The 1,027,573-nt window shown below is 40.8% G+C and overlaps 3 protein-coding genes, 2 long non-coding RNA genes and 1 pseudogene across 8 annotated transcripts; 2 read left to right on the forward strand and 4 right to left on the reverse strand.

The window, feature by feature from the left end:
• Positions 1 to 90,228: 90,228 nt before the first annotated feature.
• NELL1 (neural EGFL like 1) lies at positions 90,229 to 907,914 on the reverse strand. Of its 2 annotated transcripts, XM_072793771.1 has the most exons (20): positions 907,756 to 907,914; positions 899,521 to 899,649; positions 828,711 to 828,861; positions 784,094 to 784,264; positions 751,658 to 751,754; positions 728,909 to 728,981; positions 728,218 to 728,300; positions 721,181 to 721,315; positions 720,132 to 720,234; positions 710,823 to 710,896; positions 704,595 to 704,694; positions 689,490 to 689,618; positions 522,027 to 522,152; positions 414,499 to 414,621; positions 294,924 to 295,019; positions 131,972 to 132,112; positions 109,150 to 109,343; positions 95,125 to 95,301; positions 92,210 to 92,434; positions 90,229 to 90,721 (listed from the first exon to the last, which is right to left on the reverse strand). In XM_072793771.1, the coding sequence occupies exons 1-20, from the start codon at positions 907,808 to 907,810 to the stop codon at positions 90,671 to 90,673; spliced, it is 2,433 nt and encodes an 810-aa protein (XP_072649872.1). In that variant the 5' UTR covers positions 907,811 to 907,914; the 3' UTR covers positions 90,229 to 90,670. The 2 variants fall into 2 exon arrangements, with proteins under 2 accessions (XP_072649872.1, XP_072649873.1); XM_072793772.1 differs by lacking the exon at positions 131,972 to 132,112.
• Positions 369,598 to 370,961, reverse strand: LOC140614666 (isocitrate dehydrogenase [NAD] subunit gamma, mitochondrial-like). The gene has a single exon (XM_072793773.1). It carries the CDS (start codon positions 370,882 to 370,884, stop codon positions 369,715 to 369,717), a length of 1,170 nt encoding a protein of 389 aa, XP_072649874.1. The 5' UTR covers positions 370,885 to 370,961; the 3' UTR covers positions 369,598 to 369,714.
• Positions 854,331 to 855,217, forward strand: LOC140614668 (inorganic pyrophosphatase-like; annotated as a pseudogene).
• An 11,623-nt stretch (positions 907,915 to 919,537) lies between the features above and the next one.
• SLC6A5 (solute carrier family 6 member 5) lies at positions 919,538 to 975,426 on the reverse strand. Its single transcript, XM_072793774.1, has 15 exons — positions 975,004 to 975,426; positions 971,756 to 971,894; positions 969,022 to 969,153; positions 968,504 to 968,677; positions 959,525 to 959,666; positions 956,563 to 956,695; positions 949,471 to 949,605; positions 946,990 to 947,093; positions 944,231 to 944,355; positions 939,176 to 939,288; positions 938,295 to 938,426; positions 937,244 to 937,343; positions 930,561 to 930,661; positions 926,462 to 926,629; positions 919,538 to 924,207 (listed from the first exon to the last, which is right to left on the reverse strand). The coding sequence occupies exons 1-15, from the start codon at positions 975,424 to 975,426 to the stop codon at positions 924,052 to 924,054; spliced, it is 2,277 nt and encodes a 758-aa protein (XP_072649875.1). The 3' UTR covers positions 919,538 to 924,051.
• Positions 975,427 to 989,451: 14,025 nt separating this feature from the next.
• Positions 989,452 to 1,010,644, reverse strand: LOC140614670 (uncharacterized). Of its 3 annotated transcripts, none has more exons than XR_012015464.1 (4): positions 1,002,876 to 1,003,691; positions 1,002,169 to 1,002,359; positions 991,598 to 991,717; positions 989,452 to 989,690 (listed from the first exon to the last, which is right to left on the reverse strand). It is a non-coding gene; the product is annotated as an uncharacterized lncRNA (long non-coding RNA). The 3 variants fall into 3 exon arrangements; XR_012015463.1 differs by lacking the exon at positions 989,452 to 989,690 and adding an exon at positions 1,010,465 to 1,010,644 and having other exon boundaries at positions 989,698 to 991,717; positions 1,002,876 to 1,003,092; XR_012015462.1 differs by lacking the exon at positions 989,452 to 989,690 and having other exon boundaries at positions 989,698 to 991,717.
• On the forward strand, positions 997,853 to 1,010,534 carry LOC140614671 (uncharacterized). Its single transcript, XR_012015465.1, has 4 exons — positions 997,853 to 997,999; positions 1,005,366 to 1,005,495; positions 1,005,988 to 1,006,057; positions 1,010,052 to 1,010,534. It is a non-coding gene; the product is annotated as an uncharacterized lncRNA (long non-coding RNA).
• Positions 1,010,645 to 1,027,573: the final 16,929 nt, after the last annotated feature.

The following is a 1,027,573-nucleotide window of genomic DNA, read 5'->3' on the forward strand; positions in this document are numbered from 1 at the left end:
AAAAGTAACCAAGAGGGACACCTGGGTGGCTCAGCAGTTTGAGCATCTGCCTCCAGCTCAGTGTGTGATCCTGGGGTCCTGGGATCAAGTCCCACATTGGGTTCCCCATGGGTAGTCTGCTTATCCCTCTGCTCTGTCTCTGCCTCTCTCCATGTCTCTCATGAATAAATAAATAAAATATTAAAAAAAAAGAAAGGTAATCAAGAAAGAGATGATTTGGTTGCAGGTTGGCTACAGACTGATATTAAGGAAGAATCTTTTCAGGCCCTGTTAAGTATAATGAAGAGAGGGGCCCCTGGGGTGGCTCAGTGGCTGAGCATCTGCCTTTGGCTCGGGTCATTATTCCAAGGTCCTGGGATCAAGTCCCACATCCGGCTCCCTTCGAGGAGCCTGCTTCTCCCTCTGCCTGTGTCTCTGCCTCTCTCTGTGTCTCTCATGAATAAATAAATAAAATCTTAAAAAAAAAATCAAAGAATAATGAAAAGAAAGAAATCCCATCCTTAACAAAGAGGAAAGTGTAGGTTAGACAATGCCTATGTGGTTGGCATCGGGAAGAAGGTGAAAGGTCAAGTATTTCAATAAGGATGTGGGAGCAGAATTTAGAACAGGACAAGAGTCAAGGATGATTATTTTCACAATATTCTATTTCTCCAGATCCTTTAAATCAACTTACCCCCTTTCCTTTTGTTTATTAAGATGTTAGTTACACACAATAAAATTCACTAATTAAGAACTTCTGCTCTTCAAAATATTCTCTTAAGAAAATGATAATATCAGCCAAGTCTTGAAAAAGATATTTGAAAATCACTATCTGATAGAGGACTGATATTCAGAATATATAAAGAACCCCCAAAACTCAGTAATTAAGAAACCAATGACCCAACTAAAAATGGTCAAAAATTTGAAAAAGCACTTCTTCAAAGATGTTATGAAAAGCAAATAATGAAAAGGTATCCATCATCACTTAGTCATTATGGAAATGTAAAACAAACAAACAACACAATTTAGAAATGAACAGAGGACTTAGACGTTTCTCCAAATAAGATATCAAATGGCCAATAAGCACATGAAAATCTGCTTGGCATTACTAATTATTAGGGAAATACAAATCAAAACTATAGTGAGGTACTACCTAATATCAATTAGGATGGCTACTATCAACAAAATAAAAATAAAAACCCAAACAAAAAATGATGAATGTTGGCGAGATTATAGAGAAATTGGAACTCCTGTGCACTATTGGTAGAAATACAAAGAGATACAGCCTCTCAGGAAAATGGTATAGTGATTAGACAGAAAATTAAAAATAAAATTACTGTATAATCCAGCAATTCCACTTCTGGGTAGATACTCAAAAGAATTGAAAGCAGGATCTTAAAGAAATATTTGTACAATCAGGTTCAAAGCAGCATTATTCCCGAGCTAAAACTCAAGCACCTCAATGATCTGTTGACAGGAAAATGGATGAACAAAATGTGGTATGTACACACAATGGAATATGATTCTGCTTTAAAAAAGAAAGAAACTGTAGTGCCTGGCTGGTTCAGTCAGTTAAGCCTTCAACTCTTGATTTTTGTTTTGTTTTGTTTTAAGATTTTACTTATTTATTCATGAGAGACACAGAGAGAGAGAGGCAGAGACACAGGCAGAGAGAGAAGCAGGCTCCCTGTGGGGAGCCGGATGTGGGATTTGATCCTGGGACTCCAAGATCACGACCTGAGCCAAAGGCAGATGCTGCTGAGCCTAAGGCTCAACTGCTGAGCCACCCGACTCTTGATTTTGGCTTGGGTCATGATTTTAGGATTGTGAGATGGCTCCCCATGTTGGGCTCTAAGCTGAGCATAGAGCAGGCTTAAGATTCTCTCTCTCCCTTTCTCTCTGCCCTTTCCCTCCTCATGCACCTGCTCATGGTCTCTCTCTGGAAAAGAAAGAAAGAAAGAAAGAAAAGAAAGAAAGAAAGAAAAAGAAAGAAAGAAAGAAAGAAAGAAAGAAAGAAAGAAAGAAAGAAAGAAAAGAAAGAAAGAAAGAAAAGAAAAAAGAAAGAAAAGAAAAAAGAAAGAAAGAAAAAAAAAGAAAGAAAGAAAGAAGAAAGAAAGAAAGAAAGAAAGAAAGAAAGAAAGAAAGAAAGAAGAAAGAAAGAAAAGAAAGAAAGAAAAGAAAAAAGAAAGAAAGAAAAGAAAAAAGAAAGAAGAAAGAAAGAAAAGAAAAAAGAAAGAAGAAAGAAAGAAAAGAAAAAAGAAAGAAAGAAAGAAAAAGAAAGAAAGAAAGAAAGAAAAAGAAAGAGAAAGAAAGAAAGAAAGAAAGAAAGAAAGAAAGAAAGAAAGAAAGAAAGAAAGAGAAAGAAAGAAGAAGAAAGGAAGGAAGGAAGGAAGGAAGGAAGGAAAGAAAGAAAGAAAGAAAGAAAGAAAGAAAGAAAGAAAGAGAGAAAGAAAGAGAAAAAAAAGAAGAGAAAAAAGAGAAACCGATATATACCACAATATGAATTAAACTTGAGGACATTATGTAAGGGAAATAAGTCAGTCACAAAAAGACAAATACTGTATGACTCCACTTATATGCGGTACTTCGAGTTGTCGAAGTCCTGGAGTTAGAAAGTAAAATAGTAGTCATCAGAGGCTGCAGGGAAGAGGGAGTGGGGAGTTTTATTTAATATATATAGAATCGCAGTTTTACAAGATGAAAATCATTTGAGGATGGATGTGTCAATGATAACACATTATGAGTATATATAGTATCACCATAGTGTGCGTGTAAAGATTGTTAAGATGGTAAATTTTATGTTTATATATTTTACCACAATAGAAGAATTGTCTAAAATTTTTTAAACTAAACAAACCACGCATTAACAAGGATGTAGACCAGTTGGAATTACACAGTGCTGGTGGGGATGTGGTACTTCATAAGAACTATGAAAAACTAGATATTTCTTAAAAGCTTAAGTATACACCTATCATATGACACGTCTTTTCCACTTTTAGGTGTACTTATAAGGCATGAAAATGTACATAATACCCGTTTCAGCTTTATTTGTGATACTGAAAGCAATTCAAATACCCACTAACAAATGAAAGAGTAAACAAGTTGTGAGAAATCACAAGATGTTAAGAAATATGTCTACGATTTACCACTGTTCTTGAGTGATGCAGTAGGGATTTGAACCATTGTCTGTCTGATATTCAGACCTGTGCTTGTTCACCTTGCAGGCTGCTTGACCGCCAAGCATGTAGCACCTCCATGAATATTAACAATTATTCCTATTGCTATTATATGCCCATTGCTATTATCATTTCCTATTGAATGAAATGGTGGTTCCATACTTATTTTAAGGTTTTTACATTACTTCTCATTAGTTTGTCTTGATATTGCCATACAGAAATGTTAAAGTATCTTTGGTTATGGTCATAAAGATGAATTCTCTACGATGTATTTGAGGAATATGAAATAAAATTCAATATGCCAGTATTAATTTCTTCTCAGTTGTAAAATATATTCTGATTTTGTTCTGGCAGGGGTATATCCTCACCTGTCTATAGCAGTTAAGAATAGTAAGTCAAAGATTGTTAGGCTAATAATATTTAAATCGTAACTGTTTGGAGTCTTTAAAAAATAATAAATGGCTGGTGGGCACCTCGGTGGCTCAGTCAGTTAAGCCTCTTGATTTTGGCTCAGGTCACGATCTCAGAGTCATGAGATCAAGCCCCACATTGAGGGGGGGCAGGTGGCCCATGCCCAGCAGGAAGTCTGCTTGAAATTCTCTCCCTCTCCCTCTGCCCTTCCCCACACTTACATACTCTCTCCTCTTCTCTGAAATAAATAAATAAAATCTTAAAAAAAATAGATGGCTGTTAATTCATTGTGATGAATAGACAAAGTATTAGAGATACTGAATTTTATAAATTGGGTAATGTGATGAGACAAATTTCCAAAGGCAAGGATACTTGTGTTAACATGAGGCTATACACCACAGCCTTGACCGTGATGGGAATACAGATGCATTAGAATCTCCAGTATTATATTCCTCTCAAGAAGGCAGCAGCTTGATTGTGAAGATGGACACATTTATTTTTTGCTGACTTAGGTCTATTAACTTTTACTTGGTCTCATCATATGTGCCTAACACCAGTGAGAAAAACTGCAAATGTTTTTTTTTTTTTTAATTTTTATATTTTTTTTTTGCAAATGTTTTTAATCTCATTTCTCCTGCAAGAGAATAAATTGTGTTAAGACAAACAAAAAAAGCTGTGGGATCAGATGACCAGATGAGATATACAACTACCAGGAATGAATTGGAGAGCACAGTTTGGACCAATTAAATTTTTCGTGGTAGAGAATACAGACTTTATTAAAGAGTACTGACTGCATTTGAATCCATATCCTAGCGTATACTGGCATTGTAGGCCTAGGAAAGTTAACCTTTTATGCCTTCATTTTCTAAGTTATAAAATGATGCCAATAATTTTCCCTATATATAGAGTTTCTTTGCCCTTTATAAAACATGAATTCATTTAATCCTGATACTGCTTATAAAGTACTTAGAGTAGTGCCTGGCACAAATTTGATGCTCAATATATAGCATCATTCTTGTTTCCTGATTCTAATGGCACAGGCTCATTTAAGGAAATTTAGGAACTACATTCAGTTGTAAAGAAAGTTGTAAAGAAAGAATTTTACTTCCATCAATTCAAAAGAAACCATTTGAAATATTTAGGCATAGTTCTCGTAATCTTTGCTTTTTATTGGTAAAAGTAGAGCTCGTACATGTTACACAATTTTTCCTGCTTTGTGTCTTTTAAAATTCTAACTAAACATTTGATTTGCAGATAATTGCAGAGTCACATGCAGTGGTAACAAGTAATACAAAGATTTCTCATATACCCTTTACACAATTTCCCCAAATGGAAAGATACGTCACAAAACTACAGTAAAACGTCACAACCAGGATATTGACATTGATGTAATCAAGATAGAGAACAGTTCTAATGCCACAGAGATCTCCACATCCTGGCCTTTTACAGCCATACCCACCATTCTCCTACCCACCATGGTCCACCTACCCTCTCTATTTGCTCCTGACAACCGTTGGTCTATTCTTCATTTCTGCAATTTTGTCATTTCAAAACATAACATCTGTGGGATAAGCAAGCATAGCATGTAACCTATGGGAATTGGATTTTTTACTCAGCATGATTTTCTGAAGATGCATCTACATTGTTGCTTTTTTAAAATACTTGATATAGGGACGCCTGGGTGGCTTAGCAGTTGAGCGTCTGCCTTTGGCTTAGGGTGTGATCCTGGAATCTGGGATCGAGTCCCACATCAGGCTTCCTGCATGGAGCCTGCTTCTCCCTCTTCCCATGTCTCTGTCTCCTTCTCGCTCTGTGTCTCTCATGAATAGATAAATAAAATATTTTAAAAACATAAATAAATACCTGATATCTTTTTTACTGCTGTGTAGTATTCCATGGCATGGATGAACTGGAGCTTGTTTAAGCTTTCACTTGTGGAGGACATCTGGGTTGTTTCCAGGTTGGCCTATGATGAATAAATCTGCAATCAACATTTGTATACCTGTTTTTGTGTGAACCTAAGATTACATTTCACCAAAATAAATGCCCAGAAGTACATGTGATGGCTTGTATGTTGGCTATATGTTTAGTTTTAAGAAGCTGCCAGACTGCTTTTTCAGAAAGGTTGTACCATTTTATATTCCCATCAGAAATCTGTGAATCTATGAATATATAGGATTCTGGACCAGGGAATTTCCCCTGAGGTTTTTAAAGATTATGAGTACAATTTTCTTAATAATTATGAGGCATTATTAGATACATAATTAGATGATTAGAAGTCCAATCATTATCTGGGAGACTGGAAAAATACAATTTAAAATGTATAGCTGGTGAGAAAAATAGAAGGCAAAGACAGGGAAAAAAGAGGTTTGCCTTTCATGCAGAAGGAAATAAATTCTCCCCCCCTCCTCAGAACACTACATAAAACTAGGATTATATTGTTCTCGTTATTACTTTGTTCTTTCCTGGGCTGATTGCTTTCCCTTTATGTGAGTCCTTATTTACGCCTCTTAATAAGTATTTATAGTTTTCGACATATAATTCATACATGTTTCATAATACTGTAATTGTATTCCTCTGTGTTGTTATTAGAATTATTATTTTTACTAGTTCTATTAATTTTCTGTTGCTACTGTTTAGTAAAGGATTTGGTTTTTGTTTTTGGGTGTAGATCTTATTTTTGTCAAGGTATTAAACAATCCTATCATTTTTCTCCCTGTTGGCTTTATTGAGTTTTATAAGAAGACAATTAAATCTCCTGAAAGTAATAATAATTCTGTCTGTTTTGGAAAAGTTAAAAGAAAAAAAAGATAATTTTATTGCTTCTTCATTGTTTTTTATCTTACTTCACTTTTTAAAACCTCTCACAAGGTTAAGTAAAATAGATCTCCTTTGTGATTTTACTGGAAGTGCCTCTAGCACTTAATTATTAAGCAAGAGATTGATAGGTGAAGGAAAACGATCTTTGTCCTACCTTGTAAGTTGGTTCATAACCCTGCTGGGAATTCCCAGGTGTAATCCGAAACTGGCCCCAGTACTCAAAAAGCAGGGAGACACTGAAGAAATGGGCCACCCCAGGTTGGTATGTGGCAATAGTTAATGATAGCAAAGGGAACTTCCAGAGGAGTCTTCTTTTTGGCAGCAAGCAGCAAGATAAATGGATCCCCACACAAGTCAACCAAATCTTAAAAGTTTATAAAGAGGCCCTACCTGGGCTCAGTCCCTCATACCATGCAGATGTTCTCAACACCACATCACCATGTCAAGGCCATGTCCTTGGAGCAGTCTCTGGGAACTGGAAAGGCCAGCAGAATTCACTCTCCAAAGACATGGGCGGGGGTGAGAGGCCTCCTTGTGGCTCAGTGAGTTCATGGTTCAATCAGGGGTCACATCTTTTGATGATGTTTCCCAATGGAAGTATCTGCTAAAGACGGAGATCTGCCTTGTATTTTTGAAAATAGCAAGAGTATATTTCTATTTATCGACTGATTGAATCTTTATATGTTGAAGATAAAGAATCCCCCAAGTCCAATAAAAATTGATTAAATTGATGTTAGATGGACCCCCCCAATTTTTCCTATATAAACACCATCTGAAGACATTCCCAAAACTATGAAGAAAAATGTGTGGGACTCCACAATTCTATACCTAGCTAAATGACTTTTGATACATTTAGCAATGTCCTCTAAAGTATATCAGATACTTTCTCAGTATGTATATTTAATTTTTTTTTCTTAACTTTGCAATTTTATGAAATAAGTCTATTTTAGTGTAACACTGTTTTGTTGAAACTTCAGAGAAGGTTCTTTGAACTGCGGACTCCTTTCATCTTTCTGGAATTTCCCCCTGTTTATGTATCCTTACATATTGCAATTGGCCTTGTAGTGGCTTATAGTGAACTAGAAGCTGAATTCATTTCTGGTATAGGAGTCTGCTAAAATCGTTCGCCCACTAGATTCAGATCAAAAAGGAATAGTCAATTATTAATATGGGGAGCCAGTAGCTGCAGGAGCAGAATAGCATCAATAATTCTCAAAGAGGGCCCTAACACCTAGCTCTATGCTCTGCTTAGTGCATGTTTGTACCAGAAGCAAAACTCAGGTGTTCTCCATACAGCTGGCTGTTGGAGCAGAAAAGCAGGGATGGGTAACACATTAATGAAAGAGCATGACAGTGTTCCCATTAAGCTCTATTTTCTCAAATAGGCAGCAGGTTAGATCTGTTTTACTTTGATTCCTCTCTAGGTACCTAGTCACCATGTGGGGAACTTTGAGAGTATCCACAGTCATATTATCTCCACAATGAGGGAGTTTGTGATCAGTTAGAAAAGAAATAATTTGCAATAATATAACACAACAAAAATAAATATCATAGTGATGATTAACGGTTGCTGATCTTAAGTGTTGTAGTTTTCTGAAATAATTGATCCATGTGGGAAAGTTATTACAGATGGGACAGATTAACTGGGATTTAAGAGTGTTTTTCATATTAGGGAGGTGATATAGGATAGAGCAAGAGTTTAAGGGTGAGATTCAGAGACAAAGACTGAATCCTTGCTCTTGCACTTGCTAGCTCTAGGACACCGTGCAAGTGATTGGACTGAGTCTTTATGTCTCTACAAAATGTATATGTTGAATTCCTACACCCAAATATGATGGAGATGGGGGCCTTTGAGAGTTGATTAGGGCATGAGGGAGGAGCCGTCATGGATGGAATCAGTGCCCTTTTATTTATTTTATTTATTTATTTTATTTTTTTTTAGTGCCCTTTTAAAAGAGATCCCGGAGACCTTTAGATGTTGCTAACTTTCAGCTGCAAATTACAGACAAATTTCAGTCATGAGGGGCAGCAGTTCCCAGAGACAAGCTGATTTCTGCTCTTATTCCACACTACGTGGTAGCAATTATTATTCAAATGGTTATTCAGCTAGTGAGCACAGGTAGACTTAGAATAACTCTGCTTCTATTAAAATGATAGATATAGCAAAGCTGTATGATATGAACAACAACTGGAAACTCAGTTATTGATGAACAAATTAAGAAATAATCCGTAGTGTATTCCCATCAATTGTTTCATTTCCCACCAATTTCATTCCCATCAATATCTGATATTTTCTAATACTCGATACTGGAAGCATTAAATATTTATGCCTAATTCATTATTCACTCATTTTCTTATTCATACATTTATTAAGCAACTGGCTATTGGGTAATTACTATATTCCAGGCAAGTTCTAGGGAATGGGACAAAGCAATGGAAAAAATAGATGAAAGTCCCTGCTTTTATGAGAATTACATTTATGTCCTTCCTTCCTCCATATTTTTCTTATCTTCTTTATTTAAAAATCATGAAGTTACAAAAATGAAAACAATTAAACTAGATACAATAGGAATAGGAACAAAAATGTCTGCTTTAAGTTAGAGAATAGGAGAACACACCAAACCTTCACTCCTGTCAAAACAAGAAAAGCCAGCAAAACAACAACAACAATAACAACAAAAAACAAACAAAAAAACCCAAAAAAAACCCACAAACATTTCTATGGGCTAGTTAAGACTGGTAGATGCAAAGAAGCTTGTTGATTTAAATTTACATGAGAAAAAGGCCTTTAATAGGTGTGTAGGAAGTTGTTCAGCATCCATACTGGTGACAGTGAATGCCTGAGTTGGGTACAGTTCAGCAGATGAGTGGGCGTGCCACAGGGAAACTAAGCATTAAATTATGGTGTGGGCTAGTGGCATGGACTTGCTCCCTGAAGAAGCCCAAACACAAAAATTGGCTGCTCAGCTCAACAAATTTTCCCTCTACTACATGCCTTGCAAAATTTTGTTGAGAAAGTGGGAGAGGAAAGGGAACTGGAAATTAGCAGGCAATCAAGTGCTTTAGCATATAATTCTAGTGCTCAGAGTCAGACCACCTGTCAGAATTAGATTCAAAGGAAACCAAAATTATCTAAAACTGAAGCCTCTTCCCCCTCTTCAGTGCTAGCAAGATGACAAGGGCATGCATTACTAATAACATAGGAGGTAAGGGTTGAGATAAACATAGATGGATTCAATATCATTATAACAGTGGCCCAGCCCAGCATAAACTCAACTCCAGGAGAAACCAAGATGAACAGCCTCTTGCCCTAACTGCCGAGAATAAAGGCTTACAATCTCTATGAATGAAACTAGATAGGGGCACTTGGGTGGCTCAGTCAGTTAAACATCTGCCTTTGGCTCAGGTCATGATCTCAGGGTCCTGGGATAGAGCCCTGAGTCAGGCTCCCTGCTTAGCATGAAGTCTGCTCTCCCTCTTCTTCTGTTGCTCCCCCTGCTTGTTCTCTCTCTTTCTCCCTTTCTGTCAAATAAGAGACAGAGAGAGAGAGAGAGAGAGAGAGAGAGAGAGGCAGAGACATAGGCAGAGGGAGAAGCAAGCTCTCTGTGGGGAACCTGATGTGGGTCTCGTTTGCAGGACCCTAGGATCATGACCTGAGCCCGAGGCAGTTGCTCAACCACTGAGCCACCCAGGTGCCCTGAATAAAATATTTTTTAAAAAAAATAAATAAACTAGATAAAAGAAAACCAAACAAAATTTGATATTTCACATGGTCTTAATGAACAATATCCAGACGGCAATAAAAATTGAGACACAAAGAGACTCAAGAAAATTTTTACCTATGCTCAAAAGAAACACAGTCAATAGAAATTGGAACTTAACTATCCAACAACAGAAAAATAAATAAACAGATTGTAGTGTATTCTTACAAATGAATACTAGTAGTACTGAAAGGAACAGATGATGATACATGTAACATTGACACACCTCAAAAACGTGTTGAGCCAAAGAAGCCAAACACAGAACACATACTTTATTTTTCCATTCATATAAACTTTGAGGATAGGCCAACATATTCTTTAGTGCTTGGAAGGAAATAGTGGCTACTTGTTTGGGTAGAGGAGGGCGGATTGACTAAAATGTGACATAAAAGAGCTTTCTGGGGTAGGGGACGTGGACGGCACAGTCTATTAAGCATCTGACTCTTGGTTTCTACTCAAGTCATGGTTTCAGGGTTGTGCAATTGAGTCCCACATCGGGCTCCATGCTCAGCGTGAAGTCTGCTTGAGACTCTCTCTCCTTCCCTCCCCTTCTGCCGTCCCACCTTCTCTCTCAAATAAATAAATGAATCTTTTTTAAAAAGAGCTTTCAGGGATGATGGAGATAGTATATATCTTGCTTGGGATGCGGGATTTGTCAAAATTTACTGAAATGTACACTTAACAGAAGTTCATTGCACTGTTTTCACATGTTACTTCCATTTAAAAATTGAAAAATAAATAATATAGATAAAAATACAATTAAAAAAATCAGTAACCAGTAAAAGTAAAGTAGATTTATAAGAAAGATCACACTGAGGGGGTCAGAGGAATAGAATTCAGACTGGCTTTGTCTCATCCAATTACGAGGGTTAGGTTGCAAGCTATTATGAAAGTTATACTTCATATCTGTCAATTCCTACTTAGGATATTCTATTGGAACTTGCAGAACGAAAAAGCAGCACACTCTTGTCAGCTTATTGGCCTACTCATGGGTCTGCTCTGATTCTGAGGAATCTCTTCCCATTCCTAAGTTTATAGGGTGGCCTCCCCTCTGTATGGCCTTTCTCCTGTGCTCTATGGACGCTCCAATCATTTTTCCAAGGATCTCCCCCTTGTCTTACATGTGACACATTTTTCCTTTTATAAGCTTTAACTATTTTCAGGAATGTACTTTAAAAAAATTTAATAAAAAAAAAGTTAATGATATAAACACTTCAATAGACTTTCTTCAGTCTAGTTTTTTTTTTTTTAAAAAAAAGATCTTATTAATTCATTCAAGAGGAACACAGAAAGAGGGACAGAGACACAGGCAGAGGGAGAAGCAGGCTCCCCACAGGGAGCCTGATGTGGGACTCGATCCTGGGCCTCCAGGATCACACTCTGGGCTGAAGGGAGGCGCTAAACCATTGAGCCACTGAGGGATCCCCTTCAGTCTAGTTTCTAATAGGAATTCAAAGAGGTACAATCTACAGGGTGATTGAAACCAAGAAAGAGTTTGAACAAATGCAGGTAAAGAACAGAAGGAAGTCTCTGCTAACCCAATTTTCCTCCAATGTTAGAGGTGAGTGAAGTAACTAACATTGATAGAGCACTTTTGGGTACCCACAGCCCTGCTGTTATTTTAATATTGAAGTGGCTGTGGTCCTTAGAGGCAAATAATAGAATCCATTCTGTTCAGGTTAAAGAGAAGTGAATCTTGTAGGGAATAAAATTTATTCCTGAAAATTCATAAAATTTCATAAAATTATTGGAAGGTTTAGGGAAACAAACTCAAGTCTAAACTTTCAAGAACCACCTTCCAGAATGAGGGAGCTGCTGCTTTCTCCAATTCAATCCAGCCACACTTCCTCTATGACCTCTCACAGTGTCCTGAACCCAGCCTGTTTCCCCCTAAAACAGTTCAGCTGTTCAAAACAGCCTGTTTCCCCCTGAAACAGTTCAGCTCTGAAAAAAAAAAAAATCTGGGATGGAAGTATGTTATTGGCAGAAACTAGACCCCCTGCTTGCATCTCAGCCATGAGTAGCCTAGGAGTTTAGCCTTTTTATTTATTTTTTATTTTTTTATTTTTTTAGTGTAACATTCGGTTGTGAGAATGTATAATATGGCAAAGTACTAAAATCTAGAAAGGGTGTTCAAAAGGCTTGGGAAGATAGATGTCTACAACAAATACATGCTCTTATTTCATGCTTGCAAGATGCTTTTTTCATCACCATTTTTCTAAAGATAAAGAAACAGTAGTTCTGAGAATCTAAGTAATATGCCCCAAAGCACAGAGCTAGAAATGGATGGATGGAATCTTATTCCATCCATCTGTTGAACTCATCTGTTTCTTACAAAAGTTTGTCCTTTTTGTGTTGTCTTCCAGTGTATAGAAACTCTACCTGGACACAAGCCAGTGAGAAGAGTCTGAACATCTCATTCTGGTCTTAAACAGTGACATTTCTTTTAGTCTTTATCTACTGGTTATTTTTTTAACCTAATAATTAAAGGAAGAAACGAGGTGATGAATGCTAGGGACATTGCTTGCATTTCAAAGGTGAGAGCTCTACCAACTCAAAAGAGCCTAGATGGGTAGATTTTCAAGTCCAAATTGGTGTCAGTTAGGGCCATTTCATTTATCTTCACTTTTGAAGGTTGGAAAGATTTTATTTCTGTAGTGAGCGAAGGAACATTTATTTGCTAGACACATAACTGGACATAGTTCACAATAATGGTACATTGTAATAAAAATCACCTTGCTACATGATTAGTATTTCTGAATTATGCCCAGTTTTAACTCCAGTGCTTTTTTTTTTTTTTTTCTAGTAACTAATAAGTCTTTGTCCAGATCTAGAATAAGGCTCTGATTACTAAGGGCTCTTCTTTAATACAAGTTCTTGGGAAGGGGCACCTGGATGGCTCAGTGGGTTAAGCATCTGCCTTCAGCTCAGGACATGGTCCTGGGGTCCTGGGATTGGGCCCCCAGTCAGGATCCCTGCTCAGTGGAGAGCCTTCTCTCTCTCTCCCTCTGTTCCCCACACTCATGCTCACATGCTCTCTCTCTCTAAATAATTAATTTAAAAATTATAAAAAATACAAGTTTTTTGTACCCTAACAATATTCTGTTACCCAGAGAATATTACTGTTTTCTATATTGATAGAATAAAAACATCTGCTCAAAGTCTTTACTCAGAAACTCAAGTGGGTTCTTGAGTAAGATGCATGCATTAAAGAACTTACTGATTTTCTTAGAAACAAAAAACAAAAACAAAAACTCTAACTTTTCAGCAGAGTTTGGCATCAGATAACTTGATATTAGATATATTATAATATAGGGGATCACTGGGTGGCTCAGTGGTTCAGTGCCTGCCTTCAACCCAGGGTGTGATCCTGGAGTCCTGGGATCGAGTCCCACATCGGGCTCCCGGTGCATGGAGCCTGCTTCTCCCTCTGCCTGTGTCTCTGCCTCTCTCTCTCTCTCTCTCTCTGTGTGTCTCTCATGAATAAATAAATAAAATCTTTAAAATAAAAAAAAGATATATTAGAATATAGAAAAAAAAAACCCTAGCCACCCTAGAGAATAGAGCAGACCTTTCAACTTAGGGATAATCTTTGCCTTTTCTCTATTTGATGCTGCAAATGATGTTTAGAAAGAAAAAAAAAAAAAACTAGATTTAAGTGAGAAGGCATAGTTGAGTTCATAGTTATAAGACTAATGTGTATTTGAATAAATTGCTCAGAATGATGAGGTGGCCTCATCTTATAAATGAGCAGGATAAAAGTAGTCTCACTGTGAAGCTGGGCCAAAAGTGATCATGCCTGTGAAAGTAATTTCACGTGCTCCTGAATTTTTCTTCTTTTCTACGTCATCAGTTATTCCTACTCTACTAAATCTTGAGAGAAAGAGGAGGAGGAGGAAGAGAAGGAAGGAAGGGAAGGAAGAGGGGAACAGAGGGAGGGAGGGAGGGAGGCAAAAGGGGGGAAGGGAGAGAGAGAGAAGGAAGGACCCCACATTTCTCATCATCTAACATTCCTCACTGGGATCCAGTACCCTGACCTATTTGCTGTTTTGAACACATTGAGTAAGATCCTCTTCTCAAAATGATGTAGTAGTTATTACATCTTCCTGAAAGGCTTTTTCTCTCTATAATCTTTTTGACTGACTTTTTTTTTTAAAACCAAATTTGGGTCTCTGCTCAAATATTTCCTAAGCTCCATGACGCATGAGCTATTAAAATTTTTTCATTACCATATCCCCTAGTAGCTCAAACAACATGTGGCACATAGTTAATAAGAACTTTTTGAATAAATGATGGTATTTAATTAACAAAATTAATAGATTTAAAATTCTTTAAGTTTTCAATAGCATATTAGTTAATGCCTTGGCAAATTCTGTGTCTGTACTAGTGGTAATTTCTTTACTTATCTCTTTATCAACTTGATAATGAATACACACATTGTACTTATAAAAATGTCAATTTGACTCCTAGCATGGGGCTTCCTGTAAAATCATGCAGCAGAAAATTTTTTCTACAATTTTCCAATATTTATCCTGGCCTCTTTATAATTAAAACTCGACTAACCAGTGTCCCATTCCTTCCCTGATTTGCTAAATTAATTAATTAATTAATCTATCCAAGGTATTAATAGAGAATTAATGTTCTCTCTCTTAGGTAACTGGCTTGCATTTGAAGTAGCAGTGCCTTTGCTCACTTGCTCCTTTGTCCAGTAGTTCCCAACTTTGCTACAAAGTAGAAACACCTGGAGAATTTAAATAATTCCCCATGCTCAGGTTGCACCTCATACCAATTAAATCAGGATGGCTGAGGGCAGTAGCCAAGTGCCAGTATTTATTTTAATCCCCAGGCAATCCTACTGTAAAGTTTGAGAACCATTCCCTTAAATTCTATGAGTGGGAGTTTCTAGCACCAGAGATAAATTAATGATTTGTGTCTTTGTTTTCTCCTAGAAAGGTATGTACACTTCAGGGCGCCTGGGTGGCTCAGTTGGGTAAGCATGTGCCTTCAGCTAAGGTCATCTGAGGGTCCTGGGATCCAGCCCTGCATCTGGGCTCCCTGCTCAAGAGAGAGTCTGCTGCTCTCCCTCCCTTAGGCCCTCCTCCAACTCAGGTGCTCGGTCTCTCAAATAAATAAATAAAAATAAATAAATACATACATACATACATACATAAATCTTAAAAAAGAAAAAGAAAGGCGAACACTTTAACATATTCTAGGTTCTCAAATAGGAGCTAGTCTTCCTCTTCTCCCTGGAAAGCAGAGCATATGCACAGCACATACTTGCATATCACTAAAATGAGAACTTATGGCATATCTGTAGGCTCCTTCGTGCCTTTGGGTCTCAGTTCCATTGGTCCCTCTGAATGGAGCATCCTCTTACAGTCTATCTCTGTTGATCCCCAACTTTCTCGTGCCTTCTTTCCCTCTCAGAATTGAGCTTACTGCAGTTGATGCTCCCATTACTCCTCCTCTTGCCCCTCATTCATCACAGTCTGGTGTCCCTCACAAACTTGGATAAGTCACTTAGTTTGGGCTGTGCTTTAATCATCTGTTAAATGAGGGGGTTGGGACTTCAATTCTTACCTCTGTTCTGGCTTTAAGTTGCTTCGAGTTCTAGTATCCTGCCCACTCCCCTAGGAAAAACAGCCTCTGTCATCACCATCATGTATCCTGAGTGTCACAACACACCAGTTTTCGACTGACAATTGCTTTCTGGGTTCTGAGTTGTCTAGAATGGAACAACTCCGTATATACATCTTTCTTTTTTGAAAAATAGCCACAGTAATTGTGATAATATCTGAGATATGTGTATATATGTATATATACACGTGTGTGTACCTACACATATGTAAAATCCACACATATAAATCCATATCTCCTAGGTATTCACTTGGCAAGTCCTGTGTATGTATATATGTGTATACAGACAGCATACACACAATCTGTGCATTATACACATACATATATACACACGTATCTTTTATATACCACTTGACAATTCAAACAGCATTTTTGCATTTTTTTTTTCATTTTACTCAACAACACACAAGAGAGGTGGGCAGGTAAGCGTTACACCATCTTGAACTAAAAAAGGTCAAGTGATTTCCACAAGACCTCATATCATTAACATGACCAGGTTTTTTTCTGGAAAGGATGTCTTTTGCTTTCTACAGAGTTCCACCAGAACTCATTCTTAATTTTATAAAAGGGTAAATAAGACATCCACTGACTGTGAGCCACGTTACTCCCTATTGTTTGTTGTTTTTCCTCAGAAAGGGGAATTTAAAACCAAAGGCAATGGCAAGATTTGGGAGCTCTGCTTGTGTGCGACTTGCTAGGAGAAACTAAAGGCACACACTTTTTGTGTGACCTCCACTTACTGATGAATATCTGAGCCAAGGGAAAGTGTCCTTCAGTTTTCTCTGACAAATCAAGCATATCTGACACTAACTGTTCTTCTCTGTCAGACATTTCATAGCTTTGTGCCTCAGAAATCCAAATTCCTGTCATCCCTCAACTGTCTCCCAGCAGGGTACTTTGTTTTCAAGTTAACAGTAATGTAGATGTTTCCTAAAAGGAGGATGGGTAGTTACTGCTAAGGGGAGTATGTAGAAGAGGACATGACTCCTTGAGAAATCTCCTATTATATTGCCATTGGATTCTAACCTTTATAAAGTGACCTCATATGCATGACCCCATTTAACAAAGAAGGAAACAGGGCTCCAACTGTGCACAGTCATAAGATCTGAGATAGAGTCAGGACATTTGTCTGTGCTTTCTGGTAGCTAATCCAATTGAGGACAGAATGATGCATTGCCCATCTCACTCCATTCTAATGATGAAGAGGAATTTTTTCACAGACTGCTCTCTTCTGGGCTTAAAACTCAGTTTTTCCAAGCAAGGATTTGTGTACATCCAAGCACAACCAAAAAAAAAAAAAAAAAAAAAAAGTGCCCAAATCAAGAAACTTTGGGGTTACTAGTGGTTTTGTAGAATCTTAACTGCCATGTTAAAACTTTTCTTATTTTTCTTTTTTAAGCATTTATTTGGCAACCACTAAATTTAGGCTTTGTTTAAATGTTGATTGTTATTATAGAGGACGAGTAGGAAGGTCCCTGTGAGTGTAAAGGAGTATAATGGAGCCAAAAAAAGAGAAAAGGAGTATAAGGGAGCCTTGTGGTGATGGAACAGTTCTGTATCTTCATTGTGGTGATGGTTACACAAATCTACACTTGTGATGAAATTGTACAGAATTTCAGAACTAAACTCACACACATGCACGTATACACATACACACAGTATGGCATGTAAAACTGGTGAAATCTGAATAAAGTCTGTAGATTATAGCAATATCCCTTTCCTGGTTCGTTATTGTACTGTATTATACAAGGTAGCATCACTGGGGGAAATTGGGTGAAGAGTACATAGAAAGTTCCTATATGTTTTTTTTTTTTTTTTTTTTTACAATTTCCTGTAAATCTATAGTTATTTAAAAAAATTTAAAGATTATGTTTATTTATTCATGAGAGATACAGAGAGAGAGGTAGAGACATGGGCAGAGGGAGAAGCAGGCTCCCTGTGGGGAGCCGATGCAGGACTTGATCCCAGGACCCCAGGATCACACCCTGGGCTGAAGGCAGATGCTTAGCCACTTAGCCACCCAGGCCTCCCTCAAAATTTGAAAACATTTTATTTTTACTTTTTAAAAAATAGACTCCGTGTGGAGACCCAACTTGGAGCTGGAACTCATAAACCTGAGATCAAGACCTGAGCTGAGATCAAAAGCTGACTCAACCAACTGAGCCACTCAGGCAACCCTAAAACACATTTTAAATATAGATGATGAATTAGAACTTACAATTTTAAAAAAAGGAAACTGGATTGTTCTATAGAAGTGAACTTTTGGTAGTGCAAATTTCAAGTTAAGTCATGATAGATCTCAGTGATGTCTTCCTGTCATTAGGAGAATGAAGTTGATTAGTAGGGGATGGAGTTTTCTGGTTGAAGACTACTCTGAATGTTTTTCTGGCCTTCCCAAATGGTATAGAGTTGCAGAACCAAAGCATATGGGTTTCAAACCCAAGCGCTGCTGCTTACTAGATATGCAACTTCAAGGGGTTTATCTTGCTTCCTTGCACTTCAATTTACTCATCCATAAAATGGGTTTATATATATATATATATATATATATATATATATATATATATATATACTCTTTCTTTATATATATAAACTCTTTCTCATAGAGTTGCTTTATGGCATAAATAATTATATTGCAATGTATAAGTAAACCAAATCAACACATTGTACACCTTAAACTTATAAAATGTTATATGTCAGTTGTATCTCAATAAAAATGTTATGTGAATTACTTGAAAGAATTCTATATATTTACTTATTTTAAAATTTTCAAAAATATTTTATTTATTTATTTGAGAGAGGGAGAGAGTGAGAGAGAGAGGTCATGAGCAGGGGTGTAGGGCAGAGGGAGAGGAATAGTTCCCACTGAGCAGGGAGCCCAGTGCAGGACTCCATTCCAGGACCCTGGGATCATGACCTGAGCTAAAGGCAGATGCTTAACCGACTGAACCACCCAGGTGCCCAAGAATTTTATATATATATAAAATTATTATATATATATATACATATATATATAATCTTTCATTAAACACTAAATATATATGTGTGTGTGTGTGTGTGTAGATACTAGCCCTGGATTCCAGAAATCTGTTATTGAATCTTCCCTATGCTATTTACCTATTAGTACAGCAACCTTAGATGCAGTTTCATGACATATTTATGGTTCAGTATCTTTATATGTATAATGAAGACAATGAGATCTACTTACCACATCCGGTGAAATTTAAATGCTTCATCATGTGAAACAATGAATGTGAATATGCTTTGTCCCTACTGAATGGTTCCTTTATATTGAGACTTCCTTAGTCACTTTCACTCAAACAAGTTCTCCCAAGTATAACAGCATAGGTGTCCACATTACTCTGTGTGGAGACCCTCTAAATTTGTTTTCTTTAGAAGTGGCCTTAAAGAACTTTCCTAATGACAAATGTCTTATTGGTAACTGGCTAGCTTGACTCAAGAGAAATTATCCTCTGGAATCCCCTAATTCTGTAGAATAGATATTTTATAAACTCCTTTAATATTCATTACAAATAAGTCAGATAATGCTTGTTTCCATTTTACACACTGGAACACTGACTTCCAGATAAGCTAAGTTACTCATAATTGCACAGCTGAAAAATGGTAGATTTGTGTTCTCATCAATCTGGCTGCAAATCCTGTCAACTTTTCACTGTTTTATAAAGTAGAGATTATATAGCTTGTACCAGAGGCCCATCTTCACTCAAATTATTCCAAATCAAATAAAAATAACCTGACCATAATGGTTCCTGCAAAGATTACAAATACTAAAATTAAAGAACAGAATATTTTAAAAAATCTTGTACATGTTTAAAATTAAAATAAGAAACCAAAATGAAATTATAGCATGAATTTTAGAAGAATCATGTAAGCAGGCAGTACCCTAACCAAATGATCAAATTAACATTATCAATTATATGATATCAGTATCATGTATCTTCTGATATAAACTGGGACCACAGTATCAGTTCTCTGGTATTCCTGTCAAAATTGTACAACCTTGACCTAATCATGAGAAAACATCAGACAAATCCAATTTGAGGACATTCTATAAAACAACTGACCGGTACTTTTCAAAAGTGTCAGATCATGAAAGAGAAGAAAGACTGACAAACTGTCACAGGTTGGAGAAGACTAAAAATACGTTAAAACTAAATGCAATGTGAAATCCTGGATTGGATCCTAGAACATAAAAAGGATGATAAAGGAACAGTTAAATAAAATTTGAACAAGGTCTCTATGTTAGTTTAGAGTGCTGTACCAATATTCATTTCCTAGTTTTAACAATTGTCCTGTGGCAATATATGATATTAGCATCAGGGGAAGCTGGAGAAGGGTATATGAGAATTCTCTGTGGTAACTTCATGACTTTTCTTAAATCCTAATTTTTTTTTCTTAAATGTACCCTTTAGGGAAAAGATATTTGTAACTCTCATAATAATATCTGCAAAATATCAGATGATGGTTAGATGGATAGAAGAATGGAAATGTGACACAGGCATAGCAAAATGTCGACAATAGCATCTGAGTATGTGGGTGTTCACTACAAAATTCTCTCATTTTGTAGAAGTTTAAGGATTTTTATAATAAAATGTCGAAAAAATAAATAAATAAATAAATAAACAAATAAATAAATAAAATGTTGAAAAAATAAAAAGACAATTTAAGTAAGACATTAGTTTAAAAGTTTAAATACAGTTTTAATAAGTAAAAAATAAAAGTTTAAATAAGGAATTAGATATACCTGAAGAGTTAAATACATGAAAATTATTTTATATCATGAAAGATAGATTAATAGACATGGAGAGTAGAGTAAATCTAATAGGTATCTAATTAGAATTCTGGAAGAAGATATAATTGGGTACAAGTAATACTTGAGGAGATTATAGATGAGTATTTTCCATTGGGATGAATGCTGATGATGGAAACAAATTCAAACTCCATCTGAAGTAGGATAAAGACCAGTAAATCCCTCATAGGATTAAACAAAGAAAGACAGAAAAGAAAAACCATTACATATGTTCGTGAAGCTCTGGAAAGCCAAAGAAAATGGGTAGGTCTTAAAAAATAACCAGAGATTAAAAAAAAAATAACTCTAACAGATCAAAATAAAACAAAAACTTGATCACTTTCAAAGGACAAACATAGAGTATGAGCTGATTTTTCAACAGTAAGAGTAGAGGCCAGGAAATATTTTCAATATGTTGAGAGAAAATAGCTAACAACACATTTTTTTTCTTCAGTAAAAATGTATTTCAAGAGTCAGAACAAACTACTTTCCAGTTAGAGAAAAACAGAAGGCATCTGTTCTGGTTAATTATTGCTGCATAATAAATTATCCCAAAACATAGTGACTTAAAACAATCATTTGATTATATCACAGTTTTTGTAGGTCAAGAATCTGATGAGCTAGAGTGACTATTCTGCTCTTCGTGACACAAAATGGAATCATGTGGTGATATTTACCTTGTAACTGGGCATGTCTGAAGGGTCCAGATGTCTTCCCTTGCATTCCTGGTGCTTTTGGGGTGCAGGAAGATCTGGAAAATTGAGCTCAGCCAGACCACATTCCTCTCTATGTAGTCCTCCATCCTGTACATGTGGACTTTCTGGCAGTAGGCATACTTCCTCCATGTCAATGCAGGGCTCTTAGAGACCATTACAGAAGGTTATAGTTTTCACAAATGCCCAGGACTGGCATGCTATCACTTTTACCACAATCTACTGAACAGCACTGTCACAGACCAGCCCAGATCCAAGTGAGAAAAATTAACTCCACTTCTCCACAGAAGTATGAAAGAATCTGCCGTCATCTTTATTCCATCACAGACTTTAGGCAGAAACAACTTGATTCTAAATGGAAAGTCAGAGCTGTAAAAAGGAATTATGAACAAAGAAACTGATAATATCTGTGTAAATCTAAATAAACACATACAATAAAAACAATAATAGTGATATTATGCATGTAAAAAGAAAAAAGGAGAGAAAACTAAATTATCTAACAGAAAGAGTATATAAATAGGGAGAGTATGAAAAGAATTAAAATAGTCTTTGTATTAGTCAAAGAAAGAAAAAGATGCTAATTGATTGTAGGCTTTCATAAGAGAAGTGCCTATGCTAAAACTTCAGGGTAACTCAGGTTGTATAGCTCTCAATTAATAAAAGAAAAGACAAGGATTGAGAAAATATCTAATTCTATTACAAATAAAGGAAGAAAAAACATAAATTGGCAAAGATAAGACAAATATAAAGCAGAAAATAAAATGGAAGACAATAACTATTTCAGCAGTTACAATAAACGTAAATGGACTAATTTATGTTACTTTAAAAATCTGATTCTACATTGTTCATAAGAAATACAACTAAAGTATACTAATAAAAATAAAATATACATATAATTTAAATTCCCTGTAATAGCAGCATACAGTTAGAAAATATAATTTACAAAATATAATTTACAAAAACATACACTTATAAAATATAATTCATAAATTTATATAATTTATAGTTAGAAAATATAATTTATGCAACTAACAATAAATATATAGTCTTTAAGAATAAGCCTAATATAAGATATGTGAACTATTTATAGGAGAACACTATAAATTTCTAGCTAAAGAATTTTTAAAAATCTAAATAATTTGAGAGCTTTGCCATATTCTTAAAATGAAAGCCAAAATATTGTAAAAGTTTATAAATTCAATGGAAGTCCAATAAAAATCCCAAAGGGTTTATTCTCATTTGATTGTATTAACTTCTCAGGTGATCCTAAAATTTAAAATACAGATCAAAGGGCCAGGAAAAATCAAAAGACCTCTTGGAAATGAAAGAAAGGTTTCTGGTTCAGAACACTAACACAACCAAATATCACAACTTATAAAACTTTACTAATTATGATGATATGATACTGGCACAAAGATAGGCAAAACCACTATCAATGGAGCCCAACAGCTGTACATGGAAACTTGATTTTTAATTGGCAAGAACCAAAAGACAACAGCACAGCTCCTTGTGCTCTGGCTTTAAGAGATCAACATGCTTTGGATGCAATAGTCCTTCTCAGGCCTTTACATCACTATTGGCTGGACCAAAGACGGGGCCAGGGAATTTTGTGTGCTCCTCAAAAGACCTTCCTACACTGCTCGTCAATACTCATACCCTCAGCATCAGCCAGGAACCAGCAAGTAAAACAGAAGCCATCCTAGATGTTTAAAAACAGGAACAATTTAATATAAGGATGTGCTGCCAAAGATGTTAGAAGGATCAGAGGAGTCTAATTCTGAAGTAGTGATTCATGCACACATGCAGACACACATACACCAAAAACAAAAACAAAGCCTGCTTGTCCCGAAAGATTGTTCATCATAGTAAATGGCATCTAATTACCCAGCAGCTCAGGCCACAATCCTCAGAATCATTGTGCTTCCTCTTTCTTTGAAATCTCACATCCAGTCCATCGATAAAAATCCTGTTGGTTCTGCCTTCAAAATTTACCCAGAATCCAGCTAATTCTTACCACATCCTCCTGCTACCTCCCTGTTTGTCTTCAAACAGTACCTCCCTCCTGCTGCCTCTGCCCACTGACAGTGTATTCGCAGCACAGCAGCCAGACATTAGTAGAGAGCAGTGCTTTCCACTGGTACTCCTGCTCTTTCTCCAGTGTGTGGTAAAATTGTACTGCTCTGCCCCCTTGAAGCCTAAATGGTCATATCATTTACATTGGCCAATGAGATGAGAATGGAAATGATGTGTAACTTCTACACATCACATATGAATGGGAACTGGTGGCTGGTACCTGCTTGACTAGTGTCTTTTTCTCACTGTCATGGAAACCAGCAGCACCCAGAGCGGTAGTTACTCTACCAGTCTGGGTCCCGAAATGAGAGGAACATGGACCATAGTACCTGGATGAATTGCAATGAATATAACATGGGCAAGAATTAAACATCCATTATTTGAGGCCACTGAGACTCTTAGGTTATTTATTACCAAACTACAATATTTCTGACTGATACTCATTGATAGACACAATGATCTGATCACTGATTGATATCATGAATCTTTCAAAAATGGAATTCAGAGCATGTCATACTTCAGAGGCTTCCTGTCTTATAAATTTGGTCCCATGTTCCCTCTATGAACCCATTTTCTATCCTCTCCTTGCTTATGTTCTCCAGACAGACTAATCTGAACATAACAGGCATACTTCTACCTCTGGAGTTGTACACTTGCTCTTTTCTATATCTGAGAAAACACCTCCCAACCTCAGATATTTACAAAATGTGTTCCTTCACTTTCTTCAAATCTTTCCTCTAATGCTAGCTTCTTAGTAAAATCCTTCCTGATAATCTTATCAAAAAACCCCTCCAGGTCCACATTTCCTATTCTCTTTTCTATTTTCTTTATAGCATCAATTGCCATCAAAAAAGTAAGTTTTACTTTTGTTTGCATATTTGTTATTAGCTGTTATCTCTCTCCTCAACTGAAGTGAAGGCCCCTTCCAAGTAGGCATTTTAATCTAATTTGTTTTCTCTCGATCCCTAATCCGTATGGTGGTGCCAGGAACATATTAACCACTCAATGAACGTGAACTGAGCGAATGAGTATCAGAGCTGGCATCGGAGGTAAGGAAAGAAGTACAAGCTGATAACAAATGATGCTAGGGCAAGTGATTGTGTATAGTAAACCAAAAATGAAACTGGACTCAAACACCATACTACATCCAAAATCAGTTACAACCAGTCACAAACATTCAATTTGAAACACAAAGGTGTTCAATTTTAGAAGTCTCTGCAAGACACATTTTATGTGCCGGGAAGGATTTCATAAATCACAAACAAAAGGACAGAGCATAAAGAAATTATTGAAAGATTTACCTACCATAAAATTAGGAACTTCTGTTCATCACGTATCATAGAATAAAAAGATAAGGGAAAAATAGGAAGAAAGTTTCATTATATAAAAAGAGAAACTAATAAGATGGACAATTCAATAGGATAATAGTGAATAATACATTTCACTGAAGGAGAAATATGCAATAAAAGATCAATAAACATGCAGAAATGTGCTCCTTTTTATAAGTAGTCAGGTAGATGCAAATCAAACCACTGTACCATTCTGTTTTGTGTCCTCCAGATGCACAAAACTGTCAATGCCTGACAATATCAAGCCTTGGTGAAACTGTGGAAGCCCTGAAAGGGTGTATAAACACTTCAAAGAATAGTTTGGCAACATCTAGTAAAGTTGAAGATGTAAATTGCCCTATGAGCCCACACATCTATGAATATGTTACATAAATGCATGAATATATTATGAATATACATCAATTCTTATATGCACCCAGTAATATATGCAGGAATGGTCATATATAAGAATATTCATAGCAGAATTGCAAAAGAACAGGAACCATGCAAATGTCCTTTGACTGGAAAGTGATAAATAAATTGTGGCATGTTCATACAACTGAATCATACAGAGTAATGAAAATAAATCAATTATAGCTATAAATATCAATAGAGATAAGCATTGCAAATATGCTATGGAGGAAAACATATAAAACATATAAATCACCAAAAATCCACACCATATGATTCCAAAACACCTAAAGCAAACAATACTTTGCATCAACCTAAAATTGAATACAGTGGTTGTGGTTATTTTTTTAAAGATTTTAATTATTTATTTTGGGAGAGAGAGAATGCATACGAACGAGGAGCAGGTACAGAGGCAGAGACAGAGAGAAAATCTCAAGCAGACTCCGCTCTCAGCGCTCAACGTGGAGCCCAACTCCAGGCTTGATCTCACCACCCTGAGATCATGACCTGAGCCAAAATCAAGAGTCAGTCGCTTAATCAGCTAAGCCAACCCAGGTGGTCTGGTTATGGTTACTTCTGAGGGCGGATATAGAATTAAATCTGGAGAAGCAGACAAGAAATTTCAGTGGAACTTCCCCCCCCTTAAAACAGATGGTTAGAATATAGGTTTTCTTTGTTATTTCTTTTAATTTACATATACTTTATAAAAATTATTTCAGATCTACTCAAGATGTAAGGAAAACATTTTTAAAATGTCTTTGCACTTTAATGTCCATGCATTTGAAAATGCACCTTATAGAGAATGCTGTATTTATTTGCTACGATAACAAACAGGAAAGCTTTTGATTATCCCATGGTTTCCTATCTCTTCGGGCAGCCTGAAACTGTGCCATTCAGCATTATAAACTGCAAGTAAAGGCCTTCTGAGAAAGGCAACAAATCAGAAATGCAAAACGCCATTGCTGATTAATTTATGAAAACGAAGTTTTCGGTCTACAAGAACCAGGGGCAAAACAAAACAATAACTCACCAGGGGCCCACGAGCCCTGAAGTGTGGCGCTTGGTCATGTGTAACTATTTATCACTCTAGGTCTCAAATCTGAATGATATCAATCATGCTGCTTGCCAGCGCACCAACTGAATATAAATTGGCCTTTCTGGGCATCAATAGGCCTCGTTCAGCCAAGTGATTTGATAGTTCTTTTATTTTAAAACATTTAGGATGGATTATAGAATGAAAGCACACACTTTGGAGCAGTTTAGAAAAATCAATTCAAGCTACACTTAAGGACAAAGAAAAATCCTTCTGTCCTTTCTGGTGACATATCTTACTGGATAGAATTGTCCCATGGAGATGCAAATACTTGTACAAGGTAAATTTCGACAAGCGATGTGATTGTTAGTACACGCATCATCACAATATTTGCATGCTGTGAACCTCCACATTTTCTCCAGTGATGCAGAGAGTGCTCAAAACCATTTGTGGAACACTCATTGGGGAATAGGTTCCCAAACCTTGAATGAATTTTTACAGTGGAGGAGTGTATTTCTTTGATTTTTAGAAAATGCCAAAAATCTTTCGGAATCAAAGTTAGTGAACAAAAGGACTTTTCAAGGGCAAGGGATTCTCCATTTAGCTTATGCACAAGAGGCAGCTTTGTGGAGAAACGAGTTTTATACATGGATGGTTAATAACGTGTCACTGATGCCAATTCCCCGTGACAGGGTAGATGTAGCAGAAAATCCAGACTTCAGGTTCAGGTCTCCTAGGCAATCCTGCCTCTGCCACTTACCGGGTCTGGGACGACTGACAAGTTACTGAACTCTTCAAATCTCAACTAACCTTCTGAAGCGAGGATAAATACAGCTACCTTGAAGGGTTGTTATGACAGTTACAAAAGCATACACATGGCTTCTAATACGTAGTAGTATTTAATAAATGGCAAATAAAAGTCAAATGAAAACAGTAGTAGTAAATCAAATTCTGAATTCTTGAAGTTAGGCGATACTGAATAGCAGTTAAGTATATGAGCTTCAGTCAGATTTGCCTGAATTTAAACCACAGGTTCTCTCCTAGATAGGTAACTTCCATAATTTTCAAAAAACTATTTTTAACACTGGCAGGACCCTGAAAATGGGATTCTATGCATATTTGTTGATTTATCAAAAAAATCATGTAGACATTTAGTATTAAAATGGAATCCTAGTAAATTCAAGTCAAGTAGAAATTTTAAACTTTTAGGGCTTATCGTATTCATAAATGAGATAAATGACTTAAAGCAGATTGGCCTGGAAGGCCTAGGTGTGGACATACAGGTCTTCCTCTTTAGCTTCCCAAGACCATGCAGAGTAAAAGTAAAAAAGGGTGTACTCCGGATCAGGACAGCCTGGGGATGGATTTACCCCTGCCGCCTTTACCGGGCAAGGGGAAGGTAAACTTGGGCAAGGTGCTTAAATTCTCCATGGGTCTCCTTACCCTCAAGAGTGCACCTGGGGTTGGAAGTCTAAGGCTTATAGGATTTTGAAATTAACCATCAGGGAAATGAACACAAAATTACAATAGAAAATTGGGGGCCTGATTCTGAAATTTAAGCTTCATTAACTCCAGGGTAAATTTGCCTCTGCAACTTTACAGATCAAATATATGTAAAATGTTTTGAACACTGTCCAGAGCATCACTACTAAGTAAGTGTTTGTTGTTATCTCGATCCCACAAAGATATCTCTAGACTCCCTATCCCATAAAGAAATCTTCCAAGTAGAAAAGAGGAAATAGGTCTGTGTTTCCTTACCAACCACCGCTATACACTTCAGACTGTTGTGGAGTGCTAAAATGCCTAGCTATGCCCAAGACAGTACTGATTATGGGTGGGTGCTGAAGATGTAGAAAACAGGAGCCTACAAGGATAAGAGAAGATCCCAGGGGCAAGCACCATTGCTGAAGGGTCTTCCTTTTCTTACTTGAGGTCATCATGTTTGGTGGGAAGGTGGGGAGAGTAGTGTGCATTTCCGAGGCAGAGGCCATGCCATGCTCAAGAAAGTCAACGTCTTCAGCTCCATCCTGCGTTCCCCCCTTACTCCCCACCTCACCTACACCCTTCACGGTTAACCTCCACACCTAAGGAACAAATCTGACCAAAAAGCTTGTTCCACAATGTTCTGATTATCATTAATTTCATATTCTCTTCTATTGCATGCATTTTATTTACATAGAGGCAATAGGAGGTGATGATTAATACATAAGGGACTCCTTGCAGCATGTTTAACAAAACTCAAGAAGAAAGCGAACTTCTGTCTGGAGGCTAGGTACAGCACTTAGGGTTGTACGTTTGATTATTTTTTTTCTAGCTAGAAATATTTTTTACTGCCTTCATGTGTTTATTTATTTTGAGGCTAAAAAGTAAGAACTATCCAATTTGCCACCATCAGCTTTCAACTACAGAATCTATAACTTCATGGATATATTCTGTTTTTGAGATTCTCCATGTTTATTGGCATTTTTTTTCTACTAAGAAATGACATTCTCTACTAAATATAAATCTAAAGCATAGAACAGGTACCAGACTGATTTCCTGGATGACCTCTGAAAGCATCTTTTCCATATAAGAAATGAAGCTCCTTCTCCTGAATAGCAGGCTTGTCCTATCTAATCAAAGAAAATCTACTCTCAAATGTGACATTCTTGGAATGGTCATGGTTATAAATCTGGTTTCTTCAATTAGATCCTGGTAGAAATGAAGGCAGATTCTTATTGCATCTTTGCAAATAACTGCATATTATGGAAAGTAAAGGGATTTAATAAAGACACAGGTAGGTTTGCAGACAAGGTCAATCAAATGTACCTGATTTTCTACAGAATCACTATCTTAAATTTCTTTTGATAATTAATTTGGTTATAACATACATTAAAATCCCTATTAGGATATTTTTCCCAAATTCTGCGGATCACTTGAAATATGTTCAAGGAATTTCCTTTGGGTTGTACGTATATATCCAGCTGTATGGAGGTATAAAGATAAGTGAAGATGAATGAAATGGGTTTTTCCTAAAGCCTATTTTAAAACAGAGCCTTATAACAACACCAACAATATGCAAAAATAACAATGCGATTACATTTTTTCATTAGTTCAATTCAATCCTATGAAATTAATGCTGATTTGAGAATCTACATTGTAATACTAAATCCAGTACAAAAATGCCAATGAAAATAGCATAGAGTGAAGTAATCAGTGTTAAAGAATTATTAAATCCTTTTATTGTTTAGAACTATAGAAAAGACAATGACTCAGACTTTGTAAAATTCTGTAGAGAGGATAACATTTCAAGGATAACTGAAATCTATTTGGGAACCAGAGATAAAGTTGTAAGAGAGAGAGAAAAAAAAATGAAATGAAGAGAAGTACCATTAATGAAAGAGAAGGCAATAAGGAAAGAAACTGCAGTGAAAAAACATGCAAAAAAAGATCCCGTGGGAACCATGACTTAGAGATCAAGAAGCATGGAGCATAGAATGAGAAAGCTTAACACAAATCTATTTGTGATCCCAGAAGAAAAAAAAAAAAAAAAAACAGGAAAAAATCCAGATATGTGAGTAGAGATAATAAACATAACTGCCCTAACTTTTCCTATACTTTTCCTAACTTTTCCTATACAGTGTAGATTTGTGGAATATTTCATGTCAGAAAATTCTACTGGACAGCACTGTGTCTGCTCAGACACAGGGGCAGTGTGCCTCGAAAGGTTGAGACAAGAATGTTCACAGTAAAAGATCAAATGAACGTGTAAGCAAATAACCTGAATATCCATCTACAGAAGGGAACATCCACTGTGGCTGATTCAAAGAGTATAAATAAGAGTGAAAAGAAAAGATTAGCAGCTACAAATATCAGCATGAGAGATCCCATGATACGCAGTTAAAAAGTAGATTGCAAATAGTATATACAGCACAATACAATTTATATAGAGACAGAACCCATACAAAATTAGCCAGTGCATTGTTTTGACCTCTATCAGGGGAATAATTAACACAAAATTCGAAATAGCTTCTATCTCTGGTAAGAATAGGATGATCAAAAAGGAAAATTAAGTCAGAAGGGAGCCCTCTTAATATAAATCATTCTTTTTCTTCTGCTGCCTTGTATGTACAAGGTACCCTATGCGTATATTGTCAATAGTTTTTACATATAAACTATTTCATTATAAAATAATGATATTTATGTCCTTTAGTAATTAGGCCCTGAGTATATCTCCTATATCTCCTTTAACTTTGATGCGATTATTTTCAGATAGATAGCACAATTAAAATCTTTTAGAGTAATTCTATATTTCTAGGGTTTTTTAAAAATCAGAGTAAGAGTTGAAACTTATCAAATGATTTTTAATAATCCATTGGCATGTTTTTACTTTTTGACCTATTTACATTATTTAGATTCCAAAACAATAAATCTTATTTGCAACTCATTAGTGAATCCTATTTTCTTTTTGGTACATTATTCTCTTGATGTACTGTTGGATTTGATCTACTAGCATTTTATTTTGAATGCTCATAAGTCTCTTTGATCCATGGTTTCCTTTTATGTGCCATCTTTGTAATGTTTTGAAATCAGTTGTACTTGCTTCATGATGTGAATTGGGCGGATTTACATCTTTTATATTTCTGGAAAAAAATAGGTTTATATGGCAGAGAAATTGACTGTTACAAATTTGAAAGACTCCAAAATAAAACTATCTGACCTCAAAAGACTTTTAGAATAATTCTTAGATAATCTTTAAAATATTCTGCATGAGTATTCATATATTCAACTTTTAAACTTTATTCTATTTTGTTAATTTCTATTAATAAACAGAAAAAAATCCATTTTGTTAGGATTTCCACACTTACAAGTACACACAGGATATAATTTTACATGCTTTTTTTTTTGCATGATTTGTCTCCCTGAGATTTCTTTTTAATAATTTGTTCCCGCTCTTTCTTTCCTTTCTTTCTTTTCTTTGCCAGAAGTGTATATATTTTAATAATTTCTCCAAAGATCTAGATCTTTTAGATCTTTTAATGATCAAGATCTAGAAGGAAAGAAAAATATGGCACATATTCTCATCATTCTTAAGTGTAAGTATTTTTATTACTCCATTTTATATATCTTGGAGAGAGTCACACATCCAGCAAGTGGTGAAGCTAAGATTCAGTTCTGACTCCTACTGACTCTAAGTCCAGGCAACTAAGCTTGGAGGGAATGGTCCTGTTCCTACTCTAAAGAGGCTCTGTCAGGCCTTAGGTTGGCTACCTGATGCTCATGTGGATCACCCTGGATCTAGACAACTTCATACAGCTGTGCCTGACCTTTTTCAAGTGCTCCTAAGGAAGATGTAAGTCTTTAGTGGTTTCTCTCAGTGTATCTCCAGCCTGAGTCTCTACTAGCAACTCACCTCTACTGGCACCATTTTGTCTTTTACTGTTTTGAGTCTGCTTCAATTTGATATCCCTAATAAACCATTTATCTCTATATTGTCATGGAACCTGTATTGGATCAATTCATTATTATTTATTTTCTGTAGCAGAGAATTTCTTTCTTGGGGGAAACAAAATGAAAGTATCAGTCCTTCAAATTACTTTGGAGAAAACCAAAGCTTGGAGTGAGAAAGTTGCTACAGTTAACTGAATAAATGCACCTATTCCAAACTCTGTCATTACCCACCCACCTTCCCATCATCTTCCCCATGAACACATTCACACCAAAAGATTCTAAGGCTCTGTGGTAACACAAATTAAAAGAGGAAAATTTGACAAGATTTTATTGGCTTGTTTGTTTCCTCAGTAAAAGTTAGATAATGTGATAGACTAAACCTGTCAGAAAGAAGTTTCTGTAAAGAGTTTTTCAAGCATTAAAATTATGGTAAATGTCAATATCCCATATGTAAGGTGCTTAATCCCCCAACCAAAATTTAAACCTTTAAACAAGGGCTGCTTATTTGGCTTCCAGTTCTGCTAGACAGTTCTGGGGTGCTCATGGCTTTCATCCGGTCTTACTCATGCATCTATGGTCAAATGTGGATGGTTGGTTATTAGCTGGTCCTAAATAGCTTCATCCACACATGTGACAGTTGACTTGCTCTCCACTGGGGTCCTGGGTGTAACTGGGTCACATGTCACACATCTTTCACTATCTAGCCAGCTGCCCATGCTTGTTTATGAGGTGGTTTAGGGCTTCAAGAGCACCAAGAGGATAAGTTTAAATGCGAAAATGTCAAGTCTCAACTTGCATCATATTTACCACTGATCCGTTGGCTTAAGGTGGCCAAACCAGATCTAGTATATTTGTGGCTTCTATAAGGGCAGTGATTCTAGTTGGGGTAAACACTAGAGGTTGCTATTGCCACAAAGTATCATATATTCCAACCAATCTCCATTTTTCCTCCTATCAGCATAACAATAACCATTTCTGGGGCTGAGAGTAATGAGAACATTATCAAAGGGGTTTATAATCCTATACTTTCATATGGCCACTGATTCTCCTTAGCTCCATATAGGAAACAAAACAAATTCTAAAGTTCCAGAATCTAAATCGGAATGATATATGCTCTTCGTATATTTCAACTCATCCGTTTCTCAGACATCTAATTGGATTTTATATTTGGACCCATGTTCGTTTAACAGAAATTTTAAATCAGGGATGCCGAATAAGTACATGTGAATAATTAGGAAGTAAACACACTCCCCCCAGAGTAAGTTTATTGATGGAAAGTCACTGAGATAGGAGCCATAGCAGACAAAATGTTTTTCTGCTTGCCATTGCATTTAAGGGCAGCCTATATAGGAGGTAGTGAGTCTTTAAAAAGTATCAGCCCCTTCTATGACATAAGTAAGCCTGCAGCCCAAGTCCATCTCAGCACTATATCAACATTGATTGCCTAAGGTCAGTGGTTCTCAAACTTTTTGGTCTCTAGACCCTTTTAAACACTTAAAAACTATTGAAAATGTATATTTATGTGGGTTCTATATGTTGATATTTACTATACAAGAAATAATTAAAACTGATAAATTTTCAAAGACTTATATTAATGTATTTTAAAACAATGAGCCCTTTTCATATTAACATTAACAAATAAAACTTTGGGATCCCTGGGTGGCGCAGCGGTTTGGCGCCTGCCTTTGGCCCAGGGTGCGATCCTGGAGACCCGGGATCAAATCCCACATCAGGCTCCCGGTGCATGGAGCCTGCTTCTCTCTCTGCCTGTGTCTCTGCCTCTCTCTCTCTCTCTCTCTCTGTGACTATCATAAATAAATAAAAATTTTTAAAAAATTTTTTAAAAAATTAAAAAATAAAACTTTTAGTGAAAGACTCTAATTTAAAAAAATAGCAAGAAAAATATTAGTGGCATTATTTTTTTTAATTTTTGAAAATGTGTTTATTAATTTATTTAGCAACTGTCTTTAATGTTTGACCTATTAGAAGACCCTGATTCTTGTATTTGCTTCTGAATTCAATGCATTGTGATAGCACATGTCAGGCAGTTCCTGGAAAACTCTACTGTGCACTTATGAGAGGGTGGAACTCACGAGGGCAAATAACATCTGAGGATTATTATGAAAATAATGTTAATGGTGCAAACCCACGGAGAGAATTTTAGGGTACCCAGGGATTGAGTATATACTTTGAGACTCTGAAGGAGCTCTGCAAAAGACTAAGTTCTATTCTGGCATGAAGCCTGCCTAGAATCAGTCTTTGATAAATTAATCCTGAAGGATAAAAAGGGGGGGATAGCCATTATGCAGATGTTTGACTTTTCAACATCAACCATCCCTAAAGATTTGGTCAAATTATTATTTAACATAGTACTGGAAATCTTAGCCTCAGCAATCAGACAAAAAGAAATAAAAAGTCATCCAAATTGGCAAGGAAGAAGTCAGACTTTCACTATTTGCAGATGACATGATACTCTATATGGAAAACCCAGAAGACTCAACCAAAAAATTACTAGAACTAATACGTGAATTCAGCAAAGATGCAGGATATAAAATCAATGGGTAGAAATATGTTACATTTCTATATACCAACAACAAAGGAGCAGAAAAAGAAATGGAGGAATCGATCTCATTTGCAACTGCATTAGAAATATTAAGATACTTAAGGAATAAACCTAACCAAGGAGGTAAAAGATCTATACTCTGAAAACTATAGCTCATTTATAAAAGAAATTGAAGAAGACACAAAGAAATGGAAAACATTCTATACTCATGGATTGGAAGAACAACATTGTTAAAATGTCTATACTATCCAAAGTAATCCATACATTTCATGCAATCCTTATTGAAATACCACCAGCATTTTTCACAGAGCTAGAACAAACAATCACAAAATGTGTACGGGAGCACAAAAGACCCCAAATAACAGAAGCAATTCTGGAAAAGTAAAACAAAACTGGAGGCATCATGGTAGTGCATTTCAAGCTATATTACAAAGCTGTGATCATCAAGACAGTATGGTACTGGCCTAGAAACAGACACATAGATCAATGGGACAGAATAGAGAACCCAGAAATGGACCCAGACCAATCTTTGACAAAGCAGGGGAGACTATCCAATGGGAAAAAGTCTCTTCAACAACTGGTGTTGGGAAAACTGGACAGCAACATGCAGAAGAATGAAACCAGACTTTTTTTTTTTTTTTTTTTTTTTACCCCATCCACAAAAATCAATTCAACATGGATGAAAGACCTAAGTGTAAGATAGGGAACCATCAAAATCCTAGAGAACGCAGGCAGCAACCTCTTTGACTTTGGCCATAGCAACTTCTTACTAGACATATTGCTGGAGGCAAGGGAAATAAACAAAGCTGGAAAGTCAAGGAAATAACAAAACTAAAAGGCAGCCTACAAAATGGGAGAAGATATTTGCAAATGACACATCTAATAAAAGGTTAAATATCCAAGTTTATAGAAAACCTATCAAACTCAACACCCAAAAAAACCAAATAATCCAGTTAAGAAATGGGCAAAAGACATGAATAGACACTTTTTCAAAGAAGACATCCAGATAGCTAACACACATGAAAAGATACTCAATATCATTCAACATCAGGGAAATACAAATCAAAACCATGATAAGGTACCACCATCATGGTATCTCATCATGGTTTATTTAGTCAGAATGGCTAAAATTAATACCACAAGAAACAACAGGTATTGGTGAGAATGTGGAGAAAGGGGAATCCTCTTGCACTATTGGTTGGAATGCAAACTGATACAGACATTCTAGAGAACAGTGTGGCATTTCCTCAAAAATTTAAAAATAGATCTACACTATGCTCAAGCAATTGTGCTCCTAGGTATTTACCCAAAGGAGACAAAAATGCAGATTCAAAGGGGTACATGCACCCCAATGTTTATAGCAGCATTACCAGCAATAGCCAAACTATGGAGTCAGCCCAAAAGTTCACTGATTGATAAAAGGATAAAGAAAATGTGACATATATATAGAATTTTAAAAATGCAATCTTGTCATTTGCAACAACATGGGTAGAGCTAGAGTGTATTACACTAAGTGAAATGTCAGTCAGAGAAAGACAAATATTACTATGATCTCATTTATATGTGGAATTTAAGAAAACAGATGAACATATGGGAGAGGAAAAAAGAAAAAAAGGAGAGAGGAAAACAAGTCATAAGAGATGCTTGATGACAGAGAACCACCTGAGGGTTGATGGAGGGGAGATGGGCTGGATGGGATGAGTATTAAGAAGGGCACTTGTAATGAGCACTGGGTGTTGTATTAAGTGAGGAATCACTGAATTCAAGTCCAGAAATCAATATTGCACTGTATGTCCAGTAATGAAAACTTAAAATTAATTAATTAAAATCTAGTAGGAAAAAGACTAATAGAGATGGGAACAGGGAGATTGTGGAAGATTTGAGAGTTTTAAAAAATAATCCATTTAAAATTTTACATAATTAGTGATCTCTAGTTATTAATATTATTCTTCAAAAGTTTCCCAGAATCCCACAGTCATGCAGTGCCATAGGCAGAATGAGAACTTTGATTTCCTGATCCGCTAACCAGGTGCTCTTTCATTTATTTCATTTTCACTTTCCTGTAAAGGGAGTCACACCACAACAATCAAATTCAGGAGCTTTGCTGGGGCTAATCCTTGTTTTAATATAAAATCGGGATAACTGTGTGTACTGGAGAGGGAAACTTTGCAAATAGAATGGCATTGCTTTTGAGACCATCAGAAGCTCTCTCTTTCTGAGTCTCAGATTTCTCTTATGTGGGATGTAGATGATAATAGTAAATGCTTAAAATTGTTGCAGAGAAAGTACTGACCACAGTGGTCATATTCACTGAAGGTGCTTGAGAAAGTTTAGTTTCTTCCCAACCCTAAAAGCTATATATTACCACGCCTGAACATCCTGCATGCTACAGCCAAACTCTTTATGCAGCTTTGCCTTTAGAATCGATTACCTACGAAGACGTAAAAGCCAGAACCACCAGGAAAGCAAAACTGGACTGCATAGATCCAAAACACAAACTCCATAAAGTTGGAAGGAATTCAGAGATTTTTCAGAAAACCCTCTATTCTTCAGTCTAATGAGCCTAATGAGTGAGTTGGGGGTTTGTTAACAGAGCAAGAATTTCTTATAGATGGCCAGAGGAAAGGAAATACATGTTCAGCCAAAATGGTTGAAAGTATTGTGAATTTCCTACAAAGTAGGCCGCCTAAATCTCTATGAAGTCAGAGGAATCCCCTCCACTCACTCCCCATTTTAACCTATGTTTATAGGTCAAGCATACTTTATATACTTTACTTATTATCATTTTGCATAACAGATGATTGGATTAACTGGAAAAGTTTACAGGAAAGATAGAGAAGCAGGCAACAGTAAAGAGAAGCGTGCTAATGTTCTAGAACACCTACCTTCTGCTACGCACTTAAAAACAAGAGCTATCCAACAAAGTTCATTAAGAATTCTGTAAAGGAGGTTGTATTGTTCACATTTCACAGACGTGAAAGTAAAAGTCAGAGATGTTAAGTAATTTGCCTGAGGCCCATAGTCTGTCTATCTGAATCAAATTCTTATGCTTATTCCATCTCACATCTTTGCTTCTGGGTATGATAGGTACTTGCAAATCATTGAAGGGTAGTCATGATGAAAGGAGGAATTTGACTGATCTGTTGGCCTTAAGGGATAAAACCAAAAGCATTTAAGTTTCAACTTATTGAGATAGATTTCTGCCAAATATAAAAAAGAACTATGTTATAGAATAGTGGAAAACAGCAGGACAGTTTGGGAGGTAAGCATAAAGCACTGAATTGTCAATTGGCAATGGAGATGTAAATTGACATCTTCTGACAATGATTTAGGAGGAAATAAATGGGATAATATAAATTTTGAAATACTTCCTAGAGATTTTATTTCTAAAAAGCACCACGTTTTCTATGAAATATGTGCTAACTCCTCCCTCATGCATGCACTATCCTCTCTCTTCCTTCTGGGTTCTTTGAGCAAAACTAGGAATCACACTTAAGAAATAGAGGTTGTCAGAGCACCCGGATGGCTCAGTTTGTTAAACTAATCCAACTCTTGGTTTTAGTTCAGGTCACGATCTCTAGGTCATGATGTACAGGTCAGAAGATTGAACCCCACATGGGGCTCTGAGCTCAGTGGGGAGTCTGTTTCCCTCTCCTTTTCCCTTTGCCCTCCCCCACTCATACAGACACACACACTCCACACACTCTCTCTTTGAAATGGATAAATCAATCTTTTTTTTTTTTTTTTTAAGAAATAGAAATTGTCTAGTTCCAGACTACGGGTCTAAACATAAAAAGAATTAAGGAAGGAAGGAGTGATATTATTTCTGAGGCGTAATTGGTCTCAAAGGGTAAAACCAACCGTGATGAAATCTGTAAATTGTTATTATTTCTGTCAAATGGGTTGGACTATTTTAAGTAGCTTCGTTGAGATGTAATTCATATATCATACAATTTACCTATAGAAAGGGTACAATTCAAGGTGTTTTAGTGTATTCACGGAAATGTATATTCATTATCATGATCAATTTTATAATATTTTTATTACCTCAGAAACCCCCACCCTAGCCTCCACCCACCAATCCCATCACTACCCAAGTCCTAGGCAACTACTTACTACTAGTCTGCCTGCTGTTTCTTAAGATTTGCCTATTTTGGACATGTCATTGCAGTAGAATCATAAAATATGTGGTCCTTTGTGGCTGGTTTCTTTCACTTAGTATGATATTTTCAAGGTTTGTCTGATGTGATAGTATGTATCAGTACTTCATTTCTTTTTTATTAAAAATTGCATTCTACCAAAAAAAAAAAATTGCATTCTATATGTAGATGTGAATGGGTACTGAGTTTTGTCAAATACTTTTTCTGTGTTTATGGAGGTGATCACGAGGTTTCTGTACTTTATCTTATGGATGTGGTGTGTCACATTAATTTATTTTGAGATATTAAACCAACCTTGCATTACTAAGCTAGACTCCCACATAGCCATTGATAATCCCTGTTTCTATAGGGTTGGGTTCAACTACCTAATATTTTGTCAGGGGTCTTGCATCTACATTAATAAGAGTGGCCTTTAAGTAAACATTTTGTCACCAAAGAAAATTCTAGGTAGGAAATCACTATGTCAATATCTTTGGCATATATTTTAAACTGATTCAGGTATATAAATGGACTTTGCTTAGTCAGTCAGTCACTCCTTAAAGTAAGTCCTCGAAAATGTTTTAGGAGTGGCTTTTTCTAAGATGATAATCTAAATAACACTACAACCCCATGACTTGTGTTCTAGGTTTTATTAGAAGGTATAATTAGCCCTGCAGAGACATAATGGGCTATAATCATCCGGTGACAACAGAGGCAGAGGAGGATAATAATTAGGAGCTCAAATCCTCAGACTAAAACATCTAGATTTGAATCCTGGGGTTTATAACTATTAGCCACATGACCCTGGGATATTCACTCAATCTTTGACTGTTTAGTTTCCTCACCTGTACTATGGGAGTTATAATAAAACTCAACTCAGTGTTGTTAAAAGGATTAAATAAAGTATTTAAAACAGTTTCTTATATATACTGAAAACTTAATAAATGTTAGTGCATATTATGAAATAAACCAAATCACTCAGACTATTCACAATCACTTGGAGCCCCAATAATCTAGGAGACACGCAGCATCCAAGTGCACATAACAGAATCATAGTTTATTCTTAAAGCATCCCTAGAGACAAGCAAGTTCAATCCTATCATAATAAATGAGAAACTGAGGCCTAGAAAGAGGAATTGTCTTTCTAAATTCACAAAAATGCTCCATAAAGCTGGGCAAAAATTTCATGATTTCTGATTCTTCTGGATTCAACTTATTAACAACTTATTAACTTGTTTATATTTGTGGATTCTAACCACGTATCTTTAAGCCAGATTAACCTATCCAATCTTGGTATTGTCACTCACAAATTGAGACATACTAGAGTCACCTAAATAGTGCTCATGGAAATTACTCAGCACTCTCCTACCTTGACAGTTTAAGATACTGAAGGAGAATGTGTGCTTTTGTATGAAATCAATCTAGATAAGAATTCTAGGTTTGCTGCTTAAGAGCTGCATGAGCTTTTGGCAAATTCTTAAGCTTCTCGAATTCCCGATATCCTCAGCTGTATCTTGGACCTAATATGTAGCTCATAAATTTCCTCAGAGGATTAACATATGCAAATACATGTAAGAACATAATGACTGGCATGAAAAAATTGTTTTTCTTTTTTCTTTTGCTATTTTTAATCTATCCTTACATGTGTATGGGGTGTTTTGTTTGTTTCATAGTCCTATAGTCCTACTTTGACAATCCCAGTAGGTTTTCTAGACTCAGTGCTTGCTATTGGTATATCCCCTCTCAACTTCCCTTAAAAATTTTGGAGCACTCTCAGTTTTTCTGCTGTTTTTACTCTGGCTCTTCTAACCTCTGAGATAATCCATTTCTTGAGATGATCCACTGACTAGTGCTTGAAACTAAGCACTCCCAGCCATTTGGAAAATAATGACAATGTCATAGAGAAAGTAAGTCACCAGTCTCATAATCAAGCACTTTTTTCCCCCTCTACTAAGTCTAGCAAACCAAAGATAACCATAAATTTGGTAGTCTCCCCTCATGTTCTTAATGAAGTGCTTCTTCACAACGCTTTTGCTTCCATGGTCATCTTGTAAAATTAAATTGAATTTTACTCCTTTCCTCCAATCAGTGATAGTGCAGATGGTCTGTTTAATTCCAATTATTTTTTTTCCAGGGATATGCTCCAGTTAGATCTCAGCTGTGTCCCATGTAATTAAAAGCACCTTTCCCCTTTTCATGCCTCTTTTCTGAAAAACTGCCTTGATCATGATCTGGCTAAATGCATCTGTACCTGCATTGCATGAAGAGGTGATGTGATGTCATTTTTCAAGCACATAGAGTTGATCGCTCAGGCCTTCCTTTCTTAGCTCTGATTATTGGAACAGGGGAGGATGTGCTGGAGAAGGAGGTTAATTTTTATATCTCGCTCAAAAACAACACCCCAGTAAGACCATCTCTAATTCAAAACCAGTGACTATTCCTGGGTGAGTCAATACAGAAAACTTCAAAGATCAGTTGGGATTAAAAAAATAAAGACCTTCATTTTGCCAGGTCAGTTCTCCCACAAAGTAACTGCCAGACATAACCTTGTAAAAGCAAAGAGAAACATTAATGAGCAAGCCTGAAGCCCACATGGTACTGATTGGGGTGTTTCTTTGTGGTCTCCAACCTAATTGCACACATCTGGCTTGCTACCAGCTCCCACAAGCCTCTATGAATTAAATAAAGATGATGGTTTAGTTTAATCATAAATAACAAAAAATGCAAGTAACTGAGGAAAGATCCTTGATGGTGATGGAGGTAAAATCACCAAAGAAGCTGGAAAGACTGAGTAATAAGTAAGTGTTTTAAGAGACCTGAACATTTATCTTGTGAAATTTAAAATTTGGCTGAATATGCATTGACTTCCTTCACTAGAGAGAGAAAACCCACAAAAGGGAAGAAATGATTGGTTCAAACATTAAATAAAACTTAAGGATAGCTAATTAATTAACTAATTAATGAATTAGAGATGGATAGCAGGGCTGCAGGGAAGGGCAGAGGAGGAGGGAGAGAAAATCCTAAGCAGGCTTTATCACCAGTGCAGAGCCTGATGTGGAGCTCGATCTTGCAACCACGAGATCATGACCTAAGCTGAAATCAAGAGTCGGATGCTTAACTGACTAAGCCATGCAGGCGCCCCCCAAATTAAGGACATTTTATATTTGGGGATATTTTCTCCTTGGCTTAGAGTAGACAGCAGTTCACACTTCATCATGGGACAATCTAGAAAGTGGAACGGCTTTGCCTCTACCACTGTGACTATGGTCATGGTCCTTGAAACCTCTGAGAGTGACTTGTCTCACCTGTTAACTGGGCATAAACCACTTTCCATCTTAAGTGGTTACTTTGAAAACATGTATAAATTACCTAGCAATTCTTCAACAAATATTTGTTTCCTCCCTTTCATCCACCTCCTTTGGGACCAATCTTCTCCAAACTACATGTTTCTATAGAACAACTTGTTAGAAGTTAATTCCATGTTCTTCCCTTCATTCATGGCCAAAGTACTATTGAGCCTTACTAAGAACCAAGTCATGTGCTCAGGGTAATGACTAAAATAGAATATTCTGTGTTCTTTGACGTTCACCTGATAGTAGACAGACATAGTGGTAGACATGTAACCAATTTTTCTTTAAATCATCATTCATCTAATAAGTATTTATTATAGTACCTGCTATAAATTGACTGATTTCAATGTTCCTCTAAGCACTGAAAATAGAACAGTGATCGAGTCACCCAAAAAGCCTGCCTTGATGGAGTTTAAATCCTGGCAAGGAGGCAGGGAAAAAAATCAAATCATATACTGAAGATGGTAGATGCCAGGGAGAGAGATGAAGCAGGGAAGGGGAATAGGGAGGCTAGTGAGCAAGGGTTGGAATTTTTAATAGTCAAGAAAAGCCTCCTTGATATGTTGACAGAAGCAGACTTAAAGGAGGCGAGGGGACATGTCATGTTGACATCTGGGGAAAAGCATCCCAGGTGGAGGGATTAGCCTATGTAAGGACCTTGAATAGAAATGTCCCTGAAGTATCTTATGAATAGGAGAAGTTCAGTGTAGCTATAGAGCACAATAAATGGGGGTGGAGGGGAGGAATAATAGGACAAGACCCCAAGCGGTAAACAGAAGCCACTTCATGTACAGTTGAAGACCATTGTTGGGAGTTTGGCTCTTCCTCTAAGTGAAATTGAAAACCATTGAAGAGTTTTTAGCAGAAAAGTGACTGCCATGGATTTTAAAGGGCTCATTCTGGCCATTGAGTGGCCAACAGACTGTAAACAAACCAGAATAAAAGCACAGATAGCAGTTTGGAGGCTGGCACATGAATTCTGTGTGGTGGCTTAAAGAGAGTCCCTACTGGGAGGCATTGCCAGGATCTGGGTAATCTTTACAGGGTGAATCTAGAGGGCTGCCCAGTGGAATGAATGCAGAGAGTGGGAGAGTAATCAAGGAAGAATCTGCCTGTGTTGGTCCAAGCGACTTTAGACATGGGTTTGTCCTTTACTTAAATGGGGAAGACTCAGGTAAAAGTGGAAAAAGAGGTAGAAGACAGAGAGGGGCTCTCACAAGCTCAGTTTTGGCAGGAAATATTGAGCAAATCACAGTGATAGATATAGGACATAGGAGGGTGCAAAAGAGAAGTACTTATTTCTGAGACAAAGATACCAAACTTAAGCTGAATAGTTGTCTTCATGAAAGTTATCAAAAACAAAAACAAAAACAAAAAACAAAAACCTCACTCTTCATTTTGGATTTAATCAAGTGCCCTCTTTTTATGAGTACCTTACCTCCTAGCCAATCCGACTTCCGTACTGTATTCCTGTATTCAAGGTTGTTTTCATAAAACCATCCTATGTCTTCTCGTTTCCTGAATTCCTACAGACCCATCCTTCACTTCACAGGCTTAGAACACACAATCCAGGACTTGATTTGAATATTTTTTTGCTGATATCTATCTTCCTAGACTCTTCTCTCGTGGTTTCTAACTTAAAATTCCTTGAGAACAAGAACTCGTATGCACCATCCTTTCTACCTTCTCGATGTCCCCTTGTACTCTTCTTGTCAATGGCTTTGTTTCACACCAGGCTGCTAACATGTGTCACAAATTAAAAGAGAGTCAGGTAAGGCACACCTTTCTCAGATTCCCTCTCTCAGCCTCATGTTTCTCCCACCCAGGCTATGTGGCTGCTTACTGGCTGCACAGTAGCCACATCATTCAGTCATCCAAGGCCAACCAGCTGTGGATCAGTCTCCGAGGGCTCCCGCATGCCACATGACAGCATGTGGCACCTGGCTGTCACTGACCATCCAGCTAGATGATGCAACCCTGAAATCTGGGGCAAATAGCTCCCTAAAAGGAGAATTTCAACTTGTAGGAGATGGGAGGTGAAATGAATCTAGTGAGAAAAATTCTCTATCCTTCCCCTCCTCTACTGGACTCTTATGAGGTTTCTCGGCATAACACTCCAGAAATAATTCCAAGTAATTAAAAGAAGGCACTAGCCAAGAGTCCAGCTGATTTTCTTGGACTACTAAAATATAATGTGCCAGTACATTTCAGGTCCTGAAGAACTCTTCCATTCCAAACTTCTTTAACCTCATATAACCCAAGATTTTCCAAACTTGTAGGACCACTGGGCTGTGGAAAGGACTCTTTGTCATACAACATCTAATATCATCCTGGAGCACACACTTTGGGAAATTGTGTTTTAAGTTACCCTAAAGAGTCACAGTCTAGACATGTGTCTCTTATCTTTAATAACCCTCCTTGCTTCAGTCTGGCCCACAGCAGCTGGGCAGGAGATGGAAGGGTGGGCAATGGACAATTGGATCAGCCTAAGGCACTATGGCTTCCCAGGGCATGAGTCCTGCAATGTGTCTGCTGAAGCCAAGTGCGTCAAGGCAACACTGGTAGGAGAATAAGGATACATTTTTAGAGCTTATTTGCACGCTTCTGTCAGAGAGTCACTGTGTGTATGGGCATCATTCAGAGAGTGGTCATGAAATTCCTGAGGAAGAACAAGGATCCTGACTGTGTATTAGAAGCCTTCTATATTTTTTCCCCTCCAACCACTGTGAGCAGATGCATAAGGAAGGGTTGATGGCACCTCTGACTTTTGTCCCACATAACATCCAGTGTGGATCACTTCTCACACTGCTCCTTACCCCAGCTGACAATCTGCAGCTCCCACCTGCGGTATGGAAACATGAACACGGGGGATCTCCTGTCACAAAAAACATAGGAAACTCATTTCCACCAGACCCTCAATTCACCCCGAAACCATTGGTGTGTTCCACAAGAACCATGACTTGTAGGAGAAACAGTCATCCCTGGGGAAGTAGTTCTCATTTAATCCATCACAAACACTCTTTGTCACCTTTAGGGGATTTCCTCACTTGACATTTGGTTGCTGACTGGAAGCACAGAGGTAATTTCCTGTACCTCAGAATTTGGATAAAAGATTACATTTCCTTCCTCAGTCCTTCATCGGGTTACCATGAACAGCTTTTAAGGACATGTTAAGCCTTCTGACCACAGTGGGATGAAGGGTATGCGATTGGTCGCATAACGCCAAGAGAGTAGAACAGGTTCCACCATAGAATGTTCTCAAATCAATAAAGTATTCATGTGGAAAAATAGAAACCTCAAGATCCTGCTTCCCTGAGACGCAAATCTCATGAATATCCTCTTGTGTGCTTAGTCCAGTTCTTTACATCCTTAGGACAGTGACAGCAGCGGTGTCGTAACATCTCCCAAGACCTCGCTCTGGGCCAGGCACCGACTCAAAACTCCAAACAGTCCCCCAACTCCCTGTTTGCAGAACGACTCCTCAGTAGTTGGTTGGGGCTGCTCTGCACACAGCTCTGAATAGGACAACTGTGGATGAAGCAGACACCAGCATGTGTTTGTCAGGTACCGGCTGCCAATCTGGGTCACGGGCCAGAGCCCTCACAATTGTACAATAATTAGCCTCTCCGTGTTTCACTTAAATAGGCCCTTTCCCTCAGCGTGTTAAGCATTATTTCATATTCTATTATCGGCGTCTGTTTGCATTTGGTGCAGTTGTTTCATTATTAATGTAAAGGAGCAATTCCGAATTTCATGATTAATTTTAATGTAGATCTTCTTGCTGTAAATAATTGATGAGAGAGATGATCAGAGTAGGACCAAAGCAGGAGCTGATACTCTCTCTGTCAACTCTCATCTTCTGGGCTGCATTCATTTTCAAATCCCCCTTGAGAACCTTCATTTGGTTGCAGAGGCTTTGTGTTCCCTAACTTCTTGTCACTTAGTGCTTTGGTGATACGGCTACAAATCCTATGATGGCTTCATAAAGAAAATAAAACACGATTTTCCCAATTTTTCTCCAACTGTTTATAGGAAGAAAACCTGAGGCAGCAGAAATAAAGTTATTTGTATCCTCCCGGGGTGCTGAGACCAGTGGCAAATGAGTTAGGGGAAATCCAAGGAAACAAAACCAAGTTCCATCGGTACATCACATTACACAGTGCTTTTAAAGTGAAAGACGAGGTGCCCAGGCTCATAGCTCAGGAATTGTAGGATATCTCTTTCACGCTTCCTTCCTTCCTGGGCTGTCCTCCCTTCTCTGTTGAACTGGTAATCGCTGGCATGCGTTCTTCGCCTAGAATGTCTGGTGTGGGCTCCAAGCATTGCTAGAGAAGAGATTGCCAGCCTCTTGTTGCTACTGGGTGCAACATCCTTCACATGCACACTTGCATTGTTCTGACCAAAGGTGGAAGTGGGTTAGAAGCCGGAAACGATATGCTCCTTACTCAACACATAGGAATGACCTACGAGGTATGTGAAAGTCACCTTCGACAGCCTCCTCTGGGCTTCTCAGTACACGTGTTTGTGCCACTTGCCACTGTATCTGGTCTCAGCCTCGTTAGGGCTTTCTGGTTCTCGTTCTTGGATGTTAGCCCTGGTTGGCTGTCTTTCCTCGTCCAACTTACAATGTAGGGGCCTCCTTTGACTCTGACTTCAGATCTATTTGCAACAATGAATTCCCTCCAACTTCTGCCCTTGTCTCTTTATTCATCTGGACCTACTCATATTATTTGTGACAAGTCCAGCCTCAGGCCAAAATCTGATGTGTGATCCTCTAGGCCTGACCACGGACAATTACAAGGCTTTGCCTGGCTGGCCTCATAAGAGTGTTGCCCTCCCCATACCACACTTGGTACATGGCCAGTGCATTGCAGTTTTCAGGAAGGGGTGGCAGTTGAGGACTTAGCTTGCTGGTCCCACTAGGCCCTCCAATGGAGGCCTCTGAACAGAGGTGTCTTGGCCAAGAACGCAGCCATGCATCTGAGCTCAGCTGGCCTGGAGAGGACACATCCTTGACCACAACCCCCTCCAGAAAGCTGTGTGCCAAGTCAGCCATGAAGTGTTTAGGCTCTTCTCATTTGGCCCACTAGGCAAAACCTTCTAGTGTCTCTGGTCAGCCCTGAAGGGTCACACATAGAATTTTGGCCTTCACCTGGACCCTCGACTCCACACCTTGATGCTTTGGGGGGGCCCAGGTGAAAAGCATGGGATACTTACTTCATTGTAGATTGTAGCACACTGAACGTTGAGGGTATTGGTCTGTTGATTCAAAGGATCTGCCCTTGGAATAGGATTTTTAACCGAGGCCAGGTTCTGGCCAAAAGGACAGCTTTTTTATATTCTTGAATCTTTTCATATCAGTGGTAGTCAACACATGTAAAGCAAGTCTAGGATGGTGTCTGAATTTCCATGGGTCATCTTCTCATGGAGCTAGGTGGCAACTAGTTGTATATCTAGTTGCTCGGGGGTGGAAAATACTTCAGTCACCAGGTTTAGCCGATGCGAATGATCTGTTTGATAAGTGCAGGGGCTTTTCTGACAAGTATCCGCATAGGTTAACAAAAAGCCTATTAAGGAATGAAACCTATGTTTATCCAAATGTCTCATCCCCACAGGGCAGGGCTTGTTTTGTATGCCAAGACTTTTAAGTACCTGACCAAATGACCAGTCCATTAGGCATAGAGAAGTCGGGTAGGACCCCATTCTTCACATGCTCTGCTAAGATGAGTCTCATGGCAGCATTTTCCCATCAGGAGCTGGGGACAAAGGTAAGCCAAGAATGCATGTGGATGGTGCATCCACAGAAACAAAATATTAGGAGTGGGAGCCATGACAATGGAGGTTGTAAGGACCTGAAGGAACCCACCCATAGCTGCCCTAGGCAAGGGTCCTGGTGGTGGCCTCAGATCCAAAACCCAAGAGCATGATCTACTCCCCCCTCAGCTTAGAGCCAGGGGATGCAGGAATCACACAGGAATCACAGGGCCATCTGTGCCCCTGTAGGCCAATAGCCCAAGGATTTCAGCGCTCCTCCACTTCCCATTGAACTCTGACCTTGGCAGAGTACCTCTGGTTCACCCTGGGGACAGACGGTCCCCAGCCTAACCCCTAGTCTTTGTTTGTTTGTGAAAGCTGAGGGTTCTGAGTAAGGGTTGTCAGGGCCCTCTGACTCATCTCCAGGCCCATTAAGTAGAGTACAGGGAATAGGTCTTGTGTCAGTCACAGAGGCCTTCATGTGCAGACCCTAGGTGCCTGCCTGTAGGGCTCCTCATGTCCCGGTTAGTATCTGGCCATGAATTACCTGGGGGAAGGGTGCAGTGGGAGCAGAGAATCAGGTGGACCAGTAGGCTCTGGGTAGGCAGGCAAGCAGCTGTTCCCCACTGGGACTCCTGGAAGCACTGTAGAATGGGCCAGTTTGGGCATAGTCATGGCTTCCATGGGGGGATGGTGGCACCCAGAAGCCAATGGCTAGAAGGCACACATGCCCTACCCACAAAAGGCACTGTGTGGCTGTGGGCCCGGAAGCCCCGTTGTCACACTTACATTGCCTTCTTTCTGCTGATCAAACTTTGAGATGAAAGGTTCTAGAAGCCTCTCGAGAAGCCTTCTCTTCATGACACCATGGAGCCTGAGTGATTGCAGCATGGGCCTGTCCAGCCACTGGGAAATGGCTATCTTGGTGGCAACCTCTATTAGGAAAGTCCAAAGCAGGGGATCTGTGGGTAAAGGACCCACAAGATACCACACTCCCTCCCTGAGCTGAACAAGATCACCACTTTTAACATGCAAACTAACCAGATTTCTGAGGTCTATTTTGGCCACTAAGCAAGCCCCACTGAGGCACCACATTCTTTTTCAATGAAGGCATGAGTCTCAACAACCTTTTGTACTATGAGCATTATCGGCACCAGAGAACTTCTTAGAGCTAATAATAGTTATGAGGCACAAGTTAGCTCAGGGATTTCTTAGCTTTATTGGATTTCTAATTTGACCCACTGGGTGAGCTTAGCCAGGGTATGTGGAGCTAAACTGAAGGACCAGTGGTCCGCTGTAAACAACCTGCCAGCACTCTTCTCCACCCAGACTCAGTGCTTCCCCACTCCTCGCCCTTCCCTTCCCTTCTCCAAACCCCCCAAGTCTATGAAAAGTCGCGCACCTTGTTACATTGTCCTCAGGAGGAAGACAGGCCCCTCACACACCTCCCCTACCAGCCGTGCTGCCTCTCATCAGACCCTCCTGGTGTGTGCTGTTCCGTGGCATGGTGAGAAGGAGAAGTAGGAAAAGTGCTCTGGGCTGGTAGAGAGGTGGGTGTGAAAAATGAGACATGAAAGAATGTGGCATTTTATAAAATGGAAATCTATGTTTTATAAAGGTCTTGTTCCCCTTCATATGTTTGTATATGCAGCTGGAATAGAGGATTCAAGGGAGAAAGGAGGGGGAGGTGACTATGAAGGGGTGGGTGAGTTCACCTCAGGAAACATTCTACTGTGATCGAGATGTCAGTGTGGCCTTTCAAACCACAGAGCTTCAGGAAAAGCCTCCAAATTATAGGTACAAAATATTTTAAAATATACTATCTAATTTCATCCTTATAACCTTCCTGTAAGGATCATAGTGTACAGATAGTATAATACATTTTTATAACAAGGGAAAATTAGAGGTCCCAGAAATGTGTGGCCCGCCTGACCTGCTCACAGCCACATAGCTAGTAAATGTTAAATCCGGAGTCCGGCCCAAGTCCCCACAGTTAGGAGCCACTATCTATCCACTGTCTCCTATTACGTTCCTCTTCCTAAGTCTGATACCGGTTTGGGGAGGTCTCTCTGACTTTGAGGGCATGGTAAAAGGCAGTTTTTTCTAAATCCTAGAAAGCAACTCTACAAGTCTCTTATTAAAATTAGGGATTCTGTTCTGATGAGGATGGGAAGATAGGCTTAAACTCAAAGGATCTGCTGTCCCATTTTACTTCCATTGCCACCTTTGGTTACATTCTCTATGGGTCCTCCTTTATCCCAATAGTTCCCATTGGACTATTAGGAATAATGGCCGCACCAGTTATTTCTGATTACCTAAGCACTGCTTCCTTCTCTTCTCTTGCCCAAGTAAAATTATTTAATCTCTCTGGGCCCACAAGAGTAATTACATTTAGTAACCTTTTATTAGAGGCTCATTGGTTCTTTACAAATTCAACTGGATGTACTTATAAAGGAGGCGGAGCAGTTGAGAAGGCAATGACCTTCAGATTTTTTTGGCCATGACCTATAGTAAGAAAAATATCTTAAGGGCACCTGGGTGACTCAGTGGTTGCGCATCTGCCTTTGGCTCAGGTCATGATCTCGGGGTCCTGGGATCAAGTCCTACATTGGGTTCCCCACATGGAGCCCGCTTCTCCCTCTGCCTGTGTCTCTGCCTCTCTCTGCGTGTCTTTCATGAATAAATAAATAAAATCTTTTTTAAAAAAGAGAGAAATATGTTAAATCATAATCCACTGTATGCACACACCAATACTATTCAGAGAAATCGCAGAAAAATAAAAATAATTAAAAAATAAAAAATAAAAATAATGATGAGTGCTTACTATGTGTCAGGTGACATGCTAAGTGCTTTATATACACCAATTTCTTAAATTTTCTCAATACCATTATTAACTGTAATGTTAACTGAGGCATGGAGAGGTCAGGTAAGTTATACAAGGTCTTGCAGTTGGCCAAGGGTGGATCCAGCATCAGAACTCAAACTCTGGCTCCAGAGTCTGTGCTCCCAGACATTACATGATGTTGCTACACACACACACACACACACACACACACACACACGTTGTATAGAAGACCACTGTGTGTGATGCACTTGTATATTTTCTATTTTGCATTGTGTAACGCAAGTTGAGATGCACAAAATTAATTTCATAAGCACCCAGGTCACCTGTATGACACACAGAAGTAGATAGAGCCCCTGGTATTGCACAGTGCAGTGTAGTGACCCTGACGCTAATGGGCGGACACCTGAAGCTTGTACAACTCTGGCCCAGTATCTAAGGGCTTCCAAATCAGACTGAGCTCACCTATACTATCGATTTAGCTGTGTCTTAACTCTGTCATCTTAACAGTCATATTTAAGCTGCAACTTTCATGAGTATTTATCCCACAGGTTTAATAAGAGAATTAAATCATTTAATTAATTCATTCACTTAATTAAATTCTTTCATTTAATTAAAAACCTAGCAGAAAACCCCAGCTATATCCATTCTCAAAAATGGAGGGGATGCTGTTTTGTTTATGATTTTTGGCATGGTCTTAATTTGATTCAATACAACAGGGAATTTTGATATTAGACTTGGTCAAAGATTGAAGGAGCTACCTCAGGATCTTCACCTGCAGGTTTGAAGCAGAAACTGTAATCACAGGGCGAAGCTGTTTTACTAGGGAGTCATGCATTAGATGAGGTTGGATTTGAACTAGAGACTCTGAAGATACCAGTGAGTGAGGGATGCACCAGAACTAGCCCCATATCCCCTGGCTCTTCAGCCAATAGGTAAGCTCTTTCGTATCCTGAGGTGTCATGCCCCCCTCAATGCCAGCATCTGTGGCAAGTGAATGAACTTGACTCATGAGAAAATGCTGAGAGGTGAGCTATTCTTAGACTTGATCGTGTTCCAAGGGCAAGCTTAACCACTATTTAGCTGATGAACCTAGACAAGTCCCTTAGCAAATCTCAGACTCAGTTTTCTCATATGTAAAATAAGATTTGTCTAGTCTCCACAGAGCTTTTGTGGGAGTTTACAGATAATAATTATTACAGACAAGGAAGCTGAGATGGTTAATTAGTTTTCCGAGAATGGAGAGCTAGTAAAATCACAGCTCTCTATTTTAGAAATATTTATTGAATAGCTGTTATGTGTAAGGAGTGGTGTTTTATTTTATTATTTTATAGAGTATTTATTTATTTATCTGAGAGAGGGAGAGGGGGAAGCAGACTCCTGCGACTTGGAGCTTGGTCCTAGGACCCTGGGATCATGACCGGAGCCAAAGGCAGAAGCTTAACCCAGGTTAAGTGATTTTAAAAGATCGCGCATAATGCTAACTAAATAGTAGTCACTTAATACAGTTTCTTTTCTTTCCCTTCTTTGTCACAAACATCTCAACTCAACTATGGTTCAAAGCCCCTGGGTGGTGGGCCACCAGGTGATTTACCAGGTGGCAGATTTCTCAATCTCCTGTTCTGGACTGAGTTTATATTGGAAAGTGCCTGAGGCCTCCAACTGGAGACTCCTCTTTTTTTTTTAAAAAAAAAAAAAAAAAAAAAAAGATTTTATTTATTTATCCACGAAAGACACAGAGAGAGAGAGGCAGAGACATAGGCAGAGGGAGAAGCAGGCTCCAGGCAAGGAGCTCGATGTGGGACTGGATCCTGAGACCTCGGGATCACTCCCTGAGCCAGGGGCAGGTGCACAACCGCTGAGCCACCCAGGCGTCCCTGGAGACTTCTCTTGAGTCATCATTCCATTTAGTAAAAAGATAAACAAAAGAAAGGAAATTGTGGTTCAATGTGAACTTTATATAAAATAATACTGCAGCATTTTCCTAAAGCAACTGTCAGAATCTTTTCATTAATCTAGATGGCAAATTTTCATAATTTAAGAAGCTCCCACTCTAGGATATCTTTTCCCTTTTTGAAAGTGCATATCTCCAAACAAAGAATGATGGAACTTGTGAAAATTAAACCTCTCACAAAATTTTATGGAAGAGAATGTTTGCCACATCAGCTTATTTTATAGAGCAAAACACTGGAATAATTTGCATGTCCAACAATTAGAGATTAATTAAATCGTGGGATGTGTTATGTTTCTGGTACATTCAAGATAATCAGTAAATATTCATTGAGTGAATATATAAATATTTAGAGGTACTCCTCATGTCTGAATTATGAAAATTTATGAGTTATGAAAATATGAAATTATCTGAAATTGGAATTTACTATATATTACATGTATTACATAATGTATATGCAATATAATAATATATGGCCATGTATAGGTCCAGATGTTTGGATAATGAGTGCTTTCTATATCTTCTTTGGACTCTTCAGATTTTCAACAATGAATTTTTACATGGGATATAAAGAAAAGTAGCATTTTTTTTTTTTTAAAGAAGGTGAACTTATAAAAATCCATAAGTCCACCAAAACCTATAACCTCACTGGCAGTTTGGTTCAGTATTTTAGAAATCATTAAAAAAGGTTAACCTAAAAAAATAAATAAACAGGGTTAACTTCTCATTATTTCATATAATATATTTACACATATATTTTTGGACTTTTTAAAAAGCATAGTGTTTGGCCATCTTGGATACATTTTTGACATTCTATATCACTCTTCACTGCCTTAAACTAGCTATGTGTCCCTCTTTTACCTTACTTGTCTGCCCCCTATAGTCGTGACCCCTATTGGACCTCAGTTAAGTACTCTGAGATTTAAGAAAGCGGAATTATATACTCAAATCCTGTAGTCTTCATCTACAGGCATGCAAAGGAACTTATTGTTCTAGCTCACACAAATGTTTTCAACCCAAATCATTAAATACTCTGACTGCCTACCATGACCCAGGAAGTGCACCAGGCAATGCTGCTCCAACAGTGTATAAATGAGGACCTCTGCCTCTGAGAGACTTAAGAGCTAATGCAAGATATATATAATTTCACTTTAATGTGGTAAGTGAATATAATCAGCATACACAGGATGCTATGTGATGCAAACACAGCAGAAGCCCAGAGGAAGGAATTCAAAACAAGCTTTCTGGAGGAAAAGATGCTGGAGTTGAATCCCAAATAATCATAAATAACCCAATGACAATAAGTGGGTTGAATGCAAAATGAAAACATTTTGCAAAAAATGAGGCATTCACAATGTAATCCTGGGCACATACGACCATCCCAAGACAGGGATGTGGTTCAGGAAAAACAAACAAAACTTTGAGAGAGTATTGACCGTTAATGTTTTATTCCAATTGAATGTGAGGTGTCAGGACTGGCCACAGAAGCTCAGAAGAAACAAACAAAATGTTCCAGAAAGCCACAAGGTGCCCAACGGGGCTTTGTGAGGTGGAAGATGGGGTGTTGTCTTCACAAAGCCAAGTCGTCCGACGTAGATGTCACACAAGGATGCTAGTTCTGCTGCCACCCTGTGGTCCCTGCCCAGCTGCTTGTTGAGGGCTGCAAGGTCACCAGCAGTGGGCTGTGTAATTGTAACCCCCCCATTTCACATGGTTGAGGATCACTCTACGAGGCCATGCACCCTCTGGACAGACACTATGCAGCTTTGACTTACACCGCTTTCACCCCAACACATAGAAGAGTACCTTGCGTGGAGTTAGGTTCCATGCAGAATAGTAAATATTTGTTAAATAATAGACGAGGGAACAAATGAATTAAAAATCTGAGACCAAACAATAATAACTGACAGACTATCAAGCACAATGTTTCTCAGTAGAATGGAATAGTAGTTCCAATGAATATTAATACATGCTGGCTAAGAAAGCAACAGAGAGGCAGGGAGAGGGATGGAGGGAGGGAGAATTTTAACTAGTTTTGAGGTGAAAAGTGGGCTTAAACAAATTTCAGTATATTTTTTCATTGTAAGAAATACTGAAAATCCAAATTATGCATTATGTAGTGTTTTCCAGACTTATTAAACCAACCCCCTCTGACTTTAAGAGTAGATTAAGGGGACACTGGCCCACAAAACAGAACTGATTGACATTGGCAGAGCATAACATAATTGACAGAGTCTGGTCCTCTGGATTAGTGCTTCTCAATCAACTAAAATTTTTGTTAAGATGAAGGTTCTGGTTAAGTAGGTCTGCAAGAGACCTAAGATTCTGCATGTCTAACAAGCTCCTTAGTGATGCTAATGCCATTATGTTCAAGAAATCAATCTGTCCTCTGAATAGTCTAAGGGAAAAGAAAGAAGAGAATCAAGCATCTCTCCTGTTTTCTGACCTGACCAACTGGGCAGTGTTGGTGCATTCACGGAGATGGAAAATCCTGACTGAGGAATCAGTGTGAGGACAGAAATGGATTTTTATTTTCAACACATTGATTTTGAGCATTAGGTACTCAAGGGAAACGTGGTGGTGGTGGCTGGATCTACAACTCACTGGGACCAGGACCGAAGGTGTGAATTCAGGAGTGAATGGCATTGAGATAATATTAAACCATGGGGCTGATTGATATTATCTATGAATAGATAGATCAAGAAGGGGTTTGAAAATTAAGGGATCTGACTTTTGAGGGTTAAAAGAAGAGGTGGTCTCAACGAAGAATAAGAATGGATAAATGAGGTGGAGGGAAAGCAAGGATATTAAGGGGTCCTGAAATCCAAGAGATGAAAGCGTTTTAAACAAAGAGTGATCAATGGTGAAAAATACTGCTGAAGATAATGGATCCTTGCACTTGGCAAGATTGAAAATGCCATTATTAGTTATCTATTAGTTATCTATTGCTTAGTTATCTATTACTACATAACAAAGTACCCTGAAACCTAATAGCTTAAAACAATAAATATTATTTTTACACAGTTTCTGGAGCTCAGGAGTCTAACAGTTCAGCTGGCTGGTTCTGGCTTACGGTCTCCTATGAGGCTGCTGGGGCCTTAGTCCTCTGAAAGTTCTTGGCAGAGGATCTGCTCTCCTGTTCACTTATGTGGACATTGGCAGGCCTTCGTCCCTTGCTACCTGTTGGCCTGAATCTTGAGTTCCTCACCATGCGGATTGCTTTCCATATGGGCTGCCCAAATGTCCTCACGAGATAGTTGGCTCCTCCCAGAGTGAGTGAGAGAAACAGAGAACACACATGGCCAACATGAAAGCCTCTACCACCCAATCTCAGAAGTGACGCACCATAACTTCTTCTATGTGTTGTCTGTCAAAGGGACCAAAGTTGGGACAATGCAGAAGGATGTATAGACACAACCCAAATAGTAGTATGTGGGAGTCATGGAGGACCACTTCGGAGGCTGGCTGCCACAGTGACTTTTCCAGACCTATTCAGTGCTATGTTGGGGCAACTAGAGTGCCAGCAATAGAAAGTAAAAGAAGTAGAGACAAATAATATGGATAAAGCTCTTATGATGTTCAACGGAAGACGGGAGCCCAATAATGGAGTGGTGACTGAAAGAAGATGTAGAATCAAAAAAGATTTATATTGTTTTCCTCTTTCTTGAGCATCCTCAGTAGGATTTATCCAGTAGAGCAAGTTTTAGAGGTTTGAAGTTAGAGGAACAAAACACTTGCTTCAGAAAGTATTGGATCAGTTGCCAGCAGAGGTGGGTTCTAGCCCTTGGACTGTCACTAGCTAAATAGCCTTGGGCAAATTACTTTACTTCTTGGAACTCCGCTAAATGATGAAATGTAAATGATAATGCACCTGCTTCAAAGGCTCTTAAAAGGCTAAATTGATATGATGTAGGTGAAAGTGTTTCATGAGCTGGGACAGAGCTCTCCTGATGTGAAGGAAACCAGCAGCTACTCACCCCTTAGTTTTTACCAGTAGTCACTTCCCAAAGAGAAATTTGGCTTTGTCCAAAGGAGCTCCCTCTGCATGGAAGAGCTGTGTGTTGATCATCTAAGTTTTAAATTTAAAAAAAAAAAAACAGTTGTAGTTCATGGTTTTTTATTCATCTTGCAATGGAACTACATATGCTTCCAGAATCTTTTACGGAGAAAAAATTCAGACCCACCATGGCTCGATTTCCAAAATGTAGCTAAAGAGCACGATTCACGGGCCACTGACCAAAGGCTCTGCAGTTCATTTACTCTCAATCATTGCTGAAAACATGTTAGACTCGTCTGAGATACTATAGAAAAATACCTTTTTGTGGGATTCAGTTGCAGAGGCTGTGATTTAATTTATCTGGGATGGCGTGTGTTCAGTGGTGTTTTCTTAAGGTGCCTCACATGTTTCTAATGTGCAGTCAGGGCAGGAATCACTGTTCGAAGTTGTGTATTATCTACCTCTGCTCTGAGCTGGGTCCCCAGAGTCTCACTCCTTTGCTGCATCATATCATTCAACTTCAAATTCTCTCTGGGAAATTTTAAGGGGTTTTAATGCGCTCATAATTGCAATGATGGCTGCGAGCCTACACTGAGAGTCATTACGTGAAACAGTTCTTTTAGAGAAAAGATTTTGCTCATTATATTACAAGGGATCCTTTATTTAAAAAAATGGGGGGAAATGTGTTCTTTTGATACCAGGTAAAAAACTTGCTTTTCTGAAGCCGCTGGTTCATTTTCTGTCTTTTGACCATTCTGAACCACATGGACAGCAATGTTCCTCTCTGCCCACTGGTTGCTGGAAAGCTTGAAGACAACTTTGCTCTACATCCAATGTAAGAGGCAAACCATTACTGTATTAAACTCAGTTTTCATCCCAACTGGATTTCCTACCCGTCATTTTTTTCTGCCTCAATTTTCTTCTCTAAAGTCTCTGCTTCTCGAAAACGTATGTGCTATTCTGTCTCAAATCTTTCTGAGAACAAGGTGGCCTATGTTCAAATCAATTGATAGACTAAAAATAATTTAAATGGAAGGTTCTATTCTTTAGGTTATAAGCTAAAATATGATTGGATGTTCTTCTTTTCATGAAGATGATCCATCCTCCAATTTCAGAAGGAAATTTGGATGGCTTAAGTGTTTTTAAAGTCTTCAGTCTCTAGTCACTTTGAAAGCACAAGCATAGCAGCTTTGTAGAACAAAGGGCAACGATGTAACTCAGAGACAGTCTATGAGAGGCCAACAGACTCTTCCTTGACCTCATCTTTCTTTTACATCCTTCCCAAGGAAGTTTTGTCCTTTGAAAGTGTGTTCTACATGTTGAAAAGGACAGAATATTTTCCACAAGAAATAAGCCTAGTAGAGATACAAATCTCTCTTTCTCTCTCTTTGATGAGCACTTAATACATCTGCTGTCTCTTTCTGCTCAGGGGAATTTTCTTTCAGAAGTGAATTTTAAAATCGAGTTCTAATCCAATTGAGTCAGACTATCTGGAAGGAAGACCTTGGGTTAAGTCTGTTCCATATTAATGTGAAGAAATAACTGGCTCACCACCAGATTTCCAAGCAAAGTAGCCAACATGGGAGCATTGAGCTGCTTTCAGATAATTTAATGATCCTGTGTGTGTGTGTGTGTGTGTGTGGTGGGGTGGCTAGTGGAGGATTACGCTAGCATTTTCAATATCCCACCAGCTTTTTAATTCATGTCACTGAAATGACCTACAGTCCCAGTGTAAACCAAATGACATCGTAATCCAGGAAGCTTTAATGCCTGTGTTTATGTAACATGTCTCTGAGGTATGCTGAGTTAAATCTCAGGAGTTTTAAGAAAAGCAAATCACAGCCTCATGCCTTAGAAATCTTCCAGAATTAAGAAAAAAAAATTCTCACTTTGCATTCTATTTTGGCCAAATAGAAGGCTGCCTGGCTTGGTGAATGAGCAGGGAACCTCTTACCATGTATCATCTAACTAGTACCTGCCAAGAAAGCTGTGTTCACCTTTTTCTAATTGCCAACCTTTCCTTGTTTCCCTCTGCTTTTGCTCCCCCCGGGTGTCCTCAGTCAGGTGTCAAGTGCAGGATTCCAGGTGCTCTCTACCACTGCTCTATGTGATGTGTGATGAACACCCAGAGGGCTGCCAAGGTCTTCTGGGGAGTGTGGGGGGCTGCCCGAGGGTCTCAGGAGCTGCCAGATGCAAGGAGCAACCAAGACACCCTAACTGAAAATTGCATCCTCTCTCTTGTTAATGCTTTGACTCTAAATCAGGAAAGCCAAATTTCTTTTCATATTAATATTAAAAGAGCACCCATAAATCCATCTCTTTTTTTTATATCTGTCCTATTAGGGTTATGAATATCAAGTGTTTTTTTGTTAATCATTTACCATTTTTTTAAAAAAAAGATTTTATTTATTTATTCATGAGAGACAGAGAGACAGAGAGAGAGAGAGAGAGAGAGAGAGAGAGGCAGAAACACAGGCAGAGGGAGAAGCAGGCTCCATGCAGGGAGCCCGACATGGGACTCGATCCTGGGTCTCTAGGATCACGCCCTGGGCTGAAGGCAGGCGCTAAACTGTTGAACCACCAGGGATTCCCCAATCATCTACCATTTGATAGTCCACTTTCCACTTTGCCTGTTTGAATACCTAATATTTCCACACTTTCCTATGTGTTATTCGATTCTAATTTTTCAATTTAAGTTTGAAAATGCACAATTTTTGTAGAATTCTAACCAAATGCTAATTCTATCCATTTTTATAGGCAATGAGCATTCCTACTGGTCACAATTCTGTTTTGAAAAATGACCAGGGAAATAATCAGTAAATACATTAAGTTGATAAGGAACTGATAAGTATTGTTGATTTCATGATGCTATTTATTGGTCCTCTGCAAAAAAAAAAAAAAGTTTGTTTCTACTTACAAAAGAAAGGAAATATATAAACAAAGTAAAAAAACACTTATCTGAAACTAAGTAGCTGAATTTTGATTGCTTAAACAATGACCTATAATTCTATGTTTTTCAGACTGTTCTCCATTTGAAATATGATGCATATTTTTCCCATTTTTTTCTCAGTTAATTTGAGTGGCATTCAAGTACCAAGGTGCTGGCCACCTTTTCCAAATGGAAAGGTGATTGGTCATAGAAAGACTTTGTAGTCAAGTGACATTGGAGCTACATCCTGAATGAAAGAAAGCTAGTCATACAAAGACTTGGGTAATGTGCATCCCAGTGGATGGTTAACCACTATAACACAGGCCCTTAGGTGATGGAGTTTCCTCCTGTGAGGGTCAGAAGGAGGACTACAGGTTTATAAGCAAAGGGCGATAGGTGATAGGTAGGTAGAAAAGAAAAGGTTTCTTTTCTTTTGGAAAGAGACAAGGGACAGTGGAGAAGTAAAACCCATGGGATGAGGTCTGGGTTTTATTCCACGAGCCAAGGAAAACCATATGCAGGTAAAATTTTCTAACACATCCCTCAGATAAACTCTATTATCTAGGGTCCCAACAGAAGGCAGAAGTATTCAGTAGGCATATTGTCGCCATTTGGTGCAGGCAACAGTTTGATTGTGATACCACTGCGTGCCATGCATTACTAGCATTCAATTTGCCCCTGGCAAGGTGTCTAACTCTGCATTCAAACTCAAGGACATTTCCAAACCTATCTGCGATGTCATCTTGGATGGTGTGGGTTTTGGTACCGAGTGCTATAGCTCTAAGAGGAGAAATAAATCATACTGGCACTTTTCATGGAAAGAATTTGCTATAAAGATGGTCAACTAGATATTCAGCCAACGAGGTGACGAAAAGGATAAAAGAAGATCGTTGTAAAGACTGCAGGAAGCAGCTGCACTGATTGGAGTGAAGGGCGACTGCAAGAAGTTGGACTTATTAAAGTGGAGTGGAAACTCTGAGAACTGTTGCTGGGTTGTGCCGGGAGAGCAAGTTGATTCTTCTCACTCTTGAAAAGCTATGGGGGTACCAAGGGTCCCCATCATAAAGCAAAGCTCAGAAGATGCTGAAAGACAGAGGCAGATCAGCTGCCCCAGGAACATAACGCAGGGCAAATCGGTACAGCAGATGAGAGATACTCACCATGGTCCCCCACCCCCTAAGCCGAGCACCAAGAACTCTCTCCCCAAATTAATTGACCACCCTCCTTTTAAAGCTTCCCTAAGGGTTCCACATTGACCCCTTCAATTCATGTCATTCTGCTTATGCTGAGCCTTCTCCCAGCCCTAGGGCACACAGGTTGTCTGAGAAGGCCTGGCTGGTCACTGGCCTCAGAATGTCCCTAGGACCAAAACATGGCCTTTCCCTTCTCACTGCTCTCATCCCCTCTGCTCATCAGTTTATTAGATTAGCACTGTTGCACTGACTGCGAACCAGAAAACACTTGATTTAGCCTCAGGAGGTCATTTCAGGTAACTAACTCAAATATCTAACACCTGATTCTTCATCTTTGGAGAAGATTTCATAATCTACTTCTCCTTTTATGGGGCCTGGGAGCTACTGGGAATTTTAGTTATGGCCTAGGCAAATTTTCATGCCTATCGGTGCATATGTTATCATTAGCACAGCGTGCTCTGTCTTTGGTCTACACTCAATATCATCACAAGAGTCTATGTGTTTCTGAACCTGGACTGGCTTTCTCTTGAGAAGTCCAAAGTCTCAAGTACAAAGGTCCTTGAGAAACTTCTCAGAAGTTCTTGGGGCGTTAAGCATGAGCCGGTTATCAGCTCACAAACCTGCTCTCCCCATGTACAGCTTTCTAGGAGGAGGCAGGAAAAGGAAGAAGCAAAGAGATCAGAATATAAAATTTTCTTTTTCTTTTCTCTTCTTTTTAAAAAAATATTTATTTAAATTCAATTTGCCAGCATATAGTATAACACCCAGTGCTCATCTCATCTAGTGCTCTCTAGTGCCCAGAATATAAAATTTTCTAAGAAAAGAAACTCTGAGGTAGGCAATATTTTCCAAAAGAAAAGCGTGTATTGGGTTATCCTTAAAATTATCCAGAAAAGAAGTGTAGAACCAGAAATTCTGGTCTAACTGTCCAAATCACTCATACCCTTTCACCTACATTGTGCCACCTCCCCTGCAGGAACATCACATTGTGGACACTTGTCTTGGGTCTGACTTCCTTCATAGCTCAACTCTCTAGGGGAAAACCAGCCCAGATAAAAGTACTTGGCTATATGTGATGACTTAATATGCCACACATTTCCCTTTTTTTTTTTAAGATTTTATTTATTTATTCATGAAAGACACAGAGAAAGAGAGATAGAGGCAGAGACACAGGCAGAGGGAGAAGCAGGCTCTATGCAGGGAGCCCGATGTGGGATTCGGTCCCGGGACTCCAGGATCATGCCCCAGGCCAAAGGCAGGCGCTAAACCACCGAGGCCCCCTAGGGATCCCCCACACATTTCCCTTTTATGTTTTTTTCTTTTTTTCTTTTAAGCCACAACGAAGATTGCAGTGGAAATGACTTTCGTCTATGAGTTCTTTAAAGCTGAGATGTTGCTAAAGTCTTAATTTGTAGGAGGCCTAATTGCAATCCAAACCCTGGGTTGTGCTTAGAGAGACATCTGGACCAACAATGAGTGTTACTTGCAAGGATGCACCAGCTTCTGTTGATTTTTCATGCTGCTCACAGGTAAAGTCTATATTCAATTTGCAAGCTTTCTCTCAGCTCTGTGTTGATAAGGAGGCTTGTGATTTAATCTAACAGGGTAAGCAAAAGGTCTTCACGCCACAGATTAGAAATACAGCTTCCTTAAAGGAATGGGGAACTCAAGAGATAACCACCCTGAAATCTCCCTCTGCACAAGGTGTGCAAAACAGCAGTAGGCTTGCAGATGGAGCTCAGCCTAAAGCTTTAGGTAAGCAAGCTTACCTTTTCCATGTTTTCAAAAGGAAATCATTAAAAAGGAGGTGATGCAATAATAAAAAGGCTTCACTTTGGTTTGTAGTTATTTTGCACCCATTTTCTTTGTCTCTTTTTCAAAACCTCCCTGGATAATAGAGATTATTACAGTCAGACGCTTCGCTCTGGAAAATCGCTCTTAAAGGCTAACTAGAAAACTTCAAGCTCGGGAATCAAGAAACACCGTTTCTCGTGTTTTGTGAGTATCCTTTTCTTTTTATCTTTGTTTTGAAAAATATAATTTTGTTTGATTTTCATGAAAACCCTAGAAGGGGATGAAGAGAATATCATCCTCATTTAGAGATTTAAAAAAAAAATGAAATTCACAGGTTATGATTAGATCAGAGATTAAGTGGCAAAGCTAAACTTTTGTCCAGAAGCCCTGGCCCGTGCTTTTCCCTTTATTAAGCTGCTGAAGGTGAACATCATTAGTTATCATCAAGGACATCATTACATCAATAGCTACAAGGAACCAAGAACTCACGGGGCAAAGTATTATTAAATACTCCTTTTATACAGACATATTTAATCTTCGCTAAAAACCACATGTGATGCTGCTTGGTTACAAGGTACATAAAAACCCCTCAAGAAAACTAACTGAATGTAACAATGTGGAACCTGAACCAGAAAGTCCTTGAAGTGGATAACTTATCTTTACCATAGAGCAGTAGTAAGGGTCAGAGTTTGGCATCAGATGCACCAGGGGTTGGATCACAGGTCAAGTGTCTACTCAATGTTTAACAACCCGGGGCCACTTGTTTCACCCACTTGAGCTCTCCTTTCCGCTCATCTGTAAGATGGACAAAGTACATCGCATTGCTTTGTTTTATGTATACTTGGTTCAAGCTAAGATCTGTGTTTCCCAAGATCCTCTTCACTATGTGGTTCCAGGTTACGGTTTGCCAAAAGAAGAACTTGCTTGGGATCAGGAATATGAAGTAAAGCAGAAGTCCTTACTTTTAGTAGATCACCACGATCAGACATGGTCGAGGATGAGTGTGGAGATGGAGATGTTTGGCAGTTTCAGCTTGTCCTTTCTCTCTTCCATTCCACATAGAACTCATTTTCCTAGTTACTGGCCCTGCTGACCAACAGTAGCTGCAGGCCTACAACCAGGTGCTTGGCTATGGACTCACAAAAGCAATAGCTGCACAGGCATCGGCGTCGCGTAGAGCTATCCCATTGCAGCCTGACTGGTGGCCCAAAGTGCTGGGCTTCGTGCACTGAACTGCAAGCTCTGGTGTGTCCATTTATACCAGTCCTTCAGGCTGACTGGTCGGTGCTGGTTTCTTGGTCTCCTCTTCCAGACTTTCATTCCCTTGGCTCCTCTCCTCGTTGTGTAAGGTCTAATTCATGTAACAACTGCCGCAATTCCTTAGGATTTATAATGACTTTGTTTTCCTGTCTTAGCTTTTAGTAACGGAAAGATCTCGATGTTTCCATTATATAAAGACTGAATAAGCCTGTATAATAAAACTTGGTATAAAGTAAAGGCACAATAGATGGTACTTGTGATCATTGTTATCTAAATGTTGTGTGAACTTCAACTCATGATGCTTTTCCTTCTCTTTGTGCTTCTGCTCTGTTATGCTCCCTATAGCAACTGTCTTCTTTATAACTTCAGTTTGTACCTGGGGATATATTTCCATTTAGGCCTTCTTCAATTTCTTTCATCAACGTGCTATGATTTTCAGTTATCTTATGCAGAGTAAGTCATTACTTACTCCATAGAATCTGTTTGAACAACAGTTAAAAACCATTGAGAGAGAAAGAATGACTCCAAAAAACAAAGAAACTCATAAACCAAGCATGGCCCCAAGAACCACAAGACAAGATTGATTAGAATGTTGTAACCATGGATATTGTTGACTTGTTTCCAAATTCAAGTGGAAAGTATACACTATTTTTTTTTTCATTAATGTGCTATTAGCTTTAGGTGTTTTCCCCATAGGTATTCTTTATCAGATTAAAGAACTTCACATGTAGTTCCAATTTAATTTACAGAGAGATGTTAAAAATATCCTGAATAGATGCTGAATTTTATTTTTAAAAGCTTTTTTTGCAGGTGCCTAAGTGACTCAGTCAGTAAGCGTCTGCCTTCGGCTCATGTCAGGATACCAGAGTTTTGGGATCAAGCCCCAAGTTGGGCTCCCTGCTCAGCGAGGAGTCTGCTTCTCCCCCCTCCCTTTGCCCTCCACCCTACTCATGCAGTCTCTCTCTCTCTCTCTCTCTCTCTCTCTCTCAAATGCATAAATAAAATCTTAAAAAAAAAAACTTATTTTGTATATATTGAAATGACCATATTTTTTTTCTCCTCAATTTTTTTTCTGTTAAAGTAGGGAATTCCACTGAGTGATTTTCAAATATTAATCCAATCTTGCATTCTGAGAATAAACCACACTTAGTCATAATATACTTGTCTTTTTATATATGCTGGGTTTTCATATGTAATCTTTTAAAATTAGAACTTCTCAAGATGAATGCTTATTGATTTTTCATTTATTATTCTTTTCTAATATGCACTTATGCAGTTCCCACTAAGTACTGCTTTAAACTGATACATCATATTTTCATTGTTTTATAATCATTTCAAAATATTTTGTAATTTTCTATTTGGTCTCCTCTTTCATCTATTGGTAATTTAGAAGTATTTTACTTCAATTGTAAAGATTTGGCGATTTTCTTCTTATTTTTCTGTTATTGATTTCTAGTTTAATTCCACTATGGTCAGAGAATATATTCTATGATTTTATCCTTAATTTTTTGTAAGCCTTCATTTGTGTCACAGCATTTAGTCTATTTTGGTAAATATTAGTGATACAGATTATTGGTACCTGAAGTTTATCACAATAAGTTTCAATAATGACTTACTGATTTCAGATTATCGTGATCTTTAATTAAGTTCCTAAGTAGAAGACCAGTAAAAACAAGTTTATAACTCTGGCTTACAAGATGAGTGTTTTATACTATGAGTTAGAACAGGTCTCTTAATTTTAGCTATTTCTTTGTTGTGGGTGGCTGTCCTGGGCATTTAGCAGCATTGTTGGCATCTATCCACTAGGTGCTACTACCAGTCCTCTGTCCCTCAATGGGACAACCAAATGTCTCCAAACATTGTTAAATGTCCCCTGAGGGGCAAAATCACCTCCTCTTGTGAATGACTGATCTACATAAAGAAACACGTTTTTATGAAACCAATGTACCTAGATAGATATATTTTTGTTATAAAATAGTTTGGGTTTTATTGTAAGGGCATGGCTGCATGTCCAACAATAATTACTATTTCTGGCTGAAAACATGTACACTAGTACTTACATGACGGAGCAAAGTAATAAACCAAAATAATTTAAGTAAAAACCTTTTTTTCTGTCATGAACAAGCTCTAGAATTCAAGATAATGTAAATATCAGTAAGGAATACCCATTGATCTCCAAGTGAAAATAAATGCTATAAAACAATTCTCCAGAGAAAGAGAGAGTTGACTTCATGGAAACCAAACATTAAAATAAACCGGAATATGCAGGGTTTTTCTCTACTTCAGATTTGCCTGCAGATTTGGTCCTTTTTAAACAAACCCCCATGGTGAGTTTATTAAAATTAAAAGCTTGACTGTACCAGTATATATTTGGTTATAAGAAATAGAGCGATTTCTTAATTGCGAAGTACCACTTGTATCATCTTGGGAATATGTCTGAAGCCTTCCTCACTGAGGTACTGTATTAGAAAAGAGATCATTTCTATTTTCAAAATGTCAACTAGATGGTGCGCAACATACAATGATGCTCCAATAGCTATGAAACTTCAAACAAATGCAAGTAATCCTAATGTGTCATGGGTGGGAATCATGTGACACACGCTATTCTATGCTCTATGCCTAGGCAGACATCACAAACCAATATGGCACTGCTTTCCCAGGGAGCCTACATGAGTCCTCAGCATCCTTTTTAATAGAAGATTCCAGGAAGCTACCACCATTAGATCAGAACAAGAAAACTGGGTTATCTCTGCATCTCCATATATGGCCTTTAGATTCTTCTCCTCATACTCCACTTCATCTCATTTATTCAGTGATCTTCAAGAGGAATAAAGGAGAAAGGGCATCTGTTAACTCTCTAAAATAACGCAGATTCTCTGCTTGAGGATACAAGATGGACCACCAGGTTCGTGTGACAGTTTGAGAACCCTGTTCTGGACAGTGGTATAGCTACCACAGCTGGAGAGCAAATGGATTTCTGAATATACGTACACTTTTCTGGTGAGAGGCTATAGTATTTCCCCATATTTAAAGTAACCCTCCTCGCAATGTGAGTTGTGGATGCCAAGCATGGGAACACCTGTTTGTCTTGGCAGAAATTGATTGTGTTGCACAGTCTCACACAGAATCATCCAGCTCATAAATAGATTCAACGGCAGAATGTATGGAAACTCAGAGCATATCCAAGAGGAAAAGAGAAAATGGTGGAGGAGTGACTCAGAGATGAATACATCCAGGTAGCCTCCCCCGACAGAATGCCAAGTGCATGACAGAAAAGGGTAGAAAGAAAGCCTTGATTAAAGAAGAAAGACAAAGCAAAAACCCAACTTTTGCTCCAAATCAACACACATGTCTTCATTCAAGAATCATTTTAAAGCTGCATTTCTGTATCCTAATACTCTTTTCTCTTATTTTACTAGGGATACTTTTCCTTTTTTTAAGAAATACAAGCCCAGAAACCAGCATATATTTTGTCCTGGAAATGACAAATTGTTAAGAGCCCCCGAGTACATCTTTAGCATTGTGAGGTGAAAACCCATTCTGCATTATTCCAAAATAACTGCAGCAGCTAAGAATTGAGGAAGTAACGCCTTAAACGCCTGGAAAATAAACGGGGAGAATTGTGAATTTTTTTAATGTGGAGTTTTTAGCCTGAGCTCAAGTTATAAATATCAGCAAATGTTCTATCGTGCTTTGTTGCACGCCTCTAGTGCAATTTGTTCAGTGCTTCGAGATATGAGACAGCCATATATTTTACTCTCACTGCTAGTAGCCAATTTGCAAGAAAGCAAGTAATATAAAAATGGCTATTTACTCTGTTACAAGTGGTACAGTCCATTATCACTCTCCACTGATGTCGTTACAAGGATAGCAAATCAATAATCAGTTCTCATTCCCTAACTGGGTAAACCATCTGCTTCTGTTATCATAAACCAGGCTCGATTTTTGAATGCAACCTTTAGTGCTGTGCTGGAAGCTGATTCATTTGATAAAACCACAGACATCACCAGGGGAAAATTATTCCTTAATTACCTTTCTCCAAAATTTAAATGGTTAAGTGCTAAGGAATTTCTTTGCAAAGAGGAGAAACCAAAACGACAAGGCATTGTAAATGCCATCAGCAGAGGACTTTGGCTACATGGTCAAATTACGGAGTCCATCTTGCACAGCTTTTTCTTTTCTTTTTTTTTTTTTTTTGCACAGCTTTTTCTGAATTAAGATGGCTCAAGTAAACATTAGCTTTATGTTTGTGAAGCCTCGGTTGGGCATTTTTTTTTCACAGCCTGTGGGATATTGTTTCTGGAGCAGACATTGAGATCAAGTACACACAATCCTGAAAACTAAGACAGAAATTGTATAGATTGCTGGTTAAAAAAAAAAAAAAAGTAATAAGAATAATAATGGCTCAAGCCCAAGAGTATGAAATAATTTCTTTGTTTTGCATAACTCAGTTTAATTGGTGATTCTTAGCCTAATTCCACCCAATACAGAAAGTGTCAACGCGTAACTTCCAAGTAGATGCACTACAATTCTATATTTTCTCAGTCAATTCACATTTTAAATCCTGTCATTCCCTCTCCCCAAACCCAGTCTACCCTTTGTTCTTGCCAGCGTTCATTACTGAATTCTGAGTGTCATCAATTACAAATGTGGAGGGGGGGCATCTGTGTTTGGATCTAATATTAGTATTGTTTTATGTTTTTAAGCATCCTTTTGGATGGTTGTTATAGCTTGTCTTGAGTGTGTTCTTTCAGGCAGGCGGTGCACAAAGATGGGGCATCAGAGGCATGAGGTGAGCCACTCTTTGTGATTTCTTGTCAAGCTCCCTTTATGTTTCAGGTTCTCCTTCTGGCTTGTGGACTCTTCCTCCAGCTTCTTCTGACCCCTTTCCATAGGCAGGGGGAGAATCCATTTCTGTTTGTGTCACTCTGGGACTGTGAGTGGATCCAGGGCAGAGCAAACATTCACTGTGCCCCCATCATCCATCTCTCTATTGTTTCCATATGAGCAGGACACGAGAGACCTTGAGAAAGCTTCTGACTGCCAGAGTGCCAGGCAGGACCAGGGAGGGAAGCACAGGGATTCACACTGAGATTCTTCACACTGAGATTCACAGGATGTTGTCGGAGTACAGAGAGACCAGCAACCAGCTAGCTCATTTCTTATCCAATCCATTCTCCGCTTCAGGTCATGGAATCTATCTAGAACCGTCTGAGATAATAGACGTCAGAAAAGGGAACCAAGACTAAGTCTTTGTGCTCACGTCTAATTTCGAATATTTTCTGATTTGTAACTGCTTAGGGATTTTGATAGTGGAATTCAGTAGTTTGGAATATTTATTCTGTTTCCTACACTAATAATCCTTATACGATAGGTGCCCTGGTTGCATGAAGGTTGCAGGCTTTTTTAATGCTTAGACTCCTGCCTCAGACAAAGCTTTAATTGGTCATTTCTCTGTGACATCTCAGGAGAAGGGCTAGTTGTATATTAATTACAGCCTTTATGATACTCAACTAGGAAAAAGTAATTGTTTTTTTTTTTCAACTTTGTCCCTTATCAGATTATAATTATCTCAAGGGCAAGGATGCAGCTTTTTCCCTTTGTTTTTTGTTTTTTTGTTTTGTTTTGTTTTGTTTTTTTTTTTGGAGGGATGAGATACAATCTTAATTTTTTTTAATTTTTAGACTTTTTTTAATTGAAGTTCGATTTGCCAACATATAGTATAACACCCAGTGCTCATCCCATCAAATGCTCTCCTCAGTGCTTTATTTAAAATAAAACATGCCCTGAAACATTCCTAACATATAAGTGAATAGTTAATGAATGAATTAAATAGTTTAATGATGTAAGCATACCAGAGACCCTAATATCTCAAGTTACCTTCCTGATTACAAACACCTTCCTCACTTTATAGGCATTCTATCTTAATTTTAAAGATAATTTCACTTAATGAAATAGATATGTATATACACACATACAATAATTTTAGGTTTGCATATTTAGAATTTTATGTAGATGGAATCAGCCTGTAGGTTTCATTTTGTGTCTTGCTTCTTTTGTTCAACCTTATGTTCTTAAGCTATGTTGTTATGTGCAGCTGCATTCGTTTATTTATTCTGATGTATAGAATTTCATTTTATACAGGTATACCACTTTTTTTTTTTTTTTTATCCACACTAGTGTGGATTTCTAGTTTGAGGGCATTTTGAATACTGTTGTGAACATTCTAATCATAAGTTTCTTTAAGGTAAATATCTGACATTGAAATTCCTGGGTCATAGACTATATGGATCATTAATACTAAAAGACAACACCAACTTTTTAAAAAATTGTAAAAATTTAGATTTCCAACAGTTGTATACGACTGCTTCCATAACCCTAAATATCAATTTATCAGATTTTATAATTTTTGTCCATCTAAGAAGAGGTGTAGCTATCATTCTTGGTGACTTTAATTTGCAATTTCCTGACTCTAAATGAGACTGAACCCCCGTTTTACATGCTATTGGTCTTGCCTAATCTTTGGATTAACCCTCATTCAAGTCTATTGCTAATTTTTCTTTTGGGTGTCTTTTTCTTAATGGATCATAAAATGTCTATAAATTTTGAATACAGACCCTTTTATTGATTATGATGTTGCAAATATCTCCTCCCTTACTTGCCTTTACACATTGTTAAAGTGATTTATAATGAAGAAAAAGATTTAGTTTTAATATGACCAAGTGTATTCTTTTTTTTTCTTTCTGCTTAGTGCTTCTTATAGCTTATCTCCCAAATCATGACAATCTCAAATGCTCACATTTGGATCTTTGATCTGGAATTTGTTTTGTGTATGATGTAAAGGAGTGAATCAATTTTTTATATGAATATAAAATTTGTAAAATAATAAAAATAAAAAATCCAATTCCTTCAGCACTATTTTTTTTTTTTTGAAAAATCTATCTCTTCTCCATTGCTTTGCAATGTCACTTTTGTGAAAATTTGAATCCATATGCATGTGGGTCTCCCTTTAGGCTTGTTACACTCTTCTATTGGTTTGTTTGTCAGTATCACACGGTCTTAATTACTATTGCTTTATAATAAATAACAACATATGATGGAACAAGTCTTTTACCTTATTATTTTCTTCAGGCATATCTTATTTATAGTTTGTCACTAAATATCCGTAAAATGTTAGAATTATCTTGCCAAAACAGATATTGGGATTTTGAGTGGAATAATATTGATTCCTTATACCAGTTAGGGCAAAATGATAACTTTAATGACTCTTCATATCCTTGAACATATTACGTCTCACACTTTGTTTACTCTTTCCAGTAATATTTTATTATTCTCTTAGAGGGATTTCAAAACTTTTGTTAGGCTATATTGGATATTTCATAGATTTTGATGGTGCTATATTAAGTTTTTAGTTGTTTTTTGTTTAGCCTATTCTTGGCTAGAATGTGGTATTAAAATTTATTGTTCTATTTTGATTTCATAGCCAACAACTTTGCATAATTCTCTTGTTTAATAATTTAAACTATATACTAATAATTTATCTATAATAAGTTATAAAAACTTGTTTAATAATTTGCCTCTTCCAATTATTCATCTGTAGATTCTTCTGGGCTTTCCATGAATACAATCTTAATTAAAATTATGATAATTTAGTATGCATTATTTTCTAATTCCTATATTTTTGTATCATTTTCTTCCTAGTTTAATGCTAAAATTACAAATATGAAGCTAAATAGAAGTGGTAATGTGGACATCATTGTCCTATTCCTGGTCCCAAAGGGAGAATTTTTAATATTTCACCATATAATATGATGTTTACAGTATTTCATTTGTAGATGTGCTTTGGCAGATCAATAAAATTTTCCTTTATTCTTAGTTTTGTGCTTTCTTTTAATATGAACGGATCTTGGATATTATCAAGCATTTTTTCTGCCTCTATTGAGTTTTTGAGATATGTGTCTTCTCCTTTAATCTGTAAATAAGATGAATTATACCAATTTATTTGCTATAGTTAAGTCAGTTTTCATTCTTGAGCTATTAATCTTGGTTGAAATATATGGTGTTCACCAGCCTGGAAGCTTCTGAGCCCTGTATTATTGGGATTTTAATAGAGTCTTCCTTATATAGGCATGATCAATTATTTTTTTTAAATATATATTTTATTTATTTATGATAGTCACAGAGAGAGAGAGAGAGGCAGAGACACAGGCAGAGGGAGAAGCAGGCTCCATGCAGGGAGCCCGACGTGGGACTCGATCCCGGATCTCCAGGATCACGCCCTGGGCCAAAGGCAGGCGCCAAACCGCTGTGCCACCCAGGGATCCCGGCATGATCAATTATTAACTCTATTTCCAGCCCCCTCTGGAGGATGGGGAATGGGGCTGAAAATTGGAGGCTTCTAATCATGGCTTGGTCTTTCTGGGGATCATCCCCCATCCAGGAAACTTTCAGGAGCCCATCCAGAAAGGATTCTCCTAGTGCTCTTATCATTTGGAAATTTACAGGAGTTTTAGGAGTCTTGTGTTATTGTTGGTTTACAACCTTAGGAGTTCCCTGGGTAAAATCTGAAACCGGTCCTGTATAAGGAGAGACCAAAGAAAGATACAGACCACTCCAGATTGGTAGGTGGCAGGCTTAATAAGCAAGGAAATATAATATAATATAAATATAATATAGGCAGCTTGTCTTGGGCAGTCCCAAGATGAGTAGATGTCTGCAACTGCCCATCAGAATTTTTAAAGTTTATGTAGAGGACTTAATGTGGTTCAATCATGTGTACTGTCCAAATGGCCTCAAGAACACCTTAATTTCTCAAGGCTATATCCTTGAAACAGCTTTTGGTGTGAGGATGGTGGACGGAGAATACATTCGTGGGAAAGCAGAGGCAATGAAGAGCCTCCAATTGCCTGGGTCCAGCTCAATTTACTTAGTCAATTGCAAGGATTTCAGGAGCTCTGTGGCAGGAACTGGGGGCAGAGACCAATACATATTTTCTATTATCTCACAATGATTTTGTCCTTTTTTTTTGTAATATCCTTGTTGGGTTTTATTGTTAATATTATGCTAGTCTCACACATTTTCCATTTTTTAATAGTTTACATATAATTAAAATTATTCCTTCCTTGAATGCTTGGGAGGATTTCTTAATGAAACCAAGTAGGTTTAGAGTTAATTTTTGTGAAGTATTTGAGAAGTATTTGAGCATGAATTTGCATTTTTAAAAGGATATAAAGTATGTAGGTTATCTACTTCCTTTGTCAGTTTTCATAAATAATATTTGTTAGTTCCTAAGTGTTGTAACATCCTCTCTCACTTTTTTATTTTAGACTGCAGCATCTCTTATGATTGTCACTTTTTTTTTTTTTCTGATGATAATTATATATATGTGCTTTTTTTTTTTTTTTTTTTTCTTTTCTCCTCCCTTCCACCTTGGTAGATCTCATCAGAGGTTTGGCAGTCTTACCAGCCTTTTAAATAATTATTGGCTGTGTTGATGCTTTTTATTAAATGTTTTCCTTATTTTTGTTTATTTTCAGTTTTTTAATATTATCATTTCCCTCCTTTTAATTTTCACAATCATACTTTGATATTTTCTTTCTAACTTCATGAGATGGGTTCTTAGCTTCCTAAATTTAATCTTTCTTCTTTAGAATGTACATAAATGTAGTTAAAACTTCCCCTCTACTTAACTATTTTATGTTATGAATCTTAACATGCAGTATTCTATTAAGTTTAAAATAATTCTAATATGAATTATGATATCCATTCTGATAAATATGATGTTCCTGCTATTAAGAAATAGTTCTTAATTTACAAACACACAGTGATGTTTTTAAAATGGATTTGTAGCCTAATTACATGGTGTTCAGATAATATATCACATGTAAATCCAATCTTTAAAATTTGTTGAGACTTAAATGATGAACCAACAACATAAGGTCAGTTTTTGTAAATATTTTGTATATGCTTGAAAGGAATTGTGTTTTAATGTTTTAGAGTACAATGCTTCTATATAATTCTTTTAGATCAATTTGTTTCTATCCCAAGCCTTTTATATTTGCTGCATCTGCTTTGAAGTCTCTTTCACTGTACATTTGCATGGCTAACTACTTCATTCCACTCAGATCTATGCTTACAGATCATCTCCTTAGAGCGATCTTTCCTCACTATCCTGTGTTGTTTTTTTTTTAAAGCACTTATATCTACCTGGCATTATATGTTTATTTGCTTATTATCAATCTCCCTAACTGTAATATAAACACCTTGAGGCAAGGACTTCTCCCTCTTATTTACTGTGATGTCTCCAACGCTTGCAAAGTATCACATACCAAATGCTCAGTAAGTATGTTTTGAATGATTAAGCAAATGAATTAAAGATATTGCCCACAAAAGAACTCAGTATGTGTATCTTTCTCTGTGTCTCTCTGTCTACATATCTATATATCTATATATCTATATATGCTTTACCTCACTGTTTTCCTTCAATATATTTGGCAGTTCCCACATAGGCAACAGGTAGGTTTAAAGCACAGGAAATAGAGAATAAGATCCCGGTCATAGAACATATCTAAAGCATGTACTCAATAAATATTTGCTGTATGAATGAAATAAAATTTATAATAAAGAAGAATGAAATGAGAGGAAAAGAAAGGAAGAGAGAGTAAGTTGTAAATTAAACAAAGGAACACACTGACAGACAATACATTACTCTTGATGTTCTTTTGTTTTGTTTTGTTTTGTTTTTTTTGGTGGAAGCACCTGGCTTTTTTTGCCCTTTTGCCTGCTACCTCTCAAGAGAAAAGGAATTATTAATATGATTAGTCATTTAAGGAAAAAAAACTGAATGCTGCAAAGCTCAGTCCTTTCCTTCCTTCTTGCATTTTGGCATTGGTCTCCTTGCAGACAGTGTACATCCTACCCTGCTTCTTCATGAATTAAATTTCACAAGAGAAGCTCTACATGTGTAGGAGATTTGCTGTTGTCCAATGCCACATGGGCAAGTCTATTTAATTCTGGGAATTAATTTTATGAGCCACTACTACTATACACCCAGGTTAGATTCTCCAAACAATTCTATCTGAAATAATCTAACATTTTACAATCTTTTGTCTCTTTTCTATTGCTCATTTGCCTCTAAAGTCAGGCAGAAAACAGTCTTTTAATAAGTATTTAGACTGTCTAGAGTGTATTTTTGCTGTTATGTATTATCACTAGTAAGGTATAGTTTTCAAGCAAGACTTTCACAATGACTGAAACTATGGATGTCTATAAAAACAAAGCCAGGCTGAGAAAGCTGAGGGAGGAAAAGAAAACAGGTTCCTGTTTCAGAAATTCCGCCAATTTTGGGTACCTATCTGGCTCAGTAGGTTAAGCATCTGACTCTTGATTTTGGCTCAGGTCATGATCTCAGGGTCCTAAGATCAAACCCCACATTAGACTCTGATGCTCAGTGTGGAATCTGCTTGAGATTCTCTCCCTCCCCTTCCCTCTTCTCCTTCTGCTTGCTTGCTCTCTCTCTCTCAAATAAATAAATCTTAAAAAACATGCAGCCAATTTGCTATGTAAGCTTTTCCCCATTCCATTATTCAACTATGTCAAACATCTTCAAGCTGTCTATGCAGGCAAAATGAAATGTAGAGATGTAGCAATTACTCATCTAGCAAGTTTAGACATAAAGGGAAAAAGACAACACACTAAGATTGTAACAGGGATTTATTGGAGCAAATTATTCTTTGAGTTCTAAGTTATCCTTAGAAATAGTCTCTATTTCTAAGTATTGTATCTTTTTTTTTTCTTCTTTCCTACATGATGCATCCTTCATAGAGACTTCTGACCATGGATTGGAAAAGACTCTAGTGAACTCAGAGCCGTTCAAGACATGCTCGTCTATGGTAGTTTGGATGAACACAGCTAAAAATGAAAGGCCTTGAAAGTCAAATGAGGAAGGATAGCATCAAGTGGTGGTCCAGGGCAATGCCACACTAATAAGGAAGTTTGATAGGAGGGCTACTCAGCTTTGGGCTTTTTGAGTCAGAAATTTTAGCAACAACACCAGGGACAATCAAAAGTGTAAAGGTAGCTAAATAACAAATTTGGGGGAGAGAGAGAGAGAATCTAAGTCTTAGCCACCCTGCAATCTCTTAAGTACTGTAGAGAATGTTCAAGAAGGTGTTCATGCCCAGTGTGTCAGCATACTGTCAATCCTGCAATAGCAGGTGCCTGCTCTCACTCAGGCACTATACTTTTCTTTTCACATATATGCACAGATGAAATGTTGCATGAGCTGCCATTTTGTTTAATATAGCAAAATATAAATCCGTTCTGGCATGAATAGTGATGCCTTTTGGGACCCTGCTTCAGACATTGTGGGGGAAGAAGTTAATGATACAAGCTATCAAACTGTAGCATTGAAAGTAAGACCTAACTTCCTTAGGTCATAAATTGCAATAAACATACCATTTTCTTATCTCTTTCTAACTTCTATCAGTGCCAGAGATTACAGGCTGCCATCCAAGGGAAAGACGACCCTGTTTCTTTCCAGAGCATATGTATCCGTATTGTGTGTCACCAACCCCATCTTTGATGAATAAATGCCAAATGTTTACTATTTGTGGGCAGGCAATATCCGTGGTTCCTGGAGAAAACTGGGAAGATAGGCACCTGGAACAAACTGGCCCATTGGCTCTTTGGGAAACCAAACATTTGCTGATTTGTTCTCACACTCCTCTCCAGTCCTTCCCCTGTTGCATTACACTTCCCAAACCTCCTTCATCGGTAGGCTGGATGAAAGGGAGGCATCGGAAGACTACAAGGTAGGAGGAGGTGAGAAGCCAGATTTCTCTCTTGTCTCCGCCTTGAGCAACGTCCTCTGTAACTCTAACTCTTTGTAGTTCCTGTTCCAACACAGCAGTCCCCATCTGTGCCAGTTGGCTCTGGTTCTGTTTCCTACACTCTACTAACATTATGTCCTCTTGTTATCCTTCCAAAAGCTTCCAGATGCTGCTCATCTCCGACTTGCCTTCCTCTGTTTAGCCTCAGAGCTCTTCCAACACATGTGTAATGAATCCCCTGTATTAAATTCCCTCTGCTTGAGATATCTAAAGTGGTTCCTGTTTTGTTTTTCTGTCTCTGGACCCTGACTGAAACATTCAGCCATCAGAGAAAGAAACGACAAAGTGAGGTTGGGTAACATGGTGGAAAAATAATCTAGGTGAACAGAAGAAACAAAATTTGAAGTTTATTTTCTAGTGTACGAGGAGGAAAAGCATGACAAGCCCAGTTAGTTAAAATTTAACTCCTCTAGTGGATTTATCCCAAATCTACCCCTTAGGAACTCTGCAACCTTAAAGGCAAATTATTTAATCCCACTCTGCTTCAGTTTCCTCATTAGAAAATGGTGTTAAAGATAGTAGTGCTGCCATAGGTTTATTGTGAAAATTAAGGAAATTACCAGGAATGCAAGTTCATAGCAAGGTATTCATAAATGCTAGTTAGAATAAGCCCTTTTACCTTTTTAGTGTCTTGGTGACACTTAGGAGTTCCTTGGTTATTTTTGGTTTAAGCTACAAATATATGTTAAAATTATCTCAAGTAAAAATAGTATCTTCTTAAGTATCTATTAGTATCTTCTTAATACATGAATAGAAAATTAAAGAATAAATAAACAAATGTATGCCTGAAAGTGACACATTAAAGAGAGAGTAAGTACAGACATTCCCTGTCTTCAGAGACAATCTTAGGAGTGCAATGGACTCTTTTCCTCAGAATGAAGACTGGAGAGGAGATGATCTGCACCCTGGTTACTCACACTTTCCTTGATTATTTAACTTTTCACTCCACTTTTCTCTTGCTCTTTCATTTAGTCAAAAACACACTTTTTTTTTTCTTTTTCTTAAGAGGGAGAGTCGGGGAGAGGGCAAAGGGAGTGAGAGAATCTTAAGCAGGCTCTATGCCCAGTGCAGAGCCTGACGTGGGGCTCTGTCTCACAACCTTGAGATCGTGACCTAAGCCAAAACTGAGAGTCTGATGCTCAGCCAAATTTGCCACTGGGGCAGCCCCCCTCCACTTTTTTTTTAATAGGAGAGAAGGGTGAGGTGAAAACACACTTGCTAACGTCACAGACAATACTCTACTAGAGCTTTTACAGCCTCAGAACCTCAAAGTAGCAAGGACATAAGGACAGAAGCCAAGGTAAGAACAATGTGTTGTAGAGGACTATAACCAGAGAGGTTCTCGATCTTTTTTTTCTGGGATCACCTGTTCTCTGCTTCCATAATGTTGCTTTTTCTCCACGTATGCTTGACTTATTCTGTATTTTTCTTGGCTCCTTTATTTCAAAAAAACCAGAAACAAAATTCTAGAGTACTTAACACTTCCATGCCAGGTGCTAATGGTCCAGGAAGTTGTCCAAGGACAACTTAGGACAACACCAGGACCTTACCTGAAAAGTCAACACTGAAGTATTTTCCCCACTTTTAACTTCAAATTGGATTATCAAATCATTTTCCTTGCTCTGCTCGTTGTCTGTTTCGTATGTTCACTTACAAACCCTCCAAAACTTGGCTCTGATACTCCCTTCAAATGTCCTTCTTAGCATTTTCCCCTATATTCCATTTCACGATTATGTCCCAGCAGAATGGAACCACATATGGATGCCACCAAATCGCTCTCCCATGTATTGTCTTATGTTTTTCTCATTTTCTGGAACATTTTTCTATTACAGTATTCCTTTGGATATTTTCATCTCAACTCAGTCCTTTTGAAAACTTCTCTGACAATGTATTACCCCCAAAAGGATGAGTCAGGTGTTCCTCCTTTCTACTCCCTCAGCATCTTATGGTGGCCTCAATCACAGCCCTCAGCACACTGTTTTTAAAGTCATAGTCTGTAACCCCTTATAAATTTTAAGCTTCTTCAGAAATAAGGGCCAGTATTCTTTCATTCTCTTCCTTCTCTGATGGACACACAGTTGGCACATAACAAATACTTTTGGCTAAAAAGTAGGTGAAGATATTCATTAGAAAAAATGTTAGGGGATCCCTGGGTGGCTCAGAGGTTTGGCACCTGTCTTTGGCCGAGGGCGTGATCCTGGAGTCCTGGGATCGAGTCCCACATTGGGCTCCTGGCATGGAGCCTGCTTCTCCCTCTGCCTGTGTCTCTGCCTCTGTGTGTGTGTGTGTGTGTGTGTGTGTGTGTGTGTTTCCTTCATGAATAAATAAATAAAATCTTTAAAAATTTTAGCTCTGGAGTTTCAATCTATAATTTTTCCCCTGTAATGAAAATAATTTAAGTACTTACTTTTGTTGTCTCTTCCTTAAATTATCTAAATAATTGTATCAGGAGACGATAATTGCAGCATCTCATGCCTGCTTTTTCAATAATACTTGAATTACTTACTTCCCCTAAAGATAGTATGACACCTACACCTTATCTGATTCTATCCCTGGGAAGGAGTAGTCATTTGCTGACTCTGCCTTATGACAATAAGTTTTAAAATCTGGGAAAGGAAATGACTTGCCTCTTTCAGCAGGTGGGGCTCATTGGCACCTTTTAGCAAGGCTTCATTCAGAACTCCTGGGTTTTTTTTTGCTTTTGTTTTATTGAAAGAGTGTACGCAAACAAGCAGGGAGAGGGGCAGAGGAATAGAGAAAGAGAAAAAGAGAAAGAAAGAGAAAGAAGAGAAAGAGAAAGAGAAAGAGAAGAAAGAGAAAGAAGAAAGAAAGAGAAAGAGAAAGAAGAGAAAGAGAAAGAAAGAGAAAGAGAAAGAAAGAAAAAGAGAATCTTAAGCATGCTCTAGCTCATCAGGGCTCAATCTCATGACCCTGAGGTCATGACCTGAGAGGAAATCAAGAGTCAGAGGCTAACCTACTGAGCCACCCAGGCACCCCCTGGGTTTGGTTTTGAACAATCTCCATGGAATATAGTCGTGAGCACTCCGTGAACACTGGATGATCCGGCTTGCCTGGACAAATGCTGCAGAGACCACCCCACAGCCCTCACGAACATGAACATATACGTGGCAGAAACTGGGAGATTGGTTGAAGCCACCCAAACAGGGAAAATTTGAATCAACTCCAAGTCTTCCCTGTAGTTTAAAAGCTCTTTTTGTCCTCTGTTATTTGAAAAGTGCCACCAAGCATATCATTTCTTTAGAAATTCCTTCCATTGCTTAACCGTGCAGAGGCATAGGGTACTCCGCACGTACTTTTCAAGTAAAATGTTTCTCTCCTTGTGGATTTTCCCGGGGAAACAATACCCAGCCTTTTCAGCTGCATGTTTATCAGATCAAATGACTTCACATTACCTGAATGCTCTTCACCATTAGCTTTTGGTCCTTCGGCCAGTAGGTAATCATTTCCAATCATTACCTACTTGCTTGTAATCGCCTATCTACAACACACCCCTTTATCATCGTTCCCCTTCTCCATTCAGCCTGACAGCAGACTTCAAGTGCAGAGCAGCTGTAAGATTTACCTCGGCTTGTTAGCAGTTTGTCATCCTTTTAGGATTTTTTTTCTCCCTCAAAGCACCTTCAGATGTTTAAGTTACTCATTCGTATCCGTGGAGGGGAAAAAAAGCAAACTGGATCAGTGGTGTATTTTCTCAATGTCTCATCAATATGGCTAAGATGTTTTCAACTCTCAAGCATCTCAATTACGGGCCAGCAATTTATGCAGTTGCCTAAGACAATGACGTATGGGAGGGCAGGGCCTCAGATGGCATCAATAGGAGAAAAAGCATCCAAGGAGAGTCTCCAAATAGTATGTATTGTGCATTGAAATACTTGAAAGTTGATGGACTTCATAAAACCCCTCAAGGTGTGTGGTATTAATCTCCTTTTTTGATAAACAAGGATGCTGTTTTTTAGACCCGTAACTTGTTCACACTTGACGGGACCAAGGAGTGGAAAACCTGGGATTCAAACCCAGGTCTCTCTGGCTCTAGGACATGTGCTTTCTCCACCTTACCTTGTGTCTTCCAGGGACAGTTCGTTTTCATTCTTCTGTTTGCCATTTTGTTCCCCACTCTCTGTTGCACAGGTGGCTTCATTCAAATGACTCACTACGGCATCAAAATCATGTGACCTCATCCCCATGCTCCAAACCATGCAACACACCTGGTCAAGTGTCAGCAAACAGTCAAGGCTCGACTGGTCTTTCTTTCTGCATTTTCTGTTGTTGATTCCCCGACCTCCTGCACACCTGCTGACTGCATTCCCCACCCTCCTGCACACCTACTGACTCCTGCTCCCCTGCCCCCGATTATACCACCAGATCTTCAGGAATGCTGTATTTGTCTAGTTGCAACTGTGCTGTGACACTATCCAGCTTCTTAGAGCTCCTTGAAGAATAACTTGGCTACTCTTCGTGTTAAACATTAGCAAAATGAATTCCCAGCTTTAGGAACTATTTTATCCAGCAATGTTTCCTTCAACAGTGTAATGCTATGTATCATACCCTTTTGTCTGAAAGTGACCTCTTTTTTTCCTTGAATGCCTGTATGTTGCTGTTTTCATTCCTGTTTTCCCAAATAACACTGTGCAAGATAGGAGTTAAAAAAAATAACATTCGATACCTAGCATAAGTTTAAGTTCATAAATGATTGAAGGGAAAAGTGAAAAACAGAGACAGTTGTTTTTTGTTTGTTTTAACAATGAAGAGCGTTCTTTGAATCAAAACATATGCATGTGCTCAGGGGGACATTCTCAAGACACCAGAATTCCCATTGTTTTTAGGTTTGGGGCTCTGAAGCTTGATCCAAATACCCTGATTTATTAGCATTTAAGCCGCTTCATGCTGTTTCCTACTTATGCTATTGTGCATTGCATGGGCAGTTCTTAAAGGCCAGTTGAGCCTTTCTCTTGGTCTGAGTTCCTCAGTTTTACTCTTCAATTTTGAATTTTCACAATATATCATTTTTTTCACACTCCAACAGTGGGCAATTTTACTAGTTTTGCCCGTTGTAGAGTGAGAGTGATTTCTCATCTTTTTTTTCTTAGATTGCTATGTAAAGTGACTAGAAAGATAAATCTCCCCACTGAAAGGCAGTGTGATTGAACCATCTAGATCCAGACTAGAAGGGCAGATGATGAACAGGCGTCTGCCATGGACTGGACAGCTGGATGCATTTCACAGCTCACAATGCAACCCTACTCATGAGAACAAATGAAGAGTCACAGGTCTGCAGGAAAGCAGCAGCAGGATGGTTGCAGACAGCTGAATGTAATTACCCACCTCACTCAGAAAGTGGAAGTGAAAATTAACAGCTGATGAATCATGGAGCTGGGGGGCTCTTCCAGCATATACTATTTCACTCGATGCAGCATAACAAGGGCCTGCTGAGATTTACAGTCAAACGGTGGTCCTATTAGAACCAGAGTGGATCTCAGGTCCTGTGCAACCCAGTCCAAATCACTCGGCCTGACATGAAAGACCCTTCTAATACTTACCCTCAATGCCCACTCTCTTCCAGCCTACTTCATTTTCTTGTCCCTGTTCTGGGAAAAAGCCTTCCTGTTCCTAATCCTTCAAGACCATTTCAAGTCTTCCTCTCTAAGTATTTCCCAGCTACTCCATATAGCATTAGCTTCAGAAGCCCAGAACCTCCACTCACAGCTGTGTGTTATAAGACATGTTCATGTAAAACGTGGATCACTATCCCCAGCTTTTGGGAGTAGTTTAAGTATGAGATAAGACAACGTTGTTTAACGCTTAGTATCATCCTTGTCAGATTGTAAATTAATCCATTAATTGCACATTAATTCTGTATTACTCCTCTTCTCTCAGCTCCAAAAATAGAGCCTGATAGGTTGTCCATTAAACATTTGATGAGTAATTAAAATGGATTTGTTAGTGTACTTCCTGAGCACAAAATGTCCACATTTTTTTTCAAAATGCCCAGACTGGATTCGTTCAAACGACCTTTGAATGAAATGGAGGGAAGAATGTGTGATACACTGTAGTAAGTTAACAAACACCACCTGCACAATCAAGAGCTGTTATCTTGCTGGGCAAAGGGAGATATCTGTAACAAATCCTCAGGCTTAAAGACCATTACTCTAAAGCTTTATCTGGAACACTGTCAAGTGAGAGAGAGAAACCTGAAATTGACTTTCACAGAATTCATGAAGCTTTTATGGTCTGCTTGAAATTCCAGATAAATATCTGATGGACTATTTTTTGTTGTATGGTTAGAAGACTCTCCATCTCCAACCAAAGTTCTTTTTAAAAAGAGAAATGAGCATGCCGCTGAACTTTGTATTTCTGAATTTTTGCAATGTTGGTTATGGGACTGTGAATGGACACCATATACTATCCAAGCACTGTTGACCAGAGTCAAGTATCAATGAAGTCATTCACTTCATTTTCATAATTGTGTCCTTGATTCTATCATTTTTTTGCCCTGAAACCTTAATTTTCTCTAGAAAATAATTTCTGGAATGTGTAAGTTCCAGCCTATTGGTCTTTTGTACACTGTAGATGAAAGGGCTTCTTGTGTAAATAGGAGTGAGACTTAGACAGACATGGATTTACTCTGTTGCATAAGAAAGGGGGAAACACAGTCTTCAATAAATATAAGGGCTAAATCAAGATTTTTTTTTGGATTTTTTTGAACAAAGTGGAATAACTGAATGGTGGTTCCCAAAAAGATATGTCTACACCCTAAGCCCCAGAACATGTGAATGTTATCTTCTTTGGGAAAAGGGTTTTGCAAATGTAATTAAGGATCTTTTTAAAAATTTTCATTTATTTATTCATGACAGACACACAGAGAGAGAGGCAGAGACACAGGCAGAGGGAGCAGGCTCCCTGCAGAGAGCCCAATGTGGGACTCGATCCCTGTACCCCAGGATCACTCCCCTAGCCGAAGGCAGACATGCTTAACCACTGAGCCACCCAGGTGTCTCTAATTAAGGGTCTTGAGATAAGATCTCCTGTCTTATTGTCAATTGGATCCTAAATCCATTGACAAAAAATCTCTATTAGAGACACATGGAATAGAGATAGAGAAGAGGAGGCAGCAATGTGACCATGGTAGCAGAGGATGGAGCATTGCAGCCACTTGTGGTCTTTTCCAAAAGACTAAATGGAAAAGACAGAGGAGTCTCCTCTAGAGTCTCTGCTGCCACTTTCAGACTTCTGGCCTTCAAAACTGTGAGAAAATAAATTCTCGTTTCTTAAGACACTAGGTTTGTGATAATTTGTTACAGCAGCCACAGGAGACTAATACCCAAGGCTAGTTTTAATTCTGATACTCTCGCAATATGCAGTCCCTTTTCACTCACTTCAGTTACAAAGACTTTTAAGTCTGCTATATTTATATTTACTGTGTGCATATTTCTGATCTGCTGAATATCAGAGAGATATGACAAACATTTCTTTCTCAGATACATTGTCCAAATGCCCTGCCATTGCTAATGAGAAGGCATTCTGGGTTTCCCTTTATCTCTGCAGAGACACTCCAAGATGCTGCCAGCAGTTCATATGCTCTCTGTTGTCTCTGCCTACCTGGGCTTCTCTGCTTTGCTCTGTTTTGTCTGGTTGTGAATCAGTGAAGTTGGAACAGAAAGAACAGGGTCCAGGTGTCTTGTTCTTCCACCAAGCTTCCACAACACTTAATCATCATCAGTACACTTGTGTGAATGAATCCATATTTGTTGCCTGGGAAATGAACAGTTTTGATAAAAAAAAATAATACATTTTGATTTTAAACCTTTCAAATGAGTACTCTATACAAACACATCATTTGTTTCAGAAATGGAAATACTGAAGATTACTGATGATGCCTTCTGAAAGGTAGGATGCTCAAGTTCCACCGATTTAGAAAGTGTTCTAGTTCCAGTAGAATTGAACTAATGAATAGAAATGTCAATACACGTACTTTGCAGAAGCAGCTACAGAACATACTGAGGAATTCCAGGGTTTAGATACCAATAGATTCCACATGATTTAAGTGAATGATAAATGGGAGGTTGAGGTGAGGGTAAAGAGAAAAGCAACTGTTTCACTGGCCTATAAATCTTCAAGCAGTAGTTAACTCAAGGGTTTCCTGTGGCTCTAAACCAGAGGTCTGTGACAAATTGATTCCATGAGCCACATCAATCCCCCTACATGTTTTGCTTGGCCTGAATTCATCAGGCTTTTAAACTTGGATTCAGAGTTTAAGATTCAGGGCACCTGGGTGGCTCAGTCGGTTGGGCATCTGCCTTCGGCTCAGGGGCATGATCCCAGGGTCCTGGGATTGAGTCCCGAGTCAGGCTCCCCACTGAGCTCTTCCTCTCCCTCTGCCCTTCCCCTCCTATTTGTGCTTGCTCTCTCTTTTGCATGCTCTCTCAAAAAAATAAAATCTTTAAAAAAAAAATTCAAGACTCATCACATATTAAAATCCAAATTTATGGCTTCTCTTGAAAAATTGAAAAGCTTGGAAATACTGAGTCCATATCATCAACTGGCAACAATTGGCTCACAATCTACTGAGACCTATGAGATGCACAATTTATGTTACTGCAGTTTTTGTGACTCCCTCCAACTGACCCTGGGTACTTTACATTGTACCTAGTAATAGTTGGTGTTTAAAAATCTGTTTAAAATCTGTCACTCTAATTTCTAGTTTAGTGATTCATTCCTTTAATGTCATTTTCAAATTTTACATGTGGAATTATCTAAAAAAAAAAATTCTTCTCTGGTCTACAATAGAAGTGTGAAAGCTCTGTTCACAAATATGATTGAAGGCAATCCTTCACCATTCGTAAACATCCCAGAATGTAGTACCCCAGATTTTTGTTCTATTTTCTTTAAAATGTCACTTCTCAAGTTGTGTAGTGTTTGATGCTTTTGATCAAAAGAATAGATTTTTATTTTGCATTTAAAACACGCATTCCCACTTCCCACCCTTAAATTCATTTGGTTCTTTATTAATTAAAACAGTAGCACTAGAATACTACAGAAGTGTGGAAATCTTATGAGACTGGCATAGCAACACCAATAACCAGATAAATTTGTATTTCTATATGTTTAAATATATCTATTTGGGTTCTCAGTTCCTAAGATATTAATTTGCCTTTTCAATAATATTTTTAAAAAAATTTAATAACATAATATTGAAAAATTGCTGCAAATTACAGACACATTATTTTTCTGGTAAATCATTTCTTCCCCAAAGCTTGGCATTACGTGGTGGAGGCTATCTTGGAGAGTTGACTACTACATTCTAGTGTTGTGGTTATAGTGGTAGTGTTGGTTGTTATGTTCTCAGATTATCAAACAGAGTCTCTTCTTCCTCAGTGTTCCATTACCCCTGTTTGAAGCTACAACACAATGACATTACAGTTATGAACCACAGAACTGATTATGATTCCAATATGCAAGAACCAAGAAATCAAGAGAATAGAGCAGAGGCATCAAACTGACTTAAAGATCTAATTATTTATTTATAAGTGTTCTTTGAATTTATTTCTGAACACGTCATGCATGCCCTAGATTGCATTATCACAGTCTAGATTGTAAACTTCTAAGGGAAAAGATAATGTTGTCATGTCTTTAACTAGGTATACAACAGGAGTTTCATGTTTCTTGAATGGTAATTAAATATAGGTGGATAGCTGAAAAAAACTTCTTGTATAAATATGTGAGTGGATAAGAAGGTGAATAACAAATAATTCTTTGATAATTTCCCATAGATCTCAAAATGAAAATGTGACTCTAGCCTTCATGTGAATGTGGCCTGTAACATCCAGCTACAGCCTACCTGCCCAACCTCGTATCATTTTCTTCTTCACTTCCTGGCCTCTGGTTCTACTCACAACCTTCAACACACCAAGCCTCTTTCCACCTTGCAGTCCTTTGCACTTATTTCTGGAGTTATTCCCCCAACACTTTGCATGTATGGCTCCTTCATATTCTCCAGATCTCAGCTGGCCTATCACTCCCTTAGAGAGTTCTTCCTAGATCACCTCACTAAAGTGGGCTTCTGCAGTTCCTCTCCTTTCTTCTTCCTGGTTCTGATGTAGTCTGTGGTCACGTTGCTCACTTATAGATTTTCTGGTTTATTGTCAGTCTTTTCTACATGAGTCCACAAATGCTATGAAGATAGAGACCAATTTTATCTATTAACTTTTGTATTTGCAGACTGCCACAGTCACTGAATTAATGAAAAAATAAATGCGTGAATAATGATATCAGAAACCAGACTACATGCAAGATTGCCTTTCAGTGCCAGATTTCATTCTGAGGGGTGCATGTATGTGTTCTTAACCTCAAGAATATGAATCACTGTATTTTTAAATTTTGCTATAGAGCATGAGATTGGGTGATTGGGTATATGGTTTGTTGCTATTGTGGATTTAGATATGCTGAAGCTTTTAATCTGAGTATTTCTCAGTTCCTAGTATCAGAATTTCATAAAGCACTACCATAATCAGGAGGGAAATGGAACACAGAGACAATGACAGATACTGAAGCTCATCCAGGATTGTGTCTCAATGTCATCCATTTAGAAAGAGTAAGAAAAGCTCACTTGAAATTTTTTTTTTTTAAGCTCACTTGAAATTGATGTATGGGAAAACATTTGGAATCATTAGCTGGATGATGGGAAATGTGGGAAAACCAGTGTGTACTGGGTGGTTGTTCTAGGTCTGTCACTAATTAGGAACTCTGGGCAAGTCACTGCTTCCTCTCTGAGTGTTGGTTTCATTTGTGGAAGTAAATATGAGAGATTAGGTCAATGACTTTCAAGCTGTGTTCTGTTGAAGTTGTGAGCTATGGTGTAGCACATGTGAAGGGGTTCTCAATGTCTGCTCCAATCAGAGAAACTGCTTTTACAAAATTGTTATATTGGAGCACTGAATATATTTTGATTTTTCCGAAAAGTCTTACTGCTTAAGAACATTTGGATGCCATTAGGGTGGACTGTTTCCACTATAAGTGATAACTCTTTGATATCTAAAAGATTATTAATTCAATTTTTAAAATTGAAGACACACTCTAGGCAAGACACTCTTTTGTGTGCTAGAAGATGAAAATTGTGCATACCCTCATCTATAATCTATTGTAAACACATACAATGTCTACTAAAAGTCCACGACAGTGACATAAGCACAGAACTATAAAGCTCAGAAGAGGGGAAGTTCTGGGGATATGTATATATGTGTATGTATATACAAGTATATATATATACATACAACATATGAATATATATTAACATATATGCATTATAGGTTACACATAATAATTATATATTGATCTTCTACTTACATATAAAACATTACATATAATACATATGCACATATATATTTCATATGCAACCTAGAAGGAAAGAATGAGGTAAAGTTTGTGTTTAACAGATGTGTCTAGTTCATACATAGAACTTTCATCTCCACTCATATTCTACTTTTCTGAATCACAATGTTCTTATACTACAGGTAGTTGGAAGGTAAGTACATAATTGCTTATGAATTCCTCATTGTTTCCTAGCAGACTGTGTGTTAGCTTCCTTACACCTGTGGTGGTACAGGCAATGGTTATGGTCTTTAAGGACTGCTTTGTTTCATTCAATGGACATCCATTTTACACTGCAAATCATGGCATGAGACTTAAGTAAATTCCATCAAAAGATTAGCACATTTAAAAAAAAGTATAACAAGTTTTTCAATTTCTAGATCAGGAAGTTATTTCTGACCGTTATTTCAGTTGAATCTCCTAATGGATTTGAAGATTCTCAACACCTCCTAAAGGCTCACATAATGGTGATCTTTAAAGACAACGTTGTTCATCTTTATTTCCCCAGTAGAGCTTAGCAGAGTATCTTATGTATAAAGCACTCCATTTTTAAATAAGAAAATGTTATCAATTACCATATAAAATAGAAGAAAATGCCTTTTCTATTGGAGCTGGCAGTAGTGTAAATTGTGCTGCTAAATATCAATAACATTTTATCGTCAAGTTAGCACAGATTATATTTACCTATCAGATCTAAAATGAAAAGAAGATACTGATTTTTATGATTGTAGTTGTAAAAAACCAGGATTTCAGGATGAGCCATCACTGCTAATGGCCTTGCAATAAAGAATGAACATATACAAATTCAAAGAAAATGATTAAAGTTTGAAAATTCAGTTGGAAAAAATGGAAACATTCTAAAATACACACCAGTGTTCAGTTGTCTTCTATATAAGAAATTGGTGAACTTTTTCTGTAGAGGGCAAGATGGTAATATTTTTGGTTTTGTGAGCCACATGGTTTCTGCTGGAACTACTCAGTTCTACCACTTTGTCTCTTTGGTATTAGAGGACATATTAATGAATGTGTTCCAGTAAAATAGACAATGGGCCAGATTTGTCCCAGGGATCAGAGTTTGCCAACACTGACCAACATGGCTACGAATGATTCTTGTAAATGTCTCTTTCTTTCCGATGAAAATTTAAAGATATTTTTAATGCTGGGTCATAAAGATTTTTTTCAAAAGAATAATTTTCAAATTCTCCATCCCAAGATCACATTTAAGGAGTTGAAATAAAGTAGAGATATATTCTAATTTACCACACTTAGCAGTAGCCGTCAAATCTAGTATTTAAACTACTATTGACATATTCAGCACATGAAGTTAATTTCATGTGGTAAAGTTTGTCTTCACAACAATATCTGATAATATTGAATATAATCTCTGGCAAATACCAATGAGTAACGGCAATCTGAGCTTATAATTTTTAATTAATTTGGGGGATTTAAAATATTATTTTTAGCACAACTGACTTGACATCTTTTTCAGTGCTGGGAAAGTGAACAAAATTTCATGAACCACACTCGATTCAGAATAATGAATTCAAGAGCCTTAGGTAGGGGATCCCTGGGTGGCACAGCGGTTTGGCGCCTGCCTTTGGCCCAGGGCCCGATCCTGGGGGCCCGGGATTGGGTCCCGCGTCGGGCTCCCGGTGCATGGAGCCTGCTCTCCCTCTGCCTGTGTCTCTGCCTCTCTCTCTCTCTCTCTCTCTCTGTGTGACTATCATAAATAAATAAAAATAATTAAAAAAAAGAGCCTTAGGTATTACAAACTACTAAGATGTGACTTACCTGAAACTACAACCTAAGTTTGAATTCTCAGCTCAGATAAAATGTTATTTACACATTTTGTTTTGTATCACTCAATAACTGCTAACTTTTGAAAATATGGTAGTGTCTCAAATGAAAACTTTCACTATTCTAAAGTCATTAATGAGCATAGAAATAACTTTTCCTAGCAGGGCATCCTCTAACCATCTGAGCGGTTGTGTGGTCTAGAGGAAAATGCACTGGGGAGGCATCAGGAGACCTGGTTACCAGTCCCAACACTCCATAAAATCAACTAGATCTGAACAAATTGGTTGCCTAGAACACATTAATTTACTCTTCTGTAATGTAGGAAGAATACCATTCACCTGTGCTAGGAGGTTAACTTGTGTTAGTCGGTATGCAAGTCCCTTGGAAGTTATCAATTACCATATAAAACAAATGCAAAGATTCTTTCTCTTTCAATGCCTGGAAAGGTGGTAAGCACTGCTGCTTCTAAATTGTGACTTACACATTTCTTCTCCCTTCCCTTATATTCCCCAAATGAATGAGAACATACACTGTTTGTCCTTCTCCGATTGACTTACTTCACTCAGCATAAGCTTTTGTGTGCAAAAGGGAGGAGAAAGCTATTCTAAAAATAATTATATAATAATCTTTGTGGTCTTTCCTCTCTTCAATATATCATAATTTCTTTTACCTTAAGCTGAATGAGTGAGGTTCTAAGTGTGTTCAACAGTTTGAAATGCAAGTATGATGCAGCGAGACTCAACATACATATATTCATCAAAACATTTCACAGGGATCTGAATACTAAGTATACAGTGGATGGGACAAAATCACAACAGGCAACTTTATTTGTAGAATTTGATCCAAAACTCAAGAAAAAAAAATAAATTAAAAGAGTGGATTCGCTATCATGTTAGTACACAAAATAAAACAAGAAATACATCAACGTTTACCATGAGATCATTTAAATGTATTCGCAAATGATTTGATAAGGGAAACATGATTTACAACACGAGAAACTTCTTTTAACAACCATAGACTTAAATGCAGTGCACTGTAGGTCACCTAGACTAGGTTAGCAAGAATGAACAAAGTGATAGGTCCAAGAGGTAACCCCCACACACCTTCCTCAGACGGGACTTTGGTAATTGTGGTAAAAAACAAAAACAAAAACAAAAGAAACACCAACTCCTGTTCTTCACCATGCTGGATGGTCATTTCGTCCATTTTTCTCCCGCAATGATGAGTCTATTTTAAGTACTTCAGTTATTATGAAGACACTCCAAATCCACAGAACAGCAGACGCTTCCATTCTGTGCATCAAGACATAAGTGTTAGCCAAATGAGACAGGATATAAATCAATCAGCAGTGTGCATCTTCATATTCAATATGACCATACCTATGTTTTGACTCCACGAATGCTACTGAAAAATGAAGAAAAAGGCTAGAGGAGGAGTGGAAAGGAAGGAAGGACATATGAAATCCTTTTGAGTCCCTCCTGCTAGCTCCTGCTGGCAGCGCAATTTTATATATCTGAGCTCAAGCCAGGTTTGGGACTCCTCTATAGTTCCAGGTTGTTTATACAACTGATTCACTGGGATTATTCTAAATAAAATTGTTTCCAAAAATAAATCCCTCAAAGATAATTTGCCATTAACAAAGCGAATCAGAAGTACCACAAGGACCTGAAGGCAATTCCGAAATGGGTCTCAGAAAGGTTTGCATATTAGGAATCCAGTCTGTCATGGGAACTATGAAAGGAACAGTACATATTTAGATATATAAATGGTTGGAGATTCATTAAAAATCAAGGAATGCATTAATGTAAATATACCTTTGTAATCCCCCTAAACGAATCTCAGACCTGACCTCAAAGAAATACTACTAAATAACACAGTCTCCACATCCCCCGGTCATTTTGTTTGCTGGGGCTGAAGGTATGCACAGGACCATGGCTCTTTTGCTATGTAAAGTTTGATATCAGCCTTTTTCTATTGGAGCTGAATCTTAAGATGGTACTTTCCAGAAAACAGAAAAGAATCCAGCTTTATCACAGCCATAAAAACAGCCATTGGTAACCTTGCCCTGATGTCTGAAACTGAATCAGGATTTGATAGGACCAAATAGACTAATATTTTAAATGTGCTTAATCATGGGCATCTTGCACAGGTGTTTTGGCAGAGATTGGACACTGCCTACCCCCTGCTTCAAGCCGGCTGTAGTCACAGCTCTTCGCAAGCGTTGCAGGCAGGAAGGGGTCAGTTTTTAATTTCAAAGACATGTGAGGATCCCTCATGGGAACTCCTCCAAAAAGACAGAAAAATAATCACAATTAATTAAATCCTGCAGCAAGAACTTCAGGTTTCCGCATTAGGCACTGTGATAATTAAACAAACCAAACAACGTCATAGAACACTTTTTTTTCTAACACTGACAGTTTCATGAAAGAGCTTATAAAATTTTCCAGGATGAAAAGAGATCCCTTTTCTTTCTTTTCTTTTTACTATGCAGGTCAAAATAGCTTAAATTGGCCATAATTGGTCCTGGTGTCAATTGTTAAAATTCTGTAGTTCAAAGGCAAGAGAAGGGACGATTTTGTTCCATGTTCATTTGGAGTTTGCCTCTAAACCCGGAGCAGCTATGATCCATTCAGGCATATTAACCTCCTGCGAGAAGTAAAATGCCTGCCTGTGTTTTCACCTGCCCCTCAGAATCTGTGCATGCGGAAACATCAGGAATGGGCCTCCTGCAGGTACTGACAACTGTTCAAGGCCTGATTGTTCTCAGGACCTCCAATTACCTTGCATTTGCAGGTTGTGCAGGGAGATCCAGCCATTGTCCACACTGAGCCGCTAAGCCTTGAAATGCCATAGCTGTCCAGGCAGGTTTTTCTGATGTCGTAGGCGATGTTATCAGCTAGGCAGGGGTCACTCACGCAGCGGGGACAACACTCCCCTTCCAAGATGGCTGTGTACTCACAGCTCAAATTGGGGCAAGTGAGGGGCCAGCAGTCTACCTCTCCTTCCTGTAGAGAGAAAGCCAAAAATGGCTCATCCTTGTTCTTATGCACAATTTTGTGCCCAAAGTCCCGAGGGGGGACACGGTAATTCTCATCACTGTCCTTACTGAATGTTTTTACTTCCACCTTTATGGGGAGAATATGCTTCCTCCTTGGAGAGCTACTGCAGCTATCACCTCCTCCCGGGTGTTTTTGCTGACTGTCTACTGCAGCCCTAAAAAGGGGCAAGTCTTGTCTCTACGCGCCAATGGCAGCCCATAATTATTTTTATCTTCATACTTATGATCCTTATCATCATTATCAGTACAATTCCAGATTAAGTTTTGAGGCTTTAGGTTTTGGGCTTGTTTCTTTATCTCCCTGGTGCTTAGCATGGTTTTGGTCAAAAAATGCTAATCGAATGAGCAAATAAGTGAAGAGGTGATAAGGTGCTGGTTAGTGTTTAAACATTTTTTTTTTTAATTTTTATTTATTTATGATAGTTACACAGAGAGAGAGAGAGAGAGGCGCAGAGACACAGGCAGAGGGAGAAGCAGGCTCCATGCACCGGGAGCCCGACGTGGGATTCGATCCCGGGTCTCCAGGATCGCGCCCTGGGCCAAAGGCAGGCGCCAAACTGCTGCGCCACCCAGGGATCCCTGGTTAGTGTTTAAAGAGGAATTAATTTCTCTTAAGACCAAAGGGGAACGTGAGGCACTATAATATTTCAACCACATCATAAACTGAGCTCCTAGGATCAGACTTAAAATTGAGATTGGGCGATATCAAGAGAACTATTTTAGAATGATTTTGAGTATGACATGTAGCTAGTGACATCACTAACATGTAGCAAGGTGTCACAGTTCAGATGGAGCCTCTGTGGGTTTCAGAATCTGGCAATTGTGGCACCATTGAGCTGCCTATAACTATTTCTTTTTTTTTTTTTTATAACTTTCTCTATGCAGCCTCTTTTGTTATCATGACAATTCTTTATAATTTACGCAAACTCACATCTAATTACTTGGTCAGCTTCACAAAACAATGGCCTTTGATGACAGACTATGTCTATCATGCTCACCACTTCATCATCCAGAGTCTAGCACATGCAAACTCTTGATAAATAGTCACTAAATATGACCCACATTATACTCAAATAATGATTAAGCTATGTGTTCACCATCTTCAGTTTTCTCAGGAAATATTAATCTTAGGGGTTGGGGATGGGAGTGGAAACACTTATTCTATGAAAATTTCATGTCTGAAATTAATCCCAATTCTTCTAGGTGCCTGATGACTGGCTTCTTGAAAAAGAAATGCAATTTTCCAGACTTATGTGGAAACAAATTTTATAATTGTATTGGCTTTATTTGCCCTTGGGTGGAGCTTGAAAGAAAATGGCTTTGATTTGAATATATCTGGGTTATACTCTTAAGTATCAGGAATGATTCAAAAGAATGTATTCTATTAAGATGATCTGCACATTCACCGGGAGACTTTAGAAAATCCGATAGAAATTTACAGTTCAATTTTTCTAAAGGCTTGTCTTCATACAGTATCCATAGACTAAATTAGGTAATTTCAACAAATGTTAAACTATCAAAAACAGCTAACTGGTTCTATTACAAGTTGACTTGGCTGTGACTTGATTCCAATAGTTACAACTTCCTCACAGATGAACCATCGTATTCACTATGATTATGTTTCCCAATAGTCTTTGCATCCTTTGAAAGCTTTGTTTGTGGTCTAATCTGAAACAAAAAGAACCAGGTCCAGAAATTAAGTTTTTTCCTCTGGACATTCTCAAATCTGATTATGCCATTAGTATTTCTATGTTAAGATCCAGAGTTACCTTCCTTTTTTTCAATATGAAGGTTTGGCACTCAAAACAGATTTTTCTATCTCGGAGATGTTACCAATAGTGACTATTGTGCCCTAAGTACTTCCTATGCACCAAATAGTATATTTGTGCTTCATATATATTCTCTCATCTTCACAGCAGAACTACAAAATAGGTATTCCACTGTGTGCAATGAAGGAAAGAATGATCGGTGCAATTTGAGGACCTGCTCAAATTAATAACACAGAGCTAAGACTGAATAACACGGAAGTAAGACTGAGTTCTTGGCGTCTCTCATTCAATCCCTGATATTTCTGCTATGTTCTGTTATTTTTCATATTGAAGCTTTCAATAGTTAGGTTCCAAGAGATCAAAGATTTGGCTCTAATAGAACTACAAGTCTCAGTCAAGGCTTTGAAGGCTATCGTGCAGGGATTTTTCTTGATCTGGATTTGCCAACAAGGAGCAGTTGTAAACTAACCTAAGTTGGGCCAGATCTGACCCATAAACATTCTTTTTGTCTTGTATATTGCTTTTTGCTTCATGTTTAAAAAAATTTTTAATTCCAGTAGAGTTAACATACACTACTATATTAGATTCAGGTGTACAATATTCAACTATTCCCTACATCACCTAGAGCTCATCACAAGTGCACTCCTGAATCCCCACTGCCTATATCACCCCTCCCCTCCCCTCTTTGTATACTATTTTAAAATAGTAGAATCTGAAGGTCTTTAAGCAGAGCATTTGCCCCTTAGTAGCCACAGGACTCAAGCTCCCCGAAGAGGATTGCAAATAGCAGGAAACTAAACCCCATAGGCAACAGTTTGCAACCTTTCCAGAGAAAAGGGACAACATCCCATCAGGGAAGCTGACATACCAGACACCGGCACTGCTGGCAGCTATGAGTCCAATTGTCTCCGCTTCGATAGAGCTTGTGTCCATTTTGATCTAAACATTGACTTGTGACCCTGGTGTCACACTCTGGGCAACAGAAAAGGTCAACGCTTGGGTTCTGGCAATCACAAGCTGTCCGTCGGCAGAGTATCTTTCCATCCTGTTTGGAAATGAGGTTAAGGAGGTTACATCATTAGGGAAACGAGGCAGCGGCACTACGAAAAGCAAACCTTATAAACACTTTACAGAGCACATAGGAAAGATTTCTTAGGTCAAAGTACTCCCCTGGCCACCTTTCATTTTGTTCAAAACAGATGCACGTGCGTGCACGCACACACACCCTGTCTTTCCCTGACCTTGCCTGCAGAGCAGCCCAAGTGAAAATGAAGAAATATCTCCAAGTTTAAAAATGTCAGCATGTTCTTTGAAATTCTTCCTAAATGTTTCCAAAAAATCACATTTCTAAGCAAAATGACAATTCAACTCAGCAGTTAAAAATGCATATACACTCAAGAACCTGTTTGAGGGGAAAAACATGCTACTTGTATTTTTATTTTTCCCAGTTCACAATGATATGATGAGATGCATTCAGATGCATTCATTGAATTTTACCTCTGTCTCAACTCTGGGAGGAAATCTGACTATACCCTTTTTACAGAAGAATGAACTGAGGCCCAGAGATGCTCACTGATTTACCCCGCATGGAATCAGCGATCTCTAAGGAGCACGTCGGGACTTCTGGTTTCAAAACAATTCTTTTTCTGCAAGACAGGCTTTAAGGTGCTTATTACAAGGGGCTCTGATCACGTGCCACTTTCCACCTTGAGGCAGTTGCCCAAATAATAGGCACCGAACAATTTCTGGAGTAATGGCCCTGAACACTCATACTCATAAAGACGTGAACTTCAATAGCGCTCAAACGGTAAGACTGCACATTTGCAGCATGTCCCCATTATACAGCTGTTGCTCACGGTAATTTATCACCTTAGACAATAAAGATGCTGAAAATGTAAGGTAAGACCTGTGGCCACCATCTACGGTAATAACTGCTGTGGTGAATATTTACAAAACCAAAGACTCTCGGAGCCAGTGGTACCTAAAGGGCACATGAGCAAGCCTTCTGGACCTACCCTTGAACCTTCTCTAGAGCAACCATAGTCAAGTCTTCAAGCCCATGCTTGAAGCTGTTGAGTCTCAAGGAAACCACCATGATGGAAGGCATTCGAAGTATGTATCTCTGTTCATGTCTGAATGTTAAAAACTGGACTTCTTGTTGCCTTTACCCATTGATCTTTGTTCACACTCTTGCTAGTCACACAACTCCCAATCCCTTGTGTCACATTTTCAACTCTTCTTGTTCTTGGAAGACAGGATTTACGCCTCCACTGAATCATCTCATCTCTAGATCAAACATCTCTAGTTCTTTTTTTTTTTTTAACCAGTCCCACTAGTTTTGAGTCCTTTCACTGTTATCTTTGCCTTATCTTCAACAGTTTTAAGTATTTCCAATAGTACTAATATTAATAATAATAGTAATAATCCACCATCATTTAACACTTATTTGGGGCCATACTTTGTATTAAGCCTTTTATATGCATTAGCACATTTAATCTTGATAATTCTATGGAGTATGATTCATACTCCATTCCTCAAATGAGGGATCTGAGTAAAAGAACTAAATATAATTTTTAGTAAAAATCTACCAACATAGTGAATTAGGACTCATGGTAAAAATCTGACCAACATAGTGAATTAGGACTCACAGTCATCTTGCTTTAAGCACTGTACTTTCTTTAATGCAGCCTGATTTCAATATTTACTTCCCCACTTACTATGGTTCTGTCATGGTGTTGATTTATATTGAGCTTAATGAAGACTAAAACCTCATAAGCCCTAGCCCCATCCTCTGCACTTAGTTATTTGGGGCTGGCAACTGTAAAACCTGATGTTTATCCTTACTGTACTTCACCTTGTTAGATCCATTTCATCTCTCTTGCCTGTCACAATATTTTCTAAATGTTGTTTCTGTCACCCACCACAGTTTGTCCTCCTTCACAGCTTAGCGACATCTGCAAACTTGATGGACATGCCCGCAGGGTCTTTACCTACTTCATTGATTACAATGTTGAATAGGACAGGGCTTGCTGAGACAAGTTTACTGTCAGCCAAAGCCGAAATCTTTAAATGCTTTACATTTTTATAGAGAATGGAAAGGAGACATGCTGGCTACATATATAATAACATAACAGGTTGAAAAATGCTTTTCTCTATTGCTGTAAGAAATGACAGTAAATCATAATTTTCCAAATATCAAGGGAGGAAAGACTATACAAACACATACACACTCAAGTTAAGTGAGCTGAGTCAGAGATTAGGCTGGATGAAGAACTGTCCAGATTCTAGGAATCTTCCAACTATAGGCCTTTATTTTAACTCGCTAACATATTTTGCTTGTGTAATCATTGCCCAGAATGACTCCCTAGTGATTTATTTTAGTCAAGAGGTTCAAGAAAGGTAATGGTAGCTATAACATAGAACTATTTGGTCAGCTCAACTACTGAGGTCACAATATCACTCCCCCAAGTATAGAAGGACTGGGCCTCAGTAACCCACACAGCTATGTCCACAAACCATATCAAACAGGGACAGATTCTTTCAGAAGAGGCTACTGTACTGCAGGCAATGAGGCCCAAACAGAATGTCAGGTTTCTCTCCGCAAGTGGGGATTAAAAGAATGAATAAGAATAAGTGGATAGCCTCCAGGGTTAGTATAAAATAAAGCAATTTCATATCTCATCAATTATGTGAAAATGCCAAATAGGGCTTCTTAGTTTCTAACATATTTTAGAACAATGGCTATATTCATTTTGCCTTTCAAATTACAGAGTAACTGTCAAGAAAATCATTTTTAATAATGAAAATGTCACAGGTGGCTCCATTAATTCAGTGAGAATGCCATTACAAAACCTCAACTCACAGAATACAATCACACTAGAATCCAAACTTGGCAAGAAAATGGAGCTCAAGGATGGTGAGCAATCCTTCTCATGGTCGATCTCTGGGCTCATTCCCAAAGCTTGACCTCTATCCCAGCTGAGGTGGCCAGAACAAGCCCAACTTAAAAGCCAAAGATATATTTTCCCACCCTTCTGCCATAGAAGCTAAATGCTTTTATGCAGCTTATTAGTGCAAGTTCAGCTGTAAACAATTAATAACCATTATAATATTTAAATTGCTCCTGAATTTTAAGAAGGACATAAACCTCCCCAGCAAATAAAAATGAATTCTTATTATGCCACGCAAAGTCACAGATTTTATACTATAAATTATACAGTTCATTACTGAATAGTTGACACATTAATTTATTTACTCCAGATTGCATAATATCATTTATTTTTTTGCCACAGTCTTGAAACTTTTATTTATTTATTTTTATTTATTTATTTATTTATTATTTTTTAGTCTTGAAGCTTTTAAATCAAGAAGGTGGACTTAGGTAAGATTATTTTTGTAAATTGCATAATAATATAACCTGGGGTTTGGCAAACTGATGCCTATAGGCCAAATTCAGCCAGTTGGCGATTTCTGTAAATAAAGTTATATTAGAACACAGCTTCCCTCATTGTCTGTGGCTGTTTTCACAGTCTAATGGCAGAGTTCAGTAATGAGACAGAGACCTTACAGTGTGCAAAGCCTGTCTGGCCCTTTACAGAAAATATGTTTTGATCTCTGGTATGAAGGGTAGAGTTAGGAGTGGTACTCTGGACCCACCCATCTGTTCTATCTTCTCACATACAAATTTATTGCGGCGTGCTATGCAATCTTCTTTACAAAATATTAACTCTGCCTTCAGGTTACATCCCACAACTAGTCCATAAGCCCTATTAGCACCTCTCTCATAAAAACTTTAAGAGTCATTGAATCCAACTGTCTCATTTTAATCAAGAGGAAATCAGGTCCAGAGAGGGGAAAGGACTTTTCTATACAGCAAATTAATGACAAGATAGGAACCAGACTTTACTCTGGACTTCCTATAAAACACTGAGTCTCCAATACGCTGCCTCCTTGTATCATGAGGAGGCTGAAGGGTAGGATAAAAGGACTTCACACAAACTGAAATCAGAATTCAGGGGCGACAGTTCTCAAAGCATGGTCCTCTGGCCAGCAGCATTATAATCTCCTGGGAAATAGTTAGAAACTCAAATTGCTCTTACCCAACCTATTGAACCAGAAAGTCTAGGGGTAGAGTCGGTGATCCAAGTTTCACAAGCCCTCCAAGAAGATTCTGGTGCAAGGGAATGTTTGAGGATCTCTGATGGAGAAACAAAGTAACCCAGTCCATCAGGGAATTAGCATGGCATATAACCCTCCAGGTTCCACAATGAAAGGCAGGGTTTGGAACTGCAAAGTTTGGAAGTATGAAGTCGGGGAATAGAAAAGAAGACCCTATTCCTTGAAAGGACCCCTAGGGTTTTGAGGGCAAACCAAACTTGTCATTTTGTTCATCTTTTAAAGAAAAGGAAACACAATATTGTTGGTTAGGTTTAGGAAGCAAAGCATTTTTATGAGTAAATACAGAAATTTCACCTCTACCCTGACCCCAGGCACAAGCTGACATATCCCTGTTCTTTTCACTCTGTGAGTGAGTGCCACATGGAGAACACCAGGGTTATTTTATTGTTAGCTCCAGGCAGATAGAGCTTTCTTCCTGCTTGAAGGAACTACTTAGGCTTCCCTACCAAGGCCAACTTCCTTAGTTTGTGGGCAAAGGTTTATATGAGGCCAGGACAACTGGCCAGCATTCCAGACAATCTCTTTACTTTATCCTCCTTTATCCTCTTCTATGTTGCCAGAGCAATTTTACTCTGACTTTTTGATGATTCAGGGCAGTGGTGGTGGTGGTGGGGGTCAGGGGGGTATTGGTTATTTACAGTATCCATTTCCCTATCCACCTCTATCATTCCCAGAAAAACTCAAGACCTGGTATTGCTTGAGTCCTCAGTACCGCATTTAGTTTCAGGATGAATGCTATTCACTTTCCGATTAAGAAAATGAACAAACAAAACAAAACAATGCTGCAGGAAGCACAGAAATGAAATCTGCCCTTCATAGTTTGTTCTTTCACTGCCACTGGATTTTCCAGTTACTAATAGTAGTCACCGTAGGTAAAGGTGCAGGGGCAAATACAGTGTGCATTTATCCAGTGTGGCTCTTTCTCTTGTCAATGGCACCTGAAATCTTTAGCCCAAGAAAATGGGGCAGGTAAGTCTTAAACATGCCACTCTGGAGCTTCTTTTCTGCCCATAGAACGAGAGTACACATTGCCTCAGAGGTCAAGTGTCTGACATCATTCATCAGGACGTATCACTTAATTTCTGTGTTATCTTTCATGTGACCTTACCTCTCTATCCCTCCTTCATTTTTTTTCTATCCCTCCTTCAGATTCTCATCTTTACTCTTCCAAAACTTTCCTTCACCATAAGTGGAACCTGTCCATTTAGTTTTGGTCTCCCCAGTCGTTCTATCGTACTGTAGATCACCCCTTGATTGGGCCACACCAATCCTAAACAAAAAGTCATGATACTCTACAGCCCACAAATTAAGTCTAAATTCCACTGTCTGGCTGTGTCCCTAGCCTTTTTTTTTTTTTTTCCCTAGCCTTTATCTCCAGGCTTATCATCAGCTATCACCTTCCCATATTTTTCTTTTTTTTCTTTTTTTCTGATATTCTAAACTCAACATTTACTTTACATTTTCCTTAACAGAACATATGTAATGTTTCTGCATCTCTGTTCTTGCTCTTCCTTCTGTTTGGGGTTCACTTTCCTCACATCTCCATTTGGCTAAATTTCTCAACCTTGAAGTCCTTATTCAAAGATCACCTCTTTTGTGACATCTTTCCTTAATCCTTTCTGTATCTTCCTAGAATAGGGTATACTTCCCCTATGTTCCTATAACAAATTGTTCATGACTCTACCAGGGCATGACAGGAGATTGTGTATCCATTTGCCTATGCAGTTCCATAACCAACAATCTAAATATGTTCACACTAAAATGCTGCAGTTTCCTAGAAGCTAATAAACCTGAGATCTCTCTATCTTCTCATGTTGCACAGCTAGAAAAAAAAGATGTCTTCCTAAAGCCCTTGACAAATTTATGAATGGAAGAGCCACAGATGGGTATCTGTGAAAAGAAACTGGGTTGTAACTAAGATTTAGGGGTTAAGTCCAGAGAGAGAACCGTTTTTCACTTTGGGTATCTGTAGTCTGGGTAATGCTAAAAGGACATGGGTTCCAAGCAATTCAGCAATCTTTCTGTGCCTAATCAACTAAGTGGCCTAAAGGTGCATAAAATCACGGTCACTGTCAAGGAAGCATATGGCATCTAAACAGAAGCCCAAATCCATTTTTGCTGGCCTGGTTGTATTGTTGAACTCCATTAAATTGTGGACATGTTTCAAGACCTCTTTTTCAATTGGCACAAAACACTAGCAGCTAACCTGGTGTATTCACTCTCAAGGGTGGGGGGGTGATAACTTTGACTCTTTTTTTGGGTCAGTGATAACTCATGGAGCGACAGCTATCTACGAGGTTCTGAACTGAGTACCTCGATATCTTTATCCTAGTTCACTCTCACAGCAAATGTGTCTGTAGGTGTTAACCCAGTTTTACCGATAAAAACATGGTTCAGAAATGTAAAATATCTTGCAGAGTTCACAGAACCACACCCAGCAGAGCAGTAGGGCTGGGAATCCGTTTTCTTAAATGGAGACCTGGACATTTTGTCATGGAAAGCTCAGATTCACTTTTACTGCCACCATCTACTTGTGTGAAACTTGAGTTTCTCTTTCTTCTGTAAAGGGATAATTATAATTATTTCATGAAGTTGTTGTCAGAGGATGAGGGGATGCTTATAGTGCCAGACATGTAAGAAATGTTGGCTCATTTCTACTTCCACCCTTATGACTGGAGGAAGATCTTGGGGCAGAGGAAGGGATTGTCCCGAAGTATCTATACAGAATTACCCAATGACATTGTTCCCCCTACCCTCTCTTCCACACCAGAACTCTTCATTTCCATGTGTCCTTTATAAATCAAATTAAGACATTTCTAAATACCATCAGAACTTCAGATAATATGTGGCTAAGTTACAGGAGCAACTATGGTAGGCTATACAATGTACCAGCACTCAATAGTACCTATTTAAATGCACTTTTTCATAGACCTCTTAATTATTTATCAGAGGTGTTTGATCTGCTTCTTGTCATGGTAAGGCTGGCCTGAAATTAAAAATAGAACCAAAAACTAGGGAAAGACTTTGACAAGAATTTCACTCTAACTCTATCATTTTTTCCTATTATTTATCAAACCTTTCTGTTGAATATATTTTCTATATAAAGTTAAAATTTCCATGCTGTATATCAAAAAGACAACACAATAAGATGATGAGATAAAAAGCAATAAATAATCAGCATAGATGTTTAATTGTTTTCTTTTTTTTTTTCATTTTTCTTTTTAAAAAGATTTTATTTATTTATCCATGAGAGAGACACAGAGAGAGGCAGAGACATAAGCAGAGGGAGAAGCAAGCTCCCTGTGGGGAGCCTGATGCACGACTCGAAACTAGGACTCCAGGATCAAGCCCTGAGCCGAAGGCAGATGCTCAGTCACTGAGCCACCCAGGTGCCCCCATGTTTAACTTTTTCATGTAAAATTTTTGTTTCAAGAAAACTTTAAGAAAAGTTCCTACTGTTAGGTATATAAAATTAATGAACTCAAAAGACTAATGCTGGTGTACTCAGCCCTATAGTGATAGTCAGACATCTTGAAGCTTACATTTTTAAGTAAGTGTTAGAATGGTTGAAAACCTTGTGGAAAAATGAAATTTAGGGCAGCGCCATTGGCACAGCGGTTTAGCGCCGCCTTCAGCCCAGGATGTGATCCTGGAGACCTGGGATCGAGTCCCACGTTGGGCTCCCTGCATGGAGCCTGCTTCTCCCTCTGCCTGTGTCTCTGCCTTTCTCTCTCTCTGTCATGAATAAATAAATGAACCTTTAAAAAAAATGAAATTTGTTGTATAATCCAGGTCACTTTTAAATCATTTCAATATTTAGACCTTCAAATATGAAATTGACCCAAGTTATCAGTCTTTGTATTGTACAGAATTTGAAAGAATAATTTTTATATGATGACATACTAATCTTATCTCAGTGTACAGTATGCAAAGAAATGTATACATAATACTTACTGCAAAGTAAATGTAGAAATACCAGCTGCTGGCAAGAAAGAAAAGAGAAAATCCTGGAAAGGATTTGAAAGATCTATATGAATAATGGTATTAAACCACAAACTAAAACATTTTGGAAAGAGAGAAACAGAAATACTCAGGGCATAAATGTCACTAGCAGGTATTTTCACACTTATAGAATCTTAGAGCCAGAAAGAACTTCTGAAAGCATCTAGCCAATCTTCTCATTGTACAGCCGAGGGAAAGGCTCTGACGCTAAGTCATCTGCTCAAGGTCACATAGCCAATTACTAACAATGCCAGGAATAGAATCCAGGTCTTCTTGTTCTTGGTAGAATGCCTGGAAATTGAAAATTCCAAGGGGTTCAAGGGAAGGGAACAAAAACCCAGGAATAAGAGTTTAAGGTGAGAAAGGTTGATTTCTGGCTTTGTCAACTTTTAAATTCAATTTTCTTCTAAGTCTAAATGAGGGAGATGATACTCCATCTTCCAAGTATAATAGAGGAATCATATAGAAGAATATTTATTTTGAAACGATTTAAAGAGGCTTATGGTCCTCAGTTAATATAAGCCCTGGGTCAAAATATGAAGATAAAAGGATTTTAATTTAGTGGCTTAAAAAAAAAAAAAAAAACACCAAAAGCACCCTAGGGATAAATGCACCAATTTCACCTTTAGCATGCCAGTCAGTACACATTTATAGTCTCCACTGAAGAATAATCGTGAAGTATCACAAAGCAGCTATTAATCTCTTTATGATATGACAACCCTGGCTGTGTATGAGACTGAGTGGTTTCTGACTTCTTGCTGGTATAGATTTTTCTCTTCATAGCCGTAAACTTTTTTGATTTTTTCTTTTAACAGATATTCCATCAATTAGAGCATACAATGTAAGAAGAATTTGTGAGTTCTTAAGCCCACAGGCTTTCCCACACCATAGCCTGCAAATAATTGTTCCACTGTCTTTCGGCATCTTGAACTTTGAAGGAAAGTTGGAAGCCAACCTGAAATTTCCCATGATATGCTGACCTTCTCTTGCCCTAATCCTGATGGCTTTAAACCTATTGGGTTTGTTATAGTATGTGAATCCTTTTGGTGTACAGATCACAGTCATTCTTCTATCTATAAAATTGTTTTGTTCCATTTGCTGTGTTCTCTTAGGAACACCCACTGCGTGTTACATTGCTACTGCCAGATTCCATATCCATCATGTACTTATGTTTCTTCTACACCTTTCCCCATCAAAATTGATGGGTTTTCTCCCCTCCATGGCAGCAGTACAGGTTTGATTCGATGAAGCTTCTTAGGTAGTCTTCATATTGCATAGCTTTTCCCTTCAACTCATTCTCCAAGAGTCACTTTCCTTCTCTTTTTCTTGTTTAATGATCTTGCCTCTTTGCCTATCTTGTTTGAGCTCTTGCTTTACTTTGAGGGACTAGAGAAGTTTTATCTAAATGTTTCTTCAGTTGTGTGATCTAATTTTGTTCAAGTGTGATTCTTAACCTTTACTCTCCACCCCCATTTTTGTAGTATCTATGCCTAAATCCCATATTAGTTTTTTTTTCCATCATTGAATGAAAGTGGCTCTATCTGAACCTGCCTGAGAATTTCATGATGCCATTATCCTGCCTTCACCCTTTTTTCCTGATAACCTAAGCATTGTTTTTTATTTATTTATTTATTTTCTGTCAAAGTTCAATTTGCTAACATAGATAGTTGACATACAATGTTATATTGGTTTCACATATACAATATATTGATTTGACAATATATTGATTTGTATATATTACTCAATATACACAATACCACAATACCATTATCCAATACTACAATAGTCTAGTCACCATGCAATATTATTGACTGTATTCCCTATGCTGCACTTTTCATCTCCATCTTATTTATTTTATAACTGGAAGTTTACACCTCTGAATCTCCTATATCTATTTCACCCACGTACCCAACTCCCTTTCTTTCAGCAACCATTAGTTTGTTCTCTGTATTTATGAGTATGTTTCTTCTTTTTTTCTTCTTTTGTTCATTTGTTTTTTAGATTCCACGAGTTAAATCAATGGTGTTTATCTTTCTCTGACTTAGGGTAATATTCTCTAGGTCCATTCATGTTGTTGTAAATGGCAAGATTCCATTATCTTTAATGGCTGATTAATATTTCATTATTCCATATGCGCATATGTATATCACATCTTCTTTACCTATTCATCTATTGGTGGACACTTGCCTATTGTAAATGATGTGGCAATAAACACAGGAATGTGTGTATCTTTCTGAATTAGTGTTTTTACTTTCTTTGGGTTAATACCCAGCAGTAGAATTATAAGATTATATGGTATTTCTATTTTTTAATTTTTGAAGACCCTCCACACTGTTTTCCATAGTGGTTGTACGAATTGTACTTTCCCACCAATAGTACATAACGGTTCCCTTTCCTTCACATCCTTGTCAACACTTGTCACTTCTTAGCTTTTTGATACTGCCCATTCTGACTAGTATGAGGTGATATCTCATTGTGGTTTTGATTTGCATTTCCCTAGTGATTAGTGACTGAGCATCTTTTTATGTGCCTGTTGGCCATTTGTAGGTCTTATTTGGAAAAATGTCTTTTCAGGTCTCTGGCCATTTGGATATATATATATATATATATATATATATATATTTGGTATTTAGTCTCAATTACTTATATATTTTGGATATTAGCCCTTTATCAGATATATTATTTGCAAATATCTTTTCCCATTATGTAGGCTGCCTTTTCATTTTATTACTGGTTTCCTTTGCTGTGCCAAAGCCTGCTATTTTGTTAGAAATAACCATAATCCCAGTGGTTTGTTTTTACTTTTGTTTCCCTTAGCCTGAGGAGACATGTCTGGGAAGATGTTACTAAGGCTGATGGCAAAGAAATTATTACCTATGTTTTCTATTAGGAATTTTATGTCTTCAGGCTTCCTCTTTAGTTCTTTAATCCATTTTGAGTTTATTTTTATGTATAAGATAGTTAGATATAAGAAAGTGATCCAATTTTATTCTTTTGCATGTAGCTGCCCAGTGTTTTCAATACCATAAATCAAAGAGACTCTCTTTTCACTATTATATATCTTTGCCTCTTTTTTTGTAGATTAGTTGACCACTTAAGTATGGATTTATTTCTGGATTCTCTGTTCTATTCCACTGACCTATGTCTATTCTTGTGCCAGTACCATACTGTTTTGATCAATATAGCTTTATGGTATATCTGAAATCTGGGATTGTGATTACTCCAGCCTTGTTCTTTCTCAAGATTGCCTTGTGGTTCTGTACATTTTTTTGTGGTTTCATATACATTTTAGGATTATTTATTCTAATTTTATGAAAAATACTATTAGTACTTTGATAGGGATTGTGTTGATCTGTAGACTGTTTGACTCTCCTTCTTTTAACAGTAAGCTTTTACCCTTTGCTGGCTTGTGTAATTCTGCTATTATATGATTTGGTTTTATTTGAATTTGAAACAAGAGTATGGTTAAAGACCCAGGATTTATGTCCCAACCTTGATTTTACTTCTTAGCCTCTAAGTTGATGTCATTATAGTCCATTTGGATGCTTAAGTGCTGAAACTATTTCTTGTGAAATTGGAATAAAACACTTTCAGATGCAAATAATGAAAGAAAAAAGCAGGGTCACATAAAAGTTCATTTTTTGGGGAATTGCCTACGGAATTTGACTTAGGGTTTTTAATTTAGCTCCTAAATCCGGGCCCTCCTCTCCCTCCACAAGATCTGTAAGCTATGCTACTAATGAGCAATGAATGCAATTGAAAAAGAAACCAACAAAAGATTTATGTAAAGAAATCTTCCTGTAGTTTATTCATTAAGGGGTGGGGTAGTAATGGAGGTGAGTTATGTGAACAGTATAGGATTACAAGAATTATTCATCTTTTGTGGCAATTTCAGTCTAATTCTAATGATTTTGGAGAGATTTTAGGAGTCAAAATAAATCAACTTACACCACTTAGATTATTAACACAATTAATTAAAATACTATGGAAAGTTTTAGTGATTGGTAAGTTCCTTCCCATGGGTGTAAATAAAACAAAAACTGAAAAATAAATTTTGGTTTCATACACTAGTGAGGACTCAACTAAAATCTTTTGTTTATTCCAGGGACTGGGGATCCATAAAGACTTAAAAAGGATTTGGGGTCAGGTTGTGATCATCCTAAGTTTGAGAAAAAACAATATTTTCTGGAAAAGAACTAATAAAGGAATTCATTCTTGTTTATCTGGCTGAATGGAGACTTAGTTGTCTCCACAAATCTCTCTCAACTATTTTAAACCAGAATAACCTTTTCCTTCTCTAAAAACTTTACCCTTTGAGTCAGTGCCCCACATGGTCATTAATACAGTACTAAGTTTAGAGTTTGAGCTCAGTCAAGTTGGATTGACTGCTTAATTAGTTTAAAATATATCAACAGGTATCCATCTGTAGAGTGTTACAGGACATGTGGCCAGATAAGAAAACTATGAAATTTGGGGTAAGCCAGTAGATTTCAAGTTCCAGGTTGGATATTTATATCATGTGATATTTTGGGCACATTACTTGCCCTAAAACTTAAAACTTTATCTTTCGAAGTTGTGTTATAAGCATTAAGTGTGATGTGCTGTTTTTAAATCAGGATGCTTGGAACATAGGAGGTATTCAGTAAATGGGGTCACTGGACCTATATTTGGATGTGTGGAACTAGATGCACGCATAGGGTAAAAAATGCACTTCATGGGGTAATGATCTCAACACTTGGTTTAGCTTTCCTAAATAGGTGCCCCTGGTCTTTTGGCAGTGTGGCAGACTTGAAGGCAGATGAGCGAATTGAATGACTTTCCAACTCTGTTCCTGAATTTATCAGGATACCAGCTCCTTAAAGAGGCTGCTAAACAAGTCACTTCTCATGGTTCCCATGCCCATAAAGCACAAGATTAAAAAGTCCCATCCCAACAGACATAAAAATACAATGCAAGAGCTACAGTAAAGAAACATCAAAGGAAAACGAATAGGCAAGATCAACAAAAGAAGAAATAAAGCACAAGGAAATCAAACATTTTAATAGGCCCATTTTGCAAAGCATAAAGCAAAACTGGGTGATGACAAAATTTTATTTTTATAAACATTAAACTCACTTTTCCAAACAACTTGATGTAAGGAATAGCCAGCCTAGCAATGAGAACGAAAATGAAGACATCATTTACCAGAAGGCCTCATACTATCATTACCATTTATTCAGAATAGAGGTCTCCCTGTCTCTGACTACCGGAAGAAGGAAAGTCTGTGAGCCTTGCTTTTCTGGGTGATGTCACCACAAAAATAAGCGAGTTCATGTAGGTGATCATTTCAGGCAAAGAGTAGTTTTAGTCAGCAAGTTTGTATAAGTGTGGGATGAGGGCTCATTAAGCTCTCACTCAACCAGCCTGAAAGACACTGCAGGCTCTTGGTGGGAGGACTAACACTGGCTTCTCTGCCCCACTCCCCCCTGTGCTCTGCAGTCTCCTCTCAACTCTACACCTCACTTCTCACTAACAGCATGATCAATTCAAAATAAGTTTGCCTGCCATTCAGCATCATCATTAGCTGTCCCAGGGATTGGAACAGGGGGAGTCTTTACAGAGACTGCAGGAGGCCCAGAAGTCAACACCTGGTAGAAAAAGGAGGGGTGGAAGAGAAGAGAGCGAAGGAAGGAAAAGAAGAGTCACAATTCCTACTGCCCTCTACTAGCCTCACCTTGCAGGAGCACACAGAACACCTGTCTTCTTTCAGGGTCCACACCTGTCCATTGCGCTTCAGTCCTCCCTCATGGGGGCAGTCACCAGAGCAGGAGGGCCCCGAGGGACAGAGGCAGTCAAAGCCCCCTGCCAGGTTGATGCAAGCAGAATCATTCCAGCAGGTATGCGTTCTTAAGGCACATTCATCAATGTCTGCAATAAAGAAGGCGCAGAGCTTTAGAATCTAGCCAAGATTGTTAATAGAAAATAGTGATCATTTACAAAAGCATTGATTTACATTGCTGAGCATTTAGCTTGTGCCAGGTACCGTGCCAAGATGTTCACACGCATTACCTCATTTGCTCTGCAAAGCAAAGATGTATAGGAGCATCTTTTCTTATCTCTATTTTGCACATAATGGAGCCGAGGGTTACAGAAGTGAAATAACATACGTACTGTCATATAGCTAATTACTATAGGGACTCCAATTACTAAATTATCCAGTAGCAGCCCTAAGCTAGTTTTAGGATATTCTCAAGAACTACACCATCCAGAGGCTATAAATAGTGCTAATTCATTAACAGTGTGGATACACCCTATGGAGAGCTGGCTCTTTTAGTAAAGGTGTGAACAGATCAGCCACTGAGTAGGAACAAGTGGGCAATTAGGACAACCCTGAACCAATTAGACTGCCTCAAGATCCTTAGGCCAAGGGTGAAAGAAGAGGAAATTATTCTTGGTGGGTGCCTTGCCTAATCAAATCCTCTCCATACTAATGGCCAAAAGCATTTTTTTTCTCACAAAAAAAAACAGAACAAAACAAAACCCATCTTTGGGCTATTGCAGGCATGGCATTCATGTTGATGGAAGACACATATATTTTGCTGGTTTTGAATGATAGCTAAATATGGAAGGAAAGCATAAATCCAGTCAGCCTACCCTGATGTTCAAAGCTAGACTGACCTTAACAACATCTCAAACTCATAGCTGTCCAGTCCTGGTTGGAGCCTTTTCTAAGCGGGCCATCTATTACCTCAAAAGGCAGTCAATTCTATCACTGAATAACTCTTTAAGAAATGTCTTCCTTAAATGGAAATGAAATATTTTTCTGGTAACTTCTACTTATTGGTGCTAGCTCTGAGAGCACTCCAGAAAAGTCTACTTGATTTTTCTTACTTATGACAATCTTTACTCTATTTAAAGATATTGGTCATTTGTCTGAGTCTTGTGCTCCACTGATTAATTTACCACCATGTCCTTCAACTATCCTTCAGATGATAACATTATGCCAATAAATTTTTACCAAGTCTTCTATGCACAAGGTTTTTTTGCACACTAGGTATTACAAATGTTGACGATGACATGTAAGACACTGTCTCCTTCTGAAGGTGAGTAATAAGAAGGAACACAGAAGTATGTGTAGATAACTACTGGTAGACCTCTGATTGGAGGGTTTTTTTTAATAATATTTATTTGAGCGAGAGAGAAACAGGGGGGAGGGGCAGAGACAAAGAGGGGAGAGAATCCCAAGCAGACTCTATGCGAGCATGGAAGCTGTCACAGGGTTCCATCCCATGACCCCAAGATGATGACCCAACCTGAAACCAAGAGTCAGACACTCAACCAACTGCACCACCCAGGAGCCCCATGATTGGGAGGTTTAACTCCTATAGTAAGTTAGAATAAGAACAGTATAAATTAACTTACTCTACATCTAAATTTCATGTTAAATATGTACAATGTTGTAGGTATTTGGTTAAGGGTTACAGTCTTAAAGAAAAAATGTAAGTGGCATTTTCTTTTAAAATACTCAAAGCAATAAAGTGTTTAAAGGCATAATATCAATTTATTGCTAGTATCTGTACTTACATATTGTTTCAAAGTTTTTCAAAGCTTCCCCATGAGTTATGCCATGTAACTGCAAGATGGAAATAGTTATTCTCATTTACAAAAGATGAAAGTGAGGCACAGAGATGAATAAATGGTCATACTTCTACTACCATGTTAGAGCAAGGGATGTACCCTGGGCCTAACACATACACTAGAGTTTTTTTGTTTTTTTTTCTGTGCCAACTCAAGGTCTCTAAAGTCAGAATACAAGAATGTTGTGTGGTTTTATCTGCTTTCAACTATTTACCCTCTAGATATCGCAACTCATTTTCAAGGATAAGATCTTATATGGATCCTCTTTAGTTGAAATCCTGTGAATGATATAATTACTCAAAATTTGCTAGAATTTTGAAACTATTGTAACTTAAAAATAATGAGAAATAAATGACCTATCTTCCCTTACTAACTGCACGCACTGTTTCTGGATTCACAACAGAGGTACAAAGTAGAAAATGTTACAGAGTTCATGCAATATTTCTGGAAGCTAACTTATTCCAAGATTTATTTTTTGTGTTTGTCCCATCAAATGTAGTCTCAGTCAAGACATTTAATGATTTCTCTTTTGAAAACCGTGGAAATGAACCCAGATTATAATACCTAGATTCCAAATTAACTATAATCTGACTTCAGTTATGTCTTCACTGTTCCCACTGTTCCTCACGGGGCCCCTGCTATTCTCAACATATTTGATCATATGGTGCTCCTACCTAGAAACCTTCCTCATCTCCCCAGTCTTTTTCCTCTAACTCTTCCCAGTTAAAGGTAGCATTGAATGTGGGAATCAGGTGATCCCTGTTTAAAACCATGCTCTTTCAATTAATTGAGTGCTTACTATGTAAAAGGCATTTTACACATCTCTGTAGGTCTTTGGTCACATTATTTAGCCTGACACTTATTTATCTCCTTTTTAAAATCATAACCAACTAATCCATTGTTATTTATTTATTTATTTATTTATTTATTTATTTATTTATTTATGAACATGTGCATGCACACGCGAAGGGGGAATGAGGGAGGCAGGGGGCATGGCGGAGATGGAGGAGGAGGGGAGTCGGAGGGGGAGGGGGTGGCAGAGGGTGAGGGAGAGGAAGAATCTTAAGCAGCCTCCACAAGCTCAGCATGGAGCCCGGCATGGGGCTCAGTCTCATGCCCCTGAAAACATGACCTGAGCCAAAATTAAGAGTCAGGTACTTAACTGACTGAGCCACCCAGGCACTCTAATTTATGATCTTTTCAAATAAAACTGTACATAAGATTCAAATATTTGTTTCTTGACTTAAAGAATGTTTATAGCAAACATTCATCTCCTTGAACTCCCAGTACAGTGACAATGTTGGTAGTACATCCTATCTTGGAAAAATATTAAAATGATATGTTTGCATTATTCTTATTCCTCGGTTTTTGCTTAAAATGACAAAATATTTGGTCTTACACTTCTCTCATCATATTTACAATCTAGTTTGGATATCTAGGAGATACAGATAGAGCGTAAATTGATAAACTGATGGCTCATCACACATGTAATCATAAGAAATAAAATTCAGATTTCCCTGAACTCTATATTAGCCTATCTCTTCATACTTGTTCCCAACTATTGCATTAGCCTCCTATTCAGTCTCCCTGACTCCAACCATTTCTCACTCTAATCCTCTGATTTTTGATTGTGGACTCAACAGAAATAATTGAGGAACCTTAAAAATTACTGCCCAGGCTCACCACCACTAAAGACTGATTTAATTAGTGTAAAGTAGGATCCAGACATCTGGGCTCTGTTCAGCCAGATGAGAATCATTGCTCTAAATACCTTTCACAGGGGAGTGGCGTTCTAAAAAGCAAATTTGTCCATGTCACTCTTCTGCTTACCACCTGTCAGTGGTTCTATGACATCTATAATAGAAGATCTAAATTCCTAACCTATCATATAAGCCCTGATCTAACATTTCAATTGTTAGCTTTTATCTCCTCCCTTTTTTGTTCAAAAGCAATGGCTTATCCACAAACAGTCCATGTTGTTTCCTCTGTGTGTGCCGTGCATATGCCTTTTCTAGAGTATTCCATACCTACTCTATTTTTTCTTAGCCTGTATGGAAGGGGTTGCACACAAATTAATTAATTGATAAGGTAAGCATTTAACTTCCTCTGTTGTCTTCATTCCTGTGCAGTCTTCAAAATCAAGTATCATCATTTTTCATTCTGCAAAACAGTCACTATCGACTCGGTACTTTATCCACAATGCTACCCAGGCATTTATTTCTTAGGAGTTACATATTTAATATATGCATCTCCATAGATAGATAGCGACCTCATTGAGAGTGAGGACTAAATCTTTTTTTCTTTTTCTCTTCTCAGTGCCAACAGAATGCACCGTGGTTGTAACAATGTGTTGATTTAACTTACTTAAATCCAGGAAGTTTATAAACCATTATTATTATAAAGTCTATTTTACTAAAATTTGGTCTCGTGGGTATTCAGTAAGCATAAGACATAACTGCAACCTTCCCCTTCCGAGAACACATTGTATCATTGAGTTTTCATCTGGAAAAGCCCATAAGACTGGTTCAAAGTACAAGAAATATAGCAAAATAGTAACTACACTAAAATAGGAAGGCAACCTTCCTTCCTCCCTCTCTATTCTAGCTTCCTGTGAAATGCTTGAGAACAAGGACAGAGAAGGCCCATTAACAAAGCACTTCAGAAAGAAGAGTACTTTCAAGATTCCAACCAGTAGTGACAAAAGAATCTTTAACGTATGGTCTTCTCTAAAATCATCTCTAAATTGGCAGTTTATGGCCAACTATAATCTGCTTTTTTAACATTTGACTATTTTTTCATTTACAAAGTTGCAAGCATTTTGGCAGTGTTTTCCCCTCATGAATTAAGACACCTGAGCATAAAGATGAACATACCTAGTGTGTGCAATTAAAACAGGGGACTAAACCTGGATTTGCTATTGCTGCTCCCAAATGAAAGGATTTCACAGTTGAACATAGAACCATATTGCCTACAGAGTTCCATGTGATTGCTTTACTTATGACACAGAAATCTAATTCTGCTTCCATGCAATTTAACAGATTTATGGAAAGCCAGATGTTAGCAATTATGGAAACCGACATCATTCATATTCTTGGTAATACAGACCTGTTTGCTCTGCACAAAGCCAACTTAATCTATTATACATATCCCAAGGCATCCAGAGGGAAGAGGCACCCTATTTACATATTGCAACTGTTGTTCTCTGCTGAGGAAACACAAAGACATTCACCCAAGATACTCACCCAAATCATCTGACAGGCCTCCATTGACAAAGAGGCAATGAAACAAAAATCAGGCAAAATATCCCACACTCAAATCTATAATCATTAAAGCGTACTTGCTTTTTCTTATTGTAAGTAATGGCTTTCTGTGATTTCCTTGTGTTTCTCCTTGTAAATTCATTATTTAAATGCTCCATGCTCAGATGAGAATTTCCGCAATAAAATTCTATGGCTGAGCTTACATTAGAACTAATTTTCTTGCATTGACATTCTCACAATTTCTGAAAGCTGTTATTATTGTACTCAATTTTGCTTTAAAAAAAGTCTGGTTGGGCCTAGTCAATCTGCTTTGTTCTTTAATTTGAGGTTCTTAGGTTATTTGGGCATGTAAGAAAACAGAATCCAGAAATGTTTATATCAGCAGCAATCAAACCAATCCCAACCTAGCCTCAAACAATTTTCCTATCCTTCGAGAAAAATGGCTCTGCGGAAATTTTAATAGCATAACAGCTGTAATGGTGGTACCTGCCTCAGGAGCTAAAAGTTCTGCAGGTTGATTTCAGAGATCAAGGTAAACATTTTTGTCAGGGGTTTGGTAGCAGTTAGGTCAAAGGAGGGAATTTTTTCATTACCCCATATTCCACTTTCTTGAATAACTTTCATAACACATCTAGTCTTACTTCCAAACTCAAAACAGGTGATGTGTCAGAAAACAAAATTTAACCTGGGGTTTGAATATCCAGCTGTGTGTGTTCTGACTTGGAAATCATTACCAGACATTAGTTGTTTGGAAATGAGAACAGAACTTGGGGGTTTATTAATGATAGACAAGATAGGGTGCAGATGCCTCTCCCACAGCTAAAGCAATATTGCTTTTTACAGTGACACGGAGAAACTTACAGGGAAAAATATGCACACTGCACATCAGCAAAATAAATGAAAGAAATAAGAAATCTGAGGTCTGAAGTAGCTTGCAAAATACAAGGCAAATGAAATTGTAACCTGCACAGAAAGTTTCAGGTCCAGAATAAGAGAGGTGATAGCCATGTTCTAGGGCATGCTAGTCATCCTGTACTTGGATACCATGTTCCCTTTAGAACACAGACTATTAAAGATGGGGTTGACACACACAGGACCCATCAGAAAGAGATCCATCATCTGGGACTTAAACTCATCTCACTTTAATGAAACATGAGGTGTTCAGCCTGAAAAGGTAAAGACTAAAAGAAAAGTGAGTGGTGGCTTAGTCTATTTGAGATGCTATGATGTATCTCTTAGGAAGAAGTTCCAACGTCCTTCCAGGGTCAGCTCTTCTTTATTCCAGCCTCCACTCAGTCTTGAGTCAGAAGAAACCCTTTCCTATAATGTTTCTCTTACTGCTCAGTGTGTAATTTTTATTACTCATCAGTGGGTCTTCCCCTTTTCTTTTGATTGAGTAGACCCTATTTTTAAGCAAAGGAAAGAGAAAAAGAAAACAGCTTGTTTGGGCTCACCCTTTCCTTACCTATTTCCCGGAGCCAGGTCTTATTTCTCCAGTATCTACCACTAGCAGACACCTCCATTTACGCTTCTTCCTCCTCTCCTAAATATTTGCAAACTTCCACAGAACCCTCTCTTCAAAGTCTAAATCCTGAAGTTTCTCATGACCCTTCGTTTACAAAACCATCCTCCTTCAATCAATATTTGTTATAATATTTGTCATTTCAGTCTAAGCGTTCTCTTCTTGACCCTGGTGGGATATGATACTGCCCTATTCATCCTTTTACCTCTTCATTCACCCAATTGCTAATCACCAATCATCAATTTACTAAGTACACATATGTTTATTGAGCATCTACTCTGTCCTAGACATAGTGCAAGAGACTGGGGATAAAATAGGAAAAGAGTAGAGTCATGGTCCTACAAGTAAGGACTTTGTAGACTTACTCAATTTTTGAAGTTATTAACATTTCCTAAGGTTCCACCTCTGGTCCTTGGCTCTCTTTCTCCTCAGTGGAAGCAGTAGAACATACCAACTAAAAGCCTAAGCTTTGGAATCCAGCAGCTGTGGGTGCCAGTTAATGTGACCGGTTCTTCCAGTTTCCCTGGGACTGAGGGAGTCCCTGAGATCGGGGACTTTCAATGCTACCACCAGGAAAGTTCTAGGAAAATGGGGACAAATGAGTCACCTGAGCCCCAGTCCCATCCCTACACCTATTGTTTGTATGACTTTGGTAAATTTACTTCACATCGTCGAACCTCGGTCCGAAATTGAAAAATGTGGGAAAGAAAATACTTCCTGGGATAACCTGATAATTTCAGTAAGCATGGAATACAATGCTTATCATGTAGTGATTTCTCAAAAATTATTAGCTGTTATTGTTGTTCTTACTGTTTCTATATTTTTTTCTCTCATAGTATTCATCTCATCTCATGGGTTCCCCTGTCCCATTTTTTCAGGATATACTCAAATCCACACCACCAGTGTGGATTTAAGCTGACATCTTCATCTGTTTACCACAGATTTGCACTTGAAATCTAAATTCTCACACAAATTCTCATGGACTTGAACAGTACATTGGCCAAACAAACCCAGAAATGCTAACATGCTAAGCTCTCTCTCTAAGCCCTAATCAGTAAATCTGGTGTTAAGGCTAAGTGAATAATATTAAAAGGGGGCAGCCCCAGTTACCCAGCGGTTTAGCGCCGCCCTCAGCCCAGGGTGTGATCCTGGAGACCCAGGATCGAGTCCCACATCGGGCTCCCTGCATGGAGCCTGCTTCTCCCTCTGCCTCTCTCTCTCTCTCTCGCTCATGAATAAATAAATAAAATCTTTAAAAAAATAATATTAAAAGAATATAGTTTCTTGACACTCCATGGACTTGCCCTGGACACAGATCAACTTGATAGGCTGCACAAATTTAGGTGTTCTGCAGATGGAGAAAACAACTCATCTAGATAAGAAAACAAGAGGAGAATAAAAGCAGAATGACTTTATGGTTTACTTTCTGCCATGAATAACTCATGCCTCTTTAACGAGTGTCTAAATCTGTTTAAAATCAATATGATTTGGTGTCTCCTGGGTGGCCTAGTCAGTTAAGTGTCTGCCCAGGTCCTAGAATCTAGACACAGTAGAGCTTCTCTGCTCAGCAGGAAGTCTGGTTCTCCCTTGCCCTCTGCCTCTCCCCCTGATTGTGGATGCATGTGGTGCTCTCTTTCAAATAAATAATAAATAAATAAATAAATAAATAAATAAATAAATAAATAAATAAATAAAATAAAAAAAAATCATATAATTCTGACCAGTGGAGAAAATAAAAAATCTATATTGAAAAACTTACTATCCAAAGGGAATTTTACTGCACAGAGAAGCTACAGTTTTGATGCCAACAACCCTAGATTTATGTTTTTATATATCTGCTTATAGGTGAGATGGTGGGTTATGTTAGAGCTGCGTCTGCATCCCTGAGTAGAACTGTTATGTTTTTACAAGTTGCTAAATGTTTAACACTGGGCCACATACCTGCTGTTGTTATATTCATTTTATTGTATAATAAAGCTTCACCCTCAACTGAAAAGAATTACCCTCTTGCACTTTAATTTTTTAATCTCCTTATGTTACCTCACATGCAGAGCTGCGAACGTACATTTCTATCTTCCTTATTCATTCACTCAGAAGGAATATTCTGGTCTTATTTATCTTTGTGTCTCCCACAGCAACTTTATAGTGTCTTTTTCCTGCTATGAGTTGCATGCACATGTGTTAATTTTGAATCTGGTTGAGTTGGCTCCTTGTCCTTTAGGGACTTCCGTTTTCTCTTTGGTAAAGTATAGGAATTGTATAAGATTTTTTCTAAAGGCTTGTCCATTTCCAGTTTGTATGAATACTTTTTACCTTTGTAGGACTGAGTTTGTAATTCCAGTGTTAAAATATAAATGATACTAGATGGAGAACAGGATAGAGGAGAGTGGAAGAACCCAGCTTCAGAATGACAAAGAGATTTTTTTGAATTAAACAGTTTTTTTCCAGAGTCAATATTTATTGAAACATCTCTTGTCTCTCTCAATGAGTGTTTACAAGCAGGTATCACAGAGAGAAAATAATGAAGAGAGAGATATAGTTTTTCTACCTGCATTGAAGCCTTGGAAAATGAAAATGTAGTCCCTGGTGGCAAATATACATGGGGAATCCAGGTGGGATGAAAACCAAAACTAACTATCTTGACAAATCATTCTTTTAAACAAGTTGTCAGATGAGAAATAATTTCTTCTCTCTTCTAAGCCAACAGATGGTCTTAGGCACAGAGAGTTTACAAAGTAATTTCATTTACTTCTAGAAATATCCTCCAACTTACATAGAAATCAAAGGTCAAAAAAAAAATTCTCAGTGTACAAATCTAAAACCAGATCTCGATCTAAAAAACAAGAGGGTCAGATTATAATATACAGCCCTTAAGAATTCAGAGACCTTCCATGCCTATTATTTGTCTCCTTCAACCACTCTGTATTTGGGTCCCTAACTTCAAGAAACTTGTCAAAGTTCTTCCCCAAACATTTTTCCAGTGGAAAATAGAGTTAGGGCATTGATGAAGGATAATAATTTGGACAATTGTGCCTTATCTATTGAGAGAACTAAACAAGCTATAAATAAATCTTAATGTCATCTTACGGTGTCTTTTCTTAGATGTTCTCTTCTCTTGGATCTTCTTCCACTCTTCATATTTAATCAACTAAATTAGTAAAAATAGATCTGGGGCTGTCTTCTATTTTGAGAGTATATGCTCTGGAAAGATCTAGAAGGTATTTGTGGAGTCAAGGGAAAATGCAAGGAATAGAAGACTTCAGTCCACTGCTCTAGGCTTTTAGGAGACAAGTTCTGTTTATTTTGAATTTTTTTTCTTTCTGTGTTTTTTTACTCCAAGGGAGGTAAAACTATAAAGACTTTAACTAGGTTGGTTTCTAAGGAAAAGCAAAGGAGGCCACTGACAAAGATTCTTTCTTGGAGCAAACTCTGGTCAGGCTCCTCTGAGCCCTCCGCTTGATGAGTCCTCAACCTTGGCATAAACACTGCAGAGTCTCAGCACAAATGATTTTGTCTACCCTATCCCACCACGTCAAAACATTTGAACAAACACTAGAAGAGCTTCTACATGCAAGACCACATCCCTAAGATCATGGCTCAAGCCCCCTTAAGTTCCTGCATGGGAAGGCTCAAGGCTGCCAAAAAAACTTACTGTTTCAGCCAACGCCTATATATATATAGGGTTGGCTATATGTAGCTAACCCTATATAGCAATTTCCACAAATAAATATTCAACATTGAGACACTGATATTATGAAATAAGATTCACAACTTTTACCTCCTTACCTTAGAACATAAGACCCTTTGTAATCTGGTTTGCACTTCCATTTACAGGGCTCCCTTCTTGTTGCTCCCTACCCATAACACACTCATACGATATGAACTACTTTATCTGCCCTGGAAATTTCACCAACCCTTGGACACATTTAGATCTCTTTCAAGACTGCTCCAATCCAACTGCTGTTCCTGCTTGGAATCCTACCTTAATATCTATTTTCCTGGAAAAGAAACCCTTCTAATCCTGTAGACCCAATGAAAAAAAAATCATAATTTCTGTGAAAGATTCCTATGTACATTGCCATCCCCACATGCCCCAAGAAGAAGTTAGTAAAATTTTTCCTTAGAGTCTTATTTTTATTTACTGTATATCTAACCACAACTCAATCTCCCCCAATTCTAGCCCCCTCCTCTTTCTCCATTTCAGACTGGAAGGATATTCCTACCAGGAATGTGTGCCTAAGACTTAGCACATGGACTAGCACAGATCAGACCCTCTCAACAAATGCTCACCCAACAAGTGAGTGATGATTTTTATGTTGACAGTGCTTTGTTTGGTTTGAGTACAATCATTTAAAATTCTCTGCTCATAAACCCAGAGGTAAACATTTCCCAGCAGCACGAGTAACCTCAAACTAAAACAAACAATTCAAGATTTACTTCAAAGAAGTTGTAGATGCTGATCTCTGAATTGCTGCATAGACATGATCTTTGGCTCTAAGACTTTCAAGACAGAAATTTCTATAATGAAACACTTGTTTCCACTGAGTTTTAAGAGGCAGAAAGCTGGGGCGCCTGGGTGGCTCAGTGGTTGTGCGTCTGCCTTTGGCTTGGGGCATGATCCCGCAGTTCCGGGATCGAGTCCCACATCAGGCTCCCTGTATGGAGCCTGCTTCTCCCTTTGCCTGTGTCTCTGCCTCTCTCTCTGTGTCTCGAATGAATGAATAAATGAATGAATAAATGAATGAATAAATAAATAAATAAATAAATCTTAAAAAAAAAAAGAGGCAGGAAGCTGACACCTGTAAGTAATTCAATACCATAAAGTGCTCAGACACCGAGAAAGGCAGGTGAACATTGCCAGAGATCACACTGCAGATCCTCAGGTGAAAAACATCAAAAAGCTAAATCAAGCTGGTAACTGGAAACACCAAAGCTGGATCCTGGTATTTCAATGGTGGTTTTTACATTGTTGGGGTCAGATCTGAGACCCCAGTGAAATCTGTGGTTCCACTTCCTCCAAAAGATGCATATAACCACATATACATGAAGCTGCTTTCAGTTTAATGGCATTCCAGAGCCTCTGAAGGCTTCCAATGAAACCTCCAAGGCAGCAATTCTCAAACATGAGTGGGCATCACAATCACCTAAATGAGGCTCATTAAAACACAGATCACCAGCACAATCTCCAGATTTGCTGACTCAGTAGGTTTGGGGGGTGGGGAGGGTAGAGTGTTTTCCTTTCCAGTGACTTCCCAGGTGATGCTGATGGTGCTGATCAAGCTTCTAGAACCACTGCCCTAAGCTACACAGAATTGAGTTCACAGACAGTAATGTTAGGAAACTCTGTTTTAGGAATGCCACGCTCATTTTGTTGTCACCCAGTTGGTACTGTCAACTGTTCAGGAAGTAAAACAGCAACAATAATGACAACACAATAAACCAAGCCATTTCAAGCTTAAGAAAAGTTTCTGCATGTTGCAAGCTTCGAGATCCTGTGCAGGAGGAAATCAAAGAGCCTCTATTGTTACTTGATCTTTCAAAACAAACAAACAAAAAAAAACAAAAAAAAAACACAAAAAAAAGGCCAAGTTCGCAATGACAGAGAGGACTTCAAGGAAACCACAACTGCACTGCAAAGCACAGTTAGGGAGACCCAGCAGCCTTCTTCCTAACGGCGACTCCTCCTCTATCAGCCCAGGTGAGGCTCTACCCCCACCCAGGCCGTCCTCACAGCTCCCATCCCTGCTTGTTTCTTCTTCCCAGAACTCCCACGGGGCCTACTCATGCACTGCAGAATTGTCCTCCAAGTCCTCTTTAAATCCCCACAGTCTAAGGAAGCACCTTACTCACGGTAAGCAGTCTACCTACTGCTTTTGAGCTGTTATGGCCCCAGACATCACATTACCAAGTCTTCATTTACCACACTATAAAAGAAAGCAATCTTATCTTCTACATTATTTAAAAAAAAAACTCATGAAGTTAGGCAAGCAATATGAAAAGCAGACAAAATATCCTTTCCAAAGAGAAATACACTTATCAAAAAATATAAAGACTGGACCATTTAGCTTAAGGACAAACCAGCAATACCCCAATAAGCCTGTAGGAGATCACTCAGAGCACAGTAGAGTTGAATGATTTACATGTTTAATGACCACAGTAAAAAAAGAAAGACACAAAGTCTTTACAACAAAACTCAATATCAGTATAAAAATTATAAAAATTACAGGTACTTCAAGGCCAAGTAATGTGGTCAATAACCTTTTGTTGTAGAACTTGAAAAAAAAAAAGTCCTCTTTTGAGCAGTTCATTATTCACTCATCCTGAATAAATGACATTTTCTAGAAATTCCTAGAGTAGGCTATTTTCATCCTTGAGTTTTCAGTTAGTATATTCTACAGAGTGCCAAATCCACAAGATGCCTGGGAGAAAAAAAAAAAAGGGTTTATTTATTTTATTAAAAAAAAAAGGTTTTAAAGTCTAATAAATTCAGGACACTAACAATGTAACGCAAAGGCTCTGACAAGTCCTGCAGTTAACACACCAGGTTAATTATACATAATTCAGAATTTCCCAAATATATTTGCTAATAAAACACTTCTTTGAAAAATATCCCATCATTAGTGTCTAGATCTAGACTTTGCTAAATGTTCTGCTTGAAGTCTTGCCCCAGTTGGGTTTTAACCACTGATGCCAACTGTTGGGGGTGCGGGGATGCTTCAATTAGTCAAAAATCCCTTTGTTATTTGTCTCCGTTTGCCAGGTAAAATCCAGAGCCCCATAAAAAATATAGGGCCTACTATATTTTCATACTCCTTAGTTCAGTGCAGCGCTCAGGCCTCAGCTGCTGAACAGAGTGTGAGCCAGCTTGTTCATCTGTGCCACTACAGCTCTTCGGGGAGACCTGCCATTTTGACTCACAAGCTTTTGATCCCCCTGACTACAACTGGACATCACATAGCAAAATTATAAGTGCCCATAGCCTTGGGGCCAGCTCTCAGCAAAGGAGCATGCTGATGCAAGTAGGTTATGGTCTCAGACGGCCACCATACTCCCTATCTTTTGTTGAGATATATGGTGATCCCTGGAATACACTAACATGGAGGAAAATCTCAGTGTCTTCTGCACACACATATAAAATAGACTAAATTTAAAAATCAGGGACTTGGCATATCTGTGAGCATACAATGAAGTGGAAGATGGTGTGATTATCTGAATAATCATGACTCAATCTAAGCCTTTCATAAGTTATCTTCAATTAATTCACAACCGGCTGAGGCAATCGAGAGAGTAGAAAGAACATGGGCCATTTCTCACACGTGGCCGTGCTACTTGATGCATTTCCCCTCATCTGCTACCCATGTCACCAAGGGTTTTGAAGGGTCAAATGGCACACGGTTGGCATTTGATAAATAAAAAATGGCTTTTACATTACCATTTGTGGAGCAAGACTTTTAGCAGGCCATAAGGAATATTTTGTTGCTTGATATTTCAAAAATACTAATACATGGACACAGTTCTTAGAAAAGATGTTAACACTTTCTGGAAAAGGACATCTACCAATAAATAGCTGTGTGACCTTGAACACCTCTATGTGCCTCAGTTTGTCTATTATGCAGAGATTATAACCATATTTACCTGTTGGAGTTGTTTTGAGGATGAAATGAGTTAGTGAACATAAAGCTCTTAGAAAATTACCTAGAACATGAAGTAATCAAGTAATCTTAGCTACTAATAATATAATCAAAATCTTCCCGTCCTTCAAGTATAATCATCCCCGTGTGGTTGGGATTGAGAAGACTGTTCTCTGATTCCCTCTGATCACTCTCTTCCCTAATTACCTATTTTATAGCATTGAACATATTATTTTGTGGTTAATTATAACCTGTTTCCGAATGCTATTGGTTGTTTTATGTATGTTGATTTTTTAAAAATATTTTATTTATTTATTCATGAGAGAAACACAGAGACAGAAACCCAGGCAGAGGAAGAAGCAGGATCCATGCAGGGAGCCTGATGTGGGACTCGATTTCGGGACTCTGGGATCATGACCTGAACCAAAGGCAGACGCTCAACTGCTGAGCCACCCAGGTGTCCCTTGTATATTGATTTTTATCTCCAACTTGGTGTTTTAAAGTCCTTATTGGATGCAAGGAAATAGTCCCTAAGACGTGGATCCTCTGCATCAACCCCTTTTAGTGCTAAGACCACCACAGGCTAATTTTTATGGATAGAAAACTTATATGCTTATAGAGGGAGTTTTTGTTTGTTTAAGCAGCTTTCTAATTTTCCTCCTTTTCCCTTTTGCCCATATGATCTTCACGTGGACTAGAATTGAGGTCCCTGGATTCCTCATCCACTAATCACTGCTTTAAAGCACAAGGCCATAGTTGTTTTATCTGCTCTATGGCTGATTGCAGCCATTAGGAAGGTATTTGAACATTGTCACTGAAAAGATACTAAACAGGGCCAAGGTAGAGAAATTTCCTGAAGTGACTCGTTTTAGTTTTAAACTAAAGTGGAGCCAGTACCTAGGCCTATTGTGTCAGCCCAGATAGGCTGAGGTGACCAGTGAACCTTGGGTTTATACCTGAGTTTGGGCAATGAACTCTATTCTGACATCATTTGGTAAAGTATTTATCACCAAAACTGAGGAGGTGCTTTTGCCTCCCCTGAGAAGTCCCGAGAATATACTCAATTTATCTTATGTGCTGATCAGCTCTAGTCCTTGGTATGTACGTATGCATGCATGGCTGGTTGGTGGGTCGGACTTGAAAGGTGAGCAGGAAGTTTCCTGAGGGTCTGAAGGGACTCATTTTGCACCTTATTTAACATCTGCAACTGTGTGTTACAGTCCACTGTAACGCCATTCTCAGAGACCCGGAATATCACATCTATTAGACGTTGGCAAATGTTCTTAAGCTCTCCCTTCTGGGTCCTGACTGTGCCAGTCCTTTTTCGTGCACACTCCTACCCAGGTGCTAAGACTGGTCTGCCCATCTGAGACATCTTAGTGACATGTGTCAGTTGCATGGCATGCAACTGAGGTCCTCTGAGTCCCCAAACCACACTCCAATATACTTCATACCGTTTCTAGTTAGAAGCATAAAGCAATTTAAAGAGCTCTATGGCCAGGTGGCATCTGCCTTTGGGAAGCCTCTTCAATAATAGAGAATCTATTTCTTGGCTGAAAACCAAAACTGAAGTTTCTGAAGTTCTCCGGCAACAAATACCAGTTTTGAAGTCAGTGAGATCTCACTAAATATTATCAAGAGCTGTTTAGCTGAAAATACTTTCTGTATGGGGGTGGGGAGCAGGCTCTTTTTTGTTTGCAAAGAGAGAAAATCCATCGAGCGTCCCAAGATTGGTGTGTGCCTCTGCCTTACACACCAAGACACAGCCCATGAGTCCACTGCATAAAATAATTCCCCAGGGCTCTCGATTCAGACAGAACATAACAACTGTCCATCTGGATCTCACTCATTCTCACTCTCTTTTTGTCCTGTCTCCTTGACTCCTGCTTAAAACACTTCCTTCAAATACAGGCTCATAGCTGGCTTCTTCCTTTCCAGAAACACTGCAGTGTTCACATATTAAAAGCAGGAGCTTTGGGATCAAACAGACCTGCATCGTGGTCTCAGCATCATTTCTCAGCTGTGGAATTTGGAGCACGTTATCTTCATCCTGGGACCTTATTTTCCTTGTCCTTAACATGGGGATAATAAGAGGCTTTCCCTCCCATGGCGGTTGTGAGAAATGAATTAGGGGAAGCCTGAAATTCCCCGGCACAGGGTCTGGCCCACAGTGCGGGCGTTCAGTTCATGATAATGGCCAACAGCTACCGAGCACTTGATACGCAAGTGCTGAATGTTTTTCTCCCCATGTTAGCTTATTTAATCTTTGCAATTACTCCACAGCAATTTATGAGGATGGCACTTCGGTACATTGCTTAGAGCAGTGTCTGGCACCAAGTAAGCTCTCAATAAATGTTAGCTCTTATTAGTATTACTGTTGCTGTCTTCATTTGACAGGTAAGGGATTTGAGGTGAAATGAGGTTAAATGTTGACTATTATTATCTACTACTTGCCAGGATATTTGCATATTAGAACACTCATCTTACAAAAAATCCCACCAGCAGGTATTCCTTGAATCATTGTATGCTTAGGGAACTAAGGCCTAGAGAGGTTAAATATCTGGCCAAATGCCACTCATCCAGAAAGGGGCTGAGTGGGGATCCAATTCAAGGCCTATATGCACTTGAAACCTGCCTCCCCCTGTGTCACACTGTCACCCACCAAGCCTTTGTAACTCTTTCCCCTCTGGGAGCATCTCCAGGTCCCAGCTCTCTTTATCTCCACTCCTAGGAGAACCAGGCGCCGGGCAGTGACAGCACCATTCTTAAAGCGTTTCAAACAGTCCTGACCTATCAATTAAAAGTGAAATCTTCCTAAGAGACTCCCACAGAACCTTTCCTGGCTGTTACATGTTGCTTTGCAAGTTGATGACAGTTGCAGCAGCTGTCCGGACAAGTAAATCCTTGTTGGGTTGTTTCCAGGGATCAGAGGGCAGACTCCAGGGCCCGGGGACCTGCCTCCCAAAGCCAAGTCCTGTGGAGGCAGCAGTAATAGAGGCCGAGGAGCCATGCTCCAGAAGAATAGCCATGTGTCATCCGTCAGTGTACCTTTGTCAACAAAATGAGTTTTACTGGGATCTGAAAATTCTGTTCAATAAACAACAATGACAAGCATTTGGTTGATACGATTTAATTCAGCATAAATCTATAAAGGATATCAAAATGCCTCAACTGTATGGTAGGCTCTAAAGGACTGATGAAGAAGACAAGCCTGATTTGGCAAGTTCCACAGGGAAGTGGCAAATAAAAGGCTATGGGGTGCATAAAAAGGAGGTTGTTGTTATTATTATTATTAATTACATTATTATTGCTAGAGAAAAATCTATGACAGTTTTCTTTCTATGTTAATTCAGTATTCTTTCTAATTCTTTGGAGACATTAAAAAAAAAAAAAAAAAACAAATGACCTCTGGTTAAGTCCCATAAGAGGTCAACTGAGTCAGAATCTCCAGGGGGTGCTGCTGGCCCATCATATATCATAAGTATTTTGAAAAAGCTACTCAGGTGAATCTACTGTGAAACCCATTTGAGATTCACTGGTTTAGGAAGCAGGACTTCATCAAGATGTTGACAACTGGAGTGTGGACAGGGGATGGTCAGGGAAAAAGCATACAAGTAAAGGACTAAAGAGAGTTCACGGTTTGTGAAGAATGGGGGAAGGATCTGAGCAGGCTTGTCGATCCATGTGCAGTAGCAGAGGGAACAGAGTAAAATAAAATTTTCTTTTTTTTTTTTTTTTACATTTTTAAAATTTAAATTCAATTTGCCGACATATAGTATAACACCCAGTGCTCATCCTATCAAGTGCCCTCCTCATTGCCCATCACCCAGTTATCCCATCCCCCTCCTCCCATTCTGCAACCCTTTGCTTCTCAGAGTTAGGAGTCTCTCATGGTTTGTCTCCCTCTCTATCGGAGACAGATGGAGATCAAGGGAGTTTGAATCTCCTTTTTCAAAAAATGTAAACTCCTGCTCTTAACATATGCCATTGTTTATTAATTATACATTAATCCTCATTTCTAGGTGACCCAGATACCTATGTCTAGATAAAAAAAGTGATTGCTCAAAACTTGTTATAATTGAGAATCACTGACTCAAACTACTGCATCTGAACACATAGTGCCCTGTACCCTATGGCAACAACTCTAGGTAATCACTGTCATGCCTGTCTGCAAATACCAGTTGGCAAAATTTTGTGTGCACAGCTCTTCTGGAATTATAAAAATACACAAGCATATGAGAAAGAGGCAGACAGACAATCTGTTAAACTTCTCAGTAATGCTGCTACTGTCTGCCTCTACTGTACCTAATACTAGTCATTTCTTCAATAATACGATCTTCTTTAGGAGAAAGAGGCAAATTTTAAACATTTTTCTCATGAATTAGTAAATCTTGCACGCATGCCATTTTTTAGGACATCAGTAACATTCGATGCTTACAGCAATTGATGAAGTCAATAGAGCGGGTGTTATTATCCTCATGTAACAAAAACTGGCATGGAGTGGCATGTAACTTTATCAAGATGTTGACAACTGGGAGTGTGGACAGAGTTGGTCCTCAACCACCATATTTTGGGGATTCCATTCCCACTATTATTTTGGGAGAAAGCATAGCTGAGTACATTTTTCTAAACCATTTTTTAAATGGTTTTAAAGATTGTTTTAGATGCTATTTCTTTATATGTAAGTGTTAGTAGATGATGTTATTTAGGGCTCACTCTGATGTGATAATTTTCAGTACCATTGAAGGTGCATTTTTATGATTCAGAATACTTCAGGTCACAAATCCTTCAAGAAGAGAAATCTTATCTGTTTCATAACCATATTCCCAGAAAACTTACAGTGCTGGTGTGATGGCTGTTCTCAATCATTTTTTTCTGAAATAAAGATGCACATGATTTTGTGATATTTAACATCTTATAATGATCATCCACACAACTAGTTATGTCAAACCAAACAGAAAATAAATCAGAGCTGATATGGTTTTGATTATCTAGTCCTTCAAACATTTGACATATATGCACTAAATGCCCCACTTGTGCCCATGTTGCTCTAGGGGCTAGAGGTACAGTGGCAAAACATAAACAAGTCTCTGTCCTCAATTTGTATCCTTGTAGGTGGAGACAATTACACACACAGATACATTTAGTGAAATGAGAATTTAAAAATGCTACAAAAGTCATAAAAGATGGTGGTATAATGAGGTCACCAGACAAGGACTACTTCAGATAAAATGGTCAGAGAGTGACAATTTGAGCTGAGAATTATAAAGAAAGAAGATAGTCACGTAACAAGACAGGCATTGGGTGTTCCAGACGGAATAGCAAAGGCAAAAGCTCTGAAATGGGGTGTGTTCATTATCATGTTCAAGGCATGAAAAGATTAAAAAGGCTAACATTTATAGGCATGAAGTCCCAGAGGTAGGTAGAGGCAATACTACTTAAAGCCTTGAAGGCCACATGAATAAGTTAGAATTTTAATTTATATTCAGTGGGAAGGTATTAGAAGGTTGTAATAAGAAAGTGACACAACTTGACATATGTATCTATTACACCATGAAATATTCTGAACTAAGAGTGTTCTCAACTACCAAAGAAAAACTGAATAATGGCCAGATTTCTATCCTTATTAAGACCCACTCACAAATATATTTCCAAAAGTGGAAGTGGAAGGGTATGCAGATTCATAATTACCCTATTAAAATGCCACTAAAAAAAAAAACACTGTATTATCCTGCCAAAGTGTCCAATTTGCTTATAGTTTCCCTGTGCAGACCAGGGATCAGTTCATGAAGAAAGTACTTCCTCAGGAAGGGCAGGAGATTTGATCTCCCCAGGCACACCACTCAGCATGGCAGAGAAAAATCGGCAGGTGAAATGACCATGACGTCTGTCATCTGAATAGGGACATTTATGGGAATGACCGGGTGCTATGGATCATTACATCAGAACAACAGCGTAAACGGGAACTGCACCTGGTACCTAAGATTTAGAGTCACCCTTGACTTAGGCTTGAATCTCCACTTGTATCAACCCAATTATGTGTCTGGGAACAAAGTGTCACCCTTTCTGACACTGAATTTCCTTATCAAGCATATGAAGTGGTTGCATTTTTCTCAATGACTGAACACGAACTACCAAAGGGTCTTCCTGGAGAGACAGAAGAATAGAGTCCACTCCACACTCACAGTCTAGTTGGAGAGCAAGTAAAACTGTACAGTGGGTAATAGCTCCTATGAAAACATTAAAAAAAAAAAAAAAGCGCCTCATGGGGGCCTGGTGGCATAGGAACTGAAATTAGGAAAAAGAACAGAAACTCCCATGTGAGTCAACATGATCAAGGACAAGAAAGGGTCATCTTGGATTCAGAGTTCTGTTCCACTGCAGCCAGAGGGGACAGCACGGGCAAAGGCATCTAAGTGTGCAAGACCATGGTAGGTCCGGGCAGTTATCAAATTGGTTTAACCAGGTGATTTCTAAGGTCCTTTATGCAATCGATAGGGAGTCCCCCATTTAGTGAGGTCAAATACAGTGTTTAAAAGTGAGATTTTGGGACACCTGGGTGGCTCAGCGGTTGAGCGTCTGCCTTTGACCCAGGTGTGATCCTGGAGTCCCAGGATCGAGTCCCACGTTGGGCTCCCTGCATGGCGCCTGCTTCTCCCTCTGCCTGTGTCTCTGCCTCTCTCTCTCTGTGCCTCTCATGAATAAATAAATAAAATCTTAAAAAAAAAATAAAAAAATAAAAGTGAGATTTTAATTTTTCGTGTCAAATGTAATACCACATAATGCCAATATCCCATCTTTCCATCTCCATTCCTCAATCACCACTGCCATTCTATCCATTCCTTTTCATGTAACATCTGTTACAGTGAATTGTACACACATAGAAGGTCTTAACCATGTGTAAGGGAAGTATCTGAAGAGCCGGGATAACTGTAAACCTGTCCCTAAGGTCATAAGTCATTGGTTTAAGAATAAAAGAGGGGCCCCTTGGTTGGCTCAGTCAGTTAAGTGTCCAACTCTTGGTTTCCACTCAGGTCATGATCTCAGGGTCATGAGATCCAGCCCCGTGTTGGGCTGTGAGCTTAGTCGGCTTGAGATTCTCTCCCTCTGCCCAACCTTCCTGCCCATGCACGCTCTTGCTCTCTCTCTCTCTCAAATAAATAAACAAAACAAAAAGAATAAAAGAAACATAGGTAGAGCCTGGGGCAGAGTGCTGAAATATGCAGGAACACTGAAGATAATGATAACTAACATTTACTGAACATTTAACAAGTGTCAATTCAACTGATTCTCACAAGGCTCAGATGACCTAAATAGTAACATTTCCATTTTACAGATGAGATAACTGAGCTATGGACTGGGTAAGATCTCGCCACAGGGAACCTACTTAGAAATGACAGGGCTGGACTTTGCCTGCAGGGAGTTTGGCTCCAGGATCCATGTTTTTAACAACTATACTGCACACCTCTCAACAGCAGTGTCAGACTGTGGTGGGCGATTCATGCTGTGTGCCCATTGTTCCCTAATTCATCTTTATTCTAAAACAACCTCAGAGGAGCAGTTGGAAAAACACTAGGTGGATCTCAGTAGCAACCTTCAAAAAAAAAAAAAAAAAAAAAATGATGTGCAATGAGCAGACAATGAATTTTCAAAATCACATTCTCATTTTCTAATTCAGCAGTCTGAATGCAAGGTCAGAAGGCTTGCCCTCTAAATCTGTCTAAATCCTCATGAAGAATTTAGTTGAGTTCACAGGACATGATGTAGATGAATTGGCCAAGGTTCTCATGGAAACAATTACGGGTTTGATCAGTTCTTTGGATTTTATGAAAGTTGTAGGGTCTTGACAATAAAAAATAACTCCATCTGCTAGCTTCCTCTGTTTGGCATGAACAGAAGCTCAAGTAGAACAGTGATTAAAGGAGACCTTGGAAGGATGATGGTGGTAATAACAATAAGGTTAATGCAGTTGTATTATGTTTGCGCAACAATGTAAGGCTTACGATCTTTAAATGTGGGCATCCCATTTAATCCTAGCAACACCTATATATTATTATTCCATTTTCACTCTTTTACAGACAAAGACCCCAGAAAGGTGTAGTGCCTTTTTGGGTACAGGAGCTGGGATGTAGACTAAACATTCTCAGTCCATCAGTATTTCTTCTTCCCCCATTTCCCTTACTTCTGTTTCTTAAACTTAAACATTTCAACAAGCCACCATGGTTTTACTTAAAAAAAAAAAAAAAAAAAAAACTAAAAGCCATAGCACACAGACCCAGGCTTTGATACTCTGACTGCCCCAGTTTCTGTCTAAAAATCATAAAACCCCATGCTGCATAATTCCTGGCCTAATCCTCGAATTGTTGAGGGAGGAAATTTGAAAACTGATGAGTTTAAAGAGTGAGGGGTCATATTTTAACATTGGGAGCTGAACAGAGTGCCTAAGCAGGGTGTCCCTCCTGCAAAGGTCCAGAGGGATGGAGGGCATGGCTAAAAGCTGCTTACCAATACAGGACTCCCCGGACAGTGAATAGGTCCCATCGTCATGGAAACCGCTTCTGCACTCACAGTGGTACCACCCTGGCAGGTTAACGCAGCGGGAATGGTTGTGGCACTCAATGATTCCCTCTGTGCATTCATCAATATCTGCCTCAGAGAAAAACACAAGCCCACCAGGACATTAATTTCTTTTGACACTAACCTTTCAGTAAACACCTAAAACATGCTCGTGTCAACATATCGGTCAAAAGTGGTTAGTCACCTGAAATGAAAGTTACAGGAAGAACCAATTCCCATTTTTTTCCAGAATCCATACATATTGAAAGCTATGGATGTGTTCTCATCTACTGAATAAAAAATAAAAGATGAAGGCATCCTAACTACAAACGTTGTGTTGGCTTTTACATAACCAAGAAGTAAATTGAGGATGTTTGGCACCCTTTTGGTATTGAGTATATATATATAGCTTTTCTCAGATTCACTGTTTCCAAAATAGTCATTCCAGATAATATTTGCTGTTCTTTGAAAATATCTATGAATGAACAGGCTCAGGAAATTATGGGTTAAATAGCGTTGAACTGAGTTTTTTTACACTAGATTATTAAAGAGACTTATCAATCATATTCATATACCCTGCAAAGCTTAGAGAGGAGAATAATAGGAACCGTTTCCCAAATTTATTTGGTTGAGAACTAGATGAGTCTTGTGAGATTGTTTTGGGGAGCATAGTTGGGGAACCACTGTTCTAATTCTTTTAAAGCTTGAGGACTTGATTTATGATAGTCAATCAGAGATCCTCATTCTTCAGTCATTCCTGAGGAAAGGACATATTCTGGGCTTTGTTTGCTCTAGGATCTGACTTTTTAACATAAGCAAATGCCTAGATCATGCACAGATTCTCTAGCCCAAAGGCTTGGCCCTGAACTGAGGGAGTTGACACCACTGCAGAAAGACAGGCTGTCAACTGTGATGCCAGAGTCAACTCATTCTTTTTTTTTTTTTTTTAATTTTTTTTAAAATTTATTTATGATAGTCACAGAGAGAGAGAGAGAGAGAGAGGCAGAGACATAGGCAGAGGGAGAAGCAGGCTCCATGCATCGGGAGCCCGACGTGGGATTCGATCCCGGGTCTCCAGGATCGCGCCCTGGGCCAAAGGCAGGCGCCAAACCGCTGCGCCACCCAGGGATCCCGAGTCAACTCATTCTTATAGGATCTCTCCATGTAATTATTTCTTGGAATACAGCCATTGTTTGCTAGCAATCTTTTACTAGTTTGCTGGGAAATATCTGAACTATGGCAGTCTTCTATAGATAGAAATCTAATTAAAATTGGGATATAAAACATAATGAATAAAACACGTTTTGGAGTCTTTTTCAGCAGTGCCCTGCTGTAGGCACTGGCTCAGGGGCAATCAGCTACCAGTTGTTCTATTACCTTGACATGTCCTAAGGTGTGCACAGGGCTGTGAATTTAGTTTGCAACCTGTCAGTCTCACTCATGGCATTCGAGCTAAGTAAAGAGAGAAAAGGTATAGCTCTGTACACTGGGCAAATTCAGCTTTTTTTTTTTTTTGGAGGAGGGAGGGGGAAACTGTCACCTTCTTCCTTTATGAATTATTATCATTCAGTCCATATAATTCTTTGACACATAGAGTCTCTTAGGGTTTAATTTTTAAATTTTAATTCCAGTATACTTAATATACAACATTATATTAGTTTCAGATGCACAATTGATTCAACAACTTTATACGTGACTCAGTGCTCAGCAGGATAAAATTACTATTTAATCCCTATCACCTATTTAACGTATCACCCCCCCCCCCATCCTCTCTAAAAACCATCAGTTTATTCTCTATAGTTAAGAATATTTTTCTTGGTGTGTCTTATTTTTTTGCTTGCTCATTTGTTATGTTTCTTAAATTCCACATATGAGTGAAATCATATGGTATTTGTCTTTGACTTATTTTGCTTAGCATTATATTCTCTAAATCAATCCACATCACTGCAAATGGCAAGATTTCATTCTTTTATGGCTGAGTAATATTCCATTGTGTATGTGATCTATCTATCTATCTATCTATCTATCTATACACATCACATCTTCTTTGTCCACTCATCCATCAATGTATGCTTGAGCTATTTCCAACATTTGACTATGGTAAATAATGCTGCAATAAACATAGGGGTGTATGTATTCCTCCAAATTTGTGCTTTTGTGTTTTGGGGGTAAATATCCAGTAGCGTGGTCTTATATGTGATCTATTCTGGAGAATATTCCATGTGTACTTTAAAAGAATGTGCATTCTCTTGTTTCAGGATGGAATGTTCTGAATATATCTGTTAAGCTGCTCTGTCCCAGCGTGCCATTCAAAGCTACTGCTTCCTTGTTGGTTTTCTGTTTGGATGATCTGTCCATGAGTGTAGTGGGGTGTTAAAGTCCATTACTATTATTGTGTTCCCACTGATTACTTCCTTTATGTTTGTTATTAGCTGCTTTATGTATTTGGGTGCCTCCATGTTGGATGTTTAAATATTTACAATTAATTATCTTCTTGTTGGACTGTCCCTTTTATTATTATATAGTATTCTTTGTCACTTGCTAAAGTCTTTGTTTTAGAGTCTCTTTTTGTCTAAGTATTGCTACTCCTGTTTTCTTTTGCCATCCATTTGTATAATAAATGTTTCTCCATCTCCTCACTTTCAATCTGCAGGTATCTTTCTTTAGTTTGTTTGTCTGAGAAACTCTTTATCTTTCCTTCTCCTCCAATTGATCGCCTTCCTGGACAGAGTATTTTTGGCTGCAGATTTTTCCCTTTCCGCACTTTGAATATATCTCTTCTGGCCTACAAAGTTTCTGCCGAAAAATCAGCTGAAAGCCTTATGGGATTTCCCTGATATGTAACTGTTTTCTCTTACTACTTTTAAATTTTGTTCTTCATCACCACTTTTTGCAATTTTAATTATCATGTGTCTTGCTGGGGCCCTCTATGGGCTGATTTGTTTGGGTGGGTATCCCTGTGCATCCTGGATATCTGTTTCCTTCCCCAGATTTGGGAAGTTGTCAGCTATTATTTCTTCAAGTAAATTTTCTGCCTTCTTTATCTCTCTTCTTCCTCTGGGATCCCTAACATGCAAATGTCATTTCACTTGATGGAGTCACTGAGTTTCCTTAAGGTTGTTCTCAGTTTGCATATTTTTTTCCCTCTCATTTGCTCAGCTTGAATATATTACTGTCTTACAGATCATTAATTAATTCTTTTGATTCCTCTAGCCTGCTATTTATTCCATCAAGTGTACTTTTAAATTTAATTTATTGTGTTCTTCATCTCTGGCTGGTTCTTTTTTTTATCTGTTAAATGTCTCAATGATGTCTTCCACTCTTTTCTCAAGTCCAGTGAGTATCCTTATGCTCATTACTTTAAATTCATTACCAGGTATATTACTTATCTGTTTCACTTAGGTCTCTTGCTGTGGTTTGGACCGATTATTTTATTTGGGATATATTCCTCTGTCTTCTCATTTTGTCTAATTCCCTGTATCTGTTTTTATGTTAGGAAAGCCAGCTACATCTCTTTTCTTGAAAGTAACAGACTTATGAAGAAGAGGTCCTATAGTGCCCTGCAGTGCAGTGTACCTTGTTCCTCAGGACCGGGTGTTTCATGGGTGTCTCCTATGTGTGTTGTGTATGCCTTGCTGTAGAACTGGTCTCTTTTTCCTTCAGTCATCTGCAGAGGCTCTCTTTTGCTGTTGTGGGCAGTGTTTTGTCCCTGCTAGGCGGGGCACGTTTTAACAAAGTGTGCACTGGTTGGCTTGTGAAATGCAACCTCACATCACTGCCTCCAGAACTGAAGCCCTGCAAAAGATGCTGGTCAGGAGGTGGGATACTGGTGAGGACTGCTGTGGTCTTCTGGGTGCTTCAGTGCTGGGACTAAAAAAAAGGTTTAGTGGAAAGGGTGGATCCACCTAAGTGTGGGGGCAGGTCTTGGTGTAAGCATGTAGGGTAGTCAATGTGGGTGCCATCATGGTTCCTGCAGTGGTCCTGTGTTTATGCTTTAGCATTTTATGCTTTTAGCATTCCCCCCCATCCCAAGGGAGGGAAAGAGTATGTGCCCTCCTTGGTTCCTGGAGGGGTCTCCCTGTGATCCCTGCCTCCTTGGAACAAGCTCTGAGATGAGTAAATCACTCTTCCTCCAGTTTGCTCCTCTTGCTACTTCTATGCTATATCTCTGCTGGGTATTTGTTGTTCTGTCTCTTTAAGTGTGCAGACTCAGTTTCCTAAAGACCTCTGGGCTATCCCAGAGTGGAGCCTGCTGATTTTTAAAATTCCAGGCTTTAAGTCCCACTTGTTTTAAGAACTCAGGAAATTCAGCCCCCCTCCCTGCCAAAGCCCAATGTCCTCCCCATATGGGCTCCCTGGTGTGGCGGTCTGTTTCTTATCCTTCTCAAAGACCCAGGCTTCCTCTGGATCACAGATAGCTAAGGTCCATTTTGCTCTCAAACAGTATCTCCATGCCTTCTACCTTGTTCCATGTGGCCTATTCTCTACCTTTGGTTGTTATGTTTGGTCTGCCAGTCTTCAGGTCATTTTTTTTTGTTGTTGTTTATTTTTGCTGATGTGGGTGTTATTTCATTGTATTCACAGAACAAGGTGAGCTTAGAGTCCTCTTACTCAGCTATTTTCCCAGACTCCAGTCCCATTCCTTAGGTTTCTAAATATACAGTAAGCCCACAGGACCCAGTGGCACCTTTAGCAATTGCAGTCAGATTGTCTGTGCATGTATTATAAATCTCCAGAAAATGAATTTTAAACAGCTGTATTATAATTTCTGAAATTTTACAGATGTGTGATTTTGTGAGACAGACCTTAGATCACTTAAAATTTCAAAAATTGAAATAGAGAGGTGACTTGAGGCTATGTCTCACAGACAGAAGGAGCTAGCCCTAGCTTATGGAGCCAGTTTAGGATTTTTTTTTTTTTTTCGGATTTTTTAAAATACAGGTCAATAGGAGAAACAAGTATAATGAGAAGACTGGTTTTCAAAGATAGTTTCTCCATATGAGGCTGAAAGACAACTCTCTGCAATGGAGCAGCAACAAATTCTACCTAAGACATTGATTTCCAAAGGTCTTGGAAAGTGGCCATGATCCCCACACATCTTGCCACATCTGGACTACCAACAGTATTCAGGTAACAAGCATCCAACTGCAGTCAGTATTTTGAGAAATCAGAACTACACAAGAAAAATCTTCTCAGATAAACCAAAATAATCACATGTCCTGTGTTTACACCTGCTGCCCATTTCCTTCTCAAAACCATACGAGTTTGGAGGATAAATTATCTGAACATCTTTCAAATAATTCCTCCAGCCCTCAATTCAGTGCTTTCTAAGAGGAGGAGTGGTGAATCACATGCAAATATTTTTAAAACTCACATATATATTTCTTAAGATTTTATTTATTTATTCACGAGAGATGCAGAGAGAGAGAGAGAGAGGCAGAGACACAGGCAGAGGGAGAAGCAGGCTCCATGCAGGGAGCCCAACGTGCAACGGTCCTGGGTCCCCAGGATCACGCCCTGGGCCAAAGGTGGTGCTAAACCGCTGAGCCACCGAGGCTGCCCTCACATATATTTTTATTCCCAAAATTATAGTAAGAGAGACCATTAAAGGCTTCTATGATTCAGCAGGACAGAAGTTATCTGCATGGGAAACCGTGAGAGCAAAGACAACCAGAGAGTTACAGGTCTACAACTGCTCCCAGAGACACCAGGGAATCCCTGGCTTGCAACGAAAATGAGAAAAGTCGTAGAGATGTCCCTTGCCTGGGAGATGAACTGCCCATAGCAGATTCGGGCAATTCACTGGTAATAACCATGACTCCTCACATACCAGCACTTGGTAACAGGCTGCACATTTTGGTTCTGTAAGGTCTACAACTGAAGCCAAAATTTTCATTTTATATGCAACCAAACTACACTTGAGAGGTGCTCATATTTTCATTTTGTTCATAAAACCAGCCATTTCTTCTATATAGTCACAGTAGTATTAAAAGCAACCGCCACAAACCCAAATACAGAAAACACTTAGGTTTTTCAGTGGCACTTTGGGGGAACATTAAAAATTATAAATGGGTCATGGCTGCCTTTGTCCTCAGAGATTTGTCTCTCCCAGACAGCACTTGCCACAGGCAAACAAACATGACAGATGCCTTGGGAACAGGGTCTCTGTGAGTTCACTATGGAATCCAATGCTCCCTCAATGAATTCTGATGAATTACAGTAAGCCTGTGTCGGGGAAGGTCATTGAGAGGACATAACTGCTGGTTGACCAGAGAGCCGGATCCAGGCAATCAGAGGCTCCTCAGTCTCCTCCCTGTCCTTGGAATATCATTCTTCCCACTGTTCCCACAGGGAGAGTTGTTTTCAAGGATGCAGCCTTGAGAAAGCAATGTGCTGTTGAGACCATCTGGATAGTGTATATGACTGAACCCAGTGAAGGTCTCTACATAAACTTTTAAGATTCTGGCAGATGGGTGTGGAGACCTACTCATCTTGCAGCTGCTCAAGAAAAGGCTTGTTTGTTAAATTCCTTTGTGTATTAAACTTGCCACCTATTAATCTGCACTGGTTTGCCTTCTTCTTCTGCCTCTTCCTGCCCTGCATGTACAGGGGCCACTTTGTAAACCAAAAGCCCGACTGCATCACACAATGTGTTACCCATTCCAAAGGAAACAAACAAAAAACATATATCATTTTTATTTCCTATAACAAGCCCTAGAATTTCTTTAAATCTCCGTTTAACCCAGCACAGATCTGAAAATGTGTCAGAGAAACAACAGATGATGGGGGATTATGGAGAGGGCAACCTACAGCATTTTTTTTCCTGTATCAGTGTCAAGTGTCTACTACTAATAGCTCACATTATAGCCTGGGTCACACAGGTAACAAGTGGCAAAAGCAGGTTCAGAACAAGCTAAAACCTGTATCTTTCAGTACTCTATCATATCATCTTGTTGGCAAATGAAGAAAGGAAGATTTACACAAATATATAGCATTTATTCAATTGTCTAATATTTGTTGAGCTGAAAATATGATGTGCTAAAAAAACTATTTGTGTTCTGGCAGATGCAGAAGTAAAGATATAATTTCTGAAATCCAAGTACTCATGATCAAGAGGAGGATGTGTACAGAAGCATCCTTTAAATCCCAGCCAGTACCACCTTCTGCAACTCCCCTAGATGCACAGGTCCTTCCCCTCTCCTAGTGGCTCAATATATATGTACACATCTATTTCAGCACATGTCTTGCTCTATCACAGTAATTCCCCCTTTATGTCCTTCACTCAAATGCAAATTTCCCCAAGAATAGAGACATCTATTCTTAGGTTTATATTTCTAGTGATAGTAAGTGAATATGAAGCAATATGAAGGTATCCAATACAAGTCTGTGAAAATGAAAGAATGCACAAATAAATGACAATGGACTGAATGAAAGGAACAACGAAAAAGTGCTGTAACAGAGATTCAAAATACGAGATATCCTGCTGTTTGCAAATCACAAAGATACAATATCGCTTCACAAAACTAAATAAAACGGGATTAATCTTTACACAATGTGTTATTTACCTTGAAAAGACAACATGTAGCTTCTATTTAATACTTTGTTTCCATGTCTAATCTTCAGAGATTTTATTTTATTTTTTTATTTTATTTTTTTTAATTTTTATTTATGATAGTCACGGAGAGAGAGAGAGGCAGAGACACAGGCAGAGGGAGAAGCAGGCTCCATGCACCGAGAGCCCGATGTGGGACTCGATCCCGGGTCTCCAGGATCGCACCCTGGGCCAAAGGCAGGTGCTAACCTGCTGCGCCACCCAGGGATCCCCTAATCTTCAGAGATTTTAAAGGAAGAACAGGCAACAAAAAAGGATCATAGCTCTCCACCTACCTTCAATGGACAATCCTAACTGTACCTTACGATATTTTTTATCACAATGAAAACCAGGTGACTACCAAAGGGTTTTCCTCAGGTATGTTCTATGGAACACATTAGACCTATTTTGAAAGTGCAAGGAATTTACTATCAAAAGGCATTTGCAAACAAATCCTTGGATTCTTGCAAAATTCTTGTCTCTTGAGTTAGATGAATCTCTTCCTTCATCTGATCTCTTCTGTCTCAGATACGGTATTTGAAAATTTATAAAATCAACAAAGTTTATCTCAAGGTTCATTTTCAAGGTGATACTATTGTATATCATATTAATGAGTTATAGTTCACGGTGAAGTAGAGACTCCAGATGCAGTTGGATTTTATGTTTTTGTTTAGTTTTGTTTAGAGAGACAGAAGACAGACAGACAGCATACATGAGTGGGAAGGGCCAGGAGTGAGAGAGAGAATCTTAAGTAGGCTCCACACCTAGTGCAGAGCCTGGCATGGGTGTTGAACTCAGGACCCAGAGATCATGACCTAACCTGCAACAAGAGTCAGATGCTTAACTAACTGAGCCACTCAGGTGCCCTAGGTATTATCTTTTCTAAGGATTTGTAGAGTGAGGAATTGGAGTCTTGAGAAAAACTTTGATACTTTTTCACTGGACAAAAGTTTATTGAGCATACATATATCAAATGCTGTATCATACTCTGTGATACAGAGATGAAAAGAAAGTGTGAAAAAAAAAAAAAAGAAAAAGAAAAGAAAGTGTGCCTGTGCTCCAGGTACTTGCAGTCTATCAGGGCAAACTGGAATGTCAAAACGTAACCATGATTAACAGAATATGGACCTTGGAGACAAACATAACTTCAAATTCCTGTTTACTAACACACATTGTAGAGATTTTTTTCCAAATCCTTGTTTTCTCATCTGTAGATGTTGGGAAAATAAAAATCATACTTTATTATAGGATTAATGAACAAAAGACTCATCAGTAAAATCTGTTATATTTCTCCTGTTGTACAGAATACTAACTTTTAACTCTATATACTTCTAAAAAACAGAAAACAGTGGATGGAATTAAAGTGTATTCTGCTAAGCAAAATCTGTCAGTCAGAGAAAGACAAATACCATATGACTTCACTCATGTGTGGAATTGAAGAAATAAAACAGATGAACATATTAGAAGGTAAAAAAGTGAGAGAGAGGGAAGCAAACCATAAGAGACTCCTAATGATAGAGAACAAACAAGGTTGATGGAGGGAGGTGGGTGGGGGACAGCCTAAATGGATAATGGATATTAAGGAGAGCACTTGTTATGAAGAGCACTAGGTGTTATGTGTAAGTGATGAATCACTAAATTCTATTCCTGAAAACAACATTACACTATATATTAAGTAACTAGATTTTAAATAAAAATAGGGGAAAAAAACAGAAAACAATATTAATCAAGAAACTGGTTAGGACACAGAGGGGATCTTTGGATCTTTAAAATGATTCATGTGGATTTTGAGATAATTGTCACATTGTGAAACACTCAGGAACAGAATCTATGAGTCTATAATATACATCACCTAAAAAAATGGGTTCTTTATCTCTAAAAAGTCACATGAATTTAAGTGCAATCAGTAACATCAAGTACCAAAAACATAATAAACACACACCTGATTATTATTAAATTTTTCCTGAATTCCAAGATTGCATTGAACATAAGGCATGCATCAGAATATTTAAGGGAAAATAAAAAGATAAATTAGTGCAACCAAGAGACTTTGTGATAGAAACAAGCTAGCTCTTTCAAGTCCCCTTCTCCTTGGGCTGCCAAGGGTGTGTCCTGAGCACACCTCCTTTGCAGATAAGTGAACTCATGTGACTGAGTTCTAGCTTTAGAGCTAGAAATAATGTAATTTCAAGATAGCCTACAAAAATGTCTCATATGAACCTCCATGCCATTTCTATGTGCCCATTAGGAGCTACCATACAGGGAAATCTTAGAAGCCACATGTTTAAAATGGTAGAGCCTGCATGACTATGTAGAGTGGCGCCCTTTCTGAAACTGAGATGGACTGTTCATACGAGCAGAAATACATTTCTGTTTTATTGAGGAACCACAGTTTGAGGCTACTTTATTACTACAGCCAAAATTTCCTAATTGTTTTGATAGACCCCTTTACATACTAAGGGGAAAGACTGCAGAAGTCAGAAGTCACGAAGACATAATCTCTAAAAATAAAAACTAGCAAACAAAAACACCTCAGCACCAATCACAGATCATAGACCGCCAAAGAGAAGTTGGAGTCAGACAAAGTTTTGTAGTCAGATCCACTTGAGTTTGAATCTTGGCTCTGTTCATTCCTAGTCATGGGACTCTGAGCAAATTATTTGTCTTTTTTCAACTTTAGTTCCCCTGGTTTTCAAATGAAGATGGTTTTGCCTAGTTCATAATGTTGCTTAAAGGACTGGATGATATCAATGTAAAGAGCTAGGCAGCTGTTTATTAGGCCTGCAATAATTAACATTCTCTAATTTCTAATTTCCATGTGGTCATAGAGGGGCTGTATGTCCATGCCAAGACAGTTCAGGCCTCAATTCTTGTAGGTAAAATGAAAGGACTGTGTCATAGCCTACTTCAGAGCTCTTCCAGGTTTAACACCCCAGAAGACAGGAGAACTGGGCTTTGAATTTAGGCCTTCACCTGCTACTAACCAACTAACTGGTTGCTATAAGTTTTAAGCAACCTCAGTTTCTTCATTAGCCAAATTAAAAACTGCATGTTTTCTGTATGTATAAAGAAAGCTCCAATAAGGTATGAATCAACCTGTAAGTCAATTAACTGCTACACAAAATATATGGTGATATCATTCTTCCTGCTTCTTCTTTGTACATGCTGATTGCCATCTAGCTTCAGTCCATTAAACTTAAAGGTATAACTATTAATAATGGTGTCACTGACATTGGTGATATGGCTCTCTGCCCTCTGTAAATCTTCTTTACTGACTCACCACAAGAGAATCAACCTCTTCTGGTTGAATCCTTCAAATTTTATCTGTGAAGTTTTCTTTTCTGGCAACAAGTCATTCCCAAATCCCTCCATAATGAGCCAATCTACTTGCAACTCTTCTCTCTAGTCCAGAGGCTCTCCGGTCCACATCTCTAAACTGACCTCTAACACAAGTTTGTACACACATTCACTATTAGCTAAACACATTAGCTAAACTTAGAGGTCTCTCTTCAAACTCACCCTGCCCAAAGTGTTTCACAACATGTGTCTTTCTATATTGCAAACTCATTTTCCTCCCCCAGCACAATACCATCCTAGCTCTTATTCCTCATAATCAAAGAATAAAAGATCAAAGTTCTTATGGCTTATAAAGTGACATGATCTGCCTGCTATTATCTCTTTGAATTTATCAAACACTGTTCCTTTTGCTTACCCAGAACAGCTACATTGACTTCCTAGCAGTTCCTCAGACACATCTGGCCCACTCCTGCCTTTGCACATGTTCATCGACACTGTTCCTTCTGTGCCTACAACGATCTCTCAGACAGCTCCACTACTTAATTTCTCAACTTCCAAGTCTTTGCTCAAATAGCCATCTTCTCAGCAAGCCCCTACCTGCTCCTGTAACTAAAATGACAACCATACTTGCTCTCACCCCAGCTCAAATATTCCTCATTATCTTGCTGTTTTTTTTTCCTCCTTTGCACTTACTGTCAACTAACTATTTTGTATTTTACATGGATATCTTATTTGTTTTCTGTGTGTAAGTCTCATTGGGTAACATGAAGACAGAACTGGACCTGGGACTCAGTGGGCACAAGATGAATACCTGCTAGATGTGAGAAAGACAAGAGAAAAGGAAAGAGGATGCACCAGAAATTCTTTCTTTGACCTGTTTTAAAAATCTGTTTTGCATCCACTGTCTACATCTGTTGCCAAATCCATGTACCAATTTCTTATGTTCTTAGACTTGAATGAGTGCAATGTGTCCTGCAGGGTCTTTCAGTCACTGTCCTCTCCAATTCAGAGAAATATTAGGCTAATGCTCCCCAAACTAATGACTCAGCAAAACTTGATTAACATCACTAGCTATTTTGGCATTTAATAGCTCCTTGAGCTTAGGTAAGTCACATTCCAACTCCATACATTAATTCCTTAATTTTTATGATAAGCAAAGATTAAATAAGTCAGTGTTTTTCAAGCAGAACTGTAGAGAACACAAGTTTCCCATGAAGGTTCTCTTAAGCAGACCAGCTGAATCTCTAGATAGTCCTACCTTGAGTGATCACTGAGGAGCTATACATTTCTGTAGCATACATATATTAAAGTTTCATTACTTGTGAACACTAATGGTTTAAAAGAAAAAAAAATTGAACAAGATCATATTAACTTCCGGCCTGAAATTTCTATGATTTTGTGATTTTATTATATTCCTTTCCTCTAGTAATTATAAATGATCATTACTGTAAAAGCCTCCCACCAGAAATTCAAAGCATAAATAATCTGACCTCACCTTACCTACCAATTTGCATTTATTTCTCAGAGTTTTTTAGCACTAAACTTTTGCACACTACAGGCTGGTTGCCTCAGAATCGACTTACTCTATACACAATTTCATCTCATGTTTCCCACCCTGTAAGTGATTTTTTAAAAAGTTAAAATCCAAGCACAAACATTAGACAAAGAAGTCCACTTTCTTTTCTCTGAACTCCTAAGTGTTTAAAGATTTTACCTTCCTGTTTAACCCTTATATTTATTCTATTTTAGAATATTCTGTTTCTTGCTATAGTTTCTCTCCCTACCAAATAAAATGGTTAAACTTCTACCTGTTAATACTTTTCAGTCTCAAGCACTCTGACAAATGCTTTATATTCACTACTTTATTTGATCCTCTGAATAGTTCTGACATAATTTGAACCTTAATTTAATAGAAAATGGAGGCTTAGATGTTTAAATAATATTCTCATAGTAAAGTATCTGGCAAGTAGCTGAGTGGGAATTTAAACCAATGACTATTCTACACAAAAATACATACTATTAGCCATTATTCCATATAGCCTCTGCATCATTTAAAGGAAGAAGCAGCTTCTCTCTCTCTCTCTCTCTCTTTCTGGCTTCTCAACAACAGAAATTTATCTCTCACAGCTCTGGGCTGGAATTCCTGAGATGAAGGTGCCAGTATGTTTGAGTTCTCATAAGAACCTTCTTCTGGGTTGCAGGCTGTTAACTTCTCATGGTATCCTCACCAAATGCTTCTCTTTTATCATCACCATGGCTAAGTACCATTTAAGGCCTACAGCTGACTTAACTCATTGTTAACAAAAGATGTGCCAGTGAAAAAATTGAGTGGAGATTTCACCAATGATACTACAGAGGAGGCAATATTTGGATTCTGAATCTAACCAATTGAACTGTCTTCTATAATGAAAGTAAACACCTTTAGAGGAAAATTATACCTCTCCTAAGAAGGAAAATAATACCCAATAACCAATAAAAATATTATACACTAAAGAAATAAGAAAATGTGATCCAAGCCAAGGAGAAAAAGCAGGTAATAGAAACCAACTCCAATATCACCCAGTATACAGAACTTTAAAAAAATTATTAGTGTGTCCAAGGACTGAAAAAAAAAACCAGTGTTGAAGACTGAACAGACTTTTATTTTAACAAAGATGGGGTTCTGTAAGGTGTCATATCCAAGTATTCAGCAGAGTATGGATCATAAAATAATAGTGATGAAATTACCCAAATCTGGGGAAAGACTACCAGAAGGGCAAGAGAAATAGTATCTGGTGCTCACACGAGGAGAGAAGAGTGAATACTTTGATAAGCTAGACTAGAAATTCTAATTCATTGGAAAATGCTAGATAGAGTACACTAAAGGGTCTCACTTTAGTAGTGCAGAATAATTAGCCCTATATTAAACACTGATCTGGTCCCAACAAAAATCTTTAAAAATCCAAAAGGATCTAATTGTGTATAAATATCTTAACTGTGTCCAAGAAAAAAAAGCATAGGAATATTTATAGGAATACCAAAATATCCATCATTCAACAAGGTCAAATCAACATTGACTAGAATCCAATAAAAAATTACTGACATGAATGGAAACAAGAAAATCTAACTCAAAATGAAGAAGAAAATACATCATTTGTAACACAAAATTGACCCAGATGTTAGAATCAAAAGACAGCATGTGTATTTATATGTTTAAAAAACCAGAGACCTAAAAAAATAAATAAATAAAAAATAAAAACCAGAGGCCTGAAGAATGTGTGTATATGTACACATATGTTCTATAAGTAGGATATTATATAATATATATGCTATATATATATTACATATTTACATATATATAATACACACACAGAGAACTTCAAATCAAGCTATTAGAGATACAATGAATGAGATGAGAAAGTTTTTTTTTTTTTTTTTTTTTTTTGAGATGAGAAAGTTGTTGGGGCTTGTGGCACTTGAGATATTATAGAAGAAATGATTAGTGAACTTCAGGACAGAAACAGAAACTATCCAGTATGAATACAAATGAAAAAAAAAAAAAAGGAAAAGGAAATCAATGAGCTATGGGGGAAAATAAGTGGCTTAATATATGTGTTATTGGAATCCTTGAATAAGGAGCAGGAAGACAGGAAAAAAAAAGCTGAGGAACTATTTGCCAAAAATACCCTAAATATGTTGAAAACTATAAGCACACAGACCTAAGAAGCTTAGTGAGCCCCAAGTGCAAGAAATACGAAGAAAAAAGCATGAAGGCACATCATAATAAAACTTCCCCTAAACAGTGATAAAGTTAAAAAAATAAAAAAAATCTTAAAAGCAACAGAGAAAGAAAGACATGCTAGGAACAAAGATAAGAATGTCAGCAGATTTCTTTGGTAAAATAATGCCAGGGCAAAAAGCTGAACATTAAGGTAATAAAAGAAAAAAAAAAAAACACACACACACACACAAAACCTGTCAACTGAAGATTCTATACCTGGCAAAAAAAAAAAAAAAAAAAAAAAAAAAAAGATTCAAAAACAAGGTAAAATAAACCTTTCAGATGGATAAAAGCTGAATGAAATCATCATCTGCCTTTCTGCACTACATGAAATGTTAAAGGGAATTCTTTAAGCCGAAGAAAAGTGGTAAGAGACAAAAATACAAATGTACATGAAAGAGTGAAAAATACTGGAAATACTGAAAATTATTTTCTCCTTAATTATTTTTACTTAAAATTTTATTTTTACTTAAGAATTTTAATTTTAAGTTGTTTTCTTATTATTTAAACCTCTTTAAGGGAATTTTGGCTGTTTATGCAAAAACAATACATTTTAGAGTTTAAAACTCAAAATAAAACTTACGACAACAATATCAAGAAGGCCAACTGGGAAAAAATGGAAGTATACTACCATAAGTTTCTTATATTATACATGAGGTAGACATTTATAGTAAGTTAAAGATATATACTATAAACACAAAAGCCACCAGTAAAATAACAAAAGATTTATAAGTAATAAGGAAACAATGGAGACAAAATGGAATCCTAAAAATTATAGCAAAAAAAAAATTTAAAAAGTAGAAAGGGAACAAAGAACAGATGGGACAAATAGAGAACAAATAGCAAGATGACAGACTTTAACTGTATTAATAATCACGCTAAGTGTAAATGGCTATACATCCAAAATTCTATATGCAGTAAAATGATTACTTTAAAAAATATAAAGATATTTTCAGATAAACTAAAACAGTGAATCACAGAAAGCTGACTGGTACTACAAGAAATACTGAAAGACACCCTTAAGGCTGAAGGAGAAAGAAACTAGATGGTATCTCAGATCCTGTGGAATAATGAAGCACATTACCAACAACAAATTGATATAAAAGTATAAAAAAAGATATGAATTTTCCTTTTTTTCCTTCTCTAAAAATACAAATGACTTTATTTTATTAAGATTTTATGTATTTATTCATGAGAGAGACAGAGAGGGAGGCAGGCTCCCCATGGGGAGCCCAATGCAGAACTCAATCCCAGGACCCCAGGATCACTACCTGAACCAAAGGCAGATGCTCAACCACTGAGCCACCCAGGTGCCCCTACAAATGAATTTATTTTTTTTAAGATTTTATTTTTTTATTTATTCACGAGAGAGACAGAGACATAGGCAGAGGTAGAAGCAGGCTCCATGCAGGAAGCCCGATGTGGGACTTGATCCTAGGACTCTGGGATACTCCCTGAGCCAAAGGCAGATGCTCAACCACTGAGCCACCCAGGCATCCCTACAAATGACTTTAAATAAAGCATTATAACACTACCATAGAATCTACAATGTATATGGATATAACAAATGACAATAGCGAAAGCAACAGGTGAGTGATAAATAAAACTATCCTGAAGTATTACAACATTATTAAGTATTTTGTGAAAAATGGAACTATATTAATCTACTACATTAGTAACTCAAAGGAGATGAATAATTTAAAGATGCTTACAAGATTCCTGGGAGAATCACTAAAAATAATAAAAGAAAAAACCTAATAAAATAAAATCACTTGATTCACCCCCTAAAAATCATAAATAAGAGGAAGAGAAAAATAAAAAGGGAATGAGACAAACAGAAAAGAAACTGCAAACTGGTAAACCCAAATCCAATCATATCAATATTTGTATTAAATGTATGTAGGCTTCCAGAGAAGATGGCAGAGTAGGAGGATCCCAAACTCACCTCATTCCAAGAACATAAGTAGATAACACCCACATCAGTGTGAATAACCAAGAAAACAACTTGAAGACTGAGAAAAGTCTCTCCACAGCTAAAAGTAGAGTAGAAGCCACCTCAAAGAGGGTAGGAAGGATGCAGACATGTTCAGGAGCTAAGCAGACCCACAGAACCATCCACGGAAGGGAGGGACATGGAGAGTATGGAGAGGGGAAAGGAACACACCCTCACACCAGGCACCTCAGGCTTGGGGAAGGTGAATCCCTATGATATTTGACTTTGAAAACCAGAGGGGCCAAATTTCACAGGTTCTTACAATCAGCAGGGCTTGACACATGGAACTTGAAAACTTAGCTGTCTTGGCTTTAGACGGCAGGGAGGGTAAGGGAAAAGGAATAGTTGCGCTTAAAGACACAGCCCAACAAAAAGTCCCACTGAGACATGGTATAAAAGCAGCAGTTTGAAAAATGCCTAGATTTATTCACTAATCTCAGACCCTGTATTAGAGGAGCTGGGATCTTTGGGAGACTTCTCCAAAAAAAAAAAAAAAAGTGAAGATAGGTGCCACGAGCCTCCCTCACCCCCTAGCCTCAGTATATGGACACCTGTGGGAACCATGGCAGCACCAATACTCTCCACCTAGTTTGTTAATAGTATGCTTTGCCCCCATGCTCTCCTGCGATCTGCACCATCCAATCAGGCTGGCCTCAGCAGGAATTTTCCAGGACAGCTAAGATCCCCTCCCACACTGGACAAATATGGAACTTGCTGGCACTATGCAGCCCATCTTCACCAGCCCTGGGATGAAGTTTTCTTTTTTCTCTCTCTGTTTTAAGATTTTATTTATTTGAGAGAAAGAGAGAACATGCAAGAGAGAGCATAAGCAGGGAAGGGGGGGGTGAGGGAGAAGCAGACTCTCCACTGAGCAGGGAGCCTGATGCAGGTCTCAATCCCGACCATGGGATCATTACCTGAGCCAAAGGCAGATGCCTAGCCACCTGAGCTACCCAAGTGCCCCAGGAATTTTCTAAAGTGGTTCCAGTTCCCCTCCCACAATAGAACTATGCAAACCTGGCTAACATCATGTGCCCTGCCCCTACATTCTCCTGGGGACTTGTCCCCTTCTGTACGCCCTTGGCTAGAGCACATCTAAACCAGTGCCTCAAGCATGATGGTGTGTGAGCAGCCCTGACAGGGTCCAGCACCACTCCCAAGTGCATTCTGCCCAAAGGAGGGGAAAATAAACACATACACTAGTCCAATTGCAGTGCCAGGAAAATGAGGGGCACATCAAAGAAAGCTTTTAAGGGGAAAACACAGGGAATCTGCCCTTGCAGTTCAGTGCTACTGCATCTCTGGTAAATACCTGGTCTGAATCAACTCAAGCTCAAGGCAGCCACAGACTGGCTCACTAAGAACACTGGGATCAAGCACTGCTCACAAAAGGCAAAGAAAGACATTGCAGATGACTGGACTGGAGGCAAAAGTGGCCCAGTCACAGCAGGAACGTGCATGCAACACTCCAGGCAACACTCTTGAAGTGCCAGATTCTGTTGAACATGGAAGACTGCATTGTGGGGGACTACAGAACATCTTCTTCATAAGGCCATTACCTTCAATACAAGAGGCATAGCTGACTTTTCTAAGGCACAGAAATAGACCCAAAGAGATAGAGGAATATGTCCCAAATGAAAGAAGAGTACAAAACCACAGCAAGATACCTAAATAAAATAGAGATGCGTAATATGCCTGACAGAGAATTTTATGTATGGGTCATAAAGATACTCAGAAAAGAGTGGAAGACTTGAGTGAGACCCTCAAAAAAGAGATAGAAAACATAAAAACGAACCAGAGATGAGGAACACAAAAACTGAAATTAAAAATAGAGGGATACCTGCATGGCTCAGCAGTTGAGCATCTGCCTTTGGCTCAGAGCGTGATCCCAGAGTCCCAGGATTGAGTCCTGCATCGAGCCTGGTTCTTCTTTAGCCTATGTCTCTGCCTCTCTCCCGGTATCTCTCGTGAATAAATAAATAAAATCTTTAAAAAAGTAAGATCATTTTCTTACACTATACATAAAAATAAACTCAAAATGGATTAAAGATCTAATTATGGGACCTGAAACCATAAAAATTATAGAGGAGAGCACAGGCAGGAATTGCTCTGACACCACATTTTTCTATATAGGTCTCTTGAAGCAAGGGAAACAAAAGCAACAATAACAAAAATAAACTATTGGAGGGCACCTGGGTGGTGCTGGTAAAAGTTTCTGAAACTTTTAGTTTCAGCTCAGGCTATGATCTTAGGGTTTTGAGATCAAGCCCTGCATCAGGCTCTGTAGTCAGCATGGAATCTGCTTGAGATTCTTTCCACCTCTCCATTTGCCCCTTCCCCCTACTTGTGCTCTCTCTAAACATAAATAACTGTTTTTTAAAAAATAATAACTCTTTTTTAAAACCCCACAAAACTGGGCAGCCCGAGTGGGTCAGTGGTTTAGTACCACCTTTAGCCCAGGACCTGATCCTGGAGACTTGGGATTTAGTCCCATGTCAGGCTCCCTGCATGGAGCCTGCTTCTCTTTCTGCCTGTGTCTCTGCCTCTCTCTCTCTCTCTCTCTGTCTCTTGTGAATAAATAAAATCTTTTTTAAAAAAAGAAAAAAACCCACAGAACAGTGGGACAACATAAAAATAAAAAGTTTCTACATGGTAAAGGAAACAACAAAAATACAACCTACTGAATGTTAGAAGGTATTTGCAAATGACATATCTGATAAAGGGTTATAAATAAAATTTATTTTTGGCATATCCGAAAATAAAAAGAACTGCTGTAATTGAACACTAAAAAACTCAATAATTCTACTATAAAATGGGCAGAAGACATGAATAGACATTTCTCCAAAGAAGACATCCAGATAGCAAACAGATTTATGAAAAGATGGTCAACATCACTCATAATCAGCAAAATTCAAATCAAAACCACAATGAAATATCACTTTACGCCTGTCAGAATGGCTAAAATCAACAACACAAGAAATAAGTGGTGAGGATATGGAGAAAAAGGAAGCCTCTTGCACTATTGGTGGGAATGCAAACTGGTGCAGCCACTGTGAAAAAGTTTGAAAGTTCCTCAAAAATTAAAAATAGGATTACCATATAATCCAGTAATCACACTACTAGGCATTTACCAAAAGAATATGAAAACACGAATTCAAAGAGATATATGCACTCCTATGTTTATTGTAGATTATTTTTAAGTAGGTTTTCTGATGCGGGGCCTTAACTCATGACCCTGAGATCAAGACCTGAGCTGAGATCAAGAGTTGGACGCTTCACCTGCTGAGCCACCCACATGCCCCAGAGCATTATTTATAATAGCTGGATTATGCAAACAGCCTAAGTGCCCATTAATGTATGAATGGATAAAGAAGATGTGAAGTGTGTGTGTGTAGTGGAATATTTCTTAGCCATAAAAAAGAATGAAATCTTGCCATTTGCAACATGGATGGAACTATAGAGTTTAATGCTAAGTCAAATAAGTCAGACAAAGACAAACACAATTTTACTCATATATGGAATTTAAGAAACAGCAGAAAAAAAAAAAAAAAAAGACAACCAAGAAATAGACTTTTAACTATAGAGAATCAATTGATGGTTACCAGAGAGAAGCTGGGTGGGTAGGGGATGGGCGAAACAGGTGAAGGGGATTAAAAGTACACTTATTTTGATGAGCACTGAGTAATATATAGAATGACTGAAACAGTATATCATACACCTAAACCAATATAACACTTAAATACACAAAAGAACAAACACTTAAAATGCAAGTATAGAAAAAGATATACCATGCAGACATCAATGATGGAAAGTTTGGAATAGCTATATATAGTTTTTCAACTTTATTGAGTTATAACTGACAAAATTATAATACACTTGAAGTATGTAACATGATGATTTGAATATATATAGACTGTGTAAAAGAATGGATTAGCTGTATTTACATTACAAAATGTCTTCAAGATAAGGAAAATTAGCAAAGATAACAAAGACATTTCACAAGGGTCAATTCATTAGATAGATATGCCAATATTAAAAGTTCTTAACAGCAAAACTCTAAAATACATAAAACAAGACTAAATATCTAAAGGAAAAAATACATAAATCCAGAGATTTTAACATCCCTATTTCAGTAATTGATAGAATAATCAAACAGGAAAAAAAATCAGTAAGAATATACATCTACAGAGCCCTCACTGATATTCAACACTATACCCAATGACTGCAGCATACATATTTTTTGCAAATACACATGGAATGTTGACCAAGACATAACATAAATGTTGTTTGATAAAACAATCTCAAAAATTTCAAAAGACTGAAATCCTACAGTGTCCTCTGACCACTGACATTACATTAGAAATCAAATAACAATGAAATATCCAGAAAAGGTGAAACTATGTAGAACTTACACCACTTCCAGAAGCCCATAAATTAAAAAAGACATTGCAAGGAAAACACGAAATACTGTGAATTGAATTTTAAAAATACAGCAGGTTAAAATTGGTAGGAATCAGCCAAATAATGTCTAGAAACAAATGTGTGTCTGCAATGCTTATATTAGAAAAAAATAAAAGTTTAAAACCAATGATCTAACTTTCCACTGTAGAAGACAAGTACAAGACAGGCAAATCAGTTTTACACGGTATCTGGTTCTGCCCACAGGCCTAGAGTAGGTGGGGAAGGGTAGTGACAACAAGAACATCTTAAAGACTATTAAACTAGGAAGGGTAGTTTTTAACACAACCTCAGGCAGAAAAGCCAAATGCAAATTTTTGATGCTAAGAACAAGAGAAAACACAAAAATACGGTTCTACACATCCCAACCAAAGGAAGAGTCATGGGCAAGGACTGGAGAGATAATGGTGAAATTGGGACCCAGGAGAATGGAAAGTAGGTCAACATGGGGTGCGAGGCACAGGTACAGGAAAGAGGTGCAGAAATGAGAATTCGAAGAGTCAGTCGTGCTGAAACACCTTTGGACTTTGGACCATTAGCCTGCAAGTTATCCTTGAACCCTGCTTAAGACCCCTTCCCCAGAAACAAATTCACTGTCTCACAAAATGGACAAGTCCAGCAGCTCTAGGATATATGGAATCTAGATATAACCAAGCAACACAATCAGGACTTAGATTCCCCTTTCCTCTCACAACAAGCACTGTCAAAAATCTAGGATTTGAGCTTCATTGGTCTCAAGCTGGTCCCTTACTAAGTCTTGAAGTAATTACTGCGTCCATGTCCACATCACCAGCCCCTTCCTGGAGCAAGATGTAAAATCGGCTCCAACTGAGGTATTCTGAACCAAGAACTGAGTTTGATTGAGTATGTTACATTTGCATCACACTGAATGGATATACTGGCTCCCACAATCATGCTCTTCAGGACGATCTTAAAGCTTCCCTCTGGAATGTTCCTCAGAATAAAAGCACACCTTCAATTCTCTATTCTCCTCTTGGTATCAGGTCAGAGTTCTTGATATCTGTGCCCATTGTTATTAAGAAGGTAAGTAAAGCCTTCAATGTCATTCTCTGAACTAAGTATAAAAGAAACCTCTTTGAGGACTTTTGGGGGCAGAGTACATTTCACACCCTTGAGGGTCATATGACGCATTCTGGGAATTCTCTGGTTATCATTTCATTCCATCATTACCACTTATTGAAACTTCGTTGAATAACTAGTAATGGTGTTAACTACTCTTAAATGTTTTAAAACTCTTCTATCAAATTTACCTCCAGCAAGCATTTGTGACTGACTCATGGTCAGCCATCCTCCCAACCCCTGTGCAATCAGTCATCCATTTCTATTGATTTGGTACCTGGTTTCCTCTGTGGACTCCTCAGAGTTGTATTTCTCAGACTTTTTTGCTGACCGGCTTTTGGCTAGGTGAGGCTGATTAGAGGTACTGGTGACTTGGGCGGCAGGATTGGAGGGTGGGGAGGAAGGGAAGAAGGAGGTAGGGAGGAAGGGAGGAAGAGAGGAGCAGAACATTTTTTCCTTATATGATTTACCTTGGTGGCATTTCAGAGAACACCTATACCGCTTCAGCCTGAGCAGCACTTCTGGTTCCCTGGGATGCTCATTTCTACGTTACTCCTATTCCCCTCAATCGGTCATTAAGCTCTTCTAAAACTTTTGCAAAAAAATTTGCTCTATTACATTATCTCCACAGAACTATCTATATCTAATTGTGACTGATAGACCACCCTCCATTCCTTTTCAATGCTGGAACTTGGACTTGTTAAAAACAAAACAAAACAAAACCCCAAAAAAACAAAAACCCACAAAACTTTGACTTGTTTAAAGAGTAGCAATTCCTTAACCTCAGAAGAAAGTAGGCCCATATCCCAGTCCTAGGGTTTGAATCACTCTTGATCTAAATAAGGGGTCCCAAGAGTGATCCTTGGACCAGCAGCATGAACATCAGCAGGGAACACAGTGGAAATGAAGACACAATGAGGCTCAATCCAGGATTAATGAACCCAATGTTCTGGCAGTAGAGTCCAGTCATTTCTATTTTAACAAGCTGGCCAGAATCATCCTAAAGTCTGTACTTTGACATCAATAGGTCTACAATAATAATGGTATCCTTCTCCCTTTCCCAGTGACCTAGAGAGATCTGGGCATGTGATCAAATTCTGGCCAATGAGAAGTCAAGTCAGCTGGGGATGGAAATGAGAATGAAGTTGCCTTTCATGGTAAAATAACAACATTTCTGATATACTTATTTTATTTAGCAAGCTGGATGGAAGACTTGAGAAGTGGAGGTATAGCCACCTCTGTACCATGGAGAAAATCCAATAAAATAATGGATATACCAAACTAGTCTTCTGGTAATATCAAACTGCTGAGACAACCGTGGGCCTACATATTGCCAGACTCCTTATCATGAGATCTAAATAACAATTTTCTTATTAAGTCACAATTATCTGAGTTGTCTGTGATTTGCAGTCAAAAACAATTCTAACCCACAGAAAATTCTATTTTGCAGATCAGAAAATCTCCAAATCAGGATCCCTGAGTGGATCAGCAGTTGAGCGCCTGCCTTTGGCCCAGGGCATGATCCTGGAGACCCAGGATCGAGTCCCACGTCCAGCTCCCTGCATGGAGCCTGCTTCTCCCTCTGCCTGTGTCTCTGCCTCTCTCTCTCATTCTCTCTCTCTCTCTCTATCATGAATAAATGAATAAAATCTTTAAAAAAAATCTCCAAATGGAGAGAATAATTTCCATAAGGCAACAGATCTAGTACATATTATGGTAGGATTCAAACTTTTTTTTTTTTTTTTTTTTTCGGATTCCAAAATTCCAATAGGCTACTCTGCCTTTTAATAGGCCCCACTGTCATCAAACTTCATGCCTGGTGTGATCAAGGAACTGAAATAGCTGTTTTACTTTTTGCTCTCCTGCCATTATATCTAATTTTGAGTATCTTTATGGACTTAAGAATCCTTGGTTAAGACAGTAGTAAAGTCACCTTGAACAATTCTGTTTTCCTGCCTTTAAGCAGGAGGAACACAAGTTGGTCGTTAATTTATTCTTGCAAGATGTTAAACCTATCTCTTTAAGGACAGGTCCATGCTTTTTGAGTATTCCAATAGCCTACATTATTTATAATGGAGGTATTTATGCAGACATGATAAATAAGATAATTTAGCTCCAAAATAAACAGAGGCTTCAGCCCTCAGTGAAAAGTGAAGAACTTAAATCAGTCCTTTAGAAAGCTTCACTGTATTTCTCTCACCATCTGATTCAAGCCAGAGAAAATTCTTTTATGCTGTGTAATGGCAGACAAACAACCATCATAATGAAAAAGTTATTGGCGGTGGGGAAGCCTTTGTCAAATCAAATTCAGTTTTATAATTTGTGTTTCTGAAAGGGAGACAAGAAATTCAGAAGAGAACATTCAAACCCACACTTAGACTGAAGGGCCTGGGGCCAAAAGTACTTACGCTGCTTTGGCGGGTCATAGTTCCACAGCATCCTGGATACATTTGGTTTGAAAATATCCTTGCAGGACTGATCCTACTATCTAAGGACCCAGAGCCACTACTAGCCCCCACTTGAGTCAACTTGATTGATAATCTATGACTTGGGAAGCTCAAAGCCAGAACCAAATAACTACAAGTGGAATCAAAGAAAATGAATCATTTCTGTTTGAATAAACAATCACTCAATTTGAGAAACTCTTTAGGTATCCAGAGAAGACAGGCTACTGAGAAAGTAGATTACACGGGATGAGGATTACTCAGAAATGAATTAGAGGCTAGTGGAATTGCCTATGCTTGCCATATATCCCTTTCCAATGCCTACAGAAAAACAACAGTTCCTTTTAATTCTGTGGGTTAGTCGTTGTAATATTGGTGATAATGAAGAATTTCTAAATTCCATGTGCTTAGAAATTATTGAAATTATTGAAATCAGAAAATTATTGAATCAGAGAGGAACTAAGGAATGGGATTTTTATATGCTACCATACATATTCAAGGTCATACACTCCAAAAATCAGAAGATTCAAGCAGGCAATCTAAGTAAATGATGTAGCCCAGGCATACTGTAAACTGTTGAGAGCACATGCCCCCCCCCCCCCCCCCCCAACGGGGAGTGCTTATTGCTTAACTCTAGGAAATGTCACCATATTATTCCATGTTGGAATCCCAGCAAAAGTGCTCCTTTATCATTCATCCCTGGTTAAGTCTGGATGTAAGGTTGGTTTTCTTGTTTTTTTAAAGCACCAGTTGGATCAACAGTGGACAGAATAAATGAAACATGTTTTCATCAAACTTGAGTTTTCAGTTTGCAAACTCTGAGTCCAATGACCATCCTTTTACTTTTAGGAAAACTGAGTACCGATGAGAGACAGGTATCTAAGTTCTCTTAGCTGATTAGACAAATCCCTAACAGCATGAATCAGTTCAATGGTTGTTTAAAGAGTAGCAATGCCAAATTGCTAGACATAATTATGTGTGTGCATGCACACACACTCACACACACACATACACACTTATCACCTGACACATGTCGAGAGACTTTGCTATATTCTGAATATTTAAAAAAAAAAAAAAAAAAAAAAAGGAGAAGGCAGCCCCGGTTGCCCAGTGGTTTGCCTTCAGCCCGGGGTGTGATCCCGGAGACCCGGGATCGAGTCCTGCATCGGGCTCCCTGCATGGGACCTGCTTCTCCCTCTGCCTGTGTCTCTGCCTCTCTCTCTCTCTCTCTGTGTGTCTGTCATGAATAAATAAAAATAATTTTTTTTTTAAAAGGGAGAAAATGAACATGTCTTCAATTTCTAGTCAATGCTCAGGCACCATGTTTTAGTCCCCGTGGAAACCCTGAGAAGCACAATTTACTCTCCCTTCTCCCCATTTTACAGATGAAAAACCCAGGAATGTAATCACTTATCCAAGGCCACACAATACTACATGAGAGAGCTAGGGTGCAAGCGTAAGTCTATTTAATGCCAAATACTTTGGGCCTCCTACTAATGCAATGTGGCCTCTTTTCCTACCTTCTTCTATGAATACATAATAACCACACATGGTCTCTTCTCTTGAGGGCTTCACAGTGTGTTGGTGGAGACACATATAGAAAAAAAAAAAAACTTCTCTGAGGGAAACTCAGTACCAACCACATTGAGAAACTATGGCATTTGTGGGGACACATCCAGAGCCAGGTCCTCAGGAAGCTACTTAACCCAGCTCAGCAGAGCTTCACTTTCTCACCTTCCCAATCTGCAGTGAACCAAGTAGAGGGGCCAACCTATGCCCTGCTATCTCTAGAAAATGTCCGGGCTTCAAACCCAGACCATGAAGTATCTAAGAGAGTCTTTTTTGATATGAAATGCTGTACCTTGTAGATTTGGCAATAAAGAGCCCTTAGGGCTTGTGCAGCACAGAACCACATTCAATGTGCTGTCACATACAGTATCTTGTTTGATCCACACACTACGACAGCCACAGTGAGGTGGGCACTTTAGAATCCAGACTGTCCCTTCAAACATAAGGAAACAGAGGCTCAGAGAGTGCTCACAGTGGAGAAGCCCTGCATCCTAGCTCTATGTTCTTTGTAGCCTAATAGGCTAACCATACAGACATTTGGGGAGAGAAAAGAAAGAAGTTAGTGGCAGGAAACAAGAGGAAGTTTTCCCCAGAAGGAAAAAATTAACAGCTGCAGGGGAACTGGACTCCTACTGGTGATATTTCTATAGGCTCCCTCCTTATCATCTAAGCTTTCACTATTCTTGGATCTTATCTCTTTTAGCAATCTTCACTAAGCTACTTCCACTGGCCCTACCCTTTTCCATGTCCTGTGGCTAAAGGCTATTTCAGAAGGAAGTAGAAACATGGCAGGCACAGAAGTCCACAGATTGTTTATATCGAGGGCCATGTGAAGGTCAGTCCTGTAAAAATGATGTAAATATCTAAGGTATGATTTAAAAAGAATCTGAAAAGAAAAATTATTAAATGATTTCAATTTCCATTAAGATTGCCCAGGAAGAGTCAAGTCATCCTTCAGAGCATTTTATCATTTTTGTGACTTTACCTTCAGTCCTGTCAACCTTCAAGCTACAGGAAACCCTTTTTCTAAGGATTCAATCACCGACTGCAGTCACCACAATCTTTAGTACCACCTTCATCACTTAACTCCTTGTTTCTCAATAATGATATTGACAAAGGAAGAAATAAATTGGAAACCAATTCTCAACAAAATGAACACTGTTTTCCAATTCCTAAGGCAGGGCTTTCCTGTCACTAACAAAACTGCATAACTCTCTATACCAGATCTACTCCTATGGTCTTACAACAGACGACTCGAACAGCCAGCCACGGGACAAAAAACAGCCCACACACATTGTATAGTTTTGCCTGGCAAAATATAATTATATATAAAATTAATTATATAAAATATAATTATATTTAACAACTGAACCAGTGCCAATATTAAGAACCTGTGGTTTTCACATCAATCCTCATATAAGCATTTTTAAATACCAAACACATACAAACATTAAAATTAAAAATCATAAGGCAAAATATTTTAAATAATGATTTAAATTAGCAATGTTAATTACACTGTTACTAATCAATTTCAAAAAATGTTTGCCCTAATGTAGTATTTTTAGTATTTGCAAAATGATGGAGAATATTTAGTTGATTCTGAAAACCTTTGTTTCAATCTTTTTCGTAAAGATTTTACTTATTTATTTTTTAGAGAAAGAAAGAGAAAAAGAGTTGTGAGTAGGGGGATAGGCAGAGGGAGAAGGAGAGAATCTCAAGCAGACTCTGTACTGACTGTCAGCTGGACACAGGGCTCAATCTCACAACCCTGAGCCAACACCAAGAGCCGGATGCTTAACTGACTGAGCCACCTCAGGTGATCTTTCTTTTTAATCTTGTTCTATTTTATATACTAACTTTCTATTTTATATACTACCCTTTACTGAAGGATGCTGCCAGGTCAGTTGCTTCAATTAAATCACCATTAAAGATTAGTAAAGTATTGTTTTTATTTTACAAAATAAAAAACTAATGTAACTAGAAACTCTAATATTTCAATACCAAGAGGTTCACCAAGGGGTTCATGTGGCCAATCCTTGGATACAGGCCTGATGACTCAGGACAGAGGGGAAATCCCCCATCACACTTCTTTTATACTTACTATAATCAGGGCAACTCAGACACTAAGACACATGTTCTAGAGTCAGTTGGAACCAAGCTTGAACTCCATTTCTGTCTTATTATGGTTGAAAAACCAGGTATTACCTGCTTCAGTCCATGGGTCTGACAGAAGGAAAATGATGACTTTATCACTGGGATATTTCAATAAGATGATACCTGTAGATTCATTGCTGAATTTAGAGCCCGTGTTCAATATCAGCTTTTATTTTTTTAAGTCTTATTATTTCCATTGTATTTTCACTTGGTTAATAACACAATTATCTCTAACAGACTCACTCAGTCTTGGGCATCTCTTTGTAAAAGTTCGACACTTTTTACTTCCTCTTTATCTGTTTATGATATGTATATATATATTTTTAGAAATTAAAAAAGATGACTTTCTTTCAGTGGAATAATAAGAAATCAAGTGGTCATAATATAGCAAACCTTTTTTTTTTTTTTCAGCTATCTAGCCAATACCCCCCTCCAACACACACACACACACACACACACACACGTTCACCAAGAAATGACTCTGCAAAAGCAAAAGATCACCTTAATACTATTCTGGGGAAAATGATAATGCCCTTACTAGTTAATAAATTTGAATAGTTTGCATAGTAAAGCTTCTCTCCTCCTTACTCAAACATTACTTCACAGACATTAATTTTTCCTGTGGTGTTGACTACAATTCATTGAGTAAAATGAGAGGAAGGAAAGAGAATTACAAGTCAGAACCTAATTGAACAGCAGGGATTGACTGATTGGCATTGGCAAGTACCTCTGTTGTGGCAGCATCAGCAGGGCTGCCTGGGGTCCCAGACCTCAGCTGCCTATGGCTTAATGCTTGAGAATAAATCTGGTATCCAATCATCTTGAATGCCACTTGTCATTAACCCCACTTTCTAACCCCAAAATGACCAACTAGGTGGACTACAAATGGTTTATATTTGTTGCAGGGATTTTTTAAATTTCATGACACATGAGCTTATATTCTCAGGTGGTTTGGGTTTGAATACACAGAAATGTTCTTCCTGTATGGTTTGGATTCATCCTTATCTTCCTCATCTTTAAAACAGACATAATAATTCTTGCCTTACAGACCTTCTGTGACTATGAAGGGAGACCTGTACTACTATCTGTAGTCAGTGAATAAAAATGTTTCTTTCACCTCTTTGCTACCAGGGCACAAAGATGAATACAACTTTTTCAGTAGGAGTTCACATTCTCTGAAGGCTACAAGTACATATATAATTAAACTAGTAGACAATATTGTAATATAGTTACAAATCAAATGCAGTAAGTACCAAACCAAAGCTCCAATGTCATCCTACCAGTAAAATACTGGGATAACATACTCTCTGATAACATGATTTCAAATATAATGTTATTTCTGAGTGGCAATTGGTGCTCATTCTCTGACTAGACTTTATTTTTTAAAACATTTTATTTATTTATTTAGATAGAGAGCACGAGCAAGAGGAGAGGCAGAGTGAGAAAGAGCATCTCAACCAGACCCCATGCTAAGCACAGAGCCTGATGCAGGGATCAATCTCATCACTCTGAGACCATGATCTGAGCCGAAATCAAGAGCCAGAGGTTTAACCAACTGAGCCACCCAGGCATCCCTGACTTATCTTTATTTTCAAAGAAATGTGGAATAAAATACTTATCTTTTTAGGAGGTGGAAAGAGAAGGCAAGGCCAGTAGTACATGAGAATTTGCTCTGCTTTGGGAATGAAAAATAGATCCCATGTACCCACTATTCTCTTAGCTCCATCTTCTGGGATCATCAACTATCATCAATGAACAACAACTCACTAGGACATTTCTGAAATAGCTGCCATGTTCCAGTCAAGACAAGGAACTAGAAGCATTTTCAATGTAACATTGAGTCCTGAGAACAATTGCCACCAGATGGCACCAAATAGCAGCCAGGTTTGAATAAATTTAAGTCCTAGAGCTGGCTCACCTGGGCAGGCTAGTATTTTAAGGACACTGTCTCTAATGCATGGGTTTTATTTTATTTGGATTTTAATAGAAGCTTTGAACTGTATTAGAATTCCCTATAAGGCTTGAACCCTCCTTACCCTTCTTTTCAACCTATTCCATTGTCCACTTAGCCCAGTGCACTGTGGATACCCTACTCTCCTCCAGTCCATCATCTGGAGAATGGAGATTTTGTTCTAGTGGTCTCATCTTCCTAGAACACTGTAATAAACACAACCATTTCCTTCTGTTATTTAGGTCTCAGCTCAAATGCCACCATCTCAAAGAATCCTTCCTTGACAACCATTTATAAAGTAGCTTCAGTAGTAGACTGAAGAGAGCTTCAGTCTCTCCTATTCTATGACTGTGCTTTCTTTACTTCATAGCATTTGTCAGCATCTTGTGATCTGGTATATACATTTGTGTATTGTCTCTCTTTATGCACTAGAATATAAGCTCACAAAAGCATGGACTCCTCTTCCATGTTTGCCACCATGCCCCACAGCCTTCCAGATGGTTGTTGGTAACGATGGCAAGCTCAATGGATGGCTGCTTTGGGTCATTGCCTGGGGCCTGCTGGCTCTTGCTCAGTAAGCCAGGTAGTAACTCCAGAGGGAAATTACAAATAAGAGATCTGTAGGAACTATGGTGGGTTGGAGGACTTAAGCAAGAGATTATTCCAGTAAACACATTTGCTTGAGTATACTGGGGATAACATCTTAATAATAACAGTGATAACAGCAGCAAGAGCTAGCACACACGAAGTGCTTATTCTGCCAAACACTTTACAGGTATTAGCTTACTTAACGATCTGATGATATAAATATGATTATTACCCCTATTTTAGAGACGAGGAGTTATGGGACTTGCTCAAGATTATCCAGCTAAGAAATGAAGGAAGTGAGATATAAACCATGAGAGTCTGTTTCCATTCTCTTAACTAAAACTACTGTTTCAAATCAAATCATGGAAGTGGCAAACATACATAAAAGTCGCTCTTAAAAAGAATAGCTAAGGAGGTCTTAGCTAGGAAAGATGGGTACAGCCGATGAGACACAGAGATGCAGGGCAGGTCACAAAATAGAGAGGGAGATCACATGCAGGGTGGTTAAAAGAACAATAAATGATGAAGAAAGAGGGGTTGAAATGAATAAATAACTCTTGAGAGGGTTCAAAAGCATGGATGGGGAAAAAGTACACACACACCCAGGTAGATCTTTTCGTACCCCAGGAATTCATACCACACTTTAAACCTGTTCTGCTAGCATAGATCATGGCATTTTGGCAGATTTGGGAAAGAACAAATGAACTGCAATTTGTCTCCTGAAATTGTATTAAGGGTTAGCCCCCCAACGAGTGTTTATATGTTAGCAGAACCAGAGAACTGCGACAGGGGCAAGATTGACATCAAGAAAAAAAGATTACACTGAGCTTTCCTACATGCGTCTACATAATTCAAGTAAAGGGCAGAAATGGGAATTTTCTCAGGTGTGCTTAAGAAAATGTTTTACAAATTCCATAGAGAACATCTAACTTGTATTTGGATTCTGTGCTCCACTGCAGCATGGTTATTTATGGTGTTTATTGAATACAAGCATTATTCTCTGCCCCCTCTGCACATTTATAAACAGTTTCTAAAAGGCATCCATTATGGCTTATGATCCATAATTGGAAACAAGATGTGAGCAGTTGTGCATTCACCGACCTTACAGAATCACGTAAAGTCATCTTGGCCCCATTCCTCGAGGGCTGGAGAGGTCTTGTCACTTAACACAAGTGCCTCAGATGTTAATTAGGCCTCAGTCCCTGAACTTTTCAATGACACTTTCAGTTCATGGGTTATCTCTGAGTAGATGCATTCACTGCCATTTCTAACAGATCAAACCCAAGTATTAATAATATGCACTGCAGTAGTAATCCACAGAAGTTTTGGAATTAATTTTAATCACCAGGAAGGCAATGAGAAAACTACTACTCTTTTTTTTAACTCCCTTTTATATCTATATATAGATATAGATATATAGATATGTAGATGCCTGTCACTTTTATGAAGTGTCACTTTTATGAAGTGAACCAAAATTATAAAATACAATAAAAGCACCAATATCCCAGTGCTCAGTTAAAAAAGTTACTAATACAGTTGAAGACCCCTCCATAAAGCTACCTGATTACATCTTCTAGAATTAACCAACATTCTGATTGCAGTTTTATCATTGCCGTGTACTTCTTTATGAATGAATCCCTGAACATACAGTGTTCTAAATGATGCAAATGGTATCAGGTTGACACATATTTTTATAAATTCCCTTTATCACTCAACATTATTTTGACATTTACTGATGTTGAGAGGAACAAGCCTAATTTGTTCACTTTCATCCTTTCTTTGATGGAAATTTAGTCCCCAGATCTTTGCAATCATAATCAATGAAGTTATGGAGATTCTTCTTTTGGGTTCTTGTGTACATGTCCCAGAGTTTCTCAAATATATTGCTGTTAGTGGGACTGTTGGGTCGGAAAGTATGTGCACAGACACCTTTACCAGACTACTAAACAATTCTCCAAAGTACTAAAAAATTTATATAAATATATGCTCCAGCAAAAGTGTGTACTTTTTCCATTGCTTCTTGCCAACACCTTGGTATTGTCAGAAGTTTTTTTATTACAGTGGGTGTATCACAGTATTTCACTGTGGTTTTATTTAGATTTCCTTGATTACCAGTGAAATGGAACATCTTTCCATATGTTTATGGATTTTTCTTGTTTCTGTATATTTATAATTTTGTCCATCTTGTTTTCTTTTTATATAGATTTGAAAAAGTTATTTATATATTCTACATATTACCTTTGTTGGTTTATATATTTTGCGAATATCTTGTCTCTAATTATGTAATTTATAATTTTACGTTCTTTTAAATATTTATTTGAGAGAGAGAGACTACATGCACTATGGTGGGGAGTGGCAGGGGGAGAGGGAGAGAGACAATCCAAAGCAGACTCCCCACTGAGCACAGAGCCCAAAGCAGGACTCAATGTTAGGAACCTAAGGATCATGACCTGAGCTGAAATCAACAGTGAGACCCTTAACCAGCCACCCAGGTGCCCCTATTTTCACTTTTCTGAGAGGATGATTTCTTTGATGAACAGAAGGTAATTATGTTAAAGTAAAATGACTTCCAATCTCATTTTTTAAAAATATCTTATTTATTTATTCATGAGAGACACAGAGAGAGAGGCAGAGACACAGGCAGAGGGAGAGGCCGGCTCCCTGTGGGGACCTGATTTGGGACTCGATCCCAGGACCCCAGGATCACAACCTGAGCCAAAGGCAGACACTCAACCACTGAGCCACCTAGGTGCCCCTCAATCTTTTCCTTTGTTGTGATTTTTAAATAGGTTGTTTCTATTGATTCACCATTAAATGTGACACTTGCTATAGGTTTTTAGATTCTGTATCTCATTTGCTAAGATTTTTTTTTTCTTTAACAAGTGAATGAATTTTATTGAAAGCTTTTTTCTCTTTGAGGTGATTCTACATATTTCTTTCCTTGCATCATGTAATGGAATTAATTATATTGATATATTTAAGTACTGTTAAATTATCCTGAATTTCTAGGATAAAGACAATCTGTTCATGAGATTTGAAAAAATAATTTCAGGTTGTTTTATTTACATTTGTTCCGAAGAGAATTTTAAAACATAAGTGATATGAAACTGTGGTTTTCCTTTATTAAATTGGTGAATAGTTTGTAATAACTTTATGCTATCCATAGTAAGTGAAATTGGGAAGTATTTCCCTTTTGTTATTCACTGGATTATCTTGTAAAGATCAGCATTATATGCTTCCTGGATATTTAACTGGACTTGATGTATCTTATCTGTTATTGGGTTTTGCGTATCTATGCATATGGCTAGGTGAACATAGATTGTTAACTAATAGAAAATTTTAGCTGTTATATATTTACTCATTTAAAAAAATGTCCGAGATGCCTGGGTGGCTCAGCGGTTGAAAGTGCCTGCCTTCAGCCCAGGGTGTGATCCTGGAGACCCGGGATCGAGTCCCACGTTGGGCCCCCTGCATGGAGACTGCTCCTCCCTCTGCTTGTGTCTCTGCCTCTCTCTCTCTGTTCTCTCGTGAATAAATAAAATCTTTTAAAAAAATGTCCTGAGTCATTTGGCAAATTATATTTTTCCATTAATATGTGTATTTCATGAAAGTTTTCAAATTATAAAATTATTATTTTTAAAGAAATATTTGTCATATCTATATGTAAGTCTCAGTTTTTATTTCTAATAATGATTATTTTTGTACCCTGCCTCTATTGTCTTTAATTAGTGCCACTAGGATTTGGTTTATAAAATAAATCCTTTCAAAAAAAATAACTTTATATTAGCTTTGATAATGTAGATATTTTCATTTTATTTATTTTTGCTATCATCTTTATTTTCCCCCCCTTGATTCACTCTGCTTTGTTTTGTGGTTCTTTTTGTTAACTTCATAAGTTGTATGCCTTTATCATTAATTTTAGCCTTTCTCTCACAAAAGAGTGGAGGTACTTTAAAAAGCCACATCAGCTGTATTCAACAAATTTAATTACCTATTACAATTCCTGAAATATCTTTTGGGATCCAAAACTTTATTATCTGAAGCCCTTGTACATGTTATCTGTTATTGTTTTTCTGACTCCCATTCATATTAGTTAGAGAGTTTTAATGGCAGATTGTGTTCAATGGAGCTATATCTGTGAGAACCTGGTGGGACCGGAGTTGGTGGTGAGTTTCTCCAGAAAGAACGAGCTTCTGTTGCTGCCAGATGTCCCCAGAGGACAAGTCTTAATAAAACAAAACAAAAACGCACCCCCAAACCCCCAAAACCTTTAGCCTAATCTTTAAAATTTGGTTTCTCCCAGATTACGTGTAACATAAATCCAAACTTGTTTATTTTCTGGAATATGCTTTTTATATGAGGGGAAGATAGTCAATAAAGAAGAAAAAAATTGGGAAAATGAACATGCATTTTGTTCAGGATGTCCCAGGCACTTAACTTGATGGAAAGAACTCAACAGCTTTGAGTCAATTCTGACTTTGCTTCTTCCAAAATGTGACCTTGAACAAGTTTCTTACACTAATTAAAATGTGAGTGTCACTGTGTCTAAAAGTATGGAGAACATATTATATTGACAGAGTGAAGATTAAACATATACAGTATGAACCCACCTAACAAAGTGCCCAGAAAGTAATGTGTTCTCCATATATGATAGCCCTCTCTTGTTCTTCCATTTCTTCCTTGGGTAAGACAGAATGATAGTACAGCCACTAAAAGGGCCCCAGGTCTACGGTCTCTCTGGCCATGATTCTAAAAATCATGGCATTTATTCAACAAATATTTATTAACTATCTCCTACATACTAAGCACTGACAAACAGGGTTACAAAGTAGAAAACATCTGAATGAGTCTAATACCTTTCTCTAGGGTTAGAATTTAATAGACTCAGATTGGTAGATGTTTTGAGATAATAATGCTTACTATCCTATATGCTTTGAATATATTATCTTCCTTAATTTCTCCATCAATTGCCTTATCTGCCTGATTTTCCATATGATGAAATGAACATCTCAAATCATACAGTGAGAAAACATCAAAGCTGGCTTAAAGCTCAAGCCATTTTATTCCAGATCCTACTTCAAAAGTCTTAAAAGGTAGCTTCTACTAAGAGTATAAAGTCATTATATGGTATTATTCTCTTAAGGGCCTTAGAACCTATTAGGCCAGAAAGTCACAAACACATCATCCCAACCATGCTTGAGCACCATGATTGGTGCAAAGGTGGACCTATGAATTGTTGGGTCAGGTAGGGGCGATACCAAGCTGAACATCAGCTGAACTCTGCAGTTCTGGATCACCATTATCAGGCTACTTCTAGTTTTCTGAGAACATCAGAATAAACTCATAAATTAGAAAATGACAGTCAAATTGACAAATATTTATTTCTCAAGTTTTAATTTAAATTCCAGGTAGTTAACACACAGTGTAATATTAGTTTCGGGTGAATTAAATGACTTATATCATTACTTATATCCAACGTCTTATATCCAACACACGTCTTGGACCCTCATCTTGTCCTGAGGGGCTTGGTGGTCAAGAGCTCATTTTTATGTTTACAGGGGGCTGGGGGGACTGAGGTTGGTCTGTGAGTCTGAGAATCACACTCTGATGGCCACCTGCAGGGAGCCTTCTGCCACCAGCCCCTCCTCAGACTGCTCAGGTGGAGGCAGAGCAGAGCCACCCACTGCCTTGTCTCCGAGTCCAGCTGTGGCTGCGGTGGCTCCTGGTGCTAACAGAACAAAGTCCCACCCCTGGGCCTGCCTGGTCCTCTCCCCGGTGCCATAGGGAGTCCCCTTAGCTCCTCCTGAGCCTGCTTGGGTCTGGCCTCATCTCAGACCCCTGCTTAGAACAGGGGATGTGGCCAGCATGCTCCTTCCCTCTACCTGTTAGTACATTTTCTTGAAAGAATAAAATTCCCTTTTTCCTTAAAAAAAAGTTACTTATATCCAACTTATATCCAACACCCAGTGCTCATCAAAAACGAGTGCCCTCCTTCATGCCCATCATCTGTTTAACCCATCTCCCTTCCACCTCTCCTCCAGCAACCTCCAGTTTATTCTCTATAGCTAAGAATCTGTTTTCTGGTTTGCCTCTTTTTCCCCCTTATGTTCATCTGTTTCTTATATTCTACATTTAAGTGAAATCATATGGTATTTGTCATTCTCTGACTGACTTGATTCACCTAGCATAATACATTCTGGCTCCATCCAAGTCCTTGCAAATGCTAAGATTTCATTCTTTATCATGGGGTAACATTCCTGCGTGTGTGTGTGTGTGTGTGTGTGTGTGTGTGTGTGTGTTTGTGTACCACATCTTTACCTGATGGACATTTGGGCCTTTTCCGTAACTAGGCTATTGTTGATAATGCCTGATGTTGGCCTGCTTTTGTTGCTTTTGATGGGAGTTCTCTGTGCCTTCTGGCTTTGGAAGTCTGTTTCCTTCCCCAGACTAGCAAAGTTTTCATCTATAATTTCCTCAAATAAACCTCCTGCACTGCACCCTTCTCTCACTTCTTTTGCTTCTGGGACTCCTATGATGTGATTGTTACTATTTTTTTTGGAGTCGTTAGGCTCCCTAAGTCTAATGTCATGATCCAAGATTTTTCTTGCCTTCTTTTTTTCAGCTTCATTATTTTCCAAAATTCTATCTTCTACATCACACATTCATTCCTCTGCTTCTTCCTTCCTTGTGGTCATTATATCCAGTAGGCTTTGCATCTCATTTATCACTTTTTCAATCACTTTTTCATTTCAGCCTGATTGGTTTTAATTTTTTTCATCTCTGCAGTAAGAGTATCCCTGAGGTCTTCTAGGCTTATCTCAGGCCCAGTGAGTATCCTTATGATAGTTGCTTTAAGTTCTGGATCAGGCATATTACTTACATCTGTTTCAATTAGATCCCTGGCCATGATCTTCTCTTGTTCTTTCTTTTGAGATGAATTCCTCCATCTGGGCATTTTGTCTAGGTCTCTGCCTTCTTGTGTGTGTTAGGAAAGCCTGTTAGGTTTCCTGCTTCCAAGAGTAATGTCTTTATGAAGAAGAGGTCATATAATGCCCAGGGCCTGGCACTTTAGGAAGTATGTCTGGCGTTTGCTGTATGCACTCTGCTGTTGTTAGGGCTGTTCTATTCTTCAGGCCAGTCCTCTGTAGAGCTTCTCTGTGCCTGCAGTGGGGAGTGTTTGGATGTTGGCCAGAGCACTAGATGTGCTCTGGTCTGCTTGTTAAAAGAGACATGATGCTATTTCCCCTAAAGCTTCAGCAGAACTCTATGGTCAGTAGAGTCAGAGCATGCTGGGTCTTGTGCTGGTCTGGGGTAAGGACCCACTGCACTGGTTCTCAGGCACACTTGCCCAAGAAAAGCAGTACCAGCAGAGCGCAGGGTGCTGGGGCTTGGTAGGGCAGTTTCGGCAGCCAGTGTCGGCAGTGTGCTGTTTACTGTAGTTTATGGTGAGGAGCAGAAGAGGGAAATGGCACCAGACAGCAACTTATCCCTGGAGAGGAGAGTTTTTGGTTGCTTTTGTCAGGGAAGACTTCCTGGAACAGTAAGTAATTTCCCCTTTGTGTGCCCAGGGTGTTTTTCAGATTACTGTTTTCACACTGTCTGTGTCTGGGTTGCTTGCCAGTCTGTAGCAGCACAGTACATTTTGGGCTCTATCCCAGGCAGGCCAGCTGAGGTTTAAAACTCTAAACTTTAGGGACCTTGTATGAAGGGGACCTGTGCTGATCTTCTGGGGTAGGGTCTTGCAATGCCAGGACTGAGCATTTGACCCAGAAGCACAGTCAAAACCACAGCACAGGAGCACGGGGGTTAAAGCAAAGCATACTGAAGAGCCAATATCCAGGTAAGCCACACTCAGCAGGTGTCTGTGCACCTATGCTGAGGGACAGGTGAAGGAAATGTCACCCCCTGGCTCTTTAGTTCCCAGAGAGGCAATGCTCCTCTTTCAGATGTGCTCCAAGAAGAGGGAACCCTCTTCCAGTTTGTCTTCAGCTATCCTCAGATTGTGCCACCGGCCCTGGTGGTTACCTGCCTGTCTTCTCTACAGGAGCACTGCAGCACCCTCAGGGCTCTATATGAGCCATGCCACGGACCTCTAAAACTCCAATCTTTGAGCCCTGTTGTTGCAGAAATGCCTGAAAATCAGCCCTTCTCATTTTCCCAGTCAATGGCTTTGGGGAAGTGTTTTCCTTGTGCAATCCCCTGTATACTCTCCTCTCTCTCTCTCTCTTTCTCTCTCTCTCTGTCTCACCTTTCTCCACCATCAGGGCTTCTTCCACAGAACCTGTGATCCATTTCTCCCCCAAACCATGTCTCCACACCTCCTACCTTCCATGATGTGGCCTCTTCTCTCCCTCTAATTGTACAGATTGTTGTCACTCCTCAGATTAATTTCTCAGGTTATCAGAATGATTTGATATTTATTTATCTAGCTATGTTAGAGGGACAAAGTAAGCCTAGGGTCCTCCTACTACTCTGTCATCTTAGCTCCTTGACAATTCTTTAAAGTATAAGAATCCAACCCACTTTGAGTGCTTATCTTTCTAAAAAGTCATTAAGGTAGTACACCTCATTTGCAAAAATGTATTTTTCACATATACATCAGCATGAGTTTTTAAACCAGTGTTCAGCCTGTCTTATCATATTAAGATATTTGTATTGTGAGACTGGTGTGCTGGTGGCCCTGCATTGATCAGGTGGTTTTGGAATTTTGGTGTATGCACCTAAGTGAAAATTTAGGATTCCACCCTCTAGTCAATCATTCATTTACTGAAAGGCTACTAGGACTAAGAACAAGGTACAGAACCCAGAGAGAGAAAAGCCATGGTCCCCACTCTTAAGATTTCATAGTCTGGTGGAGGAGAAATAGACAATTACATTAGTATTCTAGAAATTAAAGTAGAGGGGGCGATTCAAGTTATTTTAGAAGGGTATCTACTGGTGGGTAGGGGTGGAGAATTAGAGAGATTGCACAGGTGAGAAATCTAAGCTGAGCCTTCAAGGCAAATAGAATTTTACCTGATGGAGATAAAAGAGCACGAGAGACCCAGGAAATACCATGTGAAAAAGATTCTGGATGCAGGGAAAAAAAAGCAGTGTTCAGGAAGCACTGTAGTATGCAGGGCTTAAGGAAGAGGGAGAGAGAGAGAGAGTTGATAAGACAGGATGGGATTCCTCTACAAAAGACCACAATTGAAGTTCCCCTGGAGTTTAGTTACCATTAATCCTACACTCAGTGGAAAATCATTGCATCAGGAGCATGACAATCACATTTCTATGGTGAAAAAATCACTTTGGAGACATGGGTTAGCAAAGATTGGAGGAGGACTGGTTGGAAATGGGAAAATCATTTTGGAGGCCTTACAACAGAGGTAGACCTCATATAAGGTGACATCCCAAGGCCAGTATGACAAAGGAGTTTTAGCTCATTCATCAAGACACTTATTGATAATTTTAGGAAACCATTTAGTATAGAAAATTTTAACTCTGAATATCACCATATTGAAATAATAATAAAAAAAGAAAGAATCAAAGGAAGAGATACCAAGGGTGGTAGCCAAAGAGACTGCAGAAAGGAGGGATTTAAGAGTGGAATCAATAGGACCTGGTGGCAGGCAGGGGAGAGACAAGAATGAGAAACTGAACGTGACTCTGGAATCTCTGCTTCAAGCTAGAGAGTAGCTAAGTTTAAAATAATAAACATTCATTCAAATTAAAATTACAGTAGTTTATCCCCTTTCTGGAAGCCAGAGGAAATGCAGAATAATAATCGAATGCATACGACTAGGATAAAGATAGGAAGAGAAAGAATCAGCGATTTTGAAAACCAACTTTCCCACAGCCTAGTATAGGTACATTGTGATAAGCACCAAGTTAATTAAGACGAGCATTACAAAGGCACCTGCAAGTTTATTCAATTATGCACAAACATTGGAGTCAAATGGTAGAAACTGTGTAAATACAGGAAGGTAAATAGGTCTGTGATCAAAAGATACGAAGTTCCAGCTCCTGCCCCACTGTTTACTCACCTCTCGGAGTTTCTGCCTCTGCGTCCAAGAACCTGAAATAATCCCTATATGGTGCTGAGGTGAAGATCAACTATGATAATGGATGTGAATGCACATATCAACTACAAAGCCCTTGACAAATGTGAGTTATTATTATGATGGTATTATCACAATAAAGTTAAATGCACTTAGGAAAAACCACCCTAGCTTCCAATTTCCCAGTCAAAATATCTACTGGACACTTAGGTGCCAGTCAGCTGTGTTAAGCCCTGGAGGACAAACAAGGTCCCAGCTGTCACACAGCTCTCATGGAGCCAGCATTCTCACAGTGAGAAAGAAAAAAGCCACAGGTTATTTACTAATTCAGTGTGGCTTTGGCAAGAGAAAAATCTCTGCTGAATATTCAGCTCAGTAGTTCCTGGATCTAGCACCAGGCAAGGGACACAATACAGGTCTCTTGGTAATGTCATAGTGTTCATTAGAATACCAATGCTGGAATTAAGGGGAAATATGGAGGTGAAGTGGGTTCCAGGATTAATTACTGGATGTCAAAAAACAAAACAAAACAAAAGACCCAAGAAGCACATCCATGAAAGAGAATCCAAAATTAAGAACTAGATTGGGCAGGTGAAGTACCTGCATATGGAAAGTCTAAGGAATTGAAGCAATCTGAATTAGGTATTATTTGCAGAATCTGCTTTTTAAATGACTGTATTTACACTCAGTTATTCAAGCTGAAAATATAAATTAATCTATTACTTAAGACCCCTTCAGAAAGGAACTGGGTAGAAAAAGGGATTGACTCCAGCCTTGTAATAAGCACACTATGGGGACCTTTCTTCTAACTCTCCAGACATATATAGAGTTGTCCTCTGGGCTGCAAATGTCAAACTCATGTCAAGGCATCCTCCTGTGCTATCTAGAGTAGTGCTGTCTAACTAAAATACAATATGAGCTAGACGTGAAATTTCTAATTTCTAGAAATCGCATTTAAAAAGTTAAAGTTTATTACAATTTAACATGTTTCATCCAATATACCGAAAATACTATTATCTTAATACAAAATCAATATGAAACATTTATTCATGAGTCACTAGAAATACCATAAGCCAACAGTTACCCATTAACAATGACAATCATCTTAACGTGATGCAATACAGTGAGATGTAGTCGAATAAGCATAATAAAGTAGTGCTAAAGGAAAAATATTTTACACTGCATCAGTTTTAAAACTTTAAACAAATGAATTAAAATTAAAAATCAACTTGCTCAGTTGCACCAGCCATATTTTGAATGGTAGGGTAGTGGCTACCATTTCGGACAGCACAGGTCTAGAGTTGAGCAGGAATATTCAAACTTCAAGGAACCTTAAAGATCATCAGATTTGGTCTCTCTATTTTACATATGCTTATGATGAAGGAAGGAGACTGCATCAAATATGTTCTATCACTGTTCCTTAAAATAATCCTAAGGAGGATTCTCACAAATGAGGAAATTGAGGCTCATACAGATATGAGGACTTGCCCAAGACACACAGCAAAAGTATGATAGAACAAGACACACCCAGAATTCTTGATTATTTCTTTTACTGAAAAACACACTCCCTTATTTGATTATAAGACTGGTCTTAAATCCCACATCCGGACTGATATGTGGTTGATAGAGGGATTTTAATATATTCTGAGAAGATGGCAGAAACCTGAGCCTCTCTTCATACTCATTCCCCTTTCTTCAATTTCCAATTTATCATTCAAGATATGCCATGTGTGTTCTTTCTTTGGGAACAAAGAACAGAAAAGGAAGTACTCTATGAACATAAATAGCAGCCAGATTTCCAACGACCTGCTAGAGGAGGAAAACCGAGCACATTTGCTATCTCAGTTTTGTTACTTCCTTGCATAGTCACACTGTGGGTATGTAGCCAGAAAGGATAACTGTGATGTATCTGCTTGCCAAAAGGATCCTCAACCTTCAGTGTCTGAGAGGCAGGAAGACAGTGAAGAACAAGGTATTAAGAGGCAATAGACACATTTTTGGCAGAACTTCCTTCAAAACAAAATCAAAAAGATTCTGATGAATCAGGCTGCAGAAACACCAAGAGTGCTTAACTTCCCCAAGTCCCTGTGGTAAATGTTGATGATAATAGAATTGCCTGAGCCTGGTGGAGAAAGCCCCAACAATCAGGGTGAGATAAAATGCAGTAATCAGTTTTTAAAGCAAAAACTTCTTGCTTCTTGCAGTATTTTTTTCAAAGATTTATTTATTTGTTTGAGAGAGAAAGAGAGTGCTCAGACTTCCCACTGAACATGGAGCCTGATGTAGGGCCCAATCCCAGGACCCCACGATCATGATGTGAACCAAAATCAGGAGTTGGCTGCTCAAACAAGTGATCCACCCAGACACTCCTCTGCAGTATTTTACAATGAAAAGATTATGGGTTTTAAGGACAGAAGATCTTACTAGAATCTTGCCACTTCCTTGTCATGTGGCTGCTCTATTCTTCAGTTTTCTCATCTAATCAAATGCCAGACAATTCAAAGAAGTCCCTCAATCAAGACTAGTTGCTTATCTACAGTAGCATCCTCCTATAGTATACTGATAATTCTTATTCACTTTTCCATTCTTTGTGAATTTTGATCGTACCACCTCCTACTTCCATAATTGATAATATTATCAATAATAAATCAATATGGCAGCACCTGTAGGAAATCAGTGAATGTAAATCAGAGGCCACCAGGATCTGCCTTCCATGGATTCAGCGAGTTCTGTTCCTGGGAGAGTGGCAGGGAACACATATAAGAAGAGAGGATTTCAAAGCTATGGTCACTGTTGCCCAAAGACAGAAGGGCAAGAGTGTTAATGAGCTTTGTGCAGGGCTGATGTTTGAAAAGATTAAATTTTGGGGACTCGGTAGAAAAGTACAAAATATTAGCAAAGGGAGAGGTGCAGTAAGAGGAGCTATAACACATAAATACATTAGTCCCCACACACCATTTGTAAATGTTTTACTCTACTTACTCCATTTACCCCATCACAAACAGATCATTACTCAGGTGAATGCTTAACTAAGGCCACAGAGCAGAGATCCTGACCTACTTCAAAACATCATTGGCTGAAAAGTAATAAGCTGTAACACTTTTTTGTTATTCATGACAGATGTATAGTAATTATAGCAGATGGGATAAATCAATTTAAATCCCAATAATGCACATATTATTGCCCACAGTCGATTACACATTCTTTTGTCCAGTTCACTGTTAACGACTCAAATAACAGGGTTTCCTGCTATTTTGTCTCACAGCATAATCAGATGAGATATGCAGATGAAATTAAATAGCTGTCACAATGTTCTCCATATTAATAAATACAAAGAAAAAGCAATGTAACTTGCTACAATGTAACTTGTTACTGTGAGGTTCTACAGACAGTATCTAAGGAGTGTGAGCCAACCTTTACCTAATGCTTGGTCACACAAGAGACAATCACTGCAGCTGTATGCCTTTACAAAATCATACATCTTCAATGGCTTTCTAGTTGACTAAGAATGAATATGATGGGAAGAGGTGCCTGAGTGGCTCAGTCAGTTAAGCATCTGATTCTTGGGCTCAGCTCAGGCCTTGATCTCAGGGTTGTGAGTTCAAGCCCTGCATCTGACTCCATGCCTGGGTCCACTTAAAAAAAAAAAAAGAATGAAAATGATAGGGAAATAGAACAAGTATTTATTAAATTGCTAAGCCTATAGAGACAAGAAATTTCTAACCATGGAAAAGTTTTGAGATAATCATCATCAGTAAAACACCCGCCTACACACACACCATACATACACACATTTGAAGACCTAAACATTGCATATTTGCAACATCATATTTAGTTTCAGGGACTTTAAAATATTATTCCATGACAATATTCATAGGTGGTAAATAGTATAAAACATATCCTTTACCAAGATCAGGACAATTAGTAACAAAAATTAGCCATCTATAATAGGTAAAATATTTTAACATTCTGTACAATAGAATTTGACACAGGAGAGATAAACAATACTGAATTAAAAGTCAGAAAATACGAGTTTGAGTTCTGTATTATACTTAAGATTTGTAAATATGATATTGGATCTCAGTCTCTCTCCTCTAATGGAGAAAATAAATGCTTTCTTTGCAGAGTATGAATAAAGTTCAAATGAGATATCTGAAAACATCTTGTAAACAAACTACAAAAAGTTTATGAACAGAATACTGCATCTAAACCTTCCAATAATACTGTATGAAGATTAGTATTTTATCACTGTTAATAAGTATAAATTATAACAGAGGTGACCCAGACAAATCCTATACTAGGACTAGAGCAGCGGTTCTGGGTACTAGAAATAAAAAGAAGGTATAAATAATTGCTACCCAAATATACGTACATTTCAATGACAAGGCAAAGTGTTGGAAATTGCAGTTCTGATTGATTACAAATATTATAGGGAAATAAAATATTAAAACCATAAAGGGCAAATCATAAAGGAGGGATCCCTAAATACAAGCTATTATCTTGCATGAAGAGCAAACATGTTAGAGGGACATAATAATTAGATACCATATACTGCTTTAGCACTTGGTGAGAAAGGAGAAATAATCTAAGGCTATTTATAAAACTTATCATTTCTAGAAGTATTTTTGGATCAGATGGTATACTCTAAAGTAGCATAAGTAGGAATTCTGATGAGAGGTGAAAACCCAAATTCTATACGGTTTTGAAACTACTATGTTCTTACTAAGTAGTCATAGTTTCTCAGGCTAATTATCTGGGAAGTAGATGCCACAAAAAGGATTACTGATTAACTTTTTTCAGATCAAAGTAATATATTATCATTACATAAAATTTGGAATGAAATATTCTAGAAAGATAAAGACCTGAACACATCCTTTTGCCCTCTTCTCTCAACTCCAACCCAACCAACCATGTCTTTTTCTCCTGAAGAATGCAAGGCTGGTTATGGCAACTAGTCAGGTCCTTCTAGATGTTAGCAAGCTATGCTAGGATCTAGAGTCCCAGCTTAAATTGTGGACATATGATTTCCCAACATGGGTTTGAAATGTAATTAGGCTGGTGCTGGATAGCTCTGGGACAATGACGAAAACAATGATTTCTGTGGTATTCAAAGATCCTTAGACCCATAGGAAGAAGGACTTTATTATACTCATGCCAATAATCTAACCCTGAAGCACCTGCTAACTCCATGTCCTTGAGAATCATGAGAAGCTAAGTTGGAGGCTTGAATCCTCTCATTTCAAGACCAAGAGAAATAGAGTTGACCAACACAAAGAATCTTCTTGCCAATGCTTCCATAGTTAACTTACAACTTGCCATAACTCACATCTGTGGCAATGGGAGTAGAGCTAGCCAACCCAATAATGGGACTTGGATTCTCTATGAAAAAACTAAGAAGAAACTTTCAAAGTAAAGTAAGTGGGACATGCCTGCTACCACATAACCTATATTTTTTTCAAAATTATAATAAAGAAAACAATGTATTATTGTTATACGAAGAGAAAATGGATCAATGAAGCAAAAAGACCAATGAATATGGAAACTCTGGAAACAGACATTAATATGTATGAATGTTATTATAATGAAGCAGCATCAGAGTATAAGTGCACTAGTCAAGTACATGGGACAACTGGCTTTTCTTATAGAGCAACAACAATAAATAGATCTCTACTTCCAGACCAAACATAAACTCTAAATATTAAAGACCTCAATAACAAATGTAAAATTGTTTAATATTCAGGGAAAAAAGAAGATAATGCTCTCATGAACCATGTATGAAAGGGATTCTGAAATATGATGTCAACACAAATCTTAATTAAAAGAAAATGATAAGGGACGCCTGGGTAGCTCAGTGGTTGAGTGTCTGCTTGGCTCAGAGGATGATCCTGGAGTCCTGGGATTGAGTTCCACATCGGGGTCCCTGCATGGAGCCTGCTTCTCCCTCTGCCTGTGCCTCTGCCTCTTTCTCCATGTCTCTCATGAATAAATAAATAAAATCTTAAAAAAATAACGATAAAACAAGATATTTCACAGACTATGAAATTTGCAAGGATAACTTAAAACTAAGAATTAGTATCTACTGTGCAATTAAAAATCCTATAAACCTACATAAAAATATTAATGACACAATAGAAATATGGACAGAAAATATGTAGTTGAATTAAACAGAATGGCCAATATTAATGAAAAGATATTTTTGATGAATACTAGAAAAATGGAAAATAATATCTACTTAGAATAGAATATTATATATCAATTAAAAGATATCATTAGAAATACATGTATCTATATATATATATATATATTTTAAGAATGGTGAATGAAAACTGTAGGTAGAAAAAACCCTAGAAGATGGTAGGGAAGTAGGAGGACCCTACATTTGTTTCGTATCACAGACACAACTAGGTAACTATCAAATCATCCTAAATATCCCAGAAATCAACCTGAAAACTGACAGAACAAATACCCCAATTAAAGGGAGAGAAGAGGACACATCAAAAAGGTAGAAAGTCCTGATACATGTTTTTAAGGAGAAATGGATCATGGGAGCTTTGAAGGGGAGGGAGCTATGGTCATGGAGAAGGGCAAGAGAGAGAGGAGCACACAGGGAAAACATAAGAACAATCCCCAAAGACACTGGGTCAGAAAATGAGAGGGGCTAAACTTCATGAGTTTTGGCGACCAGTGAGGCAAAAAGCCTGGAGTTTTATAGGTCAGAAGGCCTGGATGGGATAAAGCTCAGAGGGCACTGTACTGCTCCTGGAGAGAAGGCAAATGAACAACACAGGGGCAGACAGCATGGAAATAGTGATTTGAGGAATGCCTGGTGCACACAAGGACATTATCCACTCTTCTTGGAGGATGTCCTTGAGAGGCAGCCTTCACAGAAACATTCCTCCTAGAACAAAGGAGATGGTTGGCACCATTTCCCTCCCCTGTCCCTCAACATAAGCACAAGGCTACCTGCTAGAAGCAGTACAACACCTAACCTGGACGCCTAACTTGCTTATACCAAGATGTACTCCTTGCAGTCAGGCTGGCAAGTCCTTCTCAGTCAAGCTTGTCCTCAGTCCCAGTGAGGCTGTCCCCTATCCCAGAAAACCAATACAAACCCTTCTGAATCAGAGAGTTCTGTAGAGCCTCAGTTCTGATGGAATTGGTATCAGATCTCATTTCACAAGCAGACCAGAGCACAACTAGTTACAACTGACCACATTCAGGCCAGGGACCAAACAATGCCAAGAGCAGACAAGGAGAGCCTCTATAGACAACTGAGCTAAAGAGCAGAGCAGCCAAACCACAAGAGGAGAGTGTATGCAGCACACACTGGAGATAGTTCCTGAAGCACTAGGCCCTGGACACTACATGACCTCTTTTTCACAAAGCCATTACTCTCAGGATCAGGAGACCTAAGTGGCTTTCCTAACACAGAGAAGAAGGTGGAGACTTAGACAAAATACCAAGACAAAGGAATTTATCCCAAATGAAAGAACAAGTTAAGGCCATGGCCAGAGATCTAAGTGAAACAGACATAAGTAACATGCCTGAAGTAACATGAAGAATTTAAAACAACAATCATAAGAATACTCATTGGGCTTGAGAAGACATCAGTGAGACCCTGACCACAGAGATAAAAGAGTTAAAAAAGAATCAATCAGAGATGAGGAATATAATACATGAGATTAGAAACAGGCTTGATGCAATGAACAGCATGATGGAAGAAGCAGCAGCAGTTTAGTGACCTAGAAAACAAAATAATGGAAAATAATGAAGCAGAGTAAGAGAAAGAAGAATTTTGCAACATGAGAATAAATGTAGGGAACTCAATGACTCCATCAAATATAATAACCTTTGTACTATAGGAGTCCCAAAAGAATAGAGAAAAAAGGAGCAGAAAATTTATCTCAAGAAATAATAGCAGAAAAGATCCCCAGTCTGGGGAAGGAAACAGACATCCAGATCCAAGAGGCACAGAGAATTCCCATCAAAAGCAACAAAAGCAGGCCAACGTCAAGACATACCCTAATGAAATAAGCAAAATATAAAGAAAAAAAATCCTAAAAGCAGCAAGATAAAAGTTTTTAACTTACAAGGGAAGACAAGTAAAGTTAGCAGCAGATTTATCCACAGAAACTTCGCAGGCCAGAAGACAGTGGCAGGATATATTCAGTGTATGAATGGGAAAAATCTGCAGCCAAGAATATTCTATCCAGCAAGGCTATCATTCAGAACAGAAGGAGAGATAAAGATTTTCCCAGACAAACAAAAACTATAGGAGTTCTTGAACACTAAACCCGCCCTCCAAGAAATATTAAAGGAGACTCTGACTGGGAAAGAAAGACCAAAAGTGGCAAAGACAAGAAAGGATCAGAGAAACTCTCCATTAACAACAGTAAAACAAGTAATAAAATGGCAGCAAATACATATATATATATATATATATATATATATATATATATATATATATATAATTGCATTAAAAATAAATGGACTAAATGCTCCAATCAAAAGACATTGGGTATCATAATGGATAAGAAACAAAACAAAACAAACCCTATAACACAAAAACAAACAAAAACATGATCCATCTATATGCTGCCTACAAGAGACTCATTTGAGACTAAAAGATACCTGCAGATTTAAAGTGAGGGGATGCATAAGCCTTTATTACACATATGAATGTCAATAAAGAGCTGGAATAGCAATACTTATATCAGATAAGCTAGGCTTTAAAACAAAGACTATAACAAGAGACAAAGGTATAATATAATTATAAAAGGGACCATTCAACAAGACGAAAGAACAATTGCAAATATTTATGCACCCAACCTGGAAGGACAGATATATGTAAAACAATTAATAAACACATAAAGGAACTAGTTGATAACAATACAATAATACAATAAAGGAACTAGCTGATAATGATACAATACTTTAATAACCCACTTACATCAATGGACAGGTCATCTAAGCAGAAAATCAACAAGGAAACAATGGCTTTGAATGACACACTGGACCACACAGACTTACCAGCCATATTGAGAACACCCCATCCTAAAGCAGAATACACATTCTTTTCAAGTGCACATGGAACATTTTCCAGAATAGACCACACATTAAGTCACAAAATAAGCCTCAACAAATAGAAAAAGACTGAAATCACACCATGCACCTGTTTTGACCACAAGCTATGAAACTTGAAGACAACCACAAGAATAAAATTGGAAAGATCACAAATGTTCTTAGGAAAATAACAACAACAACAAAAAACACATGGAGGTTAAACAACATGCTACTATACAATAAATGGGTCAAGTAGGAAATTTAAAAATACATGGAAACAAATGAAAGTGAAAATACAATAGTCCAAAACTTTTGGAATGCAGCAAAAGTGGTCCTAGGAGGGACTTTTTTAGCAATATCCTACCTCAAGAAGCAAGAAAAATCTCAAACAACGAATCTTACATCAAAAGACCTAGAAAAACAAAGGAAGCCTAGAGACAGCAGAAGGAAGGAAATGATAAAGATCAGAAAAATATAAATGATATAGAAACTAAAAACAATAGAGCAGATCAAAGAAACCAGGAACCAGTTCTTTGAAAAAAATAACAAAATTGATAAATCTCTAGCCAGACTTATCAAAAAGAAAATAGAAAGGACTGAAATGAATAAAACTACAAATGAGAGGAGAAATAACAACACCACAGAGATGCAAAGAATTCTAAGTTTTTCATATTATGAAAAACTATATGCCAACAAATTGAACAACCTGGAAGAAAGAGATAAATTTCTAAAAACATATAAACTACCAAAACTGAAACAGGAAGAAATAGAAAACTTGAGTCAACTTATAACCAGCAAAGAAACTGAATTTGTAACAAAAAGAATGCCAACAAACAGAAGTCCAGGGCCAGATGGCGCACAGGGGACTTTACCAAACATTTAGAGAATAGTTAATATCTATTTTTCTCCAATTGTTCCAAAAAATAGAAAAGGAAGAAAAGCTTCCAAATTCATTCCATAAAGCCAGTGTTACTCTGATACCAAAACCAGATAAAGACACCTCTAAAAAAGAGAACCACAGGCCAATATTCTTGATGAACATAGATGCAGAAACTCTCAATAAAATACAAACAAAATGAATCCAACAATATATTAAAAAAAAATTCACCATCATCAAGTGAGTTTTATTCCTGGGCTGCAAGGGTGGTTCAATATCTGCAAATCAATCAACATGTTATACCAGATTAATAAAAGAAAGAGTAAGAACCATACAATCCTCTCAATAGATTCAGAAAAAGCATTTGACAGAGGATAACTTCCATACTTGATTAAAAAAAAAAAAAACCCTCAAGAAAGTAGGTAAAGAGGGAACTTATCCCATCATACTAAAGGCCATATAGAAGAAACCCATAAAGAAACGCATAACTAAGATTCAATGGGGAAAAAACAGTGTTAAATAACAGTGATGAGAAATGGAAAGACATTCCATGCCCATGGATTGGAAGAACAAATACTGTTAAAATGTCTATACCATCCAAAGCAATCTACACATTTAATGCACTCCCTATCAAACTACCACCAGCATTTCTTTCAGAGGTAGAACAATCCTAAAATTTGTATGGAACCATGAAAGACTCAAATGGCCAAAGCAACTTGAAAAAGAAGAGTAAAGCTGGAGGTATCACAATCCTGGATTTCAATTTCTATCACAAAGCTATAGTGATTAAGATGATATGGTATTGGCACAAAAGCAGACACAATGGAGAAGAGAAAACCCAAAAATGGACCCACAACTGTATGGTCAGTTAATCTTTGACAAAGCAGGAAGGAATATCCAATAGAAAAAAAAAAAAAAAAAGATGGTCTCTTTCAACAAATGGCGCTGGGAAAACTAGGCAGCAATGTGTAAAAGCATGAAACTGGACCACTTTTTTACACAATAAACAAAAATAAATTCAAAATGGATAAAAGAACTAAGCATGTGACCTGAAACTATCAAAATCCTAGAGGAGAACACAGGCAATGACCTGTTTGACATCAGCTGTTTTCTAGATATGCCTCCTTAGGCAAGGGACACTAAAGCAAAAGTGAACTTTTGGGATTTCACCAAGATAAAAAGCTTCTGCACAGCAAAGGGAACAATCAACAAGAATAAAAGGCAACCTCTGGAATGGAAGAAGGTATCTGCAAATGATATATGTGATCAAGGGTCAGCATGCAAAATATATAAAGAACTTATCACACTCAATACCCAATATACATACTCAAAAACATACAATCCAATTAAAAACAGGCAGAAGACATGATAGACTTTTTTCCGAAGAAGGCATCCAGAGGGCCAAGAGACAATGAGTGACAATATCACTCATCAGGGAAATACAAATCAAAACTACAATGAGATATCACCTCACACCCGTCAGAAAGGCTAAAATAACAACACGACAAACAATAGGCGTTGACAAGGATGTGGAGGAAGCAAAATGGTGCAGCCATTCTGGAGAACAGTATGGGGATTCCTCAAGAAGTTAAAAATAGCACAACCCTAAAATTCAGGATTACAGTACTAGGTATTTACCCAAAGGATACAAGAGCACTAATTCAAAGGGATGCATGCATCCTTATATTTACAGCAGCATTATCTACAGTAGCCCCAATAGCCCAAGTGTCCATTGACTGGTGAATGGATACAGAATGGATATATATACAATGGAAAAGGATGAAATCTTGTCATTTGCAAAGACTTGGATGGAGCCAGAGAGTATTATGCTAAGTGAAGTCAGTCAAAGAAAGACAAATACCAGATGATTTCACTCATATGTGGAATTTAAGAAAGAAAGCAAATGAGCAAAGGAAGAAAGAGGGGGGGGTGGGGAAACCGAGAAACAGAACCTTAACTACAGAGAACTGCTGGTTCCTGGAGGGGACGTGTTAGGGGGATGGATGAAATAGGTGATGGAGAAGTGCACTTATCATGGGGTGCCTGGGTGGCTCAGTCAAGTGAGCATCACACTCTTGATTTTGATTCAGGTCATGGGATCAAGCCCTACATTGGGTTCCATGCTGGGCCTGAAGCCTGCTTGAAATTCTCTCCCTCTCCCTCTGCCTCTGCCCCTCCTCCACTGCTCATGGGTGCTTGCTCTCTCTCTAAAAGATAAAAAGAAAAACAAAAGAAGTGCACTTGTCATGATGAGTGCCAGGTGATATATGGAATCATGGAATTACTATTGTACCTCTGAGACTAATATTATACTGTATGTTAACTAACTGGAATTTAAAGAAAAAACTTGAAAAAGAAAAAAAAAATTGTAGTTAAGTATATTAGACTTCTTGTAGATTAAATACAAAAAATATATTCTTTTATGATAATATACATACATATGTATATTAAAGTAATAAAAATGTAAGGAAGAAGAATATCACTTTTAGATGGTAAATTATTTCTAGGGAGAAAACTATAGAGGGAATGAGATTAAGAAGGAATACAGGAATACCTGGGGTGCTCAGTCGGTGTATGTAGATATATATGCATACGTGTTTACAAACATAGGTATATAAACAACAAACTTACAGCAATATAATCTTAAAGTGTATATTTATAACCATGTATATTAGGTGGTTATGTGGGAAGGAGGTCCAGCTACAGGAAGAAGTGAAAAAAAGAAGGGAAAAAAAAAAGAGAAATAAGAAAAAAAGTACTTCAAAAAAGTTGCCCAGCATAAGCCAGCATCATAAATACCTTCTTAAAAAAAAGTATATAGCACATATCTATATGGAAAAAATGATCATGGTTTTCAGAGTGCGGGGAGATGAATTTTATTTTTCTCCTTAGGTGCTTATGTTTGAGTTTGTTGTATCAGCAACTGTTTTCTTCATTGTTGCTGTTTTAGGAAAAAAAGGTAGGAGGACCATTCACGTCATGGAAAAAAAAAAAAAAACGTGGAAAGCTTGGACATTTATACAACAAAAAAAGCAGCAGGAGGGAAATCACCCTTAAAATTGACTACTCCAGCCAACTACTATTAACATTTGTATGCATTCTTTTATAATGAGGGGAGCCACACATACCACTTCATACTTTTGTTTTGTTATATAACATTATATCAAAAGATATGATAATCATACAGGATTTCATTATTTGGGAATCCTAGTTTACATCATTATACCTAATGCTAAAAACAAACAAACAAACAAAAAAACAAACAAACAAAAAAACCCCCACCACCACCACCTAGTTACTTTTCTTTATTCTCTTTTGATTAATGACTAGAAGCACAAGGCACATTTTCCATATAAATACTAGATTACATTTTATCCTGTTTCCCTAGGGAATCACCTTGCAAACAGAATCCTGACTCCAAAGGTGTGAAGATATTTTAAAATCTTGATACTTATTGCAGAACTGCCTTTCTAGACATTTTACCTAGTAGCTAAACCAGTTGGTTAATGACTGCCCAAAGCAACACCTCTACTCTCCCTTCTGACTACTTAAATCTTTGTACTTGAGAGATTCAGACCCACATTTAAGTGGATGACCACAAATAACCCTGGGTAACAATTCATTGGGTTAGGTTGTTGAAGGTGCACATGGTAGGGAGCATATATTGGCATGTGTCTCAAACAAGAAATTTTTGCTTTCTGTTTTTGGGAATATGGGGTAATGGCACAGAAAACATTGGCTTGCCCTGGAAGCAACCCTGCTGACCACACTCTCACTAAAGTGATTTGGCCTCTAACTAATTAAACAAGTGGAGTTCTTTTACACTAACAAAAGGCTAATTTGATCTTATTTTCAAAGGCATGTGAATCTGGCTGTCACCTGGGCCACCAATACAGAGCAGCTGTCCTACAGGTACTCAGTAGAATTGCTGAACATAGCCCTGGAAAGGCAGTGGCCGGCCTTCTCTTAGTCTCTATACAGACTATAGAAGCCAAATAGGAATCCTAATTAAGCCAACCACCATTCATCAAATGGGATCTAGAAATCCAGGAGTATACTGAGGCGAATTTTCTGATGTTTAAAAGTCATATGACAATTTTGCTTTGTTCTGTTTTCATTGAAACTCTAATCCTTTGAAACTACCATGTTCCTGAGGTTAAAAAGTCAGCACACACTCTTGCAGTGGAAAACTGCAACTTAGCAATATTTTTCACAGAAGAGGTATTTGATTCTTAAGTAACTGTTCTTCTAACTAGTAACTGACCCAATGGACAAGCTGGGCCACATTTTAAGGAAACCATGAGAACAAGGAGGAGTGGAAAGAACTCTTTCTCTGCTTCCTCTCACTGCCATAATTTTGATGATTATTTTAGGAAAGAATGCTCCAAATCTGTCTTAGCTGTATGCAGACTTCTTTCACCATTTTTAATATTGTACTAATTAGTTTAAACGTTCAATATTCAGATATTTATCTGTTAAATGTTCATTCATCCTTTAAGATTCGCCAGATATTAACCATCCATATTATTATGGTCTATAGACTTTTGTGGCCCTAGTAGAAATTCAGATATCTCCCTGGCATGCAAAATTAGATAATGTCATACTTTCAACTTGCTGCTCTTGGCTCCAGAACATGAGATGTTTACAATTTTTTGTTGGAAATGGCATGAAAGTCAAGAAGTATATAAAACTCCGTAAAAGATGGATACCCCAAAGCCTTCCTTCCTTGTACAGATTTAAAAGCAGCAGTTATTTTTTTATCATCTATATGAGAGATGAGTTAAAATGTTAGAGTGTAAAAAACAAAAGTTAAAGAGCACCTTGAACCTGCTGGTGTCCCTTACCTGTGGAGAGTCCGTGTTAAGAGGCTAAGAAAATATTCCAATGTACTCTAAATATACTACACTTTTGTTCTTTTCAGGATGGTTCTGGAACTTTTAAGAGTCACCAGTTGTTGAGATAAGGACTATAACACACACTAGCTACGTGCCCACGAATTCCCTCATTCTGTCTTTGCATTCAGCTAGAATAAATATGCACAAACCTGATTGCACCTTACAAAAAAATAGCAGCGCCCATGCACCCATACCCAGAGATGTGGATTTCAATAGTCTAGTTTGAGTCTCTGGCTTCAGAGTTTATTTTCATGCTCCCCCAGGAAATTCTAATGTACAACCATGGTTGAGATCCACTGAGCTCGAACACTGGAAAGTAAGCAACCTGCCCTCACGGAGTTCATAATTTGGTCAAAGCAGAAGTTACCCAGTTGCCATTTGTCCCCCTACTACCATCATCACAATAATCTGTGTAGAGAAAGCTAGCATTTGCCATGTTAGCTTATGTCATGTGCATCAACCCTAAGGGTAGCATAGTATCTGCATTTTTCAAAAGAGATGAGGAAAAGCTCTTTAGCAGACACTTTCCACACATTGACTGTGAGTCAGGCATTGTTTTGGGCATCAAGGGCTTAGCCCGGATTAAGAGGCAAGATCACAGTCTGTAGATAGATGTCATGAGATTATCTAACGTCCATGAAGCGGAACATTCTAAAAAATATCCAGCCACCAGCCATCCAGTTTCTGCCTCTGACAAGTACAAAGAGAAGGGAGTTTTCTCCTTGACTCCAGCCTCAATATCTACTATTGTGAGCAAGAGGAATCTATTTCATCTGCTTGTGCTCTTAGGAGATATCCAGCAGGTCTTGGGAGAATAATAGGGATGTGTTTCCACTTTAATGCAACCCTTCCATTACTCTTTTGGTTACTAACATCAATCATGCTCGGAGACCATTATTAAGTCATGCTGCAATCTTCACCTGCCCAGATTAAAGAACCCATCTCCTCTAACCTTTTCCTCAGAGCAATGACCTTATGGACCTTTCATCATTTTCACTGTTCTTTTCTGAGCTCTCTCCCATAGTCATTAAGTCCTGTATGAATAGAAATGATGAATAATGCACATATGCCCTTTATGAAGGGGTCTTTGTAGCTGGCCTTATAGCCTCTTGAATCAAGACAGACTTCACCTGTAAGGCACTCACATTAGAAGAACACGATTTAATATTTTGTACAGTTTGGTTCTGATTTAAACACCATTTATTGAGCACTTACTATGTGCTAGGCAGTAACTTAGGGGTCTTTCACATGTCATCTCACTGAATATTTACAATGGTCTTTGGAGGAAGGCATTGTAAATTCCACTTTTATTGAGGAATAAACTAAGGCTAGAAGAAGTAAAGGGACAGGTAGATATGTCCAAGATCACTGAGCAAGAGCCAGAAAAGCAGCTATGAAGAAGAAGTAAAAGGCAGCAAGCCACAACAATTAAAAAAAAAAAATCCTTTTAAGGGATATTTCCCCTAACTATTTGTACCACTCTACTCATCTTAGGAGGGAAATATTAAGGAAAATACTAAAACAAAACCATCTGAGGGGAACTGAATGCTGTAGTGTTATAACTGGCTGACTGCTTAGTTCCCTCCTCTCCAGTGGTGTCGGTAAGGCACGTGTATAATACTAATGAGCAATTTGTGGAGGTGAAGAACAGACCCCTTCCCACTACACACACAGGGGAGCTTTAATCAGCCATCCACTGCAGAGCAGTCCAGTTAAATTCCCAGGAGCCAGAGAGGTTTGAAGGCTACTTTAACTCAGAGAAGGAGTAACCACCCAGGATATTTTGCTGGAGAAGTGTGACAATTTAGCATGTCTGTGGCTGACATCATCAAGCCAAACAGAGTCAAATAGCTTTACTTACAAACAAGTCCGCCAGGTTGTGTGACAAGTTCTTCCCTGACAGTGAAACTGTCCTACTTCTCTACTCTATTTCACTAGGTCCTGCTGCTACAACCTCCTACTTGGCTGATTCGCCTTTTTTTTGAATGGGAAAAGGAAGGTCATTTGTAGGAACAGCAGCCTTGAGGTCTTCTTGGTAACAGAATGGTTAAAATAAAACTAGCACTGGGCTTAAGGCAGCTTAAACGTTTGCTGACCTCAAAGCTAATAGTAAAACCTTCAGGAAAACTTGTATTTCAGAAAGGGAAGGATTTTTGCCATTGCACCAGAATCAATTATTAGTCATTTGTTGTCTTCCAAAGTCTCCCATTATGTCCCTAATCAAATCTGGGAGGCAGAAAAAAATTTACTGAATTTTACACAAGAGGTTTCCAGACCAGTTCAATTGTTCAAAAATGAGTTCTGCTCACTTCTGCACCAGGGTGAAGGAAACAACAAGAAGACAGCCAGGAGAGGAAGACTGGCAGAGAGTCATAGAGAACACAGCACACAAGGAAAAGTTGAAGGACCTAGAACCATTTTCCCTGGAGAAAAAAAGACTTAGGAATGCAGGGATAGGTGATAATATTAAAATAGAAGGAGAATTAGAATTTGATCATCTTTTTATCAGTCAATCCCTATGATATCAATATATTATCATAAAAGAAGATGTTGAAAAGGCTTCAGTCTGATTAACAATCCTTAGAGAAGTGATGCTCCCTTTGTTTTATCCTTCTGCTTTCCGGTGTGTCTTCCCGATGGCCCACAAAAAGGCACAGATTGAACAGCCCCAAATCACACAGTAAGTTACCCTTTATTAATTTCTCTTTTCATCTTTCTGGTAACAAGGAGTAGGGCTCAATTTCTAACACTTCCTAATAATTCTCGTTAACAGAGAAAAAGGCTCATAGCCATAGGAATTGATAGAGCATAGCGAGAATTAATAAAATTGTTTCACATCTATAGTATGTATGTATTTTTCCCTAATGACCTTCTGTTTAAGGCAAGTGAAGATGGGTTTACATTTCTGGTCGTGATAAAAAAAAAAGTATCCTTGTTATGTAAATCAAAGTATAAAATTAATTTGAAAAATTACTAGTAATTAATTGTACAGGAACAACTCACATGCTGTCACAGATGTAGCAACAATATCAAGGTCTTATTTAGATATACTGAGATTCAAAAATGCTTGAATAGTTGGTAAGACAACTTCTCTTGGGAGTGACAACCTTTAAGCAGTGAGTGGCTTGGTAGCTGGTAGGATACTCTGTGTAGTAATTCCCATATTGGTTATTGGATGGAGGCCAGAACTCACTGACTTCTGATGTATCTTCAACCTTGAGCTGTTATAATTCTTTGCTATACTTTCTTGAACCTCTATGACTCAGATTTTGCCATGCTAGCGAATGAACTCAACATTTCTTAATGGATCAAAACAACGACAATAAAACATTTGTTTCTTACACATATTACATGAAAGCTGCAAGTCAGTTCATGCTTTTTCAGGTTTACTGCAAATCTGCTCCACATCTTCCCATTCTAAACATCAGGACAAGAGAGCAGCCCCTTTGTACAACATGCTTCTTCTAGTAGCTGGGAGCTTCTGCTTGGGTGCAGCCTACACCCTATTCACTCACATACTAATGGCCAAAGCAAGTCACAAGGCCAGTCTTGCCGATGGTGTCTACAGGAGGCACTGAAAGTGATGTAACAAAGGATGCACATGTATATTCCTCAGAGTGGAAAGGAAACAGATAGCTGTGAACATCAGTATAATTTACCAAAGAACCATTCAGGTTGGGGATATGCAAAAAATAATTAAAGTTTTCCCAGCAGGGAGCAACTTCAGACATCAATATTTCCAATTAAAATGACACTGAGATATGTCTCTGTCATGTCTTCACATAATTAAAAAATATTGATAAAATAAATAGAAGAGCTTCAAAGGAAGTTGGTTATGACAAATGTTAACATGAGGCAAAGGAAAACCTTAGGGCATTGAGATAGATTTTGCTTTTAGCTTTTTTTCCCCTTTTGTTTTTCTCATATGTAGGCTATAAGGCATTTGGTCATATCAGAAAGAACACGGAGACCCACTACAGGGATATACGTGACACTGAAAGAATTCCTTTCCTTTTTTTTTTTTTTTTTTTTTTTTTTTAAGAATTCCTTTCCATTCTGGGTCTCTAAGATGCCTTCCAGCTCAGATATGTATTGAACTGAGATAACAGATGTGAAGAAAAACTTTGCCAAGTAGGGAATTAATGTTAGCAGCAGCTAAAGTTAATACACTCGGTGTATTAATTAATGATTACTGTATATGGTAAAATCTCTGCAATTATTCTACAGAAGATGACAGCCATAGGCTGAGATGACCACTCTTGGCAGAAGATACAGGAAATGCAAAAACCTCAAGGAAGCAACAAAATTATTATAGTCAATGAAGAAAGTTGACGTGATTCAAGCAATTTAAGCCATGGAGATAGTGATAGGAGATGAGAAAGAACCAAGAGGTAAACAGAGGCTAGATTGTGCAGATCTCACAGGCTTAGGTTGAGATTACATTTTAATGTGAGAGGAATGATAAGCCACAAGGCAGTTTTGTAAAGGAGAAATATCCTACAAATAGTACATGGTACATAGTGTTATTTAAGAAATACTTAAGAATTTAAGAAATATTTGCCTTCCTTATTCCCTCATAGTAAAATAAGACATCCTTTTAGAATACCTGGACACTACGAATCATGAGGCTCTTGGAACAGAGATTTGTGAAGCTTTTAAGGAATATTTTCTTAATATTTAGTAGAAAGAGCAGATTTCTAAACCTAGTTTGACTCAAACTACAGGGTATCCCTATTTGACTCAAACTACAGATACAGGGTATGCAAACCTTGTATCTCCCCCCATACACATGCACAAACATCTGTCGGCTAAATAATTGAACTCATTACATGCAAATTATCATGCTCACAAAAAACAGATCCTGCTCTGGGTTTACTGTGCCCAATAACATTTGACAAAGGGAATGCCAGGTTAGCTATGAGGATAGAGCTCTCTCTAATCTGAGGGAATATTCAAAATATTCCTTCCATCCCTAAAACAACAACAGATACCTGATAATCTAAGTCTATATGTATAAAATTGAGTTCACATCACAGAAACTCCTATTAAAATATGATAAGTAAATGAACGATCTAGAAGACCAGAGATATTTTAGTGTGGACAAATCAATAGATTAGGTAGTTGATCACTTAGAAGGTCCTGAATATTCATCCAAAACAGAACAAATGACTTTGATCTGGGAAAATGAATGGAAAAGAGTCTGAAGAGGTTAGGGTTTAAGAAATGCAGGCCTAGAGGCCCAGAGGCATGGGGCAGGGATGGGGAAAATGATGGAAACATGAGATTTCTGTCATTCCTTCCACCTGGAATGTTGGCCCCATCCAAACACTATCTTTTTTTTTTTTTTTTTTTTTTTTAATGAGTCCTGTTCAAATGCTGCCACAGTCATAAAGATTCCCTGATTCCCAATAGGAAGAATTCTCATCTGAACTTCTATATCCATACATATGCCTCTCTATGGCACTGAGCACTTCCCACTTTGGATTGTAATCACAATCTGCCCTGTATGTTTTGCCTCCCCTAGTATTATAAGAACTATTTGAAGCTAAGACTAAATTTGATTAATGTTTGTGTCTCTATTCTCTGTATCTGGGAGCTTTGCACAGCATTTTGTCCATTGTAGACATCTACTGGCTGGTAATAACATGGATGATTTAAATGGAAGGGAGGGAGGGAGGGTAGAGGGAGGAAGAAGGAAGAAAGAAGGAATTGTTAGAAACATTTCCTATTTGACTGTTTTTTCTTGGATGCTTCTCTCCCCTCAGCAGCTATCAACACCGCAGATTTTTCAGATTGTTCAAAAATATCAAAGCTTTGTCATTTTTTTTCCCTAGGAAGTGATCCCTAATTTTTAATAACAACCCACCTGACTTGACTCAAATATCACACTGATCCTTCTCATTCTTTCAGTATTATGTGATAACAAGACAAGTAAACAAGTAGAAGAGGTTTTATTTTCCAAAAAGCATCTCAGAATATGCTCTCAATAGTTAGCTGCAAACTTGGCAGTGAAAAAGGCCAAGGCATGATTTATGACCCAATAACAATTGAAAGAGTAATGTGCTTAGTGGCATGAGTTAAAGTAATTTTGTAATGCTCCAAATCTTTAAAGTTCAACAATGTAGGTTAAGGGAAAGCAAGTTGTACCTGATAAGCAGACAGTGTCTCAGGTATCTGGAAATACAATCAAACTAATGGTGAACTGAGCTGGAGGAAGAAGAGGGTTTGCTAATCAGGGAAAAGAGTGAGCTGAATGTTTCAGGAGACTGGAAGTGTTGCTGATCAGTGAGCCATAGCTGGGCAGAGAAGTTTTGGACACAAAACAAAATGAAACAAAACAAACCAGAGAGTGAGCCTTGTGTCTTGCTTCTGGGATCTTAGATAGCTCAAAGGCCATCAGGAAGAAAATATCAGTCTTATTCCCTACTGACTCTAGTGCTAAAGTTAGTCCTGAAATTCAACTCAATTGAATGCCATAGTCTCTGGGACCAGGCTAAAATAAGTGATTTAAACCTTGTTTCTTTTCTATTTGTTGACCAGAGTCAAAATGGACTTTTCATATGAAATAAAAAAATAAATTTTTGATATTTCAATTACAGCTTTAAATACTCAATTAGGAGCCAAAAATCTTGGTTTTTCACATATGCATATGTATCAACATGCCTATAAGTGTGTATTCAGTGAAGTAATGAAGAGCATGAGCCTGGGAATCCAAGAGAATTGGTTTAGTATCTTAGGTTTGCCTCTTAATAGCCATCGACCTGGAACAAAATCCTAAGCTCTCCAAGCCTCATTTTCTCTTTTTCTTTATAATGAGAATAATGATGACACCTTCTTCATTGAATTGTTGTGATTATTAAATGTTACAAGAAATGTAAAGTGCTTATCATGGCAAGCAAACAATAAATGGCAGCTATCATATTGATAGATTCACTTAATCTTTGAAATTATTTTCAGTTCTTTAAAGTCTACCATTTAAGGGAAATATCTTGTTTCTGCCATTTATTTGCCAACATTTCTAGCTCACCAGCTAGGAAAGCAACGTGGATTTTGGATCAGAAAGACTTGAGAATAAATCATAAAGAAATACAGACCTAAATAGTTTTATTAAAGTGCATTCTAGCGGTCAAGATTGAAAAAGTGGTAAGCCTGATAATTTTATCCTAAGGCTCAATTTTATTCATCTTCCCCTTCCTAAAACTTCTGAATTCATTTCCAAACCTGTAATTTTTTTCAAATATAGAGAAAAAGACCATTGAAAAGAGAGAGATACACAATGTGATTGATGTATAGAGCTATTTTTAGGGACCTGCAAAGAATGACAAATGACAGCAAATGCAAAGCAGTAAATCTGGGAAGAATTTCTCTGAAAGCTTTTGTAGTTTTAAACAGATGCGCTCTGTTTTAGAAGGTTTGGTTCTGATCTTTTCTAAATATAAAGATGAGGACTACTGACAATATTTAGAAGTGACCATTATGTACATCTGCTTTAGTGTGCCAGGTGCTGACAAAATTAGAATGAGGAAGGCATGAAGAGTTCACAGTCTCTACAGGGGAGAAACACTTACATGAATGTCAGGGCAGTGTGGTAAGTCCTGGTCATGAAGATGCACAGACTGCCAGGTTAGGACAGGCACTGCCATTGACCTAGAGTTAGCAGGGAAATGTACTAGAAGGGGTAACAGTGGGGCTAAATCTGCAAGGAGCAGGGCAATAAGAAAGTACATATTAGGCAATTTAAAATGGTGAAGACAAAAATACAAAACGAGGTACATGGGAGACCCATATGTGTGATTAAAATACATCATTAAAGGCAAGACAAAAGAGAACACTGGAGAAGTGGCCAAACCAAAAAACCTAAGATTTCACTTTAAGGACAGTGGATTTTACCCTTTTGAGCTTAGACAAAAGGAACCATTGAGGCTTTAATCTGGAGAGTGATATGATCATATTTGAATTTTAGATGCATTTTTTTTTAGACACAGTAGTTGAGGTTACTTTATATAAGCTTTGGTCATGCTGTGCACATTTTTTTCACCTCAATTCTCCATCTGTAAAATGGGAGTGAAAAGAGTTCTTATCTAGTAACATAGTGGTGAGAGTTAAATGAGTTCATGTAGAAAACTACACATGCAAGTACCTGGCATAGAGTAATCCCTCAGTAAGTGTTAGTTGTTTGCCTTTTATAGATGAGGGCTGAACTCCATTAGTCAAATTCTACTCTTTGTTAAGCTCTTCAGATGAACTTAAAGAAGGGCTGACACATGTCATCAGTGATAATGCTTGCATTCGAAAATACCCATTGCCTGTCCCAATCTTATTTAAAAAGGGGAGAAATCTGGGCATCTTCAAATGTACAAACAACTGTTTAATTTCTTTTTAAATGGTGCAGTGGAACTTCTACTTTCACAATGCCTTTGAATTCAAGTTGCTGAAACCCAACACCGTCCAGTCCCTTAGTGCACCGTACGTAGATACCCCATTATCATCAGTGTTCGATTTGTACCAAAAAAAGTCCCGGACCCTGAGCAGCTTGAAATCAGGTTCGATATCTCTGCATCCCTAAGCCTATAAAAATGTGTGGCATACAGACAGTCCTCAACTCTCGTTAGTTTAATGAGTAAAGATAATTCACATTTTAATTAAAATGCAAGCGAAGGGGAATGGGAAATGAAGCCCATTTTTCTAGGTTCTGCCCCAAACTACAAAGAGCTCTGGCAAAGGTTACAGTGAGCAGAATGGGGTTAGCAGGAATCTCACGGATTCCTTTTGAAATTATAGAATTTTCAAGCTGGATGAAAACGCAAGGGCCATTTTCTAATCGAGGCTGCAAGGCTTTCTGTTTAAGTGAGGGGAGGGTACAAGGCTCTTTTGCAAAACCTTTCTGTGCAAGTGGAGTTTATTCAATACATTTTTATTGACTCTACTAAAAAAAAAAACAAAATGTACTGTAATTACACAGAATCTGGTCTTCTGGTTGTAGAGGAGCAAATTTTACCAGTCCAAGATACATCTCTGGCATATTACTAATTCTGAGCTGGTTATTTTTAAGAAACTGCAGAGGCAAGAGGAGCTCAAAAACTGAGAAGTTACCCTTTTGTAAGAGATATTTCCACATATAAGGGAAATCTCCATTTGTGAGGGTGTCTCCCTTAGTGTCAGTGTCAGGAAGAGGGGAATGACTTTTCATCTCTAGAAACTGTTATCAACAGAGAAGACAAGTACTTAAATCTTAAAGTTGTTACTTTATCCTGGTTTAAGCTGCTTTTCATGGTAACCTCCCTTAACTGACTTTCCACCCCTAATGTCTTTAGCTGGAGATGGTATGTAAGGTGATGACTTGGGTCATTTCGGTGAGTCACTCAATTTTCTTGGGTCTCTCCCAAATGTATGCAGAGGTACACAGGTGATTAAATTTTTGTTTCATTTTTTTTCTTCCTATTATTTTATGTCATGTGAATTTGATCCTTAGACCAACTAGGAAAACCCTGAAGGCATTAAAAAGAAAAGGATTGGTCCAAAGTAGAGTTACCTGCCCCCGGGACAGCAAACCAATACTAACTGCAGTTTCCACCTTACCAGGAGTAAAATTTTAAACCAATCAGTTGGGAATCTTCTGGTCAGCACCAATGAGGTGATCTGTCAAGTGGGCCATCTGCATCCCCACCTCCCCTATAAAGACGATGAGGTAATCTGCGTATTAAGACTTCCTGCCTTTTCCTTAAGGGAGGGTAATCTTGTCTAAAACAACCTTTTTTTTTTTTTTTTTCTTTTGCTACTAACTCCTGGCCTACCCTCTTTACCATAAGAATCTTCCATTTTGTATAACTCCTTGGAGCATCCACTTGCTAGATGGGATGCTTTCCCATTCATTAATCACTTAGTAAATCCACTTAGATCTCAGATTTACTTAGTTTAGATTTTTTAACAAAAGGTACACAAAAATATTTTCCTCCCCAACATACTTGTTCTATGCTAAGTAGAATAAGCTAGATACAAAAAGACAAATACTACATGGTCTCACTTATATGAGGAATCTAAAAATTTCAAACTTGTAGAATTCAGAGAAGTTGGTTGCCAAGAGTCGGAGAATGGGGGAAATGAAGAAAACATTGGTCAAAGTATACAAACTTTCAGTTATAAGATAAATAGTTCCAGAGGTCTATTAAAAGCAAAAAAAAGTTAGTTCTGGATGTGTTTTGATAGGAAGTAAGGAGACCCCTAAAAATTCTACATAGTTTTATCTATAATTTGATTGACCTGTACTCCTATTTCTATTAGGATAGAGATCTTTGACAGTCCTGGTAAGTTCTGAAAATGTCTGTTTTTCTTGCTCATGAATGAATGGAATCTAGCTTAAAAGCCCAGAATTCCCAACAGAAAAATATCTTGCATCTGAAAGCAGAGAAGTGCTATTTCAGATCCGACCTGTCTGTTCACTGTCTTTCTAGGCAGATGCCTCAGGAGAAATTGGGTGGTTCTGTAAGTTCAGCATGCCTATTTTGTTCTCCAGACATGTTTTCAGATAAAAATAAAATCACTTCCATTAAAAGAACCAGTCTCTGGGTGGGCATCTAATTTCTCTACCTTTCCTGCAGAGCATCATAGTTCCTGGGTCTATATTACCCTCACCCCCAGGTATACCTTTCTGGTCTAGAAAGGGGGCTCTTAAATGTTAATCTTGGTCTTTTACGTAGTGCTATAGAATCTATCCAACCCACTTCATCTTTTTCTCAGGTAGTTTTTTGTTATTGAATTGACGAATATAAACTCACCACTCTTAGAAGCATATTGAGATTGGGTATAGACAATTCATACTTTACCTGAAATGCAACTACCTAAAAATCTTGTTATTGGCAAATTATTGACCCCGAGGAATACTATGAACAAAGAGCATCACTACATAAGTTTAGGGAAAGAAATCACAAGAAATAAAATGGATATTTATATTACTAATAGTGATTTGTAGTTAAGAATCAAGGATAACAGTAATTGAAAGCCATCACCAACTTAAAAACCCTTGTAATATGGTGTTAAAGCATCATTCTGAAATCAACGTGTTAATAAATGCTTGACCATTCTACCCTAAGAGTACTCTGGCTAACCTGACTTACGAGCCAGTTTTGCAGAAGTTGATAGACTGCTGGTAAGACTAGCTAAGACCTGGAAAGAATTCTTGCAGTTGCACTTAAGGAACCAAGAATAAAGGAAAGTGAAGACATAAGTTGAGACCTTCCCCTATTTGTCATACTGGCACCACCATCTGTTGTACATACAGCTATGTACAAGTATGTTATTGGGGGTGCCTGTGCACAAACAGTGGTGTCTTTCCTCTTACCTCAGCTCCCAAAGTCCAGTCACCTAAATCCACCCTCAAAACCCCATCTCTCGGATCCCTGGGTGGCGCAGCGGTTTGGCGCCTGCCTTTGGCCCAGGGCACAATCCTGGAGACCCGGGATCGAATCCCACATCGGACTCCCGGTGCATGGAGCCTGCTTCTCCCTCTGCCTGTGTCTCTGCCTCTTTCTCTCTCTCTCTCTCTCTCTCTCTGTGACTATCATAAATATAAAACAAAACAAAACAAAAAAAACCTCTCTCTCTAAAATCCTATAGATAGGAGGCTCCCCTATTCTTGGGGAGACAGATTTGAGAAATTTCCTATCTCCTTGTTTGGTGCCATGCAATGAAATCCTTCCTTCTCTGTTGCAAAACCAGTGGGAGTGTCTGGCTTACTGTGAGCAGTAGGCAATGAACCCTTATCTGGTAATGGTTCCCTCAAATTCTGAGAACTGTGTCTGTGTGACTTGAGAAGTGTTTCAACACAGCCAGGGGGTAGCCAGATTATCTCAGTGGAATGATGAACTATCTCTTGAAAAAACTTGAGAAATGTCAGGTTTTACCATATAGTAATCATTAGTAATCATTAATAATAATAATAATAATAATAATAATAATAATAATAAATCTTTTCACTTGTTAATTGCCATGCCATCGAGAACAATTCCATTGTTCTTGGTTTCTTCTTAGTCTATTAGGGAGCTTCCCAGTAAGACTTAAGAGAGAGAGAGAGCAAGAAGGAGCAAGAGCAAGTATGCACACATCTCTGTCCTGGAATTATTTTCCAATTGTGTTTACTGGAGGTTTAAAGGTTTTATATAAACTTAAGAGAAAACAAAGTGGACGAGAGAAAACTCTTGTTATCAGCTTTACTCAGAACAAATCTGATTTCATTAGATAGAAAATCAAGTTCCAGATTCTTCTCATTCATCAGCTGCAGTGCTTCTCCATATGATCATATCCAATGTACCCTGTTCCTAAAAAGCATTTTGTAATGCTTTCTTTACTACCCTGAAAAGAAATTTCAAAATAATTTAAACGACCAATACATTCTGCAAAAAAAAGTCAACATAAACATTAGATTTAAGATACAAAAAGAAAGTAATTCATAATACATAATATGCAAAAGGCTGGAAATGGCTACCCGAGAAAATGTAATTAAGCAGTTAGATGCCTACTCCTGCCAAGTTCATATTTAAGTGAAACAAGACAACATTCAATTGATTTAGTTTTAACTTTTCTTCCAGTTGATATTTTTTAGAAGATATAAATATGTATATTCATATATGTGTCATAATGACTAGGAATGCTTGGATAGGATTATCGAAGATAAAGTTAGAGTATTTACTTCGTGCCAGGTACTGCTCTAAGCACATTACATTATTGACTCAAATAATTCTCACATCAGAAAGAGAGAGAGAGAGAGAGAGAGAGAGAGATTTTTACTGTCTCCAAGTTACAGCTAAAGGAGACAAGACTGGTTAAGTACTCAGCCAAAGTCACACATAGCTAGTACGTATAGCATCTGGGATTCAAAGCCAGGCAGGCTGGCTCCAGAAATCTTGATTTTAAGCCTTCTGTTAGTCTTTTGGTAAGGAACTTTTGGTGAAGCTCTTAAAAAACAAACAAACAAACAAACAAACAAACAACAACAAAAAACCCAAAACACTCGTCCCTCAATTAGCCCAGGTGTTGCATCTCTGGAAAATGCAGTGTATATTTAAACTGTATAATAAATACTACCTGCCATGTGCAAAATTGGTTTGGATTTTAGGCTCAGATACTTTACAAACTGCTTTTTCATCTACAGGAATGTCTGGGGAAATATTCACACTGTAGGGGATGAGTTTTGGCACCCCAAGATATACCTCTTTGGCGCACTGCTTATTCTAAACTGGCTATTTTTGAGAAACTGCAGATACAAATAAACTCTCAGAATTGAGAAGTTGCCTATTTGAAGAGACATTTACATTACATATAAGGGAAATCTCCATTTGTAAGGATGTTTCCCTCACTACCAGAGAGGATGACTATAAATCTCTACAAACTGTTATCAGTAGAGAAGGCATGGACTTAAATCTGCATAAAAACTTTACCCTTGTTTATTGTGCTTTTTCCTGCTAACTAGTCATAAGTGACTCCCCACCCACATCATCTTCTGTCTTTAGCTGGAGATGATATTTAAGGTGATAACTTCGGATGCGTTGGTGAGTTACTCAGTTTTCCTGGGTCTCACCCATGTATGAAATAGTTATACATGTTATTAAGCTTTTGTTTGATTTTCTCCTGTTAATCTGTCTCATGTCAATTTGATTCTTAGAGCAGTTAGAAGAACTTTGAAAATTTTTTCCTCCTCATGTAGAATATTGGGATAAGTCTTCAATGTCTAAAGCCATCCTCCACATTGCAGGACATCTGACATCCCTGGATCTTACCCACTAAATAACAATGGTATTTATCACTATGAAAACCAAAATTATCACCACAGATTTCTAAAACTGCTCCCCACAGCAGGTTCTTCTCCTGTTGATTATTAATATCCACACTCGTTGTCTCCTGGAGCCTCGGAGGACAACTTATTCTCTCCCCAAATTCAACCGGAGTAGCTCTGTTTTTATCCATTTTATGCACTGGAGTTCTAGGCAAGCTTTGGCCTGGATAAATAAAATCTTTTTGCTACTTACAAAAATAAAAGTTTTAAAATACTGCTCCAGACCAGGACTCATTGCTCATGTCTTTTCAGTGGGAATAAAATAAACACTTGTCTTTACCAACTGTTCCAGTCTTCTCCAGATGAACACAATGCTAATGCTTCAGCCAACAAAGTTGGGGTGACAAGCTGCAGGCACAGCTAGAGAACTCAGCCTCTGAGGCTGCTTGCTGTGTTTCTCTCTTGACTGATATCCGCTGAACCTGTGTGTGGCTCCACACTTGTGAACCCATGAGGACTTCAGCTAGTTGGGTGCCACACCTGGTCCAATGGATCTCAGTAGTCCTATGTAATGATGGGAGTCTGCTATGCCACTAGGGTTTCATCTGGAGGGCACAGCATTGGGCTGGAAGCAAAAATAAACTTGTTATTGCTAAGAGTCCTAGACCAGGGATCAAGAGACAGTCCTTGGCCACTAATTAGTTTTGTGGCCTTGAGCAAATTATTCCACCTCTCTGGGTTTTAATCTTTTCATGTGTAAAATAAAACTGGATTTCAAGGTTCCCAGAGCTCTTTTCATCTCTGACCCTCTCCACTTCTCTGATCTTCATACCCAGCTGTGGGTAGAAAGGTAGTGTGTACAGCTCCAAGGCAAGGTCAGTTGTACAGTTAGCAGAACATGTGCAAGAAATACTTTTCTCGGGCTAAGGGTTGCATTTTATACATGCAAGTAAACTACTAGGATTACTTTGACCTCTTTAAAGCATCAGCAGGAGATGGTAGTTCATGGGAACAGAGAGAATGGTATGAACAATAGCGGTGATAACAATGCTTCAAGGAAGATATGTTTTAGAATGAGCTTTTTCCGGGATTTTATTGCCTACTTGTCCAATGCATCTTCCTTCCTCTTTTCCTTTTAATACCAGAAAATAACTTGTCTTTGAGGCAGTCCAAAGAATTAAAGAAATAAAGTGAACGAACGAGGCTCAAGGAAGAAGAAGAAAAAAAAACTGAAGCAGGAGAGAATTTTGTAAGGTGATGATTGAAATGTCAAGTGTTGCTTCTCAGAAAGAAAATGAAAATGCTGTAATAAATTCTGGACAGATGTCAAATGCTATTTTCAGGAGACAGGAGAACTTCATAGCAAATTAGAGGCTGAATTTCAGGGAATCATTAGCATGTTGCATATTAGAAACAGGTCAAGGCTTGGAGTAGGAAGCTTCAAATTGAGTGCCATCTTAATCACTTTGTAATTGGATGACTTTGAGCAAATTACATATACGTTTGGGGGTCTCAGTTTCTTCATTGACAAGCATTAATATTGATCATATTTTCTTAATTTAAGTAAAGATTTTCTCCATTTACCTGAGAGAGAGAAAGAGAGGGAGAAAGAGAGAAAGCACACAAGCAGGGGAGGGGTAGAGGGAGAGAGAAGCAGACTCCCCACTGAGCTGAGAGCCCTGATACAGGGCTTGATCCCAGCACCCTAGGATCATGACCTGAGCCAAAGGTAGACACTTAACTGACTGAGCCAACCAGGCACTCTGATCATATTTTCCATTGTTACGTGCTGATATTTTGTATCAGTAGAACACTTCTCAAAATTTACTTCTTTGTAAAAGTTTGAAATTTTGAAATAAATAGAAGCAGAGCTACTCTAGGGCCCTTGCTACTTTCTGGTGGCAACTCCCAAGGTGGCTTCTAGATCACGTCTTCAAGAACCTTAGGAATGTTTAAAAACCATCAGATTATATCACCCTAAGGTCTATTCTATTCTAAATCATTCTTTTATACATTTAACAAACATTTACTGCGAGCCTCACCCATGCCACACAGTGGTAGGCACTGAGTGTACAACATAATCATGACATCATACCTGTCCTTCCAGAATTTTGTCCAATACTTACCAAATTGGCTTCCAATTATTACTTGCTTTTTCATGCAGGGTGCCTTCAGGGAAAGCCTGAAGCTGTGAATGAAAGTATCCTTAGGTAATTATAGTTCTTCGTATAAATTATTAAATTGGTATATGCAGCTAGCTTCACAGGATCTCATCACTAAGAGCAGGCACTAACAAATACTGAATTTCAGACTCTGCAAGTCTGCAAAGAAGAAAGAGCTCAGACTGTGGTGAATTCACTAAAGTAAACGCCCCTTTGCAAGGTCCCACAGCAGCTAGAGTCAACACCCAGGTTCAATAATCCTCTATTATAATTGGCTTATTAGTTCCCACATTTTGTAGTGAATATTTTCAGAGACAGCAAAGCCCCTGACTAATTTGCAGACAGCTAAGATGCATCCTGTGAAGTCTAATGATCAAGGTGTACAGTAAAGTTACGGAATGTCTTTGGGTATCGGAGAAGAATGACTACAAGTTCATGAGCCTGGTACTCTCCTGAGCCTCCAAAATTGGCTCTGAACTGTTATTCTGAGATTTATGTTTTGAGCCATGGAAATATCCCTAAAATAAACTAGGACCAAAGCAGATTGTGCTAATGGATAATAGTCATCAAATGTGGCAATTTAAGCATATAGCAAAAATTCTTTCATACTTTCTAGCAAGAGGTGGGAGATTTTATCTACTCTTGATACTAGGAAGGCTATGATTACTAGAAGTAGAACAGAAGTGGAGTATGAACAGAAGTGAATTTATATGGTGTCCAAATCTAGGTCGTTAAAGCTACTCAGCTTCTACTCTGTTTACTAAAATCTTGAATTTGGATCCCTGCACACCACAGAAGAAACCCAACTACCTGGAGGGCACCATGCTGTGAGGAAGTCCGAGTCACATGAAGATGCCATGTGTAACTGTGCTGGTCAACAGTCTCAGCTGAGCCCAGCCTTTAAATCATCCCAGCCCAGGTTCCAGACATTTGAGAAATGAAACGTTCAAATCGTTCCAAACTCAGCCATTCAAGTCACATCCAGTCTTTAGAGTTTTTCCAGCTGAGGTCCCAGACATCATGAAATAGGGACAAGGCACTCTTGCTCTCATCTGACTTTTTTAATCAAGGAGTCAGGAGAAGAATTAAAATGTCTCTGTTTTATAGTGCTAAGTGGTGGGGTGATTGTTATGCAGCAATAGGATGATTAAAATAACAGATGAAGCTCTCAGTGACAGGTATAGTTCTTATCCCTTCGCTTAAGAATGCAGAAAAGAAATCATTCTTGAGTAGAGTCTACCAAACTAAAGAGACAGAACACAACTGATGTGGAAATAAGGAACCTTTGCAAAATTCCCCCAAGACTCAGATATTCAGACTCTGAGGACGAGAAAGCATAACTTTAGGTTAAAAAAAGTCCTAAACTATAAAAGGAGAAAGTCCCACATTGGTCCATACTGCTCGTAACCCTCATTAATGAAGTAGGCTGATATGGATAGGGCTCTAGTTCAATATAGCTGAAAATTAATTTGCCAAAAATCAATTTATTAAAAAATCAAGCTACCGAATGACCAGTTCTCCAAAACCCATAAATACCTTATACTAGGTTTTAGACAGCTTACTGCTCTCATTGTGCTACAAAGAAGAAGTAGAACCAACAATCACCCAAATGACAGAACAGGTTTTCCCCTTTTGGCACATTGTTAATCCACTTTCACTTCTGGACAGAGATTCAGCACCATGCTTTGGAAGGGCAGGCAGGAAAGAGATTTCTAGAACTGGACCCTATAGTGCAATTAAGGTCATTCTAGAGAATTTCTAAGCATATTTACTGTTGGTGAATATGTCAAAGAACCCATTTGAATTTATGATGAATTCCAGGCACACTTTTTTCTGCAGTAGTTCCTTGCCTCATTCAGTCCAGCTTAAATGGTATTCAAATTGCTATTCCATTCAGGGACAGGCACTTTGTTACAACAAGAGTTTTTACCTTCAGCAATTTCAGAGACTATTTCTATGGGGATAGAAAGGAGAAGCAACACTTAACTCTCAAAACTGTGTCGAGTTTGGGTCTCAAGAATATGCATACTAGCCTATATTAACAGATACAGACAGCTTCTTGGGAAAAAAATGAGGTAAGCAAATAAGGCCCCCTTAACTCTGAGAAGTCCCCACTGTTGACTGAGAATCCAGCTTCTGATAGTATGTACGTGATGGACAAAGGATCAAGAAGAAATCTATATATGAAAAAAGGTAAACCAAGCCTGGAGGAAGATGGAGTGATAGATTCCACAGCAGGTCCTCCTCGTGTCCAAATGTCTTGCTCCAAACCATACAACTCTCCCTTGATGGTGAATCAAATCTATTTCTTTGACCATCATATGGTTCTCATATCCCAGGAAAGTAACTTTCTCAAGACCAGAGAGAATGCCAGGTCTTAAAGGGAAAAAAAAAAAAAAAAACCTATTCATTTTAACCATTCTTCCTTAAATTCATAAAACCACTAGCCCAGCTAAAATAGGGCATTGCACTTAATAGCTGGGCTAAGCCTAGGAGCAAGCACTGCTTACTGGAAGCCACCATGTAGTAAGCAGATTCTTTTACATAAAATAATTCTAAAAATCCAAATGGAGTCTAGCAATGCCTGCTGCCTTCCTACTCATATTTATTTGACTCAGTATGATTTTCTTTTATTTAATTCTGATTGTATGAACCTATACATTGAAGAGTTCCATGGCCTTATTTAATAAAATTCTTCCATTTGAACCAAGATGTCCATCCTATTATTGCTCTTTTAAACTCAGCAGGCTAACCCACACACAAGACTGTGAGTGACAGAAAAAAGCAAGCCACCAATAGCATCCAGCAGCCTAGAAAAAATATCCCACATTTTTCTCAGTTTATTCCCAGCTCATGCTTTTGCCAGATCTGGCTCTGTTTCTGTGGTTTCCTACATTATCCCTAGCTTTCACCTTTGGGAATATACCACTCCATGGGGCTCTCCCTCTATTTTCTCGGTCTTTCCCTGACCCACACTAGGTGGTTAAATCCCAAATTAGCATTGTGATTACAGAAGCTGTTGGTCTTCAAATCTTCCATTGCTTTGTGGTTTTTAATTTTTTTTTTCACCACTTCTAAGTTTTGTTGTTATCTTAGGCAAGATGCTTAAACTCTCCATGCCTCTGCCTTCTCACTTTCAAAATAATACTGACCTCTGAAGAATGTTGTATGAATTAAGACTTTAGAGTTAAAAGTCCAAAGATGGAACCCAGCTCATAGAGGTCACCTAATAAACTTTAATCTGCTGGGGTGCCTGGATGGCTCAATTGGTTGAGTGTCCTACTCTTGATCTCAGGGTTATGAGTTTAAGCCCCACACTGGGCTCTAGGCTAGATGTGGAGTCTACTTAAAAAACAAAACATATCAATCTGCTGCTAATTCCAACGCATCAATGAGAGCGGATTGAAACCTTCTTTCAATGTCCTAAAGTGTTCTAAGAAACTTTGGTTCCTTGAGAGATTAATAGCTTTTATGAAGAGAAAGGTCTAGCATTAAACATGTTGGGAAATACTACATTAAATAGTTAAACTGACTTACGTTCAGGACTACCTAGACTTTTTATTAAAAAAATAGGTTGTCCTTGATCCTCAATGTAGATATTTAAGAATTTAAAAAAGAAATTGAATTGTCACTAGGGGTCGGAGTGGGGCCGGGTAACTGTATACTGGATACTGATAACCTCTAGGGCTGTTTCATATTCACATTTCCTATGTTAACTTTAGTTTCTGAGAACTTGCCTGGTGCCAGGAATTGTGCAGTATTTACTCAACTACATTTTTTCATTTATTTTTCATATCAACTTTGTGAAAATAAGAATTATTCTCACTTTACAGATGAGGAAACTGAGGCTTAAGGAAGACAGATACCATCTGCTAATAAGTGATTAAGGCTGTATTCAAACCCAAGACATCGGGATCCCTGGGTGGTGCAGCGGTTTGGCGCCTGCCTTTGGCCCAGGGCGCGATCCTGGAGACCCGGGATCGAATCCCACGTCGGGCTCCCGGTGCATGGAGCCTGCTTCTCCTTCTGCCTGTGTCTCTGCCTCTCTCTCTCTCTCTCTCTCTCTGTGTGACTATCATAAATAAATAAAAATTAAAAAAAAAAAAAAAAACCCAAGACATCTGCCTCTAACCCTGTCGTCATTCACTGAAAGACTTGACTTCCCATGTCCCTGAATGCTTCTCTTAATAATTTAGAGTGTTTGTTCTCTGAAATAATTAGTGAGCTATGAGTTGTTTCTGTGTTTCAGAAGTGATTGTTATCAATCATGGAATTATTAACAACACTTCCCATCTGCCTCTAGTTTCCAGCTAAGAATGTTAATTAAAACACAAATCCATCCAAGAATTTTGGGAATTTATGACTGAAGATGTTTACCAATGATTCTGATAAAAAGGCCCAGCATGTGTTCACTCAATAATACAGATATTGATTTCACATTTCACTACACGTCGATAATTCTTCCTTCAGAAAATTCTATTACCTCAATGACAATGTGAGGGAGCTGTGGGTGTTTTCCTCTCGGAGTAATTCATCTAGTTCACCTGTATGTGCCTCAGGACTAATATATATTATCATATTTTTATATGCATCCTACTGACATAAAAACCATGGAAGAGAGGTTATACCACCTCAAAGGCTCTCACCAAGTTGTTGGAGCAGAAAAATAGAATCAGGCTCATGATTCAGGCTTTTAGCATCTAGAAGTATGCCTCTACATCAGTGAGGGTTAAGACACTGGAGAAAATATCCAAATTCATGCCCAATCATGTAAAAAAGACTTCTACTTAAGGGTAGATTCACCCAAGCTGCTCTATCATACCTAATTCCTTCTGGAAAAAGCTCTGTAGCTATCTCCAATCAACAATCCTTCTGGGAATTGAGTTTAAAGTCCAGCTAACCATTTTCAAGAACTGAAGCAGAATCTGGCATGCTTACCATCCTTAGTCACTGGACAGTACCTGAGTCCTTAGAAGGTATGTGATTAGAATTAACAAGCTTCTTGTGATTCACATCCGTCTATCATTCTGTGCATTTTCCCATTATGTTCTTTCACCTGTTTCTGGTCTTTACAAATACATTACCTTATGCTCCTTGGAAACTCTGTTCCAAGGTCAACAAGTTCCCATCTCACCATATCCTCAGCTTTTCACAACCCCTCTACCTCCTGGTGTGGATCCATTAAATTTTATATTCATTCATCTACAGGGTGAGAATGATCTGGCATTCAGCATTAATTGTGCATCAGGCAATGTTCTAAGCATGGGGCTATAACGTGCTTCTCTAGGAAAATCCCTCTCATCCATGACTCCAATGCTAATAAAGTCCAGAGTCATTCTCCTAGTGTGCTTTGCTGCTCCTAGATCTTTGTTTCATTGGTCCTCATGTAAACCTCCCTCATCCACTGAAGTTCATGTCATTCCACTTGCCTATCTCTGCTCTACCTCACATTTCTATCATCTAGAGATTCTCTGGTGACTCTATTTCATCTACTAAGCACTTCATACATACTTCACAGTCTTTTATCTCTGCTCCTGATTTGTATCATCATAAAACTGGTTTAATTATTTCATTTTTTCCCATAGAATTTTGGATGGCTCACCTAAACATATAAATTCAAAGTCCTCAACCTTCTTGTTGCCAACAGATTATATCAGCTTGTCACTTAAGCCCTTTTCACTACATCCCTAATCCCCCCTCAAGTCCTGTAGTCCCTTCCACCACCCTTCTTTTTACACCGTTTCCTCACCCATTTGTAAAAACTCTAAGCTTAGATCCCATTTAGCTTCATTTATTGTCAACACCCTCAAAATGTTCAAATCCTACTTTTTCTTTGACTCTCCTTACTGAGTCATAACTTTCAATTAATCTGACCTTCTCTCCTCTTTTACACCACCAAGTCATGCAACTTCATTTGCAGAAACTAACATAATTCTGTGAACTGATGGCACTCCAAAGGAGAGATCTTAAAGACCCTTGGTACCATTCAGCCATTTTTTTTTCTTGTTGTCTCAGCTCAGCATGCTTCGATTTCCCCAGTGAGTATTAAATGTTTTAAGTCTCTCCTTATTAAGGTTGACCACTCTTCTCTGCAGAAGGGTGGGGACTGCGCTGTGATGATGAAAAGAACTGGGAATGAATCCTAGCTCAACCATGTTCTAGTATGTGCTACTTCTTACTTTCTCCATGGCTTGGTTTGCTTATCTTTAGTAGTAGTTCCTACTGTGAATATTAAAACATGTAACACATGACATGACATGACACAAAATTAGCCCTCAATATAGGTTATTGATCATGGGAGGTAGTAATGATGATATTGGAAAAGGATTTGCCCTTCATTTAATGAGGGTTAAAAAGGCTTTTCATTCCCTTCCCCACATCCAGAAATATCCTTTTATTTCTTCCATTTAGGTAGAGATACCTCTCTACCTAAATCAATCTTTAAGGTCACTGTTGTAGTCTAGTCTTCTTAAGTCTATGCCGAAACACTACTTAACTATCTAGTTTTTCCTACTCATTTCTATATTATCTCTTTCAAATGTTTTATTTTTATTTTCAACATATGAATTATTCTATATTCAGGGTTTTTTTTGTTTCTATTTTTTCATCAACAGTGTATTGCAAGAGCATTTTGCACAATAATTTTAAAGTCACTGAAAATAGGATATTCAATGGTTGTTTAATACTCTACAAAAAACACTATAATTTATATAACTATGCCTCCTTTGTTGCGCATAAAGATTGTTTCCATGTTTCATTATTATAAATGATGCTATGATTATTATCCTTGTATATAAGTCTTTATCTAAGTCTCTGATTCTACCCACAGCATGGAATTCTATAAGCAGGCTTTCGGGGTCGAAAATTGTATTTTTAAGGCTCTTTACACACATTATCAAATTGCTTTTCAGAAAGATTATACCAATTTATACACCCACCAGCTGTGTATGAAAAAGATGGTCTCAACATACCCACACTGTCATTAAGAATATTTCCTGCTAAATTTTCAACATCTCCCTTTCCACTAGTTCTTACAACAGAGGCTAAAAATATAGTTAAGTGTTTTACTTCCTAAAAATAATAATTTCCTACACAGTATCTCTCATTGGGTACCATCTTCTTCCCTTTGCAGCCAGGTTTCCCAGGGAGTGATTAGTTTTCAGCCTTGGTCTCTCTATTACTTCATCTTCCTACTGTCATCTTAATTGAACCCTCATTTCTCCTTGTCATAAGTGTTACCACTGACCTCTTAACTACCTAGTCCAGCAGAATCTTCTGTCATTTATTACACAATAAATTTAAGCATCTAACACGATTTTTTTTCACTTTCCTTTGCTTCTGACTCAAATTTCTTCTGTTTTTGCTCATTTCTCCCTAACGATTCTTTCCCTCTTGCAGGTAATCTATTCCTCTTGATTATTTAATTAACACTAACAGCTTTGGCAATAACCTGTAGCTCATAAGTTCTTAAACATTATGTTTAGTCCAACTTCTCTCACAAACTATACCAAGAACAGTATGTTCAAATATCTATTGTTTTTCTTTAAGTTGATATCCCTGAGAACTTAAGGTTTGAAACTCTGAAATTAAATTCAGCTTTCCTCTCCAAACTTACTACTTGTATATTGACTGTTTTCATGGAGAGAACTCACGCCCATGCCTATGTTTGGGAAAGTAATCTGGAAGAAATGAATTTACCTCACTATTCTTAACCAATAATCAATAAATGGAATTTTACAGAATAATGTTCAATCCTATCATTCAATCTTGTCTACAACACATTTATCTCCATTACACTCTGGGCTCTTCATATTTTATTTTTTTTCTTTGTGATGGAGCACAAGCACCTGATTCATGTATCTATTACTTTTCCATTTTTATCCCCTTGATGTTCTACCCATACAACATACAACACATCAATCTACCTAGCTAAGAACTACTCACTTTTCAGAATCAGGACCACAGAAAATTCCTTAATCAAAACTTTCCACATGCTCAGCTAGAACTGGCCCATTCTTCCTTTGTTCTTGAAATCCAACACTTACATATCTCTTCTTATTCAGTCTTGGAACACTTCCTTAAATTTATTTATTTACATATTTTTTCCCTCTGCTACACTACCATCCCCTAAGGGAAGCACCATTTGCTTGTCTTTGAAACCTTACTGAGGGGATTTTTCAAATGGTTACAGAATTTACCGTGGCCTTATGAAGTCAAATATATTAGGTTAAAATAAATTGTATTTTAAAAAGAATCACCTTTTCAAAGAAAAACTTTGTCTGGTTTCAGAGTCTTACAGAAAACAGGGGTGTATCTTCCTCTGTAGTGCATACATATTTCTGTTAAAATTGCTACCGTGCTGATTTTGTATTCTTGACTGCAGTCTTTAAACATTTCTTCCACAAACTCTGGCTTATTTTATGCTTTGGTTTACACAGTTCTCTTGCTACTTGAGGACGCACCTAGGTTCTTAATTATCTTTTTGTTTCTATAAAGTGTAGTTTAAAAGATTTCCAGTGAATATTTGTCATAGAGGTTATTGTCAAAAATGACAACATAGGATCAATATGAAGAAAATATTATCAAAATCTACTGAGAGAATAATTTTGCTCTAGTCCAAAATGAAATGCACTCCTGTTAAACAACAACTAAAAAATATTTTATACCAAGTAACTCACACTACAGAGAGCAGACAGGGCAGGGATTCCTAAGAGAAAAAAGAGAAAGTCATGTGATTTTCCTTAGCATTCTGTGAGTATTCAGGCCATAGTACAGAGAGAAAGAATATAAACCAAACAGAAGGTTAGGCACTGTAGATGATAAATCAGCAAAACTGAAGACACAGTAATAAAGTCTACCACAATGAAGTAAAGAAAGAGCAAAAAAATGAACAGACTCCAAGTGATCTCTAGGACAATATCAAGCAGTCTAACAGATAATTGGAGTCCAGGTAAAAAGAGGTGAAAGGAATTCAGAAAATAACTTACTGGAAGAAACAATGGTTTAATTATAGCCATATTTTTTTCCAAAGTTGATGAAAACCATAACATTACATATCTAAAAACTCAACAAATCCCAACAGAAGGACATTAAAAACACTTAACAGCAAAACCCACCAAAGCACATGTTAATCAAATGGACAAAAGCAAAGGATTAAAAAAATCTTAAAAAGCAACCAGATTAACATACACACAATTATATGAGAGAGAAAAATGATAAGGATGATCATACATTTTTCTTCAAAAAACATTCAAACCTGAAAGACAAGATAATTTTTTTAAGTATTGAAAGGAAAAACTGTCAACCTATAATTCTACATTCAGTGAAATATCTTTCAATAATGAAGATATAAAAAGGCATTTTCAGGTAAACAAAAGCTGGGGAAATTCATCACCAACCAACTTATAGAACAATGAATGTTTAAGGAGATTCTTCACACAGAAGGAATTTGAATCTAAAAGATAAAAGATTAAAAAGCTCTGGTAGTGGTAAACATATGAATCAATATGAAAGACAGTTTTTTTCTCATTTTTAACTTTGAAAATATAAGTTACCTTTAAAAACTTAATATTTGTATATTTTGGAGTTTACAACATATGTAGAAATAAAATGTATGATAAAAATAGCACAGAGGAAAGAAAGGAGAAAATAGAGGTTTATTATTATATAAATTGTAAAAGAACCTGTAATAACTTCTTACACTATATGTGAAGCAAGTTAATACTATTTGATGGTAGACTGTGATAAGTTAAAGATATGTACTATAAGTCCTGAAGCACCATTTAAAAAATAAAGAGTTACAGCTAACAAAATAATATTGAGGACAACATGGAATCATAAAAAGAAACCTAAAGAAGGTGGGCAAAGTAGGAGGAAGGTTATGAAGAATCAATGCTATAAATAAAATACAGATAGCAGTATGGATTAAATAACAATTATAGATTATACCCAGCCATAAAAATTATTGCATTAAATGCAAGTAGCCTAAGTAGTCCAGTTAAAGGCAGAGAATGTGAGACTGGATAAAAAAGCAAGACCTGATTATATGCTCAAAGTCAGCCATTGAAATGTAAAGACACAGATATAGCCAGATCTACCATGCATATAGTAATTAAAAGAAAGCCAGAGTAACTATCTATAGTCTCTCCAATAATGATGCAACAAGTAGACAAATTAGTAATGACACAGAAGACTTAACACTATCAACTAACCTGTCCTACTTGACATCTATAAAATCCTCCACCCCAAATTCCTTTGAAGTCCCTATGGAACATTTAGTAAGTTAGACTATATTCTGGACTATTAAATAATTCTCAATAAATTAAAAAATATTTAAGTCACATAATTAATGTTCTAGGACAAAACCAGAATCAAAATGGAAGTAAATAATAGAAATGTATTTGGATTATTCCCAAATATTTGGATATTCAACACCCACACATACCCACATCCACCCATTCATGGATCAAAAAGAAAGTCACTGGTTAAACTACAAGAGTTTGAAATAAATGAAAATTAGGGATGCTTGGGTGGCTCAGTTGGTTGAGCAACTGCCTCTTGATTTTGGCTCCGCTCTTTATCTTAGAGTTTTGAGATTGAGCCTCATATTGGGCTCTGCGCTCAGTGTGGAGTCTGCTTGTCCTTCCCTCTCTGCTCCTCTCCCCACTCATGCTTGCTCACTCTTGCTCTCTCTTAAGTAAATAAATAAAATCCTTAAAAAAAAAGAAAATTAAATGATGGAAATGTATGGAATTTCAATAAAGCAATGATTCAAGGTAAATTTAATGCACTGAATAGCCATTTATGAAAAGAAAGATGTCAAATCAATGATTTAAGTTTCCATCCTAAGAAGCTTTAAAAAAGATTATACTCAGATTAACAGAAGGAAGGAAATAATAAAGAGTAGCAACCAGTAATGGAAGAAATTGATAACCAACAGAGAAAAATCAATAATTTCAAAATCTGATTCTTTGAAAAGGTCAATAAAATCAATAAACAGAGTTACAAAGAGATAAGAAAGGAAAAATTACAACTACAAAGTTTAGAGAGGTCAAATCAATAATCAGGTGATATTATAAACAGCCACAAATCAAACAACTTGGATAAAATGAATAAATCCTTGAAAGACACCAACTACCAAGGTCATTCAAGAAAAAAAAAATAGATAACTTTCAATTCTGGCCAAAATAGGGTAATAGGGTCTAGGTTTACCCACTTGCTAGAACCAAAATATCCAGGCAAAAATACATGAAATAACTATTTTCTAGACATTAGAGATCATATACTAAGTGACAATAAATGTCTTCTGCATTGAGATTTTTCATCTTTCAAATAAAGGAACTTCTTATCTCAGATATATTGTGAAGAACATATTATGAGGGTTTATATGTGCAAATCTCTAGTGTGACAGAAACATCAATAAATATTTTTTAACTTCCTCACTTCTGTTTTTTCCTGGCTGGCAATAATTAACTTCCACGTGCCAAAATAATTCTAAGAATATTATGTGTATTACTATGAAAACTTTCCTCAGAATATTTCATGTACAAAAATAGTTTGTAATGAAATTAAGTACCACATTTAGACAATGTTGTCCTTCTCTTACACACACATACATGTATGTGTGTAAGCATGTACACATACACACACAAACCACACAAAACAAATAATTAAGAAACTTCTTAAAAGGATTTATGTCTTAGGGGATAAAAAGCCATCTCCCTAAAGTATTTGTTGGCTCCAAACATTTAGCACCTGTCAGGCTGAGTTAAAATACATGTCATTCTCTTTTAGCCCACCAAATATCACTTAACATGAATTCCTGATCCGATTTTTCCAGAATCATTTACATCTCTTTGTGGGGACTGGACATACATGGAGTTACTAGGTTGATAGTCTGAATGAAGGCTCTGAAGAAGAGCCTCCTTCTAATGTGGCCCACAGTTATTTTATAATAATATATTTGGATAACTGTCTTTAGGAAAAACATAGGCTTTAGAATCAGTATCCTCAAACTAAATCCCACTTCTAACACTTTCTAGTTTTTAATTCCTGAAACAGTCAGTCTCAGCCTTAATTTTATAATCAGTAAAATGACATATCAACCTGGCTAATGTTGTTCAAAGAATTAAAGCGGAAGATACAAATAAAATGTTTAGTATATGCATGGCAAAAAAATATTCCTTCTATTCATTTCCTACCATTTATTTCTAAAATCATGTATGTATTTAATAAAATATATGCATTTCAGTAATCAATCTCTTCTAAATAAGAGAATAAGGGAAGATCATTGTAACAAGAATGATAAAAAAGGACTGTTCAAAATATTTTATTAGCAAGGGGAAAATCCAACAGGAAGATGTAACAATTATAAATATTCATGCATCCAATATGGAAATACTCAGATAAAAAAACTAATCCATACTAATACAATAACACTAGAGAATTTTAACACCCTACTTACACGGATGGAAAAATTATCCAAATAAAAAACCAACAAGGAAACAGTGGCTCTGAATGACACACTGCACCAGATGATTTTATAGAGATATTTAGAACATTCAATTCTAAAAAGCAAAATACACATTCTTTTCAAGTTTACATGGACCATCCTTCAGAATAGATCACTTATTAGGCATCAAGACTAGTCTCAACAAATTAAAAAAGATCAAAGTCATACCATGCATCTTCTCTGACCACAATGCTATGAAACTAGAGCTCAAACACAAGAAAAAATCTGAATAAAATATAAATACATTTGAGGTTAAATAATAGGCTACTAAATAATGAATGACTCAACCAAAAAAAAAAGAAGTAATCAAAAAGTACATGGAAACAAATGAAGAGGAAAACACAATGATCCAAAGCTTTTGCAATGCAGCAAAAGGAGTTCTAAGAGGAAAGTTTATATCAATACAGGCCTACCTTGAGAAGCAAGAAAAACCTCAGACAAGTTAACCTTGTGCATAAAGGCTAGAAAAAGAACAAAGAAAACACTAAACCAGCAGGAGGATGGAAATAACAAAGATCACAGCAGAAATAAATGATAGAAAACAAAACAAAACAAAAAGAAATGGATACATTTCTGGAAACATATAACCTACCAAAACTGAAGTTCAGGATCAGATAGCTTCATGGATGAATTCTACCAAATATTTATTTAATATTTTCAAAGATTTTATTTATTTATTTGATTAGAGATCATGTCAGTGGGGGAGGGGTGGAGTGACAGGGAGAGAGAATCTCAAGTAGACTGCCAACTGATCATGGAGCCCAATGCAGGGCTCAGTCTCACCACCTGGAGATCATAATCTGATCCAAAATCAAAAGTCAGATGCTTAGCCAAGTGAGCCACCGAGGTGGCCCTCTACCAAATAGTAAAGGAAAAGTTAATACCTATTCTTCCCAAGCTATTCTAAAAAATATAAAGGAAAAACTCCCAAATTCATTCTATGAGGCCAGGATCACCCTGATACCCAAACAAGATAAACACACACACACACATACACACACACACACACACACACACACACACATCAAGCCACTATCTCTGATGAAATCCTCAACAAAATACTAGCAAACCAAATCCAACTATATATACATTAAAAAAAAAATCATTCATCACAATCAAGTGGATGCATTCCCAGTAGGCAAAGGTAGTTCAATATTCGTAAATCAATCAACACGGTGTGTCTTATAAGAGAAGGGATAAACCCATATAGTCAGTTCAATAGATACAGAAAAAGCATTTGACAAAATACAACATCCATTCATGATAAAAAAAAAAAACTTCAACAAAATAGGTTTAGAGGGAACATACCTCACCACAAACTAAATATGAAAAACCATTAACATCATACTCAATGGGGGAAAACAGAGAGTTTTTCCTCTAAGTCAGGAACAAAGCAAGGATGTCCACTCTCACCACTTTTAGTCAAAATAGTACTGCAAGTCCTAGCTGCAGCAATTAGATAACAAAAATAAATAAAATACATCAAGGTTGGTAAGGAGAAATAAAACTTTAACTATTTGCAGATGACATGACACTATATACAAAAAACCCATAAGATTCCACCAAAAAACTACTAGAACTGATAAATGCATTCAGGGAAGTCCCAGGATGTAAAAATCAATGTGCAGAAATCTGTTGCATTTCTATACAACAATAATGAAGCAGTAGAAAGAGAAATTAAGAAAACCATCTCATTTACAATTACACTAAAGCCAGTAAGATACCTAGGCATAAACCTAACCAAAGAGGTGAAGGAACTGAACTCTACAAACTACAAAACACTAATAAAAGAAACTGAAAATGACACAAAGAAATGGAAGGACATTCTGGGCTCATGGATTAGAAAAATCAATATTGTTAAAATATCTATACTACTGAAAGTAATCTACAGATTTAATGCAATCCCTATCAAAATGCCACCAGCATTTTTTACAGAACTAGAACAAAGAATCTTAAAATTTATATGAAACCACAAAAAAAAATAAATAAAGTAATTTTGAAAAAAAAAAAGCATAGCTGGAAGCATCACAATTCTAGACTTCAAGTTATACTACAAAGCTGTAATATGCATGCCAGTATGGTACCAGCACAAAAATAGACACTAGAACAAAGCAGTGCTGCACTGATACAAAAGTAAAGTAGGTCAATGAAATAGAATAGAAAACCCAGGAGTAAACTTATCAATTAGTCAATTGATTTTCAAATCAAATGATCAATTAGTCTTCAACAAGGCAGGAAATAATATCCAGTGAGCAAAAGAATGTCTTCAAAAAATAGTGTTGGAAAAATTGGTCATCTACATGCAAAAGAATGAAACTGGACCACTCCTTCACACCATACAGAAAAATAAGCTCAAAATCAATTAAACACCTAAATGTGAGACATGAAACCATAAAAATTCTAGAGAAGAACACAGGCAGTAATTTCTCTGATATCAGCCATACCAACATTTTCCTACATATGCCTCTTTAGGCAAGAGAAACAAAAGTAAAAATAAACTAATGGGATGATGTCAAAATAAAAAGCTTCTGCACAGTGAAGGAACCAAACAATAAAAGAAAAAGGCAACATATGGGAGAAGGTAATTGCAAATGGCATCTCTTATAAGAGGTTAGTATCCAAAGCATATAAAGAACTCATAAAATTCAACACCCAAAAAACAAAGAATCCAAAGAAAAAATGGGCAGAAGACATGACCAGACATTTCTCCAAAGACAACATCTAGATGGCCAACAGATATATGAAAAGACTCTCACCACCACATCACTCATCATTAGGAAAATACAAATCAAAACTACAATGAGACGTCACCTCACAACTATCAGAATAGCTAAACTTAACAACACAAGAAACAGCTAGTGTTGGAGAGGATGTGGAGAAAAAGGAACCCTCATGCATTGTTGGTAGGACTGCAAATGGGTATGTATGCTGTGGAAAACAGCCTGGAGTTTCCTCAAAACATTAAAAATAGAACTATTCTATCACTCAGTAATCATACTAATAGGTATTTACCACCAAAAAATCAGGGACACTAATTCAAAGGGATATATGCATCCATATGTTTATTGCAGCATTATTTACAATAGCTAAATTATGGAAGCAGCCTAAGTGTCCATCAATAGATAAATTAATAAAAAAGTGGTATATACACATATATACATAGACACATATAGATACACACAGATATACACACATACACATATAAACACAATGGAATATTATTCAGCCAAAAAAGAACAAAATCTTGCCATTTGTAAGGACATGGGTGGAGCTAGAGAGTATAATGCTTAGTGAAACAAGTGGGTCAGAGAAAGGCAAATACCATATGTTTTCAGTCATATGTGGATTTCAAGAAACAGAACAAATAAGCAATGGAAAAAGACAGGGACAAACAAGAAAGACTCTTAAGTATAGAGAAAAGATGGTTACCAGAGGAGATGGGGTGGGGAGAGATGGGTGAAATCAGTGAAGGCGATTAAGGGATGTACTTGTGATATGAGCACTGGGTGATGTGTGGAATAGCTGAATCACTATACTGTACAATTGAAATTAATGCAGCACTATATGTTAACGATATTGGAATTAAAAATATTTTATTAGCATTAAGAAATGTAAAAGGGACATCGCTGCTATAAACATCGGGGTGCAGGTGTCTCGGCCTTCCACTGCATCTGTGTCTTCAGGGTAAATCCCCAACAGTGCAATTGCTGGGCTATAGGGAAGATCTATTTTCAACTCTTTGAGGAACCTCCACACAGTTTTCCAGAGTGGCTGCACCAGGTCACATTCCCACCAACAGTGCAAGAAGGTTCCCCTTTCTCCGCATCCTCTCCAGCATTTGTGGTTTCCTGCCTTGTTAATTTTCACCATTCTCACTGGTGTGAGGTGGGATCTCATTGTGGTTTGGATTTGTTATTTCCCTGATGGCCAGTGATGCGAAGCATTTTCTCATGTGCTCATTGGCCACGTGTATGTCTTCTTTGGAGAAATTTCTGTTCATGTCATTTGCCCATTTCATGATTGGATTGTTTCTTTGTTGTTGAGGTTTTTTGTTTGTTTGTTTGTTTTGTTTTGTTTTTTGCTTGCTGTTGAGTTTAATAAGTTCTTTGTAGATCTTGGATATGGGCACTGAGGGGGGCACTTGATGGGATGAGCACTGGGTGTTATACTATATGTTGACAAATCGAACTCCAATAAAAAAATACACAAAAAAAATAAATGTAAAAGGAGCCCACATTGTGTACAGTCGCTCTTCCTTTTCTGGGGTCCAAATTTTGCTTTCTTCCAGTGAGTTAATATATAGCCTTTCTTCCAAAATCATCATGTAATCTTAAAATGAATATGATAATGTTTCAGGATAGAATCTATGTCTCCAGTGGCTTGGTGCAATAATAACTTTTTCTATTTTTCAATTATACTTTCAAAGTTTTTAGGATATCTAAGATATGACTCCACCGTTTCTAATTTTCATCCAGATTGTAACTAGTATCATCAGGTGACATATCAATTATAGCAGATTATTCCTCAATAGCAAAATGATATTTATAGCTGTAGAAAGAAATATGAATGTTCAAATTGTGATGCATTTTCAAAATACACTCTAGCAGACTAGATCTGGAAGTATTTTTCTTTTAAATTAGCAATGTTTTGTTGTTCTTTGTTTTCTTCTTTAAGAATATGCAAAAAATTCATTGGACGTCCCCCACATTTATCCCTCAGGGTGGTTAGAATAAAATAAATTATAATGAAAAAGGAAGGACACAGATGGCTCACTTCTTTTTGAGCTATGCTATCAGATCAAAAGAGTCTCTACATTTTTGGATGGGTATTTTATTTTTCAAAAATTAAATGAACAATAATAGATTTCTATTTTTTCTGACCTCCCAGTAGCTACAGATGCATCATAACTATCCATTTTCATTAGTGTCAACAGGTCACCAACAAAGCAAATTGGAAATGTGTTTGAAAGCTTTTTTAAAAAATGAAATAATTCTGAAAAAGAAGAAAAAATATGGAAGGTTCACTCTACCTTATCCCAAGCCTTATTATTAAGCTACAATGATACATTCATGTGGTGCTGGTTTCAAGACAGACAAATAGATCAATGAAAAAGAACAGAGTCAAGAAACAGGCTCACTTATATGTGGCCAAATCACTTTTGACAAGGGTGCAAAGGCAATTCAATTGAGAAAGTTTAGCATTTTCAACAAATGATGGTGAAAGAATTAATATACACATGCAAAAAAAAAAAAAAAAAAAAGAAAACTCTGACCCGTACCTTTCCTCATTTACCAAAAATTAACTCAAAATGTATCATATGCTTAGATATAAAACCTGAAAATTAAAATTTCTACAGAAAACATTGAAGAATATCTTTGTGACAATGGGTTAATCAAACATTACTTAGATGAAACACCAAAAGCACAATCTATGAAAGAATAAATTGGAGTTCATCAAAAATATAAACTTTTTAAAAAGATTTTATTTATTTATTCATGAGAGACACAAAGAGAGAGGGGCAGAGACATAGGCAGAGGGAGAAGTAGGCTCCATGCAAGGGGCCTGATGTGGGACTCGATCCAGGGACTCCGGGATCATACCCTGAGCTGAAGGCAGACATTCAACCATTGAGCCACCCAGGCATCCCATGAACTTAATCTCAAAAAAACTGAGAAGACAATCCATACACTGTAGAAAGTATTTATAAGGTATGTATCAGATAAAGGAATTTATCCACATGTGTAAGGACCTCTCAAAACTCAAATTTTAAAAAAGCTCTATTTAAAAAAATGAATAGAAGAGTTCAACAGAAACTTCACAACATATATGAATAACAAAAAAAGATACAAAAAAAGAGTGAAATTCATCAGACAAAAATAGTACATATTGTATGATTTTATTGATAGAAAACTCTAAAATGTAGTAAGGGAAAGAAGATGCATGATTATTGGTTGGAGGAGAGGCAGAGAAAAATGGAATTGAAAGTTACAGATGAGGAAACTTTAGGGTTGATATCCTTTTACCGCCCTCATTGTGGTAATGGTTGTACAGGTGCATAAAACTATATAAGAACCTACCCTATAGTACATTTGAAATAGCTGGGTTTTTTTCTATGCCAATTAAACCTCAATAAAGTGTTAAAAATAATACATACACATGTATGTGTGTATATTTGGTGAACTTTGTAAATATATTTAGTAAATAATATGCAACACTTAAAGTAGTAATTACAAATAAATTATAATAACATGATTTTAAGAAGGATTAGCAGGTTAAAGCAGAAAATAGACACACTGGGTAACATAAAATGTGAATAAAATGCAAAGAAAAGATAAGGAAATATAATAAACCATAGTATGAAAATTTCTAAGATCAATAAAATGGATTTATCATAAATATGTTTTCAATCTAATTTTAATTGTAATATTAGAAAAGACTTGAGTCTTTGGATAATGAAATTATCCAATGTTGGTAGGGTGTTGAAGTAGGCATTCTTTTATCCAGCTGCTGAGAGTATTAATAAATATTACTAAGAACAATTTGGCTATGTGTAATAAGATCCTTCAATTTGTGCATACCAGGGAATAATTCCAGAAATTTTATCCAAGAATCAGGTAAAAAAATGTACAAAGATGAAGAACATAAATGGCAATTCTTCTTAAGATAGTAAGCCATCAAATATTTCTTTGCTGTTCCCTGTAGATCTATTGTCTAAAAATACATTCATTACATTCTGTTAAGGGGGAAAAGTTTAAAATTCTTTATAGCATGATCTCATTTTTAATTTTGAAATGTGCCAAAACAAATGTGCCATCACTTTACATGTGTCAGGAGATTGCTGAGATAAGTGTGTATGTGTACATATGGAGAGAAAATGTAATTGGATGTATGAAATGTTAGGTTATCTCTGGTTAGAAAGACAAAGACTGATTATTATTTTTCCTTTTATGATTTGATATGATCCAGGTGTTTTACAATAAAACTGCAGAACTTTTTATAATCAGGAAAAAAACCCCTTATTTCCATTTTAAGTGACATAAACAACCCCCTCCTCCATTTCAACTATAAAGAAAAAAAGACAAAAGATCCTTCAATTTCATGCCTATCATGTTTTGCTTCTCACCAGGAGGTCTTTATGTGAACAACTGCACTCATTCAATAGCACAAACACTGAAAATTATTCATAAAGCACTAGCCATCCTAGTAGTTTATAATTAATGCACAAAAAGGAAGGGTAGAACAAAAACAACAAGAAAGCAAAAAAGCAGAAGACAACAAATGATTCTTAGAAAGAATAGTAAAGCTAATTGTGGCCAATTTCTACTTCAGGGTCTTAAATTATTTGTGTTTTCATCCATATTCACTGTTTACACGCTGGCGCCACCACTCACGTAAGCAAACTCTCCAGTGCAGTGCTGAGATGTCATTGTCAGGTGGTGCTTCAGCTCCAAAGCTGCTTTAGAGCCTGGCTTCTTTCAATCTTGTGCTAAGCACAGACTTGTACAAAATAACTCTAAGGACAAAAGATGCTTCTGTTGAACCTATCAGAGTTCCATGTGCATAATATGTGCTCAATTAATATATGTGAAATAACTCAACATACTTAATATTTGAAAGACTATATCTAAATGCCCCAAGGACTGAGAGTGCTTGATATAGGTGGGCTACATTGAACAATAGAATTTATCAATTAAAATTCATTTAATCCGGTTTCCTTCCTATGGATTGATCATTTACTATCTTCAAGTATTTGCTGAGTGCCCCTGCTCTAAGGAGTTTATGGTGCTAAGTGTTAGAGAATAGTGATAAAAATGAACAGGAACAATGCAATTATTAAGCTTATTCTCTATTGTTGGGTACAAAAAACCAGGAACTACTTAGGGTTAATAAAGAACTGACTCACAGGATTCCAGAAGTAGGACTGTGAATCATAACCCTAGGCAATTGGAATAGGCTTCTTAAAATAGATTCATCTAAATTGACACCTGAAGAATGAATAGGCATTACCCAAATACAGAGGATGACTGGGTGAATGCTGAAGTCATTAAAAAAATCATTCTATTTTTTATTTTAGAAAATGAAATAAAAGTAAGTATTTTCTGATGCCTTAGGATCAGAGCAAAGAGATTCCTGATGAACTTTTATTATAAGGACCTGTAGACAGATATTCCTATTTTGTTAGTTATTTTAATTAAATCATTTCTCTTCATTTAAAAAAAAATATCTATTTAGGGAATGATAAAAGCAACAGAAAAATTTCCATATATAGCATGAATTTAGAATCTTGTTAATCAAGTTTTCACTGTGTATTCGACGAAGAAACAAAGTCAAATTAATTTACTGCAGGACTACTTATTTAGCCAAAGCATTAAAAAACATCTTGTTGAAGATGTACCACATACTGGTGCCAAATTTATTAAATTAAATAAGGAAAGAGAACTGACATTTATAAAGAAACACAAGTGCCAAATAATTAACATACCTAATTTCAATTTTCATAGTTGCTGTGATAAGCAGGTATCCCTATTTCCATTTTATTTATTTTTTATCTTATTTAAATTTAATTAACATATAGTATCTCATTAGTTTCAGATGTAGAGTTCAGTTTTTCATCAATTGCATAAAATACCAGTACTCATCACATCACTCAGTTATCTCATCCCCATTTTAAAGCTGAAAAACCATGGTGTGAGAGTTAGAATTTAAATACAGATCTCTCTCAAGGAGGGGCTTGGGAATTGGTAGAGTAGGAGGGCTCTGAGCTCCCCTTATCTCATATTTTCAACTAGTTACCATCCACATCCAAGTCAACAAACCAGAGAGAGAGTGTGATCGGAACACTGGTAGAACAAAATTCACAACTAAATATTGAGAAGAAATTGCATTTGAAAAGTTGGGGATGTCAGAAAGGCTGAGGGAAACTGACTGATGGAGGGAGGGAGCTGCATGGGTGGAGAAGACAGAGAAATGGGCCCTAACACTACGGAGCAAACATGATGAAGACTAAGCCCCATAATGTACGGCTTTAAAAACCAGAGGGCTGAATTCTATGAGTTTATAAAACCACTAGGACCTGGAGCCTAGAGCTTTAAAAATCAGCTGACTCAGCCCCAGGCAAGCTGAAGAGGGTGAATGATAGCTGGGTCTTTGCCCATAAAGAGGCAACAGAATAAGAGCAGTTACATAGCACCAGGGCAAAGAAAAGACAGATCTGTTGATACTGATTTTGGAGTGTGTTGGCAGACTTCTCCAAATATGAGGGAGATGGAAGGCACCATTTACCTCTCTCAACCCCTATCCAGTATAAACACAGAACTACCTGCAGGAGGTGGGGTTGCAAATACACTTGCTATCTAAACCACTAACAGTGCCCCATGCCCACAAGTTCTCCTGAAAACTTGCCTGCTCCAAGGCTGTTAGCCTCAGCCTTGGGTTGAGGGAAAATTTTTCTAAACCCATATATGTTCCATAGAAGCTGCTGAGCACACACAGTATACATCTGCCATGCTGTGCCCAGTCATGCATCCCTAGCTACTGCTTCATGCATCCCTAGCTACTACTGTGCTCCATGCATTGCTGCCAGATTCATAGCCATTGCTGCATACTGCAGGTAGCTGCCATGCTGGGCTCAGCTGCCACACCAACCCCAGCCACTGTCCTGTGGTGAATCCAGCCATGCCCAGCCTTGAGTCCCTGGCTGCCTTGGCATGCAGGCCACAACCACTGCAATGTCTTGGGGGGATCTGGCATAGGACAAATAGCATAGGACAAATGTTACTAATACTGTTGCCCTACTCTCACATTCCCCAGAGGGCATGCCCCTTCAGAGGTGGCCTGCCTGGGTCCCACTAATAGCGCAGAGAACAAGCACAACCCACAACAGGCAGAGAGTGAGTGTAAATGCACTGAAAGGAATAGTGACTCAGACACAACAGCAAGGTGTAACCAACATACATACGGTACTCTCCTGAAGTGCCAGTTTCTTGTGAACAAGGGACACTATGCTGCAGGAAACTCCTGGAAATCTTCTTTATAAAGTCACTACTTTTAAGAGCAGAAGACACAGCAGACTATCTTAACACAGAGAGGCAGACAAAATGAGATAACAGAATTTTATCCTAAATGAAAGAATAGGACAAGGCCACAGCCAGAGATCTAAGCAAAACAAATATAAGTAACATGCCTGATAAAGAATCTAAAGCAATGATCATGAGGGTACTCACTGCATTTGAGAAAAGAGTGGAACACATGAGCGAGATGCTTAACACAGACCTAAGAATAACACAGCAGAGATAAAGGACACAATAAATGAAATGAGAAACATGCTTGATGGCATGAATAGCAGGTTGGAAGAAGCAGAGGACTGAACTAGTGACCTAGAAGACAGAGTAATGTAAAGTAAGATATAAATGAAAAAAAAAAAGATAGAGAAAAGAATAATGCAGAGTGAGAATAGACTCAATAACTCTATCACATGTATTAACATTTGTATTATAGGAGTCTCAGAAGAAGAGAGAGAAAAAGGGGCAGAGGTTTACTTGAAGAAATAATAGCTGAAAACTTCTCTAACCTGGGGAAACAGACATCCAGATTCAGGAGGCGCAGAGAATGCCCAAAGATCATTAAAAGTAGACAGACACCAAGACATAGTGTAATTAAAGTGGCAAAATATAGTGATTAAGAAAAAAGTTTTAAAGCAGCAAGACAAAAGAAGTTAGTAACATACAAAGGAAAACCCGTAAGGTTAGCTGGAGAGTTTTCAGCAGAAACTTGGCAAAACAGAAGGGAGTGACGTGATGTATTCAAAGGGCTGAATGGGAAAAAATCTGAAGCCAAGAATACTCTACCCAGCAAGGCTGTCATTCAGAATAGAAGGAGAGATACAGAGTTTCCCAGAAAAACAAAAACTAAAGGGGGTTATGATCACTAAGCCAGGTCTACAAGAAATATTAAAGGGATATTGTTGAGTGGAAAGGAGAGACCAGAAAGGACTGGATGAAGGTAGGAAACACAAAAGCAGTAAAAACAAGTATTTCTCTAAAAAAAATCAGTTAAGGAACTCACAAAAAAGATATAAAATATAATAACCTACACCATGGGGAGGAGAGGTGAATGGTTTATAGCTTAAATGATCACCATCTTAATATAGATTGCTATATGCAGAAGAGATTTTATACAAATCTAATGGTAGCCATGTATCGAAACCCACTAATAAGTATACAAGGAATAAAGAGAAAGAAATCCAAATATAACACTAAAGAAAATTAGCAAACCTTGAAAGAGAGAAAGACAAGAAAGAATCAAAGAAAATCTTCAGACACAATCAGAAAACAAATAACAAAATGATAATTATTAAGTATCAATAATTACTTTGAATGTAAGTGGACTAAATGCTCAAATGAAAAAACAGGGTAATAGAATGGACAAAAAAGACAAAAACAAAAGCAAACAACAAAAAACCCAAACAAGATCCCTTTACATGCTGCCTCCAACAGATCCATTTTACAACTAAAGACACCTGTAGATTGAAAGTGAGAACATGGAGAAATATCTAGCATGCAAATAGATGTAAAAAGAGAGCCAGAGTAGTGATACTTATATTGGACAAAATGGACCTTAAAATGACTGTAATAAGAGACAAAGAAGAATATCTTATTCATAATAAAAGGGACAATCCAACAAGAAGATAGAACAATTGTAAATATTCATATACCCAACATGGGAGCACCCAAATACATAAATGGTTAATAACAAACATAAAGGAACTAATCCTAGTAATACTAGAATAGTAGTAACTTACACATCCTGCTTATATCAATGGACAGATTATCTGAACAGAAAATCAACAAGGAAACAATAGCTTTGAATGACACACTAGAAAGGATGGATTCAACAGATATATTCAGAATATTCCATCCTGAAACAGCAAAATACACATTTGTTTCAAGCGCACATGGAACACTCTCCAGAACAGATCACATATTACCCCATGGAAAAAAGCTCAACAAATTAAAGAAGACTGAAATTATACTGTGCATATTTTGTGACCACTATGGTATGAAACTAGAAATTAGCCATAAGAAAAAAGTCTGGAAAGACCACAAATACAGTGAGGTTAAATAACAAGCTATTAAACAATGAATGGGTCAATCAGGAAATTCAAGAAGAAATAAAGTACATGGAAATAAATGAAAATGAAAACACTACAGTCCAAAATCTCTAAGATACAGCTAATGCAATTTGAAGAGTTAGGTTTATAGCAATACAGGCTAACCTTAAGAAGAAAAATCTCAAACAATGTAACCTTGCACCTAAATGAGCTACAAAAAGAACGAACGAACCAAACCTAAAACCAGTAGCAGGAAGGAAATAATAAAAATTAGAGCAGAAATAAATGTATAGAAATGTATAGAAACACAAAACGAAACACAAAAAGAACAAAACAGATCAATGAAGTCAGATTCTTTTAAAAAAATTGAATTGATAAACCTCTAGCTAGACTTAAGAAAAAAAGAGAAGAGAGAAATAAAATCACAAATGACAGAAGAGAATAAGAACCAACACCTTAGAAAAACAAAAAATCACAAGAGAATTTCATGAAAAACTACATGCCGAGAATTAGATCAACTAAAGAAATGGATAAATTTCTAGAAACATATGAACTACCTAAACTGAAACAGGAAGAAATAGAAAATTGGGACAGACTGATAACCAAAAAAGAAACTGAATCAGTAATCAAAAAACTCCCAATAAATGAAAGTCCAGGATCATATGGCTTTATAGATAAATTCTAACCAAACATTTAAAGACAGAAATGGAAGGAACATTTCCAAATTCCATGTATAAGGCCAGCAAAGCCTTCATACTAAAAACAGATAAAGACACCACTAAAAAAAAGACAACACAGGCCAATATCCCTGATGAACATAGGTGCAAAAATTCTCAACAAACTACTAGCAAACTGAATCCAACAATACATTAAAAACAATACATTTATTCCTGGGATGAGAGGGTGATTCATATTTGTAAATCAATCAATGTGAAACATCACACTGACAACGAGAAAGGAGTTGACAAAATACATCCACTCATGATAAAAAGAAAGCCTCAACAAAGTAGGTTTAGCGGGAATATATCTCAACATACTAAAGATTTTCTATGAAAATCTCACAGCCAAAATCATACTCAGTGGTGAAAAACAGCTTTTTCCCTAAGGTCAGGAAGAAGACAAGGATATCCACTTGTCTACCCTCACCACATTTATTCAACGTGGTACCGGAAGTTCTAGTCACAGCAATTAGACAACAAAAGAAATAAAAGGCATCTAAACTGGTAAGGAAAAAGTAAAAGGTTCACTATTTGCATATGACATGATATTATATATCTAGAAAACTTGGAAGATTCCACCAAAAAAATCCTACTAGAATTGATAAATGAATTAAGTCAGGTTGAAGGATATAAAATCAATTTTCAGAAATCTGTTGTGTTTCCATACACTAATAATGAAGTAGCAGAAATAGAAATGAAGAAAACAACCCTATTTACAATTGTGTCAAAAATAATAAAATACCTAGGAATAAACTTCATCAAGGGGGTAAAAAGACTGGTCCTCTGAAAATTATAAAACACTGATGAAAGAAATGGAATACGACACCAAAGAAATGGGAAGATACTCTATTCTCAAGGATAGAAGAACAAATATGGTTAAAATGTCCCTATTACTCGGAGCAATCTACATTAAATGCAATCCCTATCAATATACCACCGGCATTTTTCACAGAACTGGAACAAACAAGCTTAAAATTTGTATGGAACTACAAAAGATTCCCAATAACCAAAGCAATCTTGAAAAAGAAAAGCAAAGCTGGAGGCATCACAATTCCTGACTTTAATTTATATTACAAACCTGTGGTGATCAAAACAGTATGGTACTGGCACAAAAAGAGACATACATATCAATGGAACAGAAAGGAAAATCCATAAATTAACCCTCAATTATATTGTCAATCTTAAACAAAGTAGGAAATAATATCAGTGGGAAAAAGATAGAACTTTCAATAATGGTGTTAGGAAACCTGGAAAGCTATCTGCAAAAGAATGAAACTGGAGCACTTTCTAACACCAAACACAAAAGTAAACTCAAAATTGATTAAAGACCTAAATGTGTGACCTGAAGCAATAAAAATCCTAACAGAAAGCACAGGCAATAACTCCTTTGACATTGGCTATAAAGACTTCTTTCTTGATATATCTAGAGGCAGGGGAAACAAAAGCAAAAATAACTTATTGGGATGATATCAAAATAAAAATCTTCTGTACAGTGAAGGAATTAATTGACAAAACTAAAAGGCAACCTGCCAAATATGAGAAAATCTTTACAGACGACATATTTGATAAAAGGTTAGTATCCAAAATAGAGAACGTATAAAGGGGTGCCTGAGTGGCTCAGTCAGTTAAGTGTTTGACTCTTGGTTTTGATGCAGGTCATGGTCTCATGGGTCCTGAGATTAAGCCCCACATCATGCTTTGCACTCAGTGGGGCATCTGCTTGAAGATTCTCTCCCTCAGTCCCTTTCTCCACACATGCGCATGTGCTGCCTCTCTCCCACAAATAAATAAATGTTTTTTAAAAAAGGACTTCTAAAACTCAGCACCAAAACATAAAGAATCCAATTAAAAAATAGGCAGAACACACGAACAGACATTTCTCCAAAGACGACATACAGATGGCCAACAGACACATGAAAAGATGCTCATCATCACTTACCGTCACAGAGATGCAAATCAAAACCTCACCTCTCTCAAATGGCTAAAATCAACAACACAAGAAACAGGTGCTAGCAAGGATTTGGAGAAAAAGCAACCCTCAAGCACTGCTGGTAGAAATGCAAACTGGTGAAGCCGCTATGGAAAATAGTATGGTGGTTGCTCAAAAAGTTAAATATAGAACTATCTTATGATCCAGCAATTGTACTACTGGGTATTTGCTAAAAAAAAAAAATACAAGAATAATAATTCAAAGGGACATATGCACCCCTATGTTTATTGCAGCATTATTTACAACAGCCAAGCTATGGAAGAAGCCCAAGTGTCCAATGATTGATCAATAGATACAAAAGAAGTCAAGCATTTGTGTACAGACATGTGTACACACATACACACACACACACATATATATATAATTATATATATATATATATATATATATATATATATATATATATATATATATACACATATATAATTAAGCCATAAAAGGAATGAAATCTTGGCATTTATAACACGGATGGAGCTAGAGAGTCTAATGCTTAGTGAAATAAGTCAGAAAAACACAAATACTGTATGATCTCACTCATATGTGGAATTGAAGAAATAAAACAAACGAGCAAAGGGAAAAAAAGAGAGAAATCAAAAAACAGACTATTACAGAGAACAATCTGATGGTTACCAGAAGGAAGAGAGGCGTTCGGGGGTGGGGATGGGTTAAATAGGTCGTGGCAATTTAGGACTGCACCTGTCATAATGAGGGCAGGGTGATTTCTGGAAATGTTGAATCGCTATATTGTACACCCAAAACTAATAAACACTGTAGGTTAACAGGAATTAAAATGCAAAAAGAAAAAATATCAGATCTGTCTCATGCTCAAAGCTACATCATCACACAGCCTTTAATGATTGTGAATATAAGCACAGAATAGTATGAAATACAAAGAATTATAAAGCATGATTCTAACTCCAGAGGACTGTGTGTTACAGCTGTGAGGATAAAACACACCACAGTTAATCTAGAACATGATAAAGTATGCCGGGGGACAAATGAGTGGTAAATAGACACACGTGGCCCAGAATGAGAGCAGCTATGGTGTTTCAGCGTTGTCCTAGAAAACAGCATAAATAGGAATTTCAAACTATGCAATTTTCTGAAAGGCATAACAGGAAGGACACGTGAGACAGAAAAAAACAAAGGGAACCAAAGTTTGACTTGGGAAAGCAAAAGTGGTTTAGAAATCATCCTAATAAGCAAGATGTGGGAGGCAAGATGAGGGAGATTTAGGAATGAGGGAGTTCCAAACATTTGCAAAGACACAGCAGGCTCTGTAGAATCTGAAGTATAGATAATACCTATCATTCCTTCTTTTCACAAATTTCACCGATATTTAACAATGCACTCAGGTAACTGGTTACGAGAGGTTAAAATCCTGTAACCTAATTCTGGTTGATAAACAATAAATGTAAGCTGCAGACTTTTCTGAGGAAGGGAAGCAGTCATGTGACTTCAATGCTCTGTAGAAACTACACTCACTACAACGGGTGTGTTCATGTCTTTTGTTTTTCCCAAATTCCAGGGCTTTTTTTTTTTTTTTTTTCCCTCCTCACTGTCCCTGACTGTGCAGCACTGGATGCTGCTTGTCACTGCCTTCTTGACACACAAATCTTCAGCTTCCAAGATGCTTTAACAGTGAATTCATATACATTTTCATGTCTACTGTGTTCTACGCCCTAATAACATTCTTTCCAAGATCTACAGAGAGAAATTTTTCTTTATTCTTATCATGATTCTGCTTAAAAAAAAAATAAAGGCTCCTTAAAGGCAAACAATAGGTCTCATTTTTTTTCCTCAAGAAAGCTCAGTTTTGTGCCCTAAATAGGTATTAGTCACCAAATTGTGAGGCAGCTTAGCAACGTGATTTAACAGATTGACAAAATGAGTAGTGTGCATTGCTAGAAACGGCCGTAAGTGAGCGGTCTTAGGAAATTCCAGAAAGAGGATAAAACACTAGTAAAATCTAGTAAAATGCTTACTTCCTTGAAGTAATGGGTGAAATGGGTGAAATCTGAATGGGTAAAAATGGAAAACTGAATGGATGAAAACCATAGGGAAGTCATACCCAACACCTAAAACATTGAAGCCCAAACATGGTTGATGCCGGAAGGTTCTTCTTTCTTGGTTAAATCCAACAAGGTCAAATATTAGCAAGAAATAATCCCTTAAGGTAGGAACCCAGGCTCATCAATTCATTTATGATGCTTTTTCTTAGTTAACACTGATCAAGCGACCACAATAACAATTTGGCCCTTACTGCTCCCCCTCTTCATCAGCTCTGCCTGCCTCTGCTGGTGCCACTTGACTCTTACCTGTACACATGGTACCAATCAGTGATCAGAAATAAACCTGCTTCTCCACAATTAGAGGCTAGATATTAAATACTTCCATTCAGATCCTCTGTACATATTTTAATTACAAAATTTTTTTTGGTATTCAGTTGTGTAAGGTCTTTAATATATTTTTCATATTAACCACTTCTCAAATACATCAATTGCAAATAAATATATTTTCTATTCAGGAGGTTGTCTTTGTTTTATCGATGGCTTTCTTTGCTGTGGAAAAGCCTTTTATTTTGATGTAGTCCCAACAGTTTATTTTTTGCTTCTGTTCCTCTCGTCTTACCAGACATAGCTAGAAAAATGTTGCTACAGCCAATGCCAGAGAAATTAAGGTCTGCACTCTCTTCTAGGATATTTAGAGTTTCAATGTCTCACATGTAGGTCTTTGGTAGGTTTTATTTTTGTGTATGGTGTCAGAAAGTGGTCCATCTTCATTTTATGGAGGTAGCTGTCCAGTGTTCCCAGCTCCATTCTTTGAAGAGACTATCTTTTCTCCATTGTATATTCTTGGCTCCTTTGTCATAGATTCGTTGGCTGTATAGTTGTGGGTTTAACTCTGGATTTTATGTACTGTTTCATTAATCTATAGGTCTGTTTTTGTGCCAGTTCCATATTGTTTTGATTATCACAGCTTTGCAGCATATCTTGAAATCTGAGATTGTGATGCCTCCAGCTCTCCTTTGCTCTTTCAAGATTGTTTTGGCTATTTGGGGTCTTCTGTGGTTCCATATAAATTTTAGTACTAACTGTTCTGGTCCTATGAAAATCCCTATTTTGATAGGGATTGCACTGAATCTGTAGATTGCCTTGGGCAGTATGGACATTTTAACAATATTAATTCTTCCAATCCATATGCACAGTATCTTTCCATTTGTTTGTGTCCTTTTTAATTTCTTTCATCAGTTTTTATTGTTTTCAGAACACAGGTCTTTCACTTCTTTAAGTTTATTCCTAGGTATCTTATTCTTTTTGTGCAATTGTAAATGGTGTGCGTGGCCTTTTAAAAAAAAAATTCTGCTACTTTTAGTGTGTAGAGATGTTACCAATTTCGGGGTACTAATTTTGTATCCTGCCACTTTACTGAATTTGTTTACTACTTCTAATAGTTGTTCAGTGGAGCCTTTAGGATTTTCTAAGTATAGCATCATGTCCTCTGTGAACAGTGATGGTTCAATTTCTTTACCAATATCAATGCCCCTTCTTTATCTTTTCTGGTTGTTGTGGCTAGGACCTTCACTAATATGTAGAATAAAAGTGGCAAGAGTAAACATTATTGTTCTTGACCTTAGAGGGAAAGTTGTTTTTCACCATTGATGGTGGTCTTAGCTACGGGTTTTTCACATATGGCCTTTATTTTATGTTGAGGTATGGTTGCTCTAACCCTGCTCTTGGGCCTTGCCTCTTCTTCTATTTATGGCCTAGATTAAAGTATGTCTTATTCTTTTCCCAATATTTTATAATATCCAGGGTTGGACTCTATCTTCAGAAATAAACCAAAAGTTCCTTTCGTGCCCTCCTACCTATATAAATATCCACTGACTTTCTTCCTCCATGACATGGAGGCATCTTAGGTCTAATTGTTTTCCAGTAGACATCTCTAGCTTAGATTCCTGCTTGTGAATTATTCCCATGGCTTCAAACACCCACCTTTACCATTTGAGCCATACTGACACCTCCTTTCATTACTTCAAGTTTAGTCTGTGTCCCACCTAAACCCAAAACTGGGCCTATAGGACTGCCTCTGGATTTCAGTCTCTCCTAGGGTGGCCTCCCATGAACCAACCTCACAAGTGTATGATATGATGAATTGAAAATGCTTATTTGACTTTCTTTGGATCCAGTCATCATCATGGGTGTTACCAACATAAAATTTAGCAGAAAAAGTAAAAAGGAGAATTAATTCATATCCACCTTGTATGTAACCTTATTGAGGCACAGAAAGGGGTTTGTGCTATTTAATTTTAAAGGGATGCATTGATGCATTATAAAAGATATATTCCTCATTATGTTTAATTATGTGGGAGGCAGGTAAAAGAGATAAGAAAAAGAAATTATGTTTTTAACCAAATAATGATTGTATATTGCTGAAATTGTCTCTATTTTTAATATAGAGCATTTAGTGAATCCAGTGAATTATGAGAAGTTATACATTTTGAGTTCAAATAAAAATCATTTTTTAATTTGCTTCTAATAATGGCAAGATTGTTTTATGCACAAACAATAATAAGGATACAGTCTCTTCTCCTTCCAGAGGCTTTCATTTAATTGTTTTCCTTTCTTTTCTTTGTACATAAATACACATATCAAGGATAGGACAAAATCAGCCAATCACACAGCAAAAGCAATTAAGTACATTTTTAAAGTTGTGACTTTTGGTCACAAGTACAAATTTCTCAAATAAAACAAAACATATTTTTTTTAGTACTTTTACTTGAATCTCTTAAGAAAGAGAATATTGAAGATTATTCCTAAGATGTGAAGAAAGAGTGTGATTGCGGAATGCTCAAAGAAGTATTTGAAACAAGCTTTGGGAAAGAGTTTTGGAGCCTAATCCTAAAACAGTGAATGATGTCAGCAATTAGATCCTCTTTAATGAGTTATGACAGACTAATGGGGAATACAGAACCTTACAGAAAATACAGGGCTACAGGACATGGAAAATAAAAAAGGGATTTTATAACAAGAGCTAAGCCTTATCAATTTAAAAAAAAGTAACAGAACAAAATTAGTTACCTTTTTCTTTCTTCTTCTTTTTTTGCCTTCCCACATTTCCACATTTTTACTATGTGGAAAAAGGTATTGTATAGAAGGTGACTTATTCTCATAGTGACAGTGAGTTTTTCTGTTTTCTGGTAACCTTACCAATCATTCTGTAAAATATTTCATTATCCTGGCATGCTCATTACCATATTACATGTTGTGAAGGATAAAAACATTTCCTGCCTGTGAGAAACACCATCTAGTTTGGCTAATAAAAGATATGTCCAAAATACACAAACATCTAGTTTGGGTGATAAAAGCTATGTCCGAGATGACCAAAAAATACACAAACAACACTCATGGGTTGGGCAGGTGCTCCTACAAGATTTACTAAAGTCTTTTCAGCACCATCTGGTGGGAAAATGAGAGAAGCTGGTGGGCCTCTAGGTTTCCTCTCAAATTGGGAAGTCACTTATCTGGTCTAGATGGTCAAAGTGATGACACAATGTTCACCTTAATTTGAGGCTAATCTAATACTAGAAGCGAAAGGGCATTTGTGGGGTGAGGCATAGAAAACATGACAAAGTCAAAGGAGCAGATAATCTAAGCAAGGCTACATACCTATGGTAGAATGACTGAAATATCAGAGCAAGTCAAAATTAATTCCTGGCAGTCTGAGGAATGAAGTAGAAAAGTTGGCAAGAGCCACAGAAAGTTGTAGAAGGCTGACAACTTTCACCAGATATCTGCCCTGGCTCTAATATTTAGGGGATAGTGCTTTCCCCCTGAACTTAAAGAATTTCACATAAATTCATTCAGTGATCACGATAGAGACCAAACTAATATCCCTATTAAGTCTTATACTGTCATGAATACAGAGCAAATAAACAAATAAGTCCCAAATATTCCCCACTCTCAGGTAACAGTGAACTATTGCTTCTTACCAATTATGGCTTATCTCTGCTCAACTTCTTTTTTAAAAAGATTTTATTTATTTATTCATGACAGAGAGAGAGAGAGAGAGAGAGAGAGAGAGAGAGGCAGAGACACAGGCAGAGGGAGAAGCAGGCCTCATGCAGGGAGCCTGAGGTGGGACTTGATCCGGGGTCTCTAGGATCACACCCAGGGCTGAAGGTGGCGCTAAACTGCTGGGCCACCAGGGCTGCCCTCTGCTCAATTTCTAGTAATTTCATGGATAAAGATTATTAAGGTACCCCAATCATGCACTTACCCCTTCCTCATTTAAGTACTCAACCCAGAGTAGACACCTTACCTTCTTCCTTGGAACCTTCCCAAATCATCTCACACAAACCCAAATCACATAAAAACCAGACCATGAAAGTTTCTTGAAATAACTACCGTTTCCAGTTATATCCAAGATCTCTTGCTGCAGCAAGTAATAAATCCAACTTTACTTGACTATGGGTGTATCCTGGTGTCCTTTAGGTAGTGGGCAGTGACAACTGTCAGGATTTGAGCTGAGTAATGCAAGGTTTAAAGCTGAGAGTCAGGAAGCTAATGGGTCTAAGAAGCAACAATAGACAAGTATTTTCACTCCAGGTTCCTCAAAGAAATGTAACTATAAGAACTCTTATCATCAGTGTATAACCTCATCTTGTTTTACATTTTTCTTACCTATCTTTAGGGACAACATGAAAGAATTTACCTTCACAGTAGTTGAAATCTACCAAAGAGGGCAATGAAAAAATCAAAGAATCATTCAGTAGGCAGCCAAAATGTTTGCTATTATGTTCTATAAAACATACACAAAAGAGTAAGAAGGCTGGATGGTCCTTACACTCAAATTTATAGTACACTTAAGCCAAAACTAAAATAGTTTCCATTTTATTTTTGAGAGTTTACTATATGCTAGACACCATTCTAAGCACTTTACACAGGATCTTACTGCTCCATAAAATAGCCCTACAAAGATGATGCAAGAATTTTCCCAATTTCATAGATGAGAACATTGAGGAGCAGAGCAGTAAAGAAAAACAGCCCAGAGTCACACATCCAACGAATAAAGGTAAGTTCAAGGCAAAAATCCAAGCAGTTCAGATTCAAGCCCACATTCAAAAATGCTTAGCTTTTCTCCTGTTGAAAGAAAACTGACAGTACAGGACAGAACATGGTTATGCATGAAAGTGTGTAGAAGTAGATTGAACTAAAAGACAAAGGGAGAAGAAGGGAGAAAAAGGGAGAAGGGGCAGCACAATGATGATGGCCACTCAGAACCCAGGATGCCCCATTGGTGCTAACATAGAAGGAAATATCTCTCAACTATGGCAAAATTTCAGATCACAGCTGGGATAAATGGATAATTTTCTGATAATAGACCCCTTACTACTCCAACCTTACTATGGTAAATCTGTATTAAATCTTTAAATCCTAACTCCTGCCGTGGAGACATAGTACAGGTATAAGAACTGTTTTTAAGAATCTTGTATTCAGGAGATCCCTGGGTGGCTCAGTGGTTTAGCGCCTGCCTTCAGCTCAGGGCGTGATCCTGGAGACCCGGGATGGAGTCCCACGTTGGGCACCCTGCATGGAGCCTGCTTCTCTCTCTGCCTGTGTCTCTGCCCCCCTCTCTCTGTGTGTCTCTCATGAATAAATAAATAAAATATTAAAAAAAAAGAATCTTGTATTCAGGGGTGCGTCCATGGCTCAGTTGGTTAAGCGTCTGCCTCCAGCTCAGGTCATGATCCAAAAGTTCTGAGATCCAGCCGTGCTTTGGGATCTCTGCTCAGTGGGGAGCCTGCTTCTCCCTCTCATCCCTGCTTTTGCTATCTTGGTGTCTCTCTCTCTCTCTCTGATAAATAAATAAATAAATAAATAAATAAATAAATAAATAAATAATAAATAAATAAATCTTTAAAAAAGAATCTTGTATTCATATCTTTAACAAAGATTTATTGAATTCCTACTACATACTAGACATCAGGCAAGATACTTGAGACACATCAGTAACAAAACACATCAGATCTGTTGTAGTGGAATGTACGCTCAGCAGGATCTATCCTGTGAATGATAATTACAATAAATAATTATGCAATAGTTACAGAGTTTGGGAAAGTAAACGGATTTTGGAAAAAGAAATAGAGAATAGGTCGTGGGCAATGGGAGTGCAAAGGGTGATGCAGGGGATACCCTGCAGTATTAAATAGTCAGGATGGACCTCTCTGAGAATGTAAGACAGAAGCATAAATTTGAAGGAAGTAGAGGAATTCAGCCAAGGAGATATTGGCAGGAAGAAAGCAGGTATATCAAACATCCCCCTGAATCAATAGCACCATTAAATTAATATGTAGTTTGCTCCCTAAGTTGAAAGAATTCAATTGGATGTGTATTATATTTAGAAGTCACTCAAAGATTTTTAAAATATGCATATAGCTTGTCCCTAATCATTTGCTTCTGGTTTCAAAATTCATGGAAGACCTACTATACTCCGTAGTATAGCATATAGTGTATCTAAAGGATAAAGAAATGAATAAGACTTGTTGCTCTGATTGAGGAGGAATAACTCTGAGATCCCTAGTGTGACAACTGAGGAAACAGAAACATCAAAATGCTGCAGGGGCCTGAGAAATGGTGAGACAGGCACACTCCTGAAGTTAGGCAAGATTCCTGTGGGCTTGTGCTGCAGGTTGAGGTGTTTTCTAATATGCCTCTTCTAACTTTCTGAAATTCAGGAAGCCTAAGTGGTGATCCTGTTTCATCCCATGGTTCATGTTCTATGATCTAAAAAAAAAAAAAAAAAAAAAAAAAAAAGCACTGCACTCTGTCTCAGAAGACTCTGGTTCTTTTACAGGGGATTGATTGAATGCATATCTGAGTGGTGACAAAGCATTGTATCAAAAAAGGTTCCCCTAAGGCCAGTTTTAATGTTCAAATAGCTTTAAGAATTAAGTAAAATAACATATTAAAGATTAGTTGTAGATTTTAGACTAAATGACTAAAAAGTCCTGTCTTCCAATGTGCACAAAGTTAAAAAAAAAAAAAAAAAAAGATGCTCACAAGAATTAAAAACGTTCTCATTCAGAAAATATTCCAAAATATATATATGATATATAGATAAATCATGTAGGAAGTATCTTTAGCCAAAATAAGTACAACTTTAAAATGCACCCAAAATGTCAAAATATAGGGGAAAAAACAAAGGGACACAAGAATGATCAAAAAGGTTGGCTTTCAAGTAAGCTTTTCACTGGAAAGATAGGTCAAGTATGTCAATAGATTATTTTAGCAGGCAGTGAATCTAGGCAGGAGTTATGTTTAGTTGTGATACTAATAGCTTAATATCTTTTGTTTTCCATGCACTTGCTTCACGGATTCATGTTCTCTCCCAGTAAGGACTAAGGGAGCCTGATACCTGTGAAAATGGATGAAAGTGAGCACGTCCCAAGCCCTGCACACAAGTTTTGCCTCTTTTATCTCATCTTCACAACTCACTAAGATAGACAGATATTACTCTTATCATTTCACAGATCAACAGATCAAGGGATTAAGGCAGATAAGCACCAGGATCCTCTCTTGCCTCTAAAGAGATGGTGCCCTGAGGTTTTTAGGGTTCTCAGCAAAGATGCTCTCTGAAATCTTGTGAAACCACATCCCAAAACGACCAAGTAGCTTGATTTATCTTGCAGACAGATAAGAGACCATCCTGCTCATTGCCTTTTCTAACCAGTAAACACACAAAGGTTTTGTCATTAATCCAGTCGACAAGGGAAAACGCATCATAATATATTTTCCTCTTCAAAAGTGACTTCCAAATTATGCGGCATTTGAATTTCAAAGCCGATGCAGCTCAGAATGTACAGGTTTGGAATAGCACGCTTTTTTGGAATAGCAAGGCATACTTTTGCTTGTGTTGCATTGAAGTTGTGTTTACAGCCAAGACAGGATTGAAGCCTCTTTGCCTGACATGGTTTCCATGCTCATAATAGATTAGCTTCCACATTCATACGCTGGTTTTAAAAAAAGTCAAAACTTTCCCCTTTATCAGTTGAAAAGCTAAAAAAGGAAACTTAGATTCAAGCTCTTTTGGAAAATCAGCTTAGACATTTGAATCATCTTACATTCCTCCCAACTTGTCAGTGTTAGGTTAATATTTAAGCCCATGAGCTTTATATAATTGTCTTAAAGATGTTTTAAAACATTTTTGACTTTTCAGTTTAATATTAAGTGTTTTAAAATCACTATTTCAGTGAACAAAGCAATCAAAGTATTAAACCAATTTCTTTCTTCTTGCATGAGCAAATTAAAAATACTTCCTGTGAATGTAAAAGTGGAACTCACGTTAGCTTTAAAATGTCTGTGTCATTAGGAGTTATTGAACCAGAGGATCAAATGAACTGGTCTGGGATCCAAGGCCTCAAGTGTTGGCTGTGAATCAGACACAGCAATCCGGAGACTTATCATTGGAAGTGACCATGAGGCTATTACTCCCCACACAAATTCTAGCAGCAATGGTAACAGGTCTACACACCAGATGGGAGTGTTTATAGATCTTTCATAGGTCATCACAGACCACAAAAGTCATTTTATGGTGCTGCCTTTTCACAGGTTCTAGAACTCCTAGATGATGAGGCACCTGCTTTAACTGGTGCTGGGGCCACACTTTATCATTTGTGGATTAGATGAATTTTTCTTTTCTTCCTTCCTTCAGCATTTCCCACAGAGGGCACCACATCTCTCCTAAATAGTAATAGGTCAGCTATGAAGGGTGGTCCTTACAATTTCTGTAAGAAAGCACAGGCTTTCTAAGTAAAAATCCTATAAAAAAAAGAGATGTCTTGTTGACGTTTTCAAGTAAAGCAGGATAGTGATTGCTTTCCCATCCGAAACATTCTATCAGAGAAAACCCAATGGGAAGGTTGGAGGGAAGTAAAAGAAATAAACAGTCTTGGAATGTTTATCAATCAGTAAGTGAATCCAAATCCTTCACCCAGATTTAAAATAATGAGTTCATCAGGAACTCTTCTTCAAAGACTTAAATGGGCTGATAATGACAGCAGAAAATTATTTATACTAATGATTATTCTCCATAAAAGACCATAACTCAGGCTTTACTGGAGACTCCAGGAAAATGGAGGAGAAAAGACATTAGCTCTGCATGTTCTTCTACCACACATTATAATGCTAAGGCCTCTATTAGTTCTCCTTTCCTTTTCCTTCAAGTAAGTTCTGTTCAAGTAAGTCTGTTCACTGAAAATCTATATTATTTTTTTGGAAGGCAACAGTTTCTATCTTTGAATATAAGTACATGTATACCAGGCTTTTTTCTACCTAGCTTTAGCACTAGCTACTTACTTGAGAGCACAAACCAGGTCAGATTCATTAGTATAACCTCCGCTCACCCATATTTGGCTTCTTCTGATTCTTCTTCACCTCTTTACCAGACCTTACTTGAACAGTTCTTCCATTATGGCATAAAATCAATTTACTGTAATAAAACCCCTACTATCATAATACTTATAATAGCTCATTTTTTTCCCTAATGAAACCCTGGGATTAGACATCTGGAATATATCTAAACCTAGCCACAACCGGAAGTTAAGTCCAGACAGTTTTTGCTGAACCCATCAGAGTCCTGGCCAACCTACAGACCCGGGTGAGTCAGAAAAATAAATGTTTTTATTGTAAGCCCTTAGGTTTTGGAATTGTTTATCACATAGAATTACTGCAACAGTAATTGACAAATATACTCACAGAAGTTAACAAGGTTTTATGAAGATGGGATTTGCATCTAGGTCTTCAAATCTAAGTCCAGGACACCATTTACACTATCTTGGCATCCAGGGATATGGGAAGCCTAGTCACAAGAGCATGGGAGAACTAAATTTCTTTAGAAGTTATTATTTAGGGATGCCTGGGTGACTCAGCGGTTGAACGTCTGCCTTTGGCTCAGGTTGTGATCCTGGGTCCAGGAATCGAGTCCCAAATCAGGCTCCCTGTGAGGAGTCTGTTTCTCTCTCTGCCTATGTTTCGGCCTCTCTCTCTGTCTCTCTCATGAATAAATAAATAAATAAATCTTTAAAAAAAGTTATTATATAATTGCTCTAGTAGACTGAAGTAATTGCAATCAACATAGTTCATATCACTGTCAACACTTGGCAACTGTTGTGAGAAGTACATCACAATTGCACAGGGAAGTCTACTCCCAATAGAAGGCAGTATAGTACCGTGTTTAGTGACAGACATCACCCCAGGGATTCGATTGCTGAATCAGCCTGCGGAAGACAGTACAAAGGGACTTTGTTAAAAGTGTGCGTAACTGTATAGTGAACATTAAGACTTTGCAGGTGTAAACCGTGCATGTGCCTATCCAGAGATACGCAATTTGTGCCAGCACTCTCTCGTCAAGAATATTTCAAACATCTACTTTCCATGAACGGCTCTAAAAGTATCTTCTTTTCTCATATTAATCTGTGATTTATGATGCTCATAAAATTGTAATAATGATTATGCATTCATTCATTTTTTTTCAGCCAGAATTTCATTTATTCAACCATTATATATTGTATGCCAGGGATTTTACTAGATTCCGGGATAAATGATGAATGAGATGGAATTGAGCCTACGTAGATCATATGGCAACTGCACACCACTAGAGTGGTTCTGTGAATGCAGAGCTCAGGGAGGAGAGCAGCCAACAGTCTCACACACAGGCATTTAACATTACAATGAAAGAAGTCCCATGGAAAACTAAATTTCAATGAAGAGCAGAATTCTTGACAAAGGAGAAATGGAATTATTGAAAAAAAGAAGGAAAAAGGAGAAAGTGACCAAAAGGTTTTCTCCTCTCCAATCTCACTGTATTTCTAGTCCTACATAATACATAAACAGTGTTTAAAAGCATCAACTCTTTCCTGTTTCTGACTCTCAGCCCCCAAAGGCAAGCATATTCTCTTTTAGCTATGTGTTCTGGTGTTCACTTCCACAGTTATGGATAGCTTGTGTTTCATGCTCATTTCTCGCTTTTTCTAATTCTTAACATTGTCATTTAACGTCCTATTTAGAAGATGAAGACGCCTTTTTGTTTTCTGCTACTTGCATGCCCTCACATAGTTTATCACAAATTTTATCTGCCAAAATTTAGTGCTTATAACTATATACACATTGTTTATGGCTGACACAAGCTAATTTTATAATTATTTATCCCTTCCTATAAAATTTCTCTCCTGTGTGGTTACTCACTTTGCCAAATTCCATGGTTTCCATCCCATTTTTTTTTAGATTTATTTATTTATGATAGACATACAGAGAGAGAAAGAGAGAGGCAGAGACACAGGAGGAGGGAGAAGCAGGCTCCATGCCAGGAGCCCGACGTGGGACTCGATCCTGGGACTCCGGGATCATGCCCTGGGCCAAAGGCAGGCGCCAAACCGCTGAGCCACCCAGGGATCCCCTCCATCCCATTTTAGAGAGCACATCTCTAGTAGCTTTGTAAGAAAGAAGGCATGAGCCACTTTTGAGAATTGGCTTTAATATGGAGCCAATATATCTTTACAATTAATATTCTCTCTTGTAAGGACCTCCTGATTACTTAGTTCATCCTGATAATCCAGGATAATCTCCCCATCTCAAAGTCCTTAATTTAGCAACATCTGCAAAATCCCTTGTGCTATAGAAAATAACATATTCACAGGTTTGGGGAATTAGGACATGGACATTTTTGGGGGGAACATTAGTCTACAACACTTCTCATTACTGACTTGATATTTAGCTGGGTATACAGTTGCGGACTCCAACTTCCCTCAAGATTCTGAACACCTTCTTGTATTGTCTTCTACTTTCTGATACTAATGGTGGGAAGTCAATGCCATTCTGATTCTATATCCTTCACACATGACCTGCTTTCTTTTCTTTTCTAGAAGCATTTAGAATCTTCTCTTTTTTCTTATTTAAAAATTTTACAATGGTATGATTTTTAAAAATTGTACCTAGATATTTAACGAGTTCTTCATGTATGGGAATTCATGTCCTTGCTTTGTGGGTAATTTTAGTCATTAAATCTTCATTGATGTTCTTCTCTTTTCTGCCTTCTCTTTCTGTAACTTCCATTATCCAGAATTAACCTTCGGAATATGTCCTCTAATTTTCTTATTTTTGCCCCCCTTTTTTCCTTTCCTGTTTTTTCCTTTTGGCTTTTATTTTCTCTTCTTGAGATATCTTCAAATTGATCTTCCAATTAGTCTAATGAACTTTGGTATTTCTATCATTTTTATAATTTCTAGAACTTCTTTCTTATTCTTTGAATGTTTCATTTTATACCATGGTATTGTTTCATAAGTGCAATTTTTTTCCGTCTTTCTACAAATATCATAGATTTTCCTTGGACATTTTTTTTCTGTTCACACATATTCTCTGTGGATTTATTTTATCCATTTTGATGGTTTTATTTCTGCCTTTCATTTTTTTTAGGCTTTTCTGGCTACTTTGTTATAAGATATTCAAATTCTAGTATGCCTCAGGGTCTTTTATTTTGAAGTAGTCATTGTTTTCAGAGAGCAATCATTGTCATTCCCTTGTGAAGTAAATGTCAACACTGCCAAGTAGGGGGAAGGAATTAGGGATGCTGCAGTTTTAGAGATTTCCTTACACTTACTTTCTTTGATTTTCCTTACACATCCTCACCCTGCCTTTTGCTGTACCTTGTGCTTCCATGTCTGTAGGTTTTCTGGTACAATTTCCCACATAAGCAAATCTTTAGGCTTCAAAGATGAAGCCTCTGTTTGCAAAAGGGTAGGAAAGGGACCTGGAAGTCTAATTGCTCCTTAAACAGTTTTCATCCAATCCTCCTCTGTTTATCCGCACACTTGACCTTCATCTTCAGCGTAGCATATGGTGCCAATTCCTAAGTGTTTCCAAATTTCTTTGTAAGTAACTATGCAAATACTTAAGTTTCATTTTTTTCTGTGATCTATCAGTTTATTTGTCCATATACCCTGTATCCTCCATTCTTAGCCACTCCAATCCTCTCTCCTTTTTCTTATCCCTTTACTGTCATTTATATAATTCTGTTTCTTTCCCAGGGGTATGAAAAGATATGCAGATACAAATGCTAATGTTTAATCAACAATGTTTAACTTGAATCCTCTTGCATTGAGTTTAACATTAAATGAGTAGGTCAATATTGCAGGCATACCTTCGTTTTACAGAAAAGAATGAGACTCAAAGAGCTCTGAGATATGATCTGTATATGATGAAAGCTAAATTTCTCATAGACTGAATGAATTAATCTCTTTATCGGCTTCCAAAGCTATATGTTTGCTATCCCCTATGTGAACTCCTACTCACATATTTTCCTTTCCATTCATCAAGTTGCCAATGTAGGTATTTTTCCTCAAAGGACTGAATAAGATTATATTCCATAGTCATATTATAAATATGTGTATCAAGCCAATAGCTTTGATGAGAACTTCTCTTCCTTGGGACCAGCAATACAAAATAGTTGGAGAAGAGTGGCAGGTTCCTCAGAGAATTGCAGTGTATACCTTTGATGACAATACTGCAAAAATTTATGAGAAAAGTTGAATTCGTGACTGATTGGGACTCTATTTCTATGACCCATCAAAAGCTCTTCGATCTGCAATTTAGCAGTTTCTCTCTACTAATACTCAGGTTAACATTTAATTGGCTCAGTGTTATACAAAAAAAGTGATGGTTTCTATGACAACTGATGGAGAAACTTACTGGCAGGATTTTTTTCAGTTTTGTGTGGCAATTTTAGAACTCTTAAAATGGCCTCAACAGTATTATAAAAACTCATTTTGGGCTTTGCTTTCATAGAGACCCCTTTCTACGACTACCTCTTACCTTTATCAAGATACGCTGCCTCTGTTTTATGTGTTAGTACAACCAGCCCTTAAGTACAAGTGGACTTGGTCAAAAGCATTTAAGTATAGTGAAGTGTAACCAACAGAACATTATATTGACCAGTATCCCCAATCTTCTTCTTCCTTTATCCAGACTTCCCAGAACAGGCAAATGTGAGAAGGGATTACTAAGAGAAAAGTGTGGAGGAATACCCCCCTCTCTGCTCTTGGGAAATATATCAGTTATCTCAGGGTAGGCATGCTGTAGTAATAAACAATCCTAGTATCTCTGTTTTTTACAGAGATTAGTTTCCATTCATTTTACACATTTGTGGAGGTTGGCTGCAGCTCTGCTCTAATCCTCTTCACTCTGGAATTCAGACAGAACCAACAACCTATATTTTGGATTATGCCATCCTCATGGCACAGATAGATTAGCCATGCAATGGATTTTAAAGCTTTCTATCAGAGGTGACACAAATGGCTCTCAGTTATATTCCATTGACCAAAGCAAGTCATATGGCTAACATGTCATGAGAGTAGGGAGTTTAATTCTCTGATAAGGAGAAATCTAATAAAGAATGGTTTAGAAAAGCCTAGAAGGAAAGCTCTCCCCTCACCCCCTCCAAAAAAAGAGAAGGAACAAATTTTGAACTAAAAATATAATTTACTACAGAGAATAAGATACCTTTTTTTTTTTTTTTTCTTTGCAGCCCTGGGCCCTCACTGATTTTCTGGCTTAAAAGATCTCTTATTTGATGCAAAGACACTGTCTTTCCTCTAATAAGACAAAGAGATTTGGGTCTCTGATCTCAACTTATAGACTTAAGTAACAAATAGTCTCCAAGCTGCTTAATTATATAATTAGTATCCCTGCCGTCTACTAAATTCCTTGAAAGAAACTGATGGGTTTCTTACTCATCCTTGTATCCATGATCTCAAACCCAGTTCTTGCTGTAAATAAGTATTCATTGGACTGAAATGAATGGCATTACCAGAGAAGACATAAGTTATAGCACATCTTCATTCATCTGTTCATTCACTCACTTACTTATTCATTCATTCTTATAAACCTCATTTATCTAAAAGCCACTGAAAATCTACTATACATAAATAAAGCACACAGAATTTGCCTTTATGGAGCAAATAGACTAGGGGAATCAAATTCTTTTATTTTCTTTAAATGTCTCAAAGAGATTTTACAGTTCTTGTGAACAGATGTACTGCTTATATTTATCATGGAAGGATACCCTTAAGTGAGGGATAGCAGGAAATAGAGACTAAAAACTCAACGGAAAAGATAAATGAAACTAAGAACTTATTTTTTTATAAAAACAAAATTGAAAAAAAACTTTAGCTAGACTCACCAAGAAAAAGAGGGCTCAAATAAAATCAGACATGAAAGAGAAGTTACAACTGATACCACAGAAATACAAGTGATCATAAGAGAATACTAGTAACAATTAAATGCCAACAAGTTGGACAACCTAGAAGAAATGAATACATTTCCAAAAATATACTATCTTCTAAGACTGAATCATGAAAAAATACAAAATTTTAGACCAATTACTAGTTAGGAGATTTAATCAGTATCAAAAACCTCCCAACAAGCAAAAGACCATGACCAGATGGCCTCAGTGGTGAATGCTACTAAACAATCAAAGAATATTTAATATCTTATCCTTCTCAAACTCTTCCAAAAATTGAAAAGGAGGAAATACTTCCAAAGTCATCTCATTAAACATTTACTTTATTTCAGAGAGAGAATGGGTGAGCAAGCAGGGGGAGGGAGAGGGAGAAGAGAGAGAGAATCTCAAGCAAACTCCCCATTGAGCATAGAGCCCAACAGATATGGGGCTGGATCTCACAACCTGGAGGTCATAACCTGAGCAAAAATCAAGAGTTGGACACTTAGCTGACTGAGCCACTCAGGAGGCTCCAAATTCATTTAAAAAGGCCAGCATTACCCTGATACCAAGCCAGAAAAGGACAACACAAAAATAAGAAAATTACAGGTCAACAGCCCTGATGAGTACAGATACAAAAATCCTCAGCACAATATTAGCAAACCAAACTCAACAATATGTTAAAAGGATCACACACTATGATCAAGTGGGATTTATTACAGGGATGCAAGAGTGGTTCAACATCTGCAAATAAGTCATGTGGTAGACATTTACAAATCAAGAATAAAAGTCACAGGATCATCTAAACAGATCCAGAATAGCATTTGACAAAATTCAACATCCATTTATGATAAAAGATCTTGGGGCACCGGGGTGGCTCAGGGTTTGAGTGTCTCCCTTTGGCTCAGGTCGTGATCCCTGAGTCCTGGGATCAAGTCCCACATTGGGATCCCTGCTTCTTCCTCTGCCTGTGTCTCTGCATCTCTCTGTGTCTCTCATGAACAAATAAAATCTTTTAAAAAATCTCTCAACAAAGTAGGTATAGAGGTAATGTATTTCAGCATGAAAAAGGCCATATGTGACACACCCACAGGTAACATCAAATTCAATGGTAAAATGCTGAAAGCTCTTCACTGAAGATCAGGAACAAGACAAGGATGCCCACCCTCGCCACTTTTATTCAACACATCTATTGGAAGTCCAAGCCAGAGCAATTAGGCAAGGAAAAGAAATAAAAGGCAAGTTGGAAAGGAAGAAGTAAAACAGTTACTATTCACAGATGACATGATATAGAAAACCCTAAAGATTCTACCAACAAACTGTTAGAATTAATAAATGACTTCGATACAATTACAAGGTATAAAGTCAATATATAAAAATCTGTGCATTTCTATTTACTAACAATAAACTGTTAAAAAGAGATATTATCTAGTAATAAATTTAACCAAGGAAGTGGAGGACCTGTACAGTGAAAGTTATAAGATACTGATGACAGAAACTGAAGAAGATAGAATTAAATGAGAATTTATCTCATGCTTACGAACTAGGAGAATACCATTAAAATGTCTATATTACCAAAAGCCATTTACAGATTTGATGTAATCCTTATAAAAATCCCCATGGTATTTTTCACACATATACAACAAACAATCCTAAAATTGGTAGGGAAACACAAAACAATCATGTAATTCTGAGAAAGAACAATGAAGCTGAAGGCATCATGTCCTTAATTACAAAGTGATCATAACCAAAACTGGATGGTACTGGCATAAAAACAGACACATAAATTAATATAAAAGAATAGAGAGCCCAGAAATAAACCCACATATATACGGTTACTTAAGAATATACAATGGGGAAAGGAAAATCTTTTCAATGTATGCTGTTGGAAAAACTGAACAGCCACATGCAAAAGAGTAAAACTGGACCACTGTGTTACATCACACACAAAAATTAACTCAAAATGAATTAGGGACTCAAATATAAGACTCAAAGACCTATAATTCCTGGAAGAAAACACAGGCAGGAAGCTCGCTGATAATCATTCTTGGTGATGATTTTTTAGATCTGACTCTAAAAGCAAAGGCAACAAAAGCAAAAAATAAAAAAGTGGAACTACAGCAACCTAAAAAACTTCTGTATAGCAAAGGAAAACATCAACAGAATGAAAAGGCAACCTCCTGAATCAGAGAAAGTATTTGCACATTCTATTTTTGAAAAGGAGTTAATATTCCCAATACATAAATCATAAAGCTCAATAGCAAAACAAAAAAGATAACAGAACCCCCCAAAATCAATTAAAAATGAGCAGAGGATATGAATAGACTTTTAAAAAGGTGACATAGATGACCAACAGGCACATGAAAAGATGCTCACCATCACTCATCATCAGGGAAATGGAAACCAAGACCACAATGAGATATCATCTCACACCTGTCAGAATGGCTAAAATGAAAAACACAAGAAACAACAAGTATTGGTGAGGATGTGAGAAAAATGGAACCCTGGAGCATTGTTGCTAGGGATGCAAACTGTGCAGCCACTGTGGAAACAGTATGAAGCTTCTTCAAAATAGTTAAATAGAACTTCCCTGTGATTCAGTAATCATACCCCTGGGTATTTACTAAAAGCAAACAAACAAACAAAAAACAAAAACACAAATTTAAAGGGATAAATGCAACCCTACAATTATTGCAGCACTATTTGCAATAGCCCAATTATGGAAGCAGCTTAGGTGTCCATTGATAGATGAATGGATAAAGATGCGGTATATAACTAAAATGGAATATTACTCAGCCATAAAATGAATGAAATCTTGCCATTTGCAGCAACACAGATAGAGCTAGAAAGTATAATGCTAGCACAAGAAGTCAGAGAAAGACAAATACCATGTGATCTCACTCATACATGGAATTTAAGAAACAAAACAAATGAACAAAGGGAAAAAGAGACAAACCAAGGAACTGATGGTTACCAGAGGGGAGGTGGGTGGGGGGATGAGTAAAGTAAGTGAAGGGAGTTAAGGGTACATTTACTATGATGAGCAGTAAAAAAAATGTATAGAATTGTTGAATCACGCTATTATACACCTGGAATTAATATAACACTGTAAATTAACTATACTGGAATTAAAAAAAATTGGGCCTGATGATGGTAAGAAATCAGATATGACAGGTAGCATCAGGTCAGATGATGAGGGTGAGGAGAAGGGAGTTACCCTTCACAACCATCTAATCCTGGAGATAACCAATCAATCTTCCCCAAACTATCCACTCTCTTTTGTTCCTCTTTAAATGCTGAATATATGACCCTCCTGTGATATAGCCACTCACTCATAACAACTCTAATAGGTACATCACAGGCGATTTGCTAGCAAAAAACCCTGCAGATTCATATTTGGGAGATGAGCAAATTATCATATTTTGGTTTGGGAAGCTCCTTAAACAAGAATTCTGAGTTTTTATTTGCTTTATTATTTTTTGTAAAGATTTATTTATTCTTTGAGAGAGAGAGAGAGAGAGCAAGAGAGAGAGCACCTGTGCAAGCAGAGGGAGGGGCAAAAGTGAGAGGGGTGGATAGGGAGAAAGGGAGACAGAGATAGAGGGAGAGAAAGAGAGTATCTCAAGCTGACTCTATGCTCAGGGTGGAGTCCAATACCAGGCTCTCTCTCTGACAACTCCGAGATCATGACTTAAGCCAAAATTAAGAGTCAGATGCCCAACTGACTGAGCCACTCAGGCCCCTCCAGAATTTTTAAAAGTCAAGAAGGTCTCTGATATAAAAATCACCAAATATATGAGATATATACGAAACTTCAAGTCATGAATGGGAACGTCTCGAAGTAATTTGTGAGTAAATGTCACAAAACAGGTTCTAAATGCAGCGACTTATTAATGTGCATCTGGCACACCACATTGTTAAAATAAATACTGTAATAATTATTATAAAGGGAAGGAGCAGGAGGAGGGGGAAAAAGAAGAAGGAGGAAAAAGGAGGGAAAAGGCGGGGGGAGGAGGAAGAGGAGACAAACAACAGCAACAAGAACAAGCAGCAGCAGAAACAGCAACTACTCCCACTGCTCTGAGTTCTCTACACATATTAACTTATTCCATAGTAAGAGGCAGTGTCAGACCGTTTAGGTGCATGAACTCAGGAGCCATGCTGTCTGGGTTTCCGTCCCCACTCTGTCACTAACCAGCTTGGACAGATTATATAATTTCTTCCTGCATTATTTTCCACATTCATGAAAACAGATAAGCTCATAATTTTTGTGAAGATTATTAGATGGGCTAAAGAAATCACCCACATGGGGTATTGGACAGGTTTAAATTACTAAAATGCACTTTAGATAATTTTTGTCCCGATTCAACTAAATATTAAAGGAAAACAAAGTGCCTAGCATTTACTCTACATGTGTTCCAGCCAGCGAAGATCAGTGAGGCTGCCCACAAGTGGCCTGCAGTGCCATGCTGGTAGGATCATTTGTCACCACCCCCTGGTTTACATGTAGGACTCTGAAGATCCAATTCCCATTGTATAGTTTTTGCATCTGAGCAGCTGTGGGAGATCTTGTTTCCAAAAATCACCACGCTAACATCTTCCAGTTTGAGTGAATGGGGAAGTGGGAAGATAGAACATCCATTTATCTTTCGGTCACCTGAATTTTCTTCAAAGAATTCTGGGCTTGCTGTATGACATTTGGAAAAGATATCTGTAATCAAAGGTCAATTTTATCTTTTTTTCCTCTTCATTTTCCTTTGCAAATTACCAACTAAGGCACAGCGGGAGTATAGGCACAGAGGCTAAATGACTTTTGAAGGGAAAATGAAAGTCCACACAGGCCAACATTTATGAAGACAGCCACCTCACTAATTACTAGGGAGGTAGCCCTACTCCAAGGTTAGAAGCATTAAACTGTCTCCATCTAAGGTAATATTCCCTTTTAGCCTATCGCCCTGCTATGAGCAACCAATTTTTTAAGCTTTCTGAACTTCTTCCCAAGCCTGAACAAGGTGGATCAACTACAGTCAAGGAGTGGGCAGAAAAACAAAACAAAACGAAAAACAACAATAACAAAAAAACAAAACAAAAAACCCATACAATAATCTTTGTTCTCAATGGAGAATCAGCATTTGGAAACATCTTACCTAGAGTTTTGTTTTCTCTCTGAAGAAAGATATTTGCTTCCTGGGGTGCTGCAGCAGCAGGAGGGCTCCAGGAGACCAAAACATGACATAGCTCAGTCTTTGTAAGAAACATAATTTCTTTGGAGGGACATGATCGAAAGATGGTGTACCAAGAAGCTTCCCTACATCCCCTGCCACCTCCTCTGGAGGACTGTGGAAACCCAGGGAATAGAATCTAAATAGTGACAAGTGAAACATCATTTGGCATGGGTCTCCGAGTCCCAAATACGTGGCTTCTATGTCCGTTTTCAAGTATTAGTGCCAGGGAATGGAAAAAACTCCAACCCTTGCCCTTTTGCTTAACCTTCTTTTAGTAAGACAAATGAAAGGCAAACGTTAGGCAAGAACACTCTTGTGCAAAGTAAGGGATTAAAGACTCCAGCCGGGGTGCTATGCTCATTTGTTGCTACAAGGAAGGACATCATAGTGACGCAGTTATTACCTGAGACCATTCCTGTAAAAATAAAAGGAGATCAGGAGAAAAGGAAAGGAATGAGAAACCAAACACACACAAGCAACAGAGATCAATAAACCTAGCATTTTTAATCTGGACGCACACAGATTTGAGAAGACGAGAAACTTACCAACTTCAAAAAAAAAAAAAAAATCACGATGGCCTGGTGTTATCAAACTTATCCTGAGAAATTAAATCCTTTTTAAGTCTGAGAAAGTGGCACTTACTCCACCTTGGTCAAGTCACTGGTTTCTCTCCAGGGCAACTCCCTTCGAGGCAGCCACAGGCGGTGCTCCTCTGAGCAAAGCTGGCAGCAAAGGCACATTTAGCCATCTTCTCTGATGGCTCTGCTCTTCCTTTCCATCAAGGCGCTGAGAGCAAGGACAAGGGAAGGTGGAGGCAATGATGCTGCATGTGTGCTTTCAGGGATGAGTTTCTCAGATGAGTTCAGTTTCTTTAGTCAAAGCTCGAACTCACTCTAGTTTCAGATAGAACAGCCCTAAAGAAGTGAAGGGCATTTACCTGCCATGGTTAACTGGTTAATTCAGGAAGTAAGGAAGTACTTGGGGGATTATCTTGGTCCTCTGGTTTTCTTCATTTTCTGCTGATATCCTTCTTCGGGAGCACTAAAAAATTCTTTAAAGTCTCACCCTGAGCTTCAAGAAGGGGAAGTGGGAGATGAAAACTATCCTAGCAAATGTGGTCATTGGTCAGAAGCTCAGGGTGGAGGAGAGAGTCCTGTATTGAGACAGGTTGAAACTGTCCCAGAATTATCTGTAGAGTCCCTTTAACCAAAGAAACCCATATTAAGAAATTTGATGAAAGGGCCTATTTTATAATAGCCTTATTTCCACTCTGTAAAACGTCCTTTAAAGTGCAAAGAGTGCAGTGAAAGGAAAGCAAAGCAATAAAAAGAAAAGATTAACATATTCATGAAAGATCAGGAGATTTCTTATTAAAACAGAAAGAGCTTAGAAGAAGGGGAGGGTTTATTGGGCATAATAGAAACCAAATTGTACCTGGTTTGTCCTTTGCTATATCAGTGATTCTTAGGCTGTGATCCATGGATGCCTGTGGGATGGACTTCAGCGGCTCACTAAAGTCCTTACTCATTTTCAAACTTGTTCGGGGTACATATAAAAATATTTCTGGGGAGATTATTCACAGGTCCCATCAACTTCCCAAAGTGGGATATGTGTGTGAGAGAAAGAGACAGAGAAAATCAAAAAGGGTAAAAAATCCAAATACCCTGCAGACTCTGTTCCCACCAGTTCTTTCTTCCTTGACTCAACCTCTCCCCTACTTCTCTTTCATAAACATATTCAAATTAGCTCCATTTCCAGACACCCTTAACCAGACCCAGTGGCATAGATCTCTCATGCATCTTTCACCTGCTGCAAGCTCATTAAACATATAATTGGTCTCTGTGGACACTAATCATGGTCGCTCAAGTTCATGAATTTCTTTCTCCCTAATCTCTAATTCCGGGTAGGTCTGTGTTGTAAGGCTTCAGAAAGACCAGTCTGTCATTAAATGGAGGGCCGTAAAGATTTTACTACCGTCGTGTGCAGCAAAAGCCTTGATCATGCTATTATTGCCTCTCTAGCAGGAATATAAAGCAAAATGCTGTTTACATGCCCCCACTGAGGCTCCTTGCTTCCTGACAGCTGATGAAGTATGTCCTGCATTTTACATCTGGAAAGATGGATTCAAATTTTGACAGGTCATAGGAGGAAATAAATGTTGCTATCTTGCCACAGCCTCAAAAAAATATTTTTCCACATCAGAGCTTTGCCATTCCACAAAGATGACACACAACTAATGTTTGAGGACGAAAGGTGACAAGGCCGTTGAGATGCCTGGGAACAGGTATGCACACAAATATAGTCCAAAATATGGAGAGAGCCTAAGCCAGATGCTGGAAGACCTGGCTTCCTATTTATTTTAGTCTCCTTATTAATCCAATGGGAGGCTGAGGCAAAACGCCAAAGCTCTCCGGGACATAAAGTAAGATGGGGAAATAGAGAAGGGTTAAAGATTTATTCAAGCTCATCTTTCCAAAGTCAAACTTTCTCTTCAAATTTACACTGGGATCAGTGCTGAAACCTCGTTTACTGTATCTCACTCCCACCCCCACCCTCCCCCAGCAATCCCTGTTATTTATTCATAATATAATTTCAAGACCACTGTAATAGGTGGTTCAGCCAGAGTTGACATCCTGGGTTATAGTTTATCTTACATCACATCTCTGAGAATTCTGGATGACTCAGCAGTCCTCAACAGCTGTCACGTAGGGATACTGATCCTTACAGCTGTGACAGCAAGCCGCTGAAGGGACTGAGGTACCCTCTGAATTGGCAATTGGAGTTTTATTAGATTTAATAAAGTTTCTCAGGCATTTTGTTACTATATACTTTTTTTTTCTTTTTTAATTAGCCAAAGTATGGGATTACTTAGAATGCTACATTCCTTACACATGGGGAGGTAAGAGAGTGTATCAGAGACCAGGATCACTGTCTGGGATGTCTGCAGAACTAGAGGTTACAGATTTTTTTGGTGACCTCTTTAATTTTGCACCTCAACTTAGCTTCAGTGCTGCTATGGACCACAAATCATCTTTTTAATTAAGATTTTATTTACTTATCTGTTTGTTAGAGAGAAAAAGAGAGAGAGAACATGTGAGTGGGGAGAGGGGCAGAGGGAAGGGGAGAGAGGAGAGTCTCAAGCAGATTCCACTCTGAGTACAGAGCCCAACGTAGGCCTTGATCTCATTACCCCGAGACCATGACCTGAGCCCAAATCAAGAGTTAGATGCTTAACTGGCTGAGTCACTGGCCCATTTGTGTGGCTGGTGCTCCCACAAATCATTTTTTAATGCACGTCTCCACTAAAGCATTTTTATTGTTCCTCCATCCCAACTAGGGTTGATTATTAGTTCTTGTCAGACACATATTGATAAGGAGGACAGCACAGTAAGCAAACACTCCTCAAGATTATGGTTTTGTTCAACAAAGGAATTCCCGAGAAATGTAAAGGAAGCAAAGCCCACAAACAGGTTTAGAAAACCTCCATGAAACCAGTGTCCTCTGCTCACTCACTTATGGATGATGTCGCCCTCTCTCTCCCTCTATCCATGGCAGGATACTAACACTTTCCTCTTCTCGAAAGCCTACTGCATGGCAGATATTATTCTAGGCACTTTCCCTGAATCGCATTTAATTCTTTCAAGTTGTAAATTAGATATTCTATTCACTTCCAGATGAAGAAAATGAGAAGCAGAAAGTTCTATACCTCCCTTGAGGTTATGATACGAATTCATGAGGGAATCAATGTTTTAATTTGGGTAATCTGACCCCCAAACTGGTACTGTCTCTATCACATCTGGTATATTAAGAGAAGCAAAATGGCCAGGCTATATTCTTTTCAGAAAATATCACCTTATATGCCATCTGCTGGGGAGGTGGGAATGAAATTCTGGGTTTATATTAAGCTAATTCTCTCCACAACTAAATTGCTGTTTATTGGCCACCAGCGCATAGTGTCTCTAATTCCGCCGTCATTCAGCACACACCGTATGCTTCAGTGCAGTGGGGGAGCTTGCCAAGCACGCTATACCACAGGGACTTCATGGTAGACAAACTTGTATCAAATATTCTCTCCACTGAGATAAGGAAGACGCAAATCATTTTCGTGATCAAACAGCATGAAGCTTTTAAATAGGTAGAGATTACATATTACATCTTATTGCTGAAAATCTCAATAAAGATACCATAAACAGAAATCTACACATATAACAAATCACACTTAACTGTGACGGGTATCTGATTTATGCTAGGTCATAAATTATTGAATCATGTGAATATAGTGCTGGAATGGAGCCCAGACCAGGAAATGTTAAAAAAGAAAAAATAGAGAAAGAAATCTCCTTTCTTTTCCCTACCCCACTCCATCTCTCAGTTTTAAAGTAAAACCTGATGGAACCTGAAATTTACTCAGGATGTATTCCCTCCGTTGGCAACTTACTTTCCCAAATACCTAGAGACTTCTCCATTTACCGTAGAATGGAAATGAAATGAATTACGCAAGTAGTGAATACTCAATGCACCATAGACATTAATCATCATGTTCTCTCCAACAGGTTTGTTTTCTTGTATCTACATGATGGAACAATGAAAAGGGGAAGTCAGTTGACATTTCCACTGTATCACAAGGAAAAACAGAGTTCCACATAAAAAAAGGGGGGAAAACATTGTAATGCATAAAGTAGTTAAGAACAGTGATAAAGTAAGCTCATTTTGTTTTTTTAAACATTCATCTGAAATATGTAACTTATAATAGTTACTTTTAATATAAATGGAATCTTAATAGAATAATCTTATGTCCTAGATTTTTAAATGTAAAATCCATTTGAATGGTGTCTTTTCCTGATGTCATTCATTCTTTCTTGGATTCTTTCTTTAGTTATGTGCTTGTTGTCTGTGTGTGTATGAGGGAGTGACATACATCATATTCTTCCAAATGTCGAGTTATGACCTGTAAGAAGGGGACAGATTATATTTAGGCCAGTGTCTGCTCACTTAAGATAAAAATCTGACCAGTTGTATTGCAAATGAATGTCATGTCAAAGTAATGACCTTCTAATCTGCAGATTGGAAATCAATTCTCACATTAAAACATGTGGTTAGATTTTTTTTTAATAGGCTTGCTGCCTTTTTTTAATGATCTAGCATCTGTATCTCTATAAGTAGGACTAGTGAAAAAATTGCAGCAAAAGGAGTCAAAGCCCTGGAATGTTGGTATTCTTCCTTTTTCAGCCTAAAACAGTGCCCTGACCAAAGAAAATGGAGAATTGAGACATAGGTAGTCCTCAGCAAAGGCTCTGGAATGCTTTCTACAGCTGTGCTGAGTCCAAGGTCAAGTACCAAGCATGAAGAGAAGCAGGAGGTATGATAATGTGGATACCAGGCCAGTTTCATTTGGCACAAGGATTCCAATTGGTTGGTAGTGTCTTCCTTGACTATTATGTTAGAGGGATTCTAAGGTAGCCCCAGTAAAGAGAACTTCAGTGAACTCATGCTGCCTGTCATGAACACAGTAATCCTACACATGCCAAGTACTTGCCATCCCTATATTTGCAACTAAAAACTCTGTATCACAAGGAAAGGAAGGGGAATTACACTAAAAGCATATAAGAGACATTCTAAGGTTTCTAAGGGAAAGAATGAGTAGTCACACTCAACTGGAAGAATCAAATACTATGGAGGAGAGGGCATTTCAAATGGCTTACAGAAAGTTAAAGAGAAGGAAAAGTCTTTTGGGTAGAGGAACAGAAACAAAACACAGAAGTAGCAATGTCCGAAGGCTATCTGGAGAAATAATGAAAAGTTTTGTTTAGAAGGAAGGCAAGGTAACATAAGAGGGATGAGGGATGGGGTAGGAGAGTTAATTTGGGGAGATCGTGGATAAGGCACTAACATAGTAAAAAAGTATTATTATCAGTCTCAACAGGTAGTAGGGATCCACAGAAGAACTCCAGGGTAGAGTAATATAATTATAGTTGGGCTTTGGAATAATGAATCTGGCAAACAATTCATCACAGAATAAATTTGATGAAGATCTTTATAGAAAATAGACCTGCCCACTACACCACTGTGAACTATGGGTATTAATATGAATGCTGAACAAAAGATAGAATATTTTAAGACACAATTCAGAGAACTTACTGGATGCTATGATGTAAAATAAGTACTTTTTATAAAGATTTAGCATTTGGGCCTGATAAAAAGCACAAAAATAAGGACATAACTTTAGTGAGATGGCTTATTGTCTAATTCTTGTGTCAGACAGTTTTTATATGACCTTGAACAAGATGTTTGTTTTCTCTAAACCTCATTCCCTCATCTGTACAAAGAGAATGCTCCTTATCACATAAAGGTGTTTTGAGATTGAGAAATTAATTAAGGTAAAGCACTATGTAGTGCCATAACTGGAAGAGTAATCACTAAATAATCTGCTTCTTGTGGTAATAGAAAATTCAGGGAAAGGAATGCCTTGCTTAGGAAGAATTTGGTTGCCAGGGACAAAACTACACTTAAATAAATTCAAGAGAAAGCATGATTAAATAAAAACATAGAGAACTTCCAGAACCCAATGATATCAAGTATTGCTGACCTTCCTAGGAACTAGGCAATCAATAAATTTACTCTTCCTTTTCTCCGTCTTCTCTTTTCTCCTGCTGTTGATTGCCTGCCACTTACAAAGCTCTTACTTCTGCGTCTCTGAAGTTTGTTTTCCTAGCATCCATTCTGTTTCTTTTTTTTTTTTTAAGATTTTTATTTATTTATTCATGTGAGACACACAGAATGAGAGGCAGAGACACAGGCAGAGGGAAAAGCAGGCTCCATGCAGGGAGCCCCATGCCGGACTCGATCCCAAGACTCCAGGATCATGCCCTGAGCTGAAGGCAGGTGCTGAACTGCTGAGCCACCCAGCGATCCCCCAACAATTCTGTTTCTATCTGCATATGTATGACCTTAAAATTCACATGGACAGTGCACTTACTGACTCATTCTCTACATCCTGTTTTGAAATCCCCAGAAGACAAAATCCAGTTGGCTCAACACGTGTTCAGTGTCCATCTTGGCTTGGTAATCATCTTCTTGGGTCTCAGGATTTAATTCGGTTACGGGTCCACCATTCCTAGCTGTGGCAAGGGGCAGGCTTACTAAAAATGGGAGCGAGTGGAAGAATAAATGGTAACTTTGAGCAGAAAGAAATAATTCAGGACGAGGAAAGATGGTATGTCCATTTTTGACCAGGTCAAGGGTCTTTCAACACATTAAGAAACCAATTTCAGAGCAGCATGTGGACCTAGAGTCTGGAAAGGATTAGGTCCAGGAATATAGATCGGTGAGTCAGCTGCTTAGGAGGTGATAATTGATGCTGCAGAAGAGCTCATGAAAATCCTAGGCAACGAAAGAGTACCTGAAGAGAATAGTTTGTTCCGGCCAACTTTCTTATGGCCCAGAATCTGAGTTCTTACATTATCTTCACTGGAAACATTTCCACTGACCTCGATTACCTCAGGCCACACACCTTTGTGTTTTGTTAGTACAGAACACAATGACAGGTCTGAAATAACAAATACAGCATGTGCACACACACACACACACACACACACACACAACACACACACGTGAGAATCCTGTTTCTTTTTATAACAGTAAAAACAAAACTACAAAACATACTATCAAAAACCAAGATATTCCTATATTCTTTGCAAAATTAGATGGGGCCATGCATTTTGGTCATTCTTGGGATGCTAAATAAGTCAAGTGATCATAAAAATTCCTGATGGCAATGCCAAAAACAAGCCAAGCAGCAAGGCGGTTTGTCTGACCAAAGAGGAGCTTGGTGGACCCAGAGGGTCTAGGGGTAGAACCACATAGCCATAAGAAGCCATATTAAAAGTACCCTACAGATCATGAGACTCAAGGTCTTCACAGATTTTTTATTGCAAGACCTTTCTTCAAATGCAAGGTCTCTTGCCATGCCCTAACCTAAGAGATGAAAGGTATGACACCTTTGGCTGAACAGGGAATGGAGGGCCTAGAATAAGCTATTTGGCTCCCATCCCACCACAAGTGCGTAGTAAGGCAAATGTGCTAAAACCCTGAAGTTTCACCAAGAAACAGAATTTAAGGACAAAAAAAAAAAAAGAGTTTAAGGACAATGACAGTGACTGATCCCCTCCAGGCCACTAAGAAAAGTCTTCCAGACTAAAACTCAGGAGATAGAGGTACAGATCCAAGCAGTAGTGCTGAGCTTCAGGAAGTGAACGTTGGATTTAAAAAAAAAAAAAATCTTTTAATTCCAGTACTAAGCCTTATCAGCTTCATGATGAATGTCTAATCCTCATCATTATCTATTTTACATGAAATAGAGATTTGTGATGACTCAGTAGTAAGAAGCGTCATTCTACAGTGCCTGGCATCACAGCAGTCTACTTGCTTCTTGAATCGTCATAATACCTTTGGTCTCAAATTTGCCTATAAAATTAGAAATCAGGACTATGTGAACCCCAATCAGAATTTCTAGGGGTTTATAAAGCAGAATTGGACAAGATAAGTCAGAAAATCCTATCTTACCATAATTGTTCCAGTAGGGGCCACATGCTCAAAAATTCCCAATAAAGCCTTTGAACTGAACTATTCTGTCCCCTTACTTCTATATGAAAGCAACTAATCAAAGAACAGCAATGGCTAAGTCAGTCTCATGTCCATTCTGAGCATGTGCCCTACTGTGGCTCAAGTAGAAGAAAATAGGAGTATAAATTAATATACATGGAAGGAAAACGTGTTAAGATATTGTTTACAATCTCTTCCTTGGATTTCTCCCTTCACTCCTTCTAAGAGAAGCCAGGCTCTTTCTAGAGTCCAGGCCTGAGAAAATAACTTGCAGGTCACCTGCCCTTTGTGAAAATTGAGGTTTAGCAATGAGATTAAACAAATGCACCACCGGGGAGAAGCCCAGAGCTTTTGATTGCACAGGTGGGAGTAGGAAGGAGAGGTCTCTTCTACAATACTGACAAATAGATGGAAGATGATGTGTTCCACAGGTGATGGAAGCCTACGTTCACACTCACTCTCAGCACCCTACAAAAAAAGAAACGAGCTAGAATTGATGGAGATAGCCTGAATGATGTGCCTGGGGAGATAGGGTTCTAAACACTGGGCTCCCAGCTTTGAAAAGATTCCTATGTTTTGTGCCCAAATAGACACTGGTTGTTCTGGCATGTCCGATGTCGACTCCCTGTCCTGATAACATTCTTGACTTTCCATTGTGGACTTCTCCCTCCCTCAGTCAATGACTCATGCAGAATGATTGATCAGCAGCATCTCACCTGAACGTCGCAACGAAGGCCAATTAAGGACACATTTGTTAGAAGAGCTAAAGAACTCTTTTATATCCACTAGGATGACCAGAAAGTGAGGATGGGTTCCTGGGGAGCCAGGCAGCATACATTTCACCATGCTGATAATGACATTGGCCCAGAGGAAAACAGATGCGAGAAAGAAAGACTCTTAACATTGTTTGAGCACCTTTATCTATCAACAGCCCAGCACTGCCCAGTGTAGACAATATGACATGCTCAAATGCTTTTTGGGGTCTATGAGAACCCAGCATCTTCATAGAACTCTGGAAAGGAATCCTCTTTAATAAATTCCCACCATTCTATGAAATGAGGGCTCAGGCTAGGTTATGATATAAGATAATAAAAATAGAGTATGTGGCTTTTCCTATATACCTATGGAGAACAATCAAACACCCCCTTCAGCAGCAAAGAATGTCTTCCACAGGAGGTCAGCTACCTCTTACTTGATTCCATCAGTGGCTTCCCTGTAGGTGTTGATAACTGAGCCAGTGGTCAATTCTTCTGGCATCAGCCAATATCAATAGGGCTAGCTAGTGCTTAGCTGCTCTCACCCGCATGATTATCCAATTACAAGACAGTTGCATTGGTCAGCTCTATCTCAGGGTGACTGCAGAGGTGAACGGGGAGGGTTTAGCAACTTCAATAGACTTTACATGCTGCAGATGAAGGACCTTTCTTCAGGTGCCTTCTTAGGTTAAAAAACTGTAGTTCAACTACTCCTCACATCACGGGAGATAAAGCTTATTTACTCTTTAGTAGAGTGGCAGAGACCAAAATACCAAGGGCATCTTGTAGATTAAAGGTGGATTAATAAAAAAAAAAGAAAAGAATGGATATTTCCATCAAGCATTACAGTACTCTGTAGCTCACCAGTTAACCTTCTTAATTCTGCTTTTCTCCTTTAATGGCCATACTTGGCAACCTGGTAATGAAGTGTGGCTACATTACAGGAAAATCTAGGTACCCAAGCCGTATCTGACACAGCATAAATTTGTGACACTGTCTCAGATTTCACCATTAGAACACTGGCATTTCATTCCACATCTGTAATCTCTATCAAATGCAAATGTTGTGGGTGGATCTCTTGCCTAAAATCTCCAATACTTTACTACGGATGATAGTATAAGGGTCCTTTCTTCCCCAAATAGGAGAAGAATGAGGAAAACAGGGTGCTGAAAATATGGATAGAGATCAAAAAACGAACTCTTCTGAAATGTAGTTGTCCAACTCACCTGCGTCGGATTTTCAGTATGGTTGACATCAAGAGAGAAACCAAGCATGACAGTGGCGACTGCTTGACAACTGGAAGGACTAAAAGCCAAGGTGAATTACAGAAGCCTACATCTGTGTAAATATTTAAAGCTGAGATCAGATTTGCATTTCTTTTCTAACATTTAAGTGGTAAACTCCTCCCCTGTTTAAAAATTAAATCAAAGAGGGATGGAAACTGTATTTAAGAATATGCTATTTGGGGCTGTCTGGGTGGCTCAGTAGGTTGAGTGGCCGACTCTTGATTTCAGCTCAGGTCATGATCTCAGGGTCCTGGGATTGGGAGTCCTCCTCAGGCTCTGCTCAATGCAGATTCTGTTTGTCCCTCTCCCTCCCACTCTGTTCCTCCCTCACCTCTCAGGCACATGCTCATACTCGCTAAAATAAATAAAACCTTTTAAAACATGCTATTTTGAAGGCACATTTCTACAACTACATTGCTATATTTATCCCTTACTACAAAGTCGTGAGGTAGAGGCTGTTATTCTATTTTATACTTTAAATTCAGAGGAATCATATGAGTTTGCAAATATCACAGTTACACCCAGGTGGAGACAGGATGCACGCCCCGGATGCCTGCTGTGAAACTCACTCTCCTTCCCCTTCAGCCTGTGTTAAGGTCAAGGGTGCTCTGTGTCCTATGAATGGGTTAAATCAAATGCTAGGGAGCCTGTCTTGCTTTCTCTGACCAAACAGGCTACACTCCCTTTCCTTAAGTGTAAGTGGCACACATTGCCACCTGCCAGCTCCGGTCTAACAGGTCCTGTTGGTACAGTTCTGACTTTATGAATTTCACCTGCCTCCAGAAGGAACCCAGAATAATTTCTTAGGTTAATCTTCACTTTCTGGTGAGTGTCCCCACAGGGAACATTATGTAACTTACCTAAATTGCTGATGTGAGTAAGGATGCAGGACAAATACCTAATGTATAAGTGTGACAGGCTTTCATAGTCCTCACCTGGGCTCTAGCTTGGCAGGTAAGTATTTGCTTAATTTGTCAAGAATTTGGGGGAAAAAAAGTATCTGTTTTATATTTTTCAAAGTAATAAAGCCTTCCCAATTGCCCTTTTCAATTATCTGGCTTTTTTTTTTTTTTTTTTTCCTAATGACCCTGGACAGCTTTATGGTTTGCAAGTGACTTACACTGGTTAAAACATTTATTTTTCTTCTCAAGGAGCTCTGGCTGAAGATTCTATATCGTTCATCCAATAAAAATCTTTTACGTTTTCACTGGAAAGACACTCTGTATGTTCTATTAAGATTGCTTTATAGCAAGTGATATTTCAGCTTCAACAGCCAATGTTACAGAAAGGATTGTATAATTTGAAGTAGAAAGAAAGGAACAGAGACTAAATGTGGTGCTTTTCTTTGCCATATTCTTTCTATAGCTCTGTGACATTCAAAGACACACTGTGAAATTTGTCATTGCTGCCATCACCGGTGTCTGAAATGTGTTATTTTCTGTTTGACTGACACAGGCCCTTTCAAAGTCACTATCTTTCTCCCTCTTCCTCTTCCCCCACCTCCTTCCCTCCCTCTCATCTCTCTTCTTAACATTCTCTGTCTTCCTATGACTTCTACGGCTAGTGCTTTAACCCACAGTGATGTGGATAGGGACCATGAACCACAAAACGGTGGACAGATGGAGAGAGAAGAGCTGAAACCGGCACAATCATAGGGGAAGATAGATGCTAACGGGTGACATATTAATGAAACCAAAAATCTCATGTTTTCCTGTATTCGTGGCCTACATGAGTCCTAAGTACATGCTCGCTGAACTTTCTAGTGGGATCTGATTTGGGCCAAGCACCAATGAAAGTTGCTCTCAATTCAAGAAATGGAGACACATGCAGAGGGCATCGCTTGTTTATCAACTTTAAGAGATAACAGGAAATTGGCTGAAGGGCTGCAAATATATCAGTGGCAGACTTAGGAACCCAAATGAACTTGGCAGCCCAGAGTTATGTGTCAAGTGCAAAAGGGGAAGTCATATGGGGAAAAAGTTTAAGATTAGTCACTCAGCGGCTGGGAAGCTGTACGTTACATGGAAGGGACCAACAGCTGAATTATAAGGAGGCAGATTTCACCTGAAAATAGGAATGACCATAAAAATTTGATGAAATGTGCAGCTTCAGTGGGAGTGAGCTCCTTTCACAGACAACAAACAACGACCACCACCACCACACACTAGAAGGAATTCATAAGGAAACAAGCTCTGGGTGGAGAGTGGGAGATGCGGTAGGTGTTGAAGAAGAGAGGATCTGATGTTAATCTCTCATCTTGATGTTCTAGAAAGGATTCTGTGACCCAAACTAGAGTTTTATTAACGTTGACATTCTTCAAGAAACGTGAAAATTAGGAGAAAACAGAAACGCAGAACCAGAAACTATTTTAAAGTAGCATATAATCACGGAGTAGCCACTAGGAATGTGTACAGTAATAATCTTTCATATGTGCACAGATATTCCATCCGTGAAATTCTTTTTTTTTAATTTAATTTATTTATTCATGAGACACACAGAGGGGGAGAGAGAGAGAGGCAGAGACACAGGCAGAGGGAGAAGCAGGCTCCATGCAGGGAGCCGGACGTGGGACTCGATCCCAGGTCTCCAGGATCACGCCCTGGGCCGAAGGCAGGCGCTAAACTGCTGAGCCAACCAGGCTGTCCCCATCTGTGAAATTCTAAACTAGGTGGCAAGGCTACGTTGAAGAAGCTATTAGAAAGAAACTGACTTGACCAGGGTAAGGAGACCTGTCATGTTCTTTCTTTACCACCAGCACCTCTATGACCTTCCTTACCAGCATCCCCCCTCTCTTCCCTCAGCAGCATTTCCTCCCATCAGCAGCAGAGCTTTCACACATGACAGACGTTAGCACAGTAACTGGCAGCAAAACACAGGCCCTGGAGCTCGTTTGCCTCATCTTGAATCCTGGATCTGTCACATTCCACCATCACCCGGGGTTAAATTACTTATCATCTCTCTGTCGCATTCCCTCCTGCCTCATCTATAAAACAGGGAAATCTCTTGTCTGCAGTTTGATGCTCACATTAGCAAATACATGGGAAAACCCTTAAACATGCATCTGGTGGACAGTTAGTGCTCAATAAATGTTAGCTATGATTTTCACTTATCCTTCAAAAATTCATTTAGCCATTGTTATCCTAATGTCATGGGTGAGGAAACTAAAACACAAAGTAGTTGTGAGACTTGCCCAGTGACATACAATGGTAAGGGTTGAAATAAGAATCCAAAGTCATAAAAAAATAAATTAATAAATAAAAAATAAAATTAAATTTAAAAAAAAATTTTTTAAAAAGAATCCAAAGTCGTGTCTAGCCTTACCGAAAACGAATGCTCTTCTTACCCGCTTACTTGAGGTTCTACTATAAAACAATAACTGAATACCATCAAAATGAGACTGTCAACAACACACACAGCTTGACAAAATGCCTAGTTACTAATAATGAAACCAAACACACAACTGTTTCTTAGCGACCCTCCAATCATGAAGTATTTGTCCACTTGGAATCATGCAGCTGACCTGAAATGGATACGCTTCATATTCCATTACCATCCCTAATGCTTCATCTTCCTTGGGCCTTTCCTGCTAATTTCAGGAGAAGCCTCTGCAAATATAGCTGGTTACACCTGCTGAGGTCATCCAAGTTTGTTTTTTCTTCAAAAGAGACATGACTGTTATTCCTACTGACATACAAATCATTATTATAATGACCATTCTGAGTAGCATTTCTAACCACTACTGAATATCTGGATTGTTTGAGAGTTATTAGTTCCAATCAGTGCTATGAAAATCATTGACTGTGTGTTCTCCACTTAAAGTGTAAGGAAGCAGAAGAAAAGAGAAATGGAAAAATGAGCATATAAGCTAAGAATGGAATAGGAATAAACTTTTTAATCAAGCAAATATTAATAAGAGTAAAATCAAAAGTAGATTTTAAACACCATACGAAGCAACTTAGAATTCAGTTCAGGGGCCATTTCTTGAGCATCTACTCTGTATCAGACACTGTAAGGGTCATGGGTAAAACGAATTTATTCTCTGTTGTAATGAAGCCTTGTGCTCCTTCCACCTGCCTTCCTTACATTGGACCTCTCTGAAGCTATACAATGATCCCTGCCTTTGCCTGAGGCCAGTCTCCTGTGATCTTCCTGCTGATTCTAATTTTCTCCAACATCATTTGGTGGCACCTCTTAGATCTTCTGTCACCAAGGTAAGTATGTCTAGTCCCATAGCTCCAGAAACTTCCCATAAAGGTGAACTCATGCACATTTATAAGTCATCCAACATGAGAGCAGAGATAGGGCGCAAATCACCCAAGGCTTTTAAATTGCTAGAAAATATGACAGATGTCATAGTTTTAATGAACATTTAAAGAAACAGAGATGCTCAGGGGACACAGTTTGGAGCCATGTTCAGAGACTGGTGACTGGAACTACAGTATAAAGTTATAAAGCCCACCTATGGGTATTTCAATGGAAGACAGTGAGTAAGCCAAGTCTATTTTCATTAGCATTATTATAAATCACTTCTGTAAAAAAGTAGGTTATGATATCATTAATATAAAAACAAGATATAGCCTAATATCTACAATACGGGCTAACTTGCTAACTACACAAAGATTTTTAAAGTTTTTTTAAGATTTTTTTTTTTTAATTCATGAGAGACACAGAGAGAGATAGAGGCAGAGACACAGGCAGAGGGAGAAGCAGCCTTCTTGCAAGGAACCCAATGTAGGACTCGATCCCAGGACCCCGGGATCACACCCTGAGCCGAAGGTAGATGCTCAACCACTGAGCCACCAAGGTGCCCCATTTTTAAAGTTTATAAAGAATTTTATAATTCTTATATAAATATAACTTTAACATTTAATATGTATAATTTTATTTTAAGTTTCTTTATTGGTAACCTCTACACCCAATATGGGGCTCGAACTTACAAACCCAAGATCAAGAGCTGCATGCTCTTCTGAGTGAGATAGGCAGATGCCCCTAATATGCATGAATTTAGATAATTTAAATTTAGAATTTAGAGCACATATGGCAGTAAAATACTACTTATATAAGATTCAGTGTAAATGGACATTTAATTATATAATTTATATGTTTTACAGGTCCTAACATGATAAAATATGCATATTTTTAAAATTAAATTTTTTTTACAGTGCATACAATTATGCAAAGTGAAAGGAAATAGAGTTTCATGAGTATTTCCCCCCTTGGTATAAAGATGATAAATAATTTTAATTTTGTCCTTTTTTACATTTCCATATTTTCCCATATTTCCAATGAAAATGGATCACTTTTTTAACTCATGAGAATCAATGGATTCTTTTAAGATATATGAAAAATGAAGGCATTCATGCCTAATGCTATGAGCCATCTCTTCATTTGTTTTACACTGATATATTAATGTTTAAAAGAATTATAATTTATGCACTTAACACAAAAAAAATGAGCCCAATATTTCCTGTGGCCTTTATAACACTCACATATATGTGCATGTATATGTGTATAGACACATATTTCTTACACATATATATTATATAATTATGTGAGGTTCCTGTGCATGTGTGTATATATATATAAACACATATACATATATAATTACATGAGGTCATGTGTGTATATACCTATATACACACACATGTGCACATGTATTTTTTCATGCCCTATGGCTGTGGAATAGAAAATAATTTTCTATATTAGAAGTAATATATCAAAACTCACTTCAAACATTATAATTAACGAAAGAAACTCATGCCACAGTATTGTTCGATGAAGAACAAAACAAGCATGTCCTATTTCTGCCGCTATTTAACATCATTCTAATCTTAAAATCAACAAGGTAAAGATAGAAACCACAACAGAAAAGTGGGCAAATTAAATTATTAATTCTATTAAATTAATAGAAAAGTGGGCAAATAGGTAATTTAAAGAAGAGGTCATCTGAAGGCTAAAGAAGTGTAGGCATCAAGACAGTGTGGTACTGGCACAAAAACAGACACATAGATCAGTGGAACAGAATAGAGAATCCAGAAGTGGACCCTGAACTTTATGGGCAACTAATATTCGATAAAGGAGGAAAGACTATCCATTGGAAGAAAGACAGTCTCTTCAATAAATGGTGCTGGGAAAATTGGACATCCACATGCAGAAGAATGAAACTAGACCACTCTCTTTCACCATACACAAAGATAAACTCAAAATGGATGAAAGATCTAAATGTGAGACAAGATTCCATCAAAATCCTAGAGAAGAACACAGGCAACACCCTTTTTGAACTCGGCCATAGTAACTTCTTGCAAGATACATCCACGAAGGCAAAAGAAACAAAAGCAAAAATGAACTATTGGGACTTCATCAAGATAAGAAGCTTTTGCACAGCAAAGGATACAGTCAACAAAACTCAAAGACAACCTACAGAATGGGAGAAGATATTTGCAAATGACATATCAGATAAAGGGCTAGTTTCCAAGATCTATAAAGAACTTATTAAACTCAACACCAAAGAAACAAACAATCCAATCATGAAATGGGCAAAAGACATGAACAGAAATCTCACAGAGGAAGACATAGACATGGCCAACATGCATATGAGAAAATGCTCTGCATCACTTGCCATCAGGGAAATACAAATCAAAACCACAATGAGATACCACCTCACACCAGTGAGAATGGGGAAAATTAACAAGGCAGGAAACCACAAATGTTGGAGAGGATGCGGAGAAAAGGGAACCCTCCTACACTGTTGGTGGGAATGTGAACTGGTGCAGCCACTCTGGAAAACTGTGTGGAGGTTCCTCAAACAGTTAAAAATATACCTGCCCTACGACCCAGCAATTGCACTGTTGGGGATTTACCCCAAAGATACAAATGCAATGAAACGCCGGGACACCTGCACCCCGATGTTTCTAGCAGCAATGGCCACGATAGCCAAACTGTGGAAGGAGCCTCGGTGTCCAACGAAAGATGAATGGATAAAGAAGATGTGGTTTATGTATACAATGGAATATTACTCAGCTATTAGAAATGACAAATACCCACCATTTGCTTCAACGTGGATGGAACTGGAGGGTATTATGCTGAGTGAAGTAAGTCAGTCGGAGAAGGACAAACATTATATGTTCTCATTCATTTGGGGAATATAAATAATAGTGAAAGGGAAAATAAGGGAAGGGAGAAGAAATGTGTGGGAAATATCAGAAAGGGAGACAGAATGTAAAGACTGCTAACTCTGGGAAACGAACTGGGGGTGGTGGAAGGGGAGGAGGGCGGGGGGTGGGAGTGAATGGGTGACGGGCACTGGGTGTTATTCTGTATGTTAGTAAATTGAACACCAATAAAAAAAAAAAAAAGAAAAAAAAAAAAAATAAAGAAGTGTAGGAAGAGATACTCAAACTCATTAGTACTTTGTAAAGCAAAAACTAAAAGAAAAAAAAGATCAATCATTTTCATACATCAGATCGGCAAACAGAAACCTGGATGATGCTATGCATACACTGGCAGATTCCTGCACTGCCAAGAGAAGTGTGGTCTGATGCAGCTGTTCTGGAAACAGTACTTCATCAAGTAAAGTTTACACATGCATTTTAACCCATCGGTCCCTTTTTTGATCTATATTCCAGGGAGATTTTCACACAGGTCCAAGAGGGGGCAGTTAAGAGGCCATTGATAGTATCAGTGGTTGCAGTTGAGAGGGTATATGGCCATCTGGGTTTTATTTTGGAGGGAAAGATAAGAGAACATGATGGAAGCACAAGACAGGGACTACACAAAAGATCATTGCCAGTCAAAGTGACCTTCAAGCAAACAGGGCAATCAATCTAAATTTTTCCATTTAAACGAAAGTGCTGAGTTTTTAAAAAGGAATCATGGTAAAATATATAACATCATACAACTTCAATACATCGCAAATCAAAATGCAAAGAACAGAAATGCACATTAAAGGAACACATATGAGGAAAGAGACTGATCTGGTACATTAAATGGTTGTCTGTGTGGTGGAATGAGGAGTGAGAAGAGGGAGCAGTGAGAGAAGAAATTAAATAGATACACAAGAGAGAGAACTTGGAATAATAGCATGATGGTGTGCAGCAGCCGAGACGATGGACACATCCTCCTGCATCTGGGCTTAACACAAGTATGATCCCACCTACCTTTCACTCTAGATTGCTCAGCTTTCCCCAGATGTTTCTGTAATTTTACATTACAAAATTTTGTTTGTGCCATCCTGTACGGCATGCCACTTCTCTACTTTCAGTTGCATATGTCCGAATCATTTTTTAGGGTTCTATCAAACACTTGTCATTCATGACAATTTCCTTGATCTTTTCTCCACTCTGCCTAAACAGAAGTACTCCTAAAGTCCCCCAGAGCTCTTCAAGGCTCTTATACAGAGTTTATCCTTTTAGAATCAGGCATTAATAATTATTTATGTGCTTCTCTTATCTCCGATCGTAGCTCATGATCTGGATTTATTTTAAGCCATTTTTGTACATAGAAAGCAGTTGGTAACCTTTTATGAACACAAGCCTGTTCTGCAATTCACAAGTGGCCCTAATTGTCTGGTTTTTTGTTTGTCTGTAGTCCTTTCTTTAGAAGTCCTTTGGGTTACTGGGATAAAATTAGCTTCTGCTCTTTTATCTAGCATTCTGAAGCCAATTTTTACTTACTAAAGGAATCACAGCTTATTTTTTAATGTTTTATATATGAATGAGTTAGGTAATTCTATAAAAGTGATTTTTGGTTACTGGTATTAAAAGTTGCTTTAGAAAACACTTGCATCACACACTTGATTCCTACAAGTTTAGTTTTTCTCTGTAGGAAAAAAGTAACACTTCAGGTGATGAACAAGTTCATGGGATACAGCTTACTGAGTTACTGATGCTTTGATGACAAGTATCACAACAAAAATTCATTTACACAATGAAGGAGCCTTCATCACCAGGTATGTGCCAGTGAAAACTGCTCCTGCCAAAACATGCAACTACATGTCCCTAGAATTGAAGAAGTTACTGAAAAGACATTTAAAGTCTGTATAAATTGACCTAGTCTCTCTAGATGAGATGTTATCTCAGCTAGTGGGTTTTTTTTTTCCCCTCCTAATCAATAAATTCTCATACTTGGTTGATTTTGAGAATTGATGTTTCTTTTTTTACTATTTTTTCAGACTCCTTCATCTTTGAGCCTTCGATTCTGGTGTTATTTTCAGAGAGGCCAATGTAATTTCTACTGGTGTCAAAAAGTAGAATTATGCTCTTATTATTTCATGCTTTTCAAGGTTCTACATTGTAACATGACTTGTGATATTTCCCATAAAGTGTTAAATAATGGAGGAATTACTATTACTAGAACAATAGAAGAGATTCCACTGTATCATGGAAACATGGTCCACAATCTCTGATGCCATTTTAGTGGGGGAAATGAGGTGTAGAAACTAAACGAGTCATTTCAGTCAATGGTAGAAGGATTTCTTTGGTCTCTTTCCCCAGGGACCAAAACAGGGTTTTCTTTGGCAAAATGTAGATTCAAAAGTTAGAAAGGTCTTGTTATCAGCTTGCTAAAGTCTTTCATAATCTGCTTGATCTGTCCCAGAATAGATACTTGACTTTCCTAAATGTGATTAGGTTTCAAGTCAAACTATCTCACTTTTATTACAAACATAGAATTCTTCTCAACTGGAGATATTCTCCAGGATTGATGAATTTTGAGTCATTCAGAAGAGATGGAAGACATGAAGAGGCTAGCGCAGTCATCATAGACACCTCTTCTCAGTGTTCATCTGGATTTCCCCTCTTACCTTGTTCACTTTCCAGTAAAGCTGCCCACATTTTATCCTCTCACTTCTCTATTACTTAGTGGTTTGCAGCACACTTTTTATGAGGAGTTCTCCCAGTCTGAGTGCTTCCAAATAAAACTATGAAGCTTATCTTAATTCTCTCCAATCCACTTAATTCCCCTCATATTTAACTCCACTAAGTCTGTTCATCATCAGCTCTACACAAACCCATATCATTTGGTCCTAGTTGGTGGCCTATATGACAGAAACTACTAATTCTTATTCCTTCTAGGTAGAGAAACTTGTAGCTGGAGGATAGAGACTTTCCATGTATTTCCTTAAATTTCTAGAATATCTGAATATTAAATATTATCTCCTGAAAACAAATATTTAAATTTTAAAACGTGGTAATTCTTAGGCATTTACTCTGGGTGACAGCAGTCAGGGATGGCATTATCAAACTATATAATTCCTGCTACATGTTAATGAGTTGATGTGTTTTTCTTCCCAAGACACATAATCACTTAACACAGATACAAAACACTCCTCCCTTATGAAGGAAATTGCAGAGTGAATTCTGCTCACATACTTTATATGCAATAGCAGCTCTGTCGATAAGAGCTGAAGAAAACTGTTTCTCTCCAAGACAAGCACCTAAAACTCTAAAGAATAGACAAATACATATACATGAGTTCTGCATATATTATTTATGCTTATATTCTCTGAGAGATGATGTAGCACAGTTGAAAAAAAAAGAAAGACCACATACAGATCTTAGAAGCAGGCAGCCCTTGGATTGAATACCAGTTTCCCTGTGCTTATTAGCACTTAGCCTTAGATGATTTTCTTATATTTTCTAGGCTTCAGTTTTCATGATTGTACATTAAGGATGAAAATAATGTCTAATCTTGTAGAAGGAGTGTGAGAATTAAAGGAATTCATTAACTAAGGTGCACAGTCCTCAATCAGTAGTTGACATCTTGCCCACAAATAGAGGACTTCCATTCTAATGGCCCCGGTTGAGTTCTATTCTATTGACTGTACCATTAAAATTCAACAGGCTTTCCCAACATCCAGACCTAGAAGGCTCCCTACTGTGGGTGGTACTACTAGGATAGGGCATAAAAGTATCTGTCAGTCTTCCCAAACTTCCACTATATCAGTATAATCTACTGCTACATAGTCCCCTCCCAACAGTGCCTCCTGAATCCCCCCATTCTTCCCATCATTTCTCAATAGCAACCTCATTAATCCACTGCAGTGTATTTGTGAGATTCTAATCCATGTATCTTATGAAAATGTAAGTATATTTGAGGTTAGAGCAACTCTTGTTTTTAATGTCAACCTTCTGGTGCCTAAATGTTTTGTGATTAGACAACAAGTACATCAAAAAGTGTACTTTATTCTTAAAAATCAATTTATTTCTAGAGTCACAAAGCTCTGCTCTTGCCTAAATAATTTTCTCACTAGCCCTACAATTTCTCTTAGCTTTACTATTTTTTACTCAGCATTGTTTGCAATTTAACTCCTATTTTTTCATTGAACAAAGTGTATTCAATTGTAATTATCCTCCCCAAATTTAATTCTGCTCTTCTGTGCCCAAAGCTATCAAAGCTTTTGACCCATAGGTCTTTCTGTATTATTTCTCAGTTCTCCCTGGTATTTGGAACTTCCACTAAGGACCATCTGTAGATTTAATTAATTGTTGAATCTTTCTTCTTCCAGATCATTAATGAAGTTGTTAAATAAGTCTGAGCCCAGTGCTCGTCTCTGTGGTATCTTGATGGTCCTTCAACCCCAATTATGTACTACATTTCCCTTTACCATTTCCTCTTATTTACATCCCCTTGGTCATTTCCCAAGCCATTGAAAGGCTCACTTCCAAATCACTTGAAATTGTATTTCAAATGAAATTTCATGTGAAATAGCTCTTGATTTTTTAAAACCTGACTTAACTATCCTTAGAGGAACAGCAATTTATAGTCCCAATTTCCCAAAACATCCTGCCAATTTAAAGGAATAATTCAAATATTTAACATTTAAATAATACCCTATCAGTCTTTGAAATTAAATTTATAGTCTACTTCCAAAGGAGAAATATCTATCCTTTCAGGAAGCCTCTTCTGATTTTTTTTTGGTGGGGGGAGAGCAGCTGTTATGGGATACTTATAAATTGTATTTCTTCCCCCAATCTTGTTTATTCTAAAAGAGAAATATATTTTATAGCATTTTCTATCACAGCCCTTTATAATACTATTATTGTATATACATTTTCATATTGGCCAGGGTCCCTTATGACTTTTCATCTACAGGTAAGACACAATTTTAGAACTGAGGGGCTACCTTCCAATTAAAGACACTAGATTCAATATTCACATTTACCTCTACTGTCTCCATCAAACACTAATAAAATAATATTAGAGAAATTATGAAGGTCATAAACCCTCAAAGACAAAGCACATTGGAAGAGAGACAAAGGAGACATAATTTTGGAAGCTGGAAAGGGATGAATAAGTGTTAATTCACTCAGAAGACATGGGAAAAATGACTCATAGCTTGCAGTGGCAGAAACAAAGAAGCAACTTGACTTGTACCACCAAACACAGAAATTGGAAGCATCAGCTATCTCTGGAAGTTCTGGCAAACTGTGAGGCAAAGGGGAAAATTAATTGGAAATTACATAGGCAGTTCGATTCCTCAGAGCCACTCCCTAACTCTATCCAGACTGCTGTCCTCCTCCTGCCCCATCAAAAACTAGAGTTTTCTTTCCAGTGGAGGGTACCATAAAAGCTGGAAGACAGCTGAGAGCAACGATAAAATGAGGCCAATGACAGGCTGCCCCAATATGGGCCACTCTGACATAAAAAGTATGCTATGTTAAAAAGCAATCAAAACCCAGAAGATTCAAGAAAAGCTCTTTCCCTCCTCCTCCTCAACTGCCTAAAATGAGTTTAGATAGAGGACCAGCTCCTGGAAGAGCACCATCCCCATAGGTAACTGCATTATGATATGAAGTAGGCATGGTAGACAGGCAAGAGCCCAGCAAGGCCTGTTTGATCACAGTTTTCTCTTTGTTTTTAAGTGGCCCAGCAAACATTTGTTTATCAAACATTTATAATTTTTCATATTCTCATGAATTGCATTCCTTTCCTCTCAAGTCCCAAACTTCTACTCCCTACCTTTCCTTAGTTCAGAATGACCTATATACTTCATGTTGCCTTCCTTGATGCCTTTGGAATCTCATGTCTGTTGGATTGCCTGTTTTTGTGATATTAAATTTGATTTTCTCCTATTAGTCAGTCTCATATTGATCTCTTAGTCCAGCTAAAAGGACCTTGAAGGGCACTCTCTCCTGACACTAAGAAAAAGGGGATTGATTAAGTGAAAATTTACAGAATGATTTTTGAAAACCCTTTGCCTTGCCCTCCCCATCTGTCTCTCAGAATGCTAGCAATGAAGTACAATTTCTCCAGAAATTTAATTCCTTCCATTAGATTGGAAGAATTTTCTCTAGAAAATTGGAATGGCTAAAAAAGAATGAGTCTAAAATCATTTACATCCATACCCTGCATAGGTAAATTGAGGTTTCCACCAATGTTTTAATGTCTCACTCACAAAAGTGAGCATATAGCTAAGGGTACTGGATGTGTGAAAAAGAACTAGCATAGGGAAAAGAAATCACCTTAGAGAAAACGCAATATTTTCTTTAAAAACTTTAAAAATTGTGGCTGTCTGCTGAAAAATATCAAAGAAGATTACTGTCTACAAGAATTGAAAACAATATAAAAAGATGATTCAGGAAACAGTAATAAAACAGGATAGCAGAAATGAATAACAATAACTTTGGAAGATAAAGTTGATGAAATGATGTAATCTTTCTGCCTCCCCAACAAAGAAAAGTGAAATAAAAGGAGAAACAGATGAAAAAGGAAGCAAAAGTAATCAAACAATTAGTCCAATTTAAGGGTCTAAGCCCCAAATAATAGGAGTTCCAGAAATAAAGAACAAAGACAATTCAGGGGAGTAAAATATGAAAGATTTTTTTTTTAATCCCAGAAATAAAACCAGAAATTTTCAAATTGAAAGGATCTTCAAAGCCCTCAGTGCACTGGTTTCATAATAGGACCTCACAAAAATTTTTAACACCAAGAATAAAGAGTCCAGAATTTTTCAGAAAAAGAAAAATCAGAAGTCATTTAAATAGTCAGTGGCACTGCACTTCTCAAAAGCTACACTGAAAAAATAAGACAACAGAGTTACTCCTACGATGTTCTAAAGAAAACTTTTTAATCTAGAATTCTAAACCCATTCAAACTATCAACTAAGTACAAAGGTAGAGAAGAAACATCTTCTGACATGTGATATTTGAAACATTAGAACAATTTATCTTCCACACACTCTTTCTCAAGAATCCAATGCAATATCTATCCTATATAAATTAGATTGTAATCCAAAAAAGAGAAATAGACAAGATTCAGGGGAGACTCAACAAGAAAGAGATGATGTTGAGTGTAGATCCAAGAAAACAGCTCTGATAGAAACCAAAAGAGCTAATAGTACAGAACGGAGGAGGTCAGAAGGCTTTGGAAAAACTTCCTTCGACTTAAAGTTATAAAATATAAAATAAATTTCAATGTATTGGGAAGATAACATTATTCAAAGAAAATTTGGGATTAAATCAATGCTGAGTGAATGAAAAAATGGGTGAAAAAACAGTAACAAAATGAGATAATAATTAAATCCAGATAAAGAAAGCATTTGTGTAGTACAAAAGAACTAGTGTTGACTAACTATGAAGCTCCCATATAAATGTCATTTATAGAGACATAATAAGGTAAACACTGAACACTGACCTAATCATAATTGAAGAAGAGGAAAATGGGAAGTGCCTCTGTGTCTATCTGTGCATGTACTGCAGGCAGGAAATTGAGAAATAAATGAATCTTTTGTCTTCCATGGTGGTCAACAGGTAATGTTTAAAACTGAGAAATCAAGAAATAGTAACATAAATGTATGATTATTAGAGATATGGGGAAGAAAATGAAGTACTCTGGAGAGGAGGAATGGAGTAGAAGAACCAGAGCAGAGTTTCTGTTTTTTTCATAAGCAGCCATGTAGATACATTCAACTTTTAAAACTATGTGCATCAGAAAATACCAGACAGTGCAATAAAATAGCAAAAGACTTGACTAGGTACTTCATAAATCAGCAAAATCAAATGCACAATAAGCACGCAACACATGTTCAACTCTATGAGTCATCAGAAAAGTGCAAATTAAAACCATAACAGTCCCACAATAGCGGGATGGCTGAAATAAAAAAGATAGTACATAAGTCCTCATGCAGTTATGGTGGAATTAGAATTCCTACTTATTGCTACTGGTAATATAAATAGTACAACCACCTTGGGAAACAGTTTGGTAGTATCCATTAAAACTGAACCTAAGTATACCCAGCAATTCTGTTCCTAGATATATACATATATGGAAATATTTGGATATGGTCACCCAAAGACATGTGGAAGAATATTTATTGTAGCAAAATACGCAAATTATAAAGAGCTCAAATGTCCAAGAATAGAATGGATGCATACATTTTGGCATATCCATAAAACGGAATACTATTCTGGAAGAATTAAAAAACTATAGCTATGAACAACAGTATGGGTAAATCTTGCAAATCAAACATCCAACTAAAGAAGTCAAACAAGAGAGACCATATAGTTTGATTCCCTTCATATGACATTCAAAAAATGGGCAGAACTAGTCTATGGTATTAGAAGTCAAGACAACGGCTCCTCTTGGTGGGGCCTTGGAATAGGACAGGAGACAAGGTTTCTGGGATACAAATAATCTTGTATTTTTTAATCTTGGTTCTAGTTTCAGCTTATTAAAACTGAGTTATATATTTACGTTTTGTGTGTTTTTTCTACCTACATAGTATATTTAAATAAAAGCTTATTAACTTTCTGTGTGTTTTCCAGACTTTCTGCCTTTCCCTCTTCCTGAACTTCTAGGATTATTTCAGGGCTTTGAGATAACCCTTAAACAAGAGGGAATAGAATGTGACATTTACCAAAGGTTTTACTAGATGATAATTCTGCTATATATTACAGAAACCAGGGGCACCTAGGCAGCTCAGTTGTTTAAGTGTGTCCAAATCTTGGCTTCAGCTCAGATCATGAGCTTAAAGTCATCAGACCGAGCCATGTATTGGGTCCCACACTCAGTGGAGAGTCTGCTTGAGGTTCCCTCTCTCTCCTTCTCCCTCTGCCCCTCTCCCATGCTCACCCTCCCTCTCCTCTCTCAAATAAATAAAATCTTAAAAAAAAAACACTGCAGAAACTGAACAGAGGAAGAGAGAGTGAGTTAAACAACGAAATCATTTTTTTTAGAAATTCCTTCAACAATGCAGAGAACTTGGAACTTATTAGAACAACAGAAACTACCTATCGTGCTGTAGAAAGCTAATTCCAATCTCAAACCTAGAAGTTGTGGCTTCCTTTTTTCTTAAATGAGGATAATAGTAGTATCTATCTTATAATCTAAGCAATTATAATAGTGGGTGGCACATAATCATTTGAAGTATATTTAGCCACAGGTATGTTCATAGACTGAGGAATAGGGAAAAGGTTTCTCTCAGATGCCCAGTTCTTGTATGTTAATAACTATCAAAACATTAGATAGTTCATGTCATGAAAACCTATTTACTTGACATTAAAATAAGTTTTCTCCTTGGTAAAAAAAAATGAGGGCTGTTATAAAAAGATCCGCAGGCATAAATGAAACAAGACTTCAGATCTCATAGAATCCTTATCTACAAGCATCTGTTCAGAGGTCTTGTTTCCTTCTGATTGTTAAAATTTCACTTCCCTGGGGATGTTATACCAACTTTACCATGTGAAAGGTATTTTATTTTAGAATAATATTTAATTATCAATCTCTGTTGGAGTGGCATTACTGAGAGACTCACATTGCTTTTATCACTTCAAGTTTAAAGATTGGAGGGGGGACTGAAAGCCCCCTATTGGAATACCAGCTCAATGTTTATACTCTCTGAACTTGAAAAACTCATTCGAACCTTCCTGAACATGTTTCTTTTAAGAGGGAAATGATGCTTATTTCACGATAGTTTCCTGAGATGCTCTAGAAAGGAAATGGCTTTGACAGATTCAGTGACTATGAAGAGTTGTTAAGTAGTACCTACAACTGAGGAGATTGCTCTCAAATACAGAGGTTCCCAGGAGAGTCTGTACACCACCGATTCTTTACCACCTACTAATTTATTATCTGCTTTTTAAAAGCAGACTTTCTCTAGTCCCTAGAACGTTGAGACATTCTTGCATCTCAGGAAGTTATAGAACTTGGTCAATGGCATATGAAGAGTGGCTGAGGTTGTCCATCTTGAAAGGTTACACTGTGCACCATTGTCATGGTGTAAGAATGCTCTACGGGTATAGCAGTATTACAGTAACCTCCTTCTGGCACTTTTAAGATTAAACTTCCATGTTAATGAATTGGGACAAGAGAAATGAACACTCCTATGAGGGAGAGACCAAGGGTGGCATGACAGAATAATGAAGGAAATTTATAAGGCATGGAATTTTAAACCACCAGAGAAGTCAAGTCCCAGATGTCCTCCTCATTACCTTTACAAACTTGAGCAATTTCCTTAATCTCCTAGCTCTGTTCCCTCATCTGTAAAACCAAGATGCAAATACATTCTTTATGCACTTGTTATGAGATGAATATAGAGATGACATAGGTCCTAGAAGCATGCATCAAGGATTATAAAGACCTGTCCTATGAGAAATAGAGTATGCCTATCCCATTCTAAAGAACAGAGTATCAACTAAAGTGCTACAAGGAAAGTTAGCCTCTCAAACATCCACGTGATACAGATGGTATACAGAGGAATCACAGTGGCACACTCAGAATTCAGAGTTCAACTAAGAAAAACAACACACAAGAGATGCACTCTGGCAAACTGTCAAAGCCCTTTTAATCAGCTTTGTCTTTTGAAAGGACTGCAAACAACAGTGTGTAAAAGCCTGGGCTTTGAGGCAAAAAGAACTGCTCAAATCACAGCTCTGACACTTGTTAGGCCCTATAATCTCGGGCATATTACTCGGCAGTTCTTAGTCTCAATTTACTCAATAAATGAGGATAATCACTCATTTATTCACTAAGTATCTTTTGAGTGCATGCTTAGCGTCAGGCACTCTTCTGAGAGCTGTAGCCACACAGCAAACATTGACTAAAGTCTCTACTATCAGGGTAGGCAGCATTCCAGTGGTGGGGAAGACACAATAAACAAGACAGATAAGTGATATATTCAATGTCTTAAGTGGTGACAAGTATTGGTGGGGAGGGGGCAGAGAATGGAGATATTATCATTTGGGGCAAACTTGGGGTCTGCAATGTTAGTTTAAGTTTTTATTTAAATGATTTCTACCCCTAAAGTGGGGCTCAAATTCATGACCGCAATATCAAGAGTTGCACACTCTTCTGATTGAGCCAGCCAGGAGGGGCTGCAAGTTTAACAGACTGGTAGGCAAGGCCACATTGACAAATGTTATTTGAGTAGAGACCTGAAGCAGGTAAAGAAATGAGTTGTGTATATAAAGAACATTCCAGAAAGAGAGAACACCCAATGCAAAGGTCCTGAGGTATGCTTATAGGCTTGAAAAATGGCAAGTAGGAACAGTGTAGTTATCTGATGAAATTAGATTAGCAGTATGGGGTAAGAAGATGGTGATAAGCCACTGGCTTCTGGGTTATGAGGTTTAGATAACATAATACATGCCAAACACTTAGCACGAGATCTAGCCTAAGCATTAAATAGTAAGTATGTAGTTTAAACATTCCTACACCATTCTGACTCCAATCTTCCGAGACTGGAGAAATACTACAAGAGACACTGAGAAAAATTACGTAGAGATGCCTTCAAAATGCTAATGCACGGAGTTTACAGGGAATGTACAAGTGACTATGGCATTTCCACATATCTGAAGACCAAGCATCTGGAAAAATGAAAGCTTGCCATTGGTAGCTTGACATCACTTTTACTCAAAGAGAGTGCCATGATAATTTGCTGACAGTAAATCAGAGAGTGCTTAAAAGTGCAGTTTGTGGAATGGGGAAGTGGCAGATAGAGAGTCAGTGAGACTACTGAAAGGAAGCTGGGGCTTGTGCCAAGGGCACTGAAGAACATTTAAGATTTTTCAGCACAGAATTAACTTCATTGTATTTGTATTTTATAGGGTTGCATTGGCTGCAATGCACAAAGAATATTTTTTTGAAAGGGAGGAACTGGTCTTGGCATCTATAGATTTGCTTCTAGTCATTCCAGGCAAAAATCATTCCAGTAATTTAGATTAGGTGGTAGAATGGAGAAAAAAAAATAGATTGCAGTGATTCAATGGGAAAGTGAGGGTGAGGGAGAAATTAAGGATAACTCTGCTACATACAACCTAAAAATATCAGCGATGAAGGTGTGTGATTGTCAGCAATAATTTTCTCATTCTTCCCAATATACAGCATGATGACAGAGTTGTGTCTTTGGAGATGATCACGAAAACTAAGAGATCTTTATTATCTATTGATTCAAAAAATGTTTTGGCCAACTGTGGTGTGCAGGCACTGTTCTGGGTACCAACGGTACAGTTTCAATAAGAAAAAAGCCTCCCCCCCCCCCCATGCAGTTTAAATCCTGGGTAAGCAGATCATATTAAAAAAAAAGACATTATCATGTCAGAGAGTGAAAAAGGCTCTGAAAACAGTCAGTGACCAAGAGGAGGATGTGTATTATCTTTTCAAGGTTTTATTTACTTATTTGAGAGAGAGAGTAGAGTAAGGAAAAGGGAAGGGGCAGAGGGACAAGCACACTCCCTGCTGAGCCAAGAGACTGATGCAGGGCTGGATCCCAGGACTCTGGGATCATGACCTGAGCCCAAGTCAGATGCTTAACCAACTGAGCCACCCAAGCGTCCAAGAACATGAATTATTTTAGTTAGGGATGAAGGTCTCTCTGAGGAGATAACTCTTGAACAAATACTTACATGACACAAGGGAGCTGAAAATTCTAAGCAAACAAAGAATAAGGGAAACATGAATAGTGTGTTCTCAGAAAATCAAGGAGACCATTGTGACTGGAAAAGATGGCATACAGTGAGGGGAGCACACTGAATGAAGGCGGCGGCAGATAGGTAACAAGGAGGGGGACTGGAGGTTGCAGTCTCACAGGCTATTGTAATGACTTTGCATGAAAATAGGGAGCCATGGAGGATTTGGGACACAAGATTAACTAGGTCTAAATTATTGAATAATGTTCCCTTGATTACTTTGTTGAGAGGAGACTATCATTGCACCCCAGTGGAAATTAAGTCAAGTTTTTACATTCATCTAGATTAGAGATGATGATGTCATGTCCAAGAGAGATAGTGATAGAGATGTGTAATTTGGATTCTAGAAAAATTTTGGACGCCCAGCAAAGATTAAGATATGCAATGAAAAAGAAAAGTCAAGGACAATGTCAAGATCTTGATCCAGGGCACGTGAAAGGATAGATCCTGCCATCAACTGGAAGACCAAGGAGGAAGACCACAGGAGGTGGGCGTAATGTGAGAGGAAGAAGGATCAGAGGTATTTTAGGATATTGGAGACTCTCAATAACCACTCTATTATTTAAAATTAATATCCTATACCTGTGATCGACATCTAAGTCTGTGTGTTGCCAGCAGAGCGAACATTCCAAACAAAAGCTCAGGGATTGGTAAAAATGAATAAATGAATGATGCATTTCAGTGGCCAGAAGTAGTTTAGGGCCGGTAGGAATGTAAGATGTATGTGGAGGAGGAGGAGGAGATAAAGCTAGAGAGGCAGGCAGAGACCAGCCATGGAGGTCTTGATCCATCCTGCCATGGAATTTGCCTTTGTCTCATAAGCACTGAGAAGGTACTGAAAGGTTTCCTTAGCAAGGCATTCCTTAACTACATAAAATCACGATAGGAAAACCTTTCAGTACCTCCTCGGTGCTTCTAAGATAAAGTGTCCCCTCTCACGGACTCAATCTACTTTAGGTAAAAGTGTGGCCGCCCACAGATAACTTTAAGGCCTCTGTTAAACTGGAGAATGCTCTAAAATCACATTAGCCCACCAAGCCAGAAACTGCTCATCTCTTCTACCATTACCAGAACGAACGCATACATTTTGATGTTTGATTTATCATATTTTGGACCCGAGTGAACATTTTCAGGCAACTACCTTTTCTAATCAGTAGATTCTATTAGGAGAGAGTGATGCAAATCACAAGAGTTATATTCCCTCTCAGTCAGTCTATTGGCTTCAATTAGTCTTTTTCCACATGATCTATATAGCGCAGTATGTGTTCTGGGATACAAAGAATTCTTAGATACTAGTTACTAGGCAAAGTTTGTAATTTCTTGGTTCCAGTTGGTCATATTTTCACAGGCACTTGGCCTTCCTTTCTGGTTAGCAACTGTGCTTCAAGTTCCAGTGGTGTTTGTATTCCCCAGGGCATAGGATTAAAAATAAACATGTGAACCAAACTCCTGACTTTTCACAGTTCAATAGGGTGAGCATTCCTGGTGGGGAGCAAGAATTTTTTTTTAAGATTTCACTTATTCATTCATGAGAGAGAAAGAGAGAGAGAGGCAGAGACACAGGCAGAGGGAAAAGCAGGCTCCCTGCAGGGAGCCCGATGTGGGACTCGATCCTGGGACCCCAGGATCACTCCCTGGGCCAAAGATGGTGCTAAACTGCTGAGCCACCCAGGTGTCCCCAAGAACTTCTTATCATACTTATCAAGTAGTCAGGAATTATTTTCTGCTTTACTAACTAGACAAGGTAATACCTAATGGCTTTCGTTTATTTGATGGGAAAGGCCAATTACCAAGATTGGCTCCTTTCACTTTGCTTGCTAGAAAGGCATGCTGACAAAGCTACTGAAAATACACAAAATTTTTGTCCTAATGGTGTTTCTTTCCTCCATCCTCAACATGATGTGCTTTGACTTAGGTGTCGTTTAAATGAGACTTCAAACGGAGTTATTACAACTCATGGTTTACAGAATGAAAAGACTGGACCATGTGAAATTTAAGGTCCTTCCCTGTACTCATTTATTCAGTTATCAAGTACTTAATGAACTCCACTGTAGTAAGATATTTAAATTGGATTTTTCCCATGTCAGAGATCTGGCAGGTGATAATGTATTAAGGATTCCTGCATCCCAAAGCTGAGCACTTGGTTATTTTATGACACTTTCAAAAATCAGTTGCTTAGATTAACCATTAACCACTTTCCAGCTTTGTAATCAAAGGTCTAGAAATTCAGCAAGGCATGTTCACAAGGCCAAAAGTAAGGATTTTGTTAGAGAAAACTGTTTGGTATGTTGACTGTTCTAGGTGATGTTTTTGGGGGGTGGGGGAGGGAGGGGGAGAGAGAGAGAGAGAGAGAGAGAGAGAGAGAGAGAGAGACTTTCCTCTGAAAACTCATCTAAGGGTGACAGACTTGAAGGACACCCAGAAATGTCCTCCAGATTGTGAAGGACTGAGCAACTCGTATTTGATTCATAACTCAGAAATCTACAGGTTAAGGCCTGCATCTGCAACTGCCTCAGCCACTTGGCAGAGCAAATACAAACAAACAAACAAACAAAAAAAAACACATTAAGAGAGGGCTGCAGTGGGGTTGATGGAGGGGAAGAGTATCTGCTTTGCAGGGATCCTACAGAAGAGCACCAGGGCTTCCACCTAACCCCATGTGAATCTTACAGGGCAAAGGAGCCACAAGAGAGGAGGGGCCCTTCACAAGCTTAGAGCTACAGAAGGACGAAAGGATTGTCCACGTCAATGGAACTTCATTTGGAAGTTCCCTAGCGAGTGAGGGCCATCCCCAAAGCAGCTCATGAAGTAAGGACCAGCAACTGCACATCTCCCATCCAGAAGGCCTCGATGCTGAAAGTCCACTGTACCGGTTATGTGAGGCCTTATCCTCTTGCCTATAAAAAGTCTCACCCTGTAAGATTCAGGACACCTATGAATTGTATAATAAGGTATTGAAAGGAAAAAAAAAATACTGTCCACACCTTCTCACTGCAGACTTCTCAGATTGGGGCAGGCTGATTGCGGACAGTAAAAAGCTTTTACTTCACATGAATACAATATTGACTTAATTGCTCAGCTGAGACGCTTTTTGGTCCTGAAAGCTCCCAAATAACACAAGGACCTGATAAGCCATAGTGAGATCAACATCTTCCTGGCATATTTTTCTGTGTATAGTGTATGTGTGTCTGTGCATAAAAACTGCACTCATACTGAACATGCCATTTTTACTTTGTAATGTCTAGTGCAAAATGAGTGTTTACCAGATATCGGGAAATTTCAATACTATTCTCCAATGGGGCAGTACTCTTCTAATTCCCGTTTTGTTTTGTTTTGTTTTGTTCTTTTAATCAAGAAACTGAGGCATAAAAGATTGAGGTAACTTTCCAAGGTGATAGAGCAAGAATTTATATTCTTAACTGTACACTCTTATCTACCATCTCATTCAATAGTCATCTTCCATAGGTTTTACAGGTTCCATATAATCGTTACCTATAATTTATTTCACTAATTCTCTATTGTTATAAATCTAGGTTGCTTCCATTGTACTATTATTTAAAATGCCATCCTTTCAACATTTTAAGTGTATCCTTAAGCCCCATTCATGCGTCTATCTCTGATTATTCTCTCAGGGAAGTTTGATGATTGAGTTTGTACCACATTAAGGTTTTTCTAAAATGATTACTCCCATGTTATACGGAAAAGTTGATGTTGCCCCCATCATAAAGCTAGTCAAGTGTGGAATTTGGGAAGAGCCTCCTGGTTTCATGGTGCCAAACTTAGAACCAGTATGTTTTTCTATGTGAATTAGAGGAATCAAGAAAGGGGTAAGGAAATATTTGTAGAAAGAATAGTGGGTAGCCCTTTTGGTGAGGTCTCATATCTGTCTACGTACAAAGCAACGTATGCTATCAATCATAGAGTGAGAACTTGGTGTTAAGTCTTCAATTTCAACTCCAACAAATGGGAAGGAAAATATCATTCCCAAGAATCATGTCTAGGTTATACATGCCACTATTTCAGGTGAATTAACTCACTCTTTCCCCAGAACAAAAATCTGGTGCATAGATTAATATTAACTTGGTACAGAATTGTATAAAATGTTTATGGGACCAGAGAGAAAATGAATTGGCCAAGGTGATATGAATAGAAATACTACATTTGAATGGTACAGTTCGAGGCCCTAAGAGCCGGCCAAAAGACTAGAGACCTTGATAATAGCAGATGATCATAAGGCATAGCTCCACCATTTACCTGCTGAGTGCCCTTGGGGAATTAGCCTATGTTCTCTGAGTCTCAATTTTATCACCTGGTAAATTGAGGATAGAATTAATGATAGATACCATTTTGAGATACCTACTGGATGCCAGGCAGTCTAACAAGTGATTTAATGAGATGATTTCATTTAATCTCATCATAATATCATGAAATAAATAATACCGACAGCCCATTTTTAATGGCTATCAAGCTTAGAAACATTATATATATCTGATCCCATAGCATAGGTTCTGAAACCCCACCTTAAAATGAGCTAGTGTGGCTTCAGAGATTGTGCTCTTAACCCCTATTTTGTTTACTCTCTTCCTGCCTTAGGCACAATAAAGATGCTAAAAGGAATGTGTAAAAACAATGCACATGATGAAGTAGGAGATTACAGTTCATTTGTCATAGGAGAACATAATTTATTTGGTCTTCTTGAGAATCTATTTTGTTTCACTGCCCCTGGACATAGGTAATGCAATGAAGAGGCAACAGATGATTGGACGGTGTATGAACTTTGGATTCATCCATACACGGATTAGAATCCCCACGTCACTAGTGACGGGCTGAAGCACATGCAAACATGTTCTCATAGATGTTCAAAAGGGTGAAGCTAGCTGCCTCATAAGAAGTAAGCAATGTAAACTTCTGGGGAGTTATAACAGATGGGTAGTAGGCTCATGAAAGCTTCACTTCACAAAAGGTAAATAATTCATGAGGCACACACAGTATCAGAACTCAGGCCTCTGTCCCTCAGTCCAGTCCTCTTCACTACTTCTGGCTGCATCCCTAATTTACTGTCCAGGTCCCTGCATGTTGGACCTTTGGCCCAATGTCTCCATCATAGTTGAAAGAAGAAGAAAAGTTGAGTGGGTGGAATTAAAGACAGGAAGGTGGTACCGTGTAAGTACTCCAGATGAATAATCTCAGCGTTGGTGGGTCTGGGCTTGTCTTTTCCTCCACTGCAATCCCTCTCCTCTGCTATTCTCTATTTCTGGAAATATCCAGAGTGGGGAATAGCTCCTCAAACAAATTCACACTTGTCTGACTTTAATGAAATTTTAATAGAGCATCTATATGCATTCTTTTTTGGTCAACGTACAGAAACCTCAAATCCTCATATTTCCCTTTTAAATGATGCCACAGAAGCCCTGCCTACTCCAGCACCTATTGGCTGCACAAGGGCAGTCACAGGAGCTTCCATTTACTGAGCCCACACCATGGGCCAGACCACCAGAGAAAGCTCCTGCTGAGAAAAGGTAAAATACATGTCCTAGCTTCCACGATTTTGAAAAGGCACATTTGCACTTATCCTCTTCCCACATGCCCTCCCCACAGTCCTGTGATAGCTGGAGAGGAAAAAGAAGTATTCTGTTCTCCATTTACAGAATGGAACTAATAGCCACCTTCTTAAAAGCTCTTAAAATTTTTCCCTGAAATAAGGGTGGGCAAAGAAAATGCTTATAGATGAATGCCAGTATAGTGCTCTCAAAGTCAGAGCAATATTTAAAATGTGGAAGATCACAGAAGTCTTTGTTTCTAACCATTCTTTTTACCTGGTGGATGGATCACATACTCAGACCAAACTTCCCCTGTTTATATATCTGCAAGTCCCTGAAATACAGGGAAAAGAACAGAATAAATTATCCAGCAAAGTCATTTCCCTTTAAGGAAAAATTAAAAGGTTCCCCTTTACCTGAGAAAAATGAAGTCCTTTTTGTGATGCTTTATGCTCTCTGTAGTAACGGGTTTTTAAAACGTTTAAAATAAACACAAATAATACTGTTTTAGAAAATCCAGATAACCAAAATAAGAAAACAATAGCTACTGGAAATTATTTTGCAAATGGATAACACTGTCAAACTTTTTTGCTTTATTGATTTCCCCGAATATTCTTGATTAGGTTCTTAATATGATTTGGAAACACTTGCAGATTGTGTAAGTTCAATGGTTATGTGAGTTAAATGAATATTTACAACAAAACGAACCCATTTCTGAAGTTATGTGAGAAAAAGTCAAGGTCTGTGTTTTTATAATATCAGTGTATCTTTTCCCAGTTTTTTTTTTTTTTTACATTAGATTATGGCCCCGCCTAATGTTTGACAAGTACTGCCCAACCCCGCCTGATTCACAAGACCTTGGTTATGAGTGCCTGCATTTATACAATTTGGAATTCATGGAATATGCAAATAGGGAAATGCAGGAAAATTAGCTGTCTTGTCTTGTATCACCACAAAGAACATTTATATTTATATCCCACCCAAAACTCCTACCCAAAGTGACTGCCTGGTAGTGTCAGAGAGAAATCATTTTAGAGAAAATGCCATTTAAAATGTGTGTACCTAACTTTTATACTATGAGACATCATCTTATTATATATATTGAAAACTTTCTTCTACAAAAAAAAAAAGGAAAGAATAGGGGCACCTGGGTGGCTCAGTGGGTTAAATGTCTGACTTGATTTCAGCTCAGGTCATGATTCTCAGGGTCCTGAGATGAAGCTCCATGCTGCGCTCTGGGCGTGGAGCCTGCTTAAGATTCCCTCCCTCTGCCTTCCCCCTGCTTGTGTGCACGCTCTCCTCCTCTCAAAATAAATTACATGAAAGAAAGAAAGAATAGAGAGAGAAAGAAAGAATAAAGGGTTTTCTTTTCCTTCAGGAGAACACAATGATTAGGGTCACATGCTCCTTGGTCAGTGTTGAAGCATTCATGTGTTCACACTGGCACTGGGAGAAAGTGGACAAAGAACTGGCCCAGCCCCCATAGCAGCCTGGCTCCTAGGTGCCTCACATAGCACATGATGGGTGGGTATCAGCCAGTCTCTGGCTTTTAGATCTCAAGAATGTCCTAACTTTCAGCAAAAAATGCTTGGAATTTTTATATTATCAACTAACACTGATATATTTACCTAAGATATACGTGTTTTTGTGCATATATACACATGGATACATATACATGTGTATATACACACACACCATTTTTGTAAAATACTTTTTAAAATGCTGCATTTAAACTCAGTGTTGTCAATAGGAGTTAATTCTGCCTCCCTGAGAGTATTTGGCAATGTCAAGAGATATTTCTGCTTGTCATGACTGGGGATGGCACAGCTAATGGTATTTAGCGCATAGAGAGTCCAGTGATGTCACTAAACATCCTACAATGACGAGACAGTCCTCCCAAAGAATTATCTCAGTCCACAAGGTCAGTACTGTCAAGGTTAAGAAACCATCAACCAGACATAGTTTGACACCTTGTATATAATCTCTACTTGTTCTTGCTTGCAAATTTGCTTAATGCCAAGTAGAAATCTTAATCTTACTCAGTTCTCAGAAGATGGTGTTCTGATTTATGCTGGGTAACCTATTTAGTTATATTGTATCAATATAGTATATTGATTTCACATTTGGAAAGTCTCTGGGAGGACTTTGTGTTGTGTTCCATTTTGTTTTGTTTGGGCTACATTCTGCTAGTGTGCCATGATGTCCTGTTAGCTTCCGTAGGTTAGTAAGAAAGCTTTCTCTCGCAGCCCTTTCTATCCTAAAAGTAGCAAAACTACTCTTCTGATTCTTTACTCATCTCTTTCATCACACACATCACAATGTTTACGGTGAGGCCAAGTCAAAGGTAAGGGCACAGAGAAAGGCCAATATAATGCACTGTCCAGAAGCCAAGAGAGGTTAAATCTTGCTTATTCTGCGTGAGATTATGAAACGTTTACATTTATTAAAATCTCCTCAATCTAAAATAAAGGCAGAGTTGTTCATCTTTGTGTTACACCAAAAACAGGTGAGTGTTTTTACCTTCATTAAATTCTAGATAGGTATTTGCTTCAGAGTATAAATGTGCTTATACTCCAAAAGGCTGAATATCACAATGGATAAAACCAATAGCCAATAGTCATGGAAACATTTTAAGATTAAACATAAGTGAATTCTGTATAGCTCAAATGAGAACATCTAATTAGCCTTGAAATCGAAAGAAACCAAATAAAAGATTTAGTCTAATCACCCCGTGAGATATTCATAATGCCTTTACATTTTCCCCTTGTACCAAGTCTAAAGGCATCCAACATCACTATTCAATGGAAAAGAGAATTATTGAATGGTTATTACTAATGGTCAACATGACAAAATAATTTAAATAAGATACGGCATACATAGCTTTTCAGTATTTGCCCTACAATTCATCTACATCCCTTGCACACAACTGATTGGAAAATGTGTACTTTACTCACAAAAAAAAATCTTGCAGAATTCGAATACTGGCCAGTATCAAATGGAACAGCTTTGCTACTGATGGGAGATAGTATCACATGTGGAGAAACCTTGTTTTTTTTGTTTTTTTTTTTTTTTAACCTTAAAATAACTGTGCACGTATTCAAGAAAATGCATTTCCCAGTCTCAAATTCAGCAGTTGTATTTATGACATTTACATAGGAACCCATGTCCTATCAATCCTTGTTTTATTTTTCTCTCTGGTCTTGATTTTCTCCTTTATCTCTATTCTTCATGCTCCACATTACGGACCAGAGTGTAAGCACTGATTCAACCAACCACTTATTGAGTAGAGAAAAGGCCAGAGGTCAAACTAACAAGCCATCAGAAACCATAATTAATTTTTCCTGAGCTGCCAAAGACTCGGACCCTAGTGTAAGATCAATGTTCTCCCCTAATCCTTTAAAAGGTAAAAAGAGTCAGAACTTTACAAATGTTCTGATTAAGCATCTCCATAACAATATACCAACAACTGGTTTATCACAGACAACCTGAGGTGCTTGGTGAAAGTACAGATTTGTGGACCCTCCTCCCCAGACCTCCTGATTCACCAGGAATGGAGCAGAAGCCCAGGAATCTGGGTATTATACAGGAAGGCCGTGTATTATCCTTGAGTAATGTACGCAAGGGTTTATAACACAGGCTTTGTGTGATGCAACTTATATTTTCAGTTCTGATACTGGCTCTGCAGCATTGCAGAAGTTCCTTAACCTGACTAAAAGCATTAGTTTGCCATCTATAAAATGGGAGTAATGAGGTCAATCTCTCATTTGTTGTTAATATTAAAGCATTCATGTACAAGGCCTAAGACAGAATTAGTACATGATCAATCGTATACCATAGTAGTAGCCACCATTTTCAGCATCATCATCACCTTTCTGTCCCCATTAATCTTTGTATACTTATTTTTGGGAAACACAGCAGTTCTAGAGGAAATAAGGTGAAACCTTTAGCTTTTTCTTTTTTTTTTTTTTTTTTCATTTTAGAAGACCTAGTCAAAATCAAATGTACTGCAATAAAGGCATGTGTGTTAAGTTACCATTAAGTTTCTTTGCTTTTTGGCAAGAATATTTCAGCTGCATGTGGTAACATTCTCATGCTGCTCTGAAGCAGAACCCGGCCCCTTATCCTAAAGGATAAGCCTTTAATAATTAGATATTATTTAATAATGTGACGATTTGTTGATAGTATCACAAAATATGGCAACAAAGGCACACACACTGTTGATTTCCTTTTTGAATAATTTATGTAGATTTTGGCAGGTTTCTTAAAGGATCAGGCTGCCTTGTAAATGTACAGGCAGCACAACGTAATATGTTGGACAATTTGGGGTATAACAGGCTCAATAAAACAATGAGACCTTTAAACATGAGAGAACAAGGAGCTTTGCTTAGATCTCTGGCATTAGATGAAGACATCTTCCCCCTCATCAAATAATAGGAGTAATGATGACAACATTGCATTTCCATCTTTCTATGCTATTCTGTGATAAGTGTCAAGTGTGACATGCCCTTCTGAGAAAAATACAGGACAATGGTTTTACCCTAATAAAAATTCATGGACAAATATACTGAAATATTCAAGTTTATATGGCACAGACCTCTTGCTTGCATTGATTACAAACACTGGCACACTAACACTGAACGTCAAATTTCACTTAGACAAAGGTGGGAGGATTTCTTCCGTTAATAACAGAGCTGGATTTCACCAAATAGTACCAAGTGTAAACACGACATTTACTGCAAATAGAAAGGGGTCATAATGGAATCTTACCAATGCTAACCGGCTTATATTATCAGGCCCGTGAATGATAATGTTTGTAATAAACCAATATTACAATAAAATTCCAAGTACAGCCATAAACCTGCTGCTGGAGTTATTTAACATGCTTTTACACAAGGAGCATGTGGTCCTAACTTAGATTCCTTTGATGCAGCAGGTTGTTAAGGCTCCAGTGGTTGCATGTGATGTTACCCAATAGGTGATAAGTGGGGCAGGTCAGTTCCTCAGGCTTTGTCTCCAGCAGTGAAAACGCACACTGCACGCTACGGCGGAGAAAAGAGTGGACCTGGCTAAATTAGACACGCTGGAGGGAGGGCAAGTGAAGTCGCATTTTCAAAGGGAAGATGCCTATTATGCAGTAATCAAAAGGTGCCCAGTTTGGGAGAGGGACGTCCACCATCAACACATGGCATATCAAGTCAACCCACAGGACTACACCTAGAGAAAGAGACCCATTCTCTGAAAGTTGGTCTCCACCCCCCTACCCACCCCCCCCCAAAAAAAAATAACAAAGCAGGCAAGGTTACCTTTCTCACAGTGGCTTCCTGTGAATCCAGAGGGACAGACGCACTTGTTAGGAGACACACAGCTTCCACCATACCTGCAGCCCTCTTGACAGAATGCTGTCACCAAAAAGAAAAAAAAAAAAAAGATTTCTCTCAGATGTCAATAAGGAAACTCGTGAACAGTGTGAACACAACCAATTCTTTCTTTGTTGCACTGGATAATACATACCCGTGGTAAAAGTTTAAAAGTTTTGGCATACCAAAAGAAATAAATGTAGTGACACCTATTTCACTGGTTTACATGAGATCATTTGAAATAACAGATATAAAGTATTGAGCACAGGGCTGGCATGTGCTAAGTAGTGGTTAGTATGAGCAGCTAGTGCTCTTGCTGATACACTATTGATATATTTTAAGTCAAATAGGATAAATTGAGTAACTAGAAAGGATAAGGTAGGCTGTAAAGGCAAAGGCATTTTAAACACTATTTTGCAACTACTCTTAAAACATCTTTTTTACAATAAAAACATTTTTAGGGGCACCTGGGTGGCTCAGTGGTTGAGCATCTGCCTTTGGCTCAGGGCATGACCCCGCGGTCCTGGGATCGAGTCCCGCATAGGGCTCCCTGCATGGAGCCTTTTTCTCCCTCTGCCTGTGTCTCTGCCTCTGTCTCTCATGAATAAATAAGTAAAATCTTAAAAAAAAAAAAACATTTTTACATTACTTTACAAGATTTTGGCAGTCAATATATAATTATTTTAAGTATTTATTTATTTGTTTGTTTATTTATTTATTTATTTATTTAGAAAGCACGAGCAGGAGGAGGGGCACAGGGAGAGGCAGAGAGAATCTCAAGCAGACTCTACACTGAGCATAAGCTGGACAAAGGGCTTGATCCCATGACCCTGAGACCATGACCTGGGCCCAAACCAAGAGCTGGACACTTAACTGACTGAGCGACCCAGGCCTTCCAGGTAGTTGATATAATTTTTGATAAGGCATATTTAACTAAGCATTTACTTCTGAATATTTAAGATGTTTCCAACAATTCTTTAATAAAACAAATCCTTGTCCTTATAAGCTAAAATGCTTAGCATACCTCAAACTATTCCTTTAGGGGAAATGCTGCAAAGTGAAAATGGAGTCTCAAAGGGTATGGATTTCGATAAGACTTCAAAAATTTATCCCAACCCCAGCTCAGTGCTACCTTGCTAGCCTCTGAAACAAGGTTAATTTCCCATATTACCTATTAGCACAGTGTAGCTCTGGGAATCTCTCCTTTGCAGTCTTAACTACCATTGTTTATTTATCTATAGTTGATTACCATCTTCCATTTTATCCATTGGACTGTAAGACCCAACAGGACAAGTAACTGTGATTGTTCTTGTTCCCCATTGTAGCATAGTTTCAGAATCTAAGCACACAGTAGATGCTTCAAAATAGTTGAACAAATACGCCTGTATTTTGCAGATTATTCTCATTGGAAAACTCTTGTTCTAACAATTCTTCAACATTTCCACGTGGAATAAATTATCAAGCCTTGCAGGATAACCAATAATTTAGTCTACCAAAACTGCAAAATTTCCCATTAATGAAGATGATTGCAACTTGTTACCGCAGAGTGTGTTTTTTTCACGTGAGAGCTAGCTGAGCACATGTCTTAAATTGCAGGTAGAAAAATGTCACACTGGAAAGATGCCATGGTTCTATTTTGCCATCGTCACATAAGTAATATATGTTTAACTTTAAAAAGCTACGGAACATCTTTGGATAGACGAACACTAGTTCAGGTACACAGAACTTCTCACGATATTTGTCATTCTCCACATCATTTAATATCCCCTGGATAATTAAACATTCTGTAGCTTAGTAATTAACTGTGAGATCCTTTGCATCTGCCAGAGAACAGGTATTATATACCTTGCTATTCAAATACCATTTCCCGTTTTCCAGCGTCTTACTACCCGAGACTATGCAAAAAACATTTAGACAACATCTGTCTTGCTGTGTTCATCACAAGCCAATATGTATATAAGTACAGGCATACAGATGTATACAAAAGCTTTTGCCCCCAAAATCACACATCTGTGCTCTGATAAGTGCCATTTCCAGTAAGGTATCTAACATATAGCTCTGCATCAAAGCTGGAAACAAAAAAATAATGTTTTGCAAGCTGAAAATGACAGATGGAATGCTGGTCAGGAAACGTTTCAAGTGACCCCAAAATAAGACAGGGGTTTGGAAGCAAGAAGCTCAGCTTGGGTTTCTTTAGTGAAACAAATAGCACTTGATCCAGAACTGTGTGCACATAAGCACACACACGTATACACACAAAGCAGCAGACTCATAATATCTGTGTGTTCCTGATTTACTCAACTCTGAAAAAGAAATGATAGAGATTTTGTGAAGAAAGCATGAGATGTTTGTGATGTTCTAAGAATGCAGATGTCATAATAAATATGGTGCTACGAGGATGAAATGAGTTAATATCCAAAAGGGCCTATAAATAGTGTGTGGCACATAGTATTAAAGGAGTATCTTGTTTTTTAAACAAGTATCTTATTAAATAAAATTGTTGAAAGCAATAATGTTATAGCTGTGAAGCATGGGCCAAGAACAAATTGTCTAAGACCCAACAATATAAACAAGGTGTTCAGCTTCATCAAGAGAGGTGAAAGGCATCCCTTGTTATTTATGCTTTCATTTCTAAAAATAGTAGAAGTGGCCCTTATCATGATATTATTAGGTAGGTGTTACTGTTTCTTTTACCAAAAAGGTGAAACTGGGGCTTAAAAATGAAGTACAGGTAGCGATACAGGTAGCAAAGTAGTAGAGCCAAGATTCAAGCAAAGTCTTCTTTGGCTACAAAGTCTTGCCTTTTCTTTCTCTCTCTTTCTTTTTCTTTCTTTCTTTCTTTCTTTCTTTCTTTCTTTCTTTCTTTCTTCTTTCTTTCTTTCCTTCCTTCCTTCCTTCCTTCCTTCCTTCCTTTCTTTCTTTCTTTCTTTCTTTCTTTCTTTCTTTCTTTCTTTCTTCAAGATTTTATTTATTTATTCATGAGAGACACACACAGAGAGAGAGAGGCAGAGACACAGACAGAGGGAGATGCAGGGAGCGTGGTGTGGGACTCGATCCTGGATCTCCAGGATCACGCCCTGGACTGAAGGCGGCACTAAACCGCTGAGCCACCCGGGTTGCCCTTGCCTTTTCTTTATAGGTTATAGTGCAGGTTAATCTGCAATCTGGTATTCCCATGGGCAGCTTTCTTCTTTTCTTGAGGGTAGCTCCATAAGCGTTAAGGAAATATAAGTTGAAAGAAAAAATATATGTCCAAATTGCGCATGAGGCATGAAAGGAGGGGGGCAGGGAGCTGCTCAAGTTCCTGTATGTCTTATCTAATCTCCATTTTTGACTGAGTTACAATTGACCAAATCCAGGCACGTGTGATTTTTAAATGGAATTTATCTGGAAGAAAAAAGAAATACATTGCCTACTTGAACCTCAGACTATGACAGAGTAATTTAAAAAAAACGAAACACAAAAGCAAATAAAGAAGGAGCATGCCATCCAAAATTGTAACTACGTGAAATCAAGATCAATGAAAGTTTTGTTTGAATACCTTATAAGACACCAAAATCCACTAGTATCCTACATGAAAGGTTGTAAGTAGATTATTTATATCTGGTTCTTCTTGATCAACCATCAACCTAGCATTTCAAAGAAAACAATTCTGATACTCCGAGGACCTACAGTTTTGTGCAGCATTACTTAGTTGACGGCATAACCGAAACAAGAAGCCAAGTCACCGTCACACTTTTTCCAGTTTATGAGAAGATAGGATGAGAGAACTGCATGGCTCAAATCCTTGTTCTATATTCTTACCTGTGTCATGTAGAGCAAATTAGTTCACTCCTGTGATCCTCAGTTTTCTCAAGAACAGAGCAATGATGATGATAACACCCATGCCGTTTAGGTTAAATTAGATTACCAAGGTAAACCACCCAGCACAGGGCACTGCAGGTGTAATGTGCTCAAGAACTGGATTTGACTATTATTTATCACCAGGATCCTATTTTACCAAATAACAATACTATTATGCACCAGTTTTTGTGCTAGATTCTGGAGATGTGGCAATGAATGAGACAGAAAATATCCCTATGCAATGGAGCTTATTCTTCAATGAGGGCTCAATGTCACTCCTCCCTTGACTTGATAAGCTTAGTAATATCATGTGGTTTGCAAGGGAACTTGGAATCATAGCTCCTTTGTAGACTCAGAAAAACTCAGGCATCATGGGCATGTTGCTCTTTTGTCAACCACTTTCCTAATTCCTAAGCATGGCTTGAATAGCTTGCAAATATACAATGAAATTATAAACCTGAATCTGTCATCACAGTGTCATTTGTTATTAATGCACTACCCCGGGGGAGATGTTGCACTGGATCAACTCTGAAACGGTATTATTCTGTTTTTGAAAAGACTCTCTGCAACGTGCAAGAAAATAAACTCACAAAACTCAAAATTGAAGGAGCATTTATCCACAGAAAGAGTACTTGTTTTGTATTAAAAAATTCTCAGCTTGTGAAACAAAACTTGGGCATTAAGGGTAACAGAATGAGAATGTGGGTTTGCAGATGCCAGTTTGTAGACTCCCAGTATCATCAGCATGTGTTCAATGTGACAAACACAGTTTTACACTAATAAGAAAGGGACAACCATTCAAAGTTCTAAACATGTTGCAGGATACTCTTAAAGTTTTATGGGCACATATTTAGTTTCTAGGGATACCCAGTATCCTGCCAAAATATAAGAAAACCTACGAGTGTCAGTACCATTTGATAAGAGAAAACCCTTCTCTTCTCTCCTGGTTTCCTTGAGGAAGCATTTTTCTTAAGTTTATTTCTTATCTCTCTTTGCTAATTTTGCTCATTCTACCTGTAGAGGTAGAAGCATTACGTTCTTTTACCCAAATTGGTAAATTTGGGAATACCCTGTACCAGGATGATGATTCTCAGGTAGGAGAAGCAGGAGACTAGGCTAGGGAGCACCATACATTTAAAAGTACATAACTGTGACATTTCTAGCTTTCTTTTGGATAATTACTCACTAGATGTGAATCGCATTATTTAAAAATAACCACCAAGGTATCTAAATCAATGATAGCTGATCCTCATGGACTAATGATTACAGGGTGTCATGAATCAGATTATAATTGATTACGTGTACCTAAAATCCAAAAGGGGGAGGAAATATTTAAAACCTATCCATGTTCAGCAAAACTCCATGGCCACCCTGCATCTCTCTTAGAAGTAAGCTGCCTTCAGTTGGAATCAACTTTCCTTACCTCCTGGAGGACACCTTCCTCCCTGGGATGTGGCTGGTGAGTCGACTTTATTCTGTGTTCATTCATAGCAAACTAGCTTGTCTTGCAGACTTAAACTCAGTTCTTCATCTTAGTTCTGTCAATAACGAAGAGGATATCACCTCCATGTTTGCTTTTCGGTTTTTTCCTCACTTCTTTCAGAACATGGTATGTATCAAAGACCTCCTCAAACATTTTTGGTTGTCATAAGATGGCAGGTGAGGTCAGTTTGTTTAGGGCATTTGGTGGGTAGAAGACAGGGATGTTGCTAAACACCTTATAATGCATAGGTTGACCCTGCATAACAAAGAACTATCTGGCCCCAAATGTCAATAGTGTTGAGACTGAGAAGCTCTCTTCCAACTTTACACAATTTAAGTCTATTAGGTCTCTCCTGGAACAAAATTCTGTTATCTTAACTATTTTTCCCATTATTCCCCTCCCAATCTCTCCTCTCAAAAAACAGTTTAAAATACAGAGGAAAAGTAAGAGTAAAATCATTCAGGTAGCTAGTCTGATATATAAAACCAAACATCCCAATGTCTCTAACTCTCAATTTTCCTATCATTCTCATCTCAAGCACACAGTATATTGCATACGTTAATATTTAATCATTGGCCCAAATCACCTTCACCCTTCTTACCATCTGTGTGTGTATCCACAATCCCAACAGTCTTTTGCACTCCCCTTTTCAACAGTAATAACATTAAAAATAGAAATGGTGAATTCCGTTGTTGGAAGACCTATTATGTACCTTATAGACAATATTCCATCTCATCTTACCAATAGCAGCACTGTGCATTAGTCATGCTATCCTCATTGTCAGATGAGAAAGCTGGCTTAGAGAAGCTGCAGGTCACAGTGCTATGACGTGGTACCCTAGGTTTTGAGTCCCATGTCAACCACCTCCCTAAGTTATCTCTCTTAGAGCTTGCCCACCTACCATGCACAGATAACATGCTGGGTGCTGAGAAGTCTACAACTAAGTGAGAGACAGTCTCTATCCCCAGGAAGTTCACAACAGGGTGACAGGGAGGGAGTGGCACATATAAATCAAGCATAATGAAACATGATAAATGCTACTATAGCAGTATGAAGAAAGTGCTGAGAGAACATGGAAGAGGACATAATAAATTGTGCCTGGTGGACTTGGGGCAGAGCTGGCATTTGAGTTGGGTCTGGAAGAATGAATGGGATTTTTGCCAAATAGAGAAGCACGGGAAAGACGACAGTTCAGGTCAAGGTTTGTCCTGTGGAAAATTACTGAACGGAAGATGAAAATGAGCCAGTGTTTATAACTCACGTCAAGGTTAGAGACTGAACATTAGAAGAGAATGCAGTAAGCCAAGCAGGCAAGCAGGAGCATTTTAGAATCTGTGACTCATCTTCTCCGTCTTCACATCTCCCATCCACTTCCGAGATCTGTGAGGGATCTTTCTTTTTTTGTGGGGGATCTTCAGGCACAGTAATATCTGCATAAAGACTTTTCTTTTGTTCTGTCCATCATTCTAGTTATTTGCTTTAAGATAACGCTGTGCTAATTATTTTTTACTACACTAAATAGTAAGAAATAAGTTTTATATTGGAAATTGTCATGTACACATAACCAGTAATAGATGATTGACTCGGTCTGTATAATGTAATTCTAGATTTTCTACTGTATTGCCTTGCATTTCATTGCCGTGTATTGTACTCCATTCTCTATCATTTATAAAATACAACTATGATCCAATGACTTGCTTCCCCAGCCCACTAAGCCTGCAATTTAAACTGTGCCCTTATTTCATACATCCTCGGTAATCATTGTATTCTTCTAGTCCATAGCATCGCGTGACGGTGTGTGGGGGCACAGTCACTTTTAGATTAGTCTTAAGATTTTAGTCTTAGCTCTAGAAACACTGGTAGAAGAAAATGTCCATACATGTCACTACTTTCTGTGGATATAGTCACAACAGAGGCCCTGCAGTCTGGAAAGTCAAAATATTCACTAGATGGACCTTTATAGAAAATCTGTTACAGAGGATAAACTAGATGGGAATGGCACAGGTTGAGTGAAGAGACAGTGCATCCTTTTACATTGTTTTTTTTTTTTTGTTTTTTTTTTTTTTTTTGCGGGGGGGGTGGGGAAGGGCATGCCATAGATATGCGTCTCTAACTGGACTGTAAGATTAAGGGGCCAGGGTTATATTTTTCACAATTCTGCTTTCCTCTATATCATCTGGAACTCTGGTGATACTAAACCTCTACTTTTTTGGCAAATTAATCACATAGAGATTTTGGCAAAATAATTATATAGAAAAAATCATGTTTGAAAAGACAGTTTTGTATCATGAACTGTATCATGAGATTTGAGATAAAAATTTGACAAAGTCAGATCAATTCAGTTTTAAAAATGTATCAAACATTTGCTGTGTATTCAGACACTAGATACTCTTAAGTTATGATCCCTGTTCTCTAGAACCTCAGATTCTATTACACTGGTTCTCCCTGAGGGCAATCCTCCCCTCCCCAGGGGATATTTGGCAATATCTGGAGACCTTTTCAGTTGTCACAAATGGAGAAGAGTGACTAGGGGGTGTACCAGTGGGCAGAGACCAGAGATGCTGCTGCTGAACATCCTGCATGCACAAGACAGCCTCAGAGAAAGAAATTATCCAGCTCAAAATGTCAACGGTGCCAAAGTCTAGAAAAGGTAGAGAACCCTTTATTTAGTCATTCAACAAATACTTACTGAACATCCTCTGTACCAAAGATTATTCTGAGAACCAGGGATTACAAAGAACAGATAAAAATATTCCAATTTATGGGTCTATAATCTAGTGGGAGAAGATACAAAACAACAAAATAGATGTATAAGTGACACAGTAAATTAGATGATAAGCTGTGTAGCAATAAATAGAAGAGAACAAGGGAGTGGGGGCTGTGCCAGCCTTTAATAAGGCTGCAATTAAATAGGGGGATAGTGAAGCCCTCACCAAGCAGGTGATATACAAGTAAGACCCAAGTGGAAGAAGAAAGAGTGAGCCAACAAGCAGAAAAGTGTTCCAAGCAGAGGTTACAGCAAGTGCAAAAGCCCTAAGGTATAGAGTGTACAGATCGTGCTGTGTTTTGCAGATCCTAGCAATAATGTCTACACGAACTCAAAGGAGGCAGAGAGAAGGAAAGGATAGCTTCTTCCTAGAAGGTCAAAAAAGACAAACAGCTGATGCCTGAGCTGGATCAGAAAAATAGTGAATAATCAGGCAGGTTGGGGCCAAGGACAGTCAAGTCAGGGGTGGGGAGGAACAGCACATATGAAGGAACAGCACAGCTCCAGAAGCATAGAGCCCTAGTGGTAGAGCCAAAGAAGGACTGAGCTTGTTGGAAGACATGCCATGAGGAAGGAGAAGCAGTGACTGGAGCTGGTATTCTACTAACCCAAGCTTTGGGTTGTTTCACTGAAGAACCACTTCTACTCTGCTTTCCTCATCAGGTACCCACACTCTTAGAAAGGATTTAGGACTGCCAATATTGTCTTTCCTGCAATTCCTTTCATTTATAATAAGACGGGTGGCTTTTCCCAAGGAAGTCACAGTCATAATGTTGAACATGAACAGGTTTCACGAGTTTAAAGTCTCTGAGACATAGAACTGGAGGAAACATAAAAGGAAGAGCAATTCGACAGAACATCTCTAAAAACCTGGGAATGAAGAATATTTGGTTCTGATTTTGTGCACATCGGGGTCAATCATTGACACATTCCCCGATCAACATGGGTGTCTGGGTAATTCTTCTGCAGAGCCTACAGCTTGGTGAGTGGTTAAGATTCTGGAAATGGATCTAGATTCCAGTCACAGTTCCAGCCCTTACTAGCTGATTGATTCCCACCCCTCAACTTTGGTGAGATACAACTGACATAAAACATCGTATAAGTTTAAGGTGAAAAATGTGTTGACTTACTACATTTATATATTACAAAAGGATTACTGCCATGATCTTATTTTGAAAATTGCTTAATCTCCTTAATTAAGCATCAAATTCCTTATCTGTATAGTTAAGGCAATGAGTGAACCTACTGCATACGGTTACTCCCGGATTAAGGAGTGCATGTAAAGTACCTGTCACGGTGCCCACGAACAGTAAATGCTCTATAATGGTTAGTTCCTCTTAAAACTGTCAGTCTCTTTCTCTCTAGGTTAATTACCATAGTGAAGCAATTTCTTCCCAAATGTGAAAACTCTTTGTTTTACTGGCATAAAAACTTGATGCCAGGGTTTGAGAGTTTGTTGAGGACTAGAATCAATAGCAAGAAAAAATAATGAGGGATTAAGACAAAAACCTAAGAAGAGGATCAGAGTAAGAGTTGGTGTTCGAATGTCAAAAAGCAAAATTCAGGAATTGAGTCAAGGACTCCCTACGATGTAAAGACTAAGGCAACAGTCAAATTACATCTTTGCCACAAAAACTCTTTCAAAGCAATTTGAAATTTGGTGTTCAGCATTTACAGGAGCGCTAAGAAAAAGGAGCATGCAAGTGCTATCTGTGAAAAGCAGCTGAGGAGAAGGCCCGGGTGAGGGGGGTCAGAAGGTTTCCCGCTGCACTGCCATACTGGAGCTAAGACAGATATTACCCCAGGAGGTCACAGTCTGGAGATTTTTAAGAAATAAATTCCAGCAAGCTCTCCCAGGGAGAAGCATTCTGTGATTTTATATATCCACATGGAATGAGATGTTAAATCTTGAGTGAGATATGAATCCAGGCTGCAGTGACAGTAGCTGGGTCATTTGGGCGGACCAGAGTTCCTGAGAGGGCTTTTCCATTTCCCACCTCCATCTTGAAATCGGAGCAATTTCTCAGATTCGTAAAGCATTTTGTGCTTTTGTTGAAAAAGTGCTCCACAAGAATCCTAAAGGGCAGTTTGTAATGGTACCTTCATTCTGTAATGAATGGGGACAAGGAGAGAAGTTAGATGACTTGCCCAAGAAAAGGCTAACTATTAGGCAGAGATTGGAGAATTCCAGGCTCTGGCATTCTGACACAACGTCAGGTGCCTAAGAAGTGATGCCGACTTCTCCCAGTGCGAGAAAGCTTGTTTGGGTTTTTTTAAGGAGCGGTGGGGGGTGAGGTGAGGAGAGAGGGTGGAAACAAGGGCGAAGGGAAAGATGAAAGGAGAAAAAGAAGAGAGGAAGAACAACTGTCTTAGTGATCAAACATTACAGCAAACACTGCTCTTCCCATCTCCACTCTTTCTAATACCAAACACACACACACACACACACACACACACACACACACACACACACACACCTAGACTGTCAGATGACATGCTCTGGGAACATGGGCTGTCTGGGTGCAAATCTTGGGTCTTTTTCTAGCTGGGTAACCTAGAGCTTATCAAAAAAATCTGTAAACATCATTTTCCTCATGACAAAATGGGAAATTAAAACAGCACCTTCTTCATATGATTGTTGTGAGGCATAAAAGTTATTGTAGGTCAAGCACTTAGAGCCACCAAGTGCTCAACGGATATTAATAATTATTGGAGTTATCATCATTGGTTATATACATATATACACAGATGGGAAACCCATCTAGGGAAAAAGACACTGTCATGGGAAACTAAAGGTAAATGAACCCCTAACCCACAGGGTTATCGGGCTGTGGTTTGTATTTTGTGGAAGGGGTACTATATTTCAGTTCCACGCTTCCAGGTCCCAAGCAAGAAATTCAAAATTAGAATTATTAATTATCATGTGGGAGAAGGCAAAGCATTCCAAAGAGCTCTACCTACCAGGGGATTCAAAAACATACATTTGACCTTTCTTTGGCTGCCTTCAAAGTCGAAACCCAGGGTCCTCTTAGGTGAGCCTGTCTGATTAATGGCTAGTCTCATGCTGCACATACCCGCCGGGCCTCAGTCTTCGCCAGGGCCCGGTTATCTGTCTTTCTAGATGTTTAGCTATATCTCACCTACAACATGAGCTGCCCTCATTCCTGAGCTAATGTTAGTTTTGAAATATCTAGGCTCAAGTCCTTCAAAATGTATTTCGAATTTATAGCAGCTCAGTGAAGGTAAAAGAGCACAGGCCCTGGAGTTGGAGAAACCTGGATTCAATCACTAGCTGTGTGACCTTCAGCAACTGACTCACCTTCTCTGAGCCTCCATTTGCCCACGTGTGAGATGAAGACAAGACCACCTCTTCTTCAAGTTGGGGCGAAGGTGACAGGGTAAATACGACAGCAAGTGGCACAGAGCCTGTGCGTTGCCTCCCTCTACAGAATGCTCCCTTGCCACTTGTCCCCAGCAGCCTTATCCCCCCAGGTGCTGTTCCCCAAACATACTGGGCTCACTTGTGCATCCATCCGGTGCACCCATGTGATACTGAACACGCAGGGATTAGGCAAGCTGCCACTCCTGTTTCCCCAGGGGGCTATAGAGGAGTTTTCATCATGTCCATCTTGGCCCAGCTCAGACTTTCAACTGGAAGGGAATCCTTTCACGGAGAGAACTTTAAAATCTCTCTCCCCTATCCACAGTGTGCAGGAATGCTGAATCTGCTCAGTTACTACAGTCTCAGCAGATAAACAACAGTTTGAGAGTCCCCAGGTTGGAGTGACGGAACAAGGGCATCTCACGGCCCCTGCCGGTGTGCGTGGCGCAAACTTCACAGGAGAGCAGCAAAGCTTCCCATCGAAATCAGTCCGTAACATCTGGGCCTTAACTGTTCTTCCTTAAGAATGAGTAAGAAGGAAGAAACTCAAGTGAAAAAAGCCTGTAAGGGACCATAACACCACTACACAGGTCCCAACATGGATCAAATCTACTATCAAGGCCACAGTGATCAGGAATCATGCCTCATTTTTCATTGGTTTATTTGTTTGTTTGATTTATTTATTTATTTATTTATTTATTTATTTATTTATTAATTATTTGGTGGGAAGGATTGTGAGATGATTAATATTAGAACCCACTGCAGGCCTTAGTAATTTCATTTTTATAATGCTACACTTAAAGTTTATTTTAATAGAGCACGGGTTTAGCAGTTCTCAATGTTATCATTTTTTTATCAAGTTCTCAGTTAAAATTATAAAAAAATTATTCATCTGGTCATTCAAAAATGATCAGTTGAGATTCAACAATGCACCAAGTACTCTGTTAGGCAGTTCACACAGAACAATGGTCAGAGCAGATAATGCTCCTCATCTCAAGAAGCTTATCTTTTAGGGGAGAGAAAGAAAACACTACACGAAAGTACAAAACGTCAGATGACAGTAAGTGCTATGGCGATAACCAAAGTAAGAAAGATAAGCAGTACTAGGGAAGGGGTTACTATTTACACTTAGGGTAGTCATGAGGCCTAATGGACTGACATTTAGACAGACACATAGAGGGAGAGAGAGCGCGCAGGCCAGACAGATATTGGGGGTGATCAGTATTTTGGGCAAAGAGACCAGCTTAGTGCTAAGGTCCTGACATAGGATCGTACTTAGTGTGTCCAGGAATCGCAAGGAGGCCAAGCGAGTCAGCAGCTGAATCCCAGATCACGACAGAAAGCTCAAGGAATGTCAGATCTAGGGTCGTTAGGATATTTAAGGACTCTTTTTTTTTTCACTCTGAATGAAATGAAGAGCCACTGGAACATTTTATGCTCAAGAGTGTCATATGTCATTTAGGCTTTAACCTGATCTAACTGCTGTGTTGAGGAAAACACACCACGGGGTTGGACAAGCGGTGGCAACAGCAGACAGGCTGGTTAGAAAGCTATTACAACCCAGATGTGAAATGGATGGTCCCCTCGACAAATGTGCGAGAAGTGCAGGTGCTAAGGTGTGAGAGAAGTCAACGACCCCTCCGATAATCTGTGACCCAAGTAGATTCTGCAGAGCAAAGGCAAGATCTTTGCCCAGAGGAGACCAAACTGGGTAAGCAGCATGTCTTCACCCCTTCTTAAAGAATTTCGCCCAGAATTAGGGAAGGTTTCTCTCTGGCAAGAACATGAACTATATTTATATGTATTTTCTCTGCCTAGAATTCTTTTCCCCATTAATAAAATGTTAACTCCTAGTTGGCCTCCGAATCTCAGCCAAAATGTCTCCTGAACCGGGGATCATTTTGTAATAGAAGTCTGTCTCCCACCCCATCTAGGCTAGATGCCTGTATTAGTTTCCTAGGGCTGCCATACCAAATTACCACTGACCTGGTGAGTTCCAACAAGCACAAAAAATTATCTTTCCCAGTGTGAAATCAAGATGTTGGCAGGATTAGTTTCTTCTGAAGACTCTGAGGGAGAATATGTTCCATGCACCTCCTGAGCTCCTGTTGGCTGCCAGAAATTCTGGGTGATAGCTTCCTAAGTCCCATATCTGCTTCATCTTTGTAAGCCTTTCCCCATGGGGAAGGGAATCACATCTCTCTCATATAATGACACCAATCACTGGATTTAGAGCCCATGCTAAATCCAGCATGGTATCACCTCGAGATCCTTCACTAGATCTGCAAAGATCCTATTTCCAAAGGTCACACTCACACATACTACAGGTGAGGACTACAGGTGAGGGGCCACTGTTATACTCATTATAGGTCTTCTCCTTGATTCCTCCTGAGTACCGTTGGCACATTTCATCATAGCACTGACCATACTGTCGTCTAACTGCCTTCTTGCTAATCTGTTTGTCCTAATAGATTTGAGTGTCTCAAGCAAATAGACCATGTCTTTCATCTCTCTGTCTCTAGTTTCAAGCATGATTCCTGGTACATAATACATACTCAATTGCTCCTTATTGAATAAATTACAAGTCTTAGAAGTAGACATCTGAAACCAGCAAAAGATTTAGCTGAGTATCGCCAGGAAGTTTAAACTTGCTATTATCACTGAAGACACTCAAGTGTTTGCATCTAATGTTGGGCTTTTATAAATGCTTTGGCTTCTGTTCTTCAACAGAATGGAATACAGGGAAAATGGGATTATACACCTACACATTGAGCAATGGAGAAGAAGAATTTTTTTTTTTTACAAAAATGTATTTATTTATTTGAGAGAGAGAGAAAGAGCACATATAAGTCAGGGAGGGGCAAATGGAGAGAGAGAGAGAGTGAGAGAGAAGTAGGCTCCCTGCTGAGTAAGAGGTCTATGAGGGCTCCATTCCAGGACTCTGGAATCATATCCTGAGCCGAAGGCAGACACCTAACCAACTGAGCCATCCAAGTGCCCTGAAAAGAATTCTTAACCATAAGAATAGAGGCATTTATTTAATATTAGTTGCTTTCAAACTTTTAAATAAAATCTACCTCAATAGTTAAACCATTTCCTTCTTTTTAAAAAATATTTTATCTATTTATTTGAGAGAAAGAGAGAGAGAAAAATCACAAGCAAGGGAGAGGGGAGAGTAGCAGAGGGAAAGGGAGAGCAGATTCCCTGCTGAGCAGGGAGTCCAATATGGGGCTCCATCCCAGGATCCTGAGATCATGACCCGAGCCAAAGACAGAGGCTAAACTGACTGAGCCACCCAGATGCCCCATCCTTCTTCTTTCATTAGCCACTCATCATGCTATCACTTGCCCCTTGCTATTTTCCAAGAGTGGAATCAGGAATGTTTAACATCTAGAATGAAATCTTATCCCAGAGTCATACTCAAGAAATTACTGGAGTGGGAAAATAGTCTCAAAGCAGTAAGCATGAGAGAAAAGATAGACAGAAATTATTGGAGATAATTAGATAATCTCTAATAATTTGAGATTATTAACTCAAAGTGTGTTTTGATTATGTCTCAACTTAGGAAAAAGGAATTGATGATCACTAGATAGAAAAGCGGTGAAATTGAGAAGTAGGAGACAGGAAAAAAAAGGGGAAGGGATAGAAGCAGAGACTGGCTACACAACAGAAGCCATGCCAAAGGTGAGAAGCAGAGTGCTGGGGGCTGAAGACATTTCTCAAGATGAAGATGAGAACACACAGAGAGAAGATAGAGAGGATCCAGTCTCAGAATAGGAGTCCCCTAAGCTCATGAGAGCAAGTCTTGAGATATTTGAGATATTTGAGCAATGTCTTGAGAAATGACTGCAGATATGTCTCACTATCCATGAGACTTATGAAATCCTATGGCTACAAAGAGGCAGCAAGTAAAAGGATGGTCTTATTTCAAAGCCACATCAAAAATGTTAATGATTATCATCTAGAAGATTGTGAAACCTAATGAAAGGCCAAATCAATTCCCATTCACTGTATGGCTTTCGTAGAGTATTACTGTGATCAGTAATACCAGATGGAGTGATACTGAGGACACACTGACCATGTAGGGGCTCAGACTGATGCTCACTACGATAGAGCATCAAGCTTAACTGTGATACAATAATTTACTTAGACCTACCCTATAGCATTACAAGCAGGAAACACAAAAAGGTACCTCTGCCAAAGACAATCATCTAACACAAACATTCCCAAACTCAAAGGATCAAAATCAGTCTATAATTTTAGATTACAGTTAAATGAAAGGGGAAATATTTTCCTAAGTAAATACAATAGAGTAAGTTCTATTTTTTCCCCCCCAAAAGAATTTCAGAGTGAGACAAAGCAGTGTAGATAAAAACAACAATAACCAGAACACTATGCAATGTCAAAACCATTTTCTAGGGGCCCCAGCAACCTCTTTTCCTAATGTAGTACATTCACTGAGCAGTTTTTCATGCTGATAAAACTGAGGTTGATGCTGCTAATACTTGCTGAACAGACTTAGGTAGGTGCTGGTGAGTTACATTTCCCTGCAACTCTACAGACAGCAGATAGGTTAACTATTCTCAGATGTGATGATGCTGCCAACTTCCATTAAAAAAAAACAAAAACAAAAAAAAACAAAAAAACAAAAAAAAAACCAGACACACACACATTAATGAGGGGTGAATTTCACCAGTTGGAGTCCTCTGTGGCATCACACATAGAACTTCTGCTTTCAAAGCAAAAAGAATGTGTTCCTCCTGCTGTGTTCTTTCAACATTCATTAATAAGAGTTGTGGGTCTAAACGAGTGTCACCCTCCATCATTACACACACACACACGCACACACACACAAAATCATTATGTCCTTGTGTTCTCTCCTCCCCATTTCATTGCTACTTGGTCAGACACATATCATTTCCTTTTTTTTTTTTTTTTTTTTTAAAGATTTTATTTATTTATTCATGATAGTCACAGAGAGAGAGAGAAAGAGAGAGAGAGAGGCAGAGACACAGGCAGAGGGAGAAGCAGGCTCCATGCACCGGGAGCCCGATGTGGGATTCGATCCCGGGCCTCCAGGATCGCGCCCTGGGCCAAAGGCAGGCGCCAAACCGCTGCGCCACCCAGGGATCCCCCACATATCATTTCCAAGTACCTCACTCCTCTCCCTGAGGACTTATGAAGATTCATTATCATCCACAGAAGCCTTCCTTGGAAGACTTACGATGAAGCCATCATAATCTGACTCCATCCTGACTTTCCTCAAGTTTTCTTTCCAGTATTTCTCAATATATTTTACCTAATTCACCATAAACAAAATTCTCCCCTGGAATACTTCAGTATTTCACATGATTCTCCACCCTGTAATGCCCTACCCTCACTTAACAATTCATCCTTCAAGACCCAGTTCAAATGGCATCCTTTATATAGGGACTTTCTCAGCATAGATACTTCTTCTATCTTGCTACCCTGAATCTTTGCTATAATCATAGCCCTTCGTAAAAGTATTGCATATTTACTATATCCAGGTGGTGCCTTCATCATTTAAAACTATTTATATATTTTAATCCCACCCATAAAGCTATAAGGTAGGTGTATTATCTTGACTTTATAAATAAGGAAACAGAGGCTTAAAGAGGACAAATACCTTTCAAATTTATGTGGCCCATGAGTGGTGAAGCACTGCTTTGAAATGACTCACATTGTTTTGAAATGACTACTTTACATGTAATTTATTACTACCCATGCTTACAAAGAAACAAGAGCCCTGAAAATCCTCATTTCTGTATTTCTCCCTGTGCCCAGAACAGGGCCTGCTATACAGTAGATAAGTGGACAGCATGTATTTAATGACTGGAAGGATGACAAGTACAAAGGACGTTCTTTTCTCTAATCTGTACTACCTTGTTTTTGTATTTCCTTTTATGTCCAAAGTCTTTATCATACTGAAGAAACAGAACTTAAGTTTGGGAAATAGCTTGATCATGTTTCTCCCTCCTAAAGTTACCTTAATGATTCCATCCAAGGAAAAGTAACTTATTATAAACAGAAAAGCAACTCCCAAAGATATTTCTATGCAACGTGCACAGCAATACTTCACTCTGTCTCTGAGCTTCCAGCCATTTCTGGTCATTTTCGTACTCCATGCTCAGCCACATCCCTGTTGTCTCTACCTGTTTAGGTTAAATCCTTGTCCTCCACTCTCTTTCTAACTCTTAAGAGTTTAACCTTTTTTTGAGCCAATTATCTCAAGTATAACCTGGATACTCCTGCTAGACACGTCTTATTCCATAGGCTCCAAATACCACCACTGATAATGTAAAGCACTTGGTAAGGAGGTAATAATTCTGTATATAATAATATGTATATAATAATAACTCTGGCTCCCAGAACTCTGCCTGGAAAAATCTGTGCTTAGCTCAATTTAGAGGTCCTTTTTTAAAAAATTAATTAAAAGATTTATTTATTTATTTATTTATTTATTTATTTATTTGAGAGAGAGAGAGAGAGCAAGAGCGAGCACATCAAGCAGACTTCTCGCTGAGGGTGGAGGCCGACTGGGGACTCAATCTCACAAAACTGAAATCATGACCTGAGTCAAAATTAAGAGTTAGGTGATCAACTAACTGAGCCACCCAGGCAGGTACATCAAGTTTATTTGAGTGAGTGAGTAAGTGAGTGAGTGAGTGAGTGAGTGAAAGAGAGAGAGAGTGCGTGCACACATATTCCTGTAGAGAAGGGGCTGAGGGAGAAAGAAAGTCAAGCCAACTCCATACAGACTCTACTGAACCTGACACAGGGCTGGATCTCACCACCTTGAGGTCATGACCTGAGTCAAAAGCAGGAGTCAAGCACTCAACCAATTGAGCCACGTAGGTGCCCCTCAACTCAAAACTCCTGAGAAGAGAAATTAAATGGATGGAAATTTCTTGTTAGCAGTAATGACTCAGTGCTTAAGCATGTCCAGAATTCTGTTAAAAGTTAAAACTGAGTACCTTCAGGGAAATAGCACCTCTGGTGAATATCTTATGATTCTATTCCTTAAACAAGCCAAGTTCTTTCCCCACTTCACAGTCTTTTCATTTGTTGTTCCCTTTGCCCAGAATATTATTCTTCAAGTTGTTCAGGTGGTTTATAGCCTTAATTCATTCTGACCTCCAATCAAATGCCACCTCTTCAGAGATCTCTTCCACAAATGGAATCTATAATGGGCCCACTGCCATTCTATGCCTTCACCCTGCTTTATGTTTCTTCATAGCACTTGTTTCCCCAAACCATCATAGTGTCTATGGCAGTAGTGGCAGCAGCACTGGTGCCATTTATAGACACTTAATCTTGACCAAATCATGTACTAAACCCTTTGCATGAATTGGGTATATAATCTCCACAACTAGCTTAATTTAATGGTTGGTTATTTCTATTACGTACAATGTTGCAGACAAGGAAACAAAGAGAGAAGCAATTTACATCCAAATCTGCCAATGAGTAAATGGCTTGTGAGTGGGATATGGAAGGATAAATAGTAGTTTTTAAGGTGAATAAGATGGCGCAAGGCATTTTAATGCATGCAGTGAATTTTTTTAACCTATTCATCATCCATTCTCCATTTAAAGTAGCATCATTTGTTATTTTAAGTTCCAAAATCCCTCTTATCCCTGCTTTTAGTTCTTGTGGCTTGGGAGGAGTTCACGGCATGTTCTAAGAATGGACAGATATATTAAGCCAATTCAAAAAGAATATTTTCTTTATGCTACTGTGGGGTTGGGGATGGTAGGAAGTATTCTCATTTCAATGGAATTGCTTAACCGACGTCTAAAACCACCGATGGTCATCTTCCCTTTCACCTGAGAGCTGCCTGAGGAAAAAAAAAAATCTAACAGAAAAATTCTGACTGAAGGAATGGGGAGAAAGAGAGTGATTTTCCTCATATTAATTAGGAAACCTTAAGTCCAGCAATGCCTTTTCTATCCCTGCATCGTTAGTTTAATGAGCCAATAAATTCCCTGCATGCTTGGGCCAGTTCGAGTTGGGTTAGTATTACCTCTAATTGATACATTTCTTACGAATACAGCAAAAAACAGGCTTCCATGTATTGGGAACTTCAACTAATTCAGTACTGTTGGAAATTCAAGTCCTAAGAAAAAAGTGACAGGAGATGAGACTGGAGGCCAAAGCTGACCGTGAGCTTAAGTGGATAAAAACTGATGTGATATCAAGGCACCTGTGACTGCTATTGCTGGTTGCAGAGACCTTCCTGATAAGGTTTAAAATGTCACGAACAGTTCAGAGCACACCCAACAGCCACGCTGAAGAAACTGCTCTGAAACATGAAGAATTCACTGGGAGAAGACATCTTTTTGAGGAAGGTAATTTAGAGCAGCCCCCAAACCCACACTGCCCCAGATGTCATGTAGCATTGCTACTGCACACTACAGTAGACAGGAAATGGTTCAGTAGTGTGAAATATGATGGCTTTGAATAAAACCAGGACCCGTGGCCAGAAGGTATAGGTTCGTGTCCTTGGAATCTCTTCTTGATCATATAACCAACTGTGTGGCCTTAGAAAAGTCACTTAGAACTTTTGAAATGAAGGGAATGACCGCCACCCTACCCCCGCACCTCCCGTCAACTTAACAGAGTTTCAGAGAGGTCCAAATAAAATATGAATGTGCAAAGGCTTTGGAAACTGTAAAGTTCTATGCAAGTCTGTTACTGTTAATGTTGTCAGGAGATCAGGGATTGAGTGTAAGCTTTGACATTCATTTTTCTCTGTGATTCTGATCAAGTCATTGAGCTCTTGGGATCTCATTTTACTTCTTTTTAAGAAGAAATTGAAACTCAATGGTATTGAGATGTTCCTTCCAACCATGACATAATTTCAGTAATTCTCCAAGTCTGTAGTTCCCCCTTCGTGAAAAGAAGCAAATTGCCCAAATTAACAAAGTGGCAAATAGGGATTTTCCAGAAGGCAAAAGCTAAGCTACTTCTGAAGTCAGAGCCCAATCTCAGGTAAGTACCATGGCCAGCAGCACCTATAGCTACAACACTAAGAAGCGAAATTCCCAGTGTTAATTCTGAGCAACAGATGAGTTAAATTTGCATCGACTATTTGGTTTAATAAAGCAGTTAGTTCATTGTGGATTCTTTGAGAAATACTTCCATAAAAATTGTTAAAATTAAACTTCTGGCACTTAACAAATTAAATTACAAAGAAAATTCACTTACAGTTGACACATCATTCCCTGGAGAAGCAGAGTAACTGAGGTGTTCATAACACAACAACTATCATTACATAGCATTTTCACAGCCAAAAATTGTTTTGAAATTCACTGAAACACTGTGAGGAGGCAATCAGGCATTACCCCCATTGTAAAGGTAGGAAAACTGATGCTCCTGATACAACCTTACATCAAAACACATAGTACGTGGACTAGGTGGACATTTTAATGTTGGGTCTTTTGACTTCCAAGTCTCTATTAGGCTATATTCCCTCATGGCAGCCACTGTACCAGGGTTACCATTAGATACCATGGTTTTTCATTTTATGTTATGCATACAGAAGAGACTTTAGTTTTTAAATAGGGGGTAAAAACAAAAAAACAAAAACTGACAAACAAAAAGCTGTTACAAGAGGTCTAAATCAGCCAAGTGCCATTCTGCAGAGCTCACATGAGTTTTCTGTCCGGGTTTACACAACCAAATACACATCATGCAATACTATTGTTTCTACACCAAATTTCAGGCCCAATGCCCACATGTGTGATTGATGGAACTCAATTAATACTGCTCTCTGCTGCCTGATTTCTTAGTGACACCAAGTTATCTCAGCATGTTACAGCTGCCCTGAAATCTCTTCACCAGCTCCTGCTACAATTGGGTATTGATTGAAAAATTCTATTACTGTACTTAGTTACATGGCTTTCAATAAACAGGTCACAGACAGCACTGTGGCTGGTTCAAGGAGAGCTCAAAGACCAGAGGGCAGTGGGATACCTAGAAAATTAGCAAGAAGCTATAGATGCTCAGGCTGACTACACGTATCTCCTTATTGGCACGTGACCTGGTTATTTAGTAAATACTGACTTGCCTCTGGTCCCCAGATGAGGCAAACCTGCTGGCTACAAAATTGAAAATATTTAACAGCAGCCAGATTGTACTTCAAATTAAAATGAGAATAAGGACTTGGCATGGGATGGTTTGGAGGTGCTAACACTCCCAGTTGAATTAACATTGAGCATGCTCTTTAACCTAGGCACTGGGGATGCTGAGCCACATAAGACAGGATTCTCATTATCCAAAGTTGGCAAATTATAACCCACAAGCCAAATCTGGCCTGCTATCTATTTTGGGGAATAACATGTTATGGGAACACAGTCAAGGTCACTTATGTATTGTCTTTAGCTGTTCTGCTGCAACATCAGAGCTGAATTGCTATGACGGAGACCACATGCCCACAAAGCTAAAGTATTTATGACCTGGCTTTTTACAGAGAAACCTTGCTGACCCCTGAGCACTGAAGTCTATCTCAGTGGGAGAAACAGGTACTATTGGATGATTTGAATATAATATCCTAAATTCCTGACAGAGCATAAGATGATAATTAACCCTTAAGGAAGAGCACCTAGGCCCTCCATAGGCTGCCAGGAGGTTCCTAACAGCATGAGCAGTTTCTGAAAGAATGGACAGAGTTGGTTCACTAAGAAAGAGAGAGCCAAGGCACAAGCAGAAGCACCGTGCGATGAAAATTGCAAAACTGTAGAACAAGATCATGCCAATGCGTGGAAATGCAATCTACATAGGAGCCACTGAACTATGAGTCTCAAGAGGAAGGCAGGAACTTGGTCAGAGAGAGTCTTATATGGTATCCTGGGGGTCTGGGATTTATCTATAAGAAATACTAGGCTATGGAAAGGATTATATAAGAGGATAGTCAAAATTAGTATTTTGGATTGATCTCTTTTGGAGCAAAAAGGCAATAACATGGATGGGTCTAGAGAGTATAATGCTAAGCAAAATAAGTCTGTCAGAGAAAGACAAATACCATAGGATTTCACTCATATGTGGAATTTAAGAAACAAAACAAATGAACAAAGGAAAAAGGAGAGAAACTAAAAAATAGACTCTTTACTATGTAGGACTGGTGGTCACCAGAGGGGATGTGGTTGGGGGAAATGGATGAAGCAGGTGATGGGGATTAAAGAGCACACCTGGGAATCCCTGAGTGGCTCAGCGGTTTAGCGCCCGCCTTTGGCCCAGGGCGTGATCCTGGAGTCCCAGGATCGAATCCCACGTTGGGCTCCCTGCATGGAGCCTGCTTCTCCCTCTGCCTGTGTCTCTGCCTCTCTCTCTGTGTGTATCTCTCATGAATAGATAAAATCTTAAAAATAAATAAATAAAGAGCACACCTACCATGATGAGTACTGGGTAATGTAGAACATTGTATATTGTATACCCAACACTAATACAACACTGTATATTAACTATATTGAAATTTAAAAAAAATAACGAAACAAAAGAGCATGAATTGGAAAAGAAAATTGCAAGCCACTTTGGAGGTAATTCAATGATCCAAATGACAGATATCTGGGGTCTAGGCTCTGCTCTCAGTGAAGTTTCCATTCAATAATATTAAAAGAGAGAGACTCGAGAAGAGAAAAATGAGTATTTTCCTTAAAAAGGATTCTAACCAAAAACATAGCCAGTGTCTCTGGTGGACTTTAAGCACCGAATCTAAGCCTGAGCATAGAAGATCACTGGGGGGATGCCTAGGTGGCTGAGCAGTTGTGCGTCTGCCTTTGGCTCAGAGAGTGATCCCTGTGCAGAGATCGAATCCCGTATCAGGCTCCCTGCAGGGAGCCTGTTTCCCCCTCTGCCTGTGTCTCGCCTCTCTCTGTGTGTCTCTCATGAATAAAATCTTTAAAAAAAAAAAAAAAAAGGGAAAAAGAAAATCACTCAGATGCCTGTTTGGTGGATGCTGAATATAATAAGGAGGAGACAACTAAAAATGTGCTCTGTGCCAGACACAGTGCCATATATACTCTTATTTGACTCCATAGTTGTAAATAAATAAATAACAAATGAAATTATACCCATTTATTTTAATTTTTAAAATTATACCCATTTTATTTTATTTTATTTTTGCTTTTGTTTTTATTTTTTTATTTATTTATTTTTTTTATTGGTGTTCAATTTACTAACATACAGAATAACACCCAGTGCCCGTCACCCATTCACTCCCACCCCCCGCCCTCCTCCCCTTCTACCACCTCTAGTTCGTTTCCCAGAGTTAGCAGTCTTTACGTTCTGTCTCCCTTTCTGATATTTCCCACACAGTCTCCCTTGAGATCATATAAATAAAGTCCCTAGTAGGGACCCTGAGACATGATTAGTGCTCAACAGAATTTTGGTGCCTCCTTTATAAGAACACCCTGAGACATTATCATTACTGAACACAACCAGAAGTGAAGGCTTTCTCATTTCTTAGATGATTTTATATACCTCCTTTTACCTAAGCCTTTTGTTAGGTATTCAGGATTCAGTGGAGACAAGTCAGAACAAGCTTTGGCATCACAGTGGGTACGATCCATGATATTGCTGGACATAACACCCTTATTGTAGCGGGAGTATAGTTTGGAAGCAAAAGTCAGAGATTTTGAGTAAATTCCATATTCTGATCATATATACACAAACTCACATGTCCCCCTAACTCTGGAGATATTTGGAAAGAATGAACAAAATAAGATCTCAATTGGTTTATTCTTTAAAAAAAAAAAGATAATCTTAAATATACAAAGTTCTTTATTTGAGACGGTAAACTCCTTGTGAAGTTGGTCGTTCTCTGCTTCAAACCCACATGGATTATTATGCTGTCAGGTGTTAATCAAACAAGGAAGCCATTAGACTGAGGTGACATCAATCAATGTACAAGCAGACTATGTAAGCATGTGAAAACCTGAGCCAGAGTCAATTCCTGTAAACATTTTAGGATTAAGAAATTCGAACTTAACCAATCACAAACATCCAAGTAGGCTTTTCCAAATAAGGCAAGCACTTAAGCTATAGCCAATCTAATAATTTTCTTGTTTTGCTTCCATGTGTGCTCTACCAAAGCCTCCCCCCCCTTAGTTCCTGCCAGCAGAGTGTTACTCCGTTCAAACTGATATCTGCTCAAATAAACTCTCATTAATCTTAATGCACCTCAGTTTCTCTCTTAAGACAAGGGAGTAGGTTCCAAGAGCTAGTTGGTTTGGCATTTAGCGTAGAGTGATACACAAATAAGCACTTAATAAATACCTTTTGATGGGGATAACGGAGTGGTCTGGGGAATAGTTTCAGCTCCTGGCCATGTGTACTTAGCTAGAGAAATGATCTTTCCTTATCCTCCAGTATCAGTTCTCTCCCAATTAATACCATTCATCACACCTACTCCAGACTCCCACAGTCATAAGCTCTAATTACTTTGTCTGAATTATCAACGTGGGGTCTTGTTTAAAAATGCCTGAGCTTCCTTTTAGGGTAAGATTTCCCTTTGCCTGTCACAAAAACACTTGTGAAAATTCAAAAACAGGTACAGAATACACTAAATACGAATTTGGGCTTTTTTGGTGATGCTAGGAAGCCACACAGATGAACAAGGTTCCCCATAGCCAAGAGTTTATTTTGCAGTTCTAGAAGCTTATGATGTGACTATCCCTTTCCTGATCTCTGTCACAATACAGACGTGTAATATGCAACATTCTAGCTACCTGATTCCTAGTGTTTTACAAATTGGACCGATCTTGCTTAAAATCATGAGCTTTTCCAAGAAAAGGACATATCCTATCTCTTCTCTATCACTCAGGTCCCAATCCGGGGATAACTACATACATAGTAAAATCAAAATAGGAATCAAAGTTATATTAGCTTAAGTTTATGGGAAAAAACAGCATGGGATGATTTGGAATGGTTCTAACAAGGAGTTGGTACAACTGCATGAAAGCAAAAAAAGCACGAGAGTAAGTGAGAAATGAGGTAGAGAACTAAGTATGTTGGTCTTCCAGCACTGCAATAAAGAAGTAGGAAAAACTGGGATGGCTTAAACAACAAAATTCTACTGTTTCACAGTTCTGGAGTCTACAAATTCAAGATCAGTGTGTTGGCAGTTCAGGGACCATGAAGAAGAATCTGTTTCATTCCTTTTTCCTAGCTTATGATGGTTTCTTGGCGACTTTGGCATTTGTGGGCTTGTAAAAGTGTCAAACTCTGCCTTCATCTTCACATGGTATTCTCTGTGTGTGTATTCAAGCTTCCCATTTTTATAGGGACACAATCATATCAGATGAGGGGGCCCACTCTACTCCTTTATCATTTTATTTTAAATAATTATATCTGCAATGAAGTCATGGTCTGAGATACTGGGGTTAGGACTTCATCATGAATTTTGGGGGAATGCAATTCAACCCATAGCAATAGCTGTGATATTATGGTATAACAAAAGATATATATTTGGCCTTCATCTACAGTTCCTGGCACATAATTCCTAACCCCTTGTAATTTCCTATATAGTTATAGGAGCATCTTTTTTTTTTTTTAATTTTTCCCAGCTCCAGAGCATAAACATGAAATTGGTGTCATTTGTTATTCCTAACAAAATTCTCTTCAACCACACCTGAGTTTATGCTAATGAGGTGACTTTAAAAAGCCCTAAGGATGGTAACCTCACGATCAGGTGCATGGAACTTTCAGTCCTGCCCTATTCCACCCCACCCCACCTCTAGGGAGGTGAGAGGAGCTGAAGATTGAGTTCAATCACCAATGGCCAATGACTTAATCAACCATGCCTACATGAAGCTTCCATAAAAGCCCAAAAAGGACAGGGTTTGAAGAGCTTTCAGGTTGGTGAACATGTTAAAGTCCAGGAAGAGTAGAGCTCAGAGAAGGCATGGAAGCTTTTCACCTTTTCCTACATACTTTGCCCTGTCCAGCTCTTCCATCTGACTCTTCTTGAGTTGTACTCTTTTATCATGAACCAATTATCTAGTAAGTAAACCATTTTTCTGAGTTCTGTGAGTCACTCTAGCAAATTAACCCAACCTGAGGATGGGATCATGGGAACCTCTGATTTAATCACAGGGGACAACCTAGACTTGTAATTGGCTTCTGAAATTGTGGTCAGGAGGGCAGTCTTTTGGGACTGACTGAACTCTTAACCTGGGGAATCTGGCACTATCTGCAGATGGATACTGTCAGACATCCAGCTGGTGTTGTAGAACTGCTTGGTATGGGGACACCCCACACACATACATTTGGTAACCAGAAATGTCAGGAGCATAGTGAGAGTCATGGAGAAACATGAGAGTCTTCATTTACAGTAGGTAAAGCCAAAGAACATTGTGCACAATAATCTGATCGTATCTTCCCAAGAAAATACCAAAGGTTTCTTGGTGATGTGGGACGGGTCAGAAAAGCCATAAAGAATCTCTGCATCTTAGAATAGTCTATGTGATAGGGATAAAAGAAAACAATTCATGGTTAATCCTATAATTCCTGTCTTCCTTTTAGTCAAAGTTTGCTCTAAGGAACAGTGTTTAGTAATTCTAGTTGATGTTACCCTGTCCCTGTGGAGTTAACGGGGAAGAGCTTCCATGGGTCTAGTTAGGTTAGACTTGGACATGGGAGCTGCCGTCGGTGCTCTCAGAGCCAAAAATAGAGGCGGTCCCAAAGCTGGCACTTGCCCCTGAATAGGTCAGAGAATCACTAAATTATGGCTGGTGTCTGGAATTTAAAGGCTGTGAGAATGATAGGAGTCATTGCCCAGCTATTTAAGCCAGGGGGCATGGCAAGCAAGGCACAGAGAACAGATGGGCCTAGAGTGCCAGGGGAGGAATATAAACCAGGACCGATAAACATGTATTTAAAAACACAGCAAAACATAATTATCAGCACTGGCACCAATATGATGAAAACTAATGTACTGATATGGAGAATTAGAAATGAGTGAGTATATTCATTTCCTAGGGCTGACATAAATTACCACAAACCTGGTGGCTTGAGAAAACAGACATATATTCTCTCACAGTCCTGTAGGCCAGAAGTTTGAAATCAGGGTGTTGGCAAGGCCATACTCTCTCCAAAGGCTCTAGGGACAAATTCTTCCTTGCCTGCTCCAGCTTCTGGTGGTGGACAGCAAACCTCAGCATTGTGGGGCTTGTAGATGCGTAACTCAAATCCCTGTCCCTGTCTTCACATTACCAAATTGCTTTGTATCCCTGTCTTTCCAGTTTTCCTCTTCAATTGTATTGGATTTGGGTCACCCTAATAATCTCATCTTACCTGGATTACATCTGCAAAGACTCAATTTCCAAATAAGGTAGCATTCACAGGTACTGGGGGTTCAGAGCTTCAACAATATTTGGGGATGGGGCACAATTCAATCCGTAACACATTTATTTATTTTTTTATTTTTTTTATTTTATTTTTTTTTTTTATTTATGATAGTCACAGAGAGAGAGAGAGAGAGAGAGAGGCAGAGACACAGACAGAGGGAGAAGCAGGCTCCATGCACTGGGAGCCCGATGTGGGATTCGATCCCGGGTCTCCAGGATCGCGCCCTAGGCCGAAGGCAGGCGCCAAACCGCTGCGCCACCTAGGGATCCCCCGTAACACATTTAAATCCATCTAAAAATGGATTTATTCCTGATTACTTGCTCGATCTCAGGAATGTCTTTCAATCTCTTCAGACTGGAAATTCCACCATAAAATGAGGTTAGTAGCTCTTTAATATTTTAGAGCTGGACCTCTTCCCCTTCTCCATAAAATGCATAAAGCCAAATACATACAAAAGTTTTTCAGGGAGTTCAAAGGCCTCTTAAAGCCCATCCCTGGACCCCTGAGACTAACCTCTGTCCCAAATGATCAAGATCTCTTCAAACTTTGCCAATTTACAGCTTTATTATTTATTTTGATACTTTATTAACATTTCATTCAAGTTTTATGAGCTTTACCAAGTCCTACTGCAGGAATAGGTCTCTTTAGACGTTGAAAAAGAAAGGAAATGCTTCCTTCCTCCCTGCAAGACTATCAATGCCAGCATTTCAAGGGATAAATGATGCTGTATATTTTCTGAGAAGTTGGAGTATCTTTGTTCCTATAAGCTTGGGGTAAAGTTTCATGAAACAGAAGAGCAGTCAATGTGTGCATCTACCCCCAGAAGCTGTGAGGCAAATAACCTCAGAAGCTTTGATAGATCTGGACCTTGTACCTACTCCTGGACCACATAATCTCACACATTTTAGGCTTTGCTCACAACCCCATGTCCAACCAGCAAAGTCTGAAAACCTCGGACACAATGTAGGCACCTATTTAAAGTGTGCTTGATGGGTGATGTTTTAGGTTTTTGCCAATGTCCTTCAATTGCAATGGCTATTTCTAAAGCAGGAAGATTACATTTATTTTACTTCCTTCACACGTGATCTAACAAAGTGCTCTGTTCAGCGTTTAGTAAATGCTACTGGGTATAGAACAATGCCCAAAGCACATTATCTGTTGGAATTGTATGACATGCATTTTTTAAAAATACTGCATTGTCTGCCTATCACATCTCTCTTACAAGACTGTTAACAACTGGAGGTTAGGAGTCATGTTTAGTTTTTGTATATACCTCAATTCAGAAACCACCTGGCACAGAGTAGCTACACTGGGACAAGGGTGAGGCAAGAAAAATATGTGAGGCATAGAACTAAGGAGGCACTCACTCTTAGAATCATGCAAGTGCCCTGCATAATAAGTATATAATTTGTTTAATTATGTCTGAAGAGGAAACCAGGAAAGGTGAAGGTATATCAGCATTAGAAAGAAAGCAGGATGAAAAGACTGAAAAATGGGAGGGAAAAAAGTACGATAGCATAAGGCAGAAAAGGAAGAAACCGTGGTTAATTGTAAGTACGTAAGAAGATCTGGTGATCTTCTGTATTTCTCAGTCTCCATTTCAGTTGGCCGGGATCATGCGACTAGTGCTAGCCAATGAGTTGTGAGCAGAAGTGACATGTGTCATAATAGAGTTAGGGTATCTTGTCTACCCCACCTTTCTGCTATCACAATGATCTTGGAAGCCCTGTGGGACATATGACTTAATAATAAGACAGATGAAGGTGACTCAATGCACATCAGACTTTATGAGAATAAGAAACTTTTGGGGATCCCTGGGTAGCTCAGCAATTTGGGGCCTGCCTTCGTCCCAGGGCATGATCCCGGAGTCCCAGGATCGAGTCCCACATCAGGCTTCCTGGATGGAGCCCGCTTCTCCCTCTTCCTGTGCCTCTGCCCCTCTCTGTTTCTCATGAATAAATAAATAAAATCTTAAAAAAATAAACTTTTGTAACATAAGCTACTGAGATGGTGTGGTTTACTATTGGAATAGGATAGTCTTTCTATCCTGATTAATACAATGACACATCAAATGTAATGAACAGAGTTTATGGATTTTTCACATTATCTTTGATCATAGGAGAAAAAAAAGATCTAGAGAACAACCTTTTACTGTATTATGATATCAATTATATAGATTGATAGTACTCCCTGGCTCCATCCATTTCAGGTCCTGTTTTAGGAAATATTGTGCTCGATGCCCCCAAGCCAAGTACCCTGAAAGCCGACATTTCATTGAGAAGATCCTATATGCCTCATCTCAGATTGGTGAAGACTTCTCTGCTTTCAAACAACTAACAGGAGAGTCCTTTCTCACAATATTGTCTAACAATCACATGTTTAACTGAGAATACTTGCTGAGTTTTCACATACAAAACTGGTCTCGTATTTTGACCTACTTAACTATTTAAGATTCACTCTATCAGAATCTCAATAAGATCTTCAAAAGGAATATCTTTTATTTCCTGTGATTTTTTGTAATTTAACTTGTTCTTGCTATAATCCTAATCCTTGAATGTAAATGTAATAACCTCAGTAATTTGAAGTTTTAAAGGACCACTTGAATATAGGAAAGGAAAGCAGGCAATACAATTTTTTAAAAGCTTAAATAGGAAGTATTTTATTTTCATACCTGTTTAATGTATGTATCCATCATGTGTACAAGTAAGAGACTCAGTAAGTGTAGTGTGAAAACCAACAGAGTAGAATCTAGTTGACCTAAATTGTAGTGTTATCTCTGCCTGTTATAAATATTGTAATCTTGAACCAATCACTTAAACGTTTGTTTGTTTTTAAAGAATTTTGGAAGAACCAAGCATGACTGAAAAGCAAGGTAGCAAGATCCTAAATTCTGAATTACATAGTCCTGAGGATGGGACTTTGCTTCCCATTTATGGATTCTCACTTAGACCTAAGTCACTGGCCTCTACAAACTGCAAGTGGCTCAGGTGTACAAACGGGGGTAAGTTTACTCCATATAGTAAGATTCAATAAGATAATATATGTAAGAGGGTTTGACACGGAGCCTGGTTGTTGGTTAATACCAAAAAAAAAAAAAAGAAAAATGTGTTTCTCTAAGTGCTACACAGGTATGGAGTGTTACTACTACTCATATATACATACAAAGGTTCTAGTTAATATTCAAGGGCAAGTTTATGCCATATTAGAGGAAGTTTGCAAGAAACCTAGCATCACAATTACAATTTTGATAATAAAGATCATTGCTAGGGCAGCCCCAGTGGCGCAGCGGTTTAGCGCTGCCTGCAGCCCAGGGCGTGATCCTGTAGACCCGGGATCGAGTCCCACGTTGGGCTCCTTGCATGGAGCCTGCTTCTCCCTCTGCCTGTGTCTCTGCCTCTCTCTTTCTCTCGCTCTGTATCTTCATGAGTAAATAAAGTTAAAAAAAAAAAAAGATCATTGCTAAAGAATGTTGAAATGTTTGTAATATATTAGATAATGCGCATTAGCTACTGTTACAAAATGGCAGTTGATTTTGCATGGATTTACAGGTAAAGAAGACTTGGGATACACTGTAGTAAGACCTAATATACAAACAGAACTGAAGCAAGCTTTGCTCAAAAGTGGAAGACTTTTGAGTCTATCACTTCTGCCTTTGGACTTAATTAGGATTAGACATAGAAACTTATTTGATTAAAACAATATGTCTAAGTTCACATAATTAATACCTATGAATCTTAGTTTTCTCCTATGCAAAATGTGGAAATTAGTAGTATCTAATTTGCTGACACTGGGGACCATCGAAAAGAAAAAAAAGCTAAAGCACTTAGTAGAGGATGGACTCCACACAATAAACACTGGCCAGGAATCCTAGAAGTTATCACTATAGTAGTGAGGGGGTTAAGACTGTACTCGCTGGAACCAGGCTTAGTGGGTGCTCAATTTTAACATATTGCTTGTCTTTGTATCTGTGTCTTTACCTAAAAATTGGGGATAATTATATGCACTCCATAGTGTTCATATAAGAATTAAATGAACTACCACACATAAAATGTTGAGAACAGTATCTGACTTACAGTCAAGAAGCAATGTGGGGACTATGATATCATTAGGGCAGGTTAAAATTCAATTCAAAGAAAACCAGCTTATATGCTATTTCTCAAAAGGGAAAAATAAAAACTTTCACTTCTCCCTCCCATTGGGGAATGAAGAAAAGGTAGATGGAAATAAGGAGGAAATGGAAGGAGGAGGTAAGAGCTCATCTAGAAAACTCCTGTGGATGGCTCCTTCTGTAAGTTGGGCTATAGATGCAGTAAAGCTGGTACTCATGTTGGCAGCTGGAATGACTAGGTCAACAAAATACTCAAAAGCTGCCACCACTGCCCAGCAATTCTTGGTAACTATAAGAAAAATGCTTTGTCATCTACAAAGCAGAATACAAATATTATCTTTGGTATTATTGCCAGCCAACACCATGCCTGTAGGATATTTTTCATTTGTTTTTCCGACAGATATTTATTTACTGCTTTCCCACTGTGTGCCAGCCACTATCCTAGGGCTTTGAGAATGCAGCAGTGAACAAATACTACAATCTTGCAGTCATGCAACTTATAGTCTAGGGAGGAGATGGACATGATAAAAAGATACACAAAGAAATACAAAACTGCAAATCCATAAACCTCTATGAAGGAAAGGAGATGGGCTTGTACAGTGTTTAAGAGCATCAGCTGTGGATCCTGGGTTCAAATCTTGCCCCCCCCCACACACACACACTTATAAATGGTATAACTTTGAGTTGATAACCTCTCTACACTTAAGAAAGTCTTCTATAAATGGAGATAATGAATTACTTCATAGGGTGGTAATTAGGAAAATCCAATGAAATTACTCATGTAAGTAAAGGAATTATTGTCTATCATACAGCAAGTGCTCAGAATATTAGTTATTATTTCAATTGCAGGAGTTCTATGAAAATGTTTTGTTCACTTTGTTAAACAAATACATCCAGATGGCAGATAATATGCATATATAACACACACACACCACACACAAGACACACACACACACAACATCTTAAGATCATCAATCAATTGCTCTTCTAATTTGTTAAGTGCATTTGTCATCATATACAAAACATAATGCCTTGACCAAATTTTCACTTTCTAAACTGGATGTTTTGTAGAAATGGATTCAAGTTTTTAGGGAAGAAAAGGACCCAGTATGCCATCAGCTTTATTTGACTGTCTTCAGGCAGGCAGCTTCCCAGCTGTCCTGACAGTGGGGATCTATCCATTTCTGAAAGATCTCCTGGGAAGGGGACATTTTAATCTCCATTGGCAGATAGCAAATAAATGGTATTGAAAATTTCACACCCAGATGAAGGGTGATGCTTAATCCAAAGTGATTTATGGCTTGAGTCACATGGTTATTATCGACAATTCCTTGATTAGATCTTTGGCATTTTCCCCAGTCATAGTTTTTTTTTTTTTTTTTCTTAGTTTAAGTAAAACGCAATCAGAAAAAGTCAGACACTAAGACAGTTAAGGGGAAAGTGAAGGGGGAAAAAAGAGCAGGAAGAAGAGAGAGAGAGAAATGAAGGAAAGATTTGATAACTGAATTCATTTGGATTCTTTTTCTCCTTTTCTAGTTCTTGGTGTAACTATATTTAGACGTATCTATAAAAATGTTTGAATTGAAACCTTAGGATAGGCTTATAGTATAATGAATAAAATTCAGAACATTTTTAAGTGTTTCTGGCATTTTAAGTAACATTAAAAATTTGCCTTTTGTATTTGGTTATTAATATTATGAGGGTTTTTTAAAGACTATTCATTTGAGAGTGAGTGAGCAAGTATGCACAAGCTGGGGGGAGGGGTAGAGGGAGAAGCAGACTCCTCGCCAAGCAGGGAGCCCGATGTAGAATTTGATCCTAGACTCTAGGATAATGACCTGAGCTGAAGGCAGATGTTTAACCTACTGAGCTACCTAGGTACTCCAATATTATGAGTTGTAAAACATAATAAATGTTGTCTTGTTTTCTAATGAGTTTGATTCCTATTTAGGGGCCTTTCCAAACAGCTTAGTATGTCCATAGAGGATATAACGCCTCTGATTCTATTAAATAAAAACAGATTTTTTCAAACCCATGAAACAGTGGAGAGTCAAAATGAACATGTTTGCTAATTCTTCTGTAGGAGCTAAGTATTTTACTTGTTCTTTTCTCTTCCTCAGTCTGTGCCCTCAATATCTGCTCTCAGTCTCCTTCTGTCCAGCTACCTCTGCAGATACAGCCCAGCATAATGATGAACAAACCAGCTGCTGTCACAGAATCTACACAATTTACTAACCACTACACTCACCAGAACATCATATGAAAACTAATTAAATGGTTAAATCCTTTCTCAGAGGAGACACATAGATGGCCAAATGAAAACATAAAGTACTGCTAAGCATGACTGCATGTATTCCATTCATGTTTTTGAACTCTATGAGAATACAATGCAAAAGGAGACAAGTGGAATTAGAGATAGGTGGAAATGGAGGGTGGGGGAGTCACAAACTCTTTAAGAGAAGAGTGACCATTAATATTCCCTGGGTAGAGATACAACACCCAGCAGACTATATTATGCATTTCATACTTTGCCTAATCAGGGGTCAGCAGACTATAGCCTGCCACCTATTTTTGTAAGACCCATGTGACATAAAGATGGTTTTTCATTTTTATTTTATTTTTTGGATGGTATTTCATTTTAAAATGTAAAATATAAAATGACTTGGCTATTTGGGAAGAACAATTACTAAGTGTATTTATTGGCCTGCAAATCCTGAAATATTTGTTCTCTGTCCCTTTGCAGAAAAAGCTTGCAAACCACTGGCCTGCACTATTTATTACCCATGACACCTTGCATTTCTCCTTTGTAGCATTCACTATACACTCACTTATAAATTGTCTATCTATCCCTCTAGACAACACATTCCCTGAGGGTAGGAACAAGGACAAGTTCTGTGATTTTTACACAGCTCTGTCCCCAGCACCAAACACACCACCAAACACAAAGAAAACATTCAATAAATATTTGATTAAAAAGTTAATAAAAGCATGAACTCTGATGCACATGCAAGACTTTCCCTGGCCCTACAGATTACATGTCCTAACAGCAAAGCAGAAATCAAAGAGAAGAAGGAACCTGCCTAAAATCATACAGCAAAAGAGTGGGGATAAAGGATTTGCAATTCAGAGATTCATGCCCTTACTGCAGTGCCTTTTCACTGTAAGATTCCTTTGAGCAAAGGAGGAAAGAGCCAATTTTGCCTAATATGGTTTACACATGTATCTATGGAGAACAGACAAAGCAGATTGAGCACTTACTGAGATAGGCAAAGTCATGCAAACACTGCCAGCTATCCCTTTACTTCCCACTTTCCACCTCCTTCCTTATCCAATGCTTCTATGCCCAGTGAATCTCTGTACAAAGGCCAAGAACTGAATTATATGGCAACTCATGGAAACAGGAAGTAGAAAGAGATGGATAAAGGGGAGCCACCTAGTGATGCTGAATGTATGCATATATAACACATGGAAGCAAGCTCAAAAGCACATAATTCATACTATTCTGTTTATTATAAAGAAAGCAAAGGTCAAACCCATACTCTCTCATCCTTGGCCAATCACATCACTCAAACTGCATCACTATCTTTTTATAATTCTGAATTTCATTACTGCAATCACAACAGTAATAGTGGCCACAGTGGTGATAAGTCAGGAACTGGTTTACCTATATTGTTTGATGTCACCTTAAACATAACCTAGACAGAATGGAATTAAAGTTCACAAAGGTGGTATAAGTGTTAGAGCCAGAATTCAAACATAAGTCTTTTCTGATTACAAGCCTGGGCATTGTAACCAGGACTTTAAATTAGAGCTATCCACTTTGGCTGCTGCTTTGTTCCTTAGTGCTTATCCTAGTCTTCAAGTCCTCATTTCCATTTTTATTGATTTTACGCATTTTATCTTTTAAAAAGAAGCTTACGGTATGATCTGTCTTAATCTCATATTACCCAAGAATGACCTTAAATCTATGACAGAGGATATGCATGAACTCTAAAATAATTGATAACATTTAACTACTTTCCAGTGTTATTTAATTTTTTATACAACACTTTTTCTACAAATGACATGAATGAAATTGTAATAAAAGATATACAAAACCATCTTATAACAATACCCAAAGTTAGCTCAGTAGAACTAGAAATAAAATGAAGCCCCTCAAAAAAAAAAAAACAAAAACAAAAAACATGAAAGAAACTCTAGGCAAATGTTTAATCTCTGGTTATAAGAAATTACAAAAAAAAAAAACAATAGATTCAGTTATGTGAAGATTAAAATATGAAGATCCTAAAACAGCACAAAATAATTTAAAGGTAAATGGCATAAAACGAAAATGACAGATAATCTCACAAAGGTTAAGTTTTTGGATTTTTAAAGTGCTTGCTTAAATAAATAAGAAAAATACTAAGTTAAACAATAATGGACAGGATGACTTATTGTGATGAAAGTTGAGATGACATCAGGTCATCCCTTCTACCATAAGTAATTGCACCTGCATAAAACATGCAAAACACCTATTTCCAGATTTCACATAATGAGAAGCATAGGAGATGATGCCTCATAGAAGGAAAACAACTAAGGCAATTCCTAGTATTGCCTCAATTTTCTGCCTAGAGGTACCTTAAAGACAATGGTGTAGGACAAGAAAACTCAAGCAGAGCACAGAACCCTTCCTGGGGTTATGGGGTAAAGATCAGAGTTTAAGTAGAGGGGACTGGAATTTGAGGGCAGAGTGCCCCAGAGGAAAAAATTGAATAGAGGAAGTTTTGGAAATCTGCACTGGAGACCCTTGAATCCTTTAATACTCCAAGTAGACAGCCAAAGAAGAACTTATTGTAACCTGAAGAATTTATTGCAGTTTAATAGAGTTGTAAGACATTCAATTTCTTACCAGTAAAATTTGAGAGACTTTGTTGAATACTCAGAGTATTAAGTAGAGTCCCCCAAAAGACCAACCTTAGAAATAGGGTTGATTGACTCCTAGGGTAGAGGCCACAAAAAAAGTTTGCTGATCTCTTTATTGCACATAAGGAGGTATCAGCCTCCTTTTTATTGCTTACCATCAAAATTTCCATTTGTCTTGCAAGTACCCTAAAGTTTGAAAATTTCCACACTTTTTTCTAAATGAAATTGTTCCATTAGGGAGTGCTTTGGTGTTCCCTCTTCCTGTGACCTGTTGAGGTGATTTTTAAGATTAGTTTGAGTGAATCTAGTATAACCTCTACCCTTCAGGGAAAATTGGCTTCACTAAAAGTGCTTAAATACATAAAAAAGCAAACAACAACAAAAACAACAACAAAATTTAAAAAAAAAAAAAAAAAAAAAAAAAAAAAAAAAAAAGCTCAACAGATTCCAAATAGGGACAAAGAAATACGTAGAAAGAAAATACAAAGAAATTCATACCAGTCAGATCACAGAAAAAAGGTTGAAAGAAGACCACAAAGAAAAGATTTGGACAGCAAAGGAAAACGGTTCATCATGTATAAGGGGGAAAAGAATCTCTATAAGATTAACAGCTAACATCTCCTCAGAAACAACTGAGATCAGAGGACATTGAAATGACATACTTAAAATGCTAAAAGAATAAAAGTTTCAAACAATCTTTTATCCAATAAAAATATTTCCTAAATAGACATTTTTCCAAAGAAGATATATAAAAGACCAACAGGTACATTAAAAGGTGATCCACATCACTAGCTATTAGGGAAATGCAAATTAAAATCACAATGAGATATTGTCTCATACCTGTTAGAATGACCATCACCAAAAGAGAACAAATGTTGACACAAATGTGAAGAAAAAGGAATCCTCATGTACTCTAGGTGAGGTTGCAAATTGGTACAGCCACTATAGAAAACAGTATGCAGATTCCTCAAAGCACTAAAAATAGAACTACTATATGATCCAGGAATTCCACTGCCATGACCATACCCAAAGGAAATAAAAATAGTAATACTAACTTGAAAAGATATCTGCAAACTCATGTTCATAGTAGCACTATTTACAATAACCAAAACATCGAAACAACTTAAGGGTTCATCAACAGATGAGCGGATAAAGTAGTTGTGAGATACACACATATACATATACACAGTGTAATTTTATTCAGCCATAAAAACGAGGAAACCCTAGTATTTGCAACAACATGGATGGATCTTGAAAGCACCGTACCAAGTGAAATACGTTAGAGAAAGACAAATATGATATGGACTCATTTATATGTGTAATCTAAAGAACTCCACCAAACTCATAGAAAGGGAGATTAGATTTGAGGTTACAAGAGGTAGGGGTTGAGGGAAGGGGGCCATGAGGGCAGGCAATCAAAATGTGCAAAGTTCCAGTTAGAAAATGAGTACTAGGAATGTATGTAATGTATAACATCAACACTGCCACTCACATTGCTGTGTGATATTTAGGAAAGTAAGAAAACATCTTATAGCAATGAAGAAAAATAAATATATTCCCAGATTTAAACAAACAAACAAACAGACTGCATTTGTTGCTAGCCAACTCATTGTCAGGAACTATTAAAGTGGATTCTTCAGTTTAAAAGCAAGTGACCCCAAATGAAATTCTTATCCACATAAAAAAATAACAGTGGAATTCTTACTCACATAAAATATTGTATACTTATGTAATTATAGTATGTATGCATATTCTCTTTTTTTTTTCGCTTAAGACCCAACTGTATAAAACAGTGTGTGTGGAATTGTATAATCAGGCCTATACAGTATGTAACTATAACGTATTTGACATTAACCACACAAAGTGAGTGGGAGCAAAGTTATATTAGTGAAGAGTAATTACATTTGATGGTAATTCTCTCAGGAATAGAGAGAAAGAAAATATGGCAAATGCTATAGCAAACCTTTATATAATAGCTCCTTCTATATAAAATTGTTTTCTTCTCTCAGTTATTTTAAAAGATAAAAAATTATATAAAGAAATAATTATAACAGTGCTTTGTTGGGTTGACATATATGTAATAGGTATAACAATAATGGCACAAAAAGGAGGAGGGAATAGAACTATGTATAAGTAACATTTCTACATTTCACTGCAATTAAATGTATATGAATCTGACATAGAATCTCTAAAGATGCATATGTAAGTCTTAGATCAACCACTAGAAAGTAACTCAAAACATCTACTAAGTCATTAAAATGCTACACTAGAAATTTTTCACTTAATTCAAAAGAAAGCATTAACATGAAACAGAGTTTTAAAAAAGGACACAGACTTACAGAAAATGAAAAGTAAAATGGCAGACCTGAATCCAACTACAAAAATGTTAAGCATGAGTAGATTCAACTTCCTGTCAAATGACAAAAGTTTTGTTTTTTAAAAGCACGAAACAAAAAAACAAGCCAGATGACAAAGGAATTGTGTATAATTGTATACCCAGCAAAAAATACCCTTCAAAACAGCTTCACACCAAAAAACAAACAACCCTCCCCAAAACCAAATAACATGATTAAAAAATGGGCAGAATGTCTGAAGATATATTTTTCCACAAAAGACATACTGATGGTCAACAGGTATTTGAAAAGATGCAAATCACAACCATAATGAGATATCACCTCACACCTGTCATAATGACTAGTATCAAAAAGACACGAAACAAGTGCTGGTGAGGATGTGAAGAAAAGGGAACCCTCATGCACTGTTGGGAATGTAAATTGGTGCAGCCACTGTGGAAAATGGTATGGAATTTGCTCAAAAAATTAAACACAGAAATACTACAGTATCCAAGAATTCTACTTCTAGGTATTTACCTAAAGAAAATGAAAACAGTATTTTGAAAAGATATATACATATGCTCTTATGTTTACTACAGCATTATTTACAATAACCTCAATATGGAAGTAATCTTGTCCATCAATAGATAAATGGATAAAGAAAATGTGATACACACACACACACACACACACACACACACACACATTTGGGCCACCATGGATAGACCTGGAGGGTATTATGTTAAGTGAAATAAGTCAAAAAAGACAATACTTTACTATTATTGTCATAGAATTTCACTTATATTTGGAATCTAAAAAACAAAGCAAACCAAAAATAGCAGAAGCAGACTCATAAAAATATTCTTCAACCATGTAAGTAAAATAATGAATTTTTCAGGTTGGCAAAAACTGAGACTTCACCAGCAGAGCTGCACTCTATTAAAAGACATTCTTCGTGAAGAAGAAATATACAAAATGGAAAATTGATTCTAAAAAAATAAAATAAAAATTTTCAGGGCTGGTAAACATGTGGGTGAATATAGAAAATATTTTAATTTTTAGTTTTTTCAAGTAAATTGATAATTTAAAACAAATAACAACACTGTATTTCAGAGTTTATAACATGGATAGGTGTAAAATGTTTAATAATATGTTGAGGGTGGAACTGAAGTATATACTCTTTAGAAGATTTTTTTTAAAGATTTTATTTATTTATTTATTCATGAGAAACACATAGAGAGAGGCAGAGACATAGGCAGAGGGAGAAGCAGGCTCCCGGTGGGGAGCCCAATGTGGGACTCCATCCCAGACTCCAGGATTACGACCTGAGCCAAAGGCAGACGCTCAACCGCTGAGCCACCCAGGCATTCCCACGCTTTAGAAGATATTAAGTATGAACTAGAAGAGTAGTATCTGAAGTTTATCTATGGTAAGTTAAAGATGCCCACTGCAAATGACAGTGCAACCAATAATATATATATATCTGTATATAAAGTATTCTATCCATTTGAAAAGGCAGCAGGAAAGGAGTAGAAGAGTGAACAGAACAAATAGAAAACAAATAGCAAGACTCTAGATTTCAACCTGGAAAGAGACTTAACACGAGTGTTAATTCCAGCTTCACTCCTCATAGCCAAAAAGCCCCCACTGGAAACAGCCCAAATATCCATCGGTGGAGAACTAGAAAAACAAATTCTGGTATATCCATGGAATAAATACAATTAAATGTTCATGTAATAAAATGGGATAACTATTGATACACTGAACCACATGGGTAAACCTCAAAAACATTATCCTGAGCTAATGAGGCTTGTTACAGAAGAGTTATACGCTCTATAGGTCCATTTATATAAAGTTCCAGGGCAGGAAAGACTTGTGAAAGCAACCACTGTTGTCCGGGTGCAGTCAGTGACTGAAAAGGGGCACAGGGAAATTTGTGGTAGGACAGGCACATTTTACGGCTTGACAGTGATGGGATTAAACAAGTGTTGGCGTTTTTCATAGGCTGAAAAATACATTTAGGATCCTTGTACTTAACTGTATGCAAATGCTACCTCAACCTAAAAATGTTTTTAAAACACACACAAAAGTTTAACAAAAGAAAACATGCAAAAGATCAATAGACAAACGGGAAAACATATCAATTTCATGAGTCATCAAAAGGATTGCTTTAAATAATGGGCCATTAATTTCTTAATCCTCTAATTGGTGACAAATTCAGGAGAAAATATCCCATGCTGAAAAACGTGGTAATACAGCCATACTCATGCAACACTGGTGAGAAATTAAATTGGTTTAGCTGTTGTGGAAAGCCCTGATCAAATTATTCTACTTCCAAGTATCTATTCAGAGGAAATACATCAGAGATGCAGACAAAGATTAACATAAATAGGTATCATCAGAAGCATTATTTATAACTGAGTAACACTGGAAACAACCTAAATGCTTAATAAATTCCAAGAGGAAAAAGTCAGAAAACAGAATTATACATTTATTATGACAAAACATGATATACAGAAAGAAAGCAGGAGTCAGACTAGAAAGGAAATAACAGTATTACATTCTCTGAATGATGAAATTACAGCTAGATCTATATTTTTTTGTATTTTCCAAGTTTTCTCAAAGATTTTTATTTCCCCTAGAAGGAAAAGAAACTATTTAAGATGACACTCAGAAAGGCTGATAAAATCAGAGTCAACTTATAAAAATAGAATGCAAGGATGCTACAAAAAAAAGGTAAAGAAGGGAACATGATTTGCAAATTCTGGACAGACAAGGGAAAAAAAAGGGAAATATGATACATTATTCTCTTTTAACCTAAAGAGAAAAAAATGCATTTCTCAGTGAAGATTGAATGTTTCCAAGACCTAGTTCTTGTCTTCTTATTATAACCTCTGGCTTTCACCCATTTCCCCCCCTCCCACTTGCCTACTGTGTTGTCCCTTTTATTACTTGTGTTGGAACCTCGAGGTACCTACTAAATGTCAATGTTAACTGAAAAACTTTCATCTGTTTTAAGGAAGTTGCCACGCAGGCTTCTCTGGTAAGCAAGTATTTCTACGAGCACCACATGACCTGAAGAACAGGTGGAAAAAATAGAAGTAAATGTAAGATCCCTTGTAGGAAGCCAATAGTATTACTCTTGAAAATGGAGACTGAAGCTTCTTTGACATTTTCATTAATTTTTGAAACACTTAACACGATTCTCCATGCAGGGCCCAAAGGGATATAAGAGAAAATAAAATAGAATCAAATGCTCTTTTGTCTGAATCCCAACTCTGCCATTGACTGGCTAAGTGAATTGGACATAGCTCTTCAGTTGTGAAGCCTGGGATCCTCACCTAAAAAACAGGGGTAATAATGACTATTTCATAGGGTTGTGGTAAAGGTCAAGGAACACAGTGTTAGCAGTTTCCGGCACCATGACTGGCCACAGAGGCAGGTAATTAATGTTAATTTCCTAAATAAAATTTGAATCTTTCCTTTTAGGAACTTACAACCTAGCAGAAGACGTGAATATTGACATAAGAAAAGACCATTCAAGGCAAAAAGTGGTGTAAGAGCAAGTTCTTTCAGAATCGAGGAGAAGAGCGATTATTTTCATTTTGGAGTTAAGGGGTGGACAGTAAACACCTAATAGGATCCACATATTGCTTACTGAACCCTGACTCTATGAGGCAATATTTTAGTTCTAAGATACAGTGGGGAACCTATAGGCTACTAGACAGTGTCAGATAATAAACATTTATACAGACAAATAAGAAAATTTCAGGTGGTAAAAAGGTAAAAAGTAAAATGAAAGAATAATATAGCAGAGAGATGGGAAGGCAGCCCAATGAGCGGGTCAGTAAAGGCTATTTAGAGGCGACATTTTAACTGAGATGCAAACAGGAGAGTCTCCATGGAGCCATGCCAGAGGTAAAAGAGGCACCACCGGAAGTAAAGTACCCTGGCTAGAGTAGAAAACCCACAAAACTAAATGTCTCAGTGTATTTAAAGGTGTTTCCAAGGCCCCTAAGAATGAGAGTGAAAATAAAATGGCATCCATGATGATGAGAAACAGAAGAGACAACCAGAAAAGGAATATTCCACAAGGTTTGCCTAATGGACAACTTCCTTCTCGCCTGACCTTTCTTGTTGATCCATAAGGAGGTTCTGTGAGAAAACAGAGCGAGCGAGCAGCCAGAGAGCTTTGAACACGTGGTTCTACTGCATCGGGTCATCTGGGCACTGTCTGAGACCCCCTGGTTTTCATAGCCCTCAGCCTCGGGTTACAAATCCATTAAGTTGGCACAATAGTTTCTCTATCAAGCCAAATAACCTGTTAGTAAAAGAGCCATTCGCAAGGTGCCACTGCTTGACTGTGTTGTTATATCCTGTCAAAATATGGGTGATTATTTTTTTCTCTCTCTCCAGTTAAGCTCCGTGCATTAGAGAATTTTAAAGAGCTCCTTGATGACTGAGTGAAGCAGTTTTATTTCAGGTTGAATTGGCCTATCATTTCTTCACGTAACAGTGGCTTGTGCTTCTATCCTAAGGGGGCACTTTTGATTCACTTAAAGGACAGCAGAGGGTCTAATGCATCACGGAGGAAGAGCAGGAAATTGGGAAAGATTGCCTGCCTAGCCGAAGAGGGAGGAACAACCATCCCAGAGGGCAATGGGGTATTTGCTCAGCAGTCCAAGGAATAAATATATATGTTTTTTAATCTTCCAAAGCCAGTGGAAGGGAGACATGGATTGAACTTGAGAAACTCTCCTCAGCAGCCTGGTTTTATGGAACCAGGGGTAATGGGATAATGACATCAATTATGAAATGAATGTATTAGATCATGGTCAATATTTCTACAAAAATAAATAGAATAAAATAGAATGGAATAGAATACAATAGATTAAGGGTATGTCACATAGGTAATAGCATTTTTATGAAAACTTTTTCTGCTATGTCTATGTGTGTATGCTTGCATACCGTCACAACGTAAAATGTGTTTCTTATTATTGGTAATAGTAAAAAAAAAAAAATATTCAAAGCCACTGTTGCAGGAGACATCTCATCCTGAAGCAGACCAATGGATATATGGTCTCCAAGCCTAGGACATACACATACTTCACTCACAAAGTCAGAGCATTTGAGCTAGAAGGTACCAAGGATACCATCTAAACATGGTATTTTACAGATGGGGAAACTGAAGAAATAAAATTATTTTCCCAGGATGATAAGTGGTTAAAGACATGAAACAAGTTCTATTTAACTGACAGTCTGGTGATCTTTAAAGTCATAGCTTAATCTTGGAAAGAAATTGTTTGGAATCAGAGATCCATACATTTTCCTCTCACTGCAAAGGAGAGGAGTTTTCCTAGACTCTAGGAACACAGAATCCATCATTCCATGGGATTTCCCGTGTCCATACATCTCCTAGAAAGTGACTACAGTCTGACTCATTTGGGATGCATCTGTTCCTTTCAATCTTTCATGTCTTCCACCACAGACTACCTCAAAGATGAGATCTCAGGGTTAGGTGTTTAGAAACAATAGGTTTAAGAATTCAGAGCTCAGGTGTCACTGTCACACAGACCTGGGTTCAAATCCTTCGGGACAATAAGCACCATGAATATGGTGTCATATCCTCCCTGAATATGATCTTTGCTGGGTCCTCAGCGCTTTACACCACGTGTGGGACAGTGCAGTGCCTCATGCAGATTTGAGGGAAGAAACAAGGGAAAGGAGCCCGGAGTCTGCCACTTAGTAGCCATGTGACCTGGATAAGTGACTCCACTACACGGACCCTTGTCATTCTCATCTCTAAAATGGAAATCCAGGGTTAGAGAGTCAACGGAGAGAAGAGAGATCCAGAACTGAGCACAGTTCCCAGACTACAGCAACAGTAATTGGCAGCAGTTATAACTAGCTTTCTTTTATTTCTCCATCAGTGCTTGGTGACTTTTAACTCAGTAGAACCCCACCTCCTTTTCAAGATAACAAATACATAAGAGATTAGAAGCAAAACTCTATCGTGCTGCTAGCTGGCCTCCTTCTTGTACCCAGCAGTGGCCCCTGAATCACCTCTGAGGAATCCCAGGGTTGATCTGAATTCTGCATGAAGATTACTCCCCTGAGCCATGACCTTTCCCTCTTCTGGCAGGATTACTGCTGAGGCTGTTATGGATAGCTGAGGCCAGGCAGGACACGAAGCCCTGCCATGAGCACCTGTCAGGGCCACATAATTACACATCTCCCTGGAGACAGCATCCCATTGCTCACGTACAGCACCGACGATGCATTCTCAGAGCCAGGGAGCTTCGGAGTAACAAGAGCAAGTCCTGTAAAGGAAGACAACAGGCGAAGGAGGAGCTCTAAAACAAACCCCAGAACCTGCAGGAATTAATGGCAGAGTCATGCGCAAATCTACTAAATTTCTGGAATTTATTAATGGCCCCACATCTAACAGCTTCCTCCAGGCACACATTTGCATATGGAAATGTGCAATGCTTTTTATCCATTCTCGTTTCTTTCTTAATGTTAAATTAACTGGGCCAATAAACCACAGGAAGTATTACTTGAAATCTGACTTCAATCACTATTAACATAAAATATTTAAGTGTGCATGGAAAGTGTATTTCAGAGGGCTTGTCCTGGAGACTGCAAGTAGCAAGGAAAGTCGCAATTTCCTGTCAGGTAAGGGGAGGTGTTTCATGCTGTTCTTCAGCTGCCAATGGGACCAAATGGAAGCGAATATGGGAGCCTTCCACTCTGCTAGGAAGAGTCAGGGACACCAAGGGAGCCATTAAGAGTCCTGGCTTTGCTGGGATAAAACCCTGCAGCTTGGGCCACTCTCTTCTGTGCTCCTTTGTCTGTCTGATGGGAACTATACCATCTACTTTTCAGGGACACCGTGAGGACAAGATAAGGTATGAAAAAGTACGCAGAGTTCCTTGCCAGCACAGCATCATATTCACACAAATATTTTCAGTGTTTATTCTGTACTTCATCACCATCTCAGGGAAGCTGCTAGTGCCTCTCAGACTATCAGGGTGATGGAGGTGCATAATGTTAGGTTGTCAGTGTTTTAGTGAAGGATCAGGGCTTCCAACTCTTGCCACGCTCTCTCGAACTGTTTGCCGAAGCAGTTCAGCATTAGATTTCCAGAGGGTAAATGAAAATAATTATCATAATTGTTATAAATAATGCCAATGACATCGGCTCATATTCAAATATATTTACCTTAAACAGGACCTTGAGCCAATGCTGTGAATAAAAGCATGACTGCTGTCAGCTGCAGGAGAGGGAAGGGCACGTCATCCTGCCCCAGTTTGGCAATAGGGCTCTGGCAGGAGGAGAGCTATTTGCAGTGAGTTAGGAGATGTGGGGCCCAGGGATTTACTAGACAGCATCTTTTCAGGGGCTTTTGAGGTATATCCCAAGCCCCGACAGCCTCTCCCTCCCATTAGACTTCATACTCTAGGGTCCTATTCTCTCTGCTTCCTGGTAAATTTTATCAACCAGCTTAAATAAGAACTATTCTAGGGACGTCTGGATGGCTCAGTGGTTGAGCGCCTGCCTTAGGCCCAGGGCGTGATCCTGGGGTCCCAGGATCGAGTCCCACGTCAGGCTCCCTGCATGGAGCCTGCTTCTCCCTCTGCCTGTGTCTCTGCCTCCCTCTCTCTCTGTCTCTCATGAATAAATAAATAAAATCTTGGGAAAAAAAAAAGAACTAAAGTGCCATGGAGGCAAGGACTGGGTCTCACACACCTGAAGGTCCTTAGCACAGATGTCTGGCACATGCCAATCAGCCAAGTACTTATTCCATGACCAATATATGCCAACCACATATTAGCCACTGGGTATACAAAAATAAAATAAAATAAAATAAAATAAAATAAAATAAAATAAAATAAAATAAATAAAATAAAATAAAATAAAATAAAATAAAATAAAATAAAATAAAATAAAATAAAATAAGAGACAACCCCAGCTCTCACGAGGTTTGCAATCTACAGCGGTTCATAAGGTTAACAAATTTAAGCTCCTAGTGCTTTCATGAGACAAACCTTCTGAATTATTATGCCAATTATTATTAGTAAATATTGCTGAGACCTCACTATTAGTAGAGAACCAAAATTCAAAGCTGAATGAGGCTCTGTGTTAAAGAAGCTAATTTCATTAATCATAGTACCATGCATTCAAATAATGATGAAAAAACAACACAATATTCCAAGCTCATTTTAAGTATTCTCATTTAATCTAAAGAACAGCCTGATAAAGTAATCCCAATTCTACTTGACAGACGAACCAATGGAGGCACAAAGAAGTCAGCCATTTGCCATGGTCTGTTAGGCTGCTCGTAAGAGCTGGAGACAGGATTTGAAGGCCAGAGCCTAGAGTCTGAATCTATGGCAGGTACGCTTGCCTCTTGTGTTTCCCTTCTAACAGAAACAGAGTACAGTAGGAGCAAAAAGGAAGAACAACTCTTACCGGGAAAATGAATCCATCCTTTATGCCTGTGTCCATTTAATGAACCTTTATGGAGTACCTATTATGTGCTGGGTGTTTGGAACGCAAAGATGCATTGGATGCATGCGGCTGTGGAGCTTACACACTGGTGAGGGAGAAGAATACACCAATGAGCTGATGATATGAAAAGACAACTATCATGGAAGATAACTTCCTTCCTGGGAGAGAGATCATGCCAGTCGGGACTTCAAGGATGGATAAGACATTTATGATGTGATAATGGCCTTGTTTCAAATAAATTACAAAGGTAGTTGCTTCAAGAAAGATGGATAGGCCCCTGGAAATTATTTTCTAGGAAGAGAGGAGCTATTCTGTGCCCTTCAAACACATAACTTCTGAGGAGAGCTGACTGTGGTAGTCATCCTAAAGGATTGCCTCCCTGACCCCAAAGAGCAGATGGTGCCTACTGGATTTAAGAACATGGATTTCACACTGCCCTATCTCTGTGTGCCAATGTCAGGTTTGACTTGATTTATGTTTCCCCTAATTTTGTAAGGAATTCTCTCTATGGTACAAGAGAAAAAAAAACACGCTGTGCTATAGAATCCAGTCAAGGTCAGGGAAACAAATGAATATCCTTATAGGCTGTAGAGAGGAACAAGAACTTTCAAGTTTTAAATTGTTCACAATTGACATATACCCCATGAATCCTCCAGGATTATTAGATATCTTCTGGAAATAACAGCTTTGATGTGAAATCATATGGAGCCTCTACCTCCTACCTCATAAGAAATATATATTTTTAGAATTCAGGCAACACACATGGTTTCTGTTTGGAGATATGAGGGATTTTTACTTTATTTAACTTACACGGTTACAGAATAACTAATATTAGAAGTCTAAGAGGAAGCTTATAATCAAATAATCTAGTCTGTTGGCTTTCTAGCCTATTAAGTGGATGTCCAGAGATCAGATCCTCTTGTTTGAGTTGCTCGATCCAGAAACATGAAGTCAAATTACACTTGCGTTCAGAAAATAAGGGCTTTAACTTTGTGTTTTTGCTCTTATTTCTTCTGCCTGAAATTCATTCCCTCCCCCATTCCCCTCACTTCCCGTGGCCAAACTTACCTATCTTCCAAGTAAATGCCTGATGACCTGAGGGAAATACGAAATACTCTCTGTGACAGCCGGCAGTGTGCCTGCCACCTAACAGGCATAGCCTGGGTGCCACAGAGAGACAAAATAGCTAAAGGGAAATCCCTGCAACTCTTTGATGGCAGTGTTAATTAAACCACTCTGACAAGAAGAAGCATTTTGGCATATATATCAAAAGCCACAGGCTTGTGTCTAAAATTTGAGTCAATAATCCCATCTTGATGAATATATCCTAAGGAAAAAAATCTAAGACAATGAGACGACGATGCAGCTTTATGTATCAAGATGACCATGACAGCATTATTTATAATTGGAAGAAAAAAGTAAACCCTAGTAATAGTTCTTAACTTCAGTAAGAGAATGGTTAAGTATATTTTAACTCATGTAATCAATGGGGTATTACATAGTGATTTATAATTATGCTCTCAAAGAGACCTCGTAGTAGCATTTAGTGGCAAGAACATGAATACTAGTTTCAACCTTAGCTTTACTCCTTGTTAGCTGTGTGGTATCAGGCAAGTTTCCATAAACATAGAAGTATAAATATTATGATTGTTATCATCAATGCCATTATTTATGCTAATCTAGGAAAATTAAATGCTTATACTACATGGGCTATATTGACAAGAATAAAGCACTGTATAGCTAAATAATGATATTGCTATTATGATCATGATCAGAACTAAGAACTAAAGAAACTAAAGAACTAAAGAAACCATTCTATCAACATATAATTTATGTGTCCCCACCCTAGTTTTTATGCTCATGAAATGTTTTCATTACTGCCTGAGGGCCCCTGACTTTCTGGTTCTCCCCCAGTTCTACCTGCAGAAGGAAGCCATATCCATAACCACAGGCTCTGAGCAGAAGTGGCCACCCGCACATTGATGTCCAGTAAGTGGCAGCTGCCAGTACTTTTCCTGAAAATAATCCAGCAGGAATGCTACTTGCCGGCAGCCTAAGACTTTCTCCCAGTTCACATCTAATCCATCTTTTATGGGATAATACTCCATTTAGTAAATTAGGAGATAATTTAGTCCACAGGATTAAAGAAGGGAGCTCTGGGTACTGTAGAGATGCAAAAGAGTGGGGGCACCTGACCATGGTGAGTCTAGATGAAATCAACTTGAGATTTCTCATCAAGACAGAGAAGTAGATCATGTGCTCTCTCCCCCCATGGCTGGATATCCTCAGGTGTGACAGTAAACACAAAATAAAGATTGGAAGGAAATATATCAACACGTAAGCAGTGGTCATCCTTAAACATGGCACTATGCTATGAGTGATTTTTTTTTTCCTCCTTCCTTTTATTCTTTAGTATTTTCAAAACTTGTGTAACTGGACATACACAAATCTTCATATTAGGGAAAAATAAACTTTAGGCGTGTAAAAACACAAGTCTCTTTCAAGTGCTTTGAAAATTCAGATGGCGTAATGTCAAGTAAAAGTCATAACCTGACATCTTTTTCACATTAGAAATTTTCCAAAAGAAGTTCCCTATGTATCAGATTTAAAAATTGGAGATTTAGTAGTAGGAACTGAGAGGATTAGGCCTGTGAATGACACAAAGGGAAGAGAAAGCTAGCATATCGGGGATCTTACTAGATGCCAACATATTTTTGATGAACTCAGGTTCAGAAAATGTCCCATATGTGTACTGAGAAACATCAGATCCTTTAGAATGTGAAGCAAACTTAATGCATCTATGTGGTAAGAGGATGATAGTTAAAAAGTCATTGTACTTGTAACTTAATATTGCCTTTTAAGTCTGTCTATAAAAGAAAAAAAGTTTTTAGAAACTATCTAAAGCAATTCTTTTAAACTGGCTCAAACTTTTGAAACTGGCTCAGAAGTTTGAAAGTGCTACCATATATTTAGAAGGGAAAAATTATTCCATCATTAAAAACACTGGAGAGAAACGTTGTTTATTATATCCCGTTTTGAGAGTGACTTATTCTGTTGGAGAAAAATTAAAAGGTTCTGAAAATTCTCCAAAAATGTGCCAACCATTTTAGATAGGATGTCCTAAGACCTTTAAAAATATCCATGATTTATAAATGTTTTTAATGATATACTTGAGCTTACCTAAGGCAGTGACATCTGAATAATTTTAGTGACCACCATTAGACCTTTAATAAATATATTTTAACGTTTAAGTAGAGTCACAAAGAGAGACAGCCTGGCTGGTCTATTATTTCCAATCCTTCACCAAGTTCTGTTTGTTCTTGGACCCAAACACTTCTTGAGTTTATGTACTGCTCTCTATCATCATCACCTCCATAGCAGTCTGAATTCCCATCGTATCTTGCCTAGATCACTGAGCCAAGCAAGATCATGCAGCAAAGAACATGGACTCTGGTTCCAACCTGGTTCTCTATTGACTAGTTGTGTGACTACTTATTATAATAATATGTTTTAAGCATATTGTATGTTATATAATAATAATTATATAGTCACACAACTAGTATGACAACTCATATTTTAAAAAAAACTATAAAATATTTCTCTTATCCATCCCTGGCTGCTATACCTATCCATATTTGCATTGCACACAAGTGTGTATAGTTGAGCCGATTTCAGGTACTAGCTGAGAGCTCTCTGGCTCCATCAACTGCACCCTCCTCCTGAGCCATCCATCCGTCAGCCAGGAATCTTTCCAAACACAAATATAAAATGTCACCTCCCTTTCTTAACCACTTTAAGGATTAAGGCTAAATTTTACATTTACAAGGTTCCTATCCCCTTCCCTATTTTCATCTAACATCATATCCCCTGCTTTCTGTGCTCCAGTCATGCTGCGCCTTCTTTCAGCTCCTCAAACACTAGCTTCCTGAGAGCAGGGACCACATCTCAGTTTGCTCATCATTTTATTCCAACACCCTGTGGAGTACCTAGAAAATGTTCCTATTGATAGTAACAGCTAACATTTATTGAGCCTTTACTGTGCCTCAGATATCAACCTAAAGTGCTTTATTTCTATTATCGCACCCAATGATATGGCATCAATTCTATTGCTATCCACATTTCACAGATGGGAAATGAAGGCTGACAAAGCCAAAAAAACTTACTCCAGGTTGCAAGGTCAGTAACAGGGCATATCTGAACCTGGGAAAGAGGACTCTAGTGAGTATATGGTCTCAGACACTATGAGAAATGTTTCAAAAATGTTTATTGAAGGATTAATGAATAATTGTTTTCACAGTGCTGAATGGTTTGATTCTCAAATACAAAAGATCCAAATTAGTATATTAGCAAAATAAGAATGTTCTCCCATCAGTGGCCTTTGGAAATGCTTGACAATAGCCAAAGTCAAAAAGGTTAAAACAAGACTCTTAATGTAGAAGGTTAAGGTTATCTTCCCGTTAGGAGATTCAACTGATCACATATACTCTGGGTTTTCCTAACTCTTTCATTGAATTTGACTGGTTCTTCAAAGAAGGTATCACAACTCATTCACTTCTGTTAATCATGAATGACAGCTGACATCGGGCCTGTTCTATTATAAGTACTCAGGGACAGGTAGTCATATTGTCAGACTCCATTTCCAGTTGGAGAAGATTTTAAGAATCTGAACAATAAAAAGGAAATGGAATAAATTCGGAAGGTCTTGGGAACTGGCTGACAAATATTCTAACTGGAAAAAAAAATCAAATGGATGTAAAAACATGAACAGTTTCTGGTTCATTCATCTTAGAGAAGAGGAGGCTGGGGAGGAGAACTCCTAATATGAGAGGCTGTGTATGAAAAGGAAGGATATCCTCTGATCTTTGCTTCCCCAGAGAGGTTAGAGGTTAAGCTTACTTAAATGCAATGGTATTTGGGTTTTAAAAAACTGTAGTGCCAAGGATGCCTGGGTGGCTCAGTTAGTTAAGCATCCAACTCTTGGTTTCATCTCAGGTCACGATCTCAGAGTCATGAAATCATGCCCCACATCAGGCTTTCCACTCAGAGTGGAGTCTGCTTGAGATTCTCTCTTTCCTTCTATCCCTCTCCCCACTCACTCTCATGCTCTCTCCAAAATAAAAATAATTTTAAAAAACTGCAGTGCCTGACCTCGTATTTTGATAAATTATAAAATATTTCTCTTACCCACCCTTGCCTTTCATTGCTATCCATACCTGCACTGCACGCAAACACGCATATAGTTGAGATCATTTTGTGTACAGGGTTAAGAGCATGAACTTGTATGTTGCTCAGACATCACCTACATTCTGACTTTTGCCACTCTGAGGACAGTTTACTTCAATCTTCTGAGCTTCTGAATCCTAATATGTGAAAAGGGAATACTTGTACCTTCTTCCTAGAATTGAGAAGGAAATGGGAAAATGTAAGGTACTGAGCCCACTGTCTGGCCTACAATAAGGGTTTGGGTAATGGTAGCTGCTACTTTATCATCATCTGTGCTATTATTCCATTATGTTTTCTGGGGGAGTTAGTTTTTTTTTGAGGGGATAGGTATTACCAACAAGCTGTACAAAGCAGTCATTCCGAAAACAGAGATAGAAAAAGCTATCATATAAAACATCCTTTCTAAAAGAACTGTCCCACATTGGAATAGTCACTGCCAAATACAAGCTAAGAACATGGACATTCCAGTCAGACTCCCTAGGTTCATGTCCAAACTCAAACTCTTACTAGCTGTGTGGACAGAACAAGTTTTTTGACCTTCCTGTGTCTTGTTCATCTATAAAATAGGGTAGTAATGGTACTTATCCTCTTGGTTTGTGATGATTCAATGAGACAATATGAAAACTGTCTAGAACACAGAAGGTGCTCAGCAAATCCTGTGACGTTTGTGTGTGTGTGTTTTGGGGGGAGGGTATCAGAAGAGGTATTCAACCTCTTTTTTATGCAAAATTTTGGGACTATACATCATACAGGATACGTTCAGAATGCTTTGAGGGTAGCTCCAATATTTGTACTGAAAATTAATCTAAGCATTTATAGTCCTGATCCACTTTAGAGGTTCTTAAAAAAGATCCCAGCTACACAGGGACATACATGTTAATATTTGTGTAAAAGAAGATTTTTAAAAAGCATTTGATTTCACAGTAATTTTTTTAACCAAAAGAAAGTAATTCCTAAAATGAATTTTCCCTCAAGGCCCCAAATAAACATATGCAAGCCTGAAGGACAGTATGCATAAAAGAATGTACATCTTTTCTCATGAATGGAAAATACACATTTGTACAAAGGTAATTAAAAACTGCCTATCAATACAGGCCAACTAAATAAACTTCTAAAGAAGTATATTGCCCATGGATTTATGTGCCTTTTTGCTCCAATATAATTTTATAACCTTTAGTTTACAAAAATTGACTAAAAAAATATTTAGTACATTGCTTTGCAATGCAACATTTAATTTTATAGCATGGATAATGCATTTCTTTTTACAAATGTATCAGTTCCCTGATAGCATCAATAAGCTGCTTCAGAGTCATTAGACACTATGTGAGAGATGAGTAAAGCTACAGATCTTGTTACTGAAAACACACAGATTGATTTTCAGCTCATAAAGCTACTACATGGGTTACTTGCCCAGTGTCTGAAGCCCATATACTGAAGTTGAAGAGGAAAGCTGAGTCAATTCGAGTGACAGATTGTATACAAATTAAACCTTTCAATGGCTTCTGAGCATCATTAGATAGAGATGAAACTGCCTAGCATGTGCCCAGTGCTCTGCAGGTTCTAGCCCTGTTACCTCATCAGCTTCTTTCCTCCTCTCTAACATGCAAAGTCCTTCCTGCCTCTGAACCTGCACATAGGCTATAACGCCCATTTTCTGCCTGGCCACCACCCTTCCAACCACCGCCCTGTTAAATTCCTATAAAATGACATTAATCTATCAGAAGATCAAAAGGGACATCAGCTAATAACTACACCTAATTCAACCTATGATTAATTTCCCCATGATAGCCTTTGTTGACCTAAGAACTAGGTCATATTGACAAGTCACACATTCTCCTGATACCCTTCATTACTTCACAGCAAGTATCACAACTGTCATTAATTATTTGATTTGATCTATGTCTTCCCAATAGATTATAAAGACCAGGAGGACAAGAACTAAACTTGTTTTTGCTTTGTTTCAGATCCACTGCCTATGATAATGCCTGACATATAGTAGCCACTCAAGGAATATTTGCTAAGTCTGTATTATTCCTGACATAACACTAAATGTGAAAGTATTAATATAATTATCAGCCCATCTGGACATACTCAGTGAGAGTCAATCCAAATATTAGTTATTATGATGAGCATAAAAGAAAGGGCACACATTTAAGGGCTGGGTAGATCTGGTTTCAAATATCAACCCTATAACTTGCTTGTTTTATATACCTTAAACGAGTATATTATTCCTCTGAACCTCATTTTTGCCATCTATTTAGATTTTTTTTAAGACTTTATTTTTAAGTATTCTTTATATCCCACATGGGGCTTGAACTCATGACCACAAGGACCAAGAGTTGCATACTCTACTGACTGAGCCAACCCAGTGCCTCTAAATTAGGTTCAATACCAGTTTTTCTCTCATAGTTCTTGTAAACTTTTTTAATGCATATAAGGCACTTATTATAGCCCTTTATATGTTATAAACATTAAGTAGAACTGCCTTTATATTAACGGTAAGAAATTATGGCTTCTACCTCTAACCTGTCTAAAATAACTATGTCATTAAGATCATAAACAACACGAGAATAATGATTGGAATGAGGAGAAAGTTGGTCTATAAAGACTAAACAATAACATCTTTTTCCTAAAAATTTATCCAACTGGGTAGGTAGGGCTAATGATGAATTCTTCTTGATGAAATATTTGTTTTCAAATCAGTTCTTTCCACTGAGGTACAACTTAAATAATGAAAAACAGGAAGGTCAGACATTTTAAAAGTCATTGTATAAGGAATGACAGAAAGTGTCACTCATTTAGAAGTGTTTATATTTAGGGGTGCCTGGGTGGCTCAGTGGTTGAGCATCTGCGTTTGGCTCAGGTCATGATCCTGGGGTCCTGGGATCGAGTCTCGCATCAGGCTCCCCCCAGGCAGCCTGCTTCTCCCTCTGCCTGTGTCTCTACCTCTCTCTCTGTGTCTCTCATGAATAAATAAAATCTTTTTTAAAAAATAAGTGTTTATTTTTATATTCAGAGCATTATTTAGGCCTTAAAAGGCAGTACAGGATGATAGAACGCGCTTTGGAGTTTGACCTAGAATCAAAGAGGGTCATACCCCTTGCTTACTGGGTCACCTTGAAAACATGACCCCAAGTTTCTGGGTTCAGATGATTCTTCACCAAAATAAGGATAATACACTTAGCTCCACAAAACTGAGGTAAAGCTTAAATAAAAGAGTATCCTAGGTGTCTAACATGGTGTGTGGTCAATGTTCTAGAAAATGGTAGTTACTCAGGCCTACCCAAAAGTAAAACTCTACCTAGAACTTTTGCTTTCTTCAAGGCATTTTAAAGTCTTCTTGCTCCCAAACTCTCTTCTTTTCAATGAAATTCCTATAATGTGATATCAACCCCATGGGATGATCAAAAGGAACATGTTTGACATACAGTGCATAAGCAGTTCAAGAAGGAAATTAAACCATTTACTGTGTGCATAATTAGAAATAATGTCAGCAGCTTATGATACTATCACAAAATAATGTCAGAAGAAAATCATTTCCCACTGCTAAATACACTTCAAAGTAAAGTTGAAGGACTGATAGTGAGGTGGGGCAGAGAGAGAGAAAATGAAAATAGAATTGTAGAGAGATGAAAGAAAAAAGAAGATCTTGACATTTCCTTCAAAAATAACTTTCTTCCAGGGTGCCTAGGTGGCTTCGTCGGTTAAGCACTCAACTCTTAATTTGGCCTCAGGTCATGATCTCTGAGTTGTGAGATGGAGCTCTGAGTCAGGCTCTGTGCTGGGCTTGGAGCACGCTCAAGATTCTCCATTTCCCTCTCCACCCTTCTTGCTCCCTCTCAAAAAAACAAAACAAAAACAAAAAACCTTTCTTGCTAGAAGACACAGTAATCTTGGAAATGGGACCATGGCTCTATGATAAGAGAATAAAACATTTATTGATTATTCCTTATAGAGATACTCCATGCTGCTGTCTCCATAGTTCCATACGTATGCACTCTTTAGACATATTTTTCAAAGGCTAACAAGGAAATGCAGTTTTTTACAGGCTATAGTCCTCCTGATGACTTCCTATCAGCCTTCTCTAAGGGAGGATTTAGGGAGGCTTAACTTGCCCTCATTCTCAGGAGTTTGCTTTCTTTGGTGCATTAACTCAGAAAAATAGATTTTTTGAATTTGGTTGGTTTCCTTTAATGCAAGGGCTATTTATTCATCAACATTGTTATTTTCAATAACTCCCTACACCATGATACACTATAGCTTCCTTCACCTGTGCTATCTCCTTAAGCTTTACAACCATCTCATGAGATGTTTACCATTTTATTCCTTTTTTTTTTATGCATGAAGATACTAAGACTTGAGTAGCTGAGTCACTTTCTCAAAGTCTCTCTCAGTGGAAAGTGAAAAAGGCAAGGTTCCAACTTGGATCTGTCAGATTCTGTACAACCCACGCTATTTCATACATATGCTTGATAGTGCTTCGTGTTTGGTTTCACATAAACTTTTTGTTTAGCTTGCTTCTATCTATGACAAAAAAAGCCCTGAATCCTTCAGAGGTAAAATGAGCATAGATGACCATACTCACTTACTAATTAAAAAAATAATAATACAAGGTTTACTTGTTTCCATCACTCACCAAATACAATTGCTCTTCAGAGCAACTCAATTGTCTGCCTCAGCCAGGCTGTTGAACTATGGGCTAATCTGCTTATTGAAGCAGAGGTTCTGATGGACCTCTGTTCTCCAAGACTATAAAAAGCCTTTGACTTTTCATTTGGAATGAAAGCTAGGGAGATGTGGGGATCCCTGGGTGGCTCAGCGGTTTGGCGCCTGCCTTTGGCCCAGGGCACGATCCTGGAGTCCCGGGATTGAGTCCCATGTCGGGGTCCCGGTGTGGAGCCTGCTTCTCTCTCCTCCTGTGTCTCTGCTCTCTCTCTCTCTCTATGCATATCATAAATAAATAAATAAATAAATAAATAAATAAATAAATAAATAAATAAATAATCTTAAAAAAAAAAAGCTAGGGAGATGTGTCCCTATGCTTTATCATAGCACAGATTATAGAACCAGTGGCTCTATGCTGGGATGGGTTTTGGGGGATGTGCTTAGATCTGTCATTATTGCGGTTGGATGTTCAGCACAGACAGACTAGAAAGAAATCATGCCTCGTTGAGTTCAAACCAATTATACCTTTATTGTGAGCCACTGCTCTTTGGTGAGCTATAATCTGAATTGAGTTTTGTCTTTTGAAAACACACATGCATGTGTGCATATATGTATGTATTTAGGCCTAGCTGCACATCCTGGGTTAAATAACTGAAATATTTTCATCCACAGCAGATAGGTATAGTCCTATTAAAGTTACACAGATACTAGCATTTTTTAAATTATAATTACCGGAAGAGCCATCAATGTTGACAGCCATGGCACCTGCCAGGAGAAAATAGGATATCTGGATGCAGGGTCTCCAAGCCCTATTCCAGCAGAGCAATAACAGAGTCAGAGTGCCTATTTTTTTAGTGCAAATATTTTTTTAAAAATATTTAAATAAAAAATTTTTTAAAAATTTTAAAAAATAAAAATAAATAAATAAAAATATTTAAATAAATTATATAATAGGAAATCATACAAAAAGGTACACTATTAATTCAACACCCTAATTCTTCACAGAACCAATCTGTAGCAAAAGAAACTAATTCCCACTCGTGGCATGGGACAAGATTAAAGAACTCAATCAGCTTTTATGCCTGCTGACCTTGGCTCCTAGTGTCCCTAAATGTTATCAGGTCTCAGGGTCATGGTGCCAAAGTTAGGAGATATCATTGCTAATAAAAAATTTCCACACTCAGGTAGAAATAAAACTATTCCCTTCTTTCATCTCAAGCATAGTCACCTTGCACTCATTATTTCAGATAGTCTCCTATAATCTCCTTATCTCTAGATTTGGCATGAAGCCAATTGCAAAGGACAACCTATGAAAGATGAGGGAACAAATGCCCTCATTTATTAAATTAAGTCTATGATAGTTTTCATCTGGCAAAGGGTCACTGAAAGGAGAGAATCCAGGCTGTTAATTTCAAGGGGAAGATTGCTCTCAGAACATCCCACTAGAAAGAAGATAAAAACACTGACATGCTGCAATTAGTCTATGTGGAGAAACACCATGTTTCCTGAACTTTCCATCATCACAAGAATTTGGAAAGAATCAAAAAGGAGGTGCCTGTGAACTCATTGGCAAGTTATGAACTAGTTTATGCTTTGATTTTCAGCTCTACTTCCTCACATGATTTATTGGGTGCACCTTTATTCCACCAGATGTTTCACTAAATTGATCCACACGTACAGATGAAATGACCCATCGTGTCAGAAGATTGACCAACTGTTCCAATGAATTGATTAATTGTTCCAGTAGAGTGGCAATTTAGCTTGACTAAAACACTTGGCTTTCGCATATGCAGAATTCTGAGTGTGCTATCCAAATGAAAAACACTAGGCTCCAACAGACAAAAGGTCCAAGGGCATAAGCAGGCATTCCAGAGAAGAGGAAACAATTGGCTAATAAACATAATCTCAACCTCATCAGCAATGAAAAACAATAAAAAACTTAATACCAATTTTCACTAGCCACGTTGGCAGACAGACTGATGAAAAAATAATTCATATCCTTTGACTTAGTAATTCCACTGTGAGTATGGTCTCTTCAGGGAACAACCCTTAACATGGAAAACACAATGTGCAATAAGAAGTTTATTGCATTAGTTAGATTATGACAATTTAAAAGCTGAAATGTCCAAAAGTGTGTAAAAGGCTAAGACTATTGTAAATGCTCAAAATAGAATAATATGCAGCTATTTTCTTAAAATGTTTATGAAATATTTATAATAAATGTAATATGTACACAAAATCTACATTCTGTACACCAAGCAGTATATATGGTTTGGTAGCTTCTGTTCACCACATGGCTTTGTAACACTCATTGGCCCTGCGATTTATCATGTTTTTTCATGTCTTTTGGAAGCGTCCTTTTGATAAACACATTGCTGCATTTTACGTGCTAGAATGGCAATTATGATTAATTTGGATGCATTTATGCTTGTCACCCATCAGGCATCGAATGATTCTCTAAGTACCCCTAGAATCTATGTGCTTCTCAAGTCTTTTACAGTGTAACAATCCTTTAAATAGCAGATTTTTACTGCTAAATTAAATTTAAAATTCAATTACCATAAATAAGGAATAACACATCTGCATCTGCACATTTTTCTCACTGAGCTCAGAGTTTCACAACATCATTTCTTATTTTCTTGATGGCTGTTGTCATTTTTCAGGAAAGACTGACCATACATGTAGGCAGAGAGTAAAATGTTAATTCCAAATACAATTAAGCCTTAAAGGTTATTTCTTAGAACCAACCACCACAGCCTGGGAATTTCAGTGTCCTAACAAGTCTTGGTGGTCAAACTGGCTTTCAGCAAACATATAAGATCTGAACTGTTTTTATGTAACACTGAAGACCCTCTCCATTGTGCAATGCACCCACTGTCCGTTCCTCTTCCCTGAGTGCTTCCTCACATAAGTGAAACTGCTTAAAAGACCCAGATACCCAATATCTTATTGTCCTTTCTTACACCATGTTCTTCATTGTGAAATGCCTCCTCCTATCTTACACAACAACATGCCTTAAGGAAAAAATCACACCATATATTTATTGGGGCTTCCTATGTGTCAGGAAGCTTTTAAGTCACTTGGGATACAACTTTTTAATTTATATGTATATTTTTTATTGGAGTTCGATTTGCCAACATATAGTATAACACCCAGTGCTCATCCCATTAGGTGTTCCCATCAGTGCCCGTCACCCAGTCACTCCGCCCACCTCCCCTTCCACTACCCCTTGTTCGTTTCCCAGAGTTAGGAGTCTCTCATGTTTTATGACCCCCTCTGATATTTCCCACTTATTGTCTCTCCTTTACCCTATAATCCCTTTTACATCTTTACACAAACTTAAACAAAGATCCCTGCCCTCACTGGCAAATTGCATCCTACAGCAGGGAAGACAGACAATGAAGAATGACTGAATAGATGATATAGACTATCAGAAGGGGATAAATGCTAATTAAGAAAAAGAAAGAAAAAGCAGAACAGGGTATAGGAGATCAGGAGTACAAAAGATACAATGTAAGTTGTACAGAAAATGTAGGTTCTAAATTAGCATAGAAATATGGGCTACAAATGTCTTTTATAGAAAGGAGGTACATTTTTTTCAGGCAAGAGAAGTCAGTTTGTCCACGATCATACAGCTAGTTCGTTCAGTCCTAAGGACTAGATCTCAGCTCTCTTAGAGGCTATTCCAAGGCTCTTCCATTGCTATTTCTGTGCTACATGGAGGTAAAGGGAACGGACTTGAGAATCAAAAGGACAAGGATTCAAGCCCTGGCTCTGTCTCTTGGACAAGTTACTTTAGTCTTTTGCCTAAAACTTTCCTATCTAGAAAATGAAGATAATTCTAGTACCTACAATCACAAACATGTACAAAGATTAAAGGAAATGATACACAGAGTCATGTAAAAAAGTGTCTGAAATATTATAAGCACATGTTGAATAGTATTGTAGCTTTGTTTTTAAATGTCATTAGAATGCCAAATACCTGTACGGTAAGAATGAACAGTAGGTTCTAGATTCAACATTAACATTAAATAAGCATCTATTAAGTGCAAAAGTTCCTGTTGCTTAGACATCTGCCATACACATGATGAGTAGACTGGGACTTTTCATGCCAGTGGCTGTTATTTTTTTTTTATATAGAAAGCTGATACCTAGAAGGTTTTACTGGAGAAAAAAAATATCAATACTGTTTAGTGACCTAAACCAGTCAGAGATCAAACAAAGTTGGAGGTCATGGTGGCAGATGAAATTCTCCTTCTTCAAACTCTGAATTGACCTGGACATTAGTTCATCTTTGAGAAAAATTGACTTTTCACAATGCCCTCTAATTTTCTCAAAGAATAAATGCTTCAATTTCCTCCATAATACAGAAAATCATAGCAAGCCAGAGAACAGTATCCATTTTACTGGAAGAACATCTTTCTGAAATTTACCCAGGCCTTCAAGAAGAGCAATTTGAAATATATCTTAAAATATATTTTCTACCCACAAATATACACCTGTGTTTTTTCAGCTACTCATCTGGCAGCATAATGGTTTCTCCTAGACCTGAAGCACCTTGAGGGAAGGACCCATGTCTTATCTAGTTCTTCTTTATCCATAGTTCCCAGCACAGTGTTCCACTCAGCAGGAACGCAACTGATGTCTAGCCAACACACGAATCAATACAGATCTGACGTCCTAGCTTATCCTCAATTGCTGAGAAAAGTGTTGATATACCACAAAACAGGAGATCATCCTGTACATTTCTGTAAAAAGGCAGAAGCTAGGATAACAACGTCACAGATACTGGCAGATCCTGATGAACCCACCCCCCATGCAGAGTCTCTTTCCACTACAATTTTGCTCTGAGGTAATGATATCAAATGTAGTATCAACAGTTTGACAAGTATTTGCATGTTGGGGCTCATCTTCCTGGAATGCTTCCCCTTGGAACCCAACCACCATGTGGTAAGAAAGCCCATCTAGCCTAACGATAGTTTGAGATGTCACAACAGGGAGAACAGAGACACTCCAGTCAATTAGCACTGATTGCCAGCCGTGGGAATGAGGTTATCTTGGATGTTCCGGACTCTGAGGAGCTCCAAATCTGAACATAGCCTCATGCATGATCCCAGCCAACACCGCAGGGAATAGAACCACTCACAGAGCCCAGATGACTCTCAAACTCAGTAACCCATTTGTGGTCTTTCCTGTTTTTAACTTTATCCAATTAGTCACTGATATAAGTTCAAATTTATAAAATTGGCATTAATATGATTCCTTTTTTGACTTATCATCAGACTCAGCCTTCTGAAGCAATTTGTCTCAAAAAGTAGTGTCACCCGCTACCTAATGCACTGTAATTTGGGACTGCACAAGAGACCAAACAGTATATGAATTCCCATGCTAAGCTCAGTCCTTTGCCTCCTCTCTCCATCCAGACACTCCATTTCTCCAGATTTAGAGGCGGAAATTAGTGACCAGCCTTTTTGCCACTGTGTGAAGAGGCCTTGGTAGTCTGTGGTGCTAGAACCCCAGCTGCCTTTGTCTCTGAGCTCAAAAGATTTGGGGCCATGGCCACTTCCTTTTTACCCTAAGCTGGTGGAGCCCTGGTGAGACAGTATATATTTCCACTGAGAACTGCTTTCTAGTCTATGTGAAGCCAGACCTGCCTTCTACACACACACTTGTCTGGATCCCAAAACACTTTGGAACCAGACTTAGACCTTTCCGCCTAGGAGCCATCACCATGAGCCAGGAGGAGTCAGTCAGCCTTAGGACAATAGGGCACTACAAAACACTAGGACAGCTACCCACCAGATCCACCCAGCTCTGGGCATACCCCTGAAGTCAGAGACCTATGGTGGTGGGGACTTTCAGAATGATGCTGCCCGCCCTCCCTCTCCTTCCCCACCTAGATACATGCTACTTTTGAACCATGAGCCACAACCATATGGCCTTAGGGAAGGAAGCTGAGGGGTCAGCCTGGGAACTTGTCTCTCCATTTAGTCCCTAATAAGACAATAAATGTTTTTAGAGGCTTTCAAAAAAAAAAAAAAAAGCAAACAAACAAACAAACAAAAAAAGATCATTGTTTAAAAACAGAACACTTCTGGTTGCTTCAATGTATAATAAGAGATCACTGAAACATATAAAAAGATCACATGCTTAAGATTTGGACAAACACGGGTCCTAGATCCCCTCTGCCACTTTCCAGTTCTCAGATCTTTTAGCCTATTGCAGACTCTATTAGTATTTCAGTTTCTTTGTCTCTGTTGTAGAAAGACACCTTCCTCAGAGAACTGTGAAATTAAATAAAATAACACCATAGCTAGCAAACACCTCCCAAATTTAGCTGCCTTGTAAGCATTACTAAGGTAATATAAATAATATGGGTTTCATTTCTTTGTGGTGCTGATGCAAATCTCATCTGGTAGTCCAGCCCAAGCTGTCTGTTACATCACAATTTCTTACCTTCTCTTTAGTCTCTACCAGATTCACACACCATGTGTTAGAAATGGAAAAGCCTCCGATTGGACTAGCCTCCTGACTGCCCTCCTGGCCTCCATTCTTGTCGCCTTCACCATCGTCCCTCATCCACTCTGCAGTCAAAATGACCTATCCAAAGTCCTAAGCCATTTCCCATCCCTCTCCAGCTTTAAATCTATCTATGGTCTAACACTAAAATCTGAATCAACCCCAAGACCTTCATCTGGCCCAGAGTCCTATATGGATCTGTCACTGTATTACTTTCCCACAGCACGGCCTTCCCGTCCCCTCTGCTATGTCCTCTCCAGCTAGGCCAGCCATCTTCAAACATCCCAAGCTCATCCTGACTCAGGATTCTGCCTTCCTCATTCCTTCTACTTGTACAAGAAGTTTTTATGTCTCCCTCGCACTATTCGTAGGCCAAATCAGATACCAAGTCAGAGGAATTTCTATCAGTTAAAGTAACGCCTACCCACAGTCTTTCTATCCCTAATTGCTTCTGGTCACAACATCTACATTATATTTTGTTTTCCTTTCTTCCCACCTCTTAGAACATAATATTCATTGCTTCTGTGTTTGCATGTTCTTGAAAAACAAGTCACATGAACAACACATGTCTTGTTCATTACTTGAGTCCCTTTGCCTACAGCAAAGGTTCACAAATTACAGCCCAGAGGCTTGTTTCTTTATGGCATGTGAGCAAAAAAATGGCTTTAATATTTTTCATGATTGAAAAAAATCAAAAGAAAAACAGTACTACATGACATGTGAAAATTATGTCAAATTTAAATTACAGTCAGTGTCCATAAATAACATCTTCTTAGAACACAGCCATGTTTATTGTCTATAGCTCCCACTGCTTTAAAATGGTAGAACTCAAGAGGTGCCACAGAGAGCAGATGGCCCACCAAAGCTGAAAATATTCACTATTTGACCCTATGCACACACACACATACACACACACACACACACACACACACACACACAGTTGACCATAGCCTAGAGTAGGGTATAACCAATCTATGTGGGTCCAAGGAATTTTTTTAACAGGAAAACATATCCAGCAGGGAAATTTCCCAGGACCCAGGCAACATCTGACTGAGAATACCTGTCCCCTTGAAAAGCCAGTTAAAGACAAGTTTCTGACAAGGTCCTTGGAAGTCTTCCAGATTGTTTCCTCTTCTCCAAATGCACTGCATTTCTGTGAGGAGCAGAATGGAACGTCTGCATTCTCATCAAGTGTTCTAATTGATCCACACACAGTGAAAAGCTAAATGAACAGGAATGGAGATGTTTGGAAAAATTAAACACAGATTTCTTAATAAAGCTGAAAATAGCTTAATAAAGCTGAAAATAGGCTCCTGGCATCCCAAGGCGTGTTTATTTCTGTTTAAATAGATGACTTCCCATAGACTGTTATCAGCTCAGTGGGGATCCTAGGAGAGAAGTACTTTCCTCCTCCTGTGCATTTTAAGCTCTTTTCAGATGAAATTCAGCCAGAGACTATAAAAAGCATCTGTCAATCTGGATGAAAACAATAACCATGGTCAAGTAGTGCTAATACTCTGAGCTGCCCATTTCTTGAGTGCTCTAACAGACACCAAATAGGTTCATAGGAAAGGATGGAGTGATTGACAATCCTTTTTGCAGAAAGATGGCTTCCTGGAAGATGAAGATGAAAGTATCAGGTGGATGAGTGACAGGGTCATTCTCATTAGGAAAGCAGCTGTCACTGCAGTATGCTTAGTGACTTGAATCCAGCAGCAGGGTGAATGTTTTGGCCATGGGTAAGTGTGGGTGGCACATGTCTTGCTACCAACACAGATGAGTGGTTCCTAGAACTATGACAGACCCCAGGCAGAGGCTGGGACAACCAGGGGAATAGGGAGTGGCTGAAGGAAGGATGACAGGGAAGGGTCAACAGATAAGATTTCAAGTGAATGCCAAGACCCTTTTCAGAGGAAGTAAGAGATCAAGATTGTATCAGAGCAGGGGGTTCACTCTGGACCTCAGCACCACAGAAGGAAAGAGGATCTGTTTCTAGAGATCTACTTCACTATCAAGGAGGCATCTGAGGGGGGATGAAACAAGAAATGTGCCAGAAAGAACAAAATGATGAAACACGCTCACAAACACAAACAAGAGAAAGGCTCTCAAGAGGCAGTAACTGGGCTGTGAAGTAGTTTAATAATAAACCTTCCTATTCACAAGAATTAGAGCCAGCTGCCGTGAGGGGTCTAATCAGGTTAACTAATCGATGTAAAGAGTTTATCCTTCCAAAAAAAAATCACTTCAGAGAAAAATCAGATGTTCACCTAAATGCTGAAAACCCTACCTTTGGGTAATCAGGGCAAGTTTTTGTAGGTAAAATGAATTCAATAATTATATACAAAATGAGAAATGATGAAGACAAAGTAAAAGCTTTAAATATCAGATAATAGGCAGGTGATGGCTAATGAGGACAGCGCTGAAGCTGTCTCTCTGTGCTTACCCATATGTGTCATTCTCCTCCTTCCTCCTTCCCTCCCCACACTCCCCTCACCCACACCTGGAGTCACAACTTACTCTGGGGAGCTTTCTGAGGTCTCCTCTTGCGTGTTCTCACAGCACTCTGCCTATGCCACTATTGCCATACTCATCACACTCCATTATAATCGCCTGATGATTACTGATTTTCAGCCCTAAAGGAGAGGACACGGATTCTCGAAGCCACGTCCTTAGAGGCTCACATAGTGCCCGGCCAAAAGCAAGAACTCCGTGGTGGACAAACAACATTGCGGAACAAGCGAATAAGAGAAAGAACAAATGAATGAAGTCACTAAGTAAACAAGTATCTTGCTGCTGGCGAGAATAAAATTGGGATCAAAATAACCTAATTCCATCACAGCGTGAATACTTTGAATTGGATTAATCACAGAGACTTTTCTTACCCTGGAGAAAATGAGTTCTTTATAAATCAGGCTTTTCAAACATCTCTTTCTGATGCTTTGCAGAGAGTTGATTTTTGGCATCATACCTTTTCAAAGGAATCACATCTTTTATCAAGCTGAAAGATGAAAACTATATGAAGTATCTTAGGTGTGATCTAGCCACAGCCTTAAATAGTTAAATATAATTTCATTTGAAATTCCTTTGCATTTCTTTCCAAGTACTACTTGCATACCCAGAAATCTCTACTTCTTCCTTTGCTATTATACATTTCTGTACAATAACTTCAAAATCTTATTTCCCACAGAACATTCCCTTTAAGAGATAGGGTAAATGCCTGAATAGGAAGCAACCCCAAATATAAGGAGAGTGATTCCTTTTTTTTTATTGATAATAAGATCTATAAAAGAAAGAAAGAAAAATCTTATAGGCAAAGTTAAATAACTTTGAGGACCATATTAAATAGACATCTATGTATAATGTTTGATTGATGGATTCAGTTATTATGCATAGTTGTGTTAAATACATTACTTAATAGGCTACATTAAATAGAGCAATTCAGAAATATTACCCTTTCTTCTACCATGATATAAAGTAATTTCATTTAACCTCTTCCCATGCATCTTGACTTCAAGGTCTTCCCCAATACAGTCATTTTTCAAGTTCTCTAAAAGTTTCCAAACCTATCATCATCCCATCTGTCTAAGTTGTTTGAGATAAAGCACTTTTTTAAATCTATGTTTGATCTTTCTGTGGAAATTTTGAGTGAGGTCACAAGAATCCAATTGTATAATGTTAGGACTACTTGCTTTCCCATTTGTCTAAGAGGTAAATGTGATCTCTACATGGTGATCAAAAACTGAACTGTGTTATTAAATGCTTTTTAAAAGGCATATATATAATAACACTCAATACTTGAGATTATGAGAACACACTACCAGGAATACAGGCTGGTTTGTTGAGGGAATTTTTTTTTTTTTTTGCCCCTGTTTAAACTTTATTCTCCAGATAAATTTTATAAAAATCCTCCACTGGCATAGCTCATGCCATGTTTTTTTTTTCCTCCTCCAAATAGCTTATTGTTCAAAACAAAAGAACTGAGAGAGTACCTGGTAATATGATAACATTTATAAGGACTTAAATTTAAGGCAATTCTTTATTCTGAGGTATAGAAAACAGGGAAAATACCTTGTACATGGACCTATAGGATATCCTCTTTTGTCGCAAAATTCATTCATTTACATCTATTTTACAAGAAGTAGATTTGGCACAAAGTGTAGCAAACCAGATGTGTAGGCTGATTAGAGCTCAGTCTAGAGTCTTCCTCTGTAGATACTGCTTTTACATTCATGTTACATTGGTTTTAAGCATTTGCAACATTGGTAACAAGACATTCGAATTTTATTAATTGCTTTTGTAAAGAGCCATTTTTTCCCATTTTAAATATATCTACTTCCGTTTTTCTTTGTTTCTTGGAGCTATCACAAATGCAATATATGTAACTTCCCATATCAATGTAAGCAAATTCATTTTGGTTTTTTTTTGTTTTTATTTTAAGATCTTATTTACGTATTCATTAGAGACAGAGAGGCAGAGACAGGCAACAGAAGCAGGCTCCTCTCAGGGAGCCCAATGCGGGACTCGATCCTGGGACCCCAGGATCATGCCCTGAGCCAAAGGTGGATGCTCAACCTCCTGAGCCACCCAGGTGTCCCGCAAATTAATTTTAATACAAAGAACACTTTAGCACTTGAGTTCCCATGTTGTTCAAATTGTAAGGGAAACTCCAAGGACCAAGTGCCTCCCTCCAAAAAATGTCTAGCTCTATAAATCAGCTTCCCGCAGAAAAATTTTCCATATTCCCAACTGAGCCTATGGTAATACTATTTTTTCCAACTTCTGTAATGATCCGTAACTGGATAAATTTCTTTGAAACTCTCCTATTTGCAAAATATAGCATTCTCTTTTTGTTTCCACTTCATATCGTTACTTTAGATATTCTCTTGTTTCCACAGCACATCATTTCTCTTCTAAGTTTTTGTCTCTGTCATTACTACAGAGAAGTTGAGTATTTATCAATTTTTGAAAAGCACCTCTCTTCAATATTTGACACTTGCTTCAGGCACCAGATAGTTTCATTTACCTGGATGTTCTGTCTTTCTTATCCTGGGCTAATATGCAAAACAAGTGAGCTCTCTAAAAATTTCTTTAAGTCTGTGAACTATGGGATTAGTTTCACAAGGAAAACATTGATCTATTGCTGAAACCTAATCCACTTCCAGAAAGAGTATGAAAAATTCACACTGTCCACATCCTCATGATGACTTAAACACTTGGCTTCTAGATCCACACCGTTAGGGTTGGAACTGAAGCTTCACCTTCTGTTGGTTTTGTGACCTTAAGTTTCTTAACCTCCCTGTACCTCAATTTTCTCATCTATAAAATGAGGATTACAATAATCATCATCTAACTGGGTTGACATGAAAATTAAACACAATACAAAGCATGTAGAATAATGTATGGCATTACTACAAAAATTGTAATAGCTATAATCATTACCTTCAATCCAATTTGGTATATGTTTAATTAGTACCTATTATATGCAAGGCAGTATTCAAGATCCAGAACACTGGCTAAAATATGTTCCCTACCCTCAAGAAGCATACAATTTATTAAGGCCCGAGTCAAATAAATGAACAATTAATACAAGACAAAATGTGAAATGAAAGAGTTCAAAAGTCCATTAAAAGGTTTGTGTGAGTTCAGAAAGAATAAAGGGAGTATAGTTGGATGGAGGTAATGAGAAATGTTTCCATAAAAGAGTTGCTAATTGAACTTTGCCTTGAATAATAGGTAGACTTGTAATAGAGACTAAATTGGAAATGTCTTTAGATGAGGGAAACAGCATAACGTGGGAGGAAAAAGGAATATTTAGGTGAGTGAAGAATACACATTGGCTAGAACATATGGACTAACTAGGAAAATCCAGACCCCTAGGAATCAAAAGACAGCATGGGCTAAAATTTCGGAGGACCTTGAATACATTCCAAATTGAGGGAACACATGAAGGAGTTTGAACACACTAGAGGCAATCTAAACACTGCATTACGAAGATTTATCTGGGGATGGCTGGGTGGCTCAGCAGTTGGGCATCTTGCCTTTGGTTCAGGGCATGATACCCTGGGTACTGGGATGGAGTCCCACATCCGGCTCCCTGCATGGAGTCTGCTTCTCCCTCTGCCTATATCTCTGCTTCCCTCTCTGTGTCTCTCATGAATAAATAAAGTCTTTAAAAAAACAGATTTATCTGATGTCAATGTGGAAATGGAGGAATGAAGGGAAAGAATGTAAAGGTGAAGAATCCAGTTTTTCCTTTTCTGTTTCTTTGTAGTTTGAGCAGCTTATGGTAAAACAAAATACAAAAAAAATGGAATTAATAAAGCAAAAAAATTAAAACCAAGTAATGTAATAGTAGAAGAAGAGAACCTTTCATAGACAAAAAAATGCTCATGGCTTAATTTTGGTGCTTCCTAACAGCCAACGTAATGAGGGAATCTCTCATTGGATCATATACCTCACGTTACCTGGTAGAAAGGCACATATTCATGGTAAATTCAGATTTCCTAATCCTTAGTTCTGAGATCAGTCTTCTCTGTTGACCTTATAAGCAGATTCATTATTTTCTCCCAAATTCAGAACTGTCCCCTGACAAGATTTTGCATACCAGACCTTGAGGAAAGCTGAAGTAAGAATATTAAAGCATCCGTCTATAAAAGCAAGTCTAGGTAGTTGGTGGTGGGGACAGTTAATTATGGAGTGATACAGTGTAGTTGTCCAACTTTATATTGACCTTTATTGATATCAGAATTTGAGATTACACAACAAATAGTCCTCAACCAAGCATACTGATGAGAAGAAGTATCATCTGGTCACTCTACAGACTCATGAAAAATAATTACTTGTTTTAAGCCACTAAGTTTTGAAGTGATTTCTTACCCAGCTATAGACAACCAAAGTAACCTCACTGAATTTTTATAACAAGCTTATGAAGGAGAGTATCTACCCTTATTTGGCAGAGAAGCAAACTGGAGATCACAGAGAGCAAGCAACTTGTCCACTGTCACAGAGTTCCTACGTGGAGGAACGGAAATGACTGTCAGCTACACACCCTGAACGATCTATAAGGTCATTAACTAAAATAGAGCCATAATGAGGATGAGTTAATTTAAAGAAAAATCAGACAACTTATACTATTCTTTATGACATCAGGACTTTAAATGAAGCAGAGAAAAGTGATAAAGACTGAGAAAAAAATTATCCAATAAATGTACAGAAAATCTTCTCAGCAAACAGGCAACCTGCCAACCACCTGTTTTACTGCCTTGAGGGCATTAGTGTTCTTTTGAAGGGAGCAGTCTTGTAAAGAAAGGTTCATGGAATGCAGTCAAACAGGAATATTTTTGCAATAGAGTAGTTTTTCCAGTTCTCTACACCTGCCTGCAAATTTAGGCCATTCTACATTTTGTTTTTGTTTTTGTTTTTTCATCTTTTTACCTTTCTTCCTATCTTTCTTCCATTAATATTGAGAATGAGCATAGTCTTCCTGACCCAGGTTCTGAGGTTATAGTGGTAAACAACTCCATCATTCCTGTAGCCAAGGAACACACTGTATAGTGAGGCTGATGGGAAGGAAAGCACGTGATAATAACCAGAGAGATGCACACTAGGTAGGAATATACAGGGACCTCTGGGAGAACTGGGAGAGCTATTCCTCACAATCTCAACAGGGAATGGGAAGAGAGTTAGCCAAGGAAGCTTCCCAAACATGGAAATGATTAAGTTTAATATTTTAAGATGAAAAGATCATCTCCTGAAGGGGAGACTAACCAAGACCATACACAAAGACCGGATCTAGAAGGGACATATGGCTCTTTACCAATGAATTGTCTGCACTCTTTGGAGCTCCACATTCTGTTGTTACTAGGGTGAAGAGAAGGGATGGAAATCATAAACCTGGAGAAGAATAGAGATCTCAGAATATGGGAGGTCTCTCTTGCTATGCTCAGTTGACCTTCTTTCTTTTCTTTTAAAGATATTGTTTATTTATTCATGAGAGACCCAGAGAGAGAGGTAGAGACACAGGCAGAGGGAGGAGAAGCAGGCTCCATGCAAGGAGCCCTATATGGGACTCAGTCCCAGGACCCTAGGGTCACACCCAGAGCTGATGACAGACACTCAGCCGCTGAGCCACCTAGGCATCCTGTCAGTTGACCTTCTCTTAAGGCCAAAGGGAAGCTGCTGAATGTGAGATTTTAAATAGGGAAATGACATGATCCTATTTTCCTTCGGGACAGATTTATTGAGGGCATTTCAGAAAATAGATTTAAGGGAGCTAAACTATAGGCAGGACACAAGTTAGAAATAACAGAAATTGGTAAATTACTAATGATGCAAAAGGGTAATGAGAAAGGAGCGGTCAGAGACTAAGAAGATAGGTAACTGGATTCAAGAAATAAAAAAGGAGAGAAACAAGGAGACTTGTTGGATAAGCAGGTGTGATTTGTTCCCCTTGCTGAATGTGAGTTATAAACCCATGATGTTAATTAAGCAACTTATCCAGTAAGTTCTATTGACAGTAATTAACTAATATAATTTGCTGGGCTCTCTTCAGAATTATCTTTTAGAATGGTATATAATGGATAATAATGAGCAATTTCTAAACACAGCAAGCATTTATCATGTGACAGATATAGTACTATCAGTTCTGTGTGTTCTCACTCAGCCTTCCCAATGACCCTATGAGGTAGGTACAGTGATTATCTCACTTTCTATTTAAGAACTATGAGGCAGTGCTATGCTGGTCATTCATTTTTGGGGTGATTCAGTAACTATATATTGTTTTGTCTGTATCAGGCACTATGTTAGAGGCTACACAGGACAGGGAAATAGATTATAGGCATTTGCCCTAGAAAGGCTCATCACTAAGGAGGAAAAATCTAACACTGATAAATGGAATATTCCAGGATAGTGTAATACATGCCATCACAGCAGTCTGGATGAAGAACTATGGGAAGACCACCTTTGACATGGAGGGAAACTGCAACTCAAATGTTCCTATTGGCATAAACTCTCATTGTCAAGAGTTACAGTGTGCATGAATTCAGTTGTGCCATGAACAAATTCCCCTAGTCATGAGAGAAAGAGGTACAGAGAGAAAGAGGTACAGAGGTACAGGTACAGTGTGTTAAGGTAGTATGGGGTTGTGTGGTGATGGAAGTGGGAGGACTTCAAACCAAAATCCATCCCTTGCTCCACTTGTGAAACCATGTGTGTGGTGCAGGTCTAGATCTGCCCAGAGCAAGGCCCCATGCAAGCCACGGGCAGCCCTGGCCAACGACATGTCTAATGTCCACTACAAGAATACCACAATATTTTATAACTTATGCCTGCTAGTCTTGCTCTTAAAGAAATACTTCTAGATGGGTAAATATAGTCACTTCCTCCTCAAACTAAATCCCCTAAAACTAGCTTTTGGTTTTCCAAATCCTAACCCTGATTTCATTCATAATGAGCAGCCTTTAGAAACCATGAGGAATTTTTCAAGTCTAAAAGTCCACAGTCTCTGACTTGTCATTCACAAATCACAACAGCATCCAAAGATTAAAGCTGAGACATAAAACTTACCCAAATAGTTTTAAGGATTCAGTGTTTCTCCATCTCACTTTTATCTGCAGGCCATTCTTACAAATAAAACCACTGAACGTTTGAACAATCATTCTTTTTATTTCCCACTTGAGTAATGTCTGAGCCCTAATAAAATTATCATTTTTGTTTGTATATTTCCCAACCATGACCTTAAAAATACTGTAAATAAAATATACTGTAATAAAATAACAGTAAACACTTAAATTACTTCAGTGCTTCTCGTTTTCTTATGCACACCCTTTCCTAAAAAGGAGATTAAGAGAAAGCAAACCATTACGGACTGTGAAGCAGTCAACATGGAGCTTCCAGACCATGGTTACCTCTGCAGAGTGGAGAACTATGGGCCCTATATCTGTTAACTGGGAATTTGAACTCTAGACTCCTTCCCAACTGGAAAGAATTTCAGAATGCCCTTTCCAGGAGAGCTGCGGTGCTCAGGGATGTCCTGGTGTGAAAAATTACACCAGTGAAAATTCTTTCAGAATATACACACAAGCATGGGAAACGATGAGATATGTAGGAGGGAGTAGAAGTACTTGGTACTAGCTCAGCTTTATGGTACCTTATTTATTATTAAGGCAACAATGTATATTTTGTAGGCAAATTTTATTGCACTAATTAACTCATTAACAACCTCTAGAGAGAAGCCAGACTTCTCTGCAGGCTGATTTGCTGAATTTTAATGACCCAGATAAAGAGAAAATCAGCGTTCCAGGTTCTGAGAAAAGCCCCAGGACTCTACAAACAGCTCTGATTTATTCAGTGTATCATATCACAGGGACATGTGAGCTGTGGATTACAATAGAGAATAATTCCTCAGTACACACACAATACAATAGATTTGACTAATTTAAACAAGTGATGCTTATGGCATTTTAGCTTAATAGACATTTTAACTTAATAGAAAAAAAATCAGATTTACTTCTCCCATCTCTTCAGAGTTGAAGCAGAAGATAGTTTATTCCAGAATCCACATTAGCCGAGCTGGCTGGAGTTTCTGAGAAGGGTAAGGTAAAGAGTGGGAGGGATTTGGGGGGATAGCTCAGCCTATTTAATGGACAGTATTGATGTGGTCGATTATATTATGAATGAAGTCCAATGTGGTACTCTGGCCTCCAATGTCTGGAGTATGGACATTTTTGTTCTCCATAGATGCCAAGACTGCAGCGCGAATGGAGGTGGCATAGGAGTGGAGCTGGAGGTAGTCCAGCATAATACAGCTTGCTAGCAGCATGGCCGTAGGGTTGGCTATATTCTTATTGGCTAAATTTCTGGCCGATTGCCTTGAAGCTGTTTCAAACACTGCGTGTGTATGGCCATAGTTCGCACCAGGCACAAGGCCTGCTCCCCCAACCAATCCTGTGCAGATACTGTTGACAATGTTGCCATAAAGATTGGGCATCACCATTACATCAAACTGCTGAGGCCGGGATACTAGCTGCATGGTGGTGTTATCCACAATCATGCCCTCGAAGGTGAGCTGAGGGTAGTGGGAGGCCACTTCCCTGCAACACTGCAGGAAGAGCCCATCTCCCAGTTTCATGATGTTAGCCTTGTGCACGACCGTCACTTTCTTGCGCTCCATCTCCTGGGCCAGCTGGAAGGCATATTGGGCAATGCGGAAAGACTTGGCCTTGGTAATAATCTTTAGGCTCTCAATCACTCCTGTCACACTCTCGTGCTCCAGGTTGCTGTATTCACCCTCTGTGTTTTCCCGAACAACTAAGATGTCTACATCCTTGTGCTGGGTCTCCACGCCTGGCAGACTTTTAAAATGGATGACATTGGCATAGAGATCTAGGGTGGTGCGAAACATGTTGTTGCGGCATTTGTGAGATGGTGGCAGGTTGTGGTCGGTTTCAAGGTTGCCCTTCAAAGCCACGCGGTTTCGACGGACTGCCATGATGGCATTGTGAATGTCCTCTTCACAAGAAGTGCAGTTAACGACCACCTCCTCAAAGTCTACAGGCACACACGCATGTCTGAACACAGTCTTGACATGCAGCATGAGTTCAGGCCCAATGCCATCCCCAGGAATCATAGTCACAGTGTGTCGCCCACCATACTTGGCTGATGGAGGAATACTGGACTTAAAAGAGAAGCTCCTTGGGGAGGTCTCATGGCCACATAAAATCTCCCAAGAACGGCAGAGGTTACAAGGCCGCAACATGGACTTCACGCAGCAACTTGCAGCTGTCAGTATCTTCAGTGCCATGATCATTAAGTAGAGAGTAATTTATGGAAAAGTATACATTCTTCCTCTTGTTTTTACCTGGCTTCTTTTGGTAGAATTCTAGATCCATAATCTTGCGTAGGTCACAACTGCCTCTCCTTCCTTCTATTCTTTTTTGACATTCTACTGCAGTGAGAGAGACAGTGCTAGCCGAGAAGAGATGTGATGTATCATACAAGAAAATGTATTTATTCAATGTGCTTAAGCTCTGCGTGATATACTTTTCAAAAATTGGCTTTATATCTTTGAGCAGTTTTAGGTTCATGAAAATTGAATGCCTGGTACAGAAATTTCACAGACAGCACCTATATCCCAAAATCCTCCCCAAAATACTGCACCAGAGTATATTTGTTACAACTGATGAACCCTCATTGACACAACATTTTCACCCAAAGCCCATAGTTTATTTTTTATTTTATTTTTTTAGATTTTTATTTATTTATTCATGAGACACATAGAGAGAGAGGAAGAGACACAGGCAGAGGGAGAAGCAGGCTCCATGCAGGGAGCCCGATGTGGGACTCAATCCTGGGACTCCAGGATTACACCCTGGGCTGAAGGCAGGTGCTAAACCACTGAGCCATTCAGGGATCCCCAAAGCCCACAGTTTAAATCAGAGTTCACTCCTGGTGTAGTACTTTCTGAGTTTGGACAAATATATAATGGGGTATACACACCACTAGAGTATCATACAGTGTAGTTTCACAGCCCTAAAATCTGCTCTGCTTTGCCTACATATCACTCCCTCTGCCCTAGCCCCTGGGAACCACTGACCTTTTCAGTTTTTCCATAGCTCTGCATTTCCCAGGATGTCATAAAATTGAAATCACACTGTAGGTAGTAGCCTCTTCAGATTGGCTTCACTGATTTAGTAACATGCATTTACATGACTTAGTAACATGTCTTTTTGGACTGATATCTCATTTCTTTTTAGCACAGAATAATATTCCATTGTCTGAATGTTCCACGGTTTATATATTCGCCTACTGAAGGACATCTTGGTTGTTTCCAGGTTTTGGTAATTATAAATAAAGCTGCTATAGACATACATGTACAGGTTTTGTGTGGATGGAAGTTTGCTTATTCAAGTAAGTAACAAGGAGCGTAACTTCTGGATCCTATGGCAAAAGTATGATTAGTTTTGCCAGAAACTGTTTCACTGCCCTCTAAAGTGGTTGTACCATTTTGCATTCCCACCAGCGGTTAATGAAAATTCCCAGGGTTCTACAACCATAGAATCTGTCAGTGTTTCAGATTTGAGTGATACGCATAGGCGTTTATTGGTATCTCATCTTAATTTGCATTTCCCTGAGGACATATAATGTTGAGTGTCTTTCTCATATGCTTATTTGCCAGCTTCTTTGATCTGACTAGTTTTTAGTCCCTTTTTTAATTGGGTGGTTTGTTTTCCTATTGTTGAGTTTTAAGAGTTCTTTCTATATTTTGGATAATAGTCTTTTATCAGATATGCCTTTTGCAAATGATTTCCCCAATCTGTGGTTTGTCTTCTCATTCTCTTGACATCATATTTTCTAGAGCAGAAGTCTTTAATGAAGTCTATCTCATTAATTATTTCTTTCATGGATCCTGCCTTTGGTGTTCTATCTAAAAAGTCATCGCCATACCCAAGGTCATCTAGATTTTCTCCATTATATTCTAGGCGTTTTATAGTTTTGTATATTACCTATAAGGCTATGATCCATTTTGATTTAATTTTAGTGATGGATTTAAAGTCTGTGTCTAGATTAATTTTTTGCATGTGCATATCCAGTTGTTCCAGCACCCTCTATTAAAAACTATCTTTGTTCTATTATTTTGCTTTTTGCTCCTTTGCCAAAGTTGACTATTTGTATGGGTCCATTTCTGGGCTCCCTATTTATTCTCTTCCATTGCTTTATTCATCCGTTCTGTCAATAACACTATCTTGATTACTGTAGCTTTTTTAGTAAGTCTTAAAGTTGAAGACTGTCAGTTTTCCAGTTTTTCTCTTCTCCTTAAACATTGTGTTGGCTCTGTGGGTTGCCTCTTCATATACACTTTGGAAACAGTTTGTTGATATCCACAAAATAACTTTGAGATTTTGATTGATTTTGGATTGAATCTATACATCAAGCTAGGAATACAAGATACCTTGACAACATTAAGCATCCTATGCATGAATAGAAAGAAAGCATCTCCATTTATTTAGGTCTTCCTTTGAGTTTATTCATCAGAGTTTTATAGTTTTCTTCATATAGATGTTGCACATATTTTTATTTATACCTAAGTATTTCATTTTAGGGGATACTAGCATAAATGATAGTGAAGTTTTAAATTCCACTTATTCATTACTTGTATATAGGAAAACAGCTGACTCTTCTGCATTAACTTTATATCCTGCAATCTTGTTACAATCACTTATTAGATACAGTAGTTTCTCCTGATTCTTTTGTATTTTCTACATAGATAATCTTGTTATCTGCAAACAACAGTTTTATTTCTTCTCTTTTAATTTGTATACCTTTAATTTCCTTTCCTGTTTTACTGTATTGGCTAGGAATTCTAGTATAATATTGAAAAGGAGTGATAAAAAGAGACTTCCTTGCCTTGTACTTGATCTTTGTGGAAAAGCTTTGTCTTTATCAAAGTATGATGTTAGCTGCGGGTTGCATGTAGATATTCTTTGTCAAGTTAATGAAGTTGTCCTCTATTCCTAGTTTACTTAGAGCTTTTATCATGAAAGGGTGTTGAATTTTTTTCAAATGCTTTCCTGCATCTACTGGCATGATCATGTGATATGTGATTTTTCTTTTTTCAGCCTATTCAAGTGATGGATTATATTAATTGATTTTTGATTGTTGTACCAGCACTGCATACCTAGGATAAATCTCAATTATGGTGTATAATTCTTTTATACACTGTTAGAGTCAATTTGCTAATATTTCTGAATATTTTTGCATATATGTTTATGAGAGACTGGTCTGTCATTTTCTGTTCTTATAAGTACTTTGTATGATTTTATTAGTAGGATGGTGTTGATCTTCTAAAATAAGTTAGAGGTGTTTTCTCTGCATCCTCTGGAATATCCTGTAGAGAATTGGTATACTTTATTTCCTAAATTGGCATAATATCTTTCTTAAATGTGAACCCATTTGGGCCTGGTGATTTGTTTTGGAAGATTATTGATTCAATTTTAAAACAGTTGACTTTTAAAAGTTTTTTAAAACAGTCTACCTCAGGAAACTAGAAAGAGATGACCAAGTCTAAAGTAAGCAGAAAAAAATATTAAGATTGGAGTAACAATCTATGAAATTGAAAATAGAAGAAATCAGTAAAACTCAAAATAGGCTTTTTGCAAAGATCAATAAAATTGATAAGCCTTTAGAGAGGCTAAGAAAAAAGAGAAAGGTTACAAATTACTAATATCAGAAATGAAAAAGGGACATTACTACAGATCCTATGGACATTAAAAAGGATAATAAAGGAATTTTATGTTTATGCCCACAAATTTGATAACCTAGATGAAATCAGACAATTCTTTGAAATACATAATTTGTCACAATTCACATAATAAGAAGCAGACTATCTGAATAAACCTTTTAAAGGTGTGAATGAAGAAGGAAGGAAGCCCTGAGGATGGGATTATAAAGTGGATAGTGGGATCCCTGGGTGGCGCAGCGGTTTGGCGCCTGCCTTTGGCCCAGGGCGCGACCCTGGAGACCCGGGATCGAGTCCCACTTCGGGCTCCCGGTGCATGGGGCCTGCTTCTCCCTCTGCCTGTGTCTCTGCCTCATTCTCTCTCTCTCTGTGACTATCACAAATAAATAAAAATTAAAAAAAAATATTTAAAATGGATAGTGGTTGAGATTTTAATAGCCAGGCTGATCCACAAATGTAATGGACAAGTGAAAAAGTTTTTAACCTCAGTGGAATAAAAGATATATGTTGTACAGGTAAAAGAATAATAAGAGTGCCATGGCTTTACATATTCAAGGGGCAAGAGTTCAGTGAAGTCTAAGTGTAATGCTAAGGGAGTATTCAGGTTTAAGTCAGGGAGAGAGATAATATGACTTACATTTAAAAAAAAATATCCTTTGGAGGATTAACAGTAAGGTGGCTTGCCTGGTGGCAGGAAAGCCAACTGACAGTCTATCACTGTTGTTGTTCTCAAAAAATGATCCGCAGCCCAGCAGCAGCAGGTTTATGACAAACTGGTTAGAAACGAAACTTTTTCGGACTATCCTTAGACTTATTAAATCAGGAAGTCTGGAGTTGAAACCCAATAATCTACGTTTTAATGATTCTTATACATACTTAAGTTTGAGAATCACTGGGCTATGAAATGGTCTCAAGAAGAAATGATGACCAGTTAAAGGCAGTGAGCAAGGAGAGAAATACTTTCAGAGATATTGGAGATAAAAACTGGACTAGTGACCTGGGAGACACTGAATATTATCCTTAATGTCTTTAACAGACTGGGTGAATGATATCATTTATAAAAATGTGCAACACTAGAAAAAGAGTAGTTGAGTGAGGGGAATAGGATAGAACGTGACTCAGTTTCAGATATGACATGCTTGGGGAGCCTGTAGCACCATCCACATAAAGATGCCCAGTGAGTGGTTTAATAAAGGAGTCTGCGGCTCCAGAGAAAAGATTTTGGGTGATTACAGAAACTCAGAAGTTATCAACATATGGGAGAGAGTATATGATATAGCCTTGAACAGAGGTTTTCAACCTTTTTTCTGCTAGGAGAGATGATGAATGGCATTCATATGAGACACACTCCCAGGAGTATATTCAGATTTTAATAAAAACCCAACACATACACATATGAACAAAAGTAGTTGACCAAATAAAGCAAAGTACTCCCAAGCTATTTTCATAGGTCATATTTTCAAAAGGATTTTAATAGTAAATGATTAGTAAAATTATCTATTTGGTAATGTCAAAACGTCATTTTTTGAAAAAAAAATACAATGAATCTAACATAAAAACGATGTAAAACTATATTTTAAAAATCTAATTCAGATCTCTACAAGTAATAAAAGTACATACTAATAAAGGAAAATAACATTTTATAATAAAAAGTAGCACACAATATTTATATTTATTCATGATGTTAATATAAGTGATATTGCACATCATTTAGCTAATCACATTGCCTTTTATTTGGAATTTGTAACTAGAACATATTCTCATTTCTATGCTATGCAGCGAGAGATGCATATGAATGTCTTCTTTAGCTCCCTCCATTATTAAAAATGTATCCACGGGTAAAATCAAGGAAACGAACTGTAAATAACAAACTATAAATCCCCAGTTTACAAATATCCTCTCAAAATTGCTATAACTATCAATGACATATCAGTAACCATAGGTCATATTTTCAGCAAATATAAAATAGGCTATGAATTATAAGCAATTCACTTCCAGCTAATGCAAATTCCACCTTTCCCTACACAAGCAAGTGCACACTATTGAAACGCAAATGAGTTAGTGTGACATCCTTATAATGGTAACTCTGAGGTGAGTCCATTTTAAAAAGTAAATCATTTATATGTGCTTGTTACTTAATGCTTTATGAATAAGGGAGTGATTTTGACACATGTCATGATTGATTCTGACACTGTAATGTGTCACACAACTGAGGTCAAGAAGTACTAGGCTAGCAAGATGATTGTAGAGAGAGCACAGAAAAATGATGTGGACAAAACTAGAGACCATTAATATTTAAACTGCTAGAGAGAAAAAAAAAAAAAAAAAAAAAAAAAAATAAACTGCTAGAGAGGACTGGAGAAGTGATCTGGGATGGAAGAGGAGAATAGTAATAGAAGAATGTCACAGAAGCCAAGGGAAGTGAAATATGCAAGGAATGAGTGATCAACAGTGTCAATATCTTGTTGACAGAGTAAGTAAAACTAGAAGTGGCAATGATGGAGTCATTGACAACCACCGTTAGGCTGCACAGATTACTGATTGAGAGCATAGGCTCCAGAGCCAAACTGCCAATCATATAAGACCTTTTAGTTTTTGCAATATTCATGACCCCTTTTGGAACTTATATTCTAGTGAGAGTAGACAACAAAAAATACATGGCAGATAGATAAGCAAGCAACACATAAGTGGATCTTTAAATGTCAGAGGAAATGTTATGAAACAAATATAAAACCTGTTGCCTTCAAGGAGCTTACATTCTAGGCAGAGTTAAACAAAATATATTGAGTATTGAGATGGGTGTGGGGAGTTCACATTATTCATGAGGTATTTTGGTTTTGTCTGAAACAGTGAAGTTTATAGTCTAGTCATGAAATTGATGCTTATGAGACAACACCACCCTTTCTTAGAAGATAGGTAAAGACTTGAGATTACAAGTAAATTAGAAACATCTTTTACCTTCCCTTCTAACTAAACTTCACAGCCACATGAACACATCTATTAAATATTTTTCTGTTACCTAGGGCCTTGATTATGCCACTCTAAATTCCTTCTCCCTAGATAGGGGGTTTGCAGTCTTCCTAGAACTATTTACAAGTGTCATTACTATGTTTTCCTTCAACTGCTATGCATTTCAGAGGCTATCCTTTTAATCAGGATACGGTAAAAATCTCTTTGGGCTAATGCTGATTGGATGCACAAGTCAATGAAGTCCTCTCTGTTACATCTATCTCAATTTTTAGTTCAAACCAGACACAGACCACCTAACTGTTGACACCAGCTCAGGCAACCATACACTATCGGTTTTCTCAAAAAATCCCACTTTCAATTAGCCCTAAATCATAGCTCCTCTAAAGCACATTCTATACTTGTTAAAACCATGTGACCCAATTTTTTTCAATAGGGTTATCATAATAACTACAGAATCTGGATATTAGAGGAGGCTTTCTGGTGCCGGCTAGATTAGCCAACTGGTTTATCCATGGTCAATATTACAAAGTAGGTTTAATTATGCAAATCAAAAATGTTCTCAAATGGATTCCCTCCATTTCCTGCCTGCAAATGCCCTCCCTAAATTCAAGATGGAAAATGGCCTCTACTAGGTACCATATCCAAGACTGTGTCTTAAGTAATACTTTATCTCAATCTGAAAAATGCAATGAGTTAGGGGTTATTCTCATCGTGCTATAAATAAGGAAAGTGATATGCCAGAAGGATTAATAATTCCTGTTAAATCAGAGGGAGATTCAAACTCACCCTTCTTCCACCTAAGCTACTTCATGCTGCTTTTCTCTGTGCTTTTTGTCCCCATGTGTCCCCTTCTCCTTCTGTTGCTCACTCCCATCCCTGAGAAGGGAAGGAAGAGTCTCATACTAAAAACTCAATCACTGGGGCAGCCCGGGAGGCTCAGTGGTTTAGCACTGCCTTCAGCCCAGGGCCTGATCCTGAGGACCCGGATTGAGTCCCATGTCGGGCTCCCTATGTGGAGTCTGCTTCTCCCTCTGCCTGTGTCTCTGCCTCTCTCTCTCTGTGTCTCTCATGAATAAATAAATAAAATCTTAAAAAAAATAAAAATAAAAACTCAATCACCAAGATAGACTTTCAGGTATCTAACAGATAAATTAAAAATTATATAAAATTAAAAATACCCACAAATTTACAAGATTATTGGTTAAATGCACACACATTGGCTCCTTCTTGAAATCCAATGAAGGTATTTAAGTTTTTGAGTTTTTAATATTGTATACCTGTAAGAGCAATAAGAATGATAGAAGAGAGGAAAAATTTAGGAAGCTGGAAAGCAAACGAGGAGTGATGATTGACTTTTTAGATTTGAAACAGTTGAATCCCACTCGGTGAGAAAAGCCAAGAAACAATTTATCTTTCATCAGAGAACCCAAAACGCTCAGAAACTGGCAAGAGCAACAGGTCAAGGTGAGTTGAAAGTTTCCTTAAGAAGTAGGTAGATACCCAGATCGTCTTCCCTCTCCTTCTTTACATGACTGCCACTCTACCAATTTAGGGAGAACATAGAACATGCTCTACACTGAGGAACACCATTCACAACCGAGTACAAGTGCAAGCTCTATAGTGAACTCAGGGGAAAGAAGTGAAAATGTATAGAGTTAACAGAATGTTGAAATCTGTGCTTAGCCTCCCTGGGCAGGAGCTTTGAAGAGTATTTTCTAAGAAAACCACCTAAAAATAAAATAAAGATAATGACAATCAAGTGTTTACAAAAGAACGGCCCAGATCACCTTATATTGAATTCCACTGTCAACCACTACATCCCTATTTGCACAGAACTTTCAATTAGTGTCTTTTTTCCCCACTCATAAGTAGGAGTGAAAAGCCAGGCTCAAATCATGTGGGGGAAGCTTCTAGTATAAAAGACAGAAGCCAAAGCAAATCAATAAACAGAAACAATGAGGAAGATACAAGGACTCGATTAAGAGAACACTTCAAATAAACCATCATTAATGTCTTCAGAAAAAGAACAGTACTGCATTCATGAAACAAAAACAATACGCTATGGGAAAAAAAAGCATAGAAAAAGTGGTCTTAAAAAAAAAGAAAAAGTGGTCTTGAAGTACAAAAAAATACAACAGAAATGAAAAGCTCAGCAAAAGGGTGGAATACAAAGCAGCGAAAATCCTCAGACATCAGATGAAAATGATAAATACATGGAAATCGGAAGGAAAATAAGACAACTGTATACCTAAGGAATCCAGCAGCAAAACAACAGGTGAGCAAGAAAGAGACCAAAGAAGTAGGGGTGAGAGTATAGACAAGTCAGAAAAGACAACTCAAGGAGACTTGAAAGCTTTGAATACCTAGACTGAAAAGGTCCACTGAGTGCCCAGCAGAATGAAGGAAAACTGTACACACCTATCATCAAGAAATTTAAAGCAAGATTTCAAAACAAAGGATAAAAAATAAGAAAGGAATTAGATTTCTCAAATTCCATAATGGAACCTAGAAGACAATGGAGAAACTTCCCCAAAATCCTGAGGCCAAAAAAAAAAAAAAAAAAAGTTACAACTTAAAATGCAATGCTTTTTCAAAGTATCAGGCAAGGATGGAGGTAAAATTATTTACTAGACATATACCTTTTGCTTATTATATGCCAGGCAGTTTTCCAACCAAATTTTAAAGTATCAACTCATTTAACAACAGAAAGTTTTCAGAGAAGCGAGATCTCAAAACTTTTTCTCCCATGTACCCTTTCTCATGTAATTAATGGAAAATGTGTTCCATCAAATCAGAGCAGTAAACCAAGAAAGAGTGCACATGATTTGGAGGAACAGGGGTTACCACTCCATGGAGATGCAAAGGGGATCTCCAGAATCATGGTGAAGGGAGATTCCCAGGACATGAGCTATGGGGCAAGCCTAGAAATCAACCAACCTTTGGGAGAAATTTATCTAAGAACATGAAAGTGTTAATGCCTTTAGGAATATTTATGAAACTGGTTAAGAGTTTGGGGATAAATTATGATAAATCTATAATAAATTAAGCAATAAAAATCTATGACCTCAATGACTGTTAATGACAGGGGAACAAAGATCTGTGCAACAAAGGAAACCAAGTACATTTGTTAATAATTCATCAGTAGCATGCACATACTCACCGTTACACAAACACAGTAATACTGATCTAATGAAAAGATGTATTATAAGGTATATGAAAGACAGCCAAATACCCATCCTATATGGTGAGAAGTCCATAAAAACTGTCAAAATTCGAATTATGAAGAAGTAGCAAAGAAACATGCTACCTAGAGATATGGATGAAAACACCAAAGGAATCTGTTAAAAGCACTGAAAGTGGTTGCCTCTAGGGACAGGAAGTTGGGAAGTCTTTCAAGGGGATTAATCATCTTTGAAAAGCCTTCTAGAACCATTTGGCTCTTTAAGCCAAACATATGTATACATTTCACAGAAATACAAATTGAGTTCTTAATGTCCATTAGATTTTTTTTTTCATTGAGGCAGCGAAGTATGAGGGTTAAAAATTAGCAGATTACTTGGGTTGTAATCATGGCTCTTTGATTTATATCTATTTGACCTTGGGAAAATTGCTTTTCAAAAAATCTCTCTGCCTCAGTTTCCTCTTTCATAAGTAAGGGTCATAATACTTTCTTCAAAGAGTTTTGTGAGGATTAAATACAGGCAATTTGAACAGTGCCTAGCTCAAAGCATGTTTATAATCATTTTTTTTTATCTGTGCAAATACAGTATTTGAGGGCATTCTATCAGTCTAAATAATAAAAGAAATAAAACCAAAAGAGTATATCATTTCATTCCAACTCCATATTACACTTATTGGCCCCAAATTATAATTTTAAAAATTCTAAGAACCTGAATTAACATTCTAAATGGCAAGTGATTAGGCAACCTCTTGATAACTGCATACAATTGATTATTATGGTCACTTCTTCAATGTCTATTCAATAAGGTATAGAAGGTTCTTTAATATTACATCCACTTAAAGAATATTTACATCCCTTAATATTCAAATCTTCTCTACTTAGCAACTTGAGAAATTGATGGAAAGTATTAATATATCTTCTAGGGGAATATGAGTTAACTTTCATTTATAATTCTCCATTTACCAAAGAGAAATTATTTTAAAATCTGTCTTAATAGTTTGCGAGCACTGACTAATCTTTTAGTATTTTTAGGGCCAATATAAGTGTGAGTTAAAAGTCATTCATCTAAAGTATGTCGAGAAAAAGGGATGGGATCCTCACAATAGCCCTCAAGACAGAATATCATTTTCCCTAATGTAGATGAGGACTCTATCTCCTGCATATTTATTAATCTGTTGCATTACCAGCTAGAAGACAGACAATTCTCCAGGAACTTAAAATATTTCTTTTCACCAAGCTGCAGTTTGGCATGAGATGTCAAAGATGAGAATGTGCATATGTAAGTGGTCGATGGAAGAGGAATGTTTTATATGGTTTTTGTCCCAAACTGCCAGATACTGTTAAAAATGAAATATATGTTTTTTTTTTAAATGGTGGTTTTTCTAGGAGAATTATTATTATTTTTTAAAGATTTTATTTATTCATCCATGAGAATGCACAGAGGGGAGAGAGAGAGAGAGGCAGAGAGAGAAGCAGGCTCCATGCCCCGGGAGCCCGACGTGGGATTCGATCCCGGGTCTCCAGGATCGTGCCCTGGGCCAAAGGCAGGCGCCAAACCGCTGCGCCACCCAGGGATCCCGAAATATATGTTTAAAAAACCAAACAATCCAATTTAAAAAATGGGCAGAGATCTGAATAGATATTTTTCCAAAGAAGACATAAAGGTGGTCTATAGCACAGGAAAAGATGTCCAACATCATTCATCTTCAGAAAAATGTAAATCACACCCAGAATGAGAAATTATCCCACATCTGTTAGAATGCCTAGTATTGAAAAGAAGAGAAATAACAAGTGTTAGTGAGGATGTGAAGAAATGAAAACCCTTGCACACTGTTGGGAGGAAGGTAAACTGTGGAAAATAGTACAGAACTTCCTCAAAATTTTTTAAGAAAAGGACTACCATACAATCCAGCAATTCCACTACTGGGTATTTATCCAAAGAAAACAAAAACACTAACTCAAAAAGATACATGCATCCCTAAATTCACTTAAGTATTATTTACAATAACCAAGACATGGAAGTAACCTAAGTGTCCATCAACAGATGAACGAAGACCACACACATACAGAAACAGTCATTAACACAGAGAAGAGGGGAGAAGTATGGGGGGTATGGGCAAAACAGATGAAAGACATTAAAAAGTGAAGACTTTGAGTTATAAGCCAAAGGGATATAAAGTACAGTGTAAGGAATGCAGTCAATAATATTGTGTTAACTTTCTATGATGCCAGGTGGTAATTAAACGTATCATTTCATAATGTATATAAATGTTAAATAACTACTTATGCATCTGAAACTAATATAATGTTGCATGTCAACTATACTTTGACTTAAAAAAAATGAAATACTCCAGAACGCTCCACATATTTGAATATCCCTGGTGCCAGCCACATAATCCTGGGTTCCTCCAGCCACATAAAGGGACCCCAGATGAAGACATTCTCATGATACTAGAGCAGCCTCATGGACAGTAATCTGTTTCCTGAGGCAGCCTACGATACTGCTCATCAAATATAATTACAAGCAAAAGAATAGAAATCTATCACTTGTCTAGTACCTTGTTAACATGCCCCTAGTGAGCCAATGTGAAATGAATGTGGTAGAGTAGTCCACTTGAAAAAAACAAAAAACAAAAAACAAGGAGACATTGAAAATGGTGCTCATCAAGATCTGGGTGTCAGAAAGAATACTGTGATAAAACTAAGCAACTATTTCTACATGAATATATAACATGCCAGGTTTTCTAAAATCAAGTTTGGTCACAGGTGATAGTGTTTTCTAATTACTTGTAGACTACTCGGGTACTGCTTGATAAAAAACATTTTGGGGAGTTGTATGTCAGCTCTTAATCTACATAAAGTTCATGGAGAGAAGAGTCAGATTATGCATTTGAAAATTAAGAAGAGCATTTTAGTTTCATCTCATCTGGAGAAATCCCAGTTCCTCATCTCTAGCATTTAATTCAATCATGGCAGTTAGAGAGCATCGAGAAAAAAAGTTCCACTCACGGGGGAGTAATATTTGTGCATTTACTATCATGAGCATAACAGGGGATACAGACAATTTGGAGGGAGGGAGGGAGAGAGGGAGGAAGGGAGGAAAGAAGGAAATAAATAATTGGGAGAAATGCTGTAGACTGTAGGTGATTCCTTCTGCCCTTCACTTCAAAGACTTTTTTTGCCATTAAATGAGACTTTGAGGTGGAGGATGGAAACTGGTTATTGCCTAAAGCAGTCTCCATTATTCCTTTATGCTCTAATAGCATTGGTATTTTACTGAATGCAGTTTTAATGTTGAAAGAAACAATATTTATATCTGGTTGTCTTCATTATGGCTCCAAAACACAGTACTTTCATCTGGTACGTGACTAAAGAAACTTCAGTCTCTTCTAATTCTGCAGGAAGACCTGGCTGTGTTGGATTCACTGAATTTAACAGCTCTTCCTTATGTCCATTTTAATAAATAGTTCTTTCCTTTTGGCTCTTACCAAAAGCCTAGGGAGCATCAATCTTGACACCCCATTATCTCTCAAACAATCTATCAATAAATCCTTTTGGATCTAACTTCAAAATATTGCCCAAGTTAACTGCTTTCCACACCTCCAGTGCTACAACCACAGCCCGCCATCATCTCCCACATGAACTATTGCAATAGTCTCATATCTGGTCCCCCTGCTTCTACTTTTGCTTCCTGGTGGTCTAAAAAGCTCACCGAATCAGAAGTAATCCTTTTAAAAAGTCAAATCTAATCACTTCACTATCCTTTCTAGAAAAACTCTAATGACCTCTCTTTATAAATAGAGTAAAATCCAAAGCATATAACTTACCAGAACTTGCAAGTACCTGGTGATCTGGCCCTCCGTGCTCTGAATGTATCTGCTATCATTCTTGATCACTTGCTCCAGCCACCTAGGTTTACTTGCAGTTCCTTCAGCACCTCCGCCCTCTGGGATTTCACACTAGCTGTTCCCTCTGCCTGAAACAGTCCTCTCACAATGTCTATGTCCTGCTTTATTTTTTCTTCTTAGTATCCATAGCTAAGTTGCAAACAGACCATATAATTATTTGCTTATTTGTACTGCCTAACTCTCCAGCTTCAAGGAATATGCTTAGTTTCCTGCTATACCCACCCATATTTAGAACAAATTTCATCACTCAAAAAGGAACTGATGACTGAATGAACTGAAAAACTATGCTGAGCTGTACTTCATAAGAAGTTTAAAGGATTTGATGGTAATTTTGATCATACATAAATCGCATCACAGAATTTATTGCCTACATATGGCCCCATTCTAAAGCATATGATCAGAATAACTCATTTAATTTAAATACCAATATGCCAAGCAGGGAGCATTTCCTTGCTGATGTAGGCTGGGTTGCCAAGAGCTATGCAAGCTAAATTCTGGAAGATAAATCATTTCTGAGAAAACAAAAAAAATAATAATGGTCTTTTAACTACAGTACTATAGAGAAACCCCTACCTGGTATTTTGTATCTTTTTTTTCTCTGTAAAATACCAGTGTGACCATGTCACTCTTCTGCTCTATAAGGACTGAAGTCCAAACCCCTTAGTAGAGCATTTAAGGCTTCCTGGATACCAGCCCAGCCTATCCACTGGACCCTTCCTGGAATTGTTTCTATTTTCTGTTTTCCACTAACCTTGTGACCCAAGACCATCACATTATACTCCACTCCCCAAAAAGACCATGAACAATTGTACCTCCATGACTTTGCTCATGCTATTCCCCTGCCTAAAATGTCTACCCCTTACATCCATTGGGCAAACCCCTCTTTGTCCCTTAAAATTCAAATAAAATGCTATCACTCCTATAAAACCTTCCTTGACTTCCTATTATATCAAGTACACTTGCTTTGTAAGGATGACTCCTTTAAAACACAATAGAATTGTGAAGTTAACAAAAATTTATCCATCATAGATTATAGCATCCTCAAGCACGGGGATGACACCTTATTCATTTGAACCTCCAAACTGTAGTGCAGTAGTTAGTGTATAAAACATACTCAATAAAGCTGTTAAGAGTGTTTAATCTTTTCTCCCCTGCTTCAACAGGCACAGTATGTTCTTTATTCAAGACCAGATTTAGTTTAGGTTCAAGTTTCTCTCATTTCAGGGATATTCTCTTCTTACTCCCCTGACTGTCGGCCTACATTCGATTTTGTGACTCTACTCCTCTGACTTCTCAATTTTCTAAGCTTGGACCAAACTCTGGGTTTTCTGGTTGTTCCCATTAGTAATAATTGTGCATAACATTTTCTGACCCTCTAACTCTGCCCATGCTTTAGAAGCTTTCGCATTTGATCCCTATGCAACCCAAGAGGTAACAAAATCAATTCACAAAGGGTAATTGTGATGGTTCATTTTATGTGTCAACTTGACTGGACCAGTAGGTGCTCAGATAAATGGTCAAACATTATTCTGGTATTTCTGTAAAGATGTGTCCAATTGATATTAATGTTTAAATTAATAGACTGAGTAAAGCAGATTGCAGATGATAATGCTGGTGGGCCTTATTCAACCAGTAAAGACCTGTGTAAAAGAAAAGGCTGACCCTCCCCCTCAAGTAAGAAAGAATTCTCCTGACTCACAACCTTCACACTGGATCACTGGTTCTTCCTGACGGGTAGCTTTGAAACTAAAACATCATTAGCTCTTCCTGATTCTAAACAGCTTTCAGCCTTTGGGCTTCAACTAGGAGATTGGTTCCATAGATTTTAGACATGGCCAGTCCTCATAATCATGTGAGCCAATTCCTTACAATAAATCTCTTTTTATATGTATGTGTCCCCTCCTGGTTCTCGGGAGAACTCTAATACAGTAAGGAACTTTACCAAGAGCACATTGCCAATATACTACAGAAAAAGAAATTCAACAAAGTTCCATTTCCGAAGTCTACACTTGAATAAACACCACCCATGGGATATTATTAAGAAACACATTTCATTCTTCCTCCAACTCTAAAGATTCTTCTCTCGCCCCTGGATGAAATCTTTGTCGAGTCCCATAACTTTCTCCCTTAATCCTAGATAAAAGAAAGTCCCGTGAACAACTGTCCAGCACCAGACATTAATGAAGACTCCAAAAACTGCTTCAGCATCTAGTCACTGCTGGGATCTGCTGTGGTTGGGCACTTACAGTGGAAGAAAGGAGCATAGTCCCTTCTTTTTCCCCACCTATGCATCTCCCTTTTTCCCAGGTGGCTTTTTTTTTGGGGGGGGGGTTCTCCTGCCAGGATCAGGTTGACAGAAGATACTAAGAGAAGAGGGCTTGTATTTGGTGGCAGGTATAGTTACCATTTAGGGTAGGGGTCTCTAGTTGCCTGCACAGAATTATGGACTATCTCAGGGGTACTACCCTCCTACCACTGCCATGGATGGGGACTGTCTTTCAAGTGGCCAATATAGCTTCAACTCCTGTCTTTCTTCTAATTCCCTTACACTCTCACTGTTCCATTGCCATTTCCCTGCAACTTTCTTAGAAAAAAAAAAAAAAAGAAAAAAAAAAAGAAAAGAAAAGAAAAGAAAAGAAAAAAGACTTAAAATGGTTCCAGTCTAGCATATTGGCTATTGGGAGACATCCAATGCCTCTTTCAGCTTCTTTTCAAAGAGTGCTGTTATTTTCCATCACAGCTGTAAGCTCAAATTTGCTTCGACTCCAAAGTATTTCACCAGCTTGTCATTTCAGCACTCTAGGTTTCCTTAGGTGGAACTCAGATTCTAGTTTATTGTGTAACCAAACTTTAGAACACACATACCAGGCTCTCCAAGCGCCTAGTAACAGGGCTCCCAGGCTTGATAAAAGAGATGGTGCAAGCACACCTGGAAGTAAAGAGGCTCCCAGGACAGATTTCTCCAAAAAAAATTTCTCCTCAAGAAATCCTATCACTACTCTTTTAAACTTTCCATATCCTTAAAGTGGATGAGGAATTCAAGAATCCTAAACTGGCTCTATAATGTCTACTTAGAAGTATCCACTTAGTGGTCTGGCATCTCACTTTGAAATTGTACACTGTTTATCTTGGGGTCACACTGGAAAATGAAGAGTCTCATTCTAATATCTTCTTGTAGTAGACACTCTTGGTCCCTTCCTCATGTCTTCTTGGGCCTCACCACTTTGTCAAATACCTGTTTTGATTTCCTACATCCAGTATCTACACCTCTGAGCCTGAGAGGAAGCTGGCAGTAAACCAATGCTGGAAATTAATTTTTCCTGGAGCAGTCATCCACTGATGACTCACCCCTGGGTGAGATAAACCTAGAGGACAGTTTCCCACTGGGAATGAGCTCCTGCTATCCACAATTGCAACTCAGGTCTCTTAAATGAAGCACCCAATGGTGGCCATCTTCCCTTTTCTGTCTGACTCTCCCAATCCTCTATCAGTGTTTCCTGTGCTTACCTCCTAAATAGAAACCCAAGAACTCAAATCTTTTTATCGTGGTCTGCTCTTGGGGGAGGCCAAACTCAGAAACTCTTGTACTCTTAATCATTCTGCTGTTCCCTCATTATTTTGATACACCAGGTCCCTCCTTACCACCCACAGCCCAAAGTAAGAGCCTTTAGGAAAAGTAGTCACTGATGAGAGCTGTTAATTACCCACTGTGGTGGCCACGGGTTCCATGGTCTAACAAAGTGAGAGCACTTTCCGGTCACTGACAGTTTGATAGCATGATACACCTGATCCCAGGAAGCCAGGCCGAGACCTGCTCTCTCTTTTGGGCTGATCAAGCAGTCAAAGCATCATGATGCTTTACACTACTTGTGACCTCGGGAGGCCAAAGTGAAGAGTGATGTTGCCTTTGAAAGAAAAATGCCAACGTTATTAGATCCAACAGCATATCTGTCTTCCAGATCTTAACTGTCACCACTAAGGGCAACCCAGTGGGATTCATTTCCTACCTAGCTTCAAACTCAGAACAGCAGCTCTTCACTTCTGTTAACTTCATAGTAAATCCACCCCATGTAGCAGTAATGTGTTCAAGCCAAGTCATATCAGTTTGTATCTACCTTTAATTTTCAGCAAAAGCTATGTAATTTCATGGAGATTATTCAGTAGAGGTAAAAATAATATGGCATAGGTATGAAGCGAAGAAGCCTTGGAAAATAAATGTAAATGGGTAATACTGAATATTAACTCATTAAGAGCTCTTTATGTCCTGAACATGGTGGTAGGCCAGATATAAGAAAGAAAATAAGCTCTGTCTGCCTTTGAGGGAATCACAGCTTGATATGAAGACAGCTCCATAAAGAGAAGCTATGATGAATGTGCTAGGTGTTGGTACAGACTTAAGAATTTCTTGCAATGGAAGCAGAAATGGAAGGACTATGTTTGAGGGATAGGGGAATTGGAAAAGTCCTTTGTGAAAAAGTAAAGCTTGAGTTGATTCTTAAAAGAAGAGGGAAATTTTTTCGACAATTAAAACCTAGAGAAAATTCCAAGCAGAAATAGCCACCATGCAAAAGCTTAAAATTAAAGAGAGCATGCAGTGATTCTCATTAGAAGTGGAGGTAACAAAGGTCAATAACGAATCTGAACAGGTAGGCACAAGCAAATAAAACCTTTTATTTTTTAAAGATTTTATTTGAGAGAGAGGGAGGGAGTGCAAGCCAGCAACCATAAGCAGGGGGAGGGGGCAGAGGGAGAGGGAGAAGCAGACTCCCTGCTACACAGGGAGCCCAATAGGGGGATCAATCCCAGGACTCTGGGACCATGACCTGAGCCAAAGGCAGATGCTTAACTAACTGAGCCACCCAGGCGCCCCAGTAAATAAAACCTTTTAAGAAAGAATTGTGTGTGTTTTAGATTTCATTGTGCTGGCATATTTCTGTGAACATACTTAAAAATAGAATAAAATCTACAATCAGGAAACACAATAATCAGATTGTTTCAGGAAACGAAAGGGGACAGGAGACCCAGATTGATTACTACACAAATGGATAAGAGGCAACTTCTTTAACAAAACATCTTCATTTCCAGTTTCCTACCTACACTGAGCTTCTTTCCTCCCCCCACCCCAGATGTTTGCCTGGATGTAATCTTGTCAAATTGCAATCCAATTCTCCCTCCAAATCTATTTCGGAAAAGACATTTTACTAAGAAACTCTGAGTTTAGTTGTTAGCTCTGTAGTAGATGATCCAAGCAGAAAAGCCTATTTCCCTTATAACACATCCTGGGGGCTTCCTAAGGAGAGCTGCTCTGTTTTTCAACCACTAAAAAAGCAAGGCAATTACTTTTCCTGGGAAACAAAGTCTGAAAAGCACAGGTTATCAACCAACTTAATAAAGCCAACGTGTCAGATTTAGAAGTTTAGTTTCTGCGAACAGGTAAGATGAACCCCTGCTAACCACAGTGGGGAAAATATTGGCACTCCAAATCACTGTTCCAAGGCCAATCTACCCACTGCTAAAGATATTCACTAGGCTCTATTAAAAGCCACAAGACCACCCACGGGTCCCTTACTCTCTTTGTTCTTCATTTGCAGATTGCATTCCTCCCCCCGCCCCCTCCAATTAGCTAATCCCCATCCAGCACGTCTGTCATTTCAGGCCATGACCATTCTCTTCCACTCTTTCCCATGTCAAAGAAAGGTGAAGGGATATGTTTCTGGAAGGCAAGGCAATGAGTATCCAAAGGCTGCAAGGCCTGCTCATCAGCTCTCAGACATCACTGAGCTACGTACAATCGCACTGTATCTTCCCACCCCACCCGCGTGCCCCCAGTAGCCATCTCAGCACAGCTGGGCTCTTCCAGAAATGGTTGTGAAATGTACCGTGAAAAGAAGGGAAGGTGAAACTCCACTTAAAGGCGAAGAAGCAGCTTACTAACCAGAGAGCACAGTTCAGCTTGTTGGTCTTTTCATAAGTGATCATCAGCGTGTCTGTCACCTGTATAGCCAACAAGTTAGCAATAAAGACAAGCTTGTCCAGACACTATTGGAAATGGCTGGGTGGGGGGCAAAGATGAATATCCAGGCAGTTCAAAAGACTTCAGCTCCCATGGGCATGGGCATGCTCTCTTGCTATCCAAACTCCAAGCTCCCTTTTCACTCAGCCCATTCCCTCCACACAAAGTCATCTTTCTACAAACCAAGCAAGCATTACTTTAACATTCACCTTACTCAAGATGCTTAATGTATGCATTTGTTTGCTAGGCACTAAATTTTTTTAAGCCAGCTATTAATTCATTCTGATGGTGCAATTTCCATAATGTAATTCCTCAGATAGCAAGGAAATGGCTTTTTTTCCATTGTTACTTTTTCTCCAGGTACCATTATGTCCCATTTAGTCTTGCAATTAGTCTTATATTTAATATAGGCTGACTTCACAGAGACATGTTTCTCACTTCCACTGCCTAATGCATGAAAAGAAATTCTTGGCACAGACCTGTGGCCTACAATTCTCATACAACTTTGGTAGTTGAACGACCAAGATGAAGAGGGAGTGGCTCCATACACATTCTACACTCTGTCTTGCAACTGGTCCACATTGCTCCACTTAAACAGACCTCTCTCTGCCCCATGTCACCCTCCTCTGCAAACCTCTGACCCGTCTACTCATCCTTATTTGTTAGCTTAAAAATAACTTTTTCAAACCTTCCCAGGCCTCTGATACCCAAGCTCAGATCAAGACTTTGTTTTGACCCTTACCATCCCTGATTTTAACCATCTGACATATTCTTGGATGACCAAGTAGTAGAAGGTGAATAATAAGATGATCATATGTTCTATCACAGTTTGTCTAAAAGGGTACTCTCTTGCCAGTGAAATCATTAAAAAACTCCCTCTTTCATTCTCAGAAATGTCACAAAGCTGGTGTTATAGTACACACCCGCCTTTATAATCAAATGCTGGAAAAGTATATTCTGTATTTAATGAATCTGCATTGAAGTCTGAGCTCAAGCATGTCTTTGTTGTGTGGCCTTGAGCAAGTTACTTCCTCTGTTTAAACTCAGTTTCATCATCTATAAAGCAGGGTCTAAGACAATATCTCCCTCAAGGATTATCTGAGAAATAACAGAGTGAAAATTACTTTGATAACAGGCAAATCGCTATGCAAATCATGCTTCTCACTCCATCACTATTGCTGTATATATGTAGCTGTGTATAGAAATAGTTGAGAAACAAAGTCAAGGAAAATATCACATAATAATGAAAAGATTTCCCAGAATTAGAAACTTAGGTTCTTAGCTTCATTTTATTATTAAGAGATTTTAGGCATGGCCTTTTCCCAGGACATTGTGACCTATAAATAGAAGAAAAGATCCCTAAGCGAGCTTCCAGCTGTAAAATGCCTTGATTATCCATCAGTGAGGTATCTCATACTGTTTCTAGGTTAATGTTGGTTCAACGAGATACTTAATTTACTTAAAAGGTATTCTTTTTAAAAAAAGATTTATTTTGGATCCCTGGGTGGCGCAGCGGTTTGGCACCTGCCTTTGGCCCAGGGCGCGATCCTGGAGATCCGGGATCGAATCCCACATCGGGCTCCCGGTGCATGGAGCCTGCTTCTCCCTCTGCATCTCTCTCTCTCTCTCTCTCTCTCTGTGACTATCATAAATAAATAAAAATTTAAAAAAAATTAAAAAAAAAAAGATTTATTTTAGAAAGAGAGAGAGAGCGCGCACACATAAGTAGGTAGAGGGACAATAGGATAGTGAAGCAGAGTCTAAGCTGAACGTGGAGCCCAATGTGGGGCTCAGTCTCACCACCCTGATATCATGACCTCAGCTAAAATCAGAAGTTGGAGGTTTAACTAACTGAGCCACCCAGATGTCCCTAAAATGATGTGCTTTTAATAAAATTACTCAGAGATAAATACTTTTGAGTACAGATTAGGATATTCTAACTGTTATCAATTGTACACTCTAAGTTCAGGAACTACGCACTTGGTGATATTACTGATCAAGAAGTGAGTGCTGAGAGGCCGTGGAATACAAAACTAAGTTTAAGTGATCACTAGCTACCTTCAAAAAGATTAAAAATCTAAAACCCAAGGCTTTCATATCATTCTTCCTACCTTCCTAATTATTTCAAGTATTTTCCTTCTCTTGCTAGCTCTACAAGCAGACTGAACACCTAAGAGCAAACACCTAAGAGCCATACTTATTTTTTCAAGAAATGAGAAGCTTCTATTTAAGCTCCATTTCTGATTAATTCCTAAATTGTCCATTAATTACAGAAGCAGCAGCTGACTAATTTTGCATTAAGTTCAATATGGGATAATCAACGCATACCTGGGTACATTTTGAGGTTCAGTCTGATGTCTTAAAACATATAACATGCCAGAGTTTTCCCTTAGTTGCATCAGCTTTGAAAACACATTTGTTGCACGGTCACAGGATAAGTGAGGGCTAACTGGGTCACAAACTGACCTCCACTTTTACTCCACAGATCAACCCTAAGGCTGAAGGCACACATGTCCTCCGAATGAGTATTAGGGAGGCAAGAGGGACTAGATTCCACAAACCTTGTTCAGTGTTCCTCCTTGGTCCATGTTCTGAAGGGTCTCTCACATACCAGAGAAAAGAAAATGGACTTTGAAGTCAGATGAACCTGGGTTCAAATCCTACTTCTGCCATTTGCTAACAGTATGATTAAGTCGGTAACCTAGGCCTCTGCTGCCTTATTTGTAAAAAGGGATAATAGGTGTCTTTTGAGGCTTTGATAAGGATTAAATGCAAGTGTGTAAACATCTGGACAGAGTCTTACACTAAAATACACTATACATACATGTTCATTAATGTTTGCGTGTCCATTTGCATTCAATGGATACAGCCCTGTCCATAAATCCTATTCTTGTCCTTGATCCTCTGATATATGGAAGCCTTATTCTTGAGCTTGTTCCTGAACAACATCCGAGGAGCTAGCCATCAAATACTCAAAACAGGCCATCCTCATGCCAAAATTCGACTTGGGATCCATTCCATTATCTAGAATTTCCCTGTCTTAGTCTATTCAGGTTATCGTGACAAAGTATCACAGACTGGCTGATTTAACAACAACAGAAATTTCTTTCTTATGGCTCTGGATGTTTGCAAATACTAGAACAAGTTGCCAGTATGGTCACATCCTTCCTGATTCAGAGCCAGCCTCTCCTCACTGTGTCCTCGAAGTGTGGAAGAGGCTAATGATTTCTCCGGAGCCTCTTGCATAAGACATTAACCCCATCTGTGAGGGTTCCATCCTAATGCCATCACCTCTGGGGTGTATGATTCCAACATATAAAATTTGAGGGGGACACAAATATTCAGACCGTCGCACTCCCTCACACCACTGCCAAAAGTTTGCCTAGACTATGATCGCTAATTGTTGGCTCTCTACACTCCGTGCCCACCACAACAGACACTCATTAGTGGCACTAGTCTTCTATTTCTCTACTCTCTGATCATCTGTCCCTAAATATCCCCAGCAGGTGGATTTTGTGCTGTCCTGTCCCATCAATGTTGTCAGTCTCTGCTCCTGCTGAGTGCCAATAGGTTATTGATTCCAAAATGTCTTTAATTCTATGTGCTAAGGACTTGGCTAAGGAAAAGCAGGTTTGTTAATAATGTACAGATTATATATTTATATGCTTTTCTTTTCATGCTACCAAAGGACAACTGTATATTTGCATGATGCTCTATGTAAATATATATACTCTGATGATTTTAAGAGAATCTTCTTCTATATGTGGGGAATTACCTCAACTCTTCCTTTTAGTTCAGAAAGTCTATGAATAATCTCTCTGTACATGACCCAGACCGTAACACTCTCCATCATATACTGTATTACAAGTATTTTAAATAATGTAGGTATGCTTTTTTTAAAGAGTGTGCTCACTGGTAATTAAACAGATCTAAATAATTAGCTTCTTCCTGATGTTTCCATGCGTAATGCTTCAGTGCATCTCATAAGCCTCCATTTATTAGGTTCATTAATGCTCCAGATATGTAGACATTTACATCTGGGACTAGACTTCAAAGTCCTCATTTAGGGATGCAGAACTGAGGACCAAAGAGGAAAGGAGAATGGCCCAAGATTAGTGTGTGGGTTGTGGCCAGGCTAGGACCAAAATCCAGCCCACAGAGTTTGCAAATCCAGGAGCTTTCCGATCAGAGTGCCAGGAATAGGAAACGATGTGCTGAGGTATGATCCCCTCAGCCTAGCCTGGTGATCTCTAGCAGTGAGCAGCCTCATCTATTTATGCCTATCAAATATTTTCATTTCTATGCATATGATATAAAAAATAAGGACTTACTGTTTTAACTCCTCTCCCTCCATATTTATAAGCTGCAATGTCAAAAATAGAGTGTTTTGCTCAAGATAATACAACTTATGGAATGATCTGAATTAGAGTCATTGGTTTAATCTTACCCAAAGGGTACCTCTTTTGAGTTTATTTGTGTTTTAATTCCCATCAGCCAGAGACAAAATATGACAACTTTCCCCTACCAATCTGGGCAATTAGGCTGTAGGCCTTCAAATCCAGCTGGCAGCTGATAAGGAATCAAAATAGCACCATGCTACAGGAGAGGAAAATTATATATAAATATATTTTTTTTGAAATTTATTTACTTATTTATTTTGGAAATGATATTTTTAATTCCAAAAGCCAGGGGCAAGGAAGAACCCTGCAAGTTCTGAGGATGGTGTGAATGATGCAAAGTGGTGACTGTTTTATTGACCCAATCCCAAAGGCTCCAGAGCAGAGTGGCGAGGAGGAAGGCATCTATAAAACCTCATGTATGTATTTATACGATAATTAACATTTTTGGTGAATAAGAAAAAAAATTTTAAAAAAACATTTTATTTATTTATTCATGAGAGAGGCAGAGACACAGGCAGAGGGGGAAGCAGGCTCCCTGTGGGGAGCCCGATTTAGGACATGATCCTAGGACTCCAGGATCACACCCTGAGCCAAAGGCAGATGGCTCCACTACTGAGTCACCCAGTTGTCCCAAGAAAAAAACTTATTTGAGAATATGGAGACTAATTCATGCCTGAGGGAAAGAAATGTACAAGCTTGTAGTCAAATCTGCTAGTTATTCTTCCATTTAAAATACTGTATTCCCTTTGGCTTAGTAATTAGAACCTTGACCACCCTGATTCATATAATCTTTACTCCACTTCTATCTTATTCTCATAGAAATACAAAGATTTGGGGCACCTGGGCTCAGTCAGTTGAACGTCTGACTCTGGATCTCAGCTCAGGTCTTGATCTCAGGGACCTGAGTCCAAGTCTTACACTGGGCTCCATGCCATGCCGGGTATGGAGCCTACTTTAAAAAGAAATACAAAGATCTTTCCTTTTGGAACATTAATAATTCATACTGCTTTCTTCACAAAGACAAGTTACCGTATCAGAAGTTAGCACTTTGTCAGAAAACAACAGAAAAACCAACTAAGCAGAATTAATCAAGATTAGGGGCAGTCTTACTTCAATCATGGCTGGGTATTTAGAAGCTCCAATAATATTTTCAGGATCAAGTACAACTTTCTCCCCACAGAATTCTCTTTTGGTTTCATTCTAAGACAGCTTCTCCCATGTGGTCCCCAAATGGCCATAACAGCTCCTGGTCATACCCTTCCAGATTCCTCCCCTGGTAGAGAAGGGTGCCAATGTAAGCAAAGGGAGGGCAGGGGGGTGGGGAGTATGTGAATAATTGGTTCTGCTTAAGTTACTTGTCAAACTCTGAACTATCCCTGTGGCCAGGAAAACGTACTGCTCTAAGTATCTCAGAAAAAGGGGATGGGTTCCAATGCTAGGGCCATATGGACTAAAAGAGAGGAGAGGTGGGTTCCAGGAGGAAATTGAGGCCAAGAGGTAAAAGAATGCTGGGTGGCAACAATAGGCATCCAATTCTCTATTCTGGCTGTCCTCGTTTTCTGTCACTTATCTATAAGCCAGTTTCTGCAGCTATGATGCTCCTGACTCCACCTCGAGAACCACCACTGGGAAAATAAATGAATCTAACGAGACTCCATACTCCTCTGACGCACACTCCAAAAACATCATCTTTCCCTGTATCCGTCCGTCTCAGCTCAAACTCAATGTCAGATCTTCTGCTTCCTTTCTCCCACAGATCCTGGCTATGACTTCTAGAGCTTCTACTGATGGGAAACATATTTCCCTAAATCCTCATCCTCTTCAGAGAACGCCTCCTCCATTATCCAGCAATAATCAGGTCTTTTGTTCATGTCCCAAAGGCCATCTCCCTTATTACTCTTTCAAGAGAAGTGTATTATTCCCACACGACCTATGCTCCATGGAAAGTGTTTGCATCCTCCAAGCTTGTACCCACACACATGACAACGCCAGGGTTACAAGAAACGCTTTTTCGCTGTCTAACCTCATTCCCTGGCCCAGACTACACAGCTAATAGCCTCAATCATCCTTTCTAAGCTGCCTCATGTACATAATGAGGACATAATTCTACTTTCTTCAATGAAAGCTGATATGACTGGAATGAGATAACTTGTCATAAGGTTCTTAGTACAATGCTTGGCTCACAGGTGTCACATCAATACTAGCTGTTACTACTGTCACAGGGGTCGGCTAGAGGGTGGATGGTCATACTTTTTTATAGTATTACATTTCATATTGCTTCAAAATTCTTGAGTAAAAGAAAATACAATTTATATGAAATAGAATTACTTGTATATGGTAATAAACCGTTCACTATTCTGCTGACCAAAGACACAACCAAACAGAAACCAAACGTAAACTACTAGTTAGTGCTTTGAGCAAAATCCTCACTTACTGACTTTTTTAGTTTTCTCAGAAGAGAGTAACACCCATTTCACATATGACATAAAGACTTAAAAGTGAATTTCAAAGCAAAAAGAAATAAATACGTCAGGAGTTCCTACTATGTGTCAAATACTCAATATAAGTTGTTTCACTTAAATCTCACAGCTATTATTATTATTGGTCATTTTCCTCAATAAACATTTACTAAATAGTGCCTACATGTTAAGCTTTAAGGACACAAAGATGATAAAGCATGCTGCTGTCTGAGGGAAATAGATTAAACAAATTAGCAATTATAGTCAATGTGATAATAGCAGGACAGAGTGCTAGGCAGAGAACAAAGCAGGGGCAAAGGTAGATTGTTTGAGAGAGCTAAAAACTTAACTGCATTTTGATGGACAAGCAAAAGCCAAGTAAAAATGAAGGGAAAGCTATTTCATTCAAATGAGGACAAAACAACTAAGAACATACTATGCACAAGATCTTTAACTCTCAGGTCAGAAAAATTAAAGTAACTTCCAAGCTCATGGAATTGCAAAGTGCCGAAGACCAGTTCTGAACACAGTTGATTGAATTCAAAACCCCATACACTTAACCATTAAGCTATTTCATAAGTAAGATGACTTGGGGCCCTGTAAGTGGTCTGACTAAAGTACATGTTTTTATTGCAATGGGAGTGGCAGGAAATGAGGCTGGAGGTAGGTGGGTACTAAATCCAGAAAGGCCAATGTACCATGCTAAGAAGTAAAAGATCCCATCCTGAAGGTCAAATAGATACATGGGACAATTTCAACAGAGAGTCACAGGCTAGATAAGTAGATAACTACTCAATAGTATTCACTATTCTGCTCTAAGCACTTATACCTCATCTAACCACGGAGATAGGCCCTAGAAGTAGACATGATTATCATCTCTACCTGTAAAGTGAGGCATAGATTGGTAAGTAACTACCTCAAGATGGCACAACTAGCTAAGAAGAAGAGCCAGGCTTCCAACCGAGCAGTCTAGCTATAGAGGCTAGGCTCTTCACCATTCTGCCCTCCCGCCTAGGTCAACCACGTAAAATCACTTCGGTTCTGAATGTGTACTGGATGGACTAGAAAGCAACCAGGCAGGAAAAGGCAAGGATGGAAATACCTACTGTGAGGTTAGCATCCTATCCTCCACATTCCTTAGGCAAGCCATCAAATTCAGAGAAGAGATGTTTCCCTAGACAATACCGATGTGTCAGTTTTCATTTCGGGTTTTTTTTTTAATATTTTATTTATTCATGAGAAACACACAGAGAGAGAGAGAGGCAGGGAGACACAGAGAGAGAGAGAGGCAGGCTCCATGCAGGGAGCCCAACGTGGGACTCAATCCTGGGTCTCCAGGATCAGGCCCTGGGCTAAAGTTAGCGCTAAACCGCTGAGCCACCCGGGCTGCCCTCAGTTTTCATTTCAAATGCCAGATTCTAAAGTCCTTGTGTTTACAAAGTTTGGAACTTCCTCTTGCTAATTTCAGTAATACTACTGCAAATTATCTGCGTCAAATACAACCAAGTTTTCTTCACTGTAAATTCGGAATTCATGCGTGATAGCGCTAAGTGACATGGTTACACACGTATCAGAAAATTATCCACAAGTTGTTATGCTTCCCAATCCTTGGGACTTGCAGAGCTTTTCTCTGGCTAATGGCTGTAAAGAGAGACTTCAGAACACGTCACTAGTTAAAGTTGATAACCACCATCATCACAGTACACAGGGCATTAGGAAATGCATTATGTCTGCACTTTTATGAATTTTTTTTTAATTTTTATTTATTTATGACAGTTACAGAGAGAGAGAGAGGCAGAGACACAGGCAGAGGGAGAAGCAGGCTCCATGCACCGGGAGCCCGATGTGGGATTCGATCCCGGGTCTCCAGGATCACGCCCTGGGCCAAAGGCAGGCGCCAAACCGCTGCGCCACCCAGGGATCCCTATGAATTGTTTTTAATATAAAATTGATCATGAAACACAACAAAGGTAAATGCTGTAGACTTGTTTTCTTTTTCTTCTACTCTCTTATTTTAGTATCTTTTGAGCTTTGATGAATGTTACCCATTTCTATTCAATACATGACTTTATGGTGAAATTCCATCCTGAGACAGGAAATGATGTACTGTAGAAGGAATCAGATATCCTCAACCCCTGGTATAAGAATTCCAGCCATCTGTCTGCTTAATAAACAGTTTTACAATCAACTGAAAGTCAAAATTGCCTTTCAATGTAAGAAAATCATGGAAAATGCCATTTCCTACTTTCAGGCTGCCATATTGTCTCTCCAGAGATTTCCTGTGTGCTTAAGGCTGCAGATTAAAGAGTGGTGCATAGTAATTTCTTATTAATTGAATCCTACCCTGAGGTTTTATAGTTGCTGATGTAGCCCCTAGCCACAGGTGATGGCTGAGCACTTGAAATCTCTGATCTGGGATGTGTCAGACCTATTTTTGTCTTTCCTTTGTTACGGCAGCTTTTTAGAAATTTAAAGTAACATACGTGTTTGACGTTGTATTCAACTGGACAATGCTATTCTAGAGCCATAACACCTACTGATTTTAGAAGACATACCTGTGAATATGCAGGTTCTGCTTGGTTTTGTTAAAAAGAAAGCAAAATTTTTTCCAAGACATTAATTACACTTCAGTTTTCTTCTCCTTGATGTAGTCTTCAAAGGAGATACTAAAGTGAATACACCAACTATCTGTGTAAAACTCCACAAATCAGCTTTCGACAATCCAGGACGGTGAATCCAAACCATTTTCCAATCTCATCTGGACACAGCTCCAGAAACAGGCTATGCTTTAGAGGGCTATTTAGAGTTCCTCTGTCATCTATATAGTCACTTATACAAGTTAAATAAGCATTTTATGAAATTTTAATATTCTACCTATAAGAAACTATTTTTTCCTAATATAAATTTAAAAGTATGAGCCAGATTTGAATAAATCCTTGAGTTTTTGCGTTATTCCTGCCCAGTATCTTTCAGGATATACCACATTGAAAAACAGTATTATCCACAAATGAATAAGGTGATACAAGAACACAGTGCAAGAGAACGGACACATGATTTTTCTCTCTTAAGTTTAAAAAATGGAAAACATCAATTTTGGAAGAACTCATCACTAACAAAAAGAGAACTGTCCTAGCAACATGTGGGAATCAGTTATTTAAGGAGTAGAATTATGAGAGGTCCAGGATTCAGGTGGAGAGTTACTTTACTGTGTCACTGATGGTTCAACTCAAGAGACACTTAATGATTCTGAATGTTTTGCACTGCTTTCAAGTGACCCATAAAGCGGTTTCCCAATTTCTCTTAAAACTGGTAGGAATTGGAAGCTTAGATAAAAAAAAAAAAATAAATAAATAAATAAAACTGAACTAATTTGATTGAAGCCAGATAGAAGTGGTAATAACATGGTTGGAAAGAATGCACTCGCTCAACTGGAAAAAATTTTTAAGCCCTGGATACTCTCAGTCTTTCTTACGTGAAGGCCTACAAATGATCTTCACAGTGCATGAGCCAGAATCCATTTCGGAACTACACAGAGGTTTATTTCCTACAAATAATAATGCAGCCAATTTTATTCACTTAGAATTTTATTTACAACACTATAGCAGAGAATACTTGTGCTCACCAACAGCTGTGTCCTCCCCATCTCCTTCCCAGGAACAGAGATAAACTGTTCTACTGCGTATGGCCATGGACCAAATTCTGCCCAATGCCATGAAGGCCAAAGTTATACGCATCACCTTCAAGTCTGGCCCATAAAAAACTCCCATGTATAACATCTTTCTCCCCAACTGCCGATGGTGTGGGAGGATTCTGACAGCTAGGAAGGGGTTACAACCACAACATAGAAGGTGAGGGGGTTCCCAGCCTACTAGGTAGACCATCTACCCCCCACTCGCCACCCACTCTCTGAGCAATGATGGAAGTAATAAGAATTTATTGTTTTGGACTTGCTAAAATTTGAGGGCTTGTCTATCATAGCAGGTATCACTGCTTCCCTCCTTATATAAGTAATCTCATGTGTTTTGGCCATTTTGCACCACAGTCTTCCCACTTAGGGGCAGAGAGTGAGAAGAAATTTCCAAGTGTAATTCATTATGTCTAACAACAAATAGGTAAATGAGTAGCAAGAGGTCACATGACTGATTCAGTATCCACAGGACGCTATATAAACCAGATGCCCTGGCAAATAAACATCTAGGTATAAATGAAAAGACAAAGCAAACGCAATAGTAACAGATACTGAATTCAGTGTGGCTGAGTTGGAAGATACCTGTATTTTAAGGAGTAAGCTGCGAGCAATTATCAACACAGCTAAGGCACCCTGCCATGGGGGTTTTTAACTTTATTCTAGCATGCATGAGGCTGAGATGCAGAAATACATCATTGTGCTGGGATAGAACGAGACAGAAACACAAAACCGGTAAGTGTGAACCACAACACACTGTACTGGTCAGTAGTAGTTAAGCATTCCACCAATATCCTGTCATGAGCCTCAAGTCCTGTTGACATTTACACATTATATGATGTTTTCCCATTTGTCCTTTGTGTCTTTAATAAAAATTTGAGTCAAGAGCAGTCTCTAAGGTAATATTAAAGTATCTGTGCCAGGCAGGCCCAGTAGCAGTACTTGGCCTAGGCTCCTGACTATTTAGCTCTCATAACACAATCATCATTAAAAGACACCAGATCCGGGCAGCCCGGGTGGCTGAGCAGTTTAGTGACACCTTCAGCCCAGGACGTGATCCTGGGGTCCTGGGATCGAGTACCACATCAGGCTCCCTGCATGGGGTCTGCTTCTCCCTCTGCCTGTGTCTCTGCCTCTCTCTCTCTGTGTCTCTCATGAATAAATAAATAAATAAAATCTTAAAAAAAAAAAAAAAAAGAGAGAGAGAGAGAGACCAGATCCATTTAGGCTAAACTTGCCTTAAAATATAGCACCCAACCAGGTACCATAGGTCTTTTGTTTCCATGCAATAGATATTCTTTGCACATATTCTGAGTTAATTTAGGCATGTCAAGTATAGCTGGCATCACTCTCCCATAGTACCAGTTGTTAAATATTATGAATATTTTACATATAATTGCTCTCCCAAACAGATCATAATCCAGAAGATGGCCTAGAGGCTGATATGATATCTTCAATAATGGGCCTAAAGAAACATTAGGAAACCTCTCCTGGTCCACGGAGAATTGTTCCTTAGGAAAGAAAGATCGTGTTATCTTGATTTTCTGAACAGAAAGTCAATGTTCAGTAGCCTATTTTCAAATAAGATTTTATATATTTATATGGCTTTGCTAATCTCATGAGTCATTACAGATGTGACAATTATGGTTAACAAACATCAATGCAACTCACCCAAGTACAGCCTCAAGATGCACTCAAAAGAATCAGCACTTGCCTAAGTGTCAGATTTCCACTTCCTCTGAGATACAGGTTGGTTTAACATGTTTCCTTTAAGCCCCCAGGGATGTAGTTACTGTCTGCCAGCTTCAAAGGGAAGCACTGGACTTTGGTAAGTGAAAGAAAGTGCCTTAAGTGCATCCAAGAGACTCTTTTGGCCCAGTAGAAATGCATTTGAAACAAAAGAATATTAAATCCCAGGACAAGAATATATCAAGTCTGCCTTGTTAAGCCAAACTACACAACCAACATATTGTATCCTATGCCAGCCAAGTCCCCTTCCCTGGCCCCAGTCTTGCTAACATGCTGTATTGGTTTTAAGACTGCAATTCAGCTTCTGGTAGGCCTGCAGTTCTTTATCAAAAGCGGATCAACAGGACATCTCTTGATAACTTATGACACAGTTGGTTTCATTTTCCAGTTTCAGTCACATTTTTCAAATGAAATATTATTGAAACTTTAAGCATAATAATCTCCTCTAGGCATATACACATTTTTTTTTCTCTCTTAGAATTAAAACAGTGTTAAAAAGCGCACTCCCGGGCAGCCCTGATAGTGCAGCGGTTTAGCACCGCCTGCAGTCCGGGGTGTGATCCTGGAGACCCAGGATCGAGTCTCACATCGGGCTCCCTGCGCGGAGCCTGCTTCTCCCTCTATCTGTGTCTCTGCCTCTCTCTCTCTCTCTGAATAAAAAATAAATAAAAATCTTAAAAAAAAAAGTGCACTCCCCTGCTTTAGGACTATAACAGATACACCCACTTCTAAATTTAGTACAAGTGGTTGTTGGTAAGCATTTTTAGGGCAGTGAGTCTGCCAAAAAGGTTTGAAGTTATTTTAATACTGTTTAACAGGGGCGCCTGGGTGGCTCAGGTGGTTAAGCATCTGCCTTCATCTCAGGTCATGATCCCAGGGTACTGGTATCAAGCCCTGCATCAGCTCCCTGCTCAGAGGGGAGTCTGCTTCTCCCTCTCCCTCTGCCCATCCCCCCCCACCTTGTTCATGCTTGCTGTGTCACTCTCTCAAATAAATAAATAAAATCTTTAAAAAAAAATACTGTTTAACACTGCAGCTGATACTCAAATCCTCTCGTTGACATTACTACCAATCTACTTTTTCTACTAGTAATACTGCATTTAAAATAGGTGAGCCTTTCTGGGGGAGGAGTAGCAAAGATGGAGAGTCTTTAGCATGTTATTTTCTTTAGTCCTCAGGAGGGAATGATGATGGAATGACTGTTTTAAATTTCTTTGTTTCTGTACCCAAGTAATAGCTATTTCCCTTATGAGGAGGGGGGTCTCCTTGGCAAGTGACAAACTGATTCACACGTGCCACAGAGATGATAGCTTCAACAGGATACAAACCATCGATTCTCTCAGACCTTCTGTATCAGGCATAGAGAGACTTCCAGAACTTTCCATCTCTATGTAATCAGTAAAGCAAAAATCTGACCAGGTATCTGTATCATCTCTCCAGCTTCTGTCCTTACCCAAAACTGTATGAGAGGCAAACCTTGAAGTAGGGCCTATTGCTCCCAGAGAGCCCAAGATAAAGCCAACACTATGATTCCCATATTGTCTTATGTCAGTTTTTTTTTCTTATGTCAGTTTTAAATGGATTTGAACCTATAGGAATGGAGAAAAAAAAAATGGTGACACTCCAAATGTTCAATAGGTAGTGGTAGAATAATATTCCATTTTTATGAAACAACACAATCCAAAGTTTGTCAAGGGTTCACAGTTATAGGACCAACAGAATAACTGATCCTATGCTGTTTGGGGCCCCATAATGGAATACTGATGAGACTCACAGATGTTTCCCATGGGTCACGGGGGAGCCAATACACAGTATGAAAAGACACTGACCTACTCAACAATGTATGCCAAGATACTATCCAAGTCTCTTAGAACATGAAGGGCACAGTTCTGTGTTTAGTAACTTGTCATGTTCCCCATGTTGCCCTGACTGCCCATTATAAGTGTTTTCTAGGTCTAAACCTTGAGCCAGGTAGGACTTCTGAGTAAATAAGTGAATGAGTCTAGATAGAAGCCATTTAAGGAAGAATTTGAAATAGATGCAGGGGGAAAAAAGAGGCAAACATGCAAAAAAGATACCACACTTGGGCTGCCTATTGCCTCTTAATTAGGATAAAGGATTTCATCATTTTTGGTATAATTAGGTTAAATATCCATAAGGCATTTGGTATTGGTGGAGTATTCAGTATCAATAGGAATGAAACCTAAAATTGAATAAACAAATTTTCTATATACAGCAGCTAATGTCATAGAACTTAAGTAACAGGCTCATCAATGATTTTATAAAATATTAATTATATAATAATGTACTTTACAGTCTTAATTTTTCTTTGATCATCTGGTGGTCAAGATTCAGAGTAATTAATACACAAGTCTACATGAGAAGAGTTGATTTGTGTCAGAAGAATAGACAATTCCCATTTTACATCAATATGTATTTACTGAGCACCCAGGAAGCACAAGATCTGACACATAAGCAGCTAAATTTAACAAGGCATAACCCATTAAATACAATAAGCAGCAATGAGAGGAGAAACAGTATATTTTGACTGGGAAGATGAAGGAAAAATGGGATTTGAGTGGGACTAAGAAGGGTAACCAGGATTTCAACTGGAAGAGAAAGAGGATGGAAAAGTCTCTCCAGTATAATAAATGACCCCAGGGAAAGGGAAGGGAGCAGGAGTTCCCTGGCCTATTAAGAGAATGGTTAGCTAATTCTCAAGTGTGACCGGTCAGGTAATGGGCAGAGCTATGTGAGAGATGAGGCTCAAAATACCCAGATAGGGCCAAGCTGTCACAGAACCTTGAGTGCCTTCAAGAGTGCAGACTTTCTTTATTCAATATAAAATAGTTTCTTTAGTAGAAAACCGTGTCATCATCCTGTAGCTCGCGCTTCCAGTTAATGGATATTTAATCATGGTGTTATGGTTCAGCATGTTCCTAATAAACTATTTCTTAACCCTGAGTATTAAAATTTGTTTCCCTGTGTTACGAACACTTTGTGATAACTGGCTGACCATAACTGAAAGGGATTTTGTTATCTACATCCACACTAGTCTTGTCTTTATGATTTATGGTCAAATCATAAAGTTAGCAAATAGTCCTAAAAAACTTGAAGGTTACATTTCTTACAGTCATCTGACCTAGTCCAATTATTTCAATATGGTTCTTTAAAAAAAAAAAATCTTAACCATACCAAAGGGACAGACTCCCTTATCATCTTCTTTACATGCAAAATTTTAAGTGGCTCTCACCACTACAACAGTCCACATTCATCGCAAAGATTCTTCCTATTTACAGTCTGATCCTGAGCTTCTCCAAACCTACCTGCTTCCTGATTTTATAAATGAATCAGGTGCAGGGTCGAATTTCAAATCCCTCCTTGAAATGTTAGCAAATTGTCCTGTAACCAGAAGTACACACTTAGAAATATATTCACAACCGTTATCTATTTATCAATACAAATGTGTTTTTACAAACGGACCTGGCTCTAAATGGGTCAGACCATGCCATATTGTCAATCTTGCCTCTCATCATTCTCTCCAACTTTTCTCCTGTACATCTAAAGGCAGAATTTTAGACTGGGGCCTTCCTGCATTCTTCCTCATTACATTACCCACTTTCAAAACCACATCTGCAGTGCTGTGAGTACTCTTGCCAAAGGCTTTCCTATTCCCCTTGCATTTGCTTCAAAATCCCTAAGCATCTTCTCTGATTCACAGCCTGGCAGTTTATCAACTGTATTATCTCCAGTGGTATTGTAGTAAAAACAGCTTACTTTTCTCTCCTGCCTCTCCCTCTCCTCTCTTCCCATAGCACCTCCAAGTCTCCGAAAGCAACTTTGTGCATCTAAGATACCTATATCACTTATTTTACTCAGAATTTCACTTACATCTTTAGCAGGCTGTCACGTTAATGTTTCTGTCTCCATCAAACCCTCTCTGGGCTTCTGTTACTGACTTTCTGGGGTTTTCTTGTACAATTTATCCAGCCTCCCATGAACCAGAATTTTTGGGAAGCGGTACTTCTGCAAATGCACCTCTATGGAAACACGCTCATAATAAATGACTTCAGAGAACTGCAGGATTCTGAGGTGCCTCAGAATAAACATGCAGCTATGTCCCAGGAACTTCGACAGTGAAATGAATTTCATTGTAAGGATTTTCTGGAAAGTCAGTCATTCTATTAGCAAAGCAGACTCCACACTAAAGTCCACTTGCATATCTATCTTTGGGAGCCTCAGCTGGGGACAAGGTTTGAGTGGCCTAAGTGCCTCGGTGTCCTATGCAGAGTTGCTTTGTTGCAAAACCTTCTAGGTACACAAGTGTATGCTCTATTAGAAAGGAATCTTAGGGCACCTGGGTGGCTCAGTCAATTAAGCATCTGCCTTTGGCTCAGGTCATGATACAAAGATCCTGGGATCAAGTCCCAAATCGGCCTCTCTGCTTGGCCAGGAGTCTACTACTCCTTCTCCCTCTACCCCTACCTCCTGCTCATGTGCTAATTAATTAATGTATTAATTAATTCTTTAAAAATTAAAAGGAGGGATCCCTGGGTGGTGCAGCGGTTTGGCGCCTGCCTTTGGCCCAGGGCGCGATCCTGGGGACCCGGGATCGAGTCCCACATCGGGATCCCGGTGCATGGAGCCTGCTTCTCCCTCTGCCTGTGTCTCTGCCTCTCTCTCTCTCTCTCTGTAACTATCATAAATAAATAAAAATTAAAAAAAATAAAAATTAAAAAAAAATAAAAATTAAAAAGAATATTAATGTATTCATTAATTAGGAAACTTCCAAGAACTATATAGTAAGCTCTGTGCTAAATGTTGGTTAAACCTAGGTAGGCAGCCATAGCCTACAGGAAGCAGGCAAGGAAACTGTCAGCTGTAGCATGGGACGACCGGGACTGGAGCAGTGTTTGGGGAGTGTCTTGGAGCACAGAGGACTGTAGTGTTCACCCAGCCCTCTCTGAGATCAGAGTAGGGCTTCTTGGACTTTAAATGTAAGAAAAAAAAAAAAAAGAAGGTACATTGTCATAAACTGCAAACTCATTAAAGAGCCCCCTCATTGTGGTTTGAAAATAAACACTGGAAAGATGAGTTAATATATTGCTCTAGACATAAAAAAAAAAAAAAAAAAAAAAACCACACACACACTGAGGGGACATGCAGAGGGTGATATCACCATTTCCTGAAATGCTGGAGGATTTTGAGCAAGGGCATCATACTAGGTTTGGAACAGATCCTAGATCCCAAGACCTACATTGCAGAGAATTGCAGCTGGGGAACAGATAGTGAGATGATGAGTCAAGAAAACCCCTGGCTAACTCCTTAACTCTGATTTTTCACTTAAAGAATTCAGAATTAAAAAAAATAAAAAAAAAAAAAACAGCTCCCTGCACATCTTTCATCTAAGAAAGAGATGAAACTAGAGACACAAACATTTTGCCACTTCTTAATAGAAGTTGTTGGTGGATTTGGGGGGATGGGGTAGTTTCTTTTCTATTTATCTGATTTCCTCAAGAAAGGTTTCCCCTTGGCCCACCTCTCATTCTTCCCTGACTGCTGGTGAGCGAGAGAGAGGATCTGGACAGCGAGAGCGAGAGAGGATCTGGACAGCTCCTTCCTCACTTATACACTAGGGATCAGGAGAGACACAGGAAACACCCATTCTGGGCTGTTCCTATTGCCCTCCAGGGGGCAGAGGCAGCCCTATGTGGAGAAGCTCCAGGGGTAGCCTTGGTTCACTGTGAATAGGTGTACAAGTCTAATTTGGGGGCTCAATATTATGAACACTATTGTCAGGGATCCCTGGGTGGCTCAGGGGTTGAGTGTCTGCCTTTTGCTCAGGGCGTGATCCCAGGACCCGAAGACTGAGTCCCACATCGGGCTCCCTGCATGGAGCCTGGTTCTCCCCTTTGCCTAGGTCTCTGCCTCTCTCTCTGTGTCTCTCATGAATAAATAAATAAAATATTTTTTAAAAAAATGAATACTATTGCCAAATATATAACCCATGTTCTCTGGTACCATTTTTATCAGTCCTCATATCGACATTTTGGTTTCCACTGCTTATTTGTCTCTCAACTGGTTCTGAATGCAGGTGGGGGAAAATGGTATTATTTTTAGGCTCTTCTCAAACCACAACAGTGATCATAAAAAATCAACATATTGGTCCCTAAGAGATCATCTCCGGCAGCCTGATAAGGCCAAGTTTCTTAACCTACAAAACAGAAGATCTGATCCTCAACCACATGGACAAAACACAAAGCCCGTGTGGAGGAGACAGAAATAGGGATTCAATCCACAGAAAAGCAGCAGGGAGACGAGAGAGAGTACTATCAGCATTCCAGCTTCTGGAGAAATGTATTCCTAAATTCCAACCACCTTTTTTAGGTTAGATGACACACATGGAAAGAGAAAGTTAGCAGACATGTCCAACCTCACCAGCGTACAACCAGCTCAGAAGGACCCTTCACTTGGGGATTAATGCTCTGTGGTCACCATCTGAACATTCTTAATAATTTCATCTTTGAATTTTGTCTTTTAAATGAGGTCTAAATGGGACACCAGAGCATGTACTGGGGCTTTGGAACCTTAGCTAATGTGTGGTCCCACCTCCCATGCACCCCCACCCCACCCTAGGATGAGTTCTCAGTTCTCCATTCTTCTGACCCCTGGGCCCTCACAGCCTCTCTCTTTTCCACTCAGCAACAATTGCCTGTCCCCAGCAGGGTCCTGTGTACAGATATAGGAAGGGCTGGGGTTGAGAATGTATGCTCTGGGTTTTCCTGGTAATGTATGGCTATGTCATCCTCACCCCAAGCTGGCAGCACTTGGGTGGATTCCACAGGCGATCCAGGGAACTGGTAAGGAGACTACAGTCCCTTGGTTTGCCCATCTGTTGTGTATTGGGGTGCAGGGCTCAAGAGAAGGGGAGATACCTGGCTCAACTTCTCTGCCCCAGCCAGGTCACACTGCACTGGTCTGGGCCCACGGCAGTCAGTGGGCCAAGTGCACGTGCCAATTTAGTGGATGGACCTGGTTCCTCTGGGTATTTGCACGCACTCTAAGAGTATCCCCACAGCCAAGGGAAAATGACTTTATTTTTTAATTAATTAAATTTTTTTTGGGGGGGGGAGAGGAGAGGAGAGGGATAAAGATTGAAAAGGAGAGCAAATCCCAAGCAGACTTCATGCTCAGCGCAAAGCCTGTCACGGGGCTCAATCTCAGGACCCTGAGATCATGACCTGAGCCAAAACCAGTCAAGCACTTAACCAACTGAGCCACCCAGGCACCCTGGGGGTGAATTTAAATAACAAATAAAAAAAACACTACAGGGAGGCATGGGTGGCTTAATGGTTAAGACTCTGCCTTTGGCTCAGGGCATAATCCTGGAGTTCCAAGATTGAGTCCCACATTGGGCTTCCTGTATGGAACCTGTTTCTCCCTCTGCCTATGACTCTACTTCTGTGTCTCTCATGAGTAAATAAATAAAATCTTAAAAAAAAAAAAAAAAAACACTACAAAAGGTTGAGAGAGAGATCACGAAAGAAAGGCAAAAGCTTTATATTTTATTTTTCTCTGGGCTCTGACAATTACATAGCCAGGCTTGCCAGCAGATTTTTCCTACTTGCAACCAACGGAGTCCTAATTAAAACACAATAATGCCTTTCGCGTGCTCTGTGTTTTGAATAATTCTTTTTAAGCCTTTTTCACATAATGCCATTTTGTAAATAGCTACACTGGGTGGGAAGCATCTGTTCAAATCTTTTCCCCATACTAAATGGTGAGCCCTCCAGTGACCTTGTCTTATTTGCCTTTTGCTCTTTTGGTGCCCAGAACTATGCTCCAGACACAGAACTCCCCCTTAATGTATGTTTGTAAAAGAATGTCAATATTATTAGTCATTAAGATGTTGTAAAGGATCATCATATCTTATCCAGCCCTAGAAGACAAACAAGAGGGAAGGCCCTGTCAGTTACCTACTACCTGGCAGCTGCCCAAAGCCCACCTCAGGTCCAGGTTAATGTGGGAGTAGGAACGCAGATAAACACTCCCATAGACAACCTCGACTTGCATGTCAGATTGTGCAAGTCAGATCTGAAACAGTGTGCTAGTGTGTTGTCCATTTAACCTCAAATTTTTAGCAACATATCTTATATAGTTTCAAAAGTTTTTAGTCTGTTTATCAAAAATATGGGCAAATTAAAAAATTATCGATTGCCATTGTACCATCTCTTCCCTTTTTGATTTCTTTACAATCTCTAGTTAGAAGAAAAACAGACCTTAAAAAAAAAAAAAAAAAAAAAAAAGACAGTTAAATGCTGAATAGCCAGGGAGCAGGGAGGAAAAGGAAGAAGGAGAAAGAGAAGAAAAATGGAAAAGATAAAGGAAGGGGTCTAAAGACAGTAGCACTAATCAGGTTAAATTAAATTGGATTTAGCTATGTTTTGTTCAAGATTTACCTGTGAGCTAGAACAATGCTATCAACCTCCCAGGGGTACGGCGGGAACTAATGAAGTAACATATGTGGACATACTCAGCAAGCCATCTTGCACATATTGTGTGACGGTTGAAGCTGAACAGGTATTTACCATCCACATGAAAAAACAAAAAACAAAACAAAACAAAACAAAACAAATACCCACTTTCCCTGGACATTGGCCACCAGGAAAGCCCATGTGAAAGAACTCACACCAATTAGGATTATTTGAGAAATTGCTGCCTTGTGTTTTGCCTGTGAATAGTAGTGTTAATGGTGTTTATTTCTAAGCAGATGTATTCAATTCTATGAACAATACAATGTCTTAGAAGAGCTTTTATACATTAAAAAAAAATAGTTCAAGTTGTCTAGTTATCCCTGTCCAACTCCTTCTATAAATGCTTAGTTACAGGTGGAAAAGTCAACTATGAAATATATGCCCTGAAACTGAGACACAAATTTCAGTACTTCAGTCAGAGGGCTGAGGTTCAAGCCTACTCATCAACTGCCTCCTCCTCCTCCCTCATTGTACCACTACTAATACTGTTTGTACATTTTATAGCATTTGATATTTTAAAACACATTGATATGTATCTATACACACATATATATGCAAAGAATTGAAATATATATCAATGCAAAGAACTGATGTATACACATACACACAAAAAAATACACACATTCTTTTAAGAATTCTTTGCAATCATACAGTTGGAAAAATGCGGTGCTGATGTTAACCTAATTTTACTATGTAAAAATACAGAAGTTACAACTCACTAGCAAGGAAATCTTGTCTAACCCCAAACTCTGTAACCTCATGGTCCAGTTCTTCAACTACACTGCACTTCTGCCCAGGTAACTTTTATAAAACATGAGGTTCTCCCTATCTTATTGAAGTCTGCCCAAGTGACCATGAAAACCACTTTAAAGAAAATTATTGTCCTTGATTCATAACTTTCAGGGGAAGATGTATTTTCAGAGCCTGTGGACACCAGGAACATTATTTGAACTCATATTTTTATAATGAGACTTTCAAATTCCACAAAGGTGAGCCACTAATCACAATGGCAGGAGAGGGTTTGGCAAACACAAACTCACTGAACTAGTGCAATTAATATTATTTTATGAGGTAACATAATTCTGGGGAAAAAAAAAAAAGTATTGAAGTCAAATCCCTATGTGCTCCTCAGACTTACAGCATTAGCATGCAAACATCAGCAGTGGGCTTGATAATCCATGGAATTATATTAATATTTATGTATTTTTGTTTTACTTGGACGTATCTTAGCCTTCTTTTAAAAGCTGAGCACTAGCATTTTTATTTGTCTCAAGGAACTTAAAAACACACACACAATTACGATATGTGTAAATTCCCATTGTGAAAGATGCAAACATTGAATTCATTGAAGTCCATGTTCTTTGTCGCACACAGACGACCTCATAAACAATAAAATGAACAGTTTCCGTGTTTCAAGTCTCCATGCATACAGATATTTATAAATAATAAATCAGATACGTGATGACGAGATAGGTATTGTCCTGTAGGGTTTTCTCAAAAATATGTTTCGGAAATCCTTCAAAGTGTGTGTATGCACACGCATATGTACATATATACACTTAGAGTTTTAAAGCACTGCATTCTATATCACAAAATGATATGTGAAATAAATCATTCCATTACCAACATATTTTGATGGTTTCTGGCTTTCAGTGAATATGAGCAATGTAGTAAAACACCACTGTACATGCATATTCCCCCCTCATGAGCATGTGCATTTCCTAGAATACATTTCAAAAGGCAAAATCAGTGGCATCAAAAGAATCCCTATATTACTCTTCGGATTTAAAAGTTCAAAGATTTTCTCAAATTGTAATTAAAAAGTTTCACTAATTTATACTGTCATGTAAACAAATAATCAACAAATTTGTTTATCCCAACCTCACCAACAGAGAATATGATCAATTTTTTTTAAAGATTTATTCATTTATTTGAGAGAGAGTGAGAGTGAGCAAGTGCAGTGGGGAGAGGTAGAGGGAGACAGAGAATCTCAAGCAGAATCAATCCTGAACATGAAGCTCAACTTGGGGCTCTATTCCATGACCCCAATATCATGACCTGAGCCAAAAACCAAGAGCTGGACATTTAACTGACTGAGTCACCCAGGTACATGAAGAAGAAAGTCAATTTTTACAAATTCTCCCCTATCTAATCCAGGAACATGGGTCCTTGGTCATTGCCCATTATTTCTCTCTCTTCATCGGCTTGTCATCTCCACAGAAGAATACTGATAACATGCTGGGTGTCCTTGGGCAAGTTACTTAACCCTTCTTGGTCTTAGTTTTGTCACCTCTAAAACGGGGATGATAATTATAATAATACCCACCCTGAAGGACTATTCCCTGTTTTTTCATCCATTTTGCCTCTTTTTCTATGTAATGTCCCTTTCCTTTTGGTTAGTTCAGTAAGTTAACACGTATTTAATGAGCGCCTACAGTGTGCCAAGCATCATTCTAATTTCTGGGGACAGAAGGGAGTCAAAACCCAAGTGGTCTCTCTCAAAGTGCTGACAGCCCAGAAGCAAATACAGAAACGTACGTGACAACGATCTGTCATGTTGTGTTAGTGAGGAAAAAATAAAGTAGGGTATGAGGCTAAGACCTAACAGAGGTGCTGTGTTAGAGCTGGCCAAAGTTTCTGTGGTGAGGGGACACTTGCGTAGAGGTGTAGAGGAAGTAGGCATCCAGGCTGAGGCGTCAGCAAGCACAAAGCCCTGGGATGGAATGTGGTTGGCGTGTTTGGGAATGTTGGTTGTAGAAGGAACAAGGGGGAGAGAAAAGAGGGCTGCCAGCTGAGAGGAGCCAGACACCAGCTTCTGAATGCTCTCATAAGCCATAAGGAGCAATTTTGATTTTATGCTAAATGCAGATGGAAGCCAAGGCACTGACTCTCAATTGCTGACCTGCGCCCCCCACACAGAGAGACTCGAAGCTTCCTACCCACACGGATACCTCAAGTATGGCCATGGGCAGGGCCCACTTGCCCTCTGAGCAAATCTCACAGGGAACAAAAACCCACATCAGCAGTCACAGTGTCCCTCACAAACTCAGACCCAGAGGCAAAGCTCAACAGAGCCATAGAGCTGTGCAGCCACACCCCTGACCCAAATGTGTACCTTCTGCATCCAATCCAAAACGGAGATTTACGGCATTTTTCTTCTCTGATGCACAGCACCCTCAGCAGAGGACAGACCAGGAATGGAACCCTGGCCATGCTCAGCTACCACAGTGGTGACAAGGGTCTGCAACATGAGTGCCAGGAGCCCAGGCAGGGACAGCAAGCCTACCTCTGCAGATGGTTCCATTCCCCACGTAGCCTGGTTTGCAGGTGCAGCTGTGTCCCCGGACGGTGTTGGTGCAGATGGCATTCTCATCACAATTGTGTTGCCCGCTGCCACACTCATCATGCTCTGTTTGCAGGGGGAGAAAGAGAGAAAGACATCTTAAGTTGGCATCACAAGTGTTGGGAAAGTAAGTTGGGACTCGCCAAATAAGAATGACAGTGACTACCAGGTACGAGGATCTTATGATGCACCTGGCAGTTTCTGTGCCTGGTATGGTTGAAAATCTCAACAACTCTAAAAGATGGAGGTCATTATCCTCGCTTTGCATATAAAGAAATTAAAGAAATCATAGAAGTGAGTGTCTCACGCAAGTTACATGACTTTCATGTAAGTCTTGCATGTAAGTCTGCATGTAAGCCCTGCTCTAAGGGCACTGCTTTTTCCATGCCTTGCAAATTTCTGTAGAGGTTCCAAGGCTCCAAGACAACATTTCTCACCTGGAGACAATTTTGTTTCTCCTCCCCACCAGAAATATTTGACAATGTCTGACGATATCCTTGGTTATCATGGCTTGGGACACAGGTGCTACTGGAATCTAGTGGATACAGGCCAGGGATGCTGCTAAGCGTCTTACAGTGCACAGGAAAGCCCTGCACAAGGAAACATTAACAGCATGAAACACCAACAGTGCCTAGGCTGGGAAACCTTCCTCTGACGTTGAAGAAGGAAAAAGAAACAATTCTACATGTGAGATTCCAGGGTTTCTTTAAAACTGAAGAGGAAGGCGCAGCTTATATTACCTGGCAAAGAAGCATTTACTAACAAGGAATTTCAAAGGAATTTCATTGGTCACAGGACATGCTGGCAAGCATGGGGTTGTGCCAAGTCCAAAAGGGAATTACCCTTAGGATCTCTCCTCAAGGGCCTTCCGTGGGGCCCTGAACTCTAGTTTTCCACGTAGCCCAAGGCCCAAGTTCACAGGGGGGTCAGCATTCAACCCCTGGGTTGACACCTGCTGGGTAGTTACATGGTTGTATATTTTCAAATAGCTGAGGCTTCCTTAACCCACAAGATGCTGGGGGATATAGATCCAACACTTTATAAAATGGATGGAGAGATTCCAAGTTAGAAATCAAGATTTCGCAGATAATACTACTTTCCTGTCATAATCAAGAAATTTAAACAGTCCTCTAAATGGCTACTCTGTAAAACAAATATCAGATGTTTAAGTCTTAAATTTTAAAAAGAAAATTCAAATAGGTTTATTCAAGTCACGAAACGTTATAAAACAGGAGTTGAAGTCCCAGCTAGAAACGTCCCCAAAATCACACAAACTGAACACTAAAAATTCAATGTAGTTTCTAAAGTGTACTGTTAGATCAATGTAGCAATCAATTGAAATATCATCTATCTTCTTTAATTTTTATTATAAATTTTCTAGCAGAGACCCAGTATGAGAAAGTTTAAGTTCTAGAAAGTAGAGCTGTTTTAGTCACTCATGTGCAATCAAAGTACAGCAAACACAAGCATATGATTCTTGATTTAACACTTGAGAGTTTTCAAAAATTAAATAAAAATTCATTTGGCCTTAAGACCAAACCACAGTCAGTGAGACATGTGCACAGGTTGGCAAGTAGGGAGAAGAGAAGATTTATAAAGACTCACTTCCAGTCTGTGCTAATGTCATCTCCAGCACACTCCAGAACTAGTATAACCTGTAGATGTCCGATCACGTTTACAGACCCACAAGGCACCTAGTATACACAGGTACCATAGCAGAGGATGTCGGGCACACAAAAATGTCTGAGTACAGACTTCGACACCCAAGTTTTCAAACCTAAATTCATTTAATAATTATTAGAGTCTGCACTGGGAATACAAAGGTGAGTAGAGAAGGTCTCTGTTCACATGACCATTTTAATAGGGGCCACCAGATGTCAATATGCAACTAAGTGGAACACAAGGGAGAAGTGATAAGAGTTATAAGGAGGCGACCTTATATATTTTATCATACAAACAGAATACATTTTATAGTGAAAGGGTTCTGCCAAAAATTACACTGGAATAACAGGCAGGACTCAATACCATATGCAACCTGGCACGTGTGGTCCTCCTAGACCGGAGGAATAAAGATAAAATGAAATAGCAGTCCATTGGAGGAAAGCAATTTCTGCTAAGAGGGAGAAAGGTCTTCTTACAAAAGGTAGTATTTGAACTGGTCTTTAAACAATGGTCATGGTTTTCTCAGTCAGAACTGCCCAGCAAGGGCACTACAGGTAAAAGAAAGGTATGGTTTTATGCAACATTCCAAACATCTGGTCCACCTGCACCTACCTGATAATTCTTTTTTTCTTTGTTTAGGTATAATTGATAAAACTAAGTTATTTAAAGTGTTGCTTTTTCATACGCACACATCGTGGAAGGCTTTCCCTCATCAAGTTAATTAACACATCCATCCTACTTGGTCTTATCTGCCAATTCTTTTTGAAGAAAACTTCTTCTCTGATGAGGTGGCCTGCAAAGTGGGAGTTCATTTCTACCTCTCTCCAGTTGTCATTTTGTTTCCATGACTCAATATAGCGTCTCCCAACGTAACTGGAATATCTGTGCCCCTGCCTGGCTTCAGACACCACGTCCTGCCCATATTTTTGGCATGAAAGCCTTGCATATCTGCTCTCCATACCATGTAAATTTCACCATCTTGGAACTTTTACCAAATTTGGCATCTTTACCTCCTCGGAGGCAATCACATACATGGTGATATTCGCGAGCTTTATTATTAAATTCCCACTGCAGATTTGACCTATGTTGGACAGAAACAACCAAAGAAGAAACGGTCTCCTAAAATCATCAAATTCCCTCCCAGCTGTTGGGGATTCTGCAAAGGGGGGCAGGACTAGCACTTGGAGAGGTGGCATGACACAGACTCTACAACGATGCAGCCTGAGTTAGATGACCCTGGGTTTGCCACTTATATCAGCTATGTGAACTTGAGGAAGTCATTTGGCCAATCTGCATCTTAGCTTCCTAAGGTGTAAAATGTGAATAATAATAGAACCTAGCTCCTGAGATTGTCATCAGGATTCCATTCATTACTATAGGTAAAATGCTTATAGCACACAGCAACTAGTACACGTTCTACCGTTGTAAGCTATTATTGTTATTACTATTACCACCACCACTGCAATTATTTGTGAGCAAACCTAATTGTTGGATAGTAGTTAAAATTGGTTAAGAAAACATTCTCTTGCCTTTATAGGCTGGTAGTCCAGGAAGAAAGGCTATGAACAGATAGGCTTTTGAAGACGATTAAATTAGAGCATCTCCTTGAAGACCCAAACACGTCTACATTTAATTACGGTCCCAAGAAACGAGGCTATAGATTGGAAAGGTGAAGGATGTGTGTGCACAATTGATGTATGACCTGAGTTTGATTACAGTATATTTGGAGTATCCAACCTCTCAAGATGGAAAATGATGATTGTGGTGCCATGCTGTTTCTCCACTGATGATAATAATTACTGGTATGCTGGCTAATACTTATTGGGCACTCACGAAGCACTGTCATTATCATATAGGTTCTTCCTCCTCCTGCTTCTCTTCCTTTTCTTTCTACAGAATGGCTCAGAAAGACTCTAACACTGTAATCAAATGTAATCAATAGCCATTATCAATTAACACCCTGTTTTCCTTAGTGGACTAATCAGGACCTGAACAAGCTACCTAAACAGTCATTTCAGCTGCAAATGCTCCATGTCTGGGGTCTGGTTGGCTTGTGGCTTTCCTTTGTCCAAAGTAATCTCTTACCTAGTTTATGGAGTTGTTACAATGACCCCACTGGGGGATGTCAAGCACATCTCATCAATCACATGTTATAGATGAAGAAACTGGGGTTTGAAGCTTGTAACAGGTCAAAGTACATAGATAATAAGTTGTATGTCTGGAACTCCACTCCCATGCATCCCATCTCTTTTCCTGCATTCTTTCCACACCTCCATTTTACTGTATGATCCAAAGGAATTTCTAAAGTGTTGGCCATAGTGTAAGTACGTTTTTACTGTTTAGAGGAGAATCATCATAGATTTATAGGAAGTTGTGAAAGTAGTACAAAGAGTCCCTTATGCTTCACCCAGCTTCCTTCAATAGTGCCATCTTAAATAGCTGTAGTACAATATGAAAGCCATTGATATATTGTTAACTAGTCTAGAAAGAAACCTTATTCAGTTTACACCATGTTTAAAATATACATCCATTGTGGTAGGGGGTGGGGGTATATGTACGTAAGTGTATAGTTCTAAGCAGTATTATCCTGTGTATAAGTTCAGGTAACCACCACCACATTCATGCTAGGTCTTTTTGTTTATACCTATTCACCACTTCCCCAGACCCACATACCCCCAGTCCCTGTCCCTTGTCAGCTACTAACATTCTCTCATCTCCATAGGCTTGTCATTTAGAGAATGTAGTAGAAATAGAATTATACATATGGTAAGTAAATTTTGAGACTGACTTTTTTCACTAGACAAAATGCCCTTGGGTTCCAATCAGGTTGTCGTACGTGTCCCTAGTCCATTGCTTTTTGTTGTTCCGAAGTATTCCCTTGTATAAATGCATCACAGTTTGTTCAACATACACACACTGAAGGACACTTGGATCGTCTCCTATATTTTGCCATTATGAAAAAGTGTCTATGAACATCTATGTGCAAGTTTTTATGTGAACATGTTTTTCATTACTCTGGAATAAATATGCAAGAGTATAAGTACAAGGTCATATGATAAATGCTGTACCACTTTATATACCAATCAGCAGCGTATAAGTTATCAAGTTTCTCCACATAATGGTCAGCATTTGATATTGCCACTTTCAAAATTTTAGCCATTCCATTGTGTGTGTAATTGATACTGCACTGTCTTTTTAATTTGCATTTTGCCAATACTATTGATGCTTAACATCTTTCCACACACTCATTTTCCATCTTAGGCTTGTCTTTGGTGAAATATCTGTTCATGTCCTTTCCCTGCTTATAACTAGGTTTTTATTTTACTGTTGAGTTTTGAGAATTTTTCATATGTTCTAGATATTAGACCTTTATTATGTGGTTTATAAATATCTTCTCACAGACTATACCTTGTATTTTCATCTTCTTATTGGTCTTTGACATGCAAAAGGTTTTATTTTTGATGAAATTCAATTTATTTTTTTATTTTATGAATAGTGCTTTCAACATCTGAGAACTCTTTAACCCTAGGGCTTAAAGATTTTCTCCTATTTTTTTTTTACAGTTTTACGTTTTAAGTCCATAACTCATTTTGAGCTAATTTTTACATATGATGTGAAATTTTGGTTGAGCTCTTTTTCTTGGCCTATGCTTGTTTAATTGCTACAGTGCCAAATGTTGAGAAGGTTGCTTTTTCCTCCATTAATTTGATTTTGTACCTTTGTCAAAAACCAACTGGTTATATACATGTTGATCTATTTCTAGATTCTTTATTCTGTTTCAATGATCTATGAGTCTATTCCTCTGTGAATACCATACTGTCTTGATTACTGGAAATATATAGAACACCTTAGTATCAGATATAGTGATGTCCCCCACTTTATTATTCCTTTGTCAACTGGTTTATTCTAGTTTCTCTGTCATTCTACATAAATTTTAAATTATGCTTGTTCATTTCCATAAAGTATTGTTGAGATTTTAAGAGATTGTGTTAAACTTACAGATCAGTTTGTGGAGAATTGACATTTTTATCACACCAAATCTGTCAATCCATGAACATAGTGTATCTACTATTTACTTATTCTTTGATTTCTTTCATTATTGTTTTGTAATTATCAGAATACAGAACCTGAACATTTTGTTAGATTTATAACTAGCATTTCATTTTGCCTTGAAGCAACTGTATATGATACTATTATTTTGGTTTCTACGTGTTGGTTGCAATTATATAGGAATATAATTGATTTGTGTGTGTTGATATCATTGCCTATGACCTTGCAGAACTCATTTGTTTCTTCTATATTTTTTTGTAAATTCTTTACAATTTTCTACATAGACAATCATGTTGTCTATAAATGGAAATGGTTTTACTTCTTTCTTTCTGATCTCTATACTTTTTATTTCCTTTCGTTTTCATATTGTGCTAAGACCTCTAGTACTATGTTGCACAAAAGTGGTGAGAATGAACATCATTGGTTATCAATCTAAGAGAGAAAGCATTCACTCTATTATTAAATATAACGTTAGTTCTATTTCATAATACCTTGTAAATACTGGGTGGAGGTTCAGCTCCCTGGTGAGCTCCACTGACAATGAGTTTGGGAAGGGTAGAGTGTCTATTAGCCTTTTCTTGCACTGCCCTGTTCAGTCTCTAAGCTGCTGGGTGGGAGTGGAGGTCCAGGTTCATGCTCAACACCACTGACATTATACAGGGAGGGAATCAGCAGGTTCTCTTTACCAAGCAAGTTTCCCATTGCCAGATGGCTATGGTAGAGTGGGTATTTTCAAAAAGGTTTTCTGCTTGTTCTGTTAATCCCCCTTTTCCCTAGAAGAGGTAGAGTTGATTTTTCTTAAAGTTTTTATGGTATGTGCCTATTGGTGGTTTGGGGTTGCAGTCTTCTTGAACTAGGATGTATGAGATGCAAAAAATAAAAAAATAAAAATAAATAAAATGGAGCTCCTTGTGAGCTCCTCAAGTCATAAAGTTCTGGTAGTTTCACTTTCCTTTCCCCTTTCAGAGTCTTCTTGGATATTTACTGTGTTATGTGTCCAAAGGTTTTCTTTATGTTATAGGAGAAAGGACCTGGGAGAAATGGTGCTAGTCCATCTTGGTCAGAATCAAAAGTCTCCCATATATTCAATTTTTAAGAAATTAGTCACTTTCCTCCTCTGCTTCTTCTCTAAATAGCACTAATATCTGGCATTTTTCATGAGTAGCATTCATTGAGCATGTAACTATGAGCCAGACTCTGCTCTAATGTGTTACAGCATTCATATGAGCTAAGATTATCATTTTTTTTCTATATGAAAAAGTGGGAACAGAGGGGTAGTAGCCCAAGGTTATAAAGTGGTAGATTCAAACCAAGACAGTCACTGTCAAAGCATGACAGAAGAATTAGATATGTCATTGTTAGTCAGTCTTGAAATTCCTTTCTCCTTTAATCCTTTATAATAAATCCATCACTAAGTCTTGATTTTTCTAAGTGTCTCTCAAATTCATTCCTATATCCCAATTTCTGCCACCACCCTTATCCAAACCACCATTGTCTCACCCACATCTAAGCTGCTATCGATTAAGTTAGTGCTATAGCTTCTCAATGGATCCGCCCACATTTATATTGCCCACTTTTAATACTTTTAATTTATTCTTGATACTATATTTAGAGCAACCTCTTAGGAATTCAGATCTGATCATGTTACCATCCCTGCTAACATTTTCCAACCTGTTACTTCCCTTTAGTCTCAAAATGCTACGATGTGTAATAACAATGTCCTGGTCCTAGCACGGTTTCACCTCCACCTAACTGCCTCATACTATTTTTGTTCCATTTTTTTTCACTCTTGCCCACTCTGCTCAACCCCATTGCCTTTATCTCCTTTCCTCAGGTCACAGGCACTTTCACATGCTCTTCCCACTTGGCCCAGTTAACGCTGGCTTATCTTTGTTATCTCAACTCAGTCGTCACCTCAGAAAAAGAACACTTGATTTCCTTGACAGGTAAGGTTCCCTTGTAACCTGCTCATATAACACTCAGCACTTCTCCTCCGTTGGGCTAATCACAGTTACAATTTCATGTTTACTAGTGTATTAGCATTTTTACTAATATCTGCCTTTTCTACTATAGCATACATTGCTTGGGGATGTATCTCAAAGGTATCTTTCTTTACTTTAGATCCAGCCTCTAGTAGAACTTCTGAAACTTAGTATGTGCCTAATACACATATTTATAAAAGGAAAGAAAAGAGAAAGTGAGAGAGAGTGGGTGGGGAGGGAGGGAAAAAGGACAGAGAGTATGATTGCCTTTGGCACCAAAAGTTGCAGAGAGGTCAAGGAGAAATAAGGTAAGAAAAACGTAATAGAATCAGGCAGTTGAGGGCAACTTAAAAGAGCTCAAAAATGAAATACAACTGGTACTGATATGTTGATGTATTTATCACACTGACTGTGGGAGGAGAAGAAAATGATGTGGCTTCAGGAGCTCTCTTTGAGGCAGGCCATTTCTTCCATCAAGAATTGCTAAGGATTGTGAGAAAAACCGAAGCCTTGTAAGAAAATATCTGCAAATAATTTATCTGACAAGTGCCTTGAATCAAGCATATATAAAGAACCTTTACAACTCAATAAAAAGATAACCCAATTAGAAAATGGGGAAAGCATTTAAATAAACATTTCTCCAAAGAAGATATACAAATGGGTAATAAGCACATGAAAAGATGCTCAGCATCATCAGAAATTATGGAAATCTAAAGCAAAAAACACAGTAAGATACCACTTCACATACACTAGAATCAAAAAGACGAGTGATGATAAGAATGTAGGGAAATTGGATCCCTTCTACACTGCTGAGAATGTAAAACATTTCAGCCACTTTGGAAATTACTTTGATAGTTCTACAAACTATTAAACATAGAGTTACCAAATGTTCCAGCAATTCTACTCCAAGGTATATATCCAAGAGAAATGAAAACATATGCCCACACAAATACCTTCACACAAATGTTCATATAAATATTACTCGTAACAGCCAGATGGTAGAAACAACTCAAACATTGATCAACTGAAGAATCCATAAAGAAAATGTTGTACATCCATACAATATTATTATTGTATATTATTTTACAGTATTCAGCAATAAAACAGCAGGAAGTACTGCTATGTACTACAACATGCATCAGGCATGAACCACAAAAACACTTTGCTAAGAAATTAGTCACAGGAGACCATGTGTTGTATAATCTCTTTTACATGAAATGTCCACAGTAGGCAAATCTATAGAGACAGAAAATAGATGAGTGTTTACCTAGGACTAAGCTTGAGGAAATGGAGAATGAGGGTGAATGGGCACCAGTTTTCTCCCTGGGATGATAACAATGCTCTAAAATCGGATTATAATAATGGTTGCACAACTCTGAAAAGTATACTTCAAGCCACGGAACTGTACACTCTAAGGAGGTAAACTTCATGCTACAGAAAGTGTGTCTCAATAAAGTTGTTAAATATTATTAACATTTATCTCTCTATGCTTTAGGATGAGGATGTAAAGGACTCATCAGAAATCAGTCTCAGATGAAATTTTCTTTTGTGAATGGGTATAAGAAATGTTAACTGTTTAGCTAATACCCTATGAATATGCCATATTACTTTAACTGAAAATACTATTTTATAGTAATATTTTGTGGGGAATAAAGTACTTATGTATAAAATGTATACATCAATTACAAGATGATCCTAACTTTCCCAAATGTGAAATACGAAAATCTATGCTTTAGGCCCAAGGATACATGTTATTTATAATCTAAAATGGCGCTTGAATTCAAGAAACATTTTTCTAACTCAAAATAAATATGATTCCAAGTTTCCCATTTTCCAGAATGGATAACTAAATCTCATTCATTGGTTACTTTCCACTCCACTTTGTACTCAGCAGGATCACACTATGGTCCTCGGGATTTTAGACAAAAGTTAATGAGTACACTGAGTTGCACACTGGTTATTACCATAACCTATAAACAGGCAGCTTGAAGTCCTACTGATTCCCTGCTAAGCTCAGGGGCTAAGATCTTTGCCAAGAGTGGGTACCTGATATCAGGGACCTGAATCTAACCACACCACAAATCCATTCTCCTTGGTGGAACTGACCCCACTCTGAGAGACACCACTTTAAGAACTTACAGGTCTCCATCTTCTCTCTCCTGGGTGTAGCAACTTTAGCGTAGACCCCTTTGACTTCCTCATATGCCAAACCCTATAATCTCAGCTCCTTCTGTGTAATTTGTTGTCTTTGAAAGTGTGTATTAACTCTGTCCATCAGCAAAGAGGCATTGGGTCTTCAGAACTGGAAACAGTCCATCACTCAAAGCCCTGAGTAGGGTTATAAGCAAAATGGGCAGGAAGATTATAGAGAAAAGGTGGGACTAAGGAGTGAAAGGAAACTAGTTCCCATCCTTTTCAATTCTCCCATAGCAGTAAGAAACAAAACAAAGTAGTAACTCAAGTACTTTTCTACTTGGATGTATAGTATTATATATTAAATATGGCCAAGTTATATATAATGTACATTACTCATTTTTATGTATTTATACAAACATAGAAAGTCTATAAAATGTATGTTAAACTATTACCAGTAGTTTACACTTGGGAGAGGGTGAATAGAGGAAAATGGGAGGCATTTATACTATTTATTTTATTCACTTTATACTTCTGAATTTTTCTTTTTACAACACATATTTTTCATTACTAAATAATAGTGGGTTTTTTTTTAATGAATGAATAAAATAGTTTCAGATTCATCCAAGTTTGTACAGAAAAAGCAAAGTTTAAAAAAAAAAAAAAAGAAAAAGAAAAGTTTTGGGGGCTGACCAATCCAGAAGCAAACCCTAGAGAGACTGGGCCAACAGTCCATATTCTAGTTTCTGTGTTTACAATATGTGAACATCATGACTAACTTGTAGAAAACTTGGTTTAGTCAGTTTCCTCACATCTGAACAGATTCTCCTACAGAAGAGATGTTCAAGAAATGTTTATATAATGAATGCTCATGAAAATGAACTTTGTAAATTAAACCATCTGCTATCATTTTGGGCACATGGTAGGTACTCCAAAATGGCAGAAGTGATCACCAGCATCGTGATCATTATCAACATCATCACAGCGTGACGCTGGCCTACATTTTCCATGAACTCTTCCTCAGTGGGAAAACTTTACTAGGAGCTTTGTTATTCTCCTCTATGTCCCAGAGGCCCTGAATCCAAGTCCAGCTTTGTCACTTGCCCACTCTGTGATCTAAGCGAGTATACTTAATGTCCATGAACCTCAGTTTCATCACCCAAAAAGGGAGACAATAAGACGTGTCACACAACTGTTGGAAAGATTAGCAGAGAAAGCATGGAAAAAAAGTGTCTAGCAGCACATCAACCAACGAATATGGATTCAGTAAATGTTAATTTTTCTCCACAGGGATAATTTAGAAATGGATCATTAAACTACAAAATTAATAGAGAACTTAACTGTGGTCCAACGTCTCTGGGCTTGTTTTAAAATACCTAGTCCAGTAAGAATATCCAACATGAAGATAAAATAAGCAAAACTGTTGTTTGACTTTGGTCATGTAAGCATCCCCAAAACAATCCTTTTTCTGAGGCCCTTTCTCTCTCCACTGTGAGGAAGATGGCTTGTAAATATTTTTGGTTCTATAACTACCCAAAAGAACTCTGAAGAAAACTGTCTAAATGTAAAACACAGCAAGAAAAACAGTGCTGCATTATTGCTTATCTTTATCATAGAAGTTTGCCTGTTGCCTGTTCCTTCCAGGAGTCTTGCTTTGAATACGTTATTCTTTCTCTTTCTGAAGCAAGGGGATGGTACAGAAAAACAAAAGAAACTTGAAAGAGAGAAAGGCTGGCAAAAGGGAAAGTCTCTTTTCCTCACTTTTCATCAGTGATTGTGACTCCTCGTAAAGGTGCTCCGCATCTCAATTAAATTACTAGCTCCCAAAGAAAAAGAGGCTGGAATTAAAGGAAACACAGATCCTTGAAAACGTGCTAGTCCTTCTCCCCTGATTTCCAACATGCTTCTCCAATTCTTATCCTTCATACCCAACTGGAGGGAGTTGAATACTGTCCTCCCTCCACAGAATGTATGTCCGTGGGAATCTCAGAATGTGACCTCATTTAGGAATTTTGCAGATATAATTAGTTAAGGTGAGGCTATACATGGTTAAAGTGAGCCCTAAATTCAATAACTGGTGTCTTTATAAAAAGAGGTGACACATCAAAATACACAAAGAGAAGGTCACGTGAAGACACAGGCAGAGATTGGAATTATGCAACCACAAGTCAAAGAACACGAGAAATCACCAGAAGGTAGAAGAGGCAAGGAAGGAGAACCCTTCCTTGCCATTGGAGAGAGCATGACCTTACAGACTCCTTGATTTGGGATTCTGATTTCCAAAATCATAAGAAAAAGATTTCATTGTGTTAAGCTACCCAGTGTGGCATTTTCTTATAGCAGTGCTAGAAAACTAATATTTCAACATTACATATAATTTTTCACATCCTAAGTTGCTAAAAGGACGCTGATGGGCCTAATGCCCTTCCCTGTTATCTAGAAAAGAGACACTACAGTATCGAGGGGAAGGAAACATACAAGTCCATAATGAAGTCATTTGACTGTGCTTAAGGGGGGTAAACATAAGAGCGAGGGACAGACAGCACCCACAAGCAGCTGCTCCAAGATACCGGTCATTTTCTTAACCCTTCTGAGACTCAATTTACCCATCTTTACAGCAGACATTATACTACCTGCCTGGCTGTGGATCAGTATTAAAATTATGATTAGAAATGTTGTTCAGGGCCCACTATATAGCAGATACTCAATAGCAGATACTTTTTAAAAAAATTAAATAGGCTAAGACTAGGAAAATTATGATACTTAAAAATTTTTGCTAGGCCAACTACCAAAGGAAATGCCACCTTGGAAATATTAAGTATATATTTATTGAGATTAAAAGGGGCTTATAATAGGTCTCTGCTATCCATCTTTCTGATGAGTATTCCTAGGAAGCTGTATTAACAAGAAAACCCCTGGAGGATAAGGAAACCCTAAGCATTATCAGCCTCATCACCTGCATTAGGGGTACAATTTCTTGACCATATCATAAGTGGTTGACTTATTTCTTCTTTGTTGCAGGCAGAGTCAACTCATCATAAAGGATGTAATGCCAGATACTTCCCCTCTGCCCTCTTTACACATAAGAGCATGCAGGTTAGTATGCTGAGAGGTTTTTATGATTTATTTCTCCTCTGAGTAAAGAAGATGACTAAAAAGAGGGAAAAGAAAGGGAATATGGGAAAGAAGAGAAACAGATCATGCAAACTTTGTGGCCCTCTCCCTGCCCTTGGTTGCCTTTTCCCCTCCAGTTCAGATGTTCAAATACAGATTTAAAAAGTAGCTTTAACATCAGGTAATTATTTAGGACCTCTTAAGTGGTAGGCACAGGTTACAAAGGCAAAGACATACTGGTCCTGCTTCCATAAAGTCTACAATCTAGAAACAAAGCAGGCCCTTCTGATCCCAGATAATATGTGCTAGACATAGAAATACACAACAGTGGAACACAATCCAGGCAAGAGTCAAGGAGGCCTCCCTGGAGGAAGTGACATATATTTAAAAGGCTGAATGGGAACTAGCCAGGCAAATGAGGCTGGGGGTCAACTTTGAAAATAAATACAAACAAACACAGTTCAAGCTCCAAAGCAACACCAGAACTCACACAGTGAGTCATTTCAGCAAGGTGATAGGTCTACAAAAATTGCTCCAATTGAACAGTGGAATAGAAACACAAGACAGAGCAAATAACCCTGTTTATACATGTAATGTATATGCTGTAGGACAGTGTTGCTTCCCACAGAATAATGAAGTTGCCTCATAGAAGTCTGATGTGCCTCCCTTACAGTGGTCAACTTCCAGTGTTAACAGGTAGTATGAAATATCATTTTCTTCTTTGTAGAAGAATTTCCAAGAATATCCAAAACATGCTATTTGCAATGTAACCTCACTATTCTCCAGCAAGAGGTCCAGTCTAATTACCTTCTTTTTGAATCTGGACTGCCCTTAAAAACATGTCTCTAACCAAGGGGACGCAGCATAAACTATGTAACACAATTTCCAAGGCTAAGTCGGAAGTCAGCCTCTGTTATCTGGATGCCCCACCCCAAGACATTATCTCTTAGAACCCGGCTGAAGACACATGGCCAGACATGTGTACATGGTCCAGTTCAATGGGTCCATATGAGCCCAGCTTTCAAAGACTATTGACCTAAACCCTAGACACGTGAGGCAAGAAGCCTTCAGAAGATTCCATTTCTCAGCTATCTGAGTCTCCTCAGCCACTGATGTCTTCCTGGGCAAGGCCCGGATATCAAGGGAACACAAGCCATCTCTACTGGCCCTGTTTGGATTACTGACCCACAGAATTTAAGAACAAGGTAAAATGGAGGTTTCACACCAAGTTTGAGTTAACCACTTCTCCAACAATAGGTAACCCAGGACTGTATCCTTGGCTCTGCAACCGAGGAAGGATATGTAACAGAAACTCAATGACATTTTGTGGAATTGGGCTGAAATGAAAGCAAAGCACATGGAAAGGCTATGTTTGCTCCTCTGCAATAGACTTCCATCCTCAAAGAGAGCTGTATGAAAGAATGACACCGCCCCCCCAACCGTCAGTTGTCGCACACAGTTTTTACTCTGCAAAGTCTTCAGTTACCACTTAGCATAGATGGACCCTAAAATGAACCCAAAGATTGCTGCACAGTTCACAGTTCTGCAGCAATCAAAATGTATTTTCATCAACATCAAATAAATAATGGCCTTGGGCTCGTCAATGCGTACATGGATAGCACTGCCGAAAACTGTCACTATATTCTACGTTCAGTTCCTTGGGTTAATGATGTCTAAGAATGTATGAATATACAAGGAGGAAGAAAATCATGCCAACAGAACCAGGTTTTCCTAGAGAATTTAAAGGAGGACAGAAGCATAGACAAGTTCAGAGATAAGCTTTTATGTTCCCTAGAGGAGGAAAAATACAGTAATTGGAAATCTGAGCTCTGGACACACACAATATCAGGTTCAAGTCTCAGCTTTGCTACTTAATGACTGTGTGATTTCTCACACTCTTTTCCTTTCGTAAAAATGGCTGCATAAAGATTAAATGAGATAAAATGTATGCGATATTATTCATATTTATATGATATTTATCACGCACCTGCTATGTGTTTGTACTATTCAAAGCCACAGCAAACAAAATGGTGACTATGGAGATCACATTCGAATGGGGGAAGACAACCCACAAATAAATATACAAGAAATATGTATATAATTTGGAGTGGTGATAATTTATCTGAGGAAAAAAAAGCAGAGTAAGGGATGGGGAGTGATAGGGGTGTTAAATCACATAGGTTTCTCTAATGACACATAAATTAAGGAGATCTTACAATGATCCTGGGCAACAGCACTCAAGGCAGAGAGAAAACCAATATAAAGAGTTCAGATGGGGGAAGCAAGAGGCAGGACGATGGGGTGGCAGGAACGAAGTGAGGCAATGGGATGATGGTGGGAAATCAGGTCTTCTGGGGAGCCATGGGCCAAATCAGGTAGGTCCTTCTGAGCTGTCAGGACTGTATAGTCTAAGTGTGCTAGAAGCCTCGAGTAGGCTCCCCATCACCTTCTACATGAACTGCTTAGCACAGCACCTGGCCTATTGTAGCATAAGCTTGTTAAGTGACTATTCGGTCAAGTTATTCTGGAGTAACGTTAAGGCAGCAGAACAACAGAAACACATCCCTCCGCAACTGCAGCGAGTCAACCCCTCACTCAAAGCAAATAATGAGGCCAGAGAGCTTAAGATCTGCAGGCTCGGGATCCCTGGGTGGCGCAGCGGTTTGGCGCCTGCCTTTGGCCCAGGGCGCGATCCTGGAGATCCGGGATCGAATCCCACATCAGGCTCCCGGTGCATGGAGCCTGCTTCTCTCTCTGCCTCTCTCTCTCGCTCTCTCTGTGACTATCATAAATGAATAAAAAATTAAAAAAAAAAAAAAAAGATCTGCAGGCTCCAAGTGAAGCCTCCATAGTTCTGTTTAGATATGCAAGATATAGAAACAAGGAGATGAGACAAAGCCTGAAGGGATGTCGGGCATTCTGCTCTCACACAGACTGTGTTACTCATTCTTCACGAAAATCCCAAATTGGAAGGCAGCAACACTTTGTGCAGGACAATATTATTATCTGCTCATGACTGAGTTGCCAAACAGTAGGCTAGTTGAGGCTATGACACACCTTGTTTTCAGCCCTGACATGAGAATCTCGTGCTTCTCCATCCGATACTGGCAACCACTAGCCACAGGGGGCTATCGAGCTCTTCAAATCCAGCTAGTCTGAATTGATCTGTGCTCTGAGTGTAAAACACACACTAGATTTCAAGACTTAGTTCCATAAATAAGAATATAAAGTAGGTCAATAATTGTGTATCAATCACACATTGAAATAGTAACATTTTAGACATAGTGCATTACATTAAAGATGTTAAATTTAATTCACTTGTTTCATATTATTTTCTTAATGTGGCTACCAGAACACTTAAACATGTGGCTAGCATTATATGTCAACTGGGTTCCTATGTATCAGGGGCTGCCTAAATGTGGTTAGGAGATAGATAAAGGAACAGGAATAGCTCTAAGAAGATTTCTGCATTCTTCACCAGGGATGACAAACGGGGTTTGTCTTGAAAGCCGGGTCTGATTGTCTGACTGTGGTTGCCTGCAATGCTGCATGAGAGAGCACTCAGGATTCTAGCTAAGAAGATTTCTGGGGTTAATTTATAATATTTGCCACAGGTACGGGAGGAGAATGTGACAGCCCATGTAAAATGTAATTATGTCTTGTATGAGAATAACAATACCAATAATTTGAGAATGTATTTTGCACTGAGCATGTGCTGAACATTTACTCTTGCTGGATATTCTCCACCCATGAGTTTATTCTATTTTTCATAACAACATCGAAGGATACTAATCACCATCCCTGTCTTACCTATCTGAAAGTGATATTCAGAGGATTAGTTACCTAGGCTATTAAAAAAAAAAAAAAAAGTTGAAGATTTGAACCCAGGACAGCCGCCCTCCAAAGCTCCCCTCTCTAAGCACAACTTGCCAGGATTAAGCTCTACCTTCTGAGACCACAGCGCCCTAGGATGCTGGGCTGCCAGCGTCAATCTCTGAATTCTACTTGCTTCCTAAAGGTTGGTGCCTGACTTATCCCTCGGTGTGCACCTGTGCTGACCCACCTTTCGGATATAACGATACGGCAGAGTGTACTCTCAAGCCCTTTCTCTACCTTAGCAGATCGATCTAGACCAGTCAGCATGCGTTGGAATATGGAGGACTTATTCAAACACAGATTGCTGAATCCTACCCCTAAAAAATTTCTGATTCGATTGGTTTTGGGGTAGGGCCCAAGGATTTGGATTCTCCTGAGTGATGCTGATACCACTGGTCCAGGAATACCACTTATAGAATTATATGTCTGATCCAGCTTCCAGATCTTCTTGGTCACATATGACATTACCATCTCTGGGGGCATTCTTAAAATGAACCAATGTCCAGCCCTAGATGAGACCACACTGAATGAGAATCTTTATTGTGGGGTTCAGGCACACTATTTTTAAAATTTCCCCCAGGATAAACATGAGGGTTGAAAACCACTGAGATATCTGTTCATCCTATTTAATACTCCTTTCTAGTTTTTTCCAGAGGATAAAATTGAGAAAAGATAACCAAGCCCATTCCAGTTAAGGAGCCAAGCCCTATGGATTCACTGCAGACAGGTTCAACATCAGGGCTCAGCTCCAGCCTGGGAGTTAATGATCGGGTGCCAGCAGGTCCAGAGGCCACGAGAAGGTACAGCAGCAGGAGACAGAGCCCCTAGAAATGCCACCCAGTAACTGGCAGTCTGTCCTATAGAGATATTTTAATAGTTATTAAAGGTCACTAGGTATTTAGTCTCTGTCCTTTGCTTCATAGCTGGAGAATCTTCCAATGTGAAGGACACTGACTTTATAACTATCATCTGGCTCAACAGGAATGAAATTAGATGGAATGGAAATGATCCACATCTATGAGGCTCCCCAAAGAGGAAACCTAGTGCAGCAAGCATCTAATCCTTATAAAATCTACAAAGCTAAGAATTTCAAGTATAAACATAATGAGATTTTTTTTTCATAAAAGTAGGACAAATCCTGAGAATCTAAAAATCTGATATTGACTTCTCCCTTTGCAGTGCCAAAAGGGAAAGCAGCCAACAGTCTCTAAAACCTTTCCTTTATCTCTGTCACTCAAAAGAAAAAAAAAATCAGGAACATCAAATGAAATGACTTCTTATCTGTGAACTTTTCTGGAGGTTGGTAACTTTGCAGAAACACAACTCAAAACTCCCCGTCATTTCTTGGACACAAAGTTCCTACAACACTTCTATTTTAGACTTAGTCACAGGAGGATTCTTTTTCCTCTATAAAGACACTTTCCTCTCTTTTTAAAATGCCCTTTATTGGCTTGTGGCTGTGCTAAGCATGCTAGTAGCTGTAAAATGCAATATTGTCAAATATTTATTGACTTAATTTTTCAAGACTTCTGAAACAAAACGTCTTTATATGCTGCTCTCTCTGCAATGTCTGCAATCGGACACAATCCTTAAAAAGTTCTTGAAAGATTACCCAATTCCCACCCATTTGCCATATAATATCAAGAGATGCTTTCCTTCTTTATTCATGATTGATGTGTGATTATTAAATTTCAAATTTAAGTTTTTCCCATTTAAGTTCTGAACAGCAGAACACTCAAACATAAGTTTTTCTAACCTCCAACATCTTTACAAAGGATTTCTATTCTTATATAAGGTAAATCATCTATTTGACACAGTAAAAAATACTCAATGAACTTATCCAATCTTAACTTTTGGATTTTCACTTATTTGTACTAAAATAACCAGATTTTCCCCCTGTCTTTCATGTTGAAAGAAGAACTGACAAGAAATAAACTGTCAGGGAAAGCCTTAGAGTCATTCATTTTAACTGTTTAAATATTATAAATGACTACCATTCCTCAGCAGATAAATAGTTTAAAAACAATGACTGTCGTTAATGACTACACGATTTCCACTTTGTTCTTTCTCTTGGGACTGAAAAATGGGTAAGCACATTTTGTGTTAAGTTTGCCCTCAGATGGAGTTGAAACAGCTCAAATGCGAGTTCTGACATGACCACGGTTGACCATCTAGGAAAGTGTGTCCCCGCCCTCTCTTCTTCAGCATTCTCTTTGTTTCTGATAAGCTTCTGGTGTAGAGTCTAAAAAAACTTCTGCTTCATAAATTCTCCACAGGAAAAATCCATTTTTTGAATTCTCACACTCCAGAATGTATCCTTTAATGGTACCAATGAGTCATCTCCAAAGTATGAAAACAATATACACGTAACAGGACATACTGCTATGTTTGTGAAAGCAGAAATACCAACAACCAATGATAATAGCCTCACATCCACTTTTGATTACACACCCACTGCACACACACACACACTTGATGGAGTCCTGACCTCAATAAAGGAATATTTTAAAAAGCAAACAAGATGAGTAAAGTCTTCATTTTATCTGCCCCAATTTACCTTTCAATAGTCAAAATCAAAATTGGCCAAAAATATTTGGGCTACGCTTAATCAGTAGCGAACAGTGCATCAAGAACTTTGCCATCCCACTTACTGAAAATTAATATACCTTTTCAAACACTCAAAATGTTGTTAGGGAGGTATGATAATTATATCCTGGTCAAATACGTGATGCTTCCACTATATCCTCAGTCAAAGTAAATAAATACAATTGTGCTTACCCTCAGACATCAGAAGCAGAGGTTGCAATTAAAAGATAACACCCATCTCTGGGATTTAGAGTAAAGAACTATAATTATTACCACAAAAGTAGGAAATAGGCAATGCTATAAATACAGAACTAAAAGGAAAAACATCTAACTCAGTACCAATCACTGGAATTAACATCATCTATTACTCTAACACTATCTGCTATAATCGAATGGTTGTTTCATGTGTATTTTTGCCTCTTCTTTATGTATCTTCACATACAATCTAATAAAACCATTTGAAATATGTAAGTTACACTATAACAAAAACTTATGCATGAATAGCACTTTAATTAAAAATAGAAAATAATATTTGATTCTCACACTGATTCTGGAAGAAAGGCAGGCAATTACTATAGTCAGTATTTTGCCTAAGACAGTGGGCAAAGTCTCTTGACTTCCAGTCCAGAGAAGGAGTCTTCCCAAGAGTAAGCAGAGTGCCCTGCACAGGCACTTTCATCTTACACCCACCAAAGGAGGAAAGTACTGTCAGAATCATCATCCTACAAGATGAGAAACTGGAGCACAGAGAGGTGAGGGCACTGTTACAGTTTCCTACTCTGGCTGCCACAAATTACCAGAAACTTAGTGGCTTGAAACAATGCCAATTTATGATCTTTCAGCTCTGTAGGCCAAAAATCCAACATGGGTCTCACTGAGCTAAAATGAGGGTGTCTGCAGGGTTGCATTCCCCTTGGGGGCAGCGGGGGAAGCTCCAGATGAGGATATTTCCCTGCCTTGTCCAACTTCTAGAGGCTGCCCATATTCCTTGGCTCACAGTCCCATTCATGCATCTTCAAAACCAGCAATGTCGAGCTAATTCCTTCTCACGCTACCATCTGTCTCATTTTTGCCTCCCTCTTCCACTCCTCTCTTCTAATCATAAAGACCCTTGTGATTACAACTGGAGCTACCCACATAATTTAGGATAATGAGGTCATCTCAAAATCATCTGATTAGCAACCTTAATTCCACCAGCAACCTTTATTTTCCTTTGCTTTTTAATCTCCTTTATTCACATGTCCTAGGGATTCGAACGAGGATACCTCACAGGGACTACTATTCCGCCTACCTCACTGATACATACCTAAGAAGTAGTACAGGCATGATTTGAACATAGACATAGCTACCCAGGCTCTCAAACCACTCTATTATATTGCTAACCTTAGAACACGCCCAATGTGATATGCAAAGGTTTCCTTGTCATGCAGTCAGGAAGTGCCATCCCCACTACATTTACTTCCTGAATTGCAGAGGTTTTGTAATCTGAGACAATGCAACAAATAAGAGTTAATGACTGTGCTATATCTCTTCCTCCAGTCTCTGAGAACACTTGAGGAATAGTTGCATTTTTTCCAATGCCAAATGAGGAAACATACTCATTAGAGATTAATAAGGGTCTCACCAGGCTTGGCATTTTCTGACTACTGATCCAAAACTGCCCCCCCCCCGCCCCCAACAAGCATGCGGTATTTAGTTGTCAGAATAAGGTATTTATGCCTGCAATTGTACTTCAGAATGGGAACTGGACATAGTCCCCTTCAGACACTAGAGGATTCTCTCAAGGTTTCTAAGCTGAAGGACCATGGACCCTCCATCTTTCTCTGTGCAGATGTGATTCACACTAGGGGGCAGCACAACAATCTACCTACTATGATTGCACACCAGAAGCTGTGTCTGGGTGGCTGAGGCCTCTATGATGCTGTTGGCTGTGCATGCTCACTACCCTTTGCTCAATATTTCTTAAAGCAAAGTCAACTTGCTGCTGAGCAAACCAGTCATGTCTTGTGGATTTGATTGACAAAACAAACTGGAAATAAGACCTGTCTTGTTCAACCGATGACTGAGCATATTTCCACAATGCACACAACACAAGAGCCATTCCTGGGACTCTAGTTTCAACACTGCTAAATATGACAAGCTAACATCTATATTAAATGCAAATGACAACAGAAAGTCTTCTTTTTCTTATAATATTACATTTTGTGCAACTAAAGAATATATAACTAGAAGACTCTATAACCAAGGCAAACTTATTAATAATTAAATATATCCGTATCCCAAGTAATAAGTATTTCTTGTAATGCCAGAAGCTTCCAAATAAAAAACTGAAAATACACGATAGAAGACCAAAGATTTTAAGGTAATCTGCTTCCACTGAAATTAAGGTGTCACTAGTAAATTATGATAACCTGATGGACTGAGCAGACATTCTATTATATATGATGATAATTATATGTGCATATGACACACATACAGGCTAGAATTCATTGCAACCACAGTATCATATCTTTCTTATTTTTATATTTAGTGTAGTACATTGCCAAGGAGAACATTCAATGCCTGTTAAATCAAGATACTATATTTAGGAATCTTAATAGATGCTGCAGCTACCAAGTAAACATAAAATAAGTAAATCTAGGAAGAAGCAACTGGAACAATGATGTTCTAATCTTTGAAAGCAATTTAACATTATCCAGGCAGATTAAGGATGCACACAGCAAGAGATCTATCCTGGTGTATTAATTCCAGCATTATCTATCATTACCAAAAGCAGTCAACAGGAAAAAAGGGAAAGTAAATTGTGGACTATTCATACAATGGGTTACTATATAGCAATTAAAATGAATTAAACCTACATATGTGAACATGGATCAAAAGACATTACACTGAGTGACAAAAACAAATGGTGATTGTATATATATGACATAATAACACTCCCAAAAAGTTAAAAAACATTCCCAACAATACTACATTTTGTTTATAGATATACAAACAGACAATAATAGTATAATAACAGGGGGGCAGCCCTGGGTGGCTCCGCGGTTTAGCGCCGCCTTCAGCCCAGGGTGTGATCCTGGAGACCCGGGATTGAGTCCCACATCGGGCTCCCCACGTGGAGCCTGCTTCTCCCTCTGCCTGTGTCTCTGCCTCTCTCTCTCTCTCTCTCTCTGTGTCTCTCATGAATAAATAAATAAAATCTTTAAAATAATGATAATAATAATAATAATAATAATAGTATAATAACATGCATGGAAATGATAGGTATCAAACTCAAGAGAAAAAAAGACACAGAATGATATCCAAGGAGGATATACAGGCACTCTAATGCTAGGTATGACTTTTCTTACAGAAGGTGCATACGGCATGAGAGCAATTATTAAGATTTGAAAAGTTAGATGGTTGGTAAAAGATTATTTATTATATCATACTCTATATTTTTCTCTATGTTTGTAATAGTTTATGGTATCACAAAAAGATTATGCTGAAATAGACCCTAGAAATATTCAGTATCAAATGGCCAAGATCACACAGTCCGAGGCCACAGACCAGGTAAGAGAAGACTCTGAAACTTAAATCTAGTTCAGTTTGCACATGTGTTCTCTAGCCACTGTGCCTCACAGTATATTATGCTTTGCTTGCATCTTTGGTTCTTTTTAGTTAAATGAAAAAAATTTAATTTTTAATTAAAAGGAAAAAAAATCCTGTTCACTAGTTCCTTCAGTTCTGTGTAACAGTCTCTGTAACCTTCAGGGGTATAAATCTCAAGACGGCAAATGTAAGTAAAGGTGAGGAAAAAAAAAGTCACAGGGCCATCTGAAAGTCTTTACATGCCTGGGCTGTAAGGAATCATTTCGCCAAAATTGCCAACACATAAACCTTCTATGGGAGCCAAACACATTTTCAGAGTTGTGGAGAAAGGGCTGGGGTGCAGTTATTCTTAATGGAGATGACAACCATCTGTCTCAGCCCTTAAATGTCAGCCTGAATTTCTACCCGAATCATGAAAAGTGTCCCAGCCCCAGATGTAGCGACGAAGGAGGAAATTCTGTTCACCTCTTTCCCAAAATGATACTTATTGTGAAAAAGAACAGAAGCAATAAACAGGGTCATATTTACCCTTAGATTCCTTCTGATTTTACTTTTACCTTGGGGTCCCTTCCCTTAGGGGATGGCACAACTCCTTCCTTAATTTCTAGAGCAGGAGTCCATTCTACAAGAAAGGGGGAAAGATCGACATTTATTGAGCCCTTCTGCAAGGTGTTCCCTTACTACTTTAGCCTCATGATCACCTTTTCAGACAGGTATCATTGACCTCATTATATAGGCAGGAAATCGAGGTTCCAAAGGTCAGATAACACATCTAAGTTGAATTTAGTAAGGTACCAGAAATCTACCTACAATCCATGACTTTCCTACTCCACAGGCTTCTAAAAAGCCCATCTTTATGCACTCTCTCAGATCCTCTGTTTTTTTCATTTGAAAACTGAGTAGATTAGAGTATCTGAGCTTGAACACTTTTATTTTTAAGAGAGAGAGCAAGTGTGAGCAGGGAAGGGAGCAGGGCAGAGAGAGAGAATCCTAAGCAAGCCCCATGCTGAACGCAGAGCCCGACATAGGACCGGATCTTCAACTCTGTGATCCCAACCCGAGCTGAAATCAAGAGTCAGATGCCTGACTGACTGAGCCATCCAGGCACCCCTAATCTTGAGCACTCTATAGGACTCTGATTTTAGTAACCCTGGGGCAGATACAAAGCTACGAATCATGTAGGCAACTCAGAGAGAAGAGGTTAGAATACAGCCTATGACAGTAAGAGAGTCCGTACCCTTATCAGAGGTACCCTGTGAAGTTTAATGAGGGGAAAACATTTAAAATTAAAGCACTCATTGCTTAATAGTCTAGTCAATCTACTTTTTGAAATAGGCCAGGTTCTCACAGCTGAATTTATCATCTTAAGTGTTAGTTTGACTTTAGGCCCCCTGAGCAAAGAAACCTTCCCAATCACACATCATCTCCTTAGTGGGCCTCTCACCACCATCCTGCATCTTTTTCTAACCAGCCACTTCCATGATCACAAGGAAAACTGGTTGATCTTCCTGACTTCCATGTTTCAGACATGTTGACACTTTTCTGCTCATGCTCTCACATTCCTTCGAGAAAGTCATGTCACTTTTTTCCCCTCAAACACCAGTTCTAGGGTTGCCTCTTCTATAAAGTCTCCCTCGACTAACCCCAATACAATCCAAGGATTTCCATGATTTCAGATTTTTCTGGTCTTTCTGATGCAAGAGGAAGAAAAAAAATGGGACCTTGAAATTTATCTCTACCATGTGGCAGACATGCTGCCAAAGCTTTAATAATCTTGTTAAGCTAGGTGTTATTTTTCCTATTTCACTGAAAACCCAACTGAAACTCAGCAACACTAGAGTGACTTGTCTAGGGTCATACATTTGGAAAAGTAGAATTGACAACCAAATAAACATGGGTCTAAACCCCAAACCAAAGGGTTTCTGCCAAGAAACCCACCAAGAACAGATTGGTGGGGGGAAGAGGAGGATATATTGGGAGTGCATAGAAAATGCCAATTTTTGACTTTTTCCCTTCTACCAAGTAGTGTCAAATAACACCATTGTTTATTCGTGCTCCTCTGTTTCTAAAATGCTAGTTCTCCCCAGGGCCGGCAAAGCTTATAATGCTGGATGCCCAAATGATATAAAAATGAAACTTATTATCCTCCAATAAATAACATTAGTGTTGACTAAGGATATTGAACATAAAACCAAACACATTATCCTCTCCTTGAAACCAATCATACTACATCAGCACGCAAACACTGTGCAGCTCTGGTTGCTGCAGCTCAATAAAGACTTAACAAGACTTGGAGAAGGTCCAGGGACAAGCAATTAAAACATCACAGGAGATGGGAAAAGGCTGTCTTAGGAGAGCAAACTAAAATCAATCAAGACCCTTAAGTTTACCAAGACAAAATCTGAGAACTGATGGATTCAGAGTCTGTAAAAACATGTTGGGATAGACAGTATGAGCATGCACATGCTGCCATTGACATTTGGGATTCTTTGACCATCCAGTATGTATTTCCCCTTCCTACTGGTACCTCAGGTTCCTTATGGGGAGCTTCATGTCCTTCACCACTACTGTGTATTCTGTGGTAGAAAGGTAATTCCAGGAATTCCCCTCCTACAATAGGCTCTGAAGGAACTGGGCCTTCCTTTCAGTATGCTATCTAATGCATGGAAAAGTCAGGTGATCTAACCTCAGGCAAGCTGACTCCTCCTTCCCTTTGTGAATTTTGAGAGATGAGAGCAGAAAAAGTGGTTGGGTTTTTCCACCTATTCATTCTTACTATGGAACAATTCCTTCCTCCTATATCCTGGCCATTAGGAATCTCCCTGATTCCAATCTTTCTATGTGATTTTCTCCATCCTAATCTAGGAGCTCCTTTTGCTTTGCAATAAGTCTCTTTTGTTTAAGTTAGAGTCAGTTTCAGATACATCTAAAAAACATATTCAACAAAGCCTGGATATGGCACTGTAAAGGCAACCCCTTTTTCATGAACAATAAACAGTAAGTAAGTAGGTTAAACACTAGAGGGGAAGGAACCAGTGCATGCAAGATACTGCACTAGGATGTTTATACTGACTATCATCCTTAAATCTCAGGGCAACTTTCTGAGGTGGGAAGTAGGGATTCAATTTCACAGACTGAAACCGAAGTTCAGGAAGGTTGAGTAGCTTTGCCCAGAATACGTTAAAAAAAAAATAGTGTAAATTGAAACTCCTAAATTTGGACATCAAGAGAGAAAACATTCTTTTATATCACCTCTGGGTATTCCTGTCAGACTTAAGCCCTCAGGAGGGATGGATAGATGATCTATAAGATGATAGACCACTGGTCTGACTCAAGAGAAGACAATTCATATCTGATTATCTGTTAAAGCACAAGTAACAACTGGTGCTAATCCTAAAATAGAATAAAATTTGTATCTGAGGTTTCCATTTGAAGATGTGACACATGTTTACTTCATACTGCATATAGCTTTTTAAAAATATTATATTTAGAAGAGTGAAAAAATTCACAAGTCACTACACAACTAAATGACTTTGAAATTTCAACAATGAGAACAGAAGGCACAAATCTACATCATTTAAACATGATTCTGCTTCAATCAAAACCTACTCAACAGCAGGACTGGCAACCTTCACTTTAGTAAAATATATCAAATCATTTTGTAAAATAAAAGAAAAAGACTAGTACTTTTTTGGGGATGGTGCATGTTTTTCAGAGACACTGGCATAAATCTTGAAAACGTGAGGTTCTCTTCTCAGCTGACTCATTTGAAATAACACACATTACCACATCAAGTAAAACAAGACAAGGGATGAGGCTGAAGAATAAGGGGGGTAGGAGGGAAGTTAGGATGTTGATTACCACCAACAACCTCTTTACTTCACAAAATGAAAACTTAAGACCGATGAAGCCAACTGACCTATCTAAGCTCACAAAGCAGTTCCTGGACAGCTTGGGCTCATGCTCAGCATCCTGGTTTAGGATGGTGCCTCTATGCCACATTTCCCACACTAAATGCAGATACACATTATGGGCCAAAACGTAAAAAACACATAGAACATTAGTCATTCCATCTGTGATTCCAAAAAAAAAAAAAAAAAATAGAGAAAAAGAATCACAGTAATGGAAATGCAGCTGTTTCGCTTTCTGAATAAAGGAGTCATTTCTTTTTACCTTCCCCTACACTCATTTGTTGTTATTATTCAAAGACATAATTGATTTCCTAATCCTATTCAACTTGGCACCACAAACCCGATTCCAAACACATTATTAAAATGAAAGAATACCTATTGGGTCAGTGTTGTTCGCACTACTGGCATCCATTATCCTTTGACAAGTAACAGGGGAGATCAGAATACTACCATCCAACTGGGAAACATCCCAGAAATACAAATGAAAATTTTAACCTGCCTTTTCACAGGCCATGACTCTGCTGATGGAATGCCATCAAGCAGATCGATGCGTCTATTTCCTTAATTAATGATCATCTCACCAGGGGAGAGAGAGAGTGGATATTGTTTAAATCTTTGTAAATTTATCTGCAAACACAGAAGCTCTCTTGAGCATTCATAAGGATATAACACACCCATATCCTGAATAATAGACTCATGCACAAGGTTTATTTATTCAATTGACCTTATGAACAGATGTTCTGAAACCTATAAAAATGATTTTCAGACTTCCAGGGAATATGGAGGAGTAGCAGGATACTAAGCTCACCCTGTACCATGGTTAAACCTAGTTAAAACCGATGTTGATGTAAATAACCCAGAAAATGACCTGAAGACTGACAGAACAGACTTCTCACAGTTCAATGTAGAGAATAAGCTAGAACAAAAATGGTAGAAGGGGCGGAGATGAGGTGGGGGAGATAAATCGACCCCCAGGACTTTTTGCTGAAGGGAAGGACTCCACTGCATGGAGAGGAGAGAGAAATAGACCTCCACACCAGGAACCCAGGCATAGGGGACCCACGGAGGTAAGAAGAATCCATGTAACGTTTGGCTTTGAAAATCAGAGAGGCCCGGCCTCACTAGTTCTTAGAATCAGTGGGGCTCCACTCTGAGACAGCTGAGAGGGTGAGAGGAAACAGATTCCCTGCCCTTATAGAGAATACAATGAGCAGCCCCACTGAGATACAACATACAAGCAGCAGTTTGAAAACTTACGGGGGTATACGGGAAGGAGATTTATTTACTGAACTCAGAGCTTGTGCTGAAGGGGCAGGGAACTTTGGAAGACTTCTCCAAGAACAAAAGATCTGGCAGGTGCCATTTCCCTCCCCCAACTCCAGCCTAGATACACAGACACCTGTGGGAACCAACATATCATCAATACTCTCCACCTAGCTTTCTAACAGCTGCTCCAAGCTGGCAGCCTAGACAGGAGCTTTTTCAGGCATCAGAAGGAACTCTGTTGCACTGGACCAGGATGGCCCTTGCTGTTACCACACATCCACCCTTCCCTTGCCCCCATGTTCTCCTACAGATCAGATGCCTCCAATAGGCCCTTGGCCGGAGTCCATCCAAAGTGGTGCCATAAGCCTAACAGTGTACAAGCAGCTCCAAAGGGGGCCAGCACCCTTGCAACTGACTCCTTGGCAAGAGGGCAAGATTACCATACACACCAGTTCCACTGCAGCCCCAGCAGTGGGCTGGAGACAGACAGTGGGTCTGGCTACAGGCCCCAGCCACTAGATAAAGCTTCTCAGGGAAAAAAAAAAAAAAAAAAAGAAACCACACAAAGAAAGTGCCCTGAAGTTTGGTGCTAATGCATCTCTGGAAAATGTCTGGTCTGACCCAACATAAGCCCAAAGTGGCCCCAGACTGGCCCATTAACAACACAGGGACCAAATCCTATCCACAGTAGGCAAAGAGAGCCATGGCATATGGTGGGACTAAAGGCAAATGGGGCTCAGCCACAATAGTAGGGATCATGTAACACACATCGAGGACACCCAGAAGCACCAGGTTCTAGTGAACTGTGGACACTGAACTGTAAGGCACTACAGGACCTCTTCTTCATACCTACTTTAAAGAGCAGGAGACACAGCTGACCTTCCTAACACAGAGAAATATACACAGAGAATAGACAAAATGAAGAGATAGAGAAATGCATCCCAAATACAAAAACAGGACAAAATCACAATAAGAGAGCTAAATGACACAAAGATAATAGGTCTGATACAAAATTTGAAATAAACATCATACTCCCTGAACTTGAGAAAAGAATGGTCTCAGTAAGACCCTCAACAAAGAGGTAGAAAACAAAAAAGAATCAATCAGAGATGAAGAACTCAATAAATGAAATTTAGTAGAATAAACAGACCAGAGGAAGCATAAGAGCAAATAGGCAACAAAGAAGATAGAGTAATGGAAATCAATCAAGTTGAACAGAAGGGAGAAAATATGATAATAAAATGTGAAAATAGATTAAGAGAACTCAATTAAACCCTCAAGTATAATTATATTTGTGTCATAGGGATCCCAGAAGACGAGAGAAAGAAGGGGGCATAAAATTTATTTGAAGAAATAATAGCTGAAAACTTTCTAAATATGGAAAAGGAAACAAATGCAGATGCAAGATGCATAGAGCCTCAACAAAATCAACCCAGGGAGGTCCACACCAGGAGACATAATAATTAAAGTGGCAAAAAGTAGTGATAAAGAGAAAATTTGAAAAGCAAGAAAGAAAACAGATACATACAAGAGAAATCCCATAAGATTATCAGCTAATTTTTCAGGAGAAACTTTGAAGGCCAGAAGAAAGTGGCATGATATATTCACAGTGTTGAAAGGAAAATATCTGCAGCCAAGAATATTCTATCCAGCAAGGCTAACATTGAGAATAAAAGAAAGATAAAGAGTTTCCCAGACAAAAGTTAAAGGAACTCATCACCACTACACCAGCCCTACAAAAATGCTAAAAGGGGATTCTTTGAGTGAAAAGAAAAGACTATGAGCAGGAATAAGAGGAAAAAGCCCAAAAGCAGTAAGGATGAGTATATCTATAAAAATCAGTCATGGGTTTTACAAAATAAAAGGGTGTAAAGTATGACATCATATACCTAAAATACAGTGAGGAAGACTAAAGAATAAGTTCAAACTTAAGTGACCATAAACTTAATATGACTGTTATATGCATATTATCAAACCTAATGTTATATATAAACCTATAAACAAACATATTAAAAGCCAGTAATATATATGCAAAAAATAAACAGAAAGGAATCCAAGTATATTACTAAGGAAAGCCAGCAAAGAGTGAGAGAAGAGACAAAGTGAAGAAGGTAACAGAGATAAACTACAAAAACCACCATAAAACAAGTAACAAAACAGGAAAAAGTACATACCTATCAATAATTACTTTGAATATAAAGGGATTGAGTGTTCCAATCAATAGACACAAGGTGAATGAGTAGATAAACAAGTCAGACCCATCTATATGTTGCCTGCAAGAGACTCATTTCATACCTACCTACAGAAAGCTGTAGGTAGAAGGGATGGGAAAGCATTGATCATGCAAATGGAAGTGAAGAGAAAGCCAGGGTAGCAACATCTATATTGGACAAAATAGATTTTAAAACAAAGACTGTAACAAGAGACAAAAGAGGACACTATATAAAGGGAATAATCCAACTCTAAGATAAAACAACTGTAAATCTTTACACACCCAACATAGGAGCACTCAAATACATAAAGAAGTTAATAACAAACAAAGTAATTGAGAGCAATAAAAGTAGGGAGTTTAACACCCCGTATCATCCAAACAGAGAATCAAAAAGGAAACAGCAGCTTTGAATAATACATTGAACCAGATGGATTTAACAGATATATTCAAAACACTCCATCCTAAAAGAGGAGAATACACATTCTTTTCAAGTACACATGCAACATTCTCCAGAAAATCATGTATTAGACCACAAAACAAGTCTCAACAAAGTCAAAAAGATTAAAGTCATATGACGCATCTTCCCCAACCACAACAAAAAATCTAAAAAGAATACAAGTACATGGAGGATAAAACAACATACTGCTAAACAATGAGTCAGCAAAGAAATCAAAGAAGAAATAAAAAAATAAAGTCAAATGACAATGGAAACACAATGGTCCATAAATCTTTGGGGTCCAGCAAAAGCTGTATATGAGAGAAGTTTTTAGCAATGCAAACCAATACCAGGAAGCAAGAAAAATCACAAATCAAGTACTTAACCTTACACCAAAAGTAGTCACCAAAGTGGTTAGGGAAAAAAAAACCCAAACCAATAGATGGAAAACAATAATAAAGATTAGTGTAAAAATAAGCAAATAGAAATGTAAAAAAAAAAAAAAAAAAAGGAAAAAGGAAAAGGAAAAGGAAAAGAAAAAGAAAAAGAAAGCAAGAGCTAGTTCTTACAAAGATCAACAAGATTGATAAACCCTTAGCTGAACACAAATCATAAATTAAAGAGGACACATAACAATTGAAACCACAGAAATATGACAGGAGGGTATGATGAAAAACTATTCACCAACAAATTGGACAACCTAGAAGACATGGACACATTCCTGGAAACAAAAACTCCCCAAACTGAATTGGGATGAAATAGAAATTTGAAAGAGTGATTACCAGCAATCAAATTGATCTAGTAATCAAAAAGCTCCCAACAAAGTGCCTGGGTGACTCAGTCGGTTAAGTGTCTACCTTCAGCTGGGGTCATGATCTCAGGGTTCTGGGATCAAGACCTATGTTGGGCCCCCTGCTCAGCAGTGCGTCTGCTTCTCCCTTTCTTTCTGCCCCTCCCCTCATGTAGGAGCACTCTCTCAAATAAATAAAATCTTAATAAAAAAAACAAAAAAAGAAAAAAAATCCCCCAACAAACAAAAGTTCAGAACCAGACAGCTTCAGAAGTGAATTCTATCAACCATTTAAAAAAGAGTTAATGCTTGGGGCACCTGGGTGACTCAGTGGTTGAGCATCTGCCTTTGGCTCAGGTCGTGATCCCGGGATCCCAGGATGGAGCCCCATACCGGGCTCCCCGTGGGGAGCCTGCTTCGCCCTCTGCCTGTGTCTCTGCCTCTCTCTATGTCTCATGAATAAATAAACAAAATCTTTAAAATAAAGAGTTAATGCCGATCCTTCTCAAACTATTAAAAATAAAAAGCAAAAAGAAAGAAAAGGAAAAAAAGAAAAAGGAATGTTTCCAAATTCATTCTATGAGGCTAGCATTACCCTCATACCAAAACCAGATAAAGACTACAAAAAGAAGAAAAAAAAAAAAGATGAACTTAGATACAAAAATCTTCAAGAAAATACTAGCAAACCAAATCCAACAATACATTTTAAAAAAAATTCACCATGACCAAATGGGATTTATCCCTAAGATGCAAGGATGATTCAATATTTGCAAGTAAATCATCATGCTCTGTCACAGCAGTAAGAGAAAAGATAAAAACCATATGATCATTTCAAGAGATGAAGAAAAAGAATTTGACAAAGTACAACGTTGCTTTATGATAAACCTTCAACAAAGAAGGTTTAGAGAGACACAACTCTCAACATAATAAAGTCCATATATGAAAAACCCACAGTGAGCACCATACTCAATGGTAAAAAACTGAGAGCTTTCCCCCTAAGATTAGGAACAAGAGAGGAATGTCCATCATCTCTACTTTTATTCAACATAGTACTAGAAGTCCTAGCCACAGCAATTGATAAGAAAAAGGAATAAGAGGCATCTAAATTGGTGAGGAAAATTGAAACTTCCACTATTTGCAGATGACATGACACTATATATAGAAAATAGGCTCTACCACATAAACTACTAGCCCTGGTGAATGAGTTCAGTAAAACCACAGGACACAAAATCAATGTAAAGCAATCTGTTGTCTTTCTCTACACTAATAATGATGTGTAAATTAAGAAAACACCACCATTTACAATTATACCAAAAATAATATCTAGGAATAAACTTAACCAAGGATGTGAAAGATCTTTCCTCTGAAAACTATAAATCATTGATCAGTGCCTGCCTTCGGCTCAGGTCATGATCCCAGAGTCCTGGGATCAATCCCCAGGTTGGGCTCCCTGCTTCTCCCTCTCCCTCTGTCACTCCTCTTGCTTGTGCTCTCTCACTCTCTGTCAAATAAATAAATTTTTTTAAATTTTTTAAAGATTAATTTATTCATGAGAGACACAGACAGAGAGAGAGAGAGAGAGGCAGAGACACAGGCAGAGGGAGAAGCAGGCTCCATGCAGGGAGCCTGATGTGGGACTTGATCCTTGGTCTCCAGGACCACACCCTGGGCTGAAGGCGGTGCTAAACCGCTGAGCCACCTGGGCTGCCCAATAAAAATATTTTTAAGGAAACATTGATAAAAGAAATTGAGATGACACAAATGGAAAGATATCCCATGCTCATGGATTAGAAGAATATTGTTAAAATGTCCATACTAAAAAAAAAAAAAGTCTAAACTACTACTCAAAGCAATCTACAGATTTAATGCAATTCCTTTCAAAATACAACAGCATTTTCCATAGAACTGAAACAATCCCAAAATTTGTAGAACCTCAGAAAACCCTGACTAGCCAAAGCAATCTTGAAAAAGAAGAACAAAACTAGAGGTGTCAAAATCCTAGCGTGTACAACCAGGCTACGGTAATCAAAACAGTATGGTACAGGCACAAAATAAACATATAGATTGATAGAACAGAATAGAGAGCCCAGAAATTGACAATTATACGGTCAATTGATCTTTGCAAAAGGAGGCAAGAACATGCAATGGGGAAAAACAGCCTCTTTAACAAATGGTGCTGGGAAAACAGCTGCATGCAAAAGAATGAAATCGGAGCACTTTTTCACACTCTAATGCAAAAAAAATAAACTCAAAATAAATTAAAACCCTAATGCAAAAAAATAAACTCAAAATAAATTAACGACCTAAATGTGTGACCTGAAACCGTAAAAATCCTAGAAGATAAGACAGGCAGTAATTTCTCTGATATTGGTCACAGTAACATCTTTGTATATCTCCAGGGGCAAGAGAAATAAAAATGAAGTATTGGAATTACATCAAAACAAAAAGCTTCTGCACGGCAAAATAATCAGCACAACGAAAAGACAGCCTACTGGATGGAGAGGATATCTACAAACAACCTGATAAATGATTAGTATCCAAAATAGATAAAAATCTATACAACTCAACACACACAAATCCAAATAATTAAAAAATGGGCGGAGAGCACAGACACTTTAAAGACATAGAGATGACCAATGGACACATGAAAAGATGCTAAACATCAATCGTCGTCAGAGAAATACAAATCCAAACCACAATGAGATATCACTTCACACCTGTCAGAAGGGTTAAAATCAAAAACAGAAACAAGTGGTGCAAAGAATGTGGAGAAAAAAAAGAAAACCTTGTGCAGTGTTGCTGGGAATGCAAACTGGTGCAGCCATTGTGGGAAACAGTAGAGGTTCCTCAAACACTAAAAATAGAATTACCCTGGGACACTGGGTACTTACCCAGAGAACACAAAAACACTAATCTGAAAATGCATATGCACTCCTAGGTTTCTTGCAGCATTATTTAAGATAGCAGATTACGGAAGGAGCCCAAGTGTTCACCAACAGATGAATGGATAAAGAATATGTGTGGTGTGTGTGTTCATGTATAAATATGTCATATACATACATGTGTGTACATGTGTGTATACATGCATAAAATAGAATATTACTCAGCCATGAAAAAAATGAAACTTGCCACTTGCAACATGGATATAGACAGTATAATGCTAAGTAAGGCAGTCAGAGAAGGAAATAATATATGACTTCACTGCTGTGAAATTTAAGAAACATTAAGGGAAAACAAAGAGAGACAAACCAAAAAACAGATGTTTCACTACAGAAAACAAAGTGATGGTTACCAGAGGTGAGGTGGGGGGGATGGGGGAAGTCACTTCTCATGATGAGCACTGAAGTAATGTACAGAACTACTGAATCACCATGTTGTACACAGGAAATAAACATAATGCTGCATGTTCATGATATTGGAATTAAAAAATTTTTAATAAATAAAAATGCAGGTGACCTTCATCCACGGAAAGAGAAAAAGGAAAATAAATGATTTTTAAATAGGAAACCTACACAAACCTTGCTGTCGTCACTTCCACAGTAATTTATTATGCACCTACTATGTACATTGTACTCAGCTGGCTCTTAAAAAAAAGGTTAAATCAGGAAGTTTGAAGAATATCTGTAATTTAATGGGAGAAGACCATGTTCATAAAAAGTGTGTACCATTTCATTGTAGTAGGTAACCAAATAAAATTCTCTAATAATATATTTTTCCTTCTTAATCTTCCACAGATTTCTCTATTTCAAAATTGTGTTTTGACTTGGACCCAACTCTGCTTTTGTGGTGCTGGGACTGGCACCCTCAGAACCACATCTCGGCCCTACCAGCTGCTCTAGGTCTGGCTCTGCCCCTAGGATGCAGAAGGAGAATCGCAAAGTTTCAGAATGAGGAAGGGACTTCATCATCTCTTGAGGGTCACCCTAGCCGTGATTCTCGCCACCCAACAGCAGCAATCCTCTGCCAGCCACAGCACAGGTTCCAGCTTGCAGTTCCCCCTGCCCTGCATGAAGAACCACTGTCATGGCACCCCCAGGTATCAATGCCAGATGGTCAACACCCCCTCCTTAGACATCCAGGAACCAGTCCTGGACAACCGTTTTCCACTCTCAAGGATGCTGGCACCAGTTAAGCAAAGCCCCATCTCCCAGCTTCCGAATGGTAACAATTCCAAACTCATCCTTTTGTTCTCCAAGCCCAAAGTGGTAGCTGCTTCCTAAAGAGGTTGCACTGAGACCTTAACGTCCACTTAAAGCACCTTTCTAGGGCTTTAACGTATAATTACAGTTCATTATATTAAGTATCTCTTTTAAAATAATTGGTATAAAAAAATAAATAAAATAAAATAAAATAATAAAATAAATAAAATAAAAATAAAATAAAATAAATAAAATTAAAATAAAATAAAATAAAATAAAATAAATAAAATAATAAATAAAATAAAATAAAATAAAATAAAATAAAATAAAATAAATAAATAAAATAAAATAAAATAAAATAAAATAAAATAAAATAAAATAAAATAAAATAAAATAACTGGTATGGGTTCTATCCGCCAGGTGGACCCTCATGGCCAAGTTCAGTGAAGACCATTTCCTTCAGGGCACAGACCCAGGAGTCTGACTGCCAGGATTTGCATCTCAGCTCCTCTATGTAGTGGTTATATGAAGTCAGCTGGGGAGTTGGTTCACCTCTCTGTATTCTCATCTGTTAGGGGTACATCCTTGAGGTAATGGGTTGGTATGGGAATTAAATGAGTCAACATAAGTATTAGAATGCCTGACCCACAGAATGACTATTAAAAATGTAGCTACTAGGGGTGTCTGGGTGGCTCAGTCAATTAAGTGTCCAACTCTCCATCTCAGCTCAGGTCTTGATCTCAAGGACATGAGTTCAAGTTCTGCATGGGGTTCTACACTAGGCATGGGGCCCACTTTAAAAAAAAGTTGTATTCTTACAAGATGAACCACACACACACATTCAGAAACCAGCCTCTCCCTACTGGTTCCCTATGACTGGGGGAAAAAAATAATGAAAATTTAAGGTGTTGCAATTTCTATTATTTAAATGAAGATCTGGGGGTTTTGCATTATAGCTGTGGTCCAGCCAGGAAACAGTAAACAAACAGTTTGCTACGATGGAAAGGAAACAAAGGAACAAATGTCAACAAAATTAAGTGGAGACATTTTCTATATCCAACATTAAAAAAATTCAAACTTCTTACTGAGTATGTAAGTCAGAGACAGAAAAAGAAGTGTAATTCCCAGCTGTTTCCTGAAATCAGTATGTACTGCTACTAGGACAGTGAATATAGGGAAAAAGAATGAGCTTTGGAGTCAGAATTGGGCTTCAAATCCAAGTTACTAGTGCCTCAGCCTCAGATTCCTCAGGGCCACAAAGCCCTGGCACTTAGCCCACAATTCAATGACTAGCAGCTACTTTCCTCCTTTCAAGAAATATTCCCTGAAAAAAAAAAAAAAAAAACACTTGTCTGATTTCACCTTTGCTATTTGTTCTGCTTCCCCTTCACAAATGCAATGTAATGCTATTGCTCATTCTCCCCTATCAGTCAAATGAAAGAGAGTGGAATCTCAGTGATGACTAATAAATTCGGTTCAAAAGACCTAAAAATAGCCAACCTTCTGTGATGTTGCTCTGGAGCGAAGGTCAGCTCACCCAAGACATGTGGACTTTAATAGGTAAGTATAACTTCCAAGGAAACTTCTTTGACATGGTGATTACTTTGCCTGACAACATAAATGAGGAGGTAGGAACAGAATTGGGATTCAGGATTCCCCTAGAAAGAGAAGTTTTCTAAGCAGAGAACATTTTTTGAAATAAGGTGTTCAATTATTGGGGGAATCTATAGCAAAGTAATTTTTTTTTAAAGAGCTGATAACCTAGGCGAAGGATTGTGATGGGGCTTCCAGATGATCTGACCAAGACAGGGATGCCTAAGCGCTGGCCCAGAGAAGGGATGGGAAATACCCAGAGGTGAATAGAAGGGAAGGCAGAAATCAGCCAAAGAGCTTCTGAGACAAAATTCAGAGAGAGGACTGGGCTAGTGTGTTTGCCGCTCAACCAGAGGAGGAACAAAAATCCCTCTTCTTAAATTGAAGCCTAAACAGCTCCCAGCTGTAAATAAATAGAAATGGATGATTTATTTCTACATTATTTGCCAACTCATTTCTCTTCCACAGAAAGGAAAATTGCCTGCTCTTGATCTCAAAGTATTTTTGGAGAGGCCAAAAGAGATTCTCTATGTAAATTCTGTGATAAGAATCATGAACAGCAGCACAGCAAACAGAAGCAGGCACAAATTAGTAATTTTGGATTAGAATATATTTCAGCCATCTCTAAATTTGCTTTTCAATTAACATTCTCTAATCTGCATTACAAAAGGAAGCATCTACTATAAACTCAGCTTTGGAAGCAATCACAAATTTGTTTTTCTACCAGATAACAGGATATAAACCAGAGATTATGTAATACAGATTAATTAATGCTATAAAAAAAAGGAAAATGATGTCCAAAGCCCATGTACACACCATTGTCTCCTAATCATTTGTCTGCCTGGGGGCAAAAAATGGCCCTCCAGCTAAATCCAGCTCTCCAATCAGCTACCTCTTTTTGTGAATAAAGTTTTATTGGAACACAACCTCACCCATTTGCTTATATACTGTGTGGTTGCTTTTCTGCAGTTACCATGCCAGACTGGAAGAGTCACTACTCTGACTATATGACCTAGATTGCCTAAAATATTTACCATGTGGCTCTTCCCAGAAAACATTTGTTCATTCCTGTCCTAAATTGCTGCATAGATAACTTTCCATATTTCGGTTGTAAAGGGAGAAGGGATAGAACCACTTCTAATTCAAATTACATGCAAAACGTGGCTCAAGGAAGCAAATAAAAGGCCACTCAGTCTCCTCTTTAAGTCAAATTCTAGTGTAGTCACACTGTGTCTAGGAATTTGGCAGGTGGTAACTATGGCTACCAGGTAAGTGTACATTCCTGAAGCCCGAGAACCAATTTGGTCCTAAAAACAAATAATCATCTTTATCCAAAACTAGTAATGGGGGAAAAAATAAAGCTCTGCGTAACTGTCATCATTCCCACATACTACAAACAGATATATTGAGTTAACATACAAAGTGGGTTTTTCTGTGTATCTCACCTCTAAGTACAATCCATAGTATCCTTCATTGAAACTTATGGTTTATTCTAAAGAAAATCCTAGAAAGAATCCTACCTTCGTGATATCCAACACGGGTTCACTAAATAATTTATTTAGTATTTTAAGGTAGGTTGATAAGAGTCTTTTAAGTATTTTAAGGTATTAAAGTCTTTTAAGTATTTTAAGGTAGGGTGATAAGAGTCTTCCTTTTAATCTTTTTTTTTTTTATTGCTTACTTTTCAAAAAAAAAAAAACTCTTAGAAATTGGTAGGAAACAAGTTCAGTCTTTAAAATTGGGTTCCTGTTTTAGGAAATGTTGGTCAAATTACTTTGTTACTTAAAAGACCCTTAATAGTTCTATTTATTTTTAACTCTGAGAGACAATTACCCAAACTGTCTTCTTCCATTACTCTGCAAAATACACACACACAAAAAAAGCTAGAAAATAATACATTGATCAAACTGAACATCCTTTCAAGATTATATTCTACTCTATGAAATAGAAACAGATAATATTAGAAAGCTAATGTATGAAATATTTACTATATGAGTTTTGTTAGGGAAATATGAACATATATTAAATGTGCCAAATATTAAAGTTTCACCTAAATATATGTGAGACTTTGAAGCTGATGAATATAATCCAAAATTCTCAAAAGTTCAAAAATATAAAGCTGTCAAGTTCAAGGAAGTCTTAACATCAGCTAGATTTAGGGCATAAATCCCAAGAGTCCCATTCTGGTTCTATCCTCTTAATGTTGATGCAGCAAGAAGGAATGAGCAGCAGGTGCCTGCCTATAGGCAAGGAGGGAGAGAATTCAGAAAGTTTTCTTAACAACTGAGCTGAAGAAGGAAACAGCCAGAAAATAAAAGGGGGGGGGGGCAAAGGGCTACAGTGAATTATAAAAACATTCGCTGATAGAAGATACATTCTGCATTTAGTAACAGCATATTTGCAAACATGTGAATACAGAAAAATAAAAAACGAATGAATAAGGGTAAGAAGTAGAGGAGGGGGGATCCCTGGGTGGTGCAGTGGTTTAGCGCCTGCCTTTGGCCCAGGGCGCGATCCTGGAGACCCAGGATCGAGTCCCACGTCAGGCTCCCGGTGCATGGAGCCTGCTTCTCCCTCTGCCTATGTCTCTGCCTCTCTCTCTCTCTCTGTGACTATCATAAAAAAAAAAAAAAAAAAAAAAAAAGTAGAGGAGGTTGAGGATCAATGGCAGAACAGAATTAGCTGTGTAGGGGACAGTTCAGAGGAAGTGACAGGTAAGAAACAACAGCTGGGTTGCTGCAGTAGAATTGGGCAAATCAGGAGATGGATGGGTATCAGATACACTTTTCAGAAGTGTTCTTCACGCCACTCTTATGCTCAAGTAACTCCATTAGAAATCACTGTTACTCACGTGAAATCTAACATCACGGGCTTCTAGTTCTTTCATCCATACACATTCATGTAACGTTTATTAAACATCTACTATTACTCATAGAGCACTTTTTATCAAATATTAGCCATAATAGATATTCACCATCATTCCAGTTTTACATCCCACGACTACCACATGTTGAAGTCTATCATAGAGATTGCATTATTGGTCCTGATTCTTCATCTCTCTCTGTATCTATATCCTTTGCCAGGTAACTTTTCAGTTCTTCCTGCCAAAGGAAAAGTGCATTGCCCTTTCATTTGGTTCTGTACTCTGTTAATTGCTAGGATGTTAACAGATAGGATGTAAGCAGAGGGTTAAGATGTGTACGCACATATGTTTGGGTTTGCCTTGCACTTTCCTTTGCCATAATAGTGAACCTCCTCTGCTCAAGGTATGCTACTGCTGCCCCAAGGATGAGACCCCCCCCATGAAGGAGACACACATCAGCAGACCCACCTTATGAAGGAAAGCCACCCCAGCCAACTCATAGGTCTTTGAGAATAAATGATTTTTTAAATTCACTGAGTTTTGAGTCATTTTGATATATCAGTATTATTGCAATAGCTAACTAGAACATAATCCAACCATTCCCCTTCATTCTACTTTAAAACCCTCCAAATACGTTATTTCCTCTATGTCTCTATTTCTGCTAGTCTCCTGCCTAATATATCCTCTACTACTTTCATAGTCAACATATTTTATGTTTTCAGGACCCAGATCTAACACAACTCTTCCAGGGTCCTCAGCGATTGAAGTGATAATGCACAAGATCATCACTATCCCTCCTAAACTCCTCAAAGGCTAGAACCCAAACAATAATTAGTTGTTCAATAAATCAGTAGTTCTGGAAGATGCTGGGTATTTTTAAAAGAGTGTTTTTACCTTCGACATTATATCCTTTTCCTACTCTTTGCCCAACTGTATACAACACAAATTTCACAAATCAAGATCATTTATAACGTTACCTCTGAGACCTACCACAGGCTATCTTCCAATTTTTGCCTTACAAACATAAAAGCCTCTTCTATCATTTACTTAATATTTTGTGCCTCCATTTAAAGAATGGAAGCTTTTGAATTGAAAAAAGGTCATTTGTCATAATGTTATCTATGGTAATATTAATTAACTCCCTAGCAAAGTGCCTTGAAAATAATTGGGTGTACCACTTACAATCTTCCTCAGAATGGACAGGGGAGGGGACAGTGCTCTCATAATTCCATAGTTAATTTCATATGTTCAACTAGATTGCAAACTCCTTGAGAATGAGGATCCAATCTCCTTAAATATTTGGTAACTGGTGGCCTAAGACATGGCCAACAAAAGAGCAAAACTGTGAAATAAAATCCTTACAAGAGAAATAGTAGCACATGATAAAACAGTAGCACCTCCTGTACCAATTCACTAAACATTTTTAGGTAGCTCCTATTAGTGTCTGAGAACTCAACTTGACTAAATAACATGTTATTACTCCTTTAACCTAGAGCCCATTAACATAGCTTTGGGTGAATAAGGGTTGGGATGGAGGAAGAAGAAGGTAAATACTCTGATGTGTTATACATGAAAAGGGCCTGGGCCTTAAAGAAGGGAAGATTTGGAATATGAACCCCAATACTATGATTTATTATTTAAGTGACCCTGGACAAATCTATGGCCTCTACAAAGTTGTTTCTGGGTCCACAAAACAGTGAACAGCAGTACCTGTTTCATAGTGCTGTGGTGAAATAAACAGAAATAAAATCATAGGCAAGAGTCGGACTCACATTCAGTAAATCTCTGTATCGCCTCCATCCACTTCCATTATAAAAAGGCAAAGGATAATGGGATTCTCGGGGCCACATAGTCAGAAGCTCTCAGGACTGAGACACCGGATGTTATGCATTTTATGAGTCAATGAGGATTTGATTGGAGGGAATCAAATATGAGAAGCGTATGCCTTTGTGCCTCCCATCCTGCAAGCACCCAAACTGCTATAAAGTCCTTGGTGTGGTCATTTTCAAAGTGTAAAGAATCTACATTAGGAACATGGGGGAATCCTTAAAATGTAAATTCCAGGGTCCCATCCGTAGCCTACTAAATCTAAATCTCTGGAGTGGACACTCTTGAATCAGCATTTGCAACAAGTTTTCTGCATACGATTATGAACTTGAAGGGCATGCATCACTGCCATTGTGACCTTTAATATCACTCTTAAGAAATCTTGTCTTTGCCAAGCATGATGTCTCTTGGCTTTGGGAAAAAGGCAGTATCAGGCAAGACTCGTCCACAAGGGGTCTCTTACTGCATCTTATATCAGTGACCCTGCCACTAGGGGAAAAAAAAAAAAAAACACATTTAGATCACTAAGGCCAGGGAAATGAAGCCTTGGTAGCTACCGACATTACTAGTTTAGTGCTAAAACCTTAGGTAAATTTAATTTGATTCTCACCTAGGAGCTCATTATGCCTGGACTTACTGTTAAGACTTCTCAATCCTGGGAATTCCTCATTCCTACTGCCACTCCTTACTGGAGTCTTTAAATACTGACAGAAACACAAAAGTCTAAAAAGGTTTTAATTAAGATCCGCATTATCAGAACATCACATTTGTGTTGCCGACTGAACTTCTGATTGATTCCATCACAGAGAGGGCCCATGCCTCATCTGCATCTAGTAGATGTGACACAAATATGAGCAAAGTGCAGAAGGATGCCAGGCTCACCTCTCTCTCTTTCTAAAATCTCCTTCACTGCTCCTTAATTTCATGAGGTCATTTCAGTGGAATCAAATTTAAAGGCCTCAAATTTAATGGCCGAGCCAATTCAACAGCAATTACTAATTCAAGCCTCAGTAGGAAGCTGTCACACAATAATATGGTGTGTTCCAAACCTCAGGTGGGCTCAAAGGTAGCTTTTCAGAGTCCCCCTGTGGTTTATAAATGCAACTGTTGTCTCATTTCCAGCATCCCACAGGAGGAAAACAAAGAGACTCTTGAGACCAGCATCTCCTCATTCACCACAATCCCACAGTCATGAGAATGATCTTACTTCTTCTCATGGGAGAAACAAATTGGACTTCAATGAAACAACTTAGAATTAAAAAAAAAAAAAAAAAAAAAGTGAAGGTATTGGAATTCTGAACTGGATGACAGAAAGTTCCCAGAGACAGCAAAACTTCATGGTATCTCCACTGAAGTAGCACTTACAATGTGCCAGCCACAGTGTACTACGTTGCTTTACGTGAATTAACTTGTTTAATCCTCACAACCACTAAGAAAAAGATGAAGAAACCTTAATCACTACTATCTATTCCCTTTAATGCAAATATGGAGGCCTGGAATAACTAAGAAGGAAACAGTAGGGTATTATAATGGGGGATGGGGAATTCTTTAGTAGCAAAGATCTAGTTGCTGGAGTAAGTTTGGTGGGATAATGGGGTGCCTGGGTAGCTCAGTCAGTTAAACGTCTGCCTTTGGCTCAGGTCATGATCCCAGTGTCCTGGATCAAGCCCCAGGTCTGGCTCTCTCTGCTCAGCAGGGAGTCTGCTTCTTTCTCTCACTTTCCCTCTGTGCTCTCTCTCTCTCTCTCTCTCTCTCTCTCTCTCAAATGAATAAATGGAATCTTAAAAAAATACAGTAGGATAAGGTAAAGATTAAGGAATGGAATGGAAGCTGTGCAAGAAAACATGGGAGCTCAGGTTACATGGACACAAAGGGTCAATTGACTAAAGATCTTGAACGCCAACCTTGTAAGCCATAATTAGACCACACAAAACCTAAGTTTTTCCATCGGCTGTACCAACAGTCGTCCCCAGGAGGAGATATGTTCAAACTAGGTTCTAATATTTAAATGTGTCCAAAGACAAACCATCATTGAACAAATACGTGACAATCCCCTTGTCATGATGATCTGAAGCATCTTCCAAACATAGCTGCAGAGCAGTTATCATGTCATCAGTCCATCTGTGGAGGAGCTAAGTGGAGAAAGATTGATTTCTATCTAGCAACCCATTTTTCACCTTAAAGATGAGAAACAATAACTTTAAAACCAGCTCTGTCACATATTATTTCAGTAGATTACTTCTGAATTCTAAATTGGACCAATTAAGAACATTTTCCACCTGATTAAAATTCATAATGAATTTGAACAGGAAATATTTACAGTGATTAAGTATGCTTTGCCAAAAATCCCTTCTCATATCTCTTTGTATCAGGATATAACATATGTGCATTCACAATAAAATTGAGCTCTAACATGGACTTTCGAGTTAGAAAAAAAGGGAAAGAGAGAGAGTGCAAACATGAAATTGAAGAATGGTTAGAAATGAAAAATCCAGCCATGCAGAAAGGCCCAGGAACCAAACAAATAACAAGATGTCATCCACGGGTGCTAATGGGGCTACTGGCTCACAAAGCCACCCAGAAAGCAGAATTGATAGGAAAGAGCTAAGGAAATAGGATAAGTTCTTTTAAAAATAAAAGAAAGCCAGGGTAATCCTGCTTCCAATTTTAGACAGCGACTCCATAAACTTACTTGTTGCAAAATATTCTACCTGTAGCCTGGAGCAGGATTTTCAGACATGTTGCCAGGACGTATTTGTCCTGGCATGGCCCATTTGTATGGGAGACAAGTAACAAGTGACTTGCAACTACTCATAATTCAGGCACAGAAATTTAGAATGATTTACTTCTTGAATGTCAATAAGAATGGATTCAAGTTGATCCTAATTAAAAGTTCACTTGCCTTTCAGTTCTGGAGACAGAGGGATAGAAGTGATTTTAGATTACACAGATTAATTACACACAACCTGCTGCCTTTCCTATCTACTCTGAGGGCCCATATTGAGAAATCATAAATGATGTGGGGTTAGAGCTAATCTCCACACACCCAGGGAATGTATTCATCATGTGAACTGTAGCACAAAAAAAGACTAGGAAGTCAGTCTCAAGCAGTCTCCCAATTTAAGTGGATAAAATCAATTATCATTTGTCTTTCTCTTTACTCCTCCAAACTCCCCACATCCCCACGTGCTTTGCCACAACTGTAGCAGTTTTTCTCCTTCCTTCTATCCCCATTTTTCTGTCCTTCCCTCCTATTGTTTGAGATAGAGAATGCATTTAACCAAAGAGTTCATAATTTGCAAAGACAAAGAGTGATCCAGATTATCTGATTACTTCAATTCGGCATCAAGGTGTAGCTATTTTTGAGCTACCTACCATGTACTCCACTCACTACCCAGAATAGTGCTAGATGCTAGAGGGCATGTGGGAAGAATGACCCTGAATATTGTAAGACACAGTGTTTGCAAGCCATCATAAGTATTTTATGGGAAATGTGTAATTTAATAAACAAAGACTCTTAGGTTAGTTAACTATCCATCCTTTAGCTCTCAGATCAAGCTTCCTTAGGGAAACCTTCCCCAGCCTCTTATCCTACACTGTGCACCACTCAGCTGAGTATAGAGTTGGTTAAGGCTACTGATTTTAAAGCTGCTAGAGTTAAGTCCCATTGAATACATATCTTGTGAAAATATAATAAGTCTAGCCAAAATGTAGTTAGGAGTGAAAGGAATTCAGAGGAAAGCATCTCAATATCCTTCACTCTTACAATCTAAGTTAGCCAGAGTCACTTTTTTTTTTTCCATAGGAAGTGAGAAGTTTGGGGTCATATTCACTAACTGTGGCCTGGAAGTTCTGGGTTGTGGTCTGTATAATGTCTATTGCTACATGGCAGGTACTCTTCCAAATATTTTATTTACATTCATTTAGTCCTCCATGGTTTCAGTGAAGTACGTACTAATAATGTTCACCCTACTTGACAGACAAGGAAACTGAAGCACTGAATGGAAAACATACTTGTCCAGGGTCATCTGGCCAAAAACTTTTGAAGTTAATATTTGGATCCAACCAACATCAGGTCCAAGCCTCTCCAACCCGAGTCCCTACTTTCTCCCCTACAGTACATCATCCAGAATGAGTAAATCTGGGACATGGGGAGAAATTGCTGAAAAGGGCCATTCTCAGTTTCATAAGGTTTTCAGGCTGGAAAACCTGATGAAGGACATCGCTGCCTTCTCCTGGAGTGATGAGGAAAGATCTCATGAAGAAAACAGAACTCATATTGTGTATTAAAGTGTGGGAGGGTGTTGATAAGTAGGGAGAGAGAACTGTCATTCTCCATGCAACGAAGTACATAAACGGTTAAACCAAAAAAAAAAAAAAAAAAAAAGAATGTTAAAGTGCTTTGTAAATCTGAGAGAACAGTACATATTTACTTTTAAGCAAAACAGAACTAAGAGTTAGATTAATATTTCCAGAAAATCTGCCAAAGTGTCTATAATTTACCTTTTCTCTCACTGGCCGCTACAGTGAAGCTTTAAATTTACCCCATCTGCCTCCACTGTCAAAATAACTCATCTAAACAAGAATGCCGTGAATGCATGTGTCTCCTTCCACAGAGTTGTCCTGCACACATCCTTCTGAGAAGTTGTAGGTAAATCATATTTTTGCAAGTCTAATCAAATTTTAAAATGCATGGGGGGAAGCTAGCTACTTAGAGATATCCCATAGTGAGTTCTCTTATAAAAAGACTTAAATACATTAAAGAGAAAATCACACTCTATAATCCCCCTTGTTTCTAAACCTGAACTTGTGTGCAGAGAACATTCTATCAAATCAAGGCAAAGTAGCATGATGCACACATACCTGTCAGTGAGTCAAGTCTTATAAGCCCCATGAACTGCCAACATTAAAAAATAGCTAGTTTTCCTCACTCTTGTTACCCAGGAATATCCACGTTAAACTATCAACTATATTTAAAGGGGTATATATATAAGAGTTACATTTCTGAAAATGCACAGAAATGGCCTCAGCCTTCACCATGTACCTAAAGTATCTGGCACAGTGTATGGCATAGGCTAAATATTCTACAAATGGTCTTCTTTATAGTAAGATCATTATTAAATAAAGATAATAGAAAGAAAGAGATTAACAAAAAGGCCCTAAAACTAATCTCTCAGGATAGGGGACAGGACACACCCAGGTAAGATATGTAAGAAAAACTATTTGGGGGATAATACCCAAAACACTGGTTATTTCCTCAAAGCTAAGAAAGGAAGGATACCTGGGTGGCTCAGTTAGTTGAGCATCTGCCTTCAAGCTCAGGTCATGATCTTGGGGTCCTGGGACTGAGCCCCACAACAGGGAGCCTGCTTCTCCCTCCGCCTCTGCTGCTTCCACCACTTGTGCTCTCTCTCCCTCTCTAATAAGTAAATAAAATCTTAAAAAAATAAAACTTTTAACAAACAAACAAAAAGCTAAGAAAAGAGAAGAGACATTGGTTTTAGCGCTGGGAGCAACTCTATGTTCCTGGGGAAGGAGCATGTTATTACCTGACAGGACGTATTACAAATTCAGTCTTCTGTCATTGTACCTGGGGCTTGGCTGGTTCAAGTGCAGCCTTGTGCCCATCAGTCCACCCAGGATATAGAAAACAAAAAGCCATGAAGAAACTACTATGAGCTAACAAGCTTGAGCTGAAACAGCATTCCTTTGGCCCACTGATCTGGTTCGGTCCTGAGAATTGCTACTAGTTAAAATCTAATAATAAAGGAGTCTAGAATTTTAGTTTCAGAAGGAGCCAAAGAGACATCTAGGCTGGATGAGACATTAATGACTCCATGGTGTCCAGTTGGTAGGTCTAAAAAAATAGTCTCTGGAGTGTAATTTTAAAATGCCCTTCTTGGACATTCACAGCAGTGATGGTTGAAAACAAATCTGAAACACGATTATTTGGATCTTTGAAAACCAGATCATAAAGCACATTTCACCAAGTTCAAAGGAAGTTCAGAAACACGCAAATGTAATTTCAATTGCCGGAGTCCTAAGAAAAATTATTTCTTTTCATTGTAATAAAAATATCTGACTAAAAAATTATCAGTGTCAAGGCAATAAACAAGCATTAAGGGGGACTGATCTAATTTAGAGAAAAATTGGGAAAGGAAACGAAGGGAGAAGCATTAGAAATCCAAATTCATGCCCTGCAGCCCCAGAAGAGTACTGTGGTATTGAATTTAATACGGGGAACTTCCACTTTGGACCCTAAGAAATACCTTACAGTAATAAGGTAGGTTTCTCGAGGAAAAAGTTACAGCAGCATATATATCACTGATTCGGAAATACAAAGGAACCCATACCTCAGGGACTTTAGACTATAAGGCAAAAGTTAGACTAAGAAAACTACTTGTCCAAGACTTGTAAGCAGCTTATGTAAACACCCCCAAAATAGAGAAAATCAATATTCCATTAAAGTAAGTGCACCTGGATGGCTCAGTCAGTTAAGTGTCCAACTCGTGATTTCGGCTCAGGTCATGATCTCAGGGTGGTGAGATTGAGCCCCACAACAGGCTCTGTGCTGGGCATGGAGCCCGTTTAGGATTCTGTTTCTCCTTCTCCCTCTGTCCCTACTACCCCTGTCCCCTGCCCTCTCAAAAAAAAAAAAAAGAAAGAAAGAAAGAAAAACAACAGCTAATAATGCATAGAAATGCTCACATTTTGAAGTGAAAAAAGCAATTTCTAAAAGGATCTATCATGACTTCATAAAAAATATGCAGTTATGTTTATTTTGTGCATAGAAAGGAATGAAAGTATCACACCAAAAAGTTAATGCTTATCTCTGGCATGAGTTAATAATATCTCTGTATACATACAAGTATAAACACCAAAAACTTACTGTATACCTAAAAATTTATGTACCAAAAAGTTAATGGTTATCTCTGGACAGGACAATAGATCAATTTTACTTTCTTCTTTATACATACATATGCATTATATACAAGCTCCATAGTAAGCATGTATTTCTTTTATGATCAGAAAAAATCTAAAACAGTAAGGCTGAAAAATGTACCATTTGCTAGGAATTGCACAGGAACTGATATCAAAATTTAGTAAGATCATTCTTTTTGTTGTTGTTGTTTTTGTTTTTGTTTTGTTTTGTTTTTTATTTATGATAGTCACAGAGAGAGAGAGAGAGGCAGAGACACAGGCAGAGGGAGAAGCAGGCTCCATGCACCCGGAGCCCGATGTGGGATTCGATCCCGGGTCTCCAGGATCGTGCCCTGGGCCAAAGGCAGGCGCCAAACCGCTGTGCCACCCAGGGATCCCTAGTAAGATCATTCTATTAGTACATTGAGGAACCGTAGAAATGTATGAGTACATTGAGGAACCATATTTTTTCTGATATTCTGATACACTTCAGAATATCAGGAAAACTTTTTGAAGGACAGCTGGAAGGTCAAGGCTGGCTATGTTTGAATTCACCAGTGAAAAATACCCTAACACAAATCCTAATCAATAGGCTGTACCTACCTGCAAAGTGGTTTTTAAAAAATATATGTATGCCCAAATCCCTTGTGTTTATCATTTTGGTTGATTATTTACATGGAGATCTCTATTAAGTTATACTGGTCAGATACGCACATGACAGATAACATGTCAGGAAGGAGAGGAAGTATTAGATAATAGGATTTAAATCCAAATCATAGGATCATAGCAGGCCAAGAAGATGATTAGTGCATAAAATGCAGTTATGCATAGGTAAATGTAAGTCTGTTCATTTCTGTCTTTAAAAAACAATTACACATATACTATATATATATATACATATATACACACGCTTACACATACACTATACACACACACCCCTACATACACATACTGACACCAATTTAACAAAGTATTTAAGCAAGCTTACAAAAATACAGTAAATTTTGAGACAGTATTTTCTATATCAGGCAAGTATGCAAAACAGATCCAATTTGTTTAAAGCAGGAATAGGTGTATACTGTTGCACAGGACTGTAACATAAATGTGGATCTGCCTTGAGTCCTCATTATATTTCAAATTATATCTTACCTTCAAGATGTTCTCTGGCTTTATTTTTCTCTCTCCCATTTTTGTTTGCCTGTTTCTATTTGCATATTGACCTAATTCTCACATCACACATCATTTTATTTTTTTAATAATAAATTTACTTTTTATTGGTGTTCAATTTACCAACATACAGAATAACACCCAGTGCTCATCCCGTCAAGTGCCTCGGTGTCCACACATCATTTTAGCAATGACTTAGGAAAGTACCACGTGAAAGGAAATATGGCCACCAGAGATGCTAAGCCTACATCCTTGCAGTTATGAACCAAAAAGACAAGTTCTTTCAATGCCTTCAAAGTAGATGGTTTGGTCTACTTGGTCTAGGCTTGGAGAACATGCCCATCCATGTGGCCAAGGGTTAGACCAGTTACACGATTGCCCCATGCCAAAAAGCAACCAAGGACTTCTAATTGGCCACCCCATTAGGTACAAATGAAGTAAGGGAGGGGTTCTGCAAAAATACTTGGATAAAGGAGATAGAAGAGTTCAGTCAGAATAAAACCTAATTAGCATTAACTCATCACACAATAGAAAATCATAAACCAAATCTTATGCTTAAATGTTAAAATAAATAGGAGTATGAGAACAGTCAAGTCAATAGTAACATCAGCCACAGAAATGCATACCATACAGTCCTGCATAGTTACTATGTATGAGCCAAAATGTAGCTGTAAGCTTCCCAACAGCCAAATGAAAGGGAAAAACATATTTACTGGAAACACAACATCACAAAATAAAAACATGCAACCCTTTCAAGAGAGCATCAATTTTCTCCATCTTGATACTGAAGCATGAGGAAAAAATTCTCAGATCTTAAGAAAAGTGTGGTGCCTTCAACAACATCCCTAACAGTAGCTCTACTATAGAAAAAAATTTCACAAAAAAAAAAAAAAGAAAAAAAGAAAAAAATTTCACTTTGTTATTCCCTATTGCAACCTTCGGTGTTGGTTGCAACCAAACACCACTTGGCAAAAGCAATTTTATTAGGGGAAAAAATAAGCACCGAGGTCCCGATAGACATTGCTCCAAATGATCCAGCAAGATTAAAAGGTATAATTTAGAGGATCTGGAATGATGGATGGGCTGAATATCCTTCAGGCAATCCTGAGTTTTTGATAAGAATTATATAATAGTTGTCTCAAGGTTTTATCTCTCATCAGAATTCAGAGGGCGGATGTACTGCATCACCAGTAGAGAACTGAATCATAACCTCTGACAAATATTTGGGAAGAAGGCAGTAATAAAGTTTCCTGGCAAGACTCACGGATTTTAACCAATGCAAATGCCTGAATGGCCAGCTGACCGCCTCACAAAATCTTCCTCAGAAAACAATTCTCTGCCCATTTCAACAACAACAAAAAAAGATGACTCATTGAAAAATATGCATGATTTTTCAAGTTGATGGCCATAAGTCTTGACAGCAGCACTTGAGAAAAATACTTAGGAGTTTTAACTTACCATAAGTTCAAGTGGAAGCAGGAGGTCACAGATATTAGGAATATTTAAGAGAATTACAGTATCTAAAACAAGGCAGAGAAAGTTCCCTCTCAATGGACAATGAATAATACTGGAGACACCACTGAGCACAGTTGAAAATAAACTAGAACATGTTAACTTATGAATCACACATGCTAAGGATCTACCACAGAATCAGACTGATATCTTTCCCTGCCTCTATTTTAAAAGATAATGAGGAAACAGACCATGAATGTTAAGTAAAAGAACTACAGTGTGACAGATTTTGATGAATACGATAAAGGAAATAAGTAAAGGATAATAATGTGGAGTAAATAAGGTGGAGTGGGGGGTATGTAGAATGCATCATTTGGTCCATTCTAGGTAAGTATTTAAAAGAAGGGTATTTTAAGAGGGTGATTTTAAGCTAAAGAATGAGAAGAAACCAGCCATGTGAAGTGCTGGGGAAACGGGCTTCCACACAGAAGGAACAGCTAGTGCAAATGTCCCGAAGTGAGAAAGAGCCAAATATGTCCAAGGAATAAGATGACCAACACAACTGACAAAATAATGAGCAAGAGAGAAGACTCAGTCAGAAAGGGACATACTATTATCTTTGAGGGCAGATGTAATGAGTATTTGCCAATTGCCCACCCCACAATCAAGCCATCCCCTCCTTTCTAACAACATATGAAATTGTGTGTTCTTGGTGTGTGGGGAGAATTGATCCAACAGCCACCCTAGGAATGGGCCCTGACTGTCTTAAAGTCAACACAAAGCTCCATCCCATCATCCACAGTTTTTGTGGAGAAGTATAGGATCCAAGTTAGATAAATTCAGACCACCGTCACCTACTCCTAGAACTTTTGTATAAATTGTTCCAAGAGCAGATTCTCTCCTTCCTCTTAAGACTTAAAAATGAAAGACACGTATCTACTCAGAGACATTTGCAGACCACAAAGAGAGGTTCAGCCTCAGACTGGAGGCAATACTGCATTACTGAAGCCAAGAAATGAAGAAAAAGAAAAGTGCTCATGATAATATCATTAATTCACTGAGTCAACACTGAAAATCAGTACCACGTCTGGACTATCCAGTTGCTTGAGTCAATACACTTCCTTTGTTATTTAAGTCAGGGTGAGTTGCTTCCTACTACTTGATAAAGATCCTTGATTAATATACAATTTAAAGTGTTTCATCCTATAATTCTATAGGATTATCCTATAATAAGGGAAGCCACTGATGACTTTTGAGCTTGGAGAATGATTATATTAACATTTTTATTTTTTAAACTACTCAAAGTCTTTCTCTTTTAATAATATTCCATCTTTTTAATATTGTGTCCACTTGATATATTTTACTTATTCCTTCATCGGTACATTTGTCATGTTTTATATTGCTATATCTTTTTTCTTTCCTTTGAACAAAAGTTTTGGCATAAACTCCTGAATGGATTATGGCACGCTTCATAGAAACAGGAAAGACTAGGGAAAAACACACACACACACACACACACACACACACACACACACACACAAAAGTTTGGGAGGAATGCAAAAGTTCACTTATGGATGAGACAAGTCTGAAATCCTCATTAGCTATTCAGTTTGACTCTTCCTTTTAGAAGATTAGATCCTAAGGGAGAGTTCAAAATAGAAGGTATAAATTCTGAAGTCATCAGCACATAAAAAGTCATTAAAGATGAACTACATGAGATCACCAGAGCAAAGAAGTTCCTATTATTACTCCAAGGAATAGGCATATTCCAGGCCATAGACCTCAGCAGTTTGGAATGAAGAACAGAAAACCACAGGACACACCAAGGAAGTCAGGGGGAAAATCATTAGAGACCATTAGTTAGGAAATACAGTAATATTTTCTGAAGTCAACCTTTGAAAATTAGTAGCAACTTAACACAAATAGTTAGACCTCCTTTATCAATAGGATGCCATAAATCAAATGAACTTGATCAACTATTTGAGATAAACAATCAAGGTCCTATGAGAAGGATATGTCAGTGAGAAAATAATGGAGTTGAATGGGAATAAGAAGAAAATAAAAATTTCCCAGTGAGGAATGTTTGCTAAAACTGGAATCATCTAGAGAAGCACCAAGAGATAAAGACATAGGTATGATTCTGCATCGCTGATTCCACTTGCATCCCATGAAGTGGCTTTATGATGGAAACAGTAAAACACTTTAAAATGAGGCACAAACCAGTGGATTTTAGATCTCCTTCCATCCACTTGACAAGAATCCATCACAGCAGGAGATTCTGAATGCTCTGAAGAAGAATTGTACATTTTTGACCTTGCTCTATTTTTAAAAGCCAAAATGACTAATGCATTTTTACAGTGCCATGATTTATTTCAGAAGTGGGATCATAGGGCGATTCTGGAGAAGACATAAAAAGCACAGTATCTAGTCCATGCAGCATAACAGGCACAAACATCACTTGGCCACTGAAGGTGATTGGCTAATCAGGTTGACGCAAAGCTCCCCCAGTTATTTAGGTTCCCAAAGTGGGCATTCACTGTCTCAGATTAGATTGATAAGGCTGAGTAGAAATGTGTGTAGAATTCAGGGGCTCACACAGTTGTCCTAATATCCAATTAACTCTACTATAGCAGGTTTATCCTCCTAAACTCCACAAGGTATTTAAGCAACCTTGTTTCTCAGACCTTTTACAAAGTTAGAGTGTACGGAGTTTGATGAAAAAGTCCATAAATGAAAACTATTTCCAATATACATCTAACTGGAGATCAACCCTTCTATCAGTCTGCTATGGCTGCCATGAGAACAAACCACAATGAAGTATCTTAAATAACAAATGTATTTTCTCTGGAGGCTGAAAGTCCAAGAACAAGATCCTTACAAGTGTAGCTTCTCTTGAGGCCCCTGTCTCCTTGACTTGCAGATAGTCACCTGCCCTCGGTATCCTCACATGGCCTCTTCTCTGTGAGCTTGGACTACTTTTCTTTTTTTTTTTTTTTAATTTTTTTATTTTTATTTATTATTTACGATAGTCACAGAGAGAGAGAGAGAGAGGCAGAGACATAGGCAGAGGGAGAAGCAGGCTCCATGCACTGGGAGCCCGACGTGGGATTCGATCCCGGGTCTCCAGGATCGCGCCCTGGGCCAAAGGCAGGCGCCAAACTGCTGCGCCACCCAGGGATCCCTACTTTTCTAATCAAAACACAAGTCCTATCAGATAAGGGTTCCACCCTTAGGACTTATTTAACTTCAGTCACCTTCTTAAAGGCACTCTCTCCAAAAATAGTCACAGTGTGGTTAGGGCTTCAACCTATAGGTTTTGGAGACATAATTCAGTCCATAACCATCTCTAAATCCTAAATATCTGTATTTTAAGTAGCATTTACTACCACTTATTTATCCCTGGCCATCACTTCCTCCATCTAGACTGTCCCAAAAGTTTGAAAACAATCTGTCTTTGGGAAGCCTTTTCTCTGTGCATCCTCAGCAAAACGACCAAAGCACTAGGTTTTAAACTATAATACCACATGGTGAGATTTCAGGCTTTAGTCCTTTAGGACCTGCATCCTCCTATCTCCCCATTTCCTTGCCTGCCACTTCCTTTTTGACATTGTATATTCCTGTGATACCAGTTTACTTGAAATTTTCCTAACATCCACCACCTGCTGTCTCTGCTCAGACTACCTTTCTCCATTTCTCAAGCACTTGGTCTCTTCTTCCCCAAACGAGGCACCAGAATCATGAACTTAATAAAGTCTCACTGTCCCTCTAACATATTTGATCCCTCCTTTTTCAGTATAATCTCTTTTTAGATTATGCCAATTTCTATTATTGTACTTTCACAGTGGGACATGTCTCCCTTTCGAGACTATGAACATGTTGAGCATTTAGCAGCTGTGATTTATATCATTCTACATCATCATGTCTCAATTACATTGTTGAACTCAATTATTCAAAACATACAATTATGCAAAAGGTACATATTGCACAAATTCCTAATCTAGTAACTGCTCTCCACAGTACCCAAAAGGTAGCAAATAGATAAACAGATTTGGCTCTCTTCAGTCTCTGCATAAGACCCACCTTCCAGCCCTACCAATGACTTACTAACACCTAACAGGTTCAAGATCTTTATTGGTCAGACTCTACCAATTTCATTTAGAAACTAATCCCAAGCCCAGTGCTTTCTTTGAGCATAACTTCATGCTTTTTATAACTTAAGAACTATCCAGAATGTTAAAACGTGGCTATATCAGGGCACCTGGGTGGCTCAGTGGTTGAGTGTCTGCCTTCGGCTCAGGGTGTGGTCCCAGGATGGAGTCCCACATCGGGCTCCCCTCGAGAAGCCTTCATCTCCCCTTGCCTATATCTCTGCCTCTCTCTGTGTTTTTCATGAATAAATAAAATCCTTAAAAAAAAAAAAAACTTGGCCCTATCTACAAAAAAATAACTGTACAAATGTACTGTACTATTCTAAGACCAACCAGTGAGATCCATCTGGAAGGGTTAGATCTTTAATTCAATTAATCTAGTCATTCCCAGTAGATACCCTGCCCCCTCGTTTCTCTCACTTATGCTGAGACACAACTCTCTCTCCATCCATGCTCCACCCAGCCCCACCTCCTCTCCATTCAGCTCACACAAACACAGAAAAAACAAGCCAAAACTCTGATCTAAATGTGAGATAAAGATACTCTTCTCAGAGGCAAGTTTGGAGAAGGAAATTTTACTTCTTGGAGCTGAACTATCCAATATGCAGCCAAATCTAACTATTCCAAATTGAGATGTGCTTTAAGTGTAAAATACACACTGGGTTTCAAAGAAGACTTAGTGCAATAAAAACAAAACAAACCAAAACCAAAATATCTTGTTTATAATTTTATATTACATGAAATTATAATATTTTAAATATAATAGATTAGGTAAAATGTACCACTAGAACTGATTGCATCTTTTTTAATTTGGCCAGTAAAAATTTAAATACATAAATACACACATATATAAACAAGTATATAAATAAGTATTATGCGTTTAAATACGTGTATATAGATAGATGATGACACATTATACTTGAACAGTGCTGTCCTATGGAACTTAAGGGAGAGGAGAGAGAAGATGGTAGCAGCTCTAAAGAAGAGGAGGGTGATCAGAAGAAATAAATAGTAACCCAGATGGAAGGGAAGTGCTCCTTCCATCACAGAAGGTCAGGGAGCAAAGCCGCCAAAGGGTCTCTGAGATAAGCTGTTCATGTTATTCCTTACACATTTTAGTCTGTCTTAAATGTTTCTAAATAAATTTGTAAATAAAAAATGCTACTAATAAATATCAAATGTATGTGTGAAGGGTAGCAACAGGCTAAAATCATAGTTAAAATAGCAAATCCATAAAAACTGCACATGTTTAAATTGAATAAGTTTCTTAAAATCAGTATGTTAGATTAAAAGGACCTGAGGTCCCAAAGAGATTGCGGTAATACCTGAAGATAGAAAAAGATGACCTTTGCATTTGTAGCACAGCTAAAACAGAACATGATTGGGTAAAAAATACTACAGAAATACTAATGTATAAGTTTCCTTTGTTTCCATGAAAACAGAGTATTAATCTAGTTTCTTTTGCCTTGAAATAAAATATCCACTGCTCAAAACTTGTTAAAATATTCATAAATTACTTTCCCTGAAAGCTCCATTTGTTTCTTTTTTTTTCTTTTTTCCAAACAAAGAACAAGGAGACTTCAAATGTTATGATTATACATGCACAGATATAAGCACTGGTTGTGGAAGATCAGAAAAACACAAATTGCTGATGGATTCTAGCATCCAGTATAGCTGGGGAATACCTGTCCCCTTTTAACTATTATTCGGGAACAAAAGGGCACCCAATAAAATTAAAACACACGACACACTGAAAAGTGATTTTAAATAAAACTGCTTTCTGTTCTGAATAATTAACCTAGAGAACACCATGTCAGATGATATTTACAAATAGCACACATTTCAAACAATAACCAGGCATTTGTGACAGGATCGAAAAAATATTAGTTAAGAAAAATATTCTCAAACCACAAATAGAAAACAGTCCCCAGCTGAGGACACCCAGTGTTTCCCACTCGGTACAACATTGCAGTTGCGGATTCTTTAAATTATCCCCCCTGAGGCTTCCACCTGTCCTCAATTTTAAAAAGGTATATGGTCGAGGGAAGGAGAGGAGGGGAGACAGACTTGCATATACATTCTCTGTATTCTTTAAAGACATAGATGTGCTTGTACTTAATATAATCCAAATGTAGTTCTCTTTGGAAAAAAAGGAACGTTGGTGTTCTTTGGGTTACATGCAAATTAGCCATCAGGATTAAGAGGTGCCTGGGAAACTGTTAAAATCCTAAGGAATAATTGGGTTCTGGTCGTTAGGTCTTAGGACATCATCCAGTCCTCAGAGTTGACCACAACTGAACAGAGCAGATGAAAATGGCCTGAGTCCTACAAACGGACTTAGCAGATGACTCAGGTAAGAGGCATATGGGTGCGATCACAAGCAATGAGAGAACAAATAGTTGGCAGTGTGCTTCAATTTTGTGTTTAATTGTACAACTAAGCAATCTTACGTTGTGACAATTATCTCAAGATTGGCTGTAGGCCCAGGCCTAGCTAGCACGATGGATGCTGAAGAGGACAGTATTTTCCCTCCCCATACCTGCACAACAAGAGCATGGATGAGTGACCCCATGGATGGGTCCTCTTCAGGACCATGGATGACCTCTCTCAGGGCTTTGGGCTCTTGGGATACTAAGGCATTGGCCAGTTAGACTTAACCACTACAAAAGAAATTTAGATTTGAGACATCAAGTCGTGATGTTGAATGTCCAAGGCTGACAAAGCTAGATACAACGTCACAAGTATTCAAGTGTAATAGTTCTATCCATGGTATCCTAATCCAACCATTCTTAAGGCAACATCTTCGATGTGCACTTACTCCCTTCATTCACATCTCCCACCTACCTACTGTCATATCCCTCCAATATATTTCTCTTCTGATCAATCACACTCAGGTCTATTAAGTTAACCCCACTGGAGAACTTAGAAGGATATATAATGAAGAGATCCAAGGAGGCAGGTTCAAGGAAGTTTGCCAACAGGCAAAGGGCTTCAAACCTATGTTAAAGTCTTATGGCAATTAGTAAGAATAAGGCAGGTATTCAAGTACCAACAGGATATAGAGTAAACCAGAGAACAGGTTAGTTACCAAGATGGAGATGCTGGCAGAGAAACCAAGACTCAGCTCCAACAGAGCTCTAGGACAGCCACAATCTTGGTCTCAAGAATAAGAAAGGCATTAGAACAAAGGCATGAGTCAAAGCCTCCCCAGCAGCATTCTGAATGGTATGCTGAATACAGGAATATGTATACTGATCATTATATGACCTTGGAGAAGTCTAAAAACCTCTTGATTCCTCCATTTTATAGTCTGTCAAGAATATTACTATTTGCTCAAATTCAGAAAACAAAGGAGGCCATATACATGCAAACATGAAGCCTTCTGGAGAACAAAAAAAGTAAGATTTTGTTACTATTTAATAAATAAGTATGAATTTAATAAAAGTACCTAAACCAAAACTGCTTGCCCACCAAGTCCCATCATACTTATAGGAAGTTTGAATGAAAATGTAGATAGGAAATGAAACCTGAAAAAATCTTTTCCAACCAGACAAAATCCTGCCATGGTAGCTTGTGTTCACTTCCTACAAAGATGTGCTCATTTACCATGGAGACCCTAGGACATCCCATGATGAGACTAAGAACCAAGGTAAAAGTGTGGACCATCAAGGTGGAAGAATCACATCTAGCATTCAAGTGATTATGCACTTATATAAAGTAAAATTAGAAAATAAGAGGGGATCCCTGGGTGGCTCAGCAGTTTAGCATCTGCCTCCGGCTCAGGGCGTGATCCTGGAGTCCCAGGATGGAGTCCCACATCGGGCCCCTTCATGGAGCCTGCTTCTCCCTCTGCCTGTGTCTCTGCCTCTCCCTGTGTGTGTGTGTGTGTGTGTGTGTGTCTCATTAATAAAGAAATAAAATCTTTTAAAAAATAGAAAATACGAATAGCTAACACTCATATAGGATGGCCAAATGCTGTCTTCCATACTCGTTTAATCCTTATGACTCATTATTTAATCCTTGCAACTACATTCACTTAAAGATAGGGAAGCCAAGGCACAGAGAGGTGTCTGAGGTCAGGAAGCTAGGGGAGAGGTTGCCCACAGAATTTATACTCAGGCAGCCTGGCTCGAGTTGATGTTCTAAACCACTAAACCACGATGCTTCTCAAAGAAGAAAATATGTTGTTGAAGAGCAAGGACGTTAGAAACACAAATTCAAAACTGAACAACCAACAAATATAATCAGTTTAAAATTGCAGTTTTCATTTGAGGCAGAGACAATTTGCTTTCTCATGTCTCAGCAAGAACTGTTATACCAAGAAGTATAAAGATAAGTGCATGTACCGTGTCAATCGTCAGCGTGTAAGTCTCGTGCACAGAAGTTGATGATAAATATTTTAATTCATCCAACAAATGTCAAATACTTGCTTTCACACACAATGTGTATTGTTATATACCTGCAGAAATTTTCCATTACAAACAAATGTATCTAATACTACATGTCCTATTTATGTGAAGAGGAAAATTAAATACTGTGGAGATATTTAGATCGAATGAGCCAGCAAAGACAAAGCATAATATTAGTCTAAGTCATAATATTCAAGAGAGGTTGGTATTTTTAATTAAAAAAAAAATTTGGTGTGTATTCATAGCTGCCCTAATGACTTTACCCCAAATTTTGGACTTACCCTAAATGATTTCAATGTCTCTATGCGTGACCCAATAACCACTGCATATTTTCAAGGTTTTGGAGCTCTTCCAATCAAATCATCTTTACCTCCTTTCCACGTCAATGTCTTTCTCTCATCATCACCTCTTCAGGACTGCCATGACCATGAAGTGATCCATATCAGGAGCCTTACACCCCACACCCTGGTCCCTGACTACATCTTTCTCTCCTTCCAGGTCTTCTACTTAACTAACTCCTACCTACGCATGCCCTTCAAACTATGGACTCTGGCCCCATCCCCTTTTCTCCTTGCCTTCTGACCACTTAGCCTAGGTAAGCCCATGGTCCACCACCTAAACTCCTGCCTCTCCCACTGCCACACTCCCCTGTCCCCAACCAGAGCTCCGTCCTACATCAGTCTTCTCTACCTTGGCAAAGGCAACTGAGCACTGTTGGAGAAAGATCCTGTCCCCAGGCAGATTGGCTTTGCTGAAAACTTATTTTGATTCCATCTGGATCTTCAACACTTCAAAATAATGTTCTTACATCCTTCCAGGGAGCTCCCTTTCCTTTATTTTCAGTCCCAGTCTCCGTCTTCTCAAATCTTCATCCTAATTAAACTCAGCAGATGCCCTCAGTTCCCACATGCCCCATTAATAAGTAGTCAGTAGCAATAACCTCCCTCGGTCTCCTGCCTTCAATCTCAACTACAAATTTCCATGTTTTGGGGATACCCTTAAAATTTTCTCCTCTTCTGGCTCAGCAGTTTGGCACTGCCTTCAGCCCAGGGCCTAGTCCTGGAGACCCAGGATCGAGTCCCACGTCAGGCTCCATGCATGGAGCCTGCTTCTCCTTCTGCCTGCGTCTCTGCCTCCCTCTCTCTCTCTCTCATGAATAAATAAATAAATAAATAAAATCCTTTTAAAAAAAAATTTCTCCTCCCCTACTGACTCCCAGGGTGAATAAGTCCTACTATAGTCAATACTATGTTAGATGGGCTCATTCACACCTGGGTGCTGTTCAAGAATGTCCTGTCTTCAGCTTCTGGGTTATTACTGAAACCTAGCCTTCATCTAAAGCTCAAGTCCCTCCCTATCTCAACAATTTCAACCCTCCTCCCTATCCCCATATCCCTCTCTTGCTACCCAAGGTCTTTGGAAAAACAATTTCCACTAGCTGTCTTCACTTCTCAATCACCTATCCACCCTATAATATAGCCTCTGGCTTCTGCTCCTGTTCGAGCACTTCCTTGGCAAGGGTCACAATGCACTCCTAAATACTAACTCAAGGGATGATTTACAGTCGTGTTACTTGACCACCCAGTTCCCTGTTCTCTCCTCCTTCAAACTCTAACCTTCGTTTCAAGAGCAACACCTTCCTAGGAGTTCTCCTACCTCTTAAACTATTCCTCAGTCTTCTTGGCTATATTCTCCTCAAGTACTGATTTCCTAGAGTTCTGTTCTATCTATTCTCCAAAGGTAAATTAAATATTTCCATTTCAAAATGCCATTTTTGTCTTGACAACATGCCACTCCAAATATTCATATCTAGTGATTTAGAGTTCTGGGTACATTCATTTACCCAACCCTAATCATTCCTGAAGAGCTTCTAAACTTCCCCTCACCCAACTGGTCCAAATCAAAATATGACCCCTCCCTACCTAGCTCTCCTTTTCCTAGATACCTTTCTTGGTTAGTAGCACCACCATCCCCTCAGCCCCATGAGTCAGAACCTTAATATTATTATCGATTGACTTCTCGCTCACATACTCCCATACCATAAAAATGTCTAGGTTTTGCAACCTTTACCTTGGGCCAAATCTGCACTCTCTTTCCTAATTGCTTTCATTCAGGCTGCTATAGCTTACCTGAAATAATTCAAAGCCTCTCATTTGAGTTTTTTCTCCGTAAATTCACCCACAAGACACCCATAGACCAAGGCTATAAGTACTACACTATGTAATACAAAGTTCTTCATGATATGGCCTACAGTGAGTTTCATCACCCAACCCTCATCATTTTCCTGTTTTCATATTTTGTGCTCTAACTTCATAGAAGTCCACACATCTCCTGAACATCTCTTAAAGTCCTCCACTTCAAACTCTGTCTCCATTACTTAGAATACCTTTTCACCTGTCCCATGACTGCTTGCTTTATTTCTCACCATCCTATAAAACCCCACCTCTAGGAAGTTACATATTCTTCTCCCACCAGGAAGGTTTTCTTCAGTTCCTTTCTCCCTCTGTTAATCTCTCTTCCTCTTGACTAGCTAAGAAATTTATATTTTTTTAATATTTTTGCCATTATCACCTGCAAGGAGAACCTATATTTTTACATGTATGCCTCACTAACTGGACATGTACTTAAGGGAAGACACTGTGACTTGTTCATCTCTGTATCCTCAGAACTTAGCATAAAGTCTGGCAGATAATAATCGCTCAAGGTTTGATGGATTGAATTGAGTTGGATTTCACAGTTCAGTTTTGTTTTACAAAGATGCTGTAGAGATAGATTTCCCTAGCTATGTCAAGTCCTAGACCAATCATCTTTCCACCCAGATTCAATGTCACTATCCCGCAGGGTGAGAAAATATTCTCTGAGAGGCATGCATTGTTGTTTATTTTTTTATAATTTTATTCTTTATTGATGTTCAATTTGCCAACATATAGAATAATACCCAGTGCTCATCCTGTCAAGTGCCCCCCTCAGTGCCCCTCACCCAGTCACCCCCAACCCCGCCCACCTCCCCTTCCACCACCCCTAATTCGTTTCCCAAAGTTAGGAGTCTTTCATGTTCTGTCTCCCTTTCTGATATTTCCCACTCATTTTTTCTCCTTTCCCCTTTATTCCCTTTCACTATGCATGCATTGTTTTTGATCAAAGATGTCAACCAACCTAAAAATAGGATCTTGAAAATTATCCAGCCCCACCCACTCCCAGTCAAGAGAGGTAGCAATTCATTCATTAAATAGTGCTTAAAAAAGACTACCATTTTACCCACAGGAAGTCTCAGCTCCATAGAAGCTTTCAGCATAAGCCACATGGCTTATTACTTGGGCAATCTAATCTCATTTCTACAGCTCTTTTCATCTTGTCCACTAAGTGGGGAGATAGAGCCATGAGTTTAGTCACACATGAGTTCTTTAATGCTGCCCATAGCAGGATTCTCAATCCTAGTAAGAAGCCTGGATAAATCAATGGCTGCCTCTAGGGGTGAAAAGCAGAATTTCTATGGGGTAAGTATTCTTTCTCGACTCCTTAAGAGAAACAACACAGTTATCTTAGAAAGGGTATAGACCTTGGAGTCAGACAATCCTAGATCCATCTCTTACTAGTGGTATAATGTTGGGCAATTGATATTAATCTCTAATCCTCAATTTGCTTCAGTAGCAAAATGAGGATAACATTTACTTCATTGGCTTATAATATTTATAACTATGATAAACAGGTGATACAACATTTTAAATTGCACAGCAGAGTAACAGGCACATTTGAGACACTAAATAGGTGATATATTCTTCTATTACCTTAGTTTTTCTTTTTTAAAAATATTTTATTTATTTATTCATGAGACACACACACACACAGAGGCAGAGACACAGGCAGAGGGAGAAGCAGGCTCCATGCAGGGAGCCTGATGTGGGACTCGATCCCAGGACTCCAGGGTCACCCCCAGAGCCAAAGGCAGATGCTCAACCACTGAGCCACCCAGGCATCCCTATTGCCTTAGTTTCATCTCCCAAAAGACTGATTGAGGAAGAGTTACCGGATAGCAGGTAAATTGGGTCTTGTTCACTGCTGTATCCACATTGCCAGTAGAGTGCCTGGTATATAGCAAGAGCTCAGGAACTATTTAATGAATTCTCTGGCGATTCTGTTCTATCCACCCCCACCCAGAACAAATCATAGTTATTCCCAGCCACACTGATGTGTCCCCTCTCACACACACATGTACAAACACACACCATTAACTCATACACAAAACCCAAACCAAGCTTTTCATTTTTGAGAGCCTGTCTCTCGACCTCAGATAGACTTAATGAATGATCCATCTGGTCAAATCAAAAATATCTATTTAACACACTAACAATTTTATGATTTAGAAAATACTTGATAAACTCACAATTGTATTGTAAATGCCTGGACTAAATCCATCTTCTTTCAGAAGGTTAAGGAGAACATAAAAAGTCCCAACTGTCTCTGTACCATCTGCATCAACAGGAAGGAGGCATCTCATGAATTTCAGAAAGATAATTTAGAAAGGTCATTCTAAGGCGCGAGGAGGTGACAAATGAAAATTAGAAAAACAAATCTGACCTGAAGTTAGACTTTTCTTTGAGAAAGTCTGTAAATACAGAAAGACAGGGAAGCTGTTGAGACCAAATCACAAAAAACAATCAGGATACAACTAGGTAAAAGCCCGGGGGAATAGACAGCTTTAAAAAAAGACAAAAATATGAAGTACCCTGTTCCTGAAAGATTTCATTCTCATGCTCATTCTTGGAAGGGAAAAACACTCTTTGAATTTCTTGTTTGCATATATTTGTTTAATCAAAAAGAAACTCATTTAACAGAATTCTAATTTTAAAAACTACCTTCAGTTGTCAATTGCACAGACCAAAGCTGAGCTAGAGAATTCCTAAGATGAAAATGCTAATAACTTCACATCTGAGAGTCCACAGGATTGTCAGGGCTTATATCGAGGTCCATATTGTTTCAAGCCCTGGTTCTGTCCTTTCTTTCCTTCAACGGCCAACATGCCCAGACCCTTTCTGACAGGGAAACAAATGCAGACTGTACTTTTCAAAAATGTATTTGAAATGATGTTTCTCAGCCAAAACGGCAGTCATCTTTGCTGGTCCCACATTTAGGATGCACTTCATTTTGGGCAATGGAGTTAGAACTTTAATCAATGTTGAACAAAAACACACCACCTGTCAAATGGCTGCACTGGGAAAAGTGGGCAGAGATGAGAAGGGGCACGGGGAGAACTAGGATCCAGAAAAAAGATTTAAAGTATAAATTCTCTCAATCACATTGATGCTATGACCATTGCCAGACAACAAATGTTTTGTGCAAACAAAAAGCTATCAACTACCCCACACACGCACCCAAAGCACACACCCTTTGCCTGCCTTTGCTACAAAACACGCATAACCAGGACAAGGCACAGCAAGGCACTGGAAATAGATTTGTCCATGTCCTTCAAAAGGGATCTACACGCTCTGATATTCCAAGCATATTAAGTCAAGCACTATATCTTCAGGGAGCATTCGTGTCCGTATCTGCATCTACATTTTTAGTCAACATTGCAGTCAATAGACCACTATTTATTTGGAGCAAAGAAACCAGGCCTAATGGGTGGAAGATTTTTCAATAAAGTGAAATTTACAGACATACCACCTCATGTACCACTTGCACTTGGAATAGATGTTTGAGGATATTAACTTGTTTGACTTTTGTAAAACATTGTCAGTAATAGTTATCCCCATTTTACTGATACATAAGGACTCAGCTTGATAAAAATACATCAAGATTCCATCCTTATCACGTAACTTTTCTTAGCACATCTGACTCTGTGCTAGGTACTGTGCTAAGGAATTTTATATGCATTCTTTCATTTAATCCTTTAAGCAAACGTATGAGGCAGAGAAATTATTGACATTCCAAATTCCAGATGTGGAAATTGGGGCTGAAGGAAGTAAAGTAATTAAAGCAAGGTCATTACACATGATGAATGGCTGAAATACTCTGCAGATCCACTAGGAATCCATGCATCATGCGCACGATACATAGCATGCACACAGAAATACACACGACTCACTCACACCACACACACAGGAAAGACCCGGGCCACATGCACCCCCCATACACCACATACACACTTCATCTACACACACATTATCACCTCACCATACACGCCTTGCATACACACCAAATACCCAGCATGCACAAATCTATACACATATCACTCATATCACCAGCACATCACACACCAGAAACACATATATGCATCATACATACCATATGCACCATGCACACACTCCATCTACACGTACCACACAATACACTTCATATATGTACTACATGTATATCCTCATACTATACATAAATACTGCCTACATGTATGTGCATGAACACACCCCACTCATACTCCAACACACAAATGTACCATGCACAGACACAATTATGCCATATACGCTGTTCATATGACATAAACCACATACCATAGACATACCACACACACCTTACACATGCACGGCATCCATGTCTCACACTATGCACATGCCATATACACACATGTACACACACATCTGTAGGTTGCTATCAGAAGTCCTTGGGATGCCACCTCCACTCTCCTTTCTGATTATCAGGTCTTTGTAACTTAGGAAAGGACCTTGATTCTCAAGTCAAAGATGTGGAGAAATGTTTTAGGAAAAATACACAATGCAACAAACAAAAAGCAGCAATGTACATCCTTCTAGACCATTAGAATAAGCCTAGCTGCAGGGGCAGGCCATGTGGCATTCTCCTTGGGTGCTTTGGGAAAAATGCTCAGTCCAGGTCTCATTCTAGATTAAATTGGAAATCTTTGGGTAGAAGGGTGGGATCCTGAGTCTGAGCATTTCAAAAAGCACCCACTTTAGATAACTCAAATATGCAGCCACAGCGGAGAACCATACCTTCTGTTCTTGCAGGTACACTTGGATCTCGGTGTCGTACTACTCAAGCCATAAGTGAAACCTGTCACCAATCTATGTGGCAAAGGCAACAGCCAGGGCCCACCCACCTTTGCTGCATCCATGCCACCAGTCCCTCATACCCCTCTTCTCCTGGCTGCTCAGCAGTTGGGAAAGATTCGTAAGAACAAGGCCAAGGGACATTCTGAGTGCCAGCCTTTCAGCCTGCCTAAAGCTATAAAACCAAACCAAACCAACAGGCTAAGGCAGTCAACAGGTCAGAGCCTGAGGCCTCTCAGTCCGCTGCCAGCCTGGGAAGCATCCCCTGCTTGTCTGCTTTTTGGTTAAGAGCCACTGGGTGCTTGACATCTGTGCACTCACGGTCAACTGAGATGAAGGCAAGGCCAGCCCCGGACAGTGTGCAGACCCACGCTGGCCCCCATATTATCAAAGGGACTCCTACAGCATCTCTCCAACCTGAACACCCACCACTGGACTTCACTATGTTCTAGGAAATTTGTTCCTGCTGCCACAGGACCTTTCCAACTACTCTTCCCTCTACCTAAAATACTGTCCTCCCAGGTATTCGCCGGGCTGGTTTTTGCAATTCTTCAACTCAAAAATCACCTTCTCAGAGAAGTGTTCCCCGATCACCCAATCTAACATGGCTCTCCCCCCAACCCCAGTCACTTGCTAGCTTGACCTGTTTTATTTTCTTCATATCAAATATCACTAGCTGGTATTTTTAAACTTAATCATTGTCATTATCCCTGAGACTGTCACGTCCATAGTCAACAAGTAAACCTGTTTACCTGTCTCCTCTCATCGCCTAGAATATAAACTCCACAAGAAGAAAAATTATGTGCCTCCTGTCCACATCTCTATCCCTAGTGACAGCACCTGGCACATAGTAGGTGGTTAATAAATATTTGAAGAAATAAGTAAATGATGAGCAGGACTGTTGCTTTAGGTTTTAGGAAATCCAAGACAGAAAATGTACATCTACATGTGATAGGGGGAAGGGAATGTGTCTAATACTAAGATGCAGACTTGAATTTCCTTAGCAGTCAGGCCACCAAACAAAATAGTCAAACTCAGGTCCACTCAATGACAAAGCTGGTGTTCCTAACAATCACAGTATATGGTCTTCCTTTCTAAGTAAAGTCACAGGGTAAAACTACCATAAAAAAATCTCATAATTTTCTCTGATGCTCTTTTCTATATGCTCCAACTGGTTTAGAAAGCTAGGGAATTGAAAACAACTAGCAAAGCCAAACACACCACGTATCAGTGAGTCTTCATTTCTCCATACACATGATTTCTGTTCCAGGACTGCAACGTAGTAGCCAAGTAACATAATGAGTTGTGTTTTCATAGAGGCCTATCATACATACAAAATTTTGAAAAGGAAGACTTTCTGTTCAAATTCAGAAACTCAGAAGGCTTCTATTTTGGCAATTTTTCTGCAGAAAGAAAATACCTCGAGTGAAATTCACTCCGGTTCTCAATCCAATTTACTGGCTCCTTACAGATGAATCAGTGTGAAAGGTGCACAGGGGCGTTGTTTCCTCTAATTAAGTTTCAATGGGTGAAAAGTACACTAATAGCCCCCAGGGAGAAGTTGAGCCCACACTGTTCATCAGCAACCCAAGGAACTGATGGCACCAAGGCTCATAAACCCCTCTGAAGCAGAATCCACCAAGAGCAGACGTAGTTTGCTGCAGAAGGAAAACAGCCTGGTCCTCTCCTTCCATGAATCCATCACCTGAAGGAAGACATGCTTCACCTGCCTCAACCTGTTACTGCCATTTTCACCACTTCTTCTATCTGAAATGTCTGTCTGTCTCTGTCTCTCTCCCTCCCTAGTAAAATCCCATGCCTATGAGGCCCAGGTGAAGCTGTGCAGCCTCTGAACAGCTTTCCTTATTCATATGTACAACCACAACCAATTACTGAATGTCCCCTGGTTCCACAATGGGCTTTGGAATTTGATCAAGGGTGACCTGGCAATCTTTTCTGAGTGGCTTATGCATTTATATGCCTTAAGGATAATATTTCCAGTGCCTTGGTGACAGACATGATGTCAAACCCTTTCGGTATTCTTCAGTGTCACACACATTTAAGATACCTGCCAAAGGCTACTGGCAATGTGAACACAGCTGGCTTGCCCTGAGGAGGCCCAGTGGGAATACCATGTGGTCAGGAGAAGCCCTAGCTTGAGGACCACTTCCTGGCACAACTTAACTCTCCATTAGGCTACTTCTAAGCTAGTGCCAAACGGATCCAAAGCAACCACCTTCCTCAGGGATCAGTGAAATGAAATAAAAAGACCTCATGCAAAGGCATCTACCACAAAAATCTGATCCACTTAAGGCATGGAGGGTTCTGACACCAGAGTCTAAGTCCCAGCTTGTATTTGAGATGAAGAGGCAAGATGGTTATAGATTTTCCCTCTGCTTTAAGTTGGAGATCAGAATTTCCTTCAGTGTAGTCCAAAGAGTTTGTATCCATGAAAAGCTCCCAGAAAAAGATTTTTGGGGTGGGGGGATGCTATACATTACATCTCCCACAGGGACATTCAAAATTCTCCTGAGTTAGCAAAGGCTCTGAGAAACCTTGCTGTCAACAAACCTAATTTTGCTCAACTCAGCACTTTCCACATTCCATTTAGGCATAGAAAACATTTTTATTTCCAAATATGAGCTATTCAAGTCCTCCAGTACTATTGTTCTAACAAAAAGGTATTTTAAGTAAATTCCTTCAGAACTGTATTCAGAAAGCCAATGCATTGGGATCGGTCAGTACTGTAAAGCAGGAGAGGATAGTTTCCTAGATGATTACAAGTTAGTTGGGTTTTCTTCCTTATTCATCTTTTTTACTATTTGGAGTGGGTACTGGTGAGTCCCCATTGTCCATCAGCCACATCTCTCCTCATCCTTCTCTGCACTATGCTGAGTCCCCCTGGATGCTCTGTTGGACGGCTTCTAGTTGGAGGTGGAAGAGAGGGATGCAAGGTAATCCTTCCCTGTTCCTTCCCTTATCTGGTGTCATTTTCTGTTAGCATCTTCATGCCTCCATAACAACAGCTCCTCCCTGGGCAGTCCCATGATTCTGGCTCTCTCTTGTCCCTGACATGGCCAATCCCTTGCGCTTCATCCTTCAGACTTTGATGGCAGAAGCTTGTGCAAAATGTTTCATTTTGCTATTCTGTGCCCTTCACCCTACCACGTTCTCTATATAAATATACATGTATATATACACACACACATAATATATTATTCAAGTGCATCCTTATAACCATTATTATTCCCATTCTACAAATAAGCAGAATAAAACAGAAAGGCAATAAAACAGTTTACGTTAGCTCTTGTAGCCCAAGAGTAGCAGAAAAAGATTCAGTCTGAGGGCACTCAGTGTATTGATACAGGCTTCCTATGAGTTTACTTTGTTCTAGGCCCTAGGCTAAACCCTGGAGATAAAGTGCAGAAGAGCCAATAAATAAATAAATAGATGATAGATAGATAGATAGATAGATAGGGCAAAGGGCGAGCAGGGAGGGGTAAAATAGAAACAGAGACAGATGCCTCATGTTGTAAAAAGAAACTCCTTCACTTTTGAAATTCAGTGTTGGAAAACAAGAATTGACTGATTGATATCTGACTCCTGGTATATCTGGTCTACCACCCGACCATGACATTGCTCCCATAGTACACACTGTAGAGGGGCAAGGTCCACCACCGAGGGCCCCCAAAGACATCTTTTTACTGGATCTGTCTTACTCAAAACCTATACCAATACCAAACTAATACCTGGCCAAAACTAAGTTTATTTGGCTCTTAAATTGCATCTCTCTTGTTATTAGATAATTAAGAGTAACAGTGGCACCATCAATCTGTGCCCAAACATTAATTTTGACGTTTTTTTGCTGTATCTGACATCTGATCAGTATTCAGTATTACCAACCCAAACCTTTCTATCTCAATTGCTTGGAGGGACTCTTTCCCTCTACCCCAGACCAACTTTATTTCAAATAATTACAGTAGTATCTATTATTTGTCATGCCATTAGTGTGTGTTAGGCACCTAAGGGATTTACAGAGTTAAGCACCAGGATGCTCCAGAGTTGGCTTGTGTAGGCTTGAAACCCAATTCCACCACTTACTGCTTGAACTAATTATTTGACTTCTCTAAGTCTCTTTTTCTTCATGTGTAAAATGGGGTTAATACTAATACCTATTCAAAGAATTTTTATGACAATTCAATTAGATACTCCATATTAAGCACTGCCCTCCGTGCCAGGCACCTAAGAAATAATGATCATAATAATAATAAACATAACTACATAGCACTTACTACGTACATGGCATTTTTTCAAGTGCTTTACATGTACTAACTCATTTAATCATCATAAAGACCCAATATAGTGGTATTATTGTGACTATTCTTTAAGTTTTGTAACTGAGGAACCAACTGAAATGATTTGCCCAAAGGTACATGCCAATATTTGATGGAACAGGCATTCCTATCCATTCTCTCTGATTCCAGAGCCTGAGACGAAGAGCACTACACAACAGCATTTCAGGGACTTCTTGTCAAGGGAAACCCTACCTCATGTCTGGGTTTTAGGGCCTCCTTTCAGTCTTTCCCTTTCTTCTCCAATTAGAGCATGTTATGCTCCTGAAACCATGTTCAAACTTAGGCTTCTACTCAGGCCAAATCTTCAGTGACTCTCTTTCAGCCTTTGGATAAAGTTTAGTTCTTGAAATGGATATTAGGGCTTTCCACCTGCCATGACTGCTACCTTCATTTACCTTGCTCCCAAGTCAGCCACACTAGAAGCAGCAGACCCCTGGGGTGCAAATATCCTCTCCTTCTGGTCCCCAGAAGCTGTCCCCTGGGACTAAGGCCCTAGGACAGAGCATAAGAGATAGAATGCTCTTGCTCACTAATCAACAAAACCTGTATTCGTTCTCTTTGGCTTGTTTTCGCAAGCTCTCTTTATATTATTGACACATTTGAAAACCCAAAGATTCACATGTGTTGTTTTATAAGAGCTTATTTTCTCACTTGTAGTCTCTAATACAAAAATAGATGCAGGAATGTAAGCATGAATGCATAGTTCACATCTCTCAAATTACTTGACTCAATCATAATGCAACTCTTAGGTTAAATAAGCAAGAAAAACAGTGGCTTCCTTCTAGTTTTCATTTCTCAGGAGCTCATCCCAAGGCATTCCCTTCATCTTCCACAGCGCCATGCTCTCATCCCATCACAGGACCCACCTGAGGTTTCCTGCCTAACAGTACGTGGCTCGGCAGGTGTCACACTGTTTCCCTTACAGGTGTCTCCATGCCTCACACACACACATTCTCCTCTAAGGCTCCCCGGCCGCCTCCACTGTCCTTCCCTTCCTCACTTGCTCTGAGGCACCATGTTACTTACATTTACTCACCATTTTCCTTTCAACCTGTACTTTTTTACTCACCCTTTCCCACCATCCTGAGTCTATTCCTTATTTATCCTCCCTCCCCCCCCCCCCCACTTCCTGTCACTGGTGGCTTCTTGCTTCATGTCCTTTCATTAGTGCTGACACAGACTTCCCTCACCTGGTCAGAAGGTGAGTACCTTCTGCTCCATGTTGAAACATTAACAGATACCTAGTCTCCTCGAGACTTTATACTGGAGAACCTGTCTATAAACAGCTCTTTGGGAAAAAAATAAGAAATAAAAAAACACCTAACTAATTGCCAGTTTGGGATTCCCTGACCTTTCAGATTGGCTCACCCCACTACTGTACAACTGCACAAGTCCAACCTGATGGGAGATTTAAGCACATTCCAACAGGCTGAGCCTGAGCCATCTCGTTTGAATGAATTCATTAAGCCTATGCATAGTTTTACTGTTCGAGGTATGCTATTTTTATTTCCCATAAAAATAAATTTAGATGTAAAACTCAGCCCTTCGCTTAATTTCTGGAAGAATGAAATAAAGCAGAAAAGGAAAGAAGGAAAAAGGGAAAGCACCCTTGTGGTACGCATTTGTATGAACAGATAGATTTCTTTACTTTTTAAAAGGACCTTACACCCCAGCTATGCAAACCTCATGCCTAGAAACAGGAGATATCCTTGTTCCTAACTAGTGGTTGGGTGGCTCCCCCATGGAAAATTTTTTGCTGCCTGTTCCATATCCACATCATGTCCCAGCTTCACATGTTACAGGCTCTTCTTCCCTCTCCCTTCTCCTTTCTCATTCTCCATCAACGTCACATTCCTGTTCCTATCTATGGCAGAGAAATTTCAGCCACTGAGCTTATAAAATTATTTTCCTAAGCAAAAATCCCTAAGAGGCATTCTCTTGCAAGCTACAGAGGTGATAAAAATGTTTGCCCCATTACACAAAGTTTACCCATAACTGCCCTTGAGCTCTAGTGAATTAGGGCAAAGTAACCTTTAACTCTTGTGCTTAATGGCCAAGCAGAGACTCCAGAAGTCAAACAGTAAAGGCATAAGGAGGGGAGTTTGGCCTGGAAACTCATGCACACAGTCATGCCGTAAATCCTTCCTCACATCCTCCTCTTCTCCCTGTAACTTGCTCATGCTGCCCTTTTGAGAATATTTGTTCACTGGTATGTATCTCCACTTCATTTTACTTACATACAACTCAAGACCAGAAGGAGCCACACTCCGCTCCCCCATACCTGGGAACAGATATGTTTGTGCCCTAGTGCACTCCCTTTCCATGAGGGCTACGAATCTGTTAGGACGAGGCTTGGCCATGAGTGACGGCGACTAGATTACAAAGGCTTAAATATCGAAGTCCCTTTCTCATATAAAGCGTTCAAAGGGATATGCTGGCTCCATGGGCAGCAGGATCCAAGCTCCTTCGCTGTGCCCCATTATAGGTGAGAAGCAGGCGGCAAGGAAGAGATGCTGAGGAAGGGGGTCCCAGGCTGAACTTCCAGGAACCATCCCCCCAGCCATACCACAGAACTGAGATTCCAAGGAGATGCTGCTTCTGCCGTAGTCAGGGCTGCAGAAGCAGAAAGCTTCCAACATTCCAGATTCCCCCAAACTCCTCCAGTATCAGGAAGTTGTCAAATCAGAAAGTCTCCAGGAAAGGCAGGAAGCTGACTCCCTGTCTCTGCCATGATTTAAGGCAGCACAATGGAAACTTCTACTTCCTTTCCTCCCACTTTACTCCGTTTTTTAATCAGAGCCTCCAAGAATTCATCTACGTGGCCAACCCTAAGTCACACTTGGTCGTGCTTGGGACCCTCATGGCAAGGGAACTTGGGAAATAATCCCTTTCCCAAGGGAGATAGATTCTAGCATTCCAGCCAATATATAACAGGAAGGCACACCTGCCAGGGTGGAGTGAAGCATGCCACTGTCTACTAACTATTTTCCATTTCCATTCAATGCATTTTTATTGAAAGGCTCATCGTAGCAGGAGCTCTCCTGCTGACCAGCCGATATCTTCAGCTGGCAGCATTTGATAGGAATGGCAAAGAGAGTCAGGGCTGGAATGTGATTTCACAGCATTTGACCTCTGAGTCATGGCTCTATTCAAGAGGAATAGGAGAGACAAAGAGGAAGGAGAGAGAAGGGGACATGAAATGATGTTCTCACCATTGCTTTTTGCATTGCTAGGTATTTGGAGTTTGCCCTCTGCTATAAGCCACTGTTCTATTTCCTCAATGACCTCCCTTATCATTCCTCCTTGGATTTACAAGGTTCAAACACTATCATCCATTTATCTTCACAGATTTCTTATTCAAAATTCACTGAAGCATAATTTATCTTTACCACATATCTATAGGGTAGGGAGGGACTGGCTTTTATTATCTGAGGCACAGAGAGGTTAACTGGCTCACCCAAGGTCACACAATGAGGCAGGAGGATAAAACACCTCCAGGAGACGCCAACTCAATGGTATGTGCTTCCCAGAGAAAACCTCCAGGCTCTAAATGCTTAACAAAAACCTACAGATCTAGGGGAGGAGGGGAAAGCAGCTAGCTTCAGATTGTGTCCTTGAAGGAACAATTAACTGAATATGAAGTTTCTTAGCGCATTTTTTATATTATATTTCTTTTGAGCTTTGAGATCTCAAGTCTGATTTTTTAAGATCAGTTAGTTTAATCAAGCAAGATTATTCTCTGCAAGTGCATTACGAGTGTGTTCAATGGAAGTGTGTGTGGGCACAAGATGAAATAAAACGGAATCTCCAATTTCTCAAAACGATAAAATCGACCATTTTTCATCTGTGAAAACCAAATCTTCCAAAGCATTTAGTTTCTTGCTCTCTTGGGACACAGGAAGACTACTTTGTGGGGTCTATAAAAATAGTCATTCGCCTATTTTCTTCAATGTCAGTAACAGAAAATTCTGATACATAATCTGGAAAAAAAAAAAAAACACAGAGTCTGATGATCTGGGTTCAAATAGCAGTTCCTGTCGCTAACTACCCATGTAACCTTGGAGTAGATTAATTTCTTCAGGCTTCAGTTTTTCATTCATAAAATAAGGATGATAGTTCTATAACTACCATCTCCTTTCTCACTTAAAAATCTCCAATTGGACAGTAAGCTAAATGAGGGGTTTTCACCAAAGAACTGGCAACATATTATAAATCTGAATCCAAAGAATTTAAATTCTCACTTCTTTTTATGATAATGACCTAAACAGGAACTAATTGGATAAATTTTACCCTGCGAGAGCTTTATGAGCTGAAGCGAATGCCTTAGGCTTTATTAACTGCTGACTTTCAGCACTGCGGCTCAAGCCTGGTCTAAAGCTGGTGATGGTAGAGACACGGCCACCAGAATAACCTTCCAAGGCTTCTGTGTATTAAAATAACAACTATACAAGTAATGTCAACAGCAATTATTAATCTCCAATGTGTCTGACAGTTCTAAGTGCTTTATATATGTGATCTCATTAAACCTCACATCCATATTCTCATCACACTGCACATAGGTCTAATTACACATTAATTCCTTCAGTAGACCTTAGATTTTGCGAAACAGGTGATCCTGAATATTTTAGAGGGCTTTGTAGTTCTCTCCTTATTACCTATTTGCTTTTCTTTTTATCTATGCCCTGATATTTCACTAGGGTACCCACATACCCACAATACACACAGAGCCCAGGTGTTCTTGGGGGGCACCAAGTCTAACCCAGGCTTTTGGGATGGGGCATTTGACGAAAGCTAAGCAAATCGCCATAATCACTGGACTCAGTGTTTGGTTTGGGAGTGGACATATGAGCTGGTGCTTCTGGGAAAGAAGCTTCCTAACACTTCTAGTACGGTTTCTCAGAGACCATGCTCTTTTTCCCCAGACATGAAAGAGACGGTTGCTGTTCACACCCACCTTCGAATCACACAGAGATCCCAGGAGGCTAGCATGAAGTTGAAACCATGCAAGGCAGAGCGGAGAGAGGGAAAGAAAGGAAATGAACCAGGCCCTTGATAACATCCCTTCATTCTTTATCAAGCCAGCTCTCAAAACTGTTCAACCTCTGGACATACGTATACAGGAGCCACTGACTCCCCCTTTATTGCTTATTCTACTTTGAGTTGGATTTTCTGTTACTTGCAACTTAGTTTATCTTTAGCATCTGCCACAGTGCCCAATACTTAGACTATTTAGTGGTCATACTTACTGATCACCCACAATGTGAACAAATTCTTATTAAGGATCCACTGTGTACCAGACTCTATTTCTAGGTGCCCGTTTATAGCATAAATGAAAACTGACAAAAGTCCCTGCCCTCATGGAGCTTGTTCTAGTGGGAAAACCACACAATAAATAGAACAGTGACACTTTCCAAGGAGGAAAAAAACGACAAAGAGGGAAAATAAGTATCAGCAGGGATTGAAATTTCAGAGAGATGGCCAGGAAAGCCTCACTGAGCTTGAATACTTTTATTAGAAGCTTGAGGGAAAAGACAGACCAAGGGGGCAGACATCAGGGGAAGCACACTGCAGGCAAAGAGAGCACTAGTGCAATGGCCCCAAGGCAGGATGGGCACTGAACTGATGGTACCATTTCAGTCTTCGCTGGTCATGACAGCACATTTAGAAAATAGCACTAAGATGACGTACAAAAAAAAAAAAAAAAAAAAAAGACCAAACTGTGACTTTATTAAGCCAGTCCTTTCTCCTACTTTAAGACAGTATTTTAGGGGGTACAGGTAGGATAGACTTGTTCTGTTCTGATTGTATCAAGGTCCTGTCTTCATTACCTAGAGGATCTCAGTCACTAAGTCTTCATTAGAAGCACAAACCCTTGGGACACCTGGGTGGCTCAGCAGTTGAGCATCTGCCTTTGGCTCAGGGCATGATCCCGGCTTCCCTGTAGGGAGCCTGCTTCTCCCTCTGTCTGGGTCTCTGATTCTCTGTGTCTCTCATGAATAAATAAATAAAATCTTAAAAAAAAAAAAAAAAAGCACAAACCCTCAATGTTTCCCATTTCTATTGTTCTCATAAAAGCACTCCAATGAGGACATTCCATGACAAGCTGCACTGTCATCAGTTTACTTAATTAAAATAGAGTCAAATACTTCCTAGAGCATAAGATGAGCTACCTGCTGGGATCACTAGTCATCCAAGAGCCTTGACATGAGACCACACACAGAGAAGCCCTTGTACCAACCTGTTGCAAAGGAGGAAGGACCCTTCCACTGACGACACTTTCAAACAGAAATAATCACACCTTTCTAATTACAATTCCTAGAGTTCTTGACTTTACTGCTGTTTGAATGTGATTTTAAAAGTTGATAAGCACTCATTCATAAATCATGCCTACTCACAGTTGGATTGCAAATGTCATATGTTGGTGTCTCAAACCCAGCATGTCCCAAGAAGTGTTCATGTCTCATTTTACTTTAAATATTATTCCAGCAAGGTAGGGGGCAGATTTCTGTTTTCAGGAGAAAATTTCACTACAGGCTTTATACCCACAACAACATTTAGGTCAAAACACACCACATATTCACTTTTTGTTTTCTTGCTGATATGTCTCAGGGTGATAGATGGTATGCCTCTGTTTTTGCCCTGGCAGAGAAAGCATAATCTCTTTACAGATGCACAGGCAATTGCCATGGAAATGAACATGAGGTAATAAATATATCATTATGAGTGCCATCATATCTGGTAGGTGGGTAATGACAGCACTTCGCATTTAGAATCTTCTCAGTGATTTATAAAACATTAACTGAGTAATCCCCCTAATGCCCTCAGGAGGAGAAGGGCGGTTTTATACCAGTTCTGCAGATGGGGAGACTGAGAGCAATTATGAGTTTTTCCACCCCAAGAGCACTGAGGGAATAAGAATTAAATGCCAATCATGCAGAGCTTTCAACCCCAGATTTAGTTGCTTAACAATGCCATCAGGTGCTCCCCATCCTCAGATAACAAAATGCCTTCACAAAACAGAGCACAGAGACTATGACAGAGCAATAAAGTGTCTACTATATTTCAAAGGTCCCTCCTGGGGGAAAACCTTATACTTCTATTTACATAAAGTAGAACTGTTTTCCATGGCTTGTGAAAGATTGAGGAAGGAAACGTGTTGCAGAAAAATATACTGAATGAAAAGATGGAGTGCGTGCCCTGCCAGGCAAGGATCTCTACAGGGATGCATGGCTTTCACAAAGGACACCCCCCACCCTTGCCTCTATCCTGGAACCCATCTTTCCAGTCTTCACATAAAAGGTTCCCAGCCCCTTCCACAAAGCCAGCTCCTCTGGTTGTGTCCCACAACAATCCTTCCTACTAAGTACCTTTAATCTATTCTTCCCGTATATAACCTTCCAATAGTGTCTTAAAAGTCGGCTTGAGATGAACAAGCTGGCCTTGCTGAAGTCTTTCAGGCTTCTCTACGATTCTCTCCAACTGCTTGACGGCCAAAATCCTCCAAATCCTAGCCACCATCCAAAATCCTATCAAAATATCTTTTTCTAAAAAATCCTGTTACTGGAGACAGCAAGGACTCTGCTCTTTGGAATATTGCCGATGACTCGCTCCTTGTCAAATATAATGGAATTTTCTGTTTGACCCTCTAGCAACACTGCCAAACAGCAACTCTCTCTTAATTTTATTGCCACTTTCAGTGCTGCTTCCCCCCGCACACACCCTACCCAAGGCCTCCACACAGGGGTCTCCTCCAGAACACTGCCTTACACACTTTTGTCTACGTGCTTTCTTATCCTTACTCACCTACCTGTATCAGAAGGACTCACATCTCCATCTTCAATATCTCACTTTCACATGCAATCCAGTTCAGGATTTCCACCCACTTACGGAACCAATTTCCCTTATTGGGAAGGAGGAGATTCCCACTGCTTTCTTTCCCCCCCTCCTCACTCTTCTCTCCTCTCTAGCAATAGGGCATACCAAACAGACGGACTCATATCCCAAGGAATCAATTGAGCCATGTTAACTGCAGACATAATTAGTGCATCTAAAGATAGGTCCAGCCAACTTGCTTTCTCTTCTTTACTGGTGAGCACAGGCCATTGTGGCCCATAAAGGGGAGCTGGCGATATAATTTGGACTTGATTGATGAAGAAGAGGTCTCCTTTTAAACTTGTGATTCCACTGGCTACCACATACCTCATCACACAATGGTCTTTCACTGGAGAAAATAGACACCAACCCAAATGATGGTGATGATGATGGGAAGTAACATCAAATCCTGAATGTCTGGCTAAATACCATCTGATGCCATTTCACTTTATTAAACCCCCCTGACTAGATACACCCGAATAAATACCCAATGTCACTACAAACATGACTCATACTGGTCTACTCGAGAATGACTCCTTTATTTCTAGTAATTCCATTTCCATTCATTGAAATGCTACCTTTCTAGTCCTACCAAATATATGCACTGAAGTTTTTTTTTTTTTTTAAGATTTTATTTATTCATGAGAGACAGAGAGAATGAGAGAGACAGAGAGAGAGAGAGAGAGGCAGAGACACAGGCAGAGGGAGAAGCAGGCTCCATGAGGGGAGCCTAACATGGGACTCGAGATCCCAGGTCTCCAGGATCACGCCCTGGGCTGAAGGTGGTGCTAAACCACTGAGCCACCCAGGGTGCCCGACAGTGAAGTTTTTAAAAATCTATTTCTCTCTCTTTAGTCTCCTCTACCCAACCTGCCACCTTAGCCACCGGCCTTATCCAGGCTTTGGTGAACAAGTTTATTGTGCAATCCAAATTAGTCTCTTAGCATTTAATCCTTCTTCAAAAGCATAGAACTGTCAGATCAATCATCTAAATGCCCAGTTCAGGAGTTTGTAATAGCTCCTGATTACCTATTCATGTCTAATCTACTCAGGGAGCCTTATATGCCCTCCACACCTGGTTCCTCAACACTTCCCAGACATTCTTTGTAAATTGCTCCAAACCACAAGACATCTTCCCTCTTTTATCTTCTTTTGTTGATACTACCATGGTTTAGAGCATCACCTGCAAATCATTCCCAGTGTTACAACTGTCCCTCTGTTTCTTTATTAAGTTCCTTATGGACAGAGGCCTTCCCTCTACAACTACCCTGAATTTGACACCGCTCCCCAAGTCCTACCCACCTCAACACTGCTGAAAATATAGAAAATGCCACATAAATGCATTTATCAGTCAATAATGACTAATAGTTACTCTGGTGGGATAAACATTCCACAGTTTCCATATATTTGGAATTAAATCTAAACTTGCCAGGGTCCATATGGCCCTACATATACGACCTGCCCTCACCTTACTACTTATCTCTCATGCTAGGCAGGACAGCCTTCTCTCTGTTCCTCAAAGGTCAATCCCTCTTTAGAAACTTAGCACCCAGTGTTTCCTCTGACTGTAAGGTTCTCAAAGAACTTTGCATGGTGTATACTGTCCCCTTATTCCAATTTTGGTTCACATAGGCCAGTGCCTCATTAGACCTGTTTGTATGGTCCTTTAAATAATAGCCCTCTTGATCACACCAAATAGTTCTTGATCCTTTAACATCCTGTTTTGCTTTTCTTCACAGCACTTATATACTGAAAAAGTTTGTTTTTCATCAACAGTTCCCCTGTCTGGAAATATAAGCTCCATGATGGCAGGGGTTGGGTCTATCTTGTACCCTATTACATATCCAATACCTTGAACAAAGTCCTGCACATAGCAGATATTTAAATCATTGAATGGCTATTTGATATAAACATCATTAAGATCTGTTTTGCAACTCCTTAAATTCACCTGGCAAATAAAGCACTAAACATCTTTAAAGCCATTTGGGCACCAGATACCCTATTTCTAGCTAGCCATGGAAGCGGGGAGAGGCTTAGATGTTAGAATCAGCAAACAGCTTGCAGGGATTCAGGCATGAGAATGAAACACTAAGTTTAGGGACCAAGAACTGAGAAATCTTAAAAGATAAAAGCTAGTGTTTTCATGCATCTTACTTCAACTCTCCACAACCAAATTCAAATATATAAAGTAATTGAGGGGAAAGAGGAGCCTAATATTTATTAAGCAACCACGTTGCAGGCATTGTGAGATAGCTGGTCCTGTGTTTTAGTTGCCAATTCCATGTGCCATACTTCTACTAATGGTTTTACATTTGTTGGCTCACTTAACTCTCACATTACGACACGATAAAAAGCCCTGCTTTGTTATCATCCCATTCTGGAAATGAGGAAACAGGCTCAGACTAGTTAATGTGGCCTGCTGCAGGTCACAGGATTTGGGAAACTAAGATGAAAATTTAAGTCTTTCAGGCTTCAAAGCCTGGGCTCCACTCTGCACCCTGTGTCCCCCTCTCCCATCCAGTCAGGAAATTTGGTTGTATCAGCAATGCTTCCTGACCCGTCTTCATCTGCTCTTTGAATGTGGGCGACCCTAGACACACTTCTCTGGTTTGGTCCTTCACAAGCTAATAGTCATGGGACCGGTCTACCCATTCTAAGAAATAAAGCCCTCATCATACATAAGAGATAAATCATTTTCTTTCCTTCCTACCACTCAAGGGATCTTTACAAAGAGATGCTTTGTAAAAGAGAGAAAGACAGACTGCTTATCTGAGCTACATGCACCCAATAGCCAAGGAGCTCTCCTGGTTTAAGACAAAGCAATAAAGGTGCTGGTGTGGTTTCCCAGACTCTTTAAGAGGTACTATAGGCACATGTTAAATATTCAGTGAAAAATAAAATAAAAATTAATGATAACAGCAGTAACACCTAACATACTGAGCAGATGTCATATGCTAGCAATAGGTAAAGTGTTTTACATTTATGTTTTATTAAATCCTCAAAACCACCCAATGATATACATACTAATACTATGCACATTATATAAATGATAGATCAAACTTTAGGGACGTTAAGAAATTTGCACAAGTTGATTGGGGAGAGCAAGATGGCGAAAGAGTAGGGTCTCCAAATCACCTGTCTCCACCAAATTACCTAGAAAACCTTCCAATCATCCTGAAAATCTATGAATTCGGCCTGAGGATTAAAGAGAGACCAGCTGGAATGCAACAGTGAGAAGAGTTCGCGCATCTATCAAGGTAGGAAGACGGGGAAAAAGAAGTAAAGAAACTAAGGCCTCCAAGGGGGAGGGGCCCGCGAGGAGCCGGGCTGAGGCCGGGGCGAGTGTCCCCAGGACAGGAGAGCCCCGTCCCGGAGGAGCAGGAGCTGCACCAACCTTCCCGGGCGGAAAGGGGCTCGCGGGGAGGTGGAGCAGGACCCAGGAGGGCGGGGATGCCCTCGGGTTCCCTGAGACGGTAACAGAGCAACTGCGCGCCCAGGAGAGTGCGCCGAGCTCCCTAAGGGCTGCAGCGCGGGCGGGGGACCCGGTGGGACCCGGAGCAGCCAGGAGGGGCTCCGGCGGCCGCTCCGTGGAGGGGGCTGCGCGGTTCCAGGAGCAGCTCGGAGGGGCTCGGGCTGCAGCTCCGCGGAGGGGGTTGCGCGGCCCAGGAGCGCGAATCCACCAGCGCAGGCTCCGGAGCACAGGGCGCCGGGACACAGCCCAGGATCCCGCCTCCCCCGGGACAGGCAGAGGCCGGGAGGGCCCAGGACAGCAAGGACGCTCCTGCCCCAGCTGAGCCGATCAGCGGCCCCGCCCGGAGCCTCCAGGCCCTGCAGACGGAGTTCCTGCCGGAGCTGAATCCAGGGCTCCAGAGCTGCCCCGCCACTGGGGCTGTTCCTCCTGCGGCCTCACGGGGTAAACAACCCCCCTGAGCCCTGCACCAGGCAGGGGCACAGCAGCTCCCCCAACTGCTAACATCTGAAAATCAGCACAACAGGCCCCTCCCCCAGACCAGCTAGACGGACAACTTCCAGGAGAAGCCAAGGGACTTAAAGTACACAGAATCAGAAGATACTCCCCGGTGGTTCTTTTGTTTTGTTTTGTTTTGTTTTGTTTTGTTTTGTTTTGCTTTTTGATTTGTTTCCTTCCCCCACCCCCTTTTTTTCTCCTTTCTTTTTCTTTCTCTTTTTCTTTTTTTTTTTTTTTTCGTTTTTTTTTTCCCTTTTTTTCTCTTTCTCTTTTCTTTCCTTCTTTCTCTCCTCTCTTTTTCTCTTTTTCCCAATACAACTTGCTTTTGGCCACTCTGCACTGAGCAAAATGACTAGAAGGAAAACCTCACCTCAAAAGAAAGAATCAGAAACAGTCCTCTCTCCCACAGAGTTACAAAATCTGGATTACAATTCAATGTCAGAAAGCCAATTCAGAAGCACTATTATACAGCTACTGGTGGCTCTAGAAAAAAAGTATAAAGGACTCAAGAGACTTCATGACTGCAGAATTTAGAGCTAATCAGGCAGAAATTAAAAATCAATTGAATGAGATGCAATCCAAACTAGAAGTCCTAACGACGAGGGTTAACGAGGTGGAAGAACGAGTGAGTGACATAGAAGACAAGTTGATAGCAAAGAGGGAAACTGAGGAAAAAAGAGACAAACAATTAAAAGACCATGAGGATAGATTAAGGGAAATAAACGACAGCCTGAGAAAGAAAAACCTACATTTAATTGGGGTTCCCGAGGGCGCCGAAAGGGCCAGAGGGCCAGAATATGTATTTGAACAAATTCTAGCTGAAAACTTTCCTAATCTGGGAAGGGAAACAGGCATTCAGATCCAGGAAATAGAGAGATCCCCCCCTAAAATCAATAAAAACCGTTCAACACCTCGACATTTAATAGTGAAGCTTGCAAATTCCAAAGATAAAGAGAAGATCCTTAAAGCAGCAAGAGACAAGAAATCCCTGACTTTTATGGGGAGGAGTATTAGGGTAACAGCAGACCTCTCCACAGAGACCTGGCAGGCCAGAAAGGGCTGGCAGGATATATTCAGGGTCCTAAATGAAAAGAACATGCAACCAAGAATACTTTATCCAGCAAGGCTCTCATTCAAAATGGAAAGAGAGATAAAGAGCTTCCAAGACAGGCAGCAACTAAAAGAATATGTGACCTCCAAACCAGCTCTGCAAGAAATTTTAAGGGGGACTCTTAAAATTCCCCTTTAAGAAGAAGTTCAGTAGAACAGTCCACAAAAACAAGGACTGAATAGATATCATGATGACACTAAACTCATATCTCTCAATAGTAACTCTGAATGTGAACGGGCTTAATGACCCCATCAAAAGGCGCAGGGTTTCAGACTGGATAAAAAAGCAGGACCCATCTATTTGCTGTCTACAAGAGACTCATTTTAGACAGAAGGACACCTACAGCCTGAAAATAAAAGGTTGGAGAACCATTTACCATTCGAATGGTCCTCAAAAGAAAGCAGGGGTAGCCATCCTTATATCAGATAAACTAAAATTTACCCCAAAGACTGTAGTGAGAGATGAAGAGGGACACTATATCATACTTAAAGGATCTATTCAACAAGAGGGCTTAACAATCCTCAATATATATGCCCCGAATGTGGGAGCTGCCAAATATATCAATCAATTATTAACCAAAGTGAAGAAATACTTAGATAATAATACACTTATACTTGGTGACTTCAATCTAGCTCTTTCTATACTCGATAGGTCTTCTAAGCACAACATCTCCAAAGAAACGAGAGCTTTAAATGATACACTGGACCAGATGGATTTCACAGATATCTACAGAACTTTACATCCAAACTCAACTGAATACACATTCTTCTCAAGCGCACATGGAACTTTCTCCAGAATAGACCACATATTGGGTCACAAATCGGGTCTGAACCGATACCAAAAGATTGGGATTGTCCCCTGCATATTCTCAGACCATAATGCCTTGAAATTAGAACTAAATCACAACAAGAAGTTTGGAAGGACCTCAAACACGTGAGGTTAAGGACCGTCCTGCTAAAAGATAAAAGGGTCAACCAGGAAATTAAGGAAGAATTAAAAAGATTCATGGAAACTAATGAGAATGAAGATACAACCGTTCAAAATCTTTGGGATGCAGCAAAAGCAGTCCTAAGGGGGAAATACATCGCAATACAAGCATCCATTCAAAAACTGGAAAGAACTCAAATACAAAAGCTAACCTTACACATAAAGGAGCTAGAGAAAAAACAGCAAATAGATCCTACACCCAAGAGAAGAAGGGAATTAATAAAGATTCGAGCAGAACTCAACGAAATCGAGACCAGAAGAACTGTGGAACAGATCAACAAAACAAGGAGTTGGTTCTTTGAAAGAATTAACAAGATAGATAAACCATTAGCCAGCCTTATTAAAAAGAAGAGAGAGAAGACTCAAATTAATAAAATCATGAATGAGAAAGGAGAGATCACTACCAACACCAAGGAAATACAAACGATTTTAAAAACATATTATGAACAGCTATATGCCAATAAATTAGGCAATCTAGAAGAAATGGACACATTCCTGGAAAGCCACAAACTACCAAAACTGGAACAGGAAGAAATAGAAAACCTGAACAGGCCAATAACCAGGGAGGAAATTGAAGCAGTCATCAAAAACCTCCCAAGACACAAGAGTCCAGGGCCAGATGGCTTCCCAGGGGAATTTTATCAAACGTTTAAAGAAGAAACCATACCTATTCTCCTAAAGCTGTTTGGAAAGATAGAAAGAGATGGAGTACTTCCAAATTCGTTCTATGAGGCCAGCATCACCTTAATTCCAAAACCAGACAAAGACCCCACCAAAAAGGAGAATTACAGACCAATATCCCTGATGAACATGGATGCAAAAATTCTCAACAAGATACTGGCCAATAGGATCCAACAATACATTAAAAAAATTATTCACCATGACCAAGTAGGATTTATCCCTGGGACACAAGGCTGGTTCAACACCCGTAAAACAATCAATGTGATTCATCATATCAGCAAGAGAAAAACCAAGAACCACATGATCCTCTCATTGGATGCAGAGAAAGCATTTGACAAAATACAGCATCCATTCCTGATCAAAACTCTTCAGAGTGTAGGGATAGAGGGAACATTCCTCGACATCTTAAAAGCCATCTATGAAAAGCCCACAGCAAATATCATTCTCAATGGGGAAGCACTGGGAGCCTTTCCCCTAAGATCAGGAACAAGACAGGGATGTCCACTCTCACCACTGCTGTTCAACATAGTACTGGAAGTCCTAGCCTCAGCAATCAGACAACAAAAAGACATTAAAGGCATTCAAATTGGCAAAGAAGAAGTCAAACTCTCCCTCTTCGCCGATGACATGATACTCTACATAGAAAACCCAAAAGTCTCCACCCCAAGATTGCTAGAACTCATACAGCAATTCGGTAGCGTGGCAGGATACAAAATCAATGCCCAGAAGTCAGTGGCATTTCTATACACTAACAATGAGACTGAAGAAAGAGAAATTAAGGAGTCAATCCCATTTACAATTGCACCCAAAAGCATAAGATACCTAGGAATAAACCTCACCAAAGATGTAAAGGATCTATACCCTCAAAACTATAGAACACTTCTGAAAGAAATTGAGGAAGACACAAAGAGATGGAAAAATATTCCATGCTCATGGATTGGCAGAATTAATATTGTGAAAATGTCAATGTTACCCAGGGCAATATACACGTTTAATGCAATCCCTATCAAAATACCATGGACTTTCTTCAGAGAGTTAGAACAAATTATTTTAAGATTTGTGTGGAATCAGAAAAGACCCCGAATAGCCAGGGGAATTTTAAAAAAGAAAACTGTATCTGGGGGCATCACAATGCCAGATTTCAGGTTGTACTACAAAGCTGTGGTCATCAAGACAGTGTGGTACTGGCACAAAAACAGACACATAGATCAGTGGAACAGAATAGAGAATCCAGAAGTGGACCCTGAACTTTATGGGCAACTAATATTCGATAAAGGAGGAAAGACTATCCATTGGAATAAAGACAGTCTCTTCAATAAATGGTGCTGGGAAAATTGGACAGCCACATGCAGAAGAATGAAACTAGACCACTCTCTTTCACCATACACAAAGATAAACTCAAAATGGATGAAAGATCTAAATGTGAGACAAGATTCCATCAAAATCCTAGAGAAGAACACAGGCAACACCCTTTTTGAACTCGGCCATAGTAACTTCTTGCAAGATACATCCACGAAGGCAAAAGAAACAAAAGCAAAAATGAACTATTGGGACTTCATCAAGATAAGAAGCTTTTGCACAGCAAAGGATACAGTCAACAAAACTCAAAGACAACCTACAGAATGGGAGAAGATATTTGCAAATGACATATCAGATAAAGGGCTAGTTTCCAAGATCTATAAAGAACTTATTAAACTCAACACCAAAGAAACAAACAATCCAATCATGAAATGGGCAAAAGACATGAACAGAAATCTCACAGAGGAAGACATAGACATGGCCAACATGCACATGAGAAAATGCTCTGCATCACTTGCCATCAGGGAAATACAAATCAAAACCACAATGAGATACCACCTCACACCAGTGAGAATGGGGAAAATTAACAAGGCAGGAAACAACAAATGTTGGAGAGGATGTGGAGAAAAGGGAACCCTCATACACTGTTGGTGGGAATGTGAACTGGTGCAGCCACTCTGGAAAACTGTGTGGAGGTTCCTCAAAGAGTTAAAAATATACCTGCCCTACGACCCAGCAATTGCACTGTTGGGGATTTACCCCAAAGATACAAATGCAATGAAACGCTGGGACACCTGCACCCCGATGTTTATAGCAGCAATGGCCACGATAGCCAAACTGTGGAAGGAGCCTCGGTGTCCAACGAAAGATGAATGGATAAAGAAGATGTGGTTTATGTATACAATGGAATATTACTCAGCTATTAGAAATGACAAATACCCACCATTTGCTTCAACGTGGTTGGAACTGGAGGGTATTATGCTGAGTGAAGTAAGCCAGTCGGAGAAGGACAAACATTATATGTTCTCATTCATTTGGGGAATATAAATAATAGTGAAAGGGAATATAAGGGAAGGGGGAAGAAAAGTGTGGGAAATATCAGAAAGGGAGACAGAACGTAAAGACTGCTAACTCTGGGAAACGAACTAGGGGTGGTGGAAGGGGAGGAGGGCGGGGGGTGGGAGTGAATGGGTGACGGGCACTGGGGGTTATTCTGTATGTTAGTAAATTGAACACCAATAAAAAATAAATTTAAAAAAAAAAAAGAAATTTGCACAAGTTCATTTAGTTAGTAAACCCCGTTCTGCTACCTTCAAGCACTAGGACTGTGTATCACACTTCCCACACTCATGTATTTAAACTCTGCATGATAAAGCATGATTTCTTAAATAGGTTATTGAAGCCTGTAAACGCACAGGTTTCAAATGGTATTTCAAACTGTGCCAAAATGCCTCCCATACTCCTGCCAATTCCACAGAGCAGATATCTTAACTAATCACAAAGGTAGCTGAAGTTTCCAGAAAGTTTCTTGTACAAGAGGAGGGACCCTATCTCCCCCATGCTTTATTCTTAGTGTATAAATGAGCATCTGAAAGACTGCTGATAATCAGCTTGTATTTGTTGTCAAATGAGTGGTTATCAGAACTGCCAAAATTAGGGGTTTGAAAACAAAGAAGCCAAAGCAGCACAGAAGTCTTTGGTTAAGGGTGTCCCACCCTTTTAAGAGCAATCAGTGCCTGTAAAGTTAAAATACTCTCCACTGCCTTGGGCCTTTCTCCCTCCATGATCTGACTCCTGCCAGATGGTCTACAACAGTTCCAACTAACGCCACAAAATTCTCTTTCACAGCTCCAAAGCTACCAACTCAGAGAAGCCTTCTTCGGTCATCCAAGCCTCAAGTACTTCCCCCTCTGCCTTTCTTGACAACTCACAACACTTAGAATCATGGATTTCCAAAGACCTTAAACCAGAGTCCTCCTCCCTCATTTCACCAAGAAGAAAGAAGATAGTTAGATATGGCATTTTGTCCAAAGTCATAAAACTCGTGACAATTAAAGCTGAATGTAGATCTACTTCAATGTAGATCTTCTGATATTTAGTTCCTACTCTGTGATCCTCCACCACTTCTCCATACCCTCCCCACCCACTGCAGACCAGTCCTTGAGATAAAGCACAACTGGCACCCACTACAGTTACACTCCATTAAGTGGTGGTATTGCTGCTTTGGCTCTGCGGGCACCAGTTTAAACAAAACAGGAGGGTAAATGCCAGACGGGTGACATTTGCCAACAAGCATTCAAAAGCAACTACACACTTGACATGAAGAGGACTTCAAAGAGGAGGCCAGCTGCCCACCGTGAACCCATGTCTACGGTTCTCCTTCACACAAGTCTCCTGATGTGCAAAGGAAGGTTCTTTGATCATGTGTGTGATAATTCCAAATCACAAGTCAACAGCAGTTAATAAAACATCATCATGGCCTGAGTCGATATGCAAAAGTTACATAAATATTCATTGAAACAGACACTACCAAAGGGAGAAAATGTCAGGATAGGATATCCACTCATTATCTTAAAAATCTGAAAATCTGTTAAAAAGCTTAAATATGGGCAGCCCTGGTGGCTCAGTGGTTTAGTGCCGCCTTCAGTCCAGGGTGTGATCCTGGAGTCCCGGGATCGAGTCCCGTGTTGGGCTCCCTACATGGAGCCTGCTTCTCCCTCTGCCTGTGTCTCTGCCTCTCTCTCTCTGTGTCTCTCATGAATAAATAAAATCTTAAAAAAAAAAAAAAAGCTTTAAATATGAAACTAAAGGTATCTTTAAAAATAAACTCCTTTTAATCAAACAAAATTGCTATTGCAATGCTCCAAATGATTGAAGATAGGCATTTAGTCGAGAGAGAGAGAGAGAGAGAGAGAGAGAGAGAGAGAGAGAGAGATGGAGGAGGAAGCAAAAAGAATGGGAACAAGTGCCTATCATTATGGCAGGTACTATGGATAAAGAGATGCAAGGCCATGATTCTTGGCTTCAAAGATGTAAGAATTTAATGGGACCTCTGAAAGTCGATTTATAATATTCTATTATAAATGATTAAGTTGCGATCCAAAGAGGTAAAATGATCCGCCCAAGGACATGTAGTGTATTGGTCTGGATTAAAATAAGTCTCTCTAATGAATCAACACCAATTTTTCCCCCTTTACCCTATCTCCTTTGGCAAACTAATCATTAGCATTCATTATGAATGTTGACCCAAATTATTTAGTATATGGGTAGAAACTTGGTTTCTAAACATAAGTCAGGGATGCTTAGGTGGCTCAGAGGTTGAATGTCTGCCTTTGGCTCAGGGCATGATCCTGGGGTTCTGGGGATCGAGTCCCACATCAGGCTCTCCTCAAGGAGCCTGCTTCTCCCTCTGCCTGTCTCTCTCTCTCTCTGTGTGTGTATCTCTCATGAATAAATAAATAAACTTTTATAAATAAATAAATAAATAAAATCTTTAAAAAAAAAAAATAAACCAATGTAAGTTACCCCACCATTTATATCCCCAGAAGTTAGGCTTTTTTTTTTTTTTTTTTGAAGTCAGGCTTTAAAGTCAGCTTCTGACTTTCTATTTTATATACATACATCTACATATATGTCATACATCATTATTATATCAGCACTTATTTTCAGGAGTAAGCAGATACCATACTTGGGTGGGTATGCACACACTAGTTACACAACGAAAATGCTCCAACATGAGACATTGTGATCTCTCTCCCTCCCCGCCAGCATGTACTGGTTCCCAGAGGCTCAGTGCGGCCTTGCAGCCCATGCCCACTTTGGCATCAAGACAACTTGCTGATGTCATCAGATGTCCCACCTACTCTTTCCGTCTGAGCCACGCTGCACAGCCCACCAGCCTATGACCTGTTGCTGAGCAGCCCACTTAGGGACCATGACAACAGGTACATCATTCGTTCTGTGCATTTCGTCCACACCTTTTTTCCAGTTACAAGAACAAAGCCAATTGATTGCAAAGCCCCGAAGAACATACTGCCAACCAACAAATACAAACTACTGACCTTCTTGCTTAAAAGCCTGTGGGTGTTCAGGGCCAATCGCATAATTTATCTGTCCCCGGCTTTAAAAAGTCAGGGCTGTAAACTTCTTTTCTTTTCTGAATTATTTATCAACAGCAGGGAAAATGGAAAACCACAGATGTAAGCATAAAGGAAAAGCAAGGCTCTTTCAGCTCCCTGGTTGCTTAGAGATATTTTTTGGACCTGACTCTAGAGTTGCTACATTTACCCTGCAGAATTAAATATGGGGGCCCCTCATCAGCAGTAATGGGACATGGCCACTGAATTGCCAACATGCTGTGTTCAAAGTGCCCCTTCCCGAACTCTGTTCTTCAGAAAGGGGTATTGTCCTAGTAATGGCTGGGGCCGTTACATTAAAGCTTTCCTTTCCATTTACAGGAAAAATACAGCAAAGCCTCATTTATCCAATGGCCTGATTTCTATCATCTTAAACTCTTAGGAAGACAGCCAGGACCCAGAGTCTGGGAAAGGAGTCTCTGAGGCAAAGAATGGCCGTGAAACCCAGGTACTTTATTCTACCAAAGTACACCAGAGGTGCTTATAGGCTAGAGAAAGGCAGATTAGATTTTACGGATTTAACAAGCCTTCTTATCTAATCCTGAGTCACTGAGCAGATGACTGTCCTACCCATCTGCTCTGCCCAGAGCCTGGAACTGCTATGCTAGGTATCAACGTGGCTTGCATGCTCCCTTCTCTCATGTCTTTGCTTATATGTTCCCGTTGCAGTGAGACCTTTCCAGGGCACCACACGTAAAACCGCACCGTGGCCTATGCAGCACACCCCTTTCTTTCTCTTCCCTCACTTCATTTCTCCCCATAGTTCTTATCACTATCTGGCCTACTCTATATTTACCCCTTTTATTGTTGGACTCCCCCCAACTAGAATGCATGTGCCACAGATAACAAAGTTCTGTTTTATTCACCGATGTTTGTCTGACGTCTAGAACAATCCTGATGCTTAGATTTCCCAAATGATATTTAACGAATGAATAAGCAATGAAACGAGCCACTATATGAACTCAAAAAGCTGACTTCTATCATGTACTAAGGAAAACCATGGTAAATTTTACTTCTAAAGTTGATTTATTTATTTATTTTAAGAGATTTTATTTATTTATTCATGAGAGACACAGAGAGAGAGAGAGAGAAGCAGAGACACAGGCAGAGGGAGAAGCAGGCTCCATGCAGGGAGCCCGACGTGGGACTCGATCCCAGGTCTCCAGGATCACACCCCGAGCTGAAGGCAGCGCTCAACCATTGAGCCACCAGACATCGTTCTAAAGTTGATTTAGTAACAGGAGGAGGTCTTTCCCCAAAGGCAATTTTCCCCCAATTTCCCCATGTAAAATAAAACTTACCATCTTAACTAGTTTTAAGTGTATGGTTCAGTAGTGAAGACATTCATATTGTTGTGCAATCACCACCACCATTCCTCTCCAGAACTCTTTCTGTCTTGTAAAACTGAAGCAATATACCCATTAACACTAACTCCCCTCGCTGCAGCCCCTGGGCCACCACCAGTCTACTTTGTCTCAATTAATTTGACTGCTCTAGATAACACATATAAGTAAAATCGCACAGTATTTGTCTTTTTTGTCTTATTTCACTTAGCATAATGCTCTCTATGATTTATCCATACTGTAGTGTGCATCAGATTTTCCTTTCTTAATACTGAATAACGTTCCATAACATGTATATACCACATTTTGCTAATCCAATTATCTGTCCAGGGACACTTAGGTTGCTTCTACATTTTTGTGTTGTGAATAAAGCTGTTATGAACATGGGTGTGCAAATATTTATTTAAGACCCTGCTTTCAATTATTTGGGGTATATAGCCAGAAGCAGCATTGTTGGATAGGATTTTTTTTAATCTATTTTTTAATTTTTTGTGGAACAATTTTCCACAGTGGCTGCACCATTGTCATTCCCACCAACGGTGCACAAGGGCTCCACCCTTCTCCACATCCTTGCCAGTGCATGTCTGCTCCTGTTTTACAGTATTTTTTGACCCTCAGTCTTTCATTTAAACCCCCATTGGTCAGGTTCACATTAATGAAGCAAACATAAAAAGCAAAGAAATGTTCAAGGATAAAAGCTATAATAATACACCTAAAAGTAGAGAGCCAAGAGGAAGAAAGAGATAAGAGGTGAAATAGAATAAATCGTGTCCAAATAATAGTAAATTTAAAACTCCAGCAGCCGTGAAAGGTCAACATGATATCATGGTAGTACAATTTTGTGACTTGCCAATTTTCTAAATCCTAAAAAGACGACAGAGGGCACAACTCTCTAGCCTTGCTCAGATCTTGGCTCCAAAGCTGTGAGCTGCTGCAACTCGTCCTCAAAATAAATAAATGAATGGTTTGCATGAGGCCAAGAAACCATCACAGGGTCTCCCTTCACTTAGTTCCTTCCCCTGAACTGTAAGCTGCTCAGCCTGGCCTACTTCAACATCAGTGCTACTGAGGGCCACATACTCTCTGGATGAGACAGCAGTTGTCCCAATATCCTCCCCTGCCTCATTGATGAGGAGGGATCATAGCTGCCTCCTCTGATCAATGCCACCATTTTAATATAACCAAGTCCAATGGCCTACCTGCTTTGGGGGGGAAAGTAGTTTTTCTTGAAGAGAAAATTCCCTGAGGTTTTGGATAATCCATAAGCAAGACCTCTCTGGGCATATTGCTTCAAAAATTCATCAAAATTCAGAATCAAATGACTATAATTTGAAAGCACATTCTGATGTCTTACAAGTCTCTAAAGTCCCAGCTATTTGAAACACTCCTGATACTTTAATGCTTTCCCTACATTTAACTTATCAATCAGGATGGGAAAATTAAAGCCATAACCGGGGTGGGGTGGGGGGGGGGAATAGGTAGCTGATCTAGGAAATGCATCCGCTTGAATTTTAAAGGACAAAGAATTCAAATGTAAGTTTAGAAAACACACATCATAAAGAAGGCAGGGGTTCACTGGAGCACCTCTGTCTAGTTATAAAGTAATTCTACAAGGTCCTTACACCACCAAGGTGCGTGTTAATATTCCACAGCTCTTTAGGGACCTACTTCTCCCTGAAATGTCCCTTAATGAATAACACCTGAGAAGCTGATGCCTCCCTCTCCTTGAATCCCTAAGCAGAAATCTCTCCTGCTTGGGGCTGCTCTGAGTGTCGTGCTATAAATCACACAACTTACCTGAGCAAAACAATGACCACTATCATAACAGAGGAAGAATAAGCGCAGGTATACGACAAGGCCAGATGAAGACACAGAGGCAACTGGATGTTAATACTTCTTAAGTAGTAAAAGCTATAATAACACATCTATAGGAGAGCATATTTTGCAGCCACAAACAGTTGTAATTCTAATCTGGGCAATGCTCATGAAATAAGTAGAAAAACTAAAATATTAACTGCTGCCATGTGAACTGCACAATGTAGAATACAGACAGAGGCACAGAAAACTGTAGGAAGAAATATTCCAAACAGAGCTAAATTATGCATGCTTTATTATTATTATTCTGAATGTTTTATGTCACTACAATATGCATGTATTATTTTATCCTTATAGTTGCTTTTATATTTTTACTAAACTTGCTCTTTTCTTTACACATCTCTCTGTGTGCTGCAAATTCCTTGTAAGGGCATTTCCCAGCTGTCAAAGACCCCAATATGGAGCCCAACCTACACTGGGCTTCTGATCTACCATCCTTTTCCTGGAAGCAATCTGTCCTCTGGCCACCCCAAAGGACTAACTCGATGGCAACCGTCAGGGCTAATGAATGGCAATGGTCTTCTAGCTTAAGGGGCTTTCCTTCTCAGGAAACAAACTTAAATTTTTAAAGAGAATTTACAAAATATATTCCAAAACCCTGGTCTACAGCAGCTTACAAACTAGTAACTCCAGAAGGCAATATTTTCCTTTAAATGTATTCCTTGCTAGTTACCATAAACCACAGTGAAATCCACTTCTCACTGGTCTCCTTAACCCAACAGCATAGGGCACCTAACTGCAAGTCTGTGTTGCCAGAGAATCTGGACACTGTTTACAGAGATTGAGTTTCTCAAGGAAAGCGGATTCCCAAATGTGTTCCAAAATGCCATGGTGTCCTCTGAAATGCTTCAAGAGCCACTTGATGAGAAAAGGGGGTAAGGGGATAAGGAAATTTGGTGACAAGTTTTAGGGCAATTTTGAGCACCATCTAAAGTCAGTCATTGGGTTAGGCTCTTCATATGCTGAAACCTTCAAACACAACCCTCTCTCTTGGTGTTATAAACAGACACAGAACACTGAAGGAGTCTCCCCGAGATCCCAAAGCTTGTCAATGGATAAAATAGGATTCTCTGGGCCCCAAGTCCCAGGCCCTTTCTTTCTTTCTAATAATGGTAGTTGGTTACTAAGCATCTGCAGATCACACTGCCTCAGCATTTTAAAGGCATCATCAAAACAGCTCTGATAGAGGTTGCATTTCAGTCTTTGGAGTAGAAGCCCTGCATTCCTCTCTCTGTTCCACTACTTTCTAGCCTGTGATTATGGCCAACTCCTCCAACTCCTTAACCTCCCTACATTCTCAAGTCAGATTCCTCACGTGTAAATAGAGACAGCAATGGCTACCATTTATTGAGCATTTGTGTGGAGCCCTCTTCTAAGCAAGTTACAAGTACCACCACATTTATTATTTGCAATTCTGGAAGTAAGATGTGCCATTTATCAGAAGTTCACCCAAGATGATACAGATGACAAATGCCTGGAGTTAGGGTAGGAAACCAGGCCCATCTGACTCAGAGCCTTTTACTCTTTCCAATTCTACCGATGTAAGTTCTAGATCACATTATAGACTAACAAACACACAGATGGATCTATTTCTAAAGCACCAGATACCCTATTACTTCTCAATTCTTCTTTTGCCATCTCCCAACCAACATCAAAATCAAACTCATTTAGATACCTTTCTATGGAAAACATTGCTCTACCCTGTAGTAATTAATGTCTTTCTTCTAACACCAAGACTCTTTTCCCACATTTACTGTCAACAACGCACAATTTAACATTCAGTTATACGCCCTATAAAATTATTCTCCTTAAATGTAAATTTTTTATCCCCCAAAGAGACCATAACCCCCTAGAGGTCAGGAACCATATCTTACAGAATCATGGAATTAGAATAGTAGCTTTACAAGGTTATCATTAAAAAAGAAGCTGAACTCTTTTTAAAAGAAAACTTATCTGGAACCCCAGCTCCCCTGACTAAAAGCTATTGAGTTAACCTTGATTTTTCAAGGTCCAAAGAAAAATGATGAGTTGATGATACTCATTCAGGGAACTGGTGACAGGGGCAGGACTAGAACCCATGCTGCCAGTCTCTCATCCAGTGATTGCTTTGCTGTGGAAATTCCAGGCCTGTTCGGTTTCCTCTCAGTATCTGTCTTGGTCACAATCCAAAAAAATAAAATAAAATAAAAAAACACTGGACCACACCCTGAACCTGGAAGCCCTGCCAGAAAGGCTTACAAAGAATTGGGCAGGTACGACTCATCCATAAGGTCACCTTCCTGGATGCTCAAAAAAGAAGAGAGGATCATAATTTCAAGCGTCCTTCAACTGCCATGTTGGTCAATCAAATTCTCCAGGAACGTAATGAAGCAGAGTCACTGCTTTAAATCTCTTTAGTTTAGATTCATAATCTATGTCACTAAGGATAAAAGGCATTATCACTATCAAGTCAAACATTTTTAAAAATTTATTTTAGTAGGAGAGGGGATTTAGACAAAATAAACTTAATGTCACCTTTGCCTAGCATTTTCTGTTATTTTAACAACATTTTTTTCTAATATTAAAACACAATGTAGATTCAGAGCACTGTATTCCATTCCACAGAAAATTTGGAAAATGCTCATTATAAAGATATCACATATAACAGTCCACTCGGGTACTCTGTTATTTATTCCCTGTGTTTCTAGGTGTGTGATTATGTGTATGTTCATTCATAATTTGTATTTACTATTTTAATTGGAAAACAATATATACATACCTTAGGGATAAATCTTGATTCAAACTAATTCTTTTTGTCTAAGATATATTTTATTAATAGATACATTAAACTGTTTTGGGCAATGAGGCATGAAAACAAATCTGCTGGGGAGATTACTTTCTGATAAAGTTATCTTTATCTTAAAAAAAAAAAAAAAAAAAAAAAAAAAGGACTCTAGAAAGGCTCTTTCCCTTCTGACATTAGGACACAGGTAAGTCAAAATGTGATACCGGAGTTACTTTAGCCAGTTTGAGTCTTTGAAGGAAGCTACATCAAGTTTCGAACTATTATGCTGACATTAGGAAAAAGAAAAAGAAAATCCTTGTCACTGATGATGCTATGAAGGACCTTAATTAGTTCTGGAAACACTGTCCCTATAAACTTTGTTATAAGAGGATATATCATTTAAGTCAGTGTAGTCAGAGGGTTGTTTTTTTTTAAAGATTTTTTCCATTAAAATTAGCTGAACTGATATGTCCATACTGTCCCCTTTACCCTTCACAATTCTTTGAGGCTGTATAGAGGATACTGATGAAGAAGCAGAGAACTCAAATGGTTTTCCAATTCATAAAGCAAATAAGTGGCAAAGCCAAAGCTTTCAACCTGTAAAATTTATACACGAATACATACACTAGATTTGTGACCATGAAAATTTAGAGCTTTCACTCTGGCCCAAGAATAAGTAATATATATTCTCAATTATCTTGAAGAAATTCTAAAATGCTTCACTATACCTTAAAAAAGTATGGAAAATAGCTATGCATATGCACTTACCAAATCTTTGAGATGGAAACAAAGGCTATAAGATAGCTCATTAGGTTATTAAACAGAAAGCTTCATGCATTGTGTCCACCCAAATGTGGGCATAGCAGGGCCGCATGACTAGCCTCAATAATGGTGTAAGTGCTAAGGCTCCTTAAACTCCTTTATGTGAAAGCTTGATTGTAATTCTAAATGCACAATTCCAACAACGGAGTGTACAGAAATATTAACAAGCCATTTTGATGAATTTGGGTAAAGGGCAACACAGTACTTAATAGGTTTATACACAAACACCCTGGGGGCAAACTCCATCATTCATCCTAGTTTCTCTGCAGCAGTCAATGGTCCTAGACCCTTTACAATAGTGCTGGTATAAAAAGAACTCACTCCCACTTAAACCCAACAAAGAAGCCAAAGGCTGTGCAAATCCTTCAGACTTACTCTCATCCTGCAACTTCAAGAGGAATGCCCTTTGGTATCCTAAAACATATTTACTTATTTAAAAAAAAAAAACTTAGCATTATCTTAACACTAATATTGCAAAATGCAATAAATATCTGACATTTGGCTTTTCCAGACTCACATAAGGAAAAACTGAAATTGCCCTAGAACATCAAATGTTCCATGAGTTTTTACCCTACATAATCCCTGTTTAGAGGGATCTCTTAATTTCTTCCTTTTGTCTCTTCATTAACTTTGTTTCTTTCACCTGTCACGGTATGGAAGTCCAGTCACCAACATGTGTATGCAAGTAACGTAGAGTTCTAGAGTTTCTTCAGGTTAACTTAATGAATGACTCTCCTATTCTTCTGGATAAGTGCAGTAGTGGAAATGTTGTCGTCTTGGTCATTTTGAGAATTCCTTACTTCCATCAGGTTATGTCACAGCTCTAGATGATCCCAAATGAGCAAGACACTGGCAGAGAAGGTACAGTCTAGTCCTTGTCCCAGAGAACATAGGTTGCCACAGAAAGGTCGTTTATTTTTAGGGCTCTTTGAGGCATCTCAGCAGTCATATAACAATTAAAGATTCATAGTCTCTCCCGTAAGGCCCCAGCTGCAGAGGCATCCTATAGCCTCTCTACAGAATCTTTTTTTAATTGTAACTCCAGTATAGCTAACAGTGTTATACTAGTTTCAGGTGTACAATATACTGATTAACAAATCCATACGTCAGCCCATGCACATCACAAGTGCTCTCCTTAATCCCCATCACCTAGTTCACTCATTCTCCCATCTACCTTCCTTCTGGTAACCATCTGTTGGTTCTCTACATAGTTGAATCTGTTTCTTGGTTTGTCTCTTTGCTGTATTTTGTTTCTTAAATTCCACATGAGGGAAATCATACAGTATTTGTCTTTCTCTGGCTGTCCTATTTCACTTGTTTCATCCATAATGTGCAAATGGCAAGATTTCACTCTTTTTTATGGCTGAATTATGTTCCATCGTATATGTATATATGTACCACCTCTTCTTTATCCATTCATCTATCAACGGACACTTGGGTTCTTTCCATAATTTGGCTATTATAAATAATGCTGCTATAAACATAGGTGTGCATGTATTCCTTCAAATTAGTGTTTTTGTATTTTGGGGGTCAGTACCCAGTAGTGTGATTGCTGGATCATAGGGTAGTTGTATTTTTTAACTGTCTGAGGAACCTCCATACTATTTTCCACAATGGTTGCACCAGTTTGCATTCCCACCAATAGTACAAGAGGATTCCTGTTTCTCTACATCCTCATCAGCACTTGTGTTGTTAATTTTAGCTATTCTTAGAGGTGTGAGGTGATATCTCATTGTGGATTTGATTTGCATTTCTCTGATGATGAGTGGTGTCGAGCATCTTTTCACGTCTCTGTTGGCCATCTGGATGTCTTCTTTGGAGAAATGTCTATTCATGTCTTCTTCCATTTTTACATTGGATTATTTGCTTTTTAGATGTTGAGTTGTATTAGTTTCTTATGCATTTTGTATACTAACCCTTTATCAGATACATCATTGCAAATATCTTCTTCCACTCAATAGGTTGCCTTTCAGTTTTGTTGATTATTCCCTTTGCTGTGCAGAGACTTTTTATTTTGATGTGGTCCTGACAGCTTAATTTTTCTTTTGTTTCCCTTGCCTCAGGAAATCTATCTAGAAAAATGTTGCTATGGCCAAGGTCAGAGAGATTACTGCCTTTGCTATCTTCAAGGATTTTTATGGTTTGAAGTCTCACATTTTAGATCGTTAATCCAGTTTGATTTAATGTTTGTGTATGGTGTAAGAAAATGGTCCAGATTCATTCTTTTGCTTGTTGTCCAGTTTTCCCAACACCATTTGTTGAAGACACTGGGATTTTATTCTCTTTGTATATTCTTTCTTGATTTGTTAAAGATTAATTGACCATACAGTTGTGGGTTTATTTCTGGGTTTTCTATTCTGTTCTATTGAGCTATGTGTATTTTTGTGTCACTACTATCTGTTTTGATTACCATAGCTTTGCAATATAATTTGAAGTCTGCAGCTCTGATACCCCCAGCTTTGCTTTTCTTTTTCAAAATTGCCTTCATAACTCACAGTCTTTTGTGGTTCCACATAAATTTTAGGATTTTATTCTAGATTTGTGAAGAATGTTGCTGGTATTTTGACATGAATTGTATTAAATGTGTAGATTGCTTTGGGTAGTATGTACATTTTAGCAATATTTGTTCTTCTAAACCACGAGCATGGAATGTCTTTCCATTTACTTGTGTCATCTTCAATTTTTTAATCAGTATTTTACAGTTTTCAGAGTACAGGTGTTTCACCTTGGTTGAAGGTGTTGGTTGGTTTATTGGTTGGTTAGGTTTATTCCTATGCATTTTGCTACTTTGGGTACAGTTGTAAATGGGATTGTTTTCTTAATTTCTCCTTCTGCTGCTTCATTAATATTGTATAGCAATGCAACAGATTTCTGCATAGTGATTTCATACTTTGAGACTTTACTGAATTCATTTATCTATTCTAGCATTTTTCTGATGGAGTCTTCTGGATTTTTCTACATAATACCATGTCATCTGCAAATAATGAAAATTTTACTTCTTACTGATTTGGGTGCCTTTTTATTTCCTTTTGTCATCTGACTGCTGTGGCTCGTACTTCCAGTACTATGTTGAATAAAGTGCACATCTCTGTCTTGTTCCTCACCTTCAGGGGAAAGCTCTCAGTCTTCCCCCACTGAGTATGATGTGAGCCCTGAGTATATATGGTCTTTACTACATTGAGGTATGTTCCCTCTAAACTTACTTTGTTGAAGTTTTTTATCGTGAATGGATGTTATACTTTGTCAAATGCTTTTTCTGTGTCCACTGAAATGATTATATGTTTTTTAGCCTTTCTCTTATTGATGTGATGTATCACGCTGATTGATTTGTGAATATTGAACTACTCTTACATCCCAGAAATAAATCCCACTTGATTGTGGTGAATGATTTTAATGTATTGTTGGATTCTGTTTACTAGTATTTTGTTAAGGAGTTTTCTCTCTCCAGAGTGTTACATATCTCAGAATGCAGCCTTGGAGGCAGTGCCCTTCCTCCAGACATAGTTCAAGTTTCTGCCTTCATTACTTCCTGACCCTCTGTGACCAATTCTGGTTTTTCTAGTCTATAATATGCAGGGAAATTCTTCTCCCTTCAGATTCATCTCTGCCATCCTGTTTTACAAAAATCAAACTGCATATTAGAATCACCTGGGCCTTTAAACAAACTGAAGCCAGGTTTCAGTCCTAGACCAAATGCAAATCAGTATCTCTAAGAGTACATCCCAACATTGACTTTTTGACTTTTTGCCCCCATGTCCCAAGTGACTCTAACCTGAGCTAAGGGTTGAGAAATTTGCACACATGCACATGTGTGTGTGTGCACACACACACACACACATAGCAGGATTTTGGAATCCTGCATTCAGTACCGTCACATCCCTTTTCTGTATGGGGAGGTAACAGATCTGACTAAAGGAAAATTAGGGAGGGTTGGCGCCACGAGGACATATCAGCCAAACAAATCAAAGCAAAGGGTAAATGTCTCCTAGTAATCATTATAGCTTTTTGTTGGGTTTTGGAATATTCAAAAGCATAGGTCTTATTTTGACTTTCCTTATTCAGTATATTGATAAATGTTTTCTCTCATCTTTAACAAAGGTAGTTTTGCATCCTACAGCATTTAATATAGCATTTCTCACTAAAGTAAAATAGTCTAGAGGCCCATGACTGGAATTTCATTCTTCAGGCTGTCTCACTTCTTCTGAGATTGAGAGCCAAGTAATTAGTAGCTTATTCCTTTAATGCTACCAGATAGTCAAAAGTAAGTCAGAACAAGCATGTCCAAAACAAGCACACGCTATGTGCTTTAAAGATAAGGATAATTGGTAGAAAATCTACCACCGTGCTCTGTCAAGTTGCAGAGTGTTCTATTTTGGTTCTATTTCATCTGGCTCTGCTCAATAAAAAAAAAAAAAAAAAAAAAAAAAAAAAACATCAGTTACCTCATATTTCAAAGTGTTCTGTATATCAACCTTAGGAGAAAATAATTTTTCAGAAAAATAGTCTAAAATTTCTAATAGTTACCTTTTGCTCCTAAACCCTTTTTAAAATTGTTACCTTACCTCTTTTCATTATAAGGCACTTAATTTAAACCACTAAATTAACAGACTATTATATCTAACTTTACAAGTTTACTTGAAGTACTTCAAACATATACTTCAAGATTTCTTCCATGCCAATATCAAGAAAATACAAATCTCTTGCACAAGGTAATTGAAATCACATGGGATAAAGGTTATCTCACTTGTTTCCTTTATTTCTTACCTTCATAGGAAGTTTTTGGCATAAAAATGAATGCTTACCCATTACTGTCAACTACCTGTCTTATTGCTACATGCTTTTGTCATAAATCATAGATCCCGCTTTAAAGCTGCCTTAGTATCTAATGATAACATCTTATCAAACAACCTAAACACGGGGAATTAAACTGGGGATAAATGAAAGTCAGACATCAGTAAATCAAGGAGGCTGACCACTCCAAAAATCAAAAGATACAGAGAAAAGCATCCCACCAGCTCAATTTCAGGGAATCCTCCAGTTTCGAAATTCATAAAAGAGCAAGGGCAACTCAGGGTTCTCATACAGGAGAGAAAGTGATTCAGACTCACAAATCCTAAGGTCAAAACCTGCCCCAGTGTCAAGAGTTAAATGCTTTAGATTTCACCCGTTCAAAGGGCAAGGGAAACTTTCCTAGAAGAAAGTTCAGAGCTTCTTATCTAAACACACAGTCATGTCAGGGAATCCCCAGCCTCTAGGGGCAAAAATTAAGTTACAGAGCATTTTAAGTTGCAGGTGAGTATTCTCAACGTTAAACCCTAATTTCATTTTCCCATGAGATACAAATTTTTTCTTCGATTTTTAACAAGATAAAAAAGGGAGCAAGAATTAGAGTTTCTTTTCTGTTTGATACATTGTTTTTCCCCTCCAGCATCAAGTTTGGCATCTGTTATCTCAGGTGCCAACTTTCTAAAAGGACCGTGGTTATCAGCATAAACTTTGGAATAGCTATTTTAAACTTTCTTCTTTGGAACTTAAAAAGGAGTAACGACTAACATGGGATTAAACACCCAATGCTCATCTAAATTCTACTAAGACTTTCAAGAGGGATTGATTTGGCAAACACTGGAACATTTTTGATAGTGAATATACATTTGAATTTTTTCTTGTGAAGATGCTGCCTCATTAATCATGAACTCTCCGGGCACAGAGGTCATTTATCACTATTCTTAGTGACCGTATTTCCTAACACTCATGCCTGACACTAATTATATATTAGATGTACTAATAAATTAATGAAATTATTGAATGACTGATTCATTCATCAATCTAATATCAAAGTTGATAGATCTTCAATTCTCAGCTCACTAATTTTAGGTTGAATATAACTTTTCAATATTATCAGTGACTTCTAGAAAGTTGGCGTCAGGCCAAATGGCATACTAAAAGAAAGAAAACAGTGACCTTGACATACTTAGAAAACCAACCTGACAGTAGCAGCAGATGCTAATTAATTTGGGATAGAGAGTAGAATGATCTTTGCAAATCAGGAATGCCATTAATGAGAAATGTTGTATCAGGAACTTGGGAGAAACAAAGGATGTCTTTATGCCTGTCAATTTCTACCAGGAAATTGTCTTTGGAAAATGCAACACCTGAAAAGATGCCGTACAGTGGCCGACATCTATTAAACACCTTACTTATTGCCATAGACAAATAGCCACTTAGAGGAAGAAATCTTCTTTGTCAATAAAGAAACAACAGAGACGGTTGGTGAGGACCTGATCTACCTTGAAGAGTAAAGAAAGAGCACCTTCGCCCTACCAGGCTTACTTTCAGGACACCAAGGTAAGTATCAGAGCTCCAGCTTACTATGAAACCATCTAATGGAGGCCCTAGAGCCTGGTCTAAAGGAGAAATGGCAGAGAGAATGCTTGTCTCTCAGCTCTCTTCACTCCCATCCATATTCCACAGTGTAAAATCCTACCCTAATCCACGCACAGGTTAACATGCCTCAGTAAACTCCAGTAGCTCCCCTTGGCTTGCAAAAACATCCCAAAACATTCTATTCTGGAAATCAAGCAACTTTTTCTTATTACATTTTGTTTTTCCTTATCACAGATATGCTTAATATCATCATTGTTTTGAGACTACTACTGTCCCCAACACACTGTGAACTGTTGGGGGGAAAAAGGTTATTTTAATGAACAGCTCCTGTCAAAATAAATAAAATTTGTTGAGAGTCTACAAAACATGAAATCACTATGATACTCATTAGCGCCATTCACCAAGTATTTCTGGTTTCCTGACCCTTCTAGGCACAAAGAAGAAATGCCTTTCCTCATCCCTCTGTAGTTGGCTGGGTACTGGTGACCAGTTCTAGTCAATGAGCAGAGTGTGGAAAGCATATATGTAATTCCGTGATAAGAACATTTAATGACTGTTGCAAGACCCTCCAGGCTCTTGTTTTCACATCTTGGTGACTAGCAACATTTACAATACTGACTATTCCATCTGCTTGCACCCCACAGTAATTATGATGAGCAGAACGCCCTTCCTGTTGACCAGCCAAAGGCAAACAAAAAGTTGTTATTTTAAATCAGTCATATTTGAGGTTGTTACTGCAGAACATCCTATCCTGATGGAGGCAAGTGCCATGATAAACGTTTTCACATACACAATCTGATGTTCACAATAACCTAACAGTTACATATAACAGGTATAGCAGATACAAGCTGTATTTTATAAATGAAATCTAGAGAAGTAAATAGCCCAAAGCTAAGTAGTTTTGTTCATTCCTTCATTCAATAATTATTAGTTGAGCACTGCACTCTTCCCGGCTATATTCTCTAGCCCCCTAACCCCTCCCAACTAGGTTGTGTTTTAAAGTAGCCAAGACAAGTAGTGAACAAAAGGGAAAAGGTCACACAGCTCTCAGATCTTACACCGTAACAAATTTTTAAAAATCATATATAAAAACTAAAACTCTACAGGTGACATGATATTCAGAAAGTCAGAATCAGGTGATAGGATAATGGGTAGTTAATTATATAAGTCAGAGTAAGTCTCTCTGAGCCTATCTCTTTTTTTGAGGGGGATGGTGTGGGAGATGCCTGGGTACCGATTGACACTCACACCTTGTCTTTTATTCCAAATAACATAGTTTGCTTTCTAAAAGTAATTGTGGAACCAGTTCTATAAATAATACATTTTCCATCTCATTCCATATATAAACCACCAGGCAGGGCACCTATTACTAAAAGGCTTTCAACAAGCACCGAGCTCCAATCTTTCTCCCTCTGTGAAAAAGTAAACCAGAGGTAGTATTCCACTGTGATTTCAACAAGCCCTTTCCACACAGCAGGGCCTTAATCAAGGTTCATGGAGTTGCATGATATGTGCTGCTGTGGTAGGAGGATATTCACTGGTTCCTTCTAATCACAGGGTTAAGGTATCAGGATAACCAAGGTTTATTTACTAAGAACAAACAATCATACAGAACAGCAGATTTTTAGACTGTCTGAAAGACTTTTGCATCCCCTTTAAAATGTTTAGCTCTCACCATGCTGTGTTTACACAATCTCTTTTTGCTCTAGGATTTTTAGCTATACTACATAAAAGATAAATGAGATTGGCCATCTGTGGCCGTCAGAAACCTGTACTAATCTGACATCACCAGCTCCTTAGCCAAAAAATAACAACTTATAAATATACAACAATCAATGGAAAAGGTTATTTGAACACACAAACATGCTTCCCTAACTTCTGCAACTTCTTGCACTTCTGGAAAGGTCATTCACAATAAAATATACTAAGCGTGGCGGTCCATTCTGAGTGACAAATTCAGTTTCTAGGCCAGTGTTATTAGGACAAAAAAAAAAAAAAGATGCAGGAAAGATAGAAAATGACTGAAATATTGTATTCAAGGGGCACTTTTCTTAAAGGTTACAGATTGGTCATTTAAGAACTTTTGACCAAAAGAAGAAAGACGCAAAACTTTCTACCATCCTTAGCCAATTTACTGTTCATACCTCCATATACATAATTAGAAGTATATTGGAAGCCCCACTCCAAATGCCTCACAAAGCCAGCATTCCTCCATGAAAGCACCACCCACATACCTAGACTTCCAGGTTGGTGCTGACAGCCCTGCCATCTAGGGGACCATCAGCACATGTCAATCAAGTCTTGACTGGCTCCCATATATGCCCAATCCCTGCCCACCAGGTACTCCTGCTCCCCCTCTCAATTTAATCCTTATCTTTCCCAATGGGAACAAAGTACATTTTCTTATATACAAAAACATTTCAGCACGATGGAAGGAAAATAGTTTGGCACTTTCCTTAAAACTTCTCTCTTAACTCCTTCGGTGTTACTATAGGTAACCAGTGCTTCAAATTCAAATCATAGACCCATGCGTGTATCTACACAGAGAGAAACACTGAGAGTAGAAATAACTTATGCAGATAAAATTTCTTTTATCACTTTCTCTAAAGGTGAAGGTAAAATAAGGCAACAGAAAAGCTAGTTGGGCAACAGTAGTACAAAAAACATGTGGAGCTAAATTTAACAACATGTATATGGTGCAGAGAAGCGTTTAATCAGAAAAATAAAGTTGCTTCTTCGTGCTTACCTGTACAAGAGAAGTCATCCACACGAATGTACCCTGGGACACAGTCACAGCGATATAACCCAGGCAGGTTGACACACACAGTATTGGCATGACAGTAATGCATCTTAGCTGCACATTCATCAATATCTGAGGGAGAACAAAAGAAGCAACATCACAGTTAGGTGAATGATTGAACTATAGTGTGACCGTCTTACAATGAAATTTAAAAAGGTAAATGCCCGTCAAAGCTAAGAGAAAAAGCAAGAGACATTAAACACAAAAACTTAAATGCAAATTCAGGTGCATTCAGGTGCAGTAGATCCCACCTTGAGCTGAAAGTATTTTGAGAGAAAGATGCATGGGCAGCTGTAACAGTTAAGAAACCAAGAAGTATGAAGATTGAATCTACTATTATTGATCTCTCACCAAGGATGCTGGATTTAAACATCCAAAATCAAGGAGTTCTGTGTCCAGTGAGTTGATACCAATTAATATTTATTAGGTGTCCACTGTACATGGTGTAGCTTTTATCAGCGAGATCAAGGGGATCCAGCCCTCTCAGCTCATGTGTCTTATTAAGACACGCTTTAATCCATCTGTGAACAAATGATGGTGCAGCAGCTTCTCCCATGTTGTTCTGTGAATACAGACAACGGCTGTTGTCTAATACAAACTGACATCTTTCGTCCCTTGACCTCGAGATCCTTCCCATGTGATGGAACAATGGGCTGATTCAACAAAAAGATCTTTCTTCTCTCTGGAGCGGAGGTCAGAGCATCACCTATTTCCTCATAAGCATTCATGGTAAGAACTGAAATAACCCACAACCTTAAGTATAGCCCTTAGTCTTTTCTGGAAGTTTTTTTTTTTTTTTTTTCAGAAATGGTTTTGTGTTCATTGTACTCAGTGCTTATGTGTGATGGAGAGGAAGGGAGTAGCACAGCCTAGGACCTAACATAGTGAGAATTCTAGTTCTGATTCTTCTGGCTACTAACCTATAACTTGCATTTAACCACACTGAGTCCTAAAATTCTCATGAGTTAGTCATATGTGCCAGTTCTGAATCTACTGCTTCACATCTTTAAATGTATTATCTAATGTAATCCACATATAATTCCATGATTCAAGAACAGCAGTATCCACATTCTGAAGTCTAGAAAATCGAGGCTTAGAGAATTAAATATCTGGCATGAGGTCATCCTGTTAGAATCTGCTATACATAGGATTTGAACTCAGAAATCAAACTCTTACAATGATTTACTTCCTGAAAGCACCTTGAAAATGATAGTCAACCATAGTATTACTGTTAAGGTAATCACAGAAGTCCTAATACACTTCATGTGTAGAAACAGAGGATTAAACACAGCTACATTTTAAAAGTAAAAGTAGATTGACTTATTTCCTAATAAAACACACTGAAATAATACCAGAATGTTTTCAGCACTAAAGATCTGTCAGCCCATAAATAAAAGTTATCGTGTAGTAATTGAGATCCCAAAAGGTCACACAGCTAGCAAGATTCCTTAACTACAAGAACAAAACACCAGAAATTAGTGAAATGCTTCAGGCAATGAAGTGTTCTAACGTACACAAGATCACGTGCTTTCAAAAATGATCCAAGACAACGCACAATTAAATGGACAACAGGAACATAAAAACAATATAATAAGATTACATCAAGCTAGGGTATGAAGGGAACTCTCCTATGAATTTAATACAGAACAGTAACTACACATGAGCGGGAGATGTAGTTCAAATCTTTCTGGCACCCAGGGCCTTAATTTAAAAGTCCATTTCTAGCATCATTTAAGCATTTTGCTTCACAGAACAGTGAATATCACAGAGCCATGAGGAAAAGTGTCTCAGGAAAGGAGTAATGATCATTTTTGTCACCTGCTAAGAAGCTGAATAAGATAAAGACATCATCACTAACCACTGGATTTGGCATGAAGTAGTTCGCTGCTGACCTTGACCTGAGAGAGGAGCAGATTTGGGAAGGTGGTGGAGAAACGTCTGACTGGAGTCAATTAAAGACAGGATGGAAGACGAGGGAATAGAGACAGAAAAACAAGGCAAACCTTTTGAGATTTTTTTTTTCCTTATAAAGAAAAATGGGGTAGTAGTTCTGAGGAGACTCAGTGACAAGAGTCTTATTTAAAGATGGAAGAGATCACAGCACGTTTGTATGCTGTTGGGAAGGATTCGACACAAGTGAAGCAAACTGATGATGTAGGAGAGAGAGATCACTGCAGGAGCAAAGTCCTGGGGAAAGCAAAGGGAGTGGGATTACAGTGCATAAATGGAACAAGTCATCCTTACAACAAGAACAAAGCGGAGATAAGGGAAGATGTGGAGACGGTTGGCATATTTGGTGGTGGGAAGACGAAGTAGTTCCTCTTTGCATATTTTTTTAAAGATTTTATTTATTTATTCATGAGACAGACAGACAGACACAGGCAGAGGGAGAAGCAGGCTCCATGCAGGAAGCCCAATGTGGGACTTGATCCTGGGACTCCAGGATCACACCCTGAGCCAAAGGCAGACGCTCAACTGCTGAGCCACCCAGGCGTCCCTACTTTGTGTATTTTTATTTCCTCAGTAAAATGAAAAGAGAAGGTAACACCTGAGAATTGAGAAAGGGATGAATTATTGGATATTTAAGGAGAGGGGAGAAGGTCCTACATAGTCATTTTGAAAAAAGGGAACAAAAATTTACTCGAGCATATAGTAGGTGGCTGAGGAGCCACCGTGATTTGTGATCATAAATGAGGGCAGTCAGCATGGCTGTATATTTTCTCCAATTTCATTCAGATATTTTGGGGAAATAGCAGGGTAACTGGAAAGTTAGCTATAACCAGAGATAAGTTTTTATGCAGATATAATGGGTAAAGAGAGATAGAGGAGAACTGAAGATATAAAGAAAGAAGTGATAATGAGTTGCAAGGAATGTCAACTATTGTGAAAAGATGTGAAAACATACAAATGGAGCAGCCAGTTGAAATGGATATTAGGGGTGGGCACTTCTCAGATCTCACTTCAGAAGTAAAAAGTATAATCCCCAGCTAATGGGAGTACTGTCTACTAACAATCTTTAGCTGTTATCTTTTTAGAGAAACGGTCCTTGGCTAATGAGGGATTATACAGTCACGGTCACCCTTGCGTTCCATGAGTGACCCACCACAAAGACTGCTTCTCATTTATCCCAACTCTAGATAATTCTGAAAGACTATCCAGATTTCAGAGCATTCAATAAGACTGGGCTAACTTCTCCCTCTGCCCAATTCTGCATTTTTCCCTTCCCCAGAGGCCTTCATCCCTACAGCGCTTCCTAATAAACTTCTTGCATGCTCACCTCTATCCCAGAGTTTGTTTCTTAGGGAGCCCAAACTGCAGCAGGAATCCTAATGGAGGCGAGGTGTGGTTACCATGAGGGTGCTAAAAATGCGAGCTAGAAAGCTAGGGGACAGGGTTATAAAGTGCTATGCTTGACATTAACATTCCGGAGGTGATTCGGTTATTGTTGATTATTGTTGATCTTTCATGTGACTATGGAGGAGGAGAAGAACAGCTCACTGTACCTGAGAGGTTGGGAATATCAAGAGAAGCCAGGCATTGGAGCGAGTTTGTTGGCTTAGTGTTGTTCATCAAACATCACCAGTTCCACCCCCCTCCAAGGTACATCATGCAAATGCACTTCCCCATTTTTTTTTGGAGGGGGGGAAAGGTTTATTTATGCATGAGGGACATAGGCAGAGAGGCAGAGACACAGGCAGAGGGAGAAGCAGGCTCCTCATAGAGAGCCCCATGCAGGACTCAATCCCAGGACCCTGGGATCACGACTTGAGCCAAAGGCAGATGCTCAACCACTGAGCCACTCAGGCATCCCACCCCCATCCTCTCTGAAGTTAAGCATAGCTATATGGCTGGGCATGATGTCTGAGCAAAGCACATCTCTTCTAGGTGAACAGATTAAGAGCCAGCACCTGGCTGACCACATATTCTTATTTCTGCATTAGAGATCATGGAAGCACAGAGATGGAGACTCTTTCAGCCTGGGTCCCTGAGTGAGGAGCAGGCAATCAAACAAGCCTGATGACCATGTTGCATGAGCCAGAAATATGCTTCTGTAAACTGAAGCCATCGAGGTCACCCCGACTGGTATAGAGGGTGACTAGGAAAGGCATCTCAAAGAAAGAAATCATTAGAGCATGATCTTAAAAGATGCATAGAAATTCATCAAGTAGAGACTAGAGGGGGAGAAAAAATAAGGGAGACTACAACTGTTAAACCTTTGTCTCTGCAGAGTTAGGAAGGGAGAGAATCCCAGAGCCGTGAACATTAATTGGCCTTCCACGAAGCCCTGAGGTGGAGGATGAACAAAACGCCACCATGAACCTCACCACCTGGCAAGACATTGAGCAAAACTTGTAAGTTCGTCCTAACAAGAATGGGAGACCTTTTAACGTGGGGATTAGACGTGGGCTGAGAAGGTCAGACAAGCAGTCTCTGTGGAGGTAGTGTTTCATCCAAGACCTAAAACAGAAGAGAAACAGGTGAAGGGGAGAGGACTAACATACCGGACAGAGACGAATGAGAAGAATCAGAGGAAGGAGCTTTGTCTGTTGAAACAGAAACCGGCAAGATAAGCTCAGGTCAGATCCTGCTGAGCCTTGTGGGCCATGAGAAGGAGTCTCGCCTTTAATCAAGGTAGTGGCACAACCAATTTCTGTTTTTAAAATATCACTCAGCTGTAGTGAGGAGAATGGATTGGAGCTGGGCAAGCTGAAGGCCAAATCACCTTGGTATTTTACTCTCAGAGAGACAGCCACGCTGAACTCCAACTCATCCTGCTGGGATACCCAGACATTCTTTAAGATGAGAAACTAGTCAGGACTTGCCTTACAGCCAATTCAATCTTCGGCCCATGGGCCACAGCTGCCAACCAGGCTACCGACTACAATGAATGTTTCCCTGTCAGGGACCCTTGTCAGCTCCTCCCAGAGAGAAACTCCTGGCTCATTTCCCTTAGGCCACTGGATAACGGATGAGAGGCATCTATCTGCCTTCTCTAGATTTAAAGGAGTTCCTTGGCTGTAACAAGCTTATTTTGACTCAAACAGCCGAACCATGTCTTTGTTTCAGAGGACTCTAAGACCCTGAATAAAAATATTTTCAACAACAGGACAAAGGGATGCTTGGAAAATCCCAGTGAGAATTTCTCAGATTTACCCAACCTCTGCTCTCTACAGGCTGTGCAGGACCCCATGCCACACATCTCTGCTGCTCCAGTGAGGGGTCTTTGAGCTGGTTTCATTTTCACTTCAGACCACTGATAATTTCAGTTCTTCCAGATCTCGTGATTTCCTGGCACCAGTCCAGAAAAAGCACCAAAATAAAGCAGAAAAGTTGACAAATGTACCAGAAAATTAAACTGTTACCACCTTATCTTTGTTGCTTATCTCCCATCATGCAAACAACCAGATCTAAAAACTACCTGGTGGTATAACTAATGCAGAGGGAAGAAAAAAAAAATTGTAAAGTGTTTAGAGTCATCTAGCTGTGTCCCTTGAGGCAAGACTATAGAAGGAAGGAAGGAACTGAGAATCTCCCTGTTTTTAGGATGAGGCTGGGGATGGACTGGCAATACATTGTCAAAACAAAGATTGCCTCTCCATCCTCGAGGAAAGGCACAGCCCTGCAGATAGTTTCAACAGGACTCAAGAGTGCTCCAAAAGCAAATCTGATTATAGAAAGAATCAAAACAGAATTAACAAATATCTTCAGAGTTGAGATATCCTGAGAAAACAATCTTGAGAACTAGTGAGCTGAGATTTTTGAAATGAGGCTAAGACACATGCTGCTTATTGTTCACAAAGATCCTGAAAGGCAATGAATAATCACAAAAGCAAGCAAATGCAAAGCCCAAACAGAACTCCCTGACGAAAGAAGGAACTGATGCTCACAGATAAACTGCATAGCGTCCAAAGCACCAAAGATTTTAAGCCAAAAGCCATCTGACCTTTGCCCAGGTGGTGCTCATGCTCGGCCTGGAGCAGATTTCTTTCTCAGATGGTGGTCTCTGCAGGTGTGACATTCACCCAAAATCCAAGAGACAAAAAGAGGCTGAGCCTAAGGTGGAACCGCAATGGGGTGGTGGTGGTTGGATACATTCTAGTCCAGGTTTAAGTTAAAGGTCTCAATAAGTCTATGAAGTTTTTATTAAGAACCATAGTCCACCTAACTCCTGGAAGAATGACTGAATTAAAAAAAAAAAAAGAAAAGAAAACCACACACACCATTAGGCACAGGAGGATACCAAGAGGACTAAGAGGTTCGATGTGTATAATCTCCTAGGATAAAACCAGGAATAGCCACGTGGTACCTGCTTAATACTCATTTCTGAGTATTCACATTGATGTCATGTTTTTAAAGATTTTTATTTATTTCAGAGAAAGAGAGAGAGCGGGCGAGAGGGAGAAACAGAGAGAGTCTGAGGCAGACTCCATGCTGAGCACAGAGCCTGATGCAGGACTTGATTCCACAACTTTGAGATCATGACCTGAGCTGAAACCAAGTCAGCCACTTAACTGATGGAGCAACCCTCATGGATGTCATTTCTATGTACCAGACACGGTGCTAGGTACTCCCCAGGTAGCATCTCATCACTCCATTTATTCCTCTTGAAGGAAGTAGGAAGCCCCATGTCATGATGAGGGAACGAGGCTCAGAGATTATTAAGTCACTTCCCCAAGGCACAAAGTCATAAGCCTAAGAGCCTGGGTTTGAACCCACACAGTCTGACTTCAAAGTTGGCAGTGTTCTCACTGTACCATTGCTAGCCCTCAATAACGATTCAATCCTATAACTCCTTTACATATGTCTGATGCTGCCAGAAGGCATATGGAAACAAGTAGAACTCCAAATTCTACGCCCATGTGCAAGGCTGTTCGTAACAGCTGTCCTGGTAGTACACTCTATTTGAGGAGCAATGATAACCACACTATGCATCACTGCTTCTTTGGCTCTTTTAAATCAATCTTAACACTTTCACATTTTAGGCTCCAGGGACCCAGAGCCCCAAAACAGGTAGCAGCATTCCGCTCATCTTGAATCCACAGCTTAATACAGTTTCTATGCTGGTTGCTTAAGACTGATTGCTCCTATAGGATTAAAAGCTAGAGACAAAAGGCCTGGTTATTCTTTTATTTTTAATATTTTTCAAGAAACATCTATAAACCCCACTGTAGTATATATCAGCTCAAGTATAATGGGGCTCGAATTACGATTCATTCGTATAGATTGCTTGTCACCTCTGAAATATTAGAGCTCATCTTCTGGTGGTCTTTTGAGGTAATAAAAATACATGATTTATGTCCCTCCCCAGGACGGTGAAGTAGTTTGTTTTCATCTTACAAAGGTATACTTATGGACTTTAAAATCAAACTTGATGTAGCATAATGATTCTTCATATATCACCAGCCTCCATCTGCATAAGAGTTCAGAGCAAACACAGACCTGAATTTGGCATTATCATCATTAGACTGCAGGGTCTGGGTAGCAAAGGTAGAAGCAAATGCAAAGAATTCTCTTGATAAAATGGTGTGATCTACTCAGGCTTGTTCCTAAAAATTTCCTAGAAAGGGACGCCTGGGTGGCTCAGTGGTTGAGCAACTGCTTTTGGCTCAGGTCGGATCCCAGAGTCCTGGTATCAAGTCCTGCATCGGGTTCCCCATGAGGAGCCTGCTTCTCTCTCTGCCTATGTCTCTGCCTCTCTCTGTGTGTCTCTCATGAATAAATGAAATCTTTAAAAAAAATTTCCTAGAAAAAGGCAACATGGAGAAGGTTGGAGCTGGGGCGGTTGGTGGGAGGTGGTTATGCCTACTTGCAATCCACATTTAGAAAGTTAACAGAATGAGGAAAGAAAACCAAGATTTACTGAGACCATACTCTGCAGCAAGCACTGTGGACATCGCATCTCATTATTTCCATCCCAGGGACTAGCATCAGAGCCTACATATAAAATAACCTAGAATTTCAACCCAAATCCCTGTATCTCCAAGAAGCATACTTGTTCTACTCTGACTGCTGGACCAAGAGCATTGGTTTAAGATAGTAAAGAGTCAAGTTATGTTCTTTTTTTAATAATTTTTTTAAGATTTATTTATTTATCCAGAGAGAGAGAGAGAGAGGCAGAGACACAGGCAGAGGGAGAAGCAGGCTCCATGCAGGAAGCCCGATGCAGGACTCGAACCCGGATCCCCAGGATCACACCCCAGGCTGCAGGAGGCGCCAAACTGCTGCGCCACTGGGACTGCCCAAGAGTCAAGTTATTCTTACTTTTTCTGTTTACTAACTATAGCACTGACAAGTCACTTTTTCCTCTCTACACCTCTGTTTTCCCATCTATTCAATCAGGGAGTTGGACCAGAGAGTATCTAAAGGATCACCCGCCCTCCATTCTCAAGTTCTTGACATATTCAAGTTTTTCTGTCAACAAATCATAAAAGCCTGCTAAAGCACTTCCTCTTGAGCTGCCCCATTGTCCTCCTGTTTTGAGGAACTTGCAGATGTTCCAGATACCTTTCCCAAGATACAAGTCCTACCAAATACTATTCAGATGACCTATGTCTTCGCACTTTCCCTTGATACCTGTTGTCAACGGAATTGGCACCTCCCCTGACAACCAACAGCATCCAGAACTAGCAAAAATGTATTCATACAAAATATGGATCTGAGCAAGTTCTCCAGAGACCTGTAAGGTAACTTGAAGAACAATTCTACCAGATTTTAATCTCAATCTTTTTCAGAAATCATGAGTTATAAAAACACGGTGGCATTGACCAGTCAGCTGGTAAATCAGAATTGTCAATATTCTCCATCTCTGTCATACTGATATTTTTTAAAGTCAGGGCTATATTATTTTTGATTTACACTTATAAAAATATAGTCTATAGTCTATCAAACAAGATATGGATTATTATGCCCTTTTTAAGAGAACATAAAGATAGAACAGAGAAGATAGAAACAGAATCCCAAAGGGACACAGATAATCATTGAGCTGATAACAAAATCAAGGTCTTCTAGCTCTGAAACTAGTGCTTTATCCAATGTTCCATGCTCCCCTATAATTATGGTTTTCTTCCTGAAGCAAAGGGAGAAAAATCGAGTGCCTACAGAATCTAGGAATATAAACCCAATGCCTAACAGAAGTCAGGTAGAAGATATATATGCCAAATATGTCCCTTCCACAAAGAAATGTACTGTCTCTTATTTTTCTTAAAACATACATTAATCTTTCATTTTCTTACTTCCAAGAACAAAAAAAAAAATGGTTCTCTCTTATAGGGAGAAAGTATAGTGCAAGGCCAATTACTCATGGAAACGGACACTGAACCTCAGTAGTGGAAAGATAATAGCAAGAGTTGGATTGTGAACAACCAGAGCTCCAGTCAGATAATGAATGCCATGATGGAGCAATAAGAGACCTCAATGCATGGCACTTACTATGTGCTAAGCACAGTTTAGAAAATTGTTCAACAAATTGTCTAAGGTCACATAGCTAGGAGATATACCTGGACTGCCAGGATATGAATTCTGGTAGAATGGCTTCAGACTCTAAACTCTTCACCCTATAGTACTTACGTTCAGAGATTGGGCTAGATCTCTGATCTCTCTAGAGAAGTTGCATATCCAAGTATTAATCTAATTTTTTTTTTAGAATTTTTGCTCCTTTTCCTAAACATTTCAACCCAAGCAAAATATATCAGATTCAACCCATGAATGTTTGGTCCTTAAAACATTTTATCACAAGGAGCTTCAGTGGAGCAAGGAAGAAAGGGGGAAAAGGGGGAAGGAAGACAAGAAGGGAAGAGGAGGACAAGGAGGCATAAAGGAAGGGAAGGAGAGAGAGAGAAAAGAGAAAAAAATATGACAACCTAAGGAGGTGCCTAGATACCTTCTATGGACTGAATTATGTACCCCCCTCCAATGTATCTATTGAAGCCCTAACCTCCAATATGATGGTATTTAGAGATGGGGCCTAAGGGAGGAGTAATTATATTTAGATGACATCATGAGAGTGGTTACTCAAGATGAGACTTATGCCCTTCTAAGAGGAGGTTCTAGCTGATTTACCCTTGCTCTCCACCATGTGAGGACACACAGAGAACACAGTAATCTGCGGACCAGGAGAGCCTTCACAGACCTGAACCACGGTGGCACCCTGATCTCAGACTTCCAGCCTCCAGTACAGTGAGTCAACTGATTTCTATTGTTGAAGCCATCCAGTCTCTAGTGTTTTATTAAGCAGCTCCAAAGCTAATAAAATGATTCTTTAAATTTCTGTGTTGCCTGGTGAAATGGATTTTTTACCTCATCTTCTAAGATATGTGTCAAACAAATATGTCACCTGCCAAACCAAATATTTGCAGATTAAAAATTCAAATAACCTTCTGGTCATCCCATGCATAGAAAAAAAAAAGGAAAAAATAAAAGTCTTTCTAGAGTCAAATACACCATAATGTAGAAATTAGGTTGTTGGATTTTTTGACATTTAAATGTATTTTCCAAATATAGCTATGTCAGATATTTGAAAAAATTTCTATGCCAAGATGTTTATTTTCCCTGCTGGGCTCAATTTCAGAATCAAATGCTGTCATAAAATAGCATATCTCTGTGCCATTGGAAATCAAAGCAAACCAATTTCTAGCTGACATTGGAAAAGCATTATAAGACACCACCCTAAGGCTTTCTTCCCAGCCTGGCATTCTGACCTTTGAGTGGATGTGGAGCATCTGCAAGGGAAGCAGCACAATGAATGAAAGTATGACCCAGCCCATCCAAATCCATCTGTATCTGAATTCTACTTCAGGCAATGGTACTTAACAAAACCAGTGAGTTCTTCCAAAGCCGTCCAAACTTTACTCATGAGTTGTGAGTCAGCTGGACTAACAAAGAACACACTGGAAATATAGAAGCTACCATGGTCTCTGGTCTTCCCTCCATTTGGGAAAGGAAATTCAAGAGGTATTAAGACAGTGCTTGATTCCATTGGCAGTAAAGATACAAAGGTCAGTGGGATGTGGTCCCTGTCTTTTGGCTTTCACAAGAAGTGGGAAAAAATGCAGCCAATAAAGAACCTAATCTAGTAGAGACACAGTTACATGAACATGAACCTTGTTAGGGCAATCTTTCTTTTTCTTTTTTTTTTTTTCCTCTATCCTCTGACCCTTGTTTCCTCATTTATAGTATGGATTTTTTTTTAATATTACATATCTTTTATTTTTTATTATTATTTTTTATTGGAGTTCAATTTTCCAACATATAGCATAACAACCAGTGCTCATCCCGTCAAGTGCCCCCCCTCTGTGCCCGTCACCCAATCACCCCAACCCCCTGCCGACCTCCCTTTCCACCACCCCTTGTTCGTTTCCCAGAGTTAGGTGTCTCTCATGTTCTGTCTCCCTCTCTGATATTTCCCATTCATTTTCTCTCCTTTCCCCTTTATTCCCTTTTCACTATTTTTTATATTCTTGTTAGGGCAATCTAAGTCCTACTAGAGAAAGAAACGTCTAATTCTAAAAAAGGAATCGGGGAAAAATTCACCCACAAGATATCTAAGTCTTGGGAAGGCAGGAATATGCCTTCATAAAATGTTGATGACCTTCCCTTTACACTGACTGAATTGGGCAACAATTCCTATCTCCTCCCTAGTTTTATCTATATAGAATTGGCATATAACATTGTGTAACTTTAAGACATATAACATATAAATATATTAAAATACTGCAAAATGATTACTACTGCAACCTTAGCTTATACCTCCATCATCTGATGGAAAATACTGCTTTTTTTGTGGTGATAAGATTGAAGATCTGTTCTCTTAGCAACTTTTAAATATATGATCCAACATTATTAACTAGAATCACCATGTCGTACATTAATACCAGGAAATTATTTATCTTATAACTGGAAGTTTGTACTCTTTGACCATCAAAAGATGGATAAAGATGTTATATGTACATGTACGCACAAAAGAATATAAATCAGCCATGAGAACAAAAGGAAATCCTATCATTTGAGGCAACATGGATGAACCTTGACGGTATCATGCTAAGTGAAATAAACCAGAGAAAATCACATACTATCCAATACCACTTATATATAGAATAAAATAAAAAAAAAAGCCACACTGACAGGAATAGAGACTAGAATAGTGTTTCCAGGGGCTGCAGTGTGGGAGAAATGGAGACACGCTGGTCATCTATTCTTTCACTTTAGGAAGATAAAGGAAAGTCAGCTGAGAGTGAATGAGATGGGAGAGAGCAGTATCATCGGCAAAGCCATCTACATCCTCTTTATCTCTGGTTGCAACTACTTTGTATAAGTAGAATTTATTGATCACTACTTTCTGCCAAGCATAGTTTTAAGCACTTTGCATGCATTTATTTCATCTTCACAATTACCATATAGATAGGCACATATTAATATCTTTGTTTTAATGGAGGTACAAAAGGCTAAGCAGCTGGAAAGTGACCTCAAGAAATTTGAACCCTTGGTATCTATTCTTCTTCTCTATAGAGTCCATTCCTTCTCAATAAGAATATCTACCTTCCTTGGTTAATTAAATAGAAACTTACTGTAGTCACAGTTGGCCAAATTATTCACAACTCTTACCATGCAATCAAAATAAAGTGCAAAGGCTTTAGTCTTTTAGAAATAAATTATTTGGTGCCAGAAGTTTACATCTGATTCACTATAACAACAAATTAGCCAACCAGTGATTAAATACCAGACTGTGAATTGCACAAACAAGGTCATGTAGACCAATAAGCAAGTACTTAATGAACACAACATGGACTCAATAAGACCAGTACCTGTGTTCCAGCATCTATCTGTATGATGAATGACTATCAGCTGAACGTACTCAGGAAGACAAGCTACTTGTGTGTTTCCCCATGTGGAGAGATCCCTTAGATGAAATAATCTTCTTGAACAGAAATCAACATTATTCTCAATTTCAAATTCTTACACATTTGACTGAATCCATTTAAAATCAAAACCATAAAGTATTTAAGCTGGTCCTTAAAAATCACCAAGTCCAGACTCCTATACAATGTGATTTTTGGGAAAATACAAAAATGAATGGGAAGAGGGGGAAAAAAAACACACAGAATAATGACTCATAACCCATTTTTGTCTGAAAACACAATCCTAAAGTAGAATGAAAAACATCATTCAAAAGGCAGGAAATAGAAGACAAGCTGCTTTCCATGTAGTCCACTGCTCTTAAACTATTTTTAAATGGAAGAATTCTTTTAAAAAATACTAGTTGACATATTATAGTTCTTATTAAGCACCACCCTATACATACTAATTCATTTAACGCTCATAATAACCCTTTGAAGTAAGTGGGGTTTGTTTTGTTTTGTTTTGTTTAAGCATCCCAACTGTACAGATGAAGAAATTAAGGCATGGAGAGACTAAACAACTTGTCTAAGGTCATAACAAGTAAGGGGCAGAGCTAGAACTCAAGCCCAAGCCGACCTTGCTCCCACAATGGTGCTTTAATCTCTATGCCACCACTCTCAACTAAAATGAAATCATTGTAAGGTATGAAAAAAAGCAGCTCTTGGAGCCAAAACATCTTAGATATTTTAAAAGTTTGTGATTCTCTAAATGATATCTATACATGAATAGATATATGAAATATCTGTGGTATTAAAATTTCATAGGAGAGTGATAAGGAAAAAAAATCTCTCAAAGACACCTTAGGGAGCAGATAATGAAAAAAAGTTTAAGAAACACTGCCCTATACTGACCTGCCTCTATTTGAAATAATATCTAACTTGGAAGCCCAATACATAAAATAGAATTAAACACTACATCAAACTAAAAAGTTTCTGCACAGCAAAGGAAACCATCAACAAAATAAAAAGGCAATCAATGGAATGGGAGAAATTATTTGTAAATCATTTATCTGAGAAGGGGTTAATACCCAAAATATATAAAACCTATGGGGAAAAAAATCACATTAAAAATTAGCCAGAAGATCTGAATATTTTCCTAAAGACATACAAATGGCCAACAGGTAAATGAAAGGTGCTCAACATCATTAATCATCAAAGAAATGCAAATTGAAGCCACAAGGAGGTATCGCTGCAGGACACATGCACCCAAATATTTATAGCAGCATTCTTTACAATAGCCAGATTATGATAATAGCCCAAGTGTCCACCATTTGATGAACGGATAAAGATGTGATGTTGATATATATAGATATAATGAAATATTACACCCAACCATACACAAGAATGAAATCTTGCCATTTGCAACAACACGGATAGAGCTAGAGACTATAACGCTAAGTGAAATAACTCAATCAGAGAAAGACAAATACCATATGATCGCACTCATATGTAGAATTTAAGAAGCAGAACAAAGGTAAAAAGGGTAAAAAAAAAAAAAAAGGTAACAAAGGTAAAAAAGGTAAAAATTTCAAACTAAGAAATGACTCTCAATTACAGAGAACAAACTGATGGTTACCAGAGGAGAGTGGTGAGGGAATGGATGAAATAGGTGATGAGAGATGCACTTGTCATGATGAGCAGTGGGTGTTGTGTGGACGTATTAAATCACTAAATTGCACACCTGAAACTAACATTACCCTGTATGCTAACTGGAATTTAAATATAAACTAAAAGAAAGTGTTGGAGAGGATGTGGAGAAACAGGAAACACTTGTACACTGTTGGTTGGAAGGTAAATGGATATAACCACTATGGAAAACAGCATGAACGTTCCTGAAAAAACTGAAAACAGAACTACCATATGACCTAGCAATTCCACTACTGGGCATCTATCTGAAGAAAACAAAACACTTGTTCTTCAATGAATCATTATTTATAATAGCCAAGATATGGAAAAAACCTAAGTGCCCATCAATGGATGAATGAATAAAGAAAATACGATGCATATGATCACTATTGTTCATCCGTAGAAAATTCTTCCCATTTGTGACAACATGGATGAACCTAGAGGGTATTATACTATGTGAAAGAAATCAGCCAGAGACAGACCAATACTGTATGATCTCACTGCTAGTGGAATCTAAAAAAAAAAAAAAAAAAAAAAAACAAAATAACAACAACAACAACAAAAAAATCACCAAATTCATAGAGAAAAGAGATTGGTAGTTGCCAGAGCGGGGGCAGGGTGGTGGTGGCAGGGGGCGCGGTACTGGTTGCAAGTGGTCAGAAAGTACAAACGTTCTGTTATTAGAAAAAATCCGTTCTGGAGAGGTAATGCACAGCAGGGTTAGTATATCTGCAAAACACCATTTATTGTTTTAAAAAATTAAGCAGAGCTGATGTGGTAAAAGAGGAGGCTGAGGCATGTGGCTGGGATGAGGGGGAGAAAGCAAATAACCTACCTGTTAGCTTATGTGAAAATGCTGCATTGAAGACTGCATGCAAATTTCTGGTCAAGTCCCTATTGTCTATTCCTGTAGGGATATATCTAGGAATTCAATTATTGAGCCAGCTGGTAATTCTATGCTTAGTTTTTTGAGGAACCACCAAGCCGTTCTCGAGAACACTGTGGCTGGACCAGAGATGAGAGGTTTCCAAGGGCTGGGAGGGGGGAGAGAAGAGTCACTATTGCTTAGCAGTCACAGGGATGCTGTGGGGTGATGAGAATGTTTCCAAATCAGATAGTGGTGATGGCGACACAACATTGGGACTGTAATTAATGCCACTGAATTGTACGCTTAAAAATGGCGACTCTTACCACAATTTGTCAAATAATGCAATGTATCAAAAACCATTGACTTAGACACTTTAAATCAGTGAACCTTCTGGTATGTGGCTTATCTCCTCAAGTTGTTTTCAAAAATGAGGGGTGAGCTGGAGAGGACAATCCCAAGCCTGCAATTCTCCTTTCTCAGGAAAGAAAAAAAAAAAAAAAAAAAAAAAAAAAAACACTATCTCCCCTTAAGTAGCTGAAAGTCACAGAACCAGAAGGAAAAACAAAAAGTGTGAAATCTTAGTTCAAATCCCAGCTTTGCCACCAATTAGTATTACTCTGGGAAAGTCCCCTCATGTTTCTGGACTTGGGTTTTCCACATCTGAGAAACACAGTCTTTGTGAGGATTCAACGGAGATGGTCTCATTACACACATACGTACCTTGCACAGCATCCTAGGCCTCAAGAAATGTCTTTGGCTGCTGCTTCCCACTCTGAGTTACAAGGTAGCCCTTCTTGACAGGTTACTAGGCCTGGCTCTCCTCCCTGGCCAGCCCTGGGAACCCAAGCTATAATGAGTAGCTCAGCTCCCCAAGTTACTATCCTCTGCTTGTCAGTGACTCATCCACAGAACCAACCAAGGTTGGTTGGAACGCCTTGACCATTCCTTCACAAGGTAAAAAGAGCAAGTCCTGTTCCTCCTAGCCCTGCAGCTCCCGCTCCCCACTGGCCACAAGACTGCCACCTCCTGCCCGGACAACCTGGCTTTTCCTTTCCCCTGCGTGAGACCAGGTACTGCCCCTCGGACCACAGGATGGTATGCAGGCTCCATTTGGGGGATGTGTGCTCTGTATAGTCGTGATCCATGAAGTTGTGAAAAATGAAAATGCCTGCGCTTAAATGCTCAAGATGTATGCTCTCTGAGTGGCCAGCTCTTTCAGAAGTGGCAAAACAAAAGAAGATTCTCAACTACATTCAGGGCTGATAAAGAGGCATTGGTCTTCCTTACTTAGATAAACAAACAATCTTGGAAAAATAAATTTAAATACCCATGATATAATAATGATAATGATGATAGTAATAGCATTTCCTAGGTTTAAAAAAAAATGCTGAGTTCTGTCTTTTTAGATAGATATTGAGGTCTAATTTAGAGGCATGCCTGAGAGTTGCAAACACATTTTAGAATTTTAAAACACACTTCTCTCTACAGAACAGAGAGAGAGAGACAGAGAAGGGGGGTGGAAATGGAATAGATGAATACAGAATATCTAATGCTTATCTGTAAAAATACACTGGTTAAAAAATGTGGAGAAATAAAAAAAAAATGTGGAGAAAGAAAACAGGACCAGAGCTCCATCAACGAGAATCTCCTCCTCAGGGTCTTACACACTATGTCCCCAGAACACCTAATTCAAGGTGTATATTCTTTTACCAAATGGTACCATCAGGTCTCTCTAAAAAGTCCCACTAGGGGGATGTGTGGGTGGCTCAGTAGTTGAGTGTCTGCCTTTGGTTCAGGTCATGATCCCGAGGTACCGGGATCAAGTCCCTACATCAGGCTCCCTGCGTGGAGCCTGCTTCTCCCTCTGCCTGTGTATCTGCCTCTCTCTGTGTGTGTCTCTCATGAATAAATAAATAAATAAATAAATAAAATCTTAAAAAAGCCCCAGTAGGAATTACCACTTGTCTTCCCAAAGGCTGTGGCACTATCTTGAATAGAGCAGGGCAGGGCAGGCAGGAGTTGTCAGGGAGAGTTCCTGAGGGATGGAGTGCTTACCTGCGCCCAACTCTATACTGTGTGGTGTGGTCACACGTGTGAAGACAGCTTGGCCAAGGCTTCCACGGTTAGTAAGGGAAGACAGAAGCATAAATGAAGCATGCTACAAGCACTTTAAAGGAAATATTCATGGAACGGTCACATGAAAGTAATGAGCAACTCTATGTGTAGCAAAGGGCATGACACAAGGGAATCGTAAAAAAAAAAAAAAAAAGAAAGAAAGAAAGAAAAGAAAAGAAAGAAAAAAAGAAAAGAAAAGAAAAAAGAAAAGAAAAGAAAAGAAAGAAAAGAAAAGAAAAGAAAAGAAAAGAAAAGAAAAGAAAAGAAAAGAAAAGAAAAGAAAAGAAAAGAAAAGAAAAATGTTCACAAGATTGTTAAAGGAAAAGGTAAGAAATGGAAAGGAAAGGAATCCCTGGAAGGAGGATTACCAAAGGGAAGACCAAAGGCATGAAGTAGATACATCCATGCATGGGACTTCACAGCCCTGTAGGGTAGTAGGGAAACCATACAGAACTCAGGAAAGCATGAGGAAGGTGAACACAGGTCCAATCCAGGCAGCTCTCGAATGCCATGCCAAGGAGGGTGCACTTCCGTCCTGAGGTCAATGGGGATATAAGTGCTACATGAAAATACAAGCTGACGGAAGGGGAGCAATCTTAGGGAAAGGGGAATTTAAAATTATTTTTATTCCATTCTTAAAACAGTAATGAGGTGTGTGCAGGTGTTGAGAGGACCAATTTTCATCAGCTTAGCTCACTGCTCAGATCTGTACATGAATGAATAAATTAACATAGAATTATGAAAGAGTTTTAAACTAGAGAATGACAGGATCACTGGTATGTGTTTAAAAAGCTCCTTCTGGCAATGTGTGGAGTCGGGATCTGCCAGGGGAGTACTGGTGATCACACCAAGAACAGCACCAGTAGAATGGGGGTCAAGTACGGCTGCGGGGGGTCGGTAAGTGGAGAGACAGTATGCACAAGCTTGAGGCTGAAAGATTCTACCCAGGGATGGGAGTTTGTGATTTTAGGGCCAGAGCAATTGAGTGAAAGTAAGACCAGGAGCATAATGAAGAGGTATGGGAGTGAAGGCGACTGTAGTATCAAAGATAAAAATCTCTGAGCCTGGACTTTTGCCCAGAACGATGGCTTGGCTCCGCATGGAGATGAAGCCCAAGCAGCTAGATACCAAAGACCTCCGTGAGTGAGGAGGAGTGGCCAGGACATTTGTCTCTGACAGCAGAAGGGATAGCAGGTGTTATGAGCAGATGGCCGGGGCTTCAAAAGAAGATTGTGTATGAGGAAGGAAGACGCTGCTCTCAATGCAACCAAAGCTGTCTTTGGAAAAGCCAGAGCCATATCTGGGCTCCAAGGCACATTCCTGCTGAAGAAAATGCAGTCTCCACTCAGAGAGCTGTAGGACAGCTGTGTCCCCAGAGGAACTCAAAGGGGCTAAGAGATGGGGGGAGCATTCTGCAAAGAGTCTGAGGGTGTTTGTTGACAAGGCAGCCAAGTTTCCAGAGAACACAGCACAGCTGGAGGAAAAACAAGCAGAAAAAAAAAAAAAGATCAGGTCAGAGGACACCCTACCTAGGATTGCAAGGAGGCACTTTTAAAAAGCCAGTTGATAAGAAGGCCTGACACTCTGTGCAGTGGGTACAGATGACGGAAATTGAGGGGACTCTGTGTCCAGCAGGCTCATCGTCGGCAATGTCGAAAGCCTCATGAAGCTGTTCAGGTGACAAGTACAGCCTCTGCTGAGCAACCAAATTGAATGCTTGGGAGTTTTTTGGCCAAGGAAGAGGCAGGCCTAGTGGCAACTTCATCATGAAACTAAATAACCCCCTCCTCCACCTCCACCCCCCATCCCCAACAAGAAGGCTCTGCTCAGGTATAAAAGATGGAATTTGTGGGTTGCAAGGATAACCGCTCTCATGTGTCATCTGGAGTTTTGATGCCCTACAAATACAACTCTTAAAAAAAAAAAAAAAGAAAAGAAAAAATACCTTAGGCTTAAACAAAAACAAATTCAAATCTCGATACCTTGGAATGCTGGGTGCCACTTCGACCTGGGGTGTTCTACTCACCTGTCCTTTTAGCAAACATAGGCTTACCATTGAGAGCCCATCCTCAATTTCACTCCATAAAAAAAATCCCTGCCTTTCCAACCTCTATTTTTCTACAAGGTCCCTTGTGGCATCCTGTACATATTACTCCTGATTCAGGACCTACTCCGATAGAACAGATGTATCTCAACTTCTATAAACTTAATTTCTGTAAGGTTAAATTATATCATTTGTCCATTTTTTTACTCCTCTGCTGGCCTGATTTTCTCAAAAGCAAAAGCTATCTTATATTTATTTGTGTTTAACAGTACCTAATATCAAATACGGGCTAAATAAATCTGAAAACATGTCATGGAGGATGAATAATTGGACGTAGAGCTACCTGGATGGATGACAGCAATGGATAAACCCTAAGAAGGATCTTAGGTATTAACATAAAATTCAGAATTAGAAGCATGGCCAGTTAAGAATTGGTCCTATAATAAACACTTTTTCTACTGCCTAGTTCCTTTGTTGGAAGCTCAAATATTTTTTTAAATATTTGCCTCTAAAATTGAAAATGAACCTCCACAGATTATCACCCACTCCTATCTATGCTCCTGTGCATTTGCTATCAGCTTTAGAAATAACCTCATTTATTCACTAAGTCCCCTTTCCCACATAACTGGGTTATTTAAACCAAAGTTATATGAAGGTCAGTTTTTAACTTAGCTGGGAATTCCTTAGGTATATTTTTTAACGCTAAGAAAATGTTCTGAGGTCTTTATCTAAGCTTTTTAAATAGCGGGGTAAAATCTATTCAGTAATGTGATATATTTCCCAGGTCCAAAAGAGGTCTTCCTTCAGAGAAGGGAATATTTATTAATAAGAAGACATTTGGTCACAAATGAACTGCCTAATGTTGGCTAAGATAAAATGTATGTCGTATAAAAACAGCTACCATTTACTGAACACCTATTATGTGCCAAGAAATGTGTATTCTTTAGCTATAACCTACATGATTCCAGTTTACAGAAAAAGAAAATCAGGTTTGGAAAAGTTAATTAAATTTCCTAAGACCATATTCACAAGTGGCAGAGCAAGGGTTGCAATAGGTTTTATCTTGATGTCACAGCTCTTGATTCTCCTAAAAAGATTTTACTTAATAATACAACTGTTTGGAAGAGAACATATTATAACAGCATTCTTCTCACCACAACCAATACATCCTGCATCTGAGAGAAATTCTGTGATCTGTCTCCCAAAGAGCTAGAGCTTTTGCCTCACATCCAAATCCCATCTAACAGAAAAGTCCTCCATCAGACATATCCATAAAGACACTGTCAACTCACCATGTTGTATATCTGAAACAAATGTCATGTTGTGTGTCAGTTACGTTTCACAAAAGATGTTGTTAAGGTTCATATGAAAATAAATTTATTTCTTTGCCAAGTAAGCAGGCCAAGAAAGCCCACGTGTACGATGACGTTTTCTGTGGTAATGGCACTGATCTCATGTCTAATTGCCCTTCTCAAAATTATCAGGCCCTTCCATGAGCTCAAGACCTCACAGACCAAAAGTGACAGAGCCAAGCGTGAATCTCAGAGACAATGACCTCAAAGTTCACTGCTGTTGGTCAGAAATATGCCACCACATCATCAACCAAAATACCTCAGTTGGCTCTGGAGACAGAAAGCAGATCAGGAGAACCCCAATGCCTTTTTCCATTATTTATGAATCACATCATGGCTATCTTCTGCTCCCCCTCCTAGAAAGGGGTGTTAACCATCATTTTATGGCTAACAACCACACCGTCACCCATGACAAACGATGCTGTTCAATACTGCGAAGATGAACTAGCTTTTATAAACCCAGCTGAGACCAAATGTTTCTGGGCCATTTAACACCCATTTCTTAGGCTGTTTCTCTTCTTTGTGGACTCTCTTTATTTTCTCTCTCACTGCACATCTCCAACCTCAGGAAGTAGCAGAATGGAAGCCCAACAAACTCACATAGGAGATGAAGGCAGTCAACTCACAAATACACCATGTTCCATGAGAAGTCCTGCCCTCTCCATCCTCCATCACAGCTGGAGAGAAAGGAACATCGAGAACTTCCTGCCACAGCAGCCTTGTGCCTCAAATAAGAGCCATTATGACAATCTGACTGTAAAAAATGCACCTCTTTGGGTCGTATTTGTTCCAAAAAATATCCAGCCACAGAAAGCCGTCCATCCCTAACACTGAACACTTCTTCCTCATTTGAAATACTCTTAAACTGTGCTCTTGCTGTCAACCAAGGACCATCAATGCTTCTGAACAATTACAAAGTCTCCCCCACTCCCCAAATTCCTACCTTAATAGAATGCCTGCCAATCAGAGACTCTCTCAGCCTTTTCACTTTTTACTCTGTAAAACTGACTCTCCTTTGTAAAACCTTTGAATCCTTTGAGCAGAACTAAAAGTAATGGCAGATGGCTTCCCTCGCCACACTTTTATGAATAAACAGCTTTGTTTGTTTTGTCTTGGACTTAGTTTTATTTCCTGCAGAATTTATATAGTTGGCAATACCAATATGCATCATAACTGAGGGGTCTGATGCGTGCTTTATAACCCACTCCTTCTGTCCACAAGCAGCAGCTACTAAAAGAGGGATGACATGGTCCAAAGGTGGGAAGAGATCAATCCACAATTATCTTTCATTTTAATCTAAGTGTTAATTTTATTTAATACTGTTGAAAATTTTAGATGAATCTCAAGGAATTGCCACTTCATTTTTTTTATACATGCCCTTTCACCCACCTGAAGACAGAAATGAAAAGTGAGACTTATTAATATAATTAAACCAATTTCCATATGCTCAATACGTATATTTACTTTTGCAATCTGTTAGACAAATTCTGCTATTGGTCGAGGATGAACATGAGGTTTTGATACTTGAAAATGAGTAATTCCTGTCTTGGCGTTGCTTTACTCTGAACAATTACATTAAAGAAGCTGTCACTCAGCATTTTGACCTATTTCCCATTCCCCATCCATTTAGGGGCTTCACTTCTCTTTTTATCTCTCAAACTCACACCAGCCACGTCCTATCTCTCTGCTGTGATATTGACTAGCCTCTCTATAAATTCACATAGATGCTATCTTCAAATGATAAATCGGAGCAGGCTACCCATATAATTGATCTCAAATTCCCCGTGCCCTCAACAACCATTAGCTGTGGCATTTGGAAGAACTCAACGCCTCTTTGAAAAATTAAACGCTGATGAGAATTCTGATGGGAAGATGTCTCTCTCTACATAAAAAAAAAAAAAAAAAAAAAAAAAATTGCTGCAAATCTCCCAAGAAGTGTGAACACTGACCTCTATAACCATTTTGAAGATATATTTTTAAAAAATTAGACGTGAGCTATGTATAGCAGTCTGTGGTAAGAAACTAATACTCTCTCACTTTGCAGCTGGAAAAAAAAAATGTATTTCCTTGACCTGTACAAGCAGCCTAAGATAGTGTGAAGCTAAGGAAAAATGACTTGTTGCTATCAGTACAAATCTGTTCAATTTGTCTAGCTTATGGATACAGCTTACCCAAGAAGACGCAATGAGTTGGTAAAAGAACATATATAGGCTTTGCACTCAAATGTAACTTTGAGTCTGGGCTTACTCACAAGATTTGTGGCTTTCAGTAAATAAATTTTTCTGAGCTTCAGTTTCCTTATGTGAAATCCTAACTCTACCTTGTAGACCAACCATGATAATTAATGAGAAAAAATGTACAGCACAGATGCAGATGTACAAAAGCACTCCATTAACATTAGCTTATTTCCAACAAAATTATTATTTTGCCCAGACTGCTATGTATCTTTTGAAGCTCAAATTCCATCTATTAGCTGCAGTAAAGAGGACTCAAAAAGTCTCTCAAATTCACCTACTCCAAACTTCAAGATATTATGCTGAGTGAAATAAGTCAATCGGAGAAGGACAAACATTATATGGTCTCATTCATTTGGGGAATATAAATAATAGTGAAAGGGAATAAAGGGGAAAGGAGGAAAAATAAGTGGGAAATATCAGAAAGGGAGACAGAACACGGAAGACTCCTAACTCTGGGAAACAAACTAGGGGTGGTGGGAAGGGGAGGTGGGCGGGGGCTGGGGGTGACTGGGCACTAAAGTGGGTACTTGACGGGGTGAGCACTGGGTGTTATTCTGTATGTTGGCAAATTGAACACCAATAAAAAATAAATTTATAAAAAAAAACTTCAAGATAACATTTAGCAAAATGAAAACACTATTGCTCTCAGCGGGCTGCAAAATCAAAATCAAAATCATCTTATTCTAAAACAGACCAAATGCCCCCAAAGAAAACAACTGTTTAATATCACAAGATTCATTGCTTAAAACTCTAGAGGGTGAAAAAAAGGGGGGGTTACTGAGCACTCTTTTTCTTCTTTCTACATCTTTGGCTTTTTTTTTTTTTTTTTTTACCTTGGGAATAGTCACTCAACTTACATCACTGAAAACAAATGGGTTTGGCCAGGTGCTAGGGTGTGACACAGCCTTCATCTACAAGCCAACAGGGGATAAGGTGCTTCCCACACACAGAACTTAGGGAGGTTCCTTATCCTTTCCATTTACTCCTTCCAACAAGCATTTGCTAAGCAAATACTGCATTTCAAACATGGAGGATGGAAAGATGATGCACCCACCCTTCACAGATATAAAAAAGACACTACATCAGCTTCATGGTGTTCCCATTTCAACTTTTGGCCTTTAAAGTCCAATCCACCCCAAGAGGCCAGAGCTTTTTTTTTTTTTTTTTTTTTTTTTAAACCATGAATTAGATCATACCCCTCTCTTGCTTAAACTTTGCCTTCTTTTTATGTTTATAATAAAACCCAGTGGTTTCCTTTGGTCCTTACATAACCTGACTCCCATCTGTCTTTCCTATAATTCTGTCCCAAATTTTACTCTATACCAAATTTCTATCTGCTCTTTGAACATGTCAAGCTCATTCCTGCATTGGGGCATTTCTGGTTCTCTCTGAACAAAATACTTTATCCAGAATAATCTTTGCCCAAAGCTGGTCCTGTCTCATCCTTCAGATCTTGACTCAAAGTTCACCTCCTCAGATAGCCTCCCTGAAGACTTGGATAAAGCGTAACCTCCCTCAGTCACTTGCCATCCTCTTTACCACTCTGGAATACAGGGTTCATTGATTTGTCTTATTTGTGATCTCTTACAATAGCTGGTAGGTTCCATGAGAGTAGGAATCTTGTCTTTCTAGTTCACCACTTCATTCCCAATTCTTAGACTAAGACATGATAGGAGCTCCATGAATATTTTTAATGAATAAAGGAATGTATATACAGGTGTTTAACAATAATACCTAACTTGTTTTTAATTGCTTGTGCCAGATGTGGTTATAAGCATATTATCTGAATGGCCTTTAATCTTCACACAGTAAGAGATAAGTACTTCTTATACTCATTGTATAGATGAGGAAACTGAAGTATAGCACTTCTAAGTTCTAGTCCAAGGTCACAGCCAATAAAGGGCAAATGTAGGATTTAGTACCAGACAGCCTAACTCTGGAGCATGTGCCCTTAACTGTCACTGGAATAAGGAGAAAGTCTCTGATACTGTGTTGCTGATTTTAATTTCTACACATACTGCCATCAAGCCCTTGAGCTACAGTACTGCAAAAAAAAAAAAAAAAAAAAAAAGATTAGTCACAAGACGCAAGTGCACTGCCCTTGTGCCATAAGGATATATAAGGGGATCACGTACAGTGAGATAAGTAGACTCTTGCATTCATACACCACTTGGGAACAAATGGCACCCACCTGGAAATAACCATGGTGCCTATACCCACTTGATAACCCAGCACAACTGGCCCGGCAAACTACCATTCCACATCGGGCTACAAAAGTCCTTGATCCTAATATGGAAAGCCAGACTCTCATCCCTGAACTATGCAACTTAGAGTCAATCTCATTAACCAATAAATCACATGCTACTGATGTTATTCTAATCACTCTATTATTAGATGAAAAACTTGGTTGAATGGTATATTGGTATATTTTATATCAATAAAATAATCAGAAGGACTAGAAAACTGAGGTGATGGGTAAGTAATTATCCTTGACTCTAATCTTGACTTCATGAACCTAGGATCTCAGAGCTCAAAAGCTGCTCAGAAAACAATTTCATTGATAGGTGCAACCACAACATTGTACAAAAAAGGGAGACAAAGTCACCCCTTCTCAAGACATTTCAATGCCATCTACCTGGAAATCAAAACAACATAAATCTACAGTAACTACAATGAGAAGAGCAAACCTCCTGGAGTTTTGAGAAGTGCAACCTACACTATCATGAGTAATGTTCCTGCCATATTTCTTTAAGGCTCTTGGTATTTTTTAAAAATGAAATTCCAAAATAGGATCATAAAACCTAATTATGCTTACCTTATACAAAATAACACTTTTAACATTAACAGCACATTTTCATCTAAAAAGCTAATGTATGTTCATTTACAGTGTACTATAGAGCAGTGAGGTCTAGTAGTAAGACCCAAGTTTAAAGTGGTATGATAGAAGCGTACTTCCAAAAATTGCCAAAATATCTCTGTTACTGAAGGTATAATTTTATAGGGAGATGTCTACAGTCAAAATAAGAGGTCATGTATGACTGGGCCTCCCACTCTGTCCATGATAGGCCCAGAATCCTACCACAATTCATAGTATAAGTGCAAATAAGAGGTGTTTTAAGAAGTAGTGTATACTGTAGCGGCAGTGGAACCATAACAGATACAACTAGCAGTGTGACTTGAAGCAAATTATTTTCTCCAAGCAACTTTTTCTTCCAACAGTGTCTTATAAAGGGAAATTCAGCAGCAAAGTTTAGAAGAGTGATCCTTGTCTTGGGCAAAACCCTACCTACAGCTCTGACCTCAAGGCATCTACTGCCTCAAACAATAAAACTCTCTAAGCAACCTGGTGTCCCTGACCAGTTGTCCACCACACGCCTAACCATTTTCTTTTAACATGCCATGGTCCTCAACCCTAATATTTTTTACTTTCCCAATGGCCCCATAAAAAAAAAAAATACACTGACTTAATTCTTATCTACAGACTTGCTCCCTTCTTTCTACTTTCTACTTTACCGAGGAGCTGGCCAGATGGCCAAAAGAGTCAGCAACCTCCATCTGAATGTCCGTTCTCAAAGCCTGAGGCTCTAGCTGTCCAGTACAGCCCAGCCCCTGATCCCTGCATTCCCACTAACCCAACCTATATCAGGGATTCTGAAGCTCTCCACCCCTGCCTTGTTCTTCACTTTTCTGAGCCCCTCTTCTACTAAGTCATGCTACCAGAGATGCAGAGTAGCAAATATTAACAATAATCTAATGTCTACCTAACATCAGGGTGTATGCTTTTTGTACCTTGAATAAGGACTTTTACATGTAGACACTGGGGTGTACAAAGCATTCTAGCCTGAAGAAGAAAACAGCTAAGAAAGCAAATGGAATAAGAAAATAGGAGTGTAGGGTAAAGGAATTAGTGTCATTGTGGAGAGCATAATATATATTAAGGGAACAGGCAGGGGTAAGTTTGGGGAAATACAGGACTAGAACCAGGTCCTAGAGGGAATTAGGCCAAAATAAGAGTGTAACCTTTGTTGTGTAGCTGGTAGAGGGAAGCCCACAGAGGTCCCCACTTGCTGAAATTGTTACATCTGGGCTGTACTTTAGAAAAATGAATTTGGCAGCACAGAGAGGATGGATGGGAGGAAAATAATTAAAGGTGCTTGTTTTTATACAGACCTTCATGAAGAAATTGTCATACCCCGACAGCAGTCTACACCTATATCTTTGATTACTATAATTAAATAAGAGACCAGTGGTTATTCTGCAGTTGCAGAGAAAGAGCATGTAAATATGTTATTTCTAGAGAAACACCTTGGTGCTTTTCTAAACTAATCTATATTTCAGATATAAGGTTTGTGTTGGTTTTGTTGTTGTTGTTGTTATACTGAGTCCACACCTCTTAAAACTGTTTGTTTAAAACCCCATTCACCCGAACGGAGCCCTCTAGTGTTTGATGAAGCCCTAATAAGCTCATCCTGATTGAGTTCCCTAAAATAAGGCTCCCTTTAATGTTGAGTCTCAGAAAAACAATCACCATTGTAAAGAATCTGGCTGTAAATGTCAAGGTCCCCAGAAGAGATGCAATGAGGTATTAGGTTGTTAGAGCTCAAGTTGCTATTAGGAAAATGGTCTAACTGTGAAAAAGCACTGGCTGGTGATTCAGACTGGGGTTCTGGAGTCAAGAAGCCTGAGGTTAAAACTTAGTTCCTTCACCTGCTATCCATTGACCTTCAGTAAATTCCATAACCTCCCTAAGGTCAACAGTACTACTGACCTCCTAAGATCATTTGGTGAATAAATGAGATAATGTATGTAAATTATTTAACACATAGTTGTGACTCATCTGACTTCATTTCTATTTTTTTACAAAGATCACGGAGTGCCGGGTGCAGACATGATGGGATAAGGACAAAGGAGAAATGTAGAGAGAAAAAAGGAAGCTACTTCAACTAGGACACAAAACAAGTCATGGTAGTTAGAATATGGGGAGAAGCAGATAAATTTGAGATAGATTTTCTAGGTAAACGGGATAGAACCAGTTGATGAGACTTTCTTGATGAAGTCAAGAATGACTCTCAGGCTGCTAGCATTCGAACTGGATGGTAATGGTATAACAACATAGTAAAAACTGTTAGGGACACATTTACAGTAAAAAGATAGGAGTTTGGTTCAGAACATATTATAAATTGAAATAGTAACTGCGCAACTGGACACAAACTCAGAATTTAAAAAAGATTTGGGCTGAAGATACTAACATGACCATATCTAATGTGAGCCTATAAGGAAAAAAAAAAAGAAGAAAAAGAGACCAGTCTCTTAGAAAACATCAAAATTTTAAGTCTGGTGAGAAAAGGAGTGACCAGATTGGTGGGGAAAGAATTAGGAGAATTGAGTTATCACAGAAGAACAGAAGCAAGTGTCCCAAGAAGAGAAATGGTGATTGATATCAAATAGATGATGACAGGGAGCTGTCTTTGGATCAGGCAACACGTTAAGTCAAGGCAGAGTGGTAGGACTGGAAAGAACTGGAAATAGCCTGTAGTGATAATTTTGAGAAATGGCTTTGAAAGTACATATAGATACAGGAAAGAGCTCATAGAGGACATGCACAAAGAAGAAACTGTTTTGCAGGGTAGGAAGTAATGATGGGGTGCTGATGGAAATAATTCAGGAGCTAGGGTAAAATTAATGACACAGAAGGAAGAGGGGATAAGCAAAAAAGTGAGGTCCCTTTAAAGCTGAGAGCAACATGAGGTGCAGAGCACAGGCAAGTACTGGCCTTTGAAGTTGAGAGGCACATATTGCAGCCAGAAAGACTACTTGGGTGTTGATACTGGTGGAACTGGAGACTGGACAATAAAATAGCTCTCTTCCAGGGACCTCTCTCTCAGTGAAAAGCAAGGTCACAAACTAAGGGTGCAAGCGACAGCATAAGAAGGGCAGGTTGAGGGCAGCCCCTGTGGTGCAGGCGCTGCCTGCAGCCTGGGGTGTGATCCTGGAGACCCGGGATCAAGTCCCACGTCGGGCTCCCTGCATGGAGCCTGCTTCCCCTCTGCCCCTCTGCCTGTGTCTCTGACTCTCTCTCTCTCTCTCTCTCTCTCATGAATAAATAAATAAAATCTAATCTAAAAAAAAAAAAAAAAAAAAGAAGGGCAGGTTGAGAGTTTGAGGAGTAAGAGAAACTATTTTACTCACTAGCAGGTTAGCTGATTATGGAGTAATATTGAATTTCTAAGAGAAATGCTGCAACCCCATGTGTAAAATGCAATCCATTCACTTGGTCACATTGTTTTCTTGGTAATGTTCAGCTACGTGTGAACAAATGTGGAGAAGATGGATAATTGAGTTCATCCAAGGTCAAGGTAAGTACTATATGGAAGAACAAGAACAAGGAGATTGGGAACTATGTTCCAGAAAGTGATTATAATTATGAACCAGATGGAATTTAATCGGCACCAAGATGGTACAGATGGAAGTTAGTCTGTACAAACAAGCAAAGGAAAAACACAAGGAAACCTAAGAATCCGGGAAAAGAGGTGAAAGCAATAGATTAAACCTTTCAATGAGGTAAACTTATTTCGCTACAGTAGTTCAGCAAGGACGATGGAGGTGTAGAATTTTTTTGCCTAAAGAATGAAATGCTGTAACATTTTAAAACTGTTTCCATTTCTGATGGCAAATCTTGCTGGGCATGACTAGGGAATCATCAGTACATGAATATTGTTTAAACCACGAGGATGATCAAGTGGAAAAAAGTGGTTCAGGAAACTTATCAACATGGATAGGTTCACCATACAGATGAAGTTATCAAGAGTCATGACAAGAACTGGCGTAAAGAGAAAGACTGTGAACTAGAAGACACGTGGATCAGAAGAAATAATAGCAGATGAAAGCAAGAGCAGGGGAGGTTGGTAGAGTCCGATGATGTGGATCTCAATGATGAGAGACATTTTTGTTACCAATTCTTGGAAAGGCAAGTTGGCAAGATCTACCAAAATTTGAAATGCTCATCCTTTTGACGTAATCCATTTGTAAGATGTTTTTCTATAGATGAACACAATCACATACCATGTGCACAAGAGGTAAATTCAAGGTTATCCATTGAAACACTTTTGGTCAAAGCAAGCCTGGAAATAACAGAAATAGTCAGCGGTAGTGGTCTGATTAAATAAATTACGCCAGAGCTACACAAAGGAAACAAAATAAGCAGCATTTTTTTTTTTTTTAACTATAGGGATACGATGAGGATTCATTCAGGTAATATTTGTAAATTTTGCACAGTGCCTAGCACATTCCCAGTTTCAAATACAAATATTAACTGCTATTATTGTTGCTACCTTATTACATTATAGTAATGAATCAGAAGCCAACATGTCCAAACCAAGGCCATCACTTTCTCTATCAATCATCTTTTCCTCTCCTCTTACAGAAACTGCTTTCAAAATGCGCCACCCTTCCTGCAAAGAGATTTGTAAGAATCTCTAAAATCTTCCCTTCTGTGACCCACATTTATAGCTCTTTAGCAACAACTGTCTCTTGCAGTTTTTGTCATCTTTACTTTTCATAGCTACTTTCTGCTCTAACCAGTCTCATAAGCTAGAACAAGACTGTGCATAAAATATTAATTTACATCAGAACACAGATTGACCAGATAGCATAAATTTGGCATGCAGCGCTGTTTGTCTTAAATATTCCAACAATTCTAAATAATTCTAAATAATCTCTTGCTTGTGTTTTAATTATTCTTTGAACAGTACTTAAGGAGATTGTTTTAATATATATTTCTGAGTAGTGAAGGTTTTTAGATTTTTGAAACAATTTGCCATTCTTTCAGAGTTTTATAGTGCCAAATAGCAACAGTAACCCTACCTAATTTCTGGGTTAGGGACCTTACTGGTAGCTTTCTAGTATCATTGTTGGTAATGCTCTGAGAACATTTGAAAAACAGGTATATTCTAATAGGGCACAATGTTTGATATATATCTATTCACTCTTATTTTTTAATCCTTATGCTTATTTTTGGCTTATTTGTCACAGAGTAGTACATTAAAATCTGCTATTGTAATTATGTTTGTCAATTTCTCCTGGCTTGTCTAACAGATTTTACTTTACGTGTTTGGATATTTTATCAGTAAACGCAGATGCATATGTGTGATGTCCTTATCATAGGTTTTACTTTTCATCAATATTAAATGACTATTCTCATTTCTCTTAATGTTTTTTGCATTGACTTTTACTTTGATATTAATATTGCCTCCTCTGCATTCTTTCTGTTCAGATTTGTTTGTTAGATCTTGGCCCAATTCCAGAATTTTATTTTTTTATTTATAGCTTTTAAAACCTAAATATAGTTAATTTTCTAATACAAAGATTTTTGCCATAAGCATTTATGTTTAATGGACACTATACGCTTAATCTATTATCTTGTGTTTGACTTTCTGTTTTAGGCTCCCTTGCCATTTGTCTATTTGTTCATTTTATTAAGAGGACTGTGATTAGTTTGCCTACATCTTCTGTGGGGATTCAGTAAGACTGGCCCTCAATCCTTAATTCTACTAGTATTTTTAGATTTTCAAAACCAGGTCCATATTCCTCTCTCCATTTCTGGCCATGTTATTATACTGTAGATAGATATTACAACCTAACTCTCCAGGGTCATATGTGAAATACAAAATTTATTATGCTTCCACTTCTGTTTTCTATGGAGCATTTTTCTCTTTAGGCTTACATTTGTTATATATACCTTTTCCCAGCAATTAATTTACATTAAAATGATTTAAGTTTCATTCTTAGGGCAATCAGCTTTGATATTCATGTGTGTTCTTTTCTAAACTGATTACTACACATTCTTGAGCTCTTTATTTTAAATTACTCTGGTTATGTGGAGTGCTTGTTCCAATGAGTGAATTTTGAGCCCTTAGACTTTCCGTTGTCATCATAAAGAACAATTTGGCCAAATAGGTATTTCTTGGATCACATAATTTTTCCATTAAAACATAATTTTCCTTTTATCTTTTGGTACCTTCTTTGGTGCAGGAGAAGTATTGGAACCCATCTGATTTTGGTTTCTTTGAAGCTATGCTCTTATTTTCTTTTTTATTTCTTACTCTATGGGATTTCGTGGAATTTTTAAATTCTTTATTTTTAAAAGAAGTCATCAGAATATATTTACGCATAGGACTTTTTTTGTTATTGTTACCGAGAGTATTTTGTTCTACAGAGGATATATTTTTTTAGTTTTATAAATCTTTATTATATAATTAACCCATGCTACTTTGAGTTTTCCAGTTCAGAAGCACTATAGTGACTGCATTCTATCTTACCTATCTTAATTTTTTTGTTCCCTCTACTATTTCAAAGTTTGAAATATCTACCACTGATTCTACTTTCTACTGTGTTATTTATGTTACAGTATAAGAATTTTAATTTTGCTCTTTAATTGTCATCATTCTTGCAGTGTTTTGCTCTCTCAGTAGCTCCATCATGTCAGATTGCACTTCAGCTTATTGGCTTTTTACAGCATTTTGATATCTCCTTGTGATCATTTTTTTTTTCTTATCTTAATGAGATACCACGTAAAATTGCCTTTCCTTTCCCATGGAGCATCATTTACAAGAATATGCATTTCCTCTAGTCCTTAGAATAATACAGTCTTATGTTATTCTGATGAATTTTTAAATAAGCTCATTTCCTTTCCTTTTTCATACATCTTTAAATGAACAGAGAGCAAGTCAGAACTAGAGATTACTGGGTACAAGTGACCCTTTCCATCATTATTCTTATTCCTTTGGGTACTTGTTAACTGTCCTTGCACATTTAAAACTGGAAGCTAGGACGACATGGACAAAACCTAGTCGAGCTTCTGTGAACCCTCACAAATAAAGCTCTACTGGCCTGAAACAGTGTCTTTTACCATTCTCTGCCTGGCTCTGTGATTCTGAAAAACATATTTGTCCTAGGAAACTGAGACAGTTTTTAGCCTTTAATGTTAATTCAACCTATGAAAAACCATAATTCCTAGCATATGTACTACTCTAGGTCATCTTCTCCATCAGCCCCTGCCTACAGCACTGTATGCAGAAGAACCACAAATGCCAGCAATGTTTCATGCTTTGCTGACACCCATAGTTACAGTCTCTAACAGAGGAAAGAGAGGAGCCGATCGGGGGCAGCTAGGAAAAAACTCAATTCTATCTCAGAACACACTGTACATGTCATATGTGTCAGCCCCATTTCTGGTTGATGCAGACTCTACATACATGCTAGACACGAGGTAGGAACGAGTTGAGGCTACTTCCACTCTTTTTCCTATTAGCTGTGCTGATTACAACACACAGAGCAAAAGATTATCTTTACAACTGTGTTTCGCAATGCAACCCATAAGCATTACAGTGTATACAATTTCTTCCAGATGCTGGAAAACTGTTTAGTCATTTTTAGTTAACAATTTAAGCAGTTGTTTATGTGTTCATAAAAATTGTCCAGAATCGCTAAGAACCCAAGAGAGACAGAATCAAAGAAACTAACAGATCCCAACGTGTTCTAGGACCAGGCTTCTCTCCTTACCATTCTCAATAACCATGTTTCTTCTGATAGCTGTGCCACATGACCGACCCATTATAGAAAAATGGAAAGGTAAGGAGAACACTGCAGGAAATTTACATTCTTATGCATTTCAGAGTGAAATGAGCCAAAAACACTATAGAGCTGAGGTCTTGGCTAAGACTGATCTGATCCTATAGCACTCATGATTATTTCAAGCATAAAGCTCCCATCTCGTTTGGCATTATAACGAAAACAGGCATGTGTAAATGAAGGGTATTCAAGAACCGAACAGTGCATACACTACTCATCTTAACTCACGTTTTAGGGAAAGTATATTGGAAGGTACTTGGAAGGGTTTGTGTGATAGACAATGGAGAGATCAAGAAGGAGATTATCTTTGATGACAGACTTAAAAGGCACTAATGTATTCAGGAATTATTAGTGATGTAACTTGCTTCTTATGTTGAATTTGGTCATATTGTAGATAATCTAAAGATTTAAGTATTCATACATCATTCTGTCTCCCAGATTTCTGGATGAAAAGGAACCCTATTGGGAAAGAGATAGGAAAGTCCATCAAAGGATGCTGACATAATCCTAGACTCCTGAAATACTTCTCTACCCTGTGCAAAATCAATCATTAAATCCTGTTAAAATTCCAGAAAATTCTTTTAATTCCTCCCTACATTTCTGCCAACAAACCTTTACTCATTGAAATGGTCCAAATTCAAGTCTTGTGTCTTCCATCTGGAAAATAAAATAGCCTCCTACTTGTATTCTTGCAGAGATTTTCAAGTTTGGCTGCACGTTAGAATCATCTAGAAATCTTTTTTTTTAAAAAGTAGTTGAATATGAAACTTTGTGGAATATGTTATATCTCAATAGGGCTGTTAGAAAAATACTTGTGTGTAAACTCCACCTAGACCAATTAAAGCAATACTAAATCTCGGGAGGTCTGCCCTTAGCATTGTGGGTTTTGTTTAAAAAAAAAAAAAATAGTACAAGTGACTACTCTAGAGCAGTTAGGGTTTAAGAATCGCTGCTGTAGTCTCATACATCAGTACCTCCCAAACCTGGACTATCAGAATGTCTGGGGAGCTTTTGGAAATGCAGAAAGTTGTACACGATCTCTACACAATCTGCCCCCAATTTCATTCGATGTGAGTCACTGCTAAAAATTGAATGAATGAATGAATGAATGAATGAATAAATAAATAAATAAATAAATAAATAAATAAATAAATAAATAAATAAATAAATAATAGAAAATAACAGCTACTCAGGTGATTCTGATGACTGTCAGCTGGGAGCAGGGTACCTCTACATTACAACCGGCTGCCCTGCTCAGAATGCAGCTGCTTTCTACTGCAGTGTTTCTCAAAAGTTAAGGTGCCTACAAATGTCCTGGGAATTATGTTAATATGCAGAATGAGATTCAATAGGTCTAGGAGGGTCTTAAGAGTCTGCATTTCTAATAAACTCCCTGATGGTGCTAATACTACTGGTCCTAGACCACACTTTGAATAGCAGATCCTTGACCTTGCAAAAAATGCCATTTACCACAAAAACTCATCCTCAACTAATAAGGCTTAAAAGACTGGCCTTCCCAGCCTTGCTCTCATGATCTGATCTGTGATTCCAAAGGTCTGTTTTCTCCAACCCTGGACAACAGCTTGACAATAGCAACAGCTATTGGAAGAAGGAAGCTTCCCAGTCTCTCCAGGTAAACTTTATTGTGTTTTAGCTAGCTGAAGCCTCTTCAAAATTACTTTCACTCTCTTTACATTTCTCAAGTGATAATAGGAAAGATTTACTTATTATTTATACCACTTGGTTGAACCTAGCTACAGAAAAAGTTTTAGAAATAAATATATTACTAAAATGTGAAGTCATAGAACTGAAGTTTGTTGGTTTTTTTTGTTTTTGTTTTCATTTGTTTACTATTTTCACCTTCTTCCTTTAAATTTCAGGTTAAATATTAGTTCTTCCAGAAAGCCCTCTATGACTGCTTTCCCATAACCACCCACCTTTACTTCTGTGAGTTGGTTTATTACCTTCAGACCCACCAAGGAGCTGTTGATAGCATACAGCTGTGATGCCATGCAGTGGCCTTAGGCATCAAAATCTTCCTCTAGTATGACTTGCAGATTTGAGGGGCTGGTAACTCCTTTGGCTCAACCCTGAACAGTTACACTAGGACTCAACTTGAAAATCATCAACTCATTCACTAGATAAATTGTACTTACTGACATCCATGCATATCCAGTCACAGATTCCCAAAACTGTCAGGCAGCAATAGACCAAAACTTGGTTTGTATCTGTATTTTTCTCTCTTCTATTCAGGCAACAGGCACAAGCCATCCTGGAAATTGCACATCCGGATTCTTTCTTTAAAATCTCCCAGCATGGAGAGCCCACATCAGTCCTAAGTCAATTATTCAAACATGGCCCATGCTGATTACCAGTGATTGTTTGCAAAATACTACAGCTAATTAAGATTTGTTATCTGCTTCAGAGGTGATGAGATCAGACATTCAACAGAACTTCCAGATGTCAAAAGGCTCTGCTCCAAGACATGTTTCAACCCGATTGGCAATGAGCAGCCTACAAGGTGAACAGCAGAGAGGAAAAAGGGAGCCATGTCACCTAGGAAGGAGAGCATTCGGGAATCTGTGGTGTCATAAATGAGGAGGAAATGAAGGAAGAAAGAGCAAGTGAGATTAGAAGGTCAAGGACAGGGCAGCCCGGGTGGCTCAGCGGTTTAGGGTCACCTTCGGCCCAGGGCGTGATCCTGGAGACCCAGGATTGAGTCACGTGTTGGGCTCCCTGCATGGAGCCTGCTTCTCCCTCTCTCTGTGTGTCTCTCATGAATAAATAAATAAATAATCTTTTAAAAAAGAAAGTCGGGGACATACCTCCTCCATCTTGTGTATTTGAGCAGGAAGTGAAACACATGTTAATGAAATGTGGGCCACAGTCACACTGCTGACTAATGATGTACACATATGGCTAATGGCACATATTCTGAATAATCAACAGAAAAAGAAATGTTTTGCTTCTCAGACAACAAAATTAGGGCCTGTTCTTCCTCACTGACGTTGCCTAAGGCAGCCATGTCTCATTACAGCTTTGAAGCATACGTTCCTCATTTCTTCCTCGGTTCCTCTTTACTGATTTCTCTGGCATGAACGGTAGTTCTGTTTCTCTGCATAAATCTCTGCCAAGCAATCTTTACGTGCTAGGTCTTGTAACTTAACCACCTATCTTTAGTCTGTCATCTTTTATCTCTCCTATCAGTATAAGGCATTGTTACTGTGTCATGTTCCTCACAGAAAGCACCCTGAATTTTCAGGCCCAAAGATTGCTCTTACACAATGAACTATTGATGTTTAAAATGAAAATAAAATTCAAGTCAGAGTTCTGCAGCTGAGGGGGCGGTGGGCAGCGGTGGGGAAAAACTTAGCTGAGAATTACAAATAAAATCCAGAGATCACCCCGTACAGGATGATGACAGTGGAGAACTGTGATGTATGGAGTTTCAATATCTCAACTTGTATTGTTCTTTCCTTCAAATAACAATGGAGTAATTCACAAGCACTCAGTTTCTATTCCAGGCCATTGCACTTGTGTTTGATAATTCCCATATTTATTGACTTGATTATTGCATGCCATTTGCCTGTTAGCCGCTTCAGCTGCCTAGGAGTTCACCTGCCACACTAGAAACTCTAATGGCTTCTATTACAAAGCTAAGCAAGTTAATAGACCAAACCTAGATAAAGGTACCTTAGTCACTAGTTTAAATTCATTCTCCTCTGCATTTATTGGTGACAAGGCAATCCTATTCCCCTGATAAAGAGAAAACTGTGGCTTCCAGTTTTTGTTGCTTCTCCCAGGCTTCTACTACCCAGTTGGGGAGCATAAGGAAGACCTGAATCATTATGGTGAAACAAACTGAACCATCAGAGATAAAGGAAGCCCTACAAAGACATCAAAGACACTGGTCTGAAAGAGGGCTAGATACTTCCATTCAAAGACACTCCTCCTTTAAGGAAGGAAATGAAAGTGCCTTCCAGAGTGATCATCTCATTAGTTACCTATTCAGCTGAAGGGACTCCAAGAGCTTTCCATCTTCTCCTCTCATAGAGTCGAGCTTTGAGTCCAGATATCTGAGTCTTTGAGCTACCTGCTGTTTCTAAGAGCCACCCTCAATAGCCTAGAAATACAGTGCTATATAAAGAGAGATTAGAGGTCTGGTCATCCTCAGGGTTTGGCCTGATGAAATGAGTCATCCAGAAACCCATCCAAAGCCACACTGATGATATGAAAAGGCTATGGATGATAGGCTGCTTTGAGAGTCCCCATTTTAAAGGTACCCTGTCCTCTTTCAGCTATGAAATGTTCTTTGGAGTTTTAGTTCAACAAATGCAATAACTTAACCCTGATACAACACACACATTATTTCACTAACATTCTTAGCATTTATTAAGAGATTAATACATGCCAGCTAAATGCTTAACATACATTATCCATTAATTCCCTTAAGGAATATTTATTGAGTATCTATTACAGGCACTAGCATTATAGCAATATTCAAACCAGACTCGATCCAATCCCTGAAGAGAGCATACATTCTGCTTTAATATATTCAACCTTCACCACTTACTAGGTACTATTATATTTTTGCAAATAATGGAACTCAAAATTTGAGTAAATGTAAAACCAAGTCACCCTGATTCCAAAGCCCTGCCCTTGACCTCTTTGCTATGCTGATGTCCTGAGATTCTGAGTCACAGCTAGACTATATAATATGGGAGATTCTGAGTCACAGCTAGACTATATAATATGGGAGCTAGTAGAGTATGTGATGCCTTTACAATGGGCGGGGGGGCTGTTTGTCAATTTTTAAGCAAGCAGGATAAGGAGAGATTCCAGCCAACAGAATGAGGGAAGGAAAAAACACTGCCTAATATTTTCCATCTGGCAAGTAGAATAGTTGACTTGGATAAGAATTTCTTCAATTTGGAGATGCTTTTTAAGGCATCTTCAGGCTCAGACTTGGACAACAGTTTTCAAGGTTTTTTACTTGCTTATCTTAATGGCATAGGCTCTTTGCAACTGGTTTCTGAAACTACTGAAATACTATCCTCAAATACTACTGTGCTGAACTGTGTAGGTTTAGTATAGACCAAGCTCAATATGAGACAAGAAATAGCAGCTGCCAAAGTATGAAGACACATCTCTCAAATAAACACATTCTGTATCTTAATGCAGCTTTATGAAAATTAGAAAAAGATAAATATAGTTAAATTTTAGTAGGAGAAATCACACAAAGCCCCAAGAACAGCAAAAGACTCTCAATGCTCTTGGATCAGTCCTACTCTCTTTTCATTCTTTTTGTCTCTACCTGCAGCCACTGAGAACATAATCTTACAACATCATTTGGAGAGAATAAAGAACTCTGGTTTAAAGTTCATCCAGGATTCTGGGACGTCTGGGTGGCTCAGCAATGGAGCGTCTGCCTTGGGCTCAGGGCGTGATCCCAGAGTCCAGGGATCAAGTCCTGCATCAGGCTCCCTGCAGGGAGCCTGCCTCTCCCTCTGCCTGTGTCTCTACCTCTGTCTGTGTCTTTCATGAATAAATAAATAAAATCTTTAAAAATAAAATAAAATAAATTTCATCCAGGATTCTCAAACACCCAGTGTACCAATATCAAAACCTTCCCTTGTTTACAAGAACTTCTTAATTTCTAAAATTTCCTACCCCAGAGGAGATACTAGTGTACAGACAGCTTCCTTTGAGTCTTATTCTCATTTAATCTAGCATAATGCTCCATGTTGGAATCACTTCAATTTACCTACCTTCAGCCTCAGCCTTGGAGTAAACTACTTGGGGTGGGAGATAAACAAATGTGCCATGGCATTCAGTAGGAAAACTATTTTGTTCCTGACCATGTAGTTCCTGACAACACCTTAACTGTCTATGAGTGCCTATAAATCTATGAGAGGAAATGAAGAAAATGAATATTTACAGAGCACCTGTGCATTAGGCATTGTGTCCACACTTCATACAGGGTCACACAGACACAGTAATTAGTCAAGTTGGGATGAAAGCTTGACTTTCTGCCTCCAAAAGACATATTTTCCCAATATACTCCTCTGGTCTTGAATTCATTATTTCCAGCCTACTGTATCACAGTCATTTCAAGAAGGATTCTAAAATGTTCCGAATACTGGAAACCAAAAATCAATCTAATTTTAAAACATTGTAGGCCACCATAACCCATTATGTGGAAAAACAGGCCTACCTAAATAACATCAGATTACAACTTCATAAAAGATTGGCACTTACTGAGTTAAATATACAGACCTTACCCTTACATTGATTCCCCTCTTGCCTCCACCCTCCCAGAGCAATATCATTAAGCTACATGCCAGCAATAATACTCTGAAGGTTCCACTTATTGAGATTGTTTAGTGTTGACAACTTCTAGAAACTCTCACCACAAATGGAAGGTATGGTGTGTAATAATTTTCCATGCAACAAACCATTCAAAGAGCTTAAAAAAACAAATCCATCTGTTTCGTCAACTAAGGCCTTCTGTTCTTGCCAAGTGGACAAGATAATCACTGCTTTCAACTCCAGACCATAAGAGCCAAATGAGTGTTACCAGAAGAAAGGCAATTCTAAATGAAAGGCAGTGTCTGGCTCTGTTCTGTAGGATTTGAGTCCCTTAGGATTCCAAGGAAATGCATGCATACCTGTACATACGCATATTTAGCACTAATCCATTCCCTCTGCCACTGCCTGAATTCAGAGGCTCAGAAGGCCCCAAAAGCCTTATTTAATAAACATTAAGCATTTTATGAGACACTGGGGATGTACCTTCAGGCAAACTTAAGATATTCAGAAGGCAGTCCTACACAATCAATATAGTCTCAAGATTGATTTATTCAATTCACCTCCAGCCAAATTGGACAACAATTGCTGGCACTTGCACTCCCGAACCTGTTGGTCAATAGTAGGTAGAGTTTATTACCAGCAGACTGGCCTTATGTTTTCCCCTTCTTCCAACTCTTCAAAGTCAAGATACTGATTGTACTCTTCTCCACATCTCCACCCACTGGCTGCACTCATTTATCTTCATCTGATGAATAATCAAAGCTCTGGAAAACATGTATGTTTGAAAATATGTGTGCTTCTGCATGTATGTGTGTGTTGAAAGGCAAAGAGAAGTGAGGAGAGAAGGAGTCAGCCCCATACAGCAAGTTACTGTCCAATTTCTGTGTTTATTCGAGGCTGGCCAGTGGATTAGAATCCTTACAGAATTGTCCATTACTTATCTCGCTAAGTAGAAAAGAGTATATACTCTAGACTCAGATGGCTCTGATTTAAGTTCTGACTTTATTAACTCAATGGCCTTAGGCCAACTGAATTCTCTATTTCTAAAATAGAGAATTTTACTTATCATGAGGATTAAACGCAGTAATACATGTAAAATGTATAAAACAGAAGATACCACGTAATAGCCACTTCGGAAATGTCAACCATTGCTCACATCGCTACTCTGTTCTATGAGATGATTTGCTTTTGCTGAAGTATCCAGGAAGCATCCAAAGTCCACCAGACACCAGAATGAACACATCACCCTCTAAGGGAAGGACTTAACACAAGGAGAGTGACACATTTGGGAGGAAAAGGATATAGATTATATTAGAAATACATCTTATCCATGGTATAGACCATGCCGTTGCTTCTCGAAGAATTTTGCAATAGCTTCTAGGTCATTTCCAGACTCCTTTGTTAATGCATTTTCCCCTCAATGGAAAGAGAACTTCCTCTCTATAAAACTTTGTCACTTTTTCCCTTGGTCAAAGACATTCCTGAAGATGTTTCTCTGAGCACTGTTAAATGTCTTCTCCCAGTATATGGAAAGTCTCAGAAGAGCAAGCCTTACTCCAATTAGAGACACAGTGTTACATCCCAGGCTGGGCCAGGGAAATCGAACACTACTTAAAAATCAAGACTTTCAGAAAACATCATGTGTGCAAACTTGGAAGGTTTCAACTCTCACAGGCTGCCGGAATCTAGGACAGCTGACTTGACGTGCTGTCCACAAACCTCCCTTGATCATTTGCTTTCCTTTTGTACTCGTTAGTGACTGTCTTGTTTAAAAACTATGACCTCACCAAAATTCCCCTTTCAGATGTGAAAGCAAACCAAGAGAAACGAAACACTAAATAAATAAATAAATAAATAAATAAACAAACAAACAAACAAACCCCTCCCTGGAAGTTAATCCCTTCCTGTGGAGAGAAGGTCAAGGAAAAAGTGGCATTGTATTTAGGAATTATTATGTGTCAGCCTCCTGCCCTATCTTATTCAATCCTTGATAAAAGGTCAGCTCCAAGGGGGCCGGAACTTTCTTATTCAGAATTCTACACCCAGTGCCTGGTACACTGCCTGGCACAGGCATTCTCAAGAAATGCACACTGAACAACTGAATGACAGCAGCTGTCATTTTACAGATCAGTAGGTGAGAAACATGGAGAAGTAAATTGACTTGCCCAAAGTACCGAGAGGAGGGAAAACCTGCTAATGGAAAATTCTAAACCCACAACCTATATTTCTTCCACTATTTCATGTTGTACCATTTCAGGACCTATTAAAAAACAAGAGCAAAAAAAAAAAAATCACGTTAGTGGCTCCACAAATACAGAAGAAAGTAAAATGCTTGTTAGGGAGGACTGTCGACGCAAAATGTGGGGAGATCCGATGGTGCCCAGGGAAGGTGATCCCAATGCTGACGGTTAAGGGTTTGTATCACAGGGATGAAAACAGTGTACTGAGAACTGGGAGAAATAATGTCTTTATAAAGAAATTGGAAGCTTCAAGTAAGGAAAAGGGGGGAAAGGTGTCATCATTTGTCAGTGAGATATCTAGCCGGAAAAGCTTTTTGTTTCATTACTAGCCAGGGCTCCAGAGCAAATGAGCACAAGAGAAGAATCAAATTTGATAAACTATATTCATTTAAAAGTAGAACGAGGAATCCCACTCAGGAAAAAGGCTACAAATCAGATAAATTGTTATATTCAAAATTATAAATGAATTAAGGACATCTAGGGCAGACATGAATGAGTTTCCCTACAAAGCGTTTATAAATGGTCCCAGCCAGAGCGTTCTGACAATAAGGGAAAGACACCTGATCTTTAAAGACTGCTAGTTTGATTTTTTTAACTCATAGTTTCTCTTTCTTCTGTAGCACACAGAGTATCAGAACATTTAATCACACAAGCACTTACTCAGTTGAATGGGGAAAGAACACTTCTTCCAAGATTCACTGCAAAACCTTTTGCCCTGTTTCATAACTTCAGGTGAATTCAGACTTAAAACAAGCAGTGTCCCCCTAGAATTATTTACTCCACAGTTAACATCCAGCCCTATATAATACAGCTAAGACTAGACTTCTCTTTGAATTCAATACAGGCAATGCAATGCCAGCTTACCAGGAAAATGAAAAGGCAATCCATTATCAAGGGTGGTAAAAACAAAAATCAATGTTCTGTATTTTTTTAAGCCCCTTAATAATTCTCTAGGCATCCTCACTGAATCAGGGTGGAAAATACCTCGACAGTGAAATGAACAGATCATAGCATAGCAAAATGAGTCAAGTAGCAAAATCGCCAATTCATTCTAGCAAATCCAAGATCAGTGTGACCAAGGGAGACAAGGTGACTTCTGAAAAATAAATTATAAAACAAAGGCTAGGACGCTGTATACACTTGGACTTCCCTAAAATCCTGCCTTCATCAAGACAGTGGGAACCAGATCCTTTTAAAAGGTTCCTCTCTAATGAAACAGCTTCCTAGTAACTATTCTCCTGACATCCAGGGTCATCTAATCCATTAGGCTTATGAGCCTATAAGCTTTTTAGGAGCCTATAAGAAATCTCTCGATCCTGTTTAAGAAAAAAAAAAAAAAGTATCTGTAGTTTTTTTTCTTCTTTAAGCACAATCATTAATGATTAATTAATCATCGATGAGTTAATTTGTCTGCAAAATGTACCATTACACCAACTTCACAAATTGTTAAATTCTGCATTTGCAAAGTGTCTTTACATCAAAAAACTATTTGTGGGTTAGATTTTCTTACTTATGAGAATGCATAAGGACTGTTGACAAATCATTAGTCATTCGTGAATCAGGTATGACTCAGGCCAAACGATTTCAAAAGCAAAATTAGTAAACTCCTATAAGTTTTTTTTTATGGCAAAAATTGGCATTTAATAGAAGATGTGGGTGTATTTTAGGATGTTTAATATGAATGGGTTAGGTCCTCTAAGATAGAGGAGTGCTTAATGCCTAAAAGGAGTTTAAATGCCACCCTCTGACCCAGCATCCACCACTCCTTTTGCTTTCCTCCCTTCGTCCTCAGACCCTCAAGAGCAATGCTGGTACAATATTAAGGTAATCCGAGAACTCCTTTGCTTACACTCTTGACTAGCTTTCCAATGCACTTGGGGTAAAATCTAAATCCCTTACCATGGCACACAAGATATCTAGTTCCCTATCTCATCCTGGACCACTCGATCCGTCACCCCCCAGCTCCTGAGGAAATTCCATTAACTCTACCAGAATTTGACTATTCTCACCACTTCCTCTGCTATCACCTTATTCTGGCCTACCATTATTTCCCTGCCTGGAGAATGACAACTGCCTCAAAGTGGGTCTCCTTTCTATTCTTGCTTGCTATATTCCATTTTTAGCACAAAGCCTGAGTGAATCTATTTAAAAGTAAGTCAATTTATGTTGTTCCTCTGCTCAAAATTCTCCAATACGTTCATTCAAAAGAAAATCCAGAGTCTGCACAATAGTGCAGGAGGCTCTCTGGGATCTGGCCCCTTGCTCTCTCTGCTTTTCTCCTCTTCTATCCTCACTTGCTCTTGTTGCTCTGTTTACACTGTCCCTCTGACTATTTCCTGATCATACCAGGACACTTCTGCATTCAGGCCTTTGAACTGTCACCTTGATCTGGAATGTTCTTCCTTCGAGATTTGTACAGAGCTAACATCCACCCCCTACCTCCTCCAAATCTTGGCTTCAGTATCACTCTTACAAGACCTAATTTGACCACATATTACAAATTACAACCCATCATTGCCTCTCTCACCAAATCAGTCCTGGCAATCCCAATTGTACTCTGGCTTTCTCCATGGCAGCACTTGATAATATCCTCTACAGCTAATTTATTTATTAGAGTTTTAATTTACTGTCTGTATCTCCCTGCTAGAATGTTAAGTTCCAAGAAGGCAGGGATGTCCAATGTTCATGCTATATTTTAAGTTTCTAAAACAATGCCTGGCAACTTGATATATATTAGCTGAAAGATGAATCCGTATCTTTGCTCTTCCCACACTGGACTTTTCAGTCTGTTATATAATAAAGAATTTGTCTGGTCCTTCTTCTAGGTTCCTGGTACAGAGCTTGTAAGACTTTTGGAGTCTCCCAAGGAGAAGTATCTTTGTTAGTCATAAGCCTGTATTACACCTGAGTTTATGCTGCTGAAGTGACTCTTGGTGGATCCCTAGGTAATTTCAAAATGTTGGCTGATCACCCAAAAAACCAACTACATGATTGGAGAGTTGGAACCCTGAACTAGCTTGACCTCCAGGGAGAGAAGGGAGACTGCAGATTGACTTCAATCACATAGCCAATAATGAAATAATAAAATCCCATTAAAAATTCTAGACACCCAAGTTCAGGGGACCTTCCTGCGTGGTGAATATTTTGATGTGCTGGAAGGGTCACAAATCCTGACTCCTTGGAAGGCGGCAAGGAAGTGCTGTGTTTGGGACCCTCCGAGACCTCACCCTCTCCACGTCCCTTCATGTGGCTATTACTCATTTGCATCTTTATAATAAAACTGTAGCATAATTACAGAACTTGAGCAATGTGCCTTGGTTTAGTGAATTACAGAACCTGAAGAGGCCAGGAGAGCCCCCAGATTTGTAGCCAGTTAGTCTGAAGTAAGGGCTTCCGTTATGCATTGTACCCTTTAACTTATTGAGTCTGCTAACTCCAAGTGGCTAGTGCCAGGAGTGAACCGTAGTACACTTGTTGATGTAGTAATATAGGCCTTCAAACATACTGGAAACAAAGGGCCTAAAGTTCACTTTTTCTACCATTTGGTTTTTAACTAGTTTAATAAACAGAGAAGGAGAGACTTAGCCAAAAGGGATCAAACGCATAGATTAGTGACCAGATTGAAGTTTAGACCTAAGGGTAAAAAGAAGCTCCCAATCTAACACCAACATTATCTAATGGAAATATATGTGAGCCTCAAATCTGAAACACTAATGTAATTTTAATTTTTTGGCAATCGCTTTTTAAAAAGTAAAAAGGGTAAAGTTAACTTTAATTATATATTTTATTTAATTCATTCCGTCCAAAATGCCATCTCAAAATGTAATCAATATAAAATATTACTAAGATGTTCTACTTTTCCACACTAATTCAAAATCTGCTGTGTATTTTACACGTTAACAATTTCAAAGATCAGAGGTCCGCAAATTGAACCACTTTCAGTAGAGACAATGAAAGTGGTCCTAGACAACTCAAGAATTTTCTTCTTTTGTATTTTATACTTCTCTACATCTGGTCCATTATTTGGTACATAATAGGATTCTGAAATCAATAATTTAACATTTTACCAGATGTGAGCAAGTATAGCAAGAATTAGGTTGAAACACTATATGAAAAAAAAATGCATGCAGAGACCACTCCCCCATAATGACGGTATAACCAAACCACAAATAAGAAACTAAATCTAAGTTATTAGTTAAGAATAACAGCTAATAGGTTTCAGTGCTTACAATTCCTAAGGTTTTAATATTATATAATTTCATTTTCATAAATTTCTATGAAATGATTATCTTTTCCATTATACAAAAGGTATATTAGCCAGGTTTCTCTGAGAAACAGAACCAGTAAGATAAACAGATATAAGAAGAGATTGTAGGAATTGGCTCACACCAATATGAAGATCAAGAAGTGCCACAATCATCCCAACCATAGACTAGAGAGACAGGAAAGCCAGTAGTGTAAGCCAGTCTGAGTCCTGAAAGCCAGAGAACCAGAGGAGCCAACAGTGTAACTCCCAGTCAGAGGCTAAAAGTGAGGGAATTGGGGGGAGGGCATTGGCATATGTCCTAGAGTCCAATAGGCCCAAGAACCTGGAGCTCCAATGCCCAACAGCATAAGATGGATGGACACGTCAACTCAAGAAAGGACAGAAATCACCTTCCTCTAACCTGTTTGTCTTGTTCTAGGCCCCAACAGACTGGATACCCGCACTGGTAGGGGTGGTCTTTGGTACTCAGCCTAATGATTGCAATACCCTCACAGACACATCCAGAAATACTGTTGACCAACTATATGGACAACCTTAGCCCAGTGAAGTTAAACATAAATTAACTATCACAGAAGGGGCAACTGAGATTCAGAGAGGTTAAGTGATTTGCTAAAAATTCCAACATTATGCAGAAAGAGAATCAAGACTCCAGAGCCACTGCTGCACTAAGTGAGGTACAGAAGTGACTCAAGGAATGAATGGTGAGAACGTGGCCTCCACAGCAGAAGCAGACGCAGAATGACACAAAGGTCTTATTCACCTAGTTAACGTACTCAGCCTTAAGTGGTTTATTCTTTTTTTTTTTTTTTAAAGATTTTATTTATTTATTCATGAGAGACACACACACACACAGAGAGAGAGAGAGAGAGAGAGGCAAAGACACAGGCAGGAGAAGCAGGCTCCATGCAGGGAGCCCGACACGGGACTTGATCCCGGGTCTCCAGGATCACACCCCAGGCCCAAGGCAGCGCTAAACTGCTGGGCCACCCGGGCTGCCCGGTTTATTCTTATCAAACACTCTTCAGTATGGCTGGCCTGCTGGGCCCACACAGATAAATTCTTGAAGATATCAGAAGATGAACCAATTTTTTTCTTTTGATTTAGACACATAGATCCAACCTCTGACTCAGTAATAGGCCATTCCACTTAATTCCAGTGGCAGCACTGGTCGAAGCACTAGTGGAAAAGAAACCTATTTATTCATCCTCCTACTGCCCTGGGTCTCAGAGGGCAGAGAACAGTAAACAATTGACCTGGAGAGTATAAAAAGCCATCCATATCGTGTTCATAATCACTTTTAGACCCTGGTGTATATCAGAAAGTAAAAAGCTCTTACTTTCTCTGAGTTAGTAAAATATCCATTTTTCTTTTACTTGGTGAAATAAAATATTACATCAAAATCTTTAAGAATTTCTTGTTGGGATGTCCTTCGGTATCATCAGGACTAAAAACCAAGAGATCAGGCAAGATTCCTCTTGGGGGTGAGTGTGAAGACTTGCATTTGAGAAACTCCCCGAATAGGTTCAGAAGGCAGCACTGAAAGCAGACGGAGAAATCCCCAAAGTTCCACTCAGCAGAAGTAGCAAACATTCATTAAGTACTGTCGAACTACGGGTTAGGCACTGCAGACAAAATTTTGAATAAAATTTGGTCTGTACCCTTAAGCTCAGAAACTTGCAGTACATATGTGGAGATGGAGAGTAAGGAAAAATTAACTGTCATGCAAGGTGAAAAGTGCATAAAAAGAGGTTTATGTAGAATGTTACCAGAACAGAGATAAGGGAAATCTTTGTCCTACCGTGGAGAAGAGTAATATATAGGCTAAGTGTGAAAAATGAGCAGTTTCATAGTTCATCATGTGCCTAGTAAGGGATGGGGTGCTGGGGATGCAACAGTCAACAGGACTCAGAGAAGACCAGATAAAATGGGGACTGTCTATAGCCATCACCCTTCAAAAGTGGCTGTGGGTCAATGAAATTTAATTTTCTCCCTGCAGAGAAATTATTTATATAATTCTGGAACTCATCACAAAACCAAAGAGATGCCACAACAGTAAAGGGTGGTGGGGTTTGGGGTGGAATTAGGTCCTATCTGCCTGCTTGAAGCCCCATAGCTCAAATCCCTCTGATGCTCTCACACAAGGCCACCCACATTAACACTAGATGTCACATTTCTAGAAGATGTTCTAAAGCTTTAAAGCCCTATGTATTCAAATAATCCACTGCTACATCTGAGTTAATTATATCTCCACCAAAACCAACAGGAAACGCACTTGGCACTGCGGCTAAAGAAAAGGTAAAGCTCATATTACGATCTGGGACATCACCTTGCTTTACTAGTGCAGGATAAACGCAAATATCACTATTACAGTTTCAGCGATTAGTGGCCTAAGTGTCAACATGAAAGCAGGATAAAATGCCGAGACGTCTAGCACCCTGCTCCCAAAACAAATCTCAACACACAGCGCAGTTAAACAAGAAATGACACGGAGTGTGCTTGCTAATAAAAGCAAAAGAAAACAACAATTTAATTTAAACACTCTAATGCAAACATTTGCTTCACTTAAAGCTTAGAAAATACCATTTCATTAAATCATGTTTTCATTTCAGAAGATGACTGTCAGACTCAAACTACTTTATTATAATAGAAGACAGGAACATATAAAGATAATACATTTTTAGATGTAGTAAATCATATTTATTTTTTAGAAAATTTTTATAATGAACTTATAAATCTCTAAGCCTAAAGTAGAGAGAATCCTCTACAAATTTGCTTCACATGACACCCATAGACCCATCCCCACACAACTGTCCCTCTATGAGTTTATCAGTTATATCTTATGGGAGCTATGTCCACTGGTAAGTGATAAAATCTCAAAGAGAGGACTTAGTCTTGTCTTGATTTTATGGATTGAAAAATGGCATTTAATTGTTTCAATTTTTTTGTATTTAATTACCAGACAAGATCAACAATTTTTAGAGGGTCATTCATATTGCTTTTATGAAATGTTTTCTTATGTGTTTTGTCTTGCCAGTTAAAAAATGTTTTTTAAAAAAAAATGTTTTTCTTTTTTCTTAATTTGACAAAATTCTTAATATCTTAAGGATATACTCAGTCATATACACTGCAATTTGCTACTTGTCCTTCATTTTTATTTTTTTTAAGATTTTATTTATTTATTCATGAGAGATAAGCAGAGAGAGAGGCAGAGACACAGGCAGAGGGAGAAGCAGGCTCCTCACAGGGAACCCGATGTAGAACTTGATCCTGGATCCCAGGATCACGCCGTGAGCTGAAGGCAGACACTCAACCACTGAACCACCAGGCGTCCCTGTCCTTCATTTTTAAAGCTTTCAAACTTTGAAATAAAAACCCACAAATCCCTTTTCTTATCTTTTTTCCCCAGAAATTTCTTTAGTTTTTCAGGTCTTTGCTACTCAACTATTTTTACCAAAGAAATCATTGATGTAATATCGGCTGCAGCTAGAAGCCAAATATGGTCTTGAATCACACTTCTGCCAACTAGTTACACTATGATTTCTTGAAATAATTCAGCATCTCTGAGCTTTAGTTTCCTCATCCCTGCTGGACAATTTCTGATATGCTTTCTTGGCCTAAAATTCAGTGATTCTAGGAATTAGTAAATATTGAAGTTTACATTTGATGTACATTTGTATGTTTTAGAAAAGCATTTACATTCATCTTTAAAAAACATGAAATGGAATTTAATGGAGAGAAAAGTTTGCTCAAGTAAGTGATTTATTAAAACAATAAATTTCCTGCTCAGCATGAACATACAGCTCGTCTCAAATGAATGAATATCCGTTGGAAAGGTAGGCCTCTCGGAATGTTGTGTCATTATCACAGGTTGTTCAAGTTCCCAAAAAGTTCCCTGAAGATTACATAACCCATCCTAACTTTTTAGAGGCTAACACTGAGGCAAAGGGGAAGGTGACTAACAGGTCCCACAGGGAGTCAAATGAAGAATTGAGTGTGGACCTCAACCCTCCTCGCCTCTGAGGAAAAATTCTTCTGCTACACTGCATCTTTGGGCATGGATCCCAACTATAAAAGGTCTGGCTTTTGGAAAGGAGCAAGTAAGGTCATATTATTTGCCAATATCACGTCACATTGCCATAGCTAATATGATGGTCATATAGTTCACTACAAGGGATTTTCTGGAGGGAATACCCAGCAATCAGTGTAATTCAGCATTCAGGGGCAAGGGAACTCTACTGCCGGGCTTCAATATCTGCCCCTACCCCTATCATAGCTGTAACCTGGGCAAATGACTGCATTTCTCTCACATCAGCATTTCTGTCCTCAAAATGGAGATAAAGAAATATCTACTTCATAGGCCTGCTGCGGAGATTAAATGAATTCGTGCTTGCTTAGTGCTTTGGCCCAATGTCTAGACAGGTGACAGTATTCAGTAAATATTAGGGGTTAGCGATATATTGACTTAGATAATACAGCACTCCAAAATGTAGAGTTGATGTACAGAGTTGGAATCAACATTTCCCTCGACCTTTCCTTTTCCAATCTCACTATCAGCAGAAGTCAAAATGGATTATTTGAATAACCAAGAGGAATGTTTTAAAAATGGTGTTTGCTGAGTTTCTACGCTGTGCTCAGAATGATGCTGCGGTGTATGAGGAATAGAGGATGAAGGAGAAATGACATGAATCCAGGTGTTTCCTATGAGAGGCATCCCTAACCCACTGTTCCAAACTGGGCCATGTTTAAACAATCCCTCCCCCTTGGTATTTCCTCAACTCAGAATGAAATTAGTTAAAAACTAAAACTGTAGATCAATATACCCCCTAAATAGGACCAATAATCAATCAGAAAAGGCCAGAGAAGTTTCTATTCACAATAATAAACCATATGCTTAAATACAGTGATAAATTTATAACAAGAAAATAAACTTTAAAACTTTTTTAAGACATAAGGAAGTTGGCTTGCAAAAGAAATACTATATTCATATCAAGTCTTCAATGCTCTCAAAAGTGCTTGTAAATGTAATACAATCCCAATGAAATGCATCCTTGAAACTTAATACAATTATTAGCAACATTAGAAACATGTCAGGAAAAATCAATAAGGAAGAAGAGTCAAACATTTTTTTTAAATGAAGAAAGAATCAAGATAGAAGAAAAATTTAAGCTAAAAACTTATATAGCCTGATATTAAAAATACAACGTGAAAAAAAAGTTAACATAAGTTATTTTTTTCATATGATAAGAGACATTTTAAATTGGCAAGAAAATTAAGATTATTTGGTAAACAATTCTAGTACATTTGATCAACTATTTATAATGCTAGGCTCCCATTTCACACCACCAGGGAATTGAGTAATTGTTTAAAATTAAACTGTAAAATAGAACAGAAATTAAAGATACCTTCATAAAAGCAAGGAAAAAAGCAATGATGATAAAGATTTAAAACACTTGATGTAACTCAAAATAATTCTGTCATTCTGAGAATACCATAAATAACATTTAAAGGCAAACGACATACTTGAAAGATAAATGAACATGTTCTTACACCATAAAAATAAAAAAAGATAAAGATGAATACACAAAAATGAGCAAAGGACATGATTTGCAATTCACAAAAGAAAAAAATGCACATGTTATGATGTGTGCAAAAAATATTTAACACATTTCTAATCAGAATAATGTAAATTAAAACGACAGTGAGCTGTCACTGGTTTAACCTATCAAGTTAGAAAGACTCAAAAAAGTTTAGTATCAGTAAAGATGACCTGACTGGGGTAAAATTACTGATATCAACTATGAGCAATGAACAAACTGTTTTTGAGAACAGTTTAGCAATATTTCACAAAAACCTTAAAACAATGAAATCAGCTTTCTTTAGACATTAAGTTCTATGAAAAAATAGAGATACAAAAATACGCAAAGTCATAACAAGAGTTGTTTAAAAATTACTAAACTTTAAAGAATTGTAGACCACAGAAGATAAAACCAAGAAGCCATTTAAAATTATGTTCTTGGGGAGGGCAGGGGTTCAACATCGAAGCATAGGAAGACCCTGAACACACCTCTACCAATGGATATAACAAATTTACAGCTACGTATGGAAATCATTTTCTTCTGAAAAATACCTGAAAACTGGATGAACATGCCTCCACAACAAAAAATAAAGATGTGAGACAAGTATGAGAAGAAAAGACTCAGTCTTGTCTGGGAACTCAGCCCAAGCACTGACCCACAATTGGGAAAAGATCCCTAAAACATGAAACCTTTCCCTTGAGGAATAAAGGGACTCTGCTCCATATCAGACAACCCAATATATGGGTCTGGCACCAGAAAGAAGAGTCACCGAAATGCCTGGTGTTGATAATCAACAAGATTAAGTCCAGGGGAACCATAAAACTCTAGGGAACAAAGAAGGGGTTCTTAAAGGGTTTGGGAGCAGATTCTCTTGCCTGGAGTTCCAGGGCAAAATCAGTAGTTTGAAAAGGACCTAGACCATAAGTGAGAGACCTACTTACTAATCATAAAGTTGCTGCAACAGAGGCAAGAATCTGCAGTGACTTTTTCCAAGAAAGAAAGGAGGGGAGCAGCCACCATTTTTGCAACCTCATTCTAACTTACTGGTGAAGAAGCTGTCAGGCACCAAAAATGCCTGCTAACTCCAGTGAGTGTGCTTTGTGCCCTGGCCACAACACATGGATGTGCCACAATTGAGTCCAGTGAGCATCTGGTGCCCTGGGATGCCTACACAGCATCGGCGTCACAGCCAGGTTGGTCAAACACCCCAAGCCCTGCCCATCCCACACAGCAGCCACAACCTGCTCTCACACCATCAGTCAGCACAGACTATACAAGGTATGTCCCTTGAGCGAGCGCCTGGCTCCAGAGGCTGAGATTCTGGTTCTAGATCCACATATTTATTTTTTCCCACACAAGACCATTCCTTCAAGACGGGGAGAGGTAGTTGTTTCACCTAATACATACAGACCAACACAGCCTTAAAAACTTCTGTACAGCAAAGTAAACCATCATCAAAATGGAAAACCAGCATACCAAATGGGAGGAGGTAATTGCAAATCATACATCTGATAAGGAACTAATATCCAAAATACACAAATAACTCCTACAACTCCAGAACAACAAAACAAACAACGTGATTTAAATATAGGCAGAGGATCTGCATAGACATTTTTCCAAAGAAAGAACAGATGGGCAACAGGCACATGAGAATATGTTCAGTACCATTAACTATTAGGGAACTACAAATCAAAACCACAATGAGATATTGCCTCAATCTGTTAGAATGATTATTATCAAAAAGGAGAAGAAATAACAAAAGTTTGAGAGAATGCGGACAAAAAGGGAACCTCATACACCGTTGGTGGGTTTGTCAACTGGTGTAACCACTATAGAAAACACTAGGGTGATTCTGAATCACCACATAATCTAATTATTCCACTATTGGGTATTTATCCAAATATGAAGATCCTAACTCAGTAAGGTATTTGTACCTCTTTGTTCCTTGCAGCATGTTTACAACAGCCAAGATACAGAAACAACCTAAATGTCTATTTATGGATGAATGGCTAAAGGTGTCTGTATCTCTCTCTCTCTCTTTCTCTCTCTCTCTCTCTCTTTCTCATACACACACACACAGAGAGAGAGAGAGGAATACTGTTCACTTTAAAAGTATGAGATATTTCCATTTATGACAACATGGATGGAACTTGAGGGTGCCATACTAAGTGAAATAAGTCAAAGAGAAATACCATATGATGATTTGACTTACAACATGGAATCTAAAAACAAATTAACAAGCAAAACTAAACAAAAAGAATTCATAGATACAGATAACAGATTGGTGGCTTTCAGAGGGGAAGCGGTTGGTGAGCTGAGGGAGTGATGAAAGCAGTCAATTGTAGGATGATGTACGGTACCTAGACTTTTGGGAACGACCATTTTGTAGCATACAGGGACATTGAATTATAATGTTGTACACCTGAACCATAAAATTATGGTCGTAAATATTTAGGGTTTATACTAAATGGAAAAGCATTTGCCTACATATTAAGTACAATACGGTACACTACCTTTATAAAAGAAGAAAGTATTCACATTAAAAAGAGAGATACAAAGAAGAGACAGAGGCAGAAATTGGAAGAGTCCATATCAAAATGTTAACTGTGGTTTATCTCTAGGTGAAAGGATTACAGATGGTTTTATTTGGTCCTTTGAGATTTTTCTACATTTCAATTTCCCTGCAATAAAAATGTACCACTTCTGAAATCTGGAAAAGCAATCATATTTTGAAAGATACATAGGAAGAACTTACAAAATAGTTAATGGAAAAAAATATCAAGTTTTCTGTTGCTGCTGTTATTCCTATTGTTTAGATTTCATATAAACAGGAATTGATTTTGACTGAGAATCCGGTTTATCAGAGAGACACATTCACACAAGTAAGGCACCCTACAGCCTGAGGGAGACCTATTGTAAACACGGACACATATACAAAGAAAAGCAATTTTGCCAAACAATTATGTTTTAGGTAAAGCTTCCCAGGCCTGACAATTTCTCCAACTGCCTGTGTTTTTGACTGATGCAGACTGAGGCAGGAGGCTCTTGAAAGTGATAGAAACAACGGAGAGCACGGCTGATGGATTCCCTCCCCTAACCAAGCAGGACTCTGGGTAGTTTATTCTGTACCTTCTGCTACTTGTAAGCTGACGTGACAGTATATAGCACGGCCTGTACCCCTCTCAGCTCCCTGGGGAGAGCACCGGCCCTGCGCTCTCAAAGGCTCGAAGCAGTGAGAGTGTACTTCAGGTCAGAATGGGTCCCACGAAACATGCCCCCCCCCAGATGGAACCCATCAGTCCTGCCCATTCCTCCCACTGGTCACGTGGGATGGGCCTCCCTGAATACGGGCTCAGCTAGCATTCAGCTCCAGCAGCGTGTTCTAATGTCCACCACGGGACCCCTGTTTTCTCCCCTCAAGCTGTCGGGTGTTTCTGCACCAACAACTCTCAGAGCTCCAACTACCTCCTCGGATCTTCAACCCCCCACTGACTTGGCCCTGCCTACCTTTCCAACTTCATCCTTAGCTCTATCTCCCACCCCTTAGACTCACCTACCCCCCACTGGACCCCTTACTTCTTCAAACAGGCCAAGCTCGCACCTGCCCTAGGGCCTTCACACCTACTGCCCTGTTGGCAATGGAATACCCTAACCCCAGACTTTTCCGTGGGGGCTCTCCTTGTTCAGACCTCAGCTCCCTCTTCGGTAACCAAACTGAGACCAGCGCTCTCACACACTCATTCTCAAGAGCCCAAAACAGAACCCACTTGCGTTTTCTTCACAGCATGCCTAGCGATGGCTTTGTTTACTGTATTCCCTTGCCTGGAGCTGCAGCTGGCATATTGAAGACTTGTCAATAAATATTTGTGGATTGACTCACTAAGTTAGTAAGCTGTTGGCTATATCTCCCAAATATATATAGCACGTTACCACTCCCAGCATCTCCACCGCTACCTCTGTGGCCCAAGATACCACCATCTCCTCCTGCATTTTCCCGTAGCCTCCCAAGTAAATCTGCCTGCTTCCACCCTTGTCACCCTTGTGCCACATTCCTGCTCTGAAAAGTCTATTTTCAACAGAGCAGCCACAGGCAACCTATATAAATGGATCAGATCATGTGACTCTCTGGCTCAGACTCCGCTGTGGTCCCAATTTCACCTGGAGCTAAAGCCAAAGTCCCTATAATGGTGCATAAGGCTTTGGAGATCTCTTTCTCCTCACCTACTCCTCACCCTCTAACCACTCTCCAGCCACACTGGCCTCCTGGTTGCTCCCTGCTCATGCCAAGGATATTCCTGCCATGGGGCATTGGCACTGGCTGTTTCTGCAGCCTGCAACTCTCCCCCCCTCAGATACCTGAATGGCTCACTCACTCAAGTCTCAACAATTGCTATCTTCTCAGGGAGGACCTCCCTTCCCACAGCCAGAATTGCCCATCTGCCTGACTCTGCTGTATTTTCCTCCCTAATACATAGCATCTTGTAATTTATTATGTTTATCCTCTATTTCCATTGCTGGGATATAGACAGAGGTAAGGAGTTTACTAGTTTTGCTCATCCCCCTCCCCAACACCTTAAAACAATGCCTGATGCACTGCAGGCCATCAATAAATATCAGCTGAATGAAAGAAAGAACAAACCAAAGGAGGAGGAATAGAATAGGTACTTATTTTGGAATCGTTTGTGCCAAATGTGGTGAAGACCACCTTCCTTACCCCCATCACTCCTGCCCTGGAATTTGAAAGTGAAAAGTCACAATCCCTTAGAAGGAAGCCCAAAGTTAAACAGATGCTAAGAAAAAGCAACCACTGGATTTTGTTGGGTACAGAGTCCAGAAAGGTGCTCCGCTCTGAGGCTCCTGTCACAGAGATTCTTTTCTATATCAAGGCTTAGATCTTAGGAGCTGTAACCACCTTGGTGAACCAGTAGAGTGGTGAGGAATTATAAGGAGTAGCCCCCAAGCCCCCAAATCTAAAGAGGCACAGACACTTGGCTGCCTGGAACAGATCTGAGAAGCACAGAATGTCAAAAATCAGATGGAATCTCTGAGACTCCAGAGTCCAAACCCCTACTTTACAGAGAAGATAACTAAGTGCCAAAGAGGTTGAGTGACTCTACGGTCACCCTGGTATTTCCTAATCCTAGTTTGAGAAGAGGACAAACATTAAAGCAGAAAACTTTCTAAAAATCATTTATCTCAGAAAGAGTCTCTTCCTGACCCCAACCCAAGCCTTGTAGGCTGATCCAGGATATAGGTCTGCATATTTATGTGTCACAGCAGATTTAGAAATAATTCCTCTTGTCTGAGGCAGATAACACTGCATATTTTAATTCCACCAGTCGCTTCAGACCTTGTGCTATCTAACACGCACGTGACATCTTATTAAATCAACTATCAGAGAAAAAAAAAAAAGCCAATTTAAAATAGACTGTCTCAAAAATTGCATTTATATAATTTATGAGTTTTAAGTAATCTCTATTCAGATTGTCACTTCCAAGAATCTGATTAAAATTATTAGTTTACAGAAAAAAGATTGAAGCAAGCTTTAAAAGAAAAAGAAAACCTTGCAGGTTTTTCTTTTGATTTCTCCACCTACCCTTGATATTGCGGTGCTAAATAAAACCACACATATCATCTCATGTGATGGGAGGAGGTGGGGCAAGCCAAGTTAATAATACTGCCGACAAAGGCAGACAACTATATCTTTATTCATAGGCTCTGAAAGCATTTAAAATGCAGCATGGCCATTACCAATGACTGACACCTACATCTGTGTTTACTTGTGGCATCAGTTGTCAAACCAGTATTTCATTAATACGTGTATTTTTTTCATTGCAACTTTTAAAGCATTGGATTCTAGCACACAATGGGGAGCGGCCATGAATTACTGAGCTAGATCAGTCTTCCAAAGATTTAGCTTGTATGTAGCAACAAAAAGTTGAGATCTCTGTTGGCTGATGATGGCTCTGTATGTTCTGAGCTCTGGGAGAGGCCTTACAGCCACATCTGTGACTAAATATAAAACCTTAAATAGTTTTCTCTCTCTCCTCCGTGGCATAGCAGAAAACTACCTAGGAAGTATTGTATGTGTAAATATGGCCTCAAAATGCAGCTCAGAAAGCTTAAACACAGGTGGCTTTAGTGTGAAAGGAAGACATGTGAAGGAACTAGGGGACAAGAAGAGGATCTGAGAAGTGGGTCTGTAATGTGGTCCTGGACAATTCATGGTACACAACTTCAGAGGGTACCACAGACACTACACTCTAGGTGAACAATGTTCCCTGATCCTCGCCTACTTAATCTCCCTTCCTCCTTCCCTTTATATCTCTTCTCATTATCAAGATACTGGCATTTTTAAGCCTAAGGGACATGACCAAAAGCTTGATTCTTTACTAGAAAACAAGAGCTGCCACTTATCAGTAATTCCTTTCACTCACGTCCTTCATCACTCCTCCATTCCATTCACTGATGGCTTATGTTATGTTAGGTGGAATATCAGAAACCAAGCTGAGTCAGCATTCCACATAAGAACAAAGAAACCACATCTAATGTGCTGAACCACCTCAGACACCAAAGAATAGGAGGATGGACCACCATGTTTCCTGTTTATATAAGGAGAAAAAAAATAATGAAGGGGATGAAAGGTCATATGGGTTGACTCTAAGACATGGCAATTTCAGATTCTTGAACAAAGGTGGAAGAAATCTGTCCCATCCTCTTAAAATGGAACCCACGGTCATTGGCAAAAATGCTGTTAATGATGTCGCTCCTTACAGACATAACTCTGGGTAGCCCCTACCACCCTAACTCTGGTCTTGGCCGTGTGACTTTTTTCAGCAACTATGACCAAAACAGAGACATAAATTCTCATGTATCAGGGCTTGCCCTGTTTCAGAGCTCTTGGGAACTCTGAAAACACTACCATGTGACCAAGGCCAAGCTAGCATATGGCAAGATGGCAAATATGCAACTAATTTACCCTACTGCCCTAATCTGGCATTAAGCCAATTTTTCATCATATAAATGGGGCCTTCCTAAACCATCCAGCTCTGGCTGACCTAAAGAAATATAAGGAATTGTACGTTTTTCTTCTATGGTAGTACACTTTGGGGTGACTTGTTATTCAGCAAAAGTTATTGAGTTAGTACTTTGCTCTAAGACAGTAGACACTCAAAAGATGCATCCTATTACAGAAGCCCTATTTAGCAAATAAAGGGTTTATGTGCAAACCTAGACTTTTTAATCAAATGCTATCAGATCTTGAGAGCAATTTGATTTATGTTTCTTGATTCATGAACATTTGAAGTAGTTAAGAGTTTCTGGCATCATCTCAAAGCCAAATCAATTAAAGTTTGTTGGGGCAGCCCAGGTGGCTCAGTGGTTTAGTGCCACCTTCAGTCCAAGGCATGATCCTGGAGACCCAGGATCAAGTCCCACATCGGGCTCCCTGCATGGAGCCTGCTTCCCCCTCTGCCTGTGTCTCTGCCTCTCTGGCTCTCTCTCTCTGTGTCTCTCATGAATAAATAAATAAAATATTTTAAAAAAACTAAAGTTTGTTTTAAGTGATGTAATTCTGGGGAAAGATAAATGTAACAACAATGTATGGCAGAAATGGCTGGTCAGGAAAAGTTTCAGCAAAAAAAAAAAAAAAAAAGCAGATATTAAAAAGGTCAACAGTGAGACTTCTGGTAATGCTATAGGGACTATACTACCCAGCTCTCTTCTCAAGACTAAGGCTCTAAGTCCCTCAGAGTCTCCGGGTGTTGGCAGCTGATAGCTCTTAGCTGATTCTCTCTTTAGACATTTCCCTCAGCTGAGGAGAGCCGCCTTGACCAAAGTCATAACCCCTTCCTTGACTTGCCCAAGGTCACATCCAATGACATCTCTGCTGGATTGATGCAATCATTTCACTGTAGGACAACTGCCAAGACTCCACGGCTCCAGAACTTCCCCTATTATTGGCTGTGGCACTTATTGTGACTACACTGCATTTTGACTTCTTCCTTTTTCTGGTCCTGCTTCCTTTGTTTCTTCACAGATATGTATCCTGAGACACTGCCCAATAAAATCCCTGCATGTCAGACTCCAAGTCAGAGTGTGCATTCTGGAAAACTATATCCAAGGCACTTTTGAATCATGGCCTTGCCAAATGGGAAAAAGAGCAACAACCACAGAAGGAATTCATCACATAATGGGCTAATGCCAACAAAGGAAGATGACAAGAAGCTATCAGAGACATGAGCATTGCATATGCATGAAAAGGAAGAGAAGGACGTATCCCAAGAGGAAAAAACTAGTTGGTAAATAGTGCTAAACATCCTTGTAACTGTGTCCCATGTTTTTTACAGCCCTGAGAATGCAAGAATCATGTTTGTTCACAACATCAAAAAGGCCAATGCTAAGTCACAGGAGCCAGAAAATCAGAAGGAACCAAGTAGATGAATTACTTCTCTGCTAGAAGAGAGAACAAGGAGAACATAGTCACAGTATCTTCGAGAGAAATGTAAGAGGTTGGAAGACGTCAAAGGATAGAATGAGTAAAAACACATCTTCAGAGTTAGGAATACAAATCAGAATCTAATAAAAAATACTTGAAGGCATGAAAATTATATGGAATACTTTTTTAATGAATATGAAGATTTGAAGGAAGATTTTTCTAGGCAACATGTGATGACATATTAATTGAGAAGTATAACACTCGACTTAAGTCAAAAAAGCATATAAGAAAAGACATCCAACAATTATTTTCAAAAAAGCTTTAGCCCTACTTTCACCAGAAAGTTGTTTAAAACTTTAAAGCTGCCAATAACCCCATGACTACATGGTGTCCCAAGTTAAAGAAAAAAATTGATGTTCTTTTATGAGCCATAGGCAGGCCTTCTCTAGAGCTGCTGAAGCACAGTACAAAATAAAAGTACCCGAGTGTGGTGGAGCAAGCCCTGGAGGGGAGAGACCACACTTGAATATGGATGTGAGCTCTCCTTTATCCTAAGAATGTAAAGGCACTCCTCAGCTCTGAGCTTCTTGACTTGGAAAATTCAACTTCTACATGGGTTGTGTTGCTCACCCCAATTTTGGCATGCTTCCCTGGCAAACTAGGGAGGTACTAGGGAGTTAATCTTTTCATCTGCGTCCTCAGCTGCTTTATAATCTTTAGACTAGATGTTAGCGAGCTCATTAGACAAACCAAATGCAGCAACTTTGAACTGAGTGTTGGTTATCCTTCTTGAACATAAACCAGCCCTCAACCACTTGGCTAAACTCTCTTCCTAATCCTTTTCTTTTCTTTTCTTTTCTTTCCTTTTTTTTTTTTTTTTTTTTTGCCATCAAATCTTGATACAAAACCTAAAACACCACCAGAAATCCAGTAAAACAGTTCCAAAATAAAATCCAATTTTATTAAAGTATACAGTTGTGAAATACTAAGGAAAGGTATTTCAGAAATTTAGGAATTTTAGAAACTTAAACCTGACAAATTAAACACCACTATTAAAAAGGTGCCCATTCAGTATTGCAAGAATGACATATTAGAAAATCTACTAACCTACTGTAGGACATCATGAGTTCACCTATTAATAACCAATAGAATGAACTAGTAAATACCTAAAATGAACGTGATAAAATTTGGCAAAGATTATAGGAAAACACGAGGGGGAGTTGCCATTAAAATCACAAACACGTGAACAAAAACAGGATACATAATACCACTTTTTTAAACATTAGATACCACAGAAAGTTCTGATAGTAAGCTAACAAAGAGAGCAACTGAAACTGAAAAGCGTAAAACGTATGGGTTGTTTTATTTTTCTTTTACCTACATTCCCCGAAAGCAACATTTCTCATACTTGATTGTGTTAGAATCCTCAAAGTTAATTGGTACACTCACAGGGGTCCTTGAGTAGTCAATGGGGATTTTCTATTTTTATTTCTCCAATCATTTCAAAGATAATTTTTTTTTTTTAAATCTAGAGTAAATGAACAGGCAAAACTGGCTTTGCACTGCAGGTCATAGATGATAGTTGTGAACGGCCTCATGATTTGGTCATAATTGTTCCCAAGTATGACTGTTTAAACTATTGAGTTCGAATAAGAAAGTGGAGCCTAAGTTTTGTATTTTCATCAAGTGATGCCATGAATGAATGTTTTGCAGTGATGGGGAAAATAAGAATGAGGGACAGAACCGGGCCTCCCCAAAGGGCATGATATTTGATGCTGAACCCAATGACCCCAGGCTGAAGCACTCAGTACACAGTCACGTCACAAGCAATAGTTTAAATTCAACAAAATGTTATGAACTACATAGGAGTGCTGTTAATTTGATGTTTATGGTTTCATGGTGCATAATTACAAGCTACCATCATAAGCATATTTTTAGTTTTCACATTTTACGAATGTTATCCTAATTATCGTTAAAAATCACTTAAGTCATCACAAGTTGTTCAAAGTATTCTTTCCTTTAAAAATTGGTCTCCACTTTTCTGAGATTTAGAAACACTGCCTTGGAGAATCAATTAAAATGCCATTAACACTAATAAAAGAGTTCAGTAATAAAGAGATACAAAGTAAATACACAAAAATCAATAGCATCCTTAAACACCAGCAATAAAAAGGTACGACACATAATGAAAAAAGATAATCACCATATTAGCACAACATATGATAACCAGGAATAATATTAACAAGAAGTATTCAGGAAGGACATATGATAGAGGAAAAAAAAAACCCATAAAACTTTACCTAGAGACTCCAAAGTACTTGAATAAATGCAAAGGCACTTGTGATAAAACTAAGTAATACTTAAAAGGCAATCATTCTGAAATTTAATTATACATTTAATTCAATTTCAATGAAAGTCCACGCAAGATTATTACCGAAATGGGACCATGTTGGTCTAGAAGCATAAAATGGCAAGAATAGCCAAGAAAGTATAGCAAAAGATAAGAAATAAGAATGTGATCTGAAAAAAAAAGTTACAAAATGAAGTTAAATTAACCAGAATCTTTCTGGTAAAACTTCTTGGAGCCTTCTATACAAATATAAACTATTCCTGAGGATGAACAGAAAAGGATGTGACACTTACCAAGTATATTTTAAACAGGAAACCCTTATAAAATAGCTCTTCTATGCATCCCCTGTCCACCAAGGAACATAGTTTGAGAAAAGCTGAAAATATTACAAATTAATGTCTCCTGGACTCTCAGTTTCTTGGCCTCCAAATGCAGGTACCCCCACCCATGCTCCACAGCAATCATAGGACCTCCAACCGTCGCATGTCACACCTCCACATGCAAACCACCATCTCCTACTTGGGCTTGGCTCCCTGGCACTGCTCCACCTCTGCCATATTGTTTCCGCCTCCTGGAGGCTGTCACCCACTGATCTACTCTTCACGTTCTCACCTTTCGCCACTTTCCCGGCCTTTGCTCGCCCTGCACGGCTTAGAGTCCACATCTTTCTTTGTAATCATTCCCTTGACCTCAACTCCCTTGTCCCTCTGTTCCTCTCCACACTTGTCAGGACAAAACCCTAAACTTTGCTGAATACGACTCTCCACCCCTCTGCCTTCAAACCATTCAAAGTTTCAGAAAAACAAGTTTATGTAACGTGTTTTACGGACCTTCAAGATGACAATCCTACACGTTCCTTTCAACCTCTCTTCCCCATCTCTGAGATTTGTCAGACCTTCTCCCCTTACCTCCGGATTCCAAGCATGTATGTGCTCCAGCTCCCATCTGACGTCCCCACGGCACACGCCACACAGAATACAAACTACCTAATCCAGAAACACATCTTTCAACCACCAAATCTACACTCCTGCCCACACCCATCTTTTACTTCTTATTAAAAGAAATGTCCATCCCCTTGTCCATGGGCATTTTCTCTACTTCTCCTCTAGATGGCATATCACTTGTCCCCTGAAGGACACCCTCTGACATGAATTTCTCCCCTGTTGGATCTTTTCTATCCGTACTTATAACATGCTGTAATGCCTCTTCTCTTAAAAAATAAACATATATGCATACAACAACTACCAAACCATAACAAAAACAAACGTCAGCTTGTTCCTCAATTTGTCCTCTACTACCAGCACATTTTTAGGTCACCCTTTGCCATTTCTCAGAAGAGTTGTCTACATGTGTTTTCCACATGTTTACCTTTCATTCACCTACTCCTGACTGGCAGCTTTCTGCCTCCACTACTCCCAGGGACGCTGCTCTTGGGTCAAAACCACCAACAACTGACCACCTGCCCAGTCCAATAACTATCTTTCTGATATCCCAGTGTTTCTCAGCAACATTGGACAGAATCATCTCCAGCTCTTTAAAACTCTGTCCTAGGCTCCTGCTTCTCCCTGAAGGCACCTTCTAGCTCACTGGGCACAATGCGTCAGTCCTCATTGCTGGCCCCTCCATCTCCACCCCAAGTCTAAACTTTAAGAGTCCTCAGGAGTCCTGAGCTCATATTCTCCTCCCTGGATGAACTCAACTGTTTTTATGGTTTCAAGTATCACTCATCAAATTTATGTCTCCAGTACAGACTTCTTTGAACTTGAAATCCACATATCCAACCTCTTACTATTCATCTCCACTTGACCATTACACAGATATTGCAACAAGAACATGTCCCAAATAAATTTAATTTTCCCCAAAGTGATATCATCCACACAATTATTAATCCTCAAACACTGTGGTCATCCTTGATTCCTCTTTTTCTTTTACTCTATTTAATTCACCTGTAAAAACCATCTATTTAAATATATCTCAAATCCAGCCACCACCTTTCTCCATCTTCATTGCTACTTTCCAGCCAGTCACCCCCTCTCCCCCTAGAGAAGCCTCTCTGGAGTCCTTGCTTCCATGGTGACCTCCCATTCATTTTTCATAAAGCAGTCATCAATCTATAAAAATCTAAACCCCTTGTTCTGCCTCCACTTAGAAGATTTTAGTAGTGAATCCGTACACTTAGAAAAAAATTTAAATCCATTAAAATAGACCCTTTAAAAAACTCTGTGAGCCTCCTGAATTTAATAATGTTCCTCTTTCCCCCTATGTCTTTAAGCAAAACCACAATCCCTGGGACACAAACAAAAGCCTTTGACTTCTAGAATTTCTATAGCCATTTTCTCATTTAGTATCCATCCTACACACCAGAATATAGCTTTCACAAGTTCAGAGCCAGACTATGTAATTCACTTTACTATTATATCTACTGTAAATAAACACGGGTGCTCTGCTATCAAGTCACAGTATTTTTTTAAGTTAGTGAACAAAAACAAGTACTCTCCTTGCCCACTCACTCTTTTCACCCCAATACAACTATCATCCATCTTCACTTGTTTTGTAAAGATTATTTTTCATGGCCATGCCCCCTTTCCACCACAGTGAATTATTACTGGTACCATAAGCTACTCTCAGTGTGCTTACGACAATTTCAAAGGCTACTTTGAAGCAGTGCTCTGCAATTACTATTCATTCTAGATCTTCCGTTTACCCAACGACATGTGAATCCACTAAAAATGACAAAAAGACATTTCAATGACATGAAATCTCACAAACTATGTTCTGTATCATGTAGCTACTGCCAAAATGGTGCATCAAATATTATAACATTCAGTCTCTAGTGGTGGTGGAACACATGAATTCCCTCATCTCCCATTCAACTCTCATCAGAGGTTTTCAAACATCATCACCTACAAGTCCCCAGAACATGGCAAAGGACTGGCTCTCACCAACAAGAAATGAGATGAAAAGTAGGTGCAACAAGGAAGCTGCTGCTTGCAGAGCAGGTTTCCATTTCAGACACCTGGTGCCCAGACTTCTGACATGCACATGTCTGGGCTAAGCTTTTGGCAGAGATTATAGACTGGAGAGTAGGACCACTGTTGACTATCTCAATGGATATTGATCCATGGCTTTTCTAAGCTCCATAATATCTGTGAATTTTTATTTTTCTAGCTCCTGGTCAATTGCCTTCAAGACCCTGTCTTTCCTGTGGGCTCACAAGCAGAGAAGTATGGTCCGGTGTCCTGAAAAGGGTCCATGGAACATTAGGCATATATACATCTTTCAGGGGGCTCTGGGTCCCATACAATATATTTCAACAATAATACAAACATTTTCATGCCATTAGATTTGGGATTACCTGGATGTGCTCTTCATAACCAAGTACTGACATGCAAGTTTGTGCCCATTTTTGTTTTTATTTATAATGCATCATGCTAAGAGGTTATATTTTAAGTACTGTTAACAAATGACAAAGAAGTGAACTTGACTGATAAAGGATGTGTTCAGACCAAATGATATGCATTACAGAATGCTCTTCAAAAGAAGACTTGACAGTAGTTCAAATATAGAAAGTGGAGACAAATAAGTCATCATGCCACAGTTGATGGTGAACACATGCCAGATCTGAAGAACCTGAACCTCAGAATCCATGACACACAGATATTGCCCATGTTTATTTAATTTCAGCAAAATACGATCCCTCTTCATGTTGAATCAATGTAATTTTGTTTTTCTTGACTTTGGTTTTATATTTAACCAATTAAACTGATTTGTCTTTGTAGTTGTATAAGAGCTATAATTATTAGGAATACATACCTAATTTATGTTTATACATATTTAAGAGCTATTAGAATAAACCTATAAATCAAGGCCTGTTATTTTGGCTGTGTTTCTCCTTTTAAAAGTTTGTAAATACTTATCTATTATAAAAAGCATGTTCAGAATCAGACTGATATGAGCTCAAACCCCAGATCTGCCAGCAAATTGCTCTTTCGAGCAATTTATACTTTCTCTTTGAACCGCAGTTTCTCCAGGTTGTAAAGCCTATGAAATGTGTTATGTGCTAACCACCCAACTTACAACCAGTGAGAAATAAAACCTGGTTTTCCTTTAATTGACTCCCTGACTTGCTGCTATGTAAGATCAGTTTAAAAACTAAACTCCATATATTCATTGAGTGGTCACTCATTAATGTCACGGTATTATATTACTAGTAATCCTTTATATTTTTATAACACTTAGCTATGTTAACTCATAACAACTATGCAAAGTAATTAAGACATATGAGCCCAACCTTACTGATGTGGAAAGTAAATTTTAAAGTAATTAAAAGACGTACTAGAGGCATCCACTGATAACATGATCAGTGGTATAGTTTGGACTCAGCTCCTTTAAGTCTTTTGTCTTCAATACTATATCCAAGTTATAATCAAGTAAGTCCTTGAAATTTTTTCAATGTGATATTACATCGGTTTGCTGATCAGTACAAGGAAAGGTGTGGCTATTTGACAAATAACATACACCCTTTTAAAACAACAAAGTTGAAAAAGAAAAGCTGGCAGCCATAACAGAGAACACTAGCTTTAAAGCAAGGACATGGATTACTGACCTTGACAATTTCATTTTTTCCCTCTCTCCTTTAATCATTCCACTGGCAATTGCATCCTTTTAGATTTTAAAGTCTATTATCAATTCACACTGCACAGAGATTGTATAATAGCTTTAGAAATTATATTAGGTCAGAGAACAAGTTATTTTTTTTCTAATGACCCAAGATAATATGAATGATAAGTGGTTTAAGCTTTTGCCATGAAAATACAGATACACTTGAATTTCCATGAAATTAGGGAACTTCTCATGCTCATCTTTTTGTCCAGTATTGGCTATGAGAGCCAAAGAATAGACACAATAGACAGAGAAACCCCAGTGTCCAGGCAGACATAAAAATTCCCTATTAAGACTACACCGGATCCTTCTTTGTGCTCAGGTCATCAAGGGTCTAACCCTATACTACCAACAAATCCATAGCTCCCAGGGAATGAGGATGAATCATGCAGGAGCACAGGAAGAGCATAAAGATTAGAGTTCTATAAGGCTGTGATACATGATGCCATATTTGTGTACACCTGCTTAATTCCTTTTAAATGCAAACAAAAATGAGTCAAAAGATGTTGCTCAATCCATATAGATAATAGGGGGAAAATTTAAGCTATTTGAATGTTCAAAAATATTGAAACTATTATATAATTTACTCAATACTTGTAACAGGATATTGTTCGGCCATTAAATTGACATTTACAAAGAATTCTAAGGACATAGGGAAGTGCTTTTGACGTGATGCCTACTATTTCTTTTTTTGTTGCCTTGTATTTCTTAAAAGGTATAAATATTCAGTGTAATTCCAATTGTGTAAAAAGAAAGTATATGGGGGCACCTGGGTGGCTTAGTGGTTGAGCATCTGTCTTTAGCTCAGGTCGTGATCCTGGGGTGCTGGGATCAAGTCCCACCATCAGGGTCCTCGCCAAGAGTCTGCTTCTCCCTCTACCTGTGTCTCTGCCTCTGTGTGTCTCTCATGAATAAATAAATAAAATCTTTACAAAAAGAAAGCATATGGGTGTACAGAGAAAAGCTGGAGGAAAATGCATGAAAATACTTGTGATAATTCTAGGTTGCTGAGATTAGAATAGATTTTTATTCATATTTTACCTGCATTTCCCATTATGTTTCAAGTTGCTTTTTATCAGTAAAAATATTAAATTACACACTCTCTACAAAACTATTAACAGTTATCTATTGCAGAAGACACTGTAGCGTGTCAATGTAATAAAAGCATGGGGATCAGTTACCTTAGAAAGGACTCCAGATTACCTTTGGGAATTCCCACATTCAAATTTTATGCATTTTAGAGACGGGTTTTCCTGTTATCCCCTGCATGAGGACTCAATAAAGCCAAACCTGCCATATTATTGCCCCTTTTTGTTTTGCACAATGAAAATCGAACCAGTTAGCAGTCACAGCTTTGGAGATTTTTAACAGGGATTGTGTGTGGTACGGATCTTCACCAGAATACTGAATTTTTCCCCATAGAAAAAATCATCCAGCAGTGGTAATTTTTTTCGTTCTTTAGTGGTCTTATATAAAATCTAAAGACAGAGCAAATATGAGGTTTAAAAAGCCCTGAGGCTTCTCTCACTTAGAACTATATTCCCCCATAAACAAAGCACTTTCATTGACCAATGACCTGCTTTCTATCTTCCATTTAATCTTACTCCAAATCCTTTTTTATCTCTTTGATCCATCAACCCTCCTTCTAACCCAGAGTTAACTCAAAATGGTTATTCTGAGTACATATTATAGTCCACTTGTTAAGGAATTCATATGGAAAAGTAAATCAGCACACTACTTCCTTTATAGACAAAATCTTGTTACAAAAAAAATAAAACAGAAGAAGTAAAAGTCTTCTGAAATAAGTGTCAAGCTTAGTGATTTTGCTGATTTACATTCTAGAGGAAGCTACTTTTCCTTGCCATAGACTAGTAACAAACATTTACACTTCAGCACTAATCCACTTACCAGAGTTACACTGCTCTACCCCTTCCACTTTCTCAAAAATTTTAGTTCAATGTGTTCAGTGATAAATGCACTGGATAAAATAACACAGGGCAACAGACCAAAGAGAGTAGTGAGAGAGTAGGATGCTCAGGAAAGAATTCCATTAAAAAGGGACAGATGAGTTGGTAAGAAAAAGGTAGCCAAGCAAAGATATGGAGAAAGAATTTCCAGGTAGAGGACACAGGGGGTGCAAAAACCTTTAGTTGCAATACAAAAGTTAAGTAAAAATATGAAGTTGTAAATGAATTTTGGAAATTTCCTAGGCTAGAGCACCCAAAAAGGGGACTACAGAACACACACTCCTCATGTGATTAAGTGGGATTTCATTTGCAAAACATTACCTGGTCAAGCAAGTTTGGGAAAAGTGGAATTAAGTTTAAACCACAAAAACAAAACAAAAAATAACTTCAACCACTCAGCCAGGGTGCCCTCTGTGCAGAGCCTTGAGACACCCTGGCATGCATGTACTTCAGCTTCACACATCCTGCCTAACACTGTGTGTGGACAGCTCTGGGCTTCCAGCTCAGAACCACTTTAGCTCCAGCTATCCCACTGGGGCAGCCCCAGCCCATGCTGACTAAAGTGACAAGGCACACACAGTCTGCACAAAACAAACATCCATACTACCATTACTTCAAGTTTAGTACAAGAAGCTATTCCATTTAATTCATGAAAACGCAGAAAAGTCATGCAAAATGGGGAGACAGTGGAATATGCTCCAAATGAATTATACATGACCAAACCGCAGAAAATGAGCTAAATGAAACAGAGATAAGTAATATGCTTGATAAAGAATGTAATGATCATAAAGATACTCACTGGACTGAAGAGCGAAAAAACTCAAAAAGAACTTGAAGAGGCAGAAAATTTTTAAAAAGCAGCAATCAGAGCTGAAGAATACAAAAACTAAAATGAAAAAGATCTATAAAGAACTTCTTAAACTCAACAGCAAAGAAACAAACAATCCAATCATGAAATGGGCAAAAGACATGAACAGAAATCTCACAGAGGAAGGCATAGACATGGCCAACACACATGTGAGAAAATGCTCTGCATCACTTGCCATCAGGGAAATATAAATCAAAACCACAATGAGATACCACCTCACACCAGTGAGAATGGGGCAAATTAACAAGGCAGGAAACCACAAATGTTGGAGAGGATGCAGAGAAAAGGGAACCCTCTTACACTGTTGGTGGGAATGTGAACTGGTGCAGCCACTCTGGAAAACTGTGTGGAGGTTCCTCAAAGAGTTAAAAATAGACCTGCCCTATGACCCAGCAATTGCACTGGGAATTACCCCAAAGATACAGAGGCAATGAAACGCCGGGACACCTGCACCCCGATGTTTCTAGCAGCAATGGCCACAATAGCCAAACTGTGGAAGGAGCCTCGGTGTCCATCGAAAGATGAATGGATACAGAAGATGTGGTTTATGTATACAATGGAATATTCCTCAGCCATTAGAAACAACAAATACCCACCATTTGCTTCGACTTGGATGGAACTGGAGGGTATTATGCTGAATGAAATGAGTCAATCAGAGAAGGACAAACATTATATGTTCTCATTCATTTGGGGAATATAAATAATAGTAAAAGGGAATAGAGGGAAGGGAGAAGAAATGTGTGGGAAATATCAGAAAGGGAGACAGAACATAAAGACTCCTAACTCTGGGAAATGAACTAGGGATGGTAGAAGGGGAGGAGGGTGAGGGGGGCGGGGGTAACTGGATGACGGGCACTGAGGGGGGCACTTGACAGGATGAGCACTGGGTGTTATTCTGTATGTTGGCAAATTGAACACCAATAAAAAATAAATTTATATTTTAAAAAAAAGAAAAATATACTAGAGGGAATCAACAGATTAGCAATGCAGAAAAATTAATCAGGAATCCAGAAGACAGGGTAAAGGAAAGCACCCAAGCTGAACAGAAAAAAGAAAAAAGAATATTAAAAATTGAGACTAGGTTAAGGGGTCTCTTGCACATGATCAAGTGAACATTTACATTAGAGAGGTCTAAGAAAAGAAAGAGAGAAAGAAATAAAAGAAAAAATATTTGAAAGAATAATAGTTGAAAACTTCCTTAACACAGGGAAGGAAACAGATTTCCAGATTCAGGAAGGGCAGAGAATTCCCAACAAAATTAAAACCAAGGATGTCCACATCACGACACATAATTAAAATTTTTAAGGTTAAAGACAGAGAACTTTAAAAGCAACAAGAAAAAATTAAAAAGTTATGAACATGGGAAACCACATGAGGGTAGCAACTGATTCAAAGTGCTGAAAGGAAAAAAATCAACAATCAAAGTTACCAAGCATAACCATGATTCAGAATGGAAAGAGAGAGTTTCCCAAAAATAAAGACGTTCATCACCAAAAAAGCAGCCTTACAAGAGTGTTAAAAAGACTCCTTTAAGTCAAAAAGAAAAAAACATATTAGAAGAAAATTACTAATGAAATGATGCAAAATATGATTATATATATAATATGCAGAAGGAGGAGTTAAAAGGAATTTTTTTAGTATGTTTTACAATGTAAGTGAAAACAGACTGCTACATACTTAGGATGTTATATATAAAATTCATGGTAACCACAACCCAATACCTATAATAGGTACACAAAAAATAAAGAGAAAGCAAGCCAACCATAGCTCTATGTAAAGTTATCATAAGAGAAAAAAAGAAAAAGAAGAACTATTAAAAAGTACAACAAAACACAACACCAATGAACAAAATGAAAAGAAGTACATACTTATTACTTTAAAAGTAAATGGTTTATATACTCCGATTAAAAAAATAAAGGGTAGTAGAATGCACTAAGAAAAAAAAAAAAAGAAGAACAAGACTCATCTATATGCTCCCTACAAGATACTCGCTTTAGACATAAAAACACAGACTGAAAGGGAAAAGTAAAAAAAAAAAAAAAAAAAAAAAAAAAAGATATTTCAAGGCACTTGATGGGATGAGCACCAAGTGTTATAGTTGGCAAATTGAATTTAATTTTTTTTAATTAAGATATTTCATTCAAATGGCAGCATAAAAAAAATGCTGGAGTAGCTAGAAGGGCATTCCAAATAATGAAGTAGTCACTCCATCAAGAGAATATAACAATATTGTACATATCTATATACCCAACATTAAAGAATCTAAATACAGCAAATATTGACATAAAAAATTAATACAATATTAGTAGAGGATTTAAATATACTACTTATACCATTGGATAGATCGTGCAGGCAAAAAAATTAGCAAGGACACATTATCTTTAAATGACACATTAGACCAGATGGACTTACCAGATATATAAAGAGCATTCCATCCAAAGGCAGCACAATACACATTCAAGTGCACATGCAACATCCTCCAGAATAGATGACATGTAACACTACAAAACAAGTCTCAATAGATTTAAGATTGAAATATTTTCCATCTAAAACAGTATGACTTAAAATCAATCACAAGAAATAAAATGGGAAAAAATGCAAATGTGTGAACTAGACCCAATTTGCCAATGGGTCCTAAAAAATCCAAGACGACAGGGAAGTAGCCCCACCAATCACATAGAAAACAGTTTGGGGACTTCCAAGGGAGATGGCAGATAGGAGGATCCTAAGCTCACCTCCTCCCATGAATACAACTAGATAACACTCATATTAGCATAAATAACACAGAAAATGACCCTAAGACTGGCATAACAGACTCTCCACAGATAAATGTAAAAGAAAAGGCCATATTGAAGAGTGTAAGCAGAGCAGAGGTAGGTTTGAGAGCCAAATAGACCCATTATCTGTCTACAGGAGAGAGGGAAAGAGAAAAGAGAAAACCAGACCTTATACCACACACCCCATGCATAGGGGACCTGCATGAGGAAGAGAAATCCCCGTAACACTTGGCTTTGAAAACTCTAAGAGCCCAACAATCAGTGGAACTTAAGACCTGGAACTTCACAAATTGGTGAGCTCAGCTCTGAGAGACCCAGAATAGCAAGAACAAACAAGTTTGCACCTTTAGAGAGACAGCACAACAAACAACCCCAGGGAGATACAGCAGAGAAGCAGCAGTTTAAAGACCCCTGGGGTATATAGGAGGGAGATTTGTACAGAGCTTATGCTAGAGGGGCAGGTTCCCTGGGAGATCTCTTCAAGAACAAAAGAGCTGGCAGGAATAATTTCCCTTCCCCATATGCAATCCCAGACACACAGACAACTAGAGAAACAAGCTAAACATCAAGACTCCCCAATAGCTTGTTGACAGCCGCCCCACACCCAATTTCTCCCACAAAAAAAGCTCCCCCTGACAACAGCCTGGGCATTAATTTTCCAGGGCAGCTGATACCTATGGCAGATTGATGCAAACTTTGCTGACACCACACACTCCACCCCACCATTCTCCTTCATTCCTCTACTCTCCAATATGCCCATGGCCAGAGCCCAACCACAGCAGTGCCACAGGCCTGCTGGCAGTGTGAACCACCACCAAGGGTCAACATCACTCCAGAATGACTCCTGCCCTAGGGAGAAGGGGAAATAACATACCGGTCTGATGGCAACCCCAGCAGTGATTTGGAGCAGACATCTGGTTTGAGTCAAGCCTTGCCCACCAATGAAAGCTTCTGAGCAGATGACACAGGAAAAGCAATCTGCAGTTTGGTGCTACTGCATCTCTGGTAAATACCTTGTTTGACTCAGTTCAAGTCTAAGGCAGCACCAGATCTGCCCACTAAGAAAACAGAGACCAAAGCCTGTCCACAACAGGCAAGAGGAATCACTGTAGATGACTAGACTAAAGGCAAAAATGACTCAGCAACAACTAACGACACACACAGTACACACAGGAGACATCCCTGAAGTGCCAGTTTCTGGTGAACAAGTGATAAATCACTACAGGGCACTTCTTCATGAAGCCACTACTTTCAGGAGTAGAAGACGTAGCTGACTATCCTAACACGAAAAAAAGGAGACTTAGACAAAATGAGGAGACAAAGGAATATGTGCCAAATGAAAAATTAAAACAAACAAAAAAAAAAGGACAAAATCAGCAAGACAGCCCAATAAGATGGAGATAATATGGATAATAGAGAATTTAAAGGAATAGTCAAAGATACTCACTGGACTTGAGAAAAGAATGGAGGACTTCAATGAGACCCTCAACAAAGAGAAAGCAAACATAAAAAAATTAATCACAGATAAAGGACTCAATAACTGAAATTAAAAATACACTAGATGGACTAAATAGCAGATAAGGAAGCAAAAGAATGAATCTGACCTGGAATGGAAAGGAATCAAACAGAAGAGGAGAGAGAAAAAGTAACAATAAAAAAAAGAAAATAGACTAAGGGAACACAAAGACACCATCAAGAATAATACCATTCAGCTTACAGGGATCCCAGAAGGCAAAGAGGGAGAAAAGGGAGCAAAAAAATTATTTGAAGAAACAGTGAATGAAAACTTCCAAAATCTGGGGAAGAAAACAGAAATGTAGATCCAGGAGACACAGAGAACTCCCAACAAAATCAACTCAAGGAGGTTCACACTAAGACATATAATGAAAATGGTAGAAAACAGTCATAGAGAATTTTAAAAGTGTTAATAGAAAACAGTTACATACAAGGGAAATTCCTTAAGGCTCCCAGCTGATTATTCAGCAGAAATTTTTCAAGACAGAAGAAAGTGGCATGATATATTCAAAATGTTGAAAGGAAAAAAAAACAAAAACTACTACCAAAAATACTCTATACCACAAAGCTATCATTCCGAATAAAAGGATACATAGAGTTTGCCAGATAAAAAGTCAAAAGCATCCATCACCACTAAACCATACCTACAAGAAATGTTAAAGGGAACTCTATGAATGGAAAGGAAAGACCATAAGTAGGAGTAAGAAAAATAGAAAGAAAGCATAAAATTAGGTATATCTCTAAAAATTAGTCAAGAGATGCACAAAATAAAAGGATATGAAGTATGACACCACATACCTTAAATATGGAGGGAGAACAATGAAGAGTGGGTTCAATTTAAGCAACCACCAACTTAACACAGACTGCTAATATGCATAAAATGTTATATGTACCCACCTAATGGTAACCACAAATCAAAAACCAGTAATAGATATGCAAAAATAAATAAAGACAAAAGAATCCAACTGTGTCTCTAAAGAAAGAAAACAAACAGAAGAGAGCAAGAGAAGAAAGCAACAGAGAAAAACTATAAAAACCATAAATCAAGTAACAAAATGAAAATAAGTATGTATCAATATAATCAGAAGACACAGGGTGATAGAACACTTTTTAAAAAGCAAAATCTATATGCTTCCCATAAGAGACTCATTTCAGACCTAAAGACACATACAGATTGAAAGTGAACTGGACCACTTTCTCATGTGAGACAGGAAACCATCAAAATCCTAAAGAAGAACACAGGCAAAAACCTCCTTGACCTCAGCTGTAGCAACTTCTTACTAGACAGGTCACCAAAGGCAAGGGAACAAAAGCAAAAATGAACTAGTGGAACTTAAACAAGATAAAAAGCTTCTGCATAGTAAAGAAACAATCAAGAAAACTAAATGACAGCCTACAGAATGGGAGAAGATATTTGCAAACAACGTATCTAATAAAGGCTTAATATTCAAAATCTACAAAGGTTAAATCAAATTCAACGCTAAAAATACAAATAACCCAACTAAGAAATGGGCAGAAGATGTGAAGAGACGCTTCTCCAATGAAGACATCCAAATGGCTAACAACATGTGAGAAGATGATCAACATCTCTCATTCTTAGGAAAATACAAATCAAAACCACAGTGTGATACCATCTAACACCTGTCACAATGGCCAAAATTAACAACACAAGAAATAACAGGCCTTGGTGAGGATGTAGAGAAAGGGGAACCTTCCGGCACTGCTGGTGGGAATGCAAACTGGTGCAGCCCCTCTGGAAAACAGTATAGAAGTTCCTCAAAATGTTAAAAAATAGAAGTACTCTATGACCCAGCAATTACACTATTGGTATTTACCCAAAGAATACAGAAATGCAGATTAAAAGAGATATATGTACCCCAATGATATATGTATCATTATCAACGATAGCTGAACTATGGGAGAGAGCCCAAATGTCCATCAACTGATGAAAGGATAAAGACATGGTATATATGTATGTAAGGGAATATTACTCAACCATCAAACAGAATTAAATTTTGCCTTTTTGCAACAAAGTGGATGGAGCTAGAGTGTATTCTGCTAAGTGAAACATGTCAGTCAGAGAAAGATCAATACCATATGATCTCAATCATACATGGAATTTAAGAAAGAAAATATATGAATATATAGGAAGGGGGAGAAAGAAATAAAGAGAGAAACAAGCCATAAGAGACTCTTAATGATAGAGAAGAAACTGAGGGTTGATGGAGGGAGGCGGTGAGGCATGAGTGATGGGTATTAAGGAAGGCACTTGTTATGATGAGCACTATGTTGTATGTAAGTAAGGAATCACTGATTCTTCTCCAGAAACTAATATTGCACTATATGTTCACTACCTAAAATTTAAATATTTTTTTGAAAAAAAAATTTTTAATCACCTTAAAAAAAGAAAAGAAAATGAAGAGATGTGAAAGTATTTATCATACAAAATGGAAGTGAAAAGGCAGCTGGGGTAACAGCACTTAACATCAGACGAACCAGACTTTAAAACAAAGAAGAACACTATAGGGGCACCTAGGTGGCTCAGTCGGTTAAGCATCCGACTCTTGATCTCACTTAAGGTCTTGATCTCAGGGTCATGGGTTTCAGAGTCATGAGTTCAAGCCCCACTTTGGGCTATACAGGAGACATGGAGTTTACTTTAAAAAGAAGAAAAAGGACAGTATATACTCATAAAAGAAACCCAAAAATTATAATTGTAAATATTTATACACCCAATATGGGAGCATACAAATCCATAAGCAGCTAAAAACAAAAGAAATAATTCAGAGTAACACAGTAATAGTGGAGAACTTTAATACCCCACTTATATCAATCAATAGATCATCCAAGTAGAAACCAACAAGAAAACAGTGGCTTTAAATAACCAGATGGATTTAACAAATATAATCAGAATAATCCATCCTTAAAAAGCAGAATACACATATTTTAAGTACAAATGCTACATTCTCCAGAACAGATCACATATTGGGCCACAAAACCAGTCCCAACAAACTGAAAGAGACTGGAGGCATACCATGCATCTTTTCTAATAATAACTCTGTGAAACTAGAAATCAACCATAAGAAAAAATCTGGAAAGAACACAAACACGTGGAGGTTAAATAACATGTTACTCGATAAATGAGTCAATCAAGAAATCCAATAGGAAATTTAAAAAATACTTGGGGACAAATAAAAATAAAAACGCAATGGTCCAAAATGTCTGGGATACAGCAATAGCTGTTCTAGGAGGCAAGTTTATAGCAATACGTGCCTACCTCAAGAAGAAAAATCTCAAACAATGTAAACTTGCATCCAAAGGAGCTAGAAAGAGAAGAACCGAAGAACAAAACAAGAAAGCTCTAGAAGGAAAGATAATAAAAATTTGAAAAGAAATAAATGAAATAGAAAAAAAACATAATGGGGCAGCCCAGGTGGCTCAGAGGTTTAGCACTGACTTCGGCCCAGGGCGTGATCCTGGAGACCCGGGATCAAGTCCCAAGTCGGGCTCCCTGCATGGAGCCTGCTTCTCCCTCTGCCTGTGTCTCTGCCTCTCTCTGTGTGTCTCTCTTTTTTTTTTTTTTAAGTTTAATTTTTAATTTTTATTTTTTTTAATCTATTTTTTATTGGTGTTCAATTTACTAACATACAGAATAACCCCCAGTGGCCGTCACCCATTCACTCCCACCCCCCGCCCTCCTCCCCTTCTACCACCCCTAGTTCGTTTCCCAGAGTTAGCAGTCTTTACGTTCTGTCTCCCTTTCTGATATTTCCCACACATTTCTTCTCCCTTCTCTTATATTCCCTTTCACTATTATTTATATTCCCCAAATGAATGAGAACATATAATGTTTGTCCTTCTCCGACTGACTGACTTCACTCAGCATAATACCCTCCAGTTCCATCCACGTTGAAGCAAATGGTGGGTATTTGTCATTTCTAATAGCTGAGTAATATTCCATTGTATACATAAACCACATCTTCTTTATCCATTCATCTTTCGTTGGACACCGAGGCTCCTTCCACAGTTTGGCTATCGTGGCCATTGCTGCTAGAAACATCGGGGTGCAGGTGTCCCGGCGTTTCATTGCATTTGTATCTTTTGGGTAAATCCCCAACAGTGCAATTGCTGGGTCGTAGGGCAGGTATATTTTTAACTCTTTGAGGAACCTCCACACAGTTTTCCAGAGTGGCTGCACCAGTTCACATTCCCACCAACAGTGTATGAGGGTTCCCTTTTCTCTGCATCCTCTCCAACATTTGTTGTTTCCTGCTTTGTTAATTTTCCCCATTCTCACTGGTGTGAGGTGGTATCTCATTGTGGTTTTGATTTGTATTTCCCTGATGGCAAGTGATGCAGAGCATTTTCTCATGTGCATGTTGGCCATGTCTATGTCTTCCTCTGTGAGATTTCTGTTCATGTCTTTTGCCCATTTCATGATTGGATTGTTTGTTTCTTTGGTGTTGAGTTTAATAAGTTCTTTATAGATCTTGGAAACTAGCCCTTTATCTGATATGTCATTTGCAAATATCTTCTCCCATTCTGTAGGTTGTCTTTGAGTTTTGTTGACTGTATCCTTTGCTGTGCAAAAGCTTCTTATCTTGATGAAGTCCCAATAGTTCATTTTTGCTTTTGTTTCTTTTGCCTTCGTGGATGTATCTTGCAAGAAGTTACTATGGCCGAGTTCAAAAAGGGTGTTGCCTGTGTTCTTCTCTAGGATTTTGATGGAATCTTGTCTCACATTTAGATCTTTCATCCATTTTGAGTTTATCTTTGTGTATGGTGAAAGAGAGTGGTCTAGTTTCATTCTTCTGCATGTGGATGTCCAATTTTCCCAGCACCATTTATTGAAGAGACTGTCTTTCTTCCAATGGATAGTCTTTCCTCCTTTATCGAATATTAGTTGCCCATTCTGTGTTTCTCTCATGAATAAATAAATAAATAATCTTTTTTAAAAAAGATAATGAAACAAGGAGCTGGTTCCTTGAGATCACCATCATCAAAATTGGTAGACCTTTAGCCAGACTCATCAAGAAAAATAGGGAGGGGATTCAAAATCAAAATGAAAGAGAAGTAACAAGCAACAACACAGAAATACAAAGGATTTTAAGAGAATATTAGGAAAAATCATATGCCAACAAAATGGACAAACTGGAAGAAATGGATGAATTCCTATAGACATACAATCTTCCATACTTAATCAGGAAGAAGTAGAAAATTTGAAAGACCGTTACAAGCAAGGAAATTGAATCAGTAATCAAAGAAAACAAACAAACAAACAAACAAACTCAAGTCCACTGCCAGATGGCTTCACAGGTGAATAGTACCAAACACTGAAAGAAGAGTTAATACAATTCTTCTCAAGCTAGTATTTAAAAAGAAAAAGAGAGCTCACAAATTCAGTCTCTAAGACCGGCATTACCCTTATACCAAAACCAGATAAAGACACTACCAAAAAAAAAAAAAAAAAAAAATGGAACTACAGGCCAAAATCTCTGATGAACATAGATGTAAAAACCCTTAACAAAATAAAAAACTGAATCCAACAATACATTATAAAAATCATTCACCACTCTTAAGTGGGGTTTATGCCTAGGATGCAAGGGTGGTTCAACATTTGCAAATCAATCAGTGTGATATATCACATCAATACAAGAAACAATAAAAAACATATGATCATTTCAATAGAGGTAGAAAAAGCATGTGACAAAGCACAATGTCCACCCATGATAAAAACCCTCAACAAGGTAGGTTTATTGGGAACATACCACAACATAATAAAGGCAGTGTATGAAAAACCCAAAGAGAATATCATATTCAATGGTTAAAACTGAGAGCTCTTCCTCTAAGATAAGGAACATGATAAAGATGTCTATTCTCACCACTTTTATTCATCATAGTACTGGAAGTCCTAGCCACAAGAATCAGACAAGAAAATCATTTAAATATGTAAGGAAGAAGTAAAACTTTCACTATTTGCAGATAATGTGATACTACCTAGAGAAAACCCTAAAGATTCCACCAAAAAAAAAAAAAAACAACTAATAAATTCAGCAAGTTTGCAGGATAAAAAAAAAATCAATACACAAAAATCCATTGCATTTCTATAAACTAAAAATAACTAAGAGTAAATTTATCCAAGCAGGTCAAAGATCTGTACTCTGAAAACTATAGAACTCTGATGAAGGAAATTGAAGATGACACAAATGGAAAGATATTCCATGGTCATAGAAAAGAATATTGTTTAAATGTCCATACCACCCAAAGCAATCTACAGATTTAATGCCACCCCTATCAAAATACAAACTGTTTTTCAGAGAACTAAAACAAATAATCTTGGGCATCCCTGGGTGGCTCAGCGGTTTGGCGCCTGCCTTTGGCCCAGGGCATGATCCTGGAGCCCCGGGATCGAGTCCCGCGTCCGGCTCCTGGCATGGAGCCTGCTTCTCCCTCCTCCTGTGTCTCTGCCTCTCTCTATGTCTATCATAAATAAATAAATAAATAAATAAATAAATAAATAAATAAATAAATAATCTTTAAAAAATAAATAAATAAAAATAAAACAAATAATCTTGAAATCTGTATGGAACCACAAAAGACCCCAAATACCCAAAGCAATCTTGAAAAAGAATGAAACTCCAAATATCACAGTCCCAGATACCAAAACATACTACAAAGTTGCAATAATCAAAACAGTATGGTACTGGCACAGAAACAGACACTAAGACACAATGGAACAGAATAGAGGACCCAGAAATCCAATGGTTAATTATGATCAATTATAATTACATGGTCAACTAATCTTTGAGAAAGAAGAAAAGAATATGCAATGGGGAAAATCCTTTTCAACAAATGGTGTTGGGAAAACTAGACAACTACGTGCAAAAGAATGAACCTGGACTGCTTCCTTACTTCTAACACACCACCAAAAAACACTCAAAATGGATCAAGGGCCTAATCTGAGACCTGAAACTATAAAAATCCTTGAAGAGATCACAGGCAGTAATTTCTCCTACGTCAGCCAAGGCAACATTTTTCTAGATAGGTTTCCTGAGACAAGGAAAACAAAAATAAAAATAGACTATTGGGACTACATTAAAATAAAAGGTTTCTGTACAGCAAAGGGAACAATCAACAAAACAAAAAGGCAACCTACTGAATGGGAGAAAATATTTACAAATGACATATCCAATAAAGGGTTAGTATCCAAAAGTTATGAAAAACGGATACAACTCAACACCCAAAAACCAATAATCCAATTAAAAAATAGGCAGAAGACATGGACATCTCTCCAAAAGAGACACACAGATGGCCAACAGACACACGAAAAGATACTCAACATCACTCGTCATCAGGGAAATGCAAATTAAAACCACTATGAGAGGGACACCTGGGTGGTTCAGCGGTTGAGCATCTGCCTTCAGCTCAGGGCGTAATCTTGGAGACCCGGGATCGGGTCCCACATCGGGCTCCCTGTATGGAGCTTGCTTCTCTCTCTGCCTGTGTCTCTGCCTCTGTGTGTGTCTCTGATGAATAAATAAATCTTTAAAAAAAAAGAAAAACACTGAGATAGTACCTCACTCCTGTTAGAATGGCTAAAATTAGAAACACTGCAAACAAGTGCTAGTGAGGCTGTGGAGAAAAAGGACCACTCATGCACTGTTGGTGGGACTACAAACTGGTGCAGCCATTGTGGAAAACAGTATGAAGGTTCCTTAAAAAGTTAAAAATAGAATTATCATAAGATCCATTAACTCCACTACTGGGTATTTACCCAAAGAAAATAAAAACTCTAATCCAAAATGATGTATTTATTGTTTTTATTGCAGTATTATTTAGAATACCTAAGATATGGAAGCAACAAAGTGTCCAATGATAGATAAGTGGATAAACAAGATGCAGCATGTGTGTGTATAATAAGGGAATGTTACGCAACCATAAAATAGGATGGGACATTGCCATTTGTGACAACATGAATAGACCTCAAGGGTATTAGGTTCAGTGAAATAAGTCAGAGATAGAAATATCATATGATTTCACTTACGCACGGACTCTAAAAAACAGAATACACAAACTAAACCTAGATACATCCATAAATATAGAGAACAAACTGATGGTTGCCATTGGGAAAAACACTGAGGGGAATTTGGTGAAGGGGAGTGAGAGATACAGGTTCACAGTCCTGGAATAAGTCACAGGAATGAAAGGGATGTTACAGGGAATTCAGTCAATTTACTGTAACTGAGTGGCCCAGTGACAGATGTTAGCTGCACTTGTGCTGCAGCTAGAATTGGGATGTTGGACAACTGAAATAATTTATCATAGTGTATTGATTATAACTTAATCCAAAAATACAAGTGGCCATGTGGTAACGGACATGTCAAGGATTTGAGAGTGGCCTTTAGGAACTGTGCGCAGCTTTTAGCTGACATCCAGAAAGCAGCCACGTCCTTCAGCCTTCCAGCTGCAAAGAAATCAATTCTGTCAATAACCACAGTATATTCTTTCCCACTTGAGCCTTCAGATAAGAACACAACATAGCCACCACCTTTACTGTCACCTTGGGAGACCCTAAGCAGAAACTCCAGCTAACCTGTGCAGGACTCCAGACCCAGAGAAAACGTGAGATAACAAAACATATGCTGTTTTAAGACAACAGCTGTAGGGTGATTAAATTCTGTAGAAATCCATATCTAATAAGCACACACATTGGGGGTTATTTCATAGTTGTACTGCTATAAATATGTAGTACGATAAATAGTAAAATATACAGTAGTCTTCACTTAAATTCTATGTAACCAGTGGGTTCTCACAAAATACTTTTTTGGGGGTTTTGCTGAATTTTTGTATTCCTAACCGACCTATGGTTTCAACTGATGAATAAAGTTCCAACAGGAATGTTGACTGAGTTTTTATTTACACTAGTCGGTAAGATAATTAAAATGAAACAGCAAAGACATGTTTCAAGACCTCACTCATTTGCCAGTGCTGAGAGACTTCTTTGTGGACTTGGAAAATCAATTTTGAATGCCAGAAGACTATTTACTCAATTTTTTTGTACTATTCACAAAATAACTACTACAGACACACACAAAAAAAACTGTTAATAATACAGAGTAAACTTAACACTTTGTCACTCGGTTTAGTCTAAGCTAGAAGCCAATCAACTTTTTCTGTAAAGAGCAAGACAGGACATATCTTAGGCTGTGCGGGCCACAGTCTGTATCATATATTCTTCATTGTGTATGTGGGTTTTTTCTTTATTCATTTGTTTGTTGTTATAACCTTTTATAAATGTTTTCTTTTTTAAATGCATGCTTAGCTCTCTGTACAAAAACAGTCCTGTGCTGGATTTTTCCCACCAAGCATCATTCGTCAACCCTAGCCTAGAAAGTCAACAAAACAATAAATCATATAAGCTCTGATTTGTAACATTTGCCAACTTCTGTGATGTAAATACTTCCACCCCAGCCAATTTCAAGCTACTGACATGATGTCACTATACGTGGAGCTAGGAAGAAATTCACAGTAACACACCATTTGTCTTAGTCTGCTCAAAACTGCCATAACAAAGTACCACAGATTAGATGGCTTAAACAACAGAAATTTATTTTCTCACAGTACTGGAAGCTGGAAAGTCTACGATCAAGGTGTTGGCTGCTTTGCTTTCTTGGGGGAGCAATCTTCTTCGCTTGCTGACAGCCTCCTGCTCTCTGTGACCTCACAGGCAGAGAAAGAGAAAGCCTGCTCTTTGGTATCTCTTCTTATAATAACAGCACTAATCTTATTACACCAGGATCCCACCTGATTACGTCATTTAACCCGGACTATCCATAAACACATTCATGTTGGAGGTGAAGGCTTCAATATATGGAGAACATAATATACAGCATTTCCACAATATGACTACAAGATCATAGATAATGATAGTAAAATGTTAAAAAAAAAAGGGGGGGGGGCTGAGGAGTTTTTCAGTACTTATATAATTTGATTTTTAATATGGGCTGTGCTAACAAATGGCTCTCAAGACTCTTAAAAATATCGTAATTGGTTCTCAGTTCTCCAATGGCTCAGTTCTAGCACACCACTACCAAAGCAAGTTAGTACCAGAGCTGGTTCTAGAAACCATGTTTGTTTGTTTGTTTTTTTAATTTAGTGTTCTTTTTCCTTCAGCAAATCATCAAAAAAATTATTAGTACATTTATTGTCTAAAATAAAAAGATAATGAGACTAAACTCTTAGTGTTTTTGGCAACTAATTTCTTTTACTCCCCAGGTATTAAAGGTATGAGGACAAATAGATTTTTTATCCCAAAGCTTTTAAGTTATTGGTTTACTCATTATATACAGGATTCCCATACTAGTTTACTATTTGCTTTCCTGCCAGCCCCAAATTTCCTTTATCTTTAATGATAAAGTATCATTAAAGAACTATTATAGTTTCCAAAACCAATATGCATAAGAATCAAGTAGGAAGCTTTATAAAAACTAAACTACACACACTTAGTAATATAACAGAATTTCAAAGGCAAAAGCCCCAGGGATCTGTTTTTTAACACATGCCAATCGTGGTTCCAATGTAACCGGGATGCATCTGTCGTCAAACTTTTTAAAACTATTAGCATAAATGATAAAATTACTCTAAAAAGACAAGGCATTGCATGAGCCCACTATTTCTTACTGCTTCATAGACTTTTCTGGCAGTCCTTTTCAATCTTATCTGTTTCAATCTGTAAAGAAAGGCTTTGCTTCAGTGCTGTGAATAATATAAACAAAGTATAATTTCACTACTTTTCTCTTGAAAAGTAGCTCTTATCTGAAGGTCCACATTTAACAAGGCAAAATAGTAAGCACATGATATTTCTCTAAAATATTTCCAATTCTTTGTTTCCTTTTCATCTCCCTGGATTCTTTATCCTGCTTTATCAAATTTGCCCCCAGAGAGGAATTACACGTGCTGATGCACACTAACATGTAAATGACCAATATGGGATCAACCTAAATCTCACCCTTTCTCACACACTATATCCCACATTATCTACAAATTCAACTAGCTCATGATTTATCCAGCCAGAAGCCAACCACTTGTCGTACCATGTTTCCACTGAAACTCAATAATAGGCTACTTATCCTCTTGTGCTACATTATTACAATAGCATCATAATGGATTTTCCCAATTCTCCCTTTGCTTCCCAGCAGTCTATTCTCAACAGAGTACTTTCAAGATATAAATAAGGTATGCCGTTTTTCTGCTGGGCACTCTCCAATGGCTGCTTATCTTAGAGTCAAATCCAAAGGCCTTACTTAACATGGCCTACAAAGATTCACATGATCATATCTCTGTGCTCCCCTCTTACCTTTACCCCCTCCACCATGCTGCATCTACATGGCCACACCTTGCCTGACAAATCTATATGAAACAGCACACTCAACACTCTCTCATCATCATTTCTTCCTACCCTACTGCATCTCTTTTACAGAGCACTTGACATTGTTATTTGTTACTATCTGTCCCCATTCTCCCCCCTCCCCACTACTAGGGGGTAGGGTACTAGTAGGGTCCCTGAGAGCAGGAATTTGTGTTTGTTGGTTTTACTCATGTAGTTTACAGAACTAGGCACACTGTATGGCATGTGTAGTCATTACTTAATATTTGCTGCACATAAGTGAGTGGATAAAAGATAATTTTTGTCACCTTCCCTCAAGTACTTCGCTTTTCAAAAACTACCTACTTCTCCATCTATCCTGATAGCCACCCTTTAGCATACTGGATTCCTCTCCAACAAGACTGGCCTGATGGAACCTAGTACAAAAGAAAAATACGGGGCCCCTTTACTGAAAAATTTAGAATTTCAAGATGGCAACAACAGAGTATTAAACGAAGAGTAAGGGCAGCCTGGGTAGCTCAGCAGTTTAGCACAATCTTCGGCCCAGGGCGTGATCCTGGAGTTCTGGGATTGAACCCCATGTCAGGCTCCCTGCATGGAGCCTGCTTCTCCTTCTGCCTGTGTCTCTGCCTCTCTCTCTCTCTTTGTGGGTCTCTCATGAATAAATAAATAAAATCTTTTTTAAAATAAATAAACAAACAAACCAAGGGTGAGGCTGTTCTCCATGTAGTGTCCTGATTAAGTGTACAGGTCACTCACCCTTGAAGCTGGCCCTGCCCTCTGTTCCCTGGCCCTACCACTCTTGCCCATGTTCTGGCCTGTATGGTGCCTGACTCAACTCCCCCACCTCCCCAACTCTGCCCATTTCACCTATTAGCTCAAACCTGTCCCTCCGGGAGGCATTCCCGAGTTTCATGGGTTGGCTCAGAGCCCCTGCATTGCCACTGTTTATTACTCCTTTCATAGAACCTTTACCCCTTGTGGTAATTATGTTGATTTTGATCTTCTCTTCCAGGCTATAATGTAGACAATAATGTGTAATGTAACTGTATTCCTACCACAGAGCCTGGAATCTAAGAGACGCTGATAGCTAAACTGGCTAAAATGAGGAACTTGCTAGTTGTGGAATTTTAGAGATTAGCAAACTGAATGGAAGGTATCTGAATAATCTAAGAATTCTTGGGTTGTGTTAAAGTTAGTTACAGTTGGCAGATTAGGATCTACATAGTCTATTGGCCACTTCTGTGTCAGGCCCAGGAAGGTATAGGGACTTAAGACAGCTTTAGTTCTAAAAATTGACACAGCTTGGGCAGCCTTAACAATGAAGCAGGTAACAAGAAAAAGGATAAGATGTAAACAACAGAGAAGGTTAAGCCTGAGAAGAGGGCAAATAAAATAGGCCATATTCCCAAGTCATGTTGAGCCTCAGATAGCCCTGTTCGCATCTTGATTTAATACCTAGTTGGGAATCATGACAGCCAGCTCAGCAGCAGGAGCTTCTTGGCACTGATGGTGCCATAATTCAGTCAAGAGCATCAAGAGGAGAAGCCTGCATGAAAATAATGCAGGTATCTGAACCTCAGCCCAGCATGCTGGGTGACAACCAGAGTCTTAAGTACAGTGGAAAAGTCAAGGTTGAAAATCTGCCATTGAGGGACGCTTGGGTGGCTCAGCGGTTGAGCGTCTGCCTTTGGCTCTGGGAGTGATCCTGGAGTTCGGGGATTGAGTCCTGCATGGGCTCCCTGCAGGGACCCTGCTTCTCCCTCTACCTATGTCTTTGCATCTCTCATGAATAAATGGGTAAAATCTTAAAAAAAAAAAAAGAAAAAAAGAAAAAGAAAAGAAGGAAGGAAGGAAGGAAGGAAGGAAGGAAGGAAGGAAGGAAGGAAGGAAGGAAGGAAGAAAGGAAGAAAGGAAGAAAGGAAGAAAGAAAGAAAGAAAGAAAGAAAGAAAGAAAGAAAGAAAGAAAGAAAGAAAGAAAGAAAGAAAAAGAAAGAGAAAGAAAGAGAAAGAAAGAAAGAAAGAAAGAAGAAAAGAAAGAAAAGAAAAGAAAAGAAAAGAAAAGAAAAGAAAAGAAAAGAAAAGAAAAGAAAAGAAAAGAAAAGAAAAGAAAGAAAGAAAAAGGGATCCCTGGGTAGTGCAGCGGTTTGGCGCCTGCCTTTGGCCCAGGGCATGATCCTGGAGACCCAGGATCGAATCCCACATCAGGCTTCCGGTGCATGGAGCCTGCTTCTCCCTCTGCCTATGTCTCTGCCTGTCTCTCTCTCTCTGATGACTGTCATAAATAAATAAAAATTATTAAAAAAAAAAAAGAAGAAAGAAAGAAAAAGAGGAAAGAAAAAAGAAAAAGAAAAGGAAAAAGAAAAAGAAAAGGTAAACCTCCCATTGAGATTGGAGTTACTCCTTGGCACCTGGAGAGAACATGAACACTCAGTGAACAAGTGGAAGCTAAGATCTCAGCCATGCATTCCAGAAGTCTGATGTTAGGACAGTAAGATTAATTCCAGATCCAAGCCGTCTGCTGCTGCATAGAGACTTGACTCTGGCATTGAATGGGGCTGGGTCTGCAGATAAAAGCCCTCAAGGTCTAGACCAATATATGCATGCAGAAGGCCCAGCTGATCCACGTGGGCCTTCCTGGCTCCCACTATGTGACTTTCTCATCCAAGTGAGTCATAGATGCCACCCAATCTAAATTTCTAGCAGCCCACTATAGCACTGTTAATTTAACTGTTTCAGTAACTATTCCCAACTCCTTCCTTGCCTACCTTCTACTAGTCTGAAAAAGAGTGAGGCATCCAATTTCCCAACATCTTTTGCAGCCAGAGGTGGCCATGTGACATAACACCATCTAATGAGACAGAGGAGTGTTGCTGTGGGAGCTTGGGGAGTCTTTTCTCTCCTGATTAAAGGAACAGACAGAGATGACATTTATTTTCCTTTCTTCCTACATTGGACAAGAACGTTTTATCTAGAGTACAGAAGCCATCCTGCAATCATATGGCAACCTAAAGATAAAAACAAACATGCTAAGGATGGGAGGAAGAAAAAAAATAAGAGCCTGGATCCTTGATGGCACCACCCAATCAGCATCTAGACATCTTGCTGTGGAGTGGGGTTGGGGTTGGGGGACCCTTGTAGCAGAAAGCACACCTAAAACATTCGCTTACACCATCGATTCTAAAATTATAGCAATCAGTATGCGCAACATTACAGAGTATTTATAAAATGCTGCCTAGTGGTTAAGACTCACACTCATGTGTAGGTTCGAATCTCAGCCTTATTGCTTATCAGTTATATGAATCTGAGCAAGTTTCTCAAACTCTCTGTGCTTGTTTCCGCAAACGCAAGTAAGAATTTTAACAGATCCTACATTATGTAGTCATTAAAGAGTTTCAGGAAAAAAGGAAAGCTAATAAACTTTTAGAAATAGTACCTAGAATATGGTAAGTGTTCAGTGAATACTGGCAATTACAGTGATGGTATTGATACAATAAAATTAAAGGATTCAGAAAATGAGCCATCGCTGCTAGCCCTTCTTGGTTTTTATTAACCCAACTGAAGTCCTACATTTCTCATTCTAGAACAGATTGCCCTTGCCCTTCTCTTATATTATGTAGTTGCTTCTCCTATCAACTAACTTGCATCTAATTCATATATGCATTTTAAAATAGAGAGGGATAGAAATAATGGACTTATTACCAATAGACTCATCAAACCAACATCCTTTTTCCAAACACAAATAAAACAACAAAAGCATTTACAACCTATTGCCTAGCTAATTGAATCTCACTATTAGCTTCTAGGTTTCCTATACAGTTGAAATAAAGTAATTTGACCTTCTCAACATGAATTCAGGGCTCACAAATCAATAATCCCATGTGCCCTGATGCAGCTGGAAGAAGATACTTGCAGCTTACTCATAAACTAGGTATGTTAAACTCTGACTATAACCAGACGGTATTTAGCTGCCAATACAAAGTATTATGTTTCATATATTGCATTCATGAACTTAATGGCTGTGAAAAGGCCTCTTTACATTTCTGCTCTGTTACTTTACCAACAAATATCTCTCCATGCCAAGCAAGAAAGGCTTCCAGGATCTGTCCAGGGCAAATAAATCACTAAGATAAAAAGAACTGGTAACATTTTCATTTCCAACAGTAAGGCAGAGTGAATGTCCGGATAACTGCCTATTTCATAACAGTTGATAATGCTGAATAAAATACAACAAATCCTCTTCCAAATGACTATATGAGCTTGTAGGAGTGTAGGAGAAGTTTCCAGGGGCCAAAAGAAGACAGGAGAGGTAAAAACCACACATGTAAGGGATGTATGACCAAATGATTGTCAGAATTCAATGTTTAGGGAAGTAGAGGAGGATTTGGATTTTCCCAAGATTAGAAATGAAATCCTAGGGGCACCTGGGTGGCTTAGTGGTTGAGACTCTGCCTTTGGCTCAAGCCATGATCCCAGGCTCCTAGGATCAAGTCCCATATCAGGCTCCCCATGGGGAACCTGCTTCTCCCACTGTATATATCTCTGCCTCTGTTTCTCATGAATAAATAAATAAAATCTTAAGAAAAAAGAAATGAAAAGAAATGGAATCCTTGAACAAAGCTAGGACTTCTAAAGAGCTATGTCGACTAAAACTTTGTCCACCAGAAAAGAGAGATGAATAAGAAATGTACTTTTATTGTATGTATAAAAATATTTCCCTGCATTTGCATGACCATAGGCATTACTGACCATTTCAGGACAACCCTACTCATGTGTAGTATGGAACACCTCAGGTCACAAAGTTGACATAAAGTTGCCCAAAATGAGTAGCTCCCGAGTACACCCGGAAGAAGCAAAAAGAAATACCCTCTAGCCCTGTGCTGCCCAATAAATTGGCCAATAGCCATATGTGACTAAATGGAAACTTTAATTAGCATTAAACTGAAAATTCAGTTGCCCACATTAACCATATTTCAAGTGTTCAATAGTCACATGTGATTAGTAACTACAATAGTGGCTACCACGCTAGAAATAAAACATTTTCATCATTGCAGACACTTCTATTAAATAGTACTAGTCTGTACAGATCTACTCTTAATCCAGGTTTCATGGGATTCCCACTGCTAATTACTGTTGAAAGTGAGTTCACAATTCACAATTACTAAACAAACAAGGAAAGAAGGCACCATGAGAGTAAGCGAAAGAAAGAAAGAAAGAAAGAAAGAAAGAAAGAAAGAAAGAAAGAAAGAAGAAAGAAAGAAAGAAAGAAAGAAAGAAAACAGAGTTAAATGAGACTAATATTAACTCTAATTAACAGACTTTTCCAACATAAACATGTATTTTTTAAGCAGTTTTCAAAATTGAAGACAGAATTAGAAAATGTAGCAAAGGAAAAGGTATTATCAAAAGGGATCAGGTATATTTGAAAAAGCACAGAACTTCTAGAAATATATACACATATACAACGATATACATATATATTCACACACACATAGTGATATATATATATATATATGATGTGTTTGCATGTGGTTATGGGTATAATCATTTAAATCACAAATTCTGCAACTAAGGGAAGAATTCATTAACTGGCAAGTATATTCTAATAAATTACAAAAAATGCAGCACAGCATTTTCCATGTCAAGTATATAAGTGTTAATAAAAAATATATGGAGGGCAGAGTAAGAAAACCTAATTGGAGTTCTAAGGGAAGAGACAATACTTGAAGAAAATAGCTAAAAATATGTCAGATCTTTATGATTGTCACCAATCCTCAAATCCAGAAAATTAATACTGAACATGTTAAGTATAAAGAAATTCACACATGGGGACTGGGAGGCTCAGTGGTTGAGCACCTGTCTTCCTCCCACGGCGTGATCCTGGGGTCCTGGGATCGAGTCCTGCATCAGGTTCCCTGCATGGAGCCTGCTTCATGCCTGTGTCTCTACCTCCCTTATCTGTGTGTCTCATGAATAAATACAATCCAAAAAAAAAGAAGAAAAGAAGAAAAAGAAATCCACACATGGATAAATCCTACCAAAACTGCATATGGCAAGAAAAAGTACACATTATACACATAGAGTAAAAGGCTCACCTACAAAAGGGTATTTTGTAGGAGATGATAACCATAGCAGCATACTTCTCCACACCAACAAAGGGAAACGAGAAGACCATGAGATAAAGCCTCTAAAACATTTGCAGAAAACAATAGAAAATAAAACACTGACAGAAAATAACACAAAACCTAGAATTAAATATTGAGATACTTAAGAATAAGTAAAATAATCATTTTCAAACAAACAAAAGCAAAGGTGTTTACCACTAATAGTTTTCAGTAAAGAAACTTCTCACAGATACACTTTAAGAAAAGCCTGAACAAAAGAATAGTAAGTAAATAAGTAAAGACCATGAGGGTAAGTCACACCAACAATGACTATACACTCTAATAGTGTAAATAAATTAATATATGGCATTAATACTAGAGTGTAGCAACAAAACAGAATGGGCCTAAAGTTCTGAGAAAAAGTAACACAAAAGAATTAGGTGTTTGGACTTACAGTATTCTAAGTCAGTCTGTTCAGAAGGATGAAAATACTCACTCTACATGTTGTTAAGCTAAGTCTAGGTGTTACGAGTTTAAGGGTAACAACCTGAAACACAGAAATAAAATGTCTGACTTCAAAGCAGGGAAGTTACAAAGACATCCTGAGAATAAGGACTTAATACTATAAAGAGAAATTTCTTTGGGGGAGGGAGAAGCAGTGCAACTAGAGCAAGGTCATGATGCCTCAATTAGATTATTAATTAGTACATCTAGAAATGTCTATTGCAACAGACAATAGGCACATGAACTTTTTTTTTTTAAGGAGAGAAGGGGCAGAGAGAAAGGGAAATAGAGGCTCTTAAGCAGGCTCCATGTCCAGCACAGAGCCCGATGCAGGGCTCTATCTCACAACCCTGAGATCGTGAGCTGAGCTGAAATCAAGAGCTGGATGTTTAACCAACTGAGCCACCCAGGAGTCCCCACATCAGTTTTATTATATCTCTTTCCATTTGTCTAAAATACCTAATAAATTAAAACAAAAAAAATATGCCCCACCTGTAAAATACCTGCTATACAAAGCAATATATTAACCAAAACCTCACAGAATGAAGTGCTTGGAAGTGCCATGTTCACTATGTCATTTGATCCTCACAAGAGGGAAAGACAAGTTTCCTCTCCTGCATTGTGCAAAAAAGGGGGAAAATAAACAGAGCAGTGAACCCCCTTCCTGAAGTCACTCAACTAAGAAGGAGAATTTGTTTTCCATCCACATCTTCTCAACTTGAACCCCGTTTCTTCCCAGAACACAATGCTACCTTGCATTTATCAATAAATTTTACAATTTACACAAGTATCCGGCCCCAAAGAAATGGTACTTCGCATGAGAAAAATTCTGATTATTAACAAGAGAATATATTTAAAGGGAATAGTCAGGGATTTAAACTAAAGATTTACATACAAGGATGTTCACTGAGGCATCATTTATAAAAGTGGAAACTAAAAATGACCTCAACATCTAACAACGAGTAAATACAGAGAATGATATATCTGAACGATGCATTGTTACAGTTATTATAAATCCTTTCCAAAAAAATTTATGGCTTAGAGAAATGCTAGTAATATTGAAGAGAAATGTGGTATTAAAAGTATGATAGCTATTTTGTTCACTATAGATGTTGATGTAAAAACAGATGATATTGATACACACATGCACGTGCACGCACACTAAACACCTGGAGGTAAATGCTCCAACACCTGGATGATAATTCTTTCTGGGGTAGAGGGGTTAAAATCATTGGTGTTTTTTTATCTTGATTCCCTAAAATGAACACACACTACTGCTTTAATCTGAACGAAATAAAATCAGCAAGTATGTTTCCGAACCTTTTTATGAAAGCATGAGAAACTTTAAATATCACATCCCCCCCACTGAGATAGAGGGCTAAAAGGCTAACATGCTAGAAGAAAATAAAAAGAAAATAAAGGAAACAAATCAGAAATGAAGACAAAACATGTCTGAAGTGGAGTTGTAGGGGTTCATACACTGCTTCTCATTATCACTGGGTCTTAATCAAATAAGTTAACTGGCCTCCGACATAGAACTAAAAAGCCAAACGCAGACGGACCCTCGCCCCCAACTTGCTGGTTTAACAGTAGCATTAGTGGAATATCAGAAGGCGGCCCCAAAAGAAAGGCACTGCAGCCAAAGACACTTTATCTATAATAGTGTCTGTGTGATTAAAAGGTCAAATGGTATCTCCAGAAGTGCAAACCATCCAACCAGAGAGCATGCATCGTTATCTCCCAATCATGAGAAGGCTTTAACCTGAACCAGGACAAATTAGGGACTCTTCCTAACCTACCACAGTCCCTACACCAGACACGTAAGGGCGGTAACACTTTTCTTATAGAACATACCCATTCCACCAACTCTCTTCTGCTGACTCTGCGAGAAATAGCGAACGTAATTGGAAAGTTCCATTAACAAGCCAACATCCAGTACTGCAGGCCGCTCCCTTCCCCACCTTGCGGTATCATCTACTACATCATGGGGAGCTTCTGATCACGTCCTTTAGTCCTGTGCTGGCGAGCCTGGGCAGCTAGTCAGCAGGTCGGTCACCAGCGGTCTTCCTGGGGATGGGGAAATTTTAAGATCTTGAATCTTCTTTGCAGGGAGGATATACTCTCCATCAAAAGAAAAGCAGCAAATGGTTTTTCAATTTCTTTTCTGCTAGAGAAATGGATGGAGACGGGACTGAAAGCTGGACGCGTGTTAACACATTTGATGATTCTTCCCTTTGTTTAAATCAAATGTGCCTTTATTGAGCCCCTCCCGCACCCCCTCTTCTTCCTCGCCTGCTTCCCCTTCGGACTGTGAGTCTAAAACCAAGACTCATGCAGCAATTGGCCCAGGTCAGTTTAAGTTTGGAACTCAGAAAATCAGAGGAATCTAGTTGAAGTCATTCAAGTGGAGTTTTCAGACACGAGCCTGATAGGTCAGGCTCTCCTTGCACAGGGACACAGAGCCCTTCCTTTCTTTCTCATTCTCTCTCTCTCTTTTAATGGATCAGTTGCTTAATTAGGTTCTTAATTTAGAGCACCAGTTTGAGAAGATGAACTCCATCTGTGAGAGAAAACACAGAGCAGAGGTAGCTCTGAAGCTGAGGAAGAGCTTTGGTTTTTGGCAGAATTTGTGAGTCCACAGCTTTCTGATCAACCTCGCTCTGTGATCTCAGATCTCTCTTTCTCTGTGTTGAAGATCTCCCCCCTTCCTGGTGTCTGGGTTTATTTATGCAGCTACTGCTTCTTGAAATAAGGTCAGTGAGATGTCTGGGGATTTTCATGATGCTGATATCAATTTCGGTGGAAGAGGCAATGGCAAATTTCTGGTGTGTTCTAGGCAGAGGAACTGGGGTGAGGGACAGAGGTCCGGTCACAAGAAGCAAGCCACCATTCAGTTGCTTCAGGAGACTTATCCTCTTGCCTCTGTGGCATCGCAGCGGTGGCAGAGGTGGTAATGAGGGTGACAGTGGACACGGTGAGGGGAGGGAGAAAGATGTCAAGGAAGAGGTGGTGTAAGCTGGGAAGCTTTGCAAATTTAAACCTATGAAACAAAACAACTTACACAAATACCAAATTAATTTGAAAAGAGTTTAAGGCAGGCAATATAGACCTCATTATGAAATGAAGTCTAAATAAGTGGGACTTTTCTAGTCCCTGAAGACAGAATCCAAGCTCTTCCACTTTCAACGAACGTCAGGAAGGGGAGCAGAGCACACACCTCCCCGACACCCAAACACGATGATGCTCACAGGGAAGCCAACAATGGTTTTGTGATTCACTCAATCCCTTTATTTCCAAAGACAGGTGGAAAATCTGGGCACCTCTGCTTGTTGCTGACACCTCAACGCTAACACAGAAGTGCCCACACATAATATGGAAGGTGAGGAAGGGGCGTTTGCCAGCTGAGGTAACTACCGTGACTCGCATTGGGCTGAGCAGGATCATCGAGCTCTTTCAGGTGCTAACCACTCACAGGAGGGAAGGGCAGTCTGGGGATGCTAACTACCCAGGAGGACGTGTAAATTAAAAAAAAAAAAAAAAAAAAAAGATACTAACCTCAAGACTTTTTAAGTTAAGAGAGATCTAAAATGCCCAACTAATCTGCTTTTGAAATAAGTCACTGAGGACATAAATTCCTTAATAAATATCACAGGCAACACAGGATACACCTCATCTCAAGCTCTGGCCAAAGAGAGGAATAAATAGTGGGAACGTAGAGAAATATGAATCAAAGAAGAAAGGTAAAGGAAGGGAGAAAGAAGGAAAGTATGGATACAAATGAGAGAGAATAAAGACAGTCAAGTATGTGGGGGTAGAACTAGGATAAAATCAGGCTGGGGGGCTACTCAGTAGATGCCCCTAACAAGGAAACCTTGGGTGCTGGGTGAAAGACATTCTTATAATGTCAAATGGCCTCTGGAGCAGAGGTATGTAAAATTTTTATGTAATTATATTTTGTTTTGTCTCTATTTTGAGCTGGGTTCAACTGGGAATGAATCAGTTTCTAAGAACCGAGTGTAGAAACATGCTCTCTCTGTAGACCTGAGTCCAACCCTGATAGATGATAGATAGATAGATAGATAGATGATAGATAGATAGATAGACAGATAGATAAAGGTTATATATAGATATATATAAAATATATTTTTATATATATACAGATATAGATATAGATGATGTATAGATATAGATATATCTCAGCACAGGAGGAGCTAGGCTGCTGAGAAAGGTCAGCCCCAGCAAATATTCTGCATGAAGTTAACACCTGGAGCACAGCTTAGCTTCGCCCTCTGCATGGCCAGGCCCACACCCGCAGTACAAATTCTCATAATGCCCTTTAAATGCTCATTCTTGTCCAACAGATGAGCTTTTCAGAGAAGATGCGAAGGTTTCAGGGAAACTGCACCTTGCTAAAAATCAAACAAGAGAAAAACAGGTCTTTCAGGGAACTGTAAGCAGTCAGGGAATGCTCTTTCAAACTGACCCTCTGTCCTCTGATCCCATTTGAAGAATCCCAGCAGCTGAGAGGTGGTTATTGCTGACGTGACCCAGCGCCGAGCGAACCGTGACACCTTTGAGAGTCAAGTGTACGATGGTGGAATAAACAGGCATCAAGTTCAGTATCAGCTCTAGGCCTGGTGTGAAAAGTCTCAAACAGAAGAAGTCCAGGAGTGGACCTCGTGCAGTCATGCACTCCTTCAGCTTGCCAGTCTGGAATTTAGTTCTGTTTGCTTTTTGTGAACAGTCACCGGCTGCACTCACTAATAGAAGACACGGTCCCTACCCTGGAAGAGCTTGAAAAGTAGGTAGAAAAACCAGAAATAGAGATGAAAGAGCTAAGTCAGGTTGTCCCCAAAGTAAACATTAAAGAGCTGCCTTTTGAGCTCCAGTCGGGGGTGTCCAGTGAGACTCGCTGGCACTCACAGACACGGCGGATTATTATTGCCTTGTGAGAGCTGAAACAAGTGTTTAACAATTTTCCTGCAAATGTCATCTAAAATAAATTTTGATCCCAAACCTGCCCTCAACCCACTCCCTTATCAAGCTCAGTGAAAGGAAAACAATCCCGAGCACTGGTTCTCCCCTCCCTTCCCCTAAAGAATGCCTATAATCCCCTGCAGGAAGCTGAGAAATGCCATATTACAGCCCACCAGAAGGAAATGTCTCAAGATGACTAAAAATGCATGTATTTCTAGAACCAGGGGCAGGGCCAGGGATCTGGGCCAGCATACTAAAAACAGCAGAATGTAATTGTTTGGAGCAGGGGGTTTCGGGTAAAGCAGACCCATGTCTATAGTCGAGCAAAATATCTCATCTCTCCAAGCTCAGGTGTCTCATCTGTAAAGTATATACAAGATTATTTAATTTTAAAAGGATCACAGCAAATACTTCACAATTTAATCACCAATCCAAAATGCTCAGCACAGTGATTGGCACAAAGTAAACGTGCAAATTACTCATTATATAAAACGTACCAGGCGATGTCCTGGGGGCTGGGGTACTAAACACAACAGAAAACATCCCTGCCTCCCTATTGCTTACGACGTATGGTTAAGTAAATTGTTTGAGATGGTGATGTTGCTACAGAGAACATAAAAGGAGAGTAAGAATGACATGCAATTTAAATACTTTTCTGATTTGGTGACCTGTGAGTAAAAAACTAGAGAGGTGAGGAAATGAGACAAGCCGAGGAAGAAGTCACAGCAAAGTCCCAGAGAAAGAACCTTGTCTGGTGTGTTTGCAGATCAGCGAGGTCATCAGTGTGGCAGGAAGAGGCTAAATACAGGGAAGATTAGGAGGAGAGGAGCTCTGGGAGATGAGGGCCTAGCAGCCTAGATAGGGCTCCAAAGCCCAGCATTTATAGAGTGAAATAGGAAGCTGCTGAAGAGCTCTGGGAAGACAAGTGACATGATCTGATTTACACTCTAAAAGGATCACATTATCAGCTGTGTGAAGAAGAGATGGGGCAGGGGGAGGTGTGTGCAAGACCAGAAATAGAGGATTTTAAGACACTATCACAGTAACAGAGGTGAGAGCTGATGGCAGCTTAAACCAGATAATGGCAATAAAGATGGTGAGATGTTGTTACATAGAGCCTAGATATTTTGAATGGTGAGTGCATAGGATTTGCTGATGAATTAGATGGGTGATGTGAGAAACGGAAACCAAGGACGACACTTGACAATTTAGTCTGAGCAACTCGAATGATGGCCTTTAACTGATGGGAAAGACTAAAGGGTCGACCAGAAGGTTTGGGGAAGACAGGAACATAAGGTGCTCAGTTTTGGGATATATTAACTTCTATGTGCTTCTTGCACATCTAGTGGAGATCTAAAGTGAACAGTAAAATATTTGAATCTAGGATGGAGGGACCAGGAAGGGACTCAGACGCAAACATAGGCATCACTAGTACACAGATGCTCTTTCAAATTAGAAGACTGGATGAAGTCATCCAGAAAGTAAAAAGAAAGAAATCCATGAGAAAAGCCTCAGGGCATCTCAATGTTTAGAACTCAGGAAGGGGAGGAGGAATCACCAGGGTGAATGAAAAGTAGTGGCCAATGAGGAAAACCAGGGAATACAGACAAAACAAATTTCCTTTAGAGCAAATTCATTCACCTAATTATGCATGCACCCATGCGTCTATCCATCTAGCATAGCAAAACATTTTAGGATACGGACGTTGGAATGAAATATACCTGGATTCAAACTTAGTCTTCCACTAACCAGGTCTCTGACACTGGGAGGTTATTTAAACTTGCTGAGTCTCTACTTTCTTGACTCTAAAATGAAGACAGGAATACCAACATTGGACTGTAAGGAATCAATCATGTATATGAAGCACAGAGCTCAGTACTCCAAAAACTCAAAACACAATGGCTACAGTTTCTTTTTTTTTTTTTTAATTTTATTTATTTATGATAGTCATCACAGAGAGAGAGAGAGGCAGAGTCATAGGCAGAGGGAGAAGCAGGCTCCATGCAGGGAGTCTGACGTGGGATTCGATCCTGGGTCTCCAGGATCGCGCCCTGGGCCAAAGGCAGGTGCTAAACCGCTGCGCCACCCAGGGATCCCCAGTTTCTATAATTATTACTCCTTGAGTACTTTTTGAGCACCTACAGTGGATGCAAAAAGCACCATGTCAGGCACTATAAAGAGAATAAAATCTAGCAAAGAGTAAAAGATGCTTCATGGAAATTCCAAAAATATTATATAGACCATGGTCCCAAGGACAAGCTCTTTGGGCGCAATGACCTTTCCTGCCTGATTTATACAGTACTGTTAACAAGAGGGACAAGCATAGCCTCACGAGTTCATGGATGGATGAGAGACTGACATGAATAGACACCGCAAGTTTGTGGCAGAGAAATCACTGCAAGTTGAGGTGGACAGAGAACACCATTCATGACACAGGATGAGAAGTTTTTTGGTGAATTTTTCCCACTGAATTGAACCACAATTTATATAAACAGGCAAGATGAACAGGGAAGGGGTCTGGATTACTAAAAGCAATGGCATTTGAGACTACTGAGCAAGCCTTTCAAGGTAAAGAGAGAGAGTATCCTGTTGCCTTACTAAGTCTTGTTTAGGGAAGTTTGTTTTCTTTCGTGTTTGTCACCCACAAAATGCAATTTCCTTCAGTAATAAGAATAAAACAAGCAGTCATTGAGATCTAACATGTACCAGGCACTCTTCTAAGCAATTTACATGCTGTTACTGATCAAACCATCTTACAAGACAGAAACTATTATTATTTCCACTTGATCAATGAAGAATCTAGTAAAGTACAATTTTAAGTGGCAGAGCTAGGACTAGCACCTCTACCCCACAACCAAAGTCCTAACTATTGCAAAGTCTCCTATAAAGACCATGCAAGTCCACATGCCAAATACAGACAATTTCCCAAGAACCAGTTAGGTAAAGCAAGCCATAAAACAGACCATTTAGTCAAATTAATAATAAATATGATAAATCATTTTTCTGACTTACTTCATTTTAAGGTAAATCCATTTTTCTTTTTTTTTTTAAATCCATTTTTCTAAGTTGGTTTCACGGTTCAGAAATTTGTGAATAAATGAATGCATGAAGTATACCAACACACTCCTAAAGTTTCAGAATCCTGAGTGAAGCTGAGTTAATCTGTTTCCACACTGTGGAACATCTAAACAGCTCTAAGTCTTTTTTTCTTTTCTATAAAGAATAAGAATAGTAACTACTTTTGATGACTAAATGGACATTATTTGTGATAAGCACTTTGCAATACTGCATCACCTTAGAGCAACACTTAGCAATTATTAACATATGTACAAAAGGAAAAAAAAAATAAGATAAAACCCATCAAGTCAACTGAGCAAAGAGCCATACACCTCTGTTTTCCCCCAGACTAATAGACCAGAATAGAGATGCTACACCAGCTACCTCTGCACATGCAGAGAGTTGGGGTTCCGAGTTAGAGAGGGGTTTAGCGTGGGCACAGGTATGCACTGTCTCCACTAGCATGTTCCATGGCACATTATCTTTCAGGTAACAGAAGCCCAACAAGGTTAAACACTGCCTCTATTCTAAAATCTTAAGACTTCGACATTTTCTTCTAGATAGAGAGTACTTTTTCCCTCCTGGCCTATTAAATTTGCAGTTCAAATACATTCTACAGTGCCAGCATGATGCTGATTCCAAAACCAAAGATACCACACACATACATGCAACACATCAATGCGTCAATGTCCTTGACAAAAATAGATGCAAAAATCCTCAACAAAATTTCAGCAAATCCCATCCAAAAATAAAGTAAAAGGATCATTCACCACAATCAAGTGGGATTTATTCCAGAAATGGCAGGATGGTTCAATATTTGCAAATCAATCCACAGGATACACCATATCAACAAAATGAAGGACAGATTTTCTGTCATCCCCTAATTAATAGAGAAAAATCATTTGACAAAATTCAACATCTGTTCATGATAAAAACTCTTAACATGGTGGATTTAGAGGGAACGTACTTCAACATAATAAAGTCCATATATGAAAACCCACTGCTAACCTCATACTTAATAGTGAAAAACAGAGCTTTTCCTCTAAGATCAGGAACAAGATAAGGATGTCCACTCTTGCCCCTTTTATTCAATATAGTACTAGAAATCCTAGCCATAGCAATCTAACACAAATAAAAAGGATAGAAGGCATCCAAATTGATGAAGTTAAACTGTCACAATTTACAGATGGCATAATACATACCTAGGAAGTCCTGAAGACTTCACCAAAAAAACCATTAGAATAAACGAATTCTGTAAAGTTGTAGGATATAAAATTCATACCCAGAAATTGGTCACACTTCTATTTTTTAAGATTTATTTAAGAGAGACAAAGAGAGAGACAGAAAGAGAGAGAGAGAACGCATGTGCATGGTGTGCACACACACACACACACACACACGCATGGGACAGAAGGTCAAAGAGGAGGGAGAGGCAGAGAATCTCAAGTAGACTTCATGCCAAGTATAGAGCCAACACAGGGCTCTATCCCATAACCCTGAGATCATGATGTAAGCCAAAACCAAGAGTTGGCAGCTTAAACAACTGAGCCACCCAGGTGCCCTGAACCAACTGCACTTCTATACATTAATAACAAAGTAGCAGAAAATTTATAGAATAGTTCCATTTAAAATTGCACCAAAAATACCTAGGAAGAAACTTAACCAAGGAGATAAAATACCTATACTCTGAAAACTATAAAATATTAATGGAAATAATCAAACAGAAAAGATACTCCAGGCTCATGAGAAGATTTAATATTATCAAAATGTCCATACTGCACAAAGCAATCTATAGAATTAATGCAATCCCTATCAAAATACCAACAGCATTTTTCACAGAACCAGAAGGTATAATCCCAAAATTTGTGTGGAACCACCTAAGACCCGAAGCAATCTTGAGAAAGAAGGACAAAGCTGAAGGGATCACAATCCCAGATTTCAAGATACACTACAAAGCTGTGGTAAACAGAGCAGCCTGGTGCTGGCACAAACATAGACACATAGATCAATGGAACAGGAGAGCAAGCCCAGAAATAAATTGACACTTAAATGGTCAGTCTATGACAAAGGAGACAAGAATATACCATGAGGAAAAAAAGCTTCTTCAATAAATGCTGCTGGGAAAGCTGACAGCTACATGCAGAACAAATGAACCTGGACCACTTTCTTGTACCATATACAAAAATTAACTCAGAATGGATTAAAGACCTATAAATGTAAGACCTGAAACCAAAAACTCCTAGGAAAAAAAAAAAACATAGGCAATAATTTTTTTGATGTTAGCCTTAACAACAGCTTTCTACGTATGTCTCCTAAGACAAAGAAAACAAAAGAAAAAAAAAAAAAAACTATCCGGACTACATTAAAAAAAAAAAAAAAAGGCCTTTGCACAACAAAGAAAATTATCAACAAAACAAAAAGGCAACTTACTGGATGGGAGAAAATATCTGCAAATGGTACATCCAATAACTAGTATCCAGAATATATAAAGAATATATAAAGAAATATATAAAGCACCAAAAAAAAAATCCACTAAAAATGGGCACAGAATTTGAATAGACATTTTTCCAAAGACATACAGATGGCCAGCAGATACATGGAAATGAGGCTCAATGTCACTAATCATAAGAAAATGCAAATCAAAACCACAGTGAGATATCACCCTACACCTGTCAGAACATTTGGAATTATAAAGACAAGAAATAACAAGGGTTGGCAAGGATGTGAAGAAAAAGAAACCCCTGTGCACTATCAGCAGGAATGTAAATTGGTGCAGCTACTATGGAAAATAGTTTAATTAAAAATACACTTACCATATGATTCCATAATTCCACTGCTGTCTATTTACTCAAAAAGACTAGTGCAGAAAGTTATATGCACCCCTGTATTTACTGCAGCATTATTTACAATAGCCAAGATATGGAAGCAACCCAAGGGTCCATCAAGAGATGAGCGGATAAAGGGGTATGATGTACACACATACACATACACACACACACACACACACACACGAATATTATCTAGCCATTAAAAAGGATGAAATCTTGCCATTTGTGACACATGGATGATATAGAAGGTATTAGGAGTGAAATAAGTCAGAGAAAGACAAAGAACATATGATTTCACTTCCATATGGACATTAAAACATGCAACAAATGAGAAGACAAAATGCAGAAACAGACCCATAAATACAGACAACTGATGGCTCCTGGAGAGGGGTGGTGTGGCAGGATGGGCAAAGCGGATGTAGGGCAGTGGGTGAAACAGGCTTCCAGTTATAAAATGACTAAGTTATGGGGTTAAAGGCACAGCACAGGGAATAGAGTTAGTGGTATTATAACAGTGTCAGGTGGTGACAGATGGTGGCTACACCATGGTGAGCAGAGCATACTATGCAGACTCGTCCAATCCCTAGGTCACACACCAGAAACCATTTTAACATTGTGTGTTAACTATACTTGACAAAAATTTGCAGGTTCATAGACTTAAAAAAAAAAAAAAGGAATCAGCAACATTAAATGTTTTCTGATTTGAGAAATGATTACATGTGCAAAATGGAACATTTGGAAAACACAAACACAAAAAAATAAAAAAGTCACCCATATTGCCACTAGCCAGGAGTAACCAACCCCTTAGATCCACAGAACTTTAAAATCCAAGTAACAGCGCCAGTGACTTGGAGAGACGCCAGTGGTGGCTGAATGCAGCTTCTTTTTAGTGTTCTTTTAACACTGCTATAAAGTTGTTTTGTGAGTCTCCTTTTTAATGGGTAGGAAGATATCAAGGCTTAGTCTCCATTCTTCTTACAGTGAGAAAATTATGGCTCAAAGGAGGGGCAGAGCTTGCTCAAGATCAAACAGCTGCTTGTCTCTGAACAGAACCAGCACTGGGCTCCCGGGGCCAGATTTAGCACGCCCTCTACCAAACTGCGCAGAGCAAAATCCTACCTTTTACAGACCCATGCCTTTGGTTCTTTATGTTTTGTGTGGTTTTTGTTTTTTGGTTTTTGGTTTTTGGTTTTTGGTTTTTTTTAGGCGGGAAGTTGGGGATGTTTTTTAGGAGGGAGGTTATTTCTGTTGTTTTTTTTATTTTGCTTCTCAACAACTTCCTACAAATTGGAACTATCCTAGGAAGGAAGAGTTTAAGCTTCAGGTTTACACAATTTCACTGAATATTCTTTCCAGATGCAGGCCCTCCACTGGAGCCAGAGGTCACTGACAAGTAACCCCTGCTCAGGACCCTTTCTTGCCTATCACAGCCCTAGGATCCTGCCTACTTTCCCTTGTATCTTGATATCTAACTTTCAACAATTCATCAAGTGCTGAATATATGTCAGGCACCATACTATACACACATTATCTAATTTAATCCTTATTATGATAGCCTTGTGTTCAATTATCTTCTGTTTTATAGAGGCACAAATAGAGGCAGTATATTCCCAAGGCCACAGAAAAGTAAATGCTGAAATTTAGACTTGAATCTAGGATGGTCCAACTCTAAACTCTCTTTTCTCCCTTCTGGATGCTGAGAAGGATGACCTCTCCCAGCATTCTCTACTATGGGTGTTCTTAAAACCCTTCTAAGATTAAGAGTTACTATAGATAACCTTGGGGAAATCAGAAAAGAAACCAAAGCCACAATAGGGCTTTGGACTTACACAGTCCTGATTTCAAGGTTTAGCAACCCAACTTAGTAGCTGTATGTCCTGACCTTTGGTAAAAGTCGCTTAATTTCTGAGCCTACTGTCCTTTACTACAATTATATCTTCCTCAAAATTAAGATGCCTAGATAATTTTTCATTTAAACCTGCATTACTAAAAAAATAAAATAAAATAAAAAAATAAACCTGCATTACTTCCAAAAGTGAACAGAGGTACTATTAATTATTTTGGTGGGACAACAGGTATAAAATAGGACCTGCATGGTCCAGTCAGTTCATATGGTTCACTGTAGGTAACTGTGTTGAAGAAGTTGGTGCACTAGTGGCCTGGCATAAACCAAGAGTCATGGCATAACAGATTCCTTTCTTTTCTGTATAAATGAAGCATCAGATAGCATAGAAGTTTCCAACCACAGTCAATTTTGCCTTTTAGAGAAACTTAAGCAATGTCTGGAGACATTTTTAGTTGTCCAAATGGTGGGGGAGGAGGATGGATGCTATTAGGTAGACGTCAGATATGCTACCTAACACCCCACGATGCACAAGACGGCCCTCCTGAAAAAAAGCACAGCAGTCATGCCAGGGTTAAGGAAATTGCACTTTTCATTAAGGCAGAAAAGGGAATGGAGAAGGTCTGACCTCAAGGACAGAAGCTTACTTTGCTTCTCACAGTTTTATCTTGGGTCAGCCCATACATGGTGCTAATGAAATCAGTCCCCTCAGATCTCAAGCGAAATGGTACATTCTTCTGATAGTTTAGCTACTACAAACAAACTTGCAAACAGGCCCGTCACCACTCAGAAAGTACCATCTCACATCTCAGAGATAACTTGCTATGCAAGAAAACAAGAGGCCAAGTACCATGTACATAATGCAATCTGCACGCATTCAAGCGAGAACAGTAGTTTGCACGCAATCAACACAGGTGCTTCTCTAAAGGTACAGAATCATCATTAGCAATAATAAAGCCTTCATCTGACTTGCCTCCCCTAAGCCTTGCTCTCATGATAAAAATAAGTTGAATTTTTAAACCCCCGTGCCTAAAAACCAAGCAACTACTCAGGGAACCATACTTTTTTGAAACAGAATGAGCAATTATCCACAACTGTGTGGGCTATAATTAATTGATCATTCACTCACATTTTCATACTCTCAGATAAGCATGAAAGAGGTATTAAAGTTTTAGAAGCTCTCTTCAGATTCATGCCCCTCCCCCTATCCCAACCCCTTTAAGCCTAACTTCAATACTGAACATTGCATTCAGGGTGTGCGGGGTTGGCTCAAGAGACTGGTTATAAGACTGGATATATAAACACCATTTATCTCAACTCTTAAGGCAAATGTAGCTCATTAAAATGGAGTTGCAAGCAAAACGTAATCCCTGTTTCTCTGTAATAAGGGCACTTGACAGCTTGGGTATCTTTCTGAAGACCTAAAAACTCCAGCAAAGAAATTGTAACTTTTTTTATTTTTTTTTTTTTTGAAGTCCTAAGTTTCCCCTCCATACTATCAGCTAGTGGAACCCTACCAGGAAGGGTTGCTTTTTTTTTTTTTCCTGATCACCATGAGGGTGAACCAGATCAAGCAGCTGCACAGACCACTGCTGTTTGATACAGCGTCCAGCTGGTCTACTGCATAGGTTCCCAAAATTAGTGGTTGTTGTGGGGCTTTCTACAGTGGTATCTCTTTCTAAGCAGGAGATGAAAGGAGCATGTTCAGAGGCCTTCCTCCACAAAGATGTCTTTTTCTGACACAAGGCTACTTATTAAGGCATAAAGAGAGAAAAGAGACAATAAGGAGCGATGTCTTCCTGCTATTGAAGATCAAGGGAGATAGATTCAGTGATACCAGTCAGGGAGACTAAGCCTGGATGTAGACAAGGTTCAAGAGATACACCATCTTGTGTTTGGACAATAAGGTTCTGCTTTCTATGCAGAAAGCCCTTCTCCCCATCTGCTTTGTCATCTTCTGAAAACCAACCTCTAAAGCAAGGGAGAGGTGGGGGGGTGGGGGCTTTCTTCCCAGATGGCTGTGGACAGAATTAGCCACTCCCAACTTGGAGCTAACACAGTAGAGCACATGGAGTTTTATCACACTCACTGGACTACCCAGTAACATATTTACTTGCGTGCCTACAGATTCCTTAAGGAAATCTTTTATTTCCCACTGCTCGAGCACTGTCAAGCACAAAGGAAGGCATGAAATAAACTTTTGACCAACTGAATTAAAATGATATGGGGACCACGTAGCGATGCTATATTGGCGTATACTGGCTCTGGAGGATAGACAGGTACATAATGATCAACATCTGTTAACACTAAGTGCCAAGTACCATCCTAGGTATTGATTAATTGGCCTATATTATTTCCACATATTGATTGCACTAGAACTATCTGAGATGGATACTAACATCTCCATTTTACAGTCAAATAACTAAAGCCACAAAGAGTTGTCTATGGTCATATGGTTAGTGAATGACAGGGCAGGATTCAAAGTAGGCATTCTATCTGCAAAGTCTATATTCTTCATCATTAGATTATACAGACACAAGAAACTATCCCAGAGTGAACGATGGGCAGAGAAGAGTCTAATGCAAGGTCATGTCATAAGCAAGTACTATTCTCTTTATAGGCTGAAAATTTGGAGAATTCAGTCCTGGAGTTGGGTCCAGGACTAAACCAAGAAATGACCTTTAGGCATGCCATTCCAAGTGCTCATCAACTCCTCTGAGTTCTCTCCACCCTGATGGGACTCATCAGGATTAGTCCTAGAACTTTGGGACAGAACTAAATAGGATAACACCAGTGTTTCCCAACCACAGCACTTTTGGCATTTAGGACCAGATAATTCTTTGTTGCGGGGACTTCCTCTGCACATTTCAGGATGTTTAGCTGCATCACTGGCCACCACCCAACTAGACGCCAGATGCATTGCCCCACACACACACACACACACCTTCTCCGGTGATTCTAACCACCAAAAATCTCTTCAGACATTGGCAAATTTCCTCTGGGAAGCAAAGTCTCCCCATTTGAGAACCACTAAGTTACTTGTCATCTTTACCCAAGCAACAAGGCCTTCCAGCATACAATGAGTCTACTTTCCCCTTTCTTCTATCAGAGGAATTCATACTCTTCTTGGAATGTTGGGAATCCTTAGCCCCCACACCTCATCTTGTCCCACATATACTCAACTTTTTTTCCACCACCGGATATTGGCAGGAGACGACATAGTGTCAAAGTTCAGCAGTGTCTTTCTCGCTGCTTGGGAGTCTATGTTCCCTGTAGTAACAGTTCACTCATTTAGAGGAAAACAAGTAGAAATTCTGGTTTTGCCCTAGAATTGCAAACCTTTTAATCATATCGACACACCCTTCTTGCCTAGGAGGTAAGAAGACCAATTATAATCATTCCCATTTAAAAGAGCATGAACCTGAGACTCAGAAAAGTTAAGTGATTTGTCCAAAGTCACAAAACCAGTTTGTGGTAGATCTAGGACTCAAGCCCAGAGCTTTCCCATCAAGCTTTAACTAGCTCCCCCGCTATGCCCTCAGGGGAGTAAAGCTTTCAAAAGACCCATTAAGGAAGAAAGAAAAGTGAAAACTTCTCGACTGCTTTCTGATGACATCTTCAGTAGAGAGTGGGAGATGCCCAAACATCAGGGATACTTGAAATGAAGTGGAAGACGAGAGCTGAACTGGAAGCAGCATGTGCAAATGAAACATGAATGAATAAGGATTTTATCACAGTGCATCCATCTTTAACTTGCACCATTTGTAAATAATAGATCTAAGCACTCCTGCAGTAACCCACTCACTGAAAATTTCCAAAAAGAGCTGAAGAATCAGTAAAATATACATACATCTTCCCTTGCACCAGCATGTGTGTGGGGCAGCGGGGGGGGGGGGGGGATCAGCAGTACGTTACACATTGGCTTCACCTCTACATCAGCAGCCAAAGATCTCTCTTGCTACTAGGCAGGCATGATCTCGTGTGCCTGCCACACTGAAACAGCCGGTGACAATAGCCAGACTGACAGAGAAGAAAACAGCATCCCCTGAAGAATCAGACAGTCTCCTAATCAGGAAGATCAAACCCAAACATCTGACACTACAAGAGCCATGACAACATTAACAGCGTGTTCCCAATCATTATCAATTTAACAGATCAGTCTTTGTGCCCCATGGCCAGCACTTTTCCTATTATTTCATGTCCTCGGACATAGGCTTTGCAGGACAACAGAAACTGTAACACCATGGCCTCTAACCCCCATGGCCAAGAGTACTTCTTTGGAAGCTGTAGGATCTATTGATCAGATGAAAGTGTTTGATCATTCATTCATTGAACGTATATTAATGAAACCTATTCTATCCTAGGCCCTGGGCTAGAGGTACCAAGAAAAATTAGAAAAGGCTTTTGACCCTAATATCTTACATAATTAAGGCAAAGACAAACATGCAAATATTTAATTTGAATTCTCTGAGTCAAGTATGGTAAGTAAGTTCAAATCAGAACAGAGTTTAGGAGAAATAAATGAACAGTTGTTCATAGGATCTCAGAAGGAATGAGGTTTAAGCAAAATACTAAAGATGGAGAAGTTAAGCAGGCACGCAAAAGGTGGAAGGATCTCCCTAGCAGGTGAAAGAACATGTGCAAAGGCACAGATGTAGGAAATACCTGAGGAAGTTCTGGAACCACCGAGAAGCTCAGCAGCACTACAACAAGGCTACAAGTGGACAAGTGGTCATCTATTATGGCCGACTTGATCTTCCACTCCATGGAACTAGTTTCCATACTTCACCTAACAGATGATGGGAGCTTTCAATAGCAAGGAGAAGAGAGACTTGATGCGATTTGCATTCAAAAGTATCAATCTGCTGGGTATAGAAGGAACAGATATATCATGCAAACAAGACAGAAAGCAGAGGAGGTACCCAAGAAGGGGATCTAGAATGGACTGGCAGTCAAAGCCTAAAAAGGAATGGGGCAGACACACATAAAAATTAATAAACCAATGGAATTTGTTCAAAGAGCCCAGGTATAAATATTTTTCATTTAACACTCTAAGGCAGGCACTATTATCATTTGCATTTAACTAATGAGATTATTGTGTCAGGGTTTGATTAGGAAATCAGAAGCCACTCTATGGATGCCAGGTACAAAGAAGAATTAGAGGGGTTCATCCAATTTGGAAGGACTCAGGGAGTAAAATCTGGGAAGCAACCGTCAATGATCTCAGACTGCTGCAGGAGAGTCAGTAACTTCAGAGGCTCACCAGGAAGTCACTAAAAATCTAAAGAATCTCTGGGCAGCTCCCACCATTGCCCGGAGCTGCAACAGCTAACAGGTCACTCTCAAGAACTTACTGGAAAACTGTTTGGCTTTCACATCCACCCAAGTGACCAGCTGCAAATGCTTCTGGAGATCAACACCTCTTCTCTATAGCTTCCCAACACTTACACAAGAGCCCGTAATTGGCTGCATTGAACCTAAAATCATACAGGCAAGGGAAATATGGGGAAAATTTTCTTTCTTCTCCGTAACATGATGAAGACAGGGCCACAAGGAGGGGATGGTGGTGCTGGTCCAGATCTACTACAGAGAATCCAGTGGAAAAACTGAGGCCCAGAAAATTTAGGTGACTTTACCAAGAATTAAATAATTTTCCCAGGGTGACACAGCTCACAGTGAGTAGAGCCAGAATTTTGGAGGTAGGCAGTCTGATTACAAGGTTTCCCTATTTAACCACTATGATGGTTTAAGAAATTCAGGAAGAGATCAAGGATAACTTGCAGGTTTCAGATTGGATAATCGCTTTAGATGCTGGTAATGATTCTAACCTATTCTTTAGCTCAAATAAGGCATGCAAAACAGGAAAGAAAAAAACAATGCTTATGGGTTTATACACACTCTTCACTTTAAGGCAGCTCCAAAAACCTCTTAGTTAATGGTCTCTGGACCTTGAAATTGTTTAGCACACCTGTGACTCAGTGGTCTGAAGGAGTGCCCAGACAAACCAATATGAAAGCTCCCCTAATTTTTGCCCTAGAAGGGCACAACAGAAGCATTAGGATCAGGTCCCCAAAGCTATTCTTTCCAATCTCAAAAAGAGGTCACCCTACTAGTTCCAGGATAAAATGGTTTTCCAATCAGATTACTGTAAAATATTACTACTAATAATAACAATAAATTGAACAGGCAATATTCCTACCTTTCAGAATAATGTGGCTTTTCTATTTCATAGTCCTTTACTCAAAGCTTTCACCTTGATCAAATTGCTAAGGGACATGAATTTTAAATGCCTCAAGGCTCAAGTAAAAACAACGGAAATAGATTGTTGTAGGCTTTTTATAAGTTTTGAAACAATCTATCATAAATAAATCCAGTATTTAGACTCAACCAGGATCCTATATAGTGCTCCATTCATTCATTCATGCCATGACTGCTCTGCACCAGACATTGCTGCCAGGGCCAAAGCTACAAAGATGACAAAGGCACACGCACAGAGACCAAGGTGAGACAAGCACTTCCTATAAAGTGTCAGATAGCAAGTTATTTTTGGCTGCACAAGTCATGATCTCTGTCGCAACTACTCAACCCTGTCATTGTGGTATGAAAGCAGCCATAGACAATGTAAATGATTTTTTAATAACAACATATTCAAAGTCAGGCATCTGGTTAAATTTGGCCTGGAGGCTGTCACTTACCAACAATGGTCTAGACCACCAGTTTTCCAGTATAAAACCCTCAATCAGAAAGAATCAGCATCACATAGGAATTTGTCAGAAATACAAATTATCAGGCCCTTCCCTAGATCACCTTAATCACTAACTGGGTTGAACCCTAGAAATAAGTGACTGTGATACATGTTGAAGTTCAAGAGCTACCAGTCTAGACCTGCACTATCCAATATGGTAGCAGCAACCAACTATATGAAGTTTCAGTTCCTCACTTTGCACAAGCAACATTTCAATAACCACATGTAGCTGCTGGCTACCATAATGGACATATTCCCCTCCCCCCCCACTGCAGAAAGTTCTAATGGACAGACACACAGACCAAAAAATTTGCCAGGTGTGGTGTTAATTACAACAATGTACCAAGCTGAAGTATGGCATGAAGTTAGGAATGGTTGATTCTACAGATGGGGAAGGAGAGGGTCACTGAACATTTAATAAGGATGGGCCCTGATTGCCTGATTGGGGTTTACCTGCTGGTAATGCAGAGGGGTACCCTACAGTGGGGTAAAGTAACAAGGTAGGACCATGGCATGTGCAAAAAGGCTTCAAGAGGTGAAGGGCATGGTTTGCTCTAGGAATCTTGATGTCTTTACCTGGCTAGAACAAGGAGTGTGTGCGTGTGTATGTGTGTGTGAGAATGAAGAAAGGAAACTAGAACGATAGTGTAACTAAATCATGGCACATGATTTGGGATTTGGGAATCTACTGGCTATTCAAAGTAAGATTGGTTGGTGTTTACAAAGTGCTTCCAACCAAATGCTCCCAAGTCCTAAGACAGAATAGGCAATATGTTTGCTTATCTGATTTATCCCAGAGCTTCTCTAGGTAATTTGTTTATCCTTAACTATTGAAAGAGAGAAAGTGGGTGAATTAAGCCAAAACTCATTTGTCATTAAAAAGAATGTAATTACACTCACCTTGCCCTGAATGGCCATGTTTGTCCATTGGAACACAATGGAACTAGCAAGGTTAGCTTCTGATATATTACCTGGTGTCCATCCATTAGTGTCCAGTAATGCCAATAAGCACCACAATAGAAGAACCTCTTTCCAATGCAGTATCTGTGGGGCACAGTTACTTTCTGCCAATACTGGAAGCACACAGGCAGATGCTTATAGGATCCTGCAGCTCAGTGTTCAGACACAAAAGCTCCATACATTCTTTCCACAAATATCAGGCCTAAATGGCCATTTATGCAGCCAAGCAGTCACCTGGAAATGGTGACAATGCAAGGGTAATTACCAGGAGGCTTGTGGGAATGGAGAACACACTGCGTTTCCAACAGGATGTGCCTGCTTTAAAAGAGGACAATGTCACATTTTACTTAGATGCAATGTTAACACCTGTAAGGAAGAACCATTTAGAGGAAGAGCACAGATGGGGCTCTGGAATCAATTCTCAGTGGGAGGGGAAGGAAAAAGGGGGGTATCAAGGAGAATCTTGAAAATGGGCCTTACATTCCATTACACAGCCAACCCTCTCAGAGCTGCTGACCTTTTCACAACCACATCGATTCAGCCACAGGACGAAACAAAGCTGGGAAGAAAATAAAGTTACCTCAGAGTAACATGTTAAAGCATATGGTGAAAGGAAGAAAGAAGCATGACCTTCAAAGGCTAAATATATTGTCAGGACCACACAATCAGGACAGGCATTTATCACCAAGGACACCCCCCAAGTATGAAGTGCTATTGCCACAGGAAAGCAAGGACTGATTTGCAGAGCAAGTTCTGAGCCTACGATTTGCTCATACCAAGTGACTACAGCAGTAATTTCAATAGGAGGAAGGAATCTCTTCTCTCTCCCCTCTTCTAGGCCCCTCACCTTCATTGGCAACCCTTCTTCATTCACACCTGGGTCTCAGAGGCTGGTGCATTCTTCATATAGACATCCAGCAAGAAATAGAGCTAACATCTTCATCCAATGCCTTCATGTTAAAGCTTGAAGGACACGGGGCAACACTCTCCCAGAACAAGAAAAGGAGGGTGGGGAGGAAATGAAAATGCTAAATAGCGATGTTCAAAAGATGGTTACCTTAAGAAAAATAGCACAGACATAACAAGAAAATGTACAGAGTTCCGAAGAAACAAAAGTCCGAGTCAGTGAACAAATATGTTCAGCGCTAAGTGAAAGCCAAGAGGAAACTATCTGACAAATGCAATGGGAAAGAAAATTCAGCTACAGAAAACGAGAACCAAAATCAGTGCTCTCTTTTCAAAAGTACTTTGCAAAGTTGATAATAAAATAACTACAACATAGAGAGGAAAGGAGCCAATCCAGGACTTTCCTTAACTATAAGTTTTATTATATAAATTGATTGTACGATTTTAAAGTTCACCAATTTAGGTAAGCTAATTACTTTTCCAATCCTGAGTTCTTCATTTAATCAACATTTTAAAGCCTCTAATACAGCACTATGCCAGACAATGGATTCACAAACGTGTATAAAATACAGTCTCTGCCTTCCAGGAGCTCACACTCTCCCGAGATTAGAGCAATCTGCAAGCAAATAATTACAGAAATATAAGTGCTCAAACCAGGAGTTATGCATACACTGAATTATGGGCTCATCAGCCTCGTGAATGTAAAACTTACCTGGGAAATAAGGCTGTCTAATGTTTGGTTAGAAAAATTTCAAACTATAAGAAATGCTGGCATTGTGGGGCTAAAGAAATGGTACATTAAACTACATTTCTTCATTAATCTTTCTCCTAGGGAGGCTCTTTCCCGATTGTTCAAACAGAATTTACAGTGTGAGCAGGGAGAGGAGAGAAGGCAACAAACTCAACAAGCTTGACTCTACTCCAAGAATTTCCATTTTAGGAGCTAGAAAGCCCTGCAGGGGACCTGGCTTGACACATTCTGGCAAAGTGGAAGAATCAAATCACAGTCAAAGGCACTGAGAGCACAGGCAACCCCTGCTCAGAACCCCAGCTGCCTATTTTTATCAAATCCAAACAAGTCACTGACTTGATGAAACTGAATCAAACTTGAAATCCCTGTCACTGTGGCCAACTTAAAGAGCTCCCATTTGACAGAGTTGGAACAATTAAAGCAACCAAAAAAAAAAAAAAAAGTAATACTGGATTGTAAAACCAAAGCATAAAATAAATATCCATGAGTCCCACATCGCCAACATATAACCCTACTCTAAAAATGAGAAAAATGTCAGACAAATCCCAACTGAGGAACAGTTGAACTACTTGATCAGAGCTCCTCAAAAAACAGTTAAGGTCATTAAAATCAAAGAAACTTCCAACTACTGGGTCTTCTAGCCCAAGATGGCAACCTAAGACGACTCTGAAGTCACCTTCTCCACAGAACACAGCAAATTACATCTATTTATAAAGCAATTCCTTCTTTAGAACCAAGGGCTGACTGAACAGCTTCTGCATGATAAAAGAGAAACTGGGACCTGGTAATGAAGAGCCCGCCCCCCCCCCCCCCCATGCTGAGAACTGCAGTGGGGAGGGGTAGCAGCAGGGAACAGCTTTGTCTGTCCTTGGCCAGTCCTGTGGCTCTTTTAAAGCCACAATTTAAAAGAGCAACTAGTTTATAAAATCAGCCCTCAAACTCTGCTAAACTGTGGAAAAGCTGCTGGAACTCTCTCCGGGTCAGAGGGCCTGGTGAGCATTTAAGCTCCCCTCCCCACTGAAAGCACACACCAGAGCGGGGCTTGGCCCACCACTTCAGAACGCCCTGGGTCTCTGAGGCCACACCCACCCTGAACACCCCACAACACAGGTAAAAAGCTGAAGTATAAAGCAACAACTAGTATACCAAAAAGCCAACCCTAGCACTCCCGCCAGATGGCTAGGGAGCTGCTAGAGCTTCCTCTGGATACGAGGGCACAATTTACGTGCCCCGTCCACCCGGAAAGCACAGACCAGTGCAGGATCTAGGCAGCCTAATCTGCTGCCGAAAAGTCCAGGGTGCCAAGTCCGTACATGTCACAGACTTCCCCACAAGGCCAGGACACCCCCGTCAGCACACCCATGGTGAACGTGTACCAGAGATCCAGCCCTCGTTGCCAAGGTGACCAGGTGCAAAGCACCCTGGAACACCTCAGGCCCACACCATTTTGGCTTCAGATACCTTCTAGGGCACCCACAGAACAAAGCACTCCCAGAACTCCCAGCTGACACCTGATTTGGATCCAGGGGTCCTGTCAGAGCACTACCTGCATGGAGCACACCAAGAACCTCCCGCCAACCCACCAGGGAACCCTCAGGACAGAGCACCCTAGAACACCGCTGCCTGCATCAGCCTCCATTCCAGTTCCCTGGCCAAGGAACCCCATGTGCTCAGTACTCTAAGACACCTCAGCTTATGCGCCCACTTCAGCTTCAGCTATCCATCAGGGCACCCTGAATGTACAGAGCCCCAAAACACCTGTCTCACAATTCCTTCATCTTCAGCCATCCTGCCAGGACACACTTTGTATGGAGACCCCATGAACCATACCAACCCATACCCACTTCAGCTTTAGCTGTCCTGGTAGGGCATCCTTAATGTGGAGAGCCCTGGGACCTCCTCAGCTTGTACCCACATCAGGTACACCGGCCCTACCAGGGAACCCCCTATACACAGAGCCTCAAAACTGCCCCAGCCTACACACACCCCAATGGCAGCCATCTTACCAGAGCAGACCCAGCATGGAGCGCCCATGGAGTCCCCCATATGGGACCTGTAGTCCCACCAGCCAGAGCTCCCACCAGCCACCAAAAGTCACCAAGCATGCTTTGTCTACAGAAGGAACAACTATACACAAGACCATTCCTTCAAGTTTAGAAGTGTTCCACCTAATTCACAGACACACAGAAAGTCAAGCAAATGAGGAGATAGAGGAATATGCTCCACAAGAAGAATATAAAACCTCAGAAAAAGAACTAAATGAAATAGAGATAAGCAATATGCCTGATAAAGAATTTGAAGCAATGATTATCAAGATGCTCACCAGACTGGAAAGAGGAATAGAAGAATTCAGTGAGATCTCCAATAAAGAGGAAATATTTAAGAACCAATCAGAGTTGAAGAATACAATAACTGACATGGAAAATACACTACAGGGAATAAAAAGTAGATGTAAAAGATGTAGAAGATGTAGATGTAGCAGATCTAGCAGATGTAGAAGAATGGATCAGTGATCTGGAAGACAGGGTGATGGAAAGCACCCATGCTGAACAAAAAGAAAAAAGAATTTAAAAAATGGAGATAGGTTAAGGGATCTTTTGGACAATATCAAGTGCACAAACATTTCCAGAAGGAAAAGAGAACGAGAAAGGAAACTTATTTGAAGAAATAGTAGCTGAAAACTTCCCTAATCTAGGGAAGAAAATAGACATCTCGGTTCTAGAAGAGTTCCAAACTAGATGAACCCAAGCAACACATAATACTACAACCCATAATAATTAAATATCAAAGTTAAACAGGGAATTTTAAAAGAACAAGAGAGAAGCAAAAAGTTATATACAAGGAAACTCCATAAAGCTACCAGCTTATCTTTCAGCAGAACCTTTGCTGAATGAAAAAAAACAAACAAACAAACAAACAAAAAAACAAAAAACAAAAAAAAACAAAAAACTACAACCGGCAAGATCATCATTCAGATTTGAAGGAGATCTAAATAGTTTCTCAGACAAACAAAAGTTAAAGGAGTTAATCACATTAAACCAGCATTTTAAAAAATATTAAGGGACTTCCTTAAGTGTAATAGATAAGGCCATAATTAGAAGAAAATTATGAATAAAAAGATGTAAAATATGACAGCATATACATAAAATGTAGAGGAGGGTGTAAATAAAAAGACTAAGGTTGTGTTTGAACTTCAGTGACCATCAACTTAATATACAACACTATTTAGGATGTTATGTATGAACCTCATGTTAACAATAAACTCAAAACCTGTAACAGATACACACAACAAAAAGTCACACATAACACTATAGAAACTCAGCAATCACGAGAATGAGAAGAGCTACAGAAAACAATTAACAAAATAGCAATAGTACATATTAACCAATAATAATTTAAATATAAATGACCTGAATGTATTAATCAAAAGATACATAAGATATATATATATATATACTGCCTACAAGAGACTCACTTCAGACCTAAAGAGATACACCAACTGAAAGTGAAGGGATGAAAAAACATTTATCAGGCAAATGGAAGCAAAAATAAAGCCAGAATAGTAAAACTTACATCAAACGAAACAGACTAAAACAAAGACTATAACAAATGACAACGACATTACATAATAATAAAAAGATCAAACAAGAGGAAAAAACAACTGCAAATACCTATGCACCCCTAAACTGAAAAACCTAAATACATAAATCAAGTATTAATGGACACGAGCGGAGAAATTGGCAATAATACAGTAATAATAGGAGACTTTAATAATTCACTTGCACCAATGGAATAGATCATCTAGGCAGAAAATCAATAAGGAAATGGTGTCTTTGAATGACACAGTAGCCTGGACAGACATAACAAATATACGTGTAACATTCCATTCAAAAACAAAATACACATCTTTTCAAGTGTATATAGAACATTCTCTAGGATAAATCACATGGTAGACCACAAAGTCTCAATACATTTAATATTGAAATCATGCCATGCATCTATTCAGAAAACAAATGTATGAGACTAGAAATCACAAGGAAAAAGAAACTAGAGAAAGACAAACCTGTGGAAGCTAATTAATATGCTGGTGAACCACCAATAGATCAATGAAGAAAACAAGGCATCAGCAAAAAATGGAGACAAATGAAAATGAAAACACAATGGTCCAAAATATTTGGGACAGAGCAAATACAGATCTAGAGGACAAGAAAAGCAGTAATTTCTGACATCAACCTTAACGTTTTTCTACATAAGTGTCCCAAGGCAAGGGAAACAAAAACAAAAAGAAACTATTGGGACTACATCAAAATAAAAAGCTTCTACAAAACAAAGGCAATAATCAACCAAAAAGGCAATCTACTGAACGGGAGAAAGTATTTGGAAATAATACATCCAATAAGGGGTTAACATATAAAATATATAAACTTACACCACACCAAAAAAAGTCTAAAAACTGGGCAGAGAACCTAAATAGACATTTTTCAAATGCCTACAGATGGCTAACAGACGCATGAAAAGATGCTCAGCATTACTATCAGGGAAATGCATATCAGAGCCACAATGCAAGATCACCTTATATTTCTCAGAGTAGCTAGTCAAAAAGACAAGAAATAACCAGTATGTAAAGAAAAAGGAACTCATGACCCACTGGGAGAAATATAAATTGGTACAGCCACTGTGGAAAACACTATGGAGGTTCCTCAAAAAACAAATAGAAATTAAAATACCATCGGATCCAGCTATTCCACTATTAAGTATTTACCCCAAAAAAAGAAAAACAGTAATTTGAAAAGTTCTATGTACCCCTATGTTTACTGCAGCATTATTTACAACAACCTAGATATGGAAAAAACTTAAATGTCCATCAATAGATGAATGGATAAAGAAAATGCCACATAGATGGATATGGGTACGTGTAAGGAATATTACCCAGCCATGTAAGAAAGAGTAGATCTCTCCATTTGCCTTGGATGGATCCAGATTGTATTATGCTAAGCGAAATAAGTCAGACTGAGAAAGACAAATACCATCTGATTTCACTCGTATGTTGAATTTAAAAAACAAATGAACAAACAGAATCAGACTTAAAAATACAACAAACTGAAGGTTCCCCAGAGGGGAGCAGTTGCAGGGATGGGGAAATGGGTAACAAGTAATGGGAGACACACGCTTCTAGGTGTGAAATCAGTAAATCATGGGAATAAAAGGTACAGCACTGGGAACGTAGTCAACAACGCTGTAATAGTGTTGCACAGGGACAGATGGAAGCTGCACTTGCAGTGAGCACAGCATAACGTACAGACTTGTCGAACCACTACGTTGTACACCAGAAACTAACATACCATTGTGTGTTAACTATACCCCCCCCCAAAAAATTATTTTATTGTTAAAAAAAAAAAATCACATCAAGGGAAGCCTAAGGAGAGATGGTGACTTACTGTAAGCGGTACCCTGGATGGGATGGGGGGCTCTAACAGATAAAGGACAGGAGGCAAAAACTAAGGAACTCTGAATAAAGGTACAGACCTTAATTAATCAAAATGTATTGATGTTGTTTAATTATAAACAAATGCACTCTGAAACTGAGGACGCCATGCGTTATCTTCCCATTTCTATAAACCTAGAACTGCTCTAGAATAGAAAGTTCACTTCTAGAAAGTTCACTTCTAGAATAGAAAGTTCTCCTTTCTATTTCAAAGAAAGGAGAAAGATCCTTGTGTGATCACGTAGAACCCATTTAATCCTCACAGCATCCCAACGAGACGGCTACCATCACTTTCCCAATCCTATAAAGGAGAAACTAAAACAGGGTCAAGTAACCTGCTTGAGGCCACACGGCAGTGGAGTGTGGATGCACACCCAGCCCGACCGCAGGCCATGCTTCCCGTTACCACACCACACCGACCCCACGTACTACACTCAGAGAGCTTCCCTTCCGCACACACTGTTCACGCTCATCACTTCCAGGGACGGGGCTTTCTCGGCCCAGACTCCTGCTGCTGAGCTCGCCTGGCACAGGCTGAGATTTTCCCCCGCCCCAGCCTGTCCTCCAGCCACCTGTTCCCATCACTTGCCCCACCACGAGGAGCCCAACTGGCCCCTCTCTGTACCCTCCCTATCACCGGATTTCCTTGTCTATCTCGCACTAATATCCTCAGCACTGTTTTCTAGACCGTGGGGCAGAGACAAGTGCAGGACGACTTTGACTTGGGGCACAAGTCAGCAGGCTCAGGGCACGGCCTGGGCACAATGAGGGCACAAACAGGCTCAAGGGAGAGACCAAGAATGAAATATTGGTCCTGACACTTGCCAGCCAACATTTCCATGCAGAATAAAGGAGCAAAGGAGCTTCTGATGCCCCTAATTCCAAGACTGTGTGCCTACTGGGGAGAAAAAAAGGGGGAAATTTGTGGTTTTGAAGGCACAGCTGGCAAAGAGAACAGCTCTGAACATAGTACACGGGCAACAGCTGGAATATGCTCTCGGGGTTGGCACAGACAGGAAAGGCAAAGCGGTGAAGATCCGCAGCCCCAGGCTGCTCGCTGCAAGAAACCGCATTCTGGCTGAGAGTTCTTACTTTTAGTGGCAGCGACGGAAAAGCAGAGTGGCTACAGGGGCACTCACCTTAGGGGTAGCCTGTGTGCTCTGGGTTCGAGTCTCCCTATGGGAGCCAGAGACACACAGGGCCTAACCCCGCCTTCTCTCATGTTGGGGCCGGGGAGCCCAGCCTCACGGTAGAGGGGGTGTATGCAGTGTGCTTGAAAACTCTAAGGTCCCAGAGTCGGAGTTGCTCAAATTCTCGGAACTACACCTCTTCAGCTGTAAACTGGGAGCTAGTACCTTCTGTGCTAGATGCTGGAGATGAGCAAAAACACACACGGCTCCTGAGCTTAGGGATCTCTCGAGTCCTGTGGAGAAGGCAGGCAATAATCAAGGAACTGCACATGAGGGTGTTGGCTAAGAAACGGACATAAAGCCCGTGCATATGTGATAGATGGAAACCAAAGATGCCCCTGAAGGAAGGACGTGCTGCCCAGATGCAGAGAATGTGGCCGGGAGACAGTCCCAGCTGTCCGCTCTTTCGAGGTCCAGCTGGCTGCAGAGAGGCGGCTGCTCTGAGGACATGCCCTTCCCGGGGCAGCCTGTATTCGAGACAGAACCAAGCGAGAATATAAATGCCCGGTCCCTCTGTGCCATATTAATGGCACAACTCTGACATGTATATGTGCCCCAGATCTTTGCCGTGTTGGCATTGTAACTCTCTGCCCAATCCTGCTTCCGTCCCTTTGCTTTCATAGGTGTTGATCCCCAATAAACATTTTGCACCCCGAGCTCCATCTCAGTGGTGTCTGCTTTGCGAGAGCCAAGCCCATTATAGGAAGAAAGGGGACTGGTCTACACAATGGATAACCAACAGATCTTGACCCGACTGGGAGCTGCGGAAAGGCTTCGCTAACTAGGATGTACGTAAAATGACTTCAGCAGCATAGTTAAATCCTAAGAAAGCAAACAGAAGGGAAATGAGGTTGACGCTGGAGAAACCTATGAAATCCACATTGAATGGGTAAGACGAGCAGTCTGGAGAAAGAGACACGGAGAACTCCGTACATGAGCGAGTGAGGAATTCAAGAGCACCGAAAACTCCAATCAAGGTGATTCGGAAGTAATTTCAAGGAATGAGAACGACAGTGTAATCGTAACTGATGAAGCAGAAGGAAGCCTCATCAATGGCTTGTTTCCTTGTTTAGAGAAAGACCTTGAACAGAAAGGGGACAAGGAAAAAAAAAAAAAAAAGGAAGGAAGAAAGAAAGAAAGGGGACTAGGCAGCCAGAGCAGGAAAAGTACTCCAGAGAGGACATGATTCAAGCTGGACAGTTTGGACCTTATGGAGACTCCTTAAAAACTGATCTGGGTCAGGAAGGGCAGGGGGCTGGCAGGGGGAGGTGTATTTTTACCTGCTTTAAATTCTCCATTAAAAGATGTTCTCATCAAGCTTTGTGATGCCTCGCTGTTCAAAAGAGCACCTCAGGTCTACCCTCAGTTTATCCTAATTTTAAAACTAAAAATACTTTATGGTACTTTATGTACATTATAGCATATGGTTTACCCTTGATTTCTAGAGGGCAAGCATTATTACCACTTGGATTTTGAGGAGGATGAAACTCAGGGGTCCTAAGTTTTAAATGACTTGTCTGCAGTCGTAGCTGTTAGGTCAGAGCATAGTGATTTGCACCAGGTCTGCTGGGCACCAGGCTTTGGGAATTAGAACTGCACACTTGGCACAGTCCAGACCTTGCACACCTCACCTGAGGTCCCTTGTGAACCCTCGGCCTTTGGAAAGGGAGGGAAGAGAAGGGGCTGACAAGGTGGGAGATGGGAAGCCGTTAGCAAGCTGAATCCTCACTTATCCTAAGAAAAAGGCAATAGATAATGAATAAAGTTGTATAGAGGAGAGCAATACAAACACATCATTAAGAAAAAATAGCTCAAGATCAAGAACTGTGAACTCATTATGATTTCTTAAATCTTCGGAGTCAAACTCAGCGTCCTCATTCTTCACCAAACTCCGCAAAGATCAAGTTTTTCTCCCAATGTAAAACAACAGTAAAACAGACCTAATTTCTCATTTCTACAAAATCCTGGAGAAAATGAAGTAATGCGTTTAAAATTTAGAATTACTATCCAACTCAGAAAGGCGATTTTGACCTCCTTTTGTTTTCTCAAAATTTTGTAAATACATACCCTTATTTAATTCACAACGAATTAGGGCAGCAGTGGGCAGGGGTGAGCAATGGACTGTTTACCATCATAAGCCACGTGATACTACATTACTTTAAAATAAATGCTTTGATAGAAAATTAATATGCAATACGCTGCTTTAAGAGAAAAACTGTTGATATAGCACAGTCTCCAAGGCAAACAGCCACATCCATAGAACACAAGGAAAGGACGGGGAGGTGGGCAAGGTGCATCCTGGGGAGAGGGGACTCTCGTGGCCTCTCCAGAACAGCCACCTCCTGATAGGGTACGTGTACTGTCCAGATAGACTCACCAGCCTCCCCGAGCCTGCTGTTAATAAGATCTTCCTCTGAGCACACACTTGTTAAAAAGCCCTCTGATCATTTTTCCTTCCCTTCAAGGTGAGAATACCCTGGTCTGTCTGAGATAAATGTCTGAATTGCCTGACAGTTACTATAAATTATTGAATTGACATTCTGGGATATCTTATATAATCAAGTTCTATGAACATGTCAAATAGAAGTCTGTCCGTAAGAGATGGAACTCTTCTCCACAAACTGGCAAAATCAGATTTCTGAGGCAACCAGAAGCAGACCCTGGGCAGGAGTGAGTTGCATCAGTAGAAATGCCACTCTGCACGGGATTTCTGGGTGACCGATCATGCATCTTTCCTCTTGTGATACCCTGTAAGCCACAGGTTTGCCATACGAGACATTATAAAGTCTAAGCAAGGCTTGGAGTCTTATTCTTCTCACCAGTGTGCACCACGGACACAGGCAATGTGTTTCCACCTTCATATCCTCAGCTTTTTACACTCCATCTAAGAAATAGAAGACCATCAACAATTGTCAATGAACAGAAGTGCCTGGGTGGCTCAGTTGGTTGAGTATCCACCTTTGGCTCAAGTTGTGAGTCCTAAGGTCCTGGGATCAAGCCCCACCTGGGGCTCCCTGCTCAGTGGGGAGCCTGCTTCTCCCTCTCTGCCTCTCCACCTTGCTCATGTTCTCCCTCCCTCACTCTCAAGTAAATATATTAATTACTTAGTTCATTAAATAAATAAAACCTCTAAAAAGTTATTAGTGAATGAATGAGTGATAGTAAATGCCAGGAGGCTACTTAGAAGATGATGTGAGACAACTGTGGGGATCAAAGCCAAGGAGTATGCTGAATCAGAAGAACTCGTGTTCCAGGTATTTCACTGGTGGCAGCTCTGAGTCGGAGATGATTATCATCAGGACCCATCATTAAGTCAATAGTAAACTGAAGTACAGTGGTTTGGGAACATACCAAATACAGGCCCAAGGATATCGAAGGTCATTAACGTTCATCCCCCACCAAACCAATTCTCACATTTGCACCCAATCCTAGGACCCTGCTTGGAGCCCTGGCATTCTGAACTGTTCCAGTTGATGAGACAATGAGATTTAGGAACTTCACCTTCCCCTGTATGTTAAATTCTATTTTTCCTCTCAAATGAGCAAGGCTAGTTACCACAGAAAGATATCACAGACTCAGGCTCCCTAAAAGGAGACCTCTTGAGTCTGCCCGTCTCGCACTCCAGCGTAGGATCCACGTGAGGATGAGCATGGGTATCCTGACAAGTTAGCCTTTCCCTATAAACTTGCTCCTCTCCCCACACTCCTTCCATAGCTTTTCTCTGCCCTATTAGTTCATTACCCACATTCTTCTTCCATTTACTCATTCATTCATTCAACTTTTTAGCACCTACTACTGAACTTAAAAATTACTATATACAGCCTTTGTACCAAGACCCTCACAGTCTTGACCCCATATATAAGAACCTCAAACATTCCAATAAAGTTTAAAAATTATCCCCGTATCCTTTTATTGATAATCATGTAGACAAAATATCTGGATAGTTCAATCAAAAAAATACTTACTGAATCTTTCCATGAAATAATTAATAGCAATCAATCTTCACAAGTTAAAAGCTTTAGGATACAGCTCTTCCCTCTCAACATACTCTCAGGGAAGTGGGTTAAACAAGTCTGCACATATGAAACAATAAGCAATGAAAGAAGTTCCAGAATGTGTGATCCAATCTCTAATAATTTGGGGATGCGGAGCTATAATTACCATAGGAGTTGAAAGAAGGCAAGTGGGAGCTGTTTAGAGAGAGCTGATAAGTTCGACCTCTTCCACTAAGGAGCTTACAACAGTTACTTCACTTCCCTGGGCACCGATTTCCCCCACCATAAAATGAGAAAGGTAGCTCAAGTCACTGATAAAGTCACTTCCAGCTCTGAATTCCTTGGTATGTCTCTAATACAAGTCATAGAAGGCCTTCACATTGGGCATGAACCTCATATGCACCATTCCAAATAAACAAGTGTGGGTATTACTATCATATTTACATTTTTATTATATATCCAAAGGGCTACAGAAATCACTTTCCATTATAGACCACATCCTTAATTTTTAAAATTGCTTGTATTTAAGTGGGCATCTTGGTCCTATTATCATTCTTTAATTTGAGAATTGGAGGATGTGATGAAATTACTGTTTAATCATAGCTGCATAGCACCTAAATTGCAAATGAACGCACACATCCCTCCCACACATATCCAGCACTGAGACACCAAGAGGAGGGAATCTGGCTGCCTCATCGCTAACAAAACAGAGAAATATCCAAGAGAAGGAAGAGAATGCCAGTGAGAAAGGCTGGCAGGAGTGTAAAACATGCATGCAAAAAGCTCCAAACAAGACTTGCAGCAGTTAAAGCAGAGAGCAGTCCCAGGCTAGCAATAACTTTCACCTCAATCATTTCTGCAGTTTCTCACCCCATGCCCAATACATGCACACGGGTGTGAATGCCCACTTCTATCAATATGTCACACGTTACTATGTCTTCTGGGGAGAATATGTCACAAAGAACTGACATTCGTAACAAGTTTAAAGGTTCCAGTAATTTCAAAAATGTCTGCCTCCACCCCAGCTTGGGAAAACAAAAATGTAACCAGACAACAAGAGGATAAGGGAGAGACGCTGAGTCGATGGCTTTCTCTGGTTTCCCAAGTTAAGGGACGAGATGAGGGCCTACGTCTGGAACACAATGCTGCTTCAATCAAGAGAAGAAGTACATGAACTTCTGTTCTAGTCCTCAGAATAGACTAGGATCGGCCCATCTTTGTCAAGCATTGCCACATGTCAATATATCACCTGCTACCCCACCAATAGGTTGACATCCATTAAAGTTAACTCTGACCTTAATTTTGTATTTTGCTTCCCTAGTGACTCATTGTGTTAGAAGCTGCTAGAGATGGTGCTTATTTCACTCAAAGACCAAGGGAATTCACTTCGGCTCAGCCCATTCACCTCCCCATGAAGTTGTCAGAGGAAAAGAGTCGCATAAGGGGCAATGACTAGTAGGAAGTGATTCCCACGGTGGACACAACTCCACTGCAAGGCTTTTAGATGAATGCCATGTAATTAATGGCTTCAATCCCGGGAAAAATCTTGGGATCTTAACCTGCTGCAGCTGGCTGCATCAGAGACTGGCTCTTGAGAAACTGAAAGCACCGAAAAGAAGAAAGAGCAGCCTGAGGAAGGAACAGGCTAGATTTGTTCAGAGAGCAAGTCCAGACTAAGTCACCACATGGAGGGAAGATAAGGCCCCATTACTGAAGTACAAGAGGACCCAGTTGTATTAACAACCTCACTTCTTGAGAAGGATCAAAAAGGATTTGGATCAAGAAGGTCAAGACCTCCAAAATCTGCATCCCCCATAAAGAGTAGAGCGTCTGCCTTTGGAGACGACACTGAGAGTGCAGTATGGTCATTGCTGCCACTGGGTCTTAGCCATTCCAAGCAAAGCACTCAATTAAAATGAGTTCTTTGTCACCAGGAAGACAACACACAGGACACACTTCCTTTCCTAGTACTTTGCCAGATACTAGGTGTGTTTTTTTAATCTTACCCTAAAATCCATGAAGTTAGTACAATTACATATATTTTGTAAAGAAATCATGACTCAAGGTTAAGTGAGCTGCCGAAGTCCACTGCCAACTGACACCGGTAGGACTCAAACCCAGGTTGGTCTGAGTTCAAAATCTGCTCTATTGCCACTTTGTTGTATTAGCATCACAGGACAGGGTTCTAACATCATGCAAAATTGTTAGCCAAGAATAAGCCCACCAAAGTGGCACCCGCTACTTTGGGTTTTATCTCTAGAGCATCCATCATTGTTGAGTTTGCTTCTGCAAATTAAAGTCATTTGAACTGTGATGAGCCAAGCAAGGGTGCATAGACAATATTAAAAATGAAATGCCATTGTGAGTTAATGAGACATCGGAAAGCTTTTAACCTCAGGGCTGCAAAACTGCCGTTAATGCCGACGCTCATAAACACCGTCTTTATGGAGAAGAGAAGAGATTGGAAAGACATGCTACTCATTCATAAAGACAAGGGCCAAGAGGCAGCAAAATGTCAGTGCTCGGGGAGCAGCATCCCTGAGCTGGGAAGTGGGCTCCAAATGCCACCAGCCATCCATGGTGGATGAGCCGTCCACGTTCCTTTCCCCATCAGAACTCAGCCAGAGTCCAGCTCAACAGCCACACCGTGGGAACACAGAATAAGAGGACCACACTCACCTTGTGCTCCTGTTACCAGCCTCTAGGGCCAAAGGGGGAAAACTGTGCTGTTATCTATGATGTAAATACAGAGAAGGAGGTAATTGTCCAGAATGTTTTGAAATACAATTATTATTTTCAGAGGAGGCTTAAATGAGAAGTAGCAATAAACCTCATTTTAAATCTTATTGTAGAAAATCATCATGTCAATGTTTTTAACCACCCCTAAGCACCAGCAAATACCATAATAATAATAATAAAATACAAGCTCACAAGAATAACATGACTCAACTTATTCTGAATATGAGCCCTTACTTTCCAGGGCTGCAGCTAAAGCAAATCTGAGAAAATAGAGTTGGTGTATTCTGATTGCAGAACCTGTGCTAGATGGTCTTTAGATGGATGTTGTCTTAATTAAATTTTTAACATGACCTTGTTTTCTCATCATTTGCTTCCATAACAGAGGTATGGAAAAAATGAAGTGGTTGAGGTATTACACCAGGGTAGCTGTGGCTCCTCAGCTTTGGAGTTTAGCAGATTGGTAACACACACTTCAAAAAAATAATTTTTAAATAATGAATCTCTTATAAATTATAACCAATATTCTTTTCAGACAGTAAAGATTTAATATACCATATGCTACCATTGTCATTTTATTTCAAAAAGGATATTTTAAGACAAAAATAAAGGACGATCCTTTAAGTCCAGCATTATAGAAAGCTCGCTTCTCTCATTTTTCCCACTTAACCATGCACAGGTGAAAATAATCAAACTGGCACCGGTCCATGCCTAGTATCTGAAAATTTCTCTTGGCAGTTTGGAGTCAGGATTCCTGGGCTGGAGTCTCAATCTTCCTATTAAATAATACTACCTAACATTGGCTTGTCTGATGCTGTGCCTTCCTATAACAACAGGGAGGTATTATCTCTTTTGTTGGCGGGTGGGGGGGGCATATATTAGAATAAAGTAAGGCCATAAAAATACTTTGTAATAAAAAAAAAGGTCTGCATTAATGTCTATTGCTATTATTATGTTATTATGTAAACTTAGCATGCCGTTCTAATTAGATTTTATTTTATTATAGCATTTCAATTAGTATATGCTGAATACCTATTATGTACCAGAAAGATACAGAAATGGAAAATGAAATGCCAGTGTCTCAAGTTCTGAAACAGGCACCATGAGGTACAGTGGAAACACAGAGGGGAAAACCGTCAGTTCTCCAGGTGGCATCACAGGGAACTAGAAACACAGGACCTGGATACTCCTGGGTCCGGTCCTTCCTGTTTTCTCCCATCCCTCACTCCACAAATATCCAGGAGAAATACTCATCCAGATCCTGTATTGAAACACCTGCCTACTTTAATATGTGAGCCTACAAAGTTTAGAGGCAACTAAATTTATATAAAATGAAAAAGCTAATTCGACATCAGTTCTTGCAGTTCATTTCTTAGAGGCAAATATCCTCAGGTCTGGGGATCCTGGACCCACCTCCCCCTGCTGCTCATATGATGGCAAACGAACTCTCTTCCAGCTTCCCCAGCAAAAGTCCATCATCTTTGCACCAACACAAGTTGAGACACCAGAAAGTATGTCTTCCCCCTTCCAAACTTTGATCTCCGAAGCTTAAAACGAAGATTCCGAGGCTGGATGACCTCTAGTGCTCCCTCCTCCAGCCTGAACTTTCTGGGCTATCCATGCACAAGGTGACTGTGACATAGAAAAACAGCATTTTAGGAACCTCCGAATTGCTGATACACTTTGGACCTCTTCTTTCCATAGCCTATCTTGGTGCAGGTGTAGCCAACTACGTCCCCGCTCTGTCAAAGAAGCAGGAATCCATAAAGCTAAATGAAAAAAACATAGTTATATGTTTATAGGTATATGATTTATAGAAAAATGTAAAGACTATGGGCCTCCTAAAGTCCAGGACAAAGTCTAAACCACTTTATTACCCAAAGTTTTCCAGCACAAAGCCTGGACATAGGAGATGCTCTACACATGATTGTTCGATTAGTTATTAATTAATTAATGAGAATGGATAACACATTTTAAAACACAGAAATTACCAATTCCATGAGTGGGTAAATATTAATTTAATACTCATTATATTTGTGGTTAAAATTATAATCATGCTTTAAGGAGTCAGTGCAACACCCTAGGGACAGAGGAGTTTGGGAGCATTAGGGGAAATTCTTGAAATTCGAGATGACTCCTTGTGTAGCACCAAAGGTTGCAAAAGGGAAGCCACTGCAAGTGCAAGTGGCAGGAGACAGCATGGGACAGCTGCAGGGGGCATCAGGGTTGGCAGGAGTGCAAGTTTGCCTTACCAAAGTGGCTTAGCAGAGAAGGAAAGTTCCCCAGTCCCTGAGCAGTACCACCTTCTGCCATACTGAACGCGACACTTTTTGGATGGAGCCGGAGGACAGGGGTGCTGGGGGGAATATGGGAGGGAGGTTTGGTGTAAGCCTACAGGACTTCCCCAGCTGATCAAGCTCCAAAGCATAGTTTCCCCCCTGCTCTGTGTACTCTTTACTTACTGAGATTATTCCATTTTATTGAACTAGAAAGCTTTAAACTGCCCAGATAAGCAAAACAACGTCCCAGTCCCCCTACCCACCCCACTCCCCCCAGTCATCAGTATTTCCCACTCACTGCTATGGAGACAACATTTATTAAAGACGGAAGTCAGAATGCCCAAATATCTGCAAAGCCTTTCCTTTTGTCAATTACTGTAGGTAATTGTTATAGACCACTTTTGCGTGGCCTCCATATTGTCTTGATCTAAAGACTTTTAAGCCTTATGGCCTCAAATTCTCCTCAGAAGTTGTATCCGTGGAGATGCTGGAATGGTTGGGAAATGTATGGAGAAGCAGTTTGTCATTCCTGACAGCCATGGAGATGTGCTGCTCAGCTCTCTTCAGGAAAGATCTTGCTGTTGAGTTGTGAAGAGCACAGTTAGCGGAGAGCCCCCATCTACATCATCCCACTGCAGCACCATCAAAGTTGAAGCCACATTCTTCCTGGGATGTCTCCAGCCAGGGTCTGAATACTACAGAAGACAAAGGCCATTTATGACCAACATGGGACCCCTCTAATGGACACTCTTTATTTGGGTGTTACCCACTGCCCGGCCCTTTACCTGCTGCTCAAAGCACTATTTTAACCAGCTCTCATTCCTCAGATTTTGCCAGGTAGGAGTCCAATACCAATCCACTGTCTTCCCCAACACCTAGAAACACAAATTCCTCAAGGATACCTTGAAGCTCTTCCCACCAGGCTCAAGAGGAGGAGGAAATTCTCCTCTCTCCTTCCCAAAGATAGAATATAACAAATGCTGTCCCTCGCACCAAAAACAAAGCTGCCTCCAAACTTCAGTTTCCATCTTCTGTCTCTAACATTTCTAATGAGATGAAGCAGAGGGATCAAGATAACTTTCCAGACACCTATTCGTAAGCCCTACTTAACTGGTCCCACATCTCATCCTAGAAGTAGGGAGTTATCACCTCTTATTCTGTTCTATGCCTGTGAGATTCTCTCCACGAGACAGAAGAGTTGTATTTTATCCTGCTACATAAAGAACATTTATGTCCAGAAATAATGGCCATCAAAAGCTTCACCTTCTGCTGTAGCTTGTAAAAAAAGCAATTTATCTGATCTATATAAACCCAGTCAAATGTACTAGGTTAGGATGAATTGGAGATATAATCATGTTTGCTCCTATGGAATGTCTTGATTTCAAAAAGATGAGAATTTAAAAGTTACTAAGAGCTATTTTTGTCTTTCCCAGGTTTTCTTCTGCGTTTTTTTTTTTTTTAAGTATGCATGCCCATAATTGCTAGGACAAAGAATATTAAGAATCCAAAGCCTAAGGGGAAAGAACTCTAAAACCTTCAGAGAATTCTGGCCAAAGATCAAAAGAGGTTCGAACTCAGAGCCCCAAAAGGCAGGATTTGGATGACTGGACAATTCAAGAAGGTGCTCTTAAGTAGGTTAAGAGCACCTTTGTATGTAGGTTACATACAAAGATTTTACAAGGATCTTGAATCTCGCCACCCCACAGCAACATGGGAAACTGGATTAAGGTTTTTATTCAAGCTCAAGCAGTAACTATGAATTCTGCTTATTAGTAAAGAAAAGTTTCCTAAAGCCAGATCCACAGCTTTCATTGTGATTTAGTCAATCACCGCCAACACCTTTTGTGCAACCCCATTTATTTGCCCTTTGGAGACCTGAGGGACATCATCCATCAACACTTTAAACATCACCACCCAAACACACACACACTCAAAGCCTTCATATGACCTTTCAAGTAATCAAATATAATTAGCCAACACACCCTGGAGTATCGATGTCCTTTACAGAGCAAGTCACAGATCAGAAGCTAAAACTTTGATACCATAATGAGCAAAAGAACAGAACCCACCTTATTCAAAGCTGAGACATTTCCAGTTAAAACAGCTTAAAACTCAAATCAGTTTTAAAAACCTATGTCCTTTAAAATTGAGAGCTAATAAAAAAATAAAAAATAAATAAAATTGAGAGCTAAGGGAAACTCAAGGGAAGTTGGGGCTTTTTGCAGAAGTTTTGAAGTTTTATTGATGATTTTTTTCCTTTTAATTTATTCATTTTTAATTTTTTATTTAAATTCAATTTGCCAACATATCGATGAATTTTTTAAAGCAAAATGCAACAAGTTCCAAAGGAAGAGTATTAGTAAGCATGCGATGCTTTAAACAGTCACCTGTTTTCATGCCACTATTAAAGTTTGTTAGACTTGTAGAACCACTTCGGCCACAAGAGGAGAGGGGGCTAATTTTGGAGGGTAGATTCAACGGATGTTCCTTAGCTCCCTTGAAAAGGGTCCCCACTATGGCCTTGGAAATGAAACAATAAAAGAAAAACTCAATGAATTTTTAAGGATTGATTCTAAGGAATCAATTGAGTGTTTCTGGTTATATGTGCTGTCTCCATTAAAAATGTCATACAACAGATAGAGTGTCGCCAAGATCCCAAGAACTAGAATGTAGACCAAAGCAAAGCTGTAGAGTAAGGTCAGAATGAAATGAGGTCATCATATTCAAGCATAATGGAGCCTTAATTCTAGAAAACAACAGTGATGGGTAAGGAGACCATGATGGGCAAGGAGACAAAGCATAAAAACAGAACTATGCAGCAGGTGGCAGGACATATTTTGTGCACAATATTCCTCCATAATAGAGCTTCCGACAGTCTTGCAGGTTTGGCACCCTAATGCTGGCATTTGACACCCATCACTGAGTTAAGGTAGGGACACAGAAGATACCAAAAACCACCACATATTCCAAACCTGGACACCAGGAGTCTTCCTGCAAACCTGAGTCTAGCATAATAAATAATAGGAATCTCATTCATTTAATGTGTCGATTTAAATTTGTCAAGTGATGGTACCATCCTCAAATTCCTACTGAAAATATGTATTTCATTTTAAGAAAAAGCGAGGTTACAGAAAGAAAAGTTCCACAAAAGCAGTCTTTAACAAGAAGGTAAGACATGCAATTTTCATCATCCTTGGCATTATATAAATTGAATTTAATCCAATCCCCTCTCATACAGAGGCATACACCGATGGCAATTTTCACATGCATTCATTAGACTGCCAAGTTAATAATGTTGACCAGCAGGAGAATGGACGACAGCGGAAGTTTTCCTACTGGTCAACGTTATTGACCAAGCCAAAGGTGTTAAATTAGCCACTGCTTTGGCTCAATAGTTCACAAGATGTATTGGTGTGTCACAGTGCTTACACATCTAGAAAAGAAGATTAATTTGGGGTAATAACAAGACTAGAGGTACATAAAGATGGTGGATGGCAGTGTGTATGGTGCTTAATGAAAATGGTCACCATCACCACTGTGGAAAAAAGACTGTACACCCAGCACAAAAATGCATCCTCAGAAAAAACCTTCAGAAACAGCAACAACAACAAAAATCAGCTGTGGCAAAACAAACAAAAACACAACCTATGTTATCGATACTAAATCACTTAAATACAGGATGGCTTACATTCATTCTCATGGAGGATGAGACTATAAAAGTATTGGAAGAGAGGGGGTTTTTGTTGTTGTATTTTGGTTTTGTTTTGTTTTGTTTTGTTTTTTTTACGTATCTAAATGACTGTTCATTGAAAACAGTACCCATAAATAAAACAAAGACTATATAAACACATATGTATATACAAAGAAAGAACTATAAGTGCTTTTAATTGCTTAGCATTCTTAAAATTTTTTAAATATTCTGAAAATATTGATATGAGGTATGAAATAAGATAGTAGTAATCAACGTAACAGTTTGGATTTTGTCTCTTGCTTTCTGGCTTTATCCATAGGTACAAGTAACATATCTAAAAAAAATCAACTTTCTATAATTTTAAACTCCTAAAAAAGTTGCAGAGATAATGCACAGAGTTCCTGAGAACCCCAAATGGTAACATCTTATATTACCATGGTGCTTTCGTCAAAACTAAGAAACCACCATTGGTACAATACTATTAACTCTGAACTACATATATCCCTGTTTTTTTTTTGTTGTTGTTGTTGTTGTTGTTTTTCTATTGATGCCTTTTTTTCCACTCCAGGTTCCATGAAAGGTAACATGCTGTATTCAGCATTTGTCTTTCTGTGGCTGGTCTGGGGAGATGGACTTCTAATCTGACTCCAGTTCTCTGGGTTATGAAGTGCAAAGGAACCGCTGAGCCCTCTGTGTCATCTTTTAGCTTTTGGCTAATGCCCCACATCTAGTCTTGTTATATCCCATATATGAGTGACTTGGTGCCCGGAGACTTGACACCTTAAATCTAGAGCAGCTGCCATCTTTCACTATTTTACGGAACTGTAAATCAGAAAAATATTGTTGGGCCCATTTGGTCATACGCTGTATATTTTTTTGTAGATACATTTTTGAAGTATTTCTTGATGTATTTTTCCTCTTGACAATCTAGTTTTGTGGTGGTAGTTTTTCTTCTCCTATAGCTTTTCTCATCATTAAGGATAGGGGTGTTTGGCAAAGCAAAATGCAAGGCATGCCCATAATGTAAAGGGTCACCTTGAGAAGATAAAGGGGAAGTATCCAAAAGCTGAGAGAGCACTTTAAACTTTGAACAGAGACTCAAGAATTGGTGCTTCCTCTTATCAAGATCAAGTCATGGGAATTAGATCAGACTAAAGAAAGTAAATTCTAATACAGTAGTCCCCACTTGTCTGCAGGCCATCCATTCCAAGACTACTCCCTGGATGCCTGAAACTGCACACAGTATTGGTATCCACACATACTAAATTTTTTTCCCATACAGACACGCCTATGATAATGTTCAATTTAGAAAGTACACACAGTAGGAGATGAACAATCACTATCAATAAAACAATTATATATATTGTCATGTAAGTTATGTGAATGTGGTCCATGCTCACACTTCCTATGGCACCAGATGATAAAATGCCCACGAGATGCGATGACGTGAGGTGAAGGACTTTGGCATGGTGACAAGGCATTAGGTACTACTGGCCTTCTCACGATACACCAGGAGGAGGATCATCTCCTTCCAGACTCTGGGTGACCTTCGGTAAATGAAACCATGGATAGGGAAGGGTGGGGCTACTGTACACTGAAATGTAGGGCATTAATCTCAACCCTAATGCCTGAAGATGACCATATTAAGATAAACCCTTGAAGGAAGAGCATAAAACCTCTGCTTTCATCCTTCCATCCAATTCTCATTCATTCTTCAATTCATCTTCATGAAACCCACCTATTTCAGCCTCCAATGACTTAACATTTGTCTGAATTTTCTCCTCCACTTAAACTCGGTAGCATTCTAGTGAGCCTGATTAGCTCTAAGGAGTTGATTGATGGAAGATAAGAGACCATGTCTTACTCTAAAGGTCCCAACACTGCCCAGCATGAAACGGGGCAGCACATAAATATGTGCTAATTGACTTATTGAGTGACACTCAGTAAGGCCAAGAAAGATGGGTGAAGAAAGGATAACAAAAGGAAGAACTGAGATAAGGAGTTAATGTTGCTCTTCCGGGTTGTACAAGTGAAACTATTTATGGAAGGTGATTTTTTTTTTTTTTTTGCTCCAACTCTTATTAATTTCAGTAACTGTGAATGACTATTAATCACAGGAAAAGGATGAACCAAGTTATTTTCTCTGGACAATTCATACACACTGTACCTAGTGTGATCAATTTTCTCTGCAGCAATTAGGAGTGAAAAAAGTAACACTAAGTCTGTGGTATGCCTTCCTTCCCAGTGGAACTCATGGTTCTAAAATAAAACATGCAAGCAAGAAGAAAAAAGGTTTGAGGGGGGGAAATACAGGACCCCAAAATATTCCACTTCAGAATGGGAATTATTTTGAGCAGACACAACAGAAACTTTTCCCTCTCCTTTAACCACCTAAAAGAATTGAGATAGAGGGCCGAGACCAGAAAAAAAGCTATTACCAGAGTTGACTTTTACCTGAAAGACCTATCTGCACGGCAGGGCAAACTTCCAAATACTGAAAATCTACTCTTCTTATGGTCCTGTGACCTTGGCTTCTCCCCTTTGAAGCCCCAGGGCCCTATCCCATCCCTAGGGATAGCATACAACCCCCTACTTCCTAACCCGCCCTTAAGTCTCTTATCTCTGGGGCACATGTACATACAAAATTAAATTTGATTTTCTCCTGTTAATCTGTTTTGTACCAATTTAACTATTTGACCAAATAACCTAGAAGGGAAGAAAGTAACAGGTTTCCATCCTACAGTTTCCACCAGGGTAGCTCTCCTGTTATGATTTCAAGATCTGGGATCCCTGGGTGGCGCAGCGGTTTGGCGCCTGCCTTTGGCCCAGGGCGCGATCCTGGAGACCCAGGATCGAATCCCACGTCAGGCTCCCGGTGCAGGGAGCCTGCTTCTCCCTCTGCCTATGTCTCTGCCTCTCTCTCTCTCTGTGTAACTATCATAAATAAATTAATAAAAAATAAAAACATTAAAAAAAAAAAAGATCTGAAGAAAGCATGATGGAATATGGCAGCAGCTAAAATCCAGGTCTAATGTGAGTGGTGAAAATAAGGTCTGATAGCTGCATGGTTGAATTTGTTAGAAACAATAATTATTTATGACACTTTATGCAACACCCTCCAGAGCATATTAGAAATTAAAATTCATTTTCATATAAATCTCAGCAGGATATTTCACTGAAATCACTAAAGTAACTCCAGGGGACAACAAAAAAATTCTAGTTTAGTTCTTCTAAGGCCTGGCACTTGCAATATAAAACTTGAACTAATTCACTTGTAAGTACAATGGCATATTTGGAAAACGTGGACAATCTACTACAAGCATAGGCATAAATATTCTTTCTGTACCACTCTCTGGAAACATGTAGAGTTTTAAGATTTTCCCCACAAATTTCCAAGGCTTGGTTTTACATTTTTTTTCAACGTGAGCTCGCTGATCATTAGCAATGTGTTTGCTGTCCTTTCTTACTTTTAATTGCGGATATTTAGAAAGCATCGCTTTTAGGGGACTTGCTTCCTGCTCTTTCAACCAGAGTGAACAATAAGTCAGATCATAAAAATAAGGCATGCCACTGTGAGCCCGCACAGGCACGGTGCACCACGGATAGTCCTGTTCGATCTCACAAAGGTTTCGTCACATTTCTTTTATTGCAGCATTTGGCTGTTCAGGGAAGCTTCATGTTTTTTCATGACAATACTCACTGCTTATTTTCAGAACTGGCTGCTGCGTCTGTACCATGATTGTTTTTGATAGTGCGCGGTATGCAGGGGAAATGGGTGTATGTGTCTCTAAGCCCAGCATCCAAACACCCAGCAGCAGTGACAAGTAAATTGGACGCCTCACAAGTTGTTTTCATCAGCCAAGGCACGATTTCTAAGCTAGACAGAGATTACATGATTACCAGTGTATTTATCTTTACATTATTGTCTTTGATGGTTTACGAATCACATTTTATAAAACTTTATTGGGGATGTAGAAAATCGTGCTGCCTAGAAGAAAGAAAATGTAACTAAAGGAAAAATCCCTCTTATTTCCTGTACACTCAAAATACTCTGACACCCAAACGTGTGGATTTTTTTTTTCCCCTACACTGATCAACTCCCCAGATGCCAGCTGCGTATACTACAATTCAATTCTGACACTGTCTACCCTGGAGGTAGTGTCACATCCCACAGGTTAAGTCCTCAGTCATACAAAAGACTGCCCCTACCTCAGACACCAATAGGAAGTCCAAGGAGACAGATGAGCTACAAGTAAGGGAGATTCCCACAACTCATACCCTTGAGTTTGATAATTTGCTAGAATGGCTCCCAAAAGTCAGAAAAGTTCTTTACTATCACTAATTTATTACAAAAGGCATTTTAAAGGATAGAAATGAACATCCAGATGGAAAAGATGCATAGGTGAGTTCTGGAAGGGTCCTTAGCCCAGGAGTTTGGAGTGTGCCGCCTTCCTGGTTCTTAAGATGTGGTTCTTATTCACCAACCCAGAAACTCTCCAAATCCGTTCAGTTTCTTATGGAAGCTTTAACTTCCAATCCCTTTTCCAGCAAAAGGGTATATAGGACTGAAAATTCCAACTCTCTAATCACAGGGTTGATTTCCCTGGCAGCCAAGCTATCCGGGAGCCCCTAGCCACCAGTCACTCATTAGCATACAAAAGGACATTTATCACATTAGAAGATCCCAAGGGTTTTGGAAGCTCTGTGCCAAGCATGTCAGGAAAGGTGAGAGGCAGTGAATACATTATTTCTTATTCAGTCACACTGGCTCATACTGCCTTTTTTTTTTTTTTTTTTACAACAAAATACATTGAAGAATAGGCATGAAGACTCTCTTTGGAAAAAAAAAAAAAAAAGACTCTCTTTGGTGGCCAATCTAATAGATACTAGCAAATGGCAGTCCGTAGCACCATGTCAAAGAAGTGATGGCAAGTTCCCTCATGTGCTGCAGCAAAAGTTTGACCAACATCCTGGCCACAGCCCAGCATGGCTATATACTCGTTTAGCCAACGAACAGGTAAAGGCACCAACCCTAGACTCGCAAGTGCCCTCAGGAACCTGATAGTTCACTACAAGGAATAACAGGTCCCTCATCAGTCACAACATCACGATTACAGTAAATGGAAATGTAATGAGTAGAACATACAAAATGGAAACTCGGGAGCACCTGGGTGGCTCAGTTGGTTAAGCATCTGCCTTAGGCTCAGGTCATGATCCCTAGGTCCTGGGATCTAGCCCAGTATCAGGCTCCCTACTCAGCAGGGAGTCCACTGCCCCCTGTCCCCCTCAGTCCCTGCTCATGCTATGTCTGAAATAAATAAAATCCTTTAAAAAAATTATATAAAATAAAATAGAAACTCAGTTGAGAGAATATTGAAGTCTGCCTGGAGGGTCAAGGAAGACATCATGAAAGTGGCATCTAAATGCAGCCCAAAATATCAAGTAAGACTTTTCCAGGGACACAAGAGGAAGGCATTCTAGGCAGACAGAAGTCCCTTCTCTAAAAGCTAAAAGCACAGCAAGGTGATGATGTGCATCATGCCTTGAACTCAGTTTCTAAGAAGTGTGTAAAAAAAGACAAGGCTGCTGGGGGAGCTGTCCCAGTGTCATTCTGGTCCAGTGGCAAGAGCCCCAGCTGATGAGATAACAGACCTTGTGCTCCAGGCTGTACCTGTTACTCAACACCCTAACCCACTTCAGGCCAGAGAGGCCTCCATCTTGTAGGTGACAGACACTACAACTAGCACCCAGCTTCTTAACTTCTTTGGATCTCCTTTTCTAATCTAAATCTCCAGAAAGCATTCAACCGTCTGGCAGACTGCAAAGCCCAGGCTCCAGCAAACAGGACAGCGATGAAACATGTCAAGAATTCAATTTAAAGGAAAGGCCAGGAATTAAAATCCCAGACTTAGCAAGAAATCCTGAAACCCAGTCTTATTTGTTAGGCAGGAGTGCAGTAATTGAGCTCACATTCAAATGAAAATAGTCTCCTGCCCGGCCTCCTCATCAGCAAAGCCCTGTTTACAGAGCTGCCCCAGGAACTGTTTTTACTTACATATTCAGCAGCTGGGTAACTTGGAATTAATAACCTTGCCTGTAAATATCTTTGTCTTCATAAAAATGTTATTGGGTTAAATAAAAATATTTTCAGCATTTTTTTTCAGCACCCTACACAGGCTTTGAAGGAACAAAGGAAGGAAAGAGGTTGCTGTGCCCTTTCTGCACAATACCTGTCACCTTGGGAATGTGATTCTCCTCAAGTACAACACTTCTGGGGGGAATGAAGAATAAGAGATGAGTTTAATTTCCTTCTGCCAAATTAACTTCCTCTGCTGCTGCGAGGAATGTGCATAATGAGAAGCTTGGAGATTGGAAGCCAGTGTGGAGTAGCAAGCATCTCTCCCAGAACAGGTTCAAGTTCAAGAGCAGCCACTCCTCAGGTCAGGAACTAGCCATTCATGTCCTCCCAGGCAGACAATGCCAGCGCCAAAAGCTGTTTCCTGCAACCCATGCCAGTTTATACAAACCACCACCCCAAGGCAGATGCCAATGTGCTGGCCTGACCCAGGATGCCTCCTCTGTTGTCTTTTCATTGTTATGTAGGGCAAAGAGCTAAGGATTTTGGAATCAGACCAATCTAAATTTTTATTCTAGCCCGGACTCTAGCCAGATTGGGCCCATGACCTAGATTTCTCAGGGTCTCAATTTACATTTCCGTAAAAGGGGAGTAAGAGACCACTTACACACACAGTCATTGGGAAATTTAAACGAGAACATCTGTACAAAGATTAAAACTCAAAAAAAAAAAAAAAAAACAAAGATTAAAACTCACACAATGAAGGTTAATGTACTTTGCCTCTCTTTTCTTGAAAATACACCTCAGAAATCCTAGTAACAATTCAACAGTGGATTTATATAGTCAGTCCAGCCCATTGATCTATAGGAACAGACAGTGTGTTACAACAAAACCATCAGTTGCTAGAAATGTTGGTATCAGACAGAAATAAATAGTGGAAAACAGTCCAGGGCATGTACCACCACAGTAGGCAAGACTCCCCCACTTTGGGATGTCATATGGTTCCAGGCTTTCTCAGTAGACCAGTGGTCACTCAGACCCTCTCTGGAGAACTTAAGATAATCCTCTCTAAAAAGTTGGAGCATATCTGGAAAAAGCAGGACCTGCTTGGCAATCATTGAAGTTGTCTTTCAGAAACAGGGGCTTGCTCAGGAGAACAGTGAACTGAGAAATCCAGAAGTAGAAGGCACCAGAAAATGAGCATGGCTGAGGAAGCAGCTGGGGACATGAAGCAGCAAGTGCCATGGGATGTTGACCGGAACTTCCCCTCTTAACCAGAATCGGTGTGAAAGCAGAGGACAGAAAGAAATCAGGAACCAAACTGTTTTAAAAGTTGAAAACAATTGGGAGGCAGACACCCCTCCTCCAGGTTCTTCTACCCAAATCACTGCAACTCCATTCATTTCTGCCATCTGTGGAAGCAAAGGATTACAAAGCAAAGAGACAGGATTAGGTGTTGTGACTCATCAGCCTGGAAGAAATGCTTTGTCAATGTTGGTTTTCAAGAGCTTGAGGTTCTACCGAGGAGGAGAGAGTGGGATGCTATTACTCAGCTGGATCTACTTATGCGTTGAACTTACTAATCTCTGTGTCTAAACAGAGAACAGCATCGGAGAGAAATGGCAGGGGAGAAAGAGTAGAGAAGCAGCCCACACCCCTTATGTTAGCATGACAAGAATGCACACTTCCTAGGTGTCCAGTGAACCTGTGAAAGGTAGCCACACTTGGGCCATTTGGGTTGCGCCACACCCAAGAGTTGCCAGTTGAGTAGACAGCCTGGCAGCAAGAGACCACTGGAGTGTACAGCTCAAGGAAGAAGAAGAAAGGGAGTGGCAGTTAGCTAGGAGAGGCCAGGCAAGAGGGAATCTCCATCCTAGGGACTCAAGCAACGGGAGGGAGGCCCCTGGGGACCTGCCCTAGACCTTACAAAACCTCATGAAAGGACTTATATTTGGATGCCCAAGGGAAGGCAGAACTGAAAAGCCAGGCTATACTCCCTCAGGGCAAAGCTTGGGCAGTGCTAACAAGGAAAAGTTAGCTAGGAGATACCAGTCCCAAACTAAACTGGGCTTCTTATACACAGAAGTCTCTAGAAAGCTATGAAATCTGCCCAGGATGTTGTCGAGGAAACAACCGAGCACAGTGCCTAGAGCTGCTTTACACCCTAACTGGTTTCATACTGTCCAGCTGACCAGTTACATCCAATTCTAATACTGGATGAGTTCAAGGCCTAGAAATAAGGTCAAAGTCAAGGTGGCAGTGGAACAGAAAACAGGAGAGCAAAGTGGGAGAACCAAGACAATTAACAACAGTTTCGATGTCCAGGCCTTTTTCTATCAGTCACCCTTTTTGAGACAATCTACAAAAAAGGCTTCTTTCTCCAACACAGAGTTGGAAGCCATCCCTGCCCAAGGACCAAGCTGCTGGAATGACACCGACTCCCCAGAGAGCCCCAGGTTTCATTCACCTCACAGACATTTGGGATTAGGGACCACGAGCCATCTACCCTACCTTCCTCTTCAGAAACTGGAAAAGATAATCAGTGTCACACATGCACCTGGACTTCTACCACTTGTTGGCTGAATGAGTGTAAGCAAGCAACTCAACCAACATGTACCGCGACACCATGAAGGGGCACTACTGTTGCAAGATGGAGAAACCAAGGCTCGGAGAGTTTAAGCACTTTGCCTGAGGCTACACAGTTAGCCAGTGGAGGAGTCAAACGGAGAACGCATGTCTGTTCAACTCCAAGCTTTGTGTGGTAGAAAGTCAAGAAAATTACAATCCTGAGGTGTTCTGACAACCCAATCAGTGAAAGCTCTGGCTAAAAATATGTAAGTATTATGAGCATAAGATGTTGCCATTATTATCCACAAACAGATGATAATAGGGCTTGTGGGATTAAATTCACAGCTATTATTTACCATGATAGGCTGTTCAATTCTGACTCCAATGACTAACGTTTGCTAAGAAGATGTTAAGTCTGAAATGCAGTCCGTCCCTATGCACTGAAATAGCAGGCAAGGAAAGCAAGGAAAAAATAGCAAGGGGGAATTTATCAAATTAAGGCAACATTTCTTCGAACAACAGGGGATTCCAAATACCAAACAGCAGAGTGAAGAAGCCACATCACATTTATAGTCACTCACGGAAGATGCAAGCACACAAGCGCAGTTCAAGCCAGAAGGTTAAGCTGGGAATGGCTACAAGTCTTCGTAAGTGCAGACAAATCCCAACCTTTCTTATACCTTCGTTTTCCTTTAAGTGGGAAACAACAGATCCTGGTTTTCAGAACCAAGAAGTCACTTCCTTAAAAGACTCTATGCCCTGGAAAGGCAAGAACTCCATTATTTTAAAATGTCTTAAGAACTGTTCAAACACTTTGCATTTATTATTTCATCCTTAGAGCCATGGTGTCAGTACTATCATTATCCCCATTATTCAGATGAGGAAAAATGAAGCACAAAAAAGTTAAATAACTTGTCCAACATTCACAGCTAGCAACAGGTAAAGGAGACTTAGATCCGCACACACTGCCTCCAGAGCCCATGTTGCATGGGTTTTTTATCAGATAAGAATATGTGTAACAGAAGATAAACTAGTTTCTAAAGCAAAAATCTACCCTCATTAAAATGGCTTTGGCCTTTTTCATTAGAATTAGGCAATGCTTCACCCCTATGGGGTTTCTTTCTTATCTGTTAAAGTCATTTTGATTACGGCCTACCATATGCCAGAGATCGAGGCAAATATTGCATTACACATTCTGCAGTTTTCTTCTGGATTAGTTCTTTAGAATACAAACCTCTTCAATATAGTTAAATACTTTTAAAAAAAATTTGTGAACTTTACATAGGAAAATGCTTTTATATGTAATGCTATGGAAGTGAAGGATAGTATTAGAAGGATAAAAAGAAGAGCCATGTGACCATCCCTGCATTTTCTGATTCCCTTGGAGAGTGCTATATGTCCCCATCATTGTGGTGCAAGGCCTGTATGATGTCTCCAGTCATTAGTTCTATTGATGTGGAAGCCAACCATCGGGCTACAGATGACCCTGAGGAAGGTTCAAGTCCGTGAGCCACTGGCATCTGGGAAAATCAGAGACCTATCAGTCCCTTGAGCAGGTCCTGAAGATCACAGTTGCCAAAGGCTCACGGGGAGAAGACAGAAGATGACAAACAAGCTAAGCATCTCCCAATTAGAGGAAAAGGAGAAGGCAGCCAGTTGACAAATGCCCTATTTCTGGATAATCTCACCCTTCATCTCCATCTGGAATGTGAACAGTCAACAACCCAGGAGAGAACCAGACATGGGGAGAATTGTAAAGTGCCAGCACATTAAAGGTGGGTCCTAAAACCCTGAAAAGTCCTGAACAAACCTCTGCTCTTTTGAAACTTGCTTGAAGCACTGCATGGCCTGCTTTCCTGGGGCTCCTTGGCTTCCAGAGGAGAGAGCCAGGTGTATTACAAGATAGAGCCGAAGGCAAACTGAAAGCCTCCAAGCTGTGCTACAAGAGGCATCAAATGAAAGTCTCTCCAAAGTGCCCTGTAAGACAGAAAAGTCTGCAGGCCCAGTATGTCCCACAGAATGCCAACTTGTAACTCCCGACTCTGATTCCAGCTTCCTCATGACAAGGAAGGAAACAGAGGTCAAAGAGGTGAAGTCCCTCAGCAAAGTCTAATAAGACAGTGGCAGCAACGGCATGGCTCTGAATCTAAAAAGCTCCTTCTTCCCAGGAAATGGCATGATTTTGAACATGGACAGTATGAATTCTGCAACTAATCATGGCTCCTCCTTTGCTCAATAAATATGTGCAGCCCAATTTTACTAATTATATGAAGCGTAAAATTTCCTATCTTTCTAGTCAAACTATGATTTCACTGCCTAGTGGGATGTTAGTTTAAAATTTCTAGTATTTTATCATACTTTTATCTCCTTCTATGTCATCTTATATTCTTGGAATAAAGCAGGATATATGCAGTGAAAAACAACTATCTGACCTCATCCTCCTCCTAAGGGCACATCCATTCTTCTCATTCATAGGTACTCAAGGCCACTAGTTTAATCATTCTGCTAAGTTGACCAGGCAAATCAGATTTTCAAAAATATGTCACTAATATTTCTCCAGCAAATGGAGCTAACCTAAATCAACCCAGAACCTTAAGGAAAAAGAAACCAGCATACCTGGAAGAAAACCACTAACTTGGTTAGCCCAGTACAACATGGGCTTTAATTCATTCAGACCGGGTCTGAAATCAAAGAGGGTTCAAGTATTGATGCTATTCGGGGACTTCAGGAAGAAATTTAATCATTGAATCTTAGTGACCAAAGCAAGTTAATGTACCTTCAAAACTAAGCAAATTACTCCCATCTCCCTGCAAATGGCCCATCATCATAAATGCTGGTCATTAAGGTGCCACGTGATTCTGCATGGACCACCAAGAGGACACAGGATGGTGATGACTCATCACTAATGAACTGAACAGCATCCAGTAAAAGTCATGCAGATGCCCAGCCCAGGCTAAACAAGAAGATGGCTATGAAGATCAGAAAAATGCAAAGAGAAGAACTTCCCAACATTTGTGAAACTTAACGGGTCATATTCAAGGATAAGTCTGAGGGAGAAGGAAGAGAATGAATTTTTTTTTAAATATCTACCATACATCAGTAGTACTAGTAGTTTACTGCATTATCTCATTTGATTCCAACCTATGCAGTAGAATTACTAGAGCAGTTTGCAGATGAGGGAATCAAAAAGCTGGAGAAATAATTCACCCAAATCAACTAACTAAGCAGCAAAGCCAGGCAGGCTATAAATCCAAGTCCACCTGGTTTCAGAAATCATGCTTTTTCACTAAAATAAGAGATTCAAATATTTATTTCCCAATATGACACTTTATTAGGTGCTAGGGATCAATATCTGGTGGGGGGGAAGGGGAGATGAAAGAAATAATCAAAAAATTATGCAAAGGAATGTACAATTAGCACTGTAGGAATACGACAAAGCAAAGAAATAAGGCCCTAGGAGACTATGTGTTGGCAATGCGATCTGGGTGGGAGTTCAATGGAGAAGGTGGTAACTGACCTGAGATCTGAAGAAAAGGTGGCAGGTAACGACATCTATGTTATAAGGAACTGGGAAGTTATGCCACAGGCAGAAGGACTAGCACATTGTTAGAGGGAAACAGCTAGGGTGGGTGGAGAGAAATAGGGAGCATAGTGCAAAGTGAGATGAAGAGAGAGATCCTGGAGGTCCTTGAGGCCTATGAGAAGAACACATCCTTCTTGTTTGAGCAATGGGGATCCTATGTCAATGGGGATCCTATGTCAATGGGGATCCACGCCCTATGACAAGGAGGGGGGGCACCATCAGTTTGGCATTTTGAAAAGACTACTGTGTGCAGTGCGCAATATTACAGCCAGAGTGAAAGAAAGAAGCTACTGCCACAAGTTGGGATGAGACATACACACACACACACAAACTGGGTTTAGAGGGAGAATCAGAGAATGTGAACAAAAGTGGATGGATTGAAAAGACACTCAGTAGATAAAATCAAGTGAACAGGGTGATGGATTTGGACACTGGCATAAAGAAGAGGAAAGCATTAAGGATGTCCCATAAATCCGTGGCTTGTGTAACAGGATGGTTGGTGCTATCACTCACAGAGGGAATATAGGGAGAAGAGCAGGTGTTCCAGAGCAAGAAAATACCCCTGGTTCCAGCCACACTGCATTTAAGGTGCCTTTGAGACGTCCAAGGATAGCACTCAAGAATGGATTTAGACATGCAGTCATCAAGTTTAGACAGAGATCTCGGCTGGGGGAGGGGTGTCCAACGTAAAGGTGTTAGCCTTTCATCTATCAGAGCTAAACAAACAAGCAATGACACAGATGAGGTGAAGGGAAAGGAAGTAGGGAATGAAGATACACAACATCTAAGATCAAGTCTTAGGTAGCTGCATCACGGAATGGCAGGGCAAAGAAACGTGGGCCAAGAGGGAGCAAGAATTATAGGTGTCAGGTCACAGCAGCATGTATCTTCCGAAGGTGCAGATGGGGTGAGAATTGCAGAGGGCAGAATGCTACTAAGGGCAGTAATTTTCAAAACCATCGGCTCACAGAGGCTCAACAACTTGCCCACAGTCACAAGGCTTAATAGCAGCCAAACCAGAAAGCGGAGCCCTCGTCTCTCTGATCCCCGACTTTGTGCTCTTCCCAATATATTATGCTAAAAACAATAAAAATCTAGACCATGCCTTAAAGTAACACAATTAGACTTGACCTTCTCTAAGGTTGTATCTGAAAAATATTTACCCAAAGAAAGTAAATTGCTTTTTTTCATCTAAGATTCTAAATGATTCATCATAGAAATCCTGCAAGTGGTAAGCTCTGCCCTTTAAAATAATTTGACTAATCAAAATTCCACATACAAAAAACTCCTTAGAAAATCACATTGGCATAATTCTTAAAATCTTCCAAAGCACTTTCATGACTGTTAGTACAATTCTGGCTTTAAGACTTTATTTTTTAAGTAATCTCTACACCCAACATAGAACTCAAATCCCCAGCCCCGAGATCAAGAGTCACACACTCTACCGACTGAGCAAGCGAGGCACCCCAAAATTCTGCTTTTAAAGCTGGGAGACAGGACTTTGGTCAAGTCAGTGGTAATATCTAGTTATCTCAGTTATCTCACAGTAGCATGTCACTCAGAGTATCATTCCACCCAGTCCACTAAGGCACGTGGGGATTGGGTCACAGGGCCAGATAGTAGTAAAAGGAAAGGTAAATCTAGTTCTCCTGAGTCTTAATTCAGTGCTTTCCCCACATAATCATTATCAACCAAAACATTTTTAGTTTTCTCATCTGCAAAATTGAAAGACATCACAGTTGGCAAACAGGTATTATCTTTTCCTGCCCAGAATCTATCCTTGTGCTTCTTCTGACAAAACACCTGAGCTTCCTTTGAACAACCATCATTGCATTCAGCCCACATGATGGAGTGGAGGTGACCCCTGCTGTTCTGGGCATGGCACTGTGCCCCAGGACTGGTTAGTCAGGATGTTATAGCTTCCTGGACACCATGAGTAGTTCAGGGCCAAACACAGTGAGACTACTGAGACTCAATTCCATGTTGCTAAAATGAGTGGGACCACTTGGAAAGACACCTTGAAGCTAGTGGTAGCAGTGGAGTAGGTCTGCCTGTGGATAACAACAACGTAATCCAGAGATATATAGGTTGAGTCCTGGTGACATTGTTGGAGCCCTGGACCCAGCCTCACCTGAAGGCTATTTTGAATTTTCAGTTATTTTAGTTCATCAATTTTCTCTATTTACGCCATTTTGAGTTTGGAATTCTCATCAGTATAGTCAGCACACTTCTACATCACCACTGGTTCCTCATTTCATGATTTTCTTAGAGGCAAATTTTCTGGCTGGCAACTCTGAATCTATTGCACATGTACATTCTCTTGGTTTATTTACACAAGGAAAACCAGAAGTGAAAAATAAGGATGGGGGAGAAAAAAAAAGAAAGAAAGAAAAATAAGGACGGGGCCAAGGTAAGTGTTGTAGGCTTAACTAAGTCTGTCAAAGGTCTAATGACTCTTACAAACTCTTCATAAAATTAAGACAGCAGGGCTACTGTGGCACTGTGCCTCCCCAAAGACAAGAGCACCCACTAGGTGCTATCAATAACCACAGTTAAGGGAAGTCCAGGTGGCTCAGTGGTTTAGGGACACCTTCAGCCCAGGGTGTGATCCTGGAGTCCCGGGATTGAGTCCCACATCGGGCTCCCTGCATGGAGCCTGCTTCTCCCTCTGCCTGTGTCTCTGCCTCTCTCTCTCTCTCTCTGGTCTCTCATGAATAAATAAATAAAATCTTTAAAAATAATAATAATAACAACCACAGTTAAGAACTTAAATTGCTTATCTTCTACCACTGGCCCACATGTAATTTACATTCTACTAGTAATAAACCCAACAGTATTTTAACATCACATCATGCCCTGCTCACCAGCCCATTTTCTGTCATGCCCACTTGCCTTGGCAATAACAGAGATACCCGCACATGAACAATTCATAACACCTATCGAAATTCTCTTCTCAACTTCTAAACACGCCTTTAAAATCACTTCTGAAATGAAAAAAAAAGAGTTTGATATATAAGTCTCAAAATATTGATCCCTTTCTTTCTGTCTTGCATCCATTTTCCTCCCTACATGCTCTGCAAGATCCTACTCAACCATTAAAACTCAGTTTTAAGTGTCTCATATAACAGAATGGGGGTTTCCACATATAGCTAGCCCAGGTTTTGTTCAAACAACAAATGACCCCATTACCTCAGTCATTTAAACAACTAAATTAATTCCTGTCACATGTCCACTGCAAGTCAGCAGAGGTCCCAGATCACTGTGATCCTCAGGAGCCTAAGCTGGCAAAACAGCCCTTATCTGGGATTGCTGGTTGCTACTGCTAAAAGGGAAAAATCATAAAGGTTCTCACTCAACAATTAAATATTGTGTCTTGGAAGCAAGACACATCACTTCTGCTTCTAACTCCTTGGCTAGAACTACCCATCCCCTGGCAAACACACTTAGTACCTAAGAAGGGGGTAGAACCAGACATATCTGACGAACTACTCTATGGCAGCTCTTCGGAATCCCAATGTCTGAGATCAGACTATCATGTAGGGCATCAAAACTGCAAAAGGGGAGGGAGAAAGAAACAAATTTGAAGATAAACTGATCTTTAATATCCTCAAGGTTCTTAAATTATTATCCTGAGAAAAGTTCAGCATTTCACAGGGCCTTTTTATGCTTATTCTATAATTTTATTTTCAAAAATACTATCTATGGGAAGCATATATCACAAACTTCTCGGGGGCTAGGATCTCTCAAGATTTCACTCTGACTCTGGTCAGGGAAGGGTCCTGGGAAACAAAATCTTTGCAGAACTTCCCAGGAGATTCTCCTGCTTGGCCAATTCAAGAAACACAACACTAGGGGCACCTGGGTGGCTCAGGCAGTTAAGCCTCTGACTCTTGATTTTGGCTCAGGTCATGATCTCCAGGTTTTGGGATTTAGACCCACACTGGGGCTCACTTGCTGGACATGGAGCGTGCTTAAGATTCTCTACCTCTCCCTCTCTTAAAAAAACAAACAAAAACAAAAACAAAACGACCCCCACCCCCTGAAAAACCCAAATGATAAATAGGGCAAATAACCTCCAAATCAGTGTCCTCAAGTATACACACCTACCATTATGAATAAGAGACTGAGAATCAATGCCCACGTTAGCCTGGTGGTCTTGTGAGTATTCTCAAATATCCTCAATAAGCAGAAATTCAACAACGAACATGCCCATGAAATGGATTCAGGAACTCAAACTAGATTCTTCAACAATAAAGGAGCATCCAGGAGTTCCTAAGACACCACCCCTGACCAAAAAGCCCAAATAACCAGAATAAGCCATTCTCCAAGCACATTATTAATTAGATTCACTGTGTTTTCATTATTTACAACTCTAAGGTGCCTGGATTAAAGCAGATATAATTTCAAAGCTACAATTATTCCATTCCTTTGGGAAACATTATAAACTATGCTGTTTACATAGAAAAATAACACAAACAGGCCCAGTGGTAGGATTTTTTTCCAACACAACACACAACACACACACTAACACACACGTCTTCCAATCAGGAATATTGGTACTTATATAGTTTCTTATAGTTTTAGTAACCACATTTCCTTTTACGGTAACATGATTTGTTTTTCTAAAAGAAAGCCACAGATTTATTATGTTCGGCCTCGTACTAAATGAGCTGAAGGGAGATTTATAAAGCAAATAAACAAAGATTTACAGTTCCTTTCACAGAGCAGCTGAAAATTATGGAAGAACTCATTGACCTTTCAAGAGAACTTGGTTGCGTCAACCAGAAATGAAGTGCACCTAAGAGGTTTCCAATTAAGCCTTTAATTTAAATCCGTTGTCTTTCCCCAGTAAGTATGCTGGTGGGGGAAGGGGTGCACTAAATCCCACTCATTTTTTTTGAACTATCTGTGGCTATTATAAACAATGTGTCCTATCACACACTAAGCATCAATCATGACGATAATAATTAGAAAATGAGGGAATTGGCAGGATTAAAAAGTGATAGGAAATGGAGCAGACAGCAAAGTGGGAGTAGCTGCTTTTTCAGAGTGATCTAAGGAGGAAGGGGGAGGCAAGAGGACTCCTGGGTCTCAGGGGAGGAGGAGGGGGATGGTAGTGTGAAGGCAGACAGATCTAGGTGGAATATTCATCCAGGTTCTTCCAGGAAGTTCTCTACAAGGAGGAACTGGGAAAGGGATCTAGGAAACAGGCCTGAATCTACGGGGACCTATTCCTTAGCTATGTAGCCCAGGATCATGAGACAAGTGTTCCCCAACTCTTCCCTATCTAAGATGTGCAAATTACACTCCCAGGACCCACTACAAGGAAAGAAAGGAAAAGCAGACAACATGAAGACAAAGCTCATTACATTTATTAAATCTCTTTGAAACTTCCTCTCCATTTTTCTTTTTGTCTTTAATGAATACATCTGAAATTATGGGCGTACCCATATGGTTGGTACCATACAGGTTGTGGGCATACCATTTATTAACAGTAACTTGGGCAGGTCAATTACCTTCTTTACGGGGATATGGGAGTAATAGTATTTGGCTTGTACAGTTGGGAGAATGAAAGGAAACACGCCCTATTAAATGCTGAGCACACTGTCAGTGAAGAGGGAACTCTTGTCACCACCTGTCCACCATAAGGCTGAATTATATCTAGAGAAATGATGCAGTTTGGTACACAAACAACCAGACGAGGCATAAGAAGATACAGGTGTAGGTACGACATCTGAGCCTCAATTCCCTCCTGCAGAGCAGAGAACTAGGATTATGGAATCACAGAGAGCTCACTGCAATACTTAACTAGCCAGGTAACCTCGGGCAAGCCCCTTGCATTTTCCTTGCCTCAATTCCTTATCTGTAAAATGAAAATATTAGTATTTTTATTAGGGCATAATATGAAAAAGATGAAAAAGCATGTAACATATTTAGCATAGAAATATATAAAACATATTAAATAGCAGCAGCAATAATTCCTCTGGTTAATACACCCTTCTATACACTCGACAATTATTTATCCAGCAGCTGCAACGGGCCAGGTGAGGCTCGCTGTTAGTCCACAATGAAGGAATCCAACAGAAATGCCTGACCTGTTGAAGCCTGCACTCCATGCTAATAGAAGCATCTGGTATACTTCAAGTGTTCAATAAATAATGGGAGTATGTTTTAAGAGAGGACAACATGAAAAGAGCCATAAACTCGGATTAAAATTTAATTTAACTGGATTCATTACCTGGCTGTGGATCCTGGGGGTGCCACTTCACCTCTCTGGAGGTTTGTCTCCTGATCTATAAAATATTCTAAGAATGAGAATCCCTATCTTACAGGAGTTCACAGGACATTTAAAAAAATAATGTATTTTAAATCACTTTATAAACTACAATGCAGCCATAAGCTTAAGCTTAATGGTCACATTCAGCATCGTCACACCCAAACGTTAACAGAGGAGGACAAACATGATACAATATTCTCTTAAAAAATATACATATATTCTCTTAATATTCACAAAAAATTAAATTTATAATGCATAGGTCAGGCAAATTATGAAAGATAAGCAGATTTTGTAGAGTTTGCATTAAACTAAGTTCTTTAAACTTTTACAAGTCATTACAGTCATGTTAGAAAATCTTTACATTTGTAAGATAACTACCCAGAGATCTCTAGGAATCCTATCTATAAATATTACTAGAGCCAGTAATAATGTAGTGAACACATTAAGGACCATTTTCCACCAGATGTTAGGTTTGTGGCATAGGTTTCACACGTTATTTGTACGTGGAATCATCTTAAATTAACAGATGCTTAAACATTGCTACCTAAGAGCTTTTCAAAACCATTACATGCAGGTTTGATCATCTGGTGTACAATGTGTTCTAAACATGTATTTGAATAAGAAATCATTTTTCTATCCCCACATGGGACAGGTGTAATGAACTTAAGAACACTACATTAAATACAACTGAAGCATTTAAGTTATCCCTCTTGATTTTCAACAAGACGGATTCAATACTCAATCACGAGTGATTAACTACACTGGGTAAGGATGTAGATACCAAATAGCCTGCTTTTGACTCAGCAGATCATTTGGTCAGGCTACTATGTTTTGTGGATATTGTGTTTTGTGGATCTTGTGGCTATCTGTACTAAAATGTATTACAAATTATGTTTGCAAATGAAAAACCCAACCTGAACACTATACATATATCTGGATATGTAGATAACGAGGATACACACACCGCACACACTAAGGAAAATCTTCTTTTGCATCTGTACCAGAACTAATCACACGCTGACAGATTTCAGTGGTGTCTTCATGAGAGGCCAAACTACTATTAATGGGCAAGAAGGATAGTGATGCACTTAGGTGTGTCCAAGAACACTAAAAGGAAAGCCCCCCCCTTTTTTTTTAATCACCCATGAGAATAGCATTAGTGAATAACAGTAATTATTCACTACAAATGAATTGCAATTCATCAAAGTGGATTTGGGAGAAAATCCACTTTTTGGAAATAAATTCAGATACCTAGTACATAGAAAGTCCTAAAACCACTTACCTTTTTTTTTTTTTAATTTAAGAATTTCAAACTTCACATTGAGCAGATTCCCTTTGACCACCTATACTCCAGAGTAATGAGACATGAAAGCCTCAACATGAGAGAAAATGCCCAGTCCCCTTTGGATTCCCAGAGAAGTAGCCCTGGGAGAGTCAACTAAAGACTCCCAGGGATCCCGAGAATTACTATTTATCACAGCCTTCTGCAATTGAGAAGGGATGCTCTGTTTACCCTGCCCACTGTCAAACACTGACCTGGTGTGTCAAATAAACATTCAGAGAAAATATGATTTGTAAGAAATTTACCGCAGACTAGCACCGGAGGAAATGGACACCGAGTCAGATGCAACCTGGCAAATGAAAATGTTGGAATCAGGAATCAACTATAGTTATTTTCCTCTGCATTACTGAATAGGATTTTAAATTACTTTTTTTTTTGGTCAGAAAGACTTGAGATTAAACCCAGGCTCTGTCCTTTACCAGCTGTGTCAACATTAGATTTCTTTATTGACCAAGCAGAGAAGTATAAAGTCCTGCTCAGCACACTGCCTGGCCCTCTACAAGGTGCTAAAGACAGAACAGTGAACAAAACGAAGCAACAATCCCAACCCTCTTAAGTGTAGTCTGCTGCTTGTAAAGAGAATGCTCATTTCCATTCTTTCCTCCCAACCTTAAACAAATACGCTTATTACTTTGTCAAACAAAAAAACCTAAGTTTGCACAGCGCTACAAGCATTGACAGATAAACTATAATCTGATACATCTAAATTTCTTTAACTAGGCTCAGAAAAGTTCCCATTAGAGTTTTGAGGAGCCAGGCATCAGGAACAAAAGACAAAATTCAACCGCAAGAAAATAAATATCCAGAAATGAATGGGAAGAAGTCCATAAATCTCTACAGCAGCTCCTTAGAAGCTATCAGCTAACACCAGGCTTTCTGCAAATCCTTTTGATACTAAAAGGAGGAGGGGAACGCTCTTCTAAAGATGTGCAAGCCACAACTGGAAGAAGACATTTCAAGGTAGCTTTCTCCACTTGCAAAAACTGGAAAAGAAACAAGATCTCTCTCTAAGCAATGCTAACTCTTGGTGGAAAGAAGCTGTAGAGCCCTGAAGCTTATTCGTGGAATCATGTGTTGGTTTATTCACTGGTTGATTCAGACAGTATTCTCTATACATCCTATACTTCCTGTATTCCATCCAAGCCCTAGGCGGCATCTTAAGCATACAGAGATGAATCAGACACAGCCCTGACCTTTAAGTAGCTCTTAACCTAGAAAATACATTTAAGTAGTAAAATTCTGTGTGATGAGTACTTTAATAAGGTTTGAACAAAGTGGCATCAGAGCCCAGAGGAGGAAGCCACAAACCCAATAGAGTTTGATGTGGTATAAATACAACAGCCAGAGAATGGAGTCTAAATTCACTCATGCAACACCCAATCTGCCCCCCACATCCAATCAACCAACAGACCCTTCCTGATTTCACACCACCTGCTTCCCTCGCACCTCTGCTTCCACCACATGCCCAAATTACTGCAACAGACTGACAACTGGAATTCCTGCTTTACAGTCTGGCCTCCACTGCAGCCAGAACGATTTTCCAGAGATACCTATAAGATCGTTCCAAGTCTTTTGTAAACCCTTCATCAACCTCCCATTGCTGTTAGAGTAGAACCCAGACTTTGTCCTGTGTATAAGGCCTCCCAACTCTGCACTCCCCACTCTCTATCTCCAACCCTTGATTCCAGACAAACTCAATGTTCCATTAGTCTCTGGTACCTCCTGGTGTTGAGAGAGATTATTCTCAACTATACCAATGATCTCCTGCTCATTCCTCGCAGAATTCTGCAAACTCCATCACACCCCCATGGTCTTCTGCTCAAGTCTCCATAGCACCCCATACTTCCCCATCAATGATTCATCATCCTTCATAGACCTTGTTGTCCCAATCTTTCAACATCCTTCTGATGGCATCTTTCACCTTAATTCTAGGAATTAGTCCTCTCCTTCCTCCCTCCTCAATGACACACATCCTGAACCATATATCATAACAATTATATTTATCAAGATCCTATTTTGTACTAGATTCTGTTTTAGACTTTTTACTCTTGAGTTCTTCTATCAATTCCTAAAAGACACTATTAAGTATCAGACACTGATTTTACAAAGGGGAAAAGCAGAGTGATCAATGCTCACAAAATGGTAGAGCCAGATTTTCTAACCTAGTATGCCAAACCTAAGCCAAATCTTTCCACTATATCTCTGCTATTTTTCCCTAATTATTTGGAGTGTACAATTCTTGTTTGCTCAGACAAGCATCATCAAGCAGCAGAAGCCACAGAAGGCTCTAGGCCAGTCACAAGAGCAAGGATACAATAAAAGCTTCCTGAATTTTTCTCAATCCTACCTAGATATTAAGTATCTCTGAGACAACTCAAAGGATATCATTTCTAAATAACCAAAAAAAGATTAAATCTACTCCATTTCTATTTTCATTTAAAACTCTAACTTGGATTTTCCTTGAAAAATAAGCAGGGACCTTTTGCTCTTTTTTACTCTTCTTTTTGCTACATAAAAGTGCTAAGTATGGTGCATAAAATATATACATAATATCTTTCAAGTAGACACTTAAAATCCTAAAAATATTGTACAGTGAGCCAAAAGACGTCTGGATGATTTCTTAAAGTGGACGCACATCTTTGGAAAATAACATAAGGCCATCCTCTCAGGCTTGGCCCCTGGGTATCACCCAGCCCCTCTGATCAAGTCTCCAAAGAGCAGAATAAGAAAGATTCATCCAGGGAAATGCCAGGCATCAGAGCTCTAAGAGGGAAGTCATGGTCAAGAATCAAATACAACATGTCCGAAAAGATTTGGGGCACCAAGCACTGAACAAGCATATTTTATTATTTCAGTGATGATTTATCTCCTCAGTACCCACTGCCACCAAGCCTGAGAACTTGTAAAGATAACCAATTTTTAAGTAGTGTTGCCTAATCTGGCTCCCTGACTCCAGGATCTCCACAACGTTGCCTCTCTATGTGGCTACAAGCATGACTTTCCTAACATACTAATCCAGTAATGTCATCCAACCTGAGACTCTCCACTGGATATTCTATAGCCTATACTAGTGAATTCTAGTTTTGATCATGCATCTACATAGGTAACAATTTGAAGGCATATACCTTCTATATGAAAATATCTATTTAATATATACATAACCTATACTAATATGCCATATACATTATAAAACTTACACCAGAAGGAAAATAGAAAGGATAAGATGAAAGTAAAGTTCCGATGTTTTTTCCATATCCCAGTGGATCCAATTCTCCACCTGTTGTGATGCCTGCATCTTGTACGGATGTACACCAGCCTACAGGATAAATTGAAACCTGGCCTTAGCATGCCTATACAATGCTCTTTACCATCTGACCATCAGCCAAATCTCTGTTCTCATCTCCTACCAAAGTCCTCATGCTCCAAACATGCTCAACTTTTCACTTTGTACCTTTATATACGCTAATGCCCCTGCTGGGTATGGCTTTCCTCATGCTTCCTCCTGAAAACTGAACTCAGCTTAAATGCCCCCTCCTCCAGGCAGCCTGTAAAGATTCCCATTGGCAGGATGCACTGCTCTCAGGGTTTGGTATACTCCTAAAACACAGTTCAAATCCTAGAATGGAACAAATCCTATTGTATCTTCATTATCTGATTATAAGGCTCTCTTCCCTTTAAACTTTGAGCTCCTTGAGGAAAGGAACTCTGCTTTAATCATCTTTGAACTCTCAGAATCCAACACAGGACCCAGCCACAGTAGCTGCTAATGTTTGCTGAAAGAATGAGATAAGACTCTAGGTCTGACTCTTCTCTATGCCCTGGGTAGGGACACTCTCTACAACGTTGAAGACTTCATACTGCAGAATTTTAGCAGGTGTCATTCATTTCACTTTTTCTGCAATGTCCCAATGTAGAAAAAGATGGATATCCTACTGCAAGAAGACCAAGAAGGAATTTAGCCTTCCTTTGCTTTTTTGTTCCATTCCAACCCTCAATAGATTGTATGATTCCTGCCCACACGGTGAGGGCAGATCACTTTTCTCTTTTACTGAATCATATGTTCACCTCTTCCAGAAACACTCTCCTCAACACATGCAATAATAATGTCTTACCAGCAATCTGGGTATCCCCTAGCCTAGTCAAGAGAACACATAAAATTAACCATCACACTTTGATACATATCCAGAGTGCATGTGTATGTATCTTAAGCCTGAATAAGTGAATAGCAAGTTCTAGTCCAATTAGTGCCAATGATGAAAATATTTATTGTTACTGTGACAATTAAATAATGTGTGATTATATAATTGCAATTACCATAAATAAGGTTACAGTACAGAGTTCTACTGCTTTAGCCTTGATAAAATGCTTTTACATTCAATATCTTATTTAACCTTCACAACCAAACCATACAATATAAGTCCTGTATAAACTCCTATTTGGACCATGAGAAAATCAAAGACACAAAAGAAAAGGGTGACTTTCCAAGGTCACCCAATTGGTAAGTGGTAGAGCCAGGATCGATCAAGATCTCCTTATCCTTAGTTCAATACTCTTTCATTACATCACTGCCCTGAGAGTTCTCAAAGTTTAAAAAAAGAAAAAAGAAAAAATAGGAGGCAAGGAAAATGCTAGAAAAGACGAATATTTAAGGATAGCTCACTACCAAGGCAAACTCCCAAGCAGGAACAATCTGTTCAGTCCCCATGCCTAAGTGCACGCTCTTCCACATTTACACTACTTAAATTTTTCACTTTCTTTTGCTTTGCTACTGGAAATTCAACAGTTTGGGGATTTTTCTAATTAACAAACATCCTCTTTAAAGAATATACTTACCTCTGGGAACATTATGTGGATATCAGTCTTTCACAAATGTGTGTAAGCTTGTTCCATGAACTGTTTTCTTTCTAGCATAAAAATAAAAATTCTAGCACATGAATGTGAATTTTCTATGGAAGGAAGAGATGCGTCACTTTGGCATGTATGGTATATTGGGGACAGAACAAATTCAGATGAGGCGATACAATGGAAGCCACAGAGAAGCCTGGAGATAATGCCAACAGGAATGTACAAGAGACAGTGTACTTAAATCCTACCAAGTTTCCAAGTGAACAAATTTTAATACAATCAACTGAAGCCAGAAGTCCATTTGAGCAGAACATAGGCAATAAACAGAAAGTAAAAAAGTATAAAATTAATGGGGGAGATTTTTTTCATTTAGTTACTGTGGTAAGCCTAGTAAGACAATCACCAAAACAGATTCTTTATCCTCCTGGGCACAGGGCTAGACAACATTTACAAGCTTCCCTTGCAGTTAGATACAGTTAGTGGCTGAGTGCTGGCCATTGGAATGTGACCAGCTAGCCCTATAAAAAACCTCCTATGATGATTAGCAATGTTAAACATCCCTTCAAGTACCTGTTGGCACATGTATGTCCCTGTAAAAACATCTATTTAGATCCTCTGCCCATTTCTTAATTGGATTGTTTGGGGGTTTTTTTTCCTATCAAATAGCCAAAATTATCTTAAAAACTGATTCTCTCTCTTGTTATGGAGACTTCTTTACATGGACTCAAGCAGGCAGCATTTCAAGATTACATAAACTGGGTGTTAGCAAAATGAGCAGACTCAGCACTTTAAAAAGCATCCCTTAAGCAACAACACTAAGACAAATCTGATTCAAGAAAGAAAGCAGTGTCAGACATGGAAAGGCAACAATCTGCTTGAGATTTCCATTCATTCAGAAATTTCAAAAATATTTTCTGTGTCTTCAGCAGACTATGCACTTTTCCAGGTGCTACAGATAGGAGTGAGTAAGATAAAATTGCTGCCGTGACACAGCTTATATTCTAAGGAGGAACGATCACCAACCTTTAAGGTGGAAAAATATCACAATTCTAGAGAATAAGCACTACAAAGAAAATAAAATGTTAGGATACCAGCAGAGCTAATTTAGTGAGAGTGGTTAGGAAAGACCTTTCGAAAGTAGGGACATTTGAGCTACAACTTGAATGACAACTAGAAAGCAGATTTGCAAAGATGTGGGTGAAGGGCATCCCCGGCTAAGAACTATTTTATTGCACAAGCCTACTTGAGGAGCACGAAGAATCATGGTGTGATTGGGGGCGGGGGGGGGGGATTAGCAAAGAGTGGTAGGAGTTGAAGACAGAGAAGTAGGCAGGTTCCCATTCATACAGAGCCTTACACAGGACCTAACTGGGATATTATTCTTAGAGGAGTGGGAGCCATTAGACCATTTTTAAACAAAAGAGTGGCATAATAGGACTTCCGTTTTTAAAAGCACAAACTGATCAATGTCTGGAGAACGGATTCCAGCAGGCAAGACACCATTGCAATCACTAGCCAAGAGATCAAGGAGGCTTGGACTAGAGTCCTAGCAAGACACGGGTGAACCCGGAATTTGTTTTGAAGGGGACACCAACAAGACTTCCTAATGCAGCAGGCCTATTGGACTGAGGGGAAGTGTGGGATCGAGGACTTCTACAATTTGTGAATGAAGTGGTTGGAAGTGTCATTCACGGAAACTGGGAGACAAGTGCATAGTCCTCTGTTCTCAGGACCACAAACTCAGGAGAGCTTTGAGGTACAATAGCCCAGCTACATGAGTTAACTAGGCTACTATGTGCTAGCCTGGACACCTAATCAATACTTGTAACACTTTTCACAAAGCAGTAACTAAAAATCCCTCATGGTATCTTACAAATGATCTTTTGAAAGAAACACGGTTTAAAAACACAAAACAGTGCTACTGTGACCTTTAGTCCTGACCGTTGCCCCATCTGGTTCATCTGGGACTCCTTCCTGAGCACACAGCTTAAATAATCAACCCAGTGATAACCAAGCTTGGGATTGGGGCTTTTTCTTTCCTTCCTTCTTTTTTTTTTTTTTTTTTTTTTTTAATGATTCCAAGAAGATAGTTAAGGGGAAAAGGAGTGTTGTTTAGAAGAGGCAAGAATTCAAGTAGGTGGGAGAACAGGGGCAGATGCTGTTGCAACATAGCCTTGGGACTAAAGCAGCAGAGGTAGAGAGCAAAGTCAGGACCAGGGACAGGGTTCGTCTATATCTGCTGCTAGGAAGGAGGTGACAAGTGGGTTATTATGAGCAAAGCAAAGGCTAGAGATCACAGTCTTGGAAAGATGAGACGTGGAGCATGAGGTTGACAGACACCTGGGTACCAGAAGAGCTCCCCATTAGTCATGCAGACAACATGAGAGGGGGGAAAAGGATACCCCAGGGTATTCTTACTTCATGCATTCTGAGTCCCTGGAAATAAATGGCAGCTGGAGCTCAGAATTAAGATTCTTTTAGCATGAATAATCAAGAGAGGCTTTTGATCCCTGTGCTGTCCAAAAGCAGGACTTCAGGAGACTGAAGCACAGATTTAAGTATAAACGAGGCTACATGAACCAGGAGGTTCACTCATTTTATACAAATCAAAACACCAAGAGTTACCTGATTAATCCTTGGATAATTAGAACTATAATTAAGCAACCAGCTATTTTCCCATTCATTCTCTCAATCAGGAGTTTACACGGCCTTGTTTCTACGGAATTACATACATACTAGCCTCTGCATCCAATAAATAGCTATTCTGAAAACGGTTTCTGCTTCAATTTTGACTTTGCTGCTACTTTCTCAGCCCCTTAACACTCATAAGGGTCGGGCCTTTTATCATCCCTGGTTATTCAAAAGAAGTCATCCATCACACCTTGCTAAGAGTTGCTGTGTTTCAGACATTTCAGCATTTTTGTTAAATGAAATTAGTCAATGCATACCAACACAGGTTATTTTGTTCCACAATATTTCCTTGAATACAGCTACACTCATATTTTTACAGATGAAGAATAATTTTGTCATTATAAATTACGCTTGGGAGGCACCTGGATTCTCAGGAGCTGAGCATCTGCCTTTAGCTCAGGTCATGATCCTGGGGTCCTAGGATCGAGTCCCACATCAGGCTCCCTCTGGGGAGCCTACCTCTCCCTCTGCCTATGTCTCTCCTCTGTCTCTCATTAATAATTTTTTTAATCTTTTTTTTTTAAAAAGATAAATTACACTTGGTAGCCCACTGCCAACAATAAGCTCTTGGAAGAATGGATAAAACCAGATCCTTCCATCTAAGAACTCTCTCACACAAGATGTAACAATGAAAGCCCGCTTTGGTAGCATATTGGCCTCAATGAGTATACATTCTTCAACTTCATCATAAGCGTTAGTAGTAACATCAGAAAGGATGAATACCTACCATTTACATTGGTGTGGATGCAACTGGAGAGTATTATACTGAGCAAAATAATTGGAGAAAAACAATTATATAGTTTCACTCATATGTGGAATATAAGAAACAGCACAGAGGTTCATAGTGGAAGGGAGGAAAATTGAATGGGAAGTCACCAGAGAGGGAGAAAAACCATAAGACTCTTAATAATAGGAAACAAACTGAGGGTTGCTGGTAGCGAGGTAAGTGAGGGGATGGGGTAATTGGGTGATGGGCATTAAGGCGGGCACGTGATGTAATGAGCACCAGGCGCTATATGCAACTGATGGATTACGGAACTCTCAAACTAAGGATATACTCTATGTTGGCTAATTGAATTTAAATAAAAAAATAAGTTAATGAGGACAATAATGGTAACTACTGTGATCCATTAAATGTTCAGTGAATACCAGACAATTTCCTAAGTCTTTGACATGCATTGTTTCATTATCATTGTAATTGGGAAACCCAATTTCCCATATTGGAATTGGCCATACCAAAGCATTAATTTACAACTTGCAATCTGCAAAAAGTCTATTGCATGGCAGCAGGACCATAGCAGACAATTAATGATCTGCTCAATTGTCAGTTTTTCTAATAATCTTCAATGCTTGTTCTATTTAAAAAAAAAAAAATGCTTTCAGTCCTGAGCTAGAGGTATCTTCCTGAAACCACAAAATTTGGACCAACTAATTCAGGAACATATGTAGTAGGCTTCGGCTAAGTTATGCAAAGGTAATTGCACCCTCAAATAATTGCAACCTCCAAGGTTTCTGTGATTTACACGATTCTTTCTCATTCATGCCACATGTCCATCACCTTGTTGTCCCACTGCTCTATGCCCTCTTTAGCTAGAACCCTAGCTAAAGCAGCACTGCTGTGGAATATCGCCAATTTTGTGTTACAGAGGAAAGAGAATGGGGTGAAACCCTAGAACAGTTCATAGAGCTTCTACCCTTCTATCCGTGTCACATCCACTCATATTTTATTGGATCGAGGCGGCAGCAAGTATTCTGAACAAAAATACAACCTTGAAAAAGTATGGGGGATGGAGAAGTAGGGAGTAAAAAGGAGTTGACTATTATCTTTACTTCTCTGAGTATTAGTATCTGGCACCTGTAAGATGAAGTTAATGTGATCAATGCTGCCACTTTCCTTACAAATTTACTGTAAGTCTCAAAGAGTAGAATATATATAAAAGGAGTTTGAAAAAAAACCCAGAACAGTCTGTAAGTAGAAATTATTATGACTTAATGCTAATTGTGGTACTTCCCAGGCTTGGCAGATTGCATGGTGTATACGACATCACACTGTTCTTTTCTTCTTCTAAGTAACTTTTTATTACGGCAAGAAAAAGTTTATGAGACTATTTATGCAGACTCTAATTTCAAGATCATGAAGTAGACCCCCAATTCCTATGCTTTCCTGAGACACTGCCTCTAATTTAAGCCAATGTATCAAAAACTATTTAAGACCAATTCATTGAAAATGTCATCGCAGAGATAAAAAGCCTCAGCAGACCATTTTCATAAAACACCAAAACCCAACTAAAACTGTTTTTTCAAAATGGGGAATGTTGGTGCTGAGTTGGACGAGGCAAAATGAAATGATCTCCCGTGAATTGTCTCAAAGCTGACAAAAGGTCTTATTATCTTCTATTGATTGACTAAGAGTTCCGGTAGCTTCTCTATGGCAGTTTCTCCAGCAATCTCTGCAGAGCAGGAGTCTTTAATATGCCGTATCTCTGCTACTACCCTAGGAAGTTAAGAAAATTGAAAGCCTTTTGTGCTTCCTTTTCCACTGAGAGCCTGAATAGGCTTTTCAAGATAGCCTGGACAATGTGTGTAATATTTTGTTTTAATTTGCAAGGCAGTCTTGTTCATTGTGGTTTGTACAATATGGGTCATTTTCACTCCATTTACTCAGAGTAAAAAATAACTAGCCTGAAGCAGTTCATAAGTATACTTCTCTATATACTATGGTAAGACAGTGAACTCAGCTTCAGAGTCCCTGGTACCCAGGGGGCACTTGGTGACTTTTCATCCTGTCTATCAGATCCATCACATAGCATAATTCTGATGACAGGGCTGGAGAAATGACCACAAACTTCATTTAATCATAAAAGAATGAGATAGACATAGCCTTTTGCTCACCTAAAACCACTCCCCCTTTCCCACTGCCACAATCCTAAGTGATTTAGGTAAAGGACAAGGATCATTTGGTCTCAGGGAAGGCAAACACCTTCTCCGGCTCCAAGAACTGAACACAACCCAAACCAGTAATAGTCATCTCATTCCCCTTTGACAAAAATTGGTCTAGAGGTAAAGAGGACGTCAACCTGGTCTGAAAAATATGAGAGCAAAAACCTCCTCCTGCATGGGGGCAGGGACAGGGGAGTTACAAGGAACCTTCCAGGAAGAGCTTTCTTTAAGTACAAAAAGAAAGAACCTCCCATAGAGAAGGTTTTTAACTCCTTCCCCTTCCTTCCTTGCTTTGCCTATGACACTGGTGTTCGGACACCATGCCCAGGGCTATGGCTGTCATCAGCCACCATAGAAAAATAAGCCCCAAGACCAAGGTGCTGAAGTTGGCAGAATGAGAGGAGAGATGGGCACTTGCTCTAAACACAGATATCACTCTAGTTTGTTCTCCATGCGCCCCATGCAGATGCCCAGTATTTGATTCCTGCTTTACTCCTCAGTTCTATTTTTATGCCATACATGGGCTCTAACATTTGGTGATTTCTTCCTGGTGTTCTCCTTCTCTCCATGCACAAGCCTGCTGGAACTTGCGGAAAGTCTCCACAGTAAGAGAAAACCCTGAAGCTTGAGCACGTCACCATCACCCAAGATGGCAGCACAGTACATGCTGGTCTGGGGCCAGGCACACACGCTAGGCTAAGTATGTCCAAGAAAACAGTCATTCAGACCTAAAATCACTCAATGTTATCTATAAGTAAGGCCTCACATGCAGAGGACAGATATACGGTCACAATTGGCTTTCCATGGAGGTGATTCTATGTTAAAAAAAAAAAAAATGGAATTCATCAGTGAGGAATGAATCAGAGTCCCAAACAGCCTTTTGCACCAGCCATTTTCTCCCAGATCCTGCTAGGTGTCAACAGCTAAAGGGAGCCAAGAATGGTAGGTGTACTGGTTCTGCCAGGAGGCAAGTCAGGATTCAAATTATTTTGAGATGGTTTCTGTCATTTTTCTAAGTATTCCAAGTCTATCCCCACAGATAATAGTGAGTAAACTTTTTAGACCATTACCTGGCTTACAGGATTTTTCCATGGTAAATGAGGAGGATGTTCATATTTTAAAGTTTTGAAACTCTATTTTATGACAAAAAACAAAAAGCAGCCTAAGATATAAAAAACAGTTACTAATGTGAGATACTGACATTAATAGTGTTCTGGGGCGCCTGGGTGGCTCAGTCAGTTGAGCATCCAACTCTTGATTTCGGCCATAATCTCCAGGTCGTGGGATCTAGCTCCAGCAACATCGAGCTCTATACTCAGCAAGGGGTCTGCTTGAGATAGCCTCTCTCCCTCTGCCCCTTCCCCCACTCATACACATACTCTCTCTAAAAATAAATTCTAAAGAAATTAATAGTGTTCTTCCTCAAAATTGCTAAATGAGTAACAGATTATTGAAGGATAGATGGAAAAAGGTTAACGAGCAAAGGGACAACTTCATCCTCCCCAACAGCAAGATCAAATCTACAAAAGCAAGCAAAAAGGGGGAAAAGGGTGTAAAGGAGAAAAGGTAAAACCTATTAGTTACACTTTATTGTTAGTAAGAAACAAACCAGTAGCAAACCAAGTCTTTTAGGAGAAATCAAAACCACAGTCCACCTACCAGGTACTGAGCACTAGTGATGATTACACACATTTTCTTAACAATTCAAGAGATCTTGGGCAGCCCGGGTGGCTCAGCGGTTTAGCGCCGCCTTCAGCCTGGGTTGTGATCCTGGAGACCCCGGATCAAGTCCCACATCAGGTTCCCTGCATGGAGCCTGCTTCTCCCTCTGCCTCTCTCTCCTGCTCTGTGCCTCTCATGAATAAATAAATAAAAAATATTTTAAAAAATTTCAAGAGATCTTTAGTCAAAGCCAAAAATTAAGCAGGGATCAATGATACAAAACAGAATGGGGAAAAATCTACCATCACCATCATGAATTGTCTTTACTATGAGAATACCTGAGCCCCTGGAAAAACAAACCAATCAGAAGAGTGTGATCAAGGTTTTGCAACATTCTTTCTGTTCTAGACATCTACCCTCCAGAGTAACAGAGCTCTGAGGTTCAACAGGTTGTTTCTGAAGACAGGAATGAGTACATCCACCCTGGACACACAAACAGCTCACCGTCACTCCATTAGAACTTTTCTAAGCTGACCAAAGCAAGCCAGGATGCACCTGAGAATGGATGGGCTCAGATCCGAGGGCACTCCACAGGAGCAGGGGTGTGCAAGGCTTGCCACTAGCAAGGTGGAGTGCTGAGCTCAGAAAGACATGCTCACATAAGACACAGGAACTGTTCTGCTCTCTCAAGTGGAAATGGGATCACTGATGCTTGAAGCCATTAACCCCTAATAAATGGCATCCGTCCAAGGGCCGAAGTTACGAGTCCATCTGTCACTGTGACTTTTGGTACAGTTTGTGAATTAGCAACTCATGAATCAGTCATTAAGAAAGCCAGTTGAAAAAATATTCTGACCTTGGCAGGTAAAGAAAAAGGCAGTGATTTATAAGCTAGCCTCAAAGCAGCAGTCAAAAAGCAGATCGACGATGTCACATTTAGTTGAATTTAGAATAATCTACTCAATAGAAAATTACGTGTTTATGATTTTGCTGGTGATTGTTAAATACAGTGACAGCAAAATGTGGGATCTGGTATGGCCCTTTGATTGCTTTGCTGTGTTTCAGAACTCCAGAGGTCTTGTTTTCACATGCTACTGAGAAGCCTACATACACCAGGAGAACAGCAGACCCGAGACAGCTGATGTGATTTCTTGTAGGATCCCAGAAGACCAGACCCAAGTGATGGCTTTCCACCTTCAACTAGATCTACCAGGAATACATTCCTCACAAATGACTTTATTAAACAGCTTCCTTACCTTCACAGTAGGCAGAGTCTCCCTGGACAGATATGTAACCATTCTTGCACTCACAAGTAGCTTTTGTGTTCCAGTTTTTACACTCCGAGTTTTCACCACATTTAGGTCCTTCTGCACAAAAGTTGTGACCTAAAAGAAGTGAATAAAATTTTGTACATAAGAAGGGAACAAAAGACTTGCAAATAACGAAGCGTGAATTATCTTTAGTGTATCGGCACCGCGCATGGAAACATACCTTGGCAGTACGCAAGGGTGGGAAAGAAGGGGGTGGGAGAGGAGAAATAGGAAACTCTGGACTGTCCCGTGCTTGAGAGGTCTCTCCTTAATGCCCCAAGTAGGTTTCTTCCTGAAGACTTTTATCCCCTTCCCACCATTTTCTTATATAACCAGTCTTTTTAGATGTGTTTCCCCACAAAATTTAGGATTCGTAGAAAGTTTATAAAATGAATCTATTTGAGTATATAAAAGAAAAACAACCAGAATATTATCGGTATCCCTAATTACCCTCCAAAGAGTCCCCCTCCCAGCCATTAAAGAGAACTAATCTGAATTTCATGTTAATCACTACTTTGCATGTTTTTATAGTTTTGCCAGATATAGGTACTTATTTCCGAGTAGATCATTCAGGTTTTGCCCATTTTTAACTACACATGAAAGAAATCCTGTGTTAGATATTCTGGTTTTTTTTTTTTTTTTTTATTCATCCCTGGTAATACCCATAGCTATAGTTCATTTGTCAATGCTGTATAATATTCTGAAGCATTAATATTCCACCATCTGTCCATGATGCTACAGACAGGCACTGGGGTGACTTGCAGGTTTGGAATCACAAGCAGTGCTGCAAGAAACATGCTGAATAGGTTTCCCGGGGCATCCTTTCTAAACCACATGTTTAACATCTATTTTCTCAACATTCCTTCTTGAATCTCAGACATTCCTTCCAGGATAATTACTTTTCTCCCTAAAGTGTCCTGTAGACACTCTTCAGCAAAGGTATTTTGAGAGCGACCGAGCTCCATCTTAACTTCCCTAAATGTCCCTTCTGTATTCTTTAATTTTACTCTACATGTGAATTCATTTTTATTTATTCTTCCTAGGATTTCTTGGGATTCTTGAATCTAAAGATTAAATCTTTCATCAATTTGGAAAATTCTCAGAGAAGATCTCTTCAGACATTCTCTTCACCATTTTCCCTATTCTCTATTCATACCAAAATCCCAATGAGATCAATGTTCCTTCTCAAACTCTCTTCCATGCTACTGAGCCCACCTTTAGTATTTCTTCCCCTTTTTCTTTGCTGAATTCTGTGTAACTTCCAGATGTATCTCTGTTTATTCTTTTACAAGCTGTGTCATATTCGATTTTAGTCAAAATCATTTGTATTTCACTGATTTTTTAGAATTCTGATTTTATCTCCCTGGTCAACTTTCATAGTCTCATTTTTCCTTTTAATTTCCTTTATCAAAAAAAAGCACATGAGACATGTGTATCTTATAGGGATGATTCCAAGATCTTCAGTCTCTGTACCTTTGATTTTGTGGTTTGTGGTTAAGTATTGTGCAAGGCCTATTTTCTGGTATGTTCGGTGATTCTTCTGTTTGTAAACTCATTTTTTTTTTTAATATTTTATTTATTATTTATTTATTTAAGTCACAGACAGAGAGAGAGAGGCAGAGACACAGGCAGAGAGAGAAGCAGGCTCCATGCACCAGGAGCCCGATGTGGGACTCGATCCCGGGTCTCCAGGATCGCGCCCTGGGCCAAAGGCAGGCGCCAAACCGCTGCGCCACCCAGGGATCCCTGTAAACTCATTTTTTATCATTTAATCTGTGGGAACTGAGATTTGGGTTCTAAAACTGCATTTCTTCAGAGAGGATTTGTGTTTGATTCTGTCAAATGTCTGAGGGAACCTTCAACCCCAGATCACTTTACATTTTCTCCCCAGGACCCTTAATGTAGACTCAAGACAAAGATAAGTCCTCCATTTGCGAGAGGGCTTTTCCTCATCACCAACTAAGGATTCTCCCCTCAGGGTTCTTGATTTAAGCATCTCACGAAGCCCCTGGGTCTGGTTTCCTGTCTATTTATAGTGTTTCTTAGAAGGCAGTTTCTCCCACCAGGGATTAGAAATTGCCCTCAGGGCAAGTCCTAACTCCAGTGTGCTTGCTTATAGCTCAATGGAATCACCCTTTTTCAGTATTTCTGGTCTGATTTTTTTTTTCCTTCCATTACTAGGTTCCATCAAATTTGGCGGGAAGGGGGGGGGAATTTATACATTATTTTATACATTATGTATCATTTCCCACTTGAACTAGGAGCAATAGATTATACCTACCCCTTAAATTCAAATATAATAAGGTATATGAAAGGTGCTTTATCGTCTTTAAATCCATACATTATCGTGAACTATATTGCTAGGTTACATATTGTGGTCTAATAGAAAACAATGGTCTTGAAGTCAGGAGATTTAATTTCTAATCCAGCCTCTGCAGCCAGAAAGACAATAAATCACTTCACCTACCTAGGCACATATACTGGAAATGGACACCAATGATTTTGAAACTGTTGCTCGAGTCTGGGGCACAGATGAATCATCAGATAGGGCTCCAGTGCCCCACACCAGATTCAAACAGAATAGCTCTGCTCTTTTATTTTGACATACTGACTGTGTGAATAACAGTGTTGGGCTTTAAAAAATATAAAAATCCTTGAATTATATAAAACTCCAAGTTTAAATCCTTTTATTGACAACATTCTAAGACCTTTTTCCTTTGAAACAGAACTGTAAACCAAAAGGTAGTAATTATTATTAAATAATAAAATTCACACACCTACAACATGCCCACTGGCATCATAGTTCCTAATGTATGTGGAATAAGTCAAACGGGCTATGCCATGTAAAACATGTAGAACAACACTTGGTATATACTAGAAGGTCAACAAATGTTAGCCTCAAAGAGGGGAAGGATTTTGATAATGTTAACAACAATGACTGAAGTTCAAAGTAACCTAACAACACTGTTCACCTCCACTTCTAGATAAGGAAGGAGAAGCTCCAACTCAGATATCTAGCTAGTAAGTGGAGACGCTAGGGTTCTCAGTTAGGTCTGGTGAACTCCAAGGCCCACATACTTTTCACCATATCATACATCCTGTCGGAGAGCAAAACTTAGGTATAAAAAGTGAAGGATGTAGCTATTCCTCAGGACATCAGAAAGCGAACCCATAGCCACAGGTGAGCATACTATCAGAATCAGTCTTACTACCTGTGACCCGTTAACTGCCCCAATCAAAATCCGAGTGAAAACTTGTTGAAATCTGCAAACGCTGTCATCCAAAAACACTTCTACGAGGGCTTTACAGGCTTATAATAACCATTACAAATAAAAAGACTTGATTTTGCTACCAAAGACAAAATTTTTAGACATCAGAGCTCTCATTGCCAGAGAAAGTGCCTGGACTCCCCCCACCCACCCACCCACCCACCCATGTCAGAATTGATCAATAATTAACTTGTCACATTTTCTTTCATTGTGAGGCTTGACTCAAGGTCATAGTGCATCCATTATGATATGTGTTCTTTGTTTCTTCTTTCTCTTTCCAGGAGACTGCAACTGTCCTTTTCCTTCTGCATGCACTTGATAGGCAGGAATAAAGCCACTCAAACAAAGTTGATGTCCCGATGCATCTCTATCAAGCACGCGCCATGTCAATTCACAATGCAAGGAGTTGGGTAAATTATGTTTTAAGGACAGTGAAGGACATCATGCGACAAACCAACCTTAAAGTCAAATCTACTCTGGTAGGGCCTGACCACTGTGCCAAAAGCATGTGTTTAATTAATCCAGACCTTCTTTCTTTCAACCAGTATTTATTCACTGCCCGCTTGCCTTTCTGCAGGAGTAAATAATCAGTATTTGTGGAGCATCTACTTCTGTGGACTGACACCATGCAAGCTTCTGGGAGCAAAATAGAGATGTTTGAGATGTATGCTCTTCCCACAAGGAAAATTACAAACTAAGGGGAGACAAGCAAAATACAGGGGTAGTGTAAAATACAAGGCAATCTATGTTAAGTGAGATGTGAACAGTATAAATAATCAGTGTTTCAGGAAAGGAAAGCACTTCTAGATGATGTACAACTTGACCTTGGGTTCATCACAGGTAGAAACATGGGAAGGGGTGAGGCATAAATTCTACCGAAAGGAATGGGACTCTGATCCGTGAAAAAGAAGGGTGCATCTCGAGAACATCAAATAATCTGGCACAGGTGTAATAATAATAATTAACAATTATTGAGCACATACTCTATGCTAGGCACTCAGCCAAGCGTTTTATAGGAATTATCTCATTATTCTATTAGCAATCCTATAAAACTGAAATTATAATCTGTATTTGAAAGATGCGGCAGCTGGAATTTGGGGAAGCAAGTTGTGGTAGGTACAAGAGCAAGAACCCAGGTCTGAGGCCAAGGTTATTCTTTCCTGTTTTTTGACTGCCCCTCCCCAAAGCAACAAATTCCTGAGCATTCTACATCCAAAAGATAAAGAAAATATCCTTTTTGTATGTGTAGATTCAAACAGACTACAATTTAGATTTTTTTCTCATTCTCAGTATATCTGTATCTACTTTCCATGAGGTAATTCCAAATATTTTTAACAAAAAAAATCCTAACTTCAATCACTCCAACTTCTTTAAGTCAGGGTCTATGTCTGATTCGTGTCTCTCAACCAAAGCTTCCGACACAAAGGTAACTGGATGGATGGCTTGTAGATGGATGCACACACGGCCAGCCAGAAATGTGGAAGGGTAAATTAATGACTGAACGAACAGATAAATGAATCTACAGTGGCATTTAATGCCACTACCCTCTTAACCAACTGGAAGGCAAATGTGACTGGTTTGCTAGTCACCATTTTTCTTTCTTCAAACATTTTTATTAATGTATAATTTACATACCATAAAATTCACCTCTTATAAAGGTACACTTGGGTGATTTTTAATAAATTTACACAGTTGTGCAGCCATGACCACAATCACAGTTTAGGGTATTTTCACCACCCCAGCTGGACACCCTCATTTCTTAAGGCCCACCCCAGCATCAGAGTTGACTACCAAGGCATAAATCCTCAATTCTCCACATTTCAGAATCCTTCTAAAGGCTCTCTTCCTTATCTGATGTGTCTCAATAGAATGACATTTAGGATACAAATCCTTCTCTTCCTGGATATTTGTCTTCAGCTGCTACCACAATCTCTTTAACACGTCCTCTAGCTAGCCCTTAGTGTAATTTTTTTTCTTCAAGCTGGTTATCAACATAGTCTGATGCATGAGACTGCTCAAAGTCACCCTCTTTCCTAGATTATTTTTTCAAAATTAGAAGCTGTGACCAGATTGTAGAACACACACAGCCCAATATTCAAGTTCTTTTACTTGACTGGTTTGTTTGTCTGTTTTTCTTACTAGACTATTTTTAAGAAGTGACTTGAGCCTCCAGAATTATTCTCCTATAATAGAGGAACATAGTAAGTTCTTTTAACTAGCACTGGCCCAAATACAGAAAACACCTTAATTATAAAAACTGCTATTTATTGACTACTTCCAAATATGCCAGGCACAGTGCTAAGCCTATTAAACACCTCACCTCACAAAACCTTTAACACTCCGAAAAATTACTATTATCCTCACTTTAGTAAAATGTGGTTGAGACTAACTTTTTTTTATCCAAGTTAACAGAGTCAGGAAGTACAGAATCAGGACCTGACTCTGAAGGTCTTACAAAGAATGTTAAAAAAGTAATTCTTCTGTAATTCAAATACTCGGAAGCTTAGACAACAATTACCCTCAGTGGATCGTAACCCATTCACATCCTATAAAATGTTTCTAAATAGGTCCACTTAGGACCCAACCACAGGTTCTGCTGACCTGTTCTTTGCAGAAACTGAGCCTAAGGCAATGCTCGCACCCCATCATTTCTGTCCCCTGGTTGATAACAACTACCTTTCCCTAGAAACAATAATAAAGGCTCAGAGCCCCCTCTAAGGGGTGGGGGTGGGGGGGTATAGGAAACAGCACTGACTACCCAGCAAATCTCCCTTTACAGGTTATGTCATTATAGCCAACAGGCACTTGACAATCGATTTGGATGTCCTCACAAGCACTCACAGTTCACCTAGCCAGAACTCACCTCTTGATCTTACTTCCCAAATCCATGCTCTCTGGGCTCTTCACATTCATCTGCAGCACATGTACCCACCTAAACCAGAAAACTAGGAGTCATCATTGCCCTGACCCCTCACCTATACCGGCCCTCCCCAAGTACCTGATATGACAAGAGTCTAAGTCACTTCAATCACTTAAATCCCTATCAGACCAAACTAAATGTGATATGGAACAAAAGAATCTATAAATATGCAGAGAACTACACCATGTTTCTCCAGAGGCAAATATATAGCCAATTTCTTTAACACAATTTAACTTTTAACACTAGACAGAGTTGGGAAATTAATAAAAATATAGAGTCACCAGGGATCCCTGGGTGGCGCAGCGGTTTGGCGCCTGCCTTTGGCCCAGGGCGCGATCCTGGAGACCCGGGATCGAATCCCACGTCGGGCTCCCGGTGCATGGAGCCTGCTTCTCCCTCTGCCTGTGTCTCTGCCTCTCTCTTTCTCTCTCTCTCTCTCTCTGTGACTATCATAAATAAAAAAAAAAAAATATAGAGTCACCACATCATGTTGCCCTCCTTGTTGTGATGAGCACTGAGTGTGATATGTAGTTGATGAAGTATTGAAAACTACATATGAAACCAAGGTGGCTCAGTGGTTGAGCATCTGCCTTCAGCTCAGGGCATGATCCCAGGGTCCTGGGATCGAGTCCCACATCAGGCTCCCTGCGAGGAGCCTGCTTCTCCCTCTGTCTGTGTCTCTGCCTCTGTGTCTCTCATGAATGAATCTTTTAAAAAAAATGAAATATGTTGGCTAATTGAATTAAAATAAATATATATATACATACATATTTATTAGGCAAGAAGGAAAATATAGTAAAAAATGGAAGGTCTTAAGGTTAGAAATTATCAAAGCATAAAAAATATCTGGTACTATTACATGTCATTCTTCACATGCTTCATTATTATGAAATAATTGAAAATACTGTCAATTTTTATAGAAATCTTTTAAATACATCCACCTACACAAACTGAAAAATATTTTCCTTTGTAAGTTTTATACTTTGAGAATTCTGCTTTTTATTTTTAAACCACAAACCCACCAGCCCAAGCTTAAGTTGCTAATAAATCACCCCAATTTCCTCACTTTAATCAACAAAAACATCCTGGAAATGGAATTTCTGAAGAGCTTTCCAATGAGTCCATGTTTAGTGCACATAAAAACTTGGGGAAAATTTTTGAAACACCATGAAAATGAGACCCTGACACTTCTCAGCAATGGTGGGGGTGAGAGTGGGGAATAGAGAGAAGAAATAGAAGTTACCTGCTCAAGTCAAGCTACAATTTACTGTAACTGTTCCTAACTGGCAGAGATTCAATGGATTGTGTATATTAATTTCATGTTGTAAGTATCCCCTGAACATATCATTTCCTCCTCCACTTCATGGTAATAAGAAAAACCCATCTGGGGCAGCCCTGGTGGCTCAGCGGTTTAGCGCCTGCCTTCAGCCCAGGGTGTGATCCTGGAGACCCAGCCTGCTTCTCCCTCTGCCTGTGTCTCTGCCTCTTTCTGTGTATCTCTCATGAATAAATAAATAAAATCTTTAAAAAAAAAAAAAAAAAAGAAAGAAAGAAAGAAAAAGAAAAACCCATCTGACTCCAAACTAGCATCACCTCTCAAAGGGACATGGCCTCATTTGCCTTTCTGTTCCCCTCTTGTCCAGTCTCTAACCCATTTTGCACAGAAAGAAATCCTCTTAAAACAGATTGGATCACATCACTCTGCCCCTTCAAAATCTACCAAGGGCTTCCATTATATGTAAGAAAGATACAAAATCTTTAACTAGGACTTGAGTTAACAAGACTCTCTCTCCTCCATCACTTTTCTCCAACTGCTATCAGCCTTTTAGTTCTTCCAGTATTCCAACCTCTTTCCTGATGCAGAGTCTTTACGAACTTGTCCCATCAACTCACAACATCATTACACAACCCTGACAGAGTAACTTCTACTCAATCTTCAAGTCTCAGCTTAAACTCTTGAGAGAAGGCTTCCTTAACATCTCTCAAGCCTAAAGAAAGCCCCATTATTATATTCTTCCATACCACTCTATTATTCTCATTCACAGCAGTGATCACAATTACCATGTATTTATTTCTGTGTTTATTGAATATTATCTCCTCATTAGAAGCTCACTTCTTCAAGGGAAAGGACTGTAAAAGTTTGGTCACCTTGTGCCTAAGGTAATATCCAACACAATATAGGCAGTCAATAAATATTTGCTTATGTAAATGACTAAATCTTCTCAGTCCTCCAAAATAAGAATTAAGAGGATTTTAAAGATTAACGCATAAAGGCTCAAGGATGTTAACTACCTCCTCTAGTTACACAGTCGGTGATGGGTGAAGACTAAAAATCCAGATTATGATTCTAATACCCCATCTCTTCACCCCACCCCTACCCAACATGACTGTCCAGCCACGATTTGAAACATCAAGGGACATTTCAGGAATGCTAACCCTGGTCTAGAGAGATCAGGACACCACCAGACATTAGCATTCTCTAGTCCATGACAGGCCTTCATCTTTCCAAAAGACCAAACCTTGTTTCTTTCTCCAGAACACATTCCAAGGTAGACTGCTGCCTGGACACTCCTAGTCAGAAGAAAAATTACTTCATCACATGAAAGAACATCATCCCTGAGTAAGATACTAAGGTGAGTGAGACCCCCTTGGAGCTCACATTCAAAAGGTGAACATGAACAGATCCTCAGAGAAAGACACATCTGCAGAAATGAGATTCCAGGTTGTATTTGAGTACATCCTTAATTTTAGCTCCTAGCATGGGTATCATTCATTCATTTGAAAAATATTTATTATCTATCTACCTGGGGCTCAGCACTGTTCAAGGCAATAGGCACAGAACAAAAACAAACAAACAAAAAAAAAAAAACAAAAAACAAAAAACAACAACAAAAAGCCATCTCATACTTGAGCAGAAATGACTGATATGCAGTATTGGGTTATATGGAAATATACATTGTGATGGAGAGGAAAAGGTGCTTCAAGAATATCTCATAGAGAAGGGTCCTAATCCAAGATCGGAAGTGATGTGAAGCCTGAATGAGGCTGACTGGACCAAGGGAAGGAGTTCCAAACGCATGAAGCAGCATGTGTCCATATTATGTTCAAGGGAATTAATGAAGCAACAGAAATACTGAGATCACTTTTTTAGTTGCAACCAGTCTAAAATTTGGACTCCCCAGTATCTAAAGTTCTGTTGTTAGTGAAAGACCTTAACACTAACAACTTGCTGTCCTTAAAGCCATTGGCCTCATCTGCATATAATAACCCTACATATGATAATGAGGCCCCCCTACACTGCACCCTAATAGCAAAATCCATTCTGCTTCATCTCTGGCTTCTACAGCCAATAATGGACAGGCATCTTTATGGTTCACTGCTGAGACCTCCATAATAAGGAGTAGGCCACTACCCTTGGTCAAGATTTTATTTCTCTAAGCAGTTCAAGTTTGATTCCACAGAGATTCCTCCAAATTTCTCATCCTCAATCTCCTACCCCTAATGTATTGTCCTGCGGGTCAGACAAGTTGCTTCTGAAATGATGTGCCTGGACAATCAAAAAATGCACTCCTAGCTCAAATCCTAGAAAGCCAATACCTTTCATATCACTTCTGCTTGCCTAACCTTAGAAGTTATACAGGAACTACAGTATACTAAGTATAGTATATTCCATGTGCCTCATTGGTATGAAGATAACTCCATCCACGGACTGCCTGGGAGGGAGATAGCCCAAAGATCCTTTACGAAAACAGAAAACCCAATGTACTCCACAACCAACACACAGGCCATAGAAGTCTGGGCCCTTGGGGGTGAAGACAATCCTTTACACCTCCCTTGTCGAGGAGAGTTAGGCAAATAGGATGAACCTGGTAGAGACTGAGCTCTGGACTCTTTCAGATTCTATCCTAGAAAGCAATCCAGTTCTTCTACAACAGTCAGCAGTTAAGGGTCTCCCTGTCCAAGGCCATCTGACCTGTTTCTGACCTTCTCTCTGGGACCATGTGCCTCCTTCCAGAGGTTCCATAGGCCCTAATATACTACAGCACTTGCAAAGCCGCCAACATCATGAACACCCAGAGACTACTCATCTCCAAATGCCCTTCTCTGCTCCCAGCTTCAACAGTTGAGCACAGAGCCCTGTCTTTCCAGTCCACTTCAGCCCATGGCTGCAGGGATGTTGATTGGATTCCATCTCTCAGTATGCACAGGACCTGCCCCAGCTGCTAATTGCCAGTTCCTCTACTTAGGCACTAGATAATATACTCATTAAGTACCACTTTCCTGGGCCTCTTTTAATCTCAAAAACCCTGAAAAAACTCTAAAACCATTTCAATTACAAATTCTGGTGGAGACTAGCATGATGAAGATCGACTAGGGGAAAAGAAATCATAGGATGCCAAGAGCCTTGGGAGGATTTAACTGAAGGGCATAAAATCTTAAATAGTACAAATAATCTCAACTCATTTCAGTCTGGACCAGATGACAAGGGAAGTGAGCATGAATTAAAATTACAGATAAACACACTGGGAACAGATGTTGGCAAGAACTTTTTTCCCAACACCGAAAGTCTTAAACATGCAGTGAAAACCCTCCAAAGTCATTGGCGACATTGAAGGTACAATTAGAGTCAATTATGAGGAGACTAAAACGCTGAGGAGTGTGTTAAGAATTCTAGAATGGGCTAAATGATTGGTGTGTTTTCCTGGAGCAATTTGGAGGATGCACGGACAAGACTTTTGGCTTTTTGCTCCCCTTTAACGGAGACCACTAATAATTCATGAGCAATGTTTTTCTTCTGGGCCTATGTTCACACTTATATTACTTCTTCCCAAGCAGGAGCATAGTTGTCACTCTGGTGCCCACTCCCCCTCTTCCACCTCATGGCCTCACACTTTAAGTGGTCTGATTTCTGCTACAGCCATTGCCTTCAATGATGATGAAGGTAAAGGAATTTCATGCTGTTTGCACAAACTGTCCTGAAATAGGAGAGAAAACCTGTGGTGGTGATTAGGACTGTTCTGGGTGTTACTGGTAGTGATAGATACCTTGGGCCCCAGCAATTGCAGGATGGCCTCCTCCTGCCAATGTCCATCACTGGTTCTTTTGGCATGTGTCTTCCCTAAGTCCTGTACTCCCTTCTTTAGGGACATCTTGGCCGCTCCAATTGCCCTGTGGATTTAACCACCATTTCAGCTGATTACCTTCATTTTTCTTTAAAGGGCAGAGGAATTAGTTACAGCATTTGGCATAACCTGAGATTTAAAGAGGCAAGGTACCCAAGCCTCTAGTCTGGGTATCAGTTGTCTTGATACAGTGAACACCATAAGTCTGTCAGAGTCTTATTCTTAACTCTATGGTCTTACATTAATTCTCAGGAAGTGGAAAAAGTCAGTGAAAACCTTAATCTCTCTCCTTGATTAGTAGGGGCAGGGTGGGGGAGTGCCCAGTGGCAAACTGTATAGCCATATAAGAAAATGGGCATCACTCAATAAAAATTAGTTTCAGAATCAAGTCAATGGGTTCAACATTATTTTGTATATGAAATATGGAGATCCAACAAAATAGCTGGTACTAAAAATCACTTCCTTCAAAGTCACAGACATGACAGTGACAGAATTATTCCACGTGGTCAAAACGTATCTTCATCTATCTTATCTCCTACATTTAAAGGATCCATAAAATGTAATCATTAAAACAAATGTTTTTTGGGGTTTTTTTAAAGTTAGAGCATTTTATGTATATCATATAACCAGCCAATCAAGGCAGAAAACGAAAAGCACTGGAGATTTTCTCAAATCCCCAGTCTAAACCTCCTCCAGTAGGGTGTCTCATCGGATCCTGATGGAAAACAAACCCCAGAAAACTTGCATTTCCTAGGCAGGCCTGAGGAAGGCTGTGATTCAGACTCCTAAGGAAGGATATGCTCTCATGGGGTGACTTCCCTCAGGCTAATGACCTGACATTTACAGTAAGATAGAGAAAGATGATAAATATGCTAATTGAAGACCCTTCACGCAGGTATTGAGAAAGGCTATGGCCACTTCAGTTTCTGTAATCAATAACAGCAGGGTGGCAGGAGCCACACAACTGAAATCACACCACTGTGCTCATCCCAGAAATGCACATCTCAGGTTAGCAGAGGCCGGTCTCACTGCTCACTTACTGCCTGCCAGTCGGTACGCAATCTCAATCCACAAAGCAAGTGGTACAGCCTCTCCATATGCAGGGTAAAAATTATTTTACATAGAAATTGAGTGTTTGTCACCCTTTCATTACTTTCTGTTTTAGAGACGTGAAAGGGGGTGCGGTGGAGAGCTGAACAATGCGCCTTCAAACAGGCCCACTGGGCTTTCCAAGTTTTATCAGAACAGAAATTAACCAGCTCCTCCTCTTCTTGCAAGATGCACAAAACATAAACACAGAGGAAAAGGTAAAAGACAACTAGAGGTCCAAGGGGAAAAATACTTCCCACAATAGGACGAAGGACTATTATGTTTCTTCTAAAGATGCTCTTGGGAAATAGCTGGAATTGAGAGATCTGGAATAAAATTCATGGACATCATAGTTTGAGACAATGCACCTTGCAGTTCACCTGAGTTGCCTTTTTGTCAATTGTCATATAAATTTTGCGTTTTCAGAATAAAGAAACTAAACCCACTGCACAGAGAAACAGTGTGTCTTTCCATTTCTGATTGTCTGCTGTGCAGAGCAAGCTCCAGCATGTGGACAAGGGGGCCGGATGTTCTGGGCTCTGCTCTACTTTGGGTCAACAGAAGGGATGGTAACAGTAAATGTTGCTGAAAAGGGCCTGTGTCTAAAATAATGCTTTCTCCATTCCAGCGTCTGAACTCTGAGTTGGGAGTAAATTTGAGAACCCTAAAAGAATCCACATATCCAAATGGTTTAATTCAACCCATTCCCCAGGAGAAGGCCCTCCTTCCTCATCGTATCTTTTCTGAAGACATTCTCTTGTTCCTGTCCAAATCTAGAGTTGTCAAAGAGAATAAATAACCCTCTCTGATACAGACACCTCCAGAAGAACTACCAGCAGCCCCTCCCAACAGCTGGTCATTTCCTACCTAAGTAGGAAGCAGGAGAAAGAAGAAAATCATCAATGATCTATAATCTAATCTAGGAAGTCTACTCCTGCCTCCCATTCTTCCCTCAAAGGCGGGTCAGGTTTGCTAAAAGCTAAGTTGCAGCAGTGGGTCCCTGAATGAATCTAATTTTTCACTGAAAGGTGCCATCTCTCAGTGTCTTCACTGGTCAAGAAGTGCAGGCATTCATTCTGGAGAAGTATTAGCAGAAGTAGTGGCACCAGGTCTATTGTCAATTGGGTCACAGCAATGAAATTCCTCTGGAGTTTCTGTGGGATAATCAATGATTTTGCTCTAATGAAACCATAAATCAGGAAGGATTTACATAAACCGAGTCTCACTTGGCACCTCAACAAATAGCAAGTGATGGATTTTGCATTAAATTATAAGACCTACGTTACAACCTCATCAGTTACTAATAAATGAATCCCTCTGAAAATTCCAGTCAATCTTTTTTTTTTTTTCCAGTCAATCTTTAAGTGCTTGTATAGCATCTCAGCTGCAGATATGCTTATAGCCAACAGGCAGATGAATCAGGGAAGATATTCTGATGGCGCGGTTAGCCATTCTTGGCTATCCGCATACTAAATTTTCTTAGGAATGTCGCCAAAATGTAGCTTCCTCATGACCAAGCACAGAAACTTCCACATAAGATGAATATTCCATGAGAAAACATGTAACATTTCTATATATCAGAAGATGCTAGAGGAAGGAGTCTACAAATTATGGGCTGCAACCTGTTCTTGTAAATAAGATTGTATTCTAACAACCACAGCCATTTATCTACCTATAGTCTCAGTTACTTTTGCAAAACAGCTGAATCGAGTCATTGCAACAGAAACCTGGTGGCCCACAAGGCCAAAAATATTGTGCGGCCCTGTATTTGCCAACCCTTGGGCTAGGGAAACGACTGAGTAAAAGTGAAATACGGAGTAACCTGAGCTAAACCCCTATGTTCTAGAAGCTTTAGGGGGGAGTCAGAAAGGATTCAACTCTGTAAGTATTTGAGAAAGTAGAGAAAGATGCATTGTGGGTACAGCTTCCATTTAAAAGAGCTGAGTTTAAAAAAAATTAATAAAAAAATAAAAGAGCTGAGTTTAACTGGATTTGTTCTCTAAGATTTTTGAATCAGTTTTAGGTTCTCCTAATCCACATAATTCTCCCAGACTGAGCCCTTTCCGAGAGGAAAGGTTATCTAATCCAGGGTTTGAAGACAATAAAATTTGGGCAAGAAGCAAAGTCCAAAAGGGAAGCAAAACAATTTTTGCCGGAGAATGAATTAGCAGGTAGGTGTTACTTAGCTGAATGGTTTTTCCCTTGCATGAAGTAAAAAAGTTGCATATAATTTTCTGAATAAAGATTCACCATCTCTGTCAGATACAGGAATTGGCCCCCGCAAAGGACCATAGAGTACGCTTAGCAATGCCACTCCTGAGAAAAACCTAATCACAATGATGGTTATAATAACCATTATTACAAGAACTATCATTCTTCTTATAGGAACTGTCACCTCATTTATCACACACTAGACATGACACTATATACGCATCATCCCATCTAACCCTCCCACCAGGCCTGTAAAGTCGACTATCATTCCCCTCAGTTTACACCTGACACGACTGTGATTGAGAAAGGTAACTAGGATATGAAGTTTCGACGTAGCAGAGCAGAGTTGGAACCCAGGTTCCCACCTTCACACCATTCATGAAATCCTCCTGCGTCCCACCCTCATCCCACGCACAGCCCCACCACCAAGCGCCCTTACCTCTACAGACACTGCAGCACTGATTCTCCGGGAGAATGTGATCCTTTTCCGAGCAGTTCAAAGGAGGGCATGCATCTGTAATTTTTACTAAAACTCCACCCTGGAAGCCAAATCATCGGGAAACAAAAAAAGTTCATATTTTTTAGTTGAGGATCCAAACATAGAATGCTCATTGTTAACAGCCTGCAGTGATAACAAGCTTCAATAATTAACTGTACTCCCAGGAATTCCACAATAATGACAAAGTCGCAAATTTGCAGAGAAAAGCGTCCCCTTCTAGGTCTCGATAGCCTTAACTTCAACAATTTTTGTGTAGCTTCAATGTAAAATAAGGTCACTAACAGTGGTGTGCTGTTAAGGTTAACAGGTGGCTGTTGGATGGGGAGCCCTAATTTGTAGGGTTTGCTGATTTCTGTGGTATGAATACTCCAAGGATGACCGATTTTGAATTACCAACATGGTATTACTGGCCCAAGAGTGGGGAAGTTATGTGCAATGAGGGCTCATGAGCTTTCATGAGCCAGCTTTAGCCTCTCTGGATCACTACGTGCACCACGAACCCAAAGATAAGTAAGACCGCTTCCTTGCCCTTGCTGAGTTCCTAGTTGGAGTGCAGGAAGACAAAAAAAAAAAAATCTCTTAACTAAAAAGCATAATATGGTATGCCAAGTCCTAAAAAATGTTCTATAATTAAGGTATAATAATGTTTCACAGGAGAATAGTGCTGCCCAGGTAGGGAGAAATTACAAAGATGACGCCACATTTGAATAATGGAGTAAGGAAGGAGAGACTTTCCTGGCAGACAAAACAGGTAAAAGTCAAGGTATCCAGGTACAAATGAACTGAACGAGGGTTACAGGAGCACCACATTTTCCCCTAGATGTAAATAAAATCACTTATAATAGAATTTTAAACATTCACCAGGTGAATCTTTAGGACCTCACTCACCAAAGGTCTTCTTTGGTGATATCACTAGCCTCTGTATTTAGTTTTACTCTGATTTCTAAAAATTAGTCCATTAATTACTATGAAAAGGGGTTTGAGAGTATTTTATCTAAAATATTAAGTTTTTCTCTCCTATTCCTAAGCAGCTGTTTAAAGTCAACTAAGAATCAAGCTTGAGAAAAGGAGTCTCCTTTAAGGAGTCTCCTTTAAGTAAAGGTACTTCTCAACACAGATGGGGGAATAGGATGGAGCCGGACAGCCAGGAGGGATGGGGGAGATAGAGAGTTTTCCATCTCTGAGACACGATCATTCCCATGGACCATGGGGCAGGAACTCCCACTTCATCAGGCACCTCCATTCCAAATTATGAACATAAACGATTATGAACATACCAATTTAATTTCTAACTACTCATCATTTGGATAATTCACACCATAGCTTCCTTTCCTTTCTTATTATCTTCAGCCCGACAGTCCTGCCTCTAATGTTCCTTGTAACATCTTCTTTTCCTCTGCCTTGCTCTTGGTTTCTTGATCTCATCCAAGTTATCCAGATCTCTTGCTTTTCTCTCATCTTAAAACTGGCCCTACGATGTGAGAATGCAGCCTGCTCTGCGTGCTCAGTCTCCCTCACAGCTATGTCCATTCTCATCCCTCAATCCAGGCCCCGTGGTGGGGCACCCAGCCTCAAGACATGGCACTGGTCCTGAGCCGGTGTGCGTCCCAGTTATACCTTAGTTTCTGCAACAGAAATCATTACAAACCAATAGACATTTACAACTGGTCCATCTGCAGCATAAGCCTTAATACACAGGAAAACAAAATGCTTACTCGTCGTTAAAGCCTCTACTTAATTTATCTGTCAACAATCAATGTATTTATTATCTACTGCCTCCTGGAATAAATAAGAGTAACAGACACTGTTGGGTCCCTTTTAGGAGTTCTAGTTCAAACTAGGCTACTTAGAACTAGGCAAACTAGTTAGTTAGTTCTAACTAGGCATACTGGTTAGTGTGCCCATCTCCTAGCTTCTGAACACTTTGCTGCTAATGGCTCATCTTCACCATCCTCAGAGGGTACTCCTGGGGCACTGGAGCTACTCTGCCATACAGAGAGCCACCCACAAGTACTACATCCCCACCGTCATAGCCCAAAGCCAGGAACTGACAGCCTGGGAGGCTCTTCATCTCAAGGGGAGATTACACCCCCAGCTATTGGGGGCCCAATAGCTGGGGGTGTAATTTATACTCCAACACCCCTCCTAGAACCAGAGTACTTGAGGCCTTTCAGCCAAAAATCCCACCCTTGCCCGGTTCCTTGCCTTTCCCCATCCTGCATTCTCCTTACCCTTACTGGTTGCTCCTTAGAACACTATTTTAATTGATCACTTATATTGAAAATCTTAGTTCAGGGTCTGCCTTTAGGAGAATCCAAACTAAGACAGTAAGATCAATTTCATTCTTGCTGTCAAAATTGTTAAATATTATCTCTGGATGGTGAGATTCTGGAGTGCTTTCTTTTTTCTTCCTTGTAGTTTCTCCTCTATATTCAAATGTTTTTTTTCATCTGGAGTATGTATTTGCTTTTGTTAAAAAGAATATTTAAAATGCTATGAAGGGGATCCCAGGGTGGCTCAGCGGTTTAACGCCTGCCTTCAGCCTAGGGCGTGATCCTGGAGTCCCGGGATCGAGTCCCACATCGGGCTCCCTCCATGGAGCCTGCTTCTCCCTCTGCCTGTGTCTCTGCCCCTCTCTCTCAATCTCATGATTAAATAAATAAAATCTTTTTAAAAAATAACATAAAATGCTATGAAGAATTTTTTAAAATAATCACTCACAAAAGTTTTTTTTTTTAATGAAAAGGGCTTGCCTTGACTGCTGATTAAATCAGACAATCCTAATCAACCTTTAACATATTTAATGAGCAAGATCGTAATTCCAAATGTTTCAATAGAGACAAACCCCTTTGCATGATTTTGAAAATAATATGAACTGTGATTATAGTAGCATAAGTGCCACTACTTCCACTTAGTCCAGCCACATAATTAAGCACAAAACCTTTTTTAACTTTATTTTCAAAACTATTTCTGGTAAGAAGTATCTGATAATTAACATTTTTAAATCCTCCTGATTACAGTATGTTATTTTATGACCCCTAAAACTCTGTGTTGGTGGAAAAATACAATTCTCCCATTCTTTCTCATTTAGAGTGACGGCCTCTGGGTCATTGGTCAAATATATACACTTTCAAGTTCTTTACTAATCACCATGCTTCAACCTGAATTTCTAATGACATAAAAGCTCACATCATTAAGTCAAAAAAATTGTTGCTAAAGAAACGTTACAGGGTAGCACTAATTGAACAAAATTGAGCAGGACTCCTACAAGAGTTTATTTCATCTTTGTTTAAAATAATAATATGTTAACTTCTGAAAACATTGGGTGAAAATATTTGAAACAGGAGTTTGTTCCTGTCTAATTGGTGTTGCTGAAGCTTTAAAACGATCCTAGGAAAATGGAAATGAAAGCATCTGTAGGCAGCGCCTTGTCAACTGGGGAATCTGCATTTGAATCATAGAAGACCAAGAATTACTTCATTATTTGACCAGTTCTCTCAAATATGGTACATGGATAGTACCAGTGTAGATGCCTAGGAGAGAACTTAACTCCTTACATACAATAGGTGCCACTGGGCATTAGGGCTTAAATCTTGAGAAAGGTGGCCCAGAGACTCAAGGTCCTGGCATCTTATGCCCATCACCTCCTGTCCCCTGCCGACAGCATCCGTTAAACGTATCCCAAGGCTCTTCCATGGCCTGTTATAAATACTACCCCTTTATCAAAAGACTCAATGAGCCGTAGCCTGACCAACCTGGTATTCTCATTGAACTGAAAATGATCGTTCAATGCTTCTGAGTCTCCCCTTCTAAAATTTTGAAATGAGAATTATTTTCAAATAAGTCTAACACCATCAGGAGTGGCAGGACAGAGGCTAAGAGACAAGCCTGTCAAGCCAGACCACACAGGTTCAGATCCCAGCTAGCTCACTTACTATGTACCTGGATCTTCTATGCCTCGATTTTCTCATCTGCAAAATGGGAATGATCATAGCACCCACCTGATAGGGTAATTATGAGTTTTACAGGAAATAATAAGTTTGAAACGTTTCAAATAGTATCTAGAAAATACTAAATGCTCAAGAATTGGTAACTACTGTCAAGGACCCTGCTCCATATACAAAGCAAATAATTGTAGAAATGAATGACTTTTTAAAAGATGCAATTATTCACTTGCACACACATATATGCATACACATACCACGTGTGCTAGGAGAATGTCTGCCCCAACTTTTCTAACCTTTTGTAAAAATACAACCAAACAAAAGCAGTAAAGGATAAACCACAGCATGCAGAAGAGTGTCTACAGTGTGCCATTAACAGTGAGGTAAGGACTATTCCTATAAGCTGGCACCTCAATCCATGCCCGTATCTCCCAGAGGACTCCAGTATTCTCTGCTTTGACTGTTTGACAACAGGTGGAGTCATAATTGGGACCCTTGTTAGAACCACCCACTGCTTCTACTGAGAACAAAGGGCATTGCTACTTGTAAGTGGCAACATGCAAGACTAGGATCCACTAGGATCATCAGCACCGTGGGCAAGAGTGCCTCTAAGCATCCCAGCTGCCCCTGAGGTGGAAGAAGAAAGGTCTTAGAATCCAAATCATTTCCCCTCCCCTAGAAGTGAAACAACTTACAGAGAAAAGGACATCTAATCATATTTTCAGAGAGGACATGCATGGTCATGTAGAATTAGAAGAGCTCATGTTACTGAGAACTTACTTTGTGCCAAGCACACTACCAGGTTCTTCACATGCTTTATCCCATTTAATCTACCCAACGTCCAATGTGGTAATGTGCTACTCCCAGGTTGGAGACTACCCCGCCAGCTCTCCCATGCCCAGGTCTGGTAGCCTGCCTTGCTGATTGAGAGATCACAGAGCTCCTCCTGCTACACCACCCCAGCCCCTGCCATAGACTAAGGAGCTCCTATCACAGCATCCAGTCATGCACAAAGACCACCATACCTCCATACCCACCAGACTGTCTAGAGCAATAGAATCTCTGGCATTCCCAGGGGCATCCAAGAATGGGGGGAGGGAAATACAATAGGAAAGTTCAGAGGAGTTAACCCCTAGGGATAAACTCCAGCTACTGAGAAGTAGAAAACAGGTGAGAGCCTTTCCTCCACCCACCACCACCCCAATAAAGAACTGGATTCAAGCTTCTCCAGGTCTCTAAATGCTTCATTTTTCCTAATCTCTAAAATAGATCCCTTTTTCTTTTCCTCAGGGATGTGATGAAAAGCAAAAGCAATCATTTGGTTACAACCACTTACAAAATGGGCTATTCTGAGGCAGAGGCTCCTGTCAGCTCTCTGAGAATACCCCATAAAACCAGCTGGACTTCCTTGTAGGACTGGGGCTGCCCTGTAATAGGCCACCTTGTATGGGTGCTCCCTCGTTCCCCATCTCCCACTCTTCCATTCCCAGGACAGCACCTTCCCCAAGTAACACGTGCATGGCTAGCTCCCACGCTTTGTTCGAATATTACCTCTTCCCAGACCACCCATACCTCCCCAAAACTTCTGTATCTCTTCAGCCTGCTTTGTATTTTTCATAGGATTTAGCATTATATTGTATATGCATTTATTTTATTATCTCTCTTCCCCACTAGATCACAAGTTCTATAAAAGCAGGGACTCTGTTGTGCTCACTGCTACATATCCAAAATCTAGGACATGCGAGCATATAGCAGTTGATCAAGGTATGTTGGCTGAATGACTACTGAAGATCTATGCTTCTACATATCTTATTCCAAGAAAAAGATGGGTGGGGGCAGGCAGGAGATAGGCATTTTCTCACAATATTAGACACTTGGGACTAGAGATGGCACCATCCAGAGCCAGCATCACAAACTGATTTCCCCAAAATCAAGTCAAAATCCTTTCCTGGGCCACCTGCCAACCTCCCTGGCTCCTAGTAACTGCTGGCTCCCTTCACCTTCTCACATCCTTTAGTGGCTTTCCCCTAGGCTACTTGATCCATAAGCTGGCAGCACAATGGCAGTGGGTGGGCCCTTCCAGTCCTGGACAACAGCCCACCACAGAGAGTCCGTCTCTCCAGGGACCCACTCAGGCCAACACACTCCACTCGAGATCCTTATCAGAGCCCATCAATCTATCTGTTAATTCCCAAGGGTTGGGGATCATAAGATTGAAACTTACTCTGCATTCCCGGCAGCTCTTAGTTAAAATCCTCTGGCCTTCTGCAAGGACTCTGCCTCCATAGATACATTTTGCTGTAACAAAAAACAGAAAAATAGGTCAGTCATACTCTGCAACTAACTGGCCTCTGAGGGCCACCCACTGAAGTGAATCCTACAGAATACAGATTCTCTGGTTCTAAGCAACAGGAATCTCCTTGTGGGGGCACCCGGCTGGATCAGTTGGTGGAGTATGAGACTCTTCTCTGGGTCATCAGTTCAAGCCCCACATTGGGTGTGGAGCCTACTTTAAACAAAAATAGGAATATTTAAGACATGGGAATATCTAAGACAATTGTAAGGACAATTGTTGGGTCCCCATCAAATGGTCATCTTCCATTATGTTCGCCATGAGTCCCTCACCCTAAGGATATACAGCCATTTCAACGTCACAGCTGCTAAAGGAACTAGAAAATGAATTGATGTGGTCAGAAGTTAAAATGAGGAAGCAGCAGTGGTCATCTCCATGGAGTACAATAGCAGAACCTTTGATTCTTACACTCCAGCCATAAAATGAACGAGTTGGTAAAAAGGGACTTATATATTCCATTCATCAGAACCTCACAATGCAAAAGGACACCTTTATTTTTCTGTGTTCGTGGGAGATGCATGCCCATACACTCGATGTTCCTAGTAAGTTCAAAAACCTTTGAGAAATACAAGCCAGAACAGTAAGACATTTATCAATGCACTGGAGAGACTGTCTTTTGAAAAGTGAGCTTCAGAGGCTAAGAGAGAGGCACAAAGTAGAGATAGGCCTTGTAGGAAAGGTAAAAGGATAAATGGAGCTCCCACAATTCAATTTAGATTCCACTGAGACTCAGTCCTCAACTCAACTTGCTGACCCACTTTTGAACAAGTGCAGGATATATGTTAGTGTCATCTGATCCTAATGTGCCTCCACTCAGTTCTCTAGCCACGTCAACAGGGAGACAAAGGCCTGCTCACTCCCTCTCCTGCACAGATGAGGATCCTTCTTCCACAGTATTCAGGAAGCACTCAATTGAAGACATGCACTCTAAGGCATCTCTATCACCCACTACGTGTCTTACAAAAACCACCTCAGCTCTCAGAGTCTCCATTTCCATATTGGTTAAAAACAGGTTAATTTGGTAGTCTCCTAGTTCTACAATCTTCCAACTCTCATGGAACGTTCAAGTATATATAGACCTTAGCAATCAACTTGTCCAACACCCTCTTGTTAGCCACAGGAAGAGGAAAGCCCAGAGATTTGGTACACTTATCATGATCCCATAGTGGCTGCTGTGGTGTGCTACTCAGATCACCCTCAACAGCTTAAGGACTCATTCCTGCAGCTGCTGGGGCAACTGATGATCAATAGCTGAGCTGAACAGTGGTCTAGGACTTCCCCTTGGTTGAAAAGAATCACCTCATCCAAAGTCAAATGCTCTCTCTAGGGTAGCCCACACACAACGAGTGGTTGGTAAAGGTAGGACAAAGTCCTGGCCCCTGGCCTCAAGTAGGAATCGCTGTGAAAGGTCATTCCAGCTCCAGAACTCGAGGGATGACTGAAGGTTTTATAGTAACTGTATTATAGTTCAACTCTTCATCTGCCCAATTCTGCTTCCTTCAGGATCTCACTCTACCCCAGAACTGATCCTGATAGATCCTTCCTCATAAAGGACAAAGCACATCTCCATTTCAGAGTCTGTTTCCTATTGGAACCTGACCTGCAACAACCCACACCTAACTGGAATTTGTTCCTTTCTAGTACCTCCTTCCATGAGTGGCACCACTATACACCTAGCACCCATACTCTACCACCTGGGATCCTTTTAACCTGTCCCTCTTACTCAATCCAACATCCAATCATAATCCAAATCCCAACAATGCTTCCTCCTTAAGTTTCTCAAGTCAACCTATTTTTGTCTAGTCCCTACACCTGCAACTATCTTCATTCCCAGCCCCATCTTTAGTACCCCAGAACCATCTCCTATGTCTCCCATGTTCTGGTCTCAATCTTACTGAGTTCTTCCCCATACAATGGTCAGACATATTTTGTTATAATATGAGGCCATGTTTTAAAATCATCATGGGTCGCTAATGCCCTCAGAACATACTCCAAATTCCTTAATTCAACAAAGCCATTCAGGTAGCTCTTCCGTCTCTTTCATGTTTCACAGCTTATCAGTTCCTCTGCATTTATTCCCCCACCACCACCCCAAACATTCAACCTCCACATATACCCTGGCCACACTTTCTCCTTTACATTTGGGATTTGTACACATTATCATCTTCTCCAGAAATAGGCAGCCTCACCCCCCCTTCCCCTGGCAACCCCCCATCCTCTATACCCATCAATTTCAATGTAAGCCTGACTTGCAGCAAGAAGCTATTCTTGACTTCCAAACTGGTGAACTGCCCTCACTTTGTGCTTCTGTGGTACTCTGGATCTAGCTCTAACACCTCACATTTTCTCTCAGTTGCCTAATTCACTATACATCTCTGCTGCTAACTATAATCTCCATGAGGGCAGAAAACAGGTCTATTTCATCATTTCATCTCCAGTCCCAAGCTCAGTGTCTCTCTGGACTTTTTGTTAATAACAATTAGTAATTTTAGAATTAATGTGCCTATAGTTGGTAGTGAAAACCAGTCAAAAGTTCTGCTTCTCAAATAAGAGTTCTTTCTGCTATTTAATATGATTTAAAACATTAAAAGCACGTATCAAGAGTTTCAGAACAAGAACAACAGAAAAAAGAAATTTTTCTAGATCAAACCCTCTTCCCTTCCTTTAAAAAGTTATCCATGACCATTGTGTATGCCTCAATTTTCATGATCAATCAGTGGACCATGACTCATTGGTCCTAATGATGATGTAGATTCTCCTATACATGCACATGGTGAGACCACACATCCTCCAAGGGCCTGGAATTCCTGTCCAATAAACTCCCACACTCCCAAACACATCTGCTGCCAACTTGGCAAGATGGCTTGTTCCAGAGTGACAGTTCTGCTAAATGCGCTGGTGTCAAATCTGCCATCTGCTTCTTGGCCCAAGCTGGGAAGCAAAGAAATAGACTTTCTTCCTCATTTTGTCCCTTGCCCCCCCACAAAATGCTAGGAGCACACTTGCTACCCTGTTTTAAGACATTTGCCTGATTCCTCTCCTCTAGTAGGAGTTTTAGGATGAGCCTGTCTGGAGATAGTGATGTCTTACTGTTTACATTCATGCCACACACAGAGTAACATCCCTCAAAATTACCAGTCCTGTATTAAAATGAAATGTCCACTGAACTTTATGTCCTCACATAGTAGGGTGCTTTGGGGACTATGAATGATATCAACGTCATGCTGCATGCCTCAGCCATTTGCACTGGTGCAGGATGTGTAGGTGATTACAATATCAACTATCAATGAAATTCTCTGAGGACAGCTTTCAGGATCACCACTGGAAGTCACCCAAACACCCCCTGCTTTCTCATGTTCACCCCCATTTCTCTGACAGTACCCCTCCTATTCCGACACTGTCCTCCATATGCCTAACATCAATCCTCATTATCCCACCTCTTGATCTACATCCAAAAGGCTTATTTTTGATGTCAGAGGAAATTCAAGCATAAGGGGAGTCAGGCTCCAGTGCCTTTGGCTGGGGCATTTGGGACTCCATTCCAACAGCTTTCAATATGAGTAGAAATGTAAATGGATACCTGAAGCCCTTCATATCACACCGGGGACATGCAAACTAGAGTATTTCACAGTGTATGACCATGAAATTGAAACCTGGCACCAATGCAGACTTCTCTGTGATGTCAGAAACAAATGTACTGAGGATGTAGAGAAATAGTTATCCAACTACATTTTCTTGCACCCACAGACCCAGGCCCTTCAAATTTGGATCTGATTTCTCCAGGGCAATGAATGGACACTTTTGCCATCTGGGTGCACACTTTATAGACAACTGACAGGTAGGAGCTGGCACCCCTGTCAGATATGGACACTAGGTTGCTCTGTCTATATTTAGGTATTTGTACCTTACACACACTCCAGCCATCCCTTGGCAATCAGTGGGTCAGAATATCAAAACCAGCACTCTGTACTACACTCTGAAGGAGACAGGCAGCTCGGTTAAACACCCAAGAGTCCTCCCTGCCTCAATGAGTTCATTCACAGATCTGGCTCCAGATACCACCTCTCTGAGCAAGATGCCCGCATCACGCTGGCTGTCCCTGCAGTATCTCCAACTCACACATGCCCAACAGAATGTATTGCTCCCTGCACTATTTCTTCCACCTGTCTTAGTTCTGTTCATCACACTAGGAGTTCCCTACAGGCTCCTGTTCAAAACCTGGCAACTTCTCCCTTACAGACACTCTGCCCCTCATTCATCTGTCTCACACAAAAAAAAAAAAAAAAAAAAAGTTAAGGAGTACCTACTGTGTGCCAGACCTTTTGGTCATCACTCACATCCATCCTTTTCCTCTCCCCAGGCAGTGGTGGTCTGTCGGCTTTATTACTTCTACGTGGAATATCCCTGAATTCCATACCCACCCACCCTACCTCTGGCTTTCCCAATGCACCAGACTTTGTGAAACACTTTGATTATGCCCCAGCCCTCCCCTCAAAACTTGCTTTTGACTACCAAAATCAATGCAATGTCTGCTTCCTTGATTTTTGCACATATTATTGTGTCAGATGTGTTCTCACCTACATTGTCAACATGGCAAACTCCTGTTTATTTGATAACACCCTACTCAGCTGTTATTTACCCTGTGAAGTGCTCCTAACACACACACACACACACACACACACACACACACAGTTCTGATGGAGTTCATTGCTCCCTTCTCTCTGCTACCTCTGCTTCTTACACAGTGTGCCTGTTACACAATACTCTGTTGTAATGAGGTGGCGCCTACATCTCTCTGGACAGCAGTGGGAAGAGGACATGGGTTAGGAGCATCAGCTCTGGAGCCAGAGACCACCTGGGTTTTATTTTGGCTCTACCAAGGCTGTAAACCTTGGATAAGTTACTCCTCTGTGCTTCAATTCCTCACCTGTAAAATGAGGATACTAGTAGGGACTGACTTTGGGTCACTGGAAGGGCTCAACGCAGTGTCTGCCATAGAACAAACGAACCACACATGCACATTGTTGTACCCAGAGGGAAGGACAGTGTTGGGAGAGTAAGAATGACTGCATGAGCTCAAAGGAAGACCATTGTCCTCACTCATCCGCAACCCACCTTTGCAGATTTCTACTTCTCGCCTACTGAAACCCTGTTACCAAAAAGACTTTTCTTTTTACCAGCTCTTTTCCTTTGCAATTGTTATTTTGCATAACTGCAGATTCCCTCTCCATCATCTTCTCCCTACTCCCACCACCCCCATGATAGTTTTCAAGTTTGTCTACTGAAATACTAGCCTACGGGGTGCCGCTGTTCAGAGATTCTGATTTAGTAGGTCAGGGTGGGGCCTCCTAAAAGGAGTAAACTCCTACACCACTTCCTGGACCATCACGTCCACAACTGATGAATCTATAGAAGGCTCCCTTGAGTTATTCCTGAGGCTTCGGAAGAAGAAAGAAGAACATCATAGTACCAAGGTATGAAACCTGCCTTCTGAAAGCTACTTTGCTCTTGGAGACAGCATCAATGTCTGAACCTTTTGATCAGAACAGAAGGACAAAACACTTTTTCCAATCAATGGACTAAGACATGAACATTTAAACCAAATTCTTTCCTATTTCCAAACAGACACCCCCATCTGTAAATGCTGCAGCTCCTGAGGCCATGACAAGTGCATGAAAACATGATAAGTCAGCCAACAAAACCTTTTGCTCCTATGTATCAGATCCTTTGGCCTGAGCCAGATCAATACCTTTTCTCAGAGTTTCCAGAAACTGCTCCACCCAAACAGTAGCTTAGGAAGCTATCTGGAAGGGGCAACCAAAGTAAACCTCCCTCCTTTTTCTGATATGAAGGTACTTGGGACTTCTAGAAATTCTATCTACTAGTGTTGGAATTATGCTTTATTAATCGTCCTTCTCCTCTGCTCCAACTCTACTGTTTGACTCACCACAGTCATCTTCCAGAAGCCTAGAAATGTTTAGCTTGGCTCCACTTCTTCCAGGGAGCACCCCAGGCCTACTGCCGATATCCCGCCAACTGCCCCAACGCTGTCCCACAAGCCATCCTCTATGTCCTGATAAAGTGCCTTCTCCACCTGCCTAATGTGACTGCACAGAGAATTCTAGACACTGTAAATCACTCTTTGCTTCAGAGGGCTCATTTATCACGACTCCAGGCACCAGCACTCAGTAACTGCCTAATGCATATTTCTGTTAAAAACTATGAAGAAATGAAAACCGTCTAAGCTAGAGGGTTCTTAACCTTTATAATTTCCAGACTTGCTTTATTATCATTTGTTTTCGGTTACTTTTTTTTAAACTAGTGTTCATTCACTTATTTTTATTACCATTTTGTTAAACTACAAATATACCAAACCACCAATCGGAGCTGCTGAGAAAATTAGTTCTGCCTAGCTAAATTGCTATGAATTCCAAACAAAAGCAAAAACAGGGCAGCCCGGGTGGCTCAGCGGTTTAGCGCCTGCCTTCGGCCCAAGGTGTGATCCTGGAGACCCGGGATTGAGTTCCACATCGGGCTCCCTGCATGGAGCCTGCTTCTCCCTCTGCCTGTGTCTCTCTCTCTCTCTGTGTCTCTCATGAATAAATAAAATCTTAAAAAATAAAAAAAGCAAAAACAAAACAAAGAAAACAAACCAAAAAAAAAGAAAAAGAAAAAGAAAAACACACGCACTGATGTCTTTGTGAGCTGTATATGAGCATGCTGGTAAAATCGTGTAACTTGCTAAAATATTTTTCAAAACAAAACTCTCAAATGAGTTGGAATAAAGAAAAGTGACTACCCCCGACACTTTTCGGAGGGGACAATGTGACATATATCAAGGGCCTTGAAAATGGCAGTGTTTGGCCCACTGACCCTACTCTGGAGAACTGTATCTTAAGAAAATATAAAATACAAAATGTGTTTTCTATAAATATACATTACTGAGTAATTTGTAAGTGAAAAGTGGGAGAGCTAGATATCTAACAATTGGGGAATGGTTAAATAAGTTATGCAGGCAAGAGCCAAAAATTATAACACCCTGACGCTCATCAGAATGAAGTTAATACAGCTGGGCGGTAGACATTAAGGAGGGGACGTGATGCAATGAGCACTGGTGTTACCGAGGACTGATGAATCACTAAACTCTACCTCTGAAACTAATAATATATTATGTGTTAATAATTTAAATAAGTTTTTTTTAAAGAAGTTTATACAGTGTTCTTTAAAGCACAGGAATACACAAGTGATAACAGTAAGTCAACAAGGGTCCCTGCCTGGCTGGCTCAGTTGGTAGAGCCTACCACTCAATCTCAGGGTCGTGAGTTCAAGCCCTTATATATACAGATGTCAATAAAGTAGGATAGAAATTATCTGCACAATAAGATCGCAACTTCACATGAAATAGAATTTTAAAAATGAAATCCACTGAAATTTCAAGTGTGATGGTTTCCAAGTAGTAGTATAAGAGATTTTTCTGTCATCTTTACTCCTCTTTGAGTTCAAATGTTACACAGGTAAACACACTGCTTTTATAATTAGAAAATTAAAAGATTAAAACACAAAACAGCTGAAAGACTCAACTATTCCAGTGTCCAAACAACTTCTGAGAGACAGTATTCAGGCTTGTCCAGAAAACTCAAGACCATGGACTGAAAAGAACTCACTTTTTAAACAAATTCCCAGTAGTTTTCCTCCCCTTCCTCTGTTCACAGTTATATAGAATATCAAGATTGGGGGAAAAAATATTCTATATCTACCAATCTCACCATCATGGGATCAAAGTATCACGTCAACATCTTGGCACCTGAGCTACCTGTACTGCCAGAAAGGACTTTTAAAAGTGCTTAAAACAAAGTTTCTCTTTTTAGGTCCATTCAAAGTACCACCCTCCAGGGTAATAGGTGTAATGTGCCAACCCTAAGGAGGAAGAATATTCAAAAGTCCCTTTCGATAAAGTCCACAAAAGGTCTGGGCTGGAAAAAAAAAAGGTCTGGGCTGGTATGACCAGACCAGCTATCCCCACCTCCACTGTCCTATTAGGAGACGGGGTGTTCTTGACCAAAAGCTAGACCATTGTGTTTTGAAGACCCAGTGATGTTATATTTTGGGTAGAGAAAAGACCTTGAATGATGCCATGTTTCTAACCTAGCCTCTTGTTACAGAAGACCCTATAGTTTGTTGAGAGGATGATGGGCTTTGTAGTCAGGCACCAACTAGTTTCCTATCTCACCTCGGTCACTTAACCAGGGTTGCGACTTTGGTAAGTTCACTTCCCTCCACTTCCTGCAGAACAGGGATAATAATCCCCACCCAAAGGACTCAGTGAGCAGGAAGTAAGCCAATAGAAGGGAGGCACCTACATAGTAACTGGCACGCACCAAGCACTCTAAATGACAGCTTTGACTCTTACGGCTGGCCTCCAGGCTCATTTCACTGTTTCATCTGAAGTAGTGCCCTTGCAAAACAAAGAAAGAATATTTAAATCCTGTAACCTGGACAAGCCAACTTGGAAGGAAGTTGTTTCAGTATCTTAACTGAAGTTCATCTCGTAATTCCTAACAAAGGCCTTTTAGTAACAAGAAATCTGGCCAAGACCTCAAAAAGCCTAAACATAGGATCTGGCCCTTAACTTCATCATTCAGAATGAGCAGGACCAAAGCACATGGAGCTTTGGAGTTGTGATCAATACAACCCATTACACCAGGTGTCTGACCCTCAACAGCTCTTAATCCCTGTGAACACCAGTTCCTGCTACAGAGAATGGAAAGAATAGTCATTAGAGTTGATATGAGATTTTTTTTTAAAGAGCCTATGTAAAATATCTGTACATCATAAGCGATTAAGACATGTAAGTTGGGGATCCCTGGGTGGCTCAGCAGTTTGGTGCCTGCCTTTGACCCAGGGTGCCGATCCTGGAGTACCGGGATCGAGTCCTGTGTCGGGCTCCCTGCATGGAGCCTGCTTCTCCCTCCTCCTGTGTCTCTGCCTCTATATGTCTATTGTAAATAAATAAATCTTTAAAAATAAATAAATAAAACATGTAAGTTCTTCTTGTCATATATTTAACATCCACTTCCGGTACTTCATGTCCTCAAAGCTCATCAGTTGGGGCCTGAACATTAGGAGGGGAAAAAAATCTCAAAGCACAGAGGACCACTCTGACCCTCAGTCAGTACTTACGTCGGCAGACCTTACAGCACTGGCCAGCAATGTGCACGGGGAGGGAGTCTGGGGAGCAATTGAGAGGGGGACAGGACATCCTCCGACATTCGACAGCACCACCCTGAAGAAGGAAGGACAGGGAAAGCAATCTCAGAAGTGCTCTTTGAAATTTCCCTTTGTGGCAAAAGCTCACATCTCATCCCAGAAACTTCATCAGGGAGAGAGAGAAGCAGCATGAGGAATTCCTACTCTACTCCAGGACCACAAATGAAGCATTTTCTCCAGCCCAAATGAACCGGGGCCACCTCCATTACTTTTCTGATAGACATCACTGGCTTCATTCCACCTGCCCGTGGGGGCTAACGAGATTAGGAAAAAAACAGAAGCCTGGTTTTACAAGAACATAAATAACATCTTTTGCAGATGCTGTCAATCAGTATCGAGGCTCTAACAATCCATTTTGTATTTTCCCCAAACAAAGACAGTCACCAGATATTTATCAAGTAATTTCAATTGCACAGAGTTCACATACTAATTTTGGGGGTGCTCTTGAATTCTCTGAAACAGAGGGACTAGACAAATGATGGATATCCTGAAAGTCGGCGGGGGGAGGTATGTCTTGCAAGTGTCTCAAACAGGAAATGGATACCTCCTAAATTGTAATAAAAACATCTAGAAACTAATTATACACCCTTTTAAGATTTATCCTAGCAGTGAAAAGTTGTGAACGAAGCTAACCGTTAGGTGGCTTGAAAAATCACAGGAGTCCCTTCCTCCCCCTTCGATATTCTCAATCCTCGAATCCAAAACAGTAAGTTGGTTAGCAACAGTGTCAGGTCATCTTAGAGTGTGTTGTCACATGGAAGCGGATTTTAATTTCCAAGTGTTTAGAGATGAAATGGCACTCTTCCAGGTTCCCTTCACAATTGCCCTGGTTGCTAGGCAGGAGCTTAGTAGAAAGATCATACCGGCTTTTTAGAGCCAGCATTGTTTATTACAAGGCCAGATTATACAGCAACTAGTGAAAATGCCCCCTTACAACTATGTTTATTAACAAAGAAGCTTACTTTGCAAGTGCAGTTCCGGCAGTGATCCCCATCAACCCAGGAGTCTTGATCTCTATAGAGAAGTCCACTCACTTGACAGGTCTTCTCGCAATGACAGTTTTCCAACTGACTAAGTCTCGTCTCTGCATAATTTAACTGCAAATAAGAGTTACTAGGTGTAATTTCTTTCATTCAGTTGCATTATCCTAACAAAGCTAATAGCCACAAGAAAAAACAACAACAATAATCCAAGTAGGAGGAGAAAAAAAAAAATGCTCAGAGCAAGTTACTCATCTCAGCCCGCTTATTTAAAACACACACACACACACACACACACACACACACACACACACAACCTGAGGTGGAATCATTTTAAATTGAAGACATATTGGCTCCTATGGTCTAATGAGCACCAAATGGGACATTAAACTGTATCTTGGGACCTCATGGGTGTACATAAACATGTGTGCTTCAGCTCAAGCCCCACAGAAGCACTCATAATGAATGCATTCTCCAGGACTCATTACAATGTTTACGGGAGATCTAATCAACAACTCCAATGTACTTATATTTATCTCCCACATTCGCTCTGTGTTCACACACTAACCAGTGTCACAGTTTTCAGGTTGGAAGTCACTGCTTCCTCTCTTACGAAAAATTCCTGGGAGCTGAGGCCAGGAAAATGGAAATGCATACAAGGATCTAGTTTCTGCCCAGCTCAGAACCCATCCCCACCTCCCGTCCACCCCAGAATCAATGCCCCAGAAATCCGCTTTGATGTTCAAAAATGAGGAGAGGCAACCAAACCCCTAGGCGAAATCAGGATTTTATAGAGAAACTTCTCATTTTCCTAGGTCAAACAACTATTATCCAGTAATCACAGAACCTTAGAAGCTCTGATTTGAAAAGGGTTATAAAGCTTGAATGTCATGACAAGTAACCCTTTCCAGTAACTCATCAGTCTCTCTTTGCACATTCATGGTGACAGGACATTATCTTTAAAAACTTTTTTTGGTGAGCTCCGTATGTTTGAAACCTTTTCCTCGATGTGAGCTATGAAATCTCTCCCTGCTTTTCCTATTTGACCTAGTTTTGCCTCATAACCCACCCTAAGCCATCTACTCCCTTCAAACATTTGAGGTTAGTTTGTCTTCACACCTGCTCTTGATCACATGCAACACCATGAATTGCTCATCATGATAGGAATCCAATCCTCTCTCCAGATCATTTCCCATGCAGCCTACTGCAGTTGTCTTCAAACAAAAGGTGCAAAAAATTCAACTCTGACATAATCTCACACATACTCAAGTGTAACTCAATCCATTAGCAGCATTACCATTTTTCCCTTTCCTTTAGAGACTGCCTTGATTGAAAAACATACTACTGCCTAAGAATTCCACTAGTTCCTCTTTTCTTTCTCGGCCATACTTAAACCTCCTTGTCTTCTGTATTTTCCCCACAAAGGATATCAAGACAGTCTCTGATCTAAATAAGACTATTTCAAGCCAACATTTTAGATATAATGGTTGAATACGAGCTGAGGACTCTCAGCATCTTTCTATGCTAACTATGGTTCCATTCCATAGATGCTCCTCTCCATTACTCCTACCAGCACTGCTGAGCACTACTGTCTAAAGATGGAATCCCCATGCAATTCCAAACTTGGCTTTTGACATTTATTTCATTCTCTTCCTCCAAAATTTTAGAATCTCAGGCAGCCTGGGTAGCTCAGGGGTTTAACGCCGCCTTCAGCCCAGGGTGTGATCCTGGAGACCCAGGATCAAGTCCCACGTTGGGCTCCCTGCACGGAGCCTGCTTCCCTCTGCCTGTGTCTCTGCCTCTCTCTATCTCTCATGAATAAATAAAATCTTTTAAAAAAACACACACACACAAAATTTTAGAATCTCCCAAGAAAACTAGTTCCTCATCTGTGTCTTGTGGGCAGTACCAACAGGCAGGGAAAAAAGCAAATAGGATGCTAGACAAATCGCACACACCATCATCAGCCCCAAAGAAATGGAGAGTTAACTACGCCTAAAATGTAGCTTACAAGGCCCCCTCCCATACGCACAATCTTCCAAAAATTCAGATTACCTATGAATCTAACTTAATTACAATTCCTAGAATCTATGATAATTAAGTTCTTTGGGAATTCTCTAGGGAGCACACTAAATACACTCCTTAGAGTTTGGGGAGGCCAGGTCAGTAAAACCACATAGCGGTAAGACTACGTAGTAAGTGGTAACTTATTGCATATTACCTTTACTTCATTTCTATAGTGCCTGTAGTTCCCACAAAAGGTAGTGACTGATGGATGACCTTGGGTTGAAAAACTTGAACTAGACCTGCATCCCTCCTAAGAGCAGCTGAGAACAGGGTATTTGTGAGAAGAAATGAGCCTCACTCTGAAAATCCGGAACAATCTAGCGTCTGTAGCCCTCTGAGAAAGTTCTTAACGACTAAATGACCCAAAAGGTAATTCTGTGACTGCCCAAGTTTCCTGAAAACCCAGGAATTTGCCTAAAGGCAGTATTGTCAATTTCCCATACTGTCCAATGAAACTGAGCTATGCTCACCTATAAAACTCAATACCAAGAAAACTCAGTTTTAGTGGAAGCTATTCTCAGGGCAGATGTTTCCCTTCCCAACTCTGTTTTATTTTTTAATATATTTAGTCTTTTCTGGCAACGATGAAAAAGCCCTAATCTCTGTAATAAGAAGAGTCCATGAGACAAACACAAAAGCAAAGACATATTAAGGCAAAAAAGCTAATTTTTCAAAAACACTTAATATGTAACTTTATCTTCCTTTATCCCCCCCTCCTTGATACTAGAACACTAAAAGGAGAAAAACAACTCTGACCCGAAAAATGAATTACAATTTGTCACTGATATCAGCATGCTGAATTTACCCAAATTCATTTTCAAAAGCTATTTCTACACTACCTGCCATTTTCTACAAGGATGCCTACAGATCCAAAATAGATCTAGGAGCAAATCTACATCTCTATTCATTCTTACCTTTGTTCATGCATTTATCTAAGCAACCACAGACAGAATCATTTATTCTTAACTCTATACATTCAAAGACAGACATCAGAGGCCTTTTTCACAGTAAGAGGTCAACAAATGGATGAGTACATTAGTCGTGCAGTGGGTTGCGCTTTTTCTTTGAAATACCTTTACTTGGCATTTGCTACATTGAGGAGAAAAAAATCTTTTATTATGTTAAAACTTGAAGCTTAACTAAAAAAAAAAATCACTATTGAGCTCCTCAAAACGATGAAAGTCTTAAAATTAAGTATGTTACAAGCTGAACTGCCACTCCAAGTGCTGCTTGATCTGCATAAATAGGGTTGTCAAAGATTTGAACAGAAGTAATCAAGAAATTTCCAGCCTCCAGCATCTCTCCTTCCCGAGCTTGATGACAGAAGGTCATTGCAGCACAGGTGGTGGCAAGAGCAAGACAGGTGCGGACCCCATCGCAACGCACCTGCCCCAGCAATGGGGTAGTTACCACAATGTCAAGACTACCTGAGAGAACTTCCAGAGTAAGCCAGGGACCGGTGGGCTCTTGTACACAGCTTAGGGAAGGTGACAGAAGACAGTTTTTCCTGCACCTTCTCTACCTTGAAAAAAGGTTAATTTTGCCAGAATGCCAGGACTCTTCAAAGAGGGCTCCTACGTACCCTGACCTGTCACCTGGAGGTACATGCAAGCTGCTCCCATGATATGTCCCATATTCAGCAAGGGTCATTCTCAAGCACCCCCTGTCCTGAAAAGAGTCAAGAAACAAGCCCTCCTGGGCAGACCCGTGGGCTGATGGGGTGTCTGCACAGGTCTGATGTGATGATGGCTACCAACTCCTGACCAGCTTGGGCACTGGGCTGGCTCTCTGGTAGGATTCCATGGCTTCCACCAGGACACAGTGTAAGGGCTTTCTGCCGCTTTCCAAGACCTGTTGCCACCTAACTCTGGACCAGGAACCTGACGGCAACTCACAGCTTTTGCCAGGCTCTGGGATGCCAACCCACTAGGCAAGGTGTACGCTTTCTTAGTGACCATCTTCCCCGCATGGCTGCCTAATTTTTTTTCTAGGTTTAACAATATAAAATGAACAACTACAGCTTATTGAAAGCCTATTGTGTGTCATACACCAAACAAGACCTTTAAATCTCAGTTGCCTCGTCTCATGGGATCTTTATAAAATCAAAATTAATTGTGCCCTTTTACATATGGGGAAACAGCAACTGGAAAAAGGTTAATGAGCCTCCAAGCTCCCACCCTGATGGTTGCGCAGGGAGCAGGGAGAGGAGTTGGGAATAGGGTTTGCCCATCTTGGGATGTCTTAAACTCCTACATGAAGATGTGGCCCCAAAAGCCTATAGCCTCAGTTTAAGAGTTAACATAAAGGAAGTGAGGTTTGCACAAAGCACAGAAAGAAGACTCCTGTTCACCTTGGCATGGGCAAGAGGGAAATATCTTCCTTAAGAATTCTTAAAGAATTCTTTGCTGAGAGTTCACCTGGCCTATCCTCTGTTTGCAGGGTGATTCTGAGCAGCCTCTACAATCTGAAAACCTTTAAGGAGATCATGTAATAGAAGGTGGCCCTGCATGGTCTTCCCACAAACACACACCATCAGAACCCAGGACTCAAAACCTCAACAGCTTTCCAAGGACAACAATCAACTACAATCCAAAGAATGAGTTTAGGAGCTTTGTTCTTGCTTTGACTTTCCCTTCCAAAAGCTACTAGAAGCTCTATGCTCATGTTTCACTCCCAACAGGTACCATCTGAATATGCATTCCTCTCTACCATTTGCACACTGTTCTCACCCATCTTTCCATCCTCACACTGGTAGCGGCCAACTTCCCTTTCTCCATCAATTATTCCTTCTTTATGACTTTTGTTTCTCTTTCCAATCTTCCCTTCTCCAACTACAGACTTTCTTAGTCATGACACAGCTTTCAGAACCTGAGCCTGAGCCCCAGCTCTGCCATCCATCGTCTTGGGAAAAGTTACATAACATGCCTGGAACTGAGTCTTCTCATTTGGGAAACGGGCTAATAAATCAATCCCAACTCACAGGACTGCTGTGAGCATTAAAGTGACAGGGAATATAAAAATTTAAGCACTGTAACACATAGCAAATATTAACTCGTATGTCTGACCTCCAAGCTTTTTCTAAATTGGGGGTTGACAACTTTGGGCCCATGGACCAAATGTGGCCTGTCACTCATTTTCCTATGGCCTGTGAGCTAAGAATGATTTTTACGCTTTTTAATGGTTATGTTTTAAGTGATTATTATTTAAATATACACAATATTTTCTATTTTGCCTCTTGGCCTGCAAAGTCTAAAATTAACTAGCTGATCCTTTCTAGGAGAACTTTACCAACTCTCCTCTTCTAGATTGTAGATTCCAAAATTTTGCAGTGAAATGGAAGTTCTGGGTTTTCTAATTATAATTCTATTCACAGTTTGGAAGAAACAGACTTATAAATCTTCCAAAGTGCCAGAGGCGGAGTTTAGAAAGTGGATGAAATTGCCCACAATTAAATTTCTTCTGCCTCACAAATGCCCATTTTACATAATAATATTTGGAGGACAGAGCTCAATGTGGTTCCCAGATCATATATGGCTAAAAAGAGGGGGAAAAATGACATTCTCTGCAGAAGGAGAGAATGAGAAAGGGTTATCCTTAAAGCCAGGAAACCACAATCATCGGAGACTGAGTGGCAGGTTTCTTGTTCCAAAAACTTGGTAGCAAGTTAAAATTTAATTAACTCTATTGAGATCAAGCTGCTCCAGACGATATAAAATACAAGTGTCTCTATGCCACAAGCTGGGAAGCCAAATAATTGGCTGCATTTCACGTTACTGCCGCACTCTGAAGTGAGAAACTAATGCTTCAGCTCTCAGTCTCAGGGTCTGTAACAAAAGTGTTCCCTCTCTCCTTTCCACACAAAAGATGACTTGGCCAAAAACCCAGTATGAAAGAGAAACCTTATCTTCGGTAGCACTACCAATGGGTTCAAAGCACAGCCCTGCATCCTAAACACTTACCTAACCCACCGATTTTTTTTTTTTTCCACGTGCCATGGCTGATGGCTGGGAGCAGTCATAGCTGCAGGTGGAACAGGATGAATGTACATTTTCACTGTTATTAAAATTCTTCCTTTCACAGAATATAATGTCTCTGAGGCCCAACCTAATTACGTCTTCGCCCTAGGCTGGGACTCACGTCCACGACTGATTGGTATCATAACAACAGCATTACACACATTTTCTATTTATTCAGTGCCTTTCAACACAGTGCTCAGGACTTTTCATTATGAATTTAAACTTCATATATTAAAGCTCCTAATTGTTTACATTTTTTGCTCCACCCTCGATATCTTCCAGGGGTAGAAATCACGTCTCGTTCATTTTGGCCTCCTTTGTGTCCGACACAGTGCCTGGCAAACAGCAAACCTTTGAAAGATGCTTGTTAAGTAGATGATGGAGAGGAGGAAAAGATGCACAGTTATAAAACTGAATGTGTTAAGAGGCAAACTTGGCCTCCTTCACTATTTAACTCAAGACCAGTCTTGAAACAAATCACATCTTAGACATGTGATATAATGCCTTCTCGTGACAGTAATCTGTTCCTAACCTGGCTATTTTTGCCCCTCTGATTCTTGGCAATTATTCTTACATTCAAAACGCATTAGCTTATAAGCAGCAGTGTCTCTGATCATATATCATCTCACAGTGTTACTAGTTGAATGGCCAGTGGGCAAATCCCTTTTCCTCTCCCAAGGAATCTACAGTGATACATATGGCCCCTTTCTTCCAAACATTTTTCAAATAAACATTTTGATATAGCCTAATAGTATCAAAGAGGTAAATGGTTGTGTTTACCATAGGTAGTCCTATTTCAAAGAAGAATAAACCATTTTTATTGTAACACACTGCAGATGCCAAGGCTAAAAATGTTTCCATTATAGCATATCGCTTGAAATTCCAGATAGGATGGAGAAAGAAATGAAACATCATAAGTGAAATTTAGATACCTACTTTTGCAGTCATCTTGGCCAAAAGCTCTTGCAAATCCATTATTCCTTGCACCAGGCTTAAGAAATCACTGCAAGTTGGACAAGCTCAATAGAGAAAATATAAGAAATGTTGATACAGTGCTAATACAATAAAGAGATTTTTACAACAGTAGTTGCTTGGCTATGTCAAAGGGTTTTTGCTTTTCCGGTTAAGTATTACTTTGCAATTGGAGTGAAATCACCCAGGATTTCAGGTCTTGGTCTTTTCCTTTTATTAACAGAAAAAGGAAAAAGGACTATTAACTGAAAAGCCAATATGACATTTTTAAATTAAAATTAAGCCCTCATTTTTATTGAGAGGTGACTGGAAAAATGAATCATTATAGAAGAGGAGAAAGTAAGCTCACATCTAAGCCAAGGAATTTAAATAAATGTTTACTATTGATACTATCTTATTAAGCCTAACTTCCTGTATCAATCTACAGTACCCAAACTGCTCACGTAGTCTTTTTCTCACCTTCAAATGGTAATTCTATAAGCACATGAGCTTTTTTAAAGCTTCAAAGACACAGAAGTATATAGTATAGACAATAAATTATCTCCCTATCCCCACTACCTCAGAAGCCAACATTTTTTATGCTTTGTGTGACATGTTTATTATCACTAAATTATATAATATTAGAAATTTATAAATGCTTCAAGTTGTTACTTACTGCGATTCAGGTTTGGACATTGAGTTATGTATCCATTTGGCATAAAGATGATTTTCCCATCTTGGATGATTCCCTTTATAAGAGAAGAGAGAGGTGGTGATCAAGATTATAGTCACCAGTTCCAAATGCCCCTGTGCAGTCACACACTCTCTGCAGGGCACATTATTTTTTTACAACACTGGTATCCTCATTCAGAAGGTAAGTTTACCTTAGTCCCCAATGAACTACTCTAAACTATCGTCTTTCAGAAATCTCAGAAAGGACATTTGCCTTGAGAAAGCGATCATTAGTTACCACTGGTGGATGCTAATGACATTATAACACGAATGACCTACCAGTAAATGTTCTTCAACTATTGGACCAAAAAGGCACTGATGAAATAATTTCCTCAATGCCTTAGTCATCCTGGAACATTAAATTTTGCTGACCTGGGAGAAGAGACAATTCAAAGAGACTAAAATGTTTTGATTCATTTAGTCAAGGAAATAGAGGAAGACATGGAGAGAATTGCATAACAATCTTCGCTCTCTGCTAATCGAGTAACAAGAGTGTTCGTTGTTGAGTCTTAAAACTTGCTCAACATCTCACTGTGAGTAGAAAGGGAGTCTTTTAATTCTGTAACTTAGCTTGGAAAAACAGCCCTGATTTAAGAAAGTCATTGAAGCTGCCATCTTGCAATGAAAATATTGACTTGGCTTTTGGATTTTTCAAGTTGACTGTCAAGATTTTGGTTTTAGGGGTTGTTTTTTCTTCCTGATTTGATGGAAGAGATATTACAGAACAGATGGAAGATACAGAAGCCGTTCAGAATACTGAGCTTAATCTGTAAATAAAATATAGGCTTAAGACGGTGTTGAAAGTCTTCCAGAAGGGGTAACATTTATGTGCTCATCTTCTATATAGAAAGTAGTCAACAAAGGCTGTTTTCTGCTTATTATTGCAAAATAAAATATGAATTGGAAACAGTAGTAGAAATAACAAGATCATAGAACCTCTTTCTTAGAGTTGGATATACTTATTAACCTCTTCCTCTGAGGATGATGCAGCATTTGTGATTATAGGAGGAGACAGCCTCTCCATGGAGAGGAACTCCCTGCCACTGCTCCTCAGTATGAATTCATAGTCTTTTGGAGGGGAGTTCCAGAGAGCAATTAAAAGAGCACCATCTAAGTCAATCAGCTTCTTCCTGGCATGAGGCTGCTCAGTTTCTCACAGCAAGTTAATGCCTTTAGGTGCCCAAGGTACCTTTCAAGCACTTTTGAGCAATATGAGAAAAGCATGGGATTGGAAGTCACAAGACCTGGGCTCAAGTTCTGGATCCATCTCAAGTTAACTGAGTGAACTTGAAGCAGTAAGTCAACCATCTGCTCTGAGCTTCAGTTGCTTCCTCTGGAAAAAAAAAGACTGGACACAAAAGCTAAGGATCCTTCCAGGACTCGAGTCCTGGGTCAGTGAAACCAAGGCTTTCAAACCAAGATTGTCACACTTTGCATTTCTATGCTCTCACTTCCTTTCAAGTTAAACAAAAAATTAGACAAAGCTATAGATTTCCATCAAAGATCATTGTAGAAAATGGAGTGACACATCTAAAAACATCAGTCTGATTTGAAGAGGTTGAATATGGTGAATTCATAGTGACCAACTATCCCAGGTCTGCTCAGGGTTTAGGGTTTCCCGGGACATAGGACCTCCCGCACTGAAACAGATTCACAGGCCGCCGGGGACAGTGGATTTCCCTGGGAGATGTGGAAGTGGAGAAAGCATAAGACTCAGGAAGGATCAGGACCATCTATTACCTATTCATCAGAAAAGCCTAAATCATTCCTATTTTTAATCAGCCATAGAAATGGCACTCAGAAACCCAGACACAGTATTAATTACCTTTCTAAAAATGAATGGAAAACACATTCGAAAAGGATATCCCCCCTTTATTCACTTAGTAGCAACAGAATTTAGTACATACCGGATTTCCTTTTCCTACTTTAAAGGTGACTACTGATTTTAGTTACACTGTAAATTACAATATAATTGCCTCTCCCGCACCTTCCTTCTACCTGCCTCCATCATCACCTGCCTTTCCACTTTTCATCTGATCCACACGAGGGTGTTACACAGATCATTAGGTGAAGGTCAATGATGCTGACTTGAACACAAACAGAAATCAAGGCTGACAGCTCCTCACTGCCCTTTAACACCAACACTCAAAGCACTGGGGTATTTGTTTTTGAGGAAAGGTCATGAGGGCAGCCCACATACTGGTATGAATACTTGTTCTTGCCAAATAAGTCAAGATGGAAATGTAATTTATTTGAATGGATGTAATTCCACACTAGACTAAAAGGAGGATGGTCATACACTATACAAATGCCAGATGTGACCCAAAGCAGTCTGAGCATGTACACACACACACACACACACACACACACACACCCTAGCACCTTTTCCCAAAACAAAACCCAGAAGGTTTGCATTGAGTTGCCATATGAACTCTTCTGTACCTGAACCTTTGTCAATAAAAGTAGCATTTGCTAATCATGTAGTTTTCTTTAGAAAATGAAAAGAGTTTTATAAAGTATAAACCCACATAGGAGCGAACTCTTATTTCTCACAGGAAAGTTATCTAACTATATAAAGGATTTCTATTGATAATAATGTTCCTTCAAGTACTGCAACTTCTCCCAAAGATGAAATTAGAATTAGAGAAGAATGAATAAAAATTCTTCTAACGTTAAATATATCTACTGAAAAATGTAACTCTAGCAGTGCATCTATTAGCTGGCCCCACCTGGTCTCATTTTTTCAGATTCATGCGTATTTCATATCATTAATCATGGCAGTGCTTCCCAAACTGAGTTTCTTAAGAATCACCTTGTATAAACACGAATTTGAGTAAATATCTCAAGTTCAACATTCAGATTCCTAGGTCATCCCTCAAATTCTTTTTTAGTGGGGTTGGGTGAGCCCAGGAAATTTCAATGTTAAAGAGCTCCCCCCCCCAAAAAAAAAAAAAATCCCTGCTCCACTGTCCATCATTTGTGGGTTGTTTTTCTTTTGGAGGATGGGGAGAAAGCAGGAAGCTTTACTCATTAAAGTTCACAGTGGTAAAAATAGCAACATCCAAATCCTAACATATGAATAAAATCTCAGCACTTTGGAACTGAACTACAACCAACAGAATTACTAGATTATAGACACCACGGAGGCAAAGTCATATTTTCATCTCAGGGTCCCCTGCAGTTCCTACTGTATTATATTTCACATAGCAGGCACTTTGCATCCTTGAAAAGCATCAAATTCCTAAAAACTATGAATTGTAGAATATTGAGCAATATCATTTTCATAGATGGTAGAGTCTTTAAAGCTCTTGTAGGATATCAGTTTTTAAACTGGGGGTACATGTTAGAATTTTAGAGAAGGTTGAGGAGAACATCATATATATATTGAAGAAGCTGGCATGGTGATTTTGATACACCCAATGTATCAAATTATTATTATTATTATTGATGCAGGGCCAGATTATCTGGCCAGCTGACCTACAAAAAACCTAAGGCTTTGCTACCTTAAATAGCTTTTTTCCTAAAGGACGCCTTCATCTTAGTCTACTAATTCCAAGACCAGTGCTAACCCACTCCAACATGGCTTTAGGAGAAAACAGATCATAAGACAAAATCTCATCATTACATGACCTAAAAAGATGTTGCTAGAACAAAGTCCTGTTATCAAAATGAGGTTTTATCGTAGTTGCTTTAATGGGTAAATACTTAATCAACTGAACATAAATTATTTGCATTAAAGGCTAACAGTTTGCTGAAATAGTTGTTTTAAGGCTGGCAAACAAAGATGCTTTCAGGTAGCTTAATATTCCCCCCCTGCAATCTTATTTACACTATTAATTTGCTAAATGATCCGTTTCCACATCGTTCCTGCAACGCTAAACCTCAGCCAAGCTGAGAACCTAAATAAATCCCTAAAGTTCAAAGCCCAAATTAATAAAGTTTTACTATTAGTACAGATGGAAGGGGAGGAAAACGGACAGGCTTTTTCCATTGTTGAATTCACCTGTTGCCAGCCTCTACCTCCTGCGCTCAGCTCACCAGGCACCGCAAGGTACATCTGCACCAGGTAGGTTGTACATTAGGAGTTTTTATTTGGGGAACTAGTGCCCATTATTTCCATTGTTCCAAGAACATTTCTCATTCCACAGTAAGAAATCTACAAAGATGCGATAAAGATTAGGAAAATTATACCATTAGGACCCTCTTACGTGTGGAATAACTAAGATTAGGCAAGGCCTTCTAACATTCAGAGCTTTCTGGTCCAAATAAAAGCAGGTTTGCAACCAAACAAATGCTAATTCTTTTTTAAAGCTCTTATTTCCCTGCAGATCTCTGTTTACATTAAAGAAAATGGCTCTCTTTTTGTATGCTAAAACACTGAAACAAATTGCTTTGAAAGGGAAAGGGGGTGGGGAGAGTTCCTGCTGGGCATGTAAATATATGGATGAAGATGTGTTCTGTTCATAAACTGGCAAGGACCCAAGCTTTGGCAACAGGCTAACAAAAAAGTAAGACTTGAGAACTCACAAGGAGGATTTTCAAAATGCGACCAATTATGTATTTCTGCCCTGAAGACAGTTAATAAAATATTCCAGCTTGCATAAAAGCCAAGAAAGACACTTGTCGACTTTCATTACGATCAATAAAAACTGTCAGCTCATTAGCATATCATTAGCTGTCCTGCTGTTTCCAAAGTCTTAACGCCCAGAAATATTAATCTGCAAATGTATAAGATTTCCCAGCTCTGTGACTTTGACTTTCTGCACGAAAAGAAAAATAAGAATTTGAGATGGGAGGAATCCAATATAGCTTCTTTTTCTGTGGGCCTATAAACATATGTTTACCATCTGTGGAATTATGGGAACCAGCTGAGGTAAAAAACAACAGCTGTGGCATAAAAAAAATTATAATCAATTTCACTTCCCAGTGACAGCTCAGCTGTTAAGGAGACAGTGATGTCCAGGTAAGGGAAAGGTTCCAGACCCCAAATGTCACTAGACAGACAGACAGACAGAGTTCCTATCCTGCCTTGGCCTCAGTGAACGGTTTTGGAATGGAAGTCATCTAAGAACACCCCAAACCACTCAAGCATCCTGTAACCCACTCGGACTCACCTAAACTTGTTCTTTCCTTACCCTCTGAAAAATCACAGCATAATCAGCTTGGAATTTATCAAAGAGAAATTGAGCAATAGTCAACCATTTCAATAATGAAAATCTTTGACAATCATAAGATTCAGAAAAGCCCGCCGCTACCCAGCTCTTCGCTCTGATGGATGCAATTTTGAAGTGAAGAAATCCCCACCTTGTGTTCTGAGCCTGATAGAAATCATCTAATGCTAAAGGCTCAGGTGCCAGGCATCAGGTTTAATGCCCCCCCGCCCCTTCAACCAGGAGCACTTTTATTGTGCTATCCATAAAGATCCATCGGGGCCCAGAAATTAGGTTTGACAAGTGAGGAGAAGGCTTTTCCCTTTACTTTGCTTATAATAGCAACATATTAATATTTAAAATAGAGGATGATGCTATTTTAACATAAAACACATCATAAGGGTATTTAGTTCCAGGACGATAAAGCAGGCATGGTTCTTGTGCCCAGGGGGCAGCTTCTAGGAGATAAATAGGAAGAGCCTGAGGATATGCCCAGTCTCACATAAGAGGTGCCTGCCTCTCTCACAGGGAGTTTTGCTGCACTGGATCAACTGAAATAATTTCCATAGAGACACTGTCATATTTACCCCACCTGTGGCATCTCACCAAAGGACGGCCAGAAGTGTGCTGGCTGACATACAGAATTCTAAGGGGGAGGGAGGAGTTTTCAAAGGTTCCTTCAAAAGAGCCATTTCTTGAGGCTCCTCTTACTGGGGAACAAGGAGAATCACATTGCTCCCCAGAGGAGCTGAGCAGTGTGGAACTGGAACCCCCACCTGGTGCTCCTCACTGGCACCACCTGTTCCTTTGGGCTGGAGCTACAGACAAAGGCGCTATGAAGTGAAAGGTGTCCACCACCCAATACAGTGAGTGACTAGCACATGGTAACCGAGGCCCTAAAAAAAAAAGTATGTTTGAATTGAATGAGCACAGGCTGTGAAATAAAAGCGGGGCCTTAACTCCCACTTACAAAGTCTGTGGGACTGACACCTGCTCAACCCCCAAGTCCCATGGCCTCATCTCTACGACAGGGATAACAGCTACCTCGTTAGTATGCTCTGCAGGTGAACCGATTAACTGACATGGTATAGGTAGGGCCACCAAAGATCTAGAGCACAGAAAGCAATCGTCAGCACTCTACCGTCTACAGCCCACCTCTGCAGCAAAATGATTGTCCAAGTCCACGAACACTCTTGGGGTTTTCTGCCTAAATCAGGTCTCTGGGTTCTTAAGGGCAAGCGTCCTGACACATACAAGGCATCACACACTCAGCACGCTGGATTGAACAACAGGACTAACTGTTCTCCCTCTTTTCATCACAAACCCCCAACTGAAACGGAAGTCCCTCAAAGGCAGGAAAAGTGCCAATCACGTCTACAGTGTGGCTAAGTCACTGGGAGCATTAAATACGTTATATAACCAAGAAAGGGACAGGATGCATGTTGCAAACCACTGGGTGTCAGGTGCTCTTAATGTAGGTTTTTATACAATCTGCATCCTTTGTGAAGAAAAACTTTGCCACTCTGCCAATAAACAGACTTGTCGCTAGTACATTCCACTGAAGAGTCTATGGTGTGCCAATCACATATCTGGTATTTTTTTTTTAAGATTTTGTTTACTCATGAGAGACGGGGGTTGGGGGACAGGCAGAGAGGCAGAGGGAGAAGCAGGCTCCCTGCAGGGAGCCCGATGTGGGACTCGATCCCAGGACCATGGGATCACACCCTGAGCGGAAGGCAGGTGCTCAACCCCAGCCACCCAGGCGTCCCCATACCTGATACTATTCTAAGCACTTGAACAACATAGACCTACTTCCAACTCTTGTAAAGCTTACAATCTAGAGAGTGTCACCAATAATAAACACTCATATAAAAGTAATATTCAGAACTAGCTATGGAATTGCAGAGTCCCTTCTTCAAAAATTATTAAAAAGTTGAATATAGCAACAGCAGAGAAAGCTGATCACGGAGCCCTCTGAGGTCAGCGCCCTGTGGCTCTGCACAAGTCAACTGCCCAAAAGCCAGCCCTGTCCATACTGGACACAACACAATCAAGGAAACCGAGGCATCACAGTGGGAACGTGCATGGTAGAATGATTTCAAACAGATCTCCCCTCCCTGTATCCGTATTTTTCTTTCTGCTGCTCAGACTGGTCAGTTTCAAAGGTTTTATCTTCAAGTCCAAGGATTCTTTCTTCAGTCTGTTGGAATCTGCTTTCTCCTAGTGAATTTTTCATTTCGGTTGTACTTCTCAGCTGCAGACTGTCTGGTTCCCTTTTATCATTCCTGCTCCTTCATGGATATTCTCATTTATTCATCCCTAATTTTCCTAACTTCTTAGGTCTTCGTCTAGGTTCTCCTTTAGCTCTTTGAGCACGTTTAGTACACTTGTTTCAAAATCTTACCTAGTGCGTCCAATGTCTGGGCTTCCACGGGGATGTTTTTGTCCATTGATTTTATTCCTGTGACTAGCAATACCTTGCTGTTTATTTGTCTTGTGATTTTATCTGAACACTGGCCATTTGAATGTCGTAGTGACTTGACATCTAGAGATGGGGTTCTCTCCCTCCCCAAGGTTTCCTGTTTTTTTTTCCTGTTTTTTTTTTTTTTAAGATTTTCTTTATTTATTCATGGGAGACAGAGAGAGAGAGAGGCAGAGACAAAGGCAGAGGGAGAAGCAGGCTCCACGCAGGGAGCCCGATGTGGGACTCGATCCCAGGACTCCAGGATCAGGCCCTGAGTGGAAGTTGGCGCTAAACCGCTGAGCCACCCGGGCTGCCCGTTTTTGTTTAGTTTTTGTTTATTGTTGAATGCGGTCATAGTGCATTTGCTTAATAACTCTCCTGATTATTTATATAGAGACTATATTCCTTGTCATGTTTGGTCACTAAAATCTGTCCCTGAGGGCAGCCCTGGTGGTGCAGTGGTTTAATGCTGCCTGCAGCCCAGGGTGTGATCCCGGAGATCCAGAATTGAGTCCTATATCAGGCTCCCTGCATGGAGCCTGCTTCTCCCTCTGCCTGTGTCTCTGCCTCTCTCTGTCTCTCATAAATAAATAAATAAAATCTTTAAAAATAAAAATAAAATCTGTCCCTGAGCTTTTGTTCATAGAGTTTTTAGATGGATTTCCTTGAATTCTGGTGGAGGGGGGAGGGTTGCAGGAAGTGAAGAGAGGGAGAGGGCAGGGGGAGGGAAAAATGGATAGGGGAAGGGAACTAGGAGGGAGCAAGAAACAGGAGGGGGAAGGACAGAGGGAGATGTATACTGGAAGCCTCCTCCTTGAGTACATAGCCATGCTTTCACTGATCCTTTGGGGGATCAGCCCAAAGACAAAGCTTAAAGTGTTTTTTTTTTCCTCAACATTGATCCTGCTTTGTGCATGCATGTGTGCTTTCTAAGCACAGGTGCCATTAAATGCCCAAAGAATCTCTCCTCTCAGCATTTCATCCTTGGTCTATTATGTGTCAACTGTACTCTTTCACCCCAGGTCATGCAAATTATTTGTTCTGTTTGTGGTATTTTCAGGTAACACCTGCCACTTTCCTGACCTAGGAGAGTTCTGAGTTATTCAGGCAGTCCCAGACAGAAAAGACCTATCAAATAATTTGACCATCAGGTTTGCTCTGCTGTTCCCTCCAGAACCAGGACCACTGTCCCACACTGAGAACATGGACGGACATCACTGAGATGCCAGTGAGCTAAGACCAGTATGAGGCAAGGGTAAGCAGAAATGCCGCAGAGCTTTCTTATTACTTTAATGTTGCTTTTTTCTTGATTGAGAATTCGCTTAGTTGCTAATAAACCTTTGACTATTTTCCTAAATTTTGATAAAAGTTGGTCCTGACAGTTCTTGCTTGTTTTTGATGTTTCTGTGGAGGGACAGAAAGTTTGGAGCTAGCTGCCTACTGTGCCTTTTTTGCCAACATTCACCTATCCTTTAACAAGCCCTTCAGGAGACTCAAATGCACTACAAAGTTGGAGAACCACTAATCTAAGAGGTCACTAAAACAAAAGCTAATTTTTGACCATATATTACATTTCATGGGATCTTCCTAGAGACCAAAGTCAAACTCTAATCTAGACCATCAACACATGTCACTAGGTCAGTGCACTCATACTTGAGCCTTCAAACTTAATCAAAATCAGTAAGAGTACTTTAAGAATATATTAATTATTGAACTCTACAGTTCAGACTCAAGTAGTCAAGGTAACCACAGGAATTTGAAATTTAAAGTCTTCCAATGTGATTCTGAGGTCTTTTTAGAGTTGGGAATGACCTAAGGCACCCAAGAAAAGCAGCTTCACTATGAAGTAACTGGCTACAACCCAAGAAAGAGCATCAAATGTGAGTAATTTTAGAATTAAGACATCTGAACAAATTTTTTTTTAATTCTTAGAAACATGGAAAACAAGGGAACATGGAAAAACCACATGTTTATATACAGGTATATATGCATATATAAACATACATAAATACATATATATATGAATTATCACCCTGAAAATGATGTTGAGTCTTTATCACAAAAGGATTGAAAGCAAAATAAAGCAAACACCTATAAATACACCACCCAGCTTAAAACTAAAATATCACTATAGTTGAAAAACCTTCTAGGTGCCATCCCTAATTCACATTCCTTCCTCTCAGAAGTAAATTCTTGTGAATTTAGTGCTTATTCCCACACATTTATCTTTTTACCTATCTGGATGTATAAATAAGCAATATATTGAAATGTTTAAGATTTCTTTTAGAAAGGGAGCAGGAATGGGGGGGGAGCAGAGGGAGAGAGAGGAAGGGAAGCAGACTCCCCGCTGAGCAGAGCGCCTGACCCCTTGGGCTTCATCTCAGGACCCCAAGATCATCATGAGCCAAAACCAAGAGTCAGACACTTAACTGAGCCACCCAGGTGCCCCTGAAATATTCTGCAGTTTTCAATTATTTCATAGCGTAGTTTTCTCCTGCAACTTTATTTATGATTCTACAATTTATTTAAACATTATCCTATTGATAGATGTTTTACCCTCAAGTTTTTGAAATTAATTTTCTGTGATGATGATTGTACATCATATCTTCTTGTGTACCTAAGTTCCTTCAATGTGTACAGAGGTTGCAGTTCGGAGATACACGCACCTTAAATTTTATACAAAACTCCCAATTTCCCCTCTTAGTGGCTCTACCAATGCAAGTTTCCATCACAGTGGCCTGATTAACCTCCCCCACACTTAGCATCATCAGATTTTCACTTTTGCCAGGCTAATGGGTAAGAAATGGTATTGCATAATGGTTTCTATTTGCATTTACAAGATAACAACTGAAATTTAATTCCTTTTAATAAATCCATTGGCTATTCACATGTTTCCACTTTGGAAAACTGCCTTTTTATATCTTTCGCCTGATTTCTTAGTTATGAGCTTACTGGTTTCAGCATTTGTTTAATGGTTATTCTTCTTTGCTAATTGATCTGGTTGCCAAGATCAATGTTAAACATATTGAACTTGCTTTGTATGTTAAATTAGTATTATTTTAACAGCTTTATAGTTTTTGCTTAAATTCTTTCCTACCTTGAGATCATAAACGTGGTGGTTCCCATGTTGTCTTCTGAAACTTGCAAAGTTCACATTTAGGAACTTAATTCAATTGTAATTGTAATTGATTTGTGTGTAAGGTTTCCAAACATATTAAAGCTTTTCCTGACCCTATACACAAAAATCAACTACATCAATCAATATATACGTGAAATATTCAAATCAATGATTTTTCTAACCATTTATTGACGAATACATCTTTTCCTCATAAATCAGGAATGCCACTTCAGTAGTCATGTATCAAGTTTCCAAGTTTTTACATATAAAGACTTTTTCTGGCCTCTGCATGCTATTCTCTTGGTTTATTGGCCAAACCTTGCATAGATAAACTCTGCTGATAGTTAAAACTGTATGTAATAAGCCTTCATATCTGAAAGAAAAAGTCATTCCTTCTATATCTTCAAAAATACTATTCTTGGTCTTTACTCTTCCAAATCAGCTTGCATATTTTGTCAGAAAATAAAATCCTGTTGGAATTTATTACAAGTTCATTCAATCGAGAAATCAATTTGGGAAGAAGTGACCTTTTTAAGCCGCCTTCTCCAAAAACATAGTATACATGTCCTCATTTAGGTCTTCTCGAATGATTTTTAATAAAGGTTTTAATTTGTTCCGTAATTGTTGAGTCTATTTTGATTTGTTCCTAATCACTAAACTTTATTTTATAAAGGAAATATTCTATTTTACTGCAATTTTGTTGCTCCTACAGTTTTCAGCCATCCAACTGGTTTTTGTCTTTGATTTTTATATCCAGCGATCTTTCTGAACATTCTTAGTAATTCTAATAACTTGGGAATCCTATTTTCTATGTAGACAATCATATAATTTGTGAATAACTTTTTAATTAATACTCCTTAAGGGTTGGGTTTTTTGTTTTGTTTTGTTTTGTTTTGTTTTGTTTTGTTTTAGGGTCTATTTGGTTGGTTGGTTGGTTGGTTTTTTTTTTTGCCAAAAGGACCTATAGTATCATGTTGAAAATAAATTATGGTAATACAGATTCTTGTAAGATTCCAGATTTTAATAGGAATTCTCTTAATATTTAAACCATAAATATGATTTTTTGTTTATGCACACTTCCAATTTAATCAAATTTCCCCTCTATTCTTATTTTGCTAAGAATTTATCACAAGTCAATACTGAATTTATCTAGTACTTTCTGTGCCTCTTGATTTAACCATAGATTTTTCTGTTTAATGTGTATTTATTAATTTACTGATAAAAATAGACTTGTATTGTTGAAATAACCAACTTGGTCTCTCTCATATGTCCAGATAGACACAGTTATATTTGACTTGCCCGCCTCTTTACAATTTTTAATCTGTGTTCAAAAATAAACTGGCTTAACACAATTCTCTTCTTACAAAACCCGTGTCCAGTTGGGAAATCAAGGTATTGGATAGTGTTCTCATTTATTCTCTTCTCCATAAGAATTTATATAAGATTGGAATCACCTCCTTAGAGAAGTCTGAACAGTCTATAAAACAGTCTGAACCCAGTGGTTATTTGGTGGAGAGACATGGTAAATTGTGAAAAATGGTCACAATCCTTTGCTCTTTGCTAGACTGCTGCCCTGAGCAATAGGAATTTGTAGTATTTCGCATCCAAAAGATGGAAAATATTTCCCATACCCTTGAATCTGGCCTACAACTTGCTTTGGTCAATATAATGTAGCAAAATAATGCGCAAATTGCAAGCCTATGCTTCAAAAGACGGTGCACATTTCTGCTCCAGCTCTGGAAACCCTGACAGCCACCATGTCAACAAGCTTGGGCTAGACTGCTAGAAAATAAGAGATCACAGGAACAGAGATGGGCCGTCCCAGCTACGTCGATTCCAGGACAGCTAGCCCCCAGAAACCAGCAGCTGACCGAAAATACATAAGTGAACCCGCTCAGAATAGAAGAACCCTTCAGCTCAGCCCAAAGTGCCAAAGCTCAAAATTGAAAGCTAAATACTTTGGCTGTTTCAAACCATTAAGCCTCGAGTCCATTTGCGGAGTACTGAAAGCTAACTGACGGAGATTTGGAGTCATGAATCCTTTAGGATACGTTATTGATTCTAAGACAGTTTTTCATTTTTAAAGTCCATTTTAATAATTCATGTTTTTCGGAAATTGTCCAGTTTTCCCTAATTTTTCCATTACAAAAATTAGTGATTGCTGTTTTAACGTTCACAGTATTTTTATTTTTGTAATGTTTTCTTTCCTTTTTCTTGCTCAAACTTCAATTTGTCTTTTCAAATGGCCAAATTATGCTTTCTTGATTTTGTCTATTGTACCCTACTCATTATTCTCATTTCTGTTCTTACACGCTCATTTTCTCATGCCTTTTACTTTCTTATAATTATTCTGGTTTCCATTTGCTGGCATCTTAAGTTGGATATTTTACTCCTTTAATTTCTGCCTTTTTTGCCTTCATAGGATATAACTACTTTGAATAGCTTCTATTCAAGGGCATGCCCTTTTAACTCTCATGTATTTTGAAAAAAGAAAGTTGTGAATTTTAACATATTCTAATATATCAATCTTTTTCTTTGTAGTTATTACTTTACGTCTCAGTTAAGAAATATTTTTCCTACCAAGGTCACATAAAGATATTTTCCTATCCTATCTTTTTAAGTTTTACTAGTTTACCTTTCAGATTCAGATATATAATCTCCTGGAATTGATTCTGCATGTAGTGTGAAAGAGAGGTCAAGATTAGCTATTTCCCCATAGGGATATTCAGCTGACCTAACACCCCATAGTGAAAAGACCCTCCTTCCAGAATATTCTGTAATGCTGCAATGTATATTTTTAGGTTTTAAAAATCAGGTGTATGCATCTTTAAAATGGTATATTATGTGGTAAATTTGGGGGCCAGAGCATTCTATAGCTTCCTTTTTAGTCTAGCCTGTTTCTTTAGCCACCACACTATCAACACTTAGGAATCCTTTTTTTCCCCATTTTTTTTTAATTTCATTTATTTATTCATGAGAGACAGAGACAGAGAGAGGCAGAGACACAGGCAGAGGGAGAAGCAGGCTCCATGCAGGGAGCCCAATGTGGGACTTGATCCCGGGACTCCAGGATCACACCTTGGGCTAAAGGCAGGCACTCAACCACTGAGCTACCCGGGCTGCCCTAGGAATCCTTCATTTTCACAAGTTAAAGGCCTATGTAGGATTACTTTATTCATGCACCTTCTCAATTCTTTCTAACTTATATTTGCTCTTTTCCTTCCTACTTAGCAAGATTTGTCTTTACACTCAAGGACCTTCTGATGGTCTTTGTCTGGTTTCAGTCTAGTGATAACCACCTTGCTAGGGGGAAGGCCCACCATGTGGCAGTTGTGTCGTCAGCCTTCTCTTGCTCTACTCTTTCAGTGTAGAGGACAGATTTCTTCCTATATACCTGGACCACTTTGCCAGTTTGCTGACCTTTGTACTGTCCTCACACAACCTGTATTTCATCCTCTTGTCAGATCACACGGTGTACTTCTGTCTCAGCTCTTCAGGAAGGAAGGAAGACAGAACCTGCCTGGGAATGTGGGAAGGGGCACTGAAATGCCTTTTATAGTTCTCGTTTCAGTCAGAAGTCACTAAGGGACCACACTTCATTTTGGCCACTGGAGCCTCAGCAATGGCCACAAAAGAATGCATATTTATTTTTAATTGTCTCTATATAAACAATATACATCAGGATTTGAGTTTTATCAATCCAATATAGTACTCCTACTTTTAACCATTAAGTGTAAATCACTCAATTTGATAGTAAATATTACAAACTGGAATTTTACCTAACTTTTTTTCTCTTCTGGCCTTATTTTGAGTCGATAGAACTTTAAAAAAAAAATCTCAAATACTTACTCTGAAAGTCGTATTTCTATTTTGATGTTACATTTTTAACATGCAAACTTGGTCTAAAGTTAGCCAATTTCTCTATTCATTTTCAGAATACAAGTCCTTATGGTACTTTAAATCAGATAATCCCATCACCATTTTGTCTATTATTTTTTTCCCCAAAATTATTGGGCATTATTTAATCAAGCAATGATTAAGGTTCATTTATACTCTCCAGTTGTTCATCAAGTCCCCTTGTACTTTATATGTCTGTCTTCTGCAAAGTTTCTCTAGTGAGGATCTATTGGTCATAAAATTGAAAGCTTTGTCTATAAATTCTTCATGCTCTTTTTCAAATGATAATTAAGCTGGGTATATACTACTACATTTGGGAGTTATTTTCTCTGAAATAGTTATTTTCTCTGAAAACTTTGGGAACATTTTTTATCATCATCTAACTTCTGCTTTTACTGATTAAAATCCAACTGTTCAATCTATATTATTCTTGTGTGGAAAATTTACCTTTTAAGGGTTACTGTCAGTATCTTCTTCGTGTCTTTAGGGTTCTGCTATTCCAGTAATATATCTAAGTGTGGCCATTTATCTTACTTGGTAATAGATTAAAGTGTTCCAAAATTCTTCCCTTTTTTCCGTCTATATCCTTGCAATGTGATACAGCAGAATAGTCCTTTAAAGGTGGAATTTTTTTCTTTACCCCTTGACTATGAGTTTGGCTCTTGATTATGACTTGCTTTGGACCATAAGATATTACCAAAAATATAAGGGAAGCTGAACCTTGAAAAGCACTAATATTCTAGGGCTTGCTCTCTTCTTACACTTGGAATCTTAGGACTGCCATGTGGAGAAGCCTCTAGGCCACTAGAGAATGAGAAACCATATGAAGGAGAACTGAGGTACACTAGTCAACAGCCAGCGTACTACTGGAGATGTGACAAGGCATCTTAAACCATCCTGGCCCCTGCTCACCTGCCAAATGACCATCATACCTGAGGGCCCAGTAGATATCAGCAGAGTCAGGCCAGACCAGAAAACTCAACCAATCAACATGAAGAATTGTGACCTAAATAAAAATCTCAGAAGCTTACAAAATAATTAAGTTTCTTGAGAGACAGCAATAGCTAATATATACTTTGACTACATCATACTTGCTATAGTGAGAATTGATATTCTTTTATTAATTTTAGAAAATTCTTAGCCATCATACTTCTAATAGTACCCAAAATATATCCTACTACCTTCAGGAGTTTTCAAAGATATATATGAATACACACACACTAAAAACATCTATAGAATCTTTTCCTCTATTTGTGTTTCTTCTCTACAACTTAATCTCTTTCCTATCTTCCTTGATCTTCACACTATAATTAGAATAATTACTTTGACAATATTTTCTATTCTGCAAATGTTCTCCTACCTGTGTCTAATCTACTGTTTAGTGGGTTCACTGAGGGCTTTTTCTCACTTCAATGACTATATTTATTTCTGGAAGTTCTCTTTGGTCTTCCCTCATATTTATATTCTCTATTCCTCACAGATTCGTTACTTTGTTTCTTTAAACATTTTAAAACATAGGGATTTTCAAAACTCTATACTGTAATTCCTATTTCTGTAGCCCTTTGAGGGCTAATTCAATTGTTGCTTCTTCCAACTTTCACTCATACAACTTAAAATCCTATTTGCATGAAACTGTAGGAATCTGTGAAGTCTGCACAGAATGAGACCTTTCCCCAAAGATAATTTTATTTTCTTCATCCAGAATCCCATGGTTCCCAACCAAGGACCACTTTAAGATAGTTTCTTTAAGCTTCATTGGCGAAATAAACCCAAATTTCAAGGCCGCATGATGTCAGGACTATGATATCAAATTCTTTCCAGGGAACAACTTTTTCCTATGAGAAACTGAGGTGGAGAAAGACCAGCTACTGGACTGCTTTCCCATGGCTAAGTAGTAGACTCTTCTGTCTAAACTTTCTCTTAAGTTGTAGTCTTCTAGGTTGTGGTTTTGTTTTAGAATTTTCTGCCCCATCTTCCAATGTTTCATGATATCTAAGACATTCCTCCCATTCCACTACAGACTGCTGAAATTTAAGGCTCTAACTGGGACTTCATATATTGCTGTGCAGTTGCAAACTAGGACAACCACTTTGGAAAATACACCAGCATTTTCTTATACACTTCATATACAGTCCAGCAATCCCACTTCTACATACCTGAAAGAAAATTTTTGTTCATACAAAAACCTGTAAGCAAGCATTTTAAGTGGCTTTATTCATAAATGCCCAAATCTCAAAACAACCTAAATGTCCATGAATTGAGGGATGAATAAAAAACTTTAGTACATCCTTGGAAAGAATTAGAGTACCATAAGAAAAATGAATCACCAAAGGGTGCATCTCAACATACATGCATGATTTCATTTATAGAACATTCTGGGAAAGGTAAAACTATAGGGCCAGACAACAGATCAATAGTTGCTGGACATGGAAGATGAGATCAATCAGAAGCATTACAGGGGAACTTATGAAATTTATGGAATGGTCCTTTTATCTTTACTATGATGTGTTTACATAACTATATCAATTTTCCGAAACTCAAAACTGTATGTAAAGGAATGAATTTTGTTCTATGTTAAGTTATGCTTTGATTTTTTTAAAAAAGGAAAAGAAAAGCCCAGGACCAAATGGCTTCACTGGTGAATTCTACCAAATATTTAACACCAATCTTTCTCAAACTTTTCAAAAAAAAAAAGAAGAAGAAGAAATCTTCCCCAAGTCCCCAACTAATTTAAGGAGACCAGCATTATCCTGATATCAAAATCAGATAAGAATACTACAAGAAAACTACAGGCCGATAACCCTGATGAATGTAGATGTAAGAATTAAAATATTAGCAAGCTCAATTCAAGGGCACATTAAAGAATCATACATCATGATCAAGTAAGATTTATCCCTGGAATGCTAAAATGGTTCAACATATGCAAATTGATAAATGAGACACATCCCAACAGAATGAAAGATAAATCCATAGGATCATCTCATAGACAGAAGAAGCATTTGACAAAATACAACTTCCTTTCACAAAAAGAAGACTCAAAAAATTGGGCAAAGGAACATAAGCTCAACATGATAAAAGCCATGTATGACAAGCCTGCAGCTAACATCATACTCAAGAGTGAAAAGTTAAAAGTTTTACACCTCTAAAATGAAAAACAAAGCAAAGGCACCCCACTCTCACCACTCTTATTCAACACTGTAATAAGAGACCTCATCAGAGCAATAAGAAATAAAAGGCAAGCAAATCAGAAAGAACTAAGTAAAACTCTTTTTGCAGGTGATACAACTTTACATATAGAAAACCCCAACTAAAAAAAAAAAAAAAAAAAAAAAAGAAAACCCCAACTATTCCACCAAAAAACTTAGAAAACTAATAGTAAAGCTGCAGGATACAAAAATCAACATACAAATGTCAGTTGCATTTCTTTTTCTTTCTTTTTAAAGTATGTATGTATGTATGTATTTATTTATTTATTTATTTATTTATGAGAGAGAGAGAGAGAGAGAGAGAGAGAGAGAGAGAGGCAGAGACACAGGCAGAGGGAAAAGCAGGCTCCATGCAGGGAACCCAACATGGAACTCGATCCCAGATCTCCAGGACCAGGCCCTGGGCTGAAGGTGGCGCTAAACCGCTGAGCCACCCAGGCTGCCCTCAGTTGCATTTCTATATGCTAACAATGAAATATCTGACAAAGAAATAAAAGAATTCCATTCACAATAGCATCAAAAACCATAAAATACTTAAGGATTTAACCAAGGAGGAGAAAAATCTGTACAATGAAAACTACAAAACTTTGATTTAAAAAATTGAAATAGACACAAACAAATGTAAACCTAGCCCATATTCATGGATTGGAGGGATACTATTAAAATGTTCAACTACCCAAACCCATTTATAGATTCAGTGCAATCCCTATCAAAACCTAAATGGCATTTTTGAAACAAAAAAAGAACACACATACTAAAGTTTATATCGGAACCACAAAAGACTCCTAATAGTCAAAGTAATGCTAAGAGAAGAACAAACCTGAAGGCATCACACTTTCAGATTTCAAAGTATGTTAGACCTTTTAACGATGCAGGGGTTAGAAGCACCATCCTCTACGCAGTCAAAAGTGCACATGTAACTTCAGACTCCCCCAAAACTTAAGTACTAATAACCTGTTGATATAATCCTAACCATTAACATACACAGTCAAATGATACATATTTTATAAAATAAGTATTATGTACTCTAGTCTTACACTAAAGCTAGGAAGAAAATGTTAAGAAAATCCAAAGAGAAAATACATTTATAGTACTGTATCGGAAAAAAATGCATGTGTAGTTTAATGCAATCCCTATCAAAATACCATGGACTTTCTTCAGAGAGTTAGAACAAATTATTTTAAGATTTGTGTGGAATCAGAAAAGACCCCGAATAGCCAGGGGAAGTTTAAAAAAGAAAACCATATCTGGGGGCATCACAATGCCAGATTTCAGGTTGTACTACAAAGCTGTGGTCATCAAGACAGTGTGGTACTGGCACAAAAACAGACATATAGATCAGTGGAACAGAATAGAGAATCCAGAAGTGGACCCTGAACTTTATGGGCAACTAATATTTGATAAAGGAGGAAAGACTATCCATTGGAAGAAAGGCAGTCTTTTCAATAAATGGTGCTGGGAAAATTGGACATCCACATGCAGAAGAATGAAACTAGACCACTCTCTTTCACCATACACAAAGATAAACTCAAAATGGATGAAAGATCTAAATGTGAGACAAGATTCCATCAAAATCCTAGAGAAGAACACAGGCAACACCCTTTTTGAACTCGGCCATAGTAACTTCTTGCAAGATACATCCACGAAGGCAAAAGAAACAAAAGCAAAAATGAACTATTGGGACTTCATCAAAATAAGAAGCTTTTGCACAGCAAAGGATACAGTCAACAAAACTCAAAGACAACCTACAGAATGGGAGAAGATATTTGCAAATGACATATCAGATAAAGGGCTAGTTTCCAAGATCTATAAAGAACTTATCAAACTCAACACCAAAGAAACAAACAATCCAATCATGAAATGGGCAAAAGACATGAACAGAAATCTCACAGAGGAAGACATAGACATGGCCAACATGCACATGAGAAAATGCTCTGCATCACTTGCCATCAGGGAAATACAAATCAAAACCACAATGAGATACCACCTCACACCAGTGAGAATGGGGAAAATTAACAAGGCAGGAAACAACAAATGTTGGAGAGGATGCGGAGAAAAGGGAACCCTCATACACTGTTGGTGGGAATGTGAACTGGTGCAGCCACTCTGGAAAACTGTGTGGAGGTTCCTCAAACAGTTAAAAATAGACCTGCCCTACGACCCAGCAATTGCACTGTTGGGGATTTACCCCAAAGATACAAATGCAATGAAACGCCGGGACACCTGCACCCCGATGTTTATAGCAGCAATGGCCACGATAGCCAAACTGTGGAAGGAGCCTTGGTGTCCAACGAAAGATGAATGGATAAAGAAGATGTGGTTTATGTATACAATGGAATATTACTCAGCTATTAGAAATGACAAATACCCACCATTTGCTTCAACGTGGATGGAACTGGAGGGTATCATGCTGAGTGAAGTAAGCCAGTCGGAGAAGGACAAACATTATATGTTCTCATTCATTTGGGGAATATAAATAATAGTGAAAGGGAATATAAGGGAAGGGGGAAGAAATGTGTGGGAAATATCAGAAAGGGAGACAGAACGTAAAGACTGCTAACTCTGGGAAACGAACTAGGGGTGTTGGAAGGGGAGGAGGGCGGGGGGTGGGAGTGAATGGGTGACGGGCACTGGGGGTTATTCTGTATGTTAGTAAATTGAACACCAATAAAAAATAAATTAAAAAAAATAAAAAAAAATGCATGTGTAAATAGACCCATGGAGTTCAAATCCCTCCTGTTCAGGGGCCAACAGCATACTACAAAGCTACAATAATCAAAGCAGTCTGGCAAAACACAGATCTATAAGACCAAGAGAACAGGATCGAGAGCCCCAAAATAAACCATTGCACATACATGTTTGACATTTGACAAAGGAGTCAAGACTATTCAACAAGGATAGTCTCTTCAATAAATGGTGTTGGGAAAACTGGATAACCACACCAAGAAGAAATTGGATTCCTACATCACCACTCACAAAAATTTGAACTAGGTTAAAGAATTAAACAAGAGACTGAAACCATAAAACTCCCAGAAGAAAACAGGGAGAAAGCACTTGGCATTGGTCTTGGCAATCATTTTTTGGATTGGACACCAAACACACAAGCGGTAAAATCTAAAATTAGTAAGTAGATCTACAAACTAAAAAGCTTCTCCACGGCAAAAGAAACAATGAACAAAATGAAAGGGCACCCTATGGAATGGAAGAAAATATTTGCAAATCAGTAATCTGGTAAGAGGTTAATATCCAAAAATGTATTTTAAAATTCCTACAACACAATAGCAAAACAGCTGATTAAAAAATGGGTAGAAGAACCCAATAGTTTTTTTCCACAGACATACCAATGGTCAATAAGTACATGAAAAGTTGCTCAACATCACTAGTCATCAGGGAAATGCAGATCAAAACCAATGAAATATCACCTCATCTCTCTTAAAATGGCTATCATCGGAAAGAAAAAAATAGCAAGTGAGGAGAACAAGGAACCCTTGTACACTGGGAAAATGTAAATTGGTACAACCACTGTGAAAGTTCCTCAAAAAATTTAAATTAGAACTACCATACAATCCAGCAATCCCACATCTGAGTGGATTAAGCTGAGTATATATCCAAAGAAAATTGAATCACTATCTCCAACAGATATCTTCATCCCCATACTTATTGCCACACTATTCTCAGCAGACAAGACATAGAAAAAATAAGTATATGTCAATAGATGAAAGGCTAAAAAAAAAGTAGTGGCATATATACAATAGAATAATATTCAGCCACGAGGAAAAAAAAATCTTGCCATTTCCAACATGAATATACTCTGAGGGCATCGTGCAAAGGGAAATAAGAGACAAATACTGCACAATATCACATATACATAGAATCTAGAAAACCTCAACTCAGAGGCAGTGCAATGCTGACTGCAAGAGGTTAGGGGACCTAGGGAGATGCTAGTCAAAATATATCAACTTTCAGTTATATTACAAGTAAATTCTGGAAATCTAATGTACACTGTGGTGATTACAGTGAATAATATTGTATCATGTATCTGAAAGAGAGTAGATCTTAAATATTCTCAGGACAAAAAAAAAGCCAATGCTAATTATGTGAGGCAAAGGAGGTGTTACTGAACACTGCTGATAATCATTTTGCAAAATACAAGTATATCAAATCCAACAACACACATCTTAAAGTTACATAATTATGGGTCAATTACATCTGAATCAAATTGTAGTAACAGAAAAGAAACTTAAGTTTCTAATTTGTTGGTATTGGGAAACATCCCTCTGGTTTTTACTTTTTTCCATGTATTTCGCCTCCAAGAATTTTCTTTAAGTGCAATGATGGGTCTTAAAAGATTTTTTTTGTTCCGTTTAATCCAGTATTTCAAGGCATTTCAAAGCAGGAGAACTTTTTTGAAATATCTCCTCCACCATACTGCCAGAAGCAAAAGTCTACCAATCTGCTGAAGACCAAGAGTTTTTAAAATTTCATGAGGTTTTTTCTTTCATTTCACCACTGTTGTCCTGTTTCTATCAAGTACAACAATGCAGTTATTGTTTTATCTTCTTTATAGGTAAGAAAACCAAAGCTCACAGAAGTTGAGACTTGTTGCCTATCCACCCCAAGATTCTGAGAATGGAAACCAATTACCCTACATCTCTCAGAATTAGGTCAGTAAGAAACATTAGAAGGATCATTTACATTATGCATCATCCAACTTGGCCGGAGACTGAACTGTGCGACCTTGAACAAGTCACTTGACTTCTGTCGAGTTTCAAAGCACCTACTTCATAGAATCGCTGTGACACTTATTTATGTCAAGCACATAGAAAAGCACCTGGCAAAAATAGAAGGAAATGCTTACTTTGAAAAAGCCATGTTTTTGGTTGCGTTGACCAAGCCATAAGTTGCTTCCTGGGGGAAGGTTGGTTTCAGGAGGGTCTATTACGCGTTCATAAATTCTGTAGGGACGAAGAACACAGTGATTAATAAAGAGGCTCAAAGCATAACAAAAAGGTATGCATGTTGTTTGAAGTACTCATGGCATTAGCTGCTGGTATAGACAGATGGAGGCAGTAAATGGCATGTTTTAGATTTCAGGTAATATGAACGTAGAGATCTACTCCTTGACAACATGTGGACACAGTAACTGTTGGCTTTCTGTTTTCACCCATTTGGCAGCAAAAGGAGGGGGAAGATAATAGCCTTAGGTATCTTCTCTGAGCAATGACCCTCACAACATACTACGTGAGTAAAGTGGATTGATCCACATTATAGGTAAGAAAGCTGAGGTTCAGAGAACATAAACTGGTCAACCGAGTTAAGACAAGGAGCAGTGAAGTTGGGATGAGAATCCCCATCCGTCTGGCTGCAAAGCCCGTGCACTCCCCTTTGCACTCTGCTTCTCCCTGGCATTATCAAGCTGCTACTCATTTCTACAGTCACCTGCTATACTCCTCTCAACAAGTGAGCGGGTGCCCACATGATATGCTTAGTCCACAAAATCAGATAACTGAAATCATCCAATCAACAAATGTTTATTGAGCACTTTTTATGCTCCAAGCTCCACATGAGGCAACAAGAGATAGAGCAATCAACCAGACATCCAAAATCCTGCCCTCATGGAGCAAAAAAGCAAGTTCTATATATGAAAAAAATCTTCTCAAAATAGGTGGAGACATAACTAAGTCAAAGGAGGCAATAGCCCTAGGATCTTTGAAGGCACCTACAGAAACTGCTCAACAATGGAACGGTCTCAATTGCTCTGCCCTACCAAGCCCTGGTCACAAATCCTGAGATTTATGCTCCATTTAGAAATAGTCCCTGCAACGACCAGCTACCAGTTCATCATAGACCTTCGCCTCACCCCTAGGCAAGGGCCTCTCAGCACCTTCTAAGCTGGGAAGGGGAAGGAGGCTCTTGCCTGAGAATTGAACTTGACCTTAGATGCTCAGAAGATTCTGGGTGGGGTGCCATACAGACCATCAGGGAACTTCCATTACTCCTGATGGCCTGTCCAGTCCTTGCACTCTTCAGCCCTTGCTCAGAACAGCTATGGGAGGAGTTAACTCCAGGTACTTCCGAAGGCCTGACAGATCATCAGGCCTCCACGCACGATGGGAGCTGACTGCCGCCTGCCAGAGAGGGACCTGTTCCTCCAGTGGCTGGCAAAAGGCAAAACGTGAGAAACCATTCAGTCATGTCACAGCCAGTGAATCAGTAGATGTTGCCATTGGGAGCAGTCACGCTGCAGCCTGGTATCTTAAGCACACTGCCCATCGACTCTTCTCCCCCGCTGGAAAAGTGCTGTTTCCTAACAATACATGCAAGGTACTCAACAGAGAAAGCTCTAAATATATTTGGTCTGTCTGTATTAATTATCTTCCCATTATAAATGGATGCTCAAAACATAACCAAGAGAATTTAAGTCTCCCTTAAGAGGACAGGCTATGTTTTCCCCACACGAATGCAACATCTTTCACACGTTAGAATCAACAATTTTAGATGAAGCAATCTGTCAAAACTGCTTTAACCCACGAAGCTGCGATATATTTCCTTTAAGATGAGCTTTTTCTAATATTCACAAAAAAACTAAAACAAGCCAAATTTATGACAAATGTGAAATGTCTAAATTGTGGTAGATCAGCTTGCTGTAATTTACTACAATCCTTAAGAGTGACAAATATTCCAGGTTATGAAATATGGGAAAGTATAGACAAAATAATTTTCACTGGAGGAAAGCAGAATGCAAAATTATTTATGAACTATGGAGACAACGATCCAAAAATTATGTTCCCTGTTGGTAAATTTCAGAGGGGGCCCGAAACAGAAATTGCTGTATTTAGGTAAAAGAAGCAGAAGCATAATTTTCTGTGAGGTTGTTTTACTAATGCATTGAAAACATGTCAAACTATTTATCTGAACCTTTCATTTTAAAACATTTGCATCTGAGAAAAGTTTTCAATTTCAAGGCTTACTTTCGGTTTTCAATATGCCAGAAGGTTGCTAACCAATGTTTACTAAGTACATGAAGGATCCAGAAGGAAAAAAAGGTCAACTTTCTATCATGTCTTACCTTACCACGCATAAATGTTCCTTCTGCCTTAAAATAGTGGGCCCTCAGGTGTCTGCTTTCTCAACCATCAGCCCAAAGCAGGGCAGTGACAGTGTACCTGTGTCAGAGGGGTGTGCTGATTTCTGGGGTCATGCAGCCCCCATCAGGACCCCCTCCTGATGCCAGGGGAGGTCTGCTGGCTGCTGCCTTCCCCTCCAGCCCTGTCCATTCACTTCAAGTGGCAGACGTCACTGGAGAATTCCATGCAGCAGACAGAACCAGCAAACTGGATTCAGACATAACAAGATGAAGAGAACTTAAAAACAGTGTTAAAGGGACGCCTGGGTGGCTCAGCACTTGAGCGCCTGCCTTCGGCTCAGCTCATGATCCCAGGGTCCCGCATCGGGCTCCTCACAGGGTTCTGAGATGTCTCAGATTCAAACTAGCTAAAAGCAAAGCCAGGCAGAAAAACAAGTGAAACAGTAACTTGGAAATTAATTAGATCAAGCACAGTCTTTTGGATAAGCACACTATTTAGGGCTTAAGTTGATTGCATTATAATCAGTCCAAATTTATGACATTCCCATAAGCTATCTGATACCAATAATGTATTTATTCTACAACCATCTAAAATCTACCCTTCTTTATGGCCAACGAAAACCCAATTCCCACTTAGTCACGTTTCTAGGCCTTGCACTCAAACGAAGCACTACCTATTAAGCTATATTGGGAGAATTTTTGGGAATTTTGCACACCATTAGTATACATTGGTATTTTAACATGTATCTCATTTATAATACAACACCATGCAAAATTAAACATCCAGTCAAACATAAAAACTGCTTGAGAGGAATGAACAATGCAAAGAGTAACTGACACTTCTTGTGAAAGTCACTCACTGAATCAAGGGCTCACATCAGTAATTTTCTTCACAAGGTACCAACCCCTCTTTATTCATGACTTTGGTTAAGAATGCCTTCCATAGCAAGTGTCTCATCTGCTTAAAAGACCAGTCAATATTCTATGAAGAACTCAATTTCCTGTTAACAGATAAAGTCCTCAGAGCTCAACACAAAGCAATGCAGTGGTTCAACAACACTACTTATGAAGGAATGTTGGATTTCTATTTACCTGGATGAAGAAAGACCTCTGAAGGGACTCCACGGTACCTTTCCCAATTATATAGAAGAATGAATTTCCAATGCAAACCATATGGATCAACATGTATTATGCTGCTGTTCAATAAGACAATATAAAGCCCAAATGACATGCTAAATGAAGAGGTTTATCTTGGGCGCTGCCTAGAATTGAAGAAAAATGTTCACATTCTCCCTCAAGAGGAAAGTTGCAATGACCTTCACTTGCTAGACAGAGTCTCATCCTCCACTGCCTGTTAGCTGGCATTAGTGAGTACAACGGTGTGCCTTGGAGAAAGTTCCCTATACAGAACACGAGGTAATTCTCATGCTGTACCCCCCCACACACACACACACACACTGAATGGTAATGATGGCCTTGCACAGGAGGCTAAGTCCCTCTTTGGTCTTATGTTAAGGAGATCATAACACAATCTTCCCAGTCTTGGCATCATAGGACAAATATGAGGACAAAGTTCTTGATCTCTACTAAAATAAACAAACAAACAAACAAACAAACAAATAAATAAATAAATAAATAAATAAATAATAAAATAAACCACCAAGGCATCTATGGTATCATTAGCAGTATTCTTGGTCCTGACAATTGCTGAGCAGAGCATTCATAGCAATCTACAAAATACGACCTCCAAACTTACCATGACAGGAGGGTTTGCCAACAGTGTACACTGATGAGCTACTTGTTGAATTTGTAGTGTGAGGTTGCCTGGCTATTAATTATTTGCTAATACGGAATACGCATCACATAGTACCAGGAAAACAGGAAAGGAATGCCCAAAGAGGAGCTCTACAGTCTCCTCCTAGCCATCTGTTTAACAAAACCAGCTGACGGCAAATGACTAAATTAAAAAAATGCACCTCCGGCATTTAAGCAGGAGAAAACAGACTAGTCAGGGAGATGGATTATAGGAATGAATAGAGCATGCCCCCAACATGTACGAATTGAATTCCAAGCTAAATCCATACAGAGCTCGGGAGGGAGGACAGTAGCACGGCTCAGCAGGTTTCCAAACTGTTTCTTGCCAGCTGGCTGCAAAGTAAGTACAAATGCCAACAAAGAAGAGGCAGCGAAGTTGAAATCTGGAAGGAGATACCTTTGTCACAGTAAATGCAAGAGCAGCAGTGTTCAAATGAGATTAGCACATACTTCTGGAGAGACTTTGCCAGAGAAGAGGTTCTCTCGAGAGAGAGGAGGTCTTCCTAGAGACCATCAAGTCCTCAGGTGACCAGCTTCATCTGCTTAAAAAATACTCATCAAAATCAAATCTTAATATCTAAAATACATGAAGAACTTTGACAGCCCAAAACCCAAACAATAATGCAATTAAAAATGGGCAGCAGATATGGATAGACATTTTTTTCAAAACAGATGGCCAACAGACACATGAGAAGATGCTCAGCGTCACTCGTGATCAGGGAAATGTGAACCAAAACCACAATGAGATCACCTCACACCTGTCAGAATGGCTAATGTCAAAAAGAAATAGTAAGTGTTGCCAAGGATGTGGGGAAAAAGGAACCCTCGTGCACTGTTGCTGGGACTGCAAGATAGCGTTAGCATTGTGGGAAACAGAAACCACGTGATCTAGTAATTTACCCCCCAAATTTGAAAACAATTCAAAAAAAACACACACCCCGGTGTTTAGTGTACCTTTATTAACGATAGCCAAAGTATAGAAGCAACCCAAGTGTTTATCCATGGATACACACACACACACACACGACATAGCCAGCAACATGGATGAATCTAAATACAATGTTAAGCAAAGGAAGTCAGAGGCAGACATACCATATGATTTCACTCATGTATAGAAGAAACAAATGAACAAAAAAAAAAAACCTCCTAAATACAGAGATGTGATGGTTGCCCAAGAGGAGATGGGTGGGGGGATGGGTGAAATGGGTGAAGAGAATTAAGAACACTTATGATGAGCACTAGGTGTACATAATTAATTATATTATACACCCAAAACCAATATTGTATGTTAATTATACCTGAATTTTTTTAAAAAGTCATACCTTTGTTACCTACTAACTAAATTTTACTATCTCTTTTATATTTCCTCATCTAGATCTCTATACCAAGGTATGTTCCCTTCTTAACCATATTTTATCCCCCTAATCTCTCTCTCCATTTCTTACCAACTCTTACTCGCTGCCAAAAGTTCATGATTCAGATGTCATCCCAAGATGATGCCGACTATGGATCAGGGTCAGACTGGCTCTGTCGGGCAGTATAATACCAGATGTGCTTGAGTTTTTGGGAAAATGTGAAGTTGCTGTGATTGTTTCAGTCATAGCAGACTTAGGATAATACCATCAGGGTTATATTATTAATAGGAAGGAATCAGGACCAAACAGGACAAAATTTAACATGGAAAAAAGAAAGATTCTGTGCTTAGGAGACTGCTTCTTAGAATCTGAGATCTAATACTTAACAGGAATACATACTGAAAAATATTTAGCCATTTTGGTCAACAGTGAGCTAACATAAGGCTGTCAAAAATGATGTTGTGTTCTTAAACTGTACCATATGATAACTATTCTAATCTGAGGCAATCTGTCCGGAGATAATCACATTTACTTGTAGAAACTTCTCAGATGCTGAACAGACACACTTTAGAAAGAAAACCTAGGAAGATTGTGAATGCCTTGTGAACCAAATCAAATGATGAATGGCTGAAGGAACAAAGCATATTGAGTCTAAAGAAGTAAAGATTAAGAGCATGATAAAGTCTTCAAATATTTGGAGAACTGTCATGTAGAAAAGGGATTAGACTCACCCTATGTAGCTAAAAGAAGTAAAATATACACCAACAAGTATAAGCTACAAGGAGGCACTTTTGGTTCAAGATAGGAAAAGCTTTCTAACAATCAGAAAACACAGAGGGAAGTAACAGCCTTGGGAGGCAATGAACTTCCAGTCTCTGAAGGGCGTCCCAGCAGTGCTGGAGGATGCTTAGTTGGCAAGGACAGTAAAACGCAAATTCAGACACTGCCTCAAAAGTCAGAAGAGCTGCCTTGAGTAAATGCCAGAACTTTACATACTTTATAATCCTTGAAATAACCCTAAAAGTCAGGCACTGCTATACTCAATTGACAGATGTTCAGAGGCTAAATGACCTGTCTAATATCATTCAATAAATAACGGATCCTAAATTCAAATCCAGGTGTGAGTTTCTACCGTATAATCATCTACTGATTCTGCTCTTACAAAGTCAAATATTCAACGACGGGTCAAATAAAATAAAATACAGAAAGATCTTTGGACTAGAGTCAGTAAACCTCTATTGGTGTCTTACCTCAACTATTTATGCTTTTGTGACCTGGGCCAAGTTACTAAACCCTGTGCCTTCTGTTTCTTCAAACTTTTAATAAATAGTACCTATTGCACAGGTTTTCAATGACCATAAAACAAATAATCTAAATAAAACGATGCTGTATATTATAAATACTTTTAAAAGTTAGTGTTATTAGGGAAGATCAATGCTCTTATCTTCTCAGAATCTAAAAGACACTTTAAAACATTTTCAGAAAAAAAATAAAAATAAAAAAACCTCATCTAAGCCACTTGTCTCAACTGCTTAGAGAACAGTACCCAATGTCAGCTTTCCAATTTCATTAAGAGCACAGGGGCAGCAACTTGAAAGGAAAGGGGAGTAAGAGCCTCCTAAATCACTCCCTATGTGTTGCCACTGATGGCACACTGAAGCCATAGTCATTGGTCTCAGGTTTCCCAGGAGTTAAGACAAAACGCACTGCTTATAGCATTCAATTATACCCTAGGCTAGCTGCCTCCAAAATATTTGCTGATACTATAGAGTGGGTGATAATTTAGTCTAACTTCATCTTATTATTCAGCTAGATGGAAATTTAAATGTTATGTTAAATCAAAAGCCTGCTGTTCATATAAAGCACACAATGGTAACCAGGACTCTCAGGGTCAAAAGGGACATTGAAGGTGTTCTGATCCAACGTCCATCTGCTACTTGTTATATTAATATCTAAACACCCAAAAGCCATCTGTCTTGCATACAGTGTAGGTGACATCCTCGTGTAACATTTTAAAGCTTCACAGAGCAAACAGAGGTCTCCCCAAAGGCTTCATGATTGACCATTTCCAAACAATCCATGTGAAATATATCAGGGTCTAGCAGCTACGTTAAGGGACAAGGGTATTATTTTTCTACCTCCATGAAGTCTTGATAACAATCACAGACCAACACCAACCCGTAACATTAGCATTCCCAGGATTCAGGCAGACAGGGATCTGTATTCTTTGATCTTTTAACTTTTTCAGAACCTTGGAAAGCACCAATAAGGTCCTTAGGCCCCTCCCAAACCCGGGCAGACATTTATAGGCTCGTAAGCTTTTCAAAGACACAGATTCCTAGGCTCCTAATAAAATCAGACTTCTAGGTACTGGCCTGGCCTCACCATAGAAAATAATCTCTGATGGAGGCCTTATTTGATACTGTGTTCCCTCAAGCAGTAAAGTCAGGGAGCTCCTCCATGAGTCTGTTTCTAGAGATTTTTCAAGATAATTAAAAACACAAACAAGTATGCAGTATAAAGAAAACTCCTTCAGCATCCCATCTTTTTGGGGCACCTATAAATAAAGTTCTCCTGATCATGCCCCATTAATAATTGCATAGATGATGGATGGATAGAGAATATACAGGCAGGCACTCAAATTTTGACAAGATTATATCCCTGGTCTCCTGGAGCCCACATTACAGTGTAGGTGAACAACCAACAAATAACATAATTTCAAATAGTGGCAAATGTTATGAATATAAATTAAGGTGAGTCGGATAGCTCCATTTACCCCCTCTAGATACACTCTTTGCCTCACTTTGTGCCAAAACACACTGATAGGTTCTCTCCCTTCTCCTTGTTGATTCCAGTTGCCAGTACAAGGGCAGGGAGGATGGATGTTGGGGTACTTATAGAGCATTTAGCACCCTGCTTGGCACAGAGCACTGAATAATGATAGCTGCTCCTCTTCAAAACAAAACTAATGAAGAAGATCCTTGCCTAAGTGGTACTTTCATATTTTTCTCCTCTCAGTAGCTGTCTATAGTCTTCCCAATATAAATGTGTCAATACAAACTTGATTGTTTTTTAATAATGTTTACAGAGGGGACAACTTATGTGCCTTGACTTATGCTTTGCAGCAAACACACTGAATTATTCGTTTAGTTTGGAGCTCTTTTAAAAAGTAATCATCACCGTCTTGAGAAAAATTTTTATTTTTTTCATGCTATCAGTCCTGTCAGACTCCAGAAGTTCACAATCACCAAAGAAGAGCAAAGCAATTTAGATAAAATTTCCTGTTCTGAAGGAAGACTTTTGTTATTAAATGTGAGCCATTCAATAGTAACTTCTAGCTGTTTAATCAAAAAGTTATTGTTCATTGTGGAGGAAAAATTGGAGTTTGGAAAACAATGAGGCTACAACTCCAAGCTCAGAAAGTATGTGATGGAGTTTCAAATCCCTTTCAAACTGTGTCTCATCATTTCAACTATTAATGGCCTTTTCTGAGAAGGCATTTCATGGAAGATAATAAGAAAATCACTGAAACAACAGAGATCTCCCACTCATCTCTTTAATTATCCCCTTTCCTGGAGGCCCCTTCATGTTCAGGTCATACAGTGTAAATTCAAGCCAGTTTTCAGAGAGGTCTCAAAGAAGCCTATCAACAAGGACATGCAAGTGAGTCTAATTTCAAAGTCAAAATGAATGACAAAAAATTTTAAAAGGTGAGGGAATCCCTAAGGGGAAATTTTGGCATACTAGTAAAAAAAAAAAAAGTATGTTTTAAAGATGACAAATGGGAAAAGAAAATGTCCAAGAATCAGAAGGCTTCTACTCTAAATTCTAGGTTTAACCACTACACATGAGATGTGGCCTTAGGACAAAAAGGACTTCATCTGCCTGAGATTATTTCCTCACATTTTACATTAAGAAAATGACACCTGCTTGACTTTTTTTTTTTTTTTTTTTTTTGGCTCAACATGATACTGTGAAGTACTTGCTTTGAATATTGTTGCCCAATACTGATGTGAAATGGTTCAGTAAAAAGGTGTTAAACCACCTGAATTTGGTTTTCCAGCTCCTCCCAGTAATCCAGCTACATCCCCTTCCTTACATTCAGTCCATGAGAGAATCTGGTCATCTTTTTATAACCCTGCTATAACTATTCAAGTTGATTTCTGTTACTTACAACTTAAATGTTTTAGCTAGCATGAAAACGTATAGGAAGATACACTGAAAATCAAAATCCTACATTCAAATGAAGAACAGAAGTCTTTGGATGCCTGCTTACCAGGACATATGATGATAAAACTTGTGAGCATCTCACCCCATCATGGTGCCTACCCTTGCTTACACCCTATAATGTCATCAAATTTATGGATGTGTGGGCAACTTGAAAGCCAAAACCAGCTCTTGCTTGCTGCGGTATTTTCCCCAGTACCCAGACCAGTGCCAGACACAGAATATACACTTAAGTGGTTTTCATTTATTTTTGCACTTGTGTCAGTCTCATCAGATGCTGGACACAGTCATCTCTCCACTGTTATGTGATTACCCAATGGATATATTGGCTTGGCTCCCTCTGCCTTTTAAGTGGAAGAACTGTCCACCTGCACTTCTAATGGAATGGAAAAGTCGAAATGCAAATTTTGAATTGAAAGGGGATGTTTAGAATTACATTATTCAAGTAAATGCCATGCTACATTTCCATGCATAAATGGGAATTTGTATGTGCATTCCCTAGTCTCTTTAATCTCCCCCTCACCTTTTCATATAGATCTGACTCACAACTCTCAGTAACACATCACTGAGCATTGCCAATACTCAAGAAATATCAATTAACTGAATAAATAAATGAATTACTCGATTAAATCTAAGGCTTTAAGAGTCTCCACTTGACTTTACAAAGACTACAGCACTACTGACCTATTCGCAGGTCCTGGAAGTTTCTTGCACTCTTTCTGGTCCCTTGGTCTGAGACACCTTCCTAGCACTTACATGACCACATAAAACACCAACACTGAATTCAGCTGTCAAAGTGAGAAGACTTTCTCATACTATCTTTCCTCGAGTTTTATTGAAAATGTATCTTTTTGTCTTGCCTTCTGTGTTGCTGTCAAAATGTCTGATGCCAATCTGAATTTCTTCTTTGTAAGTGATAAGGTCTTTTTGTCTTGAAGTCATGACAGTGGTTTTATTTAAAATTTAATAATTTTACCAGGATCTACCACAGCACTGACTTTACTGGTCAATTTTCCCAGATTTATGATAAGCCCACTCAGTATGCAGATTTGGATTTTGATATTTCGCATTTCCTTTTTAAGTTCTGAAATAGAATTCACGTACAATTTATCTGTTTAAAAGACATCCTTCAATGCTTTGGGTGGGTATATTACTAAGTTTTGGTAAAATTGTTAACATAAAATTTGCCACTTAAACCATTGAAATGTGTGTAATTCAGTGGCATTAATTACATTCGGGATGTTGTACCTCCACCACCATTTTCAAAACTTTCTCATCACACCAGAAACCTTGCAAACATTAAACAATGACTCCTTATTCTTTTAACCCTTAGTCCATTAACCTCTAATCGATTTGTCTTTATGAATTTGATTACTATACATATTTCATACAAGTAGAATCACAGAATATTTGTCCATTGGTGTTTATTTTACTAAGTAAAACATTTTCAAGCTCATCCATGTTGTGGCACGCACCAGGACCACATTCCTTTCCACTGCATTTATGTGCTAAATTTTGTTTATCCATTCATATGTTAATAGGCATTAGTTGCTTCTGCCTTTTGACTGTTGTGAAAATTGCCACAATGAACACTGGTAGGCAACAATCTGTCCAAGACTCTGCCTTTTATTCCTCTGAGTATATACCTGTGAGTAGAATTGCTGGGTCATTTGTTTTTTGACAAATGACTAAACCTCTCCATAGCAGCTATGTCATTTAAATTCCCACCAGCAATGTACAAGGGTTCTTAACTTCTCCACATTCTCACCAACAGTTATTTTCCTTTTTAAATCATAGCCATCCTGATGGAATGAAGTGGTATTTGTAATTCAGATTTGCATTTCCTTAAAGAATGTTGAGGATCTTCACACATTCTATTTAGACATTTCTCAGAAGATGAATGTCCAAACACAATTTGTCCATTTTTGAACAGAGTTTGTTATACAGTTGTAGAATTTCTTTATTCTGGACATTTAACTCATACTAGATATGGGACTTACAAATATTTACACTTAAGACACCCTAAGCAACACCAGAAGACTTAGGCGGCAACATGGGAAGAAATAGTGCCATTTGGAAGAGCAACAAAGAATCTGAGCTCAAGAAATCTGAGGGACCACCTAAGCCAAATCCCACATTCAGGGACCCCATGAATACCAACCGTGAACCTGAACCTCTCACCCTAATCCACACCCTAAACTCAGTCCTCGGGGCAGGTCTCCACACTGCCAGCACATAAGATGCTGCAAACTCCCTAACCTAAGATTAGATTGTGACCTGACCCAGCCCTAAAGCCAGGCTTTAAACCCAGAGAGATTTGGGACACATGAGGGACACCAGAAGATTCAGCCAGCAATATAGGAGGAAAATGTGCCAAAGAGCAGCAAAGAGCCTGATCTACAGAAATTAGAGGGTCCACCTGAGCCAGGCCTCAAGTTTAGTGACCCCTGAACACTAACCTTCAGCCTGAGCCTCACCTTAACTCTCACCCTCAACTCAGTACTCCGGCCAGGTCTCCACACTCCTGGGACCTAACCCTAGATTAGGTTCTAGCCCAACCCTGCTCCAAAGCCTAGCTTCAAACAACAGGGGATTTAGGGCACATAAAGGATACCAGAATCCTAGGCAAGCAACACAGGAGTAAATCATGCCATTTGGAGGAGGAGAAAGAGCCTGAGCTGGAGGCTCAGGGACCAAATCCAAGGGACACCTGAACCAAACCACAACTTCAGAGCTCCCCTGAACACCAATCCAGAGACTGAGACTCACCCTAACCCTTATCCTCAACTCAGCCCTCTGGGGATGTCTCCACACTGCAAGCCTTTAAGACCCTCCAAGCTACTGGGCCCTAACCCTAACCTTAGATTCAGCCACAAAGCCTAGGTCTGAACCTGAAGGAACCTGGGACACCTGAAGGACACCAAAAGACTTGGCGAGCAAGAAAGGTGGAAATCTTGCCATTTGGAAGAGCCACAAAGAGCCTGAGCTGGAGAAATTTGAGGGACCGCTGAACCAAGCCCCAAGTTCAGAGGCCCCATGAACACTAACCATGACTTTGAGCCTCACCCTAACCCTTGCCTTTAACTCAGCCCTCCAAACTGTCTCCACACAGCCAGCAGATAGGACCCTGCATGCTCCTTGACCCTGACCCTAATGCTAGATTGGGTTCTACCCAACCATTCCACAAAGCCTGGCTCCAAACCCCAAGGGTATTGGGACACCTGGAGGATACCAGAAGACTCCACAAGCAACACAGGTATAATGATACCATTCAGAAGAGTGGCAAAGAGCCAGAGCTAGAGAAATCTGAGGGACTACTTGAGCCAAGCTCCAAGTTCAGGGGACCCCAGAACACCAACCAAGAACTGAGCCTCACCCTAACCCTCACCCTCAACTCAATTATTGGCACAGGTCACTACACTGCAGACGAACAGGACACTCCACACTCCTGGGCCCTAACCCTACCTCTATATTGAGTTCTGACCCCATGCAGACCCAAAGCCTGCCTCTGAACCAGAGGGATTTGGGGCATCTAAGCAAAACAGGAGGAAATCGTGCCATTTGGAAGAGCCAAAAAGAGCCTCAGCTATAGAAATCTGGTCATACTGGTTCAAGGTGGGGTCAGGCTTGACGAATACTTTCTAAAAAACTTACTATTTGAGTCTAAATATTCCAGATGTATAGCTGTTTATTAAACCAGAGACCTGAAGAGAACCCTAAGCTACTTACTTCCTTAAGCCTCACCTTTCCCTTCCCACCAATGAGATTGCAGGGCCACAATGTCCTGTTCTAATCCTTCTGAGCTAGTCGAGTTTGGCAAAATCATTTAACCTCTGGTCAAATAAAGAGGTGATAGAGGTCTCCTAGGTGATATTGAAATAAAATATTTATAACATCACGGGGCCTGGCTGCAGTATCTGTTCAAAAGATGGCAATTCTTGGTCCTTTTTCTCACTATGCCCTCTACTCCACTTCTCCTGTTTCACCTGACTCCACATCACTGTCAGTTCCCAAATAAGAAAGAGACCCAGCAGCACTTCCAACCAGGCTAGCAGTCCTCTGCTATTGCAAAACATCCTCACACCTATCCTTTAGGCCCTTCAGGCCTTCTCGGACCAGGTAACTCCACTTCTCAGCCATTTGGTGGCTCTGAAAAAATCCAACATCTGCTTTAATATATTTTTAACGAAATGCACATTTAACTCAAAGAGCTTAAGAGTATATTAAATATGAAAGCACTAATATATTGTGGTCATTCATTGTTTCCTTCAACAGATAGTTACTAATATGGGTGAGGCGCTGTGCTAAGTCCTAAAGATACTGCTATAGGGAAAATCCCTGTCATCTTGGGAGAAAGGTACAAACATTTAACCGAATAAAGTGATAAATGTGAAGAAAATAGAAGAGTAAAAGGAATAGTGTACAATGTAGTGGGAGGGTTCCTACTTTATGTATTTCATTGACGAGACAGCATTTGAATAAGGAAAGTGAAGAAGCAAGTCAAGAGAATATACAAAGAGAAAGTATACTGGGCAGGACTAATGCAAAGGCCCTAGGGCAGGAGGAGCGTGTGTGATGTGTCCAACCAGTATCAAGGACTCAGATGTGACTAGGGCACAAGAGGCAGGGAAGTCTACGAGGGAGGAGAATGGAAAAGCATCACGGAGCTAGAGTACCATGGATTTTCAAGCATGCTATGGACTCAATCTTTCACTCTAAGTGAGATGGGAAGTTTTGAGTCAAGGATTGTAAGGCCCTCATTTAAGTGATTTCTCTGGTTCAGGAGGTGAGAAAGGACTAGGAACAGGGATGAAGCAACACTGGAATCAGAGAAGCCTGTTGCAGACTGTTTTAACAATACATAGGAGAGATGTTAGTGGTTTGGAGCAGGCTGGTGGTTGTTTAAGTGGTGAAAAGTGGTCAGATCCTAGATATATTATGAAGATTAACAGAATTTGCTCATGGCATTATAGTTCGAGTATGGCACAAAGTAAGGAAAGGTTACTCCAGCTGATGGTCCAATTGATCACTGATGGCCTAATAATCCAGTGAAGAATAATTTTCAAGGAGAGAATAACAAATTATGTTAAATGCAGCTGATAGGCCAAGTAAGATGAAGACAAAGAATCAACCCTTGGAATTGGCAACATGCAAGTTTTGGGAGACTTTAATGTTTCTTTGGTACCATGATGGGATGAAACCTGACTAGGATGGATTCAGAAGAAAATGCGAGGGAGGAAGTGAAGATGAGCATTTACAAGCTTTCCTGAAAATTTTCTTATAATTAGAGAATAGGGGCATCAGCTGGAAATGGGTTTGGGATTAAACAAAGGTTTTTATTTATGTATGATGGATTTATTCAAAGTATTTATGCTGCTTGAGAGTCCTGTTGAGGGGAAAAACTGATGCTATTGGAGGTGTGTTTCAACTGACATCCTGAACAAGGGATTCTCTGCAAAGGAAGGGGAATGGCCCTAGACATGAACATGGTGAGGATGCACAGAAATAGAGAATGCAGAGTCCATGGTACAGAAGCAGATAGGCTAGTAGAGGTGGTGAGGAAGAGCCAGTAAGGTTCTCTTTTGATTATTTTCTGGGTCAGACAAGGAGGCAAGCTCATCAGCAATATGTGAGAGAGAGGACTAGGTGTCAAGGATATGAGGAGGAGATGTGGAGTTATCACCTCACTGAAGAGGAGTCTATGATGGATTTGGAGCCGTACAGGCCTGAGTTTCAATGTCACCTCAAACCTGCCTCCCTCCTTTATCAGATCTAGAAATTAGCCCTCCCTGTGCCTACCTCTTTGTGGTCAAAATGGAAATGAAGAGGCCTTAAAAACATCTGTTCCTGCATCTTACAGGTTTGTTCTGAACATTCAGTGAGACACTGTATGTAAGCTCCCAATACATGGACATCTGATCAATAGGTGTTCCTTCCTACTTTGTCCCTTCTTACTTTCTGCCTTCCATTTCCCTCTTAACTAAAGTATATTTGGGTGAAGATGATCTAAATGTGTATTGACAATCCAAAAAGTAAGGAATGAAATGATCCTTCACCTTTTCCTGGCTCTTCTGGATCCCCTTGGACTCTAACACCCCTAACACCCAACCTAACTTGTCAGCCAAGCAACCAATGGGTATTTGAGAACCTACAAGGTACCAAAAGCTCTGTGTGCTGGGGTACAAGTGGGCACAAAAAAACATAAGGGTTTTTTTCCTATTAAATAACCTTACAGGGATCCCTGGGTGGCGCAGCGGTTTAGCGCCTGCCTTTGGCCCAGGGCGCGATCCTGGAGACCCGGGATCGAATCCCATGTCAGGCTCCCGGTGCATGGAGCCTGCTTCTCCCTCTGCCTGTGTCTCTGCCTCTCTCTCTCTCTCTCTCTCTGTGTGTGTGTGACTATCATAAAAAAAAAATTAAAAATAAATAAATAAATAAATAACCTTACAGTATTGGAAAAATGAAAATCACAAGATTATTCCCCCTCCCCCCACACACACATGCAACTGTGCTAATACACAAATACTGTCTATCCTTGAGACCTAGCTTTTAAGCAAATAATCACAGCCTGAGGCCACCCAGGCACCAAATTCAAAGTCCTCATTTTGCATGATGCCAAAAGAGACGGGAAGTACTTGAAGGTTACAAAGTTGAGTAGTAGAGCAAGAGCTAGGAACCAAGCCTTCTCCCCTACTCGCTAGGAGTCAGTGAATTTTATTTCATAACATTTTCCGTCTTTTCCTTTTACTATTGCTACTATTACTACTAGTAATAAAAACCATGACTAAGTGCTTACTATGTGCCAAACATGGATCTATATATTTTCTATGTATTCAAATAAAAAAAAATCCTAGATGGTGGGTTTAACAAATGATGAAACTGTGGCCCAATTAAAGTAGGGAAAGGGAAACCAGTGGAAATGGTTCTGGATATGAACACAGCAATCAGGCTCTCATCTAAAGCCTCACTCAAACCACTCTTTATTCTTCCCACTTCCCCAGAAGTCAATTGTCCCATATTCAAATCCTCTAACAGCTGACCTGTGTCTTTGCTTCTGTTAGGACCCTGAGCATTTCATGTCTTGGAGTTATGGGTTCATCCCAATCTCTTCAGTGCTGTGTGGAAAGAATACTAGACATGAGCTCTTCAAAAGGCCTAGAATTCTCTCTGTTATCCAACATGGCCACTTACATAAAGGATTCCTTCCCTTATTTGTTAATCTACTTAATTCAACAAATGCTCAAGCAAGCATCCAGCTACATGCTGGGGACACAGTATTAAAATGAGACAAGTTAAGTTGCTAATACTCTTCACTGGAGACGAGGGGTATTGGTCAGGAAAACACAACCCCATAAAATTTTCAGCGGTAGACAATCAAGATGATTTCACGTGGTGGGAGTCCTTCAGAGACAATAAAAGAGGAGGAGATGATTGACCTGATGAAGACTGATCAACAACAGTCAGCCCACCTCTCTCTCAAACCTCAGACACAAGACCTTCCAAAGAAATTTCCAATATAAATGCCACTACCACTCTCTTTTTTCTTAACAACCAGTGTCAGATTATCTTGGACACATATAACAGGATTTACTCTTACCAATATTGTGCTCTGAGTAGCAAAACACAAAAGTCAAAGGATCGGCCTTTTCATCTATGTCCCTTAGCACCATTTTGACAGTTTCTTCTTTTGTGACCACATAGTTAGGTTTTGCAAGGGACTTATCCTAGAGCCCACCTTACAGAGCCTAATGTCATCCTAAGTAATTTGTAATTAGAGGGGATCTCATCTGTATTCCATAAGATTCTAGGTGGAGATATATGGAAGAGAAGGTCCTACAGGATCAACTTTGAATGATCATTGTTGGATCTGGTCCTCCTATCAGATATGCCTCTCACTAACTGTGCTGGAGAACTGGGTGAGGATGCAGAGTCCTCTCTGGAGACCTACATGCTCTATCCTCAAAGCTTTCTGCTTTCCCCAAGCTCCTGGCTCACTGTGCCCAATTTATGCTGTTTCTTTTGGCTGAGTTAGGAGGACCATTGCCACCTCACTTTTACTGATGAGCAATCCAGGACTCAGAGATTAAGATACTTGCCCAAGGACGCAAGCTACGAGGTGGTAAAGCCAGAGAGTGATCCGAGGTCTCTGATATTGAACCCGTAACAATCAGGATCTCGGTTGGAAATATAGAGGTTTGGCAATTTGAAGCGAATAAGTTATTTATCAAAGTATGAACAGAGAGTAGATAAACCACAAGGGATGGTGTACCAACACAGAGTTTATAAAGAGGAGCTAGGGAATCTCTTTTCTGGGCATGAAAAGGCAGGGAACCCATACAGGGCCATCGGATAGGGCCTGTGGCTTTCAGTCAAGAAGCTCCATCAGCCCAAGGTGACCCCATAGAGAAAGAGCTCGGGAAACAGACATCCTGTCCTCTCTTGCCTCTCCTTCACCTCAGGTCTGTTCTTCCTGCTGAAGAAACTCAATCTGGATGATGTAGAAACCTGCTGATGCAACCCGTGGTCAGCCTGCCAGGACACAGTGGAGTGGAAAAGGGAGGGGAGAGAAGGGTTTTGAAGAAGCACATGGAAGATACTCAGCCCAGACTTCAACAAGCCTTTTCCCACCATCCCACTGCCTCTCCCCCTTAAGCGAAGACTGGAGCCAATACCTAAGCACACTCCCTTCTGAAGGTGACAATATAGTTGATCCTCATGATTGCTCATCTTGCAAGGTTCAGATCACCTTTTTCACACAGCACTTAGCAAGGATGAACTTTAGGGCAAAGCTCAGTCACATAATTTGTATGTTGAACAGTTTCACAGATTCTATCAAAGTTGTATTCTATTCTTCACTGAAATCCAGAATCCAGATGTCAGAGTTACTCCAAGTGAAGCACTGGACCCATCCACAAATGTCGATTCCATTGCTGCCTGGCTTGAACTCTAGTGAGTTAAGCAGCATCCCCACCAAGCTGGGGATGCCATCTGCAGCTTAAGCATAGCAAGAAAACTAGATCCAAGTACAGGAAGGAGTCACCATCAGGCTATCAGTGAAAGCCAAGGTTTGGATCTTCCCTAAGGGCAGGAAAGGGCTATCCTGCCAGGGGGTATGCTGTGGGCTAGTGCTGGCAGGGGTGCCCTGAAGCTGTGAGGTCAGTAAACAGAAGGAAACCAAATGAGTTGCCAGACTGATTATGTAAAGCAGCAGGCATCAAAAGCCAGGGATCAGTGAGCCAAGAACCCAAGAGCTGGGAGCATATGAAGTGAGAAGGGGAAGGCAGGCCCTGGGAGAAGCTACAATCAGTCACTGGCTTCGATGGGACTGCCATGGCACTGCATGTGGGAGGGGCACCAGCAACAGGTCCAAGCCTGGTTTCCCAGAGCAAAGCCTTAACAGGAGCTGCCCTGCCCACCAGGGTTGATGGACTCAAGGTAGGAACCACACTGGCAACTTTCCATCCACTCATATTCTTTCCTTTGTTTGATCACAGCCTTAAAGACTCCCTGATGGCAGGAATAGAGGAGTACATAAATAACTCCCAATTCACCAGATACTGATATCACCTCCTTGGATTTGTCCTATTCGCTTCTGCTCTGCTCAGACACAGAAGAACCATCACTATCAAATTCATCAGCAGCCATCACCACGGAGGTATGTATTGAACTCTTTCCGGGCACAGCTCTAAACTGTTGATAAACTGGGGCCACTGTTGACAGCCTATCCAAGAACCCAAGAACAGTTTCCACCTCTTTGCTCAAAGCACCTCAGAGTTTTGTTGGAGCAATGTGCCCGCACCATGGAAAGAAGAATGGTTAGTCTATGACAATCACAGCAATGCTCTTCCCTTTTTCCAGTGGAAAGCACCTAGAGACAATGCTGAGGAGAACAGAGAAGGATATAAAGGATGCATTGGTCCCACCAAGATGACCACAGCACAAACTCCTCTCAGGCATGGCCTCATCCCAACTTCTTTAAGTGACCGTTATATATCCATACAGCTAAAGCCACTGTTTTTGCAGCCAGCAGTGTCCTAAAACACGTGCATGATTCTATTTAATTCTGGTTAACTAGCGAGGAAGGCATTATCTTTATCTTAGGATTAAGGCGTAGGGAAGCTAAGTTTGCCAAGAATCCTATAACTCGAGTCAGAGGTGAAGTTGAAATCCAAGGTTGTCCAACTCTAAAGCCTTGTGCTCTTAACTATTAAACTACACCTTCTCTCATTGCCTTTACCTAATGCCTGACCCAGGACAGCACCAGCTCCACTGTAGTCACCCAAAAGAACAGCATTATGCCCATGCTTGGATGCTCTGATCCACATCACATACCCACTTCAATCTTGCAACCCCCATATCTCAGCAGAGGCTAATTGCCATGATCTCCCCCAGCTACACAGCTGACACAGGACATGCTGATCAAAGGCAGTGGCTCTTGGCTCCCTGCCATGTTTCTATGGTCACTGTTGTGTAGAGCCCAAAGCAGGAGGCTACAGGCCTGCAGGTGAATATTGCTACATACACTGCCTGAACACAGAACCGTCTAGACTATCCTACAAAAAACAAAAGCCCTCCTCCCTCCTTATTATGTTCCTTCTCCACACCAATGATGCGGCAAGGCTTCATCCTGTTAAATGATAAAGCAACTGAAGAATAGTACATATAGTGCCACCTCATCTTTCAGAGAAAAAAAAAATGTGTGTATATGCAAAGAGAAAAACCCAGAAAACAGAAATACAACTGCTAACGATCACCTCTGTGCAATGGAATTAAGAGTAGGGTGGTAAGTATTGTATGGTTTTAGATAGCTTTCACCTTTCTGTTTTTATGTTATTCCAGTACTGTAACAATATTATGTAATTTACATAGGAAGTACATTGATAAATCAGATTATTCTATCATAGAAGCTAAAAAAAAAAAGCCTATACTATAAATTTTTATCCCAATCTTCACATACTTCCCCAGAATTTCTGTCCTTCTTGTACACATTTTATTTTGTGAATCTGGCAAGCACCTTTTAGGATTTGAAAATATTAAAGGAAAGAAAAAAATCCATTAGGCTTCACAATAAGGCTATACCAATATGGCATCAAATTCATTTTTAAAAAATACAAAACCCTGCCCACAGGGCTTAATTTAATGTGCTTGATAGGAGGCCCTTATTCTGAGCCTCTAATGCAGTTTCAAGAAGCAGAGCGACAGAATTTTATAATGGTGATATAGCCACCTTACAGGACCAACACATGTACCACCCAATTATGTCTGCTTCCCAGCAGAGGGGGCACATTGGCCCTTAATCCTACCCGTGATGGGTTTATGTTCATATCCTATGTGTAAATCACCTACACTCATTCATGCCTGCCAGAGCTCCTGCGGACACAGGACACATGTAAATTCAACTTGAGAATGAGGCATGGTTCACCTTGTGCTGTGAATCAGACCAGGAAATCACCAAAAACCTTTTAGAGATTAACTGCCTTCCTCAAGGAAATAATCCTCAGAAGTTCAAAGCAGAAATACTAGGATCATTTCAACTTCACCATTCCTTGTGCCTGATATTTACAAAGTGTGTGGAAATTTGCAACACAGTCTATGCAAGTTCCCACTGGATCCTCTCTTCAATCCTGTAAAGTAGAACAGGAAGAAATGATGCCCATTCAGTCCAGAGAGGTGACTAAGGCGAAGAACAAGGGGACTTAACAAACGGAACCATCTAGAATGCTAAGATCACAGATCAGAAGCCACAAATACAGACCTCCTCCGCCCCACAAAAAAAAAAAAAAAACACATAACTCTTCATTTGTATTCAGGTATTCACAAGTATTTGTTGACTATGTATTATGACAGCTTTATAACGTGCATTGGGGATACAGCAGTGAGTTCTCAAGGTGCTTACAGCCTGTAGGGAAAGCAGACATCAAGGAAATGATCAAAAACTCCTCTGCAGGAAAATGAGTACTATTTTACAGTCAAAGTATCAGACACAAGAAATGTCCTTTGTCCTGAAGATTAAGGGTAAGGAAAATTGAGCTTGATATTCCAGAAATGGCACGTACAGAGGTCCTGTGGCATATATGAAGATGGTCTCCCTTAAGGAACTGAAAGAACTTGAGGTCAGAGAAGCAGGAAAAGCAGTGCAAGAGGAAACTGAAGAAGGAAACTTGGACCAAAGTATGCAAAAATTTTTAAAAGCTATATTAAGGATTGTGACCTTAATCCTAAAACTTACAGGAGGCCATTAAACGCACTTACCTACATGTTGGGATGGGAAGGGAGGATGGTAATCAGGTTTGCAAAGTCAAGTCCTTATATGTCACCCGAATGTCTATGAAAAATTGCTACCAGTGAAAATTACTCTGAATCCAAGATGCTCACCTACTTCCTGTGCCTCGCTCTTATTAGCTCCTGCAGGCTCTAGTATGTATCTAATTAGCTACTAATACAAGTAGCAATAATGACAGATGTCCTCCTAAATGGGGTTTCCCCAGCCCCAACTCTATTTCACTGCCAGTAGTTTTTAATGAGACCTTGTGACTGCAAAGTCACCTAAAAGAACACAGAGTTTATCGCCTTGAATTCATGAATATCAGAATTTATATTTAAACAGTATAAAACCACCCATGTAACGCTGGAGACTACTGTAATTCATCTCTCGCACATTTGAAGAAATGGCCAAATGGCTCATTTGCGGTCAGTCATGATTTAAGATTAGGTCCTTGGCCGTTACCCATCAGCACAGAGGTACATGCAAGCCATACAAATCACATGAGGATGATGGGCCATTCAAAGACCTGACCGGATATTCTCTCTGTGGTACTGAGACCATTAACCCATCTAACTCTCAGATTCCAGGAAGGAAGGAGAGTCTAAAAATACCACTCTTGGAGAGTCTGAAGGCCAACAGTGCTTGGCACCACAAGAAGAGCGGTTTTGGCTGACCAGGGAAGTGGCCCCATGAGCCGATTAGCATCCCGAATCTTAGAAAGTAGCTCAGTAGCACATATAACTTGGCCTTTGTTTTTTTCAGTTTATAGATGGCACATATTGTACTTTTTCTGTGAGAAGATACAAGTCACGTGAGGGTGTTAAAAATAAAAAGGAGGAGAAAAAAAAAAAAACAGATGATTGGTGGAGAAGACAAACCTCCGCAGGCTGGTTCCAGCCTGTGTAGACTTACTACATACTCCTAGTTCAGGCCCTTTTCTTCTCAGCACCTCACAAGTCCCCACCTAGAAGATGCAAGCCTATCTACTTCAGAGGATTACAGTGAAGATCAAGTGATTGGAAGAATCCTCTCTAAAGGAACGCCAAACACTAATCTCAACTCGCTCATGACCAAGCAAGATAGTCTGAGCTTCACCCAGCAGTGCTGGGCCTCTGAGGCTTAATTGTCGAAGAACTCAAGACAAGGGAATCCTACATTCCCCAGCTCCTTCCTTGCCTGTGCTTTACAGACATCATCAGACCTGGAGAACAAGTATTAGCAAAAGTGCACAGAGTGAGTGAGTGAGTCAACTGCTTTGTTACCAGGAGGTCACAGCCTGGAGCGGTTTTCCTCCAGTGGAGATAAAATTCCATTCTAGTTAATGCAGGCATTCTGAGCGTCCCAAAGCAGGCAGCTGATGGCCCCAATTCCAAGCCTGTACGCTCCTGTGTGTGACACTGGCTGTCAGGAAAGTGATACCCTCTGACTAATAGACTCTAATGAGTAGAGATGCAGCCTGACATTCCTGAGGAAGAGTTACAGACAACCGCATCACACAGATCTTTTAAAGAGAAGGGGATTTTCACTCTAATTGCCCAGGAAAACCCTCAAGTGAGGGCCAAGGCACATCAACCAACCAGCTGGTTTAGTGGTTCTGGAACTCCTGATGGGAGAAACACGAGAAATTAGGAGGACAAGCTGAGGAACCAAAAAAATAATAATAATAATAATAATAATAATTTTAGGTTAGAGCAGGGAAAACAATACGCAGAAACCTTTTCCTTCCAAGCCTCCTCATCCTTGCACCATACTGCCATCAGACCCCCTACAAAAATTAAAATAAATAAATAAAGCAAACCAAACAGGTACAACTATACATCTGTTTTTTTGTATCCAACCACTCTAGCTGCTTTTTTAGTTTCCAGAAAGAGGATTTACAATGGTGTAGAAAATCCATTCAATGACCACATTAGTACCGCTGGTCTAACTAAAAAACTAATGCAGCATTTGGGTTTTTTTTTTTCTAATTAAAAAGTCCTCATGGTTCATGCATTTTTTATTCCCCAAGGCTCTAAACCAATGAGTGAATCATAAGAGGAACAGAGACAATATATTCCTTAGAAAGGCAAGACTCCATCACCTGTATCATACTGGTTTGACTTTTCTCTCCTTGCTTTCCTTTTTTAAAAAATAACTGTGTATATCCATCAAGAAGACAATAAAATTGTAACAATAAAAGATGCAAGCATCGATATTTTTCCTACAAGAACATATTTATTTCTCTTGCAGCCCATTTCTCCTTCCATTTACCTGGTATAGACCCCTGTGCGTGCAATACAATGACAACTCAGGATGTGTCTGAAGGCATGTACATGTAATCACTGGCGTTGGAACTGCGGTCCTGTTTTCCTTTCTATTCTAATACATCTTGGGTCCCATCTATGCAATAAAGTGCCTTCTTGTCAATCTACTCGGGTAGCCAACAAACCAGCAAATAAATAAAGGATAGATTCTAGTATATTTCTTTGTCTTCTCCATTTGCAAATCTAAAAGCACCAGAGTGCAACTCATTAAGCCCACTAGGGAACAGGAGGAAAAGATGAAGGTTCCTGAAAAGACAAAATTAGAAATAGGTCTGCTATGGATGTCATTAGAAGACATGGCAAAGTTAAACTGGGAACCTACCTAATGTGGTTGGAATGAGTAAGCCACAGGGCACATAACATGGGTAGAACTGAGAGGGGCTCAGTCAGAAGGAGATATTCAATACTCTAATGTCCCAGGGGCCCAACAGTCAAGCAGCCACTCTCCACTTTGCCCAGATTTCTACGACACTGGCCACCTGGGTCTTTTGATCCAGTCTCCCCCATTATTTCTCTAGAGCTTGGCAGCAAAGGATTTTTCTTCCTTCAATGTTCAGAAGAAATGTTTTTCAACAGCACAACTATCCATCATCTGCTGGCTACAGTGCACTGCTCCATCTTGTATTAGATCTACCAAGGCCTTCTTTGCCAGGTCAGCCAGCATCCCCCAAAGGTTCTTCACTGCCACGTGTCTGGAGCAGAACACTCAAAGACACCAAGAGCACAAGATGGAGAGAACAAGAGGCCAACATCCCTTAGCATCAAATAATGCATGTTTCAGCATCTACTCCAGCAAGAAGAGAGACAAATGAGGGAAAAAAAAGATTGGGCATTTAGGGTAATTAGACTTTGCTCACCAACAGCATGCTGTACTATCAACCCACCTATCAATTCAGATCATTGCAGGGATGCCTGGGTGGCTCAGTGGTTGAGCATCTGCCTTCAGCTCAGGTCGTGATCCTGGGGTCCAGGGATCAATTCCCACATCGGTCTCCCTGCAGGGAGCCTGCTTCTCCTTCTGTCTATGTCTCTGCCCCTGTCTCTCATGAGTAAATAAAATCTTTAAAAAAAAAAATTTCAGATCATTTGCAAACCCAAGGTGAAGACAGCAAACTGGGTTGCTCTCCAGGGTCCTGAAGATTGGGGGTGGGGGGTGAGCACGCCCTAAGTAAATCAGGCACAGGACCAGAAGATCAGAGTTAGAAGGAAACCTAAAGATCACCTGGTCCTATAGTCCCTCACTGTATACCTAGAGAGCTAAGGCCTAGAGACAGTATGTTATTTCCCCAAGGTTATATGAATTTATTAATCTCTTTCAGCTCTAGTGTGTAGTCCAGAATATTTTTGTGCTTAAAAGCCAGATTTTCCAAGCAGAAAAGCAAAAACTATTTTGTTTAGGAATATATAACAAGTGAGTTTCCTCACTCAGTAAAACTTTACCTGGCTTTCCATAGCCTCATAAAAGCTGTAATAATTTTGGCTTCTGAGATTGCAAGGGGGAAGCAAATTTCTGCACCTCTTCTCTCACACAAATAAAAAAAGGAAAGACACCAAGCTGCATTCTCAAGGCCCTGCCAGGATCAACAAAAGACCTTATCACAATGGAGACGTTGTTTTCTTCCCTCTTCACCATAGTTACCTGTTTTTAAAGAGATTCTGCAATTACATATTTTTAAAGCTGCTCCACTGGTATAAAAACCATGCACCTTTGTCCTATACTACCAACCATGAGGCCAAAATTATTGGAGAGCATTGCTCAAGATTTGGCCATCAGAATAACTTCAAGGACAGGACTGTCCTCAAACCCTACATTGCACCATAGATCCACATGACACTAGGTCCTGATCCATGGGACATGAGCTGTTTGTATACATGTGAAAATGTGACTATACTGAACTCATGTCCAATATACTGTAACACCTCTCCTATATGATGGTATATAGGTCTATAGGTTTATAGTCCTTCATGATGCCATATAAAGCAGCTTGAAATCATCAAGATTTTGTGCATCCTCCCTTGCTACATTCCTACAATGACCCTATGTTTGAAGAGTCGCTATTATTCCATTTTACAGATGCAAGCATAGTTCCTGTCAAACGAGTTAATGAACAAACTAAGACTCTTCAAGGAAAGTAAGACACAAATGGCCTGATTTCACACGCCTACATAATGTATGTAAATTACGTTTTATAAATGGAAAAACCAACACAAAGATTCAGCACTCGTTTCAGTCTAGATTAAGCCACAGAGAAGAGCTCTTCCTTCCCTTTCCTTCCCTTCCCTCCCCTCTCTCCTACCTCCCTCTCTGGCCCTCCCTGCAAGCTTTCCCTCAACTGGATACCACTCATGCATATACCCTCCTCTCTCACCGGACTGTGACTGGCTTTGTAATGCTTACAAGATGAACCTCATTCCCCACTGAATTCTCTCTCATGTGACTGGTACAGAATCAAATCACACAGTGACAAAACTGTAAAGCTGCAGAAATTGTAATGCATTTTCACCTGGGATGGTAAGACCCTGAGAGGCTATTCCACATCTCCAGCTCTGCCTCCTGTGATCTACCAAACCTGAGCACCTCCACCAGGAATCCAGCAATCCGTCACATACAGCCTTACGACATCTCTCGTATTGGTGCCTTATACTGTTACTTATATTTACCCACAGGTATATCCTCTCAAGTTCATTTATCTCTTCTTCTGGACAGAAGATCTGGAGCTGCTGGTTATTTGGAGATGAGGCATATGCTGCTTTGTCAATTTTATCTCCATTTCAGTAAATTGTGTGCATGTGTTCCTGTTTGTGAAGTGAAAAATCAGTCGAAAAACCAGGATGATTGAGTGTTGGCCAGGATCTCTTGGAAGCTGTGGTGTTTCAGAGCCCTCTCTTAATTCTCCCCTCCTTACTATAGCAAAAAATTTATAAAAATCAACATAGAATGGTATACACGTGCCTGAACTACCATAAGGAATTTAGGTTTAATAAGATGTTTGTAAATACTCCAGGAGCTCCCTGGGAAGTAAATGCCATATCAACATATTTCATTATGAAAAAAAACTAGAGAAACAGATGCTCATATCCTGAAGTTACTCTGAAATATTAGACAAAAATGTTGAATTACTGACTTGTTCAGTGATTTATAGTAAGTTTTCTTTAATTCTGTATGCTCAAGATCAGTTGTATGCAAAAATTCAATATGCTCTGCAGTAAACAGCATGTATTAAAAGGAAAATGTGTTTCTGATCTAGACTGTAACCATTAACTTCCTGTCAGTGTACAATCAAGCTGCACATGTGTACACACTTGTACAAGTCTGAACAAATGAGGGTTCAGAGCTTTGTTGCAATAGGACTGTGTGAGAGACTTTTTCCAGCAGTGAGGCAATAAGAGGTTGGCTTAAAATAGGGACACCTGCATATTGCACAAAGTGCTGGCCTAGGGCTGGATGAATGTGCCATTTGAATGATAAACATTCTGAGTCTGTCCCTTAACTACTGAGAAGCTCAGTTCCAGTTACTTCAAGATCAAGATGCTGGGAGTAACCATTTTCAGTTCTCTCCACTGTTCTGCTGCTGTCACAAACTGTCAAATGAGCCTACTAACAGGGCTTCAGCCCAACTCCATGCTTTCTCTATATCTGGGGACCAGGGCCAATCACTATGGGGGGCCCTGGTTGTTTCAGAATTAAAAGTGACTGAACAAGCCATGAGCTTTCTGATGGCCAAGAACTCACTTCTTTGCATGCTCCACAGCCTGGCAGAGAACGCACTCAATACATTAATTTGATAAGTTGATTAAGTTACCAAAGGGGAGGAAAGAAAATCTTTTGTGGTAAATAGAACACTTATGGGGCAGCCTGGGTGGCTCAGCGGTTTAGCGCTGCCTTCAGCCTGGGGCTTGATCCTGGAGACCTGGGATCGAGTCCCACGTTGGGCTCCCTGCATGGAGCCTGCTTCTCCCTCTGCCTGTGTCTCTGTCTCTCTCTCTCTCTTTCTCTGTCTCATGAATAAATAAATAAAATCTTTTAAAAAAATAGAACACTTATGCACTGAATCCCAGATGTCAGTGGATTCTGGGCTCTGAGTAATGGGAACAGGCCACAGGGTGAGTGGAAAATGGACTGAGAGAACCTGAGGAAGGTTAGTGCAGACCTCATTCTTGTCTTTGTTGGCAATTATTAGTATAAAGGCAGCTGGAGAAAAACCCAAAGCAATGGAGATAATCAGGCTGATCCCCCAACTGAATGGTTCCTTTTCTGTTTCCAGCTTGAGGTAATCTGCTACCCAGACTTTGAAAGCTTCTAAAACTAGGCCCAGCTAAACAGCTGAAGCAGGAAGAGAAGTGTTAGTCTCCATAGCAAGCAGAAAGTGTAAAACGACCAACTAAAATAGCAGTCACTTTTCTTGTGACAATTAGTGTAATTAGGTCTGAAAAGACTGTTTCTCAATTCTAATCTTAAAAAGGTGGAAATCTCACCTATCTCACCACATACCAGTTCCTCAGAACAATGGAATTGCCCAGGAAATCTTCCTATTTTAAATGTTTTTATGGTTCTGGAAACTTCTATAGCATTTCTCTCCTACGAATAATCCCTTGTGTGCTTGTGGCTATGTCCTGGAAAGTACAGGTCATTAACACTTTACAGAAGTGGCGTGCAGGGATAGAAAGATGAATGCTTGGGAGTCAGATCTCGGTTCAAAATTTTGGCACGTATTTTACACAGGATTGAGAACAGTTATTTATCTGAGCCTTTCTAATTCCAAGTCTGTAAAACAGGACTAATAAAATTGTCCCCACAGGACTATCCTAAGGAATATTATGGCCAGAAGGGTCCTGGCCTGTAGTAGATGCTCAATAAATAAAGGTCCCTTCCCCAGGCTAATGCAATGAGCTCCAATAGTAAGACTGCATATCTTACCAAACAACTCCAATGATCAGGAATCTAAGACATGTGTGGGAGGAAAATACTAGAAAGAAGCAAACTGCTCACACTGAATCAGACTCTGGCCTTCCCTAGCTTCCAAGTCCAGTGCAATGGTCCCCACTGCTGTGCTGAACAGCCTAACAGAATGTTCATGAAGCAGATTTGGGTCCAAATCCTAGTACAGCCACTGACTAGAAGCAGGACTGCAGGCATATAATGTCAGCTCCGTTCTATCATTTTAAAACAAGTAACAGGGCAGCCTGGGTGGCTCAGCAGTTTAGCACCACCTTCAGCCCAGGGTGTGATCCTGGAGACCTGGGATCGAGTCCCACGTCAGGCTCCCTGCATGGAGCCTGCTTCTCCCTCTGCCTGTGTCTCTCATGAATAAATAAATAAAATCTTTTAAAAAATAAAATAAAACAAGTAACAACAGGAGTATGGGATGAATTCACCTATATAAAATGCTTAGCGCTATGCCAAGCACAAGTCAATACCCAATAAATATTATCACATCCCCGTTTATCACCTAGCCAGCAGAACTCCAGCAGGTGACAGGTTAAGGAAAAAAATATACCTCTAAGGGGCAAAGCCATCAAGAAGAATCTCGGTAGTGTGAAATGCATAGCTTAAAGAGTAAAAATCAGCCTTTGTGACATTCACTCTTCGGGAGAGTGGCCTATATTAGTAGACCAGCAACTTGATACATGGACCAGAGCTTGCACCACTCTAGAATCAGCTAGTGCTGGCTAGGAAGAAACATGTAAAGAAGGTAACCCTGTGTTATAGGCTAGACACTACCCACTTTTTCCTTAATCTTTTCTTCTTCCTTCCCAGGGTCGGGGGCGGGGGGGTGTTGGGGGTTCTCCTGCAGGTACTTGATTTTCCAAGGTCCCTCACTTATTCATTGCAGCCTAGCCTCTTCTCCAGCTTCCTCCCCCTTCCACCTAAACCAATGGTCTTCAAATACCATTCCAGGTACCAAGGCTAGATCACCTGCATAAGAACCACATGAAGAGCTGTTAAAAATACAGCTTCTCAGAAGTTTCCACCCTCAAGGAATCTGATCCAGCAAATCAGAGATGGGGCCTGGTGACCCAATTTTTTTTTTATAAGTTCCCCAGTAATTCTTAGGTATCATGAGATTTGGGGATTATACCAAAAATCAATTTTACCCCTCCTGTGGCCCAGTTGTTCCAGGCCTTTCTTTCCCCTGACTTATCTAAAAACCTCATTTGTATTTGGGCCCATGAATCATTAACCGGTGCCAACTTTACATTCTCCTTCCAAGATCTTATATAAAGGACATGTTAGATCATGAACTAAAATGAAAAATTTCCAGAGAAATGAAGGGATATTCAGAATCCCCCTCAGTCTGTTCTTTATAAATGGAGCTAACCCTATAAAACACTGTGGGGCTCCAGCTCTCCTATCCTCTACCCACTTTCCTGGTAGAAAGGCCAATGTAGCCAAGAAGGACATTCAGCATTTGAAAGTTGGGAGACAAAGAGGTACCACCAATGTGCAGAGTCAACAGTGAACCCTGGACTGCGCATCAAAGGCCAGGTGCCACCCAGGGCACCTTAGATTATCTCATTCAGCATTCCCATCTATGAGTAAAAGCATTATCCCAGTTTACAAATTGAAAAATGGAGATGCAAAGAAATTTACTTGCCCAAATTCAGAGCGGACAAGTGGCTGAGCAGGACAGAAAAGAATGTTTCATAGGAACCAGAGCATCTGTGAGAGTGTGAAACATTAGATTCCCCAGAGAGAATATTCGGAAAAAAAGAAGACAAAACTTTCAAAAGGAGGAAGAAAGAAATTGCATAGCAAGAAACCAGCAGTGTCCTCCAGACTTTTCAGGTGGGAATTACTAAAACTAGAGTTTTGAGGCGTCTTTCTGACCTGTGGCATAGGACGTGCAGGGCCTTTCTGCTCTCCCATTTGGGCTGATACAATGGGAGCAGGGCAACAAGAAGACTGCTACCTGGACTGGAGTTCTAAAAAACTGAAAGAACCAATGAGCTCTTGAAGATGGCAAAGTGGCTGAGGCTGGCTTTATCCAGGCTGCCCAAGTTAGGACAATAGGGTCAAAGAAGCCAGTGGTTCTACGGAAACTTTGTCCAGGCACACTTATAATCTGAAACCACAATTCTTCCCCAAGTCCAGAAAGCATCTTAAGTAAATCAAAATGCACCAAGACCCATTTCAAGGTGTCAGAACTTCCCTTAAGCCTGACACTCATTTCTGTTCTCTGCCCTTCTAGTCCTTTTCCAAAACACTCTGCAGAGCTAGAACTGCAATTGAATACCTCCTCCTCAGAAATGTAGTCTGGAGCTGACTGACCTTGGATTGTTTTTCCTCCTGTTCAGTTTCAGAAAGGAGGTTGTCCCCAGCACACCTGTTTTTTATCCTGGGCCTAATGGAACAAGTCCTATGGCTGAACAGTCATTTTTAATTTCGACACTATTGTTAAGAACCAACACTTAATTCATGGGCGCTGCTAGCAATGCAAAAACTTCCTCTGTAAGATGGCTTTCCATTAGGATTTTCATCAGATTTTTAAAGAGATCAAAACATTCTCCTCAACCACCATTAGCCAGTTGTCCAGCCAGAAATGATCCAATGGAGACCGACAGTCTGTTTTCAGCTTGAAATAAACCTGATTCCAGTGACACACATGGGGGATGAGGTCTCCCTCCCACCCCAATTCACAATGCCTGATGAAACCCCCCAGGTCTCACAAATAGTCTTGCCATCCACTGGCAAGCCGAAAGGCTCATTCCTCTGCAGAGAATGGATGGCATTAATTCCCAAAGACTCAAAGCACAGCCTCTTTAAGAAGCCTCCATTTGGAAAAGATATTTAAGCAAAGCTGTGCTTGATGAAGTGAAATAGAATTAGCTGCTTCAGTGGCACAGGCTTCTCAGCTTCATTCTAAGGTAGGCTGGCTTGTTCGCTTCCAAGTGGAAAGAACTCAACAACAATAGATCACAGTTAACTGTGATCACGGCTCCGTGGAATTTCAGCTGGTGCCTGGGGTACACAGAGGTGCACTTACTATTCCCCAATCTGTCATCAACCTTTTGTACATTTGTTCCTAATCACAGGATACTGTTTCATCTTAATGAACTGTTTTCTTAGCATATTACGCTTGGTCATTTCAGCACATCTAATGGCCCATTTGGTAGGTTAAATTACAATTAGGGTCCCTTGGTTTTTATTTCCCAGCAAGGCCTGGAGGGGTTTGATAGCTGTCCCCTTCCCACTACTCATTTTCAAGGACAGAATCACTAAAAAACAGAAGCACAGACATACCTGTTGCAGTCGATGTGGAGCAGGAGATGAGAGGCACTGACAGACAGCGCGACCTTATGCCACTGTCCATCTGCCAGCCGGTACGGAAGGGCCTCGGTCCTAGGCTTCCCATTATGCATATAGTGGTATCGGATCTCATCCCTCAGACCACTGCTCTCCAGTTCAAAATAGCTACATGTAAAAGAAACAGGAATTTGATTTTAGTTCTGGAACTCACAGTCATCAATCCTAGCTTCTTCACTACCACCTTTCTCAGCATCTGTAAGTAGCTACACATGGACACAAAGATCTGCTAACCAAAAATCAATTGTACTACATGGAATCCAACTCACCTACTGTTGGAGAACCTCACCATGACACATTGAGCCTCCAAAATGGAGAATGACTGATCCACTGTGAAGTGATCTCCACAAGCTAATTACCTAAGCTTGGCGCAGAGTCTCTTCCAATACTTAGAAGTACAGTTCAGAACCCTCTATTGTCTAAAAAAAGGCTTTTCATGTGGAATGGACTTAAGGATGCTTATTTTTATTACTGCCATATTTACATTTTCAAGAATTAAAGGAAAGCAAATCACATTGGGTATCAGGAACTGAAAATAAATTGAGATAACTTTACTAAACACATTTCCCCCAAACAGCTTTAAGTGGACAATTCCTAGATAATGAGTAGGGAAGGGATGACTGAAGCTATTCAGATGGGCCAGTATTTTAAATCATTGTGTCATGAAACATACAATTGAGTCTTTTCTTTCCCCCAGATTGTGGTCACGTTTTCCAGATCCATGAAAAACAGTACCACCGACGCAGTCTGGACTTTTGTCATAAAGTGCAGAAGTTTGGGACATTCCTCAGGCAGGCTTCAGGGCAGATACTTTGAGTGGCAGACCATTTAGTCTAAGCCTCTTCTGAAATGCGTCATCATTGTCATTACATCAGGCCTAATCTCACTGCCAGGCATGACACTACGCATTTAACATACTATCTAACTCATCACCCTACACACCTAGAAGGCTGATACTATCCCTTTTTAAATATTAAAAAACTGAGGTTCTGGAATTCATCTATCCAAACCACAATTTAAACACAGATCTAAATTTGACAGCCCCCATGCTTTCTACCAGCTTGCTGTCCATCTCAGAGGCACAATGACCAACTAGTAAAGACAGCCTCAACTGGCATCCTCTCCCAGCAATTCATTTGTACAAATGACTCAAGAATGACCTGCCTATGTAGGGAAGGGCTAGGTTCTATCCCTAGATTTGAAAGGATCAGTTTCTCTTCTAATCAGCTGAGTTGGCCTAACCCCATTAGCCAGACCTTAATTTCACCTAAAACACAAAAAGCATTTCTATGAGCCCTGGTAGGAATAGATCATGAAACTCAGCCTCTATTATGCAGGACTTCCAAGTCACATGACAAAGAACTAATGCATATTTCCTGCTTATCTTTCACAGGGATCCTCCCAAGAGAGCACTGCTGAGAAAGACCACTTTGACCTACCTCACACTAGACAAAGAATCAGGCCCAAGGTCATAAACCGAGGTGGTTTCTTATACTACTACAGCCAGCTCCTGGACTCAGGTACACACTTATTAGTAATATAATACATATTTTATAAGATTGCAAAATAGAAAATCCCTTAACACGGCAGATACTCATTTTAAGGGAATTCTCTAAATTGCTTCTAAGCAGCTAGAACATTGAAAGAATCAAAATCAGAGAATTTAAAAGGTCAGGAAGACCTTAGAGATTATCTGGTCATTCATTAATTTATTCAACATTTTGTTACTGAACACATGGTAAAGGGCTAAAAAAGGATTTAAAACATAGATCCTGTTCTCAAGATGCTTTGAGACTAGCAGAAAAGGACATAAAATGTGGCCCTAGTACAAAAAAGTCAGAAACAAATCGAAGACAAAGGAAGCTGTCATTTCATGTGCTAGGAATGGACCAGCTGCTTACATAAATGTCATCTCATTTAATTTCTTCAAGGTAGATATTTTTTAATCCCTGTTTTACTGAGGAGTTCACTTGTGATTAGGGAAAGTACCTTACCCAGTTTCGGAATAGAAAGGCACCATGATTTTGTGTAAGAGACCTCACCAAGATCATCCTAAGAAATCTCTGAATTATTTCATTTAGACCAATAAGCTACTGCTCCAGGAAGGGATAGGATCCTAAAAAGGATGTCAAAGACAATTAAAAATGCTCTTATAGACCACCTGATAGAATTAAAAAAAAAAAAAAGACAAAGGGAGGCAAATATGTTTAACCAGATTCAATCACTATTCCTGGGGTTATGACTTCATTGAGCAGGAGCTCTTGATAAGCATACCTTTTTTTAAAAAAATAATAATAAAATTATTTTTTATTGGTGTTCAATTTGCCAACATACAGAATAACACCCAGTGCTCATCCCATCAAGTGCCCCCCTCAGTGTCCGTCACCCATTCACCCCCACCCCCCGCCCTCCTCCCCTTCCACCACCCCTAGTTCGTTTCCCAGAGTTAGGAGTCTTCATGTTCTGTTTCCCTTTCTGATATTTCCTGCTGAGTGAAATAAGTCAATCGGAGAAGGACAAACATTATATGGTCTCATTCATTTGGGGAATATAAATAATAGTGAAAGGGAATAGAAGGGAAGGGAGAAGAAATAGGTAGGAAAGATAAGCATACCTTTTAAAGATTACTCTACCAAGCACTGGATCCAGTGGTTACCTGGGGTAGTCTCAAACATACAGCTCAAAGAGAAGCAATCTGCCCTATTGTTAGGCAAAACGGATACCTAGGTCTTAGGGGAAAGTTTCCGATAGCATCATGCACGCATTCAAGAAGTGCTGTATTTCAAACTTAGATCAGGTCAAGATGAGGTTTTTGGTTTTTTTAAGTACATCAGATAACTGCTGAAGTGGTCCTCGACATGGCAAGGACACTGCATGGCTAACTCTATCTGGGTGAGATGGTTTCATGCATGCTGGGAGGGGAATAAGGCAGTATTTCCAGATCTTCAAAGCAACTTGGAGGCCTGATGACCCTTGGCTATCACCTGGAGGGAAGACTCATGATTTGCAGTGGAGCCTTGATATTCAAAGTATGGTCCTTGTTATCCACAGTGTGGTCCACACACCAGCATCACCACCACCTGAGGAAATTCAGACTGTGCGGCTCCAACCAAGATTACATGAGTCAGAATCTCCATTTTAGTAAGACCCCCCCCACCCCCGGGATGATTCATGTGCACATTAAAGTTTAAGCAGCACTATAGCTGAGTATAGCAGGTGTCGCTTTACTTCCTGGCCAGCTGGTTACGGTAAGGGAGGCAGCAGTTTGGATGCTATGAGCAAGCAAGAGCCCTGCCGTGCTGGCAGGGAGAAGGAGGGGACTGGAGGTGATCATATGAAAGAGAATCTAGTAAGCTCTCTGCCCCTGACCAGTCCTCCTCCTTTAGCCTCAAGTGCTTAGAGTTCAACTGTGGATTTGGGGAAGTGGTCAACTGTATGAGTGATAAAAACCACCAGCCAGGGATCCCTGGGTGGCGCAGCGGTTTAGCGCCTGCCTTTGGCCCAGGGCGCCAGGATCGAGTCCCACGTCGGGCTCCCGGTGCATGGAGCCTGCTTCTCCCTCTGCCTGTCTCTCTGCCCCCCTCTCTCTCTCTCTCTCTCTCTCTCTCTGTGACTATCATAAATAAATAAAAATTTTAAAAAAAAATCACCAGCCAGACTTGTAAGCAGCACTTCTCCCTTTAGCTTTGGGCTTCAGCCAAGTACTCAGCCAATGAACTATGGTGACTCCCAGAAAAGTCATCCTGTGAATATTTGGAAACAGCAATGACATTCACAACCGAGTGCCTTTTTCAGACCAAACAACCCTAGCATCTTCCTTATAACCCTGTACACCACCTAGTCAACAAAGGCCCTCCTGGACATTGATTCTCTGCCTTACTCCTCTTTCCACACCCTCCCCCATGTTGCTCACCATGCTCCAGCTATAGGAAAATGAATTGGTTTTCCCTTTCAACATAGCCTCTAGCAATACGGACCATCAGGGCTGTGCACAACCACGAGTATATCCAATGCTCGCAAGGACCTTCCCATCATCTAACACTGCAAACCATTTCACACAAAATGTCATGAAGGTGAGCTTTCCCACCCTGTATTTATACAGCTAGATTTTTTTTTTAACTCACACCCTTGCTTGGAGACCCTATCCCACCATCAGCGTTCGTAAAGCCCATCACTGAGCATTATGAACAGAGTAACTATGAAGTTTTACAATACTACCTGAATTTCATGCTATGTTGAAGAAAAAATTTAGGAAAAAATCCAATTACTTAGATCTAGATCAGCCAAGTTATTTTTTTCAACTTTTTGTCCTTTTCCCCAAAACTTATTCTAAGGGAACCATTTTTTAGTTTATTAGACAAAAGAAATTAAGGATTTGAACTTCATACAGCTGTAAGTGGCAGGACTCGAACCCCAGTCTGGTAGATGCTCTCAATAGCAACACCCCATTACTTTCTACTATGTAAGAGTCTTTAAATATATTACCACCTCTCGTTTTGCCAACAATCTTAAGTGGTAGATATTAAATTCACATTTTAAGGTAAAAACCGGGTTCAAATTGATACAGTGCCTTGCCCAAAGTCATGTAACTCCTAAGACTTAAACCCACGTTCACTGAGTTCCAGGATTCACATTCTTCTCACTACATTGTATTCTTCTCCAGGTACAAGGATATGATCTCAAAGTCAGAGGGCAAGAGAATTCAGATAGACTCCACCCCCAGCTGGTCCCCAAGATGCTCCCATCCTGGCAAAGAATGCTCCAGCAGACTCAAGTGCCAGCCCTCATTCCTCATGCCATGATAAAGTTCTCAGCATTTTTTTTTAAATGCTGTGGGTTTCACACAGAATCTCATTTCCCCTCTTCTGGTTCTTTGCCTATTGCTGGTTAAGGAAGAGAAGCTGCCAAACATGCTAGGAAGCTATACGGTGTCCCACCTCCATCCAGGAGTCTGAAGGACTGTGTGTACTTTTTGGGGGGGAAAAAAGGCAATAGCATAATTTGAAGTAATATCGCCAGAACACTGGCCCAAGGTTACCATGACTTGATGTCAACCTTACAACCTGCTTCAAACCATGAGGTCTTTGGCAAATATATCCCTGCCCCTCTGTACTTCGGTTTCTCCTATCCATTAAATGATCAGATCTGAGCCTCAACACCCCAGCATTCCTTGGAGAAGCTTTAGGTTCTAACGCACAGGAAACAGACTAAGCACCAGAAAAGCTTCACTCTGTTGTATAATTTAGAGTTTCCCATAAGATTTCATTTAGATAAAAGAGATGCACTTCCAAAGATAGTCTAAAACCAGTTAACTAAGTAATCTTTAGGGTCCAGCTTATGTCTAGATTTTTGTAATTCATTTAATACTCTGAGAAGTATCCATGGTGATGAAGCTATTGCTAAGCTAAAAATAGAAGCGGCAGGAGACAGGAATACAGTCCTCTCCCATCTCGTGTAGAGCACACAACCCACATTGCACGGTCCGGTTGTTTTGCCAATGGTATTTTCCAAAAAACTCTAATATTGTCTCCCACCTCACATGTTCCATAATGTAATCCTGATTCTCTTCCAATTGAAAGGTTTGGATGTGTCCCCTCCCCTGGATCTGGGAGGGCTTGTAAGTGCCTTAAGGGCAGAAGTAACGCTTGGTCACTTTCAAAGCTGAGCCTTCAAACCTCATGCAGTTTCCATCTTGTTTTCCAGAACACTTGAGCCTGAAGCCCTGACCCACTGTGGAAGAGGTCTAACTACCTGAGAATGCCATGCTATGAGCAAGCCCAGACCACACTAGAAAGCTTCATGGAAGCGCTCTGGTTCAAAGCCCCAAACGGGATCCTACCCAACACCAGTATAAACACCAGATGCATAAACGGAAACACCTCCAGATGGTTTCCCCGGCTGTCCACTCTTCCCAGCTGAAGCCACGAACACTGTAGAATAGAGACAAGCTATCCCTCTGGACTCTGTCAAATTCCCGACCCACAGAATCTGCAAGCATATTAAGTTGGGGACAGTTTGTTACACCAGTAGACTTTGGGACACTAACTTCTGCATGCTGCTTTAGATCTTTCAGAACAAACTATAATTTAGGTATGCACCTATTAAGTGCCCAGGGTCATTGGCCAGATGATCAAATCTCATTGTGCCAATTTTCTGCTTACAGTCCCACAGATGATGCACTATCTTCTATCAAATATGGAATTCTGCTTGCCAAAAGCAGCATAGTATCAACAGATCACCATCTCTTAAAATGCCTATTTCTTAGAAGCTATTTAAAGGATTGAATACCAAAGAAATACGCTACTCTCTTTCTCAGTAATCCATTATGTCTCTTGTATCAGGTCCCAGTAGGTTGGCCTCAAAATCCATGCTTACTGAACTGGAAGTGGTCACCTCAGTGGTCCCTTTATAAATCCGCGATCCTCTATAGGCCGAAGTCCCCCACCCAGCCCGCAGAGCTCTCTGACCAAGTTAAGAAAAAACCTGATTTGCCTGAACAAACATCCATCGCTCCCAAATTCTACTTCCTCTACTCAGAGCAACACGAAGTAGTAGAAACAGTGGAAAATATGTGCCTAATATACAAGGGGCTTCGGAGTGTTCAATCTTTGCCTCAGGCATGGAACCCCTGCATAAATACCGACAAGGTGCACCATCTTCCTAAACCCCACTTTCATCTACCAGGAAAGAACATCTACTTCAAGGGTTTCTTCTCAGAAAAAAAATAAAAAAAACATGATACCATGTTTGCAAGTTTCCTACAAAGTGCCTAGTGTCCACCAGGGATCAGGATTGCCCTTCTTCCCGCCTCCGAGGTATGAAGCTGCTGAAAGGGTACACACATCCCACCTTCCTCTCTTGTTTAGACTCGACCTGGTGATCTTATTTGCAGTTGTAAACTTACCTATTAGTTCTGTACTCAACCCTCTCAGCAAACGTCCAGCAAGATATTAACAGTGACAGTAATTACAAATTGCCTGCTATTGAAAATAAAACCTTCACTGTTAAATGTAAAAACAAGCTTCTTTATTCCTACTCAGAACAGTTCCACTGCAGTCTTTAAAAGCATGGGAGGAGCTGCGCTGTTCTTACTGAATTAAGGGCTGGCTCCTACCTTTCTCACATACTAAGTGGCAGGAGAAAAGACACACAATCTTGCAAAGTTGGGAAATTTCTTTTCCCAATTAAAAAAAAAAAAATTAAGATAAAAGAAAACAATGAGCTAGCTGATGTAAAGAAGAATGCAATGTTGGTTTTTTTTTTTAAACTACAGAGGACTTTAAAATACAGTCGAAGTATTAAATAAAGAAGCCCAAGGCAAGGAGCTAGAAACACACAACTACATCTTATTTGAAGCCTACAGTATAGCTCCTTGTCTCCAGGAACTCAAGAGATGTCGGACTATCAAGAACTAGGAAAAAGGATCCAAAGTAGTTGTAGTTCTGGCAAACATATATATAGCACTTTCTAAACTTTTAAGTTTTCTTAAAGGAATATTATTCCCAAACAAAAAATATAAAGAGTCTTCACTTTTCTTAAGTTTTAAGTTTTTAATTTAAATTTTTTATTTCCACGGTTCAAAAAAATTTCTCTTTATTAAACAGTACCCAATGTATCTCATAGGCAACCACTGTTATCCCTGTCATGTATATCCTTCAAAGTTTTGGTGTTTTGGGTTTTAAATTTTAGAGTATAGTTTCAAATTGCAAAAAAAAAAAAAATAGAGTTCTCATATAAGCCTTATCTGATTTCTTCCTATTAACATCTCACATCTATATGGTACATTTCTCACAGTAAATGAACCAATATGAATACACTATTATCCAAAATCAACACTTCAGTTAGATTGCTTTAGTTTTCACCTAATATCCTTTTGTATTCTGCAATCTTATCCAGAAGAGGACATCAGATTCAATCGACAGGTCTCGTTAAACACCTTTTAGTGGTGACGGTTTGGACTTTGTTTTTCAAGACCTTGAAAATTGAATATTACTAATGAGGAATTTTATAGAATTTCCCCCAAATGTGATTTGTCTGGTGTCGTCTCATGTTTAGATTTGGGTTGCAGGAGGGCGCCTGGGTAGCTCAGCAGTTGAGTGTCTGCCTTTGGCTCAGGGCATGATCCTGGAGTCCCGGGATCGAGTCCCACATCAGGCTCCCTGCATAGAGCCTGCTTCTCTCTCTGCCTAGGTCTCTGCCTCTCTCATGAATAAGGAAAATATTTTAAAAATAGATTTGGGTTGTAGATTTGGGGAATGAAGTATAATTCTCATGACATATCAAAAATACAAATTATCAGCATGGCTTACTATAACACGACTTTTTTTATACACAGAACTTCCTCCTTATCCTGCTGCTTCATTAAAAGTATATAAATGTGCAACATATTTTTGTGCATGGATTTTGTATCCTGTAACCTTACTGAATTCAATGATCAGTTCTAGTAGTTTTTAGTCAAGTCTTCACAATTTTCTATAGATAGTATATCGTGCAAATAGTGAAAGTTTTACCTTTTTTATCAATTTAGATGCTTTTTTATTTTTCCTTATGTGATTATTCCTCAAAAAAATTAAAGTTACCATATGATCCAGTAATTCCAGTACTGAGTACTTACCCAAAGGGGGAAAAAACACTTATTTGAAAAGATTAATGCATCTCTATATTTATTACAGTATTTGCTATAGCCAAGATATGGACACTTAAGTTGCCTCCACATTTTAATGGAGAAAGACATAGTGTATATGTACACAGTAGAATATGACTCAGCCACAGAAGAGTGAAATCTTGCCATTTGCAACAACATGGATGGACCTAGACGGTATTATGCTACCTGAAGTTAGAAAAACAAATACCATATAATTGCCTTCATGTGGAATTTAAGAAAATGAAGACAGATCAAAAAAAGTAGACTTTTCATTTTTTTCTTTTTTTTATCGGAGTTCAATTTGCCAACATATAGCATAACACCCAGTGCTCATCTCATCAAGTGCCCCCCTCAGTGCCCGTCACCCAGTCACCCCCACCCCCCGCCCACCTCCCTTTCTACCACCCCTTGTTCGTTTCCCAGAGTTAGGAGTAAAAAAAAAAAAAAAAAAAAAGTAGATTTTTAAATATAGAGAACTGATGGTTACCAGAGGGACGGTGGGTAGGAAATGGGTGAAATAGAGGATTAAGAGTACATTACCTTGATCAACACTGAGAAACGTACAGAATTGTTGAATCTTTATACTATACACCTGAAACTAATAACAATTATACTTGATTTTAAAAATTGGAGAAGGTGAGAAAGGTGCTTCAAGAAGGGGATATACAAAGAAGAGGAAAAGGAAGTGCATTTAGCACTTAGGTAACCGAAAAGAACAGGAATGGATAGCACTGAGGAGGTGTGTAAGCAGAGCGCAGAGGAGTTGGGAAACAACCGAAAGTTCAAATGGTGCTGGATTCCTAGAAACCATCTCTGACATTTGGCCTTTACCTTGCACCCTAGCTGTTCTCAAATCATTTTCTGTTGGGACAAAGGGTGATTTCACAGGCATGGAAGACTCCAACAGGTGTCCATTTCTGATATATTTACCCCTAATCTCAGTCCTTTCTCCCTCCTGTCAAAGCACTTCAGATCAGTGGCTCTAACGTACCCTGAATCCACTCCAATACATTAGGGGACTTTTTAACATAAATGAATCACAAATTTTTATCTCCAGTGTAGGCCTATCTACTGAGCTTTATACTTGAATAGCTAACTGTCCATTCAACTCCACTTTGATCTTTCAAATTTAGTGAACTCAAGACATAACTTTCCTCCCAAACATGGTCCTCAGCCACTATAACCTACATCAAAATGAAAGCATGATAGGTGAGCACAGTCTTCAATACTTCTCTCTCCTGTGCCTGATGTACAACCCACTGTCAAGTCATATGGCTTCCACTCCTGGGTACTCTATTTCTCACCTCCTCCACTGCTACCCTCCTTATCTAAGCCACCATCACCTCTTACTAGCAACTGTATAGCCTTACAAATAGTCTACTTAAATCCACTCTGTTACCTTCCAATCCATTCTACCGCCAAAGTCATTTTTTAAAAAACAAAAATCCAACCCCTTCTAATCACCCCCCTATACCCTAAAGTTACAAAAATCAGTAATTTCATGGCTATGGAGCTTAGTACTAGAATTCTTCAACAATTCTCTGGCCCCTGCCTACCTGTGTCCAGTTTCCACTTGTGCACTCTCCATACCACCTTCTTTCATGTCTTTGAACATACCCTCTTCCCTCCCAACCAAAACACAGCACTTATACATTCTACCTTGTATCCAGAAGCCTCTTATTTTGTTTACCTGGTTAACTTCTACTCATCCTTCTCTTATCACTTTGTAGGCCACCTAACCAAGAGGACTTCACTGATATTCACATTTCCCACCATTCCCCAGGATTTTTCATGGGACTATATTCTATCACAGTACTTGTTTCTAAATAAGCATTTTTTAAATATTAGCCTTCTCCACTGAATTAAAAGTCTTATGAACATACTGACCATGTCTGGTTTTGCTCATCACTGTATCTTCAGAGTCTACCATAGATCCTAGCATATAAGACTTAATATTTTTGGAATACATTAATAACTGGTTTTTATTAACAGTAATAAATCATGTACGGGACATCTCACGGCTGATTGTGATAGATCAAACAGCTTTAACACTGAAGTAGAGAATCACTGTTGTAGAAAACAAGTCTCCCAAAGTAATTCGATAAAAGCATCGTTAATTAATGATTTTATAATAGCTAATATTTATCAAGTTCTTACCACATACCAGCTTCACACTTTACTTACAATATTTCAGTGAATTTTTGTAACAATCTAATAAATGGGGAACTATTATCTTCATTTAACAAGAAATAAACTCACATTGAAGTAACATGATCAAAGACAAAGCTAGAACCATGATGTCTGAGCCGGATTCCAATAACAAAACAATGAAAATCAAAAGAGATTCATCTGATCTGTCTTATAACTGAAACAATCACAAGAGTCACTGGGAAGGCTGATGTCATGGGCAAAGAATTGCACTGCACAAGGCCAGCTAACCCTCTGGGTTAGAAACAGATACTTGAACAGGCCCAGGTAAGAACCTTCCTTTGTCTCAGGTGTTGGTGGCTCTAAATACTGAAGGCTGAGAGTGACTTTCACAGGAAACATAGTCTAGTGACCTAACTGCTTCTGTTATCAAGAATTGAGCTTTCAATATAGTGAGGTATGTTGCATGTAACATGCTCACAATGGGATTTTTAAGAACTCAGTAGAATCACCAATGGATCAATGAAGCAATCAAAGATCAAAAAAATATATTAAGATAAATGAAAACACAATGGTCCTAAATCTTTGGTAAACAGTGAAAGTAGTTCTAAAGAGGGAAATATACAGCAATATAGGCCTACCTTAGAAATAAGGACAAGCTCCAATAATCTAAACTTAGACCTAAAGAACTAGAAAAAGCCCCCCAAAGTTAGAAAAAGGTCAGAGCAGAAATAAATGACAGAGACTTAATAGAAAAAAAAAATAAAACCAAGAGCTGCATCTTTGAAAAGATAAAATTGATAAACCCTTAGCCAGGCTCAAAAAGAGGAAGGATCCCCCCAAAAAAAAAAAATCAGAAACAAGAGAAAACAGACAACATAGAAATATAAAGCATTATAAGAGACCACTACAAAGAATACACCAATGAATAAGACAACCTAAAAGAAATGGACAAATTCCTAGAAACATATAACCTTCCAAAACCAAACCAGGAGAGGGATCCCTGGGTGGCGCAGCGGTTTGGCGCCTGCCTTTGACCCAGGGCGCGATCCTGGAGACCCGGGATCGAATCCCACATCGGGCTCCCGGTGCATGGAGCCTGCTTCTCCCTCTGCCTATGTCTCTGCCTCTCTCTCTCTCTCTCTCTCTCTCTGTGTGACTATCATAAATAAAAAAAAAAAAAAACAGGAGAAACAGAAAATCTGATCAATTGCAAGTAACAAAATTGAACAGTATTCAAAAAACTTCTGAAAAACTAAAAGTCCAGAACCAGATGGATGTACTGGTGAATTCTACAAAACCTTCAAAGAATTAACACTTACTCGGGCAGCCTGGTTGGCTCAGTGGTTTAGTGCAGCCATCAGCCCAGGGCGTGATCCTGGGGTCCTGGGATGGAGTCCTGTGTTGGGCTCCCTGCATGGGGCCTGCTTCTCCCTCTGCCTGTGTCTCTGCTGCGCCCACCCCCACCCCCACGCCGTTTCTCATTAATAAATAAATAACATCTTTAAAAAAAAAAAGTTAACACTTATTCTTCTCAAACTATTCTGAAAAATAAAAGAGGAAGAAAAGATTCCAAACACATTCTACAAGGCCAGGATTACCCCAATCCTAAAACCAGAAACATCACCAAGAAGAACTATAGGCCAATATCCCTAATGAACATGAGACATAAAAATCCTCAAAAGATATTAGCAAACTACATACAGCAATATACTAAAAAGATCAAGTGGAGATGTGTTTGGGGGACACAAAGACAGTTCAGTATTTTCAGAAGGAGTGTGACATACCACATCGATAAAACAAAGGATAATCACAATCATCTTAATAGATGCAGAATATACACCAGAGAAAATTAAACATTCATTTATGATTAAAAACTCAACAAGGTTGGGTTAGAGGGAATACACCTCAACATAATAGAAGCCATTTATGAAAAACCCATAACTAACATCATACTCAGTGAAAAACAGAGCTTTTCCTCTAAGATCAGGAACAAGAATATAAGAACGTCTACTCTTGCCACTTTTGTTCAGTGTAGTACTGAAAAATCTCAGCCACAACAATCGAACAAGAAACACGAGGCACCCTTATTGGTAAAGCAGTTAAACTGTCACTATCTGCAGATGACATGACACTATGCTAGAAAATCCTAAAGACTCCACCAAAAAGTAACTAGAATAAATGAATTCAGTAAAGTTTCAGGATACAAAACTACCCGGATACCAGTAGTGCTTCTATACACCAATAACCAAGTAAAGGACAAAACAATTCCATTTAAAATTGCACCCAAAGATACTTAGAAATAGAACTAACCAAGAAAATAAGAGACCTGTGCTAAAAAGACCTGAAAATTAGCAAAAGAAACTAAAAATGATGGGAAGAAATGGAAAGATATTCCATGCTCATGGAAGAATTAGTATCATTAAGATGTCCAGACAACCCAAAGCAATCTATAGCTTTAAGACAAGCCCTATCAAAACCCCAACAGCATTTTTTACAGAGCTGAAACAAGTAATCCTAAAATTTGTATGGAACCACGAAAGGCCATTTGTTACATCATGCACAAAAATAGTGGTTTAAAGACCTAAAGGCCTGAAGCCATGAAACTCGTAAAAGAAAACACAGGCAGCAATCTCTTGGCCCTTGGCCGTAGAAACATATTTATGGATAGAGCTTTTCAGACAAGAAAAACAAAAGCAAAATAAACTACTGGAACTGCATAAAAATAAAGAGCTTTTGCAGAGCAAAGGAAACCAAGAAAACAAAAAAGCAACCTAGTGAATGGTAGTGTGTTTTGTTAATCCTGGTCTCCCCACTAGATTGTAAACTCCACGAACACATGGACCATGTCTTCGTAATTTCAGAGCTAACCACAGAACCTGGCATATGGCAGAAACTTATGCAAGGACACTCACAAACCTCTGGTTCTTATTAATAGTAATGTGCTGCGTGTGGCACACCTCACAGATAATGATGTATCAAACTGCTTTGACACTGTAGTTGAGAATCACTAATGTAGAAGAAAAAGGTTTCTTAGGAAAGGGATTCAATAAAAGCAATACTGAAATGGTTGACATTTGAGGGTTTTTTTTTCATATAAAATAAGTAAGTTTATTAACTTAGAGGATGGAAAATACAGAGGTAGTCACAGTTTTGGATTTATCAAGTATCTACTGCTTTTGGTCTGCCTCTCTGTTTTGCCATCCAATGTGTTGTGTTCAACCCAAAGCTGGCTTTCTTCGAAGTCCTAGAGAGGCTTCCAAAAGTAGCTATTTGCTTTCTTGAAAATGCCCAAGGAGAATGAATGCTTTCTTCATTCATTAAGTGATCTCAGCTAAGTGTCAATCTTCTTGGCCAATAGAATGCCACGTGCTGGTAGTCTGTATGTCAACTATACTCAAATGTTACATTAGTTTCCGGGTGCACCACTTAATGATTCAACAAGTTTATACAACGAGCTATGTTTACAAGAGTAGCTACCATCTATCCCCAATAATTGCTATTAGATCTGTTACTTAAGCTGTGTGCTTTGCTCCCATAACTTACTCATTCCATAACTGGAAGCCTGTATCTCCCACTCTCCTGCACCCATTTTGCCCAACTCCCCATCCTCCCTCCCCCTCCCTCTGGCAACCACCACTTTGTTCCATCTTTAAGAAGGATTCTTTTGCTTGTTCATTTTTAAAATCCCACTTAGGAGTAAAAGAGGGTATTTTCTCAGACTTCTGTCATTTAGCCTAATACTCTCTAGGTCCATCCATTTTGTCTCAAACAGCATAATCTCCTTTATGGCTGCATAATTCCACTGTACACATATACACACTACACCTTATCTATTCATCTATTGATGGACACGCAGGTTGCTTCCAGATCTTGGCTACTGTAAATAGTGCTGCAGTAAACACAGGGGTGCCCATCTCTTTTTGGATTAGTGGTTTTGTTTTCTTTGGGTAAATATTCAATGGTGGAATTACCGGATCATGCAGGGTTTTAGTTTTTTTTGAGGAACCTCCGTACAGTTTTCCATAGTGGCTGTACCAATTTACATCTCCACCAACAGTTCAGGAGGGTTTTTCTTCATATCTTTGTCAACAAATTTCTTGTCTTTTAGTCACTGACAGGTGTGAAATAATAATTCTGTGGTTCTGATTTCTATTTCCCTGATAATTAGGGACAGTGGGCATCTTTTCATCCCTCTGTTGGCCATCTGTAGGTCTTTGGACAAGTGTTTTTTTATATCCTCTGCCCATTTTTTATTAAGATTGCTTTTTGGTGTTATAGAAGCTCTTCATGTATTTTAGATATTAGGCCCTTATCAGATCATTTGCAAGGGTCTTCTCTCATTCAGTAGGTCATCTTTAATTTTGTTGATGGGTTTCCTCTGCTGTGCAGCTTTTTTTACTTTGATGTAGTCCTATTGTTTTGGTTTCCCTTGACTTAGGAGACTTTTCTAGAAAAATGTTAAGGCCCATGTCAGAAAAGACTGTCTTTTCCCTATTGTGTATTCCTACTCTGCCATAGATTAACTGGCCATATAACCACGGGTTTATTTATGGGCTCTCTACCCTGTTTCATTGATCTATGCCTCTATGTGTGTGCCAGTACTGTTTTGATTACTACAGCTTTGTAGCGTATCTTGAAATCTGAATTAGGATACCCCCAGCTTTGTTCTTCTGTTTCAAGATTGCTTCAGCTATGCAAGGTCTTATGCAGTTCTATACCCATTTTAGGGTATCTTCTAGTCTTGTGGAAAATGCTGTTGGTATTTTGTTAGGGGTTGAATTGAATCGGTAAACTGCATTGGGGAGTACGGACATATTTCTAGAGGGGTGAGAGGCAGAGGGAAAGATAGACAATCTTCAGCAGGCTCCACACCCTGCATGGACACAGGGCTCAATCTTACAACCCGGAATCATGATCTGAGCTGAAATCAAGAGTCAGATACTTAACCCACTGAGCCTCCAAGGCACCCAGTAGTATGGACATTTTAACAATATTAATTCTTCCAACCCAGGAGAGCAAGGCATATCTTTCCAGTTGTTGCAAATGATACATCCAGTAGGAAATTAATATCCAAAATATATAAAGAACTTATACAATTCAACACCCAAAATAGTCCAGTTAAAAAAAAAAATGGGCAGAGAACTTGAATAGAGCTGTTTTTTTTTTTTTTTAAAGAAGACCTACAGATGGCCAACACATGAAGAGATGCTCTTCACCACTAATCAGGGAAATGCAAACCAAAACCACAGTGAGGTATCACTTCACTCTAGTCAGAATCAGTATCAAAAATAGAAATAACAAGTATTGATGAAGATGAAAAAAAAAAAAAAAAACAGGGAAACTTTGTGCACTTTTGGTAGGAATGTAAATTGATACAACCACTGTGGAAGACAGTATGGAGGTTTCTCAAAAAATTAAAAATAGAAATACCATATGATCCAGTAATTCTACTACTAGACATTTACCCAAAGAAAACAAGAGCACTAATTTGAAAAGATACACACACCCCAGAGTCTCTTACGGCAGGATTTATAATAAGATATGGAAGCAACCCAAGTGTCCATCAATAGGTGAATGAAGTAGTATATTTACACTATGGAATACAAGTCAGACATAAAAAATGAGACCATGCCATTTGCAACAACATGGATGGGCCTAGAGTATTATGCTAAGAAATACTTTATTTTTTACTTACACATGGTATCTAACCAGACTCAAACACAGAACAAACTAATAGTTGTCAGAGGGGAGGTGGGTGGGAGATGGACCAAATAAAGAATACACAAGTACAAATTTCATATTATAAAGTAAGTCCTGGAGATGCAAAGTACAGCGTAGGGAATATCGTCGATAATACTGTAACAACAATATATAGTGACAGATGGCAACTACCCACTTCTGGTGAGCATTGAGTAATGTATAGAATTGCCAAATCGTCCTTGTACACCTGAAACTAGTAACACTGTCATTTATAGCCCAATAAAAAATTACAATAAATGTTAAATTGAAGATAGCTGTGTACTATGAAGGAAAGGAACATGCTTCTATGACTAAACCAAATCAGTGTAAGTCACCCTGAGATAAGGCCATCCAGGCTGAGGGTAAATCCGCATTTTGTAAACTATCTCATGAACTTGAGGGTAACTGAGAAGAATCGTGTTTAGGGATGAGCCTAGAAGATGGGGATCAGCTGGGCTTTTCTGTTTTCCCATGATAGGGCACTCAACACATGGTGGGCTACATGGTAAATTCCTCAGGGGGCCAAGAAGAGGCATGTGAAAGATTCCCAGCTGGCCCACTGGCCGTTACAAAGCCTCCCTTATAGCCAGGATCTCTGCTAAGGAACTCAACATTTCCATGGATGAGGTTATTAACACCACCTGTCCTAAATTCCGGCCTCTCAAAGGAACACGCCTCAAACCAGGTGATCTAAAAATCAATTTACCTATGGTTAATACATCTAAGTGAAAATTCACCTAAAACAGCTTTACCTAAAACCAAATTTGTTTAAAACCAATTTACCTTCCTGTCCCATGTGAACACTTAGGAATTTCACAAACATGAATTTTATGTCAGCAGTACCATTAGGAAAAATCAACATTAAACTGGCTATTAGGTAAACTGATTTTAGAATAATTCATTTTGAGCCAACTGAGTGCCCAAGCGTCATCTCTGAGGGTTCAGGAGGTAGAGGAGAGACTACCAGCAGCTGAGCGGTCTCTCCCACAGAAGCCACTATCACCAGAGTCCCTTCTACCTTCCAAAAGAACAAACGGGCTTTAAAACTCATCATTTTTTACTATAATGCCAGAATTCCTGTTTCCCATCTCAGTCAGGCCTGCTGAGGGCAGGAGCAGCTTCCCGCCCATCATCCTGAAGCTGCCTCTGTCTTAATCCCCGATCATCTCACACCACCCAGGCAACAGGGGAGGGAGGGCCACACTGTGAAAGCATTGGTTTCTTTTTCCAAAGGCTCCAGACTTTGCAATGCTCATGAAAGCTCCTGTTAAAAGGCAGCTTCTGATTCAACAGGACTGGGCTGGGGCCTAAGATACTGCATTTTTTAAATTAATTTATGTTCAATTTAGTTAACATATACTGTATTAGTTTTAGGGGTAGGATTTAGTGATTGATCACTTGCCTAGAACACCCAGTGCCTATTACATCGAACACCCTCCATTTTTGGTATTTAAAGATTTTTGAGAGAGAGAGAGAGAGAGAGAGAAAGAGAAAGAGAAAGAAAGAAAGAGAGAGAGAGAGAGAAAGGGAGAGAGAAAGAGAGAGAAAGAGAGAAAGAAAGAGAAAGAGAAAGAAAGAGAAAGAGAAAGAGAGTGCGCACGCACATGCAGCACACACGAGTGGGTGGAGGGTCAGAGGAAGAAAATGAAGCCGACTCCCTGAGCAGGGGGCCTAACGTGAAGCTCAATTCCAGGACTCTGGAGTCATGACCTGAGGCCAGAACCAAGGGTTGGAAGCTTAACCGCCTGAGCCACCCAGGCACCCCTCAAGTGTCCTCAATGTCCATCACCCAATTTACCCCATTCCCCTTGCCACTTCCCTCCAGTAACCCTCCATTTGTTTCCTAGAGTTAAATGTCTACTAGGGTTTTTGCCTCCCTCTTTATTTTCATCTTATTTTTCCTTCCCTTCCCCTAGGTTTCACCTGCTTTGTTTCTTAAATTCCACATATGAGCAAAGTCATTTGGAGAAAGACACAGCATAGGATTTCACTCACATGTAAAGTAAAACACTGCATTTCTAATGAGCTCCAGGTGAGGCTGTTGCTGCTGGCCTGCAAGCCTGCCGCTGGCCTGTCACCTATAGCAAGGTCCTAGGAGAGGAATATGGCCATTAATTGGGACTTTGAATCTGTACGTCGTATTAGGAAGTATCTAGGAGGTACATACTTCTCTGGTCTTGGACAGGAGGATACAACAGAAGGCAGACATTCATTCCTGCAGTTAGAACAACTTTCTCCACAATTGAAGAGTTTGCTGGGCTGCAGTTTAACTGCTAATAAGGTCAAAAGTCAAGTCTCCCTAAAAGATGGAATAATTGCTTTCCACACCAGAAATTTCAGAGTCACATAAAATATCTGTTTTGGAAATGCTTTCTTAGGGGGGTAAGAAAAAAGTGCCTCCTTTCCATTACATTAAGAGGCCTAAAAAACTACTTTTTCATGCTAGGAATCTCCTTTAACAGAAGACCTTACCCATGAAATAGAGAAAGAAATCTTGCCTGCCGACTTAAACCACAAAGTTAGATGAGTGAAGATAAAGTTTCAAGAGCCAATGGGCCGAGAGAAGAGCAGGTATTACTGAGGCATGGCTCCAATCCCATTCTTCCACAAACTGATGCTCAACTTACCTCATTCATTCTACGGACTCAAAAAGCAGTTTCCCATTTGAGGTACGGAAAACACCATCAATTACTGCTTCTAAAGGAACGAATTGGCTTCAAAAGGAAAAATGTTATGGAGAAAAACTATCAGGCTCCACTTTAAGCAATTGATCAAGGTTAACATGACGAGTAATAAGATCTACAGATAAATTGGACACCTGGATGGCTCAGTGGTTGAGTGTCTGCCTTCAGCTCAGGGAGTGGTCCTGGGGTCCTGGGATCGAGTCCCGCATCAGGCTCCCCACAGGGAGCCTGCTTCTCCCTCTGCCTGTGTCTCTGCCTCTCCCTTATGAATAAATAAAATCTTAAAAGGAACCCCTTGACATGATGCATGGAGAGAACCTATCAGTCCTCTAGTATTCTTGCCCCCCAAAAACACCTAATTACAAAAAAATGTCACAAACAACTTGAGAGATGTTCTACAAGATGACCACTATTCTTCAAAAGTGTCAAAGTCTTGAAACACAAGGCAAATATAAAGAAACGTCACATTTCAGAACAAGGAATAGCTAAATAAAATGCAGAGTCCTAGACAAGATCCTAGAACAGGCTTTAAAAATAAAAATTTGTGAAAGAAAACTGGTAAAATTCAAATAAGATGTACATTTTGGTTAATAGTACTGGAGCAATGTCAAGATTCCCTGGTTTTGCTAAGTTTTCCACGGTTACATAAGAGGTTAACGTTAGAGGGAGCCAGGTGAGAGATATAAGAACTTTTTGTAACTTCCACCTAAGTCTAAAATTAGTTCAAAAGGAAAAGTGAATAAAGTACTGTTTGCTCCCCCAAGAGGCAGAACCAAGAAGGCCACACCATTGGCTGACACATCAATGGAAAAGTTTGACCTTTTCTCTTACTTTTGGAAAAAAGACTGGATCCTCTAGACAGTCTCTCTTCAGTCTGCTTTTTCTCAACACCTTGACTCTGGGCTTCCCCTCATCTTCCCCAGGCACTGGGTCATTCTTATAATAAATTAAGGAAAGCCACCAATTCACCCTGACTCCGATTGTGAAAGCCACCTTCCACTTGTCACATAAATGCAGAAACGTGAAACTTTATGAAGAACAGCTAAAATGGCACACAAGCTGATGGGAGACCTCTGGGGGAAACAATGAGGAAGGGGTATAGACTACAAGAGAAAGAAATTAAGGGTTCTCCAGTCCTGCAGGAGATTGGGTGGCCGGCTGAGAGCAAGAGAGGCCGAGGCCATGCAATGGGCAGAAGTCAGGAGATCACAAATTATTGGGCAAGAGGAATCCCAAAGGAGTTCCATAAAACCCTCCTCATCTCCTGTGGAAGAGTGAAGTGGGCACAAGACCTCTACTGTAAACCTTGGGCACTGGGCCAATGGCTCCTCAGTCACTAAGATAAAGGCAAACTTTGTTTCACTATCACTAGGTTTTATCATGAGCCACTAGTGTTTACAAGTTCAACGTAGAGACCACATTTCAAACCTGACTGGCTTCAACAGGTACGCTGTGAGTAGAACAAAGATAAAGCAAGACATCAGGAAAAATTTTAACCCATGCCCTTCAGTCTGAGAACAGAAAGTCCAGTACCTGCATATAATCATCACCACCACTACTACTACTACTGAGTAGTGCCTACTGTGTGGCAGACATGGACCCAAATCCTCACAACAAGCCCATAAGGAAAGCATCACCAGCCTCAGTTGACAGATGAAGCTGAAGTTTAAAGATATAAACCAGGTAATCTGACCATGACCACACAGACAGTAAGTGGGAGATCTAGGATGTAAACGTAGATTCATGTAACAATAACGATGCTCTTTCTACTCTGCTTCTACCTAGGATATTGTAGAGTATATGAAGTTGCTGGAACCAGCAGGCAGAGAGACCATCGGCACTGTGTGCCACAAAGGCCAAAAGCTATTAGCAAAACCTCCTTGGAGGCTTATGCCTTCTTAATTAACATACCAGGCCCATCACAACGGATGGAAGTCAAATAAGCCAAGCTTCTCTTTCACCACCCTCCCTATTCTCCCCGCAGAGAGGATGGTTTTCAAAAGCAAGAAAGATGCTATAAATCAACTCAGCACGTAAGAGAGACTACTCACTTATCACCAAACCCATGTTCCTCCTTCTTGGCACAGAGTTAGACTCCTCCTCTATCCTCTCTGGTTACTGAGTATGGCCATGTACTTGATACCAGCCAATGGAATACCAATAGAAGTAACTGGCATGCTGTTACCAGGATTGGTCCTAAACCTCCCACATGCAGTCCTCTTCTTTCTGGTGGCTGGAATGAAGATAACCCTCAGAGCACATGTTGAAGACGACAGTATGACAAAGAGGATAGAGCTTGGTTCTTGGAATCTCCACCAAATGGGCTGACTCACCAGAAATACCTACCTTGGTTTATTACATGAACGGACATAGTGCCACCCTTAGCTAAAACTTTCAATGAGAAAAGAGCCCCCTAAAGTAAGCCCCAAGAACCCTTCTAAGCCACAGAGAAAGCTTCCTGCCACTTCATTTAGTATAATGAGTATTGACAGTATCTCAAGAGTTTTATAGTTGTCTCATTTGAATTTAAATCCTAAGAATGAAAACAATTTTGACATTGGTGACGTAGGCTCTTCAGATCACAGAATTTAAGAGTATCCATGGAATTAGTAACTACACATTAATGTTCACATCTACATTAATGTGGAGGACCCAGATTCAGATAATGCAAGCCATGGTTTCTTCCTCTGGGCTCCAGCCCCAAGATCAAGGCGGTTACTTGGCATGTGCAGCTTACATCTCCGTGTGAACAGTTAAACCAACTACCAGCAAGCAATAGAGCCACATGGGAAATTCTGATCTTCTAGATAGATGTAATACTACCCCATATGGAAAATATTTAACACATAAAAGCATTCAGTTAGCAAATGCGAGTTTCTTCCACCTCCACTCAGCCATAGACTCTCCAGAGACCCCCTCCCCACTCTGTCCCTATCTTCTACTCAAAGGTCATGGTCACAAAGCATATGCAGATTTAAACTCTATCAGTCCAATATCTAGGTGAGCTCTGGCCAAAGCTCTTTCTTGTTTGGGAGGGTTTTATGGTGAGAACTTCCAGGAAAGCCAGCTTCCTTCCACAGCCAGCCTCTGGATGGTTCTCCTGGAGGGGTATCAATCCCCTGACCAGCTCCTTGCCCAGAGTCATGCAATAAAAATTGCAGGAATGTCCAGGAACTCACACTTACCCGTCCAGTGTGCCTTCTGTTCTCTTTCCTTTCGTAATAGCATCCAAGTGGAGCTAAAGTCTGCCCAGAATTAAGGCTCTATGCTCCACCTTCCTTGTAGCGAGGTGTAACTGTATGATCAAGTTCTGGCCATTAGTATGTAAGGAACGCACCCTCCAGTTCCGTGCTCCATCATGCTGGCTTAGCACAGGTGGGAGAGTAGACCACCATGAACCATGGGGCAGAAGGCAGCAGCCTGGAGATTGCAGGGCCACAATACAGAGGAGCCAAGTTCTCCAACCCTGTGACATGATCACATTTAACTCTGGACTGGCTGCATTCAAACAGCTGCCCGAGAGTGAATTAAACTTTCGTCTTGTTTAAACACTGTCATTTTGATCTTTGTTTCAGCCAAACCTGTTCCCCCAAACAGTACAGATTCCCCAGGGCAGGTACAGGGAGTTTCCTGGCGCATTTCCAAGAGCCTTTGGCTTGCCTTCCAGCCCTGACTAAATAGTTATTTCTTCTCTCTCGCCTTTTCAAGACAATATAAGGCATGAGTTAGAAATCCTTACACAAACACTTGTCCACAGAATGCGGGCATCAAGGTCACCTAGAAACTTAAGACCAAGATTTCGGTACTAACTTCCCAGAGATTCAGATTCAGGTGATACAGAACAATTCTTAAAATCTATTTACAGAAGCTCTCCATGAAATCAAAACATTTGACCATGTCTTCTGTGTTGTAAAGTCCATGGGGATATAGAGATGCATGTACAGACAAGGCTTCCTTAGGAGCTCTCCCCCCATTCCCTGCCACTGCTTCCCCCATAGGACCTTGTGTGTTTCTCCTTCCATGCAGGAGTTCCTTTGCACGTCTATGGCTCACACCCCTGGGGCAAAGCTGCTCTTTTCAGGTCAAGCACCTCCAGGGATCATCTTCCACCTTCCAAACTGGACCCACTTTAAACTTCTTGACTCCACATGGCCTACACAAAGGTCATTTATTCAGCATGTATTATTACAAGCCAAAGTTATTTAAGCAAAGTCAAGAACAGAAGACTCCTAATGATGGGACCAACAACAATCTTCCAGCTTTATCTCCAACCTCTACCTTCCTCCCCTGCATTTGTCAACACTATTTCCCCTTGCCTGGAATGCTCTTCCAATCCTGGATATCTAGCAACTCAAACTCACTCTTAAAGTCTCAGCCCCAGCATACAGTGAAGAACTCTAAGTATGGTTACTACTCCTGACACTGGTGAACTGTCAAAATCTGGCAGGAAATCAAGCTTCATAATTTTAAACAAATAAATCTTTTAACACCTGAGGTGTTTCATGGTCTACATTTGCAGACCTTGGGGCAGACCTGCCTAAGGTGACACTTGACCAAGCAAAAAGTCCCTCTATCTCAGTAATTTAGTCAACATATTAGGCATTTACACCATGTCCTACCCTGTGAGGGCCAGAGGACAGAAGATGAAATTACCCTGTGGCAATTGGCTTACATCTACTATGCGATCTGATTTCTTGTACAGTTTGGTATCTGGTGCCCAAGTGTTCAGGGAGTCCTGGCTACACCACTGTATGGAGCCATACTCCTGCTGACCTTGACCTTTTCGATTTATGCATGCCCCTGGGGTCTTCCTGTTTGGCTTCCAACCCACTATTTGCCTAAAAATCCAACTTGTACATGTGCCCTGACCCTGAACCCCCAAAGCTAGCCTCAACTGCCAAACTCATCTTCCATTCCCATCCATTCCTGGCTTGACTTGGCTCTCGGTTTGGACTTGAGGCCACTTAAATCTGGGGAAACAGTGGTCTGATAAAGCACTTTGATGCCCACAAGAGCTGTACAGCAGTGCCTATGGTTCACAACACCAAACCATGTATGTAAAATTTTGATAAATTCTTCTCACAAAAATAAACTAGCAGCAATAATAAAGAAAGCAGGAGGAAACTTTAGGTGGGGATGGATAAATTCATGGCCTAGGTTGCGATGGTTTCACAGGTGCCTACTTGCCTCCAAATTCACAAAGCTGTGTTAAGTATGTACAGATTTTTGTTTGGCAATCATACCTTGATAAAGTACTTTAAAAAGTGGGGGGGGGGGGGGAGATAAAGAATTGGAACTATTATTACTGCCTGCCCATGGGAATCTAGAAAGAGGCCCTCAGTTCATTGCTCTGAGTACATTTAAGAGTTTTCTGGTGGCTCATTTTCATTTGCTAAGCAAGTGCTCCCCAGTAACATGCAAATGAATAACAGAGCCGCCCTGATATTCAGATTAAGCAGCACGTGAATCACTACAGAATACAGGCTGTGCCTACTGGTATGTAGATTATTGCTGCCCTTTTTAAAAATTTAATTAAAGTGTTTGAACATTATCTCATTTTAAAGATCTAGCTACCAAGGCTCAATTAAAATTCCAAGTGTCAAAGTGAGAAAAGCCCCAAGTGGAGATCTAACTTCATCCTGAGTTTTAAATGTATGAAAACAGTTGGACATTTTACAATCATAACAAGTCCTCTTGGAGATGGACATTATTACTCTACAATCAATTCAAGATGTTTTACAGTCCCACTGCCAGCATGTGAAACCCCTGTGTACCTCTCATAAGGAGCTGGTTATAAGCTGATAACACTCACAGCAAAAGAATGAATACATCCACCTCTTCCCCAACCTCATCACAATCACATTAAAGTTCAATCAGGCACTTGACACATCTTACTGTAGTACGAGAGCCTGAGGACAAGACGCTCAGGGGTAAACCCTAAGCAATGACACTAGTCATTTATATGCTACAAGCAGCCGGGGGTGGGGTAGGGAGCAGAGTGGAAGGAAGGAATAGAATGCCATTGCCTTTTCCATCATGACTAGAGCTGCCATTTATCCCTCCCTCCCCTCCCCTTCCCTCCTCAACCCTCACATCCTCAGCCCAGCAAACTCCTTCCAGTCCCAAGTCAAATGCCTCTTCCTCTATGAAGCCACCCTTGACTTCTCCCTAGAAGAGTTATTGGCTTCCTATCAGGGCTTCCACAGACCTCCCCCCACTCCCATTCATTCAATACACTGGTTGGGCACCTAGGAGGTGCCACACATTGTTCAAGGTGCTTGGATGTAGCAGCAAACACCACAACTGAAGTTTCTGCACTTGAGTTGCTCATCTAACAGTTGGGGATTGGGGAGTAAACGCTGCCTAAGATGATGCTAAAGTTTATAAAAACATACAGCAAGGTGGTGAGGATAGAACGGGGTGGTGGGGGGCAGTTTTACAGTTGTCAGGGTAGGCTTCTGTGACAAGATGTCAACACAGGAAAGGACAGGTGAAGGAGGTGGGGAGTGTAGCCTGCAGAAGGGCATTCTTGGACAAGGGAAATATACGCAAAAGCCTTGGGAGAAAGGCAAGAGGGAACTGGATAGGTTTGTGAAACATCAAGGAAATGACTGTGGCTGAGTGACAATGTAGGAAGGGGGACAGGAGATCAGAGGGGCAGGCAGGGGACAGAGCATTTAGACTCGTAGTCATGCAACTCTTTGGATCTTTTCCTGAAGCCATCAAAGGGTACAGAGGAAAGAAGCAACATGGTTGCTGTCCTTGTTTTGTTTGTTGTTTTAAAAGATTTTATTTATTCATGAGAGACACAGGCAGAGGGAGAAGCAGGCTCCATGCAGGGAGCCTGATGTGGGACTTGATCCCAGGACCCTGGGATCATGCCCTGAGCCAAAGGCAGACGCCCAACCACTGAGCCACCCAGGCAGCCTGGGTGCTGTCCTTGTTGATGGGTCCATCCCCCCAAAGGCAGATCTCAATCTCCCCAGCAACAACACAGCACCAGGTTTTATAAAAGGCCTTTCATAACTCTTCAGAGGAAGAGTACAGAACAAACAGACCCTGAACTGGCCACGGGCATCCTTGGGCACATAGGACTGGCTTTCATCCATCCATCCTTGGGAAAGGATCAGCCTCCTAAGTTCTGCATGTACCCATGGTTACCACATATCAAGTTTTTATTCAGGAACATCACCATTCTCCAGGCTCAGAAATAAGCAATCGTTCTCTTCCAAAAACAGAACAGCAAGAGTCACCACCAAAAACACCCGCTCAAAATTCTTGGCCCATCCAAACAGCATTCAGTACTGTTGTGGGGTCCGAGTCCCATTGCTACTACAGCTGGATTGAGGAGCTCACCTCACCCTCAATAATCCCCACTCGAGAGCTTCCTGAATAGTCTTTCTGGAATAAGCTCAAGGGATCACACAGATTATTTCTTCTTCTCTGAGGTACCATCTAGCCATCATAAGCAACTCTTAGAATCCCCCAGGGTACTTTGCAAAATGAGATGTTATGTTGAACCCCTGGAGTTACCACATTTTAGAGCCTTTGCTAAAGGAAGTGGGAAAAGATTCCCACAAATTCCCATGGCTTTTCTCAAGTTTAAAGTGTCTGATTTTTTTCCAAACAATCCATTCACTTTTCTGATTTCTGGGAACCACGCTGGCTTAAAGGAAGATTATTTGATATCAATAAAGCCTGCGTATGGGGTTTCTCATGGCCTAGGCAGCTCAGGAGTGATTTCACTTACCCTTATTTGAAACTTATCAAGTCTCATCTGACAGTTTATAAGCAGACAGTGCCCTTCTTCCTGCCTCTTGAACTTGGCAGGTGGAGCATGCCCCAGGCACCGCCCTCGGGGTGCCAGCAAACACGGGCTGGGCGCTGGAGACCTTTGGAGCCTTTGAGGAGCAGCCTTCTTCAGCAGGCATCTCACTGCCAGCCACAGGGAGGCAGAGTGCAAGCATCAATGACCCTTTATCTGGTTCAACTGCATCAGGCCTCTCTTGGGCTCTACCTGCCAGTTCTTGACTCCCCTGACCTACATTCAGGGTCTTAAGACTCTCCAAGGCTGTCAAACTGCTTCATTCCATAGACAGCGCATGGTGGCCTTGAATCAATGCTGTACACACATTATTTCCTAGTGTTACTTAGAATGCTAGTTCAACCAAATGATATTGAATATTCCCCAGAGTATTCCAGGATAAAATTCAGGAAAAGCCATGGTAACCAAGCTTAAGGAAGCAATACAATACACGGGTTAATGTGTTGAGGAACCAGACACCTGGGTGTGACTCCAATTTCCATCATCTTACCACCTGGAATGACCCTTGACAAAGCACCCAACAATCTCATCCATGAAGAGATAACAGAACCTATTTTATCATTCTGTGAGGATTCAAGGATACACTTGCAGTCCTTAATATAGAGCCTAGTACCTTAGGATTTTAAAGAGCCTTGAATATGCTATTATTATGATTCTCCAAGCAAGAAAGGGAGTTTCCTCTTTCCCAAGTTTATGTAATCTCATACCTTTGGTTTTACCAGGCTACCTTACAGGCCATTGGTCCCTGGAATGTATTTGGGAGAAGTCCCACACTAGTCAGTGATGTGTGCCTTGAGTCAGGCTGGAATCACAAGCTCAACACGGCCAACTCCACAAAACTAATTACTCCCATGAAGCAACCCTAGAGGTAAGAGATGAAGAATTACATTTAAAGAAAACAGTGGGTCAAAATCCTTAAGAACCTGTTCGGGCTCTACTTCAAATTCTCAGGCTTGGCCTTTTACTCTGGCTCTACTACTTTCCATCTGCAAAACCCTGGACAAATTTCTCAACCTCTCTGAACGGCAGTTTTCTGATCTCAAAGATGAAAAAAAAAAAAAACATTATCTAGGGGGTGACAGGGACAAAAGGAGATACTGAAGGTCGAACACACGGCACGTTCTAGATATCCATTTCTCTCCTTTCACTAGGGTCTCAAGAGGAGTGGAAACAGAGTCTGAGGGCAGTCACCAGGAACCAGGAACGGCAGTCAGACCAGTTTCTAGCCAAGATTCTCTAAAACAAAAGCCAAAGAGCACCAAAGGAATTCATGGGCAATTTTACAAGCAGAAATGCCAGAAACTGCTACTGAGCATTCCTTCCTCTGGTTAGTTTGAATCAAAGTAACTCAAGGCCCTGAATATACAGTAACCAGAGAGAAACTACTGCCTGTTCCCAAAGAGGAGAGCCAAGCACCCAGAGTCCAATTAGGGCATAATGAAAGGAAACAAATGGCCCAGCAGTGGGGATTTTCACTGTTCCATTCAATCTCATGGGGATCCGTTCTTATAAAGTCAGTTTTACTGGACCAACAAGAACTATGCAGCCCAGGTCTTCAAGGCCAGTTGTCACAGAAGAATGTGTTGTCCCCTTCCCCATTGGTCATGAATACTTTCTCAAGATTCCACAATTTCAGGAACTCAATCTTATCTTCCAAACTAAAGGTTACCCCTAAAGTCAGCCAGAAACACCTTCTCAGGCTGGGATTTTAGAAAAGGTGGTGACCACGGCCCCAGGAAAATGCAAGGTCTTTGAGGTAACTCATGCAAAACAACCCAAGGCAGGTTCAGAAATAAATCCTGCTTGGAAGGTGTAGTATGTGGAACCCACGGAGCTCTCCGCTAGTTCCAGCTCTGTTGCCCTCCTACTTCTTTTCTTCCCTCCTCCCTCCCTCAATTTGAGGAGCACCAATTGCAAACCATGAGTCCTGATCTGGCTGCCTCTGCTAGCAACAAAGATGCCAGCAGGGTATAGGAATCCTCTGCACAGCCACTTACGACCTCTAGCTCTGGAGCCACCGTCTCAGCAGATTCCTCAACCACATTTGTAACACCTCACAGGCACCCCAATCCCTTTAGAGGGGAGCTGCCTCTCCAGGGGCTACAGGAGCCAGATGGGCATCACACAGGGCTGAAGTGGGCTGAGAGTCAAGTCATTCCCTTGAAATCAGCAAGTCTTCACTTTTAATTAAAACCCAAGTACAGGAACTTTCTCTCTGAAGTCTACATTAAAAGTCTACATGGCCTCACAGTCATGCGGAAGCCATCAGGACAGGTCGGGACTGACAATCTAAGGAACACCTATGCTATTTTTCCATGAGAAGCTAGAAAGCTGGATTTTCTAGGCCAAATGACCCGATTTGTAGGTGTCAGCAACTAAGTCAGGATTTTTTAAAAATTTTTCAGCGGATGAATACCATAGGGGTCATCGTAACATGAGGCAAATGAAGCACTTGGGCAAGCCAACTAAGGCCTGCCGTTTGAGCTTTATCATAGAAGGTAAAGTCCAGGCTCCCCAAATCCTGGAAGGCTACCGTTCATCAGGAGTTTGCCACTGTTGCTCCTTGCAGTTTCTGCCCTGTGGGCTGCACACCCACCCACCAAGAAGAACCTCCTCCTCCCACATACCGCATACTCCCCCATCTCTGTGTCAACATGGTCTTCCTGGGATGAGACCCTGTACCTCTCAGGAAAGACCATTATTAGCTGGAATAACTTTGTTCGGGTGGTCTCCAGATGACTAGATAACGTTTCAGGGAGTAAACTGCCAATTCTATCCTACCAGGCCAGGATTATTGGCAACCAATTCAATGAAGGGGGCGGGTCTAAACAAACTGCACTAGTTGAATTCATTTATTACACAAAATTATCTAATTGTAGTTTCAAATTATGAAGTTATTTTGATTTCCAAGGAGCAGTTCTCACGAATGGGCAAATTTTCTTGGCATATGGCTGGTGCTCAATAAGGGATTTGGGACCTAAAATTATATGGCCTGTATAAATATCACACCTGGTCATTTAGGAAGCACTCTCCTATGCAAATTGTCAAGATAGCTATTACAGTTGGCATCTCATCTAGAGCCGCTTTCCTCACCCTCAGTTTACAAAGCTTCATACACACCAGCCCTCAGTCTAGCCTTTGAGCACAGCCGGCTGGAACCTGCTGCAGGACCACCATCCTTCCAAGTCTCCACTCCCTAGGACACTCCTCTTTCTGATTTCCTCATAGGCAGCTCTTTCCTAGGTTCAGTTTTAAGTGTTCCATCCTCATAGAGCCTTCTTTGGTAGCCTCTCTTCTCCACTGACCCACCACTCATCCCTCCTCTGTTCTATTTTCCTCCTTGACATTTGTCATTAGGTTTAACTTTTGTCCACGTTTATCTGACTTGCCCCACTAGAATGTAAGCTCACTGAAGACAAGTCACTTGCACGTTCTCTTCACCACTGCAGAATCCAGTGCTCCCAACCCACAGATTACTCATCAGTTACTGATCTGTGTTACACATTAATGAATTCCAACCTGACAGGTAAGGAAGAGGAGGTACAGGGAGGGGCCTGACCAAGGGCTCTTGGGTTTTCATGGACGGAGACCTGAGCCATGTCTTCTGACTGGGGACCCAGCAATCCTGCCACTCCACCACCCTCCCCAGTGGACTAAGAGTCTGGAGTGCCTTCCACGCAGAACTCAGCAAGCCAGAGGGTTAAATCTTCCCTCCGTGACAAGGCTTAGCCGTCCACATTTCCCTCCACAGAGCCAAATGAACGAATACCTATTACCCAGACGTTCAAGTGTTTCACAACTACCAATTCCAAAGGAAAGTCAAAGATGACACTTTCAATTCTCTAGAATTCCATTGAACTTAAGTGATTTTATGCATAAGTATTAATGAAATTGTGACTTTTTACTAAAAAAGTAAAGGTTAATGGCTACATTTGCTGTTTTTCCATTTCTCAGATACCAGGCAATCTAAAATCTAATATGCATATATACAAGCATGAGCAATTTGCCCAAAACATTATACTCTATTGCTATGATACTTCTGGTCTTCAATTAAGGTCAAAAGTCATCGGAAGAGCTTCATTTCTTCCGACAGAGATTTAAATTTTACTTAATTAGTGTATTCCTGAAAAACCTTATTTCCTTGACAGGAGATCCTTCCACTCATTTTCATTTTTGTCTGAAAATTACTACTTGCTAATGCACACTATAGCCTTAAAACTTTTCCCTCGAAGCTGCGTCTATAGTCTGCTAGGTGTAAAAGTACAAAGGATAAAAACCCAGATTTCAGGTTTCTTATCTACTGGAATTGAGAGGAATCTCTAGATTGACCTTTTCAGCTTTTAGCTGTTTCCTCCAAGAAGCTGCCTCCCATTCAGAAGCAAATGATCCCATTTATCAGAGACCACTTCCCATTTATTACCCTCTTTAGCTTTTCTAGATTTTTATTCAACTAAAAACTAGAACAAAATAAAATCAAGAAACTATGAAACAGTAGCATAGGGATAAAAATAGATATGCACCCCCTACCCCTCCTGCTTAGGACAAAGTATTCCCAGTAGGCTGAGCTAGAACCTTTGGCATCACCCTTGACTCCTCTGTCTGTTCCCCAACATTCCACATTGAACTATGCCCAGCTCACTCTACTTCTTAGTTATCAACTTCCCTCCATCTGCAACACCAATATCTGACCTAGTCTAGGGACCTATCCTCTTGGCTACAACCTAGGCTCTTCACAGCTGCAGCAATGTCCCACTGGCCTTCTTCGGTCCCCAATTTTGCACCCTCCATACTATTCTCCACTAAAAGCCAGTGTGATCTTCCAAAAAGCAATCATGCCACTGCCACACTTCAATCACTTCCATGGATCCCAGTTGCTCTAGGAAAGGCCAAATCCTTTTAACTGCCTATAAAGCCATTCACCATCATGCCTCTTACCTGACTCTCCAGGTTCCCTTCTTTCCACACCTTGCTCCTTCTGCCCTACCTATGCTCCCCCCACCCTCCATTAACAATGTGTTTTCCTTCAGTTCTTTCGAGACATCGTGATCACTAATCTCTTCTTGCCTCTTCATTCATGCCACACCCAGAGCCCTCTGACTCTTCTTCTGACTGCTTTCTAGTTTTATTTTTCCCCATGAAGTATAACTCTTAAGGGGCAGACTTCCCAACCCCTTTGGGCAAAGCAAGGTACCCTGCACGGTGTTGAATGATCTTCATCACTGTGTGCCTCACAAATATAGTCCAGCATGTAGCACCATGCAACATTGTGTGTCTTTTTTAATAATAAATTTATTTTTTATTGGCGTTCAATCTGCCAACATACAGAATAACACCCAGTGCTCATCCCAGCAAGTGCCCCCCTCAGTGCCTGCTACCCAGTCACCCCCACCCCCTGCCCTCCTCCCCTTCCACCACCCCTAGTCCATTTCCCAGAGTTAGGAGTCTCTCATGTTCTGTCTCCCTTTCTGATATTTCCTACCCATTTCTTGTGCTTTCATTAATACTTCCTAAATGTTGAAAAGGCTAGTCTAACCTGAATATGGGGTTAAATCCAAAGCCTCTAATATTGTTTGGAATATTAAGACTCATCTGCACTACTTCAAAAGCAGCATGGCTAGAGCTGCAGGAGGGTGGGATTCCAACATGAATTTTGTTCCCTTCCTTCTCAAACGGAAGCCATGTTATAACTGAAAACATCTACTTTTTACATACTTCTTATACTATATCTTCTTGGAGAAAAGGATTAAACATTCAAGCTTATGTAAAAATTTCAATTACTGGAAAGGTGCTTTTTAAGGTTTATTTTAGAAGAGGAGAGGGAGCAAATGAAGGAGCAAAGCCAGGGGAGGGCAAAGTCAGAGGGTGAGAATCTTAAGCAGACTCCATGCTGAGCAGAACCTGACACAGGGCTCAATATCATGATCCTGAAGTCACGACCTGAGCTGAAACCAAGAGTCGGACACTTAACTGACTGAGCCACCCAGGTTCCCGGGAAAATGTCCTTTTAATTGCCCCAGGAGCAGATTCTCTTGGGCTGGCTTCACCAAACCATGTAATACATGTTTAGAATTTCCTCCCCACACCTCCTACCTTCCATTCTGCTATTCAATTACCTGAAAGCATAAAATACTGGTAAAATAAGTCCTTCATAAGAAGGTAAACCCACTTAGAAATTACAGAATGCATTCTGCTAGGACAACCCATTATTTTAGATTATAACAATCTCTTGATGTGAAAACCTAATCACTATCTCAAACAGCGAGAAGGTCTCCCAGTACCTACACCCTTTCCACTCCCGAAGTATCTGAGGAAAAACTAGTAAATATGAAAAGTAGCCATGAAGAGAGAGGAAAGGAAATGACATTTGTTGAGGGCCCTGATAGGAGATGTAGGAGGATTCATTCACCCAAGTGTTCCTGTTGGTCCTCTCAAGGATTCCAGGACACGGTAACACATACCTTCACTTTACATGAAAGGACACGGAGGCAAATTAAATTCCCAAAGCTCACACATCTGGTAATTAATAGTCCTGCATTGACTTCCTGGCTGTATCTGGCACTGAAGTGGAAAGTTGTTTCTACCACAAGAACTCTGGAAAATAAAGAAACTTTGTATTTCCAAAGATACCATTTTATAAGGAGGAGAGGGCTTCTTGGGAAACCAGAAGTGTCCCCTTAAATCTCCTGTAACCGTTCCACAAGAAGTTTTCTCAGATTCCTTGCTTCAGCTTCCTAATTATGTTTAGATTTAATTTCATCTGTAATTTAGGAATAAAATTGAAAAACAGAAGACTTACCACTATATCTTAAAGATTTGCATACACTGGCAGGACAGACGTTCAATTAGATTTCATCTATGTTAATTAAGCTTTCCATTTTAGCAAAGCTCTGGTATTAACACACATGAATCAGGAAAAATAAACACTAAATCTGCAATGATAAAAATCTATATCTGCAATGATACTAAGAGTTCAGTAATACAGATTCTTCTTTGTTGCCCTTCCAAAGTGCTCTATTGGTACCACCCACAAAACAAGCCCCAAATTACAAACCTAGAACAACAGAGTGCCCATTACATAAGAGTATATACTTCAATTGCTACCTGCAGGTACACTTTTCAATCGCCCTTAAGTTTTCCATTTCTTTTCATCTACTCACTCAAGATCTTCATATGGGAACTCAACGGACTCCATTACCTGGAGAGTTTCCACATATTGCTGGGCCAAGAAGTTCACTCCTGGTTTAAGGCATCACAACCTCCCAAATGATCCACTTCTGCCTGCTGGATTCCCACCAAGTGAGAGGGATGCCTGCCTTTGGCTAGAAAAGAATTCAGCTACTGTAAGAATGCTCTTTTGCCATTAATTCAATAATGGCTTTGCCTTAAAGTAGCCAGAAGCCTAGTTGAAATTGGATTCTCATTCCCAGAACAGTAAAGGCAGTTTTCCGGCCCACAGCTTTGGAAAAGGCAGTTAGAGGCTTCCTTCCCATGGAGCACCTGACGGCTGGGGAGTGTGTTCAGATCTCATCTGCTGCTCCCCCATTATGCTTCAGCAGCAAAGGGGACTTTTGACTAGAAACTGAACTCTACCAGAAAGCTTGCATGATAGACATACGTTTTCCTTTAACCACTGAAAAGTAACTTTATTGCTTATCTGTCCTCTCCTCAGCATCCTGTTTTCCCCTTAGGACCAAAATTCCACTTGAACACCACAATCATCATAGGTTGGGTTTTTTTGGGGGGGGGCGGGGGGGTGGAGGGAGGATATTCTATTAGGTATAAGAACTAGGCTAGGTGTTTTACAAATACCACTAATCCTCACAGAAATCCCAAGGTATTATTCATTTCAGTCTCCAGATACCAACACCTTCACCTTTTTTCATGATCTTGTACGATATGTAGTACATCTGAGGCAGTACCTGTGCCTGGGACAATATGTTTCATGTGAACCTTTGAAACTGGCCATGGGGATCCCTGGGTGGCGCAGCGGTTTGGCGCCTGCCTTTGGCCCAGGGCGCGATCCTGGAGACCCAGGATCGAATCCCACATCAGGCTCCCGGTGCATGGAGCCTGCTTCTCCCTCTGCCTATGTCTCTGCCTCTCTCTCTCTCTCTCTCTCTCTGTGACTATCATAAATAAATAAAAATTAAAAAAAAAAAAAGAAACTGGCCATGAAATTTCTTACTACCCTGAACCAGGGATGGAGAAAATGAATCTTTGATACACTCCATTTTTATTAAGTACATACTATGTACCATAAGTGCACTACACGTTAAAGAAAAAAAAAATATATCCCTGTGACGCAGTCTCTCACCTAGGCTACTTTCCTAATTGGGGCACACACTACACTGGAAACATCCCAAAGAGCCAAAACCAAGGCTGCCTAGTGATTCCAATGCCCGTGTTCTCTCATCTTGGCACAATGCTAGACCAAATTCCCTCGTACTGGCCAATGAAATGTGGTATGGATCAGGCAGGACTTTTCCAGACCTGATCCTTCAATCTACCCTAGGAGAATAGGACAAGATTCTAATCATAGAAACTGAGTCTATCTCCCAGGTCATAGTTCAAGTAGAAAATGAGTACACATAGGAATTGAGTAACATGCCTGGAAACTGTTACATATGAAGCTGTATCTGTACGTATCTACATACACACCCGAGCTACCCATCCATTTATATGTGCCTCCACTATTTAACATGTACAAGGTCACCAGAAAAAAATTCAGCCATCTCAAATCTATAAGCCTCACAACACATTTTTTTTTCTTCAATAAAAGCCGAAGTCACATATTATAAAATTCTCAGTGACTATACACTTAAACATTCCAACTTGGATCGAAGAGGAAGTCAAACTAAATTAAGAACTGCAGTAAAGAAGGATAGCAGTGGCAGTGGGCTGCATTTGAAACAATACTCAAGAAAACATGAAGTCTTCAGTGATTCTGCTATACAAAATACTGAAAATATCCAAGAAGCTACTAAAAATACACAGAGTGATCAAAAAGGAGGGGAAAAGCAGAAATCAATGAATTTAAAATGAAAAACAGACTTGACCAATAAAACTAAGAACAGTTTCATTTAAGAGGCCAATAAATTACACAATCCCACGATAAGCCTGGCCAAGAAGGAAATACATGCATTTCCCATTACAAATTAAAGCTATAACAAAATATAAAAACAAAGAGAATGTGAGTCCAATTATCTGCCCCCAAAAAACAGGGATCAATGAAAGGATTTTAACGTAAATTTGTAAAAGAGCTTAAAATTACCTAGAATACCCTAAGAGATGGAAAATGAACATTTTAGTGGTGAAAGATTTCTCAGCCTCCCCCAAAAGTATTAGCACATACTGTTTTCAGGCAAGTTCTTCTAGAAACATTTATGAGAGAGGTATTACCTCTCTATATTTAAAGCCCAGAGTAACTCGAAAAGCCTTGAATTAGCTCACACAGAAAAACCTCCTCTCTCGCTTGTTAATGAGTTGATGTGTAAGGAGTTTAGTGTCAAGCATTTAGGACAATGCTTTTTATAACTACTTAAGTAATACTAGTTACTACTATTTTAATATTGTTGAAAAAAACCCAAAAAAACACCATCAGTAGAAGTATTTAAGGATTTTTCCCAGGAAGAGTTCAACATTACGGACTCCGATGTGATTATGTTCATTGCACGTTGTCCCCCCTTTCATCATATTATCTCAAAAGGTACCCAAGAAGAGGAATAAAATGTAACCACCATTTTTTTTGTCTTTCAGTGTATCAGAAGTAAAGCTAAACTTCTTCACATGAGGACAACATATATATTTATAAGATGTCTGTTAGTTTTTGATCAACCTATCAAACAGATTTGGGAATACATTAAAGACCAGATTGCAGTCTTCCTGTGTTTGTTTTCTTTGTTGTTGTTGTCTTTTTAAAGATTTTTATTTATTTGTTCGTGAGAGACACAGAGAGAGAGAGGCAGAGACACAGGCAGAGGGAGAAGCAGGCTCTATGCAGGGATCCCCAGGTGGGACTCAATCCCGGGTCTCCAGGATCACACCCCGGACTGCAGGTAACACTAAACTGCTGTGCCACTTGGGCTGCCCATCTTCCTGTCTTTTTAAAGGACCTTTCAAAAGGTTTATTATTCTTCACTATTACAGAGATTCTAGGCAATGGAAGACAAAAACGGAATAGCTGATAAAAATAGGAGAAACATTTTCAAAAATACAAAATTGTATCCTTCAATCAAGGAAGATCACCCAAAAAAAAAGACCAGAACATAAAGCTCAAAGGCCTGGCACATAGTATACAATCAATAAATGTTGGCTTACAAAGAGGGGGGTGGGGGGAAGGCTACTCCACATAGCTTAAAAGGTAGGCAGACATCGGATACCAAAACCAGAAAAAAGCCATCAACAGACCAGTAGCTTTTTTTGAATATGCTGTAGGAGTTCTCAATAAATATAGTATCAAGTCCAGGAAGATATAAAAAGGATTATCTAACATGACTAAGTGGGATTTATCCCAGAAATGCAAGCTTGGTAGAAATTCCAAAATTCAATTAGTATAATACACATCAATAATAGAATAAGAACATGATCCTCTCCACAGATGCAGAAATAGCACTTGAGGGGGAAAAAATACCATTTCATGATTTAAAATAATAATACACCACATCCCACCAACTAGGAATAGAAAAGAACTTCAACCCAGTTAAGAGCATCTAATACACAGCTAACAGGATACTCCATGGTGCAAAATGGAGAGTTTTCCTTCTTCAGGTCAGGAACAAGACTAACCCGTTAGTACCATGTCTATTCAACACTGTTCTCCACGTTCTAGCCAAGCCAGTTAGACAAGAAAAAGAGACAACCAGGTAGAGAGTTTTATTTCTTTCTGTCCCATTTGCAAATGACAGATCTTAGATATGTTAAAAGAAATCCACTAAAACAACGAATCAAACTAATGAAGTCATCAAGTCTGCAGGAGAGGAGGTTCAACATAGAAACCTCAAGTGAATTTCTATAAAGTAGCAATGAGCGAACACAGTGAGATTATAGATTCCCTTTATCATTTTTGATGCCATTATAATAAAATTAACAGATACCATGCAAAACCTATACTCAAACTAACACTTTAAACTTAAACACGACTTAAAATGGAAAGAAATTCCATGTTGGCATGGAATTTCCAGGATGGCAATACTCCCTAAATAAACCTACAGATTCCACATAATCCCTTTGAAAACCCAGCTAATACCTTGGTAGATGTTAAAAAGCTGGTCCTAAAATTCATGTAGAAATTCAAGAGGACTGGAATATCCAAAACACTCTTGGGGGCGGGGGGGGGGGAACTAGAATGCTCTCACTTCGATTTCAAAACTACAAAGCTACAATCATCAAAACAGCACTAGCATAAGGACATAGATCAACAGCATAGAATTCTTCCCATTATAGTCAGTTGATCTTTGACAAGGGAGACAAGATCATTCACAAGGGGTAGATCATCCACATGTGGTGCTTGGCCAACTGGTTCTCCACAAGCAAAAAGATGGATTTGGACCTCTCTACTTCACATCATATAGAAAACATTAAGATCAGAGATTTAAAGAGCTAAACCTATAAAACTTTTTAAGTCAGTCGCAGAAGTCTTAATAGCCTCAGAGTAAACAATTTCTTTTTTTTTTTTTTTTAGAGTAAACAATTTCTTAGAACAAAAGTACAAGCAAGGAAAAAAAAATAGGTGCACTACACATTTAATTTAAAAACTTTGGGCTTTACATGAAGACAAAGTTGGAAAAAATATAAATCCTATCCAATATGGGGCGTGCATATATAAAGAACTATTACAAAATCCTAACAACCCAATTAAGAGATGAACCAATAATCTGAACAGACATTTCTCCAAAAATCATGTGTAAGCAGGCCACAAAACATGAAGATACTCAGTATCATTCACCATCGGGAAATGCAACTCAAAACCATAATGAGGCATCACTTCACATCTATCAGAATGGCTGTATCAAAGAGACAGACAGGAACTACTAACAGAGATGCAAAAAAACCTGGACCTGTCACATACTGCTGGTGGAAACGTAAAATGGTCTGGAAAACAGTCTGGCAACTCAACAGTTAAACACAGAGCTCCCATTTGATCTAGCCATCCTACCCCCTCGTTACATACCCAAGGGAATACAAATACACGTCCACACAAAAACTTCCACGTGGAATTTCATAGTTGCATTTGTAAAATTCAGAACAGGAAAAAATTCAATATCCAACTGATAAGGTATATCCAAACAATGCAATATTGTGCAATTCAAAAAAAAAAAAAAAAAGAACTACTGACACACTATCAAAATCAAAGAACCCTGGAAACATTCTAAATGAAAGCTAGTCACAAACACCACATATTGTAGGATTCCATTTATATGGAATGTCTGAAATAGGCAAATCTACAGCCAGAAAATACACAAGTGGTTGCCTAAGGCTAGAGTGCTATGGGGAGATGGTTGAGGGACACCCTAAGGGTATGGGATTTCTCTTGGAGGTAATGGAAATTTGTGAAGGGTGGTGTTGCATACACAATCTGAATATACTAACAAATAGTGAAATGCAAAAATTTTTTTAAATTATCTAGAAACCAGAGAGCCCATCATACCTCAGTTGTGGCAAATACATATTTAATTCATCTGAATCTGAATCCTACAAGGAGGGAGGATCACATAAGAAAGAAGCATGAAGCGAACCAAGGAGTCTTACCCCCCCCAAGTCAGATTGTCAGATCCCAGACAGATTCCAATTTCTCTATCTAACCTATAAGGCCCCTCCAACCCTTGGCTACTGAATCAAGAGCCTCAAATTCTTGACCATCTTCTACACCTGGTCAGATTTCCATGACCAAAGTCTCTAAGACTATTTATTTGCTCCTCTAGGTACTATTGCTCTGTTAATTAAGAAATCTGAAAAGTGATTGAGGATTCTCTCCTATTACAGATGGGAACACTGCCAGCTTACAGTAGCCAAATTCTAAATATATACGATCATATATTCCTTTTACATTCCAGGCCTCCATTACTAGGTAAACATCTGCCTAAGTGTGTTTCTTTATTACCCATAGCCAATGCATTACCGATTCAGTCAATTTTTTTTAAATCTAGCCTTGATTAGACCAGAGAAAGCTACCACAGAACTTCAAGGGGGAGGGGAATTCTCCATTTCCTTATGTTTATTATTGAATCAAGACCTGAGGTTTTGGGGATCCCTGGGTGGCTCAGTGGTTTAGTGCCTGCCTTTGGCCCAGGGCGCGATCCTGGAGTCCCGGGATCGGGTCCCACGTCAGGCTCCCGTGATAGAGCCTGCTTCTCCCTCTGCCTGTGTCTCTGCCTCTCTCTCTGTCTATCATGAATAAATAAATAAATCTTTAAAAAAAAAAAAAAGACCTGAGGTTTTGTATTACAATGAAAAATGATCAGATAATTCACTATCCAATGATCCTCAGGTTCTATTAGAAACCTGTGAGGGAAAAGAAGGTGGCATCAGATGACCATGTGGCAACACAACTTTTATTCTTAAATTTAAAAAAAAATGTATTTATGTATTCATGAGAAACACAGAGAGAGAGGCAGAGACACAGGCAAAGGGAGAAGCAGGCTCCATGCAGGGAGCTTGATGAGGACTTGATCCCAGGACCCCGGGGTCACAACCCGAGCCAAAGGCAGACACTCAACCAGGTGCCCCTATTCTTAAACAGAGTTTAAAAAAAAATTCGAGAAGAGATACCCAGAAGGAGCTTTAAGATTTATGCTTAGTCGAAAAGAAATAATGTGTACTTAGGGGCCGTCCACTTCCCATGCCCCGTCCTCCTGCACCCCCACAACAACCCTGCAGGGTAGACCACCACCTCCCTTAGTTCAGGGACATTAACCAGTGTTTCAGAGCTAGAACTAGACCTCCAGCCTCCATCAGGCCAACTCCGCAGTCTGCACTCTTTCTACTACAACCGTTGCCATTCCACTTGCTTCTCACTTGCCTTGGGAAGTTCCCCCTCTGCTTTAATGGAGATTAAAGATCTTCTATGTTCTATTCTGGGACACTTGTATGGCCCTCAGACTGAGGCGGCCCTCACACCCAAGCCCACCGTGTTGCCCCAGTGGGGCAAGCACACGACCCTTCCCTGTCTGTGAAGCCGAGACCAGCCTGACCCTCCACCTTTGAATAATGGTAACTCCTACACCTTCTCCCAGGGTACAGAACACTGGGCCTCTAACCCGCACCTGCTCACCAACACAGCCACCTCGCTCTCTCTGGGCTGACCCAGAAACAGTCAAGTTATTATGTTGAAAACATCCTCCAGAAGGATCAGAGTCCATCACATCCTTTCAAGGTGGAGATCAAACTTAGCCATTGAAAAAAAGAACAGTTGATCCTCACCTCTGCTGAAAAGGTACAGGGAGATCCTCTGCCCCACTCCAGACAAGTTGGTCTATTCTCTGCACCTCTCCACCCCACCCCCTCAAAGTTGCATTTTCCTGCATGGCTCCGACTGCCCACCCTCTTCTTGGTAAGTCCTTCTGCCTCCCTGACCTTCCAGAGCTGCCACTCTATATGATCCTCCTTAACCACTGACCCCATATACCGAGTTGCCTTCATGCAGTTCTGCTCTTAGATAGGTCAACCTAAATAGGTAAAGGAGGGTTTATCTGAATTCAAGTTCCCCCACAGCAGACTCTAACACATGAACCTGAATGCAATGATTTAAGGAAGTGCTCCCAGGAGAGGAGGGGAAGGAAGACGGGAGCAGGACACGGAAGCCTCAGCCTAATCCCAGGGAGCACTGGAGAGTTAATCAAGCCACAGAGCTTCTCTGGCCTTAAAGCCTCCAAGGCAAAGGGAACTAGGCTTCCATACTCCCACAGTCTGTCAATCATTGACTACAGGCTGCCTGAGGGTAAGTGACCCCTCTCGGACACTTCTGTTTTCTGTACAGCAGCTAGAGGCCAACAGGCCGTGCTCTGAGGAAAGATCAGGGTCAGCCTTCGGAAGTAAAGCTCACAGAAGCCAGGCAAAAGGCACACAAAACCTACCAGAGATCAGAGAAGAGGACACCCAGCAGGTCTGCTGCAAGGTCAAGGTAGAGCCAACTTCACAGGGACACAACCAGTGTAGTTGTACAGGGTCCTGCACTCTGAAGGGGCCCACTCTGCTGTCACCATCTTGAAATTCCTGATGATCTTGCCTTTGACTTGGTTTTCTAACTCAAGTCCCATGGGAGAATGGAGCACACACACACACACACACACACACACTGGGAGCTTCTGTTTCTGGGCAGCCCTGCCTCCCTCCTCCTCAGACAGATTCTCCGTCACAGACTTGGCTGCTCCCTGGTGTCCAGGCTCACCTGCGTGCATGGGCTGGAATGTATTGTCGATGGACTAATACACTTAATATTAAAAATTAAGATCAGAGCACCTGGGTGCCTCAGTGGTTGAGCATATGCCTTTGACTCAGGATGTGACTCCAAGGTCCTGGGATCAAGGCCCACATCAGGCTCCCTGCAGGGAGCCTCCTCCTCCCTCTGCCTATGTCTCCGCCTCTCTCTGTGTCTCTCATGAATAAATAAAATCTTAAAAAATAAAATAAAATCAGCCAAGAGGTTCTGATTCAAGATGGCACTGTTGGAAGATCCTGAATTCAACTCTTCCCACAGACATGCTGAGTCTACAGCTACATATGGAACAATTTCCTCTGGAAAGAAACTAGAGTCCAGCTGACCACAGTAAGCAAACAAGGAAGCAGCATCCACATGGAATCAGGTAAGAGGCTGGGACAGAGCCTCACTATAAAGCCTACCCCCGGCATGGAGATCCACAATCACGGGGGACCTTCTGGGAGAACTCAGAGCTTCCCCCAAAGGGCTAAGGGTTTGAACTCCACATTGGCCAGCTCAACTTTTAAGACCTGTTCCCATGAGACAAGCACCTAAAACATCCAGGAGCTCCCATGAGCCTCCTAAGGTTGTTATGATCGGAGAAACTGCTCTTGAAGGGCCCCTGCACTCCGACTCACTGGGTCAGGGCCCAGCTCAGTGGCAGCCCACGTGCCGACGTTGAGTGAAAACAGCTCATTTGCTAATGCTAAGCACCGCCCTGAGCAGCAGGCATCTAATTTAACACATGCAGGAGCCTGCAGGAACACTGTCCAGGACGAAGAACCGGGCGGCAGGGGCGGGGGGGTGTAGACATCTTCATGCTGCCCCCTCTGCTATGTTCCAGCCAGCAGCTCACACCTCCCCCTGCCACACTCCTGAGCACCCCCTCGTCCCAGAAGGGAGCTCTTACACTCAGCTGGCATCCCAGTTCTTATAGCTGCTGCTCTAGAGACCAGGGAGGGGGCAGTTGTTGCATTCTAGGGGTCCCATGGGACTGTAACAATGGGGGCAGGGTCTCAGCAGACAACCCCCCCACCCCAGGGCACTGCCCAGACAGCAGACTGAAATATACTGCCAAGTGTTTTAGTAAAATAGGCCTATTTGTTGGTCCAGGTGCTTTGGCCTGGGGGGCAGGCTTCTGGACTGGCCCACTTTAGAGATCTACAGACGACGCTCTCAGAGTGGAGGCTGGTGGACAGTCTTAGCCTCTTCCTGGCTGCAACTCCCCATTCTCTTTGAGGAAGCCTTAGATGATTATTCTATTTGGGAGTTTAAAGTAATGCTCTTTCCTCAGACTTAAAATCCTTATATGGCTCCCCATTAGCTTTCAGCATGGCTTCAAAGCTTCGACATGATCTAGCTTCTACCCACCTCTACAGCACCACTCCTCCCTGCCCACCCTGAACTCCTCGGCTCCCTCTCCCGACACAACGTGCCAACCACTGACCCCACATTTTCCTTCCCAAAATCATATTCCAATTTCTAGAATGCCATTCTTCCCACCCCTTACTCTTCTTTCAGTCCATCCAACTTCTTTCAGTGGTTCCCTTTATAGAACCACAATCCTTTCTGAAGCCTGCCTTAGCTTACCACAATCCTCCAGAATGGACCATTCCCTTTATTCCTTAAACACACATTTCTACCATTCCATCTAGAATACTTCATGAAACGTGTCCATCTTCCCCACCAGTTTAGGAGCTCCTTAGACCAGAAATTTTGTATTCCTCACCTTAGTATTCCCAGTATCCAGCACTGTCCCTGCATAGAACACACACATAGTAAATGTTTCCTGAAGAGTGTTCATTGTAACTTGCTTGATAACCTCAAGACAGTAGGACAGAGGATATGGGTTCACAGGAACCAAGTCGACCAGAAGACACAAGATAGGCAAGACAGACTCAGGAGTGGTCCCTGGAGAGTCAACAAGGAAGCCACTTTGCCCAAAGTAAGTTCTTAATGCAAAGAAAATTCATCCACGTGTTCCAACAGCAACAAGGCCTCCGCTAGCTGCACGCGCTCTTGGGGATACAACCTCTCAATTCCAAGCCATTGTGGAGCCCATTCATTCTAAGCACACGTTCAAAAGTACAACTTACCTGTGCTCCAGCTCTCGAATGGAGAGTATCACTCCTGAAGTCGATGGCTTTTGCTGTACCGTGGCCAAAAAGGTGAAGTCACTCTTATTCCGGAACAGTTGGATTAATTTCTCACTCACATGAGGGGCTGCATGGATCTCTCTTGCTGTATCTGGGAATCAAGAAGGAAACAGAAGAGGATAAAGAACAAGGAGGAGGATGAAGAAAAGGAGAAACAGATACAGAAGGAGAAAAGGAGAAAAAAATGTCCAGAGGAACAAGATTGCATTTTTCATCCCCCGCCCCCCAACTTGCCAATATATTTTGTTTTCAGGCATCGCCCAACACTGCACACAGCAGCATTTATTCGATGCAAAACTCAGGAATGCCACCTGTCACTGTACCCACTTGTCACTTTGAGAAGTTCACAAAAGGCCAGCCAGTGATTTTCTGACAAATTTTGATGGGACACTGAGCAATGTGGCCTGCTACAAACAGATTAAGTTGCTGTAAAAAAAAAAAAAAAAAAAACGTGAGAGACAATCAGATGAATGGATCCTGAATTCAAAGAATCGTATGTTTAGCAGGACCCAATGCCACTCAGCAGGCTTCTGTTTCACTTTCCCCCCACGGACTCCGTTTCTTTCTTCTCTCCACAATGCCTGGAGGGGAAGTCTGTCCTCGCTTGGTACCCAGCAGAGATTTACCCATGTTCGTAACACCTGACAACTCCACTTCTACTTAAATACAAGGCAGGTGCGTGAGCCATAAGGGTGCCTGGAATTTCTCTATCAACATGGAGTGGGTCACTCTGCTCGTGTAATATTAAAGTGGAGGCCAACTCAGCAGGCCTATGAGGCCCACAAGTCCAGCTAATCCTGCTCCTTGTTCTCCAAATTCCACATAATGAGACGTTCATCATTTCATACTCAGACCCTCCCCCCTGACTCCCCAACTGTGATATACTAAGGGTTCTCATTATTTTACACCTTCCTTCCTCAAATCAAAAACTGGCCACCACGAGAGCGGAATTAAAGAAAATTATTCAGAGGATGACTAACGAATTCCAAAGGTGTGTTTGGTTCCTCCGCTCATGCACCGACCTTACTGTCTATAGAACTACTTGGTTATTTCTCCAGGAGTCTGAAAAACAAAGATGTTCAAAAGCTGTGTGACTCAAGGGACATCGCAGACTACATGGATCTTGAAGAACCACATCCTAAAGACTGGCTTCTAATGGAGGCATGGAGGGAATCCAATTCCTGACCTTGGGCCTCAGTCTTCTCATCTACAAAATGGTAGGGGGAGGCAGGTAAACTAGGTGACTTCTAAGGGCCTCTCCATCTTTGTATAATTCTAGGAGTTGTTGTTTGAAGTTTGCAGCACAGATAAGAACACCACAATCTTCCAGCTGTAGAGGTCTAGGCTGTGGAAGGCAGGCAGCAAGGCTGCTCCTCTATCTCGGAGGCACCTGACCCATCAGAACATCCTACCAACATAAGACCTACCTAGGACATTTGCCCTTCTACCCAAAGACCTTCGCTACTCTGTTATGTGGCAGGCTTTTAGCTTTTGTCAAGGGTCAAGAGAAAAGAGCCACTTAGGGAATGCTCCTACACCTTCCACCAAATCTCAGCCAAAGACATTCTAGAAGAGTCAAGATCTATTAGATGTATGAAGTAATCGCTCTGTACACTAGAGATCAACAAGTGTTTGTTAACGTTTTTATTACTACTAGGTACAAATCCTAATAAATTCCACCTAGAATCTGGTGCCAGAAAAAAAAAAAAGCAAGCACCCACATTTGGTTCTTGAGATTAACTTTCATGTTTATTTTTTCCCCTTTCTGCTGTTTCCTCCTTTGTCCATCTACTAGGAACTATCTGATTGGCAGCAGTGACCCAGAAAGCTCACCAGAGGACTCTGAAGCTTGAGCCCAACCCAAAGGGGGCAATGATCGATCAACCATGATATCCAAAAAAAAAATAAAATAAAATAAAAAAAAAACCCATGATATCCATAGCTCTTTCCCACAGCAGGCATATAAATGAGGAGCATCCTCACCTCTCGCTCAGTTCTCTCGGACATCAACCCAGTTCCATGGCCGAGGACACTCAAGTGCGTATCTACCACACCAATGTCTCCCTTAAGCAACAGACACATTCAATATCCCTAGTATCTCCACGTGAAGGTCTAATAAGCACTTCAGATCGTACAGGCCCAGGACAGAGCCCTTGGTATCCTGCCCCATACAACCCTTGATTTTCTCCAGGAGTTTTCAGGCTTAGTAACCGGAACCACCCAGTTCAAGCCAAAAAGACCAGAACTTGTCCTGGAGGCTTATCTTCTACCCTCCAGATCCAATCCAAGAGCGAATCACGAGGACTCCCACATCTAGAGTCTGTCCACTTCCTGCCAACACCACTCAACCTCCTGTCCAAGCTGCCATCACTGCTCCCCGGGGCACCTCCAACAGCCTCCTGACTGGTCTCCCTGCTTCCATATCGTCTTGCCTTTCTCCCTTCTTCAGAGCAACCCAAGAGCTCATTTTAACACCTAAAATCAGCATCCTTCCAGTCTCTTGCTAAAAACCCCTCAGTCGCTTCCCAGCCCTCCCAGGATTAAAAAAAAAAAAAAAAAATCCAGGCTTTTTGGCATGGCCTGCAGGGTCACACACCAACTGACTTGCCGACATCTCCCACCCAATGTCACACCCAAGCCCACTCCTGCCTCAGGGTCATTGTACTACTCTTTGCCCACAGAGCTCTTCCCTGCTCTCCCACTCCTGGCTCCTCCAGCTCTTACTGCAAATGCAGCCTCCTGGTCACTCCCTCCATTAATGCCCACTACACCACTCTGGTTATTTTCACCTACCACTTAATTATTCTAATTGGTTTTTTCCTCATATCACTCATGATCTTGTTTCATGTTTGTTTTTACTAGATTTCCTTTCTTCCCCCTCTAGAGGCTTCCGAAGACAGGGACTTACCTCCTCATTGCTGCCTCCACACAGTTCTCAGTGCCTGGCATAAAACAGGTATCCAATAAAGACTCTCTAAATTTATTTCCCTTTTATTTTTATCATGTATATTGTTATTTCAAGGAACCACAAGTATTTAGTCAGAAAACAATAGGATAGCTTTCAGAAAAGACATGGATACGTGTCAAGTGTCAGTGGTTATAAAACTGAAAGAAAAGCACGTTCAGACCCAATTCGGTCCCTCCGATTTACAGGACATCGCACAGTCTAATCCAATACAACCCCAATGCTACTCACCCAACCCCCCTACAAGACAGATCATTTCCTCTGCCAGCTTCTCATTTCTCTTCGTAAATGATTGGCACATTGAAATAAAGAGACCCCATTAGCACTCACCAGAGTGAAATGTAAAAAACATCTATTTTCATACATGGAGACTTTATGTGCATTCGCATTTTCAGAAAAGCTCTTTCAAGTAAATGCTGACCATAATTCAGCTGCCAAAAGAAAACCAGAAAGTAATTTCACTTCTTACAACAAAGAGGCAGGGATTTTCAAGAGATTGAAGACTACCAAGTTTTACAGGTAACTAGCTGTGAGCCACACACCCCGTATCTGAAGATGGAGAAGACTGGAGGAGATCATAGGGTTCGAGTTCTTTCCAGGCCTCAACATTTTGTTTCTGTTCATCACCTTACCCTGCCCTATCCCATGGCCACCCAGCCAAGGATGGGACTGAATGTGTTTTCTACATATGAAACACCTTGATTCTACAATTTTTCTCTTCTGATTTTCCAAATCAACGTAAAAGTAAAGTTGTTCAGTTACTGGAACCAGTGATAATAGGTCACCTACTTTGCAGTCGCCTGTTTTTTTCTGGAGTTAAATGAGCAACCACTAAAAGCAGATTAATGAGAATCTGTAGTGACCATCCTCCTGCCACATGCAACCATTATGATGTGCTTGCTGGATTGTTAGAGGATGTTCAATTCTTCCAGGGAGAGCAAGAAAAACCTGTGGGATGAATAAAGCTCATAGGAAGTGTTAAATCTAGACATCAAGTTAGAAACCTGTGAAACGTGCTCAATGTAGATCAAATACATGAAACATGAAACCTAAGTGTGTTGAACACAGAAAGGACTGAATAAGTATGTGACCTAGAGACAGACTGGGGTAGGAGAATCGAGTCCTAACATACAAATCATACCACCTTCAAAATGACACCAGGGCCATCCCTAAATCAGATACCTAGCTTTGACACTCACTCCATTCCCATTCCGGCCCCACGTGTACTCTGCTGGAGAAATGCTAATCAAACCCATCACTCACCAGGCTGATTGGTACCTGCAGCTGGGGCCAGGAGTACTTGCCCCTCCAAGAGTGGGAACACCTTGGCATTAAGCACCTCCCACCTGCTGAACCCCACCTCAGTCCACTTAACCACTGCATCAGCAAAGAAACTGATGGAGCCAAGACTGAACACATGAACAAGGCAAGACCCAGGAATCCAGTAGGGTGGCCCGTCCTTCCCCCAGCCCAGACCCTATCCCACTCCATTTCTTTCCCCTCCTTCCTCCTGGACGGTCTGGATTTATTTAACAAGCTGCATGATTCAAGCATCTGAATTTGGTCGGTGAAGCCGTTGTGTGACCTCCGGGAGCATTACTTGGAGGCTACCATTGCATCAAGGTAACTGCCCACATAACCATCACTGACAGTGAACATTTTACATGGAAAAAAAAAAAAGTCACTTCAAACATCCAGAAGTTTTAGGTCATGTAGTTAGGAAGTGCTAAATCAGCAGCAAGAGTTAAGTGCTTTTTCTTTCCTAGGATGAAACTGTCCTAGTCATTTTTTAAAGACCAGAAATGCTAATGTGATGATTAAGCATCAGTTAGAAAAAAAAAAAGTCTTGGGTGAAAGGAGGAGACTGAAGGAATTAAATGATGATATTCACACACACTCTTCCCTGCCGGACACAGGAGCAGCTTCACTTCCTTTTGGCCTGATGACAGGGTGAGGATCGGTAAGGATTTTCAGCGTCCAACGTACCCGTGTGTCCTCTGTGCCACGCAGTGTGCTTGTTGGGCACCAGGGAAGCTGGGCTGAATACAGTTCCTGCCCTTGAGAACTGTAGCTGCAGAAGCGAGGCTGTTACCTGGGAGGGCAGGTAGAGACGGGCAATGCACGAAGGAGCGGCCAGGGGAGACTGCGAAGGATGCTGAAGCATGCAGTGCAAGACTGAGCTTTGAGCCAGAGTCAAAAAAAGAAGCCTAAGCATTTATGGGAAGGGGAGGGAGGGGAGATGGGGGGGGGGAATTCATTGCAAGATTGCGATTGCTGTGTGGACGTGAACACCCAGGTGTTTTCCATGATCTTGGCATTTTCCTTTCTGTGCAGGCATCGCTCTCCCGCCAAGTCCAGCAGGACGGCAGCCACTCAGCCCACTATCACAGGAAACCCTCTACTGGTCGGGATGGGGAGCAAGAGCAGCAGCCAGAAACACGGCAACACACGCACCTGGAGCAGCCCACCTCAGCCCTTGACTGATGGCAAGTGGACGGGACGCCTTAGTCATTCCCACACGTTTCCCCAGAGGGCAGAAACCAATTCAGAATTGAATTGAACAGAATTGAACATCCTCTAATGTTCTGAATTGGCAGGTCGCCAATTCAGAACTGGTGACTGTCCACAGGGCAGTTCCTGCTGGGGGGTTGGGGGGGTGTGCACACGTTCCACCGTTAGGTCCTGAGCCCTTCCTTCAGAAGGCCTGACCTTACTGACCCAAGCAGCTTTCAAAGAAGTAGAAACCACGCGCAGAAAGTAGTGAGGATGCTAGAAGACTCCTAGTGAAGCATGTACAGGATTTCTACCTCCCCTAGCAAATTCACGACAACCCATTAAGCCTCCATTAGCTCCAGAAGCCAGGACCCTAAGTAAACATGTGTGCAGTTTATGGGGACGCCGAGTCGAGGGCTAACTGCTCTGCACACACCACTTACAGGAACCTCGGCAGTAGCCACTGCTAGTTTACCTCCTTTAGAAGTGAGGAAGCTCAAGCTTACAGAATTTATTTTCTAAAGAGCCACTGGGCTGGGAAGCCATGGGGGAGACTCCAACCTGGCAGGCCGGTTTCTCAAACTACACTCACTCCTCACTCTAGGACCTGCTTCTATTCACCAAAGAGGGGCAGCTCCATGCTTGGTTCATGAGCAAAAGGCACAAAGCATCATCATCTACTCAGTGCCTGACACTCTGTGCAGTCCCTCGGGCCAGATTTAGGGGCAATCTAGTACAATCCCTGAGCTAAATATCAATACCCTCCCCCATTTTGCAAGTGAAGAAACAGAGGCACAGGAGTTTACAGCTTTACACAGCAAGTGAATGGAGGGGGGCGGGGAATGGAGTCTTGCCCCAGCAGAGTCCACCATGATACTCCATGGATGACATCTGCCTGGCACCCTTGCCTACTTTGTCACCCTCCGCTCTTTCCCTGCTCCCACCCTCCTCACTCCTGCATTCTAGCCATGCAAGCCTCCTTTTTCTTCCCAGGGCTGTATTCCTCCACACTTAGCACATCCTCAGGTGTCTTTCTCCTCTCCCCCTCTCTCCAATCATTCTTCTTTGGGTACCAGCTTAATGTTTCTTCAGGCTAGCTTGCTCTGACCACCCCAAGTCAGCTCAGAGTCCGTAGATTACATGTTCTTTGTATCTATCATGATCATCAAGGCTTTATGTGTGTAATCATGTTATTGTGCATAATCATTTCATTTCATTAACAGCCATCGTGCCCACCAGGCTGTAAATCCCACAAGGAGTGGTTTACCTGTAGACACCCCATACTCTGCAGTGCCCGGCTCATGGTAGATCATTAATACAACAAACATTTGAGGCTCTAAAATGTGGAACACAGTGTAATAAAGGTTTCCCAAACACACTCAACTATAACCCCAACATTCTGGGGAAGAGTCCATTAAAATAACAAGTGGCTTAAAGAATAAAGCTAGCTGAGCATCTCTAACTCCTCCATTGGGGGACCCAGCATAAGGAATCCTGTGACACATTTTTCATAATTATGGAATTATGGAATGTGACACATTTTTCATAATTACTTCATATATGGCTCCATTAAAAGATTCTGGTGCCTCCATAATTTTACTTATTGGATAGGCATGGGAGGTAAAGTTCTTCTTATAAATGTTTAAAAACACCACTAAGGACAATCAAGGCACCCATGTGTCACTAAGAAATGAGCATACCAAGATCACTCCTCCTCCGGCAATGCAACCTACCAATAATCAAATCTCCTCCCGGGTCCACATCATTCCACCCCCATTTCAGTTGGGCACCTCAGAATAAAGAAATGTAAAGCGTGAATGCCAGCCTAATCTGGATCATAGGGCAGGAAAACAAAAGACTGATGAAAAGATGTTAATATGATTAAGACTACGTTGTGTAAAGTTCAAACTTCCATTTATCAGATACGGAAGTTGTAGGGATACAGCATGGTAGCGATGCTGCGTTATACATTTGAGAGTGGCTGAGAATACATCTTAAAAGTTGTCATCACAAAAAAAAAAAACTATGGTAATGATTGTTAATTTATTGTCTAATCGTTTTGTTATACGTACATCAAATCATTAGGTTGTACACCTGAAACCAGTAGGTTATCAATTATATCACAAACTAGATGAGAAAGACTGCACTGTATATCAGAAGGTAACAGTAGGGGGGATCCCTGGGTGGCTCGGCAGTTTGGTGCCTGCCTTTGGCCCAGGGCGCGATCCTGGGGGTCCCGGGATCGAGTCCCATGTCGGGCTCCCAGCATGGAGCCTGCTTCTCCTTCCTCCTGTGTCTCTGCCTCTCTCTCTCTCTATGTCTATCATAAATAAGTAAATATTTTTTTAAAAAGGAAGGTAACAGTAGTTAAATCAGACTATATGTATACTCAATGTAAATCGTGGCAAATAAGAGGATCAAAAGTATTAGGACACAGGAAATATCTGGGCAATGATGTCAAAAATGTTCACACAGCATACCAAGTGTGCCTTAAGATTTAGTTTTAGTAACACATGGCGGAGAGGACTGGCCAGTAAGAGGTCGGTAATTGGGAACTAATGTGAAATTTCTTCTTTCCACGTATCTTGACTTTCCAAATTGGAGAATTATTAAAAAAAATATTAAGTGTTAGAACTTATTATAGAAACAGAGGAGAAACAGTAAGGGCATGCTAAAGAAAATAAGCACCAATCACCTTGCTTTTAATCGCATAGTTGGGTTTCTTCAATCAGTGAAGACCTCAGACTCTCCCTCCAGCTAACCTTAACCAGGTCGGGCTTCCTATGGAATACACCACCAGTCATCAATAGAGGAGACCTGTCAGCTCCCTGGATAGCCAGCTGGGGCATTGCAGGAGGACCCCTTGCCCACGACAGCTCAAGAAGAGGTACGTTTTGCCAGGAATTAAGAGCACAACTTCATTTTAGTCCACACTATCAAGACTCTGATAAACCCAAAGGTATGCCCACCATACTGTAGGTAGCTGCACGCACAAAAGCGCATCAAATATAAGCAAAAACACCATTCCCAGGATGGGATGCCCTCCAGAGTCTTGTAAAAGACGCGAGGGCAGTCCTTGCCCCTTCTCTCTATGGTCTATCCATTCATTCACTCATTCATTTACTCATCCACTGCCTTTAAAACTTTGAGCACTCCTCTGAACACAAAACTGAGACCTCTTCTGGTCACAAGGGGCTAAGAAAGAGTCCAGGACTAAAGACGCAAACATAAATGGAGAATTAGGTTTCGTTCAGAGCCATGAGTGAGCATGCTCAGGAGGCATCATAGGGTTGAGAAGACCTGGAACAGGACCAAAGCTCCTCCTCAGAGACTTGATCTTCCCATCAAGGGGCAGTGTAGAAAACTAAGCACTCAGGCTCTGGAGCCCAACTGTTTGGTTCAGATTCCAGCTTCACCACGTATCAGATAGGACCGTGGACACGTTAACCTCTCTGTGCCTCAGATTCTTCATCTGTAAAATGGGAATAAAACTGTATCTACCCCATAGGGTTAGTATGAAGATTCAATTAATACATATTAAGCTTTTCAAACAGTAGATGCCATATAGGACACACATGACAATTTTTAGTTTATGTGGAACACAACTGAGACTGGCCGTAGGTCCTGGAGGGTTGGAAGACGAAGCTATCCCAACAACCACACCATGAGAGACTTCCTGTTGCAGTCGGTCATGGCTGTGGCCCAGTAGGAAGGCAAAAGGCAGGTGAGCAGGTGTTGCCAGCCATGGTTGGAGGCAGTTAATAGCAAGTGCTCTCTTAGATTAAAAACTGGTCATCACCTATGGCGTTCCCAGCTACTCCCATCTAGGTCCAGCCAGCCAACACCCAGAACACCAGGGTTTTTGCTACGTGCTAGATGTCAAGCTGAATACTTTAACTGCGGCCTCACAGAAGCCTGGTGAGGTCAGTAGTCATGATGCTACCTCCAAATATGAGGTGCAAACAGTTAAGAAGCTTCCTACTAAGTAGCATAGCTACAATTCAAACTCTGGTCTTGGGCCTCAGCCAGTGGACCCCTGTCTCGCCATGCCATCTTCCGGTCTCAGCCCTGCTGGTATTTCAATGCCAGCTCGACCGCATAGTTTCTGGAAGAGCTTGGTTAGCTCCACTTCCTCCTTCATCCTGGAGTTGCCTCGCCTAGGACAGAGTGGGCATACCAACCCCCCTGCATGGTTCAGTGAGAAAGTAATGAGAATATGTGGAACACGCCCAACAGAGAATGTGCTTCCTAAGTACTTCCAGGCCAATGCTCTGTCTAGGACCTTCCCGAGAAGATTCGCGAAGGCGCCCTAGAGAGCTACACGCTGAAGTCAGAGCTTTAACATGTGCCAATGTGTTCACACACATGATCACAGCCCGCAGTCCTAATAACCCACTGAGCGGGCTCAGCCTCATTTTGAAGAGGTAGCCTTGGACTCCTAGGAAAGGGACCTTTCCAAGACCTCATCTTCAGCAAGAGGCAGAGATGTGCTGAGTCCATTTGTGCAGCTAGTTTTTTTTGCACGGCTTCCCTAATCCCAACAGAGAATCAAGACAAGAGAATTTTTCCTCCAAGACCCTAAACCCCCACGGAGTGCCATCCCTAGCCTGCTTACAAAGTTTGGAACAGTAAGCTGACCCAGTTAGAGTTCGTTCCCTTTTGTGCAGCGTCTTAATTTTCGGGCATAAAAGACTTTTTAAATGCTACACTGGCCTTGACCTTTCCGTATCTTCTCACATTCAACAGTAAACAGTAGGGCATCATGTTTAACCGCCAAGCTCTAATTTATGATTATTCATTATAAATCATTTTTACGTGTTGCCTCAAATGCGGTTTTTTCCGAGAATAAAAATCTGCCTGCACTGAAATGCACAGTGATTTTAATATGCAAACCTCCTACAGAGATGATGTCTCATTTTAATTATTGTTTCGGTTTAATGGGTTTTCATTAAATTAGAAGATGGAGCAATTACTAGGGTGAACAGCTAATGTTTGAAAGGTAAGTTCCCGTGGCTCTGGGGGCAAAAAAGACAGTTGTGGCACAGAGGAGCAAAAAGCAACACGCCTCTGGAGGAGCTTGTGTGCAGCCTGAGAGAAAACAGCCCTGGCTACCTCTTTGCCCAGCCGCAAAATAGAGTTGGCTTCCCCTCGTGGGGATCCACAAACTCTAAGTGTGTACCCACCTCAGGGGAACTTCATGCAACTTTCAGATCAGGAATCTGGGCTCCCCGTCATCAGACTAGAAAGAGCTCCAGAAGTACACGGCCTGCAAAGCTAGACGCAAACCACAGGAAAATACTCCTGATGAAATGTTCCCCTCGCACATGTAACGTTGTCGGTTTAGTGGATTAATGTCCAACTTCCCATCCCCCAGAAAGCTGGTCCAGCTTCACCACAGGCTGTAAGGACTAAAATCCTGTTCACTAGCAAATGCTCAGAGGCCCAAAGGGATAGGACTTTGTCGACCTGGGCACTAGCTCATCCCAGAAACTGCACAGATTTGGCACTTGGGGACCAACAGGGCAGCATTACTCCCGACAGAGGGAGGGAAAGAACGAGGAGGAGAGCATGAGGGCAGGCAAAGGGGTAACAATCTCCTTTATTGGGGTCCCAGTGGTCAGAGGCGAAGGGTGTGGCTTCACACTAGAGAAGGACCAGGGCTCGGCCTTGCACAAGTCGGCACCCGAGAGGGCGAGGGGGCTTGGCAAGCTCCAAACACGCAGGTGGGTGTTCTCCAAGTGAGCTGAAGGAGAAAGAGGGCAGCTACAGGGGGTCCTAGAAATAATCGGCCTGTTAGGTTGGGGCAGGCCTGGTCACCACGGATGCCAACAAAGTAACATGGGAGCATCTCAATAGACTCTTCCACAACATTCTCAAACAGGGAGAAATCATAAAGTAGCTCTAGTCCCAGGTAAATCCGCAGGAACTAAGTGATGAAGGAGGTACCCCCACCTGCTCAGCAACACCCCCCACAGCTTGAAACAGGCCACCTGTCAGGGCCCGTTTTGGCTAGCCAGGGCTGCTGGAGGAGGGATTTTGCTCCATTACTGCAAGTGCCCTGAAGACTTCTGACAGGGGTAAGAATTTCGAACTCAATATAATGCTTCCTCTCCCCTCCTCAGCTCCTTTATTTCCACCATCCTAAAAAGCACACCATCAGCTCCCGGATCACGTGCATTAATCTAATTACATGCCTAGTTAACTAATTAGTTCCAGAGTCACTGCTGAGGAGGCCTCCCTTGGTATTATTTTTCTATCCACATTGGCCACAGGGTGCCTGTCTGTGCTTTTGGATTCCTGGGGGAAACCAAGGAATTATTGGCCTTTCAACCCTGTGCTGAGCAGGGACAGGAAAGCGTCACGGACACCTCGAACGGCAGGCTTTGCACAGAATCTCCAAGAAATAGGTACCTCTGTCCACAAAGGGGGCTCTGGGTGCGGGGTCTTGCTGGGCTTCTTTGAAAACGGACCTCCTCTTTAGAGACGTTATTCCAATCATATTAGACGTTAATATTTGAAGCGAATCCCTGGAAACCCTGCTCTTCCAGAACTGGAATTACTCTCTGTCCCACAGATGCTTCACCACTAACTTGCCACTACCACCTTCCCAAACAAGATCTACAACCAACTAGGGGCTAAAATTACAATCTTCACTTACTAAAGCTTTTCTGAAGAAATATAAAGGTCAATTTGGGGAGGGGGGGAGGGATCGGTCTTTTATCATTGTTGCAAATAATTTGGCTCCAGCATGTCCTAGGGTAACAAACCCAAGCAGCCAGTTTTCAGTAACTGGCTCCTTCACGGTCCTAAGTGGGGTCTTCGTGATCATTTGAATTATCATCTCAAAGCAGACCTCAGCAGGTCCCGAGGAGACTTCTATCCATGGTCTGACTTGCCCAGCAAATATTCCTTTTGGCTCCCTGGACATCTACCCCTGCCCAGAACAGTGGTGAGCTCCTCTCCATGCAAGCCCTTGTGGGCCACAGGTGAGCCCTGGGAGTGCAGGGCACAGGAGGGGCTCTTCACCCCAACTTCTCCCGCCTGGAGCTCCAGCGCCTCCCCCGTGCCCACCCAAGCCCTGCTCCCCACTCTGGGCCCAACCCCAATTCCTGCAGCACCTGAGGCTCTGGAGCCCCAACTGAGGGGGATCTTCCCTTTCCAGTCCAAGATTCAAACACATGCTGCGGAGCGTGTGCCCTGTGCCTGCGGCAGGCTCTGCACCGCGGGGAATAGGACACACACGGTTTGCAGGGAGACGTCCAGTCAGGCTTGTTAGCTGTATGAACGAGAACCCTTCATTCAGTCACATCTTACCAAATCCAACAGCCAGTTCTCAACCCTCAGCCCAACTGACCTCTCCCAAACCTAAAGGTTGCTCCCTCCCTCCTCTTTGAGGCATTCTGGGTTTCCTACAACGGCTGGGGCCACCTTGAGGCTTCTTCATGCCCTCTGCTGCTTCCTCTCTGGTTAGTTGTCAGGGTGTCCCCCCAGAGCCCCCCTTCCACTCCTCTTCCTCCGCGGGAAGACCCTCCTGACCCCTATTCTCCTCCTAAATCTCTTCTGTATCAGAGAATCACAGAGACCTTTCTCAAACTTAAATCACCATCAGTCACCTCAACCCTCAAATAGCTGGTCACACTAGTCTCCTATCACCACGAAAGCAAGTTACCACAATCTCAGTAGCATAAACCAACACAAGTTTACCATCTTACAGTTGTGGAAACGAGAAGCCTGAAATGGGTTTCACTGAACCAAAATCAAGGTGTGGACAGGGCCGAGCTCCCTCCAGAAGCTCTAGGAGGTGAGCCCATCTCCCTTGACTTTTCCAGGCTTCCTGGGTTCACGCCCCCTTACCTACATCTACCCAGGCCAGCAGCACAGCACCTGCCCGCTGCCATGTTCACCTGCGTGTGCGTCCCTCTCTGGCTTTCCTCTTTCATCTTATAAGGACGCCTGTGATGATATCGGGCCCACCTGGGGAATCAAGTCCCAACATAAAGATCCTTAACTTAAAATAAATAAATAAATAAATAAAAAATAATAATAAAAATTAAAAATTAAAAACAAAAAAAGATCCTTAACTTGGGGACACCTGGGTGGCTTGAAGTTGAGTGTCTGTCTTTGGCTCAGGTCGTCATCCCGGGATCCTAGGATTGAGTCCCACATCAGGCTCCCTGCTTGGAGCCTGCTTCTCCCTCTGCCTATGTCTTTGCCTCTCTGTGTGTGTCTCTCATGAATAAATAAATAAGACCTTTTAAAAAAAATCCTTAACTTAGTTGTTTTTATGATATAAAGCAACCTATTCACAGGTTCAGGGGATTAGGACAGAGATTTCACTGGGTGGGCCGTTATTCAAACCACCACTCTGCACAACGCACTGTGATCAAGACCCTAAGGCCTCACCACTGGCCTGCAAGACCCCACGTGACTTGGTGTTACAACTGAAGCTGAAATGAAGATGCAGCTTTTGCAAAAAAAAAAAAAAAAAGAAAGAAAGAAAAAAAGAAAAAAAAAGATGCAGTTTTTGCTTTGGCTCTCGAAGTGCTCCCTGGCCTCCTCTGATACCTCCACCCACACTGGCCATCCTTGAGCCCCTTAAACTTGTTCAAACCCTTTGTAACCGTTGTTCTAAGAATGTGGGCCCTGGAGCAGAACAGCTTGGATTCAACTCTCAGCTTTGCCACTTGCTGGACCTATGATCTCGGCCAAGTGGTTTCACCTCCCTGTGCCTCTGTTTTCCTTTCTATAAAATGGGACGCATACCATCCACCTGCCATGTAGGAGTATTATAAGGATTAAAGGAGATCATGAATATAAAGAATTTAGAAGAGTGTCTAGCACATGAAGAGCCTTCATCATTAATAGTGCAAGTGATCATTAGTGATATTATCTCCGCATGGGTAACTCATTTTTCATGCAGGCATCAGCACAAATACCACCTCCGCAGAAAAGCCTTCCCCAATCCTTCCTAAAGTCAGCCTTCTCCTGCTCTTTCTACAAGACTGCTATTTTATTTCCTTCATGGTATATATTACTGTCTAAAGTTGCTAATTTACACTGTGATCACCTTTACTGACCACATGCTTCAGGAAGTCAGAGACTTTGCCTTTTCTCTGCTACATCTCTGACACCCAGAACAGTGCTTGTCACGCGGAGGCACAATAAATATTTGTTGAATGAATGGATGAATATGATATTCTGCAGGCTGTCTCCTCCCTGCACCTAGACCAAGAGCCCACAAGGGCAAGTGTCTGCCAAAGTCCTTTTGTGCAAGGGACCCAGCGCAGCGACTGGCACACAGCAGCACAGCCAACTCTCAGTTAACATTCGCCCGCTGACCAATATGTAAATAAGCTCTAGAGGCACCTTCAAAGCTAAAAGTCTCAAAAAAAGAAATGATTTTTCTCCAGCAGGTTACTCAAAGATTGAGAGGGAAAGGATTCTCAAGTCCCATGCCGAAAACAAAGCAATTCAAAGCAGGAGTCCGGGGATCCCTGGTTGGTGCAGCGATTTGGCGCCTGCCTTTGGCCCAGGGCACGATCCTGGAGACCCGGGATCGAATCCCACGTCGGGCTCCCGGTGCATGGAGCCTGCTTCTCCCTCTGCCTGTGTCTCTGCCTCTCTCTCTCTCTCTGTGTGACTATCATAAATAAATTTTAAAAAATTAAAAAAATTAAAAAACCAAAGCAGGAGTTCGGGACCTTGCTCTTCAAGCCTTGCCCTGTCCTCAACATGCATGCTGCACGAAGCACACGCCAGTGGACTGGACAGGTTCCTGATTATGGGGGGATCTGCTGTTCCAATCTTTTAAGATTGTATTTATTTATTTGACAGAGGGAGAGAGAGAGAGAGAGAGACAGAGAGAGAGAGAACCCACACAGGTGGGGTGGGGGTGTGTAGAGGGAGAATCTGAAGCAAATTCTATGTGGAGCCCGGAGCCCGACATGGGGCTCGAACCCACAAACCCCCAGATCATGACCTCAGCCCACATCAAGAGTCAGATACTTAACGGACTGAGCCACGCGGGTACCCTGGTGAGATCTGCTGTTTAAATGAAATATCAGAAAGGATGTCGTGGCTAGCTTATACACAAATCACACACAACTAAAAGTGAATTGCGGGCAGCCCCGGTGGCTCAGCAGTTTAGCGCCGCCTTCAGCTCAGGGCGTGATCCTGGAGACCCGGGATCGAGTCCCCCATCGGGCTCCCTGCATGGAGCCTGCTTCTCCCTCTGCCTGTGTCTCTGCCTCTCTCTGTGTGTCTCTCATGAATAAATAAATAAAATCTTTAAATAAATAAATAAAAGTGAATTGCTGGAGAAAGCCCTGCCAAGCCTTGAATACCAACGCTGCTGTGTCTCTCTTTCCCAACGATGCCTGCAGCTCACAAGTGCTTGGTAGATGGCACCTTCTCCTGTAAGGTGTCCCACTCCCCTCCCCAGAAAGTCTGGAAAAATAGTCTGAGGTGGACCCAGCTTCAGGATTTATTTATTTAAGTCTTGCAACTGACTGCGACAAGTAGCCGTGGCTGAGAACGGGGTCCTGCTTGATATCCTGGCTCCAGGTCAAAACTGGCAAAGTGACCAGCCTCAAGCCGGATGGAACGTCACTGTGTTGGTTTAGCCCCCGCACTACGCATCACTCTCCCAACCAGCAGGGCATATTTCACCAAGTCCAAGGTGCCACAGTTTAGAAGGTTCACCACTGTCTTACACCCCCTAGAAAGAAAAACAGAAAGCTATCAGTTGTAATTCTAAGACACTATTGATTTAAGACCACTTATGACATAATTATGAGATTTCAGTGTGTGTTAAGAAAACAGTATAAAAGTTGGGAGAGTTCACATATAAAAATCCAGATCTCCAGTAAAAATTTAGATGACCTGGCAACATAGGGCTCCCATCCCCACAGGCAACAATGCAGTGAATGCTGACGCTGAGGATCAATGCACAGCCGCGCACCAAGTCACCAGGTGGCTGCATTCCCCTACTCAGGGGTTAGCTGGCTGACCCTCCAAGCTTGTGGGATTGGGGCCCCTCCCCAGCACGTCTCCAGCTTGGGCTAATTCCCCAAACTCTACATATACCCAGCCCCCACACGAAGGCCCTCCATCCCCAGCCCTCCCAGGCCCTTCCTGGCTCCCTCAGGTGCTTCTCAGCTGATGCTGGGGCCCTGATGACAAGAATCACCTAGCCCTGGATCCTCTCAGCCCTCGGCGTGGCCAGATTTTGGCAAAACAGAACAAGACAGCCCCTCTCTTTTTCTCCACTGCAATGTACAAATACAGCCATTGTCCTTGTGCACCAGGATATGGAAAAGATTGGAAAACACTGCCCTGTGTTGTAGAAGAATTTGAGATCAAAAGCCTCGGAATGAGCCATCAGTCCTGTCAATGAGATACTAAGTCATTTTAACCCCTCTGAAATTCTTTTTCTCTCCCATTAAATGGTGACCTAGTCTTACTTCTATCACAGAAGCTACATGACAAATACATGCAATCATCTACGTGATGTTTGTCGCTGTCACTTTCTTCCCTGAGTGCCAGGGGGTCAGTCACCACCAGGTGAGCAGCACACATGCAGAGGCCACACTGGGGTGGCTTCCTCTCACCAGCTTTCTCAAGCAGCTGACAGTCTAGCAGTGTGAACAGGTGGACAGAACGCAGCGTGATGAAAATAAATCCCAAGTGAATAAATATCTTGCACTGAATCCATAAATAATTTGGACTAGGAATGGGAGGCCACGAACATAAGGATGTGGGTGGGTTCATCGGTGGGTTCATAGGTGTCTCTGGAACATAAGGATGGTGTGGGTTCATAGGTGTCTCTGGATAAATCAGGGAGCGAGTGAGTGAGGACAACTAAGCCCTGTGTCAGCAGAGGAAGCCTCAGGAACAACAGTTGGCCTTTTTTTTTTTTTTTTTTTTTTTTTTTGAGAGAGGTTGAAACTTCTTTAAAAAGTGTTTCATCTCACTTTTTCAAATTCATGACGTAAACCAACAACTTCTTAAACTCTTTGTTGCTGTCCCACAACATTGACAGGGTATAGGTATACTTGTAAATGGGCGTTTCTGGCTTCTGTTACCCCCAAATCTCCTCCTATCAGGGGTACCAAACAATCCAGACCCCATATTCTATTTTTTTAAGAAATGATAAAAATGAAAGAAGCAACTGTACAATATTTTGATCAACCACAGAGTAATAATATGAGCATGATACATGCAAAGATGCCTGTCAGCGTTTCTCTTTATGTGTAACTACTGACGTAGCCCCCTTTCCTCAATTATGCTCTTGTTCACTCTATGCATAGTCTGTCAAGGGGGGGGCGGGTGTCATTGAGCCCGGGAGCCCCAACCTACATAAATACGTGCCACACACCCAGTCGTTCTGTGCAACTTTTCCAAGTGAATTATTGGAGAGATTTAAGAATTCTTCAAAAGTGTCACAATAATAACTATTTTATCTTTTTTTATGCCATAATTATGATTTGGAGCTTTCCTTTTCTTATTTCATCCAGGCACACCACAACTCATGAATAAAATATGACAAGTGTGATAGCAGCCATTGGAGAGGGTTCATCCGTAACAGCAGACGTGCTCAGGGTACAAAGAGCTCGCGTCTCTCCGACAGCCTTTGTTTCTGGGACGGGCTTTCATCTCAAAGAAGGACCACATGCGTCCTCCCCAACAAACCCCCCCCAGTCCCCCTTCTGCCACCTCCCAGTTCCTGCCTTCAGCACACCTGAAACCGTGTTTACTTTGTCTTTTAAAATGAGGACATTTCCAAACAATTAGGGAACAAATCAAAAAACCAAAGGGCGCTCTGCTCCCCAGGAAACTGGCTTGAAACAACCCATCAAACAACTGACTCAAAGAGACACAATCAGAACCACAAGCCAGCGCCCCGAGTGTGTGACTTGACGTCTTGAAAATCACTCACGTCACTGCACCCACCTGGCAAGACATTTAAAGCACCCACAAAGTTCTCCTTTGAGAACTTTCCTCTCCCCAGCAGAGACTGCCAGGTCCCTCCCAAGTTCAGGCTCTGGCATGACTTTCAAAGAAATAAATGTGAAAAGGGAAGGAAAGGAACATGTGGCTCTGCAAAACCATCAGCATTTATCATGTGGCCCTAGGGATGTCAGACTTCAAGTTTCAAGGTTTCATTTTTGAAAGCAAATCTCTGAGCATCTTGTTCTATCACACATAGAAAACCAGCCGGCTTCCACGTTCCCTTCCAAACACAATTTTTTTTTTTTTTTGTTTCCCAAAGTTTATTTCAAAATATGCAAGTGCCAAAAGACATTTTAAAGTCGCTGCTCGCCTAGAACCGGAGGGATGGAGATTGAGACCTCCACAGAGGGGCAATTTGCCAAACTTCCAAAGTTGTGGGTTTGTCTGTGGAGCTTGACCACAAAAACAAAAATTAGAAAAAAAAAAAAAAAAAAAAAAAGCCAAGATTAAGCTAAGGCTGCAAAATGTTTCTAACACTCCTCCAGAAGATGAACCCGGGTACCATCAGGCAAACCAGAATGCAAAAGCTTCAGCATATGTTGTTTTCTTGTGTGTACTGGGCAAAATGCATAGTGAGAACTAATTTGGGGGAATTATGGGTCTACATTGTCTTTTAACTGCATCCAGGTGCTCCAGACACCAGGCAACCTTGAATGGTGCCCCCTTGTACCCACGAGAACCAGCCAAAGCCTGGGTGACTGGTTCCTCGGGGGAGACCAGGATCTCTGAGGGGGTGACTGTCATCACACCGTCTTATCTGCAAGGACCTGCACCTCGCCACCTACTGACACTTCGTGACCTCAGGCAACCCAAAGGTGGGGAAGTGAGGATGAAAACTAAAATTCGTCTTCCACCACCCACTCCGCGCCCTACGCCTCCACTGATATGCCAGACATGCTTGCAGTCTGTACAGCAAGACAAGTCTGAATATTTGGCAGATAAACACGGTGGCAGCTTGAACACTCATGAAAAAGCGAATTTTTTATTTTCACAAGATAATGCACAATCACAGTGTTTGGAGCTCTGAGAAGCGGACCACTTGGAGAGGCTGGACCGAGCCTCCCTTCCTTCAGACCTGGTATCAGAAAGAGGCCAGATGGCAGCAGCATTTAAATCTTTAACAGACACTGTCAAATGGGATTAGACCTCAAACTTTAGGTTTAGTGGTAAAAGGGAAGAAAAATAAAGAGATTCCCAAACAAGCTGCGTGCATAGCAGTATTAATGACAAATCTTGACTTGCAACTCAAAAGATCTCAAAGGGCAAGTCCCAAGGCCTTGAGTGATAGAGCCAGCAGATAATTTCTAATGTTCTGTGTCTCCTCCACAGGCCGGGCACTACCTTCCACCCTCCACTCACCTTCTTCTCCCACCCAGGCCTATAGGGCAAAGTACAACGTTCTTCAGATTGACTTTTCCAGATAAAGTCTAGAGACTCATGGTGTGGGACATGAGACTGATCTGCATTTGAGCCCACTCCGGTGTGCACCCAAATGTTTCTGGGGCTCCCCATTCACAACGTTAGCAGTAGCTCACCCGCAGCATTGTAGACCCAGCCTGAGCAGCACAGAACTGGCCACACGCATCAATTCAACCAAAAGGATGAGTCAAACACACTTGAGACTACAACTACGTGCACTCCACCCAAAACCTTCCACTGATGGCTGGCATTTCTCAATTTGAGTGTTAAGCCTCCGTTTTCATTTGTGTAGAGGGCATGGTGGTTGCTGAGAAGAGACCCAGATGCTATGAGCAAGCTCTCTCCTCACCCCACACCATACAGCCACGCTATGTTCTGAGACTTCTGCTGGGCCACTGAGGAAGAAAAGAAAGAAGAGATTCTTTTTCCTGTAATGGCAGCCTGAAGGTAGAGAATGAGGGCTGCTCCCTCCTCGCCAGGCCTTTGGGAAGGGTTCGAGCTTCTAGGTCTAGAGGGATAAGCTCTCACAAGAGATAGGGTATTTTCTTGTGAGATTTTGTGGATTCTGGGCAAAGCAAGGATAACTGGGACCCATGAAACAAAGTGTGGAGTAGGTGGGAAAAGAGTCCTTCTCCTACTTCCAATGCGGACTTCTTCCATGAGGACTGTGGATGCTCTGAATATCTGAGACTCCAGGTCAGCCTAAGGGGAAGCACTGAGCCAAAGTGCCAAACTTCAAGGAAGCAATTCCTGAAAACGCCCTCAAATTTTGAATGTGGGGCGTATAAAGGGAGGCAGATTAATATGAGAGCTGAGTTTAAAAGCAATGAGAGATACACTTAGGTAAGAGCAAGGGGAGAAAGGGGGAAGAAGAGAGAGTTTTTCAGGCAGGTCCACGTTTGAAACCTAGCTGCGCTACTTACCAGCTGCATGACTTTTCTGAGCCTCAAGTTCCTCATCCATAAAACAGGATAAAACTCCCAAGCTCACAGATTGGCATGACATATGGAAGGTTCCACAAAGATCAGTTCCTTCTCTTATCTCCCTTTCGTGACTTCTCTTTCATTGTCCCAACCTACAGAATTCCCACTGATTTTAAGATATTTGTTATCTAGACAATAAAAGAACAAAATGTTACATTTATAGATTCTCACCAGGAGGAGGGACCCTAAAACAGTGGTCCTCAACTGGGGTGATTTTGCCCCCAGGGGACATATAATAATGCTTGGAGATATTCTTAATTGTTACAACTGGGAGGTGCTACTGACATCTACTCAGCAGAGGCCAAGGATGCTGCTAGACATCCTAGAGTGTCTAGGGACAGGACAGTCCCTCACAACACAGAATTATCCAGTCCCAAATACCAGCAGTGCCTAAATGGAGAAACACTGCCCAAGAGGACCTCGGGCCCAACCTCCCACTAATCCAGAAACGTTCTCTAAGAGAGATTATAGAGCCAGCTTCTGTTTGAACACCCTCAGGGATAACCCACCCATTTACTGGTGAGCCCTAACTCAAAATGTCCCTTATTTTAAATCAAAATAAAGAACTTTCAGCTAGTTGGTCCTATGTTGATCTCTTCTTCTCAACAGGATAAATCTAAAACCTCCTGCGTTCCTCAAGTAATTTGTGTGCTTTAGGTTCTGAAGCGTGCAAAGCCCTGAAGGAGAACCAAACGTGAACAGAGCCCCCGTGCTCAGGAAGCCTGTACACCTTCACCCAGAAGACAGACAGAAGAACAAAGTACAAAAGAAGCCACAATAAAATGTGGATTAAGTAAAGTAAAATTGTAAGGAATATGCTGAATCTCCCAGGAGAAAGAACCCATTGAATTGAAGCTGAGGTCATCCACGATTGGTCGAGAAAAGATGTGGTACATACGGAAGAAGATAAAGAGGCTGAAATGGAGACGGGGCATCTCAAGCTGACAAAACACCAAGAGCAAAGACTTGAAATATGAGAAAGTGCACACACACACAGAGGTCAGCAGTAGGACGGACAACGCTTAGAATCAGGAAAGTAAGGATGTAAGAGATGAGAACAGAAAATGGGTTGGAACCAGATTCATGGGAGATCTCAAATGTCATGCTAAGAAGTTGATTCTCCAAGCCACACTCTGAATAGGGCAGTGCCATAACGGGTCCTAGACAGGACTACGTTGGCCACACTTTGGCATATGGACCCAAAAAGAGGGAGATGGGCAATTGCTCTGGGTTTTAGGAAAGAAAGAGATAGGCATATGTCATAGGCTGAATTGTGTCCCTCCAAAATTCAGATGTTGAAGCTCTAACCCCCAACATGATGGTAACTGGAGATGGAACCATTGGGAGATCATTAGGTTTAGAAAAGGTCACAAAGGTGAGACTGGTCATGATGGGATTAGTGACTTTACAGAAGAGACTAGAGAGCTTGTGCTCTTGCAGTTTCAATCTCAATCTCAACCTCTGTCCCCCAACATTGCCCCCCGATATGAGAATATAGCAAGACACTAGCCATCTGCAAGCCAAGAAGAGGATCCTCACCAGAACATAACCCTGTTGTCACCTTGAACTTGGGACTTCCCAGCATCCAAAACTATGGGAAATAAAGTTCTATTGTTTAACACTCCCAGTTTATGGTATTTTGTTACAGTAGCCCAAACTAATATACCATGTTAAGAAGAAGCAGGAGGAGCATACCAAAATTTCAAGAAAGGGAAGACATGGCTCTCACACCAGGTTCTGGAGGCAAGACACATGACCACATGTTCAGGGGGGATAGTTAGCTTGAGAAAGAAACAGGATCACATGGCCTGAAGGGCCAAGCCTAAAGGAAGAGAAGACAGGTGATTGTAGGGTAAAATTCTTCAGGAGAAAGAGCTTAAGAAATTCATTTTAGATAAACTCAAATAGTGAGGTATAGGTGGTATAAAAGGAGGATGGGGGTAGGCCATGGGGAAAATAGGGAATGGTTTGGAGCAGCTGCTGGGGAGTGTAGGGGCAGAAACCAAGTGGGATATACAAGCCCTGAGGGTAAATAGAGCTCAGCTGAGACTAGATTAAAACCCTGTATAAGCAGCTGAGTCTCACCATCCCTGCTGAGAATGGATGGTGGGATTTATCCAAGGCTGGATCACAGCAAGGCAGCTAGAAGAGGCCCCTCTGTGCCCAGCGATGGGGCTAGGAGATAAAACTGGGTGGATTCCATGTGGGGTGATGAAAAATTTTGGAAACAGTGGTAATGACTGCACAACATTGTAAATGTAATTTAATGCCACTGGACTGTATACTTAAAAAAGGGCTAAAATGACAAAATTCATGTTATATATATTTTTTCGCTACAAAAAAATAGCATGTAAAAAAGTGGATGGAAAGGAAAAATGGAGCGTCCTTTGAGTCCTTTGTCATCCAGTCTAAAGAAATATCCTCCAAAATTCTAATGGCCTGGCTTTTACACACCTCACCCTGGCATGTCCCACTGCTCTGGAATTAATCCAGTTTGTGAATTTTCCCCATACAGTGGAGAGCCCAGAACTGAACACAGTTCGACGTGTGGTCCGGGCAGACTAGAGTCCAGAGCAACGGTTTCTCACCGGAGATATTTCTGGCCTGTCTGGAAGGGTACTGGGCAACATCTGAAGATATTTTTGGTTGTCACACTCAGGGGGAGGTGCTACTGGCATCAAGCGGGTGTAGGCCAGGGATGCTGCTAATGACAAAACACAAGGAGCAACCCCCACCGGAAAGAGAGTAATTTCTGGTTCAAAATAATCTTGCACAAAATAATAATAATAATAATAATAATCTTGCACAACCATTATCTCCCACGATCTGGACATCATGTTCCACTGAGGTAGCCTAAGACTGATGGCATAAATTCTTCTGGCTCATACTGAACTCAAGACGGTGGGAAAACCCCAGGCCTTTCTCACATGAACTGCTCTCAAGAGAGGCTTGTTCTGTGGCTGAGGCTCTGCGCCACTGGGAAGCCCTTTACATTAATCCCTATGAAATCCCATCCTGTCCGATCACTCCTGGCTCCAACCTGTGGAGTTACTGAGAGCCCCATTTCTGACATCCAGTGAAGGAGTGATTTCTCCCAGCACCTCATCACCTCCAGCAGCAGCTCCTCGTGAGGGGTCTTCAAGTGGGTTCTGAGCTGTTTGGGGTCAGGGGAAAAGTGGGTTCCCTTTTTGTTGGTGTGCAGCATCCTGAACATTCAGCTGCGTTCCTGCCTGCTTTGCTTAAAATGATCAGGGCCTTCTCGTGCGCACCTCAGGTAGGGGCTGACCCCATCATCCTTCCTTCCTCCTCCACCACTGCCAGACCCGCAGCTTCTTCCCTGGCCTGTGGGGAAAAGAAGGCAGCAGAAATGGCTGAGGCACGTCAGGCCAGAGATATGCATGTACACAGCTTAGGAGTGGGGCCGAGGGCTGTTTCCCAATCTCCCTTGGTGCAACACAAAATATCTGAATTGGGTGAGACAGCAAAAGGGGGTGGTTCTTCTATTTTTGTCGGTAGAGCTATGATTCTGAACTTCCCACAAAAACAGTGAAGTCCACATTAAAGCTCCATGTATGATGCACTGTCGAATGTAACTCTCCTAAATGACAAATCTATAGAGAAAATTACAGAAATTAGGTCCATTGTAATTTTGAAAACTGAATTTTTGTGTTGCAATTGTTTGTGCTGTACACGTATACACCATTTTCCTTTAAGATCAGTATAAAGCACTCAATCGTCCTTTCTTGAGAAGGGCTGTTTCTTGGAGTCTCTTTATTGAGATCATGGCCTTTCTTTTTTGATGGAACCAATGTCTTTTCTTAGTAAAATAGTGACAAAATGAAGAGATGAAAGTTAATATTATTCACATCCCTACATGGCAAAAATAAAAAGTTGAAGACCCTGCATCACCTCCTAAATTGTTTCTGCAACTTTACCAAATTTGTGAAACCCAAAATTCCAGGAGCCATCAGCCTAAAGGTTTGATAAGTAATCCATGATGCCTTCGTCGAAGTCACTGATGAAAAATACCAGTGGCTGAGCGGTGAGCGTCTGCCTTGGGCTCAGGGAGTGATCCTGCGTCCCGGGATAGAGTCCCCGTCGGGCTCCTCGCAGGGAGCCTGCTTCTCCCTCTGCCTGTGTGTGTGTGTGTGTGTGTGTGTGTGTGTGTCTGTGTCTCTCATGAATAAATAAATAAAATCTTTAAAAAAAATAATAAAAATTTAAAAAAAGAAAAATGCCAGCCCAGAAAGAATTACATACAAAATCAGACAGCATGGCCCTGGGGACCACCCTTTAGGTCAACACTGATTCATGAATCAACATTTTTAGGGCATGTTTGTTCAAGCAACTATAAATCCACCAAACTCCAGTCACCGTGGTGCACAGGCGCGGGGGTTTCTCCTTGTCAGTTGGTGCTGCATGCAAGCTAGTGGCTCTGTGGCTAGTGGCTCTGTGACTAGTGGCTCTGTGGCTGGTGGCTCTGTGGCTAGTGGCTCTGTGGCTGGTGGCTCTGTGGCTCTGTGGCTAGTGGCTCTGTGGCTAGTGGCTCTGTGGCTCTGTGGCTCTGTGGCTCTATGGCTGTGGCTAGTGGCTCTGTGGCTCTATGGATAGTGGCTCTGTGGCTAGTGGCTCTGTGGCTCTATGGCTCTGTGGCTAGTGGCTCTGTGGCGGCGGCCAGGCATCGGCACCATGAGCAGCTTCAGCAGCAAGGAGCATGCTGCACCCTTCACGCTCGAGTACCGAGTCTTCCTCAAAAATGAAAAAGAACAATATATATCTCCATTTCATGATGTTCTGATTTATGCAGATAAGCACATTTTCCACATGGTAGTTGAAGCACCACACTGGTCTAATGCAAAAAAGGAGATTAGCTACAAAGGACCCTCTAAACCCAATTAAACAAGATGTGAAAAAGGAAAACTCCGTTATGTTGCAAATTTGTTCCCTTATACAGGATATATCTGCAACTATGGTGCCATCCCCCAGACTTGGGAAGACCCAGGACACAATGACAAACGTACTGGCTGTTGTGGTGACAATGACCCCATCGATGTGTGTGAAATTGGAAGTAAGGTATGTGCAAGAGGTGAAATACTTAGGGTGAAAGTTCTGGGCATACTGGCTATGACTGATGAAGGGGAAACCGGCTGGAAAATCATTGCCATTAACGTGGATGATCCTGATGCAGCCAATTACAATGATATTTATGATGTCAAGTGGCTGAAACCTGGCTACCTGGAAGCTACTGTGGACTGGTTTAGAAGGTACAAGATTCCTGGTGGAAAACCAGAGAGTCAGTTTGCTCTCAACGCAGAATTTAAAGATAAGGACTTTGCAACTGATATTATTAAAAGCACTCATAATCGTTGGAGAGCATCAGTGATGAAGAAAATCGTGGAAAGGGAATCAGTTGCATGAATACTATGGTGTCAGAGAGGCCCTTCAAGTGTGATCCTGATGCTGCCGAAGCTATTGTGGATGCTTTACCACCACCGTGCCAATCTGCCTGCACGGTACCAACAGATGTGGAGAAGTGGTTCCATCACCAGAAAAGCTAAGGAATATTCTGTGGAATACAAGCTGATATTGCTGCATCCTATTCATCTGGAGTATTAGATGCAAAAGTAGTAGCTTTTCAAACCTTTAAATTCATAGAACTAATCTAACAAAATTCTTCTGTGACCAATATATTCAGAATGGTGTATATCTAAAAGCATTCTTCATATCTCGACTAAGATAACTGTTCGTACATTCTTCAATATCAAAGCAGGTGTAATTTGGAAGTCATTTGTGAATAGATGTGCAAGATGAGTGAATATTGGATGTATATTTTTACCATGTGTTAAAAAATAAAATTATTCTGTGGAAACTTCAAAAAAAAATCCACCTATTTTATCCACAAGCTCACATTTAATGATCTTGCCCAAAGACTATCTCGAGAGACTATGCTAAAGGCCCCACCAAAATCAAAGTACACTCATCTGCAATATAACAATGAATAAAACTGGTCAAGAAGCCAGAGGTAACTGGATTTTTTTTTCTGCTCATCATGCACTTCCTTTTTTAGTAACTACACCATGGTTTTCTTTTGGAGAAGCCCCACTCACCAACCCTCTATCTATATGGTTCAGGTGTTGACTATACTCACAATGGCATGAGTAGACGTGTGACCTAGGCCTGCGCAATCAGCATCATGCATCCTCCTGAACACACCATTTGGCTCAGGGATGGGTATATAACCCATGACAGTCCAATGAGACATAGTTCCAAAATTTCTGTTTTACTTATTGACAAAAAAAAAAAAAAAGAGGCACCTTCCCACTGAAGCTCTGAGAAGACTATGATATAAGCCCGGGGTCCTAGGGACCACCCTGCTCCCCAGAGGAGCAGCCTACTTAAATACACCGAGCCCAAAACAGAGCAGAGCTAAGAGATGGGGAGAAAGTGAGATGAAGTCATTATGACATCAATAGAGCTCTTTAATCCAGGAAGACACAAGCCACCGCTGTCCCTAACTTTGGTTACATAAGCCAATTAAATTTCTCTTTTTTTACTAAAGCCCTGAGTTGGCTATTGATCTATTACAAGTACAAAAGTTTGGCTGGTACATAAGATTCTTTTAAAACTGTGATTTTGGCAGGTCCTATCATTTCATTTATCACACAGACATTTATGTGCACCCTCAGAGTTCCAGGCACTGTGCTAAACTCAGAGATAACACAGAGAATAAACTTGGCTCTGGCCTCTAAAGAGGTAGTCTAGTAAAGGAGACCAACAGCCAAGGACACAATTACAAAAAAATATGTGGCCAGGGCTAGAGTTAAAGTATAATTAATAGGGGAGCACAGAGACCAAACTGAACTGATTTCTGCCTTTCAGGGTCCAAGAAGCCAACAGAGGAAGGTGACATTTGAATGGATTTTTGAATCAGCTCCAGGGGAGTCAACGATTTTTCTTCTTATGTTCCCATCTATTTAATTAAAAAAGAAACCTAGAATTTTGCCAAGAAGAGATATTAAGTTCACTAAACTATGCTCTCTAGAATCCACAACTTCTCCATTAAAATAATAATAATAATAGATATTTATCTAGCCCTTCAGCACCTCCTTCATTCACCGTGGGTTCCCTACGATCACAAGACAGAGGCTGGGTGATCAAAACTAAATCCGTCATACTTCTCTGACTGAGACGCATCTGAGCCTCAGGGCTAGAACCTGTTTAAAGCACTTTGAGGCTCTCTTTCCATTTCATAATTAAACTGGGAAATAATTTTCCCTTATTCCTGTTTGCTCCACACTGTCCTATATTAAGATCACTGACTGAAATGGGAGAAAGGTCTCTGTGTCCCCTGTTCATTTTACACTTTCCATTCCAAGCATCGTGCCATGCCCACCTTCTCCTGTTACTTCTCCCAGACACGGTTAACAGTAAGATCTTAAAGCCATGGTAATTTCTGGGGAATGGGACATAACTCCGAAATCTTCTGTTTAAAGGGCAATAACTTAGGTAAAGAATAACACTGTGGTCTTGCCAGTTATACCTTTATTTCATAGGGAAAACTCTCAAAGAAGCATCAGTTTCTCTTTACTGTTTGTATAAGACATGTTTATAAATTTTTGACTTCCCACAGTCCTGCTGCGGAAATAGCTACTCCCAAAGCTGACGACAGTGGAACTGGCACCCAATCATCTCAATAAATACAGAAAAAGCACTTGGCAAAAATGCAACAACCATTCGTGATGATAGGGAGAAAAAAGCTCTTAGCAAGTAGATCTTAAAAGTTCTCATCACCAGAAAAGAAAAAATTTTTGTAACTATCTATGGTGACAGTTGTTAACTGGACTTGAGGTGATCATATATACAAATATTGAATCAGGTGCATCTGAAACTAATATATTACATATCATTATACTTCAATTAAAAAAAAAAAAGACTCCTAGAGGGCAGCCCTGGTGGCTCAGCGGTGTAGCACCACCTTCAGCCTAGGGTGTGATCCTGGGGTCCTGGGATCAAGTCCCACGTCAGGCTCCCTGCATGGAGCCTGCTTCTCCCTCTGCCTGTGTCTCTGCCTCTCTCTCTCTGTGTGCCTCTAATGAATGAATCAATCAATCAATCAATCAATAAAATAAATAACAAAAAAACTCCTAGCAAATGAGGATAGATGACAACCTCCTCATTCTAATACAGGGCATCTAAAAATAAATAAGTAAATAAAAAACCTCCAGGTAACATCATATTTAATGGTAAAATGTTGCTTTCTTTCTAAGATTGGGCCAAAAATGTTCAGCATCCCTTCTTTTCAGCATTGTATTAGAACTTTTAATCAGTGCAATAAAACAGGAAAGGAAACCAAAGACAAAACACTGAAAACATGGGTGGCTCAGCAGTTGAGCACCTGCCTTTGGCCCAGGGTGTGATCCTGGGGTCCTGGGATCAAGTTCCATGTCGGGCTCCCCATGGGAAGCCTGCTTTTCCCTCTGCCTATGTCTCTGCCTCTCATGAATAAACTTAAAAAATATTTTTTAAAAACTGAAAAGAAGCTGAATTGCCCTTATCAATGATGACATCATTGTAAACAAAAACTAAACCTAATAGAATATGTGAAAGAAAATAACAGAATAGGGATCCCTGGGTGGCGCAGCGGTTTGGCGCCTGCCTTTGGCCCAGGGCACGATCCTGGAGACCCGGGATCGAATCCCACATCGGGCTCCCGGTGCATGGAGCCTGCTTCTCCCTCTGCCTGTGTCTCTGCCTCTCTCTCTCTCTGTAACTATCATAAATAAATAAAAATTAAAAAAAAATAACAGAATAAGTAGATTTACCAAGGTCTCCTGATACACAATCAATATGTAAAAGTTAATTGCAACTCTACAAAACAGCAACAAATAAACATAAAAGTTACACAATGTTACATTAAAGGTAGAAAAAAATTCTACCATCAAAGAATAAATCCAATGAAAGATGTGTAACACCCTTACACCAAAAACTATAAAATAATGATGAAAGAGATTTTAAAAACCTAAACTGATACAGAGATATATAATGTTCATTGACTGATTCATGGAAAACTCAGTATTTTTAAGATATGCATTATCCCAAATTGATACATAGATTTAATACAATCCACATCAAAACCCCAGTAGACTTTTTTGAAGAAATTAAAAAGCTGATGCTGAAATGTAAATTAAAATGAAAATGTTTGTAACACAGCTTGAAATCCAGCATTGTAATGCCCCCGGCACTGTTTTTCTTTTTCAACATTCCTCTGGCTATTCAGGGTCTTTTCTGATTCTGTAGAAATCTTAAGATTTGTTCCAACTCTGTGAAGAAAGTCCATGGTATTTTGATAGGGACTGCATTATTCTTCCAATCCATGAGCATGGAATGTTTTTCCATGTCTTTATGTCTTCCTCACTTTCTTTCACAAGTGTTCTGTAGTTTTTAGGGTATAGATCCTTTACCTCTTTGGTTAGGTTTATTCCTAGGTATCTTATGCTTTTGGGTGCAATTGTCAATGGGATTAACTCCTTAATTTCTCTTTCTTCAGTCTTGTTGTTAGTGTATAGAAATGCCACTGACTTCTGGACATTGATTTTGTCTCCTGCCACATTGCTGAATTGCTCTATGAGTGATCATCAAGACAGTGTGGTACTGGCACAAAAACAGACACATACATCAATGGAACGAATAGAGAATGCAAAAATGGGTCCTCAACTCTATGGTCAACTAATATTCGACAAAGCAGAAAGAATATCCACTGGAAAAAGGACAGTCTCTTCAATAAATGGTGCTGGGAAAATTGGACAGCCACGTGCAGAAGAATGAAACTGGACCACTCTCTTACACCATATGCAAAGATAAACTCAAAATGGATGAGAGATCTAAATGTGAGACAAGAATCCATCAAAATCCTAGAGGAGAACACAGGCAACACCCTTTTTGAACTTGGCCACAGCAACTCCTTGCAAGACACATCCATGAAGGCAAGAGAAACAAAAGCAAAAATGAACTACAGGGACTTCATCAAGATAAAAAGCTTCTGCACAGCAAAAGAAACAGTCAACAAAACTAAAAGACAACCTACAGATGGGAGAAGATATGTGCAAATGACACATTAGGTAAAGGCTAGTATCCAAGATCTATAAAGAACTTATCAAACTCAACACCCAAGAAACAAAAAAATCCCATCATGAAATGGGCAGAAGACATGAACAGAAATCTCACCGAGGAAGACATAGACATGGCCAACACGCACATGAGAAAATGCTCCGCATCACTTGTCATCAGGGAAATACAGATCAAAACCACAATGAGATCCCACCTCACACCAGTGAGAATGGTGAAAATTAACAAGACAGGAAACCACAAATGTTGAAGAGGATGTGGAGAAAGGGGAACCCTCCTGCACTGTTGGCAGGAAAGCAACTGCTGCAGCCACTCCTGAAAACTGTGTGGAGGCTCCTCAAGAAGTTAAAACTAGACCTGCCCTACGACCCAGCAATTGCACTGCTGGGGATTTACGCCGAAGATACAGATACAGTGAAAAACGTAGACACCTGCACCCCAATGTTCACAGCAGCAATGTCCACAGTAGCCAAACTGTGGAGGGAGTGATGTCCTTTGACAGATGAATGGGTAAAGAAGATGTGGTTTATGTATACAATGGAATATTCCTCAGCCATTAGAAACCACGAATACCCACCATTTGCTTCAACATGGATGGAACTGGAGGGTCTTATGCTGAGTGAAGCAAGTCAATTGGAGAAGGACAATCATCATATGGTTTCACTCATACGTGGAATATAAGAAATAGTGAAAGAGATTATAGGGGAAAGGAGGGGAACTGAGTGGGGAAAATTAGAGAGGGAAACAAACTATGAGAGACTTAACCCTGGGAAACAAACAAAGGGTTGCAGAAGGGGAGGTGGGTAGGGGGATGAGGTGACTGGGTGACGGGCACTGAGGAGGACATGTGATAAGATGAGCACTGGGTGTTATACTGTATGTTGGCAATTTGAATTTAAATTTAAAAATGTAGGGTCGCCCAGGTGGCTTAGTGGTTTAGCGCCACCTGCAGCCCAGGGCGTGATCCTGTAGACCCGGGATCCAGTCCCACGTCAGGCTCCCTGCATGGAGCCTGCTTCTCCCTCTGCCTGCCTCTCTCTCTCTCTCTCTCTCTCTCTAATAAATCAGTAAAATCTTTAAAAAAATAAAAAAAATAAATTTTAAAAATGTAAAAAAAAGAAAATAACATGAAATGAAATGAAATGAAATGAAAAGGAACTAGAATCACCAAGCAATAATGAAGAAAAGAACAAAGCTGGAATTACTAAACTATCTGATTTCAAGACTTAACAATGAAAAAAAGATGTACAATAAAGCTGCAGTGATCAAAAAAGTATATGGTGTCATCCTAAGAATAAAACTATAGATGAGTAGAGCAGAATGGAGAATATAGAAATAGACCCAGACATACGTAGTCAAATGACCATTGATGAAGTCACTAAGTCAATGTAGCAGGAAAAGAAAAGTGTTTTTAACAAATGATAACAGAATATGTAGATATCTGTTTTTTTAAATGAACCTCAACTTTTATCTCATACCACACACAAAAATTAATTCAAGATGCATCACAGACCTACACATAAAAGCTGGAACCATAAAGTTCCTAGAAGATAAAATTTCCTCATAACTTGAGAGTAAGCAAGGATTTCTTAGATAAGACACAAAAAACAAAACAGAAGAAAAAAATAATATCTTGGGCTTCATCAAAATTTAAAATTTCTGCGCATGAAAACACCCACAAGAATATGAATAGATAAGCCAGAGACTGGCAGAAAAATATCTGCAGTGCGTGTATCTGACAAAGAGCTTATAACCAGAATATATAAAGAACTCCAACAAGTCAATAATTTTTTTTAAATGTGATGGCTTGGGATCCCTGGGTGGCGCAGCGGTTTGGCGCCTGCCTTTGGCCTGGGGCGTGATCCTGGAGACCCGGGATCGAGTCCCACATCAGGCTCCCTGCATGGAGCCTGCCTCTCCCTCTGCCTATGTCTCTGCCTCTCTCTCTCTGTGACTATCATAAATAAATAAAAATTTAAAAAAAAAATGTGATGGCTAAAAGACCTTAATAGTTCACAAAGGTATAAGAAACACACACTCACACACACACACACACATACGTACTCAACATCATTAGTCATCAAGGAAATGCAAATTTAAACCACAGTAAGACACAACTAAATACACATTAGACTAGCTAAAAGCAAAAAGACTAATAATACTAAATATTGGCGAGGGTGCAGAGCAACCAGACCTTTCATACTTTGTTGATGGGATAGTAAAATGAACAATCACTTCAGAGAATTCCTTGGTGGTTTCTTTAAACTTTACACTTACCCTCTGACCCAGAAATTCCACTCCTAGATATTTACCCAAAAGAAAGGAAAACATGTTCATACAAAAGAAGACTAATTGGCAATAAAAATGTACCACTCGTACATGCAACAACATGGCTGAGTCTCAAAAATATTATGTTGAGCAAATGAAACCGCATACAAAAAATACACACAGTATGATTCTATTTGTCTCAAGTCCAAAGACAGGCAAAGCTAAGCAGTGGACGGGATGGGGAGTGTGAGGGTGTTAATGGAAATTTCTGTATCTTGTTTTTAGGTGATGGTTTTGAGGGAATACAATTGTAAAAGGCCATCAAACTAAACTAAGATCTGTTCATTTTATTGTATGTTGATTATATCTCAATTTACAAAAGAGAAAAATTAACCTAGGAAAATTAGATTTTCCTTTGCTGTTTTCTGAAAGATGTTAATAATCTCTTGCCCACCATAGTCCCTGATGCTAACTATGGCCTGAGACATCCACCTTGTCCCATGTCTGCTCTCAAAGCTAAGTAAGTCAGGAATTGTCACCTACCAAGGCCAGACATCCCCAGAATAGCCAAATCACATAGCAATCTTGGATTATTTCTAATTATTTAATATCTGTCTTTCCCATGATATTATACATTCCATGAGAATAGGGACTTTGTTTGGTTCCCTATTCTGGCTGTATTGCCTATAAAAATTCCTACAAAAATAAGAGGGCTTCTGTAAATGTATGTTAAATAAAAGATGAATGGATGGATAAATGGATGGATGTAAAGATGGGGGAAGGAAAGAAGGAAGGAAGAAAGGAAGGAAGGAAGGAAGGAAGGAAGGAAGGAAGGAAGGAAGGAAGGAAGGGAGGGAGGGATGGATTAAAATACATTTGAAGATTATCTGGTCCAGTTCTTTCCATGAGTATAATACAGGAGAGAGTCTCAGGGAAATTTAGTAATCTGAGATCAAGGTCACACAGCCAATGGCACAATTCATAACAGATCTCTGCTTGTAACAAGAGACACACCAGAGGAGATATGTTCTCTTCTGCTGCTGTATATTGTATTGTTTACATGTGATGCTTGGAACTGTGGCAACCATCCCGCATGCATGAAGAAAGCAAAACCAACATGCTAAGAATTGTAAAACAAAAAGATGGCAGGGGGAAGGGAAACGAAGGGAAGAAACCTTGACTTTGCTTGATGTCATTGAGCTACTGAATTAACCAACCTGGAGATTCCCTTCTTTGGGATTTCTTGTTATATGAGGTAATAAGTACATCTTCCTTACTATTTAAGCTAGTTTAGTGTTGGCTATAAGATACTTGCCGGCAAAATACACAAAACTCGCACAAGAGGCATGAGAAAAGATGAGGCATTCAAGGAACTAAAGCAGCAATGTGGCTGGAGTGAAGAGAGCAAAGAGGGAGAGGGTTAAGACATTACTGGGCAAGCAGGCAGGGCCATACCACACAGACCATCCAAGAACTTCTGGTTTTATCCCAAGGACAATGGGAAGTCATTGAAAGGAATACTAGCTTTTCTAAAACCACGATGGATAATCAGGACAAAGAAATCTTTAGCCATGGAATAAGGGTTTTACATCCGGGCTGACATGTTGCAGTCTTGGCTCTTGGTACAAGCTCAACTCATTTCAGGAATGGAGAGGACAAGGAGAACAATTGGTTCTGAGCAATCTAACCAATCAAGATAGTCACTAAGAGTATAAACCCCATCACGTCCCAGGCCAGCCTTTCCTTCATGCACTGATGCCAACAGATGGGACAGATAAGGGCATATGGCTACTGACTCCCAAACACACAAGCGAAGGAAATCACAAGGGTCAAGAAGGCTGGATGCTCGCAGACCGCAGTTTTCCTCTAATATCCAGACCACTTTTAACTCCAGATGATCATAAGATCTCAGGCACTGTCCTCTGCAGAGATGCAGCCCAGAATGCTAGGACTATGGCATTGACTTCAGTCATGGGGATGCACCAAAGTCCTTTCAAAGGTTCTTTCCAGCCTTCTGGAGTAATTGGTGTAAAGCAGAAACAAACCATGCTGGAAGCTATATGTCGTAGATATCCAGGATTTCCACTAACCAAAACCACCACAGACAAATCAGTAATATAAAACTTGGTGAGTGGATCAAGAAAACATCTAAGGATCACCCACGTCATATAAAATTTCACTCTTAATATCTTTACCTGGAAGTCCCACTTGGCATACGTCATAGAATCAGACAAGGGTACTGCTTAATAGTACTTGAAATAATAATAACCACTATTTACTGAGGAGTGCCTGCTAGATGTCACACACTGCAATTCCTTACTACATACCTAAAGGGGCAAGGATATAATAGCCCTATTTTGCAGATGAAGAGTTTGAGGTCAGAGTGGTTAAGTTACTTGCCCAAGACCACTGACCTAATAAGTGAAGAGTTGAATTTGAACTAGATCTGTTTGACTCCAAATCACATCTTTCCACGAGTCCATACCACCTAGAGTTCTTGAAAAGCTCAGAAAACTTTATCTAATGATTCCCAAAGAACTTCAATCCATGGATCATTGTAAGGAGTAAGGTCAAAGGTCCCACAGATCCTGTGCTTGATCCTCCGTCAACCGACACTATTGAAAAATAACCTCTTCTTCCTCTGGCCACAGGCTACCTCCCCAGAGAAGTCATCCCCAACTCAGGAGACACAGATTCTAGTGGAACTCCACCAGTGGCGGGCCGCTCGGGTCTCAGTTTCTTCACCTATTAAAGAGGATAACGTCTGCCCTTGCCAGCCTCACAGGCTCATTGTGAGCTAAATCACTAGACTGAACGGTCTTTAGACAGGTAAGAAATTCTTAACTGCTCTTATGACTGCTTATAAATTTATATTAATGAAGCCCCATAATTATCAATTTAGATTGTCACGCGTCATTGGATTAACCCTACCGCACGTGGTAGTACATGTTTGTATCCACAGTGCTTGAGGCCTATAATTTTTTATAGTCTTCAAGGCATATAAGAATTAGAGATCTGGCCAAATGACAAAAATTTATTGAGCACTTATGATGTGACATGTTCTGTTCCAGGCACTGAATACTTCTATGAACTGAGCAGGGTCCTATCTCCCCAAACCTTGCATTTTATCAGACAATAAACACACGAACAAAACAAGTAAGTGAGGTAGCAATAAAGTGAGATGAAAAGATAAAACAAGGTAATGTAGGAAAGTGAACGACCAGGTTACCTTAGCCAAGACTAAGGGCCTTCAAGGGCCTCTATGAGGAGGAAACACGTGGCTGAGAAGCGAATAATGAGAGGCAGGCTGGTGAAGATCCCAGACAGAGGGGACAGCAAATTAAAAGGTCCTGAGGCAGAACAAGCTTGGAGTGTATCCCAATGTGCACGGTCACGCAGCAGATGCATTCCTGCCCTCCCTCCCACTACAAGAATATACTCACTGCCCTCGGATGTTGAGGCTGCCCAAATGATTTTGCTTTGGCCAAAGGAGTCTGAGCAGATGTGATAGGAGCAAAGGCTTAAAATGTGCCTGTGCAGTAGGCTTGCCCCCTTGGGTTTGTGCCTTTGCCAGGAGAAAAGCATGCCCTCCTGGGCTCTCAAAAGATCACACATGGAACAGACTTGAGCTCAAACTGCTGAGAAGAGCCAAGTCCAGCTATATTTTCAGCCTAAAGCAGAACCTCCCAGCCGAGCTCAGACTAGATCAGCTGATTCAGTCAACTTGCAGTTCTATAAAAGTGAGAATAAATGCTTCATTTTAGACCTCTGAGTTTTGAGGTAGTTTACTGTGCAGCACAAGCTGACGGATATAGCATGTTCAAACAGAGAGAAGACTGCTCTGATCATAGTGAGTACTGACATGGATGAGCCAGGGTGGAACCAAATAAAGGTAGAGCTTTATAAGGAAGGTTTTTAGTGTGAGATTTAAGCGTATCAGTAAGTCACTGGGAAAGTTTTAAGCATGAGTAACACTATCTGGCTTCTGTTGGTAAGGTGAGCTACAAAGGTACAAAAGTGGAGACCAAGATACCAGTAGGAAGGCTAACGTGATGTCCTAAGGAACACATGACAGTAGCTCACAGTAGGGTTGTGGCTACGGAAATGAGAAGTGATCCAATCCAAAATGTATTCTGAAGGTAGAGGAGATACCAATTGGATTAGGGATATAAAGATAAGAGCGTTCAAGGATGATCCCTACATTTTGGGCCTCAGCAACTGAGTAGACAATGGAGCTATTTTTGAGATGAAGAAGTCTTGTAAGATGTCCAGAGCTGAGGGTGAGGTGGGTGGGTGGTTGTGATATCTCGTGTTTGAGAAGCTAACTAGGCAGTTAGGTGTTCAACTCTGCCTTTCAGGGAAAGTGGTGCAAGCTGGAAATACAAATTTCATGTCATCAGGGTAGAGGTGGTATCTGAGGGCACGAGATCAGAGGAGATCACCCTAAAGAGGTAAAAAATAGAAGGTACTTAGACGGAGTTTAGTCCAACATTTGCAGGTGTAGGGGCTAAGGACACGTCCACGAAGGACAAAGGAAAATAAGGGCCTATGCAAAAGGGAAATTAGGCAGGGACAGTAACAGGAAACCTAGAGAAGAATCACGGTTCGAATTCGATTCATACATAGCTCTGAGTTGTTGCTAAAGAAGATATCCATCTAATTACAAAAGAAAATAAAGAAAGGCCAAGAAAAATTTGAACAGTAATATCTCTTTGTTATGACACCACACGTCTAGAAATTCTGGATCAGTCTGGCAGGGGATCTGTGGGTCTTGCGTCCTATGGAAGTGGATTTAACGACTTCTACAAGCCCTTGGAGCTCTGCAGAGTCTTCGTCGACTGTAAGGGAACTACACAGCGCAGTCACCCGATTTGTACAGCATTGGGAGAAGTGTGCACAGAGCCATTCTAGGCAGAAAAGAACAGAATACAAAGTAAGAGTGCTTTTCCTCCCACACCTCCTCCCTCTCCAAAAGAACACTGCTATTTATTGGTGCTACCACAGGGTGGAGAGTAGTTTTTAATGTGCCAGGAGAAGTAAAGACTAGGCCAGAGAGGCCCAGGAGCCTTGAGTCTAGAGGAAAGGCATTGTGTTTGCTCCTGCTTGGAAGGATTTCCAGCAGAACCTTCTCCACACCATTTCACCCCCACGGAAGCCAAGTAAGGCTTTCCTCTTGGAAAAAAAGAAGTTCTTTTCCTGCAAACTCCACCTCAATAGAGCAGTGCATCAGAATTGGGGCCAAACTTCATATTCATAAAATATTCATAAAAATACTCCTTTGCTGGCTCTTTGCTGTTTTGCTCCTCAAACTGTGGTCCATGGACCTGCAGCAAAAGCACCTCCTGGGAACTTGTGAGAAATGAGGAGTTCCAAGCCCCACCCCGATCTACTGAACTAGAATCTACATGTTAGCAAGATCTCCAGAAGTTTCCTGCACACATTAAACTTTGAAAAGCATGATTCCAGCATGTATATCCCCTTGGGGGCTGTGTAGGAAGGGGTGATTGGCTGAGCAGAGAATTTTATATTCTTCATCTTCCTGCCCAGATACGTCAACCAATCACCATGGGCAACGGGTACCAGAATTCCAGGAGGTTAGAAAGGTTTATACACTACTTGGAATGTTCTCTGGCAGAACTAACCTTGGTGGGTTTGGGTGGCTCCTTTGCCTGAAGTACCCACCACCTCCAGAAATCACTCTCTGAGAAAGTTCCAATCTCTGGAAAGTTCTTAGGGATATCAACAGAGATGAAAAGAAAGAAAGACCCTGATTATCTTGGTGTCATGACAGAAAGGATTCCAAGATGCCTCTGCCCGGATTTTCCTAATTGGGGATATTAAATAAGTTCTAATGATGTTTGTGGACTTCAGAGACTGGGGTGAGGGGGTGGCCATCAGTTCCTCCACCACAATGTGAAGGCGGCATCATCTATGAACGGTTAGAGGAATGGAACCCATCTGCCAGGTGACGCCTTTAACACATTCTTGAGTTGAGAGAGGGGGGAAAAAAATAAAACCTAGTGGTGGCAGCACAAAGCCAAGTTCCAGGAGGCAAAGATAAAAAGTCTGTACACTGGAATGCTGACTCTGCGAATAAGACCAGCACCTAGGCACGTGCAAGAGCACCCTCGGGGCATAAAGGCTTCAGGGATCAAGGTGTACATGGAGGGGATCCCTGGATGGCTCAGAGGTTTAGTGCCTGCCTTTGGCCCGGGGAGCGATCCTGGGGTCCCGGGATCAAGTCCCGCTTCGGGCTCCCAGCGTGAGCCTGCTTCTCCCTCCTCCTGTGTCTCTGCCTCTCTCTCTCTGTGTGTCTATCATGAATAAATAAATAAATCTTTAAAAAAAAAAGTGTGCATGGAAAGAGCTACTGTTTGGACTTTGGAATAAGAACATCAGAAACCCAGAAAGGACTGGAACAGCTAAAAAGTTGGTTTTGGTAGTGAAGTCAAAACAGGAAGGGTGGGAAAGAAAGAGAAGAAAACAAGAGGGAAGAAGTGAGAACCTATAAACCTGCAGAAAATGGGGAGGAAACACCCAGAGGGAATCAAAAAGGAAGTATTAGGAAAAGTAGGTTCAGCTTCCCTTTCTGCAGTCCAAGGGGTGCTCGGAAAAGAATACTCCTGACACCACTGCACAGAAAAGTGGCTTGAGTCTGCAGAAATCAAATGCCGAGGAAAGGCAAGGTGGGTTCGCGCCACAACCTGGAGCCCCAGCCCCAGCACAGGGTGTGAAGGAGCAGTGGGAAGGAAGGACAGGGGAAGGACGAGAAGGAGCCTGCCAGGCACATGGGGCTCCTGCTCCGGGCAACGGCAGGGCTGCTCAGGGCTTCTGCAGCCACACACACCTCTGCCCGACCTGGTTCACGGAGCGGCAGGAAAGCTCAGCGTGGGATGGAGAGTGTGGACCGGGACACCAGCCTGCCAGGGACCAGCCCTGCCACTCCCCAGCTGAGTGACCTTGGACAGGCTACATAGCTTGTGAACAACAGGGGTAGTGAGAGTGGGCCTCTGGGAGGGCTGTTTGTGGGGGCACCGGGTGGGCCAGACGAGGTCGGGCACGGAGTTAGCATTTGGCACATGCTGGTTCTTCTGGCCTCACCGTGACATAAATTCCACAGGGACAGCGGTTGGCATCCTGATTGCTGGAAGCCGAGGCACCTGGGACAGTATGTGGCAAGTGGCAGTGGCTCAATAAGTATCTGTTGGGTGAATGAATGGTTTGCTCTCCGAATCGTGCTCGTAGTGCAAAGGTGGCGCTTGAGGGTGAAGCGTATCAGGGTCCCATACGTCTCATCGTCCATCTCAAGTGAGTCTTTCAAAAACGCCCCCTCCAGACCACCTGAGTCTTCTGGACCATTTCACAACTTCCTTTCTCCTTCCATCCCCCACTGTACATGAAGCACCACCACCACCACCACCACCACCAGGGGCCCTGCAGACAGAGAGGAGAGGTCCCTTCCTCACTGCGCATCCAGGGAATGGGTGGGAAGGACGCCCATCACCATGACTGGCAATCAGCTGAAGCCCACCCAAAGCCCACTGCAGCTCCTGGAGCAAAAGGCCCCCTGCCATTTCCCCTTCTGAGGTTTCTGGAAAGGCACTGGCAAGAGAATGACAGAAACGGGAAAGTGTTCTCACCACGCTGCGGCTCCTGCTCCTTCTGCCTCTCGACAGAAAATGTAAATACGGCCCCACAGGCAGGCAAGCGGCTGGGTTATCCTCTGCTGGGATCATTTAAAGAGCTACAAAGCACAGAACAGCAGGAAGCCCAGAGACAGCATCCGTTTATGGTGAGCATTTGGCTCCCAAGAAGCAACCTGACAACGTGGTATGTGTCCTGCCCATCCCTGAATAGGGCTTGGGGACGGAGTGACACCGATGCCACAGGAGCTCACTCCTCACCCAAGGGCTCTCTCCTCGGCAGGCCCCACTAGGCCATGTCAGAGGGGCCTGGGAGGTGCTCTCTGCAGATCCAGTCCACAGGGAGCACGTCCCACAGAGCCTTCCATAACGAACTAGGGGTGATGGAAGGGGAGGAGGGCGGGGGTGGGGGTGAATGGGTGACGGGCACTGAGGGGGGCACTTGACAGGATGAGCACTGGGTGTTATTCTGTATGTTGGTAAATTGAACACCAATAAAAAATAAATTTATTATTAAAAAAATAAATAAATAAATAAATAAAATCTTAAAAAAAAATTAAAAAAAAAAGTAAGTCAATAAGTAGCCAATGCAGTGTGACTATTGAGCTCTTGCAAGGTGGCTAGTGCATCTGAGAAGCTGCGTCTTTTATTTAATTTGCATTCATTTAAATTTCAATAGCCCCCCCCCCCCACTTGTGGCTACTGTACTGGACAGCGCAGCTCTAAGTGATAAAAGAGCCCTCGTACCTCTGTCCCCAGATCTGACACCTCAGCAAGTTCCTCCCCCAGTGGAAACCACTCTTTCAAAGGAAACGCTAAAGTCTGGCTACATTTCCTGGGGTTAAGGGCCAAGTGGGCCGCCACCCCGGAATAAGTAAATAAGCCCCACCCCTCACATCTGCACAGCTCCTAACTAGTTTGCAAAGTGCTCCTCCAGATATTACATCCGTGGCAATGCATAATACCCTGAGAAATAGGTCTTCCCTCCCCCACTTGTAGAGTAGGAAACGACGTCCAAGGTCAAGAAGTTAGCTCTGGCCAAGCTGGGACTGGAATCCAGATCCCAGACCGGAGCCCAGGCCATTATTCAACTTTCCCAGAGAAGGACGAAGAAAACCAGAAACAGCCTCTTTGAAAACATGAAATTTTCTGAGAAGAATACAAACGGGGAAGTGTCCCAGACCTGGATTCCACAGCAGCTCAGACCACCCTCCCCCAGGACCCTGTTTCTGCGCTGAGGCCTCCAAACCACTGGGGTCCCTCACCTGCACTCCCCAGCACCCTTGCCGGCCAGTGACCCGGGGGCACCTTCGGGCTGGCAGTGCTGAGCACGCCCGTGTGTCAGCTGCCAGGCACCAGCACCTCTGCCCAGAAGGTCTCCTGCCTGCTTTCAACCTGATGAAACGTCTCCCACCTGCCAAGGCTCAGAGCATCCTCCTCTGGGACGCTTTCCTGGAAAACATTCAGTAGTCACCCCCCTTCTGCTCAGCGTGGCCTTCCTCGGGTCAGCTACATGTGATCCGCTCAGGACTGGAAGCACAGGACGGTCCTGACCTAGCGCCAGGTGGTCGCCAGGACCCCAACGCAGGCCACGTGCCTAGATCATTCATCTCACGTCATCCCATCACGTGGGCATTTTATCATCTCACATCATCACCACAAGAAGGGTGAGCACAGGACAACAGGGATACCTTGAGAGAGGAAGGGACCACACTGGTGGAACTTTTCTTACAGCATAGTGTCATACCTGTTCTATTTTATTATTAGGTCTCATTGTTAGTCTCTTAGTTGGCCTGATTGATAAATTAAGCTTTATCACGGGTACATGCATATAGGAAGGAACAGTATGAATAGGTTTCGGTCCTATCCGTGGTTTCAAGCATCCACTGGGGGTCTTGGAACATGTCTCCCCCCAAATAAGGGGGCACACATGTGCGTGCTCACTCTCTCTCTCTCTCTCTCTCACACACACACAACACACACACACACACACACACCTCCAACCAGCAGTAGAAATACCTGCTACAGTCTTACAATCCTCCCTATTATGTTTTCTCACACTGCTCACAGTTTGTATAAATACCTCTGTCTGCTATTCAACAGAGTGCTTTTCACCGCTTCATTTATTTAACAAATAGTATCCCAATTACTAGGATAGGGCAGTTGGAGCACCACAAAGAACCTAAACTCATGGGGCTTACGTCTAGTGTGGAAGAACAACATCAAATAAATGCACATATAAATATAAATTGTAATTCCTGGTGGTTCCAAATTGGAGCACTGCACAGTGCCCAGGAAAAAAAAAAAAAAAAAAAAAGCAGCTCTTACTAAATATTTGATTTTTTTTCCCACTCTGAATTTTTGCACTTGGAATATTTATCATAGGACCTTGTAGAGTGTTCCAGGGAAATAGTAAGATGAATAATAATGTGAATCATGACTGACACTTAACAGGATGTGCCAACTGCTTGCTAATGCCTCTGCGGGAATGATCGTCCTTAATCTTTCCAACAGTCCTAAGAGGTGAACATCATCATCACCTCCCCATCTTACAGATGGAAAAATCGAGGCATGAAGAAATTAAAGAACTTGCTCAGGGGCAACGTGCTCCTTTTGCACATTATCATGCATTCTTGGCTTTCTTAGAACAACTTTCATCAATTGATGGCCATGACTGTTGCTTTTAAGTAAATTGTCTCACCTTGGCCATTTTGGGGAATAACCCAAGTATGTCTGAAAGCAGCTACCCCAGGGCCGTTGTGAAGTTCCTACCCCAAATTTTGTAATTAGCTACACCCAGGCAGCTCTGGTTCCCTTCAATGGAGAGCAATGTTAGAGTCAAAGTGGAAAGCTAGAGGGCCAGGACTGAAACCAGGCTCAGACTCAAGAGTGCGCATGAGCTCTGGAAGCAGGGGGAAGGCACATAATAAAAGAGTAAGAAAATAAAAAACAGTAGAGGAGAAGACCATGCATGACTGGGGATGGAGGTGGGGTAGAGGGGAAAAAAGGTCTACAAACTATTAACTTTTGCTTTACACACCCACGATTATTTCCTTTGTTACAGTGAAAATACTTCACAATCTTAAAAATAAATACAGACCATTCTACAAATAAACTAATGCCGTATTTTGAACAATGGCCAATGGAATGCAGGCCTGAGAACCCCCATGGACCGTCTAGATCACTGTCTTCTCTGCAAGAAGGAGAAAAGCCAAGAAGATTCTAGAACTTTTTTTAAAAAGATTTTATTTATTTATTTGAGAGAGATTAAGCATGAGTGGGGGAGGGGCAGAGAGAGAGAGAGAGGGTTCTCTGCTGAGCAGGCAGCCCCAGGGGCAGGGAGACTGTGCGGCTTGAGCCCGGAACCCCAGGATCGTGACCTGAGCCTAAGGCAGGTGCTTAACTGCCTGGGCCACCAGGGCGTCCCAAAGGTTCTAGAACTTAAAGATCATCCCAAACCACAGTGAGGGAGCTCAGCTTCAACCCTGGACTGGGTGCCCAACTTTTTTCCTGACTGGGGGCCACTTGAAATCTACCATTTGTGCCCCCCCCCCCGCCCCCGTGTATTAACAGGTGCCCCTCCTCAGCCAGGGAGTTCCTGGGGCTCCTGTGGCAAAGACAGCCCCGTGGAAGGAGCTCAAACCCCACCCTGTCCTCTCATGTGCCCACCAGGATAGCATGTGAGGAGGCACGCTCTAGCACCTCACATCACCCCATTTTATTTTCTTCTATTTCACACCTTTTTCTCCTGCCTCAATCCTCTATCACCTCCCCCTGCCCACCCCCCTCCCCCGGTGGATGATCTCACTTCCTACCTCACTGAGAAAAATTTAAAAATGACTTCATCTTTGCACCTGCGAGTCTTCCAGCCTCAAGGCCCTGTGTGTGTCATCCTCTGAACACATCGTCCTCTAGATCCGGCACCCCCGCCTTGTCTCCCACTGCCAAGGACACGCTGGCCTGCGCCCGGCAGGCCCTCCACTCACCTGTGCGATGCCAGCCCCTGTCACCTGCTCAAGGACCTCGCTCCCGCTCTCCTCTCCTGCCCTGTGTCCTTCTAGACTGTCTCCACGACCGGCTTCCTCCCCGTTGTCAAGGATGTTATAACATCTACCTTGAACCAAAGCAAAACGAAACCTCCCTAGACCCCCCATCACCTTCCAGCTGCTGCCCCCTTCACTGTTCTTTACAGTGAAACCCGACAAAACACTTGCCTGTACCTGCAGCCGCTGCTTCCGCACTTCCCCTCCTCTCTTCCACTTAACCCCAAACAAGCTTTCCTTCCAGCCACCCCACTGAAACTGCTCCAGTCGAGGCTAAGATATTTATGTTGCCAGATTCACTGGAAAGATGTGGGTCCTCATGCCCATCAATCCTCAGCAGCACGTGACCCCACTACCTACCACCTTCTTTGGAAACATTCGGCGTCCCCTGCAAAGAGTTTTCCTCCTAAATTGCGGGTTGGTTCTTCCCAGTCCCCATGGCTGGCTCCTTCTTCTCCTCCTGATTTTAATTGTTGGAGGCCTCCATCTTTGGACCCTGCTCTGTCTACACTCACTCCCCAATGCTCAATTTGAGCTTGCGCCAGAATCATCTGGAGGGCTTGTTAAAATACCCATCACCGGACCCACATGCAGAGTTTCTGATCCAGTCAGTCTAGGGAGGAGCTTGAAAAGTTGGATTTTTAACAAGACCCCAGGCACTGCTGCTGCTGCTGCTGGTCCGGGTCCACAGCTTTGAGACACTGCTCTGAATGATCTCATCATACTCCCTTCACCCCATCCCGCAGTCATGCTGATGACACCCAGAAATAGGCCTCCACCCCCACCTCTGCCCTTAATTCTGGACTTCTAGAACCAATGCCTCAACATCTCCTAGTGCACAACAAAGAAGCTCCTCAAACACAACATAACCTCATATGACCAAATGAAGCAGGACCCCACTGGTCTTCCCAAAAGCAATACTGAGGAGGCACACTTGATCCCAGCAGGTCCCTCATACCCATACTCAATCCTTTGCAAATTCATAAATCCTATTTTCTCTACCTGCAAAGTATCTCCCAAATCTGGATGACATTCCTCCTCTATGACATCCTGGTCAAAGCCATCATCTCCCCTGGACTCTTGCCGACAGCCTCCTAGCCGATCTCTAGTACTCTCCTGGCCCCCTGCATTCTATCCTCCATGGAGCAGCGGGTCGCATTTCAAAAGTGCAAATCCTCTATCACTACCCTGCTCAAGATCCTCCAACTGCCTCTCACCCACGGAAAATAAAACCCAAACACCTTTCCATATCCTCCAAGGCCAATTATGATCTGTCTCTTGATTCCCTCTTTGACCTTAATTCCTGCTGCTCTCATTCTCACCCTTCCCACCTCAGCCGCCCAGACCTTCTAGACTTTGCTCAACTCACCAAGCTTGGAGTCTCTGCAGCTGCAGTTCCATCTACCCAGAATGCCCTTCCCTGGTTGTGACAGGGCTTCTTCCCTCACTTCAGACAGGTCTCTGCTCTAATATCATCTTCGAAAGGCCTTTCCTAAGCACTTGATCTAAAAAGCACCCTCTTGTCATCTGTACTCTGTTATCCTCCTTCTTTGTTTAAATAGCACCTATCACTGGCTGAGCCTCATTATAGATTTATGAATCTACTGCTTAATTGACTGTGTCCCCACCAGAATGCAAAGTCCATGAGGGTAAAGGCTGTCTCCTTCCTTGTTGTGTTTCCCAGCACCCAGTATAATAACTAGCAAATAGTAGACAATCAAAATTGTGCTGAACAAATAAATGAATGAATGTATGGTCCTCATCTCTAGTCAACATTTCCTTGTTACGTCTTCATCCGTGTGCTCTCTGCTGATTCTGTACAAGCTCCATGAGGGCAGCGGATTTGTCCTCTTGCTGCTATAGCTTCAGCAGCAGAACAGCGTCAGGCATGTGATGGGCATTCAACCAATATTCACAAGAATTAAAAACAAACTTCCGCATGAGGTCCACCTACACCCATCAGAGTCTCCCTCCTAGACCTGGGGCCATTTAACTCCTCTCATTTCCCATTCTCCCCTCCTCGGCCTCGACTTCCTATCTCCATCTGTCCCTGCCCCTCCTGGCCGGCACTCCTCATCTGGGTCTCTCTAGGCATGGTCTCACTTAAGCTCGGCCCACACTCTGACCTTGCAGTCATCCTGGAGAAACTTCAAAGGTGTTAATAGGTTAATTTCTACTGCTGGTGAACTCTCTTGATCTAGGCCAGTTTACAGCCCCATCCAGGAGGCAAACGCATGAGACCAAGTACCTATGGACATCACTAAATTGTAACTGGCAGTCCCAGGAGCAGCTGAGAAGGTGAGGCACCCTTCTCTGAGGGCGGCCGGTGCAGAGCAGAGCCATTGTCTCTCCACCACCTATGGAAAGGAGGGGAGGAAACGAAAATAGCAGGGAGGAGGAGAGAGTTAAGATTATTGCGATACCAACTGTGTATGAGGCGATTTGATTTCCATTATTTCATTCAGTCATGGCTATCCCTGCTGTACAGATGACGAACTGAAAGAAGTTTAAGAAACTTGTTTGCATTTACCCAGGTAGTAAAGAACAAAGCTAGGACTTGACTTCACTGGAGTGGAAGTCCTGCAAGGGTAGGGGGCTGGTCTTCACTCCCCTACTGTCTGCTCAGCAGTGGGCAACAGCTCCTGGTATTTCAATAAATGTCATATTGAAAGAATGAATGAATGAATGAATGAATGAATGAATGAAATCAGGTCTCAACAATACCAAAGCCCATGCTTTCCCCACAATAAGCTCCTAAGCCTGATATTCAAAGCTTTTCGTGGACAAGCCCCCAACCTGGCTTTCCAGACTTCTCTCCCACACACTTTCACTTGAACCTTTATGTAAGCCAAGCTGTCCTGTGCAATATCCTTGACCATGCCCCCTCGGCACCTTTGCTCAGGCCATCCACGCTGTATCATCTTCCTCCTCCACGTCTCAGCCTAACCCAACCCTGCTCCTTCTGCTCCTCCTTCCACAAGTCCTCCCAGCTCCAGTTAGCCCCAAATCAGTTCTGAATCCTCAGACCTCCAACAGCACTCACCACCTGGCAGTGTGCTTCGGGAACACCAGGAACACCCCGTGTGGTGCACAGTCCTCAGACATACCTGCACTGCCTCCCCAGCTGCATTCTTCTTATATGACCTTAGTAGCAAAACTATAGTAAGACCCCAAACTATTAATGCAGGATAAGGACAAACCATAGTCAAGAAGGCAACTGAGGCTCACCAGCCTTGTGGGCTCCTCCATGGAGGAGTCATGCCTTATCAGTACAGCCATTCAAACCAGCCTGAGCACCCACGATGTCTGCTCTGGACCCACGACCAATCTCTTCTGCCCCACAGTTGCCCCCAATTTAGTTGGGAAAACAGCTCTCAGAATAGATCATATAAGGTTATAATTACGGAGATGGAGGTCTAAGAAGCCATCCACTCTGAGATGCACAGTTATTTTAACAAAAGCTTTAGGGATAAGAAATATTACCTTCAGTGATTACATGGATACAATAAGATAGATCATGTTAAAAGGTAAATATTAGTCTCAGAATAGAGAAAATGTGTTTATATCTACCATGAAAAGCTGTGTGAGGTTTCAAGGCAGAACTTAGCTCACAGGTCCTCTTCTACTTGTTCAAATCCACAAAGCACAAGAACAATAAGGGACCAGGCAGGAGGAAAGGGCAAATCTGTCTAGATCGCAGATGGAAGCAGGTGGACCTCATCTAAATCAGATCACTCACCCCTCTGGGTCACCTCCTCCCTCCATCAATGACCCTGGGAAAGACCTCAGGAAATGACAGCGGGTGGGGGAAAGACAAAAAGTGCAAAAACCATGAACAATCCCAAAGAAAATCAGGGCAAACCCTAGAAAGGATAGGTCCCAGTGGGGACTCACTGTGCAATGCTTCTCTGGAACAGGAGGTCTGCAGAGCACACCAGTGATTCTGCAGGAGGGAAAGCCCCAGAGGCACAGAGAGTCCACTGAGACAGCGGCGGAGGGAACAACTAATTTGAGTGAGCACACCTGTGCACCCTCTTACCGTGTATGTTTGCACGTGCCTGCTTCCATCACCAACCACACTAACAGCTGCCGATGTTGACAACACTTAGCAATGTCAGGCATGTATCTATCTAGCACTTTCGACCCTGACAGTCACTCTGTGAGATGAGTAAACTGACGTGTCTAGAGGCAACTTAACTAACCCACCTAGCTTACAAGTGGTGGGTCTGGGATTCAAACCCAGGTCTTAATTATTACACATTCACACCCTATTCCTCATCACATGGCCACGCTCAGCCCCACGTCCACACTCGCACTCACGGAGCCACAGATGTGCACTCGCACACGTGTCCAACTGAGTGGCTCTATGCACCCACTGACAGCAGGCTCCCTTCCACCCAACCAAACCGCAGCTGTCTCCTGCTGGACGCATATTTCGGCCTCGAGTTCCAAAGGCTCGAGGTGTGCTTCGAGCCCTCCCTGCCCTCCTCCTCTTCCATTCAAGCAGGACCATCAGCCTAGTAGACCCAACAGAATGATTTCCCCCGTGTAATCTCAATTCACACAACACAACCTCAACAGGCCATTTCCCAAGTGCATTAAGCCCATTAAAGTCTTGCAGCTTGTCAAGGTGTGAAGGAAGTCACAAAGCAGCTGGAGCCCCAGAGGCCTCACAGAAGCACAGACCTCCTCGGGCATGTGCAGAAGCGCATTTCTCAAGGTGAACGGCAAAGTTAAGTGTCGTGGGCGTCAAATGCCCCTGCTGGGGCTGCAGCTTGAGGAAAGCAGAGAACGCAGGCCTGGACACACCAATTCACTCACCACTGACCTTTGGACATCAGGAGAATAAAATGCACTTTTTTTTAAGATTTTATTTATTTATGAGAAACGGGGGGAGGGGGGAGGCAGAGACACAGGCAGAGGGAGAAACAGGCTACATGCAGGGAGCCCGACGTGGGACTCAATCCTGGATCCCCAGGATCACGTCCTGGGCTGAAGGCGGCACTAAACCACTAAGCCACTCAGGCTTCCCCTAAAATGCTCTTTGAACCACAGAGAAAAATGGACCAAAAGAAGTGTTCTGGGACTTATGTGCCCTTCCCCTGATTTTAGGACAGAACTATCCCAGATGGATCCAACTGGGAGGGACATAACCCCTCCTACAGTAATCCACTTCGAAATCAGGGACTTCCTCCTTAATGAACTACATTCCTGTGCAGCCACGCCCTGGCCCTACCTGTGGAGACAAGGACAGCTGCTCACCACCCCCTTCTCGTGGTACCCAACAGGAGGCGCGACACCGCCAGTCGGCTACTTTCCAAGCTGCGTGATTGATCCAAGTCTCTCGTTTGCCCCTGAAGCACTGACTTTCTGCACAAACCAGCAGTCACACACCATTTCTGGGCACAGATCAGAGCTGGGGGTATGGACCGACCACTGCATGCCTCAGTTTTGCTTTACTAATGCTGTGGGAGTACACCATGGCAGAGTGGGTCAAGGACAGGGTTCAAGATTGAAGAGGCCTGGGTGCAAGTACTGATTCTGCCACTTAAGCTCTCCAGGTGTTGGTTTTCCCATCTGAAAACTGGGGCTGCTATAATGATGAAATGTCGTATATCGCTTACGTTTGTGAGAGACTGCACACATCCCTGGGAATATGATGCAAGCGATAGGCCCTTTCCCAAGAAAAAGATGTGTGTGCAGTTTAGGAGGTCCACAGGCTCACTAAGCCTATCCCTGGAGTCTAAGTCAAGGTCACTAAGATACAACAGGACCCTCCCAGCCAAGCACAGTAACCATTAGCTATTAATATCAATGGTGCAGTATTAATAATCCTTTCAGATTTGTTTATCTTCCAACTACACTTTCATTTCCTCCAGCATATGATTTCACTTACATGTGGAACCTAAAAAAAACAAAACAAATAGACAAAAAGCAGGATCATACCTATAAAATACAGAGAACAAAGAAATAGTTGCCAGAGGGGAGAAGGGGGGAGATGGGCAAAACAGGTGAAGGGGAGTGGGAGATACAGGCTTTCAGTATAGCATGAAAAAGTCATGGGAATCAAGGGTACATCATAGGGAACATAGTCAATGTGATACTCTTGCTTGGTGACAGATGGTCGCTAAACTTGAGGTGAGCACAGCATATATATTTATTGCATATATTTGTTGAATCACTATGTTGTACACTTGACACTAATGTAACGCTGTGTGTCAACTATATTTCAATTTTAAAAAGAAAAAGAAAAAGAATAGGAAACATAATGTGGACCTGCCTGTAATGCACAGCCCCTACAGTGCCTGGCAGCTAGTGAGCCCCCAGCCTCCTTGATGGTTTGGCTTCACAGGGACGCTCTAAGGCCCTAGGGGATTCAAAGAAGCCAGAGGTCCTCCCTGGAAATCCAACTTCTCTCTACATTTCAGAGCCACTGCCGATACACTGGAACTGAAGTCAGAGAGGAACCACTCTTTTCCCTTCCCACAGGCCCAGACAACCTCAGTTATTCCATCGATCAAGCATCTAAGTGCATCCAATTTCCTCCCTGCTGGCTCAACTCCACAGACAGCTTGCCTCCCCAACCACCACAGCAGAAGAGGCCAGAAAGGGAGGAGAAAGAGGCGACCCACAGTTCTCTCCTAGGGCCCTGTTCTTTTGTGAGACATGCCCAGCCCAGCCCAGCACAAGATACAAGGGAGGCCTTCAGTAAATGCCCAGCACAGAGATGACGGATGGACAGATAGGTGGGTGGATGAAGATGAGCTAGAACTGAATCAGAAGTCTGGAGATCAGGAAACCTTCAGGACTAACTTTTCATAAAACCTGAACTCTATTTTTTATTCTGTAACTAACAAGCTGTATCACCCTAAATAAATCCTTCCCCACTCTGGGTATCAATTTCCTCACCTGTAAAGTGAGAATATGGGGCTAAAATACTGACTGTATTTATAGGACACCCCAGATTCACACATTTGCTCTGCTTTCAGGCCAGACTGCCCTAGCAACTGCTTACACTATTCCCATGGTGACGCGGCCAGATTGCTGCCGCTGCCTCCCACCACTGCAGACTCCAGCCTGCCCTGTAGACTGCTCCTGGTTATTTTCATGGTTCACATCTATGCTCCAACTGTTCCGAACCCATGCTACCTCCCATCATCTCAGGCTCTAAGGGCCTCCCTGAGGCCACTGAGGCAGAAATCTCTCAGTACTCACATAGCATCCATGCACATGCAGCCCAAAAGTCAAAGGACATAGATGCTTCATGGATGGAACTTGGATCCAAGGGAGTTGGAAGTCAACAGATAAATTCTTCTATTTCCCCCCTTATTTCATAGACCACTGGGAGATACGGTGACTTGAGTAATCAGTTTTCCCAGGAACCTGTAGCCTTCTTGGTAATTAGCTCTTGTATTTGTTCTCTCTCCTTCTCTGATCCTGTCCCCATTTCCCTGGCTCTTGCACTCCTCAATAAATAGTTAGTTAACAGAAAGTGATTACCTGGTATTTATCATGTGTTCACTATGTGTCTGACATTGTGTGTCACTTCAGTCAATACAACTACAAGAACAATGAGCATTTATTGAGCATTTTCTGCAAGCCAGGCATTGGCTTAACGTTTTAGATCATTAAATTCTCTTAATGACTCTATGAATACATATTATTACTATCTTTATTTTACAAATAAGGAAACTGAAGTATGTAGAAGTACCTTGTCCAAGGTTACACAGTGATACTGCTATTCCCTTTGACAAATGAGACACAGAGACTCAGAGAAATGAAGTTACTTGACAAAAGTCACAAAGCTCCTAAGTGACAGAGTTGCAACTTGATGGTCTGGGATACAAATCCAATGATGCCCCTTGCAAAGATTCTTTCAACCCTGGCGTGCTAACCTGCTAGGTCTCTGATAAAAGATTCCACTGGTGCTAACTCCAGTTAGATCTCAGTGCCAAGCCCAAAATCCTTCTCTTCACCTGTGGCTCTAGTCTTCCCACCTACATAATCCCAAGGTGTCAACGCTGTCTACTATCTCTCTCAGCTTCTCTGAAAAAAAAACAAAATAGCCTATTGTGCTAGACTGTAACCACACTCAGAAATTTCTACTGCCCCTACCTGAAGCAGAACGGTACTCTCCATCTCTTTGACTTAAAGCTTGACTATATGAGTTGCTTGGTCAAGGAAAGTGGAACAGAAGCATCACTTCCAAACTTTAGCTTTAAGGGCCAGTGAATGTTTTCCCTTTGCCACAGCAATAGCCAGACTACTGGTAGACACTGCACCCAGTTTCAGGGAGGGGAAAATCTGAAGGAGAGAGGTGGCCAATTCATGACAGACCTGTGGCACGAGCAAGAAATAAATTCTTGATATTATATATCATTAAGAATTGAAGGTTGTCTATGGCCATACCACCCTGGTCTATGGCCATACCACCCTGGTCTACGGCCATACCAGCCTGAACGCACCCAATTTCCTCTGATCTTGGAAGAGTTGAAGGTTATTTACTATAACATCTAGCTTTCCTATCAATACTTACAAGTGGCTAAAGAATTGGGGTGCTACCTCAATATAACAACAACAAACTAAGATCACGTAGCATTGGCTTCTGGTGGTGGGCAGAAAGTATTAATAGAGGCTAGAAAGATGTTTATTTATATTATACAGTGATAAAACATTTGATAAAACTGTCACCAGAAATAAACTAGAAGAGAAATGTATCTGATGAGCTTGAAAAAACAGAAAGGTTAGTATGTGTCTTGATTACTATTGGCTGCATTTGACAAGGACCAGAGGAAAGAGATGTGCTATATGCATTGAATTATATCCCCCTAAATCCAATTTCAAATGTTGAGGCCCTAACTCCCAGTAACTCAAAAATGTGACCATATTTGGAAAAAGGGTCTTTACAAAGGTAACAAACTAATACAATGTCCTTGTAGAAAGGGGATAAGGACACAGAGATGCACTTAGAGGAAAAATGAAGAGACACAGAGAGGAAACAACCATCTACAAGTCAAGAAAGGGGGCTTGGAACAGATCCCCCTCTCGGAGCCCTCAGAAGGAACTAACCCTGTCATCACCTTGATTTGGACTTCTGGCTCCATAACTGAGAGACAATACATTTCTCTTGTTTAAGCCACCCAATCTGTGGTACTTTGTTATGATGGCCCTAGCAAACTAATGCAAGGTCAAAGAGAAAAGAATTGGCCGCCTTGTGGATGGAAAAGAAAGGGAACAGAGTTAGAAATTCCAGGGCTCATAGGACTGAACGAGACAACTTTTTCTCATCTCCTTACAATGACAGATGAAACTGAGAAATACTTTGAGTAGATCAATCAAAACTCAGCCTTGAGACGAGGATCAAATGAAGGGTTGGTTACCCCACCCATTGTTAAAACATCTGAATAAATTAAGATAGTGCCAGTGAATCCTTTCAGTTGGACAAAATGGTAGAAACAGTCTTGCCCTTTCATGAAAACCTGATAGGCTTAATGTAATCAGAATTCACTGTGAATGTGGCCCTTGGTACACAGAGCTGACTGGAATTAAATCAATGACAAATATGACTAAGTTTTATTCTAGTTTTACAGCCAAAGAACCAAACTACCTTCAACTAAGAAACAATGACTGTTTAAGAAACAAAACAACACTTGGTCCCCAACCTTCTATGGGGAAGAAGTGGGCCGACCGTTTTGCAGCCACCAAGGAGAGACTCCCAACAAAGTGAAACCAAGAGCCATGGAAGACAATGCACCAGAGATCAACTTCCAGAGAACAAAGAAAATGCCCAATTCCTAAGATAAAAGACCCTTATAACATCTCCCCCATTAAATCCCCAAATTGTTATAATTATATATCTCCCATTCTTCCCCTTCCCAAAAAAAGTATTTATGTAAGTTATTCTAGCCCTGATCTAACATTATATACTGGGTATATGGGAAGCAAATAATTTGCCTTTTTTGTTCATGCATATCTGAAGCAAGAGGAGCCAAATGAATATCTGATATAAAGACCATCACAGGATCCTAGACTTTGACTCTGGTGCCATGACTGGACAGGACTTCTTTGTGGTCTCCCTAGGACAGGCAGCGGGGACAAGTATGTTTGGGAGCCAAAAGGATTCTGAACCAAATATCTGGGATGAGAAGGGAAGACTGTAATAAACTGTAGCATTGTTCACAAATATTTACTGCTGTTCCCAGGGGAAGGTCGCTTCCCTACTTGGTCATGGAACTTGCTTTGAGCAACAGTAATATGCTCCCAGGCAGAAGCTTTAAAAGTCAGCTCATGCTTTGTCATGCTCTCTTTTCCCTCTAAGCAGCAGTGCTCTACATAAAGGATGCTGTGTCAGCCTATTCCAGAAGCCCCATGAGTTCCACGAAGAACATGGAGAAGGAAACCAGTTCTAGCTGTTATTAGCCACAGCAAACCCCTGACTATACCACAAATTTCCTCCTCCTTAAAGGTTCCAGGCCAACATTCTTTCTACCCTGTCAACATGTGGCTCCTCACTCTTCTCAGCCCATGGGGGCTGAGTTCAGCCTCAAGTTCTAGAATCTGAACAACTGACCAGAACTATAGATTTAAAAAAAAGAAAAAAACAAAGAAAAAAGGCACCAGGCAAAGAAACCCAGTTTGAAGACTAATAATAACATTTTGCAAGAAGACAGAGTTCACAGCTTGAGGATATATTTGCAAGTTTGACACTATTATCCAACAAATAAGACCATGTAATTCATTTCATGGACCACCACGTTTCAGGTAGCTAATGGCTTTCTTTTTGGGGGAGGGGGGATTGGGTCATGTCAAGTGGGTATCAAGTGGGAGACTTTGAAATACGCAGGAAACCTCCCCATCAAAGTGGAACTTTAAATAGGATTCTCTTCTGCTATTTCTCAAGAAAGGTACTTACTTTAACCCTAGACCAGAGATTCTGAGCCCTGACTACCAATTAGGTTCCCCAGTGGATTTTTTTTATAAGTCTATCAAAGTCTAATGTGGGACCCCTATTAGATCAAATAAATCATAATCTCTATTTTTAAGTATAGTTGACATACAATGTTATATTAGTTTTGAATGTACAACTTAGTGATTCGACAGTTCTCCATGCTATGCTATGTTCACCGGAAGTGGAGTTACCATTTGTCACCATACAAAGTTATCACATATTATTGACTATATTCCCTATGCTGTACTTTTCATCCCATGACTTACTTATTTTGTAAGTGGATCATAATCTCTTAAAGGTTGATCCTCAGCATCACAATTTCTTAAAGTTTCCCAAGTGGTTCTAATATGAAACCAGGGCTGAGGACCACACTGCACCAGATAGAAAGTCCTTTGAGAGCAGGAGCTAAGACTGTCTTCTTCACAGCTGAATCTCTAGCACCTAGTCTTGTGCCTAGCACACTGCTGATGCTCAGTGAAAAAATTAAAAAAGAACACATCTATTAAATAAAGACCAATGACTGAGTAAATGAATCCTGACCCTTATCAGGCCATTCCATCCCCACGTTGATTTTTCCATATATGCTATACACACCATCTCATCTCTTAAAATTCTGAAAGTTTTTCTCCAGAACTATGCTGTCCAATATAGTCACCACTAACCATATATGGCACTTAACTTGAAAATGCTCAAAATTAAATAAAATTTAAAATTCAGTTTCTCAGTTACATAGCCATAATTTGGGTGCTCAATAGCCACATATGGCTTGTGGCTATGGCACTGGGCAGTGCAGATACAGAACATTTCCATCATCGCATAAAGTTCTACTGGACAATGCTATTCTGAAAGAACCAATTCCATTTTTTAAAGATTTTATTTATTTATTCATGAGAGATACAGAGAGGCAGAGACACAGGCAAAGGGAGAAGCGGGCTCCACGCAGGGAGCCTGAATCAGGACTGATCCCAGGACTCTGGCATCACCATCTGAGCCAAAAACAGACATTCAATCACTGAGCCACCCAGGTGCCCCTCCCAATTCCATTTTGAAGAGCTGCAAGTGACCTTGGTGATTTAATCCAGCCCTCTCCCTTGATAGAGAGTAATAAAATCTAATGGCAATGAACATAAGGACATAAACATGAATCCAAAAAACCAACCGCAAAGATCAAGAAGGGGGAACTGAGAGGTCAGCAGTTGTAAGTGAAAATAACAAACAAACAAATGCCTTGAGGTCTTGGCCGACAAGAAGTTACAGTGGAAGCACCGTGTTCAGCTCAAGACATCAAGCATCATTAGGAACACAGACAAACAGCCAGGTATTCAAACGAGAAAAAAAAACAATGCGGGAATTCAAAATGTTGTCCCACTGCTCAAGTAATCAAGCAAAAATGTTTAGCCTGAGGAAAGTAAGGATGGAAGAGAAGACCTTAGCTGCCTGCAAATCTCTGAGAAGCTCTCTCATGGGAAGGGAGTATAGACTTACTTAGTGGTCGCAGGTGCCTCGACCTGAGCAAATCTTTCTTGAGTGCCAGCTCTAAGTGCCAGGCATTGGCACTGTGCCGTGTACTGATTTAGAACAGAAAACAAGTAGAGACACAGAGTGATCTGATAGACTAAGAGACAGAGTTAAAGGAAACAAAAAGAACTGCATCATTTCAATTTACGGTGAGAACTCTGAAGGACCAAACACCAGGAAGTGGTGACTGATGACAAAACAGGGGACCCTCACAGGTAAGGAGGTAGGAGAAGGCCTCATTAAGAGAGTGACATTTAAGAGTAATAGCCAGGTATAGAAAGTACAGGAACAAGGCCTTCCAGGCCTTTTGCAAGGAGAAATGATGGCAAGGGTCAGGGAAACCCTTAGTGCGCTCATGGAACCAAAAGGTGGCCAATATGACTAGAGTGATTCAGGTGGGAGCAACAGAAGGGCATAGCATGAAGCCAAAATTTGTCTTCCTTTAAATTATTTCTGACAGAGTAGCCCAAAAATAATGTGAGCTGCCTCATGATATAGTGTTATCTCCATCATTGGAGGTAACCAACCACAGGACTGGACTAATGGTTTGTTGGACAATTAAGGATACCCTTAAAGAATCCTCTCTATGGAAAGGTACATATATTAAGAATTTAAGACCATGGGCAAGGAGGCATGCACAAAAATGCACACTGAAATACTGTTTGTCAGAAATCGGAACCAAGCCAAGGTTCCATCAATAGGCAAAGGGATGAATGCACTGAGGTGTTCTGCAGCAGTTCAAACTAATGAACTAGATCTTTATGTCCTCGAAAGGATAATGGTGAGTGACATAAGTTTCAAAAAGAAACATACTGCGTGATGCCAATTATATAATTTTTAACCACACAAAGTAGTAGTTACCATTCACTGAATGTTTACTAAGAGCCCAATAAATTCTAACACATTATATGAATCAACTCACTTAATCGAGAGAACAATCCTGTGAGATAGATGCTTTATTATCCCTGAATCACACATGGGGAAAAAAATAAGCTAAAGAGAAGTGAATGAACTTGCCCAAAATTACGCAGCTAGAAAGAGTCAGAGCTGGGATTTCAATCTAAGCAGTCTGGTCCCAAGGCTCTACATTGGGCCACGATACATGCCCTCCCTATTATATTTCTTGTATATGGACACATAAATGTGGTTGTACACACACAGGTGCACACACATCCACACATACTGCGTATTCAGCAACTCTGTAAGGACGGCCTTCAGGGAGGCTGAGAGAAGAAAGGAACTGCAAGGAGAACATAGAGACTTGAACTTATTCTGTAATTGTTTATAAGACTGTAAGCAAATATGACAAAATGTTAGCATTTGCTGATTCTGGGGGACAGTGACAGCATTGCTGCTTAAGTTATCCTTTGGGCTTATACGTATTTTTCTTTTGTTTTGTGGAATAACTCCTTGTCAAATTTAAAAAATTGTATGACTTTAAAGACTGAAGGCTCAGAGAAGTTAATAGACCCAGCAGTCAAGTGAAAGAGCCATCCTAGAACCTGTTTCCCCAAGCACATGGTCCTATTTCTACTCTGCAACGCCGTCCTGCCAGGCATTATGTCCGCCTTATTTTTTAACACGATGTAAAAGCAGGAGGACTGAGCCAGCCCAGCGCATCAGTACATCTTGGCTTCACTTCATGCACTGGCTGCATCCATGAAAAGTTGTATTTAAATAAAATATTTGCATATCAAATCTTGTTTTTCCACTGATTTACATTCTAATTTTGGAGTTGTGTTCCCACACTAAAGAATTTAGTCCCAATATGTTAAAATAAATTCCAATTAGGAATCACAGCATTCATCAAAGAGCACTGCAATCAATGCTCATCTAATTCTCCCACAATGCTCTCTCAAGAAAACCCTGGTCAAGAGGCCACAGAGACTACATTTTAAACAGACACATATTAAAGTACAGCCTCATGGTTAATTCTGATTTTCGTGCATGTTTTCTATGGGCTTCCAAACAGATTACCAGGTATTCATCAGCAGGTATTCAGCAGGCCCCTCCAAATGAAAGAATCATAACATTCTATTAATGGAATTCACCAACTGATAACACAACCATCTGCCCCAGTTGATTTACAATACCTGCCAAGAGATATTTTGGCAGATGTCCTTTGGTTTCTCTTAAGAGAAGCTGTATCTTTATCACATTGCACTTATTTATTCATTCCTGCTCTCATGCATTAGGGGAAAAAAAGCAGGAGGTGGAGTGGGGCTGAGACACAGACTCTGCAGGTGTAGACTCCCGAGTTCAAATCCTATGTCTGTCACTATTGATAATATGAGTTCCTAGAACTTTCTAGATCTTGTTTCTTTATCTGTATGATAGATATGAAAAATAGTACAACAGTATGAGTGCTGGAAGAAGGATTAAAAAGAAACTTTAGGAGTTGATGGGCAGCCCGGGTGGCTCAGTGGTTTAGCGCCGCCTTCAGCCCAGGGCGTGATCCTGGAGACCCGGGATGGAGTTCCCTGTCGGGCTCCCTGCATGGAGCCTGCTTCTCCCTCTGCCTGTGTCTCTGCCTCTCTCTCTCTCTCTCTCTCTCTCTCTCTCTCTCTCTCTCTTTATCTCTCATGAATAAATAAATAAAATCTTGAAAAAAAAAAACTTTAGAAGTTGAGATAATCCTCCTTTAAAAAAAAATCCAGTTCAGATAACAGTTATCCATCCTCATTAGGAATTAAGTACAGTAGGTAACTGCAAATACTCTTTGGAAGAAAGTAAAACAGAAATAGTTTCCTGAATTTAAATGCATAAATTGAGGGCACCTGGGTGGCTCAGTCAGTTAAGCATCTGCCTTCAGCTCACGTCAGCTCACGTCATGATCCCAAAGTCCTAGGATCAAGTCGCAAAGGCTAGTTGTCCCTCTCCCTCGTCCTCTACCCCTCCCCCCGGCTTCATGCTCTCAGTCTCTCTCAAATAAAAAAATAAAATCTTTTTTAAAATGCATAAATTGTTTAAAGTTATCTGAACTTAAAAAAATAAAGATATCTGAACTTACTTTATACTTATTTGCTTATTGTCTGTTTCCCTGTAAGAGCCAGACTTTGATTGGCTTACTGCTATATTCCTTATACTTGAAAGTGCCTAGCACATAGTAGTAGGGACCTGCTAAATATTTAACGAAAAAATGTATACTTGCTGAACTCTTACTAATAATAATAAGTGATGTTTAATTTTCTATTGCTTACAATGAATTTATATTATTTAAATTAACCCTTAAAAATACCTTCTATTGTAGACATTCCCACTATTACCCAATGTCCTGAGAGGAAAAACATTCCAAGAGGTAAAGTAATTTACCCAAGGTCAGTACGTTAGTATGGAATTGGTACATATACATAATAGTTTCTAAAAGAATTATTCTCTTTTTACATTCTCTGCTGTTTCTCTCCACCTCTGCTCTCCTCAATGTATTATTTGATGGGAAAGGGGGCATGACTGAGAAAATAGGTTTTAGCGCAGATGTTAGAAATGTGCATACTTGGGAAATTATTTTCTCTACAATATACATTTAGTCACACAGCCAGTGAATGATTTTCCAGAATATGCAGTGCAGGTGTTAATTTTCCCAGAGAGGAACTTCAAAACTCACCCCACTCCCACAGCTTGCTTGAGTTTTATTTTGGCAAGAGCAAAAAAAATACCTATATTTGGGAGATGCTGGTATGTGAATTGACTCACTCCACTAACTGATTAAATGCAAAGTTCTACTAAATCACTCCACTCAAAGTGAGGTTGACTTGTAAATGCTCCCAGAGGTAATTAGTGACTAGGCGCATCCAATCAACAGAAAAAACAATTCAGACTTGGGCAATAGTGGGTGGCAGGAAATGTGGAAGATCAACATTAAACAAACCCTTTGGGTAACTCCATCTTGCTCAGATTTTCTAAGCATTCAGAGCTATAACTCAAGCTTCAAGTACTGTTTCGTGAAAATGATTACACAAGAGCAGTGTTCCTATGACCTAGAAACTATATATTTAATTCTTGTCCATTTCTCAGGGGCTGCTTCAGGTGCCACCTCCTCTAAGAAGCCTTCCCTGAGTCATCCAGTGAGAACTTTTCCTTCAACATACTCGGGACTTTATAATACACGACAAAGCCAGTTCTCTTCCCCTCTACGTCAGAGTGTCTAAGGGCATTCTGTGTTTACCCTTCTAGGCTATAACCTCACTGGGGTCAAGATCTTTGCCTTATTCATCTGTGTCTCCCACAACTTTTAGCATAAATTCTAGAATGCCATAGGTACCGGAAGCCTCAATCTTCCTGAAGTATCCCACATTAGCCTTTGTTCTATTTTGTCACGTAAAACATGCTACTTGAAAGATACTATTATTTTTTTCCTTTAGAAACTTCTAAAATAGAACTCCTGAAAGGTAGCATTTTACTGGCATAAGGGGAAAAAAAGCAACACATTAAAGAATCTGTGCTCATGCATATTCTAATTCACTTTTATAAATGAGACACCAATGGACAGATACATCCTCCCAACTACTTAACACCAAGACACTGTCAATCAGGGAGAAGTACAGTTCCAAACCCTCAGATCTTCCCTGAGTCCCTTTCAAGGCAATGCAGAGATTTTCCAAAATGATTTTTGAAAATCTAAAGCTGGTATTTAGGATGCTTTTCAGCTTAGACAAGATCTATGCCAGTCTCACATCGCCATTCATTCTCTCTGCCCCAGCCCCAGCTCCTAATAAAATATAATTTGTTTCAAGTAAGAAGTGAATAAAAATCTTACTTGTTCAATTCTCTGTACTATACAAGGAGAGCAGTGACAAAGACAACCTTAAAAGGCTGGCTAGCTCCAAAATAAAACCTATCAGGCTTTGGAGTTGGTAGTCCAGGAGTGTTTCCACTTAAGTAAGCTTTCTACTTAAATTCATCGATATTATTAATAGGCTAGCATTGAAATGAAGGTCTTCACTCCTTTAACATACATCGACTCAGAACTGGACTTAGGATAGTAAAATAGGAGAAGGAATAAAAACAAATGAAGGAAAGAATAATGATTTTTTTTTTACCCTTTACGCTTTTTAGAGTACCTTTTCATGCACTGTCATTTAATTCTTATGCCCAGTCTGTGCATTCTTCCCATTTCCAGATGAGGAATCTGACACTTGAGAACATTAAGTGGCATATCCACTGGCACCCCTAAGTGCTCCCTCAAGGTAATTTCATTTACTTATTGATAAAATGGGGCAAAGTACTTACCTTAGGTGGTTGTAGGGAAGATGATATAACTATATTACATTTAAAGTCTTGAACCTTAATTTTCACCCCCATCCCCAATCCTCTGCTTTTCCCACCATCCCATCTACCTCTACAGGTTGAAATATGACACTAATAACACACAAGACAGATCATACACATAGGGGAAGAAGGCCAAAGTTATACCCTATTATTTAAAAATGTATGAACTCACATCTAATGCAAGTTCACCATGTACTGAATACAGGTATGGCACTTTATATATAATTTACTTCATCCTCACTACAACCAAATATAGCAGATACTACTGTTGTATCAATGAGTAAATGGAAGTACCCTGAGACAGTGAGCTTAAGTACCTTGCTAGTTGCTATCATGTATTAATACTGAAAGATAGGCTTTTGTAGCTTGCCCATATTAAATGCAGTATGGTAAAACAGTAAAATCTCAGAGCCTCCCTAGACCTGCACAGTTCAATAGAGGAACTCCTAGCCACATACAGCAATTGAGCACTTGAAATGGCTAGTGTGGGCGAGGAAATAAATTTTTAATTTTTAATTCTAATTAATCTGAATTGAAATTTAAAATGAATATTCAATGAAACAGCAGTTTTTAAGACACTGGATATCAGTCACTGAAGGGCAGCAATCCTTGAGAAACAGAAAACAGGGGCAGCCTGGGTGGCTCAGTGGTTTAGTGCCACCTTCGGTCCAGGGCCTGATCCTGGAGACCGGGGATTGAGTCCCATGTCAGGCTTCCTGCATGAAGCCTGCTTCTCCCTCTGCCTGTGTCTCTGCCTCTCTCTCTCTGTGTGTCTCTCGTGAATGAATAAATAAAATCTTAAAAAAAGAGAGAGAAATGGAAAACAATAGAAAGGAGCCCTACAATTACCCAAGCTACTGCTCTAAAAGAGAGGTCCCAATCTATGTCAGAGGAAGAACTCAGGCAGAGCCCAGCAACTTCCCTGGGCTAGATGAGGAAGCAGAGAGTGAGGGGGAGACCAAGGCACTTAGATTTCACAGGTAAGTATACATGAGAGGAGGCAACAGCAGAGAGAAAAACATACAGATCTCTCTCAAGATCAGTACCCAGTGAATTACAGGCATATGAGAAAACTACCCAAAATCAAAGAACCAACACCCAAAAGGTAACAGTGCTCAACATACATACAGTTCTGAGAATACTACCTATTCCCCACTTAAGCTGAAATCTCTCACATTTCATAGGGAATTGGGTAGAGCACACCAAAGGTCTTGCCTCAGTGATGGGAAATAATTAGCTTTACTCTAGCTATTAGCACTAGCACTGCTTTGGGCTAAGAAACCTTAAATGTAGGATCCAAAGAGATCAAATGGTTTCCCAGTAATTTAACTGTGTCCTAGAAAAATACCATGAATATTTATAAGAATACAAAAATAGCCAGCACTAAACAAGGTAAAATGACAATGTCTGGCATTCAATCAAAAATTACCAGGTATGTAACAAAGTAGTGAAGAGGAGAAAAATTAATCAAAATTAACCCAGCACTGATACAAATACTAGAATTAGTGGTCAAGGACATTAAAACAATTATTGTGGGACATCTGGGTGGCTCAGCAGTTGGGCGGTTGCCTTTGTCTCAGGTCATGATCCCGGGATCTGGGATTAAGTACTGCATCGGGCTCCTGTGGGAAGCCTGCTTCTCGCTCTGCCTGTGGTGCACTCTCTCTCCATCTCTCGTGAATTAATGAATAAATCTTTAAAAAAATAAAAAATAAAAAAATAAAACAAGTATTGTAACTGTGTTCCATCTATTCAAAGAGTTAAATGGAGACATGGAATATTTTTTAAAGAGTCAAAACTAAATTTACAGAGATAAAAACATAATAAGTGAGATTTTGTAAAAAAAAAAAATACTAAATGATACTAATAGCAGACACTACAGAAGAAAGGTTCAGTGAACTTGAAAGTATGGCAATAGAAACTATCAAAAATAATACAGAGATAAAAGTGAACTATAATTTTTGAAATGAACAGAGTATCAGTAAACTGTGGAACAACTTTAAGCTGCCTAACATACACGTAATTGGAATCCCTAAAGAAGAGAGATGGGGCAGGAAAAATATTTAAAGACATAATGGCCAATTTTTTTTTCAAATTTGATGAAGTGCAAGAGAGCTCACACAGAAAAAAAAAAAAAAAAAAACAGAAAAAAAAACATAAAGAACACCACACTGAAGTACATCATAACCAAATTGCTCAAAATCAATGACAAAGTGAGTTTTAAAATCAGAAGAAAGAAAATTACCTACAAAGGAACAAAGACAGAGTGACATAGATTCCTGGTTGGAAACAATGCAAGTGAGAAGACAGTGAATCAATATCTTTAAAGTACTGAAAGAAAAAGAATGGTCAACCCAGTATTCTACACCCAGCAAAAATATCATTCAAAAATGAAAACAAAATACTTTTTCAGACATACAAAATCCAAAAGAATTTATCACTTGTACTATAAGAAATGTTAAAGGAGGGGACGCCTGGGTGCCTCAGTGGTTGAGCATCTGCCTTTGGCTCAGGTCGTGATCTCGGGGTCCCAGGATCAAGTCCCACATCAGGCTTCCTGCATGGAGCCTGTGCCTCTGCCATTCTCTCTGTATGTCTCTCATGAATAAACAAATAAAATCTTTAAAAAAAAATGTTAAAGGAAGTCCCTCAGACAGGATGAAAACAATACCAGATGGAAATAAGAATCCACACAAGGGACTAAAAAACATAGAAAATAGTAATTACATGGTTAAATATGTGATTGATTTTCTTGTTATCCAAATCTGTTCAAAAGATAACTAATTAAATAAAAAAAAAAAACAATTCCATATGGGAAGTAAAATGTGTGACGACCGATCAATGACCAGGAGAAAAGAAGTAAACTATGGAAATGTTCTTATAATATACATGACATTGTATATCTCACTGAAAGGTAGACTGTAATAATTAATGATGTATACTAGAAAGTCTAAAGCAACCACTAAAACAATGAAACAGAGTTATAGCTAATAAGCCAGCAAAGGAAATTAAATGGAATAATCTTTAAAACTTCAATTAATCCAAAAGAAGCCAAAAAGTGGGGGGAAATGGAAGAAAAAAATACATGGGAAAGTAGAAAACAAATAGCAAACAGATATACTTAAATATAAACATGTCAATAATGACATTAAATATAAATGGTCTAAATACCTGTAAAGACTCGAGAAGGAACACAGCTCTGCTGACACCTTGATTTTAGCCCCCTAAAATTCATTTTTGACTTCTTATCTCCAAAACTATAAGCTAATAAATTTGTCTTGTTTCAAGCTACTAAATTTATGGCAATCTGTTACAGCAACAACTGTGGCAGTGATGGCACCAGGAAGTGGGATGCTACTGTAACAAATAACTAAAACTGCAGAAGTGGTTCTGGCACTGAATAATGAGCAGAGGCTAAAAAAATTGAGGGGAGCACAGAGAAACCCTAGATTGCCATGAACAGACCAGGATGGAAATATGAATGTTAAAGACTCTGCAGAGAAAAAATCTATATTATTGTAGGGAGTACTTAAATCACCGTGAACAGACCATTAGAAACATGAACATTAAAAATGCTGCTGATGGGCAGCCCCAGGGGCTTAGCGGTTTAGCGCCGCCTTCAGCCCAGAGTGTGATCCTAGAGACTTGGGATCGAGTCCCACGTCGGGCTCCCTGCATGGAGCCTGCTTCTCCCTCTGCCCGTGTCTCTAACTCTCTCTTTCTCTCTCTCTTTGTGTGTCTCTAATAAATAAATTTTAAATCTTATAAATAAATAAATAAATAAATAAATAAATAAATAAATAAATAAATAGCTGCTGGTTGGGGCACCTGGGGGGCTCAGCAGTTGAGCGTCTGCCTTCGGCTCAGGGCGTGATCCCAGGGTTCTGGGATCAAGTCCCACATTGGGCTCCCCACAGGGAGCCTGCTTCTCCCTCTACCTGTGTCTCTGCCTCTCTCTCTGTGTCTCTTATAAATAAATAAATAAATAAAATTTCTTTTAAAAAAATGCTTCTGGTAAGGGCTAAAAAGGAAATGGAACCGGAAGACACAGGGTCCTTGTTACGTGGAAGCAGAAAGCTTAGCTGACTTGTGTCCTAGAGTAATACGGAAAGCAAAACTTGTAACAGATGAACTTGGACATTTAAGAGATTTCCAAGCCCAAGTGTTGAAGGCATAGTCGGTTTCTCCTTGCTGCTTAGAGCAAAAGATGAGAGGAAAGAGAGAGATGGTTGGGAAGATGAGCTGACAAGCAAAGAAACTAGGCCCTGAGGAATGGAAGAAGTCTCAGCCTACTGGGACCACAAAAGACAAAAATCATTAGGAGACTCTCTGTCAGGAAATTCTGCTCTGGGGTAAAAACCACAGGTGTAGCTGAACAACTTTTTGCTAGTAGCTCTGAAGGATCAAAAGTTCAATAGATTCAATCACACAGAGGGATCTTTGAGGAGATCAGGTATGTGACTCATGGATGCCACCGGCCATGTCCGCGAGGTGAGGCACCGAGACAGGGCTATCTCAGGAAGATAGGAGGCAGAGCCTCTTGTCCAATGGACAGGAGACCCTAAAGGTTCCTGAAAATGTTATACGAGCAGAAACACTGCCGACTTGGCCTGAAAGAGGATGAAATGAGGAAAAGTGACAGACTTTCAAAACTCTACAGGCGGCAACAGGCTGGTAAAACTACTTGACCGCAAACACACACTACTCTGCCAGAAAAAGGAAGAATTACTCGAAGGTATGGGTCGTGGGCCCAGAAGGCAGAGCCAAGGACCACAGGGCACTTTTCCCAGACCCTGAAACTCAGTGAGTTTGCCCTGCTGGATTTCAAAATGTCCTGGGATTGGCAGCCCCTTTCATCTTCCTATTTCCTTTCTATTAACAGGACTGTCGATCACAGGCATCCTACACCTGCCTCTCCATTGTATTTGGGAAGCAGATGACCTGTTTCCTACTTGCCACGGATCCATAGATGGAGAGTTTTGCCCCAAATGTATGATACTCAGAGTCACAGTCATACCTGATTTAGATTATTTAGATAATCAAATTTGGAATTTTTCAGATGATGAGACTGGATAAGATTTTGGCCTTTGAGCTGATGCCGTAATGGGTTGAGACTTTGGGAGAATATTGAGACAACGTAAATGTATCTTGCGTGTGGGACAGACATGAATCTTGGGGGGGGGTTTTGTTTTGTTTTTAAAGATTTACTTACTTATTTATTTATTCATGAGAGACACAGAGAAGCAGAGACATAGATAGAGGGAAAAGCAGGCTCCCCACAGGGAGCCCGATGCGGGACTTGATCCCCTGACCGGAGATCATGCCCTGAGCCCAAGGCAGATACCCAACCACTGAGCCACCCGGGCATCCCTAGACATGAATCTTTGGCAACTAAAAGGTGTGTGGTGTGGTAAGCAAAGTAAAGGCTCCCCAAAGATGTCTGTGTCCTAATTGCCAGAACTTGTAAATATGTTACCTTACATGGCAAAAGGGATTTTAGCGTGTGATTAAATTACAGATCTTGAGGTGGAAGGATTATGCTGGATTACCCGGGTAGGCCCAATGTAATCACAAGGGTTCTTAAGGGAAAGTCCTCCTCTGTCAACCTTTCATAATGAAGTTACTCCTACCATTAAAGAAGCTGAAAATCACTCCCCCTGGCTGGAGCCTGCTAGACAACCCAGAGGTAGTTGCCAAAGCAAAGGACACACAAACTAACAGAGTTCTTGCCAAAGGGACACCTGGGTGGCTCAGCAGTGGAGGGTCTCCCTTCAGCTCGGGCATGATATGGGTCCAGGGATCGAGTCCCACATCGGGCTCCCCACAGGGAGCCTGCTTCTCCCTCTGCCTGTGTCTCTGCCTCTCTCTCTGTGTCTCTCATGATAAATAAATAAATAAAATCTTAAAAAAAAAAAAAAAGAAAAGAAGTCTTACCAAAGAAGCTCACGCTCGTGGATTAACAAGTGACTGAATAGTAGTAAAGCAGGCAACAAGACTTTCATGGAGCACATCAGACAGAGGAAATTTTAATTCAATTCAACATGTGCATTTGTCACCTACTACATGGCATGCATGGTACTTGGTTCTAGGGATGTAGGGATGTATCTAAACAGAGATGACTTCTGCCTTCATGAAGCATGACCTCTCAACAGGAACTGAGCAGACCTCATACAAGGCAAAAAAAAAAAAAAAAAAAAAGGCAATTCCATCTGGATTCTCTTAACCCTGCCCAGAGCTTAGGAACCTCACCAATGCCTTTGTAAGAGTAAATGGAAATTAACACACCCATGCTGTGGTTAGATATCATCATATAATTCCTGTAGATTTATTCTATACCATTAACAAGGCCTAAGTTCTATCTCTCTAGTAAATATGTGAATCTCATCTCTTAATATTGGTCCAGCCATTCTAAAATAATCCTTTTGCTGTCTTCACAAAAGGCTGAGTTACAAGAACGCTGCCAGAAGTTTCCACAGAAGAGTACCCAAACTGCCTGGTGGTCATACCTCATCAGGACACTCCCCTGCAGCAACCTCTGCCAAGGCCCCTGCTGCACTGAGAATGAAGTACGACCACGAACCGGGGGCTACAAATGGGGTAAGAGTTAAATTCGTTAACTAGCATACATGGCCTCCCACCTATGGGAATGGAGACTGGCCATACATCATCAGTGACTCTAAACCCCTGATATCAGCTAGGTATCAGCTCCACCTACGGGGCCCAATGCAACCCAGCCCCTGCCTGCCTCTCCAGCCCCTCACCACCCTTTCGCTGCACCAGACACCTTTCGATTGGCTTCTGCCTTAGACCTTCATTCATAGTCTCTTCCTTGCCCAGAGTGTTCAGAACTCCCACCCTCCCCTACACCAGGCTTTCTATTCATTTTTCAAGTCTCGGCTGACACATCAATTTTCAGGGTAACCTTTACCTGACGCTCCACCCCGGTGAAATCAGATCGCCCTCTACTACTCTTTATGGCAGCCCACACATCCCCTTCATAGTAAGGACAGCAATCGTGACCCAATCATTCCTTGTGTAATGACTTTCTCTCATCACAGTTTAGAACGGGCTGCACCTATCTTGTTTACTCTTACAGGGAATCCTACTGTGAGCATGTTGCGTGGTACACAGCACAAGTCCCATATTCACAGCTAGTACTTACTGAGGATCTACTTCATGTATCAGACACGGTTTTAACCACTTCATTGGATTAACTCCTCTAATCCCTATAACGGCCCCATGAAGCAGGTACTAGTATTCTAGATGAGGACACAGGCACAGTTAGGCTAAGGGACTGCCCAAAGTCTCAAAGCCAGTAAGTGGTAGTGTTGGAATTTGACCTCAGGCAGCTGAGCTTTTAAGAAGCACGCTACAAGGGATCCCTGAGTGGCTCAGCAGCTTAGCACCTGCCTTCAGCCCAGGGTATGATCCCGGAGTCCCGGGATCGAGTCCCACATCGGGCTCCCTGCATGGAGCCTGCTTCTCCCTCTGCCTGTGTCTCTGCCTCTCTCTCTGTGTGTCCCTCACGAATACATAAATAAAATCTTTAAAAAAAAAAAAAAAAGCACACTACACTCCCTTGATTATTTGAGAACCAAGTAAGCTACACTGCAGCCACAAAATACCCTCTGTGCTCATGTTAAATAGGAGAGATAAATATGTGAAAAAGAATAGGTGTAAAAAAAAAAAGAATAGATGTAGCTATAGTGCAGGTATATAGATAATAGATAATAGTTGAAGACATGTCCTATAAAAATAATATGGCTGGCCAATAGCTTCCAAGAGCTTTGCAACTTCACTGAACTTTAGATCCCCACCAAAACACCCAAGGAAATATTTCATCGCCAAACCAAATATTTCACAACCATGCCTCTAGTGCCCCCCTCCCACCCTCAGAACACCCCTCAATTATCTGAACACTCTTGATATTTCTGAACATACCTTATGACAGTGACACAAGAGAAATAATGGAGACGATCCTCTGACAAACACACACCACATGAACACTCCCCAGACAGATCCTCCTCCCCAAGTTCCGCCTCCATGCAAAGGAGGAAGTGCCTTACCTTGAAACACGTATGCTTTGCTGGCATTGTGCAGTCCAGACACTTGAGTGACTCCAAGGGAGATGTTCACGAGGTCGAGCTCAGTGATAATATCCATCTGCAGGTCAGGGTCCGTCCCAAAGCCCACCACTGGAAAGAAACAAACAGCTGTCTTGGCTTCAAACACAGACTGCAAGCAGCAATACCGAACAGAAATTATTAAGGCCAGGAGTAGCAGGGAATGCAAGGAAGCCAGTAATGAGTCCGTGGAGATGCTACCGTCTGCATTGGAAACGGAGAACAACTCTTTGCTCCACGGCCCCAGTGATATTGTAGGTTCTCTGTCCCCTCCCTCACCCTCACTCCCCACTCATTATGGATTGATGATCCCTTATCCAAAACCCTCAAGGCCAAACGTGTTGCAGATTCAGAACGTATCACATGTTGGAGAGGTAATATGCCCTCTACATTACATTTTAGGTAACACCCTAAAGGACGTCTGAATCAGTACTCCACAATCAAATACAGTATTTCTGATGCAAGAAGGGTGATGCTGTCCTCTAGCTGGCTAAACAAAGACTACACACAGCCTCAGGTCAGTTGAGGTTAAGTTTCACCAGGAAATGAGTCCAACTCAGGGTAGCTTTTGCCATCACTGTGAGTTATGAAGAAACTTTGGGCTTCTGAGCTTTTTCAGATCTGGGCACTGTGGATCAGGACAGTGGCCCGGATCCCACCTCTTCCACCTGACGCAGTTGCAAAACCTGACACCACCATCACCAGTAAGCACCTCTTCATCAGACTCAACCACTGTGATACAGGGGAGGGCAACCCAGAGGGCTCCTGTCCCTGCTGGAGCAGGGTGGCCGAGGGCTAGCCAAGAAAAGGGAAACGACAGATGTATATTCCATCCAAGGGGATTCCTGAACAGAAAGTTAAATTCCCTGACAACCTGGCTGGAGAGCCTGGGCTTAGATGGCCCTATGTAAAAAAAGCAAATGCCTAAGCCTGTCTGTCCCCCAGGAGACAATCTGTGCAGTGACACACTCATGATTGCAAAGGGACTCCCACCGATATGTACTAATAAGGCTAGAGATCACCGTAAGGGACAGTGGGTAAGCCATTCATAAAGGCAGCTGCCATCCACACCGAACATCTCAGTAGCGCGATTCTGATTGCACAGTTGGAAATGTTTTACTCAGCAACAGCTGTCAACCTCTGGCGGATGGTAATGCAGTCGCCGAGGCACGATCTGGAAACCCAACTTGTCCCAGAGACACTGAGTGAATGTTCATCAGGGCATCGGGAGCTATTACAACCTCACCTGTCCCCCCACCTTCCCCCGTTACCCCACAGGTGTGGGGAAGGAAATCTCCCCTCTCCCTACTCTTTTGCTGTGAGGAAAACCGGAGCTGCTATAGCAACAGAAGTTGGGGCCAGGACGGCTCCTTGGAGCTGTCACCTGTCATCACCAAGGCAAAGGGTTAAGCTGAAGGCGCAGTGCAAGAGTTGCATTCTTGGTTTCTGTCAGGGTTTCTCCTTGTCTTCTGACCTAAAGGCTCCGCTCCCCCCTTCCCAATGCAGCCAGCTATGAGACCAGTTTACTCAAGGACAAGTCTTCCTTCCATTCGTTCTGCATTCATTCATTCCCGCGGTACCTCTTCAACAGGTATTACTGAGTGCTTACAGTGTAGCACACATTGCTGGCCCTGGAGATGTCCTCGTAGAGCATGCATCATGCCTGGGGTACAGTGAAGAGAAGGTAAAAAAATAAATAAGTAGATAAGAGAATTTGAGATGGCAATAAATTCTATGCAGAAAATAAAACAGAGTAATGGAATACAGAGCAACGTGGGGGGGCGGGGGCTTTAGAAAGGACAGTCCGGAAAGGTCCCTTTGAGCTGAAAGCTGAATGCCCTCAGGGGCTGGCAGTGGCAAGATGGGGGGAGTGGTCTGGAAGGGGAGGGACAGCTTTCCCAGGATAGAGAATAGCACGCTGTAAGCCAGGAACAGACTCAGCATGTTCAGCATGTCCGGGGAACAGAGAAAAGGCTAGTGTGGCTGGCACAGAATGGGCCGGAGCGAGGGCTAGAAAATGAGGCCGTAGAGGACCCTGCCTTTTGAACCACAGCGAGGAGATGGGTATTATTCTAATTGCAATAGGAAATCGCTGGAGGGCTTCAGGTGTGTGCGGAAGAGGAAGGGGAGGAGGCCATGCCCCTACCTTACGTGGTGATCTCACTGCTCATCCCTCACACACACTCTATTCACATCGAACACCTACTCTGTGCAAGGAAGGACTGAGCCAATGGCTGTTTATCAGCCCGAGGCAGGGCACCAGGAGCCTCTGGCAGAGACTGGTGATGTTTTTCTCCGAGTGAGCTCAGATATCAGCAGTTCTGTGATCACCTTGAAAAGGCAGGAAAAGAACTAATATTTCAGTTTGATCTACAGTGTTGTACACCTATATGGCAGAAATTAAATCATGAGTGATCTCAGAGGACCTCCGGGCTGGTCTTTCTCCGGCTAGGAATTCGGAAAGTGACCTGGGGAACGTGCCCTTAGCTGGACACAAGAAGAGAGTGTGCCTGTAGCCCCAGTGCCTCGCACAGGGGCTGACATCCCGCACGCCCTGAATTTAGGACCTAAGTTAATTCACTGCTGAGTGAGTGCCTGCACCATCAGTGCTTTAGGCACAATGACCTGCAAGCGACACGCACATCTAGGGATACCGCAAGATGACAGGATGGCATTCGGGCCAAGGAAACGTTCTTTAAAAACTGTGGTTGACTGAATTATTGGATTCAAATCTTTACCCCTCCCAGATCCATACCCTTTGCCGCATGGTTTTGCAGTTCCTTTCACTAGAGTGAAAGCAAACCTCTGAATCCTTTGACTTTGAGCCTCACCCTGTAACTTCTTTGGGTCACTGGGATGCTTCGGATGTTAGCAATGATACACAAGCCGAGGCCTGAACATGCTCGTGAGGTAGGGCTTGTTCTCTTGTACCTCTGCATCATGATGAAAAGAACATGGCCTTACTGGTCCACTGGGTCCAAGGAGACTCAGACACATGGAGCAGACACCTGCTTGAGTTAGGCACCAGGCCCAGCCAAACCTGACCTAGATGAGCCGAGAACAGGACAACCTATAGACACGTGAACCAAACTTAATGTGTTAAGCTACTGAGTTCTGGATGGTTTATTATGCAACATTATCGTGGCAGTGGTTGACCGGAGCAGGGACTCAAGACCCACTATAATGGCCATCCTTAAAACGCTCCCAGACTAGGAGCCCCTCCACTAGACAAGCCTAAAAGGCACCCAGGCAGATTCTGTAGAACTAGCAGGACACCCCACTGGTGCCCTTGGATCCCCGTCCCCAAATGAGAACACAGCACACTCAATCCACAAAGGGTTGTGGAAACGACACTAAACCAAGAGGCAGTTTCAGCCCTGTCTCTTCCCCTACTAACTCTTAGAAAAATAACCCCACTTCTCTGAGCTTCAGCTCCCTCATCTGTAAAATGAAGATGATCATGCCCACCTCCCAGCCTCATAAGGTGTTGGTGATAACTGTGTGAACACTCCCAGCACACATGTGGTGCCCAGCTGGGCTCTGCAGCATCTGTCTTTCATAAGACGGCTCCCGGGTCCTCAACTCCACTGGAACTGTACAAATGTTCGGATGTCCCCCTTCCTCCCAAACCCTCCACATGCCCCAATGACCTAGAAGGGCTTCTCACTCTGGCCATGCTTTGGGAAATCTAAATATTAAGTCTACGCTCCTTCCTCCTCCTAACAGCCCACAAGTGAAGGGATTCCCTGGTTTTAAGGTCACTGTATTGCTCCTGTCATGAAAACATCTCATAAAAACAGAACAAGGGAAATCAATTAGGCTTCCAGATACGCTTTTCCTCTCTCCCTTTAATTGGTCTCCTTTCAGGATGGAAATGCCGAGCGCCAATAGCAGGATGTGTAAAAGATAGCACTTTACACACCACCTAGGGAATCAGAAAATCTATTAATAAGGTAGCATTTCACAGCCTCTCCTGAACCTCATGTACTATGAGATCATTGGTTCCATAAAAATAATTTTTTTAATGCTTCTGCTTCTTGTCCAAGCATGGAGCTCCTGCCCTTTCCCAGGAAACTCTATTAAAGTTCTCTACTTTGGCCACAACTGCTCTACAAAGGGCTGAAGCTGGGAATTGGAATTAAGCAGGATAAAAAGCTTCTGGGGAAGAAACAACCTTTCAAAACCTGGAAGGCAGCGTGTCACCACCATGAGAGAGGCACTTGAGGCCTGGTTCTGGGATTCCGAACCTCCACCCTAATCTCCCAGGACACCTGCTCCTGCCAGCCACCCCCACAGTCCTGCCTGGGAAGTGCTCAGGCCTAAAGACCATTCAGTCCACCTTCAGGGTCCTGGGCATAAGCTCCCAAGCAAATCCTCCTGGGTCTGGCTCACTTCAAAAATCTAATCCAGCTCACTGTCCGTGATGGCAGCTGTTTTCCCCTGGTCAACACAGAGGAATCTGATGCCGAGGAGATGCTCCAAGTCCTCATATAACAGCAGGATGTCACAACCAGTTGATCGGATTCGGACCCCTGGACTCCTGCAAAGATCCCCAAAAACAATACCCTTGAAGACTACGTTCCATGCCTGTTTAAGTTAGCCACACGTTGCATATAATCACTGCAGGCTGGGGGCTCTGTTCACAGCTCTATTATGTCAGAGTTCATGAATAGCCTAGAAGTGCTTCGAGAAGAAAAGCTCTCCTTTCCAGCAGGTGGCAGCAAAAGGCAGCAAAAGGGGTCCCAGGGGCTCCCCACACCCCAAACCCGACCCCAACCACCTCCACCACCACCACCACCACCACCACGATGGCCCTGGTGACCAAAACCAACGGAAAAGGGAATTTTGTGTTATGCACACAGCCAAGCCATAGGAGAAAACTCGTGGACGTCATACCCTATCCCCGCTAATACTGAAGCCTTCTACATTTTCCTCGGTAGGGATGCACCTGAAAATCCCAGAAATCATTTTTTCACCCAGAAATAACAAGCGCTAGAGAACAGCACCTCCTATCTTGATTCCATTTTACCCTCTAAAACAAGTTCCCCGAACAATGAGCAATTTAAGCAGCTTCCTGTGACACCTATCATTAGATCTTTTCATATGTAACTGCTACTGCACCGCAGCGCTGCTTTAATTAAACTGTGCCTGATATCATCTATTCATTTCCATTAAAAGGCGGCGATATCTGAGCAGCTCGCTAAGTGAACCACATGTTTACTTCATTTTGGACTGTTAACAGCCCAGACAACTGTCCCACTTGACAAATAAACTTTCCAAGCGGCTGTTTGGATCCTGATAAACTAATCAGGAGCCAGCCTCTGCCACCAAAGAGGATGGATGTTTGATTCAGGGATGATGACGCTTCCTGGGCCCATCAAAGCGGCTGCCCCCAGAAAACTGCTGATCACACCCCTTCAAGAGACAAGAAATTTTAAGTGAAGGACTGGAGATACAATTCCAACCCCCCTCCCGTCATCCTGGTTCTTCTGAGAATTTCTGTAGAAGAAATGTGTGTGGCCTCTGGTGTGCAAGAAGTGCCAAGTGGCACGGAAAACCTAAGCTTCCTCACAACTGCCACAACCAATAGGGCAGACTTGACAATGCCCCCCCCCCCCGCCAGCCTGTGCACAGGCTGTGCCCTCCCCCTGGAATGCTCCCCTGGAATGCTTTCCCCACTTTGCCCACCTGGAAAACTCCCTGTAAAGCCTTCGAAACACCACTCTCAAAGGTCACCTCCCAATTCAAAAGCCCTCCCTGACCACCAACCACCCCTCCCTCAAATTCCTTCCTACCATTTCTCCTCTGTATGGCTTTCATTGAAACTTCTTATACTCCCTCCTCTCCTACACCATACCCCCCCCAACCCCCCAGGCTGTAAGGAGACAAAACGTTTTCCAGTTTCTACCTAGATTCTCAGCTAAGCTTTAAGTTCCTGGAAGTCGAGGACCAAGTCCTTTCCTCAGGGCATAAGCAATCCCAGCACCCAGCAAGGCGATGGGCTGTTTGTTGAATGAGTGAAGAAATGCATGAATAAATCCTCCCCATAACAGAATTTTCACAATGGTTAAAGGGGGTTGGCGTGGGGAAGCGGAAAAGATTGTGTTCTCAGAGGTGTCCACGAGCAATGCACCCTGGAGACCCAGTCCATTCCGGATGGGGGCACTTTGCGCCCACTTTGCAAAGAACTAATGAGCACAGAGGATCAGGGCACACCGGTCGGAAGGATGTGCGCCTGAGGATGTGCAATGACCAATAAGCTGCCCCCTCCCCGGTCCAGTTTCTCTCTCTCCCGTTCCTCTGTTGAGATGCCCACCAGCACCTGCTTGTCGCGCACGGGACTGGCACCCCGCTTCTGCACCAGCCTCGCCCGACCTGATCCTCTGGGGGCGCATTTCTTCCCCTGCGCTCCTGGTTCCCAAAGCCCAGGACCCAAGGAGCAGCTGTCCTAGGCTGGACGGAGCGTCTCCGCAGCCTTGGGAAGCCCGGGGGGGGGGGGGGGGCGGGGGGGCGGGATTCCTTTTGTCCCTGGAGAAGCCCACACCCGTCCCTCTTCCATTAAGCAAAGGGACAGCCACTACCCTCTCAGAGCCGGGTAAATGGAAAAGACCAGCAGGAACCTCGGAGACACCCAACTTCGGGTCCTCGGGCGGCCGCAGGCCTAAGAGGGTCCCCTGGGGCGCAGGCGGAGGGAACTTTCGGTAATCAAGGCGCGGCACCCTCCCCAGCCCTCTCCCGAGCTCGCCGCCTGGCCTGGGAAGGAGCCTCTGCCTCCTGAGAGGGGAAACGCGGGGGGCAAAAGAGGGAAAGAGAAAGGGGGGGGTGAGCCCCGCCGGTCCCGGGGTGCAAAGTCGGCAGCGCGTCCTAGGGCGGGCTGGCACGGGAATCAGGATCCGGGGGGCTGTACCTCCGCCCTGCCGTGCCCCCCTCCCCACCTCTACTGTTGGACCCGCGGAGGAGACGACCGGGAACTGGTCTCCGAACCCCAAGACATATGGGGCTGCGGGCGGGCGATGGGGAGCGGAGGGCAGGGCGTGCTCAGCGTCCTCACTACTGCGCCTCCCGAGGCGGGACCGAGCGGGGACTTCGCGAATTACCGGTTACCCCAGTACCCCCCGCCACGGCCGCCGCCCGCGGTTACAGCGGGAGAGACCTGGCTGCGAGCTTCCGCAGACGCCCCGGATCCGCTCCGCGCCGACTCCCCGATTATTGTTCCCTCGGCCCTTGCGGACGCGGTGCAGGGGAGAGGACGCGCCCGAGTTCCCCCCGGAAGGGCGGCCAGGGGACCGGGACACCAGGGATCCCGCGGGGACCCGCAGCCCTGCCCGCACCCCGCACCCCGCACCCCGCGCCCTGCCCCGCAGCCCTGCCCGCACCCCGCACCCCGCCCGCACCCTGCGCCCTGCCCCGCTGCCCTGCCCGCATCCCGCACCCCTGCCCCGTAGCCCTGCCCCGCACCCTGCGCCCTCACCCTGCGTCCTGCCCTGCGCCCTCGCCCCGCAGCCGTGCCCACACCCCGCGCCCCTCGCCCTGCCTCGCAGCCCTGCCCGCACCGCGCGCCCTGCCCCATGGCCCTGCCGGCACCCCGCGCCCCTCGCCCCGCACCCTGCCCCGCAGCGCTGCCCGCGCCCTGCCCGCACCCCTGCCCCGTAGCCCTGCCCCGCACCCTGCGCCCTCACCTGCGCCCTGCCCCGCAGCCCTGCCCGCGCCCTGCCCGCACCCCGCGCCCCGCAGCTCTGGCTCCAGCGCCCTGCCCCGCGCCCTGCCCCGCAGCCGTGCCCGCACCCCGCGCCCCTCGCCCCGCGCTGCCCCGCGCCCTGCCCTCCGGCCGCAAGCGCTCGGTCTGCGGTGCGACTCCCGCGGCCGCCGCCTCCCCGCCGCGCCCCGCGCCGGCACCGCGGCTGCAGCGCACCCGGCAAGTTGCGGGGTGCGGGGCTCGCGCGCCCGGGCCGCCGCGGCTTCCCCCCGGGGGCTGGTTCCCGGCAGCGGCAGGGAGGGAGACCGGCTGGGCCGCGCCCCTCACTCCCGCGTCGGCGGGGCCGCGTCTGCAAGGAGGGGGGCTCCCGGGGCACCGCAGCCCGGACCCCCGCCCCCGCCCCCGCCCCCAGGGGCCCGCCGCCCTGCGCCGCCCTTGCCCGCCCCGCGCGGAGCCCGTGCCCCGGGCCGGGCCGCGCTCACCTGTCCGGGCGGCGCACACGCAGAACCACACGACTAGGAGCACGTCCCCCGGCATCGCTCCGCGGGTCCGCGCCAACCGGGGCGCGCGGGCCGGGAGGACACGAGCCGCCAAACTTGCCGGCGGGCGGCGGGGGAGGCGGGAGGCGGGAGGCGGGAGGCGCCAGGCGGGAGGCGGCGCGGGCGCGGCGCTCGGGGATCGCGCCCCGCTCGGAGGCCCGGCCGCCCCGCCCCCAGCCCGCCCCGCCCCGCCCCGCCCCGCCCCGCCCCCCGGCCCGGCCCGGCCCCCCTGCGGCTGCGGCTGCGCCCGCCTCGGAGCGGGGAGGGGGCGGAGGGGGGCCCGGGCAGGTGCGCGCCGCGCGGGGGTCGCGCCCTCCGGCTGGGGCCGCGGGAGCAGGAGCGCCCCCACCCCGGAGCCCGAGTCCCGGGACGCCAGGCGCCCCCGCCGCCCCCCGGAAAACAGTGACTCGGGGTTGGCTGGGGGGCGGGGCCGGGGGCCGGGGGGATGGCGCCCCCACCTGCGCCCCGCGCCCCCCGCCTCGGGCGGCCCCTCCCCGGGTACCCGCGGGGAGTCTGTCTGCAGACCTTCGGGTTCTGCAGGGCAAATGCTGCCACATAGGGGAAATTCCTAACCATTTTCTCAGCGACTTGATGGTGGTGCCGAGAGCCCTACTCTCCTCCCCCGTAGTTCCTCTGGGACCCTCGTCCCCCCACCCCCACCCCAACACTGTTCCCCGGGGAGAAAAGTTAGACTTTGTTGTGGGCAAGAGGAGAGAAGTCCTCTTCCTACTCTGAGACCCTCTTCCGGACCCCCCCCCCCCCCCCCCCCCCGGGCTTCCCTATAAAGATGCCCCGGGTTCTGTCGCACTTCCATCCAGGACTGTTACTTGTAACTGGGGTGCAGAGTCGTGAAATCAGAGATGCTAGAACCTCTGTTTTATAGCAAGTGAGCCCCACGGGGATTTAAAGCTCCTGCGCTTGCTCGCACTGGGCTCCCCTCTCTAAGCCCACCCCACCCCTCTAATGTTTGCAATCCCAGGGGAGGAAAGGGAAACGTCTCTACAGCCTTCCCTCATCTCCTGGAAACCAGTTCCAACGTTTCAGAATCCTCCTCACTGATAAGGACCTGCCCTTCTCACTTCTGGCACCTTCTCTCACTTCCCATGTTTCTAACCCCACGTAACTGGGTCCCCAGGAGACCCCACTGAAGGTCACCAAATTAGCAGCACTGCTTATTAAGACAGAAGCTTCTATCTCCATGCTCTTCTGATCTCTGCCCTATTTTTCTGGATATTTCTGTATGCAAGGCACTGTCCCAGTTGGCCCTCTACGTTGTGGTCCCTTGGCAGATGAAAAAAAAAAAGTGAACAAGAGGTAAATTCAAGCTCTTGATGGCTGAGGAAGCGAGCAAAGAAGGGAAGCGAACAAAGAAGTGTATTGGGCCCTCTAGAAGTTGAGGTGAAAGATGAAGAGGTAAACTGATGTCAAGGCTAAACTGATTCTCTGACTCTTCTGGGATTCAACTCAAGCCCAGCGGGGATCCGTCTGCCTTGACTCCGTGTTTTCATTACAGAGCCGGGACTCTTCCCCTTCCACCTGGAGCATGTTACACTTAAAGCCAGCACCGAAATCACACATGTTGCAGAAAATAGGATTCCTCGAGTTTTGTTGGGCTTTGCCAATGAGAATACTCACAAAGCGTGTTGTGTTGTGAGAGCTATGGCCCCTCCCTCCCCGGCAGCTTTTAAATACACCTCAACAGGAGCAGCCTGTACCGGTCTTGAACTTTGGTGTTTCAAAAGCCCTTTTCTTGATCTCAGAAATCCTGGAATCCCTGGAAGTCACAGTGACCCCAGAAGGGAAAAGGTGGCCTGGGGAAGACCTCTAGCGCTCTCTATCTTGAAGTCTCTGTAATTGGTTGGTCCTGTGGGACGGGGCTGTTAGCGTGTCCCATTAAAAAAATAAAGAAGACATATGTTCCGTCAAAGCTTTGCAGCATCACATCCATTAACAGTAACAGGAGTTAATATCAACAAGGTCATAAATCTTCCCAGATAACTAAGTACTTCAATCTCCCCCTGTAAGTGCATTTCCTGAGTGGAGAGTCTGAGTGTGGAGACCCGTTTGGCTAAGGTGACTTCCATAGAATACGCCCTGCAAACTTCTGTCGTGGCAAGGATGGGACCACACGGCCGTGTAGGTGCTTGATGTTGGGATATTGCAACGGGACCTGTGCTCAGTGGAGGAAGCAATGAGACTGGGTTTACCCGATGCCATATCCCAAGTCCACACTGCCCTTCTGAAGAGCTTCCTTCTCGGTTAGGAGCAAGGAGCTTCCTTTGATCATCCCTCTGCCTCTCCTTCCTGACCCGTGTAAGTGTCAGCCCTCTTCTCTTCCAGCCACACTCACCCTTCGGTGTTCTCATCGAGCCCCATGGCTCTTAATACCGTCTATACATGGATGATTCTCAAATGTGTATCCCCAGCCCCAGTCTCTCCTTTGAACCCCAGGCTCATACCCCCAACTGCCCATAAGGTGTCTTAAATATAATATGACCACATCATCAAAATTAGAAGCATTTGTGCTTCAGAGGACACCAGAGGAAGTGAAAAGACAACCCATAGAACAGGAGGGCAAATTGCAAGTTATATACCTGATGGAGACTTGTATCTATTAAGAAACTATTACAAATAGACAACCCAATTTGAAATCGGGCAAAGGATCTGAATAGACATTCCTCCAAAGAAGATACACAAAAAGCCAATAAACACATGAAAAGATGCTCAACACCATCAGCCATCTGGGAAATGCAGATCAAAACTACAGTGAGCTATCACTTCACAGCCACTAGGATAGCTAAAAATCAAAGAGACAGATAATAAATGTTGACAAGGAAGTGGAGAAATTAGAACTCTCCTATAACTGCTGGTGGGAATGTAAAATGGTTCTTCAAACAGTTGAACATAAAGTTACCATATGATCCAGCAATTGTACTCCTAGGTACACACACACGAGAAATGAAAACATATGTCCACACGCTAAGTGATACACAAACGTTCCTAGCAGCGTTATTCATAATAGGCCGAAGGTGGAGACAGCCCCCCACAATGTCCATCAACTGATGAATGGATAAATAAAATGTGATATATTTATATTATGGAATATTACTCAACAGTAAAGAGAAACGGAGTACCCATGCATACCACAACACAGATGAATCTGGAAAACATTATACTAAGTGGAAGAAGCCGGTCACAGAGGACCACATATCTTATTCCTTATATAGGAAATATTCCTTCTCTAGGCAATGTCCAGAATCAGCACCCAGAACCTATAGGGAAAGAAAGTAGCGTAGCGGTTGTCTAGGGCTGAGGGGAAGGGGAAGGGAGGATGAGCTGGTGACAGCTAAAGAGCACAGGGTTTATTTCGGGGGTAATGAAAATGTTCTAAAGCTGGTTGCGGTGGTGGATGAAGAACTCACGGATTAATATACTAAAAGCCATTGAATTGTACACTTTAAATAGGTTCACTGTATGATGTGTACGTTGTATCTCAATAAAGCTGTTTTTTAAAAAAAAACAAAAAACTTCTTTAAGGTCATGAGAAAAAAATTATAATATGGCCAAATGAGGACTTGTGACTTTTCCCTCCTCCCAAACTCGCTTCCTGCTGCCTTCTAAGGAGACAGAAACCAGCCTTCACCAGATGCTGCAACCAAATAACCTGGGATCATCCTTGACTTGATTTCCCTATACCCCCACATTCACACCATTAAGCCCTGTCAGTCTACCTTAAAGAAAAATCCCAAATCAACCACCTCGCACCACCCTCTCGCTAGTCCCACCTTGCTCTAGTCCATCACATTTCCGGGTCTCCCCGCCAATTCCCCATTATTCCCTCTGCCTCCTCTCTTGCTGCTTATAATTCACTCACCGCCCTCCCCCCCACAGTCATAATCTGCTTTTTAAATCATGTGTCAAATCCCATTCCCTTGTGGGGTGGGGGGGAAATAACCCCTGCACTTTCCCACCATGTTTTGAAAACATCCACACATCTTAGGAGGCCCCTGCCGACCTTCCAGCTGTCTCTGCCCACTGCCCCCCTAGCTCCATCCAGATCCACTTTCTTGCCATTCCTCAAACTTCCCAAGTTCATACCCTCCTCATGGCCTGCTCCCACTACCTGGAACCATACATCTTTGTGTGGTTCTCTTTTGACATCACTCACATCTCCAAATGACTGTCAACTTCTTGGGAGCCCCTGCATCAGGAAGGGGGCTTCTCCTCACTTCACTGGGGTCTCTCTCTCTCTCTCTCTCTCCCCCTCCCTGCCTCCTTCCCTGGCTTTATTCTTTAGAGTGCTTCTTATTATCTGAAAAAATGATTTAGTCATTGACTTATTTATACTGTCTCCCCAGTATAATGCCAGCCCCACAGGAGTAGGATGTTTGCCTTTCTTGTTCACCAACATATCTCTCCACCTAGAACAGTCCCTAGCACATTTCCAGAGCTCTATAAATGTTCATTGAATGACTCAGTGGAGAGCCCCCAGGAAGCAGCATGGAGACTGGATCATTTCTCATTGACCATCACCAAGGCAACAGACTGCCTTCCCGCATGGGGGGCCCCCAGAGCTGCTCCATTGCTGACTCTTTCTGGGACAGCAGAGTCTACAGAGGGCAAGCAAGAAGGACTCCTCGTAGTTTCCAAACTAAATCCATAAACTAGAGGCAGATCCAAGGCAGACAAACTTTGCATTTTGTTTACTGCCCTTCTGTCCCCCTCATCAAACTGCTCTCCTTTGTCCAAATGGCCTTTCAACTACCTTCACATTTATGGACACATAACAAGCTTCCTTGTAAAACTGGAGAAAATCAGACGATAATGCTATTACAGATTGGACTGTGTCCCCCAAAATGGTAGCTGAAATCCTAATCCCCAGTACCTGTGCATTGTTTTCTCCAGAAATTGTGTTTATGCAGATGTAATTGAGTTAAGATGAGGTCGTCGGTGTGGGCCTTAATTCGAAATGGCTTTCTAAGAAGAGGAAAATGCCATGGGAAGACAGAGCCAGGCAGGGAGAACACCATGGGACAAAGGAGGCAAATAAGGAGGTGCTGCAGCCACCAGAGCTGGAGGACACAAGGGAGGACCCTCCCTCAGGGGGCTTTGGAGGGAGGATGGCCCTGCCGATGCCTTGATTTCAGATTTCTAACCTCCAGAGCTATGAGAATCTAAGTGTCTGTTGTGTTAAGCCTTCCAGTTTGCATTGCTGTGATACGGCTGCCCTAGAAACTAATACCAGGGCCAATTTGGAGGCAGAGCCTAGGAAAACGCAAAAACCCCGGGTCTCCTTCACAAACCTGGAGGCCCCAGCACTCTCTGAAACCATGCGCCCCTAGCCTTGGGGGGTGTTCTCATTTCCTGAAGCATGCATCCAATCATAAAGAGGGGTCGAATGAGTATATTCGTACACACACTTCTGTCTCGATACGAATATATAAATTCTACATGAAAAATGTCTACTTCCAATTACAACATTCAAACTTAAATGATATCCAAATTACAAGGACTTATATTTTGCTAGGCTAACTACTGTCCTTCTGTCTTGCAGCTTCAAATACTTTTTGGACCAAAGCTAGGTATCAAACCTGCAGGAAGACAGAAAAATCTTTAGAGAGACATATAGATAAAGGCATCTCATAATTCACTAGCTGAAACCCTCCTAGTCTCCAATATCAATAATCTTGGATGAGTTTCAAGTTTCTGATGGCAAGAACCAAGGTGTGCACATACCCACATTTTGTTAACTGTTGTGCAAGCACGTGTTGTCCATTCCTGTAGACCAGGGAAAAGCAGACGTGCTACCCTCAAACAGGATAGTTTCCCCCTACAAGCAGGACTTGCCCCAACCCCGCCAGAATAATGATGGCTCCATTTTTTACATGTAACTCTGGGTGGGCTACTGCTCTAAGATAAGTGCTTTCCATGGATTTAGGCCTCAAAACAACCCAACAAGGTTAAGTGGGATTAATATACCTACTTTAGAGATGTGGAAACTGAGCCATTTGCCAAAGAAGTGACTGAGCCAAGCTTCAAACCCAAGCAGTATGACTACAGAATCCGTGCACTGAACTGCTAAGCTACCCTGCTTCTCCTAGGAGGAAGCCCATGGATTCAGCCTCCTTGTTGAAGTCTTGTGGGAGATGAGTAAATAGCAGCTCTGTTCCCCAAGCAAGTTTTAACCAACTGATAAGTAAAAGGGTTAGCAGGAGGCCAAACATGACTTTTATGAAGATAGACACAATACTGAAAGACACTATCCCAATGTGGAAGCCCAAATGGACTGGCCACCCACCCTCCCTCTAAGCTGAACCTCGGCACAGCCCTCAGCTCCCACTGGTGCAAGTGAAGTAAGAAAGTGAAAAAGAACTCATTGCGAAATGAGGCCCAATAGCTCTCCCCACACCTCTGTAAGGAGTAGGAAGGGAGTGGAATAAAAAGCCAAAAGGGCTTAAGGAAAATCTCTCACCATGGAAAGCAAAAGTGTGGGGAAGAGTTGACTGACTCCCCTTCATCAACTCTCAAACTTCCCTCCGTAAAGTCTCCTTCTACCATCCAGTGTCGCTGGGCTCCCAACAAAAGCATCTCCCTGGTCTTCTTCTCTCCGGGCCTTAAACCAATACTTCATTCCTAGGACAAGTCCCCCGTACGCAACAGCAACGTTGCTACTGGGAGCAAGGCACCCTTCCATACCTGCTCACGCGGAGTGAGGAGAGAGGGAGAAGTCCTCACTGAATTACAGCTTTCATGAGCAGGCTTATTGACCCAAGGCCATGAATAGCCACTGAAGGAATTTCAGGCCACGGGATGGCCTAGCGAGCGATTTGAGAACTAGGAGAGCCTCCTCTAGTTACTTTAGGCAATGCCTTATCACATCAATTCAGAAGACTGGCTCTGCTAGCCACATAAAATGGAAATTGTCCTTTCTGATGCTTTTTTGACCACTTTCCAGAGTCACAGGCCACAAAAATTCCCCTTGCCAACCAAGTAACACTAAACTTTCTCACATTTCCCAGTGGCTCCCTGGGTTTCCTTCCAGTCATTCTCGTTTGTTTTATGACCTGTATCAGCAAGGATTCCATCTGGCTTCATATAACAGAAAAACTCCCAAACAATAATAACTTCAATAAGAGATGTTTAATACTCTCTCTCTCTCTCTCTCTCTCTCTCTTTCTCGGATAAAGAATTCTAGAGCTAGGCTGTCCATATTTCATCTGGTGGTTCTATGAATCCTCAGGGAGCCAGGCTCCTTCTAGATCTCTGCTCTACCATCCCTATGACTCAATACGGGTGCTGCTACTCCATCCAGCCATTATCTGTATCTATCATCTATCTATCCATCCCAGATAGCAAACATGGAATAAAGAGAAGGAGAAGAACATATTTCAGAGTCCCATGTGTCACTTCTACTTACGTTCGGGCAACACTTGGTCATGCGGCCATCCATGCCCTATGTATCTGTTACCTATTGCTGCATAACGACTGACCACAAACTTTCAGTGGCAAGCAACACTATTCTCAGTGGCATACAACACACAGCTGCGGGCTGGCTGGGATTCAGCTCGTCTGGGCTGGTCTCAGCCGGGCACTTCTGCCTCGGGCCACAGTGGCTGAGCTGATTGATTTCTCACAGCAGGACTGTCAGTCGCGTGGTTCTCTCCCACAAGCCTTTCATCTGCCTTGGACCAGTGGTTAGCCAGGACATGTTTTTCTCGTGGCACCGGGGGTCACAAATGAGCAAGCGGCAATAAGCCAGGTCTCTTAAGGTCCAGACTCAAAATAGGCCCCCTGTCGCTTCTGCTCGCATGCTGTTAAAGTCAAAAATTAATCTGCTCATGATGCAAACATAGCCCAGATGTGATTCAGGGTTGGGGAAAGAAGTAGAGCCAGTAGCCAGTCTACCATACCTGGCTGCAGGGGGACTGGGAAATGTCACATTTGGCTGAGTGACAACAAGCCTAGTTAAAGTCGAAGATGTTACTAAAGAATGGAAGAACAGAAATCCAGAGGAATTCAGTCTCGACCCCTCTCTCTCACACTGTACCAACTTTGCAAGATACCAATACTGGCTTAGTGCAAGTTCACCTTGGCCCTACGTCTAGACGCATTGTGTGTAGGGTTGTGAGGCACTCCCAAGAAGGCAAGAACGGGGAGGGAGGACGCCTCAGGACTACCATGGGCTTGGGCTTGGCAGTACTCCCCACTCTGGAATAGGTGGGGCAGAGTGGTTTTTTTAAATTATTATGGTCTGTGCCAAAGCTCCCAGGAAGAAAGCTCAAATTCATACTACCTCGGAAGGCAGGGCCTAAAGCTCTATCTGCCATCTGTCCCCAATACCCGCATGGGATGAACATGGTGGGGAAATTGTGCAAATGAGCATCCCTCATAAGTCACCACGGAATCCCTCTGCCTCCCCTGAGTGAGAGGAGAAGGCATGAGAACAGTAGTGGGATAAAAATATCCAGTCTGTCCTGAAACCCCCTGAGCCACACCTGCCCCGGCACCTGCCCTGGACTCTGAGACGGTGCCAAGATCCGGAAACTTAGCACGCAGCACTCAGCAGGGCAAGTCTCCAAGACCTTTCTCCAGCCCCACTGCCATGTCTGTTCCTATTGGCTCATGCCATCTCTGTGCTGATTGCTCTAACTTCTAAATGTAACCCCAGGTGGCCCTAGTCACATGGGTCAGGAAGGAGATACCTGTGTAGACCCCCTATATTTCTAGATATATGACATGGTTTGGTGTCTTGGAGTTCACTTCTGACATTTAGAAAGGGCTGGTTTCTTGCATAAACAAACCAGTGTTCTTGTCTCAATTTCCTCCCCAGTCTCATCCGTCCTCGACACAGAGACCAAGTCAATATTCCAAATGCACAAATCTGACTCTCATAGTAAATACCCAACCTTTATGCAGTCTTACATTTTCACATACAAACTTCAGTTGAATCCTCGCAGCAGCTCTGGGCGGTGGGTATAAATGTCCCTGTTTCACAAGTGATAAACGGAGACTGTAAGCAAGGAGCTGGCACTCAACCCCAGGACGATGCTTTGTCTCCAGCGTCATAGCTGCCTAGGCCAGGAATGCCTCTCCACCATTCAAGAACCTTCCATGGCTCCCAGTGGCCTGTCAGGCAGCATTTGGACTCTTCACGTTGGCATTGAAGGACTTTGTCAAGTCCTAAACTACATTTTCAGCCTCAGTTCTCACTTCCCACAAGAATATGCTATACCTTCCAATTCCATCCATCACTCTTTCTTGAAATGGCCTGTCGTACGTCCATGCCATCACTTACTTACCTCCATCTGCCTGGAAACCTCATCTTAAAACCCTCCTCATGGTCAAAATCCTTTTTAGATCCCTGTCTCATGAAATCCTCTCAGCCAGAAGAAATCTCTTCCTCTGTACCCCCTTAATATATTCCTATCCTAAATCCTTTTGTGGCACGCGGTACTCTCCACTGTGTATGTTGGCAATGTACATACCCATCTTAAAGCCCCACTCACTCTGAGTAACCTGGACGGAAGGATCTAATTCACATTTTTCTTGCGCATTGTTACGCTGAGCTCTGTTCCTTGTACAGAGCCAATACTCAATATTTGCTCGTTCAGTTAAAAAACATGTTTATTGAGGGGACACCTCGGTGGCTCAGTGGTTGAGCATCTGCCTTTGGCTCAGGACATGATCCTGGAGTCCCGGGATCGAGTCCTGCCTCAGACTCCCTGCATGGAGCCTGCTTCTCCTCCCTCTGCCTATGTCTCTGCCTCTCTCTGTGTCTCTTGTGAATAAATAAATATTTTTAAACAATGCATTTATTGAGTATCTACTGTGTGTCACAAACTCTTAGGTACTGGAAACATAAATAAGACCTGAATAGAGTGTAAAAGTAAATAAATGAGTGACAGGATCAATGAATGGTGAAAATATGAGTCTGTTTCGATGTGGATCCACACTATATTCTAATCATTGTTTTCTCCTAATCCTACAAGTGTCTGGAGAAGTTTGCTGGAAAAAGAAAGCGGGCTAAGTTAAATGACTTGCAATATCACAATTCTCATAAAATTATAGATTACACTAAGATGCAAGAAAGGTGTGTCTCAAACCACACAGAGTCTGTTTTACACAGTAGATTGTGTAAATCAGAGAAGTAAATCCAATCTTTGCAAAGCTGAGGTATCTCAGAAGTCACTGGAGGAGTTTCCTGTTGTTAAGAGTCCCCATGGTGAATTTTCTAGATAGTGACTACTCCTCCCACATTGACTGATCTCTTTGTAAATCCAGTTCCCGCAAAACAGACTGTTGTTCAAGAATTTGTGTATCAGAGATACTACAGTGAATGGTCTTGGACTTCCAAACAACTGTGAGATTCTGAATCTCTGCTTGCAGGAGAGACATCTAGAGAGGAGGAGGAAAGAAGCAGGAGCAAAAGCAGAGGACCGTCCAAGCAATAAGCTCAGTAGGAAAATAGCTGCATAGTACAGGGGACAAACAGCTGCCAAACAAATAAACAAGAGGACAGATTAGATGGAGGGAGATGGGAGAGTTGTAAAAGCAAACACCAGCACCAGCTCCTCCCAGACAGAGCCCTGCACCCATCTTTAACAGCCAGAGTAGACTGGTCCTGCCATGGATGCATGAGCTCTGTGCTTCCCACATTTTGTCATTGTCGCCATTAGGGAAAGCCTATTTTTTTTTAGGATTTACTTGTTATTTTAGAGATAGAGCATGCCAGTGTGCATGGGGTGGGGGTGGAGGGAAGAGAGAGGGGTCAAGGGAGAGAGAGACGCTCAAGCAGACTCCCTGCTGAGCACAGAGCTCAACACAGGCTCCATCTCATGAAAGACATGGAGTTTGGTGTCCCCGCTGAAGTGTACTTACAGACAAGCCTGAGTGTGTGCGTGGATCTCATTGCACATGATGGACACGTATGCTCTTGGCAGGTTTTCAGATTCAGCTTGTGAGGGCATTTGATTTCCCCCTAAAGGAGGCCCAGCTCATCCCCTCATCTGCCAACCCAGAAGCTGAAGATGGAGAAAGAGCGCGATTGTTATACTCGGTCGAGGACATGGGGGAGCTTCCAGGCTGGCAGGATCAGACAGGAATACCCAGCCACGGTGTCTACACGTAACACAGGAACTCAGGGCCCGTGTCTCAGCAGGCAATGGGGGGCCACCTACTCAAAAAGGGGGAATGGCATTTATTAACTTGTTTAACAGAAGTAGTCTTTCTACTAGGCCCTGAGTTTCTTGAGATCTCGGACTGTCCTATTTTTTATTCTGTTTTGCCTGGGGTCTAACTCAATGAAGAAGCTACTTAAATGTTTGCTGAATTGAAATAGAGTTGACTTGAAGCCTGACAAAATGGTCACTCAGACACACCCAAGGATTTAACTCACCCCTCCCCTCTGTTCAGATTCATTCACATCTCCCCCTCCCTCCCTCCCTCTCCTTCCCTATGAGAGGTAATTAATAATTCAGCCAACAATAGTGCATTCTGATGGTTAAGAGTATAACAATTTAATTGGTATTTGTTTCTGCAGCAGCGCAATATCTCATTTTCCCAGGAGGGCAGTTTTCCAGTTCTGTTCTGGGTTCCTCCCAATAAAATAGATCAATCCTGGGGATACCTGAAGGCCATTCGTTAAGAGAGAACGTGGGGAATGGGTTCGTAATAGACACAATACTATAATCATCATGTTTTAAACACTGACATTTATTTAGGGTTTCGTGAACTCATACATTATTAAGATAAATTCTAATTTATATCAGTATATAATAGGCAAATATATAATACAATAAATTGCATTTGTAGACATAAATACAAAATTTGAGGTAGGGCCTCAAGAATAATGACTTTTTAAATGAATAATGCACAGTATATAATACACACTCTGTAAGATATATATATATATGATGCATCATTTGTAACATAATATATTTTCCTCATGTACAGTTAATGAAAAAATATACGGACCTGATTAGGGAACATATCTTTATTCATAGGCAACAGTATCACATAAGACGCCTGCACTTAGGACATTAGCCAAGTACACAATTTCAGAATAAACCTATCCCACGATAGGTCCATAATAAAGTGCAAAAGAAAGACCAAAAAAAAAAAAAAAAAAAAGACAGACAAAACAGGTCCTAGTCAATTGCTAAGTATCACCCTAACAATAAAATACACCTATAAGGCAAATGGTTACCTGAAGATGTATTTAATCCACAGCAGGCAAATCAAACCACCGCTTTCAGAGGCGATGCATGCCCAATCTGAAAATACTTCCTCTTTGGCTGCAGGAGGCTCAGAGGTGACCCCAGCCGAGACCGCAACTCAAAACTATTTGGCCTTCCCATACAGTGGAAGCGAAGTCTGGGAAAGACACAGAGCTTCGCTCTACAAATCCTTGGGACACTGGGGAGGGAGGACTATCAAGATGAAACTCACCCACCCAGCGCGAAACAGAGGAAATGCTCGTTTGCTGGCCTTGGCCTTTGGTGCCTGCAAGCCAACCTGCCATACAACATGCTCTCACTTGAGTCATCTGCCTCACAGAAGAGTGTCACAAAACCAAATCCGGGGACGGCAGGCAGCAGCAGTGGGACCCTGCCGTCGCACGTACGTTAGTTAAGCAATAGCTATTGTGCAAGCCTCTGGGATGAGGACGATGACTGATGGCCAAGGGAACAAAGAGGGAAGAAAAGTTTTCATTTCAGGCCCTGGGCAAACCACGCTGACAGGTGAAGGCTGTCAGGGAGCACTGAGGCACGTGGCGATAACAGAGGAAGAACTTCATCGAGGGAAACTCCACTCTGATGCGATGTTCGCGGAAAGACGACCCCAGTCTTACCCACTTCAAGATCATTGTGTTAAAGTCTTTTTAAAGTGCCGCTCGCTGAAATACCAGTTGATTACATTTCTTACACATTCAAAACACATTGGAAATTTCGAAGCCGTTGAGGTCATTGAGATTTTGCGTTGACCACAGCTTCCATGCAACGGATACACACAAAGGAAAAAGAAACAGGCAAAAGAAGACCACACCGGACACACCTGTATGACAAACGTGACACAGCCCTAAGGAGAGTAAAAGTCACTAATATGCAAGACAAATATTTGCATAAGAAGCCACAACACCAAGAGTTAAGAAATACACATTTTTTTTTTTTTTTTGTCCTTTAAGGATAGTACAAGGTTACTGCTTTTAACATATGGCTTTTTTTTTTCTCTCTCTCTCTCTCTCTCTTTCTTGGAATGGGTTTCTGGCATTTGTTGGTGTCGGGAAATAACCTTCCAAGTGGCACACACCCCACCACTCTGCACAGTGAACCAACGAAAAGGTTTTCCGACTTGGTGTTTAACTCAGTTTGAAGGAGAGCGCTCAGGTAGCAGTCTGTGAACAAGGCTGTCCATTTTCATTTCATTCGTTCAATTTTTTTTTTCTTCCAATTGACGGTGGGAGAAAGCACAGAGCAGGAGCCGCCGTGGGGTCAGCACCCCAGCCAGGTCCGGGGGAGCGGCTGCAAGGTGGGGGTGCTCCGGCACCGAACCCCTCTGCCAGGGAAAGCCTCGGGGCCGCAGTGGCTACACGAGTGGGGACAACCGGCTTTACAAAGTCACTGTTTCCAGGGGAGTTCAGGACCTTTCATCTTGAGGCAAACTTTACATGAGACTTGGAAATCGTAGGGAAGAGGAAAAACACTGCTCAGGGCACAGCTCCTGGGGCTTACCCCGGACAGACCTCAAGGGACGGAACTGTAGGTGCCCCCCCCACGACACACAGGAGGAGGGCCCTGCCCTCACAAGTCAACTTGCAGCTCATTTAAATTTCCCCCCTTCTTTTAATCACTACAGCACTAATTAGCAGAAATCGCCTTGGCATCCAGCATCAGACTCCCGTTTTCGCCAAGAGGCGCAAGAGAGAAGCCAAAAGAAATCATCATCATCATCATCCGTCCTGACACACGGGTACCAGTCCCGTGAGAAGAGGATGCTAATTGATTTCCAGCTCTGCACCCCAGCCTTCCAACTGGAAAGGCTGCAGATCCTTTCCAAACCTAAGTCAGTCCGCCCTGCCTCCCCCTCCAGCGGTCACCCATTGGAGAGGCTAGTTTTGGGCACCACTCCGTGGAACCTGCTACAGGAACGGGGGACCCCCATCCATATGGCTTTCTCGGGAAAAGAGGGTTCGTGGCAGACGGTCACTAGGGGAGCCACTGGGACACGTGAGGCCACCGCTCGGCTCCCTAACGCCACGCGTGGGGAGGCTCCACTTAGTTTCTGGGATAGAGCCCCGCAGGCTCTAGCTCTGGGAGAGAGGCAGGAAAGGAGGGCAGGGAGGGGGGAAGAACACACGTGCACTGCAGACGAGAGGGATGAAAACCCACAGTTCAAAGCCCAGCTCTGTTTCCTTTCTCTCAAGTTTCCACGGGCAGTTCTTGAAACCTGGAAATTCACGGCATTGTCGGCAAGTGGCAATGACACCTGCCCCAGGAAGAGGAGCTCAGTAGAATGAGTTAAGACCTCTTTTTCAATAAACGAAGTCATTTAGACAAAAAGCAAAGGAAAACATGTCACACGAAGGTCTTCTGTTAGGTTTCACTGCGGTTGAACGGGATGAAAATGTCACATCAAAAATACAAGACTGAAACTGAAAACTTTGGCCTGAGACCCTGTAATATGAAGACAAACAAACAAAGTGATGGAGATGGTCTCCCCTAAAGGAAACGATTTTAGGTTTGGATATTATTACCGTAAGGAAAAAAAAAAAATCCAGACTACACTACTCTAAACTCACCATCTCTACAGTGATTCATAAGATATTTATAAGGATAGAAAACACCACTACACGTACACACTACATGAACACATACCACATTTTAAAAATTTCATATATGCGTGTTCAGGATACAAGAAGGTAATAAAGGTCACGGCTTCGCCAGTCTCTGCAGACATATGATTCGCTCTCATTAGAGCACAGTTATGAGTACTGTGAATTGGGAACTCTTAAAATTGAATCAGCTAAATGTAGTCTTAAAAGCTATAGTCTTAATTGGCTCACTTGCTACTTACCTAAGCTGTATTTATCAGAAATTCCTGTAAATACAGTGACCTAAAATGTACTACCAGCACAGTGAATATCATGGTTGCTTTCTATTAAACTCCGCGCTTCTTCGGTTTCTCTATGACCACAGTTGGCATTTACTGTGAATGAAAAAAGAGTAAAAACTGAGAAAGTGTCTGTCTTGTACGAAGTTGTGTCTTCTATATGTAAAATATATAGACAGAACCAGGGTAAGTCTTGTTTTCCCAGAGGCTGAGACACAAGGAATCCACAGCTCATAGAAAGACATTTTTGAAGAGAAGAAACATGGGATCATGACACTGAACCACAGCGCTAAATGTCATGTGCAAACTAGAATGGAGCTGTACCATGACCGCGTAGAGGCACGAATTCGCGATGGCTTCTTCTGCCCAGGTGGAGAAAATGACCAAGAGAATTCGCAAATACGGTTAACTTAAAACAAAAATAAATAAATAAAAATAATTTTTTAAAAGACAAGCGAAGGACGAGAGTTCTTCACCGAGATTCGCAGCGTGCAGAGACGGGATATCTGAGTTCTCGGCACGCTTGAAACGGTCGGTCTAAATGAAGGAAAACAGATCCCCAGTTGCAAATGGAAATGCGAACTCAGCCACTTCAGCGGTGTCCAAATCCACTGGCTTGTCTTGCTCTAAAACATTTTGCAGCCACGGCTGACGCTCCAAATATACCCTCCTCAACTTTCTGTATCTGCAAGAAATTACTACATTGCTCAGCAACACTACTGAGTCCAAACACCAGACTTGTGAGTCCGCCATCCTATATACGTCTCGATGGCACCACCACCACCAACACGCGGTGGATCGCTGACCAAGTCATGCATACCTACTTATGGCTTCACTGGAAAGTGCTCACCTAGTTGATCCACCCCTGCCAAGTACGGCATGTGCTCAGAAGACCAGCCCTCCTGGAAACTGACGCCAGGGACACAGGCAAAGAGCGCCTCGAGTGGGCTGTCTAGCTCCTGACTACAGCATGCGACACCCTATCTTACTTTTCTACATAACCACTCTCATGCATGGACATGAACCAAGATGTGGGGAGAGAGAAGAAAATGGGAAGAAAGTTGGGGAAACCATGAGGGGAGGCAGAGAGGAAAAAACAGGATCAAGCCTGGGCCATCCCATGCCGTCGGACTAGCACTGGGTGCCCAGTTCCAAATCCTTCACTGGCAGTTTGAGTCCCAGGGAAGAGGTTCCCAAGGGGTCGATCATGTTCTTGTAACGCTCTCCGCGGTGCTGAGCTAAGAATGGGCCCCAGTCCGGCTGCGGCGAGCACACCAACTTGAGCCTCTGCAAAGAAGCCAAAGGTACACAGGGTCACAGAAGCAATGCACCTTCCTCCCCTAGCACCGCCCATCGATCCCCAAACTGCTGGCCACTGCTTTCGCCAAGACCCTTCCTCAAGGGTCCCCCTTGAGGGGTCCCCCGCCAGGAGATGCAGTTGAAAACCTCAGCCCTAACAATTAACTAGGCTGGGGAACCGTTAAAGGCGAAACTTAGTTGGTTCACTTGAAAGTATTTACATCACCCTGCAAGCAATATTACAATTGCTCAGGGTCTGCCTTGCCCAAGATTAATAGAGGATAAAGGGCCCAGATTTTAATTACACATTTTTCCCCTCCAAATGAGGAGAATTTGCAAGCTTCTCTCTCCACTGCCAAACGCAGTCTTGCAAAGGACATGCGCTCAATTACTTCTGTTCTGTGGTCTCAACAGTGGGTTGTTACATCAAAATAATTGGATTTTATTTAGCATATTTCTCCAAAGTATATAAATGGCTGGGGGACGGGAGGACCCGCAACTCCAAAGACGCATTGCCAAGAGTAAGCAAAGATTTTAATTATCTGTTGACAAAAATCTATGCTTCTGACTTGGTTCAGCAGTGTGGGTTCTTGCAGGCAAGCTAGAAATAATAGGAACTATTATTCTAACATGGAACTTTTTACGGAAAACATAATTTGATGGGAATATTTTTCTAGAAAAAAGAAAGAAAACATACTTCTGAGTATATAACGGGGAACAATTACATGTTTATTATCTATTAACGTGAAGCTGCTTCTTAGAGCTGTTAGTTTAATTTCCCCTTAAGCATCGGTTTGCAACCTTTGTGTCCCAAATCAACCATAATAAATTTATGTAGCCAACTCATCAGTTTTGGGAATTTCCGCCTAAGACAAAAGTAGCAGAGGCTACACTAGATTCCTGGGTCAGTTGGCAGGAGGTTCATCTGGGGCAAGAGGAAGACCTTTCTGAGGGTAAAGGGGCCCCCAGGAATTTACCTACAGGGGAGAGCAGACAATTTCCTGAGGATGGAAACTGGAATCCCACTTCAGTAAGGAGACTCCTACATTCCCTTTGTTAACTCTATCTCCATCTGTAGTCCGTTGAAAATAAAAGCCACCTCCCCATCACGTAGACATCTGTGTTGTGCATTTACTCACACACTTTATTCTCATTTTGCTTCTCCCTCCAGAGTCTCTGTGGGATGCTCTCTTCCTTTTCTTGGCTGATGGACCAAGAACAAAGCCTTACAGCTGTTCTTTATAACCCTGTATTGGCAGGTGTTCCTTCGCCTTGGTCTGTCCCAACACCTCTGAGGCTTCAGTGTGCATCAGCATCACCTGGAGAGCTGGCTAAACTATAGACACCAGGCTCCCATGTCCCCAACTCTGGTTCAGTGGAGCCGAGTGGAGTCCGATCATTTGCATTCCCAACAAGATCCCAGGCGGTGCTGATGCTGCTGGCCCCTGGGCCCACCCTGAACACTGGTCTGGTCCAAAAGGCCCAACCTCTGGATTTTCAAGACAGACACAGTGCTAATCTATTCCTAGCACATCCGAGCAGGTGACTTCTCATAAACAACAAAAGCCTGACCACACTTCCCTGGTGGCTCAACAAGTGGCAGTCCCTTCCCATCAACCCTGGAGACAGGGTAGGGATCTTTTTCTTTTCTTTTTTTTTTTTCCTTTAGAAATGAGGAGAGGGTCCAGCAAGGGATTAACAAAGACAAGTCTCACCTCGCACCAGCCATGCCCCTGACCTTTCACTACATTGTGTGGGGATGGCGACATGTTCATCAGCTCGGACCCCCTCAGCCCTCCCTGATACCAGTACAGCAGGAAGGAGTAGTGATTTAAAACTTAACGGTAATAGATGTTTGGAGGAAGACTTGGACGGAGAAGAAGATCGGGAAAGGGGGAATCTGACATGTAGTTAAAAAGCAAGCACTGGATTTAAACTGTGGGTAAGGAGGAGAGGGGGAGCTCCAGGAAGGAGGAGACACTGATTGCTTATTCCCCAGAGCTGTCGCCGCACTGAGGAATAACATAATAACAGCCTGGCCTGCGGATTGGCTGAGCCTCTCCATTAGAGGAATAATATATAATAAAAATGGGTTTAATAGAAACGGTGGCAACTGTGATCACTTAATCACCGCGTCTCCCTTGAGAAGAAGTTTACCGAATCTATTGTTTTTTCATGCACAGAGCTCTCAGAGCTTCTCCCTTGGGAGGGGATGGCAGGCGAAAGATGCTGATGGAATTACCTCAATAAATCTGCCAGGGGCCAGATGCATTTTTATCACAAACATAATTGGGATCCAGATAACTGAACAGGCGAGCATTAGCCATCCAAGCACCATGGACCAGTTAGGGTAGCGGTAAGAGCCATAGGTCATGGGTTCCCACTGGTAAAAGCTGAAGCAAAGGATAAACTAGGGAGAAAAGAGAAACACACGTGTTAGCCTGGTGATGAGAAGTAGTCATTCCTAACAGTGACGTATGGAGCCCCCGCCACGACTTGGATGCTTTCTTATCTATGATCTTATATGACACCTGTACCAACCCCAAAACAGAGGTGTTATGAACGATCCATTTTCCAGATGAAGGAATGGAATTTCAGAGAGATGAAGATGACACACTGCTGACCCTGCGTTTGTCATCCCCTAGAACTGAGCAATGCATATGGTGTGTACACACACACACACACACACACACACACACACAGGCTAAGAAGACAATATAAAGGATATGCATCAAGGTGATGGATGGGTACTGCTGGGTGTATTTAAGTGGTTGTCTGTACTCTCTATAGGGGATAATCAAGCTTTTCTTACAAGAAAGAAATCCTTTACGTTTGTGTATTTTAATTTTTTTAATGAGTTGAATCTTCTTTGCCTCCTCCCTGAATGGGGAATGGCCCGTATCCAGGTACTGCCTCTAAAGCTGGCAGAGGGAGATGGGAGAGGTCTGCAAGGCAGTGACTGAGCCAGAAGCTGAGTCCTACAATAAACCAAGGGACACAGATTGGGTGCACAGCCCGCTCTCAACCGACTCAAGGCAGATGCTCCTTGTCACCAAACGGTGAGCCAGGAGTCCAGGGACCGGCAGGCCCATCTCGGCTCTGCCGCCAACTAGCTGAGGGGCCTTTATGTCTCAGACTCCTCTGCTTTAAACGGATGTGTTTCACCTTGTGTACACAACACGGTGGTTTGCTGGGAACAATCATCTGGTATTTACTCAAAAGCCTCCCCCCTCAATTTTAAGAGCGGCCCTGATATATTTGTGGTCCTATCGCCGCACACTTTTACTGGCAAGACCTGTGAGACCCTTCTGAGGACACGGTGAGTATAGCTGGAAAAGGAACAAGGCCACACGTGTACCAAAGAGAGACAGTGGAAAAGACAGAACAGGGGTTCTCATTGTTCTTGCCAAACCTTTGGGGAGCATCGCCCCGAGGAGACTGTGTTCTTGCCTGTGTTTACCCTGCCTATGGCAGCATCAGCCCAGAATAACGTACCTAATGATGATGACATATGTCTCGTGTTTCCCCCCCCACACCTCTTGTTCCATCTCAAGCAGTACAGTAGCTGCCCAAAAATGATTGGAGGGAATTATATCAGGAAACATGATATATGGAAGTGTTTGAGAAAAGCACGGAGCCCTATACAAATGCGAGGCATAGCTACATTATCGCTGCAAAGCCCAGGCCGCGGGGGCAAGTGATTATTTCAATGCAACTATAATTCAATGCATTGATCCGAAGCAACGTGAGCCTGAAGACAATGGCTGAAAACACGGCTCCTATGGAAAGAGATGCCTTACTCTCTAGGCCGCTTTTTAAACATTTGCCCCTAGAGTTATAAGCTTTAGTAACCAGTCTATTGGAAGCATGGCCTAATGTAATTATGGTAAGTTGCTCCATTTCATTTACTATATAAATAGTAATACATCTGCTTATGTGTGCACATAATTCAGTGACGTGATCTGACTGTGTATATAATAATTGCACGGAGAATATTTATAGCTCTATAAATCCAAGGAGGCACCTATAAAAATGATCAATTTTATTTCAGAGGGTTTGAAGAAATTTAAACCCATAATCTTAGCTCATTCCAGCATACTACAAATATCCATTTTACAGAAGGGCAAATGGCAAAAAACAAGTGTTAGAGTTGGTCCTTTGGTACCCATTTCCAGTTGCACGAATATCACATCAAACTGATCCGAGCAAATTCGTTCTTGCCGTAAATTTCCCTCTGCCAAGCCAGCTTTGATACAACGGACATGTGGAAACAGTTTTCTTCTTCTGATGAACACGCCCGTTGTTTATACCCTCCGATGGGCCTGGCCGTGAGTGATGCTAATTGACCCACCGAGTCAGGCCCACCCTGACTTTCTGCTCACGGCAGCCAAGGAAGGCCCTGGAGAGAGGTATATCAGCTGACAATGACAGTGATGTGCTATTGACCACTTCTACTTATCCCCAGCTCCCAGACACAGAAGGGGAATCTGGTTCAGGATACTTTCTGGGATCTCCATAGGTTTCCCATATGGGCCTCATAATGGATATCAAGTAAAGCACAGCAGAGCTGAGAAACTTTCTCAAAACACACAGCAGGTCCCAAGAATTTCTTTTCCCTGACCTTCTGCTCACAGGGCTTAGAATTATTTTAATCCAAAAAAACTGGCCAAACTCCACTTGGGGAGGAAAGCACTGAGTTTTGAGAAATATACTGGGGCCTAGACAGCTCAAGAGTCAAGCCTTAGCTCTGCCTCCTGCAAGCTCCGCAGCCTTGGTCAAGCTCCTTAGCCTCTCGAGGCCTCAGTACACACACCTGTAAAATGGGGGGAAGCACCACCCACCAGCCAGTGTGGCCAGAAGCTTTAGTGATGATGCTCATAAAGTGTCTGTCTCTCAATAGACCTGCCTCTAAATCGTACTGCTGGTTGTTCTAATTACGTGATATGTTTCTGCAAAATATAATAAAATTCTCTGAAGCTTAATCTCTTCTGAGACAGGAAGGCGAGGCAGGTCTTGACCTCACCCAAGAATAAATCAGATGTAGTAACAACTGGGGGAAATGGTAAAGCTCAGCGGAGACAGAGAATGCCACAGGCAGGAGAGTCTCACATTTTTTCCCCCACCAATTAGGTAAATCCGAGCTCTTCTTATACATTTCAGTCCTTAATTCAAGAAACTGAAAAAGCTATTTTAATTATGTTCATCCCTCATGCCCCAAATCTAGCGGGACTTTTCAGACAAATTATAGCCTCTAACATGTGAGCACTGATAGGGGCCTCAGAATGATGTCCGTGTCAGCGCAGAGGCGAGGTAAATGCTGAATGCTTTTTCTGTCTAAACTTGTATCTTTTCAGAAAGCAGTTGAGGTGTTTTGATTAAAACCCACTCTGTGACGGTTTAAAAAAAAAAAACTGTGACAGTAAAAAAAAAAAAAAAAAAAGGAAATATATATTTTCTTTACAATTTTACTTCCATCCTGTCTTGTTTTCCTTTAGAGAACCTGGTGCTGTATAGGCAAACCATGGTCTTAATCTGGTTTCTAGTGTCACCTGCTGGCCCCAAGGAGAACTACAGCCAGCTTCCTGCAGCCTTGCCCAGATGACCCCCAGCAAGGCCAGGGGGGAGGAGGAAAGGCAAGGTCTCCATCAATCATGTGCTTGGAGGGTGGATGGAGGCAGAGCCTGCAGCCCGCAGCACAAGAAAGGAGGCGACAGGATGTGCACTTAAGTCGCCCTGCAGATTTACTGACACACGAAGGGCTTTGATCTTTAAGAAGATGAATGTCAGATGATCCCAAAATGTCAGCATCACACTTGAGGATGATAAGATAGTTCTCAAAAACAATAAAAGTGAACAGCAGAAGTCTAATTGGTGCTATATTAGTTGTAGAGCCGCTGTATTGAGTAGTGGTTAAGAGCAAAGAGTGCGGGAGCCAGCTCCCTGGGTTCGAACTCAGGCTGTGACAGCTAATGACTAGCTTGCACCGCTAGGCAGGCCACATGACCCCTGGGTGTCAGTTTCCTCATGTGCGGAATGGAGATGATCATAGCGCCAACCGCACAGGCTGCTGTGAGGGAGAGATGAGGGGACACCCCTGAAGCTCTCAAACAGAGCCAGGACCATGGCTAGCACGTGGGAAATGTGATTATCTGCTCTCAGCCCATGAGGCGGACCGATATCGTGGGAAATGTCCCATAAGGGTGAGTCACAGCTAAGCACCTTAGGTGAGGCACTATACCTCTCTGAACCTCAGCCTCCTCTTCTGAAACACAAGAATAATATGCCTTGTTCAAACACAAAACACCACGTCCACACGCAGGGACAAAGCATGCAATCCTTACGGTTAAAATGGTTGGAGTGACAAATGCCCAGCAGACTTTCCAGAAGATGTTTGGCTGGAATCCAATCATCATCTCTATATCTTCGCAGAATCTCTGCAAGCCTGCAAATAGACAAGGGGAGACCGAGCATGAGGCGCAGAGGCAGGGCGGCGGGTGGAGGGCAGGCCCTAGGGCCCCTCGCTCAGGCGCCCCTGCCTAGAGATGGCCCCAGCCTGGTGTCAACATGACCCCTGTAATGCAAGAAGCCATCAGACAAACGACCCACTGCCGGGAAGATTAGGGCAAACGGAACGTTTAAGTAGATATTAGATACTCTCTGCAGTGAGGTTCAAAAATGTCATCCCTGATGACACCTCAGAAGCTCGGCTGTCCCCTGGCCCGGGCGTCTCAGCGCCGTCACGGCCTGGCACATTCATCCGTGTGGCTGTTTTCGGAGATGACCCTACGTGCTTAGCAACAACTCTGGCGAAAGCCAGCTACGTCTGTGGCCAGGGAGCACAGCGCGCCTGAAAGCCTGCGGATTTAGAGTGAGCGTCCCCACACATCGGTTTTGTCCCCACCCTCCCAAGGATACTCTTCTCGGAGCCAATCTTTCTTCACTCCGGATAAGATGGTGACGTCAGGCCAAAAACCAGCGTAAACTCCAAGTGGCCACCGCCCACTTTGTTGGAACTCAAGCATCGCTGTCGTGGCCCCTGATGAGCTTAACTAAATTATCAGGGAGAGGACAGTTATTCTCATGACCACACATAACCACCAACCCCACGCACTCTTGGGTTGCCCAGATTTTTAAGCCACTCCTTGGAAGGAGGAGCCACTGAGCGAGGTTTGGGAACGGGACAGCTTCTCACGTGGTTTCCTGAGCTCATCAGGGGCTCGGCTTTCTCCCAGCTGTGGGGTTACCACGCTGATGGGACAGGGAAGGTCCTGAGCTCGAGCTCCATCAAGGCCAGCAGCTCGGAGCAGGGACCCAGGAGCCCTGGCTTAAACCTCCCTGTTCCCTCGTCCTCAAGGTCATCCGTTGAAAAGCGGGTACACCTCAGGTCAAGAGGGACACGGACACTCCTCGAGGAGAGCACTCACCCCGCTACACCTCTCCCTATCAGGAGTAATCCCCGGCACATCCCAAGACCCTCTTGCCTGAGACGTAGGCCCCTTTGCTTCTCCCAGCCCCCTTGGGTTCCTCTGCCCTCGGCCCCATGAGGACATCTCCGGGGGCTCCCCTCCCAGCCCTTACTTGCCATCTCCTACCGTTGCCCTCCCCTCCCTGTCGCCACCCGTGCTGGCTGCCTTCACCTGCCCAGTGTCCCTGTCCCTGCCGCAGCCCAGGTTCCCCCTCCAGCCTTGCTCCCTCAGGGCCAGCTCTCTGCCGCGTGGCAGTAGGGAAGAACGATGTGATATGAAAAAGCAGTCTCTTGCTGGGGGAGAAAGCAGAGACTGGTATCCCTTCAGGGAATAAAATAGTTCATCTCATCTCTTTAAAAAAAAAAAATGGCCCTGATAATATTCTGTATCTTGATCTGGATGCTGGTTACCTGGAGGTAAAAATTCATTAAACTGTATCCTCGGTTCTGTGTTCCTTCCTGTGCACACGATGTTGTACTTCAACATTAAAGTGCACCGTCAAAAGTCCATTCTAGCCACCATCACCAGGACAGGGGACCCTGAGACCTCCTGTGGCCTTAGCTCCTCTCTGCTCCACCCCAGGCCCAGATCCAGCACCTCAGCTGACTCTCGTGACCCAGAATCACCAGACCCACTGACAACAGCCGTGACGGAGGCCAGCCAAGCCCGAGGTTAGCCACTGGGAACAGCGTGGGGCATTCCCCAAAGGCTGCTGCTCTGAAATCCACTCTAGAATTGCTGCGCCCTAACATTTCTCAGGTGGCAGCAGCTCGGCTTCCTGGCCTACCTTAAAGAAACCCTTGGAATCAGGGTTGACCCCAAATGTGGTACAGTGGAAAGAGCAACGGATGGGGAGCTAGGATCCAAGAGCTGAACCCCTGCCCTGCCCCCAAGTCCCTCGTGACCTTAGGAGAAATATTCTCTTTCTAGCTTTCGCTGCCTTACTGGGGGAGCTGGAGAGATGGGTCCATGATTGACGCCAACAGGGTCCAGGTTGCTTCCTTGTCTTCGCAGGCAAGAACTGCAGGCCTTGAGCGGTTGACCTGACCACCCTGGGATTTGTTATTTGTGCATGTTCTTGAGTGTTATCAAACACCTTCATAGAGGATCTCTGGACAGTGTTCTCTGAGCAAAAGTGAGGGGAGAGACTCAAACAGAAGGCAAAGCTGAGGGCTTGGAAAACGCACTGAAGGCAGGCCTCAGTTGTTGAAGATAAAAGAAAGACCCTCGAAGTTTCTGTGGTCATTTTTAACCCTGTTTTGTTCCTCTCCAGGAGACCATTCATTCCCAAGAGATGACAGTGTACAACTTGGCTGGGAAACTGATTTGATGGGGCTCCGGGTTAGACCCGAGGAAGACGCAGAGATGCCTCCTGGAGGAGGAGGGGAATGGCGGTAACGGCGCTCAGGCTTGCCCACAGGGGCCAAGGAGCCCTCCGAGAGCTGTAGGAAGGGGCGACGGTGGGCACTCAGCTCTAGCAAGAGGCAGAGTTTGCTGCAGGGGCTGGTGCTGGGACCGAGAGGAAGGCCCGGGGCCCCGGGCTAGCTCGGTGTCAGGAAAGACCTCTCCCTCTCTGGGCGACACAGGAGGGCTCGGGGCACTGGCCCCTGATGCCTCTCCAGGGCCCGGGATGCCTTGGCCCCTTCTGCCCGCCTGTGGGCTAGCCCCGCGGGGACAGCCCAGGGGTGCCAGGGCCTCCAGCCCTCCGTCCTCTTGGGGCTCCATGCCCCATCCTGCCACAGCCCCCCATGCCTGCCTCACCTGAGTCCCCGGCTGAGTCCCTTACTGAGTCAATGGCTACCTTCCTCCCAGGTCTTCGTCTATGTGGCTTCCCCTGCCCACTCTGTCCTTTCCACTGACCCAGGTCCCTCTTACCTTCAAGGCCTAACTCTTAATAAAAGAATTGTTCGTGGAGCCTGGGACACGTGCCTGAGGACTCGCCTGCTGCATGGTCTTGAACCTGATAGGGTAGGACAGGCTCCGAAAGGCATCTGAGCCAGCGCTCATCACTGAATCCACAGAAAAACAGCAGGGAGAAAAATGGCAAACTCATGGCTTACTCTCGACTCAACACACAGATCTGGGGCTCAGAAGTTGGCCCACGGCAAGCTCCTGACAGCCAACCAACCCTGAACTGAGAAATCAAAAACTTGCTTCACCCAACCAATCCCTTTCACCCGCGCAGCCCCGCGCTCCATAAACCACATCCCTGCCCTTGGTCTGAACACGGTCTTCAGGGGGCTGCTCTCCCCGCTGTGTGGCCACAGCGTTCTCCTGGCTCGTGAGCTGTGCACCTGTACCCAGCCCTGGGCTCAGAAGGGTGCTGCCCCTGGATGAATGGTCTTTTGTTGCTGTCTTGAAATTCTTAGTACATTTTCACTTTGCACCAGGTCCCACCAATGAGGGCTCTCGCGCCTCAAATAATTCATTTATAGTTAACATGAAGGCCCCATCCCTCAGGGCCCAAACCCTACGTGTTGGCTCAGGTTTTCTTCACCTTGGTTAGTACTAAATTCAACATTGACTACGTCTCATTGACTTTTCTATCCTTCTATCTCTGAGATGCTACCTTCTTGAGGTTCTCCTGGCTACTCCGGCCCTTCTTTATCTCTGGGCAGCACACACACTCCTAACCAGGGGTGCACGGCATAGTCCTAGACGTTAAGCATGAAGTGGCTTTGGTAGGCAGCTGGCGAGGTGCCTGAGTGTACCTCTCAGCTTCCTGGGAGCACCCAGGGCATACAGTAAGCACCAAATAAATACTTGTTCATTTACTCACACACATTTACCTGTGTGTGTTATTAACGGACTGAAGCCTGGCATTCGCAATGTTTGCTGAGGCCTCGCAAAAGCTGCTGGGGGACTTTGCACCCTGGGTGAGGGGTAGACAGCGCAATTTCAGTTAAGGGCATACGTGAAGATGGAGTACAAGCAGGAAGTTCAGGAGCAACAAAATTTAGTGTGTGTCGAGTTCTGGAGAGACTGTTTTGTTTTGTTTTTCACTACAAAAGCCTGGGTGAGTTCGGCCTGCAGGATGGGCAACAAACATTGAAGAATGACGTATTCCATCGCATAAAAGCCACTGCCTGGTGTGAATCTAACATCCTTCGTGGGAATGTGGAGAAAGATGGTCTGGGGGGTGGGATGCGAAACCGAGTCACTGCTCTGAAAACAGGGCAAGACAATTTAACAACATCCCAACTTGGGGGAAATGCACCACCTAGAGCCGAGCAGGTGGCAGGCAGGAGGTCTCTGTGGAGGCGCAGCACAGGGTCCCTCCCGCCAGAAGGTGATGGGCTCCAGGAAAATGCAAATCATTTTTCCCAAGTGACTCTACTTTAGGTAAAAGTCTCTTAAACGGATCGTGCCTACATCAGACACTTTTCAAGCCAGATCCCTCAAACCCAGATATCGGCCTTTGACGCATGCGGACCGGAGAACCCAAATCAGCTATTTCAATCCAAAGATAAAACCTGCAAACTGTACCCCCTCTATTTTAAATGTTTGAATGGCATCCTCTGGAATCTAGAGTCTAGAGATTACTAGAACCGAGAAGAAAACACAAATCTCTGCCATTCCCTTGCTTATTTTATAAGCCAGCCAGGAAAGGAGAGCATCGAATGAGTCAGGTTCATTTTCATCCCTCACAAGCCAATGTTCAACGGTCCAACACTGACCTGGCACTAGTTTGGGCCTCATCCTCTCAGGAAAGAATGCATCAGCCTCTGGAGTATAAATTAAATGCATGTTCAGGCTTTTCCTTTCCTCTCTAGCAACTGTGTTAGTCTATTTCAAATATTTCTTCTAAGATTCACTTCTGAAAATTCGATCCAGGTCCAAATCAGAGGTTCACACCCACTTCCTGCGCTCACCCTGAGCTCAGCACAGAGTCAGCCTGGTTCTGGAGGTTGCCCAGCACCTGCTCTCTTGGGAGTCCAGGCAATTTCCTGGACGGTCCCCGGAAAAACAGCACAGCTCAACGACTAAAGCACCCAAGATTTATTTTTTTTTCCCTTCAGAACCGAGAAATCTACTACCAGACTTAAAAGTGGGGGATGTGTGCAAATTCACTTCTAAAAACAGAAAATTTTAAAGGTTTCTATTTTTAATGATGCTTGCAATCCACACCGGGGCAGCCCTGTTTTTAGAACAGGATTGTACAAGTGTGCCGTTTGTGGCAATTAGCAGCGAGGACACGGAGAGCAAGCAGAGGAGGTCACGACAGCCAGCTGCACTTGGCCAGGACTGCAAATGAAATGCTGTCCTGACTTTGCCAGCAGACCACCTGGTGACCCCATGAGGGGCTAAGTTTCCAAAAGAAACTTTACATTAAAAAGCAAGATGTTCCCACCAAGGATGCCAGCTTCAAAGGAGGAGCTCGATAGAGCCCTCTGGCCCAACCCCTCTTCCTCTGGGCGTTTGTCCTTTATGCATATCCTATATTCCAAGCGATATCCTGCATTTCTTCTTAGCTTAGAACATGTTGCTATCTTTTTTTGGTGCTGCCATACAAATAGATAGTCTAGGGATCCCTGGGTGGCGCAGTGGTTTAGCGCCTGCCTTTGGCCCAGGGCGCGATCCTGGAGACCCGGGATCGAATCCCACGTCGGGCTCCCGGTGCATGGAGCCTGCTTCTCCCTCTGCCTGTGTCTCTGCCTCTCTCTCTCTCTGTGACTATCATAAATAAATAAAAATTAAAAAAAAAACAAATAGATAGTCTAAACTGGCATTTTTCACCTTCCTGGGGTTTGCTATGGAGACCTTAACTATCCTGGGGAGGCCTTAGTCTGGGCATGGTCCTGACACTTCCAGGCACAGAGGAGTCACATTAGCATCTTGAACTCAGTAGGGCGTGCTTGTGTGACCGGCAGTGTGCACACACGGGCTTCGCGAGATCACCCAGTGAGACCCCACCAAGCACGAGCACCTCCACATAAGGAGCAAAATGGCATCGGCTGTCTCACCTTCCTATTGTTCTTGATAACAGCCCCACAAATTTTGGGATGCAGGTGTCTATGGTGATGAGAGGACCGACTAAACTGTAAGGAAACTAGAAGTTTATTCCTGGGAGAAGCTGGGATGGCCCTCTTGCCTCAGACTTCTACGATAAGGTGTCCTAAGGATCTTATGAGCCTGGCGATCTCGTTTCTCATTACAGTATCTGGGGACCACTCCTCACTCAAGCTACACAGGGACTGCCACCAGCAAGACCAGGAGATAATTTCACACCCGCAAAGCAGCCTTCCTCCTCCCTGATCTGGCCCTGCCCCCAGATCTTAACTGTACACAGCCAGACCATACCCAAGGCCCCGTCCTAGGAGTTTCTGAAACAAAAAGAGGTTTCTGGGTTTCACCATCAGCCACCTTTTGCTTCTCAAATAAATTCAGTTCACAGTGGTCTAGAGGCAAGTTTGAAAATAAAGGTACAGCTCTCTTATGGCTCCTAAATCACTGCAATTAAACCCTTTTGTTATCTTGGTAAATATGGAAAACCTACTCGCCATGGATGCCTAATGCCACTCAGCTCTCCTTGGCAGCCCGTGTGGCGGTCCCCTTACCGTACACGTAGGAGATCCCCACGAGCTCAAAAATGGCAATGATGACGAGGGCGTAGGATGCAGCGTATGTGTCCACAAGCTGAAACATATAAATTCCGCCCTGGTAGGAAAGAGAAACAACACCAGTGGGCATGGATCCAGGCTCTTCCCGCTGTGAACCGCCAATCCTTACATGCTGGGGAAAGTCAGGTGCAAGCAAAGAGTCAAAGGATCTCCCCTCCTCTTCACAGTAGTAACCTACACCTGGTCCAGTACGCAGGCTGGAGGCCTGGCCATGTTAGCAAATCAGGCCCTCAAGAGACTCTGAGTCGATCAATAGAACAAACACAGAAAAGTGATCTAACATCTCACCCTTAAAAGGCAAAGGTCAACATCTGAGGATGTGTAGGTAAAAGCAGGCAAAGGGCTTCATTTCTGCCTTAAGCAATAGACCATCATTTCTACCCATAAGTCTGCATTGACTCACCTTCACATGACCTTTAGGTGCTGCTGAGCATTCCTCACACATCCCCCTGCATCTTTACTTTGCTATTTATGTCTCTCTACAACAGATGAGGCTTAGAGACCCTCTTATTCCACTTCATCGTTTCACGGATGGAGAAACCAAGGTCCGCAGTGGTGCCTTGCTCAAGGTCACAGAGAGAGCAAAAGCAATATAGATGCTGAGGGAGCTAACAATTTACCAAGACACTCAGGACTTAGAAGGAAACCCATAGCTGTTAGACTCCCATGTCGAACGAGTAATCAACTGGGAATTTCTCTGGTCAGTAAATTTGGATCGTCGTGTCATATTTTCCTAAAGGAGGACACACCTGCCTTGTTGGCTCAAGAAAGCTACATCTCAATTATGAAGATGCTACAAGTAACACCAGCAGCCAAGGCGACATGTTTCCATCTGTGCACAAAATCCCTAATGGCCTGGTGCGGTCTACACAGAAATGGCAGAGACTGGCTACCGTTATGAGTCGGAGAGCGGAGGGTGAAAGGACAGATGAGCCTTCGGGCCCCCGCAGGACCCGTCCCCAAGCCTGTGGCCAGTCGGGCTGCTCACCTGAGTGATCATTGGGAAGCCCATGATGAAGAAACAAATGCAGCAGCCCAGAGTGAAGACCGGCTTGTGTGTGCGCAGGTACTTGGGGAACTCGTCCGAGATGGAGGTCACGATGGTCTCGATGGTGGCAAACTGGAACAGGGCCAGGAAAGGAGCCGCTGAGACAAGCCACCCAACCCCAAAGCTTCCCCAAGCCCTTTGTGTTTCCCACCAGGGAAAGCTGTAAGTGTATTAGATTTGGTTCTTAGGCCCACATTCCCCTGATGGCTCTAAAGGGCTTTGTTGGGGTCCAACCCACAAGGCCAGCAATGGGGATCCAAGAGGACGTGAGCTTGAGAAGCTGCCCCTCCAGCCCCCAGAGACTGCACTCACACTCATCCATCAGGACATTCCAAGCTTCACTTTGTATTCATGAGATGTAAATTCCTTTCCTCCCGTTTACCTCGAATTTGATCTTCTGCTTGAGGAAAAACCCTGTATGCACCCAACCACTGAACTCCGAGTGCCTGTCAGCAGGATTTGTGGCAGTCTCGGCCCCCCGGGCAATCTTCCTAAAATCGACCTCATATTTTTGTCCCTGATCCAGCCCCACAGAATCTGCATCGGCAAAACGACACCAAAGCAGGAAGTACACACACTGACACCTGCACGGAGGGTGGAGGGAGGGAGACAGGACGGCTTCTTTGCACCATCCCATGGATCACCCACAAATACAAAGCTATCCTGAGCCCTGGGCAGGCACCTCACCATCCTATATCCCTCTGGAAGCATTCGGGGACCCCCGAGCCCACCCCTGTCACAGGCTGGAGGCAGGGCCCAGGAGAGAGGGTCTTCAGGAGGAGCCGCAGGCAGGCATCGTCGGGAGAAGGGAAGGGGCTCACCATGGTGTCAAGTCCAAGAGTGAGGAGCATCAGGAAAAAGATGATGGCCCAGAATGGAGAGAGGGGCAGCCTGGTTAGGGCTTCAGGGTAAACCACAAATGCAATGCCTGGTCCTGAAAGGAAAAAGAGGGATGATTGCAGCCGGGCCCAGCTCCAGGCCCCCTCTTCCTGGAAGCCCACAGGGGCCTCTCCACAGACATATTATGTGCTGCTTCCATCGGTGGTTATTTTCCCTCATCTCCTTCCATTCCCCAGGTAGACCCCAAGTTCCTTGAAGGGAAGGATCAGGGGAATCAGGTCCACACCTCAGGGACCTCAGAGGGGAGACAAAACTAGTGCCAAAGCAGAGATTCAGTCCAAGGCCAGGCTGTGTCCCATGCATATACCACAAAACCCCTCACCTTTGTGTTGATGAGTTGGGGGCGCATATAATCATTACCCTGTAGAATGGTGATTCTCATCCAAGGGTGAGTTTAGGCCTCCACCCCTACCCAGGGGACACTGGGCAATATCCAGAGACATTTTTGACTCTCATTCCTGGGGTTGGAGGTGGGAGGCAAGTGATGACTGACACCTAGTGGGCAGAGGCCAGGGGTGCAATGCCCAGGACCGTCCCCACGAAAAAGAATTATCCAGCCCAAAGGTCAAGAGTGCCGAGAACTCCAGCTCCACAGGTTAGACCACACCCAGATTGACATCATTTCCTCCCTATTCAGCCCTCCAGGAAAAGCCTTTTGCAAAAATCATGAATCCATCTACCACCTTAATTATCTTGCCCTATAAAGGCTTGTTAAAGATGGGGCTAAGGATCGGCGGGTAATCAGTTGGGGAGAAGGGGCTGCGAGGCCCGTGGAAAGGTGGAGAGAGTCCGGACGCTAAGGGGCAGACAGATCCAGGTCCAAATGCAGACTCCATGGCCAATGGCTATGCAACCCTAGACAAGATATCTCATCTCTATAGGCCTTAATTTTGCCCATCTGCAAAATGGGACTAGCAATAGTGCCTCACGGGGGGTCACGAGGAACAAACAAGAGACCGTGGGCAGAGTGACGAGACCAACATCTCACATGTCACCAGCCCTCACGGAATATTCACTGTTACTACGACTGGACAACGAACTTGGAAATCAGCAGCTCTGAGTCAGACGTGTCCGCAAGGACGACATGTGGTCTTGGCAGAGGGTGTGTGGGCGGCTGTTCCTCTGCCCTCATAAAGCCTGCCCGCCGCTCCCCTCTGCCTCACAGCCTCACCGGGAAGACTACTGTGACCCACGGTGGCTAAAGACCCAGCAGTCACACATTTCCTCGTAAACAGAAAAGGAAATGACAATGGGCAGAGACAGGCCAAAGCCGGGCTAATCCGCAGCCAGCGCACGTCTGGAAACCAGCTCCTGCAGCACCTGGAGCTTTTATGACTCAAGCATAACAGCACTTTTTTAAACTGGAATTTATCAGGTTGTTAGTTCTGAAGGCTGCCGAGGGCCTTGGGGTATTTAAAATATAAAGCCTTGAATGCCTGAGATGGCCCCGCTTTATGCGCGGATTGAACAGACGGTACCGCCGGCCTCTGAAGGCTCCCCACGTGAACCAGGGAAGTCTGTATTAAACTACAGTTCAAAACAGGTCTCCAGTGCAGAACACCGAGGAATCCAGTTCAGGGCTCGGGCGACAGCTGGGCCCATAAAGCGGACAGGAAGGTCTTGAAACGGCCACTACCTGCGGACCCCATTGATTGCTTTACCAGGATCGGGCCCTGTGGGCTTCACTGCCTTTGCAGGGGGCAGGGAATGATTTCAGAATATTCAGTCTGCTTCCATTCCATCTGCCTCCCTGAAGTATGGGGGTGAAGGCATCATTTCCAGCAAACTCAGTCCATCTAAGACGACTGGGCAGTGGACTTTTAAAATTTTTATAGTTTTATATGACTTTGTACAGTTCAGTTTCATTCCTTAACTGGAAAAGTGGATTGAGTAGGTGCCCGCAGAGCTTTCCCCAGAGGAGGCCCATATGTCCTAGAGGCCCAGTCCCATTGGCCTCCTCTCCACCTGGGAGGCAGCGTGAGGATCGCCCGGGGGCTGGAGGGCAGGCTCCAAGCCTCTGCAGTGGGGACAGTGGGACCTACCCTCATGGTGCTTCTGGGAGAACAGAACGTATTGATGCAAATAAAGGGCTCAGAACAAAAGTGAGAACTCAGGGAACAGAGACTAACACGCTTCCCACGAGAGGTTCGGCTACGCCAGCAATTTGGACAGAGGTCTCTGCGGTCCTTGACCCCAGGTCACACCCGGGGCTCTGGCCAACGCAGGCCGTCACGGTCCCCGCACAGTGTGCCAGGTCACTCTGCCGTGAAGCCTCTCACAAATGGGAAAGTTCTCAGAGGATACGCTGCCTGGACCCCTGCGCTTTGGGGAGGAAGGCCTGGCATCCAGGTGACAGACAGACGGCAGGCGGACGGACGGTCGGCCCCTGTCCAGAGTGCTCGTGTTCACCAGCAGCGTCTTTGAACCACTGGGGACCTGGGCCTGGGAACTCCCAAGCCAACACGCACATCTGTGTGCACCTACTGTGGTCTAACCCAGGCTTCCTGACGGTCGATGAGCATTTCTGCTGCCCGCAGAGCTTCCCATTGGATTCGGATTCGGACCATGAGTCTCGGCTGCACAGGCAGCAAGGCAGGTGGTCGGAAGGGGACCCTGAGGGCTGACTTCCCCGAAAGGTGCTTCTCTGGGGCAGATGACTGAGCAGAGCGTGCCCCCTTCCCTACGCTCATGGTAAAAGCGGAGGGCAGCCTGGCGTCCCCACCAATCCCATCCTCACCCCCCCTAAAACTGCCTGAGAGCTGGAGTAATGACTGACAAGAATGCCTCAGCGGGGGCTGGTAAATGAAATAGAACAGCGCTGGGTCCTTCCAGAGACCCTGTCTTGGACTAAAGACCGAAACACAGTCACTAATGCTGGATCAGCAAATACCATACAGAATGTCTGCGAGCCAGCGCTGCCCGGCAAGGAGGAGGGGGTGCTGACCGCAGCCCCCCACCCCCGAATCTCCATCCCGAGAAAATCAGGCGTCCTGCAAATAGCATTGAAGAATGCAGGGAAACTCAGAGGAACGGGGATAGCTGCCCCCACGGGGAACGAGGTCCCCCGTCCCCGAGCTGGTGACCCCACATCGCCAGACACTAACACAACGTTAGTACCTGTAAGAAGCAGTCTTCTCGCTCTTTAAATCAGAGGAAGTGAAAAGTATCTGGAAAGGGGACGTTGCAGAAAGAAACAGGCGAGTCTTTGTCTTGCTTTTGTAAACGAAAAACAAAATTCTGTCTGGGTTTTAGCAAAGTGTGACACCCCCCACCCCAAGCCCCTTTCCCGGGGCAGGGAGGGGGAGCTCAGAGACTTCATTCCACGCAAGCCCGCAGCACAGCCACTACTAGCGCACCCTGAGCTCGGGAAGGTCACCGACATCACAAGCACATCAGACCTGCTGGGAAGGACCTCCCTGCTGTAGCTGTGCGGCCTGCCAGGGGGAGACGAGGGCAGCTGGGGTGGCCGAGGCACCCCTGAAGGGGAGGCCTTCTCTCCCCGCCCCGGCCTCCCTTGCTCCCCAGGGAGCTGAGCATTCACAGCCAGGCAGGGGCGTCCACTCAGCAGCTCCAATTTAATGCCCTGCTGCAGAAGCAAACCTCCCTGGGGGTTTAACACTCTTTCCAGGGAGAGGTAATTACCCCCCTGGAACACGCCAGCTCTTAACTCTTTGAGGCCCGCTGTGCACCAGCAGCACCGCTGAAGCCATAATTAATTATCCCTGGGGAGCCAGCAGAGAGCCAGCAGCCCACCAAGAAGGTGACATTTCTAGGACTTCCTTCCCTCGGGTGCTGGCATCCGAGCCACGATCTGAGCATTGCAGTGAGCTCCGTAAGTGAAGGTAACGGCACAGAGAAGCTGCTCACAGGGACACACCGTGGACTGTCAGGTGCCCACAGTCCCTGGCACGGTCCCAACCCTGAGGCATCCCACAAACCCCTCATTAGAGAAGGATCATAATAACAGGCAAGAGCCACAATGAAATCCGTCAACCATGGAAACCTCGCAGACACCCAAATCCTTCTGGAGTCAGGCTGGGTGGAAGTAAAAGAAGACTTAAGAATATTAAACCCGACCTACAAAATGCTGTGCTGGAAATACAGACTGAGATAAAAACGAAAGCTCTCTGTAAACTCGGAAGCACCACACAAATGTTGGCTGTTAATATCGGGAACCCTCGGGGACGTCTGGTGGCTCAGTGGTTGAGCGTCTGCCTTCGGCTCGGGGTGTGATCCTGGGGTTCCCTAGGGGGTGTGCCCCCATCGGGTTCCCCACAGGGAGCCTACTTCTCCCTCTGCCTGTGTCCTGCCTCTCTCTGTGTGTGTCTCTCATGAATAAATAAATAAAATCCTAAATATACATATATATATATTCAACACAGGAGTGTTCCATATAGAAGTATATGGAAGCCTTGGATAGGAAGTCAACATTTATTCTACTTCCCTCCCACCACCACCAGCCAACCTTTCCACCCACTGGGGGGGGCGGGGGATGCAGGTCTGCACTGCTAACCAAGCAGGAGGCCCAGAGAGCACGCAGAAAAAGCCTTGTCAGGAAAAGGCTGCTCTGAAGTCAGTGCTCCTGCTGAGCGTGAGCTCTGGGTTTGTCCTGAGCTCTGTGCAAGGAAGGCCACCCTGCAGCAGGCTGTGCCCACACCAGCTCCAGGGGCACCAGGCTGCCTGAAGACGACTCTATCTGTCCCCATCAGGCGGAACAGCTATAGATCTGACTTATTCGGGCTGGAGCTGAAGTAAGAGAGGAAAGAGAAGACAAGGCAGGGGAGAGGGCTGCAGGACTGGGCTCTTATGGCCTCGCTCCTGGTGAGGACCCGGCGGCTCTAGCCCTGCCTGAGCTTCCAGCTCAAGCTCGTCCGAGCCTCCCCACACAGGGGGCCTGGCTGTCCCACCACCCCTCCGATTCCAGAAGGCCAGCTTCCCAAGATGGCATAGGTCAGGAGCCCGTGAGGTGACCGTACCTTGGTCTGCCACGTTCTCAATGTTGACTTTGCGTTCGTTGGCCATGAAGCCAATCACCGAGAAGATGACAAAACCGGCAAAGATGCTCGTGGCACTGTTGGTGCAGGTTACAATTAGGGTGTCCCTGGGGAGGAAGAGACAAGAGTAGGCCATTAGGTGTGCTCTGTGAGCAGGAAGGGACAACGGGCAGGACGCATAAACGTGGCCCGTGTGTGGTTTGCACATGCGTATGCGCGTACATGTCCATTTCTAAACATGTTTTCATGATAGGCTGGAAAGTCCTGACCAAAAAGCTCCAAAACATTTCTCCTGACCGCCCTGTTCCAGGCCTCTGGGTCAGAGCTCTAGCTCCACGAGCTCTCCAGCCAGGGCTCTGCTCTCCCAAGTGGCAGAGGCAAGACTGTCCAGCAGAGCGGGAAGGGATGGGATGGGGCCTTTCGAGGACTCCAGCCCGGACCATGTATCAGAGAAGAGAAGGCAGTAGGACCGTGAAATGCCACCCAGGCTTGAGGACAGGAGCACACGAAGCGCAGGGGGGTGAGGCAGGTGAGACGGGCCCTCTATTGGTAATACAGTCCCCAGGCTGCGCCCAGCCAGCCTAGACTCAGGAGACAGGTCAAGCCACATGGAGCCTCAGAGACAATTCAAATCCTGATCCTCCTACCGGATGGCGGTAGGACCTTCTCTCCACTGCCATTTTAAGTGGTGGCAATGACCCCACCTTCCTCACAGGTTGTCAGGACAGGACCAGACGATGCCCGCCCAGCACAGTGCTCAGCAAACAGCCCACCTTGTCTGGGCCTTTAGTTTACTGATGAGGACACTGAGGCACCGGGAGGAAGAAATGGGTTCACTAATGGGTCAGGATTTGAATCCAGACTCCCTGCCTCAGCCCCGTGCTCCTTCTGCCAAACCGCAGAGGCTCCCTTCTACCAAAGTGCAGAGTCCTAAGCGCACTGCCCTCGGACGGCTTCCGGGCCAGTTCTCGGGTCATAAATTAATAAGCAGCTGTGACCAAAGAAGTTCACACGCCCTAGCTGGCACGCCAGCTGCTACGGGCTCAACTGTGTGCTCCCGGACTCTATCCGTGTTGAACTCTAACCCCCAGTTCTTCAGAATATGACTGTATTTGGAAATAGGGTCTCTCTACAGGGAATTCAGTTAAAAGGAAGTCATCAGGACCTGATCCAACATGACTGGTGCCCTCACAAGAAGAGGAGATTAGAATGTAGATACACACAGAGGGAAGACCACGTGGAGATGCGGGGAGGTGACGGCCATAAATATCAAAGAGAGAAGCCTCAGAAGAAATCAACCCTGCCAGCACCCCGATCTTGGCCTTCCAGCCTCCAGGACCGTGAGAAAGTTAATTCCCGTTGTGTAGGCCCCACGCTCTGCGGTCTTCGTTACAGCAGCGCTCGCAAGCTAATACGCGGGCTCTCTCCAAGCTGCCCCCAGCCGCGCTCAGGCCCCTTGCCTTCCAGCCTCCTGCGCACACACAGCTTCCGATCCGGTCCCCGGACCTGCTCCCACCCCACATCCCCATCACTTTCCCACTCGGGCCCACCTCTCACCGTTCCTGCTCCCTGAAGTACACTCCCACCTGCCCTGCACCTGCTGGAATCTGGCCCCGTAGACATCTCACCCTTATGGAGCCACCCCAGCCACTCAGGTCACAGCTAAACTATAATCTAGTCCTCTTGGCTCACAAAATAGCTCATGCATTGTTAGAAAATGATGATGATAATAATAATAATAATAATAATAATAATGGCAGCTGCCACTTACTGAGTGCCTATTATGTGTGAAACGCTGCTGTGTGATCTGTGCGTACATCAGCTTTTATCTCTCTAGAAAACATTATTATAGGCATTTTATAGATGAGAGGAAAGAGGCTCAGAGAAGTATCATGCCCAGGTCTTGAGTTCTAGTAAATGGTGAAGCCATAATTCAAATCCGAGTCCATCTGGCCCTGGGCATGCTTGCTTCCTTCCTTCCCTTGTCTCTTTCTCTCTCTTCCTTCTTCCTTCCTACGGTCTTTCCCTCCCTCCCTTCCTTCTTCCCTCCTTCCTTCCCTTTCTATTTTAAATCAGCTCACCAGGAGAATGGACCTTATTTTCTCATTGTTCACCATACATGTGCTCAACTTTCAGGTGTCCCCTCCTCCGGGAGCTGTCCAGGCCCTCCCAAGTGGCGCTCGTTGGGGCTCTAGAGCCCCTGGTCTACTATCACACCATCCAAATGTACCAGAATTTCCTGAGGATCCCACCGGGACATGGAGATTCCTGGGCCCACCCCATCCCAGGCACCGTGCAAGGCCCCAACGTCGCCTACTGACCCTCCCATTAGTTAACACATCCATCAGCGGAGTCCCCTTCCCACCGCACCTTGCCGCCTTTCCTGCAGGGGTCTGTGGGAACATATCTGTCAAGGGACAGTGACCGTACTTGAGGGGTGACCCTCGGGCTGCGTCCACAGCTCACAAATCCCAGGATGCAGCCAGCGCCTCAGCAACCCCTGCAAGGGCTCAGGTGCATCCCGTGAAGAGCCCCGCAGCCCACGCGTCCCAGAGAGCAGCGCAGGCGGGATCCAGGCCGCCAGGAGCCAGCGGCTCGGCCTTAGCAGGTGGCAACCTCCCGGCTGCACCCCAGGACCAGGTGCCGGCGTGGCCATGGGTGTCTGATGACTCAGCCCGTTGCCCTGTCCCCAGATCCCCACCCCGCTCCCGAGCCCTGGGGTGCCAAGCGCCTCCGCATACCTGTAGCAGTTGTTGTGGAATTTGTTGTAGGAAGAGAGAGTGATCAGGCCTCCCCATGCAGCGGACAGCGAGAAGAAAATCTGGGTGGCCGCATCCTTCCACACCTGGGAGGCCAAAGGGGAGAAGACCCAGGGTCACTGGAGGGGGCCGGCCCGGGCAGGGGAGGTCCCCCGCCCAGCGCCACATCATGTCCCCAGGAAAGGCCGTCGGCGGGGGGCAGATGGCTTCAGCACCAACTTACTGGCTTGTGCTGGGAGCCCGGAAGGCAGGACATCACCCGGGAGATGGCAACTGCCTTCCAACCAGGGGACAGGGGCTCCAACTCCCCGCTCCAGGCCTCTACGCCCTGCGCGGGGAACCGGGCGCTCGGGGGGAGCCCCGCCTCCACTGCCCACGCTCCCAGAACCACCGCCACGGCCCAGCACACTCACGGACACGAGACAAGTATCTGCTCAACCTGACATCCCCGCAGACGTCAGCTGCTATTAAAGATCAGAAGTTCTGCAGCCCCCCCTTCGCCTCCGCGAGTGCCACGCGCCGTGGATGTCACAGGGCACGGCCTTCTTGAACGTGGCTGATACGTCCCTTGCTTCCTGCGTGGTTTCCCTTACTTGTCCTAAGGGTTTAGAGCTAGAGGCCGCTCAGGGGTTAGGCTAGAGATCTGTGTGATCCGTAGAGTAGATCGCCCATCAATGGGACGCCCGGGGGGCTCAGCGGTTGGGCGTCTGCCTTCGGCTCAGGGATCCCGGGGTCCCGGGATCGAGTCCCACATCGGGCTCCCTGCATGGAGCCTGCTTCTCCCTCTGCCTGTGTCTCTGCCTCTCTCTCTCTCTCTGTGTGTGTCTCCATGAATAAATAAATAAAATCTTTAAAAAATTTTTTTTAAAGTGACTGCTTTAAAAAAAAAAAAAAGAATTTCCATCACTTTTATAGATTGAATCCAGATTTAAAATTGTGCTTATACAAATGATATCCCATGTTAGAAGGAAGAACTCATTCATCCCATTTAATACTTAGAATTTCTGATGCTGGCTATAGAGTTTCCAAAGCATTGATTTTTCTGAATCACTGTTAGATACTTGCACTACAGAAAGTTGAGAAGCATGGACATTTCCAGCTGCCTGCACAATTCAAAATGGCAGAGACCTTGCTATTATAAGTAAGAATCTATTTAGAACATGATTATTTTAATCCATATAATGTCAGCAAGTTTATCCGTTCTTGATGGCCTTGCTTAAAAGCCACTTCCTCCAAAAACTCCCTAATACCTTCAGTCAAAATTATATTTCTCAATCTCAATTCTCATAGCATTTTATGCCAATTTGTGATATAGTTCTATTTTGTGAAAATGTTTGCACTGTTTTCATGTGTGTGTTTTCTATATCTATTCAATAAATTCTTGAGAGGAAAAAAATAATAAAATAAAAAAAATAAAATAAAATAAAATAAAATAAAATAATGCTTATAATATGCACAGAGAAAGTTCCAGTGTGCGCTGGCCAGTCCCATTGTCCCACGCTCCTTAGTAACACAGCTGTGGATCTACGTAAAGGCACCCGTTCGGCCCACGAAAGGACCGTCTCCCAGCACCCAGCGGAGGTGCAGCGAGGACAGGATAACCAGAGGATTTAATTTCTGACCAATGATGTGAAAATCAAGTGTCATGTGCGACTTCCGGGGTTTCTCCTTTCTCAAAGAGAGGGGGGTACCTGTTTCCACCTCTTTCCCCATCCCTCTGTGCCACCTGGAATGCTGATATGATGGCAGGAGTTCTGGCAACTGCGTGGAAGTGAGTCACTGAGGATGGAAAGACGGGAGCCTGGGACGCCGTGGACCACCCGGCCAGCACTGCACTCTGTGCCACTCGGCCGCTTCAGTGCACACGAGGGGAATAAACTGTCCTGTCCACACTGTCATCAGCTGGGGGCTTTCTGTTACGTGCAGTCAAGCCCAATCCAAGCTACGTATTCCTCGCTTGCTCTGGAAAAGCAAGTTTTTCTTTACGGTGAGGAAATTCACTTATTAAATAATCCCCTCCTTTGGAGGTTTGGGGACTGGGGACTTTCAAGGAAGGCAAGCCCGAGCAGAATATGCAAAGCACAAGTACAAGCGTGTGCTGGCCCGTGTTGGGGGGGCCGGGGGGCTGCAAACGTGTCTCAGCCCTTTACGTGATCACTGCTGTGGTTTGCCTGAGTGCTGCTACCGTCCACCCGGCAAAACTCAGATGAGTGGCGCGACGGCGAGTGGCCCGGGGCTGTTAAGGGGACTGTGTCCTTCATCTCAGCCTGCACTGCGGACCTGCATATAGGACAACCACGTGGGGCAAGCACCCCAGGGATCAGAGGACCCCCCAGGTGCCCAGGTCTCATTAAAGACTCCCTGAGCACAGAATGGTCCGAGGTTATCGGGCCTTGTGAGGGGGCAGGGAGCCTGACCCAGGGCGGGGCTCCTCCCCGCTTGCAAATGGAAGCATAAGCCCACCGTGGCATCCGTGAGCTTCTCCCACTTGGGTGTGATGAAGTACCAGATCCCAGCGCCGGCTCCGGGCAGGGTAACGCCGCGGATGAGGAGGATCACGAGCACGACGTACGGGAACGTGGCTGTGAAGTACACCACCTGGAAGCAGCATCGGGAAGAGTGAGTGCAACGACAGGCCCGCAGGCCCAAGGGGCATCCATGGAGGTGGAGGATCGCCTGCCCCCCCCCTCCGACACAAGCGCCTTGTAGGGAGGGCATCAGGGCAGTTTCCCCCAATTCTCCCAGGGCTGGGGACACAGGGAAGGCACTGGGACCCAAGATCAGAGAGAGCCAGGAATAGAGTCTGGGGGGGGGGGGTGCTCCGCTGCCAAGGGGCCGACTGCCCAGGGAAGGAAGCTGCGCGCCTCCTTCCACCCTAACTCCGACCCCAGCCTCCACTTGAGGACCCCAAATCCAATAGAGACAAATCTTTTGGCTTAAGCTTTCCATCCTTGTTTATGCAGACACCCTAAGGGAGGCGGCCTGGCGAGGTGAGAAGAGCATGATCTTAGAAACACCTAAGTTCAAATGAAATCACACGTCCAGCAAGGGGTCACTCTGAGACCGTGGACAAGCTACTAAGTGCTCTGATCTGCTTCTGCCTCTGCAAACTGGACACAATGACACCTTAAAAAAAAAAGGCTGTGTGGATTAATGAGCCACCAGTGTAGCCTGGTTTATGTAATAGGTGGTCACTCAATGCAGTTAAGCTCAAAAGCATTTATTGACGACCTGCTATGAGTTGGATGCTGTGACCTGCTATGAGTTGGATGCTGTGCCAGGTGTCTGATGCGCAAAGATGAAGGGACTCGGGACCTAGAGACAATGTCTGCATAATGGGCCACGCCACTGAACCCAGGACACTGTGAAGTCCAGGGGGGCTGCTGTACTACTCAACTGGGAGTTTCCTAAAAGATTCATGGAAATGACATGTGAGCTGGATCTAGAGGCCAAGGACAGCTTGAGGGAGGTGGGGGGAGGTGGAAGGTGGAGGAGGAAAGCAGGCGAGGCAGGGGTGTGAGAGCAAAAGTCTGACGACCCACTATTAGGATGGCATAGAGTGGAGGCTAAGAGTGTTGGGGGGCCCTGGGAGCATGGGGGGGAGACCACACCGTGGGAGGTCTTGAATGCCGGTCAAAGGATGCTCCTGGATTCTGGATGCTGGATGCTCCTGGATTCCCTCCTGGAAGGGACCAGAGTCAAAAAAAACATTTGGGAAGTAACATCAGCAGAACTTGGGGACTGTGGCTGGATGGGACTTATCTGTCAATCAAATGTCTGGGTAAAGGAAGAGCTAGGGATCAGGATCCCATTCTACGAGCCTGAGCTCAAATCCCAGCCCCCTCACTTATGAGCTGGGCCACTTGGGAAATGACTTAACTTCTCTGAGTCTCAGTGTCCATATCTGCAAACAGGCGACAACGACAGCATAGTCCTCACAGGGCTCTGGGAGGAGTACACTGGGACGATTCACACGAAATTCTACGGGCCTGGGGCACTGGCAACAGAAGCACCGCTCTAGTCTTGCCCGGGATTGGCCAGTTCTAAACGTAACAACACTGACAACCCTCTGCTCACAAGCCAGATGAATCCCACAAAGTGCATCAAAAGACCCTGCAAGGGGCAGCCTGGGTGGCTCAGAGGTTTAGCACCACCTTCAGCCCAGGGTGTGATCCTGGAGACCCGGGATCGAGTCCCACGCCGGGCTCCCTGCATGGAACCTGCTTCTCCCTCTGCCTGTGTCCCTGCCTCTCTCTGTGTCTCTCACGAATAAATAAATAAAATTAAAAAGGAAAAAAAGGATGAGGCTAGGCACTCGCCAAGCCCTCTCTGATCCTCGAGGTGGCCATATACAGCCACCTGGGCAAGCACATTTGGTTCTGAGCCGCCCATTCCCACATTCCCACCTGCAGTCTTCCCTCCTGGCCCACCTGGAACACCTGTCTGTACAGACTCCGGGGCCTGGCAGGGGGCTCCAGAACATCAGTGAGTGGCAGGCCCTGGGTTTTCAGGGCACGAGGACCGATTCGGGGACTTGCAGAGGGGGGTGGAAGGAAGGCTAGGATTGAGTCTATGATGTAACTCTTGGGTCACTTCATTAAACATTTGGGTTTATCAGTAAACACAACGCAGGCCCTCTGCAGCCCCCTACCCACCTGCCTCTCTCTCCCTTGAAGTGAAACCCAAAGGCATCTGACATCTCAGGAGAAAACCATCGCCCTAGGACTCCCCGGGCTGTCTTCTGGGCAATGGGATAGGGCTGGGGGGAGGAGGTGACCCTGACCAGTCTGACCTCCCCACCCCACCAAGACAGTAGGGCAGGTGACAACAGAGGAATATCCTGTTCAGTTCACCTCCTGGCCGTGGGGGCTGGTGGGAAGTGAGGACAGAAGGACGCAAGGGAGAAGGGGTGACCTGGGCAGCAGGGGCCAGCAGGAGAAAGCCACCGGAATGGCACCGGCCTACCCGGCTGAGACACCTGTTCTCATCTGCCTACTGGAGACTGCTTGCCCACCACCATTTCTGGAGCTTCCTCTACGGATCAGCTGTGAGGAGCCCCATTTTGCAGAAGAAGAAACTGAGGCTCCAATTAAGCATTTCACAAGGGGTTAAACATCTCACTCGAGGCCTCCCAGCTGGAGCCAAGACCCAAACCTAAAGCTCCCTAATTCCAAACCCTCTGTTCTGTCCCCGGAGGCCACTCTACGGGCCACGTGATCAGAAATGGGTGGGGGCAGAGCAGGGACAAGGGTGGAGCAAGTGAAGCACCTAGAGGGCGACGTTTAGGGAGGTACTCACTCTCGGGCTGACCGCACACTTGCAGGGCCCCCGACAGCGAGTGTCACCTTAAATTTCGCCACCCTAGGCACTCGCCTGCCGCACCCAGGTCCAGGCCCTGGCGTGGGGGATCATGCGCTCGCTTTGTAGATGGTGATCGTGATGAACTAAAAGGGCCCACGGTCTGGCTCCTAAATCCTGGGGATTTGGGACTCAAATGCGAGTCAGGTGTGCACGGAGGCTTCACGCACAGCTTGTGCTGGGGGCTGGATGGGGGGGTTCAGAACGCGCTTGTTCCAGGATGTACTGTCAGAGGAACTGAACTCCAAGGTAAGGAGTTCTGTTTGGTGGGAGTGACAGCGCCCAGTTGATCTGAGCCCGCGGCCCGACACCTGGCTGCATCCTGCTCTTGGGGAGCTCTGAGCAGGCCCCAGCAGCCGGTGCTAGCTAATGAGGTCCGCCTCGTGTTGTCACTCACACGGGCCGCATTTGACTTTCAGGCAGCCCCCCAGTTGCCCAGCCCGGGATTTCTAGCTGCTCAGAGGGAGACCAAGTCTCTTAGGAAGCAACAGGCCATTCCTGTCTCCTAGGGCCCCGCACAAGACGAACTGAGCTCATCTTGCTGCAGGAGTGGGGGGGCATCTCTGTCGCTCAGAAACGGCAGGCTGACAGTCTTCAGTCAGAAGGAGGAGGTCAGCCGTGCATTCACCTGGGCTTCCCAGCAGTGCTCCATGACCAATGCCCGCACACCCCAGGGCAAGACAATGAATTGGGACTATTTCTGGTGGCATCCCTCATTAAAAGAAAAAAAAAATTGATCGTTGATCCTTAGTTGGCAGCTGTTCTCAATGAAGCAGAATGATAAGTTAGCAGATCTAGAAGAAAAGTTTACCTGCTCAGGGCTCCTCAAGAGTTCCCATACTAGAAAGCCCGAGCACCAAGATTAAACCCTAAATCGATAGAAAGAACTAGGTATAACACTGTCCTGAAAAATCCTGGACTGGGAGACCTGGGTGGCTCCACCGTTTAGTGCCACCTTCAGCCCAGGGGGTGATCCTGGAGCCCCGGGATCGAGTCTCACATCGGGCTCCCTGCATGGAGCCTGCTTCTCCCCCTGCCTGTGTCTCTGCCTCTCTCTCTCTCTCTCTCTCTCTCTCTCTGTCTTTCATTAATAAATAAATAAAATATTTTTTAAAAATCCTGAACTAATAAAGCTAAGAGGGTCTTAGAGAACATTCAAGCTAACCTTTGAGTTTGTAGATGTGGAAAATGAGGCCCCAGTGCCCCCTGTGACTTGCCCACCTGGCAATGACAGCTGATGGTGGCAGAGATGGGGCAGGAATGCAAGGTGCTGGCTCCCAGTGGGGGGAGGACTCTTATCCTCCCCTCCCCCCCCATAAACGAGGACTCCGCAATTCTGTATTCCTAACAGCCCCTCCCATCCCGGGGAAAGGATATAAAGGATGTCGTAGGGGAAGGACATGAGGTTTTAAAGGGAAACAGATGGGGATCCCTGGGTGGGTCAGCGGTTTAGTGCCTGCCTTTGGCCCAGGGCATGATCCTGGAGACCTGGGATCGAGTCCCATGTCGGGCTCCCTGCGTGGAGCCTGCTTCTCCCTCTGCTTGTGTTTCTTCCTCCCTCTCTGTGTGTCTCTCATGAATGAATAAATAAAATCTTTTTTAAATAAATAAAGGGAAACAGACCTAGGTTCAAATGCCACCACTGCCGTGTGACCTCAGGCAGTTTACTCCACCTTGAGGAGTCTCACCTTCTCCGTCTCTAGAATGGGAATAAATATCCTTACCCCACAGGCTGCCGTGCAGACTGAATGAACCAACGCCTGAGCAGCAGTTAGCCCGGTGCCTGGTACACAGCGTTCAGCAGAGCCCATTTTCTCTCCCCATTTCCCCTCCAGAGCCACCGCTTCCAAGATGTCACAGTGGCGCAGTGCCCAGTCAACACACCCGTCATTCATAATCAGAAAAATGGGAAAAGCTAAAGCTAGCGCGGAGCTGACCACATGCCCGTACCGTATGTACCTGCATGACCTCAGGGAATCCTTAGAACAATCCTACGTGGTGCGTACTGATATCCCCAACTGACAGATGCAAACACTGAGGTCTGCGGGTGGAGTAGTTTGCGTCGTTTCACAATGAGAAAGTGGTAAAGGCAGGATTGGAACTCACGTAGACTAACTCCAGAGCCAGCAGGCCATCCCTCCCCAGGTCACCGACAGGGCTGCTGTTCTCTGTCCTTACCTGCCGCCTCCTCTCCTGCAGTCACCCCTCTAGCCTATCCTGCTAGAGACCTGCCTGGGTACTTCAACCACGGTTGAGGTTGCCCTGTCTCCATCTCGAGTTGTCAGCGACAGTCCTGCCAGGGGGATTTGTTTGAGCAAATACTTGGCCACTTGTGCTAAGCAAGCACGTGGCTGGCTTCCAAGCCACAGACGGCGAGGACCTCAGGCAGCGCAGGACACACGGGCCATTGTTGCAAGGGTCATGTCAGCATTTCCCCCATCGTCCTGCTGCCTTAGAATCATGGTTTGGTCTTAACCACTCATTCAGAGCCAACAGGCTCCTCAGGGGCTATCTGAGCCCAGCTCTCATTTTACAGAAGGGGAAACTGAGGCCAGAGAGAAAAACCGAGGGCAGCGCCCCCAGCAGGTGTTCAAACAGAGTAACATCGGAGCTTACGGCACTTTAGACGTCACCCAGCCGGATTGCCTTTGCTTCAGAAATGGGGGGAGTGAGGGTTTCTGCAATAGTGAGGCTAAGGAAAATTCGCTTTTCATTTTAGCAGAAAAACAAATAAAAGCTAAGAGCAGATCAGAGGCTCAGCCGGGTTTCATGGCCCAGGTGGAGAGGTCCCTACACAGCAAATGCCAGGGGAGGCCCCGGAGGACCAGAACCCAGCTCCTCACCCCCAGTCTGCTTCTCCCCCGACCGTCCGTGGTTAGAGGTGTACCACCCGCCTCCTGCAATCCTGACAAAGCTGCTGGAGCCCACAGCTCAAGTCCCTGTGGTTCCAGACTACAGAGAGCGCAGCAGAAAGACGTGATCAGAAGGCACCTGGGAGCATGTCCACGTCCCCGGGGACGAGAGCCTCACCTCTGTGGGGACGGGAGCCAGGTGTGGGCGCCCGGGAAGGGTGAAGCCTGCCTGGGAGGTGGCAGGTGGGAGGTGGGAGGTGGGAGGCACCCGTGTGCCCTGGAGGCCCGATCCGTCCAAAGTGGGTTGAGTGTGACCACAGTGAGCCCCGGCTGGGCCACCCAGACCCTCGGCAGGTCGGAGGCCCCCACCGTCAACTCGCGCTCCTTGGGCCCGAAAGACGTCTGGGGTCTCATCCCGGGCCATGCAAATGACCCTAGGGATGACTAAGTATTACGGCTGTCACCAAGCAACTGGTCAACTGTTGAACGGGGTGTTTCTAAAGCAGCAGGAAGCTGAGGGAAAACCGAGTGACCGTCGCAAGAATGAGCAGCACGTCAGGCGGTCCTCGGGCTCCTTCCTTCTGCGCCGGGCACTGGGCCGGGGGTGGCACTGCCACCGTCCACACGGCCAGCCGAGCGGCCACTCAGCAACCGCGGCCAGGATTTGCTCGACAGCAGGACTGTCGGGTGGGGGCTGCAAAAATGGTGTGAAAAGCCCAGAGCACGGGAGCAGGAGCGAGAGGAATCCACCTCATGATGCTGCTCTTTCTCCAGCTTCTCGGCAGAAGCACTAACTGACTGGGCAGCCAGACCAGGGGGCAAAAAGCCCCGGAGTTCTGGAGTCCGGGGAGGGACCGAGCCGTCGGAGGGGCCCCATCTGCTGAAGGAAGCCGGCCCCCGACGGGAGGGGAAGGAAACCCCCCTGACCCACACCATTCCCCGGGGCTCGGGGTGCCTCTGTCTCCTTGGGGCCCTCAAACGGCCCTGAAAGAAAGGTGTCATCATCCCATTCTACAGACGGCAGTGAAGTCACTCGTCAGGGACAGAACTGCCCGCCTGCATCCTGACTCTCTTCCCAGGGCTCTGCAGTGGCCCCAGGACACAACCACCCCGGGGGGGGGGGTGGTGCCTAGAGATTTGTTTTAGGTAAACGCAAGTGATGGGACCCCTGGGTGGCTCAGTGGCTGAGCATCTGCCTTCGGCTCAGGGTGTGATCCTGGGGTCCCAGGTTCGAGTCCTGCATCAGGGTCCCCATAGCGAGCCTGCGTCTCCCTCTGCCTGTGTCTCTCATGAATAAATAAATAATAAAACCTTTAAAAACAAAAACAAAACCACAAGTGCTTACTTTCCCTGAAGTCTTGATTCCTTTCGCCAGGGACGCGTACACAATCACCCAAGCCAGGAAGAGGCAGAAGGCCAGTGGCCACCTGATTTCCCCGGGATACTCAATTCCAGCAGAGATCTTCAGCACAAAGTACCTGAGAATTGGAAAGAGAGAGCAGGGAGGGGGAAGAAGGGGCAGGGAGGTGACAGTCTGCAGGCTGTGAGCTCCCCGCAGAGCCAGGAGCCCAGAATAAACCCCCAGCCTTCCCCGCCCTCCCGGTTAGGGACCCTCTGAGGTCAGGGTGAGGGATGCTCTGGTCCGGGTGCCAGCGCACTGCTGTCTGCAAAAAGGCCAGCTGGGTTTACCCGGTTCCTAATTACACACTGGGCAGCCCCCCGTGGCCCTGGGCAGCCTGTGAACAAGGCTAAGGCAGCTCCGCTGGCACCCCGAGCTGCCCCGGGCCGAGTGGAACCTGCCCCACAGCATTGGGGTCCTGACCCAGCCTGGCCAGCAGGCCCTGCCCAGGCTGACATCTTAACATAAGGAACTCTGACCTGTCAAGGACGATTTTTATGTATTTTCTGTAGTGTTCTACTCCTCAGGAGGACGCATTACAATCGTGTTTGTATAATTTTAAATTTAAGAAACAGGGACGCCTGGGTGGCTCAGCGGCTGAGCGGCTGCCTCCGGCTCAGGGCGTGACCCCGGGGTCCTGGGATCGAGTCCTGCATCGGGCTCCCTGCTTCTCCCTCTCCCTCTGCCCCCCACCCTGCTTGTGCTCCGTCTCACTCTCTCCAAATAAATAAATAAAATCTTTTAAAAATAATACTTTTTAAAAAAAATAAGATAAAAAACAGAGTCCCTACGCTAGATGACTAAAACTGCTGCTTGGTGCGTTAAGTCCAGGTCCCCAGGCCCACGCTGGCTGAGACGGAAACGCAGAGCTGGCTGGCCCTTGTTCAAGGAACGTGTTCAAAGACGAGGACCAGGCAGACGGAAGGGGGCTGTGGGTCCCCCGTGGGGGCTGCGGCAGCGGTGTGTCTGCTGAAGATGCCGTGGCCTGCCTGGCAGTAGCGGGTAGCCTGGCCGACAGCAGGCAGGCAGCCTCACTCCTGGGGACAGGAGGTCGCCGGAGGGACACTGAGTCGTGACTCAGACAATCCCTTCAGCTCTGCAACCATCAAGTCCCGCACCCCGGATGCCAGGGCCGCGCTTCAGGGCCACACTCCTTCCTGTCTCAACCCCTGGGGCAACCTGGACTCAAGAGCTGAGAAAGAGAGACCAAGGGTGGAATCGACCTGGGCTCCCAAACCTTAGGGACCAACGGAAAGGCCCTCCCCCAAGTCCACGCTCCCTATGTCGGCAAATCACTGAGGCAACAGTCCCACGGGGCCTTGGCCACGTCAAGGACGCCGTGCGGCAACAACGGGCCTCTCCAAAGGCTCCTTCTTGCAGATGACGGCTGGTCCCAGAGGATTAGTAGAGACCACCAAAAGCAGGTCCACAAATCACTCAAACCGCATGAATTAGGTGATCAGATTTCCTGTATCCACTAGGTGCAGCTCAGCCTCCCAGTCCTCAGGGTGAATCAAGACCCACTCTCACTGCTCCTACGTTATCTTCAAAAAAGAATTACGTCATCACTGAGCCTAACTCCCCCTTTGGTTCTGTTGCATGTACCCTCTGAGTACATATGGGGGAGAAAACCTGGAATAGGAATTAATGGCAATTGGGAGAACTAGTGAGGATGTTAATGACCACTTCTTACCATCTAAGTAGAGGCCACAAACCAGGGCCCCACTGACATGCGGATTTTACTTGAGCCCAGCGTTTTATTTGAATAGAGCTTGCCAACATGTAAAATAGGAGGGACACATAAAAATTTGGATTTTATTTCCAACTTCTCTTTTAAAACAGAAGCTCCAGGGATCCCTGGAGGGCTCAGCGGTTTGGTGCCTGCCTTTGGCCCAGGGCGTGGTCCTGGAGACCCGGGATCGAGTCCCACATCAGGCTCCCTGCATGGAGCCTGCTTCTCCCTCTGCCTGTGTCTCTTTCTCTGTGTCTCTCATGAATAAATAAATAAAATTTTAAAAAATAAAATAAAATAAAATAAAATAAAATAAAATGAAATAAAATAAAACAGAAGCTCCAGCAGCACTGGCCCACCGTCCTGCAAGACAGTGACCATTTAGAGGTGAGCATCCGCAGCCTCCCTCCCACATGGCAGACAGGCTCTGCAGCAGGCCACAGTCCCCACCATTCCCAATCGTCTTGTTGATACTTCAACACCTCCCTGCCAAGCCCCTGATCACACCTGAGTTTATAACCCCGACATAAAACTTAACTGGAGAACATTCCTTTTTTACCCTTCATTGAACAAAATCCACGTTCAGCGACCTTAAGAAATCATTCCATAAATGTTATTAAATCTTCCTATGGTGGCTGAGGATTTCCAAGCATTCCTGAACCTCAGTCCTCAAAGACTGGAGAAAATGGATGTGGAAAGTAAAAAAGTAAGGCAAAACTATAAAAAAAAAAAAAATAGTTCTTTAAATCATTGACTGTGACTTGTTTTCTTACTTTTTGCCTCACTTCCCTTCTCAAGCTCAGAGGGAAGAAAACAGGAACAAAAACATCTAGTTTACTGAAGGTCTGTTTCGACCACATTGGCCGAAGGCTCTGCAGTGTTCTGTCCCCAACATCGGGCGGGCGGGGGGGGACAGCCGCACCAGTTCTATTCCCAAGAGCGTGCAGTCACCTCCGCTCTCCAGAACCATGAGGAACAACGACCTGCTCTCAGAAGCCCCATCAGGGAAGAGACCTTCCTTCCAATCACTCAAGTCGGTAGGGAAGGTGCAGAGGGATGCAACCCATCCCTTGGGCCACCCACACGTCCAGACTACAGCTTGAAAATTCATTCATTCATTCACTGGGTTTCCCTTAGAAAGTTAAAAAAAAAAAAAAAAAAAAGATAAAATCTTACTTGAAATACTCTTCACTCCCGCTGACAAATGTCTTATTGGCCTGGCTGGTGAAGTTAACCATTGTCAAGTTGGGATAGGCAGTCATGCAGAAAGTTGAGTTCTTGATCTGTATTTTGGGATGGTCGCTGATGACACAGGAATCTGTTTGAGAGAGGAGGGAACAGAAGCCTGGAGAAATCTGTACACATCTGAAAATGTGTCCGGAAAATATACACCCGTCCCTCCCCAGCTACTGAAAAACAGGAGCTGAAAATACTTGCCGGATATTGGAGAGTAACTTTGGGAAAGTGTTAACCGAGCAAAGCCAGGATTATGCTTTATCTACGCCGGAGCCCCGGTACCCAGAGCAGCGCCTGGTCTTTGGAGCGCTCCCTACGTGGCCGGAGCCGTGCCGCCCATTTTCATGCGTTATCTCGTGTTCACGACAGCCCGGCATAGGGGCTATTCCCTCCTTTTTTTAAAAAATGAGGGAAAAGGCTCGAAGAGGTCAAGTAACTCGACTTGAATCACTCAGCCAATAAGGAAGAGAAGCGGGATTCAAACCCAGATCCTCATGACTCCACAGGAAACAAATGTCTTGCAGAAATGAATCTGCAACTGAAAGGTGAAAACTGGGGGCGCCAGGGTGGCTCAGGGGTTGAGCGTCTGCCTTCGGCCCAGGGCGCGACCCCGGGGTCCCGGGATCGAGTCCCGCATCGGGCTCCCCGCATGGAGCCTGCTTCTCCCTCTGCCTGTGTCTCTGCCTCTCTGTGTGTGTGTCTCTCGTGAATAAGTAAATAAAATCTTAAAAAAAAAAAAATAAAGAAATGTGAAAGCTGAAATCTGCGATCTGAAATTCAATCAGGCGTAAGCAAACCTGCCGAAGGACTACCGCCACAGAAAGCTTACGGAGTTCACCTTGAAGCCACACACACCCAGGGCTTTAAGATACATTCTGCACCTGCTTTCCACACACTCACACGGGGCAGCGGGGGCAGCGACCGTGCCACGTGCTTGCGAGCCTCCAACAACCCAGCACGGCGCGTCTCAGCTGGGGACGAATTTGTCCCCCAGAGGACCCTTGGCAATGTCTGGAGGCATTTCTAGCCATCGTATCTGGGGAACAGGGTACTACTGGCATCTAGTGGGTAGAGGCCACTGATGCTGCTAAATATCTTCCAATACACACAGGACAGCCCCGCACCCCAGAGAAATATCCGGTCAAAATATTCACAGTGTCAAGACTGAGAAGGCCTGACCTAGGCTGGGATGGGGGACAGGGGACTAACCACGTGGCTCTTAGTACGTCAGGCACGGTGCTGGACACTTTAACAAGGCTTATCTGCTGAAATCCTCATCAAATTATATTATTTGATGCGTATGTTATTATACTCTTTATTATTTTTTTTCACTTGATCTCACAACCCTGAGATCCTGACCTGAGCTGAAATCGAGAGTCAGATGCTCAACCGACTGAGCCACCCCAGGGCCCCTGCTGTGCTCATTTTAAATAGGAAGAAGCCAAAGTCTTTCTGACACTATTACGATGCTTTTCTGACAGCTTTATAAATACTGATCACTTGAGGATAGTGTAAGTAGAGTCCTCCAAGATACTATTTTACCCCCCAAAGATACTATTTTAGAGTGAAAAGTAACAGTAACGATGGCTGACACTTACAGGACACAGAGGAGCTACTGTCTAAGTGCTTTATAGGCACCAACTAATTAAGTCTGGCGTCACCTCTATGGGGTCGGTATTGCCACTGTCTAGGCCCAGATAAAGAAACTGAGGCACAGAGAAGAGCAGATGCTTGTCAAGCTCATGCAGCGAAACCAGGAGGCAAGCCAGCATTCTCTCTCTGGGAGCCACGCTCTTAGCCCCTCTGCTGCGAAGCAGAGAGCAGGGACCATAGACTCAAAACACCTTCAGAAGCCAGGTGGCGACACAATGAGGAAGGCATAAAACAGAGGGTAATCAGGGGACGTGGGGACCCCGGCAAACCAGAAAATGGTCCAGCCACCCAATGCCATGCCTTTTCCAGGTGTCCTGGCAAAAGACACAGAAAATGTGCATATTTACATATAACCTCTCCGTTTGAAAATGTTGGAAATAAGGCCAAATTATTGTTAAATGTCGTGGACCAAACCAAACAACAGCTACAAGAGAGCACACGGCCACGGGGATCTGTGCGTGGACCCCCAAGGCTCCCCGTCTGTGGAACAGCAACGTGGGTGAGACTATGGGTTCGGAGGCGCCTCGGCCCTGAGAGCTTAAGGGAGTTCCTTTACCTGCACAAGCCTCCGCTGATAGTAGGTGTATCTAGCTCGCAAGACGGCTGCAAAAGTCAAAGTAAGGGACATCTCCTGGATGAAAACAAATTCTCACAACGCCTAGAGCGCTGCTGGACTCATCCATTTTAGGCATAACTCAGCCACCAGTTAGACGTTTTTGTGGGGTGGGCATCTCTAGGCCGCAGCGCCCTCTCCTGCCATGCTACTGGCCATGTATCGCCCACGGCCTCCCACCCATTCCCCCCAAATATCCCATTACGTGGATAAAATCTTAAAAACAACAATTCTAAGAATCTCCCCCCTCTGATCAGCTCTTTAGGGTTTTCCACCGTGTTACTACTGACTTTCGGGGCCAGCTAACTGTTGCGGGAGCCGGCCCGGGCATTGCAGAAGGCTGGCAGCCCTGACCTCTGCCCAGCGGCAGGAGCACCCGCCCACCAGCTCCCCCATCCCGCTGGAGGACCTAGAGCACCTCCAAAGGTCATCCGGGGTCTCCGGAACTCCCCCGGGGCCAGGCACCCCTGCTCTTAGCGTCCTCCCCATGGTACCCTCTCATTCAGTATCCTCTTGGGCAGTCTAACCAAGTACCCGAGCTCCGGGGGTCCCCCTCACAGCTGTCAAACCCCGATGGAGGGAGGCGCCCCCAGCCGCCCAAGGAAGCCGACAAGGGACGGGCAGCTCCGGTCCCTGTACCTGAGCCTCCGTTACTTCCTGTCCTCCCGCGTCCCCTCGCCCCGAAATTGCCACTGCTCCCCCCCCCCACATCGCTTCTTCCAGAGCTGCTGCCCTGGGTCACGAGGGCCACCTACCCTGGGGGCTCCGGGAGCACCTAGACACCCCAGGGAGCAGCTTGGGGTGCATCTAGACCCCCCACTCCGGGAGCGGCTCTGGGCGCACCTAGACCCCCACCCCGGGAGCGGCTCAGGGCACACCTGGACCCCCACCCCGGGAGCGGCTCAGGGCGCACCTAGACCCCCACCCTGGGAGCAACTCTGGGCGCACCTACACCCCCACCCCGAGAGCGGCTTGGGGAGCACCTGGACCCCCACCCTGGGAGCGGCTCGGGGCGCACCTAGACCCCCACCCCGGGAGCGGCTCGGGGCGCACCTAGACCTCCCTCTCCCAGAGAGAGGCTCCACGTGCATCCGTCCCCCAGGACCGTTCGGGCGCCCCTAGGTCCCCGCTGATCGCACCTTTCCCACGGCTCGGCCGGGGGCGCCCTGCAGTTCCCCTTCCCACCGCTGGGCGGCAGGCGCGTCCTTCCCCGCGGCCCCGCGACCGGGAACAAAGCACAGCGCCGGGGCTCGGGGCTCGCGCCCTCCTGGGGGCTGTTTGGGGGGGGGGGAGGAGGGGTCTGTCCTCGGGCAATTCCCAAGGAATGAAGGCGCACGAAGACTGGGGAGAAAAGGGACCATTTAGTTCAAGTTCTCGTGACAGTCAAAGCCGTCCCCGAAACGCTATTTAGGTGACGCCTGTGCGGGTGACCCAGGCCGCCCTCGGGGCTCCTCTGTCGGGCGCCGCCACTGTCCGCAGAGGGCAGGGCTGAGGCCCCTGGGAACGCGGGCTCCCCTGCAGCCTCCGCCTCCACCGCCCAGGTGTGCTGCGAGCCCAGCATCTGTCTCCCTGGGGACCTGCGAGCCCAGCATCTCCCTGGGGACCTGCAAGCCCAGTGTCTCCCCCAGGGACCCACGAGCCCAGCATCTGTCTCCCCGGGGACCTGCGAGCCCAGCATCTCCCCCAGGGACCTGCGAGCCCAGCATCTGTCTCCCCGGGGACCTGCGAGCCCAGCATCTCCCCCAGGGACCCGCGAGCCCAGCGTCTCCCTGGGGACCTGCAAGCCCAGCGTCTCCCTGGGGACCTGCAAGCCCAGTGTCTCCCCCAGGGACCCACAAGCCCAGCATCTGTCTCCCCGGGGACCTGCGAGCCCAGCATCTCCCCCGGGGACCTGGGAGCCCAGCGTCTCCCCAGGGACCTGCAAGCCCAGTGTCTCCCCTGGGACCTGCAAGCCCAGCATCTGTCTCCCTGGGGACCTGCAAGCCCAGCATCTGTCTCCCCAGGAACCTGGGAGCCCAGCGTCTCCCCTGGGACCTGCAAGCCCAGTGTCTCCCCCAGGGACCTGGGAGCCCAGCATCTCCCCTGGGACCTGCGAGCCCAGTGTCTCCCCAGGGACCTGCGAGCAAGTGCTGGGCAGCTTACGGGGCCCGGGCTCCCGAGAGGGAGTTGGCCTCCAGAGCAGTAGGACCCCCACAATGCTGAGCCCGCCATGGGACAGCCCCCTCCCTGCTATGACCCACGGTCACTACTCTGCACCGTGCAATGCCTCCCGCGGAGACCAGCGGCCTGCCATCACAGGTAGGGCCAGTACTGCAGAGAGAGAGACCAAGCCCGGACATTATTGGGGGGGGACACTGCACTAGGGAAAGGGAGGATTTTTTTCTCCATTTCCCAAACCAGCCTCTCTCAGAATGGCCATTTGGGAAAGAGGCTGTAATACCCACTGTCTGAATTCCTGACTTGTCCGCCAGAGCAGTGGGGCCTAAAGCTGTCTGTGCTCTGCGAGTCAGACTGTCATCACTGTCCTAGGTCACCCGAGGGCCCCGGAGGACCAGTACTTCCACAAGGGATAGCCTGGCCCCCCCGGACGGAGCACAGTGCTGGGCAGAGAGCACAGCGAAGAAAAGGCGGAGGGGCTTGCAAAGGAGAGACAGCCTGACACTTGCCTGACAATTGACACCTTGCTTAAAAAAAAAATAAAAGCCTTAAAGCACTTGCTAAAAATGAGATAAAAATCTATCCAGCCTGCCCATAAGCTCCCAAGGAATAACCAGGGTGAAAAATGTCCACTGTTTCTCTCTGCTCAGAGCTTGCATAGTTTTATGGTCTGCACCAGTCGACGAGGAGCTGAGCTGTGGAACACTGAGTGTACAGGCTGCTCTGCCTTTAGTGCTTCCCGGGTTATTGTGAGCCAGACTGGAAACTTCACAAAACCAGGAGCACCCCCGCCACGTACCTGGCCCAGTCAACATGCCCAGCTTGCTTCAAAAAGAATACACACACACACACACACACACACACATACGTGTGTGCATATATATGCCTATACGTATACACACTCTGACTATAAAATAAATAGGCATCTGTTCACAGAAAATGTAGAAAAGAAAATATGGTCCCAAATCTGTGTACTCGGATGTATATGGTCCCAAAATCTTTTGGGCATTTGGGTGAGGATTTCATGTTTGACGAAATAGTCACACTTAATGACTACAGAATAGTCACCCTATGGTTGCACTATGAACTGTTAGAACCATGGGATTCTTCAATAATTGTTTGATTTTTGGTTAAGTGTTTCTAGTGTTTTCCAAGAGACTGTAGATGTGGCTGTAAAGAACAATCATGTATAACCCTTGTCTGTCTCTGATTTTCTCCCCCATAAGATCTCAGCTACAAATAGGGAATACATGGACCCATGGGTCCCTCTGCACGGTGATGGAGCAGAACCTGCTGGACCATGGACTCTTCAGGAACCCTCAAGAAGCAGAAAATCAGGGGTCATGACGCCTAAATCTTAGTGCTGGTTCTATCTTTCGATACAGCCTGACACTTCCACTCTCAGGACCTTCAAGTTCACTTTCTCACCTGCAAAGTAGTAAGTAATCACGACCCGGCCCCTTGGGACTCAGAGGGCTCTTATTAGGAACAGCAGAGACATCATTCAGGAAGCTGCTTTGTAGGCTGGGGAGTGTTTAGCATGGTGCTTTAGGTCCACGGAAGGCAAGCAACTTGGGTTCAAATCCCCAGTCTAGGGGCACCTGGGTGACTCAGTGATTGAGCATCTACCTTGGGCTCAGGGCCTGATCCTGGGGTCCTAGGATCAAGTCCCACATCAGGCTCCCTGCAGAGAGTCTGCTTCTCCCTCTGCCTGTGTCTCTGCCTCTCTGTGTGTCTCTCATGAATAAATAAATAAAATAAAATAAAAAAGAACCCTAGCTTTAAAAAAAAAAAATCCCCAATCTAGGGGCAGCTGGGTGGCTCAGTGGTTGAGTGTCTGCCTTGGGCTCAGGTCATGATCCCGGGGCCCAGAGATCGAGTCCCACATCAGGCTCCCTGCTTGGAGCCTGCTTCTCTCTCTGCCTGTGTCTCTGCCTCTCTCTGTGTGTCTTTCACGATTAAATAAATAAAATCATTAAAAAAATCCCAGGTCTATCATAGAGCTAGCTCTATGACCTTGAACTCCAGTTTTTTCACCTATAAAATGAAATAATAGCAGCCATGTGTTGGTTTGTTGTACGTTGGTAATATGAGTAAAAGGGTTAGTCACTATGGTGCTTGGTGTGTAGAAAGGGTTGCTAGCTATTATCATTAAGTGTGAAGGCGCTACAGAAATATTAGTGGATATTGTTGGCTGAAGAGGATGTTGTTTCTGCACTACCGCACCCCTGGAGGACAGCTGCAGGACACCCATCACCGCCGCTCACGTGGTTCCTGATGGAAGTCCCCAGGGACACTCCCCTCGGAGCCTGAACCCAGCCAGCAGCCCTCCTCCAGGAGGAAGTCCTTTGAAAAGTGACTTTCCTCCCGGGCACAATCTGGGAAGGACAAGCAAGGCTCTAGGATGACCTTGAGGTTATCGCTGCATTCGAGATCCTACATTCCGGAAAATGTTCTAGGAAACCATTCCAGCAGCTAATTGTTGGTGGTGAATCTGTGAACAGCCACGGTGGCAACGGTGCAGAGGTGACCACGGGGCTGGCAGGGCCACAAGGTGGGCACTCCATTCCAAAAACGGTTGAGGGCATCCTCATGAAGGCGTGTGGGCCGACTCCAGACTAGTAGTTCTTTGGCTCCTGGGGAACAGGAAAACTACAGATCCCTAGACTGCGTCCCCAGATCGTCTGATTTAATTGGTTTGACGTGGACCCTAAGGGATGTTTTGATCTGTCGGTGCCCCCAGATGCTCCTGGTGTGTGGCAGCTTGGCTGAGAACCGCTGCCCTAACCCACGAACCCATCCACATGGAGACCGTACAGATGAGAACACTGAGGCCCAGAGAGTCGAAGCGACACTCACGCTTGGTCACACCGTCAGTGAGCCAACACCTGGGAACCTCCACAAATCCCCACCCCCTGCTCCCGAGCACCTCCAGGTACACAGGGTTGGAACTTACTGGGCACATGTCTTTATAGTTTTAGCTCTTCTTCAGTCTAATTCAAAACCTCTCTCAGGGGCACCCCGGGTGGCTCAGTGGTTGAGCGTCTGCCCTCAGCCCAGGGCGTGATCCTGGGGTCCCGGGATCGAGTCCCGCATCGGGCTCCCTGCGTGGAGCCTGCTTCTCCCTCTGCCTGTGTCTCTGCCTCTCTCTGTGCGTCTCTCATGAATAAATAAATAAAGTCTTTAAAACAAAACAAAACAAGAAACCCTCTCTCAGGTGGAGGTTGGTCACGGGGTGGATGTCATAAACGTGTGTAAAAATACTCCAGGGAACATTAGTGCTTTAGGGATGTGCATGTCCCTGGGGCTGTGGGAGGCAAGAATTAATCTTTCTCTCTTAATACACTCAAAGGGTTAAATAACACCCTCGCTCTGCAATGTGCTGGCGAGGAGGGCAAAGGAGCTGGTTCGGGGCCAACACAAGAGCCAACCACGCGGAGATCGCAGCATTCTGACCGCAGCACAGCCTGAGCTTAAGGGGAAGAACAGATCCACTGGGAAAACACCAACCACTTGCTTACTGGCACCCAGTGAAACGACCTGACACCACAGGTGACGGAGGCACCTCAATTTAGAGAGGGACCCCTGGGTGGCTCAGCAGTTTAGCGCCTGCCTTCGGCTCAGGTCATGACCCTGGAGACCCGGGATCGAGTCCCACATCGGGCTCCCTCCACGGGGCCTGCTTTTCCCTCTGCCTGTGTCTCTCTCTCTCTCTCTCTCTCTCTCTCTCTCTCTCTCGTGAATAAATAAAATCTTAAAAAAAAAAATAGGGCGCCCATGTGCTTTGTTTCTTGTTTTATGGCAATCCGGCAAAGTAGGTAGGATAAGGAATACTGTCACATCTACTTTACATGCTGACCCAGAGAGAGAAGTGACCCGCCCCAGACCCATGGACTGTCAGGGGCCGGGTGTCATTTAGACCAGAAGGCCTTGCCCACAAGTCTGCCCTGCTCCTCCTCGCTCTCACCTGCTCACCTTCCATCCAGCAAGCTGACAGCTCCCCGCAAGCCCTCAAGTCCCAAGGGGGACTTCAGGTCTGAACAACCCTCCGTGACCACCCGCGAAGACGTCCCCATTTCTAGGTACTACATTGCGCACGTTTCGATCAGAGATCTTCCCGTCCAGTATCTGTCCTCAGACACACCTCATTGCACTGAGCAGTGTCCAGGGAAGTGTGGACCGAGGATCACAAGCATTACCTCTCCTAGGCTCTAAGACCCCCCTGCTTTCAAACCGTACCCTGCGTATGAACCACACTGCCCACAGACCTTGCGAAAAGGCGGATTTCCCAACCCCACCCAAATCTAATGTATCACACTATCGGGTGGGCCCGTAAATCTGCATTTTTAACACACCCCTGTTAGTCATGAGCAAACAAAATTTTGATTACTCCTCCTCTGAGCCATGAGCTCTCGAAATGTTAGAACTAAGTACATGTGGTTTCAATAGTTTCGATCTCTACGCCCGGCACTTAACGTAGGTATATCCGGACTTACCTAACAAAAGTTTGGTTTTATCTTTGCATTCTGGTGTGTTCCAAGGGTTGTTGCAGGAGCCCCAGGGCAGCACAGACACAAAGGAGGCAAACAGGTAGAAAAGTGTGTAGCAGATAATCACATTGTAGTAGATGGCTATCAGGACCGAGATGATCAGCATTGCGATGCCACAGCCTGCGGAAGCAAAATTGCCAGGGATTGAGTCATCCCACCCCAAATCCTAGGGAATTCTTACAGCCGGGCAACAGGTGGGGAGCTAGGTGCTGGCTCTCTTTTACAGATGGATACACTAACAGTGGAGCGGACTGTCTCTCAAGGACCCTTGAGGCATTCTGCTAGCAACAGAGCAATGCCAGGGGCAATCAGAGGGATCCCAGAGGTGGAACTGATCAAATAAAGGAAACCCTGAATTCTGCAGTTCACAAAAGCAGCCCTCCCTCCCTCCCCCCTTCTGGAGGATGCCAGGTGCCAGAGAGAGCAGGATAGGGTTGAGAAGGCTGAAGGCAGGGTGGACTCACCTTGTAGGGCCGGGATGGCCTTCCACACAGACACTGGCCCCTGGCTGGCAAACTGGCCCAGTGACACTTCGAGGAAGAAGATGGGTAACCCAGCCAGAGCCAGCATCATCAGGTAGGGGATGAGGAAAGCACCTTGGGAAGAGAGAATGGGAAGTGAGAGCCCTGGGAGACCAAGGCTGGCCTGGCCCACACTCGCCCTCTAGGGTGCGAGCTGGCCCCCCCCCTTGTTTTCCAGGAAACCTTTGTATTTCGGCTCAGCCACAGGTACCCCCTCCTCTACCAAGCGTGAGCGCCCTGCAAACACATTTTTGCAATTCGCCACTGGATGCATCACTAGGGGTTGTGTGCTGCCTGAGTTTTATCCTTTGCTCTTCTTATTATAGCATTTCAATGCCCCCAGATTGTCTTAGGCATTCAACAGATCCACACCTTTGACTCACTGCCAGAGCCAGATCTGGTGTCGTCTCCTCGACATCTCTACCCTCCAAGGACCTAACATCTGCTGCGGTAGGTTCTAGGAGCCCTTCTGTGCAATGACCCCAGTTACCTGCACACCTCCTGCCAACCGGTGCTGGTCCCCTCTGCCAGACAAGTGGTCAGAATCTCTCCCCGCCACCGCCACCGCAGCCTCCACGCACTTCTCAACTTCCTTCTCCACATAAAAGTCCCTTCTGTCCTTCAAGGTCAACTCAATGCTTCCTCCTCCAAGAAGCTCCAAGAAGTCTCTCTAGTCGGTCCTCCCACAATACCTTCCCCAGGCACTGAGCACTTGGCAATATTTACTGGGTGTCTCATCTAGGCTGGGAGCCCCCTGAGGTCGTCAACCCTTCATCTCTTTATTCCCCGTCCCCCAACCAGGACGGTAGCAGTCGGGAGGCCTCCACACACTGCTGGAGGTCCTCTGGGGTTCTTTCCCTTCAATGATTCTTTCAGGTGGTTTGGGAGGGCTTTGGGGGAACAGCCGTCATCTCTGAAAGGACTTGGACCAGGAAGACAGTTGGTCAGAGCCAAGTGAGGCACTAGGGAGGCCAGAGCCCAGAACACTGTGCTCCACGGAAGGAAAAGCTGGTTTTTCTCTGGTCCCCTCTTTCTGCTCACCCTTCTTCCAGCTTCCTGTCCGGCAGAAGACCCTTTCCCATCTGGGCCTCTCCAGGCAAGGAAGGCCCAGCAGCAGCCCCCAGCTGAAGGAGAGTAAAACCAGGGGTCCTGCTCTAGCCTCTCCAGAGGGGGTTTTTGAGATAGACGTGCATCATGCCATCCTTCTCTTGTGCTCCTGAGGGCTGCTGCAGGCCCGGGAGCCGCAGTGCGGAAAAGCCCGCCTCCCCCTCCCTCCTGGCGGCTCCTTCAGGAGCTCCTGGAACTGCTGGGCCAGGCGAAGACACACACTTTGCAGATCCCTGCGGGAGGAGCAAACCTCTGGCAGTTTCAGGGGCTGAACTCCCCTGGCTGAAGCTCCCTCCCTAGCCCCATCTTGTGTCCCGGGGGCTCCCTGTCACTGGATGCCTTATTATAGCATCTCGGCCCACTTCCTGCACCCCGGACTCTTGCAGAAAACCAAGTGGAAACCCAGCTGGGGAGCCTATATTTGTGTGGCCAGCGTACACGTTCTTCCATTTCCAGGGCATCTCTGATTGCAAATAAGCTTCAGTCCTCATAAGTACTTGTCAACGTGTCCTAATTTGGAATTGTAGAGGAGAAGGCTTATTTTTCTGTTTCAATCATCCCATGGTGCAGCACCTGTCTACTGTCTGGAGCCCACCCAAGGAAAAACAAAAAATAAACACCCTAACCTGATGGGGTGAGGGTCTCTTTGGCCCTGGGAGGGAGTCCCCTAGTTGTAACTTCCTACTCCTAGAGGGGAACTTGTCAGTTTGGGCAGTACGGGGGAAGAAGCCTCAAGGTGGAGAGGGCAGGCAAGGCGGACCCTGAATGTGCTAGGCCCCTCCTCCTTGGTGGGTACATAAGGGGTACAGCGGATTCTAGAGGCCTGGCAGCTAGTGCGTGCCCACCTGGCATCCTCACCATTTCAGAAATGGTTTTCCTTCAAAAGCAGCTTCTTCCACCCAGTTGAGACAAATGAAACGAAAACTGTTTTGTTTTTGTTTTTGTTTTTTTGTCAAATGATTTGGCTAAAGTCAAAAGATGTCCTGCCTGTGCCCAAGAGGATGTATGTGCGTGGGCACCTCTGAGAGGCTGTTGAAAGTACAACCCCCAGCTCCTCTCCACTCACCCCTGTGTTCGCCTGCAGCCTTCATCTTGCATGATTCGAATACTCATTCCCAGAGTCTCCTCTGTAGGCTCAGATTTCCAGGTTATAACCTTAACCCATCCTTAATTCGGTGTCCAGGACCCCACAGCTGCTGCGGCTAAGGTGCACAGAGTGTGCTGCTACCAGAACACTGTCAGCTAAATTAGAGTTTGAACTCCCCTGTGTCAATGGTCACTTGGCTCAGGACCCAGCAGTCCCCCAAGCCGGATGGAGGGCTGGGATCACGGAGGCGAGCCTCTCCCCAGAGCTCCATCTCCTGATAAAACCCCCTGGATCTAGTGCCAACCGGATCCAGTGGCTCCTGCCCTCTGGCTTAGCACTGATGCCTCCCGGGGATGGGGCTGGAGCGCGAGGAGGCTGCTCTGCGCCTCCCCTCCCAGCCCATTCCCGGGGCTCTGGGCGCCTCCCCAACCCGCAGGTGCCCACCCCGACGCGCCGCAGGCGGAAAGACCGGAAAAGCCGTACCTCCCCCGTTCTGGAAGGCCAGGTAGGGAAACCTCCAGACATTGCCCAGCCCCACTGCGTACCCCACCATGGACAGGATGAAGTCCAGTTTGCTGGACCAGTTCCCTCGGGCCTTATTCTCATCCCCTTGCTCGTCCTCCTGGGGGCGGAAAAGCACATTGTCGGATAACAGCCCCGGGGTCGGTCGGCAAGCAGGCCCCATTCCGCCCCTCCCCCCTGCTGAGGGTCTTTCCGAGCAAGCAGGCCCCCATTATCCAACCGAGGATGCATTGGCAAGCAGGACCCCAACTCTGAAGAGAAGATGCATCTACAAGCAGGGCCCTCACCCCTCAACCCTGCACCGAGAGTGTTTCAGCAAGCAGGCTCCCAATGGTGATCTGAAGATTCCTCTTCAACAGACCCCTCAAGCCCTCCTTCCCGAACCCTGCAGTCAGGGCACACCAGCAAGCAGCTTCCCCCAAACCTCGAACCTGGTGGTTGATTGCAAGCAGGTCCCTCCAACCCCAACCCCTGACCACGACTTCAGTTGGCAAGCAGCCCCCCAATATCATGCCTAGAACCCCCCAGCAAGCAGATTCCTAACCAACCCCTCCCTCCCCCAAAACCCTCAACACACCCCTTCCTCCGCCCTTTCTCCCTCTGGAGCCTGCTAGGCCAGAGATAGAGCTGCAACGCCTGAAGCCAGCCAGAGCCCCTGCCTCACGTTCTCTGCCAAAGCCTACAGGAAACTGCCTGCTGGGCTAATTTAAGGGGGGCACCTCCCAACGCCAGGGAGAGGGAAACGGGCAGGAGGGAGAGGTGGGTGCGGGTCTGAACTCCAGCACCGGCTAATCCCAGGCAGGCCACTTGCTCTCTCTGAGGCTCTGTGCTCCCCTCCATAAAACGAGGGGCTTAGAATAACTATCCTCCGAGGCACCTTCCAGCTCCAGCAGTCCGTGGACACTGGAGGCCCAGCTCTCCACGTTCACCCTCAGACGCTCTCCTAGGGGCAGGCCCTGCTTCTGGAATGCCTCACTACTAAGCAGAGACGGATGGGGGGGAAGCCACTTGAAATAAATTCAGAACGTTCAGGACACCCGGACACCACATAAAGGTTCCAGGGACCCAAGTCACTGCCGGGCTTCCACCTGCCTCTGTCGTACTTCATTTCCTATTATAGCAACTTGCTAGCCTCACGCTGTTCCCCAGCCTGTGCACGGGGTGAAGGAGCTGTCAGGAGAGGAGGAAGTCTCTGGAAGAGAGGAGGGCCGAGGTAGGTGTCAGAAAGGCAAGAACCGGAAAAAAAAAAAAAAAAAAACCGGGCAGAGCTGAAAATAGGCAAATGCAGGGCTTCACGGGCTCTGAGCGTCTTCAACACCCGCCCAGCGCTCCTCTGCAGGCCCGGCCCCTCCGGCCCCACCCACCCTGATGCCTCCCGGGCCGAAAGGGTGGGAGTTCCAGCTGCTTTTGCCGCAGTGCGGAGGGTAAGCAAGGCGTTTGAAATCATTTTCTGCCTCCACCTGGGGTCACGCTGTGGGGCACATGCTGTCAGGGGCAGCTCCAGCCTGCAGACAAATGCTCCAGAAGGGGACTCCAAAACCAGGGGCAAGTGGGAAAGCCTAAGTGTACGTTCATTTCCAGTTATTATTCTATCAGCTGGGCTCTTGCTTTGTGGGCCCGTGGAGGGGTGTGTGTGTGTGTGTGTGTGTGTGTGCAAACACGGACTATAAACAGAAGGGCTGTATCCACCTGAAATCTCCTGCAGGCAGGTGTTTGGTTTCAGCCCCTCACCCCCGGATTACTGGATACCTGCCTAGCCCCCAAACCCAGGGAAGGGACGGAGACTGCAAAAAGACCGGGATTGGGAAGGGAAGAGCTAAAGCAGGGGAGGCAGGCGGAGGGAGGAAGAGATCTTCGGCAGGAGGATTGGAGGGAGTTGGAAACAGGCAAGAGGACAAGTGGGAGAGGGTAACGGTAACCGGTAATGGTTGCCTTATTCCTAACCCAGGATTGGGGTTTGCTCTGTGGGTTTTTCATGCCTCTGGTTGAGTGTAAAGGATCAACCCCAGAGGTAGGTGCAGGTTTGTGGGGGCATGGAGCTTATTCAGTTGAGATAGGTGCCCTTAAACACACACACACACACACACACCCCAAAATATGCAAAGTTATGATGACAGTATTAGGGACTGACTGGGTTTGAGAAGAATCCTGAGGCTTCAGAAGTAGCTTCGTGAGAACCCACTTCTCATCCAGAGTTCTCATGTGACGACTGGTAACTCTAAGTGAAAAGGCTGCAGTCCTTAAACTGTTATTGCCTTCTGTGGAGTGTTCCTGGTATCTATTGTTTATTTTTTTTAAATATATATATATATATATTTTTTTTAAGTAGGCTTGGCCAAGCATGGAGCCCAACCCGGGGCTTGAACTTAGGACCCCGAGATCAGGATCTGAACTGAGATCAAGAGTCAGAGGCTCGGGATCCCTGGGTGGCGCAGCGGTTTGGCGCCTGCCTTTGGCCCAGGGCGCGATCCTGGAGACCCGGGATCGAATCCCACATCAGGCTCCCGGTGCATGGAGCCTGCTTCTCCCTCTGCCTATGTCTCTGCCTCTCTCTCTGTGACTATCATAAATAAATAAAAAAAAAATTAAAAAAAAAAAAAGAGTCAGAGGCTCAACTGACATAGCCTTTTTAGTTTTTTGTGTTTTTTAATTTAATTAAGGGAGGGGTAGCCTGGGCGGCTCAGCGGTTTAAGCAGCTGTCTTTGGCCCAGGGCGTGATCCTGGGGTCCCGGGATCGAGTCCACGTCCGGCTCCCTGCGTGGAGCCTGCTTCTCCCTCTGCCTATGCCTCTCCCTCTCTCTCTGTCTCTCATGAATAAATAAATAAAATCTTTTAAAAAATAATTAAGGGAAAACACCTTAAAGAAAAGGCTCATAGATGAAAGGAGGGGGGGGTCCTGTTTTCCTACACCTATGGGTCTCCACTGCTCACGGAGGCTGCACCCCATCTCCGAGGCCACCGAGGCTGGGAGGCGCAGCAGGCAGGGCAGCTCCCCAGTTCTCCGCCTCCCCGGCAGGGTCACTGCAGCCCTCGCGCCCGCACCGGGGACCCCAGCGCAGAGCGAGCTTCCGAAGCCCCGCAGCTGCCTCCCGCATCCATTACCTGGCACTGCCAACCGGTCTCCCCATCAGCACACGTGCACCCGCCGCGGCCCGGCTGCCTCGAGCCCCCGGGGAGCCGGAGGGCGCGGCCTGAGCGCACCCGCTTACCTGGGCGGCCGCGGAGGCCACGCTGCCCGGGAGCACGGACGTGATGCCATCCGTGCCCAGCACCACGGCGCTCTGGCTCATGTTCACCCAGCCCCCGGCCGGGGTGCTGTTGCGCTCCAGGGTGCCCTTGCCCACGCTCGCGGCGGCATCCCCCTCGGGGCCGCGCAGGGCCGGGATCCTACACTGCAGGGCGTCGCCGGGCCCCGCGCCCCCGGCCGTGCAGGCCCCCGCTCCCGGCCGCTCGGCCTCACGGGCTCGCGCGTCAGGGGACTGGAAAGTTGGGGCGCCGGTGGAAGCCGACCTGGGCACACGCGGCGGCGGCGCGGCGGCGGGCAGCTCCTGCTCCGGGCTGGTCCGGGGCGCGCGCGGGCTCTCCAGGGGCCCCGGCGCCGCCCCCAGGCTGCTGGCGGGTCGTTTACTCATTTCCTCGGGGGCACCGCAGTCCTGGTCCTGCAAACACAAGGGGAAGTTCGTGCACACACACACACACACACACACACACGCATGCATGCACGCACACAAGTAGAACATAACGAAGTCACGGCTGCTGCAAAAATACCTGTGCCTGCATATACCGACGTTCACCACTCAGGTCCAGACACAGGATCTAGGGAATAACCTGGAAGGTGGATTTTTTTTTTTCTTCTCCAAGAGCTATTTCTCAATTGCCCGTCTTGCCAATAACCAGATGGCATAAAGCGGTTAATATTCTCCTCCCCTGATGGTGAGGAAACTAAGAAAAGAGACAGAAATGTGCATTTTTTGTTTTTGTTTTGTTTTTTGTTTTTTGGAGGGGGGAAGAAGAAAGAGAGTGGGAATAGCCCTACAGCCGCCGTGAGCTCCTGGCCCTCTTTGGATTTCACATCACGGCTGTAGGGTGCCCACTTCCCCATCACCACTGTAGAAAGATTCTTTAATTTTCCGCCCCATTTCCTTTGTCATTCAATAATGCACATTGCTGCTTTTTTTTTTTTTTTCTTTTATAAGCTATAGGCAAGCTGTGGCCGCAAAGCTGATGCCCTGGCACCTGCGAGTGTTTCGGGCCAAAACGGTTGTGCGAATCCCCGCTCGCTCGAAATCCATTCCCGCCCTCCAGGTAGCAAAGGCAGGGGTAAGGATCGCGATCAAAACAAGGAGAACCCCACAACCACCATAATAAACCGGACGCACAGCACAAGATAGTAACCAGGTTCGCTCTCCTACGCGACCTATGTTCACCTCCGGATTCTCGGGTTTGTCAGAGAACACGCAAAGTTTTAAAATTCTCCTCCTCCCTCCGGTAACTAATCACAGGAGTCTAATGTCCTTCATGCCCCTCCACCTGCTTGGGGGCCAAGACTCAGGGCTCCTTTTCCCTCGCTTTTTCTCAATTGGGTTTCAGATGAAGAGAAATGCCGGCAGTGGTTTTTCTGTCTGCTTTCTCTCCTCGTGTCATTTTTCAGGGCTTCCTGAATATCACCACCACCGGTCACGATTACACCGCAAGAATAATCGTATCACCTTCACCTCAACCGCGCGCCTCTAACCGGTCTTTCCTAAATGCACAGATCAGGACAATTGGTTTGCACCGAGTCTAAGTCCCTTGGCTCCAGCAAGCGCTGATCTCGTAGCCCTGGGCCTCGGGGCGGCTGGCCTCAGCAGGGCACCTGGCTGTCGCCCGAGGACGGTGCCCAGGATCGCCGTCAGGACAGCCCTCGGGTGGCCACAGCCTCAGAAACCTCCTGCCCACCTCGGGTGATGCGCAGAGAGCCAACACCCAGGGCTCCGACCTTCCTCCGAAACGCACAGCCCGCTTCCGAAAGGAGCACCCTAAAGGACCCTGCCCTCCCTCCACCCGCAGCTCCCTCTCCTTTTAAAAGAACAAAAGCGACCACTCACCATGTCTGTCTGGCGCGGGCGACGGATGGAGCGGGCCGCGAGTGAACCCAGCCTTGGTGACACCGGGCTTGGCTCCGGCAGGCGGGTTCTATATCTCCTTGGGAGAGGCCAGGTTTGCGTCAGTGCAAAGCAAGGTGCCCTTCGGTTGACATTTTCTTGATAATACAAGTTTGATAAATCATTACCCCCCCCCCACCTTGGATTCCAGTTTTAAAGGGACAACGGCCGAGAGTCGGCCAGCCTGTCGTCCCTGCGGCGGGAGGGGGCTGCGTGTTCGGGGTGACTCATGTGGGTCTGATTACTAAACCGGAGCCGGCGGGAGGGGACGACAGAAGTTTGCCTCCTCCTAATTAAGGCAAACATGGGAGGGACACGTCCCACTGCACCCAAGGCGAGGCGCCGCCGCCAACAGAGCGGATTGGGCTGTGCGCTGGGAGAGGGGAAGGAATTAAATCACTGTCAAGCTTCCAGTCTTCCTCTCCTCTAGATCCCGCAGCTGCCTCTGCGACCTGCAGGCAGCGGGTTCCACAATATCACCCCGAGACCCAGGCCCTGCGATGGCCCGGGCTGCGCGGCCTTCATCCCGGAGGGTGTCCCCCGCCCCTGCACCTGCAGACTTCAGACCCTCACAGCCCTACCCTGCACACGACCAGTGTCCGAGGACGGTTAGCCAGCCCTCCCAGAAAACTGGGGGCTTTGCTTAGGAATCGAGGAATCGAGGTCTAATCTTTGGCTTCCTGGTTCGTCTCTGTTCACACACACACACGCACACACGCACACACATTCTGAGGACACTTACAACTGTGCTCCTATTTTTATGTTTAGGCTCCTCTGAAAACCCTTTCAAGAAATAAAGAAGAAATCATTTGCAGCAGTGCCCTCGTTGTTAGGTCACTTTCAAAGCCGCAGGGCAGCCGCTCTGTCGTCGCGGGCCTCCCAGCAGGGGCCCGGCACAGCGGCAGGACGCGGGAGCGCAAGGCCCGAGGCCTGCGGGTGGCGGCCCCGAGCACCGCGGCGGGGCTGGGCGGCGGGACGGCCTGGGAGGACGGAGGTGCGGGGGCGCTGCGGGGCGGGGGGCGGCCCGAGATTGAACCCGGCTTTCCCGCGAGCACAGAGCGCTGGCTGCCCTCCGCGGGGAGGGACGCGGCGTTACCGAGGACGTGCGGTTTGGGGACTAAACGGGGATTCGTGATAACGCGCGTGTCCCCGCTCCGTTCGGGCTGGCCTCGGTCGGGGGGGCCCAGGCCTCCGCGGGGGGACCGAGGAAGGCAGGGCCGGGGGGAGGGTCCCCGCGCGGCAGGAGGTCGCCCGGGGCGCTGGGGGCCTCCGCTGCCTCGGCTCCCTCCGCCGCTCCCCGAGCGCCGCCAGCTGGGCCCCGGTGCGCTCGGGCGGCTGGAGCGGAGGCCCCCGACGCCGCGGGGTTCGGGCTGCTTGGGTGGAGGTCGGGGCTCGCGTTCATGGAGCGCTCAGCACCGACCCCCGTGCAGGGGCTTCCCGCGGGCTCCGGGCTGGCTCGGGAACAGCTCTGGGGACCTCCCAGGTCTCTGCGCCAGAAGCTCCCGGCCCCGAGGTGCAGACGTGCTTTGGAGCCCCGGGAAGGCCCGCAGCCCCCCCCAAGGACCCGCGGGGGCGTCGCGGGGTCCCCGAGGCCGCTCCGCGGGAAGCAGGACACGGAGGGCGCGGGAGGGCTCACGGGGCGGCGGGGCCCCAAGCCCGGGGGGGGGGGGCGGAGGGGGAGGCCGAGGGAGCCCAGCGCGCTTCTTCCGAGACGCGCCCCAGCTTCCGAGAAGCCGCAGCGGGCGCGGGAGGGCAAGGCCGGGCTGACGGCCCCCGCCTCGGCCCCCCCCCCCCCCGCGGCCCCGGACACGCGCGCACCAAGGCCGGTCACGACTCGGAAACGGGGAGCGCCCACGGACACCCCGACGTTCCGGGGCGCGCTGACGTGGCGGGACGGGGGGCCCCGCCCGAGGGCGCGCTGGGGTCCCCGCGGGGCGCGGCTGCCGCGTCAGGCCCCGGGGAGGGCGGGGGGCGCGCAGGGAGGGCTGCGGGGCGGGGGCGCGCGGTGGAGGCGCTGCAGGGGCTCCCCCCAGCCCCCACCCCCCATGGTCTCGAGGTTCTAGCAGGAAGGGGCTGCGCTGCGAGGGGTAGGGGTAGGGGTAGGGGGAGACCCTGGGGGCGGGGGCGCGCGGTGGAGGCGCTGCAGGGCCCCCTCCCCGCCCCGCCTGCAGCCCCGAGGGTCTAGAAGGAAGGGGCTGCGCTGCGAGGGGAGGGGGGCCCGGGGGTGGAGACCCCGGGGGCGGGGCCCGAGCACGCGGAGCCGACCCCCCTCGCCCCCGCCGCCGCGCCTGCTCCGAGTGATAATCCCGCCCGCGCGGCGGCCGAGACGCGCCGACGTCCGCATCCATCACCGCGCGGCCCCTCGGTCGGAGGAGCCGGTCACTGTGGCCTTAATTACTTTGTCAGAGATGAAAAATAGTAATTGATTTCGCCCTCGATCACGTTGCCCCCGCTCCTTGCAGATAAGCAAATAAATAGCTTTAAAAGAGAGAGAGAGAGAGAGAGAGCCCCGTCTATCTGGCATTTGCAGGGCGCGGGAGTGGGGGTGGCGTCCGCGGCAGAAGATCCGCCCCGCGGGGTCCGCGCCACGACGCGGGGGCCACCCTGAACCTCCGGGAGGCCGCGCCGGGGCGGATGGTGCAGGGGGGGGGTGCAGGGGGCGAGGCCGCGAGCACAGGCGCCTGCTCCTCCGAGGCAGCGGCCGCCCCTCCCGACCGCGGGCGAGGAAGCCCGAGCGAGAAGCGTGTGCGCGCGGTCTCCAGCCCCGAGCGCCCTGCGCCCCTGCGTGGCGGCCCCCGGGTGCACTCACAAGCCAGGTGAGAGCCCGGGTCGGTGCCACCTGCCCGCGACGGCCCAGTGGGGCTGCGGTGCGGCCCTGCGCTAGGACTGCGGCGCCTGCGGCCTGGGGTGCAGACCCCACCTGCGAGCAGAGGAGGAGGAGGCTGCACCCCACCTCGGGGGTGCTGGGGACACGACCGCGGGCCCGGGAACTGCGGAGACGGCTCAGCGGCCTGCTTGGCTGTCCATAAGCAACTGTTCTTCTTCATTCTCGGGAAGATCATGGTTGAAGCCCCCCCGCCCCCCGCTTTAGCAGATAGAACCGTTGCTTCTCCCGGGTTCCAAACGGGAAGGTGTGCGCACAGGGGAAAGCCCACTCATGTTGCAACAGCTTCCCTCCTCATTCGGGGGTCTGGTTGCACAGTAATCAAGTGTTTATCTTCATTAACAGAAAAGTGGGAGCATCCTGTAAAATGGAGCACCCAGACACAGAGGCATTTTGCACAGGGAAGTCTCGTGCAAAATGACAGAAGGTAGGGGCTGTGTGATGTGCGGTTTTCCCCTGGACCTCAGGTGTCAGGGAGAACCGACTAATCACGGACAGCTTCCCCCACCAAGGAATTTCAGTAGAGACGGAAGCTGGGAATCGGTGGCTCAGCTAAGGGACTCGTCGGTGCGCAAAACGTAGGTCCCAAATCCTGAGACTCAGACAGGACGCTCGGTCCTGAGTCAGCAAGAGTGAGGATTCTCACTTCACTGCAGCAAAACCCAGGGCAGTGGGCGCAGGCGCGCAGGGGGTGCAGGCGCAGACGCAGACAAGTTTAGAACAAGCTGCAGAGGACATTCAAGGTCATCCATAGTCATCCTTAGTCCCGCACGGCTCCGGTGGGAAAGCAGAGGTCGAGGGAGGAAAAGTCACTGCTCAAGGTTACTTGCAAATTAGAAACAAAGTCTAGTAGCATCTATTCTTTTAAAGGGAGAGACAAAGAAAAGGGTCGTGCTGTCTTTTGATCCCGCAATCTCACTCTGAGGAACCTACCCCAAGGAACAAGGGCTCAGGGCAAGGATGTTTATCAAAGCCTGGTTGATAAGTGAAAGTGATAAGGGGAAAAATATCCACATTAGATCACTGGTATAGCTAAAAGATGGAAGGAGTTCGACTGTTAGAAAGCATGATTTAGAGTCACACAATTAGCCCAGACAGATTTTCCTGAAGTATTGTGGGAGAAAAGCAAGATGCATTGAAAGGTGAATGATATGACCCCATTGTGTGTGTGTGTGTGTGTGTGTGTGTGTGTGTGTGTGACAGAGAGAGAGAGAATGAGAGAGAGAGAAAGAGAGAGATCCAGTACAACATGGAAGCATACACACTGGCGGACAGTGTGCTTTAGGGTGGTGGAGTGGGGAAGAGAGAGAGGAGAAGAGGAAAAAAAAAAAAAAAAAAACAGGAAAAAGAGGGGAAAGGCCATCCTTAAAAAATGGTTGTTAATTGTCATATTTATCAATTTATGTAAGAAAATGTATAAGCATTTTTTAAAAAAATTCAGCCCTAGACCCTACTACTTTAATTAATGAGGATATTCACCAAACAGTCTATTTCTATTAGAAAGTGTTCAGCCTCCATCTATTTTATTGTCTTCCTCTGAGGAGCAGAGCTCAGAAAAAATGAGTTCAGTTAATTAAGGACCCCGAGCCACTAATATTTGGCTAGTCTTCCTTTTAAAGTCCTGGCATTTCTATCTCCCAGCTCTGCTGGGCTGGAACCGTTACAGGACATGGTTTTGGAAAACATGATGATGATCTGAGCCTCCCGCCCCCATCCTTGTATACGTTAAACTATAAAAGACACTAAACTAAAGACACTAAACTAAAGACACTAAAATGACACTAAACTAAAATTGTCCAATTTCTAAGTCTTCCATAATGACAATACTGGTGCCTTCTGGTAAACAACACATTCACTTCCTTCCTCTGCTCCTTTTCCTCATCATTCTTCCGGTCATCCTGCTTTACTAGTTGCGTATGTTTGGTTCCCTAATTAATATTCTTCCAAGTTCAAGTCTTCTCTGTGTTATCCATCTGCTCAAATTTGCCACACCCTAAAATGGGAGATACCAGCCTTGTAACAGAAGTCACGTCTCAAATACATTCATTATTGGAAATAAGAAATTTCTAATATATGAAGTACAAGAAAATCACTGTTTTATGTCTACAGTGTTAGCAAAGAAGAGTCTCTTTTTTTCTCTGGAATGTTCCTTTTTCCCCTGGTTTTCTGTTGCTGTCCTAGTTAGTGAGATTAAAAAAAAAAAAAATTGAGTTCAAAGTCATGCAAACCTAGCAGGAATTCCTACAAGTAGAGCGGAACAGATGTTGGGAAGAATCACTATAAAAGCAGTTGGTGGAGTTAACCAAGGCTATTGAGTCGATTCTGAACAAGGGTCAGAAAGGCACAGTGGTGAAGACAATGGTCCAGGATGTGGGACTTGGAAAATTCAAGCCTCTTTATACCAGTAGGCAACACAGATGAGTTTCAGGACCTTACGATTTTGTCACTTTGGCGTCACCCTTGTAAATTGGGCCTAAGGGGCCATGGACATTGGCACCAAATTTGGGACCGTTGGTTCTAGTAATCTGCAGCTCCCAATACAGGACAACACGTATCAGACAATGGCCAGCTCCGTCTACGCTCTTTGAAAGACAGCTCAGAGTTCATTTATCATGATGGTAGCTGTCTCCTGGGATACCACCATTAGAGCTTGGAAATGATCCATGAAATCTCCGAACATAGACTCTTAAGGTCTGCGTTCTAGTCCAGAGTGTTTCTATTTCCAGTCTCAAGGTTTCCCAGGTGGAGATAACCTGATATATTTGCATAAGTTGATCTCTTTATGGTAATTTAAAATTAGAAGTCAAGAGTTTGAGTCCAAGTTCAGCCACTTAACTAGCTGTGTGTTCTTCGGTGGTTACTTACCCTGTGAGCCTTGCTTTCCTTCCCAGTAAAATGGTGATTAAATGAGATAAAGTATCTGAAAGCTTCTAGAATAGCGGTCAGCTTAGACAAAGAGCTCCTTCCTCCTTGAGACACCAGGTTTTCGTGGGCTTGAAAGTGATGCTGTTCCCCTAGACAAGTAACAAAATGACTCCTTTCTGTGGATCTAATATTACTGGATTATTATCTAGGTTTTACTCTCCTTATTTTCTTGATGGGACATGATCTTTGCCTGGTGCCACTTTGTTTTGTTTTCCTGTTCTCTTTCTTTCTTAAAAGTTCCGGACCCAGTTATGTCTATGCCTCTGCATCTGCAGTATCCTTTGCCCAAAATGCTCTTCTCTGCAGGGTGAATTCCTAGCTATACCTGAGGATCCATTGCCCAAAATGTATCTCCTCTCAAGAGGCTTTTAATGAACAGAGTTAGTATCTCCATCCTGTGTGTTTCTCTAGCATTAGTGCATTCTAATTATTTCCACGTGTGCCTTTGGTTCTACAGGACCACTAGTCACCTGTGGCTACTTATGTTTAAATTAAAATTAAGTGTAAATTAAATTAAATTAAGTGTAAAATTCCATTCTTCAGTCACACTAACTACATTCTTAGTACCCCGTAGCTACTTGCACTGGACAGTGCAGGGAACATTTCCGCCATTGCAGAAAATTCTATTAGTGTTATTCTAAATTGTGAACACATCAAAGGCAGAAGAGCTTAGTTTTTTAAAAGCCTCTGTATTTCTACTTGTACTGACGACACACACTAGGCACTTAGTATTTTTGAATAAGTGTATTAAAAATCATAGAACGGCCTCCTGATTTCTTATTTGTCCCTTTACTGCCTTCTCTAAAACATATTGTTTTGTATTTTTATTAGTTTTAATTTTTGTTTTTCTCTACAGTTAATACATGTCCATTACAGAAAATTCGGAAGAGCTCTAAGAACATAAAAATATACATTCCCATGGCCCCAAAATATTAACATTTTGCTGGAAGACTTTCTGGACTTTCATGTGTAGGAAGATGGTTTTTGTTTTTATAAAATTGAGATAATGCTGTTTATAGTCTTTGTGATCTGCTTTTTTTTAAACTCATAATATAGCTGATATTAGTTCTGCTGCTATTGCCATAAAAATCTACATTGTCATTTTTAATTATTTTTAATTGCTACACAGATTTCATAGTATACCACAATTTAACTAATAAACAATTATTTCACATTTGGAATGGATAATATAGATAGATGCTAGATAGAGAGAGAGAGAATATATATCCAATATATATATATATTATCCTATCTATATCTATATCTATGTATAGAGAGAGGGGAGAAAGGTGAGGGGTGGAGGAAAAGGGGGTGAGAGAGAATATCTTAAGCAAACTCCATGCCCAGCTCAGAGATTGATTCAATCCCACAACCCCGAGATCATGAGCCACCCAGGTGCCCCTCTAATATTTATCATAAATTATACATAAATTGCCATTTAAAGGAATTGCATATTTTGTATCATAAATTATACATAAATTGCCATTTAAAGGAATTGCATATTTTTGAAAATTGGATCTATGTTATCTGGACCGGTTTTTTTTTAAGTCTGCTTCAAGACATGGACATGGAGCTGTCTATGAAGGTGTACCCAAGGGGAGGTGGGCAGGGGAATGGGGTGACTGGGTGACGAGCACTGAGGGGGGCACTTGACAGGATGAGCACTGGGTGTTATACTGTATGTTGGCAAATCAAACTCCAATAAAAAATATACAAAAAAATAAGATTAAATATCACAACATGGGGAAAAAAAAAAAGAAAAGAAAAAAGATGTACCTAAGCTCTGAGCAGTGGGTGACTGGGCTCTGTGTTTTGTTTCAATTAGTCTTCCCAGTGAGGCCCACCAATCTGTGTATACCTCTGGCTATAAGAAAGCCGTGGGGAAAAAAAAGCCATAGTATGTTTCCATAAAGATTAAATCAGCTCTCTCTGTAGCATATTTTTTAAGTGGAAAGAATATTACTCAGTAACTACAAATATTTGTAACTGTCAGCATGCACAATATCCAAATTTTACAACTATTAGGACCGAAGACGTAAGCCCATCTGTTTATACAGGATTTAATTAAACAGTTGTGAGAAATAATGCAAACATTATTAAAATGTGCAGGATTTGTGAACGCTTCCTCTGCAGTGGAAATGCCTGATTCAGGGCTCTCTCTGGTTTTTACAGATTATATGGATGATGGCATGTTTTTCCAAGTCATTAACTTGGGCTCAGCTTTGGGGCCAAATGAGAAGCTACATCCAAACCATTCTAAGAGTCCCGGTGATTGGTGGAGCTGACAAAGGAAAGACCCTCTGTCATTCACCACTGTGGGAGCATTTGGGGAGTGTGATTGCCTACGACAACTCATGGTTCAGTGATTCCATTGTTTCATGAAGGCCTGGTTTCACTGATACTAAGAGAAAAAGGTGGCTTGTGCCCTCACATGGGTTATTCAAGGTGACACTCTCAAAGACATTTCCAATAGTTTTTTTTTTTTTTCCTTTAGAAATTTATTCTATCATTTGGGGCATTAAGATGTTTTTGTATTGCATTATAGAAAAATATAAGCAGAAAGAAGAAAATAAACATTATCCCACCATGACTCTTTTGTTTGCAAGGGACAAAAACCAACTCAAAACTATCTGAAGCTCAAGGTACCAAGTCATGGTTATGTGAAGGTCAAAATGGAGCTGACTTCAAGGTGGGCTGGATCCCAGGCTGCCTATAGCATCAGGGTCCCCTCTCTGAGTTTTGGACCCTATTAGTTCATCTGTCACATGTTTTCAGACTCACCCAGAGTTCTATGTACCCATGTTCATAGACTATCATCCAAGGGGAAAGAGATAGCTACATCTCTACCTTAGTTTGGGAAGGACTATAAAAGGCCAAGCCCTGAGACAAGGCCTTTGATGTAGGCAGATTATGTGGGAGGGGGTCCCAGCTGAGGGAGCAAGGAAAGTGAGACAGGGATGGGACATGAGTCAGTAAAGAGAGTGCTAATAAGTGAGTTACCACTATAGGTGACTGTAGTTTAGGCCCCCTGGAGTCCCTCTGAGGCACCATGTGGAACACATGTCAGATTCCTCCCCCAGGAGACAAGGAAGGTATGAGGTGATTTGTCACAGACTCTCATCCTTTCCTGGCTGAGGATTGTTCCCGAGGGTGTTAATCCCCAGACCTTGTGGGCATTCTGCACTTGAGCTGGGCAAGTTTCCATAGCACTTGGAAAACCTTTCACATTTGTCAAGTGGAGATGAATGTAAATAAATCTTGCCCAACTCTCAAAGCTGAGGTGAAGATCAAATAAGATAATAGAACGGTGAGAGCTAAGTAAACTGCAAAATACCATGCAGATCTTGAATCTCTATTATTTCACGCTCATGGGCCTGAGGCCCATAGATCTGTTCTGAATCACACAGGTGTCCATGCATGTGTGCATGTTGCAGGACAATGGTGTTTCTTGAAGAGGAGCTATGATCGAGAAGGTCACTTACCAAAGACAGGACCACTGATAGACCTAGAATGAGAAAAGGATCCCATGAGCCAGACGTGGCAATCTGCTGGCTATATCCCCCACTATTTTACAATTATCCATAGTAATTGAGTTTAGCTGGGCACACAGCAGTCCAGTTGAAGATGACATATCTATATCTTCCTTACAGCTCAGTGAGCCCTTGTCACTAAGTTCTGGCCAATGGGGTATAAGCAAACCCCAGGGTTGCCCTCAGGATTTTGCCTTAAAAATCTTAAGTATATACTCCCCCTTCCTGTTGGCTGAGAGATGACGAGAGCTGCAATCACTACCTTGGACCTACAAGTAAGAGCCACATGTTAAGAGTGGCTGGGCTGCCTACCATGCCTTGGCTCTGCCATAAAACACAAATAAATTTATCTAGTTTAAGCTGCTGTCCTTTGGGATTTCTTTGTTATGGAAACAATACTTTTACCCTAACACAGTGCACATTCCATATGTGAAACCAGGTCTGCCCCAGGTGGGCACAAGAGTCTTCTGTCAAATTGAGGCCATGTCCGTGCACCAGACTATGGGATGACCTGCCACTCTGGTTGATTGGGAGACCCGTGGGCCATTTTCCTAAAAGGCCATTTTCTGTCAGGCTGGCCTGCCAAGGTCACTTGTAAGAGGCAAGCAGCATGGGTATCAGATTGAGGGTAGAGCATGAGTCACCAGCCCTACACTAGTATCCTGTACTGCTGGTAAGCTGGCTCCCCCTCATTAGCTGGACCCCACTCATGATGAGGCCTTTACACGCCTGCTAGGATCTGGACACTGAGTGTGGTACTTCACATCCCTAGCCTTAAGGTGGGTGGTATTTTCGGGCCAAGAACAGTCTCGGAGGTTGAGTGTGTTCCATGAGGTAACACAGAACCCAGGTGTCAAGGCAGATTGGTATCAATCTACAGCCTGTGCTTCTTCTACTACATGCACTGCCTTCAAATAAACTGCCTACTTCCAAGTATGGTTTTGGTTGCTTGTGTAAAGCTGGCATCTGCCTACTGAGAGGACAATCTTAGGATAACCCAGGATAATCTCACCATCTCAAAATTCTAACCTTATCACATCCGCAAAGACATTTTTCCTCCATATAGGATAACATTCATAGGTTCCAGGAATTATGACATGGCTATCTTGTTTGGGTGGGAGCATTTTTCAGCCTGCTGTTATCTGCCCTCTGGCCCCCAAAGACTCATGTCTGTCTCACATGCATCATAAAGTCACGCCACCGCAGCATTTCCCCAAATTTCAACCCATTAAACCATCCACTCAAATCCAAAATCTCATCTAAATATCATCTGGTCAGAAGTCCCCAATCTCATCATTTAAATTGTCTACTACACCAAGTATGGGTGAGACTCTGTATGATCCATTATCCTAAAGCAAAATTTTTCTCCATCTGTGAACTTGGAAAACCGAAAGCAAGTTATTTATTTCCCAAATACGATGGTGGGGCAGGCAGTTACAGACATTCCCATTCCTAAAGGGAGAAGATGGAAGGAAGACAGAGGCCAACCTTGCCAAATTTCAAAACTCATCAGTGAAAATTCCAATAGGTTTCAAGGGCTGGGAACAATCCTCCGTGGCTGGAGGCCCTGCCCTGCGGGCCCATGAGTTGAGGCACGTGCAATTATTATGTTCACTTTCCAGATGAGCAAAAAAGGAGGCACACTGAGGTAAGCACCTGCACAAGATCATATAGCTGGTGAGAGGCTGAGCGGGGTGATGTTCTCTCAGGCTGACTGCGGGGACTCCGTCTACAGAGGTTCTCTGGGTTTATGAAGGGTCCTAGAAAGCTATGGGGACTTTTGCTGTTGCAAATTAAAAATACCATTGTCTTTAAAAGTACTTCTCTTTTTGGCATGCCTGGGTAGCTCAGCGGTGGAGCGCCTGCCTTCAGCCCGGGGCGTGATCCCAGGGTCCCGGGATGGAGTCCCATGTCGGGTTCCCTGCAGGGGCCCTGCTTCTCCCTCTGCCTGTGTCTCTGCCTCTCTCTCTGTGTCTCTCATGAATAAATTAATAAAATCTTTTTTAAAAAACTTCTCTTTTTAAAATATTTATTTATTTATTTATTCATTCATTTATTTGAGAGACAGCATGCATGTGCATGGGGGAGGGCTTAGAGAGAAAGGGAGAATCTTTTTTTTCTTTTCTTTTTTATTTTTATTTACTCATTCATGAGAGACACACACACACAGAGAGAGGCAAAGTCACAGGCAGAGGGAGAAGCAGGCTCCACGCAGGGAGCCCGACGTGGGACTCCATCCCGGGACCCCGGGATCACACCCTGGGCTGAAGGCATCGCTAAACCGCTGAGCCACCCGGGCTGCCTGGAGAGAGAGAATCTTAAGCAGACTCCCCACAGAGTGGGGAGCCTGACACGAGGCTGGAACCCATGGACCCTGAGATCATGACCTGAGCTGAAATTAGGAGTTGGACTCAACCAACTGGGCCAACCAGGTGCCCCTAAAAATACTTCTGGAGCAAGCAAAGTACATGGGCCAGCTGTACCTTGCACCTCCTGCCTCCACTCTTTGTTTGTAGTTATCTTTTTGATTAAAAAAAAAAAGGCTTCTTAAATCTTGAGCCCTTGGAGGGGAGAAGCTCTGAGAGAACTGAAGGCAGTTTTACAAAGGGTCTAGATAACTGTCCCATACTGGTAACACATATTATATAAGTTCCCACGTTGGTTGAGAATGTGGGCTTTCAAGTCAGATCTAGTTTGGGGGTCTTAGCTCCTCTACTACTAGCTCCATGACCCCAGGCAAGTGATTTTTAACCTCTCTATGCTCTAGTTTCCTTTTTAGGAAATGAGATAATAATAGAACCTGTCTCATGGATTTTTGGGGAGTGAATGAAGCAATATATATAAAGTGCTTAGCATAGTCCTTGATGCATGTGAGCTGCTGCTAATATTATTTTTGTTGTTATTTCTCTTTGTTATGGGGTGGTCTCTGGAGCTAATCCCATCTGGTGAAGGTGGTTTAAAGACTGATCAATGCAGAGGCTACAGATCTTTTTAAAATGTATTTTTAAAAGGGGGCGCTTGGCTGGCTCAGTTGGTAGAGCATGCAACTCTTGATCTTGGGGTCATAAGTTCAAGACCCACTTTGGACCTAGAGCTTACTCAAATAACAAAAAAAATATTTATTTTTTTAAATTTTTTGAAGATTTTATTTATTTATTCATAGAGATGCAGAGAGAGAGGGAGAGAAAGAGAGGCAGAGACACAGGCAGAGGGAGAAGCAGGCTCCACGCAGGGAGCCTGACGTGGGACTCGATCCCGGGTCTCCAGGATCATGCCCTGGGCTGCAGGCGGCGCTAAACCACTACGCCACCGGGGCTGCCCCAAAAAATATATATATTTTTAAAAGAAAGTGCCTCATGTAGCTTCAGCCTTGTTGTTATCCAAAGGATCTTGTGCCCCTCTTTAAGTAGTTCCTGAAAAGTAACAAGGGGAATATTAAATAAATTTAATTTTCATCCTTCTACAGCTCACAAAATACATACATTTTTTCCTTTCTCTTCTCTTTCCCTTAGCTTTCTGTGTGATGGGGAGAAAAACCTTTAGGGAGGAAAAGGTTACCAGATTCATAAACCAGTTTTCCAATTACTGAGCTTTTGCAAAGGAAGATGCCATAATTGCTCAAAGTGAAAGGAAAAGAAAGAGATAAGAAAGTCAATTATCATGAGGATCAATGGTGAAAGCTTTCTGAAGGCCCAGGGAGTATTTTCCCCTGTCTTACCTGTCAGCAGACATGAGGGGAAAAAACTCCATACTAACCAGAAAATAGTGAGTACTTGTATTGCAACGATGCTCATGCTAGACTTTTCTTCCCTATTTTCACACACACACACACACACACACACACACACACACACACAGTAAAGGACAATTGTGTCATGACATTCCAGCTCAAGTGAGGGGTAAGGATGAGTCGAAAGCCCAGACAGTGCAGACAGTGGGAGTTCCTCTGCTTCTGGTATGAATGACAAGGAAAAGCCTGATAAATCAAAACAAACCAAGAAAGATACTGGAGGAACAATTATCTGGAATTGTTGTGCCTTGATTTATTGTTATTTCCCACAGCCTATCTTTGGTACAGTCTCCGTCTTCAGAAGGCCAAATGTGGACAAGGACAAGGCAATTGCTTACAGGCAACTGGCTCACCACTGGCTGTTGAGCTGACCTTTTGGCTGATCTAGTGTTTTTTTTTTCTTGATGGAATGAAACTTGCTCACTGGAGGTCTGATGAGCACATGGGTGTTTTGTCTTTTGAAGCAACGATGGGAAATTTTTCCTGCAGTAGCCTTCTAGAACTCACAAAGCTGTGAATTTATAACTCCTTTCACTGACTTCAGGTGAACAAAGCCTTTCCGTTTGGGTTAATGTCTGGCTTGGTTTACCTTCTGTATACTGTTTACATGGTCTATGTTTACTTATTCAGTAAATATTTATTGGGCAGTAAAGTAACCCTGAGAATATAATAAACAAGACAGATGCACCCCCTGCCTTCATTAACTTTACAACCTATCAGGGAAGAGGATTATTAGGCTATTGTGATTGAGTATGATGAAACTTGTGTTAATAACAGCAAATATTAAATGATTATGAGGAGCCAGGTACGAAATACATATATTAACTCATTTACTGCCTGTGATAATTAGATAAAGTCAATAATTCCTTATCCCCATTTATTAGATGAGGAAACTGAGGCACAGAGAGGATAAATAACTTGTCCAAGGCTACCAACTAGTAGGCAGTAGAGCTGGGTGATGGACCTGGGCAGTCCGGCTTCAGAACCGGTGCTTTCAGCCATTATGCTCTAATTCAAGAAGCTGGGGATCCCTGGGTGGCTCAGCGGTTTAGTGCCTGCCTTTGGCCCAGGGCGTGATCCTGGAGTCCAGGGATCGAGTCCCACGTCGGGCTCCCGGCATGGAGCCTGCTTCTCCCTCCTCCTGTGTCTCTGCCTCTCTATCATAAATAAATAAATAAATCTTTAAAAAAATAACAATAATAATTCAAGAAGCTCCAGGTGCACAGGGTCAGGGACAGAGCTCTTTAATGAGCAGGATTGAGCCTGGGAAGTGTAGGTATATCCAATAAAAATACTTTCAGCTTCAAGTGACGTCCAGTCAACAGTGGCATAAAGAAGAAAGGAGTCCTTTTTCTACAGTAAAACATCTGGTGGTGTTTCTAGCATTGGTGCTGAGGCTATAGGAAGTCTGAGTTCCAGGAGGGACCCCTCTTCTTCCTCCCATTGCTCTACAGCAGATCCAGGTCACTAGCCCATCTCCAGGGAAGGAAGAGAGGGGAGCATGGGGTTGAGAGGTTTCTGCTTGCATACCTTCCTCTTATCAGGAAGTAAACCTTTCTCGATGTTCCGTAGCCAGAACTGGCTTATATGCCCACCTCCGGAATAAGACTCGGGCCTGCCTCCCCTGAGACCAAGGGAATTTCTGGGAATCTGTAGATAAAAAGAAAAGAAGAGTGAATTTTGAGTTGGTAACCCACAGGGCCTGCCAGAGGGAATCCCGTGTGCAAAAACTAAGCAGAAAACCAGAACATGACAATAACAAGGGGTGAGAAGAGGCTCAGTGGGGCTGGAGACAAGCTTGACAGATGGCAAGAGGTGAGGCTGGAAAGGTGAGAGCCCAGACCATGAAGGCCCATGCATGCCATTTTGGTGATTATATACTTTGTCCCGTAGATGAAGAGAATCAATAAAGAATTTTAGACAGGGCCATGACCTGAGATGACTTGTTTAGAAAGATCATTTCTAAAAAAGGAAAAAAAAAAAAGATCATTTCTGGCAGCTGAGCGAAGAATATTTGAAGGAAACAAGAAAGATGAGAGTCAGGGAAACCAGTTGGGAAGATGTCCTGAGCACCTGGCATGCACACGGTGGTGGAGAGAGGTGGGCCGCCACAACTGGGAGGGAGAACCAAAGACAGTGGTTGGATTTGGGGGCAAGGGCCTGAGGACACACGAGGACTTTGAAGAATATTATCTGCATTTCAGCTAGTAAGAACACTGCGACGAAAAGACAACTGCTGAAACCAAGCCTTGGGAATCAAGTTCACAATAGTGAGTTGGCAATTGCTACAGAAGGAAATCCACAAAGGCCGTTCGTTTAAGTAAATTTGAATTTTATTACACACACACACACACACTCATACCAAATCACTCCACAAGACTTAGAATAAGAGTCCCAACTTCTCCCACTAATATCGCTACTCCTTAGAGGTGTCTACTTAATTTAGTTGTTTCTTCTGAAATCTATCTCTATGCTTCCAACATAGTCATTCTGCTATTTCTTTTTTTTTAAACAATTTTTTTTTAAAGATTTTATTTATTCATGAGACACAGAGAGAGAGGCAGAGACACAGGCAAAGGGAGAAGCAGGCTCCACACAGGGAGCCCGACGTGGGACTCGATCCCAGAACTCTGGGATCAGGCCCTGAGTCGAAGGCAGACGCTCAACCACTGAGCCACCCAGGCGGCGTCCCCATTCTGCTATTTCTTGACTTCTAATTATGGAATATAGGATTTAGATTTCTCCCTGATTCTCCTCTTCACCTTCCATCACATGTGTGCCCATGAGTCACACACACACACACACACACACACACACACCTCAATATCATTATATTATAATTTAAGGTTAAAACAATATTCAGTGTTTGCTTTATTATGGTTATATGAATATTCACAGAGGAGGCCTGTCAAATATTATGATGCATTGTCATTCTTGTACAATTTTTATATTATAAATTGCCTAGCTTTCTATGAATCTAAAAGTAAATCATTATTTAACTCTTCTCCAGAAATGTAAATATTCTTTCGACATATTCAAGCACATTAGCTTATCTAATGATATCATTTTGTTTCTTGAATATATATCTGTTGGTGAGCCTTCAGTCCTCTTGCTCTAAATGCAAACTGGTTGCTCTCTAAGCCTGTGCATCAGTTAGCTATTTCTGCACAATGAATCGCTCTAAAATGTAGTGTTTGGAAACAACAATCACTTAATTCAGCTCACAATCCTGCGGGTTGGTAGTTGGAACTGGTTCCTCCGTGACTTCCATCACATTTTGCCAGCCAAGCAAGTCACAATGGCAGTCCAGAATCAAGGTGTAGAGTAGATTCCATGTTTCAGTGAAAGGTTCTAGAAGTCAGTCTGCAAAGAGTATAGATATAGGAAGGTGACCAATTGGGTCTGTCCATTCAAGCAGCCTGCCAGTCCGATGCATATCCATTGTGCTGGGGTCTCCTCCCACTGCCACTGGGTTTCAGAAACCATAGCAGTGACTTTAACTGCATGTGCAGGAAGGCGTGAAGGCAGTGGCTCGGCAGGTGCTGGTACTTCTAGAACAACAGTAGATCCTGCAAGTGTTGGAGAAAACTGCAAACCGGCTTCACCTGTTGCTTCAAGAAAATGATGTTTGTACCAGGGTGAAGAAGTGGTCAGTGTGATCCAGGAACTGCAGACAGGAAGCCAACAGGAAGGAGCAAGTCCCTTCCTCTTTCTCCAGCCCTCCCATCCCCCTCTGGCCAACCCCTTCCCCATCAGTACAAAGTAACAGGGAGCCAGTTGGCTGAGGTGGAAGGGATTTTCAGAGTCTCAGTCCAGCACCACGAAACGGAATATTTATTACAAGTGTGGGTTTATAGTTTTGAGATAAGAGACAACAGGCTAATAATGGGCAGGTCCTGTTTTCTGATTTCTAGGTCTTCCTTATTTATTGTAACCTCCTAAGAAAGGATGTATGTAAAGGCAAATTTCTTTAGGTCTCGAATGTCTAAGATATCATTAGCTTATCACTAAAATTACACTTTGGGTATGGCATTCTAGTATGAAAATCATTTCCCCTCAGGATTTTGAAAGCACTTGTCCATTATCTTCTAGCACCTACGGTGGCCACTAAGTCTGATGCCATGTGGATTTCTGAACCTTTGTGTGTCCTGTTTTCGTTGTTGATTGTTTGTTTGATCTTTTCTCTGTGGAAGCCGTTGGGATTTTTCTCTTTTTTTAAAGATTTTATTTATTTATTCGTGAGAGACACAGAGACAGAGGCAGAGACACAGGCAGAGGGAGAAGCAGGCTCCATGCAGGGAGCCCAATGTGGGGCTCGATCCTAGTACCCGGGATCACACCCTGAGCTGAGGGCAGATGCTCAACCGCTGAGCAATTCACAGTGAATTCCCTTAGTTCTGTTTTTTTTTTCCTCTTTAAATTAATTCTGCAAAGTGCTCAGTGGGCTTTTTCAATTTCAGAACTCATTTCCTTAAACTGTGAAACTTTATTGATATGTATTGAAGTCTTTGAGAATTCCTGCACTCATTTTTGTTCTCTCTCCGGAGTTTCTGTTAATCACTGTGGCACCTTCTAATGTTATTATTATTGTTATTTTACTGTTAACTGAGTAACCCCCCTGTTTTTAGTATGGTGCCCCCACCCTCAGCAGTGCTTGGTATCCCAAGACAGGAATCCCCCTGGTTCCACCTTGCCCTGGGTACATCTGAACTCTGGGCTATGGACAGGTACTCACTGGATTGTGCGGGCAGGGCCAAAGATGCAGGGGAGCAGGACAGCGCCTCTTACACCGGCTTCCAGCTCATGCTTCTACAGCCCCGCCTGTGCTCTGGATTTCAGATGTACGTGGTGCCTTCAATTTCTGACTCTCTGGGGATCCGCAGCATGAACCAGTTTCCTTCTTGGTGTCCCCCACGTGAGCCTTTGGTTCCCGTTGTGTCTGGTCTGCTAAGCTGACCTCACTTGCCCACCTGCTTTTATCTCTTTCGATCTACCCCTGACTCTGTCAGGACCACTGGAGAGCATCTCCATCGAGAGCGACCTGGGTCTGTCCCACAGATCGTCTTAGCTGAGGAAGATGCTGCATGTGCTTCAGAAGCTGTGCAATAAGGGTGCACGAAGGTCCCCCATGACTCAAGGTGCCCTGACTCTCTAGTCCCCTCCCACACTGAATCTGTGACTGGCCAATGGGATGCTAGCAAGTGCGGGTCAAAGCAGAAGCGTGTGCACGGAATTATATCCTATGGCTGCTAGGAACTCGGAGACCCCCGGGTGAAGACGCAAAAGCCAGCCTCCTGCAGAGAGAAAGACCACGGGGAGGGAGAAGCCAGACCAGCCAGTGGGGCCCAGCCACAGCCAACCCGACTGCACAGGAGCGAACCCAGTTAACACCTGCAGGAGTGCGTTCTCAGCCCAGCCCAGACCACCGGCTCCACACAACTGTGAACAAATAAAATGATTTTGGTTCTGAGCCATCATTTTTGGAGTGGTTCGTTTTGCAAGTACTAACTGGTAGCGAAGGGGTTACATACACTGAAGGCTTCTTTTTTGTTTCCTGTGCATTTAGGGATCACAGATCAAGGTTATGCTGCCTTTGTTCTGCATGTCCCTGTAAGTTTACACTTATACTTACCTTGTTATCTCCATTTTAATATGGTTTGGGAAAGAAGAAAAAGTAAACATACACATCAATCCCATTCCTTTTAACCGCAAGTGTCCTTTCACTTCTCCTTCATCCTCCACCGGCTATTTCCTGAGCACCTAGTGGATGCCAGCCTCATTCAATCTGTACAATAACACCCTGCATTAGGCACTGTTTCCCCCTTTAACAGATGAGACAACCAAGACTCAGTGAGGTCAAGGGACTTGCTGGAGGTCACATAATTAAAAAGGAAGATTGGGGGATCCCTGGGCGGTTGAGCATCTGCCTTTGGCCCAGGGCGTGATCCTGGAGACCCAGGATCGAGTCCTGCATCAGGCTCCCCACATGGAGCCTGCTTCTCCCTCTGCCTGTGTCTCTGCCTCTCTATCTCTCATGAATAAATAAATAAAATCTTTAAAAATATAAATAAATAAATAAATAAATAAATAAATAAATAAATAAATAAATAAATAAAATTGTTAGGATTTGTTCTTTCAGCTGAGTGTGGACAAAGCCCCCAAGTGTTCCCATACATTTTGTTGAACTAGAAAGTAGGTTGGGACGGATATGAGACCCGCCATTGGGTAGACTTGGCCAGCCAGCTGAGCGGATGCGGGTAGTGAAGAAGAAAGAGCGACTATGAATCCCACCTCCTGTTCCTCTGCCTTTGCCCTGGAGACGGCCAGGTGGCACCGCGAACGAGCGACAGCAGAGGGTGGACGTCCCAACTGGGGACGGTGGGGCACTGGATTCTGAGGGGCTGCCTTGGGTCGGCCTCCGTCTCCCCTGATCTTCTGCTGAGCACGGCCGTCAGCGCTGCTTGGGGCCTGGTGGTACTGGGGAAGACTGGTCGGTGCCACTTACGGGACGCTTTCCCAGGGTAAACGGTAGTTTCTGATCGTGCTCCTTGGTGCTGCGTGGGGAGCTGAGCCCCATGAGGCTCTACACGGTTTACGGCGGTCAAATGGTGACAACTCCAGGCGTTGCTGGGGAAGTATTCCCAGAAGGCCGCCAAACGACTTTGGTGCTCGGTGTGAAGGAAATTAAGTGCCGAGAAAAGGGTGTTCAATTTAGATCCATCTGGTCTGTTGCTTCATTCCTTTCTTTTTCTCCGGAAAAGAGAACGATGCAAACATACTTTGATTGCTCTAACCTGCTAGGGAGCAAGGGCGCTGCGAGCCTCGCATGCTAAAGAACAGGGAGAAAGTCTTCTAATGCTAACGGCTAGTAAGCGCAGCTCAGGGCAGAGGTAGCCACCAGAGTGCTGGCTGCCCAGGTCATGGCATGTGGGGGGAAGGAAAGGGTGCGTGGTTTGAGAACACGGCTAGAAGAATGCAGAAGTGACCTTTGCTAGACAACGGTCTCTTAGAGTATCTTCTAGCCAGCATGTGGACCCCTGGAAGCTGGGATGAACAACGTCCCTGGATTGCAAACAGGAAAACCAAAGCCAGAGGTCCTGAGTTTTCTAAGTGGCCCCAACTTCAAACGCCCATTCTCAGTATTGGATCACGAGTCCGGAGTAACTGGTCAGTGCATCTCTAAAGCACATGAGCTTGTCACAGAAGACATCCCTATATGGCTGTTACTAAAAATGAGTTGAATAATAATTTACATTTATTAAGCATTTAACCATATGCTGATCAGTCTTCTACGTGCTGTATGGTCTTTTTTTTATATTTAGTCCCTCCACCCTCACCTCAGGCAACTTTAAGAGTAGTACCTGTCATTACCTGAGTTTTGCATACACGTATACCGGGGCTCAGGCAGGTTAGCTAGATTGTGCACCACCTACAGCTACTGGGACCTGAATGCCTCTAGAACCCACGACTACCTCGGGTCAGAGCTACAAAGCCAACTGGCAGCACGGCTGCCTCTGGGGAGAGGGCCTGAGGGAGGACAGATGGGAGGCTTTCACTTTCCACTTTATCAAATGCTATAATGTGAATTTTCCTCCTGAAACATGTGTTACTTGTTTGCTTTCAGCATATATAACAAAAGGAAAAGCAAAGCTGGGGGAAATGGGATGGCAATGCAGCGTGTTTTTTTTTTCCCTCTCGTCTGCAATGTGGTTTTGGAGTCAGGACAAGTCACTGTCCCCATTATGTTAAAGGTAGGAATTTATGTAGGCACGAGGCAAGTCTAGGCCGGGGGCCAGGAGCTACAACAGAAGTCAGGAATGCAGGCATAGTGGAATTATCTTCAGAACCCCTATAAGCCACCGGTGGGCACGTAGAGATATGAGCAGGTTTAAAGAGAGCCCTTGAGACAGAGCAGTGGGCTGGACATTGCAGGTAAGTGTAAACTAAAAGCGGGCAGAGCCTGGAAGGCAGGGCAAGGTGACGGCCTGAAGCCAGAAGACCCAGAGGGGCGAAGGGGGTAGGGTCAGGGAATGGAGGTGAGGTCCCACGAGGAGGACCGTGAGCCTCTGCCTCAGCCAGGAAGCATCGTAGAGAGCTGCCGGTGAAGTCCTGAAAGCAGATGAAGGCGAAGGGGGAGAGGAAGGCCAGGAAGGTACACCCGGCCACGGTGGAGTGTGTGTGGAGGCAGGAAGAAGAGTGAATCCTGCCAACTTCACACTGAAAGCCACGTGCCTTTCATGCAGAGTGTCTACGTGTGTGCAAGGTTTTCCTTTCAGGGATGCACAGACGTGGGGGCATGCAGGTCACCCCTTGAGCTCAGCAAGAAGGAGACTTCTCAGAGGGGTGGCGATGGGGCGAGGCTTTCCAGGCCGGTGCGTCTGTGCCTCTGGCAGGACCTAACCCGTCTGGCCCACCACTGTAACTGCGCACCTAGCATCAGGCTGCTCACACAGTAGGAACTCCATCGTTATTTGTTGAATTAATTTGTTCGATAGATCTGTGAAATAGCTAAATGCCATTGGGAAAATCGTGCGGTACCTTGGGATGAAAATGTCAAACCCTCTTTTGGTTTTTAATTAGTGATCCTCTTGATCTGATTGCTGGCATTTATTGAGCACTTAAAAGTGCTAACCCTTTATGGTTTAAGTAACAATCCGGATTTCACATTAAAAATCCAGGGACAGATGATACGGGGTCAGGTAGGGTTTGATCAGGGGCCCGGCTTGCTTTCTCCGTGACTAAGCTCTACCGCTCAGTAGCTGTAGCTGTTGAACAATCTAGCTAACCTGCCTGAGCCTTGGCGTACTTGTATGTAAAACCCGGGTAATGACAGGCCCTACTCCATGTGTTGCCTTTCTGCAGATGACATTTTATCCATGGATGCAAAATAGCTTCTGGCAGAAACTGGGACCATATAACGCCTCATTCATATGTAGGAGGAGAAATAGAGAGAAACAGAGTCAGTCCTCCTCCTACCCAACTTTTCTAAACGTTACTAACTGAACCCAACTGAACCAACCAGGAGAAAACCACATGTTGATTGGCACAGCCTAGGTAAGCCATCCCTGAACTGGTCAGTGTAGCAACAGGTCTGGGGTTATCTCGAGTGATGAGATCAGTTGTGACCCACCCCTGAAGCTTGGGATCCCGGCCGTCCTAGCTACATTCCATGGTTACTTTCAAAAGGGCAGAGAGATAAATGAATATTTACAAGCCAGATGAATGTCCGTTCGTTTAATCCTCACAACACGCTGAGTTAGATCCCATGCAGAGATGAGAAAAATGACTTCTGAGAAGTTAAGCAGCCTGCTCAAGATCACAAAGCTAATAACTGGCAACACTGGGATCTCAACCCATGTCTGACTCCAAGGCGCTCATCACTCAGCCACTAGACGCCTTTCCCCAAATCTCAGGCATTGCATGGGCCTCTCTGGTTCCCTCTAAGAGAAGCCTCTTCTTGTGATCACATCCGTCTGTGCTGGAGAACTCCTGGGGTCCGGCTTGAATCTCCTCTGGTATAAAACAAGGACCCTCCAGAGAGCCTAGGCTATGAGATCAGCTTCCGAGACCTCTGGATTTGAGCCTCACTTTGGGGAGCAGCACACGCCTACCTACTTGGGCTCTGACCAAGAGGTTGCTATAAAACCAGGACAGACAGTCCCTGTTCTTCTCTCAGTGGTCATTCATCAAGCAGTTACTGAGCATCTGCTCTCTGAGGACCCATCTGTCTGAAACCAAAGCCTAAAATGTTGTTTTCGGTGTCCTTGCCTGGTCTTTTCATTTTGGTCTGCTCCTTTGTTTATCATGCCCAGAAGCCTTCTCCTCCTCCTGGGCTAGTGGTGGCTCTTTGTCTCATGCCTGCACCCGGCCCACTTCCTTTCTCTGGACCCGGCATCTCTAGGACAGTAACTATTTGTCTCTTCTGAAGGTTGCAGCTAACGATGACAGTCTTGAGAAAGAGGCGGGCCCGGCATCCAGTCTCCAAAGGCAGGCATGCCACAGTCCATTTGTGATGTTTGCCAAGGGGGGGAAGGTTGGAGCCGCGGCCTGCGTGGAGCGTGTCCAACATTCCCGGGCCCATACCCTCCCTGGAGCTTCACGTTTGATATTCATAGAACCAGCGGCCCTCGTTGCTTGAGCTCCCGGAGGATGAATTTCCTGTGCTCGTATAATACTGACCATCTCTATCTAGGTCCCTGCCTGCCTCTTCTGTTCTATAACTCTGAATGAGGCTGAGCCGTTTACGTGGTAGGTACCAGGAGGACGGAGCAGCCCGGAGAGAAAGAAGACCAAGAGTGATGAGGTCTGATATAGGCCAGAGAACTCTGAAGTGTGGTTCAGAACGTCTGGGTCAAGTGCAGCTAAGCACTAACTCTGTCTGGGGCCCTGTCTGGGCCCCTGGGGCAAGTCTTTGCCCCTCACCTGGCCTCAGTTTCCCCATGTGACGTTGGACTACATCAGGAATTATCAGTGGGGATGAAACCACTTCCTAGGGGGTGATTTGGACTTCTACAGGGACATTTTCAGTGTCACGATGATTAGAGGCTGCTTCTGGAATTTAGTGGGCAGAGGATAGGAATGACAGATGACCTAAAATATACCAGACAGCCCCTCACAGTGAACTGTCCCTCACAACTGTTCCATGTCCTACTGGACACTCACAGACAGGAAAAACTTGTCCATGATTAGCTGATGCTAGAACCAGGCTCTGTTTTAAATATAAATACAACTCATTTTTGGCATAACCGGTAGACATCGAATTTTTGAAAACTGGAATTCCTATATAAATCAAGGGCAGGGTACATCCTAAAAATAGTCCTATTGAACTGTGGTTTACTTGCTATATCAAATTCACTCATTTTTAAAGCATTATCTATTCAGTTAAGTATTTAATCAATTCAGTGATGTTAGTAAACTGGGTAAGTCGGGCAACCATCACTACGATGCAGATTCAGAACATTTCTGTCTCTTGTATCTGTTTGTGGTCAGTTCCTGCTCCACCCCCGGGCAACTATTGATCTGCTTTCTGTTTCAATAGATTTGTTTTTTTTAGAAATTTCACATAAATAGGGGATGCCTGGGTGGCTCAGCGGTTTAGTGCCAGCCTTTGGCCCAGGGCGTGATTCTGAAGTCCCGGGATCAGGTCCCACATCGGGCTCCCTGCATGGAGCCTGCGTCTCCCTCTGCCTGTGTCTCTGCCTCTCTCTCCCTCTCTGTGTCTCTCATGAATAAATAAATAAAATCTTAAAAAAAATTTTCACATAAATAGAATCATACAACATGTAGCCTTTTGTGTTTCCCTTTTTTTACTTAGCATAACTTTTTTTTTTTTTTTTTTTGAGGTTCAGGTGCACTGTGCAATGGGTCGGTAGTTTGCTTGCTTCTTACCGTGACGAGTGGTATTCCACCAAAGTGTACCACGTCTTTCTTTTCAGCCCATCACTAGTTGATAGACATTTGGAATGGCTCCCTGTTCTGGCTGTTACGAATAATGCTGCTGTCAACATTCCTGAAGTCTTTGCATGGACATGTGTTTCCATTTCTCTTGAACAGATACTTAGGAAGGAGAATTTGTGGGGTTATATTATTATTATTATTATTATTATTATTATTATTATTATTTTGATCAAGAGTTGTTTAAATTCCTTTGGAACTCATTTTGGCAGGTGCAAAATGAACCTCTGAAGCATGAATGCTAGAATTCATTTTGGAAAACTGACACTACTCGTGGTGTCTGAGTCACCAATACAACACTCCTGGATCCATGTACGTTTGGAGCTTATTGCAGACGTATCCCTTGAATTCTCTACATCATTTTGTGCATAGGTATAGGCTCTGACTTCTTCCTTATGTCCCTAGTCGGGTTGTACCCAAACATGTCCATAGTAAAGTATATGTTATTCCTAATACGTTACTCTCTTTCAACTTCTCCTATGTAATATAAGGGTATTAGGGTGATTTTTAAAAATCACGTATACAGGTTGCTTATATTACTTCTGTTTCATTTCAGGATAGTAAAGAAGGTATACAAAAGATTTTTTTCGAGAAACAGGGTCATGGGACAAATTGGGAAGAACAGATGACTTTAAGGGCCCTGGTACCTGTCAATGTTTAAATCCTGTGCTCAGAGAGGCTTGATTAGAAAGGCTACAGCTGGTAATCCAGATCTGAAGCAAACAGCAAATCAAAGCAATTGTCTTGCACCAGTTGCTTTGATCATCTGACTGTGGCTTAGCTCTTTCAGGCCAGAATCAGGAGAGACCGAGGAATAAACAAACCCAAGAGAACCATCCTGAAAATGAACAAGAAGAGAGCTTCAGGTTCTATTACTCAGCCTGGGTTTCACAGTGAGTCACTAAATCACAGGCTGACCCAGCAGGTCCTGGCCCACATTCTACAGATGCAGAAAGGTAGCCTGAATAACGTGGGGGCGGGAGGGAGGGACGGACAGGCTGCACCAGCCAACCAGGTCTGGGGGACTTCGGAAGCCTCCTAACTAGACGTCTCTTCAATCAGACATTCTTTAGGCCTTTAGACACTGAGCCTGGGCAGGGAAAGCCTGGGATGAACCCAGAGAGCAGGCCTCAGGCTCCTTGCTCCTTGCCTAAGCAGCTCTGGCCCTCGCTTGCCTCCTCTTCAATTAACCTGTGGACTACCCCAGGTAAGAAGGAGGCACTAACCTGTTGTGACTCGGGCTAGGGAGTTTGGGAGGTCCCAGCACCCCACCCACTTCAAGTGCTCTATCAAAGTCCATGCCTGTGTTACTTTACCTCCCTGGAGTCCCAGAAAGTAAAATTATCTCCACTACCTTAGGTTCCTCGGTGCTTCCTTGCCCCTTGGTGCCGGGACTGGAGGCAGTTGATTTGCATCTTGACTTGGCTCTGCACGGTCATGTTCTTCATGGCTGCTCAGCGCTGCCTTGCCAGTTAAAGACACGTTCATTAGAGAAGTGAATATGACTCTGGGAGATCAGGCCATGCAGGAAGGGGGTGCAAACATGGCCCTGGGGCCCTCTCTGGACCCACCTGGAAATGGGTTGTAGACAGGGAATCTCAAGGTTGGGCTCACACCCTGCCCCCACCCGGATCCCTCTAGGAAGTCGGGATATAGAGGAGGAGGGGGCCCAGTGTTCGGGGCTGTTTGGTCACCCCGGGTGAGGTCATCATACAACGCTGGATTTTTAGGGTTTGGGTGCTGGTTGGTTTGTTTTGTTCTTTGTTTTTAAAACACAGACCTTGACAACTGGTTGGCAAAAGCACTAGTTACCTGCAAAGGAAGAGTCGTCCCAAAGGAGCCTCTGGTGCCCACGGCGGTCCCCTGGGCCTCGGAGACTGGGTCACACACCTAAGACACGGCTGAGTGGCCTTCCTGGGCCACTCACACGGCGGAGGCCCAGCTGTCCACATGGGGCCTGGCCGCTCGTGCCAGGGTGGGCACCAACCCTGCTTTTACCTACAGCAAGCTCCGGAGCCGCACCTGGCTTTCTCGGGTGTAAGCACGCAGTAAGCGGATGTTCTAGGCTGCGGCGGGTGGAGGCGGCCTCCAGCCCAGAAGGGAGAGGAGGCCCAGGAGGGGCTGCGGCAGGTGGAGGCAGGAGAGGAGGCCCCAGAGGGGCTGGGGCAGGTGGAGGGGCCTCAAGCCCAGAAGGGAGAAGAGGCCCCAGAGGGGCTGCGGCAGGTGGAGGTGGGGAAAGGAGGCCAGGGAGGGGCTGGGTTAGGTGCAGGGGCCTCAAGCCCAGAAAGGGAGAGGAGGCCTGGGAGGGGCTGGGGCAGGTGGAGGGGCCTCAAGCCCAGAAGGGAGAGGAGGCCAGGGAGGGGCTGCAGCAGGTGGAGGGGGAGCTCCCACCACAGGACCCTAGTTCCCAGGCATCCTCTGGCGTTGACGCTGGAGGGGGTGTGGGGTGTGGGCAGGGCCCTGTGCCGCCTGGCTTCTTCGGGGCTTCTGTAGCCCACCTCCCACCTCCCACCTCCCAGAGCCCAGCGTCTGGGGCCCCAGCCACCCTCTGGGCAGCTGCTCCGCTGCAGGTGGTCAGCAAGGGACCCTGAGGGAGCACGTCAGCCCGGTTTGCACAAGAGGCGCAGATGCAGCCCCGGGAAGGAGGCCGGAGGCTGTGCCTTGCAAGCAGATCGCAGGGGGCCTGTGAAGGCAGGAAAGCGGATTCACGGCTTGAAAAGCGAGAAACGATAAGGTTATTTTAAGCTCGGTTGTGCACTGGTTGCTGATGGAGCATACACGTGGCCTGCACCCAGGTAGATGCACAGAAGAAGCTGGGCAGGATGGAAAGAAGTGTGGCCACGGGCCTTGGAATCAGGCCGTTTGCGTTTGCTTCTAACCCCTCAACTTCCTGTCTTTGCAACCCTCCGGTCCTCAGTTTCTCATCTGAACCCTCCTAGGGCTGCTGTGAGGATTAAGTGAGACTCCAGGAAAGTCTTACAAGAGCACCAGGCATACATGATGAGCTCCCATCAAACGTCAGTGGTTATTAGGCGCCTATGCAGCAGCTAACCCGTGAATTGGCTGATTTTTATAGTGGGGTGCTGGATTTGTCGCCGTCCACAGTGTGATTCTTTTCCTTGCAGGGCCCAGCTCCATTCCAAGATCTGCTTCTATTCTATAAAATGTTAAATTGGGCAAGGTCGTGTCCAGACCATTTAATTTTTAAAATGTAAATTCAGTGGTTTTTAGTATACTTGCAGAGTTGACCAACCATAATCTGACTTTAAATCATTTTTATCACTGGTGCTCCTGGGTGCTGTAGTGGGTTAGGGTCCAATTCTTGGCTTAGGCTCAGGTCCTGATCTCAGGGTAGTGGGATTGAGGCCCTTGTTGGGCTCCTTGCTCAGCCGGGAGTTTGCTTGGGTTTGTCTCTCCCTCCCCTCTGCCCTCACTAAAATAAATAAATCTTTGTTAATAAAAAAAAAATTTAAAAAAATTCATTTTCATCACCCCTCCCCCAAAGAAACTGTACTTACCATCAGTCATTTCCTACTTTCCCCCAAACCTTCCCACCTCCAGCCTAAAGGTCTATCTCTACAGATTGGCCTATGCTGAACATTTTATAAAAATGGAGTTAATAGTATGTAGTCTTTTGTGACTGGCTTCTTTCACTTAGCCTAATGATTTCAAGGTTCATCATCAGTTAAGAGACCTTTGGGTTGTTTCCACTGCGGCGCTATTATGAATAATGCTGCTGTGAATATTTTGTACAAGTTTTCGTGTGGACATCTGTTTTCATTTCTCTTGGCTACCAGGAGTGGAGCTCCTGGATCATTAAGTAACTCTCTGTTTATCCTTCCAGGAATCGTCAGATTGTTTTCCCAAAGTGGCTGCACCTTTCCACATTTTTATGCTGGCAACGTGTGTGGGTTCCAACTTTTCCACCTCTTCCCTAACACGTGTGACTGTCTGCCCTTTTCACAGTCATCCTGGTAGGTGTGAAGTACTATCTCATGTGGTTTTCATTTGTATTTCCCTGCTGGCCAGTGATGTTGGGTGTTTTCTCATACGCTTATTGGCCATTTGCATGTCTTCTTTGGAGTAATGTGTATTCAAATTTTTTGCCTATTCTAAAATTGTTTTGTTTGTCTTCTTGGTTGAGTTGTATTTTTTTTATATGTTCTGGATTCAAGTCTTATCCAATATATATGATTTGCAAATATTTTCTACCGTTCTGTGGGTTGTCTTTGCACTTTCTTGATGGTACCCTTTGAAGCACAAAAGTTTTCAGCTCTGATATACTCCAACTTGTGATTCTTCTCTTTTATCACTTGTACACTTTTTGTCATATGAAAGAGATAATTGCCTCATCCAAGGTCATGAAAGTTTACTCTTATGTTTTTTTCTAAGTCTTATAATTTCACATCTCTCCTTAATTTTATCTTCTATGACTCATAATTTTGTCTGTCTTTGTCCAATTTCAGTTGAAAAAAAGGAAGCTAAGACCCCATGAAGGTAGGATTTGCTCCAAATTACATTGTTAATAAGTGTTAGGTAAGTAATTCCTAAAAGAACAACTTAATTTTATATTGCCTGATATCTGTATAACTGTAAGACCTAAGACAGTCTCCAGCCATGTTAAAAATCAGAATCTAAAACAAAATTTACACTAATCCTGAAATGGAATCAACCTTTAATTGGAATCTAATAGCAGTAAGAACAGACTTCATTTCTTGAGCAATTAGTCTGGGTCAGGCACTGCAACGTGTATTCATTCCCTTTCCACTTCTCAAAGCTACATCGTCAAATAGGTACTATTATTATCCTTATTTTAAAGATGACGAAATGGTTCCCAGAAAGCTTTTGAAGTAATATGTCTGAAATCACATGGTTAATAAGAGGCAGAGCTGGATTTTAAATCGAGAGTTCTCAATCTTCGTGTAGGGTGAACTATTAAAAAACCCAATGACTATGGCTGAAACCCTAATAAAAGGGCCTTTGACAAGACAGGTATCTGCTGATGACACGAAGTGGACCCCAACTGCCATGCCCATTCCTTGTCACATCTGCTGGTAATTTCTCTTGGTGGGGTTGTGTTGATTTGTGGTGGTGAGAACCCGGATACCACAAAGCATCTGGGTTGCAGTGGAAGTCCTGATTCGTTTTCTTTAAATCCAATTTTCCACTTGGTTTGGTAGGGCAGGAGGTTGTCAAATTCTGTGACAGAGGTCAGTCCTATAAGGTGTTTGTCTCTATTTACATAATTCACTGGAACATTTTGGGGGGAGGGGGAAATCCATCTTCACTGACATTAGCCTCAGGAACTCTCCCTGGCAGGAGGGAGAAGCAATCCCAGGGTTAGGACTCAGTGTTAGCCCCGTACAGAGGTCTAAGTTTGCAGTTTCAACCAGGCATATTTATTTACATGTGGAAATTCCCAGCGGGAAGCTGAAGTACACAACTTAGGAGTGGTCCCCAAGTGGGAAATTGAATAGTACACTGAGCTCCTTTTATTTCCATTTAATTTACCGTTGGTATCATTACCATTATTTTGTTAATCATTTCACTAGCAGTGATGTAACTTGGGACCAGCCGAGGTAATTGCAGCCAAATGGGGGAGATGCTCATCTGCAGTATTTAGATAGCAAAGGCTTTCATTCACCTTTTTAGGGATGGGTATTAGTTCCTTCCTTTATTCATGGAGCATAGGGCTGCTGAGAAATGCTGAAGATATTAAGAGCTCCCTGCAGCTTAATGAACTCTACACTTGGCTGAAAAGAGGTTTCTGTAATTTTCGGCCTGCTGCTGCCTGAAACTGCACAGCGAAGTGGTTTCCTGAGATCTAACAAGCCCACGCCTGCCCGATGGTCTGGGCGATAGGGGGTGATTGTTCACACCTTGCCCTCCGACACCTGACCACTGCCTGACAGGCTGTGTGACTTGGGGCAAGTTACTTCTGCTGTCTGAGTCTCTCTTTTCTTATTTATCAAAAGAAGGCAATACTTCTTGCATACTCTCAGGCAGTGAATGAGGTAAGATGGCTAAAAGGCTCGGAGCAGTCCTTGGTCCATAATAGGTTTTCAGTAAACGTTGTTTCTTTCCTTCAAACGTGCTGGTCTGCAGGACTTCCCAGCTAAGCTTCAGGATTTTGGGGGAGCAAGTGCAAGGAAAGTTTTGAGGACCTAGTGGCTGGAAGGAAGGTAGCTTTCGTTGGCAAAAATGACGACCCTGGAGAGGCTACACAGGTGTTCAGGATGGGACTCAGACTGCACGCTCCCCCTGAGAGTCCAAGGGCAGGCCTTGTTTGGGGGCTGCAGAGCAACTGTGGCCCAGCGGCTGCCTCCCACTGCACCTCTCTGCACCTCTGCCCTGGCTCACTTCGCCCTTTAGCTCACTGCTTTGGGTCCCTCTGATGTGCTAGACAGGCCCTCCGGGGTCCTTCCTTAGGCTGCTCCCTCGGCCGGCCAGTCTCCTCTCTCCCTGGACCCCGCCCCCCCCCTGCCCCCTAGGTCTTGGCTTCTTCACAGTGTCCTCGCTGGACGGCCCCCGATCAGCCCTCACAGAGCACCCTGTGCTTCTCTGCACAACACAGACTGCTTCGTAGCTACATGAGCTTCTGTTTGTGGGAGATTTTTAATTTTTTTTAAAGATTTTATTTATGAGAGACACAGAGAGAGGAGAGAGAGAGGCAGAGACACAGGCAGAGGGAGAAGCAGGCTCCATGCAGGAAACCCGATGTGGGACTCCATCCCGGGACTCCAGGATCACGCCCTGGGCCGCAGGCAGGTGCTTAAACTGCTGAGCCACCTGGGCTGCCCAGATTTTTAATTTCAAATACCTCTTACCACCAGCCACTTGTTTCTCGAAGCCTAGGCAAAATACGCTCTAGGAGGGGTTCCGTAATACATGTTGGAAGAGTGAAAGAGGAAACCCTTTCACAAAACAAATGGGTGGCCTTGACGCTGACTGTTGAACTCTCAGTCTTGGGCTGACTTCTAAGGACGGGCAGGGAGATGAAAGCACTAATACTAGCTGACACGGTGTGCTTTCTAGCTGCCAGGAGCTCTTCTAAATACTTCTGTGCACTAACTTATTCAGTCTCGAGTAGAACCCTATAATTACTATCATGCCCATTGTAAAGATGAGACAACTGAGGCATGAAGAAGTCATTCGCAGGTAGTAAGTAGGCAGAGCCATGCCTTGGACTCAGACACTCTGGCTCCAGGGTGTATGTTCTTAGCCATTAGCTTATCAGTTCAACACCCGTTTTCCTCCCCCCCCCCCCCCCCCCCGCCCCGGAATATGCTTTCCTGCTCCAATCCTCCCCTTCCCCACACCCACACATGATTTGGGCCTCAGGTCCCATGTGACATAGCAAGTCCTCAGGGAGACCTTCCCAGACTCCCACAATGGCTTGAGCCCCAGGTCACCAATACTCACAGCATCCGAATTTTGCATTTCCTCCCCGATTGCAGGGCATGGCTTACTTATTTCTGGACCCTCTGTAGCAACTAGCACAAGGTTCAGCACTTAGTAGGTACTCAAAACTTGTAGCTCCCATGTCCTCAGGAGCTAGCTGTTAATAATATATGTCATTTCTTATTTAAAAAATTACATTAACTTGATCCAGCTATCCCACACCTAGAAATTTACCCTAAGGAGATAATCATGCAAGGACAAAATAAAATTGATACGACACGTTTCATTGGTAATGGTAAAAATTAGAAACAACCTAAAATGCTGATGAAGAGGGGACTAGTTAAATAGATCATTTCCCCTCAGGACCCCTGGATGGCTCAGCAGTTGGGCATCTGCCTTTGACTCAGGGTGTGATCCCGGGGTCCCGGGATCGAGTCCCACATCGGGTTCCCTGCATGGAGCCTGCTTCTCCCTCTGCCTGTGTCCCTGCCTCTCTCTCTCTCTGTGTCTCTCATGAATAAATAAATAAAATATTTTTTTAAAAAAGATTATTTCCTCTCCATATAATGGAATCGTATGGTGTCATTCAGAGGATAAGGTAAGCAAGTTTATAGATGGTGATTTAGAACCTTATTCATGCTGTTTTGGTGAGTGTTAAAGAAGAAAAGCAGAAGATTAACAGGCCACTTGACTGAGAGCTAGTTGTCAGGTGCCGTGCTGCCCTTTTCGTATATTAGCTCATCAGTCATCACAACAGTCCTATGGAATAGGTTTGTTCTGTTATAATCCCCAAGTTTACAGACAAGTAAACTGAAGAGTAAGTGGCTAAGCCAGATTTCCACCCACGGCTCTCTCCAGAGCCTGTAATCTATATTATGCTGTCTCTGTGATCCTGTTATGTAATATTACCCAGACCCTGTGACAGAGACTGTCAGATACCCTTGGGTACCCGTTTCCCCTTTTGTTCATGGTAATAGGATCTGTAGCTGGGCACAGGGCTGCCAGAACAAGGACTACATTTCCCAATGTCCCTTGCAGCTACGTAACTTAGTTCAGGCCAATGGGATATAAGCAGAAATATATGTATTCCTTTGGCCTTTCTCTTGGAATCTATTTTTTTTTTTTTTAGATTGCAAATGCAGTCCTTGGGAACATGAGCTGGAGGCCACATACAATAGAGTGACAAGACAACGAGCCGGGGTGACTGGCACCGTGGAGATCCTTGCCAATCCGAACCACCTATGCAGACTTCCACGTGGGAGAGAAATGAGCTGTGATCATGCTTACATCATCGTTCTGGTTGTCTGTCGTTTGTAGGTGAACGTAACCTGACACATGCATACAGAAATTCTTGCAAGGATGCTCATAATGTCAGCAGTGGTTCCCCCAGGATTGCAGGATTCAGAGGGATTTTTAGGTTACCTTCGTAATTCTCTGGGTACACGAGCCACTTCTTACAAAAGCAATAAATCAAAAGAAAAATAGACCACAGTAGCCTCTACCTTCTGCCCTACGGTTTCAGTTCAGCGGCCAAGTTCTCACCTGCTCTCAGCCCATCCGCACACTGTGTTTCTGGCCGACTGCTCGCCCTGCTCTCTGGAGTGCACTTCTGGCTTGCCTGACATTGAGGTTCAGGCTTACATCTGCAAAATGCATCTGCAGTACACCATTGTGTTGGGAGGGGGCGGAGGAAGATGAGCCTCCTCCTCCCTGGGAGGGGAAGAAAACCAGAAAATCAAGCCAGTTAGTGTCTTCAGAGAGAAGACAGATGGAAATCTATCTGTAGTTCATTCATTTATTCCATAATTATGCCCGGGGGGGGGGCATATATGGTTCTAAGCCCTCTTCTAGGTATGAGGGTAACAGCAGTAAACGTGGACTCTTTGTTGTCATGACGCATACAGCCTAGAGGGAGGGACAAGCAAGCATCTAGATGCTTCTGTGCCAGCCTGTCTTGTTGAGCTGGCCTGTGTCTGCATCCATGTTACTGAGAGTTCCATTTCCCAGAAGATCTCAGGGCCTTAGTGCCTCATTCATTCACTTGAGAAAACATTTTCCGAGCGTCTCGAAAGGCCAGGCTGTACATCGGGAATTTAGAGGCGAGCAAGACTGCCTGTTTTCGAGATTTGGCCAGTCTGATGGGAGTGTCAGCACCATAAACGATTGCAACATAGTCAGAAGGGAGTCAGGTCCCACACAGGCCTCTGGTGGCAAAAGGGACTCCCGGTCTTGCCTGTAGGAGGGGTACAAGGAAGCCTTTGGAGTCGTCCCAGCTCCCCGGGAATGAAAATTACCAGGTATGTCCCAGGCCCAGTGGACACAATCCTCTCTGAGATGCAGACATCAGCACCAGTAAAGTGCACCCTTTATCTTTCAAGTACACAGAGGCCTTGGCTATAGTCTAAAATGGGGTTCAGACACCTGTGAGATAAAACGGAAGGGCTGGGCTTTCTCATCCTGAGAATAAAGACCCCCCCCCCCCCCTTAAACAAGATACAGAAAGCAAAGTCCTTAAAGGGAAAAGGATGTGGGCGGGAGGTGGGGGTGACTGAGGGCGGCACTTGATGGGATGAGCACTGGGTGTTATTCTGTATGTTGGCAAACTGAACACCAATAAAAAATAAATTTATAAAAAAAAAAAAGGAAAAGGATGGTGAATCTATTTCTAAAGGAAACTTCTCCACCCTAGAAGAGACATCCATAAACAAAGCTAAAATGAAAGCGCAAGGGGGAAAGTGTTTGAGAAACACAGAGACAAAAGATTCCCATTTAGATTACATAAGGAACACCTGAAATCAATAAGAAAAAGTTAACCCAAAAGAACGATGGGTAGATCATAACTAGGTGATTTCTCAGCTAAGAAAATTGAATGGACAGTGGAAATATGAAAATATGCTCAAATTTACTAGTAATGAAGGAAATGAAGGTGCAAACATGAATGAAATACTATTTTTTCACCCACCAGAATGGTAGCATGGAAATGTTTGGTATTACCAACTATTGGCACATGTATAAGGAAGCAGCACTTGCCCCTCCACCCCCTGTGGGTGGGGTTCGGAGCCAATCTGGCAATATCTATTAAAATGTAAAACACTCAAATACTGGGCCTCTGTGGTTCTCTTTCTCCATACCTGCCTTCAAGAGGCGCCCCCCCTGCCCATGGGAAGGCACGGACAAGAATGTTCACTCCAGCTTTGCTTATAGGCACTGAAAAAAAAACAGAAGAAAATAGCAAAACTGGCAGGAGAGGAAGCTGCTTAAATGCCTGTTTATAAAGGACCTTGCTATTCTGTATTATGCAGTAATATGCAAAAAATAAGAGCACGGTTGGAGTTTTGCGCTGACATGGAAAAATCCATAGGACATACCCATGAGTGGAAAGAAAGAGTAAGTTGTGGAACAACACAGAGCATGATACCTTCACAGGAAACCAGAATCAATTGTTCCCATAGAAACTGTGTAGAAGAGGGTCTGGAAACATAAATGCCAAACTGACAACAAAAATTAGTTCTGGGGAAAGGAAGAGAAGAATGAGCGCTGGGACGGCCTTATCGGCCTTATCTCTACTGCTTTGGCTCGCTTAGAAGGGGATGTACTCATGCATTTCTTGTGTGGTGTTGTTGCAAAGTAATAAAATAGATCAGGGGTCGATAGTTGACAGCTTTCCCTTTTCCCAGCCTCCGAGGAACAGAATTCTCACACTGTAAATTATAGGATCATCCCGAACCAAGCCGCTCCCCAGCCAGCATGCCCCTCATCTGCTCTGCACCCACAGTGGCCTCAGGGTGGGGGGGGGGGCAGGCACTCCTCTTCCCCTTCAAAGATCCCATTAGAGTTGCTTGCAGTGCTTTGACATTTGTTCACCCAGAGCTAACTGCAGGGCGAGGCCGCGATTACGGTGGTGGTGGTTTTTTTTTTTTTTTTTTCATTTTTCAATAAAGAGAAAGGTTGAACATGTAATGTTAACATTCAACCTGGTGTAAAAACATTTCAACCAAAAGACTTCCGAAATTGATTTCTGTGGTGAGCAACCCGGAAAGCATTTGTTACAAGTTGCTCACGTTAGTTGTGCTAGTTGGCAGGAGGCAGTGTTGGGCGTTAATCTGCAGCAGGGTTCTCAAAGTGTGGCCCCAGCTCAGCTGCACCCGCATCACCCCGCGGGCCCCACCCCAGACTCACCGAGTCCGACTCCGTGGTCAAGGCCCAGCGCGGGTCTACGAGCCAAGCCCCATGTGATTCAGCACACTCAAGTCTGAGAGCCTCTGATTTACGTGGCCAAATGGGAAGCTGATCGCACATCTGCAAAGTAACAACCTGAACTAAGTCATTTAAGTTTCTATTCACCCCTCAGATCTCAGCCGAATCATCATCATCTCATCATCACGTTCTCCGGAAACGTTTTCCGGTTCTTTGTTTTCATAATCCCGTGCACCTATTCTCTATCACTGATGCATTTTACACTTATTTGTGTGACCATTTGACTACATTTTGTCCCCCCTCACTTCCCACCATAATGTGCTTGAGTATAGTATACTACAGTGCCAGGCACATGGTAGGTGTTTGTGAATGAATGAATGGATGAATGAATGAACATATCCTTTACAGACAGCCTTCATTGCCACAAACAGGCTTTTCAACACATTTTCCACAATTTAGTAATGAAGCTTTCTTCATCAAGATCATCGCTATTTTTCCAGATTTTATATCTTGGTGACCTTTTAAACTTGTCACATCCATTAATCTGCAGGTGCTAGCCTGTTGCCAAGTCCGAGCTTCCTCCACTGGAACGTCTCCCTGCCTTAAATAAACACTGTGTTCATTAAAATTGTAAATTGCAACTATTAGCATGTGTTTAGCATTTTATGTTTTCCAAAGTGCTTTTATTTATATTAAAATATTAGCGGGATCCCTGGGTGGTGCAGCGGTTTAGCGCCTGCCTTTGTCCCAGGGTGCGATCCTGGAGACCCGGGATTGAATCCCACGTCGGGCTCCCGGTGCATGGAGCCTGCTTCTCCCTCTGCCTGTGTCTCTGCCTCTCTCTCTCTCTGATGTGACTATCATAAATAAATAAAAATTAAAAAAATATATTAGCAACCATTTATTGGTGGCTCATGTGCCAGGCACTGAAGTGACGCCCATTACTATGAAGGAGGTATTTATTATTTATCCTACATTTTCATGGAAGGATAAAGCCAGAGTTAGAGGGGCCTCGGTGCACAACCACTCCGTGCTGAGATAGGACTGGACCTCTGATTCTGACTGATTCTCTGACCTCTCCTCTGAGCTATAGTGCCCTCCACCTAGCCTTTATCCACAGCCCCTTCAGCTATAAGAGCTTGGGTATTCGGATTCCATGCCTAGCACCTCCTGTCACTCTTCCCTGCCATTCCTTCACTCAAAGCCCACAATGAGAATAAGCGTGCATGCTGGAAGGAAGATGGGCTCTGGAGACAGATCTGTGTTCAAATCCACTGTGTGATCCAGAGCAAGTTATTTATCCTCCTAGAACTTGTTTCTTTTTCTATAATATGAGGAAAGGTAAAATCATGACCTTAAAGGGTTGCTATGTAGACTACACGAGATCATTCACTTATCAGGATAAGCTGATAAGAATGATTGGAGTGAGCATGAATCAGTGCTAACTACTATTATGTCTATTTCTAGTTCTCAGTACATCACACCTGAACACTGTCCACCTTTCAAGGCGGTGTGTAACCTGGGATCCTCTTTTCCTACTGCATTTCTCTTTATTCTAAACAGACTACTCTTTTTTGTTCTCTAAGTATATATTACAATCTTTGCCATTGCCATGTTTCCAATTCTAAAAAATATGAGGGCTCTTTGAAGAATAAAAGCAATAGACAAAACTACAGAAAAAAGAAAAAAATTCTGATTCCCACCCTCCAGAAATAAACAAAACATCTGTTCTTATATCTGTGTGTGTGTGTGTGTGTGTGTGTGTGTGTGTAATTATACCTAGATAGTGTTCTGAAATCTGGTTTCCTTCACTTTATAATATTGAGTAGACACCTTTCCATGCCAGTAAGTATAGATCATATCATCACCGGTAACAGCTGCATAGTGTGGTATCACATACATGTGCTATTGATGGACTGTATGGGTGAACTGTTTAATAAATTACCCTTCAATTGCAGTGACTTAAAACAATGACTTACATATAAGTATATATGTATTATATGCATAATTTATATAATTATACATATTCTATATAAATTCTACACTTAGATACAGATGGATAAATTAAAAATATATATATATATCACATGTCTGGAGGTTGGCTGGACTTTGGCGGACTTAGGCTGGCCTCAATTTATGGCTGCTCTGTCTATAGGGGCAAGGGTGGCTCTCCTCCAGGTGTCTCTCATCCTCCTTCTGCCCAGGTACCACTCAAAGCATATCACATAGCCAAAGCCAAAGTCAAGGAATGGGAAATAGACTTTGCTTATGATGAAGACATGTGAGTGCAGATTGGGGTAAAAAATTGAGACCCACAATTTAATCTACCACATATATAATTAGTTTTGTTTCCATTTTATAAATAATTAAGAGCCGTTTTGAGTCTCTCTGAACATACACCTCTGTTTCCTGGTCCAATTTTATCTTCTTGTGATGTTTCTAAAGTCAAATTGCTGTGTCAAATGACATATGCATTTCAAATATTGATTTATATTGTTTAATGGTATTCCAAAAATATACTATATTCCCTAATAATAGTGTAAGAGAATGCTGGTTTCCTCACATGTTTGCCACTATTAGATTTTATCAATTGGAAAAAAATTTTTTTTTTGCCCTAACATAAGAAATATGTTGTCTTAAGACATTTCTTTGATTATTATTAGTGAGGTTAGACATATTTTTATGTCTGTTGGTCTTTTGTGTGTTTTTTTGAGTGACCTCTTCGTGCCCTTTGCCCATACTCCTTTTCAAATAAAATCAGGTTTCTGCAAAACTACGGTGAAGTCACAGCTAGCTTCCCTTAACCCAGCTCTTGTGGGATTCCGTGTGCAGTCACCTCTCCACGATGCTCTTAGGCAGAATGCAGCTTGCTAAGTTGGCAAGGAGGCAAAGCATTGGAGGGGTTCATGCCCTTCAGGTGTCCGGGGAGAAGTCATGGATGCAAGAGAGCTAGGAGGACTTGGAGCCAGTCTTCTGTGAAAGGTGACAATTCCTGCTCCTGATGATGCTGACTCAGAAGGAAGAGGCCTGCTGTTAAGCCACCATTATCTTCTTGATGGCAAAAGAAAATTCCTCTCTAATCAATGTCATGGGCTGTCTAAGTGGTTTCTAATTAAGGGCATTTTTATTTAAATGTAAAATCTAAAATCACAGTCCAAGTTGGCAGGTTCAAGAAAAATGGCAAATCCTAAATCTTTCTAGTATGGCTAGAAATGCTTTGAACTTAGGAAAGAATGTCAGGAGACCCTTGCCTTCTTCCATACTGCTAATTGGGAAGCCTGAGATCCGGAGATGGAAGACTGGGCTAGAGGCCGAGTGGCATGAGAACAAGGGTAATCCTGGTGTAAACTCAGGTAGCACTTCTCAGGTGCTTGGCGCTGCTCTACGCGCTTCATGTATATGCTAACTCATTTAATCCTCGCCATGACCATACGAAATAGGAATTACTATTATTCCTGTGTTGTAGTGTAGGAAACGAAGACAGGAAGTTTTTATTTGCCCAGACTTTTGCTCAACTTTTATTTGCTCAACTTTTGCCCAAAGACCCTCAACCTCAAATGGTGGAGCCAGGATTCAAACTCAGGTGGTCTGGCTCCACAGCCAGTACTCTCTAATCACTTTGCTAGGATTTCCCCAGATGCACAGCATATCCCAAAGTGGAAGGAGCACCCATGCTGCAGGATGCTGAGGGCTAATACATGTAAAGGGGAACCTGGGGGTTGATGTTAACAGGTCTCTTTACCCCAACACTTCTTAGGGACTACAATACACCAATCTAAATGGTAGATTTTTAAAGAGGCAATCAATCATGCAGCACTTCCCAAATATATTTGACCTTTAAAATCTTGTTTCAGAAAAGACTGAAGAATTTGTATTCCACAGACCATGTGTTGTTAAACACTAGTATAGAGGGCTTTGGAGTCAGGCACACTGGCTTGTGACAGCTTGCGAGAGCCAGGTGTTCAATTTTCAGGTGACTGTGAAAGCCAGTGGAAGTCAGTGGCTCAACTCGGTCATTATTAAAAATTAAACCTACAATTAAATAAATTATATTACAAAGGGAATGGATACTCGAGACTTACCAGTTCCTAATTACTTTACTGCACTTTACTAGGCTCTTAAGGCTATACCTCTACTCAGGTCATTGTGTCTATATCATAGAAATATTCGTGTGGTTTGGAGCATCTTTTTTCCAGCTCCACGTTCGTGATGGCCTGTTGGTAACTTGAAATCAGCCATGATAAGGGTACTGACACCGCCAAAACTGGCAAAGCCTCCACATCAGGGCTCTTTTTAGGAGAGAAGGTCAGTTTCAGGAGGAGTGTAGACATGTTATGCTTAAAATACTGACTTCACTGTTAGGTACGATTTTGGGAAAATGACTTTTTGAGTTTTGGTCTTCTATTTCTTAAGATTGTCATGAGGGTTACATAAACCAGACTGGATTAAGGCAGTGTTCTCACACCTGGTCAGAATCACCTCAGGTTCCGGATGCGATTCAAGACCTATAGCATGGGACAGCCTGGGTGGCTCAGAGGTTTAGCGCCGCCTTCAGCCCAGGGTGTGATCCTGGAGACCCGGGATTGAGTCCCACATCAGGCTCCCTGCATGGAGCCTGCTTCTCCCTCTGCCTGTGTCTCTGCTTCTCTCTTTCTCTGTGTCTCTCATGAATAAATAAAATCCTTTTTTTTTTTAAAAAAAAAAAAAAAAAGATCTACAGCATGAGGATCTCCTTGGATGGTACCGAGGGATCTGCATTTTCAGTAAAGCTCCCCAGAACATGCACATACATTTGGGAACAAGCGGTAAAAGCTACCAATAGAGATTTCTGAGCCAAGAAGCTATGAGGAGTCATAGATCTCTTCTAACTTCAGCATAAACAGCAAGCACAAAATCAAGATTTCTAGGGTATGACTTGTTACAGGGCTGAGGCAGAGAAAGGGGCCCACTCTCCCCAGAGCTATTTCATGTCTATAATCCTCTCTAGGCTTGACCAGGACAGGACCACTTCTCTAGGCTATCCGAAGGATGTGGAAATAACTGTTTTTGAAATTGTACTTTGTAAAGCTCTTTACTATCACGAGCTTTTACCTGTCTTGCATCCAAATCTGGACAGGAAGGCCAAGACGCCAGGACTACTGCAGGCCATGCAAATCCTCTTGCTCATCATTGACACTGAACAAGGCCAACAGCAAAAGCAGATTTACCATATAAGCCCCTTGGCCAGACATCCCAGACCCTGTTCCTTCTCTCTTCAGCCCCAACCTGACTATCAGGGGGGATCAGAATTACTCCCTATTTTATTTTTACTACATAAAAAATGTTTATATATATATTATATATATTTACATGGTTATAAAATCTAAGAGTACAAGAGATCATCATCATAATAAAACAAGTTTCCCGTGCCCCAGTCCTCTTCAACCCAACTCCTCCCTAAAACCAACCTCTTTAAATTTATTAAATAATTTAAAATTTTTCTTGTGGTCACTTTTACATTTCTAAGTAATAGATCTCTATTTTTTGATGCATCTATTTTAGACATTATCTGTTCCTTTTTTCTATGATAGAGGATTTTGCTTACTTCTATTTTCATAACCTTCCCAGTGTCTATTACTCTCATTTCCATCATTAAACATTTTACACATACATTTTTTTTTTTTTTTTCTATGAATATTTCTTTTTTTTTTTTTTTTTTTTTTTAATTTATTTTTTTATTGGTGTTCAATTTACTAACATACAGAATAACCCCCAGTGCCCGTCACCCATTCACTCCCACCCCCCGCCCTCCTCCCCTTCTACCACCCCTAGTTCGTTTCCCAGAGTTAGCAGTCTTTATGTTCTGTCTCCCTTTCTGATATTTCCCACACATTTCTTCTCCCTTCCCTTATTTTCCCTTTCACTATTATTTATATTCCCCAAATGAATGAGAACATATAATGTTTGTCCTTCTCTGACTGACTTACTTCACTCAGCATAATACCCTCCAGTTCCATCCACGTTGAAGCAAATGGTGGGTATTTGTCATTTCTAATAGCTGAGTAATATTCCATTGTATACATTTATTGCTTATTCCATCAACCCTAGATCGTTTCGAGTTCTTACTGTACCCCTCCTCTTCCCAGCCCTTCCCAGTCAGCTACTATCTTCCCACATTATCAAGGCTAAATAGACTTGTGTGAGATGCAGTCTGCCCAGCCACGGCTGAGATTTTGAGATTGGCTACTGTCATCTTCCTGGCTCAGCATATTCAGGATTGCTGTCAAATATTGGCCACATAAAATGACAGCAGAGAACCTAACTCCGCATTCCTTCAGCTATCCCTTTTGTCTAAGGAAAAGGTAGGTTTTTGTTGTTGTTTGTCTTTTGCCCTGGATCACAGGAATTATCTCATTAAACCAAGAACATAGAACAGCATGAGGAGCCAGGGAAGATCAAGGTGTAAGGGGAATAAATCCTATTAGGGTCCCAGCAGGAGAGTCATTGGAGACACACACACTCATGAAAGAAAGACCTGGGGCTCTACTCATGTTCCTGTGGTCTCGGCTCCGGTTCCAAAGAGGGAAAAAGATATGCTGCTCACTTTCCGAAAAACATTTCAAAGCCATTTCTTAAACCACGCAAAAGGTTTAGTTCTTCCAAAAATCTTTAGGGAGAGATGGGAATAAAAACACCACTTTGAAAGAAATCCTTGCTGTCACTATTGCTATAAAACTATAAGGTTTAAAAAAGTTTTCTGATCAAGATCTCTCATTAGCTAAACTATTCCTAATTATCGGTATTATTAGTTTATGTAGCTGCGTGTGGAAGAGATTTTTGGCTACTCATAATTTTTCTTTGTTTCCCTATTAATAAATGAAACAGTATTAAAATGTTTTAGAAATAATATATTTGCGGGGCAGCTGCGTGGCTCCGTCAGTTAAGCATTTGACTCTTGATTTTGGCTCAGGTTGTGATCTCAGGGTCATGAGATCCAGTCTGTCCGTCTGTCCGTTGGCTCTGCCCTCAGCAGGAAGTCTGGTTATTCTCTCTCTCTCCCACTCCTCCTCTGCCCCCGCACTAAGATAATAAATAAACAAGTCTGTAAAAAAGGAAATAATATATTTGATCTTTTTAAGGAAGTTTAAACTATATCCATACAGCTTTCACAACTTACCAATATAGCAGAATTAGCCTTTGCCAATTTTAAAATACACCAAATTATTTTTTTGAAGAGGATCAACACGCAAGTAAATTAAAGACCATTTAAATGTGGGTACGTGGGTCCAGTTAGGGAATGAATAAATCACAGGAATAAAAGACACAGCATAAGAAATAGTCATGTTGTAACAGTGATGTAATAGGACAGATGGCAGCTATACTTGTGGTGAGCACAGCATAACCTGTAAACTTGTGGAATCGCTATGTTGTACACCTGAGACTAGTGTAACATTGGGTGTCAACTATACTAAGAAAACAGAAACCATTCGTAGCTTGTGGGTCCAGGAATCTCTCCTGGTAGATTTACCACTTGTCCTCAAATGCAGGTTTGCAGGTTCTGAAGAGTTTTATTGAAAAATGCAGATTTGGGGTTTTTCTGTGTGCTCAGAACCATTTGATGTTCTTAATACTCTGAAGTTTTGTTTGCTTTTTGAGAGAAAGAGAGAGAAAAAGAGGGAGCAAGCGAGCATGAGGGGGGGGGTGGGACAGGGAAAGGGAAAGAGGGAATCTTATGCAGGCTCCATGCCCAGCGTGGACCCTGATATGGGGCTCGATCTCATGACCCTGAGATCATGACCTGAGCCAAAATCAAGAGTCAGATGCTCAACCGACTGACCCACCCAGGTGCCCCAGGCTCTGAAGTTTTAAGACATCACTGTGGTTGAGAAAAAAGAAACATTTAAAATGTGCACTGATGATATGTAAAAGGTCTAATTCAGAGAGGCTAAATGAAGTAATCATAATAAATACAGGATTAAAGAGGAGAAACTGCCATAGTATCACTGGTTACTCAGAGCAAACTGCCAGCCTAGATTATTGGCCATAGAGGTGTTCATTTCTTCATTGAACAGATATTCCCTGAGCTCCTCCCATGCGTCAGAGCACAATACGCAGTTGATGAAGTGGACAAAGCCTCTGTCCTCCTGAAGCTTCCATATTAGAGGAAGGAGAAAGAAAATAAAAAAGATAAATTGATAAAGCATTGTGTGTATTAAGTGGCAGTATATGCTATGAGAAAAATAAAGGAGGGAAGGCAATTGGGAGTGTGAGCATGGGTTTTGCAACTTGACACCGGCCAGAGAAATCTTGAGAAAGTGACTCTCGAGCGCAGACGTGGAGATGAGGGAGTGGGTTCCGTGACCATCCGTGGGAAGAGCTCTCTGGGCAGAAGGGACAGCCTCAGACAGAAGTGTGCCCATCAAGCGTGAGGATGGAGAGAAGTGCGAGCACGGCTGGAGAGGACTTAGCTTTTCCTCTGAGTGAGCTGAGGAGCTTCCGGGAGTGGTTGAGTGAATGAGTAACAGTCCGACTTACATCTTAAGAGGATCGCCTCAGCTGATGTACTGAGGATAGAAGGAGGAACCGTGGAATGGGCCAGAAGCAGAAAGACCAGGTAGGAGGGTCTTAATCTTTTAATCTAAGTCAATGGTTCTCAAGCTTCCTTGGTTTTAGGACCCCTTCTTCAAAATTAAGAACCCCAAAGAGCTTTTGTTCATGTGGGTTACCTCTATTGATATTTTACCGTATTAGAAATTAAAACTGAGAAACATTTATATTTACTTATTAATTCTTTGAATAGTAATAAACCCACATGTTACCAAAATTAACATATTTTTATGGAAATAACTATATTTTCAAAACAAAAGAAACAGGAAAGTGAAGTTGTTTAGTATTTTTATAAATTTTTATTTTATTTTATTTTATTTTAATTTTATTTTATTTTATTTTAAGATTTTATTTATTTATTCATGAGAGACACAGGGAGAGAGAGAAGCAGAGAGAGAAGCAGGCTCCATGCAGGGAGCCCGATGTGGGACTCTATCCCGGGTCTCCAGGATTATGCCCTGGGCCAAAAGCAGGCACTCAACCGCTGAGCCACCCGGGGATCCCTACAAATCATTTTATTCTCTAGTTTAGTAGAAAACAGCTGGATTCTCATAGCTGCTTCTGCATTCAGTCTATTATGCTGTTTTGGTTGAGATATAGGACAAAAATATGGAATAACAGAGATAATCTTCCGCAGCACCCAACCCAAACTAGACAGGCAGTAGTTTTATAAAGGTTAGTTGCAGTGTGGAACCTAAAACTTTATCAGTAAACTTATATATTGTTTCATTAAAATCCAGGCTTTATCTTGCCCTTGGAATAAATATTTGTAACATTATGCATTCTGGGTGGGAGAGAGTTAGTTCACTGATGATGCAGATCTTTCAAAGGTTGACACACTACACTGTATAGTATCCAAAATCGAGGATGTTATTACTTCTGATAACATTCAGGATGTGCTACCCCCAAGTAGGGCATCTTGGCCTAGTGAGTATTTCAAGCTGAAGGAATCTGAGAATTGGAATGTGCGGGAAGGATTCTTCCTCCCTCCCTTCTATTTTGTTAGCTCTGCTTGTGATTTGTTGCTTCTCAGTAAACACGTGACCCCACGGTGTTCAACAGTGGCCAGTAGAACAAACATGTATTTGATCTGTTCTCATGATTTCTTCCACCCTCAGCAAAGACTTTCTGACCTTCCCCTGAAGCAGGTCATAAAGCCCTCATGTGAGAGGGGCTCTCCTGTCCTGGGAGAAAAGGATTACCTCCAAAAATGAAGGAACACGGACAGGACAGGCCTCCAACAAGCCTCGCTGTTTCCCCCAGTTGACTACATTTATCTTACCTTTGTCCCATCACATCTTACAACTTTCCACTCGTCATCAAACCTAAGCATAAAAACCTCAGGCTTATTTGTTTCTTTGGGCCTTCATTCACTTCTTTATGGGGGCTCCTGTGTTATGTAAGACTTAGAGGCATACCTCAGAGATACTGGGGTTTAGTTCCAGACCACTGCAATAAAGCAAATGCCGTAATCAAGGGAGTCCAATGGATTTCTTGTTTTTTGGTGCCTATAAAAGTTATGTTTACACTCTACTGTAGTCTATTAAGTGTGTAATAGCTTTATGGCTAAAAACAATGTACATACTTTAAAGATATTTTATTGCTAAAAAATGCTAAACCTCATCCGAGCTTTTTTTTTTTTTAATAAAGATTTTATTTATTCATGAGACATACACAGAAAGAGAAGCAGAGACACAGGCAGGGGGAGAAGCAGGCTCCATGCAGGGAGCCCGATGTGGGATTCGATTCCCAGGCCCCGAGGATCACGACCTGAGCCAAAGGCAGATGCTCAACTGCTGAGCCACCCAGGTGTCCCTCATCTGAGCTTTCAGTGAGTCCTGGTCTTTTTTGCTGGAAGGTCCTGGGAGGTTAAGGGCTGCTGACTGGTCAGGATGGTGGCTGAAGGTTGGGGTGGCTGTGGCGATTTCTTTAATAAGACAACAATGAAGTTTGCCAAACTGATGGACTCTTTCATTTACTAATGATTCTCTGTAGCATGCGATGCTATGTGATGGCATTTTACCTACAGTAGAACTTCCAATGTTGACGTCGATCCTCTCAAACTGCCACTGCTTTACCAGTTTATGTAATATTCTAAATCCTGTCGTCATTTCAACAATCTCGACCAGGGCATTCTGTCTCAAGAAACCACTTTCCGCCCTCAGCCATAAGGAGGAAGTCCCCAGCCCTTCGTGTTATATTGAGATTTCACCAAGTCACATCTTCAGGCTCCACTTCCAATTTTGTTCTCTTGCTATGTCTCCAGTGTGTGCATTTACTTCCTCCACTGAAGTCCCGACCCCTCAAAATCATCCAGGAGGGTTGGAATCAACTTCTTCCAAACTCCTGTTCATGCTGATATTTTGACCTCTTCCCATGAATCACAAATGTTCTTAATGGCATCTAGAATGGCGAATCTTTTCCAGAAGGTTTTCAGTTTACTTTGCCCGGACTCATCAGAGGAATCACTACCTATGGCAGCTCCAAATGTAGTTAGTTCTTAAATAAACCGTGAAAGCTGGTATTCCTCCTTGACCTACAGGCTGCAGGACGGATGTTGGGTTAGCAGGCATGAAAACATCATCAACCTCGCTACACATCTCTATCAGAGCACTTGGGTGACTAGGCGCACAGTCAATGAGCAGTAATATTTTGAAAGGAAGCTTTTTTTTTTTTTTTTTTCTGAGCATCACATTTCAACGGTGGGCTTAAAATACACAGTGAGCCGTGCTGTAAACAGATGTGCTGTCATCTAGGCTTTGTCGTTCCATTTATAGAGCAACAGCCGGGGGAGATTTAGCATAATTCTTCAGCCCCTCAGATTTTCAGAATAGTAAAAGAACCACAGCCTTAACTGAGTCACTGGCTGCGTTAGCTCCTAATAAGGGTCAGCCTAACCTCTGAAACTGAAGGCCTGGCACTGCCTTCTCTCTAGCTAAGTCCCAGATGATACCTTCCAACAGACGCCTGTTTTACCTGCACTGGAAATTTTTTTTTTTTAATTTTTATTTATTTGTGATAGTCACAGAGAGAGAGAGAGAGAATGCGGCAGAGACACAGGCAGAGGGAGAAGCAGGCTCCATGCACCGGGAGCCCGACGTGGGATTCGATCCCGGGTCTCCGGGATCGCGCCCTGGGCCAAAGGCAGGCGCCAAACCGCTGCGCCACCCAGGGATCCCTGGAAATTTGTTGTTGAGTGCAGCCACCTGCATTATGGTCTTAGCTAGATGTCCTGGTAACTTGCTGCAGCTTCAGCATCACCGCTTGCTGCTTCACCTTGCACTATTGTGTTACAGAGACGGCTTCTTTCCTTAAAGCTCATGAACCAACCTCTGCTGCCTTCAGGCTTTTCTGCAGCTTCCTCACCTCCCTCAGCCTTCATAGAATTGGAGAGTTAAGGCCTTCCTCTACATCAGGCCTTCGCTAAGGGAAATGTGGTGGCTGGTTTGAGCTTCTATCCAGACCACTAAAACTTTCTCCCTATCAGCAATAAGGCTGTTTCATTTTCTTACAATTTGTGTGTACACGGAGTGGAACTTTTAATTTCCTTCAGGAACTTTTCCTTTGCATTCACAACTTGGCTAACTGGCACAAGAGGCTTAGTTTTTCGTTTATCTCTGCCTTCAACACATCTTCCTCACTAAGCTTTACCATTTCTGCTTTTGATTTAAAGTGAGATATGTGTAACTTTTCCTTTCACTTCAACACTCAGAGGCTACGGTACAGTTCTTAATTTGCCTCATTTCAATATTGTTGTTAACAGGGAATAGGGGAGGCCCCAGGAGAGGGAGAGAGACAGGGGAATGGCTAGTCCATGGAGCAGTCAAAACAATCACTTATTAAGCTCACTGTCTCATATGGGTGCAGTTTGTGGTGCCCCAAAACAATTACAACAATAACATCAAACATCACTGATTGCAGATCATTATAAGAAATACAGTAACAAAGAAAAAGTTTGAAATATTGTGAGAATTACCCAAATTACAGGGACATGAAGTGAGCAAATGCTATTAAAAAAATGGTTGTGGTTGCCACAAACCTTCAATCTGCAAAAAATCTGCAAAGCACAATAAAGTGAAATGCAATAAAACAACATTATCTGTGTTAAATAAATGTGTATGCTTTTCTCTTGTTAATCTTGTCTTTTGTTACAGGGGTCATAGCTGAGAACTTAAGAGTAGAGCAAAAAGTTAATTTTTCTTCCCCTATACCACTAATCTTTAAGTACTGGGAAGCTCTGAGCTCACAGTGATGGATACAGTATTTCAAAAATTTCAATTTTAGCTTGAAAACTAGTATTTTATCATTAGCAACAAATTCTACCAGTTGTTTTATTTGAAGTGATAAGCTCAGGGTTTTTTTTTTTTTTGTCATTGCTTCAAGTAAAAATAGTATTTCATGAAAAAAGTGGCTGTTTAGATCACAAATCAATTGTACAAGTGCTTTCTCTGGAGACAAATACTGTATTTCAGCATGCAGCAAAAGTGTTTTATTAGTATCATAGGGAAAGGAATATTAAAAAGACATGTACTCAAGGGTCAAGATATAATTGAGTTCTGGGTATGGCCAGTCCTAGAGGATGACCATAGGAGTGAGTGGCTGAGTTAAGGTAAAGGGCAAGATCATTGGATGAGTCAAAAGGTCGGGGTATAAAAGGATCATTCACGAGATCTTAAACTCACTGAGCAGGAGCAGTGTGGGGCAGTATTGGCAGTTAGAAGTTTTAAGGAATGGAGATTAATATGGAGGTAGGGAGTTGAGAGTGACAAGGTAAGATGGTTTGTGTTACAGTCTTGATGACAAAAGCTAAAGATAGGAGGGGGTAGGAAGGTTTTGGAGAGAACGGTCTATAACTGGCAACCAAAAGCAAGGAAGTCACCTATCACACATCCAAGTCTAGGGAGAGAAGTGGTGGTGTGGGAGAGGACAGTCATTTAAGAGGTCTGTGGGGAAGCAATGTCCTCAGGAAGGGCAAGGGATTTCAGAAAGGAGACATACAGACCTGCACAGGGATATGAGACTGGGATGCAGAGCGAGCTGGGATGCCTAGGCTTCACCTTCCTTTACTATTTATTAAACTATTGTCTTCATTTTAAACAATTACAGTGAACACCAGGAGAGACTACTTTTGTATTATTTTGCTATAATCTAGGGCTAAATGAATGCTAACTGTTCCACATTGCCCAAGATGTTGAGGCAATATATGAAAACTGTTTTTTTGGTAGACTTTTTGGCACCCAAGCCTTTATTGGAAAGGACAAGTGAATTGCTAAGGCACTTTAAAGGTACTTCACTTATTCATCATTCTGCTTGGAAAAGTTCATCCTAACTTTATGGTAAGGAAACAAACACAAAATCATTAAACATACACGAGCCTCCAAGGCAACATGGCCTCATTTGATAGCTGGGCAGGAACTTTATTATGTCTTCCCACGAGGCCTAGTGCATTAGTATAATAGGGACACCCCATTCTAGGGTGAGGACCAAGCAAGGCGGGCATGGTGGAGCCTCAAAGCATGTGGAAAAGTGCTGACATAAAGCAATTTCCCCAACTGTCTCTAATGTTGGCAGTTACTTTGGGTCTAGAGCCCTCTCAAACATCCAGAGGTTAGTGAGATACATAGAAGTCCTTCATTATTAGTTTAGTTTGTAGCTTGTGGGTGGGGTTCAATCATCTCTAGCTTTGAAAGTTCTGTTTGCACCTTTCTCTGGTCTTACTAAAACTTTCTAAATGAAGTTCATAATCAGCTACAAAGTTTTAGTATACTAATTTCCTTTGCACAGGCACGGTTACAAATCCAGATAGCAGTCTCAAGTATTAAATGCTATATACTTATATTTATATCTATATATTTAAGATTTACCCAT

Source organism: Canis lupus, chromosome 23, assembly GCF_048164855.1.
Source record: "Canis lupus baileyi chromosome 23, mCanLup2.hap1, whole genome shotgun sequence".
Taxonomy (NCBI): domain Eukaryota; kingdom Metazoa; phylum Chordata; class Mammalia; order Carnivora; family Canidae; genus Canis; species Canis lupus.

Coding starts and splice junctions, on each gene's coding strand:
- NELL1 (XM_072793771.1), bottom strand. CDS start 907,810: ATGCCGGGGGACGTGCTCCTAGTCGTGTGGTTCTGCGTGTGCGCCGCC. Junction 728,982..751,657: donor AAAAACATGGCTTTTTCAAA/GTAAGCATTTCC, acceptor TCTCTTATAAAG/GGAATCATCCAAGATGGGAA. Junction 704,695..710,822: donor AGAGCTGCCGGGAATGCAGA/GTAAGTTTCAAT, acceptor TTTGGCTTCCAG/GGTGGAGTTTTAGTAAAAAT.
- SLC6A5 (XM_072793774.1), bottom strand. CDS start 975,426: ATGAGTAAACGACCCGCCAGCAGCCTGGGGGCGGCGCCGGGGCCCCTG. Junction 949,606..956,562: donor GAATCAAGACTTCAGGGAAA/GTAAGCACTTGT, acceptor TGCTGCTTCCAG/GTGGTGTACTTCACAGCCAC. Junction 939,289..944,230: donor TGAGAACGTGGCAGACCAAG/GTACGGTCACCT, acceptor TTTTCCTTTCAG/GACCAGGCATTGCATTTGTG.
- LOC140614666 (XM_072793773.1), bottom strand. CDS start 370,884: ATGATCATGGCACTGAAGATACTGACAGCTGCAAGTTGCTGCGTGAAG.